General features: G+C 33.6%; 7 protein-coding genes across 15 annotated transcripts; 2 read left to right on the top strand and 5 right to left on the bottom strand.

Moving 5' to 3' along the window:
* Window positions 1-49,664: 49,664 nt before the first annotated feature.
* LOC124361403 lies at window positions 49,665-86,051 on the bottom strand. 2 transcript variants are annotated; one of them, XM_046815453.1, is made up of 3 exons: window positions 85,850-86,051; window positions 85,262-85,368; window positions 84,426-84,570 (listed from the first exon to the last, which is right to left on the bottom strand). In XM_046815453.1, the coding sequence occupies exons 1-3, from the start codon at window positions 85,964-85,966 to the stop codon at window positions 84,471-84,473; spliced, it is 324 nt and encodes a 107-aa protein (XP_046671409.1). In that variant the 5' UTR covers window positions 85,967-86,051; the 3' UTR covers window positions 84,426-84,470. The 2 variants fall into 2 exon arrangements, 1 of the variants encoding a protein (XP_046671409.1); XR_006922300.1 differs by lacking the exons at window positions 84,426-84,570; window positions 85,850-86,051 and adding an exon at window positions 49,665-49,748 and having other exon boundaries at window positions 85,262-85,402.
* A 14,198-nt stretch (window positions 86,052-100,249) lies between these two features.
* Window positions 100,250-208,836, bottom strand: LOC124358948. Its single transcript, XM_046811232.1, has 6 exons — window positions 208,545-208,836; window positions 106,313-106,373; window positions 103,736-103,807; window positions 101,717-101,853; window positions 101,102-101,216; window positions 100,250-100,435 (listed from the first exon to the last, which is right to left on the bottom strand). Exons 1-6 carry the CDS (start codon window positions 208,687-208,689, stop codon window positions 100,336-100,338), a joined length of 630 nt encoding a protein of 209 aa, XP_046667188.1. The 5' UTR covers window positions 208,690-208,836; the 3' UTR covers window positions 100,250-100,335.
* Window positions 208,837-223,675: 14,839 nt separating this feature from the next.
* LOC124358947 lies at window positions 223,676-260,567 on the bottom strand. The gene is made up of 9 exons (XM_046811231.1): window positions 260,549-260,567; window positions 259,324-259,424; window positions 255,795-255,897; window positions 254,812-254,960; window positions 249,974-250,717; window positions 249,092-249,188; window positions 240,559-240,654; window positions 232,327-232,432; window positions 223,676-226,383 (listed from the first exon to the last, which is right to left on the bottom strand). Exons 2-9 carry the CDS (start codon window positions 259,422-259,424, stop codon window positions 226,310-226,312), a joined length of 1,470 nt encoding a protein of 489 aa, XP_046667187.1. The 5' UTR covers window positions 260,549-260,567; the 3' UTR covers window positions 223,676-226,309.
* A 1,257-nt stretch (window positions 260,568-261,824) lies between these two features.
* On the top strand, window positions 261,825-279,768 carry LOC124358946 (GTP-binding protein SAR1b). Its single transcript, XM_046811230.1, has 7 exons — window positions 261,825-261,949; window positions 266,413-266,464; window positions 270,556-270,675; window positions 273,243-273,308; window positions 275,714-275,949; window positions 277,500-277,620; window positions 279,392-279,768. Exons 2-6 carry the CDS (start codon window positions 266,422-266,424, stop codon window positions 277,614-277,616), a joined length of 582 nt encoding a protein of 193 aa, XP_046667186.1. The 5' UTR covers window positions 261,825-261,949; window positions 266,413-266,421; the 3' UTR covers window positions 277,617-277,620; window positions 279,392-279,768.
* A 10,151-nt stretch (window positions 279,769-289,919) lies between these two features.
* LOC124358945 (bolA-like protein DDB_G0274169) lies at window positions 289,920-331,026 on the bottom strand. 6 transcript variants are annotated; one of them, XM_046811225.1, is made up of 5 exons: window positions 330,805-331,026; window positions 314,465-314,661; window positions 313,316-313,384; window positions 313,066-313,154; window positions 299,064-299,248 (listed from the first exon to the last, which is right to left on the bottom strand). In XM_046811225.1, exons 1-5 carry the CDS (start codon window positions 330,875-330,877, stop codon window positions 299,245-299,247), a joined length of 432 nt encoding a protein of 143 aa, XP_046667181.1. In that variant the 5' UTR covers window positions 330,878-331,026; the 3' UTR covers window positions 299,064-299,244. The 6 variants fall into 6 exon arrangements, with proteins under 6 accessions (XP_046667182.1, XP_046667184.1, XP_046667183.1 ...); XM_046811224.1 differs by lacking the exon at window positions 299,064-299,248 and adding an exon at window positions 310,620-310,701; XM_046811226.1 differs by lacking the exons at window positions 313,066-313,154; window positions 313,316-313,384; window positions 314,465-314,661 and adding exons at window positions 289,920-290,084; window positions 294,094-294,162 and having other exon boundaries at window positions 299,046-299,248; window positions 330,805-330,995.
* Window positions 331,027-350,436: 19,410 nt separating this feature from the next.
* LOC124358944 (proteoglycan Cow) lies at window positions 350,437-857,562 on the bottom strand. 3 transcript variants are annotated; one of them, XM_046811223.1, is made up of 11 exons: window positions 857,347-857,562; window positions 580,734-580,797; window positions 459,546-459,774; window positions 380,217-380,365; window positions 372,880-373,109; window positions 366,527-366,749; window positions 359,567-359,726; window positions 358,883-358,977; window positions 356,797-356,934; window positions 355,306-355,462; window positions 350,437-352,404 (listed from the first exon to the last, which is right to left on the bottom strand). In XM_046811223.1, the coding sequence occupies exons 1-10, from the start codon at window positions 857,461-857,463 to the stop codon at window positions 355,329-355,331; spliced, it is 1,539 nt and encodes a 512-aa protein (XP_046667179.1). In that variant the 5' UTR covers window positions 857,464-857,562; the 3' UTR covers window positions 350,437-352,404; window positions 355,306-355,328. The 3 variants fall into 3 exon arrangements, with proteins under 3 accessions (XP_046667179.1, XP_046667178.1, XP_046667177.1); XM_046811222.1 differs by lacking the exons at window positions 350,437-352,404; window positions 355,306-355,462; window positions 356,797-356,934 and adding an exon at window positions 357,193-357,309; XM_046811221.1 differs by lacking the exons at window positions 350,437-352,404; window positions 355,306-355,462; window positions 356,797-356,934 and adding an exon at window positions 357,193-357,309 and having other exon boundaries at window positions 366,527-366,752; window positions 857,347-857,561.
* A 54,362-nt stretch (window positions 857,563-911,924) lies between these two features.
* On the top strand, window positions 911,925-1,153,152 carry LOC124358943 (opsin, ultraviolet-sensitive-like). Its single transcript, XM_046811219.1, has 3 exons — window positions 911,925-912,038; window positions 1,145,658-1,145,788; window positions 1,148,470-1,153,152. The coding sequence occupies exons 1-3, from the start codon at window positions 911,989-911,991 to the stop codon at window positions 1,149,504-1,149,506; spliced, it is 1,218 nt and encodes a 405-aa protein (XP_046667175.1). The 5' UTR covers window positions 911,925-911,988; the 3' UTR covers window positions 1,149,507-1,153,152.
* Window positions 1,153,153-1,153,433: the final 281 nt, after the last annotated feature.

The raw sequence follows: 1,153,433 nt of genomic DNA, 5'->3' as shown, positions 1-1,153,433 counted from the left end.
AATGTTTAGTTATATTTTTATTTCTTTCTTATTGTGTGGGTTTTGCACAAGCTACTGCATGATATGCGTAGTAAAGTATGTTTTATTCACAGCAATATGTTCTCTCTTAGTTAATTTTTTTTCTGTATTATTTGAAAGGAGGAAACTGTCTGAAGTAAAACACATGTGAACACACGGTAACATGTTGGTCGTAGTGGAATGAGAGTTTGAATTATTATTTTAATCAATTATACGTACTATGCTATGAATGGAGGTTATTTGTTCCTCACCAAACACAGACTCGAAATTTCTGATAAATAGGAATATACTGAATTTACCTTTAGAAATAAAATTAACCTGTCACGAAAAGGAAAAGTAAGATTTAACTAAAATAAAAAAAACAAAAACAAAAAACACTAATACGCATTGAAAAACTAAATATAAAACTGAAATAAAATAAATTGATCTGAGCCAAAATATCATGAGGTAGTCAAGTGATATGCTGATTATACATCATATTTTCTATTTCTAGAACTCAGCTACATCGATACGGTCCCCTACTGTATGCGCTGTATCTCAAAAAGGGTTGAACGTACATAAAATTACTTCAGACAAAAGTTGAAGAGAGTTTTCCGTTCTACAATTTCTCTAAACACCTTTAAAGTCATTTAGCGTAAGATTAACGAAATATTTGCAAAAAACTGATTTTCATGAACTTTGACCTTAAATGTCTAAAGACGCGTACACGTGATTATATGAGACTTTTGAGGTAAGTTTTATAGCATCAAAATAAAGAGGTACGCAAATTTTTAGCTTATTATCTTTCATTCCGAGGTTGCATCCTTATTTTGCCTTATTTTACTGAGTTACACTGTCAAAGGCAATTATGTTCCACTACCCACATCCGTTATCTATATTAGATGTGAGTGCAATCTTTTTTTTAAATGCCTTTTGAAAATTATTTCCTTTTGGTGCATATATCCTAAAGTTTCTTCACTCACCTCAAGCTATTAATTGCAATATATTTTATTATAATACCTGTATAATAAACAAATATTTAGGTATAAATATTTAAAATGTAAGACTGAACATGCATGTAAATAATAATGTAAAAAGTATACACACATATATATATATATATATATATATATATATGTATATATTTAAATACCGTAGTTTCTACATGGAAAGCACATTATTTTAAATTATGTGCTTTCAAACAATATCAACTGTTTGTAGATAACAAAATCTTTGACAAGTATAACAGGTTTGACACACACTTTTATACCAATAAATATCACTTATTTTTATTTTATGACAAAATATTTTCATTTAATGTGGCAGTGCAACTAATTATTGCTTTTGTGATGTTTTGATTGTTCAATTTGAAGGAAGATCTGAGAGCCACACAAAACAATAAAACTAATGAAAAATATAACTTACATGTCTAGGTTTAATTCTTATACGTTATTCATTCTTATACCGTCATGAATTTTTAAATATAAAAAATAACTTTTTTGACTCAAAATTTGACAATTCCTCAAACAATCTTCAGCACTTCAACCACAAATATAGAATAATAGATGGAATCCGCGCATTTAAATTTCAGTAATACCAGTGGATTGCAGTGATCATTATGTATCAATTAATGCGACAGACTGTACACGTTTCAAGCGCTATAGACTGCCATCTATATCTACGGGGACTTGGTTAACTGATTCGCTTTAAATCAATGTAGTTTACACTGTCAATAATGCTAATGTAACAGGTATTACCAACCGTTATCTTTACGTCTGATTTCATTCTAAATCCACCATGTTTATTGGCTGAACGTTATAGAAGCCTCAGGAACTAAACAAATTTCATTTCTGCATATCTCATTTCAGTACGATGTCTTGAGGACGAACATACATAGGTTCGAAGCTAGGACCAAGCTTCGTGTCTATACAAGCGATGATAGTACATATAACTCGTTAGAATTTGGCTGAGCGGTAGTGAACATTTTACATTTGTCTTATGAATACCTTGATGGCAACGAGAAAAATCACAGACTAAATAATCTCTTAAGGAAATATATCATATTTCTTTAATCATATGATACTCTTTATTCACTATGGAAATTAAAAGTTACTAGGAGTTGATGACAACAGGTTTATTTATTTGTTATATAAATATGAACTATTGACGCTGCACGCGCATAATGAATTCCTCGTGCTTTATACGAGTATAGTCGTTATCTTCTTTATTGTTGCAATTTTTGAGAGAGTTTGCGCTGCTCTTTACACGAAATTTCGTTGCAGCAAAGCACATTATTTGTAAATTTGCCAAAATTTATTCAGGTTCATGATAGTATTAACTTGTCAGGTTATGCATCAACATCAATAGCTTTGAACGAAAAATGCTCTTCATTATTGTGGAATCCAAATACCGTAAAGATCAGCTCATTTTTAAACTGAGTGGTGGAATGGTTTCACTAGTAAAAATTATATTAAATTCTCTGTAAAACCTTCAAGGAAAGCATCGGATAAACAAGAGTAAACAACCATTACTAGTAGCTGTGAAATCTATTCACACTCGTACAGAACTCCCACCTAGTTTATCAATAATACTGAAAATAAAATAAAATACAACTCAAGAAATTAGGCTTTTAGATTAATTTAATCTTTTCATCATAGATAAACGTTATATGAGCTAAAAAACATTCAACCAGTATTGTTTCCTCTTTTTAAACTTTAAACCTGTTTAATTTGTATTTAAATATATACCAGAATAACAGTATTTTTATTTACAATAAGCGTGTATTATTTTGTTAATGAAAACTTTTAGTTTACATACTAATGTAGTAATACCTGGATAAAAAGTGTAATCACGTAAAATGGTATACGTAAATTAAACTTGGCCAAATGTCACTTGTATTACGACTTTGACGTCATTAAATAATGATAGGTATTTTTCAATAGGCATATCTAAGCAGTATTAAAAAAACTCTCAATAATTAAAATAGAGATTCTCGTAGTTTGTACCAACATATTAATTAAGTCAATATATTTAATTTATTTTTTCTTAGAGCTTATGTAAATATAATACATTAACATCATACAAGTCTTAATATTATCGTAGTAGCTATAGTTTAGCTACAAACATAAATTCTTAGTTATATTTTCATAACGCAAAGTATGTACAAATTATAAAATAAATATTTTAAGGAATGTAATATCGGTAGGTGTAACAAAATGTAACACAAGACACACGCTGAAAAAAGATTTTGCGACGAAGCTCACAATCAAGCGTATTCTAGATTATTACCATAGATTGTTATCACCCAACTTAACCACTTAACACTTTCACATAACCACACTTGATTTTGTAGTCTAGATGTCTCTGATGTCGAAACGATGCAAAGTGTTCATTTTGAGCTCCTTCGTTGTTGGCTTTTTTGCATCACTTCAGACGGACATGACCAGGTTCCAGTAGTGAAGTTTGAAAGAGCGTCAAATTTCAGACGATTTCACGGTTTCTCTACGACTCTCTGAAATTAAAATGAGCGATTAACCGTATCGCTCGTTTTTGCCATTTGAACACTTTCACCAACTGGTTGTTTGCAAACGTGCACTGGTACCCCACAATATCATTCCGTAGGTAAGGTGAGGGTAAATTAAGCTATAATACGCCGTCATCAGACTGTTACTTGGAAGGAACAGTTTAATACTATCCATCCTAACAAAACAAATTATGATATCTAACAAAATTCAATACAAAAAAATGCTAACACTCCATATAGTTCTTATTTATTGCTATATATTACAACAGAAGGTTTAGCTGGTTTTGAAGATTTGTGGTTGAGAGCGGCCAAATGTTCTGGCATGAGAAGATCGTTTACTCGGTTAGAATCGAAAGTGACAGCGAGTTAGATTGATTAATCGCCTTTCTTTTACTTGTTATTGGAATGATGTCTTTTGAAAGGCTGTTCTCTTTAACATCAATCATATACCTTAAACTTTCTTACGGAAGTAAATACTGTTGTGGAAAGATTAACATAATATCACTTCACAATGTGTAAATGGTGTTACTGTTAACTATAAAACTGGTAACTCTGTTAACTATAAAACTTTTGTTATTAATGACTACTTTTTGTCATTATGTGAAGTTTGATTAAGTTGTACCAATTGTAGGATCATAACAAAAATAATAATCAGGATGACCTTTAAAGTGAATCTTGTTTATTATTTCACAAATTATTTTGCAGGTATATTTTTGTTAATGACTACTTTTTATCATTATGTGAAGTTTGACTAAGTTGTACCAATTGTAGGATCAGAACAAAAATAATAATCAGGGTGACCTTTACAGTGAATCTTGTTTATTATTTCACAAATTATTTTTCCGGGTGTTTTTTTGTTTCAGACTATTCGTAATTATTAACGTATTCATAATTAATTAACTATGCGTATTGTTTCAGAATATGTAATTTGGTATAATACAATGGAAGTATGTTTGTTATTTATTTATGTGGGGCGTAGCTTTCATGCAAGGCTGTAAGCAGATAACTTATAACAGGGTTTGCAACTATTAATATCATAAATACGCTGTCTTACAAGATTATATTAAGATTTTGAGTAATTTTTTACTATATATTGACTATTATTTTTTGGATTTCCAGGTTTCATTATATGACGTAAATATAGCTATGACGTAATAAACATCATAGTTGCGTTAGCATGTACTATTTTTATTAAGGGCTGTTTTAAAGTGAAATAAAAAAATGAATCGTGCAATATTTGTTTACACGACATTGTGGTAATATTTTAAATTAAAACACAGTTATGCTTAGATTACAAAATAAGTGCATAGCAATAAGTGTTACTTTTATTCCTTCTTATCTTCTGCTTTTTATGCCCGTAATGTAAATTTTGTTATTATTTTATTTAAAATTTTGGAGAACGATATGAGATTATAAGGGAAGAAGAGATTCTTCGATTGGATTAACGTCTTCGGTTGAAATGTTTATTTATATACGTGAATAACTTCTTAATAATACATATTTTCAGATGGAATGTACAGATACGGATATACATAAACTTAAAAAATAGAACTGAAGTTTAGATTGATAAGGTAACCTCCAAATATCACCATCAGCATTCGTACGTGAAGTAATCACGGAACTTTTCTCTGCAATTAAGATACTTTATAAGGAATGAACTCGGCTAAGGTCATCTCAATATTTATGTACATAACGATCGGAAAAAAACCTTTAGAAAAATTTTTAAAATAAGTTAAGTTTCTTTAGAACATGTCAAGAAAGGCGTGGTATGTAAACATCTGTTGGTAATAAAGTAGAGCATTGTTAGTAATTTAAGTCAAACTATAAAATTAACACGTATAACTGAAAGCAAATATAAAAGTTATTCTGTGACTAAAGTGTAAGTTTTATTCATTAATAATACCAATTAGTAATACTGCATTCTAATTAATTTTGCCATAAGGGTTCTCTTTTGATTTCGAGATTACAAAAACTGCCGTCTAAAGACTAAAGACCGTATATTACATAAAACGTATAAAACTCAAGGTTAAATAATATAAAATTTTTAAAGTTTCAAATGAAAGCATCACGGGAGGCTAGCATCCTAATTTATTCAACACCTAATGAAGCCAAAATTAAGCCACAAATCTCTTTAGCCTTTGTCTTCTGAGGTTGTGAGAGAGTTTTATTTTTATGTTCATCAATTAACAGTTTTTATACCATGCGAATTGACATCCAACTTACTTGGTATACATCGTATTAAAGTAAATATAATATGATATAAACCATAAAGCAAATTATAATACTATGTCAAAGTCTATGGATTTCACAGCGTTAAATTAATGTATACTTATATTGCACCAGACTATTTTAAACTCATAAACGGTTTATGAAAACGCTTGACTGTTTCTTTTTATACACTTTAATATAAGGTAGTTTGGTAGGAAGCAAAACTTCCTTCTAAGCAAAGGTTTATATATATCCTTAAAAACATGTTGCGTACTATAGTTTTTTTTAATATAGTTCCTCTAATAACTCAATAGCGGGTTAAATTAGAGAATATTTAACGATAATAACTGAAAAACTTATAATAAAATTGGCATAATTTATTAGGAAATGTGAAAAATTAAACTATTTTTTTATATTAAATACTAAATTATAATACATGATATACCTCATTACTTTTAATTAACTAACATCTTGAAATTAAGTATTCTCCTACATCGGTTTATAGGATCATAGATTTTTTAAATTGTTATGTAAAAATGTTTTTTAGTCTAATACAATTACAATATAAATATAACTCAGACGGTAGCTACATTTTATGTTTCTAAATTTGCCGATTATCTGAAATGTTCATATTAGTTCCTCATAAAACTATGGCATAATGAAGGAACCAAATTATTTTTCAACTTCTTATTCATTACTTTAGTGAGCTATTACGTTTAGAAACAATTTTTCAAATAAGAAGGTATTCCTTATATATTTTTCAAATTGGATGAATATGTATGGATTACTTATGAAAATTAAAATTCAGTTTTAATACATTTTGAACTTTTTACAATTTCTACTTTCAATTTATTGCCATTAACTTTTATACTTGTGAGTGTAAATAATTTTTAAAACCAGAATGTTAAAGACACAGTCACTAAACAACAGCTTTAATTAAATCCTTTGCAGGCTACTGCCAGATAAGTACATTTACCCGATAAACACATTCAGGAATTGCCTTTCTTGACTCAGACTTCTGTCGTAGATAAATATAGACCATAATTATGGCCATGCCAAGTTGGTATAATAAGGTCTCCACAAGATGTATCACTAAATCTCCAAGTGCATTCTCTGGTGCATCTTTGTACGATCATATATGCTAATGATATACGTACTGGCTTTAAACATATAGCTGCATTTTATAGAATCCAATCAGCAATATAAGGGAGAACAACAAGAATACATTTGTTACTACAACATAAAACGTAGATGAGAGAATAAGGCTGGCATTGGTGTAAATGTAGTTAAAGAAGTTTAGTAAAATTCCAGGAGGAAAGAAGTTTAAACTTCAGTTCGATTTGTATTGTTTATGTACTTTTGTGCAGTATTTTAGATTAGTCATATACAATTTAGTAGTTCTTTGGTTTAGCTGTGAACGAAAAAATACAGATTGGTCATTTTAAAAAACATTCAAATCAAGTTATTTCAAAGGTATTGTTATTTTGTAGATATTAAATCAGAATATGCAAACCAGACCATAAACTTTCAAGGTTCTAAATTATCCTTTTTTCAGGTGTCACCAAAACCAATAGGTATAAGGGTGAGCAAGCCCAAAATAATACATAACTAATGAAAGATCTGTGTGTGGGAATGATCAGAGTTTAACAAACGCAAAAATATTTACAAAAAATAGTTAATATAGGTACCTCTAAAACGGCAAGTATAGCACTAACCATGTCGGTCTGTCACCTGTCGTGCACACGCATGGTGCACGGCATATGAGCGTGTGTGAAGTCATCCTTGATTTGTACAATGAAATATGGTCACACTTATGTATCCTTTTCGAATTTTATATGAACCATTAATATAAAGTGTATTTATTTACTGAATTTACTATCTTAACTTGATAGATCCACATTGAAATAGTCAATTATACACAGAATTAGGGAATATAAAAATGTAGAACTCATGATAGTATGGATGTAAACAACGATTATCTGTTGGCATGTTATTAACTTTAAATTTGTATTAAGTTAATTCATTTTAGTTATATTTGAATGGAAATATGTTACATAAAAAACCCACCTTTTTGTCGTTTATTGATTAAAATAATTATAAATAGCAAAAACAATACTACAGATGTAATATTTGAATATTTATAATGTAGTCAAAAAACGCCAAGAGACAAAGCAGATATTTCAATGCCTTTATTAAGCCAGATACGATAGCAATGAGGACACCACAATGGATAGTCAGTTAGCTGAATTTATTCCACTCTATATGAGGATAAAATAACATTGTCTTACATTCTTTGTTACAAGATATCATGTTTTAGAGAAGGGTTTTCTACACTGTCATTGAATTTTCCTCTTCAGTGCTATATCTTATCACTACTTTACCTAAATGTGATGTTTAATTTATTTAAGAGCCCCACTAAATATTCCTTTCATCGCTTATTTCTCCTCTTTTCGTTATTTTATAAGATTATAACAGTTCTCGTATTTATAGAACAACTATAATTGGATCTTGTATTCCTTTAGCTGGGTTTTTATAGAATGGTTTGTCTGTCTAAAAGATACCGCTGGACCTCGTCTCGTTATGACGGAAAGCGTGAGCAGTCTCTCAACAAAGGGCAGTGCTCTCTAACCCCCCCCCTCCCACCATCTACAACTTCTTGGTAGTAACAGTCCCGTTCTGGACCTCACATCGTTATGTTCTAAAAAGATCAATCTCATTTTCTCTTCTATCAAGTTGAGGCCGTAACCAGTTAGTTAACAGTGTACATCAGAGACTTCTCGGATATGACATACACCAGGAGTGGTCTCTCAGTAAATTGAGGGCGTTGTCCGATCGCTTCTTTGTTAAATCCGCTAGTAGTGTCGCAATGTTATCAACCCTTTTGTTGCTGAAGTTCTTTTATTAGTCCGAGACAAATGACTTTCTTTTCCAACATTTCCTCCTCGACGCCAGTGACCAAGGATCCTAGATATATCACCTCATGTGTCTGATATGAATCGAGAGCGAAGTTGGTTAGTTAGCATCAATTTAACTTTTCTTTCACATTTCTCCTGTCTGGGCTCCCCACTTGGATCTTTTAGCGGATGGACTCTTATTTGATTGTTATCTCAGTAAATCGTTAAGATTCCGGGTTTAATCTTTTGTATCTAATCTAATCCCTAAAACATTTAAGGTCCTCTGAGCCAGAATCTGTCTGTTTTGAATTTTTAAAATTAAAACCTCTAAATCACCAATTTAGGCAACACCGATCGTTTAAATAATCACTGAAGCTCTGAGTTCTGTAGCAAACCTGTTTGTGGCCAACCTAAAATCATAACCAAAGATTATACCTAATAAATTACTAGATCCAATAGACGTTTCTAGTCACTGGGGATATTCAAGGACGCCAACATCATTCTATCCTTCCTTCTAGTTCAAAACCAAGGTCGACAATCAACACACTTGAACTTGCAGGTTTTATCTGACGAGTTAAATTGTTCAGTTAATAGTAGGGGATTGATAATTAATGAAAATTTTCGGTATGTAAGTAAATTTTAACTTATAAAGATTTTACATTAAAAGTTCAAGTTTATGGAATGAGTTGTTAAGAAGCCAAACGATTAAAAGAAAGAACAAAGTTTCAACAAGATTGTTGTCATATCAAATTGGCCTGGATGCAACTTAGTCAAAGTTGTGGTGAAGTTGACTTGGCGAAGTTTATCTTTGTTCCGTAACGTGGTCTTAATTAATGTATTGAAAATTATTCATACAATTATTTTATCATTTCTAAATCCTTATTAGATCAATAAATACTTGCCAATATCTTTAAAAAATTTTGGTATTTTTCAATTTCCATGAGCTTTATATTAAATTTAATATTATAATTATATAACCATAGTTTTGTATAACATTTATACGTAATCTTTATAAATTAGAGTTGAAGTAAAATTAAGGAGACTTTGCAAATATAGTGCCTATGATATGGTGAAAATATTGGCCAGGTAAAATAATGTCCGCTTTGAAAGTAAAACATTGTTCTGTCACTCTATCCATATTCCTAACAGTGAAAAATAACGGGACAGAGAGAATATAGTTTTCTTACGCTACCCTGAGACATGCTAGGAAGCATCCAAAATTCTAATTGAAAATACCCAATAACGCTCCCACTTAAGATAATTAAATAGCTCTCGGAAGCAAGAGACGGTGGTTCACATAAATGAGTTCTATCTAAATTTAGATACTGATACAGGACTGCGTATATTTGTCTTCTTACTATTAAAATTTAAATACCTTCATAAAACACTGCTCATATTATTATATTCTAGTTGATACTACTCTATGTAATTGCGGTTTATTCCGTGTTGTAATATTACGTTTTTATCGAGTTACCACAGAGAATGAACCAATTTGTATCGCTGGTTTTATTAGAACAGCAACACATATAGAGTTTGAGTTACTGAAAGCATAGGTTTGTCCATTAAAAAAAACTAATAAATATTATTTCTTAAAAAAAGCCTATCTAATGTATTCTAACCTTCGAAATAATCGATTCAAACCTTGATATTTAAGGAGTTTTGTAAAAGAAGAGAGGTTCTAGTATGATAAGAAATAAACCGGCTAAGGTAGTGAAGGCATTGAGATGTTTCTCTGTCGTAGACTTTTGTTATATTGTTTTACAAGTAACATGTAATGGTTTGTAAGTTCAAGGTTTCACAAAGGTTTACCTGATGGGATTATGTATTTCATTATATTTAAAAGAAAATATTAAAAAGACAAATAATATATTAGGTGTGTAGACGTTTAAAGTTACAGTTCACCTTTCTATGTATTTGGTATTAAGTGAACATTGTTAAAATATTGTTATACCCAGTTCTGTACATTTATTTTGTAAATTTAATAACTCTATTATATGACATTAATACATAGTGACATGTTGTACAAAGTTTATTTTACAAAGAAAGTGTAAACGTTGTAAATAACAGATTTTAAAGATTTTTTAATGAGCCCTAGTTTGTAGATACATTTAAAATTAATTTTAAATTTATTAAAGTGTTTACTTATGCTAATAGTACTTCAACGGAACCTGAAGTTAAGAATATTCTTAATAACTATGGCAAAGACATATGACCAGGTGGTTGCTCATAAATTTTTAGTTAGTTATGAGACTAAAAACCCTTATCCTGTACTTTGTCAATTACCCAGCCATAGTGAAATTACTATAAAGCACTGTTTAGAGAAAACTGTAAAATAAAAAAAACTCTATTCGATCCATTGGCTGAGCGTTAAAGATCTTTACATTGGCTTCAAGACAAAAGTAAGCTTAGTGATAGTACATGTCTACCATAATTTTATTATCTTATCAGGTCCATCATAACTTTTGATATAATGTGGACAGAGATATATAGACATTAAGAGATACGGACAGAAATTAAAGTTTTAAGCCCCTCAGTTAATGTATTCTCATTTGTTATCTGTTACGGTGTACATGTTCCATAAGTCCAAATATTTGGCCAAACCATATCCTAAATTTTGTTCTATCTGAATTTAATTTTTGGTATCCTGAAAGTAACTAGGATACTTTAGGAAGTTGATGGTCACAACTTTTGACTTTTCCTTTGACATACCAACTCACTGAGTGACAGTGCACGTCCTGGTTCCTTTAATGCAAATCAATCACTCGATATGGGACTGTCAGAGTTTCCTGATTATGCCTGTGACAGTCTCTCACTGCATAGACTTAGCTTCATATATTATCGTATTCACGTGTTAACTACAATTTTGTATTAATTTATAGTAAAAACTTACAATAAAAAGTATACAATTTACGTTTTACGTAGAGGTTAATAAAATATATTTTGTAGTTTATACTCGGCGTAGAATGTCTTTCAGAATTTTAAAGTAATAATTTAAGAACATTAAAAAAATTCATTTAATGTAATTCCGTCGTAAAGGAATTTCTAGATGTCTTCCCTTTTCAGATACCGTTATATTCAGAAATTGTTACACTGTTTACATAATAGAAAGAAACAAAATAAACAAGGATTAAATTAAAATACCAGTTGATTCCATTATGATGACTGTAAATGTAAACTATGTCAAAATAAATTTTTATCTAAAAACAATTATGTGGGCGATTTGATGTCGACATTTTAAAACTGTTCAAAAACAAGAAAGAACAGTTAAGCTGTACGTATACATTAGCAATATGACCGAAACTTCTGTGATACCTACTTTGATTCTAAACCAGAGAATATTATTTCAAGACTATTTAATGTCGATTAAATATTTGGTCTTGATTGATACACAATTTATATTAAGCTCAAAGCTTTACTAAAAATAATTCAAAATGTTATTAAATGTGTTTCAAAACATTTAGGATACCAGATTGTGATTAACTAAGAAGATTTTGTACGGTGAGCGTACAATGTTTTCTAGGTACAATTATATCTCAAGGAGAAATTTAAATTAAAAATATGGTCTCTAGATATGACCTCCTGTGCAAAATAAGCCGTAGTATTTTCCCTATTTGTAATTTATTGAGGTGTTTGGAACAGATTGTAATTGAAGGCTTTGAGTGAAGCAAGCTGGTATGTTAAAATGCCAAAGATTAATATGCACGAAGTAGCAACGACTTTGCGTAAATTAACTTTGGAGAGCAATTTGTATCTTTAATCTGATATTTCAAGCCACAAACAATGAGATTTTCATTCTTGTAGATGTACTGGAATGCATAGGATTTTTTGATAGGACACTAGAGTTGGCATGTTTAGCAAGTATTTAGGAACAACATTCCGTTCAAAAATTTGATTTGCTTATTAGTTTTGGCTACGGTCCGATGACCGTATATGATTCTTCCGATGAAGAATAGCTCATCTTTACAAAACATATACACCAACTTTTTGACATTATTAACACACGTTGTGCAATAACGTCATGTGTAATATATATTTGAGTTGGTGTATAGTATGATTAATCCCTGATGTATATTTTCTTCACCAGATGTCAGATGTACTAGGTTTAAAAACATCATATATACTATCTACACTAAAATGAACATTTAATGTAAGCAGGCCCTTAAAGGATACAATTGGCACAACTACACAAAAAGAAGAGACCGTTAAGGTTGTTACTGGTGGAAATGAAGTCAAAGAAGTCCAGTTAGACTCCAGAAGCATACAACTTTAAACAGCAGTTTGTTTTGTACTTTCTATGTAGTTATTGTAGTGTTCCTGGCCCCTTATGTAAGTTTACAGCTCAGAAAATATTGTTAGGACATTACATATAATGATTGTTTTGTATTGCAAAAGGGTTTTTTAAGACAATTCAAACCCTATTTCTCTGTTCAAGTTACCAGCTAAAGGTATACGTAACAAATTGAGTAGCAATGTAAATAGGTCAGGATAGGAATAATAGAAACAATACACTAAGCACAACACCGATCACAAGTTATGTTTGCATGAGATAAAGGTTTCTGCTCCAATCTTCTAATCCGTATGGTTGTCTCAAAGAACCCAATGGTTATTCTCTAAAGTTGCAGGCGTATGACTCAAAGGCAAAGGAGTTCAGTACTCTGAGACGACAGATGTCAGAGTCAATTTACCGCTTCAGATGGAAGAAAGACGATATCAATAGAGTCAACACTGCATTTGAAATCATTCCTAATTTGTATTCACTCCTATTTCTAACCACTTTAGTAGCGTACCACGAAGGACATCTAAAGCACTACTTGTATGAGAGTAAGAGATAGACTGCCTCTTTTGCCTTGTATATTGGTCTGACAGAGGCCGTCTTGAGTGTGATACGTTTGTCTCTTGTGAAACTACAACCACTTTCGAAAATACGTAAAACCACTATTCTAACTAATGTGACTCTTAAGAGCCAGTCATATTGGCTGACCTTGATATCCATCCCATCAAAACCATGTTAAATACTAAACAATACGTCAATTTCAATCGTGGAGTATAAGCGATATGTGACTTTTGATCGTTGCTCTAGTTCAACTTCCTCATAGTCCAGCCTCTGGAATCTGCCGCCGACACAGACTTGACTACTGAAATCTAGAGTAATGCTCTTCTGAAGAGATCCAAAAGAGTCGTGCCGAAGAAGCTCAAAATCAACTCCTCACAATATTTCGACATCAAATATATCTAGATTACAATATATAGTGTAATCTAGGTGAAGAGGTACTCTGATTGTCTCATTAAGTGCACTGAGATGTTTTTAGACACGATCTCTAAGCACGGTGGAGCAATATGTATAATCGATGTCTCAATTAAAACATAGAATTTGTATACATATAAACATGTTTTTTTTTTTTTTTTTTTTTTTTTTTTTTTTTTTTTTTTTTTTTAGTGATACAATACTGGCCTGTGGTCATACGATCCATAATAACTCTGTATTTGATACTTAACAGTCTCCGTATATGTGGCTAGTACAGCGGCATTAGACATCTAAATATAGTCTTTCCCTTAAAGTCAATATCTAGTGGAGAGACATAAGCAAACTGAACGAAATCCAGACTAGTAATTCCGACTGAGGAAAATTCCACCCAAACTGTTGATGCAGTAACATTTGGAATTTACGATCGTTGAAAACAGTTCGTTGATCTATAAAGTCTACGATGTACGATATCTTCCATTGGTGAGTTTTAAATGGATAAAACCATATAAAGAATATGACTGACATTTAAATAAACCTAAAACGGTGTATCCAAAAATATGATCTAAAAAATATTATTGTACTTAAGCACCTATTAATATCTCATACAGTAAAGTGAGAGTTTATCGTCTAGAAAGGCATGTCGTTTTGTTCACTTAGGAGAAGAAGCTGAGGAACCCCAAATTGAATTTATTTATAAAGACCTCTGCCTATGCTTCCGAAGTGGTAATCTTTTCAGGATGGGTAAAGTTTGCAGTATGGGCCACCTCTTGTCGATATCTTACAAGGAGTAATAGCAGACTTTATATCTCATACATGTCACTTTGGAATAAGGGGAAGGTAGCTCTGTTTCATTCTCTCAAAGCGGGTAGGGGAAGATTCTATGGCATATTTAGACTAACAATGTCCTTTAATACTAAGGGAGCTTTACCACCTGCAACGGTAATTCTCCGTAATAGTAACCTAGGCCTACTGATAAATCATCTTACGATAAATTAACGGGTGTGCTATTACCCTTTTAACACCTAATTATAAATTTTCGGTTAGTGACGTGCTGCTCCTGAACATCCATGGATGCCAGCCGTAAAACTTCATTGAAGGAAGGCGATTATTTTTATTATTACTTTTTTTCTTATAAGGGAGTTTTGAGCTGGCAAACGAATTTCTCGTCACATCACAATTTTTCGCACGTGAAATAGTTAAATAAACTATATGTAAATTTCTACGGAACAAATAAATAACATAATGTATCTAAACACCGGTAAATTAATCGTTTACTAGCCACTATTATTGTATCAATAGTGCTTACAAAAAAAGCATTCCTGAAAAAATTTCTGAGATAGAGAGGGGAAAAATCCATTGTCCCAGCCTTGCTCACATGCAAAGTTATACAGCGCGAGAGGGGCCAAAATCTGTTTCACTTGCCTTTTTGTAGAAGCACTTTATCTTTTGTTTATATTGAATAATAGCTACTTTAATATTCCTTGTGTGGTTTGGGATGGGGAGAATCCGTAAAATTTACTTACGGTAAATTTAGCTTAGTTTTAATTAACAAAACGCAGTTATATTATAAACAGTTATATAAACGTATAGAAAAACTGTATTCCTGGATTTAATTAGGTTCAATTCTTTCAAAATTATGTTTGTAAACATATTCACTTATAAAGTTTCAATTGTATACTTGTATTTAACTTTAAACGGCGACCATTTTTACAATTAATAGTTATCAAAAAATAAGAATAAAAAAGGAATTACTATAAAATCGTATAATCAATTTCGATGAATCTTGCCACGTAATACTTTTGCCCAAATGTATCCATCGTGAAAATTTTTATTAGTTTAGGACTGGCTAACCAACTCATCCAACAGGTTGGAACAAACGTTGTAAAAAGTCTGAGAATCATAATATGCTTTTTGTTTTACACTGTATGACCTATCCATTTCCAAATTTTAATAGACACAATCTTAAAAGACATATCAAAAAAGCGAACTAATAAAACTTGTCTTAGAATTACTTAATATTTGTCAATTGTGTTTATGTTAGGAATTAGTAGAGTTAGAATGTTTGCTGGAATGTGAATGCCCGTCACCTTGAAATTTTTCATTGGTCAAGAGTGATTAATCCCATAAAAAAATACATGTACAAATACATATTTATATTTTTGGATTATTGTGGTTTTTGATTATATTCGTCTTGATCGTCGATAATAAAATAAAATCACCAGGAGGGTCATGAGGGTGATTGCAGTAGGCAGGCAAATGTATGTTAAAAGTGCCGCACAAAGTAAAATTTATTAACTGGGAACATGTTAAGACAATTACAAGAAATACTCACCTAGGTAAGAATATATATTCCTTATTCTTGGTGTCTCCGATTTCGAAACGACATAAAGTGTTCATTGTTAGCTTCTTCGACGCCGACTTTTCTTGGATATCATCATGCGAACATTACTCCAGATTCCAGGAGTCAAGTCTGTGACAGCGTCAGATTACAGACAATGCACTAAGAGGAAGGTGAACTAGAGCTAACTCAACATTCACATTGAACAAGTATAAAATTTCATCAAAATTTATAAAATGTATCAACACCTGGACGAAGCAAACCAACGAACTTAGCACTCTCCATAGTTTGAATCTTCCCAAATACAACGTTTAAATTATGTTATTAATTTATAGAGTTATCTTTATTTTAGAATAATAAATCATGAACTAAAACCGATTTAAAAATTCTTTTTATTTCAGACGCGTGTTTCGGTATAAACCATCTTCAGTGTCAACATTAACCTCTAACTAAATAATAAACAAACAACTAAATATACACATGTGGACCATTTAAACAGATGTTAAATTTATATGAAAGTTGTACTTTTGATTAGTATTTTGTGTTTAATATTTTTCAAAGATAGGATTGTTTTATTTTTTAGATTGCTATTTGATATGTTGTGAGGATCTTTTTTATAACTTAGATAAATATGTAATTCTTCTTTCGTGTTCAATTTTTCTCTTTTCCTTTCGATATAAAATTTCAATGTTCTTTTCAATATTTTTGTAGTTATGTCCAGTTTCTGTTCAGCGAAGTTTGATGTTATTGTAGTTTGTTTATTATTTAGTTATAGGTTAATGTTCAAGACGGTTTATATTGAAACACGTGTCTGATATAAAAGAATTTTCAAAAAGGTTTTAGTTCATGATTTATTATTCTAACAACGTTTAAAATATTGTAAAATGAGAGAAATTGTTTTAATAAGGAATATATTTTGTAGGAGATAAGAAAACCTATAAGATTGTATTTCCGACAAAATTTTGAATTATATACGATCTAAATATATATCTATAACTTTTACATATGTGAACTCAAATTTTCTCAACTCAGAATGTTGAGGAAATTAATATATACATCGTCAATTTTGTTTTTGACAGGACACATGGTAAAAAACAGAAAATACTTACTTAACTTAAAAATAAAAGAGATCTTTAGGATCTACATATGAGTTCATTACATCTTGTTCTGTTAGGTTAGGTTAGGCAGATTACTATTGGTCATCCAATTGTACGTTATCAGGTACGAGGTGACTTTAATCTCGAATGCTGTTATGTTATACATGAGGTTGTAGATGAAAGGCTACTAAAGCTCTATCTAATAACTATTCAGTTGTGAAATAGTGAATTAGACTGAAGACACTAATCAATTGTTACTTGACAAATTGGGCAGGACATCCTCAATGTATGACGACGAAGTACATAATGCAAATTTATTTGTACATTCAATAGGAATGACAAAGAGTTGTTAAACTTTACAGATTTAAATTTAAATCCCCGAGAAACCAAGTAGACACTTCACCTGCTTCGTTAAAGCTGACAATTGACAGCCTAATTATGTTCAGCCAATTAATGGCTGCCAATTGACCTCACGGTGGATGCTCAAATAGCTCAATTTATTCCACTTCATATGAGTGCCAAATTACATCGTCATAAATCCTTACTGTCGAAGCTTCTTTATTTTTTAGGCACGAGAATAAAAACATATCATCCTCCTAAAACAATTTAACTAACAACTGATGATTCTTTAAGCTCTTCCTAATAGTCAAAACCTCTACATTAATTTATTATTCTTCAATATTTCATCATGCAGCAGTAAAATGTTTTTATATATTGTAATTTGAGTCCTAAAAGTCCTTTCGTACAGTAAATAACGTGGTTTGATGCCCCATCCTAATAAAAGGTGAATAATATTACTACAAATAGTTGTTATAATAGCAAACATATTTTTTGCATTCTATCGAGGGACCAGAAGAATTACATTTCTGTCTGTATATCCGTAAATTAAAAATATATTGAAAACTAACTGACCTATAGACTGAAGGTTTGCACTAAGTTTATTTCTATAGAGTAATCACTGAGTTCAATGGCGATGCATCTTACCTCACGGGATTTGGCTGAGCGTTAGAGAATATTTTTACGTTGGTCTTATAGGCAGCTGTAATGAGAACGATAAAATTTCATAACATATAAATTTGAAGGCAAACTGGGTATAACCACAACTATGATATGTTAACATGTGACACATGTAGCTATAGACAACATTTTGGTATACAATCCTACGAAGCTTGTTTTGTGACATGTGGTGATGCGTACTCTAACAACAAGATACAATATCTGAAAAAAATAAAACAGACACCATATACAGTTTAAAATTCAAAAGTGAATAACAGATCAAGACTAAGCCCAGTTAATCAGTTTCGAAACCTTCAGGGAATAGACGTTGACAGTCTGGATAGCTTGCATTTGTAACCGATCGTTATGATCCATACATTTCTAGATCTACAACATGATATTTTGGGTCTTTAACTACCCTAAGGGCGCGAGGTTTATTCTATCCTAAGAACAATATAGAATGATCTTTCTCTGACTGTATATCCAATGATTTGTTTTCCTAGTCTTGGTATGTTAAAATTGATTCCAAGTATGAGCAGTAGCAAGTATTTCTATTTTATTCATAAATATATAATAACTTGTGTGCAATCAAATTTGTTGTAATTAAGTAAGTTATATCTCGCGTAGTTAATTTCTATATTCATTAAATTAAATTTTCATAAATCATATTTTATGCTAAAGAATTAAATCAAAGTATAATTCAATTACGAAACTCCTCTCACTTTTAATGAGAAACATTGGATTATTTAGTTTTAATTAGTGTGCTATTCTAAACTGGTATTTATTAAAAAGTTATTTTTTTAATATGTAGTCCATGAAACTAGTTGTTATACTTTGAAATATAGATCATCTGCTTTATCAGGTATTTGAAAATAACTATGGTAATTCTGTAAATATAAATTTGTTTATTTCCTGTTTACACGAATAATTTACCTTACCAAACACACACGCCAAGTTAGGCCGGTTCACACAGCCAGTTCCTAAGATCCTAAGATCTATGCTGATATTTTCCAAGCGTTACTGTGTTGGTCGGGACCAAAAGTTAGCAGCTGAAAAAATTTGTTTTAACATATTTAGTCTGACGGTGATTAGGTCCGCGTTATTGTAGCCGCTCATTTATCTATGCACTATATATATATATATATATATATATATATATATATATATATATATATATATATATAATAAAAATATATATATATTTGTATTGACACGTACTGTATTGTTCAAAACTTAAGTATGCGCTTTTATTATATACGTAGGAAAGTATTATGAGCTTAGTAAGAGGCAATATTAACCTAATATAATCAATGCTTGTGGTTTAGTATAAATTCTTGAATTGCCTAATATTTTGTTTGTTATGCCTAATACAATTACTGTTATAGAAATCAAATCAAAAAGCAAATAACATTATTTAGTAAAATTTGAAAATTGTTCCGTAGAAGGTTAAATATACTGAAAAAGGATAAGCCAACTTGTTATGTAAGTAAATACGAATTCTCCCCTGTAGACAAAGGATAATTCTGTAATCCTCTAACAGCTCACGCCTTTGATGTCCACGGGGATACAGTGTTTACTCGTTATATGTTAGTAAATATAAAACTAGTGCTGTAAACTATTTACGATGTGATATTGCTGTCCAAGAAATAAATAAAGTCAACATTCAATACCTTATTTAAAATGGAATAAGTGAAACGTCTTAGTAAACATGAGTTTAAAGTACGCCTAAAGCAAATGCTTGTCTTTCAAAATTGCGCTAATGCTAAATCCTTTGAACCATTATAGACATCAATCAGTTCTGATGCTGAAAAGTACGATCAAAGACTTGAGCTGTCTTTCCAGCTTCAAGAAAGTATCCATCTTTGTGCTGAGGACTTATCATTATTCTCGGTAAAGTCAACGTGATTTTTCAGATGTTTGCAATTATTGTGAAGCAGTATTACACTTAAAATATAAACTGAAAAACGGAGTATCGAAGGATCTTAGGACACGAAAAAGTTATCGCCCTTTAAACTGAAAATCAATAGCTTCTTCTTGGACCGATAGGAACCTATTGTGAAAATTTTTAAGTCTCGAGGACCATTTATCATGAGTTATCAATCAGATGTACAGTCAGACGTGTACCGTATGACGATAACACATGGGGGTGGTGACTTCTGAGGTCGTAGTATTAAATACTCGAATTGCAAAGTTTACTTATAAGTTCAGTTTAATTATGAATACTTCCAAGCACCACTTTTAGATGGTAAAGGAAAAGTATGTAATGCCACGTTGCTGCCAATTAGAATATAAGAACTAAAAATGTATATCTGCTAGGTGGGCCTAAAATATCCAATGTTCTGTGGAATTATGCCTACGATGTTTTACTTTATAAAACAATAAGATTCCACTTCCCTTCGCAATATGTAGACTCACAACCCGGGCGTCGGCGTCTTGGCACGAGGCTTTGAAGCTGTAGTCTAAGAATGGTTATTCCTAGAAGAGGAGTAGAAGTTGGGAAAGTGGTAGCCATCTACTCAAACAACACGTGAGATACATCAGCTACGTGAGCTACGTGAACTCGCCTAAAACAAATTCGCGACGGTATTAGCCATGTAATGATACAAATTACTTATTATAAAAACGTGTTCGCCATAAGGATGACGCCACAACTTTTATCTATCTCAATCAAACAAATAAAAGATCTTCAAGGGTACGTTACTTTACTATTTACAACTTTACTTTACGTTACATTCATTTTTATACGTTTGGCATCAAAGGGCTAATTTAATAATACGAAAAGATAAATTTTACTTACGGACAAAGCGCGCGAGGTCTGATCGGTCACGTAGTTGGGCTGCTACAAAGGGTTAGAAGAAAATATTCATACGCGTGCCAATTAGGTAGTTACTCCGCCCAATAATTTAGTTCCGGAACACTGGATGTAAAATAATATTATATTATACTGGCTGACTAGGTTGCGAAATTTACATTATATGAAATTTAATTAACTAATTTACGGTACAGACGGACGAACTGCTCTTCGGCCTTTTGAAACGAAAATCAATACAGATCTTCTTTGGACCAAAAGAGCACTATGGGCCAAATTTCAAGTCCTGAGGGCCATTTCATCAAGAGTTAACAATCAGATGTACAGACAGACGGATGAACTGCCCTTTGACCTTTTGACATTAAAATCAATGCAGATTTTCTTTAGATCAATAGAAACCTATGTGCTAAATTTCAAGTCTCTAGGGCTTTTCCATCGACAATTTTTATGTCCACAAACGGACATACAGACGCTGCCGAGGCTGGATAGACAGACATCGATACGATTTTAAGAAGGATCAGACTGGTCCTTATAATATGCGTCAAACCAAGGAGTGAACTGGAACGATGATGAAACATCAAGTATAGATCTGTAATTTTCCTTGGTATAAAAATTTTAAATGACAAGCTGGACCTGAAATATAAAAATAAAAAAAGGAAATACTAAAAAACTGGTCATATATAGTTATTACAGAAATATAAAACTGATTTATTCCCTTAACAATTGAAGTCAGTGTAGCCTTTATATTATCAGCCATTCCGATGCTGATGATGGCGGTTCCGATGTCTGAGTTCATTTCTGATGTCTCAACACGTTTCTGGCACCAACCGAGTAAGATAAGTAGATACTGTACCAGATATATGACAAACAATTTAATAAAATCCTTTTAATATCATAAAATGCTGAAATGATATTGAAAGCATACGAGTGCGTACACTTGGTGCTCTTCAGTCAGAATGAAGGATTTACAAACAATACAATTCGGTAAATGATCAAAACGGCTAAGCTGTGTTTGTTGTCGATAAGCAGATTAAACAATTAAATGTATTGTTCAATTAATTTTAATTAAAATGATTGTGGATTTAAATTAAATTAGTCGAGCCATCAATACAATTATACCAGATTTGCAATTTAACACGTAGGTGTGATGGAATATAATACTAAAAATTAGATTTTTTGTTACGTTTCATTTTATTTTATTAATATAGTGGGGTTTATTTTTATGGTGAAAGACATATAAAATTTAGATTTAATCTCCAAGTTTCCTGTTACTCGTACAAACCTTAAAATATATTAATTTATTTAAATACAGCTTGTAACCCCTGAAAAAAGTATGTAAGGAAGAAAATAAAGCAATATTTTCTTACATAGTTCTGCACTTCAAGTAGGATGTGATCGTCTATACCTCTTGGTATGACTGAAGTAAATTATTGTCATATTTAGAAACATTGCAATATATGCAAAATTTATATCTTGGTATTATATGCAATTTCACTCCTTTTTACACTTTAAGTTATATTAGTTTTACTTTGGTCTGTCCAGGTTAGGATTAGAGTCTGTTTCCAAAAGGAGGTCGTCAACTGGGGCTGTTTCTGGAGTGACAGGATATTCAGGATTAGTAACATTTTGTCGTAAGAGCCGCCACCTTTTTGACTTCGAGGAGAGAAAACGGGTTCAATATGAGTAACTTGACCTTGGAAGAATCTAGCTGTTTCTGCCTCTTCCAGACAAAGCGGGCAGGCGCCACCGAAGAAGACAATACTCCTTCTTGTTTTGGCTTGAAATTACCTTTACATTAGGGTGCCCTAGCCTCTTTATCAGCCATCTTCTACAAGACCTATCGATCTCTACATCAATATCTGTACATTTGCTGTTAGTACCTTGCAGTTTCTGAGCATGCGCTGGGATGCACAAATTTAAGTGATTTGTCGCGTTTTTCTGTACCCAGTATAGGTGCTGCTAGAATATATAAACTAGCCAGAATTAAATCCTCCAGAGAAGCCCTGTGTATTTCTTTTATTTCAGGCATGAACAATTCTTAAGCTATAATAATACAAGACAACCAAAATATACTTTTTAAGTTGACCTATACAACGCAGAGTCTGATAACTGTAATTACAGATAGTGACTGCGGCATGGAGATATACTCGACCACGCTGTCACTGTTAATACTGGTCTAATGTGGGGTTTAATATGTTACAATCGTCGCTTAGTGTGAACTGACCCACATGATTGGCTAGCACAGAGAAATTGATTTGATTTTTAGCACTTTTTAAATAATTTAGTTTTAAATTTACAATAAGGTGGTAAAGGTAAGAAATGCAAAACCAAATAGATGTCAATAAGGATAGTATAAAAATTACATGATCAAATCTATATCAATATCTTGATCGATATTTGTATGTCTCAACTAGGTTATAAAACTGAGAATGTTTAAAAATTTTATGGAATTGTAAATGACCGTTTTGTTTGGAATATGGCGCAGGACATTCGGTGAAACGGAGAATTAAATGTTACATGTCATAAAATACAAATACGGTAGGAACACGATATGCAACTACCATATTACTGATGGAGGAACGGATGAAGGAAGGGATGAAATCATAATTCCTCTTGTTTGCTTTTTCATCAAAGGAATTAAACCTCCGTGAGACACTCCTCTATTCTTCCCCCATACTGATGGGAGCTTAGACATATGTTGCATTATTAATTTTTTTTATTGTAAAACAATAAGCATTACCTTCCAATTTGAAAATATTCTATAATTATCTCATTATATTGTTACAATAAACCTTTGTACCCACACTGGGTACAGAAAATCCCGTTGCGTCACTTAAATGTGAGGAACTCTATGGATGTCCAGGAGCGGCACATCACTAACCTCAAATTTCGGGTGCATGGTTTAAGTCAATAGGCCTAGTCTACTGTGAGAGATTACTGTTGGAGTTGGTAGAGCTCTTCAAGTCTTTAAGGGCTGTTGCTACCCTAAATCAAGAAGAGTCACCCACTGCCTGCTTTCACTGGAGAGGCTTGTACAGAACTGGCTTCCCTTCTTCCAAGGAGACATGATGTGAAATTCATGGCCAAAATCCTTACCCATGGATATTGACAGGATGCGGCCCCTACCCTCATCCTCGCCCATGCAGAATATCCTGTCACTCTGAAAGCAGTGCAGAGGTCGTTTTAAGACTGAGTAAAATTTCTCTTCCTATCCTATGCTTCTTGTCCTATGAAATAAGAGTAATGAGCATTGTTAATCAAATTGGTCTGTTATGCCCTCTTCCCTACTATGCGAGTATATATATACTCTTACTTTTTCTTACTCTTTTTTTTCTTTTATACTTTTTTTTCGAAAAAAATTATGAAAACTTCCAGTCCACGTAGCTCCTGAACCATTAGAGATATAGAAAAACTTTAAAAAGCAAAAATGTCTTATTTTGTAGAGTAGAATCTAAAAACAACATAAAATACAGGGTGTCCCATAAAAGATTTTAAAGTTGGCCGCCATATTGGAAAATGGCGGCCTTCTTCAAAAAATTTGAAAGTGTATTCCTGAGTGAAACTTAAAATTGAGCAAGTTCCAGTGTTAAGCGCTAAGTTGTGTAAATAAAAAGTTAGCTATTGTATCACTTTAAAAAACTCACCCGGTATTTAGTTATTTTTTATTATACCTTTTTGAAAACGGTAAAAGCCGAAATATTAAAGGAACTTTATATCAAGAAGTCTAATTAATTGATATATATATATATATATATATATATATATATATATAATATAAATCCAAAGTCCAGCTATTTAAGTAGGCCCAACCTACCTACACCATCAATCCAAGAAATGGTTTGCACTCACTTAATTGATGTCATTGTAACTCCTAAAACATTAGGGTTTTTGACCGCAACAGTATATAAAATGCTTAATTATACATAGCCTACATCATATTAAATTATTTTATTAATTAACCTTTGCATTTTTAAATTCTTAGAAGTAGCTTTAGCTTAGTTGATTATAAAATTATTTTACAATATATTTATACTGAAGCTAGTGATATGGTAGCTAATTTATGAACATCCTCAACAATCAAGTACAGTTTTTTTCAATTAATTCTAAAGAATAAAATAATGAGAAGACTTAAAGGTGAGATAAACTCAATATGGACGGAAGCAGCGTCTCGCCTCTTATTGTTTGTAAACTATCAGCTCTATCCACTCTCCGACATTCCAGGCGCAATAAATAACTTCCTTGAGTTACTGGCATTCTGTTTCCTGTCAAACACGATTTATTAAAATTTAATACGATGATATTTCCTCGTTTCAAATAATAAATTGCAGTATAATTTTAACATCATAGACGACAGTGTTGTGTTAACAATGTACATTTTATCTTTCATTTTAGTACTACGTGATATTTGTCTGAGGGAAAAATCAACTAGAACGCGGATTGCTTTAGTTCTTCTATTTAATTAATTGACACGACCGGAAACATTATTGATAAAGCCATTATACTAATTCCCAACAAATAACGCCATATATGACTGAACTTAATTGAACTGATTTTATTAACTGATGTAATTTTCGTAATGTAGCTAACTCAAACGTTAGATTTCCTTTGTTTAGTTTTGGTGTGCCCCCCGTATCTATGTCAGTCTGTATGTAAAGTATATTGGATTTATATAATTCCAATGCAATATATTATAATACATCGACCGTAATTTTAAGAAATTGTGATCTACATGAAAGTTTTGATTGTGTAAATCATTACAACGATTACATTAAATGAATGATCAAGAACGTATAAAACACACCAAAGTAAGCTTTAACATTTAACAACATTGCAGAATAATTTTTAGAATCTAACACAACATTAAGTTGTGTTTAAAATTTTAGGGTTTGTTTTCATAATGAATTATCTTATTTTGTAAACCAATTTATCTTTATTCTTGTAAACCAAAATTAGTTAGATTGTTAGATATTTTAGCAACTCAAGGGTGATGACGATCTATGTATGTGACACGGCTTTTCGAGCATTCAGCTGAAAACTAATAAGCAATAATTCATTCAGCAATCTCATTTAAGGCAACCATGCAATGATTTTGAGATAAAGGGTGGATAATTTAAAGGATTACCATCTTCCGAAACACTTACCCTAATTTTACTCCAACGCGTATATTAGCATTTATTATACAAGCTATATAAGCACACGAGTCATTAGATAAGGAGTAAATGTCCGAAACTGGACCCTAAAGTTGGAGAAAGATTTAATTTGTTTTTTTCCAGTTATGGAATAACGTAATCACCTGTGTAGTATTTCACAGCTTTGCGCTTAGTAATTTTTGTGATTTCAAATAGTATGTATCTTCGTGGTAGAGGTCAATAATAATAATACATCTTTTGCGTTCACAATTTTAGAAAAGTTGTATATAATCGTCATTTTACATGTATTAAATTACAATTAAACTGTATAAACCAATTTAAACTATTTCACTTATTAAACCATTTCAGCTATGCTAATTACAATTTGGAACAGAACTAAAGGATCGAACCAATTAATTTCCAATATTATATATGACCAGAGGCTCGTCATAAACTCTTCAACATAGTAGAACACTCTCGACACCAATAGGTTTCTTAGCCGAGCTTTGAATATTTTAGATCATTTATATTTTTTATCTTATGAGGCAGATTATTTATCAACATAACGCTAATCTCGGATGGTAAACGTTTGAACGCAGCGCTTCTGTGATGTGGAATACGGAAGTTGTCCCGGCCCCTAGTCCCATATAGGTGAACGTCCCTGCCTTGGACCAACTCACACTTGAATTGTCAGTACCGAGCAACCTTGAGGATATAGAGACAAGGCAACGTCAGCAAAACTATCTCTCTGAAGGAATTTTTACATGAATCTCTGAATTTCAACTTTGAAATTATTTGAACCGTTCTCACTTGAATTCTAAATACTCTTTCAAATTTGTATATAGGAATTTAGGGTTATAACGAGTTTATAAGATATTTGTTACAATTATTTTATAGGACTTCAATAATTCTTCACTTGAACATCAGAGATACGAAAATACAGTATATTCGGAGAACATTCGTTCCTACTTGAAAGAAAAAAATGAGCCTTGTCAAGAAACGTATCGATTCTGTCATTTCCAAGACATGATTAACTGCTATTCAAACTGTCCTTTTTTGAGTTTACCACAAACTAGTCTTAAACAAATAATTTCTTTTTTATGAGGAACAATTTAAGTGAGACAATCTAAAATACCTTTGCTTAACGTTTAATATAATTTGTCTTCAAAGATTAACAATAATACTAACTAAATGTTTTAACTTAGATTTTGGACGTGTCAACGTTCATAAAATAATTTTTAGGTTGAAATTAATTTTTCAGCTACTCTTTGTCATCATAAAGAAAGTGTAATATTTTTTATCGTGATCTGGGCAAAACTAAGAGAAAATAATGTGATTCTAACAAGAGACAGCGCTAGTTGGGCTGAATACAAATACGGAAACCTAGAAGAATGTAAAACTTTTGCAGCTCCAAATTAATTTAGTTTTCTTTACGTTAGATGGATTTTTTTTAAGGAGCTGACACTATTAATATCTCCTGTTTTAAGGATTGCAAAATCCTAATTACTTACATAATAAGCAGGTTAATTTAAGCATACTCTACTTTTGATTTACTTCTAAATGGTGTTGAAAGTGTCACTTTTCTGTTGTCACTGTAGTTTTAAGCATTAAAATTTATGATTATATAAAGATGTTTTATCTCTGAAGATTTTACCTCGTATCATTCGCTGAGATGCTTCAACAAAAGATTTAAATGAATAATATTTTCTTATATAGGTGATCGACTATTAATACGTACATTGGCAAAGCCTGTCACTCATAGTGCTAGAAAAATTGCTTTTCTATTTTCCTGTCGGTCCATACGACATCTCGAGAATAAACTGATCTATGGATTTGAAATTTTACTTGAAGTTTTATTTATATACAAGGAATATCGGGTTTGATGATAGAACATTTCTCTTCATCGGATTTGGCTGAGCGTAAATAAAGCCCAACTCGCTAAGTTGGCACAAAGTTTCATTTTCTCCTATCCAGCCCAGGAGGATGTAAAATTTCTTTTCTGTATGGTTGCCTGTCTGTGTTTCAACATAAAATATCGACAACGAAATGTGTGTTTGAACTTAAAACTTACGTGCAACCTCAGCATGTACAATAGTCTAATACTGAATTTAGTACTTAAATGTTCTATTTAAACTGTAAGGGTTTTGTATGCATTTCAGAAGACCAAGGATACGAAGATTACGAATTTAAATACACGTCATAAATAGAACAAGACGTAATTATGCTCAATAAGAATAAATTAAAAGTAAACTGAAGTAAATGAAGATGAACGTAATGTGAAATATTTCAAGAAACAAATAAAGAAACGAAACGAGTTTCTTGTTATGCATCGCACGTCACGGCTCTCAATCCTGCAAAGTTATAGATAGTGACAGGGAAGAGAGAAAGTTAGTCCTATTGTTTGGTTCACAACGAAGTGTTCAGTGATCTATTGTACTAGTTTCATCCGTTTATAACAAGCCACACCAGAATAGTTTATTTGCATATCGTCAAAATGTTGTCTCTGAATCATACTATACTGCGACGATCAATCCTGCAAAGTTATAGATAGTGACAGGGAAGAGAGGAAGTTAGTCCTATTGTTTGGTTCACAACGAAGTGTTGAGTGATCTATTGTTGTAGTTTCATCCGTTTATAACAAGCCACACCAGAATAGTTTATTTGCATATCGTCAAAATGATGTCTCTGAATCATACTATACTGCGACGATCAATCCTGCAAAGTTATAGATGGTGACGGGGAAGAGAGGAAGTTAGTCCTATTGTTTGGTTCACTCACAACGAAGTGTTGAGTGATCCATTGTTCCAGTTTGATCCGTTTATAACAAGCCACACCACAATAGTTTACTTGCATATCGTCAAAATGTAGGCTCTGACTCATATATTACGACGATCAATCCTGTGAAATTATAGATGGTGACGAGGAAGAGAGGAAGTTAGTCCTATTGTTTGGTTCACAACGAAGAGTTGAGTGATCTGTTGTTGGAGTTTCATCCCTTTATAACAAGCCACATCACAATAGTTTAATTGGGTTTCGTCAATATTCTGACTCTGAATTACACATTACGACGCTCAGTCCTGTAAATTTATATATAGTGACAGGGAAGAGAGGAAGTTAGTGATATTTGTTGGTGCACAACGAAGTGTTGAGTGATCCATTGTTGCTCCATGTTCATCCGCTTATATCCAGGCACATCACAATAGTTTACTTACATATCGTCAAAATTCTGGCTCTGACTCATATATCATATAGCTAGCGCAACAAAGTTAATGACGGTCACAATCTATGGCTCATAAAAAAGTCTTGAGTGATCTATTGTTATCATCTTATCCTGTTTATATCAAGCCACTGCGCAATAGCTTACTTGTATATTGTTAACATTACAGAGAAAAATAAAAAACGTTCCTGAACCATAGTAACATTTCCCAATTTTTAATAAGCAATTTTTGATATCTCAAAGTGCTGAGTGTATTTTAACCTCATAAACTTTAACCAATAAATGAAAGAAATGTTAAACCATTTTCTTTTAGTCGTACATAAATTAACAAACACAAATCTTGGCCACCTTTTGGTAGTTTAGCGACTAACCACCATTTAGTGCAAAGTTTGGTATCTATAGCTTTACTAGCTCTATACACATTGAGTTTGTTATAGGAAATACAAAAATAGCACTATAGATTTCAAAGAATTAAGTCGTATGAACATAGGTCGAGAAATGTGTAGTTTAGCGACTAACCACCATTTAGTGCAAATTTTGGTATCTATAGCTTTACTAGCTCTATACACATTGAGTTTGTTATAGGAAATACAAAAATAGCACTATAGATTTCAAAGAATTAAGTCGTATGAACATAGGTCGAGAAATGTGTAGTTTAGCCACTAACCGCCATTTAGTGCAAAGTTTGGTATCTATAGCTTTACTAGCTCTATACACATTGAGTTTGTTATAGGAAATACAAATATAGCACTATAGATTTCAAAGAATTAAAGTCGTATGAACATAGGTCGAGAAATGTGTAGTTTAGCGACTAACCGCCATTTAGTGTAAAGTTTGGTATCTATAGCTTTACTAGCTCTATAAACATTGAGTTTTTTATAGGAAATACAAATATAGCACTATAGATTTCAAAGAATTAAGTCGTATGAACATAGGTCGAGAAATGTGTAGTTTAGCCACTAATCGCCATTTAGTGCAAAGTTTTGTATCTATAGCTTTACTAGCTCTATACACATTGAGTTTGTTATAGGAAATACAAAATAGTAGCCAGCGGCTAAACGATAAATTTCTCGACCTTTTTTGTATGACGTGTTTTTTTTTTCAAAATCATGAGTACTATCTTTCAGAAACAGAAGTTTTTTACGCTCTTTTCTGAACAACCAATATGTGAAGGTTTTGATAGATATCATAAATTATTAGCGGCTTAACTTTCCGGCATGATTAATATATTTGAGAGAAATGTTTAAAAATTAATAGATGATTGATATAGATGAAATTGAAAATGAGGTTTAACAGATGGTGCCTTAACTAACAGACAAAATATCTTTAAGATCGCACACTAATATTGACACGTATATTATTTATTACTTTGTATTATACACGTTTTTCAATGATAAATCTTATAGTCCACTAGACGAGAGCTAATATGCCCTGTATAAGCTCACAACTTGGATTTTCTTGAGAACATTTTCCTAAGAAATAAATTGATTATCAGCCACGCTAGCTCATTAGGAGGTTGAAACGGAAGTGTATCAAAAGGATTAAAATATAAAATAATAAACTATTACTAACATTTTTTAGCAGACACACTATAACGGACTAACAGAGCTAACCATATACAGACCCATCGTGTGGCGTCTTACAGACTTTGTTTGTACTTGATTGACGGTGTTGTAACAATAATGTATCTATGGCTGGAAGAGTTCATTCAATTTCCACCTAACCCTTAGCGGAACGTTTGGATCCTTATCTGCCAAGACAATGAGAATAATTCTTCACATAGATTACTCTATATTTGGTATTTAGGCGTCTCTGGTGTTCACAAGGTGAGCTTGATGTTTATTTTCATCTTCTTCAGAACTTTTATATCTGCAGAAGAGCATATTACAGGAGTCATGTCTGAGACACCGTCAGATTTTTGACGCTGCACTAAGACAAAACTGTACTGGAGCATTCTAATTATTTTACTGTACTGATTAACATTACTTTATGTATTTCTGTTAAGCTAAGGAAATTATAATATGAGAAAACATATCTTCCCATTTTTTTACTCTCCCATGTATACCACGACCAAACCTACTATCGGTTACGATCTATTTCTTTCTTAAGGGAAATTACTGCCGACTTTAAGAAGAAAAAACCAGGTTCTGTATTTTTTATTCTGAATTGGTTCCTGGTTACTAGACTATTAAAAATTACACCCGCCTATTTCCAATTGCTAATAAAAGTACCGATTTCAAATGAGATAGGATTACAAAATAATTAAAATAACATTATTGAAAGTACCAATCGTAATATATCATCAATAACAATGTTTTAATAACGTTTATTAAGCTCTTTTGTAAAGTGTGGAATAAATTCAGTGGCAGTAAATATGAGGCTGACGTGTAACACGCCATTAATTGGCCGGCAGAGATGTGAAAACCCTCAATGCCCCACTCAATATGCTGCTGTTGCGCGCTTAATTGTAACCCTTGGTTACTTTCAACGTGCCATTTATTGGGAGAATATTCATAGAAAATAACCACAGTAACATTATTGTAGTTACGTATCGTAATTTATCATCAACCACAAAGTTTTAATAGCGTTAATTAAGCTCTTTGGTAAAGTGTTGAATAAATTCAGTGGCAGTAAATATGGAGGGGCTGACGTGTAACACGCCATTAATTGGCCGGCAGAGATGTGAAAACCCTCAATGCCCACTCAATATGCTGCTGTTGCGCGCTTAATTGTAACCCTTGGTTTACTTTCACAACGTGCCATTTTATTGGGAGAATATTCATAGAAAATAACCACAGTAACATTATTGTAGTTACGTATCGTAATTTATCATCAACCACAAAGTTTTAATAGCGTTAATTAAGCTCTTTGGTAAAGTGTTGAATAAATTCAGTGGCAGTAAATATAGAGGCTGACGTGTAACACGCCATTAATTGGCCGGCAGAGATGTGAAAACCCTCAATACCCCACTCTGTGTGCTGCTGTAGCTCGCTTGAATATAGCCTTTTGTTACTTTCAACGTGGCATTTTATTGGGAGAATATTCATAGAAAATAACCACAGTAACATTATTGTAGTTACGTATCGTAATTTATCATCAACCACAAAGTTTTAATAGCGTTAATTTAAGCTCTTTGGTAAAAGTGTTGAGTAAATTCAGTGGCAGTAAATATGGAGGCTGACGTGTAACACGCCATTAATTGGCCGGCAGAGATGTGAAAACCCTCAATACCCCACTCTGTGTGCTGCTGTAGCTCGCTTGAATATAGCCTTTTGTTACTTTCAACGTGCATTTTATTGGGAGAATATTCATAGAAAATAACCACAGTAACATTATTGTAGTTACGTATCGTAATTTATCATCAACCACAAAGTTTTAATAGCGTTAATTAAGCTCTTTGGTAAAGTGTTGAGTAAATTCAGTGGCAGTAAATATGGAGGCTGACGTGTAACACGCCATTAATTGGCCGGCAGAGATGTGAAAACCCTCAATACCCCACTCTGTGTGCTGCTGTAGCTCGCTTGAATATAGCCTTTTGTTACTTTCAACGTGGCATTTTATTGGAGAATATTCATAGAAAATAACCACAGTAACATTATTGTAGTTACGTATCGTAATTTATCATCAACCACAAAGTTTTAATAGCGTTAATTAAGCTCTTTGGTAAAGTGTTGAGTAAATTCAGTGGCAGTAAATATGGAGGCTGACGTGTAACACGCCATTAATTGGCCGGCAGAGATGTGAAAACCCTCAATGCCCCACTCAATATGCTGCTGTTGCGCGCTTAATTGTAACCTTGGTTACTTTCAACGTGCCATTTATTGGGAGAATATTCATAGAAAATAACCACAGTAACATTATTGTAGTTACGTATCGTAATTTATCATCAACCACAAAGTTTTTAATAGCGTTAAATTAAGCTCTTTGGTAAAGTGTTGAATAAATTCAGTGGCAGTAAATATGGAGGCTGACGTGTAACACGCCATTAATTGGCCGGCAGAGATGTGTAAAACCCTCAATACCCCACTCTGTGTGCTGCTGTAGCTCGCTTGAATATAGCCTTTTGTTACTTTCAACGTGCATTATTATTGGCAGAATATTCATAGAAATAACCACAGTAAACATTATTGTAGTTACGTATCGTAATTTATCATCAACCACAAAGTTTTAATAGCGTTAATTAAGCTCTTTGGTAAAGTGTTGAATAAATTCAGTGGCAGTAAATATGGAGGCTGACGTGTAACACGCCATTAATTGGCCGGCAGAGATGTGAAAACCCTCAATGCCCCACTCAATATGCTGCTGTTGCGCGCTTAATTGTAACCCTTGGTTACTTTCAACGTGCATTTATTGGGAGAATATTCATAGAAAATAACCACAGTAACATTATTGTAGTTAAGTATCGTAATTTATCATCAACCACAAAGTTTTAATAGCGTTAATTAAGCTCTTTGGTAAAGTGTTGAATAAAATTCAGTGGCAGTAAATATGGAGGCTGACGTGTAACACGCCATTTAATTGGCCGGCAGAGATGTGAAAACCCTCAATACCCCACTCTGTGTGCTGCTGTAGCTCGCTTGAATATAGCCTTTTGTTACTTTCAACGTGGCATTTTATTGGGAGAATATTCATAGAAAATAACCACAGTAACATTATTGTAGTTACGTATCGTAATTTATCATCAACCACAAAGTTTTAATAGCGTTAATTAAGCTCTTTGGTAAAGTGTTGAATAAATTCAGTGGCAGTAAATATGGAGGCTGACGTGTAACACGCCATTAATTGGCCGGCAGAGATGTGAAAACCCTCAATACCCCACTCTGTGTGCTGCTGTAGCTCGCTTGAATATAGCCTTTTGTTACTTTCAACGTGGCATTTTATTGGGAGAATATTCATAGAAAATAACCACAGTAACATTATTGTAGTTACGTATCGTAATTTATCATCAACCACAAAGTTTTAATAGCGTTAATTAAGCTCTTTGGTAAAGTGTTGAATAAATTCAGTGGCAGTAAATATGGAGGCTGACGTGTAACACGCCATTAATTGGCCGGCAGAGATGTGAAAACCCTCAATACCCCACTCTGTGTGCTGCTGTAGCTCGCTTGAATATAGCCTTTTGTTACTTTCAACGTGGCATTTTATCAGCAGAATATTCATAGAAAATAACCACAGTAACATTATTGTAGTTACGTATCGTAATTTATCATCAACCACAAAGTTTTAATAGCGTTAATTAAGCTCTTTGGTAAAGTGTTGAATAAATTCAGTGGCAGTAAATATGGAGGCTGACGTGTAACACGCCATTAATTGGCCGGCAGAGATGTGAAAACCCTCAATACCCCACTCTGTGTGCTGCTGTAGCTCGCTTGAATATAGCCTTTTGTTACTTTCAACGTGGCATTTTATCAGCAGAATATTCATAGAAAATAACCATAAAAGCATTATTGGATGAACAAAAGCACCACTGAGAATAGCCTCGAAAATTATTCACACCTAATGAACCCAAAATGAAACCACAAATCTCTTAGGCTTTGTCTTCAGAGGTTGTGAGAGAGTTATATTTTGATGAAAAATTTCTCGTTCCTATGCAGTAACCACTTTGTAGATTATAGTGACTAAAATAGTGAACTAAAACCGTTTACAAATAACATCTCTCTTAAGTACTAGAATTTCACATCAAATATGTGTTCATACTACTGAAACTGTATATTGATACTTCTGCTCCTTAATGATACCAACAGAATCATTGTAAATTCAATGCCAGTTACTTTGTATCGTGGTGTACTTCCCTTGAATCATATTTATCATCAATAATCAATCTATACTTTCGCAATATAAGTTTTTAAAACTTAAAGATACTTTATTTACAATAGTTAACATAAAATTATAGAGTTAATTCATTATGTACATTACTTCCCCTGCAACTGAATCTATTCTGTTCAAGCAAGAGGTTGCGTCATCATTTAGAGTACAAAGTTTTATGTTCTTGTAAATATTTTAACGCTATTGTTAAGTTTAAAATATTTTTATTTTTAAACTTTAATGAATATGTTTAATACAAGTTGACGTTATTATTTTCCATAAAAGACTGCAGATATAAATAATCATATTTTTTAAGTATATTGTTGTGTTTACATATGTTATAACTAATATAACTGTTGTCAGAATACAAATTGTATTTAAATTATTATATTTACGGAAAATACAACGCAATGCAGATTTTTTAAATTCTATTCTGTATAAACCATTGTAGTAGTGTATTAAATTTGGAATACAATTATGAAAAGAGATGGAGAAATGATAATATTTCTGAGCCAAGTCCACCTAAGAATCTTAAAACAGGTAAACTAATTCAAAGTTGTATCATATTTCAACTTGCTCATCATCAATGATGTAATATGACAAGCTTAACTTCGGAGAAGTTTGGCCAGAGCTGTACGGGGGTTTGTTTGATGGTAAATTTGCCACAATTTATTGAGAAGTGTTCACTCGTTCTGACCATGTCTTACTTAATTTGATTTAAATCAATCGTTTCACTGTTTTCTAAATCTGTCTGTACTTTTTTAGCAATAGACATCGTAATAATGAAAACTTTAATATTGAAACGTAAAGTCGAATAACCGGAATAGGCATCCTGAAGTACTTTTATTTGTATTGGAAAGGGTTCATTGTGTTTTTAAATACTTCTCTAAACTAAACATTTTTTCATCAATATTGTGATCAATGATACCGAACATTGTGTCAAACTTACAGTTCCAGTAATAAGCAAACTGTGGAAGTTGTTTGAAGGCTTTCACCATGAACCCGCATTCACTTTAACAACAATTATTTAAAAGTTTGAGCAATATTACTTAAAATTTAGCCTCCCTCAAACAACAGTCCTATTTTCAAGTTAACCTTAGTCGTTGGGCCAGAATATGACATGTATTTCGTCGGATGAGTAATGAAGTTCAGATGGTTAGTACCCTTACAGTATCAAGTTTCACAGACTTATAACTTGAACTTTGGAATGGCACTGGCTTTATGTTTCAGACAAAAATCTTCTATTTCTCTCATTGTTTGTTGTTGACTATGAAAAGATTTTAGATTTTGAAATAAACATATTTGTCATCGTTATACAAGATATTATACAAGTGATACAAGAACTTAAGTCCTATTATTTTCGTGACCGCGTGGAAAACAATATACTGTATTTCATTGTCATCATGCTTTCTGGTCTACAACAAAGCGGTATTTAATAATGGCTTACTACAGAAAACCACTTTTAAATGAAGCGAAAGACCAGTTAGTTACTCCGATATTCGCAGTGACAGTGTCCTGGTAAAATATAAACAGGATGAAGGAACAGTTTGCGAGGTTGGCGGAAAGCGAAGTTGGTACTCTGATATTAGCAGTGACAGTGTCCTGGTAAAATATAAACAGGATGAAGGAACAGTTTGCCATGTTAGCGGAAAGCGAGTGGAAGTTAACGGAGTGGAATTTGGAGAGCAGCAGCCTGGATCTGTTACCGGGGTTTCCAATGATTCCTATTCCACTTCGATTACAGATACTCAAATTCAAATATTTTATTTTCGTAATTTTTACACAAAAATTGGAAAGTCAAAATGCAGCTCATTAGTCCAGTAAAAATACTTATAACTAATTCATTAAATTATTCCTAACTTAGATTAAATAACCAAACAAATATTACACATAAAGAAATAACATAGAATGGAGTTAAAACAAATTCAGAGTTTCAGCAACAAATATAGCAAACTTAAATATTATGAAAGAAAGGTAGGTAGCTACATGATTTTACCAATGTTTTAAAATAACAAATAATTAAACTAGTTACTTAACAAACTAATATTCAATGAAAATGTGTTAACATGATAACACATAAATAAAATAATAAATAACAGCAAACAATTGATAAATTAAATTTGAAAAAATTGTAAAAGAGAATGGTAATAAAAGAGACTATAGAATAAAAAAACTAAACAACAACAATGATATTCTGAAATAGTACCAGTATTAGATAACACTCAACATTAGTAAACGAAATCTAATGAGGTTACACACAGAAGTAAATCAATTGTGTAGTTTTATTGTAAATAATTCCTTTATACTATACAATTCGATCAAGTATTTTAAATGGTTGTCAACTTCTAATGAAGAACTTTTGTAGGAGCCCTCGCAGTTAGCTACATCTGTTAATGTTTAGTTATTCAGAATGATTCTGGATCTTTTTATCTTTTAATTTATCTTTTAAAAATTCAGTGATGGGTTTTTTTGTTCTTCATTAACATTTGTATTAAAATCTGTTTTTAAGTCATTTGTTTTTTAAGTTAATGTAAGGTAAGGCCCAATTTAGTTGAGTCAAGTTTATAATTATAAGCAACAGAAAGACTAATTTTATTCTAGGATTAAATTAAACTATGGCTTTGTTAGCTATAAAAGATTTAATCAATGTATATTTTAACCCTTTTTTAAATCTAGTCAGAACCGAACTAGCAGTAACTGGAATTAATATTAACCGTACTGAAATTCAATTTAGAATCAGATGAGCTTTAAAATACTGCTATAAAATTAAGCAGGCAGTGAATCAATTTTAGGTTGAATTCATTAATAAATCAATTATTAGTTCGTAGATTTATTCAAACAAGTATTTTACTATATATTTTGGTCTTTGTACAACGATTCTTTATAGTTGAGAATATTTGTAGTGTGTTAAAAGTAAACATAGGTAATAATAGCAGAGTATGAATTGACTTTGTAAATTTTAACAGCTTGTAAATTGGAGCTTAAGTACCCTAACCTGATAAATTCCATAACCAAGGAAAAACTCCAGAAGCAGGGGTATATGTCCATACGATACGATACTTTGGACAATATTTACGTAGACGCTACAGAGAAAATAAGCGTGATCGAACAGTTAGAACATAAAAAAATGTAAATCACTACTAAACTAGAGACGCGTCTCGTTATTTTCGTCATCGTTTTTGATGTTGTATGTTATTGTGGTTTATATTCCCCTTTTAATATCTCCTTATTTTTCCTTAACGTCAACTTTCGTCAGTTCAGATCAGATGTTTATATAACAATATCATATATAGATTCAAGGTAATATATAGCTTATAGCTTTTTCCTTTAAGTATTTGGTATTCCAAGACCTTATTATTCTGGCATCCCATGACGGGCGGAGATTTCATTTTCATTCTAAAGAGTCAATTTTGGACATTGGTTCAATTAGCCATACAGAAATCAAGTTGTCGTGAAATTTGTTAATATTTCCTCTTCAACTATGTTTTATTCATAGTGTTTTATCACATTTTATTTGGACTGTTGAAGAATTTTTTAATTAATCTTGACAATCTCGAAAAGAATAAAACTTTAATAATTATATTGTATTCTTTAATCTACAGTGACTTTACAAATATTATTTATGATATATAGAGCTGAAAAATATCGGAGGAAATCCTACAATTGTTTAATTTATACAATTGAACAGGACTAATTAAATAAATTCCTCATCAATAAAGCGGGGCGCCGCGTGGGGAACCTTACTCCAAGCTCTCATTCATGTTAGAGTTAATTATTTCGTAGAAGACACAGACTCTGCATGAATACAGATATTAATGTGCGTAGACTAATAATACAATGTTGAGTAATTGCAAACCATTTACACAATATTTATGCCTAAATTTTGCACCAGTTATTCAACGGTTTAATATTTTTAGAGATTGAAATATCAACAAGTAAAGAATAAACTCTACCACGTATAGCGTAAATTTCTTTGTATGCAAAGTATACGAGTATATATCTCATTTCATTAGGCTGCATGGTTTACTATGTCACATGTTAAGATGACATATTATTGTACTCAGTTTGTTTATAAAATAATATATCATACGATTTCCACGGTGATTTGAAAACGTTCACTATCGCTCAACCAATAACAAAATTTAGTATGGGTAGGTTTTATTGTTATGGCAGAATTAAAACAAAAACAGGCCGAAACTCTTTTAGTATTTAGAAATAACTATGAGTTATTTTGCTTATATATTTCTAAAAGTTTTGGGTGCTTTTGCTTAGCTTCGTTCATAAACAAATGGTAATATTCTATTTTTGTTACTCTAGAGATAGTTTTCAGATTAATGAACTTGAATAAGAAACTCGACCCTAACATCAATTTAATATCAAACATAAACTGGTTCAAAGAATAAAATGGTAGTTCACCGTGAAATCGTATTCACTTTTTTGTGGACATGTGCTATATTTATACGCTATATTAACGACTAGTTTACCAACTGTAGCTCTATAAGAATAAGTTAGTTGAAATTATAGTTTATTTTGTGCCTTAGTAGGCATAAACGTTATAAGGTGTTGATTTATTAATTGGGAATTTTATTTATTTACATTCTTTACCGTGACATCAAAGGCACACCGTAAAACGTTTGGTGGCGCCCCTAGTCGCTATGTCGAGTTATACGCGTGTGAGGGCGCTGTTTTCAGTTCATTAATAAACTTTTATATAAAATAAAAATTAATTTGTTTAGAAAATCATGTGTATAAATGTATATAATGTAAAAACACATTAACATCTGGCTACGGACATTAGCTCAGGTTACTTTACAAAACGTATAGGAAAACTTTAAAAAATTAAAAATATATTTTAATTAGTTGCCTAACAGTGTTATATGAAAAATTAGTTGATCTCTAATGTATCATATTGACTTCTTTAAGCTTCGTTTGCAAGGTATCGTCTTTAGTATTTTATATACTACTTAAAACAGAAGAGTTCATGCTACCTGAACAACCCAAATAGAGTGTAAAGAAGATATATATTCAACCGAGATATAGTCCTTGAAGAATTTGAGAGAAATTATATTTTAAGCTCAGGACGGTATCATTTTTACTGCTAATTTTTTTATTTGTATAGCATTAAATTTATAAATAATACAACAGTAATTGTGAATGTTAAGAAGCATTTTACTGTTAATGAAGAAACTCGAACTAATTTTACTTCAACATTGCAGATTTGTTTGTTCACAACTCTTTTCGATTTACAAAATAAACTTTACTTCAATCATTTTGATTCATTCCAACTTGTATTAGATTAAGTTCTACAAGATTGTCAAGGATTGCTTAAATGCATAAAATAAGTTGTGTTGACAAATTTGTTTCAGGAATATATCTTAAACAATACTAATAATATACAATAATTTTCGTTATCAATATTAAGTACGTATATTAATATTGATCCTATACTTTAATACTTACTATAACATTGATTCTATAATTAGTAGTCAAGTCAAATTTCAGAAAGGCTGTTTATAGGTATGTAGGTGAAATGGATCTAGACATAACATTCCCATTAAGAATTACTGTACTCTATTAATTTTATAAATTGCATTACAATTCATAACTGTTTCAGAAACTATATTTCTTGTTTATAACTATGTTTTATTTAATATAGTTACACATATATAAAATACGTCTACTTATTTGTAAATTAAATACGTATTTTACAGGTGCTGAGTCTTTTGCTGTAAAACCCGTAAGTAAAATTAAACTGTGGGGCACATACATAAGAACTGTGAAAGACCAAGTTACAGCAAACGAATTGTAACATTTTAGAAGGTGAAACTGCAGTAATATGAGTAACATGAATGAGGCAGAACAATAACTGTCACTCTGTGGTACATATACACAGAACCAGACTTTTACATTCCACATTCCTCTCCAGTAACCTCATAACTTTCAGTCAACCTTACTAATCCTTACTCTCTTCTGTTATTATTTTACCAGGATATTGTAATTTCTTCTCAACTGCAGACCGAATAACTAGCCATGCTCGTCTCAATGGTATTTCGTCAAAAAGCAGAACACCTTAATTCAATAATGAAAGCTCAAAAATCTCCTTAAATCATTTCAATAGCTGCTCATTCCAGAGATGAACATGTTTAATACTGGTTTTTATGGCGATAAGAAACACAGCCCTAACGATGGTTACAAATTATTCAAGAGCAAATGGACAAGTAGTTTAGTGATAAAACATTAGTTTGAAGACATTACTCTTGTTCAATTCATTCTAAACCTATATGGGATCGTCACCAATCATTTTTTATCTCGATAGAAACAAACACTGCACCCTTTTAGGTACTTTATCGTGAGGAGATTATAGGTAAGAAAAGTGCTGACGCCCTACAACTTAGAATTGTCGTCAAACATGATAGGATCTTAAAGTTCTGTGCTATTCCACAGAGAAAGAAATGAAAGTGTGGTCTACAGAGGTGTTCAGTGGTGAGTAGCAATATAAAAGTTTATCCGAACTTATCTGGAATTACCATGAATCGTTTCTTATCTCGATAAAAACAAAATGGCACCCTTTGTTGGGTACTTGGTCATGAGATGAGATTATAGGTACGAAAAGTGCTGACATCCTAGCAAACTAAAAATTGTGCTGTATGTTGGGTACGTCTCGGGGAACTAAAAGAGTGATGCTTTGGCATATCTGGACTCCAGGATTAACATAACAGTACCTCCACCGCTGTAGGGAATTCCTAGGAGTGAATCCTCCAGGTTTGTTTCGAGGTAGGTTCATAGTAAACACGCAAGACTACAGCAATGTTTAAGGATGAATATGTTGGTGTTACAATCACCTCCCTATGGGGTAGGATCTTTTTCTCCTTCGGCCTTCTAAGATTTTGAGCCTGGTACGGGACATGGGTTTCTGTGAAAAATTTCTATAAAGTCATTATGTTTTAATATGATCGATAATGTTGATTATTTTATGATCAGGAGAATACTGTAACACCTGGTTTTGACTACCGAGCGTTCCTAAGTAAGTGCTTCCTTAACTTTCAATAGGGATGAAAATTCTCAGAAAGACCTTATGATTGTTTTGCGGCATTGCTGAGATTAGGATCTATGGTATACAGTTAGAATGCGTAAAAGGCCTCCGCAGATTAGAAGAAAAAGAGAGTTTCAACCAATTACCTTCTAGCAATGGAAGTCATTAACATTGCATAATAAGTTGGATAAATTGAAAAGCAACAAATTTGAGATTTTTATCGGCAATGGAAGATCCAGACTAAAACTATGAAGAAGTAATTAAATATAAACATGAACAAGCCAGCGAAGACAGCGTTGGCATTGCAAGAATTCTAAAGAGAGAATCTGTGCAGGAGGTGAAGAAACTGAGCTGCAAATAGACTTGGCAACTCGCGAGAGGCGTGATCTGTCGCCACGACATGCTTCCACACTGCAAGGTTTACATGAACTCTTCATTCAGCTCCAAGGAGCCTTCTTTAAGTCAGTCTATTTTGATTCATTCTGTTACTTGGCATGACGTCTACTACAATTCAATGTCTGGGAATAATATCGTTATAAATTCGTTTGTCTCGAAGCAATGTAACTATGATAAAGGCAAAACTAAAATATGGGAACTTTTCCCATGCCCTTGAACTAGTATATTAATTATAATTCATAATTAACAGTTATTATTCTAGATTTACTTTTTTATTCAATGTTCTTATAGTCCAATTTAATTGCTCGACTTTCTTTATCAATTTTAAATCGATATATGTTTAAAAGTCATCAAAGGCTGTTATTTAAAACAAACCCGAGGGTTTCATCTATATGTATAAAAATGAATGTTTGTGTGTTTGTCCTTTATAGACTCAGAAACTATTTGACCAACCATTATAAAAATTTGTATGTATATGTATTTTTCCACGTAGAATGTTTATATCCTATACCCATTGATGTAACTCACCACCAGGAGTCGCTGCAAAATATATAAGTTATCAAAGCGCCTCCACATTGTAAAATACAATTACGAGATAGTTGTGTATAATAACCACACACTATGTGAAGGCGCTAAGTTTTTATGGATATTTTTTTTTCAAATGAATTTCTATTTGGCCTTATAGCTTGAATGGTAGACCACATGTACGTTTAAAATGGCTATTAACTCATAATTAACAGTTATTATTCTAGATTTACTTTTTATACAATGTTCTTATAGTCCAATTTAATTGCTCGACTTTCTTTTTTCAATTTTAAATCGATATATGTATAAAAGTCATCAAAGACTGTTATTTAAAACAAACCCGAGGGTTTCATTTATATATATATAAAAATGAATGTTTGTGTATTCGTCCTTTATAGACTCAGAAACTATTTGACCGACCATTATGAAAATTTGTATGTATATGTATTTTTCCACGTAGAATGTTTATATATTATGCCCATTGATATAACTCACCACCACGAAGCGCTGCAAAATATATAAGTTATCAAAGCGCCTGCACATTGTAAAATACAATTACGAGATAGTTGTGTATAATAACCACACACTATGTGAAGGCGCTAAGTTTTTATGGATATTTGTTTTTCAAATGAATTTCTGTTTGGCCTTATAGCTTGAATGGTAGACCACTTTATTATTAAGTACATGTACGTTTAAAATGGCTATAAACATACAATTTTGGCAGATTTTCTTGATAATTTCAACAAGGTAAACTCTACATCGGCGTTGAGAATATAATTCACTTGAACCAGAAGTGCTCATACACGAGCAAAGCTTACAAAAAGCGTGCGAAGCCGCGGGGAACAGCTAGTTATTAATAAATGTAAGTACTGCAAAATATATGTTTTCGATCAAAATAATAATTATTCTACACATTATTCCTTTATAATGTTATGGATGGTAATGCTGACATTTATTATAATTTAATATCTACATTTCTTATCAATGGGGTTTTTATTTTTTTAATAGTATTTTTTTCACTATGTCTAAAGCTATATTTGGAATGATGTCCTCTTCAACGTTCGAGGCCTTTTTCTATTTTTGGTAAAACACCACATTTTCAGTCACAATGGTTAAGGAAGGGTTAGCCCCGATCATGTTAAAGGTTGCCTATTATATATAGATATTTTTACGTTCATCATATGATACTATTGAAGAAAAAACTTTTTAAATTTTTAAGGTTTTTTGTGGAAATTATTATATTGACATGTTTATGAAAACATACAAATATACATTTTTATGATATTTACAGATAATAAAAAACTTATTGCAGTGTCAAATTGGAAATTTAAGAATGAGAAACATTCCAAATCAGTGTCAAATATTAGCCACCAATGATCATTGGTTATTTATTATATTAACTTCTTTACTTGGATTTGATACTATGGATGGTACATTTTGTATACATTTTGCTTATTTAATAAGATCCGTAATCGTAGTAACTTTGATATTTTTACTGTTGTAGAAACTCTTTGAAAAAAAAAACAGGATGAACCAATTGGATTTCCATTTAAAATTAATTAAAATTTAGTTACCTATAATTAGTTCATATTCTAAAAGGCTGATATGGCAAAGGAAATTTAAAGTTAAATGGCGCTTCGTTAGGAGGAAATAATGTTTAATGACTTGAGCTGAAGTTGAGCCGTATTTCACCGGCCTCGCGTGTTCCCTCCAGCGCTTCTACGGAGATATATTGCTGAGTCTGCCGCTTCTTACTTAAAAATGTGCTGACCACCTTAAGAGTGGTGCTTCTGTTACATGTGTATTTATCCAGCTTGGTATTGGAGCCAAGGTTTATGTTAATCGTTTTAATATTAAACGTTTTCTTACATTTTTTAATTCTTTAAATACGAAAAAATATTGTAAACCTTTACTTTATAAACTAGAAATATTAACATGTTGCTATATTTTTTTAATACGGTACAACAGTTAGGAAATTACAACCCAAACTAGAGAAAAGATTATGAACTACAGTTTTGATTTCTATAGTGGTACTCTTCATTATGAGTTGATTTAACTATATTTATCGAGTAAACATAGCCGTGCAGCAATATATTTTTGGACAAAACATATTTCAAAAACACGACATTTTTGTTACTTCCACCAAACAATGTCTGATTTAAAACATAAGTAAGTCCATTAGAAAGTAACAATCAACACACTGAAAACAAAGCAGCATATTTACTAAACAAATCCAAGAGAAAACCACGTTTGGCAACTTTCCTCAACGATCGCACTTAAATTCAGTGCCGCACAACTTTTTCATTAATAAAATCACAAGTTTTTAACTTTTGTTTCAAAATTAGAGAATTTAAATTCGATCAAACAGTATGCTGCTTTATTAAATTTATTTTAACCATGATTATTTTTATTACGTCATAATTTATTTTTATTAATTTTTGTCAAGTAGTGCCTCACGTGCGTTTTCATTAAGTAAGAAAGAAAGAAAGAAAGAAACTTTATTTCTCACAAATAAAAATTACAGATACGATTTTTATAAAATTTTACAAACTAACCAAAAAACATTACATTTACTTACACATAAACAATACATACATATGCAACTAAAACTACTATAACACTATCACTATGAGAAATAAAGAGAAAAACTCCAAGGCAAAGCCTGTTTGGAGTAATAAATATCATAAAATTAACAGAAAACTAGCAGCTTTACGAACAGTACAGTAATATTTTAGTAAAACTTATTTATTTTTTACTCTACATGAAGTTCGTGATAAACACAACTAAATTAATAAAAAATCTTAACTATACATAAAATAATCAACTAAGCCTAAATGTAAAAAATTAAACAAATAAACATGGAGAACACAATGAACACAACCAGAACATAAATTAAATTATGCATTATTATCATTATTGGAAACAGATTACAAGGAAGGGAAAAAATCTCATTTTAAACATTAATTTTAAAAAGTACTTCTTCAATATCCTTCATTGACAATAGCCACTTTTTAAGCTGTTTTAGAAAAATATTAATTGAATACTGACTCTTTATATGCTGTGGTAACAGATTAAAAAGTTTTGGTGCTAAATAAATAAAAGTTTTTGTAAAGAAAGTATTTGAAGGTTTTGGTACTAATGAGTCTTCTGCATTTCTTAATTTAAGTTTAAATTTATTTGTTGACTTATGATTTTTGCTTCTCAAGAAAAATATTTTTAAAACTTTAAAAACAAACATATATCTTAACGGAAGTACCATCCCTTTGTTCTGTATCTAAATATTTTGAATGATGACCTCTAAAAAATTACTCTTAGACCGAATCGCGAGAACTTATGCAGTTATTCTTCCTCTTCTGATTAACTTGTACGACACGATTCGTATTTAAGATATTGTTAGGTTGTCAGTGCTAATTTCGGTAGATATCGAAATGTGAGGGTATCAGAAGAGATGAAAAGTATGAAAAGAAACATTTTTAACATCTACTTTTTCCAATTTATTAAATAAATTTATTATCAAAACACGTTAAAAATCTATATTTAGTAACGTATATAAATGTTAAATCAGCGTCTTAGCTTTTGAACTTGGTCAGCTGCAGCTTAAATCCATTTTCTCTATTTCTCTATATATGTTTCTTTCGGGTCTGCAGATCTAGTGGCAGAGTTTAATATGTGTCCGGCTAAGAGTAATATAAAGTAAGAAAAATTTTTGTTTAATATTTTAAATCCATTTGATGATCTTAGTTTTTTTTATCTGACCCAATATTAAAGTGTCTGACGACTAGGCGACACGCAGAAATACGATAAAGATTTCCACATGCCTAAATTAGAAGAAGCTGAAAAATAGAGCTTTTCTCTTTCATTCATTAGTACTGCAAAGAAACAAATATTCTCTCTGCCACAGCAATATATTAGAAATAATATAGACCAATGCACCTTAAAAATGGATACAATATCAATGCTTAAGAAAACACTTGATATTGTTAAATCCGTAATTTTAGTTTCTACTTAATTTCATAAAAAGTTCTGATTTGTGATCAAAATCTGTTTAGATGCTCTTTTCCCCAATAATTATACTAAGCCTTGTGCCTATAATCAAGAGTGGCGGCCGGACCTTGAGGGTAGTCCCAAAATCCGTGCCCCTTAATAATGAAGAGGGTTAGAGTTCGTTATCTTTCAAAAACATATAAATGTCGTTTTATTCTTTGTATCGCCGTTCATAACAACTTTTCTACTTTACAATAATAAAAAAGTTTATTGCTAAAGTGGTAGCTACATTTATAACATGAGCTGTGTGTAAAACCTCGGCCTTTATCCCATACTTGTAGTGATCTTGTGCTTCTCAGATTGAGCTATTCACTCGCTTCAACCACAAAATTTGTCAAATTGCTGGCATTCTGGTAAGAGTGCTGGCAAATTCGTCATTCTTTGTTCTACGCTTACGGTCCTTCTCGTCCAATATTATGGCTCAAGACGAGGAAATATTTTTGAAGTTTGCATTTTACAAAACTACTCTAGTCGCAGCATTTGTATGGTTATATCAAATAATAATATAATAGCGGTAAATGTAATTGTGACAGGCATTATATACATAATATAACTATTTTAGGAAGAATTGATTCAATGTCAATGTTTATTTCGTCGTAATCTTAGTGCGGTTTCTGGAATCTGCCGCTTTGACAGACATAACACCTTTAATCTGGAGTCATGTTCGTCTGAAGATATTAAAAAAAATGGTGACGAAGAAGCTCAAATAAACGCTTTAATTTTTTCGACATCGCAAACACGTAGACTACAAACTATAACGTATTATTTGGTATAATAACTATACCAAATAACTATAAAGTATTCTCATTGTCTCAAAATTGTACTGCGATGATTTAAACACGATCTCTAAGTGTGCTGGAGCAATCGACATAATAACACATAACATAGCTATAGTGAACGTGAGTTGAAGCCAAACTTTTCGTAGACATTATGTATTTATAAATATTCTATAATGATTAATTTTAATAATACAGTTAATGTATTGAATGTTTTATGTTTCCCTAATAAACAATTGGAATACGGAAAAGTGCACAATCACATCTATCAGAGATAAAGTTACTTGCTTTACTATCAACGTTTCAATAATATATTCCTATTTTCCTGGAGATTTTACATGCTTAAAGTTTAAAATATTTATAGTTCGTTGACATGTAGAATGTTTTAATAAAAACTAGATTCTTAAAAGTTATCAATTCTGAAAAGAGTACAGTATATACTTACTGTATTTCTAGAACTGTTTAGTATTCCTACAACTGTAAGCCGATACTGTAAACTTTTACTAGTTCTAGCCCAATTAAGAAAACAACGATTTCCCATTGGTTTGTAGTGAACTTATTTAATCTATTTAACTAAGTTACTTGATTTGTCCCAGTTTTAAAATCAGAGTTTTATTGTTTGTTAGATTTGCTTTAACGTAATTACTTCAACTCATCTTATGTTTTAACATGTCTGAAGCGTATAACAATCTACAAGCATTGATTTTTGACATATTTCTTTATAACATTTATTATATTACAAAAAATATAGTTTACCTGTTTATTTAGATATCATACTGTTGCTATAATGATGTTTATTATATATATTATATTTATACAATTTATTAAAATGCGTGATAATAAAGTTCTTTTTATTAAGAATAAAATGTCGCAAATCATTTGTATCACATTCCTGAATTCATATTTGAAGAAAAAGCATACGGATTACATCGTCTGCAATAACTAGAAGACTTCGCTGACATATACTATGTCAATAGCTTTATTGGATTTAATCATTATACAGTCTTATAGTCATTTTTATAATTTATTTTTACACTTTTGAATTTATTGTATCAGATTCAATACAAGTAAAAAATAAGTTTTCAATTTAGTCAGTTTTATAATATCTTGAACTTTTAGTGTTTAAAATCCAACATATTTTTCATTTAAAAGAAACAAGCTAAGTAAAACCTTACTGCAAAACATGAATGTCAACACAACTCACAATACTACCAGCCGTATTGCCCGGTGAAACACACAAGTTCCATTTAAGAAATTACTTAAGCCTCTCTGGAGACTCACATTTTCTACTCAAAATACACAGCCGCTAAGAGAGGAACCAAGTCAACGCCAAGTTTTCATTTGCATACATGCGAGGCTTGGTTCAACGACATAAAATTTATTGTACTAAACTATTTTGTGACTAAAATTTCACCAATATCATGGAAGTATTTGGTTGTTTATAAATCGTGCAGAATAATATTTAACAAATAAAAATGTGCAAAAAACCGTTATGTAAAATTTTGCTATCTACATTTTTAAATGGCTTTAGCTAGTAGATATTGACGCAAAGGGATAAAAATAAAGTGGCCACCTATTTTGTAAAAACCCAAAATAGAAACACGTCGTGGAGTGACGTCAGATGTCCAAGATGCGTCCTGCTCCAGAGTAGATAAGTTATCTGCAGATACTGGCCCCGGCAGAGAGTCGTCCAGGATTTCTGTAATATCGTCAAACCTGCACAAGCAAGATTATTCATTGCTATATTCTTTCGTTTAAAAAGTATTAATACAATTCCTTAAATACATTTCTATTGGGCCATTAGATATTAGCGCACTATTGATACAAATCGATGATATGACATAAAATATATTTTGAAAAATATTTTTTTTTTATATTCAGCTCTAGCGGAATTATTTTAACTATATAAATCACTAGAATTTAATAAAAAAAACTATTAATATTAAAGTACATGCGTTTTACCTGTAGGAAATAACAACACGAATGATCTAACGCATCTGTGTATTTAATTTTAAATATTTATTGAAATCAAACAAACAATTTAAGCATATTGCTAAATCAATTTAATTTGGTATTACAAGTACCTATATTGGCAACGATAAAGTCAATTAACTTATTGAAAAAAATTATTAGAAAACTGTGTACAATCATTTTAGTTTTAACATGTGATACACTAACACAGCAACCTACTAAAATGAGTAATAGACTTGAAATTTCAAATCAGTCAACTCAGCGAAGTCTATTATACGACACGTGGTGATGATGCTTACTACTACCTTATGTATTAAGTAGACTAACAGTTATCATACTTTGAAAAAATTTATAATATTGTAAAATGCACATTGAAGCGTCAGGTTAGTGTTGAGGTTCTCCTTGAATATAAAGTGGATGGTAGCTCGAATTTATTTAAAGTTATCACTCAAGGAGCTGAAAATAATTTATTTACATCTGTCCTGTCCACACGCTATCTTGATAACCGACTTAACTATATACTTTGAACGAAGCATTATTCGAATCTAGGTAATATCGAATTCGATGATAAGGCACGTCACTACAAGGGATTTGCCTGAACTTAAACAAAGCCTATATCTCTTGGTATAACCTGGAGAATAGATTGTGACACAAATTTTGCTTGGTTGCAATTAAGGCTTCTTGCAAAATGCCCTTTTGCATGTCTGTTTTTGGCAAAACATTTCGATATGTGGTAGTTTTTCATGCAACTTCAGTAACATCTGATATTCCTTTGTTTAAACTTAGTTATTTACGATGGTTTGAAAGGATAACAGGATGTACGACATTTTCGATCGCTATAGGTTATAAAAGGTATAACACATTATTTCGAGGATTGAAATCTATCCTCTTCGTCAGGTAGGGGAGGTATTAATACAAACAGAAGGAAAAGAAAAGGGTTCAAACACAGCCAAAAGCTGCCTGACGTCCAGTCCAGACGTTGTCACTGCACAGGATGCAAGTCTCGAGGGCAAATCACAAGTGTGAGGATCACAATCACAAATCACACTAGTACAGGCTATAGTGGGTATTAAATGCAACAAGTATCCCACTGTAGGAGATCTTAATACCTCCCCCATCTGACGAAGAGGATATATTCCTATCCTCGAAACGTTGCGTTATATCTTTTATAACCTATAACAATGCAAATGTTTGAAATCTTGTTATCCTCCTGAAAATACCTGTTACTTGACTTAGTGTCAGGAGTACTCTTACCATATATACAATAATGAAAGATCCAGTACTAACCTTATACAATGGTGGTTTAAACCGATAATTCAGCTAGACATTCTACTTACGTATTAAAAGTATATCAACAAAATTTTAAGTCAGTCAGTTTACTGGTGTACAATTTATTGTAAAAACTAATGGCTGAAGTATTGATAGTGTTAGAAAAACTAATTCCAATTAAGAATTTTAACTTAATGGTTTTAAAAGAAACTACTTTTTATAAATTTATTTTGAAACAAATACAAATTTATTACAATTTGTGGATTTGAAATAAATAATAAAGGCGCTAGGTATCGGTAGCCCGGGCATTGTATAAAAGAACTTGGTGATAAACGCTATGAACACTGAACAGTAAATGTTATAAATAGCTCAGACAGCCATCGTATCTCTGAGACTCCAAGTGAAGATTGAGTGAGCGAGAGAGCGTTATGTGTTCACGTCACGCCAGATGGATGTCCTGATATACATCCTCGATATCCGCGGTCTGGACCAATCAGAATCCGTGAATACTAATATCTAAGAAACATCTTGGCTGCCAAATATGTCGCTGTTGTTACGAGTTTCTTGTTTTATATCAAACCATTTACTTTATCAATTAATTTTTTTTTATTGAGAAACGTCTGTACTAAAGCTGCCTTTTGGTTTTGCCCCATTAAATGTAAAATTAAGATTGTATTCAGATATGCACTGTATAAAACATGTTTAGTTATTAATTAGTTGTATTTAAATACTGATGTTAAGATGTAATTATTGGTTTCTCAACTGCAATTTATGACAGATTTTTGCTTCTTTTCTCAACACGCTAACATTTTTTAAACTTACTGGCTGACTGTACCCAGGTATTCATTACTTCTTTGAATGAAGTTATTGACGATGGAAGGTTTGAAAGGGTAACAGGATTTCGGACATTTGCCATCGTTATAGGTTATAAAAGGTATAAAACAAATTTTTTAGTATTGGAGTCTATTCTCTTCGACAGGTATCGGAGGTATCAATACATACAAAACACGAACAGAAAGAAGTAAAACAAGGGGAAGAAAGGGTTCAAACATACCCAGAAGCTGCTAGAAGTCCAGCAGCTTGACAACGGCTGGATTGGATAGCAATTAAGTGACTAATTGAAAAACAAGTGGGACTATATATAAAAGTAATTACATTTAACAAGTTTGACGCTTACAAATAAAGAACTAATGCTACAACCTATACCCTGTTGTAAATAAGGGAATTGTGTACAAAACTGCAGCTAGGTGATAGTAACTAAAAAATATTTAATTGGGAAGAGGTTGGTGTGCTTAGAGGAAGTCATCCACAGAATTTCGAATAAATTATATTTTCAACAACTGTTGTTAGATTGTAAACATATTTAGTGGAGTAAATGTTCAAAAACAAGTAGAAGGGATACAGGAAAATTTATTTTTTTCAACAGTGTTCAGATGCAAAATTATATAGGGTTAAAGAGTTCTATACCATTCCCTAGTACTTTTTTCCAAAGGAGCGTATAAAGTAGTAGTTTAGTCCCTATTTATAGGAAACAAAAGCCTTTTTAGCTCTCGAGGAAAAGGTGGACAAAAGTCAATTCAAATTACCTTTCCTGTGATAGATTTTCACTTTACGGTTAAGCCACAGTTATATCACGAAGCTCTATGCAGATATCATTAACCTTTCGATATTAACACTGTGCAAAAAATATATCAAAATTTAATGTTAAATTGCGGTATAACGAAATGATATATCAAATTTATAATTTTGACTCATTTCACGTATCAGTCCCAACTCATTCAGGCGATTTCAAAGTTGCTACTGGCAATGTATGAATGTAATAATTATTAAATATTATATTTAAATTTATTCCCTAAATACTTAAGTTTAATACATTCCTAGAGTAGTGATGGACTGACAGATCTACGCGTACACCACGTAGCAATACAAATAGTTAACATACATGTTGGATCTATGTTAGATAAAGTGAACAAACGACCGAGTACCATACATTAGCTGGAAGCCTGGGGTGTGCTGTAATGTCGTTACCTACAATGCTGGGAACTTTTATTGGCTGAATTTCCAACATTAAGGTGGAAAAATCATATTTGGGTTTGGAAATGTTTATGATAATTTCGTACTTGTTTAGGACACTGTATCTGAATTCATAAAAAGTACAGCTAAAATGTTTTAATATGTGATATTAAGGACATTTAAAATAGGACATTTTGTAATCATCCTAAATAAAAACTGCTGAACAAAAGACGTGAAATTATTGCAGTATGTACATGAGTTATTGACATGTTTTTCGTACATTTACATTAACGGAAATAAAACTGTGTATACATAAAATAATATATCCTCTGATGGAAAAACGTAAAACTTGGGTATAAAACACGATACATGACTCTTGGAAGTCATGTAATACAATGAAAAAAACTAACACGTATACAAACACGGACCTTTCACTCATGTTAGTAATTACGTACAGCCAACAGAGCGCGCTGTTGATTCGCTGTGTATTGGCAATGGTAGTTCGTAGATCTGGCCGATAGAATGCGCCGTGAACCGGCTACTGGGATACTTCTGTGCCTCAGTATCTTCTTTTTTCTGCGTGTTTTATCATGTGGAAAAAAACTAATATCGGCCATCGAAACGTCGTTTTCCAGTCAAATATATTTCAACTAACCATAAAGTATGCCCGAAACATTATCGTTATCATTGAACCAACCTCAGCTGCATTAAATTTTAAAAAAAGGATTGAAAATGCAAAAGTATTTGATTCATTGCAAATTACAATTTACCATGTGGAGAAACGGCGCTTTAAAGCTTTTTGGGATCCAGTAGGGGGCCTCCCAGAACCAATGGCTTCAACAATTTAGTAATGTTTTTTTCGTTTGAAACTCGCTGACTGCAAATAAAAAGTCCATTTTATAGTTTCAAATTAAGATCTAAGAATATAGAAAGCAACGTAACCTTAGAGAAAATCAGGTATTAATTCTCCGCTTTTACCGGTTGTTCAATATTACATTTATGATGGTTTTATAGTGAAACACTGGTTTGTTTGCGACCCAATGTTATATAGTCCGTAATATCGATTATTTACCGACTGGTAGACCTACAAAACGTACTGATCACTATCAGAAAAACCGTAAAACGGTTATTGTTCACGTATTACAAAATAACTATAAAGTTCCTATTTTAACTTGTTAGACATTCATAAAATAGTCAAAATAAATTGCATTAAAATGATTAGTTTCATCAGAAACTGTGGAATGGATGTGCAGTCTTCACCCCTTTAGGCCATATGCAAATCGACATAAACTACAACATTGTACCTTACCTACGAAGATTTTTTCCTCAATACTTTCAACTTAGCCTACATAAAATTCTGATGATGGATAAACGCTAACGATTTATTCAACTAAACAATTTTGAACTTCCCATTGGATTGGAGACATTAAATTACACTCGCTATTCAAAAAAGTCAGAAACAAAAACTAAAAAATGTACAAAATGATGCATTTATAATGCAAATGCGCTCGTATATCTAATTACAATACCTAGTTTTAAATATTAAGAAGCACATTTAAACGAAACATAGTACGCGTCACTTCACTTGCGTCATTCATACAGATCTTGACAGTCTAGCTAATGAATACACCACAGTGAATAGCTTTGTTCCGTTTGCTGAATAATTTCTACTCCATATGAGTGGAAATTATATCGTTATACATGCTTTGTTTCTATGAGCTGTGTTTGTTTCCGAAAATGTGACTCGTACTTTTACTAAGAAATAACTAAACTATGTTGTTTCTTCTCTTGAATTGTCAGTCTTTTACATTTTACTCTTAACAATTTTAGTCACATGAAGTAAATATTGGATAGTTTTAGTAAGTGGAAATGTATTTATGTTTGAACACATTGAACTCTTTTTGCCCTACACGTCCAGAAGGATCAAATCATACACAGATTTAGAACTCATTATGAACTTTACCTGATCATATCACTCAAGTAAACATAAACATTTAGGTTTTTTGGAACCTAATATACTGAATAGTGTATAGCCACAAGTTAATAGGTGTAATGTAGTGCTATAGCTAGTTGATTCACCGAACTATAGAAGGTCTTTGAATTTTGACTAAAAAATTTTAGCTCCAGTTCACCTTCCTTTTATTGCAGCGTTTGGTATTTAACGTTGTCTCAGACTTGACTCCTGGAGTCATGTTCGTCTGAAGAAATTCAAAGAAAGCTGACGACGAAGAAGGTCAAAACGAAACATTTACATCGTTTCGACATCAGAGAAACCTATAAATTGGTGAGGTGGTAGTCTCATTGTCTCATCAGGTACACAATTGAGTAAACTTCAATTTGATAGACACGAGCTCTAAGCACGGTGGAGCAACCTATTTTTCAACACATAACGTAGGAAGGGTTGATTCAACTGAATTTTGAGTTTAGCTCTAGTCTGAGACAATGTCAGGTACCGGACGCTGCAATAAAAATAAGGTGAACTGGAGCTAAACTCAAAACTCAATTGAATCAACCCTTCAACCATAACTAAGTTACGTGTAGTAGGATTTTGTATATCCTTCCGGCAAGCCTAGTTCTCGGAATGAACAATGATTAACAAAGGCTGTTGAAATTACATTTGCATTGTCATTAGTCTTCATTTAAAACGTGAAATTAATTGAGACTATTTCATTATTTAGATTGGATTTCTAGTTTCAAATATCCAAGAGGCTTTAATAATTCAATGGTGCTACGAATGAATTTTTGTTTCGATCTGTATATATCTATCAAAACCAAAAGCACAACTATAAATAAACTTTATGTGCTTAATATAAACTAATGCATAATCTGTCAGTTGCTTATACCAATAAAGAAAATCATGTATTAAATATTTGGTTTGGCTATTTGCATAATTATTTCTTACTAACCTATTGACCAAACCTTGAGGAAAATGCGTCTAACTTTATATAGTAAAACGACTACACTGAATTTATTCATTTTTAATTCTTTTTTAGCTATAAACTGCCCTAAAAACATTCTTATAAACTTATATTTTTTTAAAGTTTATAAAAATGTTAAAATTTATATTAAACGTATTACACAGATTTTGTTGTGATGTGGGTAATTAAATGAAATTATTGCTCGTTTACATTAATTGTTAACCCCGTCAAGCATTCATTTGATGTTAGTTTAAATTCATGATATGTACGCTATTAATATTTATATCGTAGTTACAGATCTTCAAGTAACAATTCAAATGTTTCAGTGATTATTTACTTAATATCGCTGCATATATTGCTAATAGGATAATTAAAAAGCTGGCAATAACTTTATTTACTCTCTAATTGTAAGATCACAAATCCGAGCTTGGTAGAGATTCCTAAACAAATATAATAAACTATATAATATACTCAATCAATCAAGATTCCAATTTCTAATATAAAGGATTAAGAAAGGAATACACAATCACTAAACATAAGAAACAACCATTAAACTCGTATAGAAAATTACGGTGTAATAGTCAGTTTGCTTACTTTATTTATTCTGTAATATGTCGTTGGCATCATGGTTAGCCATATGAACAATGCAGAAATATTCGATAACGCTAAGCCCAATCCCATGGAGTGACATGCATCATCATCAAACAGTGTTGCCTATGTAGATGAACCTTTATGCAAACTTCAACTCTATAGGCAAGTTCGTTTTCGATATAAAGTTTGGATAGAAAGACAAACTGACAGAAATTAAATTTTTTCTAGCCTCCCAAATGATAGGCTTAGCTGAAATCAGCCAATAAATAAAACATTGTTTTTGGAGTTATTAGCAAATGCAACAGTATTATAAAAAACTTAATATCACAGTTATTAGGGAGAAAGAAAAGCCCTTAAACATTATCACGCTCTACATTTGCATTATCAACTTACTCTGAAAAGCGTTCGAGTCACTTTATTTATTCCTGAACAATTTCCGACTACACTTTCCTGTCATATTGTAACTTTCCGGTGCCAATATTTGAACTCGAAACCTCACTACTTCACCGGTGTCCGCCACATACGAGTTCTGGATATTGAACCATACAAAAGTTATACAAAAGTAAATAAGCGTTAGTGAGACCCAAATTTCATTACAGCCTATCTATCTACATGCATCTTGAGAACGAACTAATTCGTAGATTTGACATTCTACACGAGCTTTAATTTCTATCTAGTTCTAAGAAACCTCGAATTCGATTGTGGTGCATGTCACATGGGATTTGTCTGATCGATAGCGAACATTATTACATCAGTCTTATGGGTAACCATGATGGCAACGATAATATCGCAGAATAAATAGATTTAAAAAAAAACTTAGTACGATCATATAGCATTTTAAAAAGTGACACAAAAGTACAAAAGTGCGAACAAGTCAAAAGAGTTCTTTTGCAGACCATAAATTTTACAGAAAACTTTATTTCTACATAGACTAGGGATGTAAACATTTTCTTTCTGTTAATTTGTCCTTAGAACATCTCAGGTTTGGAATGAGCTATATCCTAGATATTTATCAAGCATATCTACAATTAATTATAAGTGTTTGATATTCTACCTTGTTACAAATACTAAAAAATAAAAACAATTGCATTAAAGTGTGTTTTCTTTTTAGAGTTTTAGTGTTTATTTAAGTTGTTATTAAGTGTATCACTCCAAACTCAGGGGTCCTTTGCAATGGTTTCAAAATTTTCAGCAAACTGGGAATGGATTAAATATAAGTTCAATATTTGTTTAAACAATATCAACTTTTAGTTCATCTATATTTATCAGAATTAGAAGTAACGATTAAATTGTACCCCCTCCAAGGGTTCATAATACTGGTCCTGGAAATTCGATTAAATAAATATCTCAAAAATTTCATAACCAAAAACCACTATATTTTGCACATATTTTTTACCACACTTCTTAGTGGTAAAATAAACACAGAGGTGATCACAGTGTTACGTTTACTGATCGTTTAACTTATTAACTCAGTAATTCGGAAGAGAGTAATCATGTAAATGTATTTGAAAAATAACCATTTATCTCAGGAATCCTTGAAGCGCAATTTAAACACCAGTTGTGTTCATTTGCTGGAAAGAAGTCATAAATAAATTCAAAATACTGAAAGAGCGACATAGGCCTTTAAGTTTAGCAGGTTTCGTATTAAATTTTACAACATCCAAACTTATCCTTTTACTGCATATCACTTTATTTCCAAATAGAGTGTTTTACCCTTTGACATATTAAATTTTACAATATCCAAACTTTTACTTCGTCTGCATATCATTTTATTTTTAAAGTGTTTTATTCTTTGACAATTATTAGTCAACTATGCCAGATTAAACATCACAGATGATAAATATTTGTATAACATACATCAGATATCCCTAAATTATCAAGTTTAAATGGAATAGTTTAAATCTAAAAAGACTTTGTGAAGAAAGAATTAAGTTTCAACAAGATTGTTGTCGTATCGAGTTGAACTCAACATGAATGTAACTTCATGACAAAAGTTTCGATAAATTTAAAACTTAGTTGAAAGTTTATCTGTCCATTGAAATGAGGTTTGAACAAATATAAACGGCTGTGATTTGGTAGGTTTTCTTTAGTAAGTTTTATAAATTCATAAACATTTGTTAGTATATTTAAGATTCATAATTTATTCCACAATTATTATTTCAAAACCAATTGAGTTTACAAGAGTATTGTACGGTGACCGTTATAATAATAAACTCGAAATGAGTGTCTGTGAACGTGAAGTAGGATGATAGCAAGTGTAATGCCTCTGGTATGCAAATCGGAGGCACGGATGTTGTCCAGACACAGGCTCCCGGATGTCGTCTATTTCGGGGCTCGTGATTTTCGATCAGTGAACGAGAAGTAGGATGATGGCAAGTGTATTGCCTCTGGTATGGAAATCGGAGGTACGGATGTTGTCCAGACACAGGCTCCCGGATGTCGTCTATTTCGGGGCTCGTGATTGTCGATCAGTGAACGAGAAGTAGGATGATGGCAAGTGTATTGCCTCTGGTATGGAAATCGGAGGTACGGATGTTGTCCAGACACAGGCTCCCGGATGTCGTCTATTTCGGGGCTCGTGATTGTCGATCAGTGAACGTGAAGTAGGATGATAGCAAGTGTAATGCCTCTGGTATGCAAATCGGAGGCACGGATGTTGTCCAGACACAGGCTCCCGGATGTCGTCTATTTCGGGGCTCGTGATTTTCGATCAGTGAACGAGAAGTAGGATGATGGCAAGTGTATTGCCTCTGGTATGGAAATCGGAGGTACGGATGTTGTCCAGATACAGGCTCCCGGATGTCGTCTATTTCGGGGCTCGTGATTGTCGATCAGTGAACGAGAAGTAGGATGATGGCAAGTGTATTGCCTCTGGTATGGAAATCGGAGGTCCGAATGTTGTCCAGACACAGGCTCCCGGATGTCGTCTATTTCGGGGCTCGTGATTGTCGATCAGTGTCATCATGTAGTGATGATGGCAAGTGTATTGCCTCTGGTATGGAAATCGGACGTCCGACGGATGTTGTCCAGACACAGGCTCCCGGATGTCGTCTATTTCGGGGCTTATGATTGTCGATCAGTGAACAAGAAGTATGATGATGGCAAGTGTATTGCCTCTGGTATGGAAATCGGAGGTACGGATGTTGTCCAGACACAGGCTCCCGGATGTCGTCTATTTCGGGGCTTGTGATTGTCGATCAGTGAACAAGAAGTATGATGATGGCAAGTGTATTGCCTCTGGTATGGAAATCGCAGGTACGGATGTTGTCCATACACAGGCTCCCGGATGTCGTCTATTTCGGGACTTGTGATTGTCGATCAGTGAACAAGAAGTATGATGATGGCAAGTGTATTGCCTCTGGTATGGAAATCGCAGGTACGGATGTTGTCCAGACACAGGCTCCCGGATGTCGTCTATTTCGGGGCTCGTGATTGTCGATCAGTGAACGAGAAGTAGGATGATGGCAAGTGTATTGCCTCTGGTATGGAAATCGGAGGTACGGATGTTGTCCAGACACAGGCTCCCGGATGTCGTCTATTTCGGGGCTCGTGATTGTCGATTAGTGAACGTGAAGTAGGATGATAGCAAGTGTAATGCCTCTGGTATGCAAATCGGAGGCACGGATGTTGTCCAGACACAGGCTCCCGGATGTCGTCTATTTCGGGGCTCGTGATTTTCGATCAGTGAACGAGAAGTAGGATGATGGCAAGTGTATTGCCTCTGGTATGGAAATCGGAGGTACGGATGTTGTCCAGATACAGGCTCCCGGATGTCGTCTGTTTCGGGGCTCGTGATTTTCGATCAGTGAACGAGAAGTAGGATGATGGCAAGTGTATTGCCTTTGGTATGGAAATCGGAGGTCCGAATGTTGTCCAGACACAGGCTCCCGGATGTCATCTATTTCGGGGCTTGTGATTGTCGATCAGTGAACAAGAAGAATGATGATGGCAAGTGTATTGCCTCTGGTATGGAAATCGCAGGTACGGATGTTGTCCAGACACAGGCTCCCGGATGTCGTCTATTTCGGGGCTCGTGATTGTCGATCAGTGAACGAGAAGTAGGATGATGGCAAGTGTATTGCCTCTGGTATGGAAATCGGAGGTACGGATGTTGTCCAGACACAGGCTCCCGGATGTCGTCTATTTCGGGGCTCGTGATTGTCGATCAGTGAACGAGAAGTAGGATGATGGCAAGTGTATTGCCTCTGGTATGGAAATCGGACGTCCGAATGTTGTCCAGACACAGGCTCCCGGATGTCATCTATTTCGGGGCTTATAATTGTCGATCAGTGAACAAGAAGTATGATGATGGCAAGTGTATTGCCTCTGGTATGGAAATCGGAGGTACGGATGTTGTCCAGATACAGGCTCCCGGATGTCGTCTATTTCGGGGCTTGTGATTGTCGATCAGTGAACAAGAAGTATGATGATGGCAAGTGTATTGCCTCTGGTATGGAAATCGCAGGTACGGATGTTGTCCATACACAGGCTCCCGGATGTCGTCTATTTCGGAGCTTGTGATTGTCGATCAGTGAACAAGAAGTATGATGATGGCAAGTGTATTGCCTCTGGTATGGAAATCGGAGGTCCGAATGTTGTCCAGACACAGGCTCCCGGATGTCATCTATTTCGGGGCTTGTGATTGTCGATCAGTGAACAAGAAGTATGATGATGGCAAGTGTATTGCCTCTGGTATGGAAATCGCAGGTACGGATGTTGTCCAGACACAGGCTCCCGGATGTCGTCTATTTCGGGGCTCGTGATTTTCGATCAGTGAACGAGAAGTAGGATGATGGCAAGTGTATTGCCTCTGGTATGGAAATCGGAGGTACGGATGTTGTCCAGACACAGGCTCCCGGATGTCGTCTATTTCGTTGCTCGTGATTGTCGATCAGTGAACGAGAAGTAGGATGATGGCAAGTGTATTGCCTCTAGTATGGAAATCGGACGTCCGAATGTTGTCCAGACACAGGCTCCTGGATGTCATCTATTTCGGGGCTTATGATTGTCGATCAGTGAACAAGAAGTATGATGATGGCAAGTGTATTGCCTCTGGTATGGAAATCGCAGGTACGGATGTTGTCCATACACAGGCTCCCGGATGTCGTCTATTTCGGGGCTTGTGAATGTCGATCAGTGAACAAGAAGTATGATGATGGCAAGTGTATTGCCTCTAATATGGAAATCGCAGGTACGGATGTTGTCCAGACACAGGCTCCCGGATGTCGCCTATTTCGGGGCTCGTGATTGTCGATCAGTGAACGAGAAGTAGGATGATGGCAAGTGTATTGCCTCTGGTATGGAAATCGCAGGTACGGATGTTGTCCAGACACAGGCTCCCGGATGTCGTCTATTTCGGGGCTCGTGATTGTCGATCAGTGAACGAGAAGTAGGATGATGGCAAGTGTATTGCCTCTGGTATGGAAATCGGAGGTACGGATGTTGTCCAGACACAGGCTCCCGGATGTCGTCTATTTCGGGGCTCGTGATTGTCGATCAGTGAACGAGAAGTAGGATGATGGCAAGTGTATTGCCTCTGGTATGGAAATCGGAGGTACGGATGTTGTCCAGACACAGGCTCCCGGATGTCGTCTATTTCGGGGCTCGTGATTGTCGATCAGTGAACGAGAAGTAGGATGATGGCAAGTGTATTGCCTCTGGTATGGAAATCGGAGGTACGGATGTTGTCCAGACACAGGCTCCCGGATGTCGTCTATTTCGGGGCTCGTGATTGTCGATCAGTGAACGAGAAGTAGGATGATGGCAAGTGTATTGCCTCTGGTATGGAAATCGGAGGTACGGATGTTGTCCAGACACAGGCTCCCGGATGTCGTCTATTTCGGGGCTCGTGATTGTCGATCAGTGAACGAGAAGTAGGATGATGGCAAGTGTATTGCCTCTGGTATGGAAATCGCAGGTACGGATGTTGTCCATACACAGGCTCCCGGATGTCGTCTATTTCGGGGCTTGTGATTGTCGATCAGTGAACAAGAAGTATGATGATGGCAAGTGTATTGCCTCTGGTATGGAAATCGCAGGTACGGATGTTGTCCAGACACAGGCTCCCGGATGTCGTCTATTTCGGGGCTCGTGATTGTCGATCAGTGAACGAGAAGTAGGATGATGGCAAGTGTATTGCCTCTGGTATGGAAATCGGAGGTACGGATGTTGTCCAGACACAGGCTCCCGGATGTCGTCTATTTCGGGGCTCGTGATTGTCGATCAGTGAACGAGAAGTAGGATGATGGCAAGTGTATTGCCTCTGGTATGGAAATCGGAGGTACGGATGTTGTCCAGACACAGGCTCCCGGATGTCGTCTATTTCGGGGCTCGTGATTGTCGATCAGTGAACGAGAAGTAGGATGATGGCAAGTGTATTGCCTCTGGTATGGAAATCGGAGGTACGGATGTTGTCCAGACACAGGCTCCCGGATGTCGTCTATTTCGGGGCTTGTGATTGTCGATCAGTGAACAAGAAGTATGATGATGGCAAGTGTATTGCCTCTGGTATGGAAATCGCAGGTACGGATGTTGTCCATACACAGGCTCCCGGATGTCGTCTATTTCGGGGCTTGTGATTGTCGATCAGTGAACAAGAAGTATGATGATGGCAAGTGTATTGCCTCTGGTATGGAAATCGCAGGTACGGATGTTGTCCAGACACAGGCTCCCGGATGTCGTCTATTTCGGGGCTCGTGATTGTCGATCAGTGAACGAGAAGTAGGATGATGGCAAGTGTATTGCCTCTGGTATGGAAATCGGAGGTCCGAATGTTGTCCAGACACAGGCTCCCGGATGTCATCTATTTCGGGGCTTGTGATTGTCGATCAGTGAACAAGAAGTATGATGATGGCAAGTGTATTGCCTCTGGTATGGAAATCGCAGGTACGGATGTTGTCCAGACACAGGCTCCCGGATGTCGTCTATTTCGGGGCTCGTGATTGTCGATCAGTGAACGAGAAGTAGGATGATGGCAAGTGTATTGCCTCTGGTATGGAAATCGGAGGTACGGATGTTGTCCAGACACAGGCTCCCGGATGTCGTCTATTTCGTTGCTCGTGATTGTCGATCAGTGAACGAGAAGTAGGATGATGGCAAGTGTATTGCCTCTGGTATGGAAATCGGACGTCCGAATGTTGTCCAGACACAGGCTCCTGGATGTCATCTATTTCGGGGCTTATGATTGTCGATCAGTGAACAAGAAGTATGATGATGGCAAGTGTATTGCCTCTGGTATGGAAATCGCAGGTACGGATGTTGTCCATACACAGGCTCCCGGATGTCGTCTATTTCGGGGCTTGTGAATGTCGATCAGTGAACAAGAAGTATGATGATGGCAAGTGTATTGCCTCTAATATGGAAATCGCAGGTACGGATGTTGTCCAGACACAGGCTCCCGGATGTCGCCTATTTCGGGGCTCGTGATTGTCGATCAGTGAACGAGAAGTAGGATGATGGCAAGTGTATTGCCTCTGGTATGGAAATCGTAGGTCCGAATGTTGTCCAGACACAGGCTCCCGGATGTCATCTATTTCGGGGCTTGTGATTGTCGATCAGTGAACAAGAAGTATGATGATGGCAAGTGTATTGCCTCTGGTATGGAAATCGCAGGTACGGATGTTGTCCAGACACAGGCTCCCGGATGTCGTCTATTTCGGGGCTCGTGATTTTCGATCAGTGAACGAGAAGTAGGATGATGGCAAGTGTATTGCCTCTGGTATGGAAATCGGAGGTACAGATGTTGTCCAGACACAGGCTCCCGGATGTCGTCTATTTCGGGGCTCGTGATTGTCGATCAGTGAACGAGAAGTAGGATGATGGCAAGTGTATTGCCTCTGGTATGGAAATCGGAGGTACGGATGTTGTCCAGATACAGGCTCCCGGATGTCGTCTATTTCGGGGCTCGTGATTGTCGATCAGTGAACGAGAAGTAGGATGATGGCAAGTGTATTGCCTCTGGTATGGAAATCGGAGGTACGGATGTTGTCCAGACACAGGCTCCCGGATGTCGTCTATTTCGGGGCTCGTGATTGTCGATCAGTGAACGAGAAGTAGGATGATGGCAAGTGTATTGCCTCTGGTATGGAAATCGCAGGTACGGATGTTGTCCATACACAGGCTCCCGGATGTCGTCTATTTCGGGGCTTGTGATTGTCGATCAGTGAACAAGAAGTATGATGATGGCAAGTGTATTGCCTCTGGTATGGAAATCGCAGGTACGGATGTTGTCCAGACACAGGCTCCCGGATGTCGTCTATTTCGGGGCTCGTGATTGTCGATCAGTGAACGAGAAGTAGGATGATGGCAAGTGTATTGCTCTGGTATGGAAAATCGGAGGTACGGATGTTTGTCCAGACACAGGCTCCCGGATGTCGTCTATTTCGGGGCTCGCGTGTATTGTCGAATCAGTGAACGAGAGAGTAGGATGATGGCAAGTGTATTGCCTTCTGGTATGGGAATGGGACGTCCGAATGTTGTTCCAGACAACCAGGCTCCTGGATGTCATCTATTTCGGGGCTTATGATTGTCGATCAGTGAACAAGAAGTATGATGATGGCAAGTGTGATTGCCTTGGTATGGAAAATCGGGAGAGGTACGGTATGTGTTGTCCAAGACACAGGGCTCCCGGATGTCGTCTTATTTCGGGGCTTGTGATTGTCGATCAGTTGTACAAGAGTATGATGATGGCATGTGTAGTGCCTATGGTTATGGAAATCGCAGGTACGGATGTTTGTCCATTTACACAGGCTCCCGGATGTACGTTCATATTTCGGGGCGTGTGGAATGTTCGATCAGTGAAAAGAAGTTGATGATGGCAAGTGTATAGCCGCTGGTTTGGAAATCGCAGGCGGTACGGATGGTTGTACCAGACACTGGTCTCCCGGTTGTACGGCCTTTTGCGGGGGCTCGTGATTGTCGTTCATGGAACGAGATGTTGGTTGATGGCTAAGTGTTATTGCCTCTGGTTGGGAATTCGTTGGTCCGTATGTTGTACAAGTCTCAGGCTCCCGGATGTCATCTATTGTCGGGGCTGGGTGATGGGCGTGCAAGTGATTACACTGAAGGTATGATGATGGCAAGTGTATTGCCTTGGTATGGAAATCGCAGGTACGGATGTTGTCCAGACACAGGCTCCCGGATGTCGTTATTTCGGGGGCTCGTGATTGTCTGATCATGTGAACGAGAAGTAGGTGATGGCAAGTGTATTGCCTCTGGTATGGAATCGGACGGTTCGGATGTTGTCCTGACACAGGCTCCCGGATGTCGTCTATTTCGTTTGCTCGTGATTGTCGATCAACGTGAACGAGAAGTAGCGATGATTGCTAAGTGTATTCTGCCACTCTAGTATGGAAATCGGGAACGTCCGAAATGTTGTCCAGAACACGGCTCCTGGATGTCATCTATTTCGGGTTATGATTGTCGATCAATAGTGAACAAGAAGTAATGATGATGGCTAGTGTATTGCCTTGGTATGGAAATCGCCAGGTTCGGATGGTGACCCATACACAGGCTCCCGGATGTCGTCTATTTTCGGGGCTTGTGAATGTCGATCAGTGAACAAGGGAAGTATGATGATGGCATGTGTATTGCACTCCTTAATGGAAAATCGCAGGTACGGATGTTGTCCAGGAACAGGCTCGGATATTGTCGCCTATTTCGGAGGCTAGTGTTGGTCGATCGTGAACGAGAAGTAGGATGATGGCACGTGTATTTGCCTCTGGTATGGAAATCGTAGGTCCGAATGTTGTCCAGACACAGGCTCCGGATTTATGTCATCTATTCGGGGCTTGTGATTGTCGATCAGTGAACAAGAAAGTCTGATGATGGCAAGTGTATTGCCTCTGGTATGGAATCGCAGGTACGGATGTTGTCAGACACAGGCTCCGGATGTCGTTCTATTCGGGGCTTCGTGATTTTCGGATCAGTGAACGAGAAGTAGGATGATGGGGGTCAAGTGTATTGCTTGTATGGTAATCGGAGGTACAGATGTTGTCCAGACACAGGCTCCCGGATGTCGTCTATTTCGGGGCTCGTGACTTGTCGATCAGTGAACGAGAAGTAGGATGATGGCAAGTGTATTGCCTCTGGTATGGAAATCGGAGGTACGGATGTTGTCCAGATACAGGCTCCCGGTTGTCGTCTATTTCGGGAGGGGCTCGTGATTTGTTCGATCTGGTGATACGGAAGAAGTTAGGATGATGGCAAGTGTATTGCTCTGGTATGAAATCGGAGGTACGGATTGTTGTCCAAGAAACTAGGCTCCCGGAAGTGTCTATTTCGGGGGCTGTGATTGTCCTGATCAGTGAACGAGAAAGTAGGATTGACTTGGCAAGTGTATTGCCTCTGGTATGGAAATCGCAGGGTACGGATGTATGTCCATACACAGGCTCCCGGTATGTGTCTATTTCGGGGCTTGTGATTGTCCGATTCAGTGAACAAGAAGTATGTTGATGGCAAGTGTATTGCCTCTAGGTATGATATCGCAGGTACGGTATGTTGTCCAGACTCCAGGCTTACCGGATGTCGTCTATTTCGGGGCTCTGTGATTGTCGATCAGTTGAACGAGAAGTAGCGATGAATGGCAAGTGTATTGCCTCTGGTATGGAAAATTCGCAGGTTACGGATGTTGTCCATACACAGGCTCCCGGATGTCGTCTATTGCGGGGCTTGTGGAGTGTCGATCAGTGAACAAGAAGTATGATGATGCAAGTGTGATTGCCTTAATATGGAAATCCGCCTGGTAAGGATGTTGTACGACACAGGCTCCGGGATGGTCAGCCTATTTCGGGGCTCGTGATTGACGATTCATGTGAACGAGAAGTAGGATGATGGCCAAGTGAATTGCCTCATGGTATGGATATCGTAGGTCAGAAGTGTTGTCAAGACACAGGCTTCCGGGATTGTCATCTTATTTCGGGGGCTTTGATTGTCGATCAGTGAACAAGAAGTATGATGCATGGCAAGTGTATTTGCCTCTGGTATGGAAATCGCAGGTAATACGGTATGTTGTCCAGGACACAGGCTCCCGGATGTCGTCTATTTCGGGGCTCGTGATTTTCGGATCAGTGAACGAGGGATGAAGGATGATGGCAAGTGTATTGCCATCTGGTATGGAAATCGGAGGTACAGGATGTTGTCCAGGACACAGGACTCCCGGATGTCGTCTATTTCGGGGCTCGTGATTTTCGATTCAAGTGAACGAGAAGTAGGATGATGGCAAGTGTATTGCCTCTGGTATGGAATATCGGACGGCTACGGCTGGGATGTTGTCCATAGTTAACGGCTCCCGGATGTCAGACTAATCGGGGTCGTGATTTTTTCGATCAAGTGAACGAGAAGTAGGGGATGATGGCAAGTCAAAAAGTGTATTGCCTATGGTATGGAAAAATCGCAGGTACGGGTGTTGGTCATACAAACAGGCTCCCGGATGTCGGTCTATTTCGGGGCTAGTGAATGTCGATCATTGTGAACTAGAGTATGATGATGGAAAGTGTCTTGCTCTAATATGGAAAATCGCAGGTACGGATGTTGTCCAGACAAGGCTCCCGGATGGTCGCCTATTTCGGGGCTCGTGATTGTCGATCAGTGAACGGAAGTAGGATGATGCAAGTTGATTGCCTCTGGTATGGAAATCGTAGGTCCGAAATGGTTGTCCACAGACACAGCGGCTCCGGATGTCATCTATTTCGCGGGCTTGTGATTGTCGATCAGTGATACAAGAAGTATGATGATGGCAAGTGTATTGCTTGGTATGAAATCGCAGGTAGGATGTTGTCCAGGACACAGGCTCCCGGAACGGATGTCGTCTATTTCGGGGCGTGATTTTCGATCAGGTGAACGAGAAGTAGGATGATGGCAAGTGAATTTCCTCTGGTATGGAAATCGGACGGTACGTGTTGTCCAGACCAGGCCTCCCGGATGTCGTCTATTTCGGGGCTCGTGATTGTCGATCAGAGAACGAGAAGTAGGATGATGGGGCAAAGTGTATTGCCTCTGGTATGGAAATCTGGAGGTACGGATGTTGTCCAGATACAGGCGATCCCGGATGTCGTCTATTTCGGGGCTTCGTGATTTTCTATCAGAGAACGAGAAGTTGGATGATGGCAAGTGTATTGCCTCTTGCGTATAGGAAATCGGAGGTACAGTTGTTTGTCCAGACACATGGCTCCCGGATTGTGTCTATTTCGGGGCTCGTGATTGTCGATCAGTGAACGGAGAAGTAGGATGATGGCAAGTGTATTGCCTCTGGTATGGGAATTGCGGAGCGTACGGATGTTGTCCAGACACAGCTCCCGGATGTCGTCTATTTCGGGCTCGTGATTGTCGATCAGGTGAACAGGAGAAGTGGATGATGGCAAGTGGTATTTGCCTATGGTATGGAAATTCGGAGGTACGGATGTTGTCCAGGATTCAAGCCGCCTCCCGGATAGTCGTTCCTATTTCGGGGGCTCGTGATTGTCGATCAGTGAACGAGAAGTCGGATGATTGGAAAGTGTATTGCCTGCTGGTATGGAAATCGGAGGTACGGATGTAGTCCTAGACAACAGGCTCCCGGATGTGGTTCGTCTATTTCGTGGGATCGTGATTGTCGATCAGTTGAACGAGAAGTAAGGATGATGGCATGTGTAATGCCTATGTATGGAAATTAGCAGGTACGGATGTTGTCCTTCACAGGTCCCGTATGTCGTCTATTTCGGGGCTTGTGATTGTCGATCAGTGATCAAGAAGTATGGATGATGGCAAAGTGTATTGCCTCTGGTATGGAAAATCGCAGGTAACGGATGTAGTCAGGAACACAGGCTCACGGATGTCGTCTATTCGGGGATCGTGATTGTCGATCAGTGAACGAGAAGTAGGATGATAGCTCAAGTGATTGCCTCTGTATGGAAATCGGGAGTCCGATGTTGTCCAGACAATGGCTCCCGGATGTCGTTATTTCGGGCTTGTGATGTGTCGATCAGTGAACAAGAAGAGTCATGAATTGATGGCAAGTGTATTGCCTCTGGTATGGAATCGCAGGTTACGGTTGTTGTCCAGACATCAGGCTCCGGATGTCGTCTATTTCGGGGCTCGTGATTTTCGATCAGTGAACGAGAAGTAGGATGATGGCAAGTGTAGTTGCTTCTGGTATGGAAATCGGAGGTTTACGGATGTTGTCCAGTACAAGGCTCCCGGATGTCGTCTATTTCGGGCTCGTGATTGTCGATCAGTGAACAAGAAGTATGATGATGGCAAGTGTATTGCCTCTGGTATGGAAATCGCAGGTACGGATGTTGTCCAGACACAGGCTCCCGGATGTCATCTATTTCGGGGCTTGTGATTGTCGATCAGTGAACAAGAAGTATGATGATGGCAAGTGTATTGCCTCTGGTATGGAAATCGCAGGTACGGATGTTGTCCAGACACAGGCTCCCGGATGTCGTCTATTTCGGGGCTCGTGATTTTCGATCAGTGAACGAGAAGTAGGATGATGGCAAGTGTATTGCCTCTGGTATGGAAATCGGAGGTACAGATGTTGTCCAGACACAGGCTCCCGGATGTCGTCTATTTCGGGGCTCGTGATTGTCGATCAGTGAACGAGAAGTAGGATGATGGCAAGTGTATTGCCTCTGGTATGGAAATCGGAGGTACGGATGTTGTCCAGACACAGGCTCCCGGATGTCGTCTATTTCGGGGCTCGTGATTGTCGATCAGTGAACGAGAAGTAGGATGATGGCAAGTGTATTGCCTCTGGTATGGAAATCGGAGGTACGGATGTTGTCCAGACACAGGCTCCCGGATGTCGTCTATTTCGGGGCTCGTGATTGTCGATCAGTGAACGAGAAGTAGGATGATGGCAAGTGTATTGCCTCTGGTATGGAAATCGGACGTCCGAATGTTGTCCAGACACAGGCTCCCGGATGTCATCTATTTCGGGGCTTATGATTGTCGATCAGTGAACAAGAAGTATGATGATGGCAAGTGTATTGCCTCTGGTATGGAAATCGGAGGTACGGATGTTGTCCAGACACAGGCTCCCGGATGTCGTCTATTTCGGGGCTTGTGATTGTCGATCAGTGAACAAGAAGTATGATGATGGCAAGTGTATTGCCTCTGGTATGGAAATCGCAGGTACGGATGTTGTCCATACACAGGCTCCCGGATGTCGTCTATTTCGGGGCTTGTGATTGTCGATCAGTGAACAAGAAGTATGATGATGGCAAGTGTATTGCCTCTGGTATGGAAATCGCAGGTACGGATGTTGTCCAGACACAGGCTCCCGGATGTCGTCTATTTCGGGGCTCGTGATTGTCGATCAGTGAACGAGAAGTAGGATGATGGCAAGTGTATTGCCTCTGGTATGGAAATCGGAGGTCCGAATGTTGTCCAGACACAGGCTCCCGGATGTCATCTATTTCGGGGCTTGTGATTGTCGATCAGTGAACAAGAAGTATGATGATGGCAAGTGTATTGCCTCTGGTATGGAAATCGCAGGTACGGATGTTGTCCAGACACAGGCTCCCGGATGTCGTCTATTTCGGGGCTCGTGATTTTCGATCAGTGAACGAGAAGTAGGATGATGGCAAGTGTATTGCCTCTGGTATGGAAATCGGAGGTACGGATGTTGTCCAGACACAGGCTCCCGGATGTCGTCTATTTCGGGGCTTGTGATTGTCGATCAGTGAACAAGAAGTATGATGATGGCAAGTGTATTGCCTCTGGTATGGAAATCGCAGGTACGGATGTTGTCCAGACACAGGCTCCCGGATGTCGTCTATTTCGGGGCCCGTGATTGTCGATCAGTGAACGAGAAGTAGGATGATGGCAAGTGTATTGCCTCTCGTATGGAAATCGGAGGTACGGATGTTGTCCAGACACAGGCTCCCGGATGTCGTCTATTTCGGGGCTCGTGATTGTCGATCAGTGAACGAGAAGTAGGATGATGGCAAGTGTATTGCCTCTGGTATGGAAATCGGAGGTACGGATGTTGTCCAGACACAGGCTCCCGGATGTCGTCTATTTCGGGGCTCGTGATTGTCGATCAGTGAACGAGAAGTAGGATGATGGCAAGTGTATTGCCTCTGGTATGGAAATCGGAGGTACGGATGTTGTCCATACACAGGCTCCCGGATGTCGTCTATTTCGGGGCTTGTGATTGTCGATCAGTGAACAAGAAGTATGATGATGGCAAGTGTATTGCCTCTGGTATGGAAATCGCAGGTACGGATGTTGTCTAGACACAGGCTCCCGGATGTCGTCTATTTCGGGGCTTGTGATTGTCGATCAGTGAACAAGAAGTATGATGATGGCAAGTGTATTGCCTCTGGTATGGAAATCGCAGGTACGGATGTTGTCTAGACACAGGCTCCCGGATGTCGTCTATTTCGGGGCTCGTGATTGTCGATCAGTGAACGAGAAGTAGGATGATGGCAAGTGTATTGCCTCTGTTATGCAAATCGCAGGTACGGATGTTGTCCAGACACAGGCTCCCGGATGTCGTCTATTTCGGGGCTCGTGATTGTCGTTCAGTGAACGAGAAGTAGGATGATGGCAAGTGTATTGCCTCTGGTATGGAAATCGGAGGTACGGATGTTGTCCAGACACAGGCTCCCGGATGTCGTCTATTTCGGGGCTTGTGATTGTCGATCAGTGAACAAGAAGTATGACGATGGCAAGTGTATTGCCTCTGGTATGGAAATCGCAGGTACGGATGTTGTCCAGACACAGGCTCCCGGATGTCGTCTATTTCGGGGCCCGTGATTGTCGATCAGTGAACGAGAAGTAGGATGATGGCAAGTGTATTGCCTCTGGTATGGAAATCGGAGGTACGGATGTTGTCCAGACACAGGCTCCCGGATGTCGTCTATTTCGGGCCTCGTGATTGTCGATCAGTGAACGAGAAGTAGGATGATGGCAAGTGTATTGCCTCTGTTATGCCAATCGCAGGTACGGATGTTGTCCATACACAGGCTCCCGGATGTCGTCTATTTCGGGGCTCGTGATTGTCTATCCGGTGATAAGAAACAGGCGAGTAGATAACTACACAATGGCCCAATCATACAAATAAAAAAAACATTGACATTGAGGCTTTGAAAAGAGGAATCTAAAAAGGATTTTATTAATGAAAATCAATTATCTTGGAAATATGGAAAGGGATAATCAAGCGATGAAATATTTCCTTAATATGATTTACCAGCAATAGGTCTAGAAACGATTTATGATCAGAACTTAATTATATTCCTTATTAAAGCTGCATTTAAAATGAAAGAGACAGGTCACATACCATTATTTCTTGTTAAATTCTAAATTCAAATTCTTTATTTTTCACTGCTACAGTACAGCTTTGATCGCCACTTATAGAGCAGTACAAATAACTAATGTACTAAAAAGAATTAAACATTCAATCATTGCAGCAAAAGATTATATGATAAATTAAACATTGAAAAGACTAAATAGTTGAATAAAAAAGTTAACGAGTATTCGTATGATGGTCAATTAGTAAAAGCTTTTTACAACAGTTTTACAAACATTCAAAGGCAAGTCAAGCTGATTAAATTTTAATTTGACAATCATTTAAAAAAAAAACAATAATAATCCCAAATAATCAAAACAAAGCATATATGCTCTTCCTAGCGATCATTTGTTACGTAAAGTACATTGAATGTGATTACACATAGAGACATATAGTGACTGCGGCAAAGAGATACACTCGACCACGCTGTCACTGTTAATACTGGTCTAATGTGGGGTTTAATATGTCACGGTCGCTGAACTGGGCCTCGAGAGTGGCTTATAAATAGTGACAAGTACGGAGTTACTCACTTTTTCCCCATTTTTGTAGTAATTTGTACCAGTAGCCCAACTATAAATGAAGCTTAATAAATTAAATTATATTGCATTTCTCAGTATTCAAAACCATACATATTTGTTTTGTTCCATTAATGATAAAATTCAATTTAAGATATATTACAAGTTTTATAACTACGTTTTAATACAAATTTTGATTCCTCGGAGTACATCTTTTTCCCGCCTTAATAAATTCGGTAATTAGTTATTCGTAGTAAAAATATTGCTTTATGTTTTCTATTTCAAAATCAAGTTAACGTTTATAAATTAGCTCTCTAATATTTATTAAAACATTAAACAAGGTAATAAAAGAGTTGAGCAAATTTTTAGGCGCCATGGCTTTTAAATGTGTTAATATACACACAGGCCTTCAAAACTACTTTGTGGAGAACGAGTTTGCCTCTTACCTACACGCCCCGTACTGAAGAGGCCCTACTTGATATCTGTAGGTGATATCCTGTCACACCTAACCAATGAAAGGATGTTTCATACTACTACATAAACTTCCCTATTCACATTTTCTCAACACTTCCAACGTAATTGGCTGAGCTTTAGAGAAGCCTCTCACCCGTGTGGCTGGAAAGTCGTATTTCTGTATATCTTTCTATATCAATGTCCGCAAAATATTTAAAACCCGATTTGCCTAAATATTTTAAATTGTGCAGGAAGCTTTATTTCTTCATGAGGAACACTGAGTTCGGTGATGGTGTTTGTCACTCCTTGGGATTTGGCTGAGCGTCAGCGAATATTTTACATTTATCTTATGGGTAACTGTGATGGTAACGAGAAAATAGTGCAACAAATAAGTGTATAAGCAAACTCAATACACCCATACCAGATTCAATCATGTAATATATTATCTCAACATAAAACATCATTGTTTAGTAATTTTTTGTGTAGTCGTTTATTATTTAAACACGTATGTGAAATCTAATTCAACGAAAAAAAAAAATCTGAATGCGTCATATAACAAGATATGTTAAGAAAGACTTTACATTTGGCGTTAAACTTAATTTCTAGAAGCATGAGCTTTATGATCCATCACGTTCTTGTTAATTTCTTTTTTGTTTGATTGCCTCCCCGTCTATCTATCTGCTTGACATCCTGAGAATGAGATGAGCTATGCATGTGACATTTGCATACAACCTCCGAGAAGCATGTTGTGTGGCGTACTTCTACATTGTTATAATATGAGTTGTATTCTTGTGATATTCATCCATCGTTACAAGGTTTGGTTATATCCCTACAATCCTTCTGTATATTAGGTTCTGTGGCCAAATCCTACTCTTGAGATATTCCTGTTGTAGAGAATATTCCAGGATAGTGTCATATTTTAGGTAGTGATGTGTAATTTTCTGTAATGTAGCAAATAAATAAGTACAAGTTTAACAAATATAACGCATGGAAATAAAACTTATTTATGATAAATAATAATAGCTTCAAAGAAAATTACAAAACATATCCTTTACCTCAAAAATAAATGGTTTGTATACTAGAATTAAGAATAAGTTATTGCATCCATAAAGTCCATAACAAAATATAGTTGTGCTTAGTATACTTTTAAATCTTTCTTGATCTTCTAGACGTAGAGCATTTCGCTATTATAGTACCAGAAAGAATTATAGTAGTTATATTAAGTAAATTAAATCCACTTGTATACCCTGCGTGACTATTTCTTTAAGTAATATTTTCCAAACAAATTAACAGTGACAAATATTGTAATTTTTCACTAGCCTAACTGCTGTGCCTTGTCAAACTTTTGTACTTATTATTTATTAGTTTTGGAATTAAGAGATACTGGTTATTACAATTATGTGTACTGTATATCAAACACAAGTCTTTGTAACAACACGAAATGTCACTTAGAGAACTAAGATGGAATGAAAGTCCTATTGTTTGCTTTATGATGTCAAAGTAATTAATCAAACCCTGAGCCAATCCTCACTCCTACCCCTTCAACTGATAAGCCTTATTCAATTACTCCTTTCATTGTTATAACACTATGTACTCTTGTAATGTCACGGTGGTTCGTTTTTAATTTGAATTATTTTAATACTTCTTTATTTTTAAATCAAAATATGCATTGTCATTTATATGGCATACTTGATTCTGGTAAGAATTTCCATTGCATCTTCAGCCTTTCGTGAATATTCCTAAGATTTATCGATTAATTAATCAAGTAGTATGAATCATTCAAGTTTCTATTGTAACATTTGTTACATCATATATCTAACTAATTCAGTGAAAGTTTAATTAAATATGATACAACTAGCTGTTTCCCTTGGCTCCGCACGCTTTTGGTAAGCTTCGCCCTTGTATGAACATCTCTGGTGAATTATACTTCCAACGCTGATGTACAGTTTACCTTCTTGCCACGATCAAGAAAATCTGTCAAAAGTTTATAGCCATTGTACACGTGCATTTACTATATTATAAAGTGGTCTAACACTCAAGCTTTAAGTTCAACCAGAAATTTATTTTAAAGACAAACATACATCAAAGCTTGGCACCTTTAAATAGTGTTTGGCTATTTAATACACGTAACTGTCTCGTAATTGCAGTTTATAATGTGCAGGCGCTTCGATAAATTTTATATTTTGCAGCGCCGCCTAGTGGTGAATTACATCAATGGGCATAGCATATAAACGTTCTGTATGCAAAAATACATATACATAACAATTTTCATAATGATCGGTTTTCAAAACGTTGCAGACAGACAAACATTCATAATATATAAATATATATATAATCCTATTTTATTCATAAATGAAAGTTAGAAACCTATTCATCCTTCTTCTGTTTAAGTATAATAATAAGGAAAAGTCAATAGCTTTAATAAAATAATATTTATTTTTATTTTATATAAAAAAATGTACAAATGTGTTCCAATAGTCACTATTAGTAATGGTAATATTTGTACATAAAACTTTTTTCATTTTTTGCAGCTTCAGAATTCATTCACGTACACTTACAATACATTACCTTCATTCACAATATATGTCTATGTCAGAACCGTATTCAATTTCCAATGTGGCCCAGCGGCCTTTCATGAACTCCCCAACGGAACAGAGCGCATTGTACGCCAACAGGAGGTTAAGAAGATCTTTATACTGTTTCAAATTGTTGGTCTGTTTGACTCCATCAGATATTCTATTGATCAGCTTGACACCATCTTGCGACAGTGTGTGATCAAAAGCCTCAGTCCTGTGTTGTTGGATTCGCAAGTTGTCCGTGCCTCTTGTTCTGTACTGGTTTACTGTACATATCACTGCAGAGCACACTTCGATTGACAATACACAGCCACCTCGTAGATATACAGAGAGAAAAGCCAGCAATCCAAGCTCTCTGAATGCGTCTTTACACGATTGTCTCTAGTACATTTTTAAAATTATTCTGACGGCTTTTTTTAAGTTTAAACACTCGTTAAAACTGTGCTTAACACAGCTGCTCGAGAAGTTCAGTACGCTAAGTTTGGATGAACTAAGGCTTCTGGTTAAGCAAATTAATTACAAATCTATAATTGATTGTTAATTATAAGTAAATATTGAATAAATGACTGCTTAGTCGAAAAATGCTCTTATAACGATTAATTATCAAAACAATTTTAATAGTCAAGTAATAACGGATCATAACATAACAAAGTAGTGTTAAATTCCAAACATTAAAGTAGTAACATTGGAATTAATTTAAAGTTGAGGAAGGTATATTCCGAAAGTGTTTCACCTCTTATTGCTCGATAACTATCAGCTCTGTCCACTCTCAAGGATTTCAGATTTTATAAATAACTTCTCTGGATTTCTGTAAGTCGGCTTCTTGTAAATTCTGACGGATTGTATCGCAGATATGTTATTTCTATCCTGTTTTAGATTTATAAATATTTACAATTTTCATTTATAAATTTATGAAGACCTTTTGAATGGAATATTTTTATTATTCTGCCTTTTATTTAGGATAACTTATAACTTTCAACGAAGGTACAATGATAGTACAATGATAGTACAATTATAGTACAATGATAGTACAACGCGGTGTAATGCAATTTTCCTTTGTTTAAATAATCAACACAGCTGGCTACAATGAACTTAGCCATAATGGTCATGCCAAATAAATAAACTTCTAGTTGGCTGAACTTAACTGAATAACGCCTGTGTTTATTAAATTAACTTTTGTATAATGGGACAGTTACTAAATTTACCGCAAAGCTCTCTATTTGTCCCATTTACTTCGTATCGATCCAGTACATGTTTCTCTCGGAGATTGTAACTCGTATATAAATAATCAGCACATCCGAATACAATGAAAATAGGAATTAATGGTGGAATTAATTAATAGACTTGCAGTTGACTGAATTTGATCATTTACTAACCGTCTGTATTTATTAAACTAAATTTTGTGGCTAGGGACAATTACTGACTTTACCACTAAACAATCGATTTCCTCTGCTTATGGCGTATCGATTCAATAAATGTTTGTGTTTAGTAATAAAATTGCACTCTAAATGTTGTACAAAAACCATTTCAATGCAGTTAGAAGTTATGGCACAGAGTTTATTTACAGTAAAGTTCAATAGACAATTAAATCAAGTATTGAATATTCACATTTTCAATAGACAATATAGTTTAGGATTTTCACGCACGAATACATTATATCATGAATATAATGTTACTTAAAGTTACTTATAAAATCTGCTCATTTTCTCCTCTCACTTACATTCACAATGAGACGAAAATGCGAACAATACAACAATATAGTAATACTTTCCTGAATAAAAACGTCGACTTGGTTCCTTAATATATGGTATACCAGATATTTACCTGAAGCTTCTCAAGCAGTTTCCAAGACTATAACAAGAACATTGCAATCAAACCGTTTACTTGTATCAAGTACACTTATGAGGTTGATATGTAATCACTCTTAGTGCTGGAGAGTTTGACACATTTAGGGTAAGTAAACAAAAGGTGTATGAGTGATTATGGGGATACCCAACACTTTTGTTTAAGCCAAACAAAACTGGAGTGCGACTGAGATTGAGACCATGACCGTGTATAGATATCTATGTGCATCTCTGATGTAGGACAGAACGAACTATAATATTTTAAAACTTTGCAAGATCTGTCAAAAATCCAATTATTGCGGGGATTTGGATTAGTTGTTTTATGTGTCCGTTCTGAGGTAAGATCCCATAATAACCATAAATATGAGGTGTGAGTTTCATTAGAACATCCTCAAGGCTTGTTAACATCTTCCACTGTGTGAGGCACTGACATCTGAGAAAACATATTCAAAAAGTTGGAATTTTAATGAATAATATGCTTTGTAAATTATGTAACGAGCATCGTAATGAAAGTACTGGATACCCGATAAAGCGAAATTTGTGCCTGCTTTGGTATTCTAGCCAAGATAGAAAATTTTCATTGAAAGAGCAAAAAAGACCTGATCCATCGATGTCTGCATTCCCTTGCACTAAATTGTAAACGAAGTTACGAATTCAACTCTAATTATTGATAATTTACATTTAGAAATGTAAACTCATGTTTGTTAATTGTTATTACTGTATTAAAGAATTTACTATTCAGGCCATTCTTAAACCATTTATTTTTTCTAATTGTACACAACTTATGTTTCATTATTTTATAATAATTTTTATATAATCCTTGCGGTTATTTCGTGCTTATTTGCACCACCAAAACAATAGGCTAAGAAAAAGGAGACCTTTTGTACTGCCGACCTCAAGATTCGATTAAATTTCAGTTTCAGTCCATAAGATTAGTACATTGAACCGTACGTCACTGATCCACCTGGAACCTTAAAAACCACAAGAATGTACACTAAAATAACTCAAACAACCTAACTCTTCGTCATCAGAGAGCTTTCAAATCTTTCAGGTCCCTGTTCTTGGGTCTTCTTATACTCTAGGAGTTCTAAGCCTGTAGGAGCTCCAGACATAAGCCAAGTATCAGGCACTGAGAACATTCGGAAAATGAGAGTTTCCAACCCAAGAAACCTCACAATCTCTAGACGCCCTTATCTCTGAGAGCTAAAGACCTCTGGCAGCTGCTGTCCTTCGACAGTTTTAAAACTATGTATCTGATGTATCTTCTAGTCTATGTGAACATCCGGCTTGTGAGAATACTCTCCATTTTGAAGCTCCAGAATCATTAAAGCCTTGTAGTTCCTGGCCTTCAAATTCTCTTAGACTCAGGATTTCCCAGCATCTAGGGCTCGCAGTTTTAAGCTGGTAACCTCTGGCAGGTTACCATCTTAGGGCATCCCAGCTTCTGGCTTTTATCAGATTCTGCCAACCAGGGCTTTATGTCAACTCTCAACTTGTAGAAGATCTCAGACTCTAGAACCTACCAGCCTCTGACAGCTTTCTGTGTCTATCAGGCCTTGGCTTCTTGTAAATCTCACTCTGTAGCTCCTCCTGGCCTCTTAGAGCTATACCTTGCTATCTTTCACAAAATAAAGCGTAAAGAGTAAAATTTAACATATATTAGATTTAATCTTACGGTTCCACATTCCTGCCACAAAACCACTGAACAAACATTACGTTTAACATTTTTTATATCAAACTTTCCTGCAACAATTTAAAAAATACATCGAACCACAAGAAGGTTATAGTAAGTTATACACAAATCGATTTTGGCCTGAGAACTCCATGTGTCTCTATACTCCATATTGAGGCAACATGTATGAAATAGAATGTCCATTCCAATATTGTTCCAAATCGATCCATCCGCAAAGTGTATGTAGCAGTTGGCTATAAAAAGGACTCAACTCTGTAGCTCCACTCCATTCGGTCTGATTTGATCCCAACATTGTTCTTAATCATGCCGTTCCCTTAATCAACGTCCCTATTGTTTCGAAAAGATATGTTAAAAATTACTACTGTAATCGTGATGATATATAGATGAGTATTATTACACATTGCAATAGCTATATTAGAAATCTCCATAAAATATCAGCATTATCTCCTTTAATTATCCCTTATTATGCATTTAGACCCCTCCACAAATTACTACTGGCAGCGCGCCGTGGTGTGGGACTTCCAATCATGTATCATTACGGTTAATCTCTCATTGCTGAGTCTGCCTCGGTCCACTTCGACACTGATTACAGATTTCGAGCTGAGTGCGTTAATTAAGCATAGTTGAGTGAATCTAACTGAGTTAACCCTCATGCATATTAAATCAAAAAGCCTGTGATTGTTTTATTGCTTACATCCTTAAGACTTTGTACTGGTTACAACTTTAACATAACAATACTTTTTCTATCCATCATATCTTAAGGTATCCATATATTTCAATGCAGAATTTCTATGGTTATCAAGAGCTAACGAATTACACTGTTCGATAAGTTTTAAACATATTTTTCTTTTGGGAAAAAGTATAGGTAAAGGGGTACATTTTATTTTGCCAGGATAAGAATCTCTGTATAACACTTAACCTGACCGGATAGATTTATATTCAAAACATATTTAATGAACTTATATGCACTTATAACGATTTTATTTTAAGATTAAAAATTGTGTCTCGTAGATGTATTTTAACAATTTCAAGGTTTATTAAAACATTCTTTGTTGAGGAAGGTGGGTAAAATAATACATCATTCCACTTTTAAACTTAACACTGTGGTTCTGTAATATTTACTTTGTATTTGAATCAAATTTGACTTAATTAGACAAACTAGGACAAGATTAGTATCAGAAGAAACAATATTTTTTAAATTCATGCAATTATTTTCTATTAGTTTATGTCCAGTTTGATGTTTTTATTTTAAATATAATACAATACTACGTATCCCTTTATATGAAGCAAAGCGCACATTTTGATAGTCGCCCAGTTATTATAAACATTTATTGTTTGTTATTAAATATTATTTTTAATACAATAACTTCCCACAAATAAAGAAACTATCAATCACTTGACTTAAACTCTGTTGTATTTATTCTGTTCATATTACAACTCTCCTGCAGTTGTAAACATTCTTATTTACTAATTTTTAATTTATTCCAAACTTATCCTAATTTTCTTTATTCCATTAACTCAATACCTCAAATACATTGAATGTAACTTTTTTAGGATGTTTAAAGTAAATAATAACCTTAAAACCTAAACATTATCTATACCCATATTTTATATAATTTTATAACAATTTTACAGATGTGTTAATATAATTATTTAATCATTACTATTTTCTTCAATAGATCTATAATCTTTGGCATTTGTGATTTTCGGAGTTTCTTTTACTATTTAGTCTTGTATATTACTTTTATTTAGTTTTATCTCCAGTTACAACCATATTTGATTGATTTGTTACACAATATTTCGTTAACTCTAAAAAGCAATGTTTGTTACATTATTAGCTCATATATTTTCTTGATGATTTTAAAATTATGTCCCTTAAATTTGAAAAATCAATAATACACTTTACAAGTTATTGTTGTCTGTAAATGAAATAATTTAATGTAACACAATTCTGAATTTTCATTTCTAAATTAAATTTTACCCTTACTTTTCGCTAAAGACTTTAGTTTAATGTGTTTTATGTAAACAAATCATGAGCACGAATGCAGAATGAAACAAAAAAGCAAGAACCACTGTGCGTTAACTTTCCTCTCCCATCACAATTCATTCTATGTTTTATAACTTTTGCATTACGATAACAGAAGGTGTTAATTTTCGTTTTCAACTCAGAGATATTCAACTTAGGTAAAACTGGGTCTTGTATGATTTATTATTTATGTTTTGTAGTACCGATTATTTATTGTTTTCTAAGCGATACTATCAACCTTGATACCTATGTTTATTTTGATTTAGCGTGACATAAACAACTATGTTATTAAATATTAATTGTTGCTATGCAGAATAATCATATGAATTCCCACTTTAAAAAGTATTTTCGCGTACTCTGTGTTGAGCAATTTGATCATAGGCATTAATTAATTACGTTAAAAATTAAATCAAAAATATATCTACTCTTACTCTTTGTAATTGAATATCACTTTGGAATGTTTTATATGGGAGGGCAACTAACCGACACGTTAAGGGAACTTTTGAAATTTCGAATTTTCTTACATCACTGCCATTTTTGCTAGCTAATAAAATATCTGCATTGCTTAAGGAGAACACTTTCTATAAGACAGCAATCGGCCTCGCAAAACCAAGATAATGTTAGTCACAAATTTACAGCTGCTTGTACCAAGCTTCACTGCCGCATTGCAATGTTTCATTCACTTCAGCGATTAATAAAAATAACAACATTAAAGTTAACATTCTTCATCTCAAGCAATACGTTATTTACTGAATATTTTTTAAGTATCTACCACTGTAAAACTCCAAAAGAAATATGCTCTTGTTTTTTTTTTTTTAACTAACATTAATATAATGTTCATTGGAATGATAAATAATAATGTTCTAATTTTATTAGCTAAAAATAAAGAAATAATCACTACAAATAGCATAGCATAATTTTATTTTGTTTCTAAAACAATGGTTTAACACTGATTTTACTAACTTTCAGTTCAGTAAAAAAATCAAAGCATCCACTGATCCGCAGTTGCTATTTAATCTATTTTAGGAACTTGAATTCTTTCCAATAGTTATGACCAAGTTATGTGCTCTTTTTTGGAAGTTCTATCAAAAATATTCTTTCTAAACTTTACTTTTTATACATTGAATTTCATTTTCATTTTCATAGTATGATGACAATTTTTGAGAACATACGCCTCTTCCAAATCCAAATAAATTCTAACGTATTACAATTAAAACTAATACCTCAACACATCGATACACTTTCTTTAATCAAGTGCACGATAACTTGTAACACAGACCCATCCCAGACTTGTTTCCAGACTTTTTAACGTACACGAACAAAAGACAAGTACACCATTATTATAGATCGTACACTGTACTCGTTAGATATTAAAATAATTATTATCATACACTATTAATAGTTTTATCTCGAAGTGTGTATGCGTGTAATAAATATATAATAACAAACCACGCGTTCGTGGAAATCGTTATTTCCTACAGTTTATGCAAATAAATGATTTCTGGTTTCTAAGAAAAAGCATACGGTTTATTTTGTCTCTAATTATACTAAATCTAAACTAGTGTTGTAAATGGATAATAGAATTGTAATTATTGTAATTAAACTGTAATAACTATAACATATCTATTATAATGTTTGAATTTATTATATTCGGGTTTCAAGCAATTAAATCTACTTTCAGGAATTAAAAAGAAAATACTGATCCCATATTTTTTAAACTTTGCATTTATTTTATATTAAAACAAACTAGGTAGCAGAACTTATCACAATGTACGACACCTTAACACAATCACAATACTGCGAGCCTGAGATAACAATGTAACCCACATTTTGATTCACGTAATACCACAAACCAGACGGGACACAAATTTTTCTATTTAAAAGACAAATTTCCTCACCATATTTGGGTTTCCCTCTCAAACTTCATAACATTATATGAATACATTAACATGAATTGTTTGTATTGCGTTAATCAACATTGTTGATTAAATTCTGCCGATATATTACCATGAAAATGATATAGTATGTTTATTAATAGTGCTTAACTCCAATTTACTCCTTTTAACTTTTCATAAAATATAAAATATTATTTTAAAAGTAATTTTCTCTAAACTGTCTTAGTCACACAAAATTTATTCGCATTGAAATATACCTCGACATTCATTGTGTTTATTACATTTCATTTACAGAGAGAAAATAAAGACGCCATATACAAGTAAATATGAACACATTTTATTAAAAAAGATAAGTATAAATACAAATTAAAAACAGGTAAAGGTCACGTGGTCGAGTGACGTCAGATGTCCAAGATGGAGTCCTGCTCCAGAGGAGATAAGTTATCAGCAGATACTGGCCCCGGTAGAGAGTCGTCCAGGATTTCTCTTAAGTCGTCAAACCTGCACAAGCAACTTTATTGATGGATCTTTCTTTAATTGAAGCTATAACTTATATAAAACTATATAAAAAGAAGCAAGTTATTTCTTTACACGTTAGAGAGCCTACGATGAATTAATACATAAAACTTGTTTTTTATAAAAAGGTTCACAATTATGACATCTAATAGTAAAGAAATATATAAGATCATGTTTTACAACGTGGCTATTAATCGTATTGGAGTTTAAAGTAACAGAAGTAACAGTGCCTATCTCTACCATTCCAGCTATCTAAAATTATTTGAATGACTCTTTAAAGAGGTTTCATTTTGAATGTATGCTCTATAACGTTTCAATGTGTCATAATTACTTTGATTTTATATAAAAATATTCTTTAATCTAGTATTGTAATTTAGAATTAAAAGAAAAGAAATTGACAAAATATCACTAAATTTCTAAATCATTAATTATATTAAAAGCTAAAAAATTAACCCACAGTTGGTGCGAATAAATTAAGTGAAAATGTATACCTGCGAAAAGTAACGAGTATTTTCAAGAAATTGTATTTAATGAATAATAGATTTTTATCTAGTCGGTAGTTCAATTGTTGGTATAACGTTACACTATGTTGCTTCGAAGATCTATGCAAATCATACCAAATCAGAGGCTGACTAAGAAAGCAAGTTTAAACAGACAATAGTAATGTTAAGCAAACCTGTCTTCCTGACTTGGTGTCTGACTGAGTAAAAGTCTACCAGAGTGTCTTCTATGAAAGTGACTGCGGCATGTGAGGTACAGGTAACACACAGCCAGGATAAGCAGCTGGATACATGAAAAAAAGGACCAGGATCACTTACTGTACCACATACAGCAGGAAGCATCAATTTTTGCTAAGCAACTGCTTGTATTGTCATATTTAGGCCTCTTATAAGGCCGTATTTAAAACTGCTGTAAAATATATGCTGTAAAATATATGGTGTGCTATCGCTCAGTTGGTTAATATGTGCGAGTTCCTTGTTCATAGGCACTTCAACATTTATTTTAAGACAATTAGAAGAAGTTCATACCTATCAGCGTTTTTTAGATTAACATCATGACAGAATTTCCTCCTCATTTCCACTCATCATTACCTATCATTCCCATTAGAAATAAATCCTCCCCGAGATCGTGAATTTACAGTTTTAGTTCGTCCCTTGATAAAAAAGGGAAATAAAGTGGTTACCACCATAATGGCATAATATGTTACAAAGTCACACGTTTTAATGACAAGCAAAATGTCAGGTTTGTCAGAAGAGCGATGTACCTGCGACGATGGAGAGCCAGTGCCTGTGAGGTGTGAGGAAGAGTACAACGGCGATGGCGGTGTACAGGATCGCTTCCACAGTCCACACCAGAGGAACACGTCCCAACAACTGTACATCAGGTTGTCTTCGTTCCTGGAGACATACAGCAGACCTTCAGTTCACTAGCAGGTTCCTTACCTTAGAAGTTACCTTTAGGTTTTATTCTCTGTTGTACAAGTTGGGGTTTAGTAGTATAAGAATCATATAAATACTGTTTTAACATTAAATTTTCATCACTAATCAGGACGGTAATGATTTGTTAGAATTTAAAATCATTTGAAAGTAAGAAAGGATATTTTTGACGGCTTTAAGTTATTTTGTACTCCTTCAGTTCACTAGTATATTCCTTACCTTAGAATTTACCTTTAGATTATGTTGTACAAGTTAGGGTTTCGTTGTATAAGAAACGTATGAATACTTTTCTAACATCAAATCTTCAACAATAATGTGGACGGTAATAATTTTTGGAATTTTAAATCATTCGAAAGTAATGTAAGAAAGGATACTTGTCCCTAAATTTTTGATGGCTTTAAATTTGTTTTTTCTCTTAGGACAAGAAGCTTAGAAAATTGCACCTAGTCCTATAAGGACATTTGCGCTGTTTCCGGAGTGACAGGATATTCTAGATGGGTAAGATTTGGGGGTAGGGACCGCCTCCTGTCGAGATTCACGAGGAAAACTTTAGGGCACTAATCTCAAGTCATGTCCCTTCGGAAGAAGAAAAAGCCAGCTCTGAACCAGCCTCTCCAGTCAAAGCAAGCAGAGGGTAGCATACCCTTATGTCTAGCCTGCAATAACGAGCCCAACCAACCCCAACAGTCATCTATTGGTCCAGCAGTAGACTGGACCTATCGAATTACCTTGCGCCCCAGAATCTCTACTTTTGTGGTTAGTGATGTGCCGCTCCTGGAAATTCATAAGGTTGCCCAGATTTGTAACACAATGGTTTTTGCCGTACCCAGTGTGGTTTCAACTGGAAGGTATAAACCAGCCATAAGTGATCCCCTTGGGTACGGCTTTAAATTTAGTTATAAAGTATTTATCATACGATTTGAAGAAGGAAACTAAGAAATAGTTTACCCCACATAATTTCAATGATTTATAAATCATTGAAATTTTACACTACACTACACTAAGCTCAATATTTATCAAAAAAGAGCACAAAAGATTTTAGTTATAAATTTGCTTTTAATTTAGGATTTTAACTTATTAATTTTAAGTGAAGCTACATTTATAAAACTATTTTCTAAAACAAATATTCTGTATCCACTGCGTTGTCTATTAAAAAGAATAATACGTTTAAGCGGTTTTTAAACACATTATGGAGAACAGTAACCATTGTCAATCGTTTCTTAGACAGTAATAGTATCTGAGACCCCAAAGGAAGATTGAGTGAGCGAGAGAGCGTTATGTGTTCACGTCACGACAGATGGGTGTCCTGATATACATACTCGATATCCGCGGCCAGAACCAATCAGAATCCATGAATTCTAAAATGTGAGAGACATCTTGGCTGCCACATACTGTATGTTTCTGCTATTACTATTTATTATATTACAACCAACGGATTTACTCAATGAAAATGTAGTTGACAGTTACGTGGAATAATCAGCACCTGTCATATGTGATATGTCCTTTCTTTTTTATCCATTTATGACACTAAGCGTTAGTAAAGCTTAAAAATATCAATACAATACAAAGGTTCACTCGTTTTTAAATTATTAAGAAAAAGTTTTTTTTAATGTGAATACTGTTAAAACAAACTACATAAGCAACATAATGTCTTCCAGAAATATATTTCATTTTTATAATATGCCCCAAATTCAAATGTTACAGTACTGTAATAATCTATTGCATTATTAGTATTTGATGATATAATAAGTGGAAAACTCAGGGTAAAAATACTCGTAGAAATACTACAAAGTTATGATGTATTTGAATATTATTAAATAATGGAATTATTTATTTATAAATCTTCAGCACAGGAACACATACCTAAGATGAAAGCTTTAGACATCTAACGGTTGGAAGGGAAAGTAAAGATGTATGACAGCTTTAAAACCTTTAAATAAAGTTCTTTTTTAAGATTACCAAACAAATCACGGTCGGAAACGTCATTAAATGGAAACAATGTTGTTGTCTTTTACTGTCAGGATGCCGATTTCAAGTCGTCTTAACTCTTTGTTACCGACAAACTGTCTATTCTTTGTCACTTTTTTAGTCTTCAAATATTTCTTTAAATATATATATATACATTTGGTCTAAATATAGAGAAATATTGTTTGCTTTTGAATATATGAAGATATTAAATGTGAAGATTGCTTTTGTTAGACTGCATATCTAATTTGGTTCTAGATTTATTGTCAAATATTATGTTAAAAGTAACGTTATTTATAAATTTTACACACACTTCGGTTTAAATTCCAGTTTTGATTAATTTTTATATGTGCCCAAACATTTTTCTACTCGTAGATTAAATCCTTATTAATAATTGCACTATCTGTACATGTATAGTTATAAATATATGATTATAGGCATAATTATGCTATTTTACATTTGTAAATACGTGTATTGTTTCCATAACAGCTTTTTATTCCTTCGACATTTGTTTTCTTATAGTGTAGAATATTTGCTGCGCTTATCAAATAAGGATACTACAGAATATAGTAACGGTATAAATTGATTTTTATATCATACTTTGAAATAAAATAAAAAATAATACACGAATTGCAATATTTAATACTCTGTTTATTTTGCGGGCAATAGCAATCATTACGGATATTTTACGGAGAATGATTAATGAAACCGACTTGAACCTTAATGTCAAGTAATTAATAATAAAGTATTTGCAAAATCTTTATACATTTTTCGTGCTACAATTGTACTTTTTCAGAAAAAAAGTACACAAATATATACAAATAACAGTTATTGAAAATTAAATAAAATTTTATAAACTACCCCACATTTGATGTTTACATACGTGTTCCTTGAAGTTTTATATATGCAGTAGTCTATGTAAATTTTAATTAAGACCGGTTCACAAAAAGTACTTGCTTTGCTGGGACTCAGAGCCGTACTTCTCTTATGTTCGACGAGCATACCACTGTTAAACTTAGAGAACTGGCTTATTTTTAATATTTATTTTTGTAAATTATAGATTAGGTCATGTTATATACATTACCTTCGGGTAATTTAAATTAATAAAAAGCTAGGTAAAAGATATATTAATTTCTAAACGGTTCAGTAAAGTGTGTGTCATGGCACAATTGAGAGTAAATTTAACCTGAGAAGTTGGTAAAAAAACTCCCAAGTACTCTCCTCCTTTCTTAACTTTCACAAATAACATTAACGTCTGGAAAGTTCAGTGTAGTATGTGTTATGGCACAATTGAGAGTAAATTTAACCTGAGAAGTTGGTAAAAAACTCCCAAGTACTCTCCTCCTTTCTTAACTTTCACAAATAACATTAACGTCTGGACAGTTCAGTGTAGTATGTGTTATGGCACAATTGAGAGTAAATTTAACCTGAGAAGTTGGTAAAGAAACTCCCAAGTACTCTCCTCCCTTCTTAACTTTCACAAGTAACATTAATGTCTGAACAGTTCAGTGTAGTATGTGTTATGGCACAATTGAGAGTAAATGTAACCTGAGTAGGTGGTAACACACTCCCCTTCGTAATTTCCTCCCTTATCAGCATACATAAGTCACGTTATCTTTTGAAAGATTCGATATATTTTATAGGACAGTTGAGAGAAAATTTAATCTAAAAAGTTCATAGGTTACAAACGACAGTTCTTAATACGGCAAAAACGAGATTTATAATCTGATAAAAACAAACTGCATACTGCTTACACAAGTTACATTAACTTCTGGGATAGTTCAGCAGAGTATGTGTTACGGCAAAAATGAGAGTAATATAATCTGATAAGTTGGAAACAAACTGCATACTACTTTCCTCCCTTCACAGCTTACACAAGTTACATTAACTTCTGGGATAGTTCAGCAGAGTATGTGTTACGGCAAAAAATGAGAGTGAATATATAATCTGATAAGTTGGAAACAAACTGCATACTACTTTCCTCCCTTCACAGCTTACACAAGTTACATTAACTTCTGGGATAGTTCAGCAGAGTATGTGTTACGGCAAAAATGAGAGTGAATATAATCTGATAAGTTGGAAACAAACTGCATACTACTTTCCTCCCTTCACAGCTTACACAAGTTACATTAACTTCTGGGATAGTTCAGCAGAGTATGTGTTACGGCAAAAATGAGAGTGAATATAATCTGAGAAGTTGGAAACAAACTGCATACTACTTTCCTCCCTTCACAGCTTACACAAGTTACATTAACTTCTGGGATAGTTCAGCAGAGTATGTGTTACGGCAAAAATGAGAGTGAATATAATCTGAGAAGTTGGAAACAAACTGCATACTACTTTCCTCCCTTCACAGCTTACATAAGTTACATTAACTTCTGGGATAGTTCAGCAGAGTATGTGTTACGGCAAAAATGAGAGTGAATATAATCTGATAAGTTGGAAACAAACTGCATACTACTTTCCTCCCTTCACAGCTTACACAAGTTACATTAACTTCTGGGATAGTTCAGCTGAGTATGTGTTACGGCAAAAATGAGAGTGAATATAATCTGAGAAGTTGGTAACAAACTGCATAGTACTTTCCTCCCTTCTTAGCTTAAGTCACATTAACGTCAGGGTAAGTTTGTCTGACATTGTTAACATTAGACTTAGGGTATATTACAACAAACAGTATCTTTGTATGAGTTTTATTTTAATGATACCTCACTGAGTACTGATATTTACTAAAAGCGTTTTATTTTATTTTCAACACTGCCGCTGTTTTAATATATGGTAAGAGTTAATATTTAGTACTAAATTTAAACTAAATTATAACTGTATAATTTTTTGTGATAAATTAGGCATTTTTATTCATATACCGATTTTTACTACTAAACTATAGAGTATGCCACACACCACGATGAATGCCTTACAATTCATAACGATTACGTTTTATCTTTATTTCTTCAGAAACCCTTGTAAACACAGCGATGTTAACAATAAAAACAAATATAAAGTTTTACGATCTGCTTTGAGTTTCAACAGCTTTTATATTTTACAGTGACTAAGGGAGGTACTTAGCAATAGCCTTAAATCACTCGCTGGTTTTCATTAAGGCACTTAAAATGTTAGAATTCTTAGCCAACTCCAGGGCTGGTGTAGCTGTCTAACATCGAGGGCGTCTGTCTAGCTTAACTTACATCCGTCTTGAATTTTTGGTGTTAGAGAAAGTTTTATTTTTATCTTATTACATGCTTTATATACTATGAAATATTTTAAGGTGACTTATTTTACTGTATTATAATACAAAAGGTTAATTTAGCGATTTGCTCTGTAAAAATAAATTATAACTTATAACTACTCGTAATCATCGTATTAAATGGTGTGCAATAATTTAAATTATATTTTATAATTAAATTTCATAAGTAAAAAAATTAATAATTATTTTCAGTGAACGTAAGTTAGACTACAACACATAAACTGCACAAAATTCACTTCAACTGACGTTTAAAAGTCCGAGCTTAATAATTTCGAATACTTTAATTTACAAAATTATTAAGAATCTATAGGAAAACAAAGTATTCTACCGAAAAGTCTCTTATTTGACACCAAATTTGATGTATCAGACGAAACTGAAAAAGCTAGTTCAGTTTTTGAAGAGGAACTAATTCGTTTAGTGTGATCGTCAATAATAATGTCAAACTCCATAAGAAATATAAGAACTTCATTATACCGTTATTGAGATTTCGTCTTATGCTTGTTACTATAGTGTTCTACACATGAAAGAAATTCATATGATAAAACACTCTAAAAATACATTATTTTGGCTAAAATTCATAACTTAAACCATACAAATAAGGACAACAAAACTCTTGAGGACATTTTCTACTGTTATGCGAGAGGAGCAATTGCCATTGTTAGTCGATTCATGTATTTGTCAGCACAACCCACCATTGTGCAGGTATTTTGGTTGTCTATTTAATGTTCGCTTACATTTTTGTAGACTATATCGTTTCAAGATTGACAAAAAAAGTTAGTATTGTGAAATATGAACTAAAATCTTAAGTATTCAAGTTTATATTTACACTTTTCTTATTTTCAGAAAAATAGATAAAATTATTTTGAAGTACACAATGGTAAATATCCATTTCAGTTATATTTCCCAATCAATAGAATAGAAGCTGATTAAGAGAGAGAATTACTTGAGAAAAATATACTTACTATAAAAAGATAATTATGAAATATTTAACTAACTTAAGTAAATGTTTTAACTTTTAGAGAATAGAGATTTCTATTCAGTACACGAGTCGCAACACAGTTGCAAAGGTCAAACCATTTTCTTTATTAAATCTTCCTTGGATATCTGACCTACATTTCTGGGTCGGTTGGACAAAATGTTCATGTCAACACGCTACAGAACTCTTTGTTTCTACCAAATGCTGTCAATTCGACATCTTGAAACTACATTTAGCAACCTGTAAAATAATGGTGATGATGTTAGAAATAAGAGCCGTTGTTTGATTCCGAAGTTTTGCCATTAGTAAAGCTATAAAATACCAATTTCAAACAGTTTATTGTAGTCTTTGTTCTTCTCTCTGATAAATGATCTGGATTTTCCACTGACATCTTGTTAAATACACCAGTTAAAGTTTCTAATGCTTCATTTCATATTTTTTCAGATTATTCTTGTAATTTATATTCAAGAATTCAGTTCAACAAATAACTCAACATTTTCAGAGACCTGTAGTTAGAACAAGTTACGGGTTTCAGGTTATTCAAGAATACATTAACTGAAAGCATTATATTGGTAATGTTGAATTATAGGAAATATCACGAATTATATTAATAGAAATTTTAAAATATTGTGAAGTACCACAATAAGTACTAGTTTATCAGCTGGGAGAAAAGAAACGTGTGTTAAAAAATCTTAACACGTTTATTTTGTCACATTTGGAATTCGTGTTTCCAGCTTGGTATATTAAATATTACATAAAACCTCTATTACATAAAACCACAGTGTAGCGAGTATAAACTTCGAGTACAGAAGAGACATAGTATTTAACCGAACTGAGTGGCACAAATCGACAAGCGCATTCTAGCAGTATCTATACGGAGTTACTACAGGTTGGTTTTCGTAAGAAGGTCCCCGACGGAGCCGTCCCTTAGGCCTCTCTCACACACGTCGCTAAACATCTCTCATTTCATACGTCTGCCACATTAAAATACACACCTATATTAACTCTTAAATAATTCTTTATTGTTTGGGTAGTATGCAACCCATGTATTCGAGTAAAAGAAAAATACTTTGTGTGTTATTTTGGCTTGTGATAACCACTAGATATAGTGAAAAACACGATATCATGGTACCACGCGGTATTTCCAAAGTATCAAAACAATAGATATTAACCCATTTCATCTTTAATTCTTTACTTAGAACTCTCATTTTCTGGTATGTCGTACTACAAAGTCTGTAATTATTTTTACTGTCAATATTAATAATGATTAGTTAAAGGCAGAAAGCTTAAATTTTAAAGAGAAACCAGTGTTTGCTACCTTATTTTTTGATCACAATTAAAAATAACACAAACAATTTTTATTATACTCGAATACATGGGTGAATATTAATCATATATAAAAAAATCCGATATAATATAGGTATATATTTAACGTGGTAGGCCTATACGATTAAATTACAATTTTTAGAGCGTAGAAAGATTGTCAAGACCCGGCCCTGTCAGAGATCGTCTTTATAAAAACAAACTGTAGGGATTACTCCTTGTTATTGTATTTTCACGTGCAAGATCATAAGTGCGTTGTTTTAGTAAATTAAAAAAATGTCAGTGCTAAGAATTACAGAAGACTATGATCTATAAACTTTAAATTTTGCAGGAAACTTCTTTGCTATTTAGACAACATTGAATTCCACTGTGGTGTCTGTCACCGTGATCGTGAGATTTAGTAGAAATAAGCAGACATTTGTACATTTAGTATCATGGGTAACAATGGATGGTAATGACAACAGAAAAGTGTGCATGCAACCTCAGCGTAACCTGTAACGTGACACGTGGTTTGTGTCAGTATTTCGAACTTGTACTTTTAATATTATTTATTAATGATCATTTTTTTGACTATGTGCTAGTAAAATGAAGACACGCTTGTTGTTTTCCGCAAATATGTGGCAGGGGTGCTCGACATACACGCAGTTTGAGCAGGCAACAGCTGTTGTGGTCTACCATAAACATGGGATGACCTCGCGTGCTCATCGCTTTAATAAGGGCTGTACCCAACATTTATGACCTTCATACAAGGGATTATATTTCAAAAACTATATAATTTTAACTGTTAGGCTTGTATCAAAGAGATCATATTTTTTTAGATTCTGGTATCGTATAGTCATTGAAAGATTAGTCTGTTCAATGATGCTGATATAATACACTGACTGATTAATCAGATAATTTGATCAGAAAACAATGACTGTAATCACAGCTATGCTATCAATAAACTCATACTTTGTTACTATAAACTAACTAGTTCAATGTAACTGAAGCCTTTTTTTTACTAATCACTTATTCGAGCGTGAATCTATTTGATAGCTTAAACACAAACGAAAAGTGTAGATTTTTCAGCATCACGGAAGATTATCATGCAAATCACATTATGCATTCACCTTTTTTGTCTTTGCCTGACCATAAATGGAGCTACTGAGTTAGCTGGCATTGACTTTATGTATATCTTTATGTTCCTCCACGCGATATTACAACCAAACTATTTAAGATAGAATACCGAAATATAGTATTATTATATCGTTACCACGATAAGACCACCTTTGGGTTGGAGCGCATTTTTATACTTACTTCTTTCAAAAAACTTTAATCTATGTCAAAAAGTGTATCAATTTGTTATGTTATTAAATGTGTTAAATGTCATTAATAAAGTTCTGATATTTTAAAATGACCCTCTAGCCACTCTAGTAAACACGAAAGCTGTAAAATATACTCTCGCTTTTTTAAAAGTTCGACAGTTCAAAACGTTTAATTCACATATTCAATATACATCCTTAATTAATATTTTATCTAACAATAATAACGGCTGAAGTGTCACTTGGTAAAATCGACAATGCACTTCGCTGTTCACTGAAAAGTACTTCACTGAAGTTCGGCCCTCCAACCACAAACTGACGAATCCACCACAAATAACAATCATTTGAACTTTTCAAATATGCTAAATTTAAATTGTATTTTTAAGAAAATAACTGTGCCCAGAATTTGTACGAACTTCAAAAATGGCTATTTATGTTTTTGGGCGTTAAATGAATACATCATGTAGAATAAATATCTCTAAACTATTTAGAAAATAGACCTTTGAAAGATTAGATAGAAAATATACCTATTAGTTTAAAACTGATTTCCATCAAATGATCAGAGTGCCTTTTTGATTTTACATTTCACAATTTTACATAAAAACTGTTTTAAAAGAAAATATTTACAGGCAAATTTTCGAGTAGAGAAAAAATATTTTAATGCTGATTTCGTGTATTATATTAAAATTGAATATTTTTCTTTTATACGGCAAACAAGATTGAAGACAAGAGAGGAGAGCAGACATGTACTTGGTACTAAATTAATTGGTATTCTTATTAATTGTACAAGCATTATTTAAAACTTAACTTAAAATGTATCGGCTGCTAAAGGATTGATGTCACTTTATAACTTACAACCTAAAATACTTTATCACGTTATTTTATATATTCCATAAAAAGTACGTTACCGTATTCTAAATTACAATGTAATGAATGAACATTGAGTGGGAAGAATCATATGGAAATTGGAAGTTTAAGATCAGAAAATCGGAAAGAAAGTTTTAATAGCATAAGTTCATTCTAACTGTTTCACAAGATCAAAATCTGTCTTATTTCGCACCACCTTTTCTGCTCCATTTAAATATTGGAGTTTATACATATGGAAGATCTATTGTGCGTTTTAGTATAGATAGAACTGACTGTGGATTCAGTGAAGTTCTATTCAAAATTAAAGTCTTTGACTCGAGTTATCCTCTTGCATGAGACGAAGAGATAAAGAAAATTAATTTCTTCTAGCTAAATCTTGATAGTAAAGTATGTAAAATTTCCAATTCTATATCTCAAGATGTTCTAGAAATATTCTGAAAAGTTTAGGTTTTGCTAATGCTTAGCGAAATACTATGAAGAGATATACACCATCATTGAACTTGCGGTTTTCTATAGAGAAAAGAAGCTCAATTAGTTAGTTTTTAGATCAGACAGACAGAAGAGAAATTTTTCCAACCTCTTGAATGATAAGTTTCGCTAAAGCTCAACTAAAAACATTGTTATTACAGTTTGTATTAACAACAACATGTATTTTAGTTACAGGTCAACAATAGCTCTAGCTAATTGATTTTAAGACATTGATTGCCTACTGAATATTTACGTAAGAAAACAAACAGGCTACCTTATCATAAATATCAACAAGTAATACGTGGCCAGGTTCTGGGTTCTGGGTGATTGTTCAATAACAACCAGACAGAGGTCAAGGTCGACACGTCATGGAATACTAAAACAGTGTCATTTGTTTCCTTTAATAGCCTCACTCGAACAATAGCTTTACACAAACATACAACCGTATTCCTTTTATCGCTTCAACAATAAAGTTTTGCTCATGATTTAAAAATAGCCGTCTTTGTCAGAAGTTCGCAGAATCAGTATTGAGACACATAATTCACCAAAACTCACATTTTCAGCGCCTGTTCTATCTTTAACCTAACAAAAGGCTATAACCTTCATTTGACCAAAAGCCACTCACATTATGCCTCATTATAATTTGAAAGTTAAACTTTACAATACTTATTACTGTACAGTTCTGTTGGTATTTTCGAATTCAAGAAACAGATTTTTAATTTTCAAATGAATGTTTGATGCCGTTTTACAAACCTTACAGGCTAAATGTGTAAGCGCAATTTACAAAAAAAATGATTACATGCCATTTCAAATTTTAAGAAATGGGAGTACTGAAATAATTATTGAAAAAAAAGTTAAATAAAGTGCAGTTTTTAAAAATTGTTTATAAGAAATATAAATGTACCAACATTGCTGTGGCTTATGAAGTAAAATAAATTATTTGTTAAATTATAATTATTTATTTATTATTATATTATTATTTATTAATTATTTATTTATTATTATAAAACTAAGACCTCAAGAGCAAAATGCAGATATTTCTGCAATCTAGTAGTATGAATATAGTTTGCATAAAAATAATATAAGTTGTGTCATTTGTGAATATAAAGTTTATTGTGTATTTATAATAGACACTGGAGCAGTTTACTAGTTAGTTAATTTGTCACGCAACAACTTTCCACGAATGAAGAAACTATCAACCACTACACTTATAAGGTTAACTAAGGATAATGTTAACTTCATTCTTATCATATTACAACTCATTTACAGTCGCATATAATCCTTTTTATTAATTTTCAATTTCTTCCAAGCATCCTAATTTGCTTCTTTCATTAACTCAGTATCTCAAATACATTAAATGTAATTTGCCTAAGATCTCGAAAGTAAAAAATATACCTAAGAATTATTATACTCATATTTATTTTCAATTTTTATAAATATTAATTTTTCAAATAAATATCTAAACCTTATCATTTTCTTCATTAGATCTGTTGTATAACCTTTGTTACATTTTAAAATTAAACATTACACAATTCCGACTTTACACAGCTAAATTCCATTTCCCCTTTTGTTTCACTAATAACGTAAGTTTAATGTGTTTTATTTAAATTTAACCATAATGCTAAAGTATACTAAAACAAATCAACAGGATGAATGCAGAATGTAAAAACAAACTAACCATCAGAGTTCGTCAACGTTTCTCTCCCGTCACAATTCATTCTATGTTTTATAACTTTTCATTAACAATAACAGAAGGTGTTAAATTTTGTTTAAAACTCAGAGATATTTAATTTAGGTAAAACGAGGGTCTTGTTTGTTTTAATATTTTTTAATTTTAGCACTGTTTATATTAGTGTTTCCATAGCGATTGTATCAACCTTGAACCCTATCTCTACTTTGCGAGTGGCATGAAACAACGACGTTATTACATGCAGAATAGTAATTTGCATGGTTTCCATTTTAAGTAGTGTTTTATGCGTACTTCATGGTGAGAAATTGTATCATAGGCATTAATTAATTACGTTATTAACTAATTTAAAAACACATCTACCTTTACCCTTTCTAACTAATTTCTCCTCAGAGTGTTTGACGTGGGAGAGTTACTGACGGACACGTTATGAGAACTCTTGAAAACTTTAAATATCTTACAACACTGCCATTTTTGAACTGAGACACGATCTGCATTGCATAAGGAGAACACTGTCTATAAGACAACAATCGGCCTCGTAAGATTTGGTGAGGTTCGAAATGGGAGATTATCGTGAAGGTACGATTAATTAACACATAGTATTTCTCTAGTTTTTATTTTGAAAATACTCGTACACAACCAATACAATTTTCAACCTACTATAGCCAAAAATGGTAATTTTCAGTCACTTTAACTCTTAAGTAAAAATAATATAACTATTATTTACGTATGCCTGTTAGTTTATTGAGTTTGTAAAGCTAAAAATGTATATAGGAAAAACGACATCTTTCGAAGTATTTAACTCTTTCGATACTCGGTTGATTTAGCAGTTAGTGCTAATGCATTAAGCCTAAAAAGTTTGTGTTTGAAAACATTATGTTAGTGAAATAAAGCCTCTTGAAAAAAGACGTAAAAAATAAAGCTTAAGGATAATTATAATATTACCGGTCTGATAATTATATAACAAAAAGGGACAACATAAAACAGCGCCAAGAAAGCTTTTTCAAGGGCAAACTTTTTGAAGCTCCATAATAAAATTAGCAGACCAACCGTAAAGTTGCAGATTTTCGGTTACTTTGGCTATGAATGTTAAAAAATAATTAATCAGGAAACCAAAAAAGATATTAAAAATCAAAAAAATCTCAACCAATAATATAATCACATACACAATGTCCTGAATCAAAACATAAGACCAAAGGTGGCCGCCTTTACCGCTCCTCTCCAGACCATTATCTTCCTTATTTTCAGATGACACGCCGCGTGACCACAGGAGATGCCGACAATGACTTTCTTGTTAGTGTTCCACTTTCACTGATGCGTGTGTGACGTGTTGTTTGTGCTCTTGACGCTTATATAGTGACAACCCCTATAATTATTTCCTTCAGTCTAGACTTCAAGCTGTTGATGATTTACTAGATGTACTTATCCACTGGTCCACAGTTAAGTTGTTTAATCTATTTTACCAATTTGCATTCTTTCCAAATTTTATAACCAAGTTTCAAGCTCTTTAACGGAAGCTATATAAAATATATTCTTTGTAAACTTTAATTTCCTTAACTTGTAAATGTAGTTTATCTATCAAAAAATATAATAGTTAAAACATTATTGAGAGCATACATCTCTTCAAATCATAAATAAGTTCCAATATTTTCCAAACAAAACTAATAAATTAAAACACCGATAAATTTGTAAGAGTAAGTGCACAACTTATGACAAATAGCCATCACAGACTTTTCCTTAACGCAATGAAAGACATTATAAATCTATTATCGATCAATTAAACTAAAATAATTATTATCATAGTCTGTTAATATTATTATCTCGATTTTTATACTTGTAATAGTAATGGCAAACTACGAAAGATTTTATGTATACAAATAATTTATTTCTAGTTTATAAGAAAAAGCATACCGTTTAGTTTGTCTCTAATTATCTCAAATCTGTACTAGCGTTGTAAATGGATAACAGAATGGTTTTCATTTGGAAGTAGATTTCAATAACTATAAAATATCTAAACAAATTGTGACTTTACATTTGAATTTATTATGGTCGGAGCCGAAATAATTAAATCTACATTCACGATAAAAAAAAAAAAAACACTGATTCCATGTTTTTAATTTAGCATTTATTTTATTAAAATAAACTAGGAAGCAGAACTTATCACAATATACGAAATGTTAACATAATCACAATACTGCAGCCGTAGACAACAATGTAACCCACAAAATAAATTCCATTTATAAAATTCCATAAGCCTCATGGGACATTTCACTGTTTTTATAGTGTATATAATATAAAATATTCTTTTATGAGTACCTTTTTCCCAAAATGTCTTTGTCACACTCAACATTGCATAAAGAAATAGATATTGACATGAAGAGAAAAAATAAAGAGACCATATACAAGTAAATATTTACACATTTTATTAACAACAATAAGTAAAAATATAAATTAAAAATAGGTCAAAGTCACGTGGTCGAGTGACGTCAGATATCCAAGATGGCGTCTTGCTCCAGAGGAGATAAGTTATCTGCAGATACTGGCCCCGGCAGAGAGTCGTCCAGAATTTCTGTAATGTCGTCAAACCTGCACAAGCCACAATATATATTTCGTTATTTTAAGTTGTAATTTATTTAAAAATATATAGAAGGAGCAATCATTTCTTTACACGTCAGAGAGTTTGAATTAGTGAAAGTTTTTTTTTTAATAAGGGTTAACAATTGTGACATACAATAGTAATTAAATATAATATAAGATTATATTTTAGAAAGGGCTATTATTCGTATGGAAATTTAATATAACAGAAATCGCTATGTCTGTTCCATTCCAAATATCTAAAATCATTTGAATGACTTCAATATATGTTGAATAACATTTCAATGTGTCAAAATTACTTAGATTTTATGAAAAATATTTTTCAAACTAGTATTGTAATTTAGTATTACAAGTAGATCAATTAACAAACGATTATTAAATTACCAAATGGACTCTGAATAATGTTATTTAAAGCTACAAATTTAAACCTGAATTGGTGCGAATGAATTACATGAATATATCTACCTGCTAAAAGTAACGAGTCTTTTTAATGAATGACAAGTTGGGTTTAATGAATAATAGATTTTTATCTAGTCGGTAGTTCAATTGTTGGTATAACGTTACACTATGTTGCTTCGAAGATCTATGCAAATCAAACCAAAGCAGAGGCTGACTAAGAAAGCAAGTTTAAACAGAAAATAGTAATGTTAAGCAAACCTGTCTTCCTGACTTGGTGTCTGACTGAGTAAAAGTCTACCAGAGTGTCTTCTATGAAAGTGACTGCGGCAGGTGAGGTACAGGTAACACACAGCCAGGATAAGCAGCTGGATACCTGAAAAAAAGGACCAGGATCACTTACTGTACCACGTATAATAAGCATCGTTATAGAAACCTGTTATTTTTTATGCCAAGTGACATTTTCGCTAATCAATTGGTTGTATTTGCATATTTACTCCTCGAATAAGGTCGTTTAAAAACTGCTGTAAAATATATTGTGTGCTACTGCTCAACCAGTAAACAATTTGTGCGAGTTCATTGTTCATAGGTATCAAAGCATTTATTTAAAGAAATTTTGGAGAAGTACATGTCTAACAGCGTTTTTTTTATTAACATCGTGACATTTTTTCTTACTCATCTCGGCGTATCGTTACCTATCACTACCGTCAGAACTAAATTCTCCCCGAGATCGTAAAACTTACATTTTTAGATCCTCCCTTGATAAAAAAAGGGATAAATAATTAAAGTGGTTACCACAACAATGGCATTATATGTTACAAAGTCATACGTTTTAATGGCAGACCAAATTTCAGCTTTGTCAGAACAGCGTTGTACCTGCGACGATGGAGAGCCAGAGCCTGTGAGGTCTTAGGAAGAGCACGACGGCGATGGCGGTGTACAGGATGGATCGCTTCCACAGTCCACACCAGAGGAACACGTCCCAACACCTATACATAAGGTGGTCTTCGTTCCTGGAGACATACAGCAGACCTTCAGTTCACTAGCAGGTTCCTTACCGTAGAAGTTACCTTTAGGTTTTATTCTCTGTTGTACAAGTTGGGGTTTCGTAATATAAGAATCATATAAATACTGTTGTAACATTAGATTTTCATCAGTAATCAGGACGGTAATGTTTTTTGGAATTTCAAATCATTTGAAAGTAAGAAAGGATATTTTTGACGACTTTAAGTTATTTTGTACTCTTAGAACAAGAAGCTTAATACATTACAACTAGTCCTATAAGGACCTTTGCTGACGCAGTGTCAGGATATTCTAGATGGGTAAGGTGGGGATTAGTTGCCGCCTCCTGTCTAGATTCATTAGGAAACATTTAGGGCACTGATCTCAAGTCCCCTTGTCCTCTCGAAAAAAGGGTCTCTTAGGGAATAAATCCTTCCAACTCCAACAGTCATCTCCCGAAGTAGACTAGATCTATCGAATTACCCTTGCGTCCCATAATCTCGACATTTGCAGTTATTGTGCCGCTCCTGGACATTCGTAAGGCTGCCCAGATATAAGTGACACATCGGTTTTTGCTGTACCCAGTGTGATTTCAACTGAAAGGTATAAACCAGCCCCTTTGGGGAACGGCTTTAAGTTTATTTTTTAAAGTATTCATCACACGATTTGCAGAGGGAAAGTAAGAAATAGTTTACTCCACATAATATAAATGATATTATATTACAGCAACATAAATATTTACCAATAAACAGTATAAATATGAAATAAAATTGAAAATCATTGTGTTAGAAAAGTCACTTCTGATTTAGAATTTTAAGTAATTGATTTTAGGTGAAGCTACATTTATAAAAGTATTTTTTTAAACACATATTTTTTTTATCCACAGCATTGTCTATTAAAAATAATTATACGTTTAAGCGGATCTTGAAACACATTATGGAGAACAGTAAATGTTATAAATAGCGTCTCCGACAGCCATCGTATCTCTGAGAATCCAAGTACAGATTGAGTGAGCGAGAGAGCGTTATGTGTTCACGTCACGACAGATGGATGTCCTGATATACATACTCGATATCCGCGGCCTGGACCAATCAGAATCCATGAATACTAAAATATAAGAAATATCTTGGCTACCAAATATACAACTGCTATTACTGGTTTGTTATATTACAATCAACGATTTACTCAACGAATGAACTTGCTTTTACTAACCCTTAAGTTTTGCTCCATGCAATGTCAAATTAAAAGACCTTTTCATACTCATTATATATTCATATACGTGATTTCAATAAACATTGAGTCACAAAAAGTACTTGCTTTGCCAGGACTCGAACCCAGATCTCTCACTTTCCGGGTGAATATGCTAACATTACACTACAGAGCCCTTACTTTTTACGATTCAATTATTTTGTATTTAGCCGTATCTGTGACATATGCGTTTAAATACATAAACTAAAATATGATCGGAATACCAAATATCTGTCAAACAACTTTAATAATAGTATTTTTATAATTGTATTATAATTAATTATAATCGCATTAATTATAATTCTATTTTTAATTATTGGTTTCTCAACCACAAAATATAAGGGCCTTTTTACCAAACTCTTAAATCGCATGAAAAATATTGACTGCGAAACACACAAAGCTGAAGAGCACTGAGCTGGTGAAAAAATATTTTGAGTATGCAACATTATATATGACTGAAATCAGATTTCAACTCAAGACCATCTAAGACCAAACATTTTTATCACTGGTTACAATGATAAAAATTAAGATTAAAGTCAGTTCAGTTAGTCTTTCAAAGGTTATATTATCTATGTTATATAAATTCGTATTTGTGCAATTCCTTCTGTATATTTGGCACTATCTGTAATATTAAAATTGTATTACCTGAGGCAGACTTGCAGGAAGAGGGTGACCGCCCACGTGATCTCCAAAACAAACACCAGAACAGCTCCTAACCTGTTGGCAATAGGTCAACAATTAGCACTTAGGAGCTAAACACCACTACAGCCTTTGGCAAAAACAAGATAAAAATATCAAAATTATCACTAGTGTTTGATCTAAACTGATTTTCACAATATTTTTAATGCATTAGTATTATAATATTACTGGTTTAGAGTTTTATCGCTACTACCTTTCTTTGGGGAAAGGATCCATATCACTATTATAGATCTTAGTGAATTAGTTCAGGATTCTTATTATAATTTGCAAGTGAACGTAAAAGAAATTTCATTTCACAAAATGTAATAACGACGTGTATTACTAAGAAATAGAAAATAATGTCACTAGCAAATTTTACTTTGTACAAAAAGGAAGCAGATACACCCATCATAAATATATGTTTACATTGTCTATGTATGTGCTTCTACAAAATAGTCTATTTATGAAGGATGCAGTCTATATTTACACTGTCTACAAAGCATTGTTTCCAGTTGTCTAAATAAGCGCCTTTGATCGAACATTTGACATTCTTTGTCATTCATAAGTCCATTATCGTTTAGTATGGTTTTTTATGTGTTACTTATAAGTGTGTAATGGTTCTATTGATAAGAATAATATATATTAAAGTAATATATAACAATTATAAATAACAATTTTGATATTGTGTTCTTGATTTTCAAACGCTGATTTTAAGTATATCGCCCTGGAGAGGTCTGTAGAGAGTCTTAGGAATCTATAAGACATCGATATTTGCAACACAACGCTAGCACAATGAGCACATACGTTGAATAATCAGTGCCTGTAATTTATGTGATATGACTTTTCTTTTCTATTAATTTATTACACTGAGATTTAGTAAAGGTTAGAAATATCGCTACAATTTACCGTAAAATTTTAATATTTTCGTATTTTTTTAAATATATAAACCCCTATAGGTGGAGTATTATGATTTGAAAAGAGTTATAAGTTAATCAGTAATAATATTAATAATAATACTAAGCCAAATCTATAACTAAATTTAATCACTTATAATTTTATAATTGTGTATATAAATAATTCAAAAGTCAAATGGCCATGCAAATTTTTTAAAATAAATACTCTACATCCCGCATTTCATGAAATATTTTATCGATAAATGCTTTCATACGGGTGGTTTTCTTGGTTTACACTACTGTCGTAAACAAAACACATGTTAATGAGGATGACTATTACAACTTGATAAGTTTTTGCGCTGAATGAAATAGTACTCGTAGACACATGAAATATTGTATACTCTCAACAAGACAGTCATTGCCTACACTGGACTGGATAATTCGTGACAAGTGTATAAAATGAAGAGAGATCGATAAGACTGACACAAGCGTAAATAAAGTTAAGGAAGTCCAGTTAGAATCCAGAAGCGAACTACTTAAAACAACAGTTCGTTTTCTACTTTATTTACTTTCTGTGTAGTTCTTGTACTGTGTTTTGGACCTCTTACTAAGTTGTTAGAGGTGGAATATTAGAACAGTTGTTACTAGCAACAATAGTATTTGTTCTGTAATGCAAAAGATTATTTAATTTTTAAGAAATAAACGCATATATGTTTCTTTCTTATATTGACGGCAACACATATAAAATATAAACTTTGATTTGGATGTAAATAGTACAAGAATTGATAGAAATAGCGCTGATATTTAACATACTAGGACAGATATTAGGTCTAATTATCTCCAATCCAACAATGGCATGAGTGGACATTGACCGACCAATAAGGTAAACTACAAATAAGCCCTTAAAGTTCTTATAAATAGGGTATTCACAAAAGGATGTCTCAAATTTCTGAGAGTGATAGTATTCACCATTAAAAAAGAATGTCATGTAAATATAGGTTGAGAAATGTCTCATTTAGCCGCTATTATTATCTGCAGTGAAGCGAAATAAAACAAATTTGCCACATATGTTTGACTAGATAAGAGTAACATATATTAAAAAAGAATTGTGTTAATTTCTATAATGTTGAATAATGATGTCTGCTGAACATTTTAAAAGTGAGTAGAATTATAAAATATTTACTAGACTCTTCAAATAATTATTTGAACAATTTCATAACAATTCCAACGGTAATTGTTTTAACGAAATTCACCTCTGCATAATTGAGTACGACCAATTTTAAAATACGCTTGCACAATGCCGGAGCAGCACACATTTTGTCTTTTGATAAGCATCATGTCCGTCTGTATGTCTCTACACATGGACAACTCATTCGTTACGCTGTGTCAAGTCCTTTGATATTCTGTTGCATCAGCTTTTGTGTTCCATTTAGTGAGCCATATGGTTGTCTTATGCGGCTAGTGGAGTTCTTGTAATCAATTGGAACATTAAATAAAACCATTGAATTTCGGTGAAGAGGAGACGAAATGTCAAGTGACAGAAATGAACTTTCAATCATTGTATTTAGGGAACTTGAGAAACAAGAAATTACCCAAGACTGATGACATTACATTTTAGGTCATAATTTAATTTATATTCCTAAATACTTACACTAAATATATTCCTATGGAGTGTTGGTGGACTGACAGGTCTACGCCTACACCACACAGCACTGTAACACACAACACGTCACAGTTAGTTAACATAAATGTTGGTTGTACAGTTGGACAACACAAATAAACAGAACGGTACAACAGCTTAAGAAATGTGTTGCGGTGCAACACCAGTTCCTCCAACTTTATTCCTACTTCACATAGAAACGAATTTATAACATTAAGTGAAGCATAACATTAGTTGCATAACTTGATGGCAACGAGAAATTCTATGAATAAATAAACTGAGTCGAGTCCTTTTACATTATACTATATTAAATAATAATGTACCTGCCGGAGCAGAACTTACTAACGCTTTTTCGTCTACTACACTGACTACAACATTCCTAATAATCGGAGTTATATTCCCGTTTGACGCTCAGTGATTACTAATCAAAGACCATATTTAGGGTTCACACTCGGAACTATGAAAACAATTTATTCTAAAGACAACGTTTAAAATAGAAAATATATAATCAGGAACAAATTAAATGTAAACGCAAAGATGTAATTTCTTATCCGGTTGTTCCAAGGCACTTTAATGATAGTTTTAGAGGAAAAGACAGGTTTGCCGGAGGCCTAAACGCTAATAATACATTACACATCCTTGACACGACCGTTTACAGCGGCCAGAGTCGCGTCACAACCTGCCCTGCCTATCTTCAAGAGAACTTCGTCTAAAACATCGTAGAGCTCTCAGTGTGCACCTGAGACAATGAGAGCGCCTCTTCATGTAGATTACACTGAGTAACTGCTGGGTAAACTGAACAGAGCTCGTTTTTAGTCTAGTTGTCTCTCACGTCCAAACGATGCAAACAGTTCGTTTTGAACGTCATCAGCACCAAATTTTTGGATCTCTTTCACCACATGCCAGGAGTCGAGTCTATGGCAGTGTCAGATTTCAGACGCTGTACTAAGAGGAGATGAAATAGAGCTAAACTCTACATTCGCTACAAGATATTTTGCATTTCAACTTTCTTTAAGTACTTTAAGTTAAAAATAAATATGATTGATATTTTTTGGTTTTTAAGGAGTTAAGGATGCAACCCTGAATTTGCGAAGAACCGAAAGTCTTGAACTCCCTCTGGCCATAATTGACTTAAGTAGAAGAGTGACTTTGGGACAATCAGAAAAACAAATATTGTAAAGGGTCCTTCAGTAATAAAGTCTTAGCAAAAATTAACTGAACATTACTAGCATACTTGGTCCCTTTGCACAAAGCGTATCCAGTATAAAATTTGGATTAAGACGAGTTCAATTTAAATTCGGGCCAAATTTAAATAATAATAGGACTATGATATTGTGCTTCTACGCGAGATCTTTACTTCTCTGGTCGTATTTGGTGAAAATTAATTCTAGATTTTGGGACCAACCCATAAAACTAGCATGACACGTTTGAAACGATGTCTTATGTTGCAAAACTTCTACCATAAAATTTGCTGGATACCTTTATTTCCAGGAGTTATGTCCCTCTAGATTCAAATGGGTTGAATAAAACTTGTTTTGTATTTACATATAGCATTGTTGTATTATTGAAGAAAACATAAAATAAAACAAGAAATATTTATATATATATATATATATATATATATATATGTATATATATATATATATATATATTACAATTTATTGAATCCAGCGACAAAAAAGGCAGAATACAAAGTCAACGATATATATGTAAAAGTTGAAGTACATTCGAAAATATTTATTGCGAATTTCATATACAGTATAGGAAATAACGTTAAAGTTTCGAGAAATGTGTTATTTGTTCTGTTCGTATCCAATCTAATTTAATGTTTAAGGAGACTTCCCAACTACTTATTTATTATCTTCAATCTAAATTCTATCTTTGTCTAACTTTTAATTTCGTTGCATTAAACTTAAATTATAAAACCCGTCTGTTTATTTTTAAAAGAACAGCAAGCCTGAACTGGAGCTAAACTCAACATTCACATTGACTCAGCATTTCCCACTATAGCTGCGTTATGCGTTGAAGTCAACGATGTTGATCGTGTCAGTCAACATCGTACACCCAATTGTGCATCTGATGAGACAATGAGAAAACCTGTTCACCTAGGTTGCCCTTTTTTCTAGTCTGGGTGTATCGGATGTCGAAACGGTGCGGGGTGTTCGTCCTTCGTCACCGACTATTTTTGGATCCCTTCAGCCGAATATGACTCTAGATTTCAAGATTCTAGTCTGCAACAGCACCAGATTTCAGATGCTCCACTTAAGAGGAAGGTTATCTGGAGCTAAACTCGACATTCGCAAGTCTGAATTAACACAGCAATCTTTGTACAGTTGCTCTAATACTGCTGGTGGAAGTCAGTTCAGTGTTTTCCCCGGTTTTAGGAGCTGGTAAAGCGATAATGCTTATACAATTTGATTTTTACATTTTAAAATACAAGAAGCTAACATAAGTACACAATACGAGAATCGCCTTATGAGGTTGGTAATACTGCTGTCAGTTTAGGTTAGTTTAGGCAGGTCAGCATTGCTCGCAACATTTTACCTTATCAAAAGAAATATTTCTTCCTAATCTTTTGGTTTATAAAAGAGGTTTTCGAATGAATACTGATCCATTCATATGTTTAAATGCTGAAAAATATATCAATAATGTAGTATATTGTAACATATATAATAAAAATGTGGTTTTACATGTGGTAAGAATAATAAAAATTACCTAATGTTACGGATCCAAAAACACATCAAACGAAACAAAGAAGAGATTACATTAGCTTTATTAAAGCAGACACTTGTCATGAATACACCACAATGAATCCTCAGTTGGCTGTAATAATTCTACTCCATATGAGTGCAATATTACATCGTTCTTCATGCTTTGTTTACAGAAGTTTTGTCTAAAAATGACGTTACAAAAACGTGGTACCCTTGGTGGTCTTACATTATAAGTTAGGAGAAAATGTTGTAAATATAAATTTTTTAATGAATTAATATTTTTAAAACGAATGCTATGTTTTAAATGTATTCAAGTTCTCCCATTTAACGTTTCCAGCTCTCAGAATATTAAACTAATAAGATTTCATATCTCAAAAAATTCATACCACGAAAATTCAGTTCAGAATCTTCAGGACTCCACCCTTCTAGACTTAAATGTCTAAGTAAAACTTCATAAATACGTTCATATCTCACAAACTCTTTCACTTTATACTCCGGGGCTATGATCTGGTGGCAAATTCTTATTCTAGTGAAATATTAAAACTAAATGTATGATATTTAGACATTTAAAGTTACGTAAATGCCTATGGAAATTATCGTTAATGACATTCTGTTTCTCAGCTTGGAACGCCATTTAAAATAGTTTACATAGGATACCCTTGCTACTCTGTGCATAATTGCTTCAGAAGCCAAGGGTAAATAACTCTCAATATTGTTTTGTTCTCATAGAACGAGAAAACTATCACTGCAACTTAGTCCTAATATTCCAGTGTAACAGGATGTTCATGACGGGTAAGGTCGGTGGTAGGGGACGCCTCCAGCGAGGTTCATAAGAACTAGAGGTGTGCCAGGCAGCTCCGGAACATTATGGTATGTCTAGTAAACCGTTCCTACGGAACATGGAGTTCCGCAGAAGTGAACTGTTCCAGGTCCGTTCCAGTTCCGGAACGTTCCGATGCAACTGTTCCAGTTCTTTTGGCACATCTCTAATGAGAACGGATAGCGGGCAGTATGTCTCAGTTATGTCACCTGGGAAGAAGGACAGGTCAGCTCTATTCCAGCACCTTTAGTCAAAGTAGTCAGTGAGGGTAGAAACCGCCACTTATGTCCAGAAACCGCCTTTAACTCTTAGGGACCACCATCAACTGTAACAGTTATCCTACGCGGTTTAGCCTACTATCGAGCCACTCTAACTCCTAATATCCCGCCATTTGCAGTTCGTGAAGTACCGCTCTTGGACACCCATAGGGTTGCCCAGATTTAAATTACACATCCTGTACCCAGAGCAGGTTCAACTGCAAGGTAAAGCAGCCAGGGTAAACCCTCCTGCTCTTATAAATTACAGAATATATTATGGAACCATGTCAGCGGTTCTGAGTAGCAAAGGACACTATTTATTTATTTGATACAATTATTTAGTTTAGTATGTGAGGTTGAACAAAACCAGTTTAAATAATAAAGTTGCTGGTTTTAGAAAGAGTTCACATATTTAAAATACATCGATGTTGTACAGACATATAAAAATTATTAGTGTTAGAAAAGTTGAAGACTGTAGGTAGAATTATCAAAATTCTAGTTCTTTCGTTAAATCATAGCTCTCTTAGTATGACTTTACAATATTTCCCGTACAATAATACGAGTAAACCCAAACGTTCGCTAAAATGCCAAATGCGTCTAAAAGTACACATAGAAAATTGAGTGCTGAAGATAAATTAAGTAATAGTTCCTACTATGAAATTACTTTGATAAATACAGACGGTTATTCAATTAAGACGTTCATTCAACTATGAGTTACTTTGTTTGGCATCACCATCAAGTCTATATTCGTTGTTCCCGCTTCTGTTTTCTAATTAATTGAACAAAGGTAAACGGCGTTGTAATTGCTCTTTAACTTGGTTTTTATTTCTCATTACTTATTTAATGTAAAAATAAAATAAACAATGTTCATTTTGAACGAATTCCAAAAACGGCATCTAATACGTTCATTCATTAATAATTACATTTTTAGAATTAGTGGATATTCTTTGAACCAGGGATTTTTAAACCATTAAAATATTTGTGATTTTTTTAGCTAAGGACAACCCCACCTTCTAGGCTAAGCGTCTATTACAAACCTTTTACACTTCCTAAGAACTATGTTAAGCCTTATACAAATCTACCGATAACGGAATACATATTGTACAGCAAAATATGATATAAATGACTAACTCCTATATGCGTACAAACAGTCTACAGCAGAGAAATGTAACTGAAACAATCATCGTGGATGTTTGTATTTCAAATAGATATCCTTAGGATACGTGTGTTATTTTCAAAAGAAATTATTAGAAATAATAAATTTTATTTCGGGATCTGCCTAGTTTAGATTAAAATTGTTTTATTTACTAGTGTTACTTTAGAGAAAGAGGAGTAATAAATTTATAATAACTTGTATATCAAACCCACGTTGCTGCATAAACACGAAATGTCACTTACAGAACTAAGAAGGGATGAAAATCCTATTGTTTGGTTTATGATATCAAAGTAATTAATCAGACTCTGAGCCGCCCTCCACTCCAACCTCTTCAATTGAAGAGTCTTATTCAATTACACCACCTCATGGTTATAATAAAATTTGTTATAACAATACGTCAGATTTTTTTAAAATTAAAACTAATTCAAAGTTACAGTATTGTTGCACTAGAATATAATATGTTTAGTTAATTTTCTCGTCTACTCGATTTTAGAAAACTTTTTTCACAAAGACGTAATCTTTTCTTGAATTGATGAATAAATTTTGTTAAATTTCAACTTTTTGTATAACTTAATATTTTCTTGATCACATCTTATTATGTACTTTGGCTTCGTTGTTTCAGTAAAACTATCTATGTAGATTGTACAACATGTAGCACATTAATTACATTAGGTTTTGAGAGTTGCGAGTTTAAATTATGTATACGGTATACATCAACGTCTTATAAAGATTTTTTAGAAATAGGGTTTATTTGATTTTCTTCAATCTTTGTACCATATACTAATACATACGAAATAATTGTAGTAAATCAATCTTTCTTGTTAAGAGATCTATATACAGAGGGCCCAGAACTCTCTACTAACATTTTCAGGTATGAAAAATAAATATTACGTAAAAGTAATATCAAATGTAGATATTATCATATTTAAACTTGCAGAAACTTTATAGTTACCAAAACAGCCTATTTTGGTCTTTTACCCAAATATTTTAATTTTAGGTGGCTCGCAGTTGAAACCTGGTGTACAGCTTTATAAAGTATACGGTTATTTACGGAAAATCATCTTTTTCAGAACTTTATTTTTTTTAAATGACTGCTATTTAAAACCTTTAATGGCATATATTTCAAAAATAGAGTTATTACCTTTATTTCATCAATTTATTTACAAATTCAACTATACAACGTTGAAAATCAGTTGATAAATAAGGCTACTAGTCTACTAAAAAATTGCATTATATGACAGCACTGCAAGTGGCCACAACAATCAGCTGTTTTCATGTAACTGCTCTAATCAACTGATCGTTAAAACCTAACCTATTAATGTATTTAGGTTTATTTAGATTTTAAAACCTTTAAATAAACATGTATTGATAAACTATAAAAACCTTGGTTTATATACGAATTCTCATAAATGTAATATACACCTTTATATTAAAACAGAGTACAAAATAGTTCTGAATAAAAATAACAATATCCGCCGCGGACCAGTTTCATTACAGTATGAAGAGCTGAGTTTAATATTCTCACCATTAGTTTGATTGCACATTTGAACCATGCTACTAGAGTTTTCCGGACTTTTCCAAATTCAATTTTGGACTGTTTAAAGGATTTTGAGTGGCTCTTTGGGTAATTATTGAGATTTTTGAAATTAAAATATGATATTTTGGTTTTTCTTTGGTCCTGTAATAATATCTGAAAAGGACCTAAGGTAGCGAATTCTGGACCACCCTGTATATATTAAGTGTTTCGGTTATTCGTGATTGCAAATACGCGCTATATCTAAAGGAGAACTCTTGATTCACTGCATTCTTTGTTCATATATGTCCATTGCATGGCTGTAATATTCGAGCACTCACCATTATATTCTCAGATGGCTCGAAATGGCTAAATCTGTGCTGGCGGATTTGGAAGCACGCTGCGTGCAGATTTCGCCTCTAACGTTTCTGTAGTTGTGTTCATTGGACGAATAACAAATTCGACACTATACAGACAGGATGGCTTTTTTAATGGACCACCTTTATGATGTTGGAAAATATAAATCTGATAGCAAACAATGAATGGGAAATCCTTATCTCGCTTTTAGAGACATTCAAAAATATATACATAAAACTTTGTAAAGATGGACGCCTTTCTTCAAAATAATAGTCAACTTGTTTTCCTTATATAACACCCTGTATAATATTTTTTATTGAAACAGTAATAGTTTTTCTCTTTCTTACCTTAAATTAGAAAAATTAGTTTTAAGACTGTCTTTACCTAAGCTATTTTCTTATATTTCCAGTAATACCAACGGAAATGTGAGAACTAGATTCCTTATGGAGTTTAACACTTTTAAACGCCTTTTTCTTAAATATTCATTCATTATTAAATGGCCTGAACTGTAAATATAACGAAACAAATTAGAAGTAGTAAGTATTGTTGCCAATTTAGTGAAATTATTCAAACATTTGATAATGGGGTTCAAATACTCGTATTCAATACAACTTAAAAACTATTTGAAGACAAATTATGTCCTAACTTAGTTTATAAAATTTCATTTCTTGATATTATCTCAAAAATAACGTACTAAAGTGCATTAATGATATTGTATCTTTGGCATACACGATTAGTGTCAGAACTCTTACCGACGTTTTTCGGTTCACTCAGCGACGTATCAAAAAACACACACACACACACACACACACACACACACACACACACACACACACACACACACACACACATATATATATATATATATATCGGCCGCACTTTATACCAACATATGTGGGAACCCATTATTTCTAATAACACAATTTTGACTAAAAAGGTCAGACGAAAAAAGTAGATACCGTGATTGACTAAAACTTAATCAATCGACGAATTATATAATCAAACAATAATCAATATAGCTTCTTCATCATACTCGTATGTTTTGGCAGCTTTTTAATAATTTGAAAGTTATTTTCTTTCTTTAACGATTTATTTTTAAATTTAAAACCCGATATTATTGGCCAGAGTTTCCAAATCAAACATGTGGTAAGATTTTAGAAAATAAAATTATTTGCAACCAAATCTATACTATTAAACAAGAGTAATAGGAGAAAGCTTAAAAATACTGAGAAAATGAAAATACTTCCAAAATGTTCTAAAATTTATCTTGGTTATTTTTAAACCTTTAATGAAGTGTAATTGTAACCGTATAGCTCATGTTTCATGTTTTAATATAATTAATAGCATTACCTGAGCAAGGCTTATAACCTCTATTTAACGAAGCTTCTTATTTTACATTGAAATAAGCATTAAATCTTTAAAATATAAGCAAATATTATGTCATAATTAGAGTGTATTTAAACAGTTAAATTATTTTTTTTTTATTTTAAAGATTTATTATAGTACAAAAATATAAATAGTATAAAAGCTGTATAAAAGAAGAAAAGTCTATTTCTAATGAGGGAAAGATGGAGTAACGTAGGTAGTGCTTTTAAAGTTCAAAGATTGTTATCTTTTAAGACAAAAGACAAAGAGAAAATTCAGCTCGTATGTTAAAAGAAAGAGAGGTCAGAATTAATTATTCCATAGTTGCAACTTGATTGCTCAGTTAGACTGTTAAACTCGTTATAATTTTTAATTACGTCCTCTTTAGATGCTTTCATTAAAATCTTCGCTGCAAAGAAACTGTCTTTCTTTTGGTTCTTACATAAAATATAAAAATAATTATGAAAATGTTATATAAACACGTTTTTTACTTACAAAGTAATTATTTGAATGTGTATCTAACTGCATACATAACGCTATAATTGCAAGATAAACTAACTTGCTAAAACGCATTTTAGGTTATTTCCTTTTAGGTTATTTCCGCCATTAATTCTGTGTCGTTACGAGATACACTGAAGAGATCTAATATCTTCGTCACTTACAAATACACTAACACAATTATTAATCTTGTTCACATGCCAATTCGAAACCAAGTGATGATTATTTATTACAGCTTAAATTACCTTTACCGTTTTAACTGGCTGAGCTTTAGCGAAGCATAGCGACAGGCTGGAAATTGCATTTCTGTCTATCTAACTGTCTGCATTTTCGCACGGTATCTCGATAACGAAATCAACCACAGGCTGTAAATTGTGCATGAAAATTCATTTGTACATAGACAAGAATATGTTATACGATTGTGCACGCCCAACATTGGCTTTGGCAGAACGTACTTGCTGTGCCAAGTTCTTTTCTGTACGATTGTCTGAATGTCAATTTACCCGCAAAAATCTCGAGAATTAAATGAATTATGGAATATAAATTTTGGATCCAACCCCAATGAAGCCTGTTATTAACTCCCACCTTGTTTTATTTACCAGAGTTAAACATTGAAAACATGGTCCAAATTCAGTTATTTTAAACTTGTATTGAATGTGTTTTTAATAAGAGCGTCATCCTAAATTCAATTTATTAACAAATGGAACATCTAATATCTATTATAAAAAGCAATATTCAGCTTTTGATGAATTGTAATGTAAACAACATAAAAAACTGTATTATCATACGTTTAAGCATTGTGTCATCAAAACTTTAAATACTTCTTTGATATCTTTATCTAAAATAATGCATACTTGTATGTTTATATGTTATATGTAAGATTTCCATAAAAACTTACATTTTAAAGGTTTTGAATTTTGTATGATAGCCCTTTTAAAAACTAATGTATTGTGTTATTAAAATGTTGCTTTCACTAATATTGTTTAAAATTATTATATGCAAAATTTATTCGGTTTAAAATTTAATTCTTCAGTTAAACACACGGATAGGAAGATATTGATACAAACACACTTTATATGACACTTCTTATTTATCTTGATCTTAAAATGAGTTGGTTTATTTCGATAGAAATATAAATTATATATCATTCAATAATCGCTATATATTACTACTTGGTTGTTAAATTTTTTTTATTGCAACAATATGTGTAAAACATTTTAAATACAATAAAAATGCAAATACCACGCTTTCTAACTTTAAATTGATTAGCAAAGCATCAATAAATTTTCTGTATTTTAAACTTTGTATAACTCTAAAATCTTTTGTAAAGTCAGCTTTAATTTGTAGAGCAATCTTGATATTCCACGATTACAACTTAACGCAAAGATCGGTTATCAGGATTTTTATGCATCAAAATTCGTTTAAACAAGCAAAAAAGCAATGTTACATCAAAGAGGAAAAGATCAGACAAAGAAGCATATGGTTACCAATCTTCTTGGTGAACAGATGATTTGATGTACACAAATACGATATCTCTGCCTGACAGAACAATTAAACAAACCGTATCCTCCACGATAACGACTAATCAATTCGATTGAATATCTACAGTTTGTGTATTAATTGTGAATTCAAGCGCCGATATTGTAATTTACGTAAGGTAATTACTATATTACACAATATTATATTCGGTTAAAGTTGATAGTTATTATAAATACTTGTATAGTTTTTAAATAGATCAACATAATAATAAGTAGTTGATTACAAATTCTGGTTTAGTAACCATCGAACAATTTCTCACTCATGAATTTGCTTAATTTATTATTTCAACCTTGTGTAATAATAGATGCAAAAGTCATCAATAAACATCAGACGCGTTCCCATTTTACGTCTTACGTCATCGATAACACAATAGAGGGATAAGAGCGGTATTGTTTGTTCAACATCAAAGTCATTAATCAAGAGACAAAAGACTGCACATTATTCTCTTGCGAGGCTTAATTTTTTGCTAGGTTTATTAAAAAGATTTGTTGAACTATTAGTTCGTTAAAACGTCCATGTTCTGTCCTTAACAAGGAGTACTATGGGACTATTTTACAATAGTTTCTCTAAACACATTTGGTACACGATATTGTGATATAACTATTCGCATTTGTTGGTAGGTTCTTTCGTTTGTAAATGGAAAAGTGTTTATTAAAGTAAATACTGTTAAATCAAACTACATATAATCTATCTATACCAGTAACAGTACATGTATAATCTTAGCGACATAAAGTATTTACCTTAGTCAAAGTATTAGTTTCCGGAAATTAATTTTATTTTTGTAATATGTTCTAAATTCAAATGTTACAGTACTGTAATAATCTATTATGTCATTAGGATTCGATGATACAATCAAAGAAGACTCAGTGTAAAAATACTCGTAACAATACTACAATTTCATGTTGTATTTAAATACTATTAAATAATGGATTTATTTTATTTATAAATATTCAGCACAGGAACACTCATTTAAAGATGACAGCCTTAGACATCTAACGGTTGGAAAGGGAAGTAAAGCTGTATCACAACTTTAAAACCTTTAAATAAAAGTTGTTTTTGTAAGATTAAAACAAATCCCGGTCGGAAACGTCATTAAATGGAAACAATGTCGTTGTCTTTTACTGTCAGGATGCCGATTTCAAAAAGTCTTAACTCTTTGTTAGCGACAAACTGTCTATTATTTGTCACGTTATAAGGCTTTCAATATTTCTTAAAGTATTTCCCCATTTGATCAAAACATAGAGAAACATTTTTTGCATTGCTATATTACCGGAATATGAAGATTGCTTTCGTTAGACTACATGTCTAACTTGTTCTAGATTCATTGTAAAATATTATGTTAAAAGTAACGTTATTTATAAATTGTACACATACATCGGTTACAATTCCTGTTTTAATTAATTTTTTATATGTGCTCAAACATTTTCAACGCATAAATTAAATCCTTATTAATAATTGCATTTTCTGTACATGCATAGTTATAAATATATGATTATAGGCATAATTATGCTATTTGCCTTTTGTAAATACGTGTATTGTTTCCATAACAGCTTATTATTCCTTTGACATTTTTTTCTTATTTTGTATAATATTTGCTGCGTTTATAAAATAAAAATAATATATAACATAATAACGGCATAAAATACTTTTTGTATCACACTTTGAAATAAAATAAAAAATAATACACGAATTGCAATATTTAATACTCTGTGTATTTTGCGGTCAATAGCAATCATTACAGATATTTTACAGAGAATGACTAATGAAACTGACTTAAACCTTAATGCCAAGTAATTAATAAGTGTTTAATAATAAATAATCTGGAAAACCTTTTTAAATTTCAGAAAGTGTAAATATATAGAAGTAACAGTTATTTAAAATTAATTAAATAAAATTGTAAAAGTTACCCCACAGTTGATGTTTACATATGTACTCCTTAAAGTTGCATAATGCAGTACTTTACATTAATTTTAATTAAGACTTGTTCACAAAAAGTACTTGCTTTGCTGGGACTCGGACCAGTATTTCTCTTATGCACGACGAGCATACCACCGTTAAACTCAGAGAACTCGCTTTTTTAATATTTACTTTGGTAAATTTTATGTTAAATGATGTTATATACATTATATTAAAGGATATTTAATTTAATAAAAAACCTAGTTGTAATTCCCTTTATATTCTGGACAGTTCAGTGAAGTACGTGTTAGGGCACAGTTAATAGTAAATGTAACCTGAGAAGTTGGTAACAAACTCCCTGGCACTTTTTCCCTTCTCGGCTTACACAAGTCACATTTACTTTTGGACAGTTCAGTGGAGTGTGATTGGAGTATGTGATATGGTACAAATGAGAGTAAATGTAACCTGAGTAGTTGGTAACAAACTCCCTGGTTCTTTCTTCCCTTCTCGGCTTACACAAGTCACATTACCTTTTCGACAGTTCAGTGGAGTATGTGATATGGTACAAATGAGAGTAAATGTAACCTGAGTAGTTGGTAACAAACTCCCTGGTTCTTTCTTCCCTTCTCGGCTTACACAAGTCACATTAACTTTTCGACAGTTCAGTGGAGTATGTGATATGGTACAAATGAGAGTAAATGTAACCTGAGTAGTTGGTAACAAAACTCCCTGGTTCTTTCTTCCCTTCTCGGCTTACACAAGTCACATTAACTTTTCGACAGTTCAGTGGAGTATGTGATATGGTACAAATGAGAGTAAATGTAACCTGAGTAGTTGGTAACAAACTCCCTGGTTCTTTCTTCCCTTCTCGGCTTACACAAGTCACATTACCTTTTCGACAGTTCAGTGGAGTATGTGATATGGTACAAATGAGAGTAAATGTAACCTGAGTAGTTGGTAACAAACTCCCTGGTTCTTTCTTCCCTTCTCGGCTTACACAAGTCACATTAACTTTTGGACAGTTCAGTGGAGTATGTGTTATGGTACAAATGAAAGTAAATGTAACCTGAGTAGTTGGTAACACACTCCCCTTCGTAATTTCCTCCCTTATCAGCTTACACAAGTGACGTTAACTTTTGAAAGATTCGATTATGTTTTATAGGACAGTTGAGAGAAAATATAACCTAAAAAGTTGGTTACAAACTTCCTAGTACCTTAATCCCTTCACAGCTTACGCAAGTCACATTATCGTCATGTTAAGTTTGTCCTATATAATTAACGTTAGACTTGGGGTATATTATAATGACAGTATCTTTGTATAATTTTTCAGTTTATAAACTTTATATGAGTTTTATTTGAATTATAATGTCTCACTGAATACTGATATTTATTGAAAGCGTTTTATTTTACGTTTAACACTGCAGCTGTAGAGATAGTCTGGTGTGTTACTATATGATAACAGTCAATAGTTGGTACTAGGTTTAAACTAAATTATAAATTTACACTTGTCTGTGATTAATTAAAAATTTGTATTTATAAACTGATTTTTATTACTAAACTATAGAACATGACACTGTATACGATGAATGAAATGCCTTCCGATTCAAGACGATCATGTTTTATCTTTATTTCTTCAGAAAACCTCGGAAAAACAGCGGTGTTGACAAAAACAAGTATAAAGTTTTACGACCTGTTTTGAGTTTCAGCAGTTTTTATATTTTACAGTGACTAAGGAAACTAGTTAGCACTAACTTTAAATTACTTTTAGATGTTACATTCAAGCACTTACAATGTTGGCATTCATAGCCAACTCCAGGGTTGGTGTAGGTGTCCGGCATCGCTTGCGTCAGTTTAGCTTTTACTGACATTCATCTTGAATGTTTGATGTTAGGGAAAGTTTTACTTGTATCTTACTAAATTTTATATAATATTAATAAATGCTTTCGAACATGTACATGTTATATCAATTGTCAAGCAAGAAAATAGGCTAAAATGTTGGATTTGTACGTGACATCTAGGTTAATTTCATACATACAATTTGTTCCATCCATCCTACAGCTCATTCATTCACATTTCCCACTCTAGCACCAGCGTCAGTCAGCCAATCATGTGGTTACCCAAACATGTGCCATGAACTAGTCTTTACTGAAAAGCTTCTGAGATCCATGCAGTGTCCAGACGAGTTTTAAATGCCTTGGGCATTGCGGCACTTTTCACCAAATTTGGCAGTTTTTTGACAAACTGAGTTCCTGCATGAGAAGGTAAACTCTCAAGGCACAAGTATATTTACTATGGAATAGTTTAAAGTAACTTATTTTACTCTATTATAATACAAAACCTTAATTTATTATTTGTTTTATTAAAACTTTGAAGGACTAAGTTTCATATGAAATTGTGTAATATAATTTTAGTTACATCTTATAGTTAGGTTTTATAACGGAACATATTAATAATGATTTTTAGTTAACGAAAAGAATTTCGAGTTAAAATACAACACTTCACTCGAATTAGCGTTTAAATGCCGGAATTTAATAATTCCAAGTAACTTAATTCATTTAAACTAATATTGACAAAGTTATTAGGAATCTATAAGAAAATAAATTATTCCTCAGAAAATTATCTTATTTCACACCATATATGATGTATCAAATGGAAATAAAAAAGGTAATTCAAAAACTTGTGTTTTTGAAGTGGAACTTATTCGTTTAGTTTGTACCTGAATAGTAATAACAATAATGTAACCCATGTCAAATTCCATAAGAAATCTAAGAACTTCATAATACCTTTATTAACATTACTTCTTATGATTGTAACTAAATATTATTTATAGTGTTATACTCAAAATATATTTAAAATTCATAATTAATCCATACAGATAAGGACAACAACATTTTTGTGAACATTTTTTATTGTTATCTAAGAGTAACAATTGCCATTGTTAATCGGTTCATGTTTTCACCACAACCCACTATTGTACAGGTGTTGTGGTGGTCTATTTAATGTTCGCTTACATTTTTGTACACTGTATTGTTTCAAGTTTGACAAAAAAAGTTAGTATTGTGAAATATGAACTAAAATCTTAAGGATTCAAGTTTATATTTACACTTTTCTTATTTTCAGAACAATAGATAAAATTATTTTGAAGTACACAATGGTAAATATCCATTTCAGTTATATTTCCCAATCAATAGAATACAAGCTGATTAAGAGACAGAATTACTTGAGAAAAATAAACTTACTATAAAAATATAATTATGAAATATTTAACTAACTTAAGTAATTGTTTTAACTTTTAGAGAAAAGAGATTTCTATTCAGTACACAAGTCGCAACACAGTTGCAAAGGACAAACTATTTTCTTTATTAAATCTTCCTTGGATGTCTGACCTGCATTTCTGGGTCGGTTGGACAAGATGTTGATGTCAACCCGCTACAGAACTCTTTGTTTCTAACAAATGCTGTCAATTCGACATCTTGAAACTACATTTAGCAACATGTAAAATAATGGTGATGATGTTGGAAAGAAGGGCCGTTGTTTTATTTCGAAGTTTTACCATTAGTAAAGCTATAAAATAGCAATTTCCAATAGTTTATTGTAGTCTTAGCTGTTCTATTTGATAAATGATCTGGAATTTTCAACTGATATCTTGTTAAATACAGTTAAATTTACATTGGTTCATTCATATCTTTTTTAGATTAGGATTGTATTTTATATTCAAAATTCAGTTTAACAAATTACTCGACATTTTCAGAGGCCTGTACTTGGACCAAATTACGAGTTTCGGGTTATTCAAGAATATATTATTAATTGAAAGCATTATACTGGCAATGTTCAATTATAGAAAATATTACGAATTATATTAATGGAAATTTAAAATATTAAAACTTACCACTTAATCAGCTAAGAGAAAAGGAACATGAGTAATTCCCTCATTTAGAAAAATCCCAACACATATTTTGTCATATTTCAACTTCATGTTATCAGTTAGGTCATCTTAATACTACATAGAACCTGTATGTTAGTAATCACAGTAGAGACACAGAGAGTATAAACTTAGTATAGAAGAGAGACAGCATTTAACGGTACAGCGTGGCAGAAGTCAACTAGCCCATTCTAGTGGCATCTATATGGAGTTACTTCAGTTTGGTTTTCTAAGGAAGATCCCCGACGGAGCCGTCCCTTAGACCTCTCTCACACACGTCGCTAAACATCTCTCATTTCATACGTCTGCCATATTAAAATACACACCTATATTACCTCTTAAACAATTCTTTACTGTTTGGGTAGTATTCACCCATGCATTCGAGTAAAATAAAAATACTTTGTGTGTTATTTTGGCTTGTGATAACCACTAAATATGGTGAAAAACACGATATCATGGTACCACACGGTATTTCCAAAGTTTCAAAATAATAGATATTAACCAATTTCGTCTTTAATTATTTACTTAGAACTCTCATTTTCTGGTATGTCGTACTAAAAAGTCTGTATACGAATTATTTTTACCGTCAATATAAATAATGATTAGTTAATGGGAGAAAGTTTAAATTTTAAAGAGAAACCAGTGTTTGCTAGCATATTTTTTGTTATCACAATTAAGAATAACACTGATGGAGCCGAGTCCCGTAGAACTCTCTCATACGCTAAAAATCTCACTCAAAACGTCTACTACATTAAAATACACACCTATTTTTACTCGTAAATAAACACATTAAAATACACTCTCTATAATAATCTGTTACTGTTTGGGTAGTATTTACCAAAGTATTCGAGTAAAAGATAAAATATTGTATGTTAACTTAGATTTTGACAACGAAAAATATGATAAAAATCAAGATATCATTATACGGCATTTTCAAAATCTCAAAATAATGGTTAAAAGCCGATTTTGTATAAAATAATTTCGTCTTTAATTATTAAATTACAACTCACAATTTCTGGTATGTCGTACTTTTGTAGGCATAATACAAATACTGTATACGCCATTATTTTTATTGTTATTAATTTTTGAATAATGATTAATAAAAGTAAAGAAAGCTTAAATTTTAAAGGGTGATCCGTGTTGAGAAAAGAGGAGAAAAATAAATGTATAAAAATAAACTGAAATTTTATCATCTGATATATAAACACATGTATCATAACTATTCCAACACATATGTACAACATCATATTTAGGCGTTAAGACTTATATTATGTATACAATGATATAAAACCCAGCTTAATGAACAAAATTTTGAATGTTTAAAATATCTTGAAATATATTCCATTTTTAGATTTAATATTTTGCATTAAACTTCATTTCTACATAGACACGGATGAATTATATGATGATACACTATGAATGATGATGACCAACTATGGAATTTGGCTGAACGTCATTGAAGCCTATCACTCAGTAGGTGGACACAAATCATCTTTTGTCTGCCAAGGGGGTGTAAACTCTTCTTATCTGTATTATTGTCTGCCTGTCACTCCGGAGAACACCTCAGAAAATTAAATGACCTATAGAACATGAAAATTTTGCATTCAACCACAGCGAAGGCTGTAACGCGACTCTTATTGTTTGTTAATATTTCGAACTTGTACTTTTTATAATATTTCTTAATACTAACTTTATTTCGCTATGTGCTACTAAGGTTGAGACCCGCTTGTAGTTTTCCGCCAATATGTGGCAGGGGTGCTCGACATACTCGCAGTTTGAGCAGGCAACAGCTGTTGTGGTCTACCATAAACATGGGGTGCCCTCGCGTGCTCGTCGCTTTAATGAGGGCTGCTGCCAATATTTATGACCGTCACATACAGGAGGTTCTATTTTAAAGACTGCATTAATTAACTGTTCACTTTGTATTAATGACATCATATTTTTCAAGATTCTATTGCCGTACAGTCATTGAAAGTTAGGCAGCTCAGTGATGCTGATATCATATTCTGACTGATAATTTGATCATAAAACAATGATTAGAATCCGAACTACTTTATCAGTAACTACTCATAGTTTCTTACAATACAATAACAATTTCACGACGTAGCTGAATCCTTCTATATTACTAAACACTTATTCTTGCGAGTGTCTATTTTATATTATAGATATTTTATACTTATTGATCTTTTTGCCTTTAGCTGACTAGAAGTGAAGCTACTGAGTTAGATAACGGACGAAGTCTTGACTATATGTATATATTTATGTTCCTCCACGCGATATCACAACCAAATCATTTAAGGTAGAATACTTAAATATTATTAAATATTAATATTATTAGTATTATTATGTCATTGCCATGATAAGGCCACCTTTGGAATGGAGCGCATTTCTATATTAATGGTACAAGTCCGCGAAAGAAGTTTAATCAATGTCAAAGAATATATCAATTTAAATGTAAGTATTAAAGTTCTGATATTTTAAAATGACGTTCTAGCCACGCTAGTAAACACGACAGCTGTAAAATGTATCTTGTATTTTTTAATAAGGTTTGACATTTGAAAATGTTTTATTCACATATTTATTATACATGCTGAAATTATTTTTTATCTGACGAGAATAACAGCTGAAGTGTCACAAAGCAAAATCGACAATGCACTTCACTGTTGACTGAAAAGTACTTAAATTTTGGCCCTCCAAGCTTAAACTGACGACTCCACCACAAATAACAATCATTAAATTTCTAAATGCTCGAAATTTGAAATGCGTTTTTAATAAAATAACTGTGCATAGAATTTGGACGAACTTGAAAAAAAAATGTTATTAATGATTTTGGGCGTTACATGAATAAACCATGTTGAATAAATATTTTTAACTCTAAAAACTTATTAGTGTAAAACTGATTTCCATCAAATCACCAGTGTCTCTTTTCAATTTTACATTACAACTGTTTTAAAGGGAAATACTCACAGGCGACTTTTCAGGTTGAAGAAAGCATTTCCGAATGCTGATTTCGTGTATTAAAAGTCAGTATTTTTCTTTTATAAGGTAAAGTTAAAATAGAGTGAGTGAAGAGCAGATATGTACTACTTGTTACCAAATTAATTGGTCTTTTGATTAATTGTACAACCATTTAGAACTTTTAGAAATATGTAAGCTGCTAAAAGATTGATTTCGGTTTATAACAAACAATCTAGAATACTTTATCAAGTTATTTTATTTAGTTGATAAAAAGTAAGTTATCGGATTTTAAATAGCAATGTAAGAAATGCACAGTAAGTGGGAAGAATCATATGGGAATTGAAAGTTTAAGATCAGAAAATTGGAAAGAAAGTTTTAATAGCATAAGTTCCTTCTAACTGTTTCACGAGATCAACATCTGTCTTATCTCGCACCACTTTTTCTACGCCTTTTAAATATAGTACTTTATACATATGAACGATCTATTGTTCATATTAGTATAAATAGAACTATCTCTGGAGTGAGTGAAGTTCTATTCAATATTCAAAGTTTATAACTCAACAAAGTCATTGATGAGACGAAAAGATTTCTTCCAACCCTTGCGTGATAGAAAAGTATGTAAAATTTTCAATTCTATATCTCAATTTATTCTCGAAATATTCTGCAAAAGTTTAGGTTTTGCTAATGCTTAGCTAAATACTATGAAGATATATGCACCATTATGAACTTAATCTTGTCTATATAGAAAAGAAGCTTAATTAGTTAGTTTTTAGATTAGACAGACAAAAGAGAAATTTTTCCAACCTCTTGAATGATAAGTTTCGCTAAAGCTCAGCTAAAAACATTGATATTACAACTGGTATTAACAACAACATGTATTTTAGTTACAGGTCTACAATATCTCTAGCTAATTGATTTTTAAGACATTGATTGCCTACTGAATATTGACGTACGAAAACAAACAGGCTACCTTATCATAAATATCAACAAGTAATATATGACCAGGTTCTGGGTTCTCGGTGATCGTTCAATGACAATCAGACAGAGGTCAAGGTCGACACGTCATTGAATACTAAAACAGTGTCATATGTTTCGTTTCATAGCCGCACTCGAACAATAGCTTTACACAAACATACAACCGTATTCCTTTTATCACTTTAACTATAACATTTTGCTCATGGTTTTAAAATGGCGGTCTCTTCTCATTAATTCACAGAATCGGTATTGAGACGCATATTTCACCAAAACTCACATTTTCAGCACTTGTTCCACCTAACTAAAGGCTTTAATCTAAACACGAAATTCTCAGCCTGTGGAAGATTCCAGCTTTTTTAACCACTAGAACTCAAAAATTTCAAATAGCCTGGAAGTTTCCAAATTTTTGAGACACTATATACTTCACGAAATTCTCAGCCTATGGAAGTTTAAAGTTTATTTAAACACTACAACTCAAAAAGTTCAAATCCCCTGGAAGTTTACAGTTTCTTTAAGCACTATAACTCACAAAGTTCATAGCCTCTGGAGGTTTCTAATTTTTGGAGACACTAAGTAGCATATCTTTTTCAAAAATGTATTTTCGAAATTAAAATATATAAATTTGAAGGTACATGTTCAATTTAAGAAAAAATCAAAAGATCTATTTAAATGATTTTTGGATAGCTAAATGTTGCAAGTTAAACCCATACTGTAAGTTTTCTCTTAACATTAGGCCTCAAAATCATTGCTCTTTAAATCCTTATTTCCTTTTTTATTGTTACTACATAAAAAGAAATTAAAACATTTAGTTTTTTTAATTAGCTTTAATATAGTAAAAGTATTCAATTTGTTGATTTTCAATTGGTTTAAGCAATTATAGTACCCTGATATGTACGAATCACCTAGGGAATACATCCACGAGAGAGACATCACGTCCACGTACTATTATTAAGACCGAGTTATTTTAGGCTGTTTACTCTTGCTTAGAGCCAAGTCGGCGAGGCAACCTTTTGTATTACTTTCAAGGTGATCACCTGCAACATGCAAGAGGTAGGTTGAAGCTTACAATGCTATTTTTGTCAAAAATATGAATTAAAACTATTATGATTTCATCAATAAGCATTAAACAATCAAAATAACAACATCATAGTCCATGTCAAAACTCAAAAGTAATACTGCAATGGATTGCTACCCACCAGTTTCTAAGTAAGTTTTATTATAATAGTCCAAACGTTTTTGGTTAAATAATAAAAGGCATATTAATAATATTTATAGTTGTTAAGGGAGTATCGATGAACAGCTTTGGTATAATGATTTGAATTTATTCAATTAAATAAAATGTAATTTACAATTGCCTAAGTTAAAAATAAAATAGTGATAGATGCCTCCTCGGATTAGTTTTATTTTGCGGTCGTTCAATATATATTTAGTAGCCTGAATAAAACCAATTTTGTTATGTTTGTTTGGATCAGTTATTGTAACTTGCAAATAAAATACAATACATTGTTAATATCCCATAAACACCCCAGCATTGATGTCTGGCCCTCAACTTTACGCTCACAAACACGTAACGTAGGCGTTGTTTCTAACAATTCTCTTGTAATACTGAGACTAGTCACGTAGCAGACGTAATCTTACTGGCGTCTGAGATTAGCGGGCCGGAAATAAGGCGGAACAGCTGGTAATATTTTCTAAGGGCTGCCAAACACAAATCAGATATTGTGTACAAACAAGTTTTAACGAAATCTGTCACAATGCCAGATTGTGTTTCAAAGAGGAATGAACACATAATTCCATACTTAAATCTATGAAAGTATAATTTTATGTTGTTGAGTCCTTATATTCTATCCTCCAGTTGGATAAATATGCTATTTATAGAGAGCAGATGTTTAACACTATCTTCGTTCATAATTTATTGTAATGTTTCTTGAGTTTTTCGTAATATTTTCATCATTTTGAGTATTTATATTATCTTGGTGCAGTGAAATTGTCCATGAAAGGGCAGTTTTTAACAAGCTAACTCGTGACTTGCGAGGCACATGCCATTCATATCCTGAATCTGGCATTGCAGTTTGTTGACTAGTCAGGATTGGTGTGAAAGATGTTATGGAATTGAATTTCTTAATTCCTGGTATGAAAGTAATTTTGGTGATGAGGGCATAGTCCGATGATAATCTATTGGCTTTCTCACCTCACCAACCACACTATTTCCTACCCACCACGCCCTTTGGTACCAGTTAGGTATTTAATTTCCTATCCGGTGGTTGTATAAGCTTCTATGTTGGACACTGGAGCAAGGTCAGACTGTAATACAGGCCGGAGTCCTGATACTATGACGTCACAAGACCTATCCGACTGCTTTGCTTCATTCGATGCAAATAAGGGCACGCTCACCTTTATAATTGTTAATATTTATTTAATTAATTAAATTTATTTATTAATAATATGTTATATCTTATTTTATAACAAGTGAAACATACAGGGACACCGCACTTATCAGACACAACTAAAATATAAACGAGGTACTAAAATATAACTATACTAGTACTAGATGGTTCGTGGGCTTATAATCAATCAGTTGCGATAAATAAGAGATGAGGGTACGGCCGGCCGGACGGATAGTGTGACGTCACGACTGTTGGTGGAGGGGGCAGCCAACACTCCGCTCTGTATTATAGTCTGCACTTGGTTGGAGTCGTATTTTTGAGCCTCCTACTACTCTCTTGAACCAGTTAATTTTTGGCTCATCTCAGGAGGCGCATTCTACATTAAATTACGAAACAGTAAGAATGAAAAATATAAAACACAGGTTTATTAATATAATATGATCCATATTTACATTAGTAACATGTCACCAAACTTCCGTTCCGACGTTTGAGAATAAGTGTTTAGTCTCTTAAAGTGAAATAAAAAATACGTTTTTAGGAGTAATATCAATTTTCAAATTAAATAATGACAATTAAATAGATTTATGTAAGACTTGTAAGGCAAAGCTTCATATTATAACGTAATATGTTTAATTTCCAATCTAATATATTTTGTTCATTAATAAAGCATACTCCATTAAGGAAAGCAGGTCTATGCCAAAACATGTCAACAATTCCGTTTTGCTGCCCAGATTCTATTCTTTTACGCCAACATCCTAATATTATTAAACTTCAAGGGGGAATAATATTCTGTGTATTCGTCATATAATTGATATTTATTTTATTTTAAATGTTCAAATTAATATTTAATCGCAACATAAACATTTGAGTATGTCATGATCAGAATAATCCTCATTTTTTAATTTATAATGCAACAGTTTTATAGCTGTCTCTATGATTGGATACTACAAAAAACCATTTTAATATTGTAACAATACGACATAAATTGTACCATTTTGTAATGACTTGTCAAGACAAAAAGAGTAGAGCAAGTAAACACTGAAATATTAAAATAAGACACTGAACAAAGAAACGATAAAATCTCGTTGGATATGATAGCTCTGACATCCTTTGCAAGTAAATTTTGTCCCAATATTCCTTTGAGCCCTTTACTGTAGGTTATCAATATCTCTTACCAATTTACTTTATGGTAAAGAGGAATTTGTCTCCTCTTTTTCGTACATGCGTAACTGTTCTGAGTTACTGTTAAATACAGTTTTTTTCTTATTTTTTCGCAGTAATTTAATTAATTAATTAAAGTATTTGGAGATAACCTACACTTGATCCGATGTATTTTTTAATCTAGCAATCTTTAACAAATATACAGGACTTCGTTGATTCGGTACTGTTCCTAAAATTGCTGATGGAACCATCGAATTTTGTCAGCTCCTCCAGAAAATGGAAGTACACCCTACCACAGAAATCGTGGTCAGGGTGGACATAAATTCTTCACCGAACCTAAAATTACACAATACTGGGCATCGTGCACCAAATTGTGGGTTTTCATTTGGGGACATGGGTTTATTATTGACTGTTTTTGGTTCTAGCTGTAGCAACTTTAAATGATTTATGTTCTCTGGTTTACCTTCATAAAGTTCTTTAAGAACAATCTAGCCAGCTAACTTCTATTATCCTTGAATTACATAATTTACTTTGTTTTTTTTTACTTTTGTAGTCTACCTAAATTTATTTTGAGTCTTATTTTTGTAGCTCTTTTACATCAAATTATTTACATTTATTTCTTAGTTTCCCTAGTTAATGTTTTATTGCAAATTATTAAGCTTGATGAATTTTTATTTTTATTTCTCGTTTGTGTATATACATTTAATTTAACTTTTGTGTGGTCTTACTTTTGTAATCGTGCACGTTCATTCCTCCGACAAAACTGTACGCTAATTTATTAAACAGCGTGTCACTAAGATTATTTGAGTCATCGTTGTTTACAGTCTTGAAGTTTATTACAATACTATAATATATATGGTAGTTTATAGAAAATCTCGATCACTTGGGGGAATAAGAAAATATATAAATAATTGTTGTAATTTGAAAAAGTTTTATGAAGTTGTTCAACCAAAATATATTTTTCTAACCTGCAATAAACATAAATAAATATTGAATGATACAGAACATTTTTGTATTTTGCGATAAGGAAGCACAGTGGTGTGTCATTGGCCTTCGACTGGTCAACACGACAAGGTGACCTAGACCGTGTTTCGTGTCTCTGGCCCGGTCGCTACATTCTGAACTGGACTCTGAGCTGAGGTTATACTTAGTCAAATTTCAAAATCATTATTTAAATTGGAAAACAAATTCTTCCGATGTTTAAAATGAAATCTTTTTCATTAACGTTCACGGAAAGAGACTCGGTGTAGACTAATGACAGTTTAATTCCTGCTGTAATTATTCTGTGCGCGTGTAATCTACAGTTGCAATCTGCCTGGTCTGTTCAAAGCTACCGGCCTCCTTCCTTCAACCTTCCGAGTGTTTATAGCATTCTGAACGTTCGTTGGATTCGAAATTTGGTCTCCAAGGTCGGTCCAAAGAACACATAGCATTTCTCTATAAAACAGCTACTTAGAGACTGGAAATTACATATATTATTCGTTTACTCGTTATAAAAATGAAAAAATATAAATATATTTTTACTATTGAATAATATTAAATTAATTATTACTAATTATAAATAACACTGTGACCAATGCTCTCATTTCATTTTCACCCATTTTTTCTCATTTACGGTTGTTGAGAACCGTGAGGAAAGCTTTATGTAGTCAATATATTATTTTACATTTAATGTTACTACACAGAGATGGAACTTTCCCTGTCACATGCAACACTTTACAATAAAATTTTAATTATTGTATAAATTTAAAAGTTTGTATGTGTTTATATATAAATATATACTACTAAAATACTATTCAAAGACTATATGACGATAAACAAAATGGCCTGTTACTGAACCATCGTTATATTAACGTCATCTCCATAATTAACGATTATTGCTATCAATAAACATTACTCTCCCTGCAGTTTCATTATGTTTTCTCAAAACTTCCACTCTCTTGAATCTCTTTTGCAACTTACTCCTTTCTAAACAGGTAGTAAATGAAAAAAGATTTAAACATATGTTCCCTATACAAGCTCTGGACAGCAAGAGTGAACAACACACAAGGAACGCTGGAATATTAGAGCAAAGTTAATGTTACCTTGATGTTTATCTGTAGGTTGTTGAACGATAGAACCAATCGCATGTGCATCAAGTGAATATTTTATGTCATATACATTGTATATAAAGAAAATATTTTATGAGTGGAAGTTTTAAAACGTGAACCTTGTAAAAAATAATGTTTTTCGGCGTAAACGTGTTTTATTCCATTTGATTGTTGATTGGCCAGTGACGAACAATGCGTCAGCTGTACACAATCAGTTGATCTGATTATCCCGTTTTTCCAAGCGAAAGCTTTGTTTACAGCTAATATGCAAATTTTAATCGACCGATGAAACACGACAAACATTTTTTTTACTAAACAATATTTAATTGCATTGTTACGGCTGTACTTTAAATTAGAGAAGGTCATTTAAAACTGTTGACAAATATTCCTTTTTAATGCTGTAAATTTAGCATACATTATTTTTTTATATATCATGGAAATTAAATTTTCAGTCATTATATTCTGAGCCTATTAAATAAATAAAAATAGCTTAAATTAATGATATTGGTAAATTAAGCAGAAATAAAAATACAATGTTCATAAAGTTCATGTTTTTATGGAACGCAAAATTTATATTTCAACGGATTAAATTGCTTATTGCTAAGAATCACTAGTAGAGTAAAACACAACACAGTCAGCTATTCTGTAGGAATTTGATAATATCATTGTTCTGTAACGTGGAAGTCTTGTTTACAATGTCCTTATAAATCTAAACGCTCAAGACAGGAACTCAGATGAACAGTTGCTGTTCGTTAAAATGCAAATTAATTACCTCATTATTGCTAACACTTAACAAAGAAGTGGCGTGTTCTTTTTAAAGGTTAAATTTATTTTTTATTACTAATCATAAAATTATATATATGGCTGTATTGACTATTCATTAAAATTCAATATAAGTGGTTATGCTAATAATCTAAATGCTGATTTACCAAATCAGATTAATTAGTTTTTATGCTTTAATGGACTATGTGTCTTCTTATTATTGTACATACAACAAACTTATTGTTCAAAGTGTATTTTAAAGATAAGACAAATACTAGATATGTATATAACCAGTGACAGTGTAGCGGTGATATTGTTTGCCCCTAGGGTACAACTCCTGATCTGTATACATGGAATCTTTATAACCCGTGATTTTCATCCTATCAAATAGTAATTTACCTAAGTTGGTTTCTTGGTAAATTACATCGTATATAGTTCTGAAATAAATATTAAAGGTAAAAATAAATATGTTTAATAAATAAATTTTTAACTTTTTTCCTGGATTAATGGCTTTCCCGGATTGCAACTTTGTTATCATATGACTTTTTGACCTCATTGACATAGTTCTCCCCTAGGCCAAGAGAAAAATTTACGCACAGTTTCAAGGTTCTGGGACGTTTCTATCAAGATTTATCACACAGACTAACTTAAATATTTTTCTTATTAGGTATTTTGTCGGATTTGACCACAAAGTAAAACAGATATGTCACACAATGGATATAGTGATATACAGGCAAGCACATGATTTAAGACTTGCCAGGACATTTTATTCCTTGTTCTGAAAGCTAAGAAGGGTCGTAGGATTGAAGGATCCTAGGGGAAGACCAAGCCGTGACTCACTGTTAATGCTTGAGCCTAAATAAACAGGACGTTCGCATTGCGACTCGACGAATTGTATAAAACCAATTATCTTTTCTTTATTTCGGTCGGTTGTTGAAACACTGTAAGAAAGATATGTGGATATTCTCGTTTTACTCTAGGCTAATAAACGAGTGTTAGCTTACAGCTTAGCCTGCTGTAATACTTACTCGTCAAGTAGCTGTCTTAAATGTCCGGCGTCTGAGATTAGCAGACCGGAAATAGGGCGGGACAGCTGGTCATATTTTCTCTGGTTTACCATAAACACACTACGGCAATAACATATATTGTCGCAGAAAAGTCTCTGCAGTTATAAAACCACGAAATGATTGGATTATTTGCCTCCATATTCTCCTTCTTAGACAGAGTTGCATTAAACTGGTTATTACCATAGTTTCCTGCTTCGGGCCAAGTAAACCACTTAACACATAGGTTCTACTTGCCAACTCATTGTTTCACACACACGTCTTCAAGTTTTGTACAGACAGATATCATGGCAACATATTGGGCAGTTGTTATGAACTAGGGAATTCTAAATAAAACAGAGTTTCCTCAGGGATTTGATGCAGCAAAATTCACTTTTCGTAATTTAAACCCGTCTGTCAAACTATGAATAAAACTGATATACACCTTTAACTAACAATACAATTATACCACCAATCGTAGCAAGGATATGTTAAAAGTATTTCTGTTAAATAATATTAGAGTATGTAAACATCAATTTATATATGGTAATAATTACCATTTTAGATGTGGCAATAATCTCGAATATATTTACATCGACGTTTTATCAGTATTAAAATCTTAAATATTAAAAGATAATGTTCAGGCGTACACTCAAGCACTCAAGGGGAAATGTTGACATTTTGCAAGTTTTGTAAATCAAACAGTGGAGATACCTTTTCGCTTTTAGTTTAATGAAATAGTTGTTTAAACAGTGTGATTTATGTAAGAGTGTCCAAACATTTCTTACTTCTAGAAGCGCCTCAGTAGTGCAAGTAAACTATGAAGTACGCCAATGAATTACGTCATTATAAAGTTTAAAACTGTACTGGGGTTGTCTGAAACGGGACAACATTTTTGCTGCTGGTGTTGGCATATTTATGTTCTTTTTTTGGAGTTCTTCCTCTATAATCGGACTATAACCACATGGAAACACAAAAAGTCTGGAAATATCGCGGCCACGTCAGCACATGTGAGCAGGGCCAAGTACTCCTCCAATCATTAGTTCTACATTCAGTACTGTTAATCTAACACACCTGTTTGCAAAATAGTAGGTAATTTTTTATGCCATCAGATTTATATCTGAAATAGAAGGCTTTCATAGCAAAAGTTGTTATTTTAGTTCTGATATAAGTGACAAAGACATAAATTAATAATATATTTATTTTGAACCTTTGAAGTATTTTTCATAATTGCTATTGTAATAACATAATCACAAAAATGGACGTTTTTTACCTCACTATTATACTCGTATACAAAAATCATAATAGTTTAATTTTTTTTAATTTTGCGAACATCGGTCATTATATGCATGTGTTTTTGCTTAAGTACATTGCTGCTATTATTATTGGGAAAATTTATAATAAGTCCTTCGTTTCAAAGAATTTAGTATATTTAAATTCGTTTAAATTTTTATTTATTTATGTTTATGTTGAAGCTGTCAGAATATTAATTAGAAAATTGTCACATTTTAGTATTATGGAATACTGTATTATACAGAAATACAAGATTTAGACCAACCAATTAATTCTTATAAAATTATAACATTCATTATATACGTTTAAAAATAAGACATGTTAACTGTATGATGAAGACGATTAGTTTTCAGCGCCATATCAAGGATTTTGTTGGTGTTACTATGAAGTAAAATGGAAGCATATTTTCTTGATTAGTCAAACATGCAACATACGAAACCTTAAGATCTGCAATGACAGTTTTCGACTTACCAAAAAATGCACTCACCTTAGCAATTTAAACCAAGAAACCTTAGAAATCGTTCTGAAGTGCATGCAATATCTTTTGTAAAATTGAATAATCAGTAATATTCCATAACGCTCAGCCAATAACTTTATTCTTAATTTTACATTCAGTAGAAACAATCTAGAATGTTACGTGTCACCGAGACCTTTTCTATTTGCAGCGAGCTCTCCTGAATGCTGATTTCATATTTTATATTCAAACTCAATACCTTCATACGGTTGACGATATACAAACTTCAAGTTGAGTGTAGACCTCAAATGTGCTTTTAACACTCAAGCCACAAGTAACGTGTATTAGCCGTAACTTTTATAAGTATCATCTTGATCCTTTCCCCGTATCACACTAGATAATCAAGTGATATGAATCGCTCTGGATGAAAACATTATATATTACTGTTACCATATGGATCTACGAGTTAATATTTGAACAGTAAGTACAACGCTTTATAACCAAAAAGAACGCTTTTAGTTTACTCATGAATAGTTCTTAATTATCAACGAATTTAAATAAACGTGAGTTATGACATTTTTAGTGATTTATTAAGGAAATGTTCCTTCACATATTTGGAATTTAAATCACCAGGGAATTAAAAGTGTGATAGCCTCAAGATTTGAAACGAAGTTTTAATAGCAAAAGTTCTTTCATAACTGTTACACACATACGAGTGTCTAACTTATGACATTTTTAATGATTAATTTTGGAAATTTTCTTTTAAACAAATTTTGTATATGTGTGTGTGTGTGTGTGTGTGTGTGTGTGTGTGTGTGTGTGTGTGTGTGTTGTGTGTGTGTGTGTGTGTGTGTGTGTGTGTGTGTGTGTGTTTGTGTGTGTGTGTTTAAATATTAAAATATTATAAACTTAATGCCAATGTTCAGTAAATACTTCAGAATATTTCTTTCACAGATGGTTTTACCAAAGGAAATAATAATTTTACATACATTTACGGACTTTTATTACTACAGGATTATCTTAAATACCCAATTCATTACGTCGTAAAATGTTGGTATCTTTAACTGTCGGTAGCAATATTACTATATGGGGACATAGGTTTTAGGCTATCAGATAGTGACAAATTGGTAAATCTCAAGGTCAAATCGTCATTGAAAAGTAGCACCATTCGTATCACCTGATAACTCAAACAAAGAATTTACAGAAACATTTTATCGCATTTCTCGTTATTTGACAAGGTATCCTATTTTTTCTGAAGTCCACTAACAATTATTATTGAAATGCATTGTGTTATTTTCATATCGACATTTTCATCACCTACCTTGTCTTATAACATAAATAGTAGGGAAAATGTTTCCTTCTAAACATCCTATATTGATCTTTACTACAGAACTAAAGGTTAAACACTTATTTTGTATTTAAGCATATATATATATATATATATATATATATATATATATATATATATATATATATACAGAGGGGTGCAAAAGTAGGTATACAGTTTTAGTTGGTTGGTAATACCCAAGTTAGCCACCTGATCAGCTGTGTAATACGTTTGCTACTAACAGCTGGCAATGTTTTCTCATTGTTACTGTTGTTATTATTACACTTCTGTCATCATGGCTGGTTACATGACCAACGATCAACGAAAGTGGGTTTTTAAAGAATATTGGAAGACAGAAAACTGTGAAAGAGTTCGAGAGAGATGGAGAGAAGAGTTTGATACACCACCACCAACCAGATTAAGTATTTATAGACTAAGAGATAAGTTTAACCTTACAGGATCTATCTGCAATGGTCCAAAGGCTGGACGACCAATCACTGTCACTACTCCTGAAAACGAAATGATTGTCGCGCAGACCTATGTTCAAAGCCCAAAAAAGTCAAGAAAAAGGGCATCAATTGAACTGGGCATTGAACGCAGATCTTTAGGACGCCTAATGAAACGGTTAGGTTTGAAAAATTACATTCCAAGACTTATTCATGGGCTAATAGAGGACGACCCTGATCGTCGACTGCAGTTTTGCGAGATAATGTTAAACGAGGAACTTCAAGGTGCGGGAATTATTAAAAAAATTGTTTGGAGCGATGAGGCTAATTTTAAGCTTTCAGGTGCAGTCAATAGACACAACTGTGTCTATTACTGTTTTGATAATCCACACTTGACATTCGAAGAACAGCTGAATCAACCTGGAGTAACAGTTTGGGCTAGCATTTCATGTAAAGGTGTCATTGGACCTGTCATTTTTCATAACACTGTAGACCAACATGCATACAGGAACATGCTGACTGACGTTATACCACAAATCAAAATCCAGCAGGGTAATGAGGAATTCTACTTCCAACAAGATGGAGCTCCTGCCCACTATGCGACAATCGTGCGTGACCTACTAAATCGGGAGTTTCCTAACTCGTGGATCGGTCGAAGAGGATCGGTTGAATGGCCAGCAAGATCTCCCGATCTGACACCGATGGATTTTTTCTTTTGGGGAGTTGTCAAAGACAAGGTTTTTTCGAAAAAACCTCGTGATCTTAATCAGATGGTTGAATTCATTCGCCAAGCTTGCCAAGACATAGATGAAAATAAAGAACTTTGCCGAAAAGTGTGTTTAAGCGTAACTTCAAGGTTACAGCAGTGTGTTGACTGTGAAGGCAAACAATTTGAACACAAAAGGAAGTAAGTGTATTGGTGAAGTACAACACTTTTAAGAGTTAATTTCTGTTTCTTAACGCTCTTAAAATAGATTGTAAAAGTTTAGTTTTTGTAGAAATAAACCTACTTATTCTTTAACATATTTAATTACTGTATACCTACTTTTGCACCCCCCTGTATATAATATATTATATTTATATTTTATATATATATATTTATTTATTTATATTTATCACAGTATTTGCTATATCAATGCTTATTGTAGATTTTCATAAGCTTCCAGTATAAACAGAATGTGTTTCGAAATATAATATAATCAAAATGTACATCTTATTTATATAGATTTGTAAACAATATACTTACAATTATAGCATTTAAGTGGCGAAACACGTGCCTACAACCTAAAATGTTAAAAAGGATTTAGTTTTCTTCTTTTTAATATTAAATAAAATAAATATCCATATATTGTGTAGTTAAAAATATGTAGCATATACATTTAAGTTATTCATAAAAGAAGGATGTGGTGACAAATTCCTGGTATTTTATGACTTAAACGAAATTTTTAAACACAAATTACCTCATCACTAGTCCGCCCCAAGCGCGGAATTTCGTAATTAGTAAACGCTTCTCGTTTTTCGTTATGAAATGTAATTAATTTATTTACGAAAAGTCCCAAAAACTGTAAATGTTATTTTTAATTGATTTACTAATTTCAATTTATATTACCACAGATATAATTGTACCAATATCTGTGTATTAGTATGTAATTATTACCGTTGATATAGTAGTACAGCAATTTTAGTAAAAGAATAAAAATAATAACAATTTAATATCTAGTTTGCAATATAATTTGTAACACAAGAATATATCTTTCAAAAAATTCAGTTTTTAAGTTTGCATCTGCATAAAATTATTTTTTGTAATTCTTTGGATATATTAAAACGCGTGGTTAAACCAATTAGAAGAACATACTTCCATTTATTTCCAGTATTTCACGTCATATACATTTCTTTCTTACATAGTCATCAGCCTTTATATTTACTTAGTAAGTAGTACTTTAGAAACTATTTAAAGTATAGTATATATTTTTTAGATATATATTATACTGTAAATACTTATTTTTAAGGAACTAAATTTTAATTTGGTTATTGTGTGCGTTCTGTTAATAATAATATATACTATTTTGAAATAATTATGCAGTTACAAAAATATTATGCTCTACTTTCAAATCATTACTTAAAATTCGAACATTTTTAAGTTTTCTTAATACAACGCGTACGAACAACGAGTTAAATTTATAATGTTTTATATAAGTTACACCAAAATACTAACGTAATTAAGTTTCAAGTATGTTCACAGAAACAGTTTTATCGTAAAGATTGCCTTGAGATATATTTTTCGAATTATTTATTATAATCCTGTAATCTGGAAGAAAAAAGAACCGTTTATAAATCACACAAATAGGCCGACGTAGTCACAAAATAGGCTAGGAAATATTGAAGATGGAAACTCAACAGAGAAACAATAAAACCCCTGTGGATACGGGAGCTCTGACATCATCACTAGTGAATATATCTCCAACATTCCTTTGAGTCTTGTACAATACTCTGCTGAACGTAACCAACGTCTCTTACATATTTACTTTATGATAAAGAAAAGTTTCACTCGTCTTTGACAGCCAAGAGGATCTGTCCTGAAGTTCTGTCAGACATAATGCGTCTCCTACATCGAATTATAAAGTTGTAATATATTTATAACATCAATTACCTGTAGATTTTGCTTAAAAATTAGATATTTTTATCAAATTATTTAAGAAAAGATAGGAGACAAGACTACGTGTAATGTAAAAAGATTCACTGAGGTTCCATTCAAAAATTTAAAGTCTGTACTACATGTATATTACTTTGTCACATTTTCAAATTTCATGTGGTTAGACCTTTGTATTATTAACACAGGAGATTATTCATACGGACGAGCTGTTCTATTTCGAGGGATTATTTCAGTCAGTTCCGATTTCGAAGCTGGGCTGCGGAACGTAACTTTTTTACCGTTCAAATATTTACTACCTGAGCTACCTGACTTCTCAGTCTACAGACGACTGTCCAGAAGCTCCCTTTTGCCGTTCCTCAACTTAAAGCATTGGATGAATTATCTATTGTGTAACTAATACAATGCAATATTGTACACAGATTCTTTACAACTTATTTATTCTTCGATTGTCCTTTTCCCATCGGAGTTGGCGCAGAATAGACTATCCATGACACTTATTGTAAAAATGTTTATTAATATCGGGAAAAATCCCATGGAGTGACATGCGCCATCTTCATACTAGATGTTCCTTGTGTAGAGATGAATGACGCTTTGTGTTAAGTTTCGAATCTATAGGTTAGTTCGACATCTAAATATATTGTGAACATAAAGACAGCAGATACAGGTAGAAATGATTTTATCCTGCCCCTTAAAAGATAGAATTCGCTAAAGCTCAGTCAACTATTGTATTTTACTGAACCTCATATTTGTCACTGTCATATTCAAAGTTACAATCAGAATATTATGACGATATGCAAGCTGACCAAATGACGTAACTTTACCATCTGCGTATTGACGTCAATTCCTCCCAGGATGAATAATTTAGTGGCGGTTGTAAACAAACATTACGTTCTCGGCAGTTTTGTGAAGGTTATATCTTCTGCAGAGGTGTACGTCTTTCGCGACTTCCTCATTGGTTAAGCGTTTGCTAAAATACATCACACGATGAGTCGGAATAATTTAATTTCAGTCCATCTGTCTGAACGATATCTTGAACAAATTTCATATACTATAGACTGCAAGAAGATTCAATATTTTTAAATATTCAGTTAATTGATAATGCATGTCAGTTTGTAGGATTTGTTCTAGCGTTAGAAAACATTTACATTGGTTACCGACAAGAATAGGTAACCATAACGGCAATGACAAAATCTTGACATTTTAATATATGATTAAGTAATACATATAACTAATTTTGCATGCGACAAATAACTATTGTGCAAGTACGTGTTGCGTACTCCTACTACGCCCTTATCTTGTTGTATTAAATGATCTGGTAGCCAGTAAACTATTATATTTTTCTGTTAATACGTCTCGGCAGCAACAAAGACCTATCTTCTTTATTATACTATTTTTTTTGTTTTTTCCATCTTATTATGACGTATATTACATGATGTGTTTTATTTCAATCAAAAATATTTTATATAATTATAATCAACTGAATATTGCTGATTTAAAGACCTCGTTATTGTTATACAAGTAGCATTTCTTCAAAACGGCTATGTATTTTTTTAAGTCAATAAAGGTAAAGGGTTTTAATTTATGAAATGAAAAAGTGCTTTATTTTCCTTTTAGTTGTGTATACACATTTAGGTCCCCACAGTGAACCCAACTTCAAACACTTGACAGCATTGGTCAAAATGACCGTCAGCTGGCTGGCTTTAAACTATAGGAGTATTAAATACAGTACAAAATAAACTGCTAAACTACCAAAATTTTCACAAAACAAAATTTGTTCAGTAAAAGAGAAAAAGTAAAAACACATTTACATCCTAAAGGCGGTTAATACAATATGTTACGTTGATACAAATATACAGATACAGTACAGAAAAAGGAATATAAAGACTGAATCCTTATCTCAATGGTCTCTCCTACGATGTATAAGTGCAATATAAACTCGTAATCTACGTAACTATGTACATTATAACTAGCGCGTTATGTTTGCACAGTTTTCCTTACTTATTAAGAAATTAAAAAAGAAAAATCTAAAAATTGAATTCCTGTATTAAATTCCACCCGTATCTCCAAGCGTCCTTCATATAATCCCCTAACGCCTGCCAATCCCTCCTATTCAAAAATTCCAAAAACTCCCTTTTACTTAATATACAATTTCCTAAACGTTGTTTTCGAATATTCCTGAGAATAGGACATATGGCTACAAAGTGGAAAACTGTTTCATTCTCTTGCAGGTTGCACAAAGAACAGGTAAAAATTGAATCTGTTAGCCAAGGCTTGTAATTTAAGCTGACAAGTTCTGCTCGAGCTTTAATAACCCATGAAATAGTACTAACATCAAGGTTATTACTGATTGCGCTTCTGTCCCCAAGGTCAAGATCAAGGGTCAGGTACTGCTGGTGGTAACGAGAGGTCCGTGCTCTGCCCACACAGTCTGCATGAAACCTATCCCTCAGCCCCTCTACCACACTCATCAGCCGTGTCTGCAGTATGTCCAACTCCTGCACACTGAAATCTACCTCAACTCCCACTCTGACACCTAACTCTATCCACCTCCTGCACCATGCGCTCTTACCTTCGATAGTTTGTCTTGCTAGAATGTTTGGTAGGCGGTCTTCACCCCAGGACAAAATTTTAATTAAATAAGAAAGATTCAGTTTCAGAGTGTATATGAAAATAGTTTCAATATTTACTTCTAAGTGGATCGCATAATTCGGTGTGTTGTGCGGCAGCCGGAAAAGTCTCTTAATAAATTCTCTTTGAACACTTTCTATTCCGATGCTTTCCACACATCCCCAGACTTGTGCACCATAGCTAAGTATTGCTCTAATAACGGCTTCGAAACATTTAAATTTTGCACTGATTGGGACCCTGGAGTTACGTATTAAATTGCCCCACATTGTGTTCATTGCCATTCTCGCACATCTGGATTTTTCTTTGAATTGTTGATTCCACGATAATGCGGATGTGAACGACATACCTAGATACTTATAGCTATTGACCACCTCGATTCTGTTTCCTTTATACCACCACTTACATTCAGAGCTCAGCTTACCCCCTTTCCTAAACACCATAATCTTAGATTTATTCAAATTAACAGACGGATTCCAATTTTCGCAGTAATTTTCTAACCTTTTTATCATATGCTGTAGTCCTGTTGGAGAGGGGGAAATTATAACTATGTCGTCCGCGTACATAAGCATATTTACTTTAGTCCCTCCAAAACTGCATCCCCCTTCTAGCATCTCTGGTAAATCATTAATGAACAGCGAAAACATTGTTGGACTAAGTATGCAGCCCTGCCTCAAGCCCATGTTAGTGTCAAAACTGTCAGTGACTCCATCCCTGCACCAAACACCTGCAGTTGTTCCGTTGTAATAACTCTTCAGTAGGTTAATAATTTTCGTAGGTACACCCAAACAAGATAACTTATAAATTAAGGCGTTTCTGTCTATGGTGTCGAAAGCCGACGAAAGTCAACAAAAAAACAAAATAACTTCTGCTTACTTAAAATTTTCAAGTTTGCCATAGTGGATAAACTAAATATATTGTCTATGGTTGAGTACCCCTTTCTGAATCCAGCTTGAAACTCGCTAACAATTCTTTTTTCACTTATCCAGCTATTTAATCTATTATTTATTAAACCTAAAAATATCTTTCCTACACAATCGATAAATGACAGCCCTCTATAGTTTCCTACTTCTTCCGAGTCTCCTTTTTTGTGTAGAGGAAATATTATTGACTTTTTAAAACTGTCGGGTACATCACTATTATTGAAAATAATATTATACATAAAAATCAATTTATTTTTAAAAACTGGTAGGAGAATTTTTGAAAAACTCATACGGCACTCTGTCGTATCCAGGGGCCTTTCCAGCTTTAACTCGTGCTAAAACAAACTCTAGCTCGTCAAGAGAAAAGTCTCTGTCTAAATAGTCGTCCTGCACCTCAGGAAGTGCAAAACTTATCCCAGATGACAGCAAAGGTAGATTCAACAACCCTTTAAAATGTTCAATCCACATACTGGCTGAAATATTTCCAGTTTTCATTATCTTTTTTCTCTTAAACCTATTTAATGCCTGCCATAATGTTTTAGAATCAGACGCATGTCTCAAATCAGTTATAATACTCTCCAAGTGATCTTTCTTTTTCCTGCCACACAACGTCTTATATTTTTTCTGTTCTTCCAAATACTTGCTTTTCAGTAACATAGAATTATTTTTTCAAAAGAGATTTAATAGCCGAAATACGCGTTTTCTTGCTGCTAAGCATTCGAAGTCAAACCAAATCTGTTTTTTCTTAACCCCCTTATTATTTAGCAACACCTGATGTTTCCCCCGGGCCGAGTCAACTATGCAACCCACGAGTTTGTCAACGTTGTTTTGGTTGTTGTTAGTTAACTGTAGTTCCGTAACTATCCGCTCCAGCTTATCAGTGTAGTCGGACTTAGCACCATCAGACCACCTGAGTTTTGGCATCAATGGTAGCAGCCCCTCCCCCTCCCCGACCACGAGGTCAGAAGCGCCACCCCCGATTGTGCATTCAATGGGTAGATGATCTGATCCTGGGAAGTCCACTATCCGAAAATTGCTGATGATTGAGTCTAGCACATTAATGGAAACCGCGGCTAAATCTATTACCGAACATCCTCTAGTATTGATAAATGTGAAATCGCCCTCGGAATCGTCTCTAGATCTGCCATTCAAAACCCATTCATTAACCCATGATAATTAAAAAGTTCCAGTAATTTACGCCCATTTGAATTTACAACCATATCTTTTGAATTTCGATTACTACTAAAGTTCGCATTGAAATCCTCTAAATTTATTTCATTTTCTAAATTTTGCTCGTGCCCTATTCGCCCATTCAGGTCTCCTATTAAAATTAAATTTCTGTTGAAATTTTCCTGACAAAAATGTGTCAAATTTTCAAAGTCCCTGTTCCAATTATTAAAATTAAGGTACACTGGTACAATTAATAATTTTGTACCATTTACTTCGACATTTATAACAGAAAAATGTTCTTCCTCTACTATGCTAATGCAATTAAAAAAATTAGATTTTTTCCTTATCATGATTATAGATCCGCCTATATTCCTACCAAACTGCGCTATTCTATGTGCAAAACAAAATTTCAACTTATAATCTACCAAACTATTTACAATATAGTCTTCTTCCCGTAAGGGAATGAACATTTCTAATAAAACAATAACGTCATATTTATTTATTAAAACTAAAAAACTATCGTCACTGACCTTATTTAAGAGACCACAAACATTATATACTAAAAGCGTTAACCCGTCCACTTGCCGCTCTGAGTCCGTTATGGAAGTCCTTGTCTGTTGCCGGGGGGTGGGATTGGCTGCACCTCCTCAGCGTCCGCTGGTGTCACTGCCTCCGCTTGGCCATGGTACTCCTCCGCCGCCGCCGCCTCCGGGTGCTGCCACTTCTTTCTGCTGCCTGTCCTCCTGGAGCTCACCGAGGAACTGGGAGAAGTCTCGGCCCACCACCTCTTTGAGTCGGTGCCGCTGTCCACCGTACCAGCCCTCAGCTTCCCTTCGTCCCACGTGAAGCGACAGCCCTCGATGTTCAGGTGGTCGAACACTAACGGCATCTTCCTCCGCCCTGTGACGCGCTCCACCTCAGCTCGGACCTTAACCAGCTTAGCCCGCTTCTGCCGTATCTCTTCTGGGTAGTCTCTGTGGACGATGTAGCCGGTGTTCTTAAAAGTTTTTACGCGAGACATGATGTAGTGTATGTCCCGGTCGTCCGGCAAGTGAGCGATGACAGCTTTGCCTCTGCCCAGAGTGTGTGCACGGTTCACGAAGAGATTGTCACCACAACCTAGCACTTCCTTGCAGAACGCTTGTACAGCGTGACAACAGTCCACTCCCGTAGCCCTATACGGTACTTTTAGCCCCTTAAATATGAGGTTATTGCGCCTAGACCTTGACTCTAAGTCCACAAGCCTAGACACCACAACACTGCTCTGCCTCTTTATATCAGCTATTTCTTCCCTCAAAGCACTGTTTTCAGCTTTCAGGTCCTCGATTCTTTCATTTAAACGAGCCAAATCTTCCTTGGTGGCAAGATTAGCTAACTTTTGATCCAACAAAAGACTTAGACTGTTCATAAGCTGCTCCTGTGTGATGTCTCCTACCTTGTCACCTGCCATTGTACCTGAAGCTGAAGGGGAGATTGGTAATTCGGGTGATGACGATGATCGATGCCGCTTTGCTGATCTGGGTGTTGATGGTAAGAAAAACTCACTAATTTTCTTCTCACTCATATATACGCTGTCTCACACACACACACACTGTCTACACTGCACCGTACTGTCACTACACGGCAACGCACGCGGTGACTCGCAGGCCGGTCGTCGGGTTTTAATTTAATTAATAAAGTATTATTTTTAGTCTTTAATTCACGTTACGTTTGTCTTTATAAAAAATAACAATACAAAAATATTATATTATAGATAACTAATTACTACAGTTTTATAAATACGTTTATATATTTATTGAATACAAATTATTAAGTGAGTAGTGTAATAGCTCTTTAACATACTTCAAATTTATCAACATTTATTTGGGATATCTGGGAAAAAACAATTTAATCTATGTAAAATTCCCCCCTGATGCATTCCACAACACGGAGTGTGTATAGCCAGTGACACTGTGAGGTGTAGCGGCGATGTTGTTACCGTTTTCCCGCGAGGTATCGCCTTGATCAACTACATTGTCACTTTATAACATGGAAATCGCACACAACGGTTTAGGTTTTATCTAAGTTGACTTACAGTAGTGCTACAGTAAGATAATACATTTTGTAAACATGAATACATACTGAAAATAAACAGTTCAGTTTTCATTTTTAATATACCGTTGGCAATAAATTAAAAATAAGACTAAATGTAAACATAGCAAAATTAACTAACCACAACACTAAGGAGGCAGTTTGTTAATTAGGTAGATTTTTTTAAATAAATTAAACTAATGCAAACTGTCCTCATAGTATAACTAAAGAAAATGTTCCTTATATATTCATAAAAACAAGATACTCAGAAGCTACCCACCCTCGTTCCAAATTGGAAACGATAATTGATTCCTAAAAGCTAAAACAAGTTCAAACTTACAAAAAATGTATATTTTAAATATATTGGCAAAGTCTGTTGGACACCTGAGTACGCCATTTCATGTAGGGACTGTTAGAAACTGTACAAGTTCAATAGAACAAAAATTCACAACTCTTTTAATTGTGGACTTACATCAAAATAAATAAAAATGTTTTTAAGTATTTATAACATTTCCTAAGCTTTTTGTAACTAAAAACTTTTTTAAGGATAACAGGATTTCGGACATTTGCCATTCTTATCTGTTACAAAAGATAAGAATGGCAGCAGCGACCATAAAATTAAGTCCCTTCCTATAACTACGAACAAGTTACGTATAATGTCACTAAAGCTAATACTCACCTTCACTGCTGCTTTATACTCAATGATTCTAATTCTCTTTAATAGTGAATTGTGCAATAGCACGTCATCGCAGACATCGTGTAAAAGTCTATTGAATAGCGATATCGTAAAAATAACTCACTAAAGTGGATAAGTTCGATATAACTGCAATATAGCGTGCTCAAACTCGTCATCTCATAGTTGCAAATTAAGGTCTATTCACACACATCATCAGTTCCGTCGCGTCACAGGTCAGTCACGTCACAGTCAAAAAATTTATTCTTTAATGGATTTTCTGTTACGCTATCTACACTCATCCGGCTCAGTTCCGGCGCAGGTCCGTCAGTCGCTCTGCCGGCGTCCGTCAGTCATTTTCAGATTTCTTCCCACCGATATTTTTGGATTGCTCGGACGCCTGACGGTCGCATGACGGATGTGTTTGCTATTAGGATTGCGTGTTTATATAAAAGTTGTATTTCTGTGTTGAGTTTATATTTTAAAGACTGTTTGTTACGATCATAACGATCATCAAATGGTCATCCTAAAATATTTAAAGAACTTAGTTTCATCGTCCATTAGTCCCTTAAATAACGTGATGAACTCTCCCTGACTTTCCCTCCTCTTCCATAAATCATGAACCCATATCCTTCGCTTTTTTCTCTTATTTTCAATCTCTTCGTTATCTAAGGCTATCGCTATTGCAGCTAACTCTACTATAGTAAAATCAGCCATTAGGGTAATTATATATTATCCAATTTAATTCACTCATGATAAAATAAGCTTGACTGTAAGATCACTGTATAAAGTGACTGACGACTGACTGAAGCCAACTGACGGACAGTTGACTGACGAATTCCGGACGGAACTGTGACTGAACTGAGACTGAACTGTGACGGAACTGTGACTCAACTGATGTGTGTGAATAGACCTTTAAGGTCTATTCACACACATCAGTTCCGGCGCGTCACAGGTCAGTCACATCAGTCACGTCACAGTCAAAAAATGTATTCTATAATGGATTTCCTATTGCGCTATCTACACTCATCCGGCTCAGTTTCCGGCGCAGGTCCGTCAGTCGCTCTGCCGGCGTCCGTCAGTCATTTTCAGATTTCTTCCCACCGATATTTTTAGATTGTTCGGACGCCTGACGGTCGCATGACGTCACTGAGCTCCGTGACGTCACTATATTCGAAACTAAATGTTTGCCACTATTTTTTAAAGTGTTTACACTCTGGCCGGACTGTAAATACGAATAGACATTCAAACAGTCTGGAAATGTCGCAGCCACTAAACCAAATTAATGTGAACTAGAGCCAGATCCCATCACTCGTTCAATACACGTTTCCAAATTGTTTTAGTTACTTGTTTGCTCCCTGCTTTTCACCCTATTTCTAGATAAGTATTCTGAATTAATATAAACTCAAATAATAAGATTAACCATATAGTACAGTTTGTTGAAAATAAATTTCTAAAAATATTTCCTCCGCTAATAATCTTTTTTTAAAGCAAATCAAATAATATGGAAAAATATATGCAAGATTAATTTTCCCTGGAGTAAGTGGATCCAATTTTTACACAACTACTTTACTATTTTTGTTCACTTTTTTTAAGTGAATTCTCTACTGAGCTCTTTATTTATGATCATTTACACAAAAAATACCATCAAATTATTACCTTACACACACAGTAAAACGATAAAAAATACACATAGGTAATGATTGAATTAATGTTAATAATTTCCTATACTCACATTTCATGACAAAACACACACTTGGACTCTTGGTAAAGACGATTTTAAAGAACTTTGTGGTTTTGTGGATAAATCTGGCAGGGGACAAGGGACTGTAATTAAGACACCCTTGGTTGAATACCTCTAAATAAGGAAACTGAAGATGTGGTGGCTTTAAACATTAGGAGCTTTGATGTAGGGTTCCGGCTCTGATACTGTATAAGCGTAACATGGATCTAATCATGGAGTAACATATTTCAAAGCAATGTGCTCTCAAATTCCAAAAATTATTCGAGTAATATTTGATGAGAGATTCTGTTAAAAATAACATGATAAGAATAATTGTTAACATGTTAACATGTTTTTGCCAAGACTTTTTTTTATATTATTATTGAACTTCAAGGGGAATGTATTAATCATATAAATAACATTTATTTTAATTTAAATATTCAAATTAATATTTAATCTAAATATAAACATTTTAGTATGTTACGCTCTGAATAATTCACATATTTTTTTAACTTATAGTGCAACAGTTTTGTAGCTTACTCTATATTAGATACTGCAAAAAAATCATTTTAGTATTGCAACAATACGACATAAAGCGTACCATTTATAATGACTTGACACGAGAAACAGAGTAGAAAAAGTAACACTTAAATATTAAAATAAGAAACTGAACAAAGAAACTATAAAATCTCGTTAGATACGATAGCTCTGACGTCCTTTGCAAGTAAAGTTTGTCCCAATATTCTTTTGAGCCCTTTACTGAACGTTATCAATATCTCTTACCAATTTACATTATGGTAGAGTGAAATTTATCTCCTCTTTTTCATCCACGCGTAACTGTCCTGAATTTCTGTTATATATAATTTGTCTTTATTTTTGTGCAGTATTAAATTAATTAATTAAATTCATTGGGGATAACCTTCGCTTGATCCGATGTATTTTTTAGTCTAGCAATCTTTAACAAATATACAGGATTTCCGGATTCGGTACTGTTCCTAAAATATGCTGCTGGAAGCATAAAATTTTGTCAGCTCCTCCAGAAAAGGGAAGTACATCCTACTACAGAAACCGTGGTCAGTAATTCTTCACCAAACATAAAACTACACACTACTGCCCATCGTGCACCAAATTGTGGGTTTTCATTCGGGGGGCATGGGTTTAATATTGACTATTTCGGTTCTAGCTGTAGCAACTTGAAATGTGAAACTGTCTGCATTGATTATGTTCTCTGGTTTAATTTTTATACAGTTCTTTAAGAACAATCTAGCCCGCTAACCTGTATTTCCCTTTAAATTATATAATTAACTTTGTTTATTCTATTCTTGTACTCTACCTAAATTAATGATGAGTGTTATACGTTTTGTAACACTTTTGCTTTAACATTTGTATATTTATTTCTTAGTTTCACTAGTTAATGTTAGCAAATTAGATTGTTGAATTTTTATTTTTATTTATACTTTGAGTATATGTATAATTAATTGAACTTGTATTGCATTACTATTGTAATAGTGCACATTCATTTCTCTCTATTCCTTAAACACTGTACCCTATTTTATTAAATAGCGTGTCACAAACATTATTTATGTCATTATTTTAGTCTCAAAGATTGATATCACTATTTTATTATATATTTCTTTTTTTTGTATAATCTCGATCGATGGGGGAATAAAAAAGTATACAAAAAATTGGTGTAATTTGATATTTGAAGTTCTTCTACCGTAATATATTTTTCTGGACGTTATATGAAACAAGAATAAACATGGAATGATACAGAACATTTTTGTATTTTTGCGATAAGGAAGCACAGTGGTGTGTCAATTGGCCTTCGACTGGTCGACACGACAAGGTGACCTTGACCGTGTTTTCGTGTCTCTTACCCCGTCGCTACATTCGAACTGGACCTCTGAGCTGAGAATGCAAGTTTAACTTACTTATTACTTACTTACTTAAATACTTAGTTAAATTGCAAAAGTCCTAATTTAAATTGGAAAACAAATTCTTTCGAGATGTTTAAAATGAAATCTTTTTCATTAACGTTCACGAAAGAAGAGACTTGGTGTAGACTAGTGACAGTTTAATTCCTACTGTAATTATTCTGTGCGCGTGTAATCTACAGTTGCAATCTTGCCTGTCTGTTCAAAGCTAACCGGCCTCCTTCCTTCAACCTTCCGAGTGTTTATAGCATTCTAGACGTTTGTTGGACTCCAAATTTGGTCTCCAAGGTCGGTCCAAAGAATACATAACATACTCCCTGTCTCCCTAAACACAGCTACTTAGAGACTGGGAATTAAATTTATTATTCGTTTACTCGATATAAAAAATGAAAAAATATAAATAGAATTTTACTATTGAATAATTTAAATTATAATTATTACGAATTATAAATAACACTGTGACCAATGCTCTCATTTCATTTTCACCCAATTTTTCTCATTTACGGTTGATTGAGCACCGTGAGGAAAGAGTGTTGTAGTCAATATATTATGTAACATATAATGTTACTACACAATGGAACTTTCCCTGTCACATGCAACACTTTACAATAAAAGCTTAATTATTTTTATAATCTTAAAAGTTTTGTATACTTAAACACTACTAAAATACTATCAAAAGTCTATATGACGATAAACAAAATGGCCTGTTTACTGAACCATCGTTATATTAACGTCATCTCCATAGTTTAACGATTACTGTTAACAATAAAAAATTCCTCTCCAGCATGTCATGGTCTTCCTCAAAACTTTACAAAGGGGTAAACCTCTTTTGCAACTTACTTATAATCAACAACTAAAAAAATTAAACATTTGTATATAATTTTGATAAACCTGAACCTTGTGAAAAAATAAAGATTTTTTCGGTGTAACGTGTTTTTATTGCATTTGATTGTTGATTAGCCAGTGACGAACAATGCGTCAGCTGTACACAATCAGTTGATCTGATTATCCCGTTTTTATGAACGGAAACTTGGTTTATAGCTAATATGCTAATTTTAATCGACCAATGAAACACGACAAACTAAACATTTGTTTACTAAACAAGACTTAATTGCATAATTACGACTGTAATTTAAATTAGAAAAGAAGTCATTTATTTAAAAGAGTTAAAAAAATTTTGATTAATTTTAATTCTGTAAATATATGCTACATTATTTCAAATGTATAACAAGTCATTAAATATTGAGCCTAATTAAATAAAATATACATCTAATATATTAAATTGGTCAATTAAGCGGAAGTATTTCATATAGTCAAAACAAATATATTTTATCAAACGTAAATTATATTTCAACGGGTTTAATTACTTATTAGTCAGATTCATTACCCAAGTAAAACGCAGAAATTCAGCTGTTTCTGTAGAAATTTGATAATCTCGTTGTTCTGAAAGGTGCAACCTTGTTTTTTGATGGCTTTATAAATCTAAAAGCTTGATAAAAAGCTAAGTCGTATAAACAGTTGCTGTTTGTTAAAATGCAAATTAATTACACCAATATTGCTAACACTTAACAAGGAAGTGACGTGTTATTTTTAAAGGTAAACATTAATTTTAAATCTTGTAAACGATGAATAGAATATTACAGTATATTGAATTAATCGTTGTAATTCAATAAGTGGTTATGCTAATAATCTAAATGCTGATTTACCAAATCAGATTAATTAGTGTTTACGCTTTTTTAATGGACTCTGTGTCTTATTAGATATGGCACATATAGCAAAGTTTGTGTTCAAAATGTATTAAAGGTCATAGAAAATACTAGTAATGTATATAACCAGTGACAGTATAGCTGAGATATTGTTCGCCCTCAGGTTACAACTCCTGATTCTGTATACATGGAATTTTATAACCCGTAATTCTCTCATCCTACAAAAACAGTAATTTACCTAAGTTGATATCTTGAAAACATCATCGTATATAGTTCTGAAATAAATATTAGAGGTAAAAATAAATATATTAAAAATTAAAAACAATACACGGAGTATCGAGAAACCAAACAGAATATAACGAAAGCCTTTATCGGCCTGACTTTTTCCTTGATTAGTGGCTTTCCCGGATTGCATCTTTGTTACCCACATGACCTTTTTGGCCCCATATACATAGTTCTCCCCTAGGCTAAGAGAAATCTAAAGGCACAGTTTTCAAGGTTCGCAGGATTGCAGGATCCTAGGGAAGACCAAGCCGTGACTCACTGTTAATGCTTGAGCCTAAATAAACAGGACCTTCGCATTGCGACCCGACGAATTGAATAAAACCAATACTCTTTTCCTTATTTCGGTCGGTTGTTGAAACACTGTAAGGAAGATACATTGATATTCTCGTTTTTACTTCAACTGTTAACTCTAGGCTAATAAACGAGTGTTAGCTTACAGCTTAGCCTGCTGTAATACTGAGACTCGTCACGTAGTAGTCTTAAATATCCGGCGTCTGAGATTAGCAGACCGGAAATAGGGCGGATCAGCTGGTCATATGTTCTCTGGTTTTACCATAAAACACACTATGACAATAACATATATTGTTGCAGAAGAGTCTCTGCAGTCAGAAAACAGAAAACCATAGTTTATGCTTTCGGATCAAATTCTGTACATACCAACTCAATGTTAAAGTCATAGGTCTTTACGTTTTGTACAGACAATTCTCATGGAACTAGATCACCCCTGGATACCCAAAAATTGCGCTTTCATTGTGCGTAATTATATTGGGAAGCAGTTGTTACGAACATAGGGGATTGGCCCTCGCCCTACCAATAATTCTAAATAAAACAAAGTTTCCTCAGGGGACTTGATGCAGTTAAAATTCACCTGCAGTAAGTTGAAAACTGTCTTTACAACTATAATAAAACTGATAAACATATTTTATCGTAGGAATTTTGTAAAAACAATTGTATTTAAACGCACTGGCAAGTAATGTTTTCCAACTCCAAACAGATTCGCTATCTTTTGTCCCAGTCGGAATGTTACATTGATATCCCGCTTTAAAAAACCCTTCCAGTGGCGTTATGGGTTACGAAGGTGATATAACCACCAAAGCCCTAAAAATATATTTGTTTTAAATATATTTTATAACAATCCAAGTACTCGAAACACTCGTTACAGCAGGTGATGCTTTACTTTGAATTAGGCATACATAACTTATTTAGATTTAGATTTAGTCAGATTTACTCCATACCCCCCACCACAAACTGAACCCTCTAAATATGATACATACACCCTCAAAGCCAACTCCTAGTTACGCCCAATGCCGGGGACGATGTATTTTACAATCTTTGCAAGCTTCTAAGCATAACAAAGGAAACATAAAGCGAGGGAAATTGTTAATGGTATAAACGCATATAAATAACAAATATATTACGTTAAAATACGCAAAAATAAGTATATTCAGTTTATTACGTAATAATTACGTTGATGACTAATAAAAATTAGTAAGAAATATTATTCGAATCGTGACTCTACGAAAATTCTTGACTACCGAAAATTGAGGTTATTGTAATTTATAACTAATAATAACAATATACCAATATCAACCGAAATGATATGATAAAAGTATTTCAGCTAATTAATATCAAACGTTAATTAAAATATAGAAATAATTAACCATTTCAAGTATGCCAATAATCTCGAATACATTTACATTTACCTCTGGTCACTTTAAACATAAATGATAATGTTCAGGTGTACACCCAAAGAGAAACGTTGACATTTTGCAAGTGTTGTAAATCAAACAGTGAGATAGCTTTTCCCCTTTCGTTGTAATCAAGTAGTTTTTTAAAAATTGTGTAATTTATGTAATAGAATCCAAACATTTCCCACTTCTAGAAGCTCTGCAGTAATGTAAGGAAACTACAAAGTAAGCCAATGAATTACGTCATTATAAAGTTTAAAACTGTACTGGAGTCGTCAGAAACGGGACAACATTCTTGCTGCTGGTGCTGGCATATTTTTATGTTCCTTTTTTAGAGCTCTTCCTCATTGGCTGGACTATAATCACATGGAAACACAAACAGTCTGGAAATATATCGCGGCCCACGCCAGCACATGTGGAGCAGGGCCAAGTGCTCCTCCAATCATTAGTTCTACATTCAGTGCTGTTAATCTGACACATCTGTTTGCAAATGTTAGATAATTTTTTTTTATTAAGGACGTCAGATATTTATATCAGAAAAAGAAAGCATTCGTAGCAGATGTTATTATTTCAGTTCTGGGATAAGTGATGAACATATAAATTAATAATGTGTTCATAAAAAAGTGAAGTTATTTAATTTCTTTTGTAATAAGTTCTTTCATAACTGTTACATAATATGCGGAATGTAGTAAATTAATAACGTACTAACATTTAAAATGTTCCAAATATAAAATATTTACAAAACTAATTGCCAATGCTTTACTAAATACTTTACAAAATTTCTTTACAGCTGGTTTTAACCAACGGTAATAATAATTCTACATACATTTACAGACTTACATAACGAAAGGATTATGTTAAATACCCAATTCTTCACCGTAAAATATTTGTACCTTTACAGTTGGTAACAATATTACTATAAGGAAACACAGGTTTTAGGGATATCGGTGAGTGACAAATTGGTAAATCTCAAGGTCAAATCGTCCATTGAAAAGTAGCGCCATTCGTATCACCTGATAGCTCAAACAAAGTTTACAGAAACAATTTTATCGGATTTCTCTTATTTTACAAGGTGTCCTCTCTTTTTTTGAAGTCCACTAATTATTATTGAAATGCAATGTGTTATTTTCATATCAACATTTTTCATCACCTGCCTTGTCTTATAACTTAAAATAGTTGTAGAAATATCTGAATAAATGATGAAAAAACTGATTAATTAATTTATATCACAACATTCTTGTATTGACTCTTACTACAGAATGAAGTGTTAAACAAATTTTGTGTTTAAGCATTGACATTTATTTAAATCAGAATGCTTATTAAAGGTTTCCATATGCTTCCAGTGTCAAGGGAGTGTGTTTTTAAAAATATAATATACTCAAAATTAACATGTTATTTAATTGGATTTATAAACAGTACACTTTAAAGTTATGGCTTTAAATAGCAAAAAAAAAATACGTGTCTACAACATACAGTGTTATATAAAGTTATATATTCTTATTTTTATTATTAATCAAAATATATAACTTTATATTATGGAGTTAAACATAAATTGCTGCATTTAAACTGAAGTTACTCGAAAATCAAAGAGGTGGTGACAAAATCCTGGTATTTTATTACATAAACGATATTTTTAATGCAAATTACCTTTTCACTAGACCACCTCAAGCGCGGAATTTCATAATTTATAAACGCTTCTCGTTTCTCGTTGTGGAATGTAATTAACTTACGTACGAAAAACTCCTAAAAACTATAAATGTTATATTTAAACGATTTAATAATTTCAATTATATTACCAAAGACATATTTATAACAATATCTAACTGTGTATTAGTATGTAATTATTGCCGTTGGTATAATATGACAGCAACTTGTAATTTTAATGAAAGAATGAAAATAATAAAAACTGAAACAATATCTATTTTTAATATAATTTGTTACACAGGAATTTTTTATCAGTTCAACAACACATCACGTTTTTAAGTTTGCATCTGTATCACATTATTTTATTAAATTCATTGGCTATATTAATACATATACAAAATCAAATAAAAATATAATTGTAAGTATTAATGCAATTTAATTTGTAGTATCTCAGGTCACGTGTTTTACTTTCCTTTCTTACATTATTAGACTTTAGTTTTACTTGAGAATATCTTTATCCCATAGTACAGTACATTTTTTTTTAATTATTTCCTATATTATAATAAGTAAAATACTTAAATTATTGAAACTAAATTTTTATTGTGTTGCGTTCAGTTCTCGTTAAATAAATAATATTTTTAAGTAATTACGCATGGACACTATAACGTAAATGTATACAAATTAATAAACTTATGCGCTACGTTCAATTTTTTTACTTTAAAATTGAAAATTTTAAAGTTTGCTTATTACAAAGAACACAAACAATGAATTAATTGTTTAAGTATTTACGTAAGGTTTCACCCTAAATATTAACACAAATAAGTTGCCCTTTTTTTACGTATGTTCATGGAAACAGTTTATCGTAAAGATTGCCCTGAGATATATTTTTCGATTTATTTATAATAATCCTCTAATCTGGTAGAAAAAACGGGAACCGTTTATAAATTACACAAATAGACCGGACGCAGTCACAAAATAAGCTAGAAAATATTAAAAATTGAAACTCAACAGAGAAAACAATAAAACCCCTGTGGATACGGGAGCTCTGACATCCATCACAAGTGAAAATATATCTCCAACATTCCTTTGAGTCTTGTACAATACTCTGCTGAACGTAACCAACGTCTCTTACATATTTACTTTATGATAAAGAGAAGTTTATCTTATCTTTGACAGCTAAGAGGATCTGTGCCTAAGTTCTGTCAGATATAATGCGTTTTTTTAATTTAAACTGTGTATTTATGCCATAGAGCACCGATTTGTATAAAAATTTGGTTTAGGTTTTGCTTACCCTCTATTTTCTATATCTTCTCTGTGCCAAGGACGGTAAATTAAGATTGGGATCATATTATAATAATTGTAATCATATTTACGTATGTTCACAGTTAAATGAACGTCAATTGACAATTTTTATAAAGTTTAAAACTGTACTGGTTCTGAAACGGGACGACATTCTTGCTGCTGGCGCTGTTGTATTTATGTTCTTTTTTGGAGCTCTTCCTCATTGGCTGGACTATAATCACATGGAAAACACAAACAGTCTGGAAATATCGCATCCAAGTCATCACATGTGAGCAGGGCCAAGTGCTCCTCCAATCATTAGTTCCACTATCAGTGCCATTAATGTGACACTCCTTTTTTCAAAAATGTCAGATAATTGTTTATTTATTTCGATCAGACATTATACGTGAAATAGAAGGCTTTCATACCAAAAAGTTGGTATTTTAGTTCTGAGATAAGTAACACACACATAAATTAATGTATTTATTTTGATCCATTGAAGTAATTTAAAGTTTTATTACATACTCACAAACATTAAACGTTTTTTTAACTCACTATACTCGTATACCAAAATCATAGACTGATTTTTTTTAATTTTACGAACATCTGTCATTATATGCATATGTTGTTGCTTAAGTACATCGTTGCTATCAGATAAATTTATAATAAGTCCTTCTTTTTCAAGAAATATTTACTTATATTTATATGTATTTATGTTTATGTTGGTGAGCTCTAAATATGTATTAGAACATTTTTCACATTTTAGTTAATATGGAATGTAATACAGAAATACAAGATTATACTGACCGATTTATTGTCATAAATTATAACATTCATCATACATGTTTAGAAATAAGAAATATTACCTTTGCCAGGAGGACAATAGTCTAAGCGTCATAGCAAGGATTTTTGGTGGTGTTTACCTATGAAGTAACAATGGAAGCATATTCCCTTGATTAGTGGAGTAATTTTAATATAGGAAACCTTAAGATCTGCATTGCGAATTTTAAACCTATACCAAAACATGTTCTCCACATTAACCATTTAAAACCAAAAAAAAAAAACCTTTGAAATCGTTTTTGACGTGCATGCGATATGTTTTGTAAAATAAGATAACAAAAATATTCGATAACGCTCAGCCAATAACTTAATTCCTAATCGTAAAATCAGTAGAAACAATCTAGAAATGTTATGTGTCACCGAGACCTTTTCTGTTTGCAGCGAGCTCTTCTGAATGCTGATTTCATATTTTATATTCAAACTCAATACCTTCATACTGTTGACGATATACAAACTTCAAGTTGAGTGTAGACCTCAAATGTGTTTCTTAAACTATTTCCTTTTTATAACAAACTAAATGTGGAAAGATGCTTTTGCCGTAACTTGTATAGCTATCTTACTTGATCATTACCCAATATCACCGCAAATAAACAAGTGAGATGATCACACTGTATGAGAAAGACATTACATACTGTACGTTCACCATATGCTGTAAACTAGGCTGTTACGAGTTAATATTAGTACAGTAAAGTACAAAGCTTTTAAACCAAAAATAACGTTTGTAGTTTATTTGTGAATTTTTCTTAATTATCAATATAATTAACATTTTATCAGCAAATCAAACATTTTTAATGATAACTAGGGAATTTCCATGCACATATTTGGAATTAAAATCACCAGTGAATTGAAAAGTGTGAGGCATCAAGATTTGAAACGAAGTTTTAATAGCAAAAGTTCTTTCTTAACTGTTTTAAATGTAAGAGTGTCTACTCAACATATGCGGAATATAATAAATCCATACCCTCCTAATACAAAAATATATATAAGTATTAAAATATTATAAACTTAATGCCAATGTTCATTAAATACTCCACAACATTTCCTTCGCGGCTGGTTTTTACCAACAGTAATAACAAATTTATTTAAATTTTACGGACTTACATAATGACAGGATTATCTTAAACTTAAATTCTTTATGTCGTAAAATGTCTGTATCTTTACTGTCGGTAAGCAATATTACTATAAGGAAACACAGGTATATTAGGCTATCAGTTAGTGACAAATCAGTCAAACTCAAGGTCAGCTGCTCGTCATTGAAAATGAGCGTTCCTACCATATGATAAACCCAAACAAAGAATATACAGAAAACATTTAATCGCATTTCTCATTATTTTATAAGGTGTCCTCTTTTTTCTGAAGACCACAAATTAATATCAAATGCAAAGTGTTTTCATATTAACATTTTCATCACCTTGTCCTGTCTTATAGCTTAAATAGTTGGAAAAATATGCGCATAAATAAAAAAAAACTGATTAATTTTATTCCTTCTAAACTTCCTGTATTAATCTTTACTACAGAACTAAAGGTTAAAATATTTTTGGTTTAAGCATTAATATATAATATATATATATATATATTTACATATATTATGCTATATGATTGAATGCTTATTGTAGGTTTCCATAAACTTCAGTGTCAGAGAGAGTGTGTTTAAAAATGTAATAAAATCAAAATTGGGACGTTATTTTATTGTATTTGTAAACAGTATACTTAAGATTATAGCATTTAAATGGCGAAATAAGTGTCTACATAAAATGTTTAAAAAGGGTTTTAGTATATTATTTTAATATTAATTAAAATATATAAAACATATATTGTGGAGTTAAATATATGTAGTATTTCAATTTAAGTTACTTGTAATAAAGGAGGTGTGGTGACTAATCCCTGGTATTTTATTACGTAAAACGATATTTGTAATGCAAATCACCTCATCACTAGTCCGCCTCAAGCGCGGAATTTCATAATTTATAAACGCTTCTCGTTTCTCGTTATGGAATGTAATTAACTTACGTACGAAAACTCCCAAAACTGTAAATTTTATACTTTAAAAACGTTTTAATAATGTCATTTTATGTTACCACAGAGATAATTATAGCAATATCTGTGTATTAGTATATAATTACTGTCGTTGCATAGCAATTACAGCAATTTTTAGTAAGGGAATGAAAATAACAAATATATAATAGAATAACAATTTGTATCTAATAGAATATACCTTAAACGATCAGTTCAGCAACGTATAACGTATTTAAGTTTGCATCTGTATATTTTTTAACTTTTTGGTTGTATTAAAACACGTGGTTAACATAGTCAAGTGAAAACTAGTTAGAAGTAACATACTGCCATGTATTTCTAGTATCTCAGGTCACGTGTTTAACATATATTTCTTCAATTTCACAAGCCTTTAATTTTTTACTTAGAGAGGATCTTTATCCTATAGTATAGTAACATATTGTTTTAGACATGTACTATACTATAATTACTAAAATATTAATTAATATTTTTGAAACTAAATTTTTATTGTGTGCGTTCAGTTATATATTTGGATAAATAATATTTTGAAATAATTATGTATGTACACTACAACGTAAATGTTTACAATTAATAAAATTATGTGCTACTTTCTATTTTTTACTTTGAAATTGAACTTTTTCAAGCATGGTTATTAAAAAAAAACACTAACAAAGAATTAATTTTTAAATTATTTGCATACGTGTCACCCTAAATATTTAACACAATTTAAGTTTATAATATGTTCAAAAAACAGTTTTATATTAACATTGCTTTGAAATATATTTTTCGATTTATTTAAATCATAATCCTTTAATCTGGAAGGAACAAAAAGAACCGTTATATAAATGACACAAATAAACCGACTTAGTCACAAAATAAGCTAGGAAATATTGAGGATAGAAACTCAACTGAAAAACAATAAAACCCCCGTGGATACGGAAGCTCTGACATCCAGCACGAGTGAATATATCTCCAACATTCCTTTGAGTCTTGTACAATACTCTGCTGAACGTAACCAACGTCTCTTACATATTTATTTTATGGTTAAAGAGAAGTTCCTCTTATCTTTGACAGCCAAGAGGATCTGTGCCTAAGTTCTGTGAGACATAATGCGTCTCCTATTTCGAGTTATAAAGTTGTAATCGATATGGAACCATCTCTCAACTGTAGAAGTTGCATCGCAGATTATACATTTTTATCGATTTATCTAAAGACAAGGTGGGAGACAAGACTACGTATAAGTTTTTAAAAGATTGACTCTGAGGTTCCATGCAACATTTCTATAACACTACATAAGTTACTTTGTCACATGATAAAATGTCAAGCGGTTAAACCCTTGATTGTATTAGTGACACAGGAGACAAAACATTCATGCGGACGAGCTGTGCTGAAATCTGAGGGATTATTTCAGTTAGTTCTAAGGTTCGAAAGAAAGGGCTACGGTACGCAACTTTGTTACCGCTCAAATATTTAATACCTGAGCTATTAGTCCACAGACGACAGTCCCGAGGAGGTCATTCGATTAGGTATATCTTGTGTAACTAGCAATCAAAGATTGTACACAGTTTCTTTGCAACTTATTTATTCTTCGATTGTCTCTTTGCCATCACAGTTGGCCTATAAAATTCTATCAAGGAAGATCTATTATAAAAATGTTTGTTAATGTCCATCCAAATCTCATGGAGTGACAAGCGCATTGTATAGAGATGAGGTTGTGTGCAAAATTTCAAAACTATAGCTCAGTTCGATCTCTAATATCATCTGAACATAGTCAGCAGAGACAGACTTAAATTATTTTAACCTGCTCGTCAAAAAGATAGGCTCCCTTTTAGTTCAGCCAATTGTTGTATTTTACTGAACCTCATATTTGTTACTGTTACATTCAAAGTTACGATCAGGATATTTTACGACGATAAAGCAAACTGACCAAATACGACATAGTACCATCTGCGCATTGACGTCAATTCCTCCAAGGATATATGAATAAATTAGTGGCGGTTGTAAACAAACATTACGTTCTCGGCAGTTTTGTGAAAGGTAATGTCATCTGCAGAGTGTATAACCTCTTTCGCGATTTACTCATTGGCTAAGCGTTTGCGGAAAACATCTCACGATGGGTCGGGATAAATTAATTTCTGTCTATCTATCTGAAGGATAACTTCAACAGATTAATTATACTATAGACATTTCATGAAGCTTCAATTTTTTTTTACAATATTGAGTTCATTGATGATGCATACCTCTCATAGGATTTAGTTTAGCGTTAGAGAACATTGTTTTAAGAATGGGCAACCATGACGGCAATGATACAATCGTAAAATATGTAAATCTGTAAACAGAGTGCAGTCATTTCACATTTTAACATGTTGATTAAAGTAATATATGTAACTAATTTGGCATGCAACCAATAACTTTTATGCAACACAATGTGTGGCGTACTCCTACTATGCCCTTATCTTGTATTAAACGGGTCTGGTAGCCAGGTAAACCAATACATGTATCTGTTAATATTTGTTCTGTTAACAAAACGACCTAATGCCACTGTCCTCATAGTATAAGTTTAGGTAAACGTTCCACATAACTCCATCAAATATGATAACCAGAGGCTAAAACCATCCGAGTTCCAAATTGGAAAACACGACTTTGTGGAAACGATAACTTTATTATCCCAAAAAGCCTAAAACAAGTTCAAACTTTGTGCAAAAATATATGTTTAGAATAACTTGGGCTAAAGTTTGGTTGAACACCTGGGTAAACCATTTTATACTAGGACTGCTAGACACTGTACAAATTCAACTGTACGAAAATTCACATCTTTTTTATTTATAGGCCTATAGAAATAATAAATATGTTTTGGAGTGTTGATAACATTTCCTAAGCTTTTTTTAAATAAAAACATTTTGAAAGGATACCAGGATTTCGGACAATTGCTATTTTTATATATTTTCAAAAGGTATAACACAACGTTTCGAGGATTGGAATCTATCCTCTTCACCAGGTGTGAAAGAATTAATACCTACAAAAATAAAAACAGAAAAAAAGAAAAGGGGAAAGAAAAGTATAACGTAAGTGTAGCTAATACTTTAACACCTTTACTGCAACTTTATACTCAGTAGATCTAATTCACCGTAATAGTGAATGGTGCAATACCTCGTCAGTCGCAGACAACGCGTAAAAGTCTATTGAATAGAGACATCGTGAAAATAATTCACTAAAGTGGAGAAGTTCGATATAACTGCGTAATTTAGGTTACAAAAACGGAACATCTCTGTCTTCTATACACGCCCAAACGTTGAGGAATGACGTCATCACGTAGTTTTAAATTAACTGTGCTCGACAAGATTCGAACACTACATGTTTGACACTATTTTGTAAAGTTCTCTCCCATTGGCCAGTCTGTAGCAACAAATAAACATTCAAACAGTCTGGAAATATCGCCAGCCACTCCACCAAATGTGAACTAGAGAGCCAGATCCAATCACTGGTTCAATACACGTTTCCAAATTGTTTTAGTTACTTATTTGCTTTCCGCGTTTCATCCTATTTCTTGATAAGTATTCTGAATTAATGAAAAAAAATCAAAGCATAAGATGTAACATACAGTACAAATAATGCTCGTTGAAAATAAACTATTAAAACGATTTCCCCCACAGATAACCTCTTTTTAATGCAATTAATATAACTATAGACAAAATTACACCGCGATAGGTTTTTCTTGGAGAAAGTGAATACTGTTTTAACACTATTAAAACAGTATTAGACAGTATTAACTATTTTAATAGTTTTGTACATCTCTGTTAAAAGTGAATTCTCTCTTGAGCTCTTTATTCGTAATAATGTAAAACATATAGAACGTGAAACGTGACCGTGAACAAAAAAAAAACACGGTTAAAACAAAAACCTACACGTTTTTAATACAACAAAAAATTTATAAAGAGAAAGAAGATGTTGGATTCAAATAAACTATGAACATTTCTTAAAGTTATAGATGTCATGATAAATCACATATACGTACTTTTGTAAAGAAAATTTTTGAAAACCCTTGTGGGTTGAAGTAAATCTGGAAAAGAGACTCTAATTAATAAACCCTTGGTCGAATACCTCTATAAGTAAGAAACTGAAGATTACTGAATGCTCAGATTCCTGATGTTTTGGCTTTAAACACCAGGAGCTTTTGATGTGGTGATCCGGCTTTAATACTGTGTAAGAATTAAATGGGGAAATCTATTTCAAAGCAATGTTTCTCTCAAAATTCCAAAAATTCACCATATAATCTTCGAACAGATATTGTTGTAATTGTCATTGTAATTTCTTCATATATTCTTGAACAAATATTTTATAGCATTTTTATATAAATATGTGTATATGATTTATGCCATAAATACGCATATTTAGTTATAATCATAAAGTAAGACTTGTTTTAACCATTTCGTCTAATCTGCATCTCTTTAATAGGGGATTGCTCAGCTAATCTAATTTATTAATAATTAATTCTCTATATTTATCTAGCTGTCGATGTATTTGATTAAATTTTCCCTTACAGACATTTGAATGGTTTAAAAAGTTTTTTAATATCACAAATTTCCTAATTTTATACAGTTTTTTTTGTAAACTACTAGTATCATTCTGATACAATCTTTAGAATCAAGTAATATAGTTTTATTGAATGTGTTTTTTCCTTCCAATAACTCACCGCAAAAGAAAAGATTCTCAGGGAACTCTTCTATTTGCGGAAGCTCTCCTGAATACTGATTTCACATTTGATATTCAAACTCTATACCTTTCCTTCATACGTTGAAATTAATACAAACTGCGAGTTAGATTTAGGCCTCATACGTACTTTAATAATTGTACAGTTTTTATGACAGAATAATCACAAGTGAATACTGCTGTTTTAAATTACTCTCAAGTGTTCGCAAAATGCGTGATATATTTTAAACTCCAAAAAGAACGTTGTTGGTATAATTTTACCCTTAGCAGTCCATACAGTAAGAGTCTTGAGGATAGGACGATGTTATTCATACTTACAGTACAATTTAAACAAGCCTCAGCACAAAGTTTGATGATGCTGCCACCGGATAATTAAACATTGTAAAGGTTTGGAATTGAAAAGCAACAGTGAGATCCTTGTGAGTGTTTATCAAACCGATATCATAGTGTGGCGTTTGCCACTTTATTTTTGTTGGCCGATGGACCGGCCGGCAGCAGTTTCCCTACAGCTGGTCGAGTCGTCTGCTTTTCCAGATGGTTTACCTCTACTTCTAGATGTTTCTTTGGATTTCTGCCTGTTATGATTTGTTCTAGTGTTCAGATTTATAGAGTTAGGTTTTTCTTCGCACTCTTCTCTTCAGGCTTTCCGTAGGGCAGGACGTTTTCGAGTTTCAGTGGTCGGAGTCTCCAAATCAAAGCTGGCTGCCCGCTCCCTCGACGAACCGGCACGGTGTTTTATGGTGTTAATATTCGTGGCCTGTCTTCCAATCAACGTTACACGACCTCATTTAATAATTAGGGCCCAGTCGTTCCAAATTCAGTGCACTATTCACCGCAATAGAATAGCAACTTCTTAATGTCAATAATCTAATATTGATGTTCATGAATATCTCCAGACATGTTATTATATCTTGAGAAAGAACTGACCTATGGGCATTTTGAAAGAAGTCTCATTTCTGTACAGGCAACATACTGGGAGTTCATTGATAGTGTATGTCACTCTATAGAATCGGCAGAGCCTTAGAGAACATTTTTACATTACTCTAAGTGTAACCTCGAAGGCAATGGATAAATCGCAGGATATAGGAATTTTTGAACAGACGAAGTATAATCATAAAGATATTTTAACACAAGATATGGTAACAAATGTTGCGTAATTTTATGAGAAGTACAGTTTAAATGTTGCAATGCAAATGTAGAATGTTACGCGACAAGTGGTGTGACATACTCCTACTTGCTTGTAGATTTTAAAACCTTATGTTAATGCACAGAAAAAACATGACTGACTTTTCAGCGAATTACTAAAACACCCCCCCCCCCCCCCACCGTTAGTCGTGACGTCACACTATCCGTGCGGCCGCCCATACAATCCTCCTCGTATTTATCACAGATGATTGATTATAAGCGTACGAATCGTCTGTTAGTTGACTGTTACGAACTCTTTTGTTGCACACAGGTTTACAAAGTGTTTATCTTACTTTAGAATCTAATGTTAAAAGAAATATTAATTTTATTATAAACTAACTATTCTTAATATTCTATTAAGTTTGGCATTTACGTATCTAGAAATGCTATAAAATATTATAAATTATGAGCCAAGTGCTCGCTTGAATGTTCTGGTCTTTTCGAGAATAAATCTAAACATTTTTTAGGGGACCAATTGGATATTTTTTTAATAGTTCCTTTTTTTATCGAGTAGAAGAGTATAAATAATATTTAGGTTGCCAAGGGGACATTTGAACAAGTAAGAACGTCTACAAGAAATAAGTAAAACAGGCAATATGTCAAAATAAAACTAGCACAGGAGGCAATATCGCCGCCTTTTTAACGAATATAGCATCGTTTTGTTACACCATTACCATAATGGCTTTACACGAACATACAACTGTTTTTTCCAATCTTATTACAATACTGATGACAGCTTAATCTTGATTTTTGCAGGTTATTTTCGTTCGCCAGCAGACTCTGATGTTATCTTTAAATGTCAACAAATTCTGTTAATACCGAGCTTTGTCTGCATTACTTTTATACATAAAGTTAAGAAAAGTTTGATGGGAAATATCGTGTTTTATTTAGATTACAAAAGATTGAATTAAATTTCAAAACATTAGTATTTACTAATCTCTTAAATAAATGTTTACATGCAACTGGAGATGTTAATCTTAATTAAGTATTCACGGTAGTTTTACTATTAAACATTACTACCGGTACTTAATTTCAAAAGAAAATGAAAGATGATTTCCGTATGAAATATTTTCTTCCGTACAAAAACAGAAATTGAATAGGGGGTTTCTAAATGTTATAGTTACAAATAAGTATTTCTATGATTGCAAATAAACTAAGTTAAGTTTAAATTTGTGGCTAATTTGTAATCAATCAGTTTTTTAAAGTAAATAATAGGATAATTGTTATAGCTTGTAAATAAATGAAGCTGTTTAAAGACCCTAGTACATTTTATAAAATGTTATGAATTAAAATTACCTCATTTTTAAATGGCAGCTCTAGTTCAGAAATATAAATTTTCTCGTCACTTTTTACTGAATACAATTTCCATATATGGAAAATGTAATTGCTATAAATTAGTGGAAGAGCTATATGTAAAAGCGTCAACTTTTTTTGTACAAAATAGCATATACTAGGCCAATAGAATTTTGAAATCACCTATAACATATTTTAATTTTAAACAATATTCTATTTTAATTCATAAGGCATGTTTAAAGAACGCAACTCTCCCCAAATCAAAATAGCATTCCATCTTGTTGTGTGTTAGTTTTCCAACCACTTCTCAAGAGAGTACTCAAAATATTGGTTTCTCACCAAAGCCTGCTGAAATACTGAGACTAGTCACGTAGCAAACGTAAACTTACTGGCGTCTGAGATTAGCAGACCGGAACAGCTGGTCATATTTTCTCTGAGCTGACAAAGCCAAACATCTACATTTACATTGTTTAATTCTTGGCTTTGCATCCTACTGAAATTATAGTGGAAGTTTGGAAGGACGTTGGTTCTCCCATCATGCAAAGCCTACTAAACAGTTTGAGTTGAAATCCTTCATGAATTTAGATTAAATACTGGAATAAAAAGTACGTTTCACGCCCTATTTACGTATCAAAATAATTGTAGGAGTCCATCCCCTGACCCCCTGGCATTGTAATGTGTTATTTTAATGTATTAATGTTTTTAATTTATTTATGTCTGTCTCGATGTTTGAAAAACGACTGACGTGAAGAATTGAAACCTTGCAAAATGCTTCATTTCTATATAGGTAACGTCGAGATCGATAACGTTGCATGTCACTCCATACGATTTGGCTGAGCGTTAGTGAAAATTTTTACATTGGTCTTTTGGGTAACCATGATAACGATGGTGTATGGGCAACGAGAAAATCGCATAATAAATAAATTTGTAAACAAACTAAGTACAATCATACGTCATTTTAACATGCATATACAGTAACACATGTAGCTATAGACTTCAGACTTCATTAATAGACTTCATTATAGACTTAACTAATGTAAGTGCTTCATTAATAGTATAATACAAATGACTATCGACAGGGGACTCCAGTGAAGGGTCCAGTCCGTTTAAGGCAAAAGTGACAGGCTGTCATTTAAACTGTGCTGTAAGAGCCAACTTAATGAGCAAATTGTGAATGAATTGAACTTCATTAAACTTTCACAACGTACAAGCCTCTCCTGAACTGTAATACAAGGTATCAAGCAAGTAGAGCGAGAATTTATCCTTTCAAATGGCATTACAAATAATGTACTTAACACAGTGGCGTATATGAATAATCATTTTTGGGAGGCTAACACGCTGGGTTGTTTAGGAGGCATTGAATTTTTTCCAAAAATAGGGGCTCGATAATTTTAGCAATGGAAATTTTTGAGCCTTAAGCCCTCATAAATGTATTTTAGCTTAAAACCAACTACTAGGTATAATTTAAATGTTTAACTTTCACATTTCGAGGGGGGCTCGAGCCCTTTTGAAAGGGTGAATAAAATATCGAGTTTTGTGAAGTAGTGTTTTAAAATGCGAAATGACACATCAGGTATAATTTAAATACCTCTAAATTGAAGACCGGCAATAGGACGCACACTATATTACTTCACATGGCAACAAAGGTGAAGATAAAAATTACCAAGAGGAGCGGGATGCAGAGTTATCTTTTTAATAGAATGGATGTGTGGGTATTTATTATGCACTAATTACTTTGTATTATTTTCAATTAAGCCATTGCAGTAATTGCGCTGAAATTATTTATTACTGAGTAAACGTAATTAAAATTTATAAGGCAGTTTATCAAATAATACATAAGTTCAATATTTATATTTATTTTTTAATGTAATAACAGATTTCCATATTCAAATTCTATTACAGATTCTCAGTGCGAGAATTCTATTGACTCCGTCTTCAGGGCTCTGCTCCTCTAGTCTCAAATGATTTATTAACATCATATCCAATATATTGAAATCGATTTCATATATTTCATAAACTAGCGATGCTATTGTTCCAATTGTCAACTCTACAGTTTTATTTAATTGATTATGTTATGTTAACACTTCATTAATTTAGAACATGTACTCCTTATAAGTATTTTGATGACAACAATATTAGATCGAATATTAGTAAAACCAGAATCTGATGAAAGAAAGTCAACACTGAAGCAATAAAACGCTGTGGATACTGGAGCTTTTATATCCATCATAGCTAACTATTTTATCCCAAAAATGTGTGACCCATGCACAATATTCCACGAGCCGCAAGCAATTCAATAATGTATTTACTAAAATTTATACACTTTTCTTCTGTTTAACAGTCGTTCAGATATATCAGCCTTTACAGATCTGCTGTTGTCAGTTATAAGGTAAAAGTGCTTACAGTTATATAAAATATTGTATAACGAATGTTATATATTCAGTTATAGGGTTAGTTTTATTCATCCTGACGTGTTTTCTGTTCTCAATCATGAAGCAAACCAATAATAAGTTATATCAATCCTTTTGTGTCTTCTATACTCAATGTTAACATGATATAAATTAATTAGTTATTAATATACATGATATAATACATTATTACATAATTAATTACATGATATAAATTAATTAGATATTAATTGATTAGCTTTGTCAGCAATAAAGCGTTTCATGTATTCGTTTTTGAGATGAATCGACGAGTAATAAGTTCTATCAAACCTAATTTGTCTCCTATATTCAGTTATAAAATGAAGTCGTTTAGTGATACGTTCTATCATTCCTAATGTGTCTCTTATATTCAGTTTTGAAGTGAATTCAACTAGTGATACGTTCTATTAATCCTAATATGTCTCCTACATTCATCTATAAAGTGAGGTCGATTAGTTCTATCAATCCTAATGTGACTCATATATTCAGATACAAAGTGAAGTCGATTAGTGATACGTTCTAATTTGTCTACTATATTCAGTTATAAGGAGAAGACGATTGGTGATAAGTCCTAGCAATCCTGGTTTAACTCCTATATTCAGTTTAAAAGTGAAATCAATCAGTGATATGTTCTGCCAATTGTGGTGTCTTTTCTTCAGCAGCTGGTAACTATAATACAATGAAATATAAATAAGAAGTAGTCTAGTGAAGTTACACCGGTCTTGCACTGGCTGAAGGCCGTGACCGAGGCTGGTTTCTCCGATACGGTTGCTACATTCTCCGTTGACCTCAACTATCACCTCAAGGTCGCGACTCTGATCAGCTGCTGTTAGAGAAAGACACCTAATCAGAATATAATTTAAACAAGGAAATTGAAAATGCAAATTTGACTAGAATACAGAGTGTTGCTTCATATTCTTATTTTCATTTTACAAGAAGATATTGGCTGTAGTTTTCGTAAATTGTTATATTCCTCCTACATGATTGTGTTATCTGATGTTACAATGACAGGTCTGGTAAAAGCTTCCGGCGCTCTCTTGTAGTCGCCTTAGTGTTTATAACCTTTTACACTTAGCGGTGTAACTGTAGTCTCCGAGGTCAGCAGCACTATTGTTGGCAAAACTATTGTTACATATCTGCATATGCGTTTCTTTTACAATTTCGAGTATCACAACAACAAACCGATACAGAAGGTAATGAAATAGTTATCGCACAGACTGACTGATGGACAGACTACCCTATTACCTCGTAAACTCGAAATTAATAGCTTTCCTCCTTGGACTAAGAGGAACCTATATACAAAGTTTCAAGCTCTCCTTCTATCAAGAGTTATCGCACTGACGGACTGACGGACGGTCTGTCCTTGTACCTTTAAACCCCAACATTAATAGCGTTCCTCCTTGGACTAAGAGGAACTTATATACAAAGTTTCAAGCTCTCTTTATATAAAGAGTTATCGCAATGACGGACTAACGGACGGTCTGTCCTTGTACCTTTAAACCCCAACATTAATAGCGTTCCTCCTTGGACTAAGAGGAACTTATATACAAAGTTTCAAGCTCTCCTTCTATCAAGAGATCGCACTGACGGACTGACGGACGGACTGCCCTTGTACCTTTAAACCCCAACATTAATAGCGTTCCTCCTTGGACTAAGAGGAACTTATATACAAAGTTTCAAGCTCTCCTTCTATCAAGAGATCGCACTGACGGACTGACGGACGGACTGCCCTTGTACCTTTAAACCCCAACATTAATAGCGTTCCTCCTTGGACTAAGAGGAACTTATATACAAAGTTTCAAGCTCTCCTTCTATCAAGAGATCGCACTGACGGACTGACGGACGGACTGCCCTTGTACCTTTAAACCCCAACATTAATAGCGTTCCTCCTTGGACTAATAGGAACTTATATACAAAGTTTCAAGCTCTCTTTCTATCAAGAGTTATCGCACAGACGGACAACACGACATTAAGATGGCTCTCTCAGGTCTTTAATAAAGTATATTGTGCTATAAATTATTATTTAAGTTCTTTACAGTACAAATTAAAAACTATATAATTACAAAAAACTAAATACTGCTAAATTATCTTAAGTAATATATTTAAGCTTGGTTAATCTATTGCTAGAGAAACCTTGAAAGAAGTGTTTTATTACCACTTTATTATAAAACAAAGTTAATTTAATATCTTTCACCAATCTTCCTAGAAGGCACTGCGACGGTAGCAGAACTGTCATAAATAAACTCGGGCAGTAAACTTTTTAGCGGCGACTTTAATCATATATTCAGCTCATATCACAGGTTCGTTTATTCAGAGACTTCATGAATACAGACAAGCTGGCCAATGACGCCACTCAAGTATTGTTTTATTGACGTCAACTGCTTCAAGGACGAATCAATTAGCAATGGTGCTGTCAACTACATTCCTTATGTCACATTACTGGTGATTTAGTGAAGGTCAAACATGCTGGGATCTGTCCATTATCCTTAAGATAAACTCCAGGAGAACATGAATTACTTCCCATTTACGATCTTCAAAATGACATTACGCATTGAAGAACAAGAAACGCCAACAGCTGGTTTTCCTATACAAACCTTTGTGCATCATCTTTCTGCCACTAAAGGTATCACTAACCAGTTTATTAAACTGTCTAGTTCCTTTGTCACTATGCAATCTATTTATATCGTAGGTTGTTTATTTGAGCTGCAGTTCATCTTCGTCTTAGTGCATTGTCTGGAATCTAACACGGTTACAGACTTCACTCCTGGAATCTGGAGTTATGTCAGTCTGAAGAGATGCAAAAAAAAGGGTTGGCAATGAAGAAGCTCTAACTATTTATATACTTCAACATCAACAATGAGGACCCTATTAGGATTAGGAAACTACAAGTTACTACAAATAAATTCAGAATTTCAAATTGCAAAATTTTAGTTATGAATATGAAATATTCTACCTAGGTGTATTTTGTGCCTACGCTGTATAACGTGCTTGAAGAAACGATAAATGTCCTAAAAAAAACTTGAACAGTTTGAAACTTGGTGCACAAATTTATCTTATAAATACAAATTTACCTGTATCTCTGCTACGTTCATTAGGCAGCTTGGTACACTATCATTTCAATATGGCAACGCTTCAAACTTAAAAAATGGACATCTCGGACAACTTTTATTGAGGACTTTAAGAAAAAGTAATGTCTTCTGGATGTTTATGATAATACGCTGTTAAAAATAATATCGCTGTATCTCAAGATATTGATTACGCGTAATTCTCATACAATTATTAATTATTCTTTTGTTAGAAAATCCACCTTCATCTTCCGATTCAACCGGATAAAGTTTAATATAAAAGAGTTATGAATGTATTTATGATATAAACAATATATTACGAAGTTGACTTAGGTAGGTAAATAGTGCGATGGCTAGAAATTACAGGTCAAAAGTTGCCAATGTAGGGTAATCAAGAACGATACCTGGGGGCAAGTTTTTAGTTTTTAGTAGAAGTTAATCCGGTGTTATTCAATTATTTGTATAATATATTATATCTAATACAGCGCCATTAAATATAAACATTTAGTTAATTATAAATTATCACGTTAAAAAAAGTTTCTTTGAAGTGAATGTGTTTCTTTGTGAAGGGGCTTGAATCAAATCTAGGGGTCCATTGTGAATAAATTTACTGAAATCCAAAAACACGATTTCGGATATTTTCTTCTTTTGCAGTATAATAAATATGCAAATTAATATAACTGCACAATTTGTTAAATCCATTTCGTGCCTAAAATATCGAATAAAAGGACATTATACTATAAAATTATACCAAATCAGTTTTGTTTCTTTCTGTCATGGATATGGCGAAATTATGTTGGTTTTTATTGCTAGTTAAAATAATAATAAAGCAGGTTTGATAAATAACTAACGTTTATTGTAACAAAACCGCACAGTGACAAAAATATGAACAAATTATTGAACCAAATAAAGTAAGTTAATTTTATTTACACAAAATAAATAACAATACTAGATCTAAACATGAAACTTAACTATAGCTTTCTCAAACTCTCTTGGTTCGCACTGCTCAAAATCATTATGGCCAATAGTATTATTAATATTGACAACAAGATCAGCTAGTGACATAACTTGATTATATATAATACCAAATTTTATTTTTAGTAAACTGCCCATAACTGTGTTTTTCATGTATTAATTTCACATTAGCAAACCAGAAACTGTAGGCATAAATTAAACGAAAAACCTTTCTACTTTCAAAAATCACTCATATAACGCTCTTCGGCTTCAACAACAACATTACCATTTCTAGACCTTTTAATAAAAATCATTTTAGATTTATTTAAATGGAATAACCATTTCACTAACCTTACCATGTAGTAATGCAAATTACTAAGCATTATCTCTTGGTTCAGAATATTATAAAAACTCAATTTTCAGAATCTCTGCAAATGTACTAATATTGTGGTACATAAAGGATGGCTCATCATGGAGTATAAAGCAGTTCTGGAGATCTATGACGTCAGTCGCGATGCTGTAATGGAGCCACTATTCATAATTCTCATTCAGAATCTCTACAAACGTACTAATAATGTGGTAAATAAAGGATGGCTCATCATGCAGTATAAAGCAGCTCTGGAGACCTGTGACGTCAACCGCGACGCGATAGTGGAGCCAATATGCATGATTTTAATTTAACAGCTCTCTTCATTAGAGCACACATAATCAAAAGTAAAAAACCTGAAAATAACACTGCCATCGCATGAGCACTTTAAAGCGTTTCAGTCTTTCAATTACTTACGTAGGTGTATTTACATTTTCAGTCGTCTGAGACCTGGTTTATTTACCGGTTCAAATTGTAAATCTTTTATAGACAAAAAACAGTACCAGAAATGTTTCTTAAGCATTTGCAGTACCCTAGTAATGTTAATAATGTATTTAAAAGAGTGACATTTAAGTTGAAACAGTTATCGTTAAATACTCATACAACAAGATGATTTCTTCATATTAAGCGTCAAGAGTACTAGTCCTATAAAACAATGTTAAAACAACACACATTTTTACGACCTAATTTTCAGTTTGAGAATAATGGGAGACTTCCCATTTTAATGATAAAATCAATACTCATCAAAAATCTTTTTAGTTTTTTAGATATTTTATAGGTTATTCAGACAAAATCTCAAAATTCTTTATTGTACTTAATTATTCAAATATTTACAAGTATACACACTTTCAAAAAATAACTAAAAGACATTTTATGAGTATTAAACATATATAAAAAAAGAAATGTCCCATAAAACGACGACAAAAATGACGTAACATTGTATGAGGTTTAACATTGTTCTTAGGAGACAACTACTAACTCAAGATCGTTTCACTACAACCTATACGTCATAAAACCAAATCTTTTTATCTTTTCGGGATGAATCACAGCTACAAATGTTTTTCCAAGCAGATTACTACTATTTATGTATTTAATTATATTATAAGTGTACATCTAGAAAAATATACAAACAAAAGTCCTCCAATGGAATTACAGTACACATAACATTAACATTTATTAGTAACTCGCATTGATCGTCTAAAGTCGATGTGTTCTATAAGATAAAGTATTTGTCAAATGAAGCAAATATTACTAAACAAGTTTTAATCATACAGATTATTACCACTTGGGAATATACCTCGAGCAGTTACTCGCTAATAATAGAAGAATATATTATTATTTCATTTTTTTAATGCTCCAAGGCTGTTCTGCTTTAATAACGAAACTGAGAAGCAATTTCAAAACAGTTGATAAGAGTTGTTTTACACAAAAAATTAATAACGTATCAACTTTTAAAAGTAAGGTAGAACATCTACTGAATAAAGGTATTGTCTTACTATGAATAACCTCATTAATGAATTACAAATTTACCTTCTTACGTTCCTCAATTGCGACATTACGACAGTTGTCAACACCGTAACATCATAAGTATTATTTGGTGGTTTTTATTTACATTGTATTAGTTGTGCCCACACTGTTCAACAACTAATTCACAAATGAAAGGAAAGTAGTTTAATGCCCACACTTGAAAATTGAGATACAGAAAACAGTACAAAGTGATCTAGACTACGTACTGAATGAAAAGATAAATACTGAAGTCAATTTATTGTTGTCACGGCAATGCTCCTTAAAATAATGGGTTTAGACAGATAGTTCAATAGTTTTCCTCTATCGGACCAAGTGAAGTGACCATCGGATTGCGTTGTTCTGTTTTTTGCTTCAGGAAGGGTATGTTGAAGTATTGTGACTATTATATTGAAAAATTTTACTCGACCCAAAATCGATTGCAGAACCTTAACACACAAATTCTACGTACCAATACACGTCTTCGAGTTTTGTACAGCCAATTCTTATGGCAACAAAATCGACCCTGGGCACTCAAAAATCGAAAATTACGAAATGGGGGATTGTCCCCTACCGGGAATTCTAATTAAAACGAAGTTTCCTCAGAGATTTTATGCAGTACAATTCACCTGTCGTAAGTACTGTCAAACTATGACTAAAACTTATATACAGCTTTTCGCGTAGGTACTGTAAAAAAATTATGTTGTTCGCTTTGGCGAGTAAGGTTTTCAAATTTCGAACAGATTTTCTTGTCCCAATCGGAACTGTACATTGATATTCCGCTCCTGATTTAAATAACTATCCCAGTGGAGTAACTATGGGGTCGCGAGAGGAATAAAACCCAACAAGGCCTGAAAAATATTTGTGTTATATACACATATTTTGAAATAAAAGAGGTAATGCTTTACTTTTAATTGAGCATATATGGATACGGTGTGCTCTCTAATATTATACACACCCCCTCAAGCCAACTCCTAGTTACGTCATTGACGGGAGGCGAAGTTTTTAAACAACTTTTGCAAGCTGCCAAGCATTAAACAGGAAAAAGTAAAGCCATGAAAATTCTCAACCGTATATAATTATATAAATAACAAATATATTATGTGCAAATATGTCCGATAATAAGTATATTCAGTATTTTATAGTAATATTACACTAATTAGCTATAAACATTATTAGTAAGAAATAATCTTCGAATCGTGAATCTACCAAAATGTTGATTACCAAAGCTGAGGTCATTGTATTATACTAATAATAAAATTACACCACCAATCGTAGAAAGGATATGATATAGGTATTCAGCTAATTACTATTACAGTATTTCAACAATTAATTTATGTATGGTAATAATTACTATTTTCGATATGCCAATAATCTCGAATATACTTACGTTTACCTTTGGTCACTTTTAAAAACTTAAATATTAATGATGATGTTCAGGCGTACACTCAAAAGGAAATGTTGATATTTTGGAAGTGTTGTAAATCAAACAGTGGAGATAGCTGTTTTAATGAAGTAGTTGTTTAAAACTGTATAATTTATGTAACGGTTTCCACACTGTTCCCACTTCTAGCAGCGTTTCAATAATGCAAGGAAACTATGAAGTAAAGAAATGAATTACGTCATTATAAAGTTTAAAATTGTACTGGTCTGAAACGGGACGACATTCTTACTGCTGGCGCTGTTGTATTTATGTACTTTTTTGGAGCTCTTCATCATTGGCTGGATTATAACCACATGGAAACACAAACAGTCTGGAAATATCGCGGCCACGTCAGCAGATGTGATCAGGGCCAAGTGCTCCTCCAATCATTAGTTCCACTATCAGTGCCGTTAATCTGACACACCTGTTTGCAAAATAGCAGGTCTTTTTTTCTTTATGAAACCAGTTATTTATATCTGAAATAGAAGGCATTCATGGAAAAAGTTGGTATTTTAGTTCTGAGATAAGTGATAAACACACAAATTAATAATGTATTCATAAAAACTTTAGTTCAGTTACTTTTTTATTACAATTACATAATCAAAAACGAAGATGTACAAGTTTAAACGCTATAGCATAACTTTTCGGTGTTACATTTAGTTTCTTGCTTTGTGACGCATGCAATATACGAAACCTTAAGATCTGTATTACTGTTTTGGACTTATTAAAAATGTACTATCCTCAATAATTTAAACCATGATAACCAATGACATCGTTATTTCATTAAGAATAAAATTATTTTTTGACAGCACACAAAACATATCTCTTATGCACTTCGGTGCATAAGAGATATGTTTTGTGTGCTTTAAAAAAATTATTTTATTCTTAATTTTTGAAATTCATTAGAAACAATCTTGAAAGGAATGTTTCGTAGAGACCTTTTCTGTTTGCAGGGAGCTCTCCTGAATTCTGATGTCAAATTTGATATTCAAACTCAATACCTGCGTACAGTTGACTATATACGACCTCCAAGCTGAGAACTCAATAAAGGTTTTTTAAATAGTTTTCCATTTTTCTAACACTCAAGCTACAAGTAACGGTTGTATTAGCTGCAACTTTTATAAATGCCTACTTGATCACTACCACATATCACCCCAAATAACCAAGTGAGATGATCGCACTCTATGTGAAGACATTACATATTTATGTCATCAAATGTTACACTAGGCTGTCAAGACTAATATTCGTGCAGTAAAGTAAAGAGTTGTGTAACCGAAAATAATGTTTGTAGTATATTTATGAACTGTTCGTAATTATCAACGCAGATAAACGTAAGTTATGATATTATATTAAATTATTAATTTTGAAAATTTTCTTTCACATATTTGGGATTCAAATCACCAGGGAATTGAAAGTGTGAAAGCCTCAAGATTGGAAAGGAAGTTTTAATAGCAAAAGTCCTTTCTTAACTGTTACACACGTACGAGTGTCTAAGTTATGACATTTTCATGATTAATTTTGGAAATTTTCTTTTTTTTAATGTTGTATAAAAATGTTCAAACCTTAAAATATTAAATGCCAGTGTTCAGTAAATACTTTAGAATATTTCTTTCACAGCTGGTTTTAACCAACAGTAAACATAATTTTACATACATTTACAGACTTACATAATTATAGCATTATCTTAAATACCCAATTCTTCACGTCGTGTAATGTATCTTTACTGTCGGTAGTAATATTACTATAAGGAAACACAGGTCTTAGGCTATCGGTTGGTGACAAATCAGTAAAACTCTACGTCAGCTCGTCATTGATAAACAGCGCCATTCCTAGCACCTGACAACTCAAACAAAGAATATACAGAAAATTTAATTGCATTTCTCATTATTTCACAAGGTGTCTCTTTTTTCTGAAATGTCCACTAATTATTACTGAAATGTAATGTGTTTACATATCAACATTTTTATCACCTGCCTTATAACTTAAATAGTAGGGTAAATATCTGCATAAATAGAACAACAGATAGAACATATTATGAAAATACTGATATGTTATTTAATTGGATTTGAAAACAATAAACTTAAAATTATAGCATTTAAATGGTGAAACACGTATCTACAACCTACATGTAATAAAGGGTTTTAGTTTCTTATGTTTAATATTAATTGAAATATATAATCATATGTTGTGGAGTTTAAAATATGTGGCATTTTAATTTACGTTACTCTTAAATAAAGGTGGTGAAAAAAATCCTGGTATTATATTACTTAAACAAAATTTTTAATGCAAATTACATCATCACTAGTCCGCCTCAACCGCGGAATTTCGTTATTTATAAACGCTTCTCGTTTCTCGTTATGGAATGTAATTAACTTACGTACGAAAACTCACAAAAACTTTAAATATTATATTTAAATTATTTATTTAATTTCAATTTATATTACCACAGACACAATTATAGCATAATCTAACTGTGTATTAATATATTATAATTATTGTCATTGTTAAAGTAGTACAGCAACTTGTAGTTTTAGTGAAAGAAAGAAAATAATAAAAACTGGATAATACGTATATAGTTTGTAATATAATTTGTAACACAAGAATATATCTTTAAAGGGCAGTTCAACAACGTACCTCGTTTTAAGTTTGCATCTGTATCACATTATTTTTTAAATTCTTTGGCTATATTAAAACATGGTTATACAAAATCAAATAAAAATCCAATTAGAAGTACATAATGCAATTTATTTCCAGTATCTCAGGTCACAAGTTTTACACTTCTTCCTGACATGTTCACCAGCCTTTATTTTTCTTAGAGAGGCTCTTTATTCTATAGTATAGTATATATTTTTAACATACTTTTGTTTTGGAAAACAAATTTTTATTGTCTGCGTTTAGTTATATTAAATAAATACTATTTTAAAATAATAAGGCCTGTACACTATAAAATAATTATATATAAAAAATAATAAAATGATGTGCTACTTTCATATTTTTACTTAACATTTGAACAAGTTTAAGTTATTACAAGGAGCACAAACAACAAATTAATTGTTTAAACTATTTACGTAAGTGTCACACAAAATATTAACATAATTATGTAGCCTTTTTCACGTATGTTCAAATAAACAGTGTTATCGTAAAGATTGCTATGAGATATTTTTCGATTTATTTACTATAATCCTGTAGTCTGGAATGAAAAAAATGAACCGTTTATAAATGACACAAATATACCGACGTAGTCACAAAATAAGCTAGGAAATATTGAAGATGGAAACTCAACAGAGAAACAATAAAACCCCTGTGGATACGGAAGCTCTGACATCCATCACAAGTGAATATATCTCCAACATTCCTTTGAGTCTTGTACAATACTCTGCTGAACGTAACCAACGTCTCTTACATATTTACTTTATGATAAATAAAAGTTCTCTTTTGACAGCCAAGAGGATCTGTCCTGAAGTTCTGTCAGACATAATACGTGTCCTGTGTTGAGTTATAAAGTTGTACTCGATATGGAACATCGATCAACTGTAGAAGGGTTGCATCACAAATTATACAATTTTTTCGAGTTATTTTATACAAGGTTGGAGCAAAGACTACTTGTAATGTAAAATTATTCAATGAGAATGCATAAATATTTGCATAGTCTATAACTACATGTGTTACTTTATCACATGATAAAAAGTCAAGCGGGCAAGCCTTTGATTGTATTAGGGACACAGCAGATAAATCATTCATACAGACGCTGTGCTGAAATCGGAGGGAATATTTCAGTTAGTTCTGAGGTTCGAAGCTGAGCTGCAGAACGCAACTTTGTTACCGTTCAAATATTTACTACCTGAGCTACCTGACACTGCACAGACGACTGTCCAAGAGCTCACTTTTACCGTTCTTTAATTAATAGCACTGGATGAATGATCTATCGTGTAACTTATACAATGAAAGATTGTACACAGTTTATTTACAACTTATTTATTCTTCGATTGTCTCTTTGCCATCAGAGTTGGCTTATAAAAAGTATCAAGACACCTATTGTAAATATTTTTGTTAATTTCTGGACAAATCCCGTGGAGTGACATGCACTATCTTCAAACTCGACTACTGCTTGTATAGAAATAACGCTGTGTGCAAAATTCAAATCTATAGCTGAGTTCGATCTCTATCATGTGAACATAAAGACAGCAGGGCAGATAGAAATTATTGAATCCTGCCCCTCAAAAGTTATGTTTCAGCCAATTTTGTACTTTACTGAACCTTAAATTTGTCACTGCTATATTCAAAGTTACAATCAGAATATTTACGACGATACGCAAGCTGACCAATGACGTAACTGTACCATCTACGCATTGACGTCAATTCCTCCAAGGATGAATTAATTAGTGACGGTTATAAACCAACAATTCTTTCCCAGCAGTTTTGACAAAGTTATATTTATACATTTGTAGAGGTGTATAACCTCTTTCGTTATTTCCTCATTGGCTGAGCGTTAGCGAAACCTCAAGGGCCTGGAATAATTTTTTTTTTGGCAATACGTCTGTCCGTCGATACGAACTAACTTATGGTCTTGAAATTTTCATAAAGCTCAATCTTTGTGTAAACAACACTGAGTTCAATGATCGCGCTTGTCACTGTCGGATTTGAATTGGGCGTTAGGGAACATATTTACATTTGTCTTATGACAATGACAGCAATGATAAAGTCTTAGATTAAGTAAATTTATAAACAAACTAAGTACAGATATTTCATATTTAAACGTGTGACTACTAACATGTGGCTGATTTTGCATAAAGCCTATTATACGACATGACGTAAGGATTACTCCTTCCATGTTCATACCTTGTAAGGTAGCCAAAAAACTAATAAATTCTTTTGTAATACTATATCTCGGCAGCAAATTATTGATGTAAGAGCAAGTCTTCCTTAAATCGGCTATGTAACTTGTAAGCAATCAGTAAAACTACATATAAACACTTGCTGTTTAAAAACTACTATTCATTAAATCACTATTCTCATCGTTCTACCAGGTAGAGACACTAATTGTAGACTGCAAATTAATGTTACGTTTCGTACTTTAAAAAAGAGTTAAGAATTTTAAAAGTATAGATAGATTAATGCTTAAACAGATTTATAAATAAATTGTATTGAACACATATTATTAATTTATTAATGTAAAAGCTCTTTAACTGACATAAAATTTATCAACATTAAATTGGGATTAAATAACTTTTAAAAACGTGTAGAGTTATTCCTTATTATGGGACCATGTAGGCTAATCTATGTAAAATATATTTTAAAAACCATAAAATGCTCAACCCTGTTGCATTCCACAACACGGAATGTGTATAGCCAGCGACACGGTGTGGTGCAGCGGCGATGTTGTTACCGTTTTCCCGCGAGGTATCGCCTTGATCCTACATTTACACTAACATGTGAATCTCATCCAACTCATTAGGATTTTATCTAAGTTGACTTTTTGGTGCTTTCTGACGTAATACATACGTCAGATATATATACATACTGAAAATAAAACATTTTATTTTGAAAATTTTTAATATCCCGTTGCCAATAAATTAAAATTAGGACTAAAAGTAACCATGGCAACATGAAATTTTTTATTAACAAACAACTTTTTATTAATGAGGCAGTTTGTTAATTCGGTAGAGTTTGTTAACAAAATCAGCCTAATGCAAACTGTCCTCATAGTATAACTTAAGAAAATGTTCCTTATTAATTAATTAAAACATGATACCTTGAAGCTAAAACCAACCTAGTTCCAAACTGGAAACTATAACTGATCCCCACAAGCTAAAACAAGTTCAAACTTACAAAAAAATGTATTTTAAATTTTAATTTAAATATATTGGCAAAGTCTGTTGGACACCTGGACTGTTCATATAGGGATTGTTACAAAATGTACAAGTTCAATAGAACAAAAATTCAAAACTTATTTATTTATGGACCTAGATTTAAATATATTGGCAAAGTCTGTTGGACACCTGGACTGTTCATATAGGGATTGTTACAAAATGTACAAGCTTTTTTTAATTCAAAACTTATTTATTTATGGACCTAGAGAAATAACATGTTTTCGGACACTGTCCGTTATATCATATTCCTAAGCTTTTTTAAATTCAAACATTTTGAAAGGATAACATGATTTCGGACACTGCCATCCGTTATATCATATTACAAAATATATAATGCAACGTTTTTTAATGTAAACATATAAAAACATTAACTTATTACCCTACAGACACAGTTAAACGACAAATAAAAGTACAGAAAGATGAGGATTGAATTAGATTTTGAAAACTTCTAATAGTCAGTTTTGAAGACAAAAACAAACACACTTGGACATCTGATAAAGAACATTGTGGTTTAGTAGATCAACCTGGCAAAGAGACTGTAATTAATAAACCCTTGGTCGAATACCTCTAAAGAAGGAAACAAAAGATGTAGCTTTAAACACCAGGAGCTTTGATGTGGGGTTGCGGCTCTGATACTGTGTAAGCGTACCATGAAGAGTAATCAATTTCAAAGCAATGCTCTCTCAAATTCCAAAAACTTATCATATAATCTTTAATTAGAGTAATTCTCATTGTGATTTCTTTATATATTCTTGACCAAATTTTATATAAAAATGTGTATATAATTTATCCTATAAATACATATCTTTAGTTAATCATTAAGTAACACTTGTATTAACCATTCCATCTCGAACTAGTGGAAATGTTCAGCTATTCTAATTTATGAATACCCTTTCGAACATTTTATCTAGCTGTATATTTTCTGTTTCACTTGAATAAATGTTCTCTTACAAACATTTTAATTGTTGTAAACTTAAAAATTTTTCATTTCTTAATATGTACAGTTTTTTTGTTAACTACTAGTATCATTCGATTACAATCTATACTATCAAGTAATAGTTTTATTGAATGTGTTTTTCCTTCCAATAAAACTCACCACAAAAGGAAAAACTCTCAGGGAACTCTTCTATTTGCGGGAAGCTCTCCTGAATGCTGATTTCACATTTTATATTCAAACTCAATACCTTTCCTTCATACAGTGAACTTAGTACAACCTGCGAGTTATGTTTAGGCCTCAAACGACTTTTTAATACACTACAATTACAAGTGAATACTACTCTTTCAATTACTCTCAAGTGTTCGCACAATGCGTGATATATTTTAAACTCCGAAAAGAATGTTGTTAGTAAAATGTAACCCTTAGAGGTCAATACAGTAAGAGTTTTGTAGTTATGAATGCGTTATTCTCACTTACAGTAAACTTAAAGAAGCCTTTACACAAAGTGCCGATGGCCGAGCGGTCTAAGTCGTTGGACTTTGGGTCTGAGTTAGAGATAACGCAGGTTCAAATCCTGTCTGTGACCGTTGCACTTTTTATCAGTACCATTGACCTTGTACTGTATCGACTCTCCCCCTTATTCTGTTTGATATGATCCTCGCACAGGCCAGTGGCCCATGAGGGTGGACAAAATAAGGCTTAAAAGATCGGCCTCTCCTTTTTCTTAAAAAAAAAAGTTTTGGATGCTATCAGCGGATAATTAAAAATTGTTAAGGCTTTGATTTGAACACAAATATGAGATCTTTGTGAGTGTTTATCAAACTGATATCTTAATATAGCGAATTCTTAATATCCATAGTCTAATATTGATGTTCAATTAATATCTCCAGACATGTTCTCAAACATTGGATGAGCATTAGTGAAGCTTATCCTTAGAGGGTCGGGAAACAAATCATTTCTGTCTATCTGTCCGCACGAAATCTCGAGAACGAACTGGCCTATAGATATGAAATGTTGCATGAATCCTCACTTCTGTACAAGAAACATGATGAGAGTTCGTAGATTGTGAATGTCACTCTATACAGTAGAATTAGCCGAGTGTTGTTAAGTAATATTTCTACATTAGTCTTATGGATAGCAATAAATGCAATAAGAAAATCAGAGATAAAATAAATTTGTGAACAAACTGAGTACAATCATAATGACATCTCAAACAAAGCCTAATGATATGAGAAATCGAGTTAAACTGTTGCATGCAAACTTAGCGTAGAATATTACGCAACAAGTGGTGTGAGTGTGGCATACTACTACCTTGTGTCTAGATTTTAAAAAATCTTATGATAATGCACAGAAAAAACATGACTCAGCACACCCCCCCCCCACCGCGCCGCCACAAGTCGTGACGTCACACTATCCGTCCGGCCGGCCGTACACTCCTCTCGTATTTATCACATCTGATTGATTATAGGCGCGAATCATCACTGTTATTAGTTGTCTGTTACAAAACTCTTTTGTTGCACACAGGTTTACAAAGTGTCTATCTCACTTCATAATCTAATTTTGAAAGAAAATATTAATTTTTTTACAAAGTATTCTTAATTTTCTCTAGTAAATATAGCATTCACTTATCTTCAAGTACAAAATAAAAGCTATAAAATACTATCAAATATGAGGCCGAGTGCTCGCTTGTATTGTCTGGTATTGTCGAGAAGGAATCTAAACAAATGTTATAAACTAATTGCATATTACAAAAACTAGTGGTTTTTATCGAGTACAAAAGTATAAATAACATTTTGGTTGCCAAGGAGACATTTGCGACAAATAAAAATGTCTAGAAGATATAAATCACCAGGCAATGTGTCAAAATAAAATTGGCATGAGGCAATATCGCCGTCTTTTAACGAATATAGCATCGCCTATTACACTATTATCATAATGGCCTTATCATATGTGAAATGAACATAAACTTTTATTGTATTTCTTATTACAATACTGATGACAGCTTACTCGTGTTTTTGCAGGTTACTTTCATTCGCCAGTCTTTGGTGTTATCTTTAAATGTCAACGAATCCTTTTAATACGATGCTTTGTCAACGTTACTCTTTTATGCATAGAATTAAGACAACGGTTGACGGAAAATAACGTGTTTTCTTTGGAATACAGAAGATCCAATTAAATTTCCAAGCGTTAATATTTACTAATCTCGGATCTAAATGTTTACATGCAACCAGAGATGTTAATCTTAATTAAGTATCCACGGTAGTTTTACAGCTAACATTTCTAATTAAATTTCAAAATAAAATGAAAGATGATCTCCGTCTGAAACATTTTCTTTTATGCCGAAAAAGAAATTGAATAGGGGTTATTTAAGTGTTATAATTATAAATAAATATTTACAAGAAAGCAAATAAACTTAAGTTTACATTTGTGACTATTTTGTAATCAATTAGTTTTTTAAGTAAATAATATAACACCTTTTAATAATTTGTAAATAAATGAAGTTGTGTAAAGACCCTAGTATATTTAATAAAATTTTAAAATTTTATAAATTCATACCATATTACGTGATTCGTAAAAAGCAGCTCTAGTGTGGAAACAGAAATTTTCTCGTCCCCTGTTATTGAATATAATTGCCATATATGTAAAATGCAGATTGCTACACATCAGCGAAAGAGGCATGCAGTTGAATTGAATGTTACTAATTCAACTTATTGTGTACTAAATAGGCCAGTATAATTTTTACATATATTTAAAAGAATCTGGTATTTTCTTTCATAAGGAATGCTTACGGATCGCAGCTCCCAAGAGAGTACTCAAAATATTGGTTTCTCACCAAAGCCTGCTGAAATATTGAGACTAGTCACGTAGCAGACGTAAACTTACTGGCGTCTGAGATTAGCAGACCGAAACAGCTGGTCATATTTTCTCTGAGCTGACAAAGCCAAACATCTACATTTACATTGTTTAATTCTTGGCTTTGCATCCTATTGAAATTATAGTGGAAGTTTGGAAGGATGATGCTTCTCCCTACATGCAAAACCTACTGAACCGGTTGAGTTGATCAAATACTAGAATACAAAAAGAATTCATCTTACTGAATTGTAGTGTATCAAATAATAAATAATTTAAATATTTATATTTATATTTTTAAATATAATAACAGGTTTCGACATTCACATTCTATTAAAGATTCTCAGTCCGAGAAGCCTATGGACTCCGTCCTCTGCTCTTGATGATATATTACAAACATATTCAATATACAGAAATGCGCAATCTATTTTACATATTTTACACACTAGTAATGGTGATGTTCCATATTAATAGTCTATAATTCGATTTAATTGATTATGTTAATCCTTCATTAATTTAGAACATGTACTGTTTATAAATAATATGATAACAGCAATATTAGATCGAAATAGTAAAACCTAAAGTCAAATTCTGATGAAAAAAAGTCGACACTGAAACAATAAAACACTGTGGATACTGGAGCTTTTATATCCATAAGTACCTTATTTTATCCCAACATTCTGTGACCCATGCACAATATTCCACGGATCGCAAGTAATTCAGTTAATATGTACTACAATTTATACACTTGTCCTTTATTTAACAGTCTTTCAGTTATATTAGTTCTTATATATATATATATATATATATATATATATATATATATATATATATATATATATATCTACTGTATTCAGTTGTAAGGTAAGATTTATTATTGATAAGTTATATATAACATTGTATAACGAGTGATATATATTCAGTTATAATGTTAGTTTTATTCATCTTGACATGCCTTCGGTGCTCAATCATAAAGTAGGCCAATAATAAGTTATATCAATCCTAATAAGCCCCCTATATTCAGTTATAAAATGAAGGCGATTAGTGATAGGTTCTAGCAATCCTAGTATAACTCCTATATTCAGTTTTAAAGTTAAATCGATCAATGATACGTTCTATCAATAATGGTTTCTTTTCTTTATAAGGCGATAACCATAATATAATGAAATATAAATAAAAGCAGTCTAGTGACGTTACATCGGTCTTGCACTGACTGAAGGCCGTGACCTTGGCTGGTTTCTCCGATACGGTTGCTACATTCTCCGCTGACCTCAACTATCACCTCAAAGTCGCGACTCTGATCAGCTGCTGTTAGAGAAAGATACCTAATCAGAATATAATTTAAATAAGGAAATTAAAAATGCAAAATTGGTTTATAATACAGATTGTTGTTTCATATGCCTAAATGCATTTTACAAGAAGAAATTGGCTGTAGTTTGCTTAAATTGTTTTAGCATCATTGCTACATGATTGTGTTATCTGATGTTACAAGGACCGGTCCAGTAAAAGCTTCCGGTCCTCTCAAGTAGTCGCCCTAATGTTTATAAGCTCTTACACTCAGCGGTGTAACTGTAGTCTCCGAGGTCAGCAGCACTATTGTTGACAAAACTATTGTTATAGCGTTCCACCTTGGACTAAGAGGAACTTTTATACAAAGTTTCGAGCTCTCTTTCTATCAAGGGTTATCGCACAAGCATACTGACGGACCAGACTGCCCTATTACCCAAAATTATGCTTCCTCTTTGACTAGAGGAACGTTTATACAAAGTTTCAAGCTGCCCTGACAGACTGCCCTATTACCTCATAACCCAAAAATATTTGCTTCCCCTCTTTGACTAAGAGGAACGTTTTATACAAAGTTTCAAGTTCTCTTTCTATCAAGGGTTATCGCACAAGCAGACTGACGGACAGACTGCCCTATATTTGCCTTCCCTCTTTGACTAAGAGGAACGTTTATACAAAGTTCAAGTTATCACGCACAAGTTTCAAGCTCTCTGAGGAACGTTCGTTTCAAGCTCAAGGGTTATAGCACAAGCAGACTGACGGACAGACCTGCCCTATTACCTCATAAACCCAAAAATATTTGCTTCCCTCTTTGACTAAGAGGAACGTTTATACAAAGTTTTCGAGTCTCTTTCTATCAAGGGTTATCGCACAAGCATACTGACGGACAGACTGCCCTATTACCTCATAAACCCAAAAAATATTTGCTTCCCTCTTTGACTAAGAGGAACGTTTATACAAAGTTTCGAGCTCTCTTTCTATCAAGGGTTATCGCACAAGCATACTGACGGACAGACTGCCCTATTACCTCATAAACCCAAAAATATTTGCTTCCTCTTTGACTAAGAGGAACGTTTATACAAAGTTTCAAGCTCTCTTTTCTATCAAGGGGTTATCGCACAAGCATACTGACGGACAGACTGTGCCCTATTACCTCATAAACCCAAAAATATTTGCTTCCCTCTTTGACTAAGAGGAACGTTTTATACAAAGTTTCAAGCTCTCTTTCCATCAAGGGTTATCGCACCAAGCAGACTGACGGACAGACTGCCCTATTACCTCTCATAAACCCAAAAATATTTGCTTCCCTCTTTGACTAAGAGGAACGTTTATACAAAGTTTCGAGCTCTCTTTCTATCAAGGGTTATCGCACAAGCATACTGACGGACAGACTACCCTATTACCTCATAAACCCAAAAATATTTGCTTCCCTCTTTGACTAAGAGGAACGTTTATACAAAGTTTCAAGCTCTCTTTCTATCAAGGGTTATAGCACAAGCAGACTGACGGACAGACTGCCCTATTACCTCATAAACCCAAAAAATATTTGCTTCCCTCCTTTGACTAAGAGGAACGTTTATACAAAGTTTCAAGTTCTCTTTCTATCAAGGGTTATCGCACAAGCAGACTGGAAGAGAGACTGTCCTATTACCTCATAAACCCAAAAATAATTGCTTCCCTCCTTTGACTAAGAAGAACGTTTATACAAAGTTTCAAGCTCTCTTTCTATCAAGGGTTATCGCACAAGCATACTGACGGACAGACTGCCCTATTACCTCATAAACCCAAAAATAATTGCTTCCCTCCTTTGACTAAGAAGAACGTTTATACAAAGTTTCGAGCTCTCTTTCTATCAAGGGTTATCGCACAAGCATACTGACGGACAGACTGCCCTATTACCTCATAAACCCAAAAATATTTGCTTCCCTCCTTTGACTAAGAGGAACGTTTATACAAAGTTTTCAAGCTCTCTTTCTATCAAGGGTTATAGCACAAGCAGACTGACGGACAGACTGCCCTAATTACCTCATAAACCCAAAAATATTTGCTTCCCTCCTTTGACTAAGAGGAACGTTTTATACAAAGTTTCAAGCTCTCTTTCTATCAAGGGTTATAGCACAAGCAGACTGACGGACAGACTGCCCTATTACCTCATAAACCCAAAAATATTTGCTTCCTCCTTTGACTAAGAGGAACGTTTATACAAAGTTTCAAGCTCTCTTTCTATCAAGGGTTATCGCACAAGCAGACTGGAAGAGAGACTGTCCTATTACCTCATAAACCCAAAAATAATTGCTTCCCTCCTTTGACTAAGAAGAACGTTTATACAGAAGTTTCAAGCTCTCTTTCTATCAAGGGTTTATCGCACAGACGGACTGACGGATAGACTGTCCTATTACCTCATAAACCCAAAAATAATTGCTTCCCTCCTTTGACTAAGAGGAACGTTTATATAAAGTTTCAAGCTCTCTTTCTATCAAGAGTTATCGTACAGACGGACGACATGACATTAAGATGGCTCTCTCAGGTCTTTAATAAAGTATATTGTGCTATAAATTATTATTTAAGTTCTTTACAGTACAAATTAAAACTATAGAATAACACAAACTAAATACTGCTAAATTATCTTAAATAATATATTTAAGCTTGGTTAATCTATTGCTAGAGAAACCTTGAAAGAAGTGTTTTATTACCACTTTATTATAAAACAAAGTTAATTTAATATCTCTCACCAATCTTCCCAGAAGGCACTGCGACGGTAGCAGAACTGTCATAAACTCGGGCAGTAAACTTTTTAGCGGCGACTTTAATCATATATTCAGCTCATATCACAGGTTCGTTGATTCAGAGACTGAATACAGAAGGTTCATGAATACAGACAAGGTGGCCAATGACGCCACTCAAGTATTGTTTTATTGACGTCAACTCCTTCAAGGACGAATCAATTAGCAATGGTGCTGTCAACTACATTCCTTATGTCACATTACTGGTGATTTAGTGAAGGTCAAACATGCTGGGATCCGTCAATTATTATTAAGATAAACTCCAGGAGAAAACAAATTACTTCTAATTTACGATCTTTAAAAGTATACTACTCAGTGAAGAACAAGAAACGCCATAAGCCGATTTTCCTATACAAACCTTTGTATATCATCTTTCTGCCACTATAGGTATCACTAACCAGTTTATTAAACTGTATAGTTCCTTTGTCACTATGCAATCTATTTACAACGTACTTTGATGATTTAAGCTCCAGTGATTTAAGAGGAAGGTGACTCTTAGTACTGCGTCTGGAATCTGACGCTGTCACAGACTTAACCTCTAGAAAATGGAGTTTTCTTTATTCTGAACAAATGCAATAAAAGTTGGCAGTCAAGAGGCTCTTTACAATATATCGACATCAACAATAAGAGCTTTATTAAAATTAGGAAAATACGTATTATTATTCAACAAAAATTTTATGAATTTCATATTGCACATTTTTGTTTATGAATATGAAATATTCGTTCTAGGTATATTTTTTGTCTACGCTATATAACGCAAGTTTAAGAAAACGATAAATGTCCTTAAACAATTTGACACTTGGTGCACAAATGTATCTTAGAAATATATAATACGTTTGTTGGGTAGCATGGTACACTATTTCATTTCAATATATCAACGCATCAAACTTAAAAGACTGACAACCATTATTAAGGACTTTGAGAAAAAGTAAAAAGCGGATGCTAATCATAACTCTTGTTATGAATAATATCGATGTATCTCGAACGAATGTCAATATACTGATTACACTCTCATAAAATTATTAATACTTCTGATGTTACAAAATTTATCTTCATCTTCCGATTTAGCCGGAAGGTAAAATAAAAGATTTACATACGTTATGAATAAATTTATGGTATAAACAATATATTAAGAAGTTGATGTAGGTAGGTATTTATTGCGATGGCTGGAATTTACAGGTCAAAAGTGTAGGGTGATCAAGAACGATACCTGGGGGCAAACAGTAACATCACCGCTACACCGACACTAACTGTATATATTAGTGCTGGTATTGATCAAGAGACGAGAATCTGATTCTTTAAAAATAAACCTTACATATATTACATAGATAGTTGTTACATAATATTCGGACAGCGAGTATGTTTCCTTTTAAAAATAAATACTAGAAAATGTGTAACAAACTTTTTTACACATTGATATTGCCGAATACATCAGGGGGACAGTCAGAATAAATAGAGAGTAAAAGTTTTAGTAAAAGTTAATCTGTTGTTATTAAATTATTAGTATAAAATATTATATCTAACACAGCTCCATTAAATATAAATATTTAGTTAATTATAAATTATCACGTTAAAACCAATAAGTCTCTTTGAAGTGAATTTGTTTCTTTAAGTTAGGAGGCTAGAATCAAAACTAGCTATCTCCATTATGAATAAATTTTCAGAAGTCCAAAAAACTGTTCAGAATATTTTCTTTTTTGAAACACAATTATTATGCAACTTAATATCTTAAAGAATGAATGTAATATTTAATCAGGCCCATTTATGCCTAAAATGTTGAATAAAAGGACATTATACCGTAACATAGTTTGGACGGAAGAAGTTGTGTTTCTTTCTTTTAAGGATATGGCAAATTATGTTGCTTTTAATGCTAGTTATAATAATAATAGAGCAGGTTAGATAAAGAACTCCATTTTATTGTTACAAACTGTACAGTGCCAAAAAATATAATCAAATTGTTTAGCTAAAAAAGTATGTACATTTTTTGTTTAAACAAAAATAACAATAGCTAGATCTTAATGTGAAAAGTGTAGATTTCTCAATTAACTCTCTTAGTTCAAACCACTCATTGTTAATAGTATTTTATATTTAAAGCAGGTTCAGGTGGTGTCATAACTTGATTGTAGTATAATAATGAAGGTTTGTCCTACCAATGTGCACCAAAATGTATTTTTAGTAAATTGCCGACATAATTGAGTTTTTCATTTACATCGGGAGACTAGAAACTTAAGATATAAATTTAATGGATTTCCATTTTTTACAAACACCATTATATCTTACAAAATCGCTTCGGCTTTAAGAACAACAATGACATTTCTAGACCTTTTAATAAAAATAATTTTAGATTAATTTTAATGGAATAACCGTTTTTAAGCCCTTACTATGCAACATTATGACTTGCTTCAGAATATTATAAGAACTCAATTTTCAGAATCTCTACAAACGTACTAACAATGTGGTACATAAAGGATGGCTCATCATGCGGTATAAAGCAACTCTGGAGACCTGTGACGTCAACCGCGACGCTGTAGTGGAGCCACTATTCATGATTCTCATTTAACGGCCATCTTCATTGGCGCACACATAATAAAAAGTAAACAACCTTAAAATAGCACTGCCATCGCGTTAGCAGTTTAAAGCGTTTCAGTCTTCGTTTACTCTTTCAGACGTAGGTGTATTTACATTTTCAGTCGACAGAGACCTTATTTATTTTCCGGTTCAAATTTTAAACGTTATAGAAAACAAACCATAACCGGAACGTTTCTGGAAATGTTTGCAATATCCTAGTAATGTTAATAATGTATTTAAAAGAGTGGTATTTAATGTTAAACTGTTACTGTTAAATGCTCGCATTACAAGGTGAATTCTTCATACTAAGCGATGCGGTACTGGCCCATTAAAATAACACACATTTTTATGAACTTATTTTTAGTTAGAGAATTATTGGAGACTTCCCATTTTAATGATCAATATTCATCCAAAATCGTTTTAGTTTCTTCGATCTTTTTATAGGTTATTCAGAAAAATCTCATACTTCTTTGCTGTACTTAATAATGAAAATATTTACAAGTATACACTTTACAAAAATAACGGGAAACCCTTTTTAAGAATATCAAACATATTTGAAAAAGAAATGTAACTATAATAAAGGCAATAACGTAACATTGCATTATTGTTCTTACGGAGAAAAATATAAGATCGTTTTATTACAGCCGGTACTTAATAAAACCATTTTTTTCGGGACGAATCATAGCTATAAATGTATTTCCAAGCAGTACTATTTATTTAATTATGTGATAAGTGTAGATCTATGAAACTATACAAACAAAAATCCTCCAACGGAATTACAGTACACATAACATTAACATTTATTAGTAACACCTACTATCTAATGACGACGTGGTCTATAAAATAAATTATTCGTCGAATGTAACAAATGTTACTGAAGAAGTGTTAATCATACGGATTATTATCACTTAGGAATATCTCGTACCTCGAGCAGTTACTCGCTAATATAGAAGTAATATTAATATTTCATTTTCGTTTAAATGCTTCTGGGCTATTGTGTTTTAATAATGAAACTGAGAAGCAATTTCAACACGGTTGGTAAGAGTTGCTTTACGTAAAAAAATAGATAATGTATCAAATTTCAAAAGTAAGGTAGAAAATATATTGGATAAAGGTATCGTTTTACCATCAATAACCTGATTAAGTGAGTATTAATGAATTATAGATTTACCTTCTTAAGTAATATTGCGATTTACGAAGTGTTCGTTAACTCCGTGACATCATCAGGTATGTGAATTGTGTGTAGATTTTTATTTATATTGCAGTAGTTTTGTATACACGACAAAAACACAAACAGGAGTTTAATGTCCACTATTGAATATTGAGGTATACAAAGCAAAAAAAATGATCCCGAAAACATTCTGAATGATAAGAAAAATACTCATTGTTTTATATGACAATTCGCCTGGAAATGATGGGTCCGTGAAAAAGTCCATCTCGACAAGTTCCTTCCACAAATAGTTGCAAACCATCCGTTCAACATACCGATAAACATACCTGATGATGTTACAACACCCAAGACAACACTGCTACAACCAACGAGAAAACGAGGAGTTTGTTGAGATACCGCTCATCACGAGACGAGAACCAAGACGGCTCTGCTACAACCAACGAGAAAACGAAGAGTTTGTTGAGATACCGCTCATCACGAGACGAGAACCAAGACGTCTCGGCTACAGCCAACAAGAAAACGAAGAGTTTGTTGAGATACCGCTCATTACGAGACGAGAAACAAGACGTCACTGCTACAGCCAACGAGAAAACGAAGAGTTTGTTGAGATACCGCTCATCAAGAGACGAGAACCAAGACGGCTCTGCTACAACCAACGAGAAAACTAAGAGTTTGTTGAGATACCGCTCATCACGAGACGAGAACCAAGACGGCTCTGCTACAACCAACGAGAAAACGAAGAGTTTGTTGAGATACCGCTCATCACGAGACGAGAACCAAGACGTCTCGGCTACAGCCAACAAGAAAACGAAGAGTTTGTTGAGATACCGCTCATCACGAGACGAGAAACAAGACGTCACTGCTACAGCCAACGAGAAAACGAGATACCGCTCATCACGAGACGTGAACCAAGACGGCTCTGCAACAGCCAACAATAAAACGAAGAATTTGTTGAGATACCGCTCATCACTAGACGAGAGCAAAGACGGCACTGCTACAGCCAACAAGAAAACGAAGAATTTGTTGAGATACCACTCATCACGAGACGGGAGTCAATACAGCACTGATAACGAGAAAACGAATAATTTATTGAGATACCGCTGATCACGAGACGGGAGTCAATACAGCTCTGATAACGAGAAAACGAAGAATTTATTGAGATACCGCTCATCACGAGACGAGAGTCAAGACAGCACTGCTACAATCAACGAGAAAACGACGAGTTTGTTGAGATATCGCTCATCACGAGACGGGAGTCAATACAGCACTGATAACGAGAAAACGAAGAATTTATTGAGATACCGATCATCACGAGACGGGAGTCAATACAGCACTGATAACGAGAAAACGAAGAATTTCTTGAGATACCGCTCATCACGAGACGAAAGTCAAGACAGCACTGCTACAATCAACGAGAAAACGACGAGTTTTGAGATATCGCTCATCACGAACCGAGAGTCACGACGGCTCTTTTACAGCCAACGATGTATGATAAAAAGGGAGTTCAACACCCTTTCACCTTGCTAGAGATAAAACAAGATCTGTTTCTGCTACTTCTTAACGTGGTGAGTTACGACAAGACTAGTGGCCATGCAGACGGACAGGTAGACGGCACCTCATGATACCAGCCCATCAATGAGAATCGGCCGTTACATCGTAAGATAGATCTAAAATACTGAATCAGCTCATTGGTTCTACATTGGAATGCCCTAAAGCCGGAACAGTGTTGATAAAACTTGTCATAACGTTGTGAAACTGAAGAATGTGTGAAGGTAAATTTATATTATTATTCATTAATATTACGAAAGTTCCAGGTGTACGAATGAACTGTAACTCTTGAGTCTGTTGTAGACACGATATGCTGCTCCTACACGAACTTCTTACCTGGAGATGCGAACTTAACTAACCAAATGACGAGATATTGGTGTGAAAGAGTTGTTCGGTTCTGTTAGGGATGAGTTCATTGCAGAGGATGGCTAATGGAGAGGGTGGGAATACCTTAGAGTTAAAAGGTAGAATTTTATGACATAGAAACACAAGGTATAATGGTTTCTTTGGTTCATAGAGGCTGGAACAGAGCTTGCCTCTTACCAATGAAATATGGCAGAGATAATGCGCATTATCTCTCTTTGTAGTGGATGTAACACGGGATCTTGATGGGAGACGGTCCCCCTTTATCCCTTTATCCCTGACCGTAGTCATACTGAATATATTGCCACTCCGGGAGCAGCGCAAAGGTCCCATTAGGCATAAGTCCAAAGAGAAGTCTCCCCAAATTCTTGTCCGCAGTTAATAGAAAAGAATGTTATTTAATACCTATCCCTGGAGAATTTAGCAATAGAGTGAATGTTTCTAGCAGAAACTGTTGAATGGAAAATACCTCTTCAGTACGCAAAACCGAGCAGATCAAGCATCCTAGTATCTTCCCCGACGTGTATCAGGGAAGACTAATTGCCTGAGCATTAGCCAATCCTACCACTCGAGGGGATGGAATAGACTGGCTTGTAATATAACTTTACATGAAGATTCATTTCTATATAAGCAATATTGGGTTCTATGATGGTGAATGCAGTCCATGATATTTGGCTGAGCGTTAGTACACCTTTTTATAATGGTCTACAGGTATTCATAATAGCAAAGTGAAAATCGCACAATAAATGTAATGTTTGTTGTTACATTTTTATACAAACCATTTTTTATCTTGTTATTGGTCATCTAAATCTAGTAATTCTTTTTCTTTGACTTGTGTAATTATTTTTTTTCTTGATATTCGTCTTTTTCTATTTATAGCATTCTCCACTGCATGATTGTGGCATGATTTTGTTATATATATATATATTATATATATATATATATATATATATATATATTTGGTATTGTTATGTTGTTGTTTACATCATTTATTATAGATTAACCTTACTTGTGTATGATTTGTGTTGTAACTTTTTTTATATAAACCATTTTCCTTTTGTTATTAATCATTCAAATGTTTAAATATTGTTGTAAATATACATATTGTGTAGTTTTTTTCTTTTACTCGTATATGTATTGTTTGTTGATATTCATATTTTTATCACTGTTGAATGTTCAACTCTTTATATTTTGTTGTAGCCTATACTTACTAAAATGTTCTCCTCTTATACCAGTTATGGGTTGGATTAATGAGTATTCTATGTTTTACAGTTTCCGTTTTTTATGACTTGCACTGTTGCTGTTTACGACTTCTTTTTGTGCATTATTGTTTTTGTTTACTTTTATGAATTGCATTTATATGTATTAGTGTATCTAGAAGTGTACTATTTTTTCAGATATTATTTGTTTTTATTTAACATTGTGGATTATTGTATATGGCACTAACCGTTGGAATATAAATCAATCAATCAATCAATTAGTAAACAGACTGTAAAATCGTATGTCAACTCAACATGTGGCACAGTAACACACGTAGCTAACTATCAGTAGGGCATCTGCTAACTATAAATTTGGCACGAACTTAATTTCTATTATGATGGCGCACTTTTATTCGATGTATTTGGCTTAGTGTGATAAACCCTATCATTCACTAGGCTGGCACAGTTTCTCGTTTATCTGCAAGAGGATATAAAAACTTACCATAGTGAAACAAGCGCGTGGCACGAGATGTGGTGTATTCCTAACATCATCTTTACTACGAGTATTCATTACATACCATTCATCGATACTATTCATTACATACCATTCATCGATACTATTCATTACATACCATTCATCTATACTATTCATAACATAACATTCATCTTATAGATATCATACTTACCACAGAACTTTGTTATAATGTTTCTTATTTACAGCAAATACAAAGAAACAAATAATGCCATAACATACGAAATTGCCTGTTAAGAGTTATTTAACATTTAAATTAGGCTGACATAGTGTACGTTACGTGTGTAATGGATTTTTTACGTACAGCTATATTTATAGTCGATTGACAGTTACCATTTAAATTAGGCTCTCGTAGTGTACGTTACGTGTGTAATGGATTTTTTACGTAAAACTTTATGTATAGCCGATTGACAGTTACCATCTAAATTAGTCTCTCGTTGGGTACGTTACGTGTGTAATGGATTTTTTACGTAAAACTTTATGTATAGCCGATTGACAGTTACCATCTAAATTAGTCTCTCGTTGGGTACGTTACGTGTGTAATGGATTTTTTACGTAAAACTTTATGTATAGCCGATTGACAGTTACCATCTAAATTAGTCTCTCGTTGGGTACGTTACGTGTGTAATGGATTTTTTACGTAAAACTTTATGTATAGCCGATTGACAGTTACCATCTAAATTAGTCTCTCGTTGGGTACGTTACGTGTGCAACGGATTTTTTTACGTATCAAGTTGAAACCTAAGCTTACACTGTTGTACATGCATACATCCAGGTACTCTTATTAATTTTGTTCTTTAACACCTTCATAAATATGATCACAAATTACTGGCATACATAAACTGGGACAATTCTACTTAATAGACATTTTAGTTGTAATACATGTCTCAGTTGAACAGTAGTCGTTCATGGGTTAATTAATTTGCGCGCTCAATTGATGGTCTGATGGTTTGGTTGATTATTCTGTTAACTACTGCTGTAATTTGAACGAACACCTAGTTGATTGTTGTAGTTACACCGTCAAATATAGTGCATGTTACTGTTGCTATAATGCTCGTCTGATGGTTTAGTTGATTATTCTGTTAACTACTGCTGTAATTTGAACGAACACCTAGTTGATTGCTGTAGTTACACCGTCAAATATAGTGCATGTTACTGTTGCTATATTGCTCGTCTGATGGTTTAATTGATTATTCTGTTACATACTTTTGTAATGAGAACTGACATCGTAAAGTTGGTTGTTGTAAATATATCGTCTAATATAGTGAATGTTACTACTGTTATGTTTATAGCAATGGTGTTTAAACAAATTGTTCAAGCTCCTTGGGTTTCTATTTTTACAAAAAATATATTTGTGAAATTGATTCGATAAGAATTTTTGAGTTAAATAATTTTAACTAACATTTTTAGCCTTTAAGATTTGTCCATCTTAAATGGAGTTATAAAAAATGCGCATGACCCTAACTCACTTCTACCGACCCTAACTGTTTCAATAACAAATAAAACGCATTATTAAAAATGGTGAATTTGAATGAAAGTTTTTAAATAATTTATAGTTATACAGTCGACAACATTATATCTTTCACACCAATTACGTAATTCATATACTACTCAAATTAAACCAAAATAATAATAAATTAACCAATAAAGAGTCGTTCTCGGTTCGAGGGATCGCTAAAGGAGCACTACCTGTGTCGGAAGTTGGGGACGGGGTTGGCAAAGGCCTCTCGCTGCACTTGTACTAGCATTACTAGTATTTGTAGGGGAGTATGTTTCTAATAAGACATTATGTACGAGTACACTATTATTTTATATGTGAGTACGTACTAACGAATTTGAGTATGTCATTTTAACACTTGTTCAGTTTATACTCCTCAATAAAATTGCTTCTTTAGTTGTTAACTGAAAAATGTTTACAGTAGAATATTTAGTGTTATTTTTCTTATAAAGTCTCTATATAAGTTAAAATCTTGTCTTAAAGAAATAAGAAGAAATTTTATTTTAAGATATTGTGACAGACTTTATTAACTTCATTTCTTTGCATTTCAAAGTCAGATCTCTCTGAGTGAAACGATATTAAAATAATATAGCAGCTTAAATCGGGTCATTCTTTTCTATTCGTCCTTTATTACTCGATGCACAATACATATATCATTTATTACTCGTTATTACATAAATTCGTTATATAAATGGTGGCCTGCATTAGAACTTGTTACGAATCATTTCTCAAAAATGATGTAAAGGGACGAAAGTGACAATACAGTAACTGAGTTATGTTATTAGTGTCCCACGATTCACGACGGGTTAGAAGGGACAAGGGTCCTGAAACTGCTCGGTTTTGTGTGCACCTCTCTGGACTGCTGATGAGGTGTTTTGCATCCAAACATTTTTTGTTGAAACCACGCGAACTGTTAGAACATTCTCGCTTTAAAAAATGAATTTATGCTAAAACCCTTGGTGGCTACATACAGTGGTGGCTAGAAGTAGCCCTTAGGAGTGCGTAATAAATTTCAGTAGTTTAAATTATAAAATTACACTCAGCACTTATGGGTTTAAAACCAATTTAAACCATATTAATCAGAATTAAACCTTATAACCTGTGACGATTCAGCGAAAAACTGCAGATGTAAGCATAAGTGAAGTTTCCAACTGTAAGTCCTTGAATGAGCATGAATCATAACTTGACACCCAATAAATATGGCGTCACTAGACTGCTTTTAAATGCTATAATAAATAACCTACATTATATAACATACGATGTTTGATAGTCTAAAATATAACATTAATTACAAGTGGCAGTTAAGTAGAAGTTTCTGGTGTACATATGGGTAAGAAATAAATATCCCAAAAAGTACAGTTATTAAAAAAATGAATGAAAGGTAATTAAAAATATAAAAACAAAAGTTTATTGGCGATCAAATCAGAGAGCTGTTAACCATAAAATCAAAGTTTTAATTATATCTTTATTATTCTTTTACAGTCAGCTTGTAAGTAAAAAAAATGTAATTCCCTGAAGTAATTTTCTTTTTTCATTTAATATTACTCGTATTTGCAAAAATTAGTTTTGTAAAATCGTGCATGAGCAAAGCAAATTTAGCGCCTGCAATACTCGAGATGCAACAGCAATGCATCCGATCTAGGTCAGCCTTCTACTGACTCCTCAACAGTAATTTTTCAATGGGCACTAAGCGTCCAATACAAATTTTAACGCAAGTATCAGCTCAGGTGTCATTGTTATTTTGTAACACTTAAGGTTTCAAAGTGAATGAATCATTGCCTGTATGGGGCCATCTCTCACGCGGCGGTCGTGGAGTGGTAGAGATATTTACAGATAGTTTATTTTGTGACAACAGCGCCATCAATGAGGGAGACCTTCAAAGCAGGGCCATAAATAGCGGCCCCAACAACGCGTCTGACGTCACAGATCTCCAGGACAGTTTTAATATGCAACGCGATGATACTCTCTGAGATAGAATATTTGAGAGTAAACTACAGGACAGTCTATATGCATTATGAACCTCGAGAACGATCATCCGATTTCATAGATTAAAATGAACTTTTGTGTATTCTATTACGATGAAAAACACCTCATGTAAATTATTTATGTCAAAATTATATACTGCACACGTTAAATATAAAATGTTATGAAAATTAACGATTTTTCTTATTAATACATTTATGATGGGTTTGAACGTTTTTGGTAGAAATGTTACCGCTAGCAAATAATAAGTATTTAAATTTATAATGTACATTAGGGTGTTTTTAATCCCTTTTCATTTTTCATTTTTTTCCTCTTCGAAAAGTAAAAAAAGTTATTTTAAGTCTTTAAACTGATTTTTAAGTTCCATACATTTTTTCTATTAGATATCATTAGATATTTATGTGTTACACGTAAGACCGGTGTTAGTTACTGCATTTGTTCGCAGATTAAATATTAAAATAAATTTCTCGAGATAATGTTTTCAATCAGTATCGTTGTAAGCCTATCGCTCTTAATTCTTATATGTTTAATAGGCAAATATTTAGGTTTAAAAAGTATTTTTATCAGAACGTACCAAATAAACTTATCTTACTCCTTGATCTTACTCGGCTGGCGTAATGAATAACGTGAAATTTTCCCCGCTTACGTCTCTTTGATTCGACATAAGTTCTTCAAGTATTCCGGCTTCGCTCAGTCAACATCAGCTCAGGTTTTGAGCTATCTTCAGTCAACAGATGTCAACTCGGTACTGCCAATAATATTAGCAGCTTATACAGGTGAATTGAATGGTCCTGAGCCGTAACGTGATTGGCTATAACAACCAATCAGTGACCAATGTTGCTTCTTAAAACAGCTTGCCAATTTTGTTTTATAATTTCATGCTACTTTCTTTGTTAAAGTTATTTCACTCTCAAATTAATTTCTCTGATCTCTTTGGAAAGTAGTATGCGGGTTTTCAAGGAAGTTTTTATCGTTTTCTATTCAATAGGCTACAATTATCCAAGTATTTACAAATATTTTCAATTTGAACCTAGTTTTGGAGATATGTACTTAAATAAATATGAGTTTTTGGGAACGACGTTCTGCTAGGCTTATTTCTCGTGAAATTGTAAACCCCAAACATCGATAGCAAATCAAGTTTTCTCACAGGGACTTCGTTAGAGGTAGATATATTTTAAACCATTGCTTTACTATACAGATTCTTTAACTATGACAGAACTGCGATTTACGCATAAACACATTCTCCGTCAGTATATAAATATACGTATATAATATTGATTGGGTGGTCATAAAACTATATGATTGTACTTCTGGACAAACGCTGTACTTCCATAGAGTAGTCAACGGTCTCTGAATCTATACAACTACCACAAGCTTTGGAAGGTAGTACTAATTTCGAATGTAATCGTAGGAGATTTTACCAGCAATATTGACAAAAGAAGAGATTGATTTAGGAAAACAATGTACTGTGAATAAAGAATCAACGAAAAGCCTCATTCAAAAGAAACTTGTTACACTGCCGGTGTTTTAATGAGCCCGGCAATTGGGGTTTGTCGAAGAATTACGACTTTACGTTGATTAATGATGATTAGTGGTTGCTCATTATTTGAGAAATCACGTTTTATGTACAGACAATAAACTGAAAAGAAATGTTTAAATCCCCTGGCGGACAACAGAGAAATTGTGCCACCCTACTAAATAATTCTGTGGTTGGGCATGCACCATCATAGAAATCATTCTTGTCTTACGAAAGAATGAAGTTTTATGCAAAGCTTAAAGTATAAAGATGAAATATTTCTCAATATAGCTCGCATGGTTCATTAAGTTGGGTTTTATAGCAGTATGTAAATAATCACAACCAACACATCAAATCCAAGTGGTGATGATGGAGTTGTTGAGATAGTTAGTGGTCATAAGTCACGTGTTAAAATCTCATCTATGATTGTACTCAGTTTGTTTCCATTATTTTGCTATTTTCTCGTTCCCATCAAGCCTACCAGAGACGAATGAAAAAAGTTTTGCTAATTCTCAGCCAGATTCCATTCACCGACTGAGTGTTTCTTATATGGAAATGAAGTTTAGTGTAACATTTCAAGTTAATAAGTTCGATCGTTTTTACAGTGTGGAGAGACAAACAGAAATGACATGTTTCCAGTCCCTCGAATGATATGTTTTGCCAAGGAAAATAAAAGTTAATAAAAATGCATACGAAAGAAATAGGTGTATTTTATTATTGCAAACAAAGAAGCAACCAGACCTAACAAGATGATCAAGGTTTATCGATCTGGAACAACAATTAGTGTTTCTGAAAGTTATTTCTATAACTGATAAAGCTACATTTAAAAAGACAACTAACATTGATATCTCGGCGAGAGGTGTTTGATGTGTGAGCTTTTCAATAATGAGTAAGTCACGTAAAAGACGTAAACAAGGTCTCCAGCCAATAATGTGGTTAGTGACTCCCAAACACATCAGTTCGTCGGCGGCCATTAGTGAGAAACGGCTGATTGTGTTGTTCCCAAATCTGACAGATAACTGTTTGATCGAATCAGATGTAAAAGTGCTTTGTTTTTTTTTTCTGCACAATGCCGAGTTGCAGGTTAGTTAATGTTTCTTTGTTTCACCTTTTGCAACAGCGAAACTAGATCAAACTATTAGTTTCTTTCTATGTCTCTTTAGTGTATTTCTACTCTCGATTGAATAATTAGATTACCAATCTTATACTATAAACAATCAGTAACGACAGTAAGTTTTTGTACTACTGAACGATGGGAAATGTTCGGAAAATCCTGTTTCCTTACAATCCATTGTCAAAAATAAACTTCAAACAAGGAACTTATACTACAAGTTAAACTTCTCATATTTTAAGACACGAACTGATACAATTTCAGGTATAAAAGTACGCAATGGAAATATCCTTTTTACGAATAACCTAAAAATGAATTTAAGTCCAAGTCGTAACCACCTTACAGACTAAAACAACATTCCACATATTCCAAACATATTATATTCACAAGTATTCTAATCGGAAAACGCGTTATTGTAAAACAGGGTTGCCAAAACTTGATTCTTTGTAAATCTAAACTTAATCAAACTTATTTTTCTCCCATTTGTAATGCTGATCATAACATCTCTCCATGAAAATCAATCAAGACGTTGATATCCATTATAATAAAAAGGTTGTGAAATTAAGATGGTTCCTAATTAATCTTCACAAGACTAATCATACTATCAAACTTGATCATTCTTTATCAAACCATTTTACTACATGATCAATTTTAATATACAGTATATCTTGTAAGACTACCGAGCTTAATCATGGCATGAGTAGTGTTTAAAGTTGATGGTTTTCACATATTTGATCAAAGTTTGATAGAAGGTTTACAGTTTTGGTGAAGGGTTCCTCATTTGTATAAATTACCTTTAAGGTATTGGGTAATATTATTTTTGTCAGACTTTACTCAATAGAATACTTTCTGTAATATTCACTTTTCATTTTGTTTTCCGTTAAAATGACGCAACCATAACAGATTTTAGCATCGGATCAAATAACTTTTTATACACTGATACGTACAGTCTCGCTCTTCATCTCAGGTCTCCAAATTCTACTTTTTATTTTCTACTAAAAAGAGGCCTATGTGAATTCTAGTGACCAAAGCAAGGCCTGTATACAGAAGCAAGTTTAAACACTCTGTTATTTAACTGTCACTGAACATAAACGGTATTATCTCTGTACATTATTTTGTTACGTTAGGGACATCCATGTTGTAACTGCAATGCGTTTTTCCGCATTTTTTTCATAGTATTATTAAAAATTCATTTCGCTTAAAAAGTCTGATTTTAAGTTGGTTTGTCACAAATCAATATTGTAAAATTTTCTTTATGTTGTCATTCTGACAATCGAGACTGACATTTATGGGTTCGAGAAGACCCAAACGTACCGCTCTTTGTTCACCACAACGATAAATCCATAAAAGTAAGCTTTACTGAATCCTAATTATTATAATTGCTAGTACCCTAATTAATCCCTAAAACCCGAATCAGCTTGGAGCTAGTTCAAAGACCGTTTCTGTGAAATGCTGCAACCGAAACTGTTATGAAATTACCACAAAATCACGCATAATGTGGAGACTGGAAAGGATCCATTAGTGTTAAAAATATGTTTTAACAAATTTAATTTTCCAGTGAAAAATAAAATACTTCGATAATCGGAAGCGTGTGCTGGCGAACGTATTTGCCCCGGGTTCTATCACTGACTGAAAATTCACAGCCTATAATTGCTAACATATTCAAGTTTTATTTTTGTCATGTTTTAAAGGGTCCTTCGTACAGAATTATATATTTTATTTTTACACGAGAAAAATTCATTTAATTGAGAACTGTTATCGATCTGATATATGTTTTCAATGTTATTTAGTTCCAAATACTTACTAAAAATGCATGTTTTAGTGATGATTTAAACTTTACTTCTATCCTTGTCATATAGTTCCAGTCTAAGATATTTCTAGTGTCATAATTTTTCATAGAATTTCAGCTGGGTCAACAGCTGATTTAGTTTTAGTTACATATGGATTACGAAACATATGTTACAATTTTTTTTTTCAGAATTTCAATATATACTCCTGGTATATTTTCTAATATTTTTCTTCATATATACCCTCAAATCAAACGAATATTTTACTAAAATAATTAGCCAAATTGGTCCAGCCGTTCTAGAGATTAGCGTTTAGCAATATATTTAGCGATTCATTTTTCCATAGTACGTGTATATTTAGTCGCCAAACATCCCAAACCTACCTCCAGTCAATTCATCAAACCCTAACTACTTTTACTGTTTAATTAGATTTTAGGTAACATTTGCTAAAGAGATCTGAAAAGAACTTGAGAGACTTATTAAAAAAACCCTCTGCTTTAACAACCAACGGATTTAGTAAAACGCAATACGTCATAAAGCTTTTTTTTAATGAAAATATCGTAGTTTTACCTAGAGAACTGAAAGAAGTAGGTCGTGAATTATTCCTGTATAACTGAGCAGCTACATAAAATAACGCGAATTTTAAACAAATATAGTTTAACATATAGGTCATGAAATTAAAATTTACAATGTACGTATCTGGTCCTTGTACATTTTGTTTTAACAAATCACATATTTATTTAAAATTTATATTTTTTTCCTTTTTATATTTTTAATATAGACACTTGCATGGTACAAGAAGATCCGAAGCTAGAGTGTTTGTGTAGGTAATCCTTACTTAATTGGCCTAAATATTTACAAAAGAAGCTGTTGAGGAACAAATATACTCGCTTCACAAACATAACCATACCCGTAATGCTCTAACGATGACCTTGAACTTACGTAGCTATGTGGTGGACTAGTGTAAACAGAGCATTATTGTTGTTAATGGATCAAATAACAACAATTTAATTCCGCTCATAAATTTAGGGTCTACACTAGAACTACTGCTTTACGACAACGGACTCTCTTGTCGGCGAGGAGTCAAGGTCATTCAAAGTACAGACTAAATCGAATATTGTCTATGTTCTTGGTACAAAGAGAACAATGATAGGAAAGCATCAAATTTGGGACCTCTTTTTTTAAAGAAAGAAGGAAATGCAGGTGTTAAATATAGGATGATAATTATAAGACATAATTTTATACAAGTATTGTATCAAAAATGAATTAAAAATTCGAATTCATAATAGAGATGGTTAAAAAATATGTATCAGACGTTGCAAAGCCCTCCATAAAAATATTCTTTTTTACATTTAAGTAAGAATTCGGCTATTTACCATCTTAAAATGTTTACAAAACCCATATAAATGCGTTTCAAGGCTTCGGTAAAAAACCCCCGAAGGGTTAATTATGCATGAAATTAACAAATACGTCTGAGCCATACTTGACAACAAAAACATATATAGTCAAAATATCAAATATTTACCTGCTAAATAACAGCAAATTTAGGATAAGCACAGATTATTTCATCAGTATACGCGTAATGCACATTCATAAATCGTATTAGGATTGAAACTTTCTATTTTAATTCTCAATATTCAATTATATGTGAGTCTACTGTAGTATAATGTAATAGTACGGTAATTAAGTAAACTTCGTATTTATGTCTAAATTATATAAATCGGTGTATATAAAACGTTTGAATGTTCAACAAGTCTCCAACATACATGAAACACTAAATGTATCATTCGGCTTAAAACATTGTATTAATTCATATAAATATAATGTTTTAAAACTACACCATCCCATTACGTACTTTTGAGCATACACAAATTATTACAGTAAATAAGTAAAATATTACTATAAACCAATATTTACTAAGTACTTATTATCACAAAGCACCTCTGTATTATTTGAGCAGCTCGTCCGATTTGTATAATTTTTAATCTTTTGTATCTTTTGGTGCCGTGAAAATTCCTGCGACACAACTTAAATCAATTTTGTTTTTAAAAAATCACAGGACTAGACTACAATATATTTTTTTTAAGTACGATGAACTTAGTTATAATGTACAATTACGAACTTTTTCACAGTACTCACCAACGGATGTGAAAATTCCCCAAAATCGGGTGAACGGAATTAAATAATCCCAGAAACATGAACACTTTGATTCGTTGTAAACACTCATCTCTTCTTCACACACCCCGTAGACGCTTGTCTGTTGGTATTTGTACGCACTGGCCATGGTGACAGCAGAAAGGTGACCGGTCAGAGACGAGGATATTCCGCACCGACTCTGGCGAAGTCGCGGGAGGAAGCAGGAGCGCGAACATGTACCCAGTCAGCTGTTCGCCGCGCAGCAGACGACACAATACTGACTGCTCCGGCAGTTACCGATCAGCTGATCGCGGAGAACCGCTACGGTAGCGCGACCTTCATGCGCCTGTCTCAAACATTTCACTGTTGCGTTTAGCCGACTCCTTAATCAAATTGTTGGACAAGAAGTGATAAACGGTGAGGCCCATTTAGGTTACCACGCAACATCTTTTATTACCAACAAAATTTATTTCAAAATACGTTTTCTGTGTAATCCCAAAAATACATGTACGTGGCAATTGGACAAAGATTATCATATTGTGACCAGTAATTTGTAATTAAGTTTTATTCAATGGCTGATTCAAATGTTCTTTTTAAGACAAAACTCAGTATGTGTGGCTGCCGTAATAATTTTATCACAGATTCCAAATGTAATAAATGGAAATAAATAAAATATGGCATTTAATAAGAGTTTTTATATTCGCCCATTTATAAAGAAGTGTGGTTATATGAAAAATCAATTTAAAATAATGGAATTTGAACTAGAAAATTAGTATCAAAATATTCTTTTTTAAATATATATTTACTAGAGTATTTAAGAAAAGTGAACTATAGTTTTTCCCATAAAAATAAGAAACATGTTTAAAAGGGTTTGGCCGTTACTCAAGTATCAAAACAAGTTTTATATTTTTAAATTGCAAAGACAATATTATACTAATGTTATACACATAATCGGTCATAAACAGTAATAAACGCTTCATTATAAGGTATAATGTAAAATTAATAAATTCAAATCTCTATAAAATCTTGATTGCCTAATTAGTGTAATGAGAGGCTAAGAAACACTGATACTCCTTTGAATGAATGACGAAGAGTATACATTTCATTGCGATACGCAAAAGGCAGACTAACATTAAGTGTGTACAGTACTGTATAGTAAAAAGATTATTATACATGGGGTCAATATTCAATTGGGATCGAAAGTACTTAATCAACCAGGATCATTCAATAGTGATCTCATAAACTTTCAAATAAGTTAATCGAGTTAAACTTTTACAATATATTAGCTGTTAATTTTGACATTTCAAATCATGGGCGTATAAAAGGGTGCTCAGGGGACTAATGCCCCCCTTCGAAGTTTTTAAACAAAGGGCTACATTAAATGCACCTAGTAGTTTGTTTTAAGGCAAAACACCTTTGTGAGAGCTTAGAGCTCAAAAACTCCAGAAGGAAGATTCCTGAACCCTTATTTTATACTTCCTAAACCACCCAATGAATCAGCCCTTTTCCCCGAAATAATGTTCGATACTCGCTACTGTTTCAAATGGTAGAAATACATGATTAACGGAACTATATGATAGCAATTTGATTCCACCCAAGCTTCCAACCTTGCCCATCAGGACGGCTTGAGGAGTATTTTTAGGAATATTTCCAATTTTCCGGGATGCTTCAAAGATATCTTTCCTGTTCAGGTAACAGTTCCTTAGATGCAATATGGAAGTTCTTTGCCGGAACTTCCTGTTCCGGCAAAGATATTTTGATGCAATGATTTGGAGATAAGACAAATTATAAATTATTTCTCTCAGTTACAGCGTCTTGACTCCAGATATGCTTTTGAATATATCAGTTCCCGTATATAGGTTCCAGTTTTAGACCAGAAGCACTGGGAATCACTGGGATTCGCCTATTTTAGCGTGGTTTGGCTATTCGAATTTCTGGAGTATTCGGTTTTAGGGTACTTAAGGGCTTCCTGATTTGCAGTTGGGATTTCCTGATGGTCTTATTAGGACGATATGCCTTACAAATAAAGACTGACTGGTACTGAGGTATTTCTTACAATGAAGATCGTCCAGAAATTCTTCACATTACAATAATCCTTTCAACAAAGTTGGAATACAGATAGATTTCATGTGACTTTGTCGTCAAGAAACATATAAGGTTGTATTAATAGTGGTTTAAGTTAATGTGTACTAAGTTGTAATTTGCAAACCGCATATATTAGCCTTCGCTTGAATGGTCAAACTATTATCTGGTGTACCTTGAACAAAACCTATACGAATATTATTCCATTACTTTGGTCAGAGATGTCCACTTTTAGTAGTAAACGTCTGTAATGTTTTAATTAATATGTGAAACTTACAAGCTGATATTTAGCTGCAACTTAAAAGCAGGAATTCTTCAATGCTCCTACAACAATGTTGTGCATGTTTCATAAGAGAACCATGAAGATCACTCACACCTTTGGTAATCACAGTCTTCGTAAATATTGCGTGTTACAGTGTTATGGTAATTATTGAACGTAGGTTACTCTTGATTCGTAAGAAGTGCTCGGTAGAATGATCTTTTGCCTGCTCCAATGACCAACTGAAGAAATATTTCGTGTCAGAACAGCACACAGAATATTTCTGGTAACAGAAGGTATTCTCTCTGTTTCAAAGATGCTTAGCATATAAAACTCGTATCAGTATCTATACAGGTGTTTATCACGTAATTTTGTAAATGGCTTATTACAGCACTGGTTTCCAGTTCCAAGCTGTGTTCGAAATTACAAGACACTTTATCTTTACAGTTTTATTCGTATTTATGTCGTATTCCTTTATCTAGTGATACTACAATAAATAGTTTTTCCAATGCTCCAAGATTCTACATTTACAGTTTTAGTTTAACATCGATTAAATATGTGTTCTTAGACAGACAATAAACTATACGTTAATTTGAGAACTATTCTCCATACCACCCTTTCAACAGTAAGCCAGTCAACATGAACATGAATCAGTAAAAGAAAAAGCCCTTCACTGTTTAGCTTGTAAAATTACAATGCAGATCAAGCAAGCTTTTTTAAGTGTCGTATGAAACCAACCAATCCAAAAAAATGAACTTTATCACATGTGTTTGATAAGTCACTGAACAATTTCATATGATTAACTTTTATAATATACACTGTACACAATTTCCTTCACAAATTGGTTTATTTTATGATTTTTTTCGTTGTCAACACGGCTAACCATTAAATCAATGGGCCGATGTTTACATTTCCAATAGAAGTTGAGGTTGACACACATTCAAACTCTCTAGATGATCTCGATCAACAGTAAACGTGCATACAACATACGAAGGATTACATACAGTGTTGATTTCTCTGTGGTGAATACAGACAGACAAAAACAGGATTTCGTCATCAGCAACGGACGGGAGAGGTTGGGCGTTCAGTTACTTAATAGATGCGCCCTAAAGCAAGTTTGCTATCAGATCTCAGGAACCCTCGCACTGGCCTTGCAGTAAGTGTTATGGAAATTATTAAACATTAGAAATTACTCCGCTGGCGCCCGTCAATAGCGGTATGTATGTGTTCCGCCTGCAGGCATTCCAAAACATCCATACATGAGCAGCCCGACTCGGTTTGCGGTTTGAAAAATATATACTCCAAATACTAGCATACCAAAGTTTTCTACATTCTCATTTAAGGTGCTTTGGTACTATTCGAAAGCCAATTCTATCGGCTATTTGTTATTAGGCTATATAAATAGGTAATCACACACGTACTATTATAAATAGAAAAAGGTTAAAGTGGAGGTTTACGAGCGCTCGCGTGATTTGAGCATGAATTTAGTTACTACTATCTCGAGGGACGTTTTTTTTTTTCGCAAGTGAGGAGAGGCGAATTTCCGATCGATACTTTCCCGACCTCAGAGCACATGCTAGATCGTACGTGATCTGACGTCGGAAAGTTGGACAATCTGGAAAAATAAAAACATCCATCGTGATTGTAACAAAATCCAAACTCTGATCACGTGAGCGCTCGTAAAGGTTAACTTTAACTCAGGTACTACTAGTAACATTTATGATAACGTAATCTAGTAATAACAAGTTGTAGATAGGGGCAGAGTGGCAAGAGAAAAGAACCCAGAGAAGGGGACAACTAATATACCAGTATTTGGATCATCCATTTTTATGGCACAGATGGTGCAAGGTGTAATTTGTATGGAGCATTTTACAAAATATTCTCAAACCTTCAACACAAGCAGGACCATACTGCAACTTCAATACAATGATCAGCAAAATTTCCTAAACTCAAATTGTCTTTTGCTTGATTGAGGTATACTGCAAAGATCTCCAAAATTGCTTGACCTTATATCCTCTCCTACCTTTTTTCAATCGTAAGAACACATTCCAACCAAATTCACAGGAAAGCTGTGGATGGAAAGTGGCATCAGACACGCTTACATCCAAGAACGTGGCCAAGAAAAATATTTTGGGGAAGGGAGGTCAAGACTACTGATATTTTTCCCAAAGTGAACAGAAAGTAAGGCAAGTGCAGTACCCAGTAGGGATCACTTCTGGCTAGTTTATACCTTCCAGTTGAACTTACCACTGGGTGCAGCAAAAACCGATGTGTCACTTAAATCTGGGCACATCACTAACCGCAAATGTCGAGATTCTGGGGTTCATGGGCAATTCGATAGGTCTAGTCTACTGTAGGAGATGACCATTGGAGTTGGTGGGGTTTGTTCCCTAACCTCAGAGGTTCTTGCTAGCCTCAACAAGGGTGTGCAACCCCCTGCCTGCTTTGACTGGAGAGGTTGGTTCAGAGCTGGACTTCCCTTCTTCTAGGGGGACATGACTTTGAGATCAGTACCTTAATTCTTCCCATTGATCTCCATATGAGGCGGTCCCTACCCCCTAACCTTACCTATCTTGAATATCCTGTCAATCCGGAAGCAGTAGACTAAGTTTCTTACAGGACTGTGCAATATATAAGCTTCTTGTCCTAAGAGAACAAAAACATGTATTATTTTAGGAACTAGGAGTGATGACCTTAAGCTGCTTTTACATCCTTGGAGTGATTCTTTATTGAAAATTGAAGCCTGTTTTGATTCAGGGCAGAAATTATTGTCATTATGATACTATAAAAGAGATAACACTGCTTTAAACCATTTGCCCTCACAACATGGTGTCATGGTTATAAATGTACTCCTTAAAGCGTCATCTTCAAGTAATTTATTACACAATTCAGAGCTCTTCTCAGACACATGTTGATACTCAAAACGTGTTACTTTCTATGGAATTTACCGTGAGCCTATGGAACATTTAAGGGTGTCCTTTCTATGCCAATGTAATACAGTACTAATAATAAATGTTTTATTTCTTTAGAAGTTCATAGATTGCATGGCAGTCGTCAAATTGATATACTGATAACAATAAAATTGTGCATTCATCCTTACATCTAAATCTCTTTTGGATATACAATTTGTACATTCAGACACCTCATATATTCGAATCGTTCCACTCTGGCACTTGGTCAATCTTCCAATTCGGTGGCCTCCCATTGTGGACCATGCACTCATCTGTATTGAAAAATCCATATGCAATAAACGTCGTATGCAGGCTAGTTTTAAATTCCTGAAGCATTGGGTCAATGTTAATGGAATTTGGCACACTATTAACAAAGTGAAGTCCTGCATGTAAATGCAAACATTGATGTACTGCGAACCCGTCATGTGTCTTCCAGCTTAGTAGTTCACCCTGCCCCTTATTATACGGAAGTTTATGCCATTACTCCTTCCTTATAACATCGCACCTCAACTTAAAAATGAGACATGTCTTTAAAATAGGCAGGATAGTATCAACAGTCTCAACTTTATATTTAATAAATAATTTAAAATGGAAACTTTTTGTATTTTGTATTCAGTATTTTACACTACATCTCAGGTAATGGTAACAGAATACCATGGAATAATCTACCCACTCTACTTCTACAAATTGGCTCAAACTTTTCAAGAATCTCTATTCTAAAAAGAAGTCCGAACATTAATTTCAAAACTGCAACAGAGTTGTGTAGGCCAGCTTTACAAAAAGAGTTGAAGTTTAAAAACTTAGACATAACTTATTTTTTGGTAATTTAACTAGAAAAATATATCCCAAAAAACGCACATATATAATGAACATTTATAAAGGTATGGGCTATAAACCAGAGGCTTTGAAACGCGTGCTTTTTGGGTGTGTAGAGGGGAGCAAGAGGGGTAGGGGTGGATACTTTTAGTTAGACACTTGTCTACAAGTCAATGGAAGAAAAATTAGCTTTGTAAAATTTTCTTCCTCTAAAAACCACACATTAACTTGACGAATAAACCAGTATCACGTTGGAAATTAAAATGGAAAGAATTCACTGGCCGCTCTCCTGTATTGTTTTCTATTCTCTTAGGACAAGAAACTGATACTTGCTTGGAGTCCTAAAAGGTCCTTTACGTTGCTTCCGGAGTGACAGGATATTCTGGATGGGTAAGGTAGGTGGTAGATTTATGAGAAAGGGTTTTTGGGCATTAATCTCAGTCATGTTCCTCGGAAGAAGGTTAGGCCAGGTCTGTATCAGCCTCTTAAGTCAAAGACACATTTAGATGTATATGTTACCGGGGTAGTTTTCATTGGTACAGTTTCTAGTTCCATCGAGAGGCCATCTTTTACCATGATTCTACCAATAAAGAAGGGCTGTATACAATGTCAACTAGTTTAAAAAGATAGTACTCTTTTGCCAATCATTTTGTTAATTTTCACCAGAGTAATTTCTAGCCTATGCTAGATCGTGGATCTAACACTGGGTGTAGCGTACTTAGTTATTCACTATAAACTAATATTTCTCTAAAGTGAATATAAATATACATGTTTTAAAAATGTTCCGCACTGGCTTGGTATCTCCCAAACGACTTTAGTTAAAGCAATAAAACAAGGTACATCATTACTGCACCTATATATCTACTTTTTGAAGTAACTACCATTTTTTGTTATGTGAAGGGGATGGCCACAGCGATCATATGGAAATTTTAAATGAGAGCATATGTCGAATAGTACATAAAATTAAAGTTCTTTATTAGTAGAGTACAATGCCGCAAATTCGACCTCAGTGGGTTCACTCTTTACAAATTTACGCCGGTTTAAAGTTTTGAAACATTTACAATATAGGTCCTGGTCTAGATATGGTTTAATATTCTTGTCTTGGCTCATTGTGAAAGTTAAAATTAGTAAATGAATACTGGACTTAAGAAATAGTTTTTATGTAGCAGACATCCAATGGAGAGTGGTTTAAAAGGACTTTATATCGTAATCTTAGCTCAAGATGTACATCGTTAAAAAGGGGTGGTTTATGAGAGTAAATGCTGAAGGGAAAACCTAGTACAGTTATTATAATAGAAAATTTTTAGGTTGGGCTTTGGACTTCACTTCATGTACATTACACTTTAAAACAATGTTTTAGATTTTATCATACCTCGAATTCATCCAACCTCAAACATCCCTGTCGGGATCGTCGTCACTATCGGAATCACTGCCATCGAAATCACCAGGTTGCCAAAATAACTAATTCTAAGACACTAACGTCACAAAGTTCCTCACTTGTCCAATCAGCTTCAATGTTTCTACATGCTGTACACACTTGGCCAGACATCCAGGGTGAGAGATCTCACTGCTTCCATAAACATACTTGAATGTCATTCAGCTAGCAGTCAAAGGTGGTATTCGTGCAACAACAAACCGTTTTAAACTTGTCCATACTAGTTCTATCGGAATTTACGATGGCAGATGTACGACTTTGAACCCAATGAACCCAAGCTGAAAGGCTTTATTGCTGGTCTCGTAACTTACGATTTGGGCGTGCAGCTTTACCGGATTTCGATTTCGAACGAATTTCGACTCCAGCCACTCTTCCCTGTCACACTTCCTAGAGGAAAATGTTGGCACTTCGAGAGTAATAAGATGCAGTTCTCAGCGCAACAGTTGAACCAGACGGAATTGATTTGAGTATTAGGCTACTTCAATAAACCAATCCTTAAAACTCCTTATGGTTCATCTCTTTGTGATAATTAAACCACTGTTTTTGTCAACTGGAATATTAATGGTGGCGAATTTATCTATGCGTAGATTCTCCCAGAATTATAAATTATTAACCCTAGAACTGTGCAGGAGATATCTGAGGCGGGTTCATATTTTTATTGCTGTAATGCGGCAAAGGTAGCTGAGCTACCTTCAGAATAATGATAAGATTGCACTATCATTTTACACAATATCGCAATAATAATGATACAAATCAATTTAGGAGATTCTAATCTGTGTATTTCGTTACAATTTGTGTCTGTAGATGCGATGTAATGACTGTAGCAAATAGTTTTCAAACTTATTTTTAAATCCGCGCGTCAATTAAGACCCTTAAATACGTCATTATATACCATATATTATTTTTCGTACGATTATGGTCTAACATAATATTAGATCCAAAAATACCCAACAATTTTGTTACAGTGACTAAAATACTTATAAGGGTTCTTATTTTTCTGCCAAATCTTTATTGTGACATAATATCACATTATCGATAAGTATTATATGTCCTTTATAAAAATTCATTCTAACATAATATTATAACTAAGAAATGCAAACAATATTTCATAATTTATTTTAATGTTACAAATTACAACTTTTTTCAAAAAAAATTTACTCAATGTACAGGCATTTACTATTTTGTTAACACTCGGTTATTTTTTAAAATATTTATTAACATTTTGTTACATTTTATTTTAGCCAAATGTGCATAAAGGAAATCAGAACTCAAAAATATTATAAACATAAAGTGTAGCTAACAACAAATTTTAGCTTGATTCAGTAATTTTTTGCACAAATGTTGCAATTTAATGGAACAGATTATTGTTTTATAAAGAATGTTATTTATGTTTTGGGATAAAATAATTATTTCTTAATAATGTACTCTTTTAAGTGTCGACATTCTTAAGTGGTTGGTCGGTGAATGCAGGCATATTGTGACGTGTATTCTTTAGTTCAGTTTTAATTATTAGAGGTGTATTTAGTTTTTATTAAGTGCATGTTGTAGAGTTAGTGAAATTGACACACAACACGGTAGTTGTGATTCCTGACTTACGCGTGTCACAACGTTCTGGTATGATTTGTTTATTTCAACCTAGTTTGTAATAATTATGTGTTAGATTAGTTATTTACCTGAAGAAGAGATCAGATTGCAGATCTCGAAACGTAGTGTTACTTATATCTTGTATCACTGAACTACGGCAAATGTCCGGAAAATCCTGTTTCCTTCACAGTCCTTCCATTCAAACAAACAATTATAATTTATATGAAACTTTATGCCGCTTTTCTTTATGACGTGAAAGAATAAATCTAGAAGAAAATTATCTCAGTAATAGTTACTAATCGTAAAAGAGCATTTCTTACCAAAAATATGATATACATGACAATACAGTTTATTCACTTTTAGTATTATTTTTTTTTAATTTTACCGTGAAGGTCAGCTGCTGTTTGAAATGGGCTTACTAATAAAGGAAGTTCCCATGGCCACAGCACGAGGGTTAATATTTGCTTTTTCCTAATGAATCATTTACAGAACACTTGAAGTCATCTATATTTCCATTACTCGAATTTTTTTTTTAAGACATCAGGCTTGGGCTAATGATGGTATTTTTCTATTATCTATTTTTTTTTCAACCCTATACTTTTTAAAACTCTAGCCAATGTCTGTAGCTATGAAACAGACTAGCTGTGCCTAAGCTTGTTTTTAGGTCCGAATGGTTGACAAGTTTCGCATTAATAGTAAATACACAGTTCACTACAAAATTTCTTATTGCAGTTTTCAAAAAGTATCCAGCTATATTACATTCGATTTAAGGGGTATTTTACTATTTGGGAGTACACAGCTTAAGAACATTAAACACGTCAGGATTGTCGTTTCTTTCAGGTGTTTTTACAGGAATTTTACAGTGGATTCACAGAATCTGTTGGATTTTCGTTATAAGGTTAAGTTCTAGTCAACTTCTTCAAAGTTATGGTTCATGTTTACTGAGGTGGCTTCACCTTCCAGTAATTGAGACCTATTCCGGGAAAAAAGGCATATGGCCAAAATGCAGTTTCGAGAACATAAGGCTTAAAGTATTTCCAATATTATTGCATACTCAACGTTTCTTTCTAAAAAATTGTATCACAATCCAGCTTTTATTATTTCCTATTTTTATTTTAAAATATTTTCCTTTCATTTAATTTGTTTTTGTGATAAGAAAAGTTTGTTATGTGCCCTTTTTTGAAAAATGTAGAAAGGAAAAATAATAAATACTCAAAATAATGTAAAACGCATGTTTATTGACATTAACTGACATTCAGGGTATAGGCCTACGTTCTTCCAAAATGAATTCTATCCCCTTCGATTCTTCTCTAGAGAGAAACTTAAGCAGAGATCTGACGCCAGCAAAGGGGGTTGGCTGAGTATCTATGTTTAGGCTTTCATTTCCCATCTTGGATAGGTAGAAGAATGGATTGTACGTCGGTATGTATATGTTAGAACACAACAGAGATTCCGTAGTTGTATATTTCATTTTAAAATACTTCCTTGAGGTATATTAGTTTTTGATGTGCGATTTTATAAAAAGAGAGGTGTGAACGCTGTTCCCAAATCCATCACTAAATCAATGTCCATCACTAATTCTAAAGGAAGTTTTTCTAGACACGTTACAATAGTTGCCACGAAGGTGTAGTTGAGCCAATTCTTTCTACTTTGTTTTTGTTTCTAACCAGTAAATAATTTCGATCACATTGACTAAAAGAGTGACACAAACTGGGTACAGATCTATGATTTCGACCTTGGCGAACCAGTTGCAGAACTTGGTCATTGTTGTGTTTCGGTTTTCTTACACCACAATGGATTGTGTAAAATAAAGCTGTACATACCCTTAGTAAAACACAGGTCAGAGAGCCCACTGCTGAGGTACCAAAACAAACTTTTTGCGGGTATACAGTACAACATGGTGGTTTGTTTGGGCTACTTTCCGGAAAAAGGCACATAGGCTTATGTGCCCATATTTCTGAATAGACCTCAATCGTTCTAACTGCAATCTTATGCAACTCAAAGTTCTTGTTGAAATATTTAAAGCTAAAGAAACTCTTTCAGACACATTTTCAAAATCTAATAACGGTCCTTTATTGATACGTTTCCGCTCCAAGTATTGTATACTGATGCAGTATTCAATCCTGCCTGAGAGTTGTAGCTATCCCAGCACGCGTACTTGATGGTGACATATTCTAAAAATACAAATTTACAAAAAAACTCCTCATTGGTGTTACATTATGAGAAAATGTAAAAATGGAACAATACCAACAGTCACGGGAAATTTTATATAATTTAACAGTTAATTACTAAAACTGCAACACTATATCACTCTGGTTAACAATCACTTTGAACCGAATACTATCCTAATCTCTAGACACTCGTAACTTATTGATTACTCATTTCTTGGAAGCATATTATCTATCCTGAACCACACTTCCGCCGAGGAAGTCACTAATAAACTACATTGCAAAATTAGTTTTGTAACATTGTTAATTTCATTGTCAGTTAAAACTAACTATTGCTACAAACTTTAAACAGACTACCTGTCTATTGTTTGGCTTTTCTTATAAAATGTGCCCTTGTTTAGTTTCGTGCAACTTATTTTGTATGTACTTTTCAAATATGTGATCGGTTTCTTATAATTCGGGTTTAGTCTATTGGGGGGGGGGCTAGTACGTGAGTCAGCTGAGCTAGGGGGGGCTGGGAGAGGGGGGAATGGCCTGGGTGTTCCAGGTAGCGGACGGTTCAGGAGACAGGTTACATTATAGGCTACAGGCTATAATTATTTTTATCTATACATAATGTTAGTGCCATTTTAGTAAATTTGAAAATATAGCTTTGGCTACGCAACTCGCTGTACATGTAGCATAGCCAGGAAACAATACCACAGTAAAGTAGGTTTTGCTACAGAGTTGTAAACGCGGTGCGTTAGCGTAGCTACATCGCACAGTGGAGAATTTGCATGAATTACCCGAACAAAATTATATCAATAGTAAAAATGATTCAATAATAATTTAGGCCATCCCATGTCATAAAGGTTTGTTTTAAGACATTTTACATATTCTGCTGTAATATACACGAAACTCAGAATAGTTTATCTACAATTATTGTGAGATAATCAGATTGAGACCGATGTATAACAATCATGATTCCTTCAAGTCATATAAGCTTCTTAAGACTAATACTCCACAGCTAAACAAAGGGTTATAAATTATAAAAGTAATAAGAACACATATAGGGGGCTCATTTTTACACAACATTGTTGACAATATTTAACGTGAAACCCCAATATGAACGCTATAACAACATAATATAACACTAGTTGTCACATTATATATTGACATTATACTACTTATAATCAGCACCATCAGAAAAATAAGTTGCTTAAAACTTTTTTACGGAAATCAAAACTTTTGTTTGTAAGCTTTTGTACTATAAAAATACAATATGAATATGTGGTATTATATTTGAAATGTTAATGATATTTTATCCTTAACGCACGGATGTTTTTTTTTCTCATTGGATGTTCACACATGTTCAAATTCAATGGATGTATTTAAAAAAAACTATTTGATGATAAAAAAAGGAATGAATTGATGATAATAAATAAAACAACTTGTATTGTAGATCAAAAGAACAACCAATATGGATCACTTCTGGCTGATTTATACCTTTCAGTTGAACCCACACACTGGGCACAGCAAAAACAACGTGTCACTTAAATCTGGGTAACCCTTATGGATGTCCAGGAGCGGCACATCACTAACCGCAAATGTCGAGATTCTGGGGTTCATGGGCAATTCGATAGGTCTAGTCTACTGTAGGAGATGACCATTGGAGTTGGTGGAGTTTGTTCCCTAACCTCAGAGGTTCTTGCTAGCAAGAACCCTCAACAAGGGTGTGCAACCTCCTGCCTGCTTTGACTGGAGAGGTTGGTTCAGAGCTGGACTTCCCTTCTTCCAGGGGGACATAACTTTGAGATCAGTACCCTAATTCTGACCACAATGTCGGGATTCCAATTTCATGAACCTATAAAACCCCATCATTAATTTAATTATAGCTTCATATACCGATAATGTAATTGTCACTACCTTGAGAAATCGATATTCATTGTTGTTTCACAATTAAATTAAACAGCTCTGAAAATAGTTACCTCAACACATGGAGGTCAAGCAAGTGTTTGATCAGTGAAAACCCTTGACTAGACTATCAGTAGAATTTCCAGTGGTGGGGATACCCAATGGACAGTGCAAGTAAAATAAAAAGGGTGCACACGTATTAGACTATATACCTATTAAAAACCTTAATTACATTTTACCTTCCCTAACATTCCAAAATTGACTTTTGTCCGGCTAAAATTGCCAAATACCCCACTGTGCGGCAGTTAGAGACTAACTTATTTGTGTGCGTGAAACCTGTGAATCAAAATTAATACTTTAAGAGGCAGCTGTACTAAAACGATTTTAGTCTTCCCAAGAGAACAATGTTAAATAATAAACCATTTCTCCCTGTTATTTCTGGTTCCACGGGTTTGTAATATGCCGCTTTTAATGTGCACCAAAATTGTGAATCTTTAAAAATTCTGCTACCAAAATGAAGGGAGTAAAATAGTTCTAAGGTGGGCGTAGTTCCTTCTTATGGAGCACAAATCAAGATGGCTTCCAGTGCAGTTAATTCTTAAGATTAAGAATTCTTTATTGCTATTCCTCAACAACTATTTTAGTAGGGAATAATAACAAATTTAAACAATAATCAATACAATTTTGAGCTAAATATCTCCAAATTCAGAATGGTCCTTTTAGGAAATTAACTCAAGGTCACTGTATAAGGTGTTTTAACATGGAATTGCATTTACATTTCTTGAAATAAAATGAAGCCATTCCACTTTTCCAACAGACTAAAGTTAAAAAGTCCAATTCGTTTATGAGAGAGGATATTGTACTTTACAGCCCTTTGGTAATAAAATACATTTTTTTAACATCTTAATTTTGTTTTCTTGACACTGAAGATGCGATTTTAGAAATTAAGAAATGTACGGATTCTGGACACACGTAAAATGTTGACTAGCTAGTTGCCGATATGGTTAGATCAGACGGTTTCAATTATTTAAGTCAAATTTTCAGGAAATATTCACTAGATTAAGGAAAGTGAAGGGGCATATTTAAAACTTAGCAACCATGAAGTAAAATTTGATCTTCAAGTTAACAGATTTTTAATGAAAAAAAACTAGCAACACTGTAAAAACTAATATGTTATTTGATTCAGAGCACCCAAAGAGAAATTTAACATGTTATCAATTGTGCTGAGAATTACGAAAAAGTGTATCTTCTAGAATCTAGGTGTGAAGACGATACTCAACTGAAAATTCAAAATTGAAAGTGAGTGTTTTATTGCGTTGACTGTTTTATTTACCTCAAAACAGTAGTTTACTGTATCAAAATTTAGACCATTTCAGATTTGTCTTATCCTGTTAAAATTAAGAACGCACAATGTCAAACAAATAGGTATGGAAACTGTACTGTGATGCAAGTACCATTAGTTTCCTTGAATGAAGGACATTTTCACATTTTTCTGTTAACAGTAGAATCTGGCATTCTCGAATGTCCATAAGCCTGAACTAGAAAATATCTGTTCCAAACTTAGGATACCACAATAGTCACATCCAACACTGCTTCAAAAAAGGAGAATAAGGATTAGAAGATACTATCCACATGTGTTTTGTAATAATTCAAATTTGAATTGATACAATGTTTTGTATTCAAAAAACGCCTTCTTGAAAAACACATTACTTTATGATTTAATTTCTTGCATAAATGACACTTCAAAATTATTATTCAATGTCGTGTCAATCTAAAAACTTTTAAGTGATACATGCGTTGAAGTAATTTATCAGTTTTTCTGAAATAATTTTCACTGCTATCATGTTTCAATATCAAAACACAATCTACAAATATTAAATTTGCAGCAACAAGCTCAGTATACAATACACAATGAAACAAAGGTAGAAATTACAATAAATCACCACTGCATTAAAAACCCAAATTTTATTATTATTAATTAATATTATAATCAGTCTTTGGTAGTTGTTTTAACATGATTTGTACTATAAATAACACAATAATTCCAAAAATTATTAATAAATATATCAAGAAATATAACAAATTCTAACTACAATGGTAATACTTCTTATAATACATAATAATACTTCTTTCTCATTTAATAAACCACACAACACAATGGTAAAATGTTTTGACATTACAGTAACGTTGTGTTATTAAAAAAATCAACAAATAATGAATGCAATACGGAATCAAAAAACAATTTTTAACATTTTAAAGAAATGCTTATGTAAATCATTCAAATGACAGCTTTTGCTGTGACATATTACTGAATACTATAACCATAACAATTAAAGGAATGGCTAGTACAACTGTAGATTTTATATCTAAAAATCTATAAAATGGTTCCAGAAAAGTCTCCTTATCTATAAAAGATAGCACTCTGATAAATCAAGTCAATGACAGGCACAGGTCAATGACAGTGAATGAATGACCGTTTCGTGTAGGGACTCTATGATCAGAGAACTACAATAAGAGAGGGATCTTCACTTCATGAATTTAACATTACGTCTGATTAAAACAATGCCATAGCAACAGTATGAAAGACAGGAGAGTGACCTTGGAGTTCAACACAGCAATGATGTTTCAATAGATGTATCATCTACAAAAAATAATCCTCGATATGTAGGAAGGCAGTTTTAGTGTCGTTAATAATTAATTGGTATGTATAATCGACGTAAATGCTTAGGATTTAATTGCTCCTAATCATCCAGTTTCTCAGAACTAGTATCTACTAGAAGCACTTAACCATTCACAGTAATCACTTAAGCACAGATAATGTGATTTGTTAATCAAATTAAAAACACAATTCCCAACAATGACCTAGAGGCATTACTCTTAAGATGTTTATATATACAAATTACATTTAAAAACCAATCACTTGCCTTAATTTTTATTGGAAGAGATTGCAGTTTTTCAGAACTGTGCCATGATATAGGCACTCAAAATTGCTATTGCAGTAATGGAGGATAGCTGTTGGAAAATTTTCTACTACTAACACTGACTATTCTATAATTAATTTCATCAAGGATCAACATTACAATCATTAGTGGTCTTCAGGCAAGAAATCAAAATTGTTTTGGTGTTAGGAGGTGGTTTTTGGTGATTGGTATATAATGTTATTCATCATTTTAATACCAGATTTCTATTACTCTGAATAAAGTGAGAATTAGAAATATTGATCTATAGTATATTCTTGACAAGAAACATTTGTTGCCAATGTTTGAATTGTATTTTCTAACATAGTAAATTCTTTTTTAAATTCTTGGGAAAATCAGTTATGAACAGTTGTAAAATAACCCTGTGAGAGAAATAACAAGAGAGAAAAATAATCAACGAGGAAATGTAGGCCTATACTGTACATGGACAAAACCAGCTATGTTCTGGACAGGAACTGCAAATTCCTACCAATTCAAAACACTTATCCTGCAACCACTTCTACAAGCAAATGCATGGTCCCAGCTCTGATGACAGTACAAATTATACTAAAAACTACAATATTTTTTACTGGATAAAATAAAAATAATTTCTGGTTTTAAAACATGTTAAACTTAATAGTATTTAAATCTCATTTACCCCTATAAATATCAATATTTAATTTTTTTTCTCAATCAAATTCTCATAGATCTAAATTTTTTTATAGACAAGTCTTCAAACTAGAATTTAAAAACATATAATTTAATCTTTTATTTCTGTTATTTAAAAGAATTTATATTGATTGGGTGATTTGTAAACCAGTATTTTTCAACAAAGTTTTTTTCACTTTCAAATTTTTGCTCATTTAACACTTCTACAAAAAAATTATTAAACTGAATTTATAATTTTATTCTATTGTTTTAATTCTTACTCATTACATTACGCACAACTTAAATTCTTTCCATAACTGTAACAAACTAAATTCTGAAACTAAATTTTAGACAATATATATTATTGGTAGTAATTTAGTTTAATTAATACAAAATATACCGGTTTGAAACAAAATATGTAAAAACTTAAATAACGCTGCTTAGTTTTATTATTTATGTGAATGATAAAAAAGAAGTAATTGACAATAATAAATAGAAATTTAAAGAAAACTTGCATGAATTTTACTAAAGGTATGTAATCTAATTGTAACCAATATTGCTAATAAAAAAAAATATTTACAAGCATAGCAATGTCTGCCTTGGATTACTTATTTTATGTGGAAAATAGGTAACTTATCTTAAAGTAATTATTTAGTATTAGCAAATTTATATAGATCAATACAGCTAGAAAATTATATTACTGTACATCAAAATTCAATTTACATTTTGCAGAAATTTAATCTGATTCAGGGTGAGAGATCTTTTTAACAGTAGTGAATATTTTTACAAAATAATGTTAAAAAGAAATAAAAGAATTAATATGTATATAAATATTATAGTTGAATAACTCACATCATCATTTCATTTGAAGTAATTAAAAGATGTGCTCAAAGCTTAAGCATTTACATAACAGTACAAAAATATTTACATTCATTTAATGAACAAAATACTTTTATCATAGATTAACCAACAATACTATTTTCTAAGAACATTACTGCGATTCCTCCATCTCTGACGCTGGTCTGATGGCCTTAACTGGAATGTCTCACCTGAAATGAATTATTGGTTGTTGGATTACATAAAATAAATTAAACTAGAAAGCACAAATCTACAAAATTATTTCTATACTTGATGGATATTATACAAATAAAGTTTATTATTTTGGTTATTTTTGCCATCGAACACTTTAAACTAATCCAATGCGTTATATATCAAGACTAGTATTTGCTAAATAGTTAAATTAAAATTTAATTTTTAAATATTAATGGGAGAAATTATATGCAAAAAAATTTTATAAATCAATTATTAATGTTAAAGTACCGTATAAGTAGATAGAATTATGTAATTTCTCAAGAAAGGGTCTGCGGATGTGGGATGATACAGTTAGACAACAGGATTTCTGGTAGTCTGCTTGGTTAACGGGTTTACTATAAGAGTTGACTTTTTTTTTTCTCACTGATCTTGTGATTAGATAGTGGGAGGCCAATCATAGGGGTTGCTTATAGTTAGCTGGTTTACTGGAAGGGGAGGTATAAATAGCTACAATATGCGCTTCTTGGGATCTTTTGAGTGTTCTTTTGTGGTAATTATTTAGTGTTTTCGAATATATAGTTTTTCTGTATCCATCTGCAAGGGGTTTTGTGGATATTGTGTACATTTTTATAAAGAATAGAAATAAAATATGTGAATTCACTTAATAATTTACACAAGTTTTCAAGAGAGCATATTATAAATTCTTCAATTTTAATATTATTTAAAAGTTACTGGTAATAACCATTTAGTATTCAACAGTCGGAATAATTTATACACATCAAGATATAAAGTTTGCAATAAATATTTTTGGTAAAACATAGTTAGATTACAGTTTGAACTTTGTATAAACTGTAACAGGTGTGACACAAGTGGTACAAAAACGTTTTCAGGAAGTTTTTAGTTCAGTTTTATTTAGTCTTGTTTATAACGGAGAAAAGTTTTATTTTATTTGAGTTTTATAAGACAGTAATACTGTTAGTTCAATTTTATTGTTGAAACAAGAAGTTAACTTTAATTTAATTTATTTGAAAGAATAGAACCTTTTCTTGAGTAAACTTTAACAAAATAAGTGGTTGTGTAAGCATTTGGGTATTAAATCAAAATATTTTAAATTATATAAAGTCATTTTCATAAAAACCGATTTAAACTTTTAAGTTTATTAATAAACAATTTTTATATTGATTTGAGAAGGTATTTTCCTTTCTATCTACCCTAATAAACGTAGTTAATTAATTATTAAACTAGATAATTAAGTGCAGTTAAACTAATCATAAAAATTATGTAACAGGATTTTTTTTTTAACTTGCGGATCTCTCTACAATGACTAATCAATAGGAATGAGCTCTACGATTCATTTCATTACAGTGAGCATGAAAGAGACTTTGGTGTCGATATTAAGGTATTTTGAAATGCCAAGAGGATCTGACACTACCACAGACTTAACTCCTGAAATCTGGAGTCCACGTCCGCCTGAGGGGATCCAGTAAGACCAAAACAGTACAGTACATTGGCAATACTTCTTAGTACTTGCCATGAATTCAGTATTCAAAACTTACTGCCAGCAACATGATGAGTTCTTAGATGTTTTCGTGTTGCATAGTTTTGACATGAGAAAAATCTAGTTCACAAAAGAGCTCCATCTGTTATATCCCGCAGAAAACCAGTGTTATCTACATGAAGAGGTATTGTCATTGTCTTCTTACATGCACAAGTGAGTGCACTACAATGTTTTAGACATTATCCCAAAGAATAGCGCAGAAACCAGGTTTCTCACACTATTTCTGTTTCGCTGTATCCTTCCAGATTTCTGAGATTAAGTCTGAGACAGTGTCAAATCTTAGACACTGCGATTAGCAGAAGGTGAAATGGAGCTAAATTCAACATTGGCACTGAATGAATCCTTCACACCGCAGCTATGTGCTAAGAGGGAGTTGGATAATCCATTCAGGAAAGGAATCTTAGTAGGGAAATTGTTGATTACTTTCCCAAAAATGTAAATTGAGATACTAACAAATTTTGGCTCAATTTATACTGAGCTCAAAGTAGAGGGACAAACATGTCATCCACTAAAAAAATTACAAATAGCCTACTCTTGCAATAATTATTAATCAAGATCATGTAAAAGCCTGATCTTAAACATGGCTGATATACTGTGTTGTACCACTGTTTTATAAAAAGGATAACAAGCTTGTATCCAAACGAGTTATCTTGCCTTAAGGATAACCTTTAAGTAAAATTCTTTACATCAGTGCCATATCACAACTTGAATGAACCACACAGGTTTCTAGTTCAGTTAGGAATTGCTACCATTACTGTTTTGCCTACAGCTTGAATGCTCCACACAATGGACCATGCTTTTGCAGCTACTGCAGGAAAGGCCTATTTCGGTACCCATTGTGTTGTAGTCCTGTTTGTTTCTATTTAGTCTATCTGTTAAATGTAACCAAACAGTTTGACAGAGTAGCTGCTACTTATGGTTTCCAACAGTGTATTCCAGTTGTATTTTACAGTGCTCTAATTTCATTTGTATGATAAAGATTTTCAAACAATGACTTAACCGTGTTTCAGCATTACTCACATAGATTAAATTTGTGATTAACAATTAAAGCATGGTAAATTATTATTTTAGACTGCTGTTGATGTAATTCAATACCATGCCAACTTGATACAATCAGATGGATACCAAATATTGATCTGAGAGAGGTAAAATTAAAATACAGCAAAACACTGAACAAAAATCCTTTTCTATAGAATGGAAATGATACATTTAATATATTAAAACAACTAGCCATGTGTACAATATTTATATACAACACATAATAGTCATATATATGAAAATTAAATTATTTAATAAATTGTCAGAAAGTACATGGCTTGTAAATATAAATAGATATAAGTAGGTTTTTACTACTTTTTGAAAGAATAATCATACTACTCTATAAACAAACATTTGGTCTCTTCCTTAAAATTGTAATTCTTATTTGTTATGTTGTATATTTTTATTTTAACTAATGTTAAATAATTCTGAAATTTTCCTGTTACAAATTTATTTAATGTTGTTTATAATGCTTTATTGTTGACTATTTGTACGTTTTAAATTTGTCATGCTTCTTGTTGTTTATTAATACTTACAAATTTTAACTTAATATAATACACTTTCAAAATAATGATTTCTTCTGTCATAATTTACTTTGTACACCTGTGCTTTGTGAACAGTTTTACATTTTTTTTGCCCAAAATTCTTATAATACTTTGATGAAAACTGTTTTGTTACATAACGACAAATAAAAAATCTTAAGATTTTGCAGTCCCTTGGAAAGACAAAATAGTTACAATTACATCCCTCGCAGAACAGTTTATTATTTTTTAATTTTTCTTGGTTACGTTAATTTTATTACCTTTGAACAAAAAATGTTACTTTATAATAGGAAAGGAGTTAACATAACACAATTATTTAAATTTTTCTTTATTTATATATCTTGTAGCATCAATCTATCCTTTTGTGTGAAATGTTTAAACATTTTCCAAACAAATCTGATTAATACTTTTGAAGTCTAAAGAGAAAATCGTAAATTAAAAACACAACTTGGTTATAATTTATAACTAGAACTGAAATAAAACACAATGAGATAACTTTTTCAATAAATAGAAATATAAAAATCCATAAAAATACAGGAATTACTTTTTATTGATTTTTGAATCTAATTACAACATACGTAATTGATCCCCTTAAATAGCTTTGTACACATTAAACAAAAAAGGATAAAAGGACTTTTAGACTTTTGGACTTATGTCATTTTTATATATTATTTAAATATGAATTATGATCGATGATTGGACACTTCCTATTTCTTTAGGTGTAAAGCAACTTAGTTTTATTTTTATTTATTTTTGTAACATATAGCAATATGCAAAATTCTGTTATCCTTTCAACTTTTTCATTATCAATAATAAAGTTTAATCAAAGAATCAAGTTCTAATACTATTATAAATGTGACCTTTGTTGTTTGTGGCTATTGTTTATTTGTTTTGCTTTCACACATAAACTATACAACCAATTGAACTTAAATTTCACACATTCTTATGATCCCTGGTATATAGGCCTATTCTTATTTAGAGAATCCCATCTTTGTCTCTTAAAGTTATGAAATATTAATTTAAAGAGGAAGTCAAACATAATCAAATGTTTTGCGTAAACATTGTTTTACGACATCAAATCCATGTTTAATAAATTAATTTAACCACTATTTTTAATTTTTTTACATTTATAGTGTGTAAGTCCTGTAAGGAGTAACCATTAGTTTTCAAACTGTTTTTATATTTCAGCAATTAGGTAAGTGTTCATCTACATTGGAAAATGTCCTAATACATACAATGGTCAGAATTTGACTCTGAAGACTCCATTTTGAAACAATCAGCAAGAACTATGTTAGATAAAAGTTCGCTAGACTGTTCTTTTGAACTAATGTACCAATTTCAGCTCTAAATGTTATAAAATATTTATTAGTTAAGAAAGAAATAACATGTAAATAGTCATTGTTAATGTACTTTTGAACTGTACATTTTTAGCAAGCATTAATTATTGGTTATAAAAGACAAAATTGCCATCTAAATTTTACTATAAATTAAAATACTAATATAAACCTAATCTTAGGTGTCTTTTGACAGAAGTAGGCTTCTCAGAGCTATGTATTATTGTGTGTAATAATATAGGGTGTAAAAGAAAACGTTGGGCTGGTTATGTATTTTCAAATTCTGTGTGTGATTCAAAGCCAACCTGTACCAGCAACCCTATCCAGCAACCATTCTACACTATTCAAGAGTTCATAAACTGGAAATCAATTGCATCATGAACTGATATTTTAAATTTTATGTTCTGTATGTCCTTTATTGTATTGACAAAAATTCTAAACGCAACGTTTATGAATAAAGAATATTGTCTATTTTCTATTGTCAAAGCTAAAAATGAAGAATAATTTTTTTCCAATTTCTACTTCATTTAGCCGCTAGCCATCATTTTGTATTTTTTATTAACAAATCATTATCTCTAAACTAGTGAAGCTAAATAAACCAAATTTGGCACATATTTGTGAATAGATAACAGGCAAATAAAAAAAAAATGTATTTTCTTTAATATTAACAAAATGGCGTCTGCTGAAAATTTATAAAGTCAATTAACAAAAAACCAGTATAGTTATAAAAAATGTACTTGATACCAATTATTTGGACAATTTTATTACAACTCTTAATGGTCAATGGAATCCATCAAGGCATAAGCGTGCATGACCGCTTTAAAGGTACACATGCACAAGCTGTGAGCGCCAAACATGTCATAGTTGAGAGTTAACATTTGTTTGTTGCTTCTGGCTTCTACAAGAGTATCTTTAAAGTAGTCGAGCTCACTTATGCATTGACGAATTTCATTGAAATAAGTTCCGTTGGAATAAAATTGCCCAAATATTTGTACCTTGTAAATTTTTTTATAACTGATATAATACAGCTGATGCCTATCAGAAGAAAAAATGATTGCTGCTTTTAGCTTGTGCAAGAATGTCCATAAATATGACACCTTTAGACAAATTTACTTCATTGTGGCAAGAAGGCAAACTCAACATTAGTATAGGAAATATAATTCACTCAAACTAGGAGTGCTCATACTCATGCAAAGCCTACGAAATTGCGTGTGACGCCGCAGGTGCTAGTAAGGGTATAAAGAAGAGTTTGCCTTATTGTTTAATGTACAAAATGCTTGATTATAGTTATTTGTGAAAATTTTTAAAAAGTATATTCAAAAATATTCACATCCAGCAACTATCACATACCACTTTTGTTTGACCGTTCTACTAAACAAACCACATTCTATGTACATTTGCAAAGTGATTCATCTCGTATTTACGTGCAAACGCACATCTAAAGCCATTATCACTAGACTAGTGTAGTGTGCGTGAGCATATATTTACAGTTGACATAAGTTTGCTGTTCGGGCGACCAGTGTTTGGAGACGGCCACTGCCACTGACGACTGTTTAATCTGCAGAGAGTCAAGTGGACTCAACACCACCTGGTTCTGACACAATACAACACTTCTGTACAAACACATAATACATGAGTACTTTCCCACTACAGACAAGCGTGATGGCTGGCTGGCATTGTGCAATAATTAATGTTGGTGCAAATATTCTACATTTCAAAAATATTTTAGCTTCCACAAGAGAAAATTGGGATCCACACAACAGTTCCTAATGTTTTCATCATTTTAAAACTGATTGTTACTGATGGCTTTGCTATATTTGTGATCTGTTTGTAATAAGAAAATATCAATAAAATTAAAAATAGATTACAAATATTTGAAACAATATATAGATTTTTGGAATTGTACTTAAAACTTGCATAACTACATTCTTTATATATATATATATATATATATATATATATATATATATATATATATATATATATATATATTTACACACAAATTTACACACACACACAGATATATATATATATATATATCTTATATATATAAAAATCTTGAGTCACGATGTATGTTGCCAATAAACTACAAAACGACTGAACCAATTTCAATCAAATTTCACATGTATCCGTAATTTAGTCTAACTTAGAAGATAGGATAGTTATTATCTGAATTATTCGCTTATGTCGTGAATATAAACGAATAAAATGAAGAAAAGTTTTCAAAGCGCCTGCACATTATAACCTGCAATTACGAGATAGATACGTATATTAAACAGTGAAACACTATTTGAAGGCGCTAAGTTATGATGTATAATTGTCTAAACTAAATTTTTGGTTGAACTTAAAGGTTGAGTGGTAGACCACTTTGTAATAAAATACATTATGCATGTACAATACATTTTTGACATATTTTCTTGATCGTGACATCAAGGTAAAATCTACATCGGGGTTGGAAATATAATTTACTTCAACCAGAAATGCTCATACGCGGGCAAAACTTACGAAAAGCGTGCGAAGCCGCGGGACATATATCATCATCAAAATCGGTCCAGTCGTTTAGGAGTTCAGTCACTTACACACGAACACAAGATATATATATTTTGTCTGTGTGTTGAAGGGGATTCGAGAATGGTTTATATTCACAATTTGGTCCTATTTAAATAGTCTATTTAATTACATTTTTATTTACAAATTGTTGTTGCTATTGGAGTGTTTTACATTGGATTCGGCAGATTGCGCTACGACACGTAATATAAATTTAACTGATACTTAACATCTGTTAAACACTTTCAGCTGAAGTTCATCAAAGAGGCAGAAACATGCGTTTACATTTAAATTTTAGTGTATGGCCTTTTTACTGTAGTTATTGAAAAGCAAATGGAGATAACATACTCTTGCCCTAATACTTTAAGCATATACACCCCTAATACATATTTAGTGATCGGTAAAAATATCAAAATGACTTAATCATCAAAATTTAACCTAAGTTAGAACCCGAAACCAACATATGAGACAGTTGTTTTGGTTAGTGCAACAGCATAAAGCAATTGTGGAACTGTAAATAGATTAGACCGGGGGTGAATTTAAACGACCAGAACAGACTCATATCGACCGCAGCAACTTTTTAGTTGGACGATACACTTTCGTCATTGGGGTAAAACGGCTAACTCTTATTGTTACTGAAATCGTAGGAGCACTTCAGTAAATTATCATGGAATGTTGGAGGGAATACGAATCTTATAAAAACTGTTTCTTTTTACGACTTCAGGACCCCAAATTCTTTAAACTTAAATCTAAAATAGATTAGGAAATTGGAATAGATTTGAATGACTATCGATTATCTCAGGAGTGTTTATTATGTCATAGATAAAGAATACATGAATATATATACTGTCCGAGTTTTCAACATGAAAATGCGTGCGAAGCCGCGGGTAACTGCTAGTATATATATATATATATATATATATGTACATTCTTATGTATATTCTACATTCTTTATATATATATATATATATATATATATATATGATATATGAATATATATATATATATAAATGATTAATTACAATTTGTGGTTTAGCCATGATCAACATAGTTTGGTACGAAGTCAATATTAGGTGGCCTAACCTAACATGTGAATGTCTATAACATGGTGCACGTAAACAGTAACTCTTTAGCTTTTACTCTATTATAAAAATAAATTGGTTAATTTCACATGAAAGGCATATTTAACATAATTTTAAGCATTTGCTATTGTAATACTACATACTGCATAGGAGGATTGGAATAAATCTCTCTGCTTTGGGTATAAATAACCAAACACATTTTGTTAGATTTCTTACATTTTTTGAAGAACAGGATGGATTTTAATCCTCAAATATAGTGTTGTGACATATAACGATTGAAAATGTCTAAAATTCTGTTACCCTTCAAACAATTTATTTAAATAAGAAATTTTAAACAAAGAAAGTCAATAATAATTATTTGACTTACAATTATTGTCAATTATACGGAGTGTCCCTTAACTCTCTGGATAAGGATAGGCCTACACCATGTTATTGCTCAGGTCAAGACAAACATATTTCACCATATGAACATTGGTCTCGAGCTGCCGTTTATTCAGTTTTTGTATTGGTGACTTCACTGAGAACCTCAATGTGGGCCATGTCTTGTAACAATAAATCTGCTCTAAATCAGTTATTTATTATTCGAATTAAATAATTTTGGTGTCATTAGATTTGTGATAAAATCCTCTAAAAACTGTTTTACTTGTAATGCTTGAGAAAAATGCTAGTTTTTAAGATATTCAAAGTTTAAACGTTTTAATGGGCGCCATTTTGAAAATACTAAAAATAGTTTAATTATATTTTTTTCAGGAACTAGCCTTGTTGTTATAAAAATTTGAGCCAATTTTGATATAATTTAATTTTAGTTTTTTTAATATTAATTTTTTAATAAAAAAATATATACAGACAGACAGATCAGAAACTAAGCATCGGGGACCATGTTCATATGGTGAAAAATATGGTTATCTAGATCTGAGCAATAACGTGGTATACCTTTGTCCAGAGAGTAATTGGGCACCCTTTATAAAAATCCCCTCACCAGATGACCTCTCTTTAGTTCATGGACATATATAAGGAGGGGGAGGGTTCAGGAGGATCAAGCCAGGTTTTGAAAGATACATTAAAATTGCACCTATTTGTTTGCTACAACACATTTATGAGATCTTAAAGCTCAAAAATTTACAGTGGGAAGATTCCGGAGCCTCTTTTGAGGGTATTTTATACTTCCTAAACCATCCAGTGTTTCAGCCCCCACAAATACTTTTTATATACCCCACTACTTTTGTTTGTTTTACCCAGAACCTGTAGGAACCCATCAATGCAGCTTCAGAAAAAAGCTTAAGGAAATGACATATCACTATTCACTTCATAATAAGATCCTTAAGGAACATTGAAAAGCCTTTGCATCAAAACCATGGACTTCAAGTTGAGTTTAAAATATTGTGTGCGACACAAGTCATTTTTTACCTTATTACACAAAACATAAAAAATTGAAAACACATAAATGATTCCAATATTTACCAAAGTTATTATTTACTAACACAATTCATGTTAAAATTTATACACATATACACCAATAATTAACAAATTCATTCCGGATAAAAAACCGTCTTTAACTTGTGTTAGAAATTTTTTAACAGTTTTGCTACCAAACAAATCAATGCGTGTTAATACGATTGTCGTTACACACCACTACCTGTGCCCCTTGATAGCAAATGTGTTACAGGACCAAATTATTTCACAGGTACCTCTTTAGTTTGGTAAAATCACTTTTACCAAAGTTTTACCAAGTTTGGTACTCACAGTGTTCACAAAATTTGGTAAAATGTGCTCATACAATACACTAACCCTGATGAAATATTTGAATGCTTGACATATACACATTTGAGAAGCCGAGTGTTTGATTGTTTATCGATATGAATAGCTAACGAATAAATAAAAAATTATTTTCATTGGAAGGTTAATCAATTTTACGTCTTCCATTAAATTTGTGTGTATGTGTACACCAACTGTATTTGAGTTTTTAGTCCAACTCTCAGGTCGAAAAGATACCTGAGTTTGAACAATAAGAACAGACTAACTAATAAGGTGTAATTAACAGGGTACATTAAAACTTATCTTATTTATTTATGCTCTGATAAAGCAAATTATTTAAAAAAATAACTTCCAGCTTTTATGTCGGTAAGAACGAAAATAGATACCAGTTTTTGGTGCTTTCTAACCAAACTATAACTATGAAAATTCATAACTTGGAAACTTGTATTCCAATTAAGACTAAATTTGTATGCAAAATATATGTAATATTAAATTACCATCTTAACTTTTATTCCTGATCGGATACTTCAAAAAATTTGGCATTGGTCTCCTTATGGAGATCTTAAGGTCATTGGCCATGTCGTTGGGTTAACCACTATATAAGACGTTTAATTTTTAACAAAGATTTAATTGACAAGGTTTTGTTAATTTACAGCAGCTGTCACCTGCTTGTTTAAAAGAACAAACCACCAGACCATCAAGGCAACACGATCCTAAAAACTGGAAGTTGTTGTTTGTAATTAATTTGCTTTATATGTCTAATAGCAGAAATAAATAAGCTGTGTTTTAAAGAAGTTCCCATTATTTTAGCTCTACAAGTGAGTTTGTGATTAATGTTCAACCTTGAGCTGAGAGTAGCTATGGATACTTTGTCCATGTACTAATATCAATCTAAAGAGTTGTACTTTTTCGATTTATTTAATAAAAACTTACCTAGAAGTTTACTATGATAATTTCTGTTATATAACAAATTTGATGAAACTTGAGCAGGGATAGTGCAGAATTACTAAAAACATGTATACAACAAATTAAAGGTCAATTGCAATGTTTGTTTTGTGCAAAGTGTTAATTAGTTTATGCAATTCTCAGACAATGTGCAAGAGTGTAACTTACAACACAAGCCAGAGGTAAGTTTACTTCAGCAACGCTTGATTAACAAAACAGTATATTTCCCAAATAAATTAGTTGAAAATGAATTTTAGCAATATGTTTACACACTGAATTTCAAGAACTAGTTCTATTTAGTACAAATAATTAATACAAAAAACAAACAATACCAAACAGATCTATACAATTCTGTTGGTAAATAACTCATGAATGTTCAATTTATTTTGACTATAGGTTAATAGTAAAAACAACCAAAATATGGTACAAACATTCTTTTTTTATATACAACACATTTATTTTGTTTCTGCAATACCATAAACTTTTTTAAAAGAGTTTTATGTTAATGGGATTTGTACAATCTGAAACCATTTAATAAGGCATTTTATAGTTAAAATTTAGCAAATGTCATTATAATCTTTAGAAAATGGTTTTTTATACCAAGAACATGAAATAAAACTATTTTTTTAATATACTATAACATATTTAAAAATTTGATAGTATTCCTTTTTATTATAACTTTATTTATATTATTTAACTTGCATGCAAAATTTCTTAAAATTAAAAATTCACTTTTTATAGCGTTAGAAGATGAGTAAGAGAGAGGTAAGATACAATTTGTGCAATTGTGTTATTTGTCTATCTGTAAAAATGTAATATAACATGTTAGAACAATGTTTTTATTTACTGAATAGTTTTTTTTTAAGTAAAAAATATATTCTAAAAAGGGAAAATCCTTAATTTATTAGTTAAATACTCTCATATGTAATTTTTGGCACATGTGGCATTTTTCTTCTTCTTTTGTAATCTACTTTTCTATTAATATCAGATATATATTTTAACTGTAGTCGAAGAACTGTTTATTTTTTCGCATGCTTAGACTTATATATTATGATTTAACATGTTAAGAATAACGTAGGTACTAGTTTTATATATATATATATATATATCGTATTTCTGCTAAAACACATTAAACGATCTCAAATATCTGTCACTTTCCTATCCTTTCAAATCATCCATTGTCAACGATTGACTTTTAAGACACTGAATGCGCGGTGAACACACATTACTACTACTACGGCTGTCCTAAAGTCGGAACATATCACGTGTCGCAGTGAAGGTATAAAGAAGACATTCGAAGTGTGGTTTTTAATTACCGTTTTGAAATTCTACCACTGCTGTCAATATCCCACACTTGACAGTGTCTACCTTCATCTGTTAGTAAGCCACGGATGCAATTATGGCAAAATTCTATCATTTTTATATCTGTTAATGCATATTTCAAATGTACCCATCAATTGGGAATCCCGCTGACTGTGAAGTATGTACTTTTATTTGTTTTCTGGTGATAAAGGCGTTAAAAGCAATTTAAATTCACTGTCAGAATCGTGAAGTGTATGGACAAAACATTATGAGTGATGGATTGGCAATCAAATGGGTAAGAGCTTTAAAAGATGAAAGTTTCCAAATGAAAGTTCTTGATGGAGTAGAGACCAACGGATCTGGTGCAGAAAGTAAATGATAAAAGAAAATGAACAGACGTTCCACAATTTTTTGGTTAACAGAAAACTTTCTCCAAGTTTCAAGAAGTGTTCGCCATGACATTTTTATCATGGAGAAACATATTTTGCTGTATGGCAATGTACACCCACAAGCGGCAAAACATACTCAAGATTTCATCACAGCATTCTGCTAGGAATAATTTAATAATATCTCAACAGCCCCAATTTAGCAACCAGAGACTAACATTTTTTTTTTTTCATCTGAAAAAGCATCTTGATAGTCAGTGCCACAACAGAAACAATAGTGTCAAAATGATATTGCAGTCATCGTTGATTGAAGTAGCAATCTTCTATGAAGACAATATACAAAAGGTTGTTTTTAGACTTGATAATGTCGGAAGTGTGGGTTTCTATATAAAAATTCAAGTTGTAAGAAAAAGTAGATTCGTTTTTTTATATATCACAATGGTACTTACTTAAAAATATGCCTCATAATTACAGCAAGGGATGTATCATAATTTAACACATTAACTGCGGACGCACATCACTATTAGTACTCCGTTTGTCCTAAAGTTGGTACTTATCTTGCATCGCAGCGAAGGTGTTAAACATAGAAATATAGTTAATTTACTTAATACCATATGTATGGCACAATGGTTAATGCACTGTGTTAATATTTTATGACAAAACTTCATATATCACTTCAGTTTGTTACACTTATTGCTAATTAAATGTTAAAATACAATAAAAAATATAATGTACTTAGACTCCTCTATATCAAATAGAAATAATTATTTACTGTGAATTAAATTGGTAATTTTAGTCAGATATAACTTCTGCCAGAAATTCTTGATTTCTTTTAGTAAAAACATGAATTAAATCCTGACACTATTCTTATATTTACGTATATATATGCTAAAAGAATAAAGCTGTAAAAAAATGGAGGCCACTCTGTCCCTATCTACTACTGGTTATTACGCGATATACTGTAGGTAAGTAAATACGTACGTATTATAAAAATAAAAATAAATTTTCTGACGTCAGATGACATTGGACAATCTGTCACATGATCGAGCTTGGAAAAGTACCGATCAGAAAGTACTGATGCCCCTGGCCATCAGTGCGGGTTTCAAAGATGCCCACCCCACACTTATCGTAAAAAAAATCCCTTGAGATAGTACCCAAATTCTAGCTCAAATCATATGAATACTCATAAAAGTTAACTTTAACTGTGGTACTAGTAGTAACATATTTATGATAACTTAATCTAAATCTACTATCGCTTAATAACAAGTAGTGTTGCTCACACTCCCTCATATGAACTGCTCCATTTGGTAAGGAACATTACTAAATCGCGCCAGGACCGATTGCCGTGATTAAGCTTGCGCAATTCTCGTTCACTTGCGAACCAAGCCTTACGACATAGCCTCGGGGACGACACAAGTTGATTAATTTAATCACAAGTTGTAGACATTTTAGGGTTTGTAAATTCAATTCACTGCTTGATAAAGGTTTATCACATTTTTCACAATGAGCAAAATTTACGGCTTAATCACAGTTTCATGGTTTTCATGGTCGGATGGGGACTCAGACAATCAGACAGTTATTATTTATTCAATCATTTAAAACAAAACATCACTCAAATGAATGTACAATCTGTTGCATGCCATTTATATCAAAATTTGTGATCTTCCGATTTTTTTTCTTTAAAATAACAGATTATCAAATACCTTAGCTGTGAGAGAGGTGTTGGGTCGAGACCCAGAGTTCAACCGTCCTCCCTTGAAGAATGCGGATGATGATCTTTTCGCTTTTGACTCCATCATCTAAAAAAAAGAAAGGGTGAAAGAACACCATATTAAGACTATCTCTATTTTAAAAATAAAATTCAAAAGCAATATAATGTTACACATTGAACCCTAAGCCTATAACAATGAATTTACTCAGTATACTGACCGTTTTTTGGGATTTAAAAAAATGTTTTTAATGATGAAGAAATTGTTTAAACCTAACATATTATATATCAAATTAAAGAAAAGAACAAGCAGTTTTGGAAAATATTCATTTTTATCATAAAATAATTATCTAAAAAAAATTATAAAGAAAACAAAATTATGGAAAAAAATAAAATTTGAAAAATTGTAACTTTGTATAAACGTTTTATTTTTCAACCACCTAACGTTGCATAAACGTTTTTTTAACCACCTAATGTTCTATAAATGAGTTTTTCATATAAAATTAACATATAGAGAGAGAGAGAGAGAACCTTTATTTATCTTCATTAAGATTTGAAATGGCGTCAATATTACAAAATTTACAAACATTTGAAGATTAATAGTCATTCAGATTAAAGCTTCTCCAGTTCAGAAATTCAGCAACCGTGTTGAATGGCCGTGCAGACAACCAAGTTTTCAGAGAAGTCTTCAATTTGACCAGATCCAGCAGCTTCTTGAGCTCCTCTGGCAGTGTATTGAAGAACTTTGCTCCAAGGTATGACAGCTTTCTCTCGAAGAGCTTTGTACGATGGTAAGGGAGATTGTAATTATGAGCAAATCTTGTGTTGCGGCCATGTATATTTGCAATTTTAGGCAGTCTCCTTTTCACTGACAGAAGAATAACTTCATACACAAATAAAGATACCGCGGTCAAAATGTTCTTCTCCAGAAAAACTCCCCTACAGCTTTCTCTCGCCAACCCTGCCATGAGTCTCAGAGCCCTTTTCTGGAGAATCATCACTCTTTCGAGATTGTTTATTGAAGAGCCACCCTAAAACACAATTCCATATCTCATACTGCTCTCAAACAGCGCATGGTAAGCAACCATCACAGCTTCCGGTGTACCTATTGCAGTAATCCTCCTGATTGCAAAAATGGCACTATTAAGCCGGTGGTTATGTGTTTGAAGATTAGGTAATCCACCTATATCACCCCTATGACGTCCAAACATAAGCTGATTAGATTTTTCTTCATTGAAGACAAGTCGTTGTTGTGGCAATATTCAAGAGCATTATTCAGTGCTATAAAAGAATCAACTTCCAATCTTTCCAGACATCTACCAACTGAAACTACGACTGTGTCGTCAGCGTACATGAATGAGCTCTAGTAAAGACTGATGTGGGAAGGAAGATCGTTTGTGAAAAGGATGAAAATCACAGGGCCAAGCACTGAACCTTGGGGAACTCCTCTTGATATTGAACGTTGGCTGGTTCTTATGAAGGTCATTTCACTTTTGGCCACATGCTGTACTTCAACGACTTGGTACCTGTCTTCAGATAACTGGAGAACCACTGCAAAGCTGCTTCCTTTATTCCCAATGACGAGAGCTTCAACAGGATGAGATCGTGGTCCAAGCAATCGAATGCTTTACATAGATCTAGAAAGAAACCAGTTACATTGCTTCCATCTTCGATCCTGTCCGTCAGATGTTCTAACAAGTCCACCAAAGCTGAAACAGTAGACTTCCTCCGAACGAACCCGTGCTGACTCTCATTGAGGAGTCTGTTTTCCTCGAGGTGGAGAAGTAACCGCATGAGGACTGCTTTCTCAAGCATTTTTGAAAAGGGAGGGAGCAAAGAGATTGGCCTATAGTTTCGCATGTCATCTTTTTTTCCACGCTTGTGAAGCAGTATTACCTTTGAAACTTTCATTTTCTGAGGAAAAATCCCTTGTCGCAGAGATTCACTTGCTCGTTTATCTTTTTAGGTAAAGAAGAACTCTGTGGATTAAGCTTCAGGGTTTCATCAGCAATAGTTGTGAAGTACTCATTAAAATGATCAGCTACTTTCATTGGGTCTTCTACCTTTACTCCATCCACTCATAGGGTAAAGCATAACACATTACTTTCTTTCTTCGTTTTACGTTCCCAAACGGCTTTACTTTTATTATAAGAGGATAATATATGTTCGGAACTATGATCACGTTGAAGGTCTCTCAGTTTCAGATCATATAACTTTTTGAAGCTATTTGCCGACTGCTTGTTTCTCACATCATTCGTCAATAGGTAGAGATTGTGAGCTCGCAAGTATTCCTCCTTCAGCTTTCTGGCCTCTGAGTCATAGATGATCTTTCTTGATTTCATATGTCTTCTCGTCTTCTTCCTTGGACAGGTTGAATCAAGTACCAGACTAACAGAGTATGTAAATAGGTTATAGGCCTCCTCAACATTGTTAATACTCAATATGTCATGCCAGGATTGATCAGACAACAGTTGTTTTAATTGGAGGAGATTATTGGCGTTTAAGTGTCGCCTGGTTGAACAAATCGAGTTAGCGCAGGAAACTGGCAATGTCAATCTGCACAACTGTGCAGTGTAATCAGAGATCCCAGTGTTGATAATCTGGACATCCATTTCGTCAGAGCGGAGGTTTGTGCAGACTGCATCAATTGAAGTCGCAATTATTCTTCTCGTTGGTGATGAAGACCTGGTGGACTGATTTCTTATGGTGACAGCTATTCTAGTCACAAGTAGATGTAATCAGAGATCCCAGTGTTGATAATCTGGACATCCATTTCGTCAGAGCGGAGGTTTGTGCAGACTGCATCAATTGAAGTCGCAATTATTCTTCTCGTTGGTGATGAAGACCTGGTGGACTGATTTCTTATGGTGACAGCTATTCTAGTCACAAGTAGATGTACCCTCGTGAGTAGATGTACCCAAATGAAGTAGCTCATTGAACATAATCTTGTTTGTTGATGGTTCTAAATCGTTGATGTTAATATCCCCCATTAAAACAATAGATGCACCACCTGCAGTAACTGAGCCAAGAGTCTTCTCAATGACAGAAAGTGCCTGCTTGGTAGCACCCACACAATTCGAAGGTGGACGGTAAATTCCAACTAAGTTCAAACTTCTTTTGTTACTTAAACTTATTCTGACAGCAGCTATCTCACAGATAAGGGGAATGCTGGTATTCTCTATTTCCAAGTTAACAGTTTCATTTTGTAGACTGTCAATTTTGTAGATTGCTACTCCACCCTTGATGCATTCTCTTCCATAAGCAGCCATTAGACTGTAATTAACGAGCCTTGTATTTTTTATTTCTTCTGGTGATTGCCCGTGCTCTGTTACTACAATAAAATCTGGATTGATGGATTGCAGAGTATGTTTGAAACTTTTAATCTTGAAGGAAACAGGATTTTTTCCGGACATTTGCCATCGTTTAGTGGAACAAGAAAACAGTAACACTACGTTTCGAGATCTGCAATCTGATCTCTTACTCTGCAAGTGTCTTTTACTCAGAAAAATTCCTCCCCACAAAACCCAATTTGACAATAGAGGAGAAAAAGGCCAGGTCGATCCTTGGGAAAGACAACACGGTCAAAATCTTACCTGCCGACAAAGGCAACGCTACTGTGGTACTTGACTCAGTAGCATATAAAGAAAAGATTACGGAAACTTTAAATACTGGCAAAAATATACAGTTTTAAATAAAGACCCGACTGATTCATTTGAACGCAAAGTAGCAAACACCTTAAGAAAACATAAAGAATTTTTTTCAGATAAATTTAGATCTAAATTAACTCCTCACCACTCCAAAATCCCCCATATGTATGGCCTTCCCAAAATCCACAAACCTACCATCCCTCTCCGGCCCATCATTAGTTCTCGTGATTCACCTTGCAGGGAATTGGTCTAAAGTCCTCTTGGACATCTTAACGCCATTGGTAGGAAAAACTGACTCTTTCATCAAAAATTTCCAGGGATTTCGTAGAGAAGTCAAAATCCCTAAAGTTGACTGAAACTGACAAACTGGTAAGTTTTTGATGTCGAAAGTCTATTTACAAATGTACCAGTTCCAGAAACTCTCGGAATTATTAAATCACGTCTCAAAGAAGACCAAACATTAAAGGATAGAAAACTAAACTTCCCGTGCCATTAATTATGGAACTGTTCGAACTATGCACTCAAAGCAATTATATTGAGGTTAGAGGGTAAAATTTACCGTCAAGATGAGGGGATGGCAATGGGTTCTCCACTGTCTCCTATTTTCGCCAATATCTTTATGGTGGAATTCGAGCGAAAAGCTTTGGCTTCAGCTCAGTTTCAAAACCGAAGATTTGGTGGAGGTATGTGGATGATACCTTTGTTATTTTTTCTCATGGAGACATTGAATTAAATAATTTTTTGAATCACATTAATAGTATTTCTCCTTCCATCCACCTCACAATGGAAGTGGAAGTCCAAAACAAGCTTCCCTTTTTTGGATGTGTGTGTATTAAGAGATAGGGATGTCCTCAAGACAACTGTTTTTCGAAAGATAACACACACAGGAAAATATTTAAATTATCATTCCAACCATCAAAAATCTGTCAAAGAAGGGAGTAGCCTACTCGTTGTTTGATAGAGCAAAGAGCTTGTGCTCAGATAAAGATGGACTAAAAGAAGAATTTAAGAAAATGGAATCGGATCTCAGAAGCAATGGATACCCTCAATTAGTAATTAATAAGTGCAAACGAACCAGAAGAATCATTCCTGAGTCAGAAAAAAACAGAATTTTGATAAATTTGCGTTTATGTCAATCCCTTATGTGCCGGGATTATCGGGAGAAAATTAGAAGAGTAGATAGAAAGTACAACATTAGAACCGCGTTTAAAAACACACAACACTCTTAGACAAAGTCTCGTAAAAAACAAAACCAAAAAATGGCACACAGGATTCCAAAAACTGTGTTTACAGTATAAAATGTAGCTGCAATAGGGAATACATAGGCGAGACAAAAAGACCACTAAACGTAAGGATAAAAGAACACAAAGAAAACACGAGAAAGGGTTTCACAGAAAAGTCAAAAATTGCACACCATTGTTGGTCCGAAGACCATCATATGAATTGGGATGAAGCCCACATAATACATCGGGAACCACTTTTCTTCAAAAGGAAATTAATTGAGGCAACATACATTAAATTGGCAGACCAACCAATCAGTCAACCATCAGTCAAGATTAGGCCGCTTTGGTTGCCAATTCTAAAAAAATGAACTAAAGAGAAAACCAAAAGTATCAAAACGGATGGATATTTGTAATAAACCAATGCGGAGTCACAATATGGTTTTAAGAAGTTCATCTCGCATGAACCAATAATAACGAAAGGGCCCATTCCTGTCCCCCTTCCCTTGTATTTCCGCCATCTTGTTTTAGCCAGCCGTCACGATTACCATTGGCTAGTCCCTCTGGTCAGTCGTAGGTGGTTAGTAGACGAGTGAAGACGTATTGTGACCTGTATTCCATAGTTTAGTTTTAATGATTAGTGTTTGGTATAGTTTTGTGTTTAAGTACATGTCTTTAGAGTTGAAGAAGTTGACAAACAACATGTAGGTTGTGATTCCTGACTTAGGCGGTGCCACAACGCTTTAGTAAGATTTGTTTATTTTAACCTAGTTTGTAATTATGTATTAGGTTAGTTCTTTACCTGAAGAAGAGATCAGATTGCAGATCTCGAAACGTAGTGTTACTGTTTTCTTGTTTCACACTGAACGATGGCAAATGTCCGGAAAAATCCTGTTTCCTTCACAATTCCTTCCATCGTCAAAAATAACCTTCAAACTTTTAATCTTATTCTTGATTCGATCTAGGTTTTGATGAAGCACTGTTATGATTCTCGTTTTCTCCGTGACCGGTTTACGAATATTCTTCAGTGTTGGGGTTTCCATTTGTGCTTTTTCATTTGATTGAATCCTACATAAAAAATTATGAATTTTTGGATCATTTAGGATTTTTGGAGGTGAGGTATATAAATGTTATGATTCGAGGTCGAGTTTAGCCAAGTTTTCATCACCAGCGCCGTTATTTAAGCTTGTAAGGGGAGCCCTCTCGAGTCCGTTATCCGCACTATTAACCTGTTGACGAGTGCGCACGGCATTTGCCGTGCCGCTATGACGGTCCATACTGAGTGCCTCATTGACCAGTGACAGACTTTTAGGGAGTAAAATAAAAATAACTTTTAAATGTTAATAAACTTGTTTATTATAGTTTAAATGTATATAAAAATACATTGTAGATTGTTAAAAGCAATAATCTCGTTTTAAAACTTTCCTAGTGTGTGTGATACTGCTCAAAACAAGGATATATACAAAGGGCGACCTTACATGTTCAACATTCATAGCTGGTTTCTTTTCTTCTTTGTCCAGTTCGAGTGGTGTGTTTGCACACATAGCACTGCCTGAGTAGTTTACGCTTCTCTGTGTCATTCTGGGGGAGTGGCCTTATAAAATGGCGACCTTGGAGGCTTAGCGGGTCTTGTGTCCCGCCTCCGTAAAATAGTTTTAAAAGTTATCACCAGGTGCCACCACGATACAGGACTAGCAACACTGTACAGCGACACTATTAGGAACAACTTAAAAGTTCCAAAAATCTCCGCTAGACGTCACAGTAAGTCAGTGAGAACGAACTGACAGTCATTAGTCTTCAACAGAAAATGCCATGCTCCCTCATATGGGACCAAACGGCAAATGCCGTGCGCACTCATTTGGGTATGTTTTGCGGCACTCGTCAACAGGTTAAAAGGAATCTGTGGGTCTTCACGGTTGTTATAGAACTCTAAGTGGTTGTTGAAGAATTCTTCAATAGTTTCTTCAGGTTTGCGTAGGAAGGCACCAACTGGAAACTCTCCATCTCGTCAACGAGCAGAGATGGAGGAAATATCAGCTGTCAAGGGATAAGATTCTGAGATTTCCGTCTGTGTGCAGGGATCCATAATCTGAGATGAAATGTTAGTGTCAGATAAATTGTCTGGCTTCATGTGTTGAGGTATACTAATTCTTGAATAAACCATGTCTTCCAGAATTGTTAATCTATTTTTTAAAGAAATAATTTCATCTGGGGTCGCCAATTGTATTTATTTGGGAGGTTTCTTCAAATGGTGAATCTATATAACATGTATGGGTATTGTCCTCAATTTTGTTCAGAGATACTTCATTTTCATTACCAAGTATACAAATGTTCTCCTTTTTATTGAAAAATGTGTACACTACGTTGTATAATTCCCTGATATTACAGGCTGTGGATGCAGGGGAATTTTGTGTAGAAAGGTTAGCTCTCTGTGTGTGTCAGCTGGTTAGTGTTGTTGTTAGTACCGGTAGGTGTATTGAAATTTTAAGTTAGTAAGATGATGTTTGGTAGAACAGAGTTTTGATTGGTGAGCATAAATTATGTTAATTAATCAGTCATTAAACTTGAGGACTAGGCTCTTTTGGTTTAAATTAATTTCACGAATGCATTTATGGAAAAACATTTGCTTATTGAATACTGTCAAACTTACAGTGTAGACTGAGTCCAGTTTTAGGCTAGGCCTAATCACGCACAACTGTTTATAACGTCATCTTCTTTTTTTTCTGAGAAAAGAAAAATAAAAGAAAGAAAGTATTCATGTTAGTACTAATGGAAGGCCTATCATAATTCATACTCAGCATCACTCACGTCTTGATCACTAGGCCTAAAATCAAAATCTGGATCAGGATTATTGTTGTTGAGAATCTTGCCCTCCGATCCAGAATCTTAAATTTGACCCAAGATTCTTTCAAACTGAATTGCAGATGATCTTTTATTTTCATTAAAAATACGATCATCCTCCTCCAAATCATGCTCAGAATCTGACATCATATCACGTATCATGTGCACCGTTACTTTGTTTAAATAATTACTCATTTTACACAATGATCAAGAAAAATAAAACTTGTACCATTAAGAAACCAATCAAAATAAACTAAACCATCACTAAACCAACATTTGTCACTTTATTCAGTAACAATGGAACTTTTACAAATACACTTCAGACAACAACAATGCTCGCATCTCTGAGTCGTCAGTCAGTTACGTAACTAAGCAACTGTACAAAAGTTGAAAATACTATTTTTACAGCTGCACAACTGTTAGCTGTTGTAAAAAGACATATAAAAATAAACAATATAACAGGAAATGGTCTGAAATAACTAAATCCCACTTCTTTAACTGAAAACCTAAACGTATTGAATTAAGTACCGGAGTCCGAATATAGGTTGGGGTCCGTATACAACGGCATGCATGCTAGCCCAACAATATACTCAGGCTCTGTATTCAATGTGTTAAAGGCCCTTGACGACTTATCTCAATACTCAATATTTACCAAAAAAAGGCAACTGACGAGTTATCTCATCCTGCAACAAATTCAATCCTGATATACCACGATTGATTCTTTGACTACTGACTGTCTACTTAGAGGCAAAACCATGACCTAAACATTAAAACGTATATAGCTGAAATTGTAGATCTAAAAGGCAAACTAAAGTCTTACCTTGGGCACAATTTCAGTGGATTCTATGGGTGGAAGTGTGACATGTCTGGACCAAGGCGCAGGAGGAGAGGTTTTCAAGTTTCTACGCAGCCCTGATCTGCACAAATATACTTTCAACATGAATTTCAAATATTTTCAATAAAAATTTCATAACTAATACGAAGCCTTTAAAATTATCTGAGTATTTCAGCAAAAATAAGTATCACTTTATTCTTTAGACTACAAAATATTACACACAATATGGGCTTTCCTTTTAATATAATTTACAACTTATCATTTTTTTTTTTTTTTTGCTTATGTGTCTAATTTCTCTTTTCTTGTACATTACAAAAAATGTAATGGTAAAAGTAACATATTGTAATGGTTCTAATTATTGCTCTGCTAATTTACTCTACATGAAGAATTTGAGTGGTAGGGAGGTCTTGACAGCCTTAACTCTGCTTCTTTAATGAAGGGGTTTTTTCATTTATCTCATTGCATTACAAAAAGTTACTGATAAACTTGTTTCTTATGTATTTTCTACGTACAATTACTTACTTTCATATGGCTACTGTTTTAGGGTGGGAAATATTGTTCTACCTTAAGCTTAGAGAAGTGATGCCTATAGGCATAAGACATCAGGCATTGAAAGCAAATTATTATCTCATCTTTCAAGCTGAGGTATTCTCTGATTTCTTATATTTTACTCTAAAATATATACAATTATAAGTGCCTTAATTGTTGACTCAATACATATTCAAAAGTAAGCTACTTAGTTTGGCCTTATTTTTTAAGTAATTTTTTTTTATACTTGAGCTAATGTGGTCTAAACCCAATTTCAAACTATGCTGTAACTAACCTAGTAAATTATTAACTCCTTAGTACATATAACGTTAGTTCTACCTTGAATCATCTCTTGAAATCATCCTTCCTGTTTTAGCATCATACTGGGGTCGAGGCCTTGCTTCTGGTTTTTTATCTGTCCCCTTCAATTTTCTCCCTCCGGCACTTTTCACTGCAGACCTGACTTCACCCTGCAGGACCAGAGGGGAGAGAAGTCTTTCAGGCGAGGGATACTTCACAGTCAGTGAGGGCTGGGACAGCCTGGCAGGGGATCGTCTTAGAGCTGATGAAGTCCTGATAGTTGCTGAGCTTGGAACGGGAATCGAACACTCTAAAACAACCGGTTTGATAGGCACCATCGCCGCACTTCTACGAGCACTCAATGCTGATTTTCTACCAGATCTGGGTCTCAAAGAGCTTAACGAAAGGTCATCAACCAGACTTAGACTATTAAACCCACTCGTTAGTTCATCATTATAACTTTCACACCTTAAATTTAACTCCGGACTAATCCTAAACACATCCTCCTGATTTCTCACTACCCGCCGTAGCATAGGTTCTATCCTTTTCACAACATCTGGCCAAATGCGAGCAAATATCTGGTCGATCACAGCCTTCTTGATTTTCTCTTTGTAAATTTCACTCTCATCTTGAATGATTTCCTTTTTCGCCACTGTTTTACAAGACGAGTTCTCATCGTAATCACCATGAGCTGCTATGATTTCGTCAATTTGCTCTTCTATTTCCTCTTGACGACTGCGAGTCTGACATCCCACTGAAGATTTTACAGCCTCTCCCAATATTCTGAAATAACATGAAAACGTTAATGAAACCTACAAATTTGCACTACTTCAATTGAGCTTTAAACTAAACAAATTTATACTATGGTACAGCTAAAGGGGTTGCAGCTATTTAATGTCCAAAAATAACTGAATACCATTGTAATAGTGTTTCTCAAGGATATCTAATTTCTGTTGGTGATTAGGTTTAGGTTTAAAACTGATTAGGTTTAAGATTATATTGACTGGAAACTTAAATACATTTATCAGATACAACAAACAGCTCTATAAAAATCAAAAAACACTAAAAGTAGTAATAAAGTGGTTCAATTCATGTAGTTCACTTAATGTATGAAAACACTAGAGCAGTCCACACAAAACAGTTTGATGATGGCCGATGCGCTTCAATTCCTTCTCTATACCCTGCACCCAACACTGTTAATTTTACATGTATGAAAATGACTGATACATCTCAACATCTATCTGCAATAAACAAACATCGCAGATGTTACCATAAATATACACAAGGTAGCCATGGTGGGAAGGGTATGAGTGTTGAGTTTAGCTCCAGTTAACTTCCTCTTAATGCAGTGTCAGGAATCTGATGCTGTTACAGACTCCTGGAATCTGGAGCCATGTTCGTCAGAAGAGATTGAAAAGAAGTTGATGACGAAGAAACTCAAAACGGACAATTTACATCCTTTCAACATCAGAGACACCTAGATTATAAAATATAGTGTACTCCAGGTGAATTGGCATTCTCATTGTCCCATCAGATTACACAACCACAATCGAACTGGAGGTAAACTCAAAATTCATACTCAATCAACCCTTCCCACCATGCCTACGTTGTGCGTTGAAAGCTCGATTGCTCCACCTTGCTCAGAGATTGTGTCAGAAATATTGTAGTGAACTTAATCTCTTCAGACTAACATGGCTCTAGAGTCCAGGAGTCAAGTTTGTAACAGCATCAGATTCCTGATGCTGCATTAAGAGGAAGGTGAACTGGAGCTACAGTCAACATTCATATTAAACAAATATACATTTTTTTCTATTCATCTGCAGCATATACAGTAAATCAAACACACAGTGGTGACCATAACTGTGTCATAAAGGGTACAACTTGTGATCAGCAGCAACACAGCAACACCATCTCAAATATCATCGGACTAATTTGGTACAGTACGCTCTAGCATACTAAATATTTATAGCATGCAAAATATTCCTTCCTGGACAGTCAGAAGAAAGATAGATTTCTATGTACATGCCATCTGGAAATATCAAATTGAAGATGTATTGATCATTTTAAGTTAATATTTTTATAACAAGCAACTGCTATGACACATGTTATAAATCTTTGATGGTTGATAAATATTTTTTTAATAAATTTAACGTACCATCTTCCTCAAGTAACAATAAGAAAGAAATTTAGAAAGTTCACAGTTATTAGTATATATGTCAATCTAACTTGTATGTAATTCATATTATAGATTAAAGTTAGCATTAAGACATAATTTTTCTATGTCAAAGAAATATAAGATTTCATTTTTATAGAAAAACACTAATTCAATGTACTTCAGACCCGAAAACTTAAGAATTATTATCACACCATGTTCCATACAAAATGTAAACCCTTTAATACAAGAACCGACAAATAGTTCCGTTAAGAAGAAGAAATGTCAAAGATACACTCTTTGTTTGTTGAATTTTTGTATTTGACGTATTTGTTTTCCACTAAATTTGTTGGAGCTTTATATACTCTGAAAAATGATCTGAAGCAAAATGTAGAAATTTAATCTGTTTTTCTTGTAACTGAAAACAATGTAATTCTTTGAGTATTCACATGTTATTGCTATTAAATATGAAATGAATGAAATCATGTAATTATATCTAAAAATGTTGAAACATGCAAATGATTTAAATTTAAGTTCACCCTCTGCCAAAAGAGACTGAATAGGCTTTGCCTATTGTTGGCAGGTACTTTGCCAACTGTAAATATAATGCCAATATATTAAAAAAGAACTTGTTTTCCTTTTCCACACGTGCTTTGTGTAGCACATGGAATTGTATTTTTTTGTAAACTTTCTGGTAAATAAAGATTTTTGTGAACTGTGAACTATGTAAAAAAATCAATATTTTATATTTACTCCACTATGTGATTCACAGTGTTTTGCTTTATATTTATTAAATCATTCTCATTATTCATTACCGATGAACCATTACAAATTTGTTTTTGTTTAACGCTATTAAAAATAACTAAAATTTTAATTAATCCTATGTAGTGTTTAAAAATTGTTCTAATATGATATTTCACAGTGTTTCAATATTAAAAAGTAGAAAAATTTTTTACATCTAAATTTGTTATCTTTTTGTTAAGGTTTTCAAGGAATAATACACAATCTCCATTTACATTAATTTTAACAACAAAGCAATAAGAAATAAAAACATTAAAATATATTTTATACACACCTATTATTCATCAGAAAACAGAACCACAACACAGTTTTTAACTATAACAGAATATTTTAGTCGACAAACAATATTGTAACTATGAACATAACAGATACACTGACACTTCAGGATACCCACAAACAAATGGTTCAGTCAGTATCAGCATTTACCTATCTCGAGGACAGAAATAGTTCTTGGCAAAAATCAATAAAGAATCTTAAGGTAGCAGTTCGTAGCTGACACCTCTCTGTTGCTAGGGCAACGCAGACAAATTGCTACGGCAACAGAGACAATTGTTTACCTCCTACTTTAATAATCTACAACATCTGCTACACACATACAGATTTAATAGTGGCCTATACGAATTCCACACGAACATTTTTAAATTTTTTTAAATTTTATTTTAAACATCTAATTTTTACCAAGCTAATACTCAATAAACAAAAACATCTCGCCTTTTGAAAATAATTTTCAGCTATGTTTCATATCGTATCGGAATGTAAAATTATTCAAATTATTTTTCTTTCTGTTTCAACTAAAAAATAACTCCTAATTTAATTTTAAACCATTGTGAATTATTTCAAGTGCAAGGTACACATTTTTAGACTTAATACATGAAAGGTCCCTTGATTGGAATGGCAAGATTTAACAATATTTCAACTGTTTAAAATGAACAGTAGTGACTTTAGCATGTTTCTTTTGGAAATTAATGGAAATGTTCAATGTTTGTCTGTATTATATAAAGTCTCAAAATCTTTGACAAAGTTCAGAGAAATTGGAAATATTGATTGGCTATTTGGAAACCTATTATGAATATTAATTGATCATTTAAAACATACTTTTATATGACATAATTTGTTACAGACATCTCTCTCTTTTAGGCTGTGATCTAATTGACTTAGGTTCAACTGTCTTTTGATCAAAGCAGTTTTTAAGTGTTACTAGGATACTGAGAATTTCATGAGATCCAAACACGTGATGAATGGAATTTTGAACATAACTGCTAAAAGGTACAAAAATTTCCAAAATTTAGAAAAAGTTTCAAGTGCATGGCTCAGTTAAACATGTGAATTAGAAGCAGGGCTGTATTCAGTTTTAGTAGCCCCGGAAAAGATATTCGGCCAGGCACCATCAAATCACCCCCCCCCCTCCCTACCACTTCCATACAAGCGTGGGCCCCGGTAAGTGGTCTGTGTACAGGCCTGACTAAAAGCAGTATCAGTGAAGATAAATATCTAAAAATATTTACTGTGGTTATGCACTTTACACTATCCGAAAATATTTAGACGATAATTTGGTAAGACATAGATAATCTTCATAAAATTAAAAAATCTAATTGCATGTATCCTGTGATGTCAGCATGCATTAAATAGAGTCAACTTAGGCAAATGTTTTGTAAATTCTTTTGAACATTGTTAGTTATTTTTAGTTTATTTACTATCATGCTAGTTTAATTTTGTTCTAAATCGATTAATATATAATGGCTTAAACTTCTAACTGAATTCTTTTATAAAATACAACAATTCAAATCTGAAAATAGTTTTGTGAGACACTCTTTAGTAAAAATACACCCCTTACAAATAAAATAATCACTCAATGATATGTCACTTGTTTCCGAGGCACAAAATAATTGTGTTGAAACTAAACTATAAAGGAAAATATTAAAACCTGAGATGTGGAAAGTTTTGTTGCCACAGTCTGCACTCTTCTCTTAGCGGACTCTTGGCACTAAGTTGTTCATTTCCATCTCTGTACAGGGTGTTCTCCACCAAGCACATCTGATCCTGCAGTGACTTGGTCAAATCACTCTCCAGTTCCTACAAGAAAATAGATTTTTTCCATTTTCAAGAAAATAAGTTTGTAAGAGTAAAGAAACATGTAGAAAGTGTGCTAGTACACACAATAATTAATGGTACACTCCGTAAAATGCTCATATTCTGAGAGCCAAAAACTTAAGTATGGGAGGCGCAAAGGTGCTTTCAGGGAATCTGTCTCTTCCTCTCTGTTAAATAAATCTAGGGGTACCTCTAGGGATGGTTGCTGATTTTTGGCATGCTGCATCAACAAAATTGCAAAGGGTACATCTTTGAGATAAGATAAACATTTCCTCCATTATTTGGTATGTATCGTCAATAAGAGCCAACAGCATTTCTTTGTTTGAAGTATGTTTTCGACAATGGAAAGATTGTGAAGGCAACAGGATTTTTCCGGACATTTGCCATCCTTACTGATACAAAAAAAATCAGTAACACTATGTTTCGAGATCTGCACCCTGATCTCTTCTTCAAGTGAATAACTAACTGAACACATAATTATAATCAATGTTTAAGTAAACAAATCACTCTGGTATGATTTGTTTCTTTTAACCTACTCTGGTATGATTTGTTTATTTTAACCTACTCTGGTATGATTTGTTTATTTTAACATAGATTGTAACTATGTGTTAGGTTAGGTATTCACCTGGAGAAGAGATTAGATTGCAGATCTCGAAACGTAGTTTTACTGATTTTTTGTATCACTGAACAATGGTAAATGTCCGGAAAAATCCAGTTTCCTTCACAACAGCATTTGAATTAACTAGACAAATACGAAGCCATTCATAACGCCAATAATTCAACAGCAAAATTATTTTTTTGTTTAAGAAAACTTACATCGGACCAGGACGTTGAGCTAGCAACACTTTGACTGAGCCAATCAGAAGATTCAGATTCATTGTCAGTTGCTCTCCATTCACTAGACCATACTGGAGAATTCCTATAAAAATACATAATTATTTATATTATAAACAGTGGTGTAACAAAGAAGATATGACAGGGAACACCTGCAAAGCCCTACAATATAAATGGCAGTCCAACCTGTGTGAAATACAGCAGTTCAATTAATGTTTACTTTAAACTAGACTTACCAATTTATTAAAATTTAGATTTATTCCAAACAACCCTCCTCTCCAAAGCCAAGTACTAATTATGCCACTGACAACTACTCATGCTAAGCAAAATGAATAAGTGTAGGAAGAATAACTAGTCCTCCCTCCAACATAAAGTCTCACATTTAAGTGAAAAACAGGTAATTTTGATTGATGAAAAAGGGTATTAGTCGAACGAAAAATTGTTATAGACCCTTGTTCCTCTTTTTAACCCTACCCTACATACTCCAAAGACTAAAGATCTTTCAGCTGAGACATAATAGAAAGGCGTTTCTGTTCTATTAACATTCAGATTCAAAATCTGATTTTACATCTACCGGTTCCCACTTCAACTAAGTGAAAATGATCTCTACTTAATTCAACTGATATAAACAAACAAATCCTATATTCATTATTAATTGAATAAATAAAAATATGGCCAGTAAAACTAGTTGCCACTGCACATATTCTCCACTTGAAACAAACACATAAAGTACAGTATTCTCTTTGACTTGGTTAAATGAACTCTGAAATACAGCAGAATCTTAAATTAACTTAAATTGCAATATTAAGAATTCAAAAATACCTATGTAACAAAGTAAATAAAAAATTTCAAATTAAGCTACATTGTTAACAGCAGAGGCAATACATTTTTACGACAGGGTTTACTCTAAGGTTACAATTTCTTCCTTCACACCATCCACAAGCTTCCTGTTATATGAAAGCCATTTCATAGGTTTGGTCACTGAAATCTGTGATTTATAATTATCTGAAGAATCCAGTAAGATCTCTTACTGAGCACAGAGTAAGAAAGCAATCTTGTCTCCCTTCACTATATTTTCATCGAGGGGAGTCAGTGACTTATGGAATGGAAATAGTGGTTCCAAACCGTTTATACTGTGTAACAGTACAGCCTGCCGGTGCTTGACGCTAAACGTACTCCCACAATAAATCAAACACACTTCGGCAACTGCCTATGTGCAGGCAACACATTGTGCACTGCGCTAAATATGTTGCACTATAATCGTCAGAAGGAATATGTTTGTGGCTCGTTTTTCCTCTTAAGCGATTTGTCCAAGATAATTCATACCGTCTACTTGTCCTTGGCGATGTGGCTGCTAACGAGGCAGAGTCTTCAGTGAATAGAATTGACTTTGTTAGAGGCTCAAGAGTCCTTTCGATGTTAGAGACACCTAACTTGCAATAGAGCTCTTCTGGTAATGGTTTGGCCTCAATGAGTTTCACGCTTATACTCAGAAGCCATTCAGTGTAAAACTAGACAATAGGGTGTTCTCTTTTTCTCATCAGGTGGACAAGTTCTTAACAATAAATTTTTTTATCCACCTACAATATCCTTTACTAATACTGTATTAACACCAATAAGTCTTTCATATTAGTAAACAAAGAAAAAAAAAACTATTAACTAAGAACAGAACCTAATCGTTCTGCTATATATTCCACCATTCTCCCTTTTTTGCTTCACAAGTCCTCACAATTCTCCCTAGTATGAAATCCTGTAACTTTCCTTTCTTTAAAAAATACATATGGATTACCTCACGCATTTGTTCTTTGATCTTCTGATATTCATTATTACATAATAATACTCTATATAGGTTATTTTAGATCAATTTATTTCACTTGAAGGTTCATTTATCACTATAAAACCATACAAAGTTAATATAATTTTTTAAGGTAATGATAATAAGACCCTTAAATGTTATAAATCTTAGTTGTGCCAGTAGGTATGTTCCTTTACACTCCTTTAACTCACGCCAAATTCCAACAAAATTTCACCTGAAACGAGCTACTCCATTCCAATTTGAATAAAACTTATGCTACTTTTCCCCTCGATAAATGAACGAGATGGAGTGAAACAGATCTAGAGATGAAGATGACCTAAAGTCATAATAATTCAGTACAGAACATAGCTATACAGAATGGTATTTTAACAAATAGCTACCCCTATACACCATAATTAATCATATGCTTAGTACTTTCATATACATTTTACATTAAACAATACAAATGTCACATGTATTTAAAATTTACACTTATTTTTGGGATTCATTGTTTTATTTATCTGAAATCCGGCTCCCATATACAATTGGGGTGAACAAATATATTTTCATACCTCTTTCCCCGCTTAAACAAGGTATAAAGTAATATTATTAGGTTATAGTTACACCAATTTAACCCTTTGATCAGTAATCTCTATAGTGATGAAGAACACCAAGTGCCAACACAAGTGCTACTCCGTCTCTGTGAGGTACTCTACAACACTAAAGAGTAGTATTCTCTCAACTGCTTTGTGGGTATATTTGTTTACTAAACTTTGGTGAAGATGGTTAGTAACACTTTTACACAGTTTCCATTTACCTCGATGGATCACAATTGATCGATTTTCTTAGTTTCTGTGACGTTTCATTGTGTGTCCCAAATTGCTTCCGAGCCCTCCGCACTACTAAAATGTCTAAAGAAACTTGTGTGCCCTCACTTCATACAACTGATAATTATGAGTGTTGCAAAAGTATTTTTATGAAGAAAACCCGGCCGATATTTTACGTTGTATCAATACATTATTGATAGGCCTACATATCTAATGCATTACATAAATTTAAAAAATGTACAAATAGTAGTATGTGGGAGGAGGGTCCTATATTAATTCTGTTTTAGCAATCCCGATACCTACTACTAAATTCAAAAGAGCAAAGAACTTTTTAGGAAACTATTTCAGTAAAAAAACACCCAATGCCACATTCACAGTAACATCCAAATTAAGGAAAGTGAAATTTGCACCAATCTCACTCACCATAAAGTTTTGTTAAATGTTTTTTATCAGTGTAATATATTTCAATAATTGTGTGTGTTTGAACATTCTACAATCTCACATTTTAAAATCAACTTTATAGTAATGCAATAGAAAAGAGTTCTGAAGAATTTATTTTAAATAATAGAACCATTATAGTAAGTCTAAGAAAACACTGAGGAGAACCGACTATATTGGCGGCCATCTAAACATCTGCTTCATAACAACAATATTAAATATTACACTTTTATGCTTTTATTGTTAGTCATGGAGTCATGGGAGGTGTCTCATTTTTAGTAATAGATTTTTTAGTGTTAGATCATCCTCAGCAATCAAGAGGCTAGAATAGGCTGAAAATGTTTTCTAAGTATGAATTTTATTGACATTTCTTCCTGGCTAAGTCCAGGCTTAGTTCTAGTTTTATGGATACATATGCGGTCCACTACTGGACAATTCATAAGGACATTACCGATAATTAAAACAGGCTGAGTCAAGAGGCTTTGGCGAGCTGGCCGGACATTGTTTGCTAGTACTGCTCTGTCTCGAGAATGACTTTCCTTTTGATTGCATCTGCAACATACAATCAAAACTACATTATGTTCAACCTGACCGTAGGATTTTGATTTTTTCTTTAGTTACAAAATTGTAAGAAAATCTAGGCATGCCTAAATATAACCTTACATAAGTAACCTCGTTATTCAAATTAAGAGTTTAAAAGAATTACATCCTCTAACAAAAAAAATCAAACAATGTCAAGAGAGAAATTAATTTGGTACTTTGGGATTATACCGACCACACCAGTATGAAGAACACAAAAATAGAAATTTATAGAAACAAACATGATAGAACGAAAAAAAAACAACTCTTCAATTACAAAATTACAAACTTACAAGCATTTCCAGGTATTGTGATCGGTATTGTTGTCGCTGTTATCTTATCTTTCTCGAGAATCCTGATTACGGCAGGCCGCGCGGCATCACGTGATTTGCACGGTACATCATTGCCTTTCCATTACAATTCAATTTATATTTCTGATTAGCCCCTCTAGAATTTGATATTTTACTGATAGGTACTATCTCGAGGGATGTTTTTCTTTCGTCGACATCAGCGCGGGGCAGCACCGAAGGTGCTGCGAAGCCCGCGCTGATGGCCGGAGGCATTCGCATTTTGGGTGGCGGAATGTGATCAAGAATAAAAACAAGTTTTGAGTGTTTTTTTAATAAAAAGTTTAGTTTGGTAAATGTTTGTTTTTGTTGAAATTTTTGTGTTTGGAGAAATGTAGAGGTAAAACACGGAAAGTACAACAAAGCGATGCACCAGCTGAACGGGCGGCGAGACTCTGCAATCACGTTATCTACTAGACGCTCGACTTTGACCTCTGTCTGAGGATGGGGAGGTGTTTGCGATAAGACAATTCCTGTTTTATATTGACGAAATATTGTTTCTACGCTAATCTAGTAATCAGTAGAACGAAATGTTAAATAACGATTCATGTCTGGGTGTGGTCGGTATAATCCCAAAGTACCATTAATTTTCTTACCAGGGACCTAAAAAGACTACATTATTAGAAAGAACAGACTTCTCTTGTCTTACTGCAAAAATTACAAATCATTATGATAGATCCTAAATTCAAGGTCAGATCACGTGAGCACTCGTAAATGTCAACTTCAAATTTGTATATTTATAATACGTACGTATGTATAGCCTGCATGAGTGACCTCCTTGCCGACATCGCTTCCTTTCGGAAAACATAGAAGAAGAACTGATCGTCATGACATGTAATTTTCACAGTAAGTCAAATAAAATCTGTTCTTACTAACAGTGTAGCTTTTTTAGGTCCTTGGTAAGGTAAACTGTAAAAAAAAAATGCGCTCCGGATAATCCCAAAGTACCATTAACTCTTAAAAGCACTTCATGTCTCTAAAATATATTTTTCTAATATTAACAATTAAACAGTTTATTACATAAATGAATTTAAATATTTTTACAAATATATATTTAATACAAAATAGACTAAAGGTTCAGGTTCATGGTTGTGCATGATAAGTAGACCTACCATAACTTACATATGTGAATGTTTTATTTATTGAAACACCTAACAATGTGATTTTGGTCCCGAAACATGTGACATAATGTAAAATCTACCTAAAACAAGAATTTTGAAACTGTTAACAAGTTAAGGTACCATATAGCCTACTTGTCTATAATTAACAGTTTCGTGGTTACTACAAAATGTGGATTCCCTGGATCCTTGATGTAATTGTAAATAAAATATGAATTTATTTAATAAAACATCAGCCATTACTTGACAAAACGATACAAATTGTACAGTACAATTGTATCACTTGGAGGATTAACTGCTAGATTAAGAAAGAAATCATGTAATTTTCAAACAACCAACAAAAATGTAATGTTGGTAACAAACCAACAAAAAAGGCAAAGAATTATTAAATAGAGAGAATTGCAAACCATTCTGATTACATGGAGGTGAAGTGGAGATATATTAAATTAGAACAGTCTTAGGCCTATTTATTTTTAAAAACAGGAGATGATAGGCCTACGCAACTTAGGCTGGTGCCTATTATTATATGTAAATTTTTACACTTTTCAGACCATATTTCCATATCCAAACCTATACTAATGTACCTATATTAGTTGAGCTACGAAATATAATATATATTGTGTTTATAAATTTGGTAATTTGTGAATACAAGAGAAACTAACCTTAAAATTCAACTGTGTGCCTTTAATTTAACTTCACAATGCATTTTGAATTTATTTATTCAAGTTAATGCAATTAATTGAATTTACGTTACATAACGTTATTTTAAGCCAGTCTCAGTTCAACGCCTATGATTTATTACTAATATCAAACAAAACACCTGAAATCTTATAAATTATGACAATTCTTACAATGCCTCATTGATCGCAGCAATGTCAATTTTGTAGTTGAGCGTCTTGCCACCGGAAAAACGTCACAACTGCCAACAGTATATTCTTCCGGTTTCTAGTGAAGGTTGGAGGTTGGCGATCGTCAGTCGTCGCATAAATAATTTAGTTTGGTTATTGGTTACTGCCTTATAAACTCCTAAAATGTAAGTACTAATTGACTGAAAATATTTAAGTTTTGTGTGTGGTAATAAACACATATCTTGGAATCCTCTCAATTAGTCGTATAAGTAACAATTAAATAAGCAATAGGTTCTTCAGTCTGACAGACCAGTGCCAGGTTTATGACAATTCCAAGCTTGTTTCTTTTTCTCGAAGTGTTTCTGTGTGCCTTTTTACTCATAGTACATTCACCCTTTAATTTATTAAAAGTTAAAATATTAAATGCGAGTGATTTTATACACTCAAAATTGATAAGGATTGTAATCATAAACGGATTTATTTATGTGAATAGCTCTTATTGATTAAAACTAAACCTAGCCTATTTCAGTACAGTGGAAAGTTGCTGTATCATTCTCAACAAGTATGTCCTGAAGTATTCTCAAAGTTATTTAATGAAACTGCCAGTCACGATTTAAATTTAGTCAGATAAAAGTAACATATTAGCCTATAGTCTAGGTATATAAAAAAATTGTAAATTAATTCTAAGAAGAGAGGTTATGTTTTATATTTAGGGATAACCTTTTCAGGGTAGGTAGCATTGAGCTAGAACATAACCTTTTACTTGCATTCTTTAAATAAAGTGTTTTATTATCTTCTAGAACCTTATATTTATTTGTACAATGTACACAGAAAGTTATAACTAAATATATTATTCTCAATACACCCGCCAATTACATCTTATATAGTCTAGATTCAGGTGGTAAAATGAATCTACATACCCAACACACATCATTGTCATTTGGTTTGTTAGTTAATAGAAAATCCTTTAGACTATACTTAAATTATTTAAAAAACTACGTTTAGGTAAAAAGTATATAACCAGCATTAAGTAGGCTCTAATATAAAACAACAAAATAGCCTATGCAATATCAGCATGAAGACAACTGCTTTAAAATAGTAAGTTATGTGTAGCCTATATCCAAATATCAGTTAAAACAAGCAAGATACTGCAGTATAGTAAGTAAGCAGCCACCACCACAATTGAAACAGAGTATTAAATTATTGATTAGAAATACCTAACCCTAGAACTGTTAATCGACATAATTTTGTCGGTCAATGCCGCTTCCGTAGTGTTAACCGTCAAAATTTTGTCGGTCAAACATTCCCTCGTATAATTACTTTTTACAATATACTCCGGTAACGTATCGATATAATTCATGCACCATTGGATTCGGGAAGAAAAATGCTAGGGAACAGATGAGTTTTATTCCTCTTTGTATTATGGTTATGACGTAGCAAGCTTGTTATTTTGAACATAAAAGAAAACGCGACGCCGTTTGTTGTGAACGCCATATTGCTGCTGCCTCGTATAATTACTTTTTACAATATACTCCGGTAACGTATCGATATAATTCATGCACCATTGGATTCGGGAAGAAAAATGCTAGGGAACAGATGAGTTTTATTCCTCTTTGTATTATGGTTATGACGTAGCAAGCTTGTTATTTTGAACATAAAAGAAAACACGACGCCGTTTGTTGTGACCGCCATATTGCTGCTGCCGTTCTGTATCACTTTCGTGCCGAGCTGTGGATATTTGTAAGTTTTAATAGTTTTACACGTGTTTTAGTGTCGTATTTAATGTGTAGTGTGTTGTTTGATGTCGTAGTAGTGTAAACATATATATTTTAGAATAAATCAATTTCTATTTACTGAAATATGTTTGAGAAATTACCGGCTTTGTGTAGGCTATGGCAAAATGACTTGGCTAAAATTCATTTCACATAGTTTGTTATTGTTTTCACTTACTAAACGTTATTTATAGCACTCTTTTAGCTCTGAAGTAACTATTTATTTTTGGTAAATAGATAGTTTTCACAATAAAATATATATTTCCTGTAATTTATTTGGTTATATATAATAACTGTTTGGGTTATTCTATATTTTTTCAATATATTTAGTTAGCCTATATTTATAGTTTTCTAACTACATAATATTTCCTATTACTTATAAACCATAAATTTATAAATTTTGATATAGTACAAGCTTTAGAAACGATTTTATATTTTGCTGAATGAAAATTTTTCGCAAAATTTTTGAATAATGGCAAAATTTAACTTTTTTTACTTTTCAAAAAATAATTTATGGTAATTATTTCATTAGTACTGTATATTTTAATTTTATTCTAAGTAATAAAATATGCAATATAACATGTATTCATAGATAAATGTATTAGCAAAACTTGTTTTACCAAAGTCTTACTTGTACACCCGATTTTCAAAATTTATACGCATCGCTGCTTTTTGTTCTATAGCTTTATGATGCTTTCATAAATGTGTATAATGTTTATGTTTTTCTGAAACTAGATAAAATTTGACACAGAATGGCTATCTCACTTATAAATATTTCTCACTATAACTTCATTTGCTAGGTATGGTCCCCCCCAAATTTAAGAAATATTTTTCATAAATTTTATATTTGATTAAAAAAAGTGTTTATTAGAAAATTTTTTTATGGTTAATTTTACAATATAGTGCAATTCTACGTTTAATTCTGAACACAAAAATATATACTCTTATTTATATTGCTTTTATTTTATATTTTTAATAATTTTTTTAAAAAAACCTTGCGCGAAGCTCCAAAACAGCCCGACACTACAGGATGAAATAACCGCCAGTTCTAGGGTTCTATCTAATACAAAAACATTCTAATTATAGTTATTTACAATTAATTTTTAACAGCTGTTTTTAATGTATCAAATAAACAATATTGTTCCAAATTAATTCAAACAAAGTATAATCAGTTTTATGTTATTTGCCAACAAAATATTAAAAAGATTGGTATTATCCAGAGGCCACTATTTTTGTAACAGTTTTCCTAACCTGAGACCTGAAAAACTAAATTATTAGAAAGAACGGACTTTGACCCACAATGAAAATTACATTCTGATGTCAGAACGTAATAACATATACACCGACATCGCTTTCAGGAGGTAGTAAACAAGAACTGATTGTCATAATGGTATATAGTTTTCATAGTAAGTCAAATAAAATCTGTTTGTTCTAATAATGTAGTTAGGTGTCTGGTAAGAAAAAATCTTACAAAAATAGGCTAGTGGCCTCAGGATAAGGTTTTTTATTTGCAACTAAATCATTACTTTTTTAAATATTAAAAGCGGCTGAACTACAGGCCTATCACACTCTGTGACTTTTGTTGTGTCGAACACAATCTTTTGTTTGAAAAATTATCTTTTTATGGTATTGCTCAAAATGAACTAAAACTTTTCAAATCATACTTATTTAACCGTAAACAGCAGGTTTTTGTTAAGAGTGATTTGTTTCCAGACGTTATAGTTGAGTATTGTGTTCCTCAGGATTCTATTTTGGGACCTTTAATTTATTTTTCTGATAGCTATTAGCCTAAATGGTCTAACTTTCTAATATTTTGGAATGATTCACTTTGTATGCTGATGATACAACTTGTGTTGTATTAAAGTATTAATAACATATTTTTAATGTTTGGGAATAGTGCTGGATTATAAACTTACATGGGGAGCTGATATTGACTTAATTGTTTCAAGAATTTCATGAGTTGTATTCCTGCTCAGAAGATTGATGCACCAAGTGTTATAGGCCTATGTCAGAAATTATTACTTCACTTTTTTCAGTCTTTAATTAGATATGATCTTTTTGGGGATTTTGCTAGTACTAGAGCATAGTTCATAGAATATTAGTTGTTCAAAAGAAATGTGTTCTTATGTTTACAAATTCAGTGTAATACACATTGTAAACCTTTTTTAATAGAAACTAATATTTAAGGATTTTTAGAAACTAGAACTAAAACCACTTTTCTCTGAAACTTCTCTAACTAAACTTGACAAAGTTCTCTAGTCTAATATTTACATTGAAATTTAAATAATGAACAAACTTGTCACCAAATTTCAGATTCGTTGATGTTAAATCATTTTTTTTACTATAATTGGCTAATTTGAAATTCTGTTTATTCTTTGAATGAATTATATCCATGTCACTAAAAAATCTTTTAATGCCGCTTTAAATAAACTTTTGCCATAACTCTGTCTTTTTAAGATAACAATTAAAGTTTTAGTTTCTAAATCTTTTTACTTATAGTTGTTATTAATTTTTTGTTTTAATTATATTTTATTGTATTTGTTAAGTCATTACTGATATTGTTAATTGAGCTGAGGTTTTATCATGTTAATATCTAATTTTAGTTCATATTTTTACTTTATTAACATATCAAAGAGCGAGTGAAATGTTTTTTCACCATTTTTTTTTTAATTTATTAAATCTGTATAATGATAGTATAATGATATACAATAAACTGAGGAATTCAGATGATACAGTCTGATTATAATTCTACTAACGTCTACAAAGAACTCTTTAAGACTATAAAATGATGAACCACTAACTTAGCTACAGTTTTTTCTGGAAATTAGTACCAGCTGTTAGTATTGGTCAATCGCTAACTTATTATTCTGTTTCAGAGATTTATCATGTTTCTTTGGGATTGGTTCACCGGTGTACTCGGATATTTAGGTAAGTGCTTTGTTTTATAATAATTGTTCTCAATATAATGCAATGATAGTAATTTAAATAATGTTGAATTAGTTGTATATTTAGATTATGGTTTGGGGCCTAAAAGCTTTGTTGTGTATTCCACTCTTTTTCAGGCTTACAATTCAATATTCATGTGTATAATTTTAAAGTGTCTGAAGGATTATATTTGGGACAGTTGATTATTTGTTATCTTATCCTGAATTATATTAATTACTAGTTTAAATGCCAGAGGCCTGGACTACAGATATTATTAATGAAAAGACCAGCACTGAGTAATTTCTAATTTTAGATGTTTTATAAAGATGACATATATGAGCCTGTTTGACTACATAGGTATGTCTAACGGCTTGTATCATTTATATAAACACGTGCAACTATAGATGTGTGCAATGATAGAACTGATGTGGTAGGCCTTGTGTCACTTGACCTTAGAATAACTGAGCATCAGCTCCCCACATGTCCTTGTAACAGTGACTTGTCACTTTTTGTCTGATTAGATGAGTGTTATAATACATCATAAAAAGCCTCTGTTTTGTATTATAAACAAATCAACTTCTCTTATTTTATTGTTTTCATTAATTAAAGGATGCAGTAGCTTGGTAAATAGTTTGGTAAAGTACTTACTCAGTCAATGATACATAAATAATGGTTGAGTACTCCAGATGTCATCAAAGTTTTTGTAAGTTAAATAGGCACTTGATCTAATCTGAAAAGTTTTAGATTTCGCTGGTTCGAGGTTTGAAGAATTGTATAACACTGTAAATACACAGAAGGAACAGATTCTTAAAAACAAATTGGATGCTTAGCCAATTATTAAAAACATTGTTGCCATACAAATTCCTGAGGGATTGGTTTTTAGTTATGCCTGTATTGACATTCAGAAATCAGTTAAAAAACCAGAGCAACTCAAATTTTTAGGCAACAAGATTATGTGTATATTTGGTATTGTTCATAAAAATACTCTGTAGACTTGTTACAAATAACTTTTAAATGTGTAGAACCAGCAAAAACCTTGTATACAGTGAAAAAAACTACAATCAAGGGGTTTGAAATAGTTTAATGACAAAGTTATTGTTTGTTTAGAACTATAAAACATTCTGTACTGTAAACAATACTGTTTACGTTTAAGCTTTAAATTAATTGAAAATTAATAATAATTGTTGAATAGAGGTCAAATACTAATCTTACTATTGGACATATTATTGTATATTAAATTGAATAAATCTTGAATTAAAATAAACATCAGAACAGGAATATTCTATAAAAATAAACTACAGACTAGCCTAAGTAAGTAATTATTTTCAAACTTTGTGAAACTTATTTAGGTTTGAAGTTTTGTGAATACTCCATAATTGTTTTATTGAAGTAACTGTAATTGTTTTATTGTTAACTTTTTTACTTCTTCAGTACTGTAAAAAAGGTGGCTTGTGAAATCATCATCATCTGACGTTTCCGTTATCACGGGTCGTCGTACACAGCCTCCTCCACTTTTGTCTGTCATTCCAGGTCTCCTCTTCCTCCACCTGCATTTTCTGTAGTCCCCTTGTCTCTATGTCTTTCCACACTTGATCCTCCCATCTTCCTCTCGGTCTTCCTCTTGGTCTTCTTCCTCTTTCCTCCTTCTCCAGTGCTATTCTAGGCATTCTATTATCTCCCATCCTCTTCACATGCCCCATCCACTGTATTCTTCTTCTTTCCATTGTCTCTTGCAGTGAAACTACCTTCAATCTTTCTCTGGTTATTTCGTTCCTTATTCTATCTCTTCTTGTAGTCTTCTCTATCCCTCTTAAAAATCTCATCTCTGCAGCTTGCAATCTGCTTAAATCATTTTTAGTCCACGTCCACGTCTCTGCTCCATATAATAAAATTGGTTGGAAATAAGATTTATACATCAATACTTTTGATTCTTTCCCAATGTTCCAACTCCACACAATCTTCTTCACCATATTGAAAAACTTTCCACTCTTCCATATTCTGTTTCCTATCTCTTCTCTTATTGTGCTCCTATCTGTTATGATACTTCCTAAATAACAGAAATTCTTCACCTTTTCAAGTCTTTTCTTCAACTAACACGTCTTTGTTATTTCCTTCCCTTTTCTACTTTCATTACTTTACATTTTTGTATGTTCATCTCTAAACCATATTTCTTCACCACTTTTGCCCATTTGTTCAACTCTCGTTCTAACTCTTCTTCCCTATTTTCCCATATCATTATGTCATCCGCATATGCTATCGTCTTAAGTTCTTCTGCTCCTCTGTTTCCTATACTTGTGAAATAACCATTTTTAATGTCATTTTCTGTATAAATTGCCTTTATTTTTAATTGCCTGAGCATTAACGAAAATTATCACTTGTGAGGAGAGGGGGGCTGAAAAAATGTCATATCTGTCTGTCTCTCCACATGATATCTCGAAAAAAAAACTATTCGAGGTGTAGATTTTAAATTTTGCATGAAGCTTTATTTCTACATAATCAAATCGATTTCAATTATGGTGCATATCCTTCTATGGGATTTTGCTGAGCATTAGGGAAGTCTATTAGTCATGGCTATCTAAACGTGCTATAGGCTTGAAATTTGGTTTTTACTTAATGTCTACATCTGGTAACACATAAAAGTATTTCAAATCAAAAATGCATTTACACGTTTAGATGCGTATTAATCATATCTTTTAAATTACATATTACCCATAATTCTAGGATTAAAAATAATTCCTACATGAGGAGGTAATTCCCAGGTCCATGTTAAATCGTGTACATATTAGAAAGTGGTACGGTAACTTGTAATCGTACCGGTATTATGTATGGACAGATCTAGCTTTTCAGGTGTCACCATATCTAGAGTTATTATTATCTTAGAATGTAACATTAACGAACCTGTGTATATTGTCATGGTCAGTGTTTTAAGGTGAATCACATTTTTAAGGTAACATTTTGAAACAGAAAAGACGATATGCTTTCTTTGGACTTGCCAAATCAGGGAAAACCACTCTGATGGCTAATTTGCTGGAGGATGGTGTGATTGAAGCGGTACCAGGTACCTTAAATAGTAGTCTGCAATTGCATAACCAAGTGCTGTGTGATGGAGTTTGGACATCAGGGTTCTTACAACAGAAAGAGACTAATTTAAGTAACAAGTTAAAGTCACAGTTAACTATTTTGAAATAGTTTTTTTTTTATTTGACAAAAATTTTACACAAAATAAGTCATCATTTATGATAAATATTATGATATTTGTAATATAAGAGGGTTCGTAACATTCTTAACCGTAGTAATCTGACAATAAAACGTACCGTTGAAGATTACCTTATGTCTTGTCAAAAGAGACAATAACACGTTACTACTACTCATTTTTTACAAATTTCTCTTTCAGAATTTAATACGAGAACACCATTAAAACACTGAACCCTAGGAAGTGGCACACAAAATGAGCTGTAATGGCCAGTGCTATATTGTACGTGTTGATGTAGTTTTCCCTTTATTTAACTACAACCAATGCTCCAATTGTAATATATTATAAATATATTACAAATACTATTATAAAAAAACAAAGAAACGTGTTTAGTCGATTACTGTACATATTGTTTTATTTCAACTTAATACAAACTTAAAAAAACTAACATTTAGTTTGTTATTCAATCCCGAATTCCGTTTTATAGGACCACCGAAATTGGGGTAAAAAATATCAAAAATATATATTTGATACCAAGTTTTTGTGCTGTGTTCAGAAATGTATAGTTTAAATAACAAATATATATATTTATATTATATATTATTGTATAACATAATATATTATTATTATTATTTTTTTATATATATATATATATATATATTTATATGTATACACACACATATTGTAATGAAAATTGAGTCTTATTGATGGAATGTCTATATGCTAAGAATAAAAATTTAAAGACAATTTATTATTAATAATAAATCATTACTATTCTTATTATATATAAGAATTTATTTATTTCTTAAATTTTAAAATACATGATTTTGTACAAAGGAAGAGTGTTGATTAAACTGTTGATTTGTATCTTTGTAAGAACCCTTTATTTGTGTGTTTGCAGGTCTTTATAAGAAGTCTGGCAAGCTTCTGTTTCTTGGTTTGGACAATGCCGGCAAAACCACCTTGCTTCACATGCTCAAAGATGACCGCTTAGCCCAGCCAGTCCCTACCTTACACCCCAGTAAGACTAACGCTTAACTCAAAACATGTGTTACTTTAGTGTCAAAACATGTTAGTAAATTATGTTATAGATTAACCGAATTGGATGAAGAAAAATGTAACAATTATGTGAAATGGTGCAAAATTATTAATAGACCTCTGGGAAAGGAGAGTGAACTATTCATTGCCATGTAATGAATTCATAAATTACCTGTTGTTAACATCAATTTTATCTTCTTGCACGTGACAGTTCTAAGTGATAAATAAATACAGATAACAAGTCGTATGATAGTCCCAACTAAAGTGTAGCTTTTAATATATGCATAGTCTTGCAATTTAATTATACCTTGCCTAATTGTTTGACCATTGCAAACCTACTATTATTACTATTTTTAGTTCCAATTTTACTAAGTTGATTGGTTTAATTTAGTTATTTTAAAAATAATACATTAGGCCTATTTCTAGATTTTCATTATATGTGTGTGTGTGTGTATATATATATATATATATATATATATATATATATATATATTATATATATATATATACACACACAGGGTGACCCGTAACTCTCTGGACAAAGGTATGCCACATTATTGCTGATGTCAAGACAAACATATTTCACTATATGAGCATAGGTCTCCACTCTCTACTCTCGATGCTTAGTTTCTCATCTGTCTGTCTGTGATTAACCATTAAAAAATTAAAACTAATAAATTAAATTATACGGAATTTGGGTCAAATGTTTATGATAACAAGTCCAGTTACTGAAAGAAATATAATGAAATTATCTTTAGTATTTTCAAGATTTCTGCAATTAAAACTTAAACTTTTAATATTTTAAAAACCAGCAATTTTTTGATATAATACATTCAGTCCACATTGACTCATACTAACTGATAACCAATAAGAGATTATATGGCAAAACCAGCCATAGGTATTCCTAAGACTCCCTAATGAGTTCGGTCAGACAAAACAAAACCTAATAAATGCTATGTTAATCATGTTTGTTGAGTCTTGTAATAACTTGTTTTACGTTTTTGTGTCGCAAGTTCTGAAAATAACTAGTGAGTGAATGTTTTATCTGCCTTACAATAACTTTAAATGTAACTTAAACTGTGGGGCTTTTATAAAGCAATTCAAACTTGAATTGGCCGCCAAATGTTATAAAGTAACATTAGAGATCTCAGTTTGCGCCATTCTTCTTCTTTTTTAAAAATCCCTTTAAATTGAGGTGTCACTTGCTAGGGTTTTTTTATTTAAAAACTTACTTACCCTCAAAATATCCCATTTTGTGGGGGAAGACAAAGATTTTCATACATAAAAAGATACTCCTCAGTTGGTCATATAAACATCCCCCAAAGTAAATCACTTCATCTCAATTCATAAGAAAGTTAATAGGGAGGGGGAGAGACTTCTAAGACACCTGATATACGCAAACTTTTGTATCACTTGTTTTAGAATTGGTTTTGCATCTATAAGTACATTTCAGTTCTACTTGACTAATCTGACACTGTAAACCTTCATTGGCTTTTAAAAAAATAAAATCACGTTTGTTAGTTTCACAATAAAACTCGAGAACGGCTGAACCGATTTGGCTAATTTTGGTTTAGAAATATTTTTATAAGAGCAAGGAAGGTTTAAAAGGAAAGAAACATTGGAACAGTTTCTTAATTTTGGTTTTGAATAAGGAAGGAATAGTAGAAAGGAAATTACTTTGGACAAGTCATTGTGTTTGCCATTTAACACTCAGATGTCAGCCACTTCACGCTACTGTTCTACGGAACTCTTCACTGTTTACTTTTGTTTTGTTGTTTACGTTGTAAGTACGTAGTTATCACTATAAATTACCAAAATCTCACAGTTTTTATTGTTGAACTGCAATTTTGTCAAAAATTATTAAGTTGTGAAATTGATATTTAAAATTAATATATTCACAAAATTAATATATATGACTATTATTAAATACCAATGCATTTAAATTCAGGTTGTATTACTCAGGATAAAGTTAGAATGCTTTTAAATCCTTTTTTAATTTGTGTGATGTGTAATAATTCATTGAATACCTTGATATAATTTTCATAAGTAGAATTCCGTTTATACACATAATTTAATCACTTCTATGCCAATACCAGACAAATTAATGGAGTTTTTGGATGTATTTGGTAAACATTCTACTTTACGAGTTTTACACTCATATTTTATGTCAAAATTAGGGCATACAAATTATTCACCTATTAATGGGCTATTGTCGTGTATGTATTTGTAAAAGTTTGAATTCAAGTTGGAATTCATTTTATGTCTAATTTCCTTTACTGTTAGAATTACTGTATTTTCATATTAGATGCTTCTTCTTACAGATGTATAAAATAAGTGTGTGTTATAGAATGTTTGTGAAAAGCTTTAAACAATTCATGATAAGAGTGTTTGAAAATGTTGGGAAAAATGTTTATATATTATGACAATTAGATTATTCATATTAATATATAAATATAAATACTAAATGCATTGTTTTTGTTATTATAAAATGAAACAAACTAATGAAGACTAGTAATATATTTTAAATTAGTGTGTTTCTGTCAATTACAGCCTCAGAAGAACTGTCTATTGGCAACATGAGGTTTACCACCTTTGACCTTGGGGGCCACACACAAGGTATGTTCTTATCATCATTAATAAATAGTTCATATATAAATCGTTGTATTAAATTATATACATTCAGCCTTGTACATCTCAATATTAAATTGTTTATAGTATTATTCTGTACTAATATCCAAAGTTATTCTTCTAAACCGTCTTTTGTCACAACATAATTTCAATATTTAGATTGCATATTATCACCATACAAAATTTTTAATATTTTTTTATATATCATAATAATATATATGCATCTTTCGATTTTGATATTTTTTGTTGATTTAGGAACTCCTAATATTATCTGTTACAGAGTTACACCTCGCTATATTTGCAAAATTCCATTGTTGATATTTTCAATATCAATCAACCAAACGCAGACAATAGAATCCATTGGCCTCGTTATAATATGTTGATAATTTAAACTTGGTGATTTACTTAAAATGCTAAATAGTTAATTTAATGATTTTTTTTATCCACTTTATCGTGAGCTATATTAACGATCCTGACAATTATTTATCAGTTCATTTAATTACTTCAAATTGATAAAATAAGAAGTAGAAGCAGCAGTTATTGGATTTTTGTTGGATGTAAGACAGCAAATTCCGTTCATAGTGGTATAACGTATGCATATTTTTACACATGTTTGTTGCCATTGCAATATTAAAAAATGTCCAGAAATGTAGAACAGTTTACATAAATAAGCAAGCATAACCAATATCCAAGATATGGCTACTTAAGCTCAGTAAAATAAAACTATAACACATATTTGTGCCAGTGTTCTGTAGACATCTAATACTTGTTAGTTACGTTGTGGTAGTCTATTGTATTGACTTAAAATTTTGTTTCAATGTACAGAGAAATCTGACTTCATATGACTCTTGCTCTTTAGTTTGTTTTGTGTTGCTTATTAACCCTTTTGAACGCCAACATCCGATTGATCAGCTGTTTAGAAAAAGAGTTATTTTTTACTTTATTCACAAGCTTTCAAAGTTTGATTCAACTGGTTTGGTTTTGAATTAAATAAGGACAACCTTTATCAATTTTATAGTTAGAATCACTAATGACCTTGACGTTTTTAGTTATTTAACTCTCCTTTTATACTTTAAGCATATCAAAATTCCTTGTCAATATATTTTTTTATAAAATATTTCATCAATATATTTTTTGTTTTTATTTCTCTAATTTTGTAATGAATTTAAAATGTAACCACTTTATCAATTAGAAATATTTTTTATAGATAAAATATTGTTTTACAGATTCTTTTGGTATAAAGCGTTTATTTTATGTAAATTCTTTTAGTAGTTATTATGCGAATACCAAATATGTTGTAGATATAATGCACTTTTAATTTACACTAATTGATAGCAAATTTCAAAAGCCACAAAACATAATAGAATAATTCTATTTATATAAAGGTTAAGCACAGAACAGGGCAAAAAAACATAAAGCATTGTAAAAGTGAACAAAGAGGCCATGGTGGTTATGTGTAGTACCGGCCTTTCGTGCACTGGCATCCAAAGGGTTAAGTTTGTGAACAATGACCTTGTCCTTTTTGCTTATCTTCAGCCTATCTGTCAAACTGGTTGTACCAAATGTGTGGAAATGTTTACCAGACTAAGACAAAAGTATGTTTTAACTCTCAGAGATGATTAAACATAATTGTTAAAAAACTAAGTAGTTATAGTTTAGTGTAATACTTTAATGTTGCTGAAATTCAAAATTGCTATTTTATCTAATGTATAACAAGTGCAGATTCACTCATAATAGAAACAGAAGAGTTTAGTTTAATATTTGAAGTTGGCATTTAGTCATTGCAGTGTTTCTAACCTTTGCCCTGACACACTTTGATCATGCAGTTGATTTCTGCAAACATGTTTGCTGTGAACTGGTTCTTGTTATCAGTAGCTGTTTATTCTTTCTTCTGTTATCTGCTAAGATAATAATATCTGGATTATAAATGACCTTAGAACATCTCAATTTAACAATACAATTTGCATTCATAGATTTCCTCTGTTTTTGTTTGTAATATGATTGAATTTATATTTGTGGTTTAGTACTTACATTTTCCCAAACAAATCTCTCTATAACACAATAACAGATTTGAACTTCTTGTTAAATAATAACAATAATAAATGAATAAAATTCAAGTTTCTGTATAGTGCATGACATGAGAACTTTCAGAATAACTGATGGGCTTTGAACAGTTTACAGTTGGACATTAACGAAGAGTTAAAGTATCATTGCATCAGCTGAATGGGATCTATATCCACCCTCACCCACATTTAGTAGGAGTCTGTTGAAGTAAACAGCGTTCAGTATTATGGTTATCAGTATCCATCCAGCATTGTTGAATGTTTATTTTGCATAAAATGTAAAATATTTAGCCAGAGTAAAATAATGACAACGTAACTGTGACTTTGTAGCGCGGAGAGTGTGGAAAGATTACTTCCCCGCAGTGGATGCCATTGTGTTCCTAGTGGATGCGTCAGACCGCGATCGGCTACCTGAGAGCCAATCTGAGCTATTCAGTCTTCTAGCAGACGAGAGCCTCAGTAACTGCCCTGTTCTCATCCTCGGAAACAAGATCGATCGTCACGGCGCTGCCTCAGAAGATGAGCTCCGTGGCTTCTTCAATCTCTACGGCCAGACCACTGGCAAGGTACACTAACTTTTATCACTACTTCTTTATTCAGTAACGGTACAGTTTATATATGAATATGGTGACGCTTTTTAGTAGATCATATTTCATTAAAAGGGAGTAAAGGTAATTGCTAAAATTCAGAACTGTTATTTTATCTGATGAGTAACAACTGCAGATTCACTCATAAAAGAAACATAAGAGTTCAGTACTAATATTTGTAGCTGGAATTTAGTCATTTCAGTGTTTCTAACTTTTGCCCTGAAACACTTTGATCATGCAGTTGATTTCTGCAAACATGTTTGCTGTGAACTGGTTCTTGTTATCAGTAGCTGTTTATTCTTTCTTGTGTGATCTGATAAGATAACTATCTGCTACAGATCCAACAGTGTCACAAACTACATATTGGTATATTCTACCGCTCAATATTGCAAGTAACATTCAAGTTAGCATCTGTAATAAAAACTTAATAATTGTTAAACTTAATAAACCTTTAAAGAACTCTTGGAATTGAGTAAATCGGCTTCTTAATTCAAAATTGTTTCTAAGATTTTTTAAATGTTGAATTTACACTTGATTGTATAATTGCACAGGTAATCTAGCAAACACATTTTACAGAACCAGTAAAGTAGTTATTAAAAAAGGACTGCCAGTTCTTAAGTTATTTAGTTTTTTTTATAAGATAGCATTTTCTAATCTTTTGCTTCAAAAAGAATATACCTCTATTTAATTTTTTTACTTTTTTGCAGAGCTAAAAGAATTTAGTTTTTAATTAAAATTACTCCTTTTTTTTTGAAAAAATAATTGTGGTATTATGCTTACATGGTCGGTGTCATGGCGTCTGAGTTTTATCGTTAACACCATATAATTGCCAACACAATTATAGTCTTGTGATATTTCGATGTCACTGTGAAGAGCTGTGTAAAGTCAAACAATGATAAACTTGAAATAGCTTGAAATCAGTTTTACATCTTTTGATTTTAGTTTGCATTATATTAACAATCATACAGCACCCAGCAGGGATCACTTCTGGCTGGTTTATACCTACCAGTTGAACCCACCACTGGGCACAGCAAAAACCGATGTGCCACTTCAATCTGGGCAACCTTTTGGATGTCCAGTAGCGGCACATTACTAAACGCAAATGTCGAGATTCTGGGGTTCATGGGCAATTCGATAGGTCTAGTCTACTGTGGAAGATGACTGTTGGGAGTTGGTGGGGTTCGTTCCCTTACCTCAGAGGTTCTTGTTAACCTCAATAAGGGTGTGCCACCCCCTACCTACTTTGACTGGAGAGGCTGATTCAGAGCTGGCCTCCCCTTCTTCTGGGATGACTTTGAGATGTAGTGCCCTAATTCTTCCTCATGGATCTCGATAGGAGGCGGCCCCTACTCCCTAACTTTACCCATCCTGAATATCCTTTCACTCCGGAAGCAGCGCAAAGGTTCTTACAGGGCTAAGTGCAATTTATAAGCTTCTTGTCCTAAGAGAAAGTTTAGTTTTTTAGTTAAAAAATTAGTTTTCTTATATTTGCATGAACAGGCCTAATGTGTATTCTGTGTTCTGTACAGACTAAAGTTCCTCGCTCAGAACTACAAGCAAGACCTCTGGAACTGTTCATGTGCTCGGTGCTCAAAAGACAAGGGTATGGAGATGGTTTCCGCTGGCTAGCAGAGTACATCGACTGATCTGGTCAGTTCTGTTACATCTAAGACAATTTTTTCGTATTTCATCTCAGCCATTTTTTCCATAGATTTGACAAAATTACTAAGGTTATAGTTATCTTATTTTTTAATTGTACACAATGTTTTTTTTAGTAGTTGATAATGATTTAACTGAAGTATCAATTTTAAAAATGTATGTAAACTTAAAAAAAAAATTTTTCAACATTTATGGGAGTAGAAAAATGTAACTACACTTAAAAACATACATTTTATCAAGCACATATATTTTTAATTGTATATACGAAATTTGAAGAACTTACCTTGATGAGCACAGGTGGTACAGCTAATACATTGTATTGTTGTGTAAGCATTTTTTGACACATTTTCACTATATATATATATATATATATATATATATATATATATATATATATATATATATCACAAACACTATAATCTACATATTCTCTTGAATTTATATAAATTTTACAGCAAAATAACACTGGGTTTTGTTGTATATTTCTAAAAAGTAATAAAATGTACTTACAACGTTGTCTACAAGGCTGTCACTCAGTTCATTGTCAGCACCTTCATCACTAACAGCTTTCAACTACACAAACTCAATGAGGTTATAACTGAAAACAGCCAAGAGCAAGTCACATATGCCGTCATCTGACATCAGAAAGTAAACCACTCTAATGGAGGGGAAAATAAATTGCAATAGCAAGGTTTTTGTTTTGTTCGTGCAATTGTTATTCTCTCCCTTCACTACATGGAACCTGGTAGCATTTGGAAATCTTAGCCAACTAACTGCATTAACCCTCCGAGTGGCGGTACTTTTTTCTCCAAGTGGCGGGACATTTTTACTGATTTTGTATGTTCGCAAAAGAAAATTTATATAAAATCCTGTATATTATATAAGTATGACATATCATACATCGATTTAAACTTCATAACACACAGAGTAGAATGGTAATAATATGAAACACTTACCTTGGATTGGTGTAAAAAACCAATGGGTTGAATTCCAAAAATAAAAATTGAAATTTTTTTGTTTTATATTAGGCTGAGTAAATGTTCCTAAACTTAATTTTTTAACACAAATCCAAAATAGCCATTTTGTTTAAAATTTAATTCTGAACAAAAATATGTATCCGTTATATGTATTATTCCTAAAAACAACGCACTATTTGCTGATCGAAACTTTTATGTACATGTTTTTTACTGCATTTTAGTCAGTATCAGAGCCAACCTCATTCCTCATCATTCTTCCTGGTTTGAGAGGCCTCCAATAATGTTCCAGGTAAGGGAAACACTCCCTATGAACCCCAAAATTACAAGTTGGGCACCAGAAGTGACTTTTACCCCCTTTTTTGGTGTATACACACACTGCACAAAGTCTGGTAAATAAGCAATCCCGTGAAGAAGACCTACACTTGGTCCACGAGGTAGTACAGTAGGTGGATGAACCGTTTGTAAGAGTTCCATTAGTACCAGCATATCTAAATACTATATCAAATTAAAGTTTAGAATCTGGTCTTTCTAACCATACCTAATATATAGCGTTTAAGTCGCGGCATAACTTCGGAAATACCGGAACAAGAGAGGCTTGCGTTAATAGACGCTAGAGCGTCTTTGCCACTCGCGAACGACATTTAATAGACGCTGCAGCGTCTTTCACCACTCGGAGGGTTAATTTCTGGAGACCTGCATTATACCAGACGTCAACCTTCACTGTGCAATATATCGGACACTGGGGATAATATATAAAAATGTTAACGTGGTAACTCTGATTTCAGGAGGCTGCCAAGAGAAGAAGAAGAGGCAAGCAACCAACAACCTTTGACACGATCCAACCAACCAAATTGTGATACATATTGTGTTTTTGTAAGACAAGACAGACGGTTGTGAAGTGCGCCGTTCCGCTGCCCAACCTTTCCATCGTCTGGTGCTTCACCGTTTCATGCTTTACCCGGGTTTGTTATTGTAAATTTTTATTTCGTCATCTGTCAGAACATTCGATTGCGGTTAAAACACACTGTATAAATTAACAATGTTTTCTACATCATGTAGCTGTAAGATTAGTCTCCCACTCGTTTTCCAGTATTTTCTTTTATTTATTTGTATGTCCAACCTTCATAATATAGATTAATATATTAAAGACAGCTATTTGGTAGTAGTTTGTTTTGGATTCTTTCCCATTCTTGTTTTCAGCTTAAAACTTTTGCTGCCACGGCACAACAATGAGTCGTATTTCTGAAACTGAAAGAAATACCTTGAAGTATAAATTATATATTATGTGGCATTTGTCTCAGACTCTAATGACAGTGATAATGAAAAGTTTTTTATAATAATATATTAAACCAGAATTGTAGAAATTGGATTTTTTTATTGTGGCTTCAATATTTATGCTCAGTTTTAATTAATTTTTTAATTTATTATTCATGTTCCTTAGATGAGTTTTCATTTTTTATTGTACATTATGCCTGAAAAGTTGTGGAACAGTAATGAAAATTCTTTAACAATTTCTTGTAAAGCAATGAGGCAAAATCGTAAAATGTTATTTTAAGATTTTCTTCTGGCTCCTTGGGGGCCATCCTCCTGATGACATAAAAACCTGGCAATCGCTTAAAAAGTTAGATTTTTATAGTTAATATTGATATACCAAGTCTCATTACTTCACAAGAAATGGTTAAACAAATTATTTAACCATTCTGGGACTTTTCTAGCACATTGTATTATTCTATATAGTTGAGAATTTTTCAAACTAATGTACCATATGTAATGTTTAAATATGGCATGTTATCACAGGAAAGTACCTATACCCTCAATTCCTAGATTATCAACTATAGTTTTGGGTCATTATCCACTTAGGAAATTTAGATATTTCGAAATTTGTTTTGTTAGTCTTTTTATCTTTAGACTCTTGTATACGAGAAGTGAGTGAAATCTTTATAGGAGTAGTTTATTACCATTTGTGCTTAAATCGCCCCTACTACCGATTTCTAATCAAAATGGTTTTTTACAAAATTAATGGCATTTGATGAAATTTGTATTCCCTTAACTCTTGCCACGCTTTAGATGGAATATTAGAATGGTAGACTTGACCAAAATGCCAAATACAGTTATATTTGATATTATAGATTATGTCCCTTGGAGAGTTTTTTATTTTACAAAAGGCCTTTGAAATGTTCGGTGCACGCTCCATGCTTATCGCGGTTGCCAAAGAAGTATTTATAAACCCCCTTCACTCCTGTTGTAGAGGGAGGGGAGCACCTATTGTCTAACTCCTACCGACTGCTCTTCAGTTCTGCGTCTCTTACAGTGCCTTAACCGTACATATCCGTGGCGTGTATTACTGCTCTCTCAGTTGTCACAAGTGCGCGTCTACTACGTATCTCGTTATTATTCTTCCTGATGTGGTAGTTTTGTGATTAGTTTGACATACTTATCTTGTTTTATAGTAAAATGTAACTATAATTTTCAGTTTAGTTACATTTTACAATGAAATTAAAATTTATTTGAAATAAACAGTTTTGTAAATAGTTATTTTTTATTTTTACCAATAAATACGCCAATTTAAAGTAAAATGTTCTGTTTTATACTTTTTTTTTTTGCTTTTACCTTTTATAACTTAGTTATAATAAAAATAAGCTTTGAACTTATAGAAACAAAAATGTTTTACTTGTTTTGGCATTATAGGAAAGTCAATGTTTATTAGTAGCGTGCGAAGAGTTAATTCCCAAACTGGTTCGGTCGGAAATATCCTGCTAAAGATTCACTAGCCAGTTGCAAGGTTATTATTTCAATTGTTCAAAATGTTTAAATATTTTGGCTGCAATCAGTGATGTGAGCCAAGTAAATGCCCAGTGAGAAGGTAAATTTAGATTGGGTATGGACCCAATAGTCACTTAAATACTCAAAATAAGGGTATACTCTTAGTTTTTGAGCCATATAAAACAATTCTTGATGAAGTATTAAACACAAAATGGTTGGAACACAATCACTTTATTACTTAAATTTATATAAGCAACAATATTTTATCCTTCAATACTAAAAAATAAAAAGTATGTTATTTTATAGCTGGGTATGTACAACGTTTTCACAGCTTGTGTTCTTCTTAGTTTTTTAAATTCTTTTTAATGGCATATTTCTTAAACAGATTAAATGTAGAAAAATCCTTTTTTTTATATTGTATATGCTGAAATATTGTTTATGTATTTGTAATCATTTATTACAGTGTATTGTACTTGTACGTGCAAAATACCAAACAAATTAAACTAGATCCTCATCAGTTTCTAGGTTACCACAGTTGGTTTTAATTTAAAATGGAACTTTCAAATTCTTGAACAGTAGCTTCAGTTTTATCACTGGGAAACAGCAACAAAGATGTGGGAATGGAGTATGCTTGCCACTATTGTAGTATGAGAAGAAATTCTCATTATTTAAAAAAACAGAATATATTATTAATTTCTGAAAAACGTACAATGTTTTGCAAACTCTACGTTAAAGTTTTTGTAGGTCTATACCACGACGAATAGATTTTTCCAACTTTTATCTCTATGTTTGCAAATTGTTTACTTATGAAGCATTGTTTCTAAATACCTGGTTAGAGATGTTTTATCTATTTCCAAACCTATTACCTTATTGCTAAATCCCAATTCTAATTATTTCTGTTAATTTAAATAACTTAAGTGTTATAACACTGTATACATTTATCTCTCAAGGTTTAACTTAGGGATCTGTAGCTACGAGACCACATGACTTCCCTGATACTTTTATATTAATTTTTATTTTTTGTAACTGTTTTACATCATTAAAATACAAAAAAAGAAACCAAATTCATACTGTCAAACTAATAAAATATAATTAATAGTAGTATAATGTCTAGATAAAAGTTTTTTTTTTATAAATTTTTGGAAACTCAAATGTTATGTACTTTCAGAAGTGTATGACTTCATTGATGTATTGACAATTCTTACATTGAATTCCAAATGTGTTTTAAAACTGTGCATACAATTCTTTTAGCTTTATAGTTTTATTACAATATTAGAATATATAAACAGAATTTTCATTGAATTTGTATTAGGGCTGTTGTTTCAACCTCCAGTGTGTTAGTATAAAAATAATTAACATAGTGAAATAAATTTATCATCAAAAGATACATGCATACATATTCATTTTTTTAGTATAATCGCCATTTCAATTAAGGCATTTGTCTCTTATGTTGGGGTTGAACGATGCTACCAGACCTGAGATGGGTTTTCGCTGCATTTCAGAGTGCATTGTGTGATTGGAAACTATGCTCGCTTAGTAATTTCTTTAGTTAATTGAACAGGTAAAAGTCTTTTAGCATTAGTATTAATAATAATAATACCATTTATGTGTTTGTTTCTTTATAAACTGAAAAATATGTTTAATATTTTAGAACTGGAATATTGTTACATCATCAAATGGACAGTCCAGTGAACTTTCGTTTAGCATAGTTCTTGCTGACTGCTTTAAAGGGAGCCTTTGGAGTCAAATTCTAGCCGTCTTGAATTTTAGGACATTTTCTAACATAGATTAGTTACTTATCTAATGAAATATAAAAATTGTGTGAAAACTAATGGTCACTCCTTACAGAATTTACACACTGTAAACTTATTGAAAATAGTGGGTAATTAATTAAACAAATAATTGACAAAATAATATTTTCACAGTTAACTACATTTGACAGGCTCTTCTTTCAATTAATATTTACAACTGTAGAGACCAAGATGGGATTTTTCGCTACTTTAAAGACCCACTGGACTTAGCTCTATGGAATCTGTAAAATAAGAATAGGCCTATATTCATAGCAAAGACTGTAAGAATGTCCATGTAAAATTTCAGTACAATCAGTTGAATAGTTTACATGTGAAACCAAAACTAACAGAGATACTTTCACATTTATAATATCATTAGGATGTATTAAAGTATGATAACATACCAAAATAATGCATTATTTGCACTTTATATGGGTTAAAACATATTTCTAGGTTAAGTGAAAACTTTACACTAAAACTAAAGCAATGAACTTCACATACATTGAAAGCTACACAATCAGTAGTTGTTACGATAACATGAATACTAAACAATCTTGTACATCACCTGAAAATTACACTGTGACCAAAATTTTGTTAAGGGCAGGCAGGCCGATTGCCTTTTAAGTCGTATTCTGCCTGTCCTCATAGGCCACTGGCCTGTGCGAGGATCCTATCAAACAGAATAAGGGGGAGAGTCAGTACAGTACAAGGTCAATTGTACTGATAAAAAGTGCAACGGTCACAGATGGGATTTCAACCTGTGCTCTCTCTAGCTCAGATCCAAAGTCTTGATTAGCAAGTAAATATTGACAATCGGCTCCATTCCATTATATATAAATTTACATTTATTCTATAACATATCGATTTAGATCAAGTTTTTCTGAAATACAGGTCATTAACCAAATTAAAGAAATATTGAAACAATTTTTTTAATTTGACTAGAAATTGGTACATTCTATATGCAAGCCATGTTTTTTTAAGTAATACCATTTTGAAATTCCGCCACTGTGGTCAGTGATCAATTCTTGCGCACTGTTTATATACAACAATTACCAGGCCACAGATGCAATTGCATAAATCAATGGTTTTTACATTTGTTAATGTGTATTCCAAACTCTCCCATCAATTGAGAGTCCCGCCGACTGTGAAGAATGTGCAGTTGTTTGTTTTCTTCGTGCTAAAGGTGTGAAAGTAGTTGAAATTCCCTATCAGAATTTAAAAATTAAGAACAAACAATATGAGTGCTGAAATGGGTAAGAGCTTTAAAAGATAGCCAAAAGAATGTTCGTGAGGAGAAATAGAGTGGACCATCCTCAATGATCACTAACGATTTTGTGTTTTCTGACATTTTTATTGAAAATTTAAACTATCGAGAAACATATTTTCCTATATGTCCGTCAGTTGAGCCATATTGAACTCAATATCCTATCACAGCATTTTGCTAGGATCAATTTAATAACCTTTCAAACAGCCCTAATTTAGCACCCAAAGACTATAATAATTTGTTTATTCATTAAAAGAGGCATCTTGAATGTCAGTGTCGCAATGTCAACAATAGTGCCAAAATGATCAGGTAGCAATTTTCTATAACAACAATATACAAAAGGTTTTTTTTTAGACGTTATAAGTGCCTTAATATTGATAACAGTTTTGTAGAAATGTGTGAACTTTCATCTTATAAATAAAATTGATACAAAAATTTTACTTGTTTTTTTATAAATATATATTAAACTGGTTCTTACTTAAAAAAACAGCTTGTATATATGTTCATGCATTGCCATAATCACTTATTTTTGTTTATGTTGTTCAGGGTGGGGTGAGGAACTTGGTTATTTAAATTGGGTGCCGTGAAGCAACTGTTGATTCAAGGAGGGTGGGAGTAGGTTTATTCAATGGAATAAGAATAAGTAGGTAGAGCACGTGTTCGCTGTTGAAGCGTACTTTTCAAACAGATGCCATTTCTGGCTGGCAGTCTATTGTTCCATGCGTAAATAACTTCAGAGAAATTGGCTATGTAAAAAAAAATCAATTAGTCCATTTTTTTAAATAAAATGAACAGGTGGTTTTGGAGGATTCTGACCATTACATCTGTATTCAAGAGATTTCTTGTCAACACTCAATGGGATGGATGTGGGAGATGGGTTCCAGCTGGAGGGTGCTACAGCGCAAGTGTCAATGGAAGGTTTGCAGTAACACTTCCCAGGACATCTCTGCATTGGCCAGCACAGTCACCTGATTTAGTCCCTGGCGATTATTTTGGGAGCTATCTCAAGTTATGGATTTATAATGATCATCCTAGGACCCTGGTTAACTAAAGAACAAGGTTCTTCAAGCTATCACTGGTCAATATGCTGGAAAAGGTGAATGAAATATCAGAGTCCGATTAGTGCAGTGTATTGACAACCGTGGGTGCCATCTGCCCGATGTAATATTCAAAACCAAGTCAAAATAAAATTTACTGTTGTATTTTATGATATAAAAAGAATTAAATATATATCTTCATTACTTCCTTTTCAATTGAATTTCTAAATAAGCGAGTTCTTCTGCTCCACCGTGTACTTTGAATATTTTTATATTAATGTTATGTAGGTTTGTCTCTCTTTTTATTATGAGAAGCGGTTGATTGAAATTTTTAACAGTTTTAAATTTTTGTTTCATATAATTATTAGAAATACCCATATATTTTTGAAGTAACAGTTCTGGAAGATTATTTTACAATCTAATATAAGTAAAAGGTATAGAATATAACAAGGTAGTTATGAACCCTCTGGATGCTAGTGCCCTGTTCTTCTTCAATAAAATATCTGCAGGTATTTTATTAATAAGTTTTACTCGCTGGTCTTTAAAAGTATTTTGTGTGTTGCTATATGCATATATATTGTTTATTATGTTAAATCTATTTATAATTCATTGTGATTAGCCCAAGATTGATTATATTGACTATAATACTAGGTTTTTATATCATACCGTCAATCCAATCCAATTTCATGTGGTCTTATGGTGACAGGTTTTGAAGGTTAACCTTCATCATCGGACTTTAATAGATATGGTGATCGATGGCTTTGTCATAAAGTTAAAATAATTAAACAACACAACATACATATAAATAAACAGACTTGATATGGGCTCACCATTCTCAGGTTTGCTGGCTGATATATATTTAAACTACATTGAAAATAAACACATCTTCTCAAAACATAATAACAAAATAGCTCTGTATTACCATTTGATAGATGACACATTGGTATTTTTTAATGGTTCAGATTCACAGTTAAACATGTTATACAATTATATAAACAATATTACGCCAAAATTAAAATTCACTGTAAAAGTAGAAGAAAACAACAAGCTAGATTGTGTTATCTAACTTTAGAGAAGAATAATAAAAGATTTGATTATAGCATGTACAAGAAACCAACAACATAAAGCTAAATATAAATAATTCATTCTACTTTATTCCATCCAATATCCCAAAAATATGGTGCCTACAACTCTATGGTACACATATTATTCAATGTACCTTTAACTCAGAAAACTACACCAAAGAACTAAGTACAATCAAATATATCGCAAAAGCCAATGGTTTCTCTCATAGTATGGTCGATAAATTGGTGAAGAAACATAACAAAATTCAAGTGAATATTAAACATACTTTGCAAGGATCAGTGGAAACCCAGCAGGGATCACTTCTGGCTGGTTTATACCTACCAGTTGAACCCACCACTGGGCACAGCAAAAACTGATGTGCCACTTCAATTTGGGCAACCTTATGGATGTCCAGTAGTGGCACATCACTAACCGCAAATGTTGAGATTCTGGGGTTCATGGGCAATTCAGTAGGTCTAGTCTACTGTGGAAGATGACTGTTGGAGTTGGTGGGGTTTGTTCCCTTACCTCAGAGGCTCTTGTTAACCTCAACAAGGGTGTGCCACCCCCTGCCTACTTTGACTGGAGAGGCTGGTTCAGAGCTGGCCTCCCCTTCTTCCGGGATGACTTTGAGATGTAGTGCCCTAATTCTTCCTCATGGATCTCGATAGGAGGCAGCCCCTACCCCCTAACCTTACACATCCTGAATATCCTGTCACTCCGGAAGCAGAGCAAAGGTTCTTACAGGACTAAGTGCAATTTATAAGCTTCTTGCAATATTCTGATTCTCCTAATTCACAACATGATTTGCACAATGACACATGTAAATTCAAATATGTATGGTTTTTGTGTATATTTTTAAGTTGTCATTAATATCCAAAGGAACTTTGTAAAATGAGCTTTAAAAAACCATTGAATTAGATTGTTGATAGAGGTTAGTAAAGCTTATTAAGTTTTAAAGACAAATTTGGATATTAACATAAATTTTACATATTATATTACCATGCTGCTCGTTTCACCCTACTTTACCTTTTTATTGCTCATTTTGGGAAATATTTCATTATAAGTTAATAGAATCATAATAAGTTAATATTGCTCATTAGAGGATTAATAGGTTTTAATTTCTGAATTTTTTGACCATTTTGATGCTACTGAAGATTATGATACAAGATAAAGTTTTTAAGTCTCCAGCCTAGGAAAGATGTATTTAAACGTATTTTGCTCCAAATTGTACATACTTCAGCCAACAGTTCGGTAACATTCTGTAGTACCTCAAAAATAATATTTCTCCTCCTTGCCTGCAAAATATTCTTTCACAGCTGCTTAAGCTCTTTCATGTATATATCTTCTCCCATTAAAGTCGGATTTCAACTTGGGAAATAGGTAGATATAACTGGAGGCTAAGCGTGGATGAACGATTTCTTGAAATCCAGTCCCTCACAGCAAAATTGGCAATCACTGAGATTATTGAAAAATCTTATCAAATAAAAGTGTTTATACATCAGATAACAATGTAACACATTGTATGACAAGGGTCAACAGTAATATGATACAAGGTCAGAGACAAAATAGTCATTACTTAAACAAACAAGTTCTGTTAGGCCATCATATAATCGTTAATTCAGTAGTTTTCCTTATCAATAAAGAAACTTTGGAGGCTTCCCATTAATTGTTAGTGTGTTGTGATCTATCAACAACTGAATTGTTTTGTGTGTATGGTGGTCTAAGGTTAGTTCTGTGTATTGATAGCCACTATCATGTTTGTACATACTTCTTGAAGATATTCCATACAGTGGCAGATTAAATAAAAATATTAAAACATCTGATATTTAGTGCCTGTTACTACATTTCGCTACATAAAATGAACAGTTTGCTCTCTTAGCAACAAAAAAGTCTGGAAGAGTGAACTATACACTGATCTTGCATTGATTCATTCACACCTAGCATACGGAATATGTATATACAGTGCAATATATTCTGGATAAAATATTTATGAAACAATAAAAATCATGCTAAACTTGAATAGATTAGACTCGGTGAACTTAAGATTCCTAACATTTATATTTTATATATAATAGAAGTAATAAAATTTGTAATAAAAAATTATGGTTGCCTGTAAAGTCGGTTTTACGGGCGAAGATTTTACGTGACAACGTCTTTTTCTCGGTAGAATATTTATTGATTAAATTGCACAATAGGAACAAGGAATTGAATGAAAATAAGAATTGCACAAATTTTAACTATAGAAATATATTTTGTTTACTAAAACATTGTACATAATTTGAAATTAATTAAAATTTGTTATTGTAAATGGTAAAGTTGAATAAAACATTTACTAAAATTGGAATTTGAAATTCTTGCTAAACACAGTTAAATTCTAACTCCGCGCGTGGTGATTGGTCGGTTTAGTTCGTTTGTTTGGTCGCACTGTTATGACAGGTTAGAGGTTATAATTTGTTATTTTAAATGTTTGACTAGCAATACACGCTGTTTCTTCTCAATCGACTGAATTACGATTGATTGCAGAGTGATTTAAACTAATAATTTACTTAACACTATCAACATTTGTCAATAGTATGACATAAATTATAAACTCAGTTTCTCAACTTTTGTGTCAATCTAACAATTAATCAATCAATAATAGTTTACGATAATGAAATATCAGTGTACAATTATTTACCTTTATTGTTGTAGTTGTTGTAAATGACGAATCTAAGCACTCCACATTTTCACGAATAAACATAGTTATCTGCTTTATCCCGTGCGGCGGACCCACAGTTATCTGCTTTATCCCGTGCGGCGGACCCACTGGACGGGCATCGTAACGTTACCGGGCGTTACACTTTTTCATGAGTGACTCCGAGCCGCAACCTAATTTAAGACGTTGTCACGTCAAAAATCCAATGAATCTCTAAAATCTACACATATTTAGAATACAGGTAACAAAATCACAACTGGCAGGCACAATCTCAAATTATATGAAATGAAAACAAGCTTTATTGGCAAAAAATACTATAATCAGCTACATAACGAAATAAAAAAATATAACTGACAGAAAAAATTTTTAAATGCAGTAAAAGTTTACCTTACTAATTAGGCATTGTACTCCATTCAGGAGTTTTTTTTAGCCCAGTGGCTATGTTATATATATTATCATTTAAGTTAGATAATAAAATTCTATTTAAAAAGATGTGTAAATTTTAAATTTTGACTTTATTTTTTAAGATAGGCTAGTGTGGTGATGACGCTATTCATATACATCTTGTATTAATGGAATAAAGATTATTCTCTCTCTCTCATCTTAACCTCCAGAACAGGTTTATACTTTTAATACTAATTAAAATGATAAGTATTGTTTGTTTATGTGACAAGCCAGAAATAAAAAATGAAACAGTAAAGAAAAAATAATTTATTTACCTAAAAATTAATTTTTACAGACTTTAAAAGTGTATTATCAAATTTTGTCCATTTTTTCTATGAACTACTTTCCGAAGCCTCCTAGGCAGGCGGGTGTGGAGGCTGCTTCTGGTTTCGCTGCCCACTGCTCGGGTGTTTTTGCCTGTAAACGAGACATGTTTAATAATCATAGAATATAACTGAAAATAGGTTTCATCAAACAATAGATCTCATTGTGATTGTTTAATACAAATTGGGCAATAAACAAGTTAGTACATAGTTTGTTTTGCTAAATATGCAACTATATAACAAAAACTTTACTCAACAGTAATTTGAAAAAAATCTTAAACGAAAGTATTCAATTTAGTAATAACAAGTCAAATACTGAGTTATACCTACTCAAGTTGACTCAGATTCATTATTTGAGTAATTTACATAGCCTATGTACACGGTGAATATGACTTTAATGGTAGTGACTCATATTCAAACTGATTGTAAAGGTAATTTATTCATTCAGTATTAAAAATTGCAATTTCAATTGTCAAATCTCAAAACCAAATCCTTTACTCTATTAACTCAGATAACAATTAAAGTATAAAATAAAGTCCAGAATATAATGTATGTAATGTTCTTACTGACGCATTGTAGTCTAGTAGAGTTTTAAAATTTAGTTCCTAATTTGAATTCAAATTTAAATCGAAATAATTAAATAATTAAATAATTAATAATTAATTAAATTGATCCTGGTATTAAATTATTGAAAAACTCTATATCAAATTGTAATGATGTAAACAAAAATTTCTAGTCAAATGTAATAACCGAATCTGATATTTTGAATGTTTCTGATTTAAAAGGTTCAAAAACTAAATATTATTATGGATTTGCAAGTATTATAATTATAGATCATATTATAAAACTAATAACTTATCTTTTCATTTTCAATTGAATTATATTTGAAGACACATTTCCTAAAGCATTGAAATCTACTTAAGTAGTGCCAGAGTACAGTACAAAAAAAGGCAACGAGGCAGAGTCCACTAGTTACTACTGTCCTATTTCTTTAGTACCCATATTTAGTAAGATGTTTGAATGATGTTTAAAAGATTAGCTATATGATTATTTTTCTTAAAATAATCTATGCAAAGAGCAATATGTGTTTCTTAAGAAGTCAAATACAGCACAAGCAATGGAAAAAATAGTATGTATTTTACAACATTTTGAAAACATATTTAATTACGAAATATTGCTACAAAAACTTAGTAATTATGGCATGAAAAAATAAATAACTACAGTTGTAAACATCTTATTTGTCTGACAGGCAACAAATGGTTGTCTATGGAAACTTCAGAAAAGTTTACTTAGGTGTTCCACAGGGTTTTGTTCTTGGACCTTTCTTTGTTTGTTGTTGCTGATGTTGAATTGCTACAGTGCATTTATGTACGGTAAAACTGAAAACAACATTTCCTCTTAAAAAATTCATCAGAAGTAGTAATGATTATGTTAAATTACTGGATGCAAATATAGACAATAAATTGAGCTGGGATTATCATGTAAATTATTTATGTACTCAATTATCTAGAGTTATCTATCTGTTATGTAAAGTAAAAAACTGTGTCAGAAAATTTTGATCACTGTATATTATGCGTTCCTCCATTCTCATTTACGATATGTTGTGAGTGACTTTTTGGGGGAACAGCATAAACTAAAAAAGTATTTATTTGGCAAAAAAGGATTTGAGAATCATAAAGAATATTTATAATAATTTTGAATCAAGTATGTCGTTATATAAAGAATTTCAAATTATAACATTCCCAAGCTTGTATATTTAATGCATGTTACTTTAAGTAAAAGAAATTTTGAATTAAATAAATAGTCAATGTATTCATAGGCATCGCACAAGAAATAAATACCTGCTAGACCTGCCAACAGCTAGATAATGCAAAGTTAAAAAAAGTCAAATGCTTTTTTAGAATTAAAATATTTAACACTTTTACCAGAAAGTGCATAGAATGTTCCAATCAGTAAATTTAAAGTTGCCATGGAAAAATCGCTGAATAGTAAGGCTTTTCTATTCATGATTACCTTACCTTATATTAGCTCATTTATGTTTTAAACCTGGTAACAGGTATAGGATTTTAATTTATAAAAAGATGTTATTTATTTCTTTGTTATTGTATTTATTTATTTCAGTATATTATAAGTTTTTTTTTATTACACAAGTAAAGAGGTTTGAAAATATGTTCTCAATTATTGTGTATAATATACCTATACAGTAACATAGGTTAACTTTGTCTATTGCATAATCTATAATTGTGCTCAATGACAATAAAAACATATTAAATCAAAAAAAGATCTACCAAAATCAGTAACACTTATATTTCTTTTACACATTTCTATTCAATTTGAATCACGTGTCCATCTGTATCTACGTATTTTATTACATGAAAATCTAATGGTATCTCTCTCTCTCTCTCTCTCTGTGTATGTCAGTTTGTGTGTTACTCATTATTTAAAAGCTACTGGACTTTTTAAACTTAAATTTTACATGAACATTCTGAAGGTCTGAAGTTAACATATAGGTCTATTCCTATTATAAAAACCCCACCAGGTTACGCCCCACTGGTCTCGAAAAATCCCATCTTGGTCTCTAAAGTTGCATTATAGCAAACAGATATTATTATTAATGGCTGTTAATTAAAATCAACTGTTCCGTGTAACATTTTTTTATGACAATATAACCATATATTTAATTAATTACCACTTATTTTCAATTATCTTGAAAGCATCGAGTAAGCTTGATAGTAACTCTTCTTACTTCAACCTTTTCTGTTACCACTGTTAAGCACATAGCAAGAAAATATCCAGATAAGAAATTTAGATATTTAGGTTGTTGTAAAAATATACTTTTAACTGTATTAAGTATGCAGTGCTTGATTAGCACTGTAATGCAGATATAAAAGGCAATGTTGCCATCTAACTTTTACTATGAATTTAAAAACTGTTACAAACCCATCTCAGACATGTGTATATATATATATATATATATATATATATATATATATATATATATATATATTTTCTTGTTAAGGGAAATAAGGCAAAATCGACTATGGCACAAAGAAATATTATGACGGGAGTAAATTACAATGGCCATAAATATAAACTTTTTGACATATTTCCTTGATCGTGGCAATAAGTCAAACTCAATTCAACATTGGCATCAGAAATATAATTCATGCTATCAGAAGGGCTGATTCACATACAAAGCCTATGTAATTGCGTGTAAAGCCACATAACTATTAGTATTTAATATTATTTGCTGAGGCTATGGTACAATTGGTTTCATGTCAAACAATCACAGGTCTGTGGCAGTGTCAGAGTTTAGATACTGATCTAAGCTGAAGATGAAATGTTTTGCCGTGCTTTGGGATCGTGTCTAAAATATCGCAGTGGACTCAATTGTGTAGCCTATCAGATGTGATAATAAGAACACCTCTTCATCACATCGCAGGGCAAACAAGTTTTCTACACTAATGTAGCTGTAGTGCGAAGGATTGATGCCATACAAAAATTTCATTCTGAATGTCTCCATCACTTACTTTTTTGGTACTCTTCAGACAGACTTGGACTGCATACACCAGAAGTAAGGTATGTGACAGTGTCAAATTTCAAATGCTGTACCAAACCAGCAAATTTAAAAACTTTTGTTCAACAGAAAATTAATTAAAGATGATGACAACAGATAATGAATCCATATGTAATATCTAAATGATTGAGCAATGAAAAGGTACATAGAAATAATTACTAACATTATACCCTAAGTAACAGCTTCCTCAGGGCATGAAATAGAAGAAAAAGCTCACACAACAAGACAGGTTAGGCTGTTTCCTAACCTCAGTACAGGCTTTATGTTTTATTGCTGGTGTTGAACATTAAAAACTTATAGTAATTGTCAGTGAATGAGAATGGGTGTGATTTTATGCCTGAATAGGTGATTATTCTGGGTTTCTTATCAACTGTTCATAACCTTTCCGGTCCGAAACCTTTACTCAACCGCTAGTTTTCTTCTAAAAATTATAACTTACAGAATTAAGTAAAGTATTGGTAAACAATAAATATTACGTTGTCTACATTCCATATAGGTTCTTCTACTACATGTTATTAAGACTTACTTCAATTGAAAGCGCATGCACAGTCGTAGCTAGCTCTGTGGACAGCACTTCATTCACTGTCCGATGACGCTGCAACAAATTACCAAGGTTATAACAAAGCAAGTTCTAAATTTAATTGATTGACAGTGCAATAATGCTTCTAAATGAGAATGATTTTTTTTAGGAATTAAAGTAGTAGGATAGATTTTAATGACTAGACTGTCACAATAAACAAAAGGAGTTAGAAAAAAATAAGGGACCTTTACCGATTATTTTAATATTCAAGTTTAAAAAAGCTTTCAAATTGTATAAGAAACTGAATTTTAATTAGAATTCCTTATTAGTGTGTAGGAGGTTCATTCAACTAAGTTTATCTCTAAGTTCTCCATATGATAACCAATTGACCTTTCATTGACGACCATTCATAAACATTTCAAAACAAGTGTTATTATTTCTTGTTGTATATAATTCTTGGAATTGCTTTTTATTTCATTACATATATGATAGTCATCATTTTTAAATGTTAAATGTTTGTTATAAAAATTGTAAGTATGCCTTTTAATCTAAAAATTAATGCAAGTCTTTAAATTCTTAGAAATCCATGATATAATATGAAATATAATCATTTTTAATGTGATTTTATACATATTTAGTTTGTAAAAATAAAATACCAACCGTACTGTTGTTTGTTCTTTTTAGTTTATTTTACTTAAAATTGTTAAAATATAGGAAATGTTCTTAATTGTCTAGTAGTTACACAAAATATTAGGTGATATAATTACACTTTACAAAGTGGCGCAAATGTAAGTTTCCACATAAATTAGGATATTTTGTTTCGATAGGTTAGTAACAATGTTAAGTTGGCAGCAACACGGACTAAGTTCATTGTTGTCTGTTCCAGTGGCTAGTGTAAAGTGACGCTCTTTGTATCTGTTATTTGTGCGTGTATGTTTTTAAAATGTTTACAACCCAACAACGAGTTTACATACTTCTGTTGTGGTGGAAGCATAATAAAAATACTGCTATAGTAATTAAAGAATTTAGTGGTAAATATCCAGATGTCACGATAACCATTCGACAGTATATGCGTGAATTAAATAAGAAATTATAAAACAGGATCCTCCACGATCAATTTGCAACAAAGAAAACCTGCAAACAGTTGCTCAAGCTTTTGTGGCCAGTCCCAGTAAATCGACTCGTAAGGTATCTGCTGAACTAGAAATATCAAGGAGAAGCATGGAAAGAATGTTAAAGCAATTAAAATTTAAGCCATATCGTCCATCTTTACTCCGTGCGCTTTACAAGGATGATTCCGATAGGTGATTGGAATTCTGTGAGACAATAATTATCCACTCAGAGGCTGATCCACATTTCTTGCAATCAATTTTGTGGTGTGATGAGGCATATTTCAAACTAAATGGATGCGTTAATCTGCATAACTGCGTGTACTGATTGGATGTAAATCCTCATAACGTAATCCAAGCAAAACTCAATGTGCCTGGTGTTATGGTGTGTGGAGGTATTTTGAGTACTGCATTGATTGGTCCTTATTTTCTTCAAGAAAATGTTAACTCAGAAAGTTACTTACGGTTGCTGCAAGAAGTAGTAGTTCCTGAGCTTAGAAACCATCCTGTTTTCAATATTCATTCACTCAACTGGCAACAAGATGGTGCCCCAGCACATTTCAGTATCCAAGTTCGAGATTTTTTAAATAACACATTAATGAATGGACCACGTGGTACAATCGATTGGCCTGCGCGGTCGCTAGACCTGACCCCATATGATTTTTCACTGTGTGGTATTATAAAGGAGACTGTGTATGCTTCAAAACCGAAAAATCTTGAAGAACTCAGAAACCTAATTAGAAATGCATTTGAACTTGTTAATAATAATAAACCTCTATTGTTAAAAATTTGTGGTTCTGTTCTCAGTCGTTGTATGAAGTGTACAGAAAATCAAGGTGGGCATTTTCAACAACTGCTACAACATTGTATGGTAATATGTAAGTGATTTCATATAATGAATTTGTTTTCTTGCCTAAGACGGTTATATTCAATTAACCTATAACACCTTTAAATTTCTCTTCTGGGGAAACTGACATATGCGCCACCCTGTACAACAAGCAGCTGTTATATACGAGTTATCTCAACATGTAATTTAATTTATCACCATTTTACTTGAAAAGTTTATAAAATAAACTAATTCAAGGCATATATTTGCTGAAATAGTGTAAAATTTGTTTGTCTTATATTTACTAGAATAAATCCAAATCAAAAATAAAACACAGTGACTTATTATTTTCTATAATAACAACACAATGTAAGATTTGTGGACAAATCATCACTGAAATGGAACATTAAAAATTAAAGTAAATGCATCTTCTTTAAAATACATTTAAAATTTTGTTACAGACATAAGCACGCATTCATGCTGATGAACAATACTTGGAACTACAATAAGACGTTCAATGCAGGAGTCAACATGTTTATGTGCATTTGTACATTTTTGACTTAATTGTAGTACATTTTTGAATGGGCACAACTAAAAAAGAAATCTTATAACAAGTAAATATACACAACAAAACAAAGATTATTGTTTTTTTATTTTCTATTAATGAGTATGCAAGAACAATTACGTTAAAACTATTTACATAACATATTTTATAATGTTTGTGCATGATACAAAGGCCAGAAAGTAAGTAGGTACTGTTTAAAAATTTGTTTAAATAATCTTTTTTATTAGAAGATTTAATTTTTACATAAAGACTTGTACTTTAAAACTATTTATCAATCTAGTTTCCACTAATATTGAGGTACGTGTCATAGTTCAATGTGCTGTAGTATAATAAGCGGCCACCACCACAATCAAATCATCGTTATTCATGATTATTTAAACTATGAAACCAGAATGTCAATCAAATTTCATTATAGATATTTAAAACTACAGTATAGTTCAGCTGTTTTTGTATTTAAAAAGTAATAATTGAATGATGGATAAAAAAATTACCTAATCTCTGTGTATTTATAAAATGTAACTAACGGTAGTTTATTTTGTTACATTTTACTAATTTGAAGGCTAAGTGTGTCTTGACAGCTTGTGACACAAATAACACCTGTACATCCCCATTGATTTGTGGCCATTACTCAAATACTATACAAATGATTTAACTTGGTTGAATTAATTTTGAACAATATTTTTATTTAATACATGAAAAAGAACTGACAACCATTAATTGTAAATAAGCATAAACAGACTGTTTTTTTATTCAACAGTATAGGTATTTCTAATCAATAAATTGGCACCCTGATTCAATTGTATTGTAATATTGCAGCCCAGCAGTGATCAGCTAAACGTTCTGCAAAGAAATATTTTGTAATTAAAGACCTAACTTTGTTTTGGCTTTCATCATCACACTCAAAAGTCTTATCACAAAGCTTGCATTTCATGTGTAAGCACAAGTGTAGTCAGAGGCCCCAGCTCTGGTCGTTCAATTAACCTTTGAGTGTCCTAAACATCACGACATCAATAATTATTATATAGCAAAACAATGTCTTTCTAATCAATCATATAACAGTAGCATGAGAATAGGCGGTGTGCTCCAGATTTTTTAACAACTTAATTTAAGAATGAACTTGAATTCAATTATTATATAGATAATAACATCTCACACAAAGAACATCCTGTAATTTACAGACATCCCGATTATAAGTATTCATTCACGACTGTTCCAATGAAAAGAGTTGAAGAATATGAAATAATATCCAAAATACCGAAATATAAAAATCAAGAATATGTTACTCCAAGCATTTTAGCATACCTTAATTAATGGCTTCCTAATCAATCGTACCATATACATATAACAGTAGCATGAGAATAGGCAGTGTGCTCCAGATTTTTTAACAACTTAATTTAAGAATGAACTTGAATTCAATTATTATATAGATAATAACATCTCACACAAAGAACATCCTGTAATTTACAGACATCCCGATTATAAGTATTCATTCACGACTGTTCCAATGAAAAGAGTTAAAGAATATGAAATAATATCCAAAATACCGAAATATAAAAATCAAGAATATGTTACTCCAAGCATCTTAGCATACCTTAATTAATGGCTTCCTAATCAATCCTACCATATACATATAACAGTAGCATGAGAATAGGCAGTGTGCTCCAGATTTTTTAACAACTTAATTTAAGAATGAACTTGAATTCAATTATTATATAGATAATAACATCTCACACAAAGAACATCCTGTAATTTACAGACATCCCGATTATAAGTATTCATTCACGACTGTTCCAATGAAAAGAGTTGAAGAATATGAAATAATATCCAAAATACCGAAATATAAAAATCAAGAATATGTTACTCCAAGCATTTTAGCATACCTTAATTAATGGCTTCCTAATCAATCCTACCATATACATATAACAGTAGCATGAGAATAGGCAGTGTGCTCCAGATTTTTTAACAACTTAATTTAAGAATGAACTTGAATTCAATTATTATATAGATAATAACATCTCACACAAAGAACATCCTGTAATTTACAGACATCCCGATTATAAGTATTCATTCACGACTGTTCCAATGAAAAGAGTTAAAGAATATGAAATAATATCCAAAATACCGAAATATAAAAATCAAGAATATGTTACTCCAAGCATCTTAGCATACCTTAATTAATGGCTTCCTAATCAATCCTACCATATACATATAACAGTAGCATGAGAATAGGCAGTGTGCTCCAGATTTTTTAACAACTTAATTTAAGAATGAACTTGAATTCAATTATTATATAGATAATAACATCTCACACAAAGAACATCCTGTAATTTACAGACATCCCGATTATAAGTATTCATTCACGACTGTTCCAATGAAAAGAGTTGAAGAATATGAAATAATATCCAAAATACCGAAATATAAAAATCAAGAATATGTTACTCCAGGCATCTTAGCCCACCTTAATTAATGGCATGTCTTTGAACTGCTCAGCCACGACGATCACTTTGAAATGTGCCTCAGTGCCAGGTGGAGCATTATGTTTGTATGACTCATTGATTACTTCCAAATGTAAAGGGTTCAATTTCTCTGTAATTTTCTTGCGGATTCCCATCTCTACAGGGCCTCCAGAAAATGGCACACGACTCATCGTCTGTTTGCTAGCTGAAAATAGACAGTAAACATGAGAATGAAAACAGGCTAAAATGTAAAATTTACACATCAATTTACAAAAAAAATATTAGATAGCAACAACCTTGTATACAGCTGTTCAAAACTGGTTATCGTGTACCTAGTAAATCCAACATGAGTAAAACACATGGGGGGCAATATAAAACTGTTTGGCTTCTCCAAAGTGCTAAATAATCCCATGTCTGTATTGTAACATGCCAATCATTACAGACTAAGGTGAGAGTTTAAACAAGGAATTGACAGATCCTTTTAAATTTTATGCTTGGACCTATACTTCAGTAAATTGCAGCGAATATTTGTTTCATGCTGACTACGAGGAAAAAAAATATCCCTCGAGATAGTACCAATCAGTTAAGCACCAAAATTATACATATATGATCATGAATGCTTGAGAAAGTTAAAACTTACAAACTCATCTAACCATATATTATTCTACATACATTTTCATCTTCACACAATAAAAAAAAAACACAAATAATTTAACACCCACTACAAAAATTATCTGAAGTTTTAGATACCAAAACATCAGTACAAATATAAAACAACACACCAATGTATCTGGCTGTGAATTGTGCAATGTCTTCATCTTGAAATTAACTTTGCCAAAAATCTATGACCAATCAGGAAACAGGAAAATATTTAAAAAAACAATTAGTGTAAATAACATGGGCAATAACCGGCGAAAGCGCTATTTTTAATAAATTTATTGTGGAAGTATCTAAGAAATGTCTTTTCCATTAAAACCCACCTACTTCCACCAAGGATACAAAGCAGGACATGGGCAATGTCAAACAAGAATAAACATTGACTTACTATGTTATCCCCTCACCATATGCCTATCCCTTCTTAATTCCCCGTCCTCTGGATTGAATTGTTTGGGATGTAATCTAAATTTCAAAGATATTAATTTTGTTGGCCTACGGTTTGCAATTACCTAAAATTTCTTTCTGGAAAAGGATATATAATGTATCAAGAAGTGTGGCTGCAGTATAATAAGCGGCCACCACGACAATCAAATGAATTATTGAATAGAAATATCTAAACTATTGAATAATAAAAAATGTCACCTTTAGATATTTGTAATTAATAATTGCCAGCTGCTTTTATTCTACACAATAACTATATTCTTTAGTACATTCCTAAAAGCCTATACTGTTATTAGATTCGACACTATTATTCCAAATTAATTCAAACAAACTAAAATTAGGAGTAAGGTATTTAAGTAATCAGCTGCAAGTACAATGACAATATACATGTGTTATTTGTGTCAAATGGTGTCAGACATGTTTATCCTTCAAAATAGTAAAAAGTAACAAAATGGTATGTTTTTTACATTTTATAAATATACGTAGCCTACATAGTTTTATTCATCATTAAATTATTTTATCTAAATATATATATATATATATATAAAAAACAGCCGAATTATACTGCAATTTGAAATACATATAATGTAAATTGATCTCAGGATTTGTATCGAGGATTTGTTACTCACGAATGTTGTTGATTTGATAATCATGAATATTGATAATTCGATTGTCGTGGGGACCACTTATTATTATGTTTTAGTTTATCCTGGTCGAGAATTTATTTTTCTTTATTGGTTTCTGTTATTATTATTGTTGTTGTTACCCTATTTTTTGTTGTTTATCTAATCTGTTGTTTTTCATAAATGTACATGGCTTTAACTGTTGGAAGAGATGAATAAGTAAATATTGCCTGCATATACAATTTTTAAATAATACATTTTTACTAAAAAATAAGGGTCTTGGACAGCGACGCAGCTAGGGGGAGAGCAGGGGGGGGTCATTTGCCTCAGGCGGCAAAATTATAGAAGGTCCTAGTCATTTATAGTCAATTATAGAAAGTCCAGTCATTGCATTGCAACTGCTGTTTACGCATAATTTAGTTAGTGTACGCGAGAATAGCTTTACCATCAGGTCAAAAATACACATACCCGTGTTTGAACATTAATCACAAAATAACTAGCAGAACTACAATTGCGGGAATTAATTTAAATTTATATTATTTATATATGTAAAAAAATTATTTTAAAATAATAAATTTGTTATGTCAGTAACGGTTTTTGGTGGTTACCAACCAAATTTCAACTTTAAAATGAAAAACTCGGAAACTTGAGATCCCCCAGTTAAGACCAAATTTTTATGAAGATAAGTATAAATGTACTGTTTAGTACGTAAATTTAGATATTAAAACATTTGTTATTTAATTACCATCTCAATTTTTACTCTTGACTGAGCGGATCTAAAAGAGTCTACTTTGATCACGTTAAATGGAGCTCCTCAAGTTATTATTTTAAATAAACTTGTAATTTTGTAAATCGCTATTTCAAAAGATTAATTTTTAACACAGAGTTCAAATCCTTGTTAATTTACCGCAGCCGATGCCTGCTCATTTTGAAGGTACAAACCGCCAGACTACTGTAGCAACACCGCCCTGAGCAATAAAAATTAGACAAGAAAATCTCTTTAAAGTTCACTGATTCTCTATCCTGTCAAGATAAGATTCAAAAGTTATACTCCTGTCTTCAAATTCATACATATTGTTGATAGTAATTGTAATTGTAAAATATCAAAATGTTGATGTTTGAAGAAACTTTAAATATTTTATACATATTTATAGTTAAAGATTCACATTTAAAAAAATAATAATTTGGGTTTAATTTATTACGTTCCTTGAATTTTGTATCCTTAAATATAAACATATGCGGCGTTAGCTACACATGTTACGTGAAACGATGGGTGACGTACTCTTACCTTGTAATTATATAGGTTTTTAGCAATATTAACACCAGTTTTAATGCATTAGAAAGTGTAAATGGTACATTTTATATTTGAGTGGTCCTCAAACAGTGTCGTAGCCAGCGATATCAAAATATCGATATCAGAATAAAAAAATTAAATAAAAATCTTTTTTTAGCTTTTTGTTTGTTTTCATCTTTCTTATATTATAAGAAATACAAATGAATCGTTAAATGTGTTTTAAAGTGCTAATTTCAAAAACATCTGGGCCAATTTGGCTAATTCTTCTGTTCAATATTCATTGGAGCCTGATAAAGGTTTTTATGGAAAGAAAATCGGAAAATATTTCTGGAATACTTTAGAATTTGGAATAATAATCATAATATTTACGAAAAACCATCCAAAATAAACTAACAGTAAACACCTTTAGCTTCAAAAACATCTGGGCCAATTTGGCTAATTCTTCTGTTCAATGTTCATTGGAACCTGATAAAGGTTTTTATGGAAATAAAATCGGAAAATATTTCTGGAATACTTTAGAATTTGGAATAATAATCATAATATTTACGAAAAACCATCCAAAATAAACTAACAGTAAACACCTTTAGCTGAAGCTTAACAAACAGACAGAAACATTTGTTTACACTAAAATTTTAGAAAATACTAGCGGGCCCGGCGCGCTTTGCTGCGCATTTCAATAATTTTTTGCAAAAGTTGCCCGCGGCTTCGCACGCAATTTCCCGTTGAAAACAGTACACTATATTCACTTATTCTTTTTCTATCACATTCTAAACATTGCTGAGATAATTGATAGTCGTTCCATCGTGAGCCTCTTGGGCGTATTATGAAGGTATGTACCATATTCCTGCCTCTATCTAGCTGTTACCCACGGCTTCGCACGCAAATCTTAAGAACCGAAGTCCTTATATTACTTAGTAAATTTTTTTTTTTACTATAATAAATTTTAGATTAAATTAGTTATATCTCCGATGCCACGATTGAGCTTGCTTTGTTGTCTCGATCGAGAGAATATGTACACACGGAGTTTTGAGAACCATACTTCTGTCAAAAAAAACAACTAAGGTTGATTTTATAACATTCTTTATATTTGTAGCCAACGTAAGATAGTAATTATGATATCTGCATTACTCTTCTGATCAAGCATGAGCATGGTTTATATTAAATAAATATTGCAGTTAAAGGTGAATTTTTACGTCAAATTTGAATTGTATTATCTGGATAGTAAAGTCTATGTTTAACAGTGATTGCAAAAACAGTTTAAACAAAATTTGTCGTTTCTCTTAAGCTTACTCTATGCTTTAAAACTATAAGTGTAATATATGTTTACAAAGAACAGCTGATTAAAAATTTGAAAAGACGTTAACATATGTTTGCTGCAATGCATTTCTTATGGGTATTTCTGTAACCAGTGGGGCGGAATCCTGAATCGGGAAAGGGATGGGCATAGCTTATAAACCTTCTCCGTGGAAAAATACATATACGTACAAATTTTCATCATGATCGGTCCAATAGTTCACGATTCCATAAAGGACAAACATACAAACATTCATTTTTATATATATAGACTAAGTACACAGTGCTTGATCAGTAGTATTATGCAGATTGGAAAGTTAAAGTTACTATCTAATTTTTATTACAGATTTCACCTGTAACCAATTAAACTATGTAATGTATAGGAAATACTATTTAAATAATATTATAAATGCCACATTTATAAACAAAGCTATGGATTTTTGCACGTAAAGTACTCGAAACTGGTTGGTTCCTTTGACTTAGTATATTTTACTATGATATAAATAAGTATAAATTTTTTACTGTGATTTCAGGAAAATCAGGTGAATGGATACAAATATGCTTCAACGACTCAATCTTTTCTAGACTACAGTCTGAAAAAGAATAAAAATTTTAATAAGCAAAGCTTATTATAAACGGTTACTTAGAAATTTAAATGGACATAGTTGAAACAATTATATATTATATCTCTCATACAGGAAGAAGAACACAAGTGACCAAAGTAGTGTTTTTAAGCTTTTGTATGCATATAATTTCTTGGACGGGTTAAAAAATCAAAATCAAATATATTACCAGAAATATTTTAAACCGGAAATACTCTTTTCATGTAAGTTATCTTCCGAAACCTACATGTGTACATATTTTCTTGATCAGTGCAACAACTCAAACTCAACAATGAAACTGTAAATAAATTAGACAAGAAGTGAATTTAAACGGCTGAAATAGATATATTTAACCGCAGTAACTTTTCGGTCTTACATAAGTATATTTATTTCCTTCGTTGTAATGAAAAAAGCAAACCCAATTATGGCATTTGAATTATCTTAGACCGGAAATAGATTACAAGGATCAGTAGTAGATGTTTGACAAAAGTAGGGCTTGAAAACCAACATATGTATATAATTTCTTTATAAGGACAAGGCAAACTTAACTGTGGCACTGTATTATACTGTATGAACGGTGGGAATAGGCGCTTTCAGACCGATCATTGGTAAAAAGGCTGTAGACCATCTTTTTACTTCTTCGTAGGTTTTTTTTTTTTTCTTAACCCTCCATCGGGCGCTAAACGGAGTTTTCCTCCGTGTATTTTTTATTATTAAAAATAGTACTACTTTCCTGATGTTGGCAGTCGTGTCCCGCAGTGTACTTCACGAGCATCTTTCGGGGAAGCGAAACAATAGCCTCCCGCTTATCTTTGTCAAAATCTGTCAGTATGGGGTCTACTTCCGTGCGAGACTGGACGATTCCTCCGTGAGCGCCCGATGTCGTGTTTGTAGTCCTTGGACGAAATCTCCGTGAGCGCCTTATAGTGTTTAGTTTTTATGGAGTAATAATCCGTGTGCGCCTAAATGTCTGACATGTGATGGTTTCTTTTTAAGTTTTACAATATATTTTATTTGAATTTTGTGAAATGGAGAATGAAGACGAGAGACTTGTCAGTACAGTACCCGTGTGCTAGGGAACATTTCAGTACTGTTTATGGAGTGAACATTGTCGTTATAAGAACCAGAAGGAAAATGTTTTGAAACTTTGTGTAGTGTTAAAAAATTTTTAGTAAAGAATAAATTTTTATTTTAGAATAATAATTGACATGAATAATTATTGTATAATATCTCAAGAATTGAAGTAAGTTGTTTTTGTAAGAAGTTAAAAACTAAGTTAATTTCCATATATTATTACAGAAGGTTAAACATTTTTACAATTAATTGCATTATTCCTTAAAATAAATCATGTTGTTACTATACAATAACATTTTTTTTAATTTCTAAATTCTTATTTGGAAAATTCATTACATAAGAGAGTAATTTTTATTTAAATTCTAAAAATGAATATATTACATTGTAATTAAATCAGTATGAATATTTAAACAAATAAAAACAGTTTAAACGACTATAATATCCATTATTCACTAACCTGGAGGAAACCTCCGTGAGCGCCTGATGGTGTTTCTAATTTTAAGTGCCCGATGGAGGGTTAATGGGACAATAAGACAAACTCAATTTAAACACTGGAGATATCTTTCAATAGATGTAAATTCAAACGGCCAGAAGTATATTTTTTTGGCCAAAGCAGGTTTCTGGGACCTGTTTGTATTTCCTTTTGGGATTGGGATGTTAGAAAAGGGACTCAACTGTGGCGTCAGAAATGTAATTTAATTAAACCAAAAATATATACTTCGACACACGCAAACCCTGAAATAAGCCAATACAGATTTTATTTGACTTAGACGCTTTTGAAAATTGCGTGCGAAGCCGCGGGTAACTGCTAGTAATAAATATAATAATAATTATTAAGTCCTTCTGGATTATTTACATGCTGATGTGGAAGCAGCAAAAAAAGATTTTTTACAGCTGATGTTGGGTGGTGGAAATGGGCGGCAAATTTAGGGGGTAGGGTACGATAAGCATACCCGGTTTTTCATATCGAAGAATGTAGTCTTCGATACCTAATATTCGCATCTCAAATCCTAGACTATCAATTGATATAAAAGTATCTATAGTCCTCAATAACAATCATATGTTTTAAATTAAAATATGAATTTAATATTTACAGTGAACAAACAAGTTATCATAACAAAAATTAGGAAAACTGAAGACTAGGCTACCATATTTGCTCCTTTCACAGCTACAGTTGTTTCTTTCCCACAAATTTCACATAATGAGGTTTTCGGTACGAGTCCAAACATGTTGAAGCCACAAAAACAATATATTTTATGTACGTTTTATCTTCTTTCAAAGCAATGTCGTGTAGTTTTCTAAAATTGTTGAAAATTACTTATGTAAAATTGAAATATTACCCTACGTGTATTATTTTAGTGTTTACAGCTGTTGATATAGACTATTTAAGTCAATAATTCAAAATAATTAATCAGTATCGATTGATTATATCGATGGTTATGATTAAGTAATTTATCATTTGCCAATTTCAATATAAAAAACCGGGTCCGCTCATCTTACCCTACTCAATTTAGGGCTTGCCCCTCCTGGAAAAATGTGTAGCTGCAGCTCTGGTGTTAAAAGTAAATATGTATAACAGTGTCCAACAGTCTAAAAATGTCCCGCATCCTTCAGTTGTACTCCTCCATAGACTAAGGATGTGTGTAGTTTTGGTTCTCTACTAAACCAAATGATATACAATGTACTTAGAAGCAGCATAGCTGAACACAGGCTTATGAGGGGAAAATACTCTTCACAAATCTAAGGATAAAATCTAATTAGTTATACTCCTAAAAATATAAATGAAATTTCACCAGCACCCAAAGGGTTAAACTACGTCGGTATTATAAAACTGTACTTATTAGATAGCATCACATACTCTTACCTTTCCTAGTAAAATTTAATAGAAATTTATAAAGCTGAACACCCATACAAGAGTAGATAATACTAACAATTTAAACTGACTAGCACTTTGATTGAAGAATGAAGGATAATTACTTAAAACAACTCTTATGACAAAAATCAAATAAATTTATAAATTCTTAATGAATGAATATGAATTGTAAACTAACGAACATAACCTTAAATTGTCGACTCGTTAACAGGACCACAGACCTAAGAACAAGAACCGCATAATTTTTCTTAAGCCATGAGTAATCATTTAGCTTTGATGTTCACTGTTGTTTTTTGTTAAATTTATTTTATAGTATTTAGCATACAGTTCCCAGTTTGCTTTTTTTCATATTTCTTTTATTATTTGTTTCCTATGTATATTAGAGATTTTCTTTCATGATTGAATTAGTTTCAAATGATTTAAGAATTGGCAAATGATTGAATTTGTTTCAACCACCCAGCTTTATAAATAAAGCTGAGAAGTATATTATGTAATTTGGGAATTGCAATTGACAAGTCGATAGCGGACTGTTAGAAAAGAATAGGATAGTGTTGAATTATCATTATTGTGTAACAAAATAAATGACATGTTGGAATGTCACTGCCTCTTTTATTTCCTACTTTGCCACTGCAGTAAGGATGATGTGCATTTAAATCTCCGCATCATTTGTTGTGGTCCATATCATTGGAAAACACTTGGCCTTCCCAAAATTTGGGGGCTATTTTTATTGGTGGTATAGATGGACATAATTGTTCATCTTAATCGCAAAAAACTTGAATTGAATTGTTATTACATAAGTTGATTTCAGTGAATGATATTGATTTGTAAACTATAAAGGCTACGCCAACTTAGTAGTCATTTCTATATACTTTTACTACAGTATTATTATCATACAGATTGCCATTTTCATTTAGCCAAATCTCCTGAACAACTTTAATATATATATATATATATATATATATATATATATATATATATATATATATATATATTATTTTTATTAAAAGTTTTAATTCTAGCCATTTTGGCTTTAGAGATCTGGCATTCCAATAAACTAATTTTATCTCGTTTGATTTTCCCTGAGACATTTCTGTCCTGTATCAAGATTTTACTACTAGATGTTTTAAGGTTTTTTTCTTGAGCTTTTATTTTTGTTTATCGTGTCTTGCCCCATTTAAGGTTTTAATGGTTCCTTTATTCGTGATATAAGCTGGAAGTACTGTAGCGCTTTGGGTTTTGCTACGTATTTCGGTTAGTTTTTCATATAGAAGGCGTTCTCTAATTTGGGGGTCTAGTTTTGTTCCTGGTTTGTTAAAGTGTTGTAATGATGGGGTTCTCTTGGAGAATTATAATTGGTATTGGAGATGTGCTTGACTTAGAATTGGGTTTGCTGTATTGTTTTTTGCTGTTAGGATTGTTTTTACTATGTTGTTATTTTTATTATGAGTTTGCTGAGGTGGTTATTTTGAGTTGTTGCTTCGACATTGGCAAGAGATGAATTCTTGTTATAGCTAGGTAGGATTCGTTAGCCCGATTGGGTTGGGTCGTTCTTGTTTGTGGAGTATATGAACAACATAATTCAATATGCCCAGTTCTGCCTGTCTTTTTCTCCTTGACAGAATAATATTGATATTTGTCATGTTATATTCTATGGCATTGATTTGACAGAGTAAGCTGATGTTACATGGGCAGTCAAAGCTGATACATAATCAACGACAGAGTTCAATGGCTTTGATTATGTATCAGTCCGGGACCAGCGTTAACGCTGATCAGATTCTCGGGATTTTCCGTGACGTAATACCATTAAAGTACATAACAAAGTGATGTATTGTTATATACTATGGTTACAGTATTTTCTTTAAGAGTGTAATTAAAAAAATAAAAATAGTAAAGGGGTTGGTCATGCTTCCCAGTATTTGGACGATCATTCTTCGCCTATTCATTTGACAAAAATTAAAGAAAAGGTTTACACCGAACCGGAACAACACGCGTCTCTTAAAATGTCACCATCCAAGAAGAATATTAAGAAATCGTGGTAGTCGTTAAATTCGATGTTTGGATAAAATTTGCGTTATACACTGAATAAATGCTGTTTTCATGTATTTAGCATATTTGTTTCTGTGTACATTAAAATTGTATACACATTTTTAAGACTGTTTTTTTAATCTTAATTGCAACTAACTGTCGCAAAATAAACGTCACCCCCAATGGCCTTTTCTATACCTACCTATGTCTACTTTACTTATTATCTATTTTACTTTATCTCTACAATTTCCATACTTATCTACCATAAGTCAATACAAAATCTTAAAAACAATGTTCTAAAATTGCATTATATTTTTAGGATTATGTATAAGTTCATTTCAGGTATAAGTGATCTCGCATTTTATTATAAGTTGTATTTTGTGTACATAAGTTGTATCAGTTGCTAACACTATACATTTATATACATTTTTTTATTTTTTTCAATTTTAGGAATTGTTACCGAGGCTCTACGAGTCCATACATACCAGCCACCATAATGTAGTGATTTAGTCTGTACATTAAATCTCAGTTCTTTTTTTATGTAGTAGATAGTGTACATTTTTTATTTTTCCTTTGTATGTTGGAGATTAACGCACTGAAGTTGGTAAAGTTATATAAAGTTTTCCTCAATAGTAAGAGTTTAGTTACGTGTTTTTCATTTAAGTAATATTTTCTGCATAAGCTATGTTTATTAATAACATTATAAGAGTTTTCTACGTGTGCCTTCTATACCGTACGAAGAAATTCTCATTTAAAATTATTCTTATAGCTCTGGCCGTTTTGTTTTGCTCTGAACATTATTCTTCACTTAAAGGTGATACCCATTACTTACTTCGAGGCAATTAAGTTTGCTCTTATATGGGGGAAGTTTGGGAAATTATATGAGATTTCTTTTACCTTTAGAATGATAGCTGCGTATTTTATTGTACTTTTCCTCTATTTTATATTCTGTTGACGGGTAGGCCTATATACCGAGTACGTTTTTAAATTGTCAATATGTGATTGTGAACAATTAAATGTGAATGCATTTTGAGATTATTGACATTCATCTGATCCATTCAGACTTCGCTTCGCCACAGGTTTTACATAACCTAAGGTGCCTGATGTACAAGGAGTATTTCAGTTTCAGCATTTAGCGGTATAAACTATTTTATGGCTTTACAGCTCACAAATCTTTAACCATTGGTACACCAGCGGCCGAAGCTGTTGTCCGAGAAGTCGGTATTAACCAAAACTGACAGGTAATATTTGTTGTACATTTTTACAGTGGTTTACACTTTCCTCTGCACTGATCTCAGTTTTTACATAAGTTGAATTAATTCCTTTTTGTGTAGCCTTTAGATTGATTATAGATTAGCGTAAATTAAAAGTGCATTATATTTATTTTACGCATCCAAACACTTTTCATTGTCTATTACGTTTTGTATAGTTTTAAATAATCATACAAATAAGTTTAAAACGATTAAGATTTTATCTGAATAACCAAAATCAACATAAATACCCGAGCAGCGGCTCTTATATGCATCGCGAGATGTTGGACCTAAACTCGCCAAGAATTCCTCACTATGAGACGACTGCAATTGATCAAGCACGTCATCAAGACAATGGCATTGGCCCTCATATCATAATTCTATTAATAAAGAAAGATACATTAACTAAAATGGGTTGGGAAATTAAACATTAGAAACATAATATCAAACAAATAAAATGAATTTAATCATAATGTATACAAATTTTAGGTTACTGTTAGTTGCTCTTCTTTTCCGTTACCATGCTCTGAAAATCATTATGATATATTTATTAGTATATTCAGATTAATTACAACACTTCTTATGATAGACAATTAGTGTGCGGTAGTTCTACGTTCTTCAATACGCTGCTGATTCGCCGCAAATCTAGGTATTTTTCTTTAGTTTGAGGAATTGCAAGGGTTTATACTACAGCGCTAGGGATTTTCTTGTATCACATTTTTATCTTAATACCAGTGACGATCTATCGATCTAGAACTAAGAATTATCACTTGGATTTAAAATACAGTGGAGTCCCGCTAATCCGAACACGTGTAATCCGAACGTCGGTTAATCCGAACAGGTCCAGGAGGAATTATTATTTATAACGATAATGCACAGTTATGGGAACTAATTACTTAAAAAATGAAAATGGGTGCATCATTTCGTACATAAACAAAGAAAACTTTAATTAAATAGACATACAGTATTTTATTAAGACAAATTGTGTACGGTACAGTACATAAATAATGAAGTTAAATACAGGTACAGTACCAAATTGAAACTTATAGGTTAAGTATGAGTTAAATTACTATATTAAGAAGTGAAATCAAACAAAAATTGAGCGTACAGTACTGATATTATTATTGAGTACAATATTAATTGTTAAAAGACATAAATTCAGTTATTGTCTTCTGTCGCATTGAAGAGAGTCTATTGGATGACGCGTGGACCCGTACAATATCCAGTACGCTCACATTGCTTAACAATAGAACTCTCACACTAAATACGGTAAATGTGCTTCGTATTCGCAAACATGTTTATTTGTCAAGAAATACAATGCAACAGTCAGAAAACATGTTTTAATAAACAATGTTGATAATTCTATAACAAAATAGACCCATTCTCAAGTTTAAAACCGTATTTTTCTGTAATTCTGGCTAATCCGAACAATCACATAATCCGAATAGGGCTCGGTCCCAATTAGGTCGGATTAACGGGACTCTACTGTAATGAGGATTAGACTAGTTTTTATGGATCAGGTCAAAGATTTGATATTTCTATTTCTATACAAGGTAATGATTTTGGATAAATTTGAATCTTTAGTTAGGAAATATGAAATATTTTTGTTTCTCTGTGAAGAGATAATGGTAAGTAATCCTAAGAAAATATATTTTTCGTTAAAAACATGGGACAATCCTTTACAGCGTTTTTTATCTGAGACGGAAGCTAATCCTTAGCTCTCTTTTACCAATACTCTTGCCAAAGACGATCCAGCATTAGTTCATAACTGAGAAAAAGATAAATATGTAGAAGTATATTAATTTATTGCAGTTCAATTGATTAAAATTTATTATTGTTGGCTATAGATTGTTTAAACCGGATAACAGCACTAATTTAATGCAAGGGTTATATCACTTTAGTTGCTGTACTGCAGTTAGATCCCTCGTCAAACATCCGTTCATGTGAAACAAACAAATTAAAAAGAATGTTTTTATTTAAGAAACCACATAACAGATGGAATATTATGAAGTGTAAGGTATTTGACAAGTTAGGGTTGCCTGTTAACATGGTTTGTGCAGAAATAATGACGAATAATAACATTTTGCAAAAGCGAAAGTGAAAAAAGCTACTAGAGACATTCATACAGAATTTAGGCCAAATAAATTAATTGACAAGAGAAAGCTAGAAGAGGAGTTTTCAGCTGAAGAAGATCCAGAGAAGCCTTCCAATGTTCCTACAATGTATTAGGTATCTAAAATAAACTTGTATTCTTCTTTTGTAACTATTAATTTTTATCAAAAATGATCCATAACCTCTCTAATGAATATATTCAAATGAAATTTTATGTGCTTTTGCACGAAGTATAGATACAAAATTTTACGTAGGGATTTTGTAATATTTGTTATGTACACAAATCATTTTTAAAAGAACTTTATAAAATTAATTTTTTAGATATGTAGTAACACATTATTATTTCACTATATATACCAACTAGCTTAAAATGCCCCCATATGTAATATAGTGAATAGCTAAAATATTGAAATGATCCAACTAATAGTTATAACTACGAGTAATCCAACTAATAGCGGATAAATGGGTCATTAGCAATCTGTAGAATAGTTAACGGTTGAAAGAAAAACAAACAAACAATGGCACGTTTGCATTAATAAGGCCATTAAAGTTTCGTATTAAGTTGCAAAATAAACATATTAACAGAGTTCCTTGTTAAAACACACGAGTTTCACAAGAAAAGTACGTCCCTCCGACCAATGTGTGTTAAAGAGATGAGTCAGAACTACTAAATAAATACTCCATATATTCAACCATTCTTGAAAATGCCCAGTTTTGAGTAATAGTCAAAAACTTTAAATATAACTATTTGGATAGTATGAGTACTGTATTTGCTTACATAGGAAAAACTTCACTGAAGTTTTCTGGGGCCATTTCAGCTGCAGGAGTAGCGTAATGTTCTATTCTCCACTCGTCTGGTGTTTTGGCCTGAAATTTAAAAAATCAACAAAATTTTATTAGTTTTTCTATGCATGGTTTGGTGTTTCTTAACCTACTTCTCAACTTCATTCCGTGGAATAAAGTAAACTTGATTGGTTTACATTATTGAGTAATAAAAACCTATTGGGTGCTTGGACCAAAGAACTCACCACAATTGCTAACGCATGGATATGAGTGGCCATTTCTTCTTCCAAAATCCCATTCACACATAAATGTCTCTGAGAGAAAGAAAACATTGCAAATTAATTAATTCAGCTATTGTAATAACATTTTATAATAATATAGGCTTAAGTAAAATAAAATTAGATATATCAAAGAACATTGATGTGATTGAAAATGGAGACATGTGCTTGGTCATGATACAGGTGATTGGAAATCGTGAAGTCGTTCATATTATTAACCTGCATGGAGTATTTTAGTAAATAGGTGATCAAATCCAATACAGTGACTGTCGTATGATCTATTGTAGTCACACCCATTAGCTCACATATTTATCCTGAAAAATAATAGTCTGCCGATAATAAATTATTAGTTATTTTGTATAATTATGGGAAGTATCATAAAGAATTATAGAGACGTTGAGGGAAAACTGGTAAAATGTTGAGGAAACTATTATAAGTTTCCAGATAGCGACACGTTCATTCTTCCCCAATACAGACTATGCAAAGTTTGTTTTCAAAACCAATAACAGGCAAATTTTAGACCAGAAGAGATTTTTAACACAATTGTTTGTTTATGAACTTTTGTATATTTTTGTTTTTGTTACATACAAATATACAATATTATTATAACGTGAATATTTTCATCACTAACCTTCAGCAGGGGCAGTAGGACGCTGAAGCTTTGCATCACTTCTGCAAAGTTTTCGGTCGTATTGGAAAACCATGAATCACAATAGCTGTTTATTTTTCAATAAATGATCACCATAAATAGGCCACGAACAAGTTTGAATGTAAAACATCGACTCTGTCGTGATCGAGAAAATACTAACGCAACTTGAAAAGTGCTAGTGGATAACAGTCAGATGAATATTGACGAATCATTGCATCTCATGGTACAACGGGTGACGTTTTATTTCGCAAATCACCAGTTATACTCGATTAGTTCTAGAATTTATTGGGCAGACCTCATGTTATTTTTGGCAATTTATTTTGATACTATAGTAGGTTTTCTAAAAAATATCAAATAGAAACAATTATGTCTTTGCCTAGCCAAATCTAATGACGACTCTTATAATTCTCATATAATAAGATGCTCTTCCAACTAGTACAGATAGGACATGGAGTCAAAATCCATACCTGGTAGTTATTTGAACCAACAAAGGCTGAAGACACGATGATGACAGTGAAGTATCTCTCGTCGCTCTCCCTCTCTCCGTACATGATCGACTGGTTGATGACGTCCAGGTACATCGGCCTCAGCCTCGACATGAGTTTATCTCTGATGGATGTCTCGACCGGTCCACGGTCCTCGTTGGACATCCCGATGATGATTGCTTTAACATTCATAGACCGATCATGCCTGCCGTTGTCTTCCTATTCAACTATTCTAATAATTATGGGGGATGGAGTTAAGATGAACAATCTTAGGCACTGTGGACACCACACCAGAGTTGTAAGTTTCAGTGGTGACTAAAATTCTTTAACTGCTTTAGCACGCGAAGTCTTGAACATGAGGTATTTGTTACAATATTGAATGACGCCGTGGCTCCGAACAAGCACTCACATACTATAGTTACAAGGATATTGTACCAGCTTCTGTTATAAGTGTGTTTGTGAACGACCCACGGAAGCTTTAACATGGAACAGATTGGTTTTATCATAGTTTTATGCGGTTTAAATCATAGAGGTATCAGCATTTGGTATTTGGGCAATTTTTGGGTCGATTGAATTTGTTTGAGTTTATTAACGGAATATAAAACTACAACAAAATGTTCTAATATTTTGTTAGAGTTTGACCTGAACGACTCGATATAAGAATAAAATGGTACTTAAGTATGCTCAGAAAATTTGCAAACTATATACAACCATGAGAGGGGCTGCAATAATGTTATTTGGTCTGTCTATCTGTCTTACTGTCGGTACAATATCTCAAAAACGACCTGATCTATAGACTTGAAATTTTTTTTTGTATAGGCACCTATGTAAAATTGTGAATAATAAGGACATTTCATTTATTAAATCGTTTTACATAAATCTCATTCCTATATAGGGAATCGAACGCTGAGTTCGATAATGGTGTATGTCACTCCATGGGATTAAGCTGAGCGTTAGTGAATGATTTAAATTCGTCTTATGGGTAACCATGATGGGAGCGAGAAAGTAACAGAATAAATCAATTTGTAAACAGAGTACAACGATATGAGATTTTAATATGTGAAATTTGTATTCATAGAGCGAAAAGAAAAAATAATATAGCGGAAAATCAATGTTAAAAGTCGGTAACAAAATTTGATTTCAGCGCAGTGTTGCATTGTAGTACCCTCCTCAGCGCACCAGAACGTTTATTATTTGAACACTGCTATGAAACCTACTCAATAAACACAATTATGCATGTATCATGTGGCATGATGTCTCGTGAAGCATTTCACCTATAAACTTTAAATCATGAATATAACTTAATTTATAAATACACAAGAATGGATTCTGTGATGGTGCATGTGCAACCATGGAATTTGAGCGTAATTAAAACCCCAATGGCTCAGTAGGCTGACACAATTTCTCTTTTGATTGGCGATAATGTAAATATTTCTTTCGTGTATGATTGTCTATCTGTCCGCAGGACATATTGAGAATGAAATGAGCTATAGACTTTCGTGCAACCTGTGTAATCTCAGCGAAGCCTTTTCCGCTACGCGACTCCTACCTTGTACTCATATTATGTAGATTATACTCTATACAAAAGTATAGTTTGAAATTCAGTTCAAACCACCTACGTATATCTACGTAATTTTCTATATTTTAGTAATTATTTTGCTTAGTAGTTGGAAAGAACAACTGTTCTAGCATTTTAGGGGTTGAAAAATGAACCTGATAAAACCCCGATGGACTTGCACCTAAAGTATAATCTACTGGATTCCTAAACGAATGAATATTCAGGATAATACAAAGGGACTGGACGCCGCTCCAGACGTGATCTCGTGGAAGTGTGCTCATGGAGTGAAGAAGATAGTAGGGGTTGGGAAGATTTGAGATGCTAACACTTTTCATGCCGCTCCCAGTCAAACCAAAGTGAAAAAGAATTTGTATCTCAGGGATAGAATTACTTTTACACTAAGAGGACAGTGCCGCAATTCTCCGCAGGCAATAGGCTCAACAGAGTTATCCCTTTACACCAACATCGCGGCTTTGCTGATAGTGACTCAGTGCATCTGAACATGTACTTGGGTTGTCCAAAAGTAATACCATGAAATTTTCACCGCACCCACTGTAGGTTTTATTTAACAAGAACTATTGGTGGTGGACGATTTGAAGGAATAACATGATTACGAATAACGAATTTCTCTTACGATAAGAGAATACAGCCGAAGAAATTTATGCCACATGGATTCAGGACATGTTATTGTTTTTAACGGACGATTTTTTCGAGTTTACTTTTGGTATTTTAATCGGCATGAGTTGAATAGTTTACATTGATGTACGTTAAAATTGATGGTAGATCTGACGAAGAGGCCACAGACTTTATTTATCCAAACGTTGCGTTTCTTTTATTGTAACACAACACTTATCAATGGAAATGTCCAAAATCCTGCTATCCCTTCAGGTATAAAAATAAAAAATTATATTAAAGTCCATATGTTTGCAAAGGTCTTTGGTGATTGCTGATGAAACCAGTATAACACTAAACAGGAAGTCATATCGTTGTAATAAAAACTTACAGAAATAGTAAAAATTTAGATTTTGTTCTGGAGGAGTTAATTAGAATAATATAAAATTACTCCTTTGAATTATAATTACGTTTTTGGCTACCTTCGTTTAGTTACTTGTAGGTGCCCCTTGTGCGTGTAAAGGTCCTTCAATGTCGATGTTCATGAATCTATTCCTAGGTATATAATAACAGTATATTCTTCATGCTTCAGCTAATCTTTCCAAACCCTCTTTGTGTTTCCGTAGTGATTAATGCTGCAATGTCGAATGACCATATTCATCACATTATATAGGTTATAATTTAAATTCTGATAAGTGTGATTATTCTATCTTTGGCAACCATTAACTAATCCTATTATTGTACTCTTTATGAGTTTCTTATTTAAATGGGAATAAATAAAATCTTATATAAAGCACTAATTTATTTAGAACTCGTTCTTATTAAAATAGTTTTTAACAATCTTAAAGTTGTTTATTTCCCTAATAACTGTACCAATAAGGGATTTACACAACAAAGTCAATATTAAACAAAAATGTTTATTCCAGTGAAGTAAAAGTATAAACAGTTTGTAGACCAGAGTATATAATGAAATGAAATTCTGCCAGCGGTAGTTCAGTCAGCAACCCCGTCTCCCTGACAGAGAGGTGGCGGCGTGATTCCTCTTTCTTCATCCCATTGTTCAGGGCTACGAGCCTGCGCAACATATCTAAGTGTATTAAACAATATATGATTTAAAAAAATAAACGTCACAATTACAGTGATATACTAATATTAAACACTACAAGAGTATCGACTTACAACAAGAGTGAGGGCGTGTACTGATGATTTGAGCTCTTCTTTTAAGATCTCGTTAACAGTCTGGTGCCTCTAGAAAAATACAAAACGTATTACACTATGTTTTATTAAAGTACATTAGGAGTACTCTCAATGATAATAACTTTAGTGTAAAGTAAAATCATCCCTTTCAACTCAGGTCTATATAAGTTAGTTCAATAGAAACATACAGTTAGTTAGTTAGTTACATATAGTTAGTTTAGGAGTGATGGATTTGTATCGTTAGTTTCAATCCAACCCAATTAAGGGACTAGATAATTACAATTAGTTCAACATCGGCGGAAATCTAGATACTCGGATGCGATGTTACAGTGGTGTATTTTACTCTATATTTACTTATCCAGTCAACCCCCATGGCTGAACGTTAGCGATGCCTACCACTCGAGAGACTGGACAATTGCATTTATATCCGTACGATATCTTAAAAACAAAATTAAACTGAGCGTTAGTAAATAGTTTTACATTGGTCTTACGAGTAACCATGATTTTAACGAAAAAATGGCCGAATGAATAAATTTGTAAACAAACAAATGTATCTCTTATATTTTTGTAATTTTTTAAATTCCAAAAATTATATTCTCTATTATATATAATTTAAGGAAATAACACGTTTTAAGATAAAATAATATTTAAGGAAATTAAATGTTGTAGCCTATATATTATAATACATGTCGTTTATTACACTATTTTTCAAATACTTATTTTAAAAATCGCATCGTAAACGAGGTTCTTAATGTCTGATTATAAGATGTCTCTTTAAATATTCCCTTTACTACTCATTGTAGAATAACACAAAAAACTTGATTTTTCCTGTTTTCAAAAATCATGTACCCAGATTATTCCAGGCAAAAACGTATTGCACCATTTTAATGTTGGAGCACTCTCATTTACATACTGCCGGATCACAAATTTTCTACATTCCATCTCTGGACTTACAGCACGTTCGTCAGCGACGTAACAGAACTTAGTTTTTTTGGGATGGTAGAGGGGTATGGAATTCTGATTGAAAAGCACCTCACACGGGGAAGTATAGAATTCATGTAAATTTAAATAAATTGATAGGCGTAATTCGAGTTTAAACATTAACCGCTGCATTTAAAAAAGTTGGATTCCGGTTATTCATATATTTTAAAAATATTTTATTTACTGGACTTTTGAGGGAGAATTATATACCCCTAATCCTTACCCTTAGTTACGCAACTGACATGAGTGTAAGTGTGAGCTCTCCAATGTTAAATCAAAGGATTATTTTTACCTTCAGCAGTGACATGTCGGTGAAGAGAGGTGTGACCACTTTGACCCAGAAGTGAGCTTCGGTGCCGGGTGGTGCGTTGTGTTTGTGAGATTCATTCACTACTTCCAGATGGACAGGTTTCAGCTGTTCCGTCAGCTTCTGACGTATTATAGTCTCCACTGGTCCTGAAGCCGTGGTAAACGTCCTTAGATTCATGAATACTACATTATTAAACTTTTAATATATGGTTTTTAAACAACTATATGCGATTATCCGAAGTTGAATGGACCAAGCCTATTTCGGATAGTAGAAATTTCAAAGCGGACCGCAAATGACAACTCGCAAGTAAAAACTTGCTTCCTGTCCCAAGCAAGTACAGCAAGGGTCGGTGATTGCTATTTATAGCCTTATAATGTATTCGATTTCTGACGAAAAGCAAGATAATATCATCATATTATATACAGGATAAGTTAGCGAAGGTATGACCTCCTAAACGCATATTAGGAGAACAACTGGAGCTATAAAAGAGATATAAATTGCAATCTGCATAAATCACTCACAGGGGATCTGTTTAAAATGTTGTCATAAAATTTAAGGAACTAGGTAAGCCAAAACTGGGAGTCCTTAGTTTGAATTTCTAAATTTTAAAATGTAAATCTAAGATATATGGTGCATTTTTTTAAAGCTTCAGTCAACAGGAATATATTTGTGAAGTTTATATTAAAAAATGTGTTAAAGCTACAAAATAACTGACCTAAATATTTTCTAAAAATTAATAAAGAACAGTGCAACCAGCAAATTTTTTATCTGCAATTAATTTACTTTAAAATGACGTCATATGAACATAGTTATGAAAATACAATCATCTCGTATAAAACAAATATTTTGAGAAATCTTAAATAGATATAACTAAAAAAAATATAAATGAATGGATACATCCATATTTGTGTGTATCTCATTTTAAATGTCTTTAAAAAGAAATGTATTAACATTAAACCATGTGTATCGTTTGTGAGTACAAACTAAACATCTAATTTTGATGTTGAAAATTAAAATGTATCCAGTAATATTGTTGTAGGTTATAATTACTACATTATCAAAAGTTATCCTGTCCATTTAAAAATTAGCTATTTAAACCATCACAAGTTTTAGGTTCCATTATTGTTGTAAGAAGAGATCCCTTGTTTTCAGTGGCGTATCCAAGAAATTATTTTGAGGGGGCATAAGAGAAGTAGGAGGTGTTATACACATCAGAAAAAGGTGCGCCGGGCGTGTTCCCTCAGAAAGTTTAAAAACATTGAATGTCTAAACAATACTTTTAGGCAACAACTCATTGTATGAAATTCTTTATTAATTCAAGGTTAGTACTGAATAAACAAACAATTTAAAAACAAAACTTTATTCAAATGAGAATGGTGATTAGGTTAAAACATTAGAAGCAAACAAGTTTCTGAATTCGTTTTACAACAAAATTCTTCTCATCCCTGACCTTAGCATCTCGTCAAATACCCCGTCAGCTGTTATGGAAACTGGGTAATGCTCTGATAGTAGAGCTAATCCCGTAAGTCGTTCATTTTCCATGAAATTTCTAAGATGCATTTTTATCCTCTTCAGTGGTGAAAAGTGTCCATCAACCTCAGCTGTAGATACTGGCAAAGAGTTGCAAGAATCCGCAATAATTAGCTGTATTAGGGTATAATAATTCATCACAGCTTTCCAAGATGGCCTTAAATTGTTTTCATTTATCATATAGACCACAGTAGATACTCAGATTAAATAATTGATTGTGATTCTCTATCACCATAGAACAGTTTAAGGTCACAACGACCTTTGTTGCATCTAAATGTTTTGGTAGCAGTGTATCAACGGTGCTAAACAGTGGTTTGTTTGCACCAAACCGATCTACAAGACCAGAAATCAAAATTGTCTATGCATGGTGTGAATAATTATTGTTCTCATGTAATTCTCCTCTTCGTTGATGTCAGGGGTATTTTATCTCTTTGTTTGGTAGATGGATTATCGAGGAATACTTATTTCTGTATCAAGGTAATTTTTCATCAAGGAACAGTACCTTCTTGAATAATGCAGAAAAGGCTTCATCGTTAATGTTCTTGCCTTCTTTATTAGTTTGACATAAATTTTGTAAGGTATTTATCACATCATCGGCATAGTTTATCGCTGGTGATAAATCATTTTCGACTTTTTGAAGGTACCTTGATATGGGAAAAGTGAAGCAAAACAAAATCTCGCAATTAAGTAGCGAGATGAAAAATACTCTTCTCAATTTCTGAAAGAAGATTTCCGATTGTGATGATACTGCCCTGTTACTTTCAGACAACTATTGAAGAGTGTTATAGCTGGAATGAGCTACAACAATGTAATGATGGCGCCCTGCCGCTCAGTAAACCTAGTCTCACATAATCCCAGATGGCGATTTTTCTTACTTTCAGGAATTGATTAAAAATATTGGTCTTTCAATACATTACTAGCATGTATATTATTCCTTAGGATTTGTTATATTTAGATCAATGTACCTAGACAGTTTCTTACACAGGAACTTTAAGTAAATCACTTCAAACCAAATTTAACACATGGACGATACAGTGAAAGTATAATAGAATTTGAATTTTTGAATTATTCAGCAGATGCTGAAATCTTTGATGGACACCAGTTGGAATCTTTTGGAATGCGGATCACCCATCATGGCATTGGCCAACAAGTTTAGTAACATCCATACCTCATGTAGTACCATACATATTTGTAAAATAACTGTTAAAATATGTTTGGCAGATAAATCAATGATGCGAATAAAAGAAAGAAAATCCTCTTTTAGAACTTTTGCATTATTTTAGTAACTTTGTATTGTATCGATTTCATAACGAAAATTGCGCCTTCCCCGATACGTTCATTGTTTCATCGCCCAGGATTGAAAAACAATCACTACTATTTATCTCATGGATTACATTTTCATAAACATGAATAATCTCGTTTTGCAAATCATAACTTGCGTTTCGCGCACACTTACTTAAACGCTTCTTGAATTATTCATTAGTTTCAGCACGAAATCTAAATAAGGTTGTGAACTTTACATAATTTATTTAGAGGTTTTTCTAAAGTTAACGGCCCACAATTTCTATGACGACGAAGGAAAATCGTCGTTTGCAATATCCGCTATATTTCTTCTTAGGATATATAAGTTAATGCCACTTCTTTAACCAGTTGTGTTGAAACTTACATTTTTTTTATTGGTAGGTTCACTTATAAGGTAATTAAATTTATTTTCTGAAACAGAAAGTTTGGTTGAAAATATTGTGTTTTAAATAGCTCTCCTCATAACAACCTTTTCACTTCCATACAGACTATCAGATATTACACCTATGTCAAAAAAGTAAGGCCTTTTCTTACATTTTGTCCATGTCTTCACAGGCATTAGATGTCGAAGGGCAATAGCTGGTTGTCGCAGTCGGTTCTTTACAAATAATTCTAATAATTACAAATAAACTCACAGAAAAACTAATTAGGTGCAAGTTAAAACAGCCTACTGTACGTTGCAATGAAAACCAACCGAATAAGAAAACATAACCTTATCATTCAATGGATTTGTAAACTGTGCAGTGGCCATCGATGTATAATGTACTAGTTGGAGTTTATTATACATCGATGGTAATGACTGCCACTGCTTGCAAAAATGATGAGCATCGGGCATGCCCGACCTCTGACGGAAAAAACCCGACTGTCCTCCAGGGCCTAGTATCAAGAGCTGCACCATTTTGCCTGCCGGCGTGACCCCCTGGTCACTATGGGAGCGTTATGGTTTACACGCTATTAGGCTACACATCATTAGAATAATATAATTAAGGACATCCTTATATATTCTTAAACTGTGTGATCTGCTGAAACTAGCAGTATAAATATATTTCAGTTTATATCGATTTGAAAATTGTACAACCACAAAAAGGCGTGTTTGAACTCCGAAATGCAATACATTGAAAGTTTATAAGCGTTATTTTTTTGGTTAAAAACAAACTTTTAGCGGCAAAGTTGTAGTAAATTAGTTTATCTAAAAGTTTTATTGGAAGAATTGGAATAAAATATTATTAATATTCCCTTAGGCTTTTCTATACAAATGAATAATAGAATAATTTTAGAAAGAAATAATATCCGTCGAATCTACTTTTTCCAATTTGCACACATCTTATTGATTAATAACTATTTAAATAATTTTATGGAATGTTTGAAAATATTTTGTGACTTAACTTAGGCAATGTAAATGTCTAGTAGAACCAATGACGAAAAGATTGCAAGTACAAATAAAATTAGTTCGTTCATTTTACAGCATTATGTGTTTACTGTTTTGTTTAAGACGTCAATACCTAAAACCACAATTATGCATGTTAATAGATTGATACCACTTAATAGTTACAGCACTCATTTATCTAGTTCAACACTGTTCTTCAGTCTTTTTTTTATTGAATCCACTTCTTAGCTTTTTTAAGCTGTTTTCTCTTGCATTCTAAGTTACTATTAACGTTCCTTAATCTAATCAAAGTTCTCACTCTGGCATACACGTGTATGGCTTGCTTGCAAACATTAGTTTTGTCCTCAGGGTTTTGACAGTTTTTGCATGCCTTCTTAAGGTTTTAGAATGCATTTTCCTTTTTATCGCAATGGAATTATACAATATATCATGCTCTCTTCTCAGATTAGTTATTTTTTGTTCTAAAACATCAATGGAAGATTTCAGATTGTTGTTTTCTTCTAACAGATTCTCGCATTTTTCGCAAACAGAACTCGGTTGTACGAGGTTACTTTCGTCTAATCGGTCTGTATTTAGCGGCTCAATTCGAGGTTTTTTTGGACTTAAACTATCTAATCGTTCAATTGCGTTTTTACGAACACGTCGTTTTTCTATTCGTTCATTGCGTACATCGTCATCGTCATTACTGACAGTGGGAAGTTTTATTGACGGAACAACAAAGGGCTTTAATAACAATTTCTGAGGCAGCCCTAATAAGCGACTTTTTATGTCATCAATGTAGTCAGATGGTGCAAAATGATCACTACACACATAGGCATACTTACAATTTACCGCGTCTCCTCTTTTATACTTTGATAACTAGATTTTACTAGTCTCGCTGTCTTTTGGAAACTTATGGTACACTACTCGCTGTTCACTTCCTTTAGTCTTTTTAGAGTTATTTGGACAAGTAGCCACAGCACAACAACTCATTTTGACACTGCATAAATAGACTAAATCCACATCAAATCACTGAGGATCAACCTCAATTAAATCCCTTCGGCATGTGCAGCAGCGTGTAAACGACAGTGCGCCAATGTAACACATGTTCAACCGCAACACGGCCAGTCCCTGCAAGTTGCAACGCGGTGCAGGCGCGGTGGCGGTATCTGGCCTGATCAGGCCAGCGACGTCACGGCACCCCCCTCCCACCAATCCGCCTGCCGTGGCGGCACCGCGCCGAGATCAAAGAAATGGCTCAGCCCTTGTTACTAGGCCCTGCTGTCCTCCCTCGTTTCTTGAGTGCGTCTCGCCACCTACAACCCCACCAAACCTCGCGGTCACTAGTAGTTTGCTTGTGTTAACTTTAAACAACAAACATAAAACATTTGACCGTCTACGCTTCCCTGATTCCCACCCCCACCTAACTACTCTTGCATTAGGTTAGTCCACAGCTAGTGGCTTGTGGCGTGAATTAATTTGTAACATTACACGCTAGCGTATTACGACACTTAACATTGATAAGTTCTTATTATAAAAGTTAGTTAATTATCAGGATCGATGTTTATTCTATGTTTGAAATCTAAGAGTACATATGGGTCTGTATTAATATTTTTACACTGACTACAACTGCATGATGAAACTACCTACAAGTAATGTGAATTCCTAACCTTTTAATGTTTCGGTGGGAGGGTGAGGTCGCTTGGCCAAGAACGTAGGCAGAAAAATGTTTGGGGTGGGGTCAGACGATTAATATTTTTCTATAGTTGATAGAGAGTAAGGCAAGTGCAGTCAACCACTCATTCCCCATTTTGCTCCTTAAAAAGTTCTTGACCCGTTTCAACGTTGAGAATCTTTCAGCAGTAGGCATGCCAGCAATAGTGAATTAGTTAAATAATAATAACTGTTATCAAAAAAGTAAAGTAAAAAATTAAAATTGGGAGCCCTGACCCCTTGAACCCCCTCATTGGCTACATCCTTGTCCCTGACTATGTTACTGTGTGTTTAAAATTACAAATAAAGCAATGCACCTTGTAAATATCTGTCAAATGTATAGATGTGCCTTTAAATTGGATGGTCTCTGTATGTAAGGTCAAATCAAATCAAATCAAAATTTCTTTATTCATTGGCACAACATTGTACACTGAATGGTGTCATCAATAGCATTGTACATCTAAAGTATTATTACTAACTATATAATTTGACATGTTCTGTATTTAAAATTCGTTAAAACTATAAAGAGCCTTGTCAATGAGAAAATATTTTAATTTTGATTTGAAAGTTGATAAAACATTTTCTGACTTTAAATATTGAGGTAATTTATTATAAAATATTGTGCCCATATATTGAGGTTTTTTGCGGAAAAATTCTAAATGATGTGTGGGAATGGCAAGGTCATTTTGATGCCTGGTATTGTATTGGTGAAGTGTACCAAGCTGTGGCAAATTGGAAAATCTGAGCTTTACCGATAATATTGTTTCATAAATATACATACCATACACGGTCATTATACCTAATGAAATAAAATGTTCTTTTGACGATGTGCCTGGTTTAAGTTTAAAAATTGATCTTACTGCTCTCTTTTGGATTTTTAAAATTGAGTCTAAATTTCTAACTGTTGTGGCACCATATATTGAAATCCCAAAGGAAATAATGGAATGAATATAAGAAAAATAGACTGTTCTTAGAGTTTTGACATCACAAAAATTTCTTAATCTATTTAAAGCATAGATGCCTGAAGCTGCCCTTGCAAGAACACTTTCAATGTGAGAGCTCCAGTCCAGGTTCTCGTCAATCGATAATCCTAAAAATTTTGAATTTGCTACTTGGAAAATATGGCTATCTTTATTTATTGTTACCGTTGGCTTGATTATTTTTTTCATTTGTTTGTGGTTAAATACTATAAAGTTTGTCTTATCAACATTCAAAAGTAATTTATTTGCTTCAAAAAATTGAGCCAAAAGTGATAAGTTAGTGCTGGATGACTCCTCCACTCCCTTTATTGAAGGTGCAGAAATTGTTAGGTTTGCGTCGTCGGCATAAAAACAAAGTTTTCCAGGTTGCCTGATTTTAGGTACATCATTGATATAACAAATGAAAAGTAAAGGTCCCAGTATGGAACCTTGAGGAACCCCATGCTTCACATCTGAAATCGAGGATTTGTAAAGTTGTTTATACATTGTCCCTTTGTTGTGGGAGAAATATTCCAATTCGACAAATTGTTTTCTATTATTCAGATATGAGTTTAACCATTCAAAAGCTTTACCTTCTACGCCAATTTGTTTTAATTTAGACAACAACAAAACATGAGAAATTGAATCAAAAGCTTTGCTCAGATCCATGAAAACTCCAATTACCTTTTCATGATTATCTATGGAGTCAATAACTGATTCAAGAAATTCTGTGGCTGCGGTTTAAAACAGATTTTCCCTTTTGGAAACCATGTTGATTGCTGTTAATTATATTGTTTTTTTCCAAATAAATTTTAAATTGATTGTAAAAAGCACGTTCAAAGATTTTGGAGATTGATGGAAGCAAAGCAATGGGACGATAATTTTCTACGTGGGTTCTGTTCCCTTTTTTAAATAGAGGTTTAATCTTTGCAATTTTCAATTTTTCTGGAAATATTCCTGAAATAAAAGAAGAATTTATTAAGTGAGTGATAGGTTTTATTAGCGATTTCCTGGCTTTCTTAATGAGAACAACAGGAATGTCGTCATATCCAGCACTAAGCTTGTTTTTTAGACTGATCATAATTTTCTCTATATCTTCTTCTGTGACTGGCTCTAGTCTAAATCTAGAAAAATTACAAATAGGTTGTTGTTGAACTGAAGGTCCTGTGGAGCTTGACAAATTAGGCAGTATAGATTTATCTACTAGATCTGAGAAATATCTGTTTATAAATTCGCTTAAGTTACCAGGGTCTGTACAAAGTTGATTTCTAACCTTAAGCTCTATATTTTTATTACTATTGTTGTTTACACCAACTTCCCTATTAATCATCCTCTAGACAGTGGCATTAACATTCACAGACTTTTCCAACTGACTATTAAGATATTGTTTCTTTTGATGCAGAATATTTGTCTTAAATAATTTGTTTCTTGATTTTACCTCACTATAAACAAGTGGGCTTTGAAGTTCTCTAGCTAGGCTACTTAATTCAATAATTTCTAGCTTTTCTAATCTGAGCTCATCTGTTAACCACATATTTTTATTCAACTGTTTTCGACTTAAGGTTTTAGGAAAATGGAGGTTAAAGTAGAACAATAAAATACTATGAAAAACATCATATTTTGAAGTAACAGGAGCTAAATATAAGTCTGTCCATGATTCTTGTTGCAATGAATACAAAAATGAATGTGTGTTTAAATCTGAGAACTTTCTAGTATACATTTGAATGGATTCATTGGGATGAACAGTAATTTTACTTTTATGTTTAATAGGGGTATGTAATAATGCTAAGAACTGCCCATCATGGTCTGAGAGTTGAGTATTAATTCCGATTAGTTTGATAAAATTCATATTAATGTTGGTGAAAATGTTGTCTATAGTTGTGGCTGATGACTCCGTAATTCTAGTTGGAAATTTTACTAAAGAGCACATTCCATTAGAAACTAACAAGTTGTTCAGTTTCAATGCACTGTTGGATTGTCCCATCATATCAATGTTTATATCCCCCGCTATTAAAATGTGCTTATATCTTTTGTCTACATGTTCCAATAAAACTTCCATACTTTTTAAGAATTCTGGTTCATTTTTTGTTATGGGATTTCTGTACAAGCCCACCACTAATAATTTAGACTGTTTTTCGAGAAAAATATTTTTTATTTCAACCATGCAACATTCAAATATTTCATCCTTCAATAAATATCCAATGTCTGGAATTTTAATTTCTTTCCAAATCACACTTGTTTTGGATAAAATTACTACACCTCCTCCTCTGCAGCTTTCTCTTGCATAGCTAGAGTTTAAGACATAACCATTAATATTTAACCTTTGAAGCATCATCTTGGTCATTTTATGCTCAGTTAAAATCACTATATTAGGGTTTATTTCACTCAACGTAATTTCTAAAGATTCTAAGGATGATTGTAATCCTCTAATATTTTGATGGAACAACCCAAATGTGCTATTGCTTACAAAGCTTCCAAAGTCACATGGCTTATCTTTAATGACAGTACATGGATTATTGTAAGTACTGTCTGAAACATAATTTAAATTGTAACTGTACTTTGTACTTTGTATTCATTGATAGTACCAATGCTTTGGCTAAATAAGTGCTCATAAGAGGTTGTACTAAGATGTCTAAAATGGTAAGATCAACTAAAACGTAGGCTACATTAATATTAATTGTATTTAGAGTAATAGCATCTATTTCATAATTGGAGTCAACAAAATATTGAAATTTTATTAAAAACGTGTGTTAGCTGATTAAAAACAGGTTTTACAACATTTAAACCTTTTTACTAGTGTACTCCAAATAGCAATTACCAAATGTTATCTGTTTGCCATTAAAGATAACAACAATTCTAAAATAAAAATTGCTTTAACGCATTTATTAATTTTTAAAGTTTTTTACAAAAATGAGAATAAATTTTGGTTTGTACAAAAAACCTTAAACGTTTTTAATAACAGTATTTAGTGATAGAGGTGATAAACAATGTTTAAATAATGTTTATATAATGTTAATACTTTACCCCAAAAACTAAAGAAAATTATCAAAGTTGTATTTTGAAAGTACATAGAATTACAAGTCTACTTTGTTGTGTTATTGTGTAAAGATAGTATTGTACAATCTACTAAAACTGTGTCATTTTAAGGTTTTAATAGCAAAGTCTGTTGTTCACAAAATTACTAGTGTGTATCAAGATAACATTTAATTTACTCATAGTTAAAACAAACTGGGAGTGAGGGGTAAACTATAAATACAAGTGGAAGTGTATACATTGTTTGAGTGTTTCTTTTACAGTAAAACCCTTGCTTTATATTGTGTATTCCAGTCCTTGGATTTTCTCCATCTTATTCCAAAGGTTCAGTTGCTGTTACCATGAAAATAAACTAAAAAAGTTTTTATTTTTAATCCTACAGCAGTGGGACTTTTTCCTACCACCTCTTCATTCAGACATAAGATTGTAATAAGAAGTAGTTTTTTAAACTGTTCGTGCAATGCTTGTCAAAGTGTGTGCCATCCTGGGGTGCCTCAAAATCTTGCCAGGGGCTCTGCAATTGAGCAACAGTGATTAAGAAAATCACATATTATCGTGTGAAAAATTGAAAAATATATATTTAATATTACCTTTATACTTTTATATTAAGACATATTGACCTTAATGAAGTGTTTTTTCAGTATCTTTCCAAACTGAGTGTATTTTTATGAATATCTCCCTATCAAAGATTTAAACCCTATAATATGTAGGTATAAAATCTATTTAATGGACTGGATTTTAAACAATCTATTTGCTAGAGTTTGTGTAACGTCAAAAAACAATACCAGCAAATTGCCAAGAAAGCGTTGTTAACTTTTGCTACTTTCTACCTTTGTGAGGCAGGCTTCTCAGTTTTGGCATTTATCAAATCAAAATACAGATCGAACTTAAAAATTGAAAAAGAAATGTGTATTGCAGTATTAAACATTCAAATGTTGACGTACTAAAGGAAAATCCCATCCTTCGCACTAGGCTTTTAGCAAATATACCTGAATAGCCTGTATGAAACTTAAACAAACAAATATTATAGACCGTGTTGAGTAGATATGATCTGACTTGCTAAACTGTAATTTGTATGAAACAATTATGAATTATTAAAGCATTATTTTAAAATGTAAAACGCTTTGTACTTTATTTACTAGCCTGTATATATTTACGTGTTACTAATCTAGATCTTACAATAATGTAATAATAATGATCGTCTTAAAACAATCAGTAATAGGGAATAGTACATAGTCTTATATAACTGATCAAAAACCTTTTTTACTTGAGATTTTTATGATGGCTAATTTAAAATGTTTTTCACTAAGAAAAACTCGTAACCCATATTCTTGACCTCTCTGTTAGTGCTTATTAATCTACAGACTACAGCAATTCTGATAACTCTATGGGATTTGCCTCTCACACTCAAGAAATACTTTTCCAATTAACATATGAGGCATCAAGATGGCTATATAGTTCAGCATTTAGAGAAAGTCTGACTCTTCTTCATTGCAAAATCTACAAACTATGGCCCTTTATGTTTTTTTTATAGTTTCTTATGATGTTTTCAGACAGGTCCTTCATGGTCTTTCATGAATGGGCCAAAACATTAAATATTGCCAAACAATCAGAAATAATTTAATATTTAGAAAATTTATAAATGACTTTGGGGTTAGACATTAAGCTTGTGGCAAATATGCCATTTTCTACTAATATACAACCAGATCATATTTTGTATTTAGTCTTAATGATTTTATTTTTATAAATAAATGAATTTACCTCTCTCGGATGCAGGGTTAGCGTATATCCATCCAGTGGTCAGCAGGTGGACAAAGATAGCAACACAAATCATTTTTGAACTGATTGCACTGTTTGATTACAACAAATGTACACAAATAATTTTAATATGTTAGACCTAGAGAGTGTTTTAAAGTATCGAACCAACATGTGATGATTATATGATGATCTGATAAGTCTCATTGGGTTATTATGTAACTATGTTTGTAATGTGCTGGAACGTTTATTAACTAATTACAGAATAATGGAACTTGCCGACTGTTATTCATGTTGAAAAATTAAAGACTGGGTGTTAAATATTCGTAACAGGTTAAAAAAATTCCATAGACACCAATGTTGATTACACAAAGACACTTTAATTGAAATAAAAAGGGAGGTTTTTTCAGTCACAATCTTGCAGAACACAATTATTTTCTTCTACTATTCACATTGATGAATTATGAATAAGCTGACAGAAACAAAGTAACCTGTTAAAACAAGTCATTTAAAAAGTACCAATTAATAAAACAATAAATGTGTTAAGGAGTAATTAAATGGACATTGAAATGTTTGTAGGCCAAGTAGAATTCGCCATTCATTGTTCCTCAAAGGTGTACATGGTACATATAATGTAACATACATACATTGTACATTAATATATACATACAATTTATCTACTACATACATTGTAATGTACATATAATATTAATTACTTTCCCTTACAGATAAAACAATTGTATGTATGTGAATGTATTCGTAACAACGGTGTACGGTTTCAATTTTTTTGCATTAGTCAACCTTAATGTAACACTGTCAAAATATTATCCAACATGGTCTATCAATACTCCCAAACAAGATATTATTACTTTAAAAAATGTTAGATGGGTGAACCAAAATTGTCTCTTCCCTTTTACTTGTATATACAGGGTGTCCAAAAAGTCCTGGGTCGGTTAAATATTTTTCAAAATATTTAAAATTGAGCTACAAAACCTTACACAAAGTTACTGGACATAAAAATCTATTTTATCACATATTTAGTGATCAGCTACTTCCTCAGGGGGGCAGCTCGCTAGGAGTCAAAACAATATATATATATATATATATATATATATATATATATATATATATATATAAGTAGATAGTAATATGGGGTTCCTGGCGCACTTTCGGAGCCAACCGAAAAGCAATGTAAAATACTGTTCAATGTACCATAAAGGAAGCTGAGAAATAACACAGCAAATCTCAATGAAAAATTAACCGAATCTACAGTCGTTCGTCTCCAAAAGCGATCGGTACATTACTATCTACTCTGAGGAATGAAAAATTAACCAAATCTATAGCTGTTTGCTTCTACTTTCTTAAGCTGTGCTTTGTAAAATGTTGTCAAATCTGCTACGAATAAAGGAAAAATCTTCGAAATCTTAATAAAATTTAATCAATTTAAAACATTTTTACTAAAAACATACTGTACTTTAATAAAAAACTTTTCTACTAAATAAACAACATGAACTCACCAAGCTCTCTTCAGTTTCTAGCATTAAAACAGTGCAACAAAGATGAATTCAGTGAATTGCCGGTTTATTCTCAACAACAGTTGATACCGTCTTTAAATGAAACAGAATTAAAAGAACTTGTAGAGTCTTTTGCAGAAAGAACGAAAACTGCACACGTGTACACACAAAAAACGAAAAAAATAAGGGATTATATATTTAATATAATTACGAAAGATATTGAAAAGAAAGTAAAAAATAAACAAACAGAGAGTTTTCATCGTTTTTTTATGACATTTTTCCCATATTATACGTCCTTTCAAGATAATCAAGACTTAATTGATGAATTTCTTAGGAATTTTTGTGAGTATCAAGATTTATCAACACAATTCATTAAAGAGCATTATAGAATTTTTCTTATAGAATATAGCCACATTTTGTGTGAAACAAAAGGTATTACTGTAGATAATATTCCATGTGATTCCTATGAAGAAAGACACCAACTATGGTTATCAAAACAGTACTATGACGTGGGGAGGGACTGCAAGTTTTAGAGTTAAGACTTTATTCTACAAAGTTAATTGTTATAATTTCTTTATCTTTAATAGTCTTCTTTCCAGTAACAATCAAGTGTAATTTTTCATTTTTGTTTAATTCTTTAATCTTTTTTTCATCCAAAACAGTCAAAAATCTGTTCGGCAAGTGTACTTTACAATCTTCCAACTCGGCAATTATTGTAAACCCGAATTTATCTTTCATTTTCTCCAAATTCATGATTTTGTACTTCTTTTTTTCTTCTAATTCATTCAACTTCTTATACTCTTTAAACTTACATTCTCCAATATCATTTAACTCTTTCAAGAACTCCATTTAAATAGAAAAAATTCAAAGTCAAAAAGTGCAAAACCATTTCTCGGTCGACCTTTTCTCCTCCCTCTGTCTCTTTCTCTCAAATAAATTTTTCTATCTAAATGGAGCGCGATAAAATATCATGTCCGTTCTGCAAAATAGAAATTTTAAGAAAAAACTATGATCGCCATTATAATTCTAAAAGTCATGAAAAAAACAAGCAAATTTACAATAATGAACTAAATTATTTAAGACAGTGGGCTAGAGAAAATAAAATTGCCGATCACGAAAACATGTTTAATATTGAGAAATTACGTGAATTAAAGAGAAATTTCAAAGTTGAAAAGAAAAATCTCGACCTATTTAATGATGAAAAACTTCATTCAATAGCTGAAAAGTTGGCTATCGGTACTAACGATAAAACCAAGTCTGAAATGATCGAAGAAATTGATAAAACTCTTAAAGTAAAATCCGAAAATATCATTGATGTAGAAGTTTTATCCTCAATACACGGTCTTTTCAAGCAATACATTTTAACAAACTTGAACGACAATTCCATGTCAATTTACAAATATCTTTCAATTATGCGGTCAGAAATTAAAAGTTTAATCGAGAAATTTCAAGAAAATGTTAAAAATATGAAGGGCTATCTCTCTTTGGAATGTGAATACGAACGAACTTTAGTGAATGGTGAACCGCAAACATGTCTAATGTATTTTACTATCAAAGCAGACGAAATCTTTGACGTAAACGACTTTATTACTAAGCAATTTAATAAATTAACACATCGAGAACAAACGAATAATCCAAATAAAGGTTCCGGATGGACATTTAAAAGTTGTAAACAACTAGTTTTGAGCCTTAACAAACACGAAATGATGAATGCAGGATCATACATCGATTTACCAAAGAATATCAAAGATAAAAAAGCTTGTATAAATATAAAAAATAGAGATGATTTTTGCTTTATTTACTCAATAAGATGTGCTATTGAAAACCCAGAAAGAGACTGTGAACGTGTAAAGCAATACGAAAAATTTGTGAATGACGAAATATTTTCAGGTTTTGAGTATCCAATGTCTCTGAAAGATATACAAATATTTGAAAAACGAAGCTACAATTCCAAGTATAAGTATCCAACAATGTCTATCAATGTCTACAGTTTTGATGAAAATATTAACATTGTTCCGTTACAAATTTCTGAAAAATATGACGCTGAAACAAACATTGATTTATTGTATGTTAAACAAGATGATAAATCTCATTATGTTTTGATAACCGATTTAAATAAGCTTGTTTCTTCGCAGTTGTCTAAACATAAAGAAAGAAAATTTTTGTGTAGAAGATGTTTAAGCCATTTTTACAAATCTGGAGATTTAACAGATCATTTAGAAATTTGTAAAAATCATGAAGTTTGTAAGCCAATTATGCCATTTCCAGGTCAAACAACTAAATTTACTAATTATCAAAAGAAATTTAACCATCCGTACGTAATTTATATGGACTTTGAGAGCATATTAGAAAAAATTCCGACATGCAAAAACAATCCACAAAGATCGACTACAACCAAGGTTCAGAAGCATATTCCTTATGGTTTTACTCTATATTTAGTGTCGAATGTGACCAATCGCATGTACAAACCGATATGTTATCGTGCCAAAAATGAAGAAGATTTGAAAAACGTCCCGACAAAATTGTTTGAAAAACTCAATAAATTATCGAAATACATAGCAAAAAAATATAATTCTAAGAACATGAAACCTATGAAATTGACAGAAGAAGAAGAAATTTCGTATCAAAATTCAAACGTTTGTCATATCTGTGAATGGTCTGCTTATGATGTTGGGTCAATTCAGTATGGTTTTACTCCTGATAGTTGGAAAGATAAGAGTTATAATAAAGTGAGAGATCATTGTCATTTAACCGGCAAGTTTCGAGGCGCAGCTCATGCATGTTGCAATCTAAATTTGAAATTTCCTCAGAATATTCCCGTTTTCTGCCACAATATGTCAAATTACGATACTCATTTGTACATAAAAGAATTGGCTAAACAATATGGAAATGTTGATTTGATTGCAAACACCGATGAAAAATATATAAATTATTCTGTAAATTCTGGATATGGCTATGAATTCGAAGGTGATAAGCCAAGAAAATTCATCAAGTTTTCGTTTGTAGACACGTTCAGATTCATGGCCTCGTCTATAGAAAAGTTAGCTAAAAATCTAAAGAGAGAAGACTTCAAACATACAAATCATTTTATACAAGATGGACTGAATGAGATAATAGAAAGACAGTCAAATGACGACGACGAGATTTTTAAAATTCTATCTGGAAAAGGAATATTTCCCTATGAATTTATCGACAGTATTGAAAAACTTGATTACACAGAAGAATTGAGAATTCAAGATTTCTATTCACTTTTGACAGATGAGAGCATATCTGAGAAAGATTTTCAACACTACTTAAATGTTTGGAACAAATTAAAAGAGAAAAATCTAGGAAATTACTCTGATCTCTATAACATTCAAGATGTTCTATTGCTCGCTGATATCTTTGAAAATTTTAGGAATATTTGTTTGAATTGCTATAAGCTTGATCCAGCACACTATCTAACAGCTCCCAGTCTTGCATGGGATGCTATGTTAAAATTAACGAAGATAGAATTACAATTAATTAGTGATTATAATATGTATTTGATGATCGAAAAAGGTATTCGCGGAGGCATTTCTCAGTGTATTAAACGATATGTGAAAGCAAATAACAAATATTTAAAAGATTTTGATAAGACAAAGCCCGAAAACTATTTGTTGTACGTCGATGCAAACAACCTTTATGGGTATGGACTTATGCAAAAACTGCCGTATAGTGATATCAAGTGGATGGATCCTAAAACGTATACAACAGCAGAATGGAAAGAAACAATTTTGGAACTCACTGGCGACGAAGATTATGGCTATATTCTCGAAGTCGATCTTGGATATCCAACAAATTTACACGAACATCACAAGGATTTACCTCTTGCTCCAGAACATTTTAAAAACAAACTTTGCACAACTCTACTGGATAAAACTGAATACGTTGTTCATTCGAGAAATTTGAAGTTCTATTTGGAACAAGGTATGATTTTGAAACATGTGAATAGAGTTATTGCATTCGATCAGAAGCCTTTTATGAAAGAGTACAATGATTTTAATACTAATATGAGGACCAAAGCTACAAGTGACTTTGAGAAGGATTTTTATAAGCTGATGAACAACTCAGTTTTTGGAAAAAGTATGGAAAATGTGCGAAATAGATGCGATATTAGACTAGGAAATGAAGAATTTTCAATGAAACAGGCCAAGAAAACGAACTTCAAAAGCTTCACTATCTTTGACGACAACTGTATAGCGAGTCACATGTATAAACAAAAGGTTAAATTTAACAAACCGATCTACATAGGATTTTCAGTTCTTGACCTATCAAAATTGCTAATGTACGAGTTTTATTACAACAAATTAAAGAAGTTTGATCCAGATTTGAATCTGTGTTACATGGATACAGACAGTTATTTTCTAGAATTGAAACGAGATCCTTTTAAAATTATTAAAGAAAATATAGATGACTTTGATACAAGTGATTATCCAAAAGATCATGAATGTTTCACTACTAAAAATAAGAAGGTAATAGGGAAATTCAAAGATGAGTTAAATAGCGAAGTTTTAGAAGAATTTTGTGGTTTAAGGTCTAAGATGTACTCGTACAAATATCTAGATAAAAACCCAGTTAGGTGTAAAGGAATTAAGAGAAGCGTTGTAAATAAAACAATAAATATCGAAAACTTGAAGAGATGTTTGTTCGAAGATAAAGAAGAATTTAGGGAGATGACAGTCATCAAAAGTTATAAACATGAGTTGTACACTGTTACCATAAACAAGCTGGCACTGAACGCTAAAGATGATAAGAGAATTGTCCTAGAAAATAAGATCGATACAGTACCGTATGGATATAAAACAGATATATTAGACGAATTAAATAAACTTGGAAACTTTGATATGTAAATGGAAGATGATTTAATTCACTGTCACAAGTGTAAAAAGAAAACGAAAAATATAGATTCTAAAATTGTTCAAACTCAAAACGGATTGTATAGAATTGCTGCAAAATGTTCAAAATGTAAGACAAACAAGAGTAAGTTTATAAAGAATCCAAATCCAAAACCTGTTAAGCAAGAATTGAAGACTAAAGATGAGATAGAGATTGAAGCTCGAGAAATTCATGCACCAGTACGAAAAAAGTTTAAAAAGAGAAAAATTATAACATTAGGAATTGACGATTTATGGGCAGCAGATTTAGTAATAATGTCTAACTATTCAGATCAAAATGATGGATTTAAGTATATGTTAAATGTTATTGATACTTTCTCAAAATATGCTTGGTCAAGAGCTATCAAAAGAAAAAACGGCAAGGATATTTCAAAAGCTTTCGAAGATATAGTAAAAGATGCCATAAGGATCAATCACAAACCTCCTAACCTACTTCATACAGATAAGGGTTTAGAGTTTAAAAATAAAGAATTTAACGATGTTTTGAGGAAATACAACATTAAGATTTATCATACTGAAAACGAAGAGAAATCAAGTATTGTAGAGAGATATAACAGAACTCAAAATGAGAGAATGAAAGTAATTTTTGAGATTAATAAAAACTTTAAATGGATCGATATTCTTCAAAAAATCGTAAACAATTATAACGATACAGTTCACAGCACAATCAAAATGAAACCGAAAGACGTAGATAAGGATGCAGAAAAGGAGTTATTAGAGACCGTTTTCAAGTATGTTCCACCTGAAATTCACACGAAAACTAAATTTAAAGTCAATGATCATGTAAGAATTGTTAGTAAAAAACAAACATTTTCGAACAAATATAAGAACAATTGGTCAAGAGAAATCTTTGTGATTTATCAAATTAATAACACAGATCCTGTAACTTATAGTATAAAAGATTTAAATAATGAAGAAATAACCGGAAAGTTTTATGAATATGAATTGAAGAAGTCAAAGCTATAATTTTTTCTATATAAATGGAGTCTCAAAAGAAATGTACAAAGTGCAAAGAATTTAAAGATTTAAATGAATTTTATAAAGATAAAAATAGGAAAGATGGAATGCATTATAATTGCAAAGATTGTGAAAGGGAATATCATAAAGAATTATATGATAAAATAGAAAAATTAACTTTGGAAGATAAAGAATGTCTTAAATGTAAAGAAACTAAAAAAATTTCAGAGTTTAATAGTGATCACTATAGTAGAGATAAGAAAGACTCATATTGTAAAGATTGTGTAAAGAAGAATCACCATAGATTATATTATGAAGATATAATGTGAATGTGGAAGAACTATAAAATGGTTAAATAATTATCAAAAACATTTACAAACAAAATATCATAATTCAAGAGTTTAACATTTTCATCGTGTAATAATTTTTTCTATATAAATGGAGTCTCAAAAGAAATGTACAAAGTGTCAAGAAGAGAATAGAAAAGACTGTTATTGTAAGGAATTATATGATAAAATGAACAAATTAACTTTAGAAGAGAAAAAGTGTTACTTTTGTAAAGAAATTAAAAATATTTCTGAATTTAATAACTGGCAGTATAGTAAAGATAGAAAAGATGCTTTTTGCAAAGATTGTGCTAAAAAAATTTTCAGCGAAAGTTATAAAAACGAAATGCCTTGTGAATATGAAAAAAAAATTCTACGATGGTTACCTAGTTATGCTAAACATTTACAAACAAAATATCATAATTCGAGAGTTTAACATTTTCATCGTGTAATTTAGATATTCTATAAATCAGTCGAGATTCTGCCATATTTGTAGTAAAATGATTTCCGTTGTATAAAATATTCAAAGATTCTTTCATTTGGTTATACAGATTGATAGAATTTGGTTCGTCATCAATGAACAAAATCTCTAATTCAGGATAATTTATTTTTAGATGTTTTAATCGGTTTGGTATTTCTCGTTTCTGAGCTCTGATAACGTAATAAGGCCATTCCCACATGTGATTCTTCTTAATTAATACAAAAACATGGTGCTTTTTCTTATCAAAATTTTTACATATCATATCTCTCTTCATTAATTCCATTCGCAATTCTTGATTCTCTATTTTCAAGGATTTCATTTGACCTGAAATTTGTAACTGTTTTATTTCATCTTTTAACTGCTTATTTTCGTTTTTGAGTTTGTACTCACCATATTTTCTAATGGAAGGTAATACTTCTTTCGTAACCCAATTTTTAAACAATTTCGCTTCTGGTTTATGCGATCTCAAAATTAAAGAATAAAGTCCAGATTCATTAACGAAAACAGTGTTATTTTGGAAGTTTGAAGGTAAGCTATTTATAGCCCCCCTTATATTTAGATTAAAATAGAAGTTTTTATCATCTTCGTCAACGTTTATTCTGATCGTTTGCATAGTATTTTCATATTCTAGAATTTTTGCTACGTCTTTAGCCTTAAACCAGATCACATTGTTTTCGTCAACAATCGTAAAGATATGTTTGTTATTGAATTTTAGTTGATTATTGAGTAGGTCTACAACTGACTCCATTTAGATAGAAATAAAATTTAACTAGTAATTTTTATTTCAGTATAAAGTCCAGATTCATTGATAAAAACAGGGTCAGGATGAAGATTGTTAAGGGGTCTATGGGATAGACTCCTGTAATTTATACATTCAAAAGTTGTTTTCTTGAAAATTTGAAGGTAAGAACGATTCGTTCCCCCCTTGATTCATCATTCTTTCGACAATCTTAAATATATTGTTGTTTTACTCTCATTATATTTCCCTCAGAGTCTTGAACAGTTAAGACGATTTTTTGAATTCTTTTCATATTTTTTCTAATTGGAATATAATCGATTTCATTCGGTTTTTCACTGATTTTTGATCCATAAGCAACATTTGGGAAAAAAGTGTACAAAATTTCAGATTCTTTGTGTAAATGTTCGGTATGATTTTCAAAACTAGGTTCAACGAGATTACAATGTACTTCAATTACATCGAACGGTCTAAATTTTGGCGTTTTATTTCCTAAATATACCTGATTTGGCTCAATAGTTTCTTGAACAAACCCTAATAAATCTACAATAATTGCTGAAAACATTATTCTTACTGGTGATTTTATTTGAATTTTATTAGAGAGATAATTTTTTTGCATTTCAAACTTGTTTTCGTCAAAGTTTAAAGATTTATCTGATTGTTTGAATGTTTTCAGATAATTTTTAAGGGAATTTTTTATTTGATCGAAAGTATAATATCCTTTGTTTAAACCATAATATTTTGTTATGTTCTTCTCACTAAATCCTATACAATAAGGAGAACTTTCACTAATATTTATTACAAAATTGTCAGAATAAAAACCGCTTAAACCGATAAAATAATTTGATTCTTCCTCTAAGTGTATAGGATGTTCCAAGTTTAAAACTAATTTAGAGCTTTCTGAAGTCAACTTGAACAGCTTCATTTTCGCAAGCGTTGCTTCAAGATGAAAATCTTCTATTTAAATGGAGAAATTTTTAAAGCAAAAAGATCAGATAAAACTTCAAACGTTTGAAGAAAATAAGAAAGATCAACCAATCAGATTGTTAATTGTTGGTTCAAGTGGATGTGGAAAAACAACTTTACTATTGAATTTTATCTACAATAGGTTGATTCCTTATTCCAATTTGTATGTTTTTAGTAAATCTTTAGAACAAGACGCCTATAAAAAATTACAAGAAAGATTTGAAAATATTGAGAAGAACTTAAGTAAGAAAATATCATATTTTTATAATGCTTCTGAGGACATAGTTCCGTTAAGCGAATGTAAACCCAATTCGTTAATCGTTTTTGATGATTGTATTTTGGAAAATCAGGACGTTATTAAGGAATATTTCGTAATGTCTCGTCACAAAAACATATCTTGTATCTATCTTTCTCAATGCTTTTCAAAGGTTGATAAACAAGTTATTAGAAATAATTTGAATATGTTGTGTGTTTTTAAGCAAGACGATCACTATTCGAGAAAGATTTACAACAATTATGTGGGATCTGATATGAGTTTTAACCACTTTAATGAATTGTGTGATAAAATTTGGAAAGAAGACTACGGATTTTTAACTATTAATCTAACTTTGAAGCCTAAAAATGGCAAATATTTGAATAAATTTTCCAATATAAACGTGTGATAATCTAGTTGTTTTCATGATTTTACGTTCACGTTTACGTTTCGTGTTCTCGTTTTTACGTTCCACGTTCACGTTCCACGTTCACGTTCATGTTTCACGTTCATGTTTCACGTTTTTACGTTCCACGTTCACGTTCCACGTTCACGTTCATGTTTCACGTTCATGTTTCACGTTCATGTTTCACGTTTTTACGTTCCACGTTCACGTTCCACGTTCACGTTCATGTTTCACGTTCATGTTTCACGTTCGTGTTTACGTTTCACGTTCATGTTTCACGTTCGTGTTTCACGTTCCACGTTCACGTTTTACGTTCCGTGTTCACGTTTCGTGTTCACGTTTCCACGTTCCACGTTTACGTTTCAAAATTTTCCTAAATAAATGGCGAACGTAACTTCTGAAGAAGCGAAAAAACTTGATCAAATAGAAAAGAAATTAATCAAAGAATTTAAAGAACAGATTCGAATTGATGAAAAAGAACAAGAATTTATTCAAAAAATTAATCAACCTGTAACATCTGCAATAAAAAATGTTGAGGGCAAAATTGAAAATGTTTTAAGCGATAATCAAAATTTGATGAATTTGGTTCCAGTTGTACGACAATTTGCTGATATTTCGATTCCAGAATCTGAGTTTGAATTGCCAAAATTACCATCTTCAACACCATTTAGACCTCGAATCATTGAAGACTCTACCATAGTTGAACCAATAAGTCCTGGAACAACGGATATAATAATTGGTGAAATTGGTAAAAAATTTCTTCCTAGAGCAAAGGATGATAAATTTGGTTTGTATTGGGACAGAAAAAAGAAAAGTTTTATGATTGGAAATTTGCCCGTGAATTTTGAGCATAATGATATCATTATTAATGAAAAAACATATGAAGGAACTCAAGGTTTATGGAGATTATTAACAGGCACTGATGTTCCAAAAGACGGTTTATATTCTGAAGAAGACTTGAAAAAGTATACAGAAATTTTATGGAAATCTGATTCAATTTACAAAAATAATGATCCATCAACTAAGAAACCAAAGTCAAGTAAAGGTAAAAAATATCTCAATTTGATTAAACCAATTTGGGAAAAACGAATCGAAGGATCAGGTGTGAGAAAATACAATGATAATAAGATTGAGTACAGATATATCGACGATTTGACAAAACTCGATGGAATTATAAATTATATCTATGCTCAAGAAAAGGCTGGAAACAACAATTTTTTGAACGAAAAGAAAGCGATTAAAGATTTTATTTCGAACAAACTTGATGAAATGATTGAAAAACCTGATGGAATTAAATATTTAAAACGAGTTTTGCCGGCAATAAGTTCATCTATGATTGAGGGTAGTGGACTTTTGAATGATTTTATCAACAATTTACCTTTTGAATTACACGTACCAACTTATCAGTATCTGGGGCCTGGCACAAAACTCGAAAAAAGACTAAAAAGAGGAGATCCTGGTGTGAATAAATTAGATCAAGCTGCTATGGAACACGATATTTTTTATGCAAAACATAGAGACACAAATTCCAGACATATCGCAGATAAAGTTTTGCAAGATAAGGCAATGGATAGATTTTTATCAAAAGATGCTAGTTTAGGTGAAAGATTTGTTGCGCTTCCAACAGCTGGAGCAATGTTTTTGAAGAGAAAACTAGGAATGGGAATCGAAGAGAACTTGAAATTTTAACTATATAAATGGAGGTGAACGTAAACTTCAGCAAAAATCAGAAAGAAAAAATAAAATCCGCTTTTAAGAAGAAAATACCCGTTAGTATTCAATTTAAAATAGATCAACTAAAAAATGGCGAAGATAAGATATTTTTAACAAATAGACAATACAATAAACTCGAAAAACATAAGAAAAACAATAAAGGAACCAGAATAGAATTTTCTTATAATCAGTTGAAAGAACTCAAAAATGGTGGACTTTTGAAAGATTTATTAGATTTTGGAGAAAATATTCCAGTTGTTAAAAATGTTGTTCCTTATGTTCGTAAAGCTGCTCCAATCGTTAAAGAGGATGTGATTCCTATTGTTCGAAACATTTTAAATTGGTTAGATAAAGAGTTGGAAGATGTTACAGGATCTGGATTAGATGAAAAAACTTTGAATTACGTGAAATCAAACATTGAAAAAAAAATTTAAACCTTTAACATTCGGGGAATTGGAAGAAATCTGCAAAAATATTAAACATTTTAGAGGAATCTTCATGAGAGATACATTACCTGAAAAAGTTAAGAAATTTGAATGTGGAATTGTGAATTTAGACTCGATTATGGGAAGTGGAACGCATTGGATTTGTTATTATAAAAATGATAAGAATGCATGTTATTTTGATTCGTATGGAAGAATTGAGGACAAACCACCTATAGAATTGATTAAATATTTGAAAAAATCAAGCGTCTACTACAATGATTCTCAGATTCAAGACTATAAAGATCCCCCAATTTGTGGTCATTTATGTGTTTTTGTTTTGAATGAACTGAGTACTGGTAAAGATTTTAAAGAAGTTGTTAACAAATTATTGCTTAATAAATATGGATTCACAAAATATTTTTGACGTATTTGGAACACAAATTATTCAAAATGTAGATAATAGTTTGAATTTTGATAGTTTGAGAAATGAGTTTGATAACAAGTTAGAAAATTTATTACAAAACCTTCCAGATTCAGATATGTTTGCTGTCGAGATTGAAGATTTTAAAGCAGAATATGATAACAAACTTGCAAATTTCATGAGTTCAAATGAAGTTGCTGATAAAATAAAAACATTGGAAAAAGAAGTTGATGATGGTGTAAAAAAATTATTTACCAATTTAATGTCTCATATCGAAAAAGCTGATGAAATTACTGAAGCGATCAAAGTTGAAAAGAATTATGTTAGTTTGGCTAATAAGAAAAGAATTGTCGGTGTTCGACCTGGTATTGACAAACATGATGTTGTTGTTAAAGAACAAATTTCAAAACCTCTAAAATTATCAGAAAACATCGATATTGTTGATTTACATGATCCGAATGTTAAAAATGCCTTAGATTTTAAAGGAAAAAGAATTAGCAGTGTTAGTAAAGGAATTAATCCATTTGATGTTGTTGTAATGATTCAATTAGAAGATCATATTAAAATGTTTAATGAACTAAACAAAAATTACGAGAATCATAAACAGCATGTTAAAGATTTTACAACAGAAGTCTATGACAAGTTAGAAGCCAGAAATAGAAGATCAGTAGACGATGTTGGTGAATTACTTGATAAAGTAAATAAACTAGAAGAAAACTTTAATACATATAAAAATAGTGTTAATGTATTAGTTGGTGAAGTAATTAACAAAATTCTGAAAAATTTTGATACAAGTTTTAATGAGAAAATAAACTTTTTTGAAGATTTTGGTACACGTTTAAATGAGCAAATAACACATAATAATGAATTACTTAAAAGTATAGATGATCGATACTCTTTATATCTCGATAAAGTAAATAAACTAGAAGAAAACTTTAATAAATTTAAAGAAGATGTTGATAAAACTTTTGAAAACATCGACAACAGATTTAATGGAGTAGGCGGCTATGATGACTAATTTTCTTTATATAAATGGCGCTCATATACTGTGTGAGGTGTAAGGCAAAAACTGAAACAAATGATATAAAATACTATGCAAACATCAATGGAGTTAAGAGAATATCTGGAAAATGTGCTGAATGTAACTCAAAAAAGAGTCAATTTATAAAAACTTGATTTTGAAATTTTTTCCTAATAAATAGAGATGGCGGGACATTACAGTGCTTTCGATCTTTTTATCATGCAACACGAAAGAGATTTGAAAAAAGAACATTGGGATGACATTTCTCAAAAATATGAATTATCCGAAGATATGATGAGATTATACGTAAACAAATTGAATTGGTATAACATTGCTAAATATCAAACTTTATCATCAGAGTTCATTCAAGAAAATATACATTATCAATTAAAAGATCATATGTCTGTTCTTTGTCTCTATCAACACTTGAGTATAAAGTTTTTGGATGAAAATAAAGATACAGTTGATTGGAACAATATTATAGATAGCGGTTACTATCCTGTGCAGATTTTATTGAAATATGTGACCGAGATCGCAAAATTTAAGGAAGAGAATCCTGAATATGACGAAGTAGATCATTAAAAATGACTCTAATCTTTTTAATTATTTTACTAAAATTTATATCTTTTCTTATAAAAACGTACATTAGATCGATGAAAAAATGATACACGATGTTTAAAATTTCTAAATTTTCTCTTATTAAATGGCGGACTACAGAAAATATGCTAGTGATATTGAAAGGGCGGAGTTTAAAAATTTCTATCCAATTAGTAAACAACATTTGAATGAACCGAATAAAAGAACTGAGTTTAATATTGATTTTGGAGATAACTTTTGCTCGTCTAACTTCCAGTTTTATATTTCTGGAACTTTAACAAAACAAGATGGTCAAGCATATCTTGGAACTGATAATGTTAGATTAATCGATAATTTTATACCGTTTTTATTTTCTAAGATTGAAGTAAGAAAACACAATAAATTGATAGAAGAAGTCGAAAACTGTGGCCAATTAAGCACAATTAAAGGAACTATTTCGTATTCAAAAAGTGATGTTATTTCTCAAACTTCTAATGGCTTTGAATCAGATTTTAAATTTGGTGTTTTTGAAGCAGCTGGAAATTTATCTCATTTTGGATTAGGATTTTTTGAAAATGTTACTATTCCGATCTATAAAGGAGGATTTTATCTAAGTTTTATAAGAGCAGAAGACGATGATGTGATTCTGAAGACTGCAACTGGAAATGTTATGCCTGTTGATGGAAAAATAACAATTACAGATTTTTTTATTAGAGTTCCAATGATTGATTATAAAACCACGAGTAAAATTAGGTTGATTGATGAAATTACAAAAAGTCAAAACATTATGTTTAATTTTCTAGATTGGCAATGTATTGAACAAAAAGGTATTTCCGGAACAACTTATTCGTTCGATATTACAAATATTTATAGAAATATCTTCAATCCCAAGTTCGTTATCATTGGTTTTCAAACAGGTAGACAGAATAATCAAGAAAAAAATCCTTCAAAGTTTGATAGTTTGGATGTAAAAAATATCAGAGTAAAATTGAACGGTTCTTATTATCCAGATGAATTACAAAACTTAAACATTTCAGGAGGTCTTTTCAGAATCATGTATCAGATGTATCAAGATTTTAAGAAAGTTTACTGTAATAATAAGGAAATGTATTACAATCCTAAAGAATTTTTAGCGAATAGACCTATTTATGTCATTGATACAACAAAGAGTATGACAAATATTTCTGGTTCAAAGAACGATATAATTATCAATATGGATTTTCAAAAAGCTGTTACAAACTCGACATGTTATGTGGTTGTGGTTTCTGAGAAATTTTTAGCCTATGATGTGATTAAGAACGATATTAGAGAAATTCAGTAAAATTCACGTTATTTTCACTATTATTCATCGGATAATTTTAAAACTTTACAGAATTGTTAAAGACATTGATATAAGTATTCATTTTTAATTTCAAAAGAATATCTTAAAAAATGGGGATGATATTAACAAAAAACTATTCCAAGGTCATCTTAAGGGTTGGACCGGAAGTTATGATTTTAAAAAATACTTTAATATTTACTGATCCTATATACCAAATTTCAGCAAAAAAGCTCCAATAGTTCTCGAGATATAAGAGTTTTAAGATAAGGGATGATTGGGGTAGTTTTTGAAAATTTTGTTATTTTCATGAAATTTTAAGTTGAACTCGCTTGTTTTTGAAGTTTCAGATTTTTCTGATAATTTTTTTTATTTTTTTATGAATATTAAGAAATAGGGGATGATTTCACCCTTATGGATAAGTTAAGTCGAAAGAGTTAAGTATTTACTATATGTGTACCAAATTTCATTAAAATCGGTTGAGTGGTTTTTGAAATATAAAATTATTAATAAATTTGTAAACTAGCAATCCTAATTGAACAACTTATATAGCAGAGATATAGCTTATAACTTTCGAGACTCTCCGTAGCTCAGTTGGTAAGACGCTTGCCTTCAAAGCCTGAGGTTCTGGGTTCAAATCCCAGAGCTTCAGGCGCGCTTTTTATTGAGGAAGACATGGTTGTCGTTCAGTGGTTGGGGACAAGTCTTTACACGAGTGGCCATAGTGTAATGACTATAGAACAAGCCGAGTAATGACAACTGTGGTTGGCGCGCCATTTGCTTCCTCACCTTTCCACTTCATTCCTTAATTCCTTCTCTTCCTTAATTCGTACATTCCTTCTCTTCCTTAATTCGTTCATTACATTCATCATTCACATCATTCATTAATACAACATTACACTTACAAAACACCCGACACAAATTCCCTAATTGTATCTCTCCATCAACTTCTACACAGTAGTTACCAAAGAAAAATGAGACTTGGGAACAAAAAAATTCCAGAGTCTAAGACCCGAATTACAGCTCCTAGCCATTAACTTGGTTGGACAGTAGCAGTGCAGGGCCAAGTCTCTAAACAATAGACACCGTAGAAGTTGAATGTGATGTGATTCCCCATAGCGCAAACACGCACACTAACAACACTACACCAAAGACACAATCATTCATTTTGTCTTTTACAATAATTGATGATGTTCATATTATTCTCTTTCATTCCTTCTAAAACTTCAAAAATATACTCTTTCGCTGATGAAAAATCTCGATTTCTTCCGGAATAATCTTTGTAATCGTACACATAATATCCTAAATAGTTGTACAATAGAATGAAATTATTTCTATTTATCTCTGTTGTAGAAATGTAAACACAAACATTTGCGCTGAAAAATTTATATCTCGGCAGACTTAGTTCCATAATCTCCATTTATAAAAAAATCTTTTTGTTTAAATGGAAGAGTATAATGCCAACTGTTACAAGTGTTCTAATAGAGGAGAAATTATCGATAAAATATATTTAGTTTGTAGAGGTTGTAATTTAATTTTGTTAGAAAGACCTAAACCTAAGAAATTTCGAAATAAATTAACACATTTGAATAACCTGCTTACAAAATTGCAATATGGAGACAAGAAGCAAACAAAATTTGTTACAGAATTTAGAAAACAGAATAAAAATTTTTACTTATCTCTTGGAACCATTGACAAAATTATTTTCCTTTTCAAAGAATACATTAGGTTTGTAGGTATCGATACACACGTTTATTATGAAAAGATATTACCTGTATTTTTTCATTATCTGGATGTTGAATTTGTTTATGATTTTGAACCAGAAATCCTCGATGATTTTATAGTACATTTGGAGAAATTAAACGAAGAACCTCTTGAAAAGAATGCGGTTTTACTCACATTCTCCCCGACTTCTCGAGTGAAGGTTAGCGAATTTCATTTTTTCCGTCTTTAAATTTTTTCTATTTAAATGGAGTTCTTGAAAGAGTTAAATGATATTGGAGAATGTAAGTTTAAAGAGTATAAGAAGTTAAATGAATTGGAAGAAAGGAAGAAACATAGAATCTTGAATTTGGAGAAAATGAAAGATAAATTCGGGTTTACAATAATTGCCGAGTTGGAAGATTGTAAAGTACACTTGCCGAACAGATTTTTGACTGTTTTGGATGAAAAAAAGATTAAAGAATTAAACAAAAATGAAAAATTACACTTGATTGTTAGTGGAAAGAAGACTATTAAAGATAAAGAAATTATAACAATTAACTTTGTAGAATAAAGTCTTAACTCTAAAACTTGCAGTCCCTCCCCACGTCATAGTACTGTTTTGATAACCATAGTTGGTGTCTTTCTTCATAGGAATCACATGGAATATTATCTACAGTAATACCTTTTGTTTCACACAAAATGTGGCTATATTCTATAAGAAAAATTCTATAATGCTCTTTAATGAATTGTGTTGATAAATCTTGATACTCACAAAAATTCCTAAGAAATTCATCAATTAAGTCTTGATTATCTTGAAAGGACGTATAATATGGGAAAAATGTCATAAAAAAACGATGAAAACTCTCTGTTTGTTTATTTTTTACTTTCTTTTCAATATCTTTCGTAATTATATTAAATATATAATCCCTTATTTTTTTCGTTTTTTGTGTGTACACGTGTGCAGTTTTCGTTCTTTCTGCAAAAGACTCTACAAGTTCTTTTAATTCTGTTTCATTTAAAGACGGTATCAACTGTTGTTGAGAATAAACCGGCAATTCACTGAATTCATCTTTGTTGCACTGTTTTAATGCTAGAAATTGTAGAGACTTTGGTGAGTTCATGTTGTTTGGTGACTATTTAGTAGAAAAGTTTTTTATTAAAGTATGTTTTTAGTAAAAATGTTTTAAATTGATTAAATTTTATTAAGATAAATCCTTTATTCGTAGCAGATTTGACAACATTTTACAAAGCACAGCTTAAGAAAGTAGAAGCTCAGATTCGGTTAATTTTTCATTCCACAGAGTAGATAGTAATGTACCGATCGCTTTTGGAGACGAACGACTGTAGATTCGGTTAATTTTTCATTGAGATTTGCTGTGTTATTTCTCAGCTTCCTTTATGGTACATTGAACAGTATTTTACATTGCTTTTCGGTCGGCTCCGAAAGTGCGCCAGGAACCCCATATTACTATCTACTTATATATATATATATATATATGTGGGGAATTAAAAATTGCCCCATTTTGAGCTTCATCTTCACAGAGTTTTTTGGATCTCTTCAGATGAACATGACTTCATATTCCTGGAGCGTCAGATTCCAGATACTACATTAAAAGGCAGGTGAACTGGAGCTAAACTCAACATTCAAATTAAATCAACCCTTCCCACCACAACTACAGTGTGTGTAGTGAATCATGTTGAATCTTGCTGTAAAATTTGCACTAATGTAAGTATATGAAAAGTATATATCAAAATCTCTTCAAGCACATTGCTCTCTTTAAAGTAAAACTAGTTATAAGAACAATCTTATTATTCTAAAAGGCTTTTGTTGAATAAAACATTACAATTAAGTAACAATTAATTGAAAGATAGTCAGGGAATAGGATATGAAATAAAAAAAAAACATAGTGTACTTAATTTATATTTGTTATTTCCAAATACACAAATCTCATTCATACTAATTGAAAGAATACATCATACAAAGTACATGAGAGCTGCTATGTAGTATTGCACTGGCATCTATAACTTAATTTACAAATTGACAACACTGAAAAACAAGTGTACAGGTAACCTTGTACGCTTGTACAAGGTCACTTATCTTATATACTGTATCCATTTTACTGCTTTCAATAACAAAATTCAAGTGTTCGGTACATTTTCCTTCATTCAAACCATTTAAAAATGTTTATTAAATGTTTCTAGAAGTAAATGTTCAAATTTGAAATAAGATCGATCAATCTGACGCTTTAGATACCATCGTCAAACATACTTTTTGAGAGGAACACTATGATTTGAAGAGGTACTATTAATTAGATTTAACATTTTTACGATTTTAAGGTTGATAATGAGTTATTCCAGTGCAAAAATTTACCTTAAAAAATAATACTGTACGAAATTAGTAGACATTTATGACATGTACTACGCACGGCACTAGGGCACGGATCTACTACAACATCCAAAAGCACTTAACGATCAAGTTACAAAAAAATTGCATTGATTGGTAAAAACTTAAATTGCGATGAGAAATGCAGCCATTGTCAAATTCTAAGTATTTATTTACAAAAGTTGCTCCAAGGGGAATCTACAGAAAACATCACATTTCACACGGAAACAAAATTAGGTCTAACAATATAAACTTCTAACAATAACGAGTACGGAGCTGTTATGGCCAATACTTACAGTTAAGCTAAAATTAATATAGTAATTTATGGCTTATTACTATAGGATTCCATTAAATGTGAAACCTGTAGGTCCCTAAATTGTTAAGAGTAATTTTGTGAATAAACTATTGAATTATAAAAGCAAACAGATTATCAATGTAAATTATTTTTAATATTTCTATGAGAACTAGGCTCTAACAACTACATTTCGTAAAGGGCTAAGCCCTATAATGACTGAACATAAATTTAGCGTATTTATTGTAATCACACTAAAACTTGGTGACAAAACGGAACTTCAATTTGGATGTAGTGTAGTGGTAAATGTTAAGAAATACAAAAACAATTTACACTGATATTTTAATATAGAGCGCATTTGTGTGCTTTTAAATAATAAGTGAATGAGTGTAGCAACAGGTTGATACATTGTTGGGATAGAAATATAAGATTTTCATAAACTACTATACTACTTACATCTAATTACTTAAATATATTAAAATTCAAATAATAGTTTTCAAAAACTTTAAAAAATAATAAATTAAAATAAAGACAGCGGACGGCTAGTTTTATTATCTACATAAATAAGGTAATTTGGAATGTTTTCTCAGAAACAAAAAAATTCAATGTACAACTTCTTCCGTTGAAAGTAAAATTTTCCAATCGTCGAGAGGACACCAATAATACGTTCTCATGGAATAATACATTTTAGCCATTTCTGTGATGGACAGATAGAATATCCACTTAATGGAACAACTATGAAACACAAAACACCAATAACAAAACAACAATTAATCTACTTAATTTAAGTAAAGCTTATAAAAAATAATAAGTACATAGCCTATAATGTAAAAACAAGTGAATCCTCAGCCTATCAACAACATTAAATACTTGAATACCAATTTATTTCAAGTGCAAAACATTTTTTTAGTTTCATTAGATCTAAATGATTTTAAAAATCTGTTACAAGTGAAGAGGGGGAGGGGAGTTTAGAACATGGTGAGTTGAGTTTCTACAGTAAGCGCCACGTATCAGTCTAATTCCAACTGTTACGTCGTGCAGTATTGAGGGTTGTCATGACGTACACGTTGTATTGAGGGTTGACGTGACGTACACATTGTATTGCACACACAGATTTTAACATAACAATTGGAATTGAATGTTGTTGAGGTGCGTTTAGGCGTGCCCCTCCTACAGCCATCTGGTCCCAGGCGGGAACCTGAAACACAATCGTCATTATACATATACACATTACACACATTGTACTTCACAGCACAACAGTAAATATTGAACATTACTGAGGTACGTTTAGACGCACTACTACAGCCAAATAGCTCCTGAAAGGAACACAGGATCAGACGGCTTAAAACACTTTAACTCCCATGTGTATTATTTATATACGCACTTAAGTTTATGGGTGGTCCATGTGTATTTGTTTTATACACAGTGAAATTATACTTTAAAAATGTTATAAATTTAAGTACGTACCCAATATGGTCCAAGTGTCTCATTGTACTGGTAATGGGTACAGGAATATGTGAATACATGGGAAAATAGCCTAATGCCCATAGGGAGCTGTTTATGAAGTGTGTAAAAATATGATACACATGGGCCTGAGTAATAAAATCATGTACGCAAGATGGGACAAAAAACCCCAAGAACCTGAATTTCTTTGTGCAATGTAGGAAAATAAGTAAACAATCTAATGTAAACACAAATGTAATTTTATAAGAGTAGTAAAAAACATTACAGCACAAAATTTATCTTGAAAAAAACCATTTGTAAAGGCCTACTGAGTATATTTGGGCACTGATTTATGAGTTTAGAAAAAACATTCCAAACACAGGTATTGACTGGAACAACCATTGCATTTCGTTTTCACTTGTGCAGATTTCATCACGAATTGTATCCGAATCCATTATGAACACAAATAAAATAAGCACTAAGTTACACAAACCAAATTTCACCTAACCTCTTTCTGTTGTTCTGTTTGTAAACCAAAACATTGAATGACTAGTGCTGCCCTTGGTGGCCAATCCCCGGACCACTGCAACCAGTGGCAGTCTGGGCCCAGACCAACAAAAAGACCCATTAGTTGTAATGATAGGTGTGCAGATAAGCTATACACAGCAGCAGAAACATGACCATTTCGTGTGTATAAATAAAATACACATGGGCTGAGTGAAAGTTATTGTGTGTATCAAATATATACATATGGTAGCGAACGCCTACAATGATGAAAGCCACTTGGGCTGGAGGTAAAAGTACACTTTAAATGCCTGGTAGTCAAAGTGTTTGATGTAAGAAGTTCAAACTAATTTACAAAAGAAAGAAAATGTACAGAATTCATACTGGAATATATTTCAGTGGTATCACATGCTAATATCACGACATAGCAATTTTACACGTTTAGTAACAAATCTTATTATATAAAAATTTTTAATATTCTGCAGTTTATATTTTTCACACATAAAATAGTGCTTAAAGTATTGTATATATTCTTTTTCTCAGTATAGATTACATATCACTCAAGTACGGATTTTTCTCTGTCTAATTCTGTTTGCTTACATTGGGATGGCAAGCTGAGCAGGGAAGATTTTTAAGACAAAATTTTAAATACGGTACCTTAAGGTTTATAAACAAGAACATAGCCTAGAAACATTTTTGGTGGGGTCCATACAACTGACATTTCCCATAGTGGACAGGAGTAAGGCCCCATTCTGTGTCTTGAAATGTTCTTGTCCCGTTTTTTTGTTGAGAACGATTTTTCAGGATTACATATCAGTAGGCCTAATAGTGAATTATTTAAATAATAACAACCCCTTGGATCCCTCGCTGGCTACGTCCTTGTTTATAATGTAACTGCTATCTTGAGTACACACAGTGTGTTAACACTTATATTAAACTCTTTGCTTATAATGAAAAAATATAATAAAACGTGAAAATAAATGTAATAATAAAATCATTAAGTTTATTGAGCACAATCAAAATATCAATGGTAATACTGCAAAAATATAAAAAGCCTACATTTTCAGATTCTAATCTTTAAGCCTCACGTAAATGAGACTTCTTTATATACCTAAGACCAATGATTCTACAAATCCCAATAGTGTTTACTTTTTTAAAGGGTTATAAAAATATGGGATTACATAAACATCAGTAAATATAGAGATATAAAAGTGTTTGGTATAGTAATGTATTGTGAGAATGTTACGTAACAACACTTTTTATTAAAAATATTTTTAAACTGTATTATCAAGAGAGACCATTTGAGCGTGAAAGGATAAATGATGGTAATCCATTTCACAACGAACAGTGCGATCTCAGACACATGAAACATATTAATTTAACATAACACATTACTCTAGCATATCTAGCATAACATTTTAATTTAAATTATGAGACTAAGGGAAAATAGTGAAAAAGAATATTTATATAAAAAAATTATATATATATATATATATATATATATATATAAACGAATGTTTGTCTGTATGTACTTTATAAACTCAGAAACTGACCGATCATTATGAAAATTTGTATGTATATGTACTTTTACACGTAGAAGATTTATATGCTATGCCCATTGATGTAACTCACCACCAGGCGGCGCTGCAAAATATAAAAGTTATCAAAGCGCCTCCACAGTATAAACTGCAATTACGAGCCAGTTAGGTATATTAAATAGCCAAACATTATTTGAAGGCACTAAGTTTTGATGTATATTTGTCTTTATAATAAATTTCTGATTGAAATTAAAGCTTGAGTGTTAGACCACTTTATAATAAAGTACATTTACGTACAATGGGTATAAACATACACTTTTGGCAGATTTTCTTGAACATGGCAACAAAGCAAACTCTACATCAGCGTTGGAAATATAATTCACTTGAACCAGAGTTGCTCATACACGAACAAAGCTTACGAAAAGTGTGTGAAGCTACACGAAACAGCTAGTTCTAAATAAAAAACAATATTAAAAACAACCTTGATGAAAGATGGCTTTCTAAAACATGTAATATATTATGGCCGATTGGGTGTTTTTAAGGTTACCATAAAGATAATTTTCTCAACTTGGCACAAGAAAACATTATTCAATGATAATAACAAAAACAACTACCTGATGGCATCGTGGTCGCTTGTCTAGAAGTCTAGAGGCTGGTCCGCACTCCCTTCTAAATCTTGATCTGAGTCATCATCATCGTCATCGTTGTCATTGTTCAGATCATCGACTGGCGGCAGCTTAGCTGCTGGCTTGCTCTTACCAATCAAAGCCTCTGCAAACAAACGAGGGTTTGGTGTGAGAAATGGTAAAGTAAAAAAAATGGTAAAAGAACTGATAATAATGCCAAAAAAAAAGATTTGGCATTGGCTCTTGGGTAGCAACTAGAATTAAGTGTAATTTGGTGTACCTTCAGGTACAATAAGTAACTCTTGTCGGCTAATTGTAACTCTTTAAGATCAAGTTTTTCTTTCCATAGCCAAATTTTGGTTTTCGGTGAAATATCCGTTATAAAACCAACTTAACAAAAACAGTGTTTGGAAAATATAATTTTGTGTATAGGTTTGCATTTGTTTTGAATTTAACATAAAGATCCATAACCGAATAGACTGACCAATGTTTACAGTTGCTGCAGTGCCTCATAACAACAATAACAAGACTAATCATCCGTTCCCATGAATGTCGATCAGTTGCAGACAGGAAGAGAACCGAAAGGCCGGCCACCATTTTGACAGACGTTTAACTGGATGAGGTTAGAAATGAGATGCTAAGTATTCCTTCAAAAACTAAGAGGAGACTATATGCACATTCTATGATTTCATATGCTAGTGCTCAAAAAGCAATGAAAAAATTAAAACTTCATGCTTATCATATACGTAGTGTTCAGGAACTGAGAGAGTCGGATAGAAAAAAGCGCCTATATACCATAGATAGTTCGGACCTTCGTCGGTATCAATGTAGTTGTACAAATTGATCATGTTTTATTCGCTGATGAGACTTGGTTTCATCTCAGTGGTTAAGCCAAACCACAAGAATTTAGTAAATTTGTTTATTTGTACATTACGAATCCAATAACATCAGGAAATGGAATCATGTCAAAACTGCATTTTTTATGGCTCTGAAAATCCTCAGTTTTGACGTCTCCAGATTTTTTCCTATAGGGTTATCTTTTTGCGTATAAAAACCAGCTGCACACACTGGATGAATTCAAAATGAACATAACAATGGAAATCAACGACGTTATTGTAAACATGTTAAAAAAGCCTCAACATGATAAAAGCCTCATGATAAAAGGAATTCATGCATGCATACAGTACTAATAAGGTAGCCAATTTGAGCAATTGTTGTAAAAATCTAAGTAATTTGTGTATAAAAATAATAGTAACTTAAGTTTGCAAACCATATTTAGGTTTATTTGACCACTGTTATTCTTTTTATACTCTTATACGATTATCTTTTGATTACTATGTACAATCAATATGACAAATAATGTATGTAATGTATTTCAACATATATGTTAAAAACAAACATCCATGAATTTATTTCACTAGCAAAAGAAATTCTTTTTGCCTTTTTGTTCCTGTATTCATGCATATAAATATGACTTACCACAGTTGGGTTTTCCTCTAGTTCTGGAGTTTGGTAACTCAACTCCATGCTTGTCCACACACCAGCACATGCCTACTGAGGAGTGACACTGTGTGGCTTGGTAGTAACCCTCCCCGTCACACTCGGGCACATACACTCCTGCAATGAATCAATCAATGAATAAAATTATTCATGCTTGTCCACACACCAGTACATGCCTACTGAGAAGTGACACTGTGTGGCTTTGTAGTAAACCTCCCCGTCACACTCGGGCACATACACTCCTGCAATGAATCAATCAATGAATAAAATTATTCATGCTTGTCCACACACCAGTACATGCCTACTGAGGAGTGACACTGTGTGGCTTGGTAGTAACCCTCCCCGTCACACTCGGGCACATACACTCCTGCAATGAATCAATCAATGAATAAAATTATTCATGCTTGTCCACACACCAGTACATGCCTACTGAGGAGTGACACTGTGTGGCTTGGTAGTAACCCTCCCCGTCACACTCGGGCACATACACTCCTGCAATGAATCAATCAATGAATAATTATTCATGCTTGTCCACACACCAGCACATGCCTACTGAATCACTATTGGCAACATCATAGTAAAGCAAATGTGTCAAGGCAATGGGTATAACACTAGTAAGTAATGTAAATTAATAACAGAAGCTTAAATTTATACTTAGTAGTGAACCTATTGTGTATAATGAAGCAGTTACATAAATAAACAGGAACTTTACTCTAAAACTATTACAATTAATAGCAGCCATATTACAAATAATAACATTATCTGCTTAAAATTACAAGTGGCCTAAAATTATTTAAATTATAATTTTATATATTTATAATTATTTTAATAATTATAATTAGTCATAAATTCTCAACCAAAGTGAAAACTCATCAGTACAATAAAAAGAATTTTCCAACAGCAATGTATACAATTTTCTAAAAGCTATTTCAGTAGTATATTTAGCTATCAATAATAAAAGATTAATGTGAACTCTAAAACACATATTACTAAATGGCTATTCAATGATCAATTTTAACTGATAACTGCTTGATTTTTTTGTGATATAGGAATGAACTGTGTTATTAAATTTTAAATATTATTGTTAATACTATATCTACAGATTAAAATACATGTAACTTTATTTCAACTTCCATATCTTTGTTTAAAGTGAAGTTAAACCGTTGTTGTTCATTAATCTGTGTTAGAAAGCTTGTAAGAATGCAAATGTATTAACATTTAGCCAAATAAGATATTTATTTGTTACAACACTATTGGATATGACGAAATCCCATTTTTTATAGTAAAACAATGCTTAACTGTTATCATCGGTGCCTTGACATACAGTATGAAGTAAATAACTCTTTACAAAATGGGATTTTTCTTGATAACTTTAAGATTCCCAAAGTTCTTCCTATTTAAAAAAGGGAGATTTGGGGATGTTGCATGCTACAGACCTGTGTATCTATCCAATATTATTCAAAATCTTTGAAAAAGTAGCTTTAAAACAGTGTTTTTTCACATCTTGAAAGTATTCCATTATTAGATACACAACATAATTTTAGATCTAATAGATCAACCATTACTGCAGGGATTGAATTTATCGAATCCATTATTAGACATTTCATTCTATAGACAAAGGAGAAAAAAGTAGTGAAGTAGGAGAACAAAATTAATCAAATTCAAGTAACAAAGTTTCTTGGTCTGATAACAGATCAAAATTTATCATGGGACAAGCATGTAGATCATGTTCTATACAAAACTTCTAGCGGAATATATGCATTGAAACTTAAGGCTAAGCAATGTAATACTGATACACTGAAAACCATTTTTTATGCTTTAATTCAATCCCACATTTCTTATGGTATATGTATTTATAGAGCAACAACATCCAAGACAAATTTTGATAGGATATTGCTTTAGCAAAAACGAATATTAAGAATAATTTGAACGAAATAAGTCTGTCTTGATAACACTCCAAGGAATTTATAGATTATTTCCGTTTTACATCTATATAACCAAGTTACAACAGTATTGTTGCTGTGTTTATATTCGAATTAATACTACTTAAGACAACTCTTCTCACCAATATTCGATGTAATTCTCCTCTTGACAGCTGCACAAGGTCTGTCTGTCTTGTCAAAACACTTGCACCACTCGTGGGGACTCACGAAAATGTCCCTGAAAATAAAAAAAACAAAATACATTAGTCTACTACATAGATGTGTGAGCATAGCACATGCTATTTACCGGTGGCGTAACTAGGACATGGCTCTGGGGGGGATAAATGAGATTAAAGAGCACACCACACCAAGGGTCATAGAATAAATATAAATAAATTAAATAGGCCTAAATTCAAAGTAAAACATTTAACTTAACCACTGTACAATCATATAATTTTACAAATTGTATAGGCATTTTGTGAGGGGCATCATAACTGTTGTTTATTATGATGGCTACAACTGCATCATAAATGCAACCTTAGCTAAGTATAAGGGATTAATATGGATACTCAAGCCAATATTATATTACTATTACAAATAATCGTGAATTTATGACAATTGTCTATCATAAACTAATTGTATAGAGTTTCAATCTTGTAACGTTAAAATCAACTTTCTAATCAGCAATTTGATTACACCTGTATCGTAAAGATTAATCCCCATACAATTCAACAGCTGGATTTAAATGTGTACTAACCTTGAGAAATCACATGGGATTACTAAATGAAGTTATGAGTACCGTAGCTGGATTGATAGTTAATACAGACCTGTCGGTGTCACAAGCATCCAAGAAGGGTTTGATGCAGTGTTCATTCTGGTCATGCTCAAGGTCATACAGCTCCTGTAGGGACAGCTGGGAGTCTGAGTCGATGTCCAGGTGCTGGAACATCCAGCGCACTTCACCCTTGCAGCCCACTGGGAAGCGTCCTAAGGACAGATACGAAGGTGTTTAGCTCATTATGGTACTTTGGTGTTAAACGAAGGTCACTATTATATTCTGTCCCTATCTGCTACTTGTTACTAAGTGATTTAAGTAGGTTTAGATTAGGTTATCGTAAATATGTTACTAGTAGTACCACAGTTAAAGTTAATCTTGACGAGTGTTCAAGTGATCTGAGCTTAAATTTGGGTTCTATCCCGAAGGATGTTTTTCATTTTGTGCCAAAGTGCGGGAAGGCACCACCGAAGCCCACATTTTGTTAGCTTGGCACCACCTTATGGCGAAAGAAGTAAAACATCTCTTTAGATACCGTAGTAGCTAAATTCAAGCTGAGATGGTGGTTTCAGGAGGTTCCAAATTGGAGAAGATGATGTCTCCTCCTGTCATTGCGTTAAGTTTCTTGGGATCTTCATCAACAAAAAATTGAATTTTTTCTCTCAAGTTGACGCAGTTCTGTAGGAGGATCGGGAATATTTGTACTGAGGCGCTTGTCTGCTTTTGCTGACACTGAAGTATTGTTAGCTGCTTATTATGGCATTATATATCCATTTTTATCATATGCGGTTGAAATTTGGGACTCTGAATGAACTAGAACTAAACTGATATTCAGGCTCCAAAAGAATACAGTAAGAGCCATCTATAAAAAGTCGTAGCGTATTTAATGCAAACATCTTTTTAGGGAAAATAAAATTCTAACCTACTATATACATGTTGTTAAATTTATCCACAATAACATGTGGTCTTGTTCAAATCATGCCTACTGACACACAATTACAATCTCCGGGAAAATTGCCAAATTCCCTTCCCCAAACACAGAACTACTTTTTTTGAGCATCATCTTCATTTTAATGAAATCAGACTTTACAATGCGCTGCCGGAGGAGCTCAAGGCCGAGAAGTCCTTTCAGTCATTTGCAAGGAGAGTAAAGAGACATATTTTGCAGTGGTGTTGTTTCAGTATCGGAGCATTTTTTATACAGTTAAGAAAATACAGATATTTGTATAGTGTTAAGGATGAGGAGGATAACTAAGTAGCATCTGTATTATAATTAACAACTAGTAATTTAGGAACATTTATTTTACCTTCTAGGAAATGTTCTCTTATGCCTATTACGAATTGTATTTCTTGACACTATTATACGTTTTTTGTAAACTGCAACAATAGGCTAAAGATGTTTTGAGTAGAGATCACTTAGGTGTTTGTTAAGGTTCACTTTAACTTTTTCTATTTATAATAATTAGTGTTTTGAATTTGGGTACTATCTCGAGAGATGTTTCTCTATTTTTGCCAGAGTGCGGAAAGGCATCACCGAAGCCCACACTTCGTTGCCTCTACGCCACCTTGCGCTTCTGACGAAAGAAGTAACACATCTCTCGAGATATTGTAGTTAGCTAAATTCAAGCTCAGATCACTTAAGCGCTTGTAATGGTGTACTTTAACGTTTTCTATTTATAATACATACTTATGTATTTAGCTATTTATATTGTGCAATAACAAGTAGTATATAGGGATAAAGTACTGTAGTGGCCTCCATATAATACCAAAGTACCCTCATTGTAATTAAGGTGAATTTGCTATTGGGGGATTAGAATAGTCTTGTACAAGACATTAGCATAGGACATTAGTCACTCACATTTTTAGGCTTTAGCTACAATAGTTTAAATATGCTGGATACCAAAATTAATGATTTTGGAATTATTATTTAAACACAATTATTCTCCATATTAATGAAAATAAAACTACATGGTTAAGCAAATGCTCAATAAAATTCAAGATGAATACTTTTATTTTTGAGCCGAAAAGAAATGTAAAGATCCAATTTTTTTTAGAATGAAGTGGTCTACAATATCTGTTTTTTTTATTATTATTATTTTAACATATATAACAAAATACAAGTTAATTTATAAGTACCTATCTAATGGCATAATCATGTAAACAGTTAGTGAAGCAACTTAAATAATTGTGCTTGTTTTGTTTATCATGGCTATTCGAATTGCTAAAAACTATTTAAGTTCATCTATATCATTACGTACCATTATATGAAATATTTTATTTCACACGAAATTCAGCTGAAGTTAATGCCAAAGTCTGTATGGAGAACCTATGAATGAATTGACAGTTCTGCTGTATTTAATTAATGAAAAATGTACTCACTAAATTATATTTTACTAAAAAACTTTATGAGAGGTGTCTCATATTGAAGATTTGAAAACTGATAATATGCAACAAAATGCTTTTCAGTTTTTCTCGCAAGAGATACTGTTTATATATCATGTTTGTATATTTCACTTGATTACAGCAAAATAGTTTGAGATAATTTTAGGAGGATTAAAGAACTTGAATCTTAAGTTGTATGTGGTACTTTAAGCAAGTTTAGTAGTACTTCCACTTAAATCAATGTCACCATCCTGTTCAGCTAATTTGAAATATTTTCACTATTGTTACTGAACAAAATATTTTGTATTTTCAACCCCGCTTCCCTCCTACAGAAGACCAAATGAATAACGTTTTAAGAACGCTTTTGTTTTGTAGAATGTGCATGCCTCAGTAAATACGCTTGGCACAATGTTGTGTCAGTCTTATTGGTATCATTGTTTTTTTTTTACAAATTTGAACATTATCCTGCGTGTTCCGAAAACAGGCTTTTTCAAAACTAAACTATACTAATGTACCAAACTTTAAGCACTTAGCACACCTGAAAGTACTTCAGCGATTGAGGAGTGAGTCAGTGAGTTTGTACAGGTTGGTGTATTAAAGGAGATATCTAACTAACTAATACAGAGTGTAGAGGTATGCAGCATAGTACAACACAAGCACTAAGAAGCATAGTTTGTGAAAGCGTTAATATTCACAAGACGACAAGATCATTTATCAGCGACCGAGGAGCATTTGTTTAGGCTACGACAATCCTAAGTGTTCTGGTTACTCTTGCAATAAGCAAAGCCCAAGCAATATTTAAACCTTCTCCTTTGCTACTACATTTGTACTTAAATCCTTTTAGCTTATGTAGTTGTATTTTTCACAGAATGTGATGTCTCTGTATTATAGTTTGATTAAGATTGTAATGCTTGACATATTAATTTTCTCGCATTGCTATTATTTTTTTGACTAAGGGAGATGGTCTGAAAAAATACTTAGTCTTTTGTACAATTACTTTTATTTTATTCTCATCATAGTCAATTAAAGAAACGTTTGTGGCTTTCATACTGAAAAGACTTGGCACATTTTCATGTAGGCAAACTCAAACACAGTTTTAATTATCCATGTGAAATTATCTGAAATGCTATAAAAGTATGCCTGATGAGAAAAATATTTTAAATTTCAAAACACTAGACAAATTTTACATTGCCTTCATACAATTTGTCACAGTATAAACTAAATGGCCTTATTTAAAATTATGTATGCCAGTTTATTTGAAATTAATTTACCTTATATTCCTTATTAATATTTCACTTTACATTCAGCACTTAACTCATACTTTTTGTCACAATTATAACCCGTTTTAAATTATTTCTTCAAGCTTCAAGCTGAATGATGTATTAATAAATTACACAAAAATGTACTACACAAAATATTGAGATATTATATATTTATAAAATAAAACATTTAAACACTCGTTCATTAATAAATATAAGTCAGCTGGCAGACGTAACCAAGATTGTTTCATAATGCAGTACATTCTAATTTTTTATTTTTTTCTAGTATTGTTGAAACTGGAGATATGTTTAGCAAAACTGGCACATCTTATATAAATTCAGTCCAAATCAAAATGGCTCACACACGATAACTAAGATCAGTCAACAGAATTCACTAGTGGTGTGCCAAGTTCAATCAAAAGTATAGTACTAGGCCTATCCGTAGGACCGCATTGTGAACAATTCTTCCAGTGAGACTGTGTTGTTTTTCTGTGCTTTATGCGTCTTCAGTGGGTTTTACTCGTATACTTTTCCCAGTTCTTTAGGATAAGCTCATTTTTCTAAACTTTTGTTCGTTAAAACGTTTTCTTCAAAAACTTTAGTGGGTAATTAGATCATTTGTGCATGCTTAGTTATTCCATCTGCACTATGACAAATTTTACCCTGTACTCTTCTAAGAACCAAAATAATTGTAATGAACAAATACAGTCAATTGATGGTCTGTAGGAGCTGCTTAATCCAGTCAGTAGAAAAAGACATTTGGTTGTAAAGGATGCTTGCTATTCATCAAGTTATTATTATAAATTCCTGCTGAAGTTCTCACCGAATAGCCAACAATACAAAACTGAATAAACAGCAGCTCTCAATGTGGGTTATGTGTTGTCACAGTAAATCTGTTCTAAATCAATTATTTATAATTCAATTTAAACAGTTTTGGTACCATTGCAATTGTAATAAAATCCTCTAAAAACTGCTACTCTTGTAATTCTTGAGAAAAACTGCTGGTTTTTAAGATATTCAAAGTATAAAAGTTTTAACGGCCGTCATTTTGAAAATACTAAAGATAGTTTAATGATATTTTTTTCAGTAATAATTAATCTTGTAATCTTGTTATTTTAAACATATGAGCCAAATTTGGTATAATTTAATTTATAATTTTTCAAGATATAAATTTTGTTATAGAAGACACATACAGACAACAGATGGGAAACTAAGCATCGGAGACCCATGTTCATATGGTGATATGTGTTTATCTGACCTGAGCAATAATGTGGTATACCTTTGTCCAGAGAGTTACGGGACACGCTTAGTTGTTTAACCCAGTCACTGGAAAAATACATTTGGTTTCAAATGGATCAGCTTACTCTTCTTCAAGCTGTTATTATAAATCCTTGTATTTGTATTAGTTTTGTTTGGATAATTGATTCATACACTTTGAAATTTTGAGGTTTCAGGGAATAATTTATAACTGTTTAAATGTATCATATATATGTATAATACTTACTCTATTTTGTTTCATACCCATGAAGGCTAATAGACAGTGACAGAAAGCTGTACCCAACAACTACTAAAATTGTATTTTGAAACGGTAAAATTTTATTTGTAGGATTTTAATACAAAAAAACCAGGCATCACAGAAAGCAATGTGTCAGTATATAATATATTCGTTAGATTGAAAAAAAAAACTGTATTAAACACACGCCACCTACTAAACTTTGACCAATGCACTCCAAAGTGTGAAGTGTTTGTACAAGATGCTGCAAATAATGGAAATAAATCTAATCTATTCTTATAAAACAAAACAGTAGATTTTAGGTCTTATATTAATGTGACTATTATTTATCGCACAAGAATTTTTAAAAGACCCTAAAAAATACTCTACAACAGAAATTCCTGAAAACATACAAATAAAAGGTGGTTATTTGATGACGAAAATGAAATTGCTTATTGGATGAACTTCAGAGAGATGCTGAGAGTTTCATTAAATACCAATTAAAATGTTCAGAAAGTGGTATGGCATTGGGAAGTTATAAGTGAATTAAGAAGCTTTGTTTGATGGAATTTCATGACTACGTTACAAAGAGGAGCTAACAAGGTAGCTTACAAGAGGAAAGTAATAACCACTGAGGTCTCTGTTTAGCTCCATACCTCTTTAACTCCATGCTGTTGTTATGGCTTGTACTTTGTTACAATTCTGTTTTTTCCTTAATTAAGAAACTTTATTTGATGGAATTTCATGACAAGTTGACAAAGAAGAGTTAACAAGGTAGTTGACAACAGGAAGCTAATAAGCACAGAGGATTGCTTGGCTCCATCCCTGACAAAAAAGAGCTAACAAGGTGGCTGACAACAGCATACTAATAACCACAGAGGACTCTGTCTGACTTTGTACTTGACAAAGAAGAGCTAACTACAGGAAACTAATAACCACAGAGGACTCTGTCTGACTTTGTACTTGACAAAGAAGAGCTAACTACAGGAAACTAATAACCACAGAGGACTCTGTTTGACTTTGTACTTGACAAAGAAGAGCTAACTACAGGAAACTAATAACCACAGAGGACTCTGTTTGACTTTGTACTTGACAAAGAAGAGCTAACTACAGGAAACTAATAACCACAGAGGACTCTGTCTGACTTTGTACTTGACAAAGAAGAGCTAACTACAGGAAACTAATAACCACAGAGGACTCTGTTTGACTTTGTACTTGACAAAGAAGAGCTAACTACAGGAAACTAATAACCACAGAGGACTCTGTTTGACTTTGTACTTGACAAAGAAGAGCTAACTACAGGAAACTAATAACCACAGAGGACTCTGTCTGACTTTGTACTTGACAAAGAAGAGCTAACTACAGGAAACTAATAACCACAGAGGGCTGTTTGGCTCCATACTTGTCATAAAGCAGATTCAAAAACATTAATTTTGGATAATTTGTCACAGAATTTTCTTAAGAACAGCCTTGTCCTTGGCTGTACTGATAGCCATATTAATTGGGCATCCAAATGCATTTTTATGTTTTTCGATGTTTTATTTGTTATTCGAAAAAATCTCAAAAACGTTTGTATTTCATTGTTGAAACACTCAAAATATATACAAATAAAAAAAAAAACAAACCAAAACGCGTTTGGATACATATTAATATTATTTAAAATGAGACATTTCCCATTGCTAGAATGAAACATAAGAAGGATTAGTGTATGATTTAAATGTGCATTTTGAACTGTGCTTATATTACAGATTTTCTATTGATTCATTATTAGCAGACCAACTTCGTGAGAAGGTGAAGAGTTGCTGATAAGACACAAATTAGATTTTATTTTATCAAATGAAAAATTAGAAAATTATGAAGATATACTTAATAAAATTACCTTTGCCCTTGTTGTGAGTGCGCCGCCGCTTGGCGTCGGCCATGATGACACTGAACCAGTCAAGCAGTCGATCACCCATGGCCTGAAGTGCGGCAGGGCTGCAGTCCTTGCTCCAGGCACCAGCTCCAGCTGCAGAGGTGGGCTTCGTGTCGAACACTTCATTGTCACCTCTCTGTCGCTCCTTGTCCTCATAGTAGGGAGGGTTGGTCACACTGTACACGTCCTGCTACAACACACACCAAGGTCATTATGGTCATTATGCGTGTAAATTAAGTTCAGGAGTGGTGTAGGTATTATAACATACATAATACAATTAACATCGGAAGTGAAATGTTTCTTAGTTAGTGGCATGACATCTCTTCAATGAACTCTTCAATCTAGTGCCTGAACTTTAAACTCTTCAATGATGTGCATTGTCTTCTCAAACACCCAATCCTTAAGTTTTTTTTTTCAAGGATTTAGGATTAAATTTCCTGATCTGTGGTGAAAAATGCCAGCTAAACCAGAGACCAAAGTAATGATTATAATACCAATATTTATAAAAATATGTGTATCTGCAGGAATCCAAACAAGATGTGTGAACACAATAATCTCAGATATAATAATAAAGAGATTACATGGATAGTTTTCTTTAGAGGTCCGGCTGACTTAACTTCCAGAAGTCACTTCTTTCATCAACTTAAGACTTAAGATGGGGTAAAGTAAGTTCTCACAATAGGGCTGCACTGAGTGAAAGTTAGTAGTACAATTACTCCTACTAGGAAAGCTTACCTACAATCAGTCAGGGCACCTCATGGAAAGATAGTATTCGATCACAGAAGACTTTTTGTGAAACCAATTTTGCATACTCCTTATTTTTTATCATACTAAATTCTTTTCTTGTCAAGGTTCATGTCATCGAAACATGGGTTTGCCTCACTTTATTTATTGATGATTAAAACACAGAGTAAGCAAATCCTGTTTTATTTTGCTAAAAACTGGTTTTACACAGTTTTAAGTTAAAATCAACAGTAAGTTTTCTCATGTCCAAATCTTCTAAACATTCGCTGAATTCACATTTAAATATATACAGTGATATACCATCAACCATCAAGCTCAATAAATTACACAAAGTAGGCTGGTTGTCAATTTTAGTAATTCAGATCTACTGAACTCAGAATTCTTAATGGACATCTAAAGTAAAATTTGTCTAAAGTTGACATTTCACATATTTTCAAACGAAATATATAATTTATAAACTTTACTTTTTTATATATTAAATTTTTTTCAGCTACTTTAATATTATGCTTCTAAAACATTTTTACTTGGAAGAAACAGTAAGTTTACGAAATGGTATACCTGTAAGAATTCCAGAACAATTTTAATTTTCACTTAGTCCATAAACAGTATTTTTATAAGTTTAAAAATCTGTCATATTGAAACTCAATGGTTTAACAAGCTGGTCAATGAACTTAGTTGAGATATTTATAGGATCTTTTTTTGTACCAAAGTTTGAACTTTTTCAGCATTCCTATCAACAGTACTCGGTTCATTATGTTTTGTTACTTTTTATGTTTACTTTTTATACTGATTACTTAAAAAAGGTGTTAATTTCATAGAAATATTGTAAAATAAAGTGTTAAAAATGTATAAATAGGTCCTAAATATTATATAAAGAAAAAAAATGTATGTATATACAGGGTGTAACAAAAAGGTTGGGTTGGCTATGTATTTCCAAATTTTAGGTGAGATTCTGAGCTACAAATGAAGAATAAATTTTTTCTAATTTCCACTTTGTTTAGCCGCTAGCCGCCATTTTGTATTTTTTATTAATACATTATTATCTCTAAAACTAGTAACGCTAAATAAAAAAAATTAGCACATAGGTTTGAATAGGTAAGAGGAAAAAAAAATAGTTGTAATATACTTAATATTACTTTAATATTAACAAAATGGCGTCAGCTTAAAATTTTCAATAACAGTTCAATAACAAAAAAACCAGTAGTTATAAAAAAATGTACTGGAAACCAACTATTTTGAGAATTTTATTGTAAATCCAATGGTACTAGTTTCAACAAAATCCATCAAGACATAAGCGAGCACATCCACTTTAAAGGTGGTTCATATATCAAACAGTCAAGTCCCAAAAATATTTTCTGTCTATGGTAATGTAAACAAACTCAAGACTATTTTAAAATGATTAAGTACTACTAAAAGTTTTACAACATCATTTTATCTTCGGCCTTCAGTGGTCAATGTTTGTTTGACAAACCTAAATTACAGAAGAAACTTTGGAGGACGAGTTCCCTCAAATTAACATCTGACCATTGCAAATATTCTTGTGATGTGTAATCAATTTAATGCATGCCATGACAGACGAGTTGGTACACCTGGGTGTGGTTCAATCCTCTTTGTACTCTAATTGCCAAACAATCTTGTGGTGACCACACTGCAATCTAGATAATTACCTTTGAAGAATAATGTAGTATGGAAGCATCTAATGAAAAATGTGATTCTATCACTTTAGTTACAAAGTTTCAGTTATATTCATGTAAAAGGTTTTGAAAACCTAATAGACAATTTAGGATTTGATTATTTAAATACAATTTAAAAGCTGATACTATAATAATACATAATACTACTCAGCATTTTCAATAATTATGAGCCAGCTGTAGAGAAACGATCTTGCGTTTCACCCCATAAGATAAACGTTAAACGTCAAAGACTTTTACAACCTATTTTTGGTTGTATAATTATGGATCCAAACGTTGTTTTCCTTGTGGGTACATTTTGAGCATTTAATTGATAACGTACAAATAGGTTTGTGAGTTTTTCTTAAAAACTAATAAAAATATTGAAAAGTATAAAAAAATTGGGATGCTTATTAATTATATCTTTAAAATAAGATATTCCCCATAGTTCCAAAAATAAAGACGTAAAAGTGTTTGAGGTTTAACATTGCTTTTATGGGGCTAAAACAGTTATAGTTTTTTATAATCCTGAAGAGTACATGATAAGCTTGAATTTAATAACTTGAAATTAAACAACTGAAATTCTTATGCATAAGATTAAAAAAAATTTCACCTTTCAACTACCTTGTTACTGTATATACAATTCCTGTCATTACCATTTGTACATTCAAATTTGTGTTATTCAAATAAAATCAAAATTAAAAGCTTTAACTCAAGTGCGGCAGATGTAACTGAAATGTTTTTGTCAGATTTTAAAACTAAATAAAAAGGAAACCGTTTAAAATAATCGTGTTAAAATGTACTAAAATTAATAGGATATAATTTTCCCTTGGTTAAATAATTGTAATTTAAAACCAAAATAATTGAATAGAAGCAGGTTTCCTAAATACAATGTGAGAGTACTCGGTGTCGCAAGCTTTGAAATGTCTTGAATGTATAGATGCAATGTTTACTAGTTTGAAGGTTACGATTAAAATTGATGTTTTTAGATGATTAAAATATATTGCTGAAGGATACTGCAATATTGTTCATTCTCTTCCAACAAAACCGCAAAACTGGTGCATTATAATGCTTTGAATCTAAGGTAGTCTTAAAAAGCGAGTTGGTGCAGGATAGTGCATTCAATATTTGGATAGATGCTGGGTGCGTTTGAACAGCACTCCACTAAACAGCTGTTCTGACCATTTGCATAATACTTACACTCTAACCACTTTTAGGGGACGTAATGGTTCCAAGCATCAATTCTTACTGCTTTTTTATTACATTAGCTATCTGTTAATATACAAGGTGTTAAAAAAAGTCCCAGGATGGTTAAATATTTTTGAAAAGATTTCAGATAGAGACAAAACTTGGTACAGACTTGCTGAATATAAAAACTTAATTTAGTAAATATCCAGTGACCTGATACTATCTCAGGAGTACAGACGGCTCATAAGGAGTCAAGAAAATCTTTAATATAAGCATAGGTTGGTATGCACATCAAATTAAAGTTTTTATTAGTAGAGCACAATGCCACAAACCTGGCCTCTGACAACCGAGCCATAAATATCAGCCATACAAAGATGGCTTTGAATTAGGTAAATATAACCAAGATCATAATAGTTTGATTCATTTATTCACAGGTAAAGCTAGATCAATTGACACTTTGTGTGCTAGATATTACCACCGAGCAACCAAGACAGACATCCCAAATCAGAAGACAAATAAATGTTAATACACTTAACCACCTTAAAACTTGGCCTTGCACAACAAATGTGGACCGAAGTCTACTCAACGATATCAGCCGATGAAGCCTATAACAATCTTCTAAATACTATGACTCCCATTAAAGTGGCATAATCTACAGATGAAATGGCAATGATTCAAGCATTAATGGTTTATTATTTACTGTGCTTAATTTAAAATTCAAGCCATCTGTGAACAGCTTCCATTTCCAAATTGGTTGTCCATTTGAGGTCGGGTTTGTGTCATTGCACTCTACTAATAAAGACCTTTAATTTGATGTGCATACCAACCTATTATTACATTAAAGATTTTCTTCTGGCTCCTTGTGAGCCATACCCCTGAGATAGGAGCAGGTCACTGGATATGTCTTAAATTACATTTTTATAAACAGTAAGTCTGCACTAAGATTTGTAGCTCTGTCTTGAATTGTTTCAAAAATATTTAACCGTCCCGAGATTTTTTGGACACCTTGTATATTGGATTAGTCAGTACACTTATATCTTAAAACTTTAATCTCTTTGTTTAGCAAAAAATAATAAATTTGTCTTTTTATAATGCTTCACAAAAGCACCTTTTCTCCAAAGAAAAACAGATACAACAAATAAAACTGCAACTTTTATGGAAGTGAAATAAAGGAAGCAGGATTGCTAGCTCACAAACTTGTAATTTTCTTAAAAGGTAATTGCACAAAAGCTTTTAATTTAGGTTAAGTTTGTAAAATCAATATGTACCAGATTTATAAACTTATTATGCACTAAATTTTAAATAGAACATGCTTTAAAGTCTTCAGCAGTGTAATAAATACTGCAGAAACAGGTGTACAAATTAGAATAATCAAACCCTTGAAAATACATCTGGTTCCGGACTACTCAGTAAGTAAACAACAGATAATTGTTTGAATCTGCTCTCTACATTCTGCACTTCTTAGGGATTTCAAGTTAATTAACTGAACTGTTTGCTTTAACTACACCAGTAGGACCAAGAATTTTTACAGAGCATTCACTATGGCTGTTATTTTACTTCCATAACTATGTATTAATGCAAAGAAATACTAGATACCAATGGCGTAACAAGGATTTGGTTTAGGGGGTGAATGTAAAGGCATACAGCATGAGGGTGGTAGGTGGAGGAGGGGGTGCGTGAAATAAATGTGAATAAAAATAAATTTAAATAAATTATACATGACCTAACTAAACTAAAACACTTAACTGTTGTATTTCAACCAAGTCTGATTGGTGTTACACAAACATTTAAATTGTTTAAGGCTTTTTTTTTTGGGGGGGGGGGGGTTCTATCCCCTCATCACCCTTGTAGTTACTCCACTGCTAGAAACATCAAATTAGTTTCATCAACCAAGAACTACAATTTTTGGTCTTAAATTTTAGCATTAGCATCATTCCTTGAGTGTTACTGAGACTTATGGAGTTGACAAAAAAGTCTTGTGTGTCTGTCTCTCCACAGAATATTTCGAGAAGAAAGAGAGTTATAGACCTATAGTTTTGTATGAAACTTCATTTCTATTCAGTAGGCTATAGATAGAGTTTGATAATGTTGCATGTAAGTGAGATTGGGCTGAGCATTAGTGAAGCTGACTGTCTGCAGGATATCTTGAGAATTAATTGAGCTGTAGACTTCACATTTTATTTGAAAATTCAACGGAATGTTAATGTCACGTGTTGTGGTGTGTGGTGGTCCTAACTTGTACTTGAAATGGTGATAAAGAATTGTATTGGCCTCTGGTCAGTTTTCAGTGCAGATCTATTGTGATTTGTATTCTTTAGTTTGGTTTGAATAATAGAGTTTTGTTTTTATCAAGTGCATGTTTTAGAGATAGGATGTATAGAGTTGACACACAACATGTTGTGATTCTTGACGTGTGTGTGTCACTATGCTCTGGGGTATGATTTGTTTATTTTAATCTAGATTGTAGTTATGTGTTAGGTTAGTTATCTAACTGAGGAAGACCTTGGTTTGCAGATCTTGAAACGTAGTATAACTGATTTCTTGTATCACTAAATTATGGCAAATGCCGGAAAAATCCTGTTTCCTTCATCATAATTCCATTGAAAAAAACTAAAAAATTGCTGATGTTGTCTGATTTGAAATATTAACCATAAATACAGTTTTTTTTCTAATCCAAACATGAAGCAGAGGTTTTTGAAGTAGCCTAACTCTTACCTTGGAAATCTTGTTATCATGTTTAGTGTACTTGATGTACTTGTAGTGCTTGTTCTCGTACTTGAAGTCTTGAGGGGTGAAAGTGTACTTGTCAGCTACCGACTGCTGCTTGTCAGACTTCGGCTTGTCGCTGTTTGCTGTGGCTGTTCCTACTGTGTTCTTGTACTTAGTCATGAAGTTGGACATCAGCTCTGCTTGCTTCTGCTTCTTTCTCATGTGGAGATCTCCATCTGCAGCATCAACAATAGCAAAAGTTATGAAATTTATTCATTTCCATTTCAATTAGATTACCCTATCACACATTCTCTTCTATAGAATAGTCAAGATGATAATGTGTATACAAATTCTTTGAGTAAATTTTGTAAATGAATTACAAACCTACGTATAAATCTATTTTAGTTATTTAGAATTTTTCACGAGAGGCAATCCTCTTTTAAGTCTATTCTGCTCTCTTCATTGGTCACTGGCCTATGGAAGATCTTATCAAACAGAATAAGGGGGAGAGTCAATACTGAATAAGGTCATGGTACTGATTATCTCTTTTATGGGGAGAGGGGCATGGAGTTTGTGAACCCCTTAAGAAGGGGTTGGGCTACTTTCTTAATAACAATTACTGCACAAAACTGAATTACTCATATTAACTTAAAAAAAAAAAAAAAAAAAAAAAAAAAAAAAAAAAAAAAAAAAAAAAAAAAAAAAAAAAAACGTTTTACTGGTACTCTGAAAATTATAACTACCAAGAACGCAGCCAGGAAAAAATTTTAGGAAGGTCCAGACAACTGATATTTTCCACAGTGTGTACAGAGAGTAAGGCCCTATTTGTTTCTTAAAAAGTTCTTGACCCGTTTGTTTGTTGAGAACGATCTTTCAGAAGTACATGTCAGTAATACCTAATTATTTAAATTATAATCATTTACCAAAGAAGTAATTGAAAAAATTTGAAATTTGGGTCTGGACCCTTTGGACCCCTCTCGCTGGCTACGTCCTTGATAACTACATAATTATCTGATCATATACATGGTTCTAACAGGGAAAATATTATTCATTGCTTATGCCATGACAATACAGTTTGTTCAAATCATCCATTTTCGATTTAAAGTCTGGAAAACCAAAATTAGCATTTTAGTAAAATTTGTTTTAAATCTTACTAAGTAGCCTACCCTGTAGATACATTAATATTTTTCAGCCTAATTTATGAATAAATAAACATGTGATTTTATTTATTATGAATGTTAAATTAAACATAAATAATTACTTATTATGTTCCTTTTTGATAACGTTTTGACACAATACTTTTTCTTTTAATTTTATTATAATTAAGAAAAATACATTTTCTAAACCTAAACACATATTTATTATTCTATATTTTCCCTGCGATGACATGTAGTGTCTATTTAATACAAGGTACATGTTTGTGTATGGCTACGGTAGTTTTTCTAGTCTTCCAAGATTTTCAGTGTTTCAAGTCGTAATGTCCCCGGAGAATCACGATCCACTAGGTTCTGTACCAAATCCCTGTTGGATTGGAGACTGAGGCAATCGAGTCCAGTGACTTTCTGGCTCAGTAAGTTCTCCAGTCAGTTTTCCTTGTTACAAATTTTGGTACAAAGTGAAATATGTGGGGTATTATTTTATACCTACCTCTCTATATGAAATATTCTATCAGTTTCACTGTAGTAATTATTATCTCCATGTAAATTTTGATAAAGATCTAAAACCCTGGATGTAAAAGCAGAATAATGTTCAATTAGCAGTGTGGATGGAGATCTTTTAGGAGTCTTTCTAGGATATTGCTAGAAAGATTTATTTTGCCATAAGCATGTTTTGCAAATCAGTAAGTATACTTCTTTTCTTTCAATAGAAATTATATTATATAATTTACTACACTACGGTATGTTTAACCTAAACAGACTAATAATAAACTATTATAACAAATATTTTAATAAGAAAAAATATGTAAGTTTGATTATAGTTTTACAAGACTGTCTATATATTGCACACTATAAGGTATTCTACAGAAGAAAAGAATATTTGTTTCATATTGTCATTCCTGAAATACAAAAAAAGAAAAAAAAAACATAAGTGGGGGTTAAAATTTACTCAGCAGCAGCACTAATTTACAGAAAAGTTGTAACAACACAAAATAGAATAAAAATGTAACATGAGGATAGAATTAAGGACAACATGGATATTTCAAATGTATATTCTCCAGAAGGCCTAGTGGCCAAATATCTTTATTTTAGCCACATCACCAAATTTTACAATACTGTATTAGTGTTTATATAAAACAAATCTCAAATAAGTAAATATTTAGAAAAAAGTGAGAACAGCTTTTAATGTAATGATATATTCCAGAAGCTCTTTTCTTATTGGAATTCTCAATAAATTTGAAAAAAAAAACATTCCAATATACTTTTATCAAGTTAATTGTAAAAATTGTGATTTAAAATACATTGGTCAAATAAAAAGAAAGTTAAAAAGAGAGTTAAGGAACACAGGGCATGTTTAAAATACCAACAAGAAGAAAGATTGGCCATGGCAAAAAATGCACTTAAAAACTGGACACTTTTTCAAATGCAATATTAATAAAAGAAGTCCAAAATTAAAAAATTCCACGATGCATATGAAACAATTTTTATAAAGGAGAACCAAAATAATATAGTAAACAATGAACTTGGGTCTTTTCAAAATTCACTGTTAATTATTTGATCTAATGAAATAATAACTTTAGTTTATATATATACATAGACAAACTTTCCTGTTGTAGAATATTATCTCCTTGTATTTTTAATGATATGCATGTTTATTTAAGTGCAGCATTGTTTATATTATTATTGTAACCACTTTCATTCAGTTATGTGGGTCTGATGAAGTGTTCCTTAAACACGAAAGGTCTCAAAAAAATAAAAAGTATATTATTGGAGTTTAAACTTATTGTAATAATAAATTAAATAAAAAATTTTAAGTGCTTATAATTAATATAAGGACTCGTAAAGACAAATGCATGAAAATTGGGCACTTTAAGGGAGTCTAAATAAAGCTGTGTAAATAAGTTGTTTGCAGTACGGGGCCTAAAATGAAGTCATGCTCGCACTAGAAACACAAGAGACTGTCTCCCTGACTTTTAAATGAACGATTTCCATATCAAAGCGACTTTAGGCGAGAGCTTAACTGAGATAATGTTTCTTATTTGTTATTAACTGACTCGAACTTATAAAAATGCCTTTTGCACACGTCCATTGAAGTTTAAACAGTTTCAAAAGCAGTTTGGACGCCTTTTATAGATCAAAGTACTATAAAATCAAATTTCAGGGTTTTATCTGGAAGAGGATAATTCCTCTTTGAACCTTGTTTCGAGATATATCTAAGAACTATAGTCTCCAAAGATTCTATCCAGTAGAAAAAGAACAAGTAAAATGAGTTTGGTGGCGTGGATTTTCATTTCTGCTGTCAATGTATTTATGAGCCTACTTTTGTGGTGGTCATTTTAATTTTAACCCCACAAGAACAATGTTCAATCCCAAACCATTTACACCCTTACTTTTGGTCATATAATTATGAAAGTTGTCTTATTTAAAAAATATAATTGAAACCAATCAAGACGAATTTTTAGATTTTTCGATGTGTTTATTGGGGGTTTCAGAAAATCTCCAACTTTTATCTACTTTATCATTAAGTACTAAAAAACTATACCTATACTTTAGAAAAAGAAAGATAAAACCCTTCTGGTATGCATTAATCATATTTTTAAGACGTCAACCATAACTAGACTACGAAAAATAAGGGCGTGAATGTATTTGAGGTTAACATTGACCTTATGGGATAAAACTCAAGGTGGTTTTTACACTGTAGGTAGACAAGAGCATTGAGGATGTGGAGAGGGGTAGAACAATTCTCTGTAACTGCAACGGCAACATTGTCCGCTTATTGTATTAATTTGAACGAAACCGAGGTTAACGACCAATTACTACATAGCACACTACAGTATTGTCTAGTTCTTAGTGGCATAAGATCTGCTATTTTGTAGCCGCAATTTTAAATTTGTTTGCACAATCATTTCTTAGTAGTTAAAATCTATCAGCCCTAGAAAAATGCGTTTGGTTAGTCTGTTTACATCGGTCGGTTCAAAAACGTCTGCTGAAACTAGGAGGAAATTCGTTATCTCGGGCAATATCTCCTACAAATATAGCGGAGAATAATTAACTTTCGCCACATATTTTCTGATTTGTTTCAGTGAAAAGCGGAAGAGTCTATCTTGTACACATTTTTTGGGACAATGGGACAGTCACACAGTACCTAATTTTGGATCACACCAGGAAAGTCCATCCTGTCCTTTGACCAATAGCTGTCCAACTTTTTCCTCGGCTTGCTACCGATGTTTCTACATCTAGTTTTACAAATTATAATATATAAAATCTAGAATCACGTGCACGAATGTGAATTATGCAGCGTCTGCTCCCGAACACGCATAAAGTCCAGTCTCATTTCCGTAACCGGTGGTTGCTAAAATACTGGGAAGTGTCCTAACAAAATATAATGAAATCAAGTTCATGTACCGGATGGACCTAATGTATGTAGATAGAATCCAGGTATTGTTTTATTCCCAACCTAATGGTTCAACAAGCATGCAGTGAGTGGAAATCCTACAACAAGCCGTTGTATGGGTTTCACCATAAACAATTATTTAATAGGTGCTGAAGTTTTAAAGGAATCTTCCATATGCGATCAGTAAACAATTGAATGTTTCCATCCCCTTCCTTCAGCCCATCTATTCCATGAGGTTTATAGGAACAAGATCGGATTATAGCATTCGAATGAAAACTACTCTACCTATCAGTTGTCTGAAGGCCTCCTTCGATTTCGCAACAAAAGAGGATTGTGAAAGCCAACGCTCAAATCATAAAGATAGGCCTTCAAACCAACGTTGACAATAAGACTAGAGAATTCTACAAGTAGAAAATTGGTAGTAGTAGGAATGAGTCACTGAATGTGTCGTTAAGTGCTAATCTCGAGAACAGCTGGACCAATTAGGCTAATTATTTTTACAGAAAAACTCGTTGAAATCCGTGAAAGATTTATAAAAAGAGAAAGATAAGAAAATTTACCTGAAATATTTTTGAATTCTGAAAAAATGGTAGTATTTATGTTTTATAATGCAAATTTATCTGACACTAAACAGGTGTTGGCACGTTCACATGAAGTTCGACAAATAGGCTGATACTGATGGTTGATCAGATGTAATGCAGATATCAAATTCAAAGTCAATATCTAACATTTATTCCAGATTGCACCAGTGACGAATTTAAAACATCTGACGCATTGCAAGTATTATTCAAACCTTGTTATAAAACCAACCCCAATGAACAAAGCTGTGGATTCCAAACTGGTGGGCTTTCTTGACATTGTGATATGGTATTTTAACAGACACTTAATGAAAAATAGGAAACTGAACACTAACTTCACAACGCAAAACCTTATAAACGAATATTTTGGAAATTTGCGTGAACTTAATAAGAGTTTCCCCTCTTACCGGAAGTAAGTAGGAAGTAGGTAGGATATACGTTCGACCGTAATAGGATTCTCAGTCCTACGTATGTATTTATATTTTCTTCATCAGGACAACATGACATATTCAACTAATGCACTGGAAATACCTTAGATCGAAAGTAGATTGCAAGAGTCGGGATGTAGTAGATTTTTTACCAAATTAGATTTCCTAGAGCTACATACGTATAAAATATTATAGAAAGTAAAAACGTTTAAGCAGAGTAGGCTTCTCAGACTTACGTTTGTACATATTATTTCCTCGTCGGGACAACAATGCACTACTATCGCACTGAAATGGATTAAAGCACATGCTTTTTGATCTAAGTAGGCTTCTCAGACTTACGTTTGTACATATTATTTCCTCGTCGGGACAACAATGCACTACTATCGCACTGAAATGGATTAAAGCACATGCTTTTTGATCTAAGTAGGCTTCTCAGACTTACGTTTGTACATATTATTTCCTCGTCGGGACAACAATGCACTACTATCGCACTGAAATGGATTAAAGCACATGCTTTTTGATCTAAGTAGGCTTCTCAGACTTACGTTTGTACATATTATTTCCTCGTCGGGACAACAATGCACTACTATCGCACTGAAATGGATTAAAGCACATGCTTTTTGATCTAAGTAGGCTTCTCAGACTTACGTTTGTACATATTATTTCCTCGTCGGGACAACAATGCACTACTATCGCACTGAAATGGATTAAAGCACATGCTTTTTGATCTAAGTAGGCTTCTCAGACTTACGTTTGTACATATTATTTCCTCGTCGGGACAACAATGCACTACTATCGCACTGAAATGGATTAAAGCACATGCTTTTTGATCTAAGTAGGCTTCTCAGACTTACGTTTTACATATATTATTTTCCTCGTCGGGAACAATGCACTACTATCGCACTGAAATGGATTAAAGCACATGCTTTTTGATCTAAGTAGGCTTCTCAGACTTACGTTTGTACATATTATTTCCTCGTCGGGACAACAATGCACTACTATCGCACTGAAATGGATTAAAGCACATGCTTTTTGATCTAAGTAGGCTTCTCAGACTTACGTTTGTACATATTATTTCCTCGTCGGGACAACAATGCACTACTATTGCACTGAAATGGATTAAAGCACATGCTTTTTGATCTAAGTAGGCTTCTCAGACTTACGTTTGTACATATTATTTCCTCGTCGGGACAACAATGCACTACTATCGCACTGAAATGGATTAAAGCACATGCTTTTTGATCTAAGTAGGCTTCTCAGACTTACGTTTGTACATATTATTTCCTCGTCGGGACAACAATGCACTACTATCGCACTGAAATGGATTAAAGCACATGCTTTTTGATCTAAGTAGGCTTCTCAGACTTACGTTTGTACATATTATTTCCTCGTCGGGACAACAATGCACTACTATCGCACTGAAAAGGATTAAAGCACATGCTTTTTTTATCTAAGTAGGCTTCCGAGACCTATGTATTTGTATTTTCGATCAAATCAACAAGGCAGACTCAGTTGAGGCTTTGGAAATATAATTAATTCGAACCTTAAATCCTCCTACAGGTGAAAAACACGATATAAGTCAGATTAAACTCTGATACTCTTAAGCATGAACAGGCTACTTACTTTTTAAAAACGTCAAAGGACTTCATCACATTACATCGTAAGCGCTTTAAATAAGTATTATACAGTCTTCGGTTTTTAAAATTGCGTGTGAAGCCGTGGGCACTGTTACTTATTACAGTAATAGTTTTAAAAAGTCCTCAATTAAAACATTGATTGTTGTTACCTTTGCATGGACAGAAGCCCTTACACAAAACCCTGATGTTGGTATGGTGAAGGCAGTTGTGGTAGTCTAGTCGACAGAGAGAGCTGTATGTGCGGTTGTCCGTGCCGCAGAGAAACGTGGGCTTCACAATGGGACAGGGGTAACACTCTCTGAAACATGTTAAGAGAATTAAGTCAAGTCATGGCATTCAAAATGTCATGCCGATACCATTGTCTACGGATCATACAGCTGTCACCTTAGAGTAACAATTAATGAGTGCTGTCACTTCGGTGGGTGACTGACTGTTGAGAGATTCTGTCCTTGCACGCCATGACCCTACCCAGCCATTGGTAGAGGTTAGGTAGTAACCGCTATTCTACGTAATGCCCCACCTGGTAAAGTAAGTCCTATATTTACTCAAAGTTGCTAATACATTAATAACATTTATACGTAAGAGCTTGTGAATAACAGGCATTACTTCACTTGGTAAGGACTGTAAAGTTCGATATATTTCATTAATCGTAAACAATTTCATCAATGCCTTGATCAAGATTGGTAGGTGGACGTCGTAGTTGATATGGTTATGATATGATTTGATAAATGTTATGATAATTTTCAAGTAATTGGAGGAATGTTTCACTTATTCGAAACATGACTGTATACAAAATAACTTGGTTTACCAAACAGCAAGGGTTTCAGAAAAAGTATTTATAACAGGACGAATCTGTTTTGTTAAATAAATAAATAAATACATATATATATATATATATATATATATATATATATATATATATATATATATATATATATATATATATTTATTTAACAAAACAGATTCGTCCTGTTATATATATATATATTCTTAAATAAAAGAAAAGGCCGATCCCCTTTTAAGCCTTATTCTGTCCGTCCCCATGGGCCACTGGCCTGTGTGAGGATCTTAGTCGATACAGTACAAGGTAGATGGTTCTGATTAAAAGTGCAAAGGTCACAGACAGGATTTTAACGTGCGCTATCTTTAACTCAGACCCAAAGTCCAACGACTAAGACCGCTCGGCCATCGGCACTCCTACAATTTCAAGAGCGCGCGCGCGCGCGCGCGCGCGTGTGTGTGTGTAAATGTTCACCTGTATGTCCTTTATAGAATCGTAAACTTTGTGACCGATGATTATGAACATTTTAATGTATTTTTCCAAGGAGAAGGTTTATAAGCTATGTCCCCATTTGTAACTCATCACATCGCGGCGCTGCAAAAGTTAAAAGTTTTCTATGCACCTGCACATTATAAACTGCAACTACAAGACAGTTACGTGTATTAAACAACCAAACACTATATTTGAAGGCGCTAAGTTATGATGTATATTTGTCTTTCAAATAATTGTATGGTTGAACTTAAAACTTGAGTGTTAGACCACTTCATAATAAAGTCCATGTACGTGTACACTTTTGACACGATTTTCTTGATCGTGCCATCAAGGCAAATCTACATCGGTTTTGGAAATAATAAACTTGAACCAGAAGCGCTTATACACGGACAAAGCTTACGAAAAACATGCGAAGCTGCGGGAAACAGCTAATTTGACATATACAAATTATTTGTGCTGTATCACTAGACTCTACCATATTTATATATTCGAGTTACTTTTCAGAATTCTTACTCGGTTCTTTTTTTAAATTATTTAAAATCTTCCTGCACTTGCGATGATTCCCATTTATTCCGCAGAGCTGAACAAGTTGCTGTCAACCTCCACCAGTCATTTTAATTGGCTCTTTTCATAAATATAGGCCAATGAGAGGTTATCATACTTTCTGATTGTTTCTTTTTCTTCTTAGCGATTGTCACTTCTCGCAGAGGTTAATTACTCAACCTTGGAATTGTTTTGAGGTAATGTAAGCCAGTAAGCAGCTCAACAGAATTGACGCGTCAAGTAATTTCCTGTTCTTGTTAGAAGTGCTGCCCAAGAAAACGCTATTTCCTACGGAAATGTACAACTAGACGTCTTACAACAGAGAAAACTTAATGCCATGTTAATTTATTTTTCATCTTCAAGCTGCTCAGAAGGCATACTTATATTGTAGTGACTGTAACAGTAAGTAGAGGGATAGGGAGGAACATCATAAAAGATGCAAAGTCCATAAAAGTGAAGGAATAAAAGACCAACTCCCTTTTGAAAAAGTTGAGCCTCTAAGACTTTTAAAGGTGTTCTGTGGTACTTTTCAACAAGCTCCACATCTAGCTACGGGGTTGATAACATACTTTTAAATATTAAACAACTGTTTAAAAATTGTAATGACCTCACTTTTTAATTTTATACTATTGGTATTTGAGATGTATATAGGCTACAGGATGGAAATAAACTTTATTCGTACATCAGTATGTCAATGTATGAAAATAAATCAAAGGTTTTAAGGAAATCAAATTTCAAGTTTGTTTATTTTTTTTATTTCGCTTCATTTTCAAAAGTATCAGGATCGGGCAGACTTAAAGCTAATTACTTTATACAATAGCTTCCAATGTTATTCAAATACGTATATAAAATGAAGAAATAATTGAATTTTATTATTGTTTTATATTCAATAGATGTATTTTTTCCCTAGCTGTTGTATTAACGAATATGACTTCTAAAGATTTTGGGGGCTGGGGGAACAGCTCTTTCCCCAAAATTTTGATTGGGGGCTGGAGTTTCAAAATTTTAAAATGAAAACTCCACTTGTAACCATTTAAATAATTAAAGCACATTTCAAAAATCCTTTTAAAAGGACGTTATCCGGTATAATATAAAAATTGGAGTGGAAAAAAATTCCAAGAAACAGATAAATCATTAGGTTAAAACACGGCTCTACCATTTACGCGCTCGAAACTCCCTGTTTAAAATCTTACGTAGCAAACAAATAATATAGTAACTTTAAGAGTAATGAATTAAAAACAATATTATAATTAAGAATATTACCACAAAAAGAATCTGCCCATATTTTTATTCGAACATTAGCATCTGAAAATGGTCTAAGTCAGTTTGCTGCTCTTAACATTGTACTGCTTAACATGCAACTTCTTATCTTTACCCGAAATGATAACAACCTGAACCAACCAGTGCGTTATCTCCTTCTCTGGTCTAGAAGATAAACTGCAAGTGGTGGTCCTTTCCAGGAAAACCATTAAATATAAATCCTATTGGGCTAATCAAAAATCCTAGACGTCACGGACAAGATATGACGTAGTCGAAGACAGGAGTTTCAAATAAAAATAATCAACTTTCTAAGATTAAGATTTGGCCACTCCAATATAAATAAAAACCTATATACTATTGGTCAGTACTTCAGTCCATTATGTTTGTGATGCACTTTAGGTCATAGTGAGAATTTGGAACATATCTTTTTACGTGCCCTGCATATGACTATGCTAGAAGCCAAGGTTTAAAATTAATTAAGAATACGTATAGGATAAATTTTTAAAACTTAGCTAAAATTTTCCAGTAAAATGATCTAGAGATTTTTAAGAATTACTTGAATTTTTTAGTTTAATTAAGAAAATTATTTGAAACAAAATAACACTCTGCAGACTGGTAACATAAACTGGATAAGGTGTGTCATCCAAAGTCCTCCATTTCGGATTAGGAATGCCTAATGGACCCTTAGCGAGAAGTAATCATAGATCCTTACAATCAATCAATCAATCAATCAAATCTCTTTATTGTCGTAAGGCAGTTACATGCATTGACAACGTCAAAATTATCTACCAACAGGTTTTGTCAATCACAAACTGGTAGCAGTCAAACTTGGCATAAGTCCTAGTTTGGGTTACAAACTAATTGAAAATTCAAACATTTTAGCTATAATTATAAAATAGCCTAACAAAAAATTTAACATTTTTTTAGGTTTACGTTAAAAACAATATATGTAACAGACAACATATTAAAATTAAATAACAATAAAAAATAACAAGTTTCATTAAAAAATTTAGAGAAATTAACAAGTTTTATAAAAGTTTTATATAGATAACAAGATAACAAATAAAATTTTTAAATAAACAAATAGGCCTAGTTAAAAATATTTGACATTAAAATTTATTGTATAGGTTAATAAAAATACCCTACTGTACAAAATTAAAAATATATACTTTGACATGTAAAGAATTCGCTCAAAGAATAAAATGGGTTCTTCAACAACCACACTACTAACTTATTTTTAAAGATTTGAGTATTGTACATTTTAATGAGGTGACTTAACTTATTATAAACTTTCTTTGACAAAACAGTATGACTTTTCAAGGTTTTACTTAGCCTGCAGTGTACAAAGGATAAATTATTTTTATTTCTCGTGTTATGAGCATGAACATCCTCGTTAAACAACCAGTCAAAAGATTTGTTAATAGCATATACAACAAGATCGAAAATATAAAGATTTACAATAGTAGTAATTTTAAGTTCTTTAAAAATAGGTTTACAGTGGTCAAGCCGTTCAGCATTAGCAATGATTCTTATAGCTTTCTTTTGAAGAATTAAAATTTCACTTAACCGACCTGAATTTCCCCAGAATAACAGACCATACTTAATAACAGACTGGAAATAAGCAAAGTAAACCACTCTAAGATAGTCTAAGGTAACAAGTGACTTTAAACGCCTTAAAAGATAGATCACTCGAGATAACTTGGGTACAATGTGGTCTATATGACTACCCCAGGTAAGCTGATTATCTATGACAACACCCAAAAATTTTACATCATTTACAGTTATTAGATTACTGTCAGTTGGATCAAAAGGCCTTAAGGTAAACACAATATTTTGAGTTTTATTTTGGTTAAGATAAAAGCCATTTGTTTCAAACCATACAGATGCATCAGCCATCACAGAATGGACAGTATTTTTAAGGTCGTTAATACTATTACTTATGCTAATAAAAGACGTGTCATCAGCGTACAAAAATGTTTTGGTCTTGACATTACAAGGTAGATCATTAATACTAATTAAGAAAAGAAGAGGGCCAAGAACTGAACCTTGGGGTACTCCAAACTCGAGTTCAATATCCTGTGACCACTCCCCATTGATACACACTCTCTGTCTGCGGCTATCAAGATAGGATTTGAGAAGGCTCAGAGCAGATCCATGTATACCATAGTATTCAAGCTTCAGTAATAGATCATTATGACATACTGTGTCGAAGGCCTTACTGAGGTCGCATAAAGTTGCCTGAGCAAAGAGCCTGTTCTCGAACACATGCAACACTTGACAAACCAATTCCTCTATGGCATCCATGGTCGCTCTCCGTTTACGGAAACCAAATTGAAATTTAGACAAAATAGTATGACCTTCAAAGAAACTACTTAACTGATCATGAATAATAATTTCAAACACTTTAGAGAAAATGGGAACAATTGAAACAGGACGAAAACTTTCCGGTTTATCTTTAGGACCCTTCTTAAACACCGGACAGACACGAGAGACTTTAAGTTCCTTGGGAAAATTTCCCTCTAGCAGACATTTGTTTATACAGATAGTCAAAGGACTAACAATGCTACTTATTATTTGTTTCATGATATTATTTGACATAAAATACAAATCTTGACTATCAGAGTTGTTTAGTGATTTAACTGCTCTTAATACATCCTGAGAAGTCACCACTCTCCATTCAAATTCACTATTACAAACATTGTCACTTCTTACTAAATCTAAAACAGTCTTACTAGTAGGTGATATTTCTTTTTTTATATTCCTCACAGATTCAATGCAGAATTCATTGAAAACTGTAGGGGACACCTTGGCCACAACATTAGGCCTATTATGAAAAGAACATTCATTCTTTATTAGACTCCAGGCCGCTTTACATTTATTAGAACTCTGATCAATATACAAATTATTATACCTAAGTTTAGCCTCAGAAATTTTATGTTTGTAAAGCTTTTTCATCTCATCTAATTTACTTTTAAGACTAGGACTATTGGTCAAACGATACAAGTAATGGATATCAATTAATTTGTTTTTTATAGCCTGCAACTCAGGTGTGTACCACTTTCTACTTTTACTAGGCTTGACATTTTTACCACCTGCTGACTTTAACAAAACTAAATCCAAGATAACCTTAGTTACAGATGTAAAGAAAGTAGTAAACATTAAAGAACCATCTGAAATATGCTGCAACATAATATTCCAATCTACACTATTAAGCTTATCTACCAGTAACGGCACATTTCTTTTAGGAAACACAAACCTAGGATTTTTACAAGCCTCATGAGGAATATCATTTGTATTATCAAGGCTTCTGTTATTTTTTATTTTAACAACTAACCCATCGTGATCTGAGAAAACAAAGTTTTTTAAAATATGACAATCAGTAATCCTATCTGTATTGTTGGAAAAAATATTGTCCAAACAGGCACTTCCTCTAGTTGGTGTATTATTTAAACAGTAGCAATTATATTGTCTTAATAGATTTAAAAAGGTCATGACACTTTTACGGTTGGATTGATTTACATCAAAGTCAGCGTTTAAATCACCTCCAACCACAATTGTATAATCATCCCATTTAGAAAGTAACAATAACAGCCTATCTAATAAGTCTAAAAACTCACCGGGGTCTGTTCCAGGTGGATGATATAGGCTAACCACAATTAATTTGCAAACATCAAGTGCAATAACGGCCACTTCAAAGATAAGCTCTCTACATAAATCACTTACGTCTATAATTCTAAATTCAATATTTACACGTATAAAAATTGCTGACCCTCCACGGATATGGTTCTTCCTACAAAAAGCACTTGCCATCTGGTAACCACTAGGCACGTGTAATGCCAGTTCATCCAAGTTGAGCCAGTGCTCGGAAATACAAATTAAGACAAAAGATGACTTACCAGACAAGTCTTTTAGAAAGTCCTCGAACACAAGTGTTTTGTTCCTCAGTCCCTGGATATTGAGAAACAAACATTCAAAACCAAATGAAACAGTGCATTCATCGGTGAGGGTAGTTGTAGAGAAATTAACTATCCTCTCCTCTGGCCTAAAAAATGATCAGGCCTATTGTATCTTCGTGGTGGAATATACTTTTTCACAAGAACACCTTCGTCCCAAAACTCAGGATCCAAAACAGTCTCAAAAACCTCTTCGCAGACACCAATCTTGAAGGACTTGTATGTGTCATACTTCGGTTTAACCTCTTCACAGACGACGTTGGTGATGTTATAACTAGACAGATAGGATTCAATTTCAGATTTGGTAACTCCTATATCTAACTTTGAAACAAAGATCCACAACCTTGTTGCAGCAGTTTTAAGCCTAACTTCACCTCCAATTTTAGTACCAAAGATAGGTTTGGATCGAGATTGATGCTTGCTAGTCTCAGGCAAAATTTGTTGTCTTCTTAGAGTTCTCTGATTTTTCTTTGATAAAATTACATCAGATTCGTCACAATTCTTAAGTTCACTACCCATTGAGTTTGACGATTCTGGATACATTAAAGATTTTTTCTTCCAGGTCCTACTGTTTACGACTTTTGCATAGGTTTGTTCTTCTATGCTATTACTATCGTTTTCGCCACTGCATACATCTGATTGACCAGGCCTTGTATCATCGTTAGCACTGGTTATATTTTTTGTAGACAGAACTTCAGGACTATTGTTCTCATTTTCACCGGTAACTAGGTCAGGGTCAGATATCTCTTCTGCCGTATAACCTTCGACATGATCAATTTGATTATTCGCTCCTCTTTGCTTGAGGGACACGTTTTTTGATTGTGACCTAGTAAGCGGTCTGCTAGGTGGAAAAGTTTTTTTTACATTTACACTTCTGCTGACGTCTTTAATTTTGAAAACATCATCCTGTTTATGGTATTTTGCAGGATTGGTCTTGCAATCACTTTGAAAATTATTAAATTTGTCACAAGACAAACTGTCAAGTTTTTTGTTTATTTCAACATTGTCAGTAATTATATTTTTCACAAGAACCATAAGCTTACCGACCAATTCATGCAGATTCAAATATTCATCAGCGTTGATAACTTGAGACTTCATAGATTCTAACCTTGTTTCACATCGTTCACACACCCACTTAACTGAGTCTTTCAGCGACAGAATTAGTCCATATTTATCATCATCAATGTTTAAGCAGGCCGCGTGGTAGCGTTTATTGCAAAATGCTTCGCACAACAGCACACTTTCACTAGAAATAATAGTATTTTCACAGCACTCACACACTGAAACATCAGTTCCCATTGCCACGGCCATCTGGCAGATCACACCCTCCTACATCAAGAATCCAACGTCAAGAATCAAATAGTACGGTGAGGCGGCATGGGATTTCCCGAAGCCTTAGAGCACTTAGAGCTAACAATTAGAGAAGGAAAGAACGTATTTTGACAGTAGTCACCAGCTGTTCGATGTGGCAACCATGTGCTACTCTGCAATTATCTATCACTCAAAGGACTTCTTTGGTGGCACGTAGAATAATTCTCACCAGCTGTTCGATGTGGCAACCATGTGCTACCCTGCAATTATCTATCACTCAAAGGACTTCTTTGGTGGCACGTAGAATAATTCTCACAAGCTGTTCGATGTGGCAACCATGTGCTACTCTGCAATTATCTATCACTCAAAGGACTTCTTTGGTGGCACGTAGAATAATTCTAAGTATTCTAGTTCGTACTGCGTTATTCAATATTGAGGCGCAAACAGAAAACGTACCTTCATGTCAGTTTCATGCGGCAGCAAATAGCCTATTTAACATTTTAACCAAAAACTGAGTACCAAAATGTTTTATCCAATAATTTACAGATTCGACCACGAATTTGTTACAGAAGTCGCAGTGTTTCCGAAGTAAACAACGGGTTGAATATGAAATGCAGATGAATAACTGGCCACAGTAGCGTATTGTGACACGGCTGAAATGTTTATCTGACACAGCTGTTCACACCGACTAGAGTAGCGAACAAATATACTGGTCGCCAAATACATGTCTGAGTAGTTTCTGGTTAGAGGTAGCTTTGACATACGTAATCGATTTTATCTTCAACTTGTTAACAGTGTTAATGCTTTGGGTTAGGAAGCTATTTGAGGAATGAAAAGAGAAAGAAACAGCTTCAGTTATTAGCGGCCATCTTGAATTTTGCCAGAACACCCAATCCTCGAAACACTATATTATACTTTTTGATTTAAGGAGAAGTTCCTTAAAATCGTTCAATGCAATCAACTCAAAGTGCCACTGGCGTTGAAAAAACTCTAAAAAAGGGTTTACAAACTGTACTTATTTTTGGTCGTAGGGTTATAGAACGTTTCTCAGTTTGAAGATGTAATTAATAAGCCTCCAAAGAATTTTTAATTTTTAGGATATTGCTTTTGGTTAGTGAAAACAATTTAAATTCCCTTTTTACTTCATCGTTTCCGTTTTCAAAATGTTATACACTATACTCTAAGAAAACCTCTAGAATGCTTATATGAGCAATAACCATATCTTTAAAGTAAACACGTCTCATAATTATATGACCACTATAATAGCGTAACTATAAAGGTTTACGATTGTTCTTATGGATTAAATCAGAACATCGTTTAACAACAATCTTTTGATAAGTGAAAACATATATTCTGAGATGATTTATCAATAAATAATATTTTATTTTGGTTTTTGTCCAATAAAAACGCAAACCAATAAAATAGTTAATCTTTGTATAACGTCTGTTAATGATGATGGTAGGTTTAAAAGGATAGTAGGGTTTCGGACTTTTGCCATCGTTATATGTTACAAAATGCATAACACAAGGTTCCGAGAATTGCGTCTTTCTCATGACTTGCATCCTTTGCAGTGACTACGCCTGAGTATATTTTCTTCTGTTTGGACTCCATGCAGTTTTTGTGTAGTTTAAACTTTTTTCTTTTTTATTCCATGAACCAATAAATCTTCATCTGAAGAAGAGGCTAGCTTTCAAACCCCGAAACTTTGTGTTATACATTTTTAACATACGACAGTGCCAAATGAACGTAACCCTATTATCATCTCAAAATAGTTATATTTTAACATTATGGCTTTGATTCAAAATCTGATACTTTTACTATGGCGAAGAGTATATAAGACGTCACCGATCTCATCAACAAAAACTAAGACGACTATCAATTATCTAATTAGGACCTTCCCTACCAAAATCAGGACTCGAACCCATACAACCAGTTTAATGCATCCAGTTTGCTAAAAGCCAACATCATTGCTGGTGATTGTTTAAAATGTCATCTATCTGGATTTGTTGCCACATCGACTTACGAGATGTCACTACTTAACCGGCAACAATAAGCAAACTTTGATTTTTTTAAACATAAGCAAGCATCTTCACAATTTGATCTGTCTCTGTATGAAAAACATTACACTAAAGAAGCTCAATATAACAGTAGACTTTGGAAATGTCTTACACGTATTAACTTAAAAATTTTAGGCTTTATTTTTTAAACCTTCTTTAGAAAAACTAATTTTATATACTGGCGGAAAGACAAATGTACACAAATTCAAATTGCGATCTAAAATTCAAGTGGCTACTTACGGAATAGATATTTTGGGATGTTAGGGTTAAAACACCCAAAACAGTGGCTTAGGGAACAATTATTGCAATGGGGAACAACACAACTTTATATCGACAGATAAGATTTTCTGACTGTGATGTAAAAAATAATAATTTACACAGCGGCGGTGTTTGCACTCAAGCGCTTGTACAAAGAAAGCGTTGCTATGCGAAAATTTATTTAGAAAGTTTAAATCAGACATAATCAACCCTGCTGACAAATGATGAGTGCCAACTTAGATTACTGTTTTTGCAAAGTTTCGCACTGCCTTCTGACCTCAACTTATTGTTCTCACAAGATGAAGCCGCGTGGTCCCAACAATGTTTGATTTGATTATAGTTTTTACTAACCCGACTTACTTTCCTTGTGTACTATATATATATTTTCTTGTACTGCATACACATAATTATGATATGTGTGTATAAATTAGTTCTCTTCAAAGATAAATAAAGTTCCAAACACGATAAACTTTTTGAATGAACTTTCATATATCTAAGCGAATAAATACAAATACAGAAATAGTATACATGTTTACAGAAATACTAATAATTAGTTAACAAGGAAACTTAAATTTTATTGTAAAGTAAAAAAAATATTCACAGATGATTAGAAATTTATCAAAGGTTTAAACAGGAAGGTAATGTTTGAATAACACGAGTTCATGAGCAGTTTCACTCTTTTTTAAACTAAATATGTTGACATTTTCATTAATGTTGAATGGTACAATATTAATACACTTTAATTTATAACATTTTTCCTAATTTTGTACTCTGAAATGTACAGGAGAGGTTTATAATTCTCATGAATAATGCCAAAACGATGATCTCCAATTATGATACGAGGGGGTTAGAGGTTTGGCTTGTATATTTTGTACAAGCTGTTACCCGCGGCTTCGCACGCAATCTTTAGAACCGAAGTGCTTATATTACTTAGTTAAAAGCAATTATGGTGTAATATGATGGGAGTCTTATACACATTTTAAAACGTAAGTAGTTCTCGGAAATCTATTTTGGTCAAAATCGTGTTGACATAGTTGAGTTTGCCTTGTCCTGATGAAGAAAATACACACATAAGTAGGACTTAAAAGCCTATTACGACCTAGGGGGAAGTCCTACCTACTTCTTATGTACTTTCGGTATAAGAGGAAAATTCTTATTAAGGTTATGCAACATTCCGAAATAATCGTTATCAAAGTTTTGCGTTACACTTGTTTTTTTGGACTGTAGCCAGGGAAAGAATGAATCGTTCAGGCATGTTAGTATTCATTTCTCTGTTTTCCCATAAGAATGTTTTCACTGTTAAAATGCCATATCACAATGTAAAGGAAGCCCACCAGTTTAAAGTAAATTATGTGAAAACATTCATACTCGTAACTTTGTTCATTAAGGTTTGTTACATAACAGTGTTTAAATAGTATTTAAAAAGCATTAGATTATTTAAATTCGTCACTGGCGCAATCTGGAGTAAAATGTATATATTATATTTTATTTACTATCTGCATTAAACTATTGATTAAGCACGGTTTACTTAATAATTAATCGATTTTAAATGTAAACAGATGTTTCAGCCAATTTGTCGAACTATAGCTGAAGGTCAACAGCTGTTTAGTGCCAGTTTAATTTTAATTATAACACGTAAAAACTACAATTTTTTCTGAATTCAAAAATATTCCAGGAAACTTTTTTTTACCTTTTTTTCATAAAAACCTTCCTTGGATTTCAATGGACATTTTACAAAAACAATTAACCGAATTGGTCCAGCCGTTATCGAGATTAGCGCTTACCAACACATTTCGACATTCATTTTTATTTATAAGATAAGATTACAAAAATTACAATTTATTTGATATATATTATGTTGGTTGAGTTAAAAGAAAAAGTCCCGGATTTGTTTTATTAGTTGCGTTACTGTTAAAAGTGTGAATATATGACATAAATGTGGTTTTTGACATGGTTTACAACCTATATTTTTTCCATGATTTTTGTTTTTAACAATTTGGTTTGGACATATTTTTAAGATTTGTTGTCTTTTAAAGATTACTCTAGGCGGTTTTGAACAAGTATTTTTATTTTCCGTTGATTATTCTAGAATATAAAAAGCAGTCAGTGTTTATTGTAGGGTTTATTTTGTTAACTCAAGGGTAACATTTTGTAACATATTTAGGTCTGTTTAGAGGAAATTGTTTGTTGTAATTAGAATTTATCCGTACATACATAACTCTGTTAGGGTAATTCATTTTTTTGAAGGTGTTAATTAATTTGTTTATATAATTTTTGAAATCCGACTCTCAGCTATCCAGATCTTTAGCTCGAACAGCTACACCTTTTGGAATGCTCTTTTCCATATGTGTAGGGTGACAACTAATATAGTTTAGGTGTTTAGGTACTGCATGGTTACGTAGCAATGTTTAAATAATAAAGTTGAGGCGAGCTGGAACAGGTACAACAATACAAGTGTGTACTGAAATCATATCTTGTTATCGACTATTAACATTGGCTCTGTCCTCCTCCGTAGACTAGTGGATACAGTCACGGCTCTCTAATTGAGAGGTCACGGGTTCAAATCCCCGGTAGGTCACATCATACAGGAATATCAACCAAAACGACCCAGACAAGCCAGCATAGCCAAGAGCTAAGGCTTAAAAGAGATAAAAATGGCTCTGTAATCTTCATTTTTTTCACCCTATGAATGAAAAAGTGTCACACGTTACAGCTTTACAAAATTTAATGAGTTTACATACAGATGTATAATATATTCTGCTATATTTTCGTTGCCATCATGGTTACCCATAAGACAAATGCAAAAATATTTGCTACCACTCAGCGATATCCCATGGAGTGTCATGCACCACCATCGAACTAAGTATTGCTGATATAGATATAAAGCTTCATGCAAAATTCCAAGTCTGTAAGTTATTTCGTTTGTCTGCAAACAGACGTATAGGCAGAGAGACAAATTACATTTTTCCAGTCTCTCAACTTGTAGGCTCCGCTTAACTTCAGCCAAACATTTACTGGGACGATGCTAAAATGAACCACGGATAAATGACCAGGTGGTGGTGGGTCTGAAATGTTTATTGGTTCCAAGTGAACAGCAGCACAAACCGCGGCCAGGTACAGGTTTATTGATTATATATGACTGTCAGTTGTCTCACCCTGCGAGTCAGTGTCGGAGAATCGCGAATTGCGTACTGTTATTTTCATTATTTAGTTGCTTCTAGCCTTCCTGTTGCTTCATATATCCACTATATTAGGATTTAGTTAATTTAAGGATAAACATTACAGATGTTTCAGTGATTATCTACCTGACAATACTAATTTAAAGTCCGGCTCTTGGATAGCATGGTTATGTTTTCATGCGGCTATATTTTAACACATTATGACAGTGTAAGGTTGATAAATAACGTGGCGGTGAAAGGTGATAAGCATCCATAAAACTGTATAAATAGGTTTCAAATCTATTAAGTCTAAATTTGAAAAAAAATGTTCTGAAAGATCGTCTCAGATTATGTTTTAGTTACCAAATCGTTGTTACTTCCAACCCCAACGGCATGTGCAGTACGGAATCACAATTTTGCCTGGTGCAAAGGAAAGGTATGCCCGAAAATGGTACTGCCAGATCGTATTATAATGCATATTTTCTGAGAAAGAAGTTAGTTTCTAGTACACAAAACACATTTCCTTATTAAGTGGCTAACAGCCTTGCTTGTGAAGTGTGCTCAAAATTCTTCAAAGGTTAGTAATTAAGGATGATGTACGAGTATTTATAGTTCCTCCTGTTTTCACCTCGGATATCCAATTCAACCCAAGAACCCAAGAATCCTGATGAAGTTGACAGAGGAGACTCACGAGGTGCGTTTTGATCGCTGCTTTTTCCCAACCAGTGTGCCATCAAGTAATGGAAACTAGTCCTTGATGCCAATTAATTGGCCAATATTATGGAAGCTTCCTACACTGATTGTCTCTTACTAAATTAAAGTTCTAGCACAATAAAGACTTGGAATTTGTAAGGCCAAGTGGAATGAAGCCAATAGTTACAGTATAACAACCTGAGGGAATATATGTGTCGTACAAATTTTATAAGAGAGTTAGAACTTCCAAATTGTAGGAAGTCTATGTAAGATGAAAAGCTAAGCTTCTCCAATCTTGAAGGAAAGGCAGAATGGGCGTCACTTAGGAAGATACTTTGAAGCTGTTGCATGAAGGAGGAAATGCCACAATATACTTTCTCTTAATGATAAAAATACCATACTCTAGGACTTCCATAGTCAAATCAAATCAGATCAGTTTTTTATTGCCGGAACATTATACAACGCATGGCAAATGTCATATTTTTACTGGCTAAAATTTTTGTCAGACACACCACAAAAATCTCATTCAAACATACAATTTTGCAAACGTACCTACATCCATTCATTCAGTATTTTTAATTAGTGGTCTTCCAATCATAAGTAAAAAACTCGTCAACATTATAAAATGTTTGTGACACTAAAAAGCGTTTCAAACGAGTGTTTAACACTTTGAGTGTTGAAGTGTTTTTAATTGAATCTGGTAACTTATTGACGAATTGAACACCTGCCTGTGAAGGCAAGTATAGTACGTAACCCCAACAGGTAATTATGGACTAAAAAGTTTGGCAGATTTGAAAATAGGAGTGAGCCAGACTGTTTCAGTTACAGCATTACATCAATAATGCTAACAGGGTTATTATTACCGTTAGGGAAATGTTCACTAACAGTTTGTTCCTGTAAATCAAACAGTAATATCGTGAAGTTGATGACGATTACAAAGTGCTGCCAGACACAAAAAGCCACAAAACGCACCAAAGTGTGAAGTGGAATCATGATAACGCCGTAGTGCACAGAGCACAATTTGCTCAACAGTTCTTGTTGGACATCGAATTCCATACGCCCAACAGAGCAATGTTGTACCCAGCGACACGTATCAATACTTATTACGTTTTTGCCCAACGTCAAATTTCAACTGACAAGTTGCAGATTTGAGTTGTTACGCAGATTTAACAAACTGCGATAGATCACCCTGCTCAGATCCCAAAATGCCAGTTCGGAATATGCTGACTTAAGCGTTAAAAATAAAAAATCTTATGGCCAGAAACCGAACCACACACCCGTAATAATTTCAGTCCTAAAACTTTTTGAATAATATTCTAATCTTAAATGTAAAATGAGCCTAAGGAAAAGCCAAGTCCATACATAATTAAAATAAATATATCGTCAAAGTGAAGTTTAAAAAAAATTGTGAAATTTCCTGTAATATTTTAAATCTTGTTTTATTGTTTCTTGTTTTGGGCTTGTAGTTTACTCTCACTGTTTTCTTGTTATACCTATTTGATATGTATACATATATTTATTTATTATTGTTATTGGTTTAGATGATTTATTATATAAAGAATTACATTTTAATTTCACACTTTATACCTGTATTTTATGTTACCAATTACTTTATTATAACTTATTACTGTGTTATTATTAATCGTAATATATTTATTACTGTTATTTTTTAACTCCTTCTATATTTATGCTTTCGCTAAGATTATTTTGTACTGTTGTCACATGTTTACTATTCTAATTATAACACAAAATGATTATGTTATATTATTAGATCATTATTTACCATTGTTGTACATTGGATTTACCGTTGGAAGTGAAATAAATAAATAAAATTCGATTTACTACTTAAGTGGTCTTTAGAGCACGTCTACATAATTATGACACGTATAAAAGTAAGTAGAACTTAGTAGTAGTAGTAGTAGTATTAGTAGTAATAGTAGTAGTAGTAGTAAAGAACAACCTCAAGAGTATATGCAGCATAGGGAGCAGTGTGGTATGTAAGCCTTGGGCGGTGGCTTGGTTGCGCTCTTGTGTGGTATAAACCTCCATTGCCACAAGTCTTTGGGTAAAGTTGAGTCAAAGGGAGGAGATTCATCTTGTACAAAGCTTTTACAACATTAAAATGCGAGTTTTTACACTTTTGTAAGTTAAAATTACATTTAGAATGTTTTCTTAAGCTGATCTACCCGGAGACTGAGTTACGTGTCCATATAACGTGAAACGCACGCAATTTTACTAGTTACATTTATTAATGTAAATGTTATATAACTTGTTTACCTATCACGAAATCTCTTGAACTACTGAATTGACTCAGATGGGGTACATTCTGTCAGACTGTTCTCTACAAAAGACTGTTTTAATCTTCTTTTTTTATATAACCGCAGAAAAACATGATGAACCTGTGCTGTGCTTTTCAACAAACTTCTGGAGCAGGGAATCTTTCCTGATAGCCTGAAGTCCAGTTACGTGGTTCCTATCCACAAATCATCTACGCTGACTAATGTTCGTAACTATCGGCCCATTGTTTATTCAGCCTGCCCTGGGCAAGATTTTTGAGTCTCTCGTACTTGATCGCATTAGTTTTCCCTTCAGGAGTACTCTTATTCATGAGCAGCACGGCTTCACACCTGGTAGGTCTACAGTCACCAATCTCGTTCTATATCAGGACAACATTTTATCCTCTTTTCAAAACCACAGTCAAGTCGACAGTGTTTATATTGACTTCTCGAAGGCTTTTGACACGGTCAGTCATGCACATCTCTTGGCTAAGATGGAGCTTATGGTGTTTTGGGCAGCCTTCTTCAGTGGTTCCGTTCATATCTATCAAATCGGTCCATGACTGTAAAATTTTCAGGTGCCACCTCCCGACCTTTTTTCTTGCTACCTCTGGCGTACCACAGGGTTCCCACTTGGGTCCCTTTTTATTCACTTTATTTATCAATGACATCATTGACTGTATCGATGTTGAATGTTTATTGTTTGCTGATGACAAAAAATATTCACATCCGTCTTCAACCCTGCAGGATTGCTTTAAAGCTTCAACGTTGCCTTCTTGGATTGGATGATTGGTGTGTGCAGAACAGTCTTAAGTTGAACATTGCTAAATGCGCAGTCATCACCTTTCACCGTTCCTCCGCTCCTATACTGTTTGATTACATACTCAATAACTCTGCTCTCATTCGTAAAACTTCTATTAGAGATCTTGGAATCATAATCTCCCACAGTCTTGGCCCTGAATCCCACATTGATGCCATCACCACTAAAAGCCTCTCGTAATCTGGGATTTCTGATCAGAAACTTCAAGAAGCGGACTGAGTGTTGCAGCTATGAAGTTTATCTTTACTGCTCTGGTGAGGTCAGTGCTTGAATATGGCAGCGTTGTCCTGGTCGCCCTATCAGGTTGGTCATATCCAGCAGCTCCAAAGTGTCCAGGATCGCTTCTTTGCGGGTGGTTAGAGTCAGATGTGGATTTGAATGCAGAACTGTGCCATTGGAGGATTTGGGGATTTCCTTGGGTTTGAACTCGCTTGTGAAGCGTAGACAACTTTAGATGTGGTTTATTTCTCCATAAACTAATTAACGGAGACGTGAATTGTCCAGAACTGCTCAGGCGGATCGACTTCCGAGTGCCTCATCAGACCAGGTCCCTTCACACTATTCTGCCGTCGTGTCTACTCAACCAGTTATGTACATCACAGCACGCACTATCCCGAGACTTCACAGACTTGGAAACCTCGTCTCCTCCCCGGCATGACTTTTGCAGTGATAGTGTTATGCACCCTGAAAAAACATTTTCTTTTGATGTAGACATTGGACACCTGGCTCATTGTAATATGTGTATATATTTCTTTCTTTCTATTTTTTCCTCTACTCTTTTCTACATGTATACATTTGATTCTTTTTTTTTCCTTTTTCATTGTTATAAATTATTCCTACGTAGTATATGTGTAAGTGCAGATGGATGTATATTTGATCGTATAATTACTGTTACTATTTATTATTGTTGCTAATGCTATTATTGTTATTTTTCTATATAGTCTATTTTATAATGTTATTGTTATGTTGTAGCAGTTTACTTTGGCATTGTTATTAATTTATAATGTGGATCATTTTTATTGGCTCATTGTTGAATATAAGAATATCTTATTGTTTTTTTTACATGTACTAATGGTGTTACCGTAGATAAATAAATAAATAAATGAACCGCGAGACTGCAAATTTCTGTTGTATAGGTCATAAAAAAGATTTGATTTAGTGTTGATTTTTCATAACAAGAAATCCAAAAAGTACTAAAATATTGACACATATTGTGGCGTACAAGTTCAAATTACCCTTTCGGATTCAGTGAGAAGCTAATTTGCTCTCCAACCGTAGCTTTGGACCGTGGCTAAGTCCATGTTACGTCATTAGCAAAGTTTGCCATCTTAAGTTTATGTAAATATTAAGTATTTTAATACCAGATTCGTTATTACGATTATTTTTGGAGAAAAGGTTTCAGATGATGTCTTTGTTGTATACCCTGATACACGTTTGATTTCTTTCACTCTCCAGGTTATTCAGAGGAACCTTTTGGAGACTCTTGGAGAAATTGGACAAAATTTTAAAATAGTTATTAAAACAAAACTTTTCCAATACAATTTATTTTATGGACGAGGCCTTTCGAAACCAAAGATTTTATCGTCAGGCGACTCCACAAATAAATATTTACATTATTTCTATTACCATTAGTATTAAAATATCATACAGTGAAAATATGCGAATAAAAAATTTGGAAATATTTCAACCAGTATGAAGAATTGGATATGACTGTACTTTAGTTTTTGAATAAATTGAGAAGAAAGAAGACTGGAATTTTCAATATGGCCTTTTCAATTGTTTATGAGTTTCAAAAGGCCTCGTCTAAAAAAATAAATTATTTCGGAAAAGTGTTGTTTTAATAACACTTACTATTATTTTAGATAAACCTTTTATTAATCGACTAAAAAAATTATATTGTACTAAAACCACTTGTATACTTCTATTGAGTGAATTTTACCAATTAAATTTGTATTTGATTAGCATGCTCTCTTGGTAAGCTAGTGATCTTGGTTTCGTTACCAGTGGAGCGAGTAAATTTTGTTTATCAATATTTATTAAATTAATAATAGTGTATTCATATATAAACATAAGAGATAGTAATAATAATATGTTTGACACGATTATCTCTTTTCTTTCCAAACACGTGTGTAATCATATGCTAATATTATAGAAAAATCAATAGAAAAAGTAAGAACCCTGTGGTATGACACACGGCGAATGACATATCCAGATCAAATCCCGGTGAAGCGAGAACTTGTTTTTTTTTATTTGTCAATATGATTTAAACAAATGTTGATGCAGAGTAATTTTATTCTATTTTAAATCTAAAAACCCTAACATCGATCTGGTAAAGTAACTCTAAAGAGAATATTAGCTCAAAACGACCAGTTGACAAACTATAAGCTGTCCGGATCCAATCCGTAATGCACGGACACGTTTCACGGACATGGCAGTAAATAGGTGACGGTAAATTACTAATGGATGATATACTACTAACAGATAAATATCGGTGCAGACGCAGAAGCGGGTTGTTGTGACATCAGTGAAAAGTTTATCGGATCTGTTCTGAGAGAGCAGCTGCACAAACCAACCATGGACGGATTTATCGTTAACGTATATTTGCACCAGCATTCACCAGCCTGTTCCCGAAATAATCTGTTAATGAAATGTGTCATAGTTTCGAATTACAGTAAACATATTGCAAATTTGCAACGAGATAAAAAATATATTCGAATATATTTTAGCACTGCTCGTTTGCATGTATTTAAAACATATACGTATTTACCTTTCATATACTTTCCTATCCATAATTTAGATACTATTGAAAAAGACTCTTTACTATGGATCTGTTGATGTAGCTACTAAAAAAAACCTTACTCACATCCTTCATCCATATACACCTTAAAGACAGCATTCCTGGTATCTTAGTGGTTAAATCTCGGTCTTAAGATACGCGGGTTCGAATTCCGGTTTGGACATGTAAGTTTTATTTACTAATAAGTAATAATATGCACGATTTTAAATTATGGGTGTCATATTCATACAGTTCAAATCATGTATGAATATGACAACCATCAATATATTATCAATATATATATATATATATATATATATATATATATATATTATATATATATATATATATATATATATATATATGCAAGGTTTAGCGAGAGGTTGGCACAACTTCAGGATGTGATAGTAGAAACAAAAACAAGCAAGAAAATTCATATAAACATATGTTGTCTCTCACTTCGTTTAGTGTCTTGCCTGTCCATATGTGTTGGAGTAACTAACATAAAACTTAGCAGTTATGGCTAACCAAAGGGAAAATTAAAAATAATTAAATATTTATGATCACTTTCCAATTAAAAATGGCGGTATTCAAAATATTCTAACTTTGATATTCCAAAAACTCTGAATCCCTTGTAAAAACTGCAATAATAACTATTTATTTAAAATTGAATAAAAAAACTAGCAATACTAAAAGTGTTAAAATTGGTGTAATTATTTTATTTGTCATAAAATAATTACATCAATTTTAGTTGGTGAGTGTTTATGCTTTCTTACATGTGTAACGTATATTCTCAAGTACAACTCACAATTGTTTGTTTAACACACTTTGCGTTCATAAATATGTTGTGCCTTTGGGATGAAAAAAATAAAACTAAGTTACATTAAAGCCCTTCCCAAAAAATCCGACAACAGGGTTCTCAAAACAGTTATGACATTCAAGCCTTCCAATATAAATCACATTAAGAAAGAAATGCTTACGAATAAAACATTTTGTAGAGTCCATCCCAAAACATAAACGAAACTACTGAGAACTAAAAATATTAAGAGGAAATACTGGAATATTCGTGTGCAGAAGAAAACTTTGAAAGATAATAGAGAGAGTGTTTAGAATTATTTAGGATACTATACGATGTTTAATATACCTATATATACACATGATAAGATGTAAGGGCATTGTGCATTTCATTTAAAAAATTGTAACCGCTGGTACAAATCAAGGTGGAAGATACAGTTGCTGGGTAAGTAGTGACAAGAAAGTCGGACGCTAATGGTACACAATATATCTGTCTTCCCTCGCCCCGTACACCAAGCCTTCGCCTACTTTACCAAAACTAACATTTTAGGTCATTTGTCACATTTTATGCTGAACTACCTATCTCTAAAATCACCTTTATCTCTGTACATTAACTGTATAGCATTCCTACTTTAATTATCCAGACGTTTGGGTAATCCACCATATTATTAATCGGGTCATTGTATTATAATAGTTTTACGAAAACCATATGTATTGCTTTTATAATAGCTAACTTTACAAAAGTGGATATATCTATTATTTAATATTTAAGGGAATACACTGCTGATATATATAAACAATGATTTTTTCCTACTCTTTATTAATTAGAGAAATTATTTTCGGAAACATGCCGTAATATCCAATCTGACCTGTTTCCTGTTCCGCTATAGTGGAGATGCGATCCACATGAGGTTATCAGATTGCTGTTGGAAACCTGTTAAATTTCAGTGCATATACTTTGTGGTTAACACCACCCTTGAACTGTATTATATTTTATTTATTCACACAGCATAAAACATGTATACAGACTAATATATTTCGGTCTCGTTGCTGTGAAGCCAACAGAATTTAAACGGAAACTGTAAGTGCATAATACAGATACGCTTATACCAGTGAATGAGAGAGGGGGTATCTCTGTCTTGATTGGCTAAATAATAAACAATCAGGGAATACCACTACCTAACTACGATCAATATGGCTTCTTTATTAAAAGCTGTTAGCTTTTTGATAATTTCACGCAATGTATTTCGTTAAAACTATTTTATTTTTGATCATTTTTACGTTTTTCCTCCGTTTCCCAGGACAATAGTAATTAATGTGTGAAGATAATTTTGTATTGTCTAATTTTGTGATTTGTTTGGCTTTCTAATTTCTAATTGTTTGCTCTTGTATGGTCGACTTTTTTCGATCCTATTGTGTCATTGTGTCCACAGACTGTGCAAGTATTTTGTAACGGTTTGAAATATCAGAGACTTGTAAGATTCTTAATAAATTAGAACTGCATATTTCATACATCATGTGTTAAAATCTATTGAGTTATTAATTTCTTTTATTCACTTCGTCAATATTGGCAGTCCATTTTCAGTAATATATTATCCCATTCCAATTTCGTCGAGGTGAAAAACTTCATCTTGAGAGTAACAAAAAGGTAATGTTATTTCCATATATTTCCTACACAAACGTCAATAGTATAAAATGCATTACATGGAATAAAGAACAATAAATTTTACAGCTGTTATTAAATATTTTTATTGTATATTACTAAATTTGGTTATCAGTTATGTGAAAAAATGGTTAGTTTTACTGAGTGAATGTTCAGTTACAAACTCGTTAAAGCAAAACTATTTATAAATAATTTACTATGGTTAAATCTCATAATACAAATATACGATTATTTTTATAAAAGTTATACAATAAAAAAGGGTCATAACCATACAAACGGGTTGAGTTTAAAATCTCACACCTGGTTTTGACTACAAGTCATATCGAGTATTCAGTGCTCTGTGCAGAGCAATGTACGCATTTACCATTTATTTATTGACCACCTCAAATACAGGTGAGCGATAAATCCGCAACTACCCGTTCTCAGCTATAAACATTTCAGCCTGTGTCAAATACAACATCCCGCCCAGCTGCCTACTGCACAGATGTATGAGACCTTCGCTATATACCGTATTGTTATCATTTATTTATTGACCAGCTCAAATACAGGTGAGCGATAAATCCACAACTACCCGTTCTCAGCTATAAACATTTCAGCCTGTGTCAAATACAACATCCCGCCCAGCTGCCTACTGCACAGATGTATGAGACCTTCGCTATATACCGTATTGTTATCATTTATTTATTGACCAGCTCAAATACAGGTGAGCGATAAATCCACAACTACCCGTTCTCAGCTATAAACATTTCAGCCTGTGTCAAATACAACATCCCGCCCAGCTGCCTACTGCACAGATGTATGAGACCTTCGCTATATACCGTATTGTTATCATTTATTTATTGACCAGCTCAAATACAGGTGAGCGATAAATCCACAACTACCCGTTCTCAGCTATAAACATTTCAGCCTGTGTCAAATACAACATCCCGCCCAGCTGCCTACTGCACAGATGTATGAGACCTTCGCTATATACCGTATTGTTATCATTTATTTATTGGCCAGCTCAAATACAGGTGAGCGATAAATCCGCAACTGCCCGTTCTCAGCTATAAACATTTCAGCCTGTGTCAAATACAACATCCCGCCCAGCTGCCTACTGCACAGATGTATGAGACCTTCGCTATATACCGTATTGTTATCATTTATTTATTGGCCAGCTCAAATACAGGTGAGCGATAAATCCGCAACTGCCCGTTCTCAGCTATAAACATTTCAGCCTGTGTCAAATACAACATCCTGCCCAGCTGCCTACTGCACAGATGTATGAGACCTTCGCTATATACCGTATTGTTATCATTTATTTATTGACCAGCTCAAATACAGGTGAGCGATAAATCCACAACTACCCGTTCTCAGCTATAAACATTTCAGCCTGTGTCAAATACAACATCCCGCCCAGCTGCCTACTGCACAGATGTACGAGACCTTCGCTATATACCGTATTGTTATCATTTATTTATTGGCCAGCTCAAATACAGGTGAGCGATAAATCCGCAACTGCCCGTTCTCAGCTATAAACATTTCAGCCTGTGTCAAATACAACATCCCGCCCAGCTGCCTACTGCACAGATGTATGAGACCTTCGCTATATACCGTATTGTTATCATTTATTTATTGGCCAGCTCAAATACAGGTGAGCGATAAATCCGCAACTACCCGTTCTCAGCTATAAACATTTCAGCCTGTGTCAAATACAACATCCCGCCCAGCTGCCTACTGCACAGATGTATGAGACCTTCGCTATATACCGTATTGTTATCATTTATTTATTGGCCAGCTCAAATACAGGTGAGCGATAAATCCCGCAACTACCCGTTCTCAGCTATAAACATTTCAGCCTGTGTCAAATACAACATCCCGCCCAGCTGCCTACTGCACAGATGTATGAGACCTTCGCTATATACCGTATTGTTATCATTTATTTATTGGCCAGCTCAAATACAGGTGAGCGATAAATCCGCAACTACCCGTTCTCAGCTATAAACATTTCAGCCTGTGTCAAATACAACATCCCGCCCAGCTGCCTACTGCACAGATGTATGAGACCTTCGCTATATACCGTATTGTTATCATTTATTTATTGGCCAGCTCAAATACAGGTGAGCGATAAATCCGCAACTACCCGTTCTCAGCTATAAACATTTCAGCCTGTGTCAAATACAACATCCCGCCCAGCTGCCTACTGCACAGATGTATGAGACCTTCGCTATATACCGTATTGTTATCATTTATTTATTGGCCAGCTCAAATACAGGTCAGCGATAAACCCGCAACTGCCCGTTCTCAGCTATAAACATTTCAGCCTGTGTCAAATACAACATCCCGCCCAGCTGTCTACTGCACAGATGTATGAGACCATGTAGGAGCATCAGATTATCAAAAAAGTGGTAGCTGGTGATAAAGACGCAGCTTTATCTCGGGTTGGTTGCACTGATTATTGATTAATCGAGATTCCGTCACCCATGAAACGAAACCTTGCTCCTTCACTTACTTATTACTCGTAGTTGATGTGCATTACTGACATTGCCAGTTTTCTTTAAATGTATATTGACGGAATACAGCAAAAACTAAATAGTTCAAGATTTCTATTTTAATAGCAAGGTTGTAACATGTGTTTTATCTTGGATATTGTACTCAAATACGATGAAAATAAGTCCGGTACGTTAAATGGACTGAAAGAATAGCTAAATTCTAAGAGAAATACTTTCGAACTTAAAGTTTTACCAGAAACTTTGCAATCTATCAGAAGGCCAAGAAAAACAATTGTTAAAATAAATAACTGTCAAGTCTGATTAAATCCTAGAAACTTCGTGATTGTTTCCAGACTTTTTGTTTAACTTCTGAAGTTATTACACGACATAAATTTTCTAACTAGCACTATAAGTTCTTTCCCAATATATCTCCAACGTTATTTATTAAAAGCAACTAAACTTTTACTGATTTTTGTTCTCGCCTTTAAAAGGAGGTTTTTCTACATTTAACATGACAGTTTGACCAGTCTATTAATAACTTAACACATTTCAAACAATTCGTAATTTAGGATGTTTACCCATTTACATAGGAAGATTCAAAAACCCATCTCTTTAATAATTTTTCAAGGATGAAATGTGGTACCAAATGCTGACGCAACTTCTTCCAATTGATTACTTAACCAATCACAAAATATTTCTAGAAGGCGTTTTTCACTAAACGAAACCAACAACGTAAATCATGTATCTTTCAAATACCCTCCGATCTCTTGAAATTTTCAGAATGATTAAAGTCACTAACTTTGCCAATAAATCACTATTTCACCAATCTTATGGTATCATTAAAATACACAAAAGTTTACTTGCCAATCAATTTCTTCACTTTCATACTGACATCGAGAATACCATATATTCATCAACAACTATGACAAACCAGCCAAAGACAGCATTTGAAGTAGGTTTTAATACCAGATCTACTTTGCAACCTGTGGGTGGTTTCGGTTGTCTTTTCCAGAAACTCTTCTCTCCGACCTCAGACAGAGACGATATTCCTGTTAGCAGCCCCGTACCAGCTTCATTTGATAATTATTAAGATTACAACGGTCTATCCTTCAACTCTATCTCGCCATCCTTAACATTGGATTCGGAATTACCCCTCTCCCCCATGGCTCATCTCAATTGTCGGATACTGATTGTATTGTATCATTGAACAATGGCAAGGTTCGGAAACATACTGTTAACTTCAGAATCTTACCATCGTCAAAAGCAAACCTCAAACAAATAAAAAAAATCTGATTCGTCCAGAACACTATTACTCCCTAGTGAAACAATACGCATAAACAAATAAAAAAGGTGATTTGTATAGGCCTAGCATATGCGTATTGGTCTGTAGATTTTTAGTATTTAATGTTTTTTTGTGGCGCTTTAACATTCTACTGTGCTGTTACAGTTAGAAATTAATTAATCGCATATCGAATGTCCTTGTGGAAGGCTATAATTCATTATGGGTCAAGGTTTTTAGTATTCATTGTTATTCTTGTCGAATCTTAAATAGCGGTTTTGTTACAATTAGAAACCAATTATTGCAACCAATTAGTTACAAACTTTTGGTATTTATTGTTCTTGTTTTGTCGATGGATTACTTTTCATGCTTCCGTTAAGTTAAAATCCTTGTTAAATAGGCAAAAACACATTGAAAATCCACAACTAACTTAATGTTATTGATGACAAATTATCAGCTTCATAATTATGATTTTTGTCTTTTGTTTCATATATAGAATAAGTGTTTAGTTGTTGATGACGACTACAGTTTTTTAATAGATTTTAAACTGTTTTGTATAAATTGATTGTTAGTTGGTAAATAAATTAATATATATCTATTCCTAAGACAAGAACTAAACAAGGTTTTTTGTTTTAGTTACTTAAAAACTATATTGATTAAAACAAGGGTAATTATGTTCTACGTTTTTAAATATACGATAAATATCCTACTTCGTATTTGCTGCCACGTTTAATGTGTATAATTATTCGCAATTTTGGATGAAATACAAACTATTGGAGGGAAAACCCAATTGTTGTCCAAATAAAACATTTTTCTATAAAAACATTAGAATATTATTTTATTTTAACCAACAAACGCTATTGTGAAACTTTCTCTTTTTCAACAAAATAATAGGTCAATGTCCGGAAATAGTTCATACTCGTATATGGTAAAATATAACACGTACTGCTATCCGTTATGATTTAACACTTCATTGTAAATAATGAATAACTATTATTGTGTTATGACTTAAAATTTCATTCTTTCCTAATACTGAAATGGATATCTCTTAATATTTGTAAATGAATGAATAACTATTATTTTGTTATGATTTAACATTTCATTCTTTCCTAATACTGAAATGGATATCTCTTAATATTTGTAAATGATGAATAACTATTATTTTGTTATGATTTAACATTTCATTCTTTCCTAATACTGAAATGGATATCTCTTAATATTTGTAAATGATGAATAACTATTATTGTGGGGGTGTTAGGGGGAGGCCTCCCCTTTCTTCTGGGAGGCTGGCGACCCCGGGGTTACCTGAGCCTAGCTGTGAGACTCTCCTCACAGTCCTTCTAGAGCTAATGTCTTTATTCTCTCTTTCGGATCTTAGCTCGACATCTTTTATCTTTTCTGGGCAAATCTCGCCCACCTCTTCTTTTCTTCGACCCCACGTGGGTGTCATTTCCTCCTTCTTTTTGACCGGCGCATACCGGAGAACCCGGGGGGTGTCCCTGAATTGTCGCAGGGACTGATGTGTGCTTTGCACTGCCAATGGTGTTTTCTCTGGTATGACGCCAGGAGCCAGCCCCTTCGGGCCCTAGTCAGGAAGTGCACCATGAATGCAGAGGTCGGACTCTGCATTGCTACGGTCGGCCCCCGGCACGTCTGGTTTCCGGTGCTGGGAGTACGGAGGTCGGGCCCCAGGGAACTGGGGTAGAGGCTCAGTCCTCGAGGGTACACCCGTTCCCGATTTTTCCGGGCCGCCCTTGTCGCACGATGCGCTGGTAAACTTAAAGTATGGAATCGCAAAAAACCCATCGACAACGATACAGAGAAGTTGAGGAAGGAAGTCCCCCCTCTCCCTTCGTCTACTGCAGACCCGTTTGCTAAGAGTAGTCGTTTATTGAGGTCCCCTCCTTCGCGACCTTATAGCAAGACTCCGCCTTCGGCATCTCTGCAGGCCATGGCTTCCTGTGCCTCACAAGAGACGGGTACACCGGTTGTCTCTGACGAGTTTCAGTCTGAGGAGACACCAGTCAGAAGTCAGGAAATATCTTTTCCCTTGGTTTCCCCCGATGGGAAGAACATGGAGTATGCGGCGGACACCATCTTCACAGAGGTAAAGAGGATGAAAGACGTTCTTCTCGATATGCGAGCAGCTACTTCGAGACAGAAGAGCCTAAGCACGGCAGTCAGGAACGGCATGATCTCTCTGGAATCGTCTCTAGATCTGATCGATACATTTTGGCAGGTCTGGAAGATATCGATGGAGAGACTGCAGAGAGAAAGCCGCGAAAAAGAGACTCAGGCCCCATCACCATCTATGGTGGCAGCAGCCTCTACCACGGCTGGGAAACGAACGGCCGGAAGTCCCCCTGAACATCCAAGGGAGGAAAAGCGGCAGAGAGACGCCGGAGAGCCTGCTTCTGTCGACGCGACAGAAGAGAGCGAGTTTCGCCCGGTAGTCTCAAAAAAGAAAAAAAAGAAAAGCGAGGGCCGTAGATAAGAGCGGGAAGAGGCAAGACCTACCTCCACCTCCTCCCCCACAAGTAAAGAATCCGGAGAAACTCCCGCGTTCCAGGCCTGGGAGGCAGGTGGTGATTGTCAAGCCTAAAGCTGGCAAGTCATACGCCGAGATTCTTGGTGCAATGAGGGCTGGAGTTACTCCCGAAGAGTCGGGCACTGTGGTACGCCACATAAGGAAGACTGTCACTGGAGGAGTATTACTGGAAATCGCAAAATGCGACGACAGAAGGAAACTCCAGGAGGCGATACAGAAGGCGGTGGGCGACAGGGGCGATGTTCGCTCCATTGTTCCTAAGGCAAGGCTAGAGATCCTAGATCTGGACGCCTTGACCACCGAAGCCGACATCTCGGACGCCCTAAGCAGGGAGTTTCCTGTCCTTGGTGGCGAAATTAGGGTTACCCTCTTCAAGCCTAACCGGCAAGAACAGAGGAAGGCCGTGGTTGAGCTTCTCGAGAGTGACTCCTTGACAGTACTCCGAAAGGGGAAGATCAAGGTCGGGTGGGTCGTCTGCCGGATTCGGGGTCGTGTGGAGGTGGACAGATGCTTCCGCTGTCTCGGCTACGGTCACACCAGGAGGAACTGTTCCGGACCGGATAGGAGCAGTAACTGCTGGAAATGCGGCAGCGCCGAACACAGGGCGGCTGTTTGCACGCGCGCTCCTTCTTGCGTCTTATGTACCGGAAACCCTGGAGCAAAGACGGATCATGTTCCAGGATCAGGTGCCTGCGGGGTTTTCAAGAAAGCCCTGGACGACAGGAAGGCCCGTGCTAGGCCACGAAAATGACCCGGTTTATCCAGGCCAATCTGCAAGAGATGTCACGCTGCGGACGCAATCCTTGAACAGCTGGCCTGTGAGACCAAAGCCCAGATAGTGATCGTCAGTGAACCCGTCCGAACCAAACCCAGCTCATCTTGGTTTTACGATGGACTCGGCACTGCGGCTGTTTGGATCGCAGACAGTCGTGGGGTCCGTGTACTGAGTCATGGTTCCGGTGACGGTTATGCCTGGGTTAAGTTGAACAGCGTTACCATTTACAGTGAGTACCTCTCCCCCAATTACTCCGCGCGAGAGTACCTGGAAAGGTTGGAAGCGCTGGAAGACAGTCTCCGAAACGTCCCTGGGCGTGTTATAGTGGCGGGTGACTTCAACGCCCGTGCGGTCGAATGGGGTATGCCCGTGACTAACGTGAGGGGAAGACATATTTTGGAGATGGTCTCGAGACTCGATTTGGAAGTCGTGAATAGAGGGACAAGGCCGACCTTCCGAAGCACTCTCGGTGAGTCAATACCAGATATTACGATGGTATCGGCCGATTTGTTTCCTTTAGTAGCGGAATGGCGAGTTCATCGCTTTCCATCTTATCGATAATCGGCTGCCGCGGCGAGCGAATACCCGAAACACTCTTGGCTGGAATCTGGCTAAGCTGGACAGGGGAAAACTCGTCGAGCAGCTAGATCGTAGTATCGAGGCTGATGTTCCGGGGTTTCCTGAGTCCACTGAAACAGCTGAGGTTGTGGCTTATATCGACTCTTCCATGAAACATATAACACGCTTGCAATTCGTCAATGCCTCGGAAACGACCTTACCGGGGCCGTCGCCAAGCCTTGTGGTGGACGGACGAAATCGGCGAGCTCAGGAGAACTGCACTAATGTGCAGACGTAGAGCGCAGCGAGCTCGAAACCGGCCTGAAGCTATAACTAGGTCGGCAGAGCACAAGGCTGCTAAGAAAGCTCTGAGTGCAGCAATTCGTTTGAGCAAGGCACGATGCTGGCGTGAGTCCAGGAGGTGGACTCGGACCCTTGGGGAAGAGGATACAAACTTGTAAGAAAAAAGCTCGGAGGAATAGGGAACAGCACGGAAATGCCTGCTGGAATGATTTCGGCGATCGTGGAAGCTCTCTTCCCAAGTCACCCTGTAAGGCGGGAGGAGAGAGTAGCGAGACCAGTTCCAGACGTTCCCATTTTTACGGAGCAGGAGCTTGAAGCGGCAGTGTCTACCATGCGCAACAAGAAGGCTCCAGGACCTGATGGCATTCCAGCTGAGGTTTTGAAGATTGTGGCGGCGAGTTATCCACTCTTGCTGCTGAATATGTATAATGCATGTTTGGTAGCGGGTGTGTTCCCGTCGCGCTGGAAGGTTGCTAGGTTGGCGCTGATCAGCAAAGGCAAAGGTGATCCGAACTCCCCGTCGGCATACAGGCCACTTTGTATGCTTGACACTGCGGGGAAGCTCTATGAAAGGTTGCTGAAACCCAGGTTGCAGTCGTCCATCGAAGCCGCCGGAGATCTCTCTCCCCGGCAGCAGCACGGCTTTCGAAAGCGACACTCAACTCTGAACGCCATTACAGAGGTGATCAGAGCCGTCCAGCAAGCCGAAACAGCTTGTCACCAGGCTCGGCCGATTGTGCTGTTGGTTACCCTTGACGTAAAGAACGCGTTTAACTATGCTCGGTGGGAGGACATGCTAGAGGCGTTGCAGCGAGACTTCAGCGTGCCCGACTATCTCCTGGTCATTGTGCAGGACTACCTGAAGAACCGTCGGCTGTTGTATGAAACCAAAGACGGAAGGAGAACAAAAGAGGTCACTGCCGGTGCGGCTCAAGGGTCTATTCTCGGCCCAGACCTATGGAATGTTTCATACGATGGTTTGCTTCGCCTTGAGATGCCCCACGACGTCTACCTCGTGGGTTATGCTGATGACGTGGCTGCAGTCATCACGGCGAGGACTCCGGACTTGGCACAGTTGCGCCTTAATCAGGTAATGATTCGGGTCAATGCCTGGATGACGAGCCATGGACTTGAGCTGGCGGTCGCCAAGACCGAAATCGTTATGCTCACTCGACGGAGAATCCCCACTCTGATCTCTATGAATGTGGGGGGTGTCGAGGTTCGGACAAGGACTGCGGCGAAGTATCTGGGTGTGTTACTCGACTGCCGTCTTCGGTATTGGGAGCACATTCAGGCGGTATGTGATAAAGCCTCTAGGGTGGTTATGTCTCTCGGCAGGCTGATGGCTAACGTAGGAAGCCCTAGGTCAAGTAAGAGACGCCTCCTCATGTCTACTGTAAACTCAACCCTTCTGTATGGCGCAGAGGTTTGGGCGGATGTCATGAGGATAAGGCGATACAGTCAAAAGCTGTTATCGGTACAGAGAAGAGCGGCACTTAGGGTCGCCTGCGCCTATCGCACCGTTTCCGGTTCGGCCGTGGCGGTCGTGGCTGGGGTGATTTCTATTGACCTGCTGGCCATCGAGAGACAGACCGTCTTCCGGGAGGCTGCCGAGCGTGGTAGAGAGGATGCCTTGGCTGCTGCCAGGGTGGAGACTCTGCAGGTTTGGCAGCGGAGGTGGACTGAAGGATCGGACGGTCGCTGGACCTTCCGTTTCATTCGAGAGCTTCAATCCTGGATAGATCGTGGCCACGGGGAGATAGATTTCTACCTGTGTCAGTTCCTGACGGGGCACGGTTACTTTAGGAAGTACCTCTACAGGATGGGAAAAATCAGGTCGCCTCGGTGTGCTTACTGCCCGGAGGAAGATGATGATGTTCATCACACCTTCTTCGCTTGCGGGCGCTTCACCGAGGCCAGGCGAACGCTCGCCACCAAAGTTGGTGATGTTACGGCAGAGACCATTGTGGAGATGATGCTGCAGAGTGAGGACGCCTGGAATGCAGTCACCACTCATGTACATGCGATCCTTCATCAGAAGCGTGAAGACGGATGCCTGGCTGACCCCTAGCTTCCGAAACAAGTAGTTTTGTCCTGGTTGGGATATAAGACACACGGACCAGGCAAGATGTCATCCGAAAGGGTTCCGGCCTGGGCCCTCCGTGGCCCGTAGGGGGTTTAGTGGGTAGTCCGCAAGGGAGTCCCACACTCCGTGCGCAAATGCATTCCCCCTACGTAAAAAAAAAAATATAGTGGTTATACCGTTTGTTTTCAAATATATAAATCGTTGTCCTAAAATAACGGAAGTTTTCCTCTAAAAGATATTTCTCCTGAAAGTAGAACGTCTAGGTAACCTGAAATGTTCTTTAATTTTATTAATCTTTTAGCAATTATTAAAAAATTTGTTTGCTGTGGGTTTATTCTTCTTTTTTATGGTGATAGTTAAGTATGCAAATCCTGAAATTATAAAAATATATGAACTACTACAATCGATTTAGGGCACCAAATTATCAATTAGAAATACAACCTTAATTACCGAATAAAAAAATCATTCTAAGTACAGTTATTTAAAATTAATTGTTGCCAGTTCTATGCATGTGTTGAATAATAAAATATTTTCAAATTCATTCAAGTAAAACCACGTTTGTGGCATTTGAATAATGGTCTCAAGTACGAGTACGATGGCGATGTAAATGTGTTATTTGCATCACAAGCTGTCAGACACGTTTATCATTCAAAATAGTAAAAACTGTAACTAAATGTTACACTATTTTGTTTGTTACATTTTATAAATACACAGCATAGATAATGTATTATTCATTATAAAATTGTTACCTTTTTAATATATAAAAATAGCTGACCTGTACGGTTTCAAACACCTATAACGTAATTTGGCTTGAAATTTTAATTTCGAAAATATTGATGACTCAATTGTAGTTGTGGCCGCTTATTATACTGCAGCCAATTATATTTCTCGACTAAACGGACGACATAAGTTTCTGAAACAATTAACTGGCTACATTATGAGTGTAGTGCACTGACAGATACTCTCCGATTGTGACTGTTCCCACACTGGATAGGTACTTCATGTAGGGTTCAGAAGCCCTTGGGTAATTGAGTTGCAGTGAAGCTCGGTAACCAGGGGTTGCCATGGCAACACAACCGACAGGCGGACATAAACTGTACAGTCTGTCTGGTTAATCCTGGACAAGATATCGGTTAAATATTTGTCTCTTAAAAATTATATTATTATTTTAGTTAAAGTTGTGTTTAATTTCCTATAAAACTCATAGTGTAGATCCTAAGTAACTAGTTCAAAATGTTAAGCGCATTTCTTAATTGTAACCAATTAATTTTTTTATCAAATATATATTCTTGACTGGTGACGACCATATTTATTTTCGTTTATTTTGTTTTGTAAAAACACATCCAAATGCGCTTTTTATTGGTATCGGATAATGCAATAACAAATCTAAAATTATTTTTATTATTAACACTCATTTACATACGACTGCAAGTCAAATTCTAAATTAATTGAATAGTAAAGTAAATTGATTGCATAGAGTGTGCAAAAAGATTTCAAGAGCCACAGTTAAAGTAATGTAATTTATAGCACTGCTTGTATCTTCAGTGAGTTTCAATCTACTACGGGTTCACTGACAAAAATAGCTTAATTTAAAGGATACTTGTGACCTAGGTCCTAACAATAATTATGAAGGATATGTATCTTCATATATTGCAGAAGACTATGCACGTTTTGATAACGAAAGTGCCTAAACTTGTCACCCGTCAATTTTGCTTTCTTAGAACTATGCTTTTATTGGGGTTTTAACTAAAGATAATCTAGTTTTTAGAGAGACCATCAAAAAAGTGTCATTGTTTAGCTCAAGTTGTGTTATATTGGGTAAAAACCCTACATTTCATATTTTGGTTGTAAGTTTTTGGAAGTCATTGGTCGAATTGCTGGAGGGTTTGAAAGACTTAAATGAAACTTTTAGGATTAATTGAAACTTCCTTTACACAATAATGTCACAAAAATTGAATGTAAAGCATCAATATTCCACTGGTGATTGCAAAATACATTTCAATGGAACTTGACACCTGTTTCACAAAGACGGCGTTAACTAATTTTTATGACAATATTTTCTCAAAGGTTATTACCATTTTTACATGCAACAAAGTAATACAAATGGGAATATGATAATCCACGAAATTTACAATAAAAGCGACAGTACTCAAACAATGTTTTAAATTTACAGCAATCTAATTATCAAACTTTAATCTTCAAATTTAAACGTTACTAACTTGAAAATAAATGAATATAAATACAGTATTTAACCTCTAACACCCGGACTAATATGGCGCTGGATAATCCGGATGAGGGATGATTCAAATGGCAGACGATTTTTGGAAAGTGTTTCTTTTTTTACTATGGTACTCTAGTGCTAAATTTTTCGTGTCAATTATTGTTATTGGCACTAGCGTAGCATCAGTTTTAAAAAAGTATATCGTTTGACCATTTTTGCAAGTTTTCTTTGAGCTACACCAATGTTATAAAATTCGCAGCCTCGTGCCAAAAGCATTTTAAACAAGAACATAGGTCATGTGGCACATCAAATTAAAGGGAATTTGAAGAAAACTAAAAGAGAAACATTTTTCAAATATAAACTTAATTTATATCTCTACTAGCTTAAAACTTAATGAGAAAAGTGTTTTTTTAATAAGATTCAAGCATTACTCTTGGTATTTACTACGTGTACTAAAAAAGTACGTGCTTTCATATTTATAAAGCTCTAAGAGTTACTTTTCTATCTCAATTCTGTTCTATAGGTCAGTGCCAATTATAATTTTAATTTTCCATTTATTCATTTAATTATTAAAATGTACAAAACGAAATTTGTTATTAATATAACTAAATATAAAAACATGCGTAAGCTGAAAGAAGGCAATTTTAATTAGTTTAATTTAAGCACACATAAATAAATACCTTGTTGATACCGATGTTACGTGCGGCTTAATTCGTACTTTTCACATCTCGTCTGCCATAAAGCAGGGTAGTTAGTTATTAATGGAAGAAGACTCTTGTACAAAATGTGTCAGAGGTGGGATGATGTGAGGGGGTAGGGTGGAAGCTGGTGGCAGGAGATCTTGTCATTTTTATTCTGCTCCATCAGTTATTAATGAGCAAGGATACAATGTTAATTTATAACTGTCAAAGCAATTGCCTCAAGGCTTCTAGCAAATTAGAGGGTGGAAATGTTCTACAGTGTGAATATTCATCATTCTCCTCTTTTAATCTGGTCTGTTTTAGGTTAATCGCCAAGCTATACAACTTACCTAATTAATTTTGATGATTGCGATGGCGATTAGTTTTATTTCTTTCTTCTAAACAATTTATTTTGTGCGATGGGTACACATGTTGTTAAATAAATTGTTCAGTTTTATGATAAACAAAATTTCTATTACTTATTCGATTCTAACTTCGCAAAGGTTTCGGTAAATTTAAAGGAATTGAATTGTATGCAATTAATTAACTTAATTTTTTATTTTAATAATGTGTATTTTATAGTGCAGTGGAGAGTTTGTAGTCAGCTGTTAGAGTTATTAAAATTTATTACTAATTGGAGACAATTTTTTGAGGAACGCTTAATTTAATATCGTGCTCTGTATATGTATACTGAGGTATGTATGTATGCAGAAAAGACCACGCACAACTCTCTAGATAACAATCACACAGATAAATATACAAACAAAATGTTACAGATAGACTTGAACTGACCATATTAAATCGTAGGTAATTTACTTCTGTAATATCGTACTTTAGAAATATACTAAGGTTGTTTTTACCAAGTTATGGTTGGTAGCAGAGTGGCGCAGACTCTTGAGTTACGCTTGGTAGCAGAGTAGCGCAGACTGAGTTATGCTTGGTAGCAGAGTGGCGCAGACTCGAGTTTCGCTTGGTAGCAGAGTGGGGCAGAATCTGAGTTATGCTTGGTAGCAGAGTGGCGTAGGCTCTGAGTTATGCTTGGTAGCAAAGTGACGGAGGCTCTATGAATTTGTTTCCCAAACTACAAAATATCATTGCACTGTTTCGTACTTTGATTTCATTCCTCAAAATTCTTATACAATAGTTAGAAGTTTGAAAGACAATCATGCAAGCAAAGCAAACTGGAGCAGACCAACAAAATATTAACACGAAACAAACTTACAGGACCAAGCAATGATAATCTCTCAATAAGTTATATGCCTTTGAAAAGCTGAAATGTATATCTAGGTTCGTGGAAACAAAAGCCTACAATGTAGGGTTAACCTGTGATGTATGCATCAGATTGTCTGTAACATATGCAAGACACACACGTTTCACGGGTATTACACAAACCATTGCATTGTAACCACTCCGAATAGTTCATTGACTCTCAATATTCTATGAACGGGAATTTCAACATGAACATCATTAAAGTTGTCCACATCACTGAGTGTCTTGTAACATATGCAAGGCAGACACACGTTTCACATATATTACACAAACCATTGCATTGTAACCACTCCGTATAGTTCATTGACTCTCAATGTTCTATGAACGGGAATTTCAACATGAACATCATTAAAGTTGTCCACATCACTGAGTGTCTTGTAACATATGCAAGGCAGACACACGTTTCACATGTATTACACAAACCATTGCATTGTAACCACTCCGTATAGTTCATTGACTCTCAATGTTCTATGAACGGGAATTTCAACATGAACATCATTAAAGTTGTCCACATCACTGAGTGTCTTGTAACATATGCAAGGCAGACACACGTTTCACATGTATTACACAAACCATTGCATTGTAACCACTCCGTATAGTTCATTGACTCTCAATGTTCTATGAACGGGAATTTCAACATGAACATCATTAAAGTTGTCCACATCACTGAGTGTCTTGTAACATATGCAAGGCAGACACACGTTTCACGGGTATTACACAAACCATTGCATTGTAACCACTCCGTATAGTTCATTGACTCTCAATATTCTATGAACGGGAATTTCAACATGAACATCATTAAAGTTGTCCACATCACTGAGTGTCTTGTAACATATGCAAGACAGACACACGTTTCACATGTATTACACAAACCATTGTATTGTAACCACTCCGTATAGTTCATTGACTCTCAATATTCTATGAACGGGAATTTCAACATGAACATCATTAAAGTTGTCCACATCACTGAGTGTCTTGTAACATATGCAAGGCAGACACACGTTTCACGGGTATTACACAAACCATTGCATTGTAACCACTCCGTATAGTTCATTGACTCTCAATATTCTATGAACGGGAATTTCAACATGAACATCATTAAAGTTGTCCACATCACTGAGTGTCTTGTAACATATGCAAGGCAGACACACGTTTCACGGGTATTACACAAACCATTGTATTGTAACCACTCCGTATCGTTCATTGCCTCTCAATGTTCTATGAACGGGAATTTCAACATGAACATCATTAAAGTTGTCCACATCACTGAGTGTCTTGTAACATATGCAAGGCAGACACACGTTTCACGTGTATTACACAAACCATTGTATTGTAACCACTCCGTATCATTCATTGCCTCTCAATGTTCTATGAACGGGAATTTCAACATGAACATCATTAAAGTTGTCCACATCACTGAGTGTCTTGTAACATACGCAAGGCAGACACACGTTTCACGTGTATTACACAAACCATTGCATTGTAACCACTCCGTATAAGTTCATTGACTCAATATTCTATGAACGGGAATTTCAACATGAACATCATTAAAGTTGTCCACATCACTGATTGTATTTACGAACTTCCTTTGATCCCATCACGTGCGTTTTCAACTCCATCTTTTATTTTTCATATTCTATTGTTTCAAAGCATTGAACACTTCTATTCAACCATGTTATGCATCTTTATGATACAACAATAGTAGTAATGAATAATATTTTAATTTAGAAGAAAGTTATGGTTCGACATCTTTGATGATTTTGTCTTTGAGGACAAAAAGCTGAGAAACCTCTTATTGCAATTAGCCATAAAAGTACTTTTTCGCTTGCTTCCGAAGTGACAGGATATTCAAGGAGTAAGAGTGGGGATAGGGGCCACTTCCTGACGATATCCCTTGAGCAGGGATAGAGAGCTCTGTATCTCACCCCCATGGTATAATGGGAAAGACAGATCTGTTGCAGTCTCTCCAGTCAAAGTGGGCAGGAGAGCACTTCCTCATGTCTAGGCTACCAACAATAAAGGAGCTCCTACTAATCCAGCAGTAATCTTCCGCAGTAGATTAGACCTATCGATCAACCCTTCCAGCCCAAAATCTCACCATTTGTGGTTAGTAACGTGTCGGCCTTGGTCATCCAAAGGGTAGCCCAAATATATATGAAATCTGTTTTTACTGGACGCATTACAGGTTCAACTAGCAGGTATATATTACCTAGAAGTGAAGCCTCCTGGGGACAGCTTCAATATTAGTGAGATAACAAAAATATTTAAATGCATAAAAATTTAAACAAATGAATCTGAAACAACGTGTTTTAAATGAAAAAAAGCATGGATAAAATATGTGAGTGTATTAAGATAAAACCACACCAATAGTCTTGTTAAGGGATGAAAACAAGTTTTAAGAAGACGTTATAGGTACAGAAGAGCACTTAATGTAAAGACGTTCGTGAAGGCTGGGGGTGGAAGGTGTTGGTTAAGGGAAGGAGTACTGTACGCGGTACTTTGACCTGTGCATGACAGTCTTTTGTTGTGTTCTTAATTAGGTGAGGTACGGTGCAGTGCCGTAAGGACAAACGTACCAGGAGAGATAATTTAGTTCAGGTTAAGCAAGAGATTTATCTGAGTTTTACACACTTCTAAGTTTTTAGTACATACAACGAGCGTGCTATTGCAGAGATTTTCCAACCTCTATGATTTTAAAGGGGTTTCTTTCAGCGCCAGTAATTTTTAATTAATTTCAATAAATTTTTTATGGAAAAACGGTAGAAATCCACTTTCCAATTTCTACTGACCACCTTGGAAATTGAACCCCTGACTTCTCAGTTAGTGAGTTGCAGACTTACCATAGCCTATTATGAAAAATGCAGTTTATTAGTCTAGAATCCTAGAACTAATTTGTAGTGTATAATCACACAACCTGGTTTTTCTTGAAATCGACAAAGGATATTCTATGACAGAAATTGATCGTTAGCCGCACTAATGGAGTAAAGGTTGAAATGGGAGAGAAATACTAAACGATATTTTTAAACATTTATTTATGTTTCTGACGGTTTCTTCAAGCTGTCAAGGTAAGAAAAATTAATGAGATATAATCGCCAGTTAACTAGATAAAGAAATTGAAAGTCCGCCATTTTAGGGGTCTGTTTGTGGTTATTTGACGACGATTTAATATTTACTACGTATCTGACGATTTGTTACGATAAAATCTGAGAAAATTGCCACTTAACATATTTAACCCTTTCGATACCGCCCCATGTTGACCCTCACAAAAACTAGCGCAACTGATAATCAATTTTTATTTTTCAGAAGACATTCCTGCACCGATTCCAAGAAAAAAAAAACAAGCTGTTCGCTTACACAACACGAATTTGCCCTCGGCTTCTGGATTATATAATATGTAATCATGGATAAATAATTAAGTATGTGTAATTGAACATTCGCATTGTAACTGAAATAATCAACTTTAATTAGATCTGAAACAATTTCATTGCATCTAAAACTCATTTTATTTGGAAAGTTGATTTACAATGTTATCGTACTGTACAGGCAGTGTTTTGTAATGTTTTTAACGCGAAACTAAACTTAACTTTAAAATAAACTCCAGACAGATTAATGGAGTAAAAGGTATTAGCAGGCAATTAGAATAGAACAACAATGGCTGGCAGTTAACATGGAAATTTAATTAAAAGAAGAGAAGAAAATAAATGAGGGTTCTTCGAAAGCTTGCTCAATGGTATTGAAATTATGACAATGCATTCATGTGTAAATCCTTTATGGCTGGTGCAATGTTATTGCATGCAACATTACACAGCCTTTGTAATAGCAATGCGCAAAATGGGACTTCTATGTGCACTCGCTTCACACAGCTTTAATATATTCTGACATTCTGCCAACTATTCATTTGTACCGCTATGGAATGATGAAATATGGAACAGATAATTTATATGAATTGTGTTATAATTAGCTAAGTAATATTTTTCACATAAAAACTAAATTATTGTTTATTAGAATAATTATTTGATGTTAATTATATATAATTTCTGGTTTTATACGCTAGTTGTATATTAATTTGTTTTTTTATCGTTATTAAAGTACAAAACCACATGAAAATGTACATGATTTTTTCCCGGAAATCGAACTCATGACCCTTCAAGGACAACGAATTCACCCTACGCTACGATGATGACTAATTGGAGGAAGATAATATATTGGAGAATATCTCGAGGCTCAACATTATAAAAAATTAACTGTTGGTAAATTAGTAAATACTTTTTGTATCATAAAGAGTAATATATAGACAAATTTATTGATTGCACTGCCTATCGATACTACTAATATAAACATGATCTAAAATTAATTTCGTATAGAAAACCTACGTTTCATGCAATGTCTGATGTTTTCATAATAGTGGAACATAGAAAAGTAAGACGAAAAATTATTGTTTTTAGATAAAATTTCTAGTCGGTATGATATACGATGGTTTTAAATGACGCTACTGAAAATGTAAAGGATCATATTACGTTATAGTAAACAGTAGCCGTAGGATAATGAATGGGATGGGTAACAGTATCTAGAACAAAGACAGAATAGCTACTGGCAGTATACTCGTACTTATAGCAGCCAGAAGGAGCTTTATCTGGGAGCTATGAAATAAGAGAGCTACTCTATCTCATCTGCCATACTTCTGACATCAGATAATGAGATTCAGATCAAAATATCGCTATGACGTCAGGCTAGTGGTAGCTATCTATTATCGACAAGGGGCATTTATCGTTATGTACGCGCGCGTATATTAGCCAAGGACATGGAGGAATGATGGATGTTGTGTTTGGCTAATATATATATGTTTGTGTGTATATAGATAAATAAATAAATAAATAAATAAATATATATATATATATATATATATATATGAATGTTTGCTTTGGCCAACTTAAATTTCATATAATTTATTCATTACGTTCTTATCATTTTAGTTTCGAAATTTTATGTTCAACTTTATCGGCATTGAAAGTTTTCTGAGATATACATTTGTAATGACATTGTGTCAAACATGTTTTAATATATATATATATGTCACTTTTATATCTAAACCATTTATTTTCAAATTCAAATTCCACTGTTTTTCATTTAGTAAGCTAAAAAGTCCCTTGTTGTAATTCTAAACGTACTGGATGATGAGTCACCTTCAGAATGTTGTTTCTTGGACAAAAATAGTAATGACTCATCATCAGATAAATTTATTCCCTTTTACTACAGACACTCGGTTCACTTATAAAAAGGTATATTTAACAGTATAAAGTCGACGGATGTGGCTATGAAAGGGTTGTACAATCCAAAAAGTAAAAATATCCATCGGTGTGTTATAAAATTTTAAATTAATCTAGTTTAGAAATATTTATTGATTTTAAATTCAAATAATCGAAAATAATGCTGTAGTTATATAGTTATAAGAAATATGAATATGATATTGCTTATTGACTTATAATTATACTTTGTTCCAGAAACAGTCTGAAAACTATCATGACCTTATTTTGTATCCTCAACAGTTATTGCTTACGAATTCATAGATAGATACATGTCGACCTCACTTCTGATAAACCCATCCAACAGAAAATAACCCGAAACCGTCGTTCGATGCGGCATGAAGTTGAAATTTCAGAATCAAGTTAAATCACCAGCCGCGTAAGCCTATGAACGAACATAACTTATTCTGTAAACAGATTCGCCAGTATTTTTTTTAAAGGAGAGGACAATCCTGTTAAACCTTAATCTGCTCGTTCTTATGGGCCACTGGCCTGTGCGAGGATCTTATCAAACAGAATAAGGGAGAGAGTCGAGACAGCACAAGGTCAATGGTATTGACAAAAAGTGCAAAGGTCACAGACAAGATTTGAACCCCCGCTCCCTCTAAGATCAAATTCTGTCGTCTTAGACCGCTCGGCTATCGGCACTCCCGAAAGTACAGCCACCGATGCACGAAACGAAACTATAATAATTGTTAAGAGCTGAATGGCTGTAGTGAAATGGCCTTGAGTTTTTCTGAATTACCTAAAAATTATTGAAAAGAACCAAAAAGCATTTGATGCCCCTAAATTTATATTCTTGAAAGGAGATATCTGCCATAATTCTACGACTAAAAATACGGTTGAAAAGTGCACGGGGGTTAACATGTTCATATGGGACTCAACACAAGGTAGCTCTTAACGGTCGAGTGGTTACAAGAGTTTTTCCCTGGGTTCGATTCCCGCTCTGTCGTTTTGAATTGTTTAGACTTGTGGTAAATGTATGTGAAAAGCTTACTTTGATCAGTGGAGGTTTGCTTTTATTCGATTCACAGTGTTGTAAATAGGGCAATCAAACAGTGTACCACTCACTACACACGGTTTAAATTTACCGATTTCCAACCAAGGTAATGTTGTTTAACACTCTGATGAGAAATTACAAGTGCTCTTGGGACACAAAGGCATTAGAGCTTTAGAGGGTGTCATGAGGAGGAGGGGGGGGGGCATGAACCAAGCCTCAATGGCTCCTATACCTGTCTTGTCCATACATTAAGCCACCATAGAGATGGCTACGTGAAAATTTATTCACCAGTGGACATTTTATATGTATAAAGTTGTTTTGCACATATTGTTTTAATACATAATTATATCGGGTGTCTCAAAAGTCTCAACCCTCGTATAGGCTTTCTTATGAATAGATATAGAGTGATTTACTTTAGGGGATGTTTTACCAACTGAGGAGTTTTAGATGTACAAAAAGTATTAACTCCCTCCCCAAAATGGGGGGTTTAGGGCGTAAATCAAAATTTCTAAATATGAACACCTAGCAAGTTACTGAGTCAAAGTGGAATGAATGTTTCTCACACACAAACTGGTAACCAATAAGAGATGGTATGAAACAATCAGCTATTGATATTCCCATGACTTCCTAATAGGATTCGGTCAGTCAAAACAAAACCTAATACATGCTAAGTTAATTATGGTTGCTGGTGTCTATTGATTTTTATTACAACATATATGATTTGTGTCGTAAATTCCCAAAATAACTAGTGAGTGAATAATTTTATCTGCCTTACAACAACTTTAAGTGTAACTTTAACTGTGGGGGTTTTATTCAAACTTTAATTGGCCACCAAATTTGATAGAGTAACATTAGAGGCCTCTAATTTGTGCCATTCTTCTTATTTTTATATACCTTTAAAATGATGTGTTACTTGCTAGAGGTTGCCATTAAAACATTTTGACTTATGCCCAAAATGCTCCATGGAGGGGGGCGGTTAGTGAAATGTTTTAATTCGTCTAAAACTCCTGAGCTGGCCATATAAACATCCACCAAAGTAAATCACTTTATTTCTATTCATAAGAAAGTGAATAGGGGTTGGTGGGACTTTCAAAACACCCGGTATAGATCAAAATACATTTCAAATGTAGCAGTTCTTTTCTTTGCTAATAATAGTCTAAATTAATGCTAATTTAACAGTATATTCCGAGTAAATAAAATATGTAAGACTAGGATATAAGGGAGGATAATTTATCACAACAGTTTTTCTTCATGAAACTATTTCCTTCCATAAAACATTTTACGTATTTGTTGATGAAATGTTCAAGCTGATTATTTAAGGTAACGACGATTTAAGTGACGAAGATTTAAATGTTTAAGTGACGAAGATTTAAATATTTAAGTAACGAAGATCGAAGTATTCGTTGAATACGGTATAGTGGTGGTACGTGTAAAGAGGTATTTCAGATGAAATGGAAGTGTCAAAGCTTCTAAATATCTGTTTACGTTCATTTAATACAAGTTGTACACCGAAATACGAACATTGATGGAAGTGGTTATACTCAGATTAAGAATTCTGTCCAGAGCCAGTATTTTATCAATCTTTCCTTATTGGCTGAACGAAGCCTGCTTAAACACTATGGAACCTAACTCAATGAACAAAACCATTTCATATTCGAGAAAGATTCCATCTGTTGACTTTTGCATGAAACTTCATTTCTACAAAGGCAAAAATTAGTTCAATGATACTGAATGTCCAACCATGGAATTTGGCATCATTGAAGCCTCACCCTGTAGGTTGACACAATTTCTCTTACGTCTGCCAGGTGATGTAAAAACTTTCCTTTCTTTTCATCCGTAGACTTTAAATTTTGCATGCAGCTTCGTTTTCTACATGGAGAAAAGAGTGTTCTATGATTGTCCAAACATGGAATTTGGCTCAACGTCATTGAAGCCTCACCCTGTAGGTTGACACAATTTATCTTACGTCTGCAGGTGATGTAAAAATTTCCTTTCTTTTCATCCGTAGGACTTTAAATTTTGCATGCAGCTTTCGTTTCTACATGGAGAAAAGAGTGTTCTATGATTGTCCAAACATGGAATTTGGCTCAACGTCATTGAAGCCTCACCCTGTAGGTTGACACAATTTTCTCTTACGTCTGCCAGGTGATGTAAAAATTTCCTTTCTTTTCATCCGTAGACTTTAAATTTTGCATGCAGCTTCGTTTCTACATGGAGAAAAGAGTGTTCTATGATTGTCCAAACATGGAATTTGGCTCAACGTCATTGAACCCTCACCCTGTAGGTTAACACAATTTCTCTTACGTCTGCCAGGTGATGTAAAAATTTCCTTTCTTTTCATCCGTAGACTTTAAATTTTGCATGCAGCTTCGTTTCTACATGGAGAAAAGAGTGTTCTATGATTGTCCAAACATGGAATTTGGCTCAACGTCATTGAAGCCTCACCCTGTAGGTTGACACAATTTCTCTTACGTCTGCCAGGTGATGTAAAAATTTCCTTTCTTTTCATCCGTAGACTTTAAATTTTGCATGCAGCTTCGTTTCTACATGGAGAAAAGAGTGTTCTAATGATTGTCCAAACATGGAATTTGGTTCAACGTCATTGAAGCCTCACCCTGTAGGTTGACACAATTTCTCTTACGTCTGCCAGGTGATGTAAAAACTTCCTTTCTTTTCATCCGTAGACTTTAAATTTTGCATGCAGCTTCGTTTCTACATGGAGAAAAAGAGTGTTCTATGATTGTCCAAACATGGAATTTGGTTCAACGTCATTGAAGCCTCACCCTGTAGGTTGACACAATTTCTCTTACGTCTGCCAGGTGATGTAAAAAAACTTCCTTTCTTTTCATCCGTAGACTTTAAAATTTTGCACGCAGCTTCGTTTCTACATGGAGAAAAGAGTGTCCTATGATTGTCCAAATATGGAATTTGGCTCAACGTCATTGAAGCCTCACCCTGTAGGTTGACACAATTTCTCTTACGTCTGCCAGGTGATGTAAAAATTTCCTTTCTTTTCATCCGTAGACTTTAAATTTTGCATGCAGCTTCGTTTCTACATGGAGAAAAGAGTGTTCTATGATTGTCCAAAAACATGGAATTTGGCTCAACGTCATTGAAGCCTCACCCTGTAGGTTGACACACAATTTCTCTTACGTCTGCCAGGTGATGTAAAAAACTTCCTTTCTTTTCATCCGTAGACTTTAAATTTTGCATGCAGCTTCGTTTCTACATGGAGAAAAGAGTGTTCTATGATTGTCCAAACATGGAATTTGGCTCAACGTCATTGAAGCCTCACCCTGTAGGTTTGACACAATTTCTCTTACGTCTGCCAGGTGATGTAAAAACTTCCTTTCTTTTCATCCGTAGACTTTAAATTTTGCATGCAGCTTCGTTTCTACATGGAGAAAAGAGTGTTCTATGATTGTCCAAACATGGAATTTGGTTCAACGTCATTGAAGCCTCACCCTGTAGGTTAACACAATTTCTCTTACGTCTGCCAGGTGATGTAAAAACTTCCTTTCTTTTCATCCGTAGACTTTAAATTTTGCATGCATCTTCATTTCTACATGGAGAAAAGAGTGTTCTATGATTGTCCAAACATGGAATTTGGCTCAACGTCATTGAAGCCTCACCCTGTAGGTTGACACAATTTCTCTTACGTCTACCAGGTGATGTAAAAACTTCCTTTCTTTTTCATCCGTAGACTTTAAATTTTGCATGCAGCTTCGTTTCTACATGGAGAAAAGAGTGTTCTATGATTGTCCAAACATGGAATTTGGCTCAACGTCATTGAAGCCTCACCCTGTAGGTTGACACAAATTTCTCTTACGTCTGCCAGGTGATGTAAAAACTTCCTTTCTTTTCATCCGTAGACCTTAAATTTTGCATGCATCTTCATTTCTACATGGAGAAAAGAGTGTTCTATGATTGTCCAAACATGGAATTTGGCTCAACGTCATTGAAGCCTCACCCTGTAGGTTGACACAATTTCTCTTACGTCTGCCAGGTGATGTAAAAACTTCCTTTCTTTTCATCCGTAGACTTTAAATTTTGCATGCAGCTTCGTTTCTACATGGAGAAAAGAGTGTTCTATGATTGTCCAAACATGGAATTTGGCTCAACGTCATTGAACCCTCACCCTGTAGGTTAACACAATTTCTCTTACGTCTGCCAGGTGATGTAAAAAATTTCCTTTCTTTTCATCCGTAGACTTTAAATTTTGCATGCAGCTTCGTTTCTACATGGAGAAAAAGAGTTGTTCTATGATTGTCCAAACATGGAATTTGGTTTCAACGTCATTGAAGCCTCACCCTGTAGGTTGACACAATTTCTCTTACGTCTGCCAGGTGATGTAAAAACTTCCTTTCTTTTCATCCGTAGACTTTTAAATTTTGCATGCAGCTTCGTTTCTACATGGAGAAAAGAGTGTTCTATGATTGTCCAAACATGGAATTTGGTTCAACGTCATTGAAGCCTCACCCTGTAGTTGACACAATTTCTCTTACGTCTGCCAGGTGATGTAAAAACTTCCTTTCTTTTCATCCGTAGACTTTAAATTTTGCACGCAGCTTCGTTTCTACATGGAGAAAAGAGTGTCCTATGATTGTCCAAATATGGAATTTGGCTCAACGTCATTGAAGCCTCACCTGTAGGTTGACACAATTTCTCTTACGTCTGCCAGGTGATGTAAAAAATTTCCTTTCTTTTCATCCGTAGACTTTAAATTTTGCATGCAGCTTCGTTTCTACATGGAGAAAAGAGTGTTCTATGATTGTCCAAACATGGGAATTTGGCTCAACGTCATTGAAGCCTCACCCTGTAGGTTGACACAATTTCTCTTACGTCTGCCAGGTGATGGTAAAAACTTCCTTTCTTTTCATCCGTAGACTTTAAATTTTGCATGCAAGCTTCGTTTCTACATGGAGAAAAGAGTGTTCTATGATTGTCCAAACATGGAATTTGGCTCAACGTCATTGAAGCCTCACCCTGTAGGTTGACACAATTTCTCTTACGTCTGCCAGGTGATGTAAAAACTTCCTTTCTTTTCATCCGTAGACTTTAAATTTTGCATGCAGCTTCGTTTCTACATGGAGAAAAGAGTGTTCTATGATTGTCCAAACATGGAATTTGGTTCAACGTCATTGAAGCCTCACCCTGTAGGTTAACACAATTTCTCTTTAACGTCTGCCAGGTGATGTAAAAACTTCCTTTCTTTTCATCCGTAGACTTTAAATTTTGCATGCATCTTCATTTCTACATGGAGAAAAGAGTGTTCTATGATTGTCCAAACATGGAATTTGGCTCAACGTCATTGAAGCCTCACCCTGTAGGTTGACAACAATTTCTCTTACGTCTACCAGGTGATGTAAAAACTTCCTTTCTTTTCATCCGTAGACTTTAAATTTTGCATGCAGCTTCGTTTCTACATGGAGAAAAGAGTGTTCTATGATTGTCCAAACATGGAATTTGGCTCAACGTCATTGAAGCCTCACCCTGTAGGTTGACACAATTTCTCTTACGTCTGCCAGGTGATGTAAAAACTTCCTTTCTTTTCATCCGTAGACCTTAAATTTTGCATGCATCTTCATTTTTACATGGAGAAAAGAGTGTTCTATGATTGTCCAAACATGAAATTTGGTTGAGTGTAATTATTGTGTCACTGTCCTTTCTGCGTGATTTTCAATTTGTTTATCTGCCCACAGAAAATCTCGAGCATGAAATGAGCTATATATACTTGAACAATCTCGTACAACCTCAGCGAAGCCTGTTGTGACACGAGTTGCATTAAAAAAGCTTGTGTCCCAGAAGGAATGCTTTTAATATTAGGAAAATAAGTAAATTCAGGTAAGATTTAATAATGAATACGATTGAACACTCAATTTGCACATGTTTGTCCGAATCCTGCAATAACATCTCGTTTGTATATGTACTGAATATGTACTTGTTATACAAGTTGATATGTACTTAGGTTTGAGGTAAGAGTAAATTTTTTAATGTTAAAGATGATTTTACGTTATTTTATGATTTTATTTATTCAAATATCAAATTATACATCATCAAATTAATAGCAATATAATGAATGGATTAAAAAAAATCAACGTCAATTGAATTGGAAAAGTAAAAAAATTGATACAAAAGCATATATTTTACGAGCATATTTCCAAACACACTTTTTATTGAAAAGGTAATAGCCGATTAGAAAATGAAGCGTGTAGTACAAACACAACCTACGTATTAGGTGGATATGCTGCTCATGTTCAGAATGTATGTTGATTACCACGTTCAAACTGATTTCCGCTAACCTCGTGCAATACAAAACTTTGCTTAAAAGGTTCAATAGCGAAACATTTCCGACACATATTACATTATCGGTTGTGTTCTGCATGTTTCGTTTATGTATTTCACATTGTAGTCCAATCGGCCCCTAAATATGATTGTCTCTACACGTGTTGTGTTATGCTGTACAAATACATGTAAAGGTGGATCAATTGAATTATGTTTTTCATTTCACACAAATAGCTACCATTTTAAGAAATGTTTTCGCCCATTCTTACATCAGGTTTCTTCACATTTGGCACTACATTTTAATATCGTACTCTGTATGAAACTAAAAAAGTATACTCCCCTTAATACTTCCATCATAAAATAAAAGGTGCTTGTTTGAACCCTTTTCTTTACTTCTTTCTGTTTGTTATTTTTCTATGTATTAATACCTCCCCCACCTGATGAAGAGGATTGGTTTTAATCCTCGAAACGTTGTGTTATACCTTTTATGACCTTAACGATGGCAAATGTCCGAAATCCTGTTATCCTTTCATGAAGGGTTTGTATAATTATCTTTCTTCACTTCCTTTGAAGGCATTCACACAAATTTGACAGCCATAAACGTGTTATACTGTGAGAAATGGAAACATCGTGTCTAATGCTGACATGACGTGTGCATGTTACAAGTAACCTTGGCTCGAATCGGCCGTCAATATAAGTGATTTGTCGCTTAGCAACGAGCAGTGTCTCCGGTCTTCTACTGTACTATTAGGCTTTCAGCAACCTTCGATCATAACCGGCCTCATGCAAACGCTTCGTTATACAGGGTGTCCCGTAACTCTACGTACAAAGGTATACCACGTTATTGCTCAGGTCTAGACAAACATATTTCACCATATGAACATGGGTTTCTAATGCTTAGTTTTTCCTGTCTGTATGTGACTTTTCTAAAAAATTAATATCTTACAAAGCAATAAATTAAATTATACCAAATTTGGCTCAAATGTTTAAAATAAAAAGGCCAGTTCCTGGAAAAGTATAATGATATTTTAATTAGTATTTTCAAAATATCGGCAATTAAAACTTTTAAACTTTGAATATAAAAAGAAATAGCAATTTTTCTCAAGAATTACAAGAATATAAGTTTTTAGAGGGTTTTTGTAACAAACCTCACGACACTAAAAGTATTTAAATCGGTAAGACATGGCCTACATTGAGGTTCTCAGCGAATTAGATATAAAACACAGTACAAAAACACTAAAAAAACTGAATAAACGGCAGCTCTCAATGTGGGCCATGTCTTGTCAAAGTAAATCTGCTCTAAATCAGTTATTTATTATTCGATTCAAATAATTTTGGTATCATTAGATTAGTAAAAAACCCTCTAAAAACTGTTATTCAATTGGTAACAATTTGCAAATATTGAGAAAACATGCTAGTTTTTAACATATTCAAAGCTTAAAAGTTTTAATAGCCGCCATTTTGAAAATAATAAAGATTATTTCACGACATACTCTTCAGTAACTGGCCTTATTATTATAAATATTTGATACAAATTTGGTATAATTTAATTTATAACTTTTTACGATATAAAAAACACACGCACATACAGATGGGAAACTAAGCATTGGAGAGCCATGTTCATATGGTGAAATATGTTTGTCTTGAACTGAGCAATAACGTGGTGTAGGCCTATCCAGAGAGTTACGGAACACTCTTTTTACTGTTATAAAACTGTTGGGAACGAACAGAGCATTTCCGTGTAGTTTGCAGTTTGCAGTACAGTAAAGTATAATTGTTCATTTCCGTGTAGTTTGCAGTAAAGTATAATTGTTCATTTCCGTGTAGTTTGCAGTAAAGTATAATTGTTCATTTCCGTGTAGTTTGCAGTAAAGTATAATTGTTCATTTCCGTGTAGTTTGCAGTAAAGTATAATTGTTCATTTCCGTGTAGTTTGCAGTAAAGTATAATTGTTCATTTCCGTGTAGTTTGCAGTAAAGTATAATTGTTCATTTCCGTGTAGTTTGCAGTAAAGTATAATTGTTCATTTCAAATGATAAATAGTACAAGACCATAGAAGGAACCAACTATTACGGTAAAGTTGGATGTTTTATGTGTAATTGTATGTTTTCTTTTAGAAAAAGAGGGGTCCAATCCTTACTTTAGCCTTAATCTGTCCGTCCTCAAGGGTTACTGGCCTCTGAGAGGATTTGATCTGACAGTGTAAAAGGGAGAATCGATACAGTACAAGGTCAACTGTGCTGATAAAATTACAACGGGCACAGGCAGAATTTGAACCTACTCGAAGTCCAACGCCATAGCCGCTCTCACATTTAATTGTTATGTGAATACATTTTCAAATACTTGATCTTTTTTGGTTCATCTTAACCTGAACAAAAACACCTCATCTCCTAATCTACATGGACAATTAGGTTTGTTTGATTTAGGAACACAATATGATGTAGTACCAACTAAAAAGAATGAAGACACTAGTGTTTTATTAGGTTTATATACCGAATTTATTAAACTCATTACGATTATAATTCTCTTTTTATACAATCTGGAAATATTTAATTATCTTTAAATATATATTTAAAAAATCTCAGAATATTGATGAAAACATATTATTAAAGCCCATTAAAGTAGAATACGATATTGAAAAAGAAAATAAAGTTTATGCAAATTTATTAATAATAATATCTAACTAAAGTAACGATTCATAATGCTTTTTAAAATAATAATAGTGATGAAAGACATAAGCTTTTTTATATAATTATTGTGATGAATATCCATAATGGTTTTTGCTCTACTTGAATGGAATGATCACTGTGAATGCCTTTAGGTATTCTAGAAGAATGTTATTCAGTGCAAGCATTCTCGAAATGTGTGCGTCTCCCCCTAATGAACGACAGTAACACAAATGGAAGCTACTTAAAGTTAATGAATGGTGGAGGACTTCCAGGGAGATTTTTTGTAGTAGTCATAAATCAAGTGGTCATATTTTAATGGACTGATGAAAAGATATGATAAACTGAGTAAATAAAAAAAACTTAAATGTCAAAATGTCGAAGTTTAGCTTAAGGTCTGTTTAGGTGTAATGAGTAGCCATATGATACAATAGAGATAGGTCACACTTTAATGGGGAATTATAACACCTAGATACGGCCTGGTTAATAAAAAATACTGTGTCCAGGTTGACATAAATCTCTTTAAATAACTCTTAAGGGATAGAGCAGTATTGTGATAATTAATAACACTCTAAATAATTAAACTGTCGGTCATGCTACATTTAATATAATTTATTTTACCCAGGATATACAAAATAAAATCGTGGTTCAATAAATCTTATTTTAATTATACTATAATTATTTGTGAAACTGTCTAGATAAAATTATTTAACCATTTAACATTTAAACGGTATTATATTATTTTAATATTGTTGGTTAAGCATTAAAAATCTCAGAAAATCAATTATGTAAAGGATTTTTAAAAGGGAATGAAACAAAAAGGTGCTGCAAAATAACAACGCTTACGATAAATAATTAATTTAACATTTACTATACTTTATTTGGACCCAGAATATGCAAAATAAAAATCATAATTGTTCAATAAATCTTATTTTACATTTTCTATAATTAGTTGAGAAACTGGATAGATAATATTACTAAACCATTTAACACAAACGGAATTATATAATTTTAATGTTGTTTATTAAATATTAAAATAACAATGCTCGGAAAATTAATTATGTGAAGGATTTTTAAAAGTAAATAAAACAAAAAGGTGCAGTAAAATAACAACGCATACGATAACCAATTAATTAAAAGTTTAAGATTGACACAATCATGATAAACAATTGACTCAAGTAACACAAAGACAATCGACATGGTTTGACACATTCTGCTTACTGGGCTACATAATCAGTTGGTAGCAATGCAGAAGCGTCAATTACACACAGGTTATGAACTCAGATCTATTCCTCTAATATGTGTTTTAGTGGTTCTCCATACTAGTAAGGCTAGCCTATACACAGGAGAAGTAATGATGAACGACAAATGTATGAGGCTCAACGACAGACATTCCGGGTGTTGTTTGAGGTAAATTCATGTCTTATACAATATCCTTATACAAACCGACCAGAATTTTATTATAGTCTTTTGACGTGACAACGTCTTAAATTAGGTTGCGGCTCGGAGTCACTCATGAAAAAGTGTAACGCCCGGTAACGTTACGATGCCCGTCCAGTGGGTCCGCCGCACGGGATCCGCACGGGATAAAGCAGATAACTGTGGGTCCGCCGCACGGGATAAAGCAGATAACTATGTTTATTCGTGAAAATGTGGAGTGCTTAGATTCGTCATTTACAACAACTACAACAATAAAGGTAAATAATTGTACACTGATATTTCATTATCGTAAACTATGATTGATTGATTAATTGTTAGATTGACACAAAAGTTGAGAAACTGAGTTTATAGGTTATGTCATACTATTGACAAATGTTGATAGTGTTAAGTAAATTATTAGTTTAAATCACTCTGCAATCAATCGTAATTCAATCGATTGAGAAGAAACAGCGCGTATTGCTAGTCAAACATTTAAAATAACAAATTATAACCTCTAACCTGTCATAACAGTGCGACCAAACAAACGAACTAAACCGACCAATCACCACGCGCGGAGTTAGAATTTAACTGTGTTTAGCAAGAATTTCAAATTCCAATTTTAGTAAATGTTTTATTCAACTTTACCATTTACAATAACAAATTTTAATTAATTTCAAATTATGTACAATGTTTTAGTAAACAAAATATATTTCTATAGTTAAAATTTGTGCAATTCTTATTTTCATTCAATTCCTTGTTCCTATTGTGCAATTTAATAATATTCATATCAATAAATATTCTACCGAGAAAAAGACGTTGTCACGTAAAATCTTCGCCCGTAAAACCCACTTTACAGGCAACCATAATTTTTTGGAGGTTGTTAGGTCATAATACCCTGTATACTATTATGTAGGGTGCCGCACGGTCTTAATAACTCCCGAACGATTACACGTAAAGCAATGAAACTACGAACATCATAACTGCACCTATAAATGTACTTTTTGAAGTAACTACAAATTTTTGTCATGTCAGGGGGATGGCCTGCAAGGAGTTAGAAGAAAATCTTAAATTAGAGCATAGGTCGAGTAATACATCGAATTAAAGGTCTCTCTAGTAGAGTACAATACCGCAAATCCGACCTGATAAGGTTCTTTCTTTAAAATATTACGCTGATTTAAAGTGTGAAGCATTTGCAACGGTGGTTTTAATATTCTTGTCTAAGCTCAATTATTTCAGTAACCATTTTAAATCAATTTAATGGAACTCCAAAGTCGAAGTTTATAGCTTTCTTAATGAAAGCACTTGTGATGTACGATAGGATCCTAGGATATTAAAAAAAATGGAATTAGTCATATACCAGGTAAAATTTTTCAGTGTTCATAATTAAGAGAACCAGAGGTTAAGCAAAACTGTGATTAATTCAGGTTTTGCACTTATAATTCAAATTTATTATATTTCTAACGCAAGATTTGAGTTATAAATAATTATTTATGATAATTATGATATTAAAGGACTATAACTATAGTTATTATAATTATAATTATTAATGATATATTAAATATAATTATTAATAACATAACTATAATAATATTAATATTAATTATTAATATTTTGAAATATATTAATAATAATTTGTAATATTATTAGGATGCAATGTTTGATCATTACTGTAATTCAGATATGAAAGACAAAGTTACTATCTAACTTTCACTATTAATTTTAAAATTGTTATAAAACCTATGTTAATTGCTTTTTTTTGACAGAAGTAGGTTTCTGAAACCTGTGTGTTTATATACAGGGTGCAACAAAAAGGTTGGGCTGGCTATGTATTTTCAAATTCTGTGTGTGATTCTAAGCTACAAATGAAGAATAACTTTTTTCCCCAATATGCACTTCGTTTAGCCACTAGTCGGCATTTTTTGTATTCAAACATTACTATATCTAACACTGTTAAAGCTAAAGAAACAAAATTTGGCACATAGGTTTGAAAAAGAAAGAGAAAAACTTTTACTATTGGACAAAAAACATACTAAGACCGGAGTAAATTACAGTGGCCATAGATATACACTTTCTACATATTTTCTTGATCATGGCATCAAGACAAACTCAACGAACCAGAATTGCTCATACAAGCGCAAAGCCAATGGAATTGAGTGCAAAGCCGTGTGTAACTAATATTACGTGTGGAGGTTATTGTTTTGAAAATGATCCCCAGATGGTATTCCCTGCAAATTTCTAAAGACGCCAGAACTAAATATTTATGAAGCGTGTGTTCATGAAGGCGTGGTAGTGACATACTTGAACAAAGGCGGGGAGCTGATTAAGACGTAGCACAGATCCTGTAGCTAGCTATCTCTAGTTAGCATAATGGATAGCCTAGGGCTGGGACATGAGGAATCGGGCTTGCTGTCTCACAGTCTGAATGTGACTTTCAATACAACTTCTTGACATACGTTCCTTTAAGTTAAAATTACAAGTTCATGTGTATACCCATCTTTAACATCCTATTAACTCAGAGAATCCTAACTATACAATACACAAGTGTTGTTTAAATATCCCTAGTGCCATTAACGGAGAATATAAAGTTGTGTGACTTTGAAATCCCTCACGGCACGTACTATAATGCCTACACATAAAATTAGTATCATAATGTATAGTTGATTTATTTTAAAATGATAACGACTATAATATGTTTTGGAACATTTAATAAAACATATGTTTTCCTCTTATATTTATCTTTTCCTATTATCACGTCAGAAATATAAAGGAGTTTTTATCTCAATTAGTGTACTTAACACAAGACAATGGGCTATGGTTACAATTTTTTGAAGTACTACAGAATTTGTTTGTGTTGTAGGGTTGGTGAGCCTAGCAGTTGATAATGTAAAATTAGTGACAAAGTACTGTTCTCTTTCGCTACTATTTGGTAATTTGAACACAGCTTGATATTCAGGGAACAATTCGTAGGGAAGATAAAGGGTGATTCAGATTCTGCACTATGATTATGTTGGAGGAGCCTATAGGATAAAATAGAGCCCCAGGTTCCAATATTTTTCTATTATAAAGATTGTGACACCTTTCAAGAATAAAGGAAACAGGATTTTCCGGGCATTCGCCATCGTTCAGTGAAACAAAAAATCAGTAAAACTACGTTTCAAGATCTGCAATCTGATTTATTCTTCAGGTAACTAACTAATCTAACACATAATTACAAACTAGGCTAAAATAAACTAATCATACCAGAGCATTGCCACATTTCGTCAAAACTTTTATAATTTATAATTATAATACTTATATAGAAAGTAACCAATTAATTTGATGATCGTAATGTGTGATAAACCTAATGGAAGATGCAATCTCTGAAATAATAACGATTAATTGATGTTATTTTTATGTTGATTTTCTTTTTACAGTAACGTTCAGTAATTTGTGTTTGCTAGCAGCTGAGTTTTTCTTTTATACAAAATCTTGTTTGAGAATTTTGGAAATATATTATAAGATTACTCTTTATTGATTTTAGTTTCTGGATGTCCACTGGTGTAATTTACCCTCTAGTGTGATTCAAGCTCCACGCGTCCTCCAATCGTGCGTACACAATAATGTAAAAAATGCTGAAGAGTGCTGAGATCAATCACTGTTATGCACAAGCTTACTTTTGTCTCCAACAGGGGCGTCGATCAGAACCTAACAATAAAATTTATTTCCTGGCACCACTGAGATCAGTCATGGTTATCAGGAGAAAACTCAACTCTACAGCCTCTCCTACTTGGCTGCTCAAGAAAAGACTCAGTTTGTCTCCAACAGGGGCCTCGATCAGAACCTAACAATAAAATATATTTCCTGGCACTACTGAGATCAGTCATGGTTATCAGGAGAAAACTCAACTCTACAGCCTCTCCTACTTCGCTGATCAAGAAAAGACTAACTTTGTCTCCAACAGGGGCGTCAACCAGAAGCCTAACATTAACATATATATATATATATATATATATATATATATATATATATATATATATATATATATATATTTCCTGACATCAGTGAGCTCAGTCACTACCATTGGGAGAAAACTCCTACCTATAGCATCCCCTACGCTGCTATACCAGGATACACTTCAGTGATCTACAAGAAAGTTACCATCTGGCAATAAAACTAACAGTGAGTTGTATCACTGTAATAAGTGATGACAATTAAAAGAAACACTCATATTCGTAACTTACCGCATCCCCTTCAATACAAGTTCCATGAAGCTTACAGCAGACCATATCCACAAAACAAACGACAGAATACAATAATTTGTAATTAGAAACAGCTATAGAATAAACCACCTCTACATACTGTAAATATTATGTCGATTTAATGAAACACAACATACTTTGGTAACAGAATGCGAGTTTAAAGGAGTTGAGAGTGGTTTATGAAGGGCTTGAATGTTGTGGTGTTAAAAGCGTTTAACACACACAAAAAAACAATTAAAATCTAAGACATTTTTCGATATAAACATCTAACAAATCATAGGTTGAGGATTTGTTACAAATCATGTAAGAAGAGGACTTTGGTAACTTTAAAAGCTTAATAAATCAAACTTTCAGTTAAAGTAGCCAGGTTGACTTTATCAATTTTCATAAGTATTTCAAGTACATGAAAAACTCCTGGAGTTATTGATCGTGCTGAAGTAATGAAAGCTATATGATATAATATTGAGCGAGCAGAGAGTAGAGTAAAGCAGAGCCACCACTCGAGACATCGCCACGTAGCTCATCCCCATCTCAGACAAAAGGGACTTCAGGCGATACACTTCAAGTGCCTTTCAAAGGCAAAGAAGTCTTCTCTTATAAGTGTAGTCACCCTTACATAACATACTACCGTCAACCGGGGTCACTTTGGCCCAAATTTTAAGTTTTTCGCTGAATTTTGTTCCATAGATATGTAACTGTTTAAAAAAAAACCATTAAACCAGTATTAGTTTCACTTTTTACATGAACTACTGAACATTTTAACATAGTAAACAATAGTGCTAACCTCAAATATGTATTTTTTTTTTTATTATTTAAAGTTGGGCTAAAGCTGACACTGACTTGGGGTCACTTTAGCCCAAATGTTAAATACCATATAAAAACCATGTCTTTTATGACTTGGGCCAATCCTACACATATTTTACTTTCAATATAGTTTATACTGTATATAAAATGGGGGTTTAGGATGGTAAATAATTATTGGCACAATTAAAAAGAAGTAATTTTAATAAGTAAACTAAAACGTAGGCCTAGAGACTTTTTCACAAAGTAAAAAATTAATTAGGGGCCTAAGTTAAATAATAATGTAGGGCCAATTGAGAAAAACTTAAATGAAAACTTGTAGTTCAGGAACCAAAAATTGGTTCCTTTTTAGCACTTTTGGTGGGTTGATTTTGCAGAGAATGTCGTCCCATTGATATTCATGACAATCGACCCGCTCCGGGCCACCTCCAGCACTTCAAGCCTTGCTGCATGCACTCAACAGTTACATTCTCTTTTGACAAACTGGTTATTTTTCCTGGGTATTTTTGAGCATTATACAGAACAATCACAAAATTGTCAATCTCACAGTCGTCAAAGGTTACCGGTACGTGTGCTTTTTTGAAACTAGCGCGTGGTTCAACCCGAGTACTTGTAGGCCTACTTTTTGTACCGGTAGTCATTGGAGAAACCACTGTCTATGCCTAATTCACAATCAGAGAATGTCTCAGATTCTCCATCTGACTCCAACGGTATCTCTGGTTCATCTTCGGAGGAGGAACTTGGAGTAAAGACTCTTCCGCCTCTTCTTTTTTGGGATTGATTTTTGCTTTCCAACAGGAGAAATTTCTTCACTTTCAGCAGTCAAGACGTCTTGAACAGAAATGCTCTTTCCAGCAGGAACTTCTACCTTTTTCCGCTTTTTCCTTGCCGAATTGGAAGTGTTAACATAATCACTTCGGTTTTTCTCTAGTTGCTCCAAAAACGCCTCTCCAACATAGCCAACATCATCCTCGGTTAATTTCTTAGGGAGGCGATCGAGTAGCATCTGTTTTTTTTAGTGGAAAAATACCACATTTAGCAAAACCAGAGATAAGATTTACAGCCTGATTTTCCTTTAGGCCATTCATAAGCTCATTTAGCAATCCTGGAAAAATGTCTTTAGGGACAGTCTGAAACTTGGCACTTGATTTAGACTCTTTCCACTTACGTAGTATGGATCGCCAAAACTCTTTTCATCGGCGAAAAGAAGGCCACATCTAAAGGCTGTGTCAAGTGGGTTGTATTAGGCGGTAAGCAAACAAACCTAATATTATGGCTTTCGCACAGTTCCAAAACTCTAATGCTAATGTGGGAAGAGAGATTATCACCAATAATTACTTTAGGCCCAGCTAGGTTTTTGACAGCTGGAAGAAATAGCGATTCAAACCAATCTTCAAATGTGTTGCAGTCAAACCAACCGCTCTTTGTCCGGTTGTAACTGCAGTTTTCTGGACCATTTTCGGTCCAAGTTAGACCACAAATGTTCAGCTTTGAATACAACATATGGGGGGTAAACATTTGCCTTCGGCATTGCCGCAAAAACATTACTGAGGTAGAGCTTTTGGAAAAAATTGCAAATATTCTCAACATACTTTGTGCCCCGTTTGCAAATGACGTTTACTTCCGGGATCGTCCGTCAATTTTGTTTCGTCATAATTAAAAATATGACTCGGCGGCACTTTATCAAGTTCTTTAGCCAAATTTTCCATGTAACAATCAATAACTTCTGCGTTAACCTGAGCTCTAAACCTTTTTAATATTTTTGCTAAATCTGGTTGACAGAAGAGGGTGCCGATTCAAAAATCCCTGTAGCCCAGTCATAGCCTGGCAAGTTATCTTTTAAACTTTCCAATTTTAGTTCCTTTTTTATCAAGATAGGCTTTAACAGTAAAAACGAAAGTCAAGTTGACTTACAGGAAATCCAAAGTCACTTAACCGCACAAGATGTTCTTCAAAACTTTCTCCTCTTCTGCTGTGAAAATCGTTGTACCTCCTTTTGGTTTTGAGTGTTTTACCAGCTAGTTTGTTTTGAATTGTTGATCGAGGAATACCATACGTCTCTTCAGCAGCACGCTGGGTAATCTCCTTGGAACGAATTGCTCTTAAACATTCTTCCAACGTCTCTGAAGAATAGTTCGCATAAGGCCTAGACCGAGAGTCCTTTTGTATTTTTTTCTAGGCATGTTTTGTCAGGGGCCTAAAACAATAAAAATGGTACCTATGCATTAGATTGATTTGTTTAAGTTAATAAAAGTGTTTTCGAACCTAAATACATTGGGAAAAAGGAACATTTAGATGACACCACACCAACTTAAAAACACTATTTTCTAACCTAGAAAGATGTGGGCTAAACCCCCAAGTTGGGCTAAAGTCACCCCAACACATATTTTTGCTAATAAAAAATAAATCATAAGGAAAACATTTAAATCACATAAACATGATGTTTAGCAGATATATAAAGAATAATTTTTGACACTTACCTATAGCCCAAGCTATAAATTCACAACTGTGACGATCAGAAGTTGGACAAACATAACTTTTCACCAAAATTGCAGACAGCTGTGTTGCCAACATTGACAACTGTCAGGCCATAGAGTATATAAGATAGTAGCATAGACTAGAAAGAGCATAGAGTAAGCAGCAAAATGAGTCACCATAACATCGTAATTTTGGTGGGAAATGAAACGAACAGCGTAAGATTGAAAGTTTTTTTCTGTTTGGGCCAAAGTCACCCTTAAGGGCTAAAGCCACCCCGGTTGACGGTACTAATAAAGCAGTAAAAAAGTTAAATTTTTTATAAGTAAACAAATATACAGAATTACATCGAATCAGTGATTTATAAAAATGTAGGTCTATCGTTTTTAAATCCGGCAATATAGGATATCGTGTCTTAAACATTAATTTAACAAATTAAAATATTTGAACATTGATATAAAACTGTAACAAAGATCTTTCATACATTTATGACACAAGACACTATTGTTTAACGTTTATTATTTACTATGGTTGAATGAAAAGAACAACAGGAATGTTGGAATACGCTATCGCTAAGTATTACGAAAAAGTTTCTAACGATAATATTTTGCTCTCTTCTTCAGGAGAAAACTCTAGAACATAAGGTTAATAATGTATATATGTAGAGAACAATGGCTACGTTAATGGTAAAATATAACAGCACAAATGTGCCAAAGATCTTTCCTAAAACACACCAGAAAACCCAAAACACATCTGAACCAGGGAAAACGTGAGTAGAATAGGCATATTTTAATCCCCGTCTCCTATTGGCCAAACGAATTCCCCCCTTTAACTGTTGAGCCAATGGCAGAAAAGCAATGTTGGTCTCGACCGGTGGGGGATCAGCTCTTCCTTACATCAATTCACTTAAAGTATCTGATTGGCGGTAATTGTGGATGGTTGTGTATTCCTGTAGGGGATGATGATTTAGGAAGCAAAAAGAGTGTGAAGAAGGCCGGGATAAGTCCTTGACCTGTTCCCCGTGGATGTGAGACTGACTAGCTATCGCATTTACCAATAGACTACGGAGGTGAGTTAGGAGTAATAGTGAGGTATGACTATATAAATGCGAAGCCTTGAGCTCGACGGCGGGTGGTTATGGTTAGGTGGCAGTAACACATGTAAGGAGTTTTTGTTGTCACATGCACTTTTGTTCCTTGTTTAAAGTTTGTTAATGACAATTGAAGGTTCGTGAGGATAACAGGATTCATACATAAAATTCTTCAGTTGAGGTTAGACCACTTTGGGTATCAAACTTATTACAAAAGAACTGACTAGGAAACCTAAAAAGGTTATACCAATTAAACAAACCTCAACCAACAACATTCGTACACACACCATGACTCTAAGGTCTACACCAAAAGAGAGGGCTGGAAGAGGATTTCCTTTACTCCCTCTCACTCCTGACCTCTCCTCTGAAGAAAGAGCCGACATCGATTTTCTAGTAGTATCGCAGTTTCGCCTGTGATGGTGTGACGTGTGATTGTGACTCTTTTACTTGTGAATTGTGCTTGTGACTTACACCCTGTGCAGTGACAAGACCAGACCTCAAGAAGCTTTTGGGTATTTTTGAACCCTTTTCCTTCCCTTCTTTTATTTTCCTGTTCATTTTTTTAGGTAATAATACCTATAACCAACTGACGAAGAGGATAGATTCTAACCCTCGAATCGTTGTTTTATACCTCTTTTTTAACCTATAACGATGGCAAATGTCCAAAATCCTGTCATGCACTTTACATATTATTCTCGGTAGACAGTAACAGCTGGTGGGCTTCAATATTTGTCTAATTGTGCGCTACTGTTGCTGCATATACAAGTGTGTGAAAATCGGTCGGGATATGCTATACTATAGAAATATATGACACTTCAATACCATTGGTTATTACATTCCATTGGGGCACTCTCACGGGAAAGAAGGAGTTGATCTCATATTGGCCTAGCAAGACGAATACAGGGGGAAAATGGGCGAGATTATTCACCATTTCTGCCCTAACCCGACCAGAAAAAAAACCCTCGGTGTTTTTGTTTGGCTCGACCGTGGTTAGGTGGGGGGGGGGGAGGAGGTGCTCGGCCAGAGAACAGGCATAAAGGGACGCCTGTTCTACTACAGTTATGTGAATTACAAAAAGGCTCAGTCAAACTTGTCTCTTGTGGATTTCAGATTAAAGCGAAACAATCGCACGCATGATTTGAAGAGAGGATATTATGCAGGTTTTCAAAGAAATTTTAGGCTAAAGATAGAAATATTGCTACACCATGACAACCCACATCCACATAGTACAAAATTTGAAATACACCATGCGTTGTATACACAATCTATACAATATTGTGTCATCATTATTTTTTTGGAGAAGGTTCTATCTGATCGGACCAACCACGAAATCCTATTTTGAGACTCAGAGGATATTAGAGTTCTATAAATATGCGTTGTATTCAGAGAAATCACCCCCCCCCCCAATAAAAAGGCCGAGACCCATTTTAAATTCTTTATCTCTGTCCATGGGAGTTAAATTCTTAAAATTCTGGTCAGAGGGTTGCAGGTTGTGGCGTGGTATTACTGTTTCTTATATGCCATAAATATAATATGCCATTACATAAGTACTAACTTTAATATTTACTTTTTATTAAATCAATTGCGTTTGTGAGCATTGTGCTCTATTACCCCAGTTTATTCTTTTAAACTCTAGACAAGCACAATACCAGTTTTAAATTAAGTATACAACATAATTGAATATTGGCTACTTTTTGTGGTTGTGATTTATTTTTGTGTAGCAATACAATTACAAATTCTGAGTCAAAATAATGTGGCATGTAAGAACATTAATAAAATTTAATTACATATCTGCAGATGTAGGCCTTTGTAGAGTCGAAAGGTTGCAGTGACAGATAAAAACCCTAATCAAGCTCTTATAAATATTAACAGCTTCCTCCAACGCACATTAAAAATTATATAGTTAAATACGTGATATTATATAAAATATAGACTGTGTTAAACACAGATTTTAATATTTACAAAAATGTAAAAGTTAAGGATTATCAGCTATATATAACAGGTGTATTTTAATATCTGTATACTGTATTTTTATATTTTTAAGAAAAAATGGTATTGGTGTTACGTCATTAAACCTATTTATTTATTAAATAATACCTGTGAACTAATATACATGCAAAACATCAATTAAAACAAAGTTTGGTCATGTTCTCTTGTTTCTTCCTTAAAATAGGAAGACAGCATATGGAATCAATCACCTTGCCCCTTTTTGTGTCGAAAACGTAATGGAGTATCCACAAAGTTTGGTGGATACACAAGTAATACATTTTATTTAAAAGTGATAAAAATCGCAAATGGGACCGATTTCAATTGTGGGAAGGGGTAAACCCGTTCTGATTTTAACGTGACTACTTTTTGTAAAGTTGTACGTCTTTTCACATTTAAAATATTAAACGACTATTAAATCAAAGTAATAAAATACAGGGCAACGTTCGAAAAGTAATTTACTTACATGAAAATAAACACTTACATATCTCTCTGGTAAGTCTTATATTACTAATAACTTTGATTTCTTAAGGAAAAGGAAGATAAGAGTGGTAATAGAACTGAATAAATAGTGAAACCCTTATATTTAAAACTATCCTAAGTGGTAAAAAGATTTAAAAGACAAAACTTATGGCCAATTTGGTTTCCACTCAATACTCTTAAGGTAAGGGAGTAGTTAGGAAGATTAAAACGAGTTCAAAAACACAGCGAGAGCCAAAAAGTTGGCTATAAAGCAGGTTCCTTAGAAAGTTTGAAAGATTAAGAGGGCGTAATCAGCCCTTACTGTGGACTGGCCACAACCCTCTCCCCTCAGTACCTTGGCCCCCTTGCGTCTCTACCCCCTCAAACCCTTCCAGTCACCCTTCTGATTGATTATCTTCAGACACTTGATCGGCTTCTTCGTTTCTTTTATTATACTTCACTTGCTTCCCATTAAGGTTTAATGCAAACAAGTTAAAGATTTAGCTACGTTCAAAAGTGTACATGCACACATATTACATTAGATTATTAAATATAACAATAGATATTTACATACATAAATTACAAAATATGATAGTAAAGCTGAAATAGATATTTTAATACTGAATTAAAATAAGATCAATAAAAATGTAACGATATATAAATTAAACAATTTGGTCGATAAGCAATGATAATTGGATACAACAATTAATGATACAAAATATAGAAACAATAATATTATATAATTTGAATAATAATAACATAACACTATGAAAACCATTAAAGTGATGACAACGAAATAAAATTTATAATAGTGACGATAGACTTATAACAGTTCTTAAAACTATTAATAACAATAACAAAATTATAACAATTGGTGTTAATAACAGTATGCTATGTTGTACTATTTACACCAGATGGAATAATTTTCCCATAACAACACCGAACTTGTTTAAAATGTTGTTGCTTACGGGGTGTTACGAAATACAATTAAATATAGCCTATTTTTTCTTATTTCTGATTACAAGTTTAAATCCTAATACGGCATAATAATGTGCCTATCTTAATTCTTTACTGTTTTAATTATTTAAGGAGCAAAACTGGATTACCATAATATCTTGTTTGGATTAAACATTTTGAACGCAAGTGCTAGCTAAATTAGATCATGATACAAAAGTTACAGTATTTAATTCTAAATGATGATCCTAATAATTATATATGTTGCTGACATGCACAATTTATTTTATTACTGGAACTGCTTTGTAAAAATGTTTTTAGCATAAATGTACGAAAAATATGTTAGAAACCTCAACACATTTACCTCAACTACTGAGTATTCTATCGATTCAAGTTCATTGGAAGAACATTTGTGTGAGGAAACACGGTAGAGAGTGTATGATGATTTGCCAAAGATAAGTGAACACGAGCAGCCCGATGGATGTATTCTCTTTGAAAAGAAAAACACAGAACTACATATGAGCTGCCTGGCTGGAAAAGGCAAACTCTCCACTGTGTGCAATAAAGGTGCTATTTGCCCGCTACAGTTTGAGTTTTACTTCAGCAGACTCCACCTTTATGTGGCGGCATCGCAAACGATTTTCAGCCTTATATCAAATGGCCTATCTCGGGATATTGTTTCCATGCGAGTTATTTTTACTTTCTCGCTTACGCAGAGTGCCTCCGGTATTTAACGTGTACTTTTCTCCATTGTGTCAGTACGCAATAGAATTCGAGGGGCGAAACGTTGGCAGTTTGATATTCTTTTAGACTGCAATAAATCGTGTGACAGCAGTACGTAACGTTTCGAGATCTCCAAAAACGTAGGATTTTAAAATTTAATACTGATTTGAATGAGCCTAATCAAATGATCCTTGGTACGTGATCATTAATATTAATGTTTAAAAACAGGATGTGATATATTTTGAGGAGGGTAGTGTTAAAATCGAGTTTCTCTAGACTCCTTGCATGAATCCCTACGATGGCATTGAATCTTATGCTTTTTGTATAACATCTACAAATGTTGATCGGATAAAATTTGAAAGCTCAACTTCAATAACCATAGATTCCACCAACACTATAATTCATATGGTTCGAACACCCCGTAAAACCGAAGACCGCCCTACATTTGAGAAGAATAAAAAGTTGATTATAGGGCTATTATTTCGTTTTCTAAAATCAATAAATTTAGCTAATAATAAGGTAGGAGTACTGCAAACCAAGCGACACGTAATGATAGAATAATGATTACATCATAGAGGAATATGCACAATTATAGAACCATACAGACCATAGCACAACTTCTATAAATGTCATATATTAAGATATATACTGATAGACAAACAAACAGAAGAGAAATTTCGCCGTATAGGCTTTGCTAACGCTCAGCTAAATACCATGGAAAGACTTGCAACATCGAACTCGACGTAGACATGAAGTTTCATGGAAAATTTCGTCTACAGCTCAATTTGGTTTTGAAATATCGTACAAAGAGACAGTCGATAACAATGGAAATTTTGCCAGCCCTCCGAGTGATAGCGTTCGCTACTATTCAATCTCCAAGGCTAAATTAATTTCAATAATCCCTAAATACTTAATCGATCTTTCACTTAAAATTCCTTTTTATGTATCCTTGTCTTAAGTTAGCAATAAGGACTTAACTTTAGATAAGACCTATTTTAATTTTGTAACTGAAGAGAGTAACTAAACTAATGACTGAACACACGTTAAGTGAGATGAGCCAGAGCTAGAGGAAAGATGATGTTTCAGTGGAAACTGCTTTGCCGGAAGAGCAATACAGAAGTGCCGAGCTCGACAAGAAAAGCAATCAAAGTTAGAGACGCGTCTGAGTTTGTGACATAGGCTGCACATATAAGTAAACGTTTTAGTCCCACCACTCACACTTACCTCAATACCACGTCATTTGTCACATTTTAGCGAATTCCCTGAGGGAAAATAAGGCTTACAGTTATCTCGCTGTAATACCAAATCCAGGACGAGAAACCTTCTGAGCTGGTTTCAAATATGGTATTCATTTACACATGTGTAACAGTTTAATTTATGTTAAGCATTTTCTTCAAATTCAGGTTTCTGAACAAGGAAAGTGTGTTTTGGGAAAATAGTTTACAAAAAAGTCAGTTTTTAATGTAATTTTTAATTTTAAAAATTAAAAAAACTTAAAAATTATAGTTTTAAAACAGTCTTCAAGTAGATTGAGATTGATTAGTACACCGGAATAAGAGCTGTTGTTTCCACAAGAGCTTTGGGTGTGGTTTCCAAAAACGTGTGTTACGTAGGTAAATATTTGAATTAAAATAAAAAATTTGACTCGCGTTCGAGTTTTGTCACTTAACTAATTATACCAATATCGTTGTGACTTCCAGAAATGGGAATGCTCAACAAACATGGGTTTCACTTTCATACCAGCTATCTGTAAAACATGTTCCTAATAGATTACACACTAAGGAAGAGATAATATTGCAGATCTCGAATTGTTTTTTTTCTCCCCTTATAACGATGGAAACGGTTAAAAAATCCTGCCACTTTGACCAAAGCTGCACTGTAAATAAACTTTAAACTAACAATTTTTATTGCTAACAAAAAAATAAAATTATTGCTTTAAACTGTATAATTTTTCCCAGAGGGTACTCAAAATTCAATTTTGTCTACCAGACATTAAATATGCAATGACCTTTACCATGACAAAGAAGGGATAATCGAGGGGTAGATTAATGATTAATCGGTCCACTTCTTAAATTTTCACCTCGTTTTATAACGTTCGTAATGTTTATTCTGGTTCCAAAAATTCAATTGTTACATTTTATCACAAACAATCTAGTAAGAGTATTTAGACTACAAAAAAGATATCAGAATAATTTTCCAATTAAACATCAGAGAGTCGTGTGGGGATGCTTTCAGGGAGCTTGAATCGCTGACTCTGCCCTGCCTCTATATATTGGAGGTTACCCTGTATTGTCGATCAAAGTGCGTTCTTACACAGGGAGTGCGACATTCACTCCTATGAAACTAGAGGCAGGGAGAGTTACCGTGCACAACATCATAGGACGGTGGCTTTCGAACGCTTACCGCCATAGGCTGGTGTCAAATTTCTCAATCGGCTCCCTGAGGATTTTATACAGTCGGATATTTTAAACCAGCTTAAAGCTCTTCTGAAGCGCCTACTGGTGTCAAATGCGTTTTATCTGTCGAAGAGTTCATGGCTGGCTGCTGGGAGAATCAAAATTTAAATACAAATTAGTTAGAGCCCCGAGTCTCATGTTGAATGAATGTTGGCGTGAATGGGCAAGAGATGTATGTTTATATGAGTATTGTAAGTATGAATGTGTATAGTTAGGGATTTTAATTAATAATATCAAACTGACTTTTGCTATGCAATGTTTTATTGTCAAAATGCAATAAAAACTATTATTATTACATTATACAATTCATAAATAATTGAAAAATAAAGTGATATTTCCTCAGCAATCGGGAACCAACTTAAGTTATAAACGGAGAGGTAGCTGAACGTTTATGCACGTCACGCTCCCCAGAGAGTAATATAGCAAAGTCGAGCGCTACACGGCTGACATGTTGGTGGGGGTTGGGGAGGGGGGTGCGGTGGCTAGAGCTCTACAAGAAAAGCAATCAAAACTTGAGACTCAACTGACTGGAGTACGTAAACTGTCAAAACAACCATAACTTGGTACGTTGTCTGACTTATTTATACGGATAGTACATCGAGTGCATGATTGAATTTTGTTGCCCCTATCACTGAGGGGACTGGCAGACTCTATCTCCAGTCTGGCTTTCAAAAAATATTGTTAGTCTTTCGCAAAATATTGCGAAAACACATTGAACTACAAGATATTCCTGAACATATTACGTTTAAAACCAAAACCAACAATTCCTTACGATAATTTCTTAGAGAATAAAAAAGATTTGCAAAGCTCTTAATTTAATCTTAGTTCTGGAATAGAGCTAAAGTTTAATAAATCCAGGAGTCCACTATACAGCAACCTAATTGTCTTTAGCGAGTATTTTATGTATTGTTTCTGGGCTCTGAATATTGAGTCCAAAGTGTGAAGATCAATTACTTTGTCTGAAACATCTAAGAGAGAGTAAACAATGACTTGAGCCCTCAAGAACCTTTTTTATGTATTAAGGTTTCTGAGCTCTGGAGATAGCGTCCAAAGAACCCTCCAAAATGTAAAGGTCGATTACTTTGTCTGAAACAATCGTAAGGAGAAAGTAAACAATAATTGGAGCCTCCAAGAGGCCTTTTCATGTATTAAGGTTTCTGAGCTCTGGAGATTGCGTCCAAAGAACCCTCCAAAATGTGAAGGTCGATTACTTTGTCTGAAACATCGTAGGAGAAAGTAAACAATGATTGGAGCCCCCAAGAAGCCTTTTCATGTATTATGGTTTGTGAGCCCTGGAGATTGCGTCCAAAGAACACTCCAAAGTGTGAAGGTGAATTATTTTGCCTGAAACATCGTTGGAGAGAGTAAACAATAACTTGACCCTTCAAGAGACTTTTATATGTATTAAGGTTTCTGCGCTCTGGAGATTGCGTTTAAAAACACTCCAAAGTGTGAAGGTCAATTAATTTGTCTGAAACATCGTTGGAGAGAGTAAACAATAACTTGAGCCCCCAAGGGACTTTTTATGTATTAACATTTCTGATCCCTGAAGGTAGCGTCCAAAGAACACACTAAAGTGTGAAGGTCAATTACTTTGTCTGAAACACCGTAGGAGAAAGTAAACAATGATTTGAACCCCCAAGAGGGAACTGTTACGAGAACTAATTTTCTAAGTTCCAAACTCTATTGCTCTATATCTTCATAGTCTTAAATCTTAGGATGGGAATGTAACATGAACTTTTATCCAGAAAAGAGATAATTTTGATTTAACTAATCTGAGGGTATTACCAGAACTCTCTGCTAACTTTTTTCATCTAAATAATAATTATTTTATATTTAGTAAACGATGTAGTCTTTGTTGTATTTATTAACACAATTCTCCAGAAGAGTACACGCACTGTATTACATAAGCTTGTTAACAAAGTAAAAGCTGCATTGTTTGTTTATTTTCGTCTGTCATCACTTTCACTCAGGTTGATATTGTCATGGATTCACCAAAGATTTATAATTTCAATAAAATTAAGTACGTCATTATAATTTTTTGTATGTATATAAACAAACTTTAAATATTGTAAAAATAAATAAATCGATTTCTTAGAAAAAACAAAGTATACATTTTTATCTCTAAAAAGTTATATAAAATGTTTAGTATAGCCCACTTATAATAATAATAAAAGAACACAATTATTTCTATATCAAAATGAAGAACTAAAGCAGGGGCTTCATCACGGCCAGCCATATATTGATGAGCGTTTATCTTTGCCCATTATACTCAAATATAATGCGATATAATCGTTAGTAAATTCTAAACTATTCAAATGTGTAAGTCAAAATATAAGCTCGTATTTAAGATAAATAATCCTTTACATAAAATAGCAATATAAGTATATCGAGATAGATATAATATAATTCTGGGAAATGGGCAGAAAGTTATTCCCTTAGAAAGAAATGCACATTTCTTTAAATATATAAATATAAATAAATAAATATGCATGACCAAATCTCAAAGTTCAGATATTAAATTACAACAAACTTTATTGAAATAGATGTTTTTATTAATCTCCATATTATCACCATATATGTGGTTATGATTTGCATTTGTTCACAATTTATCGTTATGCACTTAATGAAGTGTGGTGGTAATGGTATAAATCACAGAAAGGGTACTGTGTTATGCATTTTCTTAATAGAAAAAATTTATTTTATAAATTTAATGTCTCAAATCAATCAAAAAATAAATAATTTACGTTATATTATGAAGTTTTAAGATGGGGGGGCGTTTAATGGAACGGTATCATAACGTCTGTGTAGAGAGTTTTGTTACACCCTGTATAATTTCCAATGTTGTTTTGAAATTAAATTGTTAAAAAAATTTATAAGTATACATTACAAACATACTATTATACATAAACATATGTTCAAAAACCTAAATATGCCGTTATATGTTTCCCTCGACGTCGAATTGCGACACTATTTCCACACACTAGCACTAAAAGCGACAGGAAGTGAAGAGAGGTGGGATCTGTCAAAGCATGCAGAAGTAAGATGGATGTGAGGAGTTGTGCATCTAGCTGAACCCTCTCTTGACATGAGCACTGTTCCACAACATTACTTCTAGACGTCTATAAGGGAAAAAATACACCCGCACTCTTTCACCTCTGCTTTGGGGAACATTGATCACTTAGATGTGTTCCGAGATTTCCCTTAGCTAAAACGTTCGTAATTGTGAATACATCACGTCAAACGTTCGTAATTGTGAATACATCACGCCAAACGATCGTAATTGTTAATAGATCACGTCAAACGTTCGTAATTTTGTGAATACAACACGTCAAACGTTCGCAATTGTGAATACATCACGTCAAAGTTCGTAATTGTGAATACATCACGTCAAACGTTCGTAATTGTGAATACATCACGTCAAAGTTCGTAATTGTGAATACATCACGTCAAACGTTCGTAATTGTGAATACATCACGTCAAACGTTCGTAATTGTGAATACATCACGTCAAACGTTCGTAATTGTGAATACATCACGCCAAAGTTCGTAATTGTGAATACATCACGTCAAACGTTCGTAATTGTGAATACATCACGTCAAACGTTCGTAATTGTGAATACATCACGCCAAAGTTCGTAATTGTGAATACATCACGTCAAAGTTCGTAATTGTGAATACATCACGCCAAAGTTCGTAATTGTGAATACATCACGTCAAACGTTCGTAATTGTGAATACATCACGTCAAACGTTCGTAATTGTGAATACATCACGTCAAACGTTCGTAATTGTGAATACATCACGCCAAAGTTCGTAATTGTGAATACATCACGCCAAAGTTCGTAATTGTGAATACATCACGTCAAACGTTCGTAATTGTGAATACATCACGTCAAACGTTCGTAATTGTGAATACATCACGTCAAACGTTCGTAATTGTGAATACATCACGTCAAAGTTCGTAATTGTGAATACATCACGTCAAACGTTCGTAATTGTGAATACATCACGTCAAACGTTCGTAATTGTGAATACATCACGCCAAAGTTCGTAATTGTGAATACATCACGTCAAACGTTCGTAATTGTGAATACATCACGTCAAACGTTCGTAATTGTGAATACATCACGCCAAAGTTCGTAATTGTGAATACATCACGTCAAAGTTCGTAATTGTGAATACATCACGTCAAACGTTCGTAATTGTGAATACATCACGTCAAACGTTCGTAATTGTGAATACATCACGCCAAAGTTCGTAATTGTGAATACATCACGTCAAACGTTCGTAATTGTGAATAAATCACGTCAAACGTTCGTAATTGTGAATACATCACGTCAAATATTCGTAATTGTGAATACATAACGTCAAACGTTCGTAATTGTGAATACAACACGTCAAACGTTCGTAATTGTGAATATATAATGTCACAAAACTCAGTGATTGACCATGACGAACGAAAATCACGCAAATAAATAACTAAAAAATAATGTTTTACGAGTTTCTGTGCCTTAATGCTACATAGCTATTTATCTTTTTAAGCCATGCACTACGGGTCCACTGGTATTAAATTAGCAAATGTTCGTAAATTAAATTAAGTATGGAGGTTTAGTACCGCCATTGCAATTTTCTAAAGTAATCAATCTTTTCCAGTTTGCTTGTATGTGTAAAAGTAGCAATGTGTTCAATGTAGAAACATGCTGGTTGCAAATGCATCTGGCGTTAAAAAACAAAGTAAACCTATTTGGCTGGAAAGAACAACTCTACAAAGTGAATTATGACAACAGCAGCTATATTCTTTGATTTAAAATGCTATGTTGCTACCGTACTTGTAACATTACACAAGTGCAAAGCGAAAAGCTTTATCACTTTGAACGGTGAAGTAAGAATAGATTGAATTCTTCTATAACTATTCCAATAACAGCTTTGTCCTTTCGTTCATTTCTTAACAAAGAAATAATCTTCTTTGTTCTTCATAACTGTATTGTATTAAGAGTATTACCTTTAATTTCAACGAATGTTGTGCTTTAGTTTGCCTAAGCCCAAATTTCCCTACTTAATAATCGGTATTACTAAGTACTGGTGCATAATGAGGTCATAAAGTTCCATTGTTTTTTGATGGATTTACCCAAGATGTTAATTTATCCAACCGTTAAATCAAAGTTCGCTTCAATCAGCTGCTCGATAGAAAAAGAAAAATAAAACAAGAAGGTTTCATAATATTTTGAATCTAACTTTGTGTCGGATGTAGTTTATCAGAGATCACAATTATTGAGAAGGAAACAGGTTTTTTTCGGACATTTGCTATCGTTCAGTAACACAAAAAATCAGTAACACTACGTTTCGAGATCTGCAATCTGATCTCTTCTTCAGGTAAATAACAGGTTAGTTATTAACACATAATTACAAACTAGGTTAAAAAAAAACAAATCATATCAGAGCGTTGTGACACGCCTAACTATTTTAACCTAGTTGGTAATTATGTGTTAGGTTAGTTATTTACCTCAAGAAGAGATCAGTTAGTAGATCTCGAAACGTAGTGTTACTGATCTTTTTGTATCACTGAACGATGGCAAATGTCCCGAAAAATCCTGTTTTCTTCATAATCTTTCCATCGTCAAAAATAAGCTTCAAACAAAGAAGAATTATTGAATTAAACGTTGTCTATTACACTAGAGTAGGTCGCACAAAAATAGTTCAATGGTTGGTCTAAGTCCCCCTCTACACCCCGCGCTCGACACTGTTACCAGTTTTACGTAAATGGAAAATTACCATCTCAACACCATTAATTCTTGACCAGTTGTTCCTCTACAAATTGCTAAACGGACTTTTCGATTGCAAGGAGATTATAGACTGAATTGATTTTAAATTGCCAAGAGGAACTCGATCCAGGAGTCTCTTCGCTAAACGATTCTAGCCCACTACTTATGGTCAACACGGATGTATTCTTTGTCTTCTCAACGACGCCAACGAGCTGGGGACCAGTTCTGGCAATTTCAAACAGTCAACAGGGAGCCTATAGGGAGTGTTTCAGACGCCAACTGAAGCCCTAACTCTCTTTTTTTCTCTGTCCCTCGTTGTTAAGACTGAACATCTTTTTTTAACATCATCAGCTGTTACCGTAAACAAATACACCCACATTTAATTTAATTCATAAGTTTTATAGCACGTTCACGACGACGTGCCACCGTGTACCCAATCTGGTACGCACCGGGCTTTCGTAAAGCGCTTAAATTTGTTTTTTGACACCTTGGACTATCGTGTACCCCGATATTCCGTGTATCCCGACTATCGTGGACGTCGGGCACACGATTGTTTAATTTTTACGGTAATTTAATTTGTTGGTATCCCTTGAGGAACACGGAAAAAACATTAAAAGAAAAGTATTTAAATAATTTATTTGTGCAAAATGCCAATCATATATAGGTTTCTCGTTATTCGTAGACGTTTAATTAAAAAAAAAAAACAAAAAAAAACTGTTTTTGCCATTATTACTGAAAAATTTAACGACAAAAATGTCCGGAAATAATCCGTTGTTATGAACTTGCTAGACAACATGTAATAGTCCAGTCGCCGAGAGCTTATTTGGATTTTATACGTTCAAATCTAGTTTTTATTTAAATCAACAAACACTTCAATTGAGAAAAAAAATGTATCTTCAGCCACGACTGACTCACCACAATATGAATAACGCAACACATCTGATCAAAATTGTTTATATTATGACATAATTTATTTCCTCAGATCATATTTTTTTTTAGACTGACACACTTAAATCCAACAGTTAGGAAATAGAAGGTTATCAAAATGATTTATAATATGACGTAATATTTTTCCTCAGATCATATTTTTGTTAGGCTGACACGTTTAAATCCAACCGTTAGGCAGGTAATAAGATTGAACTCATGGTCTGATCACCACATACGGACCCCGAAAATGGTGAATTTCAGTTTCTTTATCTAGTTATATGACGATTACATAACTATTGTTTATAAAAATAAATCATGTAACCGAAACTTTATGACAATATGTTTTATACTTAATTTATAAACATTTTTCCAAGGGTTATCTTTGAATTTATGAACCATTTATTTGTAAAAGTGACATAATGATGTACTTTTAGTTAACATTCTTGCTTTATACTCTTATGAAATTAGCAATAAAATTGAAGATCGTTAAAACGATACAAATTAATAGCATCAACATATAATATGATTCATGAGATATTGCAGTCTGTTTAGTACAGACTGTGTGAATACATATTATATAATATCAATGAAGGTGGATGAACAAAGTACTCACTACTACCAGACTCGAAGTCTCTCACTTGCCAGAGAGAATGCTAACCATTCATTACACTATACATCCAACAATACCTTGTCCTGATTAAACTTCTGACTTTCAAACACGAGAGAGAAACGTGATTAATGTTGGAGTTTTGAGTCAATACTACTTGTGAAATAAGGTTCAAAATTTTCTCAGAGAAAACCCAAGTTTGTTAAATTGTTTCACGAGAACTTTTCAGTTCGTAAATCCTGTCTCTACAAACTTTCTTCTCAATTAATGAATCACTGTACCAAGCCGATTGTTTAATTACCTGAAGCCTTTTCTCTGTCCTCATCCATTTTGATAAAACAATGTTCCACAAAATTACATAGGAAATTCACGAAATGTACTATTTTTTAATTTCTGTACGTGTTATATCCGTACATTTAACATCATCGTGAAACTCTAGATATAAAGTAAATAATTTATCGACATAGGAAAGTAAAAGATCATTATTAAGAACGAAAAAAATAAGTATTTTAGACACGTATCCACGGTATAAATTACTCAGACGAAAGGAACAAACTCCTAACATATCTGACAAGAGTTGTGAAACTGTATATGCAAATAGACGGTTGGCATATTTACTGGAACATTCCTGCATACATTTGGCCTCCGTCCAAAAATGTATAGATGCAAGCATAAATACATAAAAGCAGACGAATGATCAGATAGTACAACCAAACAAAAGGAGTATTTAAATACACACATTAAAACATAATTTTAAATTATCAACTCATTATTTTAACTATTAGCGGAGCTCTATAGGGAAGTGCGAATTGCTGCGGGCAGACGTGAGTAGTACAAATGAATATTATAGCATTGCTGCGGGCAGACGTGAGTAGTACCATGTGAATATTATAGCATTGCTGCGGGCAGGACGTGAGTAGTAAAAATGAATATTGTACCATTGCTGCGGGCAGACGTGAGTAGTACAAATGAATATTATAGCATTGCTGCGGGCAGACGTGAGTAGTACAAATGAATATTATAGCATTGATGCGGGCACACGTGAGTAGTACCATGTGAATATTGTAGCATTGCTGTGGGCAGACGTGAGTAGTACCATATGAATATTATAGCATTGCTGCGGGCAGACGCGAGTAGTACCATATGAATATTATAGCATTGCTGCGGGCAGACGTGAGTAGTACAAATGAATATTATAGCATTGCTGCGGGCAGACGTGAGTAGTACCTTATGAATATTATAGCATTGCTGCGGGCAGACGTGAGTAGTACAAATGAATATTATAGCATTGCTGCGGGCAGGCGCGAGTACTATAGCATGATGTGAATATTGTAGCTTTGCTGCAGGCATGCACGAGTAGTAGGATGTGAATATTGTATCGCTGTTACGGAAAAATAATGTTTATGATTAAGTAGTGAAACTGGTCTTTTGCCGCTGTCTTTAACATACCTACCAACGTTTTTCGTTTATACGGAAACTTGTATATAATCGAGGTTATCTTATTTAAACTTGTGATATTGAACATACTTCAAAGCATTTTAGTAAACTCAAACAGAACGATCAGCTGGATTGTGTCAAATACTGACCTCGACCCACCAGTTCTGCTTGAGTGTATTCTAAACGTGTCCTCAAAAAAAGAAAACATAGTATTTTCCTCTTGGAAATCAGTGTGAATTTTTTGCGATACTGTTTAAAGGAATCAAGCAGTACGACCACAAAGTTCTCAAATATGTAGAAACATGTCTAAGTCTATTGTAAAGATTTTTGCTGTTTAGTCTGTCAAAACTTGGGGCATACATCCCTACAGGATAACACATCTTTGTAAAATAGATAACAAAACTAAGCATTTCAGTGCAAGATAAACATTTTTTACCTGATTAATTAATGTTGAGTCTATTATATAGGTTGATACTTTATAGCAAAAACGGCTCTGTTTGTTTGCGATTTTGTATTTATTAAAAAGGATGTATGAGTCAAATAATACAAACATAAAATTAATATTTTTCAATAAAATAAATTCCATTGTATACATTCAAGTTCTATTTTTCGATAATTCATGTTCTCCAACGAAGGAACACCAAGTTCTAATACATTAAAAATAAATAGAGAACCCCTTCCTTTGTTATAATTTAAATAGCCGTACAAAATTAAAAAGCAAATATTTCAAAAGTTTATGAAAGGAAATTAAAATAAAAAACACAATGTAATATTGAATGACCATTAGTATTATGCCTCATACTTATTATATCATGTACGTGAATAGTTCCTGAGTTTCCTGCATCAGCTTTGAAATTTAGTCTAGAATCAACAATTAAACAAAGATGTCCTTTCTGAATAATTTAAAAATGCCGCCGCTAACTCAATTTTGAAAGAATATCTCTTCATTAGCGCCATGTTTAATTGAGAATTATGGCAGCTTGTTCAACGTCACCACTGCCAATTAGGACGTTGTTTACTCCTTTACAAATATGGCTAAAATTGCCTTCCTTATGGAAATTTTGTTCATTATCAGCACAACCGCCTGTGCAATTAACTACGCTCAATAGTGCAGCAATTTGGTAAACACATCTACCGAATTAAAAAATATACAAAGTGATTCATTTACGATCGCATTTTATCTAAATTTAAGTCGGCTAAAGTTTGAAATTGTTAACAATTTTAAAAGCCTGATAAAACATAATTGTATGTTTTAAACCCAAATAAATAACATTAATGAAAAAAAGGATAGTATGATTACGGACAAGTGCCAAATTGGGAAAATATTTTAATAATAATAAATGTTACTAAAACATCACTTTTCCAATATAATTTATTTTTTGGAAGAAGCCATTTGAAACCAAAGGTTTCATCGTCATCGCGAGTCTATAAATAAATCCAAAATGTGCCATATTGATATGTTAGAAAAAACGTAATACTTGGTATTAAACTTTGTGTAATATATTCTATTATCCTTTCAATGTATCTATATTCATTAAAAAACTTTAAAGACAGAAGGAGCGCGTTACAGTTGTATAATATATGTTAATATAACGGTTTAGTTTTGTACTATTAGAGCAAAACCACTAATTCAACATTTATTTTTATGGGCCAAAAATGGCCGGTATCGTTTTGGACTCGGTTGCTGATGGAGAAGTTATTCTAATTTCAGACGGTTCTTAGTAAAACCACATTCGGAAAATATTCCGAAGGTTCCATAATTCAGGGTAACCTATGTTGATTAATTTTTATTACGATCGGATAAAAATATAATTGATAGTTAAAAATAGTAAAATTATGATAAAACGTAATGGGACTCACAGTGTGGCAATGTCTTGGTTAGAGTCAGCCTCCTCGTCATCAGAATCGTCTTCACTGTCGTAGAAGACGTCATCAGGCTCTTGTTTGGCCTCCTCCTGGAGCTTGGACTTGGGGATGACGATGTCACCGCTCTTGTGCAGCTCCTTCTTGCTAACACAGACCGCCGTGAAGGCATCTTCCAGTAGGCACAGCTCCTTCTTCTTGCAGTTCAGCGGATGGCAGAGGTCGCCTGCGAACAGAACAGTTTGTCAGCGGATCATATTGCATCATTTACACCAAACTGTTGCTTTAAATGCCTGTCGTTTTAAATGAAGTTTTTTTTACTAACTAAGACAAAATTTACTACATTTTCTGTATTTAGGGAAGTTATCTGAAGGGCCTATGAGTTTAACATAAAACAACTATTATCCAAACCCAAAATCAGTTGCATCACTTTAAATCTCCATATAGGTTTCAATATGTAAGAATACGCTTGTATCATGAGGAAATATCAACATATTTGTAAGTTCAGCAAGCAATATTGCTGTCATTTATTAGTGTTCTGTTCAATCGAGCATGCAGATAATTGTGACCGATCGATCATAGACTACAAAATTTCATTTTTTGGAAACCCAAGATAAATTGAGAACTATAATCGACCTACAAGGCAATTATAATTAAATTACAATAATAAAGAAGATTTGTTAGTACAGAATCCATTATTTTGTACTTTTTCAATTGACATTTGTCACTCAATGTTTTCTTAATTTTTCCCTCGCATTTGAGAGTCTTTCATTCCTCGGAAAAGATAAAACAGTGTCACAATGACACATTCACAGCGCTATCCGGCGGCCAGACCTAGTAACTAACCCACTGGTGAGTTTTGCTAGGGTTATCTATGTGAGACATCTGGTTCAGTTTGTCTTTCGTCCATCCTTTTCGATCTATTGAACGTTAATTGATAAAATAAGTAATACTGTAAGAAAAAAATTATAAAAAAGCAATGATTTATTGGAACGTGCATAGTGAAACGCCGTTAAATTCTTGAAGCAGAATTATAAGGAGAAAGTTGTCGAAAGTGTAACAATATAATCCAATAACCCTCAATTATGGAGCTTGGGATGACGGAATGGTTATTGTGGACGATGATTGGTATTGGCACGGTTCAGGGGGGACGGGATATTGGCAATCAGCAAGTGCAACGCGGGCTGGAGCAGCGCGTGCGGCATACTCGACAGCCAATCAAATTGGCAAAGCGGTTACCTAGCAACAATAGACTACAGCAACGTGAATACTGTAGAGAGTACGGTGGATACTGCTGATAATTGGCTACAACATGACCTGCGGGATCATCTATTGGCCTACCCACATAATGGAAACCTACCTCAAGGAACGTTTTCCAATTAGTAGGTTCCTGTTGGTATTTATTTATTTGTTGTACGACACACACACACACACACACACACACACACACACACACACACACACACACACGCACGCACGCACGCACGCACGCACGCACGCACGCACGCACGCACTCACACAAACACATACTATACAGTAAGCCAAGCTCTGACTAGTAAGTATACTTACATAGAAAAACCATTATGTTTAAGAGTGAGTTACTATAAATGCGAAACATAAATACAGTATATTTAATTTTTAAAAGTCTAGTACAAGCAACAAAAACCTAACAATTTTAATAATTATGATAAAAAATACAAGTACTGTATGATAAGAATGTATAACAGTGATGTAGACAAATAATACATATATATATATATATATATATATATATATATATATATATATATATATATATATATATATATATATATATATATATATATATATATATGAATATTTGTCTGCATGTCCTTTATAAACTTAGAAACTATTTTACCAATCATTATGAAAATTTGTGTGTATATATATATCTTTTATGTAGAAGGTTTATATGCTATGCCCATTGATTTAACTCACAACCAGGCGGCGCTGCAAAATAAACAAGTTATCAAAGCGCCTGCACATTATAAACCGCAATTACGAGACGGTTACGTATTTTGAATAGCCAAACACTATTTGAAGTTGCTAATTTTTTTATGTATATTTGTCTTTAAATAAATTTATGGTTGAACTTAAAGCTTGAGTGTTAGATCACTTATAATAAAGTACATGTACGTATACAATGGCTATAAGCATACACTTTAGACGTATCTTCTTAGTCGTGGCAACAAGGAAAACTGTACATCGGCTTTGGAAATATAATTCACTTGAACCAGAAGAGCTCAAATACGGGCAAAGCTTACAAAAATCGTGCGAAGCCGCGGGACAGAGCTAGTACTCTATGTAATAAAAAGTTAACAATCAAGGCTATTATTTGTAAAATATCTTTACACTATATCCAATAAATAACAAGCGACAAAATTAAACTTAATAATAAAAATTACCGTAACAACATTCTACATTTCTTTCGGACAGTTTAACATAACACAAGTCGAACATTTACAATAAATATAAGATATGTTTATATGTGCGTGTGCTTGCGAATATGTGAGATTGTGGAAAGCAATAACGCGTGATAAAATATGAACTTTCAACAACACAATAAATAGACAGTTTAATGACAGAATATGTTACAAAAACATTCATGAACACTTTATCTTAAACTCAGGTGTGACCTTTTAAAGACGTCACATAATCACACACTTATCACTCAACTTAAGCAATACTTAAATCAGATGCAGTGAAAAGACGCAGGATCTGGCTTTCAAAGCGTGCCACTATAGATGAAAAACAGATCCGCCTGTATCATAAGGCGAGAAAGGCTAATACGCTGCTGGTACATTGTAGAGTACTGGAGCCTCTCAAAAATGTCTTGGGATCTGGTGCGACCTGGCTCTTTCAGACGTTAGTCCTGTGAGTCTTGTACTAATGGCTACCAGCTTATGGGAACAGCATATCAAGAGAGGACGTCAGCAGAATTAAAAAGTTGCAGACCTCAGCCATGAGGTTCATTTTCAACCTGAGACACGTTGATCATATCTCTCTTTTTTCCGAGATGGTGTCAAGAAATTGCCCGTGGAGGCAGTGTGCAGGCTGCTGACGTGTTACATGGTCCACAAGGTTCTCAAATTTAGAGAACCACAGTACCTCAGCAAGAAACTCTTGTATCGGGGGAGGTCTCTCAACGAAGCACTCACCAAGATGGAAGGCCTTACTTCTCGAAAGTGCAGCTGGAATTTGGAAGAAGAGGCTTCTCTTATTTTGGTCCCAGCGTTTGAAATGGCTTCCCCGGACATATTACAAGCATTGTATCTTTTAAATATAAGATGAAGGAATATTGAATTAATAAAAACTTGTTTTTGATTGCTGAGCTGTGATTTACATAGTTTCGTTAGTATTTAGTGTTGACCTGGGTTGATTTGAAAAACAGTTGTTTGCTGAAATACGCTCTATAATAAAGGCATTTTTATTTATTTATTTTAACACATTTTTTTAATCACCAACACGTGTTTCAGCAGTCATGCCACGGCCACGGTAGTTAATCTCAAATTACTACAAGCAAATGAATAATATATATTATATGGAGAGCCAATACTTTTTTGGGGTGTATTTGAACCCTTTTCTTTCCCTTTTTTTACTTCTTTCCAATCTTTATTTTTGTATGTATTTTGTATGTATCCCCAACCTGACGAAGAGGATAGATTCTAATACTCGAAACGTTGTGTTACACCTTTTATAACCAATAACGATGGCAAATTTCCGAAATCCTGTTGTCCTTAAATAGATTTTAACTTTTGTTATTTATTTAAACACATTTTTTAACTACCGGCACGTTTTTCAGCAGTTATGCCATGCTCACGGTAATTAATGTCAAGCTACTATAAACAAATGAATCATTCATATTATGTAGAGAGCTAATACTTTTATTGGTAATTAGTATTCTAGGTATTATTGGTATTATTCTAGGTATAATCGGTATTATTGGTAAGTCAATTGGTATTCTAACCTCGAATAAAGTACCCATTTATATAGCTGTTCTCAACTCCTCAATGAGTTCGAAAGTCTTTACGTGAAAACGAATTTAAATTTCACTGGATAAACTGACGTACCGGATATCCAAACAAATATCCGGTCAGTTGTTATCAGGCCGCCGAGCTGGAAGGTACTATAGATAAGCCGCTCCGCTAGTGTACCTTGCCCGCCCCTGCCTGCCTTGCCAGTTCGCTCGTGTTGTGAGTTTCAGTGCTTGGCAGTAATTTAATATTTCCTTGTGTGTTCTGCAAACACTTTTCATTACATATATATATATATTTTTTTCCTAGTAGTGTTACATATATTGTTGTGTGTTAACCATCACAATGGTTTGTTATAAGTGCAAGCAAAGTATCTCTACTCCGACTGAGATAGTCAAGTGTGTTCAATGTTGCGCAGAATTCCACCCCGCATGTTGCCGAGTGCGTACTGTTGCTAAGTTGAGTGCTATGATTGCGAGTGGGACTGCGTGGCGATGCGAAATATGTTCTAAGGACTCTGGCTCTGGAGGTTCCAAATCTGAGCAAGAAGAGGTCACTGTTATGGAGCTACTGAGGAGCATCCAGCACCAAATGACCGTGAGTAACAAGGACAACCTCAGCTAGCTTCACAGCTCTGCAACTTTCTATGACTACGTTGCAGACTTCCTTGGACGGAGTTCGAGCTAAATTAGTTGCCGTAGAAGAAGAGAATGTTAAGATAAAAGAAGAGTGTCATATAAGCTGATGGGAGCCAACGAGAAGTTATCAAGACGAGTGTCCGGATCTGCAGTGGGAGGTCATGGAGATGGAGCAACATGCGAAGCTCCAGAACCTCGAGATCCGGGGCATTCCTGTCACAGCCGGAGAAGATGTCTACATGGTGCTGAGGGAGGTTGCTCGGGCTCTCAAGGTGAGGTATGAACAACGAGACATCTCCATCGCACATCGTCTGCCACAGCCGAGAAACAAGAAGTTCCCGCCAACCATCATCGTTCAATTCGTCAATAAGAACTACGAAAAGCTGAGTGGGCTGGCTGCTGTGAAGACAAATAGGTTACAGACGACCGACGTGTTGGCAACATTCGCCCCGGGCGCCTGTGTTCATCAACGAACATCTCACCAAACACAACAGGGAGCTTCTGAGACAGGCAAAGAGTCTGGGTGCGAAGTGGAAGTCTTGCCTACGCCTGGGTTAAGGAGGGAAAAGGTGTTTGTGAGGAAGACTCAAGACTCCTACGCCATCAGGATCTTCTGGTCGCTGGATGAGATCGACGTCAGGATGCCGCCGATGAGTGAGATGACGAACATGCCTGTGGTTGCCGTCCCCGTGGACAATTTACCATAGTGAGGGATGCGCCCACCTCCAGAACAGTTGTGCTCCTCTAAAAGTATGTAGCAAGTATGGTACTGCAATGCCTTATATTATTTAATTATTATTATATTACTTTTTAAAACACTTTACGTTTCATTTAGTATTTTCATAAATTTTAAGTACTTAATTTAAAACCGAATTTCTTAGATAGTTTTAAATAAATAATCGTTGATATTAAATTAACAAAAACTTTTACAAGTTTTAATGAATTTTTTCTAAATATAATGATTAATCAAAGTTATGTAAAAGTTAAAACAGTAAATATTTATGTAAACAGTTTTAAAGGGTTTTGTTTTGCATTTTATGTAGGCTTTATATGATGGCTTAACGTACATCCAATTTTAATATTTATCTACTTGTATAATAAATCTTATATGAATTAAATAAGAGATTTTGAAAGTTATTATAGGTTTTAAACTATGCTAATTAATTAAATAAAATATACGTTAAGTAATAATATTTATTTAATTAAGTTTTTAAAGGGCTTTCCTTGTTTTGTATTTTACATAAAACCTATGTTGGTGATCTACTTTGATATTTACCGATTTTGGATATAATTTTTTTATATTATTTAAATAATAACTTTACAAGTTATCATGATTTAAAAAAAAAAAAAAAAAAAAAAAAAAAAAAAATTTACTGATTAATTAATTATAGCAAAATAGGCCTATTAGTTAAGATAGGATGTTGATAGTTTTGTATCAAGTTTATAAATGGTTTTTGTTTTTGTATTTTATGCATATTAGTGCTCAAATCGATATTTTATTTTTTATTTCTTTCTAACACTTATTGTGTGTCTCTCTTGAGTATGTAACTAATAATTATTGCATTAAATTGGATATTTTGAACTCCTATTATTCGGAATTGTTTTTATAAACATAGGCTTAATAAGAAGGAATGGTATTGAACGTTGCGTGAGTGAAATTTGGAATGTTTAAGTTATATATGCACTTATGGTAAAAATTGCATTAAACTTAAATAACCAAGAAAGTGTTTATAATATAAATTTAAAAAGTATTATTTTAGGGGTTCTTAATTTCTTTATTTACATACTGAAGGCTATATAAGGATTTTATCTTTAAACTATGTTTTATGTTGTTTTGGTAACGCTATTTTTTATGTATTTAGGATTTTTCAAACATTGGCTAGTTTTATTTGCATTACAATGTAGTGCGATACGGTTATGTAGGATATAAATAGGATTTCAATGACAGGTAGGGCAGGCGGAGCGAATGAGGCACGTGTGTATTATAAGATGAGTGATTCGTTAAATGTTTTGAATGAGTTTAGGAATGTGGGAATGTCTGGAGTGTGAGAGTGTAAGTGTGATTGATAGTATTTTTTCAAATAAGTTCTGTTTTGGTAATTTTTTTAAAAATGTTTCATTTAAATATAAGGAGCTATAACAAAAATTTCGAAGATTTGTTGGTATTTTAAGTAACAATCAAAACTGAGTTTGATATTATAGTTTTAACAGAAACGTGGGTTATGTTCAGAGGATCGTGATTTGTAGAGCTTCAGGGTTTGATACTTTTTGTAATAAAAATAAAAGGAATCAGAATGACGGGGTTATCTGCTATGTTAGTTCTAAGTTAAATGTATCTATGTCAGAAGTTGGTTTGCATAGTGCTACTAGTTTGTGTTTTTAGACATGTCGCTTGGTAGAGAGAAGTTTTCTGTGCTTGCTGTCTATCGCAGTCCTTCTACAGATAGGGACCTTGAAACTCTTTATCAGTGACCTTGAACAATACTATGAAGGCCGGTCAAGGGACTGTGTGCACTGGTTGATAGGAGATATCAACTGTTGTATTTTGGAAGATAACAGAACACTTGTATCAGAGCACTATTTAGACGTTCTGTATGGGGCTGGGTTTACTCCTTGTATAACAAAAGCAACTCGGGTCACGCCACAGACAAAATACATGTATAGATCATATTTTTGTTAATTTAAAAGTAACCGACAATGTTTCTTCACTGGTTGTTGACAACCGGGGTAACTGATCACTATGCTACAGCTGTGGAATGGAAGGTTTCGGTTGGTAAAAATAAATCTAAAAATAATTTTAAAAATATAAAATTTATTAATAAATTTGAAGTAAAACATCTCCTTTTAAAACACAAAACTGGGAAACTGTTCTCAATTCAACTAATGCAAATGAATGCTCTTCTACGTTCGTCCAAAAAAATCAAAAATATAATAGACTCTGCCACTCAAGTTAAAAAGTACAGTAATAAGCTTGTTAAAATTAAGCCGTGGATAACTCTGGGGCTTGATTAAGTCAATTAGGCACAGAGATAAAAATTAGTAAAACAATTAAGAAGCAACCTTTCAACGGAAATCTGATCAACTATTACAAAAATTATAGAAATCTATTGAGTAATTTGTTAAAAAATTTCAAAAGATAATTACTATAAAAATAAAATAAATGAATCAGTAGGCAATCCAAAAAAACTTTGGGAACATATAGGGGAATTTGTAGGCAAAAAAAGTAAAAAAATGGGGAATTTCCAATTGAAACATTTTTCTAGTCATGCTGATAGTAGTGGGGAGGGTTTAGCAGTGGAAGTTGCAAAACAAATTAAATAATTATTTTGTTTGTTAAAGTAGGAGAAGAGTTAGCCAATAAGATCCCGACGGTAGACTGTGTAGTTGATGATGAGAGGTATCAGGTACAAACAGAGTTCCAGCTAGAGCCTGTCAATGAGGAACAGTTTGCAAATTGTGTAAGGGAGTTGCGGGGAGGTTCAGCACCTGTATAGATGAAATAGCTGGCAGGACATGATTAAAACTAACTTTGAATGTTATTAAAAAAAGCTTTGTTGGAAGTAGTCAACTCTAGTTTACTAGAAGGTGTTTTTTCCTGACTGTTTTTAAATTTGCTAAAGTAATCCCTCTTTTTAAAGGAGGTTTGAAGGGGAATTGCTGTCAATATAGGCCTATATCATTGCTAAGTGTTGTGTCAAAGGTCATCGAAAAATGTGTAAGGAAACAACTTTCTAAATATTTGTTCAAAAATAAAATTTATATCTGAAAACCAATTTGGCTTCAGAGGTGATCTGACCGTCAATGACGTATTTCTTCAGACTGACCCATAAGCTGCATGATAATCTTAACATAAACAAGCGCTCTCTAATGGTATTTATTGATTTAGCTAAGGCTTTTGATTCTTTAGACAGGGACATTTTTAATTAAAAAACTAGAGTTTGTTGGTATTAAAGGTAAGAGCCTAAGTTGGTTTAAAAGCTATCTTTCTAACAGACAGCAGGTGGTATCTATAAACGGGGCAGAAAGTGATCTAAAGAATATTGATTTCGGAGTTATTCAAGGAAGTACCTTAGGACCTCTTTTGTTTTTTTAATTTATATAAATAATTTAAGCAAAGTTGAACTAGATAACTGTAGTATTTACTTATATGCTGATGATACTGCGCTAGTTTTTGAAGGGAATAATTGGGATGAAACTTACCTAAATGCAGAGAAGAGGACTCCGTGTTGTTAAACAGTGGTTTGACCAAAAACCGTCCTGACGGTTAATGTATCAAAAAACTAAACACATGGCTGTTTCACTTCGGGCTATCAGTGACCCAGTGGATATGGTTTTTAACATTACATACATGTGTTTCAGGGCACTGGAGTTCCATGTAGATGCAAGCCCTTAGAAGAGGTGAGGGAATATAAAATATTTAGGGTTATTTTTGACAATAGGCTAAGTTGGAGGAGACATGTTCAATATATTAAATAGCAGGTTGCGCAAGTGTATTTTTATGTTTTCTAACTTATCTCGTATTCTAAATTTTTCCCAAATTTAAAACTGTTTATTATGCTTACGTTCAATCAATTATACAATACGGAATAATTTCTTGGGGAGGGGCCTTTCTTTCAAAAATTCAACCAATTCAAATAACTCAAAAATCTATAATTAAAGCCGCGTTAAAGAAACCAATCCGATATCCTTCAGATTTGTTGTTACTCTGAGTTTAAAGTGCTTGATGTCAGACAACTTTATGTAAAAACAACTAATGTTATACGCTTTTAAAAAACAAATTTCAGTTTTTAGAATCAGCAAACCATAGGTATTCTACACGTTTTCAAAGTAGTATAGGTATATACACACCAAAAATCTACAAAACAATCAACACAACAAACTCATATTATATAGCTCACGTACTCTTCCAAAATATTCCTGATGAGCTAAGAAATATTGAAAATATTAGTTTTCAAACTGTATAAAAACAAAGTATGCAAATGGTTTAGTAGAAACAGGAAGGGAAAATACTAGTGCCATAACTACGTCTGTATACAATTTTTAACAATAGCCTGAGTCGTTTTCCTTTTCTTTAAAAGACCTTGAATGTGTTTAAGTTTGATTGATTTAACTAACAAAACACCGTAAAAAAAGAAAATTGTTGGTTTGTGTGGATATGCCGTGAGTGTGCTAGCATGTGTGGGGTTTTTATACAAAGGATAAATAAAAAAAAGGAATTTAGTTAGTATTGCACGAGTGGTGTGTGTGTGTGTGTGTGTGTGTGTGTGTGTGTGTGTGTGTGTGTGTGTGTGCGCGTGCGCGCGTGCGTGTGCGTGCGTGTGTGTGGTGTGTGTGTGTGTACGTGCGTGTGTATTTGAATGAGTGTTTTGCAAGGGGGAGGGGTATTAGGAGAATAAATGAGTGTGTGAGTCAATCCAATATTGCTTAGAGTATGTACAATTAGTCTATATTGATCAATTTCAATATTTCTTTCCTTGATTGTATTAAAATACTATATTCGGTTGAGAACACACTCTAATCTATAGTAATGAATTATTAATTTTAATTTATTTTGTATTCAATTTCAGTAACTTTTTGTTTATTTGTATTTTATATATATATATTGTTTATTGATTTCAACTCAGCCCTCACACACAGGCTTAGCCCATGTGTGAGGGCTCTCTCTCTCTTCACATAACTTAGAAAATATTTGTGTTATATTTTAAGTTCATTTATTTTACATATTAAATTACATATTCACAATAAAATAATAGCATACAAAAACATACAACAGACCCTCACGCCTAGCCTGTAGGTGAACACAATAGAAGGGAAGCTGAAAGAGAATGTGGCGCCGTAGGGGGTAAACAAAAACTGGCAACAAACTTATACTTTTGTTTTGTATTTTGTTTGTATGCCAACAACAAGAGTGAGAAATGTTACACATTCTGCATTGTTAGAGACTCACCCTCCATCAGCACCCTCTGTGCTCCTTTCAAATAAACTACTCCGTGTCGTTTCTAAAAAAACAGTGAGGGAAATGATTGAAGGGAATTTATTTTTAGACGGGTTACCCTGGTTCTTTGTACCTCTGTTGAATAGTTCTGTAACTGAAAGCTTCCAATACAGTGGTGTGTTGTTAAGTAAAACTAAAAACTCATGAAATATGAGCCAAAAAGTGTTGGATATGCATTTATCCTATGCAGCAATGTAATTACAAAATTATACACTACAATTAAGTATTGAGATTTATTTCATATAGTTATTTTTCAAAGTAAACTGAACTAAGACAGTAGTACGGAGAAGAAAATTTATTTTATTATTATCATTATTTTATGTTTTACATTACAAAAGATATATATTTTTTTAAGAATAGCATATATTTATTTTTAGTTTTAGAACGCTTTATAAAAAAGTATAAGTATAATCTGATCGCACATTAAACATTTTATTACTAATGATGGAACCTCTAATAAACCTTAGACGTTGAGTCCCTAAATTTACTCAAATTATGTATTGTATGTATATATTGATTTTTAGTTTTAAAATTAGTGGTGAATTGAATTTTTTATTTACTTTCTTGTCTACAACTATTAGATGATTTGATTTATTTTGTATATGTAAATATTTATATAAATATGTATATAATTTTATGCTTGAAGTCAGACCTGGTTTCTAAGAAATTATTGTTTGTAAAACCACTGTACATCTATTTGAGAAAATAAAACATTATCATTATATTATTTTAATTATGGCTATATAAAAAATTTGAGATAAATCATAAATTATAAAATAAATACTGAATTCACAAAACATTGTATTCTGGCTAATGTTTACAGTTAAAAATAAAGGTATTTAGTAATCAGGTCAATTAAGGATATTAGTTTTAGGGAACCTTGAATAAAAGTTAAACGAGTTCCACCGTGTCTTTGATAAGTTGAACCCAAAATGCCCAGCTATTTCATCAATCGGAACAACAGTTAGCTATGTTTTGTCTTCATGTCTTAATAACCTTGCTAATCTCCTTTATATGAATAACTTACATTTTTAACAATATTCGGTAAAGATACAATATGTATCAAACCAGTTGCCATAAGTTTATACAATACAATAGCGGAGTGGAAATTCCGAAGTATTTCTTGGATAAATTACCAGGAAGCCGTAAAGCCCAGTTGGCTATTTTGCATATGTTGATGCCTTGATACTTCAGAGATTGGTTACATGAATATGTTATACGCAAATCTCACAGCGATCCTGTAACTGACTGAGCAGATAACATTGAATAAGATTTGCCTTACGATATAAAGTATGTACTTTGCACTCTGCAAGACTTATTTGGTCCAATCCCAGAGTGAGGCAATGCCGTTATTTCAATTCAGCTTATTTTCCAGTACTGAGGTTCTTTTACTTCAAGGTATATTTTGGCTTCGGCTGAATAAAAAAGTTATTTAATGTCTGTAACTGTTGAGGTCTTTGATGTAAATAAAAAAAGGTCCCAAGAGTGAACCTAGTGGTACTCCAAACTTTGAAAAATCAAAGACGTACAGGATGTAAAACAACAATAATTTCCTTTCTTTAACATAGCTACTTGATAAAGTACGAATAGGATATAAAATGCCACGCTCATAGTTAGCATTATTGCACATTATAGCACATATTGCACTATGATATGTGTAATGGCATAATATAAATAAAAGTTGTTATATACTATTGCAAAAACTTGTCTTTGATTTTGTTATTGCACTTAAAATTAAACTCATAATTAAATTCCTCCAAAAATACTGAAATTGAGCGTACACATTTAAATAAAAAAAGATTATATTGGAATAAAACCACATAATATGGTAAGATAATGTGATGTTAACGATTTAATATTTAATGAATAATTTTTGTGGCCTCACAAAATTGGAAAATATAATAGATGCCAATGATACAATCACACATAGTTTGAACAGAATGATCACGCAGAGGGACAATGGTGCATACTTCCACCTCACGGCTTGGCAACAGCACATTTGAACACTTTATGGTTTGTTACAAGTATAAATGACGTCATATTGTTACAAGGACAATGATTTATCTCGCAGAATTGGGTGCTAACAAGTGTAATCAGTCAACCGTAACATAATACTGACTGCCGATACTTGTACTGATAAATCACAGGACAAGGGCCTCACTCTGCCTTCTTTACTCGTATAAATCTTGTCCCCTTGTCCACGACAGATTTCCTCATATACTAAGGGTGGAAAGTATTTATTTATTTTCAAAAGGCAATGCCATAAACATAGAAGAATACAACATGACAGTGAGAATTTAATAGCACTAAATGCATTTTGATAAATAATAAAGATAAAAAATAGTAAACAACCACCATTAAGCATATTTCAAATACTACTACAAAACATTACTGAAGTAAAAAGTGAGCGACGTGGTTCTAAATATATTTACTAATACTAAGCAAAAATGGGGAAATGCGATACAAGCAACCAAGTAACCTACATTTTAGACAGGTAACTAACTACTGCTAATAACAACTTACTAACTAAAAATAAAAGAAGTACAATTTAATAACAAGTTTAAATTTCAAATAAATTTAACAAAAACCAAAATACATTTAAATAAAGTAAACAGCAATCATTAAGCATATTTCAAATACTACTACAAACAATTACTAAGGTAAAAAGTGAGCGACGTGGTTCTAAATATATTTACTAATACTAAGCAAAAATGGGGAAATGCGATACGAGCAACCAAGTAACCTACATTTTACACAGGTAACTAACTACTGCTGATAACAACTTACTAACTAAAAATAAAGGAAGTATAATTTAATAACAAGTTTAAATTTCAAATAAATTAAAAAAAACCAAAATACATTAAAATAAAGTAAACAACAATCATTAAGCATATTTCAAATACTACTACAAACAATTACTAAGGTAAAAAGTGAGCGACGTGGTTCTAAATATATTTACTAATACTAAGCAAAAAATGGGGAAATGAGATACGAGCAACCAAGTAACCTACATTTTACACAGGTAACTAACTACTGCTAATAACAACTTACTAACTAAAAATAAAGGAAGTATAATTTAATAACAAGTTTAAATTTCAAATAAATTCAACAAAAACAAAAATACATTAAAATAAAGTAAACAACAATCATTAAGCGCGTTACTATTACTACTACAAAAATTATATTAGTAAATGCAAGTGTGCGACGTGGTACCAAATATGCACACTAAATACTAAGGAAAAATTAGAAAATGCGATACAAGCAATCAAGTAGTAACCTACATTTTAGACAGGTAATTACTGTTAATGAAAACTTACTAATAATACAGGATTTAAAATTTAATAATAATTATAAATCTTATATATTAACGAAAAAAAAAAAAACATTAAAATTAACAAACATAACAGAAAACTATGGATTAAGTAGGAGCTTGATTGCAATAATTATAAAAACCGTTGATAAGAATATAATACCATGTAAAATGCATTCATTATTTGAGGGGGAAGGAAAAATTTTGTTGGTTGCATGGGTCAGATCAAGAAAATGAGGAGAATAATATATAAAGGAAAAAAATAACAGATGAAGGAAAGTGAGACTTAATTAGCTGATGAAGACAACCATTTCCGTTTTATTGTTTTCAGGCTGTCACAGAAGAAGTCGATTTCAGCAGGTACAGAGTTTCCAAAAAGATGTAGTCTTGCAAATGGGCAAAACTTCAGGCAGTTAGTCTGATGGTACTTTAGGGAGAAAATTAAATTTATCTGTAAGAGTTTCGGAATGTCTTACAATCCTCGTTAAGAACGTAGCATGAACATTTCTAAAAAAAAAAAAAAAACATTAGAGAAGCATATCAGCTCACTAAAACAGTTTTATTTCATTCAACGATATTGGAGTAACTTTACATAAATTTAAAAATAATAAAATAAAAATACTGGTAGCAATCATTCCGACGTAGGTATTTTAATAGAACAGCAATAAAAAAAAAAAAAAAAAAAAAAAAATACTTTGAGTTACGCAAAATAGGGTGTGTGTAGATTTTTAAATGAATGTCCAAATTGAGACAATTTTGAAATTTTACATTTTATTGCTCTATTAATGTCCATTAAAAATTAAAAAAGATTAAAAATAAAGTTTTTAAAAAGAATATTTGAATACAAGCTTTTAGGATACGGAATACTAAGTTTTTTTTTTATTTTTATTTTTTTTAAATATAGTGCTGTAAAGTATTATTGTACTTTAGGCCCACAATATTGTTTCATTTCCCTAAAAAATAAGAAACAATATGGTTTTAGATATTTTGTTTGGATTAGTATTTATAAACATACAGACCTAAGAAACAAATATTATCCCGGAAATATTGTATATAATTCGTATAACCGAATAATATATACAAACGAAAAGTGTTTTTTGGATTCATATAAGAAAACTTATTTCTAAAGTCTATTTAAATTTTTTTAGTACAGTACATAAAAAAGCGTATAATTTTGATAGCACGCTACATTCAATATAACAAGAGTGTCTGAGATATTGCAACTGGATAACTAAGTTTTATGAAGAAACTATGCTTTGCAAAGCTTAATACTTGGTTGGTCGCAATGAAATGGATGTACACATTGACGAACTACATAAACTCTTCACTCTCCATTGGATGTCTGGCAGATATTGATCATTCTTAATCGATTATGTATTACAATCTACTTAATACAATAAATGTTATAAAATAATTTTACTTCAACTCATCAAATAGTTAACTGCAACTTAATAATGTATGATATAAAGTAACAGTAAATTAATTAAATCATTCTGCTAACAATTAGAAGATTTTGCCTGAATATAACTTTGGTTTATATTACGTTGCTACGTTGGTGGGATTTACTTTTTAACACTGCAGGCCTGTTTACTTGTAAATAGAGGTACTTTTTGAAGGTTCATAACGTAGAAAGTACTCTTTTCACGAAACTATATAAAATTATCAAATGCAGCTTGGCAGCTTTAGGGAGTGCCGGTGGCCGAGCGGTCTAAGTCGTTGGACTTAGGGTCTGTGTTAGAGATAACGCAGGTTCAAATCCTGTCTGTGACTATTGCACTTTTTATCAGTACCATTGACCTTGTACTGTATCGACTCTCCCCCTTATTCTGTTTGATAAGATCCTCGCACAGGCCAGTGGCCCATGAGGGCGGGCAGAATATGGCTTAAAAGGGGATCGGCCTCTCCTTTTTTGAAAAAAAAAAAAAAAAAAAAAAAAATAAGCTTGGTCAGAGATACTCATATATCCATAATAATACTACTACAAGAAACACACTGTAACTGGTTTTACTATAATGACAATGTCCCCAAAACTATATTTAAAAATTTTACGTACGGTACTTAATACATTGTTTTTTTTTTTTAACCAATCTAAAGGCTTGAGTATCCTAAACTTGTTCTTTTATTACGTAAAGGTTTACTGTCATAAAATCGAAAGGAAATGAAAGAATACACGATATTTTTGGATGGAATAAAGTATCTTTCAACACGTAGCCTTAGAAACTTAATGACATTCCAGGGCGTAAAATAATACACATAATACTCAAATTGGGATATATATATTTCTCAAAAACGTAACAAAATATACATACTTGAGGAAAAGTTCTTGAAAGAGTTTATAATCTTAGTAGAGTTCCTTCAGAACGAAGGAGTATTAAAGGAGCCTTAGTTGGGGAATCCTTAAATCTCCTTCATTCCTCCAAACAAAATAATCCTTCCTCATAATTCTCCCAAAGTAGTCTGCTTGTTTTAAGGACAAACATCTCGCTTTTTGGAAATATAAATTCTTACTCTCATTGACTCAAAGTCTTTACTGAAATAAATTCCAGAAAGAAAATAAGGTACAGATGAGCACAAGGATAGAGAGAAAAATTTAATACGATCTTACAAGTATTAACATTTATAGATATGGAAAACGTAGCTTTGACAATTTTCTCAAGTTCAAGTGCTATAATTTCTCTACTTGATGAAGATAAGCTTTTTAAACATGTTGAAGGAATTGTGTAACTTAGTTTGGGTTAATAAAACATGAAACCACCGTTATCCTAAAGTTATTTGAAGTTTCGAAATATATATACGAAGTTCCATATACTTTTATATATATATATATATATATATATATATATATATATATATATATATATATATCTTTATACACGAAAGCTGGCAAGCCACGACCATTTTAGACGTTTGTCCTAGGCAGGTAGTTCCTGATTGTGTGTGATTGAAACAAGTTGTTCCTATTTCTTGTAAAAAACACATTATAACGGTTCTCTCATAATACATTTAATCAGGTTCGGTAAATTTAAGTTTAGATTAGATTAGGTTAGGTAAGTTTTAGATTAGGTTATATTAGGTTTAATTATGTTAGGTAAGGTTTAGTTTACATGAAATTTGATAGGTTGTGGTAGGTTAGGTTATATTAGCTCTAGTTAGTTAGGTAGGGTTTAGTTTACATCAGGTTAGTTAGGTTATGTTAGGTTTAGTTAGTTAAGGTGAGGTTTAGGTTAGATTAGATTACGTTAGGTTATGAAAGATTTGGTTAGGTTAGGTTAACTGTGTATTTTCTTTGTAGCCAAATGTTCACAATGATTACAAAAACGCTAAAAAATAGTAGTCATTCAAGATTTAGGACTGGGTATAATTATTTCGAGTAGCATTTAATTTTTCAGGTTAATACCGCAAATTCGAAATTTGTTAATTACCGTAACTAAACTCTAGATGGAAGAGTATTTCGACCGTGCAGTGGAGAACCATTTCAGTGATCATATGTTGAGATAAAACTGCTAAGAGTATATATATATATACTGTTGTATATATATATATATATATATATATATATATATATATATATATATATATATACTGTTGTCCTAGGCAGGTAGTTCCTGATTGTGTGTGGTTGAAACAAGATATTCCTATTTCTTGTAAAAAACAAATTATAACGGTTCTCTCATAATAAATTTAATCAGGTTCGGTAAATTTAAGTTTAGATTAGATTAGGTTAGGTAAGTTTTAGATTAGGTTATATTAGGTTTAATTATGTTAGGTAAGGTTTAGTTTACATGAAATTTGATAGGTTGTGGTAGGTTAGGTTATATTAGCTCCCTATAACTCAGTATATATATATACTAGCTGTTTCCCGCGGCTTCGCACGCGTCTCTTAAGCTTTGCCCGTATATTTCTTTGCCTTCAAATAGTGTTTGGATATTTTAATATACGTAACTACTGTGTTGTAATTGCAGTTTATAATGTGCAGGCGCTTTGATAACTTTTATATCTTGCAGTACAGCCTGGTGGTTAGTTACATCAATGGGCATTGCGTATAAACCTTCTACATAGAAAAATACAAATTTTCATAGTGATCGGTCCAATAGTTTCTGAGTCTATAAAGGACAAACACACAAACATTCATTTTTATATATTATGATTGCAGAAACAGTTTAAACAAAATTTGTCGTTTCTCTTAAGCTTACTCTATGCTTTAAAACTATAAGTGTAAAGAAATTTATATATAAATATATTTTTTGTCGCATTATATATGTTTACAAAGAACAGCTGATTAAAAATTTGAAAAGACTCTTTCACTTAATAACATATGTTTGCTGCAATGCATTTCTTACGGGTATTTCTGTAACCAGTGGGGCGGAATCCTGAATCTGGAAAGGGATAAAAAGTATCCTATAACCTTCTACAGATCAAGACGAACAAATTAAAAAAAAAAATTAGGCGAATCCGTCCAGCCGTTTGTGAGTGATGCTGTTACACACGAACAGTTTCATTTTTATATATATAGATATATACATATATACTGAGTTATAGGGAGAATGGGAGATGTATCGTGATTGGTTGAAACGTAATAAATCAGTGATAATATATTCAAACGGCAATAAGTGTGACTTTTTGATCGCAGACTGTCAAAACTTTACCAATTTAAGGACAGGTTTATTTGTAAAAAGGAAATTATATATCCAATGATAAAACACAAATTCTTATGTTTTTGTTTGGTACAGATTGACCTTTGAAATCACGACCAGATTATTTTACAGATTCATTCTTTATTTCTAACAATATGTGCAAAACATAAGACCTTTTGGTGTGTATAGACGACTATAATTTATTATACTTATAATACAATGAACCATACGCCAGCGAGTAAGGATTTATGTGGTAGAAATAAATATATTGCGCAGCTCCGGTATAAACCCAAATTAACTGCGGATCACAAGAAGTGTAATTAACAGTTAATAATTTGTAACACTCTGAACATATATTCCAGTGGGTGGGGGTTGCTAGATACCGCATTGTTTTACTGTACAGTAGTTAACGCTCTCTCGTCCTGCTTAATTAATTATAGCAGCAACTGTCTACAATATTGCACAACGCTGGTATAGACCCTAATTAACTGCGGATCACAAGAAGTTTAATTAACAGTTAATGTTTTATAACACTCCGTACATATATACCAGGGGGTGGAGGTAGTTAGATACCGCTTTCTTTTACTATACAATACGTTCACAATCTCTACGCTCTCCTATAGATCCAAATTAACTGCCGATCACTAGAAGTTTAATTAACAGTTGATGTTTTGTATCACTCTGTACGTATATTCCTGGAGATTGGGGTTGCTAGATACCGCTTAGTATTGCTGTACAGTACGTTAACAATCTCTGGTTCTGATTAATTATAGCAGCAGCTGTCTGCAATGTTGCACAACGCCGGTATAGACCCTATTTAACTGCGGATCACAAGAAGTTTAATTAACAGTTAATGTTTTGTATCACTCTGTACGTATATTCCTGGAGATTGGGGTTGCTAGATACCGCTTTGTATTGTTGTACAGTACGTTAACAATCTCTAGTTCTGATTAATTATAGCAGCAGCTGTCTGCAATATTGCGCAACGCCGGTATAGACCCTAATTAACTGCGGATCACATGAAGTTTAATTAACAGTTAATGTTTTGTATCACTCTGTACGTATATTCCTGGAGATTGGGGTTGCTAGATACCGCTTTGTATTGCTGTACAGTACGTTAACAATCTCTAGTTCTGATTAATTATAGCAGCAGCTGTATGCAATATTGCGCACCGCCGGTATAAACCCAAATTAACTGAGGATCACTAGAAGTTTAATTAACAGTTAATGTTTCGTATCATTCTGTACGTATATTCCTGGAGATTGGGGTTGCTAGATACCGCTTTGTATTACTGTACAGTACGTTAACAATCTCTGGTTCTGATTAATTATAGCAGCAGCTGTCTGCAATATTGCGCAACGCCGGTATAGACCCTAATTAACTGCGGATCACAAGAAGTTTAATTAACAGTTAATGTTTTGTAACACGTTATACATATATTCCAGTTGGTGGGGATGCCAGATACCGCTTTGTTTTACTGCAGCGTACGTTAACAATCGCTGGTTACTAAGTAAGCATTGGTATTTTAAAAATTAAGAAAAATTCCCTAAAAATAAAACGGTGAAATTTTAATTTAGCTTTTCCATTGTTATAGTCAAACTATTTTCAAATAAGATGTAATATTTAAATAAAAAAATACACACATTGAGTTTTAACTAACTTTATGTTTGATCACATTTATTGCTAAATAGTTATTTAGCACTAACGCTTTTAAATTAAACACATATATACACTACGTTATAAAGTAATGAATATATTACAGAGAACAAATAATATAGTACTTTATATAGTACTCGACAAATACGTGTTCCCTATAAAAATTTTCCTTTCCTGAAGAAAAAATTATCGTTTTATGATGTAGCCTTGAGAGAGTAGTGTTGCTCTATGAAGAAACTACGATGATGTAAGATTTAATTCCGAATTTACGAAGGTTGCACCAACGGACATCTTAAAACATCACCAATCATCTAAAAAATATAAATAATGTCTAACGCATAATCAAAAACGATCTGCAGCTCTCCCAAAGTGTTTTTTATTGAAATTCGAAAGTTTGATAGAAATCTTATCACATACAAGTGGTACAAAGGGAATATGTAGTTGAAAGGGAATACGGCACGATAGGAACTAGAGCAGCCCAAACCAAATAGTCCGATAGAGGATGTTGCTCTTTAATCCACCCTCTACATCCCGCTCAACACTGTTGCCAACATTACTACAAAAAAATTAACTACCTCACCATATCTATCTTAAAATTAAAGGACCTTCGAGACTATCACTCACTCATTCTGTTGCACGCTCTTTTAAATACAAATTGTCCTAGTTATCTTTCAAACAACTTTCGATTTATGTCTGAAATAAGTGAAAGAAGTACAAGGAGGGGTACATCCTTATTATCTATCCCAATTCATCGAACAACTACCTTTAGCAAATCGTTTACAGTTTCTGCCTGTCGATTGTGGAATGCTTTACCCGTGAACATCAGAGCCATCGATAAGCGCGCTCGCTTTGGGGCGGAGGTCAGGGCCTTGATGCTGGGGGCTCAGGGGGTATAGCGGTTGGCGGCTTTGGTGTGCGGTACTTAGGGCAATTGCATGCAAGTTGAATGAATGCGAGTGTGTGTCTTGCGATATTATTGTAAATTTGTATATAGTTACACTAATATTATTGATGATTATTTTTATTTTAAGATTCATTTAATATATAGTGTAAATAAATAGACTAAGTTTTAGTTATAAATATATTCATATATATATATATATATATATGTTAGTTTAATTTTTATGAGGTTAAGTGGTAGAGAGGACTTTATAGTCCTAACTTCGCCTCTAATAAAGTCATTTTTCATTTCATTTCATTTCATTTCATATGTTGCAATAAACAAACATCATTAAATTTAACCGTAAATAAATATACGATTTCGTATTTTTTTTCCCCGATAACATTGTAAATCAAACAGACAGTTAGTGGCCATAGCCACGGTTTAGCTGGAACAGCAGCGATATGGCATGGAAATAGATGTCACTCCAAGAAATTGTTCACGACAATTCCATTTCCAAAATGTTTTCCTAATTCTAAGACAAAGACAGTTTCAATTAAATTTTAACTTTTTGAAAGTGAACAATTCAAGTTAGGAACATTACGTTTTAGTATCGTGGAAATCTGTAACAGATGAAAGTAAGAATATTAAATTTAACACAAACGTTTACATTGTTGCACTACAAAAAAGGGAATTATATCCTAAAAGTACAAATGGAGAGCTTTCAGCCTGAAACTGTTTTGCTGTAGAAGGCTTTTGTTAATCCCCTGAGCCGCTTTGTTTGTGCAACCACAGCGAATCTTGCAGAATTTTGTTTACCCCCCAGTTGCAGAGCTTCTCTTGCTTGACTAAGAAGTTTATATTTACGTCCCTCCCTAATAAGAATGCTATTTGACTAATGGATTCAATCCGAGAGTTTCAGCTTAGTTTAATTGGTATGAGTTAACGTGCTGAGACAGTAGAAAGCGTTATATCTGCTGAATGACGTAACAAGATTTGCTTTACAGCCAATCCATAACCTGATATTTCGTCAAGGGGAGAGCTATTTAAACTTATATTTTTTCAATATTGGGTGTTAAAGATGCAGAGTTTTAAGAAAATAAGGAAAAATAGGTGGACGGGTTAGATAAAACAAAAACTGTATTGGACGTGCTTTACTTTCATTTAGCATATGTTTCTATATGAATACTTAAAAGTTTAGTAGCGTGAACAATAGCATGACTATTATCCGTAATATCATAGACAAGGTGGTACTACTCCACACCTTGTATTGCGTAACAGGCTTCCATGAGGTTTGCATGCGACATGTAAAGCTAGTTTATAGCTAATTTCATTGTGTTACTATGTAAAACGTCAAAATTCCATCTCATTGTACTCAGTTTGTATAAAAATGTAACTTGCGATTTTCTAGTTTCCACCAAGGTTACCCATGAAACCAATGTGAACATGTTTGCTAACGTTCAGCCAAATCGTGTGGAGTAACATGCACCTCAATCGAACTTGGTGTTGCTTATAAAGAAATGAAGCTTCTTCGATAAGGAAATTTCAAATAGCTCAGTTCGTTCTGGAGATGCATAGACAGACAGACAGAAATAAAAATGGTCCAACCTCTTAAGTGGACAAGCTTTGCTAACTAATGATGTCCTTTCCGAGGAACCCAAACATTTGTGTTCTGAAGGTTTTACAAACGCAGGCTCTGGATTTTATCATAAATAAGTACTTTTAATTTTATTCCTACAGCGTTGTGTGATGTGATGACAAAAATGGAGTTTAACTGAAAATCAAATTTACGATCATACATTATTACTCTGACACAAGTGTAACGATATTATGCATACGGGTGGAGTGTGCTCAATGGTTCGGGATTGTCCCAGTGGATTTCACCAGCACTTCGAATTGGATGATCGTACGCAACCCACATTTATTTAAATGAGCATTGCTTAATTAAATCAATAAGCATTAGTTAAAATTTTAAAAGTGAAAATGTTTGAAATGTGGATGGAAAATAAGTGATTACTAGTAAATTTAATCATCATGTTTTATAACGTACTTTTCAATTTTTGAGTCTGGGAGATATCGCTAGTATAAATTTGCTACTAATGGGTTAAATTCAAGATTGACTCAAACTGCAAGGTTTATAATATAATTCATTGCATTTAAAATTGGCCATATTTTTTAAATAAATAAAAAAACTTAACAAGTTTTGCAAATCTTCAATCATATGAAGTATGTGCATAGTATGTGTTATGGAATATTTTTAGCAAAAAAATTTGGAATGACTAAAGATTTCCACAATGATGTAACTAATTAGCAAAACGTTTTTTTTTCTAAATAACTAAAAGAATCGGGAACAGGATTGTTACAAAAAAAAAACCTGTAATAAAATGTTTTTAGCAAAAAATTATTAACTAAACATTCCAACTAATGTAAAATGTAAATGACAGGCAATCATGAGGTTTAACATAAACTATTATGAACTGTCAAACTAAAAATAAACATTAAATAACTGTCATTTTACAGTATAATAATTGAACTTCTCTGTTCATATCGGTGCTATTGTCTCTTCAAATATTTTATATTGAAGTTTATAATGAACTTGAATCTCTTTAAATTATTTTATGAAACCCTTGGAGCACATTTCTAATGAAGTTTGTTGAATCTAGAAAACTTGTTTAATATATAAGAAAATCAAATGTACCAATAGGAGGTTATAGATTTGTAATAAACCAATGCGGAGTCACAGTGTGGTTTTAAGAAGTTCATTTAGAACGAATCAGGAATAACAAAAACAATCCTCACTCCCATTTCCTCTTGCCGCCATCTTATTTCAGTCATAACCATTGCCATTTAATATTGGCCTCTGGTCAGTTCTATGGAGTTGGTCGGTGAGTGCAGACCTATTGAGACCTGTATTCTTTAGTTAAGTTTTAATAATTATTAGTGTTTCTATGAGTCCATTTTTATAGTTTAGTGTGTACGGAGTTGAAACACAACTTTGTTGTGATTCCTGATTTATGGGTCTTACAACGCTCAGGTGTGATTCGTTTATTGTAACTTAGATTTTAGGCATGTGTCAGGTTAGATTCTGAGGTAGAAATCAGATAGCAGATCTAGAAACGTAGTGTTACTGATTTTTTTAAATCACTGAAACGATAGCAAATGCCCGGAAAGATTCCTGTTTCCTGAAGTTAATGAGGATCAACATTTATGTTGTATATGTGTTTTTAGATTCATATTTTATTATTTAAAGGCAAAATTGTATATTTAGTAATAAGCATGAAGCACAGTATAATAAATTAACTTGTTATTTCAGAGAGAATGTGAAACCTGTAGATGCATATTTTCGTAAAACCACATCACATGTATTACCTTTGTATAGAACTAAAATAATATTTCACACATAATTATTTAATTGGCTGAGTTTTAACGAAGCCTATTATTTGGAGCTGGAATGATTGTATTTCTTTCTGACTGTCTGTCTGTACGTCCGCAAGATATCTCGAAAACGAGCTGATAAACTTTAAATTTTGCATGGAGGTTTATTTTTATATGACAAACAGTGGTTTCGATGATGGTGCATATCACTCCATCGGATTTGGTTGAGCGTTAGTGAATATTTTACATTGATCTTATGGGTAACCATGATGGAGACGAAAAAATAGCTGAATAAATAAATCTTTAAACAGACTGTGTACAATCATATACGAGTTTAACAACTGAGACTTCTATTAATAGAGTAAAGAGAAAATATAATAGACTGGAGTCAATGTTTAAAGTCGGCGACAGTATTTGACTTACGTTTTAGTACCCTCACTAACTTACCGTACTTTTATTTGAACAATAACTTACCAAACAAACATTAGAATGTGTCATGTGCAAAGACAACTCGAGAAAGATTTCATTTGTTCAATTTTCCGTGAAAGTTTATTTTTATAGATGTTCCCAGCTATGGAGTTTGGCTGAGCGTCATTGAAGCCTATCACTATAAGGGGATGTAAAAATTTTGTTCCTGCATAATTTTGTATGTTTGCAGGACATCTAGGGAATGAAATTACCTATATAGTTTTGAACTTTTGCATGCAACCTTAGCGAAGCCTGTTACGTAACACAGTGTGGCGTACCCTTACGTTGTGTTACGGCACATCAAATGAGGAATCGCTCGCGGTTACAAATTAAAACCATAATTAAGTCGACATAAAAGGAAATAAGGTAAATGAGATCCCAGACGTGTTGCTCTAGGCGCCAGCAACACATCTCTTCTAATGGAACTGGCGTACTTCATTACATATTAATTGTTTCAGAGTAAATAAACATTCCTCACTACATTTCCAGAGCCGAGTAACATCAACACATTCCGTTTCATTAATTATACATTACTGAAGCATCAGAAAGTTTGTTAAACTGGTGTACTTGTTTTAGAACCAATGATGACTAGCAGTAACATAATTATAAAAATACTAATTTTTGATCTAAAGACCTATTTTAATACTATTATTATTGATTTAACACAGCATATATGATTCTTTATTTATTAATTAAATATGGCTATAGGATTATTTAAAATATCAACGTGTTTTGTTCATATTGTAACCATGTAATATGTAAAAATTCGTAAATAATGAAAAAAATAATGGTATACTGACCTGTGGTTTATAAAGATTGGTTGAGCGTTAGCAAAGCCTATACATTGAGGGGCTAGAAAATGTTTAATTCTGTCTGACTATCTGCCCCCACGGACAAACTAACCTATATACTTGAAATAAAGTTAACACTGAGTTAAATGATACTGCATGTCGCTCCATGAGATTTGGCTGGGCTTTAGAAGATATATTTACGTTTATGTTATGTACAACCATTATGTCAACGGGAAAATATCAGAACAAATATATTTTTAAATAAACTGAGTACGATCACATGAGGTCTAGTAATGTGCCATCTTTATTCATAGAGGTAAAATAAAAAATAGTAGAGTGGAAAGTCAACGTTATAATTGCTGATAAGATTTGGTTTTAGCGCAATCGTGAACTGTAGTTCCCGTTCTAGCTCACAGGAACTTTTATTATTTGAACACTACAATGAAACTAAATTTAATGAACGTAAACGTGAATAAATATTGTGGCAAAATATCATGACAAAGATTAATCTGTCCACGTTAAATTTTCAATGAAACTTTTTTTCTAAAAAACAAGAATGGTTTTTATGATTTTACATGTCCAACTTTGGAATTTGTGTCATTGAGCCCATTAGGCTTACACAATTTCTCGTTTGTCTGGCGATGGATGTAAACATTTATTTTCTGTAAGACTGTCTGTCAGTCTGTCTGTACGCAGAGAATCTTGAGAATGATATCAGCTATCGACAAGAAATTTTGAAAGAAGCTTCATGTAGGCTTTTATGTAGGCAACATTGAGTTTGATGGTGTTACATGTCGCTTCATGGAATTTGGACGCTCAGTAAAGGCTGTTAACGACACGTCTTGTCGCGTACCTTGCCGTATTCTGGAGGGTGGGGAGGGGGCTTTTAGAGGAGGCTATAGTGTGGAAAATTAATTATAGGGAGTTCCGCACGTCTTAGGTGGGTTTTTCTATTAAATCTAAGGCTTTTCAATGTTACATAATAATAGATGTTTTAGAAGAAAATGTTGTACCTTTTACCTCTTGCGTAAGATGAGACTTGGTATAACGCACTCTGACGCACAACAGAAGAAATACTATTTCCAACAGATCAGCGTAGCTATATTAGATTAGCCCACCAGAAAACTGCGCTTTTAAAGAACATGCCTAAGAAAAGAAAAAGATCTGTAAAAAAATAATGGCAAAGGGTTGATCTTGAGATATACCGTTGAGGCGCTGTCTATAATACATTCATACGCGGAAGAGTGACATGTGAACCAAACCTTTTTTAAAAAGTTATTAAAACAAGTTTTGATTGGAATTTAAGTATTTTAGATTCACATCTCTCCCTCTATATTTTAAAGAAATTTAATTATGTTTTAGAAAAACATTGAAATTTATATGCAAACTATTGATATAGAATTCTTATGTCCTTGCTGGGAGACTTGATGGGCTTTAATCTACACACACTTGTCACAAATGTTATGAATTATATTATTATATCGATAACATGTACTTAATAGTTACGTAAGTGTAAAACATCTTATAGGCAATTCATTTAAATTTTTGCTGTAACCACGTAAGGAAAAAAGAGCTATTGCAGTTGGCTTTTAATTTACAAAAGGTTTCCGTTTTGTACGAAATGCATTCTTGTGTCACAATATACACGTAGATGTAATTGTTGTTTATAATGATTTGAATTTTGAATTTAAAAAGCTAAAAAATGATTAGACTAAAGCAATTAAACATAATAGTTTGTATTGTACGTGTATTTATTTATTCATGGGGTGGAAAGAAGAACTCAAACAATATTGAATGTAATGACAGCCCTACCCAAGGATCGCGCTGCCTTCCATGTGTAATATTAGATTAGAGCAAACCCTTAATTAAATGTGGGGTTGTAGAAGGTCCAATTAATATCTGATGTCCTCACACGTCCTCTATGTATAACACTCTGGGTAAACCGCCGGCTAGCAGCTAACTGGGACAGTAAATATCCGGCATACACTAGGACCAATGTTGATCTAGTAATTAGGCCTTGTTCACAAATTTTTTTAGTGGCGTTTAGACGAGTAAGTTAATATAAATAAAATAACTTTCAGTTGAAACTTAGATCAAATATTGACAATTTACTAAATATAAGACTAATTATACCCAAATTTAGTAAATAAAGAACTGGACAATAAGGCGAGAAGATGTATTTATATTATTAATTCAGAGTAAAGGTCATGCGTTAAGTGGTTTGCATACTGTACAAGAGGCAACTTATCAAGATAACCAATCGTAGTAAATGAACTTAACAGGATCGGAACTTCAAAAGTAAGGTCCAGCACTTGATGTTTCAGGTAACATAGTAAAGTCCAGAACATGGTCTTTCAGGAATCCATAGAAACAGACAAGTACAATAGGTCTTCCAGAGCTGCATGGCTGTGCAGAATCTGCTTTTTATGTGGACTTGGTTCACGTGTAGTGGACCAAATTAGGTGACAATTTTTAGTAAGGTCCGGAACTTGATCTTTCAGGCATCCACAGAAACAAAAAAATACAACGAGGCCTTCTAGAGCTGCAGGTCCAGCGCTGAACCTGGTATTTAAGTGAGCGTACTTCGAGGGTAGTGGACCACATTAGGTCACAACTACTTAGTAAGGCCCAGCACTTAATTCTTTAGGTACCTATAGACACAGAAAAGTACAACGAGATCTACCAGAGCTTCTGGTTGTGCGCAAAATATTGTTGCTTTAGTGAGTGGGATTCTTGACTGAGGAGCACATCGTAAGGTTTCCTTAAAATGGATCATGACAAGGCTTCTTCAACAATCTTTTAAATTTACTTCGAACAACACCATCTGATAAATTGCAATTTTCATTCAAAAAGTCATTTTTGACGCGTTTCGTTAACCCCAAGATACCATCACGTACTGTTGACGAAACACATCGTAACTTCATGACGGAAACGTATTGTGAGGAAGTGAATTCTGTTGCCTGAAGTGACTAAGCTGCAGGTGGTGAAATATATATTCTGTCGGTGTTTAATTATCGTTTTCCGGCTCATGACAACAGAATCCAAAATACAGCATCCGTGTATCCGCTTATCGTGGTGACATTCGTAATACTTTACCGCTGGAATCTAGTATGTGTAGGGCACTGACATGTTGCATGATTCATAGGTCTGACTATTCAAGGGCCTGGTACCTATGTGAATGATTTGATTTTCGAAAGCTTCCTAGACGCCAAGGCAACATGCTTTCAAAAGGTTCGTCTCGAACTTGGCAGGAGAAGATTCAATTATTTTGAACGTACATTATACAACGAACTCCCATGTAGACAAAAACAGTTGACGTGCACTGACTTGTAAGTCAACAGTATTAAAGTCAACATTAATTTTTATTCCATTGTGTATTTTTATTTATGTTGTTTCATTTTTATGTTACATTGAATTACTAGTATGCTTTTGTTTGTACATATGTTTATTGCAATAATAAGTGATTCTGAATTATATCACATAATTGCTTAGTCGATAGCATAATATCAGTGTTTATATTTAGATTTATAATATTAATTGTAGTGCTTCACTGTAAATGTGTGGAGTACTTATGTAAAGCAGAGTAAACTGAAAACAGCTCAACAATAAAGGCGTTATTAAAATACAATTTATTAATGTTAATGAAACTCTAATATAGGGAAAGTAACTATCAAAATACCTAACACAGTTTTAGGTACTGTGAAGCATGTCAGGTATTTATAAACCTAACACGCTTGTAAGGTGTAAGCAGTCTAGAAAAAGGGAAACCTAACACGCTTGTAAGAAGTAATCAGTCTAGAAAAAGGGAAACCTAACACGCTTGTAAGGTGTAAGCAGTCTAGAAAAAGGGAAATCTAACACGCTTGTAAGAAGTAATCAGTCTAGAAAAAGGGAAACCTAACACGCTTGTAAGGTGTAAGCAGTCTAGAAAAAGGGAAATCTAACACGCTTGTAAGAAGTAATCAGTCTAGAAAAAGGGAAACCTAACACGCTTGTAAGAAGTAAGCAGTCTAGAAAAAGGGAAACCTAACACGCTTGTAAGAAGTAAGCAGTCTAGAAAAAGGGAAATCTAACACGCTTGTAAGAAGTAATCAGTCTAGAAAAAGGGAAACCTAACACGCTTGTAAGAAGTGAGCAGTCTGTAAAAAGGGAAACCTAACAAGCTAGTAAGAAGTAATCAGTCTAGAAAAAGGGAAACCTAATACGCTTGTAAGAAGTAAGCAGTCTGTAAAAAGGGAAACCTTACACGCTTGTAAGAAGTAATCAGTCTAGAAAAAAGGGAAATAAACCTAACACGCTTGTAAGAAGTAATCAGTCTAGAAAAAGGGAAACTAACACGCTTGTAAGAAGTGAGCAGTCTAGAAAAATGGAAACCTAACACGCTAGTAAGAAGTAATCAGTCTAGAAAAAGGGAAAAGGGAAACCTAATACGCTTGTAAGAAGTAATCAGTCTAGAAAAAGGGAAAAGGGAAACCTAATACGCTTGTAAGAAGTAAGCAGTCTAGAAAAAGGGAAATCTAACACGCTTGTAAGAAGTAATCAGTCTAGAAAAAGGGAAACCTAACACGCTTGTAAGAAGTGAGCAGTCTGTAAAAAGGGAAACCTAACACGCTAGTAAGAAGTAATCAGTCTAGAAAAAAGGGAAACCTAATACGCTTGTAAGAAGTAAGCAGCCTAGAAAAGGGAAACCTTACACGCTAGTAAGAAGTAATCAGTCTAGAAAAAAGGGAAAAGGGAAACCTAATACGCTTGTAAGAAGTAAGCAGCCTAGAAAAGGAAACCTTACACGCTTGTAAGAAGTGAGCAGTCTGTACAAATGGAAACCTAACACGCTAGTAAGAAGTAATCAGTCTAGAAAAAGGGAAAAGGGAAACCTAATACGCTTGTAAGAAGTAAGCAGCCTAGAAAAAGGGAAAAGGGAAACCTAATACGCTTGTAAGAAGTAAGCAGCCTAGAAAAAGGGAAACCTAATACGCTTGTAAGAAGTAAGCAGCCTAGAAAAGGGAAACCTTACATGCTTGTAAGAAGTGAGCAGTCTGTACAAAGGGAAACCGAACACGCTAGTAAGAAGTAATCAGTCTAGAAAAAGGGAAACCTAACACTCTTGTAAGAAGTAAGCAGTCTAGCAAAAGGGATTAGTTATGTGTATTTCTAAACAATCCTATTAATTACCTCCACACCTAAACTATCCTGCTAGAGTCTTATCTAACAATATGTGTCTTACTTGTTAAAGTTTTTGACTTAAATCAACTATTTAAAGAACAATATTTATCAAAAGGAGAAGAAAACTTTTAAACAAAATTAACAATCGAAATAACAAATTTAATTATCACATAAGGTACACGAGCAGGGAATAAATTCTTGGTGAGAACGCAAACACTTAATTAGCATAAACTTCAAACTTTACCAACATTGCTGATGTAACTGTTCACACTTCTCTGTACAATGGTGTTTAACCAATGTTATTCAGTAGCTTATAATGAATGACGTATGGTTTTATAGTACACAAAGAATAATAAAAAAATAATCAAAGCTCTGTGATACGTAAAGTTTGTGGATGTATGATTTTCTGCGAAATTCAACTCTGAAGCGATATATATATATATATATATATATATATATATATATATATATATATATATATATATAGTATTCACTGCCTAAGCAATAATGTACTGTAAAATGAACAAAAATGTTTAAAAATATAATTTGTTTGACAATCTCTGACACAAACTTCTAGGATTAATTAAGTTATTCAAATAACTAAACACTTATCTTGTGACCTAATCTATATGGTTTAATAAGCGCGTGTCCGTGTTTACATTTCTTATTAAAACATAGCTATAGATGAATTAGGTAAAACGTTTAAAAATATAAATTGTAAAAAAATTAGGGAAAAAATTATATGACCTTATTATTATTTCGAAGATTAAAGGAAATCTAATTCAGACTTTTAATTCCATAATTTATTCATGCCTAATAATAATAACGATACTATAATTTTCTATTATGGATTGTGATTATAATTTACTAAAGATACACTTCCATTTTTTATAATTTCTCCCAAGTTTACTATCGTTTTATAAAGCTAAAAATGAAACGAAAATTGATAACCAATGTGGCAAAGTCATAAAACCATCTAGGATTAATTCAGTTATGTAATAACAATTTTCAATGCAAGGAGGTAATATGTAGCGAGAAATGTGTTTGGTTGTATTAAAACAAAAAAAAAAGAAAACTCTTTGAGTAATCAAACAGATTAAAAATTTGTAATAAACCATTGTGGAGCCATAGTATGGTTTTAAGAAGTTGATATAGAAAGTAGCAAAAATGAAAGGCTCATTTTCGTTTTACCCCCTTTTTTGTCGCCATCTTGTTTCTGCCGTGACGATTACCTTTTATTATTGGCCTCTGGACTGTTCTATGTCGTTGGTCAGTGAGTACACACACCTATTGTGACCCTTATTCTGTAGTTCAGTTTCAATAATCACTGTAATTAGTTTTACTGATTTTTTTATCACTGAAAGTTGAAAATTTTCAACTATTTCCTTCGTTGAATAATTTTGCTATAGGGTGACGATAGCAATTATTTACAAAAGTACAGGAGTCTAGCACGTCAACCAAATTCTTGTGCACTCATCCGCGTACACGAACGAGTTGTGTTGGATAATTTTAAGTTTCCATGGTGTTATGACGTGGCAGTCATTATACATGTCGATGAATTAATAAAATTGTACTAATGAAAAATTTTAAATAAATCCATTTCAAAGATTTCGATTTTAACCCCATAACAACAATGCTATATCTCAAACACTTTTATGCCATTATTTTAATCATATAATTGCCAATAGCGCAGTGTAACGGGTACAGCGGCTATCGCAAGATAACAGACTCAAGCAATGAAGATGCATAGAAGATGTCAGCTCACGGATCTGGTGACTCTTTTCAAACTGGTGAATGGACTCCTTGACTGCCCAGGTCTCCTCAGTGGCATTGACTTCTCCATCTCAAGAGGAACTCGTTCGATGACCATCTTCCGTAGACGCTACCATCCTACTTACTACGCTTACCACAGTGGTCTCTCTAGACTTCTTAGAACTGGAGGTGATGCTGCTCCACATGTTGATTTCTTCAATGAGACTGTCGCATCCTTCAAGAGAAAAGTGGCTTCCCTTGTAAACAACTAACTAGTAGCCTGCCCCCTCGCGCGCGCGCACGCACACACACACACTCAAACACGCACGTCACTGGTATGCGTGTAGTGGATTTAGTTTATATTTATTTCAATGTTAAATTATTTAAGATGTTAAGATGTTGTTGATTATTTATTAGGTTTACGCATTTTACTGATTATTTATCTTTTTTTGCATGTCGCTAGTTATTTATTGTTACTTTTGCATGTGTCAAATTTTGTTATCACTTAGTTGTTATTTAATTCTTATCATACACTACACATTTATTACTGTTACTTCGTTTTTATATTTAACTATTTATTATTGTTTTTGTTTTTTTTTACCTTTTCGTTGGTTATTTGTTAATTCATATTTATTACTAATTCGCTGTTTTTTATTACTTATTTTAACACTGTTTGTTATCTAATTATATATGTATACATTATATTAGTGATATTAATAGTTTATACTCCTTTTAACTTATTACATGTACAAGTGGTGTAATTCCGTTGGAAGAATAAATAAATAAATAAATAAATAAATGACGAACGTAGTTGCTGCTTAGAAGGGTAACCGCTGAGCATCCTGTCCTTGCAAGCAGCCCGCCGCCTGCCCGGCCGTTGGTGGTGGTGGTTCGGAAGTCACCTTTAATGCGTTGGTCGCCAGGTTAGTGCTAGAGAGGGTTTCTTAACTCTAATTTCGCCTGGTAAAATAAGACATCCTTTACTTTTTTTTCTTCAATTTCTTATATGTGGGGCATGTGTCATTTTAAAAATCTTTGAAGAGATAGACTAGTTGTTAGTCTATCAGATCGTCTTAGCTAGAAAAGTTTAGTAGTCTCCTACACTAACTAGGATCGTACTCAAAAAAAGTGCCAGGTACACAATTTAAACTGAGTTCGCTGTAAAGCAATGACCCGGAAATCTGCTGTAAATCTGTGTCTGAAGAGACGAAACAATCTCGAAAGAACTCTCAGTTGAAGATTGTGCACTTTGCACTTTCTTCGAGTACAATCCCAGTTAGTGTAGAAGACTAAACTCGACTATTAAACATTAATTGATACGCCTTTAAACTGTTTTAAGTTTTCATGTCAAGTCTATACTTTTTAAATATTAATAGATAGATATTCAAAACAGTTTCATAAAGCAGAAAACAGTTTTGTAAAATAATATAAGTATAAAAAAAGTAGAATAGTGCAATCAATTAATCGTTGCAGAAATATTTTATTATTTTTAATTTATAGACATACAGTTATAGAAAATGAATAATTGTTGATCATGCTTTGAATTAGAGGATTTTAAACTAATAAATTCACTCAATTTTGTAATCAGGCTTCAAAATTAGGTTGAACATAAAAGTTCCCTGTTTTATATTAAATTATTACCTAACTAAATTATATTTTAGTTAAATATAATTTAAGAAAATAACATATTGCTCAGCAATTTTTTCATTTTTCATGTACACAATGTAAAAAGGTTCGCATGCTTATATTCAACTGTTATCTTTATATTTTTGCCTGACTATAAGACGTCCCATAATTCTTATTCGAACTCAATTCCAATTCCCTAAAGTTTCTCGTGAAATAATAAAAACACGTTTCAATTTTCTTCGGTCTTTAAAAAATGCTTTCTAAAATGGCTGATAAAAATTTTCATAAAAATTTATTCCAGCGGAAAACTAATCTGACTACAACTAATTGTAAATCAAACACGTATTGTCTGTATCTTGTAGAAGCATTAAGAAAGTTTACTTTCTAGTATGTTCTAGATATTACATTCCACTCTGCAGATCCTAATACAAAGCGATATATCACGTGCTTCTCTGACATACAGGCGCGCTGGCCAGGGATCAGTTTAAGTTAAACAAAAGGTTTACTACGGACTGTTTGTTCGCTAAATGTTTGCATTAACTTGATCTTCCGGATTATTTGAGTCAGTGGTTTTACTAATTGGCCTTTGAACAGACGCGACTCACCGTTTGGCTGCCAACCCCTTTCATCTAATTATAGTCCCTACAGTCTAGTTCATGCTAATTAGTTGTATAAGTATACACATTACTTATCCGTCACTCATATGATGCCATATTGTTTGAGTGATTTTATTTTTCCAAGGAGGAAATCGTAACATACCGTTCGGTTAATAAAAGTGTTATTATGTATCTGCGAGAATTGATATATTGATTTTTTATTGCTTTTATAAGTCAACTAAATAAATACATTACATATAAATAAATGTATCATCCATATAATTAATATACCATTAAATTTAATGTAAGTATGGTATATGTTTTTATAAATATATACATGTCATAGGGTAGTTTTTTTTACTTAACCACTTGCCGCATAACAGGCTTCGCTGAGTTTGATTGCAAAATTTCATTTATATAGCTACAAATGTTGAAATTGTTTTATTCTTCAATTCCTCGTTGACCATATTGGTGACTTGCTATTTTATGCAGACAGATACAAAGACAGACAATCATACAGAAAATACAATTTTACATCCCTGTGGTAGGCAAAAGAAAAACTGTGTCGACCTACTGAATTTAGTTGGAAATGCGCCATCATAAAACTCATTGCAAGTTGAGTATCACGCAAATTTTAAAGTCGACAGATTAAATATTTCTCGAGATATCTTGTCACATTCAAATTGTTGTTAAAAACAGTGTTCACGTGATAAAAGTTCCTAGCTAATAGCCCTAGCTCTCGGGGTAACGCCCTAGCCTCCCTAAAGAGGTACTGCAACGTAAGGGTGTGCTGAAATCAATCCATGTCACCACCTTTTTTTTCTTCTTTTTTTCAATGAGAGGCCGATCCCCTTTTAAGCCTTATTCTGTCCGTCCTCATGTGCCACTGGCCTTTGCGACGATCTTATCAAACAGAATAAAGGGGAGAGTCGATACAGTACGAGGTTGATTGTACTGATAAAAAGTGCAACGGTCACAGACAGGATTTGAACCTGCGCTATCTCTAACTCAGACCCAAAGTCCATCGACTTAGACCGCTCGGCCATCGGCACTCCTAATAATTAACTTTCCAGTCAATTATTTTAAATTTTACTCCAAGAATAAACATCTAATAGTTAAAATTTCATATAACTCTACTCTGTTTACTTTTCGTTGCCATCACGGTTGACCGTAAGACCAATGTGTAAATATTCGTTAATGCTCAGCCAACCCCCTTGGATTTAAATGCATCATCTTGGGACTCTGGGGAAAAATGAAGCTTCATGGATACCTTCAAGTTTATAGGTCTGTTCGTTTTCGAGATATCGTGCGGACAGACAGACAGACATAAATGCAATTTTTTCTGCACTCCTTGAACTCCATGCTATTCGCAAGCGATCAGCCAATGAAAAATTGCATTGTAGGGTAATAATAGTGTTTATAAGGCTTTAAAATATTAAGAAAGAGAGCGGTTACTTTATTTCTGTTTTAAATATAATATAATAACAAAATGTACTTTTTCAAAGCTATGACTAACACTACCATATTTCATACTGCGCTCTTTATTTAATGTACAACTATTATATGAACCATCATTATATGTACTTCCATACATACATATAGTATATGGTATAGTATAGTGTTATTGTTGCCTTGTAAAATATATGGCTTAAGAAAAACCAATTTTAATAAATAGATATATGGGTGTTTCAGAATTTACGAGAAACATATCATAATTTTAGGTATTTATGCGCTAATGCCGATTGCATAAGTCATTATTTTCAACCATATTTGAATATTAACTCAATATAGCATTAGCCATTTGTAATTTTAATAATAAAAATTACTCTTATTATCGGCCATAAACAGTGAAAGAAACAGAAGTAGTCTGAGAATTTCATTTTCTCTCAATAACTTACGGGTGAAAAGGCAATTCAGCGAAATGTGATGGGTTCATTCATCTGAGATACTCAGCTATTCACGTACTCATTCTCACTCGACGATGAGATCTGATTTCTGTTACATTGAATAAATAAAGATATGAAAGTGGTTCTTCGAACGTAGTAACATTTTCCAGAGAACATTCAGTTTAGAACATGTCAGACACAGATCTAATTTGGAAAGTTGAAAAATTAATACTACAAACATTCTGAATAAAAAATAATTGTTATCGTAAATAAGAAAACACGACATAATTTGACAAATATTATATACAAATATTGAGAGTGAGAAAAGATGGATGACTACATTTAATTTTTAATGTGACTGGGAAGTTTATTCTACAGATAACAATTGATTTTATTCTATCTTATGCTCACTGTTTTTCTATTCCAAGATTCGAACAATGCCTTTATTTTTTGACTTCCTAATGCACCAATACTGCACCTAGATATGCTCGATAAGTATGAAAATTATAAACAATTAAGCGAAATTATTAACGAACCTTACACAAATAATTGGGATTTTGAACAACAACAATACTACAGAACCTACAAATTTTATACTATAGAACATGTATATTAAACAAAAGGAGATTTTCGACGTTGATTTTAAAATACAGAGAGCGAGAGCGAGAGAGAGAGAGAGAGAGAGAGAGAGAGAGAGAGAGAGAGAGAGAGAGAGAGAGAGAGAGAGAGAGAGAGAATTGTTTAAATAAGTTCACCCTCAGGGGCGGTCTAACTTTCGAGGCCGTACGGGTAGTGGCGACCCCGAGGTACCCTAGCTAATGCTCCAGATCCCTTCTCTTCTTGTTCTGGAGGCCTATGGCTGGCACACTTTTCTATGTGTCCGCCTATCTCTCTTCTTCACTCTCTTCTATTTGAGGTAAACTTCCTCAACCCTTCGATTTAGTTTTCCTTTCATTTCTCCCACTAGGGGCCAAGCCACGGTGGAACAGCATAGGCCAGGGCTGAATGGCTGGTGGCAAACCAGTCTTTACTATGCGGACTCTGGACACCGGCGACCCTCCAGTTTAAAAGCAGCTTACCCAGGCATGCGGGGCTCTGTCTGGGTCGACCTTCCATTCCCTAGCTACTCGTGGGAACATCATGGAAAAAAACAAAAACAAAAACCAAAACCAACCAACCCTTGAAACAGTTCCTGAAGCTGTTTCTAACCTACCTCTTCCTGCTGAGGTAGCTCCTGAAGCTACCTCGCACACACCATCACCTGGTAAAACAACTCAAGAGGTTGTTATGCCAACATCCCTACCTTCTCCTCAACAAAGTGCCTTAGGAACACAGGAGGTTCCATTGCACACTGAAGCTCCCATACATGGCAAGGCTTTATCTGAGGAAGGTAGTACAAGCGCTGAGGAAGCAAAAGCCCTTCAAGATGTAGAAGATCAGCTCCTCAACAGCCCAAGCACTCCCATGTCTACAGGTACGCTGGATGATGCCACAGAGCAACTCGGCAACCTCAGAATGAAGAGGCCTAATCTCACCACTGCTCAAAGGAGAGAAGCACTAAAGGCTAAACTTCTTGAAAAGGGTGAAGCTTTTGACCCTTCCAAGTGGAGGAGGGGGAAAAAGAAGAAAAAGAACCCAGAACGGCAGGAGGTCTCAACTCCGGGCCCAACTGCGGGTACCAAGGCGGGGGAGGGGTCGGCCAAACGCCCCATAGGCACCTCGGTCACCCCACCCTCCGCTGAGGGGCCCGCAAAGAAGGCTAGGAGGGAAACCCAAAAGCCCGAAGCCCACGATCCCGAGGCCTCTGGTAGCACACCCAAGGCTACCTACAGAGAGGTCGCGGCGATCAAAATAGCCATAGCCCTCGAAGGCTACCCAGAGGCGAAGCTTAGTGCAGAGCAAGGAGAAGCCATCGAGGACGCAATTATGGAAGAAATCCAACCCCTGGAGGATGGTTCCGTTCCATCGTTTGCGGGCACCTACCTAGAGAAAGGTGTTTTAATTGCTTCCTGCATCAACGAGCACACCAAACGTTGGCTGGAAGAAGTTATTCAAAGAATAAAACCTCTGGGAGATGACATCTCTCTGAGAGTGGGTCTGCGTAAGGTCATCTTGAGGTCCACTAGGGTGTTTTTCAGAGCTCACCCGAAGCTTCTGAAGAAGACACCTGAAAAGGTACTTGAAATGTTCAAAAAGCAGAATCCCAACCTAAATGTAAACGAGTGGAAAATCCTTCCATCCAAGCCAGATCCGAAAGGTTACGGATTCGTCTGTTTCCTGGACGAGGTCTGCTACAAGGCTGTGAAGGCTTCCAACTGTAGAGCCAACCTAGGACTCTGGCAGGTCTCAATTGTCTCCTCGACAGTCAAAGGACAATGCCACGAGTTCTACAAATCAACCTCCAGCACAGTAGGACTGCTTCGGCAGCCTTCTGCCAGTTCTTCCTCCAGGAGGGATTCGATCTGGCATTGATTCAAGAACCATGGCTTCACCAAGGGAGAGTGGCGGGCCTAAATGAAACCAAAGGTAAGTTAATTTACTGTACCTCTCTAAGGAATGTCAGGACCTGCATCCTGTTGAAGAGAGGCTTGGATTTTCTAACCCTCAACGAATTCTGCTCCAGAGATCTCACTGTGGGCACACTGACCTGGAAGAATGGAGGCATAGTACAGAGCACAATTGTAGGCTCCGTATACTTGCCATATGATGCCAGGGAACTCCCTCCATCAAGAGACCTAGAGCTCCTGGTGGAAGAAGCACAAGCTAGACGTCAACAACTTCTTCTAGGTTGTGACGCCAACGCCCATCACTCTGCTGGATGGGGCAGCACCAACACTAACCCCAGAGGTGAGGCACTTTTACAATTTCTTCTAAGCAGGGACCTATTTATATGTAATAAAGGTAACCGCCCCACGTTCGCAACACGAACTAGACAAGAAGTTATTGATATAACAATCTGCACACAAGGTATACTTGGAATGGTTGATAAGTGGCACGTAAGCGAAGAGGCCTCATTATCGGATCACAGGTATATCCGCTTCAACTTGCAAGATGAGGCTGCAGAGGTCCTCTATCGCAATCCCAGGAGGACTGACTGGTTGGGATATAAGTCTGACCTTCAGTCACAGTTGGGATCGGTAGGCGGAAGGGTGCGATGCTTCACAGATATAGATCAGATAGCTTCTGACCTGCAGAATGCTATAATCAATAGCTTCCACGACAATTGTCCATTGCGACGGGGGAAGAGTCGAACCAATACTAAGTGGTGGACTGCGGACCTCGCTCGCAAAAGGGCTAATGTTAGGAAGCTGTACAATCAATGCAAAAGGAGCCGTATCTGGGAGTCCTATCATAGAGCTCTAACAGAATACAGCCTAGCAATTAAAAAGGCAAAACAAAGTTCCTGGAGGCAGTTTACACAGAAGGTAAATGAGTTAAGCGCGGCAGCTAGACTGCAACGTTTACTAGCCTCAGGTCCAACCGGTCACTTGGGATCTTTAAGGTCCCAGGGAGGTCAACACACTTCCGGGTCTAGTGATAGCCTCAAACTTCTCCTTGAGACTCACTTACCTGATTGTATCTTTGAGAATGACAACACTGGAACGTCTGGTAACCATGAGGCAGGCTCACGGCCAAGAGCTTATCGTGGTAGCTGGGCCATTGCCAGAAGGATTGTCACTCTCTCTAAAGCCAAATGGGCAATTTCTAAATTTGCCCTTTCAAATCTGCAGGAGGGGATGGAATCTTTCCGGCCCTGCTTCAACAAGGGCCGGAGAATCTCCTTACCCTTCTATGTGAACTATTCAGGGCGAGCCTAGCTTATGGGTACATACCACAAGCCTGGCGTCTCAACAGGGTGGTCTTCATCCCTAAAAAAGGGAGAGCGGACTATTCTGTCCCTAAATCTTTTCGTCCCATCAGTTTATCTTCGTTTCTACTGAAAACATTAGAAAGACTGGTGGAGAGGCACCTGAGAAAAGGAGTTCTCTCAGACACTCCCCTTCATCGCAACCAACATGCATACCAGCCAGGCAAATCCTGTGAATCAGCACTGCACCAACTAGTCAGTAGGATTGAGGATAGCCTGTCCGCCAAGGAATTGGCATTGTGCACCTTCATAGACATTGAAGGAGCTTTTGACAATGCTAAATTCACTGCAATGGTAAGTGGAGCACAGCGACGTGGCCTCGAGCCAGCTCTGTGCCGGTGGCTTAGGGCCATGCTGTGCTCCAGACGGATCAGGGCCGATCTCAATGAAGAATCGCTCGTGATCGCACCCACAAGGGGATGTCCTCAAGGAGGCATCCTGTCACCTCTACTGTGGAATCTAGTAGTAGATGGTCTACTTGAGGACCTTACTAACAATGGAATCTATGTCCAAGGATATGCAGACGACATAGTCCTTATGGTACAGGGAAAATATACAAATGTTGTTGTTGATATCATGAATACCAATCTTCAACATGTATACAACTGGTGTCAGGGAGAGGGACTGAAAGTAAATCCCTCTAAGACAGTAGTTGTACCATTCACTAGGAAAAAGAAACTAGAGTCTCTTTCTAGGCTGAAACTCGCATCCACACAGCTTGAGTGGTCAAAGACAGTCAAATATTTAAGACTGACTCTAGACCATAAGCTTACGTGGAATGATCATCTTAACAATATCCTGCACAAAGCAAAGTGGGCGCTCATGACGTCCAGGAGACTTGCAGGAATCTCATGGGGCGTAAAATCCCATATAGCACTATGGCTTTACAAAGCAGTTGTAAGGCCTCAAATCACTTATGGTTCATTAGTCTGGTGGACAAAGGTGAATCAGGTAACTGCCAAAGCCAAGCTTGAAAGCTTACAAAGGCTTGGTACAATCTTTGCAACCGGAGCATTCAGGAGCAGTCCCTCAGCGACCCTCGAGGTGGCTTTAGGACTTCTACCTCTTGATGTCCATATAAAAGCTGAAGCGCGTAAGTCAGCTTATCGGCTGGTGGTTGCTGGCTTGTGGAGGAATGGCGCGTCTAACGCGAGCCATGGCGCCATCACTGAAGCTGTAAACCCAAGCGCTATTCTCGAAATGGTCTCCGACATAATGAGAACGGAGTTCGTATTTAATAAGCCATTCTCTGTTGACTTCTACTCCAGAGATGAGTGGAAATCGCAAGATAACATCCCAACAATAAGAAAGAGCTTTGTCTGGTACACGGATGGCTCGCTTATTAAGGGTAGAACTGGATATGGAGTGTTTAGTCAATCCCCTAGAACTGCCCTTTGCGGCAGTTTGGGTCGGAACTGCTCCATATTTCAAGCCGAAATCTATGGTATCCTAGCCTGTGCCAACCTAGGCCTCACTAGAGGGTACCAGGGAATGAACATCTGTATAATGTCAGACAGTCAGGCAGCTCTTAAAGCTCTTGACTCCAACAGCATCTCATCCATGCTTGTTTGGGAGTGCTTTAACACTCTCTGCAACCTTGGATCACGCAACTTTGTGCGTCTTGGTTGGGTACCGGGCCACACAGGCATAGGTGGTAACGAATGCGCCGACAGGCTTGCCAAAAGCGGAGCAAGCATGCCATACACCGGTCCAGAACCGAGTTGTGGTATAAGCAAGTCAGCCGCTTACCAAAGTATAAACAAATGGTCCAGGAAGACACACCGCTTGCGGTGGCAGAGTCACCAAGGACAAGCACTCGGCAAAAGACTGCTTGCTGATTCTAGCTCCGGCTTCACCAGATGGCTGATGGGGCTGGGCAGGGATCGGGTTAAGCAAGTGATTGCCTTGATCACTGGACACGGCCACTTCAGGAAACACCTAAACACTCTAGGTTTACGACATGAGGACTTGGAGTGCAGACTCTGCAATAAGTCTGAAGAGACTGCAAAACACATAATACTGGACTGTGAGAGACTGGGAGCAAGGAGAAGGGCTCTTTTCGGTGATAAACAACCAGGCGACGAACCAGATGCTAGTATCGGGGAAAAGCTTCTTAGCCTAATTAAGGGCACAAAGATAGGCTTACCCCTCTAACATCAAAGGGGCACACAATAAGCTCAGGTTGACGTGTGAGGATCTGTGAATCCACCCCAATACCCCAAAGCAAAAAAAAAAAAAAAAATAAAAAAAAAAAAATAAAAAAAAAAAGTTCACAGAAAATACGGTAAGTTGTGTATGGAAATATACACAGTGCAATCTGAAGGTTAAAGCAGATGCTCCAAGGTACAAAGTTCACTTAGGCAAGAACCTCATTAACATAAGTAATTATCATACAGTTCCAATCCTCCGCCAAAGTGAGTTACCTTTCTCTAAATTACCGAGAACTTATTCAGAGGAAATTGTCTAAGACTGATAATTTATATTGTTAATTTATTAAAAAAGTGATGATCTGTATTCAGTTAAACTTTGCACACGATCGTTCACACCCTCCACATAGACAACAGCATACTCGTGGAAATGATGGGAGAGCATGTGACTAACTTAGGGCTGTTCAATACGTGCACGACTAATTTATTACTATAATGAAAGGACAATCCCTTACAAATTCGCTTTATATGGAATTACCTTGGTTTTGGAAGTTAATTACTCAGCTATAATATATGAGAGTTTAACTCCTTTACAAAAACAGTATTACAGTATTGACAGATTTTAATGCAACAATAAAGCAAATTATATTTAGTATTTATAATACAAATAAACAATTAAATGATAAAATTCCATTATTGGCAACGGATGATGTGAAAGATAAGTGATTTTATAAATGTAAGAAAAAAATATAAAACACTATATTTTAACAAATGAAACATGCCGTCGTAAAACCTTCTCTTTTCAAGTTGTTAAAATTAATCTTACATCTTAATTTTTTATCATTTGAAAAAGAGGACAAATTTCAGCTCTTAAAGTGTGACATTTGATCTTTGTATTGTTTTGTTTTTGTTTTTTTATAAGACGATGGAAAATGTTCAAAATAACGCTATCCTTCCATTCAATTTGTGCTTAAAGATGTTCTAGATATAATTTCAGACTGCATTGCACATTATTATTTTGCTGACTACAGCAAATTATTTTCAAGTACTAGTACAAATACAGCATACCAACCGTTCACAAAGAAATATAAAGAGCAGTTGGCTGTTGTGTGGAATACAGAGGCCAGTAATGAATGTTAGGGTCTAGCTTATTTATTTTTTAAGTTTTTTTTATTATATCTTTTATACATTCCAAAGCATCTGATTTTAGTTTTAATCTAAAAAGTAATAATTTCATTGCCTTTCTCAACTATGTTTATTATAATTATTACTGTTTGTGTGCTGATATTTGTTATAATGGTCTGCAGAAACAAAACATTTACTCTGAAGTGCAAGCAGTAAGATATGTGAACTATGCGAGACAAATCGCAAAATTTTCTCAAGTACCAATCTACAATTATCGCAACCTGAAGTTGTACCAAACATTATTTAATCGTTGTCTTTTCTTATTTTTCAAATTAATTAGGTGAATACAAAAAATAGACTTTTGGATTGTATTTATTGAACTAGTTGCTGACAGAGAAAGTTAGATTGGCGGAATTTATTCAAAGAAAAATATTAATCTTGAATTTTAATTTCCCTGTTTCATACATTTATAGAGCACAAATTAAAAACCGATCTTACATATTTAAGTAACAAGCATTGTAGGCCAGGTTGTGTGAGGGATATATGTATTAATTTTAAGTAATATAATATCAATAATTTATGAGTCAAAAGTGTATACCACCGTAGGTTATACGCTGTCATAATCCAAGAAAGTGGGGGTACGAGGAAGTTAAAATACCTATATGAAAACAATTATATGTTTGTTTAATACAATGATAGATATTTCTGCTCAATTTTACATATTTTCTTGCTAAGTTCGTACTATGAACAAAATATTCGTCAATCCAAAATGGGAACGAACTGTAAATGTTTCATTATCAATAAATACATTATCTATATTTCCGAGTAATTCACTCACCATAAATAATTAACGCATCTATTCAAACAATCCTTGGAAATGAAGTAAAAAGGAAAAGTCATTAGTCTAAATTTCAGTTGTAAAAAAGGATATATAAACTGATAAAAAACTGACTCGATCTTTCAAACTCGAATCATCAAATAATGATACCCCTTAGAAGAACAGGAATAAATGCGGAGATCATAATTAAAATTTCAGGAACTAAGCAATGGTTGAGTCAACACAATTTAATAACTTCTTGCAAGCTCCGCATAATTTGTGCGATCGAGTTTTCCACCGAGAGATTATTCGATGAGTCGCTCGAATGACTCCCAGATCAACCGTGCAATCTGCTGTCCACCTTTGTGATCGCTGGGGCGGACGGTTTCCGCAGAAAAAAATACTAAGATGATCACATCGTTTGGTGCAAAGTCATGGAATTTTAGATGAACAAATTAGTTATACGGAGTGATTCGGGTAATGTTACCGGCACTTTCTGAGTTTATTGTATCATAAAAAATAATGAAATAAGTTCATATAAACATAGGTCCGGAAATGCGTTATTACAGAGTAACGGCCAATAAAAGGTTTCACCCACAATTTACTACATGAGGTTAAATGATCATTTGCTGGGAGTTTGGGAAGAGGGATTTAGAGACGAATGCATTGTTTCATAATAGTTTTTGACATGATAAATTGAATAAAGTTTCCACGACTGTATTTCTCTTATTGTTTAAGATGTACTGTAAAAAATACAAAAAATAGCATTCGGAAAACATTTTTTATGTTTAAAGTACAATTAATGTTAAAAAGGTAACAAAAACGTACATATTTACAAAGAAACTTGTAGACAATTTAACACTGAATAAAACTATGTACAATAAGGTAATAACAATGCAATAATAGTTTTTAAATCAAATTTTAATACCAACACTTTACCTTGCAAGAAATACACATTTTGCAGTGGAATAAACGTCAGTTAATTCTGCAATTTAATAATGAAAAATGCTCTAACTCCGCTTCTTTAATAAAGGTTTTTTTCATTAATTTACTTATTTTTTTCTTAAAAAGTAAAATTACTTTGAAAATGTACATCACAATTGTACTGATATACATGAACAGGTTCAATGTGCTGAAGTAAACTTAAAATAATTTAGTGATGCTTCGAGATCCGAACTATATTATAACTGTGAAAGTGCTTTTGTTTGTCTGTTTTGTTTTCACTCGTAAACAACTGAAAAGATTGTACTTGCATTCTTTCGGTTCCTGGGATGAATATAAGCCTATTCTTATTTCAAAAATCCCTCCGGTCAACGCCCCGCTGGTCTTTAATGTAGTGAAAACCCCCATCTAGGTCTCAAAAGTTGTATAATATTGTTTAAATGAGCCTGTCAAATGTAATCAACTGTTCTGTGCAAACATTGTTAATTTTTCAATAGGTTTACATTTATGATGAGTAAATTTTCGAATAAGTTAGTAATTTTAAACGATTCAGCGATTAGGTAAGTACTAATCTACCTTAGAAAATGTCCTAAAACATAACAAGGTCAAAATTTGACACTGAAGACTCCTTTTGAAGCAGTCGACAAGAACTATGCTAAATGAAATTTCACTAGACTGTTCGTTTCAGCAAATGTAGCAATTCCAGCACTAAATTTTCTAAAATATAAAAAACTATCATTATGATTTTTAGTTCTCTTTTGACAGAAGTAGGCTTCTATAATCTGTGTTTCGTATTTCCTTGATTGGGGGGGGGGGGGACAAAATCAAGTATGGAAAAATTGTAAACTGTTGACGTATTTTCTTGATCGTGGCAACAAGGCAAACTCAACATAGGTGTACGAAATATAATTTACTGGAACCATAAGTGGTCATACAGGTTCAAAACCTACGAAATTGCGTGCGAAGCCGCAGGTGACTGCTAGTATCTCATAAACGAAAGTACTTTTCTAATGAAACATATCAAAGTGTTAAATGTTACACAAAATCCCAAGCTGAACTTAATCCTAAATTTAATTAACTGCTAACAACATATGCGTACCTTAAATCGGTTAATTAGAGGCATGTATCCGTGGTTTCACTGGAGCCTTGCCTGAGGATTACAAAGACGGTGGAGTGTGGTGGAGCTGGGACGTGGGGTGCTGTCGAACACAGTATGTTATGTCAGGCTACACTAACTCCTTAATTAACCCAGGATCACAGTAGTTGGCAACCCTCAACCTTCGCATGACAATGTGTTGTCGACTACGTTTGTGTGTGTGTGTGTGTGTGTGTGTGTGTGTGTGTGTGTGTGTGTGTGTGTGTGTGTGTGTGTGTGTGTGTGTGTGTGTGTGTGTGTGTGTGTGTGTGTGTGTGTGTGTGTGTGTTGTGTGTGTGTGTGTGTGTGTGTGTGTGTGTGTGTGTGTGTGTGTGTGTGTGTGTGTGTGTGTGTGTGTGTGTGTGTGTGTGTGTGTGTGTGTGTGTGTGTGTGTGTGTGTGTGTGTGTGGTGTGTGTGTGTGTGTGTGTGTGTGTGTGTGTGTGTGTGTGTGTGTGTGTGTGTGTGTGTGTGTGTGTGTGTGTGACCTCGTACAATACGTTATTGTTTGAAATACTGTTATATCTACGCGTTACATATTTTTATTATCCAACGTTGAGTGATAAAAATAATGACGCTCCGCGGAAAAAAACTTATAAATACAGGGTGTTCAATAAACGTGTTCGGATCTCGACGCATGACCTAAATTATATTAAGTTTCAGAACATTGAAGCTGTTCATGACATCAGTGCAATGGCAATGCATATTTTCAAAGTAATTTTAATTTTAATAAGAAATAAGTGAATTAATAAAAAAACTCTTTATTAAAGAAGCGGAGTTAGAGCTGTAAAGCCCTCTCTACCATTTAACGTTAAATAATAGTTATTATAATTTAAATTTATTTGTATTTTTATTCAATTATAGCGTAAAAATTCTACATTTAAAAACAAACACTTTACCTCTCCTATAAGAGTAACACATAAAAATGAGCAAATAAATTCAAATGAAGGTATATCATGAAACCTTTAGTTTTCCGTATATCTGTCTGTATGTGCTTTTTATAAAAAATTATATCTTTTGAACCAGTTAAGATAAAGTCATGAAACTTGAGAATTTATAATACCATAACCCTTTTACCCGCATCAAAATGGCATCTTTTAAAACATTTTTAAGTAAAATAACATAAAACCCGGCATAGTTATAAAAAATGCATACGATATAACTTTAACGATTTCCTCCTATTATGGATTATAATTGCAAAATAAGAAAATTGAATTTAGAAAGTGGTTTTTCCTTTCTGAAGTTTTAGATCGCAACTACCCAACATTGGGTCCTGCCGGCCGGACCGCTGGTTTTTATAAGATACTGATAATTAGCGATTTTACTATTTCACTAAAAAATAAAAAAAAATAATGTTACTCGATTTTGTAAATTACGAATGAACATAACTTACTTTCTTTTGTAGGTAGAATAAGAATTTTTTAACACATTAATAATTTAAATCCAGTTTGAACATTGAAAAAAGGTTAACCACGATTGTCAATTACACACATTCGTTGCCGTCTATAACATATTTCGTTAGATCATTTTATTTCATTTGATCATTAGATCAAAATAGTCTGATACGAAAATATCGAATGGCGTGAAAATAAGTGATGAATCCCCAGTGAACGTTTTAGAATGCTTTTGGTTTATTTAAACATTGTCATATTTTTCAAAATCGTCCTATTTTAGTTCTGATAATTAGATAATTAGTACATTTGCTTCAATACCAATTTTAGGATTTAGGACATTTCCTATCGTTATATGTTACAAAAGGAATAACGATAGTGAATGTCCAAAAGCCTGTTATCATTAAACTCTAAACAGAGAACCGGTGAGTCATTTCTCTGAGTATGTAAAACGTAACAGTTTTCACATGTCAGTACATTTTATTCAAAATTTCAAGTTTAACATTACAATTAAAAAGTTTATTAAATTAAGTAAATTCTAAAACAATTCAGAGGTTCACAACAATTTCGAGTGATAAATGGGTGTGGGCATTCCTTTACGGTCACCCCTTTAAGGTTAAAAAGAAATAAAAGTATTTGTTAATACAGAAAAAAATATTCATAGGAGAAGAAGACACGAGAGTGCTTGCAAATAAAACAAGCATCTGTCTACGTTTACTACGTACGACAGAGCCGCTTGACTGATGTTTGTTGCAAACGTAACGCTGGAAACGTAGAAAGTTTGCACCGTCATGTTTGCTCACTAAAAGGCTATCACAGGATCTCTCGCACCATTGCACACAAGAAGCTTGCCTCTAGGAGTTTACAGCTGGTCATTCCACCAAATGAGGTGTAACAATGGTTGCTGGAACTTTCTAACACGAATGCTTAAAACTATCTTTTATATAACGTTCACTACACATTGCAGTTGATGTAATACATTAATGTAAATATGTACATATAGTTAATACATACATGGAGAACAAGTACAGTTGGTAAATACAATAAGAAGTGTAAGTGATAAATGTATTTTTTCAATTTTTTAACGAAAGTATCTATCATCCTACTTGTCAATGCTGTTCGGCACGGACCAATTGAAAATGAAGTGCTCAGAACAAACCTAAGCGAAAGTAGAAAAGTGGTGTTTTACTTGAAATAATCTGTAAGGTCGCAAAGGCACAGCTCAGATGTTATTTTAACTTTGAAAAAGTATAAAAGATCAACCTTTTGGCACAAAATGTTTTTCCTGCAACTCCGATTTTTTCTCCCCAGATAACTCGCAAAAATATTCTAAAAACTCAGTACGAAAGACTGAGAGATATTCAAACTGTTTTGGACATTACCACACCATCCACGAAAGGAATTCGGTTGCAAAGTCTCGATTGTCAAATGTGTGTAACTGTGGTCTCTTAATTCAAGTGGTGCTGTCAGTATTATCCAAAACATTTTTACAATTTTGAAGTGGTAGCCTTTTAAGAACGTCTCCGAAGACAATAAAATAAATTCCCTGGTTAAGAAAAAATTTAGTTTAAGATATATATATATATATATATATATATATATATATATATCCAGCCGAAGGCAGAGTGTACTGTTTTATATTGAGTTTTAAATTTATCCAAATCTATAACAATATATTATTTCATTTTTTACGAGATTTAAATTATTTGAATTTATTTTTGTAAAATTGTAATTTACTTTTTCATTTACTAAAGTTTAATATTACTGTGATGATATGGTAAATATGTTTTATAAGGCTGTTAAGGCCTATTATGTTTTTACTTAACATTCACCGTAGCATAAGGGTAAGGCCAAGCGTCACTAATTGAAAGGTCACAGATTCGATTCCCGCAAAGGTCGATAAGTGAGTTAGAAACGTGTTCCCAAATAAAAGTATCAAACAATATTTCTCCATTAACGTGTAAAGAACACTCTTAAAATTAAAAGCAGCAAGTATTTAAATAACGTGTACTGCATACATCAATTGTCCATATGTAAGTTACGAGAGCATAGATGAAATAAACAGCAGGAATCAATAATCAGAGCACAATTCAGTAACGCAGTTATGGAAGTGTAAAAGTAGTATAAAACTTCAAACAGTAATAATTAAATGATGAATTTGCATTCTGGCTCAATTTGAACTTTTATCTGTGAACACCATCACACAAAATCTAAGTTTTATGAGATCGGGAGCAACGCAAGCAGAACATCAGAAGACATCGAGACCGTATCAGCAGAGTCGTCAGCACGGGAATACCTTGTTTATGCTGATGGCAGCGCATAAAGCGAGGGTCGGACATTTACGTTGTTTTGAAAGTTAAAATATGACCCATGTCCTGGAGTACACTAGGAATGACAACCCATGAAGAAGTACAGACTACAGTACATTTCGTTTCTTATCACACGTTGCAAAATATTTTATTATAAGAGCTTAAAATGACATTTAAACAAGTTAAAACAAGACTGGTGAACTACACATTACATAGCTGTAATCTCATGGTCTCATCATTTGTGCACATGATGAGATAATGAGATTGCCAATTCACATGGATTAAACTATATTTTATATTTTGATGGCAAAACGATGTAAATTGTTCGTTTCGAGCTTCTTCGTCGTCGACCTTTTTCGATCTCTCCAGACGAATGAGGCTCCAGATTCCAGGAGTCAAGTCTGTGACAGCGTCAGATTCCAGACGCTGCACTAAGAGGAAGGTGAACTGGAGTTAAACTCAATTCAAGAATGGTTTAGCATACTGATTATATTTCTTAGTAAATCGAATAAAATCTAGAGATAACCCAAGTAAATATTTTGGCAAGTTACGACCTTTAAAGTCCTTTTTGAATATACAACATTTTCACGTTTGTACCGTACTTAGTTACCTACCTATGCAGGCCCGTACTCAGGTCGTTTTTTTCCGGAATATTTTACCGGGGCCTGAGCTCTCAGGGCCTCGCCACACGTCTATTTGAAGAGACCGTATCGACGGATGAGATAGCGCAATCTAATAATTGTAAGGCCGTTATAGAATAAATTTGTAGTATCCTTCCTTACAATTTCTAAGAAACTATGACTATTACTTTAAAAATAATTTTACTGCATTCAAGCGGAAAATTCAATACTTGTTGCTGCGATCAAACAACAAATACCTCCACACTTGGGTACGGTTTGACCCGATGAATCACACCTGAAATGTCGATACATAAGACGAATAATCATAAATTGAAAATAATAATAAAAAGCACGTCTTTTAAAGATGTTTCTTAAAATCATTAATATTTCAAAATAATTTTAGTCGGACGACTAATAGACTAATTAATGTACATTTTTAGAGTTCACAAAATTAATTAAAACAATGCAAATGGTCCGATTAATAGGATTTTACCCCAAATTATTTTTAGCAACATATAGTGAATCTTACTATAATTAAAAAACTAATACGATGTTATCAATGGGATATTGGTGGTGGAGTGGGTGAGGGGGGGTGTTGAAGGGGTGTGGTGGACTTGGAGGGCCATGACAGGGCCTGGCTACATATCTTTCTCGGGGCCCACCAAAACTGAATGCGGCCCTGCACCTATGTATCATAATATTAAAGGCGTTATAAATCTATGTTTTTATGTAGCACAAGAGAATAAACTTACCAGTAAGTCTAAGATGTGCGTAGTGGCCGGAATCGTCTCTTTTGCCTGTGCCTAATGATCGCGTATTTGTCCTCAAAGAAGGTAATTAGAAATATAATACGTCGTTTAATTGGACGTGCATATATTTCGATAAGTGTTTTAAATAAATTTATAAAGGGAATTTATAATATTCAGGAGACGGTCGCCCATGGCTGACATCTAGGGAGATTATGCAATGGAGTACTTACGGGCAAATATATATTCAACGGGATAGTAATGTTAGTATGGGCAACAATTAAACAATAGTATATTTGATTTTTTAATTTATATGCGATATTCTTTAATTTGAGACATAGAAAAGGAGGACTCGGACTGCCATCTGTGGAGTGAGAGATTTAGGTAATGAGTATTTGAATGGTAACAAAGTCACGTGGTGCTGCCTCTAGCGTCAGACCTCAGAACTAACTGTATAATCCTTCAGCCCACAGCACACCTAGTCCATATGAGCGATTTATCTGCTATGAAACTAATACAACCAAAGGCATACTATTATGAAAGTAGGGCGATCCCTATCAAAATTAACGTGCTTGTTTAGTTTGATAATTAATTAATACTCAATACGTTATACGATTCTCTCACGAAGAATGTGTTTGTGGTCTTAGAGTTATCGGAAATATCTAATTTAAAGATTTAATAAATATGTGTCTAGAAACGTTATATTTTTCCTTGTACAGTTTATATTAGAGTATTTTAACGATGAAGAACAGACAGTTTTGAGATTTTTTTTAACAATATAAAAAGTAGTATAAAAACAAAAAGAGCTTGTTTGTTTAACTTTAAATTATATATTTCATTTTAATCCTGCGATAATAAATTAGGCCATAAAAGTGTTTGAGATTTAATATTGTTCTTAGGGGTAAAATCCAAGATGGCCGCCAGTAACGACCGTTTTTGTCAGGTCGACAAGCAATATTGTAACAATAAATCATGGCATTATATTCATTGATAATAATCCCGATTTCGAAGCGATCTTTATTATTGGACTGCCCGGCAAGGCAACGCAGAGGAGGCTGTGTCAATAACAATGTCGGTTGCCATGGCAACAGCTATCACGTGACCACGGAAGTGCCATCAATCATCACCGCGGCCCACTCGATCTGTAACCGTCTTTGTCTGTTTTAAATTGTTTAAACCGAATTTTCCCCACAAAACGTAACCTTTAACTGTTATCCCATCTACGGAATAAATTTAATCTTTCCTCGTTATTTTTATGAAACAACGTCAATAGAGAAATCAAAGTTAATAACTTTTTATCACTTTATTTGATTTATTACACTGATCAGGTACTTTTTTCGACATGACGTAACACAAACGTGTATCAAGATTGCAGCCTGTGCCGTAAGGCGCTCTCGGAAATTGCTCGGAAAAATAATTGCATTACAAAACTTGATACCTCAAATTCACACAAAAACTCATTAGGCCGACTAATAGTAGACTAAGAAACGGTATTAATAATATTTTCAAAATTTAACAAAAAACTATTAATACTGCATCCAAAACATAATTTAAAATGAATGTAGTTTTAAAATATGGAACCGCAGTTTATGGTGGAATAAATATAAATTGTGATAAACCCCACGGCGATGATGGTTTTTATCTTATTCGGTAACCTCATTTAAGAAGTTACCTCCGGAGAACCCATTGTGAACATTTTAAGTTTGTATTAAACAAGATTGTATTGTAACAAAAATTGAGATTTGGATGGAAAATTTGTAGATGTTCTAGTAATATTTATATCAAATTTACAAACGGTTCTAAATAGCACTAACAATCTCTTTCCTATATATGGCTTCAAAATTAAATTGTAATAATTGGAATCTAAAACAAGTCCAAACTAGATTTTATAACTCTTAGACAGTTCGTTTGTTTTGTCAAAGTAAGTTGGACGCATTTACTCCAGATATTTGTATTACCTCCAGAAAACACATTTGTGTGTTTTCAAGGAGAAAACCGCCACTCACAAGGTATTTACAGCAGACTCTGATATTGCTATGGAATAGATAAGGATAGGTCATAACTGGATTTACATTAAAGTAAAAAAAATTCGTCTAATATATCGAAACATTTGATCAAGTTTTTGTTTATATTTTTTAAGTAGTTAGTACTTTTAATATAGGGTGTTCCGTAACTCACTGCACAAAGGTATACCACGTTTATCTCAGGTCAAGACAAACATATCATCATACGAATATGGGTCTCTTATGCTTAGTTTTTCATCTGTCTGTCTTTGGTTTTTATACAAAATAATTAATATCGTAAAAACTAATTAATTAAATTATACCAAATTTGGCTCAAATGTTTATGATATCACAGACAGTTAGTAGAAAAAATATAATGAAATTATTGTAATTATTTTCAAAATCGCGGCCATTAAAACTTTTAATCTTTCAATATATTAAAAATCAGCAATTTTTCTTAACAATTACAAGAATACCAGTTTTTAGAGGATTTTATCACAAAGCTAATGACACCAAAATTATTAAAATCTAATAATAAATGACTGATTTAGAGAAACATTACCGCGACAAAACATTACTGTGACAAGACATTACCCACATTGAGATTCTTAGTAAATAGGCAACAATACTAAAACTGAATAAACAGCAACTTTCAATGTGGGCCATGTTTTACCACAGTAAATCTACTCTAAACCAGTTATTTATTATTCGATTTTAATAATTTTCATGTCATTGGATCTGTTATGACATCCAGTAACAACTGTTATTCTTGAGAATCTTGAGAAAAATATTTGGTTATTTAAAGTATTCTAAGTTTAAAAGTTTTAATGGCCGCCATGTAGAAAATACTAATGATGATTTTATGATATTTTTTCACTAACTGGCCTTAGTATTATACATATATTTTAGCCAAATTTGGTATAATTAAATGTATTACCATTTAAGATATTAAATTGTTTATAAACATTCGAGACCCATGTTCATGTGGTGAAATATGTTTGTCTTGACCTGAGCGAGTAACGCGGTATACCTATATCCAGAGAGTTACGGGACACCTGTATAACCATAAAAAAAGACAAAATAGCATTAAAACAATAAATAGTCTGTCTGTGGGTATTGTCCATCTGCTTGAGTAGATTCACTAGTGCCCAACTATAAATTTTAAACTTTATAAATCCTTCTCTACAAAGTGCTTTTCAATTCCTTGGTCACAATTGTGGGCGATGGCAATGAAACACTTTTGCGCCGAATTTTACTGCCGCGTGGAGGAAATGTCTGGCCTTACAGGCGCCATGTCAGAGCTACAATTGTCTACCAACTTGGCGATGGGAGACATATAAGGAAGGGAGAGGTCAGACACAGCCGGCGCTGGGTTCCCGACTACTGTTACTGACCCACCCGCACCCAAATAAGGCCTCCTCGGAGCTGGGCCGTGGTAGCGCTACGCCTATTGTATTGGTTAACTTCATACAATACAATTTTTCTATTCACTTTTAATATATACATATATATATAAGATTTTTATATAGAAGATTTTGTTTATAAAAAATACTCTAAATCATCAAAATCTGTTGGTTGATAGTACAAAAAATATTATATTTATATCCCTTTCAGATTCAACACTACATAATTAACTTTGTCAGAACATTGGTTCAAAATGGCGAAATGGTATTACCAAGATCTGATTAATAAGTCAATTCACTGATTATTGATGAACTGTTTTTAATTTCCTTTCGTCCTCTATTTAAAGTTTCCTACAAGCGACCGCTTTGTAGGAATATTTGTAAAATCCACGGTTAAGGCAATAAATAAATAAATAAATATATATATAAATATATATATATACATATATATATATATATATATATATATATATATGTGTGTGTGTGTATGTATGTATGTGACTTTGGTAATAATACTTTATTAAATAGATACACTTTTCTTGAAAAAAAAAAAAAAAAAATAATGAGAAGGTAACCGTGAGACTGGCTCACAGAAGTGACTACTTTTTAAACGGGCTGTGAATATAGCCTATATCTGGAAAACATAAGTTTCTGAATAATTATTAAATCATTTTTTTAAACTAATATGAGACGCTAAATTCTGTAACATAAAAATGTTTTGTTTTCTGTTAATTTTTTACGTATTTTGTAATATTTTTTATATTATAATAATCACTAACTTCTAAATATTAAAGTAATAAATATTTATACATTTACGTTGTTATCGTTTATATTAGTTTCTATAATTTTGCAAGTATTACTTTAACTACAATCTTGTATTTCCGAAATAATTACTTCATTTTCAATATCATTATTTTCTAAAAATGAAAGTAAGTATTGGTTTATGATAACTGAAATAAAAAATAAAATCTTGCTAAACATCTTGTAAACACAGCATCTGTTGTCATTCCACATCTCATTGTTCTTATGTTTTTATCGTTTGAAATTCTTAAATTTAATGGATCTTTTAAAAATTAAATTAATGGTTTTGACGTTTTTTCAGCGAAATTTGTAATAAAATCTGGATTTTGTAATTTATTTTTTAAGTGAATGAAAGGTAAGACCCAATGTAATTGAGTAAAGATTATAATTAAAATATAATCTTTACTCAAAAACACTAATCAAACAAAAAGACTAATTTTGTTATAGGATTAAAATACACTATACGGTTTTGTTAGCTAGAAAAGCTTTAATCAATTTATCTCCAATTCTTTAAACATTCATCCATAGCCCGCCAAAAGAAGTAGTAACTTCAACAAGGAACAACATTAACCTCTCTAACTAGCACGGGGATAGAACTGAAAGGAACGGGGAAACGCACTGACATCAAAATGGCCACGATAGGCTCGCCCCTAGCGGCTACAGAGCGAACATGCGAGATGCGTGACGTTCCGTGACGCGAAATGAACTTAGTCACTTAAAGAACAAAATAAAATTGTAACCTTGTAAACGCGTCTTCAGTGCATACTGTAGAATTTTATGTTTACACCATTTGATGAAGACACGGTAACGCGTCAACTAGTCACATATAGTACATAATTGCGGAATGGTATTATATACGATAAATGGATTTAATATTTGAAGGAGAAATCTAGTGAATTCAACAAACACTATATATTGGATGTTTCCTTTAAGTATAGTCACTCATTATCATATTAAACACGATACAAACTTTCGTAAATGTTAATTTTTGACTTACACTGCTGTCACCGTTTATAGCCAATATACTAATAAGTTAAGCTACCGATTCTAAAAATCCTGTGCGCAATCCAAGGACGTGCTTACGCGTCCCCCAAGTTCTTGGATACAAAAAAGCGTTGTAAGTAGCGAAGGTGTTAAATTTAAACGGGGAGAATAAGCGTGTTCCACAAGAACTAGACCGATATAAATCACAATAAACTATGCTGGAAAATTGGCTGAGTTTAGTTAAAAAGACTTCTCTGTATATACAACTTTTCAAATCACATCTACAAAGCTTTAACCTGCAAGTTTAGTAATTTCGATCCCAGCTCTCACTTTGTATTTCTAAAGTTCAGACAACAGAGAGGGAGTAGTATCAAAGCTGTTATGACAGACAATCATGTTTGACATAGTTGAGGGCCCGGAATGCCCGACTGCCATGTCGGATAGACGGTTCGATATCATGCCGTCACACAACTGCCCGCATGCCTCTGTTGTATGGATCGGGTAGCTTTGTCAATCTTCCTCCATACCGCACATTCAAAACAGGGGTTTCACGATGAAATAACATAAATGTTACGTAAATTTAGCGATGGGACTAACGCATGTAAAACGTAACACAATTTAATTCGTTTCTTAAGGATTCTTAGAAAATATATTTTAAACAGATGATGTGAAAACCTTCAGCAACAGGATTTAATATTTTTGTTTTGGGAACTTTATTTATTTTTGTGTATGTTTGATGAACACTGACGACAGTAATGTATGTTGTAAAAATAATGCTTCCCAGCATGTCTTCACATGTTCACATGAATCTAAAGATATGTTTTATCACTATTGAGGACAAAATACGTTCCCCATATAGAAATGAGGCTTCATGTACAATTTTAAGTTTATGTCAGTTCATTTTCGAAATAATGTACGGACGGACATACAGATGGAGAGACATACAGACAGAAATGAAATTTTTCCAGCCCCATGAGTGGTTTTTCCAGCCTCTAAAGACCACCCAAAAAGCATATAAGACACTTATATACGTAACTTAATCTCATAAAAATTGGTAAAGGTTGATACTGCGTATTTTTTTCTTGAACCGAATACATCTCAATAAACACGTTACATAAATAAAAGTTAACCTTTACGGAAAAACGTGCTGGTTGGTGATTAAACTGCTCCAACCACACATTTAAAGTCTTACCACATTTGCCAATTATGATAGTCATTACCGACGTAATAAGTCCAATTACATAAAGAATCAGCTGATCAATGGAAATGGAAGAAGACCGCGAAATATTTTGTCTAATAACCAGACTTGTGTTATATTATTTTAAGTTAATAGGAGAAAAATTTGTAAACTGTTAAAAGTCATAACAAAATTTGTAAACAACGGAGAAAAACGTAACTTTAAGATTTTTCATGTATGGAAAATTGAGTGGGGCAATAAGTGTATAATACATATTACGTAAAGGCTATTTATAGAATTAAGAAAATAGTTGCAGGTCGGCTAGACCAATTGCGTAACTTTCTGCGTTATGATGTAGTAAAGGCCGTGTACAATAATATTTTAGAGCATTATCTAGATGTGTTTTATCTTTTAAAAGATTCTCAGTGTTAGTTATGATACTCAATAAACGGGCTACACTGATCTTATTACCTGCATTTAACTAAACTTGAGTACAATAAACTGGTTGAGAATTTGTATTACTAATTTATAACTGCGGATTGTGTAATGTACTCAACTTTTATGCCATAATCCAAAACGCCAAACGAGTCTCATGAAATAACTCACCAACCTACAGCATTATTTCTATTGGAAAGTAACATTAGTCCAAACTAGAGTAATATCAAACAGTAATAGCTCTTTATATTTTGTTAAAAAAAGCACCAGGGCCTGTTGAACATCCTAACAGAGCGTAAGGCCAAGCGAGGACGGATTACATTCTCAAACGCGGTGACTTCCGATAATAGTTTACGTTCAGGAATTACTGTTATGACTATTGAATTATCGAAGGGCTCAGATCCCGCCTGTCTAGACGCCATCTGTTGGCGGTAAACAAGGACAAGTGCTCGGAGTGCGATGTTTGTTGTTTGTGAGAGTAGGTTTGTTTGTGGACCGGCAAACAGTTGGAGGGCGAGAGGCATTGACCTTTCCAACACACGATTCGTTGAGAACATTCTGTTACCTGTTAGAAAACTTACGAGTTTATTGTTTTGTGGGATCCATTGTCAACAACTCCCACCCTTACCTCTAGTCCTATTAGACCCGTACAACTTCTAAAATATCAATTTGCCGTTTTGGGTACGATGCCTCAAAGTATGTCCAAATGAGGTAGCCGTGGGCTAACTTTACGTCTCCCAAAATTTTGATAGAAAAGAATAGGAAGAAACCAATATCCTTTTTAATCTTATAAAGCAGGATCGTATCTAACAAGTGGAAACTCCCAGAGGCTTTACTTCTGGCTAGTTTATACCTTCCAGTTGAACCCCTACTGGGTACAGCAAACACCAATCTAGACAACATTATGAACCAGGAGCCGTACATCACTAATCGCAAATGTCGAGATTCTGGGGCGCAAGGGTAATTCGATAGGTCTAGTCTACTGCGGGAGATGACTGTTGGGAGTTGGTGGGTTTCGTTCCCTAAGAGTCAAAGGTTCTTGCCAGCCTCGACATAATGGTGTGCCACTCCCTGCCTGCTTTGACTGAAGACCATGGTTCAGAGCTGGCTTTCCCTTCTTCCAAGGGGACATGACTTGAGATTAGTGCCCTAAAAGAGAACAACTGGTTGCAACAGAATTCCGACAGGTGGGTGGGTGGAGAGGTAAAATTTTTCTTCCTCAGAAACGAGTACCACCACTGCTCTTTATCTAGCTAAGAGTTTAAAACATGTCTTTGGCTGTGCTTAGGGGAAATTTGAAAACTTTCATTAGACTGTTTTCAGTTTTTTTTTAAATACTCAGTTATGGGACGCCACGCATGACTGACATAAAAGAAGGTTACACAAAAAAGATAAACCATGATCCAACTTGCTACCGGCTTATCTATCGGCAAACCGTTCGGGAATAAATGCTCTGTAAATAATAATACGGTGCCAAAGACGGTCGATGAAACATCATGTTTGGCTCCAGCCTTTCGGCTTTTTATATCACTACTGAAGACTGTTCTTCTAACAGGATTCACTGCCTCAGATTTGTCTTCTTCTTTCCATAAGATAGGGTCATTTCCGGTAAATGTCAGAAATGATTGAACTGAAATACAATGAAAGTTACAAAACTCGGAACGAGAGTAAAGCATTTTTAGCAGTCGCCGAAACCAAAATCTCCTTACCGTATCCACCGATTTGAGATACATTTCTGAAGATATATTCCTAAGAGGAACCACATACTTTATTTCAAGGCTAGGATAAAAAATCGAGATCACTCGTCTTTTACAAGGAGCGTCTGTAGTAGGTCACATATGTGATCCGCTTCGTGCAGCATGTTCGATCGACGACTGTCTATCGTTTGGAGCCGGTCCAAGAAGTAGTGTGTTGGAAGCAGGTTTGCTTGTATGTACATACTTCCTTGTATGTAACATTGGGCAGGGGAAGCCCTAACTACTGGGCAAGCTAGTGTCAAAATGTTATTTCCTATTTCTAAGAAGTGACTACTCTCCATAGATACTTTTCTATTAAGAATTTAAAAAAATTGTAGACACTTCAACGAAAACCAATATCACCTAATGTCTTTTAATGCATGTGGGTATTATCATAATATTGTTACTACAATATAAAAATAAAATTTTAATACTGATTTATATTTTGATAATTAATGGGGTTATTAAAGACGGTCCTATTCTCAATTTCCATCTTGAAATTCAAAATTAATTTGGAAGCACTGCAGTTAATATTTAAGTCGAACCTTTAATTTGACTGTACATCACGAACAAATCTAATTACATTGACATATTTCGAAAAAAGTTTATTAGTGTTTTCAAGTAGCAAATTTAAAACAACGACAAAAAGTTCATTGGAATGGGTCAAAAATAAATTGTTTTAGTTTTTAAATGTAATTCTGATTTTTGTTGCATTAAACTCGATCAATAAACTGCAACAGACAGCCAATAACAGACTATCCTCAACTATGGACCACATTGTAATTACTCAACCCTACCTGTAACTCGACCCCTGTAACTGTTACACAGCGAGACCTACCTGCTGCAATATTTAGGGTTGTCCCTTCCCCATTATGAAGTGTGTCCACTTCCAACTAGGGTAGACCCGAAGTACGCACACACCTCGGGGTTACTTTGTACCCTTTGAAACTATAATCCTTTTAACTAAGGGACCAGCGGTCATCCTCACCGGCGCCGGTACTTGCCAAGATCGCTGCATACAGAGAGACTTGTTTAATGCAGGCCAAAATTTGCTAGGCCATGTCTGCCCATATAGTAAACGAACGAAAGGTACAACTTGAAACTCTTAGATCCGTGGTCACGTTAGTTCTTGACTTCTCCTAAAAACCTTTGGGCTGCTTCGGCAAGGACATAATGCCCAAGATGTGGGTAAGGTAAGGACCGCCTCCTGTTAAGAACCTGTGTTACATCCACCGTGATGAGGGTAGTAGTCAGTCACGTTACCTTGGAAGAAGGGGGTACTTTCTGTTCCAACATATTCCAGTCAAAGAGGTTACAGAGCTGTTATATTTAGGCTTGCAAAAGCTTTTAAAACTAAAGGACCCCATCTATACTAACAGTCATCCTTCGCAGTGTACACAATTAACAAAGAACCCTTTTCTTCAATGTACCAAGATTTGCAGTTAGTGCTGTATCTCGTCTGGACAATGGGTTGACTAGATTTGGTTGGGTTAACACATTTTAAACTAATCTACGTGCCACTTGTAGGTATAAACAAGCCAGAAGTGAGCCCTTCTGAATATGTTTAGACTTAATAGAAAGTAATAGAGCCATCTATCTAAATTCCCTGATTTACTAAAAGTGAACAGAAAATTAAACACTTTAATAAAATATTTTTGCGATCGAATTCTAAATTTTGTAACCCCCAGCGGAATGGCGGTTGAGTAGAGAGCAAAAATATGTTGAATGGACATTTTCATGTACTTATTCGTAACAATAAACTCTCTAGTTTAAAAAATAAATTTGAACTTCTAAAAAAACCCCCATTTTACCACAAATATTCATGTTTCAATACGAGTGAATTTTTTATTTTCATAATTGGCTCCTTTAATTTTTTTAACGCGAAATGCGTAATAAAAATGTTTAAACACACAGATAAAAGTAGTAACGATAGTAAAACTATAACACGCATGGCGATATTTAGTGGTGGTGGGAGTAAGTGAGACGTAAGTACAAGTATTATATAGTAAGTATGAGAATATATTTCTACAATGCATGTATGGTTATTTTCGAATACATCATGATTAAAACGACGGTTCGTACTAACTATTCGTGAATGGGCTTTTCAGCCAAAGCTATCCCCTTTAATTATTTCATATTTCGGTTAAAAACATAAATTTCCTGGAAAAAGCATTTGACACACATTATTACCATCCAAATTACTTCAATAGTTATTCAATTAAATGAGAAAAATTTTTAGATATTGAGGACAATTGAAATTATTTAAAGCCAAAAAGGAATGGAAACATTCCAGAGCAAATATAGTCCAGATCTGTGGTTGGAGGCGAGTGCAACACTATTTATATGCAAGTCAGCACCCGTTTTAACTGGTTTATCTGAAATTCCAATCACATCTCTCCAATTCTACGTACACAGATTGAATATTCCATGTTATGTGCAATGTAGTAAATGGAATTATTTGGCCGCTTTCTATTATTGAATCATCTGTTGAGCTAAGTAACAGTATGTGTGGGGAATTCTTACGGATAGTATTGATTAACAAAGGTTGATTTGAATATTTTGTGTTCTAACATACAATAGTGAAGAGGCAATATTGTTGACACGTCGGCGGTTCCCCCCACCCTCGTCCTAGCCCCTCGGCTTTATAAATACAGTCAAGTGGGTTGGCTGAAGTAAACACAACACAGGCCGAAGTGGCTTGTGTAAACGGAAGTGCATTATCGCCCAGTAGAGGCTATTGAACTATTTTAACTTGGTTTTTGTATGTAGACGTCACTTTTTGAATGACAGCTCTTAAAATCTGTACAACGTTCTATTAAAGGTAGCATAACATGTAATCCATGACAGGCAAAGAAACCAACGTCATTTTCCAGACATTCGATTGTAGGTTTTTAAGTTTATTTTAGTATCGAACGTATACATAAAATACATTAAATAGAGTTTTTTTTATATAAAACTAAAAATACATGCTGTTATTAAAATACATATTTTTCCTATGAAAGACACATCAACGTGTCTATCTATGTATGTAACGTTACAGATACATTTAATTAAGCAAACTGACATATGATCTGAAGCCATAATACATGTTTATTATTGTAAAAATTTTATATATATACAAACATAGGTGCAAAAAGAACCATTATTTTACTATATCAAGTATATTTTACTAAAAATATTGAAAGCTTAAATGCCTCAAATAAATATATATTACATTTAGTTTTGATATTTTAGTTCCAGAAAAAAAACACAAAAACCGTAAACAACTAAACATTCGATACATGACAATTAGTCGGAATCAATATCACATAATAGTTAATTAACTTAGGAAATATCTTAGGCTATGTAGTAATAAAAGAAATATGTGATTAAAGCAACTGATATGAAGAACAAAATTGTCCAAAAGTCCCATGATCTGCACTTAAAGGTCTTTGACATCACCAGGACTACATTTAAAGTCCACACATTTAACAAGTAGCTTATCATGGCTAGATGACAGTTCAAAATTAACCACTGTAACTATAGAAAAAAAACTCTTAAGCGATCAGAGAGTAATTTAAGATCAGCTGAAGGGATCGAAGATGCGCCTGTAAAATATAACTGTAGTGGGGCGGTGCCTGTGTTCTACAGCGAGGAGAGAATTGTTTCTATTGTCTGGAACAGGTAAGAGGTTTGCCTCTTGCATTAGGCAGTAACTCAAGTACAACACACTGTCTACACATTGTTCCTAGTTTGCTTCCCTTCCAGTGGTTACACGCGGCCAGGGTTACTCTTGCATTAAGCAGTAACTCAAGTACAACATACTGTTCCTAGTTTGCTTCCCTTCAGCGGTCAGGGTTGTCTCTTGCATTAAGCAGTAACTCAAGTACAACACACTGTCTACACATTGTTCCTAGTTTGCTTCCCTTCAGTGGTTACACGCGGCCAGGGTTGTCTCTTGCATTAAGCAGTAACTCAAGTACAACACACTGTCTACACATTGTTCCTAGTTTGCTTCCCTTCAGTGGTTACACGCGGCCAGGGTTGTCTCTTGCATTAAGCAGTAACTCAAGTACAACATACTGTTCCTAGTTTGCTGCCCTTCAGTGGTTACACGCGGCCAGGGTTGTCTCTTGCATTAAGCAGTAACTCAAGTACAACACACTGTTCCTAGTTTGCTTCCCTTCAGTGGTTACACGCGGTCAGGGTTGTCTCTTGCATTAAGCAATAACTCAAGTACAACACACTGTCTACACAATGTTCCTAGTTTGCTTCCCTTCCGGTGGTTACACGCGGCCAGGGTTGTCTCTTGCATTAAACGGTAACTCAAGTACAACACACTGTTCCTAGTTTGCTTCCCTTCAGTGGTTACACGCGGCCAGGGTTGTCTCTTGCATTAAGCAGTAACTCAAGTACAACACACTGTTCCTAGTTTGCTTCCCTTCCAGTGGTTACACGCGGCCAGGGTTGTCTCTTGCATTAAGCAGTAACTCAAGTACAACACACTGTTCCTAGTTTGCTTCCCTTCAGTGGTTACACGCGGCCAGGGTTGTCTCTTGCATTAAGCAGTAACGCAAGTACAACACACTGTTCCTAGTTTGCTTCCCTTCAGTGGTTACACGCGGCCAGGGTTGTCTCTTGTATTAAGCAGTAACTCAAGTACAACACACTGTTCCTAGTTTGCTTCCCTTCAGTGGTTACACGCGGCCAGGGTTGTCTCTTGCATTAAGCAGTAACTCAAGTACAACACACTGTTACTAGTTTGCTTCCCTTCAGTGGTTACACGCGGCCAGGGTTGTCTCTTGCATTAAACAGTAACTCAAGTACAACACACTGTTCCTAGTTTGCTTCCCTTCAGTGGTTACCCGCGGCCAGGGTTGTCTCTTGCATTAAGCAGTAACTCAAGTACAACACACTGTCTACACATTGTTCCTAGTTTGCTTCCCTTCCAGTGGTTACACGCGGCGAGGGTTGTCTCTTGCATTAAGCAGTAACTCAAGTACAACATACTGTTCCTAGTTTGCTTCCCTTCAGTGGTTACACACGGCCAGGGTTGTCTCTTGCATTAAGCAGTAACTCAAGTACAACACACTGTCTACACATTGTTCCTAGTTTGCTTCCCTTCAGTGGTTACACGCGGCCAGGGTTGTCTCTTGCATTAAGCAGTAACTCAAGTACAACATACTGTTCCTAGTTTGCTTCCCTTCATTGGTTACACGCGGCCAGGGTTGTCTCTTGCATTAAGCAGTAACTCAAGTACAACATACTGTTCCTAGTTTGCTTCCCTTCAGTGGTTACACGCGGCCAGGGTTGTCTCTTGCATTAAGCAGTAACTCAAGTACAACATACTGTTCCTAGTTTGCTTCCCTTCAGTGGTTACACGCGGCGAGGGTTGTCTCTTGCATTAAGCAGTAACTCATGTACAACACACTGTCTGTACACTGTTCCTAGTTTGCTTCCCTTCCGGTGGTTACACGCGGCCAGGGTTGTCTCTTGCATTAAACGGTAACTCAAGTACAACACACTGTTCCTAGTTTGCTTCCCTTCAGTGGTTACACGCGGCCAGGGTTGTCTCTTGCATTAAGCAGTAACTCAAGTACAACACACTGTTCCTAGTTTGCTTCCCTTCCAGTGGTTACACGCGGCCAGGGTTGTCTCTTGCATTAAGCAGTAACTCAAGTACAACACACTGTTCCTAGTTTGCTTCCCTTCAGTGGTTACACGCGGCCAGGGTTGTCTCTTGCATTAAGCAGTAACGCAAGTACAACACACTGTTCCTAGTTTGCTTCCCTTCAGTGGTTACACGCGGCCAGGGTTGTCTCTTGCATTAAGCAGTAACTCAAGTACAACACACTGTTCCTAGTTTGCTTCCCTTCAGTGGTTACACGCGGCCAGGGTTGTCTCTTGCATTAAGCAGTAACTCAAGTACAACACACTGTTACTAGTTTGCTTCCCTTCAGTGGTTACACGCGGCCAGGGTTGTCTCTTGCATTAAACAGTAACTCAAGTACAACACACTGTTCCTAGTTTGCTTCCCTTCAGTGGTTACCCGCGGCCAGGGTTGTCTCTTGCATTAAGCAGTAACTCAAGTACAACACACTGTCTACACATTGTTCCTAGTTTGCTTCCCTTCCAGTGGTTACACGCGGCGAGGGTTGTCTCTTGCATTAAGCAGTAACTCAAGTACAACATACTGTTCCTAGTTTGCTTCCCTTCAGTGGTTACACACGGCCAGGGTTGTCTCTTGCATTAAGCAGTAACTCAAGTACAACACACTGTCTACACATTGTTCCTAGTTTGCTTCCCTTCAGTGGTTACACGCGGCCAGGGTTGTCTCTTGCATTAAGCAGTAACTCAAGTACAACATACTGTTCCTAGTTTGCTTCCCTTCATTGGTTACACGCGGCCAGGGTTGTCTCTTGCATTAAGCAGTAACTCAAGTACAACATACTGTTCCTAGTTTGCTTCCCTTCAGTGGTTACACGCGGCCAGGGTTGTCTCTTGCATTAAGCAGTAACTCAAGTACAACATACTGTTCCTAGTTTGCTTCCCTTCAGTGGTTACACGCGGCGAGGGTTGTCTCTTGCATTAAGCAGTAACTCATGTACAACACACTGTCTGTACACTGTTCCTAGTTTTCTTCCCTTCAGTGGTTAAATATTTAACTTGATCAAGGCAGAGTTTTTAAGACGTTTTACTAGGCAATTCCGTGGTGTTATCTCTTATTAAAAAAGGATCTAACAGAAAATATTTAAGCATCATTAGGTGGTATCTTGTAAACGAAAATAAAAAAGTTGAGGTAATAAAACCTCCAGTATGTACCTGAAAGATTGTCAGGGAGTGACATTTTTATTTATGGCAATGTAAGTCAATTCAATAATATTTTATTTAAAATATGCAATAATTTAAATTGAATTTTCCTAAAAATTTAATATTCTTAAGAAATAAATAGTTTTAGCAATGCCTTGACTTCAAGTCAAAGTTGAGACAGACAAAATCCTATCTTTGCACCTGATTCTTACTTTAAATGCTGTAAAATCTCTGTGGAGTAATTAATTAATAACTTTAAAAATATTTATTTCACGTAATATATCTTTAAACTCTGACTTTTCTAATTATTTGCTATGTTACTTACAAGAATGAGGTATTCATAAACCAGTGACACTTACCTAAAACAGAAAAGATTATGTTAGAATTAGTACTCTTACAAACCAAAATGATGAACCTTTCATAAACACAGTAAATCGATGTTAAACCATACAACTATTTAAGAATTTTGGAATTTAGCGTGGCACTGTAATATTATTGAGGATTAGGACTGGAGAATTGTACCAAGAGTAGGCAAAGTGTATAGATAAAGCAACATAAGAGGGAGTAAGGAACACTTGCAACGTGATTTCAAATGATGCCTGGTTTAGTGGACCTAATATATTACGATATGAATTTAAATTTGCGAATGAGGTATTATGGAAGAGTACGACTACATTTATGATAAAGACGGTGGGTCTTAAATGTACTCGTTTTCAAAAGTCTGACACCTTTGAGCAGGACGCAACCGGCTCTCCCAAAAATGTACAATAATAAACTCGTATTTTTTGGACAAACTAATAAAAACATGTTGGTATTGTACACATAATTTTACATTATATTTGTATAACAACACTTTTCCACACCCGCTTTCGTTCATCTAATTTAGTTCTTAGTATAGGGGTTAATAATAAAACCAAATCTTTCTCAGAACGTTTTCTTACAAATAAAACTAAATTGATCGTATAAATGAATATTTTGGGACGGTTATATACCGGGTGATTTCAATAAAAGTGCGCATTTTTCAGGGTTGATAGAGGATGTGAATACAAACAATTTTTATACAATACACATTAGGTCACAAATGTTTCGTTTTCGAGAAAATTAAGAAATTTGTGAAACGCCTCCTTGTAGGCAACACGTATTTTCCCTTTGAGATTCAGCCAGAAAAATGTAAAGCTACTGCAACTCAATGTGTTTTTCAAACAAAATAATCACTTCATGCAAACAAGAATGTAATAAATAATATTATTAAGCAGCAGAAGTTGGGGTTTCCTGATTCTCAAAATGAAGGCAGTCGACGTCACGAAGAGGTCCTTTTATGTGCTATTACGAAATAAATAAAGATTTTTCAGCAGCTTTACGTTTTTTGGTCGTATCTCAACTACGTATTGCTTACAAGGAGGTGTTTCACAAATTTTCAATTTTCTCGGAAACGAAACAATTGCCACCCCGTGTGTGTTGGACAAAAATGGTTTGTAATCAAATCCTCTATCAACACTGAAACATGCTAATTTTTACCGGAATCACCCTGTATAGTAAAAAAAACTCATGCAATGTTTTGACATGTGTTGTATGATAAAAACATAAATGTGTTTATTGTTACTGAATGTATGTTGTACGTGCTTTGTACGTGTTGTATGTTGCACCCGTTAAACACCATGGGAGTAGTAGCAAGTTTCAACCTTAAATCATATGAGAAAATTTGGTTTACTGCTGCAATTTATTGATTATATCGGGGTATTTAAACATTTTTAAATATGCTTAAAGTTAACTACGTCTATTACCGTTAATTACGATGGAAAATAGGTTTCAATTACTTTTAAAATTACTATTATCTTAAACAAATACATAAAGAAAAAGAAAACGGTCTGCAGCAAATTGTTTAGGGCAACAACAGAGTCCAAAATCAAGTGGCAAAATACAATTTCATTTACATATTTTAAAATAGCCTAATTTAAAAATGGAGGTTCTAAGTTGGCGTAAAAATGTCAATTATGTATTAGGAATTATAGAACTAACAGGAAGTGCGATAAATCACATTTGTCATGTATATAGATCATTTAGAAATATTAATAGTAACTGCGTTTCAATAATCCTTCGGATTAAAAATTGAGTAAACGTTACAAAAGTATATTAATCGTTGTGGAGAATATGTACTAACTATTTTGTGGTACACTAATTCAAATATCTTGCTTCATAAACAATAATTTCCAAACAATTGCAATGGAAATTAAAGTGAAATCATGTTATAAAATACAACGTTAATACTTGAAGCAACAACATGTATTTATTACATTCCTTTTAAAATATGTATTTTATACGACACAAAATTAGACAAAGTTTTATTCGTGTAAAATAAAAATTAATTAATGGTTCATAACATTCTAGTCGCCATCTTGAGATGCTCCTGGTAATTTTACGAGTATTTCAACATCTTCGACTTATTATGGAAACGTTTGTTTGAAACGATGACTCCAGATTCTCAGTAGTATGATTCACCCTCAACAACAATGTCCTGACAGACAAAGTACATCGCCGTAATATATCCTCCAGGATGTGGGTGGTCAGTAACCATGGCAACCAACAAGCGTGTCGACCACTCTGCCGCTTCTGTAACCACGTCCTTAATCTCGCAGCAGCCATCACTTGGTCATTGTTAGTGCTTTGCAAATCCTTCGGTGTTTTCCTCAGAAATTACACTCGTTATCATGTTCGAAACTTCCGTGTAGGATAAGTCTGCACACAAAAGTTAAAACAAAAGGAAGTGAGTTTTCTGTTAAAGCGATCAAGGTTTTAAACAAGGAAAGGTTGTCCTCATTTCCCTACTTTTGGTTGTTTTGTGACAGTGGTGTGCCTGTAAGGAGCGAAAGAACAAACAGTAGGCGCCGCGAATTCATTTTGTGAAGTCATATAATAGACGTCGACTGGTGAAGTTTGAAATGTTTGTCCGAAATAGTATAATTTACCCTAAAAATCTTTTAGCCAAAACAACCGTTATATTCGACAGAAATGTCGTTGGTACAAACTAATGATTGATTACACGACATAAAATTTGTCCGAAATATTGTTTAGTATTATGTATCAGAACTCCAATTTTGTTTGCCTAAAACATATCCTCCAAAATAACGTTTAAAAAAATTATTGTGACTGAAATTTCATTTGCTTGTGACAAAGTATGTCTGAAATATCTGAAGTACCTGCAAAACGGGTCCTGGGAGGATAATAAGGACACTCGTCCTACCTCAATTCTCTTACCTAATTTACATTATCTGTCTTTAATCATCGGAGTTTATCGTAAGAACAGGTTACAGAACACTTCAGTTTGCCGAAATAATCCATATCAGTTATGAGAGTGTTTTAAATAACTTTTAAAATACGAGAATATGTAGTTAAACACTGTACTCGTCTATTTCTGGCTCCATATAAAGTTCTAAAACTAAGGTATAAAATAAATGCAAATACATCATAGGACAAAATAAATTTAAATTTGCAGTTTTGATCGTACCAGACAATACGTACGCCAAAAATCCTTGATATTAATCCTACCAAAGTATAAGCTCAGTACTAATGAATCTATGTTATGTCTTAGTTGATAATAGTATGAATCGCTCTATTTTCCTTTTTAATTTGAAAAAGAAGGAGAAAAACATTAATGTAGGCAATGGTACTAAGCAAGTTGGGGAAACCGGATACCTTTTCTAAAAACGTATACCTTTTCTTTATCGTATACAAAAGGACACATACTTATCTTTTCATCCGTAAAAAAAGAATTTTAAAATAATCTACGCGATATTATCGTGCAAGTTAGAGAACTCGTACACCTTTTATACCGTACACAAGAACAAAACAAACGAGATTAAAAGATTCCTCATAAACATGGTAGTATTTGTTGACGTAAACCTGTAATTGTATTTACGGGAATAATTACAATCACACTTTATTGGACTACAGGTTTTATATAGATGGTTACAATTAAAACCTCGTTTCTCCGGAAAATGTTATTGGGGAAACAATATCCTCGGATATGATCCCCATCTCGGACGAGATATCTACTGGGTCCGCATAAAGACACGATGGGGTTTTATTGCATAATCTGTTCATTCCAAAATCAGGAGAAACCATCCGCTAAATTACCCATAGTTTATGCTCTGACAGTACGAACATTTTTAAACCATAAGTCACAAATAATCTTTTTTAGGAGTTTGTTCAGTGCAAATCGTGGAGATTCAGTTTGCAGTACAAAAAGCCTCTTTTCTCCAATATAAAGTCGGACTATCTATCATCTGGCAATAAAAAATTTTGACCTCAATGACACTTTGTCATTTACATGAAAGGTCTAATATCAAAACTCTAAATTATGTGACGACTAAAATATTTGAGAACATTCATTGAGTCTAAAAGGTATCATACACGAAGATATTACCAAATTCTATACTGAATAGAAATTAATAAATCGTGGAGCAAGTTTCTTTAACATATTCTTTGATGTTGGAAAAGAAGTACTCTTGCAATAAATTAGGAACTTGATTTTTTTAAGATTTAGAATTAGGTGCTACGTTAAACTATTGGTAAAAGTTTATGTTATTAGAGTAGCTCTGTCCCAGAACAGCGCTTAGATTTATAGAAGACAAGTTTCACTCTTGCCCTGTAACTCTTAGGAAATAGATTGTAAAACATTTCTGATAAGTTTGTCATGAGAAAAAGACCAAAAGTGGGAAATATATGGGCGCACACAAGCACAGGATATCTCTAGACAGTCGGAATCCCTTGAGAGAGCGTGCTTTATGTTCGGCGATATTTTATATCTCCCTGCAGTTTTGTTGAGATCTAAAGAGTGTTTAACACACTTAAGTAGTCCATTATGTAAAAACTGGAAACTATTACTCAACAGGAGAAAATGTTTAAATCGGTTAAGCTTAAAAGTTATACAATGGAAAGAGATTTTTAAATAGTGCAGTTACCTAGTCTGTTGTAAAAATTATAATATTTACTACAAAATTGAAAAATCGCAAAAACCAATAATGATAATTTTTTATTTTGTGAGCCCTTTCGATAGCGAAGCTATCTTCTTCAGTTACATCACAAATCGAAAGGCCTCACAAAACAAAAAAATTATCAATATTTGTTTTTACAATTTTTCAGTGTAAAAATATAAGTAAGAAATCCCAATATGCTCCATCTTAAACATTACCACCGCAATAAAATATAATTAAACTATTTGATTCTTAAGTGGATAATCTATCTTGATAGTAAATGTATAAAAATGAAATGTGTAAAAATAATAAGCATTTTACCTTTTATATGAGTAAAACGTTTAGTGTCAGACTGTCAAAAAGTAAAGTTTTGAGACATTGTCAATGTATCCAGTTCATTTCAAAGGATACAATATTTAAAACATAACATTTTTTAGCAAATTTCATTTACTCAATGAATTTACGTTCTGAATAGATTGTATGGGTTTATTACTGCATAATAATTAAAGCCAGAAAAACGTCAAGGCAGTCTGATATGATACAGTAAAGTAATGCATATAATACCTATTTGTTATAAAAATGTCAGATTCTTATACATTACCTCTTACATGTGTAAGGTCAATCCACACAAAAGGAGTATTTACACAAACATCATGGCAATCGTTTTAGGTATTTAAATGCATCCGTAGATATGACATAAATAAAAATGGTAGTTATGTTAAATAGAATGAAACGTCACCCTAATGCTAATTGATCTAATGTATAACATTGAATAAATATGTTAAGCGTCATCCCTAGTTCAATATATTGAATAAAAACTATTTTTTTAAATCAGAAAATGTCTGAAACAAATTATAAAACATCAAACCTAGATTTTTACCCTTGTATAACTCAATATACAGTTATAATTATTGTGTCTAATAAATATAAAAAAATAGTATTTACAATATCGGGATATTTATAATTTATTAGTTCGCGACTACAGTACAGTAGAACCCCTCATATCCGGCCACCACGGGACCGAGCCCCTGGCCGGATAACGATTCGGCCGGATAAACCAACCTACAGTTCACAGCACTTGACGAAACAAAACAATTGTACTGTACTGTACTAACCGCACTGGAAATAATCAACGAACTGTTTACAGGTTAAACCTATTAGCTCAACTGAGGACAACACAGGAAAATGTAAACAAATAGATACACCAAAATAACGCAAGAGTCGTGGGAGACTAGTGCGTGCAACTGCGCGTCTGCAAGTCGTGGTAAATATATTTCGATATTGGCTTCCGGGAAGTGGCCGGATAAACCGAGGTGCGGTAAAACCGAGGCCGGATATGAGGGGTTCTACTGTAACTGAAAATTCCCAACTACTTGGTGTGGTAACTGGGGCTGTAGTTAAAGGAACATCCACGATTTTTAAATAAGATAACATTTAATTATCAAAAAGTTGGCAGTCTTTGTCTTTGATTGAACCTGTGATGAGATCGCTATACTAATCGTTGACAGGCAATGATGTATATTATTTGGCAAAGTATAGACAATACTGCTCTAACTCTACCTCTTCCCCCCCGCCTTCAGGTCACATATATAAGCGGATGTATTACTGGCAGTTTCGATTGTTGACTGATTAAGGCTGTTTACATAAATGAAAAAATATTTTGGGATTGAAACTATATTAAAATTGTTTATACGTAGCTTTAAGAAAAACTGAAATAATGGCCAACCAATAAATTGAAAAATCAAATGCCCAGATAAAACCTCTGTTCCGCTTAATGTAAAATAAACTAATTAGGAACCAATAAAAAGTACTGTACTCCTTAGGCTAAGGAATGTTGGAGGTTTTGAGTAAAACCGCTGACAATTTGTTGGCGAGATAGATGAAAGGGGTAAAAAGTCCACAGCATCAACTGTGTCAACAACATATCACCCCCTCTTCCTCCCTCGTTTCCACCCCATTATAATGGATGAAGCTAATTTAAGCGTATAACCTTATTTAGGTTCAAATTACCTCAGATAATAAAAAAATAAACACTACTAATTCCGTAATAAAATAATAATACTTTAAGAAATAGAGAATATATTGCATTAGTTTTTACAGCGATAACACTGAAATAACCAACATACAAACAATAACTTGTACTTATTTGACAATAAGGTTTTAATTATTCCCTCTTATCAAATATATACAAATTGTTTAACTAAAAAAGCCTTCCACAAAAACAATTTTACTGATGAAAATGAATTAATAGACTAAAGGCTGTTTCATTAAACAAAGTTTGTAAACATATAACTGTAATGATGATAGAAGTTTTATACCAAATAGATTTTTATTCACCATAATGATTCAAAATTTTCGTTCAATACGATAGTAAAAAATGAGCTGTGTTTTGCTTTTGCGGGGAGATAATCTTATAACTACGTAGGACCAACGAAACAGAGAGCGTACAATTTACATATGTTTTCTCGATTGTACTCTTATGAAATAACTCTGTAAATATTATAAAATAAAGAACTGAATTATAAATTATTAATGAAGATGTTCATGTAAAAGCTACGTTCACAGATTTAAATTTTCATTAAATTATTAAACCACTAACTAGTCTTAGATAAACTCTCTACAATTAGTTTCAGATTCCAATAAGAATGAAAAATATGAAGTCATTGAAGTCAATAAACAGTCATTGTGATTTCTCCATGTAAATTTGAATAAAGTACGAATAAATAAATTTAAAACATAGAAAGAGTACGGTAGAAGAAAAAAAACAAAAAGTACAATAAACTGTGAATTCATAAGCACGTAACAGTTTTGCTATACGATACTTAAAACTTGAAATACAACTGTTCACATTCGAAAAATTAAACGGCCATCGTATTAAAATATAAACTGTCATCTAAAATGTTGGAATTAAAAGTTATGAAATATTTACCGCTTGACCTGCTGTGTGATTTTGAGGTTCGTTATGTAAACAGGAGCAAATGTAAAATATAGAACAAATATTTGAATGGCCGTCATCTTTAAATGGGAAATGGGAATTTCTTGAGTGCATCGTAATCACAACCGATCGTAATTTAACATAACATAAACATGAAAGCAAAACATGTATGTATCGTATGAAGGCGGTTGCGTTAAGCAGGTTCCTATGAAACCAACCTACAGTCACACGCAAGGAAGTACAACTAGAGGAAAGCACCCAAATAAGTACAGGATGCTATATAAAATATTGTTTAAGTTAATAAGACAAATTTAAAACATAAATCGAGTTTGATGAGAAACAGAGATAGTATGAAACATGTGACTGTCTTATTCACAAGGAAATCTCTCTTCCACTACGTCTCTACCTCTGGGAAATCTAAGAAGATTTGGATTTGAACAAATAATCCCAGAATGTTTGGTTAGTGTTATGATGCAGCGAGTCGAATGTTAGCTACAATTGTACAAATCCTTATTTTACAATGTTTCAGTGAACGCCTGTACACACTCGTACAAATTGTTATATATAATTTAGAGGAACACAATAAAATAGACTTTCTCAAAAAATTACTTTTCATCATGAAGAGGTTTTATCTATTGCTTATTAATGGTAAAGAAACAACAATAGTTTATTATGCTGTGATTGTTTCTAAAATGATTGTGTCTACAAACATATTTAAATACATAAAATGTTAGCATGGATCTAAGAAAAATCTGCGAAGAAGGTGCAACACTGTGTAACCTCTACCTACGCTGTAAAACATTCCTGAAATTGATTGAATGTAACTTGTTAGTTATTAATTAAAAAATTAACAAATATAATGTTTATTTTCAAATATAAATACCTATAATACCATTCCAGATCATGTTCATAATGTCTAATCATAAACATTTCCAACATACGAAACTTTCGCTATTATACAACTAATGTATTAAAATGTATTATACACCTTACACATTTAGATGTCCGAATTAAGTAAGTATATTTAATATTAGTGCATATTGTTGGAGACCTACGTTATTAAAAGTATGGTTTGAAAAATTAATTACTATAATATTGGAAAAAAGTATTGAAAAGGCGTTAGTATGGTGATTTTTACTACTATTTTTAACCATGAACGATAAAATACAAACGTATAAGAAGGTTTTGGTTACATTTGTGTTCGTATTCAATTGGAAAATGAATGAAACCTTTCTGGAGCAACAACTACGGATTATGGTTCATTCATTACTTGTTGTAATAATTCATTGGAGACAACAAGAACAATACGAGTATTGTTGCCCACAAAGTGTTTTCTAATAATATACCCCACAACAATGAATAATTTTGTCTGTAACATATTTTAAAAGAAAAGTTTTGCCGCTTTTCTTGAGTGTTCGTTTAACAAGAATGGAGGCGAATGATGGTGGCTAGATTTGTTTTATTTTTAACTGGTTTATTTATACGCATAGTAAGTACGTAGATTTATGTAAACCCATTGATTCTTTTTGGACTTATTAACTTAAAATTTAATACTGTTAAGGCGAGTTTAACACAATTAATTTTGTATCACACAATTGAAATTTTAAACACAATGCCGACCGAAAAGATCATGTGCTACTTGTTGCTATAAATACTTCATTCCGTTGGTGTCGGAAAATCCAGTTTTCTTCAAAATACACTCTAAATCGATAACAATAATAAATAAATAACTACATGTATATATATATATATAAAACATAGGTTTTACATGAAATCAGTGATTGAAACAGTAATACAATTATCTCAGGGCGAGGAAAATCAGTAACAAAAATACTGTTGACGTGGAAAAGAAAAGTCTCTCTCCTAATAGGAAGGCGGGGGAGGGTGGTAAGTGATGACGTCACGAATTGGATGAGAAGTGAGAAAGTGAGACGCAACGGCGTGGAAGGAAGAGATTACAGCCGAAGAAGAGAGTGGATATTAAATATTAACTGATGACGAGTACTGGAGACTCTGTATGGTGACGTCACCTGATGTATTGTGGGAAGGAGGGGCGGGCGGGGATTATTGCTCTGCACGTAAGCCTAACGTTATTTCTTTGGGAAATGTGTCTCTACGTCTTCCGCCATCACACGTAACCTCTACTTTTACGGTTCTTACAAGATGGAGACTACTAAAATTACTGTTATATATATATATATATATATATATATATATATATATATATATATATATATATATATATATATATATATGATTTGATTTAGTCACGAAAACATTAAAATATGACTGAGGTTAAATATGACTGTGATCGAAAATAAATTTCGAAATGCAAGATTCTAAAATCACCAACTAATGAAAAATGTGTTATTTATTATCAGAGACCATGTTTTGTACAACGACCAATGTTGATGACGAAGTTACAAATTACGCTTCTACACTGTGCTCACAGTTTTAAAAGTAATTCGTTTTCGTATATTAATCTTTTGGCAAAGAGCAATTGCTGGGGGAACCTGAGACAGAGAACAAAATCTATACCAGCCATAGGTATTCCCCTCCTATTAGTTCACTGGTCTAGAATAAAAATAATATATAATCATTCAGCCTATTCGTTTAAAGTTATTTCAGCGGCTTTTTTTATTCATGGTATATCCACTATCACTGATAATGGTTTATTGTTAAGGTGCTGGTAGAGAATTTACAATAGTATCGCTCCACATACAGCCAGCTCACGCCATTATTATCAAAAACTTATCTTCGTTCTGGGAAGAGCCTATACTGCAGTTGATAACGTTAACTCGATTCTATTTACCAAGAAATCCTCAAGGAAAAACAAGTACATACGTAAGTTCCATCTGAGAACATTTAGTTTTTGGATATTCTCCTGGCCTACTTACTGGATGGGTGGATAATAAGTATTTTTATTTATTTCATATCCTTGGTTCACATTCCTCCGTTCGGTATGTGGGTGTTGTTACGACTGCGCTTGCAATGCTTTTTATGAGAAAAAAATACTAATACTATATATATATATATATATATATATATATATATATATATATATATATATTATATATATATATATATATATATATATATATAAAAGCTTAGTATTATATTTGGTCTTCCGATCATATGTTAGTTTGGTTATTTAAACACATATGTGAAAGATACGGCCAAATACAAAATAATTGAATCGTAAAAAGTGAGGGCTCTGTGGTGTAATGGTAGCACATTCACCCGGCAAGTGAGAGATCCGGGTTCGAGTCCCGGCGGAGCAAGTACTTTTTGCGATTCAATATTTATTGAAATTAAATTAGGCTATTGCCACTTATACAAATTTAATGAATATATATATATATATATATATAAAATAGTAAGCTTATATTATACATTGTAATACTGCTACATGTTTGAAACATGTTTGACAAACATCTAAATAGTTTTCTTCTGAGAACATCTTGGTTTTTGGATATTCTCTGGCCTGATTACTGGATAAGTGGATAATAGAAGTGTTTTTACTTAGTTTATGTCTTCGGTTCACATTCCTCCGTTCCACATTTGGTGGTTGTCATGACTGCGCTTGCAGTAAACCTTTTTATGATAGTTCATTAATAAGTGAGCTTATATTATAAATTGAAATACCGTTTAAAAGTTTCATTATAATTTAATCAAGTCAAGTTAATCATATACTATTTAGTAATATTCGCAAAATGCTGTGGCAGAGATACAATAGTGAAATTAGGGCCAGATCGTTAGAGGCAATGTGGCAGATAAGTAGCGAACTAGTTATCCAGTCACCTAATGTGTTTCTGATGCAACGGTCGTGGTTAGAACAAAAGTATATCTAAGAAAACTGAGCAAACGAGAGTTTGAATAACAAAACTGCAAGTTTCACATTCTGCTGCTTTGTTGTAGTAGAAATTCTTAACGTTGTATCAGTTTCTTTTCTCTGGAAAAACGTACGACTGTACAAAGAGTATAACCCGGCGTGCATTAAACGGAATTATTTCACTAGATTAGTTTCTTGCGTTGTAACACGCGTTAACACGTTAAACACGGTATATGCAATAAATATTACGTGCTACGTCGTGGGAATAGTACGCTCTCTCAGTATTGAATGCCTGACCTCTAGGAACGTCCTTACTTTTCAGCCCTTACCATTGTTCCATTGAAACATTTTATCCTTACTTCGCCTGGAGAAGTAGAGCATTTATTCAATCATTTATCAAGTCATCTGTTAAGGTGGTGCATCTCAGGTAACTTTCCTGAATGCAAAACAGCTTAAAGTGGTTTTTTTAATCTCTTCACATGAAATTACAGACATTTAGAGGACATTGCCTAATGCGGGGATTAGGTCCAAATATAAACGGCTAAAGATTAAAATGTAAAAATTCTACAGTACGTACATGAGTTACAGCTTCAGGGTGGAACATGCTTTTATTTATAAACAATTATTTCCTTAAGAAACAGCAAAAAATATTCATTAAAAAAATATATTTAAATAAAAATATAAAGTAAAATAAAGATGTATTATTGTAACAGGGCGAAGTTAGGGCTAAGAAGCCCTGTCTAACACTCAGTCTTGGGACAAACGGCTTCCGACCCACCAGCAATGGCCGGGCAGGCGGGCTGCTTGCAAGGACAGGAACACTCAGCGGTCACCCATCCAAGCAGCAGCCACGCTAGACGTTGCTTGATCTGGTTATCTTGCTATAACCGTTGTACCCGCTACACTGTGCCGCTACCGTGTTTTGCGGCAGAAAAACTTTATTTTTCTTAAGCGTGAGTAGATAAAAAAATATCACTTCCAGAAAATATATCTCATTAATTCATTAATACACTCAAAGAATTTCACATTTTCAACTTCAGCCGTTTATATTTAGACGTGAGTACCAAACTGCAAACCTCTCTAAATGACTGTAATTTTACATAGAGAAATTGAAATATTTGTACTAGGTATTGAAGTTATTATTAAATGGGCTATACGTTTAAAATAAAAACTATTTCCAAAACCCAAAATCGATTGCTCCATCTTAAGAGGTTTCACATGTGTGTGTGTGTGTGATTTTAACCTACAAAAGGTTAATTATCACACTGATCTTCGGTATTTGCACAATTTTAAATTCACATTGTTTCTATAAAATCATAATTAGTATAACGCTAGAATAAAACAAAATAAAAAATGTAAAGTTTCATGAATTACTGCGTTTTAAAATGGTTTGATAATTTACAAAGAACTTAGGCTACATTTAAGCTTTAGTGTAATAAAAAATACATATGTATTAAATCTCAAAAAATGTCACTATCGAAGATTCCAAGACCTTTTTGTGGATTTAGCGTATTATACACAATTTAAAAAATTCTGATGGTATTTGACCCACACGTTACCAGAATTATACTTTTTATAAAAATACCGCAAACCTAAAACGTTTGATAAAATAATAGACAATGTGGCTAAAAAAATTCGAACTTGAATGTTTATATAATTTTTTAATTTCTGTCGTAAAGAATATGGTAAATACTATGATTTAGGGTTTAGGAGGTAATATAATTGCATGCTTGATAAGATTAAATATTTATTGGAATTTTTTATATGTACAAGAGTTCCAAAGAAATACTAAAATATAAATGTACATCTTGAATTAATATTTATTTGTATCGATAGTGTATTATCCTTATTAATCTTATTATTAAACTCTTTTCGAGGATGCTTACTTATATTTTAGATATATTTATATATTTAAGAACTTTATCTGAGAAATAGTATGCTGAATATCTGAAACGTGTAAAGTAACCTGAAAACCATAAAATTATTTTTTTATGAAAAATAAAGTTTGATTTCGGAAAATATTAAAATTTGGTTAACATAACAACATATTTGGAGAACACATAATTGAATGCAAATACTAAAGGATAGGCTATATAAAAAGTATTTAATGTATTTAGTGAAATCTAAATGTAAAAAAAAAAAAAAAAAAAAAAAAAAAAAAAAACAGTACAATTCTTAAGGAGTGGAATATTCCCATGTCTAAGTAAATGGGAAAATATATCCACAAGACGTTTAACGATAAGCGAGTCGCCTGAGGAAACGTGCCAGGAAGGCCCCGGGGGGAAGAAGGAGGAGATTCCCCGGTTGGTCGGATAAGTTGGTGTCTATGTTTTTGTCCTTAGTGTACAGTATATCGACGAATGTATCGAGGAAGAACCTTTATATTTTATACGTCATTTGATCTTTCGAATCACAACGTAGAGATCATTTTACATTTGATAATCAACCCAAGGTTTCTGACTGTCTATTAAAGAATTAATGCCATGCACATTAAATATATACATTCAGGTACATTTTGTATACAAAATCAGCCTATTCCAATTGTTTTAATTACTGCATACATTTTTGCAAAACTTCACCAAACCTGACCACTAGAACCCAAAACTACCCCTGTTCAAAAGTGCATTTATATGTGCTATATAAGGCGGTGCGTGAAAACGATGAAACAAGTTTGGTACAAAAATATTATCTTTAAATATCATTTAAGTAACATTTTGTGTACGGCCTGAGAAAATTTGATCACGTTAGCCAGTATCGCCGTACAGCAAGGATCCTTCCGATAAACTGCATTTTCAAACTTCAGGTGGCTTGCCTTGTTCACAAGGTGTTGCTGACGGGAAAACCCTCTTACCTCAGGGGGATGCTACAGACCCGGGCTGAGATTAGGGACTGTCACACTCGGCAGGACGCCATGCTTGAGGTGCCCAGGGTCAGGCTGGAGATGGGGAGGAATGGATTTCGATACTTCGGCCCCCAGATATACAACAGTGTCCCTCACAGTCTAAAGGTTTATGGATATTCCTCGTTTAAGGACAATCTCAGACTGGCTTTGGAGGAGGAGTGTTTCACCCCTAAATAGCTGTTTAATGTAATGTATTATCGGTTTGATTAGTTTAATTTTGTAATTATCGGATGATGATAGATAAATTTGTATGTGCTTTGATTGAAAATGTATGACTTGAGTTATTTTGAAAAACAACAATGTAATGTTGAAAATCGCTTCAAATAAAGACATTATTATTATTATTATTATTATCTTGACTGAGTTCTTTGGCAAGCTTAGTGTGCTATTTCAGTTCATTATAGCGGCCGTTTACACTTACAAAATATACGCACCAGTATAGAACTAATTTTTCGCAAAATTTAAAGTTTACAGATGAGTTTTGTCTCAAGATTCTTTAAAAATGTTGCAATGCACTTTTGTTCCTCAAGTTGGGTTTAATAGCAGTTGGAATAGAAAAACTCTCCACACTATGTCACCAAAAGCTGTTGCATGCGGTGGAGTAGTTGGAGTACATTTGTTTAATATCTCACATGATAGTAATTAGTTTGTTTACATATTTATTTATTCTGCTACTTTCTCATTGCGGTTACCTATATGCAATAATAGTCGCTATCGCCAGCAAAATCCCATGGAGAGAAGCACCATTATTGAACTCAGTATTAAAAACCTATATATATATATATATATATATATATATATATATATATATATATCAGTTCATTTTTGAGATATCATGCGAACAGACCGACAGTTAGACAGTAATACACATTTTCAAGCCATTCGAGTGATAGGCTTCGCTAACGCTCAGCCAAACATTTAGAATTTTATAGCTGAAGATAAGGAATACGCAAATACTAGTCTTTCAAATAGACCTAAACATAAAACTTTCTCACACTTATTGTGTTTAACTTCACCGGCCATGTAGAGCAAGGGTTACCGTGACTTCACAGTTATAATATTTAGTAAAGGAACGCAGGAGCTCGGGTTCTAATCAAGGTTTGGCCACTCCATGTTCCCACGCTAGGAACAACTACCTGAGCCAAGAGTAAATTGCTTTGATAAATGGTTCCGGGCTGGAGCATCATAAGAAAAAGATAAAACAAAAACCATCATTAACCCAGTAGTTGTATTTACCAACAACATGCGTTATTAGAATACTTCAGATGTAAAGCGACTGCTTTGATTTAATTAACTCGACAACTCGGGAGCATCTGAAATTGCAGATAAAGCTATTAGAGGAGATGCCCCACTTGCATACTAACCAAGGCTGCACTTTGGACTGAACAATGTCCGTTCCCTTGTGTCCGATTCGTTATGGCGGGCGCTATTATAGGATAATTAACTGTTTTGATTGCAATACTCGAATATTTAAATTCGGACTCAATGCTCAATAAAATAAGGGATTTTTTTATAAATTGGAAGGATTAACAACATTAATTTTTATTAACATTTTGGAACTATTGAATAATCGAGTAATAACCTCATGCGGTACTGTGAATGAAAAGATTTATAAATTAACTAACAGTTACCCGCGGATCCACAAAAAAAGTTCGCAAGTTTTTCACCTGTATAAGCAATTATAGTTCGAGTAAACTATATTTCCGACGCCAATGTTGAGTTTGCTTTCTTTCCACGATCAAAAAATTATGTTAAAAAGTGCTTATGTATGGTCATTGCATTTACTTCGAACTTAGTATGTGTCTGTTCCATAGTTGATTTTGTTTTGTTTCCCGACCAAGAAAATATACATCACAGAACAGAGAAGCCTACTTTTGTAAAAAAGAATATTTTGAATAGTTTACGCGTGAAAACAAAACAAACAAACAAAGGCACTTTCGCGTTTATAATATTATGAGCAATATTGAATTATCTTAAAATGTTCTAATACTGCAACTTTTGGAGGTTTTTCAGAGTTACTGTGTGGATAGCTAGGCAATTTTAAAACACCCAGAGACGTTTCTATAACAAAGATAGACCAAACACAGTCGACTCACTCAGGATTAGGTGGGTTGTAAAATATTTTAAAATTCAAATGCGTTGCCCTAAAAATAAATTTTTTTAAACCTTTTGATCCCAGCGTCCGATTTTTCGGACGTGTTGTAAGATCGTGTTCGATCCCAACGTCCGAATTTTCGGACGTTTTAAAAAATCACGTTCGATCCCAACGTCCGATTTTCCGGACGTTCACAAAAATGTTTTTTTTTTAATACAATATAATCGGTTGAATACTTCTTATATTATTATATAAAAATATAAACATTTTTAATCACGTGATATGAAGGCCATTCAAAGTTGGAAATTTAGGCAATATTGTAATGAGGTCCCAAGTAAAAATGGCATAAGAAAAAAATATGAAATTTTACTGTATTTAGACGAGTTATAAATTTAAGAAGTTACGTGTTTTTTTATTGATTTATGACATGTTTTAATTAATGAAATTTTTTAAATAAATAAAAATAGATTTCACTTCCTAAAGCTGTAACTGATGTATTTAATGTAAAAACTTCACATTTTAATCTTAACCCTTTGTATTTGTGCATGATATGTTTCGTAATTTAGACGAATGTAATTTATAGCCGAGTGATAACAAATTTTACTTTTAATGTATTCAGGGAAGTTAACTTAAATAACTACGAAATTAACATAAACAATTTTTCCAATTGCACCACTTAAATTTGGTGCTGCTAGAGAGCACCATCGTCAGACATTTCATAGGTCTAGCCGTCAGATCGCGCTCTGAACTGTATTTCAGTAAGACTCATATTTCGTCTTTGCTGTGATTTGTAGAATCAAAATTTATACACAATGTACATGAAAAGTAATTAAGATTCGGATAGTTAGGGCTAATAAGTAGTTGCTATGGATTACAAGCAACATACGTGGAAACGAGTGAGGAAATATGATTTAGCAAGAAGTGGTAGGAAATGCGCTGATTACCGTAATACTGATCAAAATTATATTTACCAGACTTGATAAACCCACGCAGCGACTGAAGGTCTATCATAATATTCTACCACACACTCAAGTTCATATGGTAGCACCAATAAATCCTAAATCCCATAAAAACCGAGATAAATATAAAGTCACTGGGTCAACCCTACCAGGAACCTCACGTTTTGCTAGATAACACGATGTAAGATTTTGTTCACTTCATAAACTACATAATCCTGTCAGGATTTATAAATAACGATTTATTAAGAGTAAAATCAAATTATTAAAATATAAATCTGGTTTTTAGTATATTTAAAGTATAATACCGTTATTTCCCCCCAAAACTAAAATAAATAGTTATATAGCAAAGAAACGAGTCTTTATGTTTGAACAAGATCAGAAAGTATGTCCACCTTCCGAGAAGGCAAAAACACTGATGACTGCGGCAACACCGTCAGTAGCCCCTTGATTGATGGCAGCGAACTAAATATTCCTGGAGATAGTATCTATCCAGTAAGAGATAAAAATTTTATAGGACCTTATCGAGAATGCTGGAATGCCTATCCAGTAAGAGATAAAAATTCTATAGGGCCTTATCGCGAATACTGCAATGCCTATCCAGTAAGAGAAAACAATTCTATAGGGCCTTATCGCGAATACTGCAATGCCTATCCAGTAAGAGAAACAATTCTATAGGGCCTTATCGCAAATACTGCAATGCCTATCCAGTAAGAGAAACAATTCTATAGGGCCTTATCGCGAATGCTGCAATGCCTATCCAATAAGAGAAACAATTCTATAGGGCCTTATCGCAAATGCTGCAATGCCTATCCAGTAAGAGAAACAATTCTATAGGGCCTTATCGCAAAATGCTGCAATGCCTATCCGGTAAGAGAAACAATTCTATAGGGCCTTATCGCGAATGCTGCAATGCCTATCCAGGTAAGAGAAACAATTCTATAGGGCCTTATCACGAAATGCTGCAATGCCTATCCAGTAAGAGAAACAATTCTATAGGGCCTTATCGCGAATGCTGCAATGCCTATCCAGTATGAGAAACAATTCCATAGGGCCTTATCGCAAATGCTGGTAATGCCTATCCAGTAAGAGAAACAATTCTATAGGGCCTTATCGCAAATACTGGTATGCCTATCCAGTAAGAGAAACAATTCTATAGGGCCTTATCGCACGAATACTGCAATGCCTATCCAGTAAGAGAAACAATTCTATAGGACCTTATCGCAAATGCTGGTATGCCTATCCAGGTAAGAAAAACAATTCTATAGAGCCTTATCGCGAATATTGCAATGCTGGTATGCCTATCCAGTAAGAGAAACAATTCTATAGGGCCTTATCGCAAATGCTGGAATGCCTATCCAGTAAGAGAAACAATTCTATAGGGCCTTATCGCAAATGCTGGAATGCCTATCCAGTAAGAGATAACAATTCTATAGGGCCTTATCGCTAATACTGGAATGCCTATCCAGTAAGAGAAACAATTCTATAGGGCCTTATCGCAAATACTGGAATGCCTATCCAGTAAGAGAAACAATTCTATAGGGCCTTATCGCGAATACTGCAATGCCTATCTAGTAAGAGAAACAATTCTATAGGGCCTTATCGCAAATGCTGGAATGCCTATCTAGTAAGAGAAAAAAAAACTGATATAACCATAACTTCCTAGAAAATGTTTTGGGGCTAGATAACGGAATCTAACCACATTTGTTCTACAGAGAAACTAAAACGCCGTGAACACCCAAGACATTTATATACCGAACAACAATAGGAACATAATTCATATAATAAGTATATCAATAATCTACATTCCGATTCCTAAAAGTAGTAATTAATAAAATTCGATTATATATTGACGTGTAATAAAAAGACATCTCACCGTGCTCTAAAAACTGAATCTGAAGTACATGTCTAGCTTCAGTGACCTGGATATCTGTGTCTGTCTGTTTGTCTATCCGCCCGTACATCAGCTGACACGGCAGCTCTGCAAGGATTTCCGAGCTTTTATAGGATAACCGACCATCCGGAATTGGATTGTTTTGATTTTGGACATCTGAATTTTGGTTGGTAATTTCAACGGTACTTGGTAGTAAAACAGTGATTCAGTCGTTTCCAAACTTAGAAGACTCCTTGCTCACACTGCTATTAAGTCCCGACCAGATTTGTTCGCTGTTAACGTTTCCGAGTTTTAAAAGATTTGTATTAAAGCCGTGGTATACAATAAATCGTGTTCAAATAATTAATGATTATTTTTCAACAAAAGGTTCATAGTTGTTAACTTTTAATACTTATATTAATAAATGAAACAATAACATTTGAATTTTTAAGCAAACTTCGTAAAAAGTTTGAGCTGTAGATGGATAATCTGAAAATCTAGCTTAGAATTGCTTTTCAAAAATGCTATGGGCGAACCGGGGTTCGAATCCAGGACGACATCACCTCATTACTAAAAAATAAATAAAAATAGTATTTTATATATTATGGCCGTCTATCAATAAGAATCTAGCTAATATATCGACATTTAGAATATTAATAAATCACTTAATTTATTCTATTTTAATATTATTGATGAAGACATTGTCAATTGTTGTTTTGTTTACGTTGAAATAAAGACATATTCTAATCTATATTTGTTGAGCGTGAACTCGGTTTAGAATTTTAATAATTGTCACACTTCTTTAAATTACTAAGGCCTTTAAGCACAAGAGGCTTAAGAGTGTTAAAAAATAATTTATTGTCACTCATACAATACCTGTAACATCACAGCGTTAATTTACAAAGAGTAGGCAATTATTATAACAGTTTAAAGATTGGAATATGAGGTATTAATGTTATCGTAATTATCGTACTTGGTCGAAGAGATAGCGTAGTTATCATAATTAATCGTTGCATATACCGTGTAGCGCAGTTATCGTATTCAATTGTATAGTTAGATAATTATCGTGTTTGGCGAAAGAGATAGCGTAATAAATTATCATTTTCAGCTGCATATAAGCGTACTTGTTTACGGCAATAGTTGTATAATTATCGTGTTCAGTAGAAGGGATAGCGTAATTATAATGCTAACTACTCATATACTGTATAGCGTAGTTATCTTGCTCAATTGACAGCATAATCATCTTGTTCAGTCGAAGAGATAGCGTAATTATCATTTTAAGCTGCATATAAGCGTACTTGTATACGGCAATAGTTGTATAATTATCGTGTTCAGTAGAAGGGATAGCGTAATTATAATGCGTAACTACTCATATACTGTATAGCGTAGTTATCTTGCTCAATTGACAGCATAATCATCTTGTTCAGTCGAAGAGATAGCTAGTTAATGTTTTAAATCGTACTACTTATATGACTAATACGGGTTTTTGTACCAAAACAGACGACAGAGGTAATCTTTAAAACTCACGAGCTATGAAAATATACTGCGAAATTGGTTGTTATGAATGACTGAATAATTATAATATGCGTTTAAAATAGGCTTTCTAAAAAATTGTAACTATCACTGTTTTAATAAGTAAAATCCAAGAAAAAGCAATTTCGTTCAAGAATGAATCTAGTAACGCGAAATGACAAAATGGACTCATTTCTCAGGATCTAGAGACAATGCGGCGCCGACAGGAATTGGGTGACGTGAACTGAAACGGCGTGATGCGGCGACGTGGAAGGAAGAGATTACACTCGAAAAAGAGAGTGGATATTAAATATTAACTGATGATGAGTTCTGGAGTCTCTGCGAGGTGACATTTCCTAAAGTATTGTAGAAGGAGATAGTATACTGTTCTGCTCAGGTCTATTGGGTAGTAGATGGTTAATTACTAAACGTCACATCTTCGTTGCCTGTCTTAATATTTAGAAAAGATGTAAGTATGGAGAATTCGAGTCAATGCCCAAAACTTATTTAACACTTTGTTTTTTATTTCGTGTACTAATTATGGAAAATATATGTAATGTCCTGTTTATACTTTTTCCCCTTTAAATCCAATTTGAAGCAAACTCTTTTCGGATACTGTGGCTGTTTGTATCCGAAAATGTTATTATTGCATAATGATTTTAATCTATGTTACAAAATCTTAAATAATTTCCTGCGTACATAACAGAGTGTTCCTCTTAATTTTCTTATTGTTATTTTACGCCTCATGCAAATTTTAAATTTTGTGAATGTACAAAAATATTTTTTTTCAGAAACCCGACTACACACTTAAAAATAGAAACCATTGTAAAAGCAGAATAATAATTATTAAATGAGAAAATATACATTAAAGCGTTTAATGGAAATAAAACCTTAATAGGCTATTTGATAAACATTGCATAAGTAAATCTATTTATTGGTAAACACGATTAGTCTTGACATACACCACCGTAAATATTTTCCCAATAAATATTAGCTTAAAACTCTGACAGTTTGACGAAATGTAGAACTGTCAGCTGACGTCGATTCGTCAGCCAATGTATCAGCTGCATGATTGATGGAAACGTTGACACTATTGTCAATTTGTCCATATTAAATACGATTGGCTTATAATTCAGAAATGTAGAACTGTCAGCTGACGTCGATTCGTCAGCCAATGTATCAGCTGCATGATTGATGGAAACGTTGACACTATTGTCAATTTGTCCATATTAAATACGATTAGCTTATAATTCAGAAATGTAGAACTGTCAGCTGACGTCGATTCGTCAGCCAATGTATCAGCTGCATGATTGATGGAAACGTTGACACTATTGTCAATTTGTCCATATTAAATACGATTAGCTTATAATTCAGAAATGTAGAACTGTCAGCTGACGTCGATTCGTCAGCCAATGTATCAGCTGCATGATTGATGGAAACGTTGACACTATTGTCAATTTGTCCATATTAAATACGATTGGCTTATAATTCAGAAATGTAGAACTGTCAGCTGACGTCGATTCGTCAGCCAATGTATCAGCTGCATGATTGATGGAAACGTTGACACTATTGTCAATTTGTCCATATTAAATACGATTAGCTTATAATTCAGAAATGTAGAACTGTCAGCTGACGTCGATTCGTCAGCCAATGTATCAGCTGCATGATTGATGGAAACGTTGACACTATTGTCAATTTGTCCATATTAAATACGATTGGCTTATAATTCAGAAATGTAGAACTGTCAGCTGACGTCGATTCGTCAGCCAATGTATCAGCTGCATGATTGATGGAAACGTTGACACTATTGTCAATTTGTCCATATTAAATACGATTGGCTTATAATTCAGAAATGTAGAACTGTCAGCTGACGTCGATTCGTCAGCCAATGTATCAGCTGCATGATTGATGGAAACGTTGACACTATTGTCAATTTGTCCATATTAAATACGATTGGCTTATAATTCAGAAATGTAGAACTGTCAGCTGACGTCGATTCGTCAGCCAATGTATCAGCTGCATGATTGATGGAAACGTTGACACTATTGTCAATTTGTCCATATTAAATACGATTAGCTTATAATTCAGAAATGTACAACTAAGCTCATATCAATCCGCCATTAAACGCAGCATCCGCATGATTGATCCAAATGTTCTTTTGTCAATATAAGATATTAGCTTATAATTCGGAAATGTAGCAGTAACCTTACAGGATTTTTTCAGACATTTGCCATAGTGTCCGAAAAACTCCTGTTTCCTACACTATCCTTCCATCGTCAAAAATAACCTTCAAAAAAAGGAGGAGTAAGCTTACATAGATCCGTCAGTCAACGAAGTACCCGCATGATTGATCCAAATGTTCTTTTGTCAATATAATAAGATATTAGCTTATAATTCGGAAATGTAGCAGTAAGCTTACAGGATTTTTTCAGACATTTGCCATATTGTCCGAAAAAATCCTGTTTCCTTCACTATCCTTCCATCGTCAAAAAATAACCTTCCAAAAAAAAGGAGGAGTAAGCTTACATAGATCCGTCCAGTCAACGAAGTACCCCTCATGATTGATCCTAATGTTCTTTTGTCAATATAAGATATTAGCTTATAATTCGGAAATGTAGCAGTAAGCTTACAGGATTTTTTCAGACATTTGCCATATTGTCCGAAAAAAAATCCTGTTTCCTTCACTATCCTTCCATCGTCAAAAATAACCCTCAAAAAAAGGAGGAGTAAGCTTACATAGATCCGTCAGTCAACGAAGTACCCTCATGATTGATCCAAATGTTCTTTTGTCAATATAAGATATTAGCTTATAATTCGGAAATGTAGCAGTAAGCTTACAGGATTTTTTTCAGACATTTGCTATAGTGTCCGAAAAACTCCTGTTTCCTACACTATCCTTCCATCGTCAAAAATAACCTTCAAAAAAAGGAGGAGTAAGCTTACATAGATCCGTCCAGTCAACGAAGTACCCTCATGATTGATCCAAATTTTCTTTTGTCAATATAAGATATTAGCTTATAATTCGGAAATGTAGCAGTAAGCTTACAGGATTTTTTTCAGACATTTGCCCATATTGTCCGAAAAAATCCCTGTTTCCTTCACTATCCTTCCATCGTCAAAAATAACCTTCAAAAAAAGGAGGAGTAAGCTTACATAGATCCGTCAGTCAACGAAGTACCCTCATGATTGATCCTAATGTTCTTTTGTCAATATAAGATATTAGCTTATAATTCGGAAATGTAGCAGTAAGCTTACAGGATTTTTTTCAGACATTTGCCATATTGTCCGAAAAAATCCTGTTTCCTTCACTATCCTTCCATCGTCAAAAATAACCCTCAAAAAAGGAGGAGTAAGCTTACATAGATCCGTCAGTCAACGAAGTACCCTCATGATTGATCCAAATGTTCTTTTTATCAATATTAAATGTTACCTTGTAATTCAGAAATGTAGAAGTAAGCTCATATCAATCCGTCTTTCAACGCAGCACCCGCATGATGATTGATCCAAATGTTCTTTTGTCAATATAAGATATTAGCTTATATTTCGGAAATGTAGCAGTAAGCTTACAGGATTTTTTTCAGACATTTGCCATAGTGTCCGAAAAAAAAAATCCTGTTTCCTACACTATCCTTCCATCGTCAAAAATAAACCTTCAAAAAAAAGGAGGAGTAAGCTTACATAGATCCGTCAGTCAACGAAGTACCCGCATGATTGATCCTAATGTTCTTTTGTTCAATATAAGATATTAGCTTATAATTCGGAAATGTAGAAGTAAGCTCATATCAATCCGTCTTTCAACGCAGCAGCACCGCATGATGATTGATCCAAATGTTCTTTTGTCAATATAAGATATTAGCTTATATTTCGGAAATGTAGCAGTAAGCTTACAGGATTTTTTCAGACATTTGCCATAGTGTCCGAAAAACTCCTGTTTCCTACACTATCCTTCCATCGTCAAAAATAACCTTCAAAAAAAAGGAGGAGTAAGCTTACATAGATCCGTCAGTCAACGAAGTACCCTCATGATTGATCCTAATGTTCTTTTGTCAATATAGAGATATTAGCTTATAATTCGGAAATGTTTGCAGTAAGCTTACAGGATTTTTTCAGACATTTGCCATATTGTCCGAAAAAAATCCTGTTTCCTTCACTATCCTTCCATCGTCAAAAAATAACCCTCAAAAAAAGGAGGAGTAAGCTTACATAGATCCGTCAGTCAACGAAGTACCCCTCATGATTGATCCTAATGTTCTTTTGTCAATAAAAGATATTAGCTTATAATTCGGAAATGTAAGCAGTAAGCTTACAGGATTTTTTCAGACATTTGCCATATTGTCCGAAAAAAATCCTGTTTCCTTCACTATCCTTCCATCGTCAAAAATAACCCTTCAAAAAAAGGAGGAGTAAAGCTTACATAGATCCGTCAGTCAACGAAGTACCCTCATGATTGATCCAAATGTTCTTTTATCAATATTAAAATGTTTACCTTGTAATTCAGAAATGTAGAAGTAAGCTCATATCAATCCGTCTTTCAACGCAGCACCCGCATGATGATTGATCCAAATGTTCTTTTGTCAATATAAGATATTAGCTTATATTTCGGAAATGTAGCAGTAAGCTTACAGGATTTTTTCAGACATTTGCCATAGTGTCCGAAAAACTCCTGTTTCCTACACTATCCTTCCATCGTCAAAAATAACCTTCAAAAAAAGGAGGAGTAAGCTTACATAGATCCGTCAGTGAACGCAGCACCCGCATGATGATTGATCCAAATATTTTTTTGTCAATAATAAATATTAGCTTATAATTTGGACAGTTTGATGAACTATAAATAGTTAGCTCAAGTCAATCCGTCAGTCAACGCAGCAACAAAGTGATTGATCCAACGTTGACACTATTATTGTCAATTTCAAGGCGATCGGACAGTTAAAACAATACTTTTATGACTGGTTTTATCGTTGAAACTATTGTCAATATATATATACATTTAATATTAGTTTATAATTCGAACAGTTATGTGAAATGTAGAACTGTCCGCACACGCCGATCCGAGAGTCAACACAATACTCGCATGACTGGTTTTATCGTTGAAACTATTGTCAATATATGTACATTTAATATTAGCTTATAATTCGAACAGTTATGTGAAATGTAGAACTGTCCGCACACGACGATCCTAGAGTCAACACAATACTCGCATGACTGTTTTATCGTTGAAACTAATGCCAATATATGTACATTTAATATTGGCTTATAATTCGGACAGTTATGTGAAATGTAGAACTGTCCGCACACGACGATCCTAGAGTCAACACAATACTCGCATGACTGTTTTATCGTTGAAACTAATGCCAATATATGTACATTTAATATTTGCTTATAATTCGGACAGTTATGTGAAATGTAGAACTGTCCGCACACGCCGATCCGAGAGTCAACACAATACTCGCTTGACTGTTTTATCGTTGAAACTAATGCCAATATATGTACATTTAATATTAGCTTATAATTCGAACAGTTATGTGAAATGTAGAACTGTCCGCACACGACGATCCGAGAGTCAACACAATACTCGCATGACTGTTTTATCGTTGAAACTAATGCCAATATATGTACATTTAATATTAGCTTATAATTCGGACAGTTATGTGAAATGTAGAACTGTCCACACACGACGATCCTAGAGTCAACACAATACTCACATGACTGTTTTATCGTTGAAACTAATGCCAATATATGTACATTTAATATTAGCTTATAATTCGGACAGTTATATGAAATGTAGAACTCTCCGCACACGACGATCCTAGAGTCACAACACAATACTCGCATGACTGTTTTATCGTTGAAACTAATGCCAATATATGTAATAATATAATAATAATAATAATTAATAATAATTCTTTATTGCAGTAAAACAATTTACAAAATTGCATTGCAAGCGTCATTTCAACATTTGGATTTAAAAATCTATAAACTAAAACCTATCTTAACATAGGCACAGTTAATTCCACATACTAATGTGTGAACCTAACAATGTATTGTATTTTGCACGTTTTGCATGTTTTTGGATATCAGAAAAGGATAAATAGAATAATAATAATAAAATATTAATTTTCATCCCAGCGGCCCATCGTAAACTCATCAACGGAGTAAAATGCCTTTGACAACAAAAAGTGTCTTAATCGAGATTTGAATTGTTTGGGTTCATTAATTCGTTTGAGATCTCCAGGGAGCTTATTGATTAACCTGACACCCATTTGAGATGGAAAGTGTTCCGAACATAGCCGTTCTATGCTGTTCTGTCCTGAAATTGTTCCTGCCTCTGGTCTCGTACTGATGGACGTCCCTGCCCTGAACCAGTTTCACATTTGAATCGGCAGTACAGGGTAACGTCGAGAATATAGAGGCTGGGTAAGGTTTAGAAATCCAAGCTCCCTGAAGGCAATTTTACACGACTCTCTGGGTTTTAATTTCGAAATTATTCGAACAGCTTTCTTTTGTGTTCTAAAATACTCTGTCAAATTTGTATTTAGAACAGCTGCCCCATACTCTCAAACCGTAGGTCAAATGTGGATGTACTATGCCAAAGTAGGCAGTTTTTCAGTACATCAAACGAGCAGAATTTTGCTAGATTGCGTAAGACATAAGTGCCTGAGGCAACCTTTGAGCAAACTCTGTCAATGTGATCGCTCCAGGTCAGTCCCCTGTCCAGGTACATCCCCAGAAACTTGGTGGATTCGGCTTCATCTAAGATAGCTTCATCCGCCATCACAATTGGTCTGTATTCGTCTTCTTGTTGACGGAGACAAAATTTTATTACGTTAGTTTTTGGCATAGTTAGTTTTTAGATGTATCTTTGAAAAGTGCTCGATGCATGCGTTTAGTTCAATAAAGGCTTTGATCTCAAGATCTTGTTTCGTACTTGATCTGATGCAGAGAGTCGTATCGTCCGCATATTGAATCACCTCTCCATTTTGAATTGATGAATTCAATCTGTTGACGTAAATGAGAAAAAGTATGGGCCCCAAAATTGAACCCTGGGGAACACCGTACTGCATTTTTACTTTGCCTGACAGGGTGTTCGCGATCTGCACACACTGCTCTCTGCCACTGAGGTATGACGAAAGCCATTTATGCGGCTGACCTCGAACACCACATGTCCATAACTGATGCAACAATGTCCCATGATGCACACAGTCAAAGGCCTTTGAAAGGTCGAGAAATATGCTGAGCACTTGTTCTCGCCTCTCCAAGCCATCAACAACACAGTCAATGAGTTTTGTTACAGCATCAATCGTCGATTTATTTTTCCTGAATCCGTACTGCTCAGGGTTAAGAATTTCAAACTGTTCAAGAAAACCTTCAAGCCTTCTAATGAAAACCTTTTCGAAATTTTGCTCATGACAGGAAGAATGGATACAGGACGGTAATTACTTGCGATGCAAAGGATCATCCTTTTTAAAGATCGGAACCACTCTTGCTGTCTTCAAAGCTGAAGGGAAAACGCCTTGGGCGAAGGACAGATTTATCAATTTAGTAAGTGGTGTCAAAATGTGCTTGAAGCAACGCTTGATCAGCCACACGGACATTCCGTTGATGTCGCTGGACTTCTTCGGCTTGAGGTCTCTCAAGACGACTGCCATCTCCACCTCCCCCACAGGAAACAGAACCATGGAAGAGACCGGTCTCACTACTACATTTTCTACAAGATTGTCACAATTGAAAGATGTGCTTGGTACAGCCACAGTCGAAAAAAAATTATTAAATTCGCTAGCCACTAGAAGTGGGTCGTCTGTTAATTTACCGTCAATTTTTAGTTTCGGATTTGATTGTTTTGAGTTATTGTTTGTGATGTAACGCTTTTTATTACTTCCCACGCACTTTTTGAAAAATGTTCTGCGTTTCTCCAATTTTTGTTCAATATGTCGTGCTTTAGCGGCTTTTATTTCCTTGCGATAATTTTGTTTAAATGTTCTATAAAAATTTTTGAAGTTTTCGTTATTTGATTTTAAATAAATTGAATGATGGTAAAATTTGAGCCTTTCTCTCAAGTAGAGAATATCCTGAGTAATCCAGGCATTACTCTTCCTATGATATCGCTCCTTTATCATTCTATATGGGCAAGTAATATTTAAGTAATAATTAAGGCAGTCATTGAACGCAGTGAAATGCTTCCTCTACGTGTTCAAAAGCATCCACAAATGACCAAGATTCTCTTTGGAGGAATCTGTTGAGAATTTTAATGTTTTCATTTTTTAAATCTCTTTTAAATTTTGCTGAAGAGGGTTCGTATTTAGGATTGAATTGTTTTGATTACAGTCTCCTGTGCGAAATGGTCAGAAATGGCCGCGTCGAGAACAGTAACAGAGACGCCCGGAAAGTTTGTGATGACGTTGTCGATGGCCGTACTCGACCTGGCAGTCACTCGAGTTGGTGTGTTTCACGGACCAGACTAAAGTCAAAAAGAAGTGAGAACATCGCGAAACCGCTGGGTTTTGAGGGTTGGTGTGGTCTAATACATCAATGTTGAAATCACCAGTAATTATGAATTTTATTGCCTTAGAACGTAACAAATTTAGAAGGGACTCGAATTGTTCAAAAAATGTTGTGTACATTTAATATTAGCTTATAATTCGGACAGTTATTTGAAATGTAGAACTGTCCGCACACGACGATCCGAGAGTCAACACAATATTCGCATGACTGTTTTATCGTTGAAACTAATGCCAATATATGTACATTTAATATTAGCTTATAATTCGGACAGTTATGTGAAATGTAGAACTGTCAGCTCACGCCGATCCGACAGTCAAAACAATATTCGCATGACTGGTTTTATCGTTGAAAATATTGTCAATATATGTACATTTAATATTAGCTTATAATTCGGACAGTTATGTGAAATGTAGAACTGTCAGCTCACGCCGATCCGACAGTCAACACAATACTCGCATGACTGGTTTTATCGTTGAAACTATTGTCAATATATGTACATTTAATATTAGCTTATAATTCGGACAGTTATGTGAAATGTAGAACTGTCCGCACACGACGATCCGAGAGTCAACACAATACTCGCATGACTGGTTTTATCGTTGAAACTATTGTCAATATATGTACATTTAATATTAGCTTATAATTCGGACAGTTATGTGAAATGTAGAACTGTCAGCTCACGCCGATCCGATAGTCAACACAATACTCGCATGGCTGGTTTTATCGTTGAAACTATTGTCAATATATGTACATTTAATATTAGCTTATAATTCGGACAGTTATGTGAAATGTAGAACTGTCAGCTCACGCCGATCCGATAGTCAACACAATACTCGCATGAATGGTTTTATCGTTGAAACTATTGTCAATATATGTACATTTAATATTAGCTTATAATTCGGACAGTTATGTGAAATGTAGAACTGTCAGCTCACGCCGATCCGATAGTCAACACAATACTCGCATGAATGGTTTTATCGTTGAAACTATTGTCAATATATGTACATTTAATATTAGCTTATAATTCGGACAGTTATGTGAAATGTAGAACTGTCAGCTCACGCCGATCCGATAGTCAACACAATACTCGCATGAATGGTTTTATCGTTGAAACTATTGTCAATATATGTACATTTAATATTAGCTTATAATTCGGACAGTTATGTGAAATGTAGAACTGTCAGCTCACGCCGATCCGATAGTCAACACACCGACCCTCATAATTAATCACACGTTGACACTATTGTCGATTTGTCCACAACAATGAGATTCTATAAATTCTGCTAGTCACAATGATTTTATAGACTATTATTGATGGTCACGCATATTCCATTTATTATTATGGCACAGGTACACACATCTTTGGCCGATTATGTCAACTTTCACAAGTAAATGTTCCATTAATAACTGGTTAGAAAATTCACACTTGTGTGCGTGAGGAACACTTAATTGTGGCATTGGAATATATTACATCACAATTATATCACTAAGAAGTTTGATACATACAATAAACAAAAGTTCATGTTCTATTAATGATTACTATTAACAACATGTATAACTCTTTCTTGTAAATATAGGCGTGTATCTCATCTTAAATCATACTCTTAGTTGGTTAAGATAAATATTAAGTTATGCCAGCGGTGTTTATGAATTAATCCATTCAAAAATGTTTAAAATAGCGTATATAAAAAAATTATAATGGTATTCAGAGGCAGCTTATAAGCATGCTCACAAACACATAAATGACATGATATTATTATTGAACCATCAACTATTAATATTTTGTTAAAATATATAATTTTTTAATTTCAATCTCTTTATAGTATAATTTCCCAGAGGAATCAGTAATTTTAAGCAATCTAACATAATTAACTTGTTTTAAGTAATAATTTCGCACTTTAATTGAAATGTTTTTTTCCCTGAGGAGTTACAAATAATTTCTCTAAATGTTTGTAATTCTTTGTGGAGTAAATTGATTGAAAACATTTTTTCTTCGGGGATTTTGTCATTTTAAAGTAATGTAAATCAAAAATTAAAGAACCAACAAACCCAAATTCCGAGTGTACCATCTTAAGGCTTAACTGGTAACAAACAAGATTGGAATAGTAAGAACCTAACATTTATTTACAAGGTAATGCATTGCAATTATAATTTAGGAAGTTTACCAAAATTATTATAATGAAAATATAATTTCTTAACAATAGCCTTCTTATTCATTTTTAGCCAACAGTTTGTTTTTTGAGATCATTTAGACTTTCTACTCAACATGTCAAGAAAAGGAATACTACAGCTTAATAAATTCTAGGTTCTAGTAAACCTTTTGTGAATTAAGTTATGTATCTTGCTTTTTGTTCTGTTGAACAATAATTGTTGTAATGACGTCATACAGTTTGTAATCTCGCGTGAGTAGTTAAACAGTATAATATTTTATACAACTAGTCTAGAGACAGAACTAACACGTTATTATTAATACATAGATGGTTGATCGGGTTCATTATGTAAACACAAGTTGTGTGTAATCGCTTATTTATAATTATGTAAAAGAAGTTCCTAATTTATTGTCAAAGTTAATTCCTTGTATAATCAGTACAAAGAGAGTTTAAACAACTGTGTAAACATGGAACTAGGCCAGAACTGTACATAGCTCTGGGTGGTTTCTCTAGTTTGTGTTGGGATTGACAAAGTTTTTCAATGTTTCCGTGTAATCAGCCAAGCTTCCTTGATCTTACATTCGCAGGTTGTTCTGATCAAAGGGAAAAATATGAAACTATTTTAACTTTATCGTTTCTCTAAATTCGACCATGCTAGTAAATAACTTCAGAAAATTATATGTTAAAAGATATTGTACTAACATATTGTTTTGCTGAATTGCATATTAAAATACCCGCTAATTCTTTATCACAGTTTTGTGATATATTGGTATTAATGTACCAACAATTATTTAATTTTAGCAATAGCAAGGTGAAATATTAACATTATAAATACGTAATGAGAAAAAACAAAATATGGCACAGCTATAATAACTGGCTCATTTTTGTTTTATTATTATTTCAAAAGTAATAAACCAATCCAATTGAAGTTGAAATACAGTCTATGCCTTTCTATAATAAGGTAAATGGAAATTGTGTCGTATTTTCATTACGCAAGTGTATTACATCCAAATTTTTCAGTACACCTAAGCCTACTATTTCAGTTTTGAATGCCTCAAAAACTGAAATAATTTTATTTGAAATACAATATAACCAAAGAAGTATCTATAGTAGTAGCACACTCTCCCTGCAAGTCAGAGATCCGGGTTCGCGTCCCGGTGGAGAAAGTACTTTTTTGGTTCAATGTTTATTGAAAAATTAAATGATTATATTATTATTATATAAATTTAATTAATATAATAATTATGATAATGAAAATAATGATGATAATAATAACAATACTTTTCTGAATAAGTAATAAAAAGATAATAATGAAAATGCGATTTATGAGAAATAATAAGAAAACTAAAATAGATTGTGTTACTTGCTTTATTATTAACGAAATTGAGCATTTCGATACTCAAAGTAAAAGAAAGAAAAGAAGTAGATTATACAAAATATACAAGATATCAACTATTACGATTGTTATACAATTTCCAACGGTACATTTTCTACGGAATTTGTAAACGCATCCGTTGTTTATATATACTCGTATAATATTAATAAACTTATTTGCTCCGCCAGGACTCTAATGCGGATATCTCATTTGCCGAACGAGCATGTTACCGTTTCATTATAGAACCCTTACTTTGTATAATTCAACCACGTCGTATATGACGTTCTTGTCACACATTTGTTTAAATAACTGAAGTATTATATAATCTGAGGACCAAATCTTATCCAAATGACTTTCAATAATGTTTAAGTTGGTACAACTGCAAATAGCCTAATTGTTGTTTCAATCAACATTGATTAAAAAAGGAGCCTTTGACAGGAGTTAAATCAGGTAACTGTCAATAGCTGTATATAGGAAAAAATTCTTATCACAAACGAAAATATTTAACTTAATTTAAGCAATGTGGAAAACAAATCAGGTGCAAATGGAAATGCAGCAATAAGAACAGTTATCGTGCTTGCATTCAAATTAGCAATGCACTTAGTCCTTACAGTTCCTGTCCCTTCGTTTGAAGTGCTGTTTAAATTAAATCAATTATCCCTTTACTTTTATACATCAATTAGAATTGTACCAGTGTCTGTACTATAGAGAAAACAGTTTGAATTATCGAAGACTGATCAGTATTTGGTAGCGATCAAGTTACCTGTAGCGACATACGATTATGGCAAATTTGGTTGATTATGGCAAAGAACCTCATTACATAACATGAGACCATTAAAACATGTAACATAATAAATTATGTAAAATAGGTCTGACGAAAAATGTATTTTACTAATATTTATATTCTTGATTTTCGATTTGATACACTCATTGCGAGAAACGTATTTCTTCGGTAGCGTTGCCAACACGTTAGCATATCAAACTCTCGATTAACCGTAACTCTCGATTAACCGTAACTCTCGATTAACCGTAACTCTCGATTAACCGTAAAGTTTACAGGCGTGGAATTGCGAATAAGTAAATATGTGAATAGGCGCTGAATACGCAAAAGTGGCTAAAGTAATTGATTTAAGTAATATAATTGAACAATATACTAAGTTTACAATGACAAATCTACCACGTCTTAAATTTTTAAACAATAAATATATACAAACAATTGTCCGAGGAGTTTAATCAATGAGTTGAATGTTGAGTGTAGCTCCAGTCCACCTTTCTCTTAGTGCAGCATATGGAATCTGATAATTGTGCTCCTGATGAAACCATTAGAATACCCCTTCATTTAGATTACAATATACTTTTTAGTCTGGGGTTCTCTGACCGAAACAATGTAAAGAGTTAGTTTTCAGCTCCTTCATTGCCGATCTTTTTTAAATCTGTTCAGACGAACATGACTTCAGATTCCAGGAGTCACTAAGAGGAAAGTGAACCAGAGATAACTCTAACTCTTCACACAATAAGTTAGAATAAGATAAATATAGAAAACTTGGTTGCTACATCGCGCTTAGACATCGTGTCTAAAATGTCACTGTGCTCTTAATCGTGCACCTGATGAGACAACGAGAATACCTCGTCACCTAGATTACATCGATTATACTATACCCTGATGTCGGAACGATGTAAAGAGTTCGTATCTTAGCCACAAACGTTTTTGAATCTCTTCTGATGAACACAATTCCAGACTTCAAGAGTCTAGTCAACATCAGATATCAGACACTATACTAAGAGAGAAGTAAACTACACAAAAACTTTACAATAAAAAATATTTTGCTGAACTATTGTAGTGCAAGTAGTGATTCTTCTTTGAGGAATACTTTGATCCTTTTCGTCACTACACCTGCGATGTTGAGCGAAGATAATGACCTCGCGTTGTATGAGTCGACATCAAAATGAAAGGAATTCATTTTACAGATTTATTAGATGATTAAATACGTAGGCTAAATTCTAAAGAACATTTGATCCAACAGCTTCCCCCCTTGCTCAAGATATCATTTTAGTTAATTAACATTCTATTTTTGCAGCAACATGGCAAGACATTATTTTATTTTAACATATAAAAGTGGTGTTTATAGGTTGTAATTGCCACAATTAAACTTAAAAGTAAATTTAAAAATCCTAAATAATAAGTATTCATAACTACGACGTCCAACCCCATGCGTATCGTCCATTCAGCTGATCATATGAATAACACATCTCAACCCGAATTAAGAATTACGAGCTCCAAAAGGAGACTGACGAGCACTGCAGTCATTCATAAACACTAATACTGTTGGTGAAACACTTGGAATAGTCTGGTGACCATATTTTATGAATTGATTGCATATGTAACAAGTAACAAGTATAATAACCATAAAACTTCTTGGATACAGACCTTGGCAAGACGGTAAAGTGCATCCCCACAGTTCGAAGCCTTTTGCATACAAATAATCCGGTTGATCTTATTATCAATGCTGTAACCATGACATGTGACTGCAGTTCCATTTTTATTTTCTTTGTTTACTAGTCCTAATTATGAATGCAGTGCATTCTTCAAATGAAAGTAAAGATGATTCATCTGTATAATGCTAAAACAAATATCTATATAGCCATACCACGTTAGGATAGTTATAATCATGCATTTAAAGCATATGCAAACTACACTTGTTCATATGAAAACCCAGAAGAAACTTCTTCTGGGTTCTAACTAGCAAACCTTGTAACATCAAGAGCAATTAAAATTGTTTAAAGATAAATTATAAATTTTAAAATAATATTGGTTATAAAATACAACCTTGTGGAACGCCACAAGTGATTGAACTAATAAAAAACTATACATAATGATGCTACTCAAGAATTTCGTTACGTTAGTTTATATTGCACAGATGAAATTATTTTTGATTTATTATTTTTAGATCACTGAGAGTGATAAGGAAATTGAATATTGGTGAACGAATTCATGTTTACTTTTAGAGAATTGTTTATAAGGTAGTAAATGTTTTTTACTAATAATTCATTGTACAATTTTGTGGCAGATTTGTAAAGTTGAAATTGGTCTATAATTTAACAAATTATATTCCCACATATATAAGGAAATTGACTTTTTAACTGTTAACCTAAATACCAAACTCATAGTACAAACTATGTTACTCTACAAATATTAAAATTATAAATAATTTATTGACTATTGAAAACGTTGTTTTAAATGTGTTATTGTTATACTGTGTTTTATTTTAAAAATCTCGCTTTTTATAAAAATTGCGATTGATAAAAAATGCTGGCACAATGTAAATCGGGGATCGATTGATATATTGTTGATTACAAGGGATACCCCAGGGATTGTTTTGAGCCCGGGATATTCCCTGCAGACCTGTTCCTGACTAACCATCACATCTAGCGCGCTGTGCCTGGAGCTAGGATATCTGCCTCTCATTAATATTAATACAGATCGTCTTATATAAATTTGATTTGTATTATCTACTCGAAACCATCTTTACATCTAATTAGCATTTTAATTTGAAACGATACATTGCAAAATCAGGTACGTGAGTAACGTATGAAGAAGTTTATTTTGGAGGAGGCTGATACAGTGAGGGATTCAAGAAGGGATAGCTTATTTCTCAAAAACTGGGGCTCGGAAATCTTCTCTCTGAAAATTTTTTAGTTTTAGTTCTCGTAAATGTGTTACTAGTGGGCAAAATTTAAATATTTCCCTTTCAAAATTTTAGAGGTGCTTGAGCCCCATAAGCTCCTTCCTTTTATACAAACCCATGCGGTTCGTAACAAAATTTACATAGTTGTACATAGCCCCTTGAAATTAGGACGGGAAGTACGAAATATAGTTTTAACACACGATAAAAAAAGAAGAAATTTCAAAACACTGCAGCATAGTTAACAGAGAAAACAAAAACTATGATTTTCCAGCCCTACTGATTTTTCGAGGTCCTCTTAATTTCCTCTCCGTTTCACCACACAGTTCGTTCTTTAGATTGACAATGTTCTAAGTTTCTCTTCTATTCAGACATTTTGAAGTGGATTCTACTTAGAACACGGGGCATCAAATATTATGATTAGGAGCTCTCTTTTCGCCTCAAAGAACCCCAGGCTTCTGAATCCAAATTGTTTTGGGCTCCACCAGTCTTTATCTTCCAGCTTCATTTATCATTGAATCCAAGATCACAACAATCCTTGGAACATCCTAATTTCTGAGCCATTTGGTCTAAATTGTCTCCTCCATTGTTCATTTTAGTCTCGAATGTATGTTCAACCCAGTCATTCTAAGCCATAGTATCTCCAGATGGGAAAATTGTCTTTATTTCATAACCGAACCGTATTCTTGTCCTTATTGTTTATTATTCTTTATAACCCAAAGGTTTATTCTGAATCTTTACAGTTGTGTAACGTCTCTACAGCGAAAAAACTGTAAAGTGCTAAATCTAAATGAAGTTATTTTAACAAGAAAACTACACATTGCTTGTAAAAACAAAAGTGTATATAATCTAATTATTACAATACAAAATTATGTTTGCCGAAGGGAAACCAAAAAGTGTACGTGGGGGCGTATCACAGAAACAATTCTATCAATTTTAACTAAAACTTATGACTTGAACAATGCTCCCACACACAACATGTCTGAACAATACATTCATCTCTCGACTGTTCAGTTTAATTTCCTGAGTCTCTTCGTGATCCGACACCATCACACTCATATCCGGGTTGGGACGAGCATTTATTCCCTTCGGCAAAAATTTAATTATGTCTTGAACCATATGACACATACCATGATTCAAACGATTTATTTTATACCAGTATTAAAAGTCTTCCAAAAAAAGTTGTTGAAAATAAATAGTAATATTCGCATAAGAAATTGTATAGACGTATTCGATACAAAAATGAAACGGTAAAACTTTACTCTTCTACAGATGAAAATATTTTAAATATTCCTCAAAAGAGTTGTTTAATCACAAAAAATACGAAAACATTGCAGGTTAAGTTACGATTGGGTGTGAAGCATCCTTTTAATTTCTCTAAACATAATGTAGCCATGGTTGGGAGAGTTGGTTAAATGTGAATGTTGAGATTAGCTCCATTTCACCTTCCTTTTAGTGCAGCGTCTGGAACGTGTCACTGTCACAGAATTAACTCAGAGAATTTGGATCCAAGTTCGTCTGAAGAGATTCACAAGGAAGTAGGCGACGAAGAAGTCCAAAATTAACTCTTTACATGGTTTCAGAAACACATTGACTACAAAATATAGTGTAATCTAGGTGAATAATAATCTCATTGTTTCATTAGGTGCAAAGTAGGAGGTCGTAACTTCAAGTTGTGGTTCTGATAAATAATGAAAAACGTTTACATTTCTATCTACCTACAACCGTTTTATAGGCCTGCATACAAAATACTTGTAATATCTTAATTCAAATACCTACTATTCATCTTTTGGCCAAAACTTATGCTTACTTTTACTGTCGTCAGGAAAAATGATTCAATAGGCAATAACACTGTAATAAAAAATTTAACTTAACCAAAAGCCGATTGCAACTTCTTAAGAATTTCAAAAGCCGTATGATGGACTTCACTAACTAAAACTAACTGTCGAGAAGTCCAAATCCTCTCAACATTTCCATTCCATGTCGGAAGAGCTATCAAATACTAGATCTATAAATAATGAAATCTATAAATCCATGAAGTTGATGGAACCCCGAGGTTGCCCGGCAGTTTTCTATCAACGTGTTTACTTATACACTGACTGTTGAGGACGGTTCCAAATCCAATGTACATTTCAATTCCATGTCGGAAGAGCTATCAAATACTACATCTATAAACAAGGGAAATTGAAGTTGATGGAACCCCGAGGCTGCCCGGCAGTTTTCTATAAACAAGGTTACTAATAAACTGACTGTTGAGGGATCCAAATCCACTGTACAATTCAATTCCATGTCGGAAGAGCTATCAAATACTACATCTATAAACAAGGGAAATTGGAGTTGATGGAACCCTGAGGCAACCCAACTGTTGTCTATAAACAAGAGCTTTAATTGCAGATGACTACTAGCAGCTTCTGCGAAAGTATATCACAGCTGAAAGTCAGAAGTTTGTAATGTTTTTGGAAGTATTCGCCCTAAAAGTCTATTAGAAGTGCTATTAAAACGAATACCAACGTATTTATTGATTTTAATTTGTATTATTTACAAATCAATGTTTCTTTATTGTACTCACAAGTCAGTAGTTGTATAACTGCTGTATATGCATTAAGGTGTACTTATTGTTGGCTGAGCTTTAGCGAATATATATGTATAGCCTAACTATACCAACACATTCAACATAATTGTATATATTAACTTGTATATTACACATTGATATGAAACCCAATTAATGAAAACAATCTGAACTTTTCACGTTGAAAGATATGTCGTGAAATATTCATATGTAGACTTTAAATTTTGCATGATGCCTAATTTCTACAAGAACGAGTTCTATGACGCGTCATTTTCGTGTCAACTTCTTTTTTGTTTGATTGTTTTTAGGTGTATCTGTTCATAGGACACCTCTGTATGTACCATCGGCAAAGTCTGTTGCAACACGTGTTGTTTTACCTTGTGTTGATCAGAGAAGTACAGTAACATGAATCATGATATTTTGGAAAAGGAGCAGAGGTGAGAATTATACGGGGGCACACAAGCACAGGATATCTCTAGACAGTCGGAATCCCTTGAGACAGTGTTCTTTATGTTCGGCGATATTTTATATCTCCCTGTAGATTTGTAAGGTCCATAAAGTGTTTTGTGTTGGCCCTTGCAATGTACAGGAATAAAATGGAGCACCTTGCGAAATGTTTTGCGCATGAGAGGCAAACATAATGGCCTCAAAAATACGAAAGTAGTTTAATTTAATGTTTCAAATTTATCGATTGTAGATGCTCAAAAAGTATACTTAGGTTCAAAATGTGTTACCTACGGCTCTTAATTTATTTAAAAAAAATTCAAAATTTTAAAACCTACGTGCAAATTAAAAAATAATTTCTTGGATATTTGTTAATAAAACGTTATTTATTCCTTCAGCGGCTACTGCGTTTTCTAAAGTGCATAAAAATAAAATAAATACAAATAAAAAACATTAGAACTAACTAAACTGTTAACATCACAATACAAGTATATACATTAACAATTGTGAGTAAATAACAAAAGTTATATAATGTACTGTACTTATAATGCCTTATACAAATATTGATTTGCTTTACATAAATTAAAGCTAATATTGAGGTTAATTATAACACTCTGCAAAAGGAAATTCAAGTGTGTATGGCGTAGTAAGATAGCAATAATAAATACAACAAGTAAAAAAATAAAAGAAAGAAAAAACAACAACATTGAATAACGCAAAAAACCTTTGAGCATTATCACACCTACATAAACACACACACACACACACACACACACACACACACACACACACACACACACACACACACACACACACACACACACACACACACACACACACACACACACACGCACGCACGCACACACGCACGCACGCACGCACGCACGCACGCACACACGCACACGCACGCACACACACACACACGCACGCACGCACGCACACACACACGCGCACGCACGCACGCGCACGCACGCACGCACGCACACACACGCATGCACGCACGCACACGCACGCACGCACACACACACACACATGTGTATGTGTATATACTCGTGTATATATATATATATATATATATATATATATATATATATATATATATCACAACAACAATTGGTTTACAACAAATAAAAAAAAATAGTATAACTTAATAATCGAATAACAGTAATAAAACTGTTATCTTCTATAACAATAGCAGTCGTATTGTAGGTATATAATGATATCAATAAAGATTTAGAGCACAGAGGAAGTAAGGAATTTGGAAGTAATGTCGCATGTTTTGGGAATTACAATTTACTGTTTTTCCTTCACTACCTTATTTTGGTTTATCTGCCCCAATGGGCTGCTGTATGCCTTTCTATTAGCTTCGCGGTAGAAGTTGACCGCCAGAGCTGCATGTCGTGCATGGTATCAGGTAGCCTATCCAATCCTATGTAGGGAAGTTGGGGGAATCATCTAGTATGTATCTGAGAAATGAGTCGCCTTCTTGGTAATGTACCGCATACAACTTAGTTAACTTATCTGTTGTTTCCAAAGTACGGCTTAGTTATGATAGACTATTCATTAGCAGCAGATGTGGTTAGTTAGTGAATACCTTCCTTTGATGATATTACCCATTACACCCGTATCAGTGGGCAGTGGCGTTTAGAGTTTTCAATTTTGGGATAGCACTGTCCAACTGAATAAATTTATGCTTATGGAGCCTAATTGACCTATAAATGGCAGAGCTTAAACACAACATTCCGCCGAAAACATGATAATAAATGTCAAATTAAGTGCAATTATTGTGTATCTCAGCTGAAAGTCGGAAGTTTGAGACGTTTTTGGAAGTTAGGCCCTAAAGACATTCGAAGAGCTATTAAAACTAATAACAAAGTACTTATTGATTTTAATTCAAATTATTTACAAATAAATGTTTTCGAAAACTGACCTGATACAAAATTGTACTTTTAGATGATAAACGAAATATGACAGCCATGCTATTGAACAGTATTGTTTTAACTACCCTCATCATTAACTTACATATCCACAATCGATGCCGTGAATAACCTTTTGGACAATGTTGTCGATGGATTGGAGAGGCGAGAACATGTGCTTAGCATATTTCTTGACCTTTCCAAAGCATTTGACCGTGTGCGTCATGAGACACTGTTGCACCAGTTGGAGAGATGTGACGTTCGGGGGCTTCCGCGGTTATGGCTAGCCTCCTACTTAAAGGAGCGAGATCAGACAGTGGAGATTTCGAACGTCTCATCAAACAAAATTAAAGTGCCTCATGGTGTCCCTCAGGGATCTATTCTTGGGCCTCTTTTATTCCTGATTTATGTCAGTAGACTGAATTCTGTGATCCAGCATGGAAAACTTGTTCAGTATGCTGACGACACGACTCTCTGTTTTAAAAGCAAAACATTGCAAGAACTGGAAGTCACAACGTTCATAGAACTCAATTCCTGCATTCAATACTTTGCTGAAATGAACTTGGAAACAAACCAATCCAAATCGAATGTTGTACATTTCTGCCTTAGGCAAAATGAGCTTTCAGAGCGGCCAGCTGTATTTGTGGATGATGTCCTTTTAGAGGAAACATACTCCACAAAGATTCTAGGATTGTTCCTTGACAGAGGATTGACCTGGGATGACCATGTCGACAATATGTGTGCTAAAATTCCAGCAGGCATATACGTCTTGCGCCACCTAGCAAAGCTATGTTCCCCTAAAGTTCTAAAAATGGCCTACTATGGCCTAATTCACCCACACTTTGCGTATGGAGTGAGACTTTGGGGAGGCTGTGCCAAAAACAAATTTGAGCGAGTCTTTAGACTCTAAAAAAAGGCTGTCAGAATAATTGGAAAGTTAAATTACAGAGAGTCATGCAGGGAATCTTTTAGGGAGCTTGAATTTCTGACATTGCCCTGCCTCTATATATACGACGTGATCATGTATTGCAAATCAAAATGCAGTATGGTCCGCGGTGAGGACATTCACCAATATGAAACCAGAGGCAGGGACAACTATCGAGCCCAACAGCACAGGCTGACGCTTACGCAGCATCTGCCACAACAAGTTGATGTCAGATTAATCAATAAGCTCCCGGAAAGTATAAAGAACTCCAACAATAAAAACCAATTCAAAACTCGTATAAAACGCCTATTGGTGTCTAGAGCGTTCTACTCTGTCGATGAATTCATGATGAGCCGCTAGGATTTATGAGAGGCATAGGATCTGGAGTCAGTGAGAGTGTGCTTAGGTGAATGTGTGGAAGTGTTGGTTTGGATGCATGTGTGAGTGCCTTAACTTTGGCATGTGTAAACTATTTACAAAATGATTTACTGACATTTGCAATGCAATGTAAAAATTGCAAAAAATGCAATAAAATATGATTTGATTTGATTTGATTTTGACTTACCATCCGGTCTTAGCCGGAAATTGAGTTTCGGAGGCCATAATCAAGATCCTGTACGTTGTGTGCAGCTAACTTAATTCTACAGATACCTGTGATTTCTAGGCATATTACTTAGTGCCTAGGTAGCCAGCTGGTAGTATGGGCGTATATAAAAGAGGGTTCAGAATGCTCTAGCCGACCCAACATTTTGAAAGGCAACAAAATTTCATCCAGTGGTTTTTTAAGCCAGAATGTAAATGTAAGGTTTTCAAGTTCAAAAATTTCCCAAAGGAAGATTTTCCGAGTCCTTATTGTTGGGAGGGTTTTCAATACTTCCTAATCCACCCAGTTTGTGAGCCCCCGCTCTCCCCGAATTAATTTTCTATATCCTCGTACGTCACTTTCTAGTACAGTGTAACTCATGTAAGAACATGGAGCATACGTCGAGTTGTAGCAGCATTATTCTTTACCGTTTTGCCCCTCTGAGAGTAGAATGTGTTACGCTCCGACAGACTTTTGTATACACGTTTTTCGCTGGTTTCCATAGTTCTTTACGTCTACTGTCCATTGAATGCCTGTGTTGTTGATAGTTCAAAATATATACAGCGTTTGTAAACGGTTTCTAAATTCAGAATCCGAAAATAATATTCTCTTGTAATATTGATTGCACAAAACAATCTAATATATTAATTAAGCAGTAAATTTTGCCCCAAAGATTATTAAACTGTATATTACCAAACAAACACTATTTTAAAGATAGTAATGACTAATTATCGGTTTAATATTTAACATTAAAATCTGAAAGACCATTTAGTGGAAATGCGATTCGACATAATAAAAATAAAAGAAATCTACCCAAATGGTACATCCAAAAACTAGTAAAACGTAATAATTTTAACAAATTTAATTTAACTAAGGAAACCAAACGAGTTAATTATAAGATGAATAGCGTTGTTTGTTCAAATTTACAAAAATTCTACACTTTAGCTGATGAAAATTTGCTGTTTATGTAATTTACTCGTATTTCTTTATTAATAATTATTTAAGTCGTATAACTGTTAAAATTCGGTTTTGTGTGTTATTTTAGTTATTGCAGTTATAATGATTTGAAATCCCTAAAATTTAACACTTCAATTTTTAGTTGAGTTTTGAAAATTTACTACAGTTTTCCTTAAAAACATTATTGGACTGTGATTATTAAAAATCACAAGGAATGAATTTAATTTATTATAACAGTTATTGAATAGTTGAGACGATTAAGTTGCTTTAAAATTGTTTCCAAAGATAAACAAACTTTACCAAAACGTAAGATGACTCATCGACTTTATTATCCAATACAGTCGGTATTGGTCATAAGTGGATCGATTACATACGCTAGGAGATTCGCTCTTATCACTGATTCACAGCGGTTTTGAGCTGCAGGATGAATTGTTTAAAATTTTATCCCAAGAGATCCAAACTTTTCCACGACATTTTAATCCGAAGTTTGTAGAATAAAGAAAGAAGAAGAATAAGACTACGATAACCGTGGCACAAAAGGTTAACGAACGTCGTTATAACTGTATCAAACTAGCGTAGAGTCAACAGTATTAGTCAGCTCCGGGGAGACGTCGCGTCGCGTCGAGTCAATATCTTCGACATCTAAATTGCGTTTGTTTAAGCGCTTCGATAAGGGTAATTTCGGACTTTACGGGAAACTCTGAGAAACCAAATAAATGTAAATGGATCTTTAAAAAAATGAATAACCTAGTGTAAGTTATTGCATTGACTGGATCATTAATATATTACTACTGTAAGTATAATACTACTTTAAAATTTCATTTCACTTAGAATAATGAGTGAGAATAGGCTTTTTTAGAATGGATATTCTCACTCATTATTCTAAGTGAAATGAAATGAAGGTAAAGTTAAAAAATTCCGTTTTTTACTTCAATTAAAATTAAATACATGCATCGCATAATGGTAACGTGTTTTTCCTTAAAAATAATACAAAACGTAGATACATTAGGTTTGCATAAGCGTAAGATTTTATTTATGAATGAGAAAATAAAACAAAAGTCGAGTAAATTGTTGGGGCTTTTCATGAACAGACATTAAGAATTGTGGTGAATAGAGCTTAAATAAAGGAAGGTTTCATCATCCCAACAACCACCCCGTCTCAACCCCCTCCCCATAACAGGGTCCACACGTTGACGGAGCAGTTTCCTGTTTAACGGCCCTTTCAAATAGCCCCAAAATCACCCCCAATTTTCTTGTCTCAAATCGTTCTCGTTTTAGTTGCTAAAGACTAGCTGTTCGAGAACGAACAGTGTACCTCGTTCATGTAAACAATTGTTCCAAAATAAGTGTTAAAGGGTTATATGAAACTATAACCAGCGCTCAATTTTATATTTATTATATTTAAGTACATTTCCAAGTGTCCCGTAAATCCTTTAATACATCGATAATCTACTAATTTGGAGTTTTCAATGCTCCCGGCGGAGCAAGTACTTTTTGTGATTCAATTGTTATTTAAATTTAATAAGGCTATTGCCATTTATACAATTTGACGTATATATATATATATATATATATATATATATATATATATATATATATATATACCACTAATTATAATGCTGTTCATAGAATTACCATAAGAATATATCTAATCAAATCGAAAGGATACGGTAACTGGATTTCGGACATTCCCCATTGTTCCAAAAGGAATATAACCCAACGTCTCGAGGATTGGAATCTATCCTCTTCGTCAGGTGGGAGAGGTCCTTCGAATCGCATTTTCTTGGAAAGATTTAGACATAAGCAGTGTACCGTAGTTTTAAAAAAGCTAGTATTTTTTGGATTAATAATAATATTTTAAACGGAATTAAATACGAACCATTTTATTGGCTAAGAGTCAGCGAAACCTATCATTCGAGGGGTTGGAAAAATGTAATTTATGCCTGCCTATCTCACTGTCTGTGGATGATATCTCAAAGATGAGCAGACCTATAGACTTAATATTTTGTATAAAGCCTTATCTCTATATAAGCAACATTAAGTTCGACGATGGTACATATTATTCCATTGAGATTGGCTGAGCGTTAGCTAACCTTTTTGAATTGCGTGCAACCTTAACAAACCTGCTACGAAACATGCACTTTTTCGTAAACTGGGATTTTATTAAGATTATAGGTGAAATTAACTGCTTATTTATTTCAAATATATGGTAAAATACCACTAAACGAGAGAAAACCATTATGGGTTGAAGATGGCAAAAAAAAAAAACGTAAAAATGGTGTAAACTAAAACAGTACCTATCTAGGTAACAACAGACCACTCTATTATAAGACTAAGTAAGCAAGCAATTTATCAATTCAAGTGCACTGAATAATCCCAGAATACATTTGAGTAATAAAAGTTTAAGAATAATAAGAGAATAGATTATTCCTGTTAATAAGTCATTGAATCTCGTCCTACCAGAAAAGCTCAGCTCAGGACGACTATTAATGGTGTCAAATTGAGCTGGTGAGTTAGATATTAATGACAGTCTAAGAATATCAGGGCAGGAGTACGCCACAGCACGTGTCGCGTAACAAACTACGCTAGGGTTGCATGCAAACCTTTAAAACTATAACTCGTTTCATTCTTGAGATACACGACAGTCGGAAATACAGATAAGAAATCTTTATGTGCCTCAAGCAGACAAAGGTACATTATACTGAATAATAGACTGCAATGATGACATTCAGCCAAATTTCATGGTTAGACATGCGCAACTCATTCTTGACTAGGTAAAAACGAAATTGATATGTTAAAATGTCCTACGATTGTACTCTCGGTTTGTTTACAATTGTGGAAATGCTCGCTCAGCAAAATCAAACAGAGTGGCAAGCACCATCTTCGAACTGGGTGTTGCCCACATAAAAAAATGAAGCTTCAAGCAAAATTTCAAGTACATACATAAGTTCATTCTCGAGTAATACGCTGTAATACGATGCTCCAGCCCCGTGATACACTACACTAGCGCTCAGCCAATTACCGTTTTTGACGTATGAACAATAACATCCTCAGAGATTTGTTTCTTAGTACAGTTTATAATGAATGATCTCTAAGTAGTACTTGACGTAACAACGTGTAATACGAGTACCTTATGAGATACACGTGTTAACGATTCGTTGTAGACTCGTCACTATGTTCGTGAAGGTAGTTCACTCGTTAGTACATGAAGATAAAACAGAGGAAGTGAACAGAACAACGGAAGTGCTCCAGAAATGAATATGCAGCAGAGGCATTAGCGATAAGAACAAGTCAATATCAAACGTTATCTCTGAAGAGTGTATGTTTATGTGCAAGCAGTTGCCAGGTATCAGCGTAGACATGGCTCCACACCCATCTCACGTATTACATCACTTGTAGATTCTACACTATGTTTATGAAGATAGTTCACGCGCAAGTACATGAAGGTTCAACAGAGGAAGTGAACAGAACAACGGAAGTGCTCCATAAATGAATATGCAGCAGAGGCATTAGCGATAAGAACAAGTCAATATCAAGCGTTATCTCTGAAGAGTGTATGTTTATGTGCAAGCAGTTGCCAGGTATCAGCGTAGACGTGGCTCCACACCCATCTCACGTATTACATCACTTGTAGATTCTACACTATGTTTATGAAGGTAGTTCACTCGTTAGTACATGAAGGTTAAACAGAGGAAGTGAACAGAACAACGGAAGTGCTCCAGAAATGAATATGCAGCAGAGGCATTAGCGATAAGAACAAGTCAATATCAAGCGTTATCTCTGAAGAGTGTATGTTTATGTGCAAGCAGTTGCCAGGTATCAGCGTAGACTTGTCTCCACACCCATCTCACGTATTACATCACTTGTAGATTCTACACTATGTTTATGAAGATAGTTCACTCGTTAGTACATGAAGGTTCAACAGAGGAAGTGAACAGAACAACGGAAGTGCTCCAGGAATGAATATGCAGCAGAGGCATTAGCGATAAGAACAAGTCAATATCAAGCGTTATCTCTGAAGAGTGTATGTTTATGTGCAAGCAGTTGCCAGGTATCAGCGTAGACGTGTCTCCACACCCATCTCACGTATTACATCACTTGTAGATTCTACACTATGTTTATGAAGATAGTTCACTCGCAAGTACATGAAGGTTCAACAGAGGAAGTGAACAGAACAACGGAAGTGCTCCATAAATGAATATGCAGCAGAGGCATTAGCGATAAGAACAAGTCAATATCAAGCGTTATCTCTGAAGAGTGTATGTTTATGTGCAAGCAGTTGCCAGGTATCAGCGTAGACGTGGCTCCACACCCATCTCACGTATTACATCACTTGTAGATTCTACACTATGTTTATGAAGGTAGTTCACTCGTTAGTACATGAAGGTTAAACAGAGGAAGTGAACAGAACAACGGAAGTGCTCCAGAAATGAATATGCAGCAGAGGCATTAGCGATAAGAACAAGTCAATATCAAGCGTTATCTCTGAAGAGTGTATGTTTATGTGCAAGCAGTTGCCAGGTATCAGCGTAGACTTGTCTCCACACCCATCTCACGTATTACATCACTTGTAGATTCTACACTATGTTTATGAAGATAGTTCACTCGCAAGTACATGAAGGTTCAACAGAGGAAGTGAACAGAACAACGGAAGTGCTCCAGGAATGAATATGCAGCAGAGGCATTAGCGATAAGAACAAGTCAATATCAAGCGTTATCTCTGAAGAGTGTATGTTTATGTGCAAGCAGTTGCCAGGTATCAGCGTAGACGTGTCTCCACACCCATCTCACGTATTACATCACTTGTAGATTCTACACTATGTTTATGAAGATAGTTCACTCGTTAGTACATGAAGGTTCAACAGAGGAAGTGAACAGAACAACGGAAGTGCTCCAGGAATGAATATGCAGCAGAGGCATTAGCGATAAGAACAAGTCAATATCAAGCGTTATCTCTGAAGAGTGTATGTTTATGTGCAAGCAGTTGCCAGGTATCAGCGTAGACGTGTCTCCACACCCATCTCACGTATTACATCACTTGTAGATTCTACACTATGTTTATGAAGATAGTTCACTCGCAAGTACATGAAGGTTCAACAGAGGAAGTGAACAGAACAACGGAAGTGCTCCATAAATGAATATGCAGCAGAGGCATTAGCGATAAGAACAAGTCAATATCAAGCGTTATCTCTGAAGAGTGTATGTTTATGTGCAAGCAGTTGCCAGGTATCAGCGTAGACGTGTCTCCACACCCATCTCACGTATTACATCGCTTATCTTTGCTCTCGTTGGGACCGACTCCGTCACGCACAGCTCGCGATTTACTACAGCACTTTTCCCAAGTCACTTGGCTTAACTCTATTGCGTTAAAAGCTGCTCCATATTGTCCCAAAAACATAAATTACAGTACAATATTTCTAGCTTTTTATATTCTTATATTTATATTCTTGAATCACGAAGGGAAAATCAGTTACCGCCTCGTTATTGTAGTCCCGAGAACTTGTTTGAATTGTTTCGAAAATTTAATGTGCATAAATTAACGAGTGTTGCTACTATTACATACTTCATGTTCATCCGTTTCTCTTTGACTTTAGCACACTGCTACTTATTAGAGTTATTTTTTTGACGAGCTCATTCACTGGCTAAATTGAACGATTGGGGAAAGACTTGAAACTTTGGATGAAAACAAATAAACTCGTCAAATTTCGGTAGTTTTCATACTAATTTCCATAAACTTGACAAAATATTATTTTATTTCATATTGCAATACTTAATATATTGAAATCTTGTGTTCAAAATACAATTTTCTAATCGATAGTGACATGGTAATAAAGCTAAAGCAAGGCCTATCGAAAATAATTTGTATTTAATGTAAAAACTACTAGTTAAATTAAAAAATAACTAGATTTAGCCCATATAGAAAGGACTATGACGAAAACATATTTGAGCAGAGTTTGTTGTTTACAGAACCGAGGCTTTTCCCGATAACGATGCAAAAAAATGAAACTTTATTTCATACAGTTTTGTCATACATCAGCATTGATTGTATGTCCCTTTTGGAGTATCATGAAAGAGATATATCAGCATTTTTGTTATTCACTTTAATCATAACCTCTTAACAAATCAATCAGAGCTTATTTGAGTTCTCATGTATTGATCTCAATAATACAGTAAGCAGGATGACCGCCTCCTCACTTGAAAGTGACCAATCCGGTTTGAGATCCGGGTCAAGGCTAATCATTTTCCGCACCTGGTGTTTAAAAATAAACAGTAATAATATGTAAATCAAGCCACCTCACAACCGGTCGGTATTCGTGCCAGTATTACTTGAAAGACTCCAAGAAATAGCAAACGTTAAATTTTTCATTTCATGAAATAAAAAAAACACATTTTCAGTTCTTCAGTTGTCATGATTGTTAGAGGCCAAATTCAGTTACGTCGAACTGGTTTAGTTTTAACTTCTGATGATTGATGAAGAGAGCTCGCCACAGAAAGACTGAAATACCGCAGGCTTTTAATTGTGAACCGGATAAGCGGTGGTGAAAAAAATTAAAGCATTTTACAGTATGAAACTATATAAAGGGCAAAACAAAGAAGAAAGAAATGATTAAATAACTATTACAGAGTCTAGTTACGTTATGTGATACCAATTCTGATTGTTAGCTCTAGAGTCTAGCTAGCTACGTTATGTGATACCAATTCTGAATGTTAGCCCCCAGAGTCTATTTATGTGATACCAATTCTGATTGTTATCTCCTCAGTCTATTTATGTGATACCAATTCTGATTGTTAGCTCCAGAGTCTATTTATGTGATACCAATTCTGATTGTTTGCTACAGAGTCTAGTTACGTTATGTGATTCCAATTCTGAATGTTAGCCCCCAGAGTCTATTTATGTGATACCAATTCTGACTATTAGCTACAGAGTCTAGTTACGTTATGTGATACAAATTCTGATTTTTAGCTCCAGAGTCTATTTATGTGATACCAATTCTGATTGTTAGCTCCAGAGTCTATTTATGTGATACCAATTCTGATTGTTTGCTACAGAGTCTAGTTACGTTATGTGATTCCAATTCTGATTGTTAGCTCCAGAGTCTATTTATGTGATACCAATTCTGATTGTTAGCTACAGAGTCTAGTTACGTTATGTGATACTAATTCTGATTTTTAGCTCCAGAGTCTAGCTACGTTATGTGATACCAATTCTGAATGTTAGCCCCCAGAGTCTATTTAGGTGATACCAATTCTGATTGTTACCTCCTCAGTCTATTTATGTGATACCAATTCTGATTGTTAACTGCAGAGTCTAGCTACGTTATGTGATACCAATTCTGAATGTTAGCCCCCAGAGTCTATTTATGTGATACCAATTCTGATTGTTAGCTCCAGAGTCTATTTATGTGATACCAATTCTGATTGTTTGCTACAGAGTCTAGTTACGTTATGTGATTCCAATTCTGAATGTTAGCCCCCAGAGTCTATTTATGTGATACCAATTCTGATTGTTTGCTACAGAGTCTAGTTACGTTATGTGATACAAATTCTGATTGTTAGCTCCAGAGTCTATTTATGTGATACCAATTCTGATTGTTAGCTACAGAGTCTAGTTACGTTATGTGATACCAATTCTGAATGTTAGCCCCCAGAGTCTATTTAGGTGATACCAATTCTGATTGTTACCTCCAGAGTCTATTTATGTGATACCAATAATTCTGATTGTTAGCTCCAGAGTCTATCTACGTTATGTGATACTAATTCTGAATGTTAGCCCCCAGTGTCTATTTATGTGATACCAATTCTGATTGTTACCTCCAGAGTCTATTTATGTGATACCAATAATTCTGATTGTTAGCTCCAGAGTCTAGCTACGTTATGTGATACCAATTCTGAATGTTAGCCCCCAGAGTCTATTTATGTGATACCAATTCTGATTGTTAGCTCCAGAGTCTATTTATGTGATACCAATTCTGATTGTTAGCTCCAGAGTCTAGTTACGTTATGTGATACCAATTCTGATTGTTAGCTCCAGAGTCTATTTATGTGATACCAATTCTGATTGTTAGCTCCAGAGTCTATTTATGTGATACCAATTCTAATTGTTAACTACAGAGTCTAGTTACGTTATGTGATACCAATTCTGATTGTTAGCTCCAGAGTCTAGCTACGTTATATAATACCAGTTGTGAATGTAAGCTCCATTTCCTTCAACTGCCCAACCTCTGAAAGACGACGTACTATAATGGATACAATGCCTAATACATATGCAATTCATAATGCAATCGAATAAATCAACTTCCTTGGATTATGACATCTATGAATGGGTATAATTATTGTTTTGTTGAATTTATCTAACACTTTTGAATACCAAACAAAGTCGTCCCCTACACTAGCGAAACAAAAATGAGCAAACGTATAAAGCAGACATTGGAAACGCAACAATGGATGACGTCATGAATCAGCAACGAAGAATGGGCCAATCAGCGTCGAGATGGATCAGCGTTTGACGAATGAGCGCGGTATAGCCAAGGGCCTATGCCTCCAACTCTTGAGATTTTCCATATGTTTCCTCGTTAAGAGGGAATTGTTGAAGATGTCAACCTCTTTTGTGTTCTCTCTCTTCAGTTGCGTTTCTTGCGGTTGAATTTTTTGGAGAAAACTACCCTATTTTGTTTAGTAATTTAAGATGAATTGAGTTAAGTTAATTGTTAGATTAGCCTACACATTATGTTAAAGGCTAGATGATATACAGCAAGACTAATTGAAGGACTACTTCTTGTGGGGTGCTATTAATGTTTGTTTTTCTCGGTGGGGGGGAGGGGGAGAATGGAAAGGCAAGTAGCGGGACTGACCGAAAGAAGTGACTACACAGACTAAAATTTATGATAAAATACTTGTTTGAATAAATCTACGAACTACTAATTCATTTATTCATGAATCTACCGTAAAATGTATTAACTTACTGCATCGCAGTATTTAAAGCTCAGCAGATTCCAAATTGCATTTCAACGTTAATATTAATTGTTATTCCAGTTCACTACTACTTTCGTCCTGACGAGATTAAAAAAAAGGATTTAAATAAATTGATTAGATCCTTTCTAGCTAACAAAGCCGTAGTGTAATATAATTTTGGGAAAAAATTATTCTTAATGTTGAATATAATTATAACCTTTACTCAAGTACATTGGGCCTTACATTATATTCACTACAAAAATTAAATTACGTAGAAATAGATTTTAATACAGATTTGGCCGAATAAATGACAAAACCATTAATTTAATTTTTAATAAATAAATTAAATTTAACAATGTCAAACGTTAAAAACAGAAGTACAACAAGATATTTAGCAAGATGTTATTCCAGATAATTTCAATGAAAATGAAGTAACTATTTCGGAAATACGAGATTGTGGTAAAATGATACTGACCAAATTATAGAAACTAATACAAAAGATAGTAATAAAAATGTATTCATGTGTGAAACGAAAAACTGAAATGAAATGAGAAAGTCAGTGATCATTATAATATATGAAATTTAAAAAATATTACAAAAATATGTATAAAATCAATAGAAATTATAAGTATTTATTTATTTTAAACAATTGAGTGTCTCATATTATTTTAAAATATAAATAATATACTATTTAATAATTTAATAATTGGGAATCGTAAATTTTTCAAATATATATTCACAGATCGTTAAAAGAAGTTGTTACTTCTGTAGGTCAGTAACGCGACTGTCTTTCCATTTTTCAAAGTAAAGGATTACATCTAACTTCTTTCTAGTGTGAAATAAAATATATAGTAGTACTTACTGCTGGGGTCATGAATCCATCGTTTCTTCTCTCCCGTCTTTCCGCTCAGAACTCGGGATTCGTCCTGGAAAGGAAAACAGGTAATTATTATTTTATTCAGGACAGACCTTAAATAGTTTTAAAAACATTCAGCTCTTACTGCGATTAAAGCATTGTACCTAGAATGCAGCAAGGAGAACTGACAGAGCACTTGGCAGAAATGCATAACCTGCAGCAATTTCACAGCGACAGCCATTTAACCAACTTACAACTCCATATCCTGGCACAAACCGTTTCCAGGAGCTGTCTGTGCTTAATCAGAGATAATCTACTACTTCAAGAATACCTTTCTAAAAATACGCTTTGCAACATAATTTATGAAACTTGTATATTTCAACTGGCCTAAGTTCTAAATAGTATTGTATCTTTGTTATTATGATCACTTGCCAATGTTAATTGCTTAGTTAAGTGTCCGAATGGAAATCCACCATGACTCGGTTGCTCCACCGTGCTTTAAAATCGTGTCTAAAACATCGAATTGAACTCAGTTGTGCACCTGATGAGACAATGATAGAACCTCCATCTGGATTACACTGGATATTTGATGGGTGAACCAGAAATACCTCTTTTGTAGTCTATGTGTCTCTGGTGTTTCAGAGTTTTGAGATGTTTCGGGATAAATTTGAGAGGACAAGTCCATTTACTGGATTGTAATATAAGACTTAATCCGTACTTGAGTCCGTAATATACGCTAGAATACTCATCGGTCTGCGAAAACACACGACATTGATGATAATAAGACACAAAACTGGTTAAAAAACAAATGAATTCCAACAATGATCACACGAACCAATAACGGCGTTCAAATGTAGCTCGTGCTCTGGAACAAACAAGTGAATAAAAAGAGAGGACGCAATAAAGCGACTCCGCTTTATTAAAAGTGTTGCGCTACAAACAAACACTAACCACAGTTTTACGTGATTGGGCCAGTGGATGTGCAATGTTTGCGAACGCGATTGCAGGAATGCTTTTACTGAGAATAAATTCATTGGCAATAACGGTAACAATGCGCAATGACGTGTGAGAATTCTCTATTAACATTCAAGTAAATAAGTTCAGGATATCAATTATAAACTGCTTGTCTGTTTTTATTTCTGTTTTTGTGAACGCTGTAAACCTTTCTCTTTAGATCAATCTGGACAGCTATCTCCACTGAAAATACTTGATTTTAAATAGTAACACAAAGTTCATCTTTTGAATTTTTCAAAAAGTTTTCATACAGTAAAAAAGTAATATTACTGACTGAAAAATATCCTTGGACGTCAATATTATAAAACATCGTTCGCCTTATCGCCTAGTGAATTTCGAACTTGATGATCTCGATTCTATAAATTTACTAAGACGGTTATTTATTGTGTATGTATACGGCAACTTGTAAACAACACCATCGGCAGGGTATACAGTTGAAAAAGATACTTCTGAACCACCACTTGCCTTAATAGTACCCCACTGCCGTCAAAGAAGTTCTTTACTACGATAACAAGATTAAATGAATCGCAAACCACAATCAAAGGCACAACAGTAGCACTATCTACATGTTATTTTATTATGGTTGTGGTAAATTAAAATAATTTAGAGGAATCAAAAAATGATAAGCAGTTATCTAGTTTTGGATTTACAGAGGCGTTGCTTAGCAACGTATATTGGAAGAAATCTATTACCAATGCTTTCGTGTAATAATCCACAATTTTCATGAAATATTTATTTTCTTCTTTTCTATTTATTTTATATCGATGAAGTATTCATTGATTAAACTTTAAAGTGATATACATATTCTGAAAATATCATTATATCAAGCAACGTCGAGCGTGGCTGCTGCTTGGATGGGTGACCGCTGAGCGATCCTGTCCTTGCAAGCAGCCCGCCTGCCCGCCCGTTAGTAGTGGTTTGGAAGTCACCTTTAACCCTTTGGTCCCTAGGTTAAGTGTTAGAGACTTCTTAGCCCAAACTTCGCCTGGTAAAATAAGACACCTTTACTTTATCATCCTAGTACGTAAACGAGTTTCAAGTTATATACTATCTGCCAGTTAGGTACTGAGTCCTTATCTCATGGCTATTTATATCCCGATTAGCTTATTAGTGATTAGTGATATAGCATGACCATTGCCGGAAAAGTGCTTAAACGTAGTCGGTCTCTAAACCGCTAGCCACATTAACCTATCTGTTTAGAAAACATTTATATCGTTTTATCTGGCCACGTCTTAATAAGACATCGTTTTAACCGGTCATTATCGGCGGGAAATGAACGACGACGTTTTAACTAAATTTTATTACTCTTAAAAGACCTGTAACAGCGTGAATGTTAGTTTTCTTTACACTCTTACATTCTTTTTAGTTCGCATAGAGTTTATGAATGTGATTAGATTTTCCTACAAACATGCTGTTGGGTAAATAAGTACATAATTAGTAGTAACTGCACATAAAAATGGAATAATGTCTTTTTTTACTAGCTCATACACAGCCAATGAATGTAGCATTCGATAAACTGTAATAATGAGTTTTATAGAATAAGGCTTTATCCGGCCGAACCCATAGACGATGGGCCTCATGTTCCGAGTATCCGGATAAACGAGGTTCCTGTCTTTGTAAGCTTCCATTTAAAAACATTCTCAGATTATACAGTTTACACATGACATTGTTATTCGATATATAGTTTAATCAATTTGTGATACATAATAAAACCAGCATCTAGTTTTTAAACAATGCTAGAAGTAAAATTACTTACCACTTGCCTAAAACACAACTTGATATATAGATATCTACTTTCAATCGTTGCGAGAGACACAAATAAACTTTATTTCTCACCAACACACAGGTGATAATTGAAGAGCATCGATAGCAAGCCCTGTGGGAAATGACCTAATGGCGGGCTCTTTTAAAGGGACGACCATTTAAATGGCTGCCAGTAAATAGCGGGAAGAGAGAACATTCTCGCAGATCCATTGTCATTGGAATCCACAGCTTAAATTGGATTCTTGTCGCACGTGAGTGTTCTCTCCAGCCAGTTCGAACCGGAATACGTCTTATCTGCCAGTTCGTAGAAAACAGATTAACTGTTTGTGAAATTGGACGTATTATCAATTCTAAAAACACATCCGGCTGTGTAGATTTCCCTCCCAATACTATTTATAAACCCAAATTTTTCACTATTTCATTTGAATTAATAGTTATTTAATTAAAAAACTTTCTATTACGCCATCACGTATTTCCAAAAAAGGTAACGTTTTGGGTAATCTGCATATTTATAAAATTAGATTTCCCTCCCAAAACTATATACAAACCCACATTTTTCACTATTTCTTTTGAACTAGTAATTATTTAATTAACTCTATTAGGCCATGAAGAATTTTTAAAAAAAGGTAAGTTTTGGGTAATCTGCATATTTATAAAATTAATATCGAAATACAAATTTAATATTAAGTTTGCAGATAAGTTGATTCGTAACATGGAGTGGTTAACCTAACGGTTTATGATATAACACCTGTACTCATAACGTCTCGTTTCAGGCTTTGTAACACATGACAATGTAAAACGTCCTTATATCTGTTATAAATTCAAAATATCTATAAACTTTAAGAAAAGGCTACATATATAGATATTGATAGTGAAATCACTACATGCGATACCCATAGTATTGGTTTGTTGCAGAAGTGTACGTGTAACGCCAAAATGAAAAAAAAACACCTGTTTGGTTTTAACAGAGAAACAAATTAAACCAAATGAAACCGAACGTGGTGATTTGGGAACCAATCAATAATGGCCGAGTAAAAGCCGAGGACATGGCACCGAATAAACCACTTGCCCCATGACGTCACGAGATATAAAACAGATGTTGACAACAATACACAAGCGAACTGACATCAACAGGTCCACATGTTCAGTTTATACATCAGTAGCGAGAGCGTGTCAGGCGTGAAAGTCGTTTAGGACGGTCAATCTGCGTCCTCGTCGTGTCTACACATGTCGGAAACAAATTTGGCACCAGTGCGTGGAATTTAACTCATTCTACCTATTTTTTACAAGGTCAACCAAAATGTCTTAAATGATAATGCTACCGTGAAATTTTGATTGAAGGTGAAGATTTTGGTGTAATTACAAAAATTATGAAAAATAAAAATTACAAGCCTAAAGCAGATCCTTGTGGTATACCTAATTTGTAGGGGTACTTGTTTCATTGTAGATAATATATATATCTACAATAATTATATATATATATAATATATATCTACAATAATATATATATATATCTACAATAATATATACATATATATATATATATATATATTTGTAATAGCACTCCTTTTTTAAAGATCAAAGAAATCATATTATACTTGAACATGTAAATATAGCCATACACTCTACAATATGAAACGTACATTTTTATTTTGTTTTTCATAATCTTCACAAGGGAAAATATTTATTGCTAATTTAACACGCACATTAAAAATATAATTTAGCATTCTTTATTTTGGGGATGCCCAATTTGGCGGTTCTTCAATCTTGTTATATATTTTCATTTCTCGAAATAATCCAACAGCAACACAGCTGTATTTTTAGAACTCTTATGATTGGTATAAAATCCATCATACTACTAATAAATTAGTCGTTATACTGTTTGCCAAATGAAAAATAAAAGAAATGATCCGTGAAGAAACAAGCGAAATGACGTTGAAATAGAATTCATTATTGAATTGTCAAATGTCATTGAGTTCTCCTGATGGAAACGCGCTAAGGTAATCAATACCAGAATACATTTTAAAACTTTGAACTTTGTAAAAACCTATTTTCAATTTCATGTCTTTCACTTTCATAACTAAGTTCATTGTATTAATCATGATGTGGCTTACTTCAAAGAGAATAATCACAAATAATAGTTATTATATTTCATAGTACAAAGCAGAGTACTAAATAATACCAAAATAATGGACTTATATGTAAAAATAGTAATGTTATTTTAAAGAATAAATACAATTATAAAACCTTGTAAAAGGGGTGATTTTAATAACTTATTACTAAGTAATACTACTTGTTTTTGACACCGTAACAAATAGAAAGTCAATAATTAAATGTTATTGTTTTACTGATTCTGAGGTGTGAACAGAAACGTATAAAGATGCGCAGAAATAAGAGACACTGTGTGCGCATGCGCAGTCAATACGAGGTCACGGTGGCTCTATGAGATTTGAACTGTTTAAAAGAAGGGAAGCTGACGCATATTGCCGCTTTGTGTGCGGAAAAACGCTCGTTATTAAGCACTGACTACGTTCGGCTTACGCGCACTTTGAACCCATGCTTACGTACGTTATTCTACAATATTACTCGTTAACAATAACACTGAGTGTTTCAAATATTAGTGTAATGATTATATAAAGCAATGTCGGAAATTATAGCCAAAACACAATAAACAAAACCAAGAGTAAAATGTATACATCTCCAAAAAGAAAATGTACTTCTACTGCAAATATTGGATTATAATATTTAATATTCAACGTGGAGTTTTGTTCAGATTTAATAATACTCAAGAAGAGTTCCATGAGTGGAAAATCATCATCTACCCACTGTTTCCAAATCTTCAGTTTCTTCACTCACTTCATTGCTAATGCTTCGTTATCATGATAGGTAATAAACTCACGTAAAAAATATATTTCCTATACTAAAACTGCAAAGTAATTTGTAATAAGCTTCTTAGCTTTAGAATTTATAACAATAAAAAAATATATTTTTAATTTTAAATAATTAGATTTCAATGTTCAAAACGTCTACAGCGGAAGGAAAGTTCAAACAAAATCTTTTTACAAATATTACTTTAAACCTAGTTGAACATACAGCATATAATGATATAGCAACACATATGACCGGACAACAATGTACAATTATTGGAATTGGTAACAATTAATACTTGATTAAATGTATCTCAGCAATTTTGGTGTATATTCAAGTCACAACTCAAAACACCCCAATGAAAAACCAATTCAATGACTTATTCACTTAATTTGCTATTCAATCAAAGCTATTGTACCCAACGACCAAGTCTGAAAGGAAAACCTGTTAAGCCTTTTCATTACTCGTTTTTTACTGTATGGAAGAACGACTCTTCTCTATAATATTCAGAACATTTCATACAAACATTTAAATTAAATTTGAAAAATAGCATGATGGAAAGAAAAATAGATGATTAACCTTTAAATGGAACCATTCTGATAAATTTCTTTTTATAAAATGAATCTATATTTGAAACGCTAATTTTTCAACAGAATACAGTTATTTTAAATCTATAAGTAACTGTGCATTAGCTAGATGAACTGTGCAAGATAGCTATGCATAGGCTACACTTAAACAGATTTTATAAGAAGTTCTATTGGTAATAATCATGTGCATGCATTTCTCAGTGAAAGATGCATTTCAGACGTGTGGTTTATTAATATATTTCTGCAATCATGACGGTGATCCAAGTTTAGGTAAAGAACATAAAATGGGTAAACGATTGACATTTTGACACTTACTTTTTTGTTACCTCATTTCGATTTTTATGACTTAGATTTAAAGACATGACAAGTAAACATTAGGTCAGTGACAGCTGCTGTAAAAACTATCAGTATTTCCAACCCGTCGTTTCTCGAAGCAAAAGGAACAAACTTTAATGGACACTAAGGTATTTATTGTTGGATGTCCTTAGATGGTCAACCAAATGGTCCCCAAGCATTCATAACTCAATTATGGAGTTTGTGAGTATGTCTTCGCTTGCAACTCATAGTAATCCATCACTTCGCCTAGCTTGTAAACTCCTGGACTCAGGGTTGTCAAAGTAGGGAGGAAGTCTTGGGCATGCGTGAAGTAAGTAGTGCTTATTCGCAGAATCCCCGTCTTTACACCCCCCCCCCCACTACCTGTCACATCTTGCTCCACAAGAATTAGACGTTGTGGACTTCAAACACTTGGTTTTGAAGATTTCCGCCTCAAACTAACAATATTTCAAGGCTTCTCGACAGTCATTTTTAAATCACAGCAAAACACACAAAACAAAAAAACACAATAAAAACACACACACACAAAACACACACACAAACGACAAAAATAGAAAAAAACAGAAAAATGGTTATCTACAACTCAATTTTACCTGTCTGAACCAAATGCACAAAGTCATGGACTGGAATTTAGTTGCGATTCGTAACCTTCACGTGAATATCGATGTATATATGGCTATACCTGATGATAATAGTTGTTGTGAGTTATGGTTGGAACATCCATCATCTTCTACTGGACAGGAGAAATCTAAGAGATATAAGCTAGCTGATACATAAGGCGAGTAGACATAAAAGGACCTTATTCAACACATATTACGTTTTATTTATTAATAATTGTAGAAACACAGAATTGTAATATTCCTATTTCTAAGGTCTTAAGAAAACGTACTTTATATTCATTTCAGCGTGAGCAAATCTGAGAGGTAAAAATGACAATTTTTCAAATTGTAATAGTAGAGTCAATATTATATCATCCTGTTAATAAAACCGTCCCGATTCATTTCTAAACAACTTTTATCAAAGAATTAATAACATGCTGTTTTTACCGTACTCTAAAATACGTTTTCAGATATACATAATCATATTTTAATAAGTGTAAATTTTAGCTTGAGGTAACCTGAAAGAGCCAAATTTCCAGCTTTATCTCCGGTGAAGGCGGGAGAATTAAGGAGGCCGTGTTCGCAGTAAATCACACGTGAATAAGAAGGCATTCATTGTAAAGTACAGCTTGAGCTCGTTCTTGTCAGGATTTCTCTAGACTCACTTCCCATTTGTCTTTTATAATTTCCACTGTTAATATATGGCGTTTACTTCACAGTATCGTTTTACACTAGCTCAGTAACTTGTTCTGAATTAGTACAAGTCTTTGAAAGCGATCTTCTGAGATAAATGTGGTATTAAACATTATTTTGATAATAAGGTGTGTTTAAACATTTTATGGCTGTTTCTACGTAACCAAGCGTATTTTATAAAAGGTTAATTACGTGATAACGAAAATAACGCGTAATAGATGAAATATTTTAGTATTTTCCATACTCAGAAAAAATGCAAAACGATTAGTTTTTTAAGGAACTCACTTTTCTCTCCTCCTAACCCTTTCTGTACTTTTACATTTTTCACTTGGATAATGCCACTGATAGGTTATGCTAACGGAAATAATATTGATAAATGTATACACAAATTTACAAACATAGAGGAAATAAATAGTAACTGGAACAAAGTTTTTACACTTAAAACGATGTTTAACTAAACTCTTTGCTACACTTACACAATGTGGAGCTTTTTGAGTGCTCTTTGCACCTGCAACCGAACGTCGTGAAGTGGCATCTGCTTTTAATTGCTCTATAAAACTAAAAAACCTGAATTGTACAATACTGCCCTACACCACGATGTACGATGGGGATACCCACTACAAAGGTTTTTGTACTATGTTAATTTTTCTGCATTGTGTACTTGATGGCAGCGGCATGGTTTCGGTTTTTAACACATTTTTATTATTTCAACAACATTTTATTTCAAAACCTCTTTCAACTTTTAAGAAGTTTACTATTCTACTTTTTCAAGATGAACTGGCTAAACTGTCTTCGTGCACTGTGGGTGTAATGTGAGTTGGTGGCGGAATACATTTGCTCTGAAAGAGTTTCAAAGAAGATTGGACAGACGCTGAGTACAAAGAGAACAATCCTATTACAACATTCTGTTGAAATGGAACATACACTTTCCTGCCCTGATATCGGTTCACTAAATATATCCATAATGTCATCCTTGGGTGAACGTTGGGCAACCATTATACGGTTGCTATAAGGTATAACATTATTAAACACAGTGTGACTGACGCATTTTTACATTTCTTACATACAACACCAGAGCAAGAAAAGGTTATTTCAATGTGATACTAGAACATATATATATATATATATATATATATATATATATATATATATATATATATATATATATATATATATAGACAGACTTACCTACCGTGATATTTTGATTGAAGGTGAAGATTTTTGTGTAATTACAAAAATTATGAAAAATAAAAATTACAAGCCTAAAACAGACCCTTGTGGTATACCTAATTTTTAGGGGTGCTTGTTTCGTTGTAGATTTTATATATATATATATATATATATATATATATATATATATATATATCTGTTTCCTCCCGCGGCTTCGCACGCTTTTCGTAAGTTTTTTTGCCCGCGTATGAGCATTTTCTGGTTGAAGTAAATTATATTTCCTTTCCAACCCCGATGTAGATTTTACCTTGATGTCACGATCAAGAAAATATGTCAAAAATGTATTGTACATGCATAATGGTGGGTCTACCCACTCAACCTTTAAGTTTCAACCAAAAATTTTAGTTTAGACAATTATACATCATAATACTTAGCGCCTTCAAATAGTGTTTCACTGTTTAATAATATACGTATCTATCGTCGTAATTGCAGGTTATAATGTGCAGGCGCTTTGGAAAACTTTTTCTCATTTTATTCGTTTAGTCTGAGATGCGTAGTCGTTTATATCACGACATAAGCGAATAATTCAGATAATAACTATCCTATCCTTCTAAGTAGACTAAATTACGGAGGATACATGTGAAATTTGATTGAAATTGGTTCAGATCGTTTGTTGGAGTTTATTGGCAACATACAGCATCGTGACTCAAGATTTTTTATATATATAAGATATATATATATAATATGATTATACAAATATATATATATATATATAACAGTGGTGTATATTATGGTCTGGAAACACCCAAATATATCCTTTAATAATTTAAATATAAATTTTAAACCCTCTTACAATCGTGATAGAGATTGGGCATCTACTTTTTTGAACAATGTTTTGTTATGTCACACCCCAACGGGGGACGTCCTGCCGAGGGTATCGTTGAATATTCTTATAATGGAAGCCTTATACCTTGTGATACATAATTTTAAAAGGTAAAGTAGCTTACTGTAATTGAATGCCACAAACCGCATCTCAAAGGAATTATTCTATCAGAAAATAGAGCATTTTTAGTATTGAAAATTTACACTGATGTTCAACAATGTAATTTTTAACATGGGGTTCTTGCCACAAAATGTGTTACACTAAATTTTTTAGCATTTTTTTAACAAATGTTCAATTAAAAATAAAATAAACAATTTATTTTTAAGCGCTGGTTTCATCATTAGTACAAATTTACCAGTTTTTTTATATACAATGAATAAAACTTATGAGTCACTTTCTCTGATTACTTATTATGAATCTGTACTTGGTGTTTTCCAGTCAGCAGGAAGGTTTAAAGAGACAAAGGTCACTAGCCTATCGAGACAAACATTATTGTGTTAATAATCATCTGAGTCTAACTAACAGTTTCAGTTTTGTTGAGCATGGAACGCTTCTACACTAGACAGGTGTCTAAGCTTCGAGGATATGGACAAATGGACAAAGGTCATCTCATTCCTGTCGAGTTAATCAGTGTCTCTGAAGCATTGCTGTCAACAAGTTATCTAATTACAGTAGTTCAGTTTTTATTTGGCATGAGATTTAATGGAATTGTCTGAAAGAGAGCGAATTACTTCTGTTGATCAGATGCGAGGGATATGACGCGATCGTCAAGATCTTACTCGGGAAGTTTTTGTAATTTGTTTAATGACACTTTCCCAGAAAGGAATCCCATAAGTGTATTTCAACAATATCAACAACAACTATTGCGAGAGCGTTTTGAAATGACAGGGAGTGTGACGGAAATAATCGGCCAAAGTCGGGAGTACACAGGAATACAATCTGCAACAGATGAAGAACATGCACTAGATGTTTTGCAAACATTTATTGAAGACCCACATACATCGCTCAGAAAAGCTGCACAGCAACACATGATATGCACCCTATGTCTGTGAGTCTCTAAGATTTGAAACTCATTAATAAATACAAACCATTTAAGTTCATTCTAGGTCCAACAAGTTAAGGTGAGGATGATTACTGACAGAAGAGTTGAGTTTTTGTGAACTTGTGATGCGCAAATGTGAATGACAATAGAGCATTTTCCTGACCAACATACTATATTTCTGATGAGGCAACTTTTTTCCTAAATGGGCAATACCGTTAACAGGCACAATTGCCGTATACTTACTGGGCCTAGTGAAAACCCACATTGGAGTACTGAGTCCCATTCACAGCAACCACAAAAAACTGAACGTATGGTGTGGAATTTTAGGGTAACAAAATTGTTGGACCCTTTTTCATCAATGGAAATTTAAATGCCGAACTTTAACTACAATATGCTCCAAAATGAAATAATCCCAGCTATTCAAATTGCATCAGGAGAATACTTTGATAATGTATGTTTCAGCAGGATGGTGCTCCACCCCATTATGGGGAGACAGGTAAGGAGAGTATTTGGAGTTTAAGGTTTCGCGAGCATAAATGGATTGGCCGAAGAGGAGAAATCGAATGGCCTCCAAGATCTCCGGATTTGTCACCAATCGATTAATTTCTGCCTATGGGGTCATTTAAAATCCAATGTTTATAGAAGAAAGCCTCATAATTTGGAAGACCTAAGAAACAGGATTATAGAGGAGATTGCTTTGATAACTGAAGAAATGTTTAGGCAACTCTGTCGAATCATTTTACACAAGATTGGCTCATTGTCAAACCGTAGAAGGAACACAGTTCGAACAATTGCTTTGACAGCACCAAATGCAGGTAAAAACACGTACACTGTTGTAAGACTTTTCTAACAGCATACATTATTTTTTATTTGTAATAAGAAATCAATAACATAAGAGTCACGATTTCCATAATTGTAACTGTAATAAAAACTGTGCAAATTTTTGCTAATAGAACCAGCGTTAAAATGAAATTTTGTTTTATTTAATTGAACATTTAAAAAAATGCTAAAAAATTAGTGTAACCAACCCATTTTTTTGTGGCAAGAACCCATGTTAAAATTACACTTGTTTGAACATACAGTAAATTCTTTCAATACTAAAAAATGCTCTATTTTCTGATAGAATAATTCCTTTGAGATGCGGTTTGTGGGCATTCAATTCCAGTAAGCTATTAACTTTAAAATTATGGAGTATCACAAGGTATAGGCTTCCATTTAAGAATATTCACGATACCCTCGGCAGGACTTCCCCCGTTGGTGTGACATAACAAAACATTGTTCCAAAAAAGTAGATGCCCAATCTCTATCACGATTGTAAAGAGGTTTAAAATTTATATTTAATCAATTATTAAAGGATATATTTGGGTGTTTTCCAGACATAATATACACCCTATATTAGAAACACTCTGTAGCTGCGACCCATTAAGTGACAGACTTTAAACTATATTGCACGTTAATATCCTATGAATTTTCTTATTGTGTTTTTATCTAGTGAGATTTGACTGTAAATGGTGGTGTGCCAATAATGTGAAATCTCTCCCGATTAAATAAATCACCTCATACTATCGTGGACTCTGTCAACTGGGGCGCACGATTACGTAATTTTTAAGGTACATTCATGGTTAGGTACCCCTTTGGTGAACACGAAGAAACGTAGAAAAACTTATGAAAATCTATGTTTTGTTTTAAATTGCGAAGCCTACAACGTGTCTCGTTATACTTAAGACGTTTAACGTAGTTATAGTTAAGACGTATAACGTAAAAATTAAAGGGTTTTGCCACTATTATTGAAGACTTTAGCGGCGAATAAAAAAGTCCGGAAATAAGCCGCCGTCGTGAACGTGTTTAAACTCATAACTGAGATAAAATGTCGAAAAGTTCCCTATAACAAATATCCTGGGAGCTTAGATGAGTTACACCGCTACCTGTACTGTTCCTCAGGTTAGTGGTCGACGACTCAGAACAACATCCGGCTTACCTGTCATTGGATGGAATATTTCTACATGAACCTCTAGTCGAGTACTTCAGACAGTATTTTACTCCCTTTGGTGAAATAACGATTAATTGGTCACTCCATCTGCCAGTAGTGTCGTCAACGGATCGCGGACTCTGCAAATTCCAACTTTACAGGAACTCGCCCTAGTTTATAAAAATACGAATACATGGGTTTATTGCTGTCCCCTCCAAATAATTGAGATTCAATAGTAAAACGAAATAGTCCTAGATAACAATAATATGTACGAACGATTAATACAAGCATTCTAGATATATCTGATTAGTGTTTGTTCAGCTAAGATGCATACAGAAGCAAAACATCCTGTAATATCACTTAGATATACATTAGTTTGTTGTCATTATGCAAATCAATCTACGCGTAGCTCAATTTAGATTCAAGGATATTCATCAGATATACTCGTATATCATTCAAAACGTGTTCGCCGAGTGTTAGGAGTAAGGCTACGAGTGCGTAGTATATCATACTTACTACGCCATGAAGATCGCTGCAAGGCGCAATTTACGCTGTAGAGCGAGTAATATATGTCTTCCTCGACTGCTGTATACTTGTATCGTACTTTTCTTATCATACTGATAATTCTAATAAAACATAGCTATGCGAGCTTTTATAGTCTTTTACATCTAGTATTCTGATTATTGAGTTATCGTAAGTACGTGTAGTGTGTTTAACTTGTCAACTTCAATCAAAAAGCTCAAAAAAGAAGTGTCCTGACAATTGGACTTTTGAATCCATGTTGAGCTTTTCTAAAAGTAGTGAATTTTATAACTTGTCAAAATTTTGTAACTCTTGTCCATAGTCTTTCATGATTTTAATATTAATATGGTGATGCAGAATAAAGTGTTATTTTGTTTATTCTTGAAACAATGTTTTGGGAAAAATATTAAATCAGAATATAATGACGTAATGATTTTAATAATAGAACTCATCTAATCTCATAGGTAAATCCGTTGACTGAGCGTCAGCGAAGCCTATGACGCGAAAGGCTGAAAAAAGTTACTCTTGAGAAAGAACTGACCTAATTTTTCTACGTAGGCAATATCGAGTTTAACATGGGATTTGGCTGAGCGTTAGCTAACATTTTTATTACACTGCTCCTGTGAACGCATGTGGTAACAAGAAAATTCCTGAACAAAAATATTTGTTATACAGAATTTGCATAATATTTCAAGTATAAAGTAAACATAAATTTTCATGAGTATAAACATATGCAAATTTATTGTATGACATAGAAACTAACATTTAGCTCACTTCCAGAGTGGAATGAGTGTATCAATTTTCCATGCAACCTCAGAAAAGCTTGTTATGCAACACGTGGTGTACTTGCTTTAGTTAATAGGTGGAGGACATTTGCCAACAGCTGAATATTTAAAAGGAAATTTCTGCTTATTGGTAAAAAATCTAAGTTTATTGTTTCTTGCACTATATAGTATAGCTACGTATGGTTCGTTTCCTAGAAATTATTTACTTTGTCAAATTCTTAATAATTAAAAGGTACATTAATTAAAAATTCTTTTAGTGAGAAACGTTTTTACAAGCATTTTATGCGGAATATTTATAATAAACAATATTAAACTAACTTGATGGCGAATCTAAAGTTTTAAGAACTGTGGATAGTTGTGCATCATTAATTTTGTAGCCTGCTGCCATCCACGTAATATATAACTGATGTGTACATTTTTCAAAATATCCAATGCAGATTGTGATGTACTCACAAGTAATAGTTTACCGTTAAATAAATAAATAAAATAAAATACTACCCTACTATATTCTTTGGACATTTGTCATACAATAACTTCACTGAAGGAACTTCACTTGAGAAATTGATACGATTTGCAAACGCAGAAATTGTGTTAATATTTGTAAATAAATATATAGTATGCTGCCCTACTCATAGGATGTAGAGACTTGGTTGTAACAAACAATTGAATTTGTTAAATAGTACAGTATAAATAACATGAGATATGCAGATTGTACAACTGTAATTGCTTAAGACATAAACAACAGTACAATTTTTAAACGAAATATGTGACAAATACAGATTCAATATAAATCTCAAGTGCACCTAAGTTTATGGTAATATTTAAATTAAGACATGACAGAGATAACTTAATAAACAACGTATAAATAGAAATAGTTTCTTATTAAAATTGCTTACAACGTGGATTAAAGAGAAGTGTGATCAAACAAAAAAGATGTCATATTGAAATGGCTAGACCAAATTATAATTTCAATGGGGATTTTTTCTACAGTCGAGATAATAAACATGTATGTAACTTAAGCTCCGAATGTGGCAATTTGGTTTTTTTTAATGTTTTATATTGTGCCACGATCTAAACTCTTAAACAAGGATTAATGAAGAAACAGTTTTTGAAATGTGTTACATGAGAATTTTGGGAACATTGAATTTTGAATGAATAGACTAAGACACGATGCAGTTTAAAAAAAAGTTGAACATTACGAAAAGAAGTATAAGAAAGAGAATAAGCATGCACTTCTGAAGTCAATTATCCAAGGCAAAAATAATTGGACTAGAAAATGAAGAAAAGAATTTTTTGGATGGCGAATTTACGACAACAATTTAATAGCAATAGAATGAAGGGAGCTGGCCGTGACGGTTTCCACTCTGACAGGAGTGGCTTTTCTATAAGAAGATGAAGGAATATTTTATATTTATAATATTTTAAAAGAGTATTCTTATTGTACGGTAGAATGTATTTAGTTAACAAAATAACCAATGTTCTTGTCTTAAAAAAATTACTGTTGAGATTGTACACTCTTATTGTAGACTACCTTTTACTCGTACAGAATAAATGATAAATTACAAATAATAATTTTTAATTTCTAAACTCCGATATTCCTAAATCGATAGTTTAGATTTAAAATAGTGTGCTCAATGTAATGACATATTAAAATAAGGTAATAATGGTCTTTCTTATTGCCTAATTGTAATTACTATAGGAAAAAAGATTTTCCGGACATTACCGTTAGTTAGTAACAAAAAAAAATCAGTAACATTAGGTTTGATATCTGAAATCTGATGTCTTCCTCAGGTGAACACATAACTACAATCATGTTAAGATAAACAAATCATACCAGATTGTAATACGCATAAGTCAGAAATCACAACAACCATGTTGAGTGTCAACTTCATGCACAGAAACTTTAAATATGCACTTAATGAAAACAAAACACTAATTATTAAAACTGAAATTATGAATATAGGTCACAACAGACCTGCACTCACTGACCAACCACAGAGAACCGACCAGAGCCCAGTAGTAGAAGGCGATTGTCACGGCAAGAGCGCGATGGCGACAAAAAGGAGAAAACGGGAATATACTTTTTTATTATTGGTTCATTCTAGAATAACTTCTCAAAATTTTGTCAGTCCGCATTATAGGTTGTTTTATTCTCGATTGTAGTTATGTGGCAAGTTATTATTTCATCTGAGTAAGATTTTACATTCTAGAAAAGTCCTGTTTCCTTCACCGTGCTTCCATCGCTAAAAAACACACTTTAAAGGAATATTCCTAGTGACTAAAGTTTTCTAGACATCATCCAAAGATACGGACAGGAAGGCAGGTTTTCGGAATTCCTAACCTAAAAAAATGCTGAAAACCTGACATTAAACTATGAATTACACGACTTTTCCACTAGTAAAGGTAAACCACTAGAGGTTGAATGCAATTCAGATACAAATTGAATTGATAACAGACATATAATTGCCTTATAAAGCTACAAAATATGTGTTCTAAAGAGGTTTGTCATAACGAGGAAGTAGAAACGTTGTCTGACAGCGACAACGATCCGACCAGCCAGTCAGATCGATATGACCATGTCGCATGATACTTGTCGTTTTAGTAACCGCCATACTTTTTCTGACCTGCCATTCCACCGCTAAAGGTAAAGATTGTTGGGGGCCGCTCTCCATCATCGAGTAATAATAATCTTTACCTCATTTGTAATCGTAAACCGTGCAGATAAGCGGATTTACGTACTTTGTATTTAATTTAAATTGTTTTATTTCTTGATAGTATGTGCAGTTCGGAAGATAACAATACAGTGATAATTTAATTAGGAAAAAAATCAGGAAAGAACAATCAATTATGCAAGTTAGCTTTACTTTACAACTAAACGGGAATTTGATACGTTATAACGAAGTATTCATACTGTTCTCCATAGTCCCCATCTGTCCGATGACGTGTTCTATTGACAGCGAACACTACTGGTGTAAAAACTAAATGATGTTGAAAATCGATCGTTTTCCGTCCGATGATGTGTTGTGTTGACAACGAACAGTACTGTTGCAAAAACTTATGTTGAAATTCGATCGTTTTCCGTCCGATGACGTGCTGTATTGATAACGAACACTGCTGTTGCATGAGGTTGCATCATTTTGTTGAATAATGTTGTAAATTTACATTGTTTATCATGATACAGTTTTTATTAAACATGATAAACATAAATTACAAACTTACAACTTGTATGATAATGATCCAAGTTGCTTTCACACAGACATATAAACATTGATAATCAGAAGCTCCACATGCTTGCAAACCGTGTCCCTTTAGTAAAGAATAGTTTATTTTACAGTTGTAAAACATATATTGTTTGTAACGTTGTCAAATGCACTGCTTGCGTTGCACAAAGCCATTGGCTATAAACACTGGACGTTTCAATCACAGGGATCGAATCTTATTTGCAATAAACAGATTTTGTTATTTGCAATGTTGTTACGTTGTCAATGCACTGCTTGCATTGCAAAGAACCATTGGCTATAAACACTGGACGTTTCCTTTACAGGGATAGGATCTTATTTGCAATAAACAGATTTTATTGTTTGTAATGTTGTAACGCTGTCAATGCACTGCTTGAGTTGTACAAAGCCATTGGTAGCACTGGACGTTTCATTTACAGTGATCGGATCTTATTTGCAATAAACAGATTTTATTGTTTGTAATGTTGTAACGCTGTCAATGCACTGCTTGGGTTGTACAAAGCCATTGATTTCACTGGACGTTTCATTTACAGTGATCGGATCTTATTTTACAATTAACAGGTTTTATTGTTTGCAATGTTGTAACGTTGGAAATGCACTGCTTGCGTTGTACAAAGCCATTGGTATCACTGGACGTTTCATTTACAGTGATCGGATCTTATTTTGCAATAAACAGATTTTATTGTTTGTAATGTTGTAACGCTGTCAATGCACTGCTTGAGTTGTACAAAGCCATTGGTATCACTGGACGTTTCATTTACAGTGATCGGATATTATTTTACAATTAACAGGTTTTATTGTTTGTAATGTTGTAACGCTGTCAATGCACTGCTTGCGTTGTACAAAGCCATTGGTATCACTGGACGTTTCATGTACAGTGATCGGATCTTATTTTACAATTAACAGATTTTATTGTTTGCAATGTTGTAACGCTGTCAATGCACTGCTTGCGTTGTACAAAGCCATTGGTATCACTGGACGTTTCATGTACAGTGATCGGATATTATTTTACAATTAACAGGTTTTATTGTTTGTAATGTTGTATACGCAATGTCAATGCACTGCTTGCGTTGTACAAAGCCATTGGTATTCACTGGACGTTTCATTTACAGTGATCGGATATTATTTTACAATTAACAGGTTTTATTGTTTGCAATGTTGTAACGCTGTCAATGCACTGCTTGCGTTGTACAAAGCCATTGGCTATAAATGGAATGAAATATTGGAATGAAACTCACACACGGATCAGATCATATTTGCACGATACAGTATCGTATGTGTATACCACAATGGTAATGATTCACGGGGCCATGTCACGTTGATACTGAACCGTTTCATTCACACGGATCAGATCATATTTGCACGATACAGTATCGTATGTGTATACCACAATGGTAATGATTCACGGGGCCATGTCACGTTGATACTGAACCGTTTCATTCACACGGATCAGATCATATTTGCACGATACAGTATCGTATGTGTATACCACAATGGTAATGATTCACGGGGCCATGTCACGTTGATACTGAACCGTTTCATTCACACGGATCAGATCATATTTGCACGATACAGTATCGTATGTGTATACCACAATGGTAATGATTCACGGGGCCATGTCACGTTGATACTGAACCGTTTCATTCACACGGATCAGATCATATTTGCACGATACAGTATCGTATGTGTATACCACAATGGTAATGATTCACGGGGCCATGTCACGTTGATACTGAACCGTTTCATTCACACGGATCAGATCATATTTGCACGATACAGTATCGTATGTGTATACCACAATGGTAATGATTCACGGGGCCATGTCACGTTGATACTGAACCGTTTCATTCACACGGATCAGATCATATTTGCACGATACAGTATCGTATGTGTATACCACAATGGTAATGATTCACGGGGCCATGTCACGTTGATACTGAACCGTTTCATTTATACGGAGCCTGTTCATACTGAAAACAAACAATCCTTGTTGCCCGAAGCAGTTTACAATGAAAATTAATTAACGCATTGTTTATTTTTATTTACTTTAACAGAATATTGGAATTTACAAAATCCTACTGGTTAAATGAATTCATTTAATTCTAAGTAATCATACACATTGAATCTGCAACATTTAATAACTAATATTATGTGAGACATTCTAGACTTAGAATCAATCAACAACATAAATGCTTTGGTAAATAAAGGAACAATATTTTAAATTATGAAATAAATTTTATGCTTGAGCCTATAAAACACACGCAATTTGTTGCTGTTTGATTTGATCCTGTATACATGTCTCTATGCTGCTGTTTGATTTGATCCTGTATACATGTCCTCTATGTTGCTGTTTTATTTTATCCTGTATACATGTTCTCTACGTTGCTGTATGGGTTGAACCTGTTTACATGTCCTCTATATTGCTGTTTGATTGGATCTTGTATGGATGTCATCAATACTACTTTTTTTATTTAATCTTGTATACATAGCCTCTATGTTTCTGTTTGATGTGATCCTGTATATATGCCCTCTATTTTTCTGTTTTATGTGATCCTGTATATGTCCTCAGTGCTGCTGTTTGATTTGATCCTGTATAAATGTCCTCGACTAGAATTCTGCCCCCCCACCACCTCCTGAAGTCCCTACTCGTCCTAGTTCGACATCCTAACAAAAAGAATGCACATATGAGAGAAACAATGTACAGAAATGGTGCATAGCGCAAAACCGTCTAAAGATCAGTTCGTTGCCAAGATATCGTGCAGACATATATAGAGACAAAAATAAAATTTTTATTGCACCTCAAAAGATTAAGGTTTCGAACTATACAGGGTGATTCAAAAATAAACGGCAATCTCTCGAGAGCTTATTATATAGCTAAAAACAAGTAAAAAAGTTCATATAACCATATGCCCGGAAACGCTTCGTTAGCGAGTTACGCCTAGCGAAAGATTTCGCCCGGATTTCAGAACCCTTGGTGAAGTCAGGCCGTATAAAAATGGTAAAAGGTAGTTACAAAGATACAAATACGATTGTTTTTTATGTTTTTATATCTGACAAATTTATTAAAATTCGTCCCAGAGCTGTAAATGCAATACTTTCAGAGATATCTTACGTAAAAACACAAGAATTGGTGCAAAGAAATAACACATTTTTGTGTTTTAACGTAAGATTACTTTCCATAAATGTTAAATAAAGGTCATTTTTTTTCTTAAACTGGTTTGTAGAACATTTAATTCTGAAAGATTCATGTGAATTACTTAGGAAAAAAATTAATAATAGGTATTGAAATTTAGCTTTATTTAAAAATAAAACAGACGCACAAAAATGCATATTCTTATCTGCATAAAATATTAACTAATGTTTAGGTTGTGAGTAACAGCTGATCATTTATTCAACACTTTTTATCGTCATATTTTCTTTGCAAAGGTTGGCAATATCAGCTGATCAACAATTAAGTTCATGAAGTAATATTTGAATAACCTTTATGGAGGTTTTTGTTATTGTGGCGTGTGAAGATTGTATTTTGTGAGATCCTGTGATTATTTGGAAATATTTTATACAAGTGTATAAAATATTTTATTAAATATTTATTTTTTAAAATATTTTATTAAATATTTTTATAAAAGTGTATGTAATTATCTTAGTAAATAATGGCAGATAATGTAAATGGTATGTATTCGTTTGAAGAGTAATACGGACATGATACTGATTTACGGCAAAGTTAACAAGAAATGGTTTAGCTGCAGTTTTCAGGAATATCGTGATACTTTTCCACATCGAAGAACACCTGATCGCAAAACATTTGAAGCTGTGGAGAGACGACTTAGAGAAACTGGGTAGCTTTAAACCGAAGCGAATAGATACTGGTCGTCAACGTAGCGCAAGGAACTATAATAATGAACAAGCAATAATAAATGCTGTAGAATTATCACCAACCACAAGCACCAGACGATTATCAAGTCAGTTAAATATTTGCCAGTCAAGCGTATGGCAGACACTTCATGAAGCACAGTTGTACCCATTCCATATAACACGTGTTCAAGACTTATTACCGCAAGATCTTAATAAACGGAAGATGTTCTGCCGCTGGTTAAGAAGAAATTGTTTACGACATCAGTATTTTCTTCGGCGTATTCTCGTTACTGATGAATCCTGTTTTACTAGAAATGGAATTGTAAAATTTCGTAATACCCATACTTGGGCGTACGACAACCCACATGGAACTGCGACGAGGCATTTTCAACATACATTTTCAGTCAATGTATGGCTTGGTGTTCTGGGTGATAATTTGATTTGGTCCATTTTTCCTCCCTAATCGACTTAATGGAGTAGCGTACTTAAATTTTTTAAGAACAAACCTGCCTACCCTCTTGGAAGATATTCCTGTTCAAAACAGAATAAATGCATGGTTTATGCACGACGGAGCACCTCCACATTTTTCTAATGATGTGAAAAACTATTTAAATGATACATACGGTAGACAATGGATTGGTCGAAATGGACCAGTGTAAAATGGCCACCACGTTCTCCTGACCTCACGCCAGCAGACTTTTTCTTATGGGGTTGGATGAAGTCAATTGTTTTATTCAAAACGGAATTATTAACACCATAGAGGAGTTACGTAATCGCATTACAGAGGCGGTAGAAACTATCAAGAATTGCTCCAAACGTTATGAAAGCGCTAGAAAAGAGTGGATTCGTCGTGCGAAAACGTGCATTGCTAACAACGGAGGACACTTTGAGCAACTATTATAGGTGATTATTACAGTTTTATAAAGGTAAAATACATTTTATGTTAATGTTCAGTCTAGAATAAATGATCAGCTGTTACTCACAACCTAAACATTAGTTAATATTTTATGCAGATAAGAATATGCATTTTTGTGCGTCTGTTTTATTTTTAAATAAAGCTAAATTTCAATACCTATTATTAATTTTTTTTCCTAAGTAATTCACATGAATCTTTTCAGAATTAAATGTTCTACAAATCTGTTTAAGAAAAGAATGACCTTTATTTAACATTTATGGAAGTAATCTTACGTTAAACACAAAATTGTGTTATTTCTTTGCACCAATTCTTGTGTTTTACGTAAGATATCTCTGAAAGTATTGCATTTTACAGCTCTGGGACGAATTTTAATAAATTTGTCAGATATAAAAAACATAAAAAAACAATCGTATTTGTATCTTTGTAACTACCTTTACCATTTTTATACGGCCTGAACTTCACCAAGGGTTCTGAAATCCGGGCGAAATCTTTCGCTAGGGCGTAACTCGCTAACGAAGCGTTTCCGGGCATATGGTTATATGAACTTTTTTACTTGTTTTTAGCTATATAATAAGCTCCCGAGAGATTGCCGTTTAGTTTTGAATCACCCTGTATATTGGAAGGGTCTATAACAACGATTCAGGATAACTAACTCTATTTATCCTTCAGTTGGCAAATATTGAACAAGCTAATGAGATATAAATCAGCTACAAATCACATAGTTTGTATTACAAATGTGTAATATGCTTATTCAGAACATAATTCTTTCTTTAAAACCTGTACGATATTTGAATTATTAATTCAATTTAATGCATTATGAACAATATAAACCATTATACAAAGAAAATACCAATCGGTTTAGTCCTTCTTGGGTAAGAAATAGTCGATAGATTGGTAAGCATTGAGGTAGTTTGCAAGATGGAAAGTACTATTACTATTTACTATTTAGTGTAGAATTAAACTTGTCTGCAGTTATTTGCAAAGGAAATTTGGAAACGATGATAGAAGGATTCGGAATTGGTTTTGTGAAGAGGAAATTAAATGTCAGAAACATATACTATGAATTGCGCAACTGGGTTAACACAGTGAACGTGTTCAACCAAAATTATTTCAAAATCATAAATCTGAAAGGAATTAGCTTACAAACCTAGAAAGAATTTCAATTGCTATTACGCATAGTTGTGATAGTTAATGTTAAAAAAGTAGCACGAAACTTTTGATTCCAGATACAGTTTTTACACATCGTCATTACCTTATTTATTACTTTGTAAAAGAAAATTAACACAAAGCCTGCAAAATCATAATATCTATATAATATATTAAATTGTTTCATTGAAATTTTAAATTGTTTTTGAAAATTTTAAAACTATAACTATGAATAAATAAATCAATCAAGCTGACTTAAAATGACTGAACACCAAATGTTTATACTGGCAAAATAATACTATATTGATTAATTTTTTAAATTGACTAGTAGGCGATATTTTGGGGATGTTGCTTCAGCAACAAGATGGAGATAATTATTTAGCTTTTAAAAGAAAGGTGCCAAAATCGTTACCAACTCAATAAATAAGAATTGTGCATATATTCTTTTAAGGAGGTGTATTGCAAAATTTGCCTTTTTCACACATCTTGAATGATATGCGTTGCAGTTATAGTAGTGACTTTGTTCTTAACCTTATTAGAACCGAGGAAGGGTACGGTTCTTGTGAAACTAATACATCAAATAATGACGCTATTTAAACATGTGTGTTGCTAATCAATAAATTCCAATGTTTCATACATACTTACATTATCATGTCTTATAAAGGGTGTTCCAAAAATCCCTGTCAAGCAAAAGCCCAGAGGTAGATCCTGAAGCTACTCAAATAACCCAAAACATGTTATCCGATTATCGTGACATTTACTAAGAAATTGTAATCAATTATCCATTCATATTCACTATAAGCTCTGTTGGAATTTCAAATAAGTTATTGAATAAGCCACTTAACTACTGAAGCAAGGAAGGTTCTGAGATGGAATTTTGCAAAGTATCTAGTTTTGAATGCCCTGACAGGTATAAACTGTACAATAAAGCCAGTTTTAATACTTGTCAAGACATGGTCCAATTCCATTTAAAAGAGATTTCCTCCACTGGAAGACTTGTGGATTGTGTGTCGGTGAGGGGAGGACCGAAGTCTGCACTGTCTGCAATATTTATTAGATATTTAATATGTCCTTAGAGCGGGGACCGTGTAACAGAGTATATAGAGCGTACATGTTGGCTTGCCACCATATTGTTCGGGTGAAGGCAATAAAGCAAAGTGGAGACTGCATAGCCAGTTTTCCGCTTCTACTACCACCCCTCCCCACCCAACCACCACATCCTTCTGCCATTTCTCATCGTTTGAGTAAAATCCTGTCTTGCTTAATAAAAGTGGAGTAACTACTTGTAATATTACACTAAACATTAAGTTGAATTGTTTATAATGTTTTGTATTAAATATGACAAGCCTTCACAAATGACATTCAAACACTTTTGAATTTGTAATTAAAAATATGATTATACAGGGTGTCCCAAAAATTAGTGTCAAGGAAAAACCTAGAGATAGAGCACTCCTAAAGGTAATCAAATAACCTAAAACATGTTAGTTGTTTTTTTAAAGTTTTCAAGTAATTATTCTTTTTGTGCTTTTTTACTAAACTCGACTGTTATACAGTTTTTGGATATAGCCAAATGTTAGGATAATATCTAGATTTGTTTCCAAACTACATGATCGGTAAATGTATCTGGCGGATATAAATTTGTTACCATACATCTATTCATTATTTTGAAAAATCATTGAATGTTAAAAAAGGTTAAATATTCAACCCAACAATTAGAATCCTCACATTCTTGGAGACATCTGATATGTATAAAATACAACGAAAACACAACTGTCAGTGCTAGATCTGTACGTGTTACATTTTACACTTATACTATGCCCAGACTTATTTTAATTTGTTTTAATCAATGGAGATAATGTATTTTATAAGACTGTATAAGCCTTACTCTTGGTTGATGGTTTAGAGTGGACAGGTACTCGGATTGGGATTTCCGACTGATGGTGAAAGTGGTCTATAATTATATGCAACAGAGTACAAATAATTCAACTTCACCAGCACATCCTATGAATACGAATTAAGGGGTCACGGTAGTCTCAAAAAAGCCGTATATTATACTACTATTACAATACAATATCATTAGTAAACTTATTTCTATTTTTATTTTTCAAATCGTTATCTGTTCCGCGCTTCTTAGTTTCTTAGTTAGATCCTGCCTTAAAGTTTCTGACACTTGAGGAAGAGGGTGGATTCCAATCATCGAAACGTAGTATTAAAATTTGTGCATACGGAAATTGCCAAAATCCTATTAGTCTTTCAAATTATACATCGTCTACAGCAAACTCTAAACAAAGAATGAATGGTTACACAGTATTTAAGTAGATTACTACAATCATTGCTGGCAAATGGTGCAATCAAATACACAAATCCGCTCAGGACTGGCAGAACTATCTACTAGTTGACATTGTTGTTATAATCTGGACAGGAAACACAATACACAGCTGATTAGTGTAAACAATGACGTTTTACAACTGACATGGTTACCCTGAGTGAAGTTATTACTGCCATAACCCACGCTTTATGGCTGATAATCACTGTAATGTAATTATCAGATAACATTTATCATTCACTTCCCTACTCATTAATATTTTAGTACTGTTCATTCATAACCATTGCGGTATCGGGAATAAAATATGTATATCTATCAACGCCTTTTGTTTATTTGCATTTACTATGCTGTTTATAATTTTCCGGTTCTTATTCGGTTGATCTGCCCGAGAACATCATTAACTGCGGTTTTAACCGAGACTTGTTTGTCATATATGTGTCAAATATATAAATAGAGTCTCTATTTCTTTTAACTGGAGCACCATTACTACACCAAAAACGACTAAATTTAGGGTGAATTTTAAATATTGGAATCTAATTTTCAATGATTTGTAACTTTTAAATTTGGTCGCCAGTTTTTTTATATGTCATCCAACTTTAAAATATTGTATCGAACTCTTTTTATTTTCATGCTATTTTATACATAAAACACACTTAACAATATTTTTCATTTAGAAGGTAATACTACTAAAACTTTACAAAATACAATTTTTGAACAAAGAACCTGACCTCAAAAGGATCAATCAATATAGATAGGCGGCTTACATTATTACAATATTGCGTAACGTTTGTTTTATATCCTGAAAATAAAGGGTGCTCCATAATAAACAAGTAGATGAAGTCCCTCGTTTAGACTTTTCTGTAAATTTACGAGTACTAATATTCAAAGTACCAAAAGTGGCAGTAAAAATGGTAAAAGTATTAAAAACCCCGGTATTTATAGTGGGTAATAGTCTAAGAAGTGTGAAATCTAAGCAATGTTTTCTATCATTACATATATATTACATTTATTACAGTTGTAATAAATGGCACTAAAATTGGCATTGTAATAAATGGCAAAGTGAACTGGAGCTAAAACTCAACATCAAATTTAATCAATACTTCCTACATAGGTAAAGTAAATATATCTTATTTTACCAGGCGAAGTTAGGGCTAAGAAGCCCCTCTAACACTTAACCTGGGGACCAACGGCTTAAAGGTGACTTCCGAACCACCACCAATGGCCGGGCAGGCGGTCACCCATCCAAGTAGCAGCCACGCTCGACGTTGCTTGATCTTGTGATAACCGTTGTACCCACTACACAGCGCCATTGGCAAAGTTCATAATTTAATAAAACATAGGTTTATTTTAATAAAAATCTTACAATTCCTAAATCAACATAGGTCTTAATTTAATAAAAATCTTCAGCCAGTGGTAGTTTTAAACAATTTGAAAGGTTTGTAACCGGTAATAAAAAGAAGAATAGCGGTTGTTGAAGTGATTGAATGAACTGAAAACAAAGGGATGTGAGAGAGCGCGCGACAATGCCAGAGATCAGTACTCGTATCTGACGATGACAAGAGCCAATTGTCCACCCCAACACTCGGCCCCGCCGCCACGGGGACAGCTCAATCATGGCCGGTTAAAACGAGTGCTTAGTCCTCCCCGAATTACTGCCACTCTCCAAACCCTTACTTTCTTTCCCTTGATTTGTTCAGATCAATATAAATAAATCTTTAATAGAATTGTAGTAGTAAACAAGCTTATCATGTTACATAACTCGGCTTGTGGAAACGCAAATTGTCTGAAAAAGTCCAAACATGTTGAAACTTGATACCGTTATTTTGCTTCATTGTATAACAAGTGTCTCACGAAGAGGTTTAAATGTTTGAATTTATATTACTTACCCATTTAGGCACCGAACATTTTCAAACTCTACATAATTCATTAAATAGGTTTTAAAAATATTCTGTAAAAATTTCTCTAGAATATGACAGTAAATAATTTTACAAAACCAAAAGTACTGTTTTTTAAGTATATGTTTTTAAAATGCCACTATTTTGTTTCAACAATCGCTAGAGATCTGAAATTTCAACAAAAGAACTTTTAAAACCTATTTGATTAATTGTGTAGAGTTTGATAATGTTTGGTGCATAAATGGGCAAGTAATATAGGATCAAACGTTTAAACCTCTTCGTGGGACACTTTGTTCATATACCTGTACAGGGTGTAAAAAAGTCCCACTCGGGCTTAATAATTCGCGAACGATTAGAGGTAAAGCAATAAAACTAGGTACATCATTACTGCACGTATAAATAAACTTTTAGAAGCAACTACAATTTTTTTCATGTCAGGGGGATGGCCCGTATGGATTTCAGAAGGAAATCGTAAATAAGTGCATAGGTCGAGTAGTACATTAAATTAAACAACTATTTAACAAATCACGCTGGTTTAAAGATTTTAACATTTACAATGTAGGTCCTGTTCTGCATGGTATAACGTTCTGCCTTGGCTCGTTACTACCAAGTTAAACGTAGTAAATGAATACTGGACTTAAAAAATAGCTTTTAAGGTATTTAAAGACCCTTCAAATCCAGTGGAAGACGGAGATTGGCAAAACATTTAACGTAAGCATAGCAAACTTTAAACCAGCGTAATTTTTTGAAGGTAAACCTTTTGAGGTCGGATTCGGGCATTGTACATTGTACTAACAAAGACCTTTAATTTGATGTACTGCTCGACCTATGCTTTCATTTAAGATTTCCTTCTGAATCATTGCGGGCCATCCCTCTGACATGATAAAGAATGGTAGTTCCTTAAAAAAGTTGATTTATAGGTGCAGTAGTGGTACCAAGTTTTATTGTTTTACCTGTAACTGTTTAGGAATCTATGAAGCACTTAAGGGACTTTTTTACACCCTGTATATACTCGTATATATTCGCAACCCTGTTACTCGTTACTGGTTAGTATTATATTTCTCCGGTGTTCTTGAAACTAAATTCTAAACATGTTCGTCTAAAGAAGGTTGGAAGAATTTGGTCTTTTCATTGCCGAAGTTTTTTGGGTTCTTTCAGACGAGCATGACTCCATTTTCTAGGAGCCAAGCCTGAGAAAGTGTCAGATTACAGACACTGCACTAAGAGGAAAGTGAACTGGAACTAAAGTCAACATTCATATTCCATACGCTGAGTATGTCAGAATATTGGGTACTGCAGAAAAGTTCCGATAGGACAGAACACAAAACAAACTGTCATACAACCTGTTTAAAATTGGCACTGACAACCTTCAATATGTCATTGACTACATACTGTCATGTATGCAGTAACACCGCTCATGTCCACACCGATGTGGCGCTCTCCTATTGGTTAATATCCAACGTTTGACGTTTGATAAATTACGTCTCTCGTCGACAAAATCTGTCTCTGTCACGTTCTTTGATCTCATATTTATTGAGAGTAAACATTAAGTTCTTTTTGTATTTAGAAAAAAAACCAATGCATCGAATATTTTTCCATCAAATCTTGTACGTCAATCAAATCAATTAAAATTAATTAGTTTTAATGAAACATATGCATTTGAGACCATTTGTTTGATACCGATGGGAACAGAAACGATCTATTCACACATCTCTTGTGTATTCTCTTTTAGCTTAACATCGTTAAAAATAAAACTAAAAACTTTGCGATAATCTTGATTAACCTTCTCATAGTTTATTTTGACGTAATTATTATTTGAACAGTTTTGAAGTGTGAAGATTGTGGGGAAACTATTGTTAGTCCATAAATCTCTAACTTAGGACTCATAATCTGTAAGAGGGCTAAAACAGCCCTAACTTCAAGAGAAGTCTTTTCACTTCATTTCGTCATAAATACTGAACCCAACCCCTCTTAAGATTGTGTATATTGTTCTTGATTCACTAATGTTACTAGAAGTTATTTTGGCTTAAAATTTATCTATATCGGAAGTCGTCCCATTACTTTAACTAATCTTGAACAGTCAGGTTTCGTTCGTTGTGTTTCCATTAAATATGTAAAATTTTCAAATTTATAATTTTAAAATCCCCTTTTAAATTCTGAAAAGACTGCGATGTTCAAAAATACTGTAAATAATGCTTATTATCCATTATCAACTAAACACTACTGTAATCTTTTCTTAAACAACTTACGTAGGGCGTACTTAAGTTTTCCCAAATATAAAAATATACAGGATGTTGATAAAAGGGTGTCAGAAACTTTTGTGGCTGATAGTAATTACAATAAAAAAGTTATACAAATACAGGTCGAAAAATGTGTAGCTAGCCACCATGTTGTATTTTTTGCATCCCTAGTACTAGTAAAGCTACAGATATCAAACTTTTTACAATTTACAACAAATAAGAAAAAACTTTAAAAAATGTGTGATTTGTGTTAATGTTAACAAAATGGCACCAGTTGAAATAGTTTAAAGTCGAATAACAAACTCGAATAGTTTTAAAACAATTACAAGGTACCAATTATTTTCAATTTTTATTCTTCAGGGTTTCTAACCTGTAATTCCAACGTTACTTTGGAAAACGAAATCCGTCAAGGCATAAGCGAGCCCAACTACTTTAGAGGTATGCTTGACCAACATAGGAGCAACTAACAGTTTGTAAGTTGAAAGATCTGAACTATTTCGCATAAGTTATAAAAAATGTGCTAAATGCTAACTATTTTGAAACTTGTGTAACAATTCCAACGGCACTTTTTCCAACGTTACCGTCCACTCATAAGCGAGCACGACCACTAGGTACGCTTGCATAAACCGGGATCAACAAACGACTGATTCCTCTCAACTGTGACATCCTTTTGTGAACATTCTGTATCTATAGAAGAGACTTTCATTGTGACGACGTAGAATAAGAAGCAAAACTAAAAACATAATTTTATTATAGCGTAATACATCATGTAATAATATGTTATTCTAGTTCTTCCATGAAAGAAAAATCAGTATAAACAATCTGACAATATAAATTGTTGTATTTATTTATTTATTTATTAACGGACAAACCATTTTACAATAAATTACACAATAGCTGATACAAGCGATAAGGCAATAAAAACACAAAAAAAGAATAAGTGTATAAATCGAGAGAATGCGATACAATAACATTATGAAGCTTATAAACAACAAGATGTAAACAAAAATATAAACTATTGAAACGTAAACAATGAAACTGCAAGATGTGTTCTGCAAATACAGCAATTAATAAACAAAATCAGATACTAACAACAATACAATATATATAATGATAAATACCAACAATAATAAACTATATAAAAGTGCAATAACAGGAATAAATAAAATATAATAAATATATAAAAGCAATGAGAACTAATATTAACAGCTAATAAGCTATGTAATTTAGCAATAACAAGAATACCATATATTAGTATTAAAAATGAGTAATTAATAAGTAGCTAGGAAATAAATTATTATATAAAATTGCAGTACACGACACTCCGTAGAGGCGCTTCCGATCACTCTTGAGCTGCGATAAGTGAGGTGTCCTTCCTCCTGAACAGCTGGCCACTGCTGTATAATCAGTAGCTTAATTGGTGAGAACTTCCACTCCCCGCGCGATGGTCCGCGCCTGTACAACCCCAGCAGAAAGAAGAGAGAAGGCCTGCCGGCGAACCTGGTGAAGTCCATCGAAGAACAGGTCACACCCAGACGCAACCCGATTTCCCAGGCGAATAAACCTTGCGAAAGGACTGTTGAAGTCGAAGTTGGTTAAGTGGTATCTTCGTATTAAACTCGTTACATCGGTGTTGCTCTATAATGAACTCTCACGAATATAAACTCTGCACCAAACAAAATATTACTCTTTAGGGTAGAAATTTTTAACTTTTTGAATAAGTTTTGCTTGGAGGTGAATGAATAGGCAAATGTCTTTGGCAAACCAAAGAATTACTAAAAATCACAAAATCTCTAGTCAAAATAACCTCGTGTCTTCTTTGGGTGTGTCAAACCTCCTCCCTCCCTCCGAATAACACTCCTTATGGAATTTCTCTTGCAGAGTTGCCAAACCATCTCGTAGTAATGAAGAGAGGACACCTCGTATTGGAAAGATAAGAGAGTATCGAATTCCAGCTGGTTCAAATTCAGAGACTTCTTTTTTAAGCATAGCTTAACTCACTAAGACACAATCTTAATTCGTACCAAGGCTACATTAAGTCATCGCCCACATTGTGCATTCTCATCATTGTGCGAGTTATTCAAAATGTAGGAGGTGATCACCGTCAACCCACAATATCTGCCAAATCTTGGTTAAAAAGACAATTTTGCGAGTAGCTATACCGCTTATATTATAAAACTAAATCCAGTGCCTTCTAAATATTCATGAAATGCGCGGCTAAAACATTCTAATCTGCATGATTGCGAGTAATAAAGACATCATTGGGTCATAATAAATAAAAGCATTTTAGGAGTGACATTTCCATTAAATGAAATGGCAAGTTGGCAGGCTATAAGAGTATTTGTCTGTGCAGAGTAGGTTGGGCGGTTCCGGACTGGTTTGCTCTGCCTACTCCACCTCCTGGTGACTGTAACAATATTACAAACTCGCCTCAGTGCCAAGAGTTGGGAATACTTTAGAAATTCCGAACATTTTAAACTTTCCTCTACAAAGATTTGTGCCACAGCCACATATCAGTTTTCAGAAGTGTAACTAGAGATAAAGAAGCACAACGTTTATATTTTTCACATTTCAACTGCACACGCAGAAATATTATATTAATTTCTTGGTTATAAACAATGATGAAGTAATCGTAATTGGGGTGATAATTATTTAATAATGACTTTTGAGGGAAGGACAATTGACTCACTACTTATAATTTTATGGGCGGATGAGAAAAAAAATTAATTCCTCTCTTTTTATATTTTCATGCTTTACACCGAACACACTAAATTTACGTTTTTTCTGTTAAAAGTAACACAACCTTACCCAACCATGACTGTCCGTACGTGTTTAACTAATTAAAGAGCCCTACCCACTATTTAATACGCCTAACTCTTAAGCCTACCCATCTTAAATGATTTACCATTTTTCACATTTTAACTGCACAAGCAAAAAATAATATTAATTATTGGTTATAACAAAATTACGAAGTATTCGTGGTTGTGGTGATTTTATTCTTTAAGGAAGAACAATTAAATCACTACTATTTTATAAGCGAAGGGAAAAAATTAAACTCCTCTCTTTTTTCGTTTTAATGCATTTCACAGACCACACTAACATTATGGATATTTCTGTTAAAAATAACACAACCTGGCCTAATCATGACTGTCAGTACGTGTTCAATTAATTAACCAGTCCTATCCACATACGCCTGACTCTTAAGCTTACCCAATTTAAGTATGCCTACTCATCTTAAGTAAGTTTACCCATAATACAAGTAAGCTTACCCATCTTACTTTATCATAAGCGTGTATTAAGAGTTCACGTTGCTCAGCTACCAGCCTCCCATGTGAGATTCCGCTTTTAACATAGGGCAAACTTAAACTACAAAAAGCAGTTTTATATATAAAATCGTGTCCTTTTCTTTTCAGTTATGCTTGTATCCTTATTTGTTTGCGGGTGTGATGACAAGGAACAATAATACTTGACTATAATTATTTGTGAAACGTCAAAAAATGTTTTGTCTTTAGGAAAAATATCATGAAAGGCAGTAACTAAATAGGTGCTTAAAACAAGATTTTAAAATGATATCTGAAAGCAACCAATCATACCATTTGAAAGGTAATGTAAAACAATTAATAATCAAATTCATAATTATTTACAGACAATAGAAAACGTAAATTTCAGGATATTTCAATCTTAATTCACATTTAATTATAATAAAACATATAAAAAATAGACGAGAATACTTCTTAAAATACTAACAATACTAAATAATATTAAATTTTGTTGTTGGTGGCGTTTTATAAAAGGTTGGTCTTGACTTCAATTTCCTTTATCTTGCAATATAAGGCCAAGACAACATAGAGGGGCCAATGTAATAATGTTATAAAAGTAGTGGAAGGAAATATTAAACCTCTATCCAATATTGCAGCGGTTGCAGCTTTCGTCCATTCCATATCCCAGAAAGGGGACAAGAACGGTGCGGAGAGCGTTACTTATTCAGTAGGTCAATGCTACTATTGTCCAATAAACATGAATACCAACCAAAGGTATTAACAAGGTAGAAGTTACGCCATACCAGAATCACCGAGCTAAGAATCACTTAGCAGAATCACTGAGCTTGCTTGCAAAATTTCAAATGTATTGCTGTGTGATCATTTCATGCTTAACATGTCCTGTGGACAGATCGACAGAAATACTATTTAAAATAATTATACATTATATTTTATACATTATAAAATAATGACGCATCATATAATACATTCCTGTATAAATGAAGGTTCATGAAAAATTTGCATCGTGACCAATTACAACATTGCCACTCAACACATTCAGATTTGTGTTTATTAAATTGGGTTCCATAACAGTCTTTAAAAAATACAAGACAAATACAAAAAATAACGATAAAAACATGTATGTATTGGAATAGTTAAGCTACATATATTAATATGTTACACGTTTGACTCTCTTATGGGTGTATTGAGTTCGTTTAGAAACTTTTTATTCTGTTAATTTCTTGTTGTCACAATAGTTATTTATATGACTAATGTAAAAATGTTATCTAAAACTCTGCTAAATCCGATGAAAATGCATGCACCATCAACGAACTCAGTGTTCCTCATATAGAAAATGCAAAATTTCAAGTATATAAGTAATTTCGTTTTCGAGATGTCATACAGTCAGACACGAGTGATAGGCTTCACTAAAGCTCAGCTGATAAATTGAAATGTGTTGTTACTGATAAATTTTGCAACATTTAGAGATTGTATAAAGAAGCGAAATTTGTGTTTTAAAATTAAACAAATTATTAATTAAGTTTATTGGTGATCCTTACACATTTTATTCGTTCTAAAAAGTACAAAGGTCCGAGGAAATGTAATAGTTAATAGTTCAAGTAATATATCATTTTAAACAGCATGGCAAAAATTATCTTGAGAAATATTATTTATTCCATCCGAAATATCGGAAGGCAATCCAGAATTCACCTTTCGTATTCAATTCATTTTGTAATCTTAGAATAAGGCATCTAGTAATTTGTACACTGAAAAGGCTTAAATTCCTTAAAGAGGCACGTTTACAGTTCAGGGAACTCTTAAGGATTCCGAGAACTTTACTACGGTCTCTGGCCAGGGCGCAAAGCAAAAGAAAGCTTAATCTTTCACAAGGAAAATAATCGCACCTCTTGAAAATACAAAAGTAAGAAAGAAGAGAAGAAACAATACCAAACAAAGAATACTTTTAATTGTTACTTTTAAACTAAGTAGACTGCTCGCAAATGAATGCAATATTTGAAACAAAAGTACTTGTAAACAGCATGGAATATAATTATTATAATTATCAAAGTATTTATATGATTGTACAGTACAACAGTAATTAAAATTTAAATCAAACTTAATTTCCAATCAATAATATTTTTTAAATAATAAATAATATAAATTCACACATAAACAGTGCAGGTTGGATAAACCAATAATTACTCACGGGTGTGTAATTTCTCCAAAGTTAAATACTGACCTGAAATAAAAAAAATCCCATTAATCGGACGTACATTTAATGTAAATGTATTATACTGTATAAATATTTTAATAGCCTAGAAGAGAATGGTAAACATTACTGGATGACATTTTACAGGGCGGTCTATATTTAGCTGTTATTTATAACCACTTATATCACTGAGATGATTCACTCACTGCGTCACAAGTAATAATAACAATGACGTTAACTGCATTCCGTGGTAACTGAAGAAGTAACGCTCATACTGCTAGTGTACTCACCACACTATTAACGTTCGTATGAAACTCAGATATGTTGGTTGAGAACCCAGCAGGGATCACTTCTGGCTGGTTTATACCTTCCAGTTGAACCCACCACTGGGTACAGCAAAAGACCGATGTGTCAGTTAAATCTGGGCAACCTTGTGGATGTCCAGGAGCGGCACATCACTAACCGCAAATTTCGAGATTCTGGGGTTCATGGGCAATTCGATAGGTCTGGCCTAATGTGGGAGATGACTGTTGAAGTTGGTGGAGTTTGTTCCCTAACCTCAGAGGTTCTTGCTATCCTCAACAAGGTTGTGCCACCCCTTCCCTACTTTAACTGGAGATGCTGGTTTAGAGCTGGCCTCCCCTTTCTAGGGAGACATCACTTTGAGATGTAGTGCCTTAATTCTTCCTCATGGATCTCGATAGGAGGCGGCCCCTACTCCCTAACCTTACCCATCCCGAATATCCTGTCACTCCGGAAGCAGCACAGAGGTTCTTACAGGACTAAGTGCAATTTATAATCTTCTTGTCCTAAGAGAACAAAAAAAGAGATGTTTTCTCACCTTGTAAATCAGACCAGAATTAAAAAATGCAACATACTGCTTTATATAATCAATCGTTAATTATTATTTTATTTTCATTCTTCGTATTTACGGCCTATTGAAAGAAAAATGGCTACTGCTCCTGGCTTAATACCAAATTGGGTATGAATTAGGTATTATATGACAAAAAACTACCCAATGCAGAAATTGGTTGATTTCCGTTATTAATACCGATATATTTCATTGGCCTCGTAGATATCCGAAATACGGGAGACATTTACTTTTCAAAAATAACAGTTTTAATCACCTCTAATAAACAATTGCTACATTACAGTGTTTTTGAAAAGATACGTACTTTGTGTAGTATTTCCTCATCCTTATGTGCTTATTTATTTAAACGGCAAGGAGCCAGTTGACATTATAATATGTCAAGGGCACGCCCATGTAGATGAGTACGTGAAAGATAAACATATACTAGGGATAACAAGACTATACGACAATAACCGTTCACCTGCATCGATGTGGTTCAATAAACATTGACAGGATAAGAAAAGTATGTTAAAGCAAGAAAGGTAATAGTAGACATAGAATAAATATGGACATTAGCAAATACTCCTTGTAAATAAGTTAATAAATTTGTATAGTGCTAGCTGAAATAAAAAATTATCAAAACTACAAAGAAATTTGGCAATTTTTGTGTGGAACAATAACTACTATAATCTAAGCTATAATGCAGGTCACCTAAACTATTAAGTGTAAATAAATATACTCATCATGTATATAACATTATATAAACACAAATTAAATAAACATAAATACTATATATAGCTTCCGGCAGTAAAAAGGTTGAGCGCAAGTCTTCGTACCAGTGTGACTGTCACACATTTACATGGTTTAGGAAAGATCATTAATGAGTTTTGTTTCTAATAAATACCTACTTTAGGATCTCCCTGCACTAAGTGTGATCTGGCAAAAATCAGTGTACTCATTTGTGTGTAAACAACGGCCGTACTAAAAGAACTCATCTAACATGGTATGTATGTGATACCTAATGAGACAATGAGACTGCCTCTTCATCTATTTACAGGTGTCTCTGATGTCGAAATGATGTAAAGGTTTATTTTGAGCTTCTTTGTCACCGACTTTCACGGATCTCTTCAGACGAACTTAACTCTCAGGAGCCTCAGGTGTAAGACAGTAAAATACCGGACGCTGCAATAATAAGTGAACTGGAGCTAAAATCAACATTCAAAATGTATGTGTAATTAAAAAGTAAACACTATTCTATTTGTAGAATGTAGAATCTTGAAGCATTGGAAAAACTATTTATTGTAGTATCACTAGATAAAGGAATACGACATTTTCCAATATATAATTTTTTTTTAATTTTGTGCAAGGCCTTTCTGAATCAAAGATTCCATCATCAGGCACTTCACTATTCTATTTGTTTACTTTTTTCAGAGTAGTGTTTTGTCAAATAATGTCAAAATATTAACAAACATTAAGGTTAATAAAGAAACAAAATCCCCATCCAAAAGCTACAAAATCAATTGTAAATGGCGATCAATGTAATTGATGGTATAGCCACATAGCTTGATTGATTTTAAAACGTTCCGCGAAATTTATAAATACGATTGATTAAAAAAACAATCAAATTATAAATAGTTTAATTTATAATTTTTATTTTTCAAATTATTTAAAGACTTTTTCTAGTTTCTTTAACCGAACTCCCAAACAGTTCTCTGCATTTCTAATCCATTCATTAGATTGTTAAATTTGCATACACCCTTCATGTATATGCCATTTTATATAATAATTCACTCTCAAGTTTGTGTTAAAGAAAACAAAATACAATAAAATTGCAAACTTCATCCCAGAAAGTGCCTAAAATAAGAAAATTATATATTTTTCACTAAATGTTATCTTATCAGCCAGTGGAAGTCACCACTTTTACAAAAGTTGGATTTAGTAAGAGGATTTCTTAACCTTTTTACAACACTAAATTTATAGATATTTACAATAAAAAGGTTCGTTTTTAGAAGCCAATGGACATAATATCATTCTGAGACCTAAGCTAAGGAATATAACACGCGTTAGAAACGTGTACAATAATCATAGCTATGTATGTTCATTAAAGATTACGTCCACTCACTATTCAAGAAAAATGTATCTTCATCGATATTATAAGAAGATTCAACATATAGTGTCACAATTTACTTAAGAATCTTGGTTGATGTTTTGTTTACAAAACCACTAAAACCGATCAAATTAATAAAAAAATTAGATATCTCAAAAAATTGACATTTTCTAATCGAAAATACTATACGATAATAAAATACAGAGTGTTCCATAAAAAAAAACAAAGTTGGCTGTCGTATTGGAAAATGTGTGATGTACATTTTTAAATATATCCAAAAATAAGGAGAAAGGTTTTCCATTTAAAGTTTGCGGTCAGATTTGTACTTTCAAAGATCATAATGGCGGCTCTACATAACGTACTGTATGTTATGTATATCGTATCTGTTTCCAATGTTCCCTGCTACGCGACAGGTTTCTATGGTCCGTATAGTTTTTGTACTTTATTTTTATCCTTTCTTTTTTTTAATTACAATTTTGAATACGTGGTGGTAGGACTCCGTTTGAAGCAAAAAATTCCAAATAAAAACTTAATAGAAATATAATCAAACATTACCTTTCAAATAAAAAAAACCCGCCAGCCTTGTGGTAAAATTTCTAAATGTCGTATTTTTTTGTGAAATTCACATTTTATCATTAATTTTGTCAATTTTAAGAGGTTTTCTAAATAAAACATTAACCATCGTTTTTGAGTAAATTCTGACATTATATGTTGACACTGTTGAAATGAACCGGACAGGCAACACAATAAACGGCTGATTAATGTAAACAACGTCACCTTGCTGATATGTTTATCTCGTGTAAAACGTCTACATGACACACGCTTGTCGCAGCGCTACACAGCAATTGGGCCATTATAGTTTTCGCACTGCACTTTCCATTGTCGCAGTGAGACAATTACGACAACAGCCTGAGTCTGGTACGGCATTGTGAATGGGGCTGGAAGTGATTAGCCTTGCGGGTGATCACGTGATTGGTGGTAAAGGTTGGCAACATGCTCACCTTCCAGATTTCCGCCGGAAAGTGTAAGGATAGGGTTTCTTGACCACCTACAGGGCGCGGTACAGTCCTCTCAGAGGGCTGGGTTCTTGTTGGTTTTGAACCTGATATCTCAGAGGTTTTCGGAAATCCCGGCTATCTGACATATCGAAGTAAATTTTAGAAGGCTTAGCACGGAGCCAATCATATTTTTTATTTATTTATTTTTTAAGATTTATATACTCAATCATAAACAGTCATTTGTTTTTATCTTCGAGATTCTGATATTGATCAGAATTCCTCAAAATGTACTAATCTGACATAATATCCGCCTTACTAATCAAATTGTATAATGTTATGTATGACATTAGCCTATTACTACTACAAAATATCTTTAAACACAGTATTTCCAGCGGTTTTTTCGATGTACACCACAAATAGGTTGTTCTTAAACGTTACCCATGAAAGGGCAACATACAGTTGTCCATGTCAAAATGTACTTGGTTATTACGGATTAATTCTGGTTGGTGCTTCAGCAATGAGACCGATTGTCCAATCCTAATCGAACACCGAGATAAATTGTCTGATTGATTCATTTTGCATTTTCTTTTACCACTCAAGAACAACAATTAACAATAACAATATTTTGTTTTTGTTCTCATAATGTGTACGTTATAGAGTCTTGGTATAATGTAATAGTTATTTGCCTCAAATTGAACATTAAAACATCAATAAAAAAAAAAAAAAAAAAAAAAAAAAAAAAAACACCCTGTTACGAATAATTATGAAGAGAGTTAAAACAAGAAAACTGTATTTTGTGTATATTGTCTGTATAAATTGGATACTGTGTTTTAGCATTATATTTTTTAATCTACGGTAAAAGCTGTATAATTTCCAAAGATCATAATATGTAAGATAATATGTAATTATATATAAATGATGAAAAGTTACATCCTTTCTGGCATATCTGGAACAAGTTTATAATGACACTGGCTTAATTTATGAATTGAAAGCAACCTTAGCTACAGAAAGAGTAGTGTATGCATTTTGATCGATGACCTTAATTTTGTAGGTATCACAAACACATTACATGAGGAGCACGAGTGGGTGGAGGGAGGGAGGTAGTGGGAGAGAAAGGGAGGCTATCGAGCGTTGCGGGAGGTGGGAACCCACCTCACCCTCCCCAAACAGTCTTTCCTTCTCATGCCATCATTTACCAACCATTTACCACTAACATAAGATTTAAGAAGCTACTGAACCACGGGTAATAATATTATGAACTTTGATTTAAAAAGTAAAAACGGATTAATTGTAAATGCAGAGGTTCATACAACTGACCTTTATAGTCTTAGTAAACATGAACAAAACTCCATTGATATACATCCACGAGATTTGATTCATACATCCATGTTACTTGAAGAGCGGTCATTACGACACAATTTTCGAAAAGTTTAGGGTTCCGCCCCCTGTTATTCAAAGTAAAATATGTACTAAACCCGAAATCCCAAACTGAGCACTAAAAGGCGTTTATGCTCTGTAGTATGCGAGCTCAGGCTCTACTCTCTGACCATTGTTAAAATAAACTTTGCTGAAACATTCAGAAATCTAAATAGAACAAGATAATTTGACATACATTTTTTACTTTTTTTTTTAAAGAGAAGCTGATTCCCTTTTAAGTCCGTCCTTACGAGCCACTGGTATTTACGAGCATATAAACAGAATAAAGGGAGAGTCGATACAGTACAAGGTTGATGGTACTGATAAAAAGGGTACTGATAAAAAGTGCAAGGGTCACAGACAGGATTCGAACCTGCGCTATCTCTAACTTATACTACAAATCGAACGTCTTAGACCGCTCGGCTATCGACAACCCCAACCGACCGATTATCCGGAGGCGTATTTAACTAATCCGAGCTTTGGGTGATAATTAAGAGACGGTCGTCTCTGCGATTTTAAGGGAAAATTATTCAAATTCTTGAAACGTTATATAATTTAATTCCAGTTTGTTTATGATATGATAGGTAATCTGCATTGTACATCGGTAATCTAGTTTTTGCGAATTCTAATTTCACCTATGAAAGAAACCGAAGTCTTTAGCATTGAATAAAATAAACCTTAAATAGCCATTTGTAAATCACGCAAAAAAGACGTCGGCTTTAGAATATTGACCAGAATGGCTTGATGAACTGAAAATCCAACTTGTCTTAAAAGGTCACTGATGATGATTACTAAACTATTCTAAATATCAATTGTACCTGTTTAATAAGCAACCTGGTGGATATTGTTAATGATAAATGAATATAGATATTCAAATTATGTCTTTTTATCTATATGTTGTTGTATTTTTACAGTATATTCATTAAGTTTACACATGACAATTGCATTAAACAATGTTAATTCTGAAGTCATGGAAGCTTTCAGATCAATTTAATCCGGAGAATATCTAAAGACATTATTACAACTAGTGATATGGATATTTCAGTGCCACCTGGCTACAAATAACAAACAACACTGTAAAATTGTAACATGTGACATCACAGTTAATGCGAGAACATTCACATGTTCTCTGTGGTTACATGAAACCAGAACTCAGGCCACAACTCAGAGTAACTTTAAACCCACCATGGAACATAATCGTGCGACATCACAAATTTATAGCAATTGTAATTTGTTTACGATAAAGTATTGAATACCCAGGACTCTAAAGCAGAATTCACAAAGGTTGATGCATACATGTTGATATTAAATTCTAGCTCAGAATACAGTATTATGGCATTACCTACGTTTTCCGGATTACACTGAGTTGAGAAACCTGCCATTAAAACACTACTACAGTTGCACGGAAGAATCTGAAGGCACCAATACTTGAATATATATATATATATATATATATATATATATATATATATATATATATATATATGATCAAATCTACGACTAACATGAAAAATCAGTGGCAAAACGTGTAAAAGAATTCGCCAGAGCAAAAATACTTCCATATTACTGAGAGAAGTTCATGAAAAAGAGAAAATGATACTTTAAAAAAGTATGCAATATTTTATGAACAATAAATACTGATAAATGTTTGGCCATGTTTTTGGTGGTTCTCTTAGGGCAAGAACCTGAAAAATTGCACCTAGTCCTAAAAAGACATTTGCGCTGCTTCCGGAGCGACAGGATATTCTGGTTGCATAATATTGGGATTGGGGCCGCCTGCTGTCAAGATCCGTGAGGAAGGGCTTTGCTCATTAATCTCAGTCATGTCCCTTGGAAGAAAGCAGGCAGGTGGCTCGACTCTATGCGTACGCTAGCAACTACTCTAACAGTCATTTCCCGCAGTAGACTAGACCTTAGTCCTGTTTACCGATGATTGGTTGACTATAGCCAACTCTGCTCTCCCCAACTCACTTATATAAGCAAACAAGTTTTATCGGCCGGTTTGCTTAAACAGCAGGATACTGAGGATGGCTCTAAACAACGGAACCGAAAAGGAATTTGTGTTAAAAATGATTCAACGCTGTGTGAACACAAAAACTCCAAAGCGCCGTGGTTTATTGAGTGTGAAGATTGTTTAAGATGGCGGTGGTTTTAAGTCGATACTAGATGAATAGTGCATATACGCAGTTTGAGTCTGACTGGGGATGCTTAAACAAAGTAAAAAAGGGTAAAGACCATCTTATTTCACTGGATGAAGTAAGGGCCAACAGGCCCTCTCTGACACAACTTGAGGACCAACGGCTTAAAAGTGACTTTCGAACCACCACCAACGGCTGGGCAGGCGGGCTGCTTGCAAGGACAGAATCGCTTAGCATTCAACCATCCAAGCAGCAGCCACGCTCGACGTTGGTTCATTTATCTTGCGATAACCGCCGTACCCACTACACTGCGCCATTGGTATAGTACGGTATGCAAAAAATAGTAACTGGACAAGTATGAGGATGGGCTCTCTTTGGAAATAGCTTCGTTTCTGTGTTTGTGTGTTTCTATCGACGCCTACGTCTGTTTTTATTGCTTATGTTAGTTCACATAGTGTTTCGCGTGTTTAGGTTATGTATGCGTATTTTTTATATGTCATAAGATGTTTAGGATAAACATCAAGAAGTGATACTTTAACTGTACAACTGTTCGTCTTCAAACTTTATTTCTTGCGTTTTCCATAAAAATCCGGTACACTAGGGAAATAAGATAAGTATAACTAAAGAAACTTGCTTTTTAACTAGTAATTGGTTAAAGTTTTGGACCAACATTACTCCAGTCTAGGAAGTCATTCAAAAAGTGCAACATGCTTAAAATTTAGTAACTGCTTTGTAATACTTATGTGGGAGCATATTATATCGTCTTATTCATACAGGAAATGCTCTGTTGTCCCTTTCTAAATAATGAGAATAATAAATTCATAAAAAACACGAACGGGAAAGCCCCATTTCTCAATAGCACTGGTGGTGGTTTCAAAGGGGTTGGCAGTGAAACACTTAGTCGGGTTTGAAAAAAAAACACTGCCATTTGAATAAATATACCTAAAGAACATTCAAACATAGCGTGTCGGAGTATACACGCGTGTCCGTACATATCACGGTACGACGGTCTGCATAAACAGTCATGTGTCTAGAAACAGCGTTAGAAAAACTGCATCCAATAAACAAGATCAGCAGCTACGATAAACACTTCTAGAGTACCTCAATGACGAATCTTAATATTCGAATCTTTACACATTAGTTAGTAATTTTTATATTTGTTAAGCAATGATTAGAGATGAATGTGGAGGGAAAACCATAATGTGCATTTGGATTTGGGTCTGTGAAGATTGGATTCACCCCATTGAAACATATTCTGGAATTAAACAAACGTACTTTTTCATTTAACAATTATTGTTTACCTTTATAAATTGTTTTATATGTTTCAACGGACAGTCATTCCACAATAAATGAATTAATGATATCATGATTGGTGCATAATTGAGACAAGAAAATTTGTTGCAATTTTACCACGTGAAATTGATAATGTACAATGGCAAATACTATAACGGAGGTGTATTAAGAGTAATGTGAGACGTAGTACCAAAATATAACAATGACAATAACAACATATATAACAATAACAACTAAGAATAACAGTGTAAATAACAACAATAATATCCTCTCCGTATGATTTTAAATTTCTAGTCTTGAAATGTTGTGTTGTACTTTATATATATATATATATATATATATATATATATATATATATATATATATATACACACAGTACAACGATGGCAAATGTCCAAAATCCTATTATCCTTTCAATCCTTACATCGTTATAAACAAAGAACAATAATATGCAATACAAAACAGCAATTGTAATAATTATAAATAAAATAAAGTAAAGCATTAACAATAACAACAAAAGCATAAATGGCATCATTATTCTATTATTTATATTTATTACGTTTGCTCTTATTATTTCGTTGGAAAATGAAACATTATTTTAAAATTTAAATAACAATACCGATAATTGATTTGTGAAAATTTTTAGTAGGAACTACTAAATACTGCCATCTTCCACAATCAACAACCGTATAGCCTACAACCCAACTTTCAAAACAAATAGTTTACACGATCATAATATCTTTCAATGTAAGAACCATGCACTTAAAGTTGTTCCAAAATTCTAATATGTTCATGAATTAAACTGCTCTGGATCATTTTTCACGTCCTCGCATCGCTATGAAATTATTTCCCTTCCAGAACGTGACTGTAGATTTCACAGAGATGTCTTCGTTTCGGGTTACCCTTGGTTCTTGCAGCCAATATGATATTGACTGTACCATCTGTTGTAATTTCACCCCACCCCTTCTCCACCCCATCAGACACACCCGGACACACGTTCACCCCTGACAACAATAACGGCAAGGGCACAGCTCAATACACACTGTGCACCTTCATTCACTTACCAACGTGTTTATTGTTAATATTTAGATACCTTAGATTTCAATAGAATTTATGCATTATAAGCCATCTTTATCTTCCATACTAGCATTGTAATTACTAAGGGAAGTGGACTGATCATTGTCTTTACTCGAAGTGGACTGATCATTATCATGACTGAGGGAAGTGGACTGATCATTGGCATTACTAAGAGTAGTTGATTGATCATTGTAATTACTTTGAGAAGTGGACTGATCATTATAATTACTAAGGGAAGTGGACTGATCATTATCATTACTAAGAGAAGTGGACTGATCATTGGCATTACTATAGGAACAGTCTACACCCATGAAAGTATACCAAAAATTCCGTTTAAATATAACTGAAGCCGAATATTCCACCTCGATTACTCTAATATCTTGCGTGATATTTAACACTTAACTGAACCGCGGCTTCGCACCGAATTTGGTGTTGAAAAACAAGAACACCTTGGGAATATTCTTTTTTAATAACATTCTAAATACTTCTGGTTTGAGTAAATTATGTTTCTGACGCCAATGCTACGTTTTCTCTGTTGCCACAATCATGAAAATATGTCAAAAGTGTATATTCCTGGCCATTTAAATTTACTTTGGTATTAGTGTTTTTTCCCATTTTTAATGTTCCTTCGTTTCCCGATTTAGAAAAAATATATAAATCTACAAGTCTGAGAGGATTACTTCGGTAATAAAATGTCTACTTTCGGCTATTATAATGTACTTCCAGTCCAAGATATTACTTGTGCCACAAATAAGTTTCTTTTGTTGCCTTGATCAAGAAGGTATATCACATAAGCAGTTCTCAATACCAACAGAGGACTCACTAGCGAATTCTGTAGTCTGGTCATAGGTACTAACCTCAGCATAGCATATTGATTTGGATTGTATCTGATTTCATCCATGAGTATCCCCATTGTGTATGACGAGTGGCGTATATAGAAAAATATTTCGGGGGGAGGCGCTGACACACGGGTTGATTTGCGAACTATAAAATATCTACAAAAAATAGCGACTCGAGAATATTCTTCTAGGAAATTGTTCAACTTTAAGATCTCATAAATGTGTTGTCATATTGGTTTCACCTTCCCCAATACCGATATCGTATCGAACATCACTGTTCTACATTGGAAGCCACAGCTATGTCCTCCTCGTTAATTATTCGTATGTTTATTTCATTATTTAAAATTAGAAATACCATATTCTGCTCGTTATGAAACGTTAACAATATTACTGACATAATAAATAATGAAATGTTGTATCATAGGAGAGTAATAATATTTGTAATATTTTAAACACATGTCCATACTAATTGATGTAGTTTTTAAAATTTAAAGATTTGTTCGATTTAACAATAATATAGCTTCAACCAGCAATAACTACACGCAGTTAACTTAATGACACTGTATACCAAATTTGTTTACTGCTCTTTATTACCCATGAAGCTTGAAAAATTTAATTTCTGTATATCTGTCTGTCTGCCTTTGTAACTTTTTGTCTGTCCATACTATATCTCGAAAACTAACTTACCTATAAACTCGTCTGAAAAAATTGGTATAATTTTAATGTTTGCTTTCAAAATTTCTGGGGCAGGGGCTTAAGATCCCTGAGCCCTTCGTTAGATACATTGATTTTTCTGACATTTTTCATTTGAAGTAGTAAACAAGTAGGTCGTGAAGAGGGTGTACAAATACAATAAAAAAGGTTTCTTGAGGTTAGGAACTATAATAGATTTCGTTATTGTTGTAGTAGGTCCTATTTAAATATAATATTTTAAACCTAATTTATATAGAAATCAATGATATCTACAGTAGACAAGTAAGAGTTCCGTACAAAGGCAATTATTTTATTTAACATTTTGAAGGAAAAAATATACATGATAAAATAAGGGAAACTTTACGCTCAACAGATTTACCGCCTTTACCTCGTTTTGTCACTTATCTCTCAGGAAGATAAGAAGTGGTAAGATAAGAAGGGATAACAAAACAATGTTCATTTTCGGTTAAAGTTTTAGCCGTATATTATATAAACCCAATGTATGTGCACGTAACTACTTGAAAATTAGGCCTTTCATAAAATAATATTACTTACCTTTTAAACGAGTAGATAAGAAAAAATACCCACAAATAAAAAGGACTTAAACTTATTTAAAGTTTAAATTGATTACAAAATTTAGAGTTGACCTCCATATTGGAAAATGAGGCCAATGTTTTTGAACTTTCCAAGACACTTCAAGTAAAAAAAATATCGGCCCTCATTAACATGTTTTTTTTTCAGTTTTACGGTTTGAAATGTATCAATAAAGCCTGCGTTAACAAAATCATTCTTTACTTTTATACTTAAATGGTATGTAATTTAAATTAAATATTTAAATACCTGATGAATTGTTTAACACAACAACAAATTTCGACCATAAGCATTCTCTATACTGCATCAACAAATGATTCCGTAGTAAGGTAAACAATCGTATTTTATTAACAGTAAATTAAACTAATTATATCACAAATCATTTGTACATACTTAAGTATGAATATAACATTATGAAACTGTATCTGGAACAAGATGTTGTATATACATTTTCAGCACAGAAGTTATCACGCTTGGCAGTACGTTCGCAGTTTCGTAGCAGCTGTTTGGCAGTCATACTCAGGAAGACCATTTTGTTCCGTCAAGTTGGCATTAGCATATCAATGGAGGCGGTCTCAGTGAAGTAGAGACGGCCTACGCACACTAAAGCCGGGAACTTCCCTCGGCATTAGGGAACTTCACGTTCTTGTTTTACCAATTGCTTAAAATCCCCGACTTATAAGAAACTCAAAAATGTCTTTGGTATACATTACAAAAACATTTTCATATACCAGCTAAAATTATCTATACAATAATCAGAGAGATAAATATGTGATTTATGAGATGTAACATTTCTGATTTAAATATAAATGAGCTCGAATGATTTATTTTCATCTAAAGATAACGGTTTAGGGAAAAACACTAAATATATTATATTTAATGTCTCAAAATGTGTAGAAAATTGGTTTTATATACACGTTATTTATAAAAAAAACCACATACAAAACTGTATTTCCATATTCTCTAAACACCTCCAGTGATTATAGCCTTTCCAAACGTTGTTGTACAAATAAAAAATGACAGTATTAACTAAATTAAGAAGGAATTAAATGTAATATTATGGTACTTTTACATATATCATGACATGCACAGGATTGTCTGGTCTGGCGATTAAAAATTTCTCACTAAGCCAGCGTGAAGCGATACAATATCGACAGCAACATCTTTTACTGACCCATCCCTCCCCCCGCCCGTATCACGCAATCAGACCAAGCTTTGATTTTAAGTAATATATCTGTATGTTCTCTATAAACACAGTTTGCGAAAGTTTGAATTTAGCTCCAGTTCACCTTCCTCTTAGTGCAGCGTCTGAGATCTGACACTGTCATAGACTTAGACTCGTAAAGTGTGGAGTCATGAACGTCTGAAGAAGCCCAAAAAATGTCGGCGACGAGGAATCTCAAAATGAATTGTTCGGATTGTCTTGAAATTGGAGACGCAAACTACAAAGTATTGAACAAATGTTAAAGAGTCGAGTCTGTGGATAGCCTTAGATTTGAAACACTGCGCTAAGAGGAAGGTGAACTGGAGCTAACTCAACATTCACATTCAATCAACTGTTCCAGCCATAGCTATGTTTTAGCACACGCATTTGTTATTATGTAAGTATGAACCCCCCACCCACCCCCCTGTTTACTTCACAAGAGGTGCTCAAAGTTTTAAAACAAGCGTTTTCAGTTTTTCAAATAATTGTTTCTGATTCTCAACTCTTCAGATTTGATGATAAACTCGAATGCATACAATCACATTTGGTAAAACCAATAACGTGTTCATCCACTGGACAGCTACGGCTGGCTGTAATATCCTGTCCCTTCATGGCCACCATGAAAATTGCATTATACAACATATATGATGAACACGATAGCCGTACATGTTTTGGACAGTCAATACTCTAAACGTACCTCAAGTTTGATTGGGATGGCATTGATGTATTTAGTACATGTATTTCTCAACACATTTCACAGGTTTTGTAAATATTTTTGCAATATTTTCTTTTTTCGGAAATTTAAAACCAATTTTTAACTATTATTAACTATTGACATCGATCTCAGGCTCATGAAAGCTTAATTTTTGAAATTTAGCAGTTTACAAATTTGGGCCTTCATACCTTCGGCTTTGAAGGGTGGAAGTTGAACACGTGTTTTAAAACAAATTTTAATTTATACCACTTATTATTCTTCAAACTTCAACGGTAATTTGGTACTGACGATAGATAATTTGATATGATAACAGGCTTTCAGACGTTTCGATACATTGACTGAAACCAAAACACAACGTTTCAAGGACTGATACCTGTAACCTTCTTCAGGTGTATCTTTAATAAAGATTTTTACAGTTTATCCCTTTTGAGTTACGCAATCAAAACACTCTTTTTCGAAAGCAATTGAATTTGTATATTTGACATCAGCAATATAACTCCATTTACTGTTCGCAGTCCCTTTAATCAAGTATTACAAATTTTCAAATGTCCATAAAACTCTCGAACTCGGATCTCTCACCTGTCGGACGAGCATGCTACCATGTTCAAATTTAAACAAAATTCGCGGAGCTTACACAAACAAACTCTATTGTCCAGCTTAAAAATATACACTGCCGCTTGGGTGGGTTTAACCAGAAGTTTTGAAGTAGAAACCTAAAGTTTTGGGCCAAAACACAAAATCATGTAGGCAGTGCTATTTCGTCAAACCATCACTAAAGTTGCGTTTGGCATTTCTCACTTACATACTTTCTACGACAGAAAAAAACATTGTATTCACAAAGAACTAGGTAAAATATTTACCACAAAAACTGTCTTTTGGCAAAGTTTAAACTGTTCTTGATCTTTTTTAACCAAGTCTCACGGTTTAAACTTCAAAGTTATTGTAACATGTTTCCATTGAGAGGGTAAATCTATCAGTTGGTGACCACAAGCAAATTTATCGTATAAAGCCACATACACTACTCTGTTAATTATAATTAGTGATAGCCGATACTGATTTCAATACTTTTCTACGCGCTTATACATTGTTTTACGCCTAGAAGCCCTGTTAAAAATTAGTTTTATAATAAGGCAGTATATATTTTTAACCTTATTAACAGATGAGTAATTAATCAACTATTAGAATAGGCTTCACAAGATTGTATGACTGCGAATTGAACAGGAGTGGAGGTCGCTAGCAGCTCGTGACGTCAGAGTGCCATAAGGAATTTTTCCGGATGCCTGCAGTGAGTCTGAGGAAGGCCATTAGCATGTCAATGGCGGCGATGTCAAACGGCTCAGCGGAGTGGACACGAAGGTTTGCCTCAGTTGAGCTTTAACGAACTAATAGTAACTCGAGCCTACATTCACAGTCACTGAAATTACAGATTATACTCAGCTTTTGTGCTTTGCGAAATGATTAATGCAAGTTGTATATCCTAACATTAACCAGCGTTTATTCAACCAGGGAGGAAACAATGCTACATGGTAAAAAAAGGGTGTTATTGAAAATCCCATAAAAATTATTTTGTTAGTATTGAAAATATTAGAAAGACAGCGAATATACTTTACTCCAATGAAAACTGCCAATGACGCAGTGTAGCGGGTACCGCGGTTATCGTGAGATAACAGATATCAGCAATGTCAAGCGTGGCTGCTGCTTGGATAGGTGACCGCTGAACGATCGTGTCCTTGCAAGCAGTCCGCCTGGTCGACCATTAGTGGTGGTTCGGAAGTCACCGTTGGTTGTGTTCTTAGCCCTGACATAGCTTGGTCAAATAAAATATTCTTAACTTCACTTTGTTTAATTTTGATTATGTATTAGCATATGAGAAGATACTCGTAGTATATCCAATCCTGAATATGTTGTAATTTGAAACGTTGTTTTTGCGTGCTATCTAGCGGCATACAAAGGAATATACATGTATTGCAGAAAACTATTACATATATTCACCATAGTAAAATTACTCAACATTTTAATTTAATTAATAAAATTACTTAAAGATTGAACCCCAAACAAAAGATTTAGTATACACGCTTTAAAGAGCAGAATTAGCTCTACAGAACAAGATTTCTGCATGTGTATTCTCGGGAAAGTTAGACAATGCAAACACAGCTCTAGTAAAATCCAAACTACAAGCGTCGTGTCGACCTGAACGCAATAAACTGACTGGTAAGTTTCTAATAGACAACAATTTTAAAATGAGTTTTAATGTGGACAAAGAATTTACATTTTCATTGATTCACAACAATGAAATACATATAAGCCTGAAAATATTTCGGAAAGATCCTGAAAATAAATGCTTGAGAATCTACCTAGGACTACAGATCTTTCTTAATCAAGATATTAACTACTCAACCCATCCAGAGATAGTAATCGGAGAAAATAAAATATGTAATTGCTAAGCCTTAAGTATCAAATATTGTATTTTGTTTCCACTATCGCAAACTAATTCTATTCCGTACTTGCATAAACTAATATAAAACATTGAATAGCGTAATTTTTATCTAAAGTTCCAAAACACGTGCACAAGACGAAACCATAATTGGCTGAGCGTTAGCGAAGTCTATAATTACAGAATCTTAAAATCTCACTTCTGTGTGTCTGCCCACACGATATCTCGAAAACGAACAGACGTACAGACTTGGAAATTTGCTTGAAGCTTAATTTCTATATAAGATATATAGAGTTTGTTAACAGTTAATATGTCACTCCATTGGTTTTTCCTGAGCGTTAGCGAACATTATTACATTAGTCTTATTGGTAACAATGATGGAAACAAGAAAATTGCAGACTAAATTAAGTTCTAAAACAAGTTATTTATATATAACAGTTTAACATGTGATATAGCGTAAAGAAGTGGGGTATATAATTAAAATGTTATATAGAAACTTAGCGAAGCATGTTACGCGTCACGTAGTATGGTTTAATCTTACCTTGTAATTAACGTCGAATTTACGTATTTTTGCGTGCACAGCCACCTACGAAATTTTAGTTTAGTTCTCTTTTGGACTTATGTGTCCAAATGTGTAAGACTTAATTATTGAGCTATGAAATATTAAAACATTACTTTGTAAAAGATTGAAAAGTATATTTTACCAGTGGCATTAATTAAGTTAGCGGCGCACACGGAAATTTTACTTGCCGGGCAATTTAGTAAAAATGTAACATTTTCTCTTTACTATTTGCTTTTTCAGTAAACTAAGCTTTCGCAATATAGTAAAACCAGCTTTGCCGACAATGTTGGCTTGAAGCGAAACGTACATATCCATTTTGCTAGGGATTATTTCTCGTCTGTGACGGCGACATCAAGGGAGGTATTATGTGACAGAGAGATGATGGGATCAGGGGGAGGAAATTTGTTGAACAAAAAACTGACATGAACTGAGTAAGATGTTAAAGTTATGCCACAATAAACACCTTAATCCCTTAGAAATGTAAAATATTTTTATATCTATTACAGTATTATTACACTTTTGAGATTTTTCTGTTCTGCATGTAATATATATATATATATATATATATATATATATATATATATATATTATGTTATTAACTTCCACTTATAGGGTTATCTATATATATTAATGTAATGAAAGTAACTAAAACCCTTTTAAAAATCTTTTTATTACATTCAAGTGTTTCGGTGTATATATATATATATATATATATATATATATATATATATATATATATATATCATTCCCGAAAACGAAACATTTGTGACCCCATGTGTATTGAGCAAAAAATGAATGTATTCATATCCAAACAAAGTTTAATTTAATTGATTTCTTGCTCATGTTTCAGGAATGTGGGCCCAGATGCACCGTAAAATTCACTTGACCGTATAATATTGATTACTCGCAAATAGAGAGAGCGATTTGTAAAAGGATGTTGGTTCCCTTTATTTATAAATCATTTCTATTTAGAGTTTAGACCTGTTTTATACTCTCTAAATTGATAACATAAATGGACTCAATATACCAATTAAATTAAATAGCCACGGTAAAACTTATACGGGAAATTTAAATTCATGATAACTCAATATTTAAACACAACTGGCAACTGTTAAACACAATTAAAAGCAAGGGTTCCTAAATGGCTATTCACGCAAGCAGGGAGAAATGACATTTCCAAGGTTCCGTAATTTAACGCTTCCTACCGCTCGGTTAATAGTTATTTAATTTCTTACAAGGTAAAAATATTAAAAAATACTTATGAGTTCGCAAAGACAAATAAGTTTTTACGGCAGTGTGTTGATCACAACGGTTTTGTGAGTCTGTTTAGGTAAAAAACTAATTACCATAAAAATAATAAATAAAATATTTAATTTAATTAATTAAATAATAATTACCTTACAGCCCGTACACCAGGTCATCAATTATGCCAGGTCGCGCAACGGCGCATATAGACCACGAGTTGATGTTGAAAAATAAAGGAAACAACGCTACTTCATTTTATGAGGACAGGTAAAATAGATAAGGGAACTTTAAATCACCCCGTGTTTGATTAGTTTAGGTTAAACTCATAACCTTGTATAGCGCTATGCATATGTATGAGGGTTGTACCATGCAAGGAACAATATTTGCTCCCAAAATGGCCCTTAACAGACTTTGTAACTAATCGATTCTACTATAAAAATGGGGAAATGGGATTGGATGGGGTTATATGTAAATAATATGATTATAGATAGAATAGCAATCAACAGATTTGTTTGAAATTTACCATTAAGTACTTCTTGTATTCGAATACAATACACGAAGCAGGCTTCTATGAATACATGTTTAACTAAAGAGCAACTTCACAAAACATATGGCATTTTGAATACCATAAAAATGATGTATAAAAGTCATGGAAAGGAACTGGAAGAACAGTTTGGGAAAGGAGATGGCTCAGACCTGCATATGCTCCAGAAATTGACGAGTAAACTATATCACTAAGCTAACTGTAGGCCAATAGAGGTTTTGGCGTTAATTGAAAATTAGTATATTTTTAAACATAGAAATATCTTTTTTCACGAAAATCACTTTAGTTATTAACTTGATTTTGAGTTACATGTTTACTACAGTAAACTTAACTCTGAAAATTAAAAATAATAGTGATATTATGCCGATTCTAGCCCATTTTGGGGACAGACCAAAAATCCATGTAAAATACTGTTTAAAGAACCATAAAACACTGCTGTATAAATTCTGTGTTTATAGTACCATAAATCACAAAATATCAGCTGTATGCTTCTAAGAGTTTTATTGTAAAAACTTGATAAATCTTTAAAAAATGTATGAAAAATCTATCGGGAATCAATAAAAACAATACTTGATGAGGTACTAAAAATTCTTATAAAACCAATGAAAGATCTGTTACCATCTATGAAGGAAAATTTAAAAAGAAAATCGCAAAATCTCTCATAATCAATGCAAAATCTGCATGAAATCAATGGAAAACAGATAAAAATAACTGAACATCTCTATTTTTTCATATCTTGTGTGGTTTTCAGATAACGGACCTATAAAGTTTTATGTAGTATGCAATATCGTGGGAATGATTGTGAACACTATAACTACTGTAGTTCCTAATAGATTCAGAATTAAAGTGATACACAGAGGCAGTATGCATTTGTTCATAGCTTTGGTTGAATTTGTAGACATACTTAACCAATACAACGTTTCATGATACCGGTCACTGATATGAACTAGTCCAAAGTGTTATTGCAGGTATTTAAAAAAATAAATCTATATTTAAATTTGTCTTAAAATTGCCAATCAATATCAAACTACATTTATTGTTATTTAATTTTCTATAACAATTAAGATTTTAATATGGTGGCCATTTAAAATTATAAACGTATACAATTGATCCTTCATAAATACGTATGTTTGCAATAAAGATTTTTGATTATTGTAGCTAAATCGCGAATTACTGTATTACAAAGAAATGTATATGCGCATTAAAACTGTTTTGTAAGGTTGTAAGATTATGGAATTTATAAATGTTTAATTGCTACAATTATATTAACATGCCAACATTGAGAGTTATTGTCCCACTAGTGTTGTAACAATTAAACATTTTCAGTTTGACATTTAGAGATAACGGCCACATGTAAAATATGCCTTCCTTTCTATCGGAAGAGATAATCATTTTTATACTATCGCACATTCTCAGTATAGTACTGGTGTAAGAATTAAAGATTAGGATTCAATGTTTCAGACACTGGTTAAGATAAAAATATTAGGATCGTTACGAAATATCGATTTTGGCTATTTATGGACATTATAGCCATTTCCATAGAACGCAGTCCGAAAATTTGCATTTTGAAAACCATAAAACCGATAGCGTGGAACGCACTGGGAAGGAAGTCAGGCACTGACTTCATGGTACTCTAATGTACTCTCCATAGCAGGAAAATGACCTATTTCTCATTGTTTGAGCGCAACCTGAGATATGGGACTGTGCTTTGGGGAGCGGCTTCACATCACAACCTTCAACGGGTGCTGATACTCCAGAAAAAAGCCGTGAGAATGCTGGCCGGTTTGGAGTGGAGGGAGAGCTGCAGAGAACCTTTCAAGAATCTCCAAATCCTCACGGTGATCAACATCTACATACTGGAAGTCATCACTGCAGCCTGCCGCTCCAGCATTCCTTGCCGCAACGAGATGGTGCACAGCTACAACACCAGACATGCTCGGGATTTTAATCTCTCAACGCACAACACCTCAAGATTTGAGAAAAAACCTTCCTACGCTGGTGCCAGACTCTACAACCGGCTGCCTGAACAAATCAAGAGCTCCAGCCCTCACATACTGAAGTCCCGATTCAGAGACTGGTTACAGCAAAGACCATTTTATAGTGTTGCCGAGTTTTTATCCTGGTCAGGTACATGACCTGAACAAGGCAGAGATTGTTCTCTTTGACAGTGTGTAATTTATCATTGACGCTATTTCATTCTTGAAGTCTGTAAATAAAGTTTCTCTCTCTCTCTCTCTCTCTCTCCCTCTCAATGTAAGAGCGTTGTTAGATCGTGCTGCCGCACAAAGAGTTCAAAGATATATTGTGGTTATAGACATGATAAGGACATACACGGCATTTTCTCTCAAAATCAGTGAAGCAAAGTGCTCTTTGGTTTTGGATCGGTAAATATTAGCATCAAGAACCACAAATCGTAACATAACCTAACCACGATTACAATGCAACCAGACCACGAGCGGTTGCGGCGACTTTTACCACAGAATTGACCAAGATCTCGTTCGAAGCCTTTCGTATTCTTGCCGTTATTTCTGACCTATCCATCGTAGTACTATAGGTTTCATGTGGTATTATACAAAATGAACTACATGTTCACCAAATACAATACAACAAGAACTACACAATTGCTAGGCGTAATGATGGATAAATCTCTTACGTGTCACAAAAGCTATAACCAACGTTTCGAGGATTGGGATGTATGCTCTTCATCAGGTGTGAGAGGTATTAATAAAAAAAAAAAAAAAAAAAAAAAAAAAAAAAAAAAAAAAAAAAAAAAAAAAAAAAAAAACAGAAAGAAGAAAAGAAGAGAAGGAAAAGAGTTATACTTTTTGTAACCATAACGATTGCAAAAGTCCGAAATCCTGTTATCCTGTCAAACCTTCCATCGTTGACAACAAATTTTAAACAAAGAACTATGACGTGTATTCTCCTAAGACTCAAAGTCAATTAAAAAATAGAACATCGTATTTAGAGCTTGTGGGCATACAAAGTGTCAAATTTGTCTAAAACCTGATGTAGTTCAATAATTTCTGAGAATTAACATATTAGGCCTACCCTTTGTTATACGTACATTTATAAAGTATTAAAATTGTTTTATATTAGAAGATAAAACACTTTGAAAGATTTAATTTTAATATAAATGAGATTAAGAAATGCAAATAACTGCAAAGCACTCAAAAAACACATTTTGCAAAAAATTGTTTCTTTTATAGCTTTGAGGACACATAACATATCATTACATAAAATGTATTGGCCTAATTATTGGTATTATAGAAAGAAAGAAAAAATCTAAAAAGATTTTACCTATTTTATATGTTTTATTACTGTAATGTACACCTACCTATAGGAAGTAAATAAAGTAGAATATAGTTTTTAATTTTTGTTTTTGTCTGTTGCGGTTATTGTAATCAAGCATTGGCAATAATATTTCATTGCCATATTTGGTTTGTTATTTTGGGGATATAAATGATTTATTATAGTTATTATTATTTAAGTCGAGTATTCTAGAAATGTTAACATTATTTATCGTCCACAGGTATGTATTAAATGTTGTAACTAATACATTTTAACTATTGAAAACAACTTTACTGTTATCGTCTGTGTTGGGATCCATATTTTTTAATCTTTACATAAATAATTTATTTAATAGCTTCTAGTATACCTTGAAAAGGCTGTTATTATTCTAATTGTACTATTTTACTATCAGGGAGGAATTACAGACTTACAGCGATATAGTTTTATTGAAAATCTGCCACTTCATAAACAAAATTCGAGCATATTGATTTAGAACACACATTTCAACGATGACACAAAACGACAATGCCCACCTTCATTGTATCAAATTCAGTCAATGAAATGTCGAACGATGATACATTATTGGTAACACATCCCACTCTGATGATTTGACGTGGTGAGCCCACATTCACTCACTGTTTGTCAGCCATCACCACCTTATGTCATGTGTCAGTTCACGAAATGACATTGTAATCTCTTTTTTAAACTAATGTATCTGGGTCGCGTTATGATATTTTTGATATATAGCTCTCAGAGACTTTTTAATATGTGTTTCATCATACAACAGCTTGGTATACAACTAGAGTCGAAGCATCTAAGAACAATATATCTTGAAAAAATTGGTTTAGACTTATATAAAAATTACTGTAACAGCATATACGAAGTAGTTTTAGAACAACACTGTTAGTCTGAACGTGTATTCTCCCAAACTATAAGACCATATTTTTTTAAAGTAAAAAATAATGTAGGAAACTATATTTAATAACTAAAGGAAAATGTACTTGGACATGTTGCTTTTTTCCAGTTTAGGAGTTCTTTTTTAATTTTTAAGGTTTTAATAACCAAATATTTTTAAAATCGTATAAATTATGTTTTAAAATTATCCCGACATGTTTACAGTAGCGAAATAAATAATTTGAATTATTTGTAGGCATACGAAATGTTAGTAATTATTTTAATGACTTGATAGGGGAAAACTGTATTCAAAATCCGATCAATCATGATGCAAGCTACAGCCAATTCAAGGTTTTGGTTATTAAAATTTCGTCATTGAGTGCTATATGTTTTTTAGGACGTTGAACAAACTGAAAACTCAGCCTAGTAGGAGAATAATGATCTATATTCATTTGTTTCCAGAATTTGTGTGTAAGTAAATTAACTTGTAACTATTATACAGTATATCTTAAATTTAATTTGTTTAAGTAAGAACACAATGTAGTTCCTAGAATCTAATTATGGCCCAATCTGAATTCAACTAAGTAAAATGACCTTGGGGGCTTCCCTTAAAAACTATAAAGAATAAAGAATGATTTATTTTCTCATTTTCTTCAAGGCTACATACATACATCAATACATAAAGGTAAATTAACATAATGGAGTTATAATTTCCTAAATCTTGCCAGGTCTGACTGCACCATTACAAAAGACTGGAAATAAAAACTTACTTCTTCAAAATACCTATAAACTAAACTTATAGTTAAAAAATAACCTACAACTAAATGCGCTTAGGCCTATACTTTACAATAAGTGAGAAAATAAAGGCCTCCAAGCCTAAGCCTGTTTGGAGGTTCCTTATTATATTTTAACCCATTAAAAAACATCAGCAGACAACTTAATTTAACAATTTAGATCTCTCTTGAGGATATAAATTAATGTATTATTTAATCAAAACAAAATATAATAATAGTTGTAATCAACCTGCTTATTTGAGTTAGATTAGAATTTTCAAACTATTTGAAAATATATATATGGGCCGTGAGGTAAAAAACCAGTTGCTATGTGTGAATATATAAAACTGAATTTATATCCTCTAGTTCAAACAAACACCTTCCCAATTTAAAAAAAAAATACTAATTTGTTATTTGAGTGTTTTATATTGTTAGGTAATTTATTAAAAATCCACGGTGACATAAAAATGAATGATTCAGTAAAAAAAGTATTGTTTGGTTTTGGAACTTTTATATTTCCTGAACTTCTTAGTTTTAAGCTGTATTCATTTGCTTCTAAGTTGGTAGTATTTATCAAATCATAGTATTGTTTTAATACTTTATATATAAATAACATCTTGATAGGGAAAATCTTAAGCTGATTAAATAATGGTCGTGCGTGTTCAAATCTATGACTGTGGGTTATTAATCTGACAAAGTGCTTTTACTGCATAAGTAATGAATTTAAATTTGAATCATACGCACTTCCCCAAAGAAATATGCCGTATTCAATTCGACTTTGTACAAGCGCAAAATATAACATTCTAAGTATTTTTAAATTGCAAATATTTCTTAAAAATTAAAAAATTCTTATAATACTATTGAGTTTTTTTGTAATGTTCGATATGTGAATTTTCCAATTAAATTCACTATCCATATGAATTCCCAAATATTTTATAATATCTGATTTTTGTATCGTTGAATAATCCATTGTTAAGCAATTATTGATTTGGCTTGATTTTAAAATACAGTCAGCACATCTATAGAAAACGGGTTCAAATATAATGTCATTTTTTCTGAGACTGAAATTGACATATTTTGTTTTTTCCGTACTTAAAAGCATATGGTTCATTGTGAACCACCACTGAATTATTTCTAGATCTTTGCTCATAGCAACGTGGATATCAGTCCAGCTATCTTTGACATAGCTAAGGGCTGTATCATCAGCAAATGATGTTAGTGTTCCTTGAAATCTGGCATCGCATAGATAATTTATATATATAATGAAAAGGATTGCTCCCAATACTGACCCTTGGGGCACGCCATATAAGATTTTACCCATTTCACTGTATGTGGAGTGCATTCTGACACACTGATACCTATCCCGTAAGTAACTTTCAAACCAAGAATAAGCTATTCCTCGAATACCACACCTATAAAGTTTTTTTAATAAAATTGTATGATCTAAAGTGTCAAATGCTTTTTTTATATCTAAGAATAAACCACTTATACATTTACTTGAATTTAGGCCATTGTATACATTTTTTGGTAAAATTAAATAGAGCGCTTTCGGTATTCATGTTTTCTCTGAAACCAAATTGATTTTTACTAAAAAGATCGGTCTTATTTAATACATTTACAATTTTCTTTTTCATAAGTTTTACATAGATTTTTGAGAAACAAGAAAGCAATGAGATAGGGCGATAGCTATTACACGTACTGCTTAGTCCACCTTTATATATAGGAATTACAACGGCTGTTTTTAATTGTGTTGGAAAAATCCCTTTTGAAAACTAAAATTGATCAAATATGAGAGAATAGTGACTATTTCTGGTGCGATAGTTTTTATAATATATGAACTAATTTCATCTATACCTGGAGAAGTATTATTTTTCAATGAATTAATTATACCAAGGATTTCTTCCTCGCATACAGTTTCTAAAAATATAGTTCTTTGTTGGTGTTTATCTATAAAGTATTTTCTTATGTTTAATTTAGAAAAATCAGATGGAACATTATAGGGCAATTTTAATCCACTTACTACATTAAGAAAATACTGATTAAATTCATTTGCTACATACTCTGGATCATATTTAAGTTTGCCATTTACATCTAAGCCTATGGTTTTGCTATTTTTGACGTGACAACGTCTTAAATTAGGTTGCGGCTCGGAGTCACTCATGAAAAAGTGTAAACGCCCGGTAACGTTACGATGCCCGTCCAGTGGGTCCGCCGCACGGGATCCGCACGGGATAAAGCAGATAACTGTGGGTCCGCCGCACGGGATAAAGCAGATAACTATGTTTATTCGTGAAAATGTGGAGTGCTTAGATTCGTCATTTACAACAACTACAACAATAAAGGTAAATAATTGTACACTGATATTTCATTATCGTAAACTATGATTGATTGATTAATTGTTAGATTGACACAAAAGTTGAGAAACTGAGTTTATAGGTTATGTCATACTATTGACAAATGTTGATAGTGTTAAGTAAATTATTAGTTTAAATCACTCTGCAATCAATCGTAATTCAGTCGATTGAGAAGAAACAGCGCGTATTGCTAGTCAAACATTTAAAATAACAAATTATAACCTCTAACCTGTCATAACAGTGCGACCAAACAAACGAACTAAACCGACCAATCACCACGCGCGGAGTTAGAATTTAACTGTGTTTAGCAAGAATTTCAAATTCCAATTTTAGTAAATGTTTTATTCAACTTTACCATTTACAATAACAAATTTTAATTGATTTCAAATTATGTACAATGTTTTAGTAAACAAAATATATTTCTATAGTTAATTTGTGCAATTCTTATTTTCATTCAATTCCTTGTTCCTATTGTGCAATTTTAATAATATTCATATCAATAAATATTCTACCGAGAAAAAGACGTTGTCACGTAAAATCTTCGCCCGTAAAAACCGACTTTACAGGCAACCATAATTTTTTTATTCTTTGGTTTGTAATGTCATTCAAAACTTTCCAAGTGTTTTTAGTATTGCCTTCACACCTTTCTAATTTATTTTTATAATAATCATTTTTCAATATCCTAATTTCCTCTAGTAGCTTATTTCTAAAACGTATATAATGATTTTTCAATTGAATGTTTTGAACTATGTTAAACCTTATTCACTTTACGCCCTTGTATTTGATTGTAATGTTATGGAAGATTTTTTTTAACTTAGGGGGAATGCATTTGCGCACGGAGTGTGGGACTCCCTTGCGGACTACCCACTAAACCCCCTATGGGCCACGGAGGGCCCAGGCCGGAACCCTTTCGGATGGCATCTTGCCTGGTCCGTGTGTCTTATGTCCCAACCAGGACAAAGCTACTTGTTTCGGAAGCTAGTGGTCAGCCAGGCATCCGTCTTCACGCTTCTGATGAAGGACCGCATGTACATGAGTGGTGACTGCATTCCAGGCGTCCTCACTCTGCAGCGTGTTATGGAAGATGTCTCATTTAAATATACAATTAGAACGAATCGAAGCGCTATCTGGATATTTTTTGTTAAGTGTGTACTATTCCAATATTTCAATACTGTAACGTTACATTGTAAAAATATTTGAGATTCCCCCTCATTATATATATATATATATATATATATATATATATATATATATATATATATATATACACACACGTGTGTGTGTGTGTGTGTGTGTGGTGTGTGTGTGTGTGTGTGTGTGTGTGTTTACTTTTTGTGATTAAATGATTATTTAAATTAAATTAGGCTATTGCCACTTATAAAAATTTAATGAATGTAAATAAAAAAAAATTTGACAGATATTTGGTCTTCCGATCTTCCGGTTAGTTTGGTTATTTAAACACATATGTAAAAGAAACGGAAAAATCCACAATAATGGAATCGTAAGTAAGGGCTCTGTAGTGTAATGGTAGCACATTCACCCGGCAAGTGAGAGATCCGGATTCGAGTCCCGGCGGAGCAAGGTTGTTTTTGTTATTCAATGTTTATTGAAATTATATATATATATATATATATATATATATATATATATATATGTGTGTGTGTGTGTGTGTGTATAATATCGGTTTTGTGCGTATTACATGAGACATATCTCCCATAACTCAACGGCCAACACTAAGATCGTAATAGAAGGTAAAGTTTAACATTGTTCTTATGGAGATATAATCAAGAAGGCCGATATAATCAATAGTTGGTTCTTAACAGTCAATTAGGGTGTCAAAAGCCTTGATGTCTTGTTCTGTGTAACAAGAGCCAACACAAATGTGGGTGGAGGGAGAAGGGGGGGATGAATAATGTGTATTCTAGGAGCTCAGTAATACAAGATTATATTTTCTGGAAGATTGCCAGCTGAAGATTCTGGCTCGCTCTGGTGCAACTTATCAAGGGATTTACGATAACCTTGAGCCAGGCAGACCCATCCATCTCAAGTGGCCGACCAAAGAAACTAAACCGAGTCGAACGGAAGCTTCTCGATAAATCTTCAAACCAATCGGATATTGTTCTTCACAATCTTGAGCGAAGGTTTTACATGTATGTGTTCACACCACATACTTCTCTGGAGATTGGAGATGGGAAGGGTACGTCTTCTTCTACCAGTAAAAATACTAGACCTTTATTTGTAATTTTGACTCAATATTTGTTCGCGGATAATCAGTTACAACAGTGTCGTATGCTGGTTTAATTTTTTACATCACCCCCCCCCCCTAAATTAGTTATTATTTCGATATCTAGCGATCTAGAATCCTGATGAGTAATATTGGAAAGTTAAAAGAAATGTGTATTGTTCACCAGTAATCTTGAATAATTTCGAAGGTATTTTATGATTTCTACACCACAAATTAAGGTGCATGTAAGTACTAATTTCCCTTGAGTTCGAAAAGAGGAATAATAATAATAATAGGAGTAGAGCTCACAATTTAAAAAAATTGCACGGCAATGTTGGCTAGTAATCTTTTTCTTGAGAAACGAAAATAGTTTGTTTTAATACGTTAAAAGTGTCAATGGTGTGAAAATAGAGTATTCGCAACGCACAAAAGCAACAATAATTACCGACGTTGATTCTGTATCAATACCCGATGAAACCTTTAAAAACGTCCGGGGGAGGTGCTTGAAGCCTCTATATTTTAATGGGGAAATTCTTAAATTGATTTAGTCTCTCCAAATTTGTTTATCGAAATTATAACTGTCAGTTGGGCGGATAGTTAAAATCATGTTCATTTTATTATTACGTATTTGTGACTTAAACTTTGCAATATTCAATTGTATTTTTCCAAATATATATAAAAAATACTAACAACGAGCTCAAATCAGGAAGTACCAGAAAGGATCCCAGTTAGTTAGATAGAGTAAGTGGTTGGATATGTTAAGGGTTAAATCTAGGAAAAAACAAAAGGGTCTTAACTTTTCCTGGATAAATAAAGAATTAATTACTTAATTAATTAATTCATTCGATCGTCCATTCACCACAATGTTCGTATTTAAGGGTACTCTATTTTAATTTAAGAACACCAATTATTACACTTTAAGTACAATCAATCCTCCACAAACCCAACTACATAGTGTTTACGACAGAACAAATATTTCATGTTTTCGTGGCAGTTTTGAACTACTTACCAAACAAATACATCTTAAAATGAAAAACAACTTCAAGCATATGAGACGATTTAGATTGTATACAGACGTAGGAATTGAAGCAACTGGATTCAGATTCACCAGGAAAGAAACGCAGTCTAGTTGAAGGAAAAGACGAATTGCTATACAAAAATAGAGAGACAGCGTCGGGACTACTTAACCCAAAACAAACAGAGACATTCCGCACTGCCACACGACATGGCAGATGGTCAGGCCGGTTGGATGCTCAGTCTTTCGCTTGTTACATTCACTGTATTTTTTATGGAAAATACGTTTAATCTTATTTTATTTGGGCGTAATAGGTATTTGTAATTTCCTTCATAGTAATTGTAAAGCATAACTCTTTATTTTATTTAAGAAAACGTGTAGTTGGATTTCCGCACCTATGTTTCATTATATTTCCTGCTGAAATAACAACTGAAATATTAATCAGAGGTTGTAAATTACGTAATATTTTGACCCAAATCAGGTGTAAGTAACCACCAAGCATTTTAACTGATATCAAATGTAATAATCCTGTAACATTGTACAAATTCTGTACATCGTCAGTTGTACAAACAACACGTGGTGCTAGCTATGTGTTACAAATAAAATTTACATTTTTGATCAATTTCATTTTTTAATCTAAATTTTTTATGCGAGCATTGATATAAAACAGTTTTTAGCAGTGTAAATTTAAGATTATTTGTTATTTTTATATAATATCAATCATTTGTCATCGTTATATGTTACAAAAAAGTAAAACACAACGCTTTGAGGATTGAAATCGCCCTTATTCTTCAGGTGTAAAAAAGAATCTTTAGGAAATAAAAAACTAAAAAATCTTGGGAGGGTGTACGGTCTCTTTTACACCTGAAGAAGAGGTGAGATTTTAATCTTCGAAACTTAGTGTTGTACTTTTTTAACATATAACAATGGAAAATTCGTAATCCTATTATCCTTTAAAGCCTTCTATAAAAAGAATCCTCTTGTAAGCTGTTTATTGAACTGAAGGAGTTCCTAAGAAACGTGAGTACTAACGGAAGGTAACAACAGCACGTACGCAGAAACTGTGGGAGGCAGTTATGGGTGTGGAAGAACGCTACATGAGTTACATCAGTTACCATAAATAGATGTTGCATAATCATGTAAATATATTAGACGCATTTCCAACATTGAACTATGCCTTGTTCTTGAATAATTTAATCTCAAAACTGTGACTTTCTGACACACTCTCGAGCTGACAGCTTCTTTATTTTTCTATATCTATGATCAACCTGGACAGTCGTAGGTGGTTATTAGACGAATGAAGACGTATTGTGACCTGTATTACGTTAATGATTAGTGTTTTGTATAGTTTTTTTATTAAGTGCATGGTTATAGAGTTAGTGAAGTTAACAAACAACATGTAGGTTGTGATTCCTGACTTAGGCGTGCCACAACGCTTTGGTAAGAGTTGTTTATTTTAACCTAGTTTGTAATTATGTATTAGGTTAGTTCTTTACCTGAAGAAGAGATCAGATTGCAGATCTCGAAACGTAGTGTCACTCAGTTCTTGTTTCACTGAACAATGGCAAATATCCGGAAAAATCCTGTTTCCTTCACAAATATTCTTCTAGTAATCTATTCTGATTTATGTATATAAAACCACATAATGTGTACCATAATGTGTATAAATTAAATGTGTACCTTAATATAAACGCCATGTCTCATAATGCCGAATTCGACTTTATTAGTGTTGATTAATCAGCATTGTGCATTTATACAAATAAATGTTATTGTTATTGGCTGAGAGTTAGCGAAGCCTATCACTCGGAGGTCTAAAAAATTAATTTCTCTCTTTATGTATTGTTTTTGCCTCTCAGTCAGCGCGGTATCCCGAGAAGGAACTGACCTATATGTATGAATGTTTGAGTAAATCTTCATTTCTATATAAACAGCGTCGAATTCTACGATGGGGAATCTAACTCTATCAGACTTGGCTGAGGGTTAGCAAACAGACTTGGCTGAGGGTTTGCAAACATGTTTACATTGGTCTAAAGGTAACCATGACGAGAACGAGAAGATTGTAGGATAAATATATTTTAAAACGGCCTGAATACAATCACATGCATTTTTACCGTCTGACGTGGTAATACATGTAGCCTAATAATATGTTCTACAGACTTTGAAGGTTTCATGAAACATCAGCATAGTCGATTATTGTTGTAGATCTACCAAAGCAAATATTAATGCAGATCAAGTAGGTCCGATGTAATATGTTCAGAGGCGTCTAAAACATAAGAACATTAGAAAATCATTGAAAAGTACATCTTAAAATTGTTTCCGATATCCTTCATATCCTTTGGTTGAAGTTTTTTTACGATGGAAGAATTGTGACGGAAACAGAATTTTTCCGGACATTTGCAATCGTTAGTAATAAAGTAACACTACGTTTCGAGATCTGCAATCTGATCCCTACTATACCTAATACATAACCTAACTAATATAACTAACCTAATACATAATTAAAACCTAGTTTAATTAACCTATGTTTAGGTTAATTATTTACCAGAAGAAGACATCAGACTGCAGATCTCGAAACGTAGTGTTAATGTTTTTGTTTTTTGTTCTTGTATCACTGAACTATGGCGAATTTTTGGAAAAATTCTATTTCATCCTTCAGATCCTCATCCGTCACTAATAACTTCACTTGTCTCTACATATACATGTATAGATAGATACGTGCAAGATTAAGGAGTATGGGAAATTGAGAAAAAACTCTTAGAGTTCGTGTTCAAATCTTTGGAAGGAAGGAATAGATTCCAATACCCTACAATGTCACCCATGCTCCACACTTGACCTGTAAATACAAATAAACGAGTGGGTGTCTGAGCAACGTGAGCATGGATGTTCAATAACCATATGTGGTCACTTTCAAGAGACTAAATGTGCAGCGTATGTGTGTTTATATACGGGCACATTGCACTCATAAAGTCTGAAAATGTTGTATAGCCCTCAAAGTACCACTGGTAACCATACACCAATTTCATTGCTTTCACTTATCGAGGAGACTCGGAAGTCAAGGTGCTAAATTACTTAAAATTTACGTTTTCTGGAAACCATTCGCCGCTTGACAGATGTTCTGTTGGAAGGAGCCCAAGTAAGGTTGCGTTGCGCAATAATATGTAAAGTACGGTGCGGCGCCTCGAGTCGGGGAGAGCTAACTCTTAACTTAATGTTGAGAAACGCGCAAACACAAGCGCTGCCAATTCCCCACCGCTGCCTCACAGCCCCGCGTACCTCATCTCCTGATTATGCAAAATGTCACGTGTCGAGGCGGTGGTGAAGGCTTCCCCACCTACTGCAGCTATAACTAAGTAAATCAATTACCAGTGTATTGTGGAAGTGGGGCAGGCTTGTAGTAGCAGGGCGGCGATGGTATTAAGAGTAACGAAGTTGAGGGGGGACAATTCAAACAATCTTGGGTTCACCGAGCGAACGTAATAATAATTAGTACTTTTTAATTAGAGAAAATATGTTGAAATACGTTACCTAAAATGTCAAACAGTTAAGAATATTGATTTCTAGTATTTTGTTACACTCTTTACAGATTCCGTTCCCGCTTTCGTTGAAATAAAAGAAAGTAAGTTACAAGACGAAAGATTATTTCAGAAGACAACGTCAAATTAACCATCGTTCTCTTAAGATTCGCTTAAAACCATTATATCTTTGGAAATTAAATTAAATATAATTCGTATTTTAAAACTAGTTTTGTGTCTCTTACAGATATCTGTTGTGCCAATAAAATATAAATTACTAGTGTAAATAAGCTGTAACTAAAGTCTCCTGGGGTATACGTAGTTGTAATGCATTAATAACGAATTGACCAACAACTGTAGGTGTTTACATTTACCACAGAGTAAAAAGTTGTTTGGTAGGCTACACTTCATCCGAGTAGTTGTCTGGCATTAAACTCAAATATAGAATAATAACTAAATTAATACACCACCATAAAGGAGTAGAGTTTGAATAAACTGAACGCTATACTCAACCATACTTAATCGAGGTACTCAGGTTATGACAGTGAAGACTCTGAAATATCCTCGTAAATCTGGTTTTACCACCAAATCTGAATTGGCTACACCACTCAGTTTAAATTGAAGTGCCTTGTGAACAGTCGCTGATCTGCTTAACCCACGAATTTGAAAATTATTGAATTAATGAATGAAAATTCACTTTAAAAAAAATTTTAAAATGTGGGAGTTACTTATTGAGAACTTAAAAATTGAATTGTATGAACATGCTTATGTGGGGCATTAGTATAAAAAATTAAATAAAAAAATTTATTGTAATTTGAAATACCTATCTGAAAAATGTTCATGAGAATCTGAATAAAATTGTAAGTATATGAACACAATTTGATTTAATACTAATGACATACTTAATGATGGCCATCACATTTTTTATCAGGGTCATAAAATCTTCCAATAAACCCAATATTTCTGAGGAAAAAAAATGGTTTGAAGCATGTTATGAAGTTATGTATCAATTGAAATTAATATGAGATCGTTATACATTTCAGAGTTTCAAGAAATTACCATTTTCAAAGTTAAAGTCCCATAACACTGACATGTTGACACGCGAGTAAAGAAGAATTATTCTTAAAGAGTCTGACGCGTCTCTAGACATCGAAACGTGAATGCTATTCCAAAACATTTAACAATTAGTACCGTGTGTTTGGGAATATAGCATGTTATAAATATGTCCTTCGATAGTAAAATCTGAACAATTTAATTATAGATCTGAAAATACACTACGTTCTTAAAAAAGTAATATGTTATGGTTAATTTGCATTTAAATACGAAAATATTAATAATATCCCAGTTCTATTTATAACATTGTATTGCCATTACAGACAAAGTTAAAATTAGTTTAGGAATTGATTAAAAAAATGTAACTTCAAATTATATTTATTTAAACGCTTTGTATCATTAAAGCAAAAAATCAGGATCATTTATGCCTTTATTTGTTTATAATTTTATTTTATTTCTTATATTTTATTTATACTTCGTGGAGAGCTGTACTACAGAAACAACTCATCCTCGTTTTACAACCGAGAGAAACAGAAGAGAGTGCTCATATTGTCCATGACGTTCCTGGAACAGATTTGAGGCCTAATCCTACTGGAGTATAGTGTGTAGGCGCCATTTACTGCTGGTTTTCGCGTCACCAAACATCGATCGGAGGCTTTCCCAAAAAAACTTTAAACTAAAAATTTTCAATATTATTTATTTACACCAAAGCGCCAAAAAACGTTTCACGAACAAAACCATCAAACAACGCATTTTAATTGAAAATTAAATAAAAAAGCATTATTTTTTATTTACTATATTATATAATAAATTAAATAGTATAGAGCTTATTGTTGCCAATGGCACAGTGAAGCGAGTACAACAGTTATCGTAAGACAACCGGATCAAACAAAGTCGAACGTGGCTGCTGCTTGGATGAGTGACCTTGCAAGCAGCCCGCCTGCCCGGCCGTTGGTGGTGGTTCGGAAATCACCTTTAAGCCCCTTTGGTCCCCATGTTAAGTGCTAAGCCCTAACTTTGCCTGGTAAAAAGAAAACATCTTAATTTTATTTTATACAACAGTTAGATTAGTTTTGAGTGTCCCCTTCATTGTCTTGTATTTATTATAAAATGGATACAGAATGACTACTAAAATTCATTGAGAGATTTTATTTTGAAATTCGGCTGCCGTCAATCCACCATGTTTTAAAACAGTTTTTCTTCGTATTCTCTTCTTGTGATACTATTTTTAAACAAATATTGTTCATTATTTTTATTTATCTTGTAAAATAGTTATTCATATGTATATAGAAAACAGCATACCGATTTGTAATGAAATTTACGTAGGATAAATCTGAAAGAATGGTATAGACCGTATTAAAATCCTAGTCTAGTGGTAAGAATGCGTCTTTGTAGCCGACAGGTGTTTACGTTTAATTTACAGGTGGATCAACAAGGATTTGCAAATGGACGTGGACTATTTTTACTTAGACGTTTAGTATGATGAATGAAATATGTGTAAAAAATACGGTGGCATTTCCTGGAGGGAGGCACAAATAATTTATTCTGCATATTAGATAACGATGTACTTTACAACGATAACGTACATTATGCAATTATGTCACCCTGCTTACATCGCTGAACTGATTTGCATACAGAGCGCAGACGATAGCTGAGATAAATGTTCACATTAATGTGAACGAGACAGTTCAAGTTAACCTCGTTTGAGTCAACTTTATTTTGAGCTCACATCCCTATATAACGCGATAAATATGCATCAGGGCTCTGCGATAAAGTGGACTAGCTTATGCCTACAAACAGGCTGGCCCTTAATGCTATTAGAAACCAACTTTACGTTGCCGTAATAATGTAAAGTTCTCCATCCAGGTCCAAGTTTGCTCTTTTACGTGCTATATAAGCCTATAAGTAGATATATTTTTGAAAGTTCTTGTTTTGTAAAAGCATTTTCATTCTCTTGTTAAATCAAACATATCTCTTTATAATCGATTAATTTGTTTGAATAAACGTTCACTGAACGAAAAAAATTCAAAATAAAATAATTAAACCATTATTAAAGTTTATTTGTGATATTTGTCATGTAAAGGAATAATTATTATATGTATTTAATGTAATGTTCTTAATTTAATTGTTATTTTAATGTTTGCTAAACACTGTTGGATGAAACTGGCATTCAAGAAATATTTGTTTATCTAAACACCAACAGAAGGGTTCACATCTGGGTGGTTCATACCTTCCATTTGAATACACAGTGGGTTCATCAAACACTGATATGTGACAATCTGGACAACCTTGTGGAAGTCCAGGGGCGGCACATCACTAACCGCAAAAGTCTAGGTCGATAGGTCTAGTCTACTGCTAGGGATTTTTGGAGTTTGTGGGATTTTTCCCCTAAGAGTGAAAGATTCTTGCTAACCTAGACATTCTTTCCACACCCTGCCTGCTTTGACTTCTCTTTCTTCCTAGGGGATATGACTTGAGATTGGTGCCCTACACTTTTCCTTGTGAATTTCAACAGAAAGCCCCTACTCTCAACCTTACCCATCCAAAATATCTGTCACTCCGGGAGCAGCGCAAAGGTCCGTTTTGGACTAGGTGCAATTTTCTAACTTCTTGTCCTAAGAGAACAAAAACAAAGTACCTACTAATTGTCTTAGGGTTTCGCATTTGAAAACTATTGATTAAATTATGAATGAATCACTTCTCACACATAACGGTATAATTTGTTAGTTTTTGGATATTAGTCATTTTTAATTTAGCGGTCTTTCAGTATTTAAACCTCACTTCTAGACCTCACAAGTAGTAATTAATCTGTCTCGTTTATTATTCAGAAGTAAGTTACTTTAAGGTTTCGTTAAGGATAATAATATGGTAAATACATTATTAGATCTGCATAAGATCATTTAAAAATCGAAATTTGATGTATATATGTTTCAAAACAATAGAAGCAATGTTAAAATGTATACATTTACTGAGAAATCTTCAGTTAACGTATACATATCGAGTATTTTAGTACATCTCTTGGTGAAAAGGTAACAAAAACACTAAAAAACTCAACTTGGTAGGACTCCATAGCATTAGTTTGGCATGTAAAATTGTAGTTGAGAAATGTAGTAATACAACGTGGAAGATATAAAACTTTGAAATGTAAGCAACAACTACTAGTTTGTACACTGATTTATGGATATACCACAGTTTTACGGCACAGAAACAGTTATTTAGTAGCACCGGAAATCTGGTGACCTGATGTGAGATTTTTCACCTAGATTAAGCGTTAGCGAAATTTATAACTCACAATGACCGAGACAATCGCGTATGTCTTGCACGTGACGACATTTCACTAGTAATGTTGGTTTATTATATTTCGATTCACAAAGTATCATTACTATAAAATTACTACTTTTTGCATACAGCATTCTCTGAATGCGAATCAGTATGAGTTATACGTAAGCTTAGCACAGGGTTGTAATTTGAATACATTGTAATAATGTATTGCATTAAAAAGGTCCGTCACAAATACAGACGAAAAGTCAGCAAAAATCGTGCAACATTAAATAAAGTCACACCAACAACATTTAGCGAAGTGTTATGTCGTCTATAAAATGATATAAAACTTTATGAATTTAGTTTATTATAAGAGACGAGTGCATTTCTGAATGAACTTGAAATTGTAAAGGCAGTACTAAAAAATGTTGATAAAACGTATATTACGAAGAAAAACAATCAGTTAAGTCAAAGGAAGCATATGGATCGTTAAATTATTAAACCGTAATATTTTTAACAAACACCTCAAATGCTAAAAGAATATTAGGCGTTGTCCTGTTTTAATACACATTCCGTAGAAAATGTATTAAGATTAAAATATATAAATATTTTCGGTGAACTCAGGTCATATGGTTGAGCACTGAACTCTTGATAAAGTGTTGCTGCTTTGGGAAGCGTTAACCCAACGTCGACAAGCTCTCGAGACAAGCGCTGTCGTGCAAACCCTGAGTATGCAAAATATCGCGAGTAGTTTCTTGAACTTTCTCCACCAATATCCGAATAAGCTTTTGTAAACAACTTAGGGCTTTTCATATGGAAAAATGTATTCTTACAAAATCGATCTGTAACTAATTAACATTGGAAGTGGAAAAAGATATACTCGTACTATAAAATAGGGGCGCATAAAAGGTCGTCCGGAAAGTAAGGAACGTTTGCAGAATAACTTGAGCGGAGACTTTCCCATCGTGATTTCAACGCATGCAAATTTTTTGTAAGCTTTCCTTTCTTTGGAAGCCTGAACGAAGTTATGTTCAAAATATTCAAGTTCTTCAGTTACCGCCTACAATAGATAAGATACCACCAAAGAAAAATACCACAAAGCGTAATAAGTAGAAGCGTTCGTTTTGAGGATGTATGGCAAGTTCGGACAATCCAGAACAATTTACATGATAATGTTAATCTTCCGAAATAGGAATAGACCTATGTGTTACTAAGAAGACCATTACATTTTTATTTAATAGTATAGATAATTCTCACTACGATAAACTAGTGAGAATTAAATGTCTTCTACACAAGAATTTTTGAATTGATGTGCATCTTGATCTATGTTTACATTCAAAATTTTAACAGGTTACTTAGTCATTATCCATGCTACTGACATGCTGTACAAATACGAATGACTTGTGATTTTTTTAAATGCACTTGACGTTTTTCGTGGACATAATTACTTAAAGGCATGTATGTATACACTCATGGCTTTTAAATTACATTACTTACGCTTGTTGAAAGTTAGTGTTAAAATACATCTCAAATAATTCTCGTCAAGTCAACACGTCAAAGAATAATGACGACACCTACCTGAAACAGGTAAAAAACAAAATGTAAAAAATAATTAAAAACTTAAAAGTAAGAATAGCTTAATAAAATACAATAATTGATATAAAGAATGATCTTTAGCTTAGTAATGGGCTTGTATGTGGCAAGTATTTAATATATGTATAGTAATCTATTAAATACCATTGCATATAAGCATATTTAATGTCTGTTCAACATATGAAACCTCTTATGGTAAATGATGTTTAAGGAAGAGTGTCGGTTCTCGTATAGTGGCAAATAATGGTATGTTTCTTACAACTTCCGTTCCAATTTATAAATATTAGGGTTTATGTTTTCATCAATACGACAGAAACAAATTGAAAGTATGTATATATATATATATATATATATATATATATATATATATTATATAAAAACGGGTTCGACTCCCGGCGGAGCAAGTGTTTTTGTGATTCAATGTTAATTGAAATTAAATAAGGTTATTGCCATTTATACAATTTAATGTAAATAAAAGTCGTTTGACAGGTATTTGGTCTTCCGATCATATGTTTAGTTTGCTTATTTAAACGCATATGTGACAGATACGGCCAAATACAAAATAATTGAATCGGAAAAAGTAAGCGCCCTGTGGTGTAATGGTAGCACATTCACTCGGCAAGTGAGAGATCCGGGTTCGACTCCCGGCGGAGCAAGTACTTTTTGTGATTCAATGTTTATTGAAATTAAATAAGGCTATTGCCATTTATACAATTTAATGTATATATATATATATATATAAAATGTTATATATTATATGTATTATCATACAGCTAAGAGGAAAATACGCCGCTCTATCTATCATTCAGACCTGGTGTTTTTAATTAAATTACTTTACAAATCATACAACAGTGTACACAACCTATTATATCATAATTCCAAGTACAGCCCAACCTACTGACCTTATTTTTATACTGTTCATTAGTCTCATTAATGATGGGTAAGAAAGAATACATGAGTGAGAGATCTACGTTTAAATCTCGGCGAACCAAGTAATTTTATGGATGCATTTATAATCAACTTAAATTTGTCTATTTTTACCGATAGAAATACAAAAATGAATGTATAAAAAATAATAATAACTAAGAAATAATACTCGATATAAGTACCAATATGGTTGGTAAGGAACAACAAATAAAAAAAATCTGCAAGAGTAAAGTCAATTCGCATGCAGTAGAGTATACCAGTAGGGTGCCTTTCTGGGTGGATTTTACCTTCAAGTTGAACCTAAACCGAGAACAGTAAAATCCTGTGTCACTTTAACCTGGGCAACTCTATGGATCTCTAGGAGCGGCACAGCACTAACCGTCGAGATATTGGGGTGCAAGGGTAAAACGATAGTTCTAGTATACTGCGGGAGATGACTGAGTTGGTGGGACTCCTTAAGAGTTGAAGGTCATTGCTAGCCTAGGAATAAGGGCGTGCACCCTCCTGATCGATTTTACTGGAGAGGCTGGTACAGAGCTGGCCTCCCTTTCTTCCAAGGAGACCAAGCTGAGATTAGTGGTCAAATTATTTCCTCGTGGATCTCGACAGGAGGCGGCTCCTACCTCCAACCTTGCACATCCAGAATATCCTGTCACTCTGGAAGAAGCGCCAAAATACTTTTAGGACAAATGCAAGTTTTTTTGTCCTAAGAGAACAAATCATTAAAAAGTATAAGCAGTAGAGCAGTATTCGACAGCTAACGATCGATCAGGAAGTCAAATAATACCTTCCGCGGATATACTAATCTTCTCGTGTTGAGGAACAAATCAGGACTATCCTATGAATTATCTTTCTTTTTTTTTTTTGTTGAAGAAACGTCACAAGTAAATGTGACACGAATGACAACAGAGCCAACGTTGGTGGACAATGACGTTCTAACCTAGAGGGATTGCCAACAGCTAATTAGTTGGCAGTCACAGTCAATGGTGTTTGGCATCGGGCCAACCAGACGCTTTCACATGGTGCCAACTGCATTTGGACAACATTGGCGACCATAAAGTGGTGTCTAACCTGTCACTGATACAGTTGGCACAACTGTTTACGAGCAAATAACCGTGGCCTGTGTACCAGCGTAGGCCTCCTTTTACCACAGGAAGTTGCATACGAGTTGGTTTACAGTCGTCTAGTTTGTCGTGCAAGTACAGCAAACACTTAGACTTCCAAGGACGGAATTATAACTAAAATGTAAGTTTTACGGCGCACACCACGTCATAATTGCTTCAGAAAATTAAATCTTTGAAATATTTCGGCTTGTGTACAGGCGGATGTGTATTATTGTAATCGGCTAAACACTTGTTGACTGGCTCACATCAGCGAGGGCGACATATTCCAAGAATTTAAAAACGTGGGCAATATTTTGAAGTGGTGTTGTGAGCTGGGAAACTGCCATATTTGTTACTTCCGTTGTTATTTCCATCTGTGTAAATACCATGATCACTAACCGTAAATATTATAGATAATGAGGTAGGCTAAAGTTCTCTATAGCGGTGACTATTGTAATGGGTGAGATTCCTTCAGTGGCAAAGGTTATATATGATTGATAAGTATAGGAAACACACTTCCATGCCAGCCTCGACAGGTAGTCTGAAGGAGTCCTTGTCTGCACATCAACGTGGCTGAGGCAGAAATTCTTTAAAAAATCTTTTTTCCCAATTCCATGTTTGGACATCCACCATCATAGAACTAAGTCTTGTCTAAGTAGATACGATAGTATATACAAAAGTCTGCAGATGATACATTCCTGTTTTTGTCCCTTGAGTTACGTTTTATAACAGTTAAATAATAAAAGCTCCTGTAAGTTAGGGAGGGTATTACAACGCAGGAGTACCTTGAAATTAGATCTTCGCAACAACTTTTAACATTGACCATCGCTCCAGTAATTTTTCTATTTACTATATGAATAATCTATTTGTATTAATATATGATATGTTACAATCTCATACGATGTTATTTGCTTGTTTACTAATTTATTTATTCACTATTTTCTCATTGCTATCATTTACTCATAAGACTAATTTTTAATATTGGTTAACGCTCAGACGCATACAAGAGACAGAGTGACATGGACCATCATCGAACTCATTTTTGATAGTATACAAATAAAGTTTAATGCAAAACTTTGTGTCTCATTTTGTAGATATCGTACGGACTGAGACAGACAGATAGAAATACAATTTTTCCAAGCCCACGAGTGAGAGGCTTCGCTAACGCTCTGCTAATAACAATAACTATGAAACTGCGTAACAGTTGCATGGGGGTATCAGCTTCAGAACGTAAATGCGGCTAACTTTTCTGTATAAGCTGGTGCGCTTCCTCCTAGGAGTGCGGACCGTACTAATCAGCATTTACACTGGCATGGATGGGTGTAATGCTTAGAATTTCAAATGGTGGAGTCTTTGAAATTATAATACCGAGTTGCCTTCAAAATAAAAGGTTGGTAAATCAATGCCCCACGATTGCTTCCGCAGGAGATTTCGTGGGTGTCCATGTAGTCAGTAAAGGAGATCTAAATGGGCAAAAAGTTGGATTTGGCATTGTGAAATTAATTTTCTTTCGACAATTGTCAAATCGATGGATTTTCCTGCAAGTGTTTCTGCAAAAAGAGACGAATTTATATTACAATATTTACGGACATAATTTCATCCACTTACGAAATTTGCCAGTTGGAACGAATCAGGATGCAGAAGTTTTCTAATCGCGAGACAGCTGACACTTTGCGTTATAGGGATTTGCTCGATGTTGAAATATTGGATATTGGCGCTTGAGCGATCTGTTTAAGTTAGCGCACGCTGTAACATTCTGTAACCGGATAGGATCCGTTGGTCTTAGAAAGTTTCCGTTTGTTTGTGAATTTCTTTTTAATTAGAATCGAATCTTTAGAATTTGTTAATGAAATATTTGTGTGACTAATGTTGTCATTAAAACCTTGTTGTATTGAAATGTGAGAACTAAAATATGTGTCATGACACTTGACACAAATGCTGACTGTGTCATTAAGAATTCTGTAAGCAGTTGTAAATTTTAGACCTATTCTGCCCGTAGTCATGGGTCACTGGACTGAGTGAGAATATTATCAAACAGAAAAATATTGTTGGTATAGTACAAGGTCGATGGCACTGATACAAAGTGCAAGGTTCACAGGCAGGAATGTAACATACATTATCACTATATCAGATCAAAAAACCGTAAAACAAATTTTCAATTAAGTATTTTCCACAATGAGAGCACGGTTTCGACCTACGCCACGGGTCCGTAGTTACGCCTGGCACTGCCCCAGTACCGCATCGCTGTTGGGTAACCACATACCGATAGTGTTGTAGGGATATGTGTAAAAATAACTTCTAAATCGTGGTTTCTCAGAAAGAGCGGTCTGCCCTGCGCCATGGTTCCATCCATAGTTACGCCTGGCACTGTCCCAGCCCAGTTCCGCGATTCGGAACGTCACGTATGTCTCGTCGAGTTGCCCAGTCCACCACACCAGCTGGTCAGTGTTTGGTGGTGCCAAGCTTCACTTTTGAGCTGTTAAAGAATAAATCTTTTTCCTGTAGTATTTCTGTTATATTCTATAATCCATTAGTTATATTCTATAGGTATTTATATAATCATGTTTTATATAAGGTGAACTGTAAGCACTTTTAATCATTATTATAAATATGATAAATACCCTTTTCCGTCTAATAGGAGCTCTTTACTATTGCAAATCAATTGCATCAAATGAATAGATAAAACGCAATGAACATATTGTGATATTTAGTTACACCTTCCTCAGTTCCAGTGCAGACTTGGTGATTTAAAAAATTTTTTGTACATAATTTAAAAGGTACGAACCACATTTGTATGAGTAATTGTGAAATATTACACTGTGGACTTCCTAATAACACAGTTGATTTACGAACATACTTAACACTACAGAAAGAATCAGTTTTACAAAAAGTGTGCCAAGTAATTAATAATAAGCATTATTACAATACATAGTACTGAAATATGCCGTTTAATTGCAAACTCTGGGTTAATACACAACGGAAAACGGCAACTAAACTTTAGATACAAGAACAAATGTATATGACCCACAGAAAGGAAGGGACGAAAATGATTATTAAAGTACTATTCGGTTTATATGCAATAGGTTAAACGCTTCTGCGTTTCATTACAAGAACCTTAAAGGGCTGCCGATTCTACTACCTTTTAAAACACTTTTTTTGTAAATTAGTCCGCAGGGTTCTTGATTAGGCAGGTGATTTTTGTCACCCTGTTGTGTTGGCAACTAAAAGATGACTGTAGGTCATTCCTACTATATTTTTTTACATCTTTAGGGTACTTCTGGGCATCCGGTATCCGGTATATTCGTCTACAGCTGTTGCAAAGTGCCATGGGACTCTAGCTTGTTCAACTCCATAATGTTCTGCTTGGAACTACTGGCAATGGTGAACTTTAGAAGTCGGTTTGGAACCAGACTTCGAACATTTTCCTGCAGGAAATAAATAAAGTTCAGAATCACTTACAAGGACACAACTCATGTCCAGCGACTGTGCCTTGTGGTTGATCTCTAGTAAGACAATCTGAAGGCTGTTGGAGGTTGTGCTTTGAGCCTTTAAGATTACCACCGAAAAGCTAAATATAATTTATTCTGGATATTTAGTAGTTGCCAATAATCTAGTTTCCGTTATAAACAGATTTATTACAGTACTGTTTGTTACCTATTCATTTGTTAAACTTTTTGATGATTGAACCATCTAGTTTATATATATATATATATATATATATATATATATATATATATATATACATATATATACATATATTATATATGTATATATATATATATAAACATCACTCAAAGTTTTTTATAGTAAAGTAACCAAAAACAGATGGATTTAAAAACGATTTGCTTTTTTCATCGTATGGTAAAGTTTGCTGAAAGGTATTTATATACTTTATTTGTTTACTTATACAAGATATATATATATATATATATATTGGTTTGCCAATATCTTGTATAAGTAAACAAATACAGTATATAAATACCTTTCAGCAATCTTTACCATACGATGAAAAAAGCAAATCGTTTTTAAATCCATCTGTTTTTGGTTACTTTACTATAAAACACTTTGAGTGATAAATTAGGAATAAACATGTGTTATTCATTCAGATAATACTCGTCAACAACGTACAATAGGTTAAACAGGTGTAATATTGTACTACATTAAAAACATAAAAACCAATATTTAATACATTTTATTAATTTGTGAGGCCTTTCGATATCCAAGATATCTTCTTCAGACACATCACAAAATAAATACAAAAAGTAAATTTGATTATTAATAATAGTTTAACATATGTGATTTAATATTAATTTGTCCTGTGTGACGTAGTGTGTAAATATAATTAAATTATTACTGATATTATACTATATAAATTTTGAATGTTATTTTTGTAATCTTCGTTTAAGTAATATTGAATTTTGAATTGGTCCATCTTCTTGATTTAATAGATCATCTGTATTTTGTTTGATTTATGTAATATGACTCCCCATGCATTTAAATATTTTGGAGTGTCAACATGTTTTAATAGTTTTAAGTTTTTCTGTGATATAGTGTGTCCAGTATTGATGCAGTGGTGTGCGACGGCAGATTTTTCTTTTCTGTTGAATTTTAATGTGGGAGCAATGTTCTTTATATCGTGTATGAATTTTTCTTCTTGTTTGTCCAATGTATTTTTTGTTGCAGTCATCACATTTAATTTGGTATATACCTGATTTATTAATAATTTCTTCTTCATCTTTTGGATTTTTCAATTTATTCTTCAGTTGACTTGTTGTTTTTATATGTGACGTTTTTATTTGTATGTTTTTTGAAATGATTTTTTGTACATCTTTAGATATATTTGTCCATGTAGTGCTTATCCAATTTGTGTTTGTATCTTTAATAGGTAAAAAGTGTTGTCTTTGACTTTTTGTCATGTTTCTTTTTTGCTTTTTTAAATATATGGTCGACTAAATCTGTTTTATATCCATTAAAAACGGCAAACATATTTTATATACTGAAGTTTTTGGCTTCAGTCTATACATTTATCAAGCAAAGAAGTTGAAGAGTTCATGCTTCTAATTAATCTATGTATGAATCAAAATTGTTTTCAATTCAAAAACTTATTTTATTTTCAAACTAATGGAACAGCACAATGGGAAATCCTTTGTCATCCTTCATTGCAAATATTTTCATGAGTCACTTTGAAATTTTTAGTGAAAGAATCTCTACCATACTTTCCAAGAATTTGGATTCGATATGTTGATGATATATTTGCAGTGTTCAACAAAAATGAAAACCTTAATAACTTTATAAACCACCTAAATTCATTTTACTCCAGTATTAAATTACTCATGAAATTGAATCCAACAACTCACTTCCATTTTTAGATATTTTAGTAATAAAAAAACACAATTTCAAAGCCGATTAGAATTCGATATATATCGTAAACCAACACACACTGATCGTTATATAAAACAAATGACTCAAATCATCCACCAAACACAAAAACGAGCAGTCTTCCATTCATTGATATATAGATTATTAAACACTCCTCTATCACAAGAAAAATTCAAAAAAGAACTTCAGTATATAAAATATGTTGCCGTTTTTAATGGATATAAAACAAGATTTAGTCGACCATATATTTAAAAAAGCAAAAAAGAAACATGACAAAAAGTCAAAGACAACACTTTTACCTATTAAAAGATACAAACACAAATTGGATAAGCACTACATGGACAAAATATATCTAAAGATGTACAAAAATCATTCAAAAAACATACAAATAAAAACGTCACATATAAAACAACAAGTCAACTGAAGAATAAATTGAAAAATCCAAAAGATGAAGAAGAAATTATTAATAAATCAGGTATATACCAAATTAAAATGTGATGACTGCAACAAAAAAATACATTGGACAAACAAGAAGAAAAATTCATACACGATATAAAGAACATTGCTCCCACATTAAATTCAACAGAAAAGAAAAATCTGCCGTCGCACACCACTGCATCAATACTGGGACACACTATATCACAGAAAAACTTAAAACTATTAAAACATGTTGACACTCCAAAATATTTAAAATGCATGGGAGTCATATTACATAAATCAAACAAAATACAGATGATCTATTAAATCAAGAAGATGGACCAATTCAAAATTCAATATTAACTTAAACGAAGATTACAAAAATAACATTCAAAATTTATATAGTATAATATCAGTAATAATTTAATTATATTTACACACTACGTCACACAGGAACAAATTAATATTAAATCACATATGTTAACTATTATTAATAATCAAATTTACTTTTTGTATTTATTTTGTGATGTGTCTGAAGAAGATATCTTGGATATCGAAAGGCCTCACAAAATTAATAAAATGTATTAAATATTGGTTTTATGTTTTTAATGTAGTACAACAGTGACCAATATAAGCTCCATCTACAGCAGGTGTAATATTGACTATGACTCCTACCACCGAGACAAAATGTTTTTCAACACATATTATAACAAGAGAGTTATACACATGGATTGAATATTGCATTAATGATAAAGATTAATGACTTATTTTGAAGTTATTGGTTTTCTGAGTTAAGAGATCTAACAAGAATACAAGGGTTTCTACCACTCTCTGTGTTATTTGTATAAATTAACTATAATGTGTCTGCTTATTATAAACGTACTAATATCTAATAGTAAAATTACGCAACATGGCGAACACCTGTTTTGTATAATTGACATATAAGACATACAAAGGTACAGTGCATCAAGATTTTAGAAGAGGCCTGGCCCTGTGGGAATTGTTATTAAATTATTCAAGGGTTGTTACTCCACCCTCAAAGCAATCATGCCACGATTTCTAAGGGCGTTGACTTTCAGACTGCTAGCAGTAACCTGTATTTTATTGTAAACTTACAAATAGCAATATTAAGTGGTAGAATTACACTGTTTCACGAACACCTGTTTTGTGTAATGGACATATAAGACATACAAAGGTACAGTGCATCAAGATTTCAGAAGAGGCCTGGCCCTGTGGGAATTGTTATTAAATTATTCAAGGGTTGTTACTCCACCCTCAGAGCAATCATGCCACAATTTCTAAGGGCGTTGACTTTCAGACTATTAGCAGCAACCTGTATTTTACTATAAGCTGACTAGTAATAACATCAAGTGGTAGAATTATACTATTTCATGAACACCTGTTTAGTTTAATAGACAGACGAGACATACAACCGTACAGTGTATCAATATTTCAGAAGAGGCCTGGCCCTGTGGGAATTGTTATTAAATTATTCAAGGGTTGTTACTCCACCCTTACAGCAATCATGCCACAATTTCTAAGGGCGTTGACTTTCAGACTATTAGCAGCAACCTGTATTTTACTATAAGCTGACTAGTAATAACATCAAGTGGTAGAATTATACTATTTCACAAACACCTGTTTAGTTTAATAGACAGACGAGACACACAAACGTACAGTGTATCAATATTTCAGAAGAGGCCTGGCCCTGTGGGAATTGTTATTACATTATTCAAGGGTTGTTACTCCACCCTTACAGCAATCATGCCACAATTTCTAAGGGCGTTGACTTTCAGACTATTAGCAGCAACCTGTATTTTACTATAAGCTGACTAGTAATAACATCAAGTGGTAGAATTATACTATTTCACAAACACCTGTTTAGTTTAATAGACAGACGAGACACACAAACGTACAGTGTATCAATATTTCAGAAGAGGCCTGGCCCTGTGGGAATTGTTATTAAATTATTCAAGGGTTGTTACTCCGCCCTTACAGCAATCATGCCACAATTTCTAAGGGCGTTGACTTTCAGACTATTAGCAGCAACCTGTATTTTACTATAAGCTGACTAGTAATAATATCAAGTGGTAGAATTATACTATTTCACAAACACCTGTTTAGTTTAATAGACAGACGAGACACACAAACGTACAGTGTATCAATATTTCAGAAGAGGCCTGGCCCTGTGGGAATTGTTATTAAATTATTCAAGGGTTGTTACTCCGCCCCCTTGTAGCAATCATGTCACGATTTCTAAGGGTGTTGACTTTCAGACTATTAGCAACAACCTGTATTTTACTATAAGCTGACTAGTAATAACATCAAGTGGTAGAATTATACTATTTCATGAACACCTGTTTAGTTTAATAGACAGACGAGACACACAAACGTACAGTGTATCAATATTTCAGAAGAGGCCTGGCCCTGTGGGAATTGTTATTAAATTATTCAAGGGTTGTTACTCCGCCCTTGTAGCAATCATGTCACGATTTCTAAGGGTGTTGACTTTCAGACTATTAGCAACAACCTGTATTTTACTATAAGCTGACTAGTAATAACATCAAGTGGTAGAATTATACTATTTCATGAACACCTGTTTAGTTTAATAGACTGACGAGGCACACAAACGTACAGTGTATCAATATTTCAGAAGAGGCCTGGCCCTGTGGGAATTGTTATTAAATTATTCAAGGGTTGTTACTCCGCCCTTACAGCAATCATGCCACAATTTCTAAGGGCGTTGACTTTCAGACTATTAGCAGCAACCTGTATTTTACTATAAGCTGACTAGTAATAACATCAAGTGGTAGAATTATACTATTTCATGAACACCTGTTTAGTTTAATAGACAGACGAGACACACAAACGTACAGTGTATCAATATTTCAGAAGAGGCCTGGCCCTGTGGGAATTGTTATTAAATTATTCAAGGGTTGTTACTCCACCCTCAAAGCAATCATGCCACGATTTCTAAGGGTGTTGACTTTCAGACTATTAGCAACAACCTGTATTTTACTATAAGCTGACTAGTAATAACATCAAGTGGTAGAATTATACTATTTCATGAACACCTGTTTAGTTTAATAGACAGACGAGACACACAAACGTACAGTGTATCAATATTTCAGAAGAGGCCTGGCCCTGTGGGAATTGTTATTAAATTATTCAAGGGTTGTTACTCCACCCTCAAAGCAATCATGCCACGATTTCTAAGGGTGTTGACTTTCAGACTATTAGCAACAACCTGTATTTTACTATAAGCTGACTAGTAATAACATCAAGTGGTAGAATTATACTATTTCATGAACACCTGTTTAGTTTAATAGACAGACGAGACACACAAACGTACAGTGTATCAATATTTCAGAAGAGGCCTGGCCCTGTGGGAATTGTTATTAAATTATTCAAGGGTTGTTACTCCACCCTTACAGCAATCATGCCACAATTTCTAAGGGCGTTGACTTTCAGACTATTAGCAGCAACCTGTATTTTACTATAAGCTGACTAGTAATAACATCAAGTGGTAGAATTATACTATTTCATGAACACCTGTTTAGTTTAATAGACAGACGAGACACACAAACGTACAGTGTATCAATATTTCAGAAGAGGCCTGGCCCTGTGGGAATTGTTATTAAATTATTCAAGGGTTGTTACTCCGCCCTTACAGCAATCATGCCACAATTTCTAAGGGCGTTGACTTTCAGACTATTAGCAGCAACCTGTATTTTACTATAAGCTGACTAGTAATAACATCAAGTGGTAGAATTATACTATTTCATGAACACCTGTTTAGTTTAATAGACAGACGAGACACACAAACGTACAGTGTATCAATATTTCAGAAGAGGCCTGGCCCTGTGGGAATTGTTATTAAATTATTCAAGGGTTGTTACTCCACCCTTACAGCAATCATGCCACAATTTCTAAGGGCGTTGACTTTCAGACTATTAGCAGCAACCTGTATTTTACTATAAGCTGACTAGTAATAACATCAAGTGGTAGAATTATACTATTTCATGAACACCTGTTTAGTTTAATAGACAGACGAGACACACAAACGTACAGTGTATCAATATTTCAGAAGAGGCCTGGCCCTGTGGGAATTGTTATTAAATTATTCAAGGGTTGTTACTCCGCCCTTACAGCAATCATGTCACAATTTCTAAGGGCGTAGACTGGCATATTAACAGAGGTATGTAGAGTTCTCATCGACCTATTCACTCATTTGCTATTTTAAATGTTTTTACTGCCTATTCTGAATAATAGTTTTTAAGTAGTGCATAATCCTACAATGTTTTAAACTTCATATATTTGTAACTGAAATTTATTTTACCTACTTCACGTAACAATTCGTTAATAAATGATTAATTTCGTGTAATAATTGAGATTTAGTTTTCACTAATTTCCTGTTGGAAAAAACAACTGCTTATTTAATCGAAAGATATTTCTTTGGTTGAGAAATAGGGAGAAGGAATGCATCATTATTCTGGCTATTGCATAACCTAAGCCTATATCTTAAACTAAGATATTAATTGACTAACATTAACATTGATTTTAAATATTTTTAGACATTAAGAAAAAAGGCCCGAAAGAATGTAACGAACGCCTTCCAACCAATTCCACAAAGTCATCATGTTATGTCATATGATTGTACATACTTCTTATTCTTCGGTTTTCCCGTTGGTATCATTTTTATTCATAAAACCAATGTAAAATCATAGACTGTTATTTTTACCTTTAATTTTGATTTTTTAATCTTAAAATCAGAAGAATTCTTCTTTGTACCAAGTTTGAAGTTTCTCGTATCTTCTACCACGAATTATAGCATGGACATATAACGACACAGTTTTAAGTTAATTTTAATTGCAATAAAATTATATTATAAGTTTTTTATATAAAGTTGATTACTTTTCAGTTAGAATTATAGATGTTGAGGTAGAAGTAGAAAACCCGAACATAAGACTTTGAAGAGGTCACAATACGGGCCAAGGTTGTCATGGAGAGAAGTACAACAGCCTTTACATAAGTAAGTATCCCCAGAGGTGAAAGCTCCCCCAAGGCCTTTGATGTGGCTTACCACGGCAATGACCGACCCGTAAAAATTTCAAAGCCCTGATTCAAGTACGTAAATTATCTCAGAAAAATAGCCTTGTGGAATTTACGGTAATAAATTACTTTAAACCAAAGAAACTTTATATTTACAAATGAGAAGTTTTGGAAAGAAAAAACCTACATTTACGGTAATAGGGTATAGAACATTTGTCATAGTTATATGTTATAAAAAGTATAACACAACGTCTCGCTGATTGAAGTCTACCCTCTTCGTCAGGTGAGCTGCAACATGAGATGCAGCCAATATAATACACCGCGAGGAGACTTTCTTTATATGCAAACTTATTGAAGTTTCATACATAAAATTATCAGAACAACAGATAAGCCACTTAGGTACCAATATTAACTAACTAGCAAACCTAAAAAATTAACAAAAAAACAACCAACAAAATTCGTACACAAACCATGACACTATGGTCTAGGACCAAAACATAGGACCAAAACTACCACCTTGTTGTCTCATTGTGTTCTAATGGCACGTAACGAGACCACAGGTAAAATAATTTATTTTCTAGTTAGTATCCCACATTCACCTGTGCTGGTCTGGCGTATGATAGTGCTCTTGAATTCTCGTGCTCGTACAGTGGCAACGCCTGGGTTATTTTTGTTCTGTCTGGACTCCAAGTGGTTTTGGGGTATGTTTGACGCCTATCATTTCTCTTCTTTTTTATCTCTTATTTCATGAACTAATGGAATTCTGAAGAATAAAATAGATTTCCATCCTATAAACGTTGTTATACATTTTGTAACATATAGTGATAGTAAATGTTCGAAACTCTACTATCCGTTCAAGCCTCCAATGACATTAACAAACTTCAAACAAAAAATGTACTGTAAATAGCTATCTCTTCAAATAAACAATGCAAGTAATAATTATTTATAATAATTTATCCCAATGCCCTTTAATAATCCTTTAGGACATTATGATCAATTCCCTTTGATGGTTAATGGTTGGAAAACAATGTATGCCACAAGACGTAAGTGTTTACCTTAAAGGCTAAGAGCCCCCGAAACTGCCAAGTACTCTGTGCACAATGTGTGAATGGGCTGTGTGTGTACGAAAATAGGCAAGATTGCATCGTTCATCGTACTTGGTAGAGAGAGCCACTCTTAGTGATTGAAAATCAGAATACTTTATCACTACATTGCGTGAGGAGTGTCAAATACGTACAAGGCATCGCGTTTTTCCACATTATAAACCAAATTGTATTTTCTTTAAAGCTCAGTCTTAGAAGCAACGTCGTTTTAAACCTACTGTGGCCTTCCTATTGGCCTGTGCGAGAATCTTATTAAACAGATGGAGAGTCTATACAGTTCAAGGTCGATAATACTGACGAAAAGCGCTACGATCACAGACAGGATTTTAACATACACTATCTCTAACTCAGATCCAAATTTCGACGTCATAGACCGCTTGACCATCTGCTCTCCGAAATTGCCCTCCGCTGTCTCTATTCGGCTATTCCTAAAGTTCTTTTTTTAGATTCTTTCGATAATTTTTCTTCCATTTAATTGAGCAGATTTTGCAGTGTTGGTATTAAAAGCAGAAAGCTGCTAGTGTCATGATGTATAAGTGTATCTTTTGCATTATAACTCAAGTTATTCTTCTGTATTAATTATAGAAAAAAGTAATCAACTACATTATCTACAAAATATGGCATACCCATGACAATATCTTTGGGATGGCAATCTTTAACTGCAAATTGTTACACGTGAAATTTCTAAATTGTTATGTTAATTGCTTTGGTTTTGTAAGTATCACAACACAAAATAAATTATTAACATTAATAATGCCAAAAAATAAAAATAACTTTTATAAATTCAATAAGTGTAATTGACTACAGTAAACAAAACCATTTGACTTTGAATTATTACATTAAAGAAAAACATAGTTTTAGTTAGGACACTAGATGACGTTTTGGTACATAAAGGTATATAATAGTTTTGAGGATCTTCCATGCACAGCCGAGTTCTTAAACTGTGTAATGGATGAAATGTTACATACTTTTACTTTTTGAAGTGAAAACTTTTACAGCGACGCGCGACGTTAGTGCACTTTCAAAGGGAGTGTTCAAAAGCGTCTCGCCACGTATTGATTCGGGTGAAGCAACTTTTTCGCAAACTTTCTCGCAATATTGTAGAATTCAATTCTCTAATAGCGGTTATAAGCTGAGACAAGCATCTGCTATTTCATGAAACCTTCCATTGTGGGTGAAATGTTTATTATTTGAAATCCTATGTATCGAAGAGACTGCAGGATAAATTTGAACAATTATATGCTGAAAGACGGTTCCAAAGAAGTAAAGTTCTTTAAGTAGGTACTATTTTTACTTCATATGTGGTGCTTAAAACTCTACATGAAAATTTTGTCAGTGTAATGAAAACAGATTAGCAATGCCAATTTAAATGGTAATGTACCGTTCATTTGGATTAAAAAAGACCACACTCAGTTCTAGATGTCACTCTGAATAGTCGGTTGCAGAAAACAGATCAAATGTAGACGGACAAAGTTATTTAATAATCCGTTCCATATAAAATTTAGAATTACGAAAAGAAACTGTCAACCAATGTTAAATTGCGTAGTCGATGTCACCACCTGAATTTTGAATTGTTAGAAATCACCAGAAACGTGTAATTATTGATATCTTAGATACACAACTGCCAATTTCAAGAAGATAAAAAGGACTGTGAAGGAATCCCAACTGTAATTGTCAATGTCGTTGGAATTCGGTATTACAGTCAAACAGACAGGATTTGATTGTATCAAGAACATTGCTGGAATGTAGGATTGTTAAAAGTCACCTGGAAAAATGATCATACATAACAATTGAATATCTAAGAAACAATTCATATCTTACATGTAACAACTGTTAATTGGATGTAGACAAAAGACTGAGAAGGAATCCCGACTGCAATTTTCAATGTCGTTGGATTTGGGATTATAGCCAACCAGATGGATCTCAATGTTTCACTACAACATTGCTGGAATGTAGGATTGTTAAAAGACACCTGGAAAAATTATCATATATATCAATTGAATATCTAAGAAGCAATTCATATCTTAAATACGCAACTGCCAACTGGAAGATGAAAAAAATAATGTAAAGGGATCACGACTGTAATTTGTAATGTATCTCGAATTCTGGATTGAATCCAACCTGAGATTTTGAATGTTTCACTGGAACAGTTCTGGAATGTAGGATTGTTAGGGTAGACTTAGCAATTGTGGCAACACTTGGAACAAATATCTGCGAGGAGCTTACCGCAGTTGAAACTACAACACATAAACTTTCAGTTCATCAATTATAATTTTTTATCAACTGTTAAGCTTTTAATGTTTGTATGCATATACTATGAATTAAATAACCTTATATTTGTTTACCCGTATGTTACAGATAAATTAATATAGTAAAATGTATTAAATTAGGGGTATATTTTAAACAATTTATACTACCATTATTCCTTTCGTAACATTCTATGACAGAATTTTAAAACTCCAAATGACGTTTACTATATAAATAAATTATTTTTTTATGTTTTTAGTAAAGAAATATATAAGTGTAGGTAATAATAAATTATAATAAAAAATATGAAGAACGCAACTAATGAGCATTTTCATAAAGGAAATCCACATCCCAATAACGCAAACCCATGTATTAGCTCCTAATATGATCGTGAGTTGTTATGGGTATGCTATCAGTTATGGGTAATATCGACCTAACGTTATAACTTTTGTTAAAGGAGGACTAGCTAACTCAGGCGTAAGAGGACATCAATTCTGTACTGCGCTTGGCACGCAGCCAGCACCCACGCTGAGCGTGATCGCCTTGACAACATATGGTAATATCAGTTATGAATGATACCGACCTAAAGTTTTACCAACTGTCAAAGGAGGACAAGCTAACTCAGGCGTAAGAGGACATCGATCCCATACTGTGCTTGGCACGCAGCCAGCACCCACGCTGGGCTTGATCGCCTTGACAGCATATGATAATATCAGTTATGGATGATACCGACCTAAAGTTTTACCAACTGTCAAAGGAGGACTAGCTAACTCAGGCGTAAGAGGACATCGATCCCCTACTGTGCTTGGCATGCAGCCAGCACCCACGCTGGGCTTGATCGCCTTGACAGCATATGGTAATATCAGTTATGGATGATACCGACCTAAAGTTTTACCAACTGTCAAGGAGGACAAGCTAACTCAGGCGTAAGAGGACATCGATCCCCTACTGTGCTTGGCACGCAGCCAGCACCAACGCTGGGCTTGATCGCCTTGACAGCATATGGTAATATCAGTTATGGATGATACCGACCTAAAGTTTTACCAACTGTCAAAGGAGGACTAGCTAACTCAGGCGTAAGAGAACATCACTCCCCTACTGCGCTGGGCACACAGCCAGCACCCACGCTAGGCTTGATCGCCTTGACAGCATATAGTAATATCAGTTATGGATGATACCGACCTAAAGTTTTTACCAACTGTCAAAGGAGGACAAGCTAACTCCGGCGTAAGAGGACATCGATCCCCAACTGTGCTTGGCACGCAGCCAGCACCACGCTGGGCTTGATCGCCTTGACAGAATATGGTAATATCAGTTATGGATGATACCGACCTAAAGTTTTACCAACTGTCAAAGGAGGACTAGCTAACTCCGGCGTAAGATGAACATCGAATCCCCTACTGTGCTTGGCACGCAGCCAGCACCCACGCTGGGCTTGATCGCCTTGACAGCATATGGTAATATCAGTTTATGGATGATACCGACCTAAAGTTTTACCAACTGTCAAAGGAGGACTAGCTAGCTCAGGCGTAAGAGGACATCGATCCCCTACTGTGCTAGGCATGCAGCCAGCACCCACGCTGGGTTTGATCGCCTTGACAGCATATGGTAATATCAGTTATGGATGATACCGACCTAAAGTTTTACCAACTGTCAAAGGAAGACAAGCTAACTCCGGCGTAAGAGGACATCGATCCCCTACTGTGCTTGGCACGCAGCCAGCACCCACGCTGGGCTTGATCGCCTTGACAGAATATGGTAATATCAGTTATGGATGATACCGACCTAAAGTTTTACCAACTGTCAAAGGAGGACTAGCTAACTCAGGCGTAAGAGGACATCGATCCCCTACTGTGCTTGGCACGCAGCCAGCACCCACGCTGGGCTTGATCGCCTTGACAGCATATGGTAATATCAGTTATGGATGATACCGACCTAAAGTTTTACCAACTGTCAAAGGAGGACTAGCTAACTCAGGCGTAAGAGGACATCGATCCCCTACTGTGCTTGGCACGCAGCCAGCACCCACGCTGGGCTTGATCGCCTTGACAGAATATGGTAATATCAGTTATGGATGATACCGACCTAAAGTTTTACCAACTGTCAAAGGAGGACTAGCTAACTCCGGCGTAAGAGGACATCGATCCCCTACTGTGCTTGGCACGCAGCCAGCACCCACGCTGGGCTTGATCGCCTTGACAGAATATGGTAATATCAGTTATGGATGATACCGACCTAAAGTTTTACCAACTGTCAAAGGAGGACTAGCTAACTCAGGCGTAAGAGGACATCGATCCCCTACTGTGCTTGGCACGCAGCCAGCACCAACGCTGGGCTTGATCGCCTTGACAGAATATGGTAATATCAGTTATGGATGATACCGACCTAAAGTTTTACCAACTGTCAAAGGAGGACTAGCTAACTCAGGCGTAAGAGGACATCGATCCCCTACTGTGCTTGGCACGCAGCCAGCACCCACGCTGGGCTTGATCGCCTTGACAGAATATGGTAATATCAGTTATGGATGATACCGACCTAAAGTTTTACCAACTGTCAAAGGAGGACTAGCTAACTCCGGCGTAAGAGGACATCGATCCCCTACTGTGCTTGGCACGCAGCCAGCACCCACGCTGGGCTTGATCGCCTTGACAGAATATGGTAATATCAGTTATGGATGATACCGACCTAAAGTTTTACCAACTGTCAAAGGAGGACTAGCTAACTCAGGCGTAAGAGGACATCGATCCCCTACTGTGCTTGGCACGCAGCCAGCACCAACGCTGGGCTTGATCGCCTTGACAGAATATGGTAATATCAGTTATGGATGATACCGACCTAAAGTTTTACCAACTGTCAAAGGAGGACTAGCTAACTCAGGCGTAAGAGGACATCGATCCCCTACTGTGCTTGGCACGCAGCCAGCACCCACGCTGGGCTTGATCGCCTTGACAGAATATGGTAATATCAGTTATGGATGATACCGACCTAAAGTTTTACCAACTGTCAAAGGAGGACTAGCTAACTCCGGCGTAAGAGGACATCGATCCCCTACTGTGCTTGGCACGCAGCCAGCACCAACGCTGGGCTTGATCGCCTTTGACAGAATATGGTAATATCAGTTATGGATGATACCGACCTAAAGTTTTACCAACTGTCAAAGGAGGACTAGCTAACTCAGGCGTAAGAGGACATCGATCCCCTACTGTGCTTGGCACGCAGCCAGCACCAACGCTGGGCTTGATCGCCTTGACAGAATATGGTAATATCAGTTATGGATGATACCGACCTAAAGTTTTACCAACTGTCAAAGGAGGACTAGCTAACTCAGGCGTAAGAGGACATCGATCCCCTACTGTGCTTGGCACGCAGCCAGCACCCACGCTGGGCTTGATCGCCTTGACAGAATATGGTAATATCAGTTATGGATGATACCGACCTAAAGTTTTACCAACTGTCAAAGGAGGACTAGCTAACTCAGGCGTAAGAGAACATCAATCCCCTACTGCGCTGGGCACACAGCCAGCACCCACGCTAGGCTTAATCGCCTTGACAGCATATAGTAATATCAGTTATGGATGATACCGACCTAAAGTTTTACCAACTGTCAAAGGAGGACTAGCTAACTCCGGCGTAAGAGGACATCGATCCCCTACTGTGCTTGGCACGCAGCCAGCACCCACGCTGGGTTTGATCGCCTTGACAGCATATGATAATATCAGTTATGGATGATACCGACCTAAAGTTTTACCAACTGTCAAAGGAGGACTAGCTAACTCAGGCGTAAGAGGACATCGATCCCCTACTGTGCTTGGCACACAGCCAGCACCCACGCTAGGCTTAATCGCCTTGACAGCATATAGTAATATCAGTTATGGGTGATTCCGACATCAATATTTACAAAATGTATTTTTTTCATTTTTGTTTACTTTAAAGAATGTGATTTTTCGTTAGGTTCTTAACTAATAGTTTTTTTCGCTTCTATTTTTTCTTGCTAGTAATTCTTATGACATACAATACCTTTTCGTCTCTTATCGATTGCATAATGTATCCATTTATTGCATTAAACACAACAATATAGAAAATTATATAAAATTTATAACCTTATTTTAAAAATTTAATTGTAAATAATACAACAGATAATTAATTATTTTCCTTTTATCATTAAATTCTGCTTTAGCCGGTAGTTTTATTATATAAAATGTTCAATATAAATATTTAAGATTAAATATATATTTTTAAGAACTTATATATTTTTGAATATAAACTCAAAGTTTATATAATGAGTAAAAATAAAAAGAAAATACTTTTCTAGAAACTTTCTGTGTTCCAATATCTATTTTAATGTAAAATATTAGAGCTTCCACGTTATTGCAAATATATCAACTTGCCAGATATAAAGAATTTGTTACTTTTCTAAATTTGCATCTGTCTCTGAGTACCATACATGAGTATATCTTTAATTAATATTCAAGACGACAGCCATACGTGAAATCTATTTTCCTTCTCAAGACGCTAGATATGTATTACATTCTATATATAATTAAATCGTATGTTGCAAAATAATTACTGCCTGAACATACTTTATATATTAAAAATATTGGTATGATAATAACTACAACTATATTAAATAATGAGCTTGTAAAGGGATAACCAATCAATTGAACCAAAATACGTTCTTGTTTAAAATTCCAAATAGTTCTTATACTCCTAAAAAGTTAACGTTTACTATTGTTGATATACAAAGGTCATATGGAAGTATAACGAGGTTTCGAACATTTGCTATATTTGTATGTAACGGAAATAGAACGAAATATTAAGAGGATTAAAATCTTTCTTACAGATGTAAAATGTGGTACCATAGAACAAGCAACACAAATATTTAAGGGTTAGGTAAGAGCCATGGTTACAGTCAACAATGTTACAGTTTTTATAGGAATCCACGAATTTTAAAAGTATTATGTTCAAATAAAAATATCCACAATCCTGATCGGATCTCACCCGTTAACGAATTCGTCCGAAAAAAATCTGTAATGCGCATATGTAGTGAATATAGGCATCCACGTAACCACGCGTGCACTAAATTATTCAAAATAAAAGCTACAAATGTTTTTAGAAATTCACACATATCACCATGCCTGTCTTAGGAATTAGCATGTAAAGGACAATTAATTAATTCACTAAACAAAAGGTGTTTGATTTCATCAATAATTCAATCACATAAAAAATTGTAAATTTTTATAATCCCAGTAAAAGAAAGTTTCTCTTTAGGATGCTAGGAGGCAGAATCCGGGACAAAATTCAATTCCGTCTTATCTCTGCAATCGAGCACATGTCAGCTTCCTAATAGAATTTCCCCTCATTTCGTGAAACTAAACATCTTACGGAGTGAAAACGTTTTGGAAATTTCCTATTGAAACCAAAATAACACGCTTGAGTGCAATTGAATGTATTAAACGCATTTAAATTTTTAATAAAACAACATTTGACTCGTGTTTATATCGGAAAAGTGGAAGGTATTTACTTAATGTCGCTAGAAATGTTTTTCGAAACAATTTTCCATGCCATCAGAATATGCGACTAATTACGTTATCAATTATTTATTAACTGGAGTAGAAGTAATGGGATGGATGTATAGTAATATATCTAGTATGATATTCAACAAAATGAAAATAAAATGGTATTATAATCTAGCGGTTACCCGCGGCTTCCTGTGCAATTTTGTAGGTTCTTCACCTGTTCGGTTCGGGTGAATTATAATTTCGGTGCCAATTTTAGTTTGTTGCTACGATCAAGAAAATACGCCAAAAGTTTATAATTATAGCCATTATAATTTCTTTCTTTCATAGTAAGTATTGTTTCCCATTCAAGAATATATTATTATTATTGGTACATTAGTTCAAAAGAACTGTCCAGCAAAATTGCATCTAGCATATTTCTTGTCGACTTTTCAAGGGAGTCTTCGGAGTGAAATTCTGACCATCTTATGTATTAGAACATTTTCTAAAGGAGATTAGTACTTACCTAATCACTGAAATATAAAACTGTATGAAAATGTATGTCCACTCTTTAAACAATTTATTCACTATAAACAAAGACAAACCGACAACGATAAATAATGATTGCACAGAACAGTTGGTTACATTTTACAGGCTTTAGAGACCAAGATGGGATTTTTCGCTACTTTAAAGACCGGAGGAATTTTCGAAATAATAATAGGCAGACAATTATCCTAAGAATCGTAACAATGCTCATGTAAAATCCCAGTAAAATCCATTGAGTAGTTTACGTTTGAAAAACAAAACAAGCAAACAAAGGCATTTTAACGTTTATAATATCATTAGGATGTGTTAAAATATTCCGTATGTTCTTTCTAAACTTTGAATGATTATGTGATTTCAAGTGATATGAAAACTAATCAGTTTGGTTTTTGAATGCATTGCTTCGAAGTTCTTATGAAAAGCTTATTCGTTTGTAAGTACACGCAAAAAAGGGATACCTTGACCAAGAGAATTGTTATTGAATTATTCAAGAACCGTTTTATCCAACTTGCAACAATGTTAGGCATATTTTTTCCGTACAGTCAAGACTCATTATGATAAATGTTTTGTTGTCTAGTACTCTAAATCTTTCTCTGTAAAAAGACTAGGTTTGTTTAAAATCTTCCGTTGCAACAAACGTTTTTCTAACATTCAAAATCTATGGCAGTCTAGAAGCCGAGGGCCAATTAGGATGCAAAAGTAAAAACTACACAAGCTGCTTATTTTTTAAAGCTGTAGAAGAATATTTCACAAGAAAAATATCGTTAGCCAAATTAATTTTTGCGGAGGTTGAAATTGGAGACTATCAAAACGGAAAAATTATAGAATCATTATTTTCTTACGAGTACTAGATTGACTCATATAAAAGCAATTTTTTAACACATAAATAATTGTTACATCATTATTACGTAATATTATATAAAGTGACTGGCGCTAATTTAATATTTATTTCAGTGTCGTATAGTTGATTTAAATATGTCTAGATAGAAAAAATTAGTTCATAGTTTTAACCCTTACCGATACCCTTCCATTTCGACTTAAACCAAACCTAACATGGCTGAAGATCAAATTCTTCTCTGTCGATTCCAAAATAGCAGGTTGTGTTTAATGAGTATTTATAGGTCCCTGGATCCTGGGCTATGAGGATATTTTGAAAATAAAATACTTAATGATGGTAAATCTCAGGGTTTTAGTAGGCAGAGTTCAAAATGGCATCACTTAAGTAACACTGACTAGGTTTAATCGATATAATCGCCAGCAGAATCCGCATATTTTTGCCAACTTGTTACAAGTCGATCGGTTCCGTCAGCGTAAAAATTTGATACTCGGGATTTGCTGAATTCGATGAAAGCCATTTTTACCTGGGCCCGATTAGAAATTTTTTCCAGTGAGAAAATTATCGAAGTGCTTGAAAAGGTGATAGTCGATTGGCGAGACATCTGAAGACTATGGTGGGTGAAGCAGAATTTCGAAGTTCAATTCGTTAAATTTTTGGATTGGTGCATTGTGCAACGTGCGGACGGGCGTTGTCGTGGAGCAGGATCGGACGTCTTCTGCTGACCAGTTCCGGCTCCTGCTGACGCAATTTGCGTTATATTCGTCGATTTCCTCTCAATAGGTCTCTTATTTGATGGTTTGGCCAGATTCTAACCAATTGTAGTGGATCACGCCGGGTGCAGACTACCATACTGAAACCACATTCTTCTTTTTGTGTATCTTCGCCTTTGGGAAGCGCCTGGGAGACTCGTCGGTCTCCGAACGTCTCCGGTTATCGTATAGAATCCACATTTCATTGTACGTCGTGATTCGACCCAAAAAGGATCGACTTTGTCTCGCAGAAGCAAAGAAGAACAGACCCCGAAATGTGATAATTTCTGACGAGTGTTCAAGTCGTGAGGCATCCATTTTTCGAGCGTTTCCACCTTTCTAATGAGTTTTAAACCGTCTATGAATGCATGGCGACTGAAGTCTAGTTCCTGCGCAATTCCGCGAGCCGCTTGCGATGGTTCAGCTCCCACCATGGTTCTCCACAAACGAATAATACAGTATAAACAGTAATACAAAACCTCAGAACTTTTGTGCCAACGTAATATATGAAAGAGTTCACTCCTAGCTATATGTTAATATTCACATAACTCCCAGCATTAGTTACCGGCTTAATCTTTAGTGTAAATGCTGCGTAAATCACCCTCGTTTAAAACGCTAATCACCCTCATCCGAGAGTTTATAACCCTTCTATAATTTTTCTTAAGTAAAAATCTTTTACAGAAAAAAAAAATAATCTTCGTAAGCTTTTCTACTTTGTGTCCATGTAGAATTTTCTACAAATAACGTAGCTATTGTAGGAAGGAATTAACTTAATTTTGAGTGAATCTCTACTTCACCTTCCTTTTAATTGCATCGTCTGGTATCTGAAGCTGTCTCAGACTTCCTATGTATAAGACTACCGCTTCACCTATTTATAGGTGTCTCTGATGTCGAAACGAAGTAAATTTTTCGTTTTGAGCTTTTTCGTAGTCGACTTTCTTTGGATCTCTTCAGACGTATATAACTCAGATTTTGGGAGGTTTGGATAAAACTCCAAGCTTCCCATCACATCAGGACGTTTCACGTATCCACCACGAGTTGTGTAACAAATTTGACCACGTGGCTGACAAATAGCAACAGGCCGGGCACTACGTATCCTTTATGGCCTTCTTCTTGTGTTGCGTAAGGAGCCAAAGAAGCGGAGTTCATCCATAATTCAAAAACAGTACGAATCTCAAACTCCATGTCCACCGTATAATCTTTGTAAATTGCTGTTCTCTATCTTTCCACATAAGAGCATCTCATTTTCGCCGAGGAATTTCAAACACCAGAGATGAATTTTTCAAGGATCAAACTTTGGAACTGAACCAAAGAACGGACATACACAGAGTGGACAATTATCTGAAGCGATTGCCCAACACAGATACGTAAAGAGCGATCTTTCTCAAGGTGTCGTACAAAGCATAACACTGTGATAGGAAAGACATAGGACAGAAATAGTAACAAATATTAAGCAATAAGGAGTCTTTCATATTCGATCATAATAGAAGTGTATGCTTCCACCAACCTTTTTGAATTTTGTTCTTTATGTCCGCTGTTTATTGTATTAGATATACAGATGAATAGCGGACAGATTATGATCACTGGAAATCCTGCACATTACTCGACACTACAGTACACCACTTCAACAATCCCTAACATCGCTAATTTATCTGATTATTTTTACTAAAACCGAGTGGAAGATATAAATATGTGTAACGTGTCTATAGTAAGGTTCACTTCTATAAACAAATCACAACTATTTTTGTTTTAGTATAAGAGCGATCAATGGTATTCTAAACTAATAACCCTTTATTTTCAGAATGCACAACTTCCAATGGAATTCAATAATTAAACTCAGTATAAATTAACAGTAATTTTAATAAAAATTTGAAATCAATAATACAGCAACGCCAAGCTATCTTTATTTTTTAAATTTATTCTCAATTATTCCTCATTTTTAACCCGTCAAAAGTTCACAAGTCCAGTCTTAAGATTAACAATCAATCAAAGCATCTATAATTGTGTCCTTCAAGTTCTCAGTGCTAATATTTTCAACACTAACTCAAAATAAAAATCTTCATTAAATTTCAAAATAAAATAATCTTCATCAAATATAAAATGAAACAATAATAAAATAAGACTTCTTCTCAAAATAAAAATCAAACAAATTAAGGTAATATTAATATTTAATATATGAACAAAGACAATGTCCAACCAGTTAAACTCAAAATTGTATCAATTTCAAAGTACTTATTTTCTGTAAATTTCCAATTTACAAATTATTGAATTATCCAGAATTATCCGCTTGGCTTTGAATGTTAAATTTAGGAACTTGTTAAAATATATATAGAATCTCAGAACATAAAATAAATTTTCTTTTTCAGTAGGCTATTCCTGATTTAACCAAATTGAACAGGAAGATATCATCAAGCAATTTTCTATTTAAATGTTAAATTCTAACTTTCACAGTACCTCACACATCTGCTGAAGACTTCACCAACTAACAAAAATAACTATTATAGATTAATCAATTGAAAAAACAAACTTTAAATTTTGAAAAGAATTTTAATCTTAATACTCAACCTTCCTACCGAAAAATCAATACGGCAAGAGTAGGCTATCACTTTACACGAACTTCTCTCTCTGAGCACACAGCAAAGAATCCCCTGAAAACGTGGTTGAATCCACCGGAAGGATCTAGAAGTCCCTCCCACCATCTAATCAACCTAACATTGGCCAATCAAAATTGAGCAAACACAATGTCTGAATTGGATGGTACCTATCCAAACCAGACCTGTAACCTATGCTCAATACCTAGATACAAAAGGAAGCTTCTAGGCATTCCTCGAACCCGACTCAACAAGAAATTCAGCACTGCTCAAAGGATAACAATTCTTACAATTCAATTATTATATAAGTTTACAATTCTCTTAATTAAAAATATAAAGATTCCTATAAATAATTAAATAATATAGGAAGCATCCTATAATATGTTACTTAGTACAGCAAGGAACCAAGATTCTTTCATCATCATAAATTCCTTGATTAGTGTCTTGTATATATAATTGGGACAAACCGTTCTGCTCATTTTCATAACAAAACTATTAATAAAAATGCTGTTTTATACTAATAAGTATTTATAAAACTAGAATTAGATTCAGTTTGTTCGTAAATTAAAAGTAAAACAATAAAAACGGGCTATTGGGAAGGATCATTTACACACAACCAAACAATTAAACTCGCGATGAAAAACAAAAGAGAACATCACCAGTTTAATTAGTTACATAGCCACCAGCTCCCCGGATCTGAAATTCCATTACTCTGGCAAAACTGGGAACACCCGCGTGAGTCCAATGACTTGAGTTAATATCTCGCGAAAAGTTGAGATGAGCTGAGGCGCGCATCGCGCATCGGGGAGCTAAAGTTCCGGTTATCTCCAGTCAAAAGGCGCAGAAAGGCGGATGGAAAAGTTTGCCAGCTGAATGCAAGAAGCTGAAGTGAACAAAAACTTGGGACAAAGAACCAAGTTTCGAGCTTGCTGGGAGGGAGGGGATGGGGAGGGGGTTGAGGGAGTGAGCGAACCCGGAGGGGTCTGAAATCGGCTTCGGCTTTAATCAAACATAGAGCTTTGATGTGACGTTACACCATTGCCTCCGTAAAGGCTTTCTCGGTTAACGACCTTACCCTGTTGATTCCGATACAACGAGATACCATTGTTCGGAAAAACTTATTATTATTAGAGAGTACATTTACACGGCATCCTACCCCACTCCGATATACTCGCTTGTCCCCCCCCCCCACTCCACTCTTTTTTGTACACGTATCCTTTGTAGCATACGATTATTTATTGGCTTTCAGACAAAATTAATAAAAATAAAAATAAAACCTCGGTAAATGTTCAATATAAGTAACACGAATACGCATTTGAAACAATTTTGTAGTATTTTTATTTTTTTGTAGTACAATGCATTCGAAGAATCTATTTTCAGATAATTAAGGGAAATAAATAACTAAACCCTATTGACTTATGTGTTAACTACCTTGCTGGCTAATTTAAAACATTGTACATGTGATAAATTTATATAGTTTAAAAGTCTATAAAATAATAAATCATTTAATAATACATTGGGATTAAATTTGACACTTTTGTAAATGTCAAGTTGACAATACGTGACTTTTTTGCGTGTGTGTAAAGTTTCCAGCAAGGAAAACAGACTACATCAAGGTTATATATTAATAACCGAACAACCGGAATATACTGCTGTTGCAAAATTTCCAGGCGCATTATGAAAGTAAGGTTTCCTTATATAAGAAAGGGTCCAACTAATTGACGTCCTAAAATACCCAGCCAAACGTTTAATATTTCAGGGCACTGAGTACGTCGCTCTCTCCTCCAATTTGGGTTAACATCAGACCAATACCGACAGTTGTCCCGGTTTACATTGCCGTTTATCCTAATGACGCTGTGTTTGTGAAAACATTGTTATTTAATGCCACTGTATTACTATCAACATTCCTCATTGTTAACTCTCAAAACCCGACTCAGCGATTAGAATCGTTCATGAACTAAGTGGATTTTGTAAGGTTTAAATTTATTACTGCGCATAACTTTACATAATGGCATTTGTGAAATGTTTAAAATTTCTGAATCAGAACTAGTTGACAAATTAAGATTTTTTAAAACACACTGAGAGAAATTCATTGACATTTCATTACTAGTACATGACTTTGGTCTTCCTTGAATTAATATGTTTTATGGTTATATTACACTCCTGATTTTGAAATAAGATTGCGAATTATCAAATATCATTGAATAAGTCTCTCACTTTATCATAAGATCCAATCCGATTTCCACAACTCATCATTAAAACGGTATACGTTCATTTTTACTGAGCTCTAAACCGTACAACTAGTATATAACTAAATGAATAACCACTTCTTAACTTTGTGATGACTACCAAAAGAAATTCCCTTCTGTCACTAACTTTAGTATGCCGTGATATGACAGAGCTTGCTTGGAATGTTATCATGGGTTTGATGGTCGTCAAACAATGAATATTGATGTTGAATGCTTTTCCGATTACAAATATTTTAAATTTGGATCTGTTAAACTTTTGTACTGGTCTGAGACAGCGACCTCTAAGATATAATACTATATTACTTTCATATAGACTTTTTAAACTATGTGTAATTTAACGGGGTTTAAGCATAACTTTTTGAAGTTGGGCAAAAAATGTCGTACTTTGAGTGCATGGGTAATCTTGTGATACTAACCGATAAGTGCGGTATTGTACCCTACAGATCAAGTAAAAAGTAAAGCAAAGTAAAGATGTCTTGTTTCACAAGGCGAAATTAGGACTAAGAAGCCCTCTCTAACACTTAACCTGGGGACCAACGGCTTACAGGTGACTCCCGAACCACCACCAACGGCCGGGCAGGCGGGCTGCTTGCAAGGACAGGATCGCTCAGCGGTCACCCATCCAAGCAGCAGCCACGCTCAGCGGTTATCTTGATCTGGTTATCTTGCGATAACCGTTGTACCCGTTACACTGCGCCATTGGCAACGAACATACAGAAGAATGTCTTCTGGCATTGGAAGGTGTACAGATTAATTTGGTTTCTCTGTGCGCGGTCATTAAAAAGTTAATACGGGGTATCCAAAAATTTTATTCGCTCTTTATATGCAAAATAATATTTGAAAACTCTCAACCATTGAAACGAATAGGTGGGGGTGGAACTGGTATAATATACACCGTCAAATGTTCAAACTTTATTCAGTGAGATAATAGATTGTCAACAGTATTGGTAAAATAAAACAACCGGAATTTGTCATAATATTTCACATATATATAATATTTAAAAATGGTAATAATATTAGAAAAAGTGCTTATCGCTGTTTTTTTTTATCATGGATTAGAAGTTATGGAAAGCGTCATGATAATTAGGTTTCCAATTTGACCCGTAGCCATTTAATAATTACAAAACTTCCCCTATAATCGTTATTAATTACTGGACGTATTTCTCGGTTCTGGAGCTATTGTTCATGAGTAATTAGTGTGTATTGTAGTAGTACAAGTTGGCAACACTGCATTTACCTCCCACAACAATGCATTTATTGAAACTGGCTCACTTTACATTATAAACTGATACTTATACCTTAAAAACACTCCGTGATACAGTAATGATGTAATGAACAGTCATCGGTGTATAGATGTCATCAGTTGCCATGGTGGCTAATGTTCATAGAGAATCATGTCTGGGTTAAAAAAAAATTAATGGATGAGTGTATGAATGTGAATTTAAGGTTAATGTATACAGGTGCTTAAGTTCGTTTTACCCGATAATGAATTGTTCTGATCTATGCAGAAAATACAAAAATGTATGTTTAACTTACATAACAGTTTTAACATTTTTAATGAAAACCAGGGCATGTTTAAATAAAGTTTTTAGTTCTACTAATAGGATGATAATGCCCAGGAGGGTTCACTTCTGGCTTCTTCCAGTTGAACCCATACTGGGCACAGCAAAAACCGATTTGTCACTTATATCTGGACAAACTTATGGATGTCCAGGAGCGGCACATCAACAACCACAATTGTAGAGATTCTGGAGTACAAGGGTAATTCGACAGGTCTATTCTTTGTGGAAGATGACTGTTGGAGTTGGTGAGGTACTTTCCTTAAGTATCAGAGGTTCTTGGTATCCTAGACATTGGAGTGTGGATCCCTTCCTGCTTTTACTGGAGAGGCTGGTTCAGAGCGGGCTTCTCCTTCTTCCCAAAAGATGACTTGAGATTAGTGCCCTAAATTCTTCTTCATGGATCCCGACAGAAGACGTCCCCTACTTCCAACCTTACCCATCAACAATATCCTATCACCCCAGAAAAAAGCGCAAAGGTCCTTATACGACTAGGTGTAATTTATACGCATCTTGTCCTAAGAGAACAAAAATAGAATGATATATGATAAAAATAATATAAATACTTGATAATTTATTAAAAAAAACTCCCTTATATGAAACAAATTCTCGCGGACAATGAAGCTTAACTCTGCTCCATTTGCCAACTTCCGATTCGGGAGTGTACATGTTTGGAGTAAACACTGCAGGCAGAGTAAACAGACTGCCGTAAAATCGGATGTCATCTTTACTATTTACTTTTCCTGACATGCAGTATTTGTTCAGTACTGATCATATCGTTAACACATGCGGTGACATTCAAGATCAAAATTTGACAAAAAAACTGACAAGAAGAATGCTAGAAATCTGTCATTCGATCTGTAAAAAAGCAAAGGTAATATTCAAAAAGAGTGGTCGCACTCAGTTACAAACGACAAAAAGACGGAAGAAAAAGTATCCAGGGAACAAGACAGAAAGAGCTGACGTCAAACAAAAAAGCTGGTGACAAAAAGGAAAGTTGAAGAGAGAGGGTTGAGGGATGGGATGTAAATGAAGAATTCAGCACAGATAGATGCTGGAAGCGATTTATACAAAGTAGGCTACTCCAACATGATATACCAAACATTTGTACCATCTTAGATCACGTTTGAAAGAACATTTATTTAATATTCATTGGGAGAACTGAAAACTAAGTGCCGGGTGTTTTTAATAACAAAGAATAGAGGAGAGAAGTGTTTCAATAAATTTCCTTCCCCGTTCACTGAGTGTTCTTGTGATTGGAAAGTTAAATACATAGACATGTCACAGACAGATTTTAATGTACAGTATTATAAACATATCATTGAACGTGGTTTAATATACAATATTATCGATACTCCTATAATTTTGACAAACAAAAATTAGAAACAATTATTAGCAGCTGCCTACATAAATACAGTCTTAATATCTAAATTCTTAGAACTCACTAATTACAGATGTGAAAAACAAATGTGCGGTGTGAATTAAGTTAAGTTGTTTTGTTATTCATGACCTACAGGTAGGGTTTATATACCTCCCCCATTTTATTATATGTTCACATATGTCAGATCCAATCACTTAATGAGTAGGTAGACTTAGAATTACGATTATTTCACTAGCTTTTGAATGAGCCCCTTCAGACAATATATCATATGAATAAAAATGTTAAAATTTTACTAAAACGTAGACTGCAGTATTATTATTGAAAAAAAAATTTAACTTGAATAAATTATGACATGTTAAGATTATAACTTTATACATGAATAAAATCGTAGTTGTTTCAGTTAACACCAACAGTTACAAATACTGTATAGCCATACATTAATTATCGATAGTAAATCGTTAAAAGCATAAGCAACTGTTAATTTTACATTCTATAACCAAATTAAAGTAAGCGATTCCTTACAGTTTGTATCTACTCATTGAAAGTATAATCACAACGGAGATAACTAATCTAATTGTTATAAGGGATACAGTGGTTATTGGATGTAATACTCAGAAAGAACACAAAAACACATGCCAGTAAAACACACAATTTCAGAGCCAATTTTAGGTCTTTTAATCAGGAATAAGATTTGATAAATGTAAGCTACTTTGTTATGACATGATTCCAAGAGTATGGGTTGTCATGTGCGATATTGTGATAGGTTTAAGCTTTTTTAGGTGGTGGTTTTGATAGGGACACATAACTTTCCTATTGAAAATTTGTATATGGCTCAAAGTATATAAAGTATACAAAAGTATATAAGCATACAAAGCCATAATTCTTGATTTGTTATACCGTGCTTAACTATTTGCTTTTCAATTTTGTAATCAGGAAGCCGGAAAATTGTTGAGGGCCAATATAATATTTTTGTAGAATAGTACAAAAATATTTAAAAAGTACAGCATACTTGATTTTTGTGGAAAAAATATTTTACTATAGTACTGTATGTACATACAATTCCTGTATTATGAAAATAATTTAAATTTATTTTGTACTGTTTTGAAACTTAATAGTATATTTCATTAAACGTTTCAAAATTGATCTATTTCAAAGTTTTGAGAGTATTGAACGATACTTCTCATCACGATGCTAAAAAGCACGAAATTAAGGTATTACGAGACATTTCATAGTGTATAATTATTCTTCCACAAGGAAACATGATTCATTGTGATGTTAAAATCAGCCTTTTTAACACAGAACTGTCACAACAAATAACGGAATCACACTGATATGTTGGAAGGAAGTAGGTGTTTAAATAAGGAAATAATTGTTTACATTGCGAAAATAATGGGAGAGGGAAAATCAGCTAACTTACCTACGAAGGAAACGATGATTTTCTCAGATCTCAGAGTGATAAAAAAATATGAATCTAACTTAAATCAGAATACACCAACTGTAAGCTAAGGTGGGGCATAATGCAAAGTTTGTTAAGAAGATGTTACAATTTATACAATAGTAAAGTTGAGTCTTTGTAAAAAATAACAACAGAGGATTGAACTTTGATACGGCAAGTTCTTGTAAATTCGAGAATACCGCATACATGAACGCCTCATGGCGTGCGCCTTAAGTCAGCTTTAATGAAGGCATATTGTTCGAACTTAACTACACGAACCGCGAGTTACTAACAACCAGAACTTGGTTAATGCCTTCAACATGTTCATTAGACAAATCAACATTTCACATGGAGTAGATCTGAAGAGCCTCTGGAAACAAGTTTAATCTAATACAGATTTTTAAAATCCGTGGCTATAAAGAACAAAGTTTTATCTAAAACGGTCAAGTGAAGTTTTGAAAAAAGCCCTGTTTTGTTTCATACTTTGACCGATATAGCCGTTCAACTCATCGACCACTCTTTGTTTGAGGTTTGTTTGTTTGGCGATGAAAGGATTGTGAAGGAAACAGGATTTTTCCGGACATATGTCATCGTTCAGTGATACAAAAAATCGGTAACACTACGTTTCGATATCTGCAATCTGATCTCTTCTTCAGGTAAATAACTAACCTAACACATATTACAAACTACGTTAAAATAAACAAATCATACCAGAACGTTGTGACACGCGTAAGTCATGAATCGCAACCACCATGTTGTGTGTCAACTTCACTAACTTTAAAACATGCATAAAAAACTAAACACAACACTAATTTTAAAACTGAACTACAGAATACAGGTTAGAATAGGCCTGCACTCGTCGACCAACCACCTACGACTGAAGGAAACAGGGTTTTCCGGGCATTTGCCATCGTTCATTGATACAAAAAAAATAATAAAACGGATCATCAAAGGATCTTATAGAACGTAAAGAAAGAGTTGCCATACATATCGATGGATTATCTTTAAACTTTTAACCATAAAATCAATAAAAGTACTTCTTGGAACATGAGGAATCTACTTATCAAGTTTCAAATCTTCAGGACCTTTCTATCAAGAATTATCGCAAAGACGGACTGATAACGTCATGCTTAAATAGGCCATGTCCTGTCCTAAATAAAATAGAAGAAGATACGAACTCCACAGTTGCATGAGATAGGTTTATCTTTTCATATTTCTTACTGCTTTGATAACTTTTTACTTTGAGTTACTTTTTTTGTGTTTCAGATTAGACATCGCAATAACATGTTACCTGTGATGCCTTTGAAATTGAAATAAACGACTACATAGAAATATCGATACGGGCGAATCTGTAGTGAATGAAACAATGAATCCTCGTGCCGTGCCTTGATTGAGTAGGTACCGCACAAGACTGGTAACCCTAGAAAGGTTGTCGAGGTAAGGATTGTGTGTGCTCTACAAATGTTTGAGTTTCCAATCTAGACCCGACCTAATACCGTTCAAATATTTAGTCGGTTATCTCTGTTCTTTACAAACCGATAACCGACATTGTTGGTGGTGGTGGGGAGCCAGCACTGTTCACGTATGGCGTCTCAGACAAGAGGTTCTAAGCGCTTCTTTTGGCGGTGACCGACTTATTCAGAGTACCTGGAGTAGAGATGGGCTAAATTAGTACCGGTACGAACCTGTAACCGTTACTTCTGATACCGTTACTCGGCGATACTGAGTACTGGATACTTGAAATCAGTACTTCCGTACTTGTAACGCATTAAATACTGGATACTTGAAATCAGTACTTCCGTACTTGTAACGCATTAAATACTGGATACTTGAAATCAGTACTTCCGTACTTGTAACGCATTAAATACTGGATACTTGAAATCAGTACTTCCGTACTTGTAACGCATTAAATACTGGATACTTGAAATCAGTACTTCCGTACTTGTAACGCATTAAATACTGGATACTTAGAATCAGGACTTCCGTACTTGTAACGCATTAAATACTGGATACTTGAAATCAGTACTTCCGTACTTGTAACGCATTAAATACTGGATACTTGAAATCAGTACTTCCGTACTTGTAACGCATTAAATACTGGATACTTTAAATCAGTATTGAACACTCAGTTTTGTAAATGCTTTGATCTAAATAATAGTATTCAAAAGTACAACGCAATTATGTAAAATTGCATAAACATAATATTTATTATTACTAAAACGTTTATAGTTTTTAAGTTGTAGTTAATAAATTGCATATCTCCTCATTTGAGTGGAGTAAAATAGGCTGTTACAATAGGTATTATTTAAGTTTTTGAAAATAAAATTTTATTTTATAAGTAATTTAAACTTCTTTGGTGTATTTATGGTACATTTACACAGTTTTTTATTACTCATTAATAAATTAAAATTATAGAATATCCAATCATAGTTTACGTAATTAAACTCTTTTAACTCAATATATTATATAAACTGTTTAGTTTCTTCGAAAAAATATATTTATTACTCAATAGCTAATTCAAGAATCTCACATTGACACCGAGGTTGATAAGTGATTCAGATTGTGAAGTAGCAATATTTTGCAGTAGGAGCGTTATGATCGAGGATTTATTTTGTATTTGTCAGCCTCAAATCAGTACTTCAGTATTCGGTACCAGTGAGAATATGAGTACTTCAGGACTAGTAAAGTAATCAGTGCGTGAAAATATCTGTATCTTGTAACCATATGGAGTACTAGATACAGAGTATCGGACATCAGTATTTTTTTGGTTCTCAGTAACCGTTACAGATACTGGAGAAAAGTAACCGTTACAAACTACTGGTTACTGAAATACCGTCTCATCTCTAACCCAGAGTTGCAGTGCTTAATCAGCCACTTCTCAAGGTGTCACCATACTCTTAGGCATACATCTGGAGACCCTTAGGTTTATTTTATAAATTAAGTAAATGCATAGCTATAGAGGTGCGCTCAATCTACACACTATGGTTTTTGATCCTGCCATCGGTCTAAAAATGCCTTACTATTAGTAAAACTGTAACTTGTAACAATACGATATGCAGTTACAAATTGTGAAATAGATCAATTCCACATATTTTCATAAGGGATATACTAGTAGCGACATACACTTAAAGCTGTAATACCAGCTAAAAATTCTAATTAGAGCATTTGTAAAAGAGCATTTGTATACCCACACGTACCTGGACCTGTCTCAGAGTTTAAATAAGGATAACACAGCTCTTGGAGCCCACACATATCTCTAACTGTCTCAGGGTCTAAATAAGGATTACGTCTCTGGGTCATGACGCCTTTGTTGGATTCAAAACTTATCTGAGCTTGTCTCAGAGGCTGAATAAGGATGACAACTCTGATGAGGCCCCCAAGTACCTGAGCTTAATTCAAGGCCTGAATAAGGATGACAACTTTGTTAGAGCCCAAAAGTATCTTAGCCTGGTCTTATGAGACAGGGAAGGAATTAGAGATGTAGAATCAATTCTACGACTGACTGGAATATATGGAAAACAACGCGCCACCTAGGTAACAATATGTGTGTTTGCCAGTATTCTATTGACTTTGCGATGCCTTCTATACGAAACGCTTATGTAATATGGATGTGAGTAAGAAATATTTATGACGTTTTTCATTTGTTACTAATGTATTAAAATAGTAACAGCTCTCCACGGACGTTTAAGGGCGGCTTTTAGTAACACGAAATTAGCAATCTTTGAAACACCAAGAAGTAATATTATTTTATCTAAGTTGAACCTAGGCGGACTACTCTAAAGATGGGAAGTTAACTTCGATCGAAGTTACGATCTGAGGTACCCGGATATACAGTAGTCTAAGTTCGCCGTCTGGCCTGCAATATGGCGGGCCACCCCGGCTTGGTAATTGAATGACTTGGCCAACTAAGTTTCTCCAGCCCCTGCTTCACTCTACTGACTGTGAGCCTCCATCTGCCGCCTAATTGTTCCGGACCCGAGCGTGACCAGGGTACAGCATTCCAGTCGCTAACTTGGGCCTTTCTACACACCGGAGTCCTATGTCTGTATTATTGTAGTGCATGTCAAAAATGCAAGGGCCATTTTACCAGGGCGCCTACAGCGGTACTGGAAGTGCCAGCTTTGTCATTACACCTTAATTTCGAAAACTGTAATGTGGGGTAGTGTAGCGGGTACAGCGTTTATCGCAAGATAACCAAAACGTCGAGCGTGGCTGCTGCTTGAATGAGTGACCGCTGAGCGATCCTGTCCTTGCAAAGAGCCCGCCTGTCCGGCCATTGCTGGTGGTTCGGAAGTAACATTTAAGCCGTTGGTCCTCAGTTTAAGTCCTGGTAAAAGAAGACATCTTTACTTTTTTATGTGTATAACTGGCATATTATTATCGGAAATGATCAATGAATTCCTTTGCACAACTAAAATCTGTGGACGTTGGAGTTTTGTATCTTTTACGTTTTGCCTGAACCAAATCCAACCAGGTTGTGTACCTGAGTAATCTTTTCGGTTTAAGTAACATAAAACGTCACTCGCAACAACACTTAAAATTACTAGTTTAAATGAAAAGAATTCGTCAAATATTAAAAACTGAATTTTTAATACTTTAATTTTTAATTGAACAATTTCCGATAGAATTGGAAGTTGGAATGTTTCGGTTTCACTGTTCAAAACCATATTCATAACAAAGTTATATTTATAAAATCACACATGGAATGCATTTTGAAAAAAGTGCTTCCAAACATTCCACTATTATAAACGAATTAATAAAAGAAGCCTTAGGAGTAATCAAGTTCAAAAACAGCTTTAATTAAGAAGACAGCATCATATTATCAAAATGTTGGCAGCGTTTAATAAAGAGTCAATATTGTTCGATGAATATTGGTCGGTTGATTGGTACTGACGGAGGTTCAGCCAATCACGGTAAAGCTTCGCCCCTTCGCCCCCTAATCCTCTGTGAGTGTATATTTCTGGTAATCCCAGGTTTGGTTTAACATTGTTCACTGAAAAAGGCATCTCGGGGTCGAAACAATTAAATATTTTAATTTAATTGTGTATTTGCGACGGGATGTATTATAGTCTCGATACCAGTCGCGTAAGCCAAAGAATTAAGAAAATATAGAATTTTTTAATCATTGGTTTGTTGCAAGTTATCGACATTAATGGTTTTGTAGTCTACTTAAATGAACTATTACAATTAGCAAAATAATCATGTTTTCTATTGTCTAAATATGACACAGTCCGTGTTGAAGCTAAAGAAAAGTTGTATGTTATATGGACGAAAATCTTATTCTTAAATCATCACTAGAACACTGTATCCTAAAACAAGCGTGCCATAATGCATTTCCACACTCAACGATATTCAAGAATATGACAAAAAGCCGAAACAATTTGTAATGTTCCTGGACAAAAAAGGTGCCATTATTCCCATTATTCATTTGTGGCTAAAAAATGCTGCTAGGCGTTATTCTGGCAATCTTTGAACTTTTTTATTGGTAGGTAATTTTCGTCCATTCCAGCGTTCGCCCATACAAGGTGTTTAAAAACTCTGTTAAAACATTTAAGGAATTGTTTCATAATGCTAAAGTGAAGAAAACTGTTGCTATAAACACGTTCTAAAATGTTTTTATGTCTGTATGTGTTTTTACGTATATCTCATAACACAAAAGTTCCTTAAGCTAAAGAATCGTTACTTTGCATAACAGATAGTAAAAACAGTACAGACGAGTTTATGACTCATGTTTGGTAGAACACGTGATTAGCTGACTGACATTGGGAGAAAAGTGTGAAAATTCGTAATGAATGAGAATTAGCGTGAAAGTAAAACTTGTATGTGCAAAGATCCAAATGTAGTGAATTAATAGAGCATTTTTTATGTAATTTACTTTGATGGTTGCGATAACATATCAGTGTGATGAAATACGGTACTGATTATATTATTTCAGAAAGACAATTAGAACCTATCAAACAATGAGCAAATGTATAGCGTAATACAGGAGTCCTGAAAAGTCTTGTAACGGTCTAATATTTCCATACTCGTAAATGTAGAAACATAAACTTTGTACAGTGACATAGGACATAAATATGAATTTCTTGATGCTATCAGTATCTCTTGAGCACCTCAGGGGGATGGACCGTAAGGAGTCGGTAAAAATTGTAAGCATAGGTCGATGTGGATGCCATTTTAAAGGTCTAAATTAGTAGAACATCATGCCTCAAATTAAACCAAAAGATGTTAATCCTAAAGAAATGAAGACCTACTAATTGCTACAAAAAGATCAATTTTATGCCCAATGTTATTGTACAAAGTTTTATGTTCTTACGTTTACGAGTAAGAAGATATTTAGACCGTTACAAGAGTTTTAAGAACTCCTATATAGTCGTAATTCCACAAATTATTGTATGAAAACGTAATGAATCTTTTCTTCAACTGGAACTCTAAAGCAAACACCATCAATGTTAACCCTGCATATTTATAGCAACGATTTTATTGACAATACAACACCTTGTTACTGGCTTGCTCATGAATAACTTTCAAGACATTTATTAAAAACACGTTTTTATTAGCTGCTGAAAAGCTGATAACAGCAAACTTATGCCGGTTCACGGTTCTCGTTTCAGTTCTCTTATCAGCAGCAGATTCTAGCGGTGACTTATTGGAATCCAATACAAGAGTTCCGTAAACGTAAAAACAAATTGGTTATATAAAAGTACTTCACTTTCTGTGCAATCTAGTTTTATCTAAATATTTTATATGCAAATTTATCATTTTATAATAACAATTTATTTTACGTAATGTATGCTTAGGTATTTTTTTTATAATTGCCCAAGCTTCACTGATTCGAAATAGCTAATTCTCGATAGTATTTCGTAAACAACTGTAAACAATATACACCCCATAGTGGGCCTGTTACCGGATAAAAACTCTGCATCAAAGCTAAATGAACCAAGAGTAAATAGTTATAAGGAACATCCACCTTCCCTTGATCCACATATAATGAATAGCCGTATCAATGAATGGAATGGTTTTAATTAGTTCGACTAAAACAAAAATTAAAAAAAAATAGTAAGGTAACATTTTCCATCCCGTTTGTAAAAGGCCGTTAAGAGTTCGTAAATAACCTGGTGCGATAATTAGGAATATCTGCTGTCAGTGTAGCGTCCTTTGTTTTAATTTAAAATAACATCCACGCCACGTGTAGTTCTTAGATAATGAAGTCAGTATAGCATGGATAAGCGACACAGCTTGTATTCTATTAGAGTTGGTTTTTGCTGATATTTATAAATTAATTTCACGATTATAAAATGTGGACAAAATGTAACAGAAAAGAATCTACACATGAATGATTGAATCCGATGGCAGTGAATGTGCCTCCAAAGCACCTTACTCTCATTTTGTCCTATAGGCTCCTTCACACTTGGCTGATTCACCAGCTGCTGATCACCAGCGTGGAAAATACCACCAAGTGGCTGGTTACCAGCGCCGCGCCGGCTATAACGCGAGGGTGGCCAGGTCGCATCATGCCTTTAACAGGGCAACTAAACTAATTTCACTACGAGTCTAGGTAAGAGTCCTTTTTCGACGGTCCCAAAACCCATCTAAGGTGCGACATTAACACTTTTATATGGCTACCACTTTTGTTATATTTCTCACGAGAGCGGTTGCACAAACAAGGATAAGTTTTTAATGTGTTCAAACCCTTATCTCAAGTTTTGCACTCCACTTCAAATCTGACATCTTGAAGATTTAATCTCAACTTGACAGCGACAACTGGAGGCACTGGTTTATCAGCGCTGGTGATCATGTGACTTCTCCCCGTGTCAACATATCCAACATGTTTAAATCTACCAGCGCGTGAATAGATAACAGCATTGCAGGATAACAGGATTTCGGACTTTTGCCACCGAAACTTTTTTTATGGTTACAAAGGGTGTAACACAACGTTTTGGGGATTGGAATCTATCCCCTTCGTCAGGTGGGGGAGGTATTAGTACATAAAAGTGAGGACAGAATTAAGAAAAGAAGGGAAAGGGTTAAACCTACCCAAAAGTCTGGTCCAGGCGTTGTCACTACAGAGAATTCGCTGAAAATTTCCAACACATAATGTTTAAAGCTACCAGCACGTAAATAATCCCAGCGTTGTCATGATTCTGATTTATCAACTACGTGTGAATGAGCCTAGCAAAGGTTTTTAGGCGAAATATGGTTTGGCGTATTCTTATCTCGTATATTTTCTATATAATTTTTGATCGTCAGCACACTCTCATCGTATTAACACCTCATTTAATGATTTTAAAATATAACAATTATCGGCAACCTGAACAGGGAAACGTGCTGCATTTAGTGGTTATTAAGTGATTGTGTTCAGGTTTATAAATAGAATACTATCTTGTATAATGAAGCTAAACCATATAGATTCAAAATGTTAATATGTTTCTTCTACTTGCGGTACTTAACCCCATGTTCCCAATCACATCAACGGTAAACTTAATGGCAGAGTCAATGAGTATCAGATTTTAGTGGGAATATAAATTCAGGAGTACTTGGGGTAGGTAAAACATTGAACGAATAATTAGGTACACTTATTTTTGTTTGTTGTGCAGACCCGATTGAAAGTAAAGTTTTCTGTGGTAAAACTGAATTACGATGACATAGTAATTTAGGTAAATGATATATTTTAAGGTGCAAATCGATTCAATTGGACCCTGTAATAATACAACATCCGTCGCAACTGTTTAGCATTTCAAATTGGATGAGCAATTACAATTGAACAATTGAAACTAGAAAGCATCGGTAGCTGTCAAAGATAAATCAGTGAATTTGTGAGAGTTTGGAAACCAAATATGAATAACAGCAACTGAAATAATGCACTATTCTAAACAAACAATAGTTCATTCTGAAAACTATGGATTTTCCAGACCAGTACGAATGTAAATTATCTCTAACAATGCCAAAGCCGAATACACGTTGAGACAATGCCAAATCTACATTAACACTGTAATGTTTTGTATTTACTGTACACGTAATACACTGAATACTTGGGTGTGACGATGTGTCGGTGACCATTGTACATCGGCAACACAACATCTCCTGTGTTGTCGTAGGCAACAAGACAATGGAGTGATTGACATTGGTGTGTAGAGGCGATATTATGTACTACAAACAGAATACAATCTACGAGAACATGCGGGCGGAGGGGGTGGAAGGGGGGGTCTCATCAGTCCATGTCAACGTCACGAGCTATGGATGTGGCGAATACAGGACGTATTAAATTGCACGATAGTTTAGGCACGTAAGAGTACGATCAAAAGAAATAATATTTATCGACGTTGCCAATTCAAAATTGTATGAGACACGTCACTAAAACTATACTTTACATATGTATAAATTATATATTTGTCCAATTATTATTTTAATAAGTTTACAAAATTGGCGTCAAGAAAAATAAAACTAGTGGGAATTAAAATTATTACATGCGCACTCCCTCCAGCTTCTTCAGAATTTGTTATACTCTGAGAATTAATCCAAGGAGTAGTGTCCATTTTTTATTAATTAAATTCTCAGATCATGGATTTGCAGTCTATTCTGACCAACTCAATACTTATGTTTGGTTCTTGTATCATACCCACGCACATCCTTGCAGTAGATTCTCTGCATGGCTCGATAACCCAAATGATCATACGATATTTGAATGTTGAATATAGCTCCAGTTCACCTTCCTTTTATTACAGCGTCTGGTATTTGGCACTGTCTCAGACTTGACTAGTGGAATCTGGAGTCATGTTCTTCTGAACAAATCCAAAGAAAGTCGGCGACGAAGAAGAATGTTCAGAACGAAACTTTACATCTTTCAACATCAGGGACACCTGTAAATATGTGAAGTGGGAGTCTCATTGTCTCATCAGGTGGACAATTAAGTGCACTACGGTGTTTCTGAGACGATCTCTAAGCACGGTGGAGTAACTGAGTTTTCTACAAAAAACGTAGCTATATTAGGAAGGGTTTATTCAATTTAAATGTTGAATTTAGCTCCAGTTAACCTTCCTTTTATTGCAGTGTCTGGTATCTGACACTGTATCATAATAATGTCTCCGGATTCAGGAGTCAAGTCTCAGACAGTATCAGACGAACATAGTTAAGTTCTGTATACGATGTTATTAATAATTCTTACGTAGTTTAAATAATACATAGATAGTCATTAACACTGACACGTGTTAAGTACTACTGTTAACTAAAATCATCTATGGATAGTTCTTTGGCCATAATAACTGAAACAGGTTCAAAATTGTTTATTCCACCGTTTGCTTCATTTAAGGACTATCTATCATGTAGGTTTCCTCCTTCACGCCGCGTTCAACATAGATGTAAGTTTGCGTGCGTGCGTGCGCGCGCGCGCGCGCGCGCGCGTGTGTGTGTGTGTGATGTTTGAACAATCATTGGCAATGCATAATTCAGTTACCAAAACCAAATCTTCTATTACTTGCGAAAATTTAAGTAAGCACACAAACACAAATGAAGCAAAAAAGGACATTGTGTCAATAAAACTGTTATTTATAAGTGGCTGGTAGAGAGGCCGTTTTATGACTTATCAGAGTTTTATTCATCTGACATCAGTGAGATAGTTTTTTAGTGTATTGTCTGCTAAATAGTACACCTTTGTCTCACTAACATTATTGTATTAAATTAATGTAAAAACTATTGTGTCTTCTATAATGAGTGTTTAATTTAAATTGTTAATTTTACTGTTAGTATAAGTATTCTGACGTGATCTATTGCATGTATTGTCTAATGATCAATAAAAATCTTATCTTATCTTATCTTATCTTATTGAAAAACATTTCTAATTAAATTAACAAATTTTGTTCCCGAACTTTTCTTTGAATAAATAAACAATCATTGGCCATGCATAATTCACTTACCAAAATTAAATCTTCTATTACTTGTAAATACTGAAGTAAACACACAGACACAAATGAAGCAAAAAAGGACATTATGTTAATTGAAAAACATTTCTAATTTGTACCAAGTTTTCATTGAATAAATAAACAATCGTTGGCCATGCATAATTCAGTTACCAAAATTAAATCTTCTATTACTTGAGAATACTGAAGTAAACACACAGACACAAATGAAGCAAAAAAGGACATTACATTCATTGAAAAACATTTCTAATTTGTACCCGAACCTATAAGAAACTGATGAGCAAAGCAACTTTCTGTTCTGTATATAAAAACAAAAAATGGCGTACACACAATATGCCATTTAGATCCAGGACCAAAACGTATGCCCGGAGGCGGCTCCCCTTACACCAAACCCCCCTCCCCAATCGACTATCGCCTTACACTGAGATGGATTTTTTGAGCATGTATGTATTGAGGATCTTAACATTTGAAGAAGAGTGTAGACTTCAATCGTCGAAACGTATTATACTTTTTGTTATATATAACGATGGACAATATATTAACCCCTACTAACCAGTTGGACAGTTTGAGTTAAGAAAGGAAATAATCCTGCAAATTTATATCAATGGTTTCTGAGTTATGTGTAGGAACTATGTACAGTAGTGTCAATGTTGTATACATCACACATCTCGTGACGTTGACAAGGACTGATGAGTCCTCCCCTCCCCACATCCTCTACTACCTCCTCCACCCCTCCCCCATCATGTACTGGTATATCGTATTCTGTTTGTAGTTCATAACATCGCCACTGCACACTAGCGCCAGTCAGTCAATCTATTGTGCACACGTCTATCACACGGTGTAGATGAACGTATTGACCATGTTTATCGACTGCTTACATGACCTGACGCTAAGCAAAGTGATACGTTAATATTCAACCGATACAGTCAAGATTCTAGATTTTACTCTTAATAACAAATAATAATATTTGTAATCTTATTAAGCGTATGGGTGCTAGTATACAAAGTTTTAAAACGAGACCTCCCATCATTTTATGATTCAACTATTAACATCGCAAGTTGTTTAATTTTCTCTCTCATAAGTCTATTAACGAGATAGTCACTTGTAAATTCAGCTACTAAGTGATAAAATAGCTAGGTGTACCGTAAACAGGTCTCTACAGCGATATTTTGAAAAATCATAGCGTTTCCAATATTGACACTGATCAAGCATTTTCAAAGATCATCCTAACTTATTACTTAGCAATAAAAATCTAGTTCATTTAGACCGCTTTAGTAAAACGACCACGTATTTTTCCCCGTAGGAACAATATTAAACCTCTTACACTTTTACGCACTTATTTCAATAGTAGCGTTATGGGGAGGGGGAATGACTTGTTTTGAAGATGTTATCAATAGGCATCCAAACACTCTACAGTTTTCTTGTAAACTTTATAGTTTTGTTTTAATTCTAATGATGAAGTACATTTTGAAATATTTTTGGAATACATATAAATAATAATAATAATAATAAATACCAAGAAATCTAAAAATAATTTTTTAGATGGGCAATTAAATCTTTTAGATGACACACCTTTCATAACTAAACGACTAAAAATAAGGTCGAAAAGCACAGGAGGGTTAACATTGTTCTTTGGGTCGAAAAGCAAGGTATCTGCCATTACATCCGGCTCTTAACTATACATATTTAAAATTTACTTAAAAGTGTTAATGAGTCTACAACTTGTTTATGGTAAACTAATTATATTTTAAGATATTTCAGGTGTGCGTACTAAGGATAACAGGATTTTAGACATTTGCCATCGTTATATGTTACAAAAGGTATAACACAACGTTTCGAGGAAATTTAATGTATACTTTTCGTCAGGTGAGGGGGAAGTATTAATACATACAAAAATAAAGACCATATGGAAGAAAATTAGGGAAAGAAAAGGGTTCAAACATAACCAAAAGGTGATTGGAAGCTAGTATTTTACGCTATGTGTTATTTTATTCCTTCCGTTCTTTATTTTTGTATGTATTAACCCTTCCCCCACCTGACAAAGAGGATACATTCCAATCCTCGAAACGTTCACCTTTTGTAACAGAAATCCTGTTATCCTTTCAAACCTTTCATCGTCAATAACAAACTTTAAACTAAGTACGTGAACTGTGTACTGTAAAAATACACTCTTCACCCCTGTACGACATGGCATGATATTCCATCTAGGTAGAAGCGTGCAGTGACGGCATCCACTATTTTTAGAAATGACAAATTCCTATAAGCCTTTTAAGAACGATGCCTTGAGCGTATATATTGGAAGCCAGAGCATGTGACAGGGCCTAGAAATAAATTAACTCCGCCGAGAGGGGGAGATTATGAGGGTTGCAGTTGGCATGGACGGGGATGCGTCAGTGGAACGAATCTCCCCTACGTCACGGTCGACAAACCGTTCCGAGTCTATTAGTATTTGCTGCGTAATCAGTCCGCTAATCATTGATTGCGACTGATGATAATTTATTATCACTGGCAAGCTTGTACCGGTATTTAGTTGTATTATATATGTACTCTAAAAACTATTGTTAAAATTATGTCCTAACACACCTATAATTATACTGATTGTTATGAAAGTGTACTAAGTAGAGGGATCTGTAAATAAAAACGTTTCGAAAACAAGAAATCGTGAGTAAATATTTTACATTTGAAGAAAATTTACCCGAGCATTTTCTCGAAAATCTTGTTGCAAGAATATTATTTTTATCTATATCAGATATAAGGGCAGTCGAGAAAGAATAAGCCCGAAAAGGGCATTAAAGAACAGTACAGATAAATGTATGCGATAATTTTTTTGTCAGTGATGTATACTATAATCTCAGCATAAAATTAATTCAAAGAATTAAAAAGCTAAACAATAATACTTTTTAGTAAAGAAAATGAATTTAAGAATATATAAATAATATTACAATGTTATACATAGTTCAGGAACTAAAATTTGTTTTACCATGGTTTCCCTGACCTTTCTTTCAAGTACACAGTTCTGCATAAAATAACGTAGGTTTAGAGTAAAATTAACTCTAGTTGACATAAAATTTAGTTATCAAGAACAACTGAACGTCTGAAAACACACATTTATTTATTTATATTTTACAGCCAGTGTTATTATCAGTAAACATGAACACTTACACATAATAATAAATATACTGGATCCGAGAACTTATGTTTAGTAAAGTCAAAACAGAACAATGAATGTTATGGTAAAAGCATTGTCAAAATACAAGGTTTAATCAGATTAACGGTAATAAAACACGTGTGCTAGTTTTATTTACTTACAGATTTTTATTTCGGATTTGCTCAGCATATTTACCTGAAACAAAGATTATCAATAAATAATTTTATAACATACTAGCTGATTCCCGCGGCTTCGCACGCTCTACGTAAGCTTTGCCCGTGTATGTGCACTTCTGGTACGAGTCAATTAGATTTCCAACGCCGATGTAGAGTTTGCCTTGTTGCCACGACCAATAAAGTGTCTGTATATTTATAGCTATTGTACACGTACCTTTACTTTATTACAAAGTAGTCTAATACTCAAGCTTTAAGTTCGACCAGAAATTTATCTTAAAGAGAAATTCCCCATCATAACTTAGCGCCTTCAAATAGTATTTGGTTATTTAATATACATAACTGTCAGGTAATTTCAGTTAATAATGTGCAGGCGCTTTAAAGACATCTTTTGCAGCGTCACTTGGTGGCGAGTTACATCAATGGGCATAGCATATAAACCTTCTCCGTGGAAAAATACATAAAAATCTTCATAATGATCGTTCAAATAGTTCAAGATTCCATAAAGGACAAACACACAAACATTCATTTATATATATATAGATATTATTCATAGTTATGTTCTTAATTTAAGTAATTGTTTGCTGGTTTGTAGTTAAAGCCACTATGCTTTAAACGCTGTACTGTAAATATCACTGGTTTTATGTGCGGAACAATGGAACAATAGTTGAACTTCTCTTTAGTGCCGTTGCTATCTTTACAACGGTCAATAGTCGACCAACTGGTAAGATACCAACGCAATCGTAATAGTGCGGCTCCTCTTTAATTCCCAACATATCACCAAGAATGGAAGCGTCTGGTCAACAACTCTTTAAATTGGATCAAATTTAGCAGAGTAATGTGATATTTTTATATACAAAATTAACTCCTCGATATCCAAGAACTTAACGCATGATAATTATTAAGTACAAAATTATCTTGACACTTACAGGATTGTCACTTGCAATTATGATCACAAAACTCTTTCAATCAATTAGGGAAGTATGTATTGGGCACGTTGAAATTGGATTTTAGAATTGAAACAAGTTAAAATAGGAACTATTGAAATATCTTGGTTACGTGGGGTGCAAACCCGTTTAGTTACGTTACTTTTGTTCTCTTAAACAACATTTTCATCGCAGGCTTTTATGATGTCTTTTTAATTTTGATAACTTTGATAGTTTTCACCATTACACAAAATAATTTGAAAGCGTCATTTATATATATATATATATATATATATATAATATATATATATATATATATATATATATATGATATATGATATTTTTACAGTATGTTTGGATGGCTAGACCAAAGGATTGACATCTTTGTCTGTATATACTAATTTTAGGTTATAATTGCCTAAAAGGCTTAAATTTAATTTTTTTATCAAGCCATACATCACAAAAAAGTCTGTCTCTGAAGTCATACCTGAAAAATACATGGTAAAAACTTTAGTTCCCGGAATTTTGCCGATTTTTGTGGATACTGTTCAAAATTCCGTCCCTGCCGTGACGTTCAAAAGTCCTCATGAGGTGATGAGAAAAATATTCAGAGGTTAAAATCTTTAAAGGTTATTTATTATTCATAATTAAAAATAGCTAAAACAAATGTTAGTTTAATATAACTCAAGTTGAAAATGCCTTCAGTTATGAGAATAACAATTGCATTTCCTAAGACGGGAAATAAGGGATTAATTGCAATAATTAATAATTGCAAGCCTGAGTTGGTCCAAGAAGTGGGGAGGCGATTTAACTTAGGTATAACCATAGATAAAACATACTTCTCTCATCTTTGGTATTACTTATATTGCTTTGCCTTGTATATAAGAGCAATGGTGTTTATTAACCTTTCCAGAATGTAATACTGTTATTTTTGAACCGTGTGAATACTTATTATATAATAATAATTCTAATCATAAACCTCCATAAATATACATATAACAACAATAAAGTCAATAATGAGAAATTGGGATTTGAGTATAGATTTCAATATTGAATACCAAAATAATAAATACGACAGTAATAAATCTTTAAATGTAGCAGTAACGGAAATATATATAACATCAGTTTAACAATAATTACATTTAGGCTAACGGAAAGTAAATTACTAGACAAAACAATAACAGAAAAAATATATTAATAACAAATACAAACATAATAAACAATGGTGTGCATCTAATGATAAAGAGGGAGAAGAAGTCAGGACTGAGATGAAAAGGAATATCTCAACCCAGAGATGGTAAGTTGATTTGTTTGATCATCTTCCTGAATTTATGTAGACTGTCGTAATGAAAGTCAACCAATCCTGAGATGGCATTCTCAAGACTCATTAGACGAGGAAGTGGACTGTTCTTTTTTTATATAATTAATGGGATGAGCTTTTCTTATAAATATTTTAGAAGATCTTGTTGACAATATAGATTCTGAAGTATATGAAAATGGAAGAGCTTCAGAGGTTCAGGACAGTTGAAAATCCACGATCCAATTTGAAGAGACATATGAGGTTTATTATTGAAATAAAATATACTTGAATATTCGGAAGCAATAAAAAGCATGAAAGCTGTTTAAAAGAAAATATTTTTATGCATCAATAAAAAGGAGCTGGTGAATTATTACTTAGTGGTTCACAAGAAACTGAAAACATTAATAATATAAAACTTGAATTCGTCCACTAAATTAAATTTCTTTCTCTAAAACGAAACGCAATTGTTTGAAGCTCACCAGAGGCGAATTAAATGTCACATATATCTTTATTAGATTCATCTCATTAGAGACAACCACAAGAACGGGTGTTAATTAATTGCGGCCAATTAACAGACACAGCCGCACCGCTTGTTCCGTCTTTAAGTGAGCTAATTAATGTGGTTGTAAATTAAACCTTTGTTGCCAATGAAGCGTCAAGGGTTGGTTGTGTGCCTTGTGGGATCTGCGTGCGGCAGCATTGTGGGTGTGGCGAGTTTTATATGGCACCTCCCTTGCACACGACTATTCACAATTTCTTCATATATTGATACCGCATTACTATGAATGATTACTGGTTATTAACCACTATTCTTTGAAATTTTTGGCTTCAATATTTGAACTTTGTTGTTGAATCAAACCTAATGTTTGAAATGTAGTCGTGGCTAAGTCAAATAATTGTTTATACCGGGTGTCTTAACAGTCCCCTCATCCCACCCCTATTAACTTTCTGAAGAATAATAGAGTTACTTACTTAGGAGACGTTTATATGAACAACTGAGGAGTTTTTTTATTCATGTAAATGTTTGACCTCCCCCCCCCCACCAAAAAAGGTGGCCAATTAAAGTTTGAACAGTTTCATAAAACCCCACAGTTTAAGTTACATTTAAAGTTATTGTAAGGCAGATAAAACATTCAATCACTAGTTATTTTGAGAAATCATAAAGCAAGTTATTACAAGAATCAACAAACACCAAAACCATGATTAACATAGTATTTATTAGGTTTAGTTTTGTCTGACTGAAGCCCATTAGGAAGTCCTGGGAATGCCAATAGCTGGTTTGCCATGTCATCTCTTTTTGGTTACTAGTTAGTATGTGAGACACATTCAGTCCACTAGGACACAGTAACTAGCCCCATTTTGGGAGATGAGTCAAAAACCTTCATACATAAAAAAAACTCCTCAGTTGGTCATATAAACATCCCCCAAAGTAAATCACTCCATTTTATTTATAAGAAAGTTAATAGGGCTTAAAGTGATAGGAATTTATATCAAAACAACAATATTAACAATTAATTAATAAAAATATTAAATCTTTCAATGAAGCAGTAACATAAATGTATATAAAATCAATAACATGTAATAATAAGTAAATAACTAGACAAACCGTAATAGCTAATAAATATAATAATAATACATACAAATACAATAAACAATAGTTTGCCTCTAATGATACAGGGGGGGGAGAAGTCAGGACTGAGATGAAAAGGAATTCCCCAACCCAGAGAAGGTAAGTTGATTTGTTTGATCATCTTCCTGAATTTATGTAGGATGTCTAATGAAAGTCAATTCTGAAACTGCGTTCCCAAGACTCATTAGACGAGAAAGTGGGCTGTTTTTCATATAATTAGTGGGATAAGGTTTTATTATAAATATTTCAGTATATCTTGTTGTCCCAGGTCTGCGAAAATCGATGAACTACAGAAGTTCAGGCATATGAAAAGTCCATGATCCAATTTGAAGAGACATATGATGTTTATTATCTGCACCTGCTATGAAACCTAATTTAATGAATAAAAATAGGGATGCATTATGTGCCTGTGTGTGTTTCTTTGAAACATATCTATATTCTAGCCAGATGTGCCAATGGCGTAGTGTAGCGTGTACGGCGGTTATCGCAAGATAACCAGATCAAGCAACGTCGAGCGTGGCTGCTGCTTGGATTGGTGATCGCTGAGCGATCCTGTCCTTGCAGGCAGCCCGCCTGCTCGGCCATTGGTGGGTTGGTTCGGAAGCCACCTTTAAGCCGTTGGTCCCCAGGTTAAGTGTTAGAGAGGGCTTCTTAGCCCTAACGTCGCCTGGTAAAATAAGACATTCTTCACTTTTTTATATAGACAAGAATGAGTCCTACGATGGTGCATATCCAATTATGGAATTTGGCTAAGCGTCATTAAATGCTGTTTCCCTTTTGCCTGCCGGAGGAGATGTAAACATTTCTTTATGATTGCCTGCAAGACATCTTGCATTGATCTTGAATTGAGCTATAGATTTGAAACTTTGCATGCAACCTCATCAAAGCCGTTTACGCAACACATAGTGTGACTCTTACCTTATGTTAGTAACGGGTTTAATTCAAACAATATACTTTTTATGGTGTTCCACGATGTTTGATCTGATAAAAACACATTAGGCTTTAACTTGCTATTTTCACACTGTATTAAGATTCCCGCAAGACTTCGCGGTCTTGACTTTTTTATTATAACCATTTGTCCTGGGATCAATTTTTATGCTATTCGATGGGGTTAAATTATTCACTTATCTCGGAATAAGAAATATACCATTTATTGTTATTTGTAAAACTGATACCTTGTATGGGTTGAAAATTATTTTAGTTTGTTCTAAGATTTGCCCAAGGTTATCCACCTTTTGGAAGTTTTTACAGTACAGGAGTTTTATAGATACTGTTTGGACTTTCAGGAAACAATTTTTATATTATCCTTTGATTTGATATTTATATTGTTAGATTTTGTCTTTTATATTCAATCACCTCGTGCCCTACAGTTTTTGAAATTTACCCTAGTAGTGTCAACTGTCTACAATTGGAAGATCTTGGGACATTTATAAACCATATTCCCATGCAAATACTTAGCCGAATTAAATTATAACGTGTAAAAATAAATGTAAAAAATATGTTTTTGGAGTATTTATTTCAGGGATAAAACTGTTTTTTGTAATAAAACATAAACTTATTACTACACGGTGCTGATCACTAACCAGTAAAGAATTGAATTCCAAAAATGAGCAGGTTCGAATACAAAAAAGAAGTAAGCAGTGTACACAGTATTTACTGTGTGAGTTACTTGTCACTTGTAATCGCTCCAACGTTCACAGCGATCTGTCTAATTCTGCAGATCTTTGAGCCGAATACACCTTGAGTATTCCCTAGTTCTCGGAAACAGATACTGGGTTACACATTACCAGAGGCTGTGCATAGGAAATATTTTTCGTGAATGATACTGATTACTTCGGAGCTGGCAGGAATTATATTAACGTATTTTTGCTCTTTTAGTCAGACGTTGTCTGGGTTGGAAGGCTAAGCAGACTTCGACGTGTGCTCCAGAAGGGTTTATTTCTGACTGGTGCATAAATTCAAGTTAAACCTACAATAGAAACATTAAAAACCAATGAGGCACTTACATATCTCCAGATTGGAAATGGTGCAGTGTAGCGGTACGGCGGTTATCGCCAGATAACGAAATCAAGCAACGTCTAACGTGGCTGCTGCTTGGATGGGTGACTGCTGAGTGATCCTGACAGCTCGCCTGCCCGGCCGTTGGTGTTGGTTCGGAAATCACCGTTAAGCCATTGTTCCCCAGGTTAAGTATTAGGGAAGCCTCGTTGGCTCTAAATTCGCCTGGTAAAATGATAAATTCATTACTGTTTACTTGTATTTATATCTGGACATCCTCACGGTTGAAATTCCACAAAACCGAAAATATCGAGTTATTGAGGTGACAGGTTTGATATATTAGTCTAGTTTAGTGCTGAGGATGACTTGGAGCAGGTGGAGCATCTTAGTATTAAAGCTTTTGCAAACCTAAATATGGGGGAGTAACGACCATTTCCCGCTTTACCTGGAAGAGTCTGGAGAAGTGCTGGCCTTCCTTTCTTCCAAGATGACATGAGGGATGCTGTACCTTCTAATTGTGGATGTAACATGGAAACCCAATAGCAAGTGACCCCTCTCCTAGCTCCTAAATGCCCTCTCACTCTGGAAGCTGCACAGATATCCTTTTAGAACTAATAGTATTGAGAGGTTTTTCCATCCTTTCGCTCTGTAAGTTTTATTAAAGTACACCTCCGTTTGCCAAATCCGTTCGATTGTCCCTAATTCTTCACGCATGGCGCGGTAATCTAATTTTATAATTTGTTTTAACATTTAACAAAGTTAAGGGTAAGAAGGGGCAAAAACACTCATAAACTAAAGCTGACTCATAAGAGCGAAACTGACATTCAAATGACAAAATCATCTTCAATAGAGATGAAATTGAATGTTCAATTGGTTACGGAGATTAAAATAAATTACACTTTTGTATAATGGTAATGCTACTGTATCATGTACAGGCAGAATAATACAGGGTAAGTATTAAACAGAGCCCGTTCCAGCTTTGTCGTATAACTTTGTTTTTCGAATTCGCAGAAGTTTTAATTGTGGCACAGCTTAACTTGTACGTTTGGTAGATTTGAAAAGAGAAAGTTTCAGCACTGCAGCAGTGGTTGAACGGTTTTGTAATGTTATTTAGTGCTGTAAAATGTATATCCTTCTGCAGTGTGTAAAGAATGAAAAATTAAAGAGTATATTTATTATTTTATACAATACCGGGAGGTTGATGAATAGATTGATGAATAGTCTCTTACCTTAATTAGTTAAATAAATAATTGTGTGTTAAACAATCTTGATGTATTTGAACTAAAATTGATTCTACACGCGAAATATTAAACAAACGATGTTTTGCAACACTATGCAGAACATTGTGTAACACACTGCCAATGGCGCGGTGTAGCGGGTACGGCAGGAATCGCAAAATAACCGAATCATGCAGTCGAATGGTTGCTGCTTAGAAAAGTGATTGCTAAGCGATCCGGTCCTTTCAAGCAGTCCACCTGCCCGGCCATTGGTGAAGCAGAAGTGAGCCGTTGGTCCCCAGGTTAAGTGTAAAACAGCGTTTCTTAGCCATAACTCCGCCTGGTAAAATAAGACTTCCTTTGACTGAGTTTTGTACCCTTTTAAATAGGGGACGGAGATATATATTTAAAACCATCATGTATATAATTTTAGGCCAATCACGGAATCTGAAAATCAAATCAATTATTTGTATAAATACTATGAACACCGAATGAATGGCTGGGTTTGAGTGATAATAAAAAAATTGCATTACCAAAATTCCGAAAAAGGAATGGATGAAAGGGTATATCATACACGATGTGTATATCTGTTTTTCTAAACCAATATTACCAGCCAATTTAACTTGGCCGTGTAGAATTCTGGAACAACAGTATACCAGGTATAATGAAATGAGCTAAAAAGCCAGATGGGAGTTTAGTTTGCACAACTTTTCGAACAAACTCGAAACATTTCTAAACCATCCACGTATTTGTATGTTGTTGTTAAGAAGGATTTGTAAAACCCAGAGAAAAAACAAATCAATCAAATTGAAAATTGATAGCACCAACAGAAAAAACTAAATTTTATTTTAGCCTTTTAGCCTTACATGTCCACGAAATATTAGCTTGAATTTAATCATGGCTCTAAGATTATGGATCTTAAGGGTGGGTATGGATCTTTCCCACCATCTTCCATTTATAAACTACAAAGTTAAAAAAATATAAATTTAAATTTTACGCGTAAAATAAAAATATATTTATAAATCAATAATAAAAATAAAAGTACATAGCTCACATTTGTTGCCATTTATTTTTTAACATGCAACTGAAATCACGACAGCTTACTAAATTTTACTGAAGCAATTAAAGCCGGATTCGCGTGTCTGGTTTTGCAGATGAAGGGTACAAAGACTGAACGCAGAGAGCTGATAATACCACACTAATTAAAACGTTTGAAAATATAATCCCTTAAACGTCCTTGTACCATAATGTTTTAAATTACATTTAAACTTTACATGACGTTTTGACATGTATGCTGAGTTTAAATAATATACAGGGTGTCCAGCAACCATTCGAACAAACTTTGCCACATTGTTCAGCAGGCCAAAACTAACAAATAATGCAATATAACAGGTGCCCTATTTCGCTTCGTTTAGCGTCTGTCTGTCTGTATGTGTTTTTTGAGAAAAAAATTACTACTCAAAAACCACTGAGTAACACATTGATTACTGTAAATGGAACAAAAATGATAGTAATATTTTTTAGGTTATAATAATTGTTCAGTATTAAAGAACCTTAAAAAGTTTACTCGTAAAAATCCACTACATTGTTGTATGTACTTGCAATGCATGGATTTAACCTGTTTTTACGTTTGGTGCTGTAACTAAGTTATTTGTTATGCAATCTTTTTGAAACAAAAATTGTTGAATTGGTAATAAAATACGCTAAAAAAGTTATCCTGGTGAATTTGTTGTCAAAGTAGCCGTTTCAAAGCCAAAACAATTTGAAAATTTTGAACGGCCGCCATTTTGAAATGCAATGAGATTTTTTTTTCACTGAAAAGGACCAACACACGGTTAACATAACTGTTAAGTTTGAATTCTGTATCTTAAGTGGTTTTTGAGTAGTAATTTTTTTCCCAAAAAACACATACAGACAGACAGACGCTAAACGAAGCGAAATAGGGCACCTGTTATATTGCATTATTTGTTAGTTTTGGCCTGCTGAACAATGTGGCAAAGTTTGTTCGAATGGTTGCTGGACACCCTGTATACAACAAATAATAGCATATGGTAGCCATATAGACGTAGTACTGTGTTCAATATGTGAACAAAACGCCGATACAAACTCTCTCTTTATAATCTGAGCTGATACTGGTTTAGAAGTTAATTCTAGCGTGAGTGATGTCAACTAGGAAATATATGAAACCATTTGTCAGGTATTTAATAGCAATACTAAGCTCATTAACAACTAAATAACCTATTTAAATTTAGACATGCAGTTGTGTTTATTGTAACATATTGCAGTGTCCCAGGGTATCATACTTCATACATTCTTCGTTCGTATGTTAATTTTCATAATTGACATTTAACAGTTATAAAGTTTAAAAACTATATAGTATTTAAATTATAAAATTAAATCAATGTCTTTTAAACATGTAACTTCGGGTGTTTATGATTTTTTTTTATCTTCGGGCCACTTGTTTATATCACAGGAGTAGACTAGACTAAGTGATGGTTGACAAGCTTTTCCGAAGGTCGAGTAATTATGGAAATCTATACCTTCTTAATTCATATCTGTCCGTATTTCATTCAAATTTTGAAACAATAAAAATACTGTGCAATCGATTTTAGGTTTGAAAATTATTTTATATAAAATCATAGTACTTTAAAATAACTTCTTCAAATACGCAAAAAAGGAAAATACAATATTTTTCGTTAATCTACGTGAAATTAAAGGAGTTAAATTCTTTTTATTCATACAATAAATTGATTCCGCCAACAAAAAATATTTTTTAAATGTTCTAAAATTATAGTTAATTATACAAATACGAGATAATTAAGTATAATGCCCTGCCGTCATAAATGAATAAACATACCACTTATAGAATCATTAACTAATGCAGGTATGTTTAAAAACTCAAATTTTTATATTCAGCCATTTTATTTTAGGCAGATAACAACATTGCGTAACTTCTCAATTTAAATGCCTGTAATTTTCAAGAAAGATACAAAATTAAATATTTCTTAACATTCAGGGAACTTACCCTAAAGAGCTATGAATTTGATATAAAATAATATTGTGCATACAAAAAATCTACAGCAACACCTTAAGTGATAGGCTTCTGTTCCCTGATCCGTCTTCTCTAAGTGACCACAGTTTCGAATTCAGTGAACGGTTCGTAGATTTTTTAGTTCTACTAAAGTTTCAGTTTAGTGAAGTAACAGAGAGCGCAAATGTTTTGTGTCTTGCCATAAAAGTGTATGAATGTTTCAAAATAAGACGCCTTTGACAAAAGAGCGAAGTCTTAACGTGGCTTGAAAGATGTTCATTGACAAAATGAAGCCGTGATCGCTTTTAAGAAGATCCATTAGGACGGTCCCCGAGAGAGTTATCACAATACTCGTACACAGCCGGTAAGTATTACAACTACGCGTATTTGAAACCCTTGTAATACTTGGAAACACAATATCACTTATTCTTCTTACCAGGTTACTGCCCAGTACGTCTTCTTTAATGGAAAAATGATTTGTTGCACCTTTTATTCATTAATTAAGATTTAATACATAGCTAAAAATTGCCTCTTTTGCTGAGCGTTAGCGAAGCCTATCACTCGAGAGGCACGCAAACTTAATTTCTATCTGTCTGCACTCACAATTTCTAGAGATCAAACTGACATATAGACTTGAAAGTTTGCATTAAACTTAATGTCTATGTAACCACCTCCAGTTTGATGATGTGGATGTTAGTCCACGGAATTTGGCTGAGCATTAGCGAACATGTTTACAGTTATCTTACGAACATCCAATAATGGCAACTGGAAAGTCTTATGAGTTTGGCTTTTTACCACGTGACATGACTACATTCATGTAGTCTAATGAAATGGGAATTGCATCCAACCTAAGCGTAGTCTTATATGCGACACATGCACTGTTACCTTGTTGGGAAATAATGCCAAAAAGGGTTTCATTTCAAAAAAACCAACAATCTTACGGATACATGATTAATACAACAACCTAACACTACTTATCGTAACTAAATGTGTTAGAGAAGAGTGTATACAAAACAGGGTAGAAATAAAATTAAATATTTAGTATAGCATACGCATAGTCTTTGGTATTCTATTGTAATTCTGAACTAAAGATTATGTAGGGTAAAATCCTCCTACTTCTTGTTCTCTGATTTGGTCACAGAAATAATATCTATTTTTATGTCTTTCCTACACGAGAGACGCATTATTCACTAGTGATTCAATTTTGCATTAATCGTACAATATTTAATCGCAATATTTTACAGCTTTTAGGCGAATACAAAAATGTAATAAGCATGAATACGAAATATCCATATTGCTTTTTCATCTTAACAAGGCCAAGTAATTCTGCTAAACCTGCATTACAAAATGATTGGACCTATAACATCTTCCATGTTCACATTCCGTACCTTCCAACATTCCGGACTTGCGTAGCATTTAGTATAACTAAAAATCTGTCCCAACATTATCTACTAGAATCGACTGTAAATTGCTAACAGTGATTTTAAAAATGGATAATCAGTATTCATATATTTAAAAAGTAAATTTCAACGATTAAAGTTTCGTTTCTGATATGCAATAGTTTGAATAATCAATTAAATGAGGAAATGTCATACAAAGTTTAATTTATTAATCCAGAACAATTACTGACCTATCCAATGGTCTATGAATGAAAATACCACAAGGGCATTCAAACATGTTAAAAGTAGAATATGAGGAGATATTATCATTCTACTAGAACAAACTGATAGTTTTATAATTATTTTTTTTAACTGAAACATCAACCATTCATGTAAAATTCGTTACATCTGTTTAGAGTAGCAAGTATACTTTAAATGTTTTTAACTATAGGAATATATTTCTTAACTTTCTATTATTTGATAAAAATGTCACAATTATCCATTATTTTCTTTTAACATGAGGTCTTTCGACATCAAAGATGCCATCGTCAGGTGTGAATCAACAATTTTAAATAGTATAAATATTTTACAATTTAAAACAATTATCAGCTTAATAAAGCTTGATACAAGATTTGTTTAGTTAAAAGTAAAATTATATATATGTATACATATATATATATATATATATATATATATATATATATATATATATATATATATATATATATATATATATATATATATATGTATAAAAGTTTGGGTCAAAAAGAATTTAGTTATATTTTAAATGAAGGGTAAATTTTGCTCGTGTGAAAAAATAAAAATTACTAAAAAATTGTGACTTTTTATCACATAATAGAAATTATAGGAATTAATTTAAATAACATCGAAAAATGGTTTGGAATGTGATAATCTTTAAAATAACAGTTTAATTTATATACTTGCGACAAATAAGTACTAAAACAAAATCAATTTCCGTCATTTTGCCAAGACAATGAGGTTTTAAAAATTTTAAAAGCCCTTCTCACTGAACATACATTGTTCAACGGGCCGTATTAAAATACAATGATTAAACTGTCAGCAAAGGCAGTTTTAAATATTAAATAATCAAAGTAGACAAAAAGGGATGAAGACTAATTAATGTTGACAAAGGAAGGTGTAATTATCTGACGTCGTCGGTCTGCTCCCTACACTCATTAGTTTCCTACAAGGCTTGCATCTTTCATAACTCTCTGTCTCTCTCTCTCTTTTATCTGCCGTCAGAGAGCCATTCACCCCATTATCTCTACCGAGGAGGGTGTTCTCGGGTTTTGTTAAACTTTGAATATTGTTTCCTAAAACTACTGGTTTACTATGTCAGTGGAACTCTGATAAATCTTATTATTATACAGAACAAATTATTATTGGCTATGGTGTAAAAATGCATGCAGTTTTGGAAAATATGTAGGAAAAGTTTAAGTATAAAAATTATTAATTTCAAAAGTAAAATTCTCACAACATAATCAAGATGAACCTTTATAATGTGTTTGCATCTTTGTTTTTGATTTTTCACGATAGCGAAGGATGAGAATGAGACATCTGCCTCTCCAGTTAGAAGCCGAGGTGTACCGCAGGGAACTTGTCTTGGTCCGGTTTTATTAAATTTCTACACTTCTGGCATTGAGCGGCACATGTGTGGTCACGATTGCCAGTTGCACTTGTTCTATGATCCTAGATCAGTTAGGGAGGCCATCGCCCATATTAGTTCTGACCTTGATAATGTCATTAAATGGTCTGTAGAAAACGGTCTACAGCTTAATGTACACGACGGTTTTCTTCACGTTTTCCAACACAACCTGGTACAGACATTAATTGACTGGGGTGTGGGGTTTTTGGTGGATGGCCTCTTGGCAGACTAAGAGGATTGTACAGATTCAGAAGTCTGTTGCCGGGATTCACTAAAGCTCATGGAGTCTGTTGTCTTGTTGGTTATTTTCTATTGCTATCCTGCTTACAGTAATAACATCTCGTGGAGTGATACTTCAAACGCACTCAGAAACTTAAAATTTGATACACGTTTTATTTTTATCATGCACTAAGAGGAAGGTGAACTGGAGCTAAACTAAACGTTTCACATTCAAACAACCATTACCAAGATAGCCACGTTATGTAAAGAAAGACTAGCTATTACTAAGATATTTGTGTAAACGTGCTTTTGGAATTAGTAGTTAAAACAACTGTTACTTATGATTCATCGGAAGCATGTATTTAACGAGTATAAATATGCAACAGGGGTATTAGCTGCTCGATATTTACAAAGTACATCGATGTGTAATAGAAAGTGTGAAAACCATTACACAAAATTCTCCACTTTCCACAATCGGATTCTGTGATTTCAACATTCTCGGGGGAGCTACCCTGATCCCTCAGTACAAGCGAGTGTGAGTGCTAAGCTAAGATTGTAAGGGTTGGCGAGGGTTAGCGAGGGTTGGACGTGGTAATTCAATCACTCGCGTGCGTAATCTGGCTGTCTTTTCCTGCTGATTGACGTAGTGATACCGTATTTTGGAAGTCTTCAGAAGGAGCTGTAGTAAGGTCTTTTTCCTATTTTACAGTTGCACGAAATTTTAATTTACTAGATACAAAACTAACTATTAAACAAACCTGCTTTATGAATGCTTTGTTTCTAATAACTAATGCTAACCCTAAAGGGTCAACCCTTCACCTCTCTATCTAAATCTCACGATGATTTAAATATTATCTATGTGTCTAAGGGTCGGTTTTAAGTGTATAATGCTAGAAAAAACACGATCTGAGAAACAAATGATCATTTAATATTTTTAACCCTTCCGATACCTTCCTACTACGACTTCCACCAAAACTAGCGTGGCCGACAATCAATTTCTTTATTGGGAAACATTCCTCCAAAGTGACAATTGGCTCTCGGCTCCTAAGTAATAAAGTTCCACTCGCAAAATAAAAAGTATTTCCTTGACCGGGAATCGAAACAAGATCTCGTGGCAAGTACTGTGAGAGGTACGATGCCTTTTATTAAGGACCAGACAGATCTTCCTTAAATTCGTGTCTCTGCCTGACTCATGAAAGTCCTTAGAGACTTGAAACAGTCCAAGGAACAAATCTACTGATTTCGGGGTTAAAAGGTCAAAGGGGATCAAATTTACCCTTTGGAATATGATACATAGTTATTCTTTACCATGGTGTTACCATATTAGGATATCGTTGGAATGGATGCATGTATATATAAATGCATACGCACGAATAGTGTCAAAATGTCAAAGGGCAACAGAGTTAATCTTGGGAAGATGATAGGCTACATAGTTATTCTTTACTGTGTTGTTACCATATATGGATATAGTTGGAGTGGATGTATGTGTATGAGGTCAAAATGTCAAGAGTACCAGAGTTGCCCTTGCAGTCAGTTAGGTGGACTTCTTTAAATTACGCCCGGTGTTTCCAAAATCTGTTGTGTTATTTTATTCTTCCCAGACTAATCTAGATCGAAGTTCAGTAACTTTAACGGTTATTCTTAATTCCCTTAATTTTTATAATATTTTGGATGAGTGCCCACTGCATTTGATTTTTTAACCAATATTTTATATATTACACAAGTAAAGCGAATTGTATAATCTTATTTTACGAAGCTTTTTCTTTGCTCAGCCAAATTATTTAGTTGCCTAATTTAATCAGAGTAATATGCAGTATATTTTCATTGTTAATGATAGTTTTTAATTACAATTTAAGTTGTTAGTTATCTTACAACTGGAATAAAATTTTGAACACGAAATTCTCGTTACATGAGCTATATTAAATATTGTCTTTACGGTTAAAGTGGAATACTTCACAAATAGGAAGCTAATTAAAGTAGGTCATAAACTCTGGAAATAGCTCGTCTTCTCGCTAAGAGCGTATCCTTTGAAGCGAATATTCCCTTTTCAAATAAAAACTTTGTAGGATCTTAATAAACATTACAACTACATGTATTTTAATAAATAAAAATATTATTATGTTAAAATTAATGTTGAACAAACGATTTGTTGTTATAGGATTTTCCAAACTTGAAATGGTTGTGTAGTTGGCATTACACATGCAAAACCAAATTGTTATATATCTTGAAGTGTAGATATAACTAAAGCAGTACGTTTCAAAATCTGTAGCCTGTTCCCTTCCTTGAATATCATAATCTTGAACATCAGGTTCATATGCAGGTAACAAAAATGCACACGCCAAAATCTAAAATAATTGCAACGTATGTTGCGTTCCTTGATTAATAAAGGGCTCAGTGTAATATTTTTGTAAATGTTACATTTCTACAGTTTAAAGCCATGTTTTAGAATTTACAACTGAAGAGGAGAGCTGATACGAAATCTCGAAACGTTATTCTCTATTGTTACACTTAACATAAATTGTTATCGACTGAAATATCATATGACATTACATAATTATATTGGTAGTTTCCATCAATAGCAGACTGGTTCTCCAACTTACCATAAAGTTCTTAAAAAGTATAGACAATAACAACATATAAACTAGTGCCTTAGTTCATTGTTAAAAGAATTTCAAACTAAGCACACTTTCTATAAAGTTGTCTGAGTAAAAATGTGCAGGTTGTTTCTTTAAAAGTCTCAGTTTAGCATAACCAGCGTGTAAAAGGTACGACATAAAACTGTCACAAGGGTAACGGCGTACTCTCATTCTGTTGTAACGCGCTATTGTTGTATTGTAGGTGCAATAAATCTACACAGAATATCCACTGCAATACGCTGCGTCTTTAAAGCTTTAACTATGGAAAATAACGCGTTTTTAATATGGAATACACTTGTACTCTATTTATATGTTCTGCAAAGTTTTTCATTTCTATAATGGTTAACAATACGATTTATGTAAGATGTTCGCTAACGCTCAGCCAAATCCTATGGAGTAAAGTGCACCCTCATCGAACTCTATGTTACTTATGTTTCTTCGTTCTATATATATCGAACGAATAGACAGAAAAACACATAAATGAATTTTTTCCAACCCCTCGAGTCATAAGCTTTACTACCGCTCTGACAATTAAATGTTTAAGTACGTGTCATTTAATTTAACATAAATAATGCTACAACTGAGTTTATGTGACATATGAATACCGCAAACGTAATTTGAATATTCAAGCAGTTTTAATCTAAACTCGTTCAGTTTACAGAGCCCAATTTACTATTCTGGCAATGGTAATACCATGATTGTATGCACGATTGATGTTGTGAGGAATTGTGCATAAATAATATTTAATGTTGTTCCATTTCCGATGGTATAAACACAATTGCAGTTGTATTACGTTCGAATAGAGCTGAACAAACACGGTTACCAGTGTATGCGGTTAATTGTATGCGAAATGAGTGATTATGCCAAAGTTTTTCAGTGGCGTAGTGCAGCGGGTACAACGGTTAATGCAAGATAACCGGAACAAGCAACGTCGAACGTGGCTGCTGCTTGGATGGGTGACCGCTGAGCGATCCTGTCCTTGCAAGCAACCCGCCTGCCCGGCCGTTGGTCTTCAGGTTGTGTTAGAGAGAGCTTCTTAGTCCTAACTTCGCCTGGTAAAATAATACATCTTTACTTTACTTTACCTTACTTTAAATATACTATCGACCAAATAGAAGCTCCTTTAATTGTAGAAAGAGGGTGCTTGTTCAATTTTATAAATAGAGAACTTTCAAATGGGTTGCATAATTAGCTGTTATTGAGTATTAAGCTTTTATTAGGCAAGATTGTACCTATAAGCTTACTTAATTATAAAATCAATTTATATGCTAAGCTCAATCAGTGTATTCAATATTCAAGATCTTAATTGCGAAGACATGGGACCAAGTCGTAAAATTCACTTTTCAACTAGCAAGACAACATTCAATTTGGCAATCATATATCCTTCATTTAATCCCCACTTTTCCCAACTCAAGCGCCAAAGTCAATCTCCCGACTTAACGGTCTTACAGATGTATACCAAAAACTCGTTTTCATTGTAAAATGCTCTTAAGCGCATTGGGCGTTGTGGCATTTTTATCCAGTTTGCCAGTTTGTTGATGAAATGAACACCTGCCTGTGAGGTGTCGGTGTTCATTAACCACCGTTATGTAGGTCCCGTTCGGTTGTTTACTCTAACTCTAGTCTCATACGAATGTGTATCTCAGCCACTAACCATAGCACATTTAGACATACAATTAAGTTATTTCTAAAATGTAGAGATGATTCCCTGCAACACTCTCTGAGATTCAAATGTTCGACAAAAAGAATAAGTTTGTGTAATTTGAACACTTTTTTTGTCATTTCGTTATTTATTTGAAAAAGACCCCACAGTACAACTCTATAGGAGAGATTGGACAAACTCAGTCCATAATTACGTTAATAGAACCTGGATAGGCCAGTATTTAGCCAACTACCTTAAAAAATATATGCTTGAGGATAATTTTGCGCAAACATTGTCCAGAAAAGTTTTTATGTTGACTTTTTTATGTATGGAGTTTCCAAACTTGAACGCAAAGAACACACTGCGAGACCGCAAGGTAAAATAACATCTAAAAAGTTATCTAAAAATTGTACTTTTCATTTCAATTTATAGTCAAAGAACTATACAAAATTTTGCCTTCAAAGGTGACCCATATTTTTTTCAAAAACAAACACACAGGGGTCTACTGGACCCCATTTTAAAAATACGCGAAATATAAGTAAATTGCATTTTCTAAAGTTTTGTTTGTTTTCTTAGACTATTAGTGTGTGTGAGCTGTAATTTATTGGTTAAAAATAATAAATATAACAATTATAAATGTTTCCTCGCAAAATGCTGTAATTTTGAGGAAGAAAGTAAACTTATATATATATATATATATATATATATATATATATATATATATATATTTTCTGGAATAAAGTATATTCTATATTCTCTTATTTGAATATAGTCGAATTTATGAGTTTTTAAAACGTTTTAGATGTAAAACTACATATTAGCTAACACTTTCACCTATGAAATAATATATGTATGTTATTAAGTCCATCGTAATTATGACCTATCAAACATGAAATCACAAACAGGCAAAATTTGACCGTGAAAGATATAGGTTATATCATTAGAAACATTGATTTTATAAAGTTGTATAATGTTTTGATTGGCTATTGATTGAAAGTTGTCTTTGGTCAATAAGGAAAATTATTTAAATTATTCGAAAAACAACTACAAATATTATATTACAACTAATATAACCAAATATAGACAGTGAGGAAAACTAAGAAATTAACGTCACAGAGACGTGCACTGGACCCAAAGGCAAATAAATATTTATATTACTCACCTGACAGCTGGCAAGTAAGGACACCAGTTATGGGTACCAACACGAGAAACTTAAACTGAGAAATATGAAAACGAAATTTATGTGGGATCCCGTGGATCCCAGTGTATTCCTTGAAGGCGATTATAAAATATATTCAGATATTTCCATGATTTGTAAGAAATAGATGCATTTTGCATTTTGCTAAATTAAATTGCCGAGATAGAAAAAATTACCTCCTTAAAATCATTAGTCACAGTTTTCTTGAGATATTCCTATCCCATACATCAAGGCTTATTTGATCCGGTGTAAATTGGGTACCTGCACAAAATATTAAATTTATGTGGGATCCCGTGGATCCCAGTGTATTCCTTGAAGGTGATTATAAAATATATTCAGATATTTCCATGATTTGTAAGAAATAGATACATTTTGCATTTTGCTAAATTAAATTGCCGAGATAGAAAAAATACCTCCTTAAAATCATTAGTCACAGTTTTCTTGAGATATTCCTATCCCATACATCAAGGCTTATTTGATCCGGTGTAAATTGGGTACCTGCACAAAATATTAAATTTATGTGGGATCCCGTGGATCCCAGTGTATTCCTTGAAGGTGATTATAAAATATATTCAGATATTTCCATGATTTGTAAGAAATAGATACATTTTGCATTTTGCTAAATTAAATTGCCGAGATAGAAAAAAATACCTCCTTAAAATCATTAGTCACAGTTTTCTTGAGATATTCCTATCCCATATATCAAGGCTTATTTGATCCGGTGTGAATTGGGTACCTGCACAAAATATTAAATACTTATTATGAAGTTGGAATATTCTTAGAAAATATTTCAAACAACAGAAATATAAAATCAAGCATTTCACATCCAAGGGTAGTCTTTGCCACTGTTTTACTCTATTGTAGGCAAGGTTTGCAATTTTAGTGCCAATGAATACAAACTGCGTAAATTACATAGCTTCATACGTCCATTATATAGATAGCAACACCCCAGTAAATTAAATGGCCTAAGCGCGTTTTAGCCCATCCTGAAATAAAACTATAGTCAGATAACAAGCGAGGATGATTACGTTACCCTCGTCTCACCCCCTCTTGTCCTGCAGGAAGGGGGGTCGCTCCCTCAGGATTTCCGATCGCAATGTCCAGTTATCGGACACGTGGTGCATCAATACTTCCACAGAGCCATTTCATTAATGGGTGCTACTACAGATTGAGGAAATTTATTTTCTCATGAACAACTCTTGTGCATATCTCAGTGGTTCGATAAATAATACATACAAATCTCTTTACTATTAATTCCAAGTAGTAGGAAAACTATACACCACGAATCGAAAAAATCAAACAATTACTACAGTACAGTGGTGTAACACATTAGATGAAAGGAGTTATGACTTTAATTCGTCCATGTTAACAATTCCTCATATTAACCAGGATTTTTTACATTTGATGAATAGAGCAGACGCCAGATTTTAAAACGCTGTGTATCAGTTATTATTTACACTTACTGCAATTATTTATAATAGCTTTTAACTGTACAATAAGGTGTGGTACGGTAAAAAAATAGCTCGTTAGTACATTTTAAAATTTCTGTTAAACAATTCAGTTTTTTTATTTTGTTATATTTAAGAATTTCATGAAGGAAATGCAATTTAAAATAAAGAAAGTATCAGTTCTATAGTTTTCCCAAAGCAAATGAAAAATGTTATGAATGATCAATATGATTATTCACAAAAACATCTAATTTACAAATCAATAAAGTACAGTATATAAATATAAGATTTTAAAAAGTGAAAAACACACGTTTAATTTTTGGGTAGTTTAAAAACAGGAATTAACTATTTTGTTCAAGTAATAAAATTGCTATCAAACAAAAACCTGCTTTGAAACCTACCAGAAAATAGGCAATATTAACTAAATACACACCGACCCTCCAATCTGACGAGGTCCTCTTAAGAAGACGTATAAAAATGTAAAAGCAAATCATTATTAATATAATTAAGAAACACGTCTGAATATGATTATAACTGTAAACATATATTGAGCGTTTATAACAACATATGCTTTTCCTCATTCCTTTCTTCAAATTAAAATCGTGTAAAAAATATCCTTTAATTATCGTAGGATACTATTAACAGTAATTGGCTAGATTATAACTGATCATCGTTAAAGGGTTAATTAAACAGCAAGGTCCTTTACTTTGTGTATTTAGCGCAAGAAGTGCAACTTTACAAAAAGGAACATTTGCTTCAAAGGATGCGCCCCAAGCGGGGAATGGAGATCTTTCCTGAGCTGATAGCCTCCTTTGATTAGACTATCAGTGGAAATAAGTGAGTGGCTCACAGACGCTTTAGTTACTTTATATCTGTAAATTACCGATTTAATGTAACACCCGAAACTGCCTTTCGTGTGAAAATATCATTTTAAAACACAGTTAGTTCTGTTAATATACAAGCTTTCATACTCGTAAAACAGACGTGTATTACTTTATGTAGTACTATTTTACTACTACTATTTTATGTAGTACTTTATGTCACATCGTTCTTGTTTGTTTCATTTTATTGCGTACCTTAGAATGTTTACATTTGTTTTTAAGTCCTTTTACATCTTGTACGCGACTTAGACCTTAATACTTTCGTATATGGGCGCTTTATCTCTTGTTTGTATGTTTTAGTAATGAAGCATGATTTATAAAAATTCAAAATGAAAGAGAAATCATTAAAAATTTTATTTAGAGCAATTAAGTTATTAATGTTGTTAGATTAAAGAATTTCTTGAAGAAATTAAAAATTACATTTTCTATTGATATTATATTATATCCATATTTTCCTATTAATTCGCCCTAATACTGGCGAAAATAAAAAAAAAAAAAAAATAAATGGATAAATTATAGCCAGCGGTGAAACATTTAAAATATACAAAGATTCCAGGAGGACTTAAAGTCTCTCTTGAGCTTTGACAATTTAATATGATGGACAGGAACATATTAAATTGTATATTATGTATATTAAATTGAATATACATTGAATCATAAACTAATATGCACGGGCTGACGTGGTGCCTTTAATAAGTACTGTATAACCACCACCCCTTCTCACTCCCCCCCCCCAATTTTAAAATGGTTTATTTGAGCTGTTAAGTTTTAATACGAGTGTTCGTAGTTGAGGTTTTAATACGAATAATGGTGTTCGCGTCAATAGTTTAAAAATGGCCGAAAGTCAAATTCAAGGACCACACCGAGAAATGTCAAAGCAGAAGTGATTCAGTGATTGTTGCGGATGTCAGTCAACACCTTTGGCTTTCTACACCTCTCACGTACAAAACCAACATTCATAATGTTTTCTCCATAAACACGTATTCTCCCTTCTGCTTGAAGGAAATGAACAAAACTCAATTCACATTTGGCGGGAGAATCAATAGAGGCGGCCATGTTTATGAGACTGCAGCTCAGCACAAACTGATTAGTGATGGTACAGAATCGAATAGTATTCGAATATATTCCGGGTATTCACGTATTCGAATACCTCAAAATTAATTCGAATACTTTTGAAATGAGTACAATTTCTCTGGAAGAATCGAATTAAAACCTATATTATTCCATTCGTTTGAACTATATATATATATATATATATATATATATATATATATATATATATATATATATATATATATATATATAGTAGTGATATATTATATAGCAATTAAAAACTTTCAAACTTGACAAAATATAAAACTGTCCTAATATTTAATTCATAAATACACTTGTAAACAATAAAGACAAAAATTATTGTTTACTTTATATACTTGCGTACAAACAAAATATGATGGAGGTTTTTGGAAATATCTATTTCTACGATATTTAGTGACAGTACCGGCAGTAGAAAAGAATGTTAGAGTTGGGACTGAAGAAGCAAGTAAACAAATACATATATTTTTTCTGAAGTTCATAAATTATACGTATGACATATTTGTAGGAAGCACAATAAGGCAAAGGATTTTCCTACCTTTTTGGCGGGGCAATCCCAAATAACCAAGAACAATGGATTACGGGAGGGAGGTAAAACAAGTCTAGACTTGTCTGTTAGAAATGCTCAACGAATATTCGCATGTATAAAGTATTCGAATATGTATTCGAATACAAGGGTGCTTTTGAATACACCGTATTCGATTCTCCCATCACTACAACTGACTACTGAACAAGGCAGTGACAAATGTTGTAGCGGGGAAGATGCGCGATAGATTACTGCGCACACCGCGAATCTGCCACGTGTCTGGCAGTAATGGCGTAAAATCGGAGGACGAAAAAACAACACTTTTAAGTTTTAAATGAGGCTGCACTACAGTACAACCATTTATTTATAAACTCAAGTGACCTGGCCGAAAAAACAATATCGAAGACCTATTTGTATAATAATGAATCCCTTAATCCTGAGAGATCCTACCATGTTGCGTCGGTTAGGTGCACGATTAACATAATGCAGGAGATCAAAGTTTATTGCTGCATTCTGCAGTATACAATGTGCTAATTGAGGTAATTTTCACGATTATCATTAAACACGCCACACATTAACATTGTATTGTTAATAGTCTAACATGGTACTAAGGTGTACAAGGATGTACTAAGCTGAAACTTTTTTTTCGTGACATCTGTGAAAAGTAAATAAACATTATTTTTTAAGAGAAAAATGCATGCCAGTTCATGGGTAGTAAAAACACAAATAAAATAACGTATAAAATTGTTTATACAACGTATATCATAAGAATGGGCTTGAACATTAATTTATGATTAAAACTATTTTATCGTCAAAAATCATAGTGATTTTATTCCCTATTAATTTTGTGCATGACACTGAAGGAAGCTGATTTTGGTACAAAATATGCCTTTTTAAGAAAACTCCATTTGTCACTCTGCAGTATTGTATGTCTTGTAATCCTGCCATTATTTGTGAGTATATTTTTATAGAATAAACCGTTTTAGCTAATAATACTAATACATGCATATTTAAATAGCTATCCTAAAATAGTATAGGTGTGCACATTTTCTATAAATTGATACTTAATGAACATGTGTCTCTCTTATCTTCCGGTAAGTATGATCAAAATATAACATAAGTTACATTAAACATGACTCTAATTTTAATGAATATAAGTCGTATAGAGTGTCTCCTTGATCTTAAAATACTTTAACTCCATCTTAATTAGTAATAACTATTATTTATAAAAATCTCAAATCAAAAAAGAATAATAGCGTTATAAAACCAATGTCAAAATATTGTCAGACAATTTTCTTAAACGTCACATTTTTTTATCATCTTTTACAATGTTCCTCCACAGATATTTGTACTGCGCATTATAGCGCTTCGTAACGTTGGCAATTACACAAAAAATAAGTTTAGAACAAAACGAAATATTCAGAGAATTGTTACTTAGATAGTCAGTAAACACGAATAAAGAAATAGTCTGCGCATGACATGCAATTGTTGTTATACAACTGCAAAATACTTCCTTTTATTCAGTCGGGAATTTGTCGGGGAATTTTTATCCTTTCTTGATAGCAAATATAAAATATCATATCGATTGTATTTTTTTTAACATTCATAAAACAAAATTATTTATTCTTTGTGAAAAGTGTATTATTGACTGAAAAGTAAAATATGTCGTGTATTATTTGTTACGACGTGACATAAAAGAAATGATCAAAACAAATTGTACACTTTCTAATCACAGTTAAGATCATAAAGGACATTGTATGTTAAGACATTTAACGCTAGAAACGCATTTTTGTTATTTCATCTTCATAATAACAAATTTTATCTTCTATAAGGCCAATTGGTGTTTCTTTGAAACAATTTTGTGTTTGTTTGAACTTTGAAGCAAAAGTGTTTTAACGGGAACTTTTTTAATATTAAAGCAAAATTGTTTCCTTTTTTTGAAAATTTGGCATAAATAAGTTACCAATAAATAAATTTAGCTCCCTAATGCATGTTAGTTTTAACTATTAAATAAAAGAAACTAACAAATATTAAGTACAATACTAAAGAAGGCTCACTCGAGTTACTTATGAATAAATGTTAATTAATTCAGTTAGCAGGAAAATATAATTAATTCACTCGTTAAATATCATCTACTTTTCCAAATAAGATTACGAATTAATGTACAATACGTGTTCGATTTTCATCACGATTTCCTTAGTCTGTGCTCATGATTCTCCAACGGTTGCGGTTCTGTAGCATGTGCTCATGATTCTCCAACGGTTGCGGTTCTGTAGCATGTGCTCATGATTCTCCAACAGTAGTGGTTCTGTAGCCTGTGCTTACAATTCTCCAACGGTAGTGGTTCCGTAGCCAGTGCTCATCATTCTTCAACGGTTGCAGTTCTGTAGCCCGTACTCATTCTCCAACGGTTGCAGTTCTGTAGCCCGTGCCCATAATTCTCCAACGGTTGCGGTTTTGTAGCCTGTGCTCATGATTCACCAACGGTTGCGGTTCTGTAGCCTGTGCTCATGATTATTCAACAGTAGTGGTACTGTAGCCTGTGCTGATCATTCTCCAACGGTTGCGGTTTTGTAGCCTGTGCTCATGATTCACCAACGGTTGCGGTTCTGTAGCCTGTGCCCATAATTCTCCAACGGTTGCGGTTTTGTAGCCTGTGCTCATGATTCACCAACGGTTGCGGTTCTGTAGCCTGTGCTCATGATTATTCAACAGTAGTGGTACTGTAGCCTGTGCTGATCATTCTCCAACGGTTGCGGTTTTGTAGCCTGTGCTCATGATTCACCAACGGTTGCGGTTCTGTAGCCTGTGCTCATAATTCTCCAACGGTTGCGGTTTTGTAGCCTGTGCCCATAATTCTCCAACGGTTGCGGTTTTGTAGCCTGTGCTCATGATTCACCAACGGTTGCGGTTCTGTAGCCTGTGCTCATGATTCTCCAACGGTTGCGGTTTTGTAGCCTGTGCTCATGATTCACCAACGGTTGCGGTTCTGTAGCCTGTGCCCATAATTCTCCAACGGTTGCGGTTTTGTAGCCTGTGCCCATAATTCTCCAACGGTTGCGGTTTTGTAGCCTGTGCTCATGATTCACCAACGGTTGCGGTTCTGTAGCCTGTGCTCATGATTCTCCAACGGTTTGCGGTTTTGTAGCCTGTGCTCATGATTCACCAACGGTTGCGGTTCTGTAGCCTGTGCCCATAATTCTCCAACGGTTGCGGTTTTGTAGCCTGTGCTCATGATTCACCAACGGTTGCGGTTCTGTAGCCTGTGCTCATGATTCTCCAACGGTTGCGGTTTTGTAGCCTGTGCTCATGATTCTCCAACGGTTGCGGTTTTGTAGCCTGTGCTCATGATTCACCAACGGTTGCGGTTTTGTAGCCTGTGCTCATGATTCACCAACGGTTGCGGTTTTGTAGCCTGTGCTCATGATTCACCAACGGTTGCGGTTCTGTAGCCTGTGCCCATAATTCTCCAACGGTTGCGGTTTTGTAGCCTGTGCTCATGATTCACCAACGGTTGCGGTTCTGTAGCATGTGCTCATGATTCACCAACGGTTGCGGTTCTGTAGCCTGTGCTCATGATTCACCAACGGTTGCGGTTCTGTAGCCTGTGCCCATAATTCTCCAACGGTTGCGGTTTTGTAGCCTGTGCTCATGATTCACCAACGGTTGCGGTTCTGTAGCCTGTGCTCATGATTCACCAACGGTTGCGGTTTTGTAGCCTGTGCTCATGATTCACCAACGGTTGCGGTTCTGTAGCCTGTGCCCATAATTCTCCAACGGTTGCGGTTTTGTAGCCTGTGCTCATGATTCACCAACGGTTGCGGTTCTGTAGCATGTGCTCATGATTCACCAACGGTAGTGGTTCTGTAGCCTGTGCTCATGATTCACCAACGGTAGTGGTTCTGTAGCCTGTGCTCATAATTCTCCAACGGTTGCGGTTTTGTAGCCTGTGCCCATAATTCTCCAACGGTTGCGGTTTTGTAGCCTGTGCTCATGATTCACCAACGGTTGCGGTTTTGTAGCCTGTGCTCATGATTCACCAACGGTTGCGGTTCTGTAGCCTGTGCTCATGATTCTCCAACGGTTGCGGTTTTGTAGCCTGTGCCCATAATTCTCCAACGGTTGCGGTTTTGTAGCCTGTGCTCATGATTCACCAACGGTTGCGGTTCTGTAGCCTGTGCTCATGATTCTCCAACGGTTGCGGTTTTGTAGCCTGTGCTCATGATTCACCAACGGTTGCGGTTCTGTAGCCTGTGCTCATGATTCACCAACGGTTGCGGTTCTGTAGCCTGTGCCCATAATTCTCCAACGGTTGCGGTTTTGTAGCCTGTGCTCATGATTCACCAACGGTTGCGGTTCTGTAGCCTGTGCCCATAATTCTCCAACGGTTGCGGTTTTGTAGCCTGTGCCCATAATTCTCCAACGGTTGCGGTTTTGTAGCCTGTGCTCATGATTCACCAACGGTTGCGGTTCTGTAGCATGTGCTCATGATTCACCAACGGTAGTGGTTCTGTAGCCTGTGCTCATGATTCACCAACGGTAGTGGTTCTGTAGCCTGTGCTCATGATTCTCCAACGGTTGCGGTTCTGTAGCATGTGCTCATGAATATTCAACGGTAGTGGTTCTGTAGGCTGTGCTCATAATTCTCCAACGGTATCGGTTCTGAACTAAGGTGTTAGTTATTGTAAATTTCTAAAGTGAGTTTATTTATTACGTCAGACAAATTTGTCAATAGATTTATTATTATTTAAAATTAAACACTTAAATTCATCAAATATAATATGTTTGAAAGTTATAGATATCGTGAGGAAGAAATGTGCTACAAAAAGATACTTTCTTCACCAGGACGCTCTAAACGTACATTGAGAGAAGCATATCTTCCACAGAAAGGAGCAGATGAACATGTGTGTTGGGTATCAAAGGGCTTAACGGGCTGAGGTCCCTTAAGGGCCACCCTCGCAAATTGCTAGCCGCCCTTATCGACTCTCTGTGACTGAAAGGTTTGTTAAAGATTCAATGTAGTCGGTGACCCTTTCTAGACTTTATGTTTGGACCACAGTGAGTTTTTTGTTCTAGTCGCTTTTATTTAGACGTGTTACTTCTTTGAATATAAAACGAGTAGTTTATATACGATGACAATTGCTTATTTAGTGTAATTTTCAGTTATTGCACAGTTTTGATTTACATTAAACTTTGCATTTTCACGTATATACTTCTGAGAATAGTATTCTATTTCCTATACTCCACTAACTTGGGTGGTCCAAAAACCCCCGTGTTTAAGCGTAAGCGCGGTTAATGGAGAATAATTTAAACTAAAGTATATAAATCCAGAATGTTATACCGTCCAGACTTAACGTAGCACCCCAGACATATGAGTTCGAGTCTCGGTTTGGGAACGACACTTTTGTAAGCCAAGAAATAATTATCTAACCTAGCTGTCATGTGATAACAGTTCCGATCAGAGCTTTCAATTATTCGATGGCAATTGAATTATGGCTCCTTAGGTGATATGGATTTTACTGTGGATATCGGGTGTTGACAAGTTTTAAAACGGTCTAATATGTTCTGTACTCGTAAACGTACAAACATAAAACCTTGTTCAATAACGTAGGTGAAACAATTGAACTTTTGATGCAATCAGTAGCTTTTGATGTGAAATTAAAGTAACGTCCTGAATTTCCTTTGGAATTTACAGTTTACTTTTCAAATCTTTTAACCGCCACTATTTGGATAAAGCTTTTGAAGTGTTATTTGCGGCATATTTATTTTCTTGATTAGCCCTTTAAAATGATGTTCAATGATGTACCTATGCTGCAGGTTTTGTAGATTCATCCGATATGGTTACAATAAAATGAAGCTATTCTTGAACTTGCACATAAGATCAGTATTAAAACTTTTGAGCACCGCATTTGGTTTAGTATTAGCCTTTTGAGATCTAATTATGAGCATTATGTCCTACTAATTAAACTCTTTAAAATGGTTTTGACATCGACCTATGCTTATATTTAAGATTTTCCACAGACTCCTTATGGGCCATCCGCCTGAGGAGATGAAGGACCTGATTACGTCCAAAAGTTCAATTTATGTCTTATGTCATTGTAAATTTTTTTGTACGTTAACTATTTATTACAAAAGATATCCGACCGTTACAAGACCTTTTAGCACCCTTGTATAATTTTCAAGATGCAAGTATAAAACAAAAACAGCATTGACATACTGTACAAAAAATTGCGTTGAATTTTATTCACCCTTACAGAGTTCGTAGAAGTCAAAAGATGAAGGGCTCAGCATGTTACAAGGCTTACCTCCTACCTAGTATTATAGAGTAGCTTACTCTGAAAACCCCATCTTTACTCTTAAAGAATTGGTAGCAGTCAAAAGAGGGAACGTTTAAAGCCTTACTTCCTACCTAGTATTATAGATTACTCTGAACACCCTATCTTTACCCTTATAGAGTTGGTAGCAGTCACAAGAGGGAGCGTTCAAAGCCTTACTTACTACCTAGTATTATAGATTACTCTGAACACCCTATCTTTAACCTTATAGAGTTGGTAGCAGTCACAAGAGGGAGCGTTCAAAGCCTTACTTCCTACCTAGTATTATAGATTACTCTGAACACCCTATCTTTTACCCTTATAGAGTTGGTAGCAGTCACAAGAGGGAGCGTTCAAAGCCTTACTTCCTACCTAGTATTATAGATTACTCTGAACACCCTATCTTTAACCCTTATAGAGTTGGTAGCAGTCACAAGAGGGAGCGTTCAAAGCCTTACTTCCTACCTAGTATTATAGATTACTCTGAACACCCTATCTTTTACCCTTATAGAGTTGGTAGCAGTCACAAGAGGGAGCGTTCAAAGCCTTACTTCCTACCTAGTATTATAGATTACTCTGAACACCCTATCTTTAACCTTATAGAGTTGGTAGCAGTCACAAGAGGGAGCGTTCAAAGCCTTACTTCCTACCTAGTATTATAGATTACTCTGAACACCCTATCTTTTACCCTTATAGAGTTGGTAGCAGTCACAAGAGGGAGCGTTCAAAGCCTTACTTCCTACCTAGTATTATAGATTACTCTGAACACCCTATCTTTTACCCTTATAGAGTTGGTAGCAGTCACAAGAGGGAGCGTTCAAAGCCTTACTTCCTACCTAGTATTATAGATTACTCTGAACACCCTATCTTTTACCCTTATAGAGTTGGTAGCAGTCACAAGAGGGAGCGTTCAAAGCCTTACTTCCTACCTAGTATTATAGATTACTCTGAACACCCTATCTTTTACCCTTATAGAGTTGGTAGCAGTCACAAGAGGGAGCGTTCAAAGCCTTACTTCCTACCTAGTATTATAGATTACTCTGAACACCCTATCTTTTACCCTTATAGAGTTGGTAGCAGTCACAAGAGGGAGCGTTCAAAGCCTTACTTCCTACCTAGTATTATAGATTACTCTGAACACCCTATCTTTACCCTTATAGAGTTGGTAGCAGTCACAAGAGGGAGCGTTCAAAGCCTTACTTCCTACCTAGTATTATAGATTACTCTGAACACCCTATCTTTTACCCTTATAGAGTTGGTAGCAGTCACAAGAGGGAGCGTTCAAAGCCTTACTTCCTACCTAGTATTATAGATTACTCTGAACACCCTATCTTTAACCTTATAGAGTTGGTAGCAGTCACAAGAGGGAGCGTTCAAAGCCTTACTTCCTACCTAGTATTATAGATTACTCTGAACACCCTATCTTTTACCCTTATAGAGTTGGTAGCAGTCACAAGAGGGAGCGTTCAAAGCCTTACTTCCTACCTAGTATTATAGATTACTCTGAACACCCTATCTTTACCCTTATAGAGTTGGTAGCAGTCACAAGAGGGAGCGTTCAAAGCCTTACTTCCTACCTAGTATTATAGATTACTCTGAACACCCTATCTTTTACCCTTATAGAGTTGGTAGCAGTCACAAGAGGGAGCGTTCAAAGCCTTACTTCCTACCTAGTATTATAGATTACTCTGAACACCCTATCTTTAACCTTATAGAGTTGGTAGCAGTCACAAGAGGGAGCGTTCAAAGCCTTACTTCCTACCTAGTATTATAGATTACTCTGAACACCCTATCTTTTACCCTTATAGAGTTGGTAGCAGTCACAAGAGGGAGCGTTCAAAGCCTTACTTCCTACCTAGTATTATAGATTACTCTGAACACCCTATCTTTAACCTTATAGAGTTGGTAGCAGTCACAAGAGGGAGCGTTCAAAGCCTTACTTCCTACCTAGTATTATAGATTACTCTGAACACCCTATCTTTTACCCTTATAGAGTTGGTAGCAGTCACAAGAGGGAGCGTTCAAAGCCTTACTTCCTACCTAGTATTATAGATTACTCTGAACACCCTATCTTTACCCTTATAGAGTTGGTAGCAGTCACAAGAGGGAGCGTTCAAAGCCTTACTTCCTACCTAGTATTATAGATTACTCTGAACACCCTATCTTTTACCCTTATAGAGTTGGTAGCAGTCACAAGAGGGAGCGTTCAAAGCCTTACTTCCTACCTAGTATTATAGATTACTCTGAACACCCTATCTTTTACCCTTATAGAGTTGGTAGCAGTCACAAGAGGGAGCGTTCAAAGCCTTACTTCCTACCTAGTATTATAGATTACTCTGAACACCCTATCTTTAACCCTTATAGAGTTGGTAGCAGTCACAAGAGGGAGCGTTCAAAGCCTTACTTCCTACCTAGTATTATAGATTACTCTGAACACCCTATCTTTTACCCTTATAGAGTTGGTAGCAGTCACAAGAGGGAGCGTTCAAAGCCTTACTTCCTACCTAGTATTATAGATTACTCTGAACACCCTATCTTTAACCTTATAGAGTTGGTAGCAGTCACAAGAGGGAGCGTTCAAAGCCTTACTTCCTACCTAGTATTATAGATTACTCTGAACACCCTATCTTTTACCCTTATAGAGTTGGTAGCAGTAGTCAAAAGAGGGGAGCGTTCAAAGCCTTACTTCCTACCTAGTATTATAGATTACTCTGAACACCCTATCTTTAACCTTATAGAGTTGGTAGCAGTCACAAGAGGGAGCGTTCAAAGCCTTACTTCCTACCTAGTATTATAGATTACTCTGAACACCCTATCTTTACCCTTATAGAGTTGGTAGCAGTCACAAGAGGGAGCGTTCAAAGCCTTACTTCCTACCTAGTATTATAGATTACTCTGAACACCCTATCTTTTACCCTTATAGAGTTGGTAGCAGTCACAAGAGGGAGCGTTCAAAGCCTTACTTCCTACCTAGTATTATAGATTACTCTGAACACCCTATCTTTTACCCTTATAGAGTTGGTAGCAGTCACAAGAGGGAGCGTTCAAAGCCTTACTTCCTACCTAGTATTATAGATTACTCTGAACACCCTATCTTTTACCCTTATAGAGTTGGTAGCAGTCACAAGAGGGAGCGTTCAAAGCCTTACTTCCTACCTAGTATTATAGATTACTCTGAACACCCTATCTTTACCCTTATAGAGTTGGTAGCAGTCACAAGAGGGAGCGTTCAAAGCCTTACTTCCTACCTAGTATTATAGATTACTCTGAACACCCTATCTTTTACCCTTATAGAGTTGGTGCAGTCAAAAGAGGGAGCACTCAGCCTGTCACAAGAACTAAGCGCACCTAGTTTTAAATTTTACAGAGGATTGCATAATTCACAGATATGGCTGCACTGCGCAACTGGGTCAGAACAATACAACGCTGCTCTACTTCTTGTTGAGAAGTCTCGTGTTCTGTGAAAAGATGAATTGTGATTCAAATTTAACTACGATTTTCCTTTGTGCAAACTGTTTCACTGACTTTACTGTGCTCATGATTACTACCAAAAGTTGATAGATGGTTTACACCACGTTGTAGTTTTGTCCACATAATTAACATATTTCGTTTAAATAAATATATCTCTATATGAGAAAATGTTTTGTTTAAAATCTCTAGTGGCTCTCCAGCAAGGTATAAATATTTTAAAGTTTGAATTGTGTTAACACATTTTCGACGCAGTATGAAATTGGAAAACTGATACGATTCATAGTCATGATATCATCTTTTCTATTACTAAAATGTAGTACTATAAGTATACCATACCTATGAGACATTACAATATTTTGAAATATAATCAAGTGTTTGATTATTGGTCCGTTTATATCGATTATATTCAGAGGTAAATAAAATAACAATTGTTTAAAAATAAATATCTGTGATATTTTGTTTATGTGTTTTAAGGATAGCTAATTATTGAAAAATAAATAACAAACATGCGATTATGTTCACGCAGTATTCTGTGCGTATCTGGGAAATGATTTCTAAATTCATGATAATTCAATTTGTTTTAAATCAATAATTCAATTATAAATGTGAAGTGATTACTGAACATTAGTACGAAAAGATTTGGCAATTTACTGAGGTAAATTTACTTTTCAATATTTCCTGTCGATAAATTTACTGTACTGGCGGTTATTTAGCTTTTAGACCTATGAGAAGAATGTTAAACTTAAACTTCAAACAATGTTACGCACTTCTTTTTAATTGTAGAATTATGGGATTTGTATCATTTTAAAAATATGAATAGTAGTATGAATATGGTATCGATATTTTTGTTGGATAGTAAGATAAAAACAAGAATCTAGTTGTACTTAATTGTTAACTATTTAAGAAGTATAAGCTTTACAGGAAAACACGAATGCATTTGGATGCATATTAATCTTTCTTTCAATGAGACCTCTCATAATTCTACAACCACAAAATGAGGGAGTAAAAGTGTTTAAGTATAAGGGATAGCCCTAAAAGACGTTCCACTACAGATTGCTCTTCACAACTGTTCATCTTGAAATGTTAGCACCACGAAAGGTCGTTCCACTACAGATTGCTCTTAAAAATTGTTCATCTTGAAATGTTAGCACCACGAAAGGTCGCTCCACTACAGATTGCTCTTAACAATTGTTCATCTTCTGAAAATGTTTACACCATGAAAGGTCGTTTCACTACAGATCGCTCTTAAAAAATTGTTCATCTTCTGAAAATGTTTACACCATGAAAGGTCGTTCCACTACAGATTGCTCTTAAAAATTGTTCATCTTCTGAAAATGTTTACACCATGAAAGGTCGTTCCACTACAGATTGCTCTTAAAAATTGTTCATCTTGAAATGTTAGCACCACGAAAGGTCGCTCCACTACAGATTCCTCTTAACAATTGTTCATCTTGAAATGTTTGCGCCATGAAATGTTGTCCTTCTACAGATTGCTGCTCTCTTGTTCATCTTGAAATGTTAGCGCCATGAAAGGTTGTTCCACTACAGATTGCTCTTAACAATTGTTCATCTTATGAAAATGTTTACACCATGAAAGGTCGTCCATCTGCAGACTGCTCTCTGGTTCATCTTGAAATGTTAGCGCCATGAAAGGTCGTTCCTCTACAGATTGATCTCTTTTTCATCTTGAAATATTAGCGCCATGAAAAGTCGCTCCGCTACAGATTGCTCTTAATAATTGTTCATCTTCTAGAAATGGTTGCGCCATGAAAGGTTGTTGCACTACAGATTGCTCTTAACAATTGTTCATCTTCTGAAAATGTTTACACCATGAAACGTCGTTTCTATACAGATTGCTCTCTTGTTCATCTTGAAATGTTAGCGCCATGAAAGGTCGTTCCTCTACAGATTGCTATTCACAACTGTTCATCTTGAAATGTTAGCGCCACGAAAGGTCACTCCACTACAGAATGCTCTTAACAATTGTTCATCTTCAGAAAATGTTTACACCATGAAACGTTGTCCTTCTGCAGATTGCTGCTCTCTTGTTCATCTTGAAATGTTAGCGCCATGAAATATCGTTCCATTACAGATTACTCTTAACAATTGTTCTTCTTGAAAAGATATCGCCATGTAAGGTCGCTCCTAAAAAACGATTCCAATGGGTGACCCGGCCCCATTCAACCTCATGCAGGGCAGTAAAACGACATCTCCGACTCCTCCCTTATTGGCGTATATTGTTATGCGCCTAGTGTGTTTTATCGTTATAGGAAAACAAACCCGGGCATAACAATAAATATATAGACTAGGCGAGGGGCAAGACGCTGGTGAGGTGGTGGCGGTGGCGCCAGAACGATCAATAACACCGACAGACGCCCGCTACTCCGCTCCTGACTCGAACTTTCCTCAAAGACTGTCTCGTCTATAAGGACCTTTTTCCTGGTATTCCCCAAGCATAATAGAGGAAAATGTTGGGTGCAAAATTCTCAAAATATCTGGTGAAAAATTAACGTTCAGTTGTATAATTTAGCACGCAAATCTAATTGAATACTCTAAACTAAATTGAATCGGTTGTAAAATATAAATTAAATTATATTTATTTTAGTTCCATAATTATGTAATAGCTGATACAATACCATGAACGAATATCATTGAAAAGGTTGTCTAGAAATTACAATAACCGCAACTGCCTCCTAAATTAAATTTTACTAAAGTGCCTTTTATTTACGGTTTTCTGTTCACATCGCGTTGTTATACTTAAAAAAAAAATTAAATTGAACGTGAAAGCTTAGATGTCAGTCATGGTCTTACGTGATATTACTACATTTTATTTTATTATTTTTCAAATATATCAATTTTAAATAATATCGTTTAGAAACCGTCACATCGATAAAATGAGGTGATGTAATGTAATGTTCATTTTTATGCCGTTCTTAAAATGTAAATGTAAAATAAACATAAAAATTTAATACTTTGCATCGGGCGTTGATTCGTTACTGGTGAAATAATTTTTTGTGTAAATATTTCTTGATTTGTAAATTGAATTTAAATTGTATGTAATTATTTTTGTGTGTGATAAGAATATCAGTATTATTTCAAAATATGTTAATAGTATATTGTTAAATAGTAAATACGTATTTCAGTACTTACGAGATTTTCCGGAACTTCGAGTCCCAAGCAAATCCCGAAGAACGGTGAACCGCTATTTCTTTTTTGATTATTTTTAAAACATCAAAAAACGCCAACATTTTACAATATGCTGCCCAACTTAAAAGTTTTTACAAGAACACTATGTATCTTACGATCAATTTCCATTTTAAATACAATCTAAGACGTTTTTATTCTCAAGGTAACGTTGTAGATATTCAAGGGTTTGTAACTCGAAATTCGAAGCACTGTAGGGAAGCTATTTTGTGTACAATCCAATCGTCGAATGAAGATGAAACTTTAAATATAAACAGTCTAAAATGTGTAAATTGTAATAGAGGGCTACATATAACCTTTTGAACTAATCAACGTTACTTATACATAGTCAAATACTAACTAGCACGTCTAAAAAAACACAGGTTATAAATTACTGCAGTGTCGGTTACGTTTATCCTAATCACGGTCTCGCCGATTTTGGAAGAATGATTTAAGCCTTAACGTCATTCTCGTGGCTTTCTACATTTGTGAGATGTGGCTCAAATGTTTATCGTAAAAGGTTTATTGAACGAAAAGATCAGCTAAAGTATTGGAATATTTGATTTTGCTACAAAAATATCACAATTTAAACCCACAATGGATAGTTAAGCTATATGAACAGGAAAAAGATACCACCATTATGTTGCAAAAAGGAAATAATGCAAACTCTGAATAATAAATTGCTTCCTGACTCCTCCGATCAACGTAGCCAGCACTCTGAGATAGTGCACCCGCAATACCGTCTTTATCGGTCGTAAAAACATAACCGCATTAGAACCCCCCGGGGGGTTGTCCCGGCCTGATTTTCCGCACGTTAGTCTCGATCCGCTCCAAGCGGGGGGCGCCCTCCCCTTTCGAATTAGATTTCAGACATTAACTTTTTAGACCTGCTGCGTAAATAACAAACACTGTCCTCTCGCAAATATCCCGCTTATATTAGAACCTCTTCATTTGGCTTGGGTCATTTCTCCAAAAACATTATTTCTTTTTTAGTGATTCAAGAAATAAGTACCACTACATTTTGAGACCCACGAAACGACCCACCCCTGTTGCCTTATCTGCCGTCATCTTGTTTCTGCCGTGACGATCGCCATTTACTATTGGCATCGGATTAGTTTTCAGCGGTTGGTAGTTCAATGCAAACGTCATGCGATTTTCATTCTTTAGTTTTCATTACTGTGCTTTTTTTTATTAAGCGCATGCTTTATACTTGAAGTTGACACACAACTTGTTTGCTGTGATTCCTGACTCGTGTGTGTTTCACAACACTCTGGCAACCTGAAATAGACATCAGATTGCAGATCATGAAACGTAGTGTTACGGACTTCTTGTATCACTGAACGATGGTAAATGTCTTTACCATTAAATCTTTGTATCTATCACAATTCTTTCATCACCATAAACAAACTTTAAATAAGGCACTAGTATATTTTCTTCCAACAGCGTGGTTTAATAATACTTCAGCGTGGGCATATTTCATATGAAGTGGTTTAATATATTTCGCTGCGTGTGTCTTTACCCAGAAAACCTATTTTTATGTTCTTTGGCACATGTTTGTTTGGTACACAGTTCTTTAAGTAAATTCGGTTCGTACAAAGTGCTTTGTTTTTGGAATATCATTGAATGTAAACAAAGACTAGTTTATTATTTATATTAAATTAGTTTAAAAAGCAGTTTTAATTAGCAAACACTTTCCTTTGGTACTTGTTTCGATGATTTTTATTTGTTGATTTCCTGTTATACAAATTCCTTATTTTTTGTGATATTGGTGTTTTATGTTACTGTAATTTATTGAAGCTTGAGTGTAATGTTCTACGCACAAAACCGACATCATCTGGAAACTAGGCATTGTTTTGTATTTACAGTCGTTGAGATTGTTCAATCATAATATATAATGTCTAGTTATTATGCATAGTGACCATACTATTATACATAATAGCTTACACGATTTGACTAAAGTAATAATAGTCCTAGGAAAAGGTAAGGTAAGATAAAGTCAGGTTAGGCTAGTGTAAGTTAGGATACGTTAGGTTTTTTAGGTTAACATATATATTGATTACTAAACAAAATGGTTCGATAAATAAATAGAGAATTATTAATCACTTTGACAAAAATCACAAGTCATTATACACAATGAATGTATATTATGTATACTAGCTTGATTAACTACTTTAGATGTGACATACACAAAACAAACCAACAAAAATAGTACTAAGCAGACTTGGTGCATTATTTACATATTTTGTTGAGTGGCCTCATAAAATAAGTTGACAAACACGTGAAACAGTTTCCATATATTAACATAGTCGACAGTGCAATTGTAGTTATGTAGCGACAATAAACTCCACTCCACAGATCTAGTCCACTGTTTATTCCCCCGAGAGCAGTCCAGACCCTACGAGGCAAGGCGGGCACACAGACGAAATTAACCTCTCTTCTATTAAACCTCTTTGCCCTTTCCAGTCTTGTCCCTTGGTCAAATAATTATTTATTATTTGTTTTAGGAATTCTACGAATATTAACAATACCGTGTCATTACCATGAGTGGGTAAAATTGATTATTTCCACAGTACTGAGGCAGTATCACAAATAGTAACACTAACAGAGCATTTTCAGTTTGGTATACAGAAAAATAAATTCTAATAACCAAATTTTAAATTCATATTTATTCGAACACTTTACAATTGCTTAAAATTTGTTCGCAAAAATATATTAACCAAACAAATTAATTTAATATATAACTTATTACAATGCAATGTTAAGAAAACTACTTGAAGTAAAGAGCGAGTAAAAATAAAAATCACGTATATAATTTCTAGAATAATCATAATTATAATTTACAGCAAAGACAGTCAATACAACAATATTTCAATTCATTTGAAATAACGTAACACAGGACTGCGTAACTGAGTAAGGAACATTGTCATTACGAACGTATTTGCTTACACTTCCCAAAAGTCACAAGTGGTGAGTGAATTATTATATATACAAGAAAAGGGTTAAATTATTCAGTAAGCCTAGCTGGTTGAATATGAAAAGCTATTAATTAAAGCTGGTATGATAACTTTTTACTTTTTGGTACCTTTTGAATGTATGTCCTTTGTGTTTAAACAAAATATTACCAAAACCAATGTAAAACAAAATAAAAGTCACTCCTTGCAACAACTTTATCATTATTGTCATCATACAATAAGTCTAAAACTACTAACTGGAAATGCCTGCAACTCTTAGGCGACAATTTTGTCATTAACAAAAATGTTTCCTGCAATCAACTAATAAAATGTACAGTTAAAGATAAACTGGTAGTTATACAAGGAAAGAATTTCCAATAAAAACGCGACTACAGAGTATAAACGGTGAGCGTGAGTAAATCTCATGTACAGAATTGAATGAGATTCGTCGCGTGTACAGATATTGTTGACACGGCTGTAATGAGATTGCGCGCCACCTGTATCAGTAATACAGATAAGCTTATCACTGCAGCAGAAACGGCAGCGGCTTTGACAACAACCGGCTGACAGTATAAACACACACTATCTCTATCAGTGTCTACTGATAAGAAATTATCAAGGGTACTCGTTTCGCCGACTTATTTATGATAAAAATGCGCTTTTTGATGGTTGATAGTATTGCATTGCTTGTAACTGCTATCTTTTATAATTATGCATTTCATAATGTCATTATAATTATTGTACTGCTTGAAATTAATCAAAACCAGTTCACAAAATCTTAATGGAAAGTGTTGAGGCGATATTTTACGTTCTTGAAAATCATATAACTATTGTTATTATAGAAAAAATACTCTTATTGCAAATGTGAAAATAAAATATGGTTAACAGCCTTGCAATAGTGTTCCACTTATACCGCTGTTATTACTTAGAACTGTACCTACTCAGACATCTTATCACATAGTGGGTACCGATGCAGTAAGAAATTAGTTCTATATGGGTTAAATTCAATAGTTTCAATGACAAGTCTTTTAATTTAATTGAAAGACTCTTCAAATGTCCCTCGTCATCAATATCTGAACCCCAGAAATGTAACTCATCAAATAAACTTGTTGTCTATCGTCTTGCATTAACATTATAGTCAATGAGATTATATTGCAAGAAAAATATATACCGCCGTTACATGTTGTGATCTGTGTGGCTTTTACTAAAAACCTTTTTTGTATAATTGCTTTTAAAATGTATTTTGTAATTTAATACATGAAAATGTGTTGATTTGTAGATGTGCACTGTCCAAGAAGCTAATTGATCATTGATTTGATTGTCAATAGAGCAAAGCCTACTTAATTTAAAATGTCGGAAAGTAATATGTTGTCGATAATTCTTAACCGAATGAGAATAACTCAATACATTTTTTGTTCAATAATAGAATTTTCTATTATCAGATATTTACTTTAACCATAATAATCGGACAATGTTTTTTCTTGAATATGAGTGTGGCCAAAACCCTCCTTTTAAATTCAGTACAATTTCGAGATGTTTCTGTATTTCTTTAGATTTTATACTCAATGCATAAATTCTTCTGGTAAGTGAAGAAGATTATTTAAGAAACTACCATTAGTTATTTATGTGAAACATTTACTTGGTTTGAGTACTTACATAGATGTTAAAATTAATTATTGAAAATATTTATATTAACCGCTTGGGTTGTTTACAGACGATTCGCAACTATTCATCTCGTGTTTGTCTACGGAATACGGTATTCCATGACCACCGTGGTATCTATTCTAATACATATTAATCGGGATAACAAATCCTAGGGCCTTGGACAAATCTCCTTAAAACTAATTGAGAATTTATAAAAGTCAATTAAAACAACATTGTTGATTAATTATATGAAATTATTAACCTTCTTGGTAATAAGTGATAAGAATAGGTTTTTAACAAGTCAAGGTTTAATACAAGTAATGTCTAAAATATCACGTACTCGTATTGTTATAAGTATATGGACTGAATCCTTTTTAAATTGTTATCATCTGAATGCACGCCATTAAAAATCTGAAGAATTTTTAATAAACATTTCATTCTACAGAGAGTCTCTAATGGCTATCGAAGACTTCATCGTATCCGATATCAAGAAGGCATATTTCTGCCACTAGCAACTATCCTTATTAATCCTTACACATTTTTAAAAATTTCTGAATAAGTTTTGACATTTAAACATACAGAGTAAATAAAAAGTCAGGACCTTCCTTTCTACTTTGTTCTAAAATAATATAAGGAGACATCCTTTGGGTAGTGCTGCTAAGTGCAAAGGTTGTTTCGTTAGGCGATTAAAAAACATTTTGGTCCAAAAAATGCGGGGATTTTGGGAGCAACTCAAACGTTTTAACCGTAAATCCCTCTCAAGTGACCCCTCCTTTTTAAGAGCATAACAATTCTTAAATAATGGTGAAAACCAGAGATCGCTATCCTTTTCCTGAAAAAAGTTAGAGTTACCAAAAATGTATCTCTTTTTTCACAATTCTTTAAGTGTTTATACTTTTAAAAATTAAGGGTCACTTAAAAGGGGTGATTTGCCCCCAAAATCCCGAATTTTTGGGGAAACCAGAATTTCCAAAACCCTTTCCTCATTGTACCTGTACCAAAAGTATATCTTCTTGTATAAACTTTAGTACAAAATTGTAACCTACATTAAAAAGAAACAGATCATAATATTTAAACTTAAAACACAATAGAGACAATAAGATGGCTAGAACCATTTTGGGTATTTAATTATATTATTGTGAGGTTACTTACTAAAATCCGGTAAAAATAAGGCTGTCTGGAAAAGCACTCACCTAAAACACAGAAAACATAGTTATAACATTTAATTTCGTGACCTATATAGAAAATGTTTCCTTGCAAAATCAATTCCACAGGAAATTTAAAAATAACATCAATTTCAAAATTTATTTAATGTCCAAAAACGGTGCTCTAAGTAATTAAATACCGTAGTATTCCAAAAATAGCAAATAAATAAATGTTCCATGTATTTACTTATAACAAGTAGCCACACTTGCCATAAGTAATGTACGCAATATACTGTACCGATATTTAGTTTCATTTTATATAATACATATTTTCGCAACTCGGTTACTCGTTACAGGTTAACATAAGTTTAATATGATGTTCTTGGAACTACATTCTTCGCGGATTAATAACCTAATTGGCACTCTTAATAATCGTTTCTCTCTCGTACGTTGCAGCTAGCTGATCGATCATCCTGCTGCCAAGCAACACCTCGCGCGCCTTGTCTGTAAGTAAAATTTATATTTTCGTATTATAAATTAGTCCTTTCATGTAAGATATCTATTTTGAATGTAATATGAAGTAAAATTGTAAACAGTCAAGTAATCTACCATTGATAGGAGATTTATTTGGAAGATTAATAGATATAATAGTTGTGGTGATGTATTTCTGACGAGATAAATGGCTAATACGGTCGTTATTTTGTTTTACGCGAGTTTACGAATGCTCTTTAACTATGAGTACAACTTCGAGAACTTCCAGTATTCATATTATAGACTTCTAGTCTACTAATCTTCACTTTTTCCGACTACAGCTGCAATGTCGAGCCAAGATTCTGACGCCGCGCGTGTGAGTCGACATCGACGTCAAGGGAAGTCTAATTTAAAGTTTCAGTGAATTATTAAGTTCGTAGGTAAAATTCCAAAGAACACTGGAAGTGTTAGGCCCACAGCCCAAGATATCTGGTTCATTTCATTGTTCCTCTATTTTGGTAGCAACGTGGCAAGATACTATTTTATTTTAACATCTAGAAGTGGTCCTTGTAGGTTTTGATTGTCACAATTATACTTTGCTTGAATCTAGTATTTATTACTACGACCTCAGTTATATCCAACCCCATGTGTTTCGTCCATTCGGTACAGTGTGTTTGAATAATATACAATAATACACCTTTAAACACTATTTGATCTATTTTATTGTGTACAATGAACATTTCGAATTCAATGGATTCATCTCAGGTACTTGTAGGTTAAGGTAAATGTAGTAAATAAATAATTAAAAACAAATTTTCATGTGTTTTTAACGTTTGAATCGTTTAAAATTCTACCGAATAATACATTTTTGTTAGAAAATCTTTGCCATTTAGTAACACATTAGGATTAATTTTGGCACTTTTGTAAATTTCAAAATGTTCTAAAGTTGACAATAGGTGAATTCTAGCATGTGTGTAAAATTTCAAAATTATTTTCTTTGTTTGTGTATCTTTGAATGTTTTACTACAAAGTTAATGTTTCCAAGTATCGACCCGTTTGTGTTAGTTGAGCACGAGTAAAGCGGTTAGCACGCCATTAAACTGCCATTAATCTAGAGTAATAAACAAAGAGCGTTGAAGGACGCGCCTTGCGGCACACCACCCCCTGTGACACAAGGTAAGGTAAGAGACCGTCTGCATAATTCATGAGAGTTGTTAAAAACAGTCGCGAGCCAACATTGGTGTCAGCCAGACTCTCAGACCGAGAACTAATTTTGAAACTTTTACACTAATGGGGAATTCGCTTGAGACCATTAACTTTTGTTGGAGTTTCAAAATTTTATTCTCATATAATTAGGATATAATTCTAATGCATTATAGTAACATAATTACCATATAAGGATAAGTCGTTCGGAAAACATTTGTGTTAGATAAGAAGATTTTGTTAGGGACATTGCGTAAAACTATCCATTTTTTGGCTGAATATCAGCAAAACTTATTACTCGCATGGGTGAATATATCTTTTTATGTGCGTCTGTTTGTATGTCCGTCCACATAATATCTAAAAAATAACAGATCTGTATACTTGAAATTTCGCATGAAGCATCGTTTCTATAAATGGCTAGCGGGATCGATGGTGGTTTTATGGTTTCACGATAGCAAACGATAAATAAATTTATAAAAAACTTATAATACAGTCATATAAAATAGTAAAATAATAGATCGTAACACGACTTGATATTTTGCATGCAATCTCCCAAAACCTGTTACGCAGCATATGGTGTGGCGTACTACTACGTTGCATACATTAGGCGATATTATAATCACCCAATACAGATAAGTTGTTGAAAAGTACAAAATGTTCTATGAAATGAACTACGAACTGAATTTTTACCGAACTCTCGTGATCTACCAACATTATTTAAGTATTACGTCATACACAATAAATTCAAGAATTAAAAATTGTTTTAAGTATATTATATTATGTACACATATACCACAAAAATACAAAACATAACTGATATAGAGACTATTCGAGAACTAGAACTTCAAACAAAAAAGAAAATAAACACGATATAAAAAATAAGTACAAACGATTTTCATATATGTCATGACGTAAAATAAAAATTTAACTTACAGCTGAAAATTTTAAGCTCAATGAGATTTATTTTCATCTTATAAGATTGTAATAATATAGGATATCTTACGTATTATATATCCCTATGATACACTGTAATAATATAGGATATCTTACGTATTATATATCCCTATGATATACTGTAATAATATAGGATATCTTACGTATTATATATCCCTATGATACACTGTAATAATATAGGATATCTTACGTATTATATATCCCTATGATATACTATTATAGATATCTTACGTATTATATATCCCTATGATACACTGTAATAATATAGGATATCTTACGTATTATATATCCCTATGATACACTGTAATAATATAGGATATCATACGTATTATATATCCCTATGATACACTGTAATAATATAGGATATCTTACGTATTATATATCCCTATGATACACTGTAATAATATAGGATATCTTACGTATTATATATCCCTATGATACACTGTAATAATATAGGATATCTTACGTATTATATATCCCTATGATATACTGTAATAATATAGGATATCTTACGTATTATATATCCCTATGATACACTGTAATAATATAGGATATCTTACGTATTATATATCCCTATGATACACTGTAATAATACAGGATATCTTACGTATTATATATCCCTATGATACACTACGAAGTTCGTACCGTCGTTTCAATAAAAACAAGAGGCTGTCCTCTTTAAATAACAAAAATGTTTACATTAGTACAAGTAATACTAAGAAAACAAACAATAAGGCCGTAAAACATTGGTATTTTAAAGGAAAACTTAATGCTCTTTCAGCTCTAGTCGTGCAATTAAAAATATGTCTATGTTATTCAAGTCAATATTATATTGTAACCGCTTTGCATGTGTAGGATCACTTATGTTTCAAGTGAAATATATTTTCGAAGCTAATGTTGAGTTTTGCATGTTGCCACGACCAAGGAAATATGTCAAAAAGTGTATATTTATGGTCATTATAATTTACTCCGTTCTGGGTATTATTCGTGTCATAGTTGTTTTTGCCTTGTTTCTACGACGAAAAAATTCACATACACAGGTTTGAGAACCCTATTAAAATTAGATAATAACTTTGTGTTTGATATCTAGATTACAGTACTGACCAAGTGCTGCATACTTAATATTCGCTAAAATGCACAGAGTATATTTTTACTTAAAGTTGTTTTAATCTGTATATTTTCTTACTCTCTGTTCAACTGTGTTAAAGAAAAAGTAGAAATATTAGGTGTCGTTACTATCAAGCCTACTCTATCCTTTCAAGGCTATAGACGCAAATCAATTTAAAATAGTGTTTAGATTAATTAAACACGGGGTTGTGCCGGCATAAAACAATGTTTACACAGAACTGTTGATTACATTTCACAGGCTCTTTCAATTAATATCATTTGTTCGCTGTATTAACTTTAGAGAACGAGATGAGATTTTTCGTAAATTTAGAGACCAGTAGGGCGTAGCCTGAAGGGATTTTCTAAATAAGAATAAGCTCATTTGTTAACCAGGAATTTTAATAATGTCCAAGTAAAATTTAAGTACAATCGGTGCAGTAGTTTTTACGTTATTGAGTAACACACACTTAAACATACATCACTACAATATATTTGTAAGTAATAGTATAGATATAATCATGTTCAGATTTTGTGTGTACGAGTATATTGTGAATATATTTTGTGACAATAAGATGTAACATTCATTCAATATTATAAATTGTATTCTTTCACACATAAAAGATGTGATGGATCATTACCATATCGAAGCTGAACCTACATTTCTGATCCCTAAACGAATGCTGATCTTTATGTCACCAAAGCGGCTAGACATGTCAATTGTAATCTAAATCCCCACAAGAAAGTGACCGAACAATCCCATCAGCTAAATATATCAGTGACGCCATACCCGACAATACAGGTTGCCAGTTTGTTGTCTCTCTGCTACCATCAATGTCACTGCTTACCATCACAGTTGCCTGTCCCTTTCAATCTGTTCAACACAGTGTTCCAACCAAAACCATCACTATTGTCGGTGTCAAGGTCTGCTTTGTTATGTTGCGTTTGTTAACATAGTATTACAGAAAAATATAAAGTTAAATCTAGTTTAACTGGATAACAGTTATTGCCATCGGAAGAGCTAACTGAAAATTTGATTGTTATGAATTTTGCAAATATTTGAATGGACTTTTAATCTACATTTCCAAAGTTTATTAGTTAACTGATTAAAAAGTACTTGAATCGTGAAACTTTGGCTTATGGCTTTGAGACAAGTAAAACATGTTTTTGTTACTAGAGACAACAAATAGAAATATCATAAAAACCTTTTCTCAATTCTTACCTTGCATTCAATAAAACAATCCAATTATCCAATGTACTTAAAATAAAATCCTAAGCTCCTTATTCAACGCACAAGTGGGTACGGGGGGAAGGGTGTAATTAATGATTTAAAATAATCGAAAGTATTACAAAAATTTAATAAAACATTGATAAGTGCATGCCACATAGACATGCCGGCAGCATGGAAATGATTTTGTAATTTTAAGAAAAACGCTATTTTTAGTAGGAGAGAACTATTTTAGACATTTGGAGAAAACATTAATGAATAAAACATGGTCTTATCTTATGAATACCGCTTTCATTGAATAAATCATATGTGAAAAAAATCTTTGAATGTGGATGGATATATAACTGAATTATTGGATCATTTATTTATTATAAACCTTTTTCCTTTCAATTGTATTTAGTGACAGTTTAAAATACTGTATTATGGGGCTAAATGTTTAGCAAAAATTGGCCCATGGCTAGGCTCTTTCGTTTCAATCAGGCAAAGACTTGTGTCTTGTGGCTATCAGCAAGCCGTTGGCTGAGTCGAAATCGTGGCAGATCCTAGCGGCCGAACCTGCGTGTTTCCTTTGGTTCAAATCATAATTATCAGTAAGTTTTGACCACCTCACCTATCCCTCCCTTACACCCCTCTACACCGCGCTCTTGGCCCAAACTGATGAAATGTTTCAGTGTACGCTGGACCAGTGAAATATCTGTATATATCTTAAAAGCGCGCGACTCTTTAAATTGTAAGTCGAAGTCCGATTGCATTACATAATTTTAATTTTATATTTGAAATTGTAAAGTAAAAATAACTTTTCCTGGTAAGTTGAGAGTCTTGAATATTTTTTATTGTTTGAAATATTGAGTTGTTGAAAAATTTAACAATTTTCAATTTTTGATGTTTGATACATTTTGATATTTGTAACAACTTTCTCAAATATTTAATTTTAATTTTCAAACAACTTTATTTATAATACTCTACTTTTTTTAAGTAAAGTTAATAGTAATTACAGTCCTGATAAATATTTGTCAAGAATATTAAGATTTTTTATGAAGGATTTTTAGTTGAACTTTTTTACAAGAAGTTTTAATTTGTGAAGAAAGACTCTTTATTTGGTAGTTTTGTGTGTGAATGAAATGTATTAAAAAAAAGAATTGTACAAACATTGTCAACTATACTTTGAATTCTAAAAGTCTAGATATAGAATAAATCTACGTGTTTTCAAGTTACTAAAATTTAAATTTGAACCATCGAAATTGCTTTTTTATTAAATTGTGTATCGTAATTAATTAAAAGAATATGGCACGTTGCAATACAAATTTTACTTCAATAAGCATATTAGTGGCAACTGCTATGAAACCTTAAGGCACTTTCCCGAAACGGTTGTAGCACTGCAGGTCCACGCCTAGTTTTGACGAGGGTGGCGGACGTCACTTTTATGCAGGGTAGGACCCACTGTCCACCCCTTAAGAAATAAGGAAGAAGTGGTCCGGAGAGTTTTATGACCTAAAGTCCGTTTACCTTCCGAAACACAAGTGTGTACCTTTACAATAAACTGTATAATGATATTTAAGAATTACATTCTGAAGCAATCTATATTTAAACTCTTTCCTAAAGATTACAAGGCAGGAGTACGCCACATCACGTGGGGCTGTAACAGGCTTTGCTCAAGTTGCATGCAGCATTTTAAATGTAGCTTATTTAAATCACAAGATATCACCCTGATTTACAGGCTTTGCTAACGCTCAGCCAATAGGTTTTCAATTGTCTCTCTTGAGGCAAAATATAGGAACAGGTCAGTCATCAGGCGCTTCAGGGAATTCGTTTAATTTGCTCGAACAGGTTTACGAGGTCTCAAATGGGCAGAACGTGCTTATCTGTGATCTGTAGCGCACGTATACGAGTTCAACAACGCCAACTCCATTCTCGATAAACCATAACATACATCCTCCACGGTAAATATACTAGTAACATATAGACACGTGTATATTCTGATGTATAATGATGTTATGAAATACCAGGCACGGTTTAGTTGAGTGTTTATTAATATGGACTAGATAAGCATATCTATGTTCTCTCAATGTTTATTATCTTTATGAATAGTTTTCTCCGAATATTACAATGAATATAATATTGAAATAACACTTGGAATTATTGCTATTTTTTTATTACAAATGATGCACACTATTATTACTAAATAAAATGAATGATTGTTACATAACGATTATTAGAATTCGTAATATGAAATTATGTTTTGTAAATTGGATTTGAAAGAACGCCTGATTATCTTATCAAATTTTAATCATAAATTCAGCCAGATATATAACCGAAAAACTAAGTACATTTAAACTTAATACGCCTTTATTACGATGTAGCATTTTATATAATACTCAATTAACTTTTATGGTACGTAGTAGTAGACTACATAAAATAACATTAATTCTCTTCAATATTCGTAAATAAGAGTTTATGTAGATACATTTATGGCATTAAAGTTTCACAGCCATATCCTCTTGAAACGGTTATATTTTACAAAGAAACAGTATCGGAAACCTATTCCAAAGTTATTTATGTATCCTGAGGGATACATAGAAGTATCGCACACCACATATACCCTATTTCGAAGAGTTCAATTCTGAATAAAGCACCGAAGTACTATTTTGAATAAAAGTCACCTTAGCTAACAATACACTTTAAAAAAGCTCAGTTAAGACTATATTGACAAGACTTGCTTCTTAATATTAATTACTCAAAATTAACATACAGTCAATCCCACTACAGCTATTTGATATGTAGAAAACTCGCTAGAAAGTGCTATAAGACCGTGCCGAAAACACTTTAGTGCACCAAATTTTGCACCTGATAAGAAAATAAGTATACCTGTTCATCTAGATTATACTGGGTAGCTGCTGCGTAACCAAACTGAGCTCTCCAGTAGCCTAGGTGTCTCTTATGTCGAAACGATGCAGACTGCGTTTTGAACGTCATCGTTGCCGATTTTTATAGTTCTTCAGACGCACGAGAACTCCAGATTTCAGAAAACTAAATATGTGACAATGTCAGATTTCAGACGCTGTAATAAGCAATATGACCTTGCATATGAAGTGCTCAATATTGCCTTGCAACTGCCTTGTTTCATTACTATTTACAATTCGATGGGTCATTTAGTGCATCGAGCAGATTTTCTACTTTAGTAATATATTTTCCATTTTCTTTGAAATTATATTGCTATTTCACAGAATTATCATATTTACTAATATAAGTCACATGAGCGTACGACTAAAGGGCTTTGATTACGATCGCATATGAATAATTGATATCTGTTACCACGTGTACGTACTGCCACTACTATCTTCCAAGTTCCAGTTTACACTGCATCATATTAGTGCTAGCAGAATTATAATCTTGATTATCACTAACCAGGTGCGTATTTTGAACATTATTGGGGGGGGGGCTGGCACACTGGGGGTTTAAGAGTTATACAATACCCTCCAAAAATAGGGGACCCCGTTCTAATTTAAGCCATTAATATGCTGAAGTAAACATCTCAGCGAGTTAATCATGAACGGAAAGAGAAATGCCCCCACCGAAGATATCAGTGTAACAAAAGAATAAGGTTTAAGAGCCGGCTTAGGCTAACATTGGTCTCAGCGAAGATATCTTTGTAACAAAAGAGTAAGGTTAAGAGCCGGTTTTGACCTTAGGTTTTTTTCCCAAAAGAACAAAATTAAACCTCATACAGTTTTACGCACTGATCAGGCGTAGCGTTATGGGCGGGTCTCGTTATATTTCTAATATGCGTCCAAACGGGTTTTAGCATTTTTAAAGTTTATACTTTTTGAATATTTAAACGATAAAGTACATCACATTTTGAAAATTTTCTCAATAACCCATAGAATTTTTTTATTAAAAAAAGTGGGTCTTTTTCGTTTAAGGGCCAGCACCTTACAAACATACTATACCTGACTGACAGTGCATTTAATCGTTTTTTTGGTGTTATTAGTTCTTAGGCCAGTAATCCAGGTACTACTTCTAGTATAAACTCGTCTTATCTTATCAGTGATAAACGCCCGCCGCTTATCTTTTGCCTGTAATGAAACCTGCGTTAGTTCTGTGAGTTATACTTAATTTTTCTTGTTCAATAAAGCGTGGTGAGTTGATCTGGGCTTGGACTTTGCAAGCTCGAGTTAATTTTTTTTTTCTAAAAGAGCAAGCAGCGCAAAGCGCTGCGCACGCAAGCTTCGCGTGATCTGAGTTTTGACAAGCAAGCTAGGGTCTTTTGTGCTGGCCCTTAAACGAAAAAGACCCAAAAAAGTGCTTGGACGCGAATTCATTTTTAGTTATTTTTAAAATCTCTGAAGTAGCCGGCTCTTAAGAGCTATGAACAGGATTGGGCGTGTGCTGATCAGATTGGAGATAACAATAATGTTGTATACACCTCCGTCGGCAAGTGCTTTGTTTGCTTTTATCATGAATGGATATACTAAGCGTTGTTTTTTTTTCATCTTTAATGCCTACGCGTGTACGAAATTGTTTATATTTCATTACACGAGCAGTGTTTACCTAGCTATTAACTGACCTGATAACAGGAAACATGTACACAGTGATAAATTCATTTACATAAATAAAAATAAAATGTTCAAACATAGCCCATTTAATATAAAACTGTGGACATTTTTTATTTTATTCATTTTATGGTTTTAACAGTTTTACACTTAAGATTTTGACTTCTTTACACAAACAGTAGTACAATAAAAATATGAGAAACGTTCTTTGTGTCTGAAGGCATTTCAATACATAAATGTAAACGTAAGTCCATGTAGTTTCAGCAATAAATCAAAATAAGCATAAGCTGTTCAGAATATTTTAGAAGTTTTAGTTCTAGTAAAATATAGGCAACCTATCTTAACTTTAGGAAATTTTTTAATCAGCTCTAAATAAAAATGGCTAAAAATAAAAATTGTAAATGTTTACGCTAGGCACTTGATTTATAGCTTCTTCCACAGACATATATTTTGTTTGATTATGGATTAAGGAAGTTACATATCTAAATTTAATATTCTAAAAAATACAGGTTTTAACATTCATTACATGTAAATATTGTTTTATAAATCAAATCCTATACGGGACGTTGAACATTTCTAATGTTCCTACTTAAATTAATTTCACGTACAGTAAGAAAAAACTAATTTTTCCACTTGTTATGTTTTTATAAAAGTCATCTCAGAGAGGGAAAATTTAACATTAACACAGTTTCAAACTCAAAATCGATGTCCATGACGCGTTATATATGTTAATATTCACAAACAGTACATTATTTGCATGGTAATATTTAACAAAATTATAATTTATTCCAAGACCACGTCAGCTGAATAGAGACTAGTACTGCTCCCTTGAACTTTGAAGTAGTAGTACAATGTTTGCCCGCTAGAGTGGGGGAGTGGCACTTTTCAGGCGGAAATTAACCCCATCTCCATTACCCCTCTTTGTTCTTCACGGTTTTATTGTCTTATATCGCTTCAACTTCTCCTCTTCTTCTCATTGTAAACAGAACCAGGAAAAGGTCATGATTCTATTGCACGGTTACTAGACATAGCTACATCTTTAGTATGGTTAGTTAGTTTCATTTAGTAGTATAGTTCATTTAATTCTCACCGTGGTTTTCATTACTATATAAATATATATATATATATATATATATATATTAATTTTAATACGTTATTTCATTATTTTTTTAATAGCTATGCTCATGAATTGGTTAAAGTTTACATATTGGTTTGGTCTTACAATATAATTTGGAAATATTAATGCAGTACCCTACCTATAAGAATTTTGTATTTAGCATTCTAAAAAGTTTTCTTTAATACATTTTGTAGATCGCACCACGTTTCTAAGTTGACGGTTGTTAAAAAGTTCGAATATGAACTAGATCAGTCCACAGCAAAATAGTCCCGATGACATTTCAGGCGATGTTGTCATATCCCAGCTGACCACCAGCCGTCCCCTGATGTTGAGACGGATCAGTAACGATTCCAACACGTAAACCTGGCAACATTGTTAGGCGCGGGGTGAAGGGGGGGGATTAAAACGCAACAACCGCCAGCGGACTATTTTGGTGCAGGCTACTCTACATATATCATAGCCACTGAGCATTGTAAAATATGGTAAACGGACTGTAGGTCCACGTCGTAAAACTGCCGGAAGCATTTCCTACCTGCTTCTTAAGGGGTGGACAGTGGGTCCCAGGCCGGGATCGTGGACCCACTGTCCGACTCACGGGTTTCTTTTGACGAGGAGTTGACAGGGGATCGTCGTACCCACTCTGCAGCACTTGAACGAGTGTTCCAGATCTATACTCTATATCTGCTAAATATTGTTCATTTAAAACCTATCGTTAGCGGCATTATGTAAGCTAGTAAATGTCTCTGTAGGCAATACGTTTGGTTACTATTTACTTTTTATTTATAGGCAAGAGCCACTATTTAAAGTAATAAAATATTTTGTTTTCGTATCGTTACCTATTTAAAGTAATTTTAACGACTATAAATGTGATATATTAGATATAACCTATTGGTTGTTTTAATTATCAAGTGTTAATAAAACAATAAATAAACTTTCCATTTCTATTAACTTGTACTAAGTGAAGTCTCTACTCGTAAATACATTATTAGGGCCTATACTAACTATGGACCAAGAGAAGGAATAATTAATACTTAATTACTTTAGATGTTTATGATTTATTAGGATAATGCCGAATTACACAGATAGTAATATAGTGATGTATGGAATTTGTTTAAATATAATTCAAATTAGCAATCTACTTCATATGTGATAGCTTGAGTTTTGGTTTGAGTAAACTGTTGTTAATATGTACTGCCTTAGCAGTCTACGCGGTGCGAGTGTAGTGGAATCATCACCGATCACAATGAAGAATGAGCGCAGGTATAAAAACTAATGCACGGCCAGGTCAGTTTTGAAAAGTAGGACAGTTAGTCCACGGGTATTGGCGCGGACTAACTGTCCTACCCTGCAGAAAAGTGACGTCAGCCACCCTCGTCAAAACTAGGCGTGGACCTACAGTCCTACAATCGTAAAATATATCATAGCGTATTTTAGAATGTATTATAAAACATGAACAACTAATTTTGAGATGACAAGTTCAATACTTGAACCAAATTTGGCACGATTGTATTAATAATCCTTGAATGTGTTCGTGAACTATATCCATCTCATTATAAGACTGAGTATCATTTACATTAAATAGTGAATAATAAATTCTCTGTTTGTATTACATTACAGGGCATTCAGTTAAATTATTTATATTTCTTTGATATTGTAACATTGAAATGTATCTGAACAGTTGCATTAAATGGAATGTAATTTAAACCACGTATGCGGATAGTTATAAGACCACGAGTGTAGGCTTTCAATTCCTAAAATAATGTGACAGCGAAATATTAAGGACTATTAAAACCCAGAACTTTTCTCTTAGACATTATCTTCGAACGGATAAAAGCGTTAAGATGCTGATGGTTTAATCCTGTCGACTGAGCAGGAAGGTTATTTGTAATTGTTCGCATCTTGTGAGGTCCTGCAAAACTATGTGCCTATGTGCATTCAGGATGTTCTTCCAATTTATTATCCATGATTAACCTTAATTGAGCAATCAATCGACAATAAGTCGCTTATATACCTCACCCTTATGCACAAAATTTCATTATAAATTTTAATCCTCTTTAGAAAAATGACTACGCCAGTCTAGCATATTTTAACGTACATTGTACTTCACAAAACATAGCCAGGGTGATAAGGGTTGATTTAATATGAATGTTTTGTTTAGCTCCAGTTTTTCGATCTCTTCAGACAAACCTGACTCCAGACTTCAGGAATCAAGTCCGTAACAGCATCATATTCCAGGCGTTCAATTAAGAGTAAGGTGAGCTGGAGCTAAATGCAACATTTATACAATGTACTAATTATCTGTTATTAACTACTATCTACACGCGTTCAATGTCCAAAAGTAACACCAAATGATAGCCAAAGTAACTGTAAAGATATGTCACTGTTTCGTAAAATTAACAGCTTAAAGAACTGTTGACACTTTTCGATTTGTTTTGTTTTAGAACGAGATATTAAATTATGTCTTGAATAGTGTGTAATATTTCCCCCCTAAAACAGTTGAAGAACACACTTAAAATTTTAAAAGAGTCCAGATATAAATGTATGAACATTATTTATCTTTAACAAATGTAAGAATAACAATTACTCAGGCTTCTCGTCCAACGACTTGGAGTCGTCTTATACATTTCAAAGTTATGTTCAATGAATCGAGACAACTTACTTTATCAATCAAACGAGCACAAACGTATTACAATGAATACTGAAAACGAAATATGTATTAATTAAGGATAGAATTATAGTCACTAATTATACAAAATTGTCTATAGTATCTCTCCACTCTGGCCTAAAATAGTTCTACTGTTACTGAAATTTTTGGAGCTATTCATTCAAATTTTACAGAATGTTGCAGAGTTTGTGTTCCATCAAGAGTGCTGTTAACAAGAATACATTTATAATACATCATTATAGGAGAGCCATCACTACCATAGAATCTTTACCATATCGACTCCCCCCTCTCAAATGTTTACACAGCTGCTCTTAAGGGCGGCTCGAATAACGTTTCACGAGCAAAGAATAAAACATAAGACCTAATTATAGCAAAACAAAGATAGTTTAGAAAATTCTGCTAGTAAAGAGGCAATAACGCCCACAATGGAACATTACGACGAAAGGCAGGAACTGTAATAGCTTTATTGCGGACATCACTTCTCATGTATAGCGCCGCTGCGGGCCATTTCGTGTATTGTAAATCTTAATTGTCAGTTCCAATGGTAGGTACTGTAGTGTCTGTGGAACAAGTACATGGAAACAAAAATATAGGCTCACCTCCTGGTTAATAATAGTATGCAAGGTACTAAACAAATATAGGATAGGTTCCTTATCGTTTTAATTTATTACCTTAAAAAATTTAACACCCATACATTACACAATTCATCGGACGTAAAACCATTGTAAGTAGAAAGTTAGATTAAAATCAAGAAAGATAATGTGTTACAAAAAAAGGAAACTTTCAGTGAAAATCCAGTACTCAATTTCTTATCTAGTTGTTTGTCTCTTCCCATAAAATTATGAGAACGAATTGACCTATAGGGTGACAATCTTTTATAAACTTTCATTTATACATAGGCAACATCAATTTTTATCACAGTGTCATAGTATTTCGCTGAGTATTAGCGAATACTAACTGTAAGATGGATATGTAAAGGCAAATTGATCTACCGACTAGACATTTTATGCTACACTTAGGGGCTGGCAAAATTCTCTCCTTTTGTCTGTATACCGCAGGATATTTTGAGACGACTTGATCTATAGACTGGATATTTCGCATGTTATGCTACACTCAGGGGCCGGCAAAATTCCCTCCATTTCCATGTACCGCAGGATATTTTGAGACGACTTGATCTATAGACTGGATATTTAGCATGTTATGCTACACTCAGGGGCCGTCAAAATTCTCTCCATCTGTCTGTGTACCGCAGGATATTTTGAGACGACTTGATCTATAGACTGGATATTTAGCATATTATGGTACACTCAGGGGCCGGCAAAATTCTCTCCATCTGTCTGTGTACCGCAGGATATTTTGAGACGACTTGATCTATAGACTGGATATTTAGCATGTTATGCTACACTCAGGGGCCGTCAAAATTCTCTCCATCTGTCTGTGTACCGCAGGATATTTTGAGACGACTTGATCTATAGACTGGATATTTAGCATATTATGGTACACTCAGGGGCCGGCAAAATTCTCTCCATCTGTCTGTGTACCGCAGGATATTTTGAGACGACTTGATCTATAGACTGGATATTTAGCATGTTATGCTACACTCAGGGGCCGGCAAAATTCCCTCCCTGTCCAAGTACCGCAGGATATTTTGAGACGACTTGATCTATAGACTGGATATTTATCATATTATGCCACACTCAGGGGCCGGCAAAATTCCCTCCCTGTCCAAGTACCACAGAATATTTTAAGACGAATTGATCTATAGACTGGATATTTTGCTGGAAAATTTGATTTTTTGACCTGCACTAGTAAAGTATTGTACCTTGCATAATTTATTACTATAACACTTTAGAATTTTAATGTTTGCTCAGAAATTAATGGAACCCTTTTAGTCAAACCGAACACAAAATAAAATAACCTCTCTTCAGTCTAAACGGTCAAGTATCGTATTATCAGGTTATTACGTATCTTATTACTAATAAAGACGATGTCACCGTGTAAGTAACATGCTTTTTACAGAAATGAATATATGAATATTTGCTTGAGAAACCATCAACTGTAGGAAGGAAAACTTTTCAATTTGCTGTCGGATGGTGCAACATTTTATATCCACCATCGGGAAACCCTTTATTTCCTTCCATCGAACCAGTCATATGGTTGAGAAACAAAAATCCCTTTGTTAGACGACAATCGGTTTATACCACGAGGCTTACGCCGTAAGTATTAAAGTACAAGTATGTCAAGTGCTGTCGTCGAATGCTGACAAGTTCTCGATTAAATGTAAAGTCTTGTTCCAAGTGTATTTTATAACGAAAGCATATGAAGAAGAAATACCGCTTCAATATGTCACACACATTAAAATCACATTTAATGAAAACGTTATCATATGGCTTATATTTAGCAATATATTAATAATGCCACCTTCTTAAAATCTATATAAAGTTTAATTTTACTTTTGGTTAAAATATTATTGAGACATGATATTTCATTTCAAAATTAGGTATTTTTATAGTTATATTTCATTTATGTTATTCTTCATTACTTCGAAGATTGTTGAACTACCATATAAAAAACATACAAATATATTTATATTGGTTGAAAATTGAAAAAAATCTGGATTAGCAGAAAAATATTATAAACGTTATGCGGGTTTTTTTTAATTCAGCATGGTAAATTGGCCATTGGTGGTGGTTCGGAAGTCACTGTAAAGTCTTGTTCCAAGTGTATTTTATAACGAAAGCATATGAAGAAGAAATACTGCTTCAATATGTCACACACATTAAAATCACATTTAATGAAAACGTTACATAAATATATCATATGGCTTATATTTAGCAATATATTAATAATGCCACCTTCTTAAAATCTATATAAAGTTTAATTTTACTTTTGGTTAAAATATTATTGAGACATGATATTTCATTTCAAAATTAGGTATTTTTATAGTTATATTTCATTTATGTTATTCTTCATTACTTCGAAGATTGTTGAACTACCATATAAAAAACATACAAATATATTTATATTGGTTGAAAATTGAAAAAATCTGGATTAGCAGAAAAATATTATAAACGTAATGCGGGTTTTTTTTAATTCAGCATGGTAAATTGGCCATTGGTGGTGGTTTGGAAGTCACCTTTAAGCCGTTGGTCCCCAGGTTAAGTGTTAGAGAGGGCTTATTAGCCCTAACTTCGCCTGGTAAAATAAGACATTCTTTACTTTACTTTTTTTAATTTTATAAAAATACTACCCGCTTGATTACGACAGGTATCACGTCCAGTAGCAAAATAGCTAAATTCTAAAAAATTGCTTACTATCGAATTTTCACAGACAGGGTGATATGTTATTAACACGGTACACAATACTGTATAGAGCTATTAAGCCTGTTACGCGACAGACCATTAACGTTTACGTTAAGTCAGTTAACGAACATTAACCGCAGGAGACGAAGCTGTTACCCTCGGGATGGAGGTGCACTCAAGTGATTGCTCGGAGATTATCAACAATACTCGCTATCATATAAGTTCGTGACAAAACTTCCTCCGAGATATCAGTACACCTACACTTCATTGATTTATAGATTATTTTATAGGTTTTAGGCAAGCGTATATCCGCAATGTATCACTGCATATTAATATAGTCACGTGATGAGGCCAATGCCATTAACTTTTTAAGTCAGTTAACGAACATTAACCTCAGGAGACAAAGTATGTTACTCTCGAGATGGAGGTACACTCAAGTGATTGCTCGGAGATTATCAACAATGCTCGTTGACATATGAGTTCGTGACAAAATTTCCTCCGAGATATCAGTATACCTACACTTCATTGATTTATAGATTATTTTATAGGTTTTAGCCAAGCGTATATCAGGAATGTATCACTGCATAGTAATATAGTCACGTGATGAGGCCATCGACAATAATGTTTCACTTAACGAACATTAACCGCAGGAGACGAAGGCTGTTACCCTCGAGATGGAGGTGCACTCAAGTGATTGCTCGGAGATTATCAACAATACTCGCTATCATATGAGTTCGTGACAAAAGCTCCTCCGAGATATCAGTACACCTACACTTCATTGATTGATAGATTATTTTATAAGCGCAAGTATATATCTCCAATGCATCATTTCATAGTAATATTATTTCTTACGACATAAGAAAAGTATCGATTTTTTCCTCGGAACGTTATTTCTGTCTTCTATACCATATTGTAGTTCACTGATACTACTTCATAAATGATCTATCCAAGTACGTTTTTCTATGGAAGATATTACAATGCCTACATTGAAGGATGAAATGACTTCTGCAACACTAAACTTAAGAGTTCTTTTAGGCCATCAAATGTTCTTTTAGGTAGTCTTGACCGAATTACGCGATTTAGGGATTCGTTCGGTTTCTTCGTTTTGCCGTGAAAACTCTTTTTCAGAAACTAGTTGTCACACAAATCTTTAAAATAGGTTTAATCGTAAGCATAACTTCTAGGATGTGAAAATGATCGTGATGGATTTCACTTCTATATGATGAATTTAATGTTACTATATAAAAAAAAGAATCCACCATTCAGAGAAGTTTAGTTCAGAACTTGAAATTTTATAGCTTACACCAACATTTAATTCAAGAATTAAATATTAAATAAAAGCATTTTATAGTTAATAAATATGGTGGTATCATATATCAAAATTATCGAAAGTAATTATGAAACAAAACAAAACAAAAATATCTTTTAAAATTGTACCGTATATGCAAATAGTTATAATAATACATTGTTTAATAAAATAAAAATGTAAAATTGAACCAAATATTTGTATATGTAATGTGCTTAGTTTAATTTTAAAAAATATAAAAACTAAGATTGGTATAATGTTAAAATAAGTCTTCCCTGAAGTAGCTTGAATTGGACAAGTTCAGTTCTGTACATTTAAAACAATGGTACTCCATTGTAAGAAACTAAATGTTTTGATTGGTTCAGAGGTCTAAAACTTGCTGACCAATAGGAAACCTAGTTGGTTACTTGTCTTGTAATGTTATAACAAAACTACTAGAGAGCTCTGCTTATTATCTTGTGTAGTTTAGCCTTGTAGGCACATAGTTAATAGTCCGGATTGAAAGAAGACTCCAGTTTACGGGGTTTTCGGTGAACCGGACAAGAAACCAAATAAAAGGTGTAAGTGTTTTAGTTCAGTATATAATAAGAAGAAGTATTTTATTTTTGTTGGATACAAACAATTCAAGCTAAAGTCAGGAATATAAAATGGTTTAACTGTTGAAAATTTATGATGAAATGTGCTCTTACAAAAATTTAGAATATAAATATTAAGAAATGTAAAAATTTACAAAACATCAAATTAATTGTCAATTGAAGATTTCAACAAGATAAATAAAAAACAAATTGTTAACATGACAAGACTGCAATTTCATTTGGCAGAACAAAAACTCCATTTAAATATTATTATTTATGATACATAACAAATAATCTGGTTATAATTATTTGTCAAGGAGTATCTCCACCAGAGGATACAGTGTATAACTAATAATATACATATTTATTAGAGCAACCATGTTACAAAATTGTTTGTATTATCCAACCCTAGAACAACATATTTAAACATCACTGATTTTATTACCCATATATTTTGTAACACTAAAATAATAAATCATTTTATTCTTGTTTAACATACTGAAAAATCGTGAGTACACTGTTAATTTTAAGTTTTAAACAATTATTTATTCAAATATTCTCTCATCAGTTACGTTTTTACTATTGACTTATCCATTTCATGAATTATTTTCAAAGCACCAGATCTTGGTGCATGACTTTATCCAGTGAAGTCAACCTTGGACCTTACACATTCCGGTTTGTCGTGTCGTGAAGATAAGTATCGCTTCAAAGAACAAGCGTAATTACCGAGGTAGGATCAAGAGTCCCGATAATGCAGGGCACAGGCCGACAAAAACCAGGCGTCGAGGACCACCGGTGTCGGACAAAACGCGCGCGAGAGAGACGGCGACCACAAAAAGAGGAACAGCTGATTGATGTCGGTATCCTAGCAACGAGACAAACAAGCTTATAAATCATGGGCTTCAGCATTTTACGTCTGGGCTTGTCGAAGTGTGCTGGCCATTGTTCATCCACAGAATGATTCTGGCCATCGGTACAAATAGTTTGTGAGAAAGATTTTAATGAATCATTGTTTCATTTATAACTCTTAAGGAGTTTCGTTTATTCACGGACATATTTAGTTAATTTCTAATATGTCAGTTAAATGAAACAACTAAACTAATGGATAACCAAATTTATATATAATAAGTATTATATTATAAGGAATAAGAAACAGCATAAAAAAATTAACATAAAATCTAACATTATATCCCAAAAATATGACATCAAAACATTAACAGGGAGTTACAAAGAAGAATGATTTACATGTTCAATTCTTACCTCTTAATACATTTCGTTTATTCACGGCCATATTTAGTTTCCAATAAAGTTCATTTTTAATATAGTCAATTATTTGAAACAACTAAATTATAGGTAACCATGTTTATATATGACAGAAAAGAATGGAATAAGATCAACACAAAATATAGCATTGCATCCTAAAAATATGATGTCAAAACAATGGCAGTGAGTTACAAAAAATAATAGATCGCATGTTGCATTCTTGACTCTTAAGACGTTTTGTTTGGATTTTCACGACCATATACAGTTAATTTTGAATTTAGTAAATTAAATGATGTAACCAAACTTATACAAGAAAAGTATGGAAACTATGTCAATATAAGTAACAGCATAAAAGATTTAAATAAAATCTAACATTGTATTCAAAATATGATGTCAAACCATTGGTAGGGAGTTACAAAGAAGAAAGGATCACATGTTTCATTCTTGAATCTTTAGACGTTTTCTTTATTAACGGACATATTTTATTAATTTATAATATATTCAGTTAAAAGAAACAACTAAACTATGGGTAATATTTATATATAACAAGAAAAGTATGGAATAGAAGCAACATAAAATAAAATCTAACATTATATAGCAAAAATATGTCAAAACATTGGCATGGAGTTACAAATAAGAATGGATCAAATGTTTCATTCTTACCTCTTAAGACGTTTAGTTTATTCACGGACATACTTAGTGATTTCTAATACAGTTAGTGTTAATGAAACAACTAAACTAGGGGTAACCAAATTTATATATGGTAAGAAAAGTATTAAATTAACAGCATCATACAAAACTTCCCATAAAACCTAACATTATATCCCAAAAATATGATGTCAAAACACTGGCAGGGAGTTACAAAGAGAGAAGCGTAACTCAATTAAACACTAACACAATATTAGCAGGTAACTTTTCCATTTGCTCTAAGACACACCCACTAAGTCTGTTAGCCGTTCCATTATCTGGGTAATCCGTTCCTTCAAAGGGAATCCGACCCGAGCAGCTGATCCTTCCATCAGCACTGATCGATACTGCTGCATCAGCAGTCGGCATCACACATTTTCACACGTTCATTAAGCTAGCACTCACAAAGAAACACATTTTATTAAACCGTTATTATAATAATTAATTTTAAATTCTCAACTAATTAAAATATAAAATAAAATTTAACTATTCGTTCGGTTCATTTATGGAAAAATTAATTGTTGCTTCTTGGTGTTGTGAAGCACGTGTGTATACATTTTTTTCTAAATTTATTATCTCATTACTTTCATGAGATTGGAGTTATATAAAGAAAACAGTTTCACACATTCTACAAACTAGATCATTGATCTGACGTCAGGTACACCTTTCAGATAATTAAACAATAGTTATATCAATAATTGACACATCATCGCGAATATTAAATTGAACTCAAAAGTATGTGATCACACTTAAAACATATCAACAATACAAACAATTAAATGCCAGTTTTATTTGTATCCCAAGTTCCACAACGGTACAAACGATAATGGTTTGATATATATATATATATATATATATATATATATATATATATATATACTTATTTATATATATATATCTACAATACTAATTATGATTAGTAATATTAATAATACGCTACAATTTCAAATGAAATGATACGATGTATTTCCTTAAATGAATGATCAAAAGTCTACTACGTGCCTCAATATCGAATTAATATTTTATTGTTCTCCTTTAATTAATTTTATCTTGTTACATCCTGCATAATGTAGATTCATATAGTTTATAAAATTTTAAACGAATTGCAAAGTTACAACAATAAATCATACTGTGAGTAATTATGGCATTGAAATCAGTCTTAAATATTATCACTTAAATTTAAATTTATCCTGCGTATTTTGGGCGCACACTGTATATTCATTCCATCATTTCTAAAACAAATAGATTTTTGGGATCTTATACCAGTAAATTATATTGGTGATTATTACATAGGAAATAAATAAATTACGCTATATATGTCTATTCCGGGACAAGCAATATATAAATGGCCTGTGGACAGAGAGACGCAACACGCTGTTTATGTAACACGGGGTATAATGTTATTGTAAAGTTAACTCATTCTTAAACATCTATGAACTAAACATTCTAGTTCCTCATTACAAAACCTAGATGATACAATGTGATTTTGTTCAGTCCAATGTTTTATTTAACTCTAAATAGCGTAAAACCTTGAACCCATACCTTTTGGACCACTAAAATTTAAGATTCCTTTAACTGAGTTTTAAAATTGATGGACTAATTTTAAGTCCAATTAAGAAACCACAGTAATGTCATATTTTCCTGCTACATAAAAAGTAAAGTCAACAATTATTGACACTATAATTATTTTTAATTAACATATAGATTAAAACGTCACTTGATTACAAATCTCCAGGTAGATAAATCAGGCGTTGAGTCGTTACACTGAACGATATATTGTTCCCTCAATATTGTTAAAAAGATACAGGAAACCGATAAGATATAATGTTTGTTGTTGCTTCCTCTACTGATAAAATTATTGGCACATAAAAAGGAAAGGTTTTCCGCCTGATGTAAGCATTTGATAAGATATAATGTTTGTTGTTGTTTCCTCTACTGATAAGAAAATTATTGGCAGAGATAAAAGGAAAACAAAACAAAAGTTTCCGCCTGATGTAAGCGTTATCTCGAGACGTAACGATGAGGAGAAAGGAGGCCAGGTGTTGAGCTACAGCGATGGCTGTAAAATCAGGGCAAGTCCCTGTAACCTGCGAGGTGTGTGCAAACTTTATAGGCTACCTTCCCCTCCCTTTAGGGCAAGAGCTTCGTGATCGAGCCATTATCGCGTTTAAAAGTTTTATTGGATGTTGACAGAAGAGGAATTTCTTATTCTATTTATTGGCTGAGCATTACAAAATCCTTCTCCTTTATATTTTGGAATAGTCAATCTGTACTTTGCTATATTATTTTTTACCGTACCACCCGAAAAAATACCGAAATTGGCACGAATACCGCTCGTATGTTAAGAAAACAATACATTTTGGCGTTATTTCAAGGAAACCGGCTTTAAATACCGTTTTATGTTTGTGAATGACAGTAATTTACATGATTATATACCAATTTTCCTCGGTTATTATACGATTCAATTTACCACGTTAACAATTTACGAATCTGACACAGTAAACTAAATGTGCAAGTTCAAAATAATTATGTATTTAAATTGGGACCCAATATACAGTAAAAATAATTGTTTTACCTGTACAAGACCATTAGATTCATTATCAATAATTGGTGATAGATAAAGTGGAGTTTGCAATACAAATTAACCTACCAAACTGTTGAAACATTTTCAAATTTAAAGATAAAGATACACATGAATTATATTTTTTCTTCCACAAGGAAAACTAACAATGTGAGTTGAGTACGAATGGAAATAACTTCTTTCAAATTGTATAGCTATTTCAATGTTGTGATCGAGCGGAAAAGAACTGTGAAATCATCACTGATGCTATGCATGCATTTCTAGGAATAGCAAATCACGATGAAAACAGCTGATTGTTATTACTTTTCCTAGCAATCAGCTCATAGCACATCAATAAGTGTTATGGTAATGTAGTTTATGTGAGAAAATAATCCACGTTGTTACCTACAGTCTAGGTGTCTTACGCTTAAAGGACAATGATATGCCTTGATAACTTCTTTTTTAGTTTAAAAAAATTCTGTATGAAAATGTACGATACAGGTTACTTTTTATACCAGGGTTTACAATATTCACCTCCTCAGAGAAAGCAGAGCGTGGAGTCGGGGTAAAACTATAAATATTGGGCCCGTAACCATAAACTATAACCATAAACCCTACCCACCCTACCATGGCAATGTTTTATGCATAAATATAGGTAAAACTGCATGTTGTTTTAAAGATTGAATACATTAAGTTTAGATAACGTAAAACATAACATATTAAGTTTTGGAATATTAGATTATATAAATTCGTTTATAAGAATGGGAGGCTCAAACATTAAATCAAGAAAAAGAAAAGAGCTGGCAAAATATATTTCACATTTTTTGGGCCTATAAATACATACTATTAAAAGAAAGAGCTTTGAGGGTGAAAGAAAATTATACACATTTTAAACTTAGTTACTTCATATTTTAGGATTGCCCGTGTAACACTTTTAGGACCTTATCAGCGTCCTCAAGCTGTCGGGGTCCATAGTTTGGCCATACGCCTTAAAACTCGGCAAAAGTGTTACGCCAATCATATATTTTCATAAGAAATTCTAAACTTTGTATTTTGTGGAAGTACTGAAGAACGTTTAATTTGAAATTCGCAAAATCATAAGGGAATTTTACCATTCACTTTAGCGTTAATTCGGGTGGGACGTTTTTGTGCTCTTGGCTACTGTGCAGTGACATCGCTTGGGTTAATTCTTTCCAGTCTGGACCTCATGCAGTTCGTCAGAATTTACTTAATAACTTTAACTTTGAGTGGTCACACTGTATTTTTTAAATGTCAAGAGCTTTTCTCACCTGAATAATAGAGCAAACTTTAATCTTCGAAACGTAGTATTATATATTTCTGTAACACATAACTATGGAAAATTTCAGAAATCCTGTTATTCTTTATATTTCCATCCATGTCAGGTTTTTTCGAAATGAAATTTTTCCAGCCCCACTAGTGAACTTCGCTAAAACTCAGCCAACAAGAGTTCCTCTACTCAAACCTTATATGAGAAGCTCTGTGGAGCGGCATGAGGCGACTAACTAAACCCCTCATTAGAATTATATACATTTTATGTACAGAAGTTGAGGACTAACACAGCATATCATTCAAAAAGATCCTAAATAGTATCTAATATTTAACTTAGTTATTTAAATAATATTAGAAATATCTAGAGAGTAAATGTATATTGTATGACATTTATATTCACTGTGAAAACCATATAGCTTTAAGTTAAAAAAAAGTTTTTATCGAATGGACTGACTTTTACAGGTGTGATCCTGCACTGATTTCAAGATAACCATTAAACGGAAATAGGCAGAAGTTTTACCTTCAATGTTTTGTACAGCATGGGTGGACTTCCACTGGTAAGAAATAAGTACGGTTTAAAATACTTTTTTAATTTTTAGTCATCTATTGAGTAGTTTTGACTCAGAAAGACGTCCTCTTAATTAAGAGTCCAAGTATTGTACTGCAGGTTCCTTTATCAAGCGTGGTGTTTGTTCCTATATTGTTTCCTCATTTCACACTTCACCATTTATAAAACCCGAAGATCTCACATGTTTGTTGTGGCAATATTTTCCAAAAAATGGGGTTTTTTACTCCTATGAAATATGTAGTGTTAAAACCTGTGACAAACATTTATGTAGGGCCTCAGTAAAAATTAAATTCTTGGTAGGCGAACAAAGTTAATATTATAACATTGGAAGGACTTCATTTGTAAAATCTATAATAAACGTTGTTGTTGTTATTGTATAAAGTAGCCAAGTCCGGCGTAACAATGGCGGCCAAGCAGCATCTGTCTCTGGGTCCCGACTCTCGGTTAATTGCTGAAAGGCAATCTCCACCGGGTCTGGCCCACAATGGCCGAGGCGACATTAAAGTTTATCTCGGCCCACCAACTGGCCGGAAAATACAAAGAAAACGTCAGTAACAATGGGTTGGGTACATCTTCGCACATTGCAATAAGTGGGTACAAACAACTAATTGTCTTTTGTGTGGCATCTCTAAATCTATTTAGGGGATTGAAATAGAGAAATGCATCAGTGAAGTATATGAGGAGGGGCAGACCGGTTCTGCTAGGCTGTTTGTTAAATATAATAACGATTGAAGAAATATTTTGTTTCGATCAATCAGTTTAATAATGTTTTAGTCCATATTTTTCAAAGACACTGAATCTGTAATACTCTAAAAATAGAAGGGCGAATAGGGTTATGCCTACTACACTGAAATTCTTAGATAAATCACTGTACACGTATTATATATAATGTATTTTAAAAGCAGGAACACCTGTGCTTACAAAATTGTATCACATCAGGATTACAGTTAAAACATTATGAATCGTTAACCTTATGAACATTTAAATTTTTAATTCCGTGTCGTTAATTAATCGATTCATTTTTCACTGTAGTCAATAAAACGGTATGTCTGACAACTGTTTGTTTAGTTTCAAGAAGGCGTTAATTTTAATTGTTGCAGAGGCCATTGCGATTCAAATTCTTATTTGCCGTTTAATATATTGTGATGTCCTTGTCCTTGTATTTTGCAAAGACTTTATATAAACATGAAGATATTACCATCTGGAAAAGTTTATTCATAAATGTAAGAAAATATGTGCTCTTTACAATATGAATTCCGGTTAAAATATTGTATGATAATTGGAAATTATAACAATACATCTATTCTAAAATCAAACTGACATGGTTGGAATAAACTTGCAATAAGTCAGTTATTTGGTATTCGATTTCAACATTGGATTTATTTATAAAAAGTTATTGTAAAATTATTATTATTTTTAAAATAGATTTAAATATGTTATATAGCTGCCATTTTTTAAATTTCATTTGTTAATTCAACCAAAAATTTTAGATTGTTATTTTTAATTATAGATCCGGTTAAAATAAAGAGTTGACAAATGCTTTGTTAAAATTGATCGATTAGTTTGATTTTCAATTAAAAAAACAGACAGCGGAAAAAGGGAAAGAGGTAGACCATTAGTTGCGTTTGATGTATTGCTTCATTTCATACAAGGAACAATATACTACAGTTTGTGTAGAGAGTCTTGTTACACCCTTACAATGCAATGCATATTTTACGTATAGTTAATATTTAATGCATATACTTCACATAAGGTTATTCTTATATTAAGTAATGAAGATCATTTAAAGGTACTGCATGATGAGAAACTTTAAAGTAAAAAAGCAGAACATGCATTGGAAATAGCACATACTTATGAAGAGCCAAGACACTGTAATAAATTAAATATGTATGAGCGCAGTGATTGTATGGGTCTCCAAGTGGTGCTGCAATCATGTATATGACTCCTACATGATATCGTGTATTGTGTATAGTCGAGTATAGAAGAAAAAAATATCATGTATTTTTCTTATAAAACACTTCCCAGTAGTCCCACTAAAAATGTTTAACATGAAATATCAAATCATCGTAACATTAATAACTGCTAGTTGTTATAATTGTACTGCTTCGCTTGCTATTTGCACTTGTATAAGTACTTCTGGTTCCAGTGAATTTTATTTCCGACGCCAATGTTGCTAATGTCGCAGTGTAGCGGGTACAACAGTTATCTCAGGATAACCAGATCAAGCAGCGTCGAGCGTGACTGCTGCTTGGATGGGTGAGTGATCCTGTCCTTGCAAAGAGCCCGCCTGCCCGGCCATTGATGTGTGGTGGTTCGGAAGTCACCTTTAATTAAGCTGTTGGTCCCCAGGTTAAGTGTTAGAGAGAGCCATAACTTCGCCTGGTAAAATAGGGCATCTTTACATTACTTTACTTTATTTTAATGTTGAGTTTGACTTGTTACCACGATCAAAAAATGAGTGAAACGTTGCCATTGTCATTTAATCCTGCCTTAGTATTTTGCTCATAGGTCATTTTACTTTGTTTCAACGATAAAGGAAGTTTATGTACATACACAGTTCCTATAAAGCATATTTCTGTCCAAAGACAAATAAGATGGGTTTTAAAACGTAAATTACATAAGTTAGATGTAACTTTGTCTTTTATATCTGAATCGACCAAAGACTGTACTCTTAATATTTATTAAATTTTTCGGTTCAAAGTACATTTTTACTATAACTTTGAATTTTCTTATCTGGATACTTTTTTACTCTGTGCTCAACAGCTGTTGTTACTACCAAGTTTACTCTATGCTTTGAAGACAAAATTGAATACAGTGGTAAAATTTAATACACATACCGTTGTATTACCATAAAATAGTTTGCAAAAAAAAGTTATTACATTTAAAACCGTCTTTCAATTATTATTATTTTTTGCAGTAATGAAACTCAAGAAACCAAGATGGGAATTTTCGCAACTTAGAGACCGGTGGGGCGTAGCCGGAGCACCTCTGATTAAAATACAGAAAACTACCTAAGGGTATACTTAATCTGACCCTAAATACTTTTTTTTGTACTTACAAAAAGCAAGTTACTGTTACTTAGTAAAATAATCCTAAGCATCACTGAAATCTGTCATGGTAGTTTTAGAAATTCTAACCTCTGAGGATCTTATCCGACTGTTGCAGGTAGGATGGATTTCAAAGGATCATAGATAACTCAGAATCCTAGAACAGCGCAATGTTACCAAGCATCTCTGTATAAGGAAAGAGAAGGACACTTTAGCCTCATATCCTTTTCCGTCTCGTTGCTTCACGTTGTAGTACAAAGGCTGGCTAGTGGACTATCACCATGAACTCTGGCATAAAGAAAGACTCTTCCTTCAATATTGATGTTAGGAAACTTGTCCAAGAGCATGGACATTTCGAGAAATCACAATCACTGGATTCTACTCTGTCCCAATGTTCTGGACAAATATTACAAATTATCCCAAATCGGTACTCATCCCGAAGTCAATAACCTGTTATAGCAATTTAACTAAACAATTAAACATTCTTTATGTTCAAATTTTATTTATGTTCTCGTTGCTTCAAGAAAGACGTATCTGTGTAACACACTCTGTTATATTTTCACATGAGGGACTATGAGATACGTCCAGTGGCATCATTTTGAACTAAAACCAACTGATCACAATGATTAAAATAACTCCCACTGAGGGAGGAATTTTACAAATCGTCAGAAGATACATTCAGACAAAAAGAGAAAAATATTCTTGGGTTAGGTAATTTTATAACTCATATTGAAAGTTCTTCAATTCAATGAGTTCTTCGACTAAAAGTAACATTATTTATTATTAGATCCACACATATAAGAAATTTAGCATTCAGAGTGAGATACTCTCTTGATAAAATTACAAGAGAACATCGCATTTGTGTATAGTCCCACATGGTTATCGATTGAATGAGTTGTGCGTCAAAAGCTGAGAATTCATAGAGACATCAAGTGCCACAAATTACGTCTTCATGCCACACCAGAGATAGTGAAATCTGTAGCCCAATTCAACATCGTTGGCGTATGCGGATGTATTGAGAACAGTATTGAGGATACTTGCAAACAATTTTGAAATACAAGTATATCCTACAAAATACAGAAATATCTTCGAAACATTTTGTGATTCGATCTTCAAGTTCTTTCTCTCGGGTGAAGTAGCAAAGAAAATAACAACGCTAGTTACATTTTCAGCGTCAAGAAACAGTCTAAATGACGTTAAAAATGTATAATGTGTACAAATCTTAAAATGTGTTGATTTATTCTCTAGATCTTGATTAATTGTATACGCAGTTTCATACAGCTAAACCATAAAAATGAGTCAGTATTAAGTAAATAAACCCCACAATACCTGTTTTAAAAATAAATTAAAAATTAAATTCTGTAACAAATTACACGTTAGTAAATTACACTAATTCAGCATCATCAATCTCAGGTGGCAGCCCTAAATAAGGTGCGAGAGGTGGAGCGCGTTAATTCTTGACCGTGTCACTGATTTATTATGCAACACTCTTGGATCTGAAAATGATAGTGTACTCTATATGGTAGGGGATTACTTTACATAAATACTTAGGGCGTTACTTAAGAGTTTAGTGCTTTCACAAGAAATATACTTTAACACAATATATTGTTGGCGATAATTTAAATTGTTTTTGTTGCCTGCCAAATAAATAGCATTGTTATTAACAATCGTAATACTTAGAGGTTAAGTAGAAGAGAGGACTTGTTAATTCTAACTTTGCCAGATTTGTGAACTGTAGTTTGTTGTTACGTTACAAAGGACGGGCTGGTGCGAGGACGAAGGCGCCTGGGTGTTGTGGCCTCTGTTACAAGGTGTGAAAACCACCTGCATAATTCATGAGTACCACATACACGCGTCAATTTGAATTTCAACCGCACCAGCATAAGTCCAAATTCTGGGCAAACGTACAGAACAACAATTTCAATTCATCGATAGTACGAGAAGAAATGTAAAAGGGAGAAATGTGCTTATCATGATTATATTTTTGATTCCAAAGTAGTGTTAAAAAGGTAAAAGGTTAATGCAAGTAAAAGCAAAACATACACAAAATACCTGCTTTAACCAGGTTACGTTTAGACCATGAAATGGCCGATAACGACAAAGCAATTCTGGTCTGAAACTATTAGTTTTTACATTAAATAGGTCACATAATAAAATGTGAGATCTCAAAAAAGTTCCTCCCGTGTCATACTCGTAATAATTTTCATAGAAAAACAAAACAAATGTTTTGTTAGCTACATTTTTTATATGATTTAATTTTTTAACCTTTCCTTTACTTAAACACGTTTCTTATGTGACATTTTAGCAAATAAGAGTTTATTGTTTGGGATTAAAAGCCCGTATACTTATACGTTGATATAAAGAGCCGTACAAGCAAACCAATATATATTTATTCCAAGGTAGTAAATGATTTATTCCAAGGCTTTTTATAACTATAATCAACGTAACTAATCATGAAGTATGTTTACAATCGATTTATTCACTTTTACCGAAGAAAGACGCGACATTTCGTAACCTTGAGAAGTAAATTTTGAAACGATAATGTCCGTTTCGTACATACATAAATCGACTGAGCGTAATCGATGTTACACCACCGAGGTCTGTCACAACAATCGATACAGGGTGAGAGTGGAGATTGACTGTCAACATGTAGTTGTCAACCAGAGGCTCTGAAGCCTTAGAAGGTCTTGGTGACGTATCACGCGGGCGTGTTGGTTGATTTAGCTCGACTATCACATTACCGTATAAGTTACGCACGCACAGATGAAAACTTACAACAGGAGGACATGCATTCTGTCAAGTTCACCGTCAAGTTCACCGTCAAGTTCATCGTCAAGTTCACCGTCAAGTTCATCGTCAAGTTCACCGTCAAGTTCATCGATTCAAGCAACCGAACTGTGGGGTCTTTTTCGTTTAAGGGCCAGCACAAAAAACCCTAGCTAGCCTATTCAAAACTCAGATCACGTGATGCTTGCCCGCTGCGCAGCGCTTTGCGCTGCTTGCTCTTTTAGAAAAAAAAAATTAACTCGAGCTTGCAAAGTCCAAGCCCAGATCAACTCACCACGCTAAAACTCAGACAGAACTAACGCAGGTTACATTACAGGCAAAAGATAAGCGGCGCGCGTTTATCACTGATGAGATAAGACGAGTTTACACTAGAAGTAGTACCTGGACTACTGCCCTACGAACTAATAACACCAAAAAAAAAAAAAAAAAAAAATTAAATGCACTGTCACTCAGGTATAGTATGTTTGTAAGGTGCTGGCCCTTAAACGAAAAAGACCCGAACTGTGTTGTTCTCAACAGGCCGAAATATTTAATGAATAAATTGCAGTTTGAAATGCATAACACACCAGCCTCTTAAGGGTACTCTTAATCGCAAAAATAATTTGTTTATTAATATTCGCTTTTTATTGATTATTATTATTCTCTGAAATTTTCTATTTTGAGTGATCTACAACACTGAAATTAAATTCTCAAGAGGTAAAAATGTTTAATTAATAGCAAAGTGAAATTGTATGGTCATGTTTACTACACGAGCCTCTTAAGGGCACTCTTAATTGCAAAAAATACGTTTTATTAATTTTCTCTTTTTTATTGATTATTCTCCGAAATCTTCTCTTTTCAGTGATATACAACACTGAAATGAATTCTCAAGAGGTAGAATATTTAATTAATAAATAGTAAAGTGAAATGTATGGTCATGTTTACTACAAGAGCCTCTTAAGGGGCACTCTTAATTGCAAAAATACAGTTTTATAAATTTTCTCTTTTTTATTGATTATTATTCTCCGAAATCTTCTCTTTACAGCGATATACTACACTGAAATAAAAAATAACTACTTTAAAAATCTCTTATGTGTGTTAACCAGGCTAGAAAATAAGTTTTGGAGGAAAACCATTAGTAAACCATTCCACTGTTTATTAGATATTCTGTTACCAAACCAGAACCCACCATGATTAATTTAAAAGCTGTTTTTAAAGAGTTAGCTGAACCTGATCAACTAAAGAAATATTTGAAAGGAAAGACACGGAATTCCAATGAATCTTAATCTTAATAAATCTTAATGAATCTTCCAATAATTTAATATTGTCGCGGTTTCCAAAAAGATCATTTGTTATCCTTAGAACACTCTGATTTGGTGTATGTGAAGCTGTGCTCAAATTTGATGATGGACATTTTTCTAAAATTAAAGTAAATGACCAGATGGCACTTCAAGAAGGAAGAAATAATGGCAAAGCAATGGAACCCCTTGATCGCTAAATTTTGTTCGAGGCTAAAATAATTGTTACTGACTTAGAGAAGAAAATCAGATCAAGAGAACATTAGTAAAAAGGAAGTTAGAGGACATAAAAACGCTAAAAAAGGGGCCAAACAATACCACATTCTATTTTTATTTTAGAATGTTTTATTATCCAATATACTCTGTACGATTGGCGAAACACGACTGTTTTTAATCAAATAAAAATATACCATAAAAACCGTACAAGACATCTTAACCAAATCTTTCCTTAGGGTTGATGGGAATGATATGTAGTCATGTGGGTTTCTTTGTATATACCAAAATAAAACATGCTTTTAAAAATAATTTTTTTTAATCGATCTTATGTTAGGAACTATATAAAGGTCCAACATAATAAACAAAACGAAAACTACCCGCCTAGTTTAAGTAGAACATGTGTAATGTAAAATAATAGCTAACATTATGGTTAAATGAGATTTAGAATGCCCTTAAAGGGCACAGTACCCCTCGACGACCTTGAGCTTACTCCCAAATATCCAATGTTTTGATCTTAGTTTTAATCGGATATACACAATTTTTATATCACTCTACTCGTTAACTGTTTATCTCGCAAAACCAGTGATTAGATAGCAATAAAGTGTACAGAAAACATGAGCATTGTATTACTAAAAAATACAAATAAGTTTCTAAAAGGCAGAATTTCTTGACCCGGGTTACATAAAAACGTTTTAACAGTTCAACTTATAAAAGCAAAAGTCTCTATATTGACTAGTGAGAGTCATCATTTATACTGGAGTACGTTTCGTGAAAATTGCGCAATCTATAATGTAAGCAAAAATCAAAAATCAAGCTACATAGCATTAGTTGGTTTCCACTTCCAAATTTTCATTCTTCAAAGAATGTGAAATTGAATAGCGTTTTGACAAAGATGTTAAAATTAAGCGTATAGGTAGAGGATTTACAGTCTTAAATACTTGTCTTTTTACAAGAATTTGATGGTGAATAAGGTTTGTGATGAGTGTAAACATTTTAATATACATTCCTTTTCGTTACAGCCACAGACCGATATAATAATAAAAAATATGGTTACTCATATTATCAATCGATTCCTATTTTTGTCCTCAAACAAGTTACTAAACCATATTTTTTGTCTTCACATTGTGAAAACAAATCCTGCTTAATTTGTACAGAGCTGTTTTACGTCAACCATGTTCAAAATAATTGGGCTTTTGAAATATATTATACAACATACCAGATCTATTTTTTGTTGAAATATCGACATCGACCTAGAATACTGTGTAAGTTTATTTTCAGTGATTTCACCCTTTCCTTCCGTTCATCCGAACAATGAGCGTTCAATACTTTGTAACTTTTTACAAAGATTACTTCGACTTTAAGTAGTTTCATACATTATTCTACATTGTAAACGACTACTATCAATCTGTTTTACGGCATCTGTGGTGAATCTGTTCACAGAGGAGGAAGATAATATATCATTCTCAAGGATCTGACCGTGTTAGATATCTTATCGTTATAAAGATAACGGACTTTCAACTGATCAGAGGGGCTTGGAACTGCACGTTACTCGCCGTTCCTGTATATAAACAGTAGGCTGATCACTGGGAACTTCCAAAATCAGGAATGATCATGCTCGCAGTTCACAGTATTTGTTCGGAATATTCTTCCTAAGAAAGTGAACCGTTACCATTAGCAAGAATTGTAATGTTTGTTGTGTTTCGATGACAGTTTTTAATATTTTTATTAGACTTTATCCATATCACTATTAATCAGTCACTGAGTCTGTTAAAGAATACACAAAGGCTCTAATACTAATCTCTTGAAGTAAGTGTTGCAATGGCTGATTATTTACCTTAGAAAGATATGAACCCAAATCAGCAATCTCACCTGAAACAGAGAAATAGATTAAATTTGGGTACTTGGGTATTATCTACAGGCCACTATGTTTGGAAGAGTTTTTCTTACCGGGGGCCTGAAAACCAATTCAATTATTATGATGTTTGGTTTTTTGTTCTGCCTCCCAAAAAGGCTCTCTGTCTATATCTACTATTTAGGCACTTAGGTAGGTAAATATATACATATTACGTACGTATTATAAATATATAAAGTTAACAAGCGCTCATGAGATCTAAGCTTGAACTTAGGAACTATATAAATTATCTAACATTTACCTAGATACTTATCCGACGTCAGATCATATTAGACGTGATCTAAACCTATATAAATAGCCTAAGACTTAAAACAAATAGATAGGGATAAGTAGATAGGAACAGAGTGACCACTCTTTCGCCTACATCGCTTCCTTTTGGGAAGCAGAAATCAAGAATACATGTACTACGATAGTAATGAAGACATGTAAATCTCACAATAAGTCAAATAAAGTATGTTCTTTCTAGTAGTGTAGTTTTTTAGATCCACATCATCAACTAAGGATCAACAAAATATTTTATGAATGTCCAATGAATCCGAGCAAGCGGGTTATGCACTATAATTAAAGTATTTAGAATTTGGATATTGAGGTTTACTAGTAACCTGGCGTCGTTATTTATCTATGAATGTCCTGGTAATATTTAACTAGGATACCATTTTGATTAGGAAACGAGATTTCAAGAGTGTAATTATTCAGCCGTGACTTCGGTTTCGGAATTCATGTAAAAATGAGAGTTTCCCTTTGTTGCTTTGGTGAGATAAGAGATTCATTGGTCACGGACCTGTTAATTATGATAGTAAGGATGTAATTTATTATCTAACATGTATAGCTTCCCTCTCATCCATCCATTAAATTGAGCACACGAATCTTAAATTTGTTCCTTTACATTATAGCATCAGTATTATATGTAACTGGCATTAGCATTACGATGACAAATTTTTATTACTAATAAACCACTAAAACATTACAAAAATATAAACATGTAATTTACTAAATAAATTCTAACAAAAACAAAACATTCTGACGGTTTAATTTTAATGAATGGTTTAAGTAACAGATTGAAAACATTGCTTGCTTAACTTTACGTAGAAGTGATTCAATCTGTAGAAAACTTCAAATAATTGACTCAGTTATACTGCTTGATAATCAGCGTCATGATTATGTAACTAAACCACTAGGCTAATTACTATGATTATAGGATTCTCGAAACACTCTTTACTCATTAACAACAATGGGTAGGTTTTATACTAGTATGATACACGGTGTTAAACAATAGTAGAGACAGAGAAGTGCGATGAACTCGTTATGGTTATCATATACTGTTAACACTATTCCTTAGTATATTGCAACAGCTCAGCGTCTTATAACGAGTTTGTCCCCAGTTGGCTTAAGGAGAACGAATCCCCGTCATTATGAAGCTTATGTTTGTTGAAATAACTCACATAATTCTTTTTAGTTTTGATTAGAGATCCGTGGCATGAAATGTGCGTTTAGAAAAAACCCTGTCAATCAATAACGAGGTAATCCGAAGATATATATATAATGTGAAAAGGGAAGAAAATCAATAACATGACAACGATGCAAGATTTGTTAGATAATAACTAAAAGTATGGTTTTATGTTTACATTTTGCTAATGTAAACGAACAAAGAACCAATATGAAGACGAATTTCTAAATTTTGGCTGAGCGCAAATGGAAGCTCTTTATGTGATGAAAAACCTAGGCTATTCACTTGAGTGTGTTTTATTTTTCAAGCAATATCTTGTGAACTGTTTGAGTAGTACAATGGTACTACTCAGACATTTTGAATGGAAAATGTTAATACTGACATAGGAAGGCAGGTGTTGTAACTCTTTACAACATGACTCACGTGTGAGACATTTTAAGAGAATCCCAAGGAAAATTATATTTAAGTGTAAAGCGCTAGTGAGCAATTATTCTCAAACCCACAAATTTTTGTATACAATATTTCTTTATAAAATTGACAGTTTGGAAAACATCCTAATTAATATTATAAATATGAAAGTGCCATTGTTTCTTTATTTTGCTCTCACGCGTAAACTATTCAACCGGTTGTACTGAAATTTTACATGGGCATTTTTAGGTCTTGGGATGAATATATAGGCCTATTTTTATTTCAAAAATCCTTCCGGGCTTCGCCCCACTGGACTCTGAAGTAGTTAAAAATTCCATCTTGATATTAAAATTGCGAAATATTAATTAAAAGAGCCATTGTACTAACATTGTATTATGAAAGCAAGACCAATATGTTTAAATTATTAAACCACTATTTGCAATTTGTTTACATTTATTGAGTGAAAAAGACTAAAGTAACATCACTTCTTACACAAACTTGTGGAAACAAGGCAAACTAATTAATTTATTCTCTGGACGTTACTTGATGAAGGAACTAAAATCAGAGGGACTGGGCATTAGCATGATTCAACAAACCATTCGCTCCGTGACTACATTTATTGGAAGCAAGTGATCGCAGTGAATCCGTGATTACAGCAAGTGGAATCACAAAGCAATGCACGAATCACTAAATCCAGTTTTTATAAAAGATAATCGTCGAGGGGACATCGCATCCATTTCTCACTGATAAGGTATACGATACTGATTAGGTATATACATACTGATATGATTCCTAACTGTTGATTTGAAAAAATTAAAGTATTTTCCGGTGACTTAGTTACATATAATATATCAATCTACTTATTAGCTGTCCAAAATAAATATATTTAATAAACAATTTGTCATAAATATTTAAAGACTAATTATTTTGGAGTATTGGAGTAACAATTTTACTCATTTATATGTTCCAATTTAAAACGAAATGAAACTTTGTAAAAGTAAAGTTTCCTTAGTTTTTTTATAAATCCTCATTAAAATCCCATTAAAAAGAACCTTTTCCACCTAAAATGAATAAATGATTTATTTTCCAATCAATATTTACATAATTATAACATTTACATTATTTTGACAAATTCTGGCCTTTTTTAATAATATGGCCAGTTAAAAAAATTTAAAACATACAAATATAAACTAAAATCTGGCAAAAAATTGTAAAAAAAATCGCCTTCTGCAGCAGCTTTATACCTTAAATACTTAATAAATCAATATATACTAAAGGTTATAATGCACAAACAAACAAAAATGAAATTAGCAACAAAATATGCAATACTATAATACAATAAAATATTATTTACAAGATCAGTAAAAACGACTAACCACGTACAAACAAAAAATTAAGTTTAAAATACAATATTACATGAAATGATATGACAGACGATTTAATTAACCAAATGTATCATATCAACCATATTATTTACAATAAATTTACAAAATGATTTATTCCAAGATGTTATTTGAAAAATAAGGATAGAGCCATTAAGTTATTAGTTCTTTTTATATCTGCATGGCTAGGGTCCTAAATAAAAAAGGAGTGGCGGAAAATTGATCTATTTACTTTTCGCAGACGAAATTGTACATTGGTAATAAAAAGAGGACTATAGGTCAAATCGGTCCTCATATTACCACTCATAATGAAAAATAATCATAAACCTTAAAAATAAATAGCAGTAACTGTAATATTACGTTTTTTATTACATTAATATTGTCGAAGCCAGTTTATTTCTTATTCTTTTAACACTTTACCATGGTCTTAATTTCCGCTTCGCCAGTAACAGTAATAAAGAAGGACTGCCGGTTAAGTGTGTAATGATGGAAGGGTATTGGAATGTACAACGTCGGGACAGTCTGACGGGAGTGCGATAAGATAATCTTTTATCTTATTAGCAAAGACCGAAGAATCACTTAAACCTTCACCGTTTGGCAATCCTATTTGGTCAACTATTTTTGACGGTCAAGTTATTTATTACTTTCCATTGTTTCGATACATCGCCTTTACAATCATGTAATATTTTTTTAATAATAGTTATTTTTATTTCAGCAATCACGTAAACAACGAGATTCTGCAAATCGTAATTTTTAATTTCAATACATTCATTATTGCATTTAGAAGTAATTCTGAAAGTTACTGTCATATAGTCTCCTAAAATTTTATATAGTTTTCTACGTCTCTCAGATGTGTACAACATATTTTCTGTCATACAGGACTTAACTTCTTAGCTTTTATACAAAATTTAAAACTACCACTATTTTTCCTTATACTTCTAAATATAATTTAATTTGCGATGAGCAATATTTACATCGCCTTCTGAATTATAAATTTCGTCCCGATTAGTTTGTTGCAAATAAACTTTCAATACACTGTAATCGACAATATCCTATAGTTGAATTATGATTAGACGGAACAAGAGTGGACTTAGCAAGAATTTTAAATTTATTATGATTACAATAGAGACCAATGACACAGTGAACAGTATTACCATGGTAAAAAAAAAATTATGGTTGCCTGTAAAGTCGGTTTTACGGGCGAAGATTTTACGTGACAACGTCTTTTTCTCGGTAGAATATTTATTGATATGAATATTATTAAATTGCACAATAGGAACAAGGTATTGAATGAAAATAAGAATTGCACAAATTTTAACTATAGAGATATATTTTGTTTACTAAAACATTGTACATAATTTGAAATTAATTAACATTTTTTATTGTAAATGGTAAAGTTGAATAAAACATTTACTAAAATTGGAATTTGAAATTCTTGCTAAACACAGTTAAATTCTAACTCCGCGCGTGGTGATTGGTCGGTTTAGTTCGTTTGTTTGGTCGCACTGTTATGACAGGTTAGAGGTTATAATTTGTTATTTTAAATGTTTGACTAGCAATACGCGCTGTTTCTTCTCAATCGACTGAATTACGATTGATTGCAGAGTGATTTAAACTAATAATTTACTTAACACTATCAACATTTGTCAATAGTATGACATAACCTATAAACTCAGTTTCTCAACTTTTGTGTCAATCTAACAATTAATCAATCAATCATAGTTTACGATAATGAAATATCAGTGTACAATTATTTACCTTTATTGTTGTAGTTGTTGTAAATGACGAATCTAAGCACTCCACATTTTCACGAATAAACATAGTTATCTGCTTTATCCCGTGCGGCGGACCCACAGTTATCTGCTTTATCCCGTGCGGATCCCGTGCGGCGGACGCACTGGACGGGCATCGTAACGTTACCGGGCGTTACACTTTTTCATGAGTGACTCCGAGCCGCAACCTAATTTAAGACGTTGTCACGTCAAAAAACAGCGTTTTTAAAACTATTAGAATAACTACATCTGATAAAAATATAATCTATACATGATTGGGAATATATTGTCTATACTTGATCTATACAAGATTGTGTAAAGGAAATAAAACAGCTATGCGGAGAAGAAGCTAATGTTACGAGACAAGGGCACTTTTTGTATACTTCATGACTCAGTAAGAATAAAAACAACAAACTCGAGTATCAGCACGCCATCTGCTAGCTTGATTAAAAAACTTCCAGACACTTTTCCGTACCAAACAGCATGTCGCTAATGCACGATTAAAAACAGAGCAAAATGTTTACTTCCGGCCTACCATAAAGTATATACATTTGTAAAAATACTCATCCGTGCAAAATATAGTATTTTTAATTATTAAATTCTGGAACATACATAATTTTAATTATATATAGACAAAATTCTTATAATATTGGTAAGTGTAAATGTCATAAAACTGAGTTCACTTTGATGCATCCGCATTGATTTACGTACAATCTTAGAGTTTCATCAGTTTTATGGTGACGTAAAGCCTTATTAGAGAACCATTTACCACATTACTTCAGGTTTCTAATGCACATTTGTCACCAAGCGAAAATTTCATGTACCGGGATTCGAACCCAAGTCTATGGGGTAACCATTCAGTTACCAGATTCTGGCACTAGGAATAATAGTAAAATAACGTTTTTATCTTCTTAATTTACTTCTACTTTACTAATGCTTGTAATGCAAATAACAAAACTCAAATTGAATTTCTTAAAAAAATTGAACTTATAAATCGAAAAATAGAAGGAATTCATATTATTAAAGTGTACATTGAGGGATAAAAGTGCATTTTAGGCTATTATTTTTAATGTGGTATAATATTTAATGATTTATTATTACAATTGTTATCTTTACTGATTTAACAAAAATGTTAAAACTAAATTTAAAATAATTGGAATTAATTCATTTCATTGATTTATTACATTGTTAGTAAGGTATACTCACAGACATATATAAGAAATTATCACTATAACAGAAACACATGTATATAACGTATTATAACATAATTAACCTATCATTCATAATACATAAAATATAAAATCAGGGGGTAGTAGCGCCAGTGCAGCTGAGCGGATAGATACAACAGTGAGTCAGTGACACTATAGACAACACTCAACATACAGTACAACTGAATCTAACAGCAGTTCACATGCCATGGCATTGCTTGTGCGCTATAATAACTTCATGGTCTATCCTCGGGTCTAAATCGGAAGGGTATTTTTACTTGATGCTATTATTTATGAATATTCATGTTCGCTAAAAAGTCGGACATTTACAAAATGTTCAAAAGCCGGGACGACAGAAGGACATACATTAAAGCCGGAAGTCTGGTCACCCTGTTCGGAAGTCACCTTTAGGCCGTTGGTCACAAGGTTCAGTGTTAGAGAGGGCTTCTTAGCCCTAACTTCGCCTGGTAAAATACATTTACTTTACTTTCAAATAAATAAGTACAATTTTAATATAAAAATAACGTTACAATTATTAGCTGTATATGTTATTGCGTAATGTTTATATTTCGGACGTTGCACTGCTGAATGGTTGAATTACGTTAACCCTTTCTTACACAAAGAACAAAAATGATTTAATAGATACGACTTTTATGAAATCTTTTTCAATTACTATGCTACAGCCTTTATAGCATAGCTTCTAAAATTTGAAGTTTTGATTCATATATTCTGTCTATAACCTCGCTTGAGTCCGCTGTAAATAGTTGCTTCGCATGCCATTTGAGGGCGGTACCCTTCAAGATTTATGACAAAATTGTCCTCACCATAGAAATAACTGCTAGGAAATGGTACAGGTGATCAATGTTGGCGTAATCGAGCATGTAATCACGATAATGTTGTAAAAACTTGCATAATTTTCAAACCAGAGAACTAAATCTAAATATGATTGAATAAATATTACATCATAGATTGAAACAAAACATAATAAATGTATCCTATTTTATGTTATAAACTGGGATCTGTTAATAGCTATTTATCGATTTCTTATTAAATTAACAAATTAAATTATGATTTGTAATTCTAAAAATACAATTTTATTAATAAAAGAAAATTATTTATAGTTAGCAATAGCTAAGTGTTACATTTTAACTAATTTTTACTCAAATACATGCAAAAGTAAAAATCGCCACAGATTTTATATAGTATGTAAAAAATACTGCCCATAAATTTTTACAAAATTAAATATCGCCATTTATAATGACTCAAGAACTTTGTTCTTACGTACTTTTTAATAATTGTAATTTTTAATTTATTTATTTATGGATAGCTGCCTTTGTCCCCCATACGATATATATATATATATATATATATATATATATATATATATATATATATAATTTTTAAACTGCTGACACGATATAAATAAGACAAGATTTCGCAGCACTCTTTAATTATATATTTGTTTAAACTTCTTTTAAAATCGAATAAATTTTAATATCGATGTTATATATAGATTGTTTTAATGATGAATAGCATAGTGCCTAAAATAACATGTGTTTATATGTTACTAAAACGGCTTGGATTGTAGATATTAATAAATTCCAGAGTATTAATATTTAAATTATCAATGAGACATCCAAGACGATATAAAATATTTTTTGATGAGTAAGCTCCTAGTGAGTATTCAGTACAATTTATTACTAAATTGATTAACTATTAAAAACTATATCTGGTTTGTCTAAAATAAAAATCACAGTTCTAAATAACACAATGGATTTCTTTTAAACTGGCAAATTAATAAGTTCAACGTTTCAGAATTTGTATCACTCTATTTTCCACAAAGAATTGACAAACCTTTTAGTAAATTTAAAAATTCCTTTGGCAAGAAATAAAAATATTAATTAAATATATGAAACTAAAAATCAGAGCTCTCTTCTAAAATAAAATAATAAAGTTTTGAAATAAAAATGACATACCACTTGGAAATAACTAAAATAAAAATGTTCACTTCTAAGTTCACTCAAAATTAAAAATAAAAATTTAAACTTCTCTTTCCACTATTTGAACCTTAACTTTCAAGTCTCTGCAATTCAGATTACAACTCTCTCAAACAATTATTAAAGTTCAATTAATTTCCAATTAATAATTCACAATAAAACAGTTCCAGTTAAATACAATAAAATCAATAAATTACTACTTTTCCAAATCTCAATTAAAGTTATTAAAAAAGTTCAATTTTAATTCACCTTTCTTGCAAGCATGAACCAAATGTAACTTGTATGATCCTATTATGCTCCATTGTTATTCGAGAATAAGTTATTCAGATTGCTCTGTAGTTTCTATGAATTTAATTTTTCTCTCAAAATCCCTCGCGGAAAACAAAATTTAAGAAACACGGCGCACTGTAATTAACGTTACTCACGAAAATAACCAAAAGAAGGGCGAAAATTATGAGCGGGCGCTTAAATACTTCCCTTTCCAATCAACTTTGCAGGACATCCGCGGTGTTCTCTCATTGGTCCAGCTGTATCAAACAAGGAGAACAATACTCGCAACAAGACAAGTTCTAATCAATTCAAGGCAGTCAACCTGCCTTCCTAACAATTTAAAACTACCAGTACTAACTTGCCAAAGGATTACATGTTCGTTTTTACCCTGACTTTTCACAATCTAATCTAAAACTACGTCCCAATATTTCGATCCCAAAATTTTCATTTAATTTAAGTTTTAATTAAAAAAATAAATCAATGTAGCTTTAAAAACGCTCCAGTTACATATGTTATTTTTTTCCAATTCTCAAAATAATTTTAAGCAATTGCACTTTTGCAATGGCAGACCCATTATGTTAAATACTAATTGGTAATTCACACAATTCTATGAAGGATTTGAACTTTCAGGCAAGACAAATAACATAAATAGATTTTCTTAAACTGATAACCGTTAAATGATATATGATAAAAAGATTATATCCAATATTACAAATTGAAATAAGAATAACGGACAATTAGATTTTACACATTAAGCAATATATTTCGAGAACAAAACATTTAACTGGTTTATTATCTTTAAATTTTTAATTTACCGCCATTCTTATAATATGAAAATGACAGTTTTTATTATGTCTACTTTTGAAGTAAACATAAACGTAAATCTCCACATTTGTGTAAAACTTATTACTAACTAATGGAGAAATAAGTAATACATGGTAATATTTTATCTCAGTTCATAAATTACACAAAAATAACTGACGATTTAAAACGATAACAAGACAATCATTTTAAGTAAACAATACAGCATTATTACTGACTTATTGAGATAAGCAGTCAAACATTTATTTATTTTACAAAATCTCATGAGTTATTAACACTAATACTAGATTAAAAGGAATTCTTCAAGTTGTGTATTGGACGAGCGTATTAAAAAATCATTTACAAACTGTTCTATAAAAGTAACACATTTCAAACTTCCGTGTTTTTGGAACTTTAAAACCTATTCTTCAATTACGTATGCCTGATATTATACGAACAGTTAATTATATTTAATATACACAATATTATATATATATATATATATATATATATATATATATATATATATACAGGGTGAGTTTTAAGTCACTTCCCCCCTATTTTTTTTTTAAACCGTATAAGTTAGGAGGTTTAAACTACGAACATATTCGTTAGACCTAAATATCTTCTTTTTCATGGGTTCATTGACTCTCCACCTCCAATGGGGGACGGTCCACGAGGAGTAAGCCGAGATTCTTAAATGTAAGCATAGGTTGATATGCACATCAAATTAAAGGTCTCTGTAAGTAGAATACAATGCCGCAAACCGGACCTCAAAAGGTTCATCCTAATGAAAATTACAGGGTGTTAAAATGTACAAAATAGTAATGTGCTATTATCTGCGTTTTATCGCGCAACTTTTTAAAAGTTCATTTCAAAACAATTTTTCTATTGCTGTTTATTCTTTAAAAGAAACTTTATTTTGTTGTGTTTAATGATTTTAAGGGATCACTGGAAGTCCGAGATCTAGGAGTTAACTAAAGGATTTAATAAGAAGTCGGTCATGTGATGTGTCGTTTAACATTGCCTTTTAACGCTGGAAACGGTGCTACAATATACAGGGTGTATATTATGTCTGGAAACACCAAATATATCCTTTAATATAAATATATAAATTTGAAACCTCTTACAATCGTGATAGAGATTGGGCATCTACTTTGGAACCATGTTTTGTTATGTCACATTTGTATCGTGAATATTCTTAATGGAAGCCTATACCTTGTGATACATACGCTTACTGTATTGAATGCCACAAACCGCATCTCAAAGGAATTACAGAAAATAGACATTTTTAGTATTGAAAATTTACTGATGAACAATGTAATTTTAACATGGTTCTTGATGTGTACACTCTTTTTTTTAAATGTCCAATAAATAAAACAAAAATTCATTTTAAAAACAAATTTGCCATTTTTATTAGTATTATGGAAATACTGTTATCGAATTACAATACAAAAATAATGTATGCTTAAAGTCTTTACAACAAACGTTTTAACCTGCATTTGGTGTCAAAGCAATTGTTCGAACTGTGTTCCTTCTTACGGTTGACAATGAGCCAATCTTGTGTAAAATGATTCGACAGAGTTGCCTAACATTTCTTCAGTTATCAAAGCAATCTCCTCTATAATCCTGTTTTCTTAGGTCTTCCAAATTATGAGGCTTTCTTCTATAAACATTGGATTTTAAATGACCCCCATAGGAAATAATCGATTGGTGACAAATCCGGAGATCTTGGAGGCCATTCGATTTCTCCTCTTCGGCCAATCCATTTATGAGGAAACCTTAAATCCAAATACTCTCTTACCCTGTCTCCCATAATGGGGTGGAGCACCATCCTGCTGAAACCATACATTATCAAAGTATTCTCCTGATGCAATTTGAATAGCTGGGATTATTTCATTTTTGGAGCATATTGTAGTAAAGTTCGGCATTTAAATTTCTATTGATGAAAAAAGGGTCCAACAATTTTGTTACCTAAAATTCCACACCATACGTTCAGTTTTTGTGGTTGCTGTGAATGGGACTCAGTAATCCAATGTGGGTTTTCACTAGCGCCATTAACGGCAATTGTGCCTGTTAACATTGCCATTTAGGAAAAAAGTTGCCTCATCAGAAAAATAGTTATGTTGGTCAGAAAATCTCTATTGTCATCACATTTGCGGCATCAGAAGTTCACAAAACTCAACTCTTCTGTCGTAATCATCCTCACTTAACTGTTGGACTAAAATGAACTTTAAATGGTTTGTATTTATTAATTTTTCAAAATCTTACTCACAGACATAGGGTGCATATCATGTTGCTGTGCAGCTTTTCTGAGCGATGTATGTGGGTCTTCAATAAATGTTTGCAAAACATCTAGTGCATGTTTTTCATCTGTTGCAGATTGTATCCTACCCGACTTTGGCCGTTTACGTTACACTCCCTGTCATTTCAAAACGCTCAATAGTTTTTGATATTGTTGAAACACTTATGGGATTCCTTTCTGGGAAAGTGTCATTAAACAAATTACAAACTTCCCGATAAGATCTTTGACGATCGCCATATCCTCGCATCATCAACAGAGTAATTCGTTCTCTTTCAGACAATTCCATTAAAATTGCCAAATAAAAAAACTGAACTACTGTAATTAGATAACTTGTTGACAGCAATGCTTCAGATACACTGATTAACTCGACAGGAATGATATGACCTTTGTCCATTTGTAATTCCCAAGCTTAGACCTGTCTAGTGAAAGCTCCATGCTCAACAAACTGAAACCTGTAGACCAGATGATTAATAACACCAATAATGTTTCTCATAGGCTAGTGACCTTTGTCTCTTTAAACCTTCCTGCTGACTGGAAAACACCAAGTACAGATTCATAAGTAATCAGAGAAAAGTGACTCATAAGTTTTATTCATTGTAATAAAAACTGGTAAATTTGTACTAATGAAACCAGCTTAAAAAATAAATTGTTTATTTTATTTTAATTGAACATTTAAAAAATGCTAAAAAAAATTAGTGTAAACACATTTTGTGGCAAGAACCATGTTAAAATTACATTGTTGAACATCAGTAAATTTTCAATACTAAAAATGCTCTATTTTCTGATAGAATAATTCCTTTGAGATGCGGTTTGTGGCATTCAATATTCAGTAAGCTATTACCTTTAATAAATTATGTATCACAAGGTATAGGCTTCCATTAAGAATATTCACGATACCCTCGTAGGCAGGACGTCCCCCCGTTGGTGTGACCATAACAAAAACATTGTTCCAAAAAAGTAGATGCCCAATCTCTATCACGATTGTAAGAGGTTTCAAATTTATATTTAAATTATTAAAGGATATATTTGGGTGTTTCCAGACATAATATACACCCTGTATATATATATATATATATATATATATATATATATATATATATATAATATTATAGTATTCATTAAATTTGTACAAGCGGCAATAGCCTGATTTGATTTTTAATATATACTGGGTGGCGCAAAAAGGATGGTCGGATTTGAACTGCGTAGTACCAGTGGAAGGTGAGGAGGGGGAACCACTGCCGGCCGTCTGCAAGTCGGCCATTACACCCAGTTTGCCACGAGATGGCGCAGTGGACGGTCGAGCATCATGTTTTTGCTGTGGAACAGTTTTTCAGAAATAATGAATCTTCTATTACTGTGCAACGATTGTTTCGACAACGTTTTGGTGTAGCGCGTGATGAACCTATTCCAGATCGCAGATCAATATCACGTTGGGTGACTGCATTCCGGACAACAGGGTCTGTCACGAGTGGTAAATCTACTGGGCGTCCACGTACGGCAGTTACTCCACAGAACATTGAGAATGTTAGAGCGTCAGTGCTTCACAGTCCGCGTCGTTCCACCAGGCGTCGTGCTCAAACTTTAGGCCTCAGCCGTCGTTCGTTGCAGCGCATTTTAAGCCGTGAGTTACAGTTTCACCCATACAAAATTATGCTCACGCAAAAGCTCTATGATCGTGATTTTGAGCACCGAAGACGATTTTGTGAAACAATGTTGGACATTTTGTACTCTAATAATGATGTTGTGCTTTTAATGTCAGATAAAGCCCATTTCCATTTAGACGGCTATGTCAACAAACAAAACTGTAGGTATTGGGCAGCAACTAATCCCAGAGAATTGCACCAAAAGCCTCTTCATAGTGCTAAAGTAACAGTCTGGTGTGGAATGTCAAAATTGGGGATTGTTGGTCCTTATTTTTTTGAGGGGAACAACGCTACAGTCACTGTGAACTCGGAACGTTACGTTAACATGCTACGTAGCTTTTTGGGGCCGAAACTGCGAGAGTTACGTGTAAATCGAGATCGAATTTGGTTTCAACAGGACGGGGCCACGGCCCACACAGCCAATGACTCCATGTGTGTCTTAAGGCTGATGTTCCCCCACCACATCATCTCGCGTTTTGGAGATGTCCACTGGCCCGCTAGATCACCTGACCTCTCAGCCTGTGATTTTTTTCTTTGGGGATACCTAAAGTCAAAAGTCTACGTAAACAATCCCCGAAACTTAATTGATCTGAAGGAGGTAATCAGTGCGGAAATTATGGCAATTCAAGAAGAAACTGTAGTGAAAGTGATGGAAAATTTCAAGGAAAGGCTTGTGGAATGCATCACCGAGGAAGGACACCATCTTCCGGAAGTTATTTTCCGTACATGAATTTTGGAGATTATTTCTTGTAATTGGGTGCCTAGGAGCATTTAGTTACGTAATTGAATAAAATTAATTCAACAAAAATTCAACAAAAATCTTTAAATCGTAAAGCAAGTATTCATAGCTTAGTTATACCCATAGCCATAATATATTAGGTAACGATGTGGTTTTGCCACAAACATTAACCTAGTCTTTATTAACATGGTACTACAGTTTTGTTCATACTTACAGCAATTTTACAATAATACTGTCGAGGAAAACTCTATTTGATAAACAAAACGCTTTGCATGTAAATGTAATGATGGGTTCAGAGTGTAATACGTACGTGAGGCAAACCCGTATATGGTGCCATGAATGTAAACTGTGTCGTTAGATTCAGCGATGGTCCATACAATCTCTGGATGTACAATACAGCTAGTTGTATCCATATCAATACATAAGGCACGAGTTGGTCCAATCTCTATGTTCACTTTAGGTACCACTTTGCAGTTTTTAAATTTTAAGAAATAATGTTATTGGTATAAATAAGGCTTTTTAATTATTCCATCGCCTCCAAAATGAATCTTAGTTCAGAGCTTTGGTACCGAAAATACATAAAGCTTTATACTTATTACATAACATCAATTTGAATATCAAAACAGAGATATTCCTCATTTGAAAACAAACATAAAAAAGTACCAAAAGAAATTAAATTATATTTAAATATGAAAAATATATTGAAATACATTCACGTATGACATTTAATTTAAAAATTCCTCATTCATTACCATACGAAATCAAAATATAGTCTTCCAACACCACAGCCTCGTAATTAACTGGATACTTACAGCCCTACAGTTTTAATAGCATCCGTAAAGAAATTTATAGGCATGCTAGTACAAACTAAATGGAAACATATACAATTGTAAAAATAAAAAAGTAAAATTTCCTATTGTACCAGGCGATGTTAGGATTAAGGAGTCCTCTCTAATTTGGAGACCAACGGCTTAAAGTTGACTTCCCAACCACCAATGGGCTGCTTGCAAGGACAGGATCGCTCAGCGGTCACCCATCAAAGCAGCAGCCACGCTCGACGTTGGTTGATTCGGCTATCTCGCCATACCCACTACACTGTATCATTGGCATAATGCATTTTTTTAGTGAATATTTTTAGAATGTTGAGAGGGGAAAATGCAATTGAACAAAGCAAATATTATTAAATAGTAGGAAGGTTGCATATGAGTTCCTTCAATAACCACAAGCCAATGATGGCTGCCTTTTACCTCCTCCCCACACCCAACCTATGCCATCAACAACCCTTTTTTATTTTAGGTGATGGGTCGCGTCGCCACGGGATTTGCCCGTATTAGTTTTTCGTCAGTCTTTTACCTCTTCTCGTTTGTGCGGATGTGTTGTTCAGTGCGCTTGTTCTAAGCAGTGACATGGTTGTTACTTCCTCCAATCATTCTAGACCCTCAAGTATATGCTTGAGTATTTACATACAGCTTGTTCTGCTGTTAAACACGACCTTGACGAATTCGTCGTCATGCATTTATTATATTCCTATTGTTGTGTATTTCTGATACTTGAAAAAGATGATGAATTCCAATCCTTGAAACGCAGTATATTTTTGAACATTAAAAATGGGGAAAAATCCGTAAACATGTTGTACCATACGATAAAGGTTAATTAATAATGGTGTCCGGTAACTTGTTTTGTGTCTGACACACTCCTACAGTGGTGAGTCTCGTTACAAAAAATCGTTTCTTAATCCAAACTACACATCTTTGGGACTTTTAGTCCATACTGTACGATATACAGGTATTTATTAAGTGTAAACCATTTCGGACTTGGTCATTGATGAAAGTGGGATATTTACAATAAGTGAGATTGGGCTGTGTAATGTCGCTACTATCTCAGGTTGACAAATCCTTAGAAATGTTGATGAAATAACAGACCTATGACTAGTGAAATTAATGAAGTGGATCCCAAACTGGTAATGATCTGATTTACATTATGAGCCCAAAAAGATCGTCTTTCAACGTGTACAGAATTGGAAACTGCTATAATGACTGGAGATAATGACTTTTACAAGCTTAGCAATCTTAAAGTATCAAAAGCAATGGAAAAAGCTAAATCGTGATTAACTATTCGTTTTTCCATGAAAGTTTGATAGTTTGGATGTTAATAGATACGTAAATGCATATACACATTTCTCTATACAGTAGAGCTATCCACTTTGTGTATGATAATTTTAAAAACGTTAACTGTAGTTAGTGCTTTTATTTTTTTTTAAGATCTCATTTTTATAAATTCCAGAAGAGTGCAAACGCTCGCTGCTGGGGTTTCAAAGGAGGAGTTTCAATCAAGAAACGCTCACGCAATCTCGCGTAACCCAACCGCTCTCGTTTTCCCGAAATGGCCACGCACCCGTGGTTCGGAAGCTAATCTTCCCGACCGGTACGAGCGCTTCTCCTTCGCAATTTTCAAGTTTTTATTTTATGGTCATTTCAGTGACAGCCTTCATTTGACAATTTCTACAGGAATACATTACAAATTATCCTTATTCACTGGGTATAACTATTTCTTTAAAAAATAAAATAATTGAATAAAAAGTATAAATTCTACATGAATGTTATTTATTTTCTATGTTTATGTTCAGCTCATAAAATTGAAGATATTCAGACATAGTAATGAAAACGATACACTCAGCGGGGATCACTTCTGGCTGGTTCATACCTTCCAATTGAACCTGCCACTGGGCACAGCAAACGCCGATGTGTCATTGAAATGTGGGCAACCTTATGGATGTCCAGGAGTAGCACATCACTAACCGCAAATGTTGACATTCTGGGGTAAAAGGGCAATTCGATAGGGCTAGAAGATGACTGTTGGAATTTGGTAGGGTTTGTTCCGTAACTATCAGAGGTTCTTCCTAGCCTTAACGAGGATGTGCCACCCCCTGTCTGCTTTGACTGGAGAGGCTAGTTCAGAGCTGGCCTCCCCTTTTTCCGGGGGGACATGACTTTGAGATTAGTGCCCTAAATCTTTCTCATGGATCTCGATAGGAGACGGCCCCTTCCCCCTAACATTACCCATACTGAATATCTGTCTCTCGGGAAGCAGCGCTTACAAGACTAAGTGCAATTTATAAGCTTCTTGTACGAAGAGTACAAAGAAAGAAATATGAAAACGAGAGAAATATAAAGTAGAATTGTGTTGATGTTAAGATGTGTATGAATGAAAAGTAGATTTTTTTAATAAACCGAAACAAATTTTGTTAAGAATTTTTTAAGAAAACATTCTCCTCTAGTAAGTACCCATAAATACGACGTAAAATTTAAATTCAATTTAGTGTAAACTGAAATTTGATACAAGATTAATGAGTACATTCCAAGTAAAATAATTAGGTAATCCAATTTAAATTCCTTCGTAGAAATCTGGAGAGGTTTTATTCAACTAGGTCTGAATAAATACAACAAAACAAACGGAAAGAGGCAGATTCACCTTTTAGGGAGGCCCTTAGGGAAATGCCTCAGTAACCTCATTGTACAGCTTCAAGTCTACGCCCTAGCCCTTATAGAACACATCGTTATAAAAGTTCTAAAATGTTCAGCCTCTTCAATCGGTAATTAGTATTTTCTTTATGAATGTAATAGAAATCTTGGCATCACTTAAATTCCTTTAAAAATTAATACGTTATAGCCGGTTATGAATAAAATAGCTAGAATAGTTTTATATATTTTATTATTATATATATATATATATATATATATATATATATATATATAAAACCAAATGATGAATGGTTTATAAAAGTTTTTCATATTTCATATCGTTATTTAAGTATACAATATAAATAATATTTTCTGTTTTGAATCTCTCTCTATAAAAAAATTATAAGTAGGAGAATCGAAATTAGAAGAAAAGAATAGGTTACAGTTTCTTCTATGTTTATGTTAATCTGTATAACCATTTTTGTGTGGTTACCATTATTTGAAAACTGATATCAAAATTTTATTTTTTCAAAATCTCATTTAAGAGAACAATTTCCAACAAATTGTTGTTTTGTTTCCAGACGTTGCATGCTTTTCGTACTGCATTACAGGGACAATGGAGAACTGCTATAGAAGAAAATATACATTGCTCACTTACAATTTCAAACTTTTTTATATTTGGATATTTTGTAGAATCCTGTTGAAAGACAGTTTTGAATATAAAATTGTAACAAGAGTGCTAATGGCCGAGCGGACTATATGACGACGACCTTGGAATATGTGCTCGAAATGGCGTAGGTTCAAATTCTGTTTATGTCCGTAGAACTTTTATCAGTACCACCGATCTTGTACTGCAGAAACTTTTCCCCTTATTCTGATTGATAAGACCAACGCACAGGCCAGTAGCGCATGAATAAGGGGCAGAATAAAGCCTAAAAGGGAAACGGTCTCTCCTTTATTATTGAAATATATATAATTTTTTCGTAGCGGCAAACATTTTGGTTCCAGCTTAGACCAGACATGCCTATGCAGTAACTTTAAAATCCAATGTTTTCTGATCATTTTGAAAGTTGTTGTGCTTTTATACAAAAGAAGATTAAATACGCATTCTACCCCAATTCTGTAACCAAACTATAATATTCCACTCTGTCATGAAGAACGCAAAAGAGGCGACAAATAACCTACGCTATAATATTCTGCTATTGATCATTGGTTTGCTACATAAAATGGCCAATCAATCAGTATAATCAGTCACCAAGGCTGTTTCTAGCCAACGTAACGAATAAGAAGTAATTCCGTAATGAATGATCACTTTTAACCGAATCTGGAATATCTTAGTGCAAAGCTTTTGGTATCTTTTGTCTTCTCGTTTCGTCATCTAACGAAATTAAAGGCTGTTCTAAGAATATGGCTTCCTTCACTAGATTAAAGACAATGACCACAGAACACCCTATTAGTTATCTAGCTCACTTCCACAATCAAACCCAGAGTTTTATAATTAATTACTAATTTTATCCTAAAGTGATTAGTAGGAAACTACATAGCAACAAAAATGATACCAAACAACGTATAATAAACTGATATTGTCACAGAATATTGCTTAGTCTTGAATATAAGATGTTATAAAAACTGCAGGTGTCGGGTTGACCCCTACCCTCTGCGCTCGTGAGTGTGGAAATGCGTTCGTACAAGGCGACTACTGAACGTTCAGTGACATGTCTACTTGATAATACTACAGTTAGTAACCTCACATTTCTTTCCTCCATACCTTTATCTTATGCCCATTTCTTTCAATTATGTGTTCACGCTCTAAAAAATGCATTATTGTAATGTGAATTTAATATACCTGTAACTTTATAGTAACCCACTTTAACGTTAAGACTGCATTAAGGTCGTGGGTATATAGCAAGCTCTTATCGTATAGTTTAGTGACTCCGATCTTTACAACATTGTAAAGCCAGAGCCAGTACAAAGCTTCTGACCTCTGTCACGAAGAAACAAGCTTTCTTTATCACGCAAAAAATTATGACCAGACAATCTAAAATCTTTAACACTTCCAAACTTCATCTTTTTGTTCCTCATCTAATTTTCAGAAACAATTGTACTAGTTATCCAAAAAGATATCGAGTAAGAATTAGGTACAAGTCAAATAAAAATAGCTAAATCCCACACATAATACATAAATGTACACATTGAGAGGTACATTATATACGAGTAATAAAATTAAACGTAAAATAGAATTAGTATACATTTAAATTGGCTTAAAACTTGAGAACTTAGAAGTGAAATATAAAACTTTTGGCTGGTTAATACCTTCCAGTTAAACCCACACTGGGCACAGCAAATTCGATGTGTCACTTAAATCTGGACAACCTTATGGATGTCCAGAGGCGGCACATCACTAATCGAAAATGACAAGATACTGGGATGCAAGGGTAATTCGATAGGTCTAGTCTACTGCGAGAGATGACTGTTGGAGTTGATGGAGTCTTTCCTTAAGTGTCAAAGGTTCTTGCTAGCCTAGACATAAGGGTGTGCCCCCTGCCTGCTTTGACTGGAAAGGCTGCTTTAGATCTGGCTCTCTTCTTCTGAAAGGAAATTATAGAGACTTGAGATTAGTGTCCTAAATTCTTCCTCATGGATCTCGACACGAGGCGTCCCCTACTGCCCAATCTCACCCATCCGTAATATCCTGTCACTACGGAAACAGCGCAAAGGTCCGTATAGGACTCCGTGCAATGTCTGGGTCCTTCTTGTCTTAAGAGAACAAAGTGAAGTAAAAAGCTTCTTCTTTGGAGCAGTTAGATTAAATACTATAGTTTAATTAAACATTATCAAAATGTAAAGCTATTTCACCTTAATTAATTTACTGTAATATATGTATATAGCAATTATTAATTACTCTTTATCAGCTTCATTGCGTTAAGAGGATACTGATATTTTCATTTATACAAATTGTACCAATTACAATGATCTATGCCCATTACCAAGAACTTGATATAATTGGGTCTGAGCTGGATGTGGGCGAGACTCGATGGTTGAGATCTGAATCTGATTTTCCAGTTCGCTGGTCACTCAGAGTATCACACAAATACTACTTAAGAGTTTTTATTAGTTTTTGTTTTTTTAAGGAGAGGCCCTTTAAGCCTTATTCTGCCTGTCCCCGGCTTGTGCGAAGACATAATCAACCAAACATGAAAGAGAGCCGATACAGTACAATGCCGATGGTAGTTATAAAGTGCTACGTTCACAGAGAGTATTTGAACTTACGCTATCCCTAACTCAGATCCAAGGTCCGTCGTATTAAATCGCTCGGTCATCGCCAATCCCACCCACAACTACCAAATTTACTTTAAATTTAGGATCCCACTGCTACAACTTGAACAATATGTTCGCAAATTCTAAAAAAAAATAAAACAGCTATTTGTTATTCGATTTAAATGAACTTGGTGTCATTAGATTTGTGAAGAAATCCTCTAAAAGTTGTTATTGCTGCAATCATTGAGAAACATTGAAGGTTCATAAGATATTTAAAGTATAAAAGATTTAATGGCCGACATTTTGAAAATACCAAAGATACTGTCATGAAATATTTTTCAGTACCTGGCCTTGTTATCATAAACAATTGAGCAAAACTGGGTATTATTTAATTTATTACTTTTTTTATAAAAAACGCATACAAACAGACAGGTGGGAAACTAAGCATCGTAGGCCTATGTTCATATGGTGATGTTTGTCTTGACCTGAGCAATAACGTGATATACCTTTGTCCAGAGAGATACGGGATACCCTGTATAACAGAGACTTTAATGTAGGGTTTGTAGGCGTTTTTACATTTACTCTAAATTTACTTAAACATTAATCTCCACATTAGAGTATTGTATAATGTTAAGCAGTTAGTAGCTTGAACAGAAAGAAAATTGTAAAGGAGTTGTAAAGCTGTAATTCTAGAAGAACAAAAGGAATCGTAGTAATTGGTATTTGTACGACAAGGGATTTATATCCAATTTTATAAAAAAAATCATGTCATAAAAAAACATTTGCATGATTATAAATGCGAAAATATCTTTGTTTGTTTTATTTCCACGCATAAACTATTCAACCGATTGTATTGAAAGTGTACATGTACGTTCATACGGTCCCAAGGATGAATATAGGCTTATTCTTATTTCAAAAAACTCTTCGGGCTACGCCTCACTGGTATTTAAATAGTGCAAAATTCTATATTGGTCTCCCAGATTGTGAATATTAATTAAAATAGCATGTCTAATTAATCTATTTCTCTGTGTAAACTTTGTTTAATATTTTAATTTTTTAATTTTTTTTACATCTTTGAAGCAGTCGGCAAGATCTATGCTACATGAAAAATCACTGGACTGTGCTTTTGGACTAATGTACAAATTCCAGCTCTAAATGTTCTAAACTAATAACAATAATTTTATAAAGAGACAAACGCGTAGTGTTATTATTAATATACTTCGACTTTACATTTTTTTAAAATATTACGTATTAGATCTAAAAGAAAATGAGTTATTAGCTATTAGTTATTATCTGGTTTTGCATACATTTTAAGACGGTATAAAATCCGTCTTAGATCACTTTTGACAGAAGTAGGCTTCTGTAATCTGTGATGTATATTTTCTTGGTCGGGAAACATTGCAAACTCAACACAGCCGTCGAAAATATATTTCACTAAAACCAGCATTGGTCATACACGTGCAACGCCTACTAAAATGCGAGCAAAGCAGCAGGTAACTGATAGCAGTGCAGATAAGAGACAATGTAGTCTAACTTTTGGTTTCCATATAAAGACTGTTATCAAACATAAATTTGTTGTCTTCTGACAATAGTAGGCTTCTCAAAGCTGTGTATGTATACATATTTTCTTGATCGGGAAAGAGGCAAAAAAATTCTAAGGTGTCGATCATGTAACATTGGCGCCGGAAATATAATTCACTAGAACCAGAAGTGCTCATACAGGTGCTAAACATAAGCAATTGCGCGCGAAGACGTGGGTAACTGCTAGTAATTTATAATTCATAATAGAGTTTTAAATAAGAAAATTATATTCCTAGTGTGGCCCAATCATCAAATGAACACAATATGTGATCTGCTCGGATCCAATAATATAACTAACCGGTTTTACGGGTGTCTATCAAGAAGGAAGATTTATTAAGTAAATAATTCTATATATGTTATTTTTGAAGTTCAATTTACATACATAATATAGACTTCAGGTTGACCAACCGTTCAATAATGTGTGCCTAAAGAATTGAATAAGTGTAATCTCTACTAACTGAAATCTTCTCCAACAGGTCAAGAGGAAACAAAGCGTAGGATCCGGAATGTTATGTAACGCACGGTGGGAGAGAGAGAAAGTTTAACAAGGACTGATTAATATCGATCTAGGACAGCAGGCAAACTGATTGTAAATTCTTGTCTATCGTTGAACTTGAGATGCAATCCGTGATCCTACAACTACCAGATTTAATATTTGGAATTGCTAAGGTAAGTATATGGTATTCCTGTCCACAGTCTTTGACGAAGGTTTGGGAGAGTTTCCAGGTTAGCCTTGAATAACAAATAGTTTGAATTTGGCTTTGAATACTAAGGACCCTAGAAATATAGCCAAAACTTAAATTCGTTTGTTTCCAATTCTACATAAATGGTCTAATAAATAGAGAGTTGTATCGGAATAAATATTCTGTTCTCACCTTTCCGGCGAGTATTATACCTCACCACCATGAAGGTTTGTCACACTATATGTTATAATATCGTATTATTATATATAAGTAATAAATACAATGCTGGTTTATAAATGTTATTCTCAAACTTCTCGTCTATATTCTTTGCACTGCCTAGACGTTTAATGTTTGTATTGAGGCTGTTGTATTCTTTGATGGTTATGGAAATAAACAAAGGATTTTATAGAGTACAAAATAGTTCTTTGGTTTAGCGTCAGCGAAGTCTATCATTTGAGGAGCTGGAAGGTTTTCATTTTAATCTGACTAAACGTTTACTCAAAAACGACCATGAAACAATATAGACATGAAATTTTGAACAAAACTTTATCTCTATAAAGAAACCACAGAGTTTAACGATATTTCGGGTAACTTCATAATTTACGCTGAGCGTTAGCGAATATCTTTACAATATTAATTGCAGTGTAAATATTTGTAAACTCTTTACAACCGTATCATATTTTAATGTGTAACATATTAACAGACGTTGACCTATGTCAAGACATTTGCATGACTATTGTTTTGTGTACAATCCATACAGTAAAAAGGAAAATTGAATGGAAAATCATCATTAATAGTTGATGGTAAGATTTGATTCCAGTGCACTCTTGAGTTGCAGTACTCTCTCTAGCTAACTGGAACTTTTGTTATCTAAAGAATGCTATGACAACTACTGTTTTAATGAAAAGAAATGTGTGAATATACCATGTGGCAAGATACCCCGAGAAAGGTTTTATTTTGAAAATTTGCGTCAACATTCTTTTCCAAATAGACAAGAATATTTTCTATGATATTGCAAGTGAACACGTCAGGCACCAGACGCTGCAATGAAAGGAAGGTGAACTGGAGCTAAATTCAACATTCTCGTTAAATTAACCTTTTCTACTATAGCTTCGTTATGAGTGGAGGACTCGACTGCTCCACCGTGCTTAGAGATGGTGTCAGAAACATCTTAGTGCACTCAGTTGTGCACTTAATGAGACAATGAGACTGCCACTACATCTATTTATAGATGTATCTGATATCCACACGATGTCAAGGTTAGGTTTGAGCTTCTTCTCAAAAAGTCCCCGACTTTCTTTTGTTCTCTTTAGACAATCATGACTCTAGATTTAAGGTGTCAAGATCTGAGACAGACGGAAGGAAGGTGAACTGGAGCTAAATTCAACATTCAAATAGTGGTTCGATCATGGAATTTCCTTCCCTGGCATTCACTGAAGTCTGTTACTCATTTTCCAACAAATTTCTCTTTTCTGATTTAAATGGGTGTACAGAGCTAAATCAGGACAATCAGAGACTATTGACTGTTGCAATCTCAACGAAGCCTGTTACGTGACACGTTTGTGGCGTACTTTTACCACGTCTGACTTACGATCCAGGAATGACATCCAGCAAAAAGTAGGACAGAACAGTTTTGACAACAGTGAACTTTTCAATCCTCCCAAACACAACAGGTGTTGATGAAAAGTATGAACCTGCAGGATCAGTGGTGTTGTCCAATACAGTGATAAAGAACTGACAATTATCACCCGGGCTAGGAACTGCACTCGGGAGTTCCTGGTTCGGCAGGAACTGCACGCACACGTGATTTGCTTACTCCCTGTAATAAATTACAGTATTATAATATATCTAGTAGTCAGATCGTGGGAACTTCCAAACGCTTCCCAATCATTCGATACTAAAGAATAATGACTTATTCCTCGGTTTGGAAGTAATGTTTTTAACACGAAATTATATAACACGAGGTCAATAAAAAGTTCTTTAACGTGTCGCAGTTTTCTCTTAATACTACAATGGCGTAGTGTAGCGGGTACAACGGTTATCGCCAGATAACCGGATCGAGCAACGTCGAGCGTGACTGCTGCTTGGATGGGTCACCGCTGAGCGATCCTGTCCTTGCAAGCAGCTCGCCTGCCGTTGGTGGTGGTTCGGAAGTCACCTTTAAGCCTTTGGTCTTCAGGTCAAGTGTTAGAGAAGGCTTCTTAGCCCTAACTTCGCCTGGTAAGTAAGACTACTTCACTTTACGTCGAAATTTATGTCCCCACGATACTCACACAGACACAAATAGTAGTAGGTTTCTGTTACTGTGGTGACAGCTTTGACAACACAACAAATTACGGTTCCGTAAGTTACCCGATGCAATATATCAGTTCTCCTTATTAGATCGATAAACAGTTGCGGCTTCGCGTGCTGGTTTAGGGCGTCGCCATACGTTATTTATTGTCAAGCTAACCATTCTTTGGTGAATATCGCCAACAAGATTGTGGGCACAAGCAGTAATTTACGACCACAATAAGAAAATTCCTTTCAAACAGTTGTTTCGAAATAACAGAAGGAATAACAATATTGTCATAAAAAGCGTAGGTCCAATTTATTTCTTTCAGAACACAACAAATCCAAGACTCTCATGTTGACAACGTTAACGATTTCCCCTACGTTGTAATTTGATTGATAATAATGTAACGCTAAAGGGACATTCGAGATAATAGCTGTAGGAATAATACACAAATATATATTCCAAATTCTCACACAAAGCTTTTTAAAAATTTTAGGGAATTAAAAACTTATACCCATTTCTTAAGAGATTCCAAAATATACATTCACCGCCCTGCTATCCATTCAACTTTTTCTACAGTTTTAAAAAGCATACCCTGGGATACTATTACAAGAACCACCTTGTCTGAATGCCAGCAACAAGCGGACAGCAAACATACGTCTCGGTAAGCTACAATTAAGCCATAGCCCACATACCAGTAAGGATGAAACCGGCACCGTGTATTGGCATTTAAAACGTCGGTCACGTTTTGAACATCCGCTAAGGAAGATTTTCTAAAGTATATTATAATCGCCATAAAACACTACAGTAAATCGTAACAATCGCAAAATTGAAAATCATTATTTTAGCTTTATCAACTTAAGTATCGTCAAAGACTAGACATATTATTAGTTAATAGAGAAAAGTTATTAGTCCAACGATGAGGCTGGACATAAAATTTAGTTTTGTACATAAAAGTATTTTTATACTGTGTATACCACATTTAAAACTCCTGAGGATGACAAAGCTGATTTTTTTAATTTTTAAATTCTCAGTAAAGGACCAATTCTAATTAATTATTGTAAGTAAATACAGAATGCAAATGTATATTTTAAATGCATAGTTGTCATTTTTTGTTTTTTTTAGTACAGTTTTTTAACATAACTTTATACAATACATCTTTTACTTTTTCGTCTATTCGACTTTTCGTCATCAAACAAGTGTCATTTACAATTATTTTTAATATGTAAGATGCACCCTCTTTTATAATCTTAGCCATACGGAGGACTAGTAATAATACAAAACCAAGGTCCTTATTGGCAAGAAATCCGCTGCGCGATTCCATTGCGGCAGTACACGCACGATGGCACAGCTGGTGGCCGATATTCCAGCAGAGGCTGGAGACTCCAGACCTCCGGTGTCAATACTCCATCGGACGTGACTGGAAAACTCCAGTGCCACTTTGGCCTCAAGAAAGGTTTGCCTATATTATAGAACTCCTCACGTAGTGTATTGCAGAAACCATCACAAATATATTATTCAAATCTATCCCCCGTGGTCATGTTATAATAATGAGTTCAAGCGTGCTCTGGAATTCCCATCAGTGTAAAATGAGTTTCATGATATAAATATTGTGCTGACGTCCTTCAAGAAGAGTTGGAAGGTATAAAACTATTAAACGCGTAAGCACTGAATATTTTATGAAAGATGTAGTTAAAACATATCTTAACATAGATTATTCAAACAAATCTATGAATACCCTGTGTTAAGACAAACTTTAACGTTCAACCGTCTACACTTTAATTTATATTAAGAAATGCTATTTTATTGAGGTTATCCAGGACTACTTCACAACTCTAATACTATTTTTAAACAACAGGTTTTGTCAATATGTGGTATAATTTTGTTGTTTTCATTCACTTGACTCATAAAGCTGAGGAAAATCTATAATTGAACTTAAATCTATAATGTCCGGATGGACAAAATGTTCACGAAGGGTAAGGATAGGAGAATGGGGCATCCTGCCGACATCGTATGTTACAGACCGAGCCATCTAACACGAAACTTAAACTGAAATTTGTGAAGTCATTCTAACCTAACAAGGGACTTTCACATAACCAAATTGGGTAAACAGTTTAATTCAGCTACTTTTGCTCTGAGGTGCCTTTCTTCATTTTCATCAAAAGAAGTTTTTAAACTGGTTATCTTGGCTTATTCGAATAGAGGCTTAGATATTGCTTTGAATCCTGGAGCTATTGCAATACTGCATTGTTTATTAGAATTTTCTTCCGACAAAGAGAGTTTTGGGAGTCGTCAGAGGCCTGGGGTAGCGGTACAGTTGTAGGGAGCATAGTTAGTCTCTTATTTTATCATACAGTAATATTTGTTTACAAACATAAAGACAGATTTTCAGTTTCCAGATTTTCCTGCTTACAATTAATTGTCACAGTAGATACAAAACACATATAATTGTAGAAACATTTAGATTAACTCTGTTTAAAAACTCAATATTTTACTTTGGACCAAAGTTGTTTAACTTACTTATACTGCATATAAAAGTTCAAGTTCTACTTGAGGGCCTAATTAGTCGTAAAGGCTTTCTACAGTCTTCAGGAGGTCCTTGATGAACCTAAATTAAGTCAGCAAGTCACTCTGTACATAAACTGTACATCAGGTAAAAACTATTTTATAGCTTCACTCCATTCTTAAGCATATTTCTATCTAATACACCTTGTATGTTATCTGACTCAATAAACGAGTAAATTCAATATTCAAGCTAATTGCCAAGCTGGTATTGTTTTCATGTATAACGGATTATGTGGATTCACAATCAATACTACTACACCTTTACAAAAGCTTTTTTGTCTCATATTGGGATGCAAAAAAGTTCACAAGACCGAATTTAATTCTTACCAGTTTAAACTTGTATTTAAATGTTATCAAAATATCACTAGCCTAGAAAACATGCTAAAATAAAAATATTATTAAAGAAACTATTACCCTCCTTTGATTAAAATTTTCAGTGAATTAACTTAGAGTAAAATGTGTTTAAAAGGTTGCACATCACATAGTGAAAATGGTTAATATATTTCAGATGCTGCAATGAGTGGCAGTTGAAGTGGAGCTAAACTCAACATATGCGAAAATAAAGGATTGGTTTTTAAACTCGCTACTCATATAATGGTATATTTCTATAAAAGATTTTGCACGTGAATAATACAAAATTCAAGGCAGCTATTAAGTTATCATAGATAGTTTTTGCATACGGAAAACGATCGGTATCGTTAACAATTACACGCACTCTCGCCTAAGTACACTTAAGTGTTCTAAAGCTGCAATTCGTCTAAATTTCACCTTCCTGGTTGCGTTCATTTGAAGTTCTTCGTATTGTATTTTTTCAGGATTGCCTAAATAAAAAAATAATTGTGACTAGAAATCTTTCGCAACCAGCAAGAGCAATGGAAAAATATTTGCTAAAGCGAAATGAGAGCGAAGATTTGCTACTCTGGCATCTCCTCGTTCATGGCAGCTTCAGTAATCGTAATCTTTCCCATTATGGTAGGATTACTACATTTCGGAAAACTTTTAAGTGTTCAAAATTCTCATAATATGCTTAAGAATATTAAGCAACGTTAACACTTATATTTGAAATTGATCTTTTCAATAACAGATACAAATAACAGTTGTTTTGTATAATGATCTCGTGTACGTTGAAATGTATTTACTCATGCAATAAGGTCAATGCAACCATAACACCATATCCATTTATAGGTTTGTGGTCATTTCCAGTATTTTCCTTGCCAGACTCCTCTCGAAATGGAATATTATATTAAAGCTGGACTTTGTGGTTCTGGTATTGATGTTTTTCTGAAATTTTAAAGATGGCAGGTATCCAACTGGAGAGTCTGCCTCCAATGGGTTACTTCAAACACTGACGCAGCGAACACTTCCTTAAGTATCTTAAGATCTATTTTTAAGGTAAGAAAAGAAAACTCACAAACACACTTAATCAGGCAGCAATCTCACCTAAAACAAAGACAGTAAAACAAATAAGACAAAACGTTTAATTTGCTGTTTAATTTAAATCTCATTAGTAAACATCAATATTAGGCCTACTATTACATAAAATCAAACATTCAACTATTAACACGATTATAAACTTAATTTTCTGGTCTCTTATAACTTGTAATGTGTTTTATTCATGCATGTATCATAACCATAATACCGAATTGAGATCAAATGACGTATTAAACATCACTAATTAAAATTATATTTTTGAAATTCAAAATCACTGACGTAATTTAAGCACATTTCTCAAAATATACTTTATAAAGTTTGTAGCAAATCTTTAATGACAGAACTTTTTCCAAATAATCAATTTTAATTTTTTGTTGCTTCAACCAGGATTTAGGAGAAACCACCAAAACTGTATCACATCAAGTACAAATCAGTGATGATACAATGAGACTGTCCCTTCACCTATTTATAGGTGTCTCTGTTATCGAAACGATGTAAAGGTTCGTTTTGAGCTTCTTTGTCGGCGACTTTCTTTGGATCTCTTATGACGAACATGTCTCTATATTTCAGGAGTAAAGTCTGAGACAGCGTCAGATACCAGAGGCTGCAATAAAAGGAATGTGAACTGAAGTTAAACTCGAAATTCAATTGAATCAACCCTTCCTACCGTAGCTACGTTATGTGTTTTTATGTTAAATTAGCAGTTGAGAATAACTTGGTTAGGCTTACTTTAGACGCATATTTTTCAAATTTTTGGATATACCACATCACTGTATTTACCTACATTAAACAATAAATGCACTTTCCGATTTATTAATCTGTTCTACTTATCTATAAACTATTCATAAACAACTTATATATGATAAATTTGCTGTTTTAATTTGTCTTCATGTTTTATTTTTAATTTTTACTCTGAAGTTTTAAATGCTACAATTGTTTTACTTAACATGGCTCTTTCTATTGCGCTTTTAGATGTAGGTTAAAAATACCAAGTCCATTTTTTCATAAGTAATATTGAAAGTAAGTAGTCATTGTGTTTTAAAAGTACACTGATCGAAAGAGAATTTCACATTCCTAACATTTTATGAATTCAAATCCACCATCAGTTCACCACCACTTTGCGTTCCGTATATAACAATACAGCCTTGCTACATACGATAAAGAATGGAGTTCCCTCTCATAAATAACCCGGAGGTCAGAAGGCCGAACTATACACACCTTCCATTGTGTTCTCGTTTGTTTACTTCGTTTGTTTTCTCCCACATTGGTAGGCCTACTTCTTCAAAACAACCACGGGCGTGAACAGACGATGTATAAAAAATACCACACACCAATTTGTAAACAGATTTGGTAAATGCTGCGGTCAAGAGTCAAGTTAAACATTTTTAATACGTTTTCTAAATAGACTGTATTTATGACTTTAAAAACAAAAACGGATTGTTAAAAAAACGACTTTTCTTAACAGCTATCATAACGAATATTTTACCAATTAAAAGCAGTAAACGGTTCCAATGGTATCGTAGAAGGAAGAATAATAGTAGAATGTCACATAAAATGTAAATATACACGCGGATAAAACTTTCGGTATATTTTGGCACTATATACACGTTTCGGTGCTTGAAATGCAAATTCTACACATGTGAATAAGGTTTTTGGCGCACGTTTCGGTGCTTGAAATGCAAATTCTACACATGTGAATAAGGTTTTTGGCGCACGTTTCGGTGCTTGAAATGCAAATTCTACACATGTGAATAAGGTTTTTGGCGCACGTTTCGGTGCTTGAAATGCAAATTCTACACATTATGTGAATAAGGTTTTTGGCGCACGTTTCGGTGCTTGAAATGCAAATTCTACACATGTGAATAAGGTTTTTGGCGCACGTTTCGGTGCTTGAAATGCAAATTCTACACATGTGAATAAGGTTTTTGGCGCACGTTTCGGTGCTTGAAATGCAAATTCTACACATGTGAATAAGGTTTTTGGCGCACGTTTCGGTGCTTGAAATGCAAATTCTACACATGTGAATAAGGTTTTTGGCGCACGTTTCGGTGCTTGAAATGCAAATTCTACACATGTGAATAAGGTTTTTGGCGCACGTTTCGGTGCTTGAAATGCAAATTCTACACATGTGAATAAGGTTTTTGGCGCACGTTTCGGTGCTTGAAATGCAAATTCTACACATGTGAATAAGGTTTTTGGCGCACGTTTCGGTGCTTGAAATGCAAATTCTACACATGTGAATAAGGTTTTTGGCGCACGTTTCGGTGCTACAATTAATTAGAAACAAAAAACAAAATGTTTAGTTTAGGAATATGAGTGTTTGATCTCGAAATTCGCATAACTTCTTTGCTCGAATTCTGATGTAAAGTTTATCATTTCTATTAAAGGAAGTACGTATAGAATGAATGTTGGTGCCATGTGTAGTCTAGTTTATATTTCACATTACTAGAAAGAATCCACGGACCAAGAAAAGTAAAGTCTCCAGATCGCCCTCTCGTTAAATTACCATCGGACTCTGGAATTTCGCAGCAAACACAACCATATTAGTTACGAGTCCAGTAATATCAGATAACAAAGGTGTAGTGACTTTTAAACCATATCATTGCACCTTCGCTGGTGCAGCAGTAAATTTACAGCAGCTCTATTGCTCCAGACTGGCTGCAAAGCTCGTAGTAAAGTCCGGGTTATACGGTCACGGTCTATACTTTACTCCCCAGCCGTGCAGCTTGTGATCTGGTCTCCTTTGTACAAACGGTCTCTTTATCTTTATTATAGCAAGGGTTTGGCTTCATTAGTTTAAGAACAAATATATCACGTGCAATGTGTCACCTTTCTAAATAATAATACAACTTAATAATAAATAACTTGACATACTATAATAATAACAAAACCATTACTGGTACTGTATTTAGCGTCTTCACCTACAACCTCATGGAAGTACAGTAGCATAATCACTAATCAACAAATTTTATGCTATAGGACTGTACCACTGAATGCAGTTCTTTTTATATCCAGCAAAACCTTCTAAAGATCTTTAGACAGTTTCCTGGAAGGATATAAGATAATGCAGAATAAAGATTATCAAGACTTGCTAAAGGGTGATCACGAGCTACTACCGGAAATTCACGTGTAATTGAGAAGAAAGGAAAGGCAATTCAAATTTCACCTGACCCAGGAATGGTCACTGATGTTTTGCCTCATATTTGTTAAGAATTCGACAGAAAAGGTCAACAAATTAAATAAGACAAACAGATTATTATGTTATTGTCAGTTAATAAGTACTGTCCAAAGAAGATTCTTCTGTTCTCTTAGTACAAGAAGCTGAGAGCTTACAAGGTAGGATCTTACTACCTGGCTGTAGTCTTTAAAGGACCTTTGCGCTGCTTCCGGAGGGACAGCAAATTGTTGTCAGCCAACACTACACAAAAGGAATGCGTGGCTAATCAAAAGGTGACAAAAAAAAGGTTTTTTTATATATTTTTAGAATATATACCGCAAGCACTGTTGTAGACTACGTAATTGGTGTGAAGCTAGGCTCCCACTTTGTTTTTTTTTTTTATTTCGAACGTTAATGCCAAACAAAATGTCAAAAATAGCTAAACAAACGCTAAACAAACGATGCCACGAGTTCTTGGCGTATTATGGTTAACGTGTGCTGCCAACTTCACACAGTTGAATTACAGTACTGACCAAAAATTGCGTATTTAATATTTGCCAAAATGTACAGTTAAAAGTATATTTTTACTAAAACCTTTAATTTTCTTATCTGGATATTTCCTTACTTTGCGCTAAAGTGTAGTCACTGATGTTCTTCGAAATTATAGAAACTAGTGGGATGTAGCTCGAATGAATTTTGGAAATAATAATACGTCTATATAGGGTCAAAAATATAGGTCCTTGTAAAATTTCAGTGCAATCGATACAGCAGTGATTACGTGATTGAGTAACACGCGCGCACGACCACACAGACACCATTAGATTTTATATAATAGTATAGATTAGATTGAAAGTGAGAAACGAGGGTACATTTCACTCTTGGCAGTGGCAGGTTTTGTAGCAAATATTGCCCCAAGTAAATAAACTCCTCCTCCACAAAAAGTGATTCAGAATATTTTATTTCTGGTCACGTCTGCTTCAGTATTGGCACTGGAGGCAATTTTCGTGGCGGCCATTGAAGGAGTAACGGTAGCCAGCTCGCCGCCTGCTTGTGGGTAGTTATCGCCAAATTAGAAGAATAAACAAGAATTTCTTTCAATGTTTGAAGATAATGACTTAGATAAGAATTTTCCTTCCCTTGTGTTAACTTGACGTTTTTTCCGCTCTTTAAAAAATTCAAGAAATTATTGTGTATTTCATGTTATCAAAGTAGGTATATGTGTTTGTTAAGTAATACTTAAATTCCATTGACTCAATGTAGATGATTTTGTAAATAGAAAGTCAACTGAATCAGCGTTCTACGAATATTGTAAAAACAGTCAAATTTAACTAATGTAACATAGAAGATAAAAAATTTCTCTTAGCTTCAAATTCGATATTGACAATATCGACCAGTTGTCATAAATAAATGTTACAACAAAATAAATAAAAAGTTTCGATGCATGGTATCTGCTTACTTCAAGACAGGCATGAACAAAAGGTCTCGACACAGCACATGTTGGATTGAAAAATGAGATGTTTTATGGTGGTGTACGCCATTTATAATTAATTGTTTACTGATGTGTCTTCTTAGACCTACGATTCAGGTTTAGACACCTGAAGATAGACATACCATCACATGTAAAATTAGAATGAAATGAGCTTTAACTTGAAATTTTGCATGCAGCCTAAGTGAAGCCTATTATGCGGCACATGGTCTGACGTATTCTTACCTTGTCAATTAATAAACAATTATATAATAAGATGAAGAAGAAATCACTAGTTACTGAAATTAATCGAGATTGCGTTAGAAAAAAAGACGTTATCATTAAAAACAAATGATCACATCCGTATCTATCTAAATTAAAGATTAACTAAGCTATTAACACTCTAGATTGAGTTAAGCTCATCTAGCAGTCATTTTGCATTCAACCTCAGCGAATTCTGCTAAGCGACATTGGCGTCGCGTAATCCTACCTTGCCAATAATAAACACTCTTATAAAAAGCTAAAGTAGAAATTATTCGTTACTGAAATGAATCAAGATCATGATTGAATTAAAAAACGTAATCATGAAAAACAAATGATCATATCGGTATTTATATAAATTAAAGATTATCAAAACGATTGAAACTATAGATTGGGTTTGTTAAGCTCGTCAGTTCTGCAAGGCACAGCGGAATTTTAGTTAGTCCTAATCAGCTGTCTTACTATGAAATTGCACAGATCCAGTATCAGCATAACCTAAAAGAATGAATCTGATGATATGACAGATAAACATCTAGAAACCTTTTATGCATGACTTACTATAAATGTTAATCCAAATAATTTGTATGTGTTTTTATTATTTGTGGAGGACATCTGAAACTGATTTGTCCTTCCGAGGTTAGAGAGAAAGAGATACCCTTGTCTACCTTCAACTTCCCGTTATTTATTGCAGTATCTTCAAGGAAACGACTAATCATGATGCTGTTAACAATTTATTATGTTTACTTCCCAAAAATCTTGAACTGTTACCCTAAAACAAGTCTAAAATGAGTATTCTGTTTGTCTAAATGTGCCCTTACCAGGGGACGTGACATACACGGGTATGAGACTAGAGGCAGAGATAACTACCGAACTGGAAGACACAGAACGGTAGTTTATGAGCACTTGCCTTCGCAGGCAGGTGTTCACTTCATCAACAGATTGCCAAATTCTATGAAAAACGCCCAAACGCCCAAGGCGTCAAAAGCTCGTCTTAAGCGTTTTCTGGTGTCTAAGGCATTCTACAGCGTTGACGAGTTTCTGGCGTTTAACTGGGAGACCGCCCAATTCGATAACTGACTCCAGCGCTGTAAGTGGGTTGAAATTGGCGAAGGATGAATGAGACTGGAATGTATGAAAATTATGTATATATGTAAGTTTGAATGTGGTAGTTGTGTGGTATGAGAGTTTAAAAGTTAGAAATAATTATGACGTTTGCCATACAATGTGAAGAAATTGTTGCGAGCAATTAAAGATTTGATTTGATTTGATTAAAAAAATTTCAGATAGTATGTTGGCAAAGTATAAATTATTGAATAACTTGGTAAATGACCATTTATTACATATTCCAAGTCATTAAACCTGTCTCCTGTAATTTCTTACAAGTAATTAAAGAAGCGAATCCGAGGTCGGAATGTCGTTAAGCGTCAAAAACACACTTTTGCTCCATGTGTTATAAATAACACGTTTTATAGCAGGGAAAACATATTTTAATACATAATAAAATAGCCATACTGTCAAGGTTACCACACATGCCTCGATAAATTCGTATTGTGCTAGAAATATTGAGCAACAACTATATTTACTGCCCATCTTAACACTTTCGGCTGCCTGGAGTTTTAAGTTAGAACTTCCCGATATCTCAGAAAATATGAGAATGACGTCAATTTATCACATTATATTGCATTTGCTCTATAACTACCCCCCCCCCTCCCACCCCCACACCCCCCAAAAAAAAAAAATTTTGCTCTATAACAACACATAGAAATACCTATGTTTTGAATTAAGAGCTTCTTCGTCCCAGCGATTTTCTAAGTTTTGATATAAATTACTGAAATATCGGAAATTTATCAAATAAAATACTATAAAATTTCGCATGATAGAATTAAAAGTCCTCACTAACACACTTTTCGCCCTCCAATTTGACATCGAAATGTAGCTTTAAAAGGTTTCAGATAAAATTGCAAAGATCACGACATTTTCTCAACAAAACAACTCAGGACTTCGCACATACGGTTATTACAATTAAAAGTCCTCACTAACACACTTTTCGCTCTCCAATTTGATTCGGAAACGTAGCTTGAAGTGAAATTGCAAATATTACGAAATTTTCTCAACAAAACAACACATGATTTCGCACAGATATTCATTTTACAATTACAAGTACTGACTAACACACTTTTCGCCATCCAATTTTAAGATTCCGAACTGTAGTTTTGAAAAGTTCAGGTAAAATTAACTAAAATTAGGAACATTTCTCAAAAAAACTACACAGGATTTCGCACAGATGTTCATGCTTCCAGTGCTCTCTAAGACTCTAAGACTCTTTTTTTCGATTAGAGAGAGCCCCAATACTGCCAACATAAATTAATAAAATCTAGTGACCAAAAACATAAATTCCTCACGGATACCATGCTACTTCATAGAAATCGGTGAGAAGCGATTTTGATTTCGGAATTGAGAGTTCAGAACCACTGACTCATAAGATTGGAACGATCCATCAGGAAATTAGGATGTCTTCCGAAGACCAAGACTTAGGAAGGCTTAGTGTAGATTTTAAGAGGAAGGGGTTACCCATGTTACTTCAAATATAATGCGGGCAAATGTGGAAAAAAATGTGAAAAAGCTAATGTTCTTTATAACTCTAAAATACGTGTTCACTTGGACATGTATGTAATGGCCGTCAATTCATAAGTAAACTCTGATTGAACCCATAAAGTACAAATGTGATCTTTAAAGGCGATTCAATGTTTGACTATAATGGTGCAAGATCGCGCTTTGCGATAAGGTGGTGATAGATGAAGGGCTTAAATAGCGATAGATCCCCCCTCACCGTAATGTTGCCCCGATACGTTCTGGCACCATTTGCGAAGCTCCGCGCCGAAATGTTCACGGACCGACTTTTATTAGCTTCCAATATATATGTGATGCCTATCCTAAAATATATTGATCCCAACATAATACCGCATTCAATGTTGCGTTGGGCTGTCGAAAACAGCCAAAGCTTGAATGTTAATCACTCGCTTTACATTACCAAGTTGAAAGTTATTTACCAATCGACACAGATGGCTTTCACGTTATTTACTCTTGGAATTTATAGCAGTAGTAGTTTTCAGTAGTTTTTGGAGATTGCACACAATGAAAATAGTGAAACAGCTTTGGATGAAATTTCCTTCGCATGGGGTCTCTTGGCGATTGAAATACCAAAAATTTCACAGTCAAATCGTTTATTGCGAAAACGTGTTGACATATTTAACAATCATCTCAAAATTTAAATTGAAATGATTTGGTCATTCGTACCATAATACACATTCAGACATACGATTTTGCCAACTATACGCAGTTCCAACGTCGTGGTCAGTCTTGTAAATGATCGGTCCCAGTGGCGCTAAAAAAGCGTTTGAGGCGATTTTTTTAACACCTTGGGCGTTGGAGCACCTTTGATGGAATCTAGCAATTTATATGAACAACTGAATGTGAAGGCAAGTGCTCATAAACTTGAACAATACAATACGTTCAATTTAACCTGTATTTACTTGGATTAGTTTCTTTTTTTAAACATTTTCACCGATACTGAATTAAAAAACCTTTTCTAAAGAAGAAAATATGAAAAAGTTTTGATCATTCCACGGTGAGGTATATACATTTAAAATATTATGTATGGTCATCTTAACACCGAACCCTATCAAGGTTTTACAGCGTATTAGAAATACTTTATAATAGAAGTATTTTATTTACAGAAGGGACTTTTTACGAATAAATAAAATAAATTTTCTAAAGAAGTACTATTTATAAGTTATTATAAAACACGTAGTTGTAGTTTCATATTAATTTACCAAATCCCAAAAGATTAAAAAAAACTGTGTCATGTCATGCTCAAACTGTAATTGGCAGAGCGTTATCGAAGCCTATCATTAAAGGGACTGGAAAATGTAATTTCTCCCTGCCCGCCTGGTCTGTCTATCTGTCTACACGATATGAGAACGAGCTGACCTATAACTAGAAATTTCTTGTGCAGCTTCATTTCTGTATACACAACAATAAGTTCGACGTAATGGTGGGTCTCACTCCATAGAATTTTCCTTGGCGTTATAGAAGCCTATCGCTCAGTAGACTGACACAATTTCTTCTTTGTTTGCCGGAAGTGTGGGGGATTGTGTAAAAATGTCCTTCTGTACAGAGTTTCTGTTTATCTATCCGTCCACACGAGATCTCGAAAATGAAATGAGCTGCTGATTTAAAATTTTTGCATACAACCTCGTCATAAAACCTGTCGTTAATTTTTTTTATTTTTTCTGTTTTTATTCAGACCTGGTTGCAAAATTTCTTAATAGTTCAGCTTTAAGCATACTAAGGACTGTGAATCTGAGATTAATAACTTAACCCAGACACAACAAAATTGGAATATACAGAATGTTCCAAATTTTATACGCGCCGAAGAGATCTTGGAAACCATAACACATACAGCAAATATTTAACGGACAAAGTTGTGCGTAATAACAAGACTCACAAATCAGTGTGGTTAAGTTAATTATTGGTAGCGCCGTTCACACTCGCTGCGCTCAAAAAGTTGTTCGTATATTGTACATTTTTTCACATGAAATTTATTTTAGTTTTTGAATATTACAATGGTAATTTTTAAGGCCAGCAAATACAGAGTAATATATACATACAGAGTAATATATACATATAAATACAGAGCAAATACAGAGGCCAACAAATTAACAGTATTTGAATTAATTGTTTTAAATGTAATAGCCCATTTTTACTTTAATTAAATGAAATTAGATTTGGTACTACTTCAAACACAACCTTATATGTTATACTTTCCTTTTGGTTTTCATCAAATAAATAATAAAAACCCGTTTTTTGTATTGTTATTTGAAAAGAAATTCTGTTCTATTAGTCGGATGGTTGGTAAACCTGACTGATCACCCGTACATTTGTTTACATTGTCAAACAGCTGATCGTAAAACCTTACAATTTTACCGATCGTACTATCTTTTGAATAAAAATATTCCTATTTATTAAAATATGAATTAAGTATTTTGTAACAGTCCCAACAATAAATGCAGTGCCATTTGTGGATCACAATCGGATAGAAAAGTGCATTGTGTACATTAAACTCGTCACTTATGTGACGCGAAAATTCACGAAACACGCCGCGAGACAACGGCCAGAGACACAAGTGATTCTGAGAATCTACTCCGGCGCGGCGGTTACTGAGAAGTGGAGGAAGACGGAAGGATCGAGGCGGTAGCATAGAGCACGCTCGTGTCCTTCACTGGAGCAGGACGAGCAGTAGCAGGATCAGGACCGGTCACAAGATGGCCGCCGCGCCGCAGCTGCTAGTATGTGTGAGGTCTTCGGCCTTCTACAGACGCGTCCTTCGTAGAGAAGTTGTGGACTCCAGACTAATAATAGATCACTTAGCTCTCACGGCCTCAGATTTTCACTGGACAAGGTGGTTCCTGAATTTCCAGGAGTCTATAAAGTTCTATGTTTATTATTACAGAGAAGTCTATAGGTAATCGGTAATCAACCAAAATGTCTTTTTCTCTAATTTTTAACTTTCACTAATTGGCCAAGTATAAAAATCAATTACAAGTACGCAGGCAAGTATAATTTCTGTTTAACGTTCAATTCATTAATTTAAGTATTTTAAGTTAACGGCGCCAACCGCATGGGTTTCCTACGTTGGATCCTTTATTTTGTTTGAAGTTTCTTCATCGATGGATGATTTAAAAGTACTCGGATTCAAATAGTTTGACAAAAGTCCTACGTTTCGTGGATTGGAATCTATCCTCTTCTGCAGGTGTGAAAACCTTATGGCTGTAAAGCAGGTAAAAGGAATTAAATTAATCAACGTATGGTGATGAGCTTGCCAAAGTAAAAACATTCAAGATATCCAGCATATTGCTGATAGTCTAGAGCGGTTAGAATAACTGCATTACTACATTTATAGTTGTGTCTTAATATTTTTTATGTTTAAAAAAAATTGGGCACCAGACCTTCCTCAACACAGTGAAAGTTGAAAAATGTGCTTTCTATAACTTCCCACTAGAAGTGGTAGGAATATGAACCATAATTTAGGAGCATATTATAATTAGCTTCACAGAAAGAGGGTCGAAGATAAGTATATGAACATTTTGCAGTACATACATGAAAGATAATTCGATGGAATAAAATATTGTTTAAAAAAAAGTTAATTTTCTTGGAGAAATAGTTCCTGTTTAAACTATGTTATATTACAAATTTAGTTTCCTGAAATCAATAATCAGTAAAATCCTTATTACTCCCTGAAACTATAATTCATGTACGTAGTACAAAAATTCACATTTATATAATTATTCAGCCATTTTTACTATATTGCCTACAGTTCCTATTTTAAATGGCTGTAATTTCTAATTTAACTTTCTTCAAGCATAGTTTTGAATTCACGTCATGAAGATAATAAGAAATTAATATTTTAAAACTTTAAAAAGGTATATATTAACTTAATACCTTAAAGGTATAAAATATAAACCTATTATTCCAAAACTTCTTGATTATAATTTGAATTGGATCATTTACTGTATACTTCAATATCGGGCAACAGGTGTTGTATGACTGTGGTGGAAACGGGATTTTTCCGTACTTTTGCCATTGTTCAGCCAAAAAAAAGTAACACTACGTTTCGAGATCTGCAATCTGATTAGGTAAATAACTAACCTAACACATAATTACAAACTAGGTTAAAATAAACAAATTATACTAGAACGTTGTGACACGCTTAAGTCAGGACTAGCAACCAACATGTTGTGTTAACTTCAATAACTCTAAAACATGCACTTAATAAAAACTAAACACAACACTAACAATTATATTAAAACTGAAATATATAATTTTCTTTTAGAATCTTTCAGAATCACCTGATGAAGAGATCAGATTGCAGATCTCGAAACGTACGGTTTTTTGTATTACTGAACGTTGGCAAATGTCCGGAAAATTCTAGTTTCCTTTTCAACCCATCCATTGTTAAAAACAATAACAATGGATGGGTTGTTTTTAATTTCATATTCATTCCAATAGATTCAATCCAATTTCATACAAAGAATTGTATGATTGGATTGAAAAAGTAAAGGGCGGTGCGAAAGGAAGTGTTATTCTAGCAAGAACACCGTAGAAGAACGTGTGGATCATTGTACCGAGAAGGCACAGACTAGGGTACGTCGCTGGTGATTCAAGAGTCGAAGAGGACTAATTTTGGCTCATAATCTGAGGAGAGGTTCGTAGATGGCGCATAAAATTGGCGCCAGGAGGAGCGGCGTCTATGACGTCAGCATTGTTGTCTGCAGGCGTTAAAGGACACAACATTCCGCGACACCTCGGCATTTCCAGGGAGATAGGTCAAGTTACAAGATAACATCGGGGACCAAGGCTTTACAGAGCTGTGTGAATGGTTTTAGGGCCGCAAACTCGAACAGAGAATGTGCCCAAGGTTGTTTATTACGGGAACTTCTTAGAAACATGAAGTCATTGATTTCTTAGAATTCTAACTAAATATGGTCGCGTCATTAAATTCTTCGTATAGAAGTAATATATTCTCGAGGATAGCATTTCTGATCATATCGTAATTTACACTATGAAACTCATAACTGTACTTAAATGATAATAAATAAAACGATGTATCATATTTTCTGAAAGCTTAGAGTTTGAAGCAGTTTTTATGACATTTGCTAGTCTCTAGCATTTTTTACAAAGAAATGAGAATGTCAAACTTTGATTGAAGTTTGTTTTTGACGATGGAAGGATTGTGAAGCAAACAAGATTTTCCGGATATTTGCCATTGTCAGTGATACAAAAAATACAGCAACACTGCTAAACAGATCAGATTGTAGATCTCAAAAAGTAGTGTTACTGCTTTTATTGGATCACTGAACGATGGCATATGTCCGAAAAAATCCTGTTTCCTTCGCGAGAATGTCAGCTTTTTCTTTTAATTTTTTGTTTAAGTCGATTTAATTAAACATTAAATTTATGGTGATTCAGCATAAATTATCCATAATTAATCAACATTTAATCCAGAATACAATAGTATTAATTAAGTTCCAGAAATGTACCGAAATGTTATACAACATCTTTATACGAAATTATAATGTTTTATTACAAAAACTAAACTAATGTTTCTCTGGGAGTATTTGATAATTTCCGTATTTGAGTCACATTTACGTTGTGTTGTCACCACACACACATGTAAGACTAGATCATGGCCACCCTGTATATTACTCATAATATGTTACATATTAAACCTGGTATTTAAAATATTCTCTTCAGCTATTACTTATTTTTAAAAACTCCTCACCTATTGCAGGTCTTCTCTTATTCCATAAATATGTCTGTTATGCTCTCATGTTGAGAACACTATATTTAAGATAAAATATGAAATCAACTTACATTTATTCAGCACAATTTATATTTTACTCTAGCACAATTTAAAATACCTAAAAATAGTTTGCGTTTCTATGTTTAAATTGTGATCAAAATAGCTTATTACATTTTCAAATCCAAAACTTCATCAATCAAGTAACAAACATTTGTGCATTACCTGCATATCTCCGATATTTTCAAGGAATTCCATGTTTTAAAAAGTTTACATTGTCTTCGTGAATTCGAATATACCTTCAGATCTCTGAACCGCCAAAGTATTAATTATCACCGAAATTAGATTATCTTAAACAAATTAAGATACATATTTACCTCGACTACTAAGGATATTATGTAATAGAACCGGAAATGCACGCCCGCACATCCAGAAATATGTGAAGGCCGTTTCTACTATTCTGCAAGCCTCGCCGCTGCTTATCAGCTGTCCTTGGCAGAATCTTGGCGTTTACTATATTCCAGTAACACCGTAATCATATCCCTTGTACTACACAGCATACGTCTAAAATTTTGATAAGCCTCAAACAAATTCTAGAGCTTCATTCAGGATATTCGGTCACAAAACAAATGTAGTCTTATAATCAAAATCAATTTTCTTTGCCTACCTGACACTAAATCAAATTAAAAAAAAACTTATTTTGTGCATTCTTACAAGGAGTAGAATTTATAGATAACTAAATATAGCCGACACAAATGTGGTTTAATACGACAGCCTCATTATGTTTCTCTGGTTGTAAAATTTAACATAATTAGGCAATACAATTCCAGTAATTGTTCACATCAGCTCAGATCGGTCCTGATATTTCATTTTTATACTAATTAGAGTTTAGCCAATTAGCTAAATATTTACCGAACTTCATAAATTAGGTATGTACACAGGGTGTTCACAAAAGGGTGTCCAAAACTTTTGTGGGTAATAGTACTCATTAATCCAAACAAAAAGTTACCTATAAACATAGGTCGAGAAATGTGTCGTTTAGCCGCTAGCCGCCATTTTATATTCTGTTATAAAAATTAATATCTCTACAACTAGTAAAGTTACAGATATGAAACTTCGCACATATGTAGTAATATGGAAGGGTCAGGGGAGAAAAGGGGGAATGTCAATTTTTCAAATTTTTCAGGAATTGAGATTTACTGTCTAAATCTAATGCTACGTCCACAGATACGTTCATATTTTCTTAGTTTTTTAATATGATTTGCTCTAATGTTTGCTACTACTATTTATATAACTCCCTAGTCATAAAAATATCTTTTATATTTATATAAATTAAAAATAGTACATGAACTCTTGTTTTTAGGAGGAAAAAAGGAGGAATGTCAAATAAATTATTTAAACGAAGAGAATAGCTTATTGTAAAAAAACTAAAATAACTTTCAAAATAGTCTCAAGTAGCAAAAAGGAACCTTATATTATTGTTACAGCTATTATATAACTGGATTGCAGATGTTTCACATTTTACTGCCGGTTTTTCTTTTTTTTTTCCTTTTTTCGCCGGGTTCCATTTTCGGTAGGCGACCAAAGAACTCGACTTTTTACTCTTGATTCCCGTTTCCTTACATAAAACATGTTAGCTTTCTTTGGATGCACTTTGTTATCTGTGTGCAATTTCTTTAACTTTTTCTCCCACTCCAACTTTTCAGGACTATCATCAGAGCAGTGTTTTAGCCCACTATGAATAGCACGTACTTCTGCTGAGTACAGTCACATGAACCGAACATTGCCTTCTTCATCACTATTTACTGATTGACTTTCTTCCATCAATATCACTAATAACTCACCCATATGTCAAACAACTCCCAAACAGCACGATAAAATGACCTCAATACGGCTGACACAATATTGAACAGTGGTGCCAGCTGTTGTTATGCTGGATATTTGACAATCCCCCTTTCTTCCTTTTATCACTATGACAGTCCCCCTTTTTTACCTTTGTCCTGTATTTTCAAATGCCTTTATCTCATTGACTATCCCCATTATATCCTATTAAGCAGAATACTAAAACCCACCTTCCTTTCATCATTATGGCAGTATAGTACATTAAAAACTTGAAAAATTGACATTCCCCCTTTTTTCCTCTTATCACTATGACAGTCCCCCTTTTTTCCTTTTGCCCTGTATTTTCAAATGCCTGTATCTCATTGACTATCCCCATTATTTCCTATTAAGCAGAATACTAAAAACCACCTTCCTTTCATCATTATGGCAGTATAGTACATTAAAAAACTTGAAAAATTGACATTCCCCCTTTTTCCCTCTGACCCCTCATATGTAAGAGGAATACTAAACAAAATAAACCTTTATTATTAACAAAATGGGGCCTGTTGAAAATTGTAAAAATGTTAATTAACAGAAAACCTGTATAATTATGAAAATAGAAATGAGAACAACTATTTAGCAATTTCCATAACAATTCAATTACTTTTCTTAACGAAATCCGTCAACGCTTAATGAGCACGACCACTTTAAATGTACGCTTGTACAAGCCTGGAGCAACAAAGATAATCAATACCTCTCAACTGTGACATGTTGTTGCTTTAATAAAACCCCAAATTAAAGCTTAATTAATATTTAAAAACATTACAAATGTATAGGACGTTTAGATTCGTGGGGATTTGTGAAAATGCAAAATTATTCCAAATTTGTCCAAAAACTGTTTCTTTAATACGGTAAATAATAAAATCATTCAGTGCCCCTACTTTTTTTATGAAGAAAGACATTTATATTGATACTACAAAGAATATTAAAGCAATGTAATGTATTAATGATCCACACAGAATAAGGGAAAAACCGAGTAATTATATAGCTAGAATTTGTTAAATAAGTTTTTATTGTACTTTTAGTCTCAACAAACGCATATTTTTGTTATTTCAGTAATGAGATCATCAGCCCACATGTTTCAAACAGCTATATTAGCATTTACTGTAAAAACAGACCAGAAAAACATACACTTTGTAAAAGAGTTACGCATAATATATGAGGTCTATGAGATTACGTTTTTCAAAGTAATGACTTTGGTGGCTTGGTTATTTTGGGTCTTTTTCGTTTAGGGCCAGCACCTTACAAACATACTATACCTGACTGACAGTGTATTTAATCGTTTTTTTTTTTTGTGTGTTATTAGTTCGTAGGGCAGTAGTCCAGGTATATAAACTCGTCTTATCTTATCAGTGATAAACGCGCGCCGCTTATCTTTTGCCTGTAATGAAACCTGCGTTAGTTCTGTGAGTTATACTTAGTTTTTCTTGTTCAATAAAGCGTGGTGAGTTGATCTGATCTGGATTTGGACTTTGCAAGCTCGAGTTAATTTTTTTTCTAAAAGAGCAAGCAGCGCAAAGCGCTGCGCAGCGGGGAAGCATCGCGTTATCTGAGTTTTGAATAGGCAAGCTAGGGTCTTTTGTGCTGGCCCTTAAACGAAAAAGACCCGTTATTTTTCAAAATAACCAGAGATACAAATATTTTTGTAGGAAAAAATAACTTAGGCTGTTAATGGAACCAAAACACTAATTTACATAAGTATAAATTCTGTTATTTTGGGACAACAAAACACAATCGTCTGGGCTATCAGACTTACATTTACAAGTTGAAGGTTAAGCATAAGTGTGTCTTCAGTTGCTTAACGCTAGTTGAGCTAGATTAGACACTGTTGGAGCCACGCCTTACATCAGTGTATTTGTACTATTTTTGGAAGAGTGGCTATTGCAGAAAGTCGGAACTGAAATGTTTCTCTTTATGCTCCGTTTTCTTTGAGCACTCTGGGCGAAAACACGCCTGAACTAGTTTCGGCTACGAGGAAGAGGGGTTGGACACTAGTGTTGGGCTAACCGACGAGTCGAGGTATTCGATTAGTGTCCAAAGTAGTCCACTAATCGGTTTATTTTCTAGTCGTAGTTGAACCAATAATTGTTAATAATATGAAATACTTTGGGGTAGCGTTTTTGCTAGAGCTTACACTTGTAACATTTACTACTACTAAATTTAATCAATTTACGACTAGTTATTTATAGGTACTTTAAGTAAAGATGTAAACTTGTTCATTTGCTAGTAGAGAAACCTTATGATATCACAACAATAGACCGTAAACTAATTGACTAGTTTAATTCAGTATAAATTTAGTCGCTAGTTCTACCTACCAGAGATACAACCGTTGTAGTTAAGAGTAAATTATGTAGTTTAATGAAAAATGTTTTAACATGGTATTTTTAAATGTGAAAATACAAAATTCCTTTGTAGTTACTTTATAGTAGGCTACTTAATTGTATGATTTATAAATGCACTTTCTTAGGAGAATCTTGTTGCAATTTTCTTAAATTATATCATTAAAGATAGCATTTCCTAATTTCACCAGTCATTAACAAAAGGTTTTACTCTCTGATATCATTATGTATAGTAAAAAATCACAATCTTAACCTCAATTATTTATTTTAGGTCTTATTACGTTATTACCTAAAACTTCCACTTTGAATGATAATTGTAAGGGTGAAATAAACAAGTTAATAAAGACAAAGTTAAATCGGATAAGACAGACTAGACTATAAAAATGTTCCAGACACAATTGCATCACAAGAAAATACTTAATAAAAACAACTTTTGTATCGGCTAATGCAGTCAGGGCATCGCGAGATCTCCCACCAATCAGAGATAAGAAACGAACAGCTGATTATTGTAATCTGCTGTCTTGTTTATAGCCATTTCATACGGCTCACAGACAGATGAAAAAAAAAGAATTATCATTTTCGGGTTTCCATAACACTTTATCAGAAGACCAGTGATCAAACAAAACACAAATTATATTATATTTATACATATTAAAACATGTTGCAAAAGTAACAATACCATAAATATTGCACAGTTAAAATTACCATTAGAGTGATTGAGAAGTTTATACTTATCTGTCTTCATGGTTATTTTAAAAAGAATGAATCTGAATTTTCTTTAATTAGTTCGGCCTAAACCAATTCCACAACTGTACGAAACTGCCCTTCATTGGCGATCATTGCACGATTCAAATTGTTATTAAATAACAAATTCTATTAGTTTTGCTAGTGTATTTTATAATAATAACGATAGTAGAGACAACTACTCACTGCAATAAATTACATTTTTGGAAACTTGCAATTACGAACATAGACCTAAACCACATAAGAACTGAAACTACTGCTATGAGTTAGCAAATAAAAATTAATACGGTCCGTGTTATTTATACAATCTGACAGTAGAGTGTAAATAAATAATTCTTCAGTAAAAAATAACTTTTAATAGTAGTTTTAATATTCGATCCAATAAACTTTAGAAGAGAGTGTGCTAATTCAAGAAAGGCAACCTTATATTGATTTTTCCAACAAACTATGAAACTAGGATAGAACGGTTAAGCGCACACTTTCTGATAAAGTATATTAATAACATATAATATAAATGTAATAAAGGAATTAGTGTTCGAATCTATTTAGATTCACCTTCACGTAGGCAACAAGAATAAATTAATATGCATTTAAGTATTTCACAACTATATAAATAATTATAGTAAAATTCGGCAGTTCAATTACTTTAAGTAGTGTAAAAGTAATCCAGTGGTAGTGGCTTTGTATTGTGATGACCTCACTCCAGTATTGAAGTACTCAAAGGGACAGGGAAAGTGAGCTCGGACAATACAATGGACCCGGTCAGTAGAGAGGGAAGGTCAATATCAACAAATGGCGGCTCGACCTACACACTACGATCACTTCGCCACTCTGCTAATGTCACACTTTGTATTGTGATGAGATCCAGTATTGAAGTACTCAAAGGGACGGGAAAGTGAGCTCGGACAATACAATGGACCCGGTCAGTAGAGAGGGAAGGTCAATATCAACAAAATGGCGACCCGACCTACACACACGATCACTTTCCGCCACTCTGCTGCTAATGTCACACTTTGTATGTGTGATGACCTCCAGTATTGACGTCTCAAAGGTACTGGAACAGTGAGCTCGACAATACAATGGACCCGTTCAGTAAGAGGTAAAGGTCAATATCAACAAATGGCGACCGACCACACAAAAGAAACAAAACAACACAACTACGATCATTTCGCCACTCAGCTAATGACACACTTTGTATTGTGATGAACTCCAGTATTGACGTACTCAAAGGGACGGGAAAGTGAGCTCCGGACAATACAATGGACCCGGTCCAGTGGACAGGGAAGGTCAAATATCCAACAAATGGCGACCTGACCTACACACTACGATCACTTCGATCCACTCTTGCTAATGTCACACTTTGTATTGTGATGACCTCCAGTATTGACGTACTCAAAATAGAACACTGAAAGAGAGCTCGGACAATACAATGGACCCCGGTCAGTATAGAGGGAAGGTCAATATCAACAAATCGACCGACCTACACGACTCACGAACACATCGCCACTCTGCTAATGTCACACTTTTATTGGTGACATTGACCTCCATATTGACGTACTCAAAGGGACGGGAAAGTGAGCTCGGACAATACTATGGACCCCCCGGTCCATAGGAATGGGAAGGTCAATATCAAACAAATATGGCGACTGACCTACACACTACGATCACTTCCTGCCACACTGCTAATTGTCACACTTTGTATTGTGATGACCTCCATTATTGACGTACTCAAAGGAACGGGAAAGTGAGCTCGGACAATACAATGACCTGTCTTAGAGAGGGAAGATCCAATATCAACAAATGGCGACCCCGACCTACACACTAAACGATCACTTCGCCACTCTGCTAATGTCCAACACTTAGTATTGTGTTACCTCCAGTAATGAAAGTACTCCAAAGGAACGGGAAAAGTGAGCTCGGACATATACAATGGACCCGGGTTCAGTACAGGGAAGGTCAATATCAACAATGGCGGCTCGACCACCACACTACGATTCACTTCGCCCACTCTGCTAATGGTCACACATTCTATTGTGATGACCTCACAGTATTTACGTAGTGAGCTCGACAATACATGGACCTGGTCCCAGTCAGAAGGGATGGGAAGGTCAATATCAAACAAATGGCGACCCGACCTACACACAAACTATCACTTCGCCACTCTGCCTGAATGTCCACACTGTTGTATTGTGATTGACCTCCAGATATTGACGTACTCAAAGGAACCGGGAAAGTGAGGTCTCGGACAGTACAATGGACACGGTCAGTGGACCAGGGAAAGGTCAATATCAACCAAATGCGGCTCGACCTACACACTACGATCACTCTCGCCACACTCTGCTAATGTCCCACTTTCTATGTGATGGACCTCTCAGTATTTTACGTACTCAAATGGGGTGGGAAAAGTGAGCTCGGACAGTACCAATGGACCCAGTCAGTGGACAAGGGAAGGTCAATCATCAAACAAAAGGTCGCGACCCGACCTACACACTAACGATCACATTTGCCATCTGCTAATGTCACACTGTGTATTGTGATGACCTCCAGTATTGGAACGTACTCAAAGGGAACGGGAAAAAGTGAGCTCATCGGAAAATACAAATGGTCCCCGGTTCAGTGGACAGGGAAGGTCAATATCAACAAATGTGGCGGTCTCGACCTACACACTACGATCACTTCGCCAGTATTTTCTCTGCTTAATGTTCACACTTCTATTGTGATGACCTCCACGTATTGTAACGTACTCAAAGGGGTGGGAAAGTGGGAGCTTCGGACAATTACAAAGAGATGCCCAGTCCAGTGTGACAGAGGGAAGGTCAATATCAACACATGGGCGACCCGACCTACACACTACGATCGACTTCGCCACTCTGCTAATGTTCATCACAACTTTGTATTGTTGATGAGGAAGTATTGACGTACTCAAAGGAACCGGGAAAACAACAATACAAGAAAGAGTCAAAAGAAAGATGAAAGAGATCAACAATTGCAAGCTCGAAACACACTGAGAGAATGAGGGGATGGGGAAATGAAAAGACTATTGTGATGACCTCACAGTATTGACGTACTCAAAGGGGTGGACGGAAAAGTGAGCTCGGAACCCAAATAAAACAAATGGACCGGGTCAAGTAGAGACAGGGAAGGTCCAATATCAACCAATATGGCGACCCGACCTACACACCACGATCACTTCGCCACTCTGCTAATGGTCACACTTTTGTGTATTGTGATGGAGACCTCCATATTGACGTACTCAAAGGGAACGTGGGAAAGGTGAGCTCGGACAATACAATGGACCCTGGTCAGTAGAGAGGAAGGCAATATCCAACATCAACAAATGGCGACCCGGACCCTACACACTACGATCACACTTCGCCCACTCTGCGAATGTCACAACACACTTTGTATATTGTGATGACCTTCCAGTATGTGACGTACGTCAAGAGTGAACGGAAAGTGAGCTTCGGACAATACAATGGACCCGGACAGATAGAGAGGAATTTCCAACATCCAACAAATGTGCCGGCCTCCGACCTACACACTGCGATCACGTTCGCCACTCATGGCTAATGTCCACACCCTTTTCTATTGTGATGACCCTCCAGTATATTACGTACTCAAAGAGTGGGTGGAAAGTGAGCTCGGACAATACAATGGACCTAGCCATCAGTGGACAGGAGAGGTGAAGGTCAATCTACCAAATTGCCGACCCGACCTACACACTACGTCACCTTCGCCAGCTCTGCTAATGTCACACTTTGAATTAGTTGATGAACCTCCAGTATTGCGACGTACTCAAAGGACGGGGAAAAGGTGGAGCTCGGACAATCACAGATAGGACCCGGTCCAGTTGAGAAAGGGAATTTCCAATATCAACAAATTGGCGGCACCCGACCTACACACTGCGATCAATCTTCGCCACTCTGCTAATGTCACACTTTCTATTGTGGATGACCCTCCAGTATTGACGTACACCAAAAGGGGTGGAAAGTGATCTCGGACTAATACAATAGACCCAGTCCCCAGTGGACATGAAGGTCAATCTCAACAAATGGCGACCCTGACCTACACACTACGATCACTTCGCCACTACTCTGCTTAATGTCAATCACTTGTGTATTGTGGAATGACCTCCTAGTATTGACGTACTCAAAGGGACGGGAAAGAGAGCTCGGACATGAAATAACAATGGACCGCCGGTCAGTAAGAGGAGGGAAAGCGTCAATATCAACAAAATGGCGGACCCGACCTACACACTGACGATCCACTTCGCCGCCAGCTTTCTGCGAATGTCACACTTTGTATTGATCGATGAACTCCCATGATATTGACGTACTTCCAAAGGGAAACGGGAAAGTGAGCCTCGGAGACAATACAATGGACTCCGGGTCCGTAGAGAGGGAAGGTCAATATCAACTAAATGGCGAACCCGTCCTACACACTACGATCACTTCCGGCCACGTCTGCTAATGTCACACTTTTGTATTGGTGATGACCTCACAGTATTGACTTACTCAAAAGGAACGGAGGAAAGTGAGCTCGGGCTAATACAATGGACCTGGTCAGTAGAGAGGTAAGGTCAATATACAACAAATGGCGAACCCGACCTACACACTGCGAACCACTTTCGCCACTCCTGCTAATGTCACACTTTTGTATTGTGAAGACCTCCAGTATAGACAGTACGGCAAAGGGACGGGAAAGTGAGCTCGGAACAATACTATTGGACCACGGTCAGTAGAGAGGGAAGGTCAATTATCAACAAATGGCGACCCCACCTACACACTACGATTCACTTCGCCACTTTGCTAATGTACACACTTTGTATTGTGGATGAACCCAGAATTGAACGTACTCAAAAGGGAACGGGAAAGTGAGCTCGGACAATACAATGGACCCCGGTCAGTAGAGAGGTAAGGTCAGTATCACCAATTGGCGACCTGACCCTACAACACTAAACGATCACTTCCGCCACTCTGCTAATGTCACACTTTGTAATTGTAGATGACCTCCAGTATTGACGTACTCAAAGGAACGGGAAAGTGAGCACGGACAATAACAATGGACCGCTGGTCAGTAGAGAGGGAAGGTCCAAATATCAAACAAATGGCGAACCCGACCAACACGACTGGCGATTCAGCTTCGCCACTCTCTGGCTCATGGTCGAGCGGAGCGTTTTGTATTTGTGATGACCTCCAGTATTGACGTAACTGCAAAGGGACGGGTAAAGTGAAGCACGGACAATACTATGGACCCGGTCAGTGGACAGAGGGAAGGTCACTATCACAAACTAAATGGCCGACCTGACCTACAACCCTACTACGATTCACTTCGCCACCTCTGCTAAGAGTCAAAACACTAGGGGCCTTGTTATTGAGATGACACTCCAGTATTGGACGTACTCAAAGAGAACGGGAAAGATGAGCTGCGGACAATACAATTGGACCCCTGGTCCAGTAAGAGGGAAGGTCAATATCAACGAAATGGGCGACCCGACCTAACACAACTAACGATTCACTCTCAGCCACTCTGCTTAATGTCCACACTTTGTATTGTGATGACCTCCATATTGACGTACTCACAAGGAATAGGGGAAAAGTGAGCTCGGACAATACAATGGGACCCGGTACATTAGACAGGGAAATTCCAACATCAACATATGGCGGCTCGACTCTACACACTACGCGATCACATCGCCACTCTGCCTAATGTCACATTGGCACTTTCTATTGTTATGACCTCCAGTAATTGACGTTCTCAAAGTGGTAGGGAAAGTGAGCCTCAGGACAATACAATGGACCCAGTTCAAGTGGACAGGGAAGGTCCAGATATCAACAAATGGCGACCCGACCTACAACACTAACGATCACTTCGCCACACTCTGCTTAATGTCACAGCTTTTGTATTGTGATGACCTCCAGGTATTGACGTACTCAAAGGAACGGGAAAGTGAAGCTCGGACAATTACAATGGACCCGGTCAGTAGAGAGAGTTGACAGGTTCAATATCAACAAATTGGCGACCCGACCAACAACACTACGAATCACTTCGGCCACTCTGCTGCTAGATGTCCCAACAACTTTGTATTGTGATGACCTCCAGTATTGAAGTACTCAAAGGAAGTGGGAAAGTGAGCTCGGACAATACAAAGGCACCCGGTCAGTGGACAGTGGAACAACCCGTAGTCAATAATCAACAAATGAGCGGCTCGACCAAACACACTACGGATCACTTCGCCACTCCTGCTAATGTCACCGAACGACGACACTTTCTATTGTGATGAACCTCCAGTAATTGACGTAACTTCAAAGGGGAGCGGGAAAGTGAGCCTCGGACAATACAATGGACCCAGTCAGTGGACAGAGGAAGGTCAATATCAACAAATGGCGACCCGACCTACCACACTACGAAAAAAATTTTTTCCCCCACTTCGCCACTCTGCTAATGTCACACATTTGTATTGGTGATTGTACCTCCAGTATTGACCGTACTCAAAGGAACGGGAAAGATGAGGCTCCGGACAAATACCAAGTGGACCCTGGACAGTATAGACAGGGAAGGTCCGCAATATCAACAAATGGCGGCTCGACCTACACACTCGGACGGATCACTTCGCCACTCTGCTAAATGTCACACCTTTCTATTAGTGATGACCTCTCAGTAATGACGTACTCAAAGGGGTGGGAAAGTGAAGCTTCGGACAATACAATGGACCCGGTCAGTAGAGAGGGAAGGTCCAATATCAACAAATGGCGACCCGAACCTACAACACTAACGATCACTTTTCGCCCACTCTGCTAAATGTCATCACATTTCTATTTGTGATGACCTCGCAGTATTTGACGTACTCAAAGGGTGGAAAAGTGAGCTACGGACAATAACAATGGAACCCGGTCAGTAGAGAGGAAGGTCAGATATCAACAAATGGCGACCCGAACCTACACAACTACGATCAACTTCGCCACTCTGCTGAAAGTCACACATTATGTATTGGTGAATGACCTCCAGGTATTGACGTAACTCAAAGGAACGGGAAAGTGAGCTCGGACAATACAATGGACCTGTCAGTAAGAAAGGGAAGGTCCAATATCAACAAAATTGGCGACCCGAACCTACTCACTACGATCACTTCGCCACTGCTGCTAATGGTTCACACTTTCTAATTGTGATGACCTCCAGTATTGACGTCACTCAAAGGAACGTGGAAAGGTTGAGCTCGGACAATACAATGGACCCGGTCAGTAAGAGTGGGAATTTCCAACATCAACAAATGGCGGCTCCGACCTACACACTGCGATCCACTTCGCCACTCAGCTATATGTCACACATTGTCATTGTGATGAACCTCCATTATTTAACGTACTCAAAGGGGTGGGAAAGTTAGCTCGGACAATACAATGGACCCAGTCAGTGGACCAGGGAAGGGAATATCAACAAAATGGCGGACCCGACCTACACACTACGAATCACTTCGCCCCACTCTGCTAATGGTCACACTTTGTATTGTGGATGAGACCTCCAGTATTGACGTACTCAAAGGGACGGACAAGTGAGGGGCCCCCATTATCGAGAAAGCAATGACAATTGGACCCGGTCAGTAGAAGAGAGGAAGTCCAATATCAAACAAATGGCGCTTCGACCCTACAACACTACGATCACTTACGCCACTCTGCTAATGTCACACACTTTGTAATTGTGATGACCTCCAGTATTGAACGTTAGCTCAAAGGGGTGGGGAAAGGTGCGCTCGGACTAATACAAATGTGACCCAGTCAGTAGAGACCGGGAAGGTTCCCAATTATCAACAAATGGCGACTCCGACCTTCACACTACTGGCGATCACGTTCAGCCACTCTGCTAATGGTCACAACCATAGTAATTGTGATGACCTCCAGTATTGACGTGACTCAAAGGGGACGGGAAAGTGAGACTCGACAATAAATGGACCCGGTTCCAGTAGAGAGGGAAGGTCAATACTCAAACAAATGGCGGACCCGACCTGACACCCTACAACACTTCGCCACTCTCTGCTAATGTCAGTACACTTTGTATTGTGTGATGAACTCCCAGTATTGACGGACTCCAGAAGGGGAACTGGGGAAGAGTGAAGCTCGGACAATACTATGGACACGCGGACCATTAGAGAGGGAATGGCCAATATCAACAAATTGGCGACCCGACCTACACACCTACGATCAACTTCGCCACTCCTGGCTAAGATTTCGTCCACACTTTGTAAATTGAATTGATACCGCCTCCAGTATTGACGTAACTCAAAGGAACGTGGAAAGTGGAGCTCGGACTAATACAATGGACCTTGGTCAGTCAGCAGAGGTGAGTAAGAGTCCAATATTCAAACAAATGGCGACCCCGACCTACACAACTGCGATCACTTCGCGCCACTCTGCTAATGTCACACTTTTGTACTTGTGATGACCTCCAGTATTTGACGTACTCCAAGAGTGACTGGGAAAGTGGAGCGTCGACAATACTATGTGACCCGGTCAGTACAGAGAGGGAAGGTCAATATCATCAAATGGCGACCCGACCCTACACACTTACGATCACTTCGCCACGTTAGTCTAAAGTCGCACACTTTTGTATTGGTGATGATCTCGCATATATTGACGAGTACTACAAAGGGAACGGGAAAGTGAGCTCGGACAAACAATGGACCCGGTCAGTAAGAGAGGGAAGGGTCAATATCAAGCCAAATGGCGACCCTGACCTACCACACTACGATCACTTCGCCCCCCCCACTCTGCTAATGTCACACTCTACTTGTATTGTGATGACCTCCAGTATTGAACGTAACTCCAAGAGGAACGGGAAAGTTGAGCTTCGGACAATACAATGGACCTGGTCAGTTAAAGAGAGGGAAGGTCCAATACGAACAAAATGGCGACCCCTGACCTACACACTGCGAATCACTTCCGCGCTCTAACCCTTCGCCACTCTGGTCTGCCTAATGTCACACTTTTGTAATTGTGATGACCTCCAGTATTGACGTACCTCAAAGGACTGGGAAAGTGTATTCTCGGACAATACTATGGACCCGGTCAAGTGGACAGAGGGAAGGTCCAATATCAACAAATGGCGACCTGACCTACACACTACGATCACTTCCGCCCACTCTGCTAATGTCACCCCTTTGTATTTGTTGATGAACCTCTCAGTAATTTGACGTACTCCCCAAAAAAAGGAACTGGGAAAGTGGAGCTCTGAAAAAAAAAAAACAATAACAATGGACTCTGGTCAGATAGAGCAGGGAAGGTCAATATCAACAAATGGCGACCCGACCAACTACCACACTACGATCACTTCGCCACTCTGCTAATGTCACACACTTTGTAATTGGTGATTACCACCAAGTATTTGAAGTACTCAAAGGGAATCGGGCAAAGTGAGCTCGGTTCAATAACAATGGACCACGGTCATAGTAGAGTAAAGGGAATTTCGCAACATCAACAAATGGTGCGCTCGACCTACACACTACCGCATCCACTTCGCCACTCCTGTCTAATGTCCATCAACTTTTGTAATTGTGATGGACCCTCCAGTATTGGATATCGTAACTCAAAGGGATGGTGGAAAGTGTAGCTCGGACAATACAATGGACCCAGTCAGTGGACAGGGGACAGGTCCAATATCAAACAAAATGGCGACCCGACCTACACACTACGTAATCACTTCGGCCACTATCTGCTAAAATGTCACACTTTGTATTGTGATGAACCTCCAGTATTGACGTACTCAAAGGGACGGGAAAGTGGAGCTCGGACAATACAATGGACCCGGTCAGTAGAGAGGGAAGGTCAATATCCAACAAATGGCGACCCGACCTACTACACACTACGATCACTCTTCGCCATACTCTGCTAATGTCCACTAACTTATGTATTGTGATGACCTCCAGTATTGAGACGTACTCAAAGGGAACGGGGGAAAGTGAGCTCGGACAATACAATGGACCCCGGTCCAGTAAGAGAGGGAAGGTCCGAATATCAATACAAATGGCGACCCGACCATACCACACTGACGATCACTTCGCCACTCTGCTCATGTCCACACTTTGTAATTGTGATGAACCCGTCCAGGTAATTGAACGTACTCAAAGGGACGGGGAAAGTTGAGCTCGGACAATACAATGGATCCCCCGGTCAGTAGAGAGGGAAGGTCAATAATCAACAAATGGCGACCCGACCTAACACACTACGATCACTTCGCCACTTTCTCTGCTAATGTCACCACTTTGTATTGTGATGAAACCCCCCCCCGTCCCAGTAATTGACGTATCTCCCAAAGGGACGGGAAAGTGAGCTCGGGACAATACAATGGACCCGGTCAGTAGAGAGGAAGTAGTCAATATCAAGCAAATGGCGACCTCGACCTTAACACACTACGATCAACCTTCGCTACTCTGCTTAATGTCCACACTTTGTATTGTGATGACCTCACTCCAGTAAATTGAAATGCGTACTCAAAGGATACGGGAAAGTGAAAGGCCTTGCGGGACAATACAAATGGGACCCTGCAGTGGATAGAGAGGAGATTTCCAAAATCAACAAATTGGCTGCTCGACATACCAAAATCTGCCGATCACTTCGCCACTCTGCTAATGTCCACACTTTCTATTGTGATGATGACTCTCAGTATTGACCGTACCTCAAGGGGGGGAAACGGATGAGATAGCTTCGGACAAGTACAATATGGAAGACCTGCCCCCGGTCCAGTTGGGACAGGGATAGGTCAATATCAACAAATGGGCGGCTGCTCGACCTACACATCTCGGACCAAGCTCATCGATCACTTCGCCACTCCTGCTAATGATCACACTTTTGTATTGTGATGACCTCACTCCAGTTAATTGACGTACTCAAAGGGGCGGGAGAGAAGTGAGCTCGGCACAATACAATGGACCCGGTCAGGTGTGTACAGGTAAGGATGCAATATCAACAAATGGCGGCTCGACCTACACACTACGATCACTTCGCCACTCTGCTAATGTCACACTTTGTATTGTGATGACCTCACTGCAGTATTGACGTACTCAAAGGGGCGGGAAAGTGAGCTCGGGCAATACAATAGACCCGGTCAGTAGATGGGAAGGTCCAATATCAACAAATGGCGACTCGACCTACACACTGCGATCAATTCGCCACTCTGCTAATGTCACACTTTGTATTGTGATGACTTCACTGCAGTATTGAAGTGATCAAAGATACGGGAGAGAGAGCTCGGACAATACATTGGACCCGGTCAGTAGAGAGGGAAGGTCAACTACCACAAAAGAGGATCTGACCTAAATTTTTATCACTTTGCAACTCTGCTAATGTCACATTCTGTCAATGATCAGAGTGACGTGAAAGTAAATTCGACTATACAATGTGTCTGGGTAATAAGGAGAAAAAACCACCAACAAATGGCTACATAACCTACACACAGCATGTATCATAGTGTACATGTTTTCCTTTAGCAGGTCAGCTAATAGGTTGGTAAACACTTCTCTCGTACACGCGTAGGCATTAGAGATGAAAAAATAACGCTTAGTATATCCATTCATGATAAAAGCAAACAAAGCTCTTGCTGACGGAGGTGTATACAACATTATTGTTATCTGCAATCTGATCAGCACACGCCCAATCCTGTTCATTTCTCTTAATAGTTGGCTACTACCTTTTGTTACACACATATATCTTCGCTGAGACCGATGTTTACTTCAACCGGATCTTAAACCTTACTCTTTTGTCACACAGATGTCTTTTGTTATCGGTTATCGTAAGATAACCAGATCAAGCAACGCCGAGCGTGGCTGCTGCTTGGATGGGTGACCGCTGTGCGATCCTGTCCTTGCAAGCATCCCGCCTGCCCGGCCACTGGTGGTGGTTGGTAAGTCACCTATAAGACGTTGGTCCCCAGTTTAAGTGTTAGAGACGGCTTCATAGCCCTAACTTCGCCTGGTAAAATGACACATTTACTTCACTTTACTTTTACTTTATGTCCTTGCTGAGAGCATTTCTCTATCCGTTCATGATTAACTCGCTGAGACCGATATTTACTTCAATATGTTAATGGCTTAAATAAGAGTGAGATTCTCAGGGGTCATCACCCCTAAATTAAAATTACCCCGAACATTAAAATTACACTTAGAAATTTCTTTTAAGCTAGAGAATATTTATGTCTTGTCAATAAATCTTTAACTAAGCTATTGTACAGCGGTTTGTTAACTAAGGTGAATTTTGTTCAAAATAGTACTTCGGCGCTTTATTCCGAATTGAACTCTTCGAAATAGCGAAGATGTGGTGTGCGATACTTCTATGTCTCCCTCAGGATACATAAATAACTGTGAAATAGGTTTCCGATACTGTTTCTTTGTAAAATATAACCGTTTCAAGAGGATATGGCTGTGAACCTATAGGGCCATAAATGCATCGAAATGAACTCTTGTTTACGAATATTGAGTAGAATTAATATTATTGTGTGTACTCTACTACTACGTACTCTAAAAGTTAATTGAGTATTATATAAAACGCTATTTTGTAATGAAGGTGTATTAACTTTAATTGTACTTTGTTTTTCGTTTATATATATAGAGCTGATTAAAATTTGATAAGATAATCAGGCGTTCTTTAAAAAGTAGTTTACAAAACATAATTTCATATTACGAATTCTAATAATCGTTATGTAACAATCATTCATTTTATTTAGTAATAGTAGTGTGCATTACACTAATAATATAATATATTAGTAGTGTTGTTTTTAGACATTAGAAGATATGCTTATCTAGTCCATATTAATAAACACTCAACTAAACCGTGCCTGGTATTTCATAACATCATTTTACATCACAAAATATTCCTGTCTATATATTACTAGTATATTTACCGTGGAGGATGTATGTTATGGTTTATCGAGAATGGAGTTGGCGTTGTTGAACTCGTATACGTGCGCTACAGATCACAGATAAGCACGTTCTGCCCATTTGAGACCTCGTAAACCTGTTCGAGCAAATTAAACGAATTCCCTGAAGCGCCTGATGACTGCCCTATTCCTATCTTTGGCTCAACAGATACAATTGAAAAAGTTATTGGCTAAGCGTTAGCAGAGCCTGTAAATCAGATTGATATTTTGTGGTTTAAATAAGCTATACATTAAAACTGTTGCATGCACCTTCAAGTTATGCGATTAATATCACTTTGGCACTCTGCTAAAGTCACCCTTTGATACTGCAACGTGTAATAACATCTCTTGTAAGATGCCATGACTATTTATTCACAATTCACAACAGGTATTGTGCTATTTAGTCACTTGATTACTACAACTCCGTACGTAAATTGAGTGGGTGATATTTTTTTAATTAGACAAATATATCAAAACGTAAGTGAACAATTCTCTGATTCAATAGTTTTATGACACTAAACAACATTAATAACATTATTTGAAACTAATCGTTAAAGGAACCATAAAAATGTAATAACACTGTCAATGTTGGTCTACACAAAGGAAAACTGTTTCACAGATAGACCCTTATTTAGATTGCATATGTGGCCAAGATGGTTTGTTTTTTTAATTAATCTCTGCTTCTTTCTAAGGGATAATATACTTAATGTCCCATTATCTCAGGAAACTAATGAAATATATTTTCCAAGTTTTTACAATGGCACAACATGTTGGTACATTTTAAAAGAAACCCATGCAGCAATAACCCATTGCACGTGTAACGCAAGGATAAACAACATTTTTATATATTTTAATATGATCGTTAAGCGAACATTTGTACCTCAACATGGAACAGAAACGTACAATCAAATCCTACACAAACAGTAATTAAATAAATTTGATTTTTAAGACAATACACATAAGTTGAAAGTCACTGTATCTCGTAGTTTAATTATTTCCCACATTTTATCATTTATGCTGTAACATTCTTTTGTGATTAAAAAAAAATCAAATTTTTCCACCAAACATTTTAGTAAAGAATTTGGTAATATGTAAAGTTGGTTAGTTTACTAATAGCATATACCAATTCCAGTTACTCCCCAGGAGTATTGAGAGGTCGCTATTATCTTGTAGGGTGGCTGTGATTGAAATTGAAATCGAATGGACTTATTAACACCTACACCATTACTGACACCTAGAATAGACGAGATATACAAAATGTTCAATTTTATATTAAATGAGAGTGAATCAAAAACTGAGATTTGTGTTCTTAGAAAAATGGCGATAGTCACGGAATGCCCCAAGATGACATCTTAGGAGCTTAATTTTTCTTGTAGTTTATTAACAATCGAACATAATTACAAACATTCATAATCTTCTTTGTATTGAGTGAGGGAAATTAGCGTTTTGCAATGAAAATATTTAGTTCTCCAATCAGTTGTTTCTTATTAGATAAGAAACAACAACCCAACCCATCAACCCATACAACCCATAATTCCTCAGAAAACCACATGGTACATTCATTCGTACTACTAAGATTTGGCAGTCGCTGGTATATGCGTACTGATGAGTTTTTTACCAATACTAGTAGTATTCCACCATTCAATTGAATTAATGTTTTCGGAAGAGTTTTCGTCTTCCCGCTGTCTTTCAAAATGTGGCAGATCTTTTGTTTATTGTTATAGTATTGCCAATGGCACTTGGATGAGTGACCGCTGAGCAATGATTACATAGTATAAAACCTTTACAAAGTTTTATACTATGTAATCATTGCCGCTGAGCGATCAGGTCCTTGCAAGCCGGTGGTGGTTCGGAAGTCACCTGTTCGTCAGAGAGGGCTTCTTAACCCTACCTTCGCCTGGTAAAATCTTTACTCTACTTTATTTTTTACTTTTATTGCATGGAAGTGATATGGTAGAATAAAATAAAGATTTAAGAAACTAAGATAAATACTTTTTTATCTTTCTGTTCTTTTTCCACTTTTGCTCGTATATGCTCGTATAGCATCGCCACTACTTTTAAACTTTTAATAATTTCTACAACAAATTTGTACAGAATATAAAAATTGCATGTGGGCGCAACTGTTCGATTATTTCTCAGAATCTGTTAAATTTAAGGAGGTTAGTCTACACCGAAAACATTTTAATCGACTATACACAACTTTTTTAAGTTAAAATGTTCTAAGCCAATTATGATTTTTATTGTACCTTCAAAAGTTAAACCCTTCACCACTCGTATAGAGACTCATAGCCCTAGACCATAGTGAAGGGCAAATGTTATAAGGACTCGTTTTAAAAAATATCCGGAAGTCACTGGTATGTGAAAGGAAGGATGGATGGATTGAAAAAAGGAGTGAAGGCCAAAAAGGGCCTAACATAAGCAGCAACAATATTTAATTTCAAATTTAAAAAAAATACAGGAATGTAATAATATTTTCCAAAGCAGCCCACAGTAATAATTTTAAACGTTAATAAAATACACAATTTATGTATTCTAGTAGTGCAGTAACTACAAATCTTCCGACGCCATATTTCACGCCTAATCTTGTCTCAAGTAACTGACCGGACTATGACGTCACGCGCCTACTGGTACAAGTATGCTAATAGACGGGCCCAAGCGTTCGTCCACACCATAAATCCGTCTTCGGATATTTAGTTTGCTGTAAATTACAGTTGCTTTGAAACCTCGGAAGTGTTGGTTTCGTAAACCTTCTTGTAATTTTATTTACTACCAGCAGAGTAACACACGTAGGTGTTATTGCTTATTACGAAGATTTCAGAAAGAAATCTTAGATCTGAAATTCTTTCAAATACGGTCTAGCATACATTTCAACATAAGTTGTACGCTGGTCATTTGTTTCACTGCATTTAGTCTTTTTATGTATTCTGGACACAAAAATAATGGTTACTAGTTTCTTGAGGTGAGGTCATCCCTCCGTTCGCCAGCAATGCACTACTGCCAGCGTTGAATCAAATAGAAATAACATTAAAACAATGCAGATGTGGCAATTCCGATAGTTGGGTAATCTTATTGCAGCATTAATACTCAAGGTCAACATATAAATGATTACATCTCAGTAGATTGTCATCACTCTGCATATTGTTATCACTCGGATGATTGTTATCACTTAGCAGACTGTTATTACTCTACAGATTGTTATCACTCTGAAGATTATTATCACTCTGCAGATTTTTTATCGCTCGACAAATTTGTATTATTCGGAAAGGTTTAAACACTCGGCACATTATTATCACTGAATATGATAAAATATTTTTAATAGCGTTGTTTCAAGAGGATATTTGAACACATTTTGCTATTAAGATCGTTGTGTATCCAGTGGTGAGGGTGAGATGAGATGGAAATTATTATGAACAAAATAACTTTCTATGTTAAAAGGTAATAAAAACAACGTTATTGAGATTTTTATTAAATTTAATACTTAATACATAACGTCAGTTATAACTTTTAATTCTGTTAAATTTATAATTTACAACGGAATCACAATAAATACATCAACCTTATTTAATATATAACTGGTTGTTGAACGTCATGAATATTGAAACTCGCAAAAGGCAACAAATGTCATAAAACATTCACTCCTTTTGAAACGCCGAGAAAAACCCAGATCGGAAGGAAGTTGGAGCCGACATTTATGTGTTTTTGACAGGAAGTGGACAAAGGGGGATCATTAAGAGTTATTTTCTGAAGTGGCAGAAGAGAGGGCGGAGACCTCCCTCGACTTATTGGCTGTTGTCTTCTCCACAAAGAACAGCCATCAAAGCCAGAGGGGTGCGTGAATGAAGTGAAAAGAAGACACTAGTAGTAGAATACAATACGGTTGTCATTTTTTACTCTGGTGTTGTGCTATAGAAGCAGATTATGACTGTTGTAACTTTACATACTGTACCGGTTATTGTTTCCATCTCAGTGAATTGTTATGTATAACTGGAAATTTCATGTTTACCTTATTTCTATTAATTATGTTTAAAATACAAACCATAGTTAACATCATAAAGATTTGTGTTAACCTTAGTTACAAGTAACAGATTCTACACTGGCATACTGATAATGTAAGGAGAACGTAAAAAAAGGAACAAAGAATAGAACCTTGAGGACGACCATCCGACTCTTATGTAATAGAGATAGATTTATTACAAGTGGGGTTTCCTTAAATAAATATTAAATCACCTTACGTGTCGACCTGGTACAGACTACTCCTTCTGAAATTCGAATATCAACTATTTTTATTATTTGGTGTTTTATTTTAGATAACCAAAGCTTAAGAGTGTTTGCATACTTTAAGGTAGCTACATCAAAGACAGCTAAAAGAATTTTTAAGTCACTAAAGAAAATAGTGCTCTCCACGTGTACAGTACAAACTAATATCTCGCACTAAGGTTATATATAAAACCTGTATAAAATTCAATTGCTAAAAAACGTACTAATTTTTTTTTCAAAGTTGTCAAATTTATTCAGTGACATAACCCCATTAATCAATAAAAAACCGATAAACACTAATTTCTATGGATACGAAATCAGATTTGGGATCTAATTTATTGAATTTGATTAATTGAAGTCTGGTCTATAATAGCATACTTCGGTAGCATCAAAATATCCAGTTTTCAAAAATAATTCACAGGTATTTAAAAACTTAGTAGGTGAATTGATAATATAACTAAAACATTGTTGCAGTAAACCGTTATTCTACCATATATATTTATGTGGAGAAGTGCAATAAATATTAAAAGATGAAAAAAATATTTTAATAAAGTTCAACTTAATTAATTATTTTGTTATTGTTAAAGCTGGATTTCATAGTAATCTTCCTATAGCCATCATCCTCATAACGGAGTTTCCAGAATATTTTTTTACCCATTTTTATATTTAAATCTATTTTGAGCAATAAACACATCCATCTTTCTGTTTAGATGTTTCATTAAGCCTTTGATTTCATCCAAATACGGAAATTATTATTTAATCCTTATTTCATTACTTTTTGGGGTGCGACAAGCTTACAAATTAATTAGTAGTACAGAATAAATTTATTGAAAACTGAAGAAAGAACAATGTTCAACACTTTGTATGTATGGCCCAGTTATTATAGTGTTAAAGAAATTAAAAATGTGTAAACTGAAATGAAAATAAAGTATTTAGTACACGGTTTATTTTATAATGTTTGTATTTCTTCAAATAAATAAATTAAAAGCTTTAAGATTCTGGTTGGTAAGTGGTCAATCCAATATTCCGTAAATGAAATGGAGGAGGTAGTCGTTTTTAATTGCCATAAGAGATATTGTAATAAAAATTTGAAAGCTAGAAAAAATTTAAATTGTCGTTTTTCTTTTAAACTGATTAGTTGAAATAATTAAATTTTATTCTGGCGTTAACCTTATAATTTCTAGTTTGTATGAGCCCATTTCTAGTTACAAGACAATATTTTGTTCTTTATTATCAAATCCTGCAAAGAAATCTTATAGTTCTTCTACGTTCTTCTTTACTTTGTTTGGTGATAACAGCGGAAATTGGGCAAAGACTTCCACTCATAGTGCTTTTTACGCTGCAGAATTATTTCTATCGCATGTTGCACAATGCTGGGGGCACAGCAAATGAGGGGGCGTAAGGCCGGGGCCGCCTCTGCCGCCTTAGATTACGCCTTGGTATGTGAGAGGGCGTCAGTGAGGCCTTATTACTGCCGTCCTGCAATTGGAACGCGACCTTGACCTTTTATTCTGAAATCGTAGCTGTAACTTCCTTTCCTTGCGTACTTTTACATTATGCTTCCTAATATAACGGTTAGTCTAACAATTGTATACTCTAACATGCATAATTGCACTTTCTTATCTTTTATTTTCATCAACAAACAATAAACCACAAAGTGTATTATATTTATTTATTTCTAATGTTAGCCTACAAATCTCCAGTTATTCAAAAAGGCCCAAGAGATATTTTACACACCATGATATCAGCTATGCATCATAATTATGAACAATAATATATGTATATTCTGGTTATAAAACAACGAACCAACAAATTCAGACAAATTGCATCGAGTTGAGGGAATAATCCTATAATAGGCCATACGGTTTTCAAACAATGTTTTAAATATTCAATAAATACTAAGTTGAACTCAAGAACAGTTACATTTGCGGAAACTATAATTAAAAGAATCTTTATTGTAAGAATTGACAAGAATTTAAGTCTACCTTAACTAACCAAGTTATGACCCAGAAAGGATCACTTCTGGCTGATTTATACCTTCCAGTTGAACCTACCACTGGGCACAACAAAAACCAATGTCACTTAAATTTGGGCAACCTTACGGACATCCAGTAGCGGCTCATCACTAACCGCAAATGTAGAGATTCTGGGGTGCTAGGGTATTTCGATAGGTCCAGTCTACTGCGGGAGATGACTGCTGGAGTTGGTGGGGTTTGTTCCCTAAATATCAGAGGTTCTTGCTAGCCTGAACATAAAAGGTGTGCCACCCCCTGCCTGCTTTGGCTGGAGTGAGATTAGTGGCCTAATTCTTATTTACCCCCAACCTTACTCGTGCAGAATATCCTGACATTCCGGAAGCAGAGGAAAGGTCCTTATAGGACTAGGTGCTATTTATAAGCTCCTTCTCCTAGGAGAACAAAAGAGTTATAAAGTTAATTAAGGATGCTCCTATTCGCTTTTTGGCCTCCGATGCGCCATCCCCGACCTGGTAAGCGCGAAATTTGTTGCCATACGCTCAGTTTGGAGGTTGATGGCATCTGCAAGATTTAGGATTGTCTTTGACTCAATCTCTCTCGCACGCACACTCACACCCCCAGTCAGACTAACCTGTCAGTCATAGTTCTAATGTGGATTGATAATCTGTATTGATTCTCATTCAATTTAGTTATTCTATTAAACATGTTATTTTTATAACAAAGTTTATCAATCCACGAGAAATGGAAGACATTTGGACCAGAAATTTGGCTCAAAGAAAACGATGGGAAAGAGGATATGCATTTTTTCAGCCTGTACATGGATGATAACTGAAGGGAACGTTATATGTTTCGTTTATAAAACAATTGCCCTCAAGACAATTTTTATTAATATTTGAGGCCACGGAGGCGCACGGAGGCCACTCTGTCCCTATCTATCACTTGTTGTTACACGATATAGATAGGTTTATATTAGGTTATCATAAATACGTTACTATTAATACCGCAGTTAAAGTTAACCTTTTTACTAACAATCACGTGATCTGAGCTTAAATTTGGGTACTACCTCGAAGGATGTTTATGTTATTCCGTCAGAAGTACAAGGTGATAAGTACGAGGCCACCGAAGCCCGCACTCAGATCACGTGCCAGATCGTCCAACGTGATCTGAGGTAGGGGAAGTACCGATCGGAAATGCCCGTTGCCGTCAGTGCGGGCTTCGGCGAGAAGACGCCACCTGCACTTCTGACAAACGAAAAAACATCCTCCGAGATAGAACCAAGTCCAAGCTCAGATCACTTGGGCGCTCGTAAATGTCCACTTTTATTTGTTCTATTTATACTACCTACGTATGTATTTACGAACTTATATAGCTTTATAACAAATAGTATATAGGTACTAAGTAGGCTGCGGATAATACCAAAGAACGTTTTAACATGGATTTCATAACACGTCATTTTCTTGAATTGTATCTAACTAATAAAAAACATAATTTTATTCACTTAAGTCAAATTTTTGTTATCATTTCACTCTCTGAAGCTATAAGTCATGTGCATACTGTGAAATTTTTTATCATCAGCGATTGTTTGCTTGTTCCTTAAGAATACCAAGTGGAAATGCCTTACTAAAGCTATATATTGATGGGCTGCGCATTACCAAAGCACTAGAGAGGCTGAATTTTTTAATTTCTGTATGTCCCCTATATATGTCTGTCTGTCCGCACAAAAGGAAATTTTGCATGAATCTTCATTTCTACGTGAGTAACATCAATTTGATGATAGTGCATGTCACTTTATGAGACTTTGAAGGTCACTTCATGAGATTTGGTCAATTCATTTTCACATTGGACTTTTGGGTAACCATGATCGCTACGAGGCAATCCTAAAATAAATAAACGTTTAACAAATTTAGCAGAGGCATTTAACCTAACCACAAGGATGGCACATGCAGCTTTATATAATGAGATGTAGATTTGTATTTTTGCTGCAACACCACCGAAGCCTGTTACATGTCAAGTCCTACCTTGTAATATACAGGGTGGCGCATATGTCAGTTCCCCCATAAAATGGGATATTTTGTTTCGATAAGTTACCAACAATGTTAAGTTGGCAGCAACACGGAGTAAGTTCATTGTTGTCTGTTCCAGTTGCTAGTGTAAAATGGCGCCCTTTGTATCTGTTATTTGCCTGTGTGCGGTTTTAAAATCTTAAAAACCCAACAACGAGTTTACATCCTTCAGTGTATTCAATACATTCCTGCGCATGCTTCAAAACCGTAAAATCTTAACGAACTCAGAAACCTAATTAGAAATGCATTGGAACTTGTTAATAACGATCTTTATTGCTAAAAATTTGTGATTCTGTTCTCAGTCGTTATATGAAGGGCATAAAAAAAAATGGTGGGCATTTTGAACAACTGCTATAACATTGTATGGTAATATGTAAGGAATTTCATATAATGAATTTGTTTTCTTGCCTAAAAGTGTTTTATCCAATTAACCTATAACGCCTTTAAATTTCTTTTCAGGGAAACTGACATATGCGTCGCTCTGTATGTACGCGGTTCTTTAAATACCACACGGAAACCTGTTTTATTTATATTGAACAAGAAAACTATTCACTGAAAGTACTTAGGAAAGAACAAGAGTGTTAAATTGATCTATTTTAACAAACGAGGACATCGTTGTACGCTGTGACGTGGTATTTTAGTGCTCGTTCAGTTTTACATAACAACTGGGAGACAGCGGGCCCAGACAGAACTAACGAGCTGACAAGAGTCCTGTTTATGGCGCAGGTTCAGGTAACGAAGCTCGTTGTCGTTGACGATGAGTGCTACGTGAATCAGCAATTCAACATTTCAACTGTCACGCTCCTGGAGGGGTTTAAGTGTAATTGTATTAATTCTCTTTGTTTATTACAATTGGGTCAAGTTTAATTGAAAAATAAGATATTGTAAAGTGGGAAGTGTTCTATATTTTGCTGTTATGACAGCAAACGTTTTACGTGGTATTAGACTTATTTAATTTATTTAGCTTTAGATTTATTCCAAGCCCAACGGTATGGTGTGCTCGCCCCTTCTCCCAAAGTTCTAGTTACGTCATTGGTTTGGGCTAATAGCAATAATTTTTACGTTGAATATTTTTTAATGGTAAACGAGAATATTTCTTTATTTTATCCGAAGAAAGTTTAGCTCCATGCTTTGTGGGACACAATAAAATTTAAAAACGCAATGAAAAACTTGTACTCTTTGTTTAAAGCTTATTGACGATGGAAGATTTGAAAGGATAACAGGATTTCGAACATTTGCCATCGTTATAGGTTGTAAAAGGTATAACACAACGTTTCGAGGGTTGGGATCTATCCTCTTCGTCAGTATCCCACTTTTATCCGTGACGGTGTGATGTGTGATTATGTTTCTCGTGCTCATAAATAGTAAACGGGACTTGCATTCTCTGCAGTGACAACGCCTGGACTATACTCCAAACAGCTTTTTCGACCCTTTTCTTTCCCTTCTTTTCTTCTTTCTGTTCTCTGTTTTTGTATGTACTAATACCTCCCCCACCTGACGAAGAGGATAGGTTCCAATCCTTGAAACGTTGTGTTATACCTTTTGTAACCATAACAATGGCAAATGTCCATAAATATTTATGTTGGTAAACGTTAAAAATGAAACATTTGTGACTGTTTAAGAGAAGCCGATCAAAAATCAATGTATATCTACGCATCAAACTAGGTGTAAACATTTATATCTGGAAGTATTACTCTATTTATCTTATTCCATGAAAATGTGTGTCACAAAATTTGAAATGAAACAAATTTCCGCTATAACCTAACCAATAACACCTGTGTTATACCTTTTATAACCTATAACAATGGCAAATGTCCATAAATATTTATGTTGGTAAACGTTAAAAATGAAACATTTGTGACTGTTTAAGAGAAGCCGATCAAAAATCAATGTATATCTACGCATCAAACTAGGTGTAAACATTTATATCTGGAAGTATTACTCTATTTATCTTATTCCATGAAAATGTGTGTCACAAAATTTGAAATGAAACAAATTTCCGCTATAACCTAACCAATAACACCTGTGTTATACCTTTTATAACCTATAAAGATGGCAAATGTCCAAAATCCTTAAAAACTTACAGTTTGATAAAAAACACTCTTCTAAAATTTCTAATTTGTATCACTTTGCCTGCAAAAATAATACAATAACATAACAATACATAAAAGGTCAAAGTTAATTTCCAATCGAACAACTGAACACGGAGCGATCTGACGGCTTGACATAGTAGTACCAATGACGAGGCTAGCGTATTCTGTCGACAGGTCCTAGTTATTAACTCCAGTAAGACATCTAAGTCTATGTAATCTTTGGCCGTATTAAGTTCTCAATTACTTTTGACTTTTATTTTGAAGAATGCTTTTACCCAATCCATTAGCTAACTCGAGATAGGATTTCCACATTATCCCCGAGTTTGGGTGGATGCCAAGTTCACAAGTGGTGGATCTTAGTTGGGCGGGATTTTACGTTTTGGTGCTTTAGTTTGTTCTGAACTTGCAGTACCTTTCTTTATTGGTTAAAGGTGTGCAGAATGGATAAACAGGTCACCTGTTGCAATATTTTCTGACATTGACTGACTTTTAGAATGGGACATTAGTTATCAGCCTTTAAAGTGTCTATAGTTTAAAGGGAGTCTGAACCACCCATATATTGGCCCCACTGTATTAACAGACCGACAAGGCCGACTCTTTTCAATTAATTAATGTTCCATAATCAACCCGACCATGTGAGACTTCATTCATATCGCACAATGTAACTGGGTGTGTCTCCTCGTTACCTCAGTCACTGGTCTCCATGTAGACTGTGTTACAGCACACACCTTGCCGCTTGTGTTACAGCACACACCTAGCCATTGTTCTTATGTTACAGACAGGATCCGTCCAGTATAATGGGATCTTAAACCAACAGTTGTTCATAGTAGCTTCGCACAATGTCCCTGGGTGTGTCTCCTCGTTACCTCAGTCACTGGTCTCCATGTAGACTGTGTTACAGCACACACCTTGCCGCTTGTGTTACAGCACACACCTAGCCATTGTTCTTATGTTACAGACAGGATCCGTCCAGTATAATGGGATCTTAAACCAACAGTTGTTCATAGTCGATTCGCACAATGAATGAGAGAATTTAACAGACAAATCCGAATTATAAACTAACCTAATGTATTTTGTAAGAAAATCCTAGCCCCTACAGAACCTTCCTGAATAAAACTTAATCACTCCACGAGAAGTTGTACGAATCTTTTACAACTATGTTAACAGTCAAAAGAACAAGTTATATGGAATTTTTACAGTACCGTACGTATAAAACCTAGTTTGTAACTATGTGTTAGATTAGTTATTTACCTGAAGTAGAGATCAGATTAAAAATCTTGAAATATAGTGTTACTAATGTTTTTATCACTGAACGATAAGCAAATGTCCGGAAAAAATCATGTTTACTTCAAAATCCTTCCACCGTCAAAAACAAATTTCAAACAAAGGAATATATAAGAATAATTCTTATTAATTATTACGACTTTGGGTACTGGCGTGATTTAATTATTTACAACGAAATAAAATTTTCATGGAGAGATAGTTGTACGGTAAAAATGTTTTATTTATTTGATGTAGCTGTCAGATACATTATATCATTATTTTCAGCCTATTTTTCTGATTCTGATTAAAACGTTTTGATTGGGAACTGAGGAACAAATATCTATTATTCCTTATCGAAAAAGGAGCTACTGTTAAAATTTATGGAAAAATAATGAACACCTCCTTATCACCACCACCATAGGTTACTTTAAATTGCAACTGTTAAGGCTTGTCATAGGCATATCAACCGGATCTCATGTCATATGGAAAACGTTAATTAATTACTTGTCGGTTTCTAAAACAAACCATCTAACGTTAAAGGGGGAGTGTGCGTGTGTTTTATGCGTAACTACATAGCCGACTCACGGCTGCAGTGTTGAGGGGGGTAGGTTGAATTGGGGGGAAGGGGGAGACGTGAGTAAGGGCTGTACACTGTACAATACTGTAGCGTGTCCACGTTAAATGAACCCCAAGTCGCTGACACAGGCAAGGGTGGCTAACAGACTTCCTGTAAGGAGTGTGAACACGCGCTGGCGAGAGGGTCGTGGATAATTGGATTGAAGAAGGATATGTCAAAACTTATCAATCCATCAACGTACCAGTATACTAGTTCTAGCGCTGTTCTTTTCAGTTGTAGGGCATTTCCATAGAAATGTCACATTCTGTCGTGAAATAAACATTTTTATTAATTTTAATAACTATATAGTTTTTGATAGTCTATAATTAGAAAACCACCTAATTAAAAAATACAACTCTTTATTAAATTATAAAATTTTTTTAACTTATTCAAGGCCGAATTATACACATTTTTAAAGTTTTACATCGTTATATTTGTGAATGTTAACCAAAACTAAAATTTTTAAATTATACCATGAAGAATTTCAACTAAAGTTTATGTGGTTAGATCTCCAGAGAACCAAGGAACATTTTAATATGTGATACCTCGAAAAAACATAGACATAATTTTTAGGGATTTATATTTTTAGTGAAATTTAAATTTTACGTCCGATACCATAGTTAAAAGTTAAAATAAAAAGTCTGTACTCCCGACAAATTTGTAATTAGAATAATTTAAAAGACAATTAATTGTCTCATTTTTAAGTGGAAAAGTATTTGTAAGGTTATCTTAACACAACTCACAGGGTTTTAAACTTCAAGTGTAGCAAAGTTAGAATTTGTTATTTGATCGTATCCTACACCAGTATAATGAATTTTTTAACCCTCAAAAATAACGTCTAGAAACATATTTTGTACACTAAACTGTTCGTAAAATCAGACGTTCCGTTTAAAAACCATTGAATAAGAGTTACAAAGATGAAAAATTATTAAATATTTAAAAAAAAAGAAAAAATTGTCTGATATTTACCTCCCACACCATGGAACTGTTCTGTAGTGAACCTGAAAGGTTTTAAAAGACACAGATATATAACCGCTGAGAAGATAGATAGCGGTTTCTTCTTGTTAAGAGTCTAGCGATAAGTGTGATGTTATAAAGTTATTGGCTGTCTGGCTTAGCGTTATCGAAGCCTATTACCCAAGGTATTGCAAACATTTCATTTCTGTCTGTCTTCATGTCTATTCACAACATATATTGAAAACGAACTGTGCTACAGACTTCTTCCATAAAACTTCAGTTCCCTTCAAGCTCCATGGGATTTGGCTGGTAGTTAGCGAACACTTTTACATCGATCTTATGGTGAACCATGATGTCAAGAAGGAAATCGCAGAGTAAATAAATGTGTAAACAAACTTAGTACAGTTATAACATTTTAACATTTGTGACATAATAAAACATATTAGCTACAGACCTTTTAGTCTTCAGTTTTCCTTTGCATAGTTGACAGCATTTTGCTAGACTCTGGTTTTCCTGATAGTACAAAACTCTTTAATTCATTACTACAATAATAAGTTTTTTTTTAATTACGTATGGTAAAAATGTGATCTGCTTGAGTAGTTTATCAGTTACAAAAATACAGCTAAATGTATAAACGAAAGCCCAGAGTTTCGAATGAAAGTATATTATAATCAGGTCAAATAGTGATAGCCTACGCATCTAATATATCCAAAGTATATGAAAACTAAATACTACTAAAGCTCGATGAACCATTTTTTTTGGTCATCACGATTTCATGTCTCATCAAGTCACCTCCATTTTCCTCATGGAAAATGCCACTAATGCTGGCTAGACCACTTGTTTATGTCTAGTCTGCAATCACACGCTCCCATTATCACAACCTCCATTTCCCTCATGGAGGTGACGAGTGGAAGAAGTGCTTCCACACTGGAAGAAGTGCTCTCTTCAAAATTCCTAGGAATACACCTTGACCGAGGGTTGACTTGGAATAAGCACATCAATCATGTTTGCGCAAAATTTACTCAGGCATTTATGTCTTGAGATCCTTAGCAAAATACTGCCCAAGTCAGGTACTGATAACGGCGTATTATGGCTTAATTTACCCCCATCTGTCCTACAGAATGGTCCTGTGGGGAGCGTGCGCAAGCTCTCAGTTTCAGAGAGCATTTAACTCCAAAAAAAGCTATTCAAATAATCGCAAAAATAAAATTCAGAGAGTCGTGCAGGCAAGCTTTTATGGAATTGCAGCTGTTAACTCTCCCGTGTCTGTACATTTTGGAAACCACTTCGTTTTGTACGTATAAGTGTGCCTTAACCAGAGGCCGGGACATACATACGCATGAGATACGAGGTAGAGAATTACTACGAACTGCAAGCCACAGAACAGTGGTTTTCGAACACTTTCCCTCGCAGGCAAGTGTTAATTTTATTAACAGACTGCCAAATTCAATAAAAAATTCCCTAACGCCCAAGGCGTTCAAAATACGCCTTAAACACCTTTTCGTATCACAAGCATTTTATAATGCAGGGGAATTTTTGGCATTTAACTGGGAGACCACCCAATTACACGACTGATTCTGCTGTTTAAAGTGGGATATATTGGCGAAGGATGAAAGGTAAATAAGTATAAAATTGTATGTGTGAATGAGAATTTTGTGGTATGAATGTAAGAAATTTTAGATTTAAATTTGTGACGTTTGCCATACAATGTAATATTGTCGCTGCAATAAAACTGATTTCATTTGATTTGATTTGAGTGACACCGCTAATGCTGGCTGGAGCACTTGTTTATATCTAGTCAACAATCACACACACTCCTTATCAAAACCTCCATTTTCCTTATGGAGGTGACGAGTGACACCGCTAAATGCTGGCTGCAGCATTTGTTTATGTCTAGTCTACAATCACACACTCGCCTTATCAGAATCTCCATTTCCCTCATGGAGGTGACGAGTGACACCGCTAATGCCGGCTGGGGCTCTTGTTTATGTCTTGTCTGCAATCACACATTCTCCTTATCACAACCTTTATTTCCCTCATGAATGTGACGAGTGACACTTAGCCAAATAACACTAATGCTGGCTGAATCGCGTGGTCTGCAGTAGTCTACAAACACAACATGCTCCCCTCTCACTATCTCCATCTCCCTCATAGAGGTGACAAGTGGCACTTAGCCAAACACCTCTAATGCTGGCTGACGCACGTGTTTTGACTGCACGCGTTCCAAAAATAAACAATAACACAGTGTTCTATCTATAGAACGTTTTCAATTAGCACCTGTTCATATAGAGTACGCCTCATAGACTTCATGTTATTAGCAACTAATGTTCTATAAGTAACCTTTAAATCGCTCTTTGTCGCATTTACAATCTTGTAAAAAACCTTTTAAATAACTTATTTCTAATTGCTTAGAGTTAGTAACAATTTTTTGTATTAACTATTACAGTACTAATTTGGCGTGTAACATGGTTTACTACATTATACAGCCCAGATAATAGTGGTATGCATCCACCGTAGTCAATGTGTAAAAAGAGAAAATGATTATGATAACACATTTTATAAATGTGATGTAAATATTTCATAATACATTTTAGAGTGCACACAACACAAGACAAGTTGTACAACAAACCTGTGTAGTTTACCTGAATTGAACCTTTTAGGACAGGAAACGTTTCATAAATTTAGAAACGAGTGAGTGAGACTTCCAACATGTCCATTATCGTATTGGTAAACTTTACAATGGCTTCCTGTAGACATTACTAAGAGGTTTTCTATGCGTGCTCATCATTGAAAGGGTGAACCTGTCCCACGACAGTCCAGGCAGGTTCCGGAGGGCTGACAACAATAGAAACCACGACAACGGCGGCCGACCCGGTCACAAAGAAGGTGGGTAAAAAGTGAAGTGGTCTGCAGAGAGGTGGGTCATCTGGACCCTCCCTCCCTCGCCTATGGTGGCCGCGAGTATTATCGCCTCCTCGGGCATCATTTCTTGTTCACCTGGTGCTATTCCAAATTGAAGATTACTCGCCGGCTTATATATAGTTAAGAAACAAAAGTAAATAAATATTTTTACTGAGGATGAATAATCTCTACTCTGTGTTGACCACGATCGTAGACTTGTACCGTTATGTCATATATATATATATATATATATATATATATATATATATATATATATATTTTTTTTTTTTTTCAATAAACATTGAATCGCAAAAAGTACTCCGCCGGGACTCGAACCCGGCACATTCACTTGCCGGGTGAATGTGCTACCATTACACCACAGAGCCCTTACTTTTTACGATTCTATTATTTTGTATTTGGCCGTATCTGTCACATACTATGCGTTTAAATAACCAAACTAACATATGATCGGAAGACCAAACACCTGTCAAACGACTTTTATTTCAATTCGTTAAATTTGTATAAATGGCAATAGCCTAATTAAATTGTTTTCAGTAAACATTGAATCACAAAAAGTACTTGCTCCGCCGGGACTCAATAATATATAATTAATTATTATATATATAAATTATATTATATATATATATATATATATATATATATATATATATATATAATAACCTAATTGGCGCGCGTATTAATTTTTCTCTCTTGAACTTTGTACCCCAACAACAACTTACCGGTTACCACCCGCGCGCCTTGTCCTTGTAAGTAAAATTTTTATTTTCGTTTTATCAATTAGCCGTTTCTTTTATGCGAACACATCTATTTTTAATGCAATATGAAGTAAATTTGTAAATAGTAAAGTATCTATCACGATGCTTTATTTGCCAGACTAATAAAGCTACTAGTTGTGGTGATGTCCTTATGACGAGACCACGTTGTCGTGATTTTAAGCTTTCTCGATAAATAATGGCGAATACCGGCGTAGTTGTGGTTTAAGCGATTTCTTGTTCAACTTCGAGTATTTCCATTATTCATGTCCTAGTCTCCTGATCTCCCTTTTTGTGGCTATAGCTGCAATGTCGAGCCAAGATGCTGACACTGCGGTGTGTGAGTCGACATCGACGTGAAGGGAAGTCATTAATAGTTTTATTAAATGATTAAGTTCGTAAGCGAAATTTCAAAGAACATTAGAATCATTAGGCCCACCCCAACTCTATTTTGGACATCAATATGGTAAGTTATAATTTTATTTTAACACCTAAAAGTGGTGCTTGTATGTTTTATTTGCCACAATTAAACTCATAAGTAAACTTGGCATACCGAGTATTTATTACTACGACCTCATAGATCTCCAATCCCATCCTTTCGGTACACACTGTCAACTAAACAATTTTTTCATTTATTGGTATTTATATCGATCTACTACGGTATATGGTATGAAACAACGTCCTGGAAAGCAATAAAATAAAGAAACGATATTTTCGCAAGTCATTAGTCCATCATTGTTTTGAGAGACTGACAATCATATTTATACAGAATTGACGTGCTTCGCCATGCTTTATTTTTGTCAATGACAATTAACAATTAAGTGTGGTTTTCTCTAGATTCCGCCCAAGTAAAAACGACAGCTTTACCAGACAGCTTTAACAACCACAGAGATTAATTTAATGTGTTCCTTCTAAAATATAAGCAGGATTGATGGAAATAATGATTTTGCAAAGAGGGTTTGGTATTATTGAATATGATCGTGTGTAATACTAGTAACCCAGTACATGTATTTAGACATTGGATTAGAATAAATATTCCGATGAATATACTCTAATTTACCCAGCTTTGTAAGTTTTGTTATTCATTTAATTTACAAAACAGAGGTTATAGTAGTTCAGAAATGAAAATAATGTTTTTTTAACAGCCAATTAAGATTTTTTTTAACTCTCTTGAAGAATTATGGTAGTTTTTTAAGTGAAATAAATAAATACATAAAAATGTATTGAAATAACACAAGCCATTTTATATTTGTGTCTTGAATAAGTCAAGATATAAAAATTATTTTACAGAGAATATCAATCGAATCAAGAAAAGTTTGAGTTACTTATATTCCAGTGGAAATATAAGTAAACTGTTCTTAAACACATACAGAAACGTATAACACAAAACTGTTGTACGCTAAAGAGTAGGCTAAAATAACCCGGGTTCCATTAAACAATTTTATTATAGTCTCAAAGTTTTCTTAATAACATTAAATAACACTCTATTAATGTCATATGATTGCGGCTGTGCTATAAAAATGGTTTTATATATAAAATAACAGGATTATTTAGTAATAATACGAATTTATTTGTAGTCATAATTGAATTTGTGAAAAAATTATTACATTGTATGTCAAAAGGATTTATATTCTTTGAATTAGTTTGAACTTTTCATGGTTTATAGATAATAATGGAGTTCTAATTTAATTGTATTAACCAGCGCGGATTTAATGTGCTACTATGCAAAGAAGTCATATTTGATTGTGGTGCAGTACTTGAAAAGTATGTTTGAGAGGTTCTATGCGGTAATACAATAAGTACTGATAATACAGTTTTGGGTAGTGTAAAAATTAAACGAGGTTCAACGAGTAACTATAGCACAATCAAATAGGAGTAAATCAATTTGTGACAAAAGAAAATCCCCCCAGTTGCCCCGTTTGGAACAGCTTCACGTGAACGTAATGCTGTATGTTCCTTCACACCTGGGCGACTCTATAACAGAGGTGGCCGAGCTCGGAGCTGATGAGCGCATATTCCAGATAGCTCAGTGAAGGTAAAAGTTGTGAGTCGAGAGCTCGGGGTCACACCTGAGATTGAGGCAGAGCTGTAATCAATAAGGGCCTCCTCCACGCTGACATACATTCCATCGCTACTAGTACTTTTGATTCAACCGGCTTGCTCCCGGTATTCAACAACGTATTAGTTCAAAGTAACTATCGTTTCCAAACCTACTAATATGGAGTGATCCATTTTTAATTTAGGAACAGGTTAGGGTGCTAACTAATGTAATTTTAAGTACTGATTGGTTATTGAGTATCATTTATGATATTTAACATTGTGCAGTTGCTAAATTGGTGTAAAAATAATTAGAAGCACTGAAATTTATTGGGAATAAGTGATTATTTACGTTTCTAAGTGGTTAAGCGGCGGTGTACTTATTTTTTGTGAAATCTGAAAACACGATGTTAAACGTTTTTAACTGGCAAATATTAAACAACTGGAAAATTTGTAAAAAATATAAAAGTACTACATACCTCATCAGCAAATTCAAAGTCGCCCTCGAATTTTCTTTTCTTCTTAGCGTCAGAGGGCGCGGGCAGGCTCAGGAGTGCCACCAGGACCAGGCCTAGGATTATCCACAAACACTTCATCACTCACTCCCGTCCACTTACAGAAATGTCAGATCAGTCTACAGAACAACAGGTCTACTTGGACCGACAGAACAAAGTGACTACCTGAGCGGGCGGCGGCGCGGATCTCCGATCTGCAGTCTGCCGCAGTGTTGCCATCGCGGGGGAACATTTCCCGCACCGGGCGCATTTCGTGCGATGTTAGGTTTTCCTACGGACTGCAGACATGGCTCTGCGAGGGCCACGGATTCATGAAATTGACTGAACACTACTTCAATTGAACGATTAGTCAAGAATACGCCCACCATTGTCGCGTAGCACAGTCGTCGCCTAGGTTATATGCGTAATATTAAATCTATAACTTTTTAACTCTGGAGATATACTGCATATAGGCAGGTAGATAGGCAATCGTACAGAAAATATTGACACATAAATTTTTCTCACCCAAATTCTATGGTTGAAAATACGTATCATATAATACATTCTAGTCTACTAGAAATGAAGTTTCATGCCAAATTTGAGTCTACGGATACAAAATATCTCGAGATATCTTGCCACAGGATACCTTAAAAAATTATTGTTCATTAAGTTAGGTTTCACATCATTTTCGAATAATAAAAATTCCGGTGTGCTAGGGAGGGAAATATGCAAGAGTGTGTGGAAATAAAATCTTGTAACCTACTTTTAGGATTGAATTTCCACTTTATTATTTCGTTTTACTCAACGAATAAATATGTCACACGTTCAAATTGCATACAATTTTATGCGCTTTGTTCAAAAATTTATTTATTCTGCTACTTTCTCGTTGTCATCATGGTTACCCGTAAAACCAACGTAAAAATATTCGCTAACGCTCAGCCAAATCGAAGGCAGTGACATTCACCATCGTTGAACTCAGTGTTTGTTATATATAAATGAAGCTTAATATGAAATTTCGTTTAGTGCATTTCGTTTTCGGATAGACAGACAGGTAGAGGGAAAACATCAAAGAAATTTTTCCAGCCACTCGAGTAACAGGCTTCGCTAAAGCTCAGCCAATAAATTTAAAAGATATTTTCAAAAACCAAACAATGTCTTCTGTTTTCTCACAATGTTTCTGTTTTCTGTATCCAATTAAGATAACAAGTTATTACATAATAGTTTATTACGAAAAAGGGGACTTTTCCAAATTTGTAAATATAATGAAATGTACTAATACGTTATTGCGAGATTTATGATTTATGAGAATAATTATTCAGGGTGTAAAAAAGTCCCGAACGCGCTTGATAATTCCAGAACGACTACAGGTAAAACAATAAAACTTGGTACATCATTACTGCACCTATAAATATACTTTTTGAAGTAAATAACTTTTTTGACGTGACAACGTCTTTAAATTAGGTTGCGGCTCGGAGTCACTCATGAAAAAGTGTAACGCCCGGTAACGTTACGATGCCCGTCCAGTGGGTCCGCCGCACGGGATCCGCACGGGATAAAGCAGATAACTGTGGGTCCGCCGCACGGGATAAAGCAGATAACTATGTTTATTCGTGAAAATGTGGAGTGCTTAGATTCGTCATTTACAACAACTACAACAATAAAGGTAAATAATTGTACACTGATATTTCATTATCGTAAACTATGATTGATTGATTAATTGTTAGATTGACACAAAAGTTGAGAAACTGAGTTTATAGGTTATGTCATACTATTGACAAATGTTGATAGTGTTAAGTAAATTATTAGTTTAAATCACTCTGCAATCAATCGTAATTCAGTCGATTGAGAAGAAACAACGCGTATTGCTAGTCAAACATTTAAAATAACAAATTATAACCTCTAACCTGTCATAACAGTGCGACCAAACAAACGAACTAAACCGACCAATCACCACGCGCGGAGTTAGAATTTAACTTTGTTTAGCAAGAATTTCAAATTCCAATTTTAGTAAATGTTTTATTCAACTTTACCATTTACAATAACAAATTTTAATTAATTTCAAATTATGTACAATGTTTTAGTAAACAAAATATATTTCTATAGTTAAAATTTGTGCAATTCTTATTTTCATTCAATTCCTTGTTCCTATTGTGCAATTTAATAATATTCATATCAATAAATATTCTACCGAGAAAAAGACGTTGTCACGTAAAATCTTCGCCCGTAAAACCGACTTTACAGGCAACCATAATTTTTTTTGTCATGTCAGAGGAATGGCCCATAAGGAGTCAGAAGGAAATCTTAAATTAGAGCATAGGTCAAGTAGTCGCCTACATCAAATTAAAGGTCTCTATTAGCAGAGTACAATGCCGCAAATCCGACCTGAAAAGGTTCGTTCATAAAAAATTACGCTTGATTAAAGTTTGAAATATTTACAATGAAGTGGTTTAATATTCTTGTCTTGGCTCAAGTTGTGATAGTTAAACTTAGTAAATGAATACTGGGCTTAAGAAACAGTTTTAAGGGTAGTTATTGAACCTTCACATCAAATGAAGGATACCAAAGAGATTAGCAAAAACTTTTAACGTAACCATAGCCCAAGATGTACATTATTTAAACGAACAAAGTGCGGTTATCATGCAGTTTCTACCACTTTTCCCTGAATCCTGTTAGGTTAAAGGAGTAAATGGCTGAGATCAAATAGGACAACAGTTATTAAATATTCATTGCGTGGTTTTTTGTTTTAGATTCTTGATTGCCTGCTGTTTCACGTACAATGTTATAGATAGATTACGGACAAAATAGTTGGTGTACGAACAGTTATGGAGACCATTGCATTTTCCTTAAGACTCAAAAATTATTTACATTATTTGAGAGACATATATAGGAGGAATCTTTATTCAAAACCAGATGTCTTGTACAAGAAACACTCATTCAGCATATGCTTCCCAAGCATATATTATGTTTTACAAGACTGATCCCTTGACGGTCTTCACGATCCGAACACAAATAAAGATAGAAACATTTTAGTTGATTTGTTTACACTCACTGATATTTCTACAATGTTAACAATTTTGACACTGTCAAGATTTCCGTCTATATCTTAGAGAAATTTATCTCATTTAAAAATGTATTACTTTTGTATTGGTTTTAAAGAATACACAGGATGAACTGAATTTGTCCACAACGTTTACTGGGAATGGTTCTAGCCGTCTACATGGACATTAAGGACATACCGGCCAGGTCGCCTCGCACCACGATCGCGCTAGTGTGTAGTTGCCACCGACTTGGATCGCATGCAACAATTGCGCTCGCGACTGCCACCATGATCACTGTTCAGTCTGCGCTCAGTATCAGCTTGTGTTAATACTGCACATCCGGTACGGTTGTACAGACTTTGTTACAATTGATTGTTACAGTACTTAGGTTTCTCTGCCTTTTCTCGCCACTTTCAAACTCCTTGTATCTTGCCAACCTCGGGGGTTTCGCATGTTTATTGGAATTTCCACGGTCTAAAAATCCAAAACATTGGTCTAAAAACTATTTATTTAATCAGATGCGCGCCAAATTCTGACATATTTGCCAATAGAACAAAAACACCAACATTGCTAAAAAATAATGGTAGGAACATTTCAGACGCCCTAGGCAAATACATGTCATTGTCACTCTAGCTAACGCTCTAATACGGTCCAGTTGTACCAATAGCACAAGTCGTAAAACGCTGCGAGCGGACGCGTCATCCGTGGGCACCAGTAGACCACCACTGAGCTATAGGTTGCTATGGTCTGCACGGACCAGTTGTACCAATAGCGCAACTCGTAAAAACGCAGCGGGAGAATCCAACTGTGCCACTCGCGCGGGTCTACGATAGTGGTCCTTGGGCACCCGGGATACACCAAATCCTTTTTTAATATCAAATTGAGACACATGTAGATAGTTTTTGTATTCGTAAGGTGAAACAAAAATCGTATTAAAATAAAATAAAAATTTAAAAAATAGTAGACAGAGATACCATAAAATTCAGATATAAACCTCTGGGACAATGCTGTCCTATAGGCTATGTCTATTAAAACTAAATAAATAAATATTTTATTGCAATTGACATTTACAATTAAATGTATGCAACCGTCACTTGATTTTTTTTTTTTAACTAAAATTTTCCATTCAATCTTACATCGAGGTCCCATTCAAACTTACAATGTTTTCATTCACTCTCTCATTCATTCGAATTATTCCACTCTCATCCGGTGGTCAGTGTGTTTGTAGCGCGTTCTCCCAGTCGTGTGTCATAAACTCGTCTGTGTTGTAGAAGGCCTTCTGCGATCAAAATTTTTTTGAGACTAGCTTTAAATGCCTTGAGCATTGGGACACTTTTAATTGAATTTGGTAGCCTGTTGACCAGATGAACTCCTACCTGTGAGGGCAAACGTTTATGGACTACCGTTCTGTGTCTCCCAGTTCGGTAGTCCTCCCTTCCTCTAGTTTCATAGGAGTGAATTTCACTTCCTCTTATATGATCGCACTTTGACCTAAAGAAAAGACAAGTTTCTAAAATATAGAGGGAAGGTAAGGTCAAGATTTTAAAATCTTTTGTTAAAGTAGCCTAATGAGGTACTAAACAAATATTTTTTGTATGGCCATATTAGGCAACGCTTACATTTCTCGAGTTGTGGAAGGAAATAGGAAGCGGATAAGAAAATAATGAAAACCGTTAAAGTCTCTGTACCGCCAAACTTTGTACACAAATTATAATAAATTGATTTTGATTCATATTTTCACATACTCTAAACGCGTTTGTACTATATAAAGAGTACACGATTAAAGCAAGATGGGATAAATACTGATGATTAACCATAGTGTGTATTACGGATAGGGACTAATGCCTGCAATGATATATGCTTTAGAAGATAACTGAAAACTGATGTACCTACGAACGGAATAAATGACTTGTTGAAATGTACTTAAAAGCAATTAATGAAAAATATAGTACACTTAAAAGCAATAGATATAAATTTGAAATATAGAAGTGGTAAATTACTTCAGTACAACTTATTACAAATGTGATAAAGTGAAATCTAAAGATGGTACTTTCCAAGAAATGTAATTAACTTTTTTTCACAAAAAAGAAAATTCACTAAAATTAAATGACTTTACATTTAATAAAAATTAATTAACAGGATTTTATCCTAAAAGGAATAAATTAAATCCCAAAGCCTTTGAGAATGCATAAAAACCTAGAATTGGGATGAACGAATTACATGAAAAAGACTCGTCAAATCGTTTAAAACTCGAATAGTCTCTTATAAGATAGCAGATACTCTATACAATCATGTCGTTTTTTCATTGTTAATATGTTACATCATTGATAAAATGTTTAAATTAATCAACTGTACCACAAAGTTTTGAGTTTGAAATTTTTGTTGAATTTTGACTAGAGTAGTGAATTTAAATATTAGGTTTCCGCTTAATTTGGTTATTGGAAAGTTCTTGCATAAGGCCGCATATACTCCTCTGTACTATTTATACCATATAGCACAAGTAAATCACAAATTGCACTAGATCCATTATGCTCTCTCTCTCCGCAGATTTGTAATAAAAATATAAACGTAACACGTACAAAAGCTTTACTCTGAAAATATATGAAAAACCATTACACCCAAAAGAAATACATTGAAAACTTCTTGCTCAGAGACTTGACCGGAGAGGAAAATTGGATCAGAATTCTTGCACGGATGTTGACTTGAGTGGATTATATATATAAACGGTGACAGAAGACCTGAGAGAACCAGTCGAATCCTAATCTAAACCCAAATACACAGAAGAAATTACATACTTACTTGGAGCATTCTGGTGTTGATTAACGTAGGCTATGTGTATGCTTGCGATGATTGAAGATGTTTCTTGTGCACTGCTGATAAATGTTGCTCATAAAAACATTAAAAATCACAAAATGACGATTTGGTGGACATTAGCATGGGATCTCTGGAACACAAAACTACAGTAAGAGAGTATATTGTCCACATTGGGAACGTTTGTAACACAGTACTGTTGTTGGAGCCTATAATGTCCATATTGGGGTCACTTTTTACACAACACTGTTGTTGGAGATGATACCTGTATTGTCCACATTGGGGACATTTGTTACACAATACTGTTGTTGGAGCCTATAATATCCACATTGCAGACACTTGTTACACAATACTGTTGTTGGAGCCTATACTGTCCACATTAGGGACATTTGGTACATAATACTGTTGTTGGTGCCTATAATATCCACATTGCAGACACTTGTTACACAATACTGTTGTTGGTGCCTATAATGTCCACATTGGGGTCACTTGTTACAAAATACTGTGGTTAGAGCCTATGTAGTCACATTAGGGTCACTTGTTACACGATACTGTTTTTGTAACGTATATTATCCACATTGGTGACATTCATTACATAGTACTGTTGCTGGAGCCTATATTATTCACATTGGCCAAATTTGTTACACAATACAGTTCTTGGAGCGTGTATTGTCTATATTGGGAAAATTTGTTCACTCTACTGTTGTTGTAGTCTATATTACCCACATTGGGAACATCTCTTACACGAAACTGCTGTTGGAGCCTAAATTGTCCACATTAGGAACAACATTCGACCACAACACACACACACATTAGTGAATATTTGTACAACATAACTTAGAGCGTATTGGACCACTTTGGGGACATCTAAAATAAAAAATGTTCTTGGAACCTATAAGGATCAAATTGGGGACTTGTAATTCAGAACTATTTATAGACCTATGTGGTCCACGTTAGGAAGATTTGTAGATTAATGGTGTTATATTAGTCATGGCCCCGTAAGTTGTAAAATCGAAACAAATTCCTGGTTTTGTGTTTGTCTTGGTAAATAGCAAGAAATTGGCCCATGTTCTAGAAAGATTTGCATTTAATTACGATGGCTTTTATTCTTAGTGGAGGTAAAAATATTTTATGTTTTTTAATGATTACAAAATTAATAAGGTATTTGACAAATATAAAACAGACCAACAAATGTATGATGAATGTAATAATTAAGTATCACGATTACTTGTTGAATTTAATGTTATCAAACTGCATATTAAGTTTAAGTACAATTTTACTACATCCTTAATGTTTACGACGGTGAATCTTGTAGTGAAAGTTAACTAAACAGTAATTGTACAATAGTTGAATACGTCGACTATGGCAGTTGCCCTAGTGCGTAGTGGATGGTTAGAGTAATAATTATCATCCAGTACAGAGCTGCAATGAAGGTCCTAACTACACGTATTATTGACTGTTAATGTACAATAGTTGAATACGTCGACTATGGCAGTTGCCCTAGTGCGTAGTGGATGGTTAGAGTAATAATTATCATCCAGTACAGAGCTGCAATGAAGGTCCTAACTACACGTATTATAGACTGTTAATGTACAATAGTTGAATACGTCGACTATGGCAGATGCCCTAGTGCGTAGTGGATGGTTAGAGTAATAATTATCATCCAGTACGGAGCTGCAATGAAGGTCCTAACTACATGTAAGACTATTACTGTACAATAATTGAATACGTTGACTGCGGCAGGTGACCTAGTGCGTTATGCATAGTTAGGAGTAATAATTTCAATTCATTATAAAGCTGCAAGGAAGGTCCTAACTACATGTATTATAGACATTTATTGTACTATAGTTGAATACGTTGAGTGCGACAGTCGTTCTAGTACGTAGTGTATGGTTAAGAGTAATAATTATCATTGAGTACAGAGTCACACTGAAGGTCCTAACTACATGTATTATAGACATTTATCGTACTATAGTTGAATACGTTAACTACGGCAGACGCTCTAGTACGTAGTTGAGGGTTTAGAGTGATAAGTACTTTTCAATACAGAGCTACAATGAAATTATTAATTTGAATATAAATTATATAATAACCGAATGTAGTTTTGTTAAGTTTGCTTTCACAAACTTTCTCAATACTCATCATGTTCATAAATGTTAACTTAAATGTTTCCTTTACAAACAATCCTTCCATCTTCAAAATTAACTTTAAACAAAGAATTTTAATTGTTATTGCACATACTGCATCACTACTAATCAAACAGAGTTCCAAAATTTAAATTGTAAACAAATGTTTCTGCCTCTTTGACGAACTTCAACCGAAAGTCACCACCAGCAGTTTAGTGTCAGTTAAATTTGGATTATGAAACATAAATTTTACAATTTTTTCTGAATTCTAAAATATTTCAGGTAACTCTTCAAATCTTTCTCTTCATATAAATCTTACTCAGTAAAGTAATAAAAAAAGAATTAGTCAAAATTGTTTATGTGTAAATTCTAGTAAATACGTAATTTTTTACTTCATTTCCTTTCGCAAGTTTATATTAGTTTGGTGAATATAATATGGAACCTAAACATGTTTTCAATCAGTTGTTTTATTCAACGAAAAAAATCTGATTGGATATAAAAACAACAGATAGAAAAGGCAGTTGTAAAATTCAGTTGACTCATTACTACTATTTAAGCATTTATACTCCAAACATTGCACAGGATTTTAATAAATGCTTTCTGAAATGTCATTGCCATTTTAATGTTATTATTATAGTTTTGAAATTTCCATCCTTAGGTTTTAATTTTTCATTATATTACTTTGAATTTGAACTGTAGTTTTATACAGAATTTCAATTGTATAATTAGTTCCCCCTTACATATAACCTTCTGAGTTAAAATATTTTATATTAAACCGTTTTCACCACAAAAGATGACATGATTCCACATATAAAACATATCTCATTTTTAACACGCTTTTATTAGCTTCGGTTGTATCTACGTAACGGAATCTTTGAGCATACTTTTCACCAATTTCCAGAAGTCTGATTAATTTGAAACTTTGCATACGTATCAAGGACCGATGACAATGCAATAATTTGATCATAGTTTTCCATTATCCTTATAAGAACCGCCAGGATTAATAAATTCTTTTATACCTGTATTTCTATGATACCTGATATATTGCTTCCTGTAGGTCCACGGAAGAACCAACAGGGGTCAACAACTGGGGAATGGAAAACCAAATTTCCACTAATTCCGCCTTGAATACACGGTTTGCTCAATTTGTTGTCATATGCAACATAAATTTCAAGAACAAAAGTTCGATTTATTCGAACCGCATAAAGTGCAAATTCACACTGTTAGGGGTGTCTGTGTTGTAGAACATTTGAGATTCCCTTAGAATCACCCCTCCCTCCTTATAACAGCACACATTAACATTGTAAGTATGTAAAGCAAGACCTGTTCAGTTTTATGTGTAGAGGCCTTAAACTAATTATAATATCAATGCATGCAGTTAGCTGTAAATAAAAGATTAAACAGTTACCCTAGAACTTGCAGTTAAGTTACTGTGTGACGTAGGCAGGTTACGTTTTGGTATTTTATAGTGGACATAAATTATGAACCATGTTTATGGTTTTATTCATAATATAATAGCGTACATAAAAGGAGATATCATGGTTAACTGACACTTAAAAAATCATGAAAGCTAAAGACATACAAATTTGATACATAGGTTTGAATAATCTTGTGCCCTAGAGGCATAGTAGGAGAGGATTTTTCTCTCTGCTCCACTGACGTATAAAGTTGCGAAAATTCTCAGAAGAAGTCCAATGCAGTAAAGATGTTATTAACCCAGGAACTGGCAGTCATTCTCCCTCCCCCCCTTCCCAAATGGCAGGAAATTTTATTTTGTACCCATACTTAAAAAAAGTTTATTATAAATGTACACGTGTGATACATTATTTTTTTCAGCGGAATGTAAAGATAATTGTGGTATAAAAATTATGCACAATCAAATAAAAAGTTTTAACTAGCATATAATTTTTTTAATTTTTAAAAATTGGTGGGACTGCACCTTGTAAAATATGATATAACAAGTATTAGAATCTGAGATAGTCAATGTATCCTGACTTTTATGTAGTGAACATACATGAAGTCCAGGTTCTCTTGAAAAAATTGGGTACAATACGATATGTGGACCCAGTATTTATATCGCTTGTTACAATCATCAATCATTGATATTTCATGTATCAAATAATGACTATGAATTGATATCAACGTACATAAAATACTAAATTAAAGTTACACGTTTTAAATAAATAGTAGTTTAAACAAAATGTCATAAATGATAACAAAAACCACAGCCATTGATCAAAAGAAAATTTAAGACAAATGGCAGGAGAAATTTAATTTAAATCATAAAGAAAACAAAAATCTTGAAACCGAGAAGGAAACCGTAAAATGTAAGTGTATCTATCTTTGTTTATATCAAAGAAGTTACTTATAGAACAAATTGTGTTTAGAATATAAAAATAAATGTATAGTGGATGCAAATAGCGTAGTTCTTAATATTCAAATTAATTACTATTAATTGATTATATCGGTGGGGATATCACTATACCTTTTATAATTAAATAATTAATAATAATTAAATAAATAAATAATTAAATATAATTTGATAATTTCAATATTCAAGATCAATTAAGTACCAAATCAGTAGCTGCAGAGTCAATGCCTCCCAAAGCATACCAGTACCAAAAGGCTTTGGCAGAACAGGCTCAAGATTCCCTGTGCTGAATCAACAAACTTCTGCTTCTGAGAAGTGGTTATCTGTTACGATTTCTGCAGTGGTCACTGAAACATTGGGCAACAGTAATCAATTCTTGTATCAAACAAGTTTCGTTAAAACTCTATTTAGTTACGTATCCTATCTTTAGAACTGTCTAAAGCAGCAGACAAATAATTGTAATATAATAACAATTATTTAGGCTACATGTATATGAATGCACATTCTTTTCTTACAGCGATGTACTGTGTATAGCCAATTATTGTATTTTTAGGTTTAGGTTATTTCATTTAATCTTATCTGCGTTGGAATTCTTTATCGATCTTCACGATGCTTTCTATCATAATGCTTATTTCTATAGGACTGTTTATTGAACACCTTTATTCTAGGCATTTTTGTGACGTATAGAGTAGATATTACATTACTCAGAAATAAAAAGAAAAATTAGTACAGTTCTTACCCATTTAATAAGGAGTACAGAATTTATATGATTTCAACATAGATAAACAAAACCTGTGATACTGTCGAAGAAGCTGTATTCATCAAGATACAATAATTGTGTGCGACTGTGCAAGCAAATAGTAAAATGTATTTCCCTGCTATTTGTTGACTTCGAATGTATGATGTATTGCGCGTATTTCGGAAATTGTTGAAATGTTAACATTTTCGCTTTACTTGATGAATAATCTTTCATAATAAAGCAGAATATGAATCAGATATGGAACTGTATCATAATGAGGCAACTAAAGAGAAAACACCAGATGTCGCGAAACAGGCTTCTCTGAGCTTGCAAGCAAAATTTCTTAATCTACAGCTCATTTAATTTGGTTGCATGTGTTACTATGTTAAATATTAAAGTAAAAATGAATGTACTCCGTTTGCTTACAAATTGATTTATTCTGTGATTTTTTCACTGACATCGTTAATTATAAGATTAGGGTAAATTTTTTCTAACGACCAGCCAAACCACATTGGAGTGACATGCGCCATCATGATACTCGTTGTTAGTATATATGTAAAAATGAAGCTTCATGCGAAATTTAAATTCTATAGGCCAGTCCTTTCTTGTGATATTGTGAAATGAAATTATCCAGCCCACCCCCCCCCCCACCCCCCACGTGAATTCACGAAGAAAAATGTTTACGCCAAAGACAGATCCTTGAATTACTCCACAAGTTTTTACAGAGATGTTATATGAGGTGAAAAATCTCTGAGGTCTCCGGATAGAAATATTTAACAAAGGTCTGTTTGATAAGGAATTAGAATGTAAATTATGGAAGCATGTACGAGTTTGGGCCAGAGTTGGAAACTGCTGTTTTACTCTAAACGTTGACTTATCCGCTTGCTTCGCAAGTATGTTGGTTGTCTCCATAAAGCATAGTTAATGTCCGGTACAGAGATTAGGCTACGTGCACTTAATTGCTTAACATTCACGTTCGCCGATAACATACAACATGTTCGCAATTCAACATCAACCTCACCTGTTTTTTTTTCTTTTATTGCCTTTGGAATGTTTACAAAAAATATAATGTGTAAAAATAATGGTTTTAAATCTAATTGAAACATATGTTAACTGAAATTCAAGAAAATATTACGCTGTTTTATTTTTAAAATTGTAAACCTCTGAAAATAATTTTCTCACAATTAGTTAGTTTTGAAAGCGAATATCCTGGTTAATACCATTTTGGAACGCATAACATTCTATAGCAACTGTATTACCTTCATTACGGATACATGTCCTTTCCCTCACTAAACAAGCCCTCATTTATCCCACATATAATTATAATATAACATGGATTATGCTTCCAGAAGCCTCGTCTACTGACATAAGAAACTCCCAAGCAATCCAAAATCAAATATATAATTTCCTACAAGCATAAAATTGTTAATTGCTCAGTGCATGCTCATGGTAGTGCATGGTGGTGGTACTTTAAGCTCGCTCGAGCTTAAAGTACTTTAGCATTGTACAGACCACTCTTTCTTGCAAGGACGTAGCCAGCGAGGCGGTCCAAGGGGTCCAGGCCCCCCAAATTTTACGTCTTCAATTAATGTTTTTAGTAAACGATTATTATTATTTAAATAATTCAGTAATACTGACATATACTGCTGAAATATCGTTCTCAACATAGAAGAACCTTTTAAGGAAAATGGCGCCTTACTTTCTGTCCACTACGGGAAAACATATGAGTTGTCTTGACCACCACAAAGTTTTTTTTTCTGGTTATGTTGTTGTCTTCTTATTGTAATTTTACGGTAAAAACATATCCAAACTTTCCCTAAGCATAACTGTTTTATGTACCTAAATTGAAACTACAAGATACATAGCTACACTTGTTGTACCCGTTTATTAAACCTATAATATTTAGGGTAAATATATGTGTATAAAAAAAAAACTTACCTAACCAAAGAACCCAACCGAAAAGTTTTAGATAACTGACGAAACAACACAATAAAGAAATATTCATTCTTGCTGTACATTTATTTTTGTACCGAAAACAAGCAAAAGGGATGTGTGGTATACTGCATAAGTACGTAAGTTTGAAAATGAGAATAAAAATAGGATTCTCCCTATCAAGAATAGTACTAGGGAATTAGGTATATAATTCACGAAAGGGAAATTCCAGCAAATCCAGTAACAGCACTGGAACTGGAGTGAGTCTGCAAGGGCGCCGCTGGAAGCAGCAGTGTCCAGCGAAGGTCTGATAGTTGCAACTGTAGCCGCACGAGAGCAGCACCTGCCGCCCATAGGACGTATTAAAAATCAATGTGTTGAAATACACGTCTTATCGCCATTGGAGGACCTAATTATCATATTGATGGTTTCTGTAATAACATGCCGGAATCTATCCGTGTTATTATTAAAGCAGCACTACCGCTGCTGCTAATTTATCACTCATTCCCTAATAACTTTAGCATGATTAAAACCAGTGTTTATCTAGTAAACGTAATAATGTGATCCAAAACGCAAATGTGTAATAATATGGTATAATGAAATAATGTGCATAATGTAATTATTAAAGGAATTCAGCTTATACATTTTCGTATTACTAATAGTGTAAAAAAGGCCACGCTTTTTTATAACTTAGCGTATGCGGCAAATGGTAAATAATCCTCAAAAAGTATTGTGAGATTCACAAAGCAACGGCGCATTCGTTAATCAAGCCTTATAAATATTTAGCATGTACAACTAGATTTTTGCTTGGGTTTAGGTTTTTCTCGATTCCTCGTGAAGAACATAGCTAGGAAAACATTTTGTTGGTGTCAAGACAACGATATTTTCCCGTAGCGGACAAAATGTAAGGCAATTGCAGTCAACAGCTCTTGCCCCATTTCGCTCCTAAAAAAGCTCTAGACCCGTTTCAATGTTGAGAACGATCTTTCAGAGGTACATGTCAGTAATACTGGTTGACTTAAATAATAATAATCATTTACTAAAAAGTAATTTAAAGAAATTGAAAATTTTGTGTGGGGGTTCGGACCTCTTGCACCCCCTCGGTTGGTACGTCCTTGCTCCTCATGGACAGAGCCTTTGAGCGAGTGAAGAAATTATATATATTAGGGACATGAAAGAATGAATAATTTAAATCTAGACAGAAGGAGTACACAAATCACCTGCGTATCAGGTGTAGGTTTTGAATTATAATTTTAAACATGTGTGAAAAAGTAATCTTGTCAAATATGTCAATGATAAACAACCTGTTCTTTAATGAGCATACTTTAATACTCAAGTAATAAATTATTACCTTTTGTGCTAATATTATAAATTCCAAAAAATACATTTTTTGAAGTTTTATTTTTGTTTTCCAATTAATGATTTCCTAAGAATTTAAGCGTGGAAACATTATGTTATTTTGACCAAAGTAAATAGTAAATGGAATAACCGTATAAACACATAATCAAAGCAGCTAAATTCAAGTATATTCGCCCTGAGGTGCCTTTCTACATTCTCCTCCGAACAAATTTTATACCTGGGTTACTTAGGCTTGTTAGAGTCAAAATTGAGGTACAGTACGGAATAGTATTTTGGGGATTTTCTAGTGTCATCAACTTTATAATAGAGTATTCACTCTTCGAAAGAGATTGTTGAAGGTCGTCTGGGGAATGAGACCATATGAGAGCTGTAGAGAGCGTTTCTGATCCAGCGGGATCCTAACCTTGGCCTCCCTTTTTCATTCTAAATTTGTTTTCAATATAACAATCTTTTTCCACATTTAAATTACGATCAAAACACACGGTACAGAAATGACCTAATCTCAGACCTTTTCAAAAACTCATATTTTGGTCCTAAAGTCTACAATGTACTATCAAATGTGATAAAAATTTAAACAGTTTCAAAAAGTATTTAAAGGCTTTCCTGATCGGGAAGAGTCCGCGAGGCTCTTGTGATACCTATGACTTGATCATACCGATTGGTATTGTAGTTGGAATAATTTAAACATTGTTACAAGAATGTGTTGTGTTTTATATTTAGATTGTATGCTCCAATGTAAACATTTCTATTCTGTTGTTCTATAACTACATTTTATACTGGTGTTTTGACTTGCACAAACACTTTTGTGTTCTATTCTGTGAATAAATTATTCTTATTCCATAAACATATCACTTCGATTGTAGGTCCACGTACTTTGATTTTAACTTTACACTCAGGCACAAGTACTTCACAGTTTTGAGTACAAGAATTTTTTTTTTTAATTAATTAGTTTTTTAAAACTATGAGCAAGTATTCAATCACTTTCTGGTGTTAATGTTAAATTAAGCTCCAGTTCACCTTCCTCTTACGTGCAGCCTCTGAAATATGATGCTGTTGCAGACTTGACTCCTGAAATCTGGAGTAAGTTTTGTCTGAAGGAATCCAAAAATAGTTCGTGACGAAGAACGAAATCTTCCGCATCGTTTCGACATCAGAGACACCCAGACTACAAAAAGTAGTGCAATCTAGGTGAAGAGGTATTCTCATTGTCTCATCAGGTGTACAATTGAGCTCACTACGCTCACTACGATGTTGACTGAGACGATCCAAAGCACGGTGGAGCAACCGATTCTTCTACACATAAAGCAGCTGTGGTGGGAAGGGCTGATTCGATGTAGAATTAAGCTCCAGTTCATATTCCTCTTACGTGCAGCATCTAAAATCTGATGCTGTTGTAAACGTGACTCTTAAAATCTGGATTAATGTTCGTCTGAAGGGATAAAAATCGCGTATGCGCTCAATTGTGCACCTGATGTGAATATGAGAATACCTCGGTCTAGATTGCACTACTTTTAGTAGTCTGGGTGTCCCATTCCAAACTTCACAATTCTATCTAGATGTATACTGTGCTAATTGTATTTATAAAATTTCCCATCCTAACAGACCAATTTAAAATTTTATAATGTGAAGACCTGATCTGCCTCGTTCGAAATCAGCCATTAGGTAAGCCAAATAGTTGTAGCCATATCGTTAGCCTTGCACGTATACAAAAATAATTAGTTAGCCTAATATAAATTTAGAATCTTTCACTTACTAAGTTACACCATAGTTTTGTGTAATAAGTTTACGTACTGTTTCTGTCATAGTTTTTCATACGACGTTATTTATAATTGTTTCATGAATCCTTCCGTAACTACTTTTGCCAGAAGAAGGATGTCACAAGATTCTCCACAAAGTTTCTATTTTACTGGTCTTCTATATTATACCTAACCATTCGAATTTATTGCAATATGAAATTATTTCCTATTTTATATGTGCTATACTCATTCTATACTTACTGGTTTCAGATTTCAACGAAATCTTTTATACGCTAATGTTAATTATTCGTGTTTGTACTGCAATTAATTTAAATGTATATAAGTCAACCGGTTAGTTTTGATTATTTTTCATCAAAACAGTACAAATAGAGGAGATGGCTCGGTGATTGATAGTACTTAGACGTTTCTCTTTCTGATTCGAATGTTTAATTCTATTTTAAGCTCCAGATCTTAGCTATCCAACTGTTTGATTTCACTGATTTTATATTTGAGTTCCCTGTTACGGTATTTTTACTCTATCTTTTTGTGCCCTCTGCAGGATGTGAACCCTTAATCTTTAGGTCAGAGAGCCGTGGTTTTATCCATTAGTCTACGGTGGAGGGCATTACTCCACCATCCAACTACTACTATCAAAGATACCCACCAATCATGGACCCCTCGATCAGGAGGATAACGGATAAGGATGAATGTTGTCCTTCAGGATGGGCGACTTACCCTTTCAGGGAAGATTGGTACCGCAGGACTGAATAGCTTCCCATTTGGTTGGTTTCAAAAAAGTATGATGGCTGTAGCGGTCTTCTCCATTAGCAAAAATACTCGCAGAGTATTAACTTACAATCTCCCTTGTTAAAGTGATTTGTCAATCTCTTTTTTGTCCTTACACAGTAGTGAACACAGAAATACCATTTGTTGATTTGTGGAAGAATTACCCCTTAGTACATCATCCACACATTTTTTAGAATTACGAAAGACTAATTAATCACGTAAGTTTGTTTATCGAGGCGAAATTGGTACATTATACTAACACTTAATATTATCTTTTTTACGTATTAATTTAACATAAAAATATGATTAAGTGTATAGTATTTATCTTTTTCATGGATAATTACTCGTACTTTGGCTCGATTTTAAAATATTAAAATAATATTTTCTATACAAAATTCCAAGGTTAATATCGAAACCTGAACCGACGAATGTCGTAAACCCTGAGCGACTCGTATGATATCTACAAAAGAATAATAAAATGTGTCATTGTGTTTATGACGTACTTTATTACTCTTTCGTGGACCTCTTTATTCCCAACACTTTATTTCCGTCTGTGGCAGTTTACGATCTATGAAAGTCCGTGGCCTCTGGATGCCGCCTGGAATGTATAAACAATCTTTTTAATAGGGACTTGTAAATTAACGAGAATGTCTATTTTTAAATTAGATGAAATTAGTTAGGTTCAGTAGATTTTATAAGATTTTAGTCTTTTTTAGTAAACTCAAGTAACGAGAAGGGTAGTAAGGCTATTGAGGGAAACCTGGAATCTCTCTCTCTCCCTCTCTCTCACTCACTCACTCACTTACTCACTCTCTCCTCTCTCTCTCACTCTCATGCAGTGCGAGTTATGAAGAGGGAAAAACAGTTCACCTTCCTGTGGGTTAAGAATGGCCGGATCTTCATAAGAAAAACTGAAGGAGAGCGCTTTGTTATCATCGACAGTGAGAAGGACCTCGGTAAGCTTGAGTGACATTCGTTAACTTTAAATGCAGAAATACTTTTTATGTCGCGTTGCTTTAAGTTTAGTGTTCTTAAATCTATGATGCTAGAGTGCATATTTTTGTTGTGTATTGGTTTGTTTTGAGTGATTTTTTCTGCTTATCATGGTCGATAACATAATTACCAGTAAGTTGAGAGTTGACAGAATACCTGATCTAAGAGGTAAATGTGACCAGTCTAGGAGGTTTTTGAGAGTAGCTCAAATTTAAGGGTACAGAAAAACCTTTTTTTAAATTCATTTAGGGACTACCTTTTTGATATCATAGTCGCCTCAGAAACGTTTTTAAAACCAGAAATGCCATCTTTACCATATGAAATTAACTCTCTCTGGACTACGTTCCCACTTGTTATTAATATGTTTATGTTTAATTAATTTAACTACAATTTTCAATTTTTTTACATTTATAGTGTGTAAACTCTCCGAGGAGTTACCCTTAGTTGTCACGCCGTTTGTAGATTTAAGTGATTAGGTAAGTACTCATCTACCTTACAAAATGTCCTTATCTACAAGGCGACAATAATTTGACTCCGAAGTCTCCCTTTGATACAGTCGAGAAGATCTATGTTAGACGAAAGTTATGTTTTTGAACTAATGTACCAATTCTAGCTCTAAATATATATATTCATGATCGGGAAAAAAACAAAGCAAAATCAACTATGAAACAAAAAGTAGTAAGAAAGAATTAAATAACAAAAGTTATACGTATAGGTACACTTTTTTGGTTCTTCTTGATTGTGGTAACAAGGTAAATTCAACATTGGCGTTGGAAATTTAATTCACTCGAATCAGGAGTGCTCACATAAGTGCAAAGCCTACAAAATTGCGTCTAAAGCCGCGGGTAACTGCTAGTATTAAATTAATTTAAAACGTTTTAAAATTAATCGTTCGCTCCATTGGTTGAAGTTCATTGAAACCTGTCTCTCTGTAGGCTTGCACAATCTTTCTTTTGTCTGTCCGGGCGAGGTAGATAAAGGGTGAATAAATTTATTTTTTTGCAGTTCTGTATCTGTCTGTCTGTCCGAGTTACATCCCAAATGAAGTGATTGAAGTGATTGAAATTTACTATGCAACCTCAGGAAGTCTGTTGTACAACGATTGGTGTTGCGTTAGTTTACTTACTTCTATCTTCTTTTTAAGGAGAAAAGTTAAATTAATACTTCTAAGGCTACTTTTCAACAATAAAAGAAACTACGTTTTTAGGACAGGAGTCTATCCTATTCATTCAATTTGTATAATTTATTTATTCGATCAGGTAACTTTTTGCATGCAATTATCTTATGCTTTAGTACTTATATTTGGAGACGAAAATTTCAGTATCTCGTCTTATTTATTTTGTTTTAACACTTAACCATCAAATTCCGTGGTCCTGCAATAAAATAAATTTATTCTTCGTCAGCAATAAACTTAAAAAGAATGTTTTCCATCTTTCATATCTTTTGGTCAACTCAAAAAATATAGTTAAGTTAAGTTAAGTATAAGTTAATATAGAGTTAAAGTTGTTTCCATTTAAGCAACTGGTAACTTCTTTAAATTTGGAATTCAGGGAAACGAGATAGAATAAATAGAATACCAGCAATCATCATATAACAAAATCTGAAAAAATCCATTAAGCGTGATAATTACAAAAGAAAATTAATGAGCAAACTTTTGTTTTTACTTACTCGAATGCTCAAAAACTCACTTAATAACAAATAACGAACAAACTAATATTTGGGACATTTTGTAATGTAGGAGGGAACTGTACGTGCAGCCCTATAGATTGTATCTCCGTGAGAACAATGTTACACCTCAAATAATTTTACGCCCTTATTTTAATCGCACAATAAAACAAATAAAAATGTGTATTATTAATATGCATCCAAACATTTGGGATTATTCAAGAAAAGAATTTAAATTACTACTGACTTCAGCGTTAAAATATTAAAAAAGTATAAGCTTTACGAGAAAAGTACCTCAAATACAAAATGAGATATCTTCCATAATATATGAGGAAAAGGGGTATAAGAGAGTTTGAGGTTTAACATTATATCTATGGGTTCAAATTCATAATGTTCTAGGATAGCCGGAACATCTACGACAAGTGCTTCTGACACGTACATGTGGCAACGTCACGAACTACGTAGGCTGCCGTCTACCGGGAGAACTTTAGCTAATCGCTTTTCTTTTCGCCATACGTCATAATTGATCGTCATAGTAAACTTTTGTTTACCATGTTTAATGCATTCACTAGTAACAGAATATTTTTAACGTCCTAATCTAATGTTGAATTAAGAGCCGATTATACTGACGATGATCTTGTTTTTAACCACAGTAACAATGTTAAACCTCAAAAACTTGTACACTCTCCTTTCAGGTCGCAGATCTTTTGATTACACTTAAAATATTAACAGAATAAAATAGAAAAAAGCTAAAAATATATAACATTACAGTTTAATATTGTTCTTATGGGATAATACTCGAGGTCTTTTTACACCTATTACACACAAATAGTAATTAACATATTTCTTCAATATCAGAGGAATCCCCCCCCTCTCTCTCTCTCTCTCTCTCACTCTCTCTCTCACTGACCCTCTCTTTTATTAAACTAAACAAGGAGTACTTCACACCACGTTGCGTAACGGATTTCGCCTCTTAGCCAAGATTTCATGCACATATTCAAGTGTACAGCTCATTCCATTCTAGGCACATTCTGTGGATAAATATGCAGACACATACCATACACAACATACATTTTATTGCCCCCGGCAAACAAAAGAGGGATTGTGTCAGCGTATTGAGTGATAGGCTTATATGATGCTCAGCCCAAATTCAAATTGTTTGACATGCACAATCATAGTACTCATTCTTGTCTATATAAAGAAGAAGTTTCATACAACATTTTTTTACAATTACAAAGTCAAATTGTCTTAGATTTCTTGCCACATTATGCATAACTTTTTGTTAATTGAATTAAGTTTCATAGCAGTGTTTAAATTATAAAAGTTTCGCGAGTTATAGAGGATACCACGCAAGAGTGTGCTGAAGGCAAATCGTGTCAACACATGACATTGTACTGTGTTGTTAAATTTTTTCTGAATGACTAAGCTACATGTTTTAATATGGCACATGTTAAAATCTCATTTGCTTTTACTCAGCTTGCTTACAGTTTATTTATTCAGAGCTATTTTCTCTTTGCCATCATGGTTACCTAGACGACCAATGTAAAAACATATTTTCTAATGCTTGATAAAATCCCATGGAGTTACATGCACTATAATCGAAATCAGTGTTTCTTATATAGAAATGAAGCTTCATGAGAAATGTCTGTAGGTACGTTTTATACATATCGTGTAAATAGACAGATATATAGACAAATAGAAATGGAATTTTCCAGCCTCGCGCTCTGCAAATTCTTAGACGTATAAGGTTGTTTTAAGTAAGAAAAGGGATATTATCTGAGATTAGATTTTAAATTTTTTAGACAGAATGATAATCCAATAAAATATTACAGGCTACCCAAAAAAGTCAGAAATATATGAATCGATATTATATCTGCATTTCTTCTACGCTATCGGCATATCATGCCAATTTTTGGGTGGCCACCATATTGAAATATATGGTAAAATATTTCAGGGGAAATAATTTTGTAAATTACCTAAAGTTCCAAAGATGCTTTTGGCTTTGTTCTACTACGACAAATAGCTGAAATATTCCCTTAAACATTGTAAACTGCCGCCCCCTTGCAAATTATTCAAATTTTAGGAAAACTAAATAGTACATTATTTATTAATTTAAGAATAAATATTTTACTCTTTACTCGGTTATGTTTTACCATTATCTGAAACATATAGGATGAGATAAGGGAAATGTAATGTATTGTTTTACTTTTTATTGTGTGTTACAGTTTAGGTACAGATGGTTAATTTTACGAGGTTATAGATTTCAAATACAAAGTATTGAATTTCATCTTTGACACTTTTCAAGTAGTAAATTTGACATTGATGATCTGTTGGCTATAAATACACTGACCCCATCTATCCTCTTAGTCAGGACAACGTGAAATAAATACTGATTTGCTGACATCTATAAAATCTATACTTACCGGAAATAGAAATCATTGACTCCACAAAATATAACGCGATTGAAATAAACGATTCTTCGACGAGCAGAGTTGTCACAATAATGATCATATATGAGGTTCTGTCATATATTATTTGGTTTGACCATTACAAATAGTAAGATAAAAATATTTCACACCCTTAGGATCACTTGAAGTACCATTCGCCTAAATTGAATGCATTTATTCTGGAAGCAGAATAGTGTTGTTTATAAAATTCAACGTCTTTATTTGACAAGCCAAACCTTTTTATTTCCCCTACGGTATTGTTTGTAAATACCTTAACAAGTACCTATTATAACCTGAATTAAAACCAATTATAACAGTGAAAATAGACTTAAATAGAGGGAAAATTGTTTCTTAACCATCTTAATAATATAATGACAGACATATGTTATTGTGTAATATATATAATATAATAGTAATCGTAGTTGCATTACAAATTCCTGATTTGTTCTTAGGAGGTTCTTTACTTACGACAAGATGATGAAACCTCTTATTGTCTTATTGCTCTTACTCCTAAATAGGTCTTTGATCTTCTTCTAGAGCGACAGTTTATACAAGAAGGGCAAGGTGGCGATTACGGCCGCCTTCTGTCCTATTCCACGCGCCTTGCCTTCTGTCCACTGGCGTTTGGGACATATCCAGGCATATCAGGACTTAATTTATACCCTGTGTGTTTTAAAATAAATAATTCTATTGTTTCCACAGTATAACTGTACCGTAAATATTAACGACGATAATATTATTTACCTTTTACTACAGGTCGCTTTTATTATAGACTACTTAATTCAATTCGTTGGTCAAAGCATCTTTCAATATTAAATGTTTCATATAGCCCTCATTGGAGCAGTGGCACTATGTGTACAATTTACCAAAATTACAGCAATAACTTTGCTGACCCAATCGAACCACTGTATATTGCGGATACGTTGTCGCAGCGCATCCAGTAAGAACTGCATATTTTGACTGATCATTCTATCATACGACCACAATACTTGCCCAGATTAATTATAAGCATTAGAAATACCTGTATCAGACTCAAACAATTAATGGGAGCATGCCGTGGTGGGGGTTAAAAAATTCCTTTCTTTATTATTATTTTAAAAAACCTCCATTTCATCCTGTTTAAGAAAATATATAACACTTGGTACTTTCCTTGCTTTTTATGGTAAAAAAAAATAAAAACAAGAATGGCGTTGATGTATTCAGCTTGCTTCAACGCCTTACTTTTTTAAGTTTGGTCTAGCCTATGTCTTGATTCATTTATATATAATACAATACTCATGTGTTATATAATAAAAAACAAGAATAGCGTTGATGTATTCAGCTTGCCTCAACGTCTTACTTTTTTAAGTTTGGTCTAGCCTATGTCTTGATTCATTTATATATATAATACAATACTCATGTGATATATAATAAAAACAAGAATAGCGTTGATGTATTCAGCTTGCCTCAACGTCTTACTTTTTTAAGTTTGGTCTAGCCTATGTCTTGATTCATTTATATATAATACAATACTCATGTGATATATAATAAAAACAAGAATAGCGTTGATGTATTCAGCTTGCCCTCAACGTCTTACTTTTTTAAGTTTGGTCTAGCCTATGTCTTGATTCATTTATATATAATACAATACTCATGTGATATATAATAAAAACAAGAATAGCGTTGATGTATTCAGCTTGCCTCAACGTCTTACTTTTTTAAGTTTGGTCTAGCCTATGTCTTGATTCATTTATATTTAATACAATACTCATGTGATATATAATAAAACAAGAATAGCGTTGATGTATTCAGCTTGCCTCAACGTCTTACTTTTTTAAGTTTGGTCTAGCCTATGTCTTGATTCATTTATATATAATACAATACTCATGTGATATATAATAAAAACAAGAATAGCGTTGATGTATTCAGCTTGCCTCAACGTCTTACTTTTTTAAGTTTGGTCTAGCCTATGTCTTGATTCATTTATATATAATACAATACTCATGTGATATATAATAAAAACAAGAATAGCGTTGATGTATTCAGCTTGCCTCAACGTCTTACTTTTTTAAGTTTGGTCTAGCCTATGTCTTGATTCATTTATATATAATACAATACTCATGTGATAATAATAAAAACAAGAATAGCGTTGATGTATTCAGCTTGCCTCAACGTCTTACTTTTTTTAAGTTTGGTGTCTAGCCTATGTCTTGATTCATTTATATATAATACAATACTCATGTGATATATAATAAAAACAAGAATAGCGTGATGTATTCAGCTTGCTTCAACGTCTTACTTTTTTAAAGTTTGGTCTAGCCTATGTCTTGATTCATTTATATATAATACAAATACTCATGTGATATATAATAAAAACAAGAATGGCGTTGATGTATTCAGCTTGCCTCAACGTCTTACTTTTTTAAGTTTGGTCTAGCCTATGTCTTGATTCATTTATATATAATACAATACTCATGTGATATATAATAAAAACAAGAATAGCGTTGATGTATTCAGCTTGCCTCAAACGTCTTACTTTTTTAAGTTTTGGTCTAGCCTATGTCTTGATTCATTTATATATAATACAATACTCATGTGATATATAATAAAAACAAGAATGGCGTTGATGTATTCAGCTTGCCTCAACGTCTTACTTTTTTAAGTTTGGTCTAGCCTATGTCTTGATTCATTTATATATAATACAATACTCATGTGATATATAATAAAAACAAGAATGGCGTTGATGTATTCAGCTTGCTTCAACGTCTTACTTTTTTAAGTTTGGTCTAGCCTATTAGCCTGATGTCTTGATTCATTTAATATAATAATACAATACTCATGTGATATATAATAAAAACAAGAATGGCCGTTGATGTATTCAGCTTGCCTCAAAGTCTTACTTTTTTAAGTTTGGTCTAGCCTATGTCTTGATTCATTTATATATAATACAATACTCATGTGATATATAATAAAAACAAGAATAGCGTTGATGTATTCAGCTTGCCTCAACGTCTTACTTTTTTAAGTTTGGTCTAGCCTATGTCTTGATTCATTTATATATAATACAATACTCATGTGATATATAATAAAAAACAAGAATGGCGTTGATGTATTCAGCTTGCCTCAACGTCTTACTTTTTTAAGTTTGGTCTAGCCTATGTCTTGATTCATTTATATAGAATACAATACTCATGTGATATATAATAAAAACAAGAATGGCGTTGATGTATTCAGCTTGCCTCAACGTCTTACTTTTTTTAAGTTTGGTCTAGCCTATGTCTTGATTCATTTATATATAATACAATACTCATGTGATATATAATAAAAAACAAGAATGGCGTTGATGTATTCAGCTTGCCTCAACGTCTTACTTTTTTTAAGTTTGGTCTAGCCTATGTCTTGATTCATTTATATAGAATACAATACTCATGTGATATATAATAAAAACAAGAATAGCGTTGATGTATTCAGCTTGCCTCAACGTCTTACTTTTTTAAGTTTGGTCTAGCCTATGTCTTGATTCATTTATATATAATACAATACTCATGTGATATATAATAAAAACAAGAATGGCGTTGATGTATTCAGCTTGCCTCAACGTCTTACTTTTATAAGTTTGGTCTAGCCTATGTCTTGATTCATTTATATATAATACAAATACTCATGTGATATATAATAAAAACAAGAATAGCGTTGATGTATTCAGCTTGCCTCAACGTCTTACTTTTTTAAGTTTGGTCTAGCCTATGTCTTGATTCATTTATTATATAATACAATACTCATGTGATATATAATAAAAACAAGAATAGCGTTGATGTATTCAGCTTGCCTCAACGTCTTACTTTTTTAAGTTTGGTCTAGCCTATGTCTTGATTCATTTATATATAATACAATACTCATGTGATTTATAATAAAAACAAGAATAGCGTTGATGTATTCAGCTTGCCTCAACGTCTTACTTTTTTAAGTTTGGTCTAGCCTATGTCTTGATTCATTTATATATAATACAATACTCATGTGATATATAATAAAAACAAGAATGGCGTTGATGTATTCAGCTTGCCTCAACGTCTTACTTTTTTAAGTTTGGTCTAGCCTATGTCTTGATTCATTTATATGATATAATACAATTACTCATGTGATATATAATAAAAACAAGAATGGCGTTGATGTATTCAGCTTGCCTCAACATCTTACTTTTTTAAGTTTGGTCCTAGCCTATGTCTTGATTCATTTATATATAAGACAATACTCATGTGATATATAATAAAAACAAGAATGGCGTTGATGTATTCAGCTTGCCTCAAACGTCTTACTTTTTTAAGTTTGGTCTAGCCTATGTCTTGATTCATTTATATATAATACAATACTCATGTGATATATAATAAAAACACAAGAATAGCGTTGATGTATTCAGCTTTGCCTCAAACGTCTTACTTTTTTAAGTTTGGTCTAGCCTATGTCTTGATTCATTTATATATAATACAATACTCATGTGATATATAATAAAAACAAGAAATGGCGTTGATGTATTCAGCTTGCCTCAACGTCTTACTTTTTTAAGTTTGGTCTAGCCTATGTCTTGATTCATTTATATATAATACAATACTCATGTGATATATAATAAAAAACAAGAATAGCGTTGATGTATTCAGCTTGCCTCAACGTCTTACTTTTTTAAGTTTGGGTCTAGCCTATGTCTTGATTCATTTATATATAATACAATACTCATGTGATATATAATAAAAACAAGAATGGCGTTGATGTATTCAGTTGCTTGCCTCAACGTCTTACTTTTTTAAGTTTGGTCTAGCTATGTCTTGATTCATTTATATATAATACAATACTCATTGTGATATATAATAAAAACAAGAATGGCGTTGATGTATTCAGCTTGCTTCAACGTCCTTACTTTTTTAAGTTTGGTCTAGCCTATGTCCTTGATTTCAATTTATATATAATACAATACTCATGTGATATATAATAAAAACAAGAATGGCGTTGATGTATTCAGCTTGCCTCAACGTCTTACTTTTTTAAGTTTGGTCTAGCCTATGTCTTGATTCATTTATATATAATACAATACTCATGTGATATATAATAAAAACAAGAATAGCGTTGATGTATTCAGCTTGCCTCAACGTCTTTACTTTTTTAAGTTTGGTCTAGCCTATGTCTTGATTCATTTATATATAATACAATACTCATGTGATATATAATAAAAACAAGAATGGCGTTGATGTATTCAGCTTGCCTCAACGTCTTACTTTTTTAAGTTTGGTCTAGCCTATGTCTTGATTCATTTATATATAATACAATACTCATGTGATATATATAAAAACAAGAATGGCGTTGATGTATTCAGCTTGCCTCAACATCTTACTTTTTTAAGTTTGGTCTAGCCTATGTCTTGATTCATTATATATAATACAAATACTCATGTGATATATATAAAAACAAGAATAGCGTTGATGTATTCAGCTTGCCTCAACGTCTTACTTTTTTAAGTGTTTGGTCTAGCCTATGTCTTGATTCATTTATATATAATACAATACTCATGTGATATATAATAAAAACAAGAATAGCGTTGATGTATTCAGCTTGCCTCAACGTCTTACTTTTTTAAGTTTGGTCTAGCCTATGTCTTGATTCATTTTATATATAATACAATACTCATGTGATATATAATTAAAAACAAGAATAGCGTTGATTGTATTCAGCTTGCCTCAACGTCTTACTTTTTTAAGTTTGGTCTAGCCTATGTCTTGATTCATTTATATATAATACAATACTCATGTGATATATAATAAAAACAAGAATAGCGTTGATGTATTCTCAGCTTGCCTCAACGTCTTACTTTTTTAAGTTTGGTCTAGCCTATGTCTTGATTCATTTATATATAATACAATACTCATGTGATATATAATAAAAACAAGAATAGCGTTGATGTATTTCAGCTTGCCTCAACGTCTTACTTTTTTAAGTTTGGTCTAGCCTATGTCTTGATTCATTTAATATATAATACAATACTCATGTGATATATAATAAAAACAAGAAAAGCGTTGATGTATTCAGCTTGCCTCAACGTCTTACTTTTTTAAGTTTGGTCTAGCCTATGTCTTGATTCATTTATATATAATTACAATACTCATGTGATTTATATAAAAAACAAGAATATAGCGTTGATTGTATTCAGCTTGCCTCAACGTCTTACTTTTTTTAAGTTTGGTCTAGCCCTATGTCTTGATTCATTTATATATAATACAATACTCATGTGATATATAATAAAAAAACAAGAATAGCGTTGATGTATTCAGCTTGCCTCAACGTCTTACTTTTTTAAGTTTGGTCTAGCCTATGTCTTGATTCATTTATATATAATACAATACTCATGTGATATATAATAAAAACAAGAATGGCGTTTGATGTATTCTCAGCTTGCCTCAACGTCTTACTTTTTTAAGTTTGGTCTAGCCTATGTCTTGATTCATTTATATATAATACAATACTCATGTGATATATAATAAAAACAAGAATGGCGTTGATGTATTCAGCTTGCTTCAACGTCTTACTTTTTTAAGTTTGGTCTAGCCTATGTCTTGATTCATTTATATATAATACAATACTCATGGTGATATATAATAAAAACAAGAATGGCGTTGATGTATTCAGCTTGCCTCAACGTCTTACTTTTTTTAAGTTTGGTCTAGCCTATGTCTTGATTCATTTATATATAATACAATACTCATGTGATATAATAAAAACAAGAATAGCGTTGATGTATTCAGCTTTGCCTCAACGTCTTACTTTTTTAAGTTTGGTCTAGCCTATGTCTTGATTCATTTATATATAATACAATACTCATGTGATATATAATAAAAACAAGAATGGCGTTGATGTATTCAGCTTGCCTCAACGTCTTACTTTTTTAAGTTTGGTCTATAGCCTATGTCTTGATTCATTTATATATAATACAATACTCATGTGATATATAATAAAAAACAAGAATGGCGTTGATGTATTCAGCTTGCCTCAACATCTTACTTTTTTAAGTTTGGTCTAGCCTATGTCTTGATTCATTTATATATAATACAATACTCATGTGATATATAATAAAAACAAGAATAGCGTTGATGTATTCAGCTTGCCTCAACGTCTTACTTTTTTAAGTTTGGTCTAGCCTATGTCTTGATTTCATTTATATATAATACAATACTCATGTGATATATATAATAAAAAACAAGAATAGCGTTGATGTATTCAGCTTGCCTCAACGTCTTACTTTTTTAAGTTTGGTCTAGCCTATGTCTTGATTCATTTATATATAATACAATACTCATGTGATATATAATAAAAACAAGAATAGCGTTGATGTATTCAGCTTGCCTCAACGTCTTACTTTTTTTTAAGTTTGGTCTAGCCTATGTCTTGATTCATTTATATATAATAACAATACTCATGTGATATATAATAAAAACAAGAATAGCGTTGATGTATTCAGCTTGCCTCAACGTCTTACTTTTTTAAGTTTGGTCTAGCCTATGTCTTGATTCATTTATATATAATACAATACTCATGTGATATATAATAAAAACAAGAATAGCGTTGATGTATTCAGCTTGCCCTCAACGTCTTACTTTTTTAAGTTTGGTCTAGCCTATGTCTTGATTCATTTATATATAATACAATACTCATGTGATATATAATAAAAACACAAGAAAAGCGTTGATGTATTCAGCTTGCCTCAACGTCTTACTTTTTTAAGTTTGGTCTAGCCTATGTCTTGATTCATTTATATATAATACAATACTCATGTGATTTATATAAAAACAAGAATAGCGTTGATGTATTTCAGCTTTGCCTCAACGTCTTACTTTTTTAAGTTTGGTCTAGCCTATGTCTTGATTCATTTATATATAATACAATACTCATGTGATATATAATAAAAAACAAGAATAGCGTTGATGTATTCAGCTTGCCTCAACGTCTTACTTTTTTAAGTTTGGTCTAGCCTATGTCTTGATTCATTTATATATAATACAATACTCATGTGATATATAATAAAAACTCTCTACCTGAAGAAGTAATGAATGTAATAAAGCCCGTTTACAAAGATTTGTCGGATGCAAAATTGTTAAAACGTTGTTTACACGGGAAGACTCAAAATCCGAATGAGAGCTTTAATAGTGTGATTTGGAATAGGGTTCCAAAAACTGCATTTGTAGGGCTTAAAACTCTTCAGATTGGAGTAAATGACTCCGTTATAAGCTTCAATGAGAGTGCCATTGGTAAAGCTAATGTGCTTGAAAGATTGGGAATAACACCTGGGAAAATTGATGAAAATAGAATAAAAAAATCAAATAAAGAGGTTCAAGAGGAAAATAAGAAAAAAAGGGTTAGGAGAAGGTTGCTCAAGAGAAGAAAAGAAGGTACGGTTTGTCAGGATTATGTTCCAGGAGGTTTTTAGTGTGTGATTGCTAGTTTAGACTTTAAATGGATTTTCCCGAAAGTTAATTTTTTTAGTGTTTAGGTATCATTTTCTCCCGAACTATTAGGCCTACAGACTTCAAAATGTATACAAATAATTTACACTACTTGGTGAGAAATTTACTCCATTTTTATTTGAAATTATATTAAGTTTAAGTATTCTAAAAAAAATTTGAACATTAAAATTAAAGATATTTTTATAGTATAAAAAAGAAATTTTTTTTCCTAAATAATTGTTGTAGCTAAATACTTCATAATGGAGTACTTCATTAAGCAACATGAACGCAATAAGCAAAAAAATATTACATCACCCTAGTTTTTATAGGTGATGAGAAACTTGTACCTAAATAGTAACATGTTTTCCCATTTAAATAGTATTGGAGGCCTCGCCGCGGCGTCCTTCCCTTAAAAGATGAATATTTCTCAGAAGAAAATAAATGTCCGATTTTGGCTGAAGTTAGAACGTTTTGGTTTTGGTTCTAGATTATTGAATTGGGATGACTATATTAGCATGATAAACAAGGAGGATTGGCGGATTTTGTCGGGGGTTATGAAAGAGGCTTGAAAAAAGATGGGATTTGGTTCAGGAATTTAATTTTTAACAAACGCTTATTTAATTCAAAATTGTAATGTCTTGCAGCTGAAAGCCACTATTTAGCACATTTATCACGCTACACATTACTTTGTGATTATTATTTTTTAAAGCAGCATGTAAAACTTTTAAGTTTCTTATGTTTTTAATTGTACTAATGTATGCAAGTTACAGGTTGTAGTTACAATAGTTTTATCCAATGGTGTAATAATATTGCAACTTTGTATATTATTTATTATTATTAATATTTTGTAATGTACTTTTTATATTATTATTTTATTAATTTACATTTACTCTTACACTTAATGCAAATGAATCTTTTAATTTATAATTTTATACTTTTTATGATCCGGTAGATCGTGTTTGGTTTTTGTTAAAATCGTTATTAATATAATCTTTATTAGTATTAGTTAATAAACAATACTGGAACCACGTATTTCACAATTAAAATAGAACAAAATATTTTTTTTTAAATATAATGAAAATCTAATTCACCGTAGTTTGAAATAGTAAATGCCACGTTGGTATCAGGTTTATGTGGAACCAATACAAATTTCCAGTCGTCAACTTAAGGCGGCACTCTTCTACCTTCATCCTCATCAAAAAGGGCGGGTACTTACCTAAGTGAAGAGCGAGGGTGAGTACTACTTCTCATGTCCCTTCTCATCCCTTAGTACGGCCCATTCACAACTTTCGCTGCCGCAAAGTCGATTTTGCTTCAGAGATATTAGCTTTAACGCCTTACAACAACTTGTGTTAAAATACACACTGTCTTGATTTCGAAGTGGAGACGAAATTTATTAGTATCAGATAGCATTGATTGTTGGTTATAAATTAGTTTGTTTAAAAGGAGCGGTCTTTACACACATTCATATGCTATTAATATTACAAAAGCGGAAATGCCTTTATTTGTTAGTTTTGCATTCAATCAAATAAACTTCCTTAGGATTTCTTCCTTATGCCGTGGATTTCTCAGATCTAAGTATATTTGTAATTTTTCCCTCGATGTCACAAGGCAAAGTAAATTATGACATGGGATTCAAATTTAAACGTAAGAAGATTACAAGAGATCTAATATTCTACTACAGCGCTGGAAATGTCTTAGATCGGAAGTCAACGTTTTTTGACAGGAGTAGGAATCCTAAATCCACACACACTTAGACACCCATATATCCTGCGTTATATATTCTTAATCGAGTCAATAAAGCAAACTCAATTTTAAACCGTAAATACATTATACTAGAAGTGCATTAAAACGCCCGGAAATGAAATCTTTGACCAAGGTAGGCTTTTTAGTCCTAAGTTGGTAAATATATTTCTTTCATCAGGACAACGAGGCAATCTCAAGTACGACACAAGTAATATATTAAACCGGAAGTTGATGATAAGAGCTGGAACTAAGTTTTTTTTTTTACCAAAATAGGTCTTTGAGATATGTGTATAAATCTTCTTAATGGGAGAAATAAGGAATACTCAGCAGTAGCATCGGAAATATAATTAATATGAATTAGAAATGTTCCTATATGCACAAAATGTTATATAAGAGTTAGTCCGTCAACCTCTGATCGTCTAACTATGAACGGTGAAATAATACGTACCAGAATTTATTTACGTTTGAAAAATATCGAAGGAGACCATTAAATAAGTGCTTTGAGTAATTAGACTACAGGCTGTTATTTTTAAATTACGAGCAAAACAGCAGGTAACACCCATTTATTGTATAATTTGATACTTCAGTATTCGTACACTCAGATTAGAAGCCGGGAAATCAAACGCTGATTTTATATTTGTTTACGTTCTGACGGTAAAAAAGAAAAACATAATCTTAAAAGTTATAATTTTTTTATTTTAACCATTTTTAATCACTCCTATACATTTCCTTTCATTATCCTATTTAGAACTTCTACCATATTTCTTTCACGTTTTGGTGAAAGACCATAATGTGTGTTTTTGCAAATTTGTGTCGACCCCGGGATCATGTTGTAACATTATTAATACCGAAATACCAGTATTGTCACAATAGCACATAACGTGGTAAATCACAAATAAAATACACAATAAAATTAGGGCAATTTTTTTTTAATAAAAACGATTAATCAGAACCTACTTGAAATGTACACTTGAAACAGTTGCGAAGGAAACAGGATTTTCCGGACATTCGCCATCGTTCATTAATACAATAAAATTAGTAACACTACGTTTCGAGATCTGCAATCTAATTTTATTCTTTATGTAAATGAGTGAAATAATGCATGAGCAACAACCTAGGTTAAGGTAAACAAAATACACCAAAGCGTTAAGACACGCATAAGTCAGGAAGTTAGGTTGTACTATAGTAATTTATCTGAACACGATATCAGATTTCATATCTCGAAACGTATGTTACTGAATGTATTCTGTCACTGAACGATGGAAAATGTCCTGAAAAAATCCTGTTTCCTTCACCATCCTACCATCGATAAAAACAAACTCAAACCAAGTTATATAGAATTTTACACGTTTTAATTAGTTATTTTTCTAAATACCTTTTCATTAAAATTATATGTATTTAATTACGTATCAACGTACAAACTATCATACGTGATGGTACGTTCTTACTTTTATATTATTACTCAAATTAATATTTAAAATAAAATTAGCCCATCCTCAAAATCTTTCACAAAATATAAAACCTTGTTGTCCAAACCAAGTGTGACCGCTGAACATTGATACCCATTGAAAACATTCTCCAAAATCCGTAGTGGATAGTTCCTTATTGGCTGTCAGCTGAGCGTATTAATAGCGTAATACTGGAGCGTACTGTATTTCATTTCTGTATGTCTGTCCGCACGATACCATGACCTATATACATAAATGTTAATGAAGCGTCATGTCTACAAGACAATGACTGTCATAGACTTGACTCCTGGAATGTCAAACAATGTTCGTCTGAAGAGATCAACAGAAAGTCGATAACGAAGAATCTCAAAACGACCCTTTACATCGTTTCGACATCAGAGACACCTATGAATAGGTGAATTGGGAGTCTCATCAGGAACGCAATTGAACTCAGGAAGGTGAACTGGAACTAAACTCAACATTCAAATTGAATTAACCCTTCCTACCACAGCTACGTTATGTGTAATAACACTGCATTCGATGATAGCGAATTTCATTCCAAGAATTTAGCTGAACTTGAGCAAAAGTTTTTACAATAACCTTATGGGTAGGCAACCATAGTAAAAACGAGAAAATAACAAAATAAATGTATTGATAAACAAACTCAGTGTACTCAAAAGATATTTTACATATTAACACATGTAGCCTACCTATCCCCATACCTACAGCATCAAGGTATAGCGACATTGTGTGTAGACTTTTATTACGTAAATACTGATATGAAACCCAATTTAAGAATGATTTTATTTGTATACTTTAAATTTCCCATGAAACATGATTTCTACGTAGACAATAATTAGTTCTATAGTGCATGTCCAACCATGGAGTTTTTGAATTTTTAGTTTAACTCAGTTCACCTTCCGTTTATTGCAGCGTCTGGTATCTGACGCTGTCTCCTGGAATCTGGAGTCATGTTCGTCTGAAGAGATCCAAAGAAAGTCGAAGACGTTGAAGCTCAATACGAAACATTTACATCGTTTCGACATCAGAGACACCTATAATTAATAGGTGAAGTGGTAGTCTTATTGTTTATCAGGTGCACAATTGAGTGCACTACTATGTGATAGACACGATCTCTAAGCACGATGGAGCAACCGAGTTTTCTATACATAAAGTAGCTATATGAAACGTTATGTGCATAGAGTTTTGCTGTGCGTAGTCACTCATTAGGCTGAAACGATTTCTCTTTTGTTTGCAGGAGGTTGTACAAAGATCTTTTCAGTATGCCTATCTGCCGTCCTATCTGTCAATAATTAAATTAGCTAGGGATTTCAAATTTTGAAATGAACTTCAGTCAAGCCTGCTACGCGACACGTGGTTGGGCGTACTGCTACCTTGTACATGTAGACTATATAACTAAAAACATTAATCTACAAGAATGTCTCACTAGGCATGGTATGCATGGTTGCAACACAACACATACAACTTTAATATCCCTTAGCACCGACCGGTTGAAATATATGTCATTTACAATTTTTTGCGTAAAATATTTAATAAACTTCCAAAGTGCACTTCGTGCACAGCGAAGCGTAACAGTATAAAAACTAATTTATATATAGGCTAGTTAAATCATCTTTTAACTCAACTTTCTGAAGGCATCTGCGAGCATCCAATTTACAAGTATAATGGGATTTTTGTGAAAGGGTGGAAAGAGTAGACTTCATTCGTAGACTGGAGAAAATGCAGTTATATATGTTAGAGATGTAGCCTCTAAAAGTGTTTTAAAATAATAACATAATATTAATAAACTTTTATCACTTTTATACAGATTTGTACCTGAAGATGGAATCAATGATTCCGAAATGTACATTGTACGTAAAATAAAAGTATAAAAGTGATAAAAGTTTATTAATATTATGTTATTGCAGTTATATAATTACAATAGCTGTTTCCCCACGGCTCTGCACGCCTTTAGTAAGTTTATCCGTGTACTTCTGGTTCAGTTGAATAATTATATTTCCAACGCCGATGTAGAGTTGGCTTTGTTGCCACGATCTAGAAAATCTGTCAAATGTGTATGTTTTTATATTTGCACACTCACATGTACTTTATTATAAAGTGGTCTAACACTCAAGCTTTAAGTTCAACCTTTAATTTATTTTTTAGAGAAATATACATAATAAATTAGCGCCTTCAAATAGTATTTGGCTATTTAATATACGTAACTGTCTCGTAAATGCTGTTTAGAATTTGGAGGAGCTTTGAAAACTTTTCTTTTGCAGCTCTGCCTGGTGGCGATTTACTACCATAGGCATAGCATATAAACCTTCTCAATTAAAAAAATACACATACATACAAATTTTCATAATGATCAGTCAAATAGTTTCTGAGCCTATAGAGGACATATAGACAAACAATTATTTATATATATATATACCTGCTGTTTCCCGCGGCTTCACACGCTTATCGTAAGCTTTGCCCTTGGTTGAGCACTTCAAGCGAATTATGTTTACAACACCGATGTAGATTTGGCCTTGTTGCCACGATCAGGAAAATCTGTCAATAGTGTATGTTTTTATATTTGTATCCTTACATGTACTTTATTATAAAGTGGTCTAACACTCAAGCTTTAAGTTCAATCAATAATTTATTTTTAAGACAAATATACACCATCTTAGCGCCTTCAAATAGTTTTTGGCTACTTAATATACGTAGCTGTGTCGTGATTGCAGTTTTTAACTTGCAGGCGCTTTGAAAACTTTTATGTTGTGTAGCACTGCCTGGTGGCGAATTACACCAATGGGCATAGAATATAAACCTTCTCCATCGAAAAATACATACACAATTTCATAACGATCGGTCAAATAGTTTACGATTCCATAAAGGACAAACACACAAACATTCATCATATATATGTGTGTGTGTATATATATATATATATATATATATATATATATAAGTATATACTGTATGTATTATTACTTTTTATAGTAAGTATACTACATTCTTACTCTTACTCACATCTCTGCACCAGAATAATATGAAACCTGAAATATTATTGGACGCCTTTACCTCAAGAGTACGATATCCCTGAGCAACCCTACATCAAAAGGAGATATCTGTTGCCCTACGTTTAATCTCTAACCTACCTCCACAACTCCCTTCCCCAACCCACCGCCCTACAACACTGTGTAATGAGGCTTCCATTAAGAAACCCATTGAGAATCTTAGCCAGGAAAGTTGAGTTAAGGAAAAGAAAAGAAATGTTAGAAGTACTTTCTTTATTTTTTTTAAAACAGAGCAAGGGAGGAATACGCCACACCACGTGTCGTTTGTGTTTTTACTGAAATTGCTTGTCAAATTCCAAACCTGTAGCCCATTTCATTCTCGAGACGGATTAGCAGACAGACAATCATACAGAAAAGAAATGTTTACATTCCCCGGCAGTAAAAGAGAAATTGACTCAGCTCAAATTATCACAGATTGGACCTACCATCACAGAACCCATTCATTTCTATGTAAAAGTGGTTTCATGACATGTTTTTGGGGATATCTTGTCCTATAATAAATTAATAATTTATTCATTAATAAACTGAACATTTATCAACGATTTTACAATTACGATAAATACAAAATTTTAATTAAAAACAGCTGAAACTTTAAAAACAAAAATAAATAAAAAACACCGCTTTTACATTACGTATGGAAAAGATTCTTTGAGCCACATCGTCCCAGAATTATGCAACGATTTACTTTATAACCTTAAACAGTTACGTAACTTTGGCATTGCAAAACATTATATGAACATGTGGTGAATTTTTAAATTAGTTCTATTGTGTTACTTAGAGATATTTATCCTCATAACTGTATTGTTTCCTGAGTGCCCTTTTTTGTGTGCATCGTTAATTTTATGAAATTACATATCTCTGATAGTTATTACATAGCATTTTGTTAGCACCACCGCCAGGAGCGCATATTTTTGAAATAATGGAAGTTTGAGTGAATTTTAACTAATAACTATTTAAATTACGTGAATTAACTAAAATTCGTAGCTCAATATTAAATTTGGCCACTTAATGCTTAATTACTGTGTTTGTTAAGATATCCGGTTGTTACTTTTTGAAGAAAGAATTTGAATTTCCTTTACATATAGATTTCTGTTCATGGAGTCAGCGTTTCATAGCATTGTCCAAATAATAAAAGTTTCGGTGTGATGGGGAGGGGGAGGGTACTACAACGCAAGAGAGGGCTGAAATCAAATATTATCACCGTCTTTTTACGTTGACTTTCCACTGTATAACTTTTAATTTCTTTTCTATAAATTCAAACATCACATACACATCAAAAATTTCATGAGATTGTGCTTAGTTTGCTTAAAAATGTATTTGTTCTGCTATTTTATCGTTGCCATAATTATAGGCGTTTTATGAGGTTAACCTTAATAATGGAAAACGTAAATATATTCTCCAACGCTCAGCCAACTGGACTCATGGACTGACTGTACCATCATCGAACTCAGTGCTACTAACATATAAATGAAGTTTCATGGAAACTTTGAAGTCTATAGTGTATTCCGTTTTAGAGATATCGTGAGGAGAGACAGACATACATTTTTCGGTAGCCCTAATTCGCTAATGCTCAGCCAACTTGAACTTCATTGTTTCCTATATATGCGCAATAGGAAACTAAATATCGAGCTATTTCCAAGGCTGGGCGATGAGTGATATAATTTATATAAATATAAGTCTGTAGTCTACTTAATTTAAGATGTAATATAATGGTCCCCTATATTATTTTTTAAACTTAAGTAGCGTTTTTCAATTATTTCATAAAATTGAAAAAAGTCCAAACCTCTTTTTATTTTCTACATTCATTGTTCGATTGAAATATTTGTATTAAACTTAAATAATAAATGTTTCAAACCTTACTTTTGAACTTTTTTCTTTGTGTACTCAACAAACTTATATATTGAGTATTAAGACAATAAAAAAGATATAGCTTAATAGTCACACAGATGTTTCATAAATTAAAATGTAAAAAACACAAAACTGTTATTTACAACGCATGTAAACCCATCAACAATATCTCTGGGATTAGAAATCTGGCACGTTGATCGTTGTAAAATAATTCCCAATAAATACATTGTTTGTTAGGTCTCTCACCTTTCTCTTCTCAACACATCACGTGACACTATATATAGCACATCCAAAGATTAATAGTTTTTACATTTTTATAAGTTATTTGAAACGTACTTTCTAGAATCATTGGATGTTTAAAACTTTTTCATATTCCCTGTTCATGTCTTCTCAATAAACTAATTTGATTTTAATATTTTTTTACAAACGAAACCTAAATACTACATTGGGTAAGGATATTATAACAACAATATAACACTGATATGTTATTATCACCAGATCGGAGCAGCTAAAATTAAAACACATTTAGGCTCTTAAACTTAATCTTCTTTCGTTATTCAAGTGTAGCACTTTTTAGGATTGCTAAGAAAAATGTGAAGCTACTCTTAATCTACTTTATATAATTAGTAAAAGTTAATCTTGAAGCAAATAGGATTGTAACATATGCTACACTTGTAGTAGTAGTTGTAAGCTTTACGAGTTATTGCGCAATGAGTGGTAGATAATTAAATTCTTTTACTCACAATTTAAGAGGTAATTTAAAATTTTTAAAACGAACAAGCAACTGGTGGCCAGAGTCCGTGATGAACCAGCAATTATTTTAATGACCTTGACCCAGAATGTGGTGGACCAAGGTGTTGAGTCGTGACTAATTTGACATATTTTACAGAATTGGCCACGTGTGTTGCAGGAATATTTTGAAATAAATCTGATGCAACTGCTCAGTGTGTAACGAAAACATCTTCTGATCCTACCGTTTCTAGTTACAGGTCGCCAGGATCACACACACACAAAACTCGCGCGCGCGCGCGCTCAGCATCTATCCCCTCCTTCTTTCATTTCGTAACAATGAAGCACACCACTGCTAAACTGTTAATCAAGTCAGGGGCTGATATCACTGTGGTAGACAAACCTGTGGAAATGCCACCATGATTATTAACGATAATGCACACCATCTTTAAACGTACTGTTAGCAACGAGATGTGCATTCAACAAGAGATTTGGATTAATCTATTAAATACAATACTACTTCACACTCTTTTAGTGGGCTAACGGGATTTTAAAGTATTTTAACTTTGAGGGTTACGGGAACATCTTATCTTATGGAGATGGCCAAACTGTCAGGAGTTTAATGGAGGGAGATCCGCAATTTTCACAAAATCCCTTTACAGTAACTGTGGGGGTAATGTAAGCACAGGAACGAGTACGAAAGAGAAAAGAATATCCACTAAATTTGGATATGGAATTTGAAAACGAGGAAATAATTAGTCTTTAAGTAAATCAAGATCTAATTATAATGAAAGTATTACTCATAGATAAGAAATTTTGATTAATACTTTTGGTAATTTTTTCCTTTTTTCTGTATACTGTAGCTGTTTCTCTCAAATACCCAATTTGAAGCTATAATAGTAGGTTTGAAGCTATGAGAATATTATCACGGTTAACACAGCGTCAAAAACTACCACCATATTCAATACCCTGGAATATTTTGAACTTGCTATGGAGAGATAACTTCACTCAACAAATACGACACCTAAAGTGAGTATTGCATTTGTAGATTGAATGTGGCTCTCAACAATGTGGCTCAAATATTTCAAGATTTTATTGTGTTAGAAATGCTTTTTGCGTAGTGTAACCTCAATAAACTTGGGTTTTTAAACGTATCAAGTTTGAAATATTTAATACAGGAGAACTATGAACAAATTGAAATTTATTTTTGACGATGGAAGGATTATGAAGGAAACAGGATTTTTCCGGACATTTGCCATCGTTCAGTGAAACAAAATATCAATAACACTACGTTTCGAGGTATGCAACCTGATCTCTTCTTCAGGTAAATAACTAACCTAATACATAATAGTATTATTTTACCTAATACATAATATTACAAGCCTCATAAACAAAATTATAAAAAAATTACAAAAATACTTTAGACGTTCTTTGTTTAAAGTTTGTAAATGACGATGGAAGGTTTGACAGCATAAAAGGGTTTCGGACATTTGCCATTGTTCTTTATTAAACAATGTATAACACAACGTTTCTCTAATTGAAACTTATTCTCTTTGTCAGGTGACAGTATAATTAGTTGAAATAGTGAAAAAATAAGAGAAGGAAAAGGATCAAACAGTCTGGGAGTAGATACGCTTGTAATGTGTGACGTATGTTATTCCTCTTGAATCCTCGTGCTCGAGATTCACATAATGTGCAGTGACAACGCCTGAGTTAATTTTCTCCGGTCTGGACTCCAAGCAGTTTCCGGGTATGCTTGTTTATTTTTCTTTCTATTCTGCTTTCTATTTTTAATGTACTAATTATATCGTCACCTGACGAAGAGGATAGATTTCAATCTAAGAAACGTTGTGTTACAGAAGCAAAACGTTCCAATACTAGCATAATGATAATTTGTTTATAAAATTGGTTGATGATAAATATAAAAAATTACTTGAAAAAATGTTAGGTGTTTATAATTTTAATAGTAGTGTTTTAAAATAATAATAAATTAAATAGAACAGCTCTTACATAGTTTTGGAACAATGTTGTTTATTAAAAATTTTAATAAACGAATTACTTCTGGTTTTTATTGAAAAGTTCTAAATCTTTGACAACTTGCAAACTTTTAGTTTTATGTTTATTTTAGTTTATTAGTTTTTGTTTATTTCGCCCTAAATAAAAATCACGTAATACTTCTTAGTTGTGTTTCCAAACTCTGGGTACAACATCACTGTTTTTCACATCAGAATGGAGCCCTGTTTAGCGCAATAAGATGTGTAGCTTTTTACTGAGGGTGAAATTATATAATTTTTGAGAGCTATTTAACGGCAATAACAACATTCATTTTCATAAAAAACGGAATTGCGTAGTAGTGTTAGGCATAAATATTGTTAGGCCCTGGTGGTTTTATAATCATCCTCCTGGGCGGAAGGATCCAGGTCTGGTCCACTCACAATATTGCGTTATGTAACGTTCATGAGGTTAGGTAAGATGACCACGACAGTAAACTCAGCGCTAAGTGTATTGGATGTAGGAAATAGTTCACAAGTAACATGCAGCTTTTCATAAAATATGAAATATCCTATATTTGGAATATAGGAGCATTAAATCATGTCAGCAGTGATATTAATGGTAAAACAGATTTATTAACTGTAATTGATTAATTTAAGATAATTTAGTACCGTTATTAGGAGTTGATAAAAACGTTTTGACTGTGGATACTTTGCGAAAATAAAAGTTTTTTTTTCTGATATTTTGACAAATCGTCCACATGATGTATACAATAACCGAGTTAGATTGTAAGGTTTTGTATCATTTATTTTAATTTGGTTAGTAGTTCTATATTACGTCAGTTTTCCACAAGAGGAAGAGATCAGATTGCAGATCTCGAAACGTAGAGTTACTGATTTTTGTATCATTGCTCAGTAAACATTTTTCGAAATAAATCCTGCTATTATTATTAATTAAAATTATTCGAACAGCAGTATTGAAGTCTTCGAGTTAAACAATTTGATCTATGCACGTCCGCTTCATCGTGGTTTTTAATATACGATTTACTATTTATTATGTACCAAATAAATGTAATAAACATATTAACATTAAATTGAAACAGTTTATAATTATTTTGTGAAGTTAAATTTTTTGTTTACAGTTCCTGAATGTTAAAATCTTCTTATTTACATCTGTTTGGGCCATACACTATATTGTACTGCGAAGTTAGTTTATAGCTTTCGTAATTTTTCACAAAATTGAGGCGTAGTAATTGTTTTTAATATTTTTCATTCCATTATGATAGAGAATACAACAAACCCATAATACATATGTACTGTTGAAACATTATATTTTTATTTTAGTCTCAAAATATTTTGGAACTTCTTTTTCTTTAATATTTTGTAAGTTATTGGTTTTGTTTGGTACTAGGATTTTGATCAAATGTGCCAAAGTAAAAAATGAATTCAACTACCCAATTAATTAAAAGTGGGGAAAATTTAAAACTTTAGTTGTTTTATGGGGAAAAACTAAGGGTAAGGAAAGTTATTTTGCATAAGTAACTTTATTTTTTAGAACTGTAACAAAACTATCGAATTAACTCGAATGCAATACTAACTCTTAAGTAAATAAAAACTGTCTCTTAGAATTAACATTAAGTACTAAATAATAAATTTATAAATATAATACTCAAATTATACTACTCCATGCTTTCGTACATTTTAAAAACGGAAATAAAGAGATACTAATTTATAATACTATTTAAAAGAGGAAACATTTAATAAATATTTTAAATATTCATTTAGATTCTTTCCAATCATTAAAACAACGTTAAAATATTCACCACAACGTAGATTCTACATTTGAGTGAATTTACTTCTTTGTACATGTCCTTATAATATATGTTACTGTAGTAGGTAAATATAATAGTGCATTAAGTTTATTTCAAATAAGTTTTTCAGTGTATAAAAGAAAACCTTTAATATTAGTCTTTTTTGTGGTCTGTGGCAATGTTTAAAACATATTTTCTTTAAAATGAGTGTAGTATATATATTTTTAAATTTAAGATGGGTAAGTTTAAGTTCCATTAATTCTGTTTGGTACGCCATAAAAGCAAATGTAACAATAAATGAATGTATGGGCTTAAGAGCTACAAATATTTTTGGTGTCTGCAACAACAAATGAATTATTTGTCTAAATGATGATTTGTTACCTGATGGAATCCCTAATCAGGCTTTGCCTTTAGGACCCTATTTTCCTATTAAAACTATATATCTGATTTGTTATAACAGAATGTTATTTTATGTTAGTATAGATTTGTAATACTCATTTGATTTTGTCTTGGTATTAATATTTGTATTTGTTTTAGGAAATAAATCACTAATTCATTTTATTTTTATTCTTGAAATTAATAATGTGGCATAAAACTTTATTGATAGAGGATTTAACAATTTAATTAATTGTATCGGACTCGTACATTACAAATAGTATACATAGGAAATTTAAAATTGGACCCAAAAATTATTAGAGGGAAACATTATTTACAAATTTAAACCTCAAATAGTTTTTAGACAAGTAAACAGTAATATGTTAATTAATGTTACGGAGATGAACGACACATAAGTTACCGTATATTTCTATCCGGGAAACATGTAACTGACCCTCTGTATTCCCTTTATGAGACGTATTTCATTGAGAGCTCCTCCCCTCCCCCCCCACTCATCGCCATGGGGAGTTAACGCAACGGGAGAGCGCTTCGTGAACAGTGTCAGTATGTCGCTGCCCGCGCCGCTGTCTACATGTTACAGTGTGTTACAGTGGGTTCCGGTACAGTTTACACTTGCGTGTCCAGTGCACTGTGTACATGCTACAGTGATTCCAGTGTAACAGCCCCGCATATCTACCACAGCTGAGAAATCATATTTAACAACCTAATAGCACTTCGTGACAATTAAGTAAAATCATACAAGTATGTACTGCTTGATGTAACGATTTAAAAATCGTCTACTTAATACAAAATTCAGCATAACATTACAAAATTAACAAATGTTACAAAGTCACAAATGTTACAAAATTTAAAATATGGTACAAAATTAACAAATGTTATAAAACTAACAAATTATACAACATTAATAAATTATACAAAATTAACAAATGGTACAAAATTAAAAAAATTAACAAATGATATAACAGTTACAAAATTAACAAATGTTTCAAAATTAGTCAATATTTGAATTCTCTTATTATATAACACATTGTTAAACATATAATATGCCGTACACATTTTAAATCTATTAAAAGAATTACATACATATTTGGCATCTTACGCAATATAAATTTTAAAAACCTCTTCGAATTGTATATAACGTTTAAAATCTCGTTTATTATTTATCTATAAAGGAGTGCCCCTAAACTAAATGTATGTTACAGTTTAACATCGTCATTGGTTTCAGCTTTTAATCGACATTAAGAGCGTTCTATTAATTTCCAATTTCACCCTGGGCGAGTGACGCTCTTTAGGAAATTGGGTAGTAATTTCCTCCCCCCCCAACACTAGTCTGGGTCTGGCAGAGAACTCAGGTGATTATATAGATACAAATTTTATGTAGCGTAATTAAAAACTATATTGCTTAGTGCTCTCCTTGCACAATATTATCAGATTTTATGAAACCAACTAATTAATGTTACCATGTAATGTAATTAATGTTGCCATGTAATGTAATTAATGTTGCCATGATCAATTGTATCACAGAATAAATTATTACAGTGAAACCAGATTTGGTTGTATTTATGAGCCAAGGGTTTGTAAGGCATAGTTATTTAGTTTCAGCAAGGCGATTACTTTTATTAACTATACCTCGATTATTCCACGATTTAAATTAAATAATTGATAGCTTTTATATTAATTCTTATTTAATATATATTCCCATATTCAGCGAAAGTTTTTTAATCTCCACATTTCCAAAAAGGCTTGTACTTAGAACTAATCAGATATACGTAAAGTTTCAAAAGAAATTTAAATAACTTAAATTGAAATACACCATACGAGTAATTTAAGATAGCCTACGTTATAGCAACAAGATACACGAATGTTCAATGTGATTTTTCAACTCGACAGTTATTGGGCTAAATATACTTTTAGCCTTTCTGTGTCGAAACGATTATTATTTTCCTATCAAAACATTCAATGATTGTGGCATGTGTTGGCCCACACGGCCTCTAGAGAATTGCTTAGGCCATTCAATTTCCATTTATTGCATGAAGACTACCGTAATATTTTTAAATTCATAAAAAGGACGTCAAAATAGGATTAAGAGAAAAACAAAATTTATTTTAAACCACTCTCTCTGCAACTGTATGTCATTGGAGTATATCTATAGCCACAAAGGTTGGAACAGCTCAGGAAAATTTAGAGATTCCTCGAGTTTATTCCGAGATAGTTTACATCTGGTTTGGAAGATAACCTGACTTGAATGGAAAGGCCAAACATTCAATACACTTCACTATTTATTTGTAAACTGTACTGTTCACTGTAAACACAAGTAGTACAATTTCGTGTGCGAGTCAGTGGGAATTTGAAACGGAAACACTTTGTGCAATTCTATATGTACTGACAGGACAAAGGCAGGCCTTTGAGAAGAAATAAATTAGGATGACCACAAAAATGCCATGAGTAATTTAAAATTATTGTAAAATCTAAGAGACACTTCATAAAATCATAACATTCCCCTGGCCAAATAATCACTTTCACAATAATCATAATGTGTGACAATACAAATGAGTATCATTTATTAAATTGGGCATTTAAAATCCTAATCCAAATCCTCCCTTTACCAATCGGAGTTTACGACCGTAACAGAAAGATCTGAGTTGCTTTGCAGCATTTTACTGCCTACGTTACGGCGTTTTTATGGATTTTCTCAAAGATATTCGACTCCCAAGCGATAAATATCCGGAATGATAGCTTATTTATGGGATTGGGAAATGTACCTTATTAATGAACTGTATCAATAACATAATATGTTATTATTGAATTTACCGTAGTAAGCCAAATGTATCAGCTGACACAACTACGTCAGATTCGTGTATAACGCAATTCCTGTTTATGTGTTTTTAAGGTGCGTCTTGATAAAATATTGTCAAAGTTATTAGTGAGTTTAAAGTAATTCACTTATAATTATGAAAATAATTTATAATAATTGAGGTTAAACAGAGGGTACTGAAATGTTGCATACATGAAATGTGTGCCAAATGGGAGAATAAGGGGTGACAGGAGTATATTATCACCGTTGATGTACACATTGATCATTCAATCTAACATGGAGCTCGATTAGAAAAACTACTTGTCAATCACCCGCAAACTCGATTAGAAAAACTACTTGTCAATCACCCGCAAAATGGCGTCTAGTTGTATTTTAAAGCAAACAACACCGTGCTGTTTTTTTTTTTTTTTTTTATTGGACATTGCCTCGTGTATAAAAAGATTTTAAACTTGGTGTGATTTTCGAACTATAACGTAAACAGTATTCATTGGTTCATTTAGGTATTTAATAATAAATGAGTTTCGATATTTAATGATTTGTATTGAAATATAATATAATACACACCTGGTGATACAATATTAGCACTATATGCATGGAAAGATCATATCTATTAGCTATTAAATGTTTATGCCACTACATAAATTAATTAAATTTATTAAATGTGCTTTTGATATTATGTCAAATAAGCTGCACATACGTTATATTTTATACCTTCATTATATGTACTGCTGTTTATTCGTTTAGTAATTCTTCCTGCGGAACATCCCCTTGAAAACTCAGTGCAAATAAATAATTCATCTGAACGGTGATTCCCGTATATTTTGTGCATCTAATGTGCCGCATTCTACCAATGGCAATAATTTAAACTCGTTTAAAGGTTTACTCATCTTCAATACTGTATCAGTTCTAGTAAATTAAATTTACAAAACTTATTCATCTAGCACTTAGTGTAAAAGATTGTTGGACCATAACTTAACGCAATAGTCGGAAATTCGACTCAGCACATGCAAAGGAAATGAAATGAAAAACCCTTAATGTATACAAGTGAAGGCTGGATCTCATACCTTTTCTTATATACTTAACTGCAGAAATAGGAAACTATTAAAGTAAAATAAATCTATAAATTGTAAAACTAAATAAATAATTACATAAGTCTTTACGCAAAATAATAAAATATTAACAGTCAAATTAATTATTAGTATAAATTAATAAATTAGGGACCTTAATTTCGTATTTTAAATTTACAAAAAACTAAATAATTCTTAAAACCTATGTGCCTAGTAATTAATAACATTCCAAATGAAGTATTTACCACTCTATTCTTTATTTCCTCAAAATCTCTCTTTTATCCATAGCATCTCAGTTCGAACCTGCCTCACAGTAATTTTATTTTCATTGAACTTCTAAAGGTTTCTTAGTTTTGATCTTTTACATATGTTTTGTTTTCTTTCGAAACACATAATTATATAATTGCATTCAATAAGTAGGCTATATACTAAAGAAAAAAGAGTACATGTCGAATAAAAAAAACTTAGTGTACTTTTCTTAAGAAGTTATTCAAGTATTTGTTTGTTCCTTAATCCGAAAAATGTTTTTCAAAAACATTTTCAAATTAGAGAAATAGAAGTTGAAACTTCTTGTGTGACGAAACACGCCTTGGTCATTTCATATTAATAGATTAATATAACAATATTATGAAAGCCAATGAAAGCCTCTGTCACCACTCAAAACCTTGAAATTAAATTAAATAATAAGAGTAATGCATTTGTTACAGGGGTGAAAATAGGACTTAATTGTTATGTAATAAGAAATAAAAATATACAAATGTAAACCAATAACATCAAAGCACGTTTGGCATTAGTCCAAATGCGTTTCCTGCAGATGCAGGATTAAAACGTCCACCCTACCAATTTATATTTTTCACTCGACCCAAAAAGGAGCCAGATGGCCATGTTTATTTGTCAAGCTCAAACCAAGTTAAGATCCCGTAGTAACCCATCATCAAACCCAGCTTCCAATATTTATTCTCTGAATTTTCCTCCGCCGGCTGACGGATTATTTCATTCTAGGAAACATTTCTGTACCGATCCAAGGAAAACCAAAGTTTGGTACTCATACATTGTAAATTACGTCTCGACTCCCAGACGAATAGCATTGTAGCTTTAAAAAAAAAGTTAATTTATCGGTCCATTCAAATATTTATTTCTGGTTATCAGTGTTTTAATAAGCCGGTTTTGAATTTTATTATTAGTTTTTAAAAATAAACAGAATTTGGTTGCGTACGTATGAAATGAAAATGTTATGAAAATACATAAGTACTTCTATTATACTTTATTCTTTTCTCCTTCTTATACTTTCAAATGTAGCCTATGTATTGTTTTATATTACCACAGCATGGTGGGTTGTATTAATTAGAATAATGAGTATAGAATGTATTGGGGAAAGATCGGATAGATCATTTAAACTTTTACTTGTACTCCAATAAGACTATGTGACTTTTGTTTAAACACTAAAATAATTTTAATATAGTATTGGTATATTATAATCAGTATTTACAAAAAGACATCTTCAATTATCTGATTTCCAAGGGAATACAACCATTGGGTACTTTTCCCTACAGTTATTCTTTTCTCGGAATTAGAAAAACTGTAATTAATTTCAATCGTTGTAAAATTTTAGATTGATCGGGTTGATGTAAATTATGGAGATAAAGGAGTCAATAACAGATGTTGTGTAGTCCACTTTGTTAAGTACCGTACATTATAAATTAAATATAACGAGATAAACAGCCTGATCTTGAAGTTGATTCGTTTGTCTTTATGGAAAGATTACTATCACGTTTGTTAACTCACATTGCGCGTTTCATTTCGTAGTAGTAAAAGAGCCTAAGCTCAGTAAGACATTTTAGAAAAAAAAACGCTGTTATGAAATATTCAAATGAAAGCTAATCTTGCAAAATGGATGTAGAACTGCATTCAAATTTTCCCTACATTTTTAGAATACAGTTTTCTAGGTTCCAGTAATCGATTTTATTACTTGAAAATTTTGTATTTAACATCCTTTTAAATTAGTAACTTTATAATCCAAAATAATTATAAAACAAATTTGATTGGAAAGTTGGAAGGACTTTGGTTTCTTGTTAAATTTAATGGTAGAAGGATCATTAAAGCATTCATGTGGTCGTCAAGCATATATTGAGAATATTTTTAGTGGGACCGACGTATGGAAACCTTGTGAAGGAGACAGGATATTCCCGAACATTTACCATCGTTCAGAGATACAAAAAAATCATTAAACACTCAGTAAACAAATGTGTTACTGTTTTTTTTTTTTTTTTTTTTTTTTTTTTTTTCTTGTATCTCTGTACTATGGAAAATGTTCGTAAAATCCTGTCAAAAAAAACAAACTTCTAATAAAGGAAGGAAACCTTATCCTGCCCACCTCCAGCCTCACTTTGTGCAAGTGGACGCAGTTTATCATGGCGGGACCCCACTGGGAGACCTCAGACCGGAAGTGCAGGTATCTGGCACAAGTAATGTGGTTCTGTAACTCTGGAATGTTATTTATGTTTCTGCTGATCAATATACGTCGCATAACTTTTCTATTTGAAGTATTCTTTTGCATCTTACAAATAGGAGGACTCGTGTTGAATAGACTTTAGTTTTTGTATTTTAATGGTGATTTCTTTTGACATTCTGTTGTTGTTTTCTAAATTAAAGTTAACCACTGAGGAGAACTAGAAAATACATAGCTGTAGCTTAATAGATTCTGGTAGCATATACTCATTACTCTATGTTGAACTTCCAGCTCGTTAAATAGGGTGAAGAATGTGATCGTAAAATTAAGAGTTCGCTTTTAAAGCATGACACTTATGGTTTTGACATTAGTAAATAAACGACGATTACTCACCCTTGAGCTCAATCCTCACACCATTTCCACTAAGCGTCTGTATCAAATTTTGTTTTGCCAAATAAAGCACATTACACACTGCTATCTTTAGTTTAAGACCATTGTTGACTGATTACATATGTATTCAGGGTCACTTTTGATGGAGACAATGACCTCTTCGATTGAGTTCCTGAATATAGTATTAATGGAGCTGAAAATCAGCAGTATAATGGTGGACATTTGACGTCTTTAGAGATATGAGGAGGTCGGGAGATTTACTAATGAATAACACAGGCTCCAATGAGCTTCCTTGAGGAAGTCCACTATTGCAGCTAAGACCTCAGTTCCTAATCTTGTAAACTGTAATAATTTATTCCATTTCATCTACTCTGTTGAATAACTGCCAAGTATATTAAAACATATATAGTTTTTGAGTTATGCATATATATTCAAAATCTTTTTCTCAAATTATCAACTTTATAGTAAGGATAAAGTTTACTGTTGAAACTCCAAAACTTTACAATTGATGTTGAAAAATGAATTGAAAATTCTACTTGGAATATTAAATATAAAAAATACAAAAATTCGTCAGTTTTGGCCGTATATTTTTAGCATCGACATTCCTTTCAAGCTCTTGGCTTCCAAAAAGATTGAACACAGCATAAAAAATATAATATTGAAATAATACACAACAAATTATAACCATATGAGACATAATTTATTTTAGGATGGATGGTGTAATTTTAAATGCGTAGCCTTTCTTCTTAGTGCTACAAAAACAGCTGGAAAATTGTGCGAGTACGAAAAAAAACTTTTGTTTGTCTGAGAGTTGAAAACAAAATTCAAATTGGACGACAACTAAAATAAGTAGATAGGTGGTAATACACTTTTTTTAAAGCTTGGCCATCTTTTAACCGGTAAACCGGACCATATTGCTACATGCAAATTGCTCAGTTTATCAGTGGAGCGATTCGTTACCAATTACAAACGTGGAACAGATTTTTTAAGTTAACAAGAGGCTGATCCCCCTTCAAACCTTATTCTGGCTGTTCTCATGGGCCTACTTGGCCTGTGCGAAGATCTTATCAAACATAATAAGGTGAAGAGTACAAGGTCGATGTTATTGATAAAATTCCCACAATCATGATTTGAACTCCGCCTCCCCAACATTCTACTTTGAAGTGCTACCTAAACCCACATAGCCCCTGAAAATCTATTCATAATAGTTAACAATTGATATTCTTCGCTACTTACACTCGTAATCGTGGATCCCTTACGTAGTCAACACTGGGAGCCACACTCAACAAGTAGTATCTTAGTTTGTAAGGTGGGACTCGGCCATCCAACATTATTATTTATTTAGTGCCTCAGCTGACGGTGTGTGAAATTACAGTTCGTTCCGGAAGCATCGATCACGACTGGACCTGGGAAACATCAAACCCACTGAATTTATGACAAGCACCAGTGAACTTACCACATTAATCATATTCTTGGATATGGTCCAATCCAAAAATGATATTCTTTGGTATGCTACGAGCGAATATAGCAAACGATGCATATTGTTGTTAGATCCTTTTGTGTAAATCATGGTCATAATATTGAAATCATTTTCATACTGTTAGGAAATATCTTTGAATATTCTATGATTGAGTAAACTAAATATGTCATTTGTTAAGAATTCAAAGGTCAAAAACTTATTAGCATTTATTTGTTCATCTATATAAATGTTTTTGGAGATTTAGTTATGGTAGGAAAACAGGTAGTCAGCTAAACTAAACCCTAAGCTCATATGTAGGTATGAGCTTAAAAACCTTATTATTTGCCCTATATCAAATAATACCGATTCTTTATGTATTATAGTAACAAATGTTGAATCATAATGATACCAAATTAAACTGATATAAAATTAAGTGTTGTGTACAGTATATTGGAATGAAACACACTTTGACAGTTTGAAACTTTTTTTTAGATTGATCTTGGTAGCTATTAAACGCAATTTGGTGATTTAAAAGTGTATAAAAAGTGTAGAGGAATAAGTTTTTCAAATTTATTGATTGAATTTTAAAATATTATTCACATTAAAAAAATATGGCATTGAGCTTTATGGGTTTCCAGAATTGGAAAGCAGTTGCACTGACATGGAAACAAAGGGTCAAAATTAAAGCCACTAAACTTTCATAGTACAATGAAAAATCTAAATAGAGACCAAATAAAGTTGTCAGATATTAAAGACCACTAACTAGAAAAATGAAAACCAATTAAACTAAGCATAGACGAATAGTCTTTTCATTAATGCATGGACTGTTTTGCAGTTAATTACTAGTTTTAAACAAGTTACATTAAAATCACAGTTTTATTGACTTCGAAAACTTAAATGCGGGTAAAGAAGATTTATGGTAATTAATTACCCAATTAAGCCGCATACAAACAGTTAATTGTTAATTAGCAATATATTTTCAATAGGAATCAAATAAAAATTTAAAATTTGGTCGCATTTGATACTAAAGTATTTTCGTTTACTATTAACCATTAGTAACAGCCTACGCGAGTCTTGGTAAAAAATGCTATAATGATTTTTTTCTTTCCAAAGGGACGTTATTTATGTAATTATTAATTTTTCTCAATTAATATATCTAATCTTACTCTAAATATTTTTAAAATTGTTGTTTTTCAATTTACCCATTTCTTCTTTGTAATGTTATAAACATTCTCTTTAAATATTTTCAACGATTCAAAACAGCTTCAACTATAAGAATGTTTCATACAGACAATATTGAACGGCAGAATTTCTGAGATTCCTTAACCTTTACTCTTGAACTCTAGGGCATTTCACTTATTTTGATATGAATTCTCTGCCAGATTTTGTTAAAATTAAATATTTAAATATTATTAAACAACTACTTAAGCCTATTCTCTATTAATTCCACTTTAATAGACTATTAAACAATAATATTTCATAATGTCTGTAGCCTACTTGGTTTTTGTTTTATTAGAAATATAGTAAAATTGCTGGGATAAACTTGTTTATATATTTAAATTAAAATGGAATTGCAAGGCAGTTATTTTTAATGTCTCAAACAATCTGTTAAAAATAAAATAAACAATGAAATAATAAACAATAATAATATAAGTATTTATAAATGAAATTATATAATAAATATTTAAAAATAGTAAAGAAACCAATTAGTAGGTACATATATAATTAAATAAATTGAACAATTTATCTATAGGTTCACTCCATTTAACTGAAACTTTTCATTTATTTAAAAATATTTTTTAGGTCGACATGCAAGTAGTAACACATCGTGTACCTATACGAGTGGTCACACTTATCTAAGTACATGTGGTCAACATACGAAGAAGTGAAACTTACTCAAGAGACTAAGATGGTGACGTATTCTCATGGCTGCTCTCCTTCGGCAAGGGAGTGAACTATGAACTTGATAAAGGTGTTCCTGATCGCATGGCTGATAGAAACCACGAGAACAGAGAAAATGAAGTCTGGCGGAGAATATGCGACCGTGGAGGTCCGCAGGTGTTTAAGAAGCGGAGGAAACATTTGCTATGTAAGCGACTTTGACAGGAAGAGACGTTTTGACAAGATGAGGGGTGACACACAACTACAGCAAAGTCAGAATTCCCTGTGTTCGTTTGCTTGTAACAATGTTACAGATTTTGTCAAAGAATTCAACTCAAAGCATAATGAATATAGAGGTAAACGTTGTGCAAACTATTTAAATAGAATCGTAAGAACCGTCTGCACAAGTAAGGACAGTAGCTGTGTCTGCACATCTATGTCTTGCACTTTGCGTAGTACTATTTGTGTCTTTTCACGCGAGAGAAGAGTTAGGGAAGCTCGTAGAAGTATTAAAATTTCTGAAAACGATAATGATTTCTCATCCAAAAGGAAAACAAATGAATCTGGGTACGTTTTCCGGAAGAAACTTTCATTCAGTGACGATTCCACAGAGGATTTAGACTCAGTGGGTATTATCCAACCGGTATTGGCAGATATAACCTTGCCCGCCCCTGAAGCATTGAGCGGTCATGATCACATCATCCAAGATCATTTCGAACAAGAGATTCTGGAAACAGAAAATATATCAGTGATTCTCACGACTGAGGAGCTCGGTTCAAATAGTGTTGCCTTTGATGAAATAGTGTCTGTGATAAGTGACATGAAGTTGGACAAGGAAATTCAGACCAGATCTTCCTCACAAGGATCGGCCGTGGTCGATGGTGACCAATCGAATCGATCGGACTTGATTGAAGTGTTTTCGGTCCCGGTATCCGGTAGAGGAGTGGAAGTCTCTGGGGTTGTTCACGGAAGACTATCTTCACCTGATCGACAAGCACTGGCTCCAGTTCTCTCCACCTCGTCATAGCTCTCACTACATCCTGGCGGGTCTGTACACACTCGTCATGACAGTCGGCGTCACTGGAAACTGCCTTGTCATCTTCATGTTTCTCAGGTAAAATAGCTTAATCAATTTATTGAATAGAATTTTGCATGAATACCTGTAAGATTATATCCAAGACACAAATAAAACAACGTGATATCTATCTAATCTTATCTATATCTTATCTATTCTGATAACAGTATTACTATTTTAACACTACTATTTTAACTATTAACACTATTCTGATACATTGGATTTCCTTTATACAAAAATACTGTCTGATAGCGTGACATATATTCAGGAATATCTCATCAAATACATAGCTATAACAGAATGTGACAATAATATATTATTACACATTTCTTTGCCTAAAAGCAGTATATCGGTTAGTAACGTATATAAAGTAGTATCTTAAAAGTCCCCCTCCACCCTATTAAATCTTTGTGATTAAGACCACTTTGACACAATAACTTGACTGAATGTATCTCTCATGCTAACTGGTAAACAATAAGAGATCTCACGGCACACAGCTATTGGTATTCCCAAGAGTTCCTAACGGGCTTCGGCCGGACATACCAAACCTAATAAATGCTGTGTTACCGTGGTGATATTTGTCGATTCTTGTAATAACTTGTTTTATGATTTCGTGTCCTTAGTTCTCTAAATAACTAGTGAGTGAATGTTTTATCCGCCTTACAATAACTTTAAATTTAACTAACTGTAGGGGTTTTATAAACATTGTAGGGTAGAGTAACATTACAGATCTCAAGTTTGGCCATTCTTCTTCTTTTTATAATAATCATAAAAAAGATATCTCTTGATAGGGGTTATTATTTGAAAACTTTAACTTAGGCTATTTTGGGGGGAGGGATTCAAAAATTTTCACAAAACTCCTCATTCGGTCATATAAACAACCTCTAAAGTAAATCACTCCATCTCTATTCATATCAAACTTAATAGGGGTGGGATTACTTTAAAGACACCCGGTATAACTTAGTTTTAAACATGGGTAGTATCCTATAAATTTACATTGATTGCTAAATAACTCAGAATCCCATTGTTTCTCAAAATCACTTAGTGTGCTTTTTACTCCCTTTTTTAGCTTCGGTTATTTAAAAGTTGGACGTTGTAGGGATGTATTAATTCACTAATTTCAAAGCAAACCAATTCTGGTTACTTTTTATTGTAGCAGGACAATTCTTTAGTTATTTTTAACATTAACTACAAGAAAAGTCGATCTACAAATTTCCCAGTGTCTATAATATTGAATCCTTTCTTAGTATTCTCACATCAGTTGTTGGCATACTTTAATTCCAAATATATTGGACATAAAAATCATATTACAGTTGTTTCGTAATCGAAAATCCAATTAAAATTTCTTAGAATTTAACGATTGCTTATTTTATAGAGATGTAGGGTTGCACTACTTTTAACGATTAAAATTACACAATCAAATTCTTAAATACATTTTTCTACTTTTTATGCTAAAAAACATAGACGAATCGTCTGCAAGATAGTTTCGAATTTATAGAGAGAGAGTGTGATGAGAATAGCTAAATTATTAACCATAAACTCTACATATGAGAGCAGTTTATTTAATTATTGTAATTTAATTAATGTCTTTATTCGTACGTCTGTAGAGAGGCGTGAAAAGGATAGCTTTGCTTTATCTGCGGTTTGTGTCCTCATAGATTCATTTTTTACCTTGGGTATTAAGTGTACTAAAGAGAACTTCATTATTTTTTGGGAGCTGGTAATTGTAATGAGGAAAACCTCGAAGTTTACCTAGGATATTTTTTAGGCAAGCTTTACTCTTTATCAAGAGCTGTGAGTCTGAAGAGAAGAGTTTCAAACTTTCTCTGAGTGCAATAAGTGTGTTTGGCAGAATGTCACTCATTATCTGTTGGTAGTGCTATGTTGAGGAGAACACAATCTTTATCAGAGAATAGTAAATATGAAGAGGAGGGCTTTAATTTGTATTTTAGATAATAGGAGCAGGGAGGAGAGCTCAAACATTTTATCTAATGTCAGTGAGTAGATGCGGATAAATTCGTTCTTTATTATGTGGGAAGGTGAGTGTGGTGTGAGGGGTTTAACTTTTAGAAAAGGAGTATCTAGAAGTATTCAGTGTGGTCTGTAGAGTTTCACTATTGAGAAGAGATAGGATTCACAATTTATCTAGGAATAATGTGTGTGATGATTGAGAGTTTCACTTTTGAGAAAAGGAAAGCTTTACAATTTATCTAGGGATAATGAATGAGTAGATGAGAGTTTTTCTATTGAGAAGAGGAAAGCTCCGTAATTTATCAAGGGGTAATCAGTGTAGTAAGGAGGGTTTCACTACTGAACACAGGAAACCTTCACTTTTTATTTAGGAGTAAGGAGTGTGGTGAGGAGAGTTTGGCTATTGGGAATTGGAAGCTTCACACTTTATCTAGGAATAAGGTATGTGGTAAAGAGAGTTTTGATATTGATAACAGGAAACTTCACACTTTATCTAGGAGTAAGGAGTGTGGTAAAGAGAGTTTGGCAATTGAGAAGTGGAAACTTCACACTTTATCTATAAATAAGGAATGTGGTAAAGAGAGTTTTGATATTGAGAAGAGAAAACTTCACTCATCATATAGGGGTAATGGTGAGGAAAGTAGGAAGCTTCACACTTTGTCTAGGAGTAAGGAGTGTGGTAAAGAGAGTTTTGATATTGAGAAGAGGAAGCTTCACACATCATATAGGGGTAATGGTGAGGAAAGTAGGAACCTTCACACTTTGTCTAGGAGTGTGGTAAAGAGAGTTTTGATATTGAGAAGAGGAAACTTCACACATCATATAGGGGTAATGGTGAGGAAAGTAGGAACCTTCACACTTTGTCTAGGAGTAAGGAGTGTGGTAAAGAGAGTTTTGATATTGAGAAGAGGAAACTTCACACATCATATAGGGGTAATGGTGAGGAAAGTAGGAACCTTCACACTTTGTCTAGGAGTAAGGAGTGTGGTAAAGAGAGTTTTGATATTGAGAAGAGGAAACTTCACACATCATATAGGGGTAATGGTGAGGAAAGTAGGAACCTTCACACTTTGTCTAGGAGTAAGGAGTGTGGTAAAGAGAGTTTTGATATTGAGAAGAGGAAACTTCACACATCATATAGGGGTAATGGTGAGGAGAGTTTCACTATTGAGAAGAGGAAAAGTCCACTCTTTATTGAGGTTCGTGATTATAAAGAGGTGGGCTTTATTCTTTATTTCCCAAAATGAGTGTGGTGAAGAAAGTTTCACTTTTGAGCAGAGGAAACTTCACACATTATATAGGGTTGATGCACGTGATGAGAAGAGTTTCACTATTGAGAAGACGAAAGCATAAAACTTTATCATGGAGTAATGAGTGTGGTGAGAAGAGTTTCACTTTGTTTCGTTTGGTTGCGTTAAGTATGTTTTAGAGAAGTTAATGTTACATTTCAGTTTGATGTGAAGTAGCATGAAATTGACTTCGGATTAGTAGATTTTGCAGAAGAGTGTAACATTGAGAGCCATTTTCTAATTGGTAATGTGTAAAAAGGAGTTTACAAATGTTTAAAATGCGAGAGGTGCTCATTCATTGTTTATTACCTGGTGAACGGTTAGGTGAACTGCTCCAAATTAGGATTTATGGATTTGTTTAAAATGCTATTGCTCCATGGTCTCAGATTATAAACTTACAACAGACAAAAAAATTCACTAGACTCGCTGAAAATCCTAATAGATAATTGAAATAATGATCTCATTTGTTTACTCTAGCCAATAAAATCATAGGACCTAGTTAAACTCTATGCTCACCTCATTAAAAGGTGTCTTCCCTCTTCATATTAATTTCTAAGAAATCAAAACTCCACTAGCTAGTTATTAATGTATACATTTTGTACAACACATAATGAAGCAATGTAAAATAGTGTATGCTTTATAAACTACATTCGTATGTATTGCATAGCCCATGGTTACCGCGCTTTTACAACCGTGGTGTTTTCAAGAGATGTTAAAATCTCAAATGTCATATCGCTAAAGCAACAACACTGTTTCCAGGGTCAGTCACCATTGTTATACCCTTACCGTTGACACAGGCTCGTAATGGCTTCAAAAATAAACCTATTATCTCTATTGACCGCACATTAACCAGTACTATACAAAGCTAAATGGCAGAAACCATAGTAATACTAAATCAGCCATCACAAAAAATACACTCTATTGTTGTCTTGTGCGTCGGTGAGAGTGTGCTTCGTGTTCATGTTATTGTTTTATATTTTTATTCCCTTTTCTTGTAACACGTCAAAAATATGTTAAATGTGTTCCGTATTATATTAAAAGATCTTAAAAGACTACATTCACATATTTTATTTTACAATTTTGGACGTTTATTTTCATGTGAACATGATCAAGTTGCTATATTATGTTTTATATAGTAGTATTTATTTATTCAATGTCACAGAGTTCCTTTTATTCCATTCCTTCAGTCACAAGATCTAAAACATTTATTTATATACCTTTGTATCGACCTCATAAGATACCATCGGTTCCACAATATGTGTTCAAAGCCAAGAGAATTAACTACGTGACCAACTGAACTTCTTATCAGCTACGTTATCTTTCTTATCTCCTTATCCTTATCCCTCTGTGCAGTTCTACAAATATCGCACCAATTAGTTGTATCCACACATAAAACTGTACAAACTCACTATTAGTGATTGAAAAATGCTGCCAATTTATTTTTCTGCGTTTAAGAGGAAATATTTATTCATCCTGTGGTTGTTCGAAATTATGTGTTTTATGTGTTCTTATATTTAGACGTTATTATTATTTATATTTATTTTTATTGAAAGAACTTGTAACGATACATAAGTTCGTCTTGTTACTCGTGTTATCGTTTTTCTATTGTTATTATTATCTCAACAGAGCTCATTAGTGTAGCCGAGTACAAGCGTAGGGTGGGTCGGTGGATTCGTTCGCGTTACTAATAAATTATGTAGAAGCCTGTTAATAGCAAACTATTTGGGATTATTATTTAAGCAAGAATTATTATTTTGAGATGTGGTTTGGTGGTGCTGTTGGATTGTTTTCATCCATCTAATAGTAATATGGGGGTTAAGCGGTGCCTAAACTGTATAGAGATGGGTTGGTATATGTGTGTGTGTGTGTGTGTGTGTGTGTGTGTGTGTGTGTGTGTGTGTGTGTGTGTGTGTGTGTGTTCAAAGTTCAAAGTTCAAAAAATGCTTTATTCACAAAAATTTAGTTTTACATATATGGGCATTACATTATCCCATGCGCTCAAGCGCGTGCGGGATGACAAATCATTATTATTGTTCAATATTGCAAACTGTTTATGAGCCAGTCTTTTGGAATTCATTACATTACAGCATTAACAAACATTAATCTTAATATTATCAACAGCACTAATCTGACATAATGAACATTGAAATTATCAATGTGTGTGTGTGTGTGTGTGTCAAGTTCAAAAGATCTTTATTCAGAGAATTACAAAAGTTGAATACATGCAAAACATTAACAGTACATGCAGTTTATATATCTATCATTACATGCATTTTTTACCGTACATTCCCAATGCCCCTATAATGGCGCGTGCGGGAATTAAATTTGGCTTACTAAATTACATTGCTTATTTTTTGACAGTCATTCCTTTACTTTTAATAGTTATTTAAGATCTTCTCCATGCACAAGTCATCTACCATTATTCCAACTAAGCACTACATTCAAAAAGTGATATTTGATACAAATGCTTTTTTCCAGTATATAAATATGTTTAAATATAAATGCTTAAATTGTACTATAGTAAATTTATTATGACACAAATTAATTGATTGAGCCCACCATGTTCTCCAATTTGCTACTGCTAACAACTAACACGCATGAATACATACTTATATCCTTCAATAACAATGTTTGCATATATGCATGTAAATCTACATACATATAGGCCACACACCTACATACACACATCTGTATATAAATAACAAGAGATAAATAATATAAGCAATTAACAAGGTATAAACATAGAAACAAATCAACAAATAACAACAATAAATTAACATAACAACAATAACAGTACATATAATTTTATAAATAAATAATAAATATTAAATAAATAATAAATATATCAACAACAAAGACAGAAAACAGGTTAAATTCCAGACTTACTCCTGATATGAACTTTATACATTTTCCATTATAAATTTTAAACATTTCATCTTAAATTTAGGCTTTCGTTCAAAATATATACCATTGCCATATCTCTCAACCAATTTATTAAACATCTTTGGGCCAACATAGGAAACCTGATGTCTGGCAATTTCTTTAAAATAATTTGGTACATCGAGAAGTGTTAATTGAGCAGCTCTTGTTTCCCTGTACGTCATTTTAATGGGATAATCCTGCAAGTGTTTATAAACATACATCAATACGTTAGACTCATACACTTGTTTGAAAGTTAGGATATGGTTATCAGTGAACAAGTAACTAGCTCTGTCCCGTACGCCGAAGTCCAAATACCGTTCGCAAAGCATGCCTCTGACTCATTACCACAGGCTGCAACACCGTGCTAAAGGTACCACCATAGTGTACGATCCCATATCTCATTGTGCTCTCGAACCATGACATGTATAACTGTATTAATAATTCGCTAGTCAAAAACTGTTTCATGTGGTACAACGCATAATTGATTTTCCTCAGTTTCTTTGTCAGGTACGTTACGTGGAATCCCCACTTTAACTGAGAGTCAACGTACATTCCTAAATATTTTACATTATCGACTATTTCTATATTTGAACACGTACAGCCGTACAAGCACTGGTGGCCATGGCAGAACAAATCAAACATATTCTGCAGGTCAGACTTAGGCTTGTTACTATCAAAGAATAGAATACATTTAGTCTTCGATACATTAATTAACAACCTGTTGGCAATCAACCATTCCGACACCCTTACCAAGTCCCTGTCAATCTTTGCCCTGAGAGAGGCTCTGCTGCCAGATGAACACACCAAAGCCGTGTCATCAGCATATGCAAATATAGAGGAGTGAAAGTCAATATCTAGAAGATCATTAATATAAATTAAAAACATAAGAGGGCCCAACACTCCCCCCTGAGCTGTTCCATATTGCAATTCTAGAACCTCACTCAGTACATTATTTATCTTTACTACTTGTCTTCGATGCTTGCAAAAAGATATCAACCAAGTCAAAGCCATGCCCCCATTACCATATTTTCTAAAATTTTGTATCAATATATCTATACAAAAACCTCAAATGCTTTCCTGAGATCCAAATAAATAGCCAATGTAAATTTATGAGCGTTAACTGAATTTGTTATATGACTTATATGCTTTTCCAAAGACAAGTCGGTTCCCCTACCAGGTAAAAATCCATATTGATTGGTGGAAAATATATTAAATTCTTGAAAGTACTTTAATAATCTTTCTTTAATTAATGTCTCAAATATCTTAGCCGCGGTGTTTATGAGAGATATTGGACGATATGATGACACCTCCTGGTCATCACCTGACTTGTATACAGGTACCACTACAGCCACCTTAAAATCTTCCGGAACTACGCCCTGTGCAAGAGACTTTTCATAAATGCTGTACAACAATGGTACAAATATATCTATATTATTTTTAACAACTATGCTGCTAATGCCATCTATCCCAGAACTACTCTTATTTTTCATTCCACGTACTACTTTATATATATATATCCATTACTTCCATATCAAACCTATTCAACAAGACATCAGTTACAGGTTGTTGTTCCTGTAGAAACATGTCACACCCGAATGTATTCATTTTAAGGTTCGGTACAGCACTAACATAATACCTGTTGAATACATTAGCAATGAGAGACTCATTTCCCATTACTTTAACTGGGCAGTCGTTTACTTTTATGGTGCTTATACCTTTATTTTTTCTATTCAATATTTCCCTAACTATACCCCAGTACTTCCTACTATCACCATTACAATTATTTATTAACTTAGAATAATAATTTAACTTTTCGTGCTTTATACATCTATTTACAAATTACTGTACTCCTCCTTTAGTTTCACATTAAGTTTATTTTTACAATAATTTTTATATAAGACGTTTTTTTCCAGTTTATAAGATTTATTAAGTTATTAGATATCCATTCCTTACGCTTTTTGTTCCTACTATTTATTTTTTTCAATGTACAAGATGATTCATAACATATATTGTAGGTTTTATAAAATTCATACAAAGCACTATTTACATCTTGGCTATTTTGAACAGAGCTCCAATTTGCCACAGCCAGCTGTCTACTCAGCTTGGTATAATCAACATTTTTTACAAATATAGTATTCACTTTACTAACAATAGTGTCCAAGACAATTAAATTTAATCCATAATGGTCTGTGATTCCCAGCTCCACAATACCGTGATTAATTTGTAAATTCTTTGAATTTCGTACTAAAACGTGATCAATGCAAGAAAAACAATTATTCATTAGTCTAGTGGGCGTATCAATAAAATTCTCATAACCATAGGCTGATATCAAATTTAAATAATCAGTGGCAGAACCCTTATTTTTATCTTTCAATACACAGACATTTACATCCCCTAAAATAATTGTTGGATCATTAGAATTTTTCAAAATATTTTCAAAGTCATTTTCAAACTGTTTATAAGTAAACTTACATTGTCTATAAATACCATATAAGGATAAACTAGTTTTTACATTATTTATATTTATACTTAAGATAACGTTGATAAGCTCCGCAGTCGGCAGTAAGATAAGGCGGTGAGTGTAGATAAGGGATGCGTCAACGTAGATAGTGACTCCGCCGGCCTGATTATCTGGCCTGTCCTGCAGAAGCATGTCGTAGCCGTCCATCTGGTACCTGTTCTCCTCCCCTCGCTTGATCCATACTTCAGTTAAGATGATAACATTGAACTTTTCTGAAAGGCTGGACAGGTAAACAATCAGTTCATCATAATGCTTTTTCAAGCTTCTTATATTCAAACAAAATACACGCAATGCTTCAAGCTTTGTAAACTGGGTCATTCACAAGCACAGTCAGTTGAATTTACCCCAAAACACCTCACAGTCCACCACCGCCCTCTAGCCTGAGACGTCAACGCCCAGCTTCTTTAGGTCCTGAGTAGAAGATATCCGGATTCTATCCCCATTGTCCTCTTTTCTGACAAATATCTTTCCCTCCCAGGTCCATACATACTTGAATCCAAGTGGTTTAAGCTTTTTAGCATGGAAAAGCAAATTCTTAGTGTACGGAGTCACATGGTCATTGACATATACATTAGTTTCTTGTACATCACTGCAGAAGTTTTTAGAGTTAAGTTTGGTTTTCTTACTTTTTTTCACTACTGAGTCTCGTTTCTTCCTATCAGAAAATTGCACTATAATGGGACGTGGGCCTCTGTTCCTTTTAACTGGAATTCTATGAGCCGCCTGTATATCTGTTTGATATTCAATTGGCTCATGTATAAAATCGGACAAATTTTGAATTATTTCCAACATATTTTCATTTGTTTTTTCCGGGATACCTTCAATTTGGATATTCTTGTTGCGATTATATTGGTCCAAGCATTCCAATTGAACTGATAATTACTCAATTCCTGGCTGAGAACAGCATTTTCCTGTTTTAACTCATTGTGTGATTTTTCCAGGGCATTGCATTTAGAAGTAAATTCCATCAATTTACTCTCGTATTCATCTATCTTACCAGAGCAAAATTCCACAGATGTCTTAAGATCAGATAATTGACTTGTAAATTTACTATCATATTCCCTAAACTGAGCCTTTATTGCATCTTCCATCTTTTTTAAGAAATCATCGTGAAGCTTCGATATCATATCTTTTGGAATAGAGGACTTACTTGTGAAATTTTTTGCATTTCCAAGATTCCCGCCTTTTCTGTCCCATCCTGTTCCATGTTGTTTCAAGAATATCTGCACATTGAAAATGGTAATTTGCAGTGCAGGATGAACAGACAGCACACCCATCGGCGTCAGGCAATGGGTCCGAGCACAGTCCACAATCACTCATGATAACGAGATAAGGAGCTCACTGATAATACGTCTGCTCGCGGTGACTGCCAGCGACCAACTTGTGTGTGTGTGTGTGTTTCAAAAAAAAACAGTTCAAAAAATCTTTATTTGGCAATAATTTTACAGGCATTTTGAATTTTCATTCCCATGTGCTTCAAGTAGCACGCGTGGGAAAAACAGTTACGATATTATACAATATACATAGCCCTCAATCATAGTTATACAATACTATCATGACATATATAATAAAAGATAATATGCCTTATTTTTACATTTTATGTGCTTATTATTTACAATTTTTATTACACCTATAAATTTTACATGAAAGACCGTTAAGATTATTCTTCTGTTGATTTTCATAGAAATTTTCAAATTATATAAGTAAAGAATAACAACAATATAGACTATATAAATATAATATAACAGCAAATATAACAAAGTACATCCAGTAAAGCTTTGCAGAAACTTTTCTAGAAATCTCTTATAGTAAATAAAAGGCATAACAATTGACAAATGCAAATAAACAGTTAACAGCATATGAGTACCTTAAGGTACATTTGATTCTGATGGTAAGTGAACGATCTAAATACTATGAGCAAGACAAAAAATAATCAACAATACTGTTGATTTATATGATTTTGTTATTTATATGATAACAAATAAATATGCTTAAATATTACACAAATACATTAACAAACACAAAAAATAAATAAATATATATTATATTAAGATGGCATATATGATTACATAGATGTATACACATAAATATCAGTGGTTCTGACGGTTTACAAAATCTAAGGCAGAATTCTTAATTTTATTCTTATTCTCTATAAGTATATTATTTCCCTTGAATATGATAAACCTGTTAAACAGAGTAGGCCCTAAATAGCAATATTGATGTTTACTAATTTCTTTATTACATCGTGGAACCATTAAAGCAAGATTTTCAGCAGATCGTGTTATCCTTTCCCTTTGTAATATAGTAAAATTATTTAGGTATGTATGCGTGTACATTATTAAGCCATATTCATGCAATTGTTGAAATGTTAAAAGGTTCTGTTCTTTAAAAATATGGCTTACTCTGTCAAAACGCTTTAAATTACTAATGGTTCGAACAGCATTTCTCTGGCACACTATGACAGGTTTTAATATCGTTGGGTAAGTTCCTCCAAAATGAATTATACCATACCTCAACTTACTTTCAAACCATGAAATATATAATTGTATTAAATATTCTTGTCTTATATAGTCTCTTATATAGTACAGGGAGTAATTAATGTTTCTTAGCTTTTTGACTAGATAATTAATATGATGATTCCACTTTAAATGCTGATCCACGTAAACACCCAGATATTTAACAGACTCGACTATTTCTATACTAGAACATTTGCATTCATATTTACATTGATGCTGATGACAATAAAAATCGAAGACTTCTTTCAACTGTGATTTTTCTTTGTTACAATCAAAAAACATGATGCATTTAGTTTTGGATATATTAATCAGCAATCTATTATTTACTAGCCACTCTGAAACCTTTACTAAGTCATTATTTACTTTTAGTTTTAGTGACTGTCGATTGTAGGCTGAGCACACATGTGCCGTGTCATCGGCATAGGCAAAAACAGTCGAATTAAAATTAATATCTAACAGGTCGTTTATATACACAAGAAACATTAAAGGACCAAGAACCCCGCCTTGAGCTGTACCATACTTCAGATCCTGGACCTCGCTTAAAGTATGATTTATTTTTACAGCTTGACGCCTGCCTTTACAAAAAGAAATCAACCAAGACAGGGCCATACCACCAATACCATACTTCTTAAATTTATTAATCAATACATTTACATCTAAAATATCAAAAGCTTTCTGCAAATCTAAATATATTGCAAGGGTATATTTGTGCTGGTCAATTGCCGATGCTATCGTACTGATGTGCTTTTCTATTGCCAAGTCCGTGCCCCTGCCAGGGAGGAAAGCATACTGATTATTAGACAAAATAAAATTGCTTTGGAAATATAGAAGAAGTTTATTTTTTATTATTCTTTCAGAAATCTTAGCTATAGTATTAATTAATGAAATTGGACGATATGAGGCCACCTCATGAACACTGCCAGACTTAAATATAGGCACTACAACAGCTGTTTTAAAATCACTGGGAAACAAGCCTTGCTCGACAGATTTTTTAAAAATGTAACTTAAGAGTGGAGTAAACACATCCATATTTTCCTTAATGTCGCAAATACTTATCCCATCTATCCCCCTGCTATTTTTGTTTCTCATATTTCTAACAACATCTATAATTTCGTTATCTGCTACCTCAAATTTACTTAAAACTACATTGTTGTGCACCTGCTCATCATAAAACAAATCACAACCAAAGGAACTGTTGCGTAGCGCAGACACAACCCGAGTATAATAGTCGTTGAAAGTATTTCCAATCAAAAATTCATTGCCACTAACTTGAAGCAAGGATCCATTAACATTTATTTTATTAAGTGATTTTTTCTTTGATTTTACTATTTTTTTAACAACATTCCAATACTGTTTTGAATCACCATTACTGTTTTCAATAAGTGAAGAGTAATAACTGAGTTTTTCTCTTCTAATTTATTTGCACACCAATTTTGACAAATTATTATATTCATTTCTAAGGACCATGTTATTTCTATCCTTAATTAGGCGTTTATACATTTTATTCTCGCGATTTATTAGTTCTATAAGATTGTCAGATATACATTCATTCCGTTTTCTATTTTTACTGTTTAATTTTTTTAATGAACATGAAGCTGTATAGCATTCATTATAAATTTCATAAAATTTTGAAACACAAAGATTAACATTATTGCTATTTAGAACATCACTCCAATCCCTTGACAGAAGTTGTCTTCTTAATATACTATAGTTTACAACTCTACAATATTTATTTCTATTTGAATCCTTGACAAGACCTGACAAAACAACATTTATTCCATAATGGTCAGATATATCCAATGGTACAACATCGCAAACAAACTGTAAAGATTTAGAATTTCTTATAAACACATGATCCAAACATGCCTCTGAATTATTAAAGACTCTAGTTGGAGTGTTAATATGGCTTTCAAAACCATAAGAGCTTAATAAACTTAAATAATCCTTGGCAGAATTACTCTGTTTTAAAATACAAATATTGCCATCTCCAACAATTATTGTTGGATCACATGTTAGTTTTAAAATATTCTCTAAGTGAGGTTTAAATTGGGAAAAAGTTTGTTTAAATTGTCTGTATATTCCGAATAGTGAAAGTTTATGAGAAATATTGTTCTGGAGTCGAATATCAATGTTCACATGAATGATCTCCGCAGTTGGCAGCAGAATAGGACGATATGAATATGTTAGGGCAGAGTCCAAGTAGATAACAACTCCACCAGCCTGACCAACAGGTCGAGGCTGAAACAACATGTTATATCCAGGTAGTTGGTATCTCTCCTCCTCCCCCTCCTTCACCCAGACCTCAGTCAAAACAATAATGTTGTATGAAGTTGTCAGACTGTTTAAATAAATCACCAATTCATCGTAATGCTTTCTGAGACTGCGTATATTTAGGCAAAACAATTTTAGACTGTATGTATCCATACAAGTTCATGTATGCCCCAAACAAACAAAAATTCTCAAAGGTTTCTTACGCTACACTTGCATCTGTTCAATGTTTCCACCCACCAGTTTGTTTAGATCATTAATTGATCTTATTTGAATCCTTGATGTATCTGTAGACTTTCTAACAAAAATTTTTCCCTCTGAGGGCCAAACATATGTGTAGCCCAACTTCTTCAATTTCTTTGCTTGAAACAATAAATTTTTATTAAACTGCGTGAGATGCTCATTCACATACACACTAACAGATGGTACGTTTGGCGAAAAGATAGTGGATGTTAATTTTGCTGTTTTAGACTTTTTGAGCACAGAATCCCGCTTCTTCCTGTTGGAAAATTGAATTATAATTGGGTTTGGCCCTTTAGCACTGAAAAAATGGAATTTGGTTATAGAACCGTGAAATAATATTTTAGAGGCTCGACTAAGAAGGACCACTTCACACTAGGCAGTGAAGACGCCGAACACACTGATTTTAAACAAGAGTTCACTAGGTTACACATTAATGAGTTTATGAAACAGTGCATATTCAAATAAAGTGTATAAAAATAAACAGTTTACCTTTATTTTCATGAGAGGTACCTAACCGTAGTCTGCTGTTGTTGAGGGCCAGGTTGTGATCAGTAAGTGTTGGAAATAGGCTGCTGTCTTGTAGGCAGGGCGTGAAGACGGAAGATGTCCTTCACGGATTCACTCACGCACAATACGACCGCAAACGAATAGTTCATAACACTGTGGCCAGTCCTGTAGAGCACGGTAGACGCGGGTGTCCGGGAGCAGAGACGTTCTGGTAGAGATTGCCAATCCAGAGCACTGCTTTAATGTTAATGTAAATGTACAACAAATAGAATAAACTAATATTTAAATGAGAGAGTAACACATGGGGAGAGAGTAAGTATGGTAAGCAGTGGCTAGAGAGTACATAAGTGCCCCAGGCGGGATCGAGAGTATAATGAGCAAGCGTGCCTACGCTTGCAAGGTGGGCAATTGATAAGTCAACCGTTGTGATTGGTTGGTCAGTGTACAGTAAACAGCTGATTCGGGAAACAATGGTTCATTGGTCTGTCACTGTACGTGAATATTTTAATCCAGTAAGGAATGGTATTGTAGGCACTAGGCCGCAGAAAGAGATATAGGATTAATGTAGTATATACAGTTTAGTAAACAAATTCAAATATAGAGTATAAATTGCCCAAAAAATATATACATAATTATTATTCAATAAAAGTAGCCTTTTCATATTAGGCAATAAAAAACAAGTTATTTAATGCAATAATACTTAACATACCGGCCGCCTTGAATCACCTTGGGGATTCAATGAGAGAAAGAGCAATATAGGCTCAAATTACAAAGTTTATAGGCGGTGGGTAGAGAGACAGTTAATTAATTGTAGAGGGTGAGGTAAGAGAAACACCTTCACTGCTGGACGAGTGAGAGTTCCACTTGAGGTCTTGAGATGTACCACTCGAACTGTACCATCTTGTCTTCTGGAGTGACATCAGTGACCCGTGCAAGGGGCCATGAGAGAGCGGGAGTATCCTGATGCACCAGGACGAGGTCTCCAGGTTGGAGGTTTTGCGGGAAGGAGTGCTCCACTTGAGGCGCTGCTGAAGAGTCTGGAGATATTCTCGCTGCCAACGCTTCCAGATACGTTGGTGCAGCGCTTGAACCAGATGCCAGTGAGAAAGGCGGTTCGTGGGTATGTCCATCAAGTTCTCTTCAGGCACGGAAACCAAAGGAGAGCCGATCAAGAAGTGTCCAGGCGTCAGTGGGAGAAGGTCGTTGGGATCACTGGAAAGAGCGGTGAGCGGGCGAGAGTTGAGCATCGCTTCAACCTGACTTGTGAGCGTCATGAATTGAGACAAAGTTAGTATGTGGAGTCCCATGACACGTTTTAGATGGTGTTTAGCACTCTTGATGGCACTTTCCCAAATTCCACCTTGATGGGGGAGCAGCAGGAGGGTTTGAAGTGGAATCGAATTGAACGGTCAGCAGCAAAGTCTTGGACTTTGCGCTGGTCAGCCGTGAGGATTTTGTGTAGGGCATTTTTAGCACCTACGAAGTTCGTGCCACAGTCACTATAAAGGTCTGTGCACAGGCCACGACGAGAAACGAAGCGAGTGAGAGCACCAAGGAAAGCTTCGGTGGACCAGGTCCGTCACCACCTCAATGTGAACGGCCTTCGTAACCATACAAACAAAAAAATACAAATATAAGGCCTTAATAATGCGGACAGAGCGTAAATTATGGACCTTGAGCGAAAAGGGGCCACCATAGTCCATGCGGTGGAGAGAAAAGCTCGGGCTGGAGTAATGCGAGCTTTGGGGAGGTCGCCCATGAGAGGGGCGTTATTTTTAGGCCGATTCTTAAAACATGTGAGGCATCTAAAAATGCGAGATCTTACCACGCTGCGTGCAGAGAGGATCCAGACTTGCTGGGAGAGCAGAGAGAGAGTAAGCTGCGCGCCAGCGTGGAGATGTTTGACATGGACATGGTCAATGAGGAGGTCCACGACAGGGTGCTTCTTGGGCAGGATGCACGGGTGTGTGAGACACGTTCGGCGGGAGGTCAGCGTGGCGCAGTCTGCCGCCGACGCGGAGAAGTCCATCGGACCCTGGAATGGGGCGAGGCGTTGAAGTCTGGTAGAACGAACACGTCTTTCGGTCCCGCAGTAGAGCTAGATCTTCAGTGAAAGCTTCCTCTTGCACGGTCTTGAAAATTCGCAGCTGGGCGGAGTCCCGTTCTGTCTTGGAGAGAGGTCCGAAGTGGCGGTTTGGTGAACGACAGTTGTGGATAAAACGCAAGACGTAGGCCATCACGTGCAGCAGCAATTTCCTCCAGGAAGAGTACTGGATGAGGAGGTCCCACGTAGGCGGTGCTGTGGCCAAGGCAATGACAGGAGTGGAATGCTTCAGCTCCCCTAGCTCCTCCAGAGAGACCGAGTCCAGGCTGGAATCAGTATCTGGCCAGGCCGAGGAGGGGAGACGCAACCAGTCGGGTCCATGCCACCAAAGGGGATGATCCACCAATTGAGAGGGAAGGATCCCACGGGAGGCGCAGTCAGCAGGATTGGAAGCACTGGGTATGTAGCGCCAGCACTCCACAGCCACAAGCTCTTGAGTTTGCGCCACACGATTAGCCACATAGGTTTTGAGGCGATAAGAAGGTGTTTTGATCCACGCGAGGGTCACAGTAGAGTCGCACCAGCAGACAATAGAACCAAACTTGTGGGTGGGAGCTAATTGAATAAACACAATATTTCACAAGTTGGGCCAGGAGATGAGCTGCGCATAGCTCCAGTCGGGGCAGCGTCACTCTTTTGAGAGGAGCGACGCGAGTTTTAGCCATAACTTGGCTTACGTGCACCGTGTCATTGGAGGTAGAGCGGATGTAGACTACAGCAGCATAGCCTAGTTCTGAGGCGTCAGAGAAACCGTGCAAGTCCCAGTGAGTAGCAGCAGAGTAGGGGATAGCACGAGGAATTGTAATAGTAGCAACGTGCTTAAGTTCAAATAAAAATGCGTGCCATTTTTTGTATATTTCTGGAGGGAGCGGATCATCCCAATCTATGCCAGAAATCCATAGGAGTTGCATGATATTTTTTGCGAGCATTATGCAAGGCGCCAAAAAACCACAGGGGTCATAGACTTGAGAAATGAGACTTAACACTTTACGCTTAGTGGGGTTTTCACAAGAAAAATTAAAATTAAACGTAAACGTGTCAGTCAGAGGGGTCCATTTAAGGCCCAAAATAGAGAAATGAGGCTCCTGAGAGGGTTGCAGAAAAACTGGGATTTCCCGATGATCTTCAGGAAGGTGTTGCAGAAGTCTCGGAGAGTTCGAGACCCATTTCCGGAGCTCAAAGCCACCGAGCCGAAGGAGTTTGATGAGTTGATCTTGAAGTTCAGCGGCGAGTTCTTCAGTCTCAGCCCCGCAGATCAGGTCGTCGACGTAGCTCTGGTGCTTGAGAATCTCAGCAGCATGGGGGTAGCGGTGACCTTCGTCGTCTGCCAATTGATGTAGCGTTTTGATGGCCAAGTAGGGTGAACAGTTCAGGCCGTAGGTAACTGTCGTGAGCTTGAACGTGGACATCAAGTCGGTAGGGTGATCACGCCATAATATCAGTTGAAAATGTTGATCGTCAGGATGCACCTTGATTTGGCGGTACATCTGTCTGATGTCACAAGAGAACACTACGTTCTGAAGGCGGAAGCGCAGAAGAATGTCACAAATATTATTTTGCAGCTTAGGTCCGGTCAACAGAGTGTCGTTGAGAGAGAGTCCGGAACTGGTTTTGGCACTGGCGTCAAAAACGACGCGTAGTTTGGTGGTGCTACTTTGTGCCTTAAAAACACCGTGGTGTGGCAGATAGTAGTGGGGAGTGCTTAAGTCAGGAGTAGGGCAGCCCTGCATATGGCCTAGAGAGAGATATTCATGTATAAAATCAGAATATAAATTATAATATTCCACATTAGTGGGAGCGTGGAGCTTGCGCTCGAGTGAATAGAGTCTACTTTCAGCATGAACTTTGGAACTTCCCAGATGAGTACTGGTGTCCTTGAAAGGGAGGCGGACCATATATCGACCCTCACGGTCCCTGGAGTGCGTGGTAGAAAAATATTCATCGCATTGAGTTTCCTCTGCAGACCTTTTACTGGGAGCAGGCAGTTCCTCTTGTGTCCAGAAACGCTGCAGAGAGGCGTGGAGGTCCACCTCAGCAATCGAGAGAAGAGAGACAGCCATAGTAGAGACAGACTGCGTCAGTGGTGTGCAGGGAGCCGTCCCCATCAGCACGAAACCAAAACAGGTGCCCAGGGCGTGAGGTAAATTGAGACCAAGAGAGTAGGTCTCGTGAGTAAGAATATGTGGAAATAGCGCTCCACCAATAAGCACGTCAATGCCACCAGGGAGGTGGAAGGTTGGATCAGCCAGTGTAATATTTTTAACCTTATTCATGACCTCCTGAGATATTTGCACTCGTGGGAGATCTACAGTGATTTGTGGCAATATGTGGAACGAGTGCGGGGCGGCAACTGGGTGGCCAGCAAGAGTTTCCACGCCCAGAGTTAAAAATCCGCGTGTGTGAGCAGAGGTTTGAGAAAGGCCGGCGACATTAATAGTGGCCGGACGGCGCTGTGTACCCAACAGTTGGGAGGCTTTCTCGCTAATAAAATTTAGCATGCTTCCTGAATCAATTAAGGCACGAAAGACATAAGCTTGTCCGTTAGAGGCGGTGAGCTTGACAAGAGAAGTACCCAGAAGAACCGTGGTACTAGGGGCGAGGTCTTGATGCAGTGTGCCATGAGCGTGTAGTGTGGTGTGTTCGGCCGGGCTAGGAGGTGAGAGCGCTGTGGTCGCAGGCGAGGGGCGGACAGCAGGTGTAGGTGTTGCACTGCTCTGTGCAGGCCGGCCGCCGTCACGGCCGTTCTCCAGAACGGGACGAACGCGGTCCGATGTACTAACACTGGACCGTGTTGGCCGATCAGTGAAGTGTAGCAAGGTATGATGACGACCACGACATGTTCGACACGTGAATTTAGACTGACATTCACTTAATCTGTGCGTCCCCAAACAAGAAGAACAGCGGTTGTGCTGTTTAATAATCCCGTGCCGTTCTTGAGGTGTCTTTTGGCCGAAGCTGGGACAGCCATAAATTTTATGACCGCTCTGATGGCAATAAAAACATGATGGGCCTTGTTTATAGGCCGAGGAGGGTGGAGAGGAAGCCGCTAACAAGCTCACGTTTTTAAGAGACGGTTTGGGTTTATCAAATCTGGGTTTTGACCCAAAATAAGAACTTGAAGCGTTCTTGGGGTCCACAATATTGTCATGTAGACTACTGTCCTCAATGTGGCTGCATTCCAGGTTGAGAAACTCAATTATTTGTTCAACCGAGGGCAAAGTATGAAGCTCTTCCTTTTTTCGAAACTGTTCTAGGCGTGTGACCATCCGATTATCAATCTTGCGTAATAACAAGGCTGAGAGAAGTGGGTTGTTACTAGTGATGTCATTGTTTAGTGCTTTAAGTGATTGCGTATGTTCGTGAAAAAGATTAAGGAAAGCACGGATATTCTTCACAGATGTGCTGGAGATGACAGGAAGGTCTAGTATTTGATTTAAATGTAGTGTGAGTAGACGCCTAGTATTATGGTAGCGATCCTTCAGCAGCTGATAAGCGATTGCATAATTTTGCTCAGTTATATTTAGCGACTTTATCAGAGCGAGTGGTTCGCCTGAAAGCACGCTCAAGAGATATTGAAATTTCATTACATCGCTTAAGTGCACATTGTTGTGTACGGCTTGTTCATAAACGTTGATGAACGTACAGAAGTCCAAGGCAGCTCCGTCAAAAGTTTTTAATTCCAATTTCGGTAGCCGGACGTTGACTTGAGGGGAGGCAGGCGGAATAGTTTCGCTTTTATTAGCTTTAGCTTGTCTCTTGGTCTCAATCATAAGCACGTTAGCAGAAATGTAATCAACTAACTCGTCCACGCTCGCTAATGCGGAATAGTTAGGTGTATAGTCGGCATCCACTTTTAATTCCAACTCGTGGCACAAGTCTAATATTGCTGAAAATTCCTGTCTAAGTCTCTGAATAGATTTAGCTCTGACAAGCAACTGCTGAAGTATATTTGGATCGGAAGTCTTCTTAGTTAAATCATAGATACTTTGTATCTGAGAAAAGAGGTGTTCTCGCTTTGCATTGGCCACTTTAAGAGACATCGCCATGTTGAAAGTGTTTGTAGAAAATTAATCAATTTGAGTAAAACTTCAAAGGTGAAAAGTAAACAAAATATTGTCCTCTTGAATTGAGACAGTGATAAAAATAGAAACTAAATTATTTTCCTCTGAAGTATTTTCCCCAAGAAATAAGAAGTATCTAAACAATATAATACAATGAAAAACAATTAAAAAAATATTGTTTAGTTTTTTGAGGTAAAAACTCAATAATAATGCAATAAGTAGAGTAGGCTCGTATAGGCCTATAGTATAGTTTTGTTTCGAGAAAATAAAATACACTGTTATTATGGAAAAACGTAAACAAAACAAGTTGTTATTAAATAATAAACAACAATTAAGGTTATTGTTGAGCTAAATTCAGCTATAATGTAGCAGAGGCTCTGGAAACATTATGCGCACGTACTACATGTAAACTGTCAGTGGTAAAGTATGGTAGTGTTGTGACAGTAACCATAAACCATGCATACATATGCGTGAGCAATGTTCAAATAGAAATTATAATAAACAATTGTGAGCAGTAAGTAGCCTTCTTTTCTTTTTAAGCTGAGACTAGAATATAGTGTTGACAAAATAAACATTTAATTTTGCAATAAGGGTGCAAGTCCTGCTCAAGGTAAAGTGTCAATAACCAAGATTGTTTATATTTAACCTGCTTAGAATAATGCGTATTACAAGTAGGGCTGATAACCAGCAAGTATTGAGAAGCGGTAACCATTAAACACAGTAATCAGTTCACCTGTGCTGTAACAGTCTGAAAGCTTGTTTGTCAACAAAACAATGCAGTCGACAGAGCACCACAGCTGATATGATCAGACGTCACAGCTGATATGATCACAGCTGATATGACTGGAGAGGGGATTGGAAAATCGATATGCACGGACTTTGCAATCGTGAAAGAACCTGAAACCACACTTTGAAATATGCACTGTATATAGCTTATAAGAGTTGAGATTGCACTGATATTCACCAATGGACTAAAGTTCTTATTATCCGGCTCGCTAAGGACCATGAAAAAAATGGAATTTGGTTATAGAACCGTGAAATAATATTTTAGAGGCTCGACTAAGAAGGACCACTTCACACTAGGCAGTGAAGACGCCGAACACACTGATTTTAACAAGAGTTCACTAGGTTACACATAATGAGTTTATGAACAGTGCATATTCAAATAAAGTGTATAAAATAAACAGTTACCTTTATTTTCATGAGAGGTACCTAACCGTAGTCTGCTGTTGTTGAGGGCCAGGTTGTGATCAGTAAGTGTTGGAAATAGGCTGCTGTCTTGTAGGCAGGCGTGAAGACGGAAGATGTCCTTCACGGATTCACTCACGCACAATACGACCGCAAACGAATAGTTCATAACACTGTGGCCAGTCCTGTAGAGCACGGTAGACGCGGGTGTCCGGGAGCAGAGACGTTCTGGTAGAGATTGCCAATCCAGAGCACTGACTTTAATGTTAATGTAAATGTACAACAAATAGAATAAACTAATATTTAAATGAGAGAGTAACACATGGGGGAGAGAGTAAGTATGGTAAGCAGTGGCTAGAGAGTACATAAGTGCCCCAGGCGGGATCGAGAGTATAATGAGCAAGCGTGCCTACGCTTGCAAGGTGGGCAATTGATAAGTCAACCGTTGTGATTGGTTGGTCAGTGTACAGTAAACAGCTGATTCGGGAAACAATGGTTCATTGGTCTGTCACTGTACGTGAATATTTTAATCCAGTAAGGAATGGTATTGTAGGCACTAGGCCGCAGAAAGAGATATAGGATTAATGTAGTATATACAGTTTAGTAAACAAATTCAAATATAGAGTATAAATTGCCCAAAAAATATATACATAATTATTATTCAATAAAAGTAGCCTTTTCATATTAGGCAATAAAAAACAAGTTATTTAATGCAATAATACTTAACAAGCACGTTTTGTGGGAATTCTGTGGATTGCCTGCAAGTCCCTATCAAAATCCATTTCCTCATTAATGGCTTCAGATATCTTGCCAACAATGTCAGCCATCCGCTCATTGTCTTGCTCTGGAATGCCTTCGATCTGTAGATTTTTGTTTCTACTATACTGCTCAAGATCTTCAAGTCGTAATTTACAGGCATCTAACTCAGATTTAAGGGACAAATTTTCAGCTTTAAGATCATTCTGCGTCTTTTCAAAAATCACAACTTTACCAGAGTACTCAGTAATTTTTTGTTCATAATCATCGATTTTTTGTGAAAAATATTCTACTGAGCTCTTAAATTCTTTAATTTGATCAGAAACTTTCTTTCATAACTTTCAAATTGCAATCTGATAGTCTTTTCCATCTTTTCCATAAATTCGCTATGCAAAGATGTAATCAAATCTTTAACTTCTTTGGAATAACCTTGGTCCTTGGGAGCTTTGGACTTATTTTGACAAGGTTTACATTTCCAATTTTTTCTCCTATCTTCTCCCATTCGATTCCAAGTGCTTTCTTTAACATCTGCACACTCAAAATGAAGTTCTAATTTGCAGATGGAACATGTAACAAAATCACAATTACCTTCAGGCAATGGTTCATCACAGCAGGTGCAGTCAGGCATCTTGATAAACAGATAGAGAGATAGCAGAGCTTATCACAAACACGTCCACTCACCACAGAGCCACTGGCGCAACTGTGTGTGTGTGTGTGTGTGTGTGTTCAAAAGTTCAAGTTCAAGTTTACATCAATCATTCCCAGTGCACCACGTACGGCGCGTGCGGGAATACAGTTGGCCATTCTTATTTAATTTTATGCTAATTGTATCTTGGCAGCAGTCTATAGTCACTAAATATTTCAGACCTTATGTTTATGATCATAAACATAGATAATTTATCATTTAAATATTTTCTTTTTTCAATATACCACCTGAACCATAAACAAAGCAAATAACAACAAAGTAATAATTATAAGAAAAACACAACAATAACATTTAACTTAACATAAATAACTATATAAATTCATAACAATAACAATATAAATTATTAACAATAACAATATAACTTCATAACAATAACTATATAAATTCATAACAATAATAATAATATAAATTCATAACAATAACAATATAAATTAAAAACAATATAACAGCAAAACAGCAACAATACAACATGATAATAATAATTTAATTTGTGTGTATAAATAAACATTACATATGAACAAATTCTAACAATTTCATTTTTACTTTATGTTTTTTCTCAAAAAGAATATCATTCCCACAAAATATTATAAACTTGTTATAATTGGCTGGACCCATGCTATAAAATTGATGCCTGCTAACTTCTTTGACTAAAAACGGAACTGATATTGACATAAACTGACCTGATCTAGTAAATCTATTTTGCTGTTTAAACTCAAAGTTTTGTAAATATTTCTGAATGTACATAACCACTGAATATTTATATAACTGTTCAAATGTCAAAATATTTTTCTCAGCGAATATATAGCTTAATCTATCATTATGTTTGATATTATAGATAATTCGTAAGGCGTGCCTTTGATTCATTACAACTGGCTTTAAAATGGTTGGGTAGGTACCTCCAAAATGTACAATTCCATATCTCAATACACTCTCAAACCTAGAAATATAAATCTGCTTTAATTGTGTGTGTGTTCAAAAGTTCAAGTTCAAGTTCAAAAATGTGTGTGTGTGTGTGTGTGTGTGTGTGTGTGTGTGTGTGGTGTGTGTGTGTGTGTGTGTGTGTGTGTGTGTGTGTGTGTGTGTGTGTGTGTGTGTGTGTGTGTGTGTGTGTGTGTGTGTGTGCGCGCGCGTATGCATATGTATGCGTACCATGTATGTATGTATGCAAATATTCATATATATATATATATATAATTTTTACAATAATGTATTTTGTACAATCAAGCCAATCTTTTGTAAATTTTAATGTCAAACTATACTACACAAATGTAAATTAATAAAAGATTGATTTATGGACTCTTCCCCTTACACAGACCTATAGTCTATAATTTATGGGGAATTATTCATTACAATTATGGAAGTGTATTGTATATGTAATTGGTTTGTGTATATGGATAAAAATTTATAAATTCCGTTATTTATAATTATTGATAATTTTTCAAAAAAGATCCGGTTACATGTACATTGTTATCTATACTATTAGAAGAATTTTGGTGATTTTTGTACGGCAGCTTTAGACATCCGGAACTATTAATTTATATACACATTGTTATAAATCTAAAGATGTTATTATATCAAGTGTCTTTTGTGGATCATATTATAGGGCCTACGGACTTCAAACGTTACAATGTGTTACTATGTTAGTCATATGAGAATATATTTTTGTTAACTTAAACAGCTGATTGCTACGAATGGACTAAGTGTACCTTTATTCTTCTCGTTTTTGGATATGGAATAATAATAATACATTAATTAGTAATTAATTAATTGTAATTAGGACAATAAGTTTCTTTACTGCCTTTAACCAGTTTTATAAGCGTAATTATAAATATTATTGTGTGAGTGATTAGTATTGGTGTGGCATGCTTGATTAATTAGTTAAATTATTGTTATTTTAAAAATAATATGAATAATAATTGATTGTGTTAGTAACAATGGGAAGCAAAGGTTTATTAGTTTTGTTTTCGTTGCAGTGGTCAAAGAGAGGAAGTAAATTAGCAGATCCATTTAGTAGCAGGATAACTAACCGTAAAGTGAACAAATTAAGAGAAGCTTGAGAATAAATATATATGTATACAACAGAGTTCTTATGCTCTACTTACAGAGAGAAAAACGACGTTCTAACGATGTTTTAAGACTGCTTGCTCTATTTATCTGTGTTTGCGGCGTTAGATTATACATTGTCATATTAATCGCTAAAAGTGGTTGTTCATACTGATTTATGTTTAGTATATAAAACTACTACTCGTCACTTCCTTTACTACGTTGTTCTATTTAATTCACTCCGTTACTAATTTTTATTATCTGAAAGGATATTTTAGTAGGAAATACTATTCTAAACCGTTATATTTTATTTATGTAATTAATTATAGACTATTTTCGAAATAATACATTTTGAAGTTCACTGTAATTTTAATTGAATATGTAATAAACGATACCAATATCAATACTGTTCTTGGTTAAAAATGCGAGTTAGAAGAAATTTATTGTAATCGACTGGAGCCAGTCAACATTTATTGAACATATATTGAACATTTATATCTAAATAATGTTCATTCTCATTGCTCAGGTTTATTTCAGCCCTTATATGTATATTTGCCCGTGACCTTTGACCTATACGTAATATTTTCATTAAATGAATTTTAAGTTAATTACATATTTCATAAGGTAACCTCTACAATATTTCTAAAATTTACTGAAAATTACTAAGTTACCGGTTATAAATCGTAAAACAAAAAAATATTACGTAATAACACGTTTTAGATAGTTTTTATAAATATTCCAAACTCAACCGACATTTCTTTTAAATACGTTGTTTTTACTAAAATTACTTTAAACGATCAATAAAATATATAAATACTTGACCTGAGAAGCAAATTCAGTCAACAATTTGTTATTTTCAGCCCTTGTGATATTCTCTTGGTATAAGTTATTCTAGGTGCCCTAGAAGTGTTTGTACACTTGTCCCAATGAAGAAAACATATACATATATAGTTATGAAAAGTCTTCGATTAAAAATGTCTACTTTTGATTATTGTAATCTGATTGTGGTGTCTAGTAGCATGCCATTGTTGCCTCGATTTAGTAAATATAATTATAATGCGTTGGTCTAAAAAGTCTACTTTCGCACAAAGCGTCTACTTTCAGCCATTGCAATCTACTTCCGCTCTAAGGTATTTTGTTTAGAACATAGTACACATGTCTGTCGTTTCACACTTTTAGAACATCGAGAAATTGGAAAATAATCACGTATGGGGTTTTTTACGTAATTTATATGTTTGTCAAGTTTCACCATCTACATACACATTGGGAAGCTGGAAAAAGGGTCGCAACCCCATTTAAACCCCTATGGTTGATCTTTATTAAAAATCTCTTACTTGTCTGTTGAGAGCATGGCACATGTCTGTCAAATCATATCTGTAGAAATCGAGAAATTGAGGAACAAAATATAATTTTTCTAGGGATTACAACCCATTTCTATCCCTATGGATGTTCGATCTTTATAACAATGCTTTAGTTTATATATATAAGTCGTGAGGCAGAAGTGACTCAAATTTCAGCTTTCTGGGATATTAGTTAGTCAAAGAATTAGTAATGATTGAGTGATTGAAGGCTGTCCCTTTTGTGTACGGTATAGAATTTGAGAGATGTCACTGAAGGTATCACAAATTTACACGGTTACGCTGCAAAGTTCTGAAAACCATTTCTTATCGAGTACCTGGGAGATTAGACGAGCATGTTTACAATGTGCCATATAAATCTGTAAAGTAGTTTTGGAAATTTCCGGGTAGTAAAAATCTTCATGAATAGTTTTTAAAATTTTCACGAACTTAACCATCAGTTATGGAAACAAAAAATCTAAATAAATAGTAATTAATAATTTATTAATTTAGTATTATTTAACTAATTAGTAATTAAATAGTATTTAGTATGTTTATGTGGACCTAAAGGGCATTAAAATATTTTATGACCTCCCAATGTAAAGGAGAAAACGCACTTTCGATGCAGAGTCTGCGAACCTCATTGACAGGGTCATTGGGAGTTTTAAAACATTGAAGCTAATCATGTGAGGACTCCTAACACTAAATTCTGAACACAAAGATGTGAAAGCGCTTTGATGTGAGTGGTGGCGCCACTCTGATGTGAACATTCACATGCTGTAAACGCCAAGGCCGGCCGTAACTTGCAGCGTCACGTGCAGATGAAGGTGAAACTTTATAGCTCAGCTGCACCCTCTGATATCTCTCATAGAAATTATTATCCAAATATTAACTCACACGTTCAATCTGTGTGTAATGCCTTTTGATTTATACGTGATTTCAATTGAAATGACAAGTTTAACCACCATTCTTGAATTTACATACACAGGGTGTAACAAAAAGGTTTGGGCGTATAGTTGTAAAAAATTTACTAAGCACCAACTATTACGGAATGCGTCAACGCATAAGCGAGCACAACCACTTTAAAGGTATGCTTCTACAAGCTGGGAGAAGGAAACATTTTGTCTTTTGCTAGGTATCAGCTGTATTACATCAATTATAAAAAATTTACACGTCTTTTTGTTAATATTAAAGAAAATAACAGAATTATTTATTTATTTTACTGTTGCCTATTCAAACATATGTACCAAATTTGGTTTCTTTAGCTATACTAGTTTTAGAGATAATAATTTGTTAATAAAAAATACAAAATGGTGGCTAGCTGCTAACGAACTGAACATTTAAAAAAAGTTATTCTTTATTTTTAGCGTAGAAAAAACATAAAATTTGAAAGTGCATAGCCAGCCCAACCTTTTTGTTACACTCTGTATTATATATACAGTGTGAGTTAAAAGTATGTATATACTATGTTTAGCTTTTGATGGATAAATATGGAGGGATACAACTCGAGACACCTTTCTAGAAATAGAAACTTTTAAGTCACTGTTACAACTTTGCCCATTTCCCCAAAATGGGATTGGGAGGGGGGAGTCGCTGACAATTTTTAAGTGTAAAACCCATTAGGTGACACCTTATTTTAAAGGTCCTTATAAAAGAAGAAGAATACGGAAACTATAGCTTTATATGTCAACCCAGTACAGAATAGCAGCTCGTTGAAATTAATTAAAAATTAATTGAATATCCACATTCAGAAGAAGAAACAACTTCAATAGACAACCACTTTCCTTACAAACTCAAACCTGTTTTACAGTTATTACCTTCAGGGCAGGACTCCCTTATCTTATCAGTTTTGAAGAAGTCATTTATCGTGTTCAGTTTCTGGTTGGAATTAACAAAGCTATGACGTGATTTTGTGATGCTTTACGTTGAAGTGTATGTTTAAGTGCACAAGATCATATTATGATCTTGATGATGCAAGACTACAAAAACCGGGTGAGATCTTGTGATGAAGTAAGAAATTTATTTAAAAACACATATATTAATCGAAAACGTGAATCTAAATCAGGAATTCAAAAACACAATGGCAGGTAGTGGCGGCTAAACGAGACATTTCTCGACCTATGTTTGTATGACATTTTTTATTTTAAAAGATAAGTAGGCTACTATCACCCACAGAAGTTTTTGAACATCCTGTAGAGGTGTAAGGTTTCAAAGGTATGCAGGATCAAAAACAACAACAGATTTCAAGGCATATTAACATAGTAGATGCAACGATATAATTAGTTTATACCATTGATGGGTGAGTTAACTTTTTATTCTACCAGGAGAATAACACATATATGAAAGAAACGGCCAAATACAAAATAATTGAATCGTAAAAAGTAAGGGGTCTGTGGTGTAATGGTAGCACATTCACCCGGCAAGTGAGAGATCTTGGTTTGAGTCCCGGTGGAGAAAACATTATAATTGGGTTTGTTGTATTATAATTTTAATCCTAGAAGCATCTAGGGATTTCAATACATATTAAAAACAAGTCATTGCACAGCTGTGTTACAAATATGTGGTAATAACAGTTCTAAACTATTATTGTATCTTCATCTTGGTATGCCAATAGTATGGTATATATAATCATCAATTTACTAAAATTGATTATTTTATTTACATAGTAGATTTCGGTGATACATTTATAAACAAATTTGAGTCAGTTACAAGTTCATTCATTTGTCATGTTCATTAGGTTCACGTCTTATCTGTTCGAGTGAGTGAATTTGCACTACGTTTGTCTTTCAATTTTTCTATTGATGTTGAAACAAAAAATAAATATATTATCAGTTATCAAAACGCAATAAATATCGATCCAATTGTTACACAACAACTTATTTCAGACAAATTCATATCCGGAAGCGATATAGTTTGTCATTGAAATATTCCAAGCATTATTAATTTGATCAGTCCAGTATAATACAGTATAAGGTTGCCAGAAAGGCGCTCTTGTGCTCTAGATACTTCCAATATTGACATCAAATCATATTTTCGTTGAATTGCTTCTATCTTATTGAATACAAGACTGTATCCTGTTAGGGCAGACAATATACTGCAAGATGCAGCCTTACGAATGATAATATTTTCCAAGATTTGTTTCGTAACTTTCGGAATGGCCATTGTATTATTATGAACGAATATACCGTCAGACCTGTTCTATTTAGTTAAGGAAACATTACAAATACGATGTAACATAAAAACCAAATGATGAAGAGTCATTAATCCTGATAGTATTAAAAATTCGAAAGTGCCTATAATTTGTTTTGCTTTCACGCGTATACTGAGCCGGGGCTCAGTTTGGACAATTTATTTTTGTCTATTATTTTTCCCACCTCGGCCACTCTTGTCAGTCGGTGGGGGAGTCACTCCGTCAAGTATTGATTTCTGCCTGGTTGGACTGTTTGGTTGAGGTCAGCTGGTTGACCTTGGCTAGTTTACCGACCAGCTGTTCACCGGCACCGGCACCGGCACCGGCTACTGTTCGGAGCGGTCAGACACGTTCGGAGAAGCTACTGCGTTGCTGTCTGTTCTCTGCTCGTCCCGTTCTACATGGCTGGCTAATTCTTCTACTTTCGGCAGGGTCCCCGTGAGTGCCGTCAACGGAATGGTGCGGCGAGTCTGCCCAATGGTAACAACTGAAAAATTGAATGCCCTCGCCCTGCCAGCGCTTCTGTACCGGCATCCAACCGGAGTGTATGTGCTCCTATTCATTTCATCTGGAACAAGGTTGGATCAAAAATGTGTTTTTTTTCTTATACCACTTGAGAGGATAGGCTTGTATGGAACGCTGCCAGATGTTAGATCTGGAGGAGGGCCAGTATATTAGCCAGTATTATTTAGTTTAGTTACATGAACTGAAGGGGAGGATTTCATCTTTAATTCGGATTCGTGGAGGCAACTAAGCCCCCGCCTCCTTCGAAAATTGGCTTTAAATATTTTTTTTTTTTTTAATTTTCGGCTAAAAAATTGAAACCAAATTACTTTTTAAAATTAGTGGGCCTAGAAATTCTACAACCTTTTCCCTCCCCTCAGTTCATAAAAAATTACCTGTTAAAATTTTTAGATTTACTACTGCCGTACCTGAAATTGTTATTTATATATCAAATTTCTATATTATATTATTTATTTATTATGTTATTTATTTCTATTTATTATGTTATTGTCTATATTGGAATTTTATCTGTTGTTATTTAGTTCTTAAGTTACACGGTGCACCGTGGTGCTGCAGTAATTGTATTTTGCATGAAAAATGTTGCCACCTCATTAATTATATATCATTTACTCGAATTCTTGTCTCTCTTTGTCTCTCTTCCCACTAGTGGCATGTGATTTTTTTTTATGATTTGCTCCGAGTTTGGGAGGGGCGCGCTTCCGGGACCTCCTGTTATTTTTTCGCTAACTCGGAACAATACTATTCAACCGATTGTACTGACATTTTACATGGACATTCTTATGGTTATTTGTATGAGTATAGGACTATTCTTATTTTGGAAATTCTTCTGAGCTACACCCCACTGGTCTTTAGATTAGCAAAAAATCGCTTTTTTGTCTCTAAAGTTGTGAAACTTTCAATAAATTAGCTTTTATAATGTACAGTGTTTGTTTATTACTTTAAATTTGTTTGACATTGTAATGAGTATATTCTTCAAGGAATTACCATTAAGTATTTTACATAATAATTATGTAAAATATTTAATGGTTAAAATGCTTAATTGTTACCGTTATTTTTTCGCCGTTTTAGATTTCAGCGATCAGGTGAGTACTCATCTACCTTAGAAAATACATTTTCCTAAAACTCAAGATATTTAGTGAGAATTCTGAAGACTCACTTTGAAGCAGTCGGCAAGAACTGTGCTAGATGAACGTTCACTGGACTGTGCTTCTGAAATATTGTACCAATTATAGCTCTTAATGTTCTAAAATATTAATAATATTTTTCATTGCATAAGGAAACAAACACGTAGTGTAATCGTTAATGTATTTTTCGATATAATCTTAGTTTACTTTTGACAGAAGTAGGCTTCTCTGATCTATGACAAATACTTTATTGATTAAGAAACAAGGCAAAATCAAGTATGGAACAAAAAATACTTAGATCAAAGTAGCCTACACACCAACCACAAATAAATAACAATGTCCATAAATATATACTTTTTTACGTATTTTTGTGATTGTAGTAAGAAGGCAAACTTAACATTGGCGTCGGAAATATAATTAACTCGAACCAGAAGAGCTCATGCAGGTGGTAACCCTACAAAATTGCGTGTGAATCCGCTGGTAACTGCTAATATTTTAAATATTTTTTAATGTTTTAAAATTTTGATACGTTTTAGTTTTTCTAAGAGACATTGTATTTTAATTCAAAATGTTAGCTCGTGTTTAAAATATCGTTTGGTACATCTGATTTGGCTGCAGTAAAAAATAGTATATTTCTCCGTCTCATACACAAGATGGGAGAGAATTCGTGTTTTATTTATCGATAAAGAGTACCATCAGAAAACTATTCGAATATTAAAAACAAAATATCATCAAAAACAAATGTCACTCTTTAGTAATAGCAGGTATAATTATACCTATGCCAACATAGGTAGGAGATGGGGAGTACCGCTCCCATTAATACTTGGCTCCCTAGTGGCGCAATGTATAATAATGAGAGGGCTTCAGCATAATATTGCTCTGCTCTGGTACTGGTATTGGTGTTCAGCGTTGTTCAAATTCAAATTTGAATGAATTCAACATAAACCAGATATTTTAAATTATCTGTCTACATTAACACAACATATCCATAGATTAGGAATAAAATAAACGAGTTTCAAGTGCAGTTCGGAGGATATATTATATCGTGCAAAGCTCACTCTATATAAGTATTTAAATTTTGTATTACCATTCGATACCGTTGGCCACATTATCAAGAGACATTCCCAGCTTATCTTTCACTATTCGTTAAATAAAACATGAATGAAAAGTCAGTTGTTATAAAACAAATATTAATTTAGCCAATGGCACAGTGTAGTTAGTGAGTACGACTGTTATCGCGCGATAACCGAATCAAGCAAAAGTCGAGTGTGGCTGCTGCTTGGATAAGTGATTGCTGAGCGATCCTGTCCTTGCAAGCGGCCCGCCTGCCCGGCCTTTGATCGTGGTTCGGAAGTCACCAGTAAGCCGTTGGTCCCCAAGTTTACTTTACTCTGAATTTGTAAATTTCACTTTAATTCTAGTAATGTGTAGTAAGGTATTTTATATTTAATAACTCTTATTATCCTAAGATGATTTAGGTACGCAACACTAATTATGGAAATAATCAAATATTTTTCAATTTTCAATACAGAGAACCTATAAAATTAGTATCATAGAATGGAGTAATACCTTTAGTCAGTAAAAACAATGACTGGACAAACTGAAGGGCTATCTACAGTCACACAACGACCAACTGGACTAAACCAGAGTAAAGAGCATCCCTCGCTGTCATTATGGAAACTAACTTTTCGCTCCGGGTGGTCCACTCCTTGTAATCAAATGACCAACTTGTCAACTTAACTTTTCGTTCCCTTGTGTAAACCATTTATATGTTTTAACACAATTATTTACACACATATATGTAGCTTAATTGTGCTGGCTTTAATGAAAAGTACTTTTAGTACTACTTTTATTTATTAAGTGGAATGATTGTATGTAGTAAGCGTACAATATTTTAATAGAACTCAAAGCCACGCACAGGACTTGTCCCATGTGGCTCTTTATTCTTATTGTAATGTGTGATTACAAGGAAATAAATATTTTCTGTTTCGACTAATTGTTAGATTTTTCATTTTCAGAAATACTAGTACTAAAATCAGCACGATTTATCTTTTAAGTTCTTTTTATTTGTTACTATAAAACGAACAATTTATTGTTTTGCTTTTTGAATGATCCGAGAACTCGATGAATCCTTCTTCTAAGTTTGGACGTTCTATTTGTAGCATTTATTCGCTTTAGAGTATTAAACACCAATAACAGTGTTCGTAGCGAAAAGTATTGATTACGAAAACCGATTAACAAATCAAATTTTAACCAAGTACTAGCTTTCCTGCTCGGCTAAAGGATTAACCAATCTAATTTAGATTTTGTTTAATTTTACATGTACAGTAACTAAATAAAACTCACTAACACTGATTCTATTTATGTTACATTTTAAACAGAATTAACTAATAAGTTAATTTACTAAAAAAATTTTTAACAATGAGCTGAACTATTTAATTTTATAATCCGCTAAAAATGTACGATATAAAATTGTAAATAATTGCTTTTATTTAATAAAATAATTAAATGAATGTAAATGTTGAGTTTACATCCGGTTTACCTTACACGTACAGCAGCTGAAACGTGGTGCTATCGCATTCTTAACTCTTAGAGTCATGTTCGTTTGAACTGGATTTAAATACAACATTCGTATTAAATCGCCATAGCTGCGTTATGTATAGAAGACTTGGATGCTCCATCGTGCTTTGCTATCGTGTCATTTGAACATCACATTGCACTCATTTGTGCACCTGATGAGACAATGAGAATGCCTCCTCACCTATATTGCGCTACATTTTGTAGTCTAGGTGTCGCAACAATGTAAAAAGTTCGTTTTGAGCTTCTTCATTTCCGACAATTTTTTGGATATCTTCAGATGAACGTGACTCCAGATTTTAGGAGTTAAGCGTCAGCTGCGTTGTGTACGTTAACTCTTTTTAGATAACTAAGAAAATACGAGTATAATAACAAACATAGGTAAACTAGCTAATTATGTTTTCATAAGTGGTATATTGTCACCAAAATATATAAATAAAACAAAGTTGATCAAGCAAATTTTAATGTAAGTGTTCAAAATGACAGCAATGAGTATAATTAAATTACATCTGTTAATTGTAACAATCAGCTGATTGTTAATCAACTCGATATTAATAACTCGATTATTGGATTTTTAGTGAGAAATAGCAACCATTAAAACGTTTTCTGCTCCGTTATTACGAGTATTTTTCGTATAGGAATAATTGGGTTATTACATTTTATGTCAAATCCATCCATATTTAATTGTTAATAAATTGTTCATAAAATCTCATGTGGCCCCATTTTGTAACCTGAAATGATATTTCTCTGAAAACATAGGTATTTAATTAACTAAAAATGATTTTATATTATTTATAACATGTTTAATGGTAATACTTTGTATACGAAAACCAGTTTTGCTATACTTTATATTCTAGCTTTTTTTTAGTCTGTCAAATCAAATAATAAAGCTTTTAGAGTAATTTAAGGACAGCCCGTATAATCGGTTTGTACTTTGATACATTAAAACGAAATAAGACGGAGTGAGAGTCAACGAACTATACTACTGGAATGCGCACTGTCCATAAGCCGCATGTTGTGTTTTCCGGTCGCATACAGCTATACGTTTCAGGTGTATTCACGGGCTCGCAAGCGCTTAAAGTGGGCAAGAACTCACAAAATATGCGGCGATCAACGTGACGATACGGCATCACGCCGTTCAAACACGAATCGTCGTTTAACGCGGGAGTTTGCATTGTTGACTGCTCTTCGTGTTCAGTCCATCAAGACGTCTGGTCTGAGCAACTCAATTAGTTTTTTTATGTTTTCTATTTAGTTGTCAATGTTGGTATTGTTTGTCATTTTGTCACATGGTGAAGAGTTGCGCTGCGTACAACTGCAATTCCAGATGGACTATAGGCAGCCACATTCTTTCACAAGTAAATACATTTTTGTAAACAAAACTTCTTAAATTTTATCGTCGCAGCTGATTAAAGTGGCTCTACTAGAACTGAGTCAAGTAATAAGCATGACCTTTGACGGTACATGCACTAATCTCAGTGCTTTAAAACATTTAAGTTGTAAATTTCCTGAGACGCATGTTTTAAACTTGATACCATTAATTATTATCATTGTGCTATTTTGGATGTTAAAACTTGCACGAAATGCTCTAGCGGACATTACAATTATGGAATCTGAGTCAGGCAGGATCTGTTTTAAATATATAGAAGAATTCAACAACTTACAAAAAAAACTGGATTTAAAAATGTGTAAAAAACTATCAAACAATCATGTTTTCTACAGAAACTGAAAAATGAATCTGAAGGTTGCAGCACAGACTCTAATAAGATCCAGCGTAGCGGACGCTTTAGAATATTTGTGTGTAAAACAACACCCACAGTTCTTAAACTGTTTACCAAGAGTTGAATTCGTAATAATTCTGATTATTTGAACAGGGATCCATTCGGAAAAGGTTCTAAGATTCTCATAAAATTAGAAAAAAGGGAAAAAGATGATTCTTGACTTTAAGTAATATCAAGAGTATTTGTAAGACAGTAAGACTACTGGTGTTACGAAATAGTGTCAGAGATTCTTAGAATGCTAACCGTATTGAATTTGATCCTAGTTTACACCTTGGCCTTCTTGAGTTAGGTCATGATAAGTGTGATTTGGATTTGTCTTTATATGATAATAGTGAAATTGAGAGCGCATTGAAAAAAATATTAAACGACTGTAGTTCTGTACTACCAATGATTCTGATCTTAGAACCACTTTTTACAGATTTTAAATCTAAGGGTAAATTAATTAGATCATGTGATGATGTATTGAAAATTGTAAAATATTGTTATTTGCTCAAGTTATCTAAAATAAATGTGACCACTTCTGAATTTACATTAAGAATTTGTAACCATTTTACTGCTAAAGTTTTCAAGGGAAATTTAACTAATGACGAATTCACTGGAAACCACGAGTTATTTTATTTATTAAAACGTAGACTAAACTATTAAAAAATAATATCTCATCACATTTCAAAACAGAAAACTTTGGACATAACTCAAAATCCAACTTAGGAATAAGACAAAAATTGACAAAAATAATTTTATTTACTAACACGTAGATTAAGCATATCATGTTGGTACATTTTATGTAGTTTACCATGAAATACAATACAGTAAAAAAAACGGTGTTTCATCACCTGGTACATATTTTAATGTCTGTAAGTCTTCGTTACCAACTTTATTGAAAAAAATACCAAGGTAACATCTCAGTTATTTTGATATTGTAACAATATTCTGTTTTTATAACTAAAAATAAAAAATGCACGGTAAAAAGCAGCTATTAACATTTGTAACAACAAATCAACTGTGGGATGTAACAATATTATTAACTCTAGAAGGCGGTTTAAAGTGCTGTTAGATCATTACTATAATGCCTGCTATATGGGCGGAGTGAGTACTTGCCCATTTTGAGCGCCTGCAGACACCGAACGCAACTCCTGATTCCGGCTCGTTTTTGTGGCCCAGAGCGCATCCATTAGTATAATCCGTTGGTTAGAGTTCAAATATTAAATAAGGAAATTTATCAGACACATGTACGAAATTCGTCTTTTAAGTTTACTATAACCTACTTTGTAATGAGATGAGATGTTTTTATACTTTTTCACTGATGAATTTCTAGCCGAGGCGACAAAATGTGTTCGTGATAAAACCTTTAATCTAAATTTGAGTATATTTAGTAAAAATTACAAAAACAGTAATTTTATGATAAATGATATGATAATGTGGTGTAAAATAATATAAATTCCAGCACTAACACCATGTATCCACATGCTGTTTGTGTAGTTATGCACAATCTGTACTCATAGAAAACATAATGTAGGATTAATTTAAGGCTACAGTACTACACTAAAAGTAGTGCGAATGAATTTATAACCGTTGGTAAACAATTAAACAATAGATTTTATTTCTTTTACTTAATCCTATAAGTTTCTATAATTTTACAAGGTCGGTGTTCGCCTCACCACGTGTCTCGTAAAACGCATGGAGAATATGAAATGTATAGCTCATTTTAATCTGGAGATGTCCTACGGACAGATAGACCGACAATCATTGAGAGAATATTTATTTACGTGCTCCTGGCTAACAAATGAGACATTGTGTCAGAATACTGAGTGATAAGATTCAATGATACTCAAATTTCTTGTATGGACATGTAGCATCATTGAACTAATTCTCATCTATATAGAAATTAAATCTAATAAACAATTTTTAGATACCGATGGAGTTTTGTTCAAGATATCATCCATTGTTCATGATATATTCACGTTTTTGTCCATTGTTAGCTTTCATTTAGTGTTCAAATATTAATAGTTATGATGAGGTAAAAAGAGCACTATAGCAGAAGACTGCGTCAAAATCAAATATTTTCTTGGAATTTCCACTCTAGTTTTATTTTTTACTCTGTGGATAAAAACTTGTAAAGTCAAATGATTGTATTCTTCTTGTTTTCATAATAATTTATTGTGCTTCTTTCTATCATTGTTAAACACAAAACCAGTGTAAAAATGTTCCCAAACGCTCAGCCAAAATGCCATGGAGTGACTTGAACCATCATCAAACCTAAGAAATTGCCTTCGTAGAAATGAACGTTCAAAAGATTTCAAGTTTACAGGTCATTTCGTGTTCAAGATATCGTACGGATAGACGAACAGATATGCATATAGACAGATGCTAACGCTCAGCCAGTGAATGCATAGAAAAGTTAAGTCACGATGAAAAGTATGCTCAATAAAGAATCCAATATACTTATATTTTATAGTTATATTATACTTATAGTTAACGATAAGGAATACTGAGAAGCGAACAGAACTGAAGGGAAATGATTGAACTGTATATTCATCTAGGTATATCCTTCAGTTTAATAAAGTATGGATCAATGATGATACAATTTTGCAATGATGTACTAGGACCTTTACTCTCTGGAGACTGATGCATTATTCATGAGTTACGTAAGGTCCGATCAATGTCTTTTACGAAGCTAACTTCTATTTATATCCGACAGCAATACGCAGTAGGAGCGTAGTTACTTTGCATAACAGGAAGTAAATTAAACTGCTTTTATAGTAATTCAATAGAGTCATTATGTAAAGAAAACATTGTTTTAAACTTATTGGATTTTTCTAAATGGACCATATTAAATTAATAATTAAATATTATAAATTAGCACTATGTATTTACGAGTCGTCTCTTTTACGTATCTTAGTAACATAATCGTCTTTGATTAGCTACTTAAAGGTATACAACATTCTTGATTGGTTATAAACATATAGAAACCATAGTTAGTAAAACAAGTCAATATTTTGTATTAAATGATAAAAAAAATATTAAAATAAAATATCTACAGTAAGAAAAAATTACCATAGTAATTAATGTATGTCCTTAATTTATGTTTATGTTTTAATGTTTATATAAATTAAAATTGAGTTTACGGTTCTACTGATGTTATTGATTGGGATTGCCGCCATACAAGGTATTAAGCTACATTAGCTCCCAAGTTTTCTTGGACCGTGCAGCAGGTGCAGGTGTTCAGACCCCATTGGAATTAATGGTCCATCACTAATACAAGGTTTCAAGTGCTCTTTTGTACTATAAGTAGGTATTATTCCTACAAAAGGCTGATAAATAATTCAGCATTTAAAAATAACTTGGGTAAAGCCAATAATATGTAATGACTATTGTAATATTTAAACTCCTTCTAACGTTCTATCACTTTGTGCTCTATTATGCAATCTCTTCGATTTTAAATGCTTCGAAATGTTGATAAAGCAATTAAATTTCAGAAATATCTTCGCCTTCCCTTGAAAACCATCTTCAGATAATATATTGTGAGCCGACCTTGCCAATAATGCACATCTGCCTCTACAGGTAATTTGTAGCTGTACCGTGATTGGCAAAGCCAACAACGAACAACGTAAACAACAAAGATCAATATGGCATGCTTAACACAGGGTGCCACAGTTTTGGAAGTTTTACGCTATATTTTTGACAAAATTTACCTTTTTATTGATTAAAACTGATAAAGGGATATTGATTACCTTTACCGTAATAGAGGATAACGGTGGGGAATATTAAATTATTTTGTATTTTGCACTGTTCAATTGTTTTGTTAACACGATTACGTTGTAATTTTATGTCAACATCTAACTCAATAAGGTAAACGTGTCCGTAACGATATAGTGGGAGACATAGGTCCTAAATGTTCTAAACACACTTATATGCCTTTTAGTAAAGATAAAATTACAATTGGCTTGTTAATTCATACTTAAGTTGGTGCATTAGAACTAAAATAGTCATTTATTTTATGCATGACTAAATAAATGACAAGGTATAAATACTTTACGTGTCACGTAACATGCTTATCTAAGGCCTTATTCGTTACTTCAATTCTATATATATTGATTTTCTATATATTACGCATTGTATGGAATTACAGAGCTTCTCAATTCAAGTGAGTTAAACAGCTTGGCGTTATGATCAACGAGCGCCATGAACGAACATAATTAACGCGTAAAGATTATCCCATTGATTGCTTGCAAGTCTATAGGCCTACCGTTTACAATACAGGTACTAAACAAAGCCATATTGTTGGTTGTATTACTGTGTCAATGGCAGTGAGTTGTTATCCAAATTTAATTACAACAGGTTTGTTTGTCACACAACGCTTGTGTGGGTGAAAGTTTGACGTTGAAAGCGAGCTGCGAATCAGTAAAAGCTTAATATGGATAATCGAAACCACGTGGGTTTATGATGATAAAACTCCATAACAGACATTACAGTTTCCATTACGCTAATAAATAAAACGAATTCTACGTAAATGCTCTAGACCATGATACCATAGACCATAGTATATCAAAATGAAGAAGTGTGGTATATAGCAATTAATAACATTTCCCATTTGCCTCAAGCTCAATGAATGGTGGAAAAGTTCTGTAATTCATTATCTTAGAAGGCACAGAAATAATCATTGTACAATGATATATGGTTTCACTGCTCACTTAAATAAAATACATTTTTAAATGAACTGAGAGTTCCAGAAGGTATTATTGCCTTTCCGATTAATTAAATCCTTCAAGAATCTATTCACTAGTTCTCAACGTTAACAACAAAATAATTATGCCTGAACTTCAGTGAGGATTAGCAAAAGCATAGGATTTGTAACATCGTGTTGTTAGTAACAAGAAAAAACTCGTAACAGCATGAAAGCATTTTCCCTCTAATTTGATATTCATTCGTTTTTTTTTTACCTGTTTATTGAATCCAATATTATATTTTGTCAATAACAGTGAGCTTGTATCTATACAAAAATATAAAACAATTATTTAAATTATATATGTATATATATAGCCCTCTATATTCCAGACTATTTGCAGTATAATAACTGTGTTGTGTTAATAGTTCTCGTCATACAAGTTAAGGAATCAGCTATTTCATGTATTTTCAAAATCATCCAATAATAGAATTACTGATGAAAAACCATAGTTATATTTAAGATACATTTACAATATTTATAGTTGGCAGACTACACAGAATACAAAAAATTAAAAGAAATTAGTTTTAAATCTGAATAAACCACTAAAGATAAGAGGTTTCGTATTTTCAGTGTTTTGTGGAATAAACAAGATAAAAGATTCAAGAGTAAACAAGTAAAACTTTCAGTAAAGCGGCCCTTATTATCGCTGAGTATTTGAACAGTCAAATGGATAATGGCCCAAGTTAAGTTGGAACATTCGTGATTGATGTGTTTCGTGATCATCAAGCAGGGAGCATAACGCCAACTCAACGTTGTGCGTTCTTCCGTTAGCAGCTTATAATTGTGTAAGACGTTTCAAATAAGCTTTATGTTAATCTCAAGCATCAGCATCTTGTTTTGTAAAAGAAAAAGCCCTATGTTCCTCAAATAAATTAAGTTAGTGTAAGTGAATCTCTTTTATTGCAAATTTCTTTTTGTAGAAAAACTTCATATCTATAAGTTTGGTAAATATCTTGAGATCCGTTTGAACTAATGTTTCCCAAACTTTTTTGAATCAAGGCCTACTTTATTTTTGTGCCCCACCCCCTTAGATCATCTCTATAGAGTCAATGAAAAATAACCATATTGTGAATTTATAATTCACGTAATAATTCATTCACATCATTAAAATATTTTCCTGTACACCTATTTTAAATTAGCCATCATAAAAATATAGATAAAACCGTGTTTTCAACAAATTATGTAAAACAATGTACTACTCACTATTACTGATTTTTAAACAAGAACGCTGTACATTGGACTAGTAAATTATGTAGAGGAAAGTATGTAAAGTACAAAGGGTTTCAAATTTTAAATATTGTTTTAATAATTCAATGATTGCATCATAAAAAATACAGTTTAGCAAGTCACATTATATCTACTAAAATTCACCACAGTTCGAAATATAGCCTTCTTTTCCGACCAGCCATTGAACTGCCACTATAAGCAGACTACTTATTACAACACAGTTTTGCCAGTCAATATCATGCTACTTGGCTTGTCTGGGTGGAGTGATGTGTAGCGTCAAGGCAACACGTTCTAAGAAATGGTGGTAAGTTTGCCTGTGAGTCTCTCACCAGAACGCTATTCATGCAATGACGCAGCAATCTCTTTTGTTTAAGCGTAATTGTTTTAATATAAAGGCACTTTTAAGTTGCTTATGGCGCTGTAGATTTATTAATGATATGTAAATAATTCGGTATGAAATTATAAGTATACTCAAGTGTGAAAGCAAAAACAAATTAAAAAAAATAATTGTACAATATTATAATTTTGTAATCACAGCAGCTCAACGCGGTGCCCCTCTCAAGATTTCTAGGTGCCCCAGGGCGTCGCGGTGCACACTTCTTGAAATACTGGTTTGAAATTTAACGTTCAAATTTATGTATGCATCGGTGTATGTAATGAAGACTTCCTACACAAACATTTCAGTCTCTTTAGATTGAGAATTACCTTCTGTTATTGAAGTACTTCCAAAGATATAAAGATGTCAACTCGAAATCACCCAGATCTGTCTCCCACTGCGAACGTTGAGCTGTCTTGAATCTATACAATGTAGGAGTACACCACACCCCTTGTCACGTAATAAGCGTCGATGCAATATTCAAATCTATAGCTCATTTCGTTACTGAAAGATAGAACGACAGACAACCAAAAGGAAACAGAAACTTTTACATCCACCGGCAAACAAAAGATAAATAGTGGAAGTTTACTGAGTAAACTGTGAACTTAACGTATCTGAGCTAATTGGCAGGTTTGGACGTGCAACATCCTAGAACTCATTCTTATCTATGTAGAGAAAAAGTTTCATGAATAAATTCAAGTAAAAACGAATCTTTCTCAAAAGACATGGTCACTTGGTACATTCACATTCTAAATTGATGTCATCAAATTGCATTTTATATCAATGTCCAAATAATGTATAGTCACCAAGTCATAATAAAATAATATAGGGCGTTTTGGTTTAATTAGGCTACAATTTAAAATCCCTTATAAGCATACTAAGTTTGTTTATAAATTGGTTTATACTGCTATTTTATTGTCATCATGGTTACCAATAAGAACCATGTAAAATTATTCACTGACGCTAAACAAAATCTCATTGAGTGACATGCACCATCGTTGCTCTTATTGTTTTTAATATAGAAAAGAAGTTTCATACTTATTTTCAAAGTCTATAGGTCAGTTAAAACAAAATCCAAATCCAATATCCAGTTCGTTTCCAAGGTATCGTGTTGGCAGACACGATTTTTAGGCTATTGCTAACGCTCAGCCAATAAGCCAAGCCCACTTTTCATATATTACTACTATAAAGAGATTTCTCATAGCAGTTCAGGGGTATTATCTTCCTGATTGCCACCATCTGGAACTTTGTACTGATTTTATTATTAAATTTCAACCATGCGACAGACTACCTTGATTGTATAGCAATTCATGGTATAATGGGTGTATCCTGAAAACAACATATGAGATTTGGTTAAAACATTTTCCAAAAGAATAATGTGTGATGGGTATTTTTTTAGGTGTAGCACTTTCACACGCTGGTGACGAACAATCTATTTTAATCATTCAGTTTCAATCCGCTGGAAAGCAACGCGCGCCGGATGTGTTGGCGCAGAATTTTCCTCGTTTGATTAGTTCGAATTTAATCTGTTGATGGACCGACAGAACTGAATGTTTTAGTTTTGTAAAATATTTTAGACCCTCGCTTTTCGTTTTCAGGCAAATTCGTCACACAATTATTGGTGATTGTTATTATTTTAAAATTCACGCTAAATCGTGTTATGATATTGATAATATGGTCAATATGTATCATTGATATATATCATATCATATCAATATATATATCATTGAATTTAACAAAATTATGGGATAAACCTCAATGTAAAATAATTTAAGCGCACAGAGAAAAAAAAAAAAACAGAAATATAGAAGCAATTTGACGTCTCTTCACTTTTTTGGCTGAAACTTTATTAACTTCTCCGATGTATGCTTCTTCCATGAATAAAAGTTGTGTTTGAAAAATAACAAAACAATAGACTCAGCATGACGTAAACAAGTTAAGATGTTGTATTTTACCAAGCGAAGTTAGAGCTAAGAAGCCCACTCTAACACTTAACCTGAGGACCAACGGCTTAAAGATGACATCCGAACCACCACCAAAGGTCGGGCAGGCGGACTGCTTGCAAGGACAGCATCGCTCAGCAGTCACCCATCCAAGCAGCAGCCACGGTCGACGTTGCCTACCTTGTACCTACTAAACTGCACCATTGGTAATACGTATTAGCCAGTATTGCCAAAACCATGATTGGAATGAACATCAGTGGGAAAATAGACCATTACTCTTAAATATATAAACTAGTCCTTGCGGTATAAACTAAACCTTACAATTTAGAAAAATATCGAGATCAAGTGGTTTAGTTTATTATTAACACTTTCGTTAATTCAAAACACCAGCAACTCTTTATGTTGTTATTTTTATCCTAAACTAGCGGGCCCGGCGCGCTTTGCTGCGCATTTCAATAATTTTTTGCAAAAGTTGCCCGCGGCTTCGCACGCAATTTCCCGTTGAAAACAGTACACTATATTCACTTATTCTTTTTCTATCACATTCTAAACATTGCTGAGATAATTGATAGTCGTTCCATCGTGAGCCTCTTGGGCGTATTATGAAGGTATGTACCATATTCCTGCCTCTATCTAGCTGTTACCCACGGCTTCGCACGCAAATCTTAAGAACCGAAGTCCTTATATTACTTAGTAAATTTTTTTTTTTACTATAATAAATTTTAGATTAAATTAGTTATATCTCCGATGCCACGATTGAGCTTGCTTTGTATCTCGATCGAGAGAATATGTACACACGGAGTTTTGAGAACCATACTTCTGTCAAAAAAAACAACTAAGGTTGATTTTATAACATTCTTTATATTTGTAGCCAACGTAAGATAGTAATTATGATATCTGCATTACTCTTCTGATCAAGCATGAGCATGGTTTTATATTAAATAAATATTGCAGTTAAAGGTGAATTTTTACGTCAAATTTGAATTGTATTATCTGGATAGTAAAGTCTATGTTTAACAGTGATTGCAAAAACAGTTTAAACAAAATTTGTCGTTTCTCTTAAGCTTACTCTATGCTTTAAAACTATAAGTGTAATATATGTTTACAAAGAACAGCTGATTAAAAATTTGAAAAGACGTTAACATATGTTTGCTGCAATGCATTTTCTTATGGGTATTTCTGTAACCAGTGGGGCGGAATCCTGAATCGGGAAAGGGATGGGCATAGCTTATAAACCTTCTCCGTGGAAAAATACATATCAGTACAAATTTTCATCATGATCGGTCCAATAGTTCACGATTCCATAAAGGACAAACATACAAACATTCATTTTTATATATATAGATAGATAATTGGTTTAAATTAAGGTAGTTTTCTGTGTATTACAAAAAGATTTTACTTTATGCAAAACAAGTCCATTGCCTGTGTTTGGTTAGTTTAAACCGAGATGTTGAATAAAGGGGGTGGAACACTGAAGTCATATTTTTTTTACTATTTTAGTAGTATTAGTAGTAGATTGAATATTGTAATCTTTTTCCAATTAAATATTTAAGGAAGATTATTTTTTTATGGATAGCAAATAACAAAATGAAGAGCGACAAATTGTTTTCAATAGAGAGACGTGCCTGGTATACCAATGGTATTTGGACATGAAGGCCTGCAATAAACAACTTGATTTGATAGCAAGCTCGATCCGAAGTTACTTAATTGGGTTCTCGATTTTAAACAATCCGCTTTTGGTAAATAAATTGTAACAACTAAACATTATCTCTAATGTTGTTTATCATTTAGCCTGACAGTATTCTGTCCCTACTAACATATGGTCAACAACTCTTTGTCGTTATTCTCGTTCTAATTCTAATAAATAAAATGTTGGAAACTTAAATGATCATAATATACTTAGTGCGTACGTACTACATCACTATCTAGCAAGTATTGATAAAACTCTCCGTGAAAAAGTAATAATTAAAATATTGGTCTACAATTCGATTGAAAAGCTTGTAAAAGAAACAATGCATGGGGGATAAAGTTTTCCTTTATTATGGTAAAAATACATTAATCCCCAACGTAAAGAATCCATAGTTTCGGATTTAATCTATCTTTTTAATTTACCAACCAATCAAATTCGTTTGAGTCCACAGATTCAGAAATACGCAATAAAGAGAATTAGAATATTACTCTACAAAATGGAACGAAAACCCTAGAACCATTTCATTTTTCCTAGACCCAACATTCCAACCACAGACAGCCTGGATTCCCAAGAATCGTCATGGTCTTAGAGGTCCTCAGTATTACCTTGGAAGGATAAATGTTGACTTGAAGGGAAATTTGTTCACACCACAAGTTACCAGATATCTTCAATACTTATCGTGCAAAATGAAACGGTAGAGGTACAAAATCACTTGATGCTGTATCATAATTTCAGAGTAGAAATGTACTAGCGTGAGATCTCACGTTGTAACGCTCAGTTAAATCATGATACTTCGAAGGAATTCAATGGTCCTAAAATATAAGCGTTCCGCCTCTTAAACGCTTGCTTTGCATGGAAAATATTGTCTCTCTCCCGGACGGAATGAACCGGATATACTTTGGAAGGTAAGGACTGTGGGACAGATTACCCGTCTATTTTGATTTATCTGAGACGCTTTCGCTGACCGTAAGATTATTGGTGTCAGACATGTGCACATCAGGGTTCGAACTGCAATTAAATAATATGGGGGAAGGGCATTCCCACTGGAACCCCTCTATTTGGAGATCATATGAACGTTTCCTGATGGTATGTGTTGTAAGATGAGAGACGTGGCATATAGTTATAGATAACATCATCTATTTCGAATCAATATATAATTTGATTTAATGTTCAAGGCAAATAAATTTGTTCTAAATCCTGTTCACACAGAGACACGTTTTTCCCCTCACCTGAGTGACAAGATTAGGAGAAGCTCACCTTCGTGTGAAATAAAGAGCACCATACCATGGATAGGTGCAAAATTCCCTTAATGTATCCCTATTTCTATATTTCTGTACATATACGTGTAAAAATTACCTATCATGCAATTAAAAACAGTTCAAACACTTCCTGATGAATGACCGACATAATTTTGTAGCTGTCATTACTGAACCAAACAAAGGCATTAAAAATACGTTTTTATCAAAAGTAATTTTCTAACAGTTTCAACGATGGTGAAATTTTTTATAATTATTCATAAAATATCGTTTAAAAGAATCTTAGTGGACTATCACTTGCAATAGCAAACTGCAATTAATCAGCTGCGAAAAGAGACTAAATTGACTGGTCATTAGTTTGATCGATTAGGCTTTGCGTGTTGGCCATCCCTGGATGACGTCATCGACAATTAACAGGCACAGAAACGTGACCAACCCTCACTAATAGGCCCTTGCATTGTTTACATTTTGGGACCATCATAAATGACCTTGTGCAAGCTCATTGCAATTATCATGTTACATTAACTATGCAGAATGTATCTAAATATGAAAATACGACTTATTCACTATACCAAAAACATGTATAAAAGTATATGATGGAAACAAATAAAAACAATTAAAACTGATAATTGGAAGTATTTTTAAATAGATTTTTATAAATATATTTTTAACATACATTTTTATTGTATAAACCTTCCCTAATGTCAAGGTTTAAGAAAAAAATACATTCTTCTATAGTGAACAACCGGCTGGTTACACGTTTAATTTTAAATAAAACAACACGTAATAACTTATCAAGAAACTTTGATTTGATTCGTTCCGTAGGGTTGCGATTGGATTGGACTTGTTTAAATGAGAATTGATGAATGTTTCAAGCAAGAGAGAGGAAGGTAATGGGAAACTTGATTGAGTAAATGTTAATCGAAACTATGTAGAACTCTAATACTTTGTTTGTTCTAGTACTACATCTCTAATGCAACACTGTGGTAATTTTATAAGTTTATAACAGAAATATTTGTAATTACTTAGGTTATGTTTCATTCCTCTGACCTAAAATAAGGGCGTATAAGTGTTAAGGATTAAATTTTTTCATGTATTCGTTTCTCTACAGCCCGTTTTTAAATTCAAGACGACAGATAAATTACGTAGAAATCACACCGGCAACATCAATACAAATTAAATTCTTAATGCTGGAGAAATATACTATTACAAATAATAGATTATTTTAACAAACACAGATTTCGTCACAACACTTTAAAATTGATTAAATTCATTATCAAATATAACAATATACTAGTTACTTACTTGTAATTTTGTGTTTTTTTCAATTTCCTAAGTTCTAAGCGTTACTCGTTTTCGCCATGAATACAGCGGAACACTAAGAGGTACTATGTAAGGAGCCAATTTAAAGCAGCTGAACTTGTTAGTGAACTCGTTAAAGTTAACAAAGTATATTTGATGGTGATTAGGTAACAGACTCTATCAATGGAGTCGCTGGTTGGGCACTTCTGTTGCTCTTGGCTCAGAGTAACAACGTGGATTACTCCGAGGGTTCACCAATAAGTCTATTTTTACCCAAGTGAGGGTTATTAATATCAATCTTTGATGTTCTCTATTGAGAAAGTAAACAGAAAAATGCTTTAAGCCGATTTATTGACTATATTTTAATCTTAGTGTTTTTATTTTTCCCCAAATTTAGAATTAGTAGGGAACATTTAAAATGTTTTCATGCTAATGTTTGTGTTTTTCAAGGAGTGAAGGCACACAAAAAAGTCTAGTAAAGCATATCACTCATAGTATAGAAGGTGAGATAAATTTTTTTCATTCTTAGAGATAATTTTCCTCGTCAGACACACTAGCATTTCTGTATGTAAAAATTTAAGGTTCTTGAAGGTACAAAGTCAACGACGCTACGTTACGTAGGCAAGAGGCGCAAAGGTCCTTTTAGGACTAAGTGCGGAGACAAAAAAAAAATAATAAAAAATAAAGTATCGCGTACGCTTATTTTATCTCAACAAAAATATTAGGAAGGAACTGTGTTATTGTAAAAACAACTCTTATAATCATTAGTACTTCTTTTACCGTGTCTCTATATAAATGGAGTCGCAAAAGGAAATTTAAAACAATGCTTAGTTCTTCACATGGTTCGAGTACCTTTGATGAATTGTGAGATGCGACTGAAACTGGTAACATAGGGAGAATTCTTACAATACACATACAGTAGAGTGATTTCACATACAAGAGTGTTCCATTAGCTGCTCGCTTGCACAGTCGAGTACCCGTTCCAGAGCACTGCAAACTGAGATGTAAATGATTTGCAGCTTTTGTTTCTTACAATGCACATGAAAGAACAGACTGCTAATTCGGTTACTTTATTATAGTACGACAGTTTACAAACGACTACCTCTTTGTCACGTTATCCCTAATGACTTTCTTTAATGTCATTAATAATAGCTTTCTTGCTTTGTCTTTTGTTATTGTTTTAATCTCTTATGTATTCAATGAATAACTGCACATAAAAATGGAGATAATCTTTGATGTAAATTATAGAGAAATGTTGTTACAAACGCTGTGAATAAACAGTCTAGCTATTAGAGTAGACGTCATTATCGATCCATTCAAACAAAGTTTATAATAAAAAAATGGAAAAGAAGTTGCGGGACTGACCGAAAGAAGTGACTACTTCAAATAACGGGCTGTAAATATATTGTATACATATTGTAAAAGTACGCTTCGTAATTAATTATTAAATGGTTTTTTAATATTTTAAAATAATACGAGATACTAAATTTTTAACAAATTAACATAATAAAGTAGTATATTTTCTATTAGTTTTATATATTTTTGTAATAATTTGTACATTTCATATATTGAACTGATCAAGAACTTCTAAATATTAAAGTAATAATACTGATTCATTATTATTATTGACAGAACAGACTTATAAGTGGGTTGGTTCTTTAGGCTACACATAACTAAATCTTCATCACGTTATTCGTATAGACCTACTTGAATGCTTTTGGTTACCATTATTGATAGCTTTTCGGTTATGTCTTTTTGCTGTTGTCTGAATCACTTTTTGAAGTTGATGAATAATTTTAAATGAAAGCTAGGCATAATCTTTGAGGTAAATTTAGAGATAAATATTGCTGCAGACGCTGTCACATTATCAAATGTCAAGCTATTGGTGCAGAAGTCATTATTAATTCAAGTTCACTATAACTTTTAGTAATAAAATACTAAATGATGATATTTAATCACATCTGTATGCTCTTTATAAATTCTTGCATATCGATTGATATTGTTAAATGAGACTCATTCACAATCCAATAACTGATAGTAAACAAAGAAGTTTGGTGAACTGGAAGACAGTTTCAGGAAATGTAGGCCACCTGAAACCTGATTTCCAATCTTTTCTTATGAAAAGTTACAAATCTATTATTAAAGACTCCATACCTATAAGGGGTTAATGTGGACTCAATCGTAGGCGATAAAGAGCCCAATTTCATTACTAGATTCTACCACAAATCATATAAAAAAATTAAATTTCAAAAAGCTGGAGTATGTAAGTCCCCATTCAATTTCTATAATAAAACTTTCCGTACTCAAAAGTTTAATTAGGGATGAAATGAAATTTGTTTTATTGTGAAATTTTAAATCATGGCTTTGAGACTGCTTAAGACTGAGGGGAGGGTTAATTAAAGTTTAGTAAAAAAACCTAAAAAATGTACAACATGCCTGCTTTACAAAATATCTTAATCCATGAAAGATTGGTAGAATTGTGACTTTCGGTCATATTATAAATGTAATTGATTTTCAAAGCATCTACTTTAGTTTCTTTAGTCTAAACTGAATTGTAATTATGAAATAATAAGAATGCAAGGTTTTTTCATATTAAAAGTGCCTAAGCTCATATTTAAACATAAAATAGATGGATGAATTAGGTACTTACTACTGGTGTTCCTATTCACTGTTTCCCCTGACTATTAGGAATGAAAATAAGTACAGATGTACCAAAAACTCGACATTACATTTAAATATATACATTGACATTGCTTATGATCATAATATTTACAAAAAATAAACAAGGAAAACTATGCTGTTAATATACAATTTAAAAACATATCAAAATAAATTTTATAGTTTAAACAGATTTATAATGAAATACAAAAAAATAATGAAATTATGTTTTCACTAACAGCATTGAAAAGAATGGAATTTTGGTTATGAGAACCGTGAAATAAGATTTTAGAGGCTCGATTAAGAAGGACCACTTCACACTAGGCAGTGAAGACGCCGAACACACTGATTTTAACAAGAGTTCACCAGGTTACACATAATGAGTTTATGAACAGTGCATATTCAAATAAAGTGCAGAAAATAAACAGTTACCTTTGTTTTCATGAGAGGTACCTAATCGTAGTCTGCTGTTGTTGAGGGCCAGGTTGTGATCAGTAAGTGTGGAAGTAGGCTGCTGTCTTGTCGGCAGGCGTGAAGACGGAAGATGTCCTTTACGGATTCACTCACGCACAATACGACCGCAAACGAATAGTTCATAACACTGTGGCCAGTCCTGTAGAGCACGGTAGACGCGGGTGTCCGGGAACAGAGACGTTCTGGTAGAGATTGCCAATCCAGAGCACTGACTTTAATGTTAATGTAAATGTACAACAAATAGAGATAAACTAATATTTAAGTGAGAGAGTAACACATGGGGCATAAAGTCACGTGTTGAGTAAGTATGGTCAGCAGTGGCTAGAGTGTTATATAAGTGCCCCAGGCGGGACTGAGCGTACACTGAGCAAACGTGCAGTCGCTTGCAAGGTGCGCAATTGATAAGTCAACCGTTGTGATTGGTTGGTGAGTGTACAGTAAACAGCTGATTCGTGAAACAATGGTTCATTAGTCTGTCACTGTACGTGAATATTTTAATCCAGTAAGGAACGGTATTGTAGGCTCTAGGCCGCAGAAAGAGATATAGAATTAATGCAGTATATACAGATTAGTAAAATGAAGGCAAATATAGAGTATAAATTGCCCAAAAAAATATATACATAATTATTGTTCAATAAAAGTAGCCTTTTCATATTAGGCAATAAAAAACAAGTTATTTAACGCAATAATACTTAACAAGCATTATGTGTAAAAATAATATTGTAAATACACTTTTTATCAAAACTTAGTAGATAATATAAATAAAAAACATCTTACAAAAGCTCATAATCTGTATTGATCTATTAAAATAATGGGATACAAATTAAGTTATATTTGAAGTTTATTCTGAGTTAGTATATTTGAAGCTAGTATATTAAATCACTTTGTTTTAAACGGAAATAATCTCAAGTATTTTGTCAGTTCCGTTTTATTTTAATTTATCGTAATGAATTATCCATATTGCTGTGCATTTTTCACAAATAAATCTACTGAAACGCCCATGTACACAACCTGTGTACAAAATGAACACTTTTGCGATCCCCGACAAAGAAAAGATCTAACAGGCATTTTAATTTTTACAAAAGTCCGCCGAGACACTTCGTGTTATTTCTCTGAAGAGCGGAAGTACATTATGTTGATTATTACTCAACGATGATTGACTTCACAATAACATGGAAAAAGCTGCTAAGAATATCACTGAATTATTTATCAAAGGAAAATTTTATTGGTGATTTATATATAAATACTACTTACATTTTTAAATGTTAAAACTATCATTGAAACCTGTTTAAATGTAATTGTACTTCTTAAGTAAAGGGGTTTTAATCAATGACTTTACTTATGTTAAAGAAAATGTTTACTAACTTTCATGAATTATTAGTATCTGAAATGCCCATATAGTAAACGGTAGCATTTTATACACGTTTAATGACATCTAGGATGTTAAGAAATATATTTATCAAATATTATAATTATTGTATAATTGATTAATTATTATGATTATAATGTAATTTGTGTTAAAAAATAATGTTTGGTGTTATACCACGTGCTAAATTAAGCATGTGCATTTAACCCCACAAACCTTTAATCAACCCAATCAGTTAAATATATACATTTATTAAAAATGGTTGGATAATAAGTTGAATTGATAACCGACAACATATTAAAAGATACTAAACCGGTTCGATTTAATATGAATTTATTCAAAGGTATTAATTAAAAGTTTATTCCGAAAACAAAATATAGAAAACAGATACGCTCTGCGAAAATTTATTTGTATAGTTAGATTTCAAATTGATCTTAAAATCGCCTTCAGTAGCCAATTCAACTTAGCATATTAGTTAGCCAAATCGTCTCAATCCTATTAAACATTTTAAAATCAATCTCATTTAATGTAATTTTTTTAATAAAAATTATCAATTTGGTTGACACAATACATTTTTATGAGCTACATAACTTTTTTCTAGATTCCTTTACATAACAATTCCTATTAAATCATGTGTGTTTACAGATATGTGCATATACACATTTTTTAATGAAAATTAAGCATTAAAAAACGAGCACCAAAATGATAAAACTGTAAATTGTTCCAACCACGTATTAGCTTACAGTTACTCAGATTTCTAGTGAGGTTACAAGGTAATGGCTACTCAAACTATCATTAACTATTATCAACTTTTATAATTTTTAACTATTATTACCTCCCCCTCCACCCTTCTATTTTTCACTACTCTTCAGTACTAACCATCTCAAACTTGTTAGAGTAACATTTTTTTAACAGTAAAACTTAGTAAAGCAGCAAACGTATCTTTAATGTTCCAGCATGACAGGGAAAAACGTAAGAGTTTCCATGTATTTTATACTTTAATATTGCTATACACATGCACACCTTCGTAAACGTAACTATTGAACCTTTGAAGAATTCTGACGTGTATCTTAACGTAATAAATTTTTTACACCACTTATTATGTGTTCATAAAATTTTCTGTTCTCTTTTATTTAAATATAAAATGTTTAAATGCTTACCATTTTGAAACCTGAATGATATTTTTCTTTAGATGTTTTAAATAGGTCTTTAGTAAACTAAAGATATAGTTTATACCTTTAATCTATATAAATATTTTTTTTATATAATAATTTATATCTATTTATATTTGCTATGGATAATGTTATACTATTATCAGTTAATACAAAAAACAGTCACTATGCAAGATAAGACTATACTTTATATGACATCTCCTGCTTGGTAAAGTATTGGTAAAAAATGATGAATTTTGATAGAATAATTTATAGACACCTTGTATAATTAGATGATATAACCCTTGTGGATACACACACAAAATTAGAAAGTTGTTAGAAAATGTAGGATATTCACCTTTAATAAGTTAACTATGAACTAGTAATGAAGATAAAAATTAAACAGTTGTAAATTTATGCATGTAAGTAAAACAAATGAAATCTAGGCGATAAATTTCCATCAAAGTTTTCCTATCTTAGACACTTTTGATAAATCTACGCCCTCAACGGTCTAAATCGTGCAAGTTTAGAAAATCTAAGGTACCTAGTAAACTTTATATCACAAAAGATGACCACTCACATCCCGAACACGTGTTTAAAACAGACTTCTAGTGACCTTGTCACAATGAATTTGTATCCGAGGACGTTTGTATACGTGTTAAGACCTGGAATCCAAATTTAAGTAAGCCACATAATTTAGTAAATTAATTTCTAAAAGGGCATTTGTTGAATAACATATCTTAAAATATGAAAATAAATAATCTAAATGTTACCGCCAAACCCACCTATAAATCAATTTTATGTGCTAACATTATATTTTGGTCGTTCGCCAAGAAAGCATTTTACGTACTATTATTACTTTCGGATGATTAAATAAGATTAAGGAAGATTGTTGAATCATGTTATAAGAAAGGTAGATTTATTCCTGGATAAACTGTTTAAAATGCTTTTCCTAATTTTACATGTCTTATTTTCTATACTTTCATAAACGCCTGAAAAATTACAGAGATAATGGAAAAGTATGCACAGTAAAGAATCCAATGGATTATATTCCTCTACGACTCTCTGATAAGGAAGACTGAGAAGGGAACTTTACTGAAGCGAGATGATTGAACTGTCTATCCTTATAAAAGTATCCTTTTGAGTTTAATAAAGTATGGATCTATTAAGATAACATTATGCAATACTGTAGTAAGACCTTAATTCTCTGGAGACTGACATTATTCATGAGTTGCGTAAGGTCCGATCAATGTCTTCTATAAAGTGGTGAGTTATATCATAACTTAGGAGGGACATACTAGCGTCTATTTATATCCGGCAACAACAATACGCAGTATTGCTATGTTGCGAGAAACTTTACATAATTAATACATAACTCCTTTTTAATTATTTAACCGATTAATTATTTACAATGCATTGCTTAAACCATATTGCATTGTTCTGAATGGGCTATATTAAATAATTATTTAAATATTAAAAATTAGCATTATGTATTTAGAATACAACAACAAAACACAACCTGCGTGTATGGCGGTTGTTGTAGTATAATATGTTGAGTTTACATAAGTATGAGTTTTCTATTCAACTGTATATTTCAGTAAACTTAACACCTTTGATTAACTGCAGAAAGGACTACAACCTACTTTGTTATAAACGTATATAAATTGTTTTACTTGTTTTTTGTAAAAGAAGTCATTATTGCGTGCTAAATATTTTAATTCTGAAAAGAAAATGGGTTCACTACTCGGCAGCCATAATATTATTGGACAGGATTACGGCATAAAAGGAATTAGGCTACACCAGCTCTCACGTTTTATGAAACCGTACAGCAGGTGCAGGTGTTCAGAATGTAACGAAATTATCTATCCACCACTATAACAAGTTTTTAGGTGTGTTTTGCACTATTAAGTAGTATGAGTCTTAGAGCAAACTGATAAAAAATACAGCACATTAATGTACCTTGGTTAGAGCTAATAAAATGCAATTAGTATTTTCATTTTTTAAACTCCGTTCAGGCTCTTTGTACACCAGGCTCTTAGTACACTGATGTAAACTTTCCGATTCACACCGTATCGAAACACAATTACATTTTTAAAAGTATTTCTGCCTTTACATGGAGATCCACCTGCAGTCACTATTTTGTGAACCTAAACTGCCAATAAAACAAATCCGTTACTACGCATAACTTTGAGCTGTAACATAATTTACTAAAGCCTAACCAACCAACATAAAACAGTGATTTGTATTGCTATATCAAAGGCTGCCAACTTTTTGACAATTTGACGCTACCTTTCTGGTAAGTTTTTTTTTAAAATGAATCTTTTTGGTACTTTCCTTTACCGTAAAAGTGAATGATTCGCTTGTCTTTTAGACAATAATGGAGAATATCTTACATTTGTTTGTTGTGCTTTTGCTGTTCACTTTATTAACAAGATTTCTTTGTAATTTTATGTCATTCTCTAATTTCCCAAAAAGGTAACTGCGACCATTACGATGTAGAAGAGGACTTATGTCCTAAATATTCTAAAAATCCTTGTATTGTCTGTGGAAAAAATAAGATTACAATTAGCTTTTATACAAAAAGTTGCCCTTTAGAACTGTTTAAATGATCGTGTATTTTCCGAATTACGAAATAATAATGGCATGATTAAGGTACGTCACACCAAGAGTCGCGTAACAGGCTTCTGTGATACCTCATTTAATAAATAAAGTCTATAGATATTATATGTATATAGATATACATTTTCGATATATCACGCATTGTATAAAGTTATAGAGCTTCACAATTCAGCGTGGCGTAATCATCAACGAGCGTCATGAATGAATACAATGAACGCGTCAAGATTATCACATTGATTGCCTGAAAGTGTATTGCCTACAGGAATTTAACAAAGCCATATTGTTGGTTATATGACAATGGCAGTGAATTGAATTCCACATTTATTTACAACAGTATACAAGTTGTAAAATTTTACATTTTGAGAACAATAAATTTTTAGTTAGGAGGCGTAATGGTTTGATAATGAATCTACTTTATTAAACGAAACAATATTATTAATCCCGCTATACTAGTTATAAAATCAGCTATTACCAGACATATTTATAATACTTAAGAATATAATTACTCATCAAGTCCTACTAATTCTAATTTAAGGACGTTTATAATAATTCTTATTTGTATATTATATCGGAAAATAAAACCACATCTTCGAAAATAGTCTTATATTTTAATATATCACTAAAATTAAGAGAGCTTTTCGAACTTTTAAGCGTATTTTGAAGTTAACAATTTCAAAGATAGATTGTAAAACTTTCAGTAAAGCGGCCCTTATTATCGCTGAGTATTTGAACAGCCAAATGAATAATGGCCTAAGTTAAGTTGGAACATTCGTGATTGATATGTTTTGTGATCATCAAGCAGGGAGCATAACGCCAACTCAAGCTGTGCGTTCTTCCGTTAGCAGCTTACCATTGTATAAGACGTTTTATACAACCTTGATGGATATAACAAGCATCAGGAAAACAACAAGTTTTGTTAAAAAGGATCTATGGCCCTCAAATAAATTAAGTTAGTTTAAGAAAAGCTACTTTTTGCAACACGTTTTTGTAGAAAAAATTCGTATCTATAAGTAGAGTAGATCTTGATAACCACTCAAACTATAGAGCTAAATTTATGCATGCATCAATATATGTATTTTTTCATCCCCACTGTTTACTCATTAACAATATTTATTACAAGTTTAGCAATATTTTTTACACTCAAAACAATCAATCTTAAATGCAAATCTTATAACAAAAGTGAATAAAAAGATAGATAATAAATTAAAATTAATAATCAATTAAGGGATTTAATAAGAATAAATATCATAAACGATATTTATTCACAGTCGAAAGAGAACGCAATCGGGTAATCAGTTTCAAAGAAGGTGTGGTGGACTAATAATTATAATTGTATTCCAGCATGCAACGGAGTATCTTGGAACTTTATTTGTTTAGTAATTTATGTGAATAATGGGTGTAACCAGAAAACCTCACATGAAACAAAGTAACAACGACTTAAATGAATATTCATGTTGATAATAAAACATATTTCACAAATTATTAATGGTTTGATCGGTAGTTAATTCGGTTTTAGCAGTTTTACACACCGGCAGTAAACAATATCTTGTAACATACAATTCAATTCGCTGGAAACCAACGCGTAACAAACGAGATTACTCAGTATTTGCCTCGTTTAATGACCTTGAATTTAATTTGTGAGATGGATCCAGACATAATTAATTAGTCTAGTTTGCTGCAAAAGAAACCTTTAAAAATACTGTGTCCTCAACATTAATTTTTATTTTTTGAAATAATCACGGAGAATTAATTATAATGTGTTGTAACAAACTGTAACTATTCAGCTGAGTGAAGAGACCAAATTGACTGGTCATCATTTTGATCAATTAGGCTTTGCGTGTTGGCCACCCTTTACTGACGTCATTGACAGTTAACAGTGACGGCATTGTGGCCAGAAACGTGGCCGACTGTCTCTAATAGGCTCTAGCTTAGTTTAGTTCAGGCTTCAACATATTAACAAATATAATCGGTTTATCACCCTGGTGCAAATTCGTTGCCAATATTAAATTATATAATACTCGAAAAATGGTCGGTTACATTTCCTCGTATTGTTGTAATATTACATTAAAGATAAGTTAAGTAAAGATACTGTTACAAAGATGTTTCTGTAACACATTTTTGATGATTAGTAGCCTACTGGGAAAGGGTAATAAAGAGAAGGGATGAAGGGGGAGGAAAGATTAGAAGCCATCGAAGCCAAATAGTCGAAAATTGAAGTTAGACCTAAAGGAATGGAGTCAAATTGCCTACTGATATTGAATTTTATATCCAACAACAAAATGCATCTTTTTTATGTTTTGTTTTCATAGTCACATTGTAATTAATACCTTTTTATGACATTCATATTACATTCAACCAGTTTAGTATACTTTGCCTCTTATCAATTCAATTTATCATTAACCATTTTTAATAAATTTAAATAATTAATTGATTTGATTAATTAAAATTGAAATGTGATTAACAGTATAAGCTTAATTTAGCGTCAAGTACATCCGCAAACCTTAATTGTGAACATAAATTCTATTACTATAAATTATATAAAAATTGTGATATTCAATAAATATATTTTTGAACATCCAAGAACGTCTCTATAATTCAAAGTGTATAAAATGCTGTTATTTAATTTATTGCTATTTCAGATACTAATTAATGTAAGTTAGTCCTTTACTTAAACCTTACAATTAAATTTAAACAGGTTTCAATTATATATTAAATATTTAAAAATGAAAGTAGTATTTATACATTTATAACATTTTCCTGTTAATAAGTCAGTGATATTCTTAGTAGCTTTTGCTATGTTATTTCGAAGTCAATCATCGTTGAGTAATAATCAAGATAATGTACCTCCGCTCTTCAGAGAAATAACACGAAGTGTGTCGGCGGACGTTTGTAAAACTGAAATGCCTGTTAGATTTTTTTCTCTATCGGGGATCGCAAAAGAGTTCATATTCTGTGTCGTGTGAATGTTTGTTTTAGTATATTTAGTTATAGTGGTTAGTATTAGTTATGAATAATTCACGGCAATATGGATGGTTCATTACGATAAATTACACACAACATTTTTACAATACTTTCTAATATTTTTATTTAGAACAAAATTATCAATAACATAGGTTTCAAATATCACTAAATTTGTATGCTCTTCTTTTAATATTTCAGTACTGATTGAGAGCATTTTAAAAATAACGTTTTGTTTTAACATAATATACTAAGTTTTCATAAAAATGTATTTAAATATTATACTTCGTTTCAAACATATGCCTGTTCTAGAAGTACCATTCTTCTGCAATGATCTTAAAACTGCATAGTCTTTATTCCATTTTCAACTTGAAAAAATAGCTATTAATCATATAGTTTCTGCTTTCACGCTAAACGTTAATATAGAATTCATTAAAAGAGAATGCTTGAGGTAAAACGATGTTTCATTAAAGTATATTTTGTTTGGTTAAAATTTTATTAAAACCCTAACAATTTATTTTGTTACACTTTCAAATTGTATATTATTATCAGTGTTGTTGATGTTTTTATTGGTTTTGTAGATACCATATCAATGGCAATGTAAAAATGTAATTATATTGTGGTGATTTTGAAATGATCATAATTTTTCTTAACATGTAATAATAATGTGATTTTTATACTAACACATTTCATACTACATACCTTGTTCTTTAACTTATTTGTACTAAAAAAATGAATTCCAGATAACTTATAACACATGATCGACAATTTCTGTAGATTATCTCATACCTCATTAAACTGTTAGTTTGAATGATTTGATCACCACAGTAAGTTGGACCATGTATACACCCTTATTAATTTTCTATGATCATAGCCAGGGTCGACAGTCCTATTCACTGTTCCTTTGAAAATGCCGAGAGCAACAGAAATGCCCAACCAGTGACTTTGTTGATAGAACCTGCTCAGTACTCCTACATCAAACATACTTTGTTGACATTAAACGATTTCGCTAACATGCCTAGCTAGCGTAAATTAACTATGCCATAATAGCTCTATTGCAGCGCTGTATCAGAGGCGCTGTATCAGAGGCGAAAACGAGGAACGGTTACAACTCAGGAAATAAAAATAAATAAAAAATAAAGTATTTAATACATTATTATATTTGCTAATGAGTAAATAATTAAGATTTCCTGAATCATATTATGAAATCGGTATTTATTAAAATACCCTATTTACTGTAATGCTATATTTATCATACCTTAGGAATTTAATAAGTATTTTACGTTGCTATTGTGGTATTTATATTTGCCATCTTAGTTTAAGAACTGGCCGTGCGGCTGTAGAGAAACGACCATAAAAACAATGTTAACTACAAAATCTGTTTCGTTTCTTATTTTTGGTCCTAAAATTATGGGAATCATCTCCCTTTTTTAAGGTATGATGCGAATGTTAGTTTTTTTCTTGTAGTGTATACGTTTTGTGTATTCAAAAAAAGAAATATCAAACGTTTGGACATTTTTTCTAATTAAACAACAAAAATAATTTTAAAAATTAAAAAAAAACGTTTGGATGCGTAATAATCATATTTTTTAAATTCAGACATCTTCTATAATCCTATGATTAAATATAAGGTCATAAGAGTGATTACAATTGTTCTTAACGTGCTCTAATTAAGATAGGCTCCAGAACATATGACCGTCAAATTAATATTATTGATTTTAATTTAATAGGAAATTAAAAATATTCGTTATTGGTTTTAGGATATTATTTTTGTCAATCAATCACCACAGAAGGAATTAATAATATTTTAATATAAATCGTATACAATCGACAAAGTGTTACACGTTACACAGGTACCCCGGAAGTAGTGTCATACAGTTCATTAGTACAGTAGAGGGATATCAAGTGACAATAATTTTATTAACTGACAGCTCCGCCCGAGTTCTCAAACCTCTCAAGCCTTTTATTCACCTTTTTGCCTGTCAGCAGAAATGTTGCTTCTTGTAAAATTATAAGTTTTTAAATAAAAATACACCTCCGTTTGAAATAGAATGGCAAGAGCAACTTTTGCACCGGGAACTTTATATAATTTTTGCAGTGAGGTGGGTTTTTTGATTCTTTATTACGTGCTCATCTATTTAAAACTGAATGGTAAACAATCCATGTGTTCACTGGAGATAAATTTGTTTGTTCTCTAGAACACTGATATTTGTGGACTATTGATCAAGTAAAAACTCTAAAAGTGTATAAAATATTTAAACTTGTTAATTTATAAACATTTATTATAATCAAAATTTTTAGTATTGGTTTTTTTTAAAGGCCATACGACATTTAAATGAATTGTTTAAGTAATGAGAACTTTTTGTTGTAAAAATAAATTTAACATTAAATATAAATACATACATATACGCATACATATATATATATATATATATATATATATATATATATATAAAACATAAAAATTTATAAGTGTTATTTAACCTAAAAAAATTCAAACAAACAACTTTTAAAGTAATATTAAAGAATATTAAACAATTATTTTGTTTAATTTTTATTTTATCTGTTCAAGCCTATGTTATTTAGTTTCTTTAGCTCAACTATTTTTAGGAACAACAATAGTAAAGTACAAAATTAGCTGCCAGCGGCTAAAGTAAATTTAATTTGTGGTTTGAAATGATGAATATTATCAGCCACCGAAGTTTATGACACTCTTTTGTGAACACCTTTTTTGTACAAATAAATGCATATATTCTTGAAAAGAAATATTGAAACTCTTAATATAATCAAAGGAATGTGAGTTTATTAGTGCGTATAATCACTCAAAATATTACTTTCTAATAATAAAATTGCTAATAATGCACAGCGAGCCGTCTCTACACGTAAGTTGGAGCTGTATCGTAACGAATCAACGATCTAGTGATCAGTATGGTTTCTTTATTATAGGCTGCCAAATATTTGGAAATTTGACGGTCTTTTTGGTTCTGATATTATTTCTGACATTTGCCTTTGCCATGATTCTTTTCTCTCTTGGTGAATAATGTAATATAAAATATTTTTTCATATTTTTTTTATTGTGTATTGTTTACTTGTGTTATAAATACGAATTTATTGTAATCCCTGACTTTTCATATGGTATCTGCGACCATTCTGATAAAAAGGACTATTTATTTTACAAATGTCACACTTATAACATGTCTCGTAGTAAAAATACAGTTTATAACTATCTTATTAGAGACATTTTCTATAAGTAGGTTAATTTGTATTTATTTTTCAATTATTATTGGTATTTTATATCAATAGTATGTATAGGTTTTGGACATGTATTTCCATAGTATGTAAAAACTAACATGTTATATTTTTTGTGTATCTAAGAATTTTTCAGACTAGAACTGTTTAAGTACTGTACTATTTTCTCTATTAATAAATAAATCACAATGTAAACGTAGCCCTAATACGTATCCAGGCATCACTGAGGCTTCATGCGAAAGTTAAATTCTATACATGTAGGTTTTCGATATATTTCACATTGCATTAAACTACAGAGGTTCTGAATTCTCATGAATCATCAACGAGTGTCATTAATGAATACAATGAATTCGTAAATATGATCACATTGATTTCCTGAATGTGTATAGGCCATTTGGTCTTATTGTAATCTATGGTATAGGCCTACAGTTTACAATACAGTAATTGAGCAAAGCCATATTGTTGGTTCGATGACTGTGTCAGTAGCAGTGTCAGTTGGTATCCAAATTTAATTACAACATGTTTACTCGTGACACAGGTTTGGCGTGGGTGAAAGTATGACGTTGACACCGGGTTGCGAACAAGTGAAATCCTAAATATGGATAATCTAAAATACATGTATTTCAGATGACAAAACTCCATAAGAAAGACATTGCAGTTTCGATTACGTTGATCAATTAATAAATAAATACTACGTAAGTGCTATAAATTATGAAACATCGCGTCATTAGTGTATCAAAATAACGTTTACCCTATTGAATTTATAATTAATTGATATCAAGCGTTCATTCATTCTATGTTACGAGAAATGTTGCAAAACTTATTCAGGTTCATTGCTCACTCAAATATAATAAACCTTTTTTAATGAATTGAGGGTTTTTGAAGACACCGTCTTTCCAATTATTGTAATTGAAGCGCTTAAGTATTCTGCTCGCAAATTCTGAACGTTATCAATTAAATATTTATGCTTGAACTTCAGCGAGAGTTATTATCAGAATGATTGTAAAAACATGTGGTTAGTAACGTCATAGGACTCGTTTTGTTGGAACAGCATTAATACATTGTGTCCATACATTTCCTCTTATGTGACATTCATTTGTAATTTTTATCTTTTTTTAGAATTTAATATTATGTTTTGTCTATGAAAGCGAGATTGTATCCATAAAAATACACAATTATCATTAGCGCGCGCGCACGCGCAAACATATCTACCTCCTTCTGGATTCTAGATAGCTATTTGGTAATACGTATGATCTATATTCTATCTTTTTCATTACACGAGCAAAATATTAATCCACGTTATGCAAATTAGGAAATCATCTATTTCCAGGTATACTCATAGCCTTAAAAATTATAAATAGTTAAGATTAACTCTTGTTAGTTTTATTACAAGAAAACTATCAGTAGTTATAATTTGCAGACTATATCACAAATAAAAATAATTTTAAGCATATAGTCTTATATCTCAATAAATCACTATAATGAAGGAAGACTTGTTGTATTTGTAATGTTTTGTTAAATATGAGAGTACAAAGTAAGTCTGTAAACTTTTTAGTAAAGCATCCTTTATTGTCGCTAAACATTTGAACCGCCGCTGAATGAATAATGGCCCAAGTTAAGTTGGAACATTCGTGATTGATATGTTTCGTGATCATCAAGCAGGGAGCATAGCGCCAACTCAACCTTGTGCGTTCTTCCGCTAGCAGCTTACAATTGTATAAGACGTTTTATACAAGCTTTATGTTAATGTCAAGCATCAGAAAAACCCCGAGTCTTAGTGAAAAGGCCAGGAGTCATCTTAACATAGCGCCATATTGTTTTGTAAAAGAAATATGCACTGTGTTCCTCAAATAAATTCACTTAGAGTAAGTGAACCAAATTTTTGACCAAATTTCCCTTCGTCTTAGCTATAAGTATAGTGAATATCTTTAAAACAGCTTGAACTAAATAGTTTAAATTTATGCACGCATCGGTGTCGAAAAAAAGACTTCCTAAGCCCACTGTTCAGTATCGTTTGATTGAAAATTACCTTCTGATGGTGAAACAATTTCAAAGACATAAAAACGTCAATTAAACATCTGGGAGAATTTTTAGCGCCACACACTTTTACTATGTATTAAGCACTATCTGTTTGAATTGTATAGGGAAAGATAACAAGCTTGTATTATAGTTTTGAAGTTTACGTTTAAGATATACATGTAAACAATGTATATATTCAGAAATAAATAATTTGAATTTTGAATTAGATTTTTTTAACATTTTCAAATTACTTCCAAATACGAATGTTCATCCATCTGGAATCTATACTTTTTAGGAGTAAACCTCACTACGTGTCGCGTAGGTTGAGGCTTAGTTGAGGTTCAATGCAAAATTTAAAGTATATAGCTCATTTAATTATTAACAAATAGTCACATGTTAAACACTCTTAGTATACTGAGTTTGTTTACAAATTTATGTGTTCTGCTATTTTATCGTTGCCATCATGGTAACCTATAACACAAACGTAAAACTATTCGCTCAGCCAAATGCCATGGAGTGGCATGCACCATAATTAGACTCCTCATATAGAAATGAAGCGTCAAGCTCAGTTTAAACTCTGTATGTCACTTCGTTCCCGAGATACCGTGCTCACAAACAGACAGAAATGAAAAGTTTCCAGCCACACAAGTAATAGGCTTCGCTAACGCTCAGCCAATAACCCAAGGCCACTTCCCATATGTTTTTACTATATAGAGATACTATATAGAGTAACAGTTTAAAGGAATTACATAGCTGGCTACCACTATCAGGAATTTAATACAAATCAAATCAAATCACGTTTATTTCCACACACAAAAAGAAATGAAATACAAAATTAAAATTTACATTGGAATGATAACAAATGTAGCATTTGTATATTATCTAATTTATATAAAACATACAAAAGTATTCTAGTAATAAAATTCAAAAACTAAAATTAAATAATTAACGTTAAAATAATATAAAAAAGACTTATATCATATAAATAAATCAATATAATGAATAAAGAGATGAAATATAAATATATATACATATACATGTATATACACACATACATATACATACATATCCTCATCCATACACGCATACCTAGTAAAAACAGCATTAAATTTGCTACATAATTTCTGGATAAATTCAAATAATGGGAAAAGAGCCTACATGGGCCTTAATGGCCTGTGCGTAGACTCGAGTTGAAATTGTTACGATTCGAATTTTATCTCGAGCAGAGTGTAGATTAATTTTATAAAATTTGTTAATTGAAAGAAGACATCTAAAGCAGAATAAAGGACGGATATGACCTGGAATTCCGATAATCAGCAATATAGTGGAGAAAGTAGATAAAAACAAATAAAAAAATGAGTGAACAAAAATTACAAAAAATAGGCTAATTACTTAAGTGAATGGATTTTATTATCTATAGTTTGAAGAGGAGTGGAGAGGGGAAAGTGCCGTCAGTCAGTTGTCAGACAGTCTAGGTCCGTCTGTAGTCAACAGAGGTAAGTAACTAACTCATACGTATACGTATTTTGGAATTGTATTCCAGCCATGCAACACAGTATCTTAGAACTTTGTTTAGTAACTTATGGAAAATAATGGGTGTGTAGCCAGAAAATCTCGCATGAAACACAGTATCTTAGAACTTTGTTTAGTAACTTATGGAAATAATGGGTGTAGCCAGAAAATCTCGCATGAAACACAGTATCTTAGAACTTTGTTTAGTAACTTATGGAAATAATGGGTGTAGCCAGAAAATCTCGCATGAAACACAGTATCTTAGAACTTTGTTTAGTAACTTATGGAAATGATGGGTGTAGCCAGAAAATCTCGCATGAAACACAGTATCTTAGAACTTTGTTTAGTAACTTATGGAAATAATGGGTGTAGCCAGAAAATAAAAACGCGTATGAAAGAACTTAGTATTAGAACTTTGTTTAGTAACTTATGGAAATAATGGGTGTAGCCAGAAAATCTCGCATGAAACACAGTATCTTAGAACTTTGTTTAGTAACTTATGGAAATAATGGGTGTAGCCAGAAAATCGCGCATGAAACACAGTATCTTAGAACTTTGTTTAGTAACTTATGGAAAATGATGGGTGTAGCCAGAAAATCGCGCATGAAACACAGTATCTTAGAACTTTGTTTAGTAACTTATGGAAATGATGGGTGTAGCCAGAAAATCGCGCATGAAACACAGTATCTTAGAACTTTGTTTAGTAACTTATGGAAATAATGGGTGTAGCCAGAAAATCTCGCATGAAACACAGTATCTTAGAACTTTGTTTAGTAACTTATGGAAATGATGGGTGTAGCCAGAAAATCTCGCATGAAACACAGTATCTTAGAACTTTGTTTAGTAACTTATGGAAATAATGGGTGTAGCCAGAAAATCTCGCATGAAACACAGTATCTTAGAACTTTGTTTAGTAACTTATGGAAATAATGGGTGTAGCCAGAAAATCTCGCATGAAACACAGTATCTTAGAACTTTGTTTAGTAACTTATGGAAATAATGGGTGTAGCCAGAAAATCTCGCATGAAACACAGTATCTTAGAACTTTGTTTAGTAACTTATGGAAATGATGGGTGTAGCCAGAAAATCTCGCATGAAACACAGTATCTTAGAACTTTGTTTAGTAACTTATGGAAATGATGGGTGTAGCCAGAAAATCTCGCATGAAACACAGTATCTTAGAACTTTGTTTAGTAACTTATGGAAATAATGGGTGTAGCCAGAAAATCTCGCATGAAACACAGTATCTTAGAACTTTGTTTAGTAACTTATGGAAATGATGGGTGTAGCCAGAAAATATCGCGCATGAAACACAGTAATAATTTCTCAAAAGAATATTTACGTCGATGATGAAACATATTTTACAAATGTGTGCTCGGTAGTTATTTCGTTTGTAGCAATATTTCACACACTGGCTACAAACAATCTCTTTTAATCATACAGTTTGGTTTCACTGGACGAGCTGACGCTTGATTAGCTAGATTTTAATCAGTGTGATGGACCAAACCAAACTGATTGTTTTAGTTTTATGTAATATTTTAGATTCTTGCTTTTGGCTTTTAGGCATATTCGTTGTAAAATCGCTGATAGACATTATTTAAAAATTTACGCTTATTAGTGTTGATGACATTGATAACGATATATGATTTACAAAAGTGGTTCAATAGTTAACAAAATGATGTTACGAACCTCAATGTAAAACAAATGAAACTCAGGAAGCAACACGGAGGACTGGTAAGTACTGGTTTATAATTGTTTACCTATTCAAGCTATAGATATTAAATTACATGGAACTCGGAAAAACGTCCAATACACGTGTACCTATCCTTAAGGAATATCACATAAAAGATAAGTTTACAGGTAGTTTTTGCTGTTAAAAAGATGTTGGTCTAACAAGTTTTGGCTGGCTAGTACTGAGAAAGGGGGTGATGGAAAAGGGGTAAATAGGATGTAAGAAGGATCCGATTCTTGGAAAGACCTTGGGCACAACTTATAAGTCGCAATATTTCTGGGTGAACCCAAACGCTCAGGGAGTTTTAAATATACTGCATGTCCATTTTTTTAATACCCCGTATAAAAGAGACAATTCTGTTTTATAACTTAGTTCTAGCCTATTAACACAAGTACCGTACAAATTGTTTAATCGTAATGTTTACCAAAGTGTATGATAGTTCCTTACATCAACATTGCCTTTCAAAAGTACCAGAACAAAATATACATTATGATATATCTTGTCGCTAGATTCTAGTCAATTAACTCAAGTATGCCCAAACAATGGTTAGCATGAAAATATTTTTCCAATGATTAAATAAACCAATACTCACTTAATCTCTTATGTTTCATGTTACATAAACTAAAGTTCTAAAGATTTAGAGATATAAATTAAAACGAGATCAAGTGATTAAGTTTATCATTAAAACTTTCGTCATTTTAAGATACCTTTACCTCTTTATGTAGTTAGTGTATATCCTAAAGAGTTTGGCCGCATTTTATTTCGTTTTTTGTTGCCTCTAAAAACATAAAAATATAAATGTGTATAGTTATGTAGAATCAGATTTTCAGATACTTGGCACATAGAATTATTAAAAAAATTTACTTAATAAAATTATACTCGAAATGATTTAACACAGTTATAATGTTACACAAACGTTTATATGTTCTTAATCGTATTATTGATACTCAATACCAGTGTAATTAATGTATTTATCATATTTTAAATAAATCCTTAATTATTTTTAACAAGTTCACATACCTTTTTATTCTTATATAGTACATTTTTAATTGAGTAAAACTCAATTATTTTAAACAAAATTTGCAATTTGACTTAAGGCGTTAATTTATTGAAATAAACCAGTTATCCCTGCCAGCCTACTCATGCGAATGTATCCTGATCCACTTCCTTCCGTTAAGGAAGTATACACAGAGAAAAATAAATAGTTGGTTTAAGTTACAATCGTCTTTGGGTACTTAAACAGGAAAGTTCGCTGTAAAACAACTCATTGCCTGTGGTTGGTTAATTTAAATACGTTTAAATAACGAATTGGAACATTGAAACTAATTTACATGTTTACTATATATCGAAAGATTTTTCCTTTAAAATATTGTAGGAAAACCATTCCAACAAAATTGGATGGCGATAACGAAACGAGGAGTTACAAATTGTTTAAAACGGGATACGGTATATCAATGTTGTTTGGGCGAGAAACATCTGGACGTTGCGACAAAGTTGCTCTGAATTTTAATGTAATTACGCTTTGGATTTTCCATCAATATGCTTTTGGTAAATGCATGGTCACATTTAAACATGAGCTCTATTTATAATTTCGCGAGGAAATATTCAGAACTGATCATTACGGTAGTCTGGCCTAAAATCAATAATAATAAAGAACTGTTGTTTATTATTGTTCTTGTTTTAAGTTACCAAACACAGCCATTTGATATTGAAATGATCGCTATAAGTTTTTACGTACAATATACAATAAGTCTTATTTCACTAATAAGCTTCTCCGTTAAAAAATACTAATCCAAATTTATTTAAAGTTCGCTTGACAACATAACGCTTGAAAAATAAAATAAAAACATATCAGGATTTCATCTTCCTATATATTTAGTACATGAACTAGTCCCCAACATTATTTAAGTATCTTTTTACATATCCATAGTTTCTTACTTAATTATTTTTGTAAGGATCTGCAAACCAAAATTTGTCAATCATCGGTTATAATAATAATCAGCATTATGTACCTCTGATCTTTATAAAAAAACAAGGCGTGTCTGAGTGAAATTTGTATTAGCTTCTGCCATATTACTAAGAAGTCAGTAACCGTTGGTTAATAATAATCAACATAATGTACCTCCGATCTTTATAAAAACAACAAGGTGTGTCTAAATGATATTTCTATTACCTTCTGCTATATTACTAAGAAGTCAGTCATCATTGATTAGTAATAATCAACATAATGTCCCTTCGATCTTTATAAAAACAACAAGGAGTGTCCGAGTGATATTTCTATTAACTTCTGGAATATTACAAAGAAGTCAGTCATCGCTGATTAATAATAATCAACATAATGTACCTCCGATCTTTATAAAAACAACAAGGAGTGTCCGAGTGATATTTCTATTAACTTCTGGAATATTACAAAGAAGTCAGTCATCGCTGATTAATAATAATCAACATAATGTACCTCCGATTTTTATAAAAACAACAAGGTGTGTCTGAGTGATATTTCTATTAACGTCTGCCATATTACTAAGAAGTCTGTCATCGTTGATTAATAATAATCAACATACTGTACCTCCGATCTTTATAAAAACAACGAGGGGTGTCTGAGTGATATTTCTATTAGCCACTGCAATATTACTAATATGTCAGGCATCGTTGATTAAAATAATCAACATAATGTACCTCCGGTCTTTATAAAAACGATAAGGAGTGTCTGAGTGATATTTCTATTAGCTTTTGCCACATTATTAAGAAGTCAACTACCGTTGAGAAATAATAATCACCATAATGTACCTCCACTCTGCGTAGAAATAACAAGAAGGCAGACTTAGTGGAATCGAAATGCCTGTTGGATCTTTTCTCTTTCGGGGATCGCAAAAATGTCCGTTTTCGGTGTGTTAATGTGTGTTTTGGTAGATTTATTTATAGTTAATTCACAGTAATATTGACCATTCTTTGAGATGAAATTAACCTATAAAGAATTTTCACATAACTTGAGAATATTTTAATCTGTAGAAAAATTATTAATTTAATACGGTCCAACAATTACGTAATTTGTTTGCCTTTACTTTCATCGTTTATTACTGATTACGGGGTTTTTAAAGATAATTGTTTGTTGAGGTACTTCCCGTAACCCTAAAACCAGTTGCGTACCTACCTTGGGTGGCACCCGGTGAGGAAGTTGGTGGGGTCACCCCATTGAAAGTAAAAAGCAATAAATTTTATATGATAAAGGTCATGGATATAATATTTCTTTTTTCTTTTTATTATCTATCACAATAGAATAATACACGTTTAACAATTCCCGCCAACCAAACATAAAACATTTCACGAAATAAATAAGAAATGTTGCAACTGAAACGTCAAAAATCGCGAGTATGGGACGGGGAATCCCCCACGACAGCGTCAGGCTCTTTTGCGAGAATCCCAGAATTATACATAGATCTGAGCTAGTGATAGTGGAGGAATCTCCGAAAAAGAAACCTTTGAGTTAGCGATTTATTTATTTTTTTTTTTTTTGTAGATTGTTCTTAAAGTTGAGAGACCTTTTTGGGGTGACACCCACCGCTCCCGCCGCCCTCCCCTTTGCTACGCCACTGCCTAAAACATAACAAAGTCGTAATCACGACGCACTTTTTTTCCCGCCGTGAGTACGGATTATGCATATTACATTATGGTTGTTATTGTGGTATAGCAGGGTTTTTTGCTTTTAAAAGTTGTTATTACGGCCTCGAAGAACGCAAAACAAACATAAACCAAGTGGGGTTTTTAAAGTAAAAACAAAAAAATGCAAAGCTTGTGTTTTGGTTCTGGTACATTTATATAAGACAATCACTAATCTTGTCAACCTCCACCTCAGCAAACCACCGTTAATGGAACCTCCCATCGGCTTTACCGCGAAAAGCGCCTTAGGCCACACAGCCACCCTGATTTGTTGTCTTGAATGTGCAGATAATTTACTTAGGATACCCGTTACTGTTGTCCGAGTCAGCTGGATTGAATGCCAGTCCTAGGGTTTGCAACTACTGTTCTTCTGCAATGTTTCTATACACATTTACAGGTGATGATGACCTTTTATAACTAAGTATTTTTCATTTTCCACTTTAACAGTAACTATTAAACATATTACTTCGGCTTTCGCATAAAACGTAAACATACAATCCCCTAATACACAATTATGGTGATAGAAAGGAAGTTCATTAGCTGTTTCGTTGCACGAACGTTGTGCTTAAACCCTAGGAACTTATTTTTTATACTTACATAAATTGTATGTTTTGAGCAGCATTTTTGTTTGTGTATTTTACAAATATTATATCATCATAAGCAATATCAAATATTTAAATATAATAAGTTTTTGGTACATATTCTTTTTCGTAATAGTCAGTGAATGAATAGGAGTTTGATTTCCAATTACGCGCTTCAAGGAAGCTTTACTCAAATCTACATGAACCCGAAATCTCATGTTCCAATCCCAGTAAGTACTAAACTCAACAATTCATTTAAAGTGTATGTGTGGGCTTGGGCACTTTAACATATAAAGCCTTGTTTTTTTACTATTTCCTAATTACAGATTAGTTTCAACTAAGTTAATTGAATTAGTTACTTTGAAAGTCAACTAAATTTATAATGTGACTAAGTCATTACGTTTCAACAGAGGTTTTATGGTTTATATTAAATATTTTGCCAGAAATATTGAAAATATCGTCAGTTTTTATTAACAAAGTACCTGATTATAAATAATTAAATTAGCTTAAATTTACTCCTTTCCCGAAATAAACTCAAAGTTACGATTCCACATTAAAACAAATGTAATTGCATCCCTAATTAAAATTTTTTTTGTTAACAATTTTATCATAAAAAACTGAATTGGACTTGCAATTTAATTTTTAAGATGGCTGGTAGTAGAATGTAGTAATGAAATTAGGCTCTCCGTGTCCACTGAAGCCTAAAGTACGCATTATCCCCTTAAATGGCAAGGAGTCTTTTTATATCTTTCCTTTCACTCTTGCCGAACAATAGATTTAATTTAGCACTGAAACTAGGTTCAGCTGCCCAACAATATTGTCTGAAACGTCCCTGTAAGTCCTCGGTTTTTATAAGTTATTGGGGTGTTCATTAGTTTCATTTGATCAAAGTAATTAGAAGGTACCAGTTTATAAAACGCACAGTGAAATAATTCGTATGATCATTTTGCATTTTGTTTAAGTGAACTTCTCTTGGCGAGCTATGAATATATCTCTTGGACGGGGCAAAACTGTTGTGCATCACCGAACGTCACGTATAACGCACTTTGCTCCGTAGCCTCTAGGAGCGGGACTATCGCGGCCATTTTGATGTTAGTGTGTTTCTCCTTTCCGTTCAGTGGCAAAATTAGCCGTCCTAGTGACGAGTTACTATCACTCCTTGTTGAAGTGACTACTTCTTTGGCGGGCTATGGATGTATGCTTAAAGGATTAAAAATAAACTGATTAGATCTTTTCTAGCTAACAAAGCCGTAGTGTAATTTAATCCTGGAAAAAATATTCTTTCTGTTGATATTCATTATAAAATTTACTGAATTACATAGTAACTTACCTTACATTCACCTAAATAATAAATTACGTAACATCAGATTTTAATACAAATTTTGATGAAGAAACGTCCAAAACATTAATTGACTTTTTCAAAGATAAATTAAGTTTAAGAATGTCAAACGATAATAACATGAGAACAACGAGATATGGAACAACAATAGATGTTATGTTTACAAGATATTTAGCAAGATTTTATTCCAGAAATTTTATTTCTTATTTTATATTTGGTTACCATGAACCAATAATTTCATTTTTAGAATATATTAGCAATTAAAAATTAATTACAATTTTATAAAAATAAAAGATTGTAGTGAAAATAATACTAAAAATTTATAGAAACTAATAAAAACGATAATAATGAAAATGTATCAATATTACTACTTTAATATTTAAAAATAATGAATTAAATGTACCAAATGTAACAAAAATGAATAGAAAAAATAACCATTTAATAATTATGAAAAGTAATTTTTCAAGATATATATTCACAGCCCGTTATTAAAAGTAGCAAAGTTACTTCTATCGGTCCGTCTCGCGACTGCCTTTCCAGTTTTTTTTTTATTAGAAACTTCGTCTAAATGGATTGATAATGACGTCTACTATAGTAGCAAGACGGGTTTTATGTAACATTTCTCTCTAAATTTACATCAAAGATTATCGTCAGTTTGTATGTGCAGTTATTCATTGACTACAAAAAGAGATTCAAACAGCAACAAAAGACAAAGCAAGAAAGCTATTATTAATGACATTAAAGAAAGTCATTACAGATAACGTGACAAAGAGGTAGTCGTTTGTAGACTGTCGTACTATAATAAAGTAACCGAATTAGCAGTCTGTTCTTTCATGTACACTGTAAGAAACAAAAGCTGCAAATCATTTACATCTCAGTTTGCAGTGCTCTGGAACGGGTACTCGACTGTGCAAGCGAGCAGCTAATGGAACACTCTTGTATGTGAAATCACTCTACTGTATGTGTATTGTAAGAATGCTCCCTATGTTACCAGTTTCAGTCGCATCTCACAATTCATCAAAGGTACTCGAACCATGTGAAGAACTAAGCATTGTTTTAAATGAGCTTTTGTGAACCATTGATACAAAGACATGACGAAACAAGTACCATTAACCATTGATACGAAGACAAGACGAAAGAAGTACCATTACCTATTGGGACAAACACATGCCGGAAGAAGTACCTTTCTACATTACATTAACTATAAATGTCTTACTGGGCACCTTAACATTATATATGTAATGTGACACATTGTATGAGAGAATAAGAGAATCCTCTTAAAGTTTTAACGGCTAAAATACAAATTCAGAGTATCATGTGTTTCATTCTTTGTTTAAAGTTTGTTATTGACAATGAAATATTTGAAAGTATAACAGGATTTCGAACATTTGCCATCGTTATAGGTTATAAAAGGTATAACACAACTTGTAGAGGATTAGAATCTATCCTCTTCGTCAGGTGAGGGAGGTATTTGTACCGTTATTACAGCACATATTTTGTAATTTATATGGAGCTAATACTTTATAAATTAAACAACTTTTCGGAAATACTTGGTTTATTCCGAAATTCAAGTTCACCCAAAAGTTTACAAAGTTTATAAACTTTTGATTCAATTTTATTCAAAAATCACTCAATCAATCAAATCTAATTAAGAGTCTGATCAAAAGGTACTGAAATTAAAATTAAACTAAAAATGTATACTTCTCCAAAAATGGTTTAAATTAACAAAACAAAATAAAAGTTCTCTTCTCAAAATACTCAAAATTAATATAACACAAAACTTGATATTTACTTTATCACCAAAATTTAATTCACAAAACTTCAAAAATTTGAATTAAATTTTCAGACTCTGAAAGATGGGAAACTTTAGAAATTTTTAATACAGTATTATAAAATAAAAGATATTAACTATACGCTGGTACGGGACTTACTACTTTGAAGATTACGGAGGCAGATCGGATCTTAAAACGCACTAAAAAATTTTAAATACTTCAAATTGACTTTACCCACGAAAAATAAATTACTCTAAATCCCAACTATTGGGTTAGAGAAAGAACTTCAGCTACTAACTCGACCGCTACACGTACTCCTCAATCGCCAAGACTAGACTGACTGCTCCTCCAGCGAGCCGGGAGGAACGCATCACCCGATACGTCACTGACCGATCAGCTGATTGCCGGTCCAACTGAACAAAAAATGTCCACGCACCGCGTCTAGTTAATAAGAGCCTACTTCCTACCGCGATTCAGCATAAATGAATTTGAACTATGGTACATATTTTCCCTAGCCCGAAGCTGCAATCACGGTAGGAACCTAAACCTTTAAACACTCATCCCGGACTAAGTACAATAATATCCCTCCACATGCACACTTTTAAATAACAATTCTTTTGTACTTATCACTACGTGGAGGCTGTGATGTGTAGTCCGAGGGGTGATGTGGTAGGAGTGTCCGACGTCCAGTGTGGGTCCCCAGGTAGCCATCGCAGAGGGATGTGGTAGGTGAGGAGTCGGAGGCAGGTAGCATCTCCAATGATTGTGCGGCCGGTGCAGTGCGGCGGCCTCGTGGATCTCGTGGTTGGCTGGCTCTGGTTCACATTATTTATAAGGATTGTACTATTCTGAAATAACTCGATTGTAATTTCTGGTTTAAACTTAAACCAACAGATATCCTGTTTTAAATCCACCACCATGCCAGTTTCTTTTATAAAATTTGAACCCAGAATTATTGGCCAAGACAAATTTTTTGAAACTAAAAACTGAACCTTCCAAGAAAAACATTCTATCTTTATTTTTACAATACATTTACCCAGGATCGATAATTCATTGTTATCTGCCGACAAACATTTAATGTCAGTATGTTCAAGAATACTGGCCAGTCCTTTCTTTAATAATGAGTCGTAAATGCTTTCGCTTATCAGGTTCACTCCGCTTCCCGTGTCCAATAATACATTATGGTATGTACCCTTACCAACAAACACTTTCACAACGGGCAGGGTCATCGAACCTTGGCTACGTCCGGCCCTTTTTACATTCATAATGCAATTTCTCACATTATTCTTACCCCTTGCCCTCATTTGTTCTCGACCTCTTCCGTAATTATAATTATTTTTAATTTCAGTGGGACGTGACCGGGGAGATTCCACTCTCGCACTACCTTCTTGGAATTCTCCCCTATTTACAAGTTTTTTTGGGACCGCAGATTTTTCGAATCTCGGTATCTGTCCTCTCTGAATATTTTTAAAACAATCCCTAGCGATATGTCCCGGTTTATTACAAATAAAACATTTTATTATTGCTTTCTTTACCATCATGGGATTGTTTACATACGAGTTTGCAGTTGAGTTTACATGACTTTTCAGAACAAAGTCCGATTTACAAACTTTACGTTCCTCGCACACCTTCACTTCTTCATAGGCTACGTTCTGCTCATATATATACAAATTGTCAAGGTCGGCAAAATTTTTCGGATTTGTACAAAATACCAGTCGGGCCCTTACTTGAGATGAGATACCTAATTTTATCAATTCTGTCAGTTCGGTCTCAGAATAATCACACAATAGCAATTTTGCATTTTGCTTAACGTTTAAAATATAACTGCTCAGTTTTTCATCAGGTTTTTGTGATCTAGTTACTAAGTCCCTCTTCAAGGCTTCTCTATGACCAAATGGAACAAAATAATCTAATAGTCCTTTGTGTACTTCACTAAAATTATTAGCATTCACCTTAAATTGAAGCATTTTATTGTAAAGTGGACCAGTGGCATAACCTACACTCATATTTATGATCTCACTATCACTTAATCTAGTTTCACCCTTAATTTTTAACATTATTTCGATATAATTCAACAATTCTGAAACATTTAGTCCATCTGTGGGTTTAAACATTTTTAAAAATCGCTCTAGGGGATTTGGTAATTTTGCAAAATTCCCTTCTACATGTTTCTCCTGGTGAAGACTCAAACCCATAATATCCTTATTTATAGTTTGAGACACGGGCTTGCACATCTCTTCGACTTCCTCCTCCTCCAGGCTTGTATTTAGAAGACTAGTTTCAAAATTAACAATTTCCTCCTCGCTTACACCAAGTTTTCCTAATTTTGCCTTAATTTCAATCAAACCATCCTTAAGTTTTGAAATTAAGGTTTCAGACGCTCCTTCCCACTTATACAACTCACATAATACATCAACTCTCATAGTGAGATGTTTGTGCCTACACACTAGTCTCAAATACTCGCCTGTCGATTTTTCCTCGGACAAGTTTCCTATCTTGACAGATAATGCCTCCAAATCAACTTTTATCTCCTTTAATACAGTGCTAGGTTCTATACGCCCCTTCAGATTACCAGCGTTGCCCCTGATATTTAATTTCAAAAGAGACCTCCACATTTTTCTAAGATCCTGAACGGTGTCGCTTTCAGAAGCATTTCCGCCCCTAAAATTTATTTCAAATATTAATTCCTTTTTGAGCAACAGATCTACATGCGCTAGCTCCATTTTTATTTTAAAATAATTTTCTTAAAATAAATCAAATATTCCAAACTGACAATATTATTCTAAGTCCTCAGTCTTACACACTACACAAAATTATGCAGGTTTATACACAATGTTCAAGTTCATACAAGTCTTATACAAGTCTTATACAAGTTACACACACTTACAGGTATCAGACAAGTTTATGCAAGTTTACAAGTTCTTTCCTGTAAATAACCTGTTGTACAAGTTTATGCTCAAAAGGAAATAGCAGATTGGCGCAATTTATGTACCGTTATTACAGCACATATTTTGTAATTTATATGGAGCTAATACTTTATAAATTAAACAACTTTTCGGAAATACTTGGTTTATTCCGAAATTCAAGTTCACCCAAAAGTTTACAAAGTTTATAAACTTTTGATTCAATTTTATTCAAAAATCACTCAATCAATCAAATCTAATTAAGAGTCTGATCAAAAGGTACTGAAATTAAAATTAAACTAAAAATGTATACTTCTCCAAAAATGGTTTAAATTAACAAAACAAAATAAAAGTTCTCTTCTCAAAATACTCAAAATTAATATAACACAAAACTTGATATTTACTTTATCACCAAAATTTAATTCACAAAACTTCAAAAATTTGAATTAAATTTTCAGACTCTGAAAGATGGGAAACTTTAGAAATTTTTAATATAGTATTATAAAATAAAAGATATTAACTATACGCTGGTACGGGACTTACTACTTTGAAGATTACGGAGGCAGATCGGATCTTAAAACGCACTAAAAAATTTTAAATACTTCAAATTGACTTTACCCACGAAAAATAAATTACTCTAAATCCCAACTATTGGGTTAGAGAAAGAACTTCAGCTACTAACTCGACCGCTACACGTACTCCTCAATCGCCAAGACTAGACTGACTGCTCCTCCAGCGAGCCGGGAGGAACGCATCACCCGATACGTCACTGACCGATCAGCTGATTGCCGGTCCAACTGAACAAAAAATGTCCACGCACCGCGTCTAGTTAATAAGAGCCTACTTCCTACCGCGATTCAGCATAAATGAATTTGAACTATGGTACATATTAATACATATAAACATAACGAACAGAAAGAAGTAAAGAAGGGAAAGAAAAGGGTTTACCCAAAAGCTGCTTTGAGTCCAGTCCATGCTTGGTCAGTGCACAGGATGCAATTCCCAAGTACATATCACAAGTAGGAGGATAGCAAGCAACACATCAGACTAGCTCAGGCTTCAGTGGGATGTGTTTTATGTAGAAGTCCTTCAGGTTATTGTATAGTTTGCTAATTTTTTGAAAATAAAGAAAAATTGGTATGGTACTACAATCTTGTATTCCACCAAATTGAAAGTTACACAATCAATTTTCAAGTCATTTCTTAACTTGTGCCTTTAAGAAACAACTACCGGTGGTCATTTAGTATAGTTTTAATTTAGTGGAGTGGCGGGCCTCTGTGGGGACTACATTTGGCATATAATGTCAAGGTAGAGGTTACAGAATCACGTTTGGTTAATTAACCAAGTTTAAGTTCATTATGTTTGAGTTTCTCGTTATAGTTTCAAGTACAACAGACTATTACAAGTGGGCCATGTTTTACTAACATGAATTAACTATTAATGAGTTACTTTTTGGTTTTAACTATGCTTACCTTTAATATAAATGATGCACTATTATCTGCTATACATTTACGTTCGACGATTACAGTCTTTTTAGATTAAACACATGAACGTTTATTAAAATACCTATACAATATAGCACTACAATAAAGAATATTAAAGAAATTTAATCTACCTCTGGTGGGTTCAAAATTCGAAGAATTATTTTATAACAAGATAAAATTTATCTCTGTAAGGTCTTTTCTAACTTATACTTCATCCTAAGATGATAACCGAGGGAGGTTTGTATTTTTAGATGCAAAGTAGATTTCTATAATTTTTAATATAAGGACGAATAATGTATTTATTTATACTATAGTAGAAAAATTTTAGATTTCATACCTTCATCCTTTTTTGAAATATTTTCTCCTTTTAACCAAATTTTCAAAACGAAAAAAGGGTAATTTAAAATTTTCAGCACAAATTTTACGAATACTAAAGTTTATTCGTATTCGAAAAGAAATTTATTTGTATGGTGATTGATTTTACACGCATTGAGTTAAATTTTAAATCAATATAGCCTGGGAGTTGTTTGTTTACTTTTCAAACATTTTATACCAATTGGCACTCATCGAATGCGGCAAAACGATTAAATTATTTAGTAAACGACTTTGCGTTAACAACCATAGGAAGAAAATTAATATCAAACACATTTACGTTCTTAGTTTTTGTCCTAGAATTATAGGAGCTCTTACATTTTAAAGGTAGGAAGAATAAGTATCCAAACAGTTTAATTTTTATCTTGAATAATGTTTTAGTATTCAAACAACGATATATAAAAGTTTCGGATATCCCCCAAATAACCTAAAAATATGCAAATTAACCATGTATTTCAATGAAGTATCTTCCCTAATTATATGGTTAAAAGTAAGGCAATGCAATATGTATTAAGTTTAGTATTACTTTTATAGTGCTAAAGTTCAAATATATGCCCGAACAGATAGCTCTTAAATTGGTATAGAAAATAATTTATTGCAGTTTTAGAATAAATTTTAAAATATCTGTTATTGGTTTTATGATATTATTTATGATAAGGCATTGAAAATATTTTAATATAAAATTATATAATCGCCAAAGTGTTGCGTATTACACAGGTCATACAGTTCAGTATCTCAGTAGAGGGACACCCGGTGACAATAATTTTATTAACTGACAGCTCCGCCTGAGTTCTCAAAGCTCTTCACAACCCTTTTATTCATCTTTTTGTCAGCAGAATTGTTACTTCTTGTAGAATTATACATTTTTAAATAAAAATAAAACTCCGTTTGAAATAGAATGTCAAGAGGAACTCTTGCACCGGGAAATTTATATAATTTGTGCAGTGAGTTGGGTTTCTTGATTCTCTACTACGCCCTGATCTATTTACAACCGAATGTGTGGTAGTTCGTATATTCACTAGAGAAAAATGTGTTTGTTCACTAGACCCTGGACATTTGTGGAATATTGATTGAATAAAAAATGATAAGTACGAAAATTTAAAGCGTAGTTGAAAAACATATCTTTTTCAAACATATGTCGGTATTAAGACAAAATGCACTACTGAAACATTTCAAAGAAAGTTAGTGGACAGACAGATAACGAAACAGTTTTAAGGCTTTGTTGGCACCAAATAAGTACTATAAACTTTCCCCTACTTTGTATGCATTATTCGAAACCAGTTGTTAAGCATTTACCGAATAAACTTTCCCATTCGTCTTGTCTCTTTCTCGCGTCAAGCCATTCACCAAGATCTTTTATACAAACCCAAGCCTATCCCAATCCTACGGATTCAACAAATATAAGAATCAAATACCGGTTTTTAAGACCATCACGATGGCCAATCAATATTTCTCATCTTTTACGGTCAAATTAGTAAAAAATTAGATTCCGATTGTTACCCCACACTAGGTATAAAAAGTGCTGACCGTATTCACTTGTAGTGCTACTCATTTTTTAAGAGTTTTGCAAGCATTTGTTGGAGGTAAATTATAATTTCAAGAAAATTAAGAAATTTTAACATATTATATCTAGTTCTTTTTTAGCAAAAGCTTCAGAGTAAGAAAACAGTATTTACAATGACTAACCGTTCCATTGTACTTATTAAACACACTGAAATAAGAATCAAAAATATTTAAAACAAAATTTATGGCATAAACAAAATGTAAACACACACACACACACACACACACAACACACACACACACACACACACACACACACACACACACACACACACACACACACACACACATATATGTATATATATATATACGTATATCACATAAAATTTTTAGAAAAAAAACACAGAAACAAACTTGTTTTACATTTTTGCCATCCAATATTATTTTATCATGGAAAAAATAAAGACGGCATGTGATAACGGAAAAAATAAAGTTCCGTTTTCCTAGTTTGTTATTTCATAAACTAAATGTATAGTAATTATAAATAATGTAAGTTATGTTATGTCGTTTGCGGTAATAGTCGATCAGTTTCGCCGATTTACAAATTTATTTATTTATTTATTTATTTCCAACGGACATACTCCATTTTTACATTCAAGATCCATAATTCAAGATCAATAATTACAACTTAACCTAAACCAAAAAATTACCTCAACAAAAACATGTGAATGACTGAAAGGAAATATTACATAGTACTCTAATGCAAGGCATGATATATGCTAGGATAAAAACGTATTTAAATGTTTTAAAAACTATAACAATACCATAATGAAAGAACGCAACAATAAATAAACTATAACAATAGAAATAACATAATAACAGAAATAACTTAATAACAGTAACAACAGAAAAAACATAATAAACTATAAAATAATATAACAGGGATATTCGTAACAGTGTTTCAAAACAGCAGACAGTAAAAATAACAATGGTAAATAGACAAACTATGACATACAATAAACCGAGAAAATGAACAAACATAGACATTAAGTGGAGGCATTTACGTTGGCAGCACTGCACCTTTCACTTTCCACTTTAATGATCTCACGCCATCATGGAACAGGTCGACAGTTATAGGCAGGTTGTTGCCGGCCCTCTGCAGGCGAGCCACCGTGCTGTTTGCTGCATAGTTTGTGCCATAGTGTTGCCTGATGAAGAGGTCATTGGAACGAGTGCTGGATGGTGTCTTGAAATTAAGGAGTTGAAGGACGTCCGGGCAAACCATCTCACCGTTCACCAACTTATGGAGAACCACTAAGTCGGCTACAGTCCTGCGAGTATCAAGATGCTCCAGTTTAAGTCTGGCGTACATATCATCAATTGGTACTTGTTGGTATTGGTATCCATTTCTGACACCCACCAAACGGATGAAACGACGCTGAACTCGTTCAAGATCATCACAAAGGTACTTTTGGTGTGGATTCCAAACAGTCGATCCATATTCCAGAATCTGGCGTACCAGGGCACAGTATATTGTCCTCAGGGCTACCATATTTGTTATATGTTTAGAAAAACGGGAGATAAAACCAAGCATTCTGTTTGCCTTCGAGCAAATATTATGAACGTGAGCCTCAGGGCTAAAATTCTGTGTCAGAGTAATTCCCAAATCTCTCACTTCATTTACTCTAGCGATGGTTTCTCCTTGCAACAAGTAATTGTATATTATAGGCGAAGTGCAACGGTAAAATGATATGGCTTGACATTTCTTGGCGTTTAGTGACATTTTGTTTATTAAGCACCATTCATATACGCCATGAAGACTATCTTGAAGTGATTCACAATCCGCAACATGAGTAATCTGTGAGTATAACTTGACATCGTCCGCAAACAATAGGCAGTCACTGTTGATATTCAGAGGAAGATCGTTTATAAAGAGTGCGAAGAGATAAGGTCCAATGATAGAGCCCTGGGGAACACCGGAAAGTGAGATAAACTCAGAGGATATTGAGCCAGCAAACTTCACTGCAAGCCTGCGCTCAGAAAGGTAACTCGACAGCCAACGAACTGAAATGTCATCGAAACCAAGCGCAGAGATTTTCTTGAGTAATAAGGCATGGTCAACAGTGTCAAAGGCCTTGGAAAAGTCTAAATATATTGTATCCAGCTGTTTGCCATTAGCAAAAGCATTCTGCACCTGAGTCTGGAGTAACATTAAGTTTGATAGAGTCGACCTTCCTGGTGAGAAACCGTGTTGCTGAGGACAGGTTAACTGAGCAATCCTAAATCTTATTCGATCAAGAAATAGATCCTCAAAAACTTTGGATATCGCTGAGAGAATGGAAATGGGCCTGTAATTTGAGGTGATGTCAGTAGGTCCTGATTTATGAATGGGGACCACGTAGGCTGCTTTGAACGCCTCAGGAAAAATTCCCATCGCAAGTGAAGTATTAAATATGTGGCAAACTGGAATGGCCAAGATGCTTCTGCTGTACTTGAGTACCCCTGGTGGAATCCCATCAGGGCCCCAGCCCTTTTTGTCATCAAGGTTTCTAAGCTTCTCCAATACTTCTTCAGGGGTGAACTCATAAGCAACTCCGTCACCGAGATGGTAATATCCGCTTGGAACAAAGACCTCCGTAGGCTTCGTGAAAACCGAGGAGAAGAAGTCCTTGAATGCTTCACACATCGCAAGAGGCTCCTCAGCAACGACTCCATTGTGAACAATCTGAGAGGGCACAGACGAAGATTTTCTTGTGGAATTGACATGACTCCAAAATAAACGGAAATTGTTGGGGATTCCAGCTTCCACCCTTTGTATATGCTGGCGATAATCCCAGGCAGCCAAGACCCTACACCTTGCTCTTATATTAGCGAATCTGGAATAATTAGATGCTGACGGAAGGTGCTTGTATTTTTTATGTAAACATTTTTTTGTTATTATTAAGTTTTTTAAATAAGGTGAAAACCATTTAGGAAACGGAGAGTAGCCAATTCTTCTTACTGGCGAGTTAGCCTTTACTATATTGGAAACTGTAGAGATAAAGGAATTTGTTGCCCTGTTAAGGTCTGAGTTGGACAGTATTGCATGAAAGTCAGTAGTTAACAACGAGCGATGGACATTCATAAGGTTACACCTTTTCAGATCATATATGTGTCTTTTGAATAAATGAGATTGGTTGATATGTCGGTAGTGGATCTCAAAGGATAAGGGTGGGTGGTGTCTCTCCTCAACCGGCAGCAGATTATCGCTCTCCAGTGATACATTAATATCTTTATTAGAACTCAGAATCAGGTCCAACATGACGTCTCTGCTGTTATAGATTTGATTGATTTGGTAAAGCTGAAACAAGTCCATCAGTGACCGTACCACTCTTGACGCTGGGGAATGCGTACCAGTTGACAAACCATTCCAATCGATCCCGGGAAGGTTGAAATCACCCACGACAACCACCTCATCGAATCTTCGCCCCGTTGACATTAGTGCCTCTATTGACTGTAACAAACTATTGTATCTGGAGGGAGGCTGCTGAGGAGGGATGTAACAAGCAACTAGGAGCCATGAGGTGTATTTGCAGGGCTTAAGCTCAATAAGAAGGTGCTCAATATCATTGATTTCAGAGTAGAGTTGAGTTGAGTTGATAGCATCCCTGATGGCCACCATTACTCCACCCTTACCAGACTTAGAGCTGCTCAGTGGAGACCTATCACATCTATAAATTGAGAAATTCTTAGGCAACACCTCAGCATCGTCAACGTCAACTGACAAGTTTGTCTCCGCCAATATGACAACGTCGAAGTTAGACATAGTAATTGAGGACTTGAATTCATTCAGTTTGCTTCTCATTCCATTCACATTTTGATAGTAAAAATAAGTATGACCGTTGGATGAAACTAGTTTTTTGTCTTCTTAACTATCATCGGCACCCCATTCTGATACTTAATTGTTAAATCCTTCTCCCCATTCCTTTCTCTGACAGCTAGAGAATTTCGAAGTTCTTGCAAGTGATATCTCTCCTTGACAGTTCGATCACGGGACACTTCAACAGCACTGTCAGGGAAGAGACTGCTAAGTTTGGGAGAATCAAAATTTTTAAAGAAGCTGATGGCCTCACTTGTGTCACCAAAGGAAACCTTCATCGGACGAGGTTTTCCGGGCTTCCCTTTACCAATTCGAACTATCTTACTAATATGAAGGTCACTCACTTGGAGGACTTTGAGGACGTCATCCATTTTTCCCTTATCATGCTGTATTTTACTCTTGATATCTATATCAGACGATTCGGGTATACCATATAGTATAGCATTCTTTGAGCGCTGGTTCCGATCATTAACTTCAGCAATGACAGTTTCCGAATCAAGTGGCTTTATTCTTTAATATCTTTATATCAGCAGCAAGGGATGAAATCATTGACTCGTTAGCTAAAACTCTTGGCTCAAGCTGGGATAATTGGTCTCTAATTTTACCTACATCCGACTTTATGGCTTCAATTCCATCGGAGACACCGCCTATCTGTTCAATTTTCTCTGTCCAGCCCTCGATTCTGTCCATCAGTTTGTTTACGCTCGAAGTTAGAGCCACTATGGGGTCATCAGTTGACGGTTTACAGTCCACTCTGCTACAGTGCCATTTCTTGTTTAAGTCCTTGGAGAATTGAGTGTACTCAGTTTTAGTTAAGTTCACGCAAGTTCGGTGAAACCAGCGCTTACAACCTCCGTCACACGCAATGCTCTCTTCAGAATCCAGAACTAGTCTCATACACACCATACAAGCGGTCGAAGCATATGCCATTATGTAAGCGATTGTAGTTCAAACAACTTTAGGAAAGTAGACGTATAATTTTGCGAGATGTCCTCGATCTCTGGAGCTACTCGATCCACCCCAGTTTGATCAAACTCAATCTATGAGGACAGAGAATGTTCCACAACGTTTTAGTATAGTACTGCAGGATAGAACCGAAGATTATCCAGAAGGCAGTGGCGAAAAAAGATGTACACGTTATTTTGTTTATGGGAGTTGGCAATTGTGAGTGACGTTACCGACCTGCGTTAATGACATTGACTGTTAGTGTTGCCTGCATGAACACGACAAGTGGAATTGCCAGCCAGGAGAGTGAAACAAAGTTATGTGAGAAAGATTTAGATGCTTTATGAAGGAACACAAAATATTCAGTGACAGTGGAAAACTTACCGAACCAATACCGAGTTCTAGCGTGCACAGAGTCCCGACAAATGACAAAACAAGGTAAATTAACCAAATAAACGAGAGCAACAATCACGTCAGTCACCACTTTCAGCCATCCACCAGACATGGCTGAAAGTTAATTGACTAACAAATGACTAACAAATGTTAATTAGGAATGATTGTTTAATTTCAATACTCATACGTACATTCAGAAAATTCAAAATTTCAACTACAAAGTGTTACTCCTAACGATATATGAATTCAACATACAATTCTAGTACCTCAACAATACACCTAGGTAATTAAGTGAGTCCCGGAATTTTAAATTTAAACGAGATCCAACAGCCGCACTTCGCTATATACTTTTTCTCCTAAGACAAGAAGCTGAGAAATTGTACTTAGTCCTAAAAGGACCTTTGCACTGCTTCCTCAGTGACAGAATATTCTGGATGGGTAAGGTTGAGTGTAGCGACCGCCTTAGGTCCAATGAGGAAGGATTTAAGTATAATCTCAGCAATGCTCCCTAGGCTATGTACCAGCCTCTCCAGTTAAAGCAGGCAGGAAGAGGGTGGCATACACTTATGTCTAGGCCCGCATCAGCCCTTAACACTTAGGAACTCCCACCATCTTTAACACTCATATCCCGCAGTAGACTAGACCTATCGATCTACCACCATTATCTATAAAATACTAATGTAAACTAGGAAGCTGAGGTAGCATATAGTGATTTAAAAAATTAAATCTTCCACTCAATCCACCCTCATTGCTCCAAATGGAATTATAAATTTCCAACAATAGGGACGTTACTCGTAATGTGTTATGAGATATACAAACAACTACATGTCAAGGAAACAGGATTTTTCCGGTCATTTGCCATCGTTCAGTGAAACAAGAAATCAGTAACACTATGTTTCGAGATCTGCAATCTGATTTCTTCTTCAGGTAAAGAACTAACCTAATACATAATTACAAACTAGGTTAAAATAAACAAATCTTACCAAAGCGTTGTGGCACGCCTAAGTCAGGAATCACAACCTACATGTTGTTTGTTAACTTTACTAACTCTATAAACATGCACTTAGTAAAAAAATTTACAAAACACTAATCATTAAACCTTAACTACGGAATACAGGTCACAATACGTCTTCATTCGTCTACTAACCACCTACGACTGACCAGAGGGACTAGCCAATGGTAATCGTCACGGCTGGCTAAAACAAGATGGCGGAAACAAAAAAGGAAGGGGAGCAGGAATGGGCCTTTTCGTTACTATTGGTTCATACGAGATGAAATTCTTAACCATATTGTGACTCCGCATTGGTTTATTACAAATATCTGATCCGTTTGATACTTTTGGTTTTCTCTTTAGTTCATTTTTTAGAATTGGCTACCAAAGCCAAGATTGAGTACCGTAATGTGCCGATTGATGACCTTCGAGTTCAGTTTAACTTGGAACCTCTCCATTCAAGACGTATAGTTCATGATCTGCTTTTCTTGAAGAAGTTGATCTGCTCTGTCATTGATGCACCTGATCTGCTCGAATTGCTGGACTTCCGGGCATTACGTCATCTTCGTCACAACCAGCTGTTTGCAAGGCGGCACTACACCACACAGTACATGTTCCACAGTGCTTTTCCACGTCTTCAACGCCTGGCAAACAACCTCCCCAGACATCTGGACTTCTTTAATATGAGCTGTGATGCCTTCAGGAGAGAGTTGAGACTAGCCTGTCATGACTTACATATCGTATGATAACTTTTCCCCCATTATTCTTGTTGTGTTGCTCTGTTATTGTTTCTGCTTGTTTTTTGTTACACATTTATAACTACGACTGTGCCTCTTGGTTATATATTTACATTTTATTGCTTGCATTTGTTGTTTTTCTAGTTTTTTTTCTCTGTTGGTACCTATATATATTTTACTCTTGTTATTTATTTACAGTATTTTCCCCATTGTTGTTTACTTTATATAGTTTATTTGCACTATTATTATTTATCTCTTTATTTATTCATATGTCACGTCTTTGACAGTAATGTGCATGCATTTAAGGTAAATATTTTTTATTTTTTCAGTTTTTTATTTACCACTATCAGTCATTAATGTTAATATTTTTTTACTCTTGTTATTCATTTAAAGTTTATCTTTCATTGTTGTTGATAATTGTATAGTTTATTTGCACTGTTATTACTTGTCTGTTTGTTTCTCCATATGGTATCACACCTTACAGTAGTGTATTAAGTTAATATTATCACTAATTTACTATATACTTTCACTAATTTTTAATATAATTTATACTTTCTTATTACATTATTTATACGTTAATTATGCCTAGATCTGATTTAGAGTCCAGTTGCATGTTTGGTTTGGCCCTTTTGTTTAAGTATGATTTAATCATCTATTATAAGTTAATAAATGTAAATTGGTTTTTGACCGTTGGAAGGAAATAAATAAATAAAGCGGCCTAATCTCAACTGATTGGTTGGTCTGCCAATTTAATGTATGTTGCCTCAATTAATTTCCTTTTGAAGAAATGTGGTTCCCGATGTATTATGTTGTTATTATGTATTATACATGTCACTACCATATGTGAGATAAGTTGTTATCATTGGAAGAAAACTAAATCTCGGCATCTCATTTCATATCATGTCACAAAAGGAGATTTTGTGAACATTGATGTAGACTAGAAAACTTCCCACATTAATTCTGAAGTAACTTGAAGTGATTTGGAAAATCCCAATCTCCACATTCAATCCTGTGCGGTTACTCCAGGGCGGATTTTTGATATTGTCTTCTTTTCAAATTACTCCCATAGGGGCGTTTCTGGAATCCTGATACATACTAAGAAGTTTTCCACAGTAACTGCGAAGTAAATAAATTATAGTCATTTGGAAATTTCAAACTCCGTAATCAATACTGTCCAGTTAATTAAGGATAGTTTTATATATTGTTTCCAATAGGGAGGTCATCCTGAACCCAATCATAAAAAGTACATAAAAAGTTATGTTTCCAATCAAGCCGTAGTACTTTTTATAAAACTACATCTTAGCAAATTCATTTGTCGGGCCTTACTATATGGTTTTTAAGTGTCCCATCTTTGAACTTCAAGAGATAGATCAAGCTATAAATCACCTTTAAGTGGCAATGATTTATTCAGGATTGTTTGGAATGCCATTTCAAACAATATGATTATAGTGTTCCTGTTTAAAAAAATGAAGTTAAGTGCGAAACCACGGGTAATTACTATCCTAATATAAAGAGATTTTCCATTACATTTTGTTGTCAGTATAATAAAGAACGTAAAGAAATTTGATATATAATTATTATAATTATAAACTTCGTTCGTTATCAAAACGAACATCAAAACACATTTTAAAGAACTCCCGAGCTGTTTGTGACGCATGACGTAACAGAGAAAATAACCTCACATTTCACCAGCTGTTGCAATTTCCTGGTTAGTAATAGAGCAGCTGTTTACAATCAGTGGTAGTCAACCAACAAACTGTCGAAGGTTGGCTGGTTGACAGCTGTCTCTGACATTCCACATCTATTTCATCTCAGAGTTCGTGTGTTGTAACAAACTCAATGCAATTCTCGTTATTCATTCCTCAAACTCCCACCTTAATTTTTGTAACGAATGTGAAATTAAAAATTTGTATTTAACTAAACATCTAAATTAAGTACAATTATTTTAATCTAAATAATATGCACGAATGAAAAAGAACTGTTTGAATTATGCTAGCTAGTTTTTTGCTCAATATACGACTACCAAAGTAACAAAAGATTCCAAAATTCTAAGAGTATACTATGTAACGCACTGAAGTAACATCTCTTATAGTACTCATAATTGATCTTTGAATAAACTAATTTTCTGATTTACGTTATGTTTTTCGTAAAACATTGAACTGGCATGCTTTTGTTTAACGGTGTAATTTATATAAATCAAAAAACATTAAGATATTATATAAAATAATCATTTCGTATAATTGCCTCCTCTAGGATGTCTTTCTTTAAAACTCCAGTATAATAAAAAATACAACTAAATAAAAAATTAACTTTTACATATTAAATCATCTGCCAGAACGTATTGATTTTTTTACAATGATTTGATCTCCCTTTGCTTTAAAACCATATGAAATTGTAATTATCTTTAAGACTCCTTTGGAATAAAAGTTAGCTTTTATCAATATTCCATTTTGAATAATACTTCAATGAGAAGCAAATCAATCCTTCATTTTCTGTTTAGAGTATGACGTAACTTCTAAAGGGTAAGAATAATGGTAGATTTCTTGAGAATAATTGTAGATTCGTTTGAGGGTTTTATCTTGAAGTTTCATACAAAGGTAATATGGTGATAGGTTTTAAATTTTTAAAGGTGTATACTAACACTTTGAAAAGGTGAAAAGATATGTAAAAAGATTATCATATCCGATATTGACGCTCCTGAGTTTCCATCATTGTTGATATGGAGTTTTTTTAATAACACATATTTCTCCTATATGGATAAATGGAGAAGTAACTGTAAAAAGTGATTTCAAACTCTCTACAGTTTTAGAACAATAACTCATATTGATATCGTATTAATGATATTCCTAATAGTTTTTTGATGTTTCCTTTACAAGAGTTTTACTATCTTATCTATTCACATCTAGATGGCTTCATATAAGCTTGTTCGACCGTCAAATATTTGATGTCGTTTTTAGCAGTGACCTGCGGTTGGGTGACAAGATCAGACTGGCATTATTTACCTCGACTGCTTAAAACCGTTACACAAGCCCCCTGGATGGCCTTTTTTGGAATAGGTTTTTCTTTTGAATTTATCGTAATCTCTTTGTATATAAACATCCTATCCCCACAACAAATAACATCTATGTAGATCACGAGCTGGTTTATTATTTCCTCAAAGCTTCGTTGCCAATCGAGGAGCTCCTCAAGGCTCCGCTTGAGACGCTCTATTTTTCTTATTTTTTTTATCACGTAACATCGATCCTGTCTTCCAGCTTGGTATGAATCAGCCCTAGTAGCAGATCGTGCAGTTCTTCAAGCAGCCGATTATCATACGTAAAAATGTGTCGATATCAACTAGCACACTGTTGCAGTTACTTTTAACTAGTAATATAATACTTCATTTTTTATAGGATTGAAGACAGTAGTACTTAGAGAAAGTAAACCGACCAAGATTATGATTTTCTCATATACATAATGTATAAGTACAGGAGTTCTCTTCAAAGAAACAAAAATTAAATGTTACATGTGAAATATAATATTCAATATGGAATCATACGAAAAGACTATTTAGTCACAAACTTATCAGAACAAAAATGTTGTCCAATTAATTTATAATCATTGCAAATGTTTTATGAACTGCGAAACTCGTACGATTCAGTACAAGTAATAAAATTTTGGCAACCTTAAAAATTCATCAAGTGTATAAAATGTTAAAAATACTAATATTTTGGAGTAAGTTAAGCCTCAAAAATACGTTTGCGTTTTCTCACTAGCAAATTACAGTTGCAATCAATAAAATCTCAACTTATCGTGGCTAAGACTAACTAAATTATAATAAAATTTGTGGAAATACAATAGCCATGTCGAATTTAGCGGAAAATTGTTTGAATTGTGTTAGTTAATGTGTTCAATTGTATTATCAAAATGTAATATATAAAGGCATCAATTGATATTTCTGTAAAATATTTTTGATCTATGACACAGAATGCAGTAAATAAAGTGATATGGAAACTATAATAAAATAAAACAACGTAATATTTAAGCAAAAGTAAATAACAAGATAAAAATTACTATTTTAAGTATAAATTTGGCTGCTATAAAGCTTTTAAAACAATCCAAAATAAATAATATACATTCACGATGAACTGTACAGACATGCTGGTTTTATACGAAAATCTGTAAAACTTATTCTTACATCGAATACTGGGATATTTATTTGAAAAATATGTACAAAAATTATATCAAGACTGTCCTTATAGTAGAAAAGACGAAAAAAAACAGGTATTTTGAAATATATAAAGACATTAATAAGTAGAAAACTCGATTCCGCAGCGGAATATTATATGAGGTGGAAATTTTAACCCAATGTGTCAAAAATTTAATTCTGGAATCAATTCACTTTTATAAACATATATTTTACTATGCAATCTGGTAGCTGTAGATAGTAAGACAGATTTTAAATTGAGTACGGAGATAAGTTGTAATACAGTCAATATTACATAAGAACCACTTAAGATTGTAATATAGTTTTTCTTTTTTTTCAATTTAACGCATTAATTATAGTAATAAATAGGCGAGACCAAAATACCAATAAAAACAATACGAAAAAAGGACTAAAATTTCTCAGTATTGCTGGTCTGACAATAATCACATGAAATGGCATAGTACACCGCGAAGAGAACTTTTTCAAACACAAACTTATTGAGACTACATACATAAAATTAGCAGACCAACTGCCAAATCAATCTTCACTTGAGGTTAGATTACTTTGGGTACCAATATTAAAAAAGAACTAACTAGGAAACTTATAAAGATTTTAGCAACTAAACAAACCTCAACCAACAAAATTCGTACAGAAACCATGACACCATGACTCTAAGGCCTAGGACCAAAACTTTTGGCCGGAAGCGCCTTTACCCCTTCTTCCTCCTGACTATCGCCTTCCTTGTCCCATTGTTTCAGATACGCGGTGCCGATGAAAGAGCCGACATCGACATTTTTGTTAGTATCCCACTGTAGCCTGGGCTAGTGTGATGTGTGGTTGTGATCCTCTTACTACCTTTTGGGTAGGTTTCAACCCTTTTCTATCCCTTATTTCCTTCTTTCTGTTGTTTATATTTGTATGTATCAATACCTTCCCCGCCTGACGAAGAGGATACATTCCAATCCTCGAAACGTTGTGTTATAAATTTTGTAACCTATAATGATGTGCAAATGTCCGAAATCGTGTTATCCTTTCAAGCCTTCCATCGTCAATAACGAACTCAAAACGAAGAACTAATTATAGTGTTGTAGCTAAATGAATCAAACATGTCACTTTATATGAAGACTAAAATGGCTTTACTTGAAATAAAGAAACATGGAATAAAAACTTGCTATAGTTATGAAGTTTATAGGGTGCAACTAATGATAGCTCAAAGAAGTGAAGTGAAATAACTTTAAAAGTTTACCATGACTCGTAATAAACCTTTGTGTGTGTGTGTGTGTGTGTGTGTGTGTGTGTGTGTGTGTGTGTGTGTGTGTGTGTGTGTGTGTGTGTGTGTGCGAACTGTTTTCAAATAAACATAATTGTATATGGAAAAAAATTGTGTAATACGATGTGCCGAGTTAAGGTCCAGGATCCATGGTATCAGTTAAATTGGAGCATGGTTTCTAGGTGACCTGACAACTAATTGGACAGTGGTAATTGTGGCGGACGCAGCGTGGCGTGATCTACACCGACCAATCAAATTTATTAATTCAATCACGTGATACATACGTCATAACAGGTCGCTATCAGGCGGGATAAATGATTGAGAATGCAGTATTTCATCAAAACATTACATTATTACGGTTTTGTGAAATATGAAATTCGGCATTGCTTAATTTATTACTAATTAATTGTATTAATAGTATAAATATAGTACAGATTTTCCATAGCTTTGTAATAATCAATTGTACAGTTTCCAAAATTCCAAAATCTTATTTTGTTGAATCCTGATAGTGTTTGATTTATTGTTTATAAAAATGTACCGGGATATTTTCCCTTACATTTACATTTGCCATCGCTACATGTTACAAAATGTAACACTGCGTTTTAGAAGTGTTTGCTACCCTCTTTATCATGTGTCAAAAACCTCTAAATTCATAACACAAAATTCTTAACGTTTTGCGGAAATATACTTTTAATGTAATAAATTAACGACATTATTTGAACAGGGGAGAAGAAGACAGATTTCTAACCTCGAAACAGTGTTATATTCCATATAACGATTGCAAATGTCCGAAATCTTTGTATCCTTTCAAATTATCCATTGTCAATATTAAAATTTAACAATAAATACATTTTTATATTTATATAACTGAAACTAAACTTGTTGCCCTTCACACATAAAGGCGATAGTCCACTTCTCACCAGATATTTATCAACATTTACGATGTAATTGCCACAACCGCCGCTATTATTCTTTTCCGTAAATGATCAATGTCTCTGATATTTCACAATAGACACATTCTATGTGACCCCATAAGAAATAATCCAGTGGGGTTGTCTGGGTTTCGTGGTGACCAAGGCATTGGGTCAGTCTTATCCGCCTTTCTTGCAAGCGAAAGTCGAGAGACATGCGCACAGGTTTACTTTAATGACGTGGGGCGCCGTTTTGTTGAAACAAATTAGAGAGCAGATGGATGGATTTTATTTATTTATTTATTTATTCACGGCAATACGCCAATTACAAAACTAAACACAGATTGCAGATGGCTGTCTGCAATAATAAAATAAAAGCCATCATGACTACAATTAGATTATGGATAAATATATAATAGGTAATATTAACAAGATTGTATAGTAAAAAGCTAGATACTTAATGAAAATAACAAACTGGATAGATGAGTGACACTAAATACCAGAAACGAATACAATTGATTACAACATAAGATAGACAACGAAAACACTAATAAGTAACATTAACAAAATTGTACAGTAAAAAGCTAGATCCTTAATGAAAATAACATAACTAGATATATGAGTAACACCAAGAACCAGAAACGAAAACAATTGATAACAACATAATGATAGTCAACGATAACACTAATAGACTATGAAAAATTAACAATGTAATATATACTAGTAACTACTATAAATACGTAACAACTTGAACATGCTACGGAAAAGATAAATACATAACAATTTAAATAATTAATAACAGAAGACGAAAACAATTGATAACAACATAATGATAGTCAACGATAACACTAATAGACTATGAAAAATTAACAATGTAATATATACTAGTAACTACTACAAATACGTAACAACTTGAACATGCTACGGAAAAGATAAATACATAACAATTTAAATAATTAATAACAGAAGATGCCGAATACACAATAGCCTAAGAGACGATTAAAATAAATACAATACAATAAATAATAAAGACAGATATGAGCTTTGTTAATGAAGTACACCCGAAATCAGTTAAGTGCCGCTATTGGTTATAGATTTCGGAAGTCAGTGCTCTAAGGATAGGAATAAAGTCCTCAGACTAGAGGTGCTGTCGTAGAAGAAATCATAGTTCGCGGAGACCAGATTTCCAAGCCTGTGCAGACGAGGGATGACGCTGTTCAATTCATGGTTGGTAGAACATGAGGGACGACAGAAGAAGTCCGCGGAGCGAGTCCGGCCGGGAACTCTGATGTTGATCAAACGAAGCAAGGCAGGACAGTCCAGATCACCAACAAGCACCCTCTGAAGAAATGTCAGGTCGTGCAACTGCCTTCTCACAATGAGAGGATTCAGGCCCAGAAACTCTTCCACAGCACGCACCGGCACATCCAAATACTCGAAACCCAATCTGACCCCGACCACACGCACAAACCTATCCTGAATTCGTTGCAGTCTTTAAATCTGACCTAGTTGATAAGGTGACCACACTACACTGCCAAACTCCAATACAGATCTCACCAAGGACACATACACTGTTTTCATTGCTTCGATGCTAAGTCCCTTTCTTGAAGTCCTGATAACAAATCCGAGCATCCGAGAAGCCTTGTTAATGATTGAGTCAATGTGGTCATTTGGGCTCAGGTTGGCAGACAGGATAACACCTAAATCACGTGTGGAATAAGCTCTCTCCAACGATGAACCATCAAGCGAGTACTCATAGTGGATGAATCCAGCGGAACGATGAAAGGATATGGCGTGACATTTCTTAATATTAAGTTTCATGCTGTTCCAACCACACCAATCGTAGATACTACGCAGACTGACCTGAAGTCTGTGGCAGTCATCAATGGAACTAACATGATTGTGAAGATCACGAACTAGAATAGTGTATATCACTTTGCACAGATTCTAGGACACATTAAAATTGGGAAGGTTTTCAAAATCCCTGTATTATGTTAAGGCATACCACATATTTGTTTTATTGCCAGTAATAAAAGTATTTAGTTATATTTCACCAAAATGGAAATCCAGATAAATTAATTCAGTTTGCGGTCATCAACACAACAAGACAACAAGGAACCACCCGGCAATGCCAAAGTCACGTGATATATTGTTATTGCCTGTAACAACGACCGTTACACTGGTAGTGTCTCTGAGTATCGCCTGTCTAACTGTTATGCCAATTCCGAAACTAGAGTTAAATTACATAAATAACATGTTTAGGTCGTACATTAAGGATATCCAAAAAGTAGAAAACAACTCTTTTTTAATTTGATTCCCTTTGAGGGATTTTGAACAAAGATTTTATTTTGAAGTTCTCTAGTTATGTGGAACAAAGAGATTTATGTAACGTTGCGATATCTAAAAATTCTAGATAATAATTTCTTCCTTAAATTTCAGACTAAACTTAAACATTAATAGTCGTATTTAAAAGAGGAAAGAAAAGATATACGCAAAATGTGAATTTTGAAATGAGTACTTTAATATTTAAAGAAGCTTAACCGTGATTTTTGGGAAATTGCAGGGTTAATAATAATGCAAAAGTATGCGCCAATATATTTTTCATCCAACAATATCCATTGCTAATGGTCAATAAACGTATGGAAAAATGAAAATAAAAACTTATTAGCTCAATTTACTTTCGCAAGCAAAGAGCAATGAAACAGAAACACCAAACCTAATGTTTAAAAAACGACGTATGGCTCCGAACGTAGAATACACAAACGTCAAATCAAAAGTCCTCTAGTATTTTTTGTATCAAAGTAAAATATACACCAAGTTTTATACCAACAAACAGAATTTTATAAGGACAGATCATTTGAAAAACACAAGAACAAAAGATGCTCGTTAAATATGTGACTCGGTTAGGAAAGCCGAACTACAATAACAACTATAGCATTTTTATTCTCATTGCTATACGTCGTATCTACTGCATTCTGGGATAGATATCCTTTCAAGTGTTGATATATTTAAAAACACTTGTCTTTAAAAACTCCAAGTATAATAAAAAATACAACAAATTAAAAATTAACTTTTACATATAAATCATTCTGCCAAGAATGATAGATTATTTTACAATGATTTGATCTCCCTACTGCTTTTAAAAAACCATAGGTAAATTGTAATTATCTTTAAGAACCTCCTTTGGAATAAAAGTTAACTTTTATTATCAATATTCCCATTTTAATAATACTTTCAAATGAAAGAAGCACATCAATCCTTCAATTTTTCTGTTTAGAGTATGACCTAAGTAACTTCTAAAGGGTAAAGAATTAATGGTAGATTTCCTTGAGAATAATTTGATAGATTCGTTTGAGGGTTTTATCTTGAAGGTTTCATACAACGGTAATATGGTGATAGGTTTTAAATTTTAAAGGTGTATACTAACTGACTTTAGAAAAAGGTGAAAAGATATTGTATATACAAAAGAGTTATCATATCCGACTATTGAGACGCTCTCTGAGGTTTCCATCCAATTGTTGATGAAGTGCAGTTTTTTTTAATAACACATATTTCTCCCTATATTGATACATGCGAGAAGGTAAATGTACAAAGTGATTTTTACAAACTCTCCCCCCCCCCCCCCCCCCCCCCTACAGTTGTAGAACAATAACTCATAATTGATATCGTATTAATGAAATATTCCTAATAATTTTTTTGATGTTTCCTTTACAAAAGATTTTTACTATCTTATCTATTCACAACTAGATGGCTTCATATAACTTGTTCGACCGTCAAATATTTGGATGTCGGTTTTAGCATTGGACCTTGCGGTTTGAGTGACAAGATCATACTGGCATTAATTTACCTCGACTGCTTAAAAACCGTTACACAAGCCCCCTGGATGGCTTTTTTGGAATTGGTTTTTTCTTTTGGAATTTATCGTAATCTCATTTGTATAATAAAACAACCTGTCCCCACAACCAAATAACATCTATGTAGATTTAACCACGAGCTGGTTTTATTATTTGCCTCAAAGCTTCGTTGGCGCAATCGAGGAGCTCCTCAAGGCTCCGCTTGAGACGCTCTAATTTTTCCTTATTTTTTTTATCCACGTACATCTACACATCGAAACCTGTCTTCCAGCTTGGTTATGAAATCCAGCCCTATTAGCAGATCGTGCAGTTTCTTCATGCAGCCGTATTATCATCACGTAAAAATGTGTCGATATCAACTAGCACACTGTTGCAGTTACCATTTTAACTAGTAAATATAATACTTTCTATTTTTATAGGATTGAAGGACAGTAAGTACTTAGAGAAAGTAAACCGCGCCCAAGATTAAATGGATTTTTCTCAAACACTAATGGTAAATAAAGGTTACATGGAGTTTTCTCTTCAAAGAAACCGAAAATTAAATGTTTACATGTGAGAATATAATATACAATATGGAAATCATACGAAAATACTAATTTTAGTCACTAAACTTATCAGAACAAAATGTTTTGTCCAATTAATAGTATAATACATTGTAAATGTTTTTATGAAACTGAGAAACTATCGTAACGATTCAGTATACCAGTAATACAATTAATTTTGGCAACCTTTCAAAATTCATCAAAGTGCTATAAAATGTTCAAAATGACTAATATTTTTGGAGTAAGTTTAAGCCAGTCAAAAATACGTTTGGCGATATTTCTCACGTAGTCAAATTTACAGTTGCAATCAATAAAATCTCAACTTATCGTTGTGTGCTAAGACTAACTAAATTATAATACAAATTTGTGGGAAATACAATAGCCCACATGTTCGAATTTAGCGGAAAAATTCGTTTTGAATTGTGTTAGTTAATCGAGTTCAAGGTTGTATTAATCAAAATGTAATATATAAAGGCATCAATTGATATTTCCTTTCATGTAAAAATATTTTTGATCTTATGACACAGAATGCAGTAAATAAATGTGATATGGAAACTATAAATAAAATAAAAACAAACGTAAATATTTAAAAGCAAAAGTAAAATAACCAAGATGAAAAATTAACTATTTTAAGTAATAAATATGGCTGCTAATAAAGCCTTTTTAAAACGTCCAAAATAATAATATACATTACACGATGAACCTGTAACAGGAACATGCTTGGTGTTTTTATAACGCAAAAAATCCTGTAAAAACTTAATTCTTTACAATCGAATACTTGGGAAAATTTATATAATGAACAAATATGTACAAAAATTATATCTCAAAGACTGTCCCTTATAGGTAGAAAAGAAGAGACGAAAAAACAAGGTATTTTGAAATTATATAAAGACATTAATAAGTAGAAAACTCGATTTCCTGCAGTCGGAATATTATATGAGGTGGAAATTTTAAACCCATCGTGTCCAAAAATTTAATTCTGGAATCAATTCACTTTTATAAACATATATTTTACCTATGCAAAAACTGGTAGCTGTTAGATTAGGTAAAGACAGATATTTAAATTGAGGTATCGGAGATAAGTTTGCAATACCAGTCAATATTACATAAGAAACCACTTAAAGATTGTAAATATTAGAGTTTTTCTTTTTTTTCAATTTAAACGCATTAATTATAGTAATAAATAGGCGAGACCGAAAATAACCAATAAAAACAATACGAAAAAAGGAACTAAAAATTTCTCAGTATTGCTGGTACTGACAAGAACCACATAAAAAAAAAATATAATTAAAAAAAAAAAATATAAATTTGGCATAGTTACACAACCGCGAGAGAGAACTTTTTTCAAACACACAAACTTATTGGAGACTCACATCCAAAAAACATTTAGCAGATCCAACCGCCAAAATCAAATCTGTCAACTATGAGTGTTTAGACCTACTTTGGGTACCAATATTAAGAAAAGAACTAAACTAGGAAACTTATATAAAGACATTAGCAACTAAACAAACCTCAACCAAACAAAATTCGTTCAGAAACCATGACACCATGACCACTAAGGCCGAGACCACCAAACCTTTTGGCCGAAGCGCCTTTACCCCTTTTTAGCGCTCTCTTTCCTCCTTGACCTATCGCCTCTCCTTGTCCCAATTGTTTCAGATACGCGTTGTCCGATGAAAGAGCCGACATCGACATTTTTTGTTAGTATACCCACTGTAAGCCTGGGCTAGTTGTTGGGGGGGGGGGGGGTTGGTGGGGGGATGTGTGGTTGTTTGATCCTCTTACAACCTTTTGGGTTAGGTTTCCAACCCCTTTTCTATCCCTTATTATCCCTTCTTTCTGGTTCTGTTGTTTTATATTTTGTATGTATCGAATACCTTCCTCCCCGCCCTGAGACGAAGAGGGATACAGTTCCAATCCTCGAAACGTTGTGTTATATGAAATTTTGTAACCTATAATGATGTGCAAATGTCCGAAATCGTGTTATCCCTTTCAAGCCTTCCTTCCATCGTCAATAAACGAAACTCAAAACGAAGAACTAATTATAGTGTTTGTAGCTAAATTGACATCAAAATGTCACATTTATATGAAGACTAAAATTGGCTTTACTTGAAAATAAAGAAACATGGAATAAAAACTTTGCTTATAGTTATGAAGATTTATAAGGGTGCATAACTAATGATAGCTCAAAGAAGTTGAAGTGAAATAACTTTAAAAGTTTACCATGACTCGTAATTAAACCTTTGTGTGTGTGTGTGTGTAGTGTGTGTGTGTGTGTGTAGTGTGGGTGTGTGTGTGTGTTGTGGTGTGTGAGTGAGATGTGGTGTGGTGTGCGAACTGTTTCAACATAAACATAATTAGTAGATATGTGAAAATAACTAATAATGCTTTATTAATAACCCAGCTGGTTTAATCATCATAGTTCTTGAAACTAAATAGAAACATTTGATACAAAATAAGGGTAAATGCCAACCAAATCTTGGTGTAATACGATGTGCCGAGTTAAGGTCCAGGATCCATGGTATCAGTTAAATTGGAGGCAATGGTTTCCTAGGTAGACCCTGACAACTAAATTGGACAGTGGTAAATTGTGGCGGACGCAGCAGTGGCGTGATTCTACAAACCGACCACTCAAATTTTATTAATTCGCAATCACAGTGATACATACGTCCAATAACAGGGTCGGCTATCAGTGCGGAGGATAAATGAAGCGATGACAATGCAGTTATTTCATCAAAACAATTACATTATTACGGTTTTTGTTGAAATATGAAATTCCGGCATTGCCTTAATTTATTATCTAATTAATTGTTAATTAATAGTATAAATATAGTACAGAATATCCATAGCCTTTGTAATAATTCAATTGTACAGTTTCCAAAAATTCCAAGAATCCTTAATTTTGTTGAATCCGTGATAGTGTGTGATTTTATTGTTTATAAAAATGGTACCGGATATTTTTCCCTTACATTTACATTTGCCATCCCTACATGTTACAAAATGTACACACTGCGTTTTAGAAGTGTTTGCTACCCTCCTTTATCAATGTGTCCAAAAAAGCACTCTAAATTTCCATAACACAAAATTCCATTAACGTTTTGCGGAAATATACTTTTTAAATGGTAATTAAAATTAACGACATTATTTGAACAGGGTATAAGAAGACAGATTTCTAACCTCGAAACAGTGTTATATTCCATATAACTGATTGCAAATGTCCGAAATCATTTGTATCCTTTCCAAATATATGCCCATTGTCAAATATTAAAAATTTTAAACAATGAAATACATTTTTTATATTTATATAACTGAAACTAAACTTGTTGCCCCTTCACACATAAAGGCGATATTCCACTTCCCTCACCAGATATTTTATCAAAACATTTACGATGTATAAATTCGCCACAACACCCGCCCGCTTAATTATTCCTTTCCGTAAATGATCAATTGTATCTGATAGTTTCACAATAGACACATCTAATGTGACCCCCCAATAAGAAATAATCCAGTGGGGTTGTCTGGTTTTCGTGGTGACCCAAGGCATTGGGTCAGTTTTCCTTATATCCGCCTTTTCTTGCAAGCGAAAGTAAGTCCGAGAGACATGCGCACAGGTTTTACTATTAATGACGTGGTGGCGCCGTTTTGTTGAAACAAATTAGGAGCAGATAGGGATGATTGTGAAGAATCACGAACTAGAAATAGTTGGTATATCACTTATGTAACAGATTCTAGGACACGTTAAAATTGGGAAGGTTTTTCAAACTCCCTGTATTAATGTTACACAGGCATACCACATATTTGTTTTTAATTAGCCATAAATAAGTAACTAAAAGTATTTAGTTATATTTCAACCAAAAATGGGAAATCCAGATAAAACTAATTCAGTTTTGCGGTCATCAACACAACAAGACAACAAGGAACCACCCCGGAAATACCAAAGTCACGTGATATATTGTTATTGCCTGGTAACAACGAACCTGTTTACACTGGTAGTGGTCTGTGAGTATCGCCCTGTCTAAACTGGTTAAGATTGCCCAATTCCTGAAACTAGAGTTACAATTAACATAAATATACCATGTTTAGGTCGTACATTAAGGATTATCCAAAAAGTATAAAACAAACTCTTTTTTTTAATTTGATTCCCTTTGAAGTATTTTGAACAAAGATTATAATTTTGAAGTTCTCTAGTTTATGTGGAACAAAGAGATTTATGTAACGTGTTTGTTGATATCTAAAAATTCTAGATAATCATTTTCTTCCTTTAAATTTCAGACTAGAACCTTAAACATTAATAAGTCCTATTTTAAAAAGAAGGAAAGAAAAAGATATAGTACGCAAAATGTGAATTTTTTTAAATGAAGTTAACAAAAAAAAACCTTTTTAATTATTAAAGAAGCGTTAACCCGTGATTTTTTGGGAAATTTGGCAGGTTAATAAATTAATGCAAAAGTATGCGCCAATATATTTTTCATCCAAACAATATCCATTGCTAATGGTCAAATAAACGTATGGAAAAATGAAAATAAAAACTTATTAGCCTCAATTTTACTTTCGCAAGCAAAGAGCAATGACACAGAAACACCAAACCTAATGTTTCTAAAAAAACGACCGGTATGGCCCTATTCCGGAACGTATAGAATACACAAACGTCAAGATCAAAAGTCCCTCCTAGTATTTTTTTGTATCAAAGTAAAATATACAACCGAAAGTTTTAATACCAACAATCAGAGAATTTTTATAAGGACAGATCATTTGAAAAAAAAACAAGAACAAAAGATGTCTCCGTTAAATATGTGACTCGGTTTAGGAAAGCCGTGAACTATTCAAAAGACAACTGTAGCATTTTTATTCTCATTGTCTATAGCGTCGTATCACTGCGATTCTGGATAGAATATCCTTTCAAATGTTTGATATATTTAAAAAACACGTTTTATATAATTTATTGATTTCCCGGGCTGATGTGGGATGCTTTATGTTTTCTTTTCGCTGCTTTCATAATTCTAGGATACTATTCTCTGATAATGTTACATAATTATTATTTAAACTTATATAGATATATTGAAGGTGAACGAATTCCAGTAAATGGTTTCCAGGCCATCTTTGGGTACTTGTGCATTACTTTATATATTTACACATATTTTGGTATATTATTGGCAGGAAAATTTAAGAATCATATATTAAATCAGAACGAACATTTCGTTGTTGTTGTATTGCTCAGTCAGCAAAAATCACTCGGGTGATTCGTTGGCGCTGCAGTCAAGCGGCATTGTGTTGGCACGGCAATAGACATTCCTGCAGTGTTTCAGGTGACTACTTTGCGTTGCAGTCAAGCGGCATTGTGTTGGCACAGCAATAGTAATTACTGCATATGTTTCGGGTGATTTTTTGGCGCTGAAGTCAAGCGGCATTGTGTTGGCACGGCAATAGACATTCCTGCAGTGTTTCGGGTGACTACTTTGCGTTGCAGTCAAGCGGCATTGTGTTTGCACGGCAATAGGCATTACTGCAGTGTTTCGGGTGATTTGTTGGCGCTGCAATCAAGCGGCATAGTGTTGGCTCGGCAATTAAATTACTGCAGTGTTAATATGTTGCATCGAGTATTTACCTATCCAACTCACAGTTTAACCTACTCAATATCGTAACTTTCAATAATCACATCGCCTATCGTAATAGATTTTTAATAAACGGTTCATCTAATAAAACAAACTTACGTGACAGTAACATCCCATTCTTAAGATCAGTTCCACTTTACCTGATGGCATAGGTAAAGTACATCTAGATACATTTTGACTTCGGGTAAGCTAGATTGTTACATGCGTGTCAGAGAGATAGGATTGGGTAAGTTTTAGAGGCCTTTCCTTTTTCAGATTTATTGTAACCGTTATCAGGTATTGGTCTGCACGAAGATCTTATCAAACAGAACAGTGGGATTAGGCACAGTACTATTAGGATTCCTAGCTGTATGTGTAACTTTGGTAAGTAAAAATTTGTTTCTAGATCAGAATTCGACTTCAGTGACTTTGGGCAGTGGAATGAACAATTTAAATACCTGACTACAGTAATAAAATATTTAAGCATTTGTGTTTTATAATAAAAAAACACTCTTGGTTACCGGTCCATCATGTTTCTATTATTCTAGAGACGTAATTCACTTGCTTTACTACAGGAAAACGGTTTTTGTAACGTTTGGTGAGACATTGGATCAGTTCCAAATATTTTTGCCGTTTGGGAGTTGGCAAAAATACCAAATGTGAATTCCTTATAAAATATGCCGAGCAACATTTATACTTCTTGACTAGAAGAAGTATTAGTTTGGGAATTGTCCAAGATCGTCAAGTTCATTATATGGACGTGTAACAAAGCAAGGATTTATAAGTTGAGCCTCCCATGTATACGTCACTATGGCGCAGTGTAGCGGGTGCGGTTATCGTAAGATGATCGGGTCAGCAACGTTGGTTGCTGATTGAATGGGTGACCGCTGAGCGATCCAGACCTTGCAAGCAGCCCGCCTGCTCAGCCATTGGTGGTTGTGAATTAAAGCCGTTGGTTCGCAGGTTAAACTAGAGAAAACTTTTGTCCCTAACTATGCCTAAAATAAGACATTCTCTCACTTATCTGTTCGGATATTTGTGAAAAAATATACATTTGTGTGATACAGGGCTAACGTCTCACGATACATATTGAATATCGTACAATATTCAGAGTTCCGTGAAATCCATATCGTATATATGGACTGTTTAATTCACAATTCGTTGAGTTATACTTTTTTCTGAATTTATAGATTAATAGTTTACCATTTATATGAGTAGGCGTCATCAGATTAACTTACAACCTCTACTTCTCGCCTCTTAGTGAGCTGTGTGGTACGCAAATGTAATTAGCAGAGCGTTAGCGAAGCCTACCACTTGAAGGGCTGATGAAATTAATTTCTGTCTGTGTATTTGTCTGTCTGCCAACGCGATATCTTGAAACTGGTCTATAGGCTTAAAATCTTGCTTGGAGCTTCATTTATGAATTGGTAACACTGATTTCAATGATGGTGCGTGTTATTCCAAAGGATTGTGAATATTTTTGCATTTCCCTTATGGGTAAGTAGGTTGGAAACGAGAAATTAGCAGAATGAATAAATTGTAAAAAAAATAAGTCCAATCGTATGAGATATGAGCGTTTGAATTTTATTGATACAGCAACAGACAAAAGTAGGGGAAAGCCAATGTTAAAGGGTGGCAATATTGGATTTCAACTCACTCTTGCGTTGTATTAGGCTGCCCTTCCTTGATAATCCAAACTTTGATATTTAATCAATGTCTCGAAAATAACTAAATGAACAAAGTTGTTTGTGTGGCTAGAAATCTCGAGTAAAATTTCACCTGTAGATGATATTTTTTATGAATTTTCATTTTTGCATAGACAAGAATGAATTCTATGATGGTTAATGTCCTATCATGGAATTTGGCTAAGCGCCATCGAAACCAAACACTCAGTAAGCTGCCACAATTTCTCTTTTGTACGCCGAGTTAATTATACATTTCTTTATTGTATGATCTTTTACCTGTCTATTTGCAGGGCATATCCATAACGTAATGGCGTATAGAGTTTATAAATTGCATGCAACCTCAGTGAAGGCTGTTACGTAACATGTGTGTGGCGTACTCCTACATTATAAATTTCAGAAAATTATGGATCAATATTTTCTTTTTAAAGCAAAATAGTAGACTTTACTCAAATAGTTTCTGGTGCATCATACATTTACGAAGAATTATAATCTTACATCAGACATATACACTACAAAGACTGCTTGGACAGTTTGTGCACCAGGGATCATGCCAAATATCTTGAGAATCGGTCCACGCGTTTGGCCCTCCCTACTGGCAAGTTGTTAGAATGACTGACAGACACATTTATAGATACACCCAAATAGGCATATTCCCAAACGTCTATTCGTGTCAAAAAGTTGTATCATTGTGTTGGCGGGTGTTATGGAACAAACATGTTACCTCATCTATAGTGACTGACAGACAGACTGAAAATATTTTATGTTATGCGCCAATTGATTATCTAGGGGATTATTCAAAACAGCTGACATTCCAGTTAAATCAAACATAATCATTATTACAAATTCGCTGATTATACATCAGCAGAAAGTTTACTTTCAGCTCAAAGAATGGATAGAGGTAGTGGAATTGAAAGTTTGTAATAAAAGTGTAAATATAATAGTTTTAATAGGCAATTTTTAGTAGTACCGATGGCCGAGTGGTCTAAGACATTGGACTTTGGGTCTGTGTTAGAGATAGCGCAGGTTCAAATCCTGACTGTGACCGTTGCACTTTTTATCAGTACCATCGACCTTGAACTGTATCGGCTTTCCTCCTTATTCTGTTTGATAAGATCCTCACACAGGCCAGTGTTCCGCGAGGACGGACAGAATAAAGCTCAAAAAGTACTGGTCTCTCCTTAAAAAAATTATGCAGGGCATAAGTAATTTTAGATCAGATATGATAGATCTTGAGGGATTTACCACGATTTAACACATTTCTCATAACCAAAACTCTGAACTGATTTCTTTTCGGGTATGTTTTGTTAAGTACGCGTTCTTAAAGATAGTGTGCATGCAGTGGACACACAACTTGTTTATTTTTTTCCTGACTTACGTGTCAGTTCACTCTGGTATTATTTGTATTTTAACCTACATTGTAGATATATTAGATTAGGTATCCACCTGAGGAAGGGGTCAGATTTGCAGATTTCAAAACGTAGCGTTACTGATTTCTTGTATATTTGATGGCAAGTGTCTGGAAAAACGATGTTTCCTTATACAATACCATTTTACTGTTTCCTTTTTTATAACAATACCATTGTCTAAAACAAACATATAACTAAGCTGATTGTTTGAAACCATAGATGGGAAGGAACGATAGTACGCTCTTTGTCATGTGAGATTATGTCAAACAGCTTAATCTGTGTTTCTAGAAGTATTCTTTTTTTAGCAGTATTAAAAAAAATCTGTTAGATAGGATTTTGGTTGTTTCCAAACGAAAGTTGATTTATAAGTATCACGACAATAATCACTCATAGAAAATCCAACCTAATTTTAAGGTGCAAAAAACTTACCTGAATTCGGTTTGTAAAGAAATAAAGTAAGAGTCACAGCCAAATATTGTCAATCTCTAATGAATCTAAGGTCAACCGACGGTGTGTAAACGTGATTAAGAAGTTTCCCACAACATCAGCAGAAGCGAATCGACTTGACATTCTGCCAACACAACAGAGATGATTTCCGCCTGGCCAGTGTGGACTCAGCTGTTTCTAATCAGCTGACCACATAGTCATTGACGCGGGAAATTGTCAGGGATTCATCGTATCCCCACTATTGCGTAGTACGTTGGAATTACTAAATCTAGTTTATTAAAAGAACTGATCGATTTTTGTACCACGAATTTAAGTATCTAAAATGTTTATATTATATATACATTTGGTGTCAATTTAAAGTTCCTACACTTAAATATGCCTTTCAAAGATTTTTAATAAATTCGACTATAGTGGTCTGCGTCACTGGCTTCAATAGTTCCAATGTTAATCTTATGAAAGTATTTTCTTTTTAGTTGAAAAGCAGGTGATTACTAATAACTGGTGTGTTGCTCATATATGTCATATGTCATATGTTGCTGTTACTCTCAATCTATTAACCAACTTACTATCAGCTGATTGGTTATAAAATTAAAAGTTGTCCTCCCTCGTAGAGTCTAATGGTTATAGTCTCGGCTCTCTAACCGAGAGATCACGAGTTAAAATCCTGGGGAGGTCCAATCATGTACTTTGACAATAAAAACCAGAGCACATCGAAGCCGATATAGCTAGGACGCTGAGGTTTAAATGAGATAAAAAAGATTAAATACCCTAAAAAGATACATAAGCTACCTTAGTGGGCCACCGTTTAAAATAATAATTAAATAATTTTATTATATTAAATAATATAATACCTTAAAATTACCCAGGATATGGAATTGAGTTAGTTTTTTCACACGCAATGTGCAAATCGTACAGTATTTACCTGCCAGTGATTTCTCAAAAGTCTGATCGGAATGTACGTCCTTTATTTCTTTAACGACGAAAAGATCATATATTTTTTTAATGGTTGTCCATAGTTAGTGTTCAATTGATAGTTATTAATTTACTTTCAACAGTAAAAAGTGATAAAAACGTGTTTAAAAAGCAAATGACAAAGAGAGAAGATCAACAAGGATTTAATAAAGAATAAATAAATGTAATAGTATACAAAAAAAGGGCAAAATAAACTAAGAATATGATAATTAACCAAGAAATTAAAATTTAAACTAGTTTTGTAAGCAGCTTCACCTGAAATAGTTGACGTGAAGTAGCTGAAGTGTTTCTGATGACGGCGACGTCCTTGGACCACTGCCAGACTATTGGAGGTTAAACAATTATGCCAGGGACGAATATTTAGTCCCAAAATTAAGGGAAATGTAATTTGCTCCCGAAACAAGCCGTTTACAAGAATGAGTAGCTATATTATTATTGTAATACGTTGCTAACTGTTCTAAATCGTAATCTAATGTAATACTGTATACCATTCATGAATAAGAAAAATACTGCTCAGATGACCGTATACTCTTTTACTTAGAACACATTTTTTTAAGGAGATCACGTTTGGAAATTTTATCAACGCAAGAAATAAAGCACGCTAAAAATATATTAAGAATACTTCATGTTAACAACATATGTTCATGTAACTCAAAACATGATTCAATTTAAAATTGAAGTTAACCCTTCATATATACCCCAAATGAAGTATATAATACATGAACAACTAAACATTTATATGTATATCGTTCTGAAAATATTACTCGTGAGCATGAAATCTGTATTATCTGGAACCGTTCACTGGAAGTCAAACTTCAATTTAAATATCATAAGTGTAATAATTGTGACAAGAAAGAGAATTTTATTGGGACAATTTGTTATGTGTATCTCACGATCGTATGACACACTCTCTTAAAAATATAATAATTTTCTAAATTCTCTACAAAATAATATTTTTACAAGTATATATTTTATTATCAATTATTAGTAAAATTGATTAATCACTTAATATAATTGACGGATGTTATACATGTCTACGCAAAAAAGAACTTGACTTATACCCAAACATATTAGAGAAGTATCAATCTTTGAGGTTAGACTTTAATCTATGTATGAAAAGTACGTCCTGTACTTCAAGGTGTATAAGGTGAGCATTTACTTCAAAATTAAATACTCAACATTTGAATAATGTAGATTATAAGTAACAAAACTGCTTTTTCCGATTTTACTACACTTTCAATTTCCATACAAGATTGTCATATTACATCATGATACTATAGACAAAGTTTAGGCGAGGCTACATGTTCTATCGGTTGAAAATAAATATAGTTCTTCCAAACGAATAAAACATGGTATCTCACAAAATATATAAAGCAGTGAAAGATTTATGATTGGCAATAACAAAGAAAAATCAATAGATTTGCCCTGTGAAAACAACAGACGAGACAAAAGCTATTGTTAAACTACCGATGAAAACAACAGTTAAGTCTATCACTTGTCAGCTGATAAAAAGTTTGTTTAATAAAAGTTTTTAACGTACGTGTATTGTTTGGTTGATCACAGTAGTTTATATCACGAAAATAACATAACGTGGTGTTAATAGATGGTAACATAATTACGACACACGTTATAAAAAACTACTAAACAACTCTTATTTGTTATATACTATACATTGAAATATTTCAGTTCAATAGATATAGTTAAGATTAAGAATTACATAAATAAGAATGTACAAGTGGCAAAATAATGTGAATTAAATTGGACTTCTTTAGGCATACCAAATTGGACTAAGTTAATTACTATATATTTTTCTCTTTTAAACCTTAAGATATTAGCTTACCGGCTTTTAAATACACGGCATATCAAGTATATTAATGTTTGGACCTCCCTAGGATTTGAATCCGTAATCTCTGTTCTTGCTGTCTATATATATATATATATATATATATATATATATATATATATATATATATATATATATATATATATATATATATATATATAAATAGACAGCAAGGGAATACTTTCTTGAATTACTTGAAAAATGGTTTATTAATAAATTTAAATTAAATCGAAATTTAATAAAATCACCTTTAATAATTTTAATTTTTAGATTTAATACCCAAATGCTTGATCTTGTTTTGTAAAAATATATCTCAAGAATATATCTCAAGAAAAAATTGTGTGTTTTTGTTTAAAATTAAATAAATAAATTAAAGTTCTTTATTCCAAATTGAAATTTAACAAAAAATGTAACTTTCTTAGAAAATAAAATAAATAAAAATTTCTAATTTTATTCCAAATTAAATTAACCTTTCTTTAGTATAAACGAGGCTGAATAAACTGAACTGCAAATTCATCGTAAAACATAGGTTACACCTGTTACTTGTGGGGCAGATTCAAAGTTGTAACAGTAATTTAAAAAAACTATGTATTTAACTAAATTTCACCGAAAATATTTACCACAAACTTGATGTATTGATGTATTACATTTATTCTGACTGTCTATGTTAAATTTCTATTTCAAGTTACCTTTAATTAATATTAAAATTGATAACTTTACTTGCGATATTCTTGCAGCCACATATACTCCCTTGAAAAGTTGCGGTAATTATTTACTTATCTCCAAATTTACTTAATTTTCCATTTGTATAAACATATCACAATAATCCTTAAAATCCTACACAGGATTGTAGAAGAAAAAGAACCAGACAAACACAGTTTTTAGCGCGTGTGGGAAGTGTTTATACCTATCCCTTCCCTAACCAAAGCTCTCTCAACACCGATGCCCTTGATTGGCCTCCAACTATCCAATCACAAGGCTAGAGAAATTAAGTATGAACTGAATAACCCCTATTGTATCCCATTATCAAGGTCGGCTTTTAGATAAACCGCTGTCTTACGGTACCATTCCTATATTCGCAAACTCTTTCTTGAGAAAACACATTAATAATTATACCAATGTTTTGAAAAAACTACTCAAATTTTAAAATGTGTTCGTATATATTTTCTGTCATACTAATTGAAATGGTTTTTTAATTTGCTTTTATAGCTATTACTACACATTTATTTATCATACTTATATGCTTCTTTTCTCTTCGAACATTATTCTTAGCTTTAAATACCTTGAAAATCTGAAACAGGTAAATAATAATCATATCTAGGTAAAAAGACTGAATAATATGTGTTTTCATACCAATAGTCGGTCCTCATGTGATTGCTGAAGTTCATTTGACTTTCAACACATCTTCTGTACACAATAGTATAGTTAATCCGTGAATCCGGATATATATAGTATAGTACCTATTATATCCAGGTATTGCTGGCAATATAGCCTAGTATCAATGATACAGGAGGAATGTTAAATTTTGACATTTTTTAAATGTGACGTCAAAACAACATATTTGCTGTTAAATCGACACAATGCCTCTCAACACAAGACATCATGTGTCAATACGAAAAACTGACTGTTAAAACAGCAATTTTACTGATTGTTAACAAATTTTAGTTCGCGTCTGCAGTTAGCTTCTAGTTGTTAACGTCTCAAATTTTAATTAACAAGTTTGGCATTGTCCCCAATACTGACAGTCGAGACTCGAACTCCAAAAAACTGTTTAACATACTTCCAGAAGTTTAAAATTGGGGTTTAAATTTTATAAGTTTTAAAATATAGAATTTCAGACCTTTCCAACTCACTATTTTCTCAGTTTAGACTAATCTATAAGAGTGTCTATGACATCAGAAATCTTTTACTCAATAGGTCAACAACTTTCATTTCAGTCAATTAATTATAAACTAGTTAAAAATATTTATAGTGCCTGAGACAGTTGTCGGTAAACTTAGAAAAACAGTCCTCAGTGACAAGACAAACACCTAGTAATAAATATCGGTAGTATTGATGGAGTGGAAGAGGAGCAGACCAGTCAAATAAGTTAAATTTAAATAGTCCTTGGGTGGAAAGTATTTAAAGAAAGTCAAATGATACTGTGGATGATACACAGAGAGATGCCATCTAGATCGCAGTCTGTAAGGATGAAATCTATGATATTCCGATCCTGATGTGAATGAGTTACAATGAAATAATCCAAATATTTTACCCCAGTGATTCCCCGAAGCGTTACAGTCGAAGGTCGTCAATAATTTACATTTTATAAAGTAAGTTTTCTTCAAAATTGCTAGGGATAAATGTTGAGATGTATTTGGATGGATCGAAGGATATAAGTAATTGAACGTAAACAAAATTTTTTGCCTTTGAAAAAGGGTAGTCGATCCAAGGCGTATTCATGAAACTTATATTTCTTGAAAGAACATGCAGAGTCTCAAAAACTTTTATAGATATTTTAAAAATTGTATTTAATGAAAGACATCATTTATGCTCATGATTCTAATGTTGCTTTTAAATGTCAGCTTGTTTTTAAATAATCGAAACTTCAGAAATAGCTCGTAAAAATTCAGCATAAATATTATTTGCATGATTCAAAATAAGTTATAGCGTTGCAAATTGGTCCCACTATACGTATCAAGATATATTGCCTCCTAATATTGAGCCTGGTAAGTTATGGGGTGTCAGTGAGTTATGTTCCGATTAATGTTCTTCCAACACATACAGTTAACTATTAACATACATTGATTACAAATGTCACTTAGTTCGAGCAAACATAATGTGCTTGACAATTTATGATCAAACTCGAAATAATACATAAAAATGTAATGTGAGTCATCTTAAACGCAAGTATTATGGGAATTACAACTTCTGCTTTATAAACGTAGTGAATCCTACATGTTATGTATATTTTGTCTACAAATGAATCTTGCACTTGTCATCATGGTAGAACTTACCGAATATTTCTTAATAATTCACTGAACATGACTCTCAGAGCCGTAGACTACCTCCCCCTTTCAAAGCGTGTCTATATATATATATATATATATATATATATATATATATATATATATATATATATATATATATATATATATATATATACTTATTAAGTGTATTGCTGTGAAGAAAGAGTATATCAGCTATTGACCACGATCAGACAAGTTACAGCTCTCGAGCGTTGTTCGGTTCCAACTGTTAACGTCTCAAGTTGTAATGAGAACTGTGTTGATTAAGAGATATGAGGAGAGTTGACTTATTAAGTGTATTGTTGCGAAGGAGGCTCTCTCTCTCTCTCTCTATATATATATATATATATATATATATATAACCATGGTGTGTGAATTTGTAACTTGGTACAAAAATTCATCTTACAAATCTCACAGCTAAGTTCGTTGGCCAAATACACAGTTTCGTTTATCATGGAGGCAACTCATGCTTCAAAATATCACAACTCTGTTATTTATGAATTTCTGACTGAGACGAAAGGACTATTTAAAACTTTTTCCAGACAAAACAATTGCTTTCTTGCTTTCAATATTCCGTTCACATGAACATGCCAAACATTCGTATAAAAGCTTTTTGAGTTGTTTTGTGACTGAAATACAATTTGTTGACGCTCTGGTGCTTAGGAGTATTCTCAGTCACTCAAGTAATACTATGAAATCTAGTTCCTGTCCTCAAAAGACAACTAAAACCGTGACTGAGAACTTTGTTAAGGGTTATGATAATTGCTAATGTTTAGGATATCGAGTCTATTTTCAGTGTAAATTTGAAGAAAGGCTATCAGCTATCAACCGTAAGGAAACAATTATCAGCTTGCTTGTGCAGTTAGCTTCTAGCTGTTACCGTCTAAAGTTATAAGTAAACCTTTGTTCAATAACACATATAACGAGACTCGACATATTGAGTGTACTATTGCAAAGGAGACTATCAGATATCGACAGTGAGGAAACAAGTTATCAGCTTTCGTGTGCAGTTCCAGTTTCCTGCTGTTAACGTCTACAGTTTTAATTAAATAGTTTGAGCATTAACAAATAGAACGAGACTTGACATGTTAAGTGTATTGTTGTGAAGTAGGGCTTATCAGCTATTGACCACGATCAGACAAGTTACAGCTCTCAAGCGTTTTTGCGGTTCCAACTGTTAACGTCTCAAGTTGTAATGAGAACTGTGTTGATTAAGAGATATGAGGAGAGTTGACTTATTAAGTGTATTGCTGTGAAGAAAGAGTATATCAGATATTGACCACGATCAGACAAGTTACAGCTCTCGAGCGTTGTTCGGTTCCAACTGTTAACGTCTCAAGTTTTAATTAAAAAGTGTTGAGCATTAACACATATAACGAGAGTTGACTTATTAAGTGTATTGTTGTGAAGGAGGGCTATATCAGCTATTGACCACGATCAGGAAATAAAATTTCAGCTCGCGTGTGCAGTTAGCATCCAGCTGTTAACGTCTCAAGTTGTAATAAGAACTGTGTTGATTAAGAGATATGAGGAGAGTTGACTTATTAAGTGTATTGTTGTGAAGAAAGAGTATATCAGCTATTGACCACGATCAGACAAGTTACAGCTCTCGAGCGTTTTCCGGTTCCAACTGTTAACGTCTCAAGTTGTAATAAGAACTGTGTTGATTAAGAGATATGAGGAGAGTTGACTTATTAAGTGTATTGTTGCGAAGAAAGAGTCTATCAGATATTGACCATGATCAGACATGTTACAGCTCTCGAGCGTTGTTTGGTTCCCGCTGTTAACGTCTCAAGTTGTAATAACAACTGTGGAACTGTGTGGATTAAGAGATATGGAGGGGGACTTATTAAGTGTATTGTTGTAAAGGAGTCTATTACTTATCGATCGTGAGGAAATGCGTCACAGCACACGTGAGCATTTGAGATCCAGATGTAAAACTCTGTCCTAGCTGTAAAACCTTTCAGGCCTAAATATGGCATGTAATGTTAATCACTATGATACATCAAATATACAATTTTTTGTAACGTTATAATTGCTAGTCCAGAATGTAATGGAAGAATAATGGTTCTCCTTTTCCTTCACATATACCGCAAGAGTTACACTGTGGGTTTCAAAGTGAAGCTATAAATACAGGAACATCCTAATAATAACTTTGTTATTATCGAATGATAAATAACGGAATTAATGCATAATTACCAATCTAACATACTAATACTTGTGTGCTTATTTACTGAAGGGAGCAGACAATGGCTAAACTGAGCAATGGCTAAAAAGATCGTAGTACTAGAGAAATATTTTAAAAGTTTTTACTGAACAATATCCAAAAATAGTTTTCCCCCTTTATTGAATACCTTTTAAATACGAATTTATTCTTAAGAGCGATTTTACCAAAAATTATTGTATTTAGTACGGTACCTCAAATATTGCTGGACTTTTCTTTCATAAGTTATATCAAAATCTATAGTTTTTTTTTAATTTTTCGATGTAAATAACGCACATATACAAACTAATCATATGTTAGAATAAGTGATACATAAATATCTAAAAATAATATTATTATTGAAATGAAATTTTTTATCGAACTGTTATGAAAATTGCTTAAAAATGTCAAAATAATAAAGCTTAATAATAATTCATTTTTATAACTAAAAGTTTTATATTTATGTCTATATCCCAACGCTACTGAACTCCCAACCCTACGGAAACTGACTTTGTTGACATTTAAGAAAGGATCCGCATACCCACTAGCTATCTAAATATTTGTGAAGCATCTATGTTATCTTTGAATGTCTGTGTGTTATTCTATAATACCAGCTGTTCTTTGTTTTAAATTTATTAGTTCTAGTTTATTTTACATAAATATACTATTTATTTAATGAGTACGTATTATTTACACTAACTATATGTAACTTTTAAAACTTGAATTATATACAAAAACACTTTGCAAGATATTCTGTTATAGGAATTATTAATAGAACTGCCCCTGTATGCCCCTGTAAAACTGGTATAACGATTCATGGCTAGTGTATAAAAACTTATAAGTATACAAGTACAATAATAAAATATTTATAATAGAACTGCCCCTGTATGCACTCATAGTAATTTATTTATAAGCTACAAACGTCACTACTAAAACTGGTATAACGATTCATGGCTAGTGTATACAAACTTATAAGTATACAAGTAAAATAATAAAATATTTATAATAGAACAAAAATTCAGTTTATTTAATACAATTGAATAAGGGGGAAATAAAGAGAGTGAACAGTGACAAGTATAAATGAGAACTTGTCGAACAACAAATGTTGGCAACGGCAATGACAATGGCAAACGGCATAGCTCACATGAACATCTCACATGTAACTGGACAATAGTACATTAGAATTTACAATTATATAGATGTAAGAACTAGTTGCATACCCTGCTAAAATTTAAAGATAAGGAGATCCCAATGTTGATTCCAGTCAACTTAGTGTCTACTCGAAAATAAGAATTCATTTTCCTTTCAACGGTACCCTGTTTTGGACAAAGTAATCAGAAATTGTCCCCCAGAGGGTTCACTTCCAGTTGAACCCACAATGGGTACAAGAACAATCGATGTGTCATTTAATTCTGGGCAACCTTGTGGATGTCTACGAGCGGCACATCACTAACCGAAAATGTTGAGATTCTGGGTTGCAAGATTAATTAGATAGGTCTATTCTTCTGCGGGAGATTCTAGTCTTCTGATGTTAGGGTTCTTTCCCTAAGAGTCAATGGTTCTTGCCAGCCTAAACACAAGAGTGTGCCACCCCCTGCCTGCTTTGACTGGCGATGCTGTTTCAGAAGCTGGCTTTTCCTTCTTCCGAGGTGACATGACTTGAGATTAGTGGCCTAAATTTTTCCTCATGACTCCGTTGACAGGAGGCGGCCCCTACCCGCATCCTTATCCATCCAGATAATCCTGTCACTCCGTAAACAGCGCAACGGTTTTTACAGGACTAAGTGCAATTTTCCAAACTTCTTGTCCTGGGGGAAAAAAGATCAGGATTTGGGTTTCTTGGTTTGATTCGTTTAGTTTATACAAGAGTTTTAGTTTATTAGATCATTTCATGGATCATTCCGTTTAAAAATTGTTTGCGAGTGACTTTGCCATCTAAAACATCCTAAATTCATATGTTGTTACATATTCTCCGTAGATACTGCGTACAGTCAATCTTTCAAAAGTTTAAATGTGGATAAGACTTTTGTGTCATCTATATTTACACATCCTGTGAATAGGCCAAACCATTTTTCTATATATAACCATTATACATGTTTATACAAGGAACAACGGTAAAAACTAAATTGAGAGAAAGTTAACCGTAACTGTAACTATATCCAACTAATTAATAACAAATTATAATTGCTACAAAGTCCTCTGGAACCAGGTGTTTTGAAACTTTAATTAACCTATCGACGTACGCTATCATATCCTTGCACAGTTAATTACTTTTCGTGTTTACTTATTGCTAACTAGAGTTTTGTAAAACGCTCACAGTCGTAGGCGGTATCTCGACGAATGCAGACGTATTGTGATCTGAATTTTGTAGTTCAGTCTTAATAATTAGTGTTGTGTTTAGCTTTGTATTAAGTACACGTTTTAGAGAGTGAAGTTGACAAACAACATGTAGTTGTGATTCCTGACAGGCGTGTCATAACGCTCTGGTATGATTTGTTTATTTTAGCCTAGTTTGTAATTATGTGTTAGGTTAGTTATTTGCCTGAGAAGAGATCAGATTGCAGATATCGAAATTTATTGTTACTGATATTTTGTATCACTGAACGATGGCAAATGTCCGGAAAATCATGTTTCCTTCACAATCCGCCCATTGTCAAAAATAAACTTCAAACAAAGAAACTTTTTGTGGTCTACGATAGCAGACTGCTAAACAACAATACATATTTTTAGCTTTTTGGTATTAATTATACTATTGCGAACAACAACTTGACTTTACGGATATGTAATTTGAGATGGGTGTTCAGAAATTTAATATAAAATAGTATACAGGTATAATTGGAACAAAGTCAACAAGAACCATCAACCTAAATTAATACAGATTTCATATATTGCACTGATTTTAGGAGCAACTGTTGTACATACGATGGCAAAAATAGCTGACATCAATATTCAAACAATTAGAGAGTACGTTTAAAGTGGCTGTCTCCAACAGTGCCAACTGTGAACCGTTGTGAAGTGCCGCCAAGACCAGCCAGCCAGTCGTTATAATTAATTGGGTAATTAAGTAGGCTATATGAATGTATTAGGCATACATTAGGTTTGGTAATTTATTGAAATTTGATACTAACTCGTATCCTGACAAAACGTTATTTCAGCCAAACCATATGAGCCAACTCTCCAAGCCTCAGACGTATTTCAGTTTAAAAAATAAACCCAAAGTGTATTTGTGTGCCTTTTTTGGCTGAGCGTCAGCGAAGCCTATCACCCGAACGGCTGGAAAAATATTAGTTCTGTCTTTCTGTCCTTCTATCTATCTGTCTACCCGCATGGTATCTCGAGAACAAACTGACCTTTAATCTTGAAGTTTGGCAGGAAGCCTTATTTCTGTCGAGTTTAAAGATGTAAGATAAGTGTTAGTGAACATTTTAGATCAGTCTTATGGTTAACCTTAAAGTCAACGAGACAATCGCAGTAAAAAAACTAAGTACAATGATATTAACATGTGACATAATAAATCTTGTAGCTATATCTTTGAATTTTTGTAGGTGATTTTTGTGAATATTGTTACGGGACATATGGTTTGGCGTTCTGCTATCTTGTTGTACAATTTAAATAACATCTGTGTGTATAGAAATATAAGACTGAGCGGGTTAAAAAATAGTATATTGTATTATTAATAATATTTTAGTTAATATTTGTTAGTTCTAGAACGGTAAGTTATAATTATATTGTTACATAAGTAGAGAAACAACGGTCACTAAACTGTACAACTCGTAATTAGGAGAGGGGTAGGAAAGATACACGACATATAGGAATAACAGTTATAAAACGAAAAAGCAAAATGGACTAGTCTCACCAAATATGTATAAAGTTCATTGACACAACACTAAACCTTCACTCACTGCACCGTCAGGATAGACATGAAAAATGAGGAGGCACGAAAAGAATAGAGATTGGAATATACGCCTATAAGAGAGCAAAAGAGTACATACGGCTATATGAAACGCTCATGAAAAGATTATGGCACAAGACTTGGTTTTTTTATTCCCCGCTCAACTAAGCTACGTCACGTAACTTAAGCTGATCAATCAGATGGCATAAACAAGCATGACTTTTAGCTTATTCTTGTACATAATTTAATTATATCGTGATGTTTGCTCAAACGCTACCATGTTATCGAATGTAAGCCGGACACACTCGCCGTTCTGTGTTTACGTTCCGACGGGTCAGAACGAGTCTTTGGTTGGTTGGTCTTTTACGTAATAGTTGACGATCACACTGGCACGGCCTTTCGTCCTTCCTGTGGATGACATACTGAGACGAAACCTTGTGCTATCCTTTTAAAACATCGTCTTAAACGTACAATAGCTGCAGGTAAAAAATAATTTGCAATTCTTTCTGAAGTAGTGGAATCATCATATCATCATATTCTCTCAATAAACTCACCAACGTGCTATAAAGCCAACCATAATTAACCCTCATAAAATTAATTGGAACAACAGCAAGCCTTATATTTTCGTAGCAAGAACGTTTCGCCAGCACTTGTGCTGCTGCTATAAATCTTGCTTCCTTGAAGACATGTTGACAACTGAGCTCAGAGCCTGAGCGGGAAATGCAACCGGACAACATTGGGAACTGAGTTTGGCAACGCTGGGTTATAATGTAAGGCCGGCAAATTATGTCGTTGACTATATACGTTTGTAAATATGATATTGACTAGAATATATACAAGTATTTATTGCAATAACATATTGGTTCAAATTAAAATTTTATTACTTAATTTACGGAAAAAATGTAATTAAATAAAGATATATTTAGAATATTTTTATAAGTAAATTTACATAGTATACTATTTTTACTGCTAGAAATGCTACCCCAAAACAAAACATTTAAAAGTACTATGTAATTCTAGCATACCATTGCAGCTGAAATTTAAATTGCGGCTATAGGTCTTAGCGTAATACTGAGAATAATGCTGTAAATCTTCCGATTTGATTCAGTTAGCTCAGACCTTGAATTTATATTAAAAGGGGCTCGAATTTGCTCCTCTCATTGTTCAAACTGTCAGAGAAAATTTATCAAGTCTGATGTACCTCTATTGTAATTGAATTTTATGGCAACGATTTGTGTGAGTATTAGTAGCCTATGCCATACGAAAATAACCTCGCAGACCTCTCGCAACAGCATCCAAACCATAGTGAAATTCTTTGTTATTGAAGATGAAAGTTTGGATGATGAGAAGAAGATTGGAAGATGAGACTATAATAGGATTGCGGACATTTGCCATCGTTATATGTTACAAACAAATCTATAAAACAACGTTTAAAGGATTGAAATCTATCCTCTTCATCACCTCGAAAGATAAGAGAGATAAATGGAAGAGAAAGAAATTAGATCAAACATAGCCGAAAACTGCTTTAAGTCCAAAACGCACGTTGTCAGTGGACAGGATGCACGTCACTAGCACGCGAATTCAAGAACACTATCACAAGTCACACAAGCGTAGGCGAAACTAGGATTCTAACAATAAAATCAATGTTGGCACTTCCTGGTGTCATCTGGAATAACGAGGCAAGTCGACAGTTGGGGGGAGGGGAGGGCAGAGTAAAAGCAGCCGCCTCCGGTCCATAGCCGTTTTCGAACAAGTGAAATTTTAACTCTACGCTCTAGAACAATTTTGGGGTTTTATCATGAATATATTTGTCTAATAAACATGTTACATTACTATTTTTTAGAAATTTGACATTGACTGGGTATTTGTACATATATCTATAAAGGACCCTTGCAATGTATATATAATGTACTATCACAAGTTGACAACGAGTTTCTGAAAATAAAAGGCAATAAATGACTACCATGTTGTACCTGCACCGGTAGGTAGCGATTTTTCTTTCCGGAATACTGGAAGTAACAGAAACCGGAAACCGAGTTCCTGGCTACTCGCACATACACACTCATCTCCTTGGCCAACCGCACAAATCATAATCTTCGTATTTGAATCTAGTTGTAGTATTTTCAGTGTGAGATGTACCTGAGGAACACATGTGACAATCATTGAAATACTCCTTAATCACTAATCTCATAAGATTCATAATACAAAAGTAATAAAGTATAAAGTTAAGACGGCGGGTGCTCTTAAGTTTTTATTTATGTTATGTTGTGACATGTAAGAAATTATTAGATATTGAGAGATTTCCCTGAAGTTGAAGTATAAAACCGTATCTTAGTAAGCAAGACGTGTATGCAAATTTAACGATATACAGCTCGGTAACTTAAACTCTTCTGTTAGGTGAAAAAGTTGGGTTCCTCAACTAACCGTTTTTAAAGAGCAAAAACTTTTCATTGTGTTATTACTTTACAAGAAATATTACGATCTTATTGTCCAACAACATTTGAGTACTTGTTCAATACCCTAGTGAGAGTAAGCGGTAAAAGTTCCACATTTTGTTTGCCAAGCTTGGTTTGCATTGGAAGACAAAAGGGTTGAATATTGGCACTTTTAGTAGTTTTCTTTAAATACCTTCAGATTGTGTTTATTCATAAAAACTGTGCTAAAAATTTTAAAAAGATTACGTTTTAAAAATAAATTGTGTGGTTAACGATTTTTTTAAACTTGTTACTTTTATTTCACTGTAGAATAATAACTTTATATTCCTTTAAATAACAGCATACACATGACATAGCAAATGTCAATGTTTGTTAGAAAATAAGTCTAACCAAATACACCACCTACCATTCATCCTTATGACATTCAGATCCGGTTCACATCTCTTCGGTTATACCCGTAATTAAGTGGATCATCCCGGCGACTCGTCAAATGAATTAAATAAACTGCACAGTAGGAGGCTTTTTTAACTTGAAAATTTCAGTAGTTTTTAGTACTCCAGAGACCTTATTGGTCAGTCTGACACATCTGAGTTGGTAGAAGCTCAGTGTTGTTAGGCTCGAGGATATCCCTAATCATACAATACTGACGGTCATTCCAAAACCAAATGACACTTTGACCGGCAATAGAGTAACACGCCAACAACATAGAATAGCGTCAGGAATTCAAGCTCCATGGAAGAATGTTCACACGACTCTCTGAATTTCAACCCTGCCATGACTCTGACAGACTTTTTTGAAGGTTAAAAGCTCGTTCCATAATTTATTGGAATAACCACCAAAAAGTTCAAAGTATAGATTTTTGGTTATTACTTTATATAAACGATTAATAAATTCATGATTTGTTCAAATTCGGGCAGATATGATACTGGTTTCACGGCCTCACATAATCTTATGATTTTAAAGAGGTTTAATCCCTTTATTTAATTTATAAAACATTATAATTATTGTGGAAAACGTTTTACGTTTTTCGTTAAGTGCATCAAGGAAAGATATTAATCGCAAATACAATGAGTACACGAGAAAATATATATATAAGTAGTGTGCAATTTAAAATACTGTATTGATAGAGTAATCGGAACTAACAGTCACAAAATACCATGTATAAAATTGTAGAAGCAGCTAAGTTCAAAAATATATCTCTTAATTTATATTCATATTTTCTGTGTATTTATTGAAATGATTTGCTTTAAAGTAGTTATCTTGATGTTTCATTTATGAACGTAATACTGCAATTGCAATAATGTGACTACTGTAAGATTTTAAGGAAGATATCGCAGAGTCGAGGTACCCAAGTAAAGATCACGGCCTGAACAAGAAGCACAACCCGAGAAATGTCCAAACGTTGAGATATATTGCTACAGTCGGCTGTAACAATCGGTTCTACTCAAACTGTCTGCCGAGCTATGGCACATTTTGACAGCAAACATCAGTTGTGTGTTGCCCTTCACGTGATGTTAGGTAGTGTGGTCGGCATTCGTGAATACAATCTTTTTCAATATAAAATAGTTTAAGATACATTAAAAAAGTAAAAAATTAAAACGTATTTCTGAAAACGTCGAAAAGGTATTTACATTTTAGAGTACAATTTTAAAAAAATCTTATAATCACGTTCAAACCAAATACACTAAAAATTAGAATATGAATGTTTATAGCATGTTTATTAAAGAAGACTAAGTGATAGATGTGTTTATATACAAAATATTTAATTTCCTTAAATTATGTTTTATTCAAAATAAATCACTTTCTTCATTATTTGGTTAAGTTATAAATTATTATATACATTTTATATTATATTTTACATTTTATTAGAAATTAGTTTATGTAATTAGTAATTTTAATTCCTATGATCCCCCCGTGGAGTGGGTGGCATAATGAAGTTAAGTGTAATATTTAAACATAGCCAACTGTTTTAAATGTAGAAAATCTAATAATGAAGTATTTTCCTTTTTTATTGTGTTTTCTTCTTACTTAATTGCAATGATGAATATTTGTTTTGATAACATTATTTCCCACAAAAATACAATTAATTGTCAAAATAACACTTATGCACATGAAACAAACAATGTACTTTTCAGTGTAGGTATGGGTTATTCAGAGATAAGAATTTATCTGATGGATTGTTTTATTTAAATAAATAATACAATAATACGACCTCAACCGCACAAAAATTATGTTAATACTTTTAGACCTCAAATAAGTTTTTTCAACAGAAATAATTTTATGAATAAACTAAAAATTAGGAGTTAGGGTAATGACTACACTTGGTTTCAAAGTTATTTTACCAATAGAAAACAGAATGTCTCAATAATGTAAGTAGCGATGTAATGAATGTAGACCACCGAGTAGTTCAATGGAGTACTCTCGGGCCAATTCTGTTCTTATTAATAATATGTCCAAAATAATTTAAACGGAAATATACATTATTAGGCGATGAAACCCTTATTTTTCTAAAAGGGAATAAAAATGGAATTTCCGTTTGAAATGGTAAGGTCATATTAAATAACTCAGACAGAACATTTAAACGTATATGTTTGTCTCTAAGAACCATACAGATATTCTGATATCCAAAAATTGATATAATTTACTATGCAAATCTCTTTTTGCATTTCTTGGCGAACAGCTCACAAATCTAATATTGATCAGTTCAGATAGAAATTTTAAAAGTGGCTTTAAAATGTCATAAATTTCCAACTTCCATTTTTTTAATTGACTACTTCTTTTGGCGGGTTACAGATGTATCTTATGCACGGGAGAAATATTTTCGTTTCGCCTCACGAAAACTTATTCTAAACTACTGTTAAACCAATAATACTGTACGCATTTCCATTTACAGTACAAACTAAATTTACACGTATAATAATAAATCTCTTTCATTACATTTTAAATTAATAAATCATAATAAATGATTAGTTATAACGAGAGCAACTCACGTCTGCTCACACTCATTATAACCCGTGCAGACTAATTTCTCAAGGCCAATACTTTTCTTTATGATGCTTCTTTTTATTTGTTTCACGCAACTTTCTGTTTTAAAAATTGTTTTCAATTATAAACTTTATTTTTATGTACTGTATTGTATATGTATTTGGGAAATAAAATCAATCCATTCATTCATTCACAAGCATTTATCATCTGTTTATGAACAAATTGTTCGTTTTTCAGTCTAATTTAATATTACGTAATTATTTTCAAAAATTTATTTTAAATTAATGTAATTTACTTGTGAAATATGTATCTCATGGGATTCCGTGTGCCCTTTTTGAGCTTACAAATAAAATAATAATATATTGCACTGCTCAGGATGTATGGTAGTTAAAATTTCTATAATTATTAGAAAACTCATGTCTGAAATGTCTAAAAAAAACGATTAATACAAAATCGAGAAAAAGTCCACAATGAAGGCAGGAAGTCTGCAAATTACGCCCCGGAAACAACTTGGCAATTCTGCGGCAAAACTGTCAAATCACGATAGTAGGTCAGGTCAACCCTGCAGGTATTACTCGTAATAAAACGACAACCTTTCAAACTCTACACCGCAATGTGGATACACCATTAGACCACCATTTGTTATAAAAATACTGGCGTGTAGTATATATTGAAGCTAATTACCGGACACGATCGTCGTAACGTTCCCAACTGCAACCTCTAATATTTCAATTTCAATGTGAGCAGGGACCTTCTACATTTTGTAGGAGTAAAATAATGCTATTCAACGAAACGGCAACACTGCTACTGATCGATCATTGATAGCGTCGTGCCAGTGTTTAGTCTATAGTGAAAACAAAACATTCTGCACTCTATTCTTGGTACGTATAACGTTTGTGAGTGCGGAATTTCCAGATAAATACGAAATTAGTGTCTGTCGTAAATATTTTGTATTTGAGATTATTAAAGGATGTCAAAACTTAAATTAGGGATAAAAAAACCTAAGAAATTTCTGTGTATTTGAGTGGGAAAAATAAGATATCTTGTTTATTTGTGAAGTGATTCGCTATAAGAAGAAAGGTATGGAGGTATGGAGGAGAACACAGCAGTCAGTATTACAGATGTAGCCTCTAAAAGTGTTTGATATATACATATAAAATAATATACCTTTTGATTTTCTTTTTGAATTCATCACCAGGTACTTGTCATTTACCTGATGAATTCATTGATTTCGAAATGTACACTACACAAAAATAAAATCTATCAAAAGTGTTAAAAGGTGTATTATTGTATATTATACAGCAGTCAGGTTGTACTGTGTTTATTATCAACACCAGATCCTTATTTATTTTGATCTAGTGATCGTTAATAGATATGCCTAGTACAAAATGCGAATGTTGTGTTTAGCTCCAGTTTACACCAGGTGCATAATTGCACAATGAGGCAATGAGAATAACTCTTCACGTAGATTCCACTACTAATTTTGGTAGTCTGGGTGTCGAAACGATGCAGGAGATTCGTTTTGAGCCTCTTCGTTGCCGACTATTTTTGGATACCTTCCTGATGAACATGACTACAGATTTCAAGAGCCAAGTCTGCAACATCATCAGATTTCAGATGCTACGCGTAAGAGGAACGTGAACTGGAGTTACATTCAACAATTGCATTGAATAAGCTCTTCCCACCACGCCATAGTTGCGTTATATAAAGTAAGCATAGTGAGATATTCGGTGAAAGCTACGAGTACAATCACTGGTTATAACATAACTTGTGTTTTTAATGATTTAATCGTATCATGCAACATTATTTTTTTATCGGCGGTCACATTGAAGCATTTTCATCTATTATAAGGAAATGGGTTAACAGATCAGTTTAAAGGAGGGTTGTTTCATATCTCCCTAGAACAAAATTATATGTCGAACAAGTCACAGCTGTTGCTCTTTAAAATCTCTTTAACAAATAGCCTTTAGCCGACCAATAATATGAAAAAGTTTACTCAACGGTACTTTAAGGCTATTGATAAAAAAATGTTCAATATTCAAAACCAATATAATATACCAGAATATATCAGATCTTGTAACAGTGCGTTTCTAATTTCCTTTTCCTAATTCTTTTCTAATTCAGGTATAGTTTGTCCGTTTGAAATACTGATCTGTAGGCTACATTATTGCTTTATTGATTTTTAAATCTTCCAATATAACCAAAATATTGACAAAGTCCATACTAATGATACTAAGGTATCTCGTATAAAGTAGCATTCGTTTCACTAAACCCGCCTTTGGAGCTGTATTGTTCAAGATATGTTATTGGCTGAGCGTCAGCGAAGCCTATTAATCGTGAGGGCTGGAAAACTTCATTTCTTCTGTCTGCCATAAGAGATTTTAACACTACAACTTAACATACCTAGCCTAACTATCGAAACACTCAGCATTATCTTGTGAACAATTGGTGTATAGCTTGTTATTATCAAAACCTTGATATGAAACTCAATTCAAATAACAAAATTGTGAATGTACAATGTAGCAAGATATCACACTGATAATTTCATCTCTGCAAATGAAGTCTAAACAAGAATGTTTCATGAAACACCCAACAATGGAATTTGACTGAGCTTTGTTGAAGTCTATCACTTAGGAGACTGCCACAATTTCTTATTTGTTAGCCGGGGAAGTACAAATTTCTTTTCCGTACTATTTAAAATAATAAAACGAGCTATAGACTTGAAATTTTACATTGAACCTCAGCGAAGCCTGTTGTTTGACACATAGTATAGTGTGGCGTACTCCTACATTGTATTTAATGTTAATAAATATCCATTACGGTTTACACAGGAATAACGGTACCGCGAGAATGTGTCCCGCGCATCATAGGAAACTGGCAAGGCTTCATCTCGTAAACGAGTCCGAAGCCAAGATGGGTCATTGCCAATGGGCGTGACCTAAATTTGCCACCGTAGTAAATGTATTCTTGTATCTTCCGCCTGTCACATTGTATTTCACCTTTTTAACACCCCCATGATGAAAGTTATAAAAAGTATGTTTTATATATATTTACAAAATATACTAATCTTGCATTCTAGATCTATTCCTAGAATGTAGAACTGTATATTAAATAGGGGCTCTAACAAAGTGCCAGCCATTTTTATTTTTTCCTAAAACTTCTAAGAACTAAGTAATTAAAGGCTGAAATATTATTAGAATATCACATTAAAAAGTGACTAAGGAGACCTCCAAAACTATTTCCCCTTACCTCAAACTAAAGGAATAGTTTTTAATGACAGTTACAATGTTTATCGATTTCTGTTGTTTTTGGTACCAAATAATTACTAGATTATTAATTTTATAATATTTTTTTATGGTTATGGTTTAATATTTAATACAGGTTAGTACAATTCTTTCCATTCTATGCTCAATTAATTAATATATTTTCTGTTGTAGTACTGTAGTAAATTTTGTAAGCTATTTTCTTATGTTTATGTTAAAAAATCTTTTTCATACATCGATTTATTCCATATTTTATAATCATTACTCTTTCAATGCTTAAGAGGAAAGCTTATGTTTATGTTTAAGAAACTTTTTCATACATCAATTTATTCCCTCTTTTATAATCATTGCTTTTTCAATACTTATGAGGAAAGCTTATTTGCTTATTTATTTATTTTATTTATTGTACTTATTGGCAGGCAATCTAGCAAAAACCAGGAGATATCTGCTTTGATAACTTGTGACACAGTGATGGATGTACCATCTCAGATTGAATATTTGGGGTTCATGGTTTACTGTGCCTAGTGTTCTATCTACAATTCTTTACTAGTTTATGGAGTTTCTGTATGGGGCCATGTAAATTCAAATTTGATAACTGGTGACACAGTGATGGATTTAGCGTCTCAGATTGTGTATTTGGGATTTGCGGTTTACTTCTACGTAGGGTTCTATCTACAATTATTTTCAGATTTATGGAGTTTCTGTGTTGGGCCATTTAAACAAAACTTAATAACTGGTGACACAGTAATGTATTTAGCGTCTCAGATTGAGTGTTTGGGGTTCGCGGTTTACAACAACGTTGGGTTCGATCTACAATCCTTTTCAGATTTATGGAGTTTCTGTGTTGGGCCATTTAAACAAAACTTAATAACTGGTGACACCGTGATGGATGTACCATCTCAGATTGAATATTTGGGGTTCATGGTTTACTGTGCCTAGTGTTCTATCTACAATTCTTTACTAGTTTATGGAGTTTCTGTATGGGGCCATGTAAATTCAAATTTGATAACTGGTGACACAGTGATGGATTTAGCGTCTCAGATTGTGTATTTGGGATTTGCGGTTTACTTCTACGTAGGGTTCTATCTACAATTATTTTCAGATTTATGGAGTTTCTGTGTTGGGCCATTTAAACAAAACTTAATAACTGGTGACACAGTAATGTATTTAGCGTCTCAGATTGAGTGTTTGGGGTTCGCGGTTTACAACAACGTAGGGTTCTATCTACAATTATTTTCAGATTTATGGAGTTTCTGTGTTGGGCCATTTAAACAAAACTTAATAACTGGTGACACAGTAATGTATTTAGCGTCTCAGATTGAGTGTTTGGGGTTCGCGGTTTACAACAACGTTGGGTTCGATCTACAATCCTTTTCAGATTTATGGAGTTTCTATATTGGGCCATTTAAACAAAACTTTGATAACTGGTGACACTGTGATGGATGTAGCGTCTCAGATTGAGTATTTGGAGTTCGCGGTTTACTGCAACCTAGGGGTCCATCTACAATTCTTTTCCGATTTATGGAGTTTCTGTGTGGAGCCATGTAAGCTCAACTTCGATAACTACTGGACACCGTGATGGATTTAGCGTGTCAGATTGAGTATTATGGGTTCGCGGTTAACTGCAACCTAGGGTATACAATACAATTATTTTCTGATTTATGCAGTTTCTCTATGGGGCCATAAAAACAAACATGTTTTCACTTTTCAAGGAGTACAAGTTTATGTATTAGTAGGGGTTTAGCCTTGAAAGCCATTTTTAATCTCACATCATGCCGAGCTTTTCACGTTTCCTATAGTTTTAACTCAACAACTAAACAATGTTACTTCTCTTACGCGATGAAACTGCCTAACCATGTTTCCCCTGAATAGTATTTATTTTATAGACAAATTAACTTTACTTGTTTTACGTTCTTTTAAAGTTCTTCGATTTGAATGGAAAAAGTTAGCCACCAACATCTTAAGAAATGTACTTTTCCATAAGCTCTTAATTACTATTTTGTTACAATATTCCAGATGAACTTTAAGCAGATAAAATATAAAAAATATTTGTGAGTTTAAGCCCGTATTACTTCTTTTACTGGAGACCTTATGTGTATAGTTCATTAACCTTAAATTTTTAAATGTATTTTTTTTAAAACAGTTATGTGGTAACAAAGCAAATATATTTAAAGAAATATCTCGTGTTGCTATCCGAATTAATTGCAATATTTTTATCACCAAACTGAGTGAGTATTCAATGTTTTAACTGATAACATTGAACAGAACGAAGGCGGAGCAGCGTTTGTAAGGAAAATAAACTGTCACAACAGGAACCTTTTAATGAATTGAAGCTACCTCAGTTACAACGAACTAAATGTTGGGCCAAGAAGAAAGTATTGTTTCATGTAATGAAAACAAGTCACTTTTTATATACAAGGTACCTTTGGAGACTATAGTTAGTTAGCGTGTCCCGGAATTCTTTCAGTTTTTTTTTAACTTGTCCACGATTTGTGACATTTACAATTTTAAAATATGAGGATTCTCCATCTGTTAATTCATTTTAACTGTCCTTAAAAATCATGACACCCGATATTTTTAGTTTCAGCACTGTAATTTTAAGACATATTTGTATCTGTGGAGTCTAAACTAATTTTGTGCCACGTTTTGAGGTTTAATAAGCAAGTGAAAATAAAACATTTTTTTTAATACGAATGTATAAGAGGTGGCCTCAAGTACTCGAAGTCATTGCAGAAATTTTGAACCTTAAAATATAAATATTTGACAAAAAAATACGTTTTAATCTTGTCGAAAAAATTGATTTTTGTTAGAATATGACATTTATAAAGGGTGTCCAAAAATAATCTACCAAACTTCACCATTTAATGCTTAGGTCAAAATAAGTAATGACGTCTTGTAAAGTATAATTGCTTAGTTTATCAGGTTTAGGTTTTTTGACAAAATGTTACATTGTAACTGAATTAAGGTATAATGTGTAAACATGAAACGTAAACTGTTTACATATGGGATATAAACATTTCTTTTCTGTATGAACCGAATGCGGCCGGACGCTTACCAAAGTACTAGGGCCTGGAAATCTTGTATCGTAATTTAAAACTCATTGGAATTCAAGTCCTAAAGTCTCAGGATCTGGTTCAACTAACAAAAACCCACTAACAAAAGCCAGCCGTAGAGGTATGGTTCGCTAGTGCTGTGAATTAAAACATCATAGATAGTGTTTTCGTTTGTATAGTCATTTTTTAAACGTTTATATATTCACTATATCGATCTTGTTACTAGGCAACAAAAGCATGCATATCAAAAAATACTGTTACTTGGTGTAAAACAACAAAGGCGTAAATTGTGGTCACTGGAAACAAGACTCATCAAGAACAATAGTGAACTCGCCATTGTGTGTGTTTGTGCTATTGTCTAGCGCAATAATGACTTGGTCTATTATACAACTTACAAGCATACTACACCTATCTTATTGTACGCTACTAGTCACCCTTTGCACTACTAGTTAGGTGCCCAGAAATTGTACACATATTTACTATGATTAGTTGGTAAACATTACTAGTCTAAATATTTAACCTGAACACCAATATCGGATACAAAATCTAGATCTGTATTGTTCTCTATTTGAACACTACTTTCACTTCGGTTGAGTATTGAATTGATTTGAAACCTGGATTGTTACTGAGCGTAAGTCATGCTCTGCACTGGTGACTAAAATAATGTTAATCTGTAAAAACCTGTCCGCAAAATATCCCAACATCGCTTGAGCTTGGATCCCCAATGCTAAAATAAAATCCATTCCTGCATCAAAGGAACACTGCTGGAATTGTTCGGCAAAAATCCACCCCAGGAGGTCTGCCGATCCCTGGAATAGAAGCGTTCCAAATGTTTCAACTTGTTGAATTGTTGAATCTGTATGTTACAAGGTAGGAGAAAGCCACACCACGTGTATCGCGTAACAGGCCTTACTGAAATTGCATGGAATACTCAAGTCATTAGCTCATTTTCAAATGAGTTCATAAGTCAAAATGGCTTATAATTTTAATTACTCTGCAAGTTATCATCATTGTTATCCGTAGAACCAATATAAAACTATTCGTCAACGCTCGGCCAAATCCCATGAAGTGGTATGCACCATCATCTAACTCAATGTTGCCCATATAGAAATAAACCTTTGCGCAAATTTATATGTAACTCCATTCTATAAAAAAAAAAAATGCATATTTGCAGATCTCGAGTGTTAGGCTTCGCTAACGCTCAGCTAACGAAGGTATATGTCTCATCAGATACAACCGCGTTTATTAGAACAATTAACTTTTGCCCATCTTAAAAAATTATGGCTTCTTATTGCTTATGTCAAATCAAGTTTCAAATCATGTTTTAATTTACAGACCAAAAGTTAACTTTTTTGTTATAATATCAATAGATATAAAGGACAACAACAACTGTATTTGGCAGTATTATAAAATGAAAACAAAACGCACACCAGATATCGGATCAGCTTGGAATGGTTTGTGATCTCTCCCCAGCGAACATCGTACTCCCAATAGACCGATTAACCGTTTTCAATTTTGAGATAAAGGTGTATTTCGAAACCAAATTTTAACCCCATTCAAAAATTCGAAAGGTATCATGAAAACAGACATACGAGTAGAAAGAAAATAAAGAAATCTGTTTTGGTCATAAGCTTGTAGAAACTCCGCTAAACCCTCAGCCAATAATGTCGATTTAGGAAACAATAACGAGTTTAGATTAGCCTTTAAACAATCCTATCGTATAGAATTATGATATTAATGCATAGTTGGACTTGACTTGTCATGTATAAATTTATTAGCCTTTATATATCCAATATAGCCTTGTCATTTCAAGTTAAATTTCAGGAGGATTCATATTTAATTATCATTTCAGCAGGATTAATCAAGAAAATTTTATTTCATGTTTACATTGCCTAACGTCTAAAATTGTTTGACGATTTTCTTCTTAACGTGCACGCGACGTTAAAATAGATACACGTTATATCTCTCCTAACCCAGATATCAATATTGAAGTGATCACAGTAGCTACTTTTACTAATGGGTATTCGGTTAACATATACATTTTACTTAGTTTTATCTACAATGAGTATCAAAATAGTGTATGATTCTAAGTAATTTATGATTATGTGATTTTATAGTTAAATAATAGAGGGTAAGTGTTATTTTATACGCTTGCTCGAGCCATTGTAATTCCATTTGATTTTGAAGTGCATCGCTAGTGTCAGTGCTCTGTAACATCCACCTCTAAATGGGACAACCACTCAATGACTACTCGTTTATGCACTGTGACATTGATCTCTTCACATAGATTTCCGAATAAGGTTCATTGCTTCCAAACGAAAAATATTTACATCGTTCCAGAATCTTTATTTATGTTCTATTCGTAAAGTTATTATATATAAGAGTATATTTGGATTTAAATATAGGTATTGGACACAGAACATGCCATTCAGAGGTATCTTTGTATAGTGTAGTTTTTGTACATTTATAATAATTTACATTCGATACCATTGTTTTCGGACAAAACAAAGGGTTTCAATATGTAAAATAAATTATTTATAACAAGTTATATATTCATTTATATTGTATGTTTATAAATTGATATAAACATTATCAATGATGCGGGACTATACTTCCATATTATACTAATTTTGAGAAAATAAATAATGTGAAACATCATGTAAATCTTATGTAGGCTCGAAAAGGTAAGATTTGTTGCAGTGTGTTGAATGGTAATAGAAATACAACCAAAATAAATGGTTTAAGGTGCTTAATATTGAAAAAAAAAACACAATTATAGTATTTATTATATAATTCTACTTATAATATATATATATATATATATATATATATATATATATATACCTATAAAGACGTAACATGTCGTGTATAGATTGGATTCTCAATGAATGTTGCCAACTAATATTATAAATTTTGTAAAACTTATTTTTCAATAAATCGTAGTAAATTGGTAATTCTAAACTAAAAGCACAGTTTGCACCCGGAGTAAATCATTTACAGTAAAAAGTAACAAGACCATTCACAGGGACAATAGTAAACTTATGACTACAATTAGTCATATTAGTCCAATACCCACAACAATAGTCCAAGGTATTAAACAATGCTGCACAATATAATACACACAATGTAATAAACGTTTAATAGCAATTTTACAAACGATCTGCTAAATCAAAGTCGTATGCAATATTTTATAAAACCTAAAAAGCAGAAAAAGAGCAGAAAATAGGATAGCTAACGATAGGATAGCATGTCAAATGGCGTTCAAATGATATATTAATATTTCGCACTATAGTAAATGAAAGAATCAGCGCACCTAATCGTCGATTACGTCAAAGAGGAGTCTGACTGCCCAATGAGTGACCAGCACCAATTTTTAAAGATCCATAGTTCCGAAGCATGCACATAATAGAGCAGTGCTCCACAAACTGCACCTGCCCTCGATATTAAAAGGCATTGTTAATTTCCCTCAACCTTTGTTTGACATATTACATGGGCGAGGCCAAGGGTAGCTATAAATCAATAGTTACTTCATATTTGTGTCGGTCAGAGGGAATTATGACTAGATTTAGGTTTGAATTATTAATTAACATTTAACTTCAAATAAATATGTTTGAAATTTACTATAACATTATTACAAATTTGAATTTATGTTTTAAAACTACTTCAATATATTATAAACTAAAGTTATTGTTTGTAGAAAAAAATTTCCTGAAACAGGATATCGATTTTCGAAGCCAATTTCGAAGCAGTTGAATTTGTAAAGTTTGATTTAATCTATTGGTGTCATAAAACCAAATACTTATTATTTTTAACCTTTTATAATGCATGCAATCCAAACAAAGCAATTTGACTCTCCACTTAGTAAAAGTATTTTACAGTTTCAAAGTGGTAGACCAAAACATTAATAAAATTAGGATTATGCATGAAACCTTTTATTCTCTACATACTAAGTAGTAAAACAATGAAAGCAGCGAATTCTTAATCTGTAATAAACTCTCTCAGAAATCATATATTGTGATATGAACATGTTCACTAAAATTTACCCACCTCCAAAAATAATTTTTTTATATTTGACTATAGCTGTAAATATACATTTAAAAATCTCTTATTTCTAAGTTTTCACAAATGAAATAATTTACAAAACCTCGTAAACTGTTTATTTGCAATGCATCTCTTTAAAAATTTGCATGACACGAAAATGGCCCGACCTTGAAAAATAATGAATAAAAAGATATGGCCATAATCCAAAAAATAAATTTATTTCCTCTGTTTATTTATACTCGTGTAGTAAAATTTTCAAATCCTCATTTAGAGTAAGTAATGAATACATTTTTCATAAACTCAGATCTTATTTGATCCCATTGGCTCTAGAAAGTAAATGTGATCTTATTTGTATTCTTTAGCACGGAAAATTATAGTTTTTTGTATTTTTGTTAAATATACTCTCTGGAATATAATATCTATTTTTAAGCCAATTTCGAGGCAGTTAAGCTACTAAAGGTTGTTTCAATCTAATGGTGTACTAAAACCAAATACTTATTATTTTTGACACAGTCTTAAAAATAAATGTAATCCAAACAAAATCGATTCGACACACCACCCATGAGAAAATGGCTTATGTATGTCATTGTATGTTTATTTAATAAAAAAACCCCGAGCTCTACCTAGATCTTTTGAAGGAACATTTGGTAAGTGAATGAACTATAAAACCTCTTTTATCTGAAAGATTGAAATAAGTTCCTAGTAACTTATTTCAATTTCCCTTATTTCCCCTTTTAGCTATCATTAACTTATTTCACTTATTAACTAATTTCCCTAATGAGGAGAAATTAAACATAAATTATTTATTTACCAAAATCCAGTGAATGAGTAAAATGACCGATGTATTTACTTTTGGTTAAGAGTGAACCGCTCCAAATTAAGGGCGTAACGCAATTATTCGATTGTATTTGAATGTATGGCTCAAAACGACAGACAGGCAAAGGCAGGAGCTCCACTTGTAGAATTATTCGTAAATGTGGTTTTAAACCACTTTTGGAACTTTATATTAAAAACTTAAATTAATATACTTAAATATTAAAAATATTTATGTTTATTTTAAACTATGATAGAAATAAAAACATCGCCCAGAGTTGTGATGTAGGACAGGCTAAGTAATTAAAATGGTAAGTGAATTTGCTCCAACTAGACTCCCCAGTGAGCTTATTTGTTGGACATAATAGAAAGATTTTTCACTTGGCATTTCAGCGACACCGTGGTAATATGATAATGCGATACATTGATAGACAATAGCAATAGAACTTTTCTGATTGAATTGAATTTTACTATTAAAAATATATCAACTGTCCTCTGGGTAAAGAATCTATACCAGAAAATTCGTAATTGTTTTATTTAAGTTTCATAATTTTACATTAAATGTGTTCAAATAAAAGGACATTAAATATCTGAACCGTGGGAGCCAGATACTTTTTATAACACTGTAACAATTTATAAACTATATAAATTGTAAATATAGTCAGAAACATCGTTCATTAACAGTAATTAACACGCATAATTAATCAATTACACGTCATTTTGTAACTGTCCAGATATTTAGAGATAAATAATTAGTTTTCCCTCGTCATTAATTTTCCATTGGAAACTTAGTTAAAACATCGCAGTCAGTATAGTATTATAGGAATAAAATTGTATTTTACTGCTCTAAGTGTTCCTCGAGTCTCCAATTATAGCCCATTATTATTTTATATTTTAACTAATATTCTCCCCGACAGTATAATAGAGTCAAAGTGTAAAATAAGGAAACAAATTTGGAATATGCAAAATTATAAATAATCATATTTGTAAATGTACAAATGCAATCGATTTTTTTTAAAGCAAAATCTGAATCTGTAGCAAGAAATAATGATTCATCTGTAGGTAATAACCCTCATTACTGTACTCGTTAATGCGTTCACACAACGCCAGGTCCGACCGCCTGGAGAAAGGGAGCACGACGTGTGAAGGGTGCGGGGAGGCATTTCAAAGAGTCGGGACCGGCAGTCTTCCTGCACCTCCACTCTTTCCTTCTCACCCTTCTCGCACTTCCTTTAGCAATCTTGTAAAAAACAGTCGTAAGTTTTGAATTCTTCATTTCGTAAGAGGTTTTCCCAATGAAATAATTGTGCTTACTTTATTTCATTGGTGATCTGAGTTTTAAACTATGGTTACTACTACTAGTTGCAAGAGAGGAAATAATATACAGTGAAGCACGTAGTATTAAGCTCCTTCGAAAATCGGCTTTAAATATTTTTTTTTTATTTTTTGGCTACAAACCTGAAACAAAATTACTTTTTTTAAATAGTGGGCCTAGAAATTCTACAACCTTTTCCCTCCCCTCAGTTCATAATAATTAACAGTTCAAAATGTATATTTACTACATGCCCTACCTGAAACTATTTATATGTCAAACTGCTATGTCAATTTTCTATTTATTATGTTATTTTCAATATTGGAATTCTATTTATCTTTGTTATTTAGTTTGTAAGTTAACGCGGTGCACCGTGATGCTGCAGTTTATTGTATTTTTTGTGTAAAAATGTTTGCCACCTAATTAATTATATTATGTACTGGAAATTTTGTCTCTCTTTGTCTCTCTTCCCACTAGTGGCATGTTGTTTTTTTATGCTTTGCTCCGAGTTTGTGAGGGAAGCGCTTCCGAGACCTCCTGTTGCGGTTGAGGAGACTTCCGGTGAAGTCTAGTTTCGCTAACTCGGGACATTGCTAGTGTTAGAGCTAAGTACGACGAGAAATCTAAACACAATACTTTAGTGTTTCCATTAAAGAAATCAACTGAATGGGCTGCTTTTTACACATATAAATCCTTAAGCATTATTTAAAGTATAATGAGTTGGTGTAAAATTTCAGGTAATTCGTCCTTGTCAATCCAAGAAAAGAATGTCAACCCCTGGCTCATCGGAATGTAAAAATTGATAGTTCTCATAAATGTGTAATCAGAAGTACCGTAATGATTATTAGATTCATAAAAAATAAACCCACCCTTTAGAGTTCTGCTCCCTATTGCGAAGGACAAAATCGATTTATCTTGGAAAAGAGACTCGTAAACTTTTACACAAAATTGGTTTTAAGCGTAAGAAACAACGCAAAATAAACATTGAACATCCAGATATTGGTAATTGGAGAGTTAAGTATCTGTAGGAAATTAAGAGGCTTAGAAACTACAATAGGAAATATTTTATACAGAAGAAAGTTTGGTAGACTCAAATCTAAGATTTCAGAAATATTGGCAAAGTGAAGAGGTAACTGGTGTAGTGACTTGCAACAGAGAAGATAACAGACTTAGTATTGTACACATTGGATGTAGCTATACCTGTAGGTTTCTAAACGGATTAGAACGGGTTTTTCATACAGACATATCAACAGGAGACTACCATGGACACATTGATAAATTAAATTGTGATAAATGGGTAAAGGCTTCTGCTCTTGCTTCCTTCAGAATCAGTTATTTTAATGGATAACTCTACATAACATACTAGTTGATAAACCTTAAACGAAAAGTTCATTTAAGTATGAAATACAACGTATATAAGACGTATAAGGTTGACAGCATACTAAAGCTGAGAAAAAGAACTTACGTGGATTAAGATCAAAAGAAACAAGGGGAGTTTAAATAGGTTAAGGAACTTACTACCGCCGCAAATTAAACCGTTACAGAGGAAGAATGGGCTGGATACGTTAAACACAAAACACGTAAAAACAAGTTGAAAAAGAATGATGGGAGAATGTTACTGAAAGAAAGGTGTTCTTTAGGATACTATTAACTCGATCATTGTGGAGTTGGGTGTGGACAATGATGTAGATTTCTATACAGAAAAATCCTCGGAAGAATCTGATGAACTAGCCAGGCCGTTACCAAATTATGATTAATAATAACATCAATGGCGTCAAGTAAGGTAAAATACAAAACATATGTATATATAAAATATGTGCGTACAATTAAAATAACTTACAACATTATATTCTTTCCTGACTTATGCCAATCATGCATAAAATATACATATTCATAAAGGAGATAATATTGTTACGTTGTATAAAACAATTGAGCCTTTAATTTTACCACAAATTATTTTACGGATCTCAGTCGCTTAGACAAAAACGCATTAAATAAAATGAGTGAATACAATATGAATCGAAGTAAAATAAATCTTTTATTATGATTGTCTCGTGGCGTTTATCTTTAACTATTATATTTTACCGTACACTATTTAAAAATACACCAAATTATTATGTTTGCCCAAAATTTATCATTAAATACACTTTAACTTTTCTCTTAAGCTTTTCTTCCTACAATTATTTACCATAGCCGGCGCGAGTTGATGTTTTCACGTTTAGCATAGGGTAGTACAATAGCACGAACCAAATAGACTCACCGCCATGGACTATCCAACGTGTCATATAAATCTGATTCCGCACACCCTCCGTTGAATTCCTGCCACCTTCTTTCTCCTGGCGGTCTAACAGTTTTTTTACACACCCAAGGACTCGATCAATGTTGGCTGATGTGATTAATCTGTCTTGGAACAAGAAAGCTATCCTGTACACACAACTTGTCGTCTAATAAGGTTAACGCGAAATTGAATTTTAATTGACGAGAGTAATTGAATTGAGCTTTCGTAAGCGCTGCGAAAGTAGTCTCACTTCGTAGTTACAACATCATCAAACATTTATTAGAGAAACAAGTAGTTTAGTTTCAATAATTAAACTTGCATAAGGAATTTGGCAATTTATGTACAATTTCTTACAACATTCGGGTGAGTCTAAACTTGTAAAGCTCAGCTGTAAAGAGGTTTTAATTATTACGTTCGATAAACATGTCTTACACGTATTAATTTAATAAATCATTGTCTAAAATATACTACAGGGTAGGTATATGTCACACCACGTGACCTATAATAAGCTTTAGCGAAGTTGAATCTAAAATTCCAATTCTACAGCTCATTTCATTTTTGTCCTGTGGACAGACAAACATACAAATAAGCATAAAGGATAGATATATTTTAATGCCCTGCCAGACAAAGAAATGTTGTGTCTCCTATCTGAGTAACGGTCTTCAGTGACTCATCCAAAACCCGTAGATAAACACATTCTATCATAGAAACCATTCTTGCCAATGCATAAATCTAGTTTCGTGAAAATTAAAAGGTCAGCACGGATAATTACACTACGTGTGTTACTACATTACAATATCACGCGATTGCAATCAATTGTTTGCATATTCTGCGGTGTTGTCATCGCTGATCATGATTACCCACACACCAGTGTAAACCCGTTCGCAAAACAGCCGGATTCTATGGAATGATAATTATCGAATTCAATATTACCTATATTGAAATTAAGCACGCAAAATTTCAAGTCTATAAGAAAGACGTGGTGGCTCACAAGCCGTTGGTCCTCAGGTTAATTATGAAAGAGGACTTCTTAGCCCTAACTTTGCCTGGTGGAATAATAGACTACATCTTTACCTTTTATATCCTTTACGTTCCTCTTTAGGATATCAAGCGCATAGAAAAAGACACAGAAAGACAGGCAGAAATGAAATGTTTCCAATCCATCAAGTGACAGGGTTTACCAACTAATTATTTTTGCTTTAGTTAAGGTAACGGTTAATTGAATTAACCTTATTCTATGTATATCAGGTAAAGGAAACAGGATTTTTCCGGACATTTGCCATCGTTCAGTGAAACAAGAAAACAGTAACACTACGTTTCGAGATCTGCAATCTGATCTCTTCTTCAGGTAAAGAACTAACCTAATACATAATTACAAACTAGGTTAAAATAAACAAATCTTACTAAAGCGTTGTGGCACGCCTAAGTCAGGAATCACAACCTACATGTTTGTTGTCAGCAGTGGTTAGTAGACGAGTGAAGACGTATTGTGACCTGTATTCCGTAGTTTAGTTTTAATGATTAGTGTTTTGTATAGTTTTGTATTAAGTGCATGTCTTTAGTGTTAGTGAAGTTGACAACAACATGTAGGTTGTGATTCCTGACTTAGGCGTGCCACAACGCTTTAGTAAGATTTGTTTATTTTAACCTAGTTTGTAATTATGTATTAGGTTAGTTCTTTACCTGAAGAAGAGATCAGATTGCAGATCTCGAAACGTAGTGTTACTGTTTTCTTGTTTCACTGAACGATGGCAAATGTCCGGAAAAATCCTGTTTCCTTCACAATCCTTCCATCGTCAAAAATAACCTTTAAACAAAGTATATCAGGTAATGGATGTTCAAATCTTTACCCAATTACCGTCTGAGATTGAAAACATCATTAAGGGTGAAGATATACAGCAGAAATGTACAAAGCAAAAGTTGTTAATAATGTTATAAGAAGTATCTCTTAGCCCTGATTACTGCAAGATTACAAGAGGTTCACCTTTCTTCATTGTCTCATCTCAGGGAAAGCTCGTCCTATAGACAACATTGCGCTATTTTGTATTTTATATTTTATTTATAAAAACAGCCGTTATATGTAAAAGCCATCCATCCACCTGTTATTTTTGAAATTACCTCCATTTGCATATCGTTGATGTATAATATGACTGATATGGACATGTGACTGACATAAACTCGTAGCTGATTGAATATAATACATATGTATCAGTTATAGTACAGGGGTTCCCGTAACTCTCTGGACAAAGTTATACTACATTATTGCTCATATGAGCATGAGTCTCGGGTGCTTAGTTTCTCATATGTCTGTCTGTATGTGATTTTCATGAACATAATTAGTATATGAAAAAATAATAAATTAAAATCAACCAAATAAGGGTTAAATGAATAATATAGCAACAAGTCTAGTTACTACAAAAATATTAAAGTATTATCTTTAATTATTTCAAAGTTGCGGCCATTAAAATGTATAAATTAAAACTTAAAACTAGCAATTTTACGAGTAAAATTACAAAAGTAACGTTTTTGTAGTTTCTTATAAAAAATTTCTTGAACTGGGCTATAATGTGATATACCCTTATACAGAGAGTTACGGGACACCCTATATAGTAATAATATAAAATATTAATTATCCTTATCAGGTTAGCTACAAACACAAAAGTAAAACATATTTCCCTCACAACTACTCCAGGCTGGGGGTTATGGCTAAATGAATTTATACGTCCCCTGGAATGAATATCCGAGCCCAATTAAATATTGAACTTGGGCCAAGGCGAGACCACCTATTTGTTTTAGAAGCACACGTCCACATACCTTTCTCAGAAGGCTGCTCTGCAAGTTTGGTGAATGCATGAATTTGGATTCAAATTAATGTTGAAGTTCTATGAAAAAGCACGTTCTAATAAATAGCATGTTATTAATTTTAAAGCTTTTTAGGTGGACTATCAGAGTCAAAACCATTTTTCAATGGATAATTGTTTACGTAATAGAAATCTTACGAGTCAAATCACGTGACTCACATAATAGATGACTCTTAAAACTACTTACTGCATATTGAAGAAAGTACTGGGTTAGCACTTATATGCATGCAGCCCAACTCTTCCTGTTAATAAAGATAATGAAGCAGCACATCGCAGAATCGTCACATAACAGGCTTCACTAAAGTTTCTAGCATATTACTTGTTTCAATAGGCTAAATATCTTAATATTGCAAACAAAAAAGGTTTTATTTACGCGCACTCACACATTCTATTTGTTGAGCGATTATTTTAATATTATCTGGAATTAAAAGTTACGTAATTATTGTTTATGTAGCGGTTTTATTATGACCATGCTTTCAAACTTTATGAGAAATAAACACACTGTATTAGAAGTGCTTAAAATACGTGTATATTAATAAGCTATTACATTCCAAAAGCTCTGTATAAAAATTGGTATAATCTACAATAACAAAAACAGTACAGTGTATTAATAATATTAGTTCTAAGTTTACGCACCCGCTGTCGTAACTAATATAGTATAGTCTTCAGGTTCACACCACGTTGACGCATTGATTACGCAATTATATTCTTGGAATATTCTGGTCTGAAAATAATGATGAACTACACACAAAATAGCAAGAGAAGATATTCGGAAAAGTGGTTCGTTCCCCAGACTGTAAAGGTTGTCCAAAGTCGGATGCAGAATTGGCTCTGAGGTCAGAAAGCATGAAACGTGCTGATATAATGACTTCAGCTCCGTTGAACATTATGAAGACATTCTTGGCTCCGCATTTACGAAATAGTACAACCAGGAAAGTGATCAAGTTTTAACATTTTCCTACTTAGGCTACATAAGAAACTTATAAAGTTGTTTTAGTATACATTTACTTGTAACGTTATTTAATTTCAAGTTTTATAATACATATTTTCGCAACCATGTTACTCGTTTCTGGTTAGCTTACGTTTAATATTTATATTCTTGGCTGATTAATAACCTAATTGGCACGCGTTATAATCTTTTCTCTCTCGAACTTTATAGTTGAACATCTTATTGTCAAGTAACACCTCGCGCGCTTTGTCCGTAAGTAAATTTATATTTTCGTATTATAAACTAGCCTTTTAATGCAAGACGTCTAATTTGAATGTAATATAAAGTAAAAGAAAATAGCTGAGTACAACTTGGCAAGACATTATTTTATTTTAATATCTTTTTGTGGTGTTGTTAGGTTTTAATTGCCACAATTAAACTTATAAGTAAACTTGCAAATCGAAAATTTATTACTACGACCTCAGTTATATCCAACTCCATGTGTTTCGTCCATTCGGCAAATACTTTATATACAATTTTATTTTAATAGAGAAAATACGTGCTCAATAATTTCCCTTACTTGCTCTGTCTACACCTTAAAAAACAAAATGCAAAAATAGATTCTGAATTGACAAGATTTGTAACTGTCTCGTTATAATAATTCTAAGAAAAATTGCAAATTTTTATTAAATAAACAAAAATTTCTTCCCTTAACTGTATAAGACAGATAAATAAATAGGTTTTATTTAAATAAATAGTGAAATTTTCACTATGAAAGCCATATATTGTGAGCCGCGCTAGTTTTGGTAGATTGAAATAGTGTAGTATCAAAAGGGTTAAAAATGTAATATGATATTTTTTTTCATAAGCTTTAAACTCGAAAACCACTTAAAATCACCGTCAGTACTCTGTATCTTCCACTTACTTATAGAAAATTTGAGCAACATACATTAAGTTCACAACGCTACCATTTGTATATTCATTCATGATCTTTGACATAGTTTATTTGGAAAGTATATATAAGTAATTAGTTACGAAAACATTTCATGTTTCCAGTTTAAAAAATATAGAATGTTTACTTTTCAAAAATACATTATTGAATATTTTACTTTTTATGCTATGCATTCATCTATTTAGTTACTGTATAGTGAAGTATTAAATTTTGTACTTATTGAGAAATTAACAAATAAATTTTAACTTTCTTTTAAGTAACAACGAAGAAGACATGTATAATTAATTAATTAATGAAAATTACATTAATATACTATTAATTTTATCATTGAATAAAAATTCATCAAATAAATATATATGTTGTTTACTATTTTCAATTTTAATAGTGCATTTTATTTCAACATGAAAGAAAAACCATACCAAGAAATGTACATTTACTAATTTTTAATTGAATAAAATGTATGATTATTGAATAAACTAATATAATAAGAGTAAAAGTGCTTAAAAGAGTAGCTATAACTACTGAATGAATCCACCTTTTGAAGTCCGGTTTGCGGCTTTGCTAAGTAAGACCTTTAATTTGATACCAAACTTGACCTATGCTGCTATTTAAGAATTTTGTCTGACTCCTTGTGGACCGTCCCCCAAAGGGATTATCCGGTCGGTAATTGGGCAGATTGTGCGTTACTATCACCAGTAAGCACGTGTAAACTTTGGTATTTTTTTATATTGTGGTTTAAAAATTAATAAAAGGATCCAGACTTAATTGTCCCCCTGTATAGTTTGTTACATTAAATTATTAAATATTGTTACATTTTATCAATTCCTTTTAAGTTATGATGTATTTCTTATAATACTGTCAATGAAGTACAAACAAATATGGAATATTTTGTATTGTATTCTGTATTCCGATCGCACGGTGTGTAAAGCGTGGGATATACTGCATATAAATCGTGTGTGTGTTGAATCTAAACTTCTTTATGATCTATATTTTCCTTTCTCCAAGAATATTCCTGTAATGTATAACTTGGTAATGTCGTTTAGTATGTCAACAATGTCACTTGCATATATACAGAAATACAATTGTTTAATTACCAAGCCAATGTGATTTGTACAGTTTATTTATTATATGGAATGCATTGGAATGAATCAAACGTAACGTACATTTAAGGACATATGTTAATTTCAACTCAACCGTAATATTAATGTTGTAAAAAGTTGAAGCTACATGGTATTTAACGTTTTACTCCCAATTCTTGTGGTTTAAATTACATCAACAATTACTTTATTACAATTTTATTATTGACGAAGGTTTTCATATTTAGAGAGATTAAGGTTTTATTATTTTGGAAACCACGCCATGGTTCATAATAAACTAATCATTGTGTACTTTTCATCAGTTTAAACTTAAATATTATAATTTCACACAGTAAAAAAGGTATCCCAATTTTAAAAAAACGCCTAAAACACAGGCAAACTCAGCGGCTTCAGAAAAAATTATTCCACACAAAATAAAAATTAAAGTATTCAATCGTAACAAAACTTTTACTTACACTATGTATTATGGAAAGAATTAAGAAGTCATTGTTAACATTTATATATAGAGAGAACTATTCATGTTATATTTAATTAATAAATAAATAGTTTATAAAGATTGATGAACAAAAAGAATTTCTTTTCCTGGGAATCGAAACCGGATATGTAAGGACATCATTTGCCTGGCGAAGTGGCGGTTTACATGTGCAACTAATCCCATTTTTCCCCACAATTCTATTGCATCCAACCCTTTATAATCATTCATGTGTTTCAATAAAGGAATTAATACGTAACCAGAAGGCTGGATATCTGTTAAACTATTTAATATTTAAATAACTTGCATAAGTGGTAAATAACTTAATGTAATTTTAATAATGATTGATTAACAAAACGAATTCATTAGCATTACAAGGACTAATCACATTCATCCGTATTATTGCAGTGTTATGAGTGGGCCATTTTAATCTACCGCAATCAGTTCAATATATTATCATGTGGGTTATCAGATTATGTTTAATTTTCACAATAATCCTATTGACTAAATGGTTTCCAAAAATTGATTGGGTTAAATGAGTAATTGTGTAATATTCTGTTTCAGGTACACGAAAGTCGATCTTGAAATTAATATTGAACGTAAGTATTCCCATAGTATTCTTGGATCTTTCTTAAAACTAATTAATGAGTAATTAATTAATTAATGACTAATTAATGAGTCTCAAGATGTACTTGCTACTTTGTACAAATGCCTTAAGCAATATTACGTACCGATAACACATCTATAACTTTTAATGAAACTCATTAGTTGTAAAAAAACCATTGAGTTTTATCCCGTAACACCAAAACTTCGAATAATTTAGCTTCCTGATTGTTTGTCTTTTAATTATTAGTAACATATTGTATTTTAAATATATTATTTTTTCTTGAAAAGAGGATACTTTTTAAATATTCTAACGAGGAAGTTTTAAAATGTTCAATATACATAATCTGAATAAAACATATTTCATAATTCTATGATCAATGAAGTAAGAGTAAAAATGTTTGTAGTGTCTTCTGAATAAAACGACCAACAAAATCGACAAAGAAAACGTTATTTGGAAACGCAACAATCATATACTGAACGTGAGACATCTTCCATAATGCTGTGACGAATGATGTAAGTGTAAAAATGTTTGAGGTTTATTCTGAATAAAACGACCAACAAAATCGACAAAGAAAACGTTATTTGGAAGCCCATCAGTCATATACTGAGAGTGAGACATCTTCCATAATGCTATGACTAATGATGAAAGTGTAAAAATGTTTGAGGTTTATTCTGAATTAATCGACCAACAAAATCGACAAAGAAAAAGTTATTTGGAAACGCATCAATCATATACTGAAAGTGAGACATCTTCCATAATGCTATGACTAATGATGAAAGTGTAAAAATGTTTGAGGTTTATTCTGAATAAAACGACCAACAAAATCGACAAAGAAAACGTTATTTGGAAACGCATATCATATACTGAAAGTGAGATATCTTCCATAATGCTATGACGAATGATGTAAGTGTAAAAATGTTTGAGGTTTATTCTGAATAAAACGACCAACAAAATCGACAAAGAAAACGTTATTTGGAAGCCCATCAGTCATATACTGAGAGTGAGACATCTTCCATAATGCTATGACTAATGATGAAAGTGTAAAAATGTTTGAGGTTTATTCTGAATAAAACGACCAACAAAATCGACAAAGAAAACGTTATTTGGAAACGCATATCATATACTGAAAGTGAGACATCTTCCATAATGCTATGACTAATGATGAAAGTGTAAAAATGTTTGAGGTTTATTCTGAATAAAACGACCAACAAAATCGACAAAGAAAACGTTATTTGGAAACGCATCAATCATATACTGAAAGTGAGACATCTTCCATAATGCTATGACTAATGATGAAAGTGTAAAAATGTTTGAGGTTTATTCTGAATAAAACGACCAACAAAATCGACAAAGAAAACGTTATTTGGAAACGCATATCATATACTGAAAGTGAGACATCTTCCATAATGCTATGACTAATGATGAAAGTGTAAAAATGTTTGAGGTTTATTCTGAATTAATCGACCAACAAAATCGACAAAGAAAAAGTTATTTGGAAACGCATCAATCATATACTGAAAGTGAGACATCTTCCATAATGCTATGAGGAATGATGTAAGTGTAAAAATGTTTGAGGTTTAATCTGAATAAAACGACCAACAAAATCGACAAAGAAAGCGTTATTTGGAAGCCCATCAGTCATATACTGAGAGTGAGACATCTTCCATAATGCTATGACTAATGATGAAAGTGTAAAAATGTTTGAGGTTTATTCTGAATTAAACGACCAACAAAATCGACAAAGAAAGCGTTATTTGGAAGCCCATCAATCATATACTGAAAGTGAGACATCTTCCATAATGCTATGACTAATGATGAAAGTGTAAAAATGTTTGAGGTTTATTCTGAATTAATCGACCAACAAAATCGACAAAGAAAAAGTTATTTGGAAACGCATCAATCATATACTGAAAGTGAGACATCTTCCATAATGCTATGAGGAATGATGTAAGTGTAAAAATGTTTGAGGTTTATTCTGAATAAATCGACCAACAAAATCGACAAAGAAAGCGTTATTTGGAAACGCATCAATCATATACTGAAAGTGAGACATCTTCCATAATGCTATGACTAATGATGAAAGTGTAAAAATGTTTGAGGTTTATTCTGAATAAAACGACCAACAAAATCGACAAAGAAAGCGTTATTTGGAAGCCCATCAGTCATATACTGAGAGTGAGACATCTTCCATAATGCTATGACTAATGATGAAAGTGTAAAAATGTTTGAGGTTTATTCTGAATTAATCGACCAACAAAATCGACAAAGAAATAGTTATTTGGAAACGCATCAATCATATACTGAGAGTGAGACATCTTCCATAATGCTATTACCAATGGTGTAAGTGTAAAAATGTTTGTGTTTCAATATTCTTGTGACGGGGCACTTGACTGATAAATAATTTAAATGTGTTGATGTGGGTTGCACCTAGTTACCGTGTTTATATTAATTGTAAAATCAATTGAAAAAAAAACAGTAATACCAGATATAACGTAGCTATGATGGTAAGACTTGATTCAATGTGAATGTTGAGTTTAGCTGCAGTTCACCCTCCTGTTAGTGCAACATCTGGAAAATATAGAAAACTAGGTGACGCTGCACTAAGAGGAAGGGGAACTGGAGCTAAACTCAAAATTCACAGTAATACCCAGGCTTCGAGCTATGCAATCTGAACTCTTCCTCAGGCCTATAACGAACCGAACTCATAGCTACAATCTAGATTAAAATAAACTATCATACCAAACAGTTAATGCAGGCTTAGTCAGGAATATTTTAATTTAGCTCAGATTATAGTATATTAGTATTAATTTTATTAAGAGAATGCTGTAGAGATGGTGTGCATTGAGTTGAATATCGATCCAAGGTTCTCAATCAACGATTGTTGTGTTATGTATCACTTCAAATGATTACATTGAATTCAAACTCACTCTTCTGAGCTAACAGGAGTACGAGGCATTTGTACTTCAATCGCTTTGTCATACATTGCGCAGACCACGATGTATCCGTTCCATAAACAAACAAAAAAACAATTTTTTTAAAATACCATCCTTCTATACAAAATATTTTATAGACTATTTTACCTCTAATGTTGTGTATTAGATTAAATATCTAATTAAAATGTATGCAATATTTTCTTTTGCTTCTGCTAAGCTTTACACCTATCCATTAGGAACATCGGTATGATAGATGGCCTCTGATTATCAGGGAATATAGATTATAGCCTTTAAAGAATACTTATTTTTTAGCGCAATCGTCGTATTTTTGTGGCAATTAACCAGCTGAAATTATACAGGGGAATAACTTGTTATGGGTTTTTTATTATTACAGTTTTTAACTATTCACTTTTTTCAGAATATTTTGTCAGTTTTTTGGCTGAGCGTAAGCTAAGCTTAGGACTTGAAAAGATGGAAAATTTCATTTTCCTGCCTGTTTGCATGATATCTCGAGAACTGATCTATCCTATAGACTATGGACTAGACTACACTATAGACTTAGCAACATTGACATTGAAAATGCTGCGTACCGCTCCATGGGATTTGGCTAATCCTTAGTGAACATTTGTATATTGGTATTATGGCAACCAAAAATCACAAAATAAATACATTTGTAAAAAATCTGAATACATGTGATATTTTGAAATGTGAAATATTTACACGTAAAGCCAGTAAAATGAGCTGTAGAGTTTAAATTTGGCATACACTTCAGCATAGCTTCTTATGTGATACTTGCTTACTACTATCCGAAATATTTAGTTTAGAATATTAATCAATTTACCCATTAGTATTAACCAAATGTTTATGAATTATCAAAATTGACTCATTAAAATATTTTAATATTTTTCTGTCATATATTTATAATTGATTATTTAGCCGTTAGATAGTGCGCTATTGCAACGTCTCAAATTCTTACATGTGAATGGATGCGATATAGTTTCATTAACATCAGCTTCTACACGTTCTGTCAAAATGTTTAATTGTTTATGATTTAACAACTATTTATTACAATAACGACTGACTGAAAGATTAGAGCTAACTGTGGCAAATAGTTTGTGTAACATAAGTACGTGGTTATCAATATATTTAATATAAATAATTATGATAATATTAATAAATGAAGTTAACAAAAGTAATGTAAACTGCTAATAACGTAAACTACGATCAGTAACATGTATCTGTTTATCTCAGCTGATTCCATAAAAGCCGTCAGCAAACGAGGTACCTTAAGGCTAGCGCTCTTTTTGGTATGATACTCAACTAGCTAAAGATGAAGTGAATTATAGCTCGGTCTCCATATGCTAGTTACCTGGACTTGTCAGAAGCTCAGATGCTATTGGAGTGATTTTCTAATGTAAAATAATAAACCGTGGTACCTTTAAACATTTTTGGCTTATGGAACGTAAATAACTGGTCGAAATAATCGCACACTACTGGATTGTAAAGTCGCTGCTTGACTCAACAACAAATTGGTCTGTCTGTGTGGGGCGCTAATATAAATAACGTAACTTGAATCGGAGTGGTCAGTAACTAAAGGCTTAATGCAACTAATGCGTTTACTCTGTGAATTCCGAGGGAAATTGGATGTATTGTTTCTATTAACTAACTCCTTATCTACGTTACATTAACTAGCATAACAGTCTATACTCATTACATACATACCGAAGTGCGGTATCTGGCGTTTGAATTCGTTACTCCTACATCAGTTGAGGAAGTAATTTTCAAAACCTCGTATGTCCAAGTCCTCAAAGCTTTCAATACAGACAAAACGCTTATATTTCAATTGCTTTAAACATGTGTAATTTTGCTTGGTCAAGATGTGAAAATCACCATGAAAATCACATAAATATTTACTTTTTTATTTATGAACAAAAATCAGAAAAACACTATATAATTTATCTCCAGTTTTAGTTGCATATTCAAAAAAGCACACAAGACATAATGAATACATTATTTTTATTTTTAATTGTTAATAGGCCAATCATTTTCCAGCCGATCACATTCTTCAACAATATCTTGCTCGTTACGCTCAAGTAAATCAAAGCATTTTTGTACCATGACAGTTTTTCATCTTTTGTGCAATTTGCGTCAAAAAATTGTTCAGAATTCAAACAATGTGTTTCTTTGTTACTGCACTTATTGTACTACCAAAGGGATCCTGCCCAAATTGTGACTTTAAAATACTATCTAATTGCATCCCTTTATTAAAAGAGTATAAGGCACTGAATATTTTTGGAAATTTGTACAACTCATGATCCATAAATTCAATATTTATATCCCATTTTTTGATAATATTCTTTGTGATGTAGATTCTTTTCTTACCATTTATTTTAGGGAGGTTCTTCATGTAGTTGTCAACACTTTTTATATATAAAAAGTTCCCAGTATAGTACATAGGTTGTTAACTTTTCTAACTTTTCCTTCATGGTTGTGAGACTTATCAGTAATGGTCGGTTTCTTCCTTAAGTACTTTTAAACTATACAAAAATTCGATCGGACAATAAAACCGAATGGAATCTAACTGGGAATGTAAGAGAAATAAGATTTACACTGATTGACTTTAAAGCTAAAAAGTACATGTAAAAGTGCATAGTTGCTCTCATGTTCTCCTATGCAACCATCTCTTAATAGTCTTATTTGATTAATTCCTGAAAGTTCCAATGCATTCAAAAAAGTTATTAAATCTGATACTACCTTAGTAGATCCACGGGATGCTTAGCGCTCTGACGAAACATAAAGTTGTGTTTTTTGTTTTAACATCCATTACACATACATTATATAAGCCTAATTGCCTAGAATTGAAGTTGTATTAAAGCAAGAGGTAATAGCTAAACAGCTGCATATCAAAAACAATTTAAGTACACCGTCTTCTGTAGCTTTCCACAGACCTTCATAGAATGACTTAGCCATTAGACTGTGAATCCGTTTTTCTCTAAACTTCTACATCAAGTGTGTTTAACGGATTCTCTATTAGAGTGAGGAATTACAATAGCACGGTACTTCCTACCCAATGCACAGGTAAAAGTCCTACAAATATTAGTCAACCACAATTCTACTGAATTCTTCAAATGTCTGGTTTCTTTAATCAACCAAGAGAAAAGGGTAAATTTCATAGAATATGCCTAATAGCTCCATATAAAGAGAACGGAAACCAAGAAAGAGAATATACATTTCTGACATTGAATAACTGAAAAGTTACCCAGCATTGTTTTATAGATCTCTATTGCATTAGATTCCAAAACATCCGTATGCCACATATAAGAGTTGGTGCTATCTATTTAAAAAAGCTTGGTTGACAGATTACAATATAAACTTATAAGGTACTTTGGGATTATACCGACCACAACCAGACATGAATCGTTATTTCACATTTCGTTTCTACTGATTACTAGATTAGCGTAGAACAATATTTCGTCAATATAAAACAGGAATTGTCTTATCGCAAACACCTCCCCATCCTCAGACAGAGGTCAAAGTCGAGCGTCTAGTAGATAACGTGATTGCAGAGTCTCGCCGCCCGTTCAGCTGGTGCATCGCTTTGTTGTACTTCCGTGTTTTACCTCTACATTTCTCCAAACACAAAAATTCAACAAAAACAAAACATTTACCAAACTAAACTTTTTATTAAAAAAACACTCAAAACTTGTTTTTATTCTTGATCACATTCCGCCACCCAAAATGCGAGTGCCTCCGGCCATCAGCGCGGGCTTCGGCAGCACCTTCGGTGCTGCCCCGCGCTGATGTCGACGAAAGAAAAACATCCCTCGAGATAGTACCTATCAGTAAAATATCAAATTCTAGAGGGGCTAATCAGAAATATAAATTGAATTGTAATGGAAAGGCAATGATGTACCGTGCAAATCACGTGATACCGCGCGGCCTGCCGTAATCAGGATTCTCGAGAAAGATAAGATAACAGCGACAACAATACCGATCACAATACCTGGAAATGCTTGTAAGTTTGTAATTTTGTAATTGAAGAGTTGTTTTTTCGTTCTATCATGTTTGTTTCTATAAATTTCTATTTTTGTGTTCTTCATACTGGTGTGGTCGGTATAATCCCAAAGTACCACTCTTTTAATAAATGATCTAGGGTTATTCTTAAATAATAGGGTAAGTTATGTGTCTGTTACGAAATGTCATTTATTTTTACTTATTGCACCAATAATTTATTACTAACTCAATCACCAATCCTTAAAAGGTTTACTATTCTTTAGTTAATTTTAAATTTGTTTTACTCTGTTTCGTTTTAATTTAGTGAAATGCAAGAAATACTTTTTGCTCACACAGACATTTACTTCACTTCTGAAGATAAAGGGAATTTATATGCAGCTGTAAAGCTATGATGTTATTTTTAAAAGCAAGCCAGGCCTAGGCCGTTGGAACACAGTCAAGTCAGGTTAACATTCTGCTGCTGTTTTCTATCCAAACTAAAAAACTGTTTACTTCTAAAATTCATTGCATCTTTTGGCCGGGTTTTGTAGAATTTCAATTATTTATAATATAGTTAATATAATGACTAAAAGTTGTAAAAGCATTAGTACCTGATGGGTGTCCATATTTTGTGTCATTTTCCACCCCACGTCTGAAGATTTCTTCCTCTTTTTTCTTGCACCATTATTTGCTTCAGAAATCAAAACTAAAGGATGATCATCCAGTTATATCAGTAAAAATAGTTGATTTGCAAACGTATTCCACAATAAACACTGGCCGTTACCACAGTAACCTCAAACAATAAAATACCACATGTGAAACAGTAAACAGCTGGGTCATGTGACTGAAACTGAGCTAATTGGTTGACTGGACATGTGGGTTTCTGGTCTAGCCAATGCATGGGACATGTGAGCTATTTCATTACACTACGATTTTGTCCATTTAATTTAAATAATGCATGTGAGGTTTATGAGGGGTATTAGGGTTCAAGCAGAAATATAATCCAGTGCTAACTCAATTTCTTCAAATTATACAAATGTGACATTTTGAAAATTCCCTCAAAAATTGTTTTTTATCTAAAGCAATAAGAGACCGATAATGACAATCCTAATAACATGTAGCTAACAATCCAAATTTTAGAAATATAAAATTTATTTTCAAGGTTCAAGGACGAACAAAATAATTTAACATTAAATTCAACTAATTTATTTACTTAAGTAATGTTTAAAATATGTTTTAAACAATTTGCTGAAAGGAATAACTAATCTCAGATAATTCACTTTCTTAAAAACAATAAGATATTCTTAAATCCACTTCTTTGACTTAGGCATTATGGAATTTCACCAGCTAACGAATATATTTTTATGCTTCAACGAATAAAAACAATTTTTGAACGCTTTCCATCGTTATATCTTACAAAATCAGAACACTTAGCCCGGTCAATTTAGCCCAAAAATAGGGGTAACCTTGCATTAATTTCCATAAAGCTGAAAATTTGCATAGATGTTAGGAACACAATTGTAATGAAATTGTGAAAAGTTCCCATCGATCCCATGTGAGCAAAAAGTTTTATTCAAGGTCAAATTTCGTAAAAATGGGTTTAATGAATTCTTCAGCGAAACGGTTAGTTTTATGACGAAATATGACAAAACAAAAATTGTAGACCATGCAATTATCTACAAAAATTGTCCTTACGTTTTTTTCATAACACTAACCATTTTTGAGAAAAAGCAAATACAAGATTTTCTTACGCTGTATTGTCTATAATACGTACACGCCACCTATGAGGTAGTGTACCTAGCGAGTTGTTTTTAATGTAGTTTCCCTGGTAGACCTATTCCACAGTATATTCCAGTAAAATGTAATGAATGTTTGGTTATTCTTCTTCTTTTCAGTCGTTGCACTCTTGTCAGAGTAGTCGTTGTCGATCAGGTACAGCTAGAGTGGCAAGTTCCATTATACTTGGTTGTAAACATATTTTATTCATCATAATCGTCATTAATTATTTCTTCTTCTTCCTGCTTTTTTTGGTGCAGGTGGCAGAAGCGTGTGGGTTGGTTCCGATACATTATTGACATGCTTCCACCCCATTGTTCTAGGTATAGTTGATTACCAAGCCACACCTGAACCTGGTAATATACACGATAAAAATGTTGGTGAGAAGAAGCCGCGGTTGGAGGAAGGCCAGCTAATTGCACACGTGTTTTACTTCGTGTTTGTTTTGCGAAAGATAAGTAACGTGATTTTTTTATGGAAGTAAACTATTTGGAGCTCCATATACAGACAGGAGAAAGAGAATTTTTGAGAAAATGCAATTAAAAAATCTTTTTACGCTGTATTGTCCATAATAAGCATGACTAAGCTGCCTATGACATCATTGGGCTTGCAATATAAGTAAAACTATAAGTCTGCGAGACTAAAACATTCATATTGACTGATAATTCTGTCAATATGATGTTTAAAAAATTCATAAACTAACATTTTCGCTAAAAAACTTAAAAATCTCATTTTTTCGAAATTTGACATTGAATAAAACTTTTTGCAGACATGGGATCGATGGGGAATTTTCACAATTTCATTACAATGGTGTCCCTAACATCTATGCAAAATTTCAGCTTTCTAGGAATTTTTGCAAGGGTCAATGTCTAAATTGACCGGACTAACTACGCTTCAAGGTTGTAAGCAATCCTCTTCTTCAAGTATCATTTTTGGCATTGTATTGAGCACATACAAAAATTGAATTAAAGTCTCTAAAAAATCCCACAGTATTTATCGTATAAAATCCCTCTTAACCAAGACGAATTTCCTCATGCGAGAATTAACGTACGTATAGAGTAACGTGTATAGGAAAACGTGTACCAGAATTAAATAAATAGGGTGAAATTCGGCTTATAGAGGCACGCCTTATAAAGGCATGCATTTGTAAGTTTTAAAAATAAATGAAAACGTAATATGAATGGATCTATGTCGTGGATGGTATGGATATCGATACTCATTTCACCCTTTCTGGTGTTTGACAATATTACGCAGGTGACTGCTATGGTTAACTTTCCCTTATAGGTATTCGTTAATATATATGATATACCTTAAAAACACTGACACTGGCTACACAGTTTACCAAACAAGTCAGTTATTTAGAATTGAAAACTTCTGACCACTGATAACTATTTTGTCGTTATTTACGTTCGTAATCTGTCAAATAATTAATTGATCAATGCGTCACTTAAATGAGTAATGAATATATTCTAAAAACAAATTTATCCCTATTGGTGTAGTTAAACTGACACTTAAATATAATTTTATTAACAAAAAAGCAAAATAATATATCGATGACGATTTATTACGAATGATTATTACATCACGATAACCATACGTCATTTAGCTGTATTTGTTAGAAGACGTTCATTCATTCATTCTGAACATATAGATTAACATATCAATGTTCTATTCTAAATTATGGTTGGAATAACAGATTAACCACCTACTACATGTAATAGACAACTAGACATGCAGGTCAGTTGCTCGTGTTGCCAACTATATAACAGTACTAATATAGCAGTAATATACGTGTAATAAATATGACATGCATTATTCTAAATAAACGTAAAATTCCAATGTGAATGTTTTAATTGCTCTGTAATTATAATGAAACAGGCAATGCGTATAGGAAAATTTAACTTTCTCGGACCTTAATAGAAACATTATACAGGTATACGAACACAAGATTATTCGGATACTAACAATCTTTCACGCCTTTCAATGTTGTAATACTTTGTTATTCATTAAATATTAAAATTATTTTGCATTAAGCTCCATATGTTGAAAATTACTTCGAAAAAAGCATACATTAATAATTCAAAACTGACTAATTTTTCGACTGTATGCAAACGCTCGGGTTTGTTTATCGACAAACCCTACTATTTAAGTTACATTTTTTTAATATTGTTAAAGTACACTCACTTAAGAGACATATTTAAAAGTTGGGAACTATAACCGCACTATCCTTAATATTATGGAAGATTTATTTAGACTCTAAAGGATTTATTTAAGTCTAAAGGATCTAGCACCATTATCTAGATTTGTTTGATCTTCAATAGCTACTTCGGCTGATTAAGAAAACTGATTGCAATGTCTGTTTTTGATTTAAAGAGACCTCTATGATATTACTTACACCTTATAGCGCTAGTCTAATATAACTTTTGCTGCTAGAAACTTCTTCTATGGGTACTTCTGATCTCTACTGAATGTTTTGGAGTTAAAACTAGTTATAATATGTTTTTGAGTCTCCTCATTTAATACAAGAAGCACCATCTGATCTGTTTTTACAGCAATTTATTTTATTCTACAAACTGTTGCATATATAATTAATTTGAATTAACCAGTTTAAAAACATACGGCAAATTTCGGCCAGTGTGGGATCCTTCTCGTTCACCTCATAGTGGACAACATTCTGGCCTGGAGACCGAATCTCAATGGGTTATTTTATATTTTTATAATTTTAAATTTATATATTTAAATTAATAAGAGATTAATTTCTACTGGTGAAGATAAAAAATTAAAGTAAGGAATGTTGTTTTACGAAGCAAAGTTAAGGCTAAGAGGCCCTCTCTAACACTTACCCTGGGTACAAACGGCTTAAACGTGACTTCCGAAACGTTACCAAAGGTCAGGCAGTCGACTGCTTGCAAGGATAGGATCACGGATCACTCAACGGTCACCCATTCAAGCAGCAGCTCCATGTTGTTTGATTCGGTTAGTCCTCTTCAACTGAGGCATATTTTAAAAAGGAACTGAAAGCAGTAACTCGTTAAAGCATGCATTTTACTTCGTGGACGAGCTGCTGTTGAATGCAACTCGCAAGTCTTGATCATTACGTAATGTGTAACTTGTTAAACTTTATTGACATTGTTTCAGATAACAGTTATTGGACACACTGTGTAATATATTTTAGTACTTGATTGTAGAATAAAAATTATTGAAAATTTAGAATGATTATATTCTAAACATGTACATGTTTTTGATTTAAAAAAGTTTTGTTTTATTTGTTTAATAAAACTTAAATAAACATCAGCCAACTAATAAGAATTTCAACTATTTGGCTGAAAATAGTGACATTCTCTTTGTCTAGTTGGCTGATGTATAAGTATTATTTACGTATCTGAGTATTAATTCTATGTCAGTATTACAGAAACATATTATCTGTGGAAAAACGTTTGTTTCATATTTTTAAACCTTTTGTTATTTCTCATTTTGGTCCCCCCCTCCCAAATGCTGCGCTACTGAAAGTCTATTTTTGTCTTAGGTGAATTAATGAACACTATGTATTTTACTAAAAAATAAGTTGCTAATACTTTAGGTCCATACTAAGTGATACCAAACACGTTCTTATAGTTTATCTACAAGGCTTAATATAGTCAAGTGTTTTTTTACATCCTGGCTCATCTATTCTTTACTAACATACTATGAAAACTGCTAAATTAAACAAAAACAAAACAAAATACAAAAAAATATATATATACATAATATATATTTTTTGTAAACAAAATTATTGTATTAGAAAAAAAGGTATAAAACTAAAATAAGCATTTAATATTAAATTCGACTTATGGGCATTACTGATGTGCAATTGTCCATTAGTTTTAGCTTTGGACGAGTTACTAATAACAAAATCATTACCAATAAAACCAAAAACCAATCAAGGGCTTTTTTATTTCTTAATAAATTGAACGTTAGCTTATTGAGCTGATAATATAGATAAAATAAGAAGTAAAATTTCCAATTTTTAATATTTGAAGTTGCATATAGTGTCCGATGGTTGCAAGGAGCGATATCTCCAAATACAATGGCTTACCAATACATCTTTGAAGGAGTGAATGGAGGCAATTCCTTTACGCGTCGTCAATAGAGAGGCTCTGGAACCAACGCCTCTAATCCAGAGAGATTATTTTCATACTCATATTATGAAGCTTTCAAAACGCAGGTTTTTAATTAAAACATTTAACCTTCAATACTACTAAAATAATTTATTTCACGTTTCAAAATGCCTGTTGCACAATGAAATAACCTTGCCAGTTAATTGTCCCCAGAAAAGGGTGGTTTATTATTTTATATTGACAAAAGTAATAAAAAAAGTCAGTAAAATAATAGTATTTAATTGCACATTAGTTTTATAGTATCATGGTATCAATTTATATTTTTGTATTAAACTAGTTAATCCAGTATAAACTAGTATAAACTTGTAATATATTATCAATAACTACATATATTTCATTATTTTATTTCTTCCTAATACTTATAAACTATTTAAGTTACTTATATAGGGATAAACAATATTTTTATAATATCGATATTAAGGTCTTTTAACTTAAACTTGTTTTATGCAACATAGATTTTAAATAGTTTGATATATCTTGTCTTCAAATTAAAATAAATAAACATTCACAATAATTTTTACGGAGTAACCAAAACAAAAATGAAAATTGGCTCATTGGAAAAGAAAACATTTTTCATTTCTATTGATTCACCGTTGGATGAGAACCCCTCTTACAGTATACAGATGAGATCCATGATGGTCATGGGTATAATCTCAGTATGAAATGGGTAAATTTCTATCGATGTACTAGCTAGGGCCCCTATCAGAACAATATCGGGTACAATTAATCAAAAGGCCGATGGACTATTGTACCATCCATATCCTTATTTTTTGGCTATTAGAAGGTTTATTTATACATAATTTCTGCTACTCAGGGATATGATATAAAATGTTTGCTTGGTCAATAAAATTGCCTCATGTACCTTTGGTGTCAGTATTGGTCATGGAAATCAAAGTACGCTTTAATTTCTTTCCATTGCACCAGACCTAAAGCTCTTAATTACCCATAAATGGGTGAAATATTTAGTGACGAAATTCTCCTACAAAGCCCAAAGCACATGTACGTAAGAGGTCGAATATCGAGTACATTTATTTTACTCGTGAAAAAAACTATAGGATTATCATTATGATAGCTCATGTGAATAAGTTAACTTTACAAAACTAAAGAAGGAGCTCATCGCTTTCTGCAACGAAATTATTGGAACCATTATCTTGATAGTAAAATCTACCCAATTATTATCAAATTGCCGCATTTTTTTCCTACCGGCTACTATTGGCATAATCTGAATACCTCTAGAGAGCGAAACCTTACAGTAACTAGGGGGTTCCAGAGGTTGGAGCTTCCAGACACCAAAGAGCAAAATTTTTAAGAGACCAACACTTTTCCGGGATCTGGAAACTTTCATGAATTAGAACCTCACTGGTCTAGGATTTTGTAAGTAAACCAGGACTATTAAAGATTACAAGCGTTTTAGATGACTGGAGCTTCTAGATGCTGAGAATTTACATATGCCGCAACTAACTTGATTTCGGAAACTCTTGGTAGCCAGGACCTTTGAGAGGGCCGGAGATCCTAGTGGCCCAGATGTCTCAACGGCTGCAAATTCCGAAGGGCCGAACGCTTCTACAGGCTGTCTTCTAGAAACAGTAGCGGGAAATCTCATAGTTCAAAACCTCTAGAATTCAGAATCTTTATTGAAATATCTGAGAAATTGATATTTATAAGAGTCTTCCAGTTATGTTCTCTTAAAAAATAACTCACAACTTCACAGGTATGAAGATTACTGCGACAGGGAGAATCCAGAGGTCGAAAACTTCTACAGGCTGAGACGACTTCTTCAATGTCTAATTCTACGCATACCGTTCGTTCAAAATACTATGAAGAAATTTACTAGTCGCAACTCATCTACTTATGTTCTTGTGATATGGTTAGAAATTTATGAAAATAGTTTAACTCCAGTGTCTTAACTAACATCCTATTCACGCCATGTCACACATTGCTAATACAATTAAAATTATTCAAACATTTGGCCCTTGAAGTGGAAAAATACGTTTACTTACATGGGTAGTAAACATGGGTAGTTATGGAACTGGGAACAATAATTCCCATAACGTGTCATGGTTGACTGATATTTAACCAATCAAAACAAATATGGCGAACAGTGATAAGAGTAGGTTTTACATCACAGGCCGGGATATTGACAATTTTTCACCATATTTTTCGGTCCGTCTCTTCAACTCATATGTATAGACCGACAAGTATTATTGCCAGTTTCAGATTAATATTAGTAAAGTTGTCTCTTCACAGTGAGGTCAAAATATTTCATTAATTTAACTGTGCAAACAATGTTTTAATGCAAGAAACGGGATAAATATATTGAAAATCAATTAATCAATTACCACTGTACTTCAGTTTACAATATCAAATGTTTATGATCTCTAAAATATAAATAGTCAAAAACTAGCGTTGTAAAACTACCGAATAGTGTGAACATTACAGCACAGCGAGTCGAGGAGTCTATTATGTATGTAAATTAATTATTTATTAAGCAATAATCTATTTAAACAACATTACTATTTAAACTATTTAAATGTTATTGTTAGCAGATGTATCAATTTATGATTTTTATGGATACATAGTACAAGAATTCGTATCGAGTATTCCTTTATTAACACACCAAGGTTCTTGTTTGCAATGACAGAGCTATTTATTTGAATGGAACTTTAAGAATATTCACGAGAGTAATAATAGATTATATTTAAACGCTACATCTCCCTTTCAACAAAGGAAAACTCCACAAATTGCTTATTATCATCAGCAAAGGATGTAATATATCTAATTTCTCTATTTCCTTCATTAGTAGTCTTCTGCTCTTTGCTTAAATTATTAATTTTGTTATATTCTTAGATTACTTACAAAGATAATTCTATGAATTCTCTTTTAATAAGCAAGCACATTAAAACAGGACTGCTGAAAAGTAACTTAACAAACTAGAGACTAGTTACTTTATTGTTTAACTAATGATAGCAATTATTTCCCTACAAGTTATTTATGGTAAACATCTCCTCCATAAACTTTTTAATTGCTCTAGACCCCACTTTTAAAATTTATGGTCATAGATAAACTGTGGACCGTGGTAACCTTGTGTGACTTGAAGTCTGCCGACTGTAGTGAACAAGCTGTGATGCAAAAACTATTGAATTTTATTAAAATAAAAGGTATAAGAAACGTGCATTGTATTAAGTAACTACCTTAAATAGAGAAATCTCGTAAACCTGTCTTTCTAGATGGTGCTCAACCAAACTCTTTCAGTTTTTTTAATAGTTTTAAAACTATTATTCTAAAACGAACAACCATTAAAAATGTTTATCATTAAAAAAATGCCCTGTTCGCATAACTGGCTCACAATAAATAGAGAAGCGCCATCAACAATGTTTCATACCATTCGCTAAACACAACTGATTTACATCGATCATCTACACTGATTGGTGATTAGTGGTAAACATGTCATCATTAATAATGATAATGTCCAAGTGTTTTGAAATGCATATTTTTAGAATCATGGAAATCTAGAACTACTTCCATTAGCACTAATATATATATATATAATGTTTATTGAAATTAAATAAGGCTATTGCCATTTATACAATTTAATGAAAATAAAAGTCGTTTGACAGGTATTTGGTCTTCCGATCATATGTTAGTTTGCTTATTTAAACACATGTGTGACAGATACGGCCAAATACAAAATAATTGAATCAGAAAAAGTAAGCGCTCTGTGGTGTAATGGTAGCACATTCACCCGGCAAGTGAGAGATCCGGGTTCGACTCCCGGCGGAGCAAGTACTTTTTGTGATTCAATGTTTATTGAAATTAAATAAGGCTATTGCCATTTATACAATTTAATGAAAATAAAAGTCGTTTGACAGGTATTTGGTCTTCCGATCATATGTTAGTTTGCTTATTTAAACACATGTGTGACAGATACGGCCAAATACAAAATAATTGAATCAGAAAAAGTAAGCGCTCTGTGGTGTAATGGTAGCACATTCACCCGGCAAGTGAGAGATCCGGGTTCGACTCCCGGCCAAGCAAGTACTTTTTGTGATTCAATGTTTATTGAAATTATGTATATATATATATATATATATATATATATATATATATATATATATATAGAGGACACATTACAAACTATAAACCATTAATAACTATAAAACACTGTGTTGCGGGATTGCCAGCTGTAACAGAATAATAAATAGTGATGGTACAATCGATTGAATTCAACTATCGAATAATCGTTACTGTTTATCTTCACTTCTCATATATTTTCCTGAATCCTTTACTTCCACTGTTTAAATCAACACGTGTTTATACTATGACACAGAATTTGAGCAAAAAATTAATTAAAGAAAAAACATGCAGAATAATTCAAAGCAAAACGAATGTAAACAACCCGACGAATCGAAGCGTCACTGAGTCGCTTCATACTGAGAATCGGCTGATATGGCAGTGTGGCAAAGCCGCATTGTTGGTTGGGTGGGTGATGTGGTAACTGCCCAACAGGCAGGCTTCCAATGATATGTCTCTTACAATGGTATGCAATACGTTTTTCACTGTTATAATTTCTGGCAAATTATGATTAACAGTTTTTGGAAACGATTAACCAAGCTTAAAACAAAGATATCCCGTTTCTATAAACACATGTCCTAAAATGTTTCGTTTTCGGTCTTTATGTCTGTTTGTGTTTTACGTGATAACCTAAATGATCATTAGGGTACAAAATTGTAAGTTTTCATGACTACCTGTACGAAAAATTGTCATAAAAACAGCTTGTCAAGCAATGAAACGTTTGTCAACTCAATTGGTTCACATCGATTGGAACGATCGGTTCACAAATAACGGTGAAATTGGATTTTTTTTTATCAACAATATAATTTTAAAATTTCTTCAACTGTTTGCACTTTTTCCTTTATTTTAACATAATTAATCGTTTCCTAGAATCTTTTAACTTAATTTGGGGCACTCTGTATAAGCTGACCAACATTACGGAAATTGTTTACTGGGTACCCTGAATATTCTTTCTGCAGTGATAAGATAATATAGTAGAGCTAGTTGTTTAAAGTAAAGAGAATATTATTAAAGCTTTATCCTAAAAGTAATGCTTATTTCACGTTTTCGTGTTGAAACATTCTGTATAATTAAACGGCTTTTCATAGTGGCAAATCTGTACATTAAGACATTTGCAATCTGAAAATGCCAATTGGCTTCTTTGTCAATAAAATATTTTTACAAATTGTGGTGAAATAGGCTCTAACCCTTGAATAATATATAAATATCACTCTTCCAAAACTCATAATGATTAGTCAATTTATACATAGTTTATTCGTATGACATGTTGTAAATGACCTAAGTTATAAAAAGCCGAATTTATTTTATCGATTAACTAAACGTCTTCGAATCAGATCCAATGTAATTTGTCTAATCATTACTGTTGGTCAATTCGTAGAAATTGGTAGAATCCCATTTCCGAACTCTAGAATTTCTCAGAAAAAGTGCTAAATGTATACTAACCACATACTTCCATTTACCGTTAAACTCCCTACACCACAAATCCAAACTTCATTAAAGGGAATTCCCTACTGAAACTAGCGATTTTCATTAAAAGATGTTTAATGAATATAATATGTATATATTTGGGTTCCTTTAGACCTATAATAATGATTGCCACATTTATATTTTTTTAAATACTTATATTTACCTCCTTTTTAGAATTTTTGACTAGTTTTTTTAAAAAAATACATGGGATTTTGAATGTCTTATAACTTTGTAACTAATGAACCAATATTATTGTTTATTATTTCATTTTTAAGAACATGACACGTACTAAGTGTTTGTGCATGCTCAAGTTTATTTCTCAAATAGTCTTAAATTTATGGCTTGATAAAAACATTTTAAAACATTTTTTATAAATAGTATTTGTAATTTTTTTTATTTAACTATTGTTTAACGTATAATAATATCCATGCACAAAAAGTTTTATAACATTATAAATAATATGTAGTAAAAGTTTCACTGCTTTAGCTTTAATAGCTAAAAAGTTATAAGAACTTTTGTGTGAAAAATATAAAAATTTTAAATCTGCGGGAATCAGCTTTTGAAGTTTACACAAGCTATTTAGTAGCTATAGATGAAAGTCACTTACCATACTGGTACTTGTAGTCGGTGAATGGTATATTTGTATATTGAAGACATATGTAGGACTAAGAAAACCACTAACAAGAAAGAAAGGCTATATTTGCTATATTATTACTAAAAAGGATTGCTGGAGTCTGGTTCTGGCACTGGCTGACTGGACCAAAAGTAGGTGTGTGTGCTCCTCTTCAAATATTTTTTCACAGTAATGAAAAGTTATATTATAGTAAATGTGATGTTTTTATGGTTTCTTATAAGCCATAGAATTGAAATAAATATAAGAGTTAAAAGTTAATTTCAATTTTTTTGTAAAAATTGGTCATTTTTCAGTAGGGAATCCCTTAAAGCAAGAAATTACTATCTCTGTTATGACTGATCAGAGTTTTAAGCTGTAGTACAAAAAGGTGCAGTCCCAATATTAAAATATTTATTTAAGAGTTAATCTGAACTTGTGTAAACCCAATATGCTTCATTATAGCATTGAGATCTAAGGATTCTAAAGTTTTAAGTGGTGTCCGAACCACAGAATTTCTGCTTTGCTTTGTGTGGTGATTGTTGGATTCCAGATTCTAAGAAGCAAATACGAGTGACCAGAAGTCTAAGATACAAAATAAATACTGCACTTCGAATTGCTTCGAGCAAACTTATAGAATCCCAAAAGCTTTTCATACTTATTGAAATAGTAGAGCTTATTATTGCAGTATTAGCAGAATAAATGTTTTGAATAAGCACAAAATAGCACTTATAATAACACAGTTAAATAAAAGATTGAAAATTATATAAACCTAAACAACTATTGCCTAAAACTGTTTAACACAATGTAAAACATTGGCTTTAGAGGTAAAGCTTAAAAGAATTATCAATAACCTGACATAAAAGTAAGATTTTTCAACAACCGTAAAATAGATATATTTAATTATGTGATGAATTGCACTGACATAATATAATTCTGGTAACCTTCTTTTAGTTAGTGAAATTTTCATCATGCAATGATTTAAAATAAATAATAGTTAATAAGACGCAATTTTCCATCAAAAGTCGTTTTAAACATCACTTCAAGTCTAATATGTATAAATAAATTGTATTAGTTTACACACATATTGTGATAAATCGTATATAAATATTAATATTAAGATTATTATGGTAGCTGATTAGAAACTGGAATCGAAATATCATTACAGAAGTGAAGCAGTAAGTCTGTGGTTCGGTCACTATTTAAAAGTTTTGACTTCTTAATCCTCATTGCTATGATAAGGCATATTGGGTTTACACAAGTTCAGAATCCGTCGGAGTAGCAAAAGAAAACTCAATAATAACGCTTCTCAATTAAGTATTGAATTTGTATTCCTAAAAAGTATTTATTTTGATATTTTAGGCTTTAACCTATAATTTAGAATTTTTAAATATATATAAGTAGAGATTTTGATTCGTGGGAGAAAGAAACTTTACAATCCAATAAGAAAACAATGTATTTCACATCACAAAAACGTATCTGCAACGTGCTCTGTCTTGGAGTTAGTAGTGAAGTTTGAAACCACAGAGACCCTGCAGGAAGATAACTTCTGATCAAATGATGCTTTCAAATCAATCGCTAAAGTTTATATCCAACAAACTGTTACATATTCTACATAAATAACAAAAAAGATTATTTTAAAATTCAACTGGTGTTGGGTTCATTTACAAGAGCAAAAGCTTTGTTTTTGGTGAATATGTATTTTTCGTTTTTATTTTAGTAGAAATGAACATTACTGTATAACGTGATGAGAGCAGAGGAAAATATTATATGTAAGATTACGACATGTAGTAAAGGCAACCATAGTACTGTTAGTGGTAAATATGTAATTTTATATTCTACTCGAACAATAAGAATCTGTAACAGTTGGAAACAGTAAAATATTATATGGAATAATTAAACTGTAGTGGAAGAATGTGCTCTACAGTGGGTACACATAAAATCCCAATATAACTGGGTATTGTTTTTGTGGGTACAGTCCTTTTTCATTATTTCCATCCACTCTTAGTAATATGATTTATCTTTATGTTGTTGTTAATGTTAATGTACATTTGGAGGGTGTGCCTTTTCACAGGACAATATCGCCCCTAAGCTGTAAAACTGTGGGTTTGCCCGAGGGAAATTACCCCTTGCGTGAATGGTAGTATGATAACCTAGAAACCTACAGCTCTAACTCCTTAAATAGGAATGAGGGTTTAAGGTAACAGAAGTTTTTCGAACATTCACCATCATGATAAGGCAAATTACTACGTTAAAAGATCAGCATTCTGATCTATTTTTCAGGCGGATACCTATTACCCAACCACACTGAATATAAAAATAACCCATACCAAAGCGTTGTGACGATCATTAAGTGTGACTTGTTTCTACAGTGACGATTAGGTCAGTTGTCAGTGATGGTTACTGTGTACTGGACCTGTTTTTTGGAGATCGGCTTTAGAGTAGTGTACTGTCATCCCATAGCGATGACACTTAAAATGTTTCTTGTGACTTATGCTCGTATAAAATATGCGTATGCGAGATGTATTTATCTCACGTAATTTAAGTATAGTGCATCAATACACAATCATCCATCCTTAAAAAAAGAACTTTAAACAATGAGGGTAAAATAACTGAAAATTGCCAAAAGCCGTCGCGGTTTGTTTGTACATTGAGCGACAAGATGTATTTATCTACCTCACGTAAGTACGGCTGCGGAAACAACACAATCATTCATTGTTAAAAAAGAAATTTAAACAATGAGTGAAGAATAACCGAGTCAACGCCAAGAGTTGTCGCGGTTTGTTTGTACATTGAGTGACAAGATTTATTTTTGTACCTCACGTAAGTACGGCTGCGGAAACAACACAATCATTCATTGTTAAAAAAGAAATTTAAACAATGAGTGAAGAATAACCGAGTCAACGCCAAGAGTTGTCGCGGTTTGTTTGTACATTGAGTGACAAGATTTATTTTTGTACCTCACGTAAGTACGGCTGCGGAAACAACACAATCATTCATTGTTAATAAAGAAATTTAAACAATGAGTGAAGAATAACCTAGACAATGACAACCGTCGTCGCGGTTTGTTTTTACATTGAGTGACAAGATTTATTTATCTACCTCACGTAAGTACGGTTGCGTTAATAACACAATCATTCATTAATGAGAATAAATTTAAACAATGAGTGAAGAATAACCAAGACTACGCCAACAGTCATTGCGGTTTGTTTGTACATTGAGCGACAAGATATATTTATCTACCTCACGTAAGTACGGTTGCGGAAACAACACAATCATTCATTGTTAAAAAAGAAATTTAAACAATGAGTGAAGAATAACCGAGACAACGCCAACAGTCGTCGCGGTTTGTTTGTACATTGAGCGAGATGAAGTATTTATCTTACGTGAGTTAAGTACGGTGCGGAAATAACACAATCCTTCATCGTTTAATTTTAAACAATGAGTGAAGAAGAACCTAGACTATGACAGCAGCAGTCGTGGTATTTTGTCGTGAAGCGAGTAGATGTATTTATATATCGCATAAGTTTCCCTTACGGAGTTTTAAGGTCAAAATTTGGTAAAGGCTCATTAAATTGGCTGCCGAACTAGGGTGTTATAACTTATAAGATGGCAAATTCGAGAAGGTGAATATGGGTTATGAATCTTGTTTTGTTTCCAAACTCAAACTCATAGTTGTTTGACCATTCATGTGAGGCTACTGCCTATGTCAAGAAAGAGGTTAAACCCTATTTAGGTACATTTACTCATTTATTTTATTGAAAATATCATGTAAACCTTGGTGTTATCGGTGTAATTAACTATTTTTCACAAGTGTAATAGGAAAAATTAAGCTTCTATTTAGACCTGTTAAATTGCTTCAACGTGAATAATTTTTTATAAATTTGGATATATAATATATTTTAATCGTAATACTGAAAGGTTAAAAACAATAAACTCAATATTAGGATATTAATATTAAAAATATACAACCAAAATAAGGGATAAATTGGTTTGAAGTTGTTCTTATGAACTAATCTAAGATTTTAATAAAATTGCGAAAATAATTTCAGTAAGATTTATACTGACAAAAGTACTTTGAGGAACTTTTCTCATTAGACAAGTAATATAATGTGTTACAGTTAAATTTCTTATCCAATTTCAGAACCCATCTACGTAAGCAAAATTTAAATCTCTAACTTATTTGTATTTACTTTTTATTTTTTATTGCAAAGTAATATGTGTAATACATAATGAAGTCGTAATAAATTTTATTATTTATGAAACAAATTACTGGAATTATTCAATAAACCCGGGTAGAATATTTTTGATCGGTAACGATAAGTGTCTTTCTTAGATTGGCGATAATACGCAAGTGAACAAGCCAAAGGCAATGATTCCCTCTTTATCGATATCGATTTGTTGTTTTATCATCATCCTCTCCAGTCACGAATAAATAACAAGTTACCCGCTCAAAGGAGTAAAGATCGCATGCCTTTTGAGTGTTATTCCGTTCTACCAGACTCTGCGGAACGTTGCTGCTGAAAGGCAAACACATTCACCTCACTTAGGCTTGGTATTACACACTGGGTTCTGCTACACCGCTACATAGAATACTAATTAGTGCAGTAGGTTAGCAACACGTTAAATTTCCCGACATCTCAGTTGAGTTAAACATCTTTTAGATTTAATTTTTTGCGTGGTTATATATTAGGGTTTTTGATACCTGTAGAAGAGGATTATTATCAGTTATTGCAAATACATTATCCATCAAAGACAATTTAAATAGCAAAATTATGAGTAAAATAGACAATTCATATTTATAAATACCAGCTATTTGATGATCTTATGCCTATTTTAAGTGAAGAATTAGTGATTTAAAAATAAAATTTTTTTTAATAATTTTAAATAATTTTTAATAAAAATAATTTCAATATTTATTTGTGGAGTTGCCTGATGATGAAACCTTTGGTTTCGAAAGGCCTCGTCGAAAAAATAAAACATTTAGAAAAATATTGTTTTATTAACATTTAGTAATATTTAGAAAAATTTTCAATTACTCCAACAGTTTTCATTTATATTTTAAGTTAAAGGTTACCAAATTTTATATTTATTTTTGAATATCTCTCTTGTGACATGGTATTTGTTATTTGAATAAGTAGTTCTCTTTTATAACCATGCAGTAAAAGATATGAAGCAAGAAGCCAAACAATACATAGTTGGTATTGGTTCGTTAATGAAACCAAATTTGCTCGCAATGTAATAGAGCAGTAATAATAACCGCTGAAGTGAAGTAATGTTTTAATGCTAAAATAAATCTCACTTGAACAGACAAAACATACAGTTAGACAATTCTGCAATGCTGTATCGTAAAAGAGTACATCATTTAAAAGCAATTGTACGAATAAACGTAGTAAAATATTTCAAGAGTAGCACGTTGGCAGCTGTAAATTAATGGATGGAATAAAAAAAATAGCTACAAAATATGAATTAGAATAATGCACCACCCAGCTCGTTTTTAAGAAATAATTGCAAGTCTTCCTAGTGCTGCTGAATGTCTGAGTAATTGTGCCTGAGTCAGGACTAAAAACCCCCTCACCACCATTGTTTAATCCAGGTAGAAGCATTCTTAACGAGAACTGTCTACTATGAAAGTCAATTTTTATACAATCAGTTTATTTTAGACTGTATCAAGCTTTATTAAGATTTCGAATAATGCAGTCAGTGACTTTACTGTATTTGAAACTGAACCTTCTCTGATACATAAGAATTGAAATGTACTTTCAGTCCCTCTTTTCCCAACAAATAAATATTAATTTTGTGCAGATATGTAGTACTTTTGATCTCTTAAGCTTAAAGTCACTGCAAAATTGTTTTCATAATCATTTTTTCAAACTCAAAGGAATTTACCGATCAAAGTATAGGTTAATTGCAATAATCAAATACAATTAGGGTACAATAACGAGGGCAATATCAACTAAAATTACTTTTGTTGGGCGTTTTAAATGTTTTCAATCTTAACGCTTCTAAATCATCTATACCAAGAAATTGTTGCAGTTTTAAATTAGCAACTTGAAAATATCATTCAAATTTTGCTTACTTGCAGTTTGACAATCTGTACAGAATTTTCATTTAAATGCATTAAATATTTTGCCTGTTGTACCTATACATGGAAAATTTCCTCAGACATACGTTTTTCATGAGCTGAGTGAAAACAAACCGTTTTTTGAGACCTTTATGTTAAATAGTAAACATTGTTTACTTAAGTATAAAAGTATTTAGTTAAATATGAAACAAAAACAAACCACTTTTTGTATTAACAATGTTGACTACCTTTTGTTGTTTGTTATTGTTTTAAAGTAGGGAAATCAAAGCAATGGTAGAATCGTTTTTATGCGTATGTTTTGTGCACGGTCGAACAAGAATAAATGTGTAAGCAATACCAAAAAGCTCTTCTCGTTATTATAAATATATTATGCTCGGAACCTACTCACCTCTTAAAAGTCATGTGATTTTACAAATAAAGGTTTTAATATATATTTTAAATAATTATTTTTTCCAATTACGACATACTCTGAACGCTCCAAAATTTGCAGCATTATCTATATATCTTTACTTGAAAAGAACTAAAGTTCCTACTGGTATGATAAAACTGAAATGGAACCTGTTTTAATGGTAATGAAGTCTAATATGTTATGTCATTGCCAGGAAAGGCGACATACATATAATACGATTATTCTGTAAAAATACTTAACTCTCTGTATCCCTGGTTAGAAGGCATATATTGAAAATTTATAAATAACATCATTGTATAATTGAGCTGTAGAAGAATTTTAAAAATCTTTATCTGTAAGTTCTTTATTTTTTTAGCTGGAGTTTATGTGGAATATTTTCTCTACTGGAGCAGTGAAGTAAGATAAAGAATAAAGATTGGAATTTCTCCAGTGAGCTTCCTTTTGAAAGTTATGATCACATTTCTCTGTTTATTCTTTTCCAGTTGATGCTCCACTAAAATGATTTTGGAACACGGCCTGAAGGCACTAGATTCAATTACCAAGACTTAGTAATTAATTATTACCAAGACTATCAGTGTAAATAGGTGTGTATATATTATATATAATATATTTATATATAATATTATATATATTTTTATATGTAATATATAAATAGGAATATAGAAATATATTTCACTGTTTATACCCAGGTCATGCGGAATGTCACTATTGACAAAATTTAGAACCAATGGTTCAGCTGTGGGACTAAATAATGTATTGTTATTTTTTTCTGACATTAAATTAGTTTAGCATGACTCCAGTGTTAATAGTAGGGTACATTTTTTTAGTAAATACCTGGCGATTCCCATTTTGGAAACTGCACGAAACGTTTTCGATCAGTCAGACTGGAAGGTTTACAGAGATGGTCATTTCTTCCTACAATTAAGTTTGGAATTAGTGATGTAAGGAGTTTAACGGTAAATGGAAGTGGTTAGTATATATTAGGAACTAGTTCTGAGAAATACTACAGTTCGGAAATGGGGTTCAACCAATTTCAATGAATTGACCACAGTAATGACAAATTACATTGGACTTGACCTGAAGACGTTTAATTAATCTATAACATAAATTCGACTTTTTTAATACAGCTCATTTAGTTCATTTTATGCAAATAAGCTATGTATAAATTGATTAATTATTATGAGTTTTGGATATTTGTTCATTTTTCAAGGGTTAGAGCCTATTTGACCATAATTTATTTGTAAAAATCTTTACCTTTTATGTACAGAGAAGCTAAATAGCATTTCAAGATTGTAACTGTCATGTACAGATTTACCACTATTAAAAGCCTTCTATTTATACAGAATGTTTCAACAAAAAAACATTAAAGAATCATTACTTTTAGAGTATATTATTAAATATTTAATAATATTCCCTTTTCTTTAAACAACTGGCTCTACTATACTATTTTATCACTGCAGAAATAATATAAGTACTCATAAAAGTGACATTTTCCGTAATGTTGGTCAGCTTCTACAGAGTGTTCCAAATTACGTTAAAACATTTTAGGAAACGATAAGAATATAAAAAAAATGGACAACTGCAAACAGTTGAGGAAATTAAAAAATTATATTGTTCATAAAAATCCAATTCCTCCGTTATTTGTGAACTGATCGTAGCAATTGAGGTGTTAAACGTTTCATTGCTTGACAAGCTGTTTTTATGTTACGGTTTTCGTGCAATTTAGATCAAGACTTTTAAACAGCCACTATTTATATATTTAAGATATTTGATTTATTTTTTGTAAAGTGTTACGTATAAAATAAACAAGTATATATATCGACTTTTACTTCAAGATCATTTAGCTTTTTATAGGTTCAGCATTATCGTTTTTTTCTATTTGAAGAATAAGTTAATAATTTACCACGATTGCATTAAGATATTGTAATTTACTGTATACAATATGAGGTTAAGTAGTAGAGAGGGCTTGATAGCTCTAACTCCGCCTCTTTAATGAAGGCATTTTTCATTTCATTTCAAGTAGTCATGCAAAATTACAATCCTGCAGCCAAAGGAGCATTTGAGTTTACGTAAAACAAAAATATACGTATACACCGAAACCTAAACATTTTAGGACATTAGAATGTTTACAGGGATAATTGTTTTTAATTTTTAGCATGGTTAATCATTTCCAAAAAACTGCGAACGCATGATGAAACACCCTTTATATTACTATATTAATTATACGTATTTATTTAATATGAGATATCACGATTTGTAAGGGAGTACAACAGTGCGGTGCATTTTATACTATTGTAAGAGACATATCATTGCAAGCCTGGCCGTATGGGCAGTTACAGCACCCCTCCCCCACCACACATGCGGGGTTGCCACATTGCCATATCAGCCGATTCTCAATATGAAGCAACACGGCAACTTTTCGATTCGTTCTGGCTGTTTACATCCATTTTGCTTTTATTATTAGGCATGTTTTTATTTATTTATTATTTTTGCTCCCGTTCTGTCATAGTATAAAAACGTGTTGATTTAAACAGTGAAAGTACAAGATTCATGAATATAGATGGGAATTGAAGATGAGCATTACGATCACTCTATAGTTAAAATCAATCGATTTCCGCATTAATAGTTATTCTTCCGTTACAGCTGGCAACACCACGTCACAAGCAAGGCTTGTATTGTCATGTCTTTAATTATAGGCCTGTGTACAAACAACTCTGGTTAGTACTCGCTTATACAAACAATAAGTCCACAATTTTTTGAAGAGATATTAATTGTTTATAGTTTTAATGCGTTTTCTCAGTATTTTGCGGTTGAATGAGAGTATTCATAGTTTTTTATAAATCCACAATGTTTTATAAATTTATTAATGGTTTATAGTTTCCAATGTGTTCTCTCTGCATATTATGTCTCAAATAGAGCATTTCTAGTGTTTTTATTGTAAGGTTGTTATTGTTTAGATTAAGGTTGATAAATATTATAATGTATTATGAGCAAGGGCTGTTGTGAGAGGATTTAAATAATAAGTATGTCTTAAATTATAAATCTGGAATGTTTGTATAGTTATGAATGGTTTATAGTTATGTAATGTGTTCTCTCTATATGGGCTCAGTTAAAGTATTCCTAGTTTTTTTTTTTATAAAATCTAAAAATATGGTATTCAAAAAACACTTGGAAATGATGATTATTTATGATAACGTGTTTACCACCAATCACAAATCAGTGTAGATCTTCTATGTAAATTTCGTTCTGGATAGCGAAGTTTTTGAAACATTGTTGATAGCACTTGTCCATTAATAAAATTGTTATTCAGTCATGCGAACAGGGCATTTATTAATTATAAACATTTTTTTAATGTTTCTTAATTTGAGAATAATAGTTTTAAATTATTATAAACATAAATATTTTTGTTGAGCACCATTTAGAAATATGGGATGACAGCTTTAGAGATTTGCCTAGTAAGGTAGCTAATTAATACAACGTACTTTTTTTATTCTACTTTTTAACTTAATGAAATTCAATAGTTTTTTGCATCAATGTTTGTTCACTACACTCGGCAGGCTTTTAGGCCTTCACTCACTCAAAGTTACCACGGTCCAAAGTTTATCTATGACCATCAATTTCAAAAGTGGGGTCTGAGATGTAGCGCCTGTCTTGGATTCAGCAAAAACTCGAGGATAGAGCAATTAAAAGTTTATGAAGGTGATGTGTACCATAAGTAACTTGTAGGGACATAACTGTCGTCATTACTAAAGCTATAAAGTAACTAGTACCTAGTTTGTTAACTTACTTGTCAGTCATCCTATTTATAATGTAGTTGTTTATTTTAGAATAATTCCTGCAGTCCTCTCTGTAAGTCATCTGGAAATATAACAAAATCGATAACTTCAACAAAGAGCACAAAGACTAAATGAAGGAAATGGAGAAAGATATTACGAAATCCTTTGATGTCAATAATAAGCAATTTGCGGAGTTTTCCTTGTTGAAAGGGAGATAGAGCGTTGAAATATAATCTATTAGCATAAAAGAAGACCTGATACAAAGCTTGTAGTTTGGTCTTATGTGTAACCATGACGGCAACGAGAAAAAAAACCATGCAGATTTAAACAAATTGAGTATTATATATAAAATCATTTAACATAATAATATACGACGTACACACGTAGCTATAAACATGAAATTTTGCATGGAACTTAAGAGAAGCGTGCAACTTAACACGTGGTGTGGCAACTCCTACCGTGTTTTAAACTTTCACTAAACCTAAGTAAAAACGCGATATCTGCCTATCAAAATATAGGCAGTAATAGAATAAGTTTAGTTTGTAATTTACTTTGTAATAGAATAAGGAATTACCAACAAAGTTTACTAATTTCACGCAGCTAGTTTTCTGAACACTATGAACGGTGTATTTTTTTTTTAAATAAAATCGAAAATGTATAACCACGTAACTTCACCCGTTATTCATAATTCACCCATTTAAAGATTTATTCTTCACCAAACCTCGTGTTTTAATACATCTGGAACTATTTGGTGCATTTTAGGTATCGTAACGTGTGATTAAACCATATAGTAGTTACAATAATTATGGGAGTATACTGATATACTGAAAAAATGCAAGTAGTGAAACTTATCATATTTACAGACTATTTTTAGAACTTCTCTCAGTATTAAGTAACCGTATACTGCTGAAGTAAATAAAGATGAATACTTGAATTTATACAAAGGTGCAGGTGGTAGGATTTATATAAACCTAAAAACTGTTTCAAAGAAGTATTGCCGGATCTTGTATTTCGTGATCTTTCTTTGGCAACAAAGCAGAGTGCAATATTTTCATCTTCAAAGTCGAGTTGAGTGACTAAACACAAGAAGCCGGTACAATACTTCCCATCTCCTGTAGTGTATAAGTAACCTTTATCCCAACATGTCAGACAGATTTTTTTATTCCTACCGAACATATTTTACGATTCAACATTTATTTCTTTAATAAAATTTAATTTAAACATGCTCGTATGGAAGTGATGAAATATGATATGGAAAAACAGCCATCTAATAATTTTATTGCTATATTCAATAGAAAGAAATTCCTAAGACACCGACATTAAAATTGTTCTTCTTTTACTTAAAGCAATCACGTTATTATACGATAATGCAGACTCGATTTTGAAATTAATTTTATCGTACGTATACTTAGTGTATAACAACATTGATTGCATAGAAAAATATATTTTGGCTGAAATACCACATTCAAGTACTTTTTGTTGACGTTTGTTTTTAACTACTTTCAAGTAGCCTGAGAAAAGCATAATTGATTTTCTTAGTGAGAGTTAGAAACAATCAGATAGTTTGATCGAACAGAGAGTTCGATGAAGTTTAGAAGTACGAGTATTTTGTGAGTACCTAGCTCAATTCAATGCATACAAGCTACGCTTATCTGTGAAGTATATTTCAGTAAACACCCAACAGCAGAATATAATGCATTAGTTAAACTTCTGTAAATATCTACTATCAATGTTATATTTATTATAATCTATTTATTTCATAGATGATTTTATTTTATAAATTTTATTTTTGGACTTTTTATTTAAATTTTACGAACGTACAAAGTACGAAACTTCCTTTAAAACGTATGACGATTACAGTGTCCCCATTATATAATTAATAAAGCTGTATGAACTGCATTCATTTTCAAATTATTAACATAATCAATTAGTTAATTCATTAACATTTAGACTATGATAGATACCAAAATGTAGATTGAAAATTGTGCTCATTTGTAGTGTAAAAGTAATTTCCAGAGATGAGTAGAGATGCATGACGAGTAATTTCTTCGGTGGAAGTAGAATCTTGAAGTGTTACTTTGATGGTCGCAAGAGGAAGCAATTACTGAACTGGAAGATAATCGATTTCGTAATCAGCATCTTAACGAGGTGGTCTATAGAAGCAATCAAGCACGCTCGATCTACTGCTTTAAAAAGGCTCTCTACGAGATATCAGCTCAGATATTATTGGGTACTCTAGCAACAATGTGAGATATCTTCTCTCCATTGTCGTAAATATTGTGCTTGAAATCCCCAATGCGTATCGCTAACATTGTTCACATTTGTTTACGAAAGCTTCAATGATTTTCTCTTTTCTATTATTCTTTACAACCAGCAGTCGAAACATTCAGTGCTTATATTCGACATGGTCAGTACTATATTATTCCTTCTTGGACAGGCGAGAGACGTACGCAAGTGAGTCCAACTGGGAAATGTTTTATGGAAGCACTGAAATTTAAGTATAGAGATAACGAATTTACGTCATCGAGAGAATTTAATATGGATATTATCTTTTTTATTTTTAAGAGGGTTAAGTTTAAGATTATGCATCTCTACTTATCTCTGTAAATTACTTTACACTACGTTAATTTACAAATGAACACAATGCTCAATTAACATTTTGGTATCTCCCATAGCCTAAATCATATTTTGATAAATTAACTAATTAATTCTGTTGTACGAGTGTTAGATAATAAATGCAGTTTATTTCGCTTTATTAAGCATACTGTAGAGTAGAACTTCACTGCAGAAACCGTATTTGACATAACATCGATATGAGGGATGTTTCATATGTTTATTAAGCATACTGTAGAGTAGAACTTCACTGCAGAAACCGTATTTGACATAACATCGATATGAGGGATGTTTCATATGTTTATTAAGCATACTGTAGAGTAGAACTTCACTGCAGAAACCGTATTTGACATAACATCGATATGAGGGATGTTACATATGTTTATTAAGCATACTGTAGAGTAGAACTTCACTGCAGAAACCGTATTTGACATAACATCGATATGAGGGATGTTACATATGTTTATTAAGCATACTGTAGAGTAGAACTTCACTGCAGAAACCGTATTTGACATAACATCGATATGAGGGATGTTACATATGTTTATTAAGCATACTGTAGAGTAGAACTTCACTGCAGAAACCGTATTTGACATAACATCGATATGAGGGATGTTACATATGTTTATTAAGCATACTGTAGAGTAGAACTTCACTGCAGAAACCGTATTTGACATAACATCGATATGAGGGATGTTACATATGTTTATTAAGCATACTGTAGAGTAGAACTTCACTGCAGAAAACCGTATTTGACATAACATCGATATGAGGGATGTTTCATATGTTTATTAAGCATACTGTAGAGTAGAACTTCACTGCAGAAACCGTATTTGACATAACATCGATATGAGGGATGTTACATATGTTTATTAAGCATACTGTAGAGTAGAACTTCACTGCAGAAACCGTATTTGACAACATAACATCGATCATGAGGAGATAGATATTTTTGCATATATGTATGACATTCGATGCATTACATACTGTATAGAACTAGCAGAAACCGTATTTGACATAACATCGATACACATACTGTAGAGTAGAACTTCACTGCAGAAACCGTATTTGACATAACATCGATATGAGGGATGTTACATATGTTTATTAAGCATACTGTAGAGTAGAACTTCACTGCAGAAACCGTATTTGACATAACATCGATATGAGGGATGTTACATATGTTTATTAAGCATACTGTACAGTAGAACTTCACTGCAGAAACCGTATTTGACATAACATCGATATGAGGGATGTTACATATGTTTATTAAGCATACTGTAGAGTAGAACTTCAACTGCAGAAACCGTATTTGACATAACATCGATATGAGGGATGTTACATATGTTTATTAAGCATACTGTAGAGTAGAACTTCACTGCAGAAACCGTATTTGACATAACATCGATATGAGGGATGTTACATATGTTTATTAAGCATACTGTAGAGTAGAACTTCACTGCAGAAACCGTATTTGACATAACATCGATATGAGGGATGTTACATATGTTTATTAAGCATACTGTAGAGTAGAACTTCACTGCAGAAACCGTATTTGACATAACATCGATATGAGGGATGTTTCATATGTTTATTAAGCATACTGTAGAGTAGAACTTCACTGCAGAAACCGTATTTGACATAACATCGATATGAGGGATGTTACATATGTTTATTAAGCATACTGTAGAGTAGAACTTCACTGCAGAAACCGTATTTGACATAACATCGATATGAGGGATGTTACATATGTTTATTAAGCATACTGTAGAGTAGAACTTCACTGCAGAAACCGTATTTGACATAACATCGATATGATGGGATGTTACATATTTTTATTAAGCATACTGTAGAGTAGGTTGAAAATTCACAGCAGAAACCGTATTTGACATAACAACGATATGAGGGATGTATACAAATGTTTAATTAAGCATACTGTAGAGTAGAACTTCACTGCAGAAACCGTTATTTGGACAATAACATCGATATAAGGGATGTTTACATATGTATTATTAATTCATACACTTTCACAGCAGAAACCGTATTTGACCACTAACATCGATATGGAGGGATGTTTCATAAGTTTATTAAGCATACAGTAGAGTATAACTTCCACTGCAGAAACCGTATTTGACATAACATCGATATGAGTGGATGTTTCAAATCCGTTTATTAAGCATACATGTTAGAGTAGAACCTTCACTGGCAGAAACCCGTATTTGACATAAGCAATCGATAGAGGGATGTTACATATGTTTTATTAATCAAATACTGTAGAGTAGAACTCTCACTGCAGTAAACCGTAATTTGACATAACATCGATATGAGGGATGTTACATATGTTTATATAATGCATACTGTAGAGTAGAAACTTCACTGCAGAAACCGTTTATTTGACATAACATCGATATGAGGGATGTTTCATATGTGTATTAAGCAAACTGTAGAGTATAACTTCACTGCAGGGAAACCGTAATATGGAGGACATTAAACACTCGATATGAAGGGAATGTATTTACATATGTTTTAATTAAGCATACTGTAGAGTAGAACCTTCACATGCAGAAAACCCGTATTTGACATAACATCGCTATTAGGGATTGTTACATAATGTTTATTAAGCATACTGTAGAGTAAAACTTCACTGCAGAAGAAAACCCGTATTTGACATAACCATCGATATGAGGGATTGTTTCAATATGTTTATTAAGCATACTGTAGAGTATAACTTCACTGCAGAAAACCGGTATTTGACATAACATCGATATGAGGGATGTTTACATATGGTTTTATTAAGCAATACTGTACAGTAGAACTTCACTGCAGAAACCGTATTTGACATAATAACAACGATTATTTGGGATGTTACATATGTTTATATAAAGCATTACTGTACAGTAGAACTTCACTGCAGAAACCGATAATTTGACTAACATCGATTATGAGGGTGATGGTTACATATGTTTATTAAAGCAAACTGTAGAGTATGTATAACTTCAACTGCATAAACCGTAATTTTGACATAACATCGATATGAGGGAAGTTACATATTGTTTATTATCATACTGTTAGAGCTAGAACTTCAACTGCAGGAAACCCGAATATATGAAAAAACATGAACATCGATATGAGGGATTTTACCATATTTTTATTAAGCATACTGTAGAGTAGAACTTCACAGCAGAAACCGTATTTGACATAACATCGAATATGAGGGGTGTTTTCATATTTTTTATTGAAGCATAAACTGTAGAAGTAGAACTTCACTGGCATAACACCGTATTAGACATAACATCGATATAGAGGGATGGTACATATGTTTATTAAGCATACTGTACAGTAGAACTTCACTGCAGAAAACCGTAAATTTGACAATAACATCGATATGAGGGATGTTTCATATGTTTTATTAAGCATACAGTAGAGTAGAACTCACAGTAAAGAAAGAAACCGTATTTGACATAACATCGGATATGGAGGAGATGTTTTCATATGTTTATTAAAGCTATACTGATAGAAGTTAGAAAATTCACAGCAGAAACCGTATTTGACATAACATTTTTCCCGTATATGAGGGGATTTTACATATGTTTATTAAGCATACTGTAGAGTAGAAACTTCACTGCAGGAAACCGTATAGTTGTCGACCTACACATCGATATGAGGGAATGTTACATATGTTTAATTAAGCATACACTTCACAGCAGAAACCGTCATTTTGACATAACATCGGATATGAGGGATTGTTTCATATGTTTATTAAGGCATTACTGTAGAGTAGAACTTCCACTGCAGAAACCGTATTTGACATAACATCGATATGAGGAATGTTTTCTCATATGAATAATTAATATACTGTAGGGAGTAGAAACTTCCACTGCAGAAATCCGTATTTGACATAAACATCGATATGAGGGATGTCTACATATGTTTTATTACGCATTACTGGTAGAGTAGAGAACTTCACTGCAAGAAACCGAATTTTGAACATAACATCGATATGAAGGGATGTTACATATGTTTATTAAGCATACTGTAGAGTAGCACTTCCACTGCATAAACCGTATTTGGACATAACATGCGATAATGAGGGAAGTTTCATATGTGTATTAAGCAATACTGTTAGAGTAGAACTTCACTGCAGAAACCGGTATTTGACATAACATCGATTATGAGGGAATGTTACATATGTTTATTAAGCATACTTGTAGAGTAGAACTTCACTGTCAGAAACCGTATTTGAACATAACATCGATATGAGGGATGTTTCATATGTTTATTAAGCATACTGTAGAGTAGAACTTCACTGCAGAAACCGTATTTGACATAACATCGATATGAGGGATGTTACATATGTTTATTAAGCATACTGTAGAGTAGAACTTCACTGCAGAAACCGTATTTGACATAACATCGATATGAGGGATGTTTCATATGTTTATTAAGCATACTGTAGAGTAGAACTTCACTGCAGAAACCGTATTTGACATAACATCGATATGAGGGATGTTTACATATGTTTATTAAGCATACTGTAGAGTAGAACTTCACTGCAGAAACCGTATTTGACATAACATCGATATGAGGGATGTTACATATGTTTATTAAGCATACTGTAGAGTAGAACTTCACTGCAGAAACCGTATTTGACATAACATCGATATGAGGGATGTTACATATGTTTATTAAGCATACTGTAGAGTAGAACTTCACTGCAGAAACCGTATTTGACATAACATCGATATGAGGGATGTTACATATGTTTATTAAGCATACTGTAGAGTAGAACTTCACTGCAGAAACCGTATTTGACATAACATCGATATGAGGGATGTTACATATGTTTATTAAGCATACTGTAGAGTAGAACTTCACTGCAGAAACCGTATTTGACATAACATCGATATGAGGGATGTTACATATGTTTATTAAGCATACTGTAGAGTAGAACTTCACTGCAGAAACCGTATTTGACATAACATCGATATGAGGGATGTTACATATGTTTATTAAGCATACTGTAGAGTAGAACTTCACTGCAGAAACCGTATTTGACATAACATCGATATGAGGGATGTTACATATGTTTATTAAGCATACTGTAGAGTAGAACTTCACTGCAGAAACCGTATTTGACATAACATCGATATGAGGGATGTTACATATGTTTATATGTTGTTTAATGCATACTGTAGAGTAGAACTTCACTGCAGAAACCGATATTGACATAACATGCGATATGACATAACATCGATATGAGGGATGTTTCATATGTTTATTAAGCATACTGTAGAGTAGAACTTCACAGCAGAAACCGTATTTGACATAACATCGATATGAGGGATGTTTCATATGTTTATTAAGCATACTGTAGAGTAGAAATTCACAGCAGAAACCGTATTTGACATAACATCGATATGAGGGATGTTACATATGTTTATTAAGCATACTGTAGAGTAGTAGAACTTCACTGCAGAAACCGTATTTGACATAACATCGATATGAGGGATGTTACATATGTTTATTAAGCATACACTTCACAGCAGAAACCGTATTTGACATAACATCGATATGAGGGATGTTTCATATGTTTATTAAGCATACTGTAGAGTAGAACTTCACTGCAGAAACCGTATTTGACATAACATCGATATGAGGGATGGTTACATATGTTTATTAAGCATACTGTAGAGTAGAACTTCACTGCAGAAACCGTATTTGACATAACATCGATATGAGGGATGTTTCATATGTTTATTAAGCATACTGTAGAGTAGAACTTCACTGCAGAAACCGTATTTGACATAACATCGATATGAGGGATGTTACATATGTTTATTAAGCATACTGTAGAGTAGAACTTCACTGCAGAAACCGTATTTGACATAACATCGATATGAGGGATGTTTCATATGTTTATTTAAATGTAAATAAAAAGTCCAAAAAATGGAATTTAATTAGGCACATAACATATCCGTACTCGTAAACTATGTTGAATTCAAACTTTGTCAAAATTGATTACATTTCATTTCAACTCGCGTTATGATCACGGCTTACGAATAAAGAAATAACTTTAGAGCTTTAAATAAAGCATGAAGAACAATTTTACCACCCGTGTTTTTGGAATCCCTTACTGTTGCATATTTACGGTAAAATTTGATATGACTCAGAAAACATATAACAAAGAAAACAGTTTTCCATCAAATATTTCATCAGTTCTTCACCAGCATATTTTATTTATGTACAAAATTTCATAAATGCACGACGTAGAGACAAAGTAATATGCAACACAATATTTCTAGCGAATATTGCATTTTTAATTCTCTTATATTTTAATTTTAAAACTCTTCTACAAAACTGTGTTGAAAAATTCCATGTTGAAAAATTTACTCACGCTCTTGTTGATGAAAACGTTTAGATTTTATAGAAGAGATAAATGTTGGATCGTAAAATATGTATGGTGATAGGAAGCTACATAAAATCGATCTGACATGTTGGGATAAAAGTTATTTATACACTACAGGAGACGGGAAGTATTGTACCGGCTTCTTGTGTTTAGTCGCTCTACTCGACTTTGAAGATGAAAATATTGCACTCTGCTTTGTTGCTAAAGAAAGATCACGAAGTACAAGATCCGGCAATATTTCTTTGAAACACGTTTTAGATTTATATAAATCCTACCACCTACACCTTTTTATAAACTCAAGTATACATCTTTATTTAGTTCAGCAGTATATGCTTACTTAATACTGAGAGGAAATCTTAAATAATGTGTAAATACGACAAGTTTTACTACTTGAATTTTTTCAGTATATCAGTTATAGTTTTAGAAATGTAACTATTATAAAGTTTAATCACACTTCACGATAGCTATAACGTATTAGATAATTCGAGATGTATTAAATTTGAGGCTTGGTGAAGAATTAAACTTTAACTGGGTGTATTATATAAAACCGTGAAGTTACGAGATTTACACAACTACATCCACGACTCTCTTTTAATACACCGTTAATGGTATCCAGATAAATACCTGCGTATAATTAGTAAACTATATTTGATATACAGATATCGTGGTTTGATTTAAATTTAGTGAAAGTTTATTCTAAGTTTTAACTTAATAAAATTCAATAGTTTTGCATCACTGTTTGCCCAATACGCCCACAGGCTTCAAGTCACACACGGTTACCAAGCTCCATAGTTTATTTATGACTATAAATTTCAAAAGTGAAATCTGTGATGTTGCGCCTGCCTTGGGATCAGCAAAAAGTCGAATATTGAGCAATTAAAGTTTATAGAGGAGATGTGTACCAGAAGTAACTCGTAGAGACATAACTTCTGCAATTAGTAAGTACAGCCATAAAGTAACTAGTCTCTAGTTTGTTAAGTTACTTTTCAGCCGTCCTGCTTTAATGTGCTTGCTCATTTTCTAAGAATTCCTGCAATCACCTGAGAATATAACAAAATATATAACTTCAAAAGAGCATAAAAAGGAGGAAGTAAAAGGAATAAATAGAGTAAGATATTACAAAACCCTTTGCTGTCAATAATAAGCAATTTATGAGTTTTCCTTTTTGAAAGGGAGATATAGCGTCGAAATATAATCCATTAGCGTTCTCGTCAATATTCTTGAGGTCCATTTGAACTAGTTGCTTACATAAATATCCATTCATATACATTCCCCAGCTGGACTCACTTGCGTATTTCTCTCGCATATCCACGGAAGAATGATTTAGTAACTCCTATCTAGTTGGAATATAAGCATTTACTGTTTTTTCTGCTGGTGATAAAGGATAATTAAAAATATAAAAAAATCGCTGAAACTTTTCTAAACAAATGTGAACTATGTTGGAGATACGCATTGGGGTTTTCAGACACAATTTACGACAATGGAGAGAAGATATATCACATTTTTCCCCGAGTACCCAGCAATTCCTGAGCTTATTTCTCGTAGAGAGCTTTTTTAAAGCAGTAGATCGAGCGGGCTTGATTTCTATTGAGACCCCCATTTCATTTGCATTTCATAAATGCACGACGCAGAGAAGTAGTAAGTAACACAATATTTCTAGCGATCATTGCATTTTTAATTCTTGAGTTTTGTACTAAACCTCTGTTTCATGTCGGAGAATTTACTACATCACACCCTTGTTGATGAGCACTTTTACATTTTACTGAATAAATAAATTTTATATCGTAAAATACGTGTGGTAGCGGGAAGCAACAACATAAAATCGGCCTGACATGTTGGGATAAAGGTTACTTATACTCTAAAGAAGGCGGGAAGTATTGTACCGGCTTCTTGTGTTTAGTCGCTCTACTCGACTTTGAAGATGAAAATATTGCACTCTGCTTTGTTGCTAAAGAAAGATCACAAAGTACAAGATCCGGCAATATTTCTTTGAAACACCTTTTAGGTTTATAAAAATCCTACCACCTGCACCTTTTTGCAAACTCAAGTATACATCTTTATTTAGTTCAGCAGTATATGCTTACTTAATACTGAGAGGAAATCTTAAAATAATTTTTTTTCATGAATTTTTTAAGCATATCAGTTATATTTTTAGAAATGTAACTATTATAAAGTTTAATCACACTTCACGATAGCTATGTTGTATGAGATAATTCGAGATGTATTAAATTTGAGGCTTGGTGAAGAATTAATCTTTAACTGGGTGTATTATATAAAACCATGAAGTTATGATATTTACACAACTACATTCACGACTTTATTATAAAAAAATACACCGCTTATGGTGTCCAGAAAATACCTGCGTAAAATTAGTAAACTATATTTTGATATACAGTCATAGCGTTTTTACTTATATTTAGTGGAAGCTTAAAAAATAGTTTTTTCGCAACCCACACCCTGTGTTGTGTAGCAGGCTTCACCGAGGTTCTATGCAAAATTTCATGTTTATAGCTCATTTCATAGGATAAATGTGTTGCTATGTCATAAGATTTTATATTATATACTCAGTTTGTTTATAATATGTATGGTCTTCTCTTATTGGTATATCATCGTTATCTATATGACCATTAAGAACGTTCGCTATCGCTCAACTACATTTTGTGGAATGACATGTACCATCGTTAAACTCAAATTAAGCTTTCCAAATTTGTGCAAAATTTCAATTATATTAGTCAGTTCGTTCTCTAGATAACACTTAGACACACAAACGGACAGAAACGATATTTGTCTTCTCTATCGCTAAGCCAATACCGGAGAAAAATAAAATGTTACCATCTTCTTTATACTTTCATTTTATAGTTTAAAATTCAAACACTTTGCCTTAAATTCATTATAACTTTTTCTCGTAAGTATCTTAAAACATTAATTGGCTTCATCTGGTCGGCTGGGTCCCATCGTGTTGGGATTCCCTTCTAAAAATATCCAATCATAGCCGAAAAAACTACATATATCTGGAGTGGCTGTCATTGATTTATTAGATTTATTCACTCTGTTTTAGTTTGAGTAACAAAACATAGTAACTGTTAGTTAATCTGTATTTGTACAAGAACATGCCCTCGTATGGTTTTAAAAATTATTTGTTTACTAAGGTTAGTCAGGCTCAAGCGTAAAAGTAAAACATCCGCTTCTAAATTATTCACCTTTGATAAAAATCTAAACTTTTTGGCTGTTCAATTATTATTTATTATCAGCTATTTGGTCACTAACATACCGAAAAGCTTAATAATATACAATGCAAGATAAGTTTAGGAAAGCCAACATTAGTGTCCATCATATAACATTGTTGAGTTGAACAGTCTCTTTTTTGGCGGGAAAAAGTAGCTAAAAATCCTCGAAAATTGTGGCATATCAAAAAAACCCAGTTTGAACATAATATGTTGGCGATTGTTTAACTGTTAACCAAGAAAACATTTTCCGTCCTTCTACATAGGCCAACTAACAGTTTATACATTTAAAAGTATGCATAAGTAATGAATTATGATATTTATTCACTACGGATTTAAAAATAAAAAATTCAGTATGATTTGAATTAATGTATAACAAGCACATTACGCCAATTTGCCTCAACCGCGTATTACAACAATTAAACTATTATTATTTGTTTCCGAATTCTTAATTTTCTTGAAAAGGGAATATTTAAAAAATACATTCTTAACTAAAATTACTATCTGATGAAAAAGTTGCTATGCCAGAGTTTGAAAATTAAAAACAAACTAACCAATATATCTACAGAGGGGATTTACGTTAAAATTTAGCTTATTTATTTCTGTGATTAAAAAATAAATTAAATCATTTTAAAACAATAACCAGTTTATATGTAAATAGCAAAGAAAAAGGGTGGCGCTTTTTAACCAAAAGTGAGAATTTGAACATTCGAAACCTCGATTATGACCTTTTTTTTAAACTACTAATATTCTAATAATCATCAATTTCTTATTCTACCTCTCTAACGTTGCAACTAACGATTAGCATACCATTCGACTCATTACGTATGAGTATTATTTATATTTGTAAAAATAAAGGTGCCAGTATTCAAATATTTCTCCCAAAATGAATTTATCCTATTATTTGACATGTTCAGGTTTAAATAGTTTTTGAATCCGTTTGCGGTTCTTCTAAAACCAATTTTAACTATAACAAACAATCCTAATGAGCTTCGCAGTCTAAATTGTCAGACCAGAATAGAACAACCTCATGTCATGATTTAAATTGGAACATTCAAATTATTGTAAGTATCGTAGAATACTGAAAACGTATATAAATCACAATGCACAATCAGAACAAATCACCAACTGTAGTGTGATAATTTCTTGTTAGTACCTTCAAACAATTTCTGGTTAGTAACAAAATTATTATTGCTCCTGAAAAGTATTTATCATTTCAAGAAATAATAGTATAGCGTTTGTTTACATAAAAGCTTGGAGTGTACCAGTCTTCTTTTTCTGTCAGTGCATTTCTGACACAGAAGGACGTTTTCTATTCTGGAACTTATCACAGAGGACATGTTTTGTCCGGCCTTTGCTTATAAAGTCTCTTGGATGAATACAAAGCAGAATATCGCAGTGAGAGTTCTATTTCGCTTACATAATATTTCAGCCCTATTCTGACTTGCTTTTCATCTATAGCTTTATTTCAGAATATTTATTACAATAATCTCTTTCTTATACTTACTATCGTTTACTCGAAGTATTATTTTTTTCAATCTAACTAGGTTTTAATTACGTCACACTGCATTAGGCATACGCCAACAAAAATGGAGTAAATCAGTGTTTCAAAACTCAACTTTACTCAGTAATTCGATTAAATATATTGAAATAGAACATCCTAATAATATTATATAAACATGAAAGTGCCTTTCTTTTGTTTTCACGCGTAATATATACAACCGATTGTATATAAATTTTACATGGACATTCTTATGGCCTAGGTATGAATATAGACCTATTCTTATTTTGAAAATCTCTCCGAGCTACGCCCCACTGGTCTTTTAAATAGCAAAAAAATCCCATCTTAGTCAAAGTTGAGAAATATTTATTGAAAGAGTCTGTAAAATGTAATCAACTGTTCTGTGCAAAAATGGTTTGATGACGACACAACCAAGCGTTCAATTGCTTAATAACTATTTTACTTGTAATATTTATGTTAACTGACGCTAAAATCCTGTTCTCAGTCCTAAGATATATGTTTGTTTTCTTTATTGTGACAACAAGGCAAACTCAACTATGGCACTGTAGATATCATAGAACAAAAGGAGATTGCAATAGACTTACGTATACCCTATTAAGACAGAATTAGCTTTCTAAAATCTACATATGTATATATTTTACTGTTGGAACAATAAAGTAAACTCAAATGTGACACCACAATTACATTATACGGTTAATTTAAAACCCTAAGGTAGACGTTTTTTTGTTTTTGGCCGAATTAGTCTTCTCAGATCTACGTGTTTAAATATATTCTATTTATCAGGACAACGTGGGAAATTTAAATATGGCACTGAAAATCTCGTAGATCGGACGTTTACTCTTTTTGAGAGGGGTAGGTTTCCTAGATCTACACACCCACTTATCTACATTTTGTTGATCGAGTAAGTAAGGCAAACTCAACTTTAGCTCTGGAAATACTCTAAATAGGTAAATATATTTCCTTCGCCAGAACTAAGTAAACTCAACTATGGCGCTAGAAATATCCTAGACCGGAAGTAGATCACAAGAGCTGGGAATAAATGTTTACCAAATTAGGGTTTTGAGACCTATTTATATATTTTCATGAGGATGGCAACAACCAGGGAAACTCAGCTGTGGCATCAGAAATATAATTAATTTGAACCATATACATGCTAAATGTAATAAAAGAGTTAGTTCCTCGACCTCTGATCGTCTAACCATGAACACTGAAATAATATGAACCTGATCGTATGCCTACTTACTATTTGAAAGATATTATAGAGGACGTAATATCATAAGTGGTTTGAATAAGTAGACTATGGACTTCAATTTTAAAAACCGCGTGCAAAGCCGCGGGTCTATCTGGTGTAAAATATAATTTAGCCAACAGTAACCCGCGGCTTTCTACTCGGTTTCCTATTGAATAACAGCTACTACATAGACATATCCTTTTTCTATCGATTGGACTCTTTAAGTTTTAAAGAGCGTTTTTAGGGTTTCTGAAGTCGCAGAGTGAAACTGTGTTTATAAATACCAATGAAATAAACCAATTTCTCTGCAGCATTTCTGTAGCATCTGCTACATTTTATTTTAAAAATAATTATTGAAAAAGGATACGCAAATAGCTCCTTTTAGTACAGTCCAGGTGTTGTCACTGCACAGGATACAAGTCCCGAGCACAAATCACAAGTATGAGAATCACATCACACATCACACCAGCACAGGCTATAATGGGATACTAACAAGAACACAAGAATAGAAGCCCAAAGATCTTAACCCAATACAAAATAGCGGCCAATTGAAAAGTTTAGAAGTCGGCATTACAGCTTGTGACTTACTTGCTGCAGTATGTTTTCTTTAAATACTTTAAAAATGAGAAGTCGCTGTGTGGTGCTTAAAATTAAAAAACAATTTGTGGTTAAAATGTTACTTATGCATAGATTGTAATATTTCCAAACTTATTATTAACCCTGTTTATTGAGATTATTTTAAGTAATGTTTTAATGCAATATACTTAAAATTACTCTTCAAACATTTTGAATACAGAACTTTCTTGACAGCACTTGCAGGTCTGTGGAAAGTAAATAAGTCAGGTTTTCACGAACATTTCAAACGTTCAAAGTTAAATTAAACTTTAACTAATTACTTACATTAACTGGAGTATTTTCACATTTTCCTGTAATTAAAAGAAACTTATATAAGATCAAATAATTGCTAATATAATGAAAAGTACGGTACTACTCAGAGTACTACTTCTACGGTACTACTTCGAAGAGATGCGTGCCGTGGTAGAGGATTTAAACCTGGATGTTTTTGGTGTTTCGGAAACTTGGCTGAATGAAAGTAAATCTTCTGATGAGTTTGCGATGAGTGGATATTCATTGTTTAGGAGCGACAGAAAGGGAAATGCAGTTGCCTCCAGAGGTGGTGGAGTGGCACTATATGTGAAGAACTGCCTACAATTTTCGCTGAAATCACTTCAATTTGAAGAGTGTAATTTTCCAGAGCATATTTGTGGAATATTGAAGTGTAAAAGTGAATCTTTCTGTATTTGCATTATCTATAGACCAGGAGATATGCCTTACACTTGTCTAGAGCCCGCTCTCCACTTTGTATTTTATGATATGGCCCAGTACGCAGATAATATTGTTGTAATGGGTGACTTGAATATTAACTTGTTAGATTTATCATCCCCAGAGACCCGCTTTGCAAATAAACTCTTTAAGAGCCTTGAGGTGACTCAGTTGGTTAAAGTTGCTACAAGGGTTACTAAAACCTGTGCAACTTTGATTGATCACATTATTGTAAATAGCAATGTTAAATACGTACAGTGTGACGTCGTGGATATGTCAACCATCTATGACTCAAGAGGTGTTCGAGTATCTGATCACAAGATGACATATATCGATATAAAAACAAAAAAATCAAGAAGGCCTCCTAGATTTGTTACTTATCGTGACTTCTCCCGATTTGACATTGACAAGATGATACATTGTACGTCCAGTATTAGGTGGGAAGATGCTATGTCTATGAACAATGTAGATGACATTCTAGATTTTATTAATTCTGCTATTATTCAAGTTTTTAATGAAAATGCACCTCTAGTACATAAGAGAGTGACCAGAAAGAAATCTCCATGGAGAAATAAACAAATCATTCAACTAACCATAGAAAAAGATTATTATAAGAAGAAAATGCTATCTACAGGAAATGAAACTTGTAAAAAAACATATTGTAAGGTTAGAAATATGCTCAACAATGAAATAAGACGATCAAAACAAAATTATTTTAGAACTGAAATGGAGAAATGTAAAAGCTCTAGAGACTTTTGGACTAAAATAAGGACAAGTGGTGTCACTGATCCATTCGATCCAGGCATACCCAACTTTGTAAAAGATTTGGAAGAAATCAATAAGTATTTCGTTGGTATGGGCTTAGGTATCATGGCAAATGATGATTGCGTACAGTTCTATGAAAGAAACAAATCAGAGAATGTCACTTGTGATTTCTATTTCAGGAGTGTTACAAGGAGAGAAGTGCAGGAGGCTTTGAATAGCATCACATCAGAGGCAGTTGGAGCTGATGGCATATCAATAAAAATGATTAAAATGATAAGTCCGTATTGTATTGATGCAACACATTTAGCTAACCAGTCATTGGCCACTTCCACTTTTCCGGATGCATGGAAGGAGGCAATTGTACTGCCTCTTCCCAAAGTCAAAGCACCTTCATCTGTATCCGAGCTGCGTCCAATTTCGGTATTGCCTGCCCTGTCGAAGATAATGGAGAAGCTGGTTGTTTCACAAATGGTACAATTTCTGGAGTCAGAGAATATCATTCCAGCCTTACAGTCTGGGTTCAGGAAGGACCATAGCACTGCAACTGCGCTTTTGCTCGTTTGTGACGAGTTGCTTCACGCAAGGGCGGATAAGAAAGCATCTCTTCTTGCAATGCTGGACTTTTCACATGCATTCGACTCAATAGACCACAGGATGTTGTTGGCTGTCATGCATTTTTATGGTTTTCGACCAGAGGTGGTTTCTCGGTTTGATTCCTATTTGGTGAATAGGAGACAAAAGGTTAAAATTGGGATGGATTTCTCCTCATCTTTAAATAGAGTTGCTGGTGTTCCACAGGGAAGTTGCCTTGGGCCCATTCTATTCACCCTGTTTTCCGCCACTATGGGTTCAGACTTGCAACATAGTCGCTTGTATTCATACGCCGATGATGCTCAACTGTGTGTTTCATATGATGCCGGAAGAGCTGACTCAGCAGTTTCCATTTTGAATGCTGACTTAAGCATAGTCCATGATTGGTCTGAGAGGCATGGGATTAAACTGAACAAGGAAAAGTGTAGTGTGTTGTCGATTCCTTCCAATGTGGGTTCGGAGACAGTGGGTGAGGTGTTGCTTGGCAGTGTCAGACTGAAGGAGTGTGAATCGTCAAAGCTCTTGGGCCTCATGCTTGATAGTGGCCTCACACTATCTGGTCATGTAAGTGCTGTTTGTCGGCGAACACTTGGTCGACTGAGAATGCTATACAAGCATAGGCACATGTTTCCTAGAGAGACCAGGCTTCGCCTTGTCCGGGCTCTTGTGCTCTCTGTGATCGATTATTGCCTCCCTGTCTATGGCAACATTGTGTCTAAAGGAGATTTAGAAAAATTACAGAGGGTCCAAAATATGTGTGTAAGGTATGTATGTGGTTTAAGAAGGTTTGACCATGTTTCGGAGGCTCGACGATCGCTGGGTTTGTTGACTGTAGCTGATACTTGTACCCTGCGCTCCTCATGCCTGGTTTACAGAATCCTGACCACTGGCAGGCCGGGATATCTGAGAGAAAAACTAAAAAGGAGGTCTCAAGTCCGATCTCGCAGTACTAGACAGGATCAAGTGTTGGAGATGCCTCGCGTTCCCGTGAATTTGAAAGAAAGCGATTTGCGTACTTTGCTCCCAAATTATATAATGAACTGTCCTCCAGCGTAACAGGCCAGGGTGTATCTGAAACGACATACAAAGAAAATATATACAAGTATTTAATGTACAATACAAGGTGATATAGCCATATATAACTGTATGTCTAATATTGTGTTTTATTTATTAATAACTATAAAATAAGCTTTTAATTTTTTAAGAACTATAATAAGACATGAGTCGTTTTGTAAACCAGCAATTATTGTTGAAAACCGCTCCAAAATAAAGTCCTTATTTATTTATTTATTTATTTACTCAATATCATTCTCAGAAACGAAAACTATATCCAATGGCACTTGACACTCTAAGAAAAATAAACATCAAAATGGGTTTTCCTGAGTTTAACTTCTATCGCTCAATATTCTCGATCTTCTCCACAACTAGACTGACCGAACGTAAACTAATCAAGTAGTTCCACATCCATCTGTTCCATTGACTCGTGTATACTTCCTCTGATTTCTAATAGCCTGCAGCCGAGTTATATAAGCAACCAATATGCACTTAGAATAACAATATAATTTATATTTTCTGTTTATTTTTGAACTATTTTTTTAATTAGTTTTATTTGATGTGTTCTTCAGTCAGCACAAGCTATAGTTCATGAACGGACTAGCAACCACACCTAACCAAACATAAAGATATTTCATAATTGCAAATTTTTCTGTGATTAATCCCATAAAAAGTATATATTCCTTACAACCCTGTTTATTTAATAAAAACTTCAAAATAAATAGTTCAAGTTTAAAAAAGAAACCCGTAAAGTGGTTATTGATCACGTCTGTTCCTTAGTTCGCTACAATTGACAATTTGATGTTTCCAACGTCGATAGGATCATTATCAGTATTTTTTACCTGGATGGAGAAAACAAATAAAACGTGAAATCAGCAAGGTCCATTCTGAGAAATCTTAACCATCGTCCCTCTGAATCAAGCTCTGAAAATCATCTTCCATAGCAAGTCTTCAGGCATTCACATTATCAAATGTTAAAACATTCAATCAAATCTAAGGGCGATATTTTCAGAACAACTCAAACATTAAAATGGGTTAAATGTTAAATTTCTTTTTCTTTGGCTTAAATTCTTAAACCTTCTAAATTAAATTAAATATTCGTTGAGAAAATACTGATTAAATGCATATTGAAATTCGTATTAACTGGCTGTGATTGTTCTAAGCTTTGAATACCAATAATATATGTTTCGTTTTAGATGTTTTATTATAATATTATATTTCACAAAAAAGGAGTGTAATGTAAATTTAGAGCTTAATTCGAATTCTTTTTACAATTTGATTGCTATATTACATCATTGAAAGATACAATACTACATGTTTAAAAACATTATGTACAATATAATTACATTCAAGATTTTGCCTACCCTAAAAATTTGTATCTTGGTAAATTTTTATGGACAACCACATATTTGGTTTAATAATATCCGATATCCCTGAGTTTATAAAAATGCCAGTCTTTAATCACATAAAGTTAAATAAATACACGAAAATTGGTTAGAAATATATGTGGTTAATATTTTAAAAAAATCTCTTTTTACAGCAAAACATTCGTGCAATCAGATGTATGACACAAGGCTGGAAATACAGCTTTTTCGTAAAGTCTTCGTTTATTTAGTTAAGTTAAAAATTTAATTTTCTTTTAATTCAGGCAAAAGTTTTATTCTAGTTTTAGTTTTTGTGAAATACTAATGTATATATTGATTGAAATTGCAACATGCATGTAATATTACAGATGTAAAACAACAACGTTTTTAAAAGTTGTTTAAAGTACTCGAGTCTTGCCAAAACAGAGATACTAGCAAATGTGTATTTCAAACATTTTTAGCAAAAAATGTGCTTTGAATTATTATAACAAACAGTTAAAAATGCTATCCGGGTTTTTAAACATAGGTTTAATCACTTCATAGTAGTTAAGTTTACATTTTTTATGTAATAGAATCAATGTTTTGGGTTTAAAATCCAAATTGGAATAAACATACTTGGGTTTTATTTTTAAATTCCATTCTGTGTAGTTTCCAGCTGCAATTTATTAGTTTTTGCACATTTAAAATTACATTTTCAGAACGAAATCCATCAATTACCACCTAAATTGGTAAATTTATGTTATAGGTACTATGAATTCCTAAATCAATTGTTATGAATAATAATAATGTGTATCCATTTCAAAACTGATGCCTTTAATAATGTTTTAAACTAAAAACTACTTGAAAACGATAGAATTTTGCAACCTTTGTTAGGGATAAAAATGTTGTAATACATTGTGAAATACTTCTTTTTAAATTAAATTTGATAAATATACTGACTTGGAGTGTCGATAAAGAATGTCATATATATGGACAATATATATATATAAAAATAATATACGCTTATTGCAAGATGATATATATATATATATATATATATATATATATATATATATATCATCTTGCAATAAGCGTATATTATTTTTATAGTATGAGTAATATTTAAGAGTGAGATACACACTTTTTTTTAAGTTTTATCAATTCATAAATACATCAGTGAGAATATCAGTATTAATAGATTTAGACAAAAAAACTTTGACAAACTGTGGCCTCGTGTATTCTGTTGGTTTCATCCCGATTCATACGATGGTTTTTAGACCAACAATCATGTGCAACTTTTTACTCCTCTTTTAGCTATTTTTCTGCGCTAACTACCATTGTACTATTCATTGTTATAATCACAATTGAGATATATTATAATATTTAGGTTTATTTTTAAAATATTATAGAGATCAGTACCAATAATTTTAATATGTATCATTTTATCATCATTGCAGACCTTATAAATGAATCAAATAAAAAAAATAAAGGGAATAACACGGGATAACATAAATACATCTGAAAATAGACAAATAAAGAGAAGAAGATCTACGCTGATGTCGGGGGAATTGGTAAAGTTAGGCTACACTTAGGTATTTCGAAATGACAGACACAAGAGTCGACCGTAATTAGATTTCCAGGAAATACTCTCAGTGAACCCTGCACTTGGCTTAGTCGATTGTTCTGTCGTCGGTACAAATTGAGAATTGGGTTAGAATTACGGAAATCACGCAAGAGAGTAGACACTACAGCACGTGCGTCCTGATGCTAACGGAATGTGCTTTTCAAACTCAAATTAATCGTGTCAATATTATTTTACAGGTAAAAGGCAACTACTGACACGTGTCCTTTCCTTAAATCTCAAGTGAGATTATAACATTTAATTAAAACCACGTTAAAACTCACACCACTCTTAGCAAAAGAATCGTAAAAAAAACAACAAATGACACACAGAATTACAAAAATTGTGTGTTTACAGTATTAAATGTACAGTCAGTTGTCATATCGGAATAAACTTAATACGAAAGTTAGGATAAAATAACACAAAAAATATGAGACAGCACCTAAAATAAAAGACAAAATTGCAAATTATTGCTGGTCCGAAGAACTACGAATTAGGATGAAACCAACATAATACATAGGGAACTTTATTTTTTTTTAAGAAGTTCATGTATTAAATTAGCATATCAAACCAAACGATGTATTTAGGCAAATACCGCATTATATTTCACCTTCTTAACGTTTTTTTTTGTTTTGTTTTTTTTTGTAAGGTTAAAGTAATAAAGTCCTAACAATTTAAATTAGCCAATGGCGTCATCTGAGTAATAAGTTGATAATACTTTTGCCATTGCAAATTAAAGCACACTATTCCACAAAACCGTGTACTTATTGTTTTTAAAACTATTCATCAGAATATCTTTCTAGTAAAATCGCTAATTTTCTTATCTGGGTCAACTCTGTGTACAATAATAATTAAAGAATTAATTGAATAAGCTCTTTTGCTATTTTTAGGACATAGATATGAATGAATGTTTCTGCTTCAGTTTGAAACTAATTGACTGTTCCCTATTTAGCGTGATTACTCCATTCATCAATGATGTCCATTCAGAACCGAACTGTGGCGGGGTTTGATGTATTACACAGTAAAGTTGTTGAGTAAACCAAACTTAGTATTAACATGTACGTGGTATTAGGCCAGCATAGATCTTCAAATGAAAATAAAAGTGTAATACTAAGTCCCCCCCCAGCATTTCTAATATGAATTGTAGCGTATATAGGTGAAAGAAACCAGTGTATTGTGAATTTTGATATTAGATGTGACAGGAAAACTACAATGTGTGGTATGTAACATGGATCCATTTTTCCAATTTTTTCACTCAGATTTTCCTTCCTATGCTAATGATTAACATGTAGATACATGCTCAGTGTAATAAAAGTAACATAACATAAACCGTTGCTAAATTTCAGACGCTGTAATAAGCAGAATTTTAAATTGGGCTTAAATCAATATTTGCATTGAATAAACCCTTTCCACCATAGCTGCGTAACAGTTAGAAAATTTTGTTACTCCGACGAGTTTTATGAGACATTGTAGTGCACTCAATTTGTGCACCAGATGAGACAATAAGATTACCTCTTCATGTAGACTACACTGGATAGCTGCTGGGTAACCAAACTGACCTCTTCACTAGCCTAGGTGTCTCTGATGTCGCAGCGATGCAAAGAATACGTTTTGAACGTCTTCTTTGCGATATTTTGTGTATTTATTCGGACAGATACCAGGACTCAATCAGAACCAGTGTCAAATTTCTGGCATTTCACTAAGCGTAAGGTGAAATTGAGTTAAACTCAATATTGTCATAGACTAGTTATTGAAAAATTGTCTTGAGCTTTCAACAGATAACAAGAAATAATAAATGGTGGACTTAAAATAAGGGTAAGACACACGAAATATATGAATCCTAGACAAAACTAAAAAACAATTATAATTTATATTATGAATGTGCACTTACATTGTTTCTTCTTTTAAATATTATTTAATTTAACGCTTGAACTGTTGAGTTTAACAATGTCAAAATTACATATTGTAGTAGTGTGAAGGTTTTGGAATTGACGTTACGAAACGTTGGACTGGACTCACTACGTTTGCCTTTAATAGGTTATTAACACCGCTTCATGCGTAGAAGAGAAAACTACGCTTATTGCCTCATTACATACATCGCTGAATGAAGTGCATGTATTGCCTCACATTATTAAATGTTGCACCGCGTTTAACGTAATGACACAATCTTTTGTAAAATGATTAATAACTTTTCTTATTGGCTGAGAGTCTCTCATTAGTTACTGATAAGGAAATCGGATGCACTAAAAAAATGAAAAAATCCTAAATCCGATTGTCTGTCTACATGCATTATAACATTCGCACAAATTGACCTAAAGTCCTAGAGGGTTGAAATTTGATATGAAATACTACATCTACCTACATATACAGCGTATAAATGGTATACACCGGACCTTATAGAGTCTTAATTTCTGTGTTTAAAAACGTGGCTCTGTTACATGTAACCTTATGTAAACACGTTGCCTCTGTTATGTAACCTGGCAACGAGAAAACACAGAATAAAAAAATAGTAAACAGAGTGTGTTGTAAAGATTTATTGTTTCAAGGTACTTTGTTATATTTTTTAGTTTTAAACAAAGCTCATTTTTGCGTAACCTTCAGCGAAATCTTCATAGCAAATTAAAAGGTAAGGGTTATTTATTATATTATGTTGACTGTAATTACTAATAAAAAGTATGGTAGATGAAGAAACAAGGACTTCTTGTATGTCTTTTACAAATATTTCTACAATAGAACATAAGTCTGTCTACCCTTTGACCGCCGGGCGCTTAGCGCGGCTGACCAGCCTAAATCGCTGCGGCCTAAATCACCGTTTTATAGTACTTTACATAAATCATTCTAAAAACGTTACTATTAAAGATAGTACAATAGTTTTTACTTAGTTTTTCTCTTTAACTATACTATAAGATAAACACATTGAATCTAATCTTAATTTATTTTTTTACAATCAAAAAGTACTAAAACCTTAAATGAAAAAAGTGTTAACATGGAATTGTTATTTTAAACTCCAAAATCAATATAACGAAAAATATTTATGCGTAAAATCTATTTTGTATTGAAGTAAATGTAATAACTAACCTGTGACAAATTTTAAGAAAATTGAATAGTATATAAGGCAGCATGAAATTATTTTCTGAAAAATGGAAAATTTCATTTATATCATATTCTTACCTGTCATTATTAATCAGTATGGACGGTTCAAATATTTTCTTGAAGATGTTTAGACATATTTTTGTATGTGTAAACTTTTTAACAATGCAATATGTAACTTACCAGAATACAAAAAAAAACTAAAAAAACAAAATTATTTACACGGTTATGTACAAAACTTGTGTTCATGACGCTCTCCCCTTCTTAGCAGAGGGGATGAACACCTTTATTGCAATGTTTGCAGGCGTAACGAGTTTTCCTCCTTTTACCTCCGGAACTTGTACTCTGAGACTGCACTCTGAGCAATTTCCCTGTTTATTTCCCGGTAAATGGTAAAGAGGGTCATTACCAAAACCTGTATGTAGTACCGAGTGGGGTCGCCGAGCCATTCCTAAGTGATTGCTTCTAATCGAAGTTTTGAAAGCTAGTCTTGAAATGGGCTTGTCTGTATTTATTATATAAAGGACTAGCTGTCTCCCGCGGCTTCGCACGCTCTTCTTAAGCTTTGCCCGTGTAACTTCTGGTTCAAGTGAATTATATTTCTAACGACGATGTAGAGTTTGTATTGTTGCCACGATCAAGAAAATCTGTCAAAAGTGCATGTTTATACCCATTGTCTACGTACATCTACTTTATTATAAAGTGGTCTAACACGCAAGCTTTAAATTCAACCAGAAATGTATTTTGAAGACAAATATACATCAAAGCTTAGCGCCTTCAAATAGTTTTTCGCTATTTAATATACTTAACTGTCTCTTAATCGCAGTTTATAATGTAGAGGCGCTTCAAAAACTTTTAACTTTTGCATTGCCGCCTAATATAAAATAGCATATAAACCTTCTCCGTCGAAAAATATAAATATACAAATTTTCATAATGATCGGTCAAATAGTTTACGATTCCCTAAAGGACAAACACACAAACATACACACATATATATACAGTATATATGTGTGTGTGTGTGTGTGTGTGTGTGTGTGTGTGTGTGTGTGTGTGTGTGTGTGTGTGTGTGCGCGCGGTGTGTGTGTGTGTGTGTGTGTGTGCGCGCGCGCGCGCGCGCGCGCGCGTGTGTGTGTGTGTGTGTGTGTGTGTGTGTGTGTGTGTGTGTGTGTCTGTGTGTGTGTGTTTACAGAGTTTACAAAAACCTTTATTTCCAAAACTTACATAAATTTACAGAGTCAGGTGCTTGGAAGCAACGTGTGACTTATTTTTTACAATATTATGCAATACATTAAGACAAAATATACATGCAGTTGGCAACTCAATGTCTTTTTTCTTATTTTTCATGTTTTCTTCCACATTGTACACAAATACTATACTCTTACTATCAGTCCATAACAATATACTTAATTTACAATCCAGATTTCAACAAGAACCTTCTCACAAAAACGAGGTAAAAAAATTGACAAGCATAAATATATTAAGTTTTAACAAATAAATAAACATATAAATAATCAAAAATGCTAAATATCAATTTTCAATTTTTCAATTTTTTTGCCAGAACACCTTCCATCTCCAAGAACAGCCCGAAAACAGTAAGATCAACAAACAATATTCAAAATATCAACAAGCATAAATTTATAGATAGATTTAACAAACAAATAATCATCAAAAACAGCAATAGGGTATTATAATTTCAAAATATCAACAAAGCATAAATATATAAAAGATAACAAATAACAAACAATATATAATAAACAGTAAATATATAACAGTAAACATATAACAATAAATATCTAACAATAAATATACAACAGTAGATGTGTAACAATAAAATAAATTATAATATATAAATAAATAAAGACTCTCAATAAAAACTATAATTTTCTTCACTGTTTACAACATACCCCCTACTTTCATTTTAAATTTTGGTTTGGTTTCAAAAATTAGATCATTACCCATATTTAATATGCATTTTGTTTATTATCTTAGGACCCATATAGCTGAACTGCTTTCGTGCAATTTCTTTGGAATAATAAGGAACTTTTATAGAAATTATATGTGATAGTCTTGTATTGATGTTATATCTTTTTATTTCGTATCTATCGATATTCTTGTGCATATGAAACGCCGAACACATTATATAGAGCTTACTTAAAGTTAAAATATTGTTATCTTTAAATACGTGTGATACTCTTTCAAATTTCTTCAAACTAAAAACATTCCTAATAGCATATCGCTGGGCCATAACAATTGGATTTTAAAAAACAGTAGCACTGCTGCCCCCCATAATGAATTATGCCATATCTTAAGACACCCTCAAACACGAAAAATACAGCTTTAACAGGTAATTTATATCAAGGAATTTCTCTCATGTAGAATAGTGCATAATTTTATCTTTCTTACTTTTTTACTAAGTGATTACTGTAAACATCCCATTATAACATCCTATCTATGATCAATCCCAAATACTTTATGTCACTCACAATTTCAATAGGTTCACACACACATTCATATAAACAGAGATGCTTATGGCAATAGAATTTAAAATCTACCTGCATATCTTTGCATGTCCTATCTCTTCTGAGTAAAATATGCATTTTGTTTTTACTAACATTAATTAATCAGCCTGTGGTCTAACAAGCCATTTTTGATACTGCACTCAAATCATCTGATATTGATATCCTTAACCTATTTTTTATTATACGATGAATACACCAGAGCTGTATCATCAGCATATGCAAATATCTGAGAATTTAGTTCTTAATTTCAATAATTCATTGATATATAATAAATAAACAGGAGGGGTCCAAGAACACCTCCCTGTGCCACTCCATATTGCAACTGTAAAGTTCCGCTTCAATTTTAACTGCTTGTTTTCGGTGCTTACAAAACTGGACCATTATCCAGGGATATTGCATTATTCTAATTTCCATAACTAATCATCTGCTGCTTCAGCAAAAATGTCAATATCCACCAAATCAAACGCTCTCTGAAAATCAAGGTAAATTGGAGCAGTAAACTTGTTTTCATCCAACGACTCAGCAATATGTTGAATATGACTTTCTAAGGCGATATCAGTACCCCTTTTAGGTAAAAATCCAAACTGATTATCAGCTATTATAGAATTTCTTAAAAAAATATTCTAATAACTGACACTTGATGACGGACTCAAAGATTTTAGCTATTGTGTTAATCAAAGATATGGGACGATACATGACAACTCATGTGGGCTTCCAGACTTAATAAATAGGTACAACGGTTGCAACGGTTGCAACGGTTGCAACCTTAAAAGCATCAGGGAAACACACCCTGCATTAACGATTGCGAAAATATATGTGTGTGTGTGTGTGTGTGTGTGCGTGTGTGTGCGTGTGTGTGTGTGTGTGTGTGTGTGTGTGTGTGTGTGTGGTGTGTGTGTGTGTGTGTGTGTGTGTGTGTGTGTGTGTGTGTGTGTGTGGTGTGTGTGTGTGTGTGTGTGTGTGTGTGTGTGTGTGTGTTCAAGTTCAAGTTCAAGTTCAAACTCGTTTATTCAGAAAAAAGACATGTTACATTTATATACTACCCCAAGGCACCTTGCAAGGCGCGTGCGGGAATGCAGCTTACAAGTCAAAAATATTTAGTCTCTATGTTGGCAAAACCAATCACAATGCGAACTAATTTGTAATAAATAGATTGCTACTCATAAGTCAAAGATAGACTAGATATTAACAAATATAACAATAAATATGAGTGACAAAAGTAAACAACAATATTGAGTACATTTGTGTACATGAGTTGTAAAATTAAAAACAGCCAATAAATAAATAAATAACAATAATAAATAATTAACAATAACAAAATTAATAACAACAACAATAACAATAATAAATACAACATAGAAATCATTAACAGGCATAATACAACATAAGGTGTGATAAGCATGCAAGAAATAAATAAAGTATTTTAATAAATATAACAAATAGAAATAAATTATCAAGGACCAAGGTTTAATACAAACTGCACGGCTTTCATTTTAAATTTGGGTTTAGAGTCAAGAAATACACTATTACCATATACTGTAATAAACCTGTTAAATAAATAGTTAACCCTGCGTAACAAAAACTGTGTCTACATTTTTCTTATTTTTTGGTGTGTGTGTGTGTGTGTGTGTGTGTGTGTGTGTGTGTGTGTGTGTGTGTGTGTGTGTGTGTGTGTGTGTGTGTGTGTGTGTGTGTGTGTGTGTGTGTGTGTGTGTGTGTGTGTGTGTGTGTGTGTGTGTGTGTGTGTGTGTGTGTGGTGTGTGTGTGTGTGTGTGTAGAGGTTCACATCTATATATACACTACTTTTTTCCAATAGGGCAGAGTACGTCTTTCATCTAAATGACAATACAGCACTTGGTCTGCCGAATCTACTCCACCCATGAATGCGTTGTAGGGCGGATCTTTTTGGGCCTACTGGTTATAAAGACTATATTTCCCTTTTTTACGGATTTTAATTCATCAGTGGCCGTACTGTCTGTTGAAAAAAGTAACACTTGTTTATATTGTGATGTTTTTTGCCGACTATCTAGCATAAGCAAAGTACCCTTACGATAGTAATTGAGTATTTGAGTCATGTGACTATAGTGCAACAGTGTTACCAACGTATAAACATAAAAAATATGTTAGTTTGGTCTTTTAGGATGTCAAAACACCAAACTAGGCATCGATATCTGTATAAATCCCAAAAATATAGCGATAATACGAAACGTCCTCACACGAGGAAGACGGCAGTTCTCGCGCAACATGCCGACGTCCTCAAATGAGACGTCAACGCTCAAAGAGTTAAAGTGATCCTAAAGGCATTCTTGGCCTGAGGGAGAGAAAAGTGCTTAATGTATAAGAAACATTATAATAAGAGATGAGCCTAAATTTACACGTTAAATATGTTGAACAATTTTTATTCTCTCCTTATGACTGATGCCTATAGATCTGATATTTTTAAATATATTTTGTGGTGAAAAGGTAAAAATTCTTAGAAAATAAATGAAAATTCGCATTTTTGTAATATACATTAGGTCCAAATTAACGAATGATCTCAATATCCAAATCCCTTACGAGAAGAGTAAAAAACCTCAAAATACGAAAAAAAAAAAAAAAAAAAAAAAAAAGAATGACAAACCTTAAAGTATTAAGTAATTGAAAAACTTTTTTCGAGAAAGAAAAGTTTGTACGCGAAAACATCGGTTAATTAGTTTAGATGCCTACTTTTTATTAAAACAAGTTTTAATTTATAGCTACATTTTCTGGGGCTGCGCACACCAATCCAACATTTCTATTAAAATTGTTGTTCTACATATCCGAAAACTGAAATAATAATAATTGCAGTGTGGCCAAACAATTATTTTTGTTTGAGTGGTGCTGAGGTTTTACAAAGAACATTATTGGCCTGCATATGTTTCAGGATTTTCTGACAGTATTTTAAATGTAACACTTTGTGATGGTATACTAAATGTAATCCTACATACAGTTACTTGGGGCCACGATGTATGAAATGTTCCATTGTTACACTAAGAATATGTAAACGTAATTTATTTTGCAGCAATTGTTAATGACAAACGCATGAATTGTTAATCAACAATTCATGCTGTAATGAATTGTTAATTCATTACAGCATGAACAATTGTAATGATTTGTAACAAATTGTTCCAATTCATTACAAAAACCTTCTTAAGACGGAACCAACTAAATTTCAGTTTCTTAGGTCATACAAGGTTTTTCTTAATGAGTCTCTCCTGCTAGGAAGTTTCCATTCTGTTGGAACGTTACAATTTTATTCATCATTTATATGTATTTATTACAATTATACTTACACCGTATACAATTCAAAGTCATAAATATTATGGAATCCACGTCCTTTGTCAATTTTTCTATGGATAAATGACTACACAACAAAAGAAATTAAAATGTCAAATTTCAACGGTAAAGATTAGTGAACCCCAATTGATATAGTTTACAGACCCCACTTAGCCAATAACATTAGGGTTGGTTAGAATTTGTACTGATGCTTTCTATAGCAGTCTGAATGTAATTATGAAATTTTAATTTTTAACTATATATTTATGTTTAATTAAAACATACACGTTAGTTATACGTAGTACATTACGATAATAATACAAATAGTAGCCTATTCGATTTAGTCTGTACCCAACTTTGCAACGTTACGCATCAAAGTTCACCCCAATTCGGGTCTGAATAAACATCAAAGAACGCTTTCCGTTAATAAGGTGAGTAATTACGTTAACAGAGAGCAGCCAATCAGTCAGTGGTGCGTCACTCTTGTCCTACTTAACTGCCTAATTTTCAGCTTAAAGCCGCAGAAAGTCACAGATTACCTGTACTTTCGCTGCCACTCGTATAGAAAAGGCGGGAGTCCGCCTCACACAAATACTCAATTTAAATTCTATAGATTATTTCATTGTTGACAGATGGTAAGACAGACAATCCCACTCAAGAAATGTTTACATCCTCGGCAAACTAAAAAGAAATTGCGCTATACCAACGCCTATCAGCCAAATTGGATGGTTTGACTATTATATAATCCATTCTGATCTATGTAGAAATTATTTTTCGTGGAAAATTTAAAGTCTACAGATAAATTATTTCTCGAGATGGCATGCTACATGATTCCTTCACATTTCTGTTCATTGAAATAGTTTTTGTAGGATTTTTCAAATAATGAAAGTTCTAGTTTACTAAGGAAAGTACTGCAACGCAATAGTACGTTAAAATCAAATATTGTCATGGATTTTTAGCAGTAAGCTTACAAAGTACTTTTTCTTTTTACTCTACAGATGTCCATGGTTACATTCTCGCTTGATTATTCTCAGTTTCTTTAAAAACCTGCTATTTTTCGCTGCTATCATGGTTACTCCTAACCAATGTAACTATATTCGCTAACGCTCAGCCAAACCCGTTGAGTGACATACACCACAATCAAACTTAGTGCTGTCTGTATAGGAATCAAACTTCATGCAAAATTTTAAGCGAATAGGCCAATTCGTCTTCTATGTGGACTGACAGACAGATATGAATTCTGTCACCTTATCGAGTGACAGACATCCTTAACGCCCAATCAATGAAATATAGAATCCACTTTTTTATTATTAGTTCACCCTGTAATGGTTTTGGCTGTGTATTAGGATATACAGCCAAATCTGTTTCCAAGAGTGCGATACATATAGACAGACACACAAACAGAAATGAAATTCCCCAACCAATTGAGTGATATGCTTTGCTAACGCTAATCCAATAATCTATTATTTTTATCCGAGAGCTTTTTTACGGACTCATGCCAAAAGCTCTTGCTTCCTACATGATATCTTTCAACATAAGATCCCAGTTTATAATATAAAACAAATTCTATTTGGAGAAAATTATTATTTCTCATGTATTTACATATTTGTAATACATTAATTTATTTTTTTAATACGTTTTGCAATAAGTTTGAATAACGTTGTTTTTATAATTAATTCTAAGTACTTTTATTTGATATTTACTTACTATAAATTTGTTCCTAAGATTGTAAATGGTAAACAATGTCCAACGTTACTGAATAGGAAATTACACAAACCTGTTTGAAAAATTTGTTTTATATTATATTTAATTCTGTTTATATTTGACGCTGTTAAAAATATATAACTTTCACAAAAACAAGGAGACGAAACAGTTAGCCTAAGATTGTACGTCGATTTCCATGTTATGAGTGACATACAGACAGTCTTTTAGCCGAGGTACAACTGTAAAAGAATTTGTTCAGAACATAGTGATCAAAATGGATTAGAATTAGAATTTATTACGGCAGAATAAACAAAATTAAAATTGATTTTTTTTTTGTTTATACGAGTATAAAAATCTTTTACTGAATAGGACGTGAGTTTGAATTTCCTCACACTCATTTATTTTAATGAGTTTTACCTACATCAGTGGAATTTTAGTTGGAAAAGTCGAGTCAACTTTTTTAAATAATGTCAGTTAAAACCCTTTTACAATTTTTCATTGACCTCGACTGTTAACTAATCGATAACCACAGAATTAACCCTACGCTACGGTGAAGGTATTTCTTTATCTGTAATATTTTTGTCTCTGTTCCCGTAAATCTACATTTCGTCGAACTTTCCAAACTCACCATACACAAAGGGACTTGACAGAGAGGTCAATAGCGGAAGTGGTTGGCTTCATCTGATCGCGTTCTCATCCCTAATGGACCCTTATGTAACTGTACTCTAATGGACAGTTACCGTCTATGGACAAATTACCTAGATGTAGGTTTTCGTAATGAAGTTTTTTTCTTGCCGGTTATTTCAATTACACCTAAATGAACTTAATCAATTTCTTGAGAGGGAGAAAGGGAGAGATAGAGGGGATGGTGGTATGGAGGAAGGAGGATGGAGGGAAAGAGAGAGAAGGATGAGAGGGGGAAGAGAGGGTGGGAGGGAGGGAGGGGGAGAGAGAGAACTGATTAGCTAAGAAGTAATAAGCTTTTAAGTTACTTATCAAATAAAATTCATGTTATACAGTATCTAATAAATACGAATATTTATTCCACTTTAAATTGTTTTAGAACTACTTTAAATAAATTTGTACCTCGATAAAACAAGTAGTACATATATATTGGCCAGCAAGAGAAAGAATGATGCTACATCGTCTTATCCACAATTCCTTAGTTTTAAAGCTCATGAATCGTTGCTAATTGTACACAACAATTACTATATCAAATTACCAATTCATTAAATATAATTTATTCAATTTACTCGTTTGCTTTTCATTTTAAATTATAATTTAATTGTTACTTAAACATTTTTTTAAATACCGTTGCATACAAATATTACATAAATTCGGTGCAAAACAAAAGATTCCAAAACAATAAAATAACTGAATGTTTGTAGAAATAACATTCATTGGCTTTTAGTTGGTTATACGTTTGTTATCATTACTTCCCACAATGTCAATTTTATGTATCTATTGGTGCTTAAACTGTGTTTCATGACGGAATATTAGATATTTCTAGCACATTCTGTGTGTGTCTTAGAGAAAGTGGTTTTAATAAATCATTTACAACCCGAGTGTAGCTTGCTAACAGATGTACACATCGCTTTTTATTTTTAGACCCCATTAGTCACGGAAGTCATGAACTAATATATCATCCACTCTTTACTTGCTTCCTCCAAGATTCAGTTCTCTACTAGAGTCTTTTCTATGATGATTATTCCACTTATTACTTGACTGGGCAAGATCATATTATTAAAATATTTTAACTCGATAAAGTTTAAGACCTCGTAAAATAAACAAATATGGAATTTTTACAGAGTGTCTATGAAACATTTCAAGATTGATTTCATTTGAAACATTTCAGCCTCTAACAAATACAACGTCTGTTGCATTAAGAGCCGATGCTTGAAATTGTTGAGTGGATATTATCTAAATGCGTTCGTTTGTGAAGTCTCCATCTAGAAGGTCATTAATCCAAAGTTTTGATTTATACTCAAGTATGTTTCATTCAAGTAGAGTGTTTAACCACGATGCCAATAACACTGATACCGAGTCTTAATTATAGATGCAGAGGCAGATGATCTGACAAAAAACAAAGGACGTCATTAGTACAAAGGTACGATTTGGACTCAAATATGTTTCATTGCAACTAGCTGATATAGTTTAACCGCGATGATAATAACACTATTACGGAACCGTAATGAGAGATACAGAGGAAGATATCTTACAAAAAACAAAGGACGTCATTAGTACAAAGGTACGATTTGGACTCAAATATGTTTCATTGCAACTAGCTGATATAGTTTAACCGCGATGATAATAACACTATTACGGAACCGTAATGAGAGATACAGAGGAAGATATCTTACAAAAAACAAAGGACGTCATTAGTACAAAGGTACGATTTGGACTCAAATATGTTTCATTGCAACTAGCTGATATAGTTTAACCGCGATGATAATAACACTATTACGGAACCGTAATGAGAGATACAGAGGAAGATATCTTACAAAAAACAAAGGACGTCATTAGTACAAAGGTACGATTTGGACTCAAATATGTTTCATTGCAACTAGCTGATATAGTTTAACCGCGATGATAATAACACTATTACGGAACCGTAATGAGAGATACAGAGGAAGATATCTTACAAAAAACAAAGGACGTCATTAGTACAAAGATACGATATGGACTCAAATATGTTTCATTGCAACTAGCTGATATAGTTTAACCGCAATGATAATAACACTATTACGGAACCGTAATGAGAGATACAGAGGAAGATATCTTACAAAAAACAAAGGACGTCATTAGTACAAAGGTACGATATGGACTCAAATATGTTTCATTGCAACTAGCTGATATAGTTTAACCGCAATGATAATAACACTATTACGGAACCGTAATGAGAGATACAGAGGAAGATATCTTACAAAAAACAAAGGACGTCATTAGTACAAAGGTACGATATGGACTCAAATATGTTTCATTGCAACTAGCTGATATAGTTTAACCGCGATGATAATAACACTATTACGGAACCGTAATGAGAGATACAGAGGAAGATATCTTACAAAAAACAAAGGACGTCATTAGTACAAAGGTACGATTTGGACTCAAATATGTTTCATTGCAACTAGCTGATATAGTTTAACCGCGATGATAATAACACTATTACGGAACCGTAATGAGAGATACAGAGGAAGATATCTTACAAAAAACAAAGGACGTCATTAGTACAAAGGTACGATTTGGACTCAAATATGTTTCATTGCAACTAGCTGATATAGTTTAACCGCGATGATAATAACACTATTACGGAACCGTAATGAGAGATACAGAGGAAGATATCTTACAAAAAACAAAAGGACGTCATTAGTACAAAGGTACGATTTGGACTCAAATATGTTTCATTGCAACTAGCTGATATAGTTTAACCGCGATGATAATAACACTATTACGGAACCGTAATGAGAGATACAGAGGAAGATATCTTACAAAAAACAAAGGACGTCATTAGTACAAAGGTACGATATGGACTCAAATATGTTTCATTGCAACTAGCTGATATAGTTTAACCGCAATGATAATAACACTATTACGGAACCGTAATGAGAGATACAGAGGAAGATATCTTACAAAAAACAAAGGACGTCATTAGTACAAAGGTACGATATGGACTCAAATATGTTTCATTGCAACTAGCTGATATAGTTTAACCGCAATGATAATAACACTATTACGGAACCGTAATGAGAGATACAGAGGAAGATATCTTACAAAAAACAAAGGACGTCATTAGTACAAAGGTACGATATGGACTCAAATATGTTTCATTGCAACTAGCTGATATAGTTTAACCGCGATGATAATAACACTATTACGGAACCGTAATGAGAGATACAGAGGAAGATATCTTACAAAAAACAAAGGACGTCATTAGTACAAAGGTACGATTTGGACTCAAATATGTTTCAATGCAACTAGCTGATATATAGCTGATATAGTTTAACCGCGATGATAATAACATTATTACGGAACCGTAATGAGAGATACAGAGGAAGATATCTTACAAAAAACAAAGGACGTCATTAGTACAAAGGTTCGATTTGGACTCAAATATGTTTCATTGCAACTAGCAGACAGCTTAACCGCGATGATAATAACATTGTTACGGAACCGTAATGAAAGATACAGAGGAAGATGATCTAATAAAAAACAAAGGACGTCATTAGGGCAAAGGTTCGATTTGGATTCAAATATGTTTCATTGCAACTAGCAGACAGTTTAACCGCGATGATAATAACACTGTTACGGAACCGTAATGAGAGATACAGAGGAAGATCGTTCGTCTCCAGACGCGTCAAGGAGGACTGGCTGAGGGCAGCGAGGACGAAGAAGAATTTAAACGCCGCGGACATCCACCCATCTCTCACACGGAGTAATGTAGACGTGAACGACCACCTGACACCTCACAATAAAGCGCTTCTGGGGAAGGCTCGCCGGCTTAAGAGAGAGGGGAAGATCGTCCTAGCCGGATTTTTCAACGGAAAGGTCGTCATCAAGGCTGCTGAGGGTGCTGAGGCTGTTCGCGTCACCATGATGGAGGATCTCGACAGGTTTGACAAAAGATAACTTTCCTCTGTGGTCCGCATTACATAAGTAAGCTTATACGCCTAAAAAATTCGTTTTTCTTTCGTTAGTATAATAATCAGGTTTTTTCTTTTGTTTTATTCACCTTTTATGTCATGAAGAGGATACTTTTAATTTTGATTTGTATTGCATTTATATAATCTAAAACTACATTTAAAATTTTACAATACACTTTCTTTATTAGAGAAAATAATATTTCATTTTTCCCTCGATAGGTTATTGTACGAGGAAATGATATATTAAGTATGACAATGAGATTGATGTAATTAGTTATTATTAGTTTGGTGTATGGTTTTGTATTTAATTTCTATGAGAAAGTCAAGTTACTAATAGGTAAGAGCGGCTCAAATTTTATATACAATTTTCCTTTCATGTAAAATTTAATATCAGTATTTTTCGGATTATTAATTCAGAATATAACTAACTATTTATTACTAATTAATTAAATATTTTCTAAATTACATATTTGCAATTTTATTTCTTCAAGTGAGTAAAACATTGAAAAAATAAATTCAATTATTTTAGTATTGATTTGCATTGTCTGTTTGGTAATAAATTGTCAGCAACTTATACAAGCATACGCTTGTTTATTATACTTATTATGTTTATTATGGTACACGCATCATAGGCCTTGGTGTAAAAAAGTAAGATTAATAATATATAGTTAAATACATTTAGTACTATTTAATTTATGTACACAGATGTCTTTATTTGGTCTGTCTTTCCACTATTCAATATCTTTATTATTTAACCAGAAACTATTTTATGATAAATCTTAATGTTCAGAATTCACAAACTTCTAAAATTGTCTATTTAAGACTGCAATCTTTAAATTTGAAAGACTTTAAAATGTAATAATTATGCAATCTTTTTAATCGTCTGCTGAAATGGTCATTTAATGTAATTACATTGTAATAATATGGATTATATAAATGCATCTTACTGAAGTAAAAATAAGTAACATATTATATGCAATATTTAAGTGCTAATTAAACCTCTGTGTATGCCAGGTTACGCATACGCATTTATAAAGTATACTTCTATTACTTTCAATTATTTAGACCGGCCGGGCGGGTGATTGGGCTTGAACGGCATAAATGGGTGAGAATGATGACAACTCTTTGTTTTTCCACAACGATTGTTTAGAACTGGAATCATATTTTGAATACAAAGATTTTTTTTTTTAGTAGTAATTCTGTTGATAAACTTAAAATATTCCATTGCAATATCAGAAGTATTTCAAAAAACTTTGACGAACTTTTGATTTATTTAAATGATCTTCCTTCGATAGATATAATAATATTGACAGAGTGTTGGTTGAGGGGGGGTGAGGAGGGGTGGACCATTGACGGGTTTGACTTTGTACTTATTGATAAGCAGCGTAACAAGGCTGATGGTGTAGTTGTTTACTACAATAACCGATTGTCAGTTACTGCATCACAGATTTCTATAGGTGACACGTACGGCATAAAACTCTACTTTAATTTTTGTCATAAAACTTTTAGTCTCGTGGCTCTCTACCGTACTTTTGACTGCGACATTCAACTTTTTTTGGATTCTTTAGAACATTATCTTGACAGTTTGAATAAGGACGAAATAATTATCTTAGCTGGAGATTTCAACTTTGACTTGCTTGAAACAAACTCCCCTTATACTGACAGATACTTGAACTGTATAGTAGGTGCTGGTCTCATTCATTGTATAGATAAACCAACAAGGGTAACAAAATCTAGAAAGTCATGCCTGGATCACTTTATTATACGATATAACGACATGAACAACGTACAGGCAGCTGTGTTACAGACTGAGATTACTGATCACTATAGCACTGGTCTTACCATTACTTTTCCCGTTACAGCACCATCGGTTATGACAAATACAGCTTCACAGACGATTATAGACTCTGCACTCTTGTCCCGTAATCTTGCTCATATTGACTGGAAGAGGATTTTTCAGGACGAAAATGTAAACGGTGCTGCATACGAATTTTGTAAAATGGTAGGCCAAGCGATCGATAATTCTAGGAAACCAATTAAAAAGTCATCTAGATTCAAGAGGCTAAAGCCTTGGATTACAAATGATCTAATTAAATTAATTCGCGATAGAGATAAATTGAGCAAAAAAATTAAAAAAACAGCCTTTTAATATAATTCTTAAAAATAATTATCGAACGTTAAGGCAATTTATTGCCAATTCTATCAAAACGTCTAAGCGTATTTACTACAGGGCTAAATTAAACGAATATCAAAATAATCCTAAATTGTTTTGGACTGTAATTAACGAATTGGCAGGTAAAAAAAATAATAAGGGGTTATTTCCGGTTGAAAGGTATCTGCCTAATGTACCAAGTGTTACTCACGGTGTATGTAAAGAAGTCGCTAACGATTTCAACATGTTTTTTGCTAGCGTTGGACATAACTTGGCAAGTTCAATTAACACCGGGGGTGCATTAATTATCGATGATGCAGATTACGGTCGAGACTCACTGTTCACGCTTCGGACTGTCACTGAACTGGACCTATTCAGACACATTACTGCACTACGTGGCGGGTCCGCTCCTGGTTATGGCGGCATCACAGCTTCTGCACTCAAAGATAATATTCATATTTTCTCTAAACCTTTTCTACATATTTTAAATCTTAGCTTGGCTTACGGTATATTTCCTGATAGTTTTAAGTTAGCTAAAGTAATCCCACTTCACAAGGCTAGCACATTTACGGAGAAAAATAATTATCGTCCAATTTCTTTGTTAAGTGTGTTCTCTAAGGTGCTGGAGAGAATCGTCAAAGAGCAGTTTGTAAATTACCTTCAACACAACCATATTTTAGCGGAGTGTCAATACGGGTTTAGGGCTGATAAAAACATTTCAGACGTTCTCTTTGATGTAAACAAAGAAATCTATCATACTTTGTCAGATGGTATGAGGAGCTTTTTAATTTTCCTTGACCTAAAGAAAGCATTTGATAGTGTAGATAGAAACAAATTAATTTACAAATTATCAGCTATAGGTGTAACGGGTAATGCTCTCGCATGGTTTAGGAGCTACCTTGCGGACAGACGGCAGTTTGTGTCTGTCTGCGGTGTGAATGGCCATGAGCTTCCTGTGGATTATGGTGTAGTTCAAGGAAGCACTCTGGGCCCTGTACTATTTTTGATATACATTAACAACATTTCAAAACTTCAGATTCATGGTAAACTATTTCTTTTTGCTGACGACACGCTAATTATTATCAAAGGTAAATCTTGGCAGGATGTTCAAAATAAATCTTTAAATGACCTCATGACAATTAAAAAATGGATGGACCAAAATTTTTTATCACTTAACGTCTCAAAAACTAAATTTATGCCCCTTTCTCTTACATCAAATTCAGATTACAACTTACACGATTTAATTATTCATAATTGTAACAATCACTATAACAATGCCTGTGGATGTAATAAAATCGAGAAAGTGTCGTCATACAAATATTTGGGTGTGTTGTTTGATTCTCGAATGAAATGGATAGATCATATTAATTTCTTAAAAAATAAAGCAAGAAAGTATATATTTGCTTTTAGGCAGTTAAATAGCATTTTGAGTTTTGATGAAACTAAAATCGTTTATTTTGCTTATGTGCAATCCCTTTTTTCTTATGGCATTCTAGCTTGGGGAGGTGCTTTTCCTTCACATATTGAAAGTTTAGATATAGTTCAGAAATCTATTCTGAAAGCCGGTTTTGGGAAGTGTAGACGATATCCCTCTGATTTATTGTTTCGAGAAACAGGAATTCTGCCAATTAAAAAATTTTTATTAAAGTCTTATTTATTCATATTTACAAACATTTCGGCTCAATTTTTTCTACAATCCCACATTTTTATAACACAAGATATGCAAATATAGTCGGAATTAACACTATTCACCAACACAAATCATTTGCGACAACAAACAGTTTTTATCTAGCACACATTTTATATCGAAATTATTCTAATAGTTTTAGAAATTTCAAGCTGTTCGACTCTCCCTCTCTTGAGGTTTTTAAGAAACATGTCAAGGAGTTTTTGATTCTCATAAGCAGTGAGAGGGCCCAGTTACTTATCTCTGTTGACTACAGACGGACCTAGACTGTCTGACAACTGACTGACGGCATTGTCCCCTCTCCTCTCCTCTTCAAACTATAGATAATAAAATCCATTCACTTAAGTAATTAGCCTATTTTTTGTAACTTTTGTTCACTCAATATTTTCATTTGTTTTTGTCTACTTTCTCCTCTATATTGCTGATTATCGGAATTCGAGGTCATATCCGTCGTTTATTCTGCTTTAGATGTCTTCTTTTAATTATCAAATTTTACAAAATTAATCTACACTCTGCTCGAGATAAAATTCGAATCTTAACAATTTCAACTCGAGTCTACGCACAGGCCATTAAGGCCCATGTAGGCTCTTTTCCCATTATTTGAATTTATCTAGAAATTATGTAGCAAATTTAATGCTGTTTTTACTAGGTATGCGTCTATGGATGTGGATATGTATGTGTATGTATATACATGTATATGTATATATATATATATATATATATATATATATATATATATATATATATATGTATGTATGTTTCATCTATTAATTCATTATATTGATTTATTTATGTAACATAAGTCTTTTTTTATATTATTTAATGTTAATTATTTAATTTTAGATTTTGAATTGTATTACTAGAATACTATTGTATGTTCATATGAGTTAGATAATATACAAATGCTACATTTGTTATCATTTCAATGTAAAGATTTATTAATTTTGTATTTCATTTCTTTGTGTGTGGAAATAAAGTGATTTGATTTGATTTGATTTGAGATATCTTACAAAGAATCAAAAGTATTTCTAAGTGCAAAGATTTGATTTAGCCTCAAGTACGTTTCATTGGAAATGACAGATAGCCTTATCAAATTAGGTCAAAGCTCTAACCCTGGTATCCTGTCTATGCTGTACTTTGTAACATACCAAGCTGTTCTAGTTAGTCACTTGAACTTGGTAAACTTAAATGTAGTAAAAACCACCAAGGCGAGAATATTTAACAATCTTTAAATACCTTTTACCATATTTAATTCGATAAAAGATGAACAAGTTTAATAAATCGAAAATATGAATAAAATAACATGCTTTGTAAATTATAGATTTTTTATGATCATAGATTACTGGATATTAAAAGTTGTACTCTTAAACGATTTAATAAAAGTTCCTCCTAGGTAACTGGTTTTTTCCTTACAAACATGTACGAATAAAAATTTATAAGGCTTTACACATTTTAAACTGTGTAAAATCGTCTAGTAATTGTTGATTTATATTCCCATAACTGATTTAATCAACTAATCAGTTAATTACGGTCCCTTTAGCGTCCTATGACCTTTTACTTCTTATTTCTTACTAAAAGACGTGTCACTCACAAAAATACTTAAGAAATTCTGTATAAAAACTATTTCCGCTATAATGGCCTTACATCTTCTTCTATATATATATATATATATATATATATATATATATATATATATATATATATATATATATATATATAAAATAAATGTTTGTGTGTTTGTCCTTTATGGAATCGAAAAATATTAGACAGACTATTATAAAAATTTGTATGTGTACGTATTTTTCCACAGAGAAGGTTTATATGCTATGCCCATTGATGTAACTCGCCACCAAGCGGTGCTGCAAAAGATAAAAGGTTTCAAAGCGCCTGCACACTATAAACTGCAATTACGAGACAGTTACGTATATTACATTGCCAAACACTATTTGAAGGTGCTAAGTTATTATGTATATTTGTCTTTAAGATACATTTCTGATTGAACTTAAAGTTTGAGTGTTAGACCACTTTATAATAAAGTACATGTACGTGCACAATGGCTATAAACATAAACAGATTTTCTTGATCGAGGCAATAAGGCAAATATATCTACATCGGCGTTGTAAATATAATTCAATTACATCAGAAGTTCACATACACGGGCAAAGCTTACGAAAAGCGTGCAAAGCCGCGGGAAACAGCTAGTAATTGATAAATAACAATTTCTAAGTTACTGCGGTGGAAGAAACTAAAAATGTAAATCCATAAATTGTCATCTTTCCTAAGCCAAACTTGTGCTCACATTGCAACTCATTTTGGTTGTAGTAAGCGTGTAAAATAGTTAAGTTTAGTATAATATAATATAATCTATCCTTATTACTCTAAATATAACATTGAGTGGCATCTCATTACCGTACCTTTTTTGCTTTAAGGATTATTATGTGTAAGGATTTTGACACCTAAATAAGAGGATTTAAATCCTCGAAATGTAATGTTATAGTTTTAGTAACATAATGACGGTAAATATCCAAGGGATATTTACCGTCAGATATACCTTCATATATCTGAGCGTATCAAACCGGTTTCAATTAAATAATTTTAAAGACGTGAGGAATTTCCCCATGATTTAACTTACTCGTCAATATGGTTCTGCAGTAGCCTTCATCTTAACCAATCAAGACATATAATAAGGGTATGAGTCGGATAATCTAAAAGTCAGTTAAACAAAAATCTTAATAAATAACATTGGTAAGGTAAAAATCAATTATTATATTTATATTTATAAACATTGTAGTATGATATTAATCATCATTTACTAAAAATAAGACATCAACTGTTCACTGCTTCCTTCGATCCGTGGACGTAGACTAATCATGTCTTCGGAGGATCGGTTAGTCAGAAAGTGGTTAAGTGTGAATTTATCATGGAAAATATTGATATAAAATATCTGAGCTGGTGTAGAAAATAATTACATTTTAAAAAGGATTATTGCTAACATCATATTCAATACTTCATCTATTTTATAGTACTATTTAGTTTGTAATTGGCTGAGCGCTAGCAATCCCATCACTAGGATGGCTGGAAAAATTCATTTCTGTCCATATCATCTGTACATCCATACGATATCTAGAAAAAAACTTTCATATTTTGCATATTCTTCATGTCTATATGTGGATTGATCATGCATGTCACCCCATGCGATTTGGCTGAGCGTTAGCGAATTGGTCTTATGAGTAACCATGAAGGAAACAAAAGGAAACTGAATATAAACTGTGTAAAATCGTATAAGATTTTAAAAATTTACACTTTTATTCAAGGAGTAATTTACAGAAAAATGTGAATTCATCCTGTGACCAGATACTTTTGAAATATTTCATATGTTCACTTCGAAATTTGTATTAATCTTCATTTCTAGATATTCAAAAATTACTCCTACGATGGTGCATGTCCAATCATATAATTTGGCTGAGCGTTATTGAAGCCTCTAACTCAACAGGTTGACGCAATTTCTCTTTTGATTCTCCGCAGGATATAAAAATATTTTGTCTGTATAATTGTATGTCTATTTAGTTATCCGGAAGCATCTAAAACCTGAAATTACCTATACAGATTTGACATTTTGCACGCAATCTTAGCGCAACTTCGTACAACTTAGGAGATTGGTAATATACAAAAATCAATATTTGTCTACTCTCATTTAGTTAATACTACTTTCTATTAAGTATTTAGGTAAATTATTGAAGAGTCTGCTAACGACACACCTCATTTTAATGTCATTTAAAAGATCCCTCCTCCTCAAGAGACCAGCCAATTTCAATGTCATTATGTTGAATCTAGCAAAAGATGGACTTCTGAGTGCTCTTCAACGCATTTTAAACATTTTCTTGGTGTACTATTTTACAATTTTTAACTCTCTTTGAGATTTTTGATTGTTTGTATGGTTTCGATGTATAACCTCATATCTTACAATATATTCTGCACGTGAGAATTACACAGTAAGGAGCGCCCGGAGGCAGCAGGGAGTTGCGGGAAGTTAATATATTCACTTCAGAGTTCCCCGTAATCTATGCTCATGTTACTCTAGACTCTAGTACCCACATCAAATTACATTCGAACTTAACATACCAATAAGTGTGTTCGTAGTGTGTTAAATTCTGAAGGCTTTAAAAAACATATTCTAATTGCATGTGCAACTGTGTTCAATTACGGTTCCTTGAAAACAGGATGCAAAAGAATTAATTGTATTAGAAAACTGTTAAATTTTTAATCACTAATTTCATGGATGGGAATTTTAAATTATGTAGGAAATCTGACCAAACAGAATCTAATATAGTTTATATTTGTAAAGTTTTTGACCCCTATCATAAGTATTCACCAAGAATTTCTCATTACTTTGATCAAATTATGTTTAGGAGTTTGAGAAGTGACAGTCCTTTTGAAACTAGGGTTTGGTTTTCTCTTAAATATTAAATTTTTTGTAGACGAGGCTCATATAAACAAGTTTTAAGTCGAGTATGTGGGTATGCCATAAGGTTATGGACCCCTGATCCTATGAAGGTCATACCCAACTAATATAATGGCTTTATAAATACTAAATGTGTGAGATTCAACTGAAGTTTTCAAACTCACCTTTAAAGAATTTCCTATTGTTGATACCTCAGTATATACAATTTTTAAGAGAGATTTCTTCGTTAGCCTACATCGAGGTGTACGTAACTGCTAATAGATCCTCTGTCATTGAAAAAGATTTAATAGGCTTGATTTTTTCAGCATTTTTTATTATGAAAGATAACAATAAACATAATAATTATATATAGTACGTTTCATCATTTACTATTTTTAACTTTTCCCCTGATAAACAACTACAAAAAGTAAAAAGCAAATTTGTTAAGAGTCATCAAAGTCCTATGATATAATTAATAATTTTGTTTTTTTTTTTCCGAGAGTGTACAATTAGTTATTGAAGGCTCTAACTATACAAAAAGTATGATCTTTTAGATGAAAAAGAGGTGAATATCTCCAATAGTGCTTAAGAAATAAAGCAATAATAAACATTTCACAGATATAAAAATGGTCCCCTTAAAAAAATTAATTTTACATTGAAGAACTGTAATTATTCATATTTTAAATACATGTTGGGATATGATTCTCTTAATCGTATATCGGATTCCAATGTTTTAAAACGTTTGCAAAGAAACTTAACGCTCTATACGTTTTTCATAGAATATATTGTTAAAGATCTGATGAGGTTTCTTCAGTAACACCGCGGTTTGACTTCACTCAGTGTTCCAGAAATGATCAACCCCTCGTACCTCCGGATATACCTATTAATCATCACTAAATGGGTAACTAAACCAGTAATGCTGGGATAAACCCCTGATTATTCCTCCTTTCATTAGTAACAAGAAAGGAGTTATAAAGAACAAATTAGTGGAATACTTTCATCCAACTAAGTCCGAAATATTTTCCTGGAGGGTTTTGGATCTGTGAAAATATAAAACAATTTCTGTGATACAGTTCCAGGGTCTGTTGGGAAGAATTTTTAACCCCTGGGGTAATGGAGGGGTGTTGCGGTCACTTAAAAGCACTTCAACGCTCCGTGCCAGGTTTCCAGTCCTGAGTTACTCTCTCTTTTTTTATTAGAAGCCCTCTACAACACAAGCTGGGGACTAAAGGCTTAAAGGTAACCCGAACCACCATCACTTGCCGGTTAGGCAGGCCGCTTACAAGGACAGGATCTTTCACCGGGTTTTTTGGACCGGTATTGGAGTCCAGAGCCAATTTCCACTATACGGGTAAAAGCATATAACCTGATATTTTTTTAATCGATAGAGGAATTTTTCCAAGGAAGAAAATTTATTGTTAGCCGCGTTAGTTTTGGTTGATATAAAAATGAAAGGGTATAAAAAAGGTTTAAAATTACAAAACAATATTTTTTTTAGATTATATTTCTCAAAATTAATACTATTTAAACTGAACAATATGCTTATAAATAATAATTATATCAGCGTCAGAAAACTAAATAAAGCGGAAAAAGTTACTATTTTCAGCTTATGTGTACGGTTATCTAACGCTGATATACTAGCGTGTTTATGTATTGGTTTTAAGTTTTTATAACTAGGGCAACTTTTAACCGTAAAAAATTATAATTATATATTTTCAAACCTTTGATGCCCTTCTATTTTGACCTGCACCGAAACCAGCGCGGCTGCTGATCAATTTCTCTCTAGTATAAATTTCTTAATGGAATTTAAAATAAAACAAATTTTTTTGTTTATATAATGTTGTATATAAAGTTTTTGTCAGCTCTTGGATTAAAAATGTTGCTGTCTTTGAAAATATTTTTTGGTAAATGTCGACCAGATAATACGATATTTTGGAACTATTTTAAAGATAGTTATGAGTTGCGCTCCAACTTGTTTACTCCAAAGGTTTTATGGTTATTTAATGTTTCAGTTGAATATGGTATTGAATCATTTATTTGCAGAATACTTTATAGGCGTGAGGAAAGGTATAGATTTCACAAAGAAACAAAGGAACCTCGTTAGTGATTCTCGGTTGATGAGGCCTCAAGCGTTTCCATTGAGACAAGCGGAGTGGTTAGCTTAATGTTTGCGTAAAGTGTAACGTGACCCTTACCTACACTCCGTTACGCTGCTAACCTCGAAACTTACAGCACTTGATTACAACAAATAAAATTAGTCAGGAAAACTAGATGTAGGCTTGTCGTTTAGCAAAGGACACATCTTAACTGATACGCGGGTATTTACAATTTCGGCTCGTCTTTAATGAATTACACTACTAGAGAACTTTATATGTAGTTAAAACTGAGCTATTTTAGTTGTTTTAAGTTTAATTTGTTTATGTTTTTGTAGTTTGTGTAACTTAAAATATATATTATTGGGTACTTTGGGATTATACCGACCACACCCAGACATGAATCGTTATTTCACATTTCGTTTCTACTGATTACTAGATTAGCGTAGAACAATATTTCGTCAATATAAAACAGGAATTGTCTTATCGCAAACCCCTCCCCATCCTCAGACAGAGGTCAAAGTCGAGCGTCTAGTAGATAACGTGATTGCAGAGTTTCGCCGCCCGTTCAGCTGGTGCATCGCTTTGTTGTACTTCCGTGTTTTACCTCTACATTTCTCCAAACACAAAAATTCAACAAAAACAAACATTTACCAAACTAAACTCTTTATTAAAAAAACACTAAAAACTTGTTTTTATTCTTGATCACATTCCGCCACCCAAAATGCGAGTGCCTCCGGCCATCAGCGCGGGCTTTGGCAGCACCTTCGGTGCTGCCCCGCGCTGATGTCGACGAAAGAAAAACATCCCTCGAGATAGTACCTATCAGTAAAATATCAAATTCTAGAGGGGCTAATCAGAAATATAAATTGAATTGTAATGGAAAGGCAATTATGTACCGTGCAAATCACGTGATGCCGCGCGGCCTGCCGTAATCAGGATTCTCGAGAAAGATAAGATAACAACGACAACAATACCGATCACAATACCTGGAAATGCTTGTAAGTTTGTAATTTTGTAATTGAAGAGTTGTTTTTTTCGTTCTATCATGTTTGTTTCTATAAATTTCTATTTTTGTGTTCTTCATACTAGTGTGGTCGGTATAATCCCAAAGTACCTATTATTGTTATGTATGGTACTATATTTTATTATTTCTATCTTATAAATATAATAACTTGTAAAATGAATCGCTAAATGTAAATGCTAAGCGCTAATCTACAGAACGGGTTGACTAATTCGGATGATTATTTTTTAAATCCAAAAAAGGTAGAAATATTGAAAATGATTCCCGGAATAATCTACAATTTTGAAATAACATGGCAATATTTATGTTTTACAATCCAAATTCATCCTGCACTAAACATATATTGACTTGCAGCTGAAATTATTCTTAGAGGCTGAAAAATCTATTTAGATTTAAATTTAAAAAAATTAGGTGTAAGTGCTTGATTGGTTGTATTACGCACACATGTAATTGCGCCAGTGACGAATTACATAACACCTTAAAAGTCCAAATATATATATTATATATATATATATATATATATATATATATATATATATGCAGTTTAATATGTATATATACATATATAAACTGTGAATGTTTTCACATAAGGTACTCGATTTTGTTATAATGAATCTTTACACTAGCTTATATAAAAACAGAGAAATGAATAATAATATGCCTCAATGAGCTATTTAACAACAAAGACTACAACGCGAAAAAGAACAAAACTTCTATAACGCAAACCTTTATAAACGATTATTTTGAAATCATGCATGGACATAGTAAGAAGTGCCCTTTTATATCGGAAATAGATGCTTTACGACCGTAACATGCTTCTCAGTCCAACGTATGTATGCAGTGTTAGAAAAGTCCTGGACGGGCTTGATAATTCCTAAACTATTACACGTAAAACAATAAAACTTGGTACAAAATAACTGCAGGTATAAATCTACTTTTTGAAGTAACAACCATTCCTCGTGTCAAGGGGATGGTCCGCAAGGAATCAGAAGGAAATCTTAACTGAGAGCATAGGTCGAGTAGTGCATTAAATTTGAAGTGTTTATTTTTAGAATGCAGTTCCACAAATCCGACCTCAGATTACGCAAATACACTCTTTCAAACATTATGCTAGTTTAAAGTTTGAAACATTTACAATCTAGGTCCTGTCATAGATGGTTAATAATGTGATGTTGCCCCAAGTTGTGAAAATTCAACTTAATAAATGAATACGGACCTGATAAATAGTTTTTAAGATCGTTAGTGACTCTTCAAATCCAATTGAGAATGGTTTACAAGGAGTTGGGCCAAAAACGTTACGTAAGCATAGCTCAAGATTTATAAAAGGGTCAGATATGAATGCTAACGGGGAAACCTGGTAACAGTTATTATAATATAACGTTTTTAATTTTAGGTTAGGCTTTGGACTTTACTTGCTGTTCACCTTACATTACACTTTAAACGATGTACATCTTGAATTATAATTTATTTTTATTCGTGTGTGAGAATTAGATTTTGATGTGAAAAGTCTTAATCTTCATTGGATCAATCCACATTGTAGTAAGCGATAATCGAAATATCCATGGAATATAAAATAGTATTGTACAATATCTTATTGTTGTACCGGTTGTTTCGCTTCTGAGAATATTTTACCGGAAGTTGATAGAGCCTCTCAACCATGCGACCATTAGAAGCACTTACTGCAGCTTGAGGCCACTTGTTCCAGCAATTAAAGGCCTTAATGGCGGATATACAAATCTTCGAGTGGCCAGATAACAAACTAGGAATATGCTTATAATGACAGTCCTTAAGCAAAAAATAAATTTCGAAATAAAGTTACACAAATCATACTACAAACGTGTATACATCTTTTATGTAAATATAGTATTTAAGTTATGTAAATTATTATTTATTAATTGTAAATTTATAAACATGACAACGAACAATTAAGATGTTTATAAATATATTTATAAAACCTGAAGCAAATAAAAAAGAACTTTTGAATAAGATAAAACAAAGCGTACTAAACAAATTTACAACTCTTTTACATAATTCCCTAAAATAAATAAATTAATATACTATTTCAATAATGTAAATAGTTATTTCCTTTGCGGATTCATAAACACGATAATAAATAGATTAATATTAATTAATAAATATTGAATATGCTCATTAACTTTAGGAAATTATTATATAAAAGCAATATATAAAGCAGTGATTCTAAGGCAGAAGGGATTTTTGTGAAGAGCTGTTTAAATTCCCAACAGAGGTATGTGAAATGGCAGTTATTATTATTACCTCAGTCTGCAATGCGCTCTTTCTCTCAACTACGTAACAATTAATTATCCATCTGTATTCCGCTTGCTGTGCCAGTTGGGCTTCACATACATTGTATTTACCTCTGTAGTACATCAATATAGCTCTATTAACTCAGTATGGTTTCAATAGCACATATTAAATACAATACTATATTTTCTGTGAAATAATAATTTTTAATTAATCTGTACCCGCTAATTCCATTTCTCCTGTCTGTATTCCAAGCAGTTTTCTTTTATGTTTAATCCATTTTCTTTCTATTTTCTTTATTTCTATTCTTTCTTCTTTTTAGTGTTAGTTCATTGCCATCTATTCTAAATTGTATTTACTAAACCGTCTTCATACATGCCGAAGAGGATAGATTTAAATCCTTAAAACGTTGTGTTATAGATTTTGTACAATTTAACGATGGCAAATGTCCGATATCCTATTATTCTTCAAACCTTGTACTGTCAATGAAAAATTTAAAAAAAGAGCACATGTAGCTTATTTATATAGTAAAATAATAAATAATACAAAGGAAATTATAAATTTTTGAACTTGTTATTTGAAAGAAGATAAAGATTTGGTGGCAAGATTTGATTACAACGAAATCTTGCGTTGAAGTACCGTAACTACCACGCGAACGTTTATTATATAAACATTGCTATAAAACTCAATGATCAAAATTAAGAATGCATCATATGTCATAATATACATAGAATGATCATCTGTAAACTTTAATATTTTCATGTAAACTTCAGAAGTTCTACTTAAATAAGAATGAGATTAAGAACCATGTCTAACTATAGAATTTGGCTGAGTGAGATCGCTTAGTAGGCTGACATAATTTCTACTTTTTCTGTTGTGGGGATGAAACAAATGTCCTGTCTGCATAAAATTTTTCCGTAGGGCATATTTAGAATAAAATTAGCTGCAGAATAGAAATTCAGGACAACCTGCTAGATGACATGTGGTGTGACGTACTCCTATGTTGTAGTGCCGTATGAGCATTAAAATAATCTACATAAACCAAATTGAAAATGAAAATTTAGGAGATTTATTCAACTGGAATTTGCTTAAGTGAAGAACGCTTTTAATATTCATTTCAATACACATTTCCGTAAGAGAAATTTGCTTAAACGTTAATTACTAAGCATAGCTGATGACGTGTTTTGTCTTCTGTGATGTTACACAAAAGAATTTGTAAGACGCTTTTGTAACATCAGGACTCAATTAGCAACATGCCGCATGTTAATGGTCTGCCAGGAAACAAAGGAGAACAATTTTCTGATTGAAGTAAAGAGGGAGAGATTAAAGTATCGGAGATGACGTGGGCGTGGTATGAGCCGAATAATCTCTCCCTCACTCGTAGGTTGATGATAGAAGTATAATCATCCATTCTCTGCAGTATATCTATTGTACTCCGATATAAACAATTTCGTCAAAAGTTTTAATACGTAAAAATTCATTATTTTTAATTATTAATATCCAGAACTTTATAGTTGATTAAATGTCTTTCATGCCTCTTCAAAAGTTAACAATAATATTGTGCCTAATTGGTATGACAAACAAATTGGTAAACAAATATTTGCTTACACAAAAACTAACTCTTTGTTTATTTGTGCTATGTCTCCCACTGTAATTTCGAAAATATTCATATTTCATAAATGGTATAGTTATTTGCTATAGCTAAAATATTAAAACTATAGATTAATTTTAAATTGTATCAGTTTCTCAAGTATTGAATGGATATACATCTTAATACATATTACTCATATATATATATATTATATATATATATATATATATATAATATATATATATATATATATATATATATAAAGACAGATATCCACGTTTTATCATTATTCTTAATCTGAACAAATAAAATTAAAAACATTCATTTCTTCATATTTTCCCGTTATTATATGTTAGATAAAATTACATGTTATATTGCATATTTATTTATTAGGAACTATGTAAAATTTTGTACTATTTTGGAACCCACTAACAATTTTTTTTTAAATTAAATTTTCGGAAAAAATTATAATCCTATTATAACACAAATTATTAGTTATACAGATATAATGTGAAACCCACAGTAAATTCTCTATTCAAATGTTCACGTATTTCGCTCTATATTTTAACAAACATCTAATAGATGATAATAAAAGTACTTGTTTCATCTCACTAGGTCCAATGCCCGAACAAGGAATAACCCAATTAAAACGTGCTCGGCGTTTTCCATTCCAAAATAAGTATTTTTACGTATAAAAGATTAATTGAAAAATCAATCTTAACATGTTTGAAAAAACTTGATTTTAACATTTATTGACGACTAATTTAGTAATATTGTCATTGAAATTGAAGAACTGTGTGAGTCACAAGGTACACTGACATTGAGCGAAATTTTACATTTACGTCTCTGCTGAACAACGTTAGGCATTATAATAGCACACATTTTCAAGCGGTACTAAGCAATTTTTATTTTAACTTGCGACAAGAATATGCATTTTTACAGTATATACAGGTTGTTTAAAATTATTTTTTAAATAGTTAAAAATAAACAGCAAGCTGTATATATTGTCAACAAGCCAAAGTTGAATGTCACTTTCAGAACAAACAAAACTTTCTAATTGGCAGAATTTACTCAAATCAAAAGTAGATTCCTTGTGACAGTTACTCAACTTCCACTCGAATGTTGAATCCATCTATGACAGCACAAAACATGTTCAGAAGCCTCTTTGCACATTTATGGACTCTCAAAAAACATATGAAAGCTTTTACTGATACAGAAATAGTAAAATAACGCATGTTGGCGGTAGAGAATGCGTTATGAGACGAAACAGGATGTTTCTTACACTATTAGTCGCATTCCACTTTATGCAGTCACAAATACTATAAATACAAGGGGTGTTAGGAAATGATAATAATGAAATGTTAAAACCAGTTTTATTAGGTACTGATAATTTTGCATTGTCCTTAAATGAGCCGTGTAACATCACTGATAAGGTCAAATTAATAGTTTTTGTGAAATTCTTAGACAACGTTACATAGTATTATGTTGAAGAACTATTATACCAATGGAAGGTCACCCTCTTGAAAATGATTGCATAAAGCTTTAATGGATTTTTAAATGCAGATTTGAAAAAGATAATGTCGGTAACAGCAGATGGAGCTTTGGTTATAGCTGGGATAAACAAAGGCTTGGTTAGTCGAATAATAAGCGATCCGAGATTTAATAATAATGTACTATTCAACCGTTATATCTTTCATCAAAGTATTTTGTGCTGTAAATGAAGTCCTGCTCTTTAGCAGAAAACGTGAATTGTAATGAAAACTCAATTTAATATGTTCAAAATCTTCACTACACTATCGTGAGTTCAAAGCGCAGCTTGAAGAAACAATTGCAAATTTTGACGATTTGCTTCTTCATAACAATGTTCGGAGGTTGAGCTAGGCTTTTAATCTTCAAAGGGTTTTTTGCAGTTATTGAAGATATAAAAGTTTCTGTCTAAATGTGAAGGTGAAGAAGATACTGCAAGTGAGTACTTAGGTTCCTTATGTAACACAGAAATTAATATAGCGACGATTGCCTTTCTAACAGATGTATTCAAAATGTCTCTACTAAACTTGAAACTACAAGGGGAACAAATGCTTGTGTGTGAACGTCTGTCGGATGTTAGGAGTTTTTCAAATAAGATTGGTATCTGGTTTTAGGATATAACTGATGAACAGTTGTAATTTCCTAACGTTTAGAGGATAGATTGATCTATCTGATATGAAACTGTTGATATTTTTATAAACCCAATTGAAAACTTTTTAAAAATCTTAAAAGTTGATTTTGAGACTATATTTTCTGATTTTAGCAAAATAATAAATGTTGTATAAGGAACCAATTCTCTTAAGAGCCCAGTGGTGATTGGACGAGTGAAGCATCACATAGGTTTCACTCTGCAAAGCTGCCTTATAAATGGAGTTTATTAACTTTGAAGAAGACATCGTTTTGAGGGGAAAATTTACTCAAGCCCCTAACTAAAGGCCTTGCTTGTACCAGTTTTGGATTAAGCATTTAAGCACGGGAAAATACCCTAAATTAAGAAAATTGGTTCTACTGTGCACAAGGTTCTAAATATCCAAGTGAGTGTTTCGTTTTCAAAAATGAAATTTATTAAAAACCGTTTCAGATCATTTCTTACATACACTCATCTTATTAAATTGATGAGAATCAGCTGCACATTCTAAACTCCAAACTTAGAGAAATTGTTTTAAACTAAAAAAGTGCCATTTTCGCATTAAAATGTGTTTCATTATTAGACCCATTAACTTGATAATATCTTAATGTTGATTTCTTTTTAACAATTCGTGATGATTTTTGTACATTGTATTTTCATTTAAATGTAATTAAAATTGTAATCAACCATTTTCTTTCGTTTTAAAGTTTTTTAAGAGAATCACCCAGGCAACCCAAGAAAAACACATAGTAGCCTAATAATTTCTTTTTTTGTGAAGTACTAAAGAAATATTTGCACAAGGGCATTGAACTTATCAGAAAAGTAAAGCTAAAAGTAATATGTAAAACGCGTAATTGTGACTAGTCCTTTTTTGGTGAAATTTTTTTCTCCGTATAAAATTTCTAAGTGTACAAAAATTACATTACTAACTAAATGCAAAATAGTGTACATCTCATACATACACACAGCATATAGACTAAAATACAAAATAATTATTAATATGGAAAAATGTTAATTTTTAAATTAGTTTTTTGTTTATTTGATTTTTCTTGCAATGGGAATATCGGAATATCGAAAGAATACTATCCGGCCCGCAATAGACTTAAGACATTTTAAAATGATCCTTGGCCAAATATACAGTAATTGAAAACCTAAGTTTTTGTATCAATCCTAAGTTTTAAAATAACCAAAATAAAGTTAATTGTGTGTCAGCTGTATGATTGCAATATCGCTTTGATTAGTAGTAACGTAGAAACAGATCATTTGCTATAGGGAAAACAGACTGCTAATTCCAGCTCCTGATCATCGCTCATCCTTCCTCCGCAATTGCAGTGGAAATTTATAAATAATTGAGTAGATATTGAAATATGCATCGATGCAAACCGTCCTTATCCCGGCTATTATAATTGTATTGAACTGGTGACAACGCTTCGTAAATGTAAATGAGTTATATCAGTAACGAAACTAATTTATCTCTAATTTTCTAAAGCACGATTTTCAATAGCTTGGTCAATATAGAATAATCAAGTTCAATACTTTTGGTGTGCAGTTTTTTACATAGATACAAAATCAGGCAAGATCCAATTTTTTTTATAACTTTCAATTATTTATTTTCAAACTTAAATTATAAGTAATAAAATATTGCAAATTTAATAAACTTTTAAATCGTTAATTATAAAACCGAATGAGTTGCCATAGCAAACCCCATGACCATGGGCCGTACTGTTCTACAAGGCGAGACGTTATTTGACGTCATATAGTTTCCCGTCCTGTTCAATTTTGAATTGCCCAGAGACCATATCCCTTATTTCTTGACGCTATGTGAGGACGCCTTCCAACCACCATCGTTTAAATTCATACATAATGATCATCAAGATAACGAAGATTAAGAGGGGCGAGATTTTATGATACTTTGACATGATCCATTGAACACACATTAACATGTGTTTAAGCAAAATAGTATGAAGGGTTGAATTAATGTGAAGGTTGAGATCAGCTCCCGATTACCTTTCTCTTAGTGCAGCGTTTGGACTTCCCACCATAGCTACGTTATGTGTAGAAAACTCGTTTGTTCCAGCGTGTTTAGAGACAGTGTCTAAAACATGGTAGTGCACTCAATTGTGTACCTAAATGAGAATACATTTTCACCTAGGTGACATTATATTTTGTAGTATGGGCGTCTTTGATCTCAAAACGACGCAAAGGAGTCATTTTGAGCTTTTTCGTCCTCGAGTGTTTTCATCTTTTCAGGCGAACATGACTCCAGATTCCAGGAATAAAGTCTGTGATAATGTAATATTTCAGACACTGCATTAAGAGGAAGGTGACCTGGAACTAAACTCAAAAGCCACAGAAAATTAATATTTCTTTATATTTAATGGTTACTCAGACGCTACTTAGATACAATAATTATGATTTTCATCAATTCTCCTATAAAAGCTATAAAAGAGTAGCTCCGTTTCTCTTCCATGTCAAATAAAATGAACAAAATAGGTCCGAGAATGGAGCCTTGAGGAACTGTACCGCATCGCAAACATACATAGTAATAACACGTGTATAAGTGCTGTGTTAAGAAACTGTATATACCAGATTACAACCTTGAAAGAACTATTCTACATAAGTATGAACTAAGATGTTTGAGTTGGGATTTCTAAGTTATTTGTATTAAGATTTTAATTATGATGACATGGAATTTTTTCCAGATGCCGGACGCTGAGGACCCCAGCCAATGTCCTGGTGATGAATCTTGCCATCAGTGACTTCTTCCTCCTCGCCAAGATGCCCATTTTTATTTTTAACTGCTTCTACTTCGGGCCTGCCCTAGGGGCGTTGGGTACGTACAAATATTCAATAGTAGTACTAGAATATATTTTACAGGAAACAATTTAAAAATCTAAATCTAAACATTCGTTAACATTATTTAGTGTTCTAAAATACAGTAACACTACTTTTCAAGATCTGAAATCTGAACTCTTGTTCTGAACTCCAATCTAGGTTAAAATAAGCAAGTAATACGAGAACGTAATAACACGCGTAAGTTATGAACCATGCTGTCTATAAATTCTATGCACACTATCTCTAAAGTATGCACTTAATAAAAAGAAAACGCTAGTATAAACAGAACTAATGAAATAGGTGACTATAGAACTGAATTTAGGTAAAAGAGTTAGGGCTGAGAGCCCTCTCTAAAACTTAACCTGGAGACCAACGGCTTTGGTGAGTTCCGAACTACCACTAATGGCCGGGCAAGCGAACTGCTTGCAAGGACAGGATCGCTCAACAGTCACCCATCCAAGCAGCAGTCACGCTCGACTTTGCTTCTTTCGGTTATCTTATCGCGTATCCGATAAATCCATTGGTCTATTAAGTGGCCCTATGTACGTTTCTTTGTACATTGAAATAGGAAAAGTTTTATAAAAACAAATTTTAACATATGATGAATAATACCAGATCTCCCCCACCAACATCACACATCTAGATAAAATAATCAAACTCTCATACAAGTGATGTTGTGATCGGTCCAGAGGTCCAATGGCGTCTAATCATGATAACTCAACAATAAACTTAAAATTACACTTGAGATAAAAATAATACATGTAAAGAAATCATCCACATCCTTCTAGATTATTAATATTAAACGTAGAACTGAAACATTTCAAATTTATTACATTTTCTCAAATAGACATACATTTATGCACGCACGATCAAAGCAGAAATTTAACGTTAATAAATTCTACTACAAAATTAATAATATATCCCATATTGAAACCACGTCACAAATTTTATCAAAACCTTTGATTCGAACATTGACATTAATGAATTATAATGCTTTTAAAGTTCTTAACAAATTGTAAATATAATATTATATCACACCTCACATTGCCTCTTTCATCTATTATTGTAATCAATAAAGTTTAAAAATAATAATAATGTTTTTGGAAATAAGGCTTCTGAAATGAATTAGATAAGGGCATTATTCACTGGAAGTATTCTAGTTGAAATTCCTTTTTATAAGATAACTGACCAGAAAACCAAGAGTGCGTTAAAAGTCAAAGACAACAAAGAGTTGTGAACCACTTTGCTGACTCTGCTCGCTAGAGTATCTGTGCAAGAACAAAAGGCGAGCTCGGACGGAACAGAGCAGCTTGTTGTAATTGCTACAGACAATGGCGTCTAAGAGAGCTCGGCGACTTCGCGACCCTTCACGCTGCCCACGAGGTTGCGCTAGTGGTCGTCTCGTAGGAATTTCTTTATAATTCACGAGAATTGCACCTCCATCTTAAAAATATTAATCCGTCATAAATAAGCTTGTTGTAAAACGGAACTTAATCAATACATAATAAATTAAACGCATGCATACATAATTTTGCCTTTCTTTATGCAATTCAACAAGTTAAAGTAATTAAAAATAATGAAAACTAAGTAGTTAACTTTATTTATTTTTAAATTCAAATGTTCAATGAAATTGCATTAATATTCGATTTAGAATTCTCCACCAATGATTAAGATTGTACTAAACAAACGGACCGATTTTGATAAAATTCGGCAAGCGCCTGTAGTTGTAGTTACTTAATACTTGGGTATTTACTATGTATATATAATACAAAATGGCGGGTAACAGCTAAACAACACATTTCTTGACCTATATTTTTATGAGTTTTTTGTTTGATATGATGTATACTATCACCCACAGAAGTTTGTGACGGCCTTTTTTGAATACCATGTATGTACAGAGTGGCCATGACCTAGTGTTTAATTTTTTGTGGTTGATAATGCAACATACATGTCACTCAAATACGGAAACTAAAATGTTTTACTACTCACACACACATCCAGAGAAAAATTATTGTGTTTATTAATAAAAACATGAAGATTTTGTAAACATTAAAACAGTTTTATGACGCTTCGATTTTTTTTGCACATTATACTAAGTTTATTACTTTTATATACTAAGTTTGAGTAAGTATGGATAACATTTGATGGGTTTTAATCTCCAGAAATATGAATTAAATCTACTAAAACTGGAAAATTCTAAGTTTTTGAAAATATTAAAAGAAAACGCACAATTCTTTAAAAAAAAGCTAGATATTAACACATTCATGTACATTCAAATAAATGTGTGTGTGTGTGTGTGTGTGTGTGTGTTTGTGTGTGTGTGTGTGTGTGTGTGTGTGTGTGTGTGTGTGTGTGTGTGTGTGTGTGTGTGTGTGTGTGTGTGTGTGTGTGTGTGTGTGTGTGTGTGTGTGTGTGTGTGTGTGTGTGTGTGTGTGTGTGTGTGTGTGTGTGTGTGTGTGTGTGTGTGTGTGTGTGTGTGTGTGTGTGTGTGTGTGTGTGTGTGTGTGTGTGTGTGTGTGTGTGTGTGTGTGTGTGAGAGAGAGAGAGAGAGAGAACTAGAACTTAAGAACCCATTTTTATTATAGGCCTCAAAACTACATTCCAAGAAATATTTCAGACAAAAGTTATGGAATTACATATAAGAAAAATCTACACTCTATCTATTGCATTGTGTTTCAGGCTGTGAATTCTACGGATTTATTGGAGGCTTGACAGGGACAGTATCTATCATGACTTTGGCAGCCATCGCTTTGGACCGTTACTACGTCATCGTCTACCCTCTAGATCCGCTGAGGCGAACGACTCGGCAGAGGGCGAGAGTGTGCGTTTTGCTCGTCTGGTGCTATGGAGGGATCTTCGCCAGCCTGCCCCTCACAGGTCGTGGACTATCCAGATACGTGCCTGAGGGTTACTTGACCAGCTGCAGCTTCGATTACTTGGACCAAACATTTTCCAACCGCATCTTCATACTCATCTTCTTCATAGCCGCTTGGGTGGTCCCCTTCTCTATTATCACGTTCTGCTACACCAGAATATACCGGGAAGTGATCAGTGGGTCCAGTGGAGCTTCGTCTCGAAGAGGGCAAGAGCTGGAAAAGCGGAAGACGGAAGTAAGACTGGCCGGAGTTGTTATAGGAGTAGTCGGTTTATGGTTTGTGGCATGGACTCCCTATGCCGTTGTCGCTCTTCTGGGAATCACCGGAAACGCTCATCTCATTTCACCACTTTCTTCCATGATTCCGGCTCTATTTTGTAAAGTGGCAAGCTGCATTGATCCTTTCGTTTACGCCGTTACCCATCCTAAGTTTCGCAGGGAGTTCCAAAAATTCTTTTTCAGAGGTAGGGCGAGGAGAAAATTCGAAGGAATGCATGGAAGAACGCAGTGCTGGAAGACAGAGTCCTCACAAGTTCCCGGGATGATGATCGGTATCAGACAAAGGAGACCGGATGACTCTTACAGTGAAGATGACATCGAAGAGATGGTTGTCATGGTGGACAACCGTCTTCAAAAGGGAAATTGCTTCATGAGTTCTACAATCGCTCCTGAAGAACACAGCCTCTGTGAAATTACTTTTCCTCTGGACCAAAGAGCCAACCAGAAATTACAGCACCCGTCTTGGTTCGCATCGCCATATCCTAAAAGAGATCGTTCTACCAGCTTGAAACTTAAAACGAAAAGTCGGAATAGTAATCAGTCAGAACCTATATCCGTGTAATTGAAGTTTAATGGGTTGAAATAAATTATATTTCAATGTTAATTGTGTATAATTACCTGTAAATTATAATTCACAAATTTCTACTTCAATGTACATTATATTAATTTGTGTTTTTGTCTCATGAAAAACTGATTTTATAATTATGAACATTTAAATATTTGTATCCTAACTGCTCTAAGATTTAAATTTGGTAGATGGCAACTCTTTTTGGTTACATCCATAGAAAATCTATGTTGTTATATTGTATGCCTTATCGATATTTTCAAACGATTTGTGGATTGAGTTATTTCATTTTTAAAATTACTATTTTTCGATACAAACATAGAATATGTGTAAATAATAATAGTTTCGTAAATTTCCAACGAAATGTGTCTATCTGTGATTCTCATGTAGTATAGATATCCAGTAGACTAGTAAAAGTAAGTAATTGGTTTTGTGTTGTGAATAGACTTATTGAGTGTTTTCATGTTGGTCTATATTTCAAATGTATAAGTGCTGCTAAAAATGATGGTGATATGTATTTTTGCGGTAATACAGGGGGCTTGAATCTAAAGTAAGAAGTTTTCTATTTAGTGCCATTTAGTGAACACTTTATTATAATTTTCAATTTAATGTACTGAGAGTAAAATAAGATGTCCTGAAATTATTTTATTGTAAGATGTTTTTTCTGGTTTTTGAAAACATTATGTCTTTTAATTGTATAACACGATATAAATCTTTATATTCTAAACTTCTGGAAATAAAATGCAGGAGGATCGGGCGTTTTAGAACAACGGGCTTATCAATTCGTTTCTCGATACTGGATTGCGATGATAGACGAATGGAGGGGAAGGATATCGACACATTCTAATTTAACTTCAGAATTGTTCTCCCCACTATTATGCATACCTTATGGCACGTTCATAGCCCATTTAAGGATATATCGCAGATATTTCATTCAAATCTAGGTCAATTGCTCACTTTCATCCTAATAAAATAATGAACGGTATGAAAGATCAAGAATGGCTTGCAAAAATGAGATTGCAAAGAAATATTTATGTGATACTATAATATTTATTATAATACGATAGTACAAGTCGTATAGGATCCCAACTGAAATTTTCAGAGCATGGCCACACATCGAAAGTTTTTTCAAGAAATATGTATATACATATTTGTGTATTTTGGCACAATTTTACTTTTGTATTTACTGTACGTGTTTTTGATGATTTTCTTTGTGCTGCAAAAAAATTAAACCTGTAACACTTTCTATATCATGTTGAACATCAGACAGTAATGGTGTTGGTAAGACTGTGGCATTACTATATATACAGCATATAGCTAGTTAATGAGGTGGCCCTACTGAAAGCAGTGGTGTTCTGTACCAACTGGCTCGAGAAGAGAATTGATCACGTGGTACGATGTGACACTGCGTATGTGGCTTCATCTCGTACTGATAGACTTTACCACATGATCAGCTGTTTGACACTAAAGAAGGACACCGCATGTCCGATATAATCTATAAACGAGGCGACAGCCTGTGAAACATTGACACTCATGTGTTGAGTAACGGAATTGTATGTAACTACGGTACACCTAAGTAGCCATCTAGGTGTCGGTTACGTAAGATTAAATGTAAGGCTTACGCTGCCGTCGACTTGACTATGATCAAGTTTTTGCTTCAAGCCACATCGAAAAACTATTAAGATCTTGTGGAGAGTCACCAACAGACTTAAATCAAACCTACCTGAAAGTGATAAAAAGACCATATTCATTGCTTGTTGTTCATATTAATTGGTTGAAATTTTACCAATCATTATGCAGCCCCACCTAAATATCTTTATAAGCGGATGTGCACTACTAACTGGCCTTGCCAGTTTTGGTGTAACAATATTTCGACTGAAGACGGCTCTCCATAACGAGGACGAAAAATTTCAAGGCTTTAATTTTATGGGTAATGTTTTTATTCGGTGTGAACGAGAAAACTTGGATGATGTTCTCTCCTTTTCTTTCCTATTCTTAATCTTATTCAACCTCTTTTCTGCATATATTTTTGGCAATATCAAACACTTCTGGTCCGGCAGTATTAGACAGAATATTACAGAAGTTAATGAGGACGTTGCCTTTGATTATTTTTACAAATAAAAGGTATAAAATTAATTTTGTTGTCCTATTTCAAAAATACCACAATGCCCCCATTGTACTTTACAGTTTTTAACTATAAAAAACAGCTGTTTTTGTGCAATACAATAAAAAGAATATTAATTTATTTATTCATTACTTTTTCCAGAAACATTAGGATCATAATGTGTTTCCAGGCATTTTATTGAATATTTAATAGTAATTTTTTAAACTATTAGGTCATGTTATTTTGGTTCAAGTTAGTAGAAATATCCTTAGAAAAACACTTAAAATTAGGAGTTTCAAACTTAGTTATTAATTTTACATTTAAGTAGACAGTTTATTAATTGTATTATAGTTGCTGGCAAGCAAATACTTCATACTTATTGTAAAGGTATCGAGTTATGTGAGGGGAAAAGCAATACGAGTTCAGATTAAAATATTGCTCTGTATGAGTTAGTATGTAATGTATTGTGTAAATATGTTGTAGGGTTAGTTGCAGTTTTTATAATAATTTGGCTATTTAAACGCACTTTTATAAATGTGCCAAGCACTTGTTAAGTTATGTACATTTTTTAGGATATAGACTCGCCGTCTATCTAAAGCTACATTTAGATATAGTTGCATCTTAGTTACAAGTTTCTTTTCATACTATATAGACTTCATAGGGATAGCATATTTGTAAATTATATGTGCTAAAACTAAGGCAGTTTTAATTTTGATAAAAAATGTAATAAGTAAAATTCATTCTAATTATTTTATTGTGGAGTAGTAAATTTCACGAAGTATAAAATGCTATACACACATTTTTACCGTATGACACACTTATTTCTCAATTAATGTAGTTTTATAATCGTCAATAATAGAATGTTTTAAATCAAATGAAGTCATTATAATTGATTTAGTGGATGGTTATCAGTTTTAGCTTTCCTTTTTAAGCAGTTTAATTGATTTAAACGTAAGTAGCTGAATTGTAAATATAAAATGATAAATTTTTATTAATTCAAAATATCTCAAAGAAACTATGAGTAAAAGAACATTGGTGTTTATGGACTATTCATTAATAAGAACTTGTATTTCAGCACTTTTATTTACTTATTGGAATGATCGGTTCGATCACGTACATTTTCAATTACACAACTAAGGTACTTTATGGCATTTCAAATCCTCGAATAATCAAGTTAATGATTACATACCTTAAGTTAAGCCAGTATAAATAATGTATGCCCTCTGTACGTGATATACTTATTAATATTAGTACTGTTCGTACCAAAATATATCACTTGTCGAAACATTAACTGTGATTGTAATCCAAAACAGATCATTTCATATACTGTTAATTTTTATAGTAATTTATTGTATAGTACAAGTATATCCCTATCATTAAAAAATTGCTTGTAAATCATCCTTGAATATATATTTTAAGGCTAAGAGAAATTACTTTTTACCTTTACTAACTCTTAGTTGAAAGTATTTTTATAAAACAAATTAAGAAATAATTGTGTATTTTGTTATGTGTAAATGTAAATAAATCTTCAATCATTTACATGTTTGTCAGTGAATTTGTCCCTGAACTTGGCCAGTATATTCGCAAAATATATTTTTAAATAAATTGCTGCATGAGACACTTAGCTGAAACTCTCTAATTTTAACGAGCGATATCATTGTTATATATTACTGTGGTTGTTTGTGGGAAGTTATTTGATATATAATCATAATATGCTTAAATCTTAATTCATATTGAAATAAAACAATACCATCATCGATTTCCTTAATAATTATTTTAATTCAAAATCTTATTTCCCAGAAAAATATTTTAGTATTGCC

This window comes from Homalodisca vitripennis, chromosome 4, assembly GCF_021130785.1.
Source record: "Homalodisca vitripennis isolate AUS2020 chromosome 4, UT_GWSS_2.1, whole genome shotgun sequence".
Classification (NCBI taxonomy): domain Eukaryota; kingdom Metazoa; phylum Arthropoda; class Insecta; order Hemiptera; family Cicadellidae; genus Homalodisca; species Homalodisca vitripennis.
This window is presented reverse-complemented; position numbering and strand designations above follow the sequence as displayed.

What these genes read in the sequence shown, in the direction of transcription:
- LOC124361403 (XM_046815453.1), bottom strand. Translation starts at nt 85,966, where the DNA reads ATGTACAGTTGTTGGGACGTGTTCCTCTGGTGTGGACTGTGGAAGCGA. An exon ending in CTGGCTCTCCATCGTCGCAG is followed by an intron (nt 85,369 to 85,849) that starts GTACATCGCTCT and finishes TCATGTATCCAG; the next exon opens with CTGCTTATCCTGGCTGTGTG. An exon ending in ACACCAAGTCAGGAAGACAG is followed by an intron (nt 84,571 to 85,261) that starts GTTTGCTTAACA and finishes TTGCTTGTGCAG; the next exon opens with GTTTGACGACTTAAGAGAAA.
- LOC124358948 (XM_046811232.1), bottom strand. Translation starts at nt 208,689, where the DNA reads ATGGCCAGTGCGTACAAATACCAACAGACAAGCGTCTACGGGGTGTGT. An exon ending in TTCCTGCAAGTCTGCCTCAG is followed by an intron (nt 101,854 to 103,735) that starts GTAATACAATTT and finishes GTATGTCTCCAG; the next exon opens with GAACGAAGACCACCTTATGT. An exon ending in ACACCAAGTCAGGAAGACAG is followed by an intron (nt 100,436 to 101,101) that starts GTTTGCTTAACA and finishes TGGCTTGTGCAG; the next exon opens with GTTTGACGACATTACAGAAA.
- LOC124358947 (XM_046811231.1), bottom strand. Translation starts at nt 259,424, where the DNA reads ATGCAATCAAAAGGAAAGTCATTCTCGAGACAGAGCAGTACTAGCAAA. An exon ending in CAAAACTTTCCACATCTCAG is followed by an intron (nt 250,718 to 254,811) that starts GTTTTAATATTT and finishes ATGTTATTTCAG; the next exon opens with AATATTGGGAGAGGCTGTAA. An exon ending in ACAGCAAACTTATGTCAACT is followed by an intron (nt 226,384 to 232,326) that starts GTAAATATATGC and finishes AATTCATTTCAG; the next exon opens with GTGAGACATTCCAGTTAAGG.
- LOC124358946 (XM_046811230.1), top strand. Translation starts at nt 266,422, where the DNA reads ATGTTTCTTTGGGATTGGTTCACCGGTGTACTCGGATATTTAG. An exon ending in AGTCCCTACCTTACACCCCA is followed by an intron (nt 270,676 to 273,242) that starts GTAAGACTAACG and finishes TGTCAATTACAG; the next exon opens with CCTCAGAAGAACTGTCTATT. An exon ending in CCTTGGGGGCCACACACAAG is followed by an intron (nt 273,309 to 275,713) that starts GTATGTTCTTAT and finishes GTGACTTTGTAG; the next exon opens with CGCGGAGAGTGTGGAAAGAT.
- LOC124358945 (XM_046811224.1), bottom strand. Translation starts at nt 330,877, where the DNA reads ATGATTTGTGTTGCTATCTTTGTCCACCTGCTGACCACTGGATGGATA. An exon ending in TAACCCTGCATCCGAGAGAG is followed by an intron (nt 314,662 to 330,804) that starts GTAAATTCATTT and finishes TGAATGTTAAAG; the next exon opens with CAATCATCATCGGGATGTCC. An exon ending in TTGGTTCAAATAACTACCAG is followed by an intron (nt 313,385 to 314,464) that starts GTATGGATTTTG and finishes TCTTTCTCTCAG; the next exon opens with AGACATTTATGTGTGAATGG.
- LOC124358944 (XM_046811223.1), bottom strand. Translation starts at nt 857,463, where the DNA reads ATGAAGTGTTTGTGGATAATCCTAGGCCTGGTCCTGGTGGCACTCCTG. An exon ending in GGGCTTCTGTCCATGCAAAG is followed by an intron (nt 373,110 to 380,216) that starts GTAACAACAATC and finishes TTGATGCTGCAG; the next exon opens with ATGGAGATCTCCACATGAGA. An exon ending in CACTCACAACAAGGGCAAAG is followed by an intron (nt 359,727 to 366,526) that starts GTAATTTTATTA and finishes ATCTGTCCTTAG; the next exon opens with GACGCTTCCCAGTGGGCTGC.
- LOC124358943 (XM_046811219.1), top strand. Translation starts at nt 911,989, where the DNA reads ATGACAGTCGGCGTCACTGGAAACTGCCTTGTCATCTTCATGTTTCTC. An exon ending in GTCATCTTCATGTTTCTCAG is followed by an intron (nt 912,039 to 1,145,657) that starts GTAAAATAGCTT and finishes AATTTTTTCCAG; the next exon opens with ATGCCGGACGCTGAGGACCC. An exon ending in GCCTGCCCTAGGGGCGTTGG is followed by an intron (nt 1,145,789 to 1,148,469) that starts GTACGTACAAAT and finishes ATTGTGTTTCAG; the next exon opens with GCTGTGAATTCTACGGATTT.